General features: G+C 33.5%; 4 protein-coding genes across 5 annotated transcripts; 1 reads left to right on the top strand and 3 right to left on the bottom strand.

Moving 5' to 3' along the window:
• Positions 1–712: 712 nt before the first annotated feature.
• LOC118205178 (uncharacterized) lies at positions 713–3,640 on the bottom strand. The gene is made up of 6 exons (XM_085809962.1): positions 3,326–3,640; positions 3,035–3,202; positions 2,550–2,691; positions 2,218–2,291; positions 1,812–1,898; positions 713–1,003 (listed from the first exon to the last, which is right to left on the bottom strand). Exons 2-6 carry the CDS (start codon positions 3,197–3,199, stop codon positions 713–715), a joined length of 759 nt encoding a protein of 252 aa, XP_085666088.1. The 5' UTR covers positions 3,200–3,202; positions 3,326–3,640.
• Positions 3,641–3,773: 133 nt separating this feature from the next.
• LOC146998456 (uncharacterized) lies at positions 3,774–4,537 on the bottom strand. Its single transcript, XM_085810304.1, has 3 exons — positions 4,269–4,537; positions 4,034–4,189; positions 3,774–3,944 (listed from the first exon to the last, which is right to left on the bottom strand). The coding sequence occupies exons 1-3, from the start codon at positions 4,401–4,403 to the stop codon at positions 3,792–3,794; spliced, it is 444 nt and encodes a 147-aa protein (XP_085666430.1). The 5' UTR covers positions 4,404–4,537; the 3' UTR covers positions 3,774–3,791.
• A 524,896-nt stretch (positions 4,538–529,433) lies between these two features.
• Positions 529,434–1,060,280, top strand: Oamb (Octopamine receptor in mushroom bodies). 2 transcript variants are annotated; one of them, XR_015039436.1, is made up of 5 exons: positions 529,434–529,722; positions 702,601–702,770; positions 773,925–773,976; positions 925,453–925,532; positions 944,299–945,059. XR_015039436.1 is itself a non-coding variant. In XM_085810703.1 (5 exons), the coding sequence occupies exon 5, from the start codon at positions 1,041,715–1,041,717 to the stop codon at positions 1,043,530–1,043,532; it is 1,818 nt and encodes a 605-aa protein (XP_085666829.1). In that variant the 5' UTR covers positions 529,434–529,722; positions 702,601–702,770; positions 773,925–773,976; positions 925,453–925,532; positions 1,040,965–1,041,714; the 3' UTR covers positions 1,043,533–1,060,280. The 2 variants fall into 2 exon arrangements, 1 of the variants encoding a protein (XP_085666829.1); XM_085810703.1 differs by lacking the exon at positions 944,299–945,059 and adding an exon at positions 1,040,965–1,060,280.
• On the bottom strand, positions 822,324–833,109 carry LOC118198115 (uncharacterized). The gene is made up of 3 exons (XM_035369720.2): positions 832,637–833,109; positions 828,069–828,540; positions 822,324–823,011 (listed from the first exon to the last, which is right to left on the bottom strand). The coding sequence occupies exons 1-3, from the start codon at positions 833,048–833,050 to the stop codon at positions 822,662–822,664; spliced, it is 1,236 nt and encodes a 411-aa protein (XP_035225611.2). The 5' UTR covers positions 833,051–833,109; the 3' UTR covers positions 822,324–822,661.
• Positions 1,060,281–1,153,433: the final 93,153 nt, after the last annotated feature.

Genomic DNA, 1,153,433 nt, shown 5'->3' with positions numbered 1-1,153,433 from the left:
TACTAGTACTTTGTCGACTTGAGCATAATATGCATAAAAATATCGAATAATAAATTTTAATATACATTGAAATAAGAAAAAAATGTGAATTTAATTTCCCTAAATTATTCAGCTTTATTTGCAATGTATGAGATTCAGAAAATTAGTAACCATAAAATACTCTCATGCTATTGTTTTTAACTTCATATACTGCAAAAGAATTGTTTCTATTTCTTATTACAAAATCATTAAGAACTTAAAATTAATTAACCCCAAATTATGAATAAAGCTTATCTTCAGTTAGCTTACAACACTTTTTACTTTTGAGAAGTTATATGCATACAAATTCCTATACATTAATCATTATAGGTGAATAATTGTTTACATATACTTTTAGACTAAACTTATTTTTATATATGTTAATTCCAATTCGAAGTCTCATGTGGAAAGAATAAAGTAAAAGTGAAATAATATGGATTAGCTCACATGTGTAAGATAAACATTCATGTTTCATAATTCTGCTGAAAATTAATATGTACTTTATTGATTGGTTAAATATGAGTAGAAATCATTAATCTGCAGAATTATAATAATTTCCATGAACAAAGTAATTTAAAAATAAATGAAAACAAGCAATACATAAAAAACTCTTTATTAAGAAACATATTATACATACATAAATTTTTACTCAATAATAATAATATAATAAAAATATTAAAAATGCAATAAATTTTTACTCAATAGCTATGTTGCTGAAACATGTATTTAACGAGTCCACACATGCTCTAGGAGTGCTTATATTGTATAAAAAACTTCCCATAAAATTGTAAAAATTTGTTAATACATGTGCATATTGCACACTAAATACGAAATGGGATTTAAATAAAATGTCGAATGCCTTCATGGCGTGATTTGGACATGCTATTAACTTGTTATCTGCTTTAATGTAAAATGAATTTGAAATGCACACTAGAATCGGTTGCTTATTCTGCCCTGGTTCAAGAGACTCCATGTCTTCTATTCCCTGAAAATAAATTTCTTCATTAAGAATACATCCATACCTATGAGGGCAAGTCAAATACCAATTATCCATATTAGAAAGTTTATCTTTCCAATTAAAAAATATTGCCAGAAAATTTTTTTCTTCATACAAAAATACTACTCAAGTAATTTTATGCACATAGAGGCCTTTTGCTTTTAGTTTCTGTAAAAGTGCAGTATCAAAACATATAGGAATATTTAAGTATTATATTGATGCAAATATAGAATAGGATAGTAATGCATACTGCTATTTGTGCATTGCTTCTTCATGAAAAGTGTAATAAATAATGTAAAAAGAACAAAGAATATGGAGAATTAGTCTGGCTTATTCTTATGAAACCAAATATCATTTCTTCATATTAAACTATGATGCTTGTTCTTGATTTCATAATTGCCCTAGTCTGACTGGAATTACTTTTTGAAATTCAAGCAATTTCTCCAACACTATACAAGTAAAAAAAAATCTATGTTCACTATATGATACATGCATAGAAATGATTACTGTCATGCTTTAGATGATACAAAGACATCACACATAATACAAACCTTCTTATTCTCTCGAAATATTTGCTAGTATGTAGGTGACATTCAAATCAATGCCATTTCAATTCTACAAAAATTAGCTAAATGACGATGCATCATCTGTGGGTACAACAGTTGAAAGCAGCTGGAGAACATGAATTTTAGCCACGTGAGGCCAAATACATTCACTGTTGTAAAATGGCTCGTTTAAATATGATCTGCCCTCTTAAAATGAAAGTGCAAAACATACAAAACTCATAAATACTTACATTAGCAAATATTAGAAGTGCAGAATTTGGAATGTTTTTTTTTTGTAAATAACAGCCTGATGCCAAAATACTTGTTTTGCCTTTACTCTACAGAAATAAAAATAAAAGTATATATATATAAAAGACATAAACTGGATAACAATTGCATGTGAAATGTAATTATTAATTGAAGCTACATAAATATCACACATGAACCTTTCAAGAAAGAAAATGTAGCAAAGTTCAAAGGATATGCAGCTCAATTCACTTACATATAGTATCAATAGCTTATTTGCATACACATACACTACAAACTAAAAATATTATCCTATTAAAAGAATTTTAGCTAAGCATATGAAATTATTTTTTATGCATACACTTATGCCAAGTATTTACTCATTAATAATGAATGAGACCTTTTTTTTACCTTTTTCCCTCTTCCTTTACCATAATTTGGGCTGGGCAAAAGTTCTGGGAGCAAAACTAATGCTTTTAGATCATCTATATATATGAAAAAAATACACAGACTTTTATTACATAAGGATTACAAAAATATCATTAAAAAGGCCTTTGGTACTAGAGGTACATGGATTTACAGCTTACTTTTACAAGCCAGAAGAAAAAACTTTATAAGCCATTTAAGAATGACCAATGCAAGTAATAGATAAAAAATTACTTTAGGTAATTAAAACAGTACGTAAAAAAGTTTTAAAGTATTATATGATTTATAATCCTAGTTAAATTTTTAAAGATCTTTACCACTGAAATCAGCAATACTTGGTACCAGAAGATCAGGCCGTTTTGATTCAGCATATCTCAAAATTCTTGGGACATAAAAAGATGAAAACTTTCCCAAGAAAGTGTCTGAATTGGGATGCATGCGTAAAAATTCTGCATCAATCTGCAAACACAACATAATTTCCAGTAAGTTTATACAAAAATCAAAAATAGGTTATCTAGTACATATTCATAAAAATGTTGATTTTAAAAACTGAATGCATGTGGTTAATGGTTCAGTTTCTTAAACCAAGCATATCCTGAATGAAAATTATTACAAGAACTTATGTGTTTTAACATAATGCTGAAAAATGATTTTGAACTGAAATTCTTTGAATTGATTATGCTGAAACTTTGATTTTAATTTCCTGGCTCGACACATTTTAAAGATCACCAATATACACTATGCGTATATGTAAATTTAAAGTGCAATTACTAACTGAAAATTAATTAGCTAAATTTCTTACCATATCTCCTCTATAATCTTGTAGCCTGGGATATCTCTCTAAAACATCTGTTATGGTCATGCCTGAATCTCTTATTTCAGTTTGTCTGTCAGCCATTGTTTCAGACAATATATCTGAAATCGCCTGTCTATTGGGTTCTATGGGATTTTTAAATTTCATCCACATTATCTATAACAAAAAATTTATATGCACTAATTTTCAAACATTTTCTTTAAGTATAGATGAAATATTTATAACATAGAAATATTTTAAAATGTTATGAATATGAATTTTACGAAAGCTAAAAAAAACCTTTTCTTCTAAATCCTCTTTAGTCAAACGTTCTGTTTCAAGAGATGGTTCTATTCTGCAGATTTTTGAAGTTTTGGCTAATCCTTTTTTTCTTTGATGGACTTCCTAAGCGTTTTCAGGCCTATTCTATAAAGCTTATTCCTGTGGTCTTATCATAGAAGCTTTCCTGCACATAAATTAATACACATCACATAACTAGATAACATGTTTTAAAGTAATTTTTTGAAAATTAAAGAACACTTACATGCCCATGTGGGAATCTTTTTGATTTTAACAATGGAAATGCATCTACTAATGCCTCTGCAGTACGTTCCTTCCATTCTGAGGATGGATAGCTAAAAAAAAAATAATTTAATGGAAAATTCTTGAAATTCATATAAAATAAAATATTTTCTTAATTTTCAGAACGTATCTATACCTTCTAGACTTAAATCAATGAAAATATATTCAAGTTCACTAAAAAAACTTACACAGTTCCACATAAGTTTACTAATTTTGAACAGACTATCCTAACTAGCAGCTGCCTGTCTTCAGTCTTGTAGGAACCCCTATCCAAGTTGTCACAGAGCTGTTTGCCTTGTGGGTGACTGCTGACCCACTTTCTGATATCAAAAGAATCCTGAAAAAATTGAGAAAATTGTAATAACCGACTAATAAATCACAACGTGTTCTTTTACATAATTAAAATTAAAAGACAACTTTTATTACCTTGTTTGAAATACACTGGTTATATATTTTGGATATGTCTAAAGACACCTCTTTTCTTTGTATATTCTGTGGAGAAATGGCACTTGCATCTTGACAGACCTTTTCAGTGCATTTTTCATCTGATGGTATTGAAGCAACCGCTTGAACTGATGGGCACTAAAAAGAAAATGACTTTTCAGATAATAATATAAAATTATCCTTCATTGTTATTCCATTATTGAAATTATATTGTTACCCTTATTCTATTCACAATTTGCATAATATGCTTTCTGGGCCCTAATTTTATGTTCATTTCTTTCAAGTCATCTGTGATATCAGGAAACGTCAACCCAATGACGCCTTCTTCTGTAAGAAATATATAGTATAACATTCTTCCTAAATTTTAATGACAACTAAATATCAATCAGTGCAATATAGCGCAGAATGACAGACAAGGTGAAAGAACAGCAAATTCAAAACTATAAGGGGACAAAATTACTTAGAAAAAACAGGAAAGAAATCTTTAAAAAATTATTGAATAACTGTTTCATTTATATAAAATTTTACTAATTCTTATCTTTAAATATTAAAAACTTGAAATTAATTCTGTGTAATAAACAATTTCAATAGATTTAACAGTGGTTATATATGATATTAATTTATTCTCATAAATATTACGATTTATTTACATTACAAAATCACAGATAAATCAAATGATATGTTAAATGGAACTTCAAAATTTTGAGTCATAACTAAATTTTCTTAAGAGCGGAAATTAGATATTTATATGTATATTTAAAAGTATTAAGACAGATTATATTCCCAAAAACGTGTCTAGTAAATTAACAAGGTATTTTTTAATTAATTTGGTTAATTACCAGCATCAATAAATAATTTTTGTTACTTTCGCTGTGCGCTCAATTGATAATAATTATTTTATCGATTCATTATGTCCATTTACAAATTATGACATTAAAAGTACGTATAATGAAAATTATATGTGCTTGTAATGCATTTGATAAGATAAACATTTCTCTTAATATGGTTTCTAGTTTAAGAAGTTCCTACCCTTAGTCTTTAAAGAAATCTATAAACTACCTTTCTTAACTTTAAGTAATAAAAGTTTTAAATGAGCAACCTTAGCTGTTTAAGATTTGTTTCATTAAAAAAAAAAAAAAAAAAAAAAAAAGGATGAAATTTTTTAAATTTCCAACCAACCTGTTCCCGAGATTTAAACCTCACAGGATTTCACCGAACTACAGTGATTTTACCGCGCGGCCGCTGGTGGGTTCGTGGCTAATCGGGAATAGTTTCAACAGTAATGTTAAGTAGAAAGAAAATTATTAAGCTTATAGGCAGGCAAAAACGCATAATATTTATTGCATATAAATGTATATTAGGAGAAGAAGTATGATATTAGAATGTGTGTGTGCTTATTGCAAAGCCTCAAGGACTATCTGTGTAAGGGGAAGGATGCCTTCGTGGAGGTCTTTCTAAGGGAAATTGGTTCGTATACATGTTGCACATGGGGAAAACAATGAAAACGCCCATTCAGCTAGTCCCTTCACGTGATTCGAACCCAGGACCAAACTACCAGATTACAGCGACTTTACTGTTCGTCCGCTGGTGGTCAATATTTAGGAGATGTGCATTAATGCTTGGAGAAAAAGCATGATATTAAGCATTTATAAATAAAAATTAGCCTGTGAAACATTATATTTAGCGCATATAAATTTAAATGAACATTAAAAAACATAATATTAAGCATACGTAAGTAAAAATTACATAAGAGTAAATTACATAAAATAAATGTTAGTAACTGAAATCAATTTAGCCTTTCCCCATTTTCTCAAAATTGGCCCCAAAACTGTAACATTAAGAAACTTTTTGGCAACCCATTACCTTAGAAGAACACATTCTTTAATCAGAATTCTAAAATATCTTTGATTGTATCTTAACCGTTGTATTTCATTTCATGCCGAAACAAGAACTCGAGTATGCAGTTTTCTAAATTTTCTTTGCAAACACTTTCAAATCACTTTTAGAAAACATAGTATGGAAATCAGACAAAATAATAATAAATTGAGAAAAAATGACACATGCAAATAAATTTTGAACATCAGTGAAAGAAACCGAGGAGACCATATGAGCTACACCTACACTATCGAGAATAATAATACATTTGCAAAAATATAAGTGTTAGAATGCTGATATGACACAGGTAGTGCTAGTGTTTATACTTTGTAAAAATTCAGATTTGCAACAGTAAGTGAATTTTATTTTTACAAACTATAAGCAGAATTTATAAAAAAAAAGAAGTTAAAAATCAATGAAAAACTGCTATAAGCTGAAAACGATATGACTTTAACAGAGAATTCAGTAAAGTATACGGTTTTTATTTCTTGCAATGCTAACAAATAATTTGTGTTATAAAAAATCAAAACTCTATAGTATGGATTTTTTTCCCCCACCGCTGTTCTTCGTACTCGAATTAGGAATGCATGCGAAACTGAATTTGAATAATTAAAGTCGATAGTGTTGTGTAAATTGTTTTAGAAGTGTTTACAAAAAGTACCATCCATATATATAGCTTTTATTGTGTTAACAGTACGTAATAAATAAAACGAAGTTACAGCATTACACTCTTAAAGCAAATTTACCTAAAGTAGAGCCAACTAAAACTCCTTTTCATTACATCCTTCAATTTTTACACATAAATCTAAAATATAAGACTATAATTTATGATAAGTAAGATAGTTCTATTAAGAAATAATTGTATATATATTTTAAAACTAAACTTACTTTTGGCAGAGGAGCTGCGTTCATTGTTACGATGTAGACAACTGTCCTCACTTAAAATAGCGCCTCAGCAAAACTGCATGGTCACTCTGCGAGGGTAGGGGCACGACCGGAAGTCGTTCTTCCCCTTAACTCACTCCCTTCTCCAAGGTCATTTTGCAAGTGGAAAAATATGTTCTGTTACCAAAACAGTAAACTTGCCTTGTTTAACACGAAACGGAGCGAAAATTGCTGTCACGCTTCAAATCTCACTCTGAGAAATTTAGAGTGTACCGCCTCGCGTACCCTTTTTAAAGTCTCTCTGACCCTGAGGTGGCCCGCTGTTTTTTCTTCGTGCAACTCCTTCAAAATGCTTAATCGAAGCGAGGCTGGGATGACTGGCTTATACTCAAGATTTTCGTTCGTTGTTTTCGTATAGAATAATAAATTATCTATTATTTCATAGTTTTTTGCTCTATTTCTTATCGCATCGATATCTGTGTGCTCAAAGCTTTCGGGGTCTTTCAAATAAGCATAGATATTTCCAAATTCAGGATCAGCTTTCAGTTCAGTAATAACCGTATCTCTAGAATCTAAAATTTTTGAAGTCAACACAGCGCATTTAAGTTCATTACCTTCATCGTCCAGTTTTATACGAGAAAGTGCGTCAGCTACATTATTTTCCTTACCCGGTTTATATTTTATTGTGATATTATATTCTTGGAGTTTTAAAGCCCATCTTATTAACCTGGGCGTTAGGTTTTTTCCCGAGTAAAGTCTACCAACAGCCGCATGATCCGAAAAGACTGTTACTGGCGATTTGCCGAAATAAACTCGAAATTTGTGTACAGCCATTAATACGGCTAATGTTTCTCTTTCTGTCGCTGTATAATTCCTTTGTGTTTGATTCAATGTTTTACTAAAAAATGCCAGCGGATGGTTATTTTGCATAAGACCCGCACCCACCGCATAGTCTGATGCATCTGCCGCAATTTCCAGGTTTTCGTCCCTCTCAGGGAATTTTAAAACAGGGGCATTAATAAGCGCTTCTTTTAATCTTTCAAAAGCTGTGTTCGCTTCCGCTGTCCACGTAAATTAACTCTTTTTTCTTTTGATTACTAAGAGTGGTTCAACAATATTAGCGAAATCTTTTATGAAAGATCGATAGTAAGAACATAGTCCAAGGAAAGAGGAAAGTTTCTTGGCGGTGTTGGGCGGTGGGAAATTCTTAATAGCTTTTATTTTTGAATCTTGCGTTTCTATACCCTTTTGCGAAATTTTATAACCGAGATATTTAAGTTCTTTAGTTGCGAACTTGCATTTTGAGGCGTTAATTGTAAGACCGGCCTCTTTTAATAATTTAAAAACTTGTTCGAGGTCACTAATGTGTTGTTCCAACGTACTACTCGTTATAATTATATCATCTAGATAAATTAAAGTTGATTTTCCTAGGACAGGCTTTAGAACAATGTCCATAGCTCTCTGGAATGTTGATGGGGCCCCACACAACCCAAAAGGCATGCGTAAAAATGCATAAGTGCCCGATTTTGTTATAAACGCGGTTTTATGTATATCTTCGGGTCTCATAGCTATTTGATAGTAGCCAGACGTTAAGTCCAAAGTAGACATATATCTCGTCGATTTGATCTGTCTAATGATCTCGTCTATAACCGGCAAAGGGTAAACTGGGAATTTAGTTATGCTATTTAGTTTTCTATAATCGATAGAAAACCTCCAAGCCCTTTTATCCGAAGGAGGAAACTCGTTCTTTTTCCTACATAGTACGACTGGACTCGCGTATTCACTATTTATGGGCGTTATTATTTTATTCTTTAACATCTCCTGAATATGTTCTTCGATGATTACGTCTTTTTGTTTGTCATAGCGGTAAGGTTTAGTCCTACAAGGTTTTTCGGCATTTAATTGAATCTTGTGAGTCACGATCTGACAGTTTCCCGGTTTTTCTGAAAACAAATGAGAAAAATTACTCACCACTTGCTGTATTGCTTTACTTTCCTGGTCATTCAAATGGCTAAGGTCCAATTCAGGTGTCTCCACCGGTTCCACCACACTCTGGTCCATCTCGAGCACCACGGAACTATCTTGAAAATTTAATTTGGCCCTCGCGGCCCTTAAAAAGTCCATACCTAAAATAAGAGAGTGTTGGAGGTGTTTCACCACAAAAATTAATACTTTGAGATTTTCCTCTTTTACCTGTATGTTTAATGATACTTTCCCGATGCAGTGACATGTTTTTCCTTGCGCCGCTATAATTTCCGTATTTCTGGTTTTAAAGAGTCGTATCCTATAAAAATTCTTTTTGAAGAACTTTTCACTCATGAAATTTCCTTCTGCTCCTGTATCGATGAGGGCTTCTACTGGTACATCGCGAACCAGGACTTGTATAATTGGTAGCTGTGAGTTTTTTACGATGACTGTATTTATATGTCTATTTGAGGGTTTTTCTAAAACTTCCGGGGTCTGGACCCTCCCTTTCACAGGCCCCTCTAGTCGTTTAAAGCTTTCCTTTCAATCTGTGTCTTCTGGGTACGCGGATGCTTATTTTCAAATTTCCTTTTTGGGCCTTGACCTTCGAGTTTCGATGCGTTAGCTTGATAGTTCTTTCCCCCATATGAGCGATTTCCATTTCTTGTTTCCTCCTTCCTTCTGGTACTTTGAGAATATGTTTTCCCTCTCGCTCTTTCCGCGATTCTGCGATTTTGAAACTTCTCCGCCAATTCGAACAGTTCCTGCAATGTGGTTGGGTTTCTAATTTCAAAGTAGTCTTGGACAGCGGGTAACAATCTTGGTAATATTATTTCAATAATCTCCGCATCGGGTTTCTTGCCATACAGCATATCCGTTAGCTTGATTTTTCGTAAAATAAAGTCCGTCAATTGTGCTGTATCCCGTTGATAGAAACTATATAGCTCGGCTTCCAGCCGTGCGCGATCTTTCACTATGGGGAAGGCCTTTACTAATGATTTTTTGAAATTTTCAAATGTACACGTCGGGCTTCCAAATTCACCTAGTAGAAATTTTCCTATATTTTCCCACCATAGCGCGGCCTGTCCTCTTAGTGCTGATGTCGCAATAGCAACTTTTTGTCTTTCAGGCACAGGATAGAGCTGAAAGTGGTTTTCTATACCTTCTAAAAATACGGACACCGAATTTTTTCCGTCGAAATAGACGTTTGGCTTGATTGATGCTCTCAAAGTCTGGACCAGGTATCCAAATCCTTCTAACTGCGTTGTCATTTCTTGGTGTTGTCCAGCGGCTTCCATCCAGTTTTCGGCCATTTCAGTTCGATAAGTGTTCGGGCGCCAATATAACGTTGCGCGCCTCTAACTTGCACGCAACCAAGAGGTGACTGTGAAAGCTTGTATAAACCACAGAGTCTTGTAAAGGGTTTAAGTCCCTTTTTATTCAACGTACTAAATTACAATTGCGTCCTCTTGACGCTTACAAACTGTGCCAACTAGGCAGTCAAATAAAAATAAAAACCTGAAAAGAAAGTAAAGACAATATTCTAACTACGAGGCTCTCTAAAATAACTAACTCACCGCGTTTTACAAATACCGCAGCTAATTCAGCAGACTTGAAGCTCACTGGAACAATTGCAACTACTTCCCGCCAAGCACATAGGCCGCAACGCGGGGTTCTTCAATTCTCGATTTCTACCTCCGCGCTCGCTAAGTAAGAATAACTCTCTCACCGAACTCGTTTCCTTCTATTTAAATCATACTACTTCCGCTGATAATTTGAATGCTTGCGCGTTCTACTCAAATTTACATATTCTGGCATTGGCAGTTCCAGGGGAAAGTAAGGATTGACAGGAAAGATAGTTTAAACTTAAAATAAATGTTAGTTAAAGTAAATATAAACCCTACAATACTAAAACACGAATATTCCCGTTTGACACCACACATGGTGGAGAGCCAGGGTAAAGTTAAATTCATGTTTGAATACTTGAATGAATGTGAATTAAGCAGTAATTAAGAAAAATAAAACGAACAAAAACTTTATTCAGTGTGAAGAAAGTGTAAATTATAATGTACTTAGAAAGATACTGATACTTATTCCTTCCAGATGCTGGAAGGAAGAGAACAGATTGATTGCTGAAGTCCAGGAAAGGTTGCTGTAAGAAGAGAGGGTAAAATGATTATCTACAGAAATTTATACTAATTTGTGAGAAAACAGTTTGTTTTATGTAAACGAGGCTCTTAGTTCAGAATATGGAAACTTTTAAACAGGTCGTTTCTAGGACCTGCTTCCAAGTTTACAAAATTCTGGCAGCGGCAAATGTAGGGTTTATATTTATTTTAACTAACATTTATTTTAATGTTAGTTAAACTATCTTTCCTGTCAAGCCTTACTTTTCCCTGGAATTGCCAATGCCAGAGTATGTAGATTTTAGTAGAACGCGCAAAGTATTCAGATTTTCAGCGGAAGTAAATTTGAGTTAAATAGAAGGGAAACCAGTTCGAACGTGTGCTTTCTTGCTTCACGAGCGTGAAGGTGGCTAGGTAGAAATTGAAGAACCGCGCGTTTCGGCCTGTGTGCTTGCCTCGGCAGATAGTTGAATCTTTCAACTTAATATTCAGAAGTTTGCTGAAATATCAGCGGTATCTTAGAACGCGGTTAGGTTAGTTACGTTTAGAGAGCCTCGTTGGTAGTAACTTGTTATTATTCATTTTTAGTTTCTTATTTTTATTTTACCGCCGGGTCGGCGTAGTTTGTGAGCGTCAAGTGCATGCATCTGTAACTTCTAAAGTAGAATAAAAAGGGAGTTAAACCCTTCTTAAGAGTTTTGTGTACTTTCCAGTTCATAGCAGTCACTATTATTGTTGCGTGTAGGTTGGGGCCGTGCAACACCACAAGGTAACAGTTCATGATTTATGAAATCATTTATTAATGACTGCACTAAGATTTTCGTAAAAAAATAAGAGATTTCACTTTCATTTTTTATGATAATTGAGCCACTCAACACAGAAGCACATGCCGCAAAATTATTTATACATTTGTAAAATAAAGGGACATCTGTAAAGATTTCGAATAGAAATTTAACGAGTAAATGAAATTATTGACACTTTCATCTAAATGAATGCTGTACCATAATTATTAAATTGAGGGAAGATATTTCAAGTGACTTTTGTTAAAAATAATTAAAAATAAGTCATACCACATGTTTTTTTAATACACAAAATATTCGTATAGATTTCATGACTGGTTATTCCGCAACGGGAAGGCACAAGAAGACTATCTGCTTCAGGTGAAGTTACCCTCGTAAAGAATATTTTAAGGAAATCTGGCTAGTACAAGTATTTACGTTAAAATGGGGAAAACCTCGAAATAAACCTTACAGCCAACCCGTTCGCCGATATTTGAAAGAAAGTGAAAGTATCAATGTTTAGCGATTTTAGCACTCGAAAATATGTACATATTTGTGCACATATATGTGCACAAATATACATACTTTCAAAGAGATGTGCGTATTTTCAATTCATATAGAGATATGTACATGCATTTTCCTTATTTTGATCTGAATCTGCGTTATCTTGCTTCATGTTATTCTGCTACCGTTATTACGTGTACATGCTTCGTCATTGCCTTGTTATTCTTTACTGTTTTCTAGACTTCCATCATTACTCAGATGGTCATTTGTAAGCCACTAAATATTCTGAATTTAAGTTATTGTGATTATTTAAATTAAAAAATGTTGTCTTTAACAATAATTTCCGTCCTATATACTGAAAAATGATAACGACAGATAAAAACAACCAAAGGAATACCAGGTATTCGGTCACAAAGAGAAAAATTTAAAAAACCGAGAATCGTATTTAGCCACCCAACCGACACAGTGTCCTATTTAACTGCCCAATAGGGATAGTGGTTAGTGACTCTGACTGCTGTACCGAAAGGCGGGTTTTGAATTCCGGAGAAGGCATGATATTTGTAAATGTATAGTGTCTGGGCGGCAAGGGGTGCACTCTAAATATGCGACGAGTCGAAAGTCGTCTCTAGTGCTTGGTGGTAGTGGAAGAGGGTGGGAGACCCTCGGACGCGTCCCCCCCCGGGGTGCTCTCCATCAGGATTGGGGGGGGGAACTGAGCAAAGTCGTACTGTCACCTGGTGCTCAAGGCTCTTGCCAACGGTAGGCGCAATCTTGCATTCCTTGTCACGATGAATTTCGTGGGCTTGTTCCGATGTTATGTCAGACAAGTGAGACAAGTCACAACAACAGCATAGTGTACCAAACAAGGTTCGCTATATCAGTCGAATAAACTATCGACTAGATAATGATCCAAAATATATCTGAAAGTCATGAAACAAATTGTGAAATAGGAAGAGGAATAGATGGAGATCTTCCCAAACCATCTAGGGTTATTACAAAGTCCAACCCAACATTTTAGAGATTACTCAAAAAACAGACTAAACATTTCAAAATTACCTCAAGGAAATGAAGATTTACGTCAAATAGATACATATGAAGATTTCAATAAAATATGTCTCCTCAGAGATTGGACTTATTCATGCGATGTACTGAATATTGATATATAAAATATATTCCATTTTCGGCTGCTTTTAAATGATAGCTCAAACTATATGCATAATAGTATTGCCTCTTTCAATGAAATAAATAAACCTATTTTCATATATCAAGATGTGTTTTCTTAATTACTTTGTTTCATAATAATAAGAAAAATCTTTTCTCTTCCTAATACATTTTTTTATCTTTAAGTATATTAATATTATGGAATGTTACTACTTTTTATATATATAGCATTTTATGTCCTTTATTTTGCTTGCTGCTTTTTTAATAACATAATAAAGTTGTTTTCAAATTTTACTAATAAATACATATGTTTGCTATTCTTATTTGCTTGTAAGTATACAAACATTTTTTATTTGAGAACCATTTACTTTGGTATGCAGCAAGGGGTAACCTCACAATCCCTATCTCATTTCAAGGAAAAGCTATATAATATCGATAATACATTGAACTGAACAATTTCAGAGTTAAAAAGAACCTGTAATCACGTCAGAACGAACCAACAGGTAAGGATCACTAGAATAACCCTATCGATTTATCGATTATTTCGAAGTTCTCTTGCTTCTTATTTTTGCGTCCCGGGAAACTCTTATTTCTGAGGAAACTTAAGGTTCACTTGGCATTCGTTCAGAGCTGATGTTATATTAGTCTCTCAATCATTAAAGGTCGCAGAGTTGAGCTTTTATTGTGTTGATCTTATTGATTCTTCAGAAGTTCCAATAAATACCATCCTCCTCTTATGTTAATAGTAACCCAGTTTTATTTGCTGCTTGTGTAGTGAACATCATGAAAAGAGAAATTCAGGTTCAAGATTTATTTTTTTCCTCATTAGCTGATAAGAGGTATACCGCATTCTTCAAAGTCCGTCAAAGCACACATCTCAGATTAAAAATAATATAACGCAAAAATTTGAAATGTATTGCATTAATTCTGAATTAATGTTAGGAATTAATGTTAAAAAAAAACCACACCAGTGGCCAAGTAGCTAAGACCGCTAAATGCTAGAAGTTCGATCGGGTTCGATCTCATGCGAACAGTGCTCGCTGTATGTTTGGATTTTGTGGTTTCCTCATGTGCAACGTGAGTATGAGCCAATTTTCTTTACAAGGCATAAAGTTGATCAAAGAACAAGCCTCAGGTTAAAATGATAGAGAGCAAAAATTTGAAATTCATGTTGTATTAATGCTAAAGAAGTTACTATCAACCACACCAGTAACTAAGTGGCTATGACGGCTGAATGCTGATAGTTCGATCCCAGGCAAACGAGGCTCGCTGTATGTTTGGCTTTTGTGAATTCTCCATGTGTAACGTACATATGAGCCAATTTTCCATAGAAGACATTCATCCTGCTTGATAGACAGACAACGTATACTTTGCCGTATTCAAATAGTCTAATTTAATGTATTATTATAATGTATTAATAATTTAATGTATTGTAATAATGTAAGTAGTTAAAGGATGCACTTTTGAGATTTGTCAGGATTAAATTTGTCAGCATAGCTTATGTTGTTTTCACTTATATTTAAAATTGTTTCAATTGAAGCATTGCTCAGAAATGCATGTTTTTGTAATGAATCCTGGAATTCATGATATATTGGTTATATTTATTGCATTATTTTGCTTTCTATAATCGCCTTTATGCTTAAAAAATTTACATTAATAAAACATTATTACAGATTTTAAAATGAAAATAAAGCATTTAAATGATAAAACATCACGAAAAATATACTATAAAAACATTTTCACTAACACTCATGCTTGTTATGCGAATGCCAGTAAATATAGTGTTACTCGTAACTATTTTAGATCATGCAATTTTCACTTTAAATTACGTTCCGTAATGACCCTAATGGCTTTTTACTTAAAAAAAAAAAAAAAAACACCATACAACTTTTATAACCAAAGAAAAATGCGCTAAACATATATAATTCTTCGTATGTCCCCTTCTGCTTGAAGAATGGAAGAATGTCTAAAACTCTTAAGTTTAATAATCCAAAACTGTTTTTGCGGAGGAAAAGGTTGGAAAAATTCGCGATAAAAATATGAAAATCACTTCTGTTTAAAGTGAAATATAATTTTTTGGATGGCCTCACGAAACTTTAATTTCGTTAGATATTAAATTTTGAACTGCAATGCTTCTTTAAATGGGAGTTTGAAACATCTGTTATTTATTAGCAGTTGTCCGATACTAAAGGTATGGCTTATAAGTTTTATATATCTGCAATAAAAACTACCTATATATTTTATATAAATCGATTTTAAATTCATTGAATATGTGTAAATGGTTTATGCAGTTTCCTTTTAGACTTTATAGTAACAACTAAAATGTAACGGAAGAAAGATTTGTTTTCGGAATAAGACGCGTATGTACTATAAATCTCTTGAAACGTAATCCTTTCCGAAGATTCGCTTTTCTCTTCAGTCCTCATTTGAGAGATACAGAAAAAAAGAAGATTCATTGATTTTCCTGAATTTATCGTGGCAGATACTTCTACATTGTGGAATCATTATTTTGAAGTAAATCTCAATGGCTTTCCATTCTAGAAATGAAAAATGATCGTTGTTATTTACCGCATATCGAAATAAAATGATTTTATTTTGCTAAAGAGATATACTTTCTTGGTATCGTAAAATCGTATGTTTCGAACTGTTTCTCTCTCAAAGTTTGCTCTTGACAATTTTTTCTTAGACAAAATCTTAATTACAGTCAAATTTCATTATAGCTAATCTGGTTTACAAAGTACCCTCTGATTTAACGAACGAACCTTTGTTCCCGTCAAATTTAATGTACCATAATGTTGTTTTATACACCTATTAGGGAACTTCCAACTATTAAAACAATGAAATATAACACACTTTGTGGGTATCTTCGACGGAAATTTTTAAAAAACAATTCTCATAAGTTTTCAAAGTTTCTGCAACTTTCCAAAATTTTCATTCCAAAATTGTTATTATTTAAATTCATCAATGTTTACTTATGCAAATTTCCAAAATTTTCATTCCAAAATTATTATTATTTAAATTCATCTATTAGGATAGCGAAAAACACCTTAACGCTATACTGATCTTTCATCATTATCCCTTATCCCCACTTTTCGCTTTCTTCCACACAAAAGCTATGCGAGATAAGTGAAGCACCAAATTTTTGGACAACCAGGGTACATAATTAGCGTACGTTAGGAGACTGGTTCCTAAAGTAACGCTGACAGTAAAGTAGTCCAGTGGAATCCCGAGGAGAGTTCGAAAGTAAAACAAAAACCCCTTGTTAAACTATTCATTTTAATAGCGTAAATAAAAATGTTACACATATGATAAAAAAATCAGTCTAATTTAAAGTCTAACAATTCAGTTATAAAAATGCAAAAGTATATCATATATTCATGATCATAATAAAAATATTAAAAAGTTTGGAAACATCATGATAATCCATGGCGCGACATCCCAGGGTGGGCCAAGGCTTCTGAAGTAGACAATTTCAACAACATCTACAAGCAGCCAAACTACCAGAGCTCTTAATTTTAAGGACTGAACAATGCTTTTTTTTCAGCATCTAGTCTAGGTCTTCCTCTTTTTCCTGCGTTACCTGGTCTAGTCGAAAAGCATTCTTGCGTGTGTATGTTGTGACACATCTCACTTGTCTGACAGTAACATCAAAACAAGTGCCGTGCCATTTATCGTGGCAAGGAGAACAAGATTGCGCCTGCCATTGGCTAGAACTTTAAGCACCAAACAGGTGACAATATGACTTCGTTCAGTTCCACCTCAATTTCGATGGACAGCACCCGCGCGGATAGATCCTAGGGTCTTCCACCCCTTTTTCCCTACCATGAGCCTCTCTATGTATTTACAGTGTCCCCATTTACAAACAGCCATGCCTTCTCCAGGATTCAAACCCGGGCCTTTCGGTATCGCATTAAGCTCCCCTAACCACTATACTATAGTGTATTAGAAGATATAGTGGAATTATCGGCACTATTTTTCGTAATCGAGTTTCGACATTCCGTTAGATGGCGCTGTGATCGATCACATGTGCCCCATAAATCCGAGACGTTTACTGCAATTTCAATTATGTTTAAAGGTCTAAATTAACATATTTCACACGAAATTTTTCTCATCTTTTTTTAAGAAATATATTTATTTAATTTTATGGCGCCTTTAAGAGGCCTACAGAATTTATTTATTTATTTTTTTTTTTTGCTTGCATATATTACAGAAATTATATATTTTTAATGCTCATCTTGTATGACTATTTTAAGTTTGCCATTTCCTAAATATTATATTGCATATTTCTCCTTTTAAATTTGAATTTCGGCTTAAACAAATTTCTTATATTAAAAATTTCATGAATATATCTCAAACACGTTTTTGAAGTAATAAACATTAAAATTTCTTCTATCAAGAAATATTTGATAAATTCTTTATTAATTGCACTATATAAAACTCAATACCTTCTACCTCTTATCAAGTAATATAGCAAATGAATTCACATGGAACAATAGACTCACACTTTCATTCAAAGCTATTTACATGAATGCTAAAATTTATATATGATTTTTTTTTGTTTTTTATAAGTATGATAATATGAAACTATGATATATCACTTAAAACTGAATGGATCTATAAAAACCATAAAAAAATTAGACAATTTTAATTCAAATTTGTGAACATTTAGAGCTCTACATTTTTACTGCTCAGGTTTTCTTGCATTATCTTTTAATATTTACCTGGTACTACTGACAGATAATGTCTGAATTAAGTGCACAGAAGTGTGAAACAATTTTTGATCATTTTGAGGCCCACCAATGGTAAGAGGTAAAATTCTTGGACACTGGGTAACCTGTAATCATTCTTAGCAAACAGGCTGGTTGCATGTGATTTTGTATGGTTTCCTCCCAAACCTAATGTGAATCTCAGTCAGTTTCTCTTCAAAAGCCTTCTACAAAGGCAAATATAAAACCTCCTCTTAAGCAGATAACTTTCATGTGCTTTGCCTAAATTAAACAACCTAACCTTAATAATTTCTAACTTATAACGTAAATTATCATATCTCAGATGCTAATTAATTTAAAAGCAAAATAAGTAAAGCTAATTTTTATCGTCGAACTGCATTTGAAATGCAGGCAACTTAGATATAAATTAAATTTTACAACAAATGTCAAAGCACTATCGTATGAATGAAATGAAAGTGAGAAAATGAAAATGCATACATAAAATCTTTGTATTTGTTATAAAAATGTATTTTTACCTTAATTTCATGGTTCTTAGAGGCTTTTTGATTTTATCATCACTTAAGAATAGAAAATTTTACATGACTTCTACATCATTATAGCAATGTATATATTTATAAATATTATTAAATCAAACTGAATTATGCAAGTAAGGCAGTTTGATTTAATAATATTTGAGAAATGAACTGGCATTCTAAAATGTACAACCTAATTTTCATTTCAAAAGGATAATGAAAATTATTACATCTGATCTGGTTAACTTAAAACAAAATTAACAATGTCAATTTTTTATTGTTTGAAAGTAGTCAAATAATGTGCAAATTAGATTTCAAAACATTATTAAATTATATATGAATGAAATGAGAGAAATGACAATACACACACACACACATATATAGTATAAAAAATCCATTTATTTGGTGGAAAAAATAAAAGAGATACTTTACCTTGATATAACCCTAAATTTATTTTGAAAGTTTTTTTATAGTTAGTTGCACATGTGGACAATAAGATGCCACAAGAAAGTCACTGTTTAAAGCTTCTAAATGTATTCTAATTAATGAAAAAAGAATTTTGAGTGAATACAGAGCTATCAAATCAGGATTGTATGTGCAAACTGCATTTTGAAGAGCATTTTATTGAAAAATTTACAGCCATAGAATTATATGTGCAAACTGTATTTCGAAGAGCATTTTATTGATACATTTTACAGCCATACTGTCAGAGTTGAGGAAACAAAAATTTTATGAAGCAAATCATTACATAAACCTAAAGCAATACTTATCATATTTAACGAATCTTACGCTATTCAGAACTACAATGATCAGCTTTGATCACTGAAATAGTGAAAGATCTTGATCACATTTATTACATCGATTGTTTGACATTGTTGTACAATAATGGCAAAAATGGTTTGACAAAATATTATTAAACACGCCAATGTGAACTGTCAGTACAGATGATGGTGTATTTTGGTGTATTTAATTATGGCAAAGCACACTAGGGCTATCTGCCTAAGGGGAGGGATGCCTTCGTGGAGGACTTTTTAAGGGAAACTGGCTCGTATACACGTTACACATGGGGAATACCACGAAAACACCTATGCAGCCAGCGCGTTCGCGGGATTCGAACCTCGGACCGAACTACCAGTGTTTAGCGACTTTACCGCTCGGCCGCTGGTGGGCCAGTACAGATGATATTTGCAGTGGTGGTGGTGGGGGGGGAGTTTTCATTAAAGGGTGATATTTCTTGTATCTTGAAATTGTAGCTTAAATTTAAGTACAGCTTCTTTTCATCGAGTTCTATGAAGTTTTAAAAATTTATCTTTCTGACTTATGTTTGCTTGCTTGTTTAAAGCTTTTGTGTAAAAATGAAATCGTGTGATAATATAAAATCTTATAATTTTTTTGGTCAGCATTATTTTATGTAAATCACAACCTACATAATGCCTTAATTTGAGCGATGATACAAATTGTACAACACTGCTTCTTTCTATTATATTTACATTAAAAAAATTCACAAAACACTTCTCAAGATATTCAATCAATGCATATAAACTATTTGAAGGATGTGTAAGATTCTTTTTACTGACTAAAGAAATAAATTCAGACTTTACTGTGCTTTTTAGTCCTACATTTCTTAAAACTTCTGAACAAGCAATACATTTCTCCACTTTAATCCACTTTCTAGCAACATATCCCGCAATGTAATAAATTATACGTGAGTCACTTTGTTGCGATGTGTATGTATGATCAACAGCTGTACAATAGAAATCAAATGATGAACATGCATCAACCAACTGACCTTTTTCAATCAGTTGGTCAATTACATACTCAATATGTTGACTATTTTTTACAGCATGCATTTTATCAATGGAGGGTGCAAGAAGTGCAGTGATAACTTCCTCTGATACATTTCCATGCTTTGGTGACTTGGCAAGATTGTAAAAACGCAGTGTTTAAATAATGTTCAAAAATTCACTAGGTGTTGGATAATCATTACAACCTTTAGACTGTCTGATAATACCAAATAAATTTTCTAATGCATCTTGACTTAGTCTTGAAGTTAAAATGTATTTTAAATTTAATTCTTATGTCATGTAATGAAGTAGAAACAATGTTGATTTTAACGTTACACGTACCCCTTCAACAGTTGAATGAATAATCAAACCAATAATTTAACCAATAATTTCATATTTTGTTCTTTAGTGAGCTTTTCCCATTCATCCAGAAATGACAAAAAATTTAATAATGCCGTGTGCTTGTCTGAATTTAAAAATAAAGCTTCTGCAGGATATCTAGATGTCATTATATGAATTAATGAATTTATCTGTTTAACAAACTGTATTGTACCATCTAAATTCCCGTACATTTCTTCTATTTCATTATGGAATAAATGAAGGCCATTTACTACTTCATTTCCAAACAACTGAAATGCTAAATCCACTCGCATCTTTTCAAAGTTATTCGGAAAAAGATGCTTTCTGTTAATATGGGGCATTGCTTTTAAAGTAACAACACCACAATCTTTCTTCCATGCACAAATTATATGTTCTGGGCGCACTTCTCCATATGGTGTGTAAAATCCATGTTTCAAAAAAGCATTTCGCATACATTTTATTAAATGCGGAAAGTCAGATATAAAATTTAACTTGCGCGTTTCATCACATGGATGATTTATCTGATATTCAGTTGTATTGTCTGATTGAGTACCATACAAATTTCTTCCACATTACTTTATTCCACGTAGCACCATCACAAGTTATAAAATCTACATGCAGACCTGCATTTTCTAACAAAATTGTTGCTTCTATTATCAAGTCAGCAAGCAAGGTACCTTTAATATTGTTGCATGTGGCAAAAACTGCAACAATCTGCTTCCAGTCACCCACAAATGGTTGAAATAGGAATACGAATCCATGATTGCTTTGCTTTTTTTCATTTTGAAAATTTCCTAAGTCCACAAATCCTTCAATTTGACCATCTGAACTCACGTGCAAATTTTCAGACAACTTCATTTCATCTATCAATATACCACCATGGAGAAAATATGGTTCCCTACTTTGAGTTTTCACTTTGATTGTCTGAAAAACAGAATCACAGAAACCAAATCCACTGCGGTAATTTTTAACATATCTTTGTAGGCAGTTCTTTCCAGGCACAATCAAAATTTTATTTTCACGGATATGTTCACAAAGTTTGGGTCCTTTCATTCTCATTATTATACATTCAATTAACCATTTTCGATCATAAATCATACCTTGAGTACTTTTACGTTTGGAGGCATTATTATAAGCATTTATAGCAAGTAATTGCTTTGGATTTGAGGCAACAACACACTGTGGTGGATCGATAGTTCTGTATCTCCTCTGGAGATTCTTTTCGCCCATTCTCGACGAAGTTTTCGTCTTTGGGAACTTTAAACAGTGATGCTTTTGTGGCATTTTGGTGACCAGATATACAGCCAGGAACGAAACACTTTCGTGAGAGTTTTGCCGACATATCAAATTACGTTTTAGCAGCTCACAACAAAAAAGAATACCCATGATTATTGTGTAAAATTATTAGTTCACTTACAGCATTAAAAGTAGCAGTAATGATTCGATCTTTAATATATGTCGAATTCAGGAAGATAGTAAGTGACAGATGTCAACGATTGTAAACAAACGTCTACCTGATTTCGATGGGGCATATGCGTTGACAGCGCCCTCTATTATTTGTACGAAAAAGATTACCGTGTTTTAACACGGGGTGTATGGGGCGATAATCCCACTATATCTTCTAGTACACTATAACTATACTATCTAGACGGCGAAAAACGTTCTTTTAGGATGTTACTGTTGTTCATACGGAAAAGATACCCAGTCAGTTTGAGGCATCTTATTTTAACGCAATGAACAGCATCTACCTGTTTGAACATCCTGTATAATTCGGCGTTGCGTCTTCTACGCTAGATACCATTTTCCCGAATATCTCCAAAAACGCTTCTCAAGACCTTGAGTTCAAAAGTACCCGAGATCACTTCCTACTTCTCGGTTCAAGTTCAGATCTCCGAAGCTAAGTCAGGACGGGAAGAATTAGAGAATATCTTTGTATTTCCAATAAAAAGGCCAGATCTAAATGCTTTAATCCATAAAAAGTTTTATTAGCAGCAACAACACATCTCTTTATTTCAGATTTGAAAACATTTAAACAAAACAAAACAAAAAAAAAAAAAAAAAAAAAAAAAAAAAAAAAAAAACTGAAAGTTTTCAGATTTTACATTACGCTCAAAGGAGCGTTTTTTAAACGTTTTGTATGCTACCTTTATTTATTAAATATCATGTTCTGCGCTTTTAAACCATAAAATTCAATTCAACAGCAATATCGCAAAATAATTTTAAAATGAGCATATCTTTAGAATTTCCGATATACAGTCTCGCGCGCTGGAGATACATTTTTTTAAATTTCCGTACAGTATTGCCATTGCCCGCTTTGAAATTGTTGAGTTTGTTTTATCAAAAATTCATTAAAGTGTTACAAAATATGAAATCGATAATAAAAGAAATTTCAAATTCTAAATTCGGGCTTCCAGATGCCTATATTCAGTAGAAGATTATATTATTCAAAATTTGATGGCTCTAGGTATCGTTATTTTATCACAATGCGAGAAACATACATACATTTACACACATTCTTCATTATTTCATTTCTTTAAATACAACACAGGGCTTTAATATTTGGTGGCAACACTTTGAAAAGCGAACTGACATTTATAGTAAACCAACGCAAAATGCCAAAACGAAATTAATAGCCCTTCTGGGCTAACGTCCTTTAGGTTAAAAAAATAAAGTCAAATGTTTTAATGGTCCCCAAGGGCCTGTTTTACTGCCTATTTTACCAAAACCAGCCTTTCAAATCTTTGTATTTGATTTGTATTTGTATATGTATATTACACATATAACTGTATCGTTTTCAGCTTTAAGGTTATCTTTCAGTTTTATTTTGATGCTAAATATAAATGTGAAGCTTAACTCACATGAATATGATGTTACAAATGGAACCAAATATTTGACAGATTCTTTTGCCAAATGAGGGTATTCCTGCATTCTTTTGGTAGAAAATAGTTCGAGTTCTGCGAAACAAATTTTAACGTTCCATCACATTATATTTCAGTATGTATTTTTTGCATGTTTATTAGTATCTCATCATGCTGAAAGGAATAATCTAAAACGGGTTTAGTATCCACTAGTAAATATGGTAACAATTTTAGGTTTCTTTTTGGGAAATAGTAACAGAGCTGTTGAAACTGAGCAAACTAACTTCCATGTTGCAAAAACATATTAAAAATTTATAATATTATATGTATGATTGGATATATCATCCATACATTTTTGAATGTATTAAAATGAATCAAGCTGTTTTTTGCTAGTTGAAGTTGAACATACATCAGTTTTTTTTATAAATCCTTTAATTTTATCTTTGGTTGTAATTGCATTTAAAGTTGCAAATTACTGTTTAATTGATTTAATTCTTCACAAATATTACCAAGGAAACCTGTCCTCGGAAACCAATCAGAGTCAGAATATAAGTTCTCAAATGACGATTTTTCGTTTTGTAAATACATCAAAAATTCTGTTGTTAATTGGAAAACTCTTAATCGGATTCTTAAGTGAAGTGCGGATATGCGGTTCCGACTAATATCCACTAAATCCCAACGTGTGGTTATGCTTAGGTTATGAATTTTTAGTGATTGCTGAGGATGTTACTGTTACGTTCCTCTACCAAGCCATTTTGTGTAGAGCTGGTTTTCCATGACTACTGAACGTGGTTGCGCTTTTTCTGTGTAGTACGAGAACTAACTATCTGAATCTATCATGATCATATATGCATGTGAATTCATCATTCATATTTGGGCTTCGAAAAAACCTTTTTTGTTATAGGCTAATGACGAATTAATTCTTATTTATTCATCACTTAATACTTGCTAATTTGCTCTTCTTGAATGTAATCCTTCACCACAACATAGAATACTTAAAATTATATAAATTAGTTCTTATGACTAAAATATAAAATAAACTTTTACATTTTTAAAAAGTACTTTTATTGCTTTTAATTATAAATATGTGCAATACATTCGCCATTTGAAAGGGAAACCTATTATATCCGCAGAATGAAAACATGCTAGAAACTATCTTTTTGACAAGACACGTAGAAATTAAATTATAAAAATCATACTGTTGGAACAAAGGCAGCTTTTAATCAGGTCGCGTGAATTATTAATAGCATATAATGCAAAGTGATATAATAGATGAAACATTTAAAAGCCCCTCACTTACCTAAATGTTTCTAACAGCCGTTTTATAGAAAATACCCAAATTATCATTGCTAAATTACTGAGATGGCACACCATTGAAATCTCTGAACTGAGCAGAATTTCATTGTCTTAAGTATGGTCTCAGTTAGCCATACTGTTGCATGAGTACGGGTTCGGAGTTGGATTGAATGCACACAGAACCGACGAAAGCGTGATAAAATTTATTCTCTCAAAAGAAAAAAATTACAATTCTGGAACTTTCCCCAAAGTGCTCGTATGGCTCTTATCAGTATTCCAGAGTACAATCAGTAGTTACTCTTCGAACTACTTAGAACGTTAAACACAACGCAATGCAAAGGACATCTTAAAGGCGAAGCTCACGAGTAGTTATCAATATTCCGAAGTCAGCACTGACGAACTAACAACTGAGAACTGATGCTGTCTCCAGTCATAAAGTAATTTCCCCCCCGCGGCCGCCGAGAAATCTGTAGTGTTTTCCATTTCTCGAAATTACTGGAAGACATATGCAGTTAAAGTTACATATAAGGACCGGAATCGGTTACAGTTACATATAGGGATCAATTATAATTATTCAATTAAAGTACTAGTTCAGTTATACAGGGATCGAATCAAAATGTCTCCAAATAATTGCCAAGTTTAGCTGAATTTGGTCATAAAAATCAGTTGACGAAACTATCGCCAACTTAGCGATGTCTCGCCAGTTTAGCGAGATTAGCCGTTTACCTCAGTGATAAATAGACTTGCCCCAGTAACCTTAGATTTCGACAGGGCTTGGCTTTTTCCAAGCATTTCATGTTGCCTTATACAAAATATACTTTTATTTCACATATAATTTCCCCAAAATTATTTACATATATTCAAAATTCGAAACAATATGTTCGTGGGTTACAGAATCCTTTTATCTCTCTATTATATATTACTTTACCTAGGTTGTTCAACACGACCTAGAGAGATATCTATACGGAAGAATGATACATAAACAAGCTTGCAAAACCAGAGCAACAATTTCATTTTTCAATATACTGGAAAAGGGCTTTTTGCGATCAGTTTAATGAAAAGCCTACTCAGTAGAAAGGTGATGCATACGCAGATATCAGCACCATGATGTCAGGGAGTACTTTAGGGCACGCAAAACGCGAGGATTCAGCGTAAGCAGTGCAGGGTGGCTTAAAAAGAAGAAAAAGAAGACGCATTTTCAGGTATTCTTCTGCAAGTGAAAGTAAGATTATATGCGCAGTATGGGTATAAGAAAAAATCACAAAAATTTACATGTGATAGAATGATGGGAGTAATTGAGAAGTAGCATAGTTCTGTAAGAAAGATTGGTAGTAGTCGCACAAGTAAAACAACGGTGACTGATTACCGATATTATCTCCCTGTGGACGGAATAAGAGTGAACAACAGAGAAAGGGCAACATTTGCACAGCAAATAACGTATGGGAACCGCAAGACAGGTGTCCCGGTTCAATTGTGGCCCAGACGTCTTCATAAATGTGGTCTATTCTCCCGTCTTGCTGAACATTATATACCATTGACAACAGACTTTTGACAGTAGAACAGCTAAAGTTTGTTCTTAGTCTTCAAAGAGAGGAAAAGAGGACCTAGATAATTTGCCATCTTTTAAGACCTGCGTCAGTCGATGTCGAAATACTTAGTTTTCCGTACAGGCGGAATTAGTCTAAGGTTTAATTTTGTGTAAAACTTGTATTTGCTTTAATAATTACAGTATTCGAGATCTATGCGTCTTTTCAGGTTTCCAGAACTCACTCTGGAGCAGTTCTAAAACTCGGTATGTTTGATAATTCATATCCAGACTCTGATAATTCTGTAGGGCTGAGACATAAAGCCGCATATTTTAAGAAAAGCTAAATTCTCATATTTTCTCATACTTTTGTTTATTGTTTTACAAACTTAGAATGCATGCATTCGGGAGGGGAATTTTGATGAATGGTGTGTTTGATCCCACTTTGTATTAATTGGCCCCTCCTTATATCAGGAATCACTGTCTATGGAAAAAATTTCGAGTCTATTTGACAAGTGATGTTTGCTTGAATGAAACAAAGTACAATATTCCAATTTGTATGCAGTACTAATTACATTTTTCATTATTTCGGAATATATATTTGTTTATAAAAACTCTTGAAAACTTATATTAATTTAGATGTCAAACAACAGTTTGTTGTTTGATATCTAAATTAATATTTGTTCGGCGTGTTACTTTACCTTAACTTGAAAACTTGTTTGAGTCAGAATTTCTCCACTTGAACCAGATGCATCAACATCTGCTTTGCTTTAAACATGTTCGATCTTTATATTTTTCAGATAAACTAAATATTTTTAGAAATAATTTTGTGACTTATTTTAAGTTATTACAGGAAAAGCAAAGTAAAAGGTAACTAATAAAATAGTCTCCTGTTTTTGAAGAAAGCGAGCATTTATTGTTTCAGTTTTTTCTTTTTGTGTGTGCTAAACAAACGCCAAACCGAGTTTTAGGCTCGTCTGTAACTTAACCAAATCATGGAGCGGAATTTCTGAACAAACGTTTCGAAAGAAATTTCTTTAAACAGTAACCTAACACGATCCCAAACTTCTAAATTGACATGTTGTGATACATTAATCTTCGAATTTCTCTTTAATCACTCATGAATGTCATTACGGGAAACACGACTTTAGATAATTACGTAATACAACTACAGCGGCAGCATGTAATTAAGTGAGGTGGTGTTGCTTTCCAAGTTTGACATTTTAATTGAGAAATCTTCTTTTAAAAAGTGCCTTTTTTTCCCTTAAAGAACAGTAGTTTAGAAAAGGTTATTGATCTAACCGGTAGCGATATCTTACATCAGGATCTGTCTATTTTAATGTGAATGCAAGTTAGAAAAAGTAATAACGTTTTAAAATAGTTTTTGATGAAGCATCTTTGCACTTAAAGAACTTACAAGAATTTCTTGAAAATATAGAATTTAAATTTATGAGTCTGAACTTTACTTAATTCAAATTTGAGTACCGAACTAATGCACGACTACATCACTGAAACTAAATTCGTATGCACCACCCGATGTTACAAAACATACACAGTGAATGTGATCCAATATGCATATTTGGGGTTACTGTATTCGGCGTATTCTGAAGTAGCTCAATGACTAAACTGCATTATTAATTTTCGGTAAACGTACATTTTTATTTTAAATAATTAAATAATTTAAGCTAAATTCTGTTCAGAAAAGTTGAGAAAAAATGAACGAAAGGTCGCTAACTAAACATTGCATTACGAGCAAGTGCTTTAAAACTGAGATGTATCCTTTGATTTTAATAAAAGTTTAATTATATAAGATACTTACCTCATGTTTCTGAATATTTTCAAAACTTAATTTTACATTTTCTGTACGCGTTCCCAGGAACAATGTGTGGAATATAAGGCATGCGCAAAAGAAAACACCTTGATTCAGGTAACTTTCTAAAATATTTCTTCCCCCCCCCCAAAAAAAAAAAATCTTTGACAGTTTTTATTTGTTTGAGCAGTATTCTGCTGTAGTGACGTTCTGAGTTCAACTGCATGCAAATATTGCATTAAGGTGGTAGGTATCATAAAATAGATAAGCAAAAATATACACAGATCTAATTTGTATCAGTAATCTAAATTAGCATCTTCAAGATATTTGATAGAAATAGATGGCTGAATGGGGGCCCTTCTGTGCTTCATGGATTTTGCAACAATTTCTAAGCACAGATACGGCATCAATGAGGTTCAGTCAAGGACGGCCAACTGCTACGACGTGCGCCGGTGACAGATATTTGTTGTTATGGCACGAAAAAATAGAACTGCAATTCTGGATCATCTTAGATTATCTTTTATTGCTGTCACCAGAAGGTTGGTATCAACGTCAACCGTACGTAGAAGGCTTCCTGAAAGAGGTCTATACGTGAAGCGACGAGCCATTTGCGTACCCCCCACGTCGCGTCATTCAAGGGAACGTTTGAAGTGGGCACATCAATATGTCCACTGGACGACTGATCAGAGGAGGGTTTTTCTCTTTATGGTTGAGTTTAGGGTTAGCCTCCAAAGCAAAAGTAGCCGTTATTTGATTTTGACAGTCCTGGAACACGTTATCATCCATCAAACATCCGTGAAAGACGGATACAGAGAAAGCAGTGTCTGCGTTTGGGATGGTATCTCTTTGGGTTGGATGCACACACCTCTACGTCTTTCCACGTGGAGCCGCGAATGCTTAGGCCTATAGAGATGGCATCCTTCATGCTTAATACGCCCTTATGCTTGCGAAATAGGTGCTTATTTGCTGCTACAAGACAACAACGCTATATCGCACAGGGCTCTCATTGTGGATCTTCAGCAGCAAAAAATTCAGCTCAAAGAGTGGCCACGTCGATCACCGGGACTGGATTCTATCGATCATGTTTGAGATCCTCTAGGAAGACGTATAGCTACTCTCTGTCGTCATCTTCAGACCCTTGCTACGCTTGCAAATGCTTTGCAAGAGCAATGGCTCTCACTTCATACGAGACTGATAGATTGCATAACTGGCAGCATCACACATCGCTGAAGGTGCTGCATTTCTTCAAAGGCAGATCATACTCCATATTGAACGTAATTTTCCTATACCAAACTGGCACATCCGAATTGTTCATTTCATACTAATTGCTAATATCTATAACACCATTGTCTGGTAATTTCTTTTCATGTTATTTTATACCTTACTATGTGTTGTATTCTGTGGGTCAGGCTCATTAAATTCTACACGTAACCCTTTTTATAATTCGTAACCCTTTTCAACATTTTTGTAATTTTTTTTAATTAATGATAACTAATCCTTAATAAATGATAATTAATGATGTAGCTATAAAAGGTTTGTATCTGTTTTTATATCGATTTAGTAGCTATTTCTTTAACACAGGACATTTTCAAATAAGCCGAATTATTTTCAGTTGTTTGAGTTTTGCTTTACATTTAAAAATTACCCATCTTTATCAAAAATTCTTCTTCATTGTTTCACCTAATTTATAATCTGTACTTTAAAGCAAAATTATAGATATTCTTTCCTCTTTAATTAGGTTAGTAATTGTGTACCAATTATGTAAGTTTACATGACAGCCAACTTCGAATTTACTGCAATGATTGTTTAAAATATTTTTATCCCATTGATCATTTTATTGGCACTTCAACGCTGCATATTTAATCCCTAATAAGCCTTCTTTTTACCGTATGAAATATCCATTGCTTTGGTTAGCTCGAACATAATTGCAGTGTAAGGCATCTTATTACAGTAAGATGCTTTTCGAAAGCATACTTTCATTCTAGCTGCATTTTTCGAAAAACAATTTTTTTCCTTCCTGCCTAAAGGCGTGCTGCTAATTAACAATGACCCCCCCCTCTCCCACGAAAAAAAAAGCAAATTTTTTCACAGTAACTCTCGTAAACAAGAGAGCTAACTTCGAATGAATGGGTAAATGTATAAGTAGAATATAAATGAATGAAGCTTAGAAATGAAAAGATACATACAAATTAAGATTTTAATCGTATCTTTGTTTCTGTTCTCAAACTGACTTGTAATTGATAGGAATCCATGATGTGAGTCAACAAATTAGCATTTTGAAATCTTGAATAGTATAAGTACAGGACTGCAGTGACAAATACCACATTTGGACATCAATGCAATGCACGCTATTTTGCCGAAGAACGAATATTATTGCGACTTACTAGGGAAAAACATGGTAAAAATAAAGGAATTCTGTTGTCGTAGAATTTTGCAGGAAATTTTGATTTTATATTTTTAACTGAATTTTTGTGTTAATCTGTGTTCGGTGCGCTGCGTTAACCATGAAGCCGATTATTTTCAGCCAAGAAGGTTGTAGCACACTCTATATACTATTACATTACATTTACCACATTTGACAATGCAGTGAGCTGGCTGCATTACTAATGTATACATTTATCTACATTTCTACATTTCTAATTTGGTGTTTTTAATATGCATTTTTAAAGTAATCTCACTCGATGAACCTGCAATGTTGCATTTTGCCCTAGCATGCTGAAAAACGAAACAGCAAATTTTAATTTCCAACTTACTTTCATTAAACCAGAAATCTGCCATAAAATATAAGATTTTTTTTTTTTTTTTCGTTTTTCAGTTGATGACCTGAAGCTAATATAAAAATCAGCATTAATCGTCAATAATTTTGAAACAATACAGATTCATAGAAGCACTACCTTCATTTTAACGGATAGGTAATTTTTAAGAAACTAAAAACATTCTAAATGTTTTTATTCCTGCGTAATTAACATCAATTAAACCTCGTCTAATTTTAATTTTTAGATTTGAGGCTTTTTTTTTTTTTTTTTTGTTAATAAATGATTTAAGATTTTCACATTTTTTTCCCTCAGAATTATAGATAGAAACCATTTAAAAAATAAAATCAAATTTATTAAATAACTATTTTTAATCCTTAATGCTATCTCGTTTCATCAAAATCATATCCGTTAAAATTTAAATTATTTGTTGATAATTTTGACGTTAAGTTACTTGGATATAGCAAACTACATGGATATCATCTTAATAGGGATGCCTTCGTGGAGGACTTTCTAAGAAAAAAATAGCTCATATTCCCGTTATACATAAGGAAATTACGAAACACAACTATGTAGCCTATCCGTTCGCCTGATCCTAGCCAGGGTCGAACTACCAATATTCTTCAATTAAATGCACAAAATTAGGAAATATAAATATAAATACACATTAAAGCACAAAAAAGTATTTTCTTAAATTTTTAGACGTATATGGCCTTTAAGTGTTATACTCAAAATATAGTAAAAGTAAAGAATTGCACTGTTCAATCAATCAAAATATGTTTCAGCTAAATTTCCTTCATTATGCAACATAATTAATAACCACTGATAATTAATCAAGACAAGATGTCTGATCGATTTTCTGAAGAACTGTTTTCACCTGAAAGCGTTGCAGGTAAATGATTAATAATTGACTTAATTCTGTTACACGTGTTTCATGATTAATGGCATCCGTTCATGAAATACTTTCGATTAGTATTATGGTTGCAAATTTTCATTTTGGTTTATTGCTCAGTGTGCCTGTATCGTCAGATTCTAAATAAAAAATATTTTTTTTAGACAGCTAGGCATTATCTTATGATTTCTTGATGAATAATTAAATACTTTAAATGGATAATTGTATTTGCATTATATAGTACGTTTAGCTTTCATAGTTTCGGGTTCAGGCTATAGCGATATAGTGAGTACCAGAATGAATGAAATCACGTTACAATTTTGGTTTCCCGTGGATATTAATCCACGTTACACTATACATGGTGTTACCTATAAGGCAATAAAGCTGTTTTGAGTTTTTCCTACCTTTCGCAGGGCTATAAAACCGCTGGCCTACTCAGCCTTGATTCTGACATGATCGGTCTTAAAGAAGTTTTAGTAATTTCAGTTTCAAGAAATTACGTTCTCCGCTTTCTACTCTTAGTTGTATAGTTAATAATATGCTCAATGTTGCCCTTGCATCAGGATACAGTTCTTGAACCTCACTCTTTTTAATAATGTTTCCCAAAGTTCACTTAAACTATATGCCTGATATTTTATTAATAAAAATCAGTTGAAAAACAAACCTGCTTTCTTGATAAGACTCGACAGTAATTTAAAAATTTGTGTTGACAATTTAACTAATAAATTTGACTTAAAATTTTTTTTTCGAAAACTGTACGATTAAAAAAAAAATAAAAGGGAATAAATGCTGTACCGACTGATGGATTAATAAAATTACGATTATTTTGACAACATGTTCATAGATGGCGCCACTAATTTTAACGACCAAAAGATTTAACACAACGGGCGGAGAAAATTCTCAAACGACAAATTCGTGTAGATTTTGATAACATACTGAATATTATTAGAGTGAATAAAGCAATAAACCGCTACAGTGGCCTCTGCATGCAGGCCAAATGCACGATCTGAAAAGAAGCTGACGAGTCGGAATTAGTTTAGTAAATATATAGTATTCATAAACTGCAGCTGAGTAAAATCCTTCCGTTCGAAAAATTTTTAAGTTTATTAAGCGTCAAAGTTTAGTATATGGCGATTTGTGTATAATGTCCGTTTTAAACTTTTCGAATAAAATAATAATTACCAACTAATTTATTACTCAATCCGAAAATAAAAAAATAAAAATTAGTTGTAAAATCAAACTATTTACACAACTTCTAAATTCATTTATAATTTTTTATAAAAGTATTTTTATAATTACGTTCTTGATTAAATATCTACTGCAAACAATTGTTCTATCTAGGTTTGTTTCATATTGTTCAACAACAGTTTTTCGATAGTGTCCACAACTTCGTAAAACTGATGGCACCTTTTTTTATCAGCATTTTTCAGTTCAAGAACTTTGCTTAGAATTGCAGAATTTGCTTAGAATCATCACTTTTTTCTCTACCAACTTTCCCTGGCAGTGTTTGTAGTTCTTTTAACACTTTCATAGTCAGTTTTTACACGCGTTGTCTCAACATTGTTGTGAATTGATACATTCTAAAAACGAATCTTCATAACTTCCTTCACTGATGTCTGAAGCTATGACCGATGTCTGAAGCTGTCTAACTATAGTTTGCAATTCCTGTAAGGCTTCTTATACATAAAAGCCACATTTTTAAAACCAATTTTTAACTGATTTTAAAAGATTAACACCCTACATTGACTATAATATGCAAAGCTTCTAGCAGAGATATTAACTTATTTATTTTCTTCGAAGTGGTTGCAGTTTCACCAAATTCATTTTTGTTCATCGTTTACTAAACATCTTTCTGCAATAACATTTGGAAGTTTTTAAAATACATTAAAATTGAAGGTAGAATGTTAGAAGTTGTATTTGTAGGAAGAGACATTAATGTTTTCAGATAGATATCAGAGGTGTGTTTGCTGCACATTTATGTAATTAGTAAAGCTATTTTTTCATTTTCAGTTCGATGGCTCATTTCAAAAGAAAATTAATAAAAATTCTATTTGACATCTATGTGTTCTTGTTGCTAAAATAATGATAAATTATGAACATAGAGGTTTTATGCTTTTGTCAACAAAGAGCGCTGTCTTCTTAAATATCGAGTCCATATTGCACATTAATAACATAGTAACCTAATTCTTCAGTTTCTTAAACAAATTGCTGTTTCACTTTTAAATATTAATGTGTGTTCTGGTAATGTTCTGCAAAGCAATCCAATTTCGTCTGCATTATACATTTCCCGTGGCTTGTATTTATTTAATCTTTTTTGCCCTTGGCATTTGCATTTTGATTAGTTCTTCATTAATTATAATTCCTTGTTTAGGTAACTTTTGTTTTCCCAACAACAAAGCTGTTGGGGAAATTCCCAGTTTAAATGTAGTTTTTATCTAGCTGCAATTACCGAAAACATTAAACACTTTATCCTTTTTGTTCAGGATTACGTCCTTTTGCTTGACATTTCGACATGTTGCAAAGGAAGCAAAAACAAATTGAAAAAAAGATGCTTCTTTCAGTGATTTCTGCAAATTTGAAAAATACGTTTCTAACCAGCAGAAAGATTACTGTTTGTTTAGTCGATCTGCACCGTCGTGATTACAAGCATAACCAGTGCATTCTTTGTTTTACTTTAGTCTACAGAGACGACTTCCTTTTGATTTAAAATTCTTCATGTCTATGAATGCTTAAGAGCACTTCATAAACGTTTTTGTAGCTTTGTGTGAACGCAATTTGTCTGTCCTAAGAGGAACATTTTGAATGTGGAAACCTCAAAAATTGGGATAAAGAAGTTGCATTTCCACTCTTATCAGCTGGTATTCGAGAAGGTACCCTTCTTCATTTACAATGCCTTTAGAGGATTATTTTTGTCAATTTTAAGCTAAAGGAATTCTTCCACCTTGAAATACAATATGGATAGATAATTCTGAAAACAGTGGGTCAGAAGTACAGGGGCTGGGAAGTAGGAAAATTTTGGTGAAGTCTGTTTTATTGAAGAATTCCATACCTCAACCATAAAACCAAGGTGCACAAGTCGTTAAATGAATGAACTACGAAAAACTTTGGTAGGTGAAAGTAGGATATTCTGGTTCCGAAAGTTCTCCGCTGTGTATTAAGCTTTTACCCCTTTAAGCTTAATAAACAGCGGAAATGAGTTTAAAAAATGGCGGTTTTTGTAACTGATTAGTATGGATTTATTTTAGTTCTTGACAATTTGAACATAAGGTACAGCAAGTACTGTAATATGTAACAGTGGTTCTCAATTTTTTACATTTTGTTGTAGAATTTTTTAAATTAAATCACCATAAACTTTTTCTGATAAATATCAGTGCATTTTAAATGGAGCGTTTATAAACAAGGAGTAAAACATTTTATAATCTTAAATGAAATGCTTATTTTATAATAAAATATAAATATAATGTATGTTGTATTAAATGGTGGCTACTAATATGTAACAGTAAATATTAAGATTTATAATTGGTGAGGATTAATGCGACAAAAAAGACTTTTCCCTTCTAATCAATTTTGATATATCGGGCGTTATCTTCTTCAATTTTAATTAATTCACAAAGGCATGATGTATTGAGATGTTAAAAATTTTATCACTTTATGAGAAATACACTTATATTTAACTTTTAACAAAAAACTGTAAATTAACTTTTTCTTTAATTCATTCAAGAGATTTCTGAACATGAAATACGTAAGAGCTAATCTTTTAACTGAATCGGGACATCATACAGCACAGTACCTAAAACCGAAATCGGATCCCTTACCTCATCTTCATTTTCTAAATTTTCAAGCAATAGGGCGGAAAATTGTTAAAAAAAAAACCTATGCAGATTTCCTTTACACCTTCAATTTGCTGCTTAGTCAGAAACAGATTATTTTCCTGGAGAAACTCTTCTAATGTTGATGATTAAGCAAATTTTTGCTTTTCACGACCTTAATTGTGTATTCTAGGTGTGTTATTTAACAGCTGAACTTACCTTATATGTGTAGTGAAGACTGTTATACTAGGATTCAGTGAGAAACTAGATTTCAGCCGATTCAGGTTTCCAAAAATATATAACAGGTATGCTAAACGTGATTGTCAGAGTTCAGTGAAGCAGTAATGGAGTTCATATTTGGATTCTATCAAAAATGCTTGGTCTTTAAACATATTTAATTGAGCATAAGCAAAATATCCCTTCTTGATAACTAAAGCACTTCAACGTATAAAATGAGTTCATGTGGTTATTACCCATGTTATTGCACAAAATTGTAAATATACTTGAATTAACGGACAAGCATTTAATAAAATTCACTATCTGCACAAATGGTCTAAAACAGGGCTTCTTAAACTTATGAGTGTGGGGGCCCCATAATATTTAAGAAAATTTTGTGGGACCCCATAAGCATTGCGCAAATCCGACACATGCATGAGTGAACTATCAGTTTCTTCACTTGTACTTAATATACTATTGCAGTTTTAGGCCATTAAAGGTTGCTTCTTAAACTTATGAGTGTGAGGGCCCCATAATATTTAAGAAAAATTTGTGGGACCCCATAAGCATTGCGCAAATCCGACACATGCATGAGTGAAACTATCAGTTTCTTCACTTGTACTTAATATACTATTGCAGTTTTAGGTCATTTTTAAAGAAAAATAAACGCTCCTATTATAAAACATCGAAACATTTTCATTTTTTCTTAGTCTGTATTGTCTTATATTTATCTATTTTCAGATATATTAAGTAAAAATATTTGGTAATTGTAAAATTATTACAATAAGTTAAAGAAATATCAGAAATGCTAAAATTTTTGGCGACCCCCTACTGCTGGTCCCGCGATTCCAAATGGGGACATCCCGATTGGGGTCGCGACCCATCGTTTAAGAAACTCTGATCTAAAACAATCTTTTGTCCTGTGGGCATTGTTTGGTAGCTAATGCTTCACGATGTACGTTGCGATGTATAAACTTTGCCTCTGGTGCAGCTTCTTTAATTTTGACGAAAACTCCTGCATGACAAACTACTATTGGAAATTTAATTTATAATATATTTGGAAAATTAAGCTTTTAAAATTTAATTTTAATTGAATATTTTTGGTTTAAAAATTTATTTCAGTAATATTGAATTATGTTTTCTACTATGTATTCCCGTATACATACTTTTTATTTCTCAGAATTCAAATTTTCTCCTATTATTCCTGTCTACAATTAAGAAACTTTTGTCTCGGTTAAATTTGCTTTCCTATTTCCAATAACTGCCCAATCACTTTCAAAATATATATAAATAAAAACAATAACGCAAATGAAAAATTGGAAGTTTATACTCATTTTCTGCTTGAAATCTATAGGTAGAACCTGCAAGAAATTTATGTTGATTACATTTCGTAATTTAAACACAGTGACAGCTAAATATTAAATTTTCAGACTGAAGTTTATTTAAAATAATTCCATGGTATTAACATAAGCACCAAATAACGTAGTTAAAGTTAGCAAAAGAAATCTGAAAGCATTTAATATTAACATCGCGCCAGAAGGTATGTTAAGATTTTTCATGCTCTCGCTGAGTTTTCTATTTAATCTGCTCTTGGGCTCCCTCCTGCTAATACAATTTTCTTTTGAACTTTATTATTAATTATTGCTTTCTTGGAAATTATAGCATATAAAATTCAACATAGCATACAAAATTTAATGTCATAAAACTTTAAATAGCAGCATATCTTTGGAATTTTTGATTCAGTGCTGAAATGTTGACATTAAATTTTTTCCAGTTTTTCCTTGATGTTTCACATTAATGCTTAGTTTTCTTAGTCAGATGACGTACATACCTTTTTTGTCTTTTATTATTTATTTAATGACTTTTAACTTTATTTTTTAAACATCACAATCCCATTTACAGCATACAAAATTTAATAGCAAAACTACAAATTATCTGGTTGCAACGAAAGGTTTCCGCCAGAAATAGGTTCTTAATAAAGTTACGGAAAAACATGAAAAGCAGTACCTTTAGCGCGGATCGCCACCCAAATCCATGATTTTCTTCCAACGTTTTGGTAGTTGGTGGCTTCTCGTCCAAAAACAGATCAACCTCATTTCGGATATCATGTTCAGAATGAAAGGAAGCACCATCAAGATGTAGCTGCATATGTGAAAAAATATACTTGTAGAAATCCGAAGGAGTGATGTCGGGAGTGTAAGGTGGGTGTGGTAAAAGATCGCATTCGAGTCCATACAGATACCAGGCTGATGAATGCAGATACCTGTGGCTTGCATTATTTTGATGGAACAGTATCTTTTTGCCACGGGTCGAGGTTCTTGCGTTTTTCAAGATATTCTTTGAGGATATTACCTAAAGCTGTACATATGATTTGGTGACATTCTGTAGCTGACGTTTGGCCACAGAATTGGAAGTAAATGATGGTTCTAATTTGGTAGCGTGATAGTTCAATATCAGATACCTCGTGTGATGACTTCGTGGTTCAATAAGGCACCATTTAACAAGACGAAACGGACATTTATTAAAATATGGTTCAAAGCGTAATAAATAAACTCAGAGCAGTACGTCGCTATTACAGCATAGTAGAACCTACAACCTTCCTCTTCCAAGGCTAACATGCAACTCTCAATAAATACATTAACCCTTCTTGCAGAAGAGCTACACGCACCAAGCACGCTCTGTTGACAGCCAAACAGTCGCCAGATATCACATTTTGAGGATATTACTTAAAGCTGTACATATGATTTGGTGACATTCTGTAGCTGACGTTTGGCCATAGAACTCGAAGTAAATGATGGTTCTAATTTGGTAGCGTGATAGTTCATTATGAGATACCTCGTACTTAATGACAACGATATTGTTTTACAAATTTTACAACACAGCAAGTCTAAAGTAAGTCTCTTTCTTTCAAATGCCAAAAATTATTCGACAAAATATGATCAAACACGCCAACGCGAACTGTTTGCGCAGACTTGCGATGCCGGGAAACTTCCGTTAAAACCCGATATTTAAAAACTGCATTTCCTTAAAATTTCCTTTAGAGCGTTAAGTGTTCCAAAGCATTCTTTTTTACATTATTTAATTAAAATCAATGCATAGCGATAACGTCCTCTTATTTGAAATATTATTAGATCTTATTTATTAATGAAATTTGATATTCAAGATTATTTTCATTGACATTGAAACATTCATTCATGAGTTTAATTCTGAGCCAAATGTGTACAGATTCCTTTTACTTTCGATAATTATCATCCATTTTAGATTTCTGAATTTCATTATCGCAATCTTCAGTTTTATTACCACTTTCAAAATCTTTTCTGGATTGCTGTTTGATGTTGAAAATTGGAGTGTTCGGATAATCGAATAACTAATAATTAATAATATAATTTTTAATAATAATGATGACTATAAAATAACTTTTCTTAATACAGTATATTCTGTTAAAACATTCTTTAAATACAAAAGAAAAAAGTAAGTTTGCAACCAAAAAACTAATTCTTAATAAGTCTGTAAATCATCCTAACAACTGTGAACTTTTCTTTTCTTTCACTTATTTTTTTTTTGCCACGATTTTTTTTTCCTTTCAGATAAATACACGAAATGAATTTCTTCATTCGGAAAGTTTACTTCATTTGCCAAAGCAAGTAAGATTCATTGCTCCTTTGTCGCCACTTCCCGGCCTAACATCCTCTCGAGGACAAGCGAGTCCGTTGATTAATGCTCCTTTTCCTAACCGCTCGCCACATTCTGATGAGAATAAGGTTCTTGCAGTAGTAACATCCTCTGACGGAAATTTTGCTCTCAGATTAATGGTCGATTGGGAGCTGGGATTGTGAAAGGACGTCGGTGCAGCTAACAGCATGTAAAGATGGTCATAAATACAGAGATCTCATGTTAAACCTCGGGAGGTGGCGTCAGAAATAATCCTGCTTTACATTAAAATGAAGGCTCACCTATAAAAAATATCAAAACTATTGACAAAATCGAAAGACCGTGAAAATAATGTAGCAACTCTTTACTAAGTAAGAAGCAAATTATTTTATGTTTTGGAATGTGTAATATATGATCTTTCGCACATTTTTTTAAGCCGAGCGTGTGAGGGTTTAAAAAATATAAATTACGTGTAGCATGAATTATATAAAATGATATGTTATTAAAGGATAAAATAAAAAGAAAAGTTACCAAGGTCGGACTTGATATTTAAATAACTCAGTTTATGAACGTTATAGAAGTATAATGAACTGATATACTGCATACGTGTATCAGTTTGCAGTATATCAGTTCAGTATACTTTTATAATGTTCATAAATATAATGTTCCACACGACTCCATTTTCCAAATCGTGTGGATGAGTAATGTTGTGGCAAGATAACATAAAATAGCATAACATAGTACAAAAATGAAAAAAAAAAAAAAAAAAAAAAAATGTGACTATAGGAGTTTTAATCTTTCAGAAATCGAATATTTACATAGAATGAATGTTTAGTATTAACATAAAATTCTAAACTGTGTTTCGAATGTTTTGTGTGTTTAGTATGTTTATGAGCTTAAAAGGGAGTTAGAGCGAACAGCCCTTAGTCTGAAAATGGGATTCTGAGTCGTCCACTATAAATAACTGTCACCTTGTATTATTAATAATTAAATAATGAAAAATCTGCCTGTTTGTATTTATGTATGTATATTCCTAGCATTGTGAAAAATCGACGGTACGTAAAATCGACGGTACCATTAAATTTTGAATAATGTAATCATCCATCCGAACATGTGCACTCGGAAGCCCGAATTTTGAATTTGGATTTTATATTTCAGATTTTGTAAATCTTTGATAATTTTTCATTAACAAACTCAACGAATTGAGAGTGAGCGGTGGCAATACTGTACGGAATAAACCATTTTTATCTCCTGCGCTCGAGACAGCGCATCAGAAATTCTAAATATATGCAGATTTGAAATACTTTGTAATTTTGCTGTTGAATTGCATTTTAAGGGTGAAGAACATGATTTTTAATAAATAAAGTTAGCTTACACAATATTAATAATAAAGGAAGAAAAATCTGGCCATCTTACTAAGAAAACTGAACCTTGATATGATGAACTGAGAAAAGACTGAAAAATTAGAAAAATGCATGGCAAAACTTAACACTGCTTCTGGAGTTTTGAACATATACTGCTTTCAAAACGTTTGTACTTTTGCTGTTGAACTGTATAAGCGTAAGTTGGAAGAAAATGATGCATAATAATAAAGATAAAAAGCAAAAAAGAAATGAGTTAGCAGATGTGAGTGCAACACCAGACTGGTAACTCAGCGAGAGAGTAAATACCTTAACAAACTCTTTTGGGCGATCGTTAAAATCTAAACGCTGTCAGATTTGATTTATTTATGTATTTTGTAATGTTCCTCTAAATCCTATTTTGCAGAATCGAGGTGAATGTTTTAGACTTTACACAGCCTATATTCTACTTTTAATGTAACTTAACTCTGTTACGGTACGCTCTGCGCTGTCATCACAATTCTCTTGCCTTGTCTAGAACTCAAAATTCAGAGAGTTTACATATTTAACATTAGATTGTTATTATTGCAATACATTGTTATAGGTTGAAAGATTCAGTTTATCTTTAGACCAATAGCAATGCATTGCTTGTAGGAAAATAGGTTTTTAAAATATGGCCATATCTTAATATTAATATCAGTGACTGTTAGAAGTAGGAAATAAATTTATAGATACAAATTAAACGGGAAAAAGATAAGAACCTACAAAATAATACATACAATTATTTTTAAACCACTCAGTCTGTTATACTGAGAAGACAAGCTTTCTAAATGTAAATTAAAGATTTTAATATCAGTGAGCTGTAATAGTGAGCTTTCTGATTTCGGAATTTAATAGGCAAGTGGAAATCGAATATTGGGGTAATCTACTATAAAGCAACAGAATATAGATGGAAAGGATCAGACTAGACGCCAATAGGGAAATATCTTCTAAGATTAAAATTTTATATCCGTGCTTACTTTCTTGCAAACGAAAATTTCAATACGGAAATAAAATTCTGCATTTCAAGTAGAATTGATTTTTTTCGCTTTGTTTCTTTCTTTCTGTTGAAGCAATGGTAAACTGCAAAATGTTAGCACATTCGTAGCAAATTGCTACGGTAATTAAAATGTCGTGTATTTACACAAATGATGGTTAACGAGAACTTGCAACAAACCTGAATGATTTAAAATCAGTATGCGTACTTCTTAATAATATTAATAGTAATATTTATATCTTTTCAATAATAAATTTGAAATATTCTCAGCGCCTACGGTATTCTGCAGTAGACATGATTTCTTACTGTTATTTAATTCCTTTTATTTTATTATTATCTTGTACAAGTTCAGAACATTACCGGTTTACAGACTCAAAATTTCTTCAAATGTAATGTAACTGGTTCTTTTCTTAAGTGCATTATAAAGAAATATTGTTTAACTCCCACGTAATATCCAAAACCGTGATACATAGGCCAAACAGATGTACAGAAGATTATTTTATTAATAAACAAAATGCATTATATTCATTTTTAACCTGTCATATGGATAACCATAAGAACAGAGCTTGAAGAAAAGCTCAGTAGTCGCCATGCTTAAGCAAAGTAATGTAAAAATATGCTTAGTTAACAATGACTTTTCGTAAGCACTAATTATTTTTGCTTTCAATGTCTGCTTGTTATAATTTCCTTATTCGACATCTTTAATATTTTTACCATAACAGCAAAAACATTTGCTCAGGATGAAATGAAGTTGCTAATATTTTAAAGTAACTGAATCAAGACTGAAACCTTAATAGAATAAATACTAAGCAGACTAAAATGATAAGCAACAGAAAACAAACAAAAAAATCTGATGTGTGCACCACAGGACTTCCTTGTACAGAATATTAAATTATACGCAATATTCTTGCATTTTATTTAAACATATTGAATTAACAGTAAACGAATTTTGAATTAAATCTACTTCTTCGATAGCGCATAAACCACAATAGAATAAATGGACTCTTTAAACTTCACTATATTTACTTACCATAGCGACACTTTGGCGCTACGTTCATTTAACAGCGTTATATCTCATTCATTTTATAAATCAGAGTGCACAAAAATTATACCATCTCAAGAATTACCACACGTTTTATTTAAAAACTATAATAAATCTAAAACGATGTATAAAAGAAATTAAACAAATAAAAAAGATTCAGCGCCGCTTACCTAATGCGCATGCGCTACTAATTAATTCAGTTCTTACTTCTAAGCAAGGCAAAAATACATAAAATTTCAAAATATTTTCATTAAAATTTGAAAGCTATAGAAAAACATAAAACACCAAATACAGTTAAAACAATTAAAAACACAGTTTTTACTATTAAAATTTCAGTTTCTACGCCAAGACAAGCTAATAACTTAAATGTTAATTCCAGAATGAATTAAGCATAATTTATTGTTGTTGCGAAGCTTAGTTTCTCTAGATTGGTAACAAATCCACTATTCTGCTAACTTTCAAATGTAAACAAATATGGCTGCCATGCTAATCAAAAATTAGGCTTAGCTACTGTTAAAAAACTTTTAAATTCTTGAATATATATATATATATATTTATGTACTTTTGCGCTTCAGAATTCATTTTAAATCAGTTTTATAATTCTTTTTGGGAAAAAGAGTCCTTTATGCTGCCCTTACGTACAGATGTCTGGCAAAAACATCGTTAAATTGCATTCGATAGCGGTCAAAATGGGATATTGTCGTTGAAAAATGATAACCGAAATTTTTCGCGATTACAGTACTTCCTTTTTACTTCGTACAAGGAAGTAAAACTAAGAAAACTAAACTCAGTGGCGCAAAACAGCTCTAAAGAACCAAGGCCTGCAGTGCCCTGAAATCTGCTTTCTTGACCGTGGGCCCCGGGTGCGTAAGCATATGGCCTGAACAAGCGGTCAGCTTGTCGCAGGATCCCCAGTGTTTAGTCCCCAAGCGAACTTGATACTCATTTTATCGACCCAAGGGGTGGAAATCAAAGGATGAAAGGCGTAGTCGATCTTGCCCGGGGTTCGAACCCCGGATCTAAGGTGCTGCTGCACGATGTCCTAGCCACTGCGCCACGAAGCCTCACAAGGAAGTAAAACGGAAAGAAAAAATAATAAAAAACTTCCCCTTTGTCAATATGCATTGCCAAACCTTGTATCTAAATGAATGTATTTGTATGGTTTCAGTTAAAACAGTGAAAGAGAGGGAAAATCTGGACGTCACTCCAACTGAAAAATTCCAGACAAAAGATGACATTTCTAAGAAAAGGACAAGAGTTCATTCTTTAAAATACAACTCTTATTTCATTTTTTAAATTGCTCTTGATTTTTCCGCTCTTGCTTTTTTATTGACTAAATTGCGTGTGATAAAAGATAAGATAAGTTCATTTTTGTGCGTGACGTTATCTTATATCTCTTGAAAACTCTCCACTGATTAGGCTCAAGAATACATATTTATATATAAAGTGAGAGACGGAAATTTTACCAGTTAGTGTCTTAACATAGATATAATACATTGCTGTTTAAAATTTCAGAGTAAACTGAATGATATGAAGAAGTATTACACTTCAATTTCAATGAAAGACGAACCAAGGTGCAATTTTTAAATTTCTAGCTATAATATGTAAGTTCAACAACTGTAATTTCCCTTAATTTATTCTATCTCCTCAGAAGAGGCACTCATTTGCATCAAATCTTTCGGCTGTGGCCCAAATGAGGAACCTATCAGCTTAGAGCGGAATCTCTCTTTAATGATACACAAAATACGAGAAAGTTAATTTCAGACAGGATACGAAATGCTTTTTTCATATTGAAGAGGAAATCGGTGAGATCTCTATTAGCTTTAACTTCAGATTTTTTTTTATTCTGCATATTTACACTTTGAGGGAACTTTATATAAATTCTGAGAATTAAGAGACGTAACCAAGAAAGAGAAACAAACACACAAAGTTTAAAAGGAATATTATAAAATTATATTTTCGTGTTCTGAAACTGTTTTCACATATGAAGTAACGGTATTAAACTTATGTTTAGAAAAGCATGATGATTGTATCAAATCTTTGGTCTATTCAAATACAGATAAATTACCTTTATGTTAATGTGCATGGGATCTTTTAATACCCAGATGCCATTTTTGTTGAAAGTTTATCCGTAAGGGATTAATTTTTAATTACTCTGTTTCTTCAGTTATCCGGCTTCTATGTGTGTGGATTCTCATCGACATTGCTCATATTTTTCAATGCGAAATAAAATAAAATAATTATTATTTTATTCAATATTTTTATTTATTATTATTTTTATTTAAGTGTATCAAAAAGGAACCCTTTTTAGCCCTTTTTCCTCCATTTAAATCCCAAATGTTTTATAATTGCAGGCGCATATTGATAATCTGCTATCGGCTGATACATCGCAAAAAATACCATCTATGATTTTAATTCTTACTATAGTTCGGTAACCCTGGAAGCCTGATCCTAATTCTTAGAAAAGGATAAGAATTATTAGCCCAAAGGAGCGTTAGCTCAGATGGGCTATTAATTTCGTTTTGGCATTTTACGTCGATTCATTGTAAATGTCCCTATCACTTTTTAAACTGTTGCCACTAAATATTATCGCCATGTGTTATATTTAAAGAAATTAAATAATGAAGAATCTGTATGCATGTTTCTCGCACTGTGATAAAACAACGGTACATAGAGCTATCGAATTTTGAATAACGTAATCCTCCGAATATGGGCATCTGGAAGCCCAAATTTGGAATTTGGAATTTGTTTTATTATCGATTTCATGTTTTGTAACACTTAAACGAATTTTTGATTAAGAAATTCAACGATTTCAAAGCGAGCAACGTTGTACAGAAAAAACATTTTTATCTCCAGAGCGCGAATTATTATGTGTATCGGAAATTTTAAAGATAGGCTCATTTAAAAATCATTTTGCGATATTGCTGTTGAATTGAATTTTATAGTTTAAGTGCGAAGAACATGATATTTAATGAATAAAGGTAACACAGAAAACGTTAAAGAAACGCCCCTTGAAGCGTAATGTAAAATCTCAAAGCTTTCGGATTAAAAAAAAAAAAATTGTTAATGTTCTTTATCTCGTTCGAGAGGGCAGCTAAGGGAGGCTGATAATGACTTCTCTTTGTTTTTCTTTACTTCAGTATTAGCTTTAATCCAATGTTTGGTGTCCTCATGAAAACAATAGAACACTTGTGATGTGTAACGTAAATACGAGCCAATTTCTCGAAGAAAATCCTTCATGAATGTATCCTTCCTTCTAGGCAAATATCCTTTATGAACTTTGGCCATATTCAGGCACCCTTACGTAATCAGGAAAATGTTTGGGAGCCAAGAATAATGAGCGGTAATATAACTCAGCATATGATTTGTCTTCTGACTCATCAGAATTGATATGGAGACAGAGACGGGAGGGGCAAAGAATAATAATCTGCTTCATACAATTTTGAATGCAACTGACAAATAACACTTGCTACTGTTACAAATAACACTTGCCTTTTTTATTTATTTTAATCGAATAGAAAAAATATCATGCTTTTGGTTTTAAATATTAAAGAAGTGCTTTTTTATGTTATTAAAGATGTAACGAAGGTAATTTGCTTATATGTATGGCTTACGTAAATAAAAATTAATTTCATTAGTTCGTTATGGGAAAAGTAGAAATTAATTACGTGCTAAGGAAAGTAAAAAAAAAAAAACCGCTGTCTGATTTTGTAAAACAAATGTGCCCAGTTTAGTATTTCGCTTAGCGTAAATAAAAGAAGTTTAATAGTCATTAAGTTTTCGATTTTTCGGAACAATATATACAATGCTTGTATATTTATATATCGAATACTTTATGATAAGTTTAACCTATTGGTCATTAACATATTAATGTGCTTTCCCTTTTGGAATTATGGCCGTTAAACAAACTTAAATCGCTGAAAGTTAGATGGTTCGTAAGAAATATTACTATTTACGAGGATTTAAATAGAAAACATGTCAATGTATTTGCGGAGAAATTTGATAAGAAACTTTTAATAGTATTGGAAAAGTAACTAGTGGTGCTATTCCTACATTAGAACATGATTATGCAACGAAAGGAAGATCAGGCGCAAGCTTCCTCAAACTCAGTTATTAACCTTTTTTTGGAAGTTATAGTTTTAATTTCTTTCAATTTTTAAATTCTCCCTTCCGTTCTCCAATTTTTATCTGTCTTTCTAAATTTTACGGTTCTTTAAAAGTCAGCCTCTCTCTTCACCAACTAATACCCGCGAAATTTCAATTGCAATTCTTCTCTCTTTCTTAATCACAGTTTTCCCTTGCACTAAAATTAGCTCCGCTTTCATTCTTTCTCATTATTTTCTTTTACAACAAAATTTGATTTCTAACATAGCTAGTATAAACAGTTAATACAGCCAATGTGTACATTTACTACACAATATCACAGGGAATATTTACTGTCGAGAATGGCTTAAAAGTTTAGTAACATAAATAACACCGGGATAAACATTTTTTCGCCCAGCATTAACCAACTTGTCAAAAAGGTAAATTTTTTTCTAAATACTCTTAGAAATTTTGATATTTAAGCATAAAGGACTAGAAAATAAACAAAAAATTTATCTCAACGCATAACTTGTAGCTTTAAAGCTGTATTCTCTGTAGAAAAATAGGCTTTTCCTTTCCGGCAGAAAAGGAAGATGCAGTGGCAGTAAATATATTAGCATAAACATATAAGCGAACAGTATAAGCAGTTCTTAGTGGCATAGAGAAATAAAGGTGAAATATGTGCGATAAATAATCCAGGAGTTTTACATATATATTTCTAAAAACTGCAGTAAGTAGTGACGAAAACTTGTTTACTCTGAAAAGTCAACAGTAGCACCGAAAAAGTAATAGCACCGATTATTTTCTTAAAATCTCTAATGTTTATCAGATGTATTTTTCTATGTAGCTTGAGAGCAAAAGCAACTTTATGAACGTTGTAAGGATCTTAAATTTTACTAACGTTTATTTGATTTTAAAACTTTATTATCATCTCTTATTTTCCGCTTCCGGGCAGAATAAACGCGTTAAACTGTTTATGCGAATTGTACTTGCTAACGCCTAAGTATTAAGCTGTGGCTTTTTGCCAAGAGCAGAGTTAGATGGGGAGAGAGTAGGGTTCCCACTTCTCCCGGAATTCCGGGAGAAGCCCTGAAAATTAAAATCTCCCGGCTCCCGGAAGAAATTTAAAATAAATATTACTCTCCCGGAATATCAAGTTATAGGGTTCCTCACTTTGCAAATGCTACGTTACAGTTGAAAGTGAACAATCTTAAGAACTGATATGCGAATAATCGCCTGAGTTCGTGTGACTAGAAAAACAAAAAGGAAGGGTAAATAACCCTTTATTATTCAAATAAGATTTAACAGTACTCCGTCTAGGCGTGTACAATAAAAGCCGACACTTGGGCTTGAACTTAAGAGGCTAAGAAGTAAACTAAAACTAATCTAAACTAAAGAGATATAGCCAAAGCTATCACGATTCTAACCCAGTTGGCCCCTTAACGCTAATTGACTGCGAAGCTATCAATGGCCTCGGTACGGCCGAGCGTAATAATAGCTTACGAGAGAGAAGCCTAAAAAGGCGGACGCGTGCAGACAGAATACCTGGTAACTCTCTCCCAAAGCCGAAGAACTTCGAGGTTTAAATACCACTCCTCCTTATTATGTATTCAGACGTGATTCTAAAACTACGTTCTGGCCGGAAGTAGTAAGTTGAAGTTAAGAATTTGACATGAAAGAAGTTTAACTCAAAATTTAACTGTTAATAAAATTAACATAAGCCTTACAAAGTTTCTCAAAAATAACGACACAATGCGCACAGACGAAATGGTTGAGAACATCGAAAATCATACGACCGTGCACAGCAGCCAAAGAACGTCTATGCCAATACATATTCTTTGTAGCAGCGATCTGCGGTGAGTAAGCGCCTTACGGGATGAGTAGTGGTTTCATACCGGCATATCGCGCGCACGCGACCTCATCTCGATCACCCTTTCAGTTTCAATCCATTCTTTCATTTAGTCTGCAATTAGCTAGCTATCCACAAACAAGCGGGTATTTAAAAATAATTTAAATGCCATAACAATGTCTAGTGAAAATGACGATTCTGATTCTGCAAGTGAACAACAAGTGCCACAAAAAAGACAAAATATTCGACGTCCTTTCAAGACAAGTGGTTAACTCAATTGATTAGCTTATGAAGAGAGACAACTTTAATGGAGAATGTAAAGTATGTCGGAAAACGGTTAATATTAATTACGAGGATTTAGAGCTTTAACTGTACATTCCCAAGAAAGACCAGTAGTTAATACTGAATAGGGATTCTTCGCAATCGGTTTCGAAATTTGTCATGAAGTAATCTTCAGAGGAACAGGGCAATATATCAGCAATTGAAAATACTTCAGCCTATCATAGGATTAAGCACCATCATAGTTTTAATAGCCTGAATTACACAAACAAATTGTATAGCACTCTATTTCCAGATTCTTCTTTGGCAAAAAAGATTTCTTGTGGTAGAACAAAATGTACAAGTATTTGCGAAGAGTGTGCTTGCTCTGCAGCTAAAGAAATACTTTTAAATGAGATTGAGGAGGCGGAGGTTTTTTTTTTTTTTTTTTAGTTGCGATTGAAGAAAAACGTTTGTCTTCTCTCGGAAACCTTTTTGCCTCTCACGGATGTTGACAGCCAAGAAGTGGCAACGCTAGGAGAGAGTGAGCCTTCTTGTCAACAGCAACTGATTGCATGTGACTTTGCAATCAGTTGCTGTCCGCCAAGGCCAGAGGGTTTAGTCCTCGTGAAAGCTAAAGACGTATTGTAGTTTTCCGCAGTTTGCGTAATACATAAGTAATTATTTAAAAGGCCAGTCTTAGTGTTAGTCATTTGTGTAAAGTTTTCAAAGTTAACTCTTATTTTTAGTTAGTTAGTAGTTCGCATATTTTTACGTTCAGAATACAAGTAATTAGTCTTTGTATCAGGAAGTGGGAGCGCCAGTAATATCTTGGAAAATAAAGGGTAATTAAACCCTTCTCATCTTGTCGTCTCTCCTACACTCCATAGAACATAGTTTGTAGTCAAACTCACTGTCTAGTCAGGACACGGCATGTTCATTAAGAAAATTAGAAGAAATACAAGTCCTCATAACCTTAAGGTAAAGTGAAGTTAGGTTATTAGAGTACTACACTCAAGAATTATCTACCTAAGGAAGGACCTAAGGAAGGAATGACTTCGTGAAGCACTTTATAAAAAAGATTGATTGGTACTGGCGTTATACATAGGAAAAACATGAAAAATAATCGTGTAAGCAGTACGTTTGCCTAGGATTGAACCGGGTTCGAATGCTCCAGTATTCAGCAGTTTAAATCAATAGAAGCCACACATAAGATCCTTAAAGTTAGGAAATGAATTAAAAATGTCTAATAGCAAAGGGAATAATGAGAATTATAACGATTAAACAGAAACTTCTTGGATCTTTCAACTACGTATAAACGAATTAAGAAGATTACTATTTTCGAATGTGAGTCAAGTAGATGATGGTACTCTCTGCAATAATATAGATCATGATTCCTATGCTAAGTTTCAAATTGCTAGATTTTGTGACATTTGAAGGTCAGTTTTTTATTTTAAAACCTTTTGTTCTTGGCAGTACACAGCAGCATTCTTTATCGCCATTATATTCTTGCACATATAAGGATCATATGCTGTTCACCGGTAAGTTTTCAAATTTCTAAATACTCTTAGACATCGAGACTGTGTTAACAGCACTACGGGCATCAAAACTGATAACTATGTATATTGCTTGCTATCTGTGATGCCGCTCTATTCTTCCGACAGAGAAAGCGCATTTTTAAGGAAAGCACGCATAACACTTAGACCAGAAGGCAACGGTTGTCATATGCTACAATTTGCTAAAGGAATTCTTTTCGTTTCTTTAAATGTGTGGGTATTCAGAAAAACGTTGCAAACCGTGACATTTTTGCTATGCGTCTGCATTCCCAAGTATTATTTTTCTGTGCATCAGACTCTCCATCAAACAGCGTAATTTGTACTATGTTTCAGTTGTATCCGATAATGCTGCTTCCTTCAGCCGAGTAACAAGGAATGCCAATAGAGCTAACAACCTCCTCCAGGACTAATCTCAGCTTGCGTCTTTCCGGTGTTTCCGCAACAAGTAAATAATCCCTTTTCATTCATATTGTGAGCGATGTGTGGCACAGATCACGAGTATTCAAGAGATTTATTCGGGCAATTAACACGTTTCGAACATAAAAAGAAATATACAGGTCGGGAAGTCATTTCTTAATTTAATCGAATAAAATCATATTATTGAATAGTTCATTTATTTTCTTTCTGGAGCAATAAATGAATATTTAAAAACTGCTATTTAACTCATAGTGAAAAGGAATTTCTGTCCATCAGAAATGGTTTGCCTCTTTAATAATGATGGAAACAAGAATAAGTCAAAAAGTATTTTGCTGTCAAAGAATAATGCGGGTGGTCTCGGATTTGAAATGGTTCAACGTATACATTAAATAATAACATAATAACTATAATACGATTCTTCTGATTCTAAACTGTTCTTTTGTTTACTTGTTTGTTAGACCGCTGCGGTTGTTGACTATTGTTGACTAGTTTGAGTCATATAATTATTTCACTAATTAAAAATAAAATTAAAGTAAAATTCTAATTGGAAATGTTCTGTTTACGTTTTCTTATAGAATTGTCAACCATATGTCTATTGGAATGAGTAAACCCAACTTAAACTGGCTCTCGTAATCTCAAATGTAAAAAGCGGTTCACTAAAATTTCTGCTAATGTTAGTGTCTCCAGGCCTACCTGTAGTACAGACTAACATTCTTTGCCTTTTTGAGCTATCAAAATATACTAGTTTTAACGTTCCAGTCTCCAACTATGCATCGTTGAGCTCGGGTTCATATCCTTGAAAAAGCTTGGATATTTGTTATTATACACTGGACGAGAAGGAGGCATTTAAAATGCTGGTGCGCAGTAAGTCCTCTCGAGAAGTTTGGTGATAGGGTTGTAGGGGGTGAACCCTCGGATCAGATGCTGGATTGTTTCCATAAAAACTCAGACTGAACTTCACCGTTCTTGTGAGTGTAAAATCATTTGTCCCTTGCGGTGCACCTGTCGGAGATGAAACGGCTAAATGACTAGTGGGTATTAACCATTCCCGACGAAAGGCATTAAGTTGCAATTGTCCAGCCAATTGAAACAATAAAAGCGGTCACTAAAATTATCAGGTTTCATCCTGTTCTCACTCACTCTAATGTTTCATCTTCATTTGAAATGGGAATCAAAAAGGAAAAGTTTGAAATGAATTACTTGTCAAACTAAAATTGTACAAATCCACAGATCAAAAGAAACTGTTAATCTGTAATTAAACACACTGCAAGAAATAAGATTTCTTAGATTCTAAATGATATGTTACTTTTAAACGCTAAGAATAATTGACTCTTTATGATATCTAATCTCAAAAATCTAAGTTAAAATGTATTTAATACTGAATAAAAGTCTAATTTTTAAAATTATATCGTACCTTCGTTATTCACGGTGAAGAAAGGAGACCTAGTTAAAAATTTAAATCTCCTTCAGTAATTTATCTTTGCTATTTTCAAGGAAGTTGACAGTTTCAATTACTATGTTTACATCGTTGTCTCTCGCAATTATTCTTATTTGTGGCTACAGGATTTTCTTTCTTGCTTTTGCTGTACCATAATTTCTCTTTTAATCTATCTTGCCGTCACCTTTAAAGTTGAGGATCCTGTATTATCGTTTCGTTAGGTTTTTTTTTTTTTTTTTTTTTTTTTTTTTTTTTTTTTTTTTTGAGTAGGGCATTTTTGCATTAGCATTACCTTTATCTAGTCCCGGGGATTATTCCTTAGATTTGAGATTCCAAGTAATACTGCATGTGTATTTTAATTCACGATAAATAAAATAATCCTCGGTAATTTCCGTAGTACATTAAAGTGGCTTATTTTTTCTTAGATACAAGGTAAAACATAACCCATAGTGTAAAAGGCCTAGAAAAGTGCTCACAGTTGGTAATCGAGTGTTTGAAGGGAAAACAAAATAAATCCTTTTTTACAAAGTAGCGAATAAGGATTAATTTAACATCATTTGTCACTCGCTAGCTATATCATTATACAATTCAGTACTCATGTTTTTAGTTAGCTCTGTAAATAAGATAACTGTTTCTCTAGAAAATAATGATGCCAGCTCACATTAAAAAAAAACTGCTAATTGTAAATTTACTGTATTTTACAGCTGCAATCAAACGGTTAATTTCTATTTTCCTTGTTATTGCTATTCCCAAGTCCGTGCTATGGAAGTTCTCAAAAATAATGATGAATAGCATCTCAATGCGTCTAATCAAGTTTAATAACAATGATTAGCAATGCGTCTAATCATTGTTTAATACTTTGCGAATTATTTAAAGGAATAGGATTTTGTGACTCCATTCCTCTTTTAAAGGACAGCTTGCTAGGGGAACTAGGCATAGTTCTTGCTTCCGTCTTCTCTTATTACCGTTGTGATACAATATCCTAGTTAGAGGTGATCCAGGAATCTTGGATGAATAATCCAGACTCACTTCTATTTAAATTTATAAGGCAAAATGCTAAGAGTTTTTTCAATGTACGAATAGCTAAAACTTTAATATAATAACTAAAATTGTAGGGAATAACTATTTAATATATGAATAATTTAATTTGAGATATATTAATCTGATAAATAACGCCACTTCCTAGAATGCTATCCACTAACAGTTTTTATTGTGAGATGTAGAGTCCTGTTTACATTTCCATTCTGTGACTAACATCTGTTTTCATTTCCGTTCTTATGTGTGAAAATTTGTCATAATGAAAGTTTGTGCTTACTGTTTGTGTGGCGTACTCAGGAATTAAATAGATACGTAAACTTAGTCATTCTAGAATCCTGAATGTTTGCATTTTTCCTCACACAAATACACTTGTATATCTTTGTAAATGTTAATACAATTGAAACTGGGTTAGAGATGAACTAATGGATAGTAAATAGATTGAGGAAGAACATTTTCCTTTTAAGTGTCAAAAAGCAGTATGAGGCTTCTCGACACAATATTTCTAATTTATTGACGACACTTTTAAGTCGACGGATTCACGTGGTTCTATTATAAAAAACATGCACGTCTTAAGCAAAATATAAACCATATCCAACGGTGTTGTCACCAGCAACCACTAATTATTGTATTAAAAGAGTGGTTTCCTATTTAATTGCTAACAAAAAATTTATTTTTGCTAATACACGCTGCTCTCTTCTTCCGATATAAATGTATGAAAGCCCAATTTTCTTCCTTTCTAAAGGAAATCATTCTCATCTGAGATAATTTCGCGCCTTCTAAGGCAAATTTATAAGAATCAATCTTCATTTATAATATTCTACGCTTTTCTACTCATAAATTTCAGCGTAAATAGAAATTGCATTCTTTATCGGAATTATTGAACTGCCAGATAAACTTAAGGCATTAATTATCTAACCATTAATTATCTTGTCAAGGATCTGATCGAACATAATTAGTTGTTAATAACATTTATTAGTTGTTATCTTTGTCATATGATTCTGGAAGATGCGTTCATTTCTGCTAAAATAATAGCATCTGTGAAAATTTTGTAAATATAACGCTGATTTTTGTTGCTTGACATCTGAATTAGTATTTATTCGGCGTGTTATTGTGTCTTAATAGCATTTGGATAAATGCATGTAGAATTTACATTCCAATATACTATGTAGAGGGCTTCCAAGGATAGCGCGACTATTTTGATCCAATCTTTAGAAGAAAAACCTCGTTTTGCTGCGATTTGGGTTGAGCAATAAAGAAAATACTGCGTAAAATAAGTCGCATAGATATTTTCCTTTCTCAATTTACGGAAAATCTATATTTGAGGCATACTTCTTAAAATCTATAAAGCATTAAGACTCTATCCTTTTTTATTATTAGTGATAAATTTTAATAACTTCTGCTATATTTAAGTTTTAGAAATAGGGTACTGTTTTGTAAAAAAATGAGTAACCATAAGATTAAGACAAACATTATTAAAATTTTATGATCCTGTCTTTTCTCTTCTTGGTCTCAGTCACAATAATTCATTTATTGCAAAAGTTTATACAAATTTTATATTAAATTTCGTGTATTGTTGACGCAACTTCTAGAAATCAATGTGATTTTTTATCTTAAGTAATAAACCTTTTGTTTTGCACAACAGCTTAAGCATAAAACACAGTTGTGAAGATTCATTAAGTTTTTCTTTAATTGTTATTTAATTGTTTGTGCGGTCTTATTTCTAGCACAAGGGATAGCGCAGCTTAATACGTTACACAGATACTAATGGTTGTTAAATAAAGTTCTACAGACCATTTGCCAGAGAATATTACGTTGAGAGTTAGGAGCTCGATTCTTTAATCCAAAGAAAAAATTAAATTATTAATAAAAGACTCATCTATTTGAAAAATGTCTTCAGGCGTCAGCAAAGCCCATACTCGTCGCGTTTAAATGAGACCTTGATCTTTACCCTGAAGAGAGATTTCGTGTTTTTTACACTCCCAAACAGAATGTAGCAAAAATAAAATGAGGCGATTGATGGTTTAACTGGTTAGGCTCTCTCAACAGAAGGGTTGTATTAAGATCCAACTAAGAAGGTTCACTTCAAAAGACGGGCAACAGGAATGTACTTTCGGCACCCTCTTAGCTGGTATATTAGTGGCATTACTGCTTATTTTAAAGCATGATTTTAGGGCAGTGATGGTGAACCTATGAAATGCGTGTCATTAGTGGCACACGAACTCAATTTGGTTGATACTCATCACGTATTTCCAGAGCATGCATTCTTGGCAGACGTATGACATGGATGGCAGACAGATGATTCTATATGACACGATAACATAGTTAAGCTAGGGTTTCTCGATTTTTGACATGCAGAGTTCAAAATGATAGCCTTCGCTGCTTTAGGGAATCGTCTTTGTTAATATTCAGAGAAGCGACTAGGAAACACAAAGTAGTCCTTCATCTAGTTATGGAAATGGTATTAAACATCCTTCACTGTAACAAGTAGTTGGTATTTTTCAATAGCAAAGGGGGAAAGAAATATTTCTAAAGCCAGTTTCAGAGGCAAAAAGTTTATGTTTCGAGGAAAAAAAAAAGGAGAGAATGAAATATGTGAGTTTTGTAGAGCCGTGGTTTTTCTATCATAGCTATGAAAGGTGTTTGAAAGATGCACGCATTAATGAAATGGGACACACTGAGAAGAACAGTTTAAAAAATGAAACTCATTTTTTAAATGTTTGAAAAAATTGAAAACGCTTTTTCTAATTTTCTACCTTATACCCGTCAAAAGTGTCCTATCGAAAAATGAATAAAAAGATTTTCATATAAAAATGTATCTTCCATTCAGGCATCGCTCTCAAAGTTTTGAAAAGTAGCTAAATTTTGCTGTTTTTCGTTAATTTTTTTTTGTAATTACTAAACTCAGTACTATAGAAAGGAAATTCCTCTTAATGTGAATTTTAGGGTTTAGGGAACAAGAAAAGAGCTTAAATCCTGTAATTTGAAGTTATTTATTATTTGCGCAAAAAGCTATAAAACCTCAAATTTTTGTAAAAATAGCAATATTTCGTAATTTCTGATAATTAATTTTTTCATTTTTAGTAAACAAACGCCGAAAGTTTTAATCATTTTTAACTCTGTTATTCAAAAGTGAGCACTTTAAAGTTAGTTTTCTGGCATAGTTTTGGCATTTAAAATTTTTGCTGGCATCTAAAATTTTCTGGCATCTAATATTTCTGACATAATTGATGTCCTCATCCGTAACGTTTCTTAATAGTGGAGAAGGATAGTGCAATTATCCCACCAAATCATATTGACGTAGTCTGTTGCTTCGGTGTTAGGATCTGGTTTGGTGAAGTTTCGAATAAGCTTTTACTTCAAACGTGACCGAGCTTTTAACAATCGAGGCAGAACTAGTTTTCTGATATGTCATCCACGATCGTTGCAAGGATCAAATTTTCGGGATGAACATTGGAAGCAGGTCCATATCCTCCCATTCCGGGTTGATGAGTGGAGATAAATTTTGAGTTAGGTATCGTGATGATCTGATCGTTTCAAATACTATATTTGGATAGTGTGGGAAATTTTTGCTGTTTTCGATTTTGAACCAAAAGAGTCTATAACAATTCAAAATAAAATACATCAACTGCTTAATTTCATCATGTGTTTTTATAAGCTCACAAAAAGTGTGCAAACTCGATTTGCTGTCGTCTACAATGTCAAAGCGGACCAGAATCATGAGGTTCTTAAATCATCCAAAATTGTACCTGACTTTATGTCAGCACATATATCTTACTTGATATATCTGCTGCTATAAAGTCAGTCATAATACTTACGTGTATAACTAATCTTTGCTCAATACATATATGTCGTTTTGAAAAAATATTTTTCCCTTGGCCTCTCATTTGATGAAATACCTTTAAACAAAAATAATGAGAACGTGAAACATTTCACTGACTCCGGGTTAAATTTTCGCACTACGAAAAAAAATCTCAAATCTATAGTCTGTAACAAACCGGTATTCATTCAAACTCGCGTGTTCCCTACTGTAAGGAAGTTATACGACACTCTTCTCCTTTCGTTTCTTCTGTTTAAAAATGTCTGCGAAAATAAATAAATATTTTTCATCAAGTCATACGCTACCAGTCATCTTTCAAACAAAGACCTCGTTTCATGTTCAAGAAATTCATCATCTTGAAACTTTGCTTTAAAGTCATTTTATTGCCTGAATCTGTCGTAACTAAATACCATAATTATTCATACTCGCTCAAAGTATGAGAACTCATAATTTATAACACATTCTAAGCATCTCCCAAACTTATATCATGAAATTATTAATTCAAGAATCTTAATTCTGTGCTTTACAATGAAAGATGGTCCCATGTAGCGTGACAGTAATGCCATTAACGATTGGATTTATAATGAAAGGCCTGAATATCTCCTTCAGTTTTAAAGAGGTTTTGTTCTTGGGTAGAATAATTCTTTACACCTCACCGCCGGAAAATGCGATAGAAAGTGTCGTTTTAGAGGTTGATGATAATTAGAGGGATTTCCAGCGATTACTTCATAAAACATAATATCCTGACGACAAAGACTTGCACAATTAACAGATTTAAAAATTCATAATGGAGGCTTTCGGGTTTTATTATCAAAATTTGGCTGATTTCTTTACTACATGTTATTAATTAAATTATTTTATTTTAGATTATGTTATATTTTGAAAGCTAATTTTTGATTAATTGGTATTACGTGTGTAAATGGTAGTCTCTTTTACAAAGACTGATACTTTAATAGTGATAGCCCTTACTGACAACAGACATAAAAAGATGTTCCTTTATAAAATTTTCCCTTTCCTTCAAAGAGTTAACTAGCATTCTATAAAACATATTGCGAGCGATGGGGAAATCGCAGTATATATATAGAAACGCATGCTATGTTGATGGCTTGAATAGAATTTTCTACTGCCTGAAGAATATCTGAAACTATTCTGAAACAAACGACATAAAGAGTACCATTCATCGTTGGAACCAAATCATATTGAATGAAGAATATGGTCAGGGAACAGGCAATAGGTATGCTACATGCACCCGAAAATTGTGCTACAAAATAATGCAAGAATTATGCAGAGAGCGTCCTTGATACTTTTGCAGTGATAGTTACAGGTTTATGTTCCAAAAGTGAATATCATTACTGCATAAGATTGTATGTCCTGAGGTATGACAGGCATTACGTTAATATATTTATATGTATAGGTAACAGGTGACGAAGAACGGGGGCACCTGGCGTCTACCAGTGGTAAGTAGGTGCATGGCTCTCATCCTCCACTATCCAGCGCTTGTTGAAGAAATTTAAGGATTTAGATGAGAAACATGAGCTTACAGGGTCTAGGTGGCTATACGATGGCTATAGAATTCAGAATATAGGGTGCAAGAAACATGTCACAATGCCAGAAAAGAAAACAGAACATATAGCGAAAAAGTAATACAATGAATAAGTAGTGCAATATAAAAGTAGTAAATACGTAATAAAATAAATAAATAGTGCAATCAAAAAGTAGTAAAATATTAAATAAGTAGTGCAATGAAAAAACAAAAACAAAAAAAAAAGTGCATTTAGTAGACAGGTGATGGAGGGCGGCGACATCTGGCCTCTAACATAGGTAAGAAGGTATATGTCCCACGTCCTCTTCTAGCTAGAAGCAACAACTCCCTGGAGTTCATAGGAACCCCCTTCAAGAGTTTAGACGAATACGAGTGCAGTGAGTATGTTTAAGTTCATGGTTCGCCATACATTATGATATGCATGATCATACTATGTTGTACCAAGTGCTCAGATTGCGAACGCTGTATTGCAGAAAATATGCCGTTTTGTTGACTAAAGTCGGGCAGCTGAGTATCATATGTATACGAGAATCACTATAGCAATCCCACAACTAGGGTTCTGACAAATGTTTGACGTTCCAGGGGACCAATAAGAGCACCTGTTAAAATGGCGTTTTAGTTTTGGCATTATGGTTTGATCTCTGTACCGTTAAGTCTAAATATACCCCATAAGACAGAGTCGTCTTCGCGTTAATGGCGATCTATTTGGCTTTGAGCAAAATCCTATCTCATCTATTTCTGCTTTTACTAAAACTCTGATGCTCCTCTTTCAAGAACATCGTTGCTACACTACAGACTCAGAATGAAAACTCAACGTGACCAAAAAAAGCCCACTGAACGAAAGAACACGAAAAAAAAAAAAAACTTACTGATAATAGCCCACGCGGCCAAATTCCCACACTGATGAAAGAGCAATTTGATAAAAGCCCACATTGATAAGAATCCACATTGGTATAAGCCCACGCTGATAAAAGCCCACACTGATAAAAAAACTACATGGTTCTTTGAAATTAATACTTTTTCCCATTTGCTATAAGAGCAGATTTATGAAAAAAGATTAAATAAAAAAACAAATAAATTAAATTAAGTTAATAGCAAATAATTGAACAGTAAATTGATTAAAATAAAATAATTTAATTAATAGCAAATAATTAAACAATAAATTAAAGTAACGGAACACATTTTATCTTGCGCTCTGGCTAAATTAAAATCCTATATGTACCTAGAAAAGACAGTCAATCAAAATAAAATTAATATAATTAAAAACATATAGCTGTTGTTGTTACATATGGCTATTATATAAAACATATATCTATTACATATAAATTTTTTATTATTTTTATGCGATAAAGGGAAGTGTCCCTCGTATAAGTCCGACAAAGGGAGGTAATAGGGAATGAAAGCTGCATACTGCTTCTTTTAATTCTACACAATTATAAGGAGTATAAAATGCATGTAAAGTTTCCTCATGTAAAGGGAATAATTTATAAATTATTTAACGATTAAGAAATTTTCTGTATAATGAATTTAATAAAGAGAATTAAAGCCGAGCTTCTATTTCAATGAAAGAGATAAAAGTACCCTATTCCATTAGATTAAGAAGATATTCGTGTGCGCTATCAGAAGTACTGTTTTAATTATGAATTTTAAGCAAGGTTTCAAATAATTTAGTTAAATTTTGACTACTTCGATTTTACATACATTAACTTCCTCTCCACTTGAAATTTCGTGTATTTCAGTATTCTAATCATAATAATTATTATTTGTAAATTTTTTCAGGAAGTCAGTTCAATTCTATTCTGGTTTCGTTATTATTTTATATTATTACTAACCCCTACGCGACCAGCCTTCGTCTGGCTTTTAAATGTACCAGAAAAATGCCTAAAGGGAACACCAAGCATTAAATTTAAAAACTGCACAGAATTTTACTCTTCATAACAACTTTATAATAAAAAAAAGAAAGAAAAAGAAAAATATTATCATACCTAATAAATAAATTAACCAACTTCCCGTTGCAAAATCTTAAGAGTTCAAATGGTATAAAGGAAGCTAAGAACTTTGTTTCCTATAACAAATCATGCAAAACTTTCTATATAATTAAAATTATACATAATTAAAACATAATATAAAAATTACAGCGAAGTGAGCAATAAATCTAATATTTTCAAGAGAAAACAGTCAGCAGTCCAGTGTCCAAAGCAATGAATGAAAAACTGTTGCAAAAACCAAATTTCTGAAAGAATGTAACAATGAAATATAATTACATTTAATCTAAGGCATGTAACGTTGAAAATGGCATTGATGGACTTCATAATGATATTTTTACGTCCTTGTACGAAGTAAAAAGGAAGTATTGTAATCGCGAAAAGTTTCAGGCAGCATATTTCAACGAAAATATCTATTTTGACGGCTATCGAATGCGATGGTTTCGCGATGGTTTTGCGTGATATCTGTACGTAAGGACAGAATAAAATACTCTTTTCCTTCAAAAAAATTATAAAACTGCTTTAAAATTAATTCTGAAGAGAATTTTTTGTGACGTCTGTGCGAACGTATGTACGTACGTACGTACATTTGTGCGTACGTACGTATCTAGCATAACTCAAAAACGAGTAGCCTCAGAACGTTGAAAATTTGTATATAGGACTGCTATAACATGTAGATGTGCACCTCGTATTTTGGTTGCAATCGGCTGCACCAAATATATATAAATATATTTATATATATATCTCTTGTGTTACCCGGCTCAGTGATCTCAGTTTCTTTACTCTTATATGTTTGTAAATTGTACATTTTTTGCTTTAAAAATGATTGAATTATGTTGTTCTTATCTTCTGGTTAAGGTTTTTATGCCTTTCGTAATTCTGGAAGCAATATTTGTACAATTATCAACAATTTAAAAGCTGTTTAAGTGCGATTAAGTTTTAAATAACATGTCGAACATATTTGTTTACATTTGAAACAGCAGAATTGTAGATTTGTTGCCAATCTAGAGAGACTAAGCTTCGCAACAACAAAAATAACGCCTTCATTTATTATTGCGAATTAAATCATGCTTAATCCTTTCTGGAATTTTTTCGAGGAAATAAGTGTTTAGGATTTACTTAATTTTTAATAGTTAGTAAATTAATTTTTAATAATTAGTAATTTTTAATACAGATATTTTGACATTTTCTGTATTTTTGTCTTGTCGCGAAGTGAAAACTGAATTAATTGAATGAGAAATACTCAATCGTCTGTGAAAAACGGTTTCTTTTTTGTTTTGTTTGCTTAATTTCTTTTTTACATCGTTCTAGTTTTATTATAGTATTTAAAAAGAACATGTGGCAACGATTAGATAATTCTTTAAATGATATACATTTTGTGCATTCTGAGTTATAATATGAATGAAATATAATACTGTTAAGTGAACCTAGTGTCAGAGTGTCGCTATGTTAAACAAATAGAGTGAATTTTAAAGAATGCCTTTATTCTATTGTGGTTTATGCGCTGTCGGCGAAGTAGATTTAATTAAATCCAATAAGTTTAAAAGAAATGCAAGAAACAAATGCCTATAATTTAATATTCCGTACAAGGAAGTCATCTGGTGTACACATCAGATTTTTTTAATGGCGGCCATTGATGTTTACATTTGAAACAGGAGACTAGTGGATTTGTTGCCAATCTAGAGAAACTTAGCTTCGCAACAACAAAGATAACGCATTCATTTATTATTGCCAATTAAATCATGTAATTCTTTCTGGAATTTTTTCGAGGAAATAAGTGTTTGAGATTTACTTCGTAATTTTTAATATACATATTTTGAGTTTTTTGTATTTTTGCCTTCTCGCGAAGTGAGAACTAAATTAATTAAATGAGAAATACTCAATCGTCTGTGAAAAACTGTTTCTTTTTTTGTTTTGTTTGCTTAATTTCTTTTATACATCATTCTAGCTTTATTATAGTATTTGAATAGAACATGTGACAACGATTAGATAATTCTATTCTTTATATTTTATGCATTATGAGTTATAATATGAACGAAATATATAGGTTAACTGTTATATAATTATTGGATTATATAACAGTTAGTTTCCGTTATATAATTATTGGATTATATAACAGTTAGTTTCAGTTATATAATTATTATATAAGTTAACTGTTATATAATTATTAATACTGTTAAGTGAATCTAGCGCCAGAGTGTCGCTTTGGTAAACAAATACTAGAGTGAATTTTCAAGAATGCATTTATTCTATTGTGGTTTATGCGCTGTCGGCGAAGTAGATTTAATTCAATCCAAAAAGTTTAAATGAAATGCAAGAAAAATGCGTATAATTTAATATTCCAATACAAGGAAGTCATGTGGTGTACACATCAGATTTTTTATTTTAACCTACACGTACCAAAATTACATAAATAAATATATAATAAAATACATTTTCAGATTTATCATCGAAACAATATCGCTAATCACTTACTTTGCTTGCTACCTAATAAAATAAACAAATAAAGTAGTGAACAAATATACAGACAGACATACTTTTGAGACATTAAAATTCAGATCTGGAGACTCCATTTATAATAATTGCAATTATAAATAGATTTTATAGTGATAAAAACAGTATGTCCTTTTGATTACGCGGGCTTTTGTCAATGTGCGCTTTCATCGGTGTGGATACTTATTTGTTGTGTGGGCAATTATCACAGTGGGTTCTTTTTTGTGGGCTTTTGTCGTGAGTGCTTTCGCCCAATGGGCTTTTGCCAGGAAACCATGACTCTTCTTAGCACAGCACCGTAGCATTGAAATACAGAGTCTATTTATTGTGAATTAGGTTGTAGAGTTGCGCGCCTCCAACTTGCACGCAACCAAGTTGACTGTTGAAACTGGAAAATAGACAGAGTCTTGCTAAGGGTTTAAGTCCCTTTTTATTCAACTTAAGAAGTTACAATTGCGTGCTCTTGACGCTCACAAACTACGCCAACCCGGCGGTCAAATAAAAATAAGACTCTGAAAAAGAAATAATAACAAGACTCTAACTACGAGGCTCTCTAAAAGTAACTAACCTCACCGCGTTTTACAATACCGCTGCTAATTCAGCAAACTTTGAATATCACGTTGAACGATTAACAATTCTCCAAGGCAAGCACACAGGCCGAAACGCGGGGTTCTTCAATTTCTGGCTAACTACCTCTGCGCTCGTGAAGTAAGAACAGCACACCTCGAACTCGTTTCCTTTCTATTTAACTCAGAATACCTCCGCTGATAATTTGAATTCTTGCGCGTTCTACTAAAATTTACATACTCTGGCATTGGCAGTTCCAGGGGAAAGTAAGACTTGACAGGAAAGATAGTTTAAACTTAAAATAAATGTTAGTTAAAATAAATATAAACCCTACAAGGTTATGTATTGAATTAGTGTGGAGAAGAAATAGGATTCTATCTATCATTTTTGTGGTTTTACACAAACAAACACAACACGAAAACTGCCGAAAGAAATCGTTGTGTATTCGACAACACGTTAGTGTCTTATATTCAATAACACGAAAGATGTCGAATACATGACACGAAAATTGCCGAAAGGAAATTGTTTTGTAAAATTTGAAAGATGTTTACAGAAAAACCTGCTAGTAATTAGAAGCCTTTCTTCTTCGTGCCCTTGTGATGTAATGGCAAGCACATTCAATAATAAGTAAAAGATCTGCGGCTCGATTATCGAAGAGGCAAATGCTGATTTTTGAAAATTTTTGCTTCCGAAAATTAATTATCTGAACAAACTATAAACAAAAATGAATAATTTTAAATCAGCGCTTTGCGCTCTATTTTGCTTTTGAAGAAAGAAAACAATGAAAATATTAGCCAATGTCTGAAAGACAAAATATATCTAGCTAATGGATAGTGCGAAAGTAAAGTTTAAGATACATTGCGTAGGATTGACCTAAACCTTAAATTCAAAGCATATATTTCAAGCAAGTGTTACGTATTTTTGATTAAAAGAATTGAGCTTAGAATGAATTATTAATTATTTGTTCAACAATGTGCATCACGTCTTCAAAGTTTGAATTCCAATGAAATAACGCATGCTTACTATAGAGATTCCTCATTCTAGAAGCCGGACATATGAATTTTAGATTTACTATTACATGTAACATTTGTGTATTCATTTTACATATATGAAAGCGCTTTGCATATGCACTACCAAACTGCTGATTTCATGTGTCTAAAATAGACGAAGCTAGACCATACGAAAATGTCTGGTAGTAAGACAGATTGCCATAATATCCATTCGAAAACGTTCGCTTTAATTACCCGAATATATCAATAGTGGCGGAGCTCATTACAGAAGTCGTCGTTATGGAGGCTGTTGAAGAGTTAATGAAACGAAATATCTGTGTAGTATGGATATCCATTTATTACTCCAATGGTTTGTTAATGTAGCAGACATATATGTACTAGTATAATAATTGTTTCACTCTGTAAGTTTCCTAAAACTGAGAGATAAGGTAAAGGAAGTCCCAAAATAACAGTACATCCTTATAATGAGACTATTAGTGATAATAAAAATCCCCTATTATGCAAAGTCTTATTATATGACATACAAAAAATAGTACAATGGCAGAATTGAGTTTGACTAATTAGTAAAACTATACTATTTTTGTTTAAAATTCCTGTCGAAGCTATTTCTAACAATCGTTCTTAAAGCTACAATACCGTTATAAAGACTCATTCAGATCATGTCCGCCTTATAAAAGAGCATTACATCCATTTTATCAAAGCTATCACTTACTAAACATCTTTTTCTTTAAGCCGCGAGGAATCGTATGACTCGAGTCGACGCATGTGACTATTCAAAGTAAATGTTACATATTAATACTAAAAAACGCAGTCTGATATTTGTATTTTCTTAATCACTGCTAAACACGATTAAATGAGTTCATTTTTTCGGTAACAAAATGCTCTTATTTCACGAAACTTTAGCTCACCAACTCTCTCCAGAGAAATATGCGTCATTTCTATCTGTTTGCCTTTGTTTAATATATTTTTACAAACCTTACAGTACGGACATAAAAATGTGTGCTTCTGTGTTAAATATTTCTCTTTTTCCAATAGAAATATATATATTTTTAAGAAAATAGAAGGTGCATACTGTTCTAAGTATATGCTTTGACGTGTGTATTTATGTATCCTGATTCTACAATTTTCAGTTAAGAAAAAAGTTAAGAAATAGAATAAAAAGAAATACGAAAAACGTTTGTAGCAAAAGGTGTTTAATACTCATAAATTGGTACAATTTGCATCACACATTCAAAATTAAGTAATCTTCTTGCCATGATATCTTTGATAGCAGGATGAAATCCCGTGATGAAATCTGAATTGACAGAGATTTCACTTTCTCTTACAAGCATATCTTGGCAGGCTTTTCAGAAGGATTATAATAGACTTATATATAGGATTATAATAGATAGTTTTCTTTCCTGTTAAGTTCAATAGCTGTTTCTTCCTCCCTTGATTGTTGCTAATCATTGTTTGCCATCAAAGATGTCCGTCATACTTATCAAGATCGTCCAAAATGAGTTTCTGATACAAATTCACACAAAAGGTTTCCTTGCTCTATATTTGCACAAAAATATTTTATTCTTTGTAATCTGGGACATGTAACATTAATGGATGGATGTATACAGGGAAAGTTAAATTATGATCTTGTTGTACCTTAGATAAAGTCCTTTGTTAAAAGATGTGTTTTTTCTTTTGCTTTAACATTATCGTTTATGATACAAAAGGCTTTTAGAAGTTAATGGCCTACTGGATATCACTAGATACAAAACACACATTTTTTATACGGTAGAAATTCAGAAAAGTTGGGAAAAAATGAAGAATCTCTGTGTTTTCCAAATAGAGGGTGCTCCTTGATTCCAGAAATTACACAGAACATTTCACGCGCACGTTCAAGCATTTTTGTTGAATTTTGAATTGTTTGATTCAATTGTCCTATTGAAATATTTTAGACTAAAATAAACTACCGTATAAAATTTGCATAGACAAATCTTTTGTAAAAATGTATACCTGTGAAAATAGAAAATAACATCATTAGCAAATTCGACAAGAAGTGCCTTCTTATCTACCGGTGATGCATTAAAAGACGTAAGACGGATACGTAAAACCATGAATAATAGTGAGAGATGTAGGAAATAGAAACTTCTTTTAGCTTCTTTAATTATATTTACGTTTGATGAATTATGCAAGTAAGAATTACTAACATAAACTAAACTAATAATACAATATACTACACACTAAACTACATTATATAAAGTACTGTTAAATATAATATAGTATATATCGTTGTACTATTAAATATCGCACAATTAAATGCGACACGCTATACTACAGTTTCCTGTCTCATCTTCTTTTATATGTGAATGTATGATTCTAATATTTTAATCTCCAAGGCATAGGGAGAAATGGAAAAAAAATTCTGCTTATACGGTGTTGTTTCCAATGATGCTAAAAATAAGGATAATTTACTTTTGTAGCTCTGGTAACATTGTAATAGTTTCTGAGTGCTAACAACATTACTAAACTTTGGAGAAATTATACGAAATAGGAATTTTATATGCACGAATACTGTGATAACAAGGCACTTATAAGAATAAGGAGAATGCTAGAATTTAAAAGGCAGAAGTGCGGATATGGAAATTAAATTTAAAAGCCCCCCTCCCTCCCAAAAATCCTTTTACTATGCAGGGTTGTTTAAAAGGACGCTAAAAATAAGAATAATTTATTTTTATAGCTTAGGTAAGTTATTAATAGTTTCTAAGCGCTTACAAAATTACTAAACTTTGGAGCCATTGTACGAAATGGGAATATTATGTGCACTAATACTGTGATAACTCGACATTAATGAGAATAAGGAAAATTCTAAAATTTAAAAGGGAGAAGTTGAAGGTACGGAAATCCAATTTAAAAGCCAAAAAATCCTTTTACCCTACAGTGTTATTTCAAAGGATGCTAAAAACCAGAATAATTAATTTTCGTAGCTCTGGTAACATATTAATAGTTCCTAAGCGCTAAACAACACTACCTAAACTTTGGAGACATTATACGAAATAGGAATTTTATGTATATGAATGCTGTGATTACATGGCAGTTATAAGAATAAGAGGAATGTTAAAATTTAAACGGCAGAAGTGTATCTACGGAAATAAAGTTTTAAAACCAAAATGAATCTTTTTACTACACGGGATTGTTTCCAAGGATGCTAAAAATAAGTATAATTTATTTCTGCAGTTCTGCTAAGATACAAATATTTCTAAGCGCTTGCATTATTACTAAACAATGGAGCCATTGTATGAAATAAGAATTTTATATGCACGAATAATGTGATAACACAACACTGATAAGAATAAGAAAAATGATAAAATTTAAAAGGGAGAAGTGTAGGTACGGAAATCAAATTTAAGAGTGAAAAAAATTCCACTCTTACTCTACAGGGATGTTTCAAAGGATGCTTAAAATAAGAATGATTTATTTTCGTAGCTTTGCGGTAAGATATTAATAGTTTCTAAGAGCTAACAGTACTAAACTTTGGAGCCATTATACGAAGTAGGAGTTTTATGTGTACGAATGCTGTGATAATACGACATTTATGAGAATAGGGAGAATGTTAGAATTTAAAAGGCAGAAGTAATGGTACGGAAATAAAGAAAGATGTAAATAAAATTTAATGACCACTAAAACCCGTAAGCCGTAATACCTAATCATCAAATTCGTTGCAGTTAAGACGGGTTATAAGGTAAGAAAGGCTCAGAGTGTCTACTGAAACCTTAGGTGTACATAAGATTCTGCAGTGACTATTCCTATTCCTGTGTGGGCCCGTCAATAGCTTAGTAAAACTTATAATTAAATAAATCACTTTACACAAGAACTAAAAAAAATGGACTGTATACTAAAATTTATTAATTACTCAAAAAGCCGCAGAGTTAGTTCACATCTCTTGGTGGCGTCTCAGAACACACTCAAACTCAAAACAAGTGGCCTCAAGGTGGCGCTATAAACAAACATCAGCGTCATCGTTTTCGAACACAAATATTACATGTTTTTCACAGATGGCGTCTTCAACACTGTAAATTAGTTACACTGGTAAGAACGACCAGATAAACGTGTGTATATTTTGTGGATTGTGTGGGGAGACAGAATGAACAATGTTAAAGGGTTTATTTCCCTCTGTTATAATTCGTTGACATTTAGAACGCATTTCACTGGCACATAATCCTCCCCTTTTGTCCACTACTGGTAAAAGTGGATTACTGAAAGGGCGAATATTGAATCAGCGAACCGAGGAACGACTATAAACTATATGACTAAGTACATAACATGAAATAAAGGACATACATATCGTAAGATAGATTATTATGAAAATTTACTGTTGCAATATATATATGTTACTGATTAGAAAAAGAAAATTTAATTAATAATTAGTAATTATTTTTATTAATATAGCACAAAAGGCAGCGATATTAATTCTGTATTATTTAGCTCTTGATTATATATATATATATACAGGGTGATTATAATTAAAGTTTAAGTTTAAAAACGCTATAAAAAAAGAACCACTGATGAAAATGATGTGAAATTTGAAAGGAATGTTATTGAAGAAGGCGGAAAGCGTATGGCAGAAGAAAAAATTTAGTTTTGAAAGTTAGCCACAGATGGCGCTGTAAGCGGCCGAATCACGACGAGAAATGATTCGTAAAACAACGGCTAAGGTGGAAGTTACACATTAAAACGTATTGACAAATTAGAATTGTTGAATAATTTTATTTGCATGACTGTACATATCACATCGAAAGGGACAAATCGGTTTCATGAGTTTTGCGGCGACGTACCGCATAAGAACCATTCATCAAAGAAGTTCGGAACTGTCACGAGACTGGCGCAAAACATGTTCAATATGGTGTCCACCATTGTGTGCAACAAGTTGAAAGCGACAAACAGCATGTTCCACAACGGATCGCAGTGTCTCTGGGGTGATGTTCAGAATGTGTTGTGAAATGCGTGCCTTTAATTCCGCTAATTTGCAATTGGAGCACGGAACACAACATCCTTCAGATATCCCGACAGCCAGAAATCACACGGAGTAAGATCAGGCGATCGGGACGGCCAGGCTGTAGGGAAATGACGGCTGATAATTCGAGCATTTCCGAAATGGCGCCTCAGCAGCTGCTTCACGTGATGTGCAATGTGCGGAGGAGCGCCATCTTGCATAAAAATGATTTCATCCACACATCCATGCTGTTGCAGAGCTGAAATCACGTGGTTGCGCAAAAGAGACGCATACCTCTGACCAGTGACGGTTGCGGTAACAGGATCGGAAGCACCCGTCTGCTCGAAAAAATATGGTTGTAGGATGAATGATGCCGTAAAGCCACACCATACAGTGACCTTTTCAGGATGAAGTGGTACGGGGTGCTTTGCCAATGGATTTTCTGTTGCCCGTATTCGACAATTCTGGGTATTCACGTATCCTGTCAGATAGAAATGGGCTTCATCTATCCACAAAATTTTCCACGGCCATTCATTATCCATTTCCATGCGAGCCAGGAATTCTAACGCAAACGTCTCCCTAGCTGTCAGGTCAGACGGAAGCAAATCCTGCACATAGCCAATTTTGTACGGATAGCATTGCAGGATGTTTCGTACAATTTTCAGCACCGTGCTCGTAGGCCTGTCCAATGTTGGGGCAATTCCTCGTGCACTGCACGGTTGCACACCACCGGCCGACCCCTCCTGTAATGCTGGGGCCACTTCTTCAACTACCGTCGAATGCACTCGTTTTCTCCTTCTACCAGATTGCACATCAAACGAACCTGTCGCTTCGAATTTTTGCATCATTTTCTTTAGACATACGACACTCATTGGACCAATGCCTTCTTTTATACCCTTCAGTGTCCTGAATTTTTGCAGAGCTACTCTTGCACAATCATCATTCTTGTAATACAGCTTTACCAGCAGAGCGCGGTCCTGCAGTGAAACACCCATGGCGAACGTCTGAGACGCAAAATGAGGAACAGCCTGGTACCTGACGGCTTTATAACACTGAAATTTAACTAACATTTTAATTTACGTCTTCTTCCGCTTGCAGCGCCATCTGTTGCTAACTTTTGAAACTAAATTTTTTCTTCTGCCATACGCTTTCCGCCTTCTTCAATAACATTCCTTTCAAATTTGACGTCATTTTCATGAGTGGTTCTTTTTTTATAGCGTTTTGAAACTTAAACTTTAATTATAATCACCCTGTATATATATATACCACATGCAAGGTGAATACAAACCAGTTTCCCTTAAAACGTACTCCAGGGAGGCATCCTTCTGTTAAGACAGTTAGATCCAGTTTGTCTTCCTATAGGGCAAAGAATCCAATTCTCTGAACGAGGCACATAGAATGTCTAATCAACATCTGCAGAAGAGTCTTGATCAAATAATGCTTTTAGGGTATGGGCGTTAGAATTATGTGATCACGGAAATGTCTGTTATGACTTAGTTCTCCTAAAAGAATTAAAGAATATGATAAAATTAAAATATTTTGGAAGGTAAAGTAAATTTTTCATGTTTAGTTTGGTAGTAGCTTTTATTAAGTACGTTATTCTGGCTAATAATTTCGATTTCAAAGAAGATAAATGTATTTGATTTTCGTCTTTATTCTATCTCAGATGGGCAGCATGTTCCGAAGATATTTTTCGAGTTATCCAGATCGAAAAGTCAGAGAGAGAGAGTGACAACTGTATCTGCAGTCTAGTGCCAATATTTTTTTTCTATTCAAGTGTTCTTTCGAGCAGAATTGAAGAATCTTTCTTTTTATTTGCATGGAGCAAACTTCTCAAGAGAAAAAGGTAAGTACCCCTTTACTCAGCTTGCAATTCCTTTGCTTGAATAAATCTGCAGTTTGGTGGACTTTTACGTTTCACTGAATTGTTAACGCTCCAATATGTGAGAAAATCACAAATGAGGTACATAGATTATATCGACCTATTGAATAAATATTGATGCGCGTAATATTTAGCATATATTATTTAAAATAATCTGTGTCATTTTTCGATACATCCAGTTTTAATTTCATTTGCTATAAATATGCTTTATAACATTTTCTGTTAAACCAAATAGATCTGATACATCTGGATTTTATTTTGTATCTCTGTTATTTTCATATTTTTATTTTCACATTCATATCTCTGTAATTTTCATAAACACTTTTAAAGAATTGTTAGAAAATAGAATGACATTTTAAGACAAGGAAAACGTATCTAAATAATTACTTCATTGTTAAAAATATTTTCATGCCTTTTACCTTATTATGTCTGAAAATACATGGAGGCTTATTTCACAGTGTCCTTAACATGGTATTTTGCATACATGTAGTGACTTAATATGTCAGGAGCCTACTTTAAGTTTTCGAATCGTTCACAACACAACAATAGGTCACCCTGGAGCGTTTGAGAATTGCTAATTCCTTGTTTGGAATTTCTAAAGGATTTCTTAAAAATGGAATGAGATTTTGGGGAGGGAAGACATTTGTGTTAATCTGAAATAAAATTTCATGTCTTATACATTATTCTGTTTGAAAATACACGAATATTAACAATGTGACAATCTACACAGCAATTTATATTTCGCCTTCTGTAAGTGTTAGAGACAAACTGCTTAGATTAAATTTTCATCACTAGATAAATTATTTTATAGTAACTGGTCAAATTCGTAACTCGTAACTCATATGCAATTATATGTTGCGAAAATCACGCAAAGGTGCAGCGTGTTTGGTACTTCCATTTGTGGTGTCATTTAGGCCTAATCATTTAGGGCCAGTCATGAAAGAATTTCCCGGATGGATAGTACGTGTGTGTGTGTGGAGTGTGTGGAGAGGAGTTCGTAACCAATCCTTCGCTTTTATAAAACTCCTAACAAAATAAAAAAGTCTAAAACGCTCAAAATAATAAAATTCATAATACTTCTACTTACATAATACTACATAATACTTTGTTTAAAATAGGTTGGAGGTAACGTCTCCTCTTAGAGCATCAATTGCACGTCGCTACCTGTTTAGATGATCTTTATGATTTTATTGCTTTGTGTTGAATTTGCAGCATAATAATAAGTATATCTCTTGCGAAAGCATTTTATTTCTTTTCAAGATATACCGTAGTAAGACATTACAATATACTTTTCCCTCTTCTAAACTTTCTACGGAATTTCAAGGATTAAATTATTTTATGAAAATTTCGCATATACTTTTGAAATATTATGGTAGTCTTTTCAGATAGTTTGCATTTTCCAGGGCACTAAATAGAAATGAAGTAAAGCATACAAAAATTCTATGGTCCTTCTGCAGTTTGGATATTTCGTTTGATATTCCTTAATGTTAGTAAACCCGCATTGAAATATTAGCTAAAGGGAAAAATGAATGCTTCAGCAACTCCATTAAGCTAAAGGCAGAGTACAAACTAATGAAATAAAGTCTTTTAAGGAAACTTAATTAAAATCCTGCATAAATGAATATTAACCTGTAAATTAGTTCACGTTTAGTGATTTTTCATTCAACATTTTTGGTTGCATAATTATTAAATAGACAAATGCATATTTTATAAGTTAAACAATTATCGAATTTTTTTATTTTATTAATAGAATGAAAACAAAAGGAGATTATAAGAACTCCCTTCTAAAATATATTTACGTATTTATGTATATGGATGGAAAATAACGATTGTAACTTACATTGAAAAGGAAAAACTTGAAGTATATTTAAAATGTAGTAAAATTAATTCACTGACAAAATTTTATTATAATACTCGGATCATGGCTTGTCAGAAATGCTATTAAGTTACTTCGGATAAATGAGAATTTTTGCTGCGAAACAATATGTAAAAGAATAAAAGAAAGGAAAAAATGTGCATATAAATTTATAATGACGAAATTACATTTTTGTTTTTTCCGTTTTCGTTTTCGTTTCATTTGTTTATCCTTTAGTAATACAAATTAGTGACTAAAATTATCATTACGCGCAAAAAATCGCTGTTTTCTCATAAACTGAAAACAAATTCAATGAATTTATTCTCGTCATATATAATGTCACAAAACCAAAATATCTATACGAAAAAACTAATAGAATAACTAGTCAATTTATTAGTAACTCACTAATAAAAATTTATTTTAGGCTAAAAAGGCAATCTTAAATTAAATTAAATTTTAAGAAAATCCTTATCATCAAGAATGACTTGACAGGGGTCCTTCTTTCAGTTTTAAGAGGACAGAAATGTCAAAAACACAGGAGCAAACTGGAGCAGGAGAACTGTATATTTATATGGGAATCAAAAGCTTAGCAAAGAGAAAACAAATATAAAATCATTTGTCGAGGAATATAGTACTGAAATGAAAGAAAATTGAGATAATTAAATTTTGGAAGAAGTGGAAGAATTAAACTGGCATTCATGCAAGTAACCAAAAATGAATATTTTCTGAATTTGAAAGTATTCAGGGAAATGCAATTTACCAATAGAAGAAGTTTTATGGATGATTTTCGCCATACCGAAGTCAGTACAGTGGTTAAGTAACTACGTATGATTAACTATTGAATATTTGTTTATTTCTACTTTTCGAACAGTATTCGTACTTCTTGATAAGAAATTTTAAAGCTATTTAGGTCTGGTCGATATACTTGACAGCACATTGTAAAGAAATGCCTGAAATGCTCATTCTTGTGATTTAAAAAATCTCAACGAATTTACCATAAATTCTGCCTCCCAAGCAGCTATTGTAGCGATTAAGGATCCCTTACCTTCCTCTCCATTCACTTCCGAAATAAATTATCTTCTTGGCAAAATCCAAACTACAAAATTCCAATTTCATGGTTCAAAGGATATAGTGGCCATTCTAATAATAATCAGGCGGATGAATTAGCCAAAGAAGCAGCTTTTAATCAAGGTAATATTGAAATAATTATTCCATGGCCTCGCTCAAACGTTAAGTACCAACTAAAAGAGCTTGCTTCAGAGTTTTGGCAAAATTTGTCGAACAATGCTGCACAGGGAAGAAACACATATAACTTGATCCCAATGTAAGCTTCGCATCTTTGTACTCGAGTCCTTTATTAAATTACTATATAATAGGACACAAGTCCTTCACCACATATTTCTGCGCATGAAATATGGTAAACTCCGATATCTACATATGTGAGGAACAGAAAACTCCTGATCATTACATTTTCTCATGCCCCTTAACTGAAGATAATCACATAAAATACCTCACAAACAGATCTCCTGGCATTCCAAACGTTTCTAATTAAGATAAACACTAGTATTCGAAGTTTAAAAAAAATATGCAACGACTGTCTTCCTACGGCCTAGATCTCTGTCAAGTGTGAGTTCTCATACTACATAAATTTAGTGAAACTTTTACATACTGTGAATGTGGACAAAATGACTTACTTGTGAACTTTATAAACTGTAATAACCTTTTAGTATATCTGAAACAATCCATAGACACTTACTTCTTCAGTATTATTATTACAGTTCATTATAACTTTTGTGTTACCGGTATTTCCTATAGTTATTTCATTACGTTTATCTGTAATCTTGCAATGTTTATTTGTACTAATTATGTTTATCTCTTACTTTTGTTGCACCAAAACATATGTTCAGTTTAATTTGTGAATTTAAAGCTGTACTGAGGCTAAGACTCTAATCTCTTTGTATCCTATATCATTATTTTTACTAACTACTTGATGCGGGGCGTACAGTGGAATTGCACGATGTACCATAATAGACAAACTCTAGATCATTTAGAAAGCTTCAGTTACCCAATTCTTCAACTTTTCTTTGAAAATTCTTATAAAACTTCTAATTATTTATCATTCTCTTTTTCTAAGAGTTAGTTAGTGTGGGAAGGCTTTACCACTTGACCCATGGTACAACGCTGATATCCCCCATACTTTTACCTATAGTATACCTGTTTCGCTACCTTACAAATTCAGTGCACCGATTTCGCTTGCGAAATTTCAAGTGCAAGATTCTGTAGTTCACGTCTTTTCATCTCATGGAAAACTAATGCTTCAGTAGTTTTGGTTTATTGAGTCGTTCACAACTTTCAAAGGTAAACTTTAACTTTCAGGTTGATTTTTACATTTATAGGTCAATACATACTGAGTCAATACATACTGTCATAGTTATACTGAATTATCATCAAGGGCGTTTTATAGTAAATTCTGTTTTTAATAATTTCATATAATAATACTAAAGTAATAGTACTAAATAAATACTATATATAATGATACTGTGGTCTATATTGTAAGGGGATAAAAATAGATGAAGAAGAGAACTCATACTAAAAAGCTCAAAAAATAGCCTGCCCAAAAAAAGCAATATTTAGCAAAGAAATAAAGGGAATTCAGTTGAACAATCTGTCCAATCAAACAGTAAAAGAATTATTTCAGATCTTATATGGTGACAAAATCATTTGAAAGAATTTTTGAAAATCATGAAAGCAATGAGATGTGTGAATATTTCAAGACACAGAGTCTCTACATTATGAAGACAGTTTCAGAAATCTAGACCTCTATCGAAAAGAAGTGAAAAAGTCATAAACGAAGAATAACTGTTTCTAATAATCGATATTTGGCAAAAACTGCTTTTTGTAATAGAAAACTACGCTCTGCACTGAAGTTCAGAGCTTGAAGCCACTATTGGAACCATTATATTTTTACAAGCTGTATGTAGACGACTTAATGAAAAGGCCTTTATGCTAGAAAGGTATAGCTGTTTCAAAATATTCAGAATCAAAGGAGGATCTTTTCAATTTGTGAAAAGAACATCGGAATTGAAGCGAATATCAATGGTCTCATGTTTCTCTTTAGTTGATAATTCCAGATTTAGTTTAACGTCTGATTCCAAATATGTTTACATCTGAAGAGAGACAGGAACCCGAACCCAGCCTCGAACACCATAGATCGTGACCGTTTCGGAAATTTAGCTGTGATGGTATGAGAAAGAAGGATGATAAATAGACGTACGCCCTTACCATGTTTTAACAGCGGATCTGTGACCGACCAGAGATATCGAGATGGAGACTTTAGAACTTTATTGTTGTGTATAGATCTGATATTTTATTTATGATGATAATGCTAGTTAACATCGAACAAAACCTCATTGATGAATTCCTTGAAAGTAAAGACAATGAGCAAATACCATGGCTAGCAAAATATGATTTTAAACATTAGAGTACTTATGGGTCTACCTTGGAGTAACAGTTGAAGAGACATTCTCCTCCTAGAAATGTAAATGCCTTGAAGGCCGCACTGTTGGGTGAATGGGACTTAATTCCTGAAATTGTGGTTTCACAACGCTATTGATATGAAAACACGTTGCGATAAGTGCGTATAAGTAAGTGGAGATCACAGTTCATGTTCTTAAACCTTAAATTAAGTTCTTAAGCTTACACTATTTCTGTGTTATTCTATTTTTTCCCTTATCTCTCCTTGTAATGTACTAGTACCATGTTCAGCGTCGGTTTCTTCTCACCAATATTCAGTCTCAAGACGTTCAGTTGTCTAGTTAAATCGTCTACACGAGCGGTGACTTGATCCCCTGGCTCCTGGACTTGAACAGCTCTGACTGGGTGGCGGTATCGACGAGTGGCTTGCTGGGCTGCCTCGAATTTCATGGCGTACACTAAAGCGCTTTTCAAGTCTTTAACATCCGCCATTCGCAGTGCTTTCTGTATTTTATGGTCCCGGATGCCATCGATGAAATATTGCAGCGACAGGATTTCCCTCGTTTCTCTCGGACACTCCGTAAAGGCGAGGTGGGTGACAGCCTTTCAACACCCGTGGCGAGTTCCTGGAGTGATTCGGTGATCTTCTGTTGATGAGATTTTAATTGAAGCCTGCTGTAGTCTTTTAAACATTTCTCTCCAAAGCGCAGCTCCAATGCGCCGGATAGAGCTTCGAAGTCAAGTCTTTGGTTTTCGGGAAGCCTCTGCAGGATATCCGCTGCGTCTGCTCTCAGAGAAGCGGCGAGATGACAGGCCTTAGTTTGGGAATCCCATCCATTCGCATCCGCCACGATAGAAAATTGTGTCTTTTATACCTGCCAGGAGGTCTTCCCATCATATGTCGATAGCTTCAGAGAGGGACGAGCAGGCATGGATAGAAATTTAAATCCTTCCGGATTGCTCCCTGCTGTCGCTACGAATTTCTTTAAATCCTCAACTTCTTTGGTGACCGCAGAAACTCTATCATTAATTTTTTGTTTCACGGCAGAAACTCTCTCTTCTATTTCTTCTTTTACCGAAGAAACGTTTTCTTCAATGTTTTCAACTTTATTTTCAACTGCGTCAATTCTGCCTTCCATAACCTCGAATTTGTTTTCTATTACGCTGGTAATTTCTCTTTTCATCTCTTCTTGTCTTGCTTCAATCTTTGCTTGCCCTGCGTTCATCTCGTCTTTGGCAGAATCTTGGCCCATTTCATTTCCTCTTTAATACATCTCATCTCTTCTTTAAAGGAATCTTCCATATTTTCCTGGCTAGATTTCAACTCTTCTTTCATGTCTTCTTGTCCCGCTTTCATTTCCTCCTTAAACGGGGCATAGGCTGATATCAACTGACTTAACTGCTTTTCCATCGCTCTTGTTATTGGCATTCAAACCCCACTCCTGACACCAAAAATTGTTGCGTGCGTACGGGTTCGTTACGAAATGAATGCACAAGTCCCATGAAAAATGAACAAAAATTTATTATTATCACAACAAATATGCTTAAATTTCCTAAAATATTCGTGTAGTATTACAATATCTCACAGTAGTTATCTTTTAACTACTCAAACGTTCAAGAGAACTTTATTCAAAACAGCTAGAGAAAGCTAATCCGCGAATTCGCAACATGAGCAGTTTTCTAAACAAACTCTGAAAACAATAACAAATTAAGTAACTACTACGAACTGAGAGGTTTTCCTCCTTTTATAAGATTTTAAAATCGCGCGCGAGAATTTTCTAGTACTTTCTCGAAATCAACCAGAGATATCGAGATGGAGACTTAGAACTTTATTGTTGTGTATAGATCTGATATTTTGTTTATGACGATAATGCTAGTCAACATCGAACAAAACCTCATTGATGAATTCCTTGAAAGTAAAGACAATGAGCAAATACCGTGGCTAGCAAAATATGATTTTAAACATTAGAGTACTTATGGGTATACCTTGGAGTAACAGTTGAAGAGACATCCTCCTCCTAGAAATGTAAATGCTTTGAAGGCCGCACTGTTGGGTGAATGGGATTTAATTCCTGAAATTGTGGTTTCACAACGCTATTGATATGAAAACACGTCGAGATAAGTGCGTATAAGTAAGCGGAGATCACAGTTCATGTTCTTAAGCTTTAAATTAAGTTCTTAAGCCTTATACTATTTCTTTGTTATTCTATTTTTCCCCTGATCTCTCCTTGTAATGTACTAGTACCATGTTCAGCGTTACATCCGTAATTTCATTCAGCAGAAATCCATGATTAATACAAAACATATATCGGGCATGTAGAAATAATTTGTGTATGAGAGTACTTTCTTTAAAAGGAAAACTTATTTATGAATTTACAATACATCCTTTAAATGTTTAAGCATTTTAGTTTCCCTTTAAATGAAGTATAAAATAATATGTACATTAGGTTACTTTCGTGTTTAGTGGACAAACAAAAGTACAGTGTAATTTCAATAACAGAAGTTAGATAACTCTTAAAACAATCTAATATTATTAGAAAGTATATGATGGTTAGAATGAGACAAAAGTAAGTCTAAGTTACTCACCGTATATTTATAGCTCACTGATTATTATTATGGAATGAAATATTTACCTTTGAAAGACTAAAATTTCTGAAAGCTATTCCTTCAGAAATTACAACAAACTTGTTGCTTTGAAGTTCGGAGAAAGTAGTACGAATATTTCATATACACTCAAAATACTTGTTTAAACAAATAAGAACTGAAAAAGCAATTCCTGGAATTCAGCCTTTTGGACTAGATTCCATTATTATTATTATTATTACAATCTGTCGCAAACCAAACTTTCAAACTGTAAGATAGACTAACTTTTTTTTTTGAAATACGCCCACTTCCAATACGTCATTTCTTTTCTTAATACACCCACTACTGTATAGCGTATCCTGTCAACTGTCAGTTTTTATCTTTATCACACGTTCAAATTTCGAGAATGCGTCAGACAGAAAAGAATATTGTAATTAGAATTTTCTTAAAGTTATTTTTATTATCCTTTGAAGGAATTCGAAGTATTTTGTTTCGAAACCAAAACCTTGAAATGTTTTCTTTCCTTTTGAGAGAAAAATATGATCAGTAGTTTTACTTTGGATGAAATTTAGAAGAAAGTAAACGAATAACATTTAAAATAATGTTTTGAATAGAAGACACTGTGAGGCATACTTAGGTGTTTTTCTTACTGCACATATTATTACTTTTACTATATTATTTAGGCATATTATATATATTATTATTTACATACTCCATGCATTATTTTTTCAGCCGAACATTTGTAGCTATCTGCTTAGAACAATCGAAATACGCCATTTTTCAATTACATTTGCATTCTTTTAATTTTGACACACTCTGGTAATTGGCATAATAATTCTATATTTTACATAACAATGTTGTTCAAGCCTTGAGATCATGGAGGTAGGAAATAAGATGAAGTAGCCCTAAACAAGTTTCTGCCGTACCCTGCTCTGAAGCACCGGCGATCCCTACGTGGTGACCAAAACATTGGGTCATTTACCATTGAGTTCAATGGGATTTGACGCGTTCCGATGTAAATATTTTGTAATTACGTCGTAAATATACATATAAATGTACATATTTTCTTTTTCTACAACACTTCAGAGTCCTAAGTATATGAAAACAACATATTTTTAAACAACATTTCATTCTGAACGGAATTAAATGCTATACTTTTCACAGAACAGTTTTCTCAGAATGGTTTAATTTGAATGAAATATTTTCACAAGTTTTCGTTAATTACATTAGAAAAAAATTTAAGGTAATTCGATTTTATTCGGTTAAGGTACAAAAATTAAGATCAAAGTTTATTGTATTATTAATATTAAAATTATGCATTATTTCTTTTCTATTTATAGAGGTTCTTCCTAAAATACTTTCTTAAATATGACATGATTTTTTGGCTTTTGAGGCATCTTTTAAATCGAAAAATGTAAATAAATTTATAATTAATGCTCTATTCGGTTCATTTTAAATTAGAGAATTATTAGGAATTAGCGAAATACCTTAAATAGTACTTGACTTTCTCTGAACATTTCCGAAAGGGAATAAAATAAGTTTTTTTTAAAGTATTATTTAAAATTTTTAACTGAGTTATTATAAAATGTAAGGGAATAATTATTTTAATTATACTTATCAGATTTTTTTTACCCTTCATTTCAACAATACATATTACAAAACTCTTTATTACGTTCTTAAGTGCGCATCTCATAGCATTTGCTTTACAATACCTTTTAACAGATTGCTTTCCAATACGAACAATTCTTGCTTAAATAGTTTTATAACGTTTTTGTCAACATGATTTCAATTTATGTTTACAATTCAATATTAAGGTTATTATATATTTAGATAACATTTATAATCATTATAAATTAGATACATTTGATAATTAGATTTCTTCACAGTACTTTCACAGTTGTTTATAAGTGAATAAATTCTTCATTTCAAATACATTTATAAATAATTTAATGATTATTTATGTATTTTGTGAAAGGCAGATACATGCTTTTTGCAAGCACATCATAAATACCCATACATATTTCCTATTTTTCATTTCCGGCATGTGCAAATCTTTAATTTCTGTGCATTCACTATATTTTTCGTGTAAAGTAATTTACACTAATTTAGCATACACCAGAAAGTTTTACATAAAAAATATATATAAATATAATTTGAATGAAAATTATATGCATTATTTTTAATACCCACTCAAAGGTCAGCTTTTCTTCAAAATTCCTCCACGATGGCATCTCTTTCTTTAGGCAGATAGCCCTTGCATGCGTTACTCTATTTAATAAAAACTTAATCTGACCTATGTGCCTAATTACAAATATTTTAACATTCATAATTTTATATTTACATTTAGCCATCAAGTTTCAAACTTTTCGAATCTTCTAGAAAATAAATTTTGGCAGAGCACTCAGTATCTCTTTTAGCAATTTTACACAGTTTAATAATTCTTTGATAATATAATAAATAATAACTATCCAACTCACATAATTAACCGTATTGTCATCAGATCGCAATCTTGATTGCCTTACTCTGTATAATAGCTTCATTTTTTAAAAACAGTTAAAACAACTAATTGATCTAAATTCACTTACTTGAAATTTTCTTACTGTGATGTAATCCAGAAGGTAACAATATACAAAGTATGTTGATATACCAATTTATAACACTTTTTCATGTCTTGAAACTTTTTTGTCTTGAAACAAAAATAGAGGACCACTACTCAAGTATATGTATTGAATAACAAAGATTTTTCATTCATAAATTTTTATTACATTTAGTAATCAGCTAAACATGTTGCTAAATAAAATTTTAAAAAAGAGAGAGAAAACTTTATTTTTTCCTAAAATTATTATTCCTAAAATTATAATCCTTATTTTTCCTTAAAACTAACTCTATTAATCACTGACCATGAAATAAGATAAGTTTTGTATACAACTGACGCATAGATACAGAGTTATTTACAACATTTTTGCAAAAATAAGCGTATCTTATTTGCAAATATTGTTTAATGATTGCTCTTATTAAATGTAAAATGTGGTTATGCACTGGATCAGTTTCAAGCAAATGTTCATTTAAAAAAAGACCGAGGAAAAAAGACTTGCGTGGGAAACATTTAACAATCTGGAATCAATAAGAGGATCATTCATGATCGGACCTCCTTTGGCAGGGTATACAAATGTTTTCACCTCCGTCGATTACCCTATTTTCAAATTCTTAATAAACTGTCTTGATGATGTAGCACGTTCGCATGGTCACATCATATTGACCGCACATGGTACTTCCGCCAAATTCGCAAATGTATCCCCCTTTTGTTCCACACATTTGTGTAAAACTGTACATAATTTTACACAAATGTGTGGTTCCAAATCAAGAGAAAGCTAACTTATTGGCATATCTGTGTGCATATTTATTAATTTTGACGAGGATTGCAGCATTTGATGGTAATTTTACTTTTAATTAACCTCAATAAGTAAAACGTGTAAGCCCAAAGTGATTATTTTTCAGATTTATAAAATTAAAACGATGATTTTAAAATGAGCAGCAGTAAAGCCTCTCCTCTAAAAAATTTTAAAAGGTACATGTTACAATAAAATATGGATGTGAAAAAAAATTGTTTTATTTAAACCATTTTGGCGTTTGGAAAATAAAATAAAAGTAGCGAGTACTCTATCAAGGGTATCGAAAGACGTAGACAATTTTAAATGTACCGTAAGGTATTTCTCATTCTTTAAGCATAACATTTTTCTTAAAATCTATATTTTTGTAGTTCAACAGCTTAGAATTTTATAAAACAAATTCATAATCAAAATCGCTGTTGTTAGTTATCGAAAAATAACCAAGATGTTTGCGTAAATGTCAGTAAACTGTACAAATTGCTATTATCCATCACACTATGAATGTTTCTTTCATGCGAAAGTGTCTCTTTTTCGCTTTGTGTGGAACTGTCGTGTGTCGAAATACTATCAGAACACTGTCAAGGGAGTTTCTGAATGTAACAAAGAACACCCCATCTGGTGACCCAAGCTTCAAAGCAGTGCTTCACTTCTAGTGCCGGTCGGCCCCTCCTTCCTTTCCTACCTCCATGCTTGAGATGACCTCTATATATCCAATAACATTATATTTATTATTAAGATTTTTCTAGTGCCGTTGTTTAATCTGCAGTTAAAATGGTTAGTCTGCCGAATTCTAGAGTCTCTGTTCCCCTTTCATTTTTTCCTCTCCTAGACTGTATCTATAAATTTCGAAATTGTTAATATTCATATTGATTCAAATTTTATCTCTATCATATTCATATTAAAACTAGAATTATTTCTCGGTTCACTAGGGTAACACTAGGTACAAAATGCCAGATTAATCCGAGGGTAATTAAAAAAGCACAAAATGAGGAATGACTCAATTATAACTAACATGATTATTAACTTCTGTTAACATACTAATATACTAATTAATTACTAATAAAATGCTATAACATTTTACTTGCATTTTCGAACAGTTTAATCTGAAGAATAAGTTCATTTACTTATAAAAACTAAATGAGTATCCAAAACAGAAAGAACACATTGCGAATAATGGAAAAGTAACATATTAGAAATGGCGAAAGTATGGCATAAATGACTATAGCATCAAAATTTCCCACGTAAATTTTTAATTTTCACATATTCAGTAAGCACTTTAGCTTTATGCTGACGATTTATGCTAATAATTTTTACCTATTTATATTTTATAAAAGCAGTACTCTTCAGCAAATTAACTTACATTTTTATACAGGGTCAGGTATCTAGATAGGGCCTCGCAAATTAATTGATTCTCTCCAGTTAGTCGGGAGCAAACTGTATTAATAACAGACTGTAATGTTTAAATTACAATACAAAGGTTCTCATTATCGAAGAGGTACAAATAGACGTACTATGCATCTCATTTTAAAACCTAATTTCAAAAAAATTAATCTTACACTAAATTTACCAGACTTTTTGAAGCAATTCGAGTTAAGGCAATTTTAGGGACACTGAAAAAAAATGTGAAGTTTATGAAATCAACTGATAAAACGATTATTATTCCATCCATATATTGTTACAAAAAATAAATTTGAAAAGAAAGTCAGTTGTAGGATTTCCTCATTCTCTCTGACAACAAGTTACTCTCTTCATATAGTTTTATATGACAACTCTTCATATAGTTTGCAATATCAAATTCAGTGATAACAATAGATTTCATACTGCTGACAGGTAGTTTGTGCTTTCTGATGCACTAATTTTCTTAAAACGAAACATTCGGATGGATGCTACTTTGATCGCATTCTGTACAGAATAATTACTAAAATATACACCAGTGGCGAAATGATAAATCCCCTGAACACTGATACCCCGAGTTTCATATTCATGCTAATAGAATGGCTGCATGGAAATTTTCGCAATTTTTTCACGTCTGTAATTAATTGCTTCTTTTACCTCTATTTCAATTCGCTCATTTTACCTCTATTTCAATTTGATTATTGTTTGATTGTTGATTAACTGACTATGACCAAGTCTGCAAGGGGTCTCTGCTTTTGGGTAGGAGATTTTAACTGAGTATTTTCGAAGTGATACTGCTCCGTATTAAAATTTTATGTGGAGGGAAGCAAGAAATCCCATTTATTAGGAGGCGAACGTGCAACAAATTATCAAAATAATATCTCTCGCTTGGACTCGCTTGTAACTTTTCAACTGTGGCACATATTTCTATATAATTTTATGTGAATAATGTATTATCAGATAAGTTTCCTTAGTTAAATCATTGTCAAGTAAAAGTTTAACTTTTCTTCGTTAATTTCGTTTCCAGTTTACTAGCATCCAGTTGAAACTCTGAAGATTATTTAATAATATTTTCGCGTTTTTTAAGTACGAAGTACGACTGGAGTAAAAATTCAAAAACTTCTTCCAAAACCTGTTCTTTTTGCAGTTTATGCTAATTCCATAAAATATTTAAAATATACGACTGAACATACTTAGAATAAACTTAGAGTACTTAGAATACTTAGAATAAACTTAGAGGATACCGCAAAAATATTTCTGCGACCACATGGAGTTACATTAGCAAAATTCATTTCTGTTATTTAAATTACACGAGAATATTTACAGAATCCGGGAGATGTTATGAAGCGAGAAATTGCGCTAAAGTTTTGAAGTAATGTCAGGACGTGTGGTTACTTTACCTCAGAGGAAATGACATACGGAACCCAAAGGTAGTCTAAAAATTAGATTCCCCTGCTTCAAACAATTGGCTAAGTTATGAATGCAAAGAAATAGTTCTCGAAAATGACAAAAAGCAGGAAATGCACAAAAATTTTAAGAAACTGAAAGAGGTTTCTTTATAAATTACTATACTGTAAAATAAATATATCTTTTACATAAACTGGCAACCAAACAATTCATAAGAACAGTCCACGTATGGCTAGGTCCATTGCTAAATAATTTTTATCGATATATATTTACAGGTAATATGTCATTTCAGTTAAATTATGACAGCGATTAATTTGCTATTTTTCTTGTTTGGGATATCTAGCAGCGTCATGGGTCTTTGTGAAAGCATGTGTATACCAATTTTCCCATTATGTTAAATTTTAATTAAGGGTTCACTATTTTTTCAAACATAAAACCTAAAACCCCCGGTCAAATGTTACTATTCGAAAGCAGCTGCATTATTAATTAGTTGGCAAGTGAAATTCTCAAATATTATTTAATGCACAAACTTTATCAAAGCTTCCGGTGCTTCTTCGCTTTTGTAGTGCATTGTTTATTCGATATGGACTGAACTGATTAGACAGTGCCTCTATTATACCGTCTATCTGCTGTCTCCTTTTACTGCGTCTCTTAACAATACCTGTCTGCTATTTCGCTTAAACATGCGACATATTAGCGCAGAATAAAATAAGCGTTTAGAATATGCAGTATAAGCTTTGCCATTGGTTAATAAGTATATAGGACACTTCTAACAATTTACTAGAAGAAGGGCTGTATTAGAAAGCCGATGATTAAAAAGATGTTTTGCATTTTTACAGATTTAAAAATGAAATATCTATTTATCCAAAGTTATACATCTCACGATAGCTTAAGCACAATTTATTATAAATAAGTTTTATATAATATTATTTTATATTTCTTGTGTATCACCACAACTCTTTATTGATTTCTAACTAAGTGTCAGTCTAATAGCAGGAGTTCGCCACAGCTGGTGTATGTCATATAGTAATATTTTCTTCGTTACAATGTGCCCAAATCTAATTCACAATATGCCAAATATTTAAAATAAAGAATTGTTTTGCAACAGGAGGTATATAAGGAGGTATTTATTGATAAGGTTTCAGGGAGAAATGTAAATATTACTTATCTATTGCTGTAAATTGGAGCAAATATATATCTATTGTTTAGTCTGTATTTATCTATATATATATAATTATTCGTTTTCTAAAGTTTAATGTAATTGCATATGTTTCTTCTGTATTTAATTTAATTTTCAATTGACATGCAATAATTGTATTTTTTCATTATTGAGTATTAGTTCGTAGCATTATTATTGTTATTATTATTATTATAATGGCACAGCCCTGATCCTCCTAGCTGGCACAAGCCGGCGGTATGATAAAAAAATGGGACTGGCCAGAAAAAAAAATATATGTATAAAATCCAAAATCTGAGTCTCAGTGCTGAATTCCAATTTCATAGCATATGAATATATTTCGCAGCTCATGCAACTTCGTAGCAGGTTGGTAGTATATGAATTTAAGAGTACTATTTATATAGTTAAGAAATTTTTTAGCCGCACATGGAAAATTAGAGGTGCCACTTATTTAAATCATCCCGACGATACGGACTGCAAATGACAATTGTTCACAGAGTTATTGACATAAGTTTGTAAAAGAGTTTTTCGTAAAAGAAAATTTTTTCTAGAATATTCTAGTAGCTCGATTCCATTTTGCTCATTTAAAGTCAAAAGCTACGGACTCAGCTTAGTCATTTTATGAATGAGTTCTGTTAATTGGCCAAAAATTTCAGAGTTTTGTGAAACACAGATTTTGTATTTTTATTGCATCTTTTGGATTTTGTTGATAATTTTTAACAACTGTGATCTTAGCCTGCTAGGAGAGAATAGGCCATATTTAGTCCTGCGTTATGGAGTATTAGTGCTAATAAGTTTAGATTCTGTTGCAATATATTTTATCCTTTTATTGTAATAGTTACTGTGATAATTGGTATTGCTTGGATCTGAAACAAATGCTCAAGTTTTTCTCTTCATCCCCTTGGCACAAACTGTTAAGATGCAAAAATATCTTGTTAAAATAAAAGGAACTGTTATAATCGTACGACTTTTCAAAATATATTATTATTTCAAAATACAATTATTTTATTCTGCTTTAGTTAGACCAGTTTCAGATGAATTTCTGTATAAAACAGCCTCAAGTCCCAGATTTATCTCGCCTTATCTATGGCCAAGTGGTTAAGGTCAATGAAGTTCGACTCGCTCTTGAACCTAGGCGAATGGAGACTGCAAGGTTGATTTTCGCGGTTTTTCCCATGTGTAGCGTGCATAAGAGCCAGTTTCTTTATAAAATCCTCCATCTTTTTTCTTAGATAGAAGTCCTCGCTTTTCATCTTTTTTCTAAGGCATCGTTTTTCTTAGATAGAAGTCCTCGCTTTGCTAAATTCAAATAACCTAGCATAAATCTCATATTACTTTAATTTGGTTAGTCGTACCTGCTGTCGAATGCTGTGACAGTAACATAACCTTAAGCAACAAGTATGTAAACTGCGCAAAACAATGCGGAAGTTCTATATCTCTACTGGACCGATTGATAAAATTCAACTTGCGTATTTCATATCTCAAAAACGCGACTTAGGATTTGTATTAGATTTATATAGAGCAATGACCTAATATAGGTATTTTGACACAAAATCGGACTTATTCTGAAATGATATGCCAACTTTTTCCATATTTCGAGTCTACGACTCAAACTATGCCAAACTGCTATGTTTTGTAAAAATCGCACGAGTAGGTTTTAAAAGAGGTCTAAAAAATTGTACCTCCTTCAGTGCTAATTGAATTTGATGTATATTTATTAATATCTCCTTTCTGATTAAATTTACTTGATTCTTTCTTCCAGAATTCAAAATTTATGCTTAATCCAAATGTAATTCGAACTTTTTTTATGATTTATTTTAAATTTGTATTTTTAAATATTTCCTATAAATTTTTCGAAAAACGCTTTGTACCTATAAAAGTTTTAACACCATCTTAAGATAGATGCATTTCCACCCACACCTGCAAAAAATTAGAGTTTTTTAATCAAAATTTCCTAAGATATACGCGAATTTACGTATTGGCTTGTTTTGAAATTTGGCATATTCGTTACAAGGGATAAAAACGCCAAATGTTGTTAACGCACTTTGTTAAAATTATTTGAAAGTAATCAACGTGACCTTTTTCGTGACCTTTTCTTGTACTATGAAAAAAAGGAAAGGAAGATAGGTTGCTATAAATTAAGAAGTTCGTCAAGTGAATTATTCTTGGCGCAAACTGAAAACCAAAATGCGCCAAGGCAAAATTCTCCCTAAATTTCACACCAAAGTTTACGAAATTTAATATTTAGGCATAATTTGAGTCGTAGAATCGAAATATGGAAAAAATTGGCATGTCATTTCAGAAAAAGTCAGAATTTGTGTCAAAATACCTATGCTGAAACAATAATGTATATATGCATATAAATTTAGTATATGTTCATATGTTCTAAGTCGCGCTTTCGAGACATGAAAAATGCAATTTCAATTTCGTCAATCGGCCCGATAGAGCGAGAAATGTAGAACTGTTTTTTTTTCTCTCTGCAGTGTGCATGACAGCAGAAATGAAAATATATTATGACGGTCGATGAATCTACGCACATAATGGGCGGAAATGATACATAAGAAGAAAACATTAAATACGCATTTCTCAGTATTTTGCTTAGTACTTAATTTGAAAGAAATTTGAAAGAAATAATCATATTGCTATTGACGTAATTTGTCTATTGTTTTATGAAACGTGTAAAAGTATGTACATTTTATGTGCTTAATTGTTCCATATATTGTAATGCATGACATTTTGTGTACGTTCACGATCTGTCTAAATTTCTTTCGTAGGCCAAATGTCTTTTATTTTAAAATTTACAGAATGTGACATGCAAATAAGAAAGTAGTAAATATACTTAAGGAAAGAGCTCGGGGTATCAGCATTAAAAACAAACTATATGCAGAATTAAAAAGCTAAATAAGCGCAATAAAATGAGATATGCCATATCTAATAAAGGTAATGAGTGGATAAGGGGAATTATAAATAAGTTACTGTACATGTAATATGTTTATTTAAGAAAATACGTGCCACAGAAATGAACCAAATGTAAGTTGTATAGAATTAAAGGCATCACAGTAAAATTTATTTTCATAAGTCAATATATTTTAGAAAATATTTCCCTATGTAGAATTTATACTTATACTAAAGCTGTCTCCTTTCCAATTGCTGCAGGGGAAGAGAATTGAATTAATTAAAGTCATTTGATTTTCTGAACTGAAATTGAATCTTTTCTTACGGTAGTTAAATTGGAAAAGTCATTTTTTTGATCGCAGTCATAATTTAAAATATTTGAGAAGAAGCAATCATTCGGCGATGAAATTAGGTAGATCTTTTAAATTAATTCCCCGTACAGAAAAATGAAAATTTAAAAAAATGCATCTCAAAAATCTAGAAAGAATTAATTATAGAAGCGGAGGTATGATTGTACTAGAAAAGTTGTTTTTCTTTTCGTTATTTTCTTTATATGCATTCTTTATATTGGGATTGTTACCAATACGGACATCATTTAATAATGATCAATCTGCTCTTGATAAATTGAGTGCCCCACCCGGTTAGAGTAGCATTAATGTATATTACCATATCCTAGCAAAAAGAATTATGATCTCAAGCCTTTTGTGAATCTTTCTACTCCACGCCTAAGTACATGTGATCGCAAGTGACACATATTGCAAGTCCCAGATGTACGTCGTTTCAAACTTCAGGATGAAATAAGCAACTTGATAAGTTCAGAAGCAAGAAACATCCCTCTAACTAAGGTAAAACATTAATGTGTATCTTCAACTGGCAATGATTGCAAAATAGTAATTTGAAAATGTATTAGTGTGTAGGAGGTGTTTATTGAATGTGTGTTTCGGCTAAAATTTGTGTCAGTAATTTAGTCGCTATCCACATATCTTAAAACTGTTTTTTATGTAGCCTGTGTTTATTTAGCGAGAAAAAAAAATCATGACCCTTATAATAGTGTAGCCTCATTTTGTTTGTACTAAAATCATGTACTTTAAAACAATTAACAAAAAAATTACTGTTGAAAAAATGGCTGACAAAGTGCTCAATTCAAGACCTTGTGTGATGTTTTTGAACGTGATTAATTAAATATTTAGGAGTAGACTATGTTATTAAAGTACTAGCTAATTTTGTACGAAATATTTTTAATTGAAATTATTATTAAATGCATTAATATCCCGATTTGTAACAAATAACGTGAGCTAGTTATCAAAACAAGATTTAGAAGTTCTCTGGAATATCTATTACAGACATTATAAATTAAATCTTTACTACTTTGCTGCTATACGTGTTATCTGCGTAGCAGATCAGCTATAGGTATAGCATGTAATATAAAAGAAGTCTTTCATTAGAATTTCAATATCTTTCATCAGAATATTACGATTTAAAGGAAAATTCTTTAAATGTATGTTAATTATTATATTTTAATAGACCTATTAATGGACATGGCAGAATTATAAAATGTAGTTATATTTTATAAATTTTGATTTATAATATAGTATTATGTGGATTCAGTTCAAGTTTGAAGAAAAGTACAAACTGTTCCTTGCTATATAAGAACTTCTGTAAATAACTTTGTTTTAAGAAAAATATGAATTATAATAACATCTACCTTTTATTTATAAAAAAAATACATTTTTGAGTATTCTCTTGTACAGATATGTAGCACACCTGGTATCAGGTATATATCTATATATATATATATGTATAGAAGAGGTAAAATAACACACACATACATAAGATATAAAATAACACTAACATATTGTAAAAGCAAGAAACAAATGATAAATACACATGTTGTAGATGTTAGTGAAAGTGAAGTAAATTAAGGGGAAAATTTTCAAAGAGCGAGATAATGCAAAATGTAAAAGTCTTCAAGTGGAAAAAGGTTTAGATTTTAACTGATTGAAATTTGTGCAAATGGATGAATTAATAGTTATTTAAAATTTTTTTGTGCGACGTTTTCTTACTTATGTCTCATTTAATGTCTTTTAAGTTTCTGAAAGCAAAACTCCCAGTTACAGTTGTATTTTCCCTCCTTGAATTAATTCCCAATGAAAATATAAAATTCTTTACCTTTAAAGTACTAAATCTTTGCTTTAGTAAAATAGAAATTTTATTTGAACTGATCAGAAAGTTATAAAGTTTCTTGCGACAAAATTTGTACTTGCACGAACATATTTTGATAAAAGTTTAACTAAAAAAAACAAGGGTACGTCAATATACTACACATCTTTCTATATTTTAAAGGCCCACCAGCGGCCGAGCGGTAAAGTCGCTGAACACTGGTAGTTCGGTCCGAGGTTCGAATCCCGCGAACGGGCTGGCTGGATGGGCGTTTTCGTGGTTTTCCCCATGTGTAACGTGTATACGAGTCAGTTTCCCTTAGAAAGTCCTCCACGAAGGCATTCCTCCCCTTAGGCAGATAGCCCTCGAGGCTTTGCCATAATCACACACACACTATATTTTAAAATATATATTTAATATTATCTGGTAATTATTCTACAAGCAAAAGATAATTATTTTTATGTAAATAAATATGGAAATGGATGGTTACAGAACAAATATACTGATCTTTAGCTAGCATAAAATGGAATAACTCTTTCGTAATCTTCTTCTTCCGGTTACTTTTAATTTCATTAAACTATCTCTAATCCGAACAACTACGACTCAGACGTTAGTCAAAATGTTGCAGCCAAAGTAATTACCTCATAAGTTCAGTCAAATCTATTTCCACAAAATCTGCTAAAACATTTCCTAACGGCGAAAGACGTAAATTTCTTCTCAGGTTTCACGAGCAGCTTTTCCCAAGATTAATTCAAACATTAAACGAAACATAAATTCCATCCGATCTTGCCATTAACTTCGAACTAAATGGAATACTGGATTTGGCCATCTTTATTGGATGAATTAATCAGTTAGCTCGGGCATTGTAAGTAGAAAAATAATGTTTGTTCTCTTACTGAAAGTAGTTTAATAGCGCTTAATGATCTAAATGTATGTGAAATTTCGGAAATCAATAATAGAAAGTTTATAGCATTTCATGTTTAAATTCGTGATAGCACAGGTAAAGAATAAAATACATTACAGGAAAATGAATTAAAGCTTCAATAATAAATAATTCAGTTTATTAACAATTAGATGCCATTCAACGTTTCATCTCTTTGATGCAGCCATTCCGCAAATTGTGACGTCAAATGGTTCATCAATTTCCTTCATTATTCAAAAGGTATGCATATACAAGAGACCTGTACGAAATAGTGTATATACTTTATATATTCAAATATTTTGTTTTACACTACATAATGTTTTAGGTATAATAATAAAACTCCTGAAACAATGTAAATTTCAATTGAAAACGGTTAAAATTTATAGTTTAGAGAGGTTGAAAAATTGCTGTTTATAATTCTAACGAAGCAAACTACTATTTAAAGTAAAAGTTTGTACCTTTCGTCAGCTAATATTGAATAACTTCGTTTTGATAGAAGACATAAAGAGATTCCGGGAAGTACGAAAACATACGATAAAAACACTTACCAGGCTTCTCCCATTGCGTTTAAAATTTTTTATGCAGTTTACTTTCAACGTAATAACCAATAGATAATGCTTTTAGTCCTAACCCAGGCAGCATGCATTCGTAAATTGCACGAGAAAAATACGTACAATTGACAAATGTCCCTTTGTATAAAAAACGTTCGAGTTGAACGTAAAAATATCATAAAATGCATCCAGGAAAAAATAGTAAATATTCACGTATATTTTTACGTTATAATATACGTAAGTTTTACGTACAATTTAGGCATATTTATGCGAAAGATTGCGGTTCATTCGTAACTTTTACGTATAATATACGTAAATTTCAGGGATTTTAGTATATGTTTGGTAAAAATGTACGTATATTTATCGCATATACGTAAATGTTTCCAATTTTCTGCTTCACATATGCGTATATGTTTAGAAAAAATTTACGTATATCTTCCCGATTTTTAACCGTGTATAAACATATATATTTGATAGAAATTTACATAAATATTCCCCGTATATTCCGGTACAAAAACATATATATTTGATAGTAATTTACCTAAATATTCCCTATGTTTTGTTTCCATATGCGAATGATTTTGGTAAAAATTTAGTTCAATGTCCTCTCCTCTTTACTATGTATAAATGCACATTTTTGGTAAAACATTTGCATAAATGTTCAATTCCTTTTTTACTGTATTTTTCGTAAAATGAACATATTTTAATCTCATATTTTTTATATAAATCTATGCAAAAGTTTTCTGCACTCTATAATTAAAAGTGAAAATGTCATTTTTATATCAAATTTTTACATATCCGCCTTTAGGTATGTACGGCAAAATGGAATATAGATGTAACAGGAAAATTTAAATGAACTAGTAAATGCAAAAAAATAAATTTCTATTCAAAAACTGCGTTACACTTAAAGGTTGAAAATCACTTTTAATATTTCCTATTTGATTTCAAAGTGACTACAAAATATGCAATAAATTTTGTAAACTTGAATTTTATATTTTAAAATAATTAATGCTACCGTTCATTTACATGGCATAAGAAAATGTCTTTCGGAAAAATAAATAATTTATTTAAAGTGTTTTTTTGCAAAACTGAATTTGGTAAATAACTGTAGCAAACATTTATTTACTAAACTACAATACAATTAATTACCGAATTCAGTAAACGACTGTAGCGCAAAACGAAACATCATACATTTAGATTATTTTAATGAGTATGCGAAATTTTAAAATTGTTAAATATAAAACAGGAGGGATATTGCAGAAGACATACCTTTTCCAATAGTTAAGTTGATTTTTTTTTTGTTTACATTACTTGAAAATGAATGTTTAATGTCCCAAATATTGCATCCATATCTTCAAATAATAGGAAAATATATATATATTTCATTTGTTAACATTAAGTCTATCAAAAACAAGTGAAAGAAAATATTATTAGTTAGCATCTGCAAGTTAGTCGAGTAACGGACATATTTATGATATGTAAAAATTTTACATTTATCAGTCAATCTTGCAATGCATTGTAATCTATTACTATTACCATTCTCAGTTTTAAATCATATAAATATATTAGATCAGTGTTAAAAGTTCACCTCTACAAAAGAAATGCTTTATGGAGACATTTTTAAAAAGTTTCTTTTTACAGTGAAACTGATAATTACATAAAAAATTAATAGTTTCATAAAATTTCGCAAATTCAAAACAATCTAAATATGTTCTTTATTTTTTCTTATGTACAACATGGAATTTTAAAAAGTTAATTTTTTTAGGAATGATGTGAAGTTTTTAAATATTTATGTAATGAGACATTTTCTCTAACATCATTATAAGTGTACATGTTGATGTGGACATACCAATTTTTTTTTACATGGCATAGCTTTATGCTATTAATTGATTTAAAAGAATGCATTTGGAAAAAGAAAACAATTAGAAGTTGGCTCATTTTTTATTAATTGTTGTCAAATGCTGTGCATTTTGGATTATGTTCAAATAATGACAATGATTTATTTAAATTATAAAATTAATATGAACCTATCCCACATAAATTAACACGTATCAAATTTCAAGTTGTTAAGTATTATGAACTGTAATACTTGCAAAAGAAATTCATATGAAATTACTTTAAGAATTAGGTTTATTTTACAGGTATTCGAAAACTGCAATAATAAAAACTAACTAAAATAATAAATAATGTTAAATAATAAAAACTAACTAAACTAACGAAACTGTATTAGAATTCCAAACATTCGGACAGACTGGAACAAGCATTCGGACTAACGCCAAAACCTTACTATAACAAAATCCAAATAATTCTTTTGATCATTTTTGTGTTGTCTCAATTCATTTACTCTTCAGTAAGTGAAGAAATTTTTTCTTATCCTTATTTCATAAAAGATCATAAAGTTTAAACGTACAGTTTTCTTTCTTTAAAACCGAATACCAAACATGTTGGTTTAGACGAAAACAGTGAAGTTTCATACAATCCAAATAATTGGAGTTCTAATTTAATAATAAAAACTATAATAATAAAGCGCCTAAATAAGTATAATTATAGGAAAGTATGAAAGTGAATTTACTTCATCAACTGAAATGCAGCAGAAATCTTGCACCTATGAAATTCGTTGTTAAAATGAGGAACTGATGTTCTGTGGACGACCTGATTGCTAGCAGTGGATAAAAATGCTCCTGGTTCCGGGAACCCAGGAGAAGAGAATAGGGAAAAATTTGTTTTGTTGTAAGCAAAGTGAACGCAGGCGAGCATTTGCCCCACAAAGTATCTATAAGACAGATTTCCGGGTTCTTTGATAAAAGCTATTTTGAACAAGGTCAGAGTACGCGGGAACTTCGAGCATTTGGATTCGCAAGCAAGCTATAGAGTAAAACGTAGAATTCCCGAAAATGAGTAATCTGCCTTCTGAAAAGTAAAATTTTGCGGACAGAAAAAAAAAATTGCTCTCAGAAAGCTTCGAAAAGAAACTTAGAAAAGTAAATTAAAATATTACTTTCATGTGTAACTAATGGGCATAAACTTTGATTATAATTAACGATTCCGATGCATATCTCTTTGGTCTACATTAAACTATTGTTCAAGAAGTTAAACATTTCGAGCATGTTCTGCTTTATTCTTCGGCGCGAAAGATTCGTTGAACTCTTGCTTCAATTTAATTGCCAACATTTGCTTAATAAAATAAGGTGAATATTGTGCCAGTAAGCACACAAACATAATATACAGCTTATTCCAGTTAAATGGGTAATGGGATTTTCATAAAAGAAATTAAATTGAGTTAAGTTAATGTAAATGTTGATATGAATAAAAATAACAAATTTGATGTAAGAAAATAAATAAGTTATTTTGAAGATCTTTAAATCAAGAAAATATATTTTTTTGCGAATGTATATAAAAATTTAGCTTGCATGTTAAAATTCATTGAAAAATATTAGCCTTATATATGAACGTTAGAATAATCATTAAATTAAATTTATATAAGATATCAAGATTGTTTTCAAATTCGGTAGAAGTTATTAACCAAAGGAAAATTAATTTTAAACGTAAAGACGATTAAAACGCAAAATGAATTTTGATAGCACATCAAAATGGTATTGGAAAAAAAATATTTGCATACCCTTTTTTTCATGTTCGTGGAAAAAGGAAAACAAAATGCCAGAAATACACTAAATAATTTGAATTAATAAACTTCATTTTCAATCTTTTTAGAATTCGTGCAATATCCGTAAAAGTGACTGAAATATACCATAAAGGCAGATAGTTTTTTTCAGTACATTCGGATTCGTACAATATCCGTAAAAGTGAAGAATGAAATATACCGTAAATGCGGTAGTTTTTTTCAGTACATTCGGCCACTTTTATTCGTATAAATTTTGTAAAAGTAACGTGCGAAATATACCGTACCCTTATTTCACCAAAATATATATATTATACGTATATTTTTGGAGATGTGCTGCCTTGGAATGTATGAAAACAAAGGCCTTTCGTGAATGTAATATATGCGGCCTTTTTCTGAGTTTGCAGTATTGATATACAGAATGCATTCAGCTGTTAGAATAGTGTAGAGTTGTTTTAAGCGTTTCTATGGAAGCCAAGAGATGTCAGCTTTGGAATTTATAAGAAGATTATAACATACAATTTTGACTTAACTACTTGAAAATTTGCTTAAAAATTACTGCCTGAAGAGCCGTTTTAGGAAGCCCTTTAAAAATCTCTTTGTAGACAACTATTATTTAATCTTGAAAGGAAAAATGAAAAACAAGTTCTTCAGTGTAGTTTCTTTACTCATGATTTGAAATTTATGAAAAAAAATCACTAATGCGATAAATAGATATTTAGTTTAATATTTTAATAGCTTACGATTGATAGGAATAAAAGTAAGCAATATTCACATTTACCAAATTATGCTTCTGAAACAAGCAGTGCAATTTATATTATGCGATATTTCATCTTTATAGTAAAATAAACAACTGGTGGTTCTCGTTTAAGGAATAAGCATAATAATACATGTCTACATCACATGTTGATCACGAAACTATTTTATTAGATGAATGTATTTTGAGCAACATCTATAAAGATGTTGCAGTTTCTGAGATGATGTAAAGCCGAGATCGCCAACATTCAACAGAACCATTCTGCTGTGTCTGCGGCATATGTATCAAGGTAAGAGTGCTCTGTGAAGACATCTAATAAGATATGGGATGCTCGTAAGTCCTACTTTAAGATGCTTGTCGAAGACCTAGCTGCAAATTTCGAAGCATCCATACTATGCTGGAAGGTCATAGTATTCTTCAAATAATAAGTTTATTGATGGATCGTTTAGTTCATATCACAGTCTTTTTCTGCTGTCTCTGCCTTGACATGTAGGGTTATTGCGCTTACTTACACAAATAAAACTGGTTATAGTGAGCTGAGATCTCTGTGAGGTTTGGAATTTCAGTTTAGATCTTTTAACATACTCAAATGGTGTTGATGAATGGCACATTAAATTAAATTTGGCTTCTGTATGTCTACAATACAGAAGATGTTGATAGAAACTGTTCCCCAAATCTGGCTTATATGTTTATCGCCAGTTTGGTCAAATTTGGCTTTGTTCTCCAAGTTTGGCTGAATTCAGCAAAGCTTTTGATGCAAAAATGACTGCTTTTGTCCGAAATGCTTTCTTACATATTCTTCAAACCATCTACAAAAAAGATCAATACAAGGACTTTCGTCTCATCTTAAAAAGTAAATCCTCTATTTAATGGATTCCTGGATAATTACAAGATTAATGCTTTGGAAAAATTAGTGAAACGTTAATGCAGAGTTCATTAATTCTAAAGACGTTAAGACTCCTTTAGAATTACTAAACGTTAATTCTAAAGGATAAGATATTTAACATCCACCTGGCTAGATTCAGAGAAATGTTTGAAGCGCACGTAGACGATGAACATTTCCTACAGAATGTTCTAGACTAATAACACATAGTTAGCATATATAGTACAATGAAAATATTTTTACGAGATTAATACTTGTGCTATCTAATTCATATTAATCGTCATAAGCATATAAACTCCTAATGAAACATTTTATATCAACATCCCTACTAAAAGTAACCTGATTTCTACCAGAAAAAAATGAAATTGGAAATAACAACAGATGTAAAAAAAAAGTTTTATATTGTAATAATAATTTTTTTTTATAAGTTGTAGATATTATAAGTTGTAGATACTTCCAAAAGAATAATCATAGTATCCACCCAAAATAAAGCAAATGTCAAATGTTAGCAAAAAGATAGTGCCTTTACTTACAGAGCAGGATAATTTAATAATTGGATGGCTAACCAAAATATGTGGGGGAACTTGAGTGGGCAGAGCTTAGGGTGAAAATCCAGTGGCATCATGATTTAGAATGTGCTTCACTAAAATTAATTTATATTCATTCGTGTTTTAAATGTTTTAAAATTTGTTTTTATTTTCGCCTAATTTCTTAGCTGCCGTGAGCTGGAATAGTAGTGAACTAAATCAATATAAAATGGGAATTGATTGCATTTATAGATAACTATCTCCCTCCCTCCTATTTAATATAATTGCCTGTACGTATGTTGTTGTTGTTACCAATTTCACTTGTCTTACAGTGGTCATAAGAAGCCCATGACATTCACCATGGTAGGAAGTCAAATGCTCCTGTCGTTGTCAAGAGCCTTGAACATGATATAGGTGACAGCCCGAAATTAGGTCAGTTCCGCCCGCAGTTTTGGCAGACAGCACTCCGAGGGTAGGGTACGAGGTTTTCCACTCCTCTTTTCCTACTGTCAACCTTTCAAGAGGAATTTCGGCTCGTCGCATATTTACAGTGTCCCCATGCCGCAGAGACACTATACGTTTACAAACATCCATGCCTTCTCCGGGATTCAAAGTCGACCGTTCAGTACGTCAGTCAGAGTCACTAACTGCTATCCCAGTTGGGCAGCCTCTGTACATATTTTAGTAATATAGTGCTGTCTGATAATAAAGTACTGTAAATGTTACATGTATTGATAACACTGTGCCTAAGACATGTAAAATTTTATGCAAGATTGAAGCAAATACTTCTGCAGTTCAGAATAAAATAGACTAGTTATTAGTATGCCTATACATTTCACGCATTCAGAACAATTTTTTTATTATTTACGTTCCTCAGCTTTTTGATGCATTCAGTCTTCGAAACAAACCTGTGAATTTTTAAAATAGTTACTAAATATTTCAGTACTTTTATTAGAAAAAGAAAAAAAGAATTCTATGTACAAATGAAAATGCGCTGTCTAAATGCTCTGAACTTGCATTTCATTAGAAAATTATCAACTGATATCCATGTAACGGTCAAAATACTAAAATTAATTAATTTTCGGAATTCACGAAGTTTTGTTCATAAGCTTCTTGCGAGGAAAACGTAATATATATTTTTATAAATAGCACCAATTTTATGTTAAAATTTATTTTACAGTATTTTAGGGTGAAAAGAGAAATGTGCAATCAATAATTTCAAAAATTTTTATCTTTTATTAATTTTCGAATTTATGAATGCTTGAATTATCGGAGTTGATAGAAAGGCCATTCCCTATTTCTCGGTGTTATCTGGCTTTTCAGCGATGTATAAACCACGTGATGGGGGAAGATTCAGGATCGATAAATCTTCCTTTTCGGATGAGAAGACTCAGTCCGGAGCCCAGAAGTCTGCAGTCTGGTAACGACTGTCTGCTCTGTCCCATCCTTTCATTCCATCTTCTGTCGCCATTCCAGATGAGATGACGTCCGCAAACTTCGATCTCACAGAATTAAGCGCAATTTATGTGATATTGATTGGTAAGGTGATCAGATTTTTCCCATGTCAATTTGTGAAGACAGAACTTCTTTGATTATTAAAAAATTAGAGCTTGCTAGTTGCTTAACGTATTTTTCAGTTAAGTGTTCATACCTCGTAGTCTGCCCATTTTTCACACATTACAGTAAACATCACTTAATCAGAATCCGGTTTAATGATATGTTAAAAAAACAGCATATCATCTGTAAGCTCAGAAATGAGTGGAATGTTTTAACATTTTTTTTACTATTACATTTTTAGAGGTAGGTAAATATCTTATCATGAAAACAATATGGCTCACATATATGGAATGAAAAAATATGAAAATGCAAACCAAATGCTTTTACAAATGACAACGGTAGTTATCTGCGTTCTTTGCTCCACTATTCGCTTTTCTTTGTCGACTGATACAAATCTTTGAAAGATTACGCGACGCTGCCTTTTAAGACTTATAAAAGACTTATAAAATGCGAATTATTGCTGAGTTTCCTGCAACATTTCTTATACAAACTATTTGATCTATTCTATGTAAGTATAAACGGTATTCAGTTGAAGTTTATAATTTGAAACAAGTACAATTATATTGCAAATGGACGAAATAATTCGGTCCAATTCGTTGTTTTGAAATACAATATATCCAGGAAAGGTGTAATGAGAAGTAATGGCATTTAGATAGAAATTTATTTGTTTGTGTTGTATTGTATAAAAATGTTTGCTAAAATAAAAAATAATGCAATGTACAAACAGCCGCATAACCGGTATAATGGTTAGCGACCCTGACTGTCATAGCGAGGGGCCCGGGCTCGAATCCCGGAGAAGGCGTGGATAAAACTGTCAGTTCCTTCAAAGGAGGCAATAGAGGTCACCTATTAGGTTCCATTATGCATTGGCCACCACTTCCGGCTCTTGTAGTGGATAATTGCTATTAAATAAAGCGCCCGACCATTAAAAAATGTAAAATAGTACAATGTATAAAATTCATTTATCATTTCCGCTTTCATTTGCTTTTAACGGGAGTTTTCTTCTTAGTTACAAAAACAGCCGATGTCAATTAGTTGCCTGTTAATGCAAGAGAAAACACTGCGTAGCAAAACTTTACTTTTAATATCCACAAGAAAATCTAAACCATGAACTTAGTTGTTTAAGACAGGAGAGAAACACGCCAACGTAAAACAAAACAACAACAACAACAACAACAACAAAAAAAAAAAAAAAAAAAAAAAAAAATGTCGCATAACAACAACTTATCGTTTGGTGCAGATTTAGTCCAGACTTTGGCCATTTCGAGGGCAAACAGGTACTGGTCTCTCTTCATCAAGAGCAAAGAAATCTGTAACGAAATAAAAGCTTTTGTTATATTTACACCCAAAAGTAGCAAAGTAAACGAAAAGGTAGCGCTATTTGTTCTTTCATTGCATCCTTTTGTCACTTACGAAAATTCTCGCCTATTAATAAAATCCATGGTTCGATTATTAAAGATTTCATTTCTGACTTTAATTCCTATAGAATGTATAATCTATATTAGGAAATTTGGAATTATCATTTATATTATTAATCTATATTATAATCTATGTTAGGATATTTATAATCTCTATAACGAAATTTATAATCTTATGTTTAGATAGTTAAATCTTATTAGGAAATTTGGAATTATAATTTATATTATTAATCTATATTATAATCTATGTTAGGATATTTATAATCTATATAACGAAATTTATAATCTTATGTTTAGATAGTTAAATCTTATTAGGAAATTTGGAATTATCATTTATATTATTAATCTATATTATAATCTATGTTAAGATATTTATAATCTCTATTAGGAAATTTATAATCTTATTATATTTAGATAGTTCAATCTTGTCGGTGTAGTTTGAGATACATATATCACCAAAGTAAACGAGCATGAAAGTTTCGTATTAAGGAATCTTATGTCAGAAAAGACCTTCCATCAGTGAATTGGATTTTGTTGAAAATTTTGATGTTCATAAATTTCATCTTATTTTAAACTTCAAAACACATATTGTCTACTTAATAACGGTATTTCCAATCTAGCTCTTTTTAACACTTTTAAAATTCTATTAACTTAATTTTTAAATTTTTTGACTATATCTGCCGACAGTTGGCGTTAGCACCTTATTCTTTTTAAATCATTTTGAGTATTAATTCAATGGCTTTCCCTTCATTGCAGATTTCTTTGTTGCTGATAAAGAGGGACCTGTATCTCTGTGACCTAGAAATGGATAGTGGCTTGACTAAATATAGGCCAACCGCAAGGTTATTGCTTTGGCTAACCTAGTGTTTTGAATTCAAGAGCGTATGTGAATTTTTCTGGCAATGAAAGCGTATTTTAACACATATTTATAATTTATATGGTTACATTAATTTACATGCACATAAGCCATCTAAATGAAGGGAGCAATGTACGATATTCTGTTCGATTCTTTGGTTCTTAAAGATATCGCTTGAGAGAATTGAGTAATATTTGGAAAGCATATTAGGACTTTGATATTCTTTTACAATATAATCAGAAAGTTTAAGTAACACACTTTCTCTATGTTCAATTTTGAGGTTCTAACAATAAAAAAGAAAGTTTTGCATTAGATTGCATTAAAAATGAATTTTTAAAGCAATATTCGAGTCCCATTACCTGGAATGATTTAAGGAAACTTAGTATTTTTCGATGGTTTTGAGTCCATACCTGCACAAAAAAGTTTGCAAATATTCTTGCAGGAATACGTTGCGGCTGATTCTGCTGCAACGTATAGCTACTGATTAAATTTCTGATCCAGAAATAATTTTTCCTTTGCGATCTAGCAAACTTAAAAGTCTTGATTTTATCATTACGTACGTTTGAAAATTTATTTATCAAGTTTCTGAATTCTAGTCGGTTTGTATCCATATTTTTAGAAACATTCTTACAGTGCCCCCTAGCTTCATGTAATGAAGGGAGAGACAGTAATCCAAGCTCGAAGAGTGAAAGATGACATTAGACTTTTCCACTTAGCACATAAGAGAATATTTTGAGGACTAATGATTTCTGCTCTTGTTGTTGCTTTGCTATAGCAAGACACGGATTTGGTCTTTCAGAGTGATGACACTCGGTCATATATGACGTTCCTTGCCATGGAAAGTATATGTGCGTATAACAATCTATTGTTGTTGTTATGGCATCTCACTTTACAGATAGTAATATCAGAACAAGATCGCAAAATTCATCGTGGCAAGAAGTGTAAGATAGCACCTGTCGTTGGCAAGTACCATACAGGTCACTGCACGACTTCTTCAGTTGCGCCCCCTATTTTGACGGAGAGCGCGGTCTCTCAGCCCTATTCCCCTACCACAAACACCTCGAAAGGATCACCGCATATTTAGAGTGTCCCCATACCGCACAGGCTCTATAAATTTACAAATATTCCTGTCTTTTCATGGATTCAAACCCTGGCCCTTCGGGCACAACGTCCAGCGTCGCTAAACGTTATCCTGATTGGTCGTCCATCGCAATCTTTCCTGGGTACCTCGATTACAACACTCTCACCAAATGAATATTGAGAGGCAGAACGCTCTTCCCTGTATAAACATTAATTTTCCTGACTGAAGTCCTTTAGATACTCCATTTCTCAGCCCAAGAACTACGCTTCCATGCCAACATTGAACGCCCTAAACACAGTATAAGTGTATGCCAGAGGTGAAATTATGGTATAGTGAATGGAGTTCTGTTTCACTTGCTTCTTCTACGCCATGCATCGGATTTCTTGGCATTTGGGATAATTTTGTTTTCTTTTTGCGTTTCAAATAAAAATATCAATTTCGGCTGCAGTAGATGGTCTCTTTGTTTGGTAGGTCGAATTTTTGTTATAAAAGTACATTTGCTTACTACAGTGACTATCACAAAAGATCTCATGTATTAAAACAAAACAAGTTACATCTTTTGTATTTTTCCAAAAGCTGTATTATTGTCTCAGGTAATAAAAGTTAATTTCCTTGTTATATTAACTGTGGGAATCAGATTGTTTATTTCATTTTTCATATTAATCAATAGGTTTAATTTATCAACGCATTTCAAAGAAAACAAAGAGACTGGTGTTAGAAGTAAGATTGCAACCTCCGAATTCAGTCCCTTAAGGGAAATAATACCTTTTCAGCAGAAAAACATGAAAAGTTTCTTATTAATAATCGTATTATTACCATAGTAAAACTTATTGCATAATCAAAATATTTACTTTATAAATATATATTATTGTTATTATGGCTAAGCATAATTTTTATTCTCAGTTTTATGGTTTGGGAAATAATCTTGTCAGGTCCTTGAAATGAGGATAATTCCACTTAGGGCCACACAAAAAGTGTTCTTATGCCACAGGTAGTCAGCGTCGCTAACTACTATTTCGATTAGGTGGAAGTAACATTATTAAATAAAATATCAAGTTGGTTTTATGGATAGAACTTTAGAAAAACGTAAATAAATATTTAGATAATTTATTTTGAGAAAAACGTAAAAAACGAAAGTCGTTCTATCAATACATTTCCTACGGATCTTTTAAATCATGTTGTAATGACGGATGTCTTACTTCACGTTTTCTTTTGGTTTGTCTTTTAAAGATTCTTGTTTCCTGAGTAATTTTAAAGATTATTGTTTTAACTTTAAAGAATGGATCTTGTCAATCTTGCGAACTCCTTGACGTGTATTACTCTGCATCTGCATTAATCTTTTAATTTTCAGCATTTGAGTTCCAAAATGTATAAAAGAATATAACTTCAAAGAATATAACTATATTCTAATCTCCAATTTTTAACGATTTTACAACAACAATCTAATTTTTAAAAGCTTCGATTTATCCATATATATGCTCGAGATAATGATGTATCAAATTAAAATTTCTAAAAACCATTTATTTTGGTAAAAGTCGTAATTTTGAATAGAGCTACTTATTCATAATACTGTTGATATAAACGGAAAATAATAATTAGAAAAATTATTGATAAGTCTCAATTGAAAGTTATTTAAAAGATACTTCTGAAAAATAGCCTCTTTAAAACAAAGAGTCTTGTCTAACTTAATTTATATCTTTTATTTTAATTTACAAGCATTTAGTATTTCAAACCTAAACATGTTATATATTTTTGGAATCGGAATAATTAAATCTTTTATCCAAAATCAAAATTTAAAAATTTATTTTGGAGCCAAAAATGGCCTATTCAGTTTAAGTGGCTTTTAGTAAAACTTGAATTAGATGTAAGCAAAAAATATTCGTGAGCTGAATTAAATATTTGAACTGAATTTAGAAAAAAAAATTGGCAAGGTTTTCTTTAAGTAAAGCAGTCTGTACTTTCTGAGTATTTTTTGTTTTTAAATATAACGTGAGTTACATTACTGAAATGCACTTAAAACTACCTTCCGCAATAATTTTATAATTTATTAGGAACCAGTAAATATTAGGGGGATTAGGAACAGGGAAATTGTGAACATTTTCATTAATTAACTGACAAACAAAAAAAAAACTATTTAGGGTTTTTAATTTGTTACAAGCTTGTCTCACAAAAAAATTAACTTGTTACTTTGCTCTATTTGTGTCTAACATATGTATTATTCGGAAATCTTTCCGTTAGTAAGATCATGTCTAATACATGTCTTTATATTATTTTGGGTCTATTTTTATCATTAAAAACCAATCCACTATATCTTGGTTTATTTGATGTCATATTTAAATAAGGACCATTTAAATAAGCTTTTCAAAGTCTGCGGTCCCGAACCACGGATATTTCTCGAAACGTGCTCTCGTGATCCTCTTAGATTTCCAAAACAGACAAAAATAAAATTCAAATTTAACTGTTTATACCACACTATAGCCGAAAATTTCGGAGTTTGGATATTACACATGGCAGCTGTCTATCATTTTTCTCCCATGACTGATATTCTACAAAGTTTATCTAATTTACCTACGGCAACCGTCTCTAATCTTAGCAACACAAAAGGGATTTAAAACGCTATGACTGCGGTGCTTACCAGCATACATCCAAACAAAGAACAGCTATGCAAGAATCCACAGTCTCCTTCACGTCATTTCTGTGAGTGCAAAAATTTATTCAAATTAATAAAATAAAGATCACTCAAAACACTAATAGCTACGAATTATTAAAAAACAAGTATATTTTTCTACTAACTTATTACTCATATATAGTAAAAAATATTTAATTTTATTTCAAAAATATAGGTATACTGATAGTAAAATATGGTAAAAAATTGCTTACAAAGGGCGCAAAAGTAAAATGATGAACAAGTTCAGGCCATGGTGTACATTTTAAATCGCAAAATAGGAAAGGTTTATATATTCTTCAAGTCTGTTACTATACACTCCGACTATGTACCTAATTCTATCATCTTTGTTCGAATCAAAAGAATAGTGTAAAACACGGTTTTATTATATACACGTATACCTTGATAAATTTTCATTTTAACTTTATGCTAAAATTCGACTATAAATACAAAATACTATGTGGCTTACCATTACCAAAAGCATTGATATGCTATCAGGAACTTTTACCTGCGAACCCTGCAATTTCGTTTGCTTGAAAAAGAATAGAAATCGACGCTCACGAAAATTATATCTACTCCAAAATAACAGGGAATTCGACAAAGTTATCCATCATCATAAATCTTTGGAAATACACCGAAAAAGCGTCATATTCCACAAAACCTAAACGATATTCATTTCCCACTATAATGACTATCATCAAGACGAATGTTATCGAAGTTTTGCGTATATTAAATAGGATAGTTTTGGTAGGAGTGTCTGGTGCTTACGTTTATGGATAGAATAAACTCTTGAAATGCTACCGCAAGGGTTTCTTTTCATTTTAAAGTAAAAATATTATATTCAGTGCCATCGAAAACTTTTGCGAGGAAAACTGGTTTATAACATAATGTTTGTACGAGGCAGGGCACTAATAACAAGCATAGATTTTAGTTCTTTAATTGACTGATCATTTTAGAACACTAAAATTTATAAAGTATATTTTCACCTTCTTGGCGTGCCTTCGTTCCTGCACACTGCGCCGGTATTCCAGAGGTCCGTGGTTCCATTCCCGGCAAAGGAGTTGTTACTTTTTCATCTTTCCTGCTTCCAAAAAAAGTACCTAATGTCTCTACATCGTAATCTAAACTGTTAAAATTAGCTTTTGTCTGGTGTTTTGTTTCGCATGAATAAAAGAAGATTTTTAAGATGCATAATAGAATTTTGTAACTTTTTCTTGACTGTCGTATATATACATTGCTTCCGTGTCCACAGTTTTCAGAGTAAGTAAAAAAGACGTCTAATTTTCCGATTGAAAATAAAGGGTCTTAATGTAACGGAATGCAGCACGATGCTTCAGGCACACCCGAGGTTTTATTCCCAGAGTAATTAGATTCCACTTGTATCAAACCAATGTATTGCCCCATATATAGGAGAAAAAAATAGTAACTGGGTCAGCTTAAATATATCCTCAATTTTCAGACCATTCTCAAATTCGCGTGTACTTCACTTCACATCATGCTTGACGGCTAAAACACTGGCAAGTACTCGATCGTTGCTATTAGTAATCACGTGTTTTGGTTAGTTTAGGTAAGGATAAGTGAATAAGGTAAAACTTTCTGTGTGTGAGAAATGATGCTTTCGTAAGGGATATTTTAAGGAAAACTCGCTTTTATCAACGTTGTATACAGTAAAACCACAGAAGCTCCCATGTTGCCAATTGGAGTCCGAGCTTGAGTCGAACTAACAATATTTAACAAATTTACGGCTAGACTGCTGGTGTTCTCATGTCTCTTTCACTGTTGAGTACCGGGTACCGTGTATTTACCATAAGTTAGTCGGTTTTGCCCCGTGCCCGCCATTGTTGAGTGGGAGAGCGTCCGGTAGAGAGAAAAGCGTTTGCAATAGGTGAGCTATATGTTACGTACAACGTACACTTCATGGTACTAAGATTATATAATAATATACCAAAAATACATTAACATTCAACATGATACAGTAACAGGCAATAAAATTCCATATAATTCACAAAATGGAGTACATATCCCCTCTAAGTGGCAAGGCCGTATATATATGGCCTAGAATATTCTTTGTGATACCTGTAAGAACGTATATATACGTGCATATTAAACTATGTCAAAGAAATTAAGGCAATATATCAAAAATACACAAATCCAGGTATGAAATACCAGGAGAGTTTTTACATTAAAATTTTTAAAAAATTGTTCTCATAGTAGTTTTGGAAAATTTGTGCTTTCTTAGTGAAAAACCCTGGCCGCTCAGAATGTTGTGCATTACGTAAATACAGCTAATATATAAATGTGTAGGTAAATTAAGAAGTTCGTTCCTTTTTTATGCGTGAAGTGCTAATTATGAGTGGAATTTAATGGTAAATATTGGACGATGCTAATAGTAATGTGGTTAAATTCCTAAGGATAAAAATCTGTATAACTGTTTGACTCAATTTTCTTTTTTCGCATAATTAAAGTTTTCCATTAAATTTTCTTTACTCTACTTTTAGCAGTCTGGCTGTTTTTCTAAAATCCAGCTTAACCTCCTTTAATGATTTGACAGAAAGAGAATGATTTTTACTTCCTTGTACGAAGTAAACGAAGTATTGTAATCAAGAAAAATTCCGGGTAGCATATTTCAACGAAGATATCCATTTTGACCGTTATCGAATGCAATTTAACGATGTTTTTGCATTACATCTATACGTAAAGACATAATAAAGACTGTTTTGTTTTCCGAAACGAATTATAAAACTGATTTAAAATGGTTTCAGAAGTGTATGTATCTTGCATACATACACTTCTGAAATTATTAGTGGCGTCTGTACGTATGTATCTTGCATAACTCAAAAGCGATTCTTCTCAGAACGTCGACATTTCGTATATAGGACTACTATAACATGTAGTTGCGCACCTCTCTTTTTGATTTCAATTAGCCACACCAAAAGTATATAAATATATGTATATATGTATATAATGATAGCACAATTTTGGAAGCAGTGATGTAAGACTACTGAGATGTAGAATTGTAGTAATGTTGTTTAGCGTGGATACTTGATGCTTAGAGCGTCCATCCATTTTAAAGAAGAAGCAGTCGAGCCGGATTAAATTCCATATTTATTTAAATTCACATCTGTGGCCACAATTCACTTGGTACTCCAATCGTTCCTATTTCCAGAACATTTACAATTTTGATACTATGGCGATAGAAGCGATCATAGCAGCGCAGCGAAATGAAATCCAAGCAGTCTACAGAGAGAAGCTGAAGCGAAAAGAGACGCATCAGTTTAGAAGAAGTCAAAATTTTCTGTTTAAATTATCGGTTTAGAATTTTCCGATTGGTCAAGAGGCATTTGTATTAAGCGCTGCGTAAGACAGCATGATTAATTTCAATGACGCAATTTAGACTTAGGCGCTATTTTAAGACAGAGAGAGAAAGTCCCTTAATTAAATAAAACTAAAAGCGGTTATAGCCAATTAAAATTAGACGTTTGCTTTTACATTTTTTATCTTACATATATATATATATATATATATGCAAAGTAAAAAAAATATAATGGCTTTGTTCTACGTGAACAGACAACCTTTAATTAACTTTCCGCAATTTCAGGATCTTCCCTCTGGACCAGTACTTGCTAGAAAATTCTGGCATGTTATGTTATAAGGTATTTCTCCCGTCTTCTTAGCGAGCCTTGGTGGATAGTGGTCTGCACACTCAGAACGTAATTGAGAGGTCTGCGGTTCATTCCGGCGAAGGCGGTTGTGCTAATTTTTCATTGTGCCTGTTTCAAAAAATATGTTATGTCTCTATAATGTAATCGCAACTATAAATGTAGAGTTCGCGCTATTTTTCATCAGATTGCTTTTCTTCTCCTGCCGCTATAAGACCCCTGCTGCCGCTCTTCCCGTCTGCCCTTTGTTTGAATAGTATGAGGCAGTAAATTTTAAGTTAATCCTATTTAGTACAAATTACTATCGCGTATGTAATCTTAGAGAATTTAAAAGAATAATGATTTGCCATTTGAATTGAATAACGGTGTGCAATCAAAACAGCTAATTTCTTCTGTGTCATCTTTTCATGCCAAGCTTCATTCATGTGTCCGACTGACAAAATATTATATATATATATATATATATATATACACCCTTTCTGTTACTCGGCTCAGTGTACTCAGTCTTTTTTTAATCTTATATGTTGATAAATTATGTATTTTTTGCTTTAAAAATTATTGAATTATGTTTTTGTTATCTTCCGGTTAATCTTTTTATGCCTTTAAAGAGTATGTTTATTCTATTGTAGTTTATGCGTTATCGACGAAGTAGATTTAATTCAATTCAATGAATTTAAATGAAATGCAGGAAAAAAGGCGTATAATTTAATATTCCTACAAGGAAGTCATGTGGTGTACATATCAGAATTTTTATTTTTAATATTCCTTACGACAGACGCAGCTACACAGACTGAAAACTGTATTTTTCTCTAGAATTATTATTATTTACGTGTCCCGCCCTAAGGTACTACACGGAACGGATGGATGCCTTCGTGGAGGACTTTCTAAGGGAATGCGGCTCATTTTAACACGTTACACATGGTAAAAACCATGAAAACACCCATGCGGCTAGCCTGTTCGCTGTATTCGAACCTGGGACTGAACTACCAGTGTTCAGGAACTTTAAAGCTTGGCTGTTGCCGGGCCTATTTTTCTCTATGTCATTTATGTTCTTTGTACTATGCGAAATACGAGATAGATAAGGTATTGTAGCCTACTGTAGCCACAGTTAAAAATTACTCTAGTTAATAGGGTAGTAAACAAAGTAGTACAATATAAATTATTATTCCTGTATTAAATATTCATAATATAATATGTTCATAATTGACACTGAGCATATTAAAAATTATGGGACGAGTACCTTGCTTTTTCTCAACATTTGCTATTACCTTTGTTTTCTTCAATTCGTGATAAGACGTGGAACGTATTGAGTGAGAATATGGAGCAGTGCTGTATTACGTATGGAAAATTTATATGTCATTATTAATTATCTAATCTCAAATAATATCACTTTTCTAAGTCTAATAAATGATACTGTTTTACCTTCTTTTAAATCTAAGTTTTTGCAAACATTTGTGAAAACATATTTTATATACTGTTGTATTTTATTGTATAAGGATTTTTATTGATACACAATTTTTTTTAATTTAACTATTTATTTTTTTGACTATTTATATTTGCCTATTTTATTGTAATTTCGTACAAAGGTCTTAGAAATTCTGTATTCTTTTTAAATGTTGGCTAACTATCTTGTTTATATATATTGTAATAATTATATTGTTCTATGTGCAATTATGTGTACACATGTTATTAAAAAATCATACATAGTTTAAGTGAAAACTGAGATATCGCATGGTAAATCACCCAGACCGTCTTAATGAAAATACATGACAAATTAACAATTTTCTGAAAAATTCTAAATACTAGATTTTGTGGGCTTAGAGTGACATAAAACACTTTCTTGCGAATTCATTTATTTCTCTTCTTCATCCCCCAAATCGTGGTTTTTGATTCATTCTACAAACAAGCGATGTAATTTTAGAACCAATAATTTTATTTTAATACACAATAGAAATTTGCATAAGTAGAGAAAATTTAAGAAAATTACCTATTGTTAAATGTTTTAATAATAATAGCGAATGAGACATTCAACCTTAAAGCAGATGTCAGAAGAGTAAATTTTCACAGTCTCAAGTTGAAAATCTCTTTTAGATGTCTTTTCCCTTCATGTCCTTTCTGAAACAGCGTTATTATCTGGAGATGCATTAAGTAGAAAGTGAACTTTCCTGTCAGCGAACTTTCCTGTCAACACTTTGTTCTTGAAAGGCGTAAGAAAATGTTTTTCCCTCCTCGCTTTTTAAAACTTAATTAAGGTCCGACGTATTGATAGCACTAAAAAAAAGTATTATTTGCTTGTAAAAACCGTAAATAAAGGTCTCCATTTCACTTCCTTGAGTAAGATAGTTTCAGCATTACTTTACAGAGATAAATGTCGTTTTAGGTAAGAGTTTAAATTTAATTTTATGAATTTTGTATACGGGAAAATCTTGAACATAAAATACTACTTGTTATTGTATATCAAAATATAGCTGCTATTAAACAACTACTGATAATATGTTTGATCACATTTTGCATTCTTGCATATTTATTACATTTTATGTTTATTACGAATTTGTTTTATTGCATGGTTATTGCGATATCATTTTTTTTCATTTTATATGTACTACAATATAAATGCACATATTTGTGACACTTATCTTAGTTCTTATAATATTATAGAACAGTAAATGTGATTACTTTATTTAATTATAATATATACACATATAATAATAATTGTAATACACCAGAGAATGCTCTTTTACAAATTTCTGTGCGATAAGTGAAACATGAACTACAGAAATTTGATAATACAATAGCATTAATCTCTACCGGAATGATATGTTGATGCATTTCATTAGTATAATAATCACAATGATAAGGATAATGACGATGAACAATAATAACAAGAATACAATAATAGCAAGGGTGGTATTAGTTATAGAAAATGATAACAATTGACATCACTACAATCAAATTTCAGATTACAGTATGAAATCAACTCCACATGAAAACTTGTGCACTAGCTGAAGAATATACTATACATTTACTTTATTTTAGCTATATATATGAAAATACTTTTACTTCAATAGTCAATATTTACTTCAATAGTCAATATTTACTTCAATAGTTAGCTTGCACACAAGGCTTGAAACAAATATTGCTTTCATATTTCCTTTACATCAGAAATTTGAAAATAGAAAGCAATAATATATTTTCTTCAGAACAATAAAAAAGTAGTAAAAAAGAATTTAATAATTTAATTCTTGTTATTATTGAATTATTTAATAATTATTGAAGTCAAAAGAGAAAGCTATTAAAAAAAAACAACATTTAGCTGCTGCTTTTGAAAATGAAATTAAAGAAGAACGGAAGTCTGAAACCTAATAAAAGTCGTTAAAACATTTGTAGTATCCTATTAAAATTCCAGAAACACTATGTAATATGAGTGATAAAGTAAAGTTTAAAACACTTAAAAATAACCCATCCAAACAACAGAAAAATGAAAAATATGTACAGAAATTTTGTTAATCTTCTCTGTTCAAAGCTTCAAACAGAACTTGTCAAGGAAAAAGTGCTTCAAGTCTCCAGCCAAGTTGATTAACTAGATCATGCAAACATGTTTCGCCTGACAAATCTATTGAGACTTCAAACGATTGTAATCGAACCCCAGTTTCCTTACTAATTTAAACTAACGAAAGTCTCACTAGTTTTGTTCCTTTTCCGAAATGCTTGCGTGTTCTAAAGCATTTAAAGTGAGAAATATACAAAGTACTACAATAATACCTAAAATGAAACATAATAAACCCAAAATCAAGGTGGCCTAGTAAGGCTAATAAACAAATAAAGTAAAAGAATTAAAATAGTCAATCAATTCTCAGATATGAAAATTAAACTTGAAAGTCCTTTATAAAAATTAATTTAAGGGTGGCCCGGTTTTGTAGAATTAAAACATTTTCCTAGAAAAAAAAAACGTCAAAGTAAAGACCTGCTGATGTACTTTATTACTCATATTACATAGTATTTCTGGAATTTTGATAGGTTACTACAAATGATTTTAACGACTCTTGCTAGGTTTCAAACTTTCTTTCTTCTTCAGAACAGAATATATTTATTCGAGGTATATAAAAAAGTTGCAGAGGTATGTAATATTACATTTAATATCATTGTCAACTACCTGAGCCAAACTGCAATATTTAATATAATACAGAATGTAACGACGCAGGGTAGTATTGTGACACCTGCGAGTTGATGGCCATGATAGTTATTCGTCCTTCCTCATAAGATACCATTACCTGGCTGTCGGAAACAGCAGTGGTAGTTGTGTTGACTGTATATACAAAATGTCGATAGACTTAAAACTGCAACACAGGCAAAGTAAAGCAGGGAGAAAATTATTATATAAGTATATAATTACTTAATATATTTAGTTTCAAATGAAAAAAAGATTTTGCTAAAAAAACTCTAAAAAATTTGATAACCTCAGCACAAATATCAACAAACATTTCATATTTTCCCATGGTTCTTAGTATTATGTTAGACATCATATGATCCTCTTGAGTCTCAGATCATCAGATAATTCCTTCTCTAGTTGCACTGCCAGTAAAATCCTCAGAAAATATATTTTATCCAATAACTGCATAGAAAAATTTTGGGAAAAACAAACCTTGACTCAGTAAGGAAAATACGAGTGTTTTTAGCATATGTTTTTTGATTTAATTTCCTCTGCATTCATTTTAAAATTCTGTTATCTTTATACACATGTTGTTCGCGTTGTTGTTTTGTGACATAATGCACTGGAAGAGCTTCTAATTTCAATGGGAGGCATTTTTGTGAAAGGATTTAAAGCTGAGACGTCTATAACGAAGCAGATTTGATAATTTTATTTTATTTTAAGCTAAGTGCTTTGTGTGGAGGGCATTAAATACATCATTAAAATATCCGATTTAATGATAGATGCTACTACGTGTTTTATTATTTTAAACAATATTTTCCGTAAAATTCCTTGGGTATTTGTAGCCTTTCCTATCTATGAATAAAGAACAGATTTCGTCAGGTTTCCTTTGATAAGAGTATGGAGAAACGTTTAGAATTTAAAACTTCTGTCTGTTTGTAGTGTCTTCCTTCCTATACTTTTTTTTGAAACATAAAATTGCTTTCGTTGTTTTCACTCAAACGTGAACTGAGGTAAATGCATTACAAATGTTAATACGCCTTGCACAGTTTATATCAACATCACGGAAAGTCATCATAAAATACTTCATTCTGAGAAATCAGGAAGCAATTTGAAAAAGCAAATGACAACTGTTTTTGGTTCAAAACGTTCAAGAACCGTTATCTCTCTCAGAAACTCTAAAACATGTTTCCATACCAATCTATTATCTGAATACTAACATAAGTTATCCTATATTTGAAATTCTTTTTAACTTTAATTTTCTAGTTACTGAGTTTTGAATGCTCCTAGAGAAATAAATAAATATAAAGTATTTTGCTTTGAAATTTCTGAATTATTAGCGCCCTTTGTTTGAAGGAAAAACTGCATAGTAGGCATAAGAATGATTAGCGAAGGACATTGTGCTTCATAATTTAAAGTTTGTATATCTAGGATTCAAAGACACAGCACATGCAAATACAGACATTTACATGTCTCAGCTGTTGAAAACGCCATAAAAGTAGTGTGGATGGTAAACGTTGCAAAGCTTCTATTATCATTTTACTGATATTATTAGTTTAATATCAGTGTAATGTTTAAAATATCATGCTTTGAAAATAGTGTTTCTAATTTTAGAGTCTAAAATAATTTGTTTAATGACTAATTTTTGTAAACGTATAACTAACAAAAACAAACAGCCAACTAGAGCTTTGAACAAGAATTTTATGTTAAAAAGTAAACCTTTTATTTTATATATGGCAGTTTCGTATTACATTGTTAAAAGATAAAATTAACATATCGGAAATATGCTCCAAACGTTTTTCAGAATACTGTGTTCCAAATATTTCAAGACTGAAATTAACGATAGTAAAGAAGTCGTTAAATTTAAGCTTAGGAAACATAAAAATTTAGAAAACTTTAGAAAACTGAAAGGAGGGCTCATTTTTCTGCATTCGGATTATGGTTCTAAGACAGATAGCTAAGTGCGTGTTATTAGAGAAGTTATTTAAAGAGCAATAAAAAATTCTTGTTAACGTAAATGTTGCGACAAAATATTCATAATAATGCAGATAAGATTCCTAAATACAAATTGAAAAATAAACTGATTTCTGTGCTGTTTCACAAAAGTTTTAACTTCAATAAGTATTACAAAATGTTCATTATTTCTATTTGGAATTTTAAGTCTTTGTATATACCGATTAAGAAACATTTTACGAATATATTATGGTAGCAGACCGTTTATCGTAAGAGACTACTTAGAACAATACTTGGTTAGACTAATTTGAATAAAAAATTGATGTAACACGCTAATTTCTATAGACATTATTTCTGAATGTAGCGTCATTTTTTACATTTTACTTATAGCAAATTTCAAATTTTTTTTATAATAATTATGTTAATTTCATTAACATGCATAAAATAATATGCAGGCAAAATTACAAAAAGTACTATAAAAAGTTTGGTTTTATTTTATCTATTATGAAAAATTATAATTTGTATTTGTTAATTTATAATAAAAGGCGTATTTTTACAAAGATTAAACAAATACTTGTAAAGAGAGAAAGCGAATCTGGAGCCGTTGTTCTATGAGGTTGTAGGGTTTATATTTATTTTAACTAACATTTATTTTAAGTTTAAACTATCTTTCCTGTCAAGCCTTACTTTCCCCTGGAATTGCCAATGCCAGAGTATGTAAATTTGAGTAGAACGCGCAAGGATTCAAATTACCAGCGGAAGTAGTATTCTGATTTAAATAGAAGGAAACGAGTTCGGTGATATTCTTACTTAGCGAGCGCGGAGGTAGTTAGCGAGAATTGAAGAACCCCGCGTTGCGGCCTATGTGCTTGGCTGGAAGTAGTGGTAATTGTTCCAGTGAGCTTCAAGTCTGCTGAATTAGCAGCGGTATTGTAAAACGCGGTGAGTTAGTTATTTTAGAGAGCCTCGTAGTTAGAATCTTGTCTTTACTTTCTTTTCAGGTTATTATTTTTATTTGACTGCCAAGTTGGCACCGTCTGTAAGCGTCAAGAGGACGCAATTGTAATTTTATTACGTTGAATAAAAAGGGACTTAAACCCTTCACAAGGCTCTATCTTTTATACAAGTTTTCACAGTCACCTCTTGGTTGCGTGCAAGTTGGAGGCGCGCAGCGTTATATTGGCGCCCGAACACTTATCGAACTGAAATGGCCGAAAACTGGATGGAAGCCGCTGGACAACACCAAGAAATGACAACGCAGTTAGAAGGATTTGGATACCTGGTCCAGACTTTGAGAGCATCAATCAAGCCAAACGTCAATTTCGACGGAAAAAATTCGGTGGCGGTATTTCTCGAAGGTATAGAAAATCACTTTCAGCTCTACCCTGTGCCTGAAAGACAAAAAGTTGCCATCGCCACATCAGCACTAAGAGGACAGGCCGCGCTATGGTGGAAAAACATAGGAAAATTTCTACTAGGTGAATTTGGAAGCCCGACGTATACATTTGAAAATTTCAAAAAATCGTTAGTAAAGGCCTTCCCCATAGTGAAAGATCGCGCACGGCTGGAAGCCGAACTACATAGTTTCTACCAACGGGATACAGCAGAATTGACGGACTTTATTCTACGAAAAATCAAGCTAACGGATATGCTGTATGGGAAGAAACCCGATGCGGAGATTATTGAAATAATATTACCAAGATTGTTACCCGCTGTTCAAGACTACTTTGAAATTAGAAACCCAAGAACATTGCAGGAACTCTTCGAATTGGCGGTGAAGTTTCAAAATCGCAGAATAGCGGAAAGAGCGAGAGGGGAAACATATTCTCAAAGTACCCGAAGGAAGGAAGAAACCAGAAATGGAAATCGCTCGTATGGGGGAAAGAACTATCAAGCTAACGCATCGAAACTCGAAGGTCAAGGCCCAAAAAGAAAATTTGAAAATAAGCATCCGCGTACCCAGAAGACACAGATTGAAAGGAAAGCTTTAAACGACTAGAGGGGCCTGTGAAAGGGAGGGTCCAGACCCCGGAAGTTTTAAAAAAACCCTCAAATAGACATTTAAACACGGTCATCGTAAAAAACTCACAGCTACCAATTATACAAGTCCTGGTTGGTGATGTACCAGTAGAAGCCCTCATCGATACAGGAGCAGAAGGAAATTTTATGAGTGAAAAGTTCTTCAAAAAGAATTTTTATAGGATATGACTATTTAAAACCAGAAATACGGAAATTATAGCGGCGCAAGGAAAAACATGTCACTGCATCGGGAAATTATCATTAAACTTACAGGTAAAAGAGGAAAATCTCAAAGTATTAATTTTTGTGGTGAAAGACCTACAACACTCTCTTATTTTAGGTATGGACTTTTTAAGGGCCGGGAGGGCCAAATTAAATTTTCAAGATAGTTCCGTGGTGTTGGAGATGGACCAGAGGGTGGTGGAACCTGTGGAGACACCTCAATTGGACCTTAGCCATCTGAATGACCAGGAAAGTAAAGCAATACAGCAAGTGGTGAGTAATTTTTCTCATTTGTTTTCAGAAAAACCAGGAAACTGCCAAATCGTGACTCATAAGATTCAATTAAATGCCGAAATAACTTGTAGGACTAAACCGTATCGTTATGATAAACAAAAAGACCTAATCATCGAAGAACATATTCAGGAGATGTTAAAGAATAAAATAATAACGCCCATAAATAGTGAGTACGCGAGTCCAGTCGTACTATGTAGGAAAAAGAACGAGTTTCCTCCTTCGGATAAAAGGGCTTGGAGGTTTGCTATCGATTACAGAAAACTAAATAGTATTACTAAATTTCCAGTTTACCCTTTGCCGGTTATAGACGAGATCATTAGACAGATCAAATCGACAAGATATATGTCTACTTTGGACTTAACGTCTGGCTACTATCAAATAGCTATGAGACCCGAAGATATACATAAAACCGCGTTTATAACAAAATCGGGCACTTATGCATTTTTACGCATGCCCTTTGGGTTGTGTGGGGCCCCATCAACATTCCAGAGAGCTATGGACATTGTTCTAAAGCCTGTCCTAGGAAAATCAACTTTAATTTATCTAGATGATATAATTATAACGAGTAGTACGTTGGAACAACACATTAATGACCTCGAACAAGTTTTTAAATTATTAAAAGAGGCCGGTCTTACAATTAACGTCTCAAAATGCAAGTTCGCAACTAAAGAACTTAAATATCTCGGTTATAAAATTTCGCAAAAGGGTATAGAAACGCAAGATTCAAAAATAAAAGCTATTAAGAATTTCCCACCGCCCAACACCGCCAAGAAACTTTCATCTTTCCTTGGATTATGTTCTTACTATCGATCTTTCATAAAAGATTTCGCTAATATTGTTGAACCACTCTTAGTAATCAAAAGAAAAAAGAGTAAATTTACGTGGACAGCGGAAGCTAACACAGCTTTTGAAAGATTAAAAGAAGCGCTTATTAATGCCCCTGTTTTAAAATTCCCTGAGGGGGACGAAAACCTGGAAATTGCGGCAGATGCGTCAGACTATGCGGTGGGTGCGGTTCTTATGCAAAATAACCATCCGCTGGCATTTTTTAGTAAAACATTGAATCAGACACAAAGGAATTATACAGCTACAGAAAGAGAAACATTAGCCGTATTAATGGCTGTACACAAATTTCGAGTTTATTTCGGCAAATCGCCAGTAACAGTCTTTTCGGATCATGCGGCTGTTGGTAGATTTTACTCGGGAAAAAACCTAACGCCCAGGTTAATAAGATGGGCTTTAAAACTCCAAGAATATAATATCACAATAAAATATAAACCGGGTAAGGAAAAAAATGTAGCTGACGCACTTTCTCGTATAAAACTGGACGATGAAGGAAATGAACTTAAATGCGCTGTGTTGACTTAAAAAATTTTAGATTCTAGAGATACGGTTATTACTGAACTGAAAGCTGATCCTGAATTTGGAAATATCTATGCTTATTTGAAAGACCCCGAAAGCTTTGAGCATACAGATATCGATGCGATAAGAAATAGAGCAAAAAACTATGAAATAATAGATAATTTATTATTCTATACGAAAACAACAAACGAAAATCTTGAGTATAAGCCAGTCATCCCAGCCTCGCTTCGATTAAGCATTTTGAAGGAGTTGCACGAAGAAAAAACAGCGGGCCACCTCAGGGTCAGAGAGACTATACAAAGGGTACGCGAGGCGGTATATTTCCCGCAATTATACAAAATAGTAACGGCGTATGTCAGGTCCTGCAATCAATGTCAGTTAATAAATGATATTAATTGCAGCCCGGCCGGGTACTTAAATAGCATTCGCGCTACATTTCCGAATGAAATTTTAGGCATAGATCTTCTTGGTCCCTTCCCCCAGAGCGAGTTAAATAAAAATCGTTTTCTTTTAGTAATAGTAGATCATTTTTCAAAATGGATAGAAATTGTTCCACTTAAACGCGCGTCAGCCAAAACAGTCGCAGATGCATTCTTACACAGATACATTTTAAAATACGGTGCACCGATAAAAGTCATTAGCGATAACGGAAAACAATTCATTAGTCAAATATTTGAAAACATATGCAATGGACTTGGCATACGCCATATCAAAATGGTTCCGTATAGACCAGAGGCTAACATAGCAGAAAGCGTTAATAAAAACATTGTAAAAATCATTCGCAGTTACGTTAGCACACATCACAAGCGCTGGGATGGCTACATAAATGAATTAGCTTATGCTTTAAGAACGGCACATCATGATACTACGGGAAAAACTCCAGCAGAATTATTTTTAGGCAGAAAGTTAATTACGCCTTTAGATAAATTATTCTTTGTGCAACAAAGAGAGCAGGAGTTTAAACAACAAGATGTGCAAAAGTTGATTGATCAGGCGCTTAAAACCTCGGATACGGCAAGAAATAGGCAGAAACTTTATTATGATAGAAAACGCCGTGAAGCAGATTTTAAAGTTGGGGATAAAGTATTGAAGCGGAAATTTTCTTTATCAAGTGCCCCAGACAATTTTATGACAAAGCTAGCTCCAAAGTTTGAAGGCCCCTATGTAATTCAGGAAATGAAAGGAGTAGTATTATATCTTAAGAACGACAGAGGGGAAATCTGTAAAGCAAGTCCCGACCAGGTGAAAAAATACTATAATCCAAATGATTTTGGAATCCTTAAAAGTTTCTTGCAGGACTCAAGTCTAAACGAAGTAGAAGAATCAGAGACTACAACAACTATTCCACCACCCAAGAAACAGAGAACTGAAGAGAGACCTAGCACTTCTACAACCCGGACGTCGGTATCAAAAAGAAAAAATGATTTTCAAACTCCGGCATTTAAGAAAAACAAAAATACAGATGAACCGGGTAAAGAAACCGTGGTAAAGAGAAAAACACCACCTACAAAGGATAGCAGGAGAAATTACACATCAAGGAGAACGCGCACACGGCTACAGAGTCAGGTGCCAGCAAGGCCGCCGTTCCGGAAACTGAAACGCCAGCAGGAGGCACAAAATTACTAGGAACAGAAGAAATTCAAGAAGGACTCCAGACCGGAGGACGTCAAGACCAGCCGTCCCAGGCAGAAACGGAAAGGCCAACAACCAGACGATTACTCCGTCAAGAGGCCAGCATGTAGAGGACGCAAAAGAAAACGCAACGTGGACGACACTCGGAGATCAATAAGGAGAAGATTGACATCCATGAAACCTCTAACTTGGGATCAATTTTGCCAAAAACGGATGACGGAGTTTCAGGCATCGAAAACTCAAAGATAAGTTAAAACCTTCTATAAATTTTTTTTTCTCTTTTGTTCCGAAATGTTATGCATAAGTACGAAGTTCTATGTTTCGACGAAAGTCAATATGTCTCGGTTGAGACTTAGTTTTGTTTTACTTTATTTAGCTAAGGCAAAAGTATAATTTTCTTTAAGTGTAAAAGCTAAAAACAAGCATTTTCTGTTGGTCGAAAGACTAATTCTGTTATGTTAAAGCCAAAATTTGGCCGAAGATAAAAATAACTTCGTATTCTTGTATTAATAAGAATTTTACTTTCAGTGCCGCCAGCTTGGCGAAGAATGAGTAAAGTAAAAATTTATTTTCTCTTATTCATTTTATGGTAAATTGTAAAAAGCATATGTATTAAATTTTGTAAATGTATGTAAATACTTGAAGGGTATGTAAAAGTAGAATTTAGTCTAGAAGCATAAAATTGTAGATGCTAAAAGTGAATGCTTAAAAGCAATGAAGTCAAAATTTAAGTATTAAACTGTAAAGTCATGCTTTAGAGCGAAAGCCTGCATGTTTAAAGATGAATGAGGGGGAAGTTAGAATGAATGTGTTTTGTAGGGTTCTCCACCTACATTTGAATTTTTAAGAATATTAAAGTAGCTCATTGAGTTGTAGAATGTTGAGTAAGGTATGTCTATTTGGTCGTTGAATTATAACAAATCATGGTGGTTAGCGGAAGTGTTGTAAGACTAAAACACGAATATTCCCGTTTGACACCACACACGGTGGAGAGCCAGGGTAAAGTTAAATTAATGCTTGAAAAATTGAATGAATGTGAAGTAAGCAATAACTAAGAAAAACGAATCGTTTAAAAACAAAAATTTATTGTGTCAAGAAAGTGTAAATTATAATGTATGTAGAAAATGATACTTATTCCTTCCAGATGCTGGAAGGAAAGACCAAGATTGATTGATGAAGTCCAGGAAAAGTTGCTGTAAGAAGAAAGCTTTGTAACGATCAACAGAATTTTAGTATACAAATGGTTATATAAGATATTTTTTTTGTGTAAACGAGGTTCTCGCCAATTAGTTCAGAATTAGAGAAACTTACAACAGGTCGTTTGTAGGACCTGCTTCCAAGTTTTCCAAATTCTGGCAGCGGCAAATGTAGGGTTTATATTTATTTTAACTAACATTTATTTTAAGTTTAAACTATCTTTCCTGTTAAGCCTTACTTTCCCCTGGAATTGCCAATGCCAGAATATGTAAATTTGAGTAGAACGCGCAAGGATTCAAATTACCAGCGGAAGTAGTATTCTGATTTAAATAGAAGGAAACGAGTTCGGTGATATTCTTACTTAGCGAGCGCGGAGGTAGTTAGCGAGAATTGAAGAACCCCGCTTTGCGGCGTATGTGCTTGGCGGGAAGTAGTGGTAATTGTTCCAGTGAGCTTCAAGTCTGCTGAATTAGCAGCGGTATTGTAAAACGCGGTGAGTTAGTTATTTTAGAGAGCCTCGTAGTTAGAATCTTGTCTTTACTTTCTTTTCAGGTTATTATTTTTATTTGACTGCCAAGTTGGCACCGTCTGTAAGCGTCAAGAGGACGCAATTGTAATTTTATTACGTTGAATAAAAAGGGACTTAAACCCTTCACAAGGCTCTATCTTTTATACAAGTTTTCACAGTCACCTCTTGGTTGCGTGCAAGTTGGAGGCGCGCAACTTTATAAGGTTAACAGGATTTAATAAAAGATTGGATGTTACCTAAATACAGTATAAAACTAATGGCTATAAGATGATAAAACGTATGATGAAAAGAAATAACGAGAGACGAAAGCAAAACGAGAATACTTATGATATTTGTTTAAAACACAAGAACATTTATAAAAAATTATAATATTACATAAAATACAAGTAATAACTGAATCATAATATTAAATTAAGAAACTAAACTTTCAATTTCAAATCATATCTGGAATATTGTCAAAACTCAGTGTCAAAATCCACACACAGTGTTTTGTTTATGAAATGGCTAAACTTACTTTTAGACAGCAAAATTTTTATTTTATCCGAATCTGTTACTCTTCTGCGTTTAAGAACTTATTTGTTTCCACAAAACAAATCATCAAAGCTGAAATATTGTATAAGGGAATGCTGATAAATGGAAATATGCTTTTAGATAATGCTTTCACAATGAAGTATTTTTGCTTGAATGCATATATGAGTTTCTTTACTTTGCTATAAAATGTTTATTTACCTCTGAAGAATGAAACAAAAACGGTTGAAAGGAGTATGAGTTTCTAATATCTTGATGGATTGCCATTTTTCTTCACCGCTTTGGTTAACATGGTTTCCATTTAAACGAAATTCTAATAAGGGGACTTTCACTATAATATTAGAATACTGCTAATGTCTAGTTATTAAAACTTTCATGGAAAAGTCTTGGAGTGCATTTATATTTGAATTGTAGGAAATTACTATCTATGCAACATTTTATTTTCATAATAACAATTATTTAGGACCTACGCATTTGTTACAACGTACCTGCTATTTCTCAAATCAGTAGAGTGTCTCATAAGCTTTTTTATAAAATGGGCATACCATAAAATTAGTTAGCTTGAATTGCCTCAAAAAGTTCTTTACTTTGACTTAATGTTACTAGCGATATCAGAAACACAGAACATTGGAAAATAAAATGGTTGCTTGTATGACTGAAACGTCTTTCGGATCAAAGATATCCAATGTTCTTTGTTCTGACTTCCGTTATTCAAACAGTATTACGTCAAATGCTCGAAAGATGCATTATCATCGCCTGCTATACAGTACAATAACGATATCTCCGAAAATGTCAGTTCATACATCTGTTGTAAACAGAGTACGTAAATGCAGTTTAACAGACGAATTTAATTTTTCGGATAATACTTATAGATGTATTCAGAGAGAAATTTGACATAAACAGGAAACTTGTGTCTTCTTAAAATTTTTTCCGCAGGTAGAAGTTCACATTACCTTTCTTCGTCAGACACCTTACAATGATAATTTACAAATCAGGTTTATTTCTGTAACTGTTTTTTCGCCTTCTACATTTATACGTCGTTCTACGTTCAATAAATTCTTTGTCCGTGAGTTCGCTTTTCATATTTTTAGACAGTAGAATGTGTTCTTCTATGAATTAACTGTAATCGTTTATCACTTTTTGATACCAACATACCAGCAGTATCTGATATTATGAATTTACGTCCTTTCATCATTGGCTTCATGCTGATTTGCAGTTGATTGTAATACCATGAAAAACATAATGTTCTAAGTAAGCAGAATCGGCTTAAAGATGTTCGAATCAGATACATTTGGTTCATCGTTTTCAAAATATTTGATAGAAAGTTTCTTTTCAGTCTTTCTGTTTGGATTTGGCTTAGCAATGGTTCATACAGTGGAAAGAGAAATAAATATTTTGTTGACTATCCCTTTGTGATGTTGCAAAACTCATGAGGATAATCTCATCTTTCGGCTTTACTTATGACTATGCTGTACTTGATATTATGTGGCTTTTAAGACAGGCTGTTATCAATAAACTACGCACAAACGTAATTGAAATCATCAAAAAAAGGTTTAAATTCTATCGCATGCAAAGGAACTACGTCAGTGATTTAAAAATGTTCCTATGAGGAAAAAAAAGATTATTTCTTTTTCTTGTCCACATGCCATTTTTTGCAAGTAATGTTTCCCCAGGGGTTCACTTTAAATTCCCTGAAACAATATATGATTGTTATCAATCCTACAGTGTTTCAGGATTTTCATATTCATATTCCGACGGATATTTGATTATTTTTAACATATTTAGCCAAAATTCCTATGCCTATTTTCTCTTAATTTTTGAAACGCTGTAAGTGAGAGGTTATCATAGTTGTTCTTAGCAAAGTCACATTTTCATCAAGAAGAAGTTCCTCATTCTGATACCTCAAACTGACATTTCTGACATTTATACTATGACTTTAAATTTTGAATGTATTATCGAAGTTATTTCTTGCCTGCTCTTGCTAAAACTGAAGTGAAGCCCTTCCTTTGATTATTACCTAAAATAGGTCAATTAAAATTATCTGCTCAAATCATTCTATGGCAAATAAATATTGCAGCATGCTCTTAAATTCTAAGAATTAATTTTCTCTGGTTCTAGTCAATTAAATCTTTCTTACGTTATATTGTGTACTTTTACTTCAAATTCGCAATCCTGTATTTCTGAATAAAGCCAGAAAATATATGTACAAGTAGAGAAAACGAACTGCTTGAAAATGAATGAAACCTTAAAATTTAGTTTGCCCATAGTTCAACAATAAAATAAATGCAACAGGAAGGCAAAAGTAAAGCAGTTGAATCAAATCGCATAAATGTATCAATTTTAGTTTGTGAAAAAATTCACCTATGCATTTGGCCTCAAAATGCAATTATACTCCTTTCCGGGTAAAATGATGTTTTCTAGTTATCAATATGTTCGAAGTAAATTATTGTGTTTCGTTAAGCAACCTAATGTTGCAATGTTTTGGTTTTTTTAAAAATATTTTTGCGATTTTGGAAGAGTAAGTATGAATATAGTAAAGACGAAAATCAACTGCTTAGAGTATATGTATCGGCTGCTTAAATCATCCGTACAATGTTTAATATATATCTAAAGCATTATATAAAGCATTATATTATACAGCATTATTAGAAGAATAATGAAACATCTTCCATTATATGCTGTAAGGATCTTAAGTTTTACTAACGTTTACTTTATTTTAAATCTTTACTATCAGTTCTTATATTCTACTTCCGCCCAGAATTAAAAGCGTTAACTTATTTATGCAAAATTTGTCTGGCGAACGCCAAGTACTTAAGTTGTGGCTTTTTGCCAAGCGAGAGAGAGGAAGGTGTTAGTCGAAGCAGGCCGCTTGCCTTAGAAGTTTTACTCGGTTGCTGTTTGCCTTCCAGGCCAGAGGTTTAATCCTCGTGATAATTTTAAACGTATTGTAATGTTAACAGTTCTCTGTACTACATACGGCTTCCTGTTAATATAAGGCCAATCTTCCACGTTTATTATTCCAAATTTAATTTAGAGTTTAGTTATATGTTATATTTTTATATTCTTACGTTCAGACCACAAGTAGTTGGTCTCTGTATTCCGAAGTACGGAAATTATTGTAAAGAGTGAAAAATAAAGGGTTTCGTATACCCTTCTTGTGTATCCTGTCTACTTCACACAGTTATTGAACATAGCTTTAGTAAGCTCCCTGTTCCGAGTCAGGTCCTTGCATGTTCCCAAAGAAAGTAAGACGGAACATTGAACCTGATAGTGGCGCCCAACGAAGAAGAACAACCATGGCCGAGTTTCAAGAAGAACCTGTGCTGCCTGCGGAAGCGGCTCAGAATCCAGAAATGCCAGCTGCAGCCCTGGAAGGATTTGGTTACATCGTCCAGACCATGCGCGCTTCGATGGAACCAGAAGCAACATTTAATGGAAACTCACGGTAACCAGTTTTTTGGAAAAATTGAATGACCACTTCATGCTCTACCCCGTGCACGAATTTCAAAAAGTTACCTTAGCTACCAGCGCTTTGAGGGGCCAAGCGCTTAACTGGTTCAAGTGTATAGGCAGAAGTCTCTTGGGTCAAGCAGGAAGTCCCACCTATACTTACGAAAATTTCAAGACTGCCCTACTAAAAGCCTTCCCTGTCGTAAGGGATCGTGCGAAATTAGAAACGGAACTTTTCAGCATATATCAGCAAAGAATCGAAAATCTCTCAAGCTTTATTTTAAGAAAAATTCACGTCTTCAAACTCTTGTATCGAAGCCGTCCGGATCCTGAGATAATTCAAGTGATTTTGCCGAGGTTACTTCCCCAACTGCAAGACTTTATTGAATTAAGGAATCCGACTACACTGGAAAAATTATTTGAGATAGCAATCCAGTTTGAAACTAGAAGAACGGCGGACATTGAAAGAACACGCCAATATCAACAACGAAACCAATTTGGTGCGCCAAGACCACAGCAAAGTCAAGCACACGGCTACGGAAGCAAAGCGAATCAGTGGGCAAGGAAACCTGAGCATTCAAAAACAGCCGGCGAACGTCGACAGTTCAATAGCAATCCGGGAAAAAAGCCTCAAGGCCAGTGGAAAAAGAAGGAAAGCATGGAAATGAAAAATGATTTAACCTAAAACGGATTTCTGCTGACGGGAGGGTGCGGAAATCCGAAGGCCAAGAAAACCCCTCTTCCTTCAAGTTAAATACAGTAATGGTGAAAAATTTGACTCTTCCGAAGATTGAAGTGTTGGTGAATAATATCCCATTGAAATTTCCTGAAAAGGATGAGAATTTAGAAATTTCAGCGGATGCTTCGGATTATGCGGTAGCAGCGGTACTTTCACAAAATCAGCAGCCCGTGGCATTTTTTAGCCGAACTTTAAATCAAACACAAAGAAACTATTCCGCGACCGAGAGAGAGGCACTTGCAGTTCTGTTAGAAGTGCAAAAGTTCCGAGTCTATTTTGGAAAGGCGCCAATAACAGTGTACTCTGATCATGCGGCGGTAACTAGATTGTACTCAGGGAAAAACTTATCCCCAAGGTTAATAAGATGGGCACTCAAGCTACAAGAATATAATCTGGTAATCAAGCATACCCCCGGAAAGGAAAATATCGTAGCAGATGCCCTATCCAGAATTAAGATAGATGAAGAAGGTAATACTGTAAAGGTGGCAATGCTCACAGCATGTACAATAAATTCCCGAGAAACTGTAATAACCGAACTGGGTAAGGATCCTGAGTTTGGAAGCATTTATGAGTATTTAAAGGATCCTGAAAATTTTAGCCACCAAGATATTGTGGCGATAAGAAATAGGGCGGCCCATTACGAACTAATAGATGGTCTATTATTTTATACAAAAACTACGAATTCCAACAACGAATTTTGACCTGTTATCCCAGCTAGTCTTAGATTAAATATCCTGCAGGAGTTGCATGACAGCCCTTTAGCTTCTCATGCTGGTATTCGAGAAACTATACAACGCGTACGCGAGGCAGTCTATTTTCCTGAACTGCAAAAGTTAACAAGGGCGTATGTCCAGTCCTGCCCAACATGTCAAGCAGTTAATTATATTAATTTCCGCCCGGCCGGGTTTCTAAATAGTATTATATCCGAATTTCCAAATGAAATAATTGGCATCGATTTATTGGGCCCTTTCCCAAAAAGTCAGTTAAATAAAAGTCGCTATCTCCTTGTTATGGTTGATCATTTTAGTAAGTGGACCGAAATTGTTCCCTTAAAACGAGCCTCCGCGAAATTAGTTACTGATTCTATTTTAAATAAATATATTTTAAAATACGGGGCACCCCTAAAAGTTATATCGGATAATGGTCCTCAATTTGTAAGTAATGTATTTGAAGACATGTGCCAAAAACTGGGCATACGTCATTTAAAAATGGTGCCGTATCGGCCGCAATCAAATATAGCGGAACGGGTCAATAGAAATATAGTGAAAATTATCCGTAGTTATGTTAAAAATTTTCATAAAAGCTGGGATAACTATGTCAATGAATTTGCTTTCGCCCTTAGGACCGCAAAACATGATACAACGGGCAAAACTCCTGCTGAGTTATTTCTAGGCAGAAAGATTATAACGCCGTTAGATAAATTATTTTATGTGCAACACAGAGCCCCAGAATTTAAAATGGGTGATATAGAAAAACTAATTAAGGAAGCAAAGAAGAATACTGAAGTAGCACAGAGAAAACAAAAATTATATTATGACTTGAAACGACGGGGAGTAACTTATAAAGTAGGGGATGAAGTTTTAAAAATTAAGCATTCACTTTCTTCCGCACCAGAAGATAAAACTGCCAAATTTTTTCCACGATTTGAAGGACCATATGTTATAGAAAAAATAACTCACGCTGTAGTAGTGTTAAAAGCCAGAAATGGTGAAACCTGCTCCGCAAACATTGATCAAATCAAACCCTACTATGATCGTAATAAAATGAAAATTTTCAAAGATCTTTTGCAGGATCCGGCAGGGCAGACACGGCAGGCACAATCTCCAGAAGTGGAACAACGTCAAGCACAAGGACAAGCCATTAGGAGGCAGGAGCAATTGAAAAGAAAGTTTCCCCGCTGGAAAATTGAAGGTAAAAAGAAAAAGAAGCCGTTCCACCGTCCAGAAAAGAGAGCTCACGAATATCCCCAGAATGAAGAAGGGAGAAGTACGACGAATCCAAAGAAAGCCAGGAGAAATAACGGCAACTATAACCTGGCTCCCAAACGGAAGATCGACTCATCGGACAGGACTCTCCGCAGCAAATGTCGCCGAACTGCGGAAGGGCCACCAGCGGCGGAGGAATAGTTACAAGGAAAATTTGAACGGCCAGCAACGAGGTTCAAGCAGGAACGCGAAAGAAGTGTCCCGGTTCTGCCAAGACCAGCTGCCATCAAACGGCCAAGACCACAGGCAGAGGCGAAAAAGAAGGTATTCAAGGGTGACCGAACTGGAGGAAAAAGAAAGTTTCTAGAGGAAGGCACTGAAGGGCGAGCCCGCACAAGAAGGAGGATAAATCAAACCAGAATCTGCGCTACCTTCCAGGACTGGGCTCAGAAAAGAATGTCCGAATATCACAAAGATAAGTAAAATTTTATGTTACTTTGCAAACTTAAGTTAATCTTTCATTCTTACTGCAAGTGGCAGATTTCAAGAAGTTTTACCTCATGTGAGGTCTACCTTTATCGCCAAAAAGGTGAGAAATGAGTTGTTACGGATTTTGGTATTATGTTTTTCAATTACTCGCGCGTAAAACTAAAGTTGATGTAGAATAGGAATGTGTAAATACTTAAATATTTGAAAGTTATTGTATAAATTTTATTTTAAAACATTCTGGCAAGAAAGAAGTTTTAGTCTGAAAGACTTTTTGAAATGTAGTATTTCAATGTAGAAGAATTGGCACTTGCTTTGAAAAGAATAGAAGTTAACAATGTACTACTAATGTATGTTTTAAAATGCGTAAAATTAACGGCATGTTAATATGTTCTTATATACAATGTGAAATGTTATTTTAAATGTTAAGAAATACTGTGATATGGTAAAAGTGAAAGTAATGCCAAAAATTTTAAAACTTATTCGTGTGACTAAAAAAAGACCAAATTATGGTGAATACGTGTTAAAGGTTGAATGAATGTAGTTAGGCTCTCTGACGCTACACTTCAGAGTTAGCCACTTTCAGAATAGTACCTCAGGGTTTAGAGTTGAAGATAGGGTGTGTTACGAGGTCTGGTTATGTTGAATTTTAACACGTTAGTGTTTTGATTGTAGGAGGCAGTGTTGAACACGTATACATAAACACATTCGTGTTTGGTGTTCTTTTACAACACATGTCAGAGAGCACGGGGAGAGATAATTAAAATAGTCATGAATGAAATAAGAATGTTAAGAGAAATATAAATATGCATGTTACTTGCCATTTCATTGTGTAACATTTCATTAAACTAGTTTTCCTTCCAGATCTCTGGAAGGAACCAGATTTGAATAAAAGCTCCTGTTTAGATGCATTACAGATGAAAAAGTGCGTGTCCTTGGAGCTGCTATTATAAAAGCAAATTTTTTTTTAAATTTCTAGTTTCTAGCGAGAAATGTTTGTAAAAGATTGGCCTCGCGTTAGATTATAGAGCTAAAAGTTTTCAACAAGGTCGTTTTAGACCTCAGTTTCAAACTAATTAACTCTGGCGGGAAGTATGTAAGGATCTTAAGTTTTACTAACGTTTATTTTATTTTAAATCTTTACTACCACTTCTTATTTTCTACTTCCGGCCAGAATTATAAGCGTTAACTTATTTATGTAAAATTTGTCTGGCGAACGCCAAGTACTTAAGTTGTGGCTTTTTGCCAAGCGAGAGAGAGGAAGGAGTAGTCGAAGCAGGCCGCTTACCTTAGAAGTTTTACTCAGTTGCTGGTTGCCTTCCTCCAGGCCAGAGGTTTAATCCTCTTGATAATTTTAAACGTATTGTAGTGTTAACAGTTCTCTGTACTACATACGGCTTCTTGTTAATATAAGGCCAATTTTCCACGTTTATTATTTCAAAGTTAAGAGTTTAGTTATATTTTTATATTCTTACGTTTAGACCACAAGTAGTGGGTCTTTGTATTCCGAAGTACGGAAATTATTGTAAAGAGTGAAAAATAAAGGGTTTTGTATACCCTTCTTGTGTATCCTGTCTACTTTCCACAGTTATTGAAGATAGCTTTAGTAAGCTCCCTGTTCCGAGTGAGGTCCTTGCATGTTCCCAAAGAAAGTAAGACGGAACATTGAACCTGATAATGCGGACAGAAAAAGTTTTAAAGTTACAGGTGTCTATTGTGTACCGAATCTTTTTATTTTCGCATTACAATATACAGGCATCACAATCAACCAATTCGGAAGACTTGTGCCGTTATTCGGGAATAATATTTTTAATTTAGGTTTGCAATAACAGTAATAATTTAAAATTACGATAATACGTCTGAGCTGAGCGAACTCAGTGTTTCAAACGTAGTAGGTACTTCTTAATAAGTTTCAGATCGAAGAGACCCATAGCCTAGCTTTTCATTTTTTTCTGTATTAACAAATCACTGCTCACTGAAATTAATAAGCTGGACGAAATGCCATTTGCCTGTCCACTTGAATCACCAGTGCAATCTGACAGATAGTTAATTCTTGGAAAAAACTATAGCTGTTCTGTGCTGCATAAAATAATTATTCATATTTTAAATCCTAATTTACAGTGTTATAGCAAGTGAATTATTTAAAATGCTTCACGGAGAGGACCAGAAATATAACTACAGGTTTGATTTAATCCTGTGATAATGTTGTAGGGAAATTGAGAAATGTAGGGGTGTAACCATGTGATGTCGGTACGGAAAAACTGCTTGCAACTTTGAATGCTTTCATAATATTTTTCTATGTTGTTACATCGGTGATACTGAGCGTCATTTCCGGATGTTTTTCATTTCTGAATCTTTTCAGCTGTAAGCAGCTGTTGTATTCAAGTTACCATAGCTGATGGCAACAATGCTACTTTCAAATCCCGTTATCCAGTCTCACAGCTTTACGGTTATTTTAATATGCGAATTACTACGCTATTACCGTAAATTATCGCTGAATATTCAGCACCACCTTGGCAAATAATCTAGTTTCGAGCGCAATCCTCTCTTTAGACTGTAGTCTTAAATATATTATTAATGTTTGTACCATTAATATTTACGAATAGAAAATACTATTAATGTCTTACGTGATATATACTTGCTAAAAAAATTTAGCTATTGCAATGGTCTAATTCAATTTGTTTTGTTTAAATGTGTTTTGAGGATAATTTATAATATGCCTAATTAATATTTAATTACGTCAATACCATTAATTTGATTAATAAAAATCATACATTATGTAATCTAACCGGATGCTCAATTATCATACACTGAGCGTTTACATTACAACTGCACTGCTTTAAAATCCTATCTTCCTCCAAATCTTAAATATTTGTTTTGGAATCTCGAAAGCACTTCCCAAATACACACAATTTCTTTTCATGCAATCCTTACAGATGAAATAAAATAACTACTCTTAGAGAAATATTGAATTCCAAAGTTACCTTTGACTTCCCTCTTGAAGGGATATTCATGCATTATTATTTTTTTTTCTTGCTTTCATTCGCAGCAGGGAGTTATTTTTGACTCTTCGCGCTTTAAGAGTGAGAGTGAGAAAGAGAGAGAGAGAGAGAAAGACAGCAATATTTCAAAAGTGCGGTAGAGAGAAGGACGTTAAAGGCGATATTTTCGGTTTGTGGTGAAATATTATGCTTTTAAAAGGCACTGGAATGGAAAGTTGCATTTTCGCAGAACTCAGAATTTCTTTTGCGAAGTTTTGTAAGAGATCAACAGATTTCAGAGCAATTTAAGAAATAAATGGGTTAAGCTAAAGTACTTAAGCTTGTGGTTTGCTGCTACGAATTGGAATCTATTTTGATTTTCCTTTCCCCTTTCGCTGTCTTTTCTTTCTTTATATTTTAAATTAGAGCGAGGTATTTAATTTACATTTCTAATGCTGCGTCTCACGGCTCTGAATGTAACAGTTTATATTGTTGCGTGCGTACGGGTTCGTTACGAAATGAATGCACAAGTCCGATGAAAAGTGAACAAAAATTTATTATTATCACAACAAATATGCTTAAATTTCCTCAAATATTCGTGCAGTATTACAATATCTCACAGTAATTATCTTTTAACTACTCAAACGTTCAAAAGAACGTAACTCAAAACAGCTAGAGAAAGCTAATCCGCGAATTCGCAACAAGAGCAGTTTTCTAAACAAACTCTGAAAACAACAACAAACTAAGTAACTACTACGAACTGAGAGGTTTTCCTCCTTTTATAAGATTTTAAAATCGCGGGCGAGAATTTTCTAGTACATTCTCGAAATCAAAAAGAGATATTTATTAAATGTTACATGCAGGCGCTCTTGTATTTTAAATTTTCCGGCTTAGCTTTCTTTTAATATTCGCCACGCGCTGCACTGCGCGAGAAATAAAGCCATTTAATTTACAATTCAACTAACATAAGCTATTTAAATACTAAATCCGTAACAATATTATGTTTCAAAAACAACTTAAGGTAATACTCGCAGTAAATTTCACTCTTAAAAATATCATTTGCCTGAAAAGAAAATTCTGTGATACATCTACCGTCTAAGCCAAGCATAGACAAACTGCGACTTGCAAAGGGCATACGCCTTTCTGGTACGCAGTCGGTTTGCAAGGAACATGCTTCTTTTTGGAACTACTTCGTAAAGCACATGCGGCTTTTTAAATATGAATATCCTAATAAATTTATTTTATCATACTAAATGTGATTATTTTACAATTGCATAATAATATGTGCCGTAGACTAGTCATCGAAGTAATAACCAGAAGTTAAATAATTCCATGACTCTGCATCTGTATTATGGTTCTGCTGTTTTTTAGAACAAGTATAGGTTAGAGGAATAGAAAGAAACGCAGTATATCGGTAACACATACGTTGTACTAATGATATACATCAAATCACACTGAGCGACGGAATGTATGCTTTTATAACTTTTATTAAATAAAACTAAATACTTCCAAGATTCAAATTTGGATTTTAGGCATTGAAACAACTAAATGATTAACACTGAGGTGTGATCTTAATACAAAGACTTACAAAGATTTTCAGATTAGTTATCCGTGAAAAATTCAATTATTTTAATTTCTCCAAAAGTTGATCTAAAATTAAAATTTAAATTAATCTTATTATCTTGCTTGTAGTTTCTTAGCAATTTTTTCTATTCTGTTACACCAGTTTATATTCTTTACAAGAGAATGGCTATGGATTAAAATTTAAAAAATACCTTTCTCTATTTTTCAACAGATTATACTAATTGTGCTTTAAATCATGTGTATTCTTTTAAATTATTTTAAAGATTCATGTTTCTTCATTTGATATTTAATTTTAGTTTACTCTAATTAAGATCAGCTGACAGTTATAATCAGAAGAAATCGTGTAAATCTGAAGAATACTCTGCTTTTGATTAACTCTTTCATGGAGCGTTAGGCTTTCCTGAATGTTGTTTCTCATTCTTTTTAAAAGATAAGACGTTACTATTTATTTTATTTTTTCCTTCTCCTTTTAACTTCTTTTGTCCAAGAGAAGATAGAATGGTTTCTTTTTCCTCTCAACTTCAGACAAATCAGAGCAAGCGCATATCTGCACTGCATTATGGTTTTGGTAAATTATAGAGAGCACGTTCGGTTGTTTCAGGTTAATTTTTACTACATTTTGCATCTTGTGTTAACTAGATTTGATGAGAAATGAAACAAAAGCGATCCATTATTTACAGGCATGTGATATTTTCCAATGCACTATGATTATTTCATTTCTGAAGCAAAACGTTGTAAGTGACAGAAAATGCGATACGGAAATATAACAGCAACAACAATGACAACAACAAAGTTCAAGAATAACAAGCAATTGATTCGATTAAAATACTTTATGTTTAGCAGAACTTATATGAATTCAGAGACAGTGTGCAGAGAATAACAGTTTGATGAAATATTAACTGCAATTACCCACATTAAGTGCGGGAAATCAGAACACATATTTCACCAATCAGAAGGAGTCAAAAATATGCATTGACAAGAAAGCTTAAAAGAACAACTTAAAAATGATATTTTTTGTTAATTCTTTTGCATGAAGTTCTATAAAAGCAGTTAGTTGCTAGCTTCAGGTTAATGTTATCTTGTTAAATCGGATTCACGTTTGAGATGCAAAATTATGCAAATTTTTGCCCCCGTATTTTCGAGACATATAGAGAGGAGCGCAAGGATGTGCTTCAGATTCTAATTTCAAGAACTGCATCAGTAGATGGATCAAACATTTGTGGCATCTAAAGCATTGTGAGAAATAACGTGCGGTTGGGAGAATAGAAGCAAAATAGACACATGTCGCTAAAGACCTAATCATAGCCATGAGCGGCAAGTTAAAAATCTGAAAAAAATTTAAAGATACTGATGATGTATGCAGACAACTAAGCCAGGCTGAAATCGTGCCGAAACAGACTCATGCCCTTTCTTTAGTAACGATTGTCAAAAGAAATACAGAGCTGACTTAAAAAGGAACTGCAAGTGTCAGGACGAACTCAGACATGCGTGAATAACAATCTGCACAAAACAAGCTGGTTGATTTGTTTTGATGATGATTGATTTATGTCTCACAAATTCGGAGTTTCGGAGGAAATGCACTCTGTTTCAGTAGTCAGGAGGTCATCGTGATTGGGGTACATTGGATCGAAACCGAGTTCTCTTCAATGATGAATCTCGGTTTGTTTAGAGAGTGAATCTATAAGTTTTATGATGGACGATGACTGCCATCTGGGGGCACAAAACGTACCAAATAAGCCAGAAAATATTCGTGAAAGGGATATTTATGAAGGTGATGATATTATGGTATGACGGAGTATCAGTTTCAATGGCGCGATAAGTTGTATATTTTTATCAGTGTAGCTATAAATACTGAAACGTACACAAATGCAGTTCGTGATCGTTTTAGAGATACAGTCGTATCAACGTCTAACTAATGAACATTAATAATCGTCCTCTTCGAGCTGCCCTGATGACTGATTATGTTAAAAGCGCAGGAATCTGGCGGATGGTGTGTTTTGCATATTTTCAAGATTTAAATCTCATAGAAAGTATGTGGATGTACTAGAACGCTGACTTATGACTCTCCAAGAGCTTAAAGGCGCTATTTGTCATGAATACTTTGCTACCGCAGGGATTCATAGACATTCTAAAACACAGCTTGGAAAACCGTTGTAAATCTTACATTTTTGTAAGAGATGACCACACGCTTTTTAGTTTAAAATTTGTAACACCAACATTCCTCTACCCCAGTTTATATCTCATTAATCATGTTTTTATTCAAATTAATTTTTTTGCTTAAACAGATAATTATGAATTTTGAAGGTATGAAGAACTATTATTTTTATTAGTACTCTTCTTAAAACTAGATTAGAATTAGATTTAATTTTGTCAGACATAATAAAATAAGTCTTGTGAAAGCTATGTATTCTTTCCTGCCAAATCTTTCATGTTATAGAAGTTTTTATAGTTGTTCGTTTAATGGTTCCCACACATCGAAAAAAAATGTTGCCAATAGATAGTTGTTTGTGTATATGTGGATAATGATTAATTCAGAAAAACTGTATGAAATTTGTATACCATAGGAGTATAGTTTCCTGAATGAAGAATTAGTAATATTCTTTTTAATAATTAATCACATTAATTAAAAAATGCAAAATAAAGCAGTTCCTACTAAAATGAAATCCGCTCACCCTTTGTCTAACTTTCCTATTCTTTCCTTCACTTTATGCTACCATGCATTAATCATATACTGCGAATTCTAAGAGGTACAACAACAAAAACTAATGAGTGATGTTTCAAACTTTCCTTCTCGTGTCGGAATTTTTAGACATGCTTACTTATTTGCCAGCAGTTTTCCAGTGGGAGGCATATTAAGAAATGCATATTATGCTTCATAGAAATGCACTGGTATTTAAGTTAACATGAAAATGTTGATTTTAATTTTTTCTTGTAAATTTTCTTCTAATAAATATAAATTTGAATAAATTATAAGTGTCTCAAATGCATATTAGCATAATCTATGTTGCGGTCGTTAATAAATATTAAATCCTGATATAATACTATAAGAACACACGGTTCTTGGCATACTTAGTTTGGTATGTTCGGCCTAGATGTTCTAGAAACTTCAACGTCTATGCTATAAACGGTCTTTACTGTGTTCTTTCCTAGCAGTGTGAAATGAGAATAGGAGGCAGTTTCTCACAGATCATCGCACACAAAAGTATCATCCCTTGGCAGATAGCCCTTCTCGAAATCAAATTAACCCAAACTAATCCAAGCCTTTCCTGGCAAACTTATTAGCTAAATCAGACTTCGGTACAAACAGGTCAGTATTTCTTGCTTATAATAAGAAAATAATAATAATTCATGAAACATAGAAACATTATTTTTAAGTCTAACGTTATCAGATTTAAATTTGGTAGACTTTTTAAAGGAATTCTTAATGATCCAAAGGCATAGAAGCGAAACATAAGTTTGTTTCATTTTTATTTATATTTTCTATTTAATTTTATTAATTTCCAAATGTCTAATTTTGTAAATTTCACCTCCGCCCGAAAATGTGTATTTAATAGGTATTCATCTTGTAAAGATACATAAAAATATTAAAGTAGTATAGCATTGGCGATAAAAACGATGTTTAAAATAATGTATATTACGTCATGTATAACAAACATCTCTAATAAAATTATAAGCACTTTGCCGATTAATGAGAAAGGTTTTTGTAATTGATTTATTTATTTACTTTTATTTGCTCATTATTATTTGGAATCGTCTTGTTAAAATAGACTTAGAAATCAGTTCCAACATTCAACCTCTTCACACAATTACTTTTTAAAGCTACTAGGGACAGAAATCTAGTTTCACATGTATGTAAGCTTTTCTCCAAGATAATAAGTACTTGATAGCAATTCTTGACAAAGTAGGATATTTCTTCTCGCTCCAAATGAAAGAGTTATCGGTGGCTTAATATTAGAATATATGTATATTAGAATATATGTTTTTTTTTCATTCAAAAGTTATTTGAAGCAGCTCTTCTTTACTGGATAACAGAAACTCAGACTTTTCAAATTAATAGGAAATTGGTCTCGAAGACATTCGAACTGTTTATTAGGAGAGAGAAAATATTTCCGTCTCAAAAGTTTCGAGAATGCTTAAGTTGGAACGGAGGACGTGCCTACTAGTAATGTTTGGAATGTTTTCTCCCGAAGAAAAATGCGTTCTTTCTCTGGTTGAAATCCGCTGCTTTATAATATATATATTGTATAGTTAGCACTCGTATATAGCACATTAAAATAGACTGACGTGAAAAAAAAAGAGTTAAGATATTGAAAGGACCGAGATACATTTAATAAACGAGATAAAGAAAAAAGGTTTCTTCTGGCAATTCCTACAGAACAACCGCTGTCATTTCTTTTTAAAACGGCGTTGTTGATTTAAATGAAAATGCTGCATGATTAAATCCCGGAGTTCGTTAAAGGTAAGTGCTTCAATACATGTTCCATAACAAAAATATTATTTAAGGTATTGTGCAATCGTAAACATAGAAATTATTGAAATATGGTTTGAGCTTATAATATAGTGGAAACTAAGAATCACATTTCGAAAAATTAACAGCTTATATTTATGCAGCTGAACGTATTCTGATAACATATCACAAATGACTGAAACGTTTTTAATAATGTAGTGAGACTATTAAGCCAAAAATGACTGAATCCGCGATAAGCATATAAGAATAATCTTTGTGACAACCCCAAGATGAATAGGGCATAAAAAATAACAAGATTGTAAATTATGTTCCGTAATGTATAAACATATAGAACTATTGGCATGAATTACATTTTATGTGAAATAGTTTATTTAATATCGGCCTGAAATAAATTTACATGGGGAATGTACAAAAGAAGAATGAAGATCTGTTTCATCTAATTGAACAAACGAGAGGAAACAGTGTTACGCTGTCCTAAGCATCCTAGTCATATCATTTGAGTGCTTTTCGCTAAGGTGCTCTCCAGAATCATCATACACTCCACCGCGACTCCGACAGATACAGTGACTATCGAAAGACGAAATTTAATTCAATGTTGTTTCAAACACACAGTCGATGAAATGCAGAAATTGAGCTCACTGATTCCACATACGTAGCACAGATTCTTTTAGTGTACGTCCACAGAAGCACAAGAGAAATAAATAAAGGATCTGGTTTCAGGCCAGTCACAGACCATTTGATTCTTTGGGCCATTTTTTGAAATGCTTTCACACAATGTTGTAGTAATCTCATTTAGGGAAGAATTTCAGTCGTCAAGCTAATCTTGTACCACTGGTTATAGATGTCTATAATTATTTTCTTATTTTCTGCACTCCACTACTCTGTCAATTAAATTAAAAAGGGTTATGTATTATAAATAAAAATCTTTCCATCTCTAAAATATACTATATCTTTAAAAAAGAGTTTTTTGTTAACGTATTTCTCATTGAATTATATTGAAAAAAAATTGCAACAATGACTAAAAAAATATATTGGGATAATTTGACAATGACCATTATGCAGATCATTAATTTGCTGTTATTAGATAACAAGAGTACCTACTATTTGATAAAAATAATGCAACGCGAAAAGGTGTAATTTTAATCTGAAGAGACTTTTAAGCTATTCCTGACCTGAAAATTAGCTTACAACATTTCTTAAGGGTTTCTTGTATTTATTCTGTAGCTTTTCAAACAGATCGATTTCTTAAATAGCGTATTAAAAACATTTTTGCGCTAAACTAAAGAATTATAGAGACCCAATAAATACTGAAAAAAATTAAGTACCAATGATTGTGTAAATCATACGCAGTGTTAATTATGTGATTCAAAGTCGGCAAGCTAGTGATAGATGATCAGACCTGTACATAGCGTCTGTAGAATTCGAACGAAATTTATATAGCTCAGTTTCATGAAACTGATATTCAAATCGGTAGTTAACTATATGAGCAATAGTTGAGAACTCCAAAAGCCAACTCTCCGAGGTAAAATGATGCGGGGTAATCCACACTGAATGTCAAAGTCGTACTGACCATCTTGTTTGACGTCGAAGCTATGTGGATTGGATTTCAATACGGAATTCTGTCAAACATACAGGCAACAAATCGCTAATATTATTTTAAAGTGCTGGCAGAATAAGTGAAAAATTTCGAAGTAAACTATTCGAACTATGAATAAATAAATCTTGGTTTATCCGCGCAAGCAACTCTTTTAATTTTACCAGTTTGTGCCATAGCAGACATAATTGTGCTTCTCTAGTCTTTCTACAATTACTTTGTTTTAGGAGATCTTTACCTGTCTCCAAATCTGAAAATTACTTTGAAAGGTCGAAGGATTCAACAAAATTAGCAAGATAAAGGAGGATTCGAAAAAAAAAAAAAAAAAAAAAAAAAAAAACTATGCGGGATCTCAAGATAAACTTACCCGTAGGACTACACTGTATTACTGAAACTTCACTGGGAGTGATGAGGTGTTCGAAGAGAAGAGTAATTTGAAGGTAAGGTATAAAAAATGTTAAAGAAATTTCGAAAACTTATTTTAAGCAGCATTCTTTACCAATCGGCAGTTATACTCAGAAGCTCGGTTGGCTAATTTAACAGCATTTGGTTCAGAAAATACTTCATATATTAGTTAATAAATTATTAGTATAAATTAGAGAGCTTTGAGTCTTCATCTAGTTAAATAATTGTGAAAATATTGCATTTTATCCGGCAAGACAATGTTAACAATTTCCTAAGTTTTCATTCAATTTCAATCCTATCACACTTTCTGAATGCATAAGGAATCTTTATTCTAACCACGTGCTTTCCAGTGTAATTGGAAGAACGTCTGGCTAATCAGGAGATCCGAGGTCTAATCTGTTGCTCATTTTTCATATTTCCCACTCAAAAATCCTAATGGCTCTACGAATAGTGCTTTGTTTCATTAAACCTTGAACAATTTTAAAATTTTTCGTCTTCTAATTGAGCGTTATAAATTAATTTAAGAATTCCTGATCCCTTATGCTGTTTTTAAAAAATCCTGAAAAAGACATTGGAATAACGAAATTTAGACCTTTAATTTGTGCCTTCTATTTCAATTCAAAAAGAGTCATAAAATAAAGCACTGTATTCATTGATGATGATTTTATTTGAGGATTCAATAATGTTGAAAGGTTTTCGAATGCTGCTTGCGAGCTTGAAGCAGAATACAGTAGTACCTCCTGTAAGAAACAGCTCCGAACAAGGGATAATTGGGAAATAGTTTAGCGAAAGACAATAATAACGATGGAAGATTTATAAGGTATTTCTCCCGTCTTCTTAGCGTACTTTCGTGGTCTGTACGCTGGGCGCGTATTCTAGAGGTCTGTGGTTCATTTCCCGGCGAAGGCGTTGCTTATTTTTCAAGTCTCTTGCTTCCAAGAAATACCTAATGTCTCTACAGTGCCGCCCGAAATTAAAGGGTGGTGGATGATGCTTCTCCACATCCAGGATTTGGCGACTATGTCCCCTAAAGTCGCCCCCCAGTCGCCCTTTAAAAAGGGGAGTACATAAGGTATTTCTCCCGCCTTCTTAGCGTGCCTTTGCGGTGTGGTGGTTTGCACACTTAACACGTATTCCAGAAGTTCGTGGTACAATTCCTGGCGAAGGCGTTGCTCACTTTTCAAGTCCCTTGCCTCCAAATAACCTAATAGCTCTGCATACTTAGTAATAGATATGATACTACACTAGGTGAGCTATCAATAAATGAGTAAATAAGGGTGAAGTACAACAGATTAATTTGTAATTAAAAAGTAAACACAGTCATCTATTACAGCCCCATTCCGGACTATACCCAAATAGTCCTAGTAAGCCGCCCGGTTGTCCGAATCTGTCACCTGTGAATTCATGCAGACAGGCAAAAAACTTTTGTCTACAGCATCTTGAGTACTTCTTTTACTCAATGTCATTGGTCGACATTTGCTGTCTGTCGTGCTTCCCTTAAAAGACAATTTTATTATTATTTAGTTTCGCGTAATATTCTTTCACTCGGTTCTGTAAAAACATTTTAAATACCCTGCAGACTTTCACTACATTTTAGTGCCCTTTAAAATCTTGTTTTGAAGCAAATATCACAAAAGTATATTTTCGTCTTTTCTAAAAACAAAAGCAGAATTCTTATTTCAGTTTCTGTATGAAACTGGAAGCATATCAGTTAATTTTAATTTTAGAGAGTATTTTAAGTATTTTTAATATTTAGTATTTAAATTTATCTTTATTCAGAAGATTTAAATTAGCATAAACGAATACTAATGTATAGATTGTATTTAAATGAGAAATAGGACGAAACGGATTTTTTCGAACAGAAAATTCCTAGTAAGTCTGTTATCAGTATCACATTGAGTAAATGCTTAAATAAGGAGAAATATGTGATCTTTAAGATAGATAAATTTGATAGATGTTTCCCTAGGATTCTTTTCCGTTTATTAAAATGAAAAGTTTATTCATGCACATAATACCTTTATTAAGGTTTTCTTATAAATTCCTCCGCAAATGAGATACAACTTCAGTATTAGTTTTAAATGATTTTTGTGAAATACGTAAATCTTTCCACAGAGGGGAGGAAGGGAAAAGAGTTTCTTGCTGTTCAGCTAATACAACAGGTTTATTAGCCTGGACATAATTCATTTACAATAAATTCTGCAAAGGGAAATTAGTCTAATGAAAACAAGAAACAAATTGAATTTTCTGAAATTTTTTTTTTTTTTTTTTCTGAATGGCGGGTATTCTTATTTTTTTTATTTATTTATTTATTTTTTTTTTTTGTCGACATCGGAAACTCCTAAGCCCGGAAGTCGTATCCATTTTATTGTGGAGGCAACTAATAGGAAGCCACCGTCACCTCCTATGAAGAGACGGACAGTTAGAAGCATGCATTCGAACCCGGACCCTTCGGTATCGTAGTCGGCTCCCCTAACCAATATACTATCTGGGCGGCATTTTATGAAACATTTAGGGTTGCACTTGATTTGGTAATGCTAAATTACTCCCATAACCCTGTAGAGACAGGTTACAGGTTACGGAGGACGGGGACGCCTGGTGCTTAACATAGGTAAACAGGCGTATGTCCCGCGCCCTCCACTATCTAGAAACATCAACTCCGTGGAGCCCCAGGAGGCTGCACCGGGAGTTCATTTGGATCCCAAATAAATTTGTCACATGGCCATACAGGGGCTATAACTGATGTAAGACATAGTGTGGGAACGTAGTACATATGTTATATATAAAAATTACAAACAGCCGTTACATAAAACACATTAATATATACATTAAAATTAAAAAAAATATGACATGGAACACATAATGCACAAATTACACACACACAAAAAAAAATAAGTAAATAAATAAACACAAAGAGGGAAAAAAATCACATATAAACAAAGACCATTAAAAATTCAATATACATAATGCGCTGTGCAATGCGTTTAAGTGATATGCAACAAATTGATATGCATATAGTACGGGTTACTTATGTTAAAGGTTGCGCAGTATGCAAGTACATAGTTTGTGCGAAATGCAAAACCCTGTAGAGACATTAGGATTCTTTAGGTAAAATGAGGTAAAATGAAAAATTAGCAAACGCCTTCGCCTGGAATCGAACCACGGAACTCTGCATACCGGCCCAACGTGCAGTACCGCTACACCACGAAGGCACGAGAAGTACCTTATATACTCCCCCTTTTAAAGGGCGACTGGGGTTTTTAGGGGACCCAATCGCCAAAACCTGTGTGAGGAGCATCCAACACCCATTTAGTTCGGGTGCCACTGTAGAGACACTAGGATTTTTTTAAGAAGGCAAGATGAAAAATTAGGAAACACCTTTGCTGGGAATCGAACCACGGACCTCTGGATACCGGCCCAGCGTGCAGAACCACTACACCACGAAGGAGGGAGAAATACCTTATAAACTTAACGGAAGTGGAGGGAATTATCTTTATGTCTGCGAACAACGACAAAGGCTTGAAAAGGTTAAAATAACCGCCTCTTTATTTAAACAGAATTTAGAACATAACGACACTCACTCTCTTGTGTTACAAATAACCACAACTCGTAGTGATGCAAAATAAAAGCACTACCCAATAATTATTTATTTATTAGCAGTATACAAAAACTGCACTATTAAATACTGTATTCGAATGTAGCTCACTAACTCTATCGTAACGGGAGAATTGAAGTGCCTGCAGCGAGATTATGCGAAGCCGAATAATTACAACTAGTCAGAAACTATCCACATAGTGAGCACGCGATGTTTCCTCTCAGTCTCAAATCAAAAACCCTCGCAGTAGATACTCTGATTTGCAGTTTGGTGAGGAATACGGAGAGGAGGAGTTATAGTAAAGGCTGAAATCAAAATAGCTAGTTAATTAAAATATAATTCCCTACAAAAATAGTATTACAATCTCACAATTCAGTTTATTTGAAACTACGTTCTTGCATTCGTAATATTTTTGTACAGTAAAATACATTACCTTTGATAAATAAGTGCTCGTCATTACTGGAAACCAAGTTAATTTTATATGAAAACTCTATTTACTCAACATCAAATTAGTCACTAAAATAGAAGTTCATACTATCTTTCCCTCATCTTAATTTACAATTTCTTTTAAAAGATTAAGTTAAAAAAATTCAAATTTACACATTTACATTATGCTTACGAGCTTTTAATAAACTTTTATTTGTATTAATTACTGTAAAAAAATCCAGAGGTTAAAAATTGTGTAGACGTTAATGCTTCTTTCTTAAGTTTAGACATGAAAAAGCAATTAGCAACCACTGCAGATAGAAAATTCTCTGAAAATTTAAAAGAAAACCTTCGTTCCTCGTTGTAAAAAGAAATCTAGAATAATATTAAGAAATCTTTTTTAACGAACTCGGAAAACTAGCGTAAAATGTTTTTATACGTGATTAATTGGATTTTTTTTAACCATTTATTCAGTGCAGTTAAAAAACAGAGTTGCGAAATACCCCCATTTTTCAAACGACTGCGCAATCTTAAGAATAGAGAAGAGAAACATAATTAGAGACACTTTCTTCTGAACATAATGTAGACGGGAATTACGTTGAAAATTTTTTTTCCACGGATAAACAAAGATTTTGATTGTTAATAAAGAGTAGATTTTAGAGTTTCCCCCAGCATAATTATTAAAGAAGAACATTCCTGAAGTCAAAGATCTATAGGAATGCTCTAAATAATTGAACACGAAGAAGCTTTAGATTTTGCTTAGACAATATTGACCCACCAGCGGCCGAGTGGTAAATTCGCTGAACACTGGTACTTCGATCCGAGGTTCGAATCCCGCGAACGGGCTGGCTGCATGAGATGTTACGTGGTTTTCCCCATGTGTATCGTGTATACGAGCCAGTTTCCCTTAGAAAGTCCTCCACGAAGGCATCCCTCCCCTTAGGCAGATAGCCCTCGCAGCTTTACCATAATCACACACGCACTTAAACAATATTGTGAATTTTTCCAACTAATAGCTGTACGTTAAATTTCAGACTTATTAGGTATAAGAAAAATTCTTGAATTAAAAAAATGGAAGGTTTTATTTAATTTTACTTAAACACTGTGGGACAGTTATGTTTAGCTATAGATTTCTGGGATTATTATTAACACCTTATGTCCGCATGATATAAATAAAATAAATAATTATGACTTTAAAAATTGGTATCATTATAGTCAAAATTATGGAAAATTCTCAAATTTCTGTGCCCTAACCTAAATCCAATCCAATGCATTTGAGGCGTATGCTAATATGTCGCTAGCTGCCAGCAAATATTTTATAGCTGCGACTGGCGCGAGAAGACAAACTAATAGTCTTAACTATAAACTAATAAACTTAAGAATTCTTCGACATTCTTTCCGTTGAGTATGAACAGAAGTTACATGTGTTGCATTGCAGCCAAGCGTAATCATGCCCCTCCTACCGAGCTTTGCAATTTTTTGCCTGTTAGTCGTTACATCGAAATTTCAGTGTTCTGTCCTGATGTGCTCAGCAATAAATGCTCTTTGAACTTTTGATGTTGTTTTTTAAAAGAGGTGTTTTCTATTCCCGTATTTTGAACCTTGGAAGCGCCATAATATACTTTGCTCCAGTTGGAAACGCTACTGTGGTACACTGCGCAAAAAATCACATGTATTCAGTCTTTAAGATATACTTACACATTGGTACGTACGTAGGACAGAGCAGTAATAAGTTCTAATTTTTACTTAGATATGAGTGTAACAAATAATTACATTTTTATTATTTTATGTCAATTAACATTTTACGATTATAATATAATAATGTTTTATAGCCTTACTTAATATTCCTTAAATATAAGCAGTGTGCATTTGGATGCATGGAGCTTACTCTCCTGTTGACGTTATACATTTAGAGAATTACCTACAGAAAAAAAAAATAAACAGCTATAAAATTTTGTATTTGCTGTTCATCAGGCGCGTTTTATTGTCGCAAGCTGAAGATGGAAATACATATTTGAAAATATTAAAAATTAGAAAGACGCAAGAGGTTTTGAATGGTTAATTTTCATAACAAAATATGGCAGGGTCGAAACTTACTGAATTTATTAGTCTATTACCCAGCACGCGATACACGAGGGAATCATATTTCATCTGCATAATTCAAACTTCCAATCTTACTGCTAGATATATTTTATTTTAAATTCCCTTAGTAGTGGTATTCGGTAGATAGTTCGATTGCCGCTGTATTCCTTTACCCATATGAATCACTTGTTATTTTCATCTGCAGAGTTACAACTTCGTAAGTTTCTTTTGGGCTTTGAGGACTTTTTTGTGGATGAAGGTAGTGAATATTGGACATCAGATTGATAGTTATACAGGGTTTCTGAGAATGAATGGTGGGATTTCAGGAAATCTCTATGAAGTATGTTTTATGTAAAATGGAATGAAAATAATTTTTATATAATCACTCGAAATATCACGAATAAAACTAATAAACTTCCACTTGTGCACCATAAACAGCATGTCAGACGCATAGTGATATTCTGTTTTGAATCATACTCTCGTATGAATATTTCGCTTGTATAATATTCGGCAATTGGTTGCTTGCTTGGTTATTGTGATGGTCAAGAATATCAGTTATGTCACTGTAAAACCTCGGTATTAACTATGTACGTGAAGAGCTCTAACGAGATGAAACCAAGAATTCTTGTTGGTCGCAGGACAGGCGTACTTCTGAAGGACTGATATATAAGTACACACTGAATATTATTATAAACAAAGTACATACATGTTTAAAACAAAGAAAATGTTCATAATTGTGTATCCCATTAAGCAGCATCAGACACTGACCTTAGAAGAATCTCGAATCACATGTATTTTGTGACAGGCACATCATGTATCTGACATGATGTGCCTCTCACAAAATCGTATGCACATAATGTTTGGTATGACTGAACTAAATAAAAGCACTTTAAATTCGTTTACATAATATATATTTCACTCACAAAGTCGTATCGTATTGTTATAGACCCTACACACATAATGGAATTTCGAGAAACGATTCGGCTTAAAACGCACTTCAAGTATCCCTACCAATGTAAAAACGGAAACTTGATGTAGACTGTAGTCATCTGTCTGTTGTTTCCTTTTCACTTACTTTTCCAAATTTTGTTGTGATTTTCGTAGTTTGCACGTTTAATTGTTCGGCAAAATTTTAAAATTAGTTTAGATGCTTTTTAGAAGGTATTTTTTATAGTTTTGAACTCGAACGATTGTTTTACAGTGTGTTGCACACAAACGATTAGCGATAACACTTTTATACTCCATGTCATAATTTTCAAAATATACTTTTATTTAGTGCTGAATTTGATCAAACTAAAATTGGAAAATTTAGATCTTTAATTACTTATAAAGCGAAATATTGGAATAATATCTAAACTCACAATTTTACTATTATTCCAATAACTGTCATATTAAGATTTTTAATCGTATGGAATTTTAACTCTCTGTTAATTTAATTCTGCTGCTGTTAACAAAAAGATTTACTCAGCCATATTTCTCTAAATTATAATTTTGGCGTCATTTACTACATTAATATTCTGATTAGAAGGAATAATTTTCCTACATTCGAATTAAAGAGCTTTTTTCTTTACTGATTTCTACGACCATTAGTCTAAAAATTATCAAATAAATATAAGTTTTAAAATGCTCGACTTCAGTTAAATGCACGAAAGCGTAAGATATCCTTTTCGTACACATTTATTCACATGTGATTAGTATTAAAATCGAGAACAAAAGAATTTTACTCAGACATTACGAATGATGGAACTGATATTGCGGAAATGATATATAAATACATATAAGAATGATTGCTTTCAAATATTAGTTAGAGTTAGAGGGTTAGAGTTTTCATTTTTGGATCACTTTACTATAGACAAGCGTAACACTGATCATCGTCGCTACCTGCAGGGCCATTAATTGTGAGAAATATTATCGTGCTACGCTGCATAAAAAGCTACCCTGTAAAATATCTATCTTATAATAAAATAGCCGAAGAGAAAACAAATGTGTGTGTTGTGGACGCACTTAGCTTATCAGTGTTTATTAATAGTTAACAAAGTTTAAATGTTTGTACCTGAAGCATTATGAAGTTTTTAATTAATTTCATGAATTAATTTTTTAACATTACTGCACAAAATTTGGTTTAGGTCGTAAAAAAAACAATGAAATAATTTATGCTCCTTTGGTTAAATCTTCTTTAAAAGTATTTATTTATTATTTAATATAGTTTAACCGTATCGCCTAGTCTAAAAATGTTACACCTTCAAAGTCGAATTTTATATTTATTATATTATTTAGCTGATAGTTTCACTCACGCGTGTGTCGGATTTGTGCAATTCTTATGGTGTCCCACAAAATGTTCGTAAAACATTTTGATTCCCCACACCAAAAAGTAAAGGGTATCAGAAACCCCTATACCGACAATGTTAAATTGGCCATTTTCGATGTACCTTTTCTCAAAATCTGCCGTAGATACAAGCTTGAAATTTTTTCTGTAATTAAAGTATACTTATCTGATTATACTGAAATGAGCTTTTGAAGCATTTGGAATTTTAGAGTAAATTACAGAATATTTTGTTAGGCATAGTAAAATTTAGCACTTCTCTCACACAAAAAAATTTAAAAAATTTTTTTTCTAAGTTTATTAGAAAAGCTCATTTCAGTAAATATTAGGAAACCTAATAAATAAGCCATAAAAAGTTTAGACACCTGTGAGCTATAGTTCCTGAGAAAAGGTACATCGAGTATAAAAAAATCACGTTAGGAGAAAAACGCGTTTTTATGTAAAAAGCCTCACTGATCAAAGCAGTAGATGACAAATTAAAACTAGATTTTTTTACAGTTCTAATTTTCATAGAGATTAAAGAATGGTATTTTTAGAAAGATAAAAGTGTAGAAAACTTGAAAATGCAAAGATCCGAAATCACAATTTTTTGAAGATTTTGGGGTTCCAACACCCCTTTTAACCCTGGTTTATAGCATACATAAATGTTAGAAATTTTTGAAGGAGAAATACGACGCATCAACTACCTCTTAAGTAAAATTTGAAGCGTGAATCTTCCACATACTAACTGGACGTGCCAATTACTTATGCCCAAAGTGCAGACAATGGAGATACGATACATTCTTACAATGTTAATCACATACTAGGCAAGCCGAAAAATGCATGAGATGCACTCGTCTAAATGCTAGTGGGGTTGTTGCCCAGCAAACGCTTAGTTTTGGTGTTACTTTAGTAGCGATAATTAGATTTTATATATCAAGAACGTGAAAAAAATGCAATGGAATTTTACCAAGATCCAAATCACAGGATTAAAATTTTTTAAATGCGCACTGGTATCGTACTGGGAGTGACTTCTAAATTAGTTTAATGGGCTTCAACTGCAATGATGTTTCGGGAGAAAGAGAAAATAAGAATTCATTTTCTGAAGTTCTGCGAAATGTCTGACATATATTGATATTCTTTATAAATTCAATTAATCAGATACTGAAATCTCCTCACATAACACTATGCGTTTATTTATTTCGCTGATAAAATTAAGCAACAAAATATTCTCGATGATTCAAAGTCGGTGGTAAAAGTTTTACGAAGCAGTAGATTCTCAACGACAACTCAATAACCCATTGGTCCCTTGTGGGAAGCTCCTCCCACAGTTGCAATAATAATGTGTAGTTAGGAAATTCGCTCACGGGATGGGTCTTCCATTTGCCAGCTGAATATACTAATATCACGAAATTATGGGCAACAGAACGTAATTATTCCTTGCAAACCACATGAATTCTAAAAGTCATGTTAAGCAACGTAATAATATTATAAGCGCTTACATTACTAAAATAACTTCTGTTAATCATTAATATATTATGTAACTACAGTGGATGGACAAAAATATGGAAACTCCTTGTGAAATGCATGTTTGAAAAGAAAGATTGATTTTAATGAAATATGTAGGTGGCGCTGGCGTTTTTGACTACTGATGCCACCTATACAACTTCGTAAATGTGCTAAACAGTTCAGTTGTTGTCGGAGTACTGTTATGTGACGTTGTCATTGCATTATGTCAGAGTTAACAGACTTCGAACGTGGGCAAATTGTTGGAGCACGTATGGTAGGTGCTTCCGTAAGCAAGGTAGCCGAGGTGTTTAGTGTTTCAAGAGGTACTGTATCGAAGATTTATTCCGCATATTTGAAAAGCGGAAAAACATCATCTGCTAAATCACAGCGCGGACGAAAGTGTGCCCTGAGTGATCGTGACAGACGATCATTAAGGGCAATTGTGACGAAAAATAAGAAGACCACAGCTGCAAAAGTTACTGCTGAAATTAATGTTGTGTTACCGAACCCTGTGAGTACCAAAACAATTAGAAGGGAGCTTTAAAAACAGGGAATTGCTGTCCGTGCTGCAATTGAGAAGCCACTCATCAGTGATGCTAATGCCCGTAAAAGGAAAAGGTGGTGTTTAAGTCATAAAGCCTGGACTATAGAGCAGTGGAAGAGAGTAATATGGTCTGACGAGTCTTCTTTCACATTGTTTCCCACTTCTTGCCGAGTTTACGTCTGGAGAACGCCATCTCAAGCCTATAATACAGACTGCTTGTTTCCAAGAGTGAAACATGACGGGGGTTCTGTTATGGTTTTGGCAGCCATATCGTGGTTCTCTGCTAGCCCCATGATAACTGTGTCAGGGCACATGACTGCCAAGACTTATGTGAAGATTTTGGCCGATCAAGTTCATCCCATGGTACAAACTTTGTTCCCCGATGGTGATGGTGTCTTCCAAGACGACAAAGCCCCTGTTCACACAGCTCACATTGTCCAGGACTGGTTTTCTGAGCACGAGGATGAGTTGTCCCATCTCCCCTGGCCACCACAGTCACCAGACCTGAATATTATCGAACCTTTGTGGTCTACATTGGAACGGAAAGTGCGTTCTCGTTATCCACCGCCAACATCGTTATCTGAACTTGCCGCCGTTTTGCAGGAAGAATAGTATAATATTCCCTTGGCAAACATACAGGAACTGTATTTATTCATTCCGAGAAGACTGCAAGCTGTTTTGGATGCCAACGTGTTTCCTACACCATATTAAGCAAAGAAACATGTTTTTTTAAAGGTGTTTCCATATTTTTGTCCAACCCCTGTATTTTTGCATGTAGTATAAGAAATGTAAGGAAAAGATTGCACAGAAGAACAAATATTACAGAAACTAATAATGAGGGACGAGACTCGGCCTAATGCCAAAGAAATAAATTATACTTCCTTTCTTCACTTCGTTTTCTTTTTTTGAATATGTATGTGCCACATTTTGCATGTTACAGTAAAAATAACTCTTTAACAAATATCCGTCTACTTGTAACTAGGAAGTTTATTAAATTAAGTGTTGTGCTTGACATTCCTAGTAATTAAATGACTTGGCTAAATGAAACTTCTAAGTAGCACTGGCAACCCATGCTTCAAGAAATTTTTAATTTATTTGTCAAGTTACAGCAGGCCCTGCTTATAGCAAAAGAAGAGACTTAACGTAATGGTTTCTAAATAATATTATTAACTTTGTCCACATATTATATTTCTAATTAAACTTTCTCTACAGAATTATGACTAGAGATGGTACCTAAAATAAATCAAACGGATTTTAAAGTAAATATTTTAATATACCATTTTAGTAATCCTCTGTTAAGTTTTAATTTCAGAGAAATTCTTATACTCTAATCTTAAATTTAGCCATGTAGTTTCTCAAGATAAGTTCTTATTCTCATAGCATATTACAATCTTCCAACATAAATAATTACCGAACGTTCAAAGGCGAATTAAGAACCATCGCTCAGAAGGGCATAATAATGAATGGAGCCAAAGAATGCATTATGCTATTCATATCCTACTTCCGTCGATTGACTTTCCACCTGGATGATACAATGCAGATGATTACAAAAGCACTCATTTTATGAATGGCTTTTATTATTCAAGGGGAAGATTAATAACAGCCATGTCTTTTTTGAAGTGGATATTACGTGGTAGTTTGCTTCCTTTGGCGAATTTTCTGACAAGTGCAATAACTGTCTTTAATACTTACTTGTGCATGAGGCTAGTAATTTCTGTAATAAATGTAAGGCAGATATAAATGTTGAAATGTCTTTTTAACTATACTCAGAACATTTTTAAATTAAGTTTTATGCGATTACTTAAGTGTTAAATGTTAGGCGCTCGGCGAATGTTTACTCGCAAATAACTGAAGCATGAAGAAAATTAGGAAATAAAGAATATATTTTATTATTAGCTGCTACTTCTTTTTCCGGAGTGTGGTGTTGAGAAATGGTGCTTCCAAGAACAAAACTGCTTAAAATTTTGCCATTTCTTCAGCTAGGGTAATTTGTGCTTTGGCTTTTATAATACCGTAATAAGAGCGAATAAATTTAAAAGTTATCTAGGAAGCAGCCTTAGAACATACTTGGTTTTGTGCATCTGAAGAGACGCATGAGATCTCCATTCTTAAACGAAGAAAAGTAGCCTGCCTGCAATGAAATTACGTTATTTGAATTGGTAAATATATAAAAAAAGCAGGAAACTTAGTGCTCTCTATCAAGGACAGAAATCTAAGGTACAAAAATTAATGCGATATATAGTTTGGTAAAGCTACCGCCCAGATGGTATAGTTGTTAGGGGAGCCTTACTGCGATACCGAATGGCCCGGGTTTGAATCACGAAGAATGCATGGATGTAAAAATTGTCTGTCCCTTGGAAAATTGTGGCTCACCTATTAGATGCCTCCATAATAAAGAGACCACTGATCTGGCCTTAGGAGTGGACGATGCCGGCATAAGCAAGTGCCCGCCATTAGGAAAAAAATGTTTGTTAAAGCTTTCCGAAACTCCATGATAAAAATATAAAGTTTCAAAGAAATCAAATTCGTCAAAATTAGAGAGCACTGTAATGCCTTTAGCTGAGTTAAAGCAGAAGGATTGACTAAGGAACCAGAAACGATTACTATGAAAGACCGATAGGAAAGAAAGATTTTTCAGGAGCCAACAAATATAGTTCAACAGAGATGAACTTAAATTAGCAACAGACAAAACACTCATTATATTAAAAATGCAAAATTTAATTTCTTTAATATTGCAGTTTTATAAATGATTCGAAAAAAAAAACTTAACATTGAATAAAACTGCGAAAGGTACCTTTAATATGACGGCAATATGAATCTGAAATGCGTTTGCATATGCTACTAGGTTCTGGCATTATGTTTGAAGTTTTTTAGAGGTTAGTTTGTCTTAAGAATCGAATTCTGTTTCCAGCTCTTTTTTGTGATTCAGGAATGGTCAGCTCCCATAGCTTCTGAATTTACGACGGGTATTTTTATTATGAGATTATATGAAATAATATATGACCTTATTACTGGAGGGAATTCTTAGAGATTTTCCACAGCTAATTACGAGATATAAAGTGTAAAATTATAAAAACCGATTTTCAAATCATCTATTCCAGTTCGGTTTAATCAGCGACCCTGTAGATAAGATTTCTGAAAACAGGTGGTTCGATCTGTGTTACACTTTCTGAGAACAGGTTGGCAGGACAGGCACATTGTTTTAATATGTATAACGTATTTAGATACGCTAGAAGAACATACACGAAGGAATGCAATTCCTTACATCTCCCCACACTTAATGAGTCACCGGATAGATGCAGGTGACCCAGCAGACCAACTACAAGTAGTGATAAGTTATCGCCCATCAGATGTTTAGTTCGTCCGTAAATGTATTATGCTTTTCGAAAGAAGAACTACGAAGAATCAATTGTGCCTTGGCAGAGAACCGAACCATGGATTTCCACTTGCTGTAGGGATGTGTTAACTAATTACACAGCAAAAGAATTTTCAGTAGAATGTGTTAAATTACTTACAAATTCATCACTCACAAAATTGTATGAATTTTGATATTTTCAAAAAGGTATATCAGCTGCTTTCTGCCCTATCCTTATACTGTCCGCTGTTTAGCAGATCCACAAAGAAGGCTTAAGACAAAAGGAACACATGTTGATGGAAATAATGCAGGGATTTTAGAAAAACGTATACTCAACAGAGGATAAACTTGTGACTGTTATAAGTATAACTCCTGTTATAAGTATAATGTTACTAATGATTCGAAGTAACTTTGAAATCAATTCTTAGTTAAAAAGGTAACTTTGCTTTGAAGAGAAAATCGAAGAATTTCTCGCATTAAAAATATCGAGCATTTTGAATTAACCTTATAAAGTATTTTTTCTTCCTTCCGATATGCCTATGTGTTGTAACGGTAGCACATTCGGTGCGTATTAGGTCCAAATTCGAGTCCCGGCGAGGGCATTGTTCATTTTTCATATCGCTTTCTTCAAAATAACCTAATATCTGCAGTGGCACCAACACTAAAAGGTGGTGGACATTAATTCGTCCCCACCACAAACTGGCGGTTCGAATCCCTAATCCTCAGTCTCCCTTTAAAAGAAGAGAGTACATAGGTTGTTTTCTTCCTCCTTCCAACATGGCTTCGTCTTGTAACGATAGCATACTCGGCGCGTATTCGAGAGATCCAGGTTAGAGTCATGTATTCCTGCTTCAAAATAATCCTAAGAACTTTACAAACCCATCGCAACTTCTCAAGTTCTAGTGTATTTGGGTATATGTACAATAATTCGCTCCTAAGTGTTAAGACATAGCTTTCATAAGTACTTTAAAGAAATGATTAATTAAGAGAACGTCGGATGTTACTCATTTTATCTCAAGCAATTTCGTGATGTTACATTTCTTTCCCAATTATAGATGCAAAGTATATTACATGGACAGCAACATGGTGTTCGCAATTTTATTACAATTTACGCAATTCGAAAGGATGTTCGTAATTTTTACGTCAAAACAAACGTTTACTTTAATGTTACAGGAGTTACTAAAAATGATTAGACTTCCTTTTGGATTTGATATAATTAGAAAGAAACGTATTGGTCAAAAGCATAACCAATAAATTATTAAATTAAATCTAAAAGCTAATATTAATAATTTCTTTTAAATAAATAACGCAAAAGCTAAGCAGATGGGTCTTTTAAGCTTAACTGAAGGTTAACATACGAGATAACTGCATAATGATATTTCATTATTAAATGGCACAGGAAGGGAAGGAGATGTCGAATAAGGCTTGTAAACCTATTTAAAAAGATGTATAAACACCTCTAGAATGGCAAACAAAACACAAATAACTTTGAAGCCGGCTTAAAAGAAAAGAAATTTTGCTTTATTTAAAGAAAGCATTGAACATCAAAACGCAAAACACATGCAGCCAAATGCCGCAGAGCTATATTAAGTACGAAACCTCTCCAAGCTGATTGCAAGCACATTTCTTGAGATAATTTTTCCAGGAAACACCTTCTTTAAACTTTCCGTTTTAGCTATCAGTAGATGCCGTTACGAGTCTAGACACGATGGATGAGCTTTTAAAAACTAAATAAAGCACGTGATTGACATTTTTAACTTTTGCTGCTGCGGTCGGAAAGTTTGCAAAACTTGGCAGAGATACCATCAATTGTTCATCCTATGTTTACCTTCATGGCATTAACCTTTGTATCAAATGTGTTAGAAAATTAGTTTATACATTTTAATTTACGCAACACTTTTATTAAAGTGAACGCAAAGAATTTCTGTTTTTACCATGTCACCATATTTTAAATATGTCAAAAGAGCTGTTTATTGTTTTCTGTAAGTGTTTCTCATGATCTGACTAATATGTATACAGGGTGTATCAGCACAGCAGTGACAAATTTCAGGAGAGATAGAGTACACCTAGACGATGAGAAATCACCTAGCAATGAATGGTCGCAAACGCTTTCCTGGCGCGCTAGTGACGACACAAAACGAAAAAAAGGAAGGAAACAAACAGCAAGACAAAACGTGTTTTATTATGTTAGTACAACAGAAACCAACAACTAAGAACAAAAACAAACAACGATCGTCATTAAAGAAAGTGTTCGAAATTGCGATCCCGGATCGTGATGCAGGCCTCACTTCTCCAGCGCATGGAAGATACGCATTATAAATGGAAGATTGCATGGAAGATGCATGACGCACGGTTCCTGCATCACGGTCCGGGTCGTAATTTCGAACAACTTTGATGACGATCGTTGTCTTTTTATGTTGTTTTTTTCTTTATTTTTGCTGTACTTCTAATAATAAACATGTTTTCTCACCCTATTCGTGTCCTTTCTTTCTTGACTTTTGTGTCGTTTCTACCGTTTTTATATTTAAATATGATGATAGAGTTTTTTCGTAAGGTTTTTGCAAAATGTGTGTCGATTCGTCAAGTGCATGATGTTATAAAGTTTCGAAAACAGACAGTATTTTTTATTTTTGTGTATTGTTAGAATGTTATCCGTTATTTTCATCTATCAATTTGTTTATTTATTGCATTTTATCTAGTAACGTTTGAAACCATTTTCGCGAAATTCGGTTTCTGGACGCTGAGTTCATAAATATTTCTTGCACAGAATTAGCAATACTATAATTCGAAATGTATTACCATTTCAATTCTGAAAATAGCTGAACTAAAATTTCACATAAAAGCAAAATCTCTCTTCACAGGGTTTTGGCGATATCTGGTGATTTCACTTGACTAATTCTTGAAATTTGTTCGGAAAACATATTTTTGATGTCATGAGATCGATTTTCCCCCAAACTTCTACGGAATTTAGTTATTTCAGATTTCGGGTTAAAGAATTAATTGATTAAATTATGCATTCAGAATTGTGTTTTTAAGATTTTACTTCGTAAATGATATTTGCAACACATTTCGCATTGAGAAAATATATATTGCGTATATTTGAGGAGAATTTGCATTATCGCTGCGCTCTATTAGAACTATTTATAGATGACTATTCTGCTGTGTTCTGCTACTTCTTGCAAAAAGTTTTCAATTTCATCCTATTTAGCTGTCGTTCCTGTTGACAAGATCAGCAAGAACTAGTGTGCAGAATGTTTTTATATGAAAGCCTATTAATGATCTGTAAAGATATTAATGATTTGTGCAGAAAAAATACCCGAAATAAGGCGGCTTTCCTGCAGTACATTTCTATCAAAGATGAATATACGTAACTATGAAAGCAAGTGCAATAAAGTATGTTATGTTGAACACGTTGTATATATATATACGATTTTGCATAAAGATGATGACGTAGTTAATTCGGAATCGAAACATTTTCTCTTGATAAGTTTCCATATTGGATAACTACGCACTTTTGTTTCTACTCCTCGGCCTAGATAGAATGCTGCTTTCGTTCCTACCGTAAATCTATTAAAAATGTGAAATGTTGGAATTGGGCACGATTAGGATGCCAAGTGAATTGAGTCAAATAAAAGGGAATATTTCATATGCCTCAGCTGTTAAGTTTAAGAAGGGTTTTTTCAGATATGTTGAAAAGTGCTTTGAAGGTCATTGAACATCGTCTTTACTTTGCTTCTTCAGGCTATTATGCTAATAAATTATTCAGGTTCTTTTTCACTTGTATAGGATCGAAAATTATGCTTAAAGTATGTGTTAAAAAATTATTTTCCGTTCTGGTTTTTCGTAATCGCATGTACATTATAATTTGACATTTTCTTATTAAACTGGATTTTTAAAGTAGGCATTGTTATATGGAATATATATAATTCGATGTATTAGAAATTTCAATTATTTAGAAAATATGTAAATAATTTTAATGTCATTCTATTATATTCTATTATTTTATATATTTCAATTATAATTACATTCTGTTATTTTTAGTTCACTTATCCAAAATGACATTTTCTGCTGGATTATGTACAATAACCTATCTGTTATTTTAGCAGTTACAAATATCAAAATTCAAGAAATTAACTACTATGATTTTGAAAAATTCTCAGCCACTTTTCCTTTGAAAGAAATTTACTACTGCTTTTTCCAGATTTATTTCCTGAAATGTTTACTATTATTTTAAAAAACGACAAATGGAAAGATTTCTTCCACATTTTCACAACTATATTAAACTTAATGACACTGTTTCTTAAGAGAACAATGGTATTCCTATGGGTAATAATTTCTTTTCACAACTCTGCGGTTTATACGTATTTACAAAAGAATATAAATTTTAGACACCCTAGGACAGTAATAATTTAAAACTATTTACGAGTACCCTATAGGTGCATAGACGATATCATTTATTTCATAGTTTGTGATATATTGAGAAATTCCATACATACATCTTTCGTTGAACGCTTAATAAAATTACAACAACAAGCAATAAATAAAGTAAAGAAAAACTCTATTTTATTGATCTACAGATTATTCAAATTAATAAAATCAAACTGATTAAAGAAAATAATTTAAATTTTCTACTATTAAGCTAACTTGGCATACCAAGTTATCGAAGACATTATTAGAAACAGAACAATCAATCAAACTACTAGAATGGAAAATATATGTACAGAAGCAGACTTCTTAAATGATGAACTAATTTTACACAATTTCTTACAGATAATCAAATTCCTTCCCATTTTATTAATTATTTACTTAATAGAGCAGGTATTAATTTTCAAATTAATTCTTTAAAATAATAAGTTATGATGCGCTTAGCATAGATCTTCCATGGGAGGATGAGTCCGAATGTTTTGTTAGCTTTGAAGATTGATATACACTGGTGTGCAAAAATTAGGACGAAGTCGAAAAATTAGCATATCAGCTGAACGAAGAGGCAGAGCGGACAGAAAGACCAATCAGGAGATGAAGTAAGGTGATGTACGGTAGCACATGCGTAGATATGCAGGTAGACGTAATGGGGGAGTGTCTGAGTAGTATAAAGCATGTTGTCGGTGTAAGATCAGTATTTCTGGCAAAGAGATAGCACGCCGTATAGCAGTTAAAATCACACCGAGTTGCTGCCTCAGCGAGAAATGGTGAATAATCAATCTGTTAAACGACATCTGGATGCTTTTACCCGAGGTCGAATGATTGGGAAGTTGGAGGAAGGCCGCAGTGTGACAAGTGTGGCTGCAGAGTTCGGAATTGCTCGCAGCATCGTTTCACGACTTTGGAGACAATTTCAAACTACAGGAACAGCTATCCGGGGGTTTAGTAGTGGTCGTCCACGAGGAACTACACCCGCAGATGATCGGTATATTGCCTTACAGGCCAAAAGAAACAGGCGGCAGACAGCGGGAGAAATCGCTAGACACAGGCGACTGGACGACCGATATCGCGTTTTACCGTGGCCAGAAGACTGCGCGGTGGTGGTCTGTTTGCACGACGCCCTGTACGTTGTGTACCTCTAACGCCTGCCCATCGGAGAAGGCGTTCTCTGTGGTTCCGAGAACATCGGAATTGGAGAGACAATGAATGGGGACGAGTACTCTTTACAGATGAGAGCAGATTCAGTCTGAGTAGCGATTCTCATCGCATACTCATCTGGAGAGAGCGGGGAAGCCGCAATCATCCCTCGAACATCATTGAAAGGGACAGGTATGGAGGTGGCGGTGTTCTCGTTTGGAGTGGCATCATGCTTGGTAGTCGTACAGACCTTCACATCTTCGACGCAGGTTCAGTCAACGGGACTCGTTATTGTAACGAGATTCTTGTTCCATATGTGCGTATTTTTAGAGGCGCTATGGGTCCGCAGTTCGTTTTCATGGACGACAATGTACCATGTCATCGCACAGTAGCTGCCGAACAGCTCTTAGAGAGTGAGGATATTGAACGTATGGATTGGCCGGCACGATCTCCGGATCTCAATCCCATCGAACATGTATGTGATTTTCTAGGCAGACACTTGGCAGCTCGTACCTTACCACCAGTAACGATTCCGGAGCTTCGATTGGCGCTGCAAGACGAATGGGCAGCAATGCCTCAACAACTCATTGACACCCTCATTCTCAGCATGGGCAGACGCTGTGAAACCTTCCTAGCAGTCAGGGGAGATCATATCCCCTATTAAAGACCGGATGTTTCTTGCTGGACACCCATCACAGGAATGTTTTGGCCTTCAGTCGCATTGCGCTCCATGCTACTTTTTCAATAAAGCTTCTTTTTATCCCTCTGATTTCTCTTTTAGTAAGTGTTGCTTACATTACTCATGTCCTTACGTATTGGGGATCTTACGTTATTAAATGTGTTGATTTGGAAAGCTTTTGTACAAAGTTATATTGAAAAAAACCATCTCATCCTTAATTTTTGCATACCAGTGTATTCTGCATGCAATTGTAAATTATTTTTACGTTAATATCTCCGACTACTTTTCATTTATTAACAAAAAAGACATTTATTTTCTAAAGAGCCAAATATCACTGATTCTGGGTGAAGACATTTGACTGTTATTCTTACTATTTTCTGTTTCCTTCACTTTCAGCCACAGAATATTATAATATTTTAATTTTGATTTGTTTGTTTAAATACAAAGCAATTTATATATTAACCAAAAGCGAGATTTAAGTGTTCGCCTATTACCTTCACACTTAGCATTTAATTATCTTGGTCCTGCAGTCAAACAGTGGGCTTCATTCGAATTCTTTTCTCTCGATTCCCATCTACGTATACAGTTTTTTTCCTATCTACGTATACAGTCAACACACTTTCCCATCCCTTTCAATGCTACATCTAAGCGTCCCTCAAAGGTGGCCTACAACAAACACGATTTTCCATTAAAATCTTCACAGTAGCAGCTATGGAATTTAAACTATAATTTAGGATTAAAATTATATATTTTTTGGCTTGTATATGCAAAGCCATTATAAAAAAGTTTAAATTATGCAATATTTTTACATTGATTTTATATGCATTGATACTTCTAAATTCCTCCATAATCCTTTTACAAATATGTTCTTTTTGATCGCATCGGGAAATTACCTTCATGTTTAAAAATTAATTATTATGCATTTAATTACAAACCATATATATTACCTTTTCGTGATTAAACGATTTCTTTGAAAGATACGAAGATCGCGAAATGCGATCAAATCCAAATTATTTCGGGAGAGTAATTTTTTAGGAAAGGGTAAATTCCCTTCTATAAGTTGACCTACTTCCCGGAAATCAGTCATAACTTACTCTTTTACGTATGCAACGTTCTACATTGTTTTTATGTACGTACTATTCTTTTTTTTTTTTAAATGTACAATTTTAATGTGAACTGTTACAAATTTAAGTTTCTTTTATGGTTATTAGGACTTTTTAATAGTTTTAACACCGTCCTCTTAAGTATTAAAATTTCCTAATTTCGTTTTGCTTACATTGCGTTTCCTAGGAGATAATTATTAGAAAATTTTTAACCTTTATCTATACATAGATATACCGTGTCCATGAAAGTCATCATCCGGCCTTTAATGTTGCAACTATTGGTTACAGACATACACTTCCAGTTGCAAAACAATATTTTAAATGAGGTAAACATTTATGTTTTGGAATTTTAAAGCTAAAAAGAATCAATTTTGTAAAACTTACAAAATTTAATATTTTATGTGCTTGGTCTCTGTATTTACACTTCGAGAATGATATGTTTATCATACAAAATAAAGCATAGAAGATGTGACTTCCATCGATTAACCATAACCTGCAAAAGAAATGCCCATCTTTTAATCTATTAAAAATCGAAGCTTTTTCTCTTAAATGATATTTTATTCTTCATTAAACACAGATTCAAATATTTCGGTCTTAAGTCTGTATCATTATTGAAACAAAATACAGTTAAACCTCGGTTCACGAATTTAATTTGTTCATCAACCAAAATATTCGTAAACCGAAGAATATCCCTTAGAAACTAAACTAAATTAGATTAATTCTTTTCTGGATAATTGCTTATTTAAATTAATATAACAAAATTTGTGAAAAAGATCATGACTGCGAAACCAATGGAGATAATTAAAGTAAAAATAAAGATAAGCACTATATTAAAGAGCTAAAATTGAAAAAATAAATTACTGTAAAGAAGAGTGCACGACATAAGTGGAAAATGCTGAGAAAGATGTTATCGCTTAGATGCGAAAACTCCTTCCAAGGCATCTTCTTTCCTTCGTCTCTAAGGACTAAGAGACTCTTTTTGAGATTCGCTTGGTCTCTGTCTTATTCAAACTTTGCCCAATGTGATTTGTTGTTACCTAGGCTGGAAATGTTTCTAAAGTGAGACATTGCTTTGTAATTTAGAATGCTTTTAATGTAGCTTTACGGTTTTATCAGGAAGAAACCTTTATATGAAAACATTGCATCTTATCTCATTTTTCACAAATTTCTCGAATCATAGAACTAGGATCATATTCCTTCTTTCTGTTATTCTCAAGTTCTTTCTTCCCAAACTTCTGTCCTCCGCCTTTTTGTTGTGAAAATTAATATTAAGAAGAGCTATATGTAGTGAAAATATTTGTATGTAGTAAAAATACTTATATATTTTAATTTCTTATGTAATGAAAAATGTGTTAATTTCTGTGATTATGAGGGATAAGAGGCTATGAGAAATATTTATTATAATTATTCAGGTGTATAAGTGATAACCAAAATTTTGAATATCAATTTTATCAGCGATGAAATTATAACAGAGATTAAGAGTACATCACGTTGTTTCCGCAATAACCCGAATGATAGGGATAAAATATGTGACCTACAGAGGATAGCAAAATAAAGTACTTACCCCAGACGTTGTGATAGTTGAAGAAGAAAGTACAAGTTATTCATTTATATATTTACTCTATTCATCTTTCCTATCAAAATTTTATTACTGAGCTCACACAAATAAATCAAGAAAATTAAATAATCAGATCATAACTATAGTCCTACTATAAATACAGAACGTCCACTCGTTTATCGATACACTACAGAGCACTATCCATTTGCATCATTTTCTATAAATCGCAAAAAGGCTGGAATCGAAGATATATGTAGACCAGGAGTATACTCATCTTGAAATTTCTTTTGATTTTGAAGCTTCTACCAGTGAATTAATTTGGAGCAAATCACCACGTGGCGATATACAATGGATGAGTCTTAAATTGCAACGAGGTCGTAGGTGAAGAGACAGTCAGTGAAGAGACAGGCCGAAGCCCGTCCTTCACCCTTGAACTCCCAGCAGCGAAGAGGAAGAAACCGGTCCAACAACTGCCACCAAGGGCTTGGACGAAACGATGACGATTCTTGAAGCGATAGTTTGATGATAGATGCCGGCTTGCTAGCACACTTTTGTTGCTGCTTTTGAAGCTGTAGTAGTATTTCCGTATTGAGCTCAGTTTTATGATCGTTCGCGTCTTCATTGTTGACTTCCAAGCCCATGATTTTGCCTCGAGATAAAATATCTTGTATGCTAAAAAGGTCCTAAGTATCATATTGCTCAAAGTTTCTGCCTGCAACTCCATCTGGTTACAGTTCTCCAGGCAGAATTCATGGTCCGGTAGGTTTCGCTATCTCAGGCTTAGTTAATAAGATTTAAGCAATGGAACATATTAGAATGATGTTTCCAGACGTTCTTGAGCGTTAGGTATGTGGCATAGGTTACCTCAAGATATCTTTGTAAATCACATCCTTTTTACATGTGTGTTCCCAGTTCGAGACACTGGTCGTCATCGGACAGTTTTTGATATAGGAGTGACACCTAGTATAATAAACAATTTCTCTGAATATAAGTAGGAGGACTGGCAAAAAGTACGAAAGATTAGATTTCATAACTCGTACAAAACTAATGTATTGAATTCAGATGTAGCCAAACACGTACTGCATCATTTAATACATATGTTACGGTGAAAGACCGAAATCTGGAGAATGTCGACTTTCACCGGTGAATGTCAAAATTCACATAGTCTTTTGGTGTATGTCCGAAATATTTTCCAAATACTCTTATTTCTGACGTACACCGGTCAATGTCGACATTCACCATGTACTAATGGTGAATGTTGAACATATAACAATATTACATTTTCTTTTCCGTAATTCAGTCGCGAATACACGCACTTGAGACTTGAAATAAGAACTTAAGATCATGAGAACCTAAAACACACAATACATTCAAAATGAGAAAGGAAAATAATAGAAGTTAAAAACTTACTTAATTATACAGTACGTTCTAAATGAGAAAATAAAATAACAGTAATAAAAAACTTATTAAATTATGTGATTCAAATCTCTTATTTATTGCAACAACTTAAACTATTATGGCACTTTATGACCTCTCTTTTCGACTTACACCAGAGCATATCTGTGATTGTCGACATACACCGGTGAGGGTCCGAATATACAAGAATGTAGTGCAATATTCGATCTTTCACCAAAGTATTTGGTGAATGTTAACAATCTCCGGTGAAAGTCGACATTCTCCAATTTCGATCTTTCATGGTAACATATATATTTATAATTGAAAGTATCAGTCTGTGACCAACGGTTGCGAAATTAAAAGCCGGGTAATGAATTTTGTGGATATGGTGTATATATGATGTTCCTATGTATAATTCAGGTATCAATATTTATTTCTTTGCACACTTTTATTTTCAATGATGCATGTGGAAAAGAATAAAAATTTTAAATAATTTTCAAATTTATGAGCCACAGTAATACTTGCATATTTTTACTAAGTCTCTGACGGAGCCAAATAATTATATGGGAAAATGCTGTCCAATGATGAAGCTTAATAATGAGCTAACTTAATAATTGCCTTTCGAATGAATTCCCACTTGAATACTTAATACTTCAAGTAATTTATTTGAAAATGGTGACATACATACTATGTATCTTAAATGAGAGTTGCTTAAATATTCACTTTAGAGCATGCTACTGAGAGGTATTATTAATTATCTGGGAAATAATCAATTTACTAAAAGTATTTAATTTTCTAAGTCACATTAATAATTTAAAATATCCAAATTTTAAAGCCATGTAGCATTTCAAACAAACCTGTATACATCCACTTCCGTTACTACATGGAATTTTGTACCAGCATTTGAGTTAACATAAAATAGAAAATATTTCTAAATTTCCTATTATGCGATTGACGTTCGATCCCAAAAATTTTGCTTCAGTTTGGTCTTGAAAAGTGATATCTATTCAAAAACATATATTATACTTGTTTTAAAAAAGTCTTATAAATTGTTATCGTAACAAACGTTCTAATAAGGACACGTTCTAATAAGTTGCTAATGATTGTGAAATTTTAATAATTTTGACGAGAATAGATAGATCTGTGATGTGAATAGGTCGAAATCAGTTCCAAATTGTTTAATCAAATTTTGTATGACATTAATGATCGATTCAGATTTATTCTATATCATTGGATAAGGAAGAACTTTTTTTGTGCACAGTCGCAATGATTCCTTTCTTCCGTGTCTGCTCAAGCGTCGCTAACTATTTAAAGGTCGAAATTAAGAATCCAGCGAAATTTGAGGAAAAGAATGTTGCAGATAAAATGTCCTATCATTCTGACTAACGTCAGTCGAAGTGAAATCGTGAAGTTAATGCACTCAGTATAATTAAATATTGAATTTGGCATACTATTTGAAAAAACTAGGCAAATGTTTGGAAAGGCTATACCAAAAATAGCAAAAACTGCAATAATCACCATTCTAACTAAAAATGTTAAAAATCACACAACAAACTTTCAAATATTTTTTGCTTCCAGCAGTATGTTTCTCGAAAATATTGAATGTGCTACTTCATCGAGTTTTCTGAAATATGAAACAATTCTTTCAAGTTATGCTTTTCTGGTCTGCACGGATATGATGATATGTTAAATTTTGGTAATAGATGCATGCGATATTTATGCTCTCCATTATCGATCGATAAGATTAAAAAATGGTATACTTACGTGTCATAAATTTTTGATGAGTAAAATTTAGTGAAATATGCTTTAAATGATGTTTTTAAATTTAGCTGTTTAAATCTCAAGTAAATTGAGTTATCAGCTGCGGAGCGTATAAGATCGCTAACCAACTGGATAGGAGTTTTACCTATGCGCATTATGAATATAGCCAGTTTCGTTTAGACAAGCATATTTAACGTGCATATGAGCCACATTCCCTTAGAAAGTCCTCCACGAAGGCATCCCTCCCCTTAGGTAGATAGCCCCAGTGTGCTTTGCCATAATCAACTAAACCGAAACCGAAATCTTTACAAAGGTCCTCCTTCCAGACATTCTTTCCTTTAGGCTGTTAACGCTCGTACATTTGCCCTTCATCATTTACTTTAGAAAATATGCATGATTGGAAGAAAAATCAAGTTAAAAAACATGCATTTGTTACTGTGCATTGGTTACATAAAATCTACCGTACTCGTAAGTAAATAATTACTTCATATTTAGCAGATTATTGAGAAAGAGGCCAGTACAATTTTTATTAATAAATCAAAAGTTTTTGAGAATGGAAAATTGTTAAATATTTAAAATGGTAAACTACTGTTAAGAGTCCTGTTAAATTATTACTAAAGATAATACAATTATAGAGGACAATTAAACAAGTAAAATGCAAAACATTTAATATTGCAAATAACGTTGATGATAGGCCATCGGAACAATCGTTATAAACATCAACATAATTTCCTCTAACTCAGAGATGGGCAAACGTTTTCGGTCGCGGCCCTCCCCCCAAAAAAATAAAAGGTTTGTCGGGCCAAGGTAAACATTTCTAAATTTTTAAAAACAATATACAAGCATTACAATTTAAATATGTTAATGAGCTGAATGAAATTCCGATTTCATTTTTTAAAAGTTCCTTATATTGAGGTACGAAGTGAGATGTACTGATTCTAAGGAAGGAGCCTGCAGATGACTTTTACAATAGCTGACTTTTACAGCTGAAAAAATATTTCCAGGTCCATTCATCATTAAACGCACGGCACTTTGAATTAACTTTACGTTTTTTAGTAGCCATTTTGAAGTTGAAATATTTTACGAATAACCCTGTAAGGATCTTAAGTTTTACTAACGTTTATTTTATTTTAAATCTTTACTATCACTTCTTATTTTCTACTTCCGGCCAGAATTATAAGCGTTAACGTTTTTATGCAAAGTTTGTCTGGCGAACGCCACGTATTTAAGTTGTGGCTTTTTGCCAAGCGAGGGAGAGGAAGCAGTGAGTCGAAGCAGGCCGCTTACCTTAGAAGTTTTACGCAGTTGCTGGTTTCCTTCCAGGCCAGAGGTTTTAATCCTCTTGATAAATTTTAAACGTATTGTAGTGTTCACAGTTCTCTGTACTAAATACGGCTTCCTGTTAATATAAGGCCAATCTTCCACGTTTATTATTTTAAAGTTAAATTAGAGTTTAGTTCTATTTTTATATTTTTACGTTAGACCCCAAGTAGCGGGTCTGTGTATTCCGAAGTACGGAAGTTATTGTAAATAGAGAAAAATAAAGGGTTTTGTATACCCTTCTTGTGTATCCTGTCTACTTCCCACAGTTTTGAACATAGCTTTAGTAAGCTCTCTGTTCCGAGTCAGGTCCTTGCATGTTCCCGAAGAAGGTAAGACGGAACATTGAACCTGATAGTGGCGCCCAACGAAGAAGAATAACCATGGACGAGTTTCAAGAAGAACCTGTGCTGCCTGCAGAAACGGCTCAGAATCCAGAAATGCCAGCTGCCGCCCTGGAAGGATTTGGTTACATCGTCCAGACCATGCGCGCTTCGATGAAACCAGAAGCAACATTTAATGGAAACTCACCGGTAACCAGTTTTTTAGAAAAATTGGATGACCACTTCATGCTCTACCCAGTGCACGAGTTTCAAAAAGTTACCTTAGCTACCAGCGCTTTGATGGGCCAAGCGCTTAACTGGTTCAAATGTATAGGCAGAAGTCTCTTGGGTCAAGCAGGAAGTCCCACCTATACTTACGAAAATTTCAAGACTGCCCTACTAAAAGCCTTCCCTGTTGTAAGGGATCGTGCGAAATAAGAAACGGAACTTTTTAGTATATATCAACAAAGAATCGAAAACCTCTCAAGCTTTATTTTAAGAAAAATTCACGTCTTCAAACTGTTGTATGGAAACCGTCCGGATCCTGAAATAATTCAAGTGATTTTTCCGAGGTTACTGGCCCAAGTGCAAGACTTTATTGAATTAAGAAATCCGACTACACTGGAAAAGTTATTTGAGCTAGCAATCCAGTTTGAAAGTAGAAGAACGGCGGTCGTTGAAAGAAGACGCCAATATCAACAGCGAAACCAATTTTGTGCGCCAAGACTACAGCAAACTCAAGCACACGGCTACGGAAGCAAAGCGAATCAGTGGGCAAGGAAACCTGAGCATTCAAAAACAGCCGGCGAACGTCGACAGTTCAATAGCAATCCGGGAAAAAAGCCTCAAGGCCAGTGGAAAAAGAAGGAAAGCACGGAAATGAAAAATAATTTAAACTAAAACGGATTTCTGCTGACGAGAGGGTGCGGAAATCCGAAGGCCACGAAAAACGCTCTTCCTTCAAGTTAAATACAGTAATGGTGAAAAATTTGACTCTTCCGAAGATTGAAGTGTTGGTGAATAATGTCCCAGCCACCGCACTCCTGGATACAGGCGCGCAGTGTTCCTGTGTGGCAGAAGAATTTTTTAGGAAGTATTTTCGGAAATACCGCATATATAATTCGGATAATACGACAGTGTTAGCGGCGCAAGGAGAAAAATGTAAGTGTATAGGTGAAGTACCGCTGTATGTCCGTATCAAGGACGAACAAGTAAAGGTGATGTTCTTTATAGTAAAGAATCTGCAAGCACATATAATCTTAGGAATAGATTTTCTTTCAGATGCACAAGCAACGCTGGATTTTAATGAAGCGTCCCTTAAGCTGACAATGAAACCAGTTCGTGCAGAAAAGGATGAACTGCCGATGTTAAATCTTGACCACCAGCCTAATGACGAGCAAGGAAGAATCCGACAAGTGGTAAGTGAATTTGCTTCGTTATTTAGTGATATTCCAGGATTTACTCAGGTTACTAACCATAGTATTGACACCGGAGATTCAATGCCAGTTCGCCATAAAGCATACCGGTATGATAAGAATAAGGAAAAAATTATAGAATGGCATATCACCGATATGCTACGTAAAAAGATCATAACGCCCATCTCAAGTAGTTATGCTAGCCCGGTGGTTTTATGTAAGAAAAATAATGACTATCCTTTGACACATCCAAAAAGGTGGAGATTCGCGATTGATTACCGTAAATTAAACTCCATAACTAAATATCCGGTATATCCGTTACCTATAATTGAAGAAATTCTAAGGAACATAACATCCACCAAATATATGACGACTTTAGACTTAACGACTGGTTATTTTCAAATAGGGTTTAGGCCTGAGGACGTGCCTAAGACTGCTTTTATAACCAAGTCTGGCACTTATGCATTTTTGCGTATGCTGTTTTGCCTTTCAGGGGCCCCGGCAACATTTTAGCGATGTATGGACATTGTGTTAAGGCCTGTTCTTGGAAAGTCCACATTTATCTATTTAGACGATATCATTATTACTAGTGATAATCTCGACCAACATGTACAGGATTTAAGACAAGTGTTTTCTCTTTTAAATGAGGCCGGTCTAAAAGTTAATGTCGAAAAGTGCAAATTTGCAGCCCCTGAATTAAAATATTTAGGTTACAAGATATCTCAGAAAGGAATAGAGACAGACGAATCAAAAATAATCGCTGTACAAAAGTATCCGACTCCAAACACGGCAAAGAAGCTCTCTTCTTTTGTAGGACTTTGTTCATATTATAGGTCCTTTATAAAAGATTTTGCAGCTATCGCTGAGCCATTGTTAAAATTAAAAAGGAAAAAGGCAAGATTCTCGTGGACGGCCGAAGCCAATACTGCTTTCGAAAAATTAAAACAAGCATTAACGCAAGCCCCTGTGTTGAAATTTCCTGAAAAGGATGAGAATTTAGAAATTTCAGCGGATGTTTCGGATTATGCGGTAGGAGCGGTACTTTCGCAAAATCAGCAACCCGTGGCATTTTTTAGCCGAACTTTAAATCAAACACAAAGAAACTATTCCGCGACCGAGAGAGAGGCACTTGCAGTTCTGTTAGCAGTGCAAAAGTTCCGAGTCTATTTTTGAAAGGCGCCAATAACAGTACACTCTGATCATGCGGCGGTAACTAGATTGTACTCAGGGAAAAACTTATCCCCAAGGTTAATAAGATGGGCACTCAAGCTACAAGCATATAATCTGGTAATCAAGCATACCCCCGGAAAGGAAAATATCGTAGCCGATGCCCTATCAAGAATTAAAATAGATGAACAAGGTAATACTGCAAAGGTGGCAATGCTCACAGCATGTACAATAAATTCCCGAGAAACAGTAATAACCGAACTGGGTAAGGATCCTGAGTTTGGAAGCATTTATGAGTATTTAAAGGATCCTGAAAATTTTAGCCACCAAGATATTGTGGCGATAAGAAATAGGGCGGCCCATTACGAACTAATAGATGGTCTATTATTCTATACAAAAACTACGAATTCCAACAACGAATTTCGACCTGTTATCCCAGCTAGTCTTATATTAAATATCCTGCAGGAGCTCCATGACAGCCCTTTAGCTCCTCATGCTGGTATTCGAAAAACTATACAACGCGTACGCGAGGCAGTCTATTTTCCTGAACTGCAAAAGTTAACAAGGGCGTATGTCCAGTCCTGCCCAACATGTCAAGCAGTTAGTTATATTAATTTCCGCCCGGCCGGGTTTCTAAATAGTATTAAATCCGAATTTCCAAATGAAATAATTGGCATCGATTTATTGGGCCCTTTCCCAAAAAGTCAGTTAAATAAAAGTCGCTATCTCCTTGTTATGGTTGATCATTTTAGTAAATGGACCGAAATTGTTCCCTTAAAACGAGCCTCCGCGAAATTAGTTACTGATTCTATTTTAAATAAATATATTTTAAAATACGGCGCGCCCCTAAAAGTTATATCGGATAATGGTCCTCAATTTGTAAGTAATGTATTTGAAGACATGTGCCAAAAACTGGGCATACGTCATTTAAAAATGATCGCGTATCGGCCGCAATCAAATATAGCGGAACGGGTCAATAGAAATATAGTGAAAATTATCCGTAGTTATGTTAAAAATTTTCATAAAAGCTGGGATAACTATGTCAATGAATTTGCTTTCGCCCTTAGGACCGCAAAACATGATACAACGGGCAAAACTCCTGCTGAGTTATTTCTAGGCAGAAAGATTATAACGCCGTTAGATAAATTATTTTATGTGCAACACAGAGCCCCAGAATTTAAAATGGGTGATATAGAAAAACTAATTAAGGAAGCAAAGAAGAATACTGAAGTAGCACAGAGAAAACAAAAATTATATTATGACTTGAAACGACGGGGAGTAACTTATAAAGTAGGGGATGAAGTTTTAAAAATTAAGCATTCACTTTCTTCCGCACCAGAAGATAAAACTGCCAAATTTTTTCCACGATTTGAAGGACCATATGTTATAGAAAAAATAACTCACGCTGTAGTAGTGTTAAAAGCCAGAAATGGTGAAACCTGCTCCGCAAACATTGATCAAATCAAACCCTACTATGATCGTAATAAAATGAAAATTTTCAAAGATCTTTTGCAGGATCCGGCACGGCAGACACGGCAGGCACAATCTCCAGAAGTGGAACAACGTCAAGCACAAGGACAAGCCATTAGGAGGCAGGAGCAATTGAAAAGAAAGTTTCCCCGCTGGAAAATTGAAGGTAAAAAGAAAAAGAAGCCGTTCCACCGTCCAGAAAAGAGAGCTCACGAATATCCCCAGAATGAAGAAGGGAGAAGTACGACGAATCCAAAGAAAGCCAGGAGAAATAACGGCAACTATAACCTGGCTCCCAAACGGAAGATCGACTCATCGGACAGGACTCTCCGCAGCAAATGTCGCCGAACTGCGGAAGGGCCACCAGCGGCGGAGGAATAGTTACAAGGAAAATTTGAACGGCCAGCAACGAGGTCCAAGCAGGAACACGAAAGAAGTTTCTCGGTTCCGCCAAGACCAGCTGCCATCAAACGACCAAGACCACAGGCAGAAGCGAAAAAGAAGGTATTCAAGGGTGACCGAACTGGAGAAAAAAGAAAGCATCTAGAGGAAGGCACTGAAGGGCGAGTCCGTACAAGAAGGAGGATAAATCAAACAACTATCTGCACTACCTTTAAGGACTGGGCCCAGAAAAGAATGTCCGAATATCACAAAGATAAGTAAAATTTTATGTTACTTTGCAAACTTAAGTTAATCTTTCATTCTTACTGCAAGTGGCAGATTTCAAGAAGTTTTACCTCATGAGAGGTCTACCTTTATCGCCAAAAGGGCGAGAAATGAGTTGTTACCGAGTTTGGTATTATGTTTTTCAATTACTCGCGCGTAAAACTAAAGTTGATGTTTAATAGTGTTGTGTAAAGGCTTAAATATTGTAAAAAGTAATTGTATAAATTTTATTTAAAACATTCTAGCAAGAAAGAAGTTTTAGTCTGAAAGACTTTTTGAAATGTAGTATTTCAATGTAGAAAGAATTGGCACTTGCTTTGAAAAGAATAGAAGTTAACAATGTACTACTAATATATGTTTTCAAATGTGTAAAATTAACGGCATGTTAATATGTTCTTATATACAATGTGAACTGTTATTTTAAATGTTAAGAAATGCCGTGATATGGTAAAAGTGAAAGTAATGTTAAAATTTTTTTATTCGTGTGACTGTAAAAAGACTAAACCATGGTGAATATGTGTTAAAGGTTGAATAATGTAGTTAGGATCTCTGACGCTACACTTCAGAGTTAGCCACTTTCAGAATAGTACCTCAGGGTTTAGAGTTGAAATTAAGGTGTGTTACGAGGTCTTGGTATGTTGAATTTTAACACGTTAGTGTTTTGATTGTAGGAGGAAGTGTTGAACACGTAAACAGAAACACATTCGTGTTTGGTGTTCTTTTACAACACATGTCAGAGAGCACGGGGAGAGATAACTAAAATAGTCATGAATGAATCCTGGGAGCTGCTATTGTAAAAACAAATTTCTTTCTTTTAAATTTCTAGTTTCTAGCGAAAAATGTTTGTAAAAGATTGGCCTCGCGTTAGATTCTAGAGCTAAATGTTTTCAACAAGGTCGTTTTAGACCTCAGTTTCAAACTAATTAACTCTGGCGGGAAGTATGTAAGGATCTTAAGTTTTACTAACGTTTATTTTATTTTAAATCTTTAGTATCACTTCTTATTTTCTACTTCCGGCCAGAATTATAAGCGTTAACGTTTTTATGCAAAGTTTGTCTGGCGAACGCCAAGTATTTAAGTTGTGGCTTTTTGCCAAGCGAGTGAGAGGAAGCAGTGAGTCGAAGCAGGCCGCTTACCTTAGAAGTTTTACGCAGTTGCTGGTTGCCTTCTAGGCCAGAGGTTTTAATCCTCTTGATAAATTTTAAACGTATTGTAGTGTTCACAGTTCTCTGTACTACATACGGCTTCCTGTTAATATAAGGCCAATCTTCTACGTTTATTATTTTAAAGTTAAATTAGAGTTTAGTTCTATTTTTATATTTTTACGTTAGACCCCAAGTAGCGGGTCTGTGTATTCCGAAGTACGGAAGTTATTGTAAATAGAGAAAAATAAAGGGTTTTGTATACCCTTTTTGTGTATCCTGTCTACTTCCCACAGTTTTGAACATAGCTTTAGTAAGCTCTCTGTTCCGAGTCAGGTCCTTGCATGTTCCCGAAGAAGGTAAGACGGAACATTGAACCTGATAACCCAAACAAGCAATAGCTACGCTATACTTTTAATAATTTAACCACTATTCACAATGATGCTGTATGTCTGTAATCAATAATATTAGAACTGACAGCAAAAGAAAAAGCCGCTGATTGGAGCTTAAAAAAATGCGCAGGCTGCAACATATGAGGTCTAATTCACTTATATTGCATTCCTTACATTACAAAAATTGACACTTTTGACATATTCTATCACACCTTGAAGTTATTACCATCTTTCCTTTTACACTATATAATACATTTTATATATTATTATAATTTGAATTATGAATTTAATATATATTGCAACTAAGATAACTAATAAAATAGATATTTAGAATTTAAAATTTCTATGTGCCTTTGCGAATTTTAAAATGCAGCGTTTGGTTAGAAGGTTATCTCAAAACAGTATTATTCGCAAGCAGATTTAGGATAGATTCGTATTATATCAAACCTATGTTATATCACACAGCGAATGGACGCTTTTTCTGATGAGTTACAGAAGTGTAAATGTTACGCTATCCTATGTCTATCGTAGGAATTTAAATGAAAGAAAGTTATCTAATTGGCAATACATAATGATTGGATAGCTTATTATGTTGGACAAATAACTTCAGAAGAATGTAGGTTTTTTTACTCGTACTGAAGGGTTCCCCAGAAACACTTAAAGTGTTTCGATATCCCTTCCATATTCCTTTTCTCATTAAAGGGTAAAAGTTCTCTTTGATGGAACTGCATCCTTTCATTAGCCGGCGGCGTGCCTAGTGGCATTATGAAATCGAATTTGTTTGCGAATTACACCGAATTCCTAAGGGTAGCGCTTCATCAGCCGCATAGGTCTTTTCCAATTTCCGATCGATCAAGACGTGTGTGCATCGATGTGTACAGAGTGTTTCTTATCATCGTTTAGTGGACCATTTATTACCTTGGTCTTTAATGCTATGCATCGGAACTAGAACAAGCAAGAGTGTTGGGTTTTCTTTATTTTTGCCGTTCCCTTGAACATCTAATCTATATTTAATGACGGAGTGCTGCGTCAACTAAGATTGAAGGTGGATCATATTTGCGGCTCGGCAATTTCCTCGTTTCTAGGTTCAATTATTTGCTTTGACGGGAATTTAAGAGATGTTACACTTTCAGCTAACAGAAAGCCACCGGCACTTAAAGATATGCGAAGGCAATAAGATGAAGGAAATTCATTTGCGACATACTTCATTCGTGTTCAAATATAATTTCGAAACAATTATGAATTTGATAAAATACAATTTTAGCTCTGTACTAAACAGATATAACGGTGCTAATTATACCAAAGCTTTGGATATCATTATGAGCGCTTTATGAGTGAACATAATTATAATTTTATAGAGAAGCACAAAAGAAAAACTATAGATAATTTTTTTAACTGTTTAAAAAGTAATTGAATAAAACGTGCACTTTGCATAATTACGTATGTACAAAGGCAAATGGTCTTTTTTAGTATCCGTACCATAATAACTAATATTTTGAGAACTATTTATTATTTTTCTTATTTATCTTTTATTTTGTTGCTTACGTACACAGTATTTTTATTGATATAAAATAAAAGGTATTTTTGATATCCATTACTCAGTTTCTATATTTGATGAAGAAATTTTCGAATTTTCACTTAAAAGACATTGTTATGTATTAATTGTTATTATTTTCAAGCTTTAAGTTATTTACTTACTTAAATCTGTTTTGTTCAGTAATTGAAGTTATTAATTTTTTGCAATAGTTTGTTTAAAGTTGGTTGTAAGTTTAAACTGTAATTTTTTTAAACTTTAAATTTTAGGTTTGGTTGCTTTAAAAGTTTTCTGAAGTTGAAGTTGTTTAATTTTAATTTGAGTTTACAGACTTAAGTTTACTTGGTTTTGTACTTGTTTGTTTTGACCCTTAAGGTGTTTAACTTTTAAATTTAATTATTTTAAAGTTTTGTTGCTGCACTTTTGGTATGTTAATTTTAATTTTATTTGAGGAAACTTAATCTTTTTACTCCTATTAAAGTTTATCGAATTCATATTTTTTTGACTGGTGATTACGTCAATCAATTGTAAATAAAATTCAGTCTTGATAATGAGGGTGTACACTTAACTTCTTCTCAAAAAACAATTTATATTGTGTTGACATTTCAATGAACTTAATTGTTAAATAATAGTTTAATTTTTACTGTACTAAATTCGTTTATTGTGTTTAAAAACTATTCACTGGTTCTGTAATTTTTAACGTTTAAAGTTGTCGGCTGGGAATTCGTTTCTCAGAATTCCTTATCTGGGGATTGCTGCGCCTCGAACTTTTTTGGTCAAGCTCTTTGCCAAATGTCCTGAGTACCCTGCCAGGGGTGCTGATTTCTTTACCATCTGGAGGTTTTACATAAACGGGACCCTGGTTGCTCTGGCATCTATAGCAGAGAAATGTTCTACTGCGAGATTGTTTACGTGAAGATTCATCGGTTAGGGTGCTCGCCATAGGGGAGTGGCACCCCGAGGCGAGGCTAGTGCCTGCTCCCTTCCATCAGCAGAGAGGAGGTTGACCCAGCGGAGTGGCCTTGGAGGCTGCACTGTTGAACTGCGTCGTTCGCTAAATTCTAGTAGTCGGGAAAACCCTTCCCGTAAAGATTTCTATGTTTCGTCGTTTGGGGTTGCCGTGCTTGGCGTTCTTCCGATCATCATGCTTCGCCAACTATTTCAAGATCTCGCCAGGTACAAAAGTTGCTGCTCAGATGGGACGAAGGACGGAAAAAAGAATATTCGGCATAGACGTTCTTTAGACGGAGAGCTGCGAAGGAAAAAAATAAGTCCCTCTATTGTACAGCGTGGAGAGTAGCAGAAGCGGTCTGATTTGAAAAACACGCTACCTAATTCTATCATCGTCAGGGCAGCTACTTCTATCATTGTCAGGGCAGCTGGGAGAGAGAGAGAACACGCACGGAATAACTTGGACAGCTTAGCGGCGGCAGTTTAAAAAATTCGAAGTTTTGCTACCATCTGTACTTCTGACCGGGCCGGAGAGTGCGAAAGGAAATGTGGATCCTTCAGCAGCATTTTGGTGGGCTAGCCATCCAGGGATAACTGCAGTGTTTCACAACCACTAAAGTCCTATATAAACATATTTTTTTTTGTTTTCTTAGGCCAGAAAAGAAACTTTATGGCTCTTACTTTCCATATAGTGAACCAGTGTTTAGGTTCTTCTGCAGTGGTAACTTCTACGTCTTATTTGCCATTTTCACTAAAAATGTTATGTGTATAATTTGAAGTACCATAAAAATTTGAGTGTCAAATCAAAGACCGGTGTTGATTGTTTACCTCCAGTAATATCTCTTTTCAGTATACTAAGATGAGTTTGATTTTTTATTTTTCTTATTTTTGCCATTTTCAGTTGCTTAAAAGTTCATATTGTTTTTATTGCAACATTAAAGGAGTAGGGCCCTCCGCTCATGGTTATGTTAGTAAATGTTAAAGGTATATTTTATTTTATTATTTGTTCTTCAGCTAATGTTGATGACCAACCACCACCTTACCAATTGTAAATTTTCACTATTAAGTCACCAAAATAAATGTTAGTTTGCTTTTCTTATTTATTTGTATTTTTTTTTTATTTTAATTAATTTGTGACACTGGACCAAATACTCTAGTTTACTGGGTTTAATTTGCTTTTCACAACGCTAAATATATGCTCATATATTGACTTGCTATAATTATATGTGCTCACTTGAATTACTCTTACAAAAATAGTTTACTGATGTTGAACATATCCACACTTTACCAGTTTCAATAGTGACATACTTACTCTCAATGATATGAATATTACATTCTAAGTATTGTGATTAGTGCATTTAAGGTTAGATGAAATGATATACCATTCAAGTGATTAATACCCAACAACATCACTTTCAGAATAACGCCTGTTTAATGCAGCATTTCGTTAACAAATAATACGCCTAACTTTCAAAATTTAATTGCCTTACTAGTGTGCCTGAATATTTAAGATCGTTAAATACTGGCAGTTCTCCCTGAGTTTGAACTCAGGCAAACGGACTGGTTTCATAGTCGATTTAAGTGCTTTTCATGATCTGAACAGATGAAAACTAGTTTAAGTTCCCTTACAAAATCATCCACATAGACATCTCTTCTCTTAGACCTATAGTATTAGTGTGGTTTACCACATTCTGGTAATCGTTAGTCTGTATTTGATTTATAAACATGCAGGGTTTCCCATAGTTACTTAACCTATTATTCAAATTTTTGTTATCTTCCCTGAAATCCTCAACTTCCCTTCGCATTTCCTCACCAGGATGTAAATTTAAAATGAAGTGAAGCGAGTATTCAAAGTGGTGAATCTTGGAATTTATTCAGTGCGTGTTTTCGTTAGCTAGCGCCCGTTTCGTTTCTGATCTTACTGTTCTCCTAATACGCCCCTTGCCATTTCGAATACTTGTCACGCCTGTTAGGTTTCTTGAGTCAACCTTAGTTAGCCATAACTTAACCTGCTAATCCAGCACTATTCTATTTTAGACTTGAATTGACTCCTGTAACAACGTTTAAATTCCACTGCAAGTTGTTGGTGTTATCGTAAACCACATAAAACATGCCTTTCTGTTCTTAGTTGAAAATAATACAGGGTTATTTGCACCCTTCTTTTGTGCTGGTATCACTTCACGCCTGTGCGAGAATTCGCCAGGTTCATTTGTAGGATCTAGATTAGTTAATGTGGAAAAGCAGAGATAAATCTCATAAGTGTGGCCCAGCGTTTTCTAACTCATGGCTGATAACGAGACTGCAGTTGAGCTAGCTCCATCAACATCGCGAACTCCACCAGCTTTTGGTAACATCATGGTAGATTTTGGCCCCCACGTTGAAACATTGCGGGCCTCCATTAAACACGCAGTGATATTCGACGGAAGAACGTCGGTTACTAGCTTCCTAGAAAATTAATTTAACAGATGGAAAAGTTTTATTATGTTGATTTTTCACTTTCCTAAATTGTATTTTTAAAAAGAGTTAACATTATTTTGAAAGTATAAATTTTACCCTTTAATCTACTGCTTTGCGTTTCTACTAAACGTGCTTCAATATTCCTAAGCTTTGAGAATTGTGTCAAAAATAACAGGGACTCTTAGAGTGCAAGTGAAATGGTCACGCCATATCTTAGGTTTGAGTTGTTTGCTTCTGGCTAAATGGTTAAAAAGCATGTGTATTCAGCAGCATATTCTAAACAAACATTTTTAAACACACTGTTTAAATCAGATTTTACTTTTAATATTATCATAAAACGCCTCCCTATATGTATTTTTCTTAAGGCTAAGGAGAAAACTGAAAGAAAACGATTGTGAGGAAATTGCACGTTTCAAAACCTTTCCCTTCTAATCCAAAAAATCAAGGCAAATTTACAAGTATGTAAGGTAATCAGAATTTTATTTATTTCAATTTAGTTTTCGCAGATTGAATTTTAATTTCCAAATTTTAATTTCATAACATATATTCCTTTGCAAATGCACGGACGTTTCAGAGGAAACTGACGATAACACAAAGGAAAGAATTCATGCCTGAAATGATAGGAATCTTGTAACGATATATTACAAATAGAATGTGACTACCTTTTGTTTTTGATAAAATTAAAGCTCCAGATCTTTTGAAAAGCGATTTCTGTGAATTTAAAATTTGATATCTACTTAAGTGAGAGCATACAAAATTTCATTTGTGTCTTTGATGTAGAATTTCAACATGGTATTTAAAGATGGGATATCATATGAAGCCTAGTTTAAATGAATACCGTGAAGGGCTTTAAAATTATATCAGTACATTTCCTGAATTGTCTGACTGTTTATAGATCCTCGTACGTATTTTAAATCTTTCTTTAAAAGGTTTATAGAAAGATTTTATGATATGTTATTCACCCAAAATATTTAAAAGCGGCAATTTTAAACATTGTAAACGTTTTAGAGAAATACGCTAAAAATTCTTATTTAATTCACTTAAGGGAATTAAACATATTAATAATGTCTTAATAAGAACTAAGGGGAATATTTTCATAAATTATTTTTTTTTGGGAAATGGATACTAAAAGGAATTACATTAAACTTATAATGACCGATAATGTTCAATTTTCGGGTTAGTAAAATTATTAAAATAAGTGAATTACATTTGTCCTATTAATGTATTCAAACATTAACAAACTCTCTCTTCAGACGATATTCATGGAATGAGTTAGAAAATTTATGAAAGAATTGGAACTAAGCACATTTATGAAATAAATTACTAGGAACAAATATGAAAATAAAAAGTTTCAAAGGAAACTTCCGCTTACTAAAAATCTCCTATGAATTAAGCAGGATTCTAAACTATTGAATTATTCATTCTTAAAATTACTAAGATGGAAATTTAAATGATGATCATTGTTTAAAATAAAGGATTATTAACAATTTACGATATAAATATATGAGAACTTATGTACTCTACGAGTGGTAATTTTAATGTTTTAAGAGTAATATTAATAAATATTTTGGTTAGTAAAATTTAGTGTTTTTGTTAACGTATCTGAATAGTTTTGTGAATTATTCATTTAAGAAGCTTTTGAAATCATTTCACCAAATACATGAAAATATTTTGTAATCTTACTAAAGTTACTGGTTATTTTAAAGAAATTAGGAGTCTCCATTATTACAAATAAAATATGCGAGAGCTTTAAATGTGATTTTTTATTTAATTGTTAATGTCCTTATAGAATGATTAGGTTATATCGATGTCAGGAAACTAATAATATGTTACACGAAAATATGTTAGAATTTACATATTTTAGGGTTGATAAATGGCATTTGATAAAATTGAAGGTTCGTTTAATAAACACGACAAATTCGGAAATACGCATGTAACATTAATCCTTTCCGAAAACATAATTATTAAGCTTGATTACGCTGATAACGGCAAAACCTCGATTTAAAAAATATTATTAAGAAAGTCGCAAGGAAGGAAAAGCACATTTACAAGCCTATTCTGGCCGCCCCCAGACGGAAACGTGATTAGTGATTCTGACTGCCGTACCAAAAGGCCCAGAGAATACCTAAAATACCGGAAAAGGCATGGACGCATTTGTCCGTTCTCTCATAGGAGTCAACAAAGGTCTACCTATTAGCTGCCAGCATCGTAAAACAACCATCGCTCTCGGCCTTAGTAGTAGCTGCGGCTTAGCAACATGTGTGGACGGCATGAGATATAAAATTTCCAAGAAGTTTAGAAGCTCTTGAGACTCAGATGTAATAATTAGTAACGGGATAATTGTGGAGAACATCTAAAATTTTCTTTGTACGAAAATTAAAAGTGCTGCCTTAAAATAATGCTGATGTTTCAAGAGTATTCACTGAGTATACATGTTCTCGCTTCAATCATAGCTCAGGAATTTGAATTGAAATTATAAAGCTTTTATAATGTTTAACATTGTAATAAAAAGTCAGGAGCAGTTTTATATATTGATTCCTCAAAGGATCCTCTCTGTGCACATTATTAATATTATAATACGCGATCAAAGCAATATAAAATTTGCGTATTTAATTGAACATAAAACTTGAGTTTTCATAAGTGTACGTACCTAAATGTAAAGCAGTTTTAAAAAACAGACTGTGATTTACATACGTATTAAGCTCTCGTCGTATCAATGTTTGTCGTAAACTTTTTATATACTTTTACGTCATATACAACTCTGTAAGTTACCAAAAATATTCCAATATATTTTGGTACCCGTTGAAAAACACTTTAAAAGATATTTGTTGCCAATCTTTGAAGTCATTGCATTTTGCTACCTTTCAAAACGAAAGTTGAAAATATTCCTTTTAATATGACCAACAGTTAAACGATTTCGTTATTTGATAGCTAAATCGGGTAATTCAGACAGATAAATAAAAGTTTAATTTATGCATTTGCTACTTTAAAATACATAAAGAGAGCAACAATTTGGTTCATGCATTTCGAAGGTTGAAATATGTAAATTATTTACATGAATTTATATAAATAAGTAAAAAACTTAGAATAAGTTTACAGCATATACACATTAAAAAAAGATGAAAGTTAAAATTTAATTTAGTATATGCAACAGTCGTTTCAGATTTAAAGATAACCGCATGAAATGGGAATAAGAAATAAGCTTTTGAAGTTATAGTGGTTGCTTGAAAAAGTTACACCTAAACAAATCTTATATTAAATATAAAACTTCTCAGTTAGGGTACAGACTTCAATAAAAATATTTTCGGAGCTGCGGAAGAAAGATTATAGCGATTCACAAGGCTACACATTGCGAATATTCAATTTAAAATGTATTTATTATGCACTGATATGTTGAATAGGTATATCTACATACATTTACGTTCAAAATTGTTAATAACACAGTTAACGTCTACAAGTGATAAAAATAAGGAGTATTTTCACCATGTTGAACGAGCAGCTAGCTGCAAATCAAAATTTGCTGTTTGGGCGATTTATCATTCCTTATTGTGCAATATAGAAATTTTTATCAAATTTGAAGCAAGCTTCATGCAAATATGGACTTGATAATTTTCGTGAATTTTGTATGCAAAAGCATGGTTGCTTTAATGTTTAATATATTTAAACATGTTACGTATTTTACGAGATGGAAATTTTATCTACAGAAACATATGAAAAGTTAGATTTTATACGGAACCGCCATCATTACAGCTGAATCCTTTCCCCCTTTAGATTATTTCTTTATTTTGAGAAGCTATGCAGTTAAAATAAAAATGTTTAGGACCAGTATTTAAAAAAATTAATATAGTAGCCACTTTTCCAAACATCCTTGTATAAATAATGGTTGTGATAGTGTTTAGTATAATATTTGGTATATTTAAGTTCGCTTTTGGGATGACATTATTCATAGAAACAAAGTATGTTTTGCATTTATATGTATATGCTCTGTGCGGATTTTATGCAATATATCTATATATCTCTCTATATAGATAGATAGATATATTGAATAAAATCTGCACAGAGTAAAGTTGCGAAGTTAAACTGGTGCTTTCTAAAATTCAAATGATCATTGTTGCGTGGAAATTGTAAATTTACAAAATGTGTTTCATTGCACTAAAATATAACATAAATGTATGCGATAGCGTTTATTACAAATATAGGTGAACTAGAATTTTAGCTTCAAACATGTTTTGTTTGCTTCTATTTTCGTATCTGTCGGCCGTATTGCTGATCATCGATGACGTGCTTCTAAAGTTGAGAGTTCCTAGAATTTCGTGAAATGTTCACAGATTTGCATTGACAACATATTTTTGGAGCATTCAAGACATCAAGAGCAAGTCATATTAGCCCGAAGTTTTGTTTTATATTTTTTGTTACGCAGAATGATTTCGGAAGGAAAAAAATAATTTTAACTACTACAACAGTTCTTTATTCTTTACGCCACCACATCCCTCCTCAAAACGTTTTAATACTCTAATATCGTTAGTTCCCTTTGCTCAGTAATATGTCTAGTAATGTATTTTTTTATGTATTCTAGATATTATCTAATGTAACTTTCCTTCTGTGATAACGAGAATTGCATTTACGTACTCCGAAGGTTTGATGAAAGGAGGAAGAAAATATCTTATATACCTTTTAAAGAGCGATTTGAGATTAGGGAACCCTGTCGTCAAGTCCTGGTGATGACGAATTATTGTCCCCCCCCCCCACACATTTTAGTTCGGGGCTATTTGAAGAGGTTTTTATGAAGCACGAAATGTTAAAAATGCAAAATAAGTTCTTTAAAAAATTGCAAATAAAATAATTATTTCCATTTCTGCAGATTGCAGCCCCTATGTGTTTGTAATGTTGTTTCCCTATAGCCAGATTGTTTTCAAACTCTGTATACAACGAGTGGGGCAAAAGAAAAGGGTAATACTCTGTTAGGATGTAAAATAAAGTGATTACGTTCTGTATGTGTTCCAGTAAACATCCCGACACAACCTACCGCAGACACATAGTATTAACAATTAATTGTTAACTTTTAAATGCTTTTTATAGTCAATTTTAAATTCACCGACATTGTTTCACTTATTTGGATTTAGCTTTTATTTACTTAATATATCTAACAATAATTATTATCATTATAAATATTATTATGTTCCGCTAAAACTTAAAGAAGAGATTAAAGAAGTTTAGTTTAGATCAAGAGAAAATGTTAGAAGTTTTGCGGAAATCATAGGCTAAGGAACATTAAATATTGCATTTATAACACATGATTAACTTTTCATTTACAATAGCAGTAATTTTTAGCAAACTATTTAAAAGGGAGTTGAGTATGCATCAAGTAGGTGTAGAAATGTTCTGTGAGCATTTATGTTATGATAATACCAAAATCCGTTGTTAAAAAAATTAGAATATAATCTATCCAAATATTAAACAAACCGGGAATGCAAGTCTGTCTGACAGCAGGTTTGAATTTTTGCGACATATTTAAATTGCTTCTTTGTTGAATATACTAATATCAAAACATTTTCTCGGTTATGAATGTATTTAATTTACCATTGGTAAAAGAGTAATTTACAGAGCTGCTGCATTGTAAATATACTTCACAGTTTCATACTTTCATTATCACACTTTCTATACGGCATTTTTGACTAATAGCGTATTCTAATTTCTTCTGACTCTTTTGTGTGTGAAAAACGTCGAAACTAATGCTGTCATTCGGTTTAGCCTATAAAGTCGAACTTTAGGACTATGAGCGTTCAGCGGACTTAAGCCATCAGCCTTGGACCCTATCTACAATGAAAGTTATGGTAAAATATAAAGAAGGCTTACATTGCGAAAGTAATCTGTATACGAAAGTAACACATATAATAAAATCTGAAATTATATGAAACTTTGTACACTTATATGAAACTTTTGCGTAATTTTGCAATACTCAGATTATAATATTTATAATTTATTATAACGGCTTTCAACCAGTATACAATCACAGGCGAGCAGCCACAACGAAAATTTATTCAACCATTCAAGAATTACAATTTTGTATTACATTTTAGTGCTCTTAACGTTTGTCCATTGGCAATCTCATTTTAAGATTTGGTACCGTCCCCCCCCCAAAGAAAAAAAAAGAAAAAGAAGAAGAAGAAAAAGAAAAATATGCTTTTGACTTAAGGTTGAGAGCCCAGATACTTAGTAAAAAATGAATATATTTTTAGTTCACGTTGAAAACTTAACCGTTATACCACGAAGGCATGCAAAACATTGTGGAGAAAGCACCTTATAACCGCATCGTTACGAAATAACGATGCATGGCGAATCATAACACTGACCCTTCACCTGTTTCAATTTTATTCATACTCATATAAATTTAGTCTCTTAAAGCATTTTCATTGCGAAATACAGGTATATCGTTAGAGATTTACTTTATAGATCCGTCTTATTTAATGTTTCTTTAAAAGTTCTAAATTCTAGTCATTTGATGCAAACTTTAAGCAGAATTTTCGTTAATTATTTAAATGTAATTTGTTCCACCTAGTTATTACTTCACTAATTTAAAAACAAATTAGAGCCTCTTGAACATTAGCTAGAAAGAAAATATAATACGGAAGGCAAGAGCAGGAAACATATATTAACATCATTAAGTTGTGATGTCTTTATGTAATTAAATGTCAATCTTAGATTACGTATAAAAATTGATTTCGGTAAATAACCCAACCCTCTCGTTGAGTTGTAACAGAACTCCGAGCTTTAAATTGAAGATGCTATTGACATAAAATTTCGGATAGTAAACGCGAAGGGATAACCAACTCTTCCAAGTTAAGTTATTAATTATCAAGTTATGTTAATTATTATATATCCTAAACTGAAAATTGCTTATTTCGAATTACAGTAATGAAAAGGTACTGCATATAGAGAAAATCTAGCATAACATAATTCCAGTAAAATCATATGTAGATAATTTGTAATCCTGTCTTCCGCATTTATTTTCCAAGGCTGATGGCTTAATAGTTTTTTAATTAGAGCAATATTAATCATAAATTTTTGCTGAACAAATTTCTATAATTTGCAGAGGAAAAAATAGGTATAGCTTGTGTTTTAAAAATTTTTGTGCTGAGCAAACGCAAAGAAAAGTATTTTCTTATTGAAAATATTAAAATTTTAAGTAAAGAAGTGACACTTTTTAGATATGCAATTTAATACTATTTTGGTAATATTTTGAATTTCATTTTAATTATTGAAGAGAATTATAAAATTTTTGTTTTCACATCACTTAGTCTATGGTTTAGAGTACAAAAATATTAAAAACTGTTTCGAAGTATCCAAAAAACAGATCCTGAGAATAAGTAAAATGTACCTGTTCTTTCACTAGAGTGCACGTACACGTTGGGGTGGAAAAATCTGTGATTGTGAAAACGTGGCTTGAAATTATTCTCCACCTGGAACGCACTCATCTGAAGCTTTGCTTTTCCTTCAAAAATGTATTACTGCAGTGCAACCACATATACAGAAAATTGTTAAAATCCGCGATGATAATTTCTATATAAACATTCAAGAACAGACAGGTCGATGCAAATATCTGGTATCCTACAGTATACCTGGTGGATGCAAATACCTGGTAATCTACAGTATGTCCGTTTTACCCAGTAATGTTCGTCTAACTTCAACTGAAAACTCTCCCCTTTTTAGTTTTGTGCAAATACTTGTTGCCTGCGTTTGATAAATGGTTACGTGGTATTAGAACACATATTAAGAATTCATGTAGATTTGAATATTAAACTATTTTTGGAAAGAAATGTAAATTAGCACACTTTACTTTGGACTTACACTTATTTCAATTTAGACAAATAAGCAAACTTAACATTGGAGAAAATGAAAAAAAAAAAAAAAAAAGTGGACGATGAGACATATGTGTATATTTTCTAAACTTTTGGGGAAAGAGAAGGTAGAAGGAGAGATGGACATTCTATACGGAAATCAAAGGGGAGCAGGAAAGCGAAAATAAATGTTACCATATATGTTAAGGATTGTAATAATAAAGCGTGAAAAAGGCAGTGCATTAGAAATTTGAAAACGTCGGGTAGAACTGAATTGGAATTTATGTAATCAAATAAAAAAGGTATTATTTTGTGAACGTAAAAGGCTTCAGGAAAATCGAATTCACAAACTGAAAATGTTTAACTGATAATTTTCATGTAACCGAAGTAAAAATGAGATTTAGCAGCCAACTATGATTAGCCAACGAATATATGTTTTTTATTTCTCCTTTCAGAATCTAAAATTCGTGTTTTGACGCAAATTTTAATACATTCTTACTTTTTCTTTTCTTTTCGCCACCGGCAGGACAGCCAGTCTACTTAGGAAAAGTGCTTGTCGGCCTGTTTAAGTCCCGTCGACGACTAAAATTACTTCTTAGCGTCTTTGATCAAGTTCCCAAGGTCTGTCTTAGTAAGTGATGGAATTAAGAAAAATAAAATAAAATAGAAAATGGAAGGGGCACTATAAAAGGAATAACATTTTGGAGGCGGAATGAACACAATGCCCTGACTGTGAAGAATTGTCACTGTGTGCACACTGATCAAAAGAAAATTTTCACACTACCGGATATCTGTCACAGACACTATAAGTTGGTACGCAAATAGATATTTATACGCCTAAATATGCTGATGCGAGCATCACTAATGCGAAAGTGCTGATATCAATTACTATTATAGATATTACAAATAATTACATGTAAATATACAGTCATTGTTAAATACATTAACTGAGTTGAACAAATATGATGGTGCAAACATTCCTGAAACAAATATGCAGGTACTCAGTTTCTGTTACAGAGAAGATAAATTTGTAAGTACAAACAAACGTATATATTTTCAAAGTACATAAACTAGCCTAAAATATACTAATGGGGCATCGATAATGCAAATTTACCTTAGCTAATAATATTTATAAATTTTAATATTGTTCTAGCTTAGTCGATATATGATAAGATATGCTATAAAGTCCTATACGATATTTGTTAAGAATTTAACCTGGCCGGCAAAGCAAAATGAAGATATTATAAAAAATGCATAAAAGCTTAGAAAATTGAGAGTCACTGTAGTAAAATGGCTAGTGAAGTCTAATTAATTAGCTGCGCTGCTGCTACAGCAACCCAAATGAAAGAAAATTACGATAATATTCTGGTGGGTTTTAGTAACCTAAGATTAAGAAAAAGAAACAATCAGTTACCCGTGTATAGTACCAATATGCTCAAAACAAATTTTACCTATAAAATTAGTTTATTTGTGTCCTAGAACTGTAGCAGACATATTGACAAATATTTGGGAAGAGTCTGAAGGATATCCCCTGCGTTTTCTCTAGGGAAGCGGCGAGATGACAGGAGAATAGCTTGGGAGGAGAATAAATGGAAATCCATTCGCATTCGCCACTACAGAAAATAGTGTCTTCTACACAATTTTCTATAGTGGCGAATGCAAAAGACCTCTTACCAGGAGGTCTTCTCATCATATATGATTAACTTCAGAGAGGGACGAGAAGGTAGGGGTAGGAATTTTAAACCTTCAGAATTGTATCCTGCTTTCGCTATGCATTTATCTAAGGTGTCAACCCTGTCATCAATTAGTTGTTTTACAGCAGAAACTCTCTCTTCTACTTGTTCTTTCACAGAGGAAACTTTGTAATAGATTTGTTGCTCTATGGCAGAAACTCTCTCTTTTATTTGTTCCTTGACAGAAGAAACTTTCTTTTCAATTTGTGCAACTTTATTTTCAAGCACGTCCATTCTGTTTTCCATAGCCTCAAATTTGTTTTCTATTATGCAAGTAATTTCTCTTTTCATTTCTTCTTGACCTGCTTCGATTTTTTCTTGACCAGCTTTAATATTTCCTTCATCTCTTCTTTAATGGATTCTTGACCAGCTTTCATTTCTTAATTAACTGCTTTCATCTCTACTTTAACGGACAGATCCAGCCATCGTTTCTTCGAATGCAGCAAAAGCAGTGATGAGCTGCCTCAATTGTTCTTCCATCGCTCTTGTGATTGGCATTCCAGCCCCACTACTAAAACCAAAAAGTAGTGCGTGCGCACGGATTCGTAATAGATTGAATGTACAATTCTGAATAAAAGTTAATAAAATTTATTTTTATTACAAAAAATAAAACAAAATGCTGCAACCTTTCCTCACATAAATTGGTACAATATCACAATATCACACAGTAGTTATATTTTAACCTACTAAAACGCTAAATAGAACACATTTCAGAGAAAGCTAATCCGATCTCAAAATTACAGCAGCTGCTCAATAAAACAACAACTTAATAAACAACTGAAATGAGCTGTTTTTCTCCGGCTTTTATAGGCTTTCTAATCAATCACGAGAAGCTTCTTGTAATTTCTCAAGGTTTAGTTACAGCTAACACGCAATTGCATTATGTCAATTTAAATATAAATTACGAGATATCTATTTATTGCATACACGTGCTCATGTATTTTTAAATTTTTCGGCGTAGCTTTCTCTTAAAACTCGTCACACGTTGCATTGCACGTGGCATATTGAAACAATTTTATTCAGATACACAAACGGTAGCAATATACGTATACATGTTTTCTGAATTTTGGAAAATCAGTTTTGAAAAATTGCGAACTCTTATACTTTACATGTTTGCCTGATGGCTATATTATCTATACTTATAAAGAAAATTTGTATGCTCATTATAAACAAATAGAATACAACAGTTGTGACTGCCTTACGACAAAATATGACTAATATATTTCATCTTAAATTTAAAATTCATATTAAAAGAGCGTACAAAATAGGAAGAGCAAAATTTTTGCATTTGCACGTAACTAAAATATCAGTTTAGGAAACAATTTATGATGGTAAGAGATTAAACGATGGGAATTTCTATACAGATTATTGTCGAAATTACTGATCACTTTAAATTTGTTTAAAATTTGTTATTGTTGTAAATCTTATTGACAGAATGATTTATAATTCGTATTCTCGGTAACACTGACAGGTTTGTGTAGTTGCTACTAATCAACTCCTAACATAATTTGCATAAATTAGAGATGAAAATTATTTGAATTTTAATTAATATATTTTACGATCCCCGAATTATGATTCTAAAGCAATGAAAGTTCATGAAAATATTAATAGCGTATCTTTTGACTTTAAAATTATTTAAAATTATTTCTATGAAAGTTCTTTCGGCATATCGAATCTGATAGAACTGTAAGTTAAATGCAATACTAAATCACAAAAAAATACCATTGAATGGTATTTAAGGGGGGGGAAACCTCGAATTAGTCTAATTTATTGCACCCTCAATGCACCCGAACCCTCAATGCAAACTGAAAATGAAGTCAGAAATGTCAAGTTTTGAAATAAAATATTTCTCTCAGTTTTCGTCGCACGGGAGTCAAATGCTTTGTGTTTATATTTTAATAAAGAGTTATAACATTTACCTAATATGTAAGCATAAGAACAGGAGGAAAGTATAAAAAATTAAACTTCGGAATTTTTACAGATCTTATTTCGGTACATTTCCGTGTCGCCGGCGCAGATCTCGACAAGCAGACTTTTTGTCGACAACATACAGTATAAATAATTTTCACACATAAATAATTTAGTATACACATAAATAATTTTCACAAATATTAGTTCTACAAATTTTTTGTTTTGAAGGCATAAACATTTTAATATCGTTTAAAATTTTGCAAAAAGCCAATAAATAATTACAATAAATTTATAAAAAGACATTAATTTAAGAATTTACTATGCTTTGATGGTTCAACATCCTGCTTCGCCGGTTCATATCAAGTGACTCAAATGATCTCATCTCACGTAAACTACGCTACAAAAATTTAATTCTCTCAGTAATTATCTACATTAATTAGAAGTTAAACCTTAATTTGGAACACAAGTTCAAATCCAAAACTTATTTCAATTCGTACGAATAGCTTACTCAGAAACTACGTAAAACCGGAGTGTTTTACTTTGATAGTGCATTCTCATTAGAATTCATGAATTTAACCCTTTACTTTGCCTTTTCTATATTTTGACCTTCGGGTAAGCGGTGTCATTGCATCCTAATTGACTTAATTTCCGTGAATTTCCTTAGGGCATAAAATTGAACTATCTGGTAAGAATTCTATGTAATTGTATGTCTGCGTTGAAAGAAACAATCAATCTGATAAGAAATGGCTGCGACTTGTTTTGAAAAGGAGGCGTAAAAGGTTAACAGAGAGGATATTCCGTTTGGCTTCGGTTGTACCATTATCGTCTGCGGCGTCAAAACGGAAAAGTACCCTTATTTCTTTAGGTGTAAAAGCTCCCTAAACAATAGTATTCGTATCATTTAAAATTTTGTGATCGGAAATATTTACTACAATTAACGGTTGCGGAAATAAAGGTCGGATAATGACTTTTGTGGACATGGTGCATAAAACATAATGCAAAAAATAAATATTAATGTTGTGATTTATTTCTCCTCCATTATCTATCCTACCAAACTAAGTGTTGAGGGACCTAGTGAACTTCTAAAGGTATAATCGCTTACGTTTAAGAATAGGAACGGAAAACAAGAAGGATTAATGACCTTTTATTGCTCAAAATGAAGATTCGCAGATGACCCCTTTCTCAGGACGTACAACAAAACCTCTATTTGGGCTTAAAATCAAAAATGTAAGAAATAAGAACCAACTGACGACTAACTAAAAAGATTTAGCCGAAGCCAACACAAATTCTAAACTAGGTGGCCCGTAATATTAAATTAGCTATCTAAAGGCACGTAATACGTCTGAGCATAGTAACAGTTAGAGAAAAGTAGCCAAAAGGAAAACGCGGGCTATTCAAACGCGGGCCTAACTCTTTCTATCCAAGTCAGTGAACTTAAATACTTTCTCCTTCTCATTTGCATTTAACGCGATTCTAAAAACTCATTCTTGTAAGGAATTGTAAGCTGAAGCTAGAAGAGTTAGGAAAGTGGTATAAATTTATAATAATTATTATAAAATTAGTATATAATCTTACTACTATTCTAAATGGATTAAAAGTTTATTAGTAAAATTTTTATTGCGTTTATAGTCAATAGGATAGTTTAACAGCTTATTCCTTAGTAATTTATTAACTGTGCTATATTGCAGCTAAATGCGTTATCAATTCACTGAATCGTTAATCATTCTGATTGAAAATCTGAGTTATGGGCTCGATTTCTGGTCCCATGCTTCAAAATTGTTTTTAAAATTATTAGGTAATTAAAAAAATCACAACATTAATAGGAAATGTCAGTCGTGAAAACCTGAACATCCATCTATATGTTTTAATGCGTTTGATTGTACGATGACGTTTCAGGGATAGCTTTCGAAAATTGCTTTCGATTCGCTAAATAATAGAAATTTTATCGGAAGAATGTTTCAAAGAGAAAGGCAAGGAAAGAAAAATTTTATGGGAATCTGAAGAAAACTAGATGCAATCTATATTTGAAAGCCCAAAGTCACAGACGCTCCGTTGGCAGTCATCGATTTCGCATAACCTTCAGCACCCCTTCGTCCCTTTCGATTAATCGATTTCCCCCTTTTCTTCGCTGTTATCTTTTTCCTAGTGCTTACGATCATTCCTCTAACTAAACATGTCTAGGCTTGCTTGTTCAATGACCTTCCGAAATATTAAAATATTTCTGCTGATTAAAAAATAAATTCTAGCAAAGGAAAATCGAAAGACGATATTTTACACAATCAAAGTGATTTTATTTATATGTTAAATATACTTGATTTGCGTCCTTTTCAAGTCAATAATAAGTTTTTATCTTAAGTATAAAATTTTCACATGAGCAGTATATCTGAATTGTACTAAAATTCATTTAATTTATTGAACACAGATCCTTCGGCCTATTCAACAGTTTTCAATCACAAGCTAAATTTGTGTTACCAAAGGAAAAAAATAATCTGAGGTTTCCATAGAAATAAAACTATTCATTTAATCTTGCGCAAGCTATAAGTTGTAAATTTCAATATTTTTGAAAATCTGTTAAAGCGTGGACGGAATTGGGATTAATTACATTATGCCAAAGGGGCAAAGAGCTGTACGGCTATTTGGTTAAAGGAAGAAATGTATTCGTGAAAGACTTGAGCTAAATTGGCTAATACTCAAGTTAGACTTGGAGAAAATCACTTAAAAACATACAAAATCAGCTCATTAGCAGAGATTTAAAACTGCGTCGAACTATCAGTATTCAGTCGTCTTATCTGCTCGACCATCAATTAATGCATTAATGATAAGTGTAAGTGAACTAACTAAAAGTGAGCTTTGCTTTTAAAATTACATTACTTTTAAAAAGAAATTTTATCTAAGATATTATTTATTACATATTTTTTTTAACGTTTAGCCCAATATTAGCTCAGAAGAGCTAGTCTGGAAACGGGATTTATAATTGAATCACTGTAAAAGGCTAAATCAGTTTTTAAATTCTTGCCAAATATTATAGCCATTTATTATTTAAAAATTAAATGTAGGAGCACGTGCATGAATGTAGGCATGTTTTTTGCATTGTCGCATTGTGAAAAAACGACGATACCTAGGGCCATCAAATTTTGAATAATGTGAACATCCACCTAAACATGGCTACCTAGAAGCCCAAGTTTTGAATTTCGAAGTTTTATTATCTATCTCCCGTTTTGTAAAATTTTAGCGAATTTTTGATTAACAAACTCAACGATTTTAAAGCGAGCAATGACAGCACTGGAGAAAAAAAAAACATGTTTTCCAGCGCCGCGAGACTGTCTATTGAAAATTCTACAGATATGCTGTTTTTAAATATTTTGTCGTATTGATGCTGAATTGAATTTTATGTGATTTTAGTGCTAAGAAAATTATATTTAATAAGTAAAAGTAATGCACGAAATTTTAAAAAACGCTCTTTTAGGCGTTATATAAAATCTGAATGTTTTAGATTTGCTTTTTTTCATTTATATTTATTCATTTATTTATTTTTGGTTAGTTTTTTCATTTATATTTATTCATTTATTTATTTTTGGTTAGTTTTTTAATTTATATTTATTCATTTATTTATGTTTGGTTAGTGTTTTTTTCCTGGAACTTCCATGTCTTTCTTTAACCTTTACCGAAATGCCCAAAAATTTTAATTTTCAGTTTATAAAGAGTACTGTGACAAAATTACAACATCTTGGCCTAAGACAATGAGCCTCTTAATGTGCCGACCTGTTGATTTTGGGTGTGAATTCCTTTTTTAGGACTTAGCATTAGAATTATCATTAGCCGAATCAGAGTTATTTTGAAGCTATAATTAACTCCCATATTTTATTTTTAGGGTCTTATTTTATGCTTTTAATGTTTGTAACAGATATTTTGTTTTAGAAATAGCTTTCTTTTACTTCCTCACTTTCCTACCTATGGTTTCCTACCAGAATGAGTTTTCAGTTTCACGCTTATGCAATTAGGATGAAAAGTACTGTTTAAGCTGAGGTCTGAGCTGTTTCAGTTAGAGTGAGAAGGTCTCGCTCTATCTTACGGCCACGTTGCTGTTACGAGTTAAAGCCTTCTAGTTCACGACTGTGAAAGTGCCTCTTAGTCCACGCCGGTGGTTTTAGTTAAGAACCAACTCCCCGGTAAACAACTATGTGCAGCTTAGGCTGTTTATTCTACTTAGCTTTAGTTAAGTTGTACATTTTGTATTTTTAATATTTTTAAGTTCCAGCCAAATGTGTTTCCTTCCTGTACTCCCAAAAGTATCTATTAATCTATTTGAGTTAAAATAAAAAGATATTTTTACCCTTCTTCAGAGTCGTTATTTACACACCAGAACTTAGCGAATAATCCCTGCACAGTAGTACTTGGTTCTAGCGTTCAAATAACTTTATTTTAGCTAGAACACTACACCTTATTTAAACATTTGAGTTACTAAAATTCAATAAATATTGTTTTCTGCTATTTGTAAATTTTTAGGTCTGATAGAAGACGTAATTTTATAATAAATATTTAAAGTGTTACGTCTTATGTGTTTTTGAAGTTAACTTAAACTTCTCTTTACCATCGAATTGATAATTCATTTGAACAAGAAAAACATTAAAAAAATATAATAATGTAGCTAAAGAGATGCAAATTGGCAGCTTTACCTTCAGTAAGTATTCAGCAGTAAAATGGAGCATTATTAAACTTCAGTCAGCATATAACAATAAAAGCTTGCTAACCGAAACTGTGTTGTAGGGAAGGACATAATCTTTTCTATATTTATGAAAATGATTTTGTTAGGATTAAATCCTGTATGTTTTTCCTGCTTCAAGAGAACCGACGTACTTATGCGCCATCAAATATATTCTGACATAAAGCCATAAATAATAATTTGAGTAATGAAAAGACTCATTATGAGAAGTTGACATTCTGGCTAAGTAAAATAGACGGTCATTAATAGAAGGCGACTCCAGTAGCCGGGGCGTCCATCCGAAACAAAATTATCTTGTTAATGGGACATGACTTTTCACTGAGGCGGTCGCGGCTGGGTTTGTATGTCTTATCTTTTCCATTTGCAGAAAATATGATAGATACGTGCCGTTGAATTCCTTTTTCTTTAAATATAACTGACTGACTGTACTCAGGCTCGGAATATATTTTTAGAAATAAGACAATAATTGTAATTTTACACATACTTACCTAAGGAGTTATATATTTGTCTAAGAATTTCTGATAAAGATTTATGGCCTTTATCAGAAACTAAAAATTTTAGTTTGATGCAGAAAGAGCACGAAAACCGTCCCCGGTTTCGAAAGGGGATAACTTTAATACCGAAAGGACTATCTTGCCCAAATTTTTAACATAGTTACATAAACTCATAAACGTTTTGGTGGTATTGATTTGAATCACAAACACTCGATGTGCGCGCCACCTGTTACGCGGGAAACATCGATGCGGTAATTCAGTTTCAACCACACGTTGTGAAGCATATCCGGTGTGATGGAGTTGACAGAAGCACTGATGCTTTCTTGAAGATCATTCAGAGTTGGGGGTAACAATTTCCTCCGAGACGGAAAGTCGGCCAGAATGTCCTTTTCTTTTATCAAATGCACACAGCCTCACTAAATGTTTTATGCCACTTCAAAATGGATTTGTGTGTAGGTGGATCAACATCAAAGTTTCGTTTGAACTCACGCTGCCCTGTCACAACACTGCTTGTTTTTTGCAAATTGTAACACATACCAGCTTCGCTGCTGCGGGGTGAACGCTATTTTCGATGTCACTGTCCTCTAGCAGTCGACGTCATGCGTATCGATTCTCAGTTAACTGAGTTGTGGAAATTACATTGATCACATATCCAAGTAGCTGTTAATTTTATGACACCTTGAAATCAGGGACTGGATTTGTGCTCACCCTGTATTATTAGTTTCTTTTATTCTATTTAGATACTTATTTAAACGTTTTTATTGCATTTATATAGATGCTCCTCAGTATAAGATCAGTGATTTTCGTTTGCATTGTAGTGGTCAACAATTCGAGTCATTCTGCATTCAAATCTGGGTACTCTACTGTTGAAACATTTCACAATGTCTTACTCCCGAAACACTACCATCTTCACATCTAGAGCAGAGATTACAATATAGATTACAATATTAAAAATTCAATAAACCGAATGAGGCTCTTACCATCTGTACTTATAGTTTATGTAGTAATGACAGAAAGCTAAGGAACTGAAAGATTCAGAAATTTCTTCTCTTCAAGGCTTTTATTATCTCCATAAGCTTATTTTATCCAACAGTAAGTATGTCCAGAAGATTAATTACGTGTGACCGAAATAAATTCAAGCAAAGTATTTCTTGATTACGTTTCGGTTATTATGCGAAATTGGCTCTTGTGCCAGAAGTGAAATGTTGTTGATTACATTAGTGCTCAACATTAATATGCAGATTTAAATACATTAGACCCAAACAGTGAAAATACAATAAGTTTAACAGATGGGAAATATATTACGCCTCAACAGTTGTAATGTTGCGCGCTTCCAACCTGCACGCAACAATAGTGGTGACTGCTAAGAACTAGAAAGTAGACAAAGTCTTGAGAAGGATTTAAATCCCTTTTTATTCAACTTTAGAAATTACATATGCGTGCTCTTAACGCTCACAAACTACGCCGACCCGGCGGTAAAATAAAAATAAGAAACTAAAAAGAAATAATAACAAGTGACTATCTACGAGGCTCTCTAAACGTAGCTAACCTCACCGCGTTCTAAGATACCGCTGATAATTCAGCAAACGTCTGAATATTACGTTGAAAGATTAACAATCTGACGAGGCAAGCACACAGGCCGAAATGCGTGGTTCTTCAGTTTCTAACTAGCCACCTCCACGCTCGTAAAGCAAGAAAGCACACATTCGAACTCGTTTCCCTTCTATTTAACTCAGATTACTTCCGCTGACAATTTTAATCCTTGCGCGTTCTACTAAAATTTACATACTCTGGCATTGGCAATTCCAGGGGAAAGTAAGGCTTGACAGGAAAGATAGTTTAAACTTAAAATAAATGTTAGTTAAAATAAATATAATCCCTACACAGTAATAGAGCTACTAAGTAGGGACTCCAGCCCATCTTTATTTAAATTAACTCTTAGGGGCTTGTTTTTTTAAGACACATATTATATTTACTTTTTTAATTAATTAATAGCTAATGATTAAAACAGGAACTCTCGCGCTGAGACATGCATAACACCAAACATCCGTCTCTGGGCTTAAAAGATAACTCATTCTCTGAAGTTAAGCTCATTGCTGAATAGCGGTGGTGAAGCAGGAAATATATCATCATTGTTATCAGCAGGGATAATTTATAGAGAGCATACAGCCATTAGCCCGATTAAGCTAAATACAACTCTTTTAAGATTCACAATAATACTATCAGATTGTATAAATGTAAACAGGCCACAATACTGAAATCAACAACACTTGAAGTTTGGGTTCATTTACTTGAGAATAATATAAAAATATTGTTATCAGGAATAGATATTGATAGGTGGCAATGAATATTGTCACTTGCAAGGTACGTAGCTGTTACCACCCCAAACAGATCAACCGTTATGCTATGTTCTGGTAAAGTGATCAGTTTGGAGAGACAAGAAAACAAGACTAATTTCCATTTTCATACTGGCAAAAAACAGCTTGAATTTTTCATACCTAATCTCATGTCATAAAACTCAAATAACTAGTAACATGGCCCAGTGATTCATTTTCTTTAGGAAAGCAGGTCATTTTAGTAGTACAACTAAATAATGAAAAAAATCTGAAAGCTTTCAGATTTTATATTACGCCCAAAGAAACCTTTTTTAACGTTTTCTGTGTTATCTTTATTTATTAAATATAATGTTCTTTGCACTTAAACTACATAAAATTCAATTTAACAGCAATATCACGAAATATTTAAGAACAGTGGATGTTAAGCATTTCCGATAGACAGTCTCGCGCGCTGGAGATAAAAAATGTTTCTTTCCGTATAGTGTTGTCATTGGTCGCTGTGAATGCGTTGAATATATTTATCAAAAATTTGCTAAAGGTTTACAAGATATAAAATAGTTAAAATAACAAATTCGGAATTCAAACTTCGGGCTTTCGGCTGCCCATATGCGGGTGGAGGATTACGTTATTCAAAATTTGATGGTTCTAGATAGCGTCATTTTTTCACAGTGCGAGAAACATACAGACATTCATGCAAATTCTTAATTATTTAATTTCTTTAAATATAGTACAGAGTGACAGTGTTTGGTGGCAACAATTTAAAAAGTGATTCCCCGTTTATAGTGAAACGCCACAAAATGCCGTTTTGTGACTAATAGCCGTTCCGGGCTACCTCCCCTTTGGGCTAATAAATAAGTTAAAATAATAAAGATTTAAATAATTTTACGATATAAAAGTGCAAATAAAACAGCAGTACAAATTCAAACCAAATAACTTAGAGAGTAACGATTCTGTTCCTTAATATACTTTATTTCTCAGAAACGTAAGCCATCTTAGTAATAGAAGTGAAATGAAACTGCAATACAAAACATCGCCTGTTTTGATAAAAACCAAACAAGAGAAGGCTCATTATACACTTTTGTGCAAACAGGTGGCAGATTTAAGTAAAAGCACAAACAGTATGATGATTTTGTTTTTCAACCAGTTTTTTTAGCTCGGTAAATTGTAACACGTCCTATATATTGCTTCACTTTCTAAGATGTGTTTCAATTTATCACCCCAAAATACATCTTATCTTTATACTTAAACTACTGGAATATTGGAGAAAACTATTTAATGGATACTGGTTTACAGACAGTTATGAAAATTTTAGGTGTCTTATTGAACCAGAATTCTAATGCAATTTCCTTATTGCACTTAGATGTCTGTAAACTGTTGTTATATGTGCCCTGTGTTTGATATACTTAAAATTAGGAATTTTGTTGTGTTAGGGTATAATGAATGTATTGGGATTGGGAAATGGGAATTGGGATTTATAATCACATGAAGCATCAATGATAAATTAGAAGCACTGTTCATTAATCTAGCGGTTAGGTCTTAAAGGAACTGTTTTTTGTATTTTTCATATGTATGTGGAAAAAACAAGACAATTATAAAAGAAAAACACTTTTTTAAAAGTTTCGTGCAACTTTATTTATTTTATTTCATTTGTTTTAAGCTGACAGTTAATAATTCATATTCTAATTCTTTTTCAATTATTTAAAATTTTACGTAAAATAATATCATTTAAGAATGACCGGGTTAATAGATGGACATTTCACTAAATAAAATACACATTTAAATTAATATTTGATATTAAGAACTGTTTAATTCTTATAAGCACTTTACGCAATGACAGAAAATAAGCAAGCCCTCTTTGCTCAATCTAGAGTGGAAGAATTATTTCATAAGATTTCAGAGGGAAAGTGTTTCATGGCACATTGAACAGTTTTAATAAAAACTTCCGTTTTATAAACTTGCTGCTACATTTATCATAAAATAGATGCTCCGGGACACTGCGCAATTCGTTAAAAGTGAGCTTATTCAGCTCCATCTCTCACAGCTGTCACTCACACCACCACCTGCTAGTGATTGGTTGTGGAGAGCAATAGATTGCTCCGCCCATTCCCTCAAACTAATTTGCCTTCGCTGCCTCCCAGTCTAAATTTCGCCAGGTTAATGAACCACTCTGCATCTTGACTGCAACCCCACATGAATATGGATCAGTCGATTTATATCACATGGGGGTGGTTTATTCGGCTAATGGGATTGCATGTTTCGAGTAGATGGAGTCAAGAGTGAGAAGTTGTGACGGAAATTTGTTTGCGAGTTTGGCAACTATTGGAGAACTCGGAAGCAAAGGCGGTGCATTTAAACGGAACAAAAGTGAGGAATTGTGTAGCTTTTGTTGAACACGCGATGTAAAATTGAAAATGTGCAGAGTTTTAGCTTTAATCAACATGATGTGTAGTTCAGTAACACATCAACATTTCCTTAAAAACATTACTTATGTAGATGACACCAAAACTAATATTCTGTACATTTACATAAAATTGTTCATATTCTTTCTCAAACGTTTTATTACCCGCATGCCAAAGAAAGACTTCAAGCATAATCCGCTAAACCTTTCTTTAAGTAGAAACTCCATCACACGAAAGACAGACTAGCAGAAGTCGTAAGGCATATTTAAAGAGATGCTGATGAATTTTCAAGAAAAGTCTGTCAATAAGATCCAGACGAGATTAGTAAATTACTCCAAAATTATCCTATCGCTCCTTTCATCGAAATAGATAATTTCTGATTCCCAAAGGTCTTCTTATAATTACTGTTGGTTAGTGTTTATATTTTGTAAAAGGTAAAAAAAAATTGGATTTTGAAAATTGGCAATGTCAGTAGAAATTCTAGAGATGTAACTGTCACTTTTGTTTATTAACGATTACAGAAATTTCAATTATTGTCTGCTCTGTGCCTTGAATTCTTATAAGATAAATTATTTCTTAGTTTTCTTACTATTATTAGCATTATGGTACTCTTTATTTGTAGCAATTACTAATTCTGTGATCAGCTGTCTTACAATATTCGATTCATGTTCTCCTTATTCAATCTATTTCAATCCACATTTAGAAATGCTAAATACGGCTTGTAAACGGAAACAAATACGAGTTCCATCAAGAAAGCTATTTCTGAAAAGACGAGCGAACGGATTGGCTTCATAGACATTTTCGAAGTTTCCCTCAATGCGTAATAGTAATACAAGCTAGTTTTCGCAAGAAAAATCTTTCGTGAAGACGCGTGTTCGTTTACGCTGACAAAATTCTAGTGTTTTACCATGTTTCATTAAACAAACAAAAAAACAATTTAGCAAGTGAAAACGGAGAGAAACCTAGTGCATTAGCTACAGAATACGGAAAAAAAAAAAGAGAAACTAAGTTTTACACTGGGTGTATCTCCCACGCACCTTAATTTGTTTTATCTATTTTATTGAAAAATTAAATTTAACGTCAAAATAAAAACTAAATATGTAGAAATAAATTTAATTAAATTTTGTTTAATTGGGAGAAATGATGCAATGCTAAAAAATTAATGCTGTAACAAAAATAAGAATTTTTCAAATATGAAAATATAATTAGCTAGAAAACTCAATTACTTGAACGTATTCTCGTTATACGTACATGGAATAATCAACAGATAGTAGTATTTTTGAAACCGATATTACTTTAAACACGGTAAACAATATTATACTACTAATTTAGATCATGAACATCAACAAATCTCTGCGCATCGTATTTATATAAAACAAATTCTAGTGTTTTGTTAAAGATCGAGAATAAGAAAAAGAAAATTTTCAAGAACGTCTGCAAAAATTCCAAATAATATTTGGTGAGAAGTTTGTGGTAAAATTTTAAAATTTATCTTGGTTCATTTTCTTTCAAGAACGTCTGCAAATTTCAGGTTTTTATGAAAAGAATAAAAGAATATATTATTTTTTCTAAATCAAAACTAAGAATACTCAAACTTAAATTAGATTCAGAATAAATTAAAAACACCGAACAGAAAAAGTCAATCTTCTTTTTAGTACTCTTTTCAGCCAATTATTTCCTGTATTATGTCGCACGTGTTTTTTAATTTGATATAGTTCTGAATTCCTGTTGTAATTAGGTTTGGGTATAACGGCTGTACACTTTGCACAAAAAAAAGGGGGCAGTTCTGTATCTCCCTTTCTACTGGACCAATTGTCGAAATTGCGTTTTCCATGTTCAGAAAGCGAGACCTAGGATATATATTAGATTTATATATAACACTATTCTAACATAGATATTTTCACAAAAAATCGGACTTTTTCTGAAATAACATACTAATGTTTTTCCAGATTTCGATTCTCAAATTAGGCCTAGATATTAAATTTTGTAATTTTTGGTGAGAAATTTATGGTGAAATTAAAAAATTTATTATAGTGCATCTTTTGCAGTTTGCGACAAGAATAATTGACTTGGCGAACTTCTTAATTTATAGCAACCTGTTTTCCTTCCCTGTATTTCATTGTAAACTGAGAAGAAAAAAAGGACAGTTTTCTATATCTGCCGTTTTTCTGAAATAACATACCAATTTTTTTTCCATATTTCTATTCTACTGCTGAAATTACGCCTAACTACCAAGTTTTGTAAAATTCGCACGGGTAGTTTTTAAAAAATTAGCTCTCAAAATTTCAGCTCCTGCGGTATAGTGGTCAGGGAAGCTGACTGCGATGTCGAAAGGCCTGGGTTCGAATCCTGGAGAAGGCATGGTTGTAACTATCCGACTCTTTATAGGAAAGGCGATGGTAGCCCACCTATTATGTGCCTCCATAGTAAAGAGACCACCACATCTGGCCTTGTATAAAATAATGGACTAAATTACATTTGTAATTGTTCACAATCTGCCGTTGGAGGAGAGGAAAAAAAATCAGCTCCTCAATGTTAATTGAGTTTGGTATATAATTTATTCATATCTCTTTTTTATTAAACTTATTTGAATTTTCCTTTCACATTTCGAAATTATAATTCATTCCAAATAAAATTCACCCATTTTTTTATGATTTGTTTTTAAAATTTGTATTTTTAAATAATTTTTATAAATTTTTCGAAAAAAACGTTTGAATTATAATGTATAAAAATTTTACAATCGCCTTAAAATATACGTATTTCTAAACACACGTGCAAAAAATTACCGTTTTTTATTCAAAATTTCTGAAGATATACGTGAATTTACATATTGGCGCGTTTCGAAATTTGGCATATTTGTTAAAAGCGAAAAAACATCAAATGTGGTTTAGATACTTTTCTAAAATTATTTGAAAGTTAGAACGATGTGAATTTTTTCCCGCTCATTCACAATTTAAAAAGATAGGAACGACGTGCCTTTTTTCAATCTCCGGCATAATGGAAGGAAAAGGAAAATTGATTGCCATATTATTAAGAAGTTCGCCAAGTGAATTATTCTTGGTGCAAACTGAAACAATTGCGCCAAAATTAATTTTCGAATTTCTCCGTAAATTTCGCACCAAATTTTACAATATTTAATAACTAGGCGTAATTTGAGTCGTAGAATCGGAATATGGAAAAAGTTGGTATGTTATTTCAGAAAAGTCCGATTTTGTATCAAAATACCTATGTTAGAACAATGCTATATATAAATCTAATATATGGCATAAGTCGCGGTTTCGAGACAGGGAAAACGCAAGCTAAATTTCGACAATCGGTTCAGTACAACGGGAGGTGTAAAACTGGCCCATTGATTTTTGTGCAAGGTGTACGCATCTATCATAAACATTAAATGTACGTTTAAAATATGTTTAAAGGACTATGCTCTCGACTACAACATTTCGCTGCTGATAAATCATTTCCACTATGCATAGGCATAGCGAAAAATTAACCGGCGTTACGGTTATATGTATGCATAACGTGTTCTTCCTGACTTTTATGTAATTTTTCTACGTTTAATGCAATTCTCTGCTCTCCTGTGCTAGAATGAAAAACATCACAAATTTCTCAAAATCTTATGAGGAATTTCAGCTTGAATTTAAAAAGATTTACGAAGTATTTAAAAAGGAACTGATTACGTATAGAATAAATGGATTTTTTTTTTTTTTTTTTTGCTATAAATAAATAAAAGTAATCAAAAAAGAAAACCACGAGAAATCGATCCTTCGAATAGCTAAAGCTAGATGTATGCAAAAAATAAGAATACGAATGGCATAATATAAGAAAGAAGGTTATTAATTCAGTACATAAGAAAAATCAAGTTTTAAACTACTTTAAAGATACGAAGCTTTGTTACTAGAGAAAAATTGCAGCTCTTTAATAATGTAGCGATTACATTCACCTGTACTTTTGTTACTTTAATAAACTTGTAAAGACATTAGATATTTTTGGAAGCAGGCAAGATGAAAAATTAGCAGCGCCTTGGCCGGGAGTTCAACCGCGGACTTTTCAATTAAACTCTGAGCCTGCAGACCACTACACCACGAAGGCTAGCTAAGAAGGCGGGAGAAATACCTTATATACTCCAACTTTTAAAGGGCGACTGGGGTTTTTAGGGGACCCAGATCACCTCTTCAATTCTACCTCGTATGGAGAACTCTCATCTTCGGACTTCTTCATATGTCAGGCCCAGTCGGGATTCTCTGAGGATACTGGCAAGAGCAGGAACGAATGGTCCCGCTGAATGCCAGGAAAAACACCAAACTATTGGGCATCAAAGTATCAAGGGGACCTAATCGCCAAGTCCTAGGTGAGGGGAATCATCATCCAACAGCCTTTTAGTTCGGGCGCCACTGTAGAGACATTAGATATTTTTAGAAAGAGGCAAGATGAAAAATTAGCAACGCCTTCGCCGGGAATCGAACCGAAGACCTCTCATTTACGCTCTGAGCGTGCAGACCACTACACCACGAATGCTCGCTAAGAAGGCTGGAGAAATATCTTGTAAAAACAAGATAACATTTTTATAAAGAACAACAGTGGATGTTATTATTATAAGCCCTCGAAATATATTATTTCCCTCGAAAGAGATGTGAAATATGTGCCTGATGTTCATCCGATTAGCGTTTCAACAATGCAATATTAGGTAGCAGAATTCGGAGATATTAAACTTATTAATGTTTTTTGTATTGTACTTATACTCAAACAATATTTTCATTTAAAAAAGAAATTGTAATTTTGTTAGTGTGCTTGTTACTTGCACTTGCGAACAAAGATATCTTTCTCAATAAAAATGTACAATTTCCAATTTTTGATTGACTTTCCCATCTCGCACTGCTAGAATAACAGACGGTGGTAGTTAGATATTAAGTTTGAACTGGCACACAGTGCGATTTTGGTTATGTATTTTGTTATTATTAGCAATTTTTAACAAAAAAATGTATTTAAAAGTCTATTAGCTTATTTGTTCCAATACTAATCCAGCCTGTCAGAGAAGAGATAAGGTAATAATTTATTTACTACTCTGCATTCCTTAAAATACAGAATACTCTTCTTCTCACGCTCAACAAATGTCATATAAATCATAAAAATAGAGTCTCAAGGAAAGTTAAGAACCTCTGTAACTAAAGCGTAAAGGAACAAAACTCATAAATTCTAAGCTAACTTTGGATTTTCGAAAGAAGAACTGTAAAAAAGGGACAAACATAGAGACTTTATCGCAAGAAATTAAACTACAGTTACTTCCTTCCTGAGTAATTTCTGTTACAAGAAAAACTAAGAATAAATCTAAGAAGTAATTTTGCGCTGTGCGAGCTTTCGTTGTTATGAAAAGTTCGTGTCGTAATTCGGATGGCTGCTTTATACGCCGTTACGGTCGCTTTCACTGCATCGCACACAAGAATTTTAAGGAAAAAAGGAGCTTCCAACGAGGCATAACTTTGAACTTTATGGCGAATGTTCTTAATAGAATGGCTTGACTATTAGAAATAGGATTAAGAACTACTAATTTAAGACATAAATTTCAATATTTTCCTACATTTTGATTACTTTAAATAAAATAATAAATTGAAATATACCAACCTAACTTCCTATCCGGTTATTAAAAAATACATAAGCATTGGATTATTTTCTTTGAATATTTTAAACTACAACTATAAATTCCTTAATTTCAAGCTATATATGCAACACTGTGCTCACTCGTCGGCGTGAGATGAGAGTTAATTCCAATAAATAGAACCCCAGCTTTACGCTGAAAATTAATAAACAATAAAAAATGTCTAATCTATTCGCCGTGAACGTAAAAAAATTCTTATGTATACATAAATTTCTTATGTATATTTTCAGTACTAGTGAACTTGAAAATAATTTTTTAGGCATTCTCATTACCTCTCATAATTTAAAAATATCAAATAAAATCAAAATACAAATTACATGATAAGTTTTGTCACAATCTAACGTAAAATATTAGCACAGCATGCAGATTTTACCCATAAAAGCATTTACAAAATACACGCAGTGCATCGCAAGGCATATCCAGTGGCATTGTCTAATTGGGTATAAAATGAAGCCAATGTTTAAACTTTATTATATTGTAGTGTTCCTCCCTTTTATCTAATAACGAAGTGTTGGGAAACCTAGTGAACAGATAAGCTAATAATCTCTTAAGTTCAGGAATAGGAACGTAAACTCAAGCAGAGCTAATTATCCTTTATTGCTCAACATAAAGATATACAGTCGGCCCCTTTCTCAGGGCGTACAGAAAAGCCTCCACTTGGGCTTAACTAATGACTAACTAAAGAGATTTAACCGAAACCAAAACAGTTCTAAATATTTGAAGCCTATCGAATTCGTTCTAACAATTTGGCCTGAATATCCAATTAGCTAGCGAGTTATCAGAGGCCCGTAAACGGTCGAGCCTAGTAACAGCTTAGAGAGATGTGGCGGAAAGGCAAACGCGCGTCAGAAACTCTGATTCTCTCTTTCGAAGTCAGTGGAACTTCGACTCAAATACTACTTTTACTCATTTACATTAAACACGATTCTAAGAACATATTCTAGTAGGAATTGTAAGCTGAAATTAGGATAGGCAGGAAGAAACATTAACTTAAAAATAACTGTTAAAACTTAAAATAAACCTTACGAAACTTTAACGAATGTTTGATTAAAACCTCAACAGTTTCAAAGCAAGCAGTAGCAACACTGTAGGGAATAATTTTTTTTTATATCCAGCGAGCGAGACTTTCTATCTGAAATTCTAAAGATTTGCTGTTTTTAAATATTTTAGCCCAATGTGGCATACGCCTAAATGCTTTCGAAAATCCGCAGTATGTACAAAGACTCACCTAAAGCTGGCTGTTCGATTTTCCATAACAGAAATCTGACAATGAGAAACTGCTAAATGATTTGATGCAAGATCTGGCGCTGCGATATGCGACGAAAACATCACAGCAAAAATATCGCGAACGAAAAATTCTTAGAGAAATTGACATAAGATGAAATCGTCTTTGTACGAAACAGGAAGGAAGAAAAGAAAGCAAATAGAAAACTTCGCGGTTCCTAAAACATCGCGATATAGAATATCATCTTCGAAAATAAAAGAGTTCAAATGCATTGCAGTTTTTAAACATCACTATAGAAAATATCATTGTAAAAAAATGCAAAGCATCTATATCTAAATCATCAAAGGACGATAACTTCGCAGACGTGTTTTTATCACTTCCTGACGGCAATGCTAAACTTTAAGAATTCGGAAAATGCTGTTTTAAAGAACATAATTATTATACAAAATTTCACTTGGTTAGTAAACAAAACGGACACAATGCTTTGCAGAAAATATATATTTCGGTTTTAGGTCCATTAAAACTCAAAAATACTCTAGACTTGCAGAGATTGTTATAAAACGCTTAGAGATAGACTAAAAGAATGTGCGAACAGTTCAATATAGCCATCATGACAAATTCTAGGAATTCCAGGCAATATAAAGTTTAATACGAGATTATAGTTTTTAATGTTTGCAATCATTTCATAAACATATTAAAAAGGCATATTTAAATTAATAGCTAAAGCAGTTATACAATACCCTATATTAAATATTTTTCGCTTAACAAATACCGATTCTGAGCCTATAAAGAGGATAGTTATATGCTTTGCGAAAGAGCATAGAGCTTGGAATTCCTAAATATTGGTAAATAATTAAATGAAAAATAATAAAAGAGAAAGAAAATAAGAATTTTATTAAAATTCAATAAGCTTCAAAAATCTTCAAACAGCGTCTGTAGATTATGTGAATCTGCATAGTTGGAGGCATGAAATCATTTGATAAAACTTCATACTTACAGCATATGGCAAATACGTTCTTTGAAAAAACGGAAGTTCATCAAAACCTCATAAGTTTTGTGATTCATGAAATACAAATTACATTGTTAATCCCTTTTTGCAGGCACATCCCTTGTCGAATGCGGAAGCATCTAGTATTAGTACTGATTATATTCAATCTTTGATATTTACAGCAGCAAATGACATAAAGATGAAAAAAACTTTTTCTTTTGCTTAAGAGCTAGTCACAACGATGCATGTTGTACAACAATGCTTCTCGTACAACGATGCTTGTTTCAATTTCAGCCGATGAGCCATCTTTTCTCTCAGCAATCTGTTTCGCTTTACAATTGTTGAAATAAAAGAAATAATATAAGTACGCAGGTATCAGTCTGTTTTTTCTTACAACAAAAGGGAATTTATGTATTTAGACACGAAATAGGCCCAAAATAAATTTTAAAGTGTTAAGTTAGTTGTATTTCTCAGATTTTTAAGCTCCTAAATATTCAGATCAAAATAACGAGAAATCTAACGAGTAATGAGTATATTTACGAGTAATCTGATTAGTATCTGCAAGCACCTAAAACATTAACTCCTCAGAAATCGTAAATATATTTTTACAGTGCATATCATTAAACCTGTTAATTATTTTGTAAGTTATCTGAATCAGTTGTGATAGAAATCTAAAAACCAAATTTCGTTAATACTTTTATGTTCAAGTTGTAAATAGCAAAGTTATATACAACAGAGTATATATATAAACATTAAATGTCCTTTTTATATTTGTGTTATTTTGTTGTTTATAAAGTTTAGTGTTTCTAATGCTTGTAAAGTTGCGCGCTTCCAACCTGCACGCAACAAAGTGGTGACTGCTGAAAACTGGAAATTAGACAGAGTCTTGAGAAGGGTTTAAGTCCCTTTTTATTCAACTTTATAAATTACAAATGCGTGTTCTTGACGCTCACAAACTACGCCGACCCGGCGGTAAAATAAAAATAAGAAACTGAAAAGAGATAATAACAAGTGACTAACTACGAGGCTCTCTAAACGTAACTAACCTCACCACGTTCTAAAATACCGCTGATAATTCAGCAAACTCTGAATATTACGTTGAAAGATTAACAATTTGCCGAGGCAAGCACACAAGCCGAAACGCGTGGTTCTTCAATTTCTAACTAGCTATCTCCACGCTCGTGAAGTAAGAAAGCACACCTTCGAACTCGTTTCCTTTCTATTTAACTCAGAATACTTCCGCTGATAATTTGAATCCTTGCGCATTCTACTAAAATTTACATACTCTAGCATTGGCAAATCCAGGGAAAAGTAAGGCTTGACAGGAAAGATAGTTTAAACTTAAAATAAATGTTAGTTAAAATAAATATAAACCCTACATTTGCCGCTGCCAGAATTTGGAAAACTTGGAAGCAGGTCCTACAAACGACCTGTTGAAAAGTTTCTACAATTTTGAACTAAACCTTAAGAGCCTCGTTTACACAAAAAAAATCTGTTATTTCACAAAAGGTATAATAAACCTCTGTGTATACTTATTTCTCTCTTCTTACAGCAAATTTTCCTGGACTGGAGTTCAGCAGTCAATCTTGTTCTCTTCCTTCCAGCATCTGGAAGGAATAAGTATCTGTATCTTTCTAAATACATTATAATTTACACTTTCTTCACACTGACTAAGTTTTTGTTTTTAAACGATTGGTTTTCCTTAGTTACTGCTTAATTCACATTCATTCAAGTATTCAAACATGAATTTAACTTTACCCTGGCTCCCCACCATATGTGGTGTCAAACGGGAATATTCGTGTTTTAATATTGCAACACTTCCCCTAACCACAATGATTTGTTAGAATTCAACGACCAAATAGACACATCTTACTCGACATTCTACAACTCGATGAGCTATTTTAACATTCTTAAAATTCAAGTGTAGTGGAGAACCCTACAAAACACATTCATTCAAACTTCCCCCTCATTCATCTTTAGACATGCAGGCTTTCGCTATAAAGCATGATTTTATCTACAGTTTAACACTTAAATTTGAATTCATTGCTTTTGAGCATCTACTTTTAGCATCTAAAATTTTATGCTGCTAGACTAAATTCTACTTTTACATAACTTTCAAGAGTTTACGTATATTTACAAAATTCTAATACATATGATTTTTACAATTTACCATAAAATGAATAAGAGAAAAATAAATTTTTACTTTAGCCATTCTTCGACAAGCTGGCGGCACTGAAACTAACGGCCAAATTTTGGCTTTAACATAACAAAATTAGTCTTTCGGCCAACAGAAACTGCTTGTTCTTAGATTTTATACTTAAAGAAAATAATACTTTTGCCTTAGCTAAATAAAGTAAAACAAAACTAAGTCTCAACCGAGACACATTGACTTCCGTCAAAACATAGAACTTCGTATTTACGCATAACATTTCGGAACAAAAGAAAAAAAAATTATAGAAGATTTTAACTTATCTTTGAGTTTTCGATGATTGGAACTCCGTCATTCTTTTCTGGCAGAACTGCTCCCACGTTATAGGTTTCATGGACCTTCTCCTTAATGACCTCCGAGTGTCGTCCACGTTAATTTTTCTTTTTCGCCCTCTGCATGCTAGCCTCTTGGAGTGGTAGTCGTCGGGTTGCTGTCTTTTCCGTTTTTCCACTGGAAGGCTGGTCTTGGCGTCCTCCGGTCTGGAGTCATGCTTGAATTTCTTCTGTTGGTGATGGTCTTTTCGTTCCTCCTGCTGTCTTTTTATTTTCGGGAACGGCGGCCTTGTTTGCACATGACTCTCTGGCCCTGGGAGCGTTCTCCTCGATGTATAATTTCTACTGCGATACGTTGTAAGTGGTGTTTTCCTCTTTACCAAGGTTTCTTTACGCGGCGGTATTGCTTTCTTGTTTTTCTTAAATGCTGGAGTCTGAAAGTTTTCGTTTCTTCTTTTCGGTACCGTCGCATGGGTTGTAGAAGGGCTAGGTTTCTCTTCAGTTCTCTGCTTCTTGGATGGTGGAACGGGTGACGTTACTTCTGGACCTTCTACTTCTTTTACGCTTGAGTCCTGCAAGAAACTTTTAAGGATTTCAAATCATTTTGATTATAGTATTTTTTCACCTGGTCGGGACTTGCTTTACAGATTTCCCCTCTCTCGTTCTTAAGGTACAATACGACTCCTTTGATTTCCTGAACTACATAGGGGCCTTCAAATTTCGGAGCTAACTTTGCAGTAAAATTGTCTGGGGCACTTGATAAAGAAAATTTCCGCTTCAACACTTTATCCCCAACTTTAAAATCTGCTTCACGGCTTTTTCTATTATAATATACTTTTTGCCTATTTCTTGCCGTATCCGAGCTTTTAACCGCCTGGTCAATAAGCGTTTGCACGTCTTTCTGTTTAAATTCTTGCTCTCTTTGTTCCACAAAGAATAATTTATCTAAAGGCGTAATTAACTTTCGGCCTAAAAATAATTCTGCTGGGGTTTTTCCCGTAGTATCGTGATTTGCCGTTCTTAAAGCATAAGCTAACTCATTTATGTAGCCATCCCAGCGCTTGTGATGTGTGTTAACATAACTTCTAATTATTTTTACAATGTTTTTATTAACTCCTTCTGCTATGTTTGCCTGTGGTCTATAAGGAACCATTTTGATATGGCGTGTGCCAAGTCCAGTGCATATGTTTTCAAATATTTGACTAATGATTTGTTTACCGTTATCGCTAATGACTTTTATCGGTGCACCGTATTTTAAAATGTATTTGTGTAAGAATGCATCTGCGACTGTTTTGGCTGACGCGCGTTTAAGTGGAACAATTTCTGTCCATTTTGAAAAATGATCTACAATTACTAAAAGAAAACGATTTTTATTTAACTCACTCTGGGGGGAAGGACCAAGAAGATCTATGCCTAAAATTTTATTCGGAAATGTAGGGCGAATGCTATTTAATTACCCGGCCGGGCTGTAATAAATATCATTTATTAACTGACATTGATTGCAGGACCTGACATACGCAGTTACTATTTTGTATAATTGCGGGAAATACCGCCTCGCGTACTCTTTTTAAAGTCTTTCTGACCCCTAAATGACCCGCTGTTTTCGCGTCGTGTAATTCCTTCAAAATGCTTAATCGAAGCGAGGCTGGGATGACTGGTTTGTACTCGAGATTTTCGTTTGTTGTTTTCGTATAAAATAATAAATTATCTATTAATTCATAGTTTTCTGCTCTATTTCTTATCGCATCGATATCTGTGTGCTCAAAGCTTTCGGGGTCTTTCAAATATGCACAGATACTTCCAAATTCAGGATCAGCTTTCAGTTCAGCAATAATTGTATCTCTAGAATCTAAAATTTTTGAAGTCAACACAGCGCATTTAAGTTCATTACCTTCATCGTCCAGTTTTATACGAGAAAGTGCGTCAGCTACATTGTTTTCCTTATCCGGTTTATATTTTATTATTAGATTATATTCTTGGAGTTTTAAAGCCCATCTTATTAGCCTGGGCGTTAGGCTTTTTCCCGAGTAAAGTCTACCAACAGCCGCATGATCCGAAAAGACTGTTACTGGCGCTTTGCCAAAATAAACTCGAAATTTGTGTACAGCCATTAATACGGCTAATGTTTCTCTATCTGTAGCTGTATAATTCCTTTGTGTAGGGTTCAACGTTTTACTAAAAAATGCCAAAGTATGGCCATTTTGCATGAGAACAGCACCTACAGCATAGTCCGACGCATGTGCTGCAATTTCCAGGTTTTCGTCCCCCTCCGGGAATTTTAAAACAGGGCCATTGATGAGCGCTTCTTTTAATCTTTCAAATGCGGTATTTGCATCCGCTGTCCACGTGAATTTACTTTTCTTTCTTTTAATTACTAACAAGGGTTCAACAATATTAGCGAAATTTTTTATGAATGACCGATAGTAAGAACATAACCCAAGGAAAGAAGAAAGTTTCTTGGCGGTGTTGGCAAGTGGGAAATTCTTGATTGCTTTTATTTTTGAATCTTGAGTTTCTATACCCTTTTGCGAAATTTTATAACCCAGATATTTAAGTTCTTTAGTTGCGAACTTGCATTTTGAGGCGTTAATTGTAAGACCGGCCTCTTTTAATAATTTAAAAACTTCTTCTAGATCTTTAGTATGTTGTTCCAATGTACTACTCGTTATAATTATATCATCTAGATAGATTAAAGTCGATTTTCCTAGGGCAGGCTTTAGAACAATGTCCATAGCTCTCTGGAATGTTGATGGGGCCCCACACAACCCAAAGGGCATGCGTAAAAATGAATAAGTGCTCGATTTTTTATAAACGCGGTTTTATGTATGCCTTCGGGTCTCATAGCTATTTGATAGTAGCCAGACGTTAACTCCAAAGTAGTCATGTATCTAGTAGAATTAATCTTTTTAATAATTTCCACTATAACCGGCAAAGGGTAAACTGGGAATTTAGTAATACTATTAAGTTTTCTGTAATCGATAGCAAACCTCTAAGCCCTTTTATCCGAAGGAAGGAACTCGTTCTTTTTCCTACATAGTACGACTGGTCTCGCGTACTCACTATTTATGGGCGTTAATATTTTGTTCTTTAACATTTCCTGAATATGTTCTTCTATAATTAGGTCTTTCTGTTTATCATAGCGTTAAGGTTTAGTCCTACAGGGTTTATCGGCAGTTAACTGTATCTCATGCGTAACTATTTGACAGCTACCAGGCCTTTCTGAAAACAAGTTTGAAAAAGTACTCTCCACTTGCTGGATGGCTTGACTTTCATGGTCATTCAAATGGCTAAGGTCAACTTGCGGTTGTTCCACTGGTTCCACCACCCTGCGGTCCATCTCCAGCACAATAGAACTGTCCTGAAAATTCAATTTGGCCCTCGCGGCCCTTAAAAACTCCATACCTAAAATAAGTGGATTTTGCAAATGTTTTACTACAAAAATTAATACTTTGAGGCTTTCATCTTTTACCTGTAAGTTTAATGATAACTTTCCGATGCATTGACAGGTTTTTCCTTGCGCCGCTATAATTTCTGTGTTTTTGTTTTTAAATAATCGTAACCTATAAAAATTCTTCTTGAAAAATGTATCACTCATAAAATTACCTTCTGCTCCTGTATCGATGAGGGCTTCTACTGGTACATCGCCAACCAGGACTTGTATAATTAGTAGATGTGAGTTCTTTACGATGACCGTATTTAAGTGTCCTTTTGAGGGTTTTTTTAAAATTTCCGGGGTCTGGACCCTCGCTTTCACAGGTCCCTCTACTCGTTTAAAGCTTTTCTTTCAACTTCTGCCTTCTGGGTACGCGGATGTTTGTTCTCAAATTTCCTTTTTGGCCCTTGACCTTCGAGGTTCGTTGAGTTAGCTTGATAGCTCTTTCCCCCATAAGAGCGGTTTGCATTTCTGGTCTGCTCATTTGAAGATTGCCTTCGGATACTTTGAGAATACGATACCCCTCTAGCTTTTCCCGCTATTCTGCGATTTTGAAACTTGACCGCCAATTCGAAGAGCTCCTGCAATGTGCTTGGGTTTCTAATTTCAAAGTAATCTTGAACAGCAGGTAGTAATTTTGGTAAGATTATTTCAATAATCTCCGCGTCGGGTTTCTTTCCTTGCAGCATATCCGTCAGCTTAATTTTTCGCAGAATAAAGTCCGTCAACTCTGCTATATTCCTTTGATAAAACTATACAGTTCGGCTTCTAGCCTTGCTCGATCTTTCACTATAGGGAAGGCCTTTAATAACGATTTTTTGAAATTTTCAAATGTATATGTCTGGCCTCCGAATTCCCCTAATAAAAATTTGCCTATATTTTTCCACCATAGCGCCGTCTGTCCTCTTAGTGTAGATGTGGCGATGGCAACTTTTTGTCTTTCAGGCACAGGGTAGAGCTGGAAGTGATTGTCTAGGGCTTCTAGAAATATCGCCACCGAATTTTTTCCGTCGAAATTGAGGTTTGGTTTGATTGACGCTCTCAACGTCTGGGCCAGGTATCCAAATCCTTCCAATTGCCTTGCCATTTCTTGTTGTTGTCCCGCGGCTGCCATCCAATTTTCGGCCATTTCAGTTCGACAAGTGTTCGGGCGCCAATGTAAAGTTGCGCGCTTCCAACCTGCACGCTACAAAGTGGTGACTGCTGAAAACTGGAAATTAGACAGAGTCTTGAGAAGGGTTTAAGTCCCTTTTTATTCAACTTTAGAAATTACAAATGCGTGCTCTTGACGCTCACAAACTACCCCGACCCGGCGGTAAAATAAAAATAAGAAATTGAAAAGAGATAATAACAAGTGACTAACTACGAGGCTCTCTAAACGTAACTATCCTCACCGCGTTCTAAAATACCGCTAATAATTCAGCAAACTCTGAATATTACGTTGAAAGATTAACAATTTGCCGAGGCAAGCACACAGGGCGAAATGCGTGGTTCTTCAGTTTCTAACTACCTATCTCCACGCTCCGTGAAGTAAGAAAGCACACCTTCGAACTCGTTTCCTTTCTATTTAACTCAGAATACTTCCGCTGAGAATTTGAATTCTTGCGCGTTCTACTAAAATTTACATACTCTGGCATTGGCAATTCCAGGGGAAAGGAAGGCTTGACAGGAAAGATAGTTTAAACTTAAAATAAATGTTAGTTAAAATAAATAGAAACCCTACATACATCTTTGATTTAAGAATATATATTTTCAGATCTCGACAGTATTCGTCAGTCATCTTCAGTAGTTATGAATTATTCAAATTTTGCGAAGTTCAAAAATTTATTTAAAATTGTTTTATTATTTTCTTATAAATTTTAAGTATAACGTACAAAGCATAGTTTTATCTCAGTTATTTCTTTCGACATCGTTTTGGATATATATATTTAAACTAGAAACATGCTAAAAAAATGCGGGTTTATAACATTTGCAATTTCAGATACATCCTGGTAAAGAATTTTTTTTTTCAAATTACTACTTTGTAAATAAAGGTTTCAAAACTTATGGAAATGTTTAAAAATGCAATGTGTAGCATTTGCGTATTTCTACGCAATGTGTAGCTTTCTATTTAGATAGAGTATCTGAGAAATTATATATATACAATGTATATATATATTCGTGCATTATATACATATATACATATTTGAAGCAAAAATTCAGATTTGCGAGAAGAATTATCTGACAGATTGAATTTATTGAAAAACATATTGTGCTACATCATTTAAAAAATTTAATCCAGAAGTTAATGTGGAAATGGAAAACGTTTCCCAGGTATGTGTCTTAGAGTTGCTTTTTTGATGTTAAATAGTTTATATCATTTTTAATGTACACTGGCAATCTTGCATTGAGAACTCATTAAATAATTCACATATGTTAGTATTATTTTCGATTTTAAAAGTGCGTTTTTCTTTCTAAGAAATTAGTTCTAAATGGTAGATAAACAGGTTCTTGGCTTTCATAATTGTCAGAAATAGGTCTTTATGCAATTTACACCAGCATTCAGCACTCTATGCCTACGTACTTGCATCTTTGCAAAGCCTTTGTGATAAATCTGGAGAAACATATACTCAAAGAATTCCGTGACGCATTCTGCAGGCCTGCGTCTCTTTCGAAGGATTTACCAATAAGGTGATTATACAGAGAGTAAAACAGGTAGTATTTTTTTGGGCGCTCGATCCGCCGACCACACTGACGCTCTGTCAAATCTCTGAATGAAATCCTTGGGGTTTTGGGACACGTATGGCCTTGCATTAACTTCGAAGTAAAGCACATCCTTGCTCTTAATCAACTCTAGTTCCTTCTGCTGCACTGCATGTTGCACCCATTGCAACTGCTGCGAATAAAGGTCCTCAAAGATAGTGTGGCCCGGTAGTAGGAAGTCGCAGTGCATCACCTGCCGACTAAGGCACCAGAAATACAACATAATCTTGCAGACGTGAAGTGGCCTTGAGATGTGAGGTGCAGAGTCAAATGGAGACACAATTAACAAGCTCGGAAGAGAGGTACTGGTCTCAGTTTCGTGGCTAATGAGTAGTATACCGAATAGAGCTGCGTTGCGGTACCGAGACAGGAACGAAAAGCAAATTGATACTCGTTGTTCTTTTTTTCCCTGCCGACAATGGGTGGAGGACCCACTCTCTCATTTTACATCCCTTCCCTATTTTGCCCAGACGAAGTTTCACTGTTTCTTCAGAAATCTAGAAGCATTCGATAAGTTCAACACGCATTGGACTGTTCCCGTCTTTATGGCTGCTTTCAAAGCTTTGATATAGAACACCATTGGCCACCCACTCCTAGGTTTAGTACAAAAGCTCACATACACCGACTTGTATTTCTAGAACCAATGTTTCGCTGTGCGTTCTTTAATGGCCTCCTCCTTAAATGCGTCATAAAATTCGACTACTTGCGGACAGGTTCTCTTAAAGTTGTACAACAAACAATCGCAAAAGATTTGCTTTTATACCTTAATTTCTCTTCGTCACTAGGCGGTTTATGATTATTGTGTAAGGGCAACGTGCCTTATATTAGTACAATTCTATGGTTATACTAATCCTGCACCACTTTTCTGGCGATTCCAGTACTGCGTTTTCTTTCTATTTCTTATTTTCATCAAAAACAGCAAGACGTTTGTTGGTTACCTTATACATGCAACACGTAATGCGAAAAGCCTCAATCATCTTATGATTATAAGAACCAACGGAAATATAGTAAGCATATTTTAATGTTGTAAGGAAAGTGATAAATGTGATTATTTAAACACAATATGATTATAGCTCAGGACAATGTAAATTCTACTAAATAAATGCGGAATTTTCTTAGGAGCTCTAGATCAGAGAATCAAGAAATTCTCTTACACTGGAAAACTTGGAAAAGCCTTTTGTCTGTTCTTTTATTCATCCATCAAAGATATAAATATTTCGCTGTTCTTAAAACTAATTGTAATGAAATATTTCTTTGAAGGTGCTAGGGTTTTTACAGTCGTGTTACTGATGTCTAATCCTTTCATGTGCATAATACTGGCTTTCCATTTTAGATTAGTTTTATCTATAAAATATTGATGAATTTCATTCTAAGAGTTTTAGAACAAAATTATAGAAGACAATAAACTCTTATAAATTATAATTGCTTCAAAGCTCCTAATCTTCAAACTAGAATTATAGAGGTCAAAGTCAAGTGATATCATTTTAATTCTCGGAACACCAGCGACCGAACAGTAAAGTCGCTGAACACTGGTAGTTCGGTCCGAGGTTCGAATCCCGCGAACTGGCTGGCTGCATGGGTGTTTTCGTGGTTTTCCCCGTGTGTAACGTGTATACGAGCCAATTTCGCTTAGAAAGTCATCCACGAAGGCACCCCTCCCCTTAGGCAGATAGCCCTAGTGTGCTTTGCCATAGTTAAATACACCACACACACACACACCATTTTAATTCTTGGCTTTTCAGTTTTTTTTTTTTTTTTTTTTTTTTTACTTTCCAATTGTTTTTGCTATAATTCGAAAAGCTATAATTTAATTTACAGAAAAGGTAAAATTGAACTACTCTTATGTATGCCCTCGCTTGTACGCCTCGCTCGCAAATTTCTCGCCAAATATTTTTGTCGAGAAACTGCACGTTGCCATATTACTATCTAAATTTTTTGTCTACATTCCGAACTTTAAGCCTAAAATGTCTCCAAAAACGCGGTTTTCGCCGTTGAAAAAACCACGATTTGAACACACAACTTAAGGTAAAATTCCGAAACAGAAACAAAACATTTATATAGGAAAAACGTAAAGTTTCCAACCAAAAATATTTGACTAGAATCTATGTACACAGAGATCTGTTTTGACATCATAGAATTGCACAATCTATGCCGCGAAGGAATATACAAACCACGCACACCTCACTTAAATAAATTAACATAAAAATAATAAATTTCGAGTAATACCATGTACACAGCATTCTGCTTAAAAAGAAAATCTACGAATTGCACAATGTAGGCATTGCGCACTAACCAACAAAATAAAATAACTAAAATAAATTACAAATAATTCAAAAACAACAATAAAGACAGAAATTCATGCTAAAAAAAACAATGAACATAACATTCTACAAAATAAGAACAACAATAAAATAAAATGCAGATACCCAGAATGAATGCTTCTTCGAAAAGCAAAAACATCAATTTCAAACATCAAAACAATTTTCCCACAAATTTGTTGAAAGGATCTTCTCCCGTTTCGGAACAGCAATGGAAAAACATATAAACCACTAAATAAAACTCAAAATCGCATTTCCGATTATAGGCTGGCAACATAGCTTTCGCATGCCGCCACGTAATCCCTATTGTATTTATATGTCTGCCAGACTCAATATCCACAAAATTGATACTGTTTTTCATAAATAAATGTTCAAAAGCTTTTTCTCGTAAATCCTTATAGAATTTCCAGCCACCCGAAAAAAAAGTTGTACCAGGCACATTTGCCAACACATCTTTCAGTGCACCATAAACCATTTTAAACCACCCATCTCACGAACCAACCATCAACTAAAAACACTACAGCAAAATCCAAGTTTCCACGTAAAAAGGGTTGCCATAGAAAACGATATCGCCCCCAAAACCATCGCAGAACACGCGATCGCACCAAAAACTAGCTTAGAATACATATTGCCACATTTGGCGACCTGAGGGCATATATAAGAGTAGTACCGGTGAAATATGTGTATTAAAGAAAGTTATTTATAACGCTACAGCTTCTAAAAAACTTCATTTTAGGTTACTTTTATTACATTGCGTTTGAACCATAGAAATTCAAAAAAAAACATTATCAAATTTTCGTATCTTCAGTTGAAAAGGCTTCGGCCAATTCAGTGTTGAAAGAAGTATCGCTGTTCGATTCACCAGCTGTTTCAGGTACGGTAAATTGACAAAAGAACATTCCCGGCCTTTATCTTCTGTCACCTAGTGTCCTAGAATCTTGCCACCTGTTAGAAATACCCTATAATAATATACCCTATATACCTATAATACCCTATAATGGGTATTTCTCCCGCTTTCTTGGCGTACCTTCGTGATATGGAAGTCTGCACGCTCAGTGCGTGATTGAGAGGTCCATAGTTCGATTCCCGGCGAAGGCGTTGTTAGTTCTTCACTTTCTTTCTCCAAAAAAATTCCTAATGCCTCTACAATATTAACAATTTGTCAGAGCAGGATTTATCTTGCAGTGACTACTAATCCTTCTTGCATCTAAAGGCCGTCATTTTTAAACGTGTTTTTAAACAGTTTTCGTAGCTTAATTCTTTTTGGCTTTATTTTGTAACTTAAGCATATATAAAACATTACACTTTACTAAAATTGAGACATGGAACCACCGATTGAAAAATACATATAGTCCAGTTTGCACCATTAAATGAATTATGTTGTTTTGTATATCACTGCACATGTTTCTTATTCTTTTTTTCCAAGAAGTATGATTGTGCAGTTTGATGTTAAATTGCTTGTATGTGAATATAATTTAATGATTTATATGTTAATTCTCTTTCACATAGATATTTCAGATTTCACGAGGCTTACATGATTGAATTAGATTGAATTAGATTAACTCACATTTAGGAAAATGGAATTTTATATTACACCGTTTTCGATTTTGTAAGTATATTGGAAGCGAGTTTTTTTAAACATTATTCATCTAAATTGTTCTGATTGCTACATTAATAAGCCTGATTTTCATTAAAATTATTACATATTCTACATCTTTAACATTCAAGTGTAAAACGCTTTATATATGTCTTTATATCTTATGAAGTTAAAAACTGCTAAATAGCATATTAACCTCATTTGTGAATTTTTCTTGTATGTTTTCTTAGAAGTTTTCAAAGTTGAAATACCTGTAACTTTATCTAAAGTAAATATATGAATTTTATACTTAGACGTGTAAATTTTCTTTCAAAGCCTGAAATGGTATCAAATGACTGCATCCAAAGAAACTTTTACTCCTGATTATTAAAGTATAAAACCTCCTTGAACAGCCATAAAACTGTCAAACATAAATTTTTAAAATTTTCATCATTTTTACATCTATTTCTTCGTTTTGGGGTGAAACAATTCAGAAAATAAAAACTTAATTTTTCGTTTCAGGAAGTTTATTTTTTTAAAAATTAATATTAAAGAAAGACCTTCAACTTCAGTAGTGACATAAGCTCGCGATCTACTGATAAAAAATATATAACACTTGAGACAGCGTATCTGAAATAATCAGCGCAAAAAACACCATTAAATTCCTTGAAAAAATTGCATTGATTTTGAAGAGTTACATAAATTTCATTTATTGTAGGGAGCATTTAGAGACTCTTTTATTCCTAATACTTAGTTTTTCAAATGAGTGTTCGTTTGTTTTCAGCGTTCTCAATCACGCAAGACGGTATGTTACAATGAACATTTCTATAGATTAGTGAACTGAAAAATATAAAATAAAATTGAATTAAATCTAGTTAAAACATTTTTGAAATTCTAAAAATGCTGTACTTTTTGTCAAACTAAAGAAATATATAATGCATTAATTTCCAGATAATCTAGAAAATAAACTGTTTTGCATAAAAACAACTTGGCATTACATCATTCGTGAAAGCAAAAAAGTGTTTAAAATTTCTAGTACACATACTTCTCTCTCTCAGAATCATATCGATATTGAAGAAACCTCTTAAAGATACTTAATTTACTGAAATTAGTAATGCATAGTTTCCGAACTGCTCATATTGTTGCATATTGTAATAAATAAATGCGAAAAAATCAAATTAGCTAAAATGCTCCTCATTTTGAAAACAATAAATACAATTTTTTTATTATAACTTATGCAGAAATATAAGAAAAAGAGTCTAATGTTCTAATTAGAAATTCTAATTTTATTTAGCAAATAGCGTATAAATATCGCCTGGCATTATTGATATCCCATGTGCTTTATCTGCACAATAAACTGCTACCTGAAAAAATATAGTCAGGTCTTTTCTTTAATTTTTATGTCTTACTTTGTTTCAATTTCATGCTGTTGATTGTAGTTTAAGTAAAAATAGTTCACAGTATCTTAAGTTTAGCAAGATAATTTGTTTACGTAAGACTTCCATCTTCTTTTGTTATACTGTATTTATTTTTTATTTTCTGTTAAAATATATTTCTTCAACATTTTTTAGATAATTCAGGCAGAAGTCGAAATTTTTAATTTAGATATCTTGGCATTGTGTGATAACTGTCTCACCAGCGGGCGAGCGGTAAATTTGCTGAACAGTGGTAGTTTGGTCTAGGGTTCGAATTCCAGGCGAACAGGTTGGCTGCATGGATGGTTTCGTGATTTTTTCCTTTTTTAACGTGGATACAAGCCAGGTTTTCATAAAAAGACCCTCCCGAGGCATTCCTAGCTTTTTGTGTAGTTCCTAATAGAGCACATAACAAATTAAGTAAAAAGGGAGTAGAAAGAGTACAAAATTAAGTAGGGAGCAGGACAGTTTTGTGTTTAGCAATTCCAATTCAGGTAGTTGGTAAAAAAGTAACTTAAAGGTTTATAAAACTTAAAAGACCAAAGTATAGTTATAATATATATTTTTCGATAATTTGCATGCTTCAAACACAAACGCAGTCTAGACACGTCTAGAATCTCATATTTAAACCAAAATACACAATATTTAAAAAGTATAGATTATTCTTTATCCGACAAACAGAATTTGTAGTGTCATAAATGCTTGTTATTAGTTAATTTAGTGGCTTAAATTCTTACTATAATACTGCACGATATTATCAACGATATTTTTATTGCTCTATATGAATCATTTTTCGAAAGAACTTTAATGCTATAAATTATTGATTTGTACGTTGTCTTCAATAATTCATTTTTATGCTATAAGTAATATATTATTATTATTATTTGAAAGACAAAAAGTAGGAAAAATTTGAAAATTGTTCCTAATATATTCAATTTTTGTATGTTTCAATTAAAGAAATCAAGTTGCAATCATTTAAAAGGTAAATTTAAAATCTTTTGCTGCATTGAATGACAACAATATTCAGAACTAACGCTCCACCGCGCCGCATTGCTTGCCTCGCATATGCACGTACTGCAGAACGTATGTACAGACAAATTAAGTAAAATTTGATAATTATTAAAATATTTTGATCCGTTTTAAGAAGAAGCTGCAACAAAACTCTCTCAACTGTCCCAGTCTCGTTTTAGTCTAGTTTCGTTTTAGTTAAGAAAAATAGCTCATTATAAAGTTTATAATATGATCCATGAATACATAATTAGTAAAGTCTTGAATTTTCTACGTAAAATAAGGAATATTTATATTTAACCAAGTGTAGCTCTATAAATATTTTACTGAGTATACACTTTTTTCTACATTGATCATGCAAAAGTATCTTTTTTTATTTGCAAATCGTTTCTGCTGTAATGCTAAATATGACGCTCCTTATTATTGTTATTGACTTAACTTTGGGAATTTGCATCGGGAAGTACATTTCTATAATCATTTTAAAGACCTAAATCTTGTAGCCGTTTTTTTTTTTAAAATCTGTGTGAAAATCGATTACTGTTTAGCCAAGGTAAATAAAAATAGGGATACGAACCGACTTTACTAGTCCCATTAATAGAGAATTTATGTATAAAAGTTATTAATTACAAAACATTATTCATAATTCTTTAAAATGTTACCAAACACTTTATTATAGATATTTATGTAACATTTTAGCGGAAAACACTTTCTTAATTTGCTCATTTGTTTCATGTTATTCCATTATAATTTAAAAGAAAAATGAAGATGGCATATTTAAAGATACACAAATATTTAACTCGCTAATTTTATTTAACGATAGAAAAATGAATATCTATAGTTTAAATGTTTTAGGTAAAACAACAACTTTCAGAACATAAAACTTATGAAATTACACCAATAATTAATGACGTAACAGATTAAAATAACGAGACACAAAACGTATATAGATTAAACAATTTTTTGATATTGAATACCCTCTTTGTTTATAATACCTGAATACGTTAGACATTCTTAAAAGTATTTAACATAAATTAATGTAAAGCTGTTAAAGTTTCAAAGGATTATATTTTTCCAAATAACTATATTTTCCGCTAAAGTGTAATTCGAAGTTGTATCCTGGATTAAACCTATTAATAAACCTAATAGTTAAACAACTGCGCTTCAGATAAAAGTGTAACATGACCTATTACGTGTTCTGAACGTACACAAAGAGCAGTAATGGTGAAATTATACTATGTGACAGGAGTAAACAAGCGAATCTCTCTAACACAAGGTCTTAAAGGATTATTATTTTATGCCTCGCTAGTAACCTGTGTGGAATTGAAAGAATTCGGCGTTCTTTCGAAGATTCTAAAGCTTTACTCTGCAGGTAGACTTTGTTTCAAAATGCTATTACTTACATTTGGTAGAAATAGCCTAAAATAAATGTTTGATGGAGCATTAACTGGAGTATTTTATCGCCACAATATAGATAAAATGGATTAAGACAGATTCAGGTAATCGCTCATAGAAACATAAAGAAGATATATATTTAAGTTAAATTTGTTGCTTAAAGCTCTTAAGACAGCATAAATATAAAATTGCTTTCTGAATTGCTTTTCGAAGCCACTGGAAAACAAGTTAAACTTTTTTACGGCTATGAAGTATTATAATTTTTTGTATTTTGAGCCGTTTGGAATTATTTTTCTCAAAACAAAAGTGGATATAAAGTACAACTTTATGCTTTATCGCAGCTTCAAACTGATAGCCGTAAGCATGAAAGAAAAAAAAAGTGAAATGTCGTTTCAGCCGTACCGACTAACTTGCAAATTATGTAGAACAAATGCCACATATTGAATTATGACAAAACGAAAAAGACGGAAAAGTAAACATTAAGGCAACTATTGATAAGAAACAAGAATTGGTACAACATGAGTGAATTTGTGGAACAGTAGATTTGAAAATTAAAAAGAAAGTTTCCTTTAAATGCGGACATGAAAATAATGCTAAACTCACATGTACTGTAACGTCGTCAGCTATTTTCCCACGGCTCCCACGAAGTCTGGGAAAAGGAGACTTCAAATGGGCGCCAGATGACCACCCTGATGACACTTACGAATTCTTGAGGTCGAACGTGACCCCCAACAAAGTGCGGAAAGCATATTGTTTTTACGAAAGGAGAAAACTTTCATACAAGTTCTCACGGGTTGTGGAGTGTCCATTGTGTGTATGCGATAGACTGTCGCCAACTGCCTGTTTCTCGAAATAATTTAGATAGACCTCCCAAAAAGACGTTCTGAATTTTCCCACGGAAAATTTCGGTTTCTCAGGCTGTCAAGACAGTATCTGAGAACGAATCACCGCCTGTTAACCAATGGAGAGATGCTCCGAAAAAGACGTTTAGCGAATCACTGCAGCAGACGCACAAGACACGCCCAGAAAACCTGGACATAAAAACAGTGAGTGAAAATAATTAGAGAGTTCTTAGTCTGAAGAATACGCAGTCGTTGCGTAGAGAAGAGAGAGCCTTTCTCTTGTATTTTACGGCTCTTCCCGAGTCGCTAGTAAGCTTTAGAGAGCCCCTTTCTCTCTTGTATATTTTACGGCTCGTCCCGAGTCGATACTAAGCTCTGTCAAGAGCGGAAAAAGAAACCCTCAAAGAAGCGTAGCCGGACTTTTTCTCCGCTACCTCTGTTTGAACTCAAGTGATTATCGTTTCCTATTGGAAATGGACTACTTTGCTAAGCAAACTACTTTGTTATGATAAGCAGTTGAACTTACCTTAAAATTCAATTTTGTGAAATTTAACACTTACCTTATTTTTAATCACGCTACCAATAAAAATTGCTACAGCTAAAATCGCTACAGCTAGAAGGTATGTGTTAATTGGTGGCAGCGGTGGGATCGTAAAAACCCAATAGACAAACAAAGACGTGATCGTTTTGGAGAACCGTCCGGGTTCTTATCTTCATTCAGAATCAGGCGATTCTAGCAGTGGAAAAGAATTCTTTCGCAGTAAAGTTTGGAGAGTTTAACCAGCAGCCGAAAAGGGATCATCAATGAGAAGCGTTCGTGAAGAATCAACTACTACAAAGACTAGTTCCGGAAGTGCCTGGGAAAGAGTGTGAAGTAAAATTCTCCCTCGGGTGTAAAGACAAGACACAAGAAGTCCAGACAAGAGTGAAGTGTTGTGAATTCGCGTTTGGTGTTTACCACCCTCTGTGCAGTGAAAGTGCTTTTGGTGTTTAGTGAAAGAAGAATCGCCCAGTCGCCTATTGTTCAATTGGTTTCCTTCTTCGGTCATTGAATCGCGTGTGCAAATAGAAAAGAAAGGAAAGAAGAGCTGTTATTTTTTTTGTCTGCAATGGGTAAGTTGATATGGCATTATCTTTTTAAAGAGGCATTTTAATGGAGTTTGTCTTTTGTGTATTGAAATTATATGTTTAAATGGTTACTCGTAAATGTTTTGTTTTTGATGAGTAGAGAATTTTATAATAGTATTTTCAACCTTTAGAAAGCACGCATCAGTTGTAAATTGAGTCAATAAGTATTGCTCTTTGTGACTAATATTCTTTTGCCAATAAGTATTTAGCAATTTTTTTATATACTGCATTAAGTATGGTTATGTGTTAAGCTGCAACAGATCATTTAAGAAATGCTTAATTTACTTTAATTTTTTTTCCTATGTTGCTAATGGTACGTATTTTATGTCATACATACCATAAATTGCATTGCTATGTTGTTTTACTGTAGTATTTCTGGATAGTGTGAAATTTTCAGAGTAGACAAACTGGTACCTTTAGTTTTATTTTATTGTATCATTTTAAAATTTTGTCACTGGCAAAATGTCATATCTTGGCAAGGGTAGAAAGCAAGACCTCATAAATCTGTCTGTAGAATTAGGTCTAGAAGTTCCCCCAAATGCAAAAATACAAGATCTTAAAAACCTCATTGTACAGAGCCCTCAGTATGACGAAAAATTCGTCGAGGCAACACTAGAGTCGATTATCGAAGCGCGAATCGAAGCGTGAATCGAACAACATAGACGCGAAGAAGCCGAAGAGCGTAAACGTGAAAGGGAAAAGGAGAGAGAATTTGAATTAGAACGTCTAAGGTTGACAAACGCCAATAATGGCAGAGAAAATTCTCAAAATAATATTCCGAGATGTATGAGAGATTTGCAAAATTTAATGCAGAGATATAATCCCGAATCGTCGGATATTTCGCTATACTTAGCGATGTTTGAGCGTCAGGCTCGCAAAGCGAAGGTAGAGGAAGGAGACTGGGTGTCACATTTGATGGCTCTATTGCCAATGGACATTGTTTCTATTATTCTACGAGAGCCGGAACAGGAGCTAGATAATTACTCCTACCTAAAGAAAATTCTTTTGCAGCGGTTTAAGTTGAACCCAGAGGCGTTCCGCGTCAAATTTGTTCAACACCAGCGACGTGCGGGTAGTTTATATAAAGACTTTGCTTTTGAGTTAAAAAACTATCTAGATGAATGGTTAAACGGAGTAGATGTACGGGATTTCGATGCGCTAAAAGACTTAATGTTGACGGATCAAATTAAACGTCGAGTAAACAGCGAAATTCGCGAACACTTCGTGGATGAGTGGCCGAGTATAATATCTTCTGCCGAACTAGTGAAGAAATTAGATGAATATGAAGCAGTACGAAATACCGTAAAAAAACCAACAGGTTTTACTAAAAATACCGAACAGGATTCAAATATTAACGAAAGGAAAAAAGGAGAATTTTCAGATCGAGTACGTCGCCATGATAATGTTTCGAAAGAAAAAACTGCGGAGAAATGGAAGTCAAGTGTTTTCGAACAACGGAGAATACCAAATGTTATGAACGTAATTCAGATAGTCATCTCCGACCTCAATGTCCTCGGTTAAAAAGACAAGAGGCCGCTGAAGCTGTAAACAAACTAGGCACTTCAGAATCTCCAGATACATGGCTAGCTCCCTATATGAGTATAGCAAGAGTAAATAATCGAGAAATGCCTGTACTCCGAGATACTGCTCCACTATCGATCTGATCGGATGGGACCAAGTAACACATCAGATGCTTCTAGGAGAGATCACTGGTTAAGCAGCCGCTAGATTTACATCCCTGGTGTTTACCCTTGGCTCGAATTGAATTAGAGGGAGAGGACTTTGGGAAAGTCATTACTAAAGCCGCAGTGATTAGCTCCGACCTGAGTCAAGAGTATTATCTGCTGGGAAATCGAACAGCCCGATTGATAGAACAGAATAAAATGCAGCCCCATAAAATCAATGCTGTTATGACTCGCAGTCAAACGAAAGATTGCAGCAGGAAAGAAAATTCCCCTAGCCAAGGTCCAGAGAATAAAGAAGTTGAGCGCCCCGCGGGGCGAATGAATGACGAGGAGGAGGGTGAATTTTTCCCCGTCCAGTCAGCTAACGTCCGAGGCAAAGAAAGGGTGAAGTGTCCTCACCGTTCGGAGAACAGGTCAAGAAATGGACAAATCAAGATAACAAAAGAGGTCATTAACCCACGAAGTGCATGGACTTCTTTAGATTTACGAAGAAAGCGAAACATTTCTAAGAAAAAAACGCTGGTCCGTCAGGACGAATTTTTGTCTGGAATCCCGGAAAAAAAAACTCGGAAAGAAAGAAGTGCAGGAAGACCCCCGTAGCGGTTCCATTCACGATGTGCTGTTCGGAAATCTGAAACTGAACATCGAAATCGAACAGATCACTGGCAAAGTAGTTTTCAAGATAGAAACACAAAATATTTAGCCGTAAGTGGGAAACCCACAGACATAATGAAAGCTCCTAGGTGCGAAAACGCACCAAATAAATTGAGATTTTATCTGAATTAGGTACCAATAGGAGCCGACAACTTGTTTTGAGTACAATAATTTTTTGTTTGTTTTGTTTATTGTAGTACTTTGTATTTGTATATTGAGTGTTGATCCTTTTAGAATTACTTAGGATTTATTGTGTTCCTTAGCTTTATAGTACAGTTGCAGCCTTGCAACTTTGAGGTAGTTTACAGCCCAGGCAAATTGAATAAAAATGCTGATGGGCTGAGTCGTTTCGAATCGGGCGAAACATAGAGAGTAAAGAGGTGATCATGCCAGTTTGTTATCTGAATAAGTATTTTGTATACAGTAAAAGTGTAATATAAGAATATATCATCAGTTATTTTGTCCCTTTGTTAAGAATATTTGTGATGTGTATGTATATATATATATATATATATTATATGTGTGATTCTGATTTTAAATATTCCATTAATTCTCGCCTCTAAAGTTAATGCCTTATTGACTTATATATGAAATTTTCAATAGTGACATTACTAGTACTGTTATTAATCAATGTAGCTGCGTTCCTGTAAAGGTGTGTTTGAAAGTGTTATCGAGAGAACAGTTTATTTCGTGTCATTTTTTAAGTTAGTGAAATGATGAGGAGAACTTTCCTCTTCGTTTCAACTCGAGAAAAGTTCTTCCGAAGGGGGAAGGAATCTATAGCTGTAACATCGTCAGCTATTTTCCCACGGCTCCCACGAAGTCTGGGAAAAGGAGACTTCAAATGGGCGCCAGATGATCACCCTGATGACACGAATTCTTGAGGTCGAACGTGACCCCCAACAAAGTGCGGAAAGCATATTGTTTTTACGAAAGGAGAAAACTTTCATACAAGTTCTCACGGGTTGTGGAGTGTCCATTGTGTGTATGCGATAGACTGTCGCCAACTGCCTGTTTCTCGAAATAATTTAGATAGACCTCCCAAAAAGACGTTCTGAATTTTCCCACGGAAAATTTCGGTTTCTCAGGCTGTCAAGACAGTATCTGAGAACGAATCACCGCCTGTTAACCAATGGAGAGATGCTCCGAAAAAGACGTTTAGCGAATCACTGCAGCAGACGCACAAGACACGCCCAGAAAACCTGGACATAAAAACAGTGAGTGAAAATAATTAGAGAGTTCTTAGTCTGAAGAATACGCAGTCGTTGCGTAGAGAAGAGAGAGCCTTTCTCTTGTATTTTACGGCTCTTCCCGAGTCGCTAGTAAGCTTTAGAGAGCCCCTTTCTCTCTTGTGTATTTTACGGCTCGTCCCGAGTCGATACTAAGCTCTGTCAAGAGCGGAAAAAGAAACCCTCAAAGAAGCGTAGCCGGACTTTTTCTCCGCTACCTCTGTTTGAACTCAAGTGATTATCGTTTCCTATTGGAAATGGACTACTTTGCTAAGCAAACTACTTTGTTATGATAAGCAGTTGAACTTACCTTAAAATTCAATTTTGTGAAATTTAACACTTACCTTATTTTTAATCACGCTACCAATAAAAATTGCTACAGCTAAAATCGCTACAGCTAGAAGGTATGTGTTAATTGGTGGCAGCGGTGGGATCGTAAAAACCCAATAGACAAACAAAGACGTGATCGTTTTGGAGAACCGTCCGGGTTCTTATCTTCATTCAGAATCAGGCGATTCTAGCAGTGGAAAAGAATTCTTTCGCAGTAAAGTTTGGAGAGTTTAACCAGCAGCCGAAAAGGGATCATCAATGAGAAGCGTTCGTGAAGAATCAACTACTACAAAGACTAGTTCCGGAAGTGCCTGGGAAAGAGTGTGAAGTAAAATTCTCCCTCGGGTGTAAAGACAAGACACAAGAAGTCCAGACAAGAGTGAAGTGTTGTGAATTCGCGTTTGGTGTTTACCACCCTCTGTGCAGTGAAAGTGCTTTTGGTGTTTAGTGAAAGAAGAATCGCCCAGTCGCCTATTGTTCAATTGGTTTCCTTCTTCGGTCATTGAATCGCGTGTGCAAATAGAAAAGAAAGGAAAGAAGAGCTGTTATTTTTTTTGTCTGCAATGGGTAAGTTGATATGGCATTATCTTTTTAAAGAGGCATTTTAATGGAGTTTGTCTTTTGTGTATTGAAATTATATGTTTAAATGGTTACTCGTAAATGTTTTGTTTTTGATGAGTAGAGAATTTTATAATAGTATTTTCAACCTTTAGAAAGCACGCATCAGTTGTAAATTGAGTCAATAAGTATTGCTCTTTGTGACTAATATTCTTTTGCCAATAAGTATTTAGCAATTTTTTTATATACTGCATTAAGTATGGTTATGTGTTAAGCTGCAACAGATCATTTAAGAAATGCTTAATTTACTTTAATTTTTTTTCCTATGTTGCTAATGGTACGTATTTTATGTCATACATACCATAAATTGCATTGCTATGTTGTTTTACTGTAGTATTTCTGGATAGTGTGAAATTTTCAGAGTAGACAAACTGGTACCTTTAGTTTTATTTTATTGTATCATTTTAAAATTTTGTCACTGGCAAAATGTCATATCTTGGCAAGGGTAGAAAGCAAGACCTCATAAATCTGTCTGTAGAATTAGGTCTAGAAGTTCCCCCAAATGCAAAAATACAAGATCTTAAAAACCTCATTGTACAGAGCCCTCAGTATGACGAAAAATTCGTCGAGGCAACACTAGAGTCGATTATCGAAGCGTGAATCGAACAACATAGACGCGAAGAAGCCGAAGAGCGTAAACGTGAAAGGGAAAAGGAGAGAGAATTTGAATTAGAACGTCTAAGGTTGACAAACGCCAATAATGGCAGAGAAAATTCTCAAAATAATATTCCGAGATGTATGAGAGATTTGCAAAATTTAATGCAGAGATATAATCCCGAATCGTCGGATATTTCGCTATACTTAGCGATGTTTGAGCGTCAGGCTCGCAAAGCGAAGGTAGAGGAAGGAGACTGGGTGTCACATTTGATGGCTCTATTGCCAATGGACATTGTTTCTATTATTCTACGAGAGCCGGAACAGGAGCTAGATAATTACTCCTACCTAAAGAAAATTCTTTTGCAGCGGTTTAAGTTGAACCCAGAGGCGTTCCGCGTCAAATTTGTTCAACACCAGCGACGTGCGGGTAGTTTATATAAAGACTTTGCTTTTGAGTTAAAAAACTATCTAGATGAATGGTTAAACGGAGTAGATGTACGGGATTTCGATGCGCTAAAAGACTTAATGTTGACGGATCAAATTAAACGTCGAGTAAACAGCGAAATTCGCGAACACTTCGTGGATGAGTGGCCGAGTATAATATCTTCTGCCGAACTAGTGAAGAAATTAGATGAATATGAAGCAGTACGAAATACCGTAAAAAAACCAACAGGTTTTACTAAAAATACCGAACAGGATTCAAATATTAACGAAAGGAAAAAAGGAGAATTTTCAGATCGAGTACGTCGCCATGATAATGTTTCGAAAGAAAAAACTGCGGAGAAATGGAAGTCAAGTGTTTTCGAACAACGGAGAATACCAAATGTTATGAACGTAATTCAGATAGTCATCTCCGACCTCAATGTCCTCGGTTAAAAAGACAAGAGGCCGCTGAAGCTGTAAACAAACTAGGCACTTCAGAATCTCCAGATACATGGCTAGCTCCCTATATGAGTATAGCAAGAGTAAATAATCGAGAAATGCCTGTACTCCGAGATACTGGCTCCACTATCGATCTGATCGGATGGGACCAAGTAACACATCAGATGCTTCTAGGAGAGATCACTGGTTAAGCAGCCGCTAGATTTACATCCCTGGTGTTTACCCTTCGCTCGAATTGAATTAGAGGGAGAGGACTTTGGGAAAGTCATTACTAAAGCCGCAGTGATTAGCTCCGACCTGAGTCAAGAGTATTATCTGCTGGGAAATCGAACAGCCCGATTGATAGAACAGAATAAAATGCAGCCCCATAAAATCAATGCTGTTATGACTCGCAGTCAAACGAAAGATTGCAGCAGGAAAGAAAATTCCCCTAGCCAAGGTCCAGAGAATAAAGAAGTTGAGCGCCCCGCGGGGCGAATGAATGACGAGGAGGAGGGTGAATTTTTCCCCGTCCAGTCAGCTAACGTCCGAGGCAAAGAAAGGGTGAAGTGTCCTCACCGTTCGGAGAACAGGTCAAGAAATGGACAAATCAAGATAACAAAAGAGGTCATTAACCCACGAAGTGCATGGACTTCTTTAGATTTACGAAGAAAGCGAAACATTTCTAAGAAAAAAACGCTGGTCCGTCAGGACGAATTTTTGTCTGGAATCCCGGAAAAAAAAACTCGGAAAGAAAGAAGTGCAGGAAGACCCCCGTAGCGGTTCCATTCACGATGTGCTGTTCGGAAATCTGAAACTGAACATCGAAATCGAACAGATCACTGGCAAAGTAGTTTTCAAGATAGAAACACAAAATATTTAGCCGTAAGTGGGAAACCCACAGACATAATGAAAGCTCCTAGGTGCGAAAACGCACCAAATAAATTGAGATTTTATCTGAATTAGGTACCAATAGGAGCCGACAACTTGTTTTGAGTACAATAATTTTTTGTTTGTTTTGTTTATTGTAGTACTTTGTATTTGTATATTGAGTGTTGATCCTTTTAGAATTACTTAGGATTTATTGTGTTCCTTAGCTTTATAGTACAGTTGCAGCCTTGCAACTTTGAGGTAGTTTACAGCCCAGGCAAATTGAATAAAAATGCTGATGGGCTGAGTCGTTTCGAATCGGGCGAAACATAGAGAGTAAAGAGGTGATCATGCCAGTTTGTTATCTGAATAAGTATTTTGTATACAGTAAAAGTGTAATATAAGAATATATCATCAGTTATTTTGTCCCTTTGTTAAGAATATTTGTGATGTGTATGTATATATATATATATATATATATATATGTGTGATTCTGATTTTAAATATTCCATTAATTCTCGCCTCTAAAGTTAATGCCTTATTGACTTATATATGAAATTTTCAATAGTGACATTACTAGTACTGTTATTAATCAATGTAGCTGCGTTCCTGTAAAGGTGTGTTTGAAAGTGTTATCGAGAGAACAGTTTATTTCGTGTCATTTTTTAAGTTAGTGAAATGATGAGGAGAACTTTCCTCTTCGTTTCAACTCGAGAAAAGTTCTTCCGAAGGGGGAAGGAATCTATAGCTGTAACATCGTCAGCTATTTTCCCACGGCTCCCACGAAGTCTGGGAAAAGGAGACTTCAAATGGGCGCCAGATGATCACCCTGATGACACGAATTCTTGAGGTCGAACGTGACCCCCAACAAAGTGCGGAAAGCATATTGTTTTTACGAAAGGAGAAAACTTTCATACAAGTTCTCACGGGTTGTGGAGTGTCCATTGTGTGTATGCGATAGACTGTCGCCAACTGCCTGTTTCTCGAAATAATTTAGATAGACCTCCCAAAAAGACGTTCTGAATTTTCCCACGGAAAATTTCGGTTTCTCAGGCTGTCAAGACAGTATCTGAGAACGAATCACCGCCTGTTAACCAATGGAGAGATGCTCCGAAAAAGACGTTTAGCGAATCACTGCAGCAGACGCACAAGACACGCCCAGAAAACCTGGACATAAAAACAGTGAGTGAAAATAATTAGAGAGTTCTTAGTCTGAAGAATACGCAGTCGTTGCGTAGAGAAGAGAGAGCCTTTCTCTTGTATTTTACGGCTCTTCCCGAGTCGCTAGTAAGCTTTAGAGAGCCCCTTTCTCTCTTGTGTATTTTACGGCTCGTCCCGAGTCGATACTAAGCTCTGTCAAGAGCGGAAAAAGAAACCCTCAAAGAAGCGTAGCCGGACTTTTTCTCCGCTACCTCTGTTTGAACTCAAGTGATTATCGTTTCCTATTGGAAATGGACTACTTTGCTAAGCAAACTACTTTGTTATGATAAGCAGTTGAACTTACCTTAAAATTCAATTTTGTGAAATTTAACACTTACCTTATTTTTAATCACGCTACCAATAAAAATTGCTACAGCTAAAATCGCTACAGCTAGAAGGTATGTGTTAATTGGTGGCAGCGGTGGGATCGTAAAAACCCAATAGACAAACAAAGACGTGATCGTTTTGGAGAACCGTCCGGGTTCTTATCTTCATTCAGAATCAGGCGATTCTAGCAGTGGAAAAGAATTCTTTCGCAGTAAAGTTTGGAGAGTTTAACCAGCAGCCGAAAAGGGATCATCAATGAGAAGCGTTCGTGAAGAATCAACTACTACAAAGACTAGTTCCGGAAGTGCCTGGGAAAGAGTGTGAAGTAAAATTCTCCCTCGGGTGTAAAGACAAGACACAAGAAGTCCAGACAAGAGTGAAGTGTTGTGAATTCGCGTTTGGTGTTTACCACCCTCTGTGCAGTGAAAGTGCTTTTGGTGTTTAGTGAAAGAAGAATCGCCCAGTCGCCTATTGTTCAATTGGTTTCCTTCTTCGGTCATTGAATCGCGTGTGCAAATAGAAAAGAAAGGAAAGAAGAGCTGTTATTTTTTTTGTCTGCAATGGGTAAGTTGATATGGCATTATCTTTTTAAAGAGGCATTTTAATGGAGTTTGTCTTTTGTGTATTGAAATTATATGTTTAAATGGTTACTCGTAAATGTTTTGTTTTTGATGAGTAGAGAATTTTATAATAGTATTTTCAACCTTTAGAAAGCACGCATCAGTTGTAAATTGAGTCAATAAGTATTGCTCTTTGTGACTAATATTCTTTTGCCAATAAGTATTTAGCAATTTTTTTATATACTGCATTAAGTATGGTTATGTGTTAAGCTGCAACAGATCATTTAAGAAATGCTTAATTTACTTTAATTTTTTTTCCTATGTTGCTAATGGTACGTATTTTATGTCATACATACCATAAATTGCATTGCTATGTTGTTTTACTGTAGTATTTCTGGATAGTGTGAAATTTTCAGAGTAGACAAACTGGTACCTTTAGTTTTATTTTATTGTATCATTTTAAAATTTTGTCACTGGCAAAATGTCATATCTTGGCAAGGGTAGAAAGCAAGACCTCATAAATCTGTCTGTAGAATTAGGTCTAGAAGTTCCCCCAAATGCAAAAATACAAGATCTTAAAAACCTCATTGTACAGAGCCCTCAGTATGACGAAAAATTCGTCGAGGCAACACTAGAGTCGATTATCGAAGCGCGAATCGAAGCGTGAATCGAACAACATAGACGCGAAGAAGCCGAAGAGCGTAAACGTGAAAGGGAAAAGGAGAGAGAATTTGAATTAGAACGTCTAAGGTTGACAAACGCCAATAATGGCAGAGAAAATTCTCAAAATAATATTCCGAGATGTATGAGAGATTTGCAAAATTTAATGCAGAGATATAATCCCGAATCGTCGGATATTTCGCTATACTTAGCGATGTTTGAGCGTCAGGCTCGCAAAGCGAAGGTAGAGGAAGGAGACTGGGTGTCACATTTGATGGCTCTATTGCCAATGGACATTGTTTCTATTATTCTACGAGAGCCGGAACAGGAGCTAGATAATTACTCCTACCTAAAGAAAATTCTTTTGCAGCGGTTTAAGTTGAACCCAGAGGCGTTCCGCGTCAAATTTGTTCAACACCAGCGACGTGCGGGTAGTTTATATAAAGACTTTGCTTTTGAGTTAAAAAACTATCTAGATGAATGGTTAAACGGAGTAGATGTACGGGATTTCGATGCGCTAAAAGACTTAATGTTGACGGATCAAATTAAACGTCGAGTAAACAGCGAAATTCGCGAACACTTCGTGGATGAGTGGCCGAGTATAATATCTTCTGCCGAACTAGTGAAGAAATTAGATGAATATGAAGCAGTACGAAATACCGTAAAAAAACCAACAGGTTTTACTAAAAATACCGAACAGGATTCAAATATTAACGAAAGGAAAAAAGGAGAATTTTCAGATCGAGTACGTCGCCATGATAATGTTTCGAAAGAAAAAACTGCGGAGAAATGGAAGTCAAGTGTTTTCGAACAACGGAGAATACCAAATGTTATGAACGTAATTCAGATAGTCATCTCCGACCTCAATGTCCTCGGTTAAAAAGACAAGAGGCCGCTGAAGCTGTAAACAAACTAGGCACTTCAGAATCTCCAGATACATGGCTAGCTCCCTATATGAGTATAGCAAGAGTAAATAATCGAGAAATGCCTGTACTCCGAGATACTGGCTCCACTATCGATCTGATCGGATGGGACCAAGTAACACATCAGATGCTTCTAGGAGAGATCACTGGTTAAGCAGCCGCTAGATTTACATCCCTGGTGTTTACCCTTCGCTCGAATTGAATTAGAGGGAGAGGACTTTGGGAAAGTCATTACTAAAGCCGCAGTGATTAGCTCCGACCTGAGTCAAGAGTATTATCTGCTGGGAAATCGAACAGCCCGATTGATAGAACAGAATAAAATGCAGCCCCATAAAATCAATGCTGTTATGACTCGCAGTCAAACGAAAGATTGCAGCAGGAAAGAAAATTCCCCTAGCCAAGGTCCAGAGAATAAAGAAGTTGAGCGCCCCGCGGGGCGAATGAATGACGAGGAGGAGGGTGAATTTTTCCCCGTCCAGTCAGCTAACGTCCGAGGCAAAGAAAGGGTGAAGTGTCCTCACCGTTCGGAGAACAGGTCAAGAAATGGACAAATCAAGATAACAAAAGAGGTCATTAACCCACGAAGTGCATGGACTTCTTTAGATTTACGAAGAAAGCGAAACATTTCTAAGAAAAAAACGCTGGTCCGTCAGGACGAATTTTTGTCTGGAATCCCGGAAAAAAAAACTCGGAAAGAAAGAAGTGCAGGAAGACCCCCGTAGCGGTTCCATTCACGATGTGCTGTTCGGAAATCTGAAACTGAACATCGAAATCGAACAGATCACTGGCAAAGTAGTTTTCAAGATAGAAACACAAAATATTTAGCCGTAAGTGGGAAACCCACAGACATAATGAAAGCTCCTAGGTGCGAAAACGCACCAAATAAATTGAGATTTTATCTGAATTAGGTACCAATAGGAGCCGACAACTTGTTTTGAGTACAATAATTTTTTGTTTGTTTTGTTTATTGTAGTACTTTGTATTTGTATATTGAGTGTTGATCCTTTTAGAATTACTTAGGATTTATTGTGTTCCTTAGCTTTATAGTACAGTTGCAGCCTTGCAACTTTGAGGTAGTTTACAGCCCAGGCAAATTGAATAAAAATGCTGATGGGCTGAGTCGTTTCGAATCGGGCGAAACATAGAGAGTAAAGAGGTGATCATGCCAGTTTGTTATCTGAATAAGTATTTTGTATACAGTAAAAGTGTAATATAAGAATATATCATCAGTTATTTTGTCCCTTTGTTAAGAATATTTGTGATGTGTATGTATATATATATATATATATATATGTGTGTGATTCTGATTTTAAATATTCCATTAATTCTCGCCTCTAAAGTTAATGCCTTATTGACTTATATATGAAATTTTCAATAGTGACATTACTAGTACTGTTATTAATCAATGTAGCTGCGTTCCTGTAAAGGTGTGTTTGAAAGTGTTATCGAGAGAACAGTTTATTTCGTGTCATTTTTTAAGTTAGTGAAATGATGAGGAGAACTTTCCTCTTCGTTTCAACTCGAGAAAAGTTCTTCCGAAGGGGGAAGGAATCTATAGCTGTAACATCGTCAGCTATTTTCCCACGGCTCCCACGAAGTCTGGGAAAAGGAGACTTCAAATGGGCGCCAGATGATCACCCTGATGACACGAATTCTTGAGGTCGAACGTGACCCCCAACAAAATGCGGAAAGCATATTGTTTTTACGAAAGGAGAAAACTTTCATACAAGTTCTCACGGGTTGTGGAGTGTCCATTGTGTGTATGCGATAGACTGTCGCCAACTGCCTGTTTCTCGAAATAATTTAGATAGACCTCCCAAAAAGACGTTCTGAATTTTCCCACGGAAAATTTCGGTTTCTCAGGCTGTCAAGACAGTATCTGAGAACGAATCACCGCCTGTTAACCAATGGAGAGATGCTCCGAAAAAGACGTTTAGCGAATCACTGCAGCAGACGCACAAGACACGCCCAGAAAACCTGGACATAAAAACAGTGAGTGAAAATAATTAGAGAGTTCTTAGTCTGAAGAATACGCAGTCGTTGCGTAGAGAAGAGAGAGCCTTTCTCTTGTATTTTACGGCTCTTCCCGAGTCGCTAGTAAGCTTTAGAGAGCCCCTTTCTCTCTTGTGTATTTTACGGCTCGTCCCGAGTCGATACTAAGCTCTGTCAAGAGCGGAAAAAGAAACCCTCAAAGAAGCGTAGCCGGACTTTTTCTCCGCTACCTCTGTTTGAACTCAAGTGATTATCGTTTCCTATTGGAAATGGACTACTTTGCTAAGCAAACTACTTTGTTATGATAAGCAGTTGAACTTACCTTAAAATTCAATTTTGTGAAATTTAACACTTACCTTATTTTTAATCACGCTACCAATAAAAATTGCTACAGCTAAAATCGCTACAGCTAGAAGGTATGTGTTAATTGGTGGCAGCGGTGGGATCGTAAAAACCCAATAGACAAACAAAGACGTGATCGTTTTGGAGAACCGTCCGGGTTCTTATCTTCATTCAGAATCAGGCGATTCTAGCAGTGGAAAAGAATTCTTTCGCAGTAAAGTTTGGAGAGTTTAACCAGCAGCCGAAAAGGGATCATCAATGAGAAGCGTTCGTGAAGAATCAACTACTACAAAGACTAGTTCCGGAAGTGCCTGGGAAAGAGTGTGAAGTAAAATTCTCCCTCGGGTGTAAAGACAAGACACAAGAAGTCCAGACAAGAGTGAAGTGTTGTGAATTCGCGTTTGGTGTTTACCACCCTCTGTGCAGTGAAAGTGCTTTTGGTGTTTAGTGAAAGAAGAATCGCCCAGTCGCCTATTGTTCAATTGGTTTCCTTCTTCGGTCATTGAATCGCGTGTGCAAATAGAAAAGAAAGGAAAGAAGAGCTGTTATTTTTTTTGTCTGCAATGGGTAAGTTGATATGGCATTATCTTTTTAAAGAGGCATTTTAATGGAGTTTGTCTTTTGTGTATTGAAATTATATGTTTAAATGGTTACTCGTAAATGTTTTGTTTTTGATGAGTAGAGAATTTTATAATAGTATTTTCAACCTTTAGAAAGCACGCATCAGTTGTAAATTGAGTCAATAAGTATTGCTCTTTGTGACTAATATTCTTTTGCCAATAAGTATTTAGCAATTTTTTTATATACTGCATTAAGTATGGTTATGTGTTAAGCTGCAACAGATCATTTAAGAAATGCTTAATTTACTTTAATTTTTTTTCCTATGTTGCTAATGGTACGTATTTTATGTCATACATACCATAAATTGCATTGCTATGTTGTTTTACTGTAGTATTTCTGGATAGTGTGAAATTTTCAGAGTAGACAAACTGGTACCTTTAGTTTTATTTTATTGTATCATTTTAAAATTTTGTCACTGGCAAAATGTCATATCTTGGCAAGGGTAGAAAGCAAGACCTCATAAATCTGTCTGTAGAATTAGGTCTAGAAGTTCCCCCAAATGCAAAAATACAAGATCTTAAAAACCTCATTGTACAGAGCCCTCAGTATGACGAAAAATTCGTCGAGGCAACACTAGAGTCGATTATCGAAGCGCGAATCGAAGCGTGAATCGAACAACATAGACGCGAAGAAGCCGAAGAGCGTAAACGTGAAAGGGAAAAGGAGAGAGAATTTGAATTAGAACGTCTAAGGTTGACAAACGCCAATAATGGCAGAGAAAATTCTCAAAATAATATTCCGAGATGTATGAGAGATTTGCAAAATTTAATGCAGAGATATAATCCCGAATCGTCGGATATTTCGCTATACTTAGCGATGTTTGAGCGTCAGGCTCGCAAAGCGAAGGTAGAGGAAGGAGACTGGGTGTCACATTTGATGGCTCTATTGCCAATGGACATTGTTTCTATTATTCTACGAGAGCCGGAACAGGAGCTAGATAATTACTCCTACCTAAAGAAAATTCTTTTGCAGCGGTTTAAGTTGAACCCAGAGGCGTTCCGCGTCAAATTTGTTCAACACCAGCGACGTGCGGGTAGTTTATATAAAGACTTTGCTTTTGAGTTAAAAAACTATCTAGATGAATGGTTAAACGGAGTAGATGTACGGGATTTCGATGCGCTAAAAGACTTAATGTTGACGGATCAAATTAAACGTCGAGTAAACAGCGAAATTCGCGAACACTTCGTGGATGAGTGGCCGAGTATAATATCTTCTGCCGAACTAGTGAAGAAATTAGATGAATATGAAGCAGTACGAAATACCGTAAAAAAACCAACAGGTTTTACTAAAAATACCGAACAGGATTCAAATATTAACGAAAGGAAAAAAGGAGAATTTTCAGATCGAGTACGTCGCCATGATAATGTTTCGAAAGAAAAAACTGCGGAGAAATGGAAGTCAAGTGTTTTCGAACAACGGAGAATACCAAATGTTATGAACGTAATTCAGATAGTCATCTCCGACCTCAATGTCCTCGGTTAAAAAGACAAGAGGCCGCTGAAGCTGTAAACAAACTAGGCACTTCAGAATCTCCAGATACATGGCTAGCTCCCTATATGAGTATAGCAAGAGTAAATAATCGAGAAATGCCTGTACTCCGAGATACTGGCTCCACTATCGATCTGATCGGATGGGACCAAGTAACACATCAGATGCTTCTAGGAGAGATCACTGGTTAAGCAGCCGCTAGATTTACATCCCTGGTGTTTACCCTTGGCTCGAATTGAATTAGAGGGAGAGGACTTTGGGAAAGTCATTACTAAAGCCGCAGTGATTAGCTCCGACCTGAGTCAAGAGTATTATCTGCTGGGAAATCGAACAGCCCGATTGATAGAACAGAATAAAATGCAGCCCCATAAAATCAATGCTGTTATGACTCGCAGTCAAACGAAAGATTGCAGCAGGAAAGAAAATTCCCCTAGCCAAGGTCCAGAGAATAAAGAAGTTGAGCGCCCCGCGGGGCGAATGAATGACGAGGAGGAGGGTGAATTTTTCCCCGTCCAGTCAGCTAACGTCCGAGGCAAAGAAAGGGTGAAGTGTCCTCACCGTTCGGAGAACAGGTCAAGAAATGGACAAATCAAGATAACAAAAGAGGTCATTAACCCACGAAGTGCATGGACTTCTTTAGATTTACGAAGAAAGCGAAACATTTCTAAGAAAAAAACGCTGGTCCGTCAGGACGAATTTTTGTCTGGAATCCCGGAAAAAAAAACTCGGAAAGAAAGAAGTGCAGGAAGACCCCCGTAGCGGTTCCATTCACGATGTGCTGTTCGGAAATCTGAAACTGAACATCGAAATCGAACAGATCACTGGCAAAGTAGTTTTCAAGATAGAAACACAAAATATTTAGCCGTAAGTGGGAAACCCACAGACATAATGAAAGCTCCTAGGTGCGAAAACGCACCAAATAAATTGAGATTTTATCTGAATTAGGTACCAATAGGAGCCGACAACTTGTTTTGAGTACAATAATTTTTTGTTTGTTTTGTTTATTGTAGTACTTTGTATTTGTATATTGAGTGTTGATCCTTTTAGAATTACTTAGGATTTATTGTGTTCCTTAGCTTTATAGTACAGTTGCAGCCTTGCAACTTTGAGGTAGTTTACAGCCCAGGCAAATTGAATAAAAATGCTGATGGGCTGAGTCGTTTCGAATCGGGCGAAACATAGAGAGTAAAGAGGTGATCATGCCAGTTTGTTATCTGAATAAGTATTTTGTATACAGTAAAAGTGTAATATAAGAATATATCATCAGTTATTTTGTCCCTTTGTTAAGAATATTTGTGATGTGTATGTATATATATATATATATATATATATGTGTGATTCTGATTTTAAATATTCCATTAATTCTCGCCTCTAAAGTTAATGCCTTATTGACTTATATATGAAATTTTCAATAGTGACATTACTAGTACTGTTATTAATCAATGTAGCTGCGTTCCTGTAAAGGTGTGTTTGAAAGTGTTATCGAGAGAACAGTTTATTTCGTGTCATTTTTTAAGTTAGTGAAATGATGAGGAGAACTTTCCTCTTCGTTTCAACTCGAGAAAAGTTCTTCCGAAGGGGGAAGGAATCTATAGCTGTAACATCGTCAGCTATTTTCCCACGGCTCCCACGAAGTCTGGGAAAAGGAGACTTCAAATGGGCGCCAGATGATCACCCTGATGACACGAATTCTTGAGGTCGAACGTGACCCCCAACAAAGTGCGGAAAGCATATTGTTTTTACGAAAGGAGAAAACTTTCATACAAGTTCTCACGGGTTGTGGAGTGTCCATTGTGTGTATGCGATAGACTGTCGCCAACTGCCTGTTTCTCGAAATAATTTAGATAGACCTCCCAAAAAGACGTTCTGAATTTTCCCACGGAAAATTTCGGTTTCTCAGGCTGTCAAGACAGTATCTGAGAACGAATCACCGCCTGTTAACCAATGGAGAGATGCTCCGAAAAAGACGTTTAGCGAATCACTGCAGCAGACGCACAAGACACGCCCAGAAAACCTGGACATAAAAACAGTGAGTGAAAATAATTAGAGAGTTCTTAGTCTGAAGAATACGCAGTCGTTGCGTAGAGAAGAGAGAGCCTTTCTCTTGTATTTTACGGCTCTTCCCGAGTCGCTAGTAAGCTTTAGAGAGCCCCTTTCTCTCTTGTGTATTTTACGGCTCGTCCCGAGTCGATACTAAGCTCTGTCAAGAGCGGAAAAAGAAACCCTCAAAGAAGCGTAGCCGGACTTTTTCTCCGCTACCTCTGTTTGAACTCAAGTGATTATCGTTTCCTATTGGAAATGGACTACTTTGCTAAGCAAACTACTTTGTTATGATAAGCAGTTGAACTTACCTTAAAATTCAATTTTGTGAAATTTAACACTTTCCTTATTTTTAATACCGCTACCAATAAAAATTGCTACAGCTAAAATCGCTACAGTACCTGCACGAGAACAACATAGATAAATTCAAAAAAATTCTAATTAAATAACAGGAGCAAATCGCAATAGTAAGGATCAAGTGGGGCATCTGTTGACGGAAAGGTGTACGAAAAACTATTATGAAACAAATTGTTGAAATCCAATGCCGAAATGTATTTCCTGGAAGAGTTTTCAATTCTGGTCGCAATCCTAATTTCACTCTCTCTTCAGTGTCAGTCTACTTGACTTTTCTTTTAATAATATGTGCCAGGGGCTTCATTTTCTATTATTACTTAGAAAGTCTCGTCTATTTCTCTATTTTTTCCACTACAAGCAGATGATTCTCTTTAGTAGTTTCCTCTACTAGCTCAGGATCACACATGTTCGATTTAATCTTCCACATCGAAACTATAGTCAGGAATAATCAAATACAGTATGTCCTGGTTATAAATACAGAAGATGTGTACACATGTTTAAAACGATTTCGGTAAAGAATTTTTAAAAAAAGCAAATATATTGGAATAAAAATTTCTGGCACCACCTTATTATTTAAATGAAATTGATTGGTCTTTCAGAACGTCTCATTAAAAAAAAAACTGTGTATTGAATAATATGATTTTGCGCTTCTCATAGAGAAATATTCCTCTTCAATAATTAAAAAACGTTGTTAAATGCATGGCATTAAAACTTCTCAGAGCAAAATAAGCTACATTATTAATCGGAAAGGGAAGACTTATACGTAAAAAGACTCCAAACAAAATACCGAAAAAGGTACATATTGTTTCTAATGTTTCTGAAGTTAAATCACTGGTAGCAAAAGAAAACCTACCGGCACAAAAATCAATTGCAGTGTCTTTTAAATACATCGGTAGCAATAATAAATAAAGTAAAAAAAAAGTTTTAGAAATTAAAAAACTAAGAAACTTAATGTTCACCAGCTTTTACATATGATTCAACGTAGAAGAACTTGTAAAAGAATTTGTAAGCTCAACGTAGAAGAAATAAAACTAATGCAGGAGGTAAATGGAAATACACTGCGACCCTTGATGAGGCATGGGGCTTTCTAAATAACTGTAACAAGAAGAGTTCTATTTATTATCAAAAACGAAGGGCAAAAGTGTACAAGCCTTTTTCAGTTAATACAGATAAAGTTTCATTAAGGGGTTTATGATTGTGGCGAGATTCTCATACAGTAAGAAATTAGAAATACGAAGACTGGCAAGAAGTGTTGAAATCAATTCGAGGTACTATCAAGAGAAATATTACGTTAGATATTCACAGAAGAAATTAAATTTCTATATCGAAATTAATTTCAAAGAGTGAAATTTCATCAAAAGAAAGTAAGAAGTCCTGTTTTGCAGAATACCACTGCCTTAATTGAAAAAATGGTAATTGCATACATAGCAGTTCTTTATGAGCAAATTCCCACCACGATTGATGAACTCTGGAAAGTAGCGGAAGAGGAATGGAAATCAGTAAACCTGAAAATTTTACGAAATTCCTTCTATCAAGGAAATCACTATGCAGACATACATTCCAGAAGAAAGACAATCAGAACAAACATTTAAAAAAATACTTTTTAAATGATAATTAAACGGCCTCAAAATCTTTTTAAAATATTTAAATACACTTTAAATTTACAGCACAAAAATAGGAAAAAGTGCAACAGAATTTCAAAGTTACCTTCTTAGCTAAGATTTAATAACAAAAAACACTGTGCAAAAGTGCTTCACTCAGGATACTCTGCTGAACTCAGAACTGTAATAACGCTTGGCTTCTAGGAGGCAGTGTTCAAGTTACATTTTAAACTTATACAGGGAAAGAGAAGTGCTTATATTTTCTGTAAGCTTTCTTGGAATAGTCGTATATCTTCCAAACCATGTTTCCGGAAAATACTAAAAAGGTCTGTGTCTAAAGGTGTTCTGAACCGGCAAAATCTGGAGATGAGTCACAACATTTCACCATTTCGCTAGTAAACCATGGTTCCAAAACATAGTAAACTTCATAAAACGATATTTCGGGTTTCATTCGATCAATTTACAGAATTCTAGCCCTTATGTGAATAGCATTAAATGCACTGCATTATTAAAAACTAATTAAATAATAAAAAAGTTAATTCCTTGCAAAACAAACGTAATGGTAAATACACAAATAGTGTACATAATTTATGAATTTAGTACACAGAAATATTTTATGGATAAATATTTCCTTAGTACTAGGTATTGTAAAAATATAGATCGTGCTGTTTTTCAGATTTCGGGTTGTTAATTTGCTTGACTGATCCGTTACACAATAATGATTCTTGAAATGGAGGTCTTAATTACTTGCAGTGTAAAACAAGATGGAAACAAAAAATACACACGAAAAGACAAAAAGTTACTTTCCTAATCTTACAAGTTCATATACCTTTCTAAAACAGTGTTATTATGCCAGTGCTTTAATTAAAAGAAACACTAAACCACTTTTAAACTATAAACATCAACTATAATTATAATGAAGCTTCCAGCAACGTAACATGTTGGTACATTCATCATCATTCGATCGATATTACTTTCCTTCAGTTTTTAATGCAGACTTTTTTATGACTAATTAGGTCGAAAGAAAAACAATTTCTTTAAAAGCATATTCATAATTATTTATTTCATAATTAGGCGCCCACTCTTTCTGTATTTTATTAAAACAAGATGCTATACAAGCTTCAAAACCATTACGCATAAAATTTAATAAAACTCACCACACAATATGACTGAGACATTTTCTATAACTTTAAAAAGTTATACAAATATTTACTTACATTGCATTTTATATTACTTTTCATCTACTTTATTCCTGTTTATTATTTTTTATTGTATGTTATTATTAGTTTTCATCTTGTTTTGTCAAAATTTTTTGTATGCTTTTTTCTACATTTTGCTTTTTAATTTGTGGATGATACACATATATTTAATTATATAATTAGCTGTCCATTTGAAAATGGTCGGTAACTTAAGAAACTCCTAATGCATTGCTTTTTAAAATTAATCAAATTTTAGCTATGAAATTTCTGTCCATTGCGGTGATATTACCAGATTTCTTTCCTAATTTGGAGTCATTTTGGTATAATCAAGAAAAGAACTCCTCGGCTCTTTTCCCAGCAACTTGAAAATGAAATGTGTGTGTGTGTGTGTGTAATTATGGCAAAGCCTCGAGGGCTATCTGCCTAAGGGGAAGGATGCCTTCGTGGAGGACTTTCTAAGGAAAACTGGCTCGTATACACTTTATACATGGGGAAAACCACGAAAACGCACATGCAGCCAGCCCGTTCACGGGATTCGAACCTCGGACCGAACTACCAGTGTTCAGCGACTTTACCGCTCGGCCGCTGATGGGCTTTGAAAATGAAATGCAAAAAAAAAAAAAAAAAAAAAAAAAAATTCCTGCAATCCACTTCCTTCCCTCCGCGTCAAAGCTATGATAGCAAAAATATTTAATCAGTTTCCTAAGTCTTTTGATATGATATGAACAATAGTTGAGAAGCCCCAATGAAAATAATTCCTTCGAGAATATGTTTCTGTCTTGATTAGACGCGATTTGGAACCTTTATATTGCTCGCTAGGTATATGTGCTTCAATTATATTCAGTTAAGAGTAAACAGGTTTATAATGCAGCAATAAATCCAAAGCTTCATTGCTTTCACTACTGCTCAAATAAATAAAACTTCAATTCTACTGTAACATATAAGAAAAGTTATATTTGAGATAAACTTATATAGATGTTGCTAAAGCAATTTATCTGGACTTCTTTTTTGCATAATTTTGATTATTACTTCTTGGATTTCCTATAAAATATCTAGGTTTTCTTTTAATCCTGTGTACCTATCTCGAAGAGTAAAATGCCCTAGAATAAAATATTGCCAGTTTCTATCATAAGCATTCTTCGATTCCAAAAATACCGAAACCAACTGATTTTCTTTTAAGAAAACTTCATGAATGTAGGATCTAAACCAAGAATTTTATCTAATGTTACTCTCCATTTAAGCAACCCACTGTGACATAAAAAGATTACACGTTTTTCTTCAGATACTGCATAAGAAGCAAGTTTACCATTTTTCAAACAGTTCGAAAATGCAACTCGTAAGTGCGATAGGTAGTTGTTTTGAGAGAAACCTTGGATCTTTTAGCAATTAGAATAATACTAGCTTTTGTCCATGCACTGGTAGAAAATTCGCTTCCCACACTATATTGTAGATATTAAGAAGGATATACAGTGAGTTAATAAAATATGTCTTACTATATAACATATTGGGTGAGGATTAAGATAGTGTTGTACAGACATTGGATAGGATTTTTTTGAAGCAGGAAAGGTAAAAAATATGCAATACTTTCGCCGGGAATCGAACCGCGGACCTCTAGAATGCGCGCTCAGAGTGCAGACCACCACCACGAAGGCATGCCAAGAAGGCGGGAGAAATACCTTATATACTTCCCCTTTCAAAGGGCGACTGGGAATTTTAGGGGACCAATCGCCAAATCCTGGGTGGGGAGAATCATCATCCACCACCTTTTTAGTTCGGGCGTCCCTGTAAAGACATTAGGTATTTTTGGAAGCAGGCAAGATGAAAAATTAGCAACGCCTTAGCCGGGAATCGAACCGCAGACCTCTCAGTATGCGCTGAGCGTGCAGAACACTACACCAATAAGGCTCGCTTAGAAGGCGGGAGAAATACCTTATAGTGTATCTCACACAGAACACCATTTAGCTCAAGCATGGTAAGATCGGAGTTATAAGACTTCGATCTGGGATAGAGGAAGGCAACAGGAATTTTCTCAGAACGTATCTTGACAGGTTAGGTTATTCATAAGTGACAAAGTTCACATTGACAGATTAGGCTATTCGAATATGGCAAAGCACACATTGGCAGGTTAGGTTATTCGAATATGGCAAGCGTATGCCTAAGGATAGTGATGTGTTTGTGAAGGATTTTCTAAAGGACACTACCTAGTATTCATTTTACCCATGTAAAAAGAAAATCAGGACAACCAATCATACAATCGGTCGTCTAGACCTGAACCAGGTCAAACTAACAGTATTCAGCGGTCTTTTGTCCACTGCTGGGCCGCGTAGGTGTACAGAAAAAAAGGATTGTAGAAAAGGGTTGTTACCGGGTCTCGCGGGAAAATTCTCATTGTATTCGTAATGCCTTCCATACTCGGCTCCATTTTTTTCCAGGAAAGGAAGTGATTAGTTTTCCATATATTCACTATTGATTTCCTTACTCTTTCGCAGATTTGTTTGCTTGGCGCAGAGGCTGTAATTCTTGATACGTTGGCTATCCAAGAGCTTTTTATCTCTGCTGTCGTAACCTTTAAGCATTTGCCTTGGCTGTTTTAAAGGCTAGAAGGTTTAGAATATCAGGGAAACATACTCTAATCCTCCCTGTGTTGTCTTTCAGTCTCTGGTCATTGTCAATTACATTATAATTTGGGACATTTTACAAATCCATTCAAATGAATTCTATTAAATTAGAAAGAAGAGGACTATTTAAAGAACGGTTTAGGAGGTGGTATCAAAATGCGTTCTTGCTTGCATGAAGGCTACTAGTTTGATTCTCTTGCGATTAGTATTCTTTGCCATTAGGCTAGTTTACGCCAACCTTATGTCAGAGCCAGAGTGCGGACTATTTCAGCTGTGAAATTGTTAGGCTAACTTATTTTTATTTATTTTAGTTCATGCATTATCTTTAATTTAAGCCATTATTTCTGGCTTCTGTAAGCATGGGTGGTTCCGACTATTAAACTTTAAAGTGAGTTAAAAAAAAAAGTCCCTTACACCCTTTCCCTGTCTTCCCTACTTGCCTTTTACAGTTTTCGGATCTAGTTTATGTGACAAAGATTAGCTGTGCCAACTGATTTTATAGATTTAAGAGCAGCAGCGAAGGACACATTTTAACAAATCACTCATCTAGCATTCGTGACTTCTTGATAAATTCCTAACCTATTTCTCCTTTACTGTTTTTTAGTTACGACAGGACTTTACTGTTTTTCAGTTACAATTTGTATCTTAACCTACAGTAGCACAGCTTTATAGTTATCACTGTTTCGATCCGAGTTTCCAGAGGCTTGCATATATGAGTTTACCATTATGTGACATATTTATGTAGCCGAAGCACTAGCACTGAAAACATCGTATGAAATTAGGGAAGTGTGGTCTTATAGGGAAGTTCATATTTCTGATCTTCAGAACAATTTGGTAGTTAAGGCGAAATGAATGCCAGGATCACATGTTTCGCATCAAGCAACTGCTTTTCTTTAACGATTGGGATCGACATGGCAGCACAATGTCAGATCTGATAAGAATGTTCAGAGATTAATTCTTCCTTCGAAACGAAAAGGAGATAGATCTCTGAGATCGTTCCACGAAAAAGTGTAGAGTTTGGTATTTTAGAGTAGTTAAAGTTTAATATAAACTGGGACACTTAAAATGACATTTTCAAGTTTTAATAGCTGCAAACTGTTCAAGATAACAGGTGTTAACTAGCAGGTGACCTAAAAAAAGAGCTTTTTGATGAACATTGTTTTGCGCATAATTGCGTATGCATTTGGATGAAAAATGGTCACAGTTTTTGAAATCTTGCTGTTGTGTTAATTACTGTTAGAAAACTGAAAGAAGACTTTATGTGACATCTATACAGAAGATTCTAAATGGTCATTTACACTATTATTTATCTTTTTGGAAGAATTCTCATGTTTTTTTTTTAAATGCGAGTTTCGTTGAGAGTATCCAGCGATTAATCAATAATTATTGATAAAAACCGGCTATTTTTTATAACAGTCAAATAAACTGGTTAAGGAGAATAATTAATAAGAATCTATCACACGAACCTGCTGTTATTAATAATTTTCAACAATGGATGGTAAAATAAAAAAATTTGCTTTAATTTTGCATGCGTATTAATACTTTTAGTTGAATCAATACGCATGTAGTTTAAAGGGAACAAGACATTAAACAACATTAATTTTTTTTTAATTAATGAAGTCATCTTCAGTTTTATATCACGAATAATGAAACTGTGGAAGCGTAAATGAAATACAATAATCGAAATGTATTGTAAAAAGTATAAGTCATTAACTTTACAAATTTATCAAAGGCTTTACAAATTTATTAAAGACTCAAGCTTTTATTATTCATGACATAAAATTATAAATGAATTTTGTAAAGCGAATTATTTAATCTCTCGTTATCATTCGCCTGCATGATAAATTGCTATTTTAGTTCATTAATTATTTTATCGGTTTCAGTTGAAAGTTAATTTTATAAAACCCTTTTTTTATTATTTTTATTCTTTCCTTAATATGTTGCAGTTCGGTGAAAGCTACTGAGCTGCTTAATCCGATGTAACTTTTCTATTACTTCATTATTTCCAATGAAGGAAAAAATGCCACTATATTTATTTTCATAATGTTAGCAAAAGCTCTGATTAAAACAAAGATTAAAAAAATGCCCTGTCTGCTAATTTGATTGACGCAGCGCCACATGAAGATGTCCCACTGTGAATTACGTGTCTGAGAAACAGGCAGCTGTTGAACACCAGAAACATATTATGATGATTAATTTTATACCCTTCCGGTAACTAAATTACTGCTGTTTATTCCCTGTGTTAGTGAGGTGGTGATTATTAATTCTTCCTATACGATTTACTTTTATACTTCCGCACGAAATTAATCGAACATCCGGAAATGCCAATTAAAGCTCATTTAATGATAAAACATTCCATGAAAATATGTGTATGCATGTTGTTTAAGTAACCCTTCCTATAAGTTGTTCACTTGAGGCATTTGCACTTCGGTAGTGTTTGGCTATCAGGGAAATATCAGTGAAACGTCACAGTGACTTAGAAGCGTCGTTCATACATGTTCCGCTCAGAAGCGGCAGTCACCGCTCTCGTACCCTCAAGTGCCATTGCCGCTCAGATGGTGTAAAGTAAAGTGCCGCTAACTGTTATACCGGAAAGATCGGGAATCGGATCCGCAAGAGGACATGGACATTTGTAAGCGCAAAGGGTAGTAGCTGCAAGGGTGTACTCAAATAACAGTGAAACAAAATCCGCTTGAAGAGGTAGTGGTAGGGAAGAGAGGTGACAAACCATCGGATCACACCCTGGGGTTTTCTACCACGGAATTCGAAATGGGGCCGAAGTTCAGCAACTAGGGAGCAATATATGCCTACTTGGATGCACAGGTGCTGGCTTTTCTTCACCATGCACCTATCAAGCCTCACTCGGGCTAGGAGTATTATTTCATAGCTCTATAGCTATTTCAGGTATCCCAAATTTTGCATGTGTATCTATGTTGCTGCTTGGTCAGCGTAGTGTAACTTGCGTAGTGTTAACCAAACATCATCAAAAATTAAAGCATGCTACTGGGGCTTCGTTAGGGCAAATAAATGCAAATAAATAGAATGTGAAGGTATTCGTTCATAAGTTCTATTGTTAAATGAGTCTAAAAGACACACTTACCTGAGGTACTGAGAGATTGGTAGAATACCAGTTGGTCAATCGAAGTCGGGACATAAAATCTTTAGATGTTACACAATAACTCATCTCAAGGATCAGGGGTATGGAAATAATTTTTCAAATTTTAATACATCAGTAATGAATGATGGCTAAGATGGAAATTTGCTTTCAGAATTCAGAGACAGGCTGCAGATACTTCTTGTCTAATCTTTGTATCACTTTTATACAACCACCTACTACCAGCAGAAAGTTCACCATTATTTATAGAGTTTTTCTTATTAATGGGGGTGAATTCTGCATTAAAAAATTCTTTTTGGCTGAAATGCGGTTTAGCCCACTGCTTGGCGATTGTTTTTCAATGGGCAATAAACGCGCCAACATGGCTAACACGATGTTTTGAAGCTGTGTTGTTATTCTGTTGCCACTAGATGTTATCGCCCTGTGTTATATTTAAAGAAATTAAATATTGAAAAATCTGCATAAATGTTTCTCGCAGTGTGATAAAACAACGGTACCTAGAGCCATCAAATTTTGAATAACATTTTGATTAACAATTTTGAATACGTTTCCAAACTAATATGGGCATCTGGAAGCCCAAACTTGGATTTTTTTTTATTATCTGATTGATATTTTGTAAAACTTGAACGAATCTTTGAATAACAAACTCAAAGATTTCAAAGCGAACAACGGCAACACAGTACGTGAAAAAAAAAAAAAAATTACGTGCGAAGCGCAAAACTGTGTATCGGAAATTCTAAAGATATGCTCATTTTAAAATTATTTTGCGATATTGCTGTTAAACTGAATTTTATGGTTTATATTTGATAACGAAAGGTAACATACACACACACACACACACACACACACACACACACACACAAAAAAAAAAAAAAAAAAAAAAAAAAAAAAAAAAAGGTTAAAAAAAGGTCTTTTTGAGCTTAATGTAAAATCTGAAAGCTTTAATAATTTTTTTTTTTTTTTGATTTTTACTTGTTAATTTGAGCAGTTAATTCTGTTGCGGTTTGAATGTTCTTATGTGGTGGTTCTTTTTTTAATCGAGTATTTTTCCCCCTGTGGGATTTTGCTTTTTTTCTGCATATATTACGGAAATGGAGTATAAAACGTTAGTAAATTTATTTAAAGATGAGGGGGATCCGAAAGGGCTTCCCCCTGAGATAAATTAAATATGCATATATAAAACCCCTCAAAAAGATTTTACAGTTTTCTTGAAAAGGGTAAGTGGAAAAAATTTTCTTGTATGGTTCGTTTTAAAGTTGCTTATTTTTAATATTTTGTATTTCTTTTTGGCTCGATCCTAGAAGATTGGAAAAGCTGAGGTTGTGCAATTCTCTGATGTTTTTTAAGTGCAAATAGATCGATATGTACATGGGCAAAGCCAATGCAGTGCGCAATGCCGAGTTTGTGCAATTCTCTGATGTTTTTTTAAGTGAAAATATATCGATGTGTACATGGGCAAAGCCAATACAGTACGCAATGCCGAGGTTGTGCGCGATGCCAAGTTTGTGCAATTCTCTGATGTTTTTTAAGTGAAAATAGATCGATGTGTACATGGGCAAAGCCAATGCAGTGCGCAATGCCGAGGTTGTACGCGATGCCGAGTTTGTGCAATTTTATGATTTTTTTTTAATGAAAAAAGATCGATGTGTACATGGGCAAAACCAATGCAGTGCGCAATGCTGAGTTTGTGCAATTCTGGGATGTTTTTTGAAGTGAAAATAGATCGATGTGCACATGGGCAAAGCCAATGTGGTGCGGAATGCCGAGGTTGTGCAATTCTGGGATGTTTTTTGAAGTGAAAATAGATCGATGTGCACATGGGTAAAGCCGATGTAGTGCGCAATGCCGAGGTTGTACGCGATGCCGAGATTGTGCAATTCTGGGATGTTCTTTTAAGTGAAAATAGATCGATGTGCACATGAACAAATCCAATGTGGTGCGCAATGCCGAGGCTGTGCTCGATGCCTAGTTTGTGCAAATCTCTGATATTTTTTTAATGAAAATAGATCGATGTGTACATGGGCAAAACCAATGCAGTGCGCAATGTCGAATTTGTGCAATTCTAGGATGTTTTTTGAAGTGAAAATAGATCGATGTGAACATGGGCAAAGCCAATGTGGTGCGCAATGCCGAGTAGTGCGCGATGCCGAGTTTGTGCAATTCTGGGATTTTTTTTAAGTGAAAATATATCGATGTGTACATGGGCAAAGCCAGTGTAGCACGTAATGCCAAGTTTGTGCAATTCTCTAATGTTTTCTAAGTAAAAATAGATCGACTTGCACATGGACAAAGCCAAGGCAATGCGCAATGCCAAGTTTGTGCAATTCTCTTGCTTTTTTTAGTGAAAATAGGTGGATGTGTACATCGACACCAAGCTTTTGCAATTCTTTGAAGTTTTTCGAGCGAATACAGACCGATGTGCACATGAACAAAGCGAAGCTGTATGTTATACCGAGCTGTAATGTAACATATTTTATAGACAATGTTTAATGTGTCGTTTGCGTATTTTAAATTTGTATTGTTGTTTTAATTGCATGTTATACTTTAGACATTTTTTTTTTTTTTTTTTTTTTTTGTATTTTTAATTGTTTGGTTTCGATATGTTGATAATGCTTTCCGAAAAATATCGATAATCCGACGATCTACTCAATAGTAGCAAAATTTGACCCTATAAATAACTTACACTTTTTTTTTAATTTTAATACGTAGTATTTGCTATCGCAATTGCACTTGATAATATGAGCTCATTGATAATATGCGTGTGTGTGTGTGTGAAGCATTGCTTAGTGTTCCAAATTTGTAGTGTTTATTTTCTTTCATTGTGAGAAATTAATTTTTTTTTTTTTTTTTTTATTTGTAGAATGTGTAGAATTCTAGTAAGACTATAGAATACGACGTGATTTAAGAATTTAAGAAACAGTGATATGAAAGCTGTATATGATGTTGATCTGCAATAAAATTATTTATTATTTTTTATTAATGTAAAGTTTAAAATTTTTAGAAAATAATGAAGATTGTCTACTTACTAGTACCTAAGGGATTGTGTCGTTACGTAGCAACAAGGTAATTTGTAAAAATGATAAATTTAAATGTTCGATAATATGAATTTAAATTTGTTGGCACCTACTCCGGTAAAAGAAAGGAAAAAAAAATAAAAAAGAGGGAAATAGTTTTTGATTCGAGGGTATTGGCAAAAGAGAGAAACCAGACGAAAACCGTAGAACTAGCACTTTTTTTTTAGAACTTGAACTTATTGTTCTTTAAATGATTATCCTTTTAAACTAAAAATGTAAATAATATTATGTCAATATACCCCCCCCAAAAAAAAAAAAATCAAAATCATGTGTATGATCTATTTTACGTTGAATCATTCACAAAAGAAGAAATTAGTATTTTTCTAGTAGCTATCCGGAATATAACCCAGCATCAAAAAAATCATCAAAGGGGTTAAGTCTTGAAATTTATTAAGCCCTTATATTAATAGATTTAACGTAAATTGGAGTATATACTGTTTTATTTAAAAGACACGCAATAATTTGCAACATTCTGATATAATTGCCGCAATAAATTTAATGATAAAAATTTTTTTTATTTGTATAAATTCTAAAATCTTTGAAAATACTGAAGCTGTATGAAATACAAATATGAGAGACTGAGGCGTTGTTTACCGTTTTAATAACTGGTACAATTCACTTACTGCATTATTATAACTTAAAATATAAAGAATTTATTATACTTATTTCTATATCTGTGGAGAATACATTGTGAGGTCACAATTTTAGTCCCACCCATTTATGGACGTCACTTAGCTCCGCCTTAGCAACTTTGTTTACGCAACGTATTCTGAGATTTTACTGAAAATCGCCAAGCAGTGGACTAAAGCACATTTTCACCTTTTTATGCCCTTGGTTTCTTTATTTGCTATCAATTATATTTTTTCATTTTTGAAAATTTTCATACAGTCTCTACTTTCTCAGTCGTTGATATCGTTTTTACTTCGAACTGCAAATTTTACAGAATAGTATAGAATTTAAAGGCCTACAAAAGTGATAAAATAGGCAATAAAGTAAAAATGAAATGCACAATAAATAGATATAAATTTACCATAAATATGTAACAAATAAACTATAAATGCACAACAATAAATAACCATAAAAGAAAACAACGGTAAAAATAAACACTAATATTTACGTAGCCTTAGCAACAATATTCTATTTACAAAGAGGGTAACATTGGGTACGATTTCCTTGTAAATGACAGTTTGTTTTCCGTTTAGAAATTTCTTCAATTTGTAAGAAAATATTCGTTTTTATCTACCAGTTAATTTATGTTCAGTAGCTTTACTGTCATCGTTCCTATCCGTTTTCATTACTGTGAGAACACAATTTTCTCACTGATGAATTTAATCGTCATCCATTCAATCGTAAGTTGAATCGTCATCGAAAAACTGCACACAGGAATAAATTGTTGCAGAACTGGTTTTTCTCCCTCTTTCTGACGACGATGCCTAACGGGTGAGTGGGGTTTCGTGCCTCGCTCTTCCCATACTGGAATGTGAGCAAAGAAGAAGCAGTTAAGGCTAAAAAGGAAAAAGCACGAGGAAGTGATCAAAATCTGGATGTTCCAAAAAGATTTCGGAGTCATGATCCGCTATAACATTTGTTATATCGTGGTTTTAGATTTCTGCAATTATTATGCATCCCCTCGGCTTGATTGAGGCACGTGGTGCGCTGAAACGTAGGATGTAGCTATAAAAACCGAACTGTCGAGCTTAAAAAATGTAGTAAATTTCCTTTCCAGAAACTTTTTGTGCGACAAATAAGTAATACATCGTGAGCAGGTGACTGCACCAGTGAAAGTGATAATATAGTAATATTTGTAAAGAGCGATAGCCTGCGATGTGGACAGATTATATTCGAAGGAAAGTGGTTGCTCGTGCAATGTGTAAATTGTGTTTGTGATGATAATGTTTTATATTTCATATTTAACCGGGAATAAGATAATATTCATTCATTAATGATTAAAAAAATTATTTAATATAATTACGTATGTATTATTGAACAACATTGCAACAAAGTAATGGGAAAGTGAAATGTTTTATGCATTTCTATTTCTAGGATTATTAACGCAATGTGCTAATCTGCAGTATAGGCCAGCAATTATTGAGCATATGTGACTCTCTTTTTGACGCTTAGCGCGTGTCTCGTTCAGTATTAGTTACACACCACCATTTAATGATGCCCCACCACCACAATGAGCGAACCTTAACAAGAAAAACATCTACATAGATCAAAAATAGATTTTTGTGAAACCTTATTTGAAATCACTGCAAACAAAACTCCTCACAAATCCATCTTTTCTTCATTGAAAAACAAACCGAAAAAGAAAGCTAGTAACTGATATTCTACAAAGTGAAAATTTTTAATTTACAAATAAAAATGAGTTAGACAAAATAGTCTATATAGTATTTAGCATTTACATTGATTCTTAAAGAAATGCAACTATACGCAACTTAAGATACTAATGTTAGTGTCATGTCAGAATACTTACATAATCTGCCAGCCGGATATAGTCCACGTTTCTGAAAACTGTAGAGGTAATTGCATTCATTTTGAAATGAAAATAATAACAAAACATTAACACAAGCTATGAATGATTAAGTTATTATAATCGAAATTTATGTATTTAAAATTTGGAAAGCTGAAGAAATGTTTTTAGCAACATAAAAAGCATACTAAAAATAAAATCAATATATAAATATGCCTAGAATTCATCTTTAGCGAAAAGACTTTGTTAAGTTTTATTCCGGATTATCGGTAACAAATTTTTGGTAAGTGTAATAATAAAATGGCAAAATTCCGCAATAACCTAGAAATACTGGATACGTGCAGGATGAAATGTGTAATCTGACAAAAATTATGGAATTAAAGTAACTTACCCCCAAAGGATGACACTTCAAATAATGTGAATTACGAGAAATTTATTATATCTTGACATCGTGAAATTTTAAACCAATACTAGTATAAATCAAGAAAAAATAGCCAGACAGAAGACAATAGACGGTAAACTACTGCAGCAGTAAGAATCATTCCTACCATTTTGAGTCCTAACCTTTCGTGCACAAATGCGTAAAGTTCCAATCTAAAAAATCTCAGTTCATCTTCGTTACACTTCGTAACAAAATTCAATTTTTATAGCGAAGGACTTTGACTTGAATTGTTATTCCAGTATATTTAGTGGAAACTCAAGGCCAATTCTAGCATCAAGACGCAACACGTGCACGGGAATTCCTTTCGAGAACGTCTCTCGTAAAACATCATTCATTTACCGCAGAAGTCAGCATCTAGATCAAATTTAGTTGAATCTTCATATCACTTACTATTATTTTTTTTGACAAAATGCATTATCTTGAAACTATATGGAGATGGTCGTCAGAAAGGCATGAAAAAGAACAAATTGCAGACACGCATCATCCCCGGTGAGAACGGACAGCAGCCCGCCCGACACCTTCGGAGTCTAGAAGCAGAAGAGGGAGAAAACCGGTTGTAGTGGTCAATCTCGCTCTGTCATTGAGCGGTCGCAGTGAACAGACTTGATGTTGAATAAATGTTGAGGCTTGCCTGCACAGTAAGTTAGCTTTGATTGATGTTGATTTTTTCCCGCAACCTTTGTGTCATTTGCTATAACAAACAACTTCCTTCTCACAGCCGAATAACTTCTCAAAGCCGTCGACAAACGTACGCATACATACTGCATGAGTAAATGAGTCTCAAATTTCACACTAAGTCAACATTTAACTGAAAACAAATTGTAAATACTCATTGAAAATCGTTTTGCTGTAAATTAATATGAGTGTTAAAATTTAAACTGCCTAATATTTAAAACTACTGAGAGGTTTTGTGAACATGTTTAAATAATCTTTTGCAGAAACAATTTCGCGCATATCTGGCATAGAAGCAACCGTATGATGCCATAAATCCATTTTATGAGGTCATCGCCCCTTGAAAGTTTTGAGATACGCGCACATGATAAGTAGCACAAAATATTAACGGTGAGATTTGAAAATATGAACTATTTTAGTCAAGAGGACGATTTGTAATTGGCCAATTAAAAGTAGTTTAGCATAAAATATATTTTAGGTAGAAGGATAAATGGAGTTGACGCAAGAAAGTTATCGCGCTACGATTATCTATGATTTTAAAGAGGAATTAACTCAAGAATAATGCGTTCAACATCTACAATTCGCATTTAAAAATTACGTTCCATTTTGTGCTACTGTATTCAGATGGTTTACAGAACTTCACAGAGGTCGCAACTCTTATCAGGATAAAGAACATACAGGAAGGCCGTTGTCAGCAGTAATCCCGGATAATGTGTCCGCCATATGGAAAATGTTAATCGATGATAATCGCTGCCCTACGAGATTATACCGAAGGAACTTAACATTAGACCCGCCGCCATGCACAAAAGTATTCGTGAAGAACTGCATAGAAAAAAAAATAGTTTGCCGTTGGGTTCCCCATAATTTAACTGAGCACCGAAAAGGAGGACAGTATGTCAGAATCAGTAAAGAAAGCCTTGAATTTCTTAAAAATTATGTCTGCCTCATTATTTCTAAAATTGTAACTGGTAGCGAAACGTATATAGAAATTTTTGACATTTCAACACGTCAAAAAAAAAAAAAAAAAAAAAAAAAAAAAAGCATTTGTCTTTGAAGATGATTCCACACGCAAAATGGTGAAAAGGCTACATACCATGAATAAAGTTATCAACGCCGTTTTCTTCAGAAGTACAGAACTGGTCAAAGCCATCAAGCTGAGAGGACAAAAGACAGTCACAGCTAACTGGTACACCACTAAGTGTCTTCCAGAAATTCTTCAAGAAGTGAATGTTAGAGGACTCCTGCTTCACCATGACAATGCATCTTCTCATTCAGCAAGATTAATAGTTGAGGTTTCTTGATGCAAAATGCATGAGTGATAAAACATCCACCCTGTTTACCTGATATAGTTATGTATGATTTTTGGCTAATTTGTATTATAACAAGTAATATAGAAAAGAATTTTAAGTTCAAATCCTTCTTATGTCAACAAAAAAAGTTTCAAAAATACAAAAAAAAATTAAATTAAAAATTTAAAAAAAAATTCCACTATGCGTAAAATCTGTATTAGAATCAAGTGTCATTCATTGCAAGTTTAAAAAATATGTTTGAACTTGTGTGGATGAATAAAAAGTATTTTATTAACGATTGAAAATTTGAGCAAGGTATAGGAAGAGTGTGAGATAATAGTAGGAATTTAAAAAAAAGAAATTACGTGGACGTTGTTTTCATTCCGAAGATGAGACTGATAAGGCTATAAATGCATTTTTCATCGATTCAAGAAATGAATGGCTTGAGGCATATAATTATTGGCAAATTTGCGTAAAAAGTGTATACATGCTGGAGAAGACTACTTTGAATACTTTAAAAACCTATGCTTATCTAAAAAATTTCATAATATTATGCTACGAACTCTTTCCATTTTATTAGTATAATATTACATATCTAAGGCTAAATTTCTAGCATATTTATCATTCACATGAGAAAATTTCAAGTGTTCACAGACTTTGCCTTTGGATATAATATGAGATCCTTAATTTGTGTTTTGAATTAATCAGATGCATTGATTATTTCACTAAACTATTTATATACGTACTTCTTATTTAAAATTTCCTTTCATTTGAATGGTATTTGTAATTGATGCAATTTATAACCCATATATTTCGTGTGATTTGTCGTATATCTAACTAATAATGAATGTAAATATAAGCGTCATTACTGTAATTAATAAAAGATAATTTTTAGGCATATGTTAAACACATTTTTAACAAATAAACTATTTGCGCGTCGCCGAGCTATACTGAAGTTTTAATAAACCAGTATAATTGGCTAGTATATTAGTCTTGATAAAAATATTAATATTTCAGTGTGGAGTTCTTACTGTTGTACCCAAAAGCTAAAGTATCAGATATGAAATTACGCATTTGAGAGTAGTTATAGCTGCTTCTTTACTAGATGGTCAATTAGTTTATTCGTTTCACGAAATAAAAGTTACCTTCCCAATGAATACAAAGAAACTGTTTTTATGTCACTCTGTTAAATCATTTTACCTTACCTTAATTGGAAGAGGAATACCTGTCGCTATTAGTCATATTTCAATACAAAAACTGAAGAACAAAAGGAGAAATTAATTTGTATTTTCAATTTCCTTTATAAGAAGATTTAAAAGTACGCGTGATATATAATGGTGAAAATACTGTAGTAAGCTGAATTAAAAGCTGGATGTTTATAACCTGCAAAGCTTAATGAAGGATTCAACGGTTTAGGGATCACGTCCCATTGAATTTTATACATCATGTGATTCTTTATTGAACTTTATGTGAAATAACTTTTAGTTGGTAGTGCGTTATACTGAATTCGAAACCAGTATAACGAATAACAAAGAAAAGGAAATTTGCTCTTTCTTGGGAATTTGCTCATATTTAAACTAAATCAATGTTTAAAGTACGTGAGAGTTTAGAAACTTTACAAACTTGGTATTTCTGATCTCTGTCTAAAACGTTAAAACAACATATTCAAGGAAGTTAAACTTTATCTTAAGGTTATAAATACTGCTTCAGATTTAGAAATAAGGGAAAACTCAGATGCTCATCTAAAAAGCTGAGTTCAAATATTGTAGGCAGGGAAATAATTTCCTTACTTCTTTGGAATAACAACAGTAAAATATTTTCTATAAATAATTCAAAATTAAGTAAATTTTAATTTGACCTTACAGAAATAAAACCTATGCGTTTTGACGGAGATAAAAACTGCTTCAGTTTTTTTAAGAAGCAAATATTTTCTGAAGAATTTCTAGTAGTGGTTTACTTTGAGATATTAAGATTACAGTTGTTTAAAAAGAATGAGGAACTAAAATAAAATTTGAATAGCTTATAAGGTATTTCTCCCGCCTTCCTAGCGTGCCTTCGTGGTGTAGTGGTTCTGAACGCTGGGTCGGTATCCAGAGGTCCATGGTGCAATTCACGTCGAAGGCGATTGCTCTTTTTTCATCTTGCCTGCTACCAAAAAATCCTAATGTCTCTATAGTGGCGCCCGAACTAAAAGGGTGTTGGATGATGATTCTCCTCATCCAGGATTTGGCGACTGGGTCCCCTAAAAAGCCCAGTCGTCCCTTAAGAGTGGGAATATATAAGGTATTTCTCCCACCTTCCTAACATGCCTTCGTGGTGTAGTGGTTCTGCACGCTGGGCCGGTATCCAGAGGTCCGTAGTTCGATTCTCGGCGAAGGCGATTGCTCATTTTTCATCTTGCCTGCTTTCAAAATACCCTAATGTTTCTACAAGCTTAAAAAGAATAAACCCAAAATAAAATCCAACCATTCAAATAATTTAGCCAGCAGCGTTCAATGGAGAATATCTCAGTCAAAATTAAATATTAATTTTAATTTTGGATGCTTTTGTATTTAATTTTAAAAAAATCAACATAATGTTACAAACCTTTAAAGTTGTTTCTTCCCATTTTGACTTTCACACTGCCTTTGCTCATATCAGTCGTGTATCAGGAAGCCTTTTAGATTACTTTGTAATGAAACGATTTTAGGTTTAATAGAAACAGAAGAGCTCTCTGAGGAATTTAAATTTGAAAAAACTAACTCTGTTACTGTCTACAGCATTATACGTATATCAGTTAAAAAGCGTTTAATTAATAGTATCTAAGTTAATTCAAATCATATAAATATTTATATGTTTGACTAATTTGGTCATAGAAAACTTTATTCTAACGCATAGCTACCGACTTTAATCTACAAAAAACGGAAATCTTCTCGAGCTCCAGACCAAGAGTTTCCGGAAAGTTTTCTGGCTGCATTAAGACAACATTTACAAAGAAATCTAAATTGACTTAAATTCGATTTATAACGTATGAATTAGGTTATTCAGCTATGAATAATACAATTCTCACATTTTAAATTCTAAATTTTATGTTTTTTAACTAATTTGATTCTGAAATTATTTTCACACTTTTACACCGATCAAACTACTTTTATCATGATTAAAGTAAAATTAATTATTGTTACTTACTAATATTTGGATTAATTTAGTAGTGTATGACATTTATGTAAAATTAGATTAAACCGCTGTATTAACTGATTAAATATAGGTTAAATTTTCCTCTAAAGTTGCGTAAATGGTCCGCTTCATATTACAACAAATCAAATCAAACAACATTCGATAGTCTCACTGGGGGTGGGGGGATGAAAGTTACACAATTTTAGTTTCTTTAACTCAGTAAATTCATTTCTTGTTCAAAGGTATTTTACGTAGCAATGAATTTGAATGTCTTATGTTTAGGAGATTTCGCTGATCTACCGGAAGAACCATAGTTATTACGAAAAATCGGGAGTCTCCTAATAAGACTTGAGAGAGTTGGAGGCTATGTTGATCCCACATAAAGATTCAAGGTTACACTAAAGCCTCGACTATTCATTGTTCCAATTTTTTCCGAATATGTTTAAAATTATTTGAACCAACGAAGGTTACAGAAATGCCTTAAAGGAAGATAAAAGAATAACAAAATGTATTTATGAAATAATAAAATCAGTCTAGTACTACTTACATTATTGAAAAGGATTCATAAGTTGACACTAAGCTCTAGAAGACTTGCCGTATTCGTAATTGATGTATTTCACTTGTATCTAATCTGCGTTTGTTATTTCAATTTTTTTCATAAACAACATTATATTCTTCGGTTTGGGCGGCTGGAAGGAAAACAAATCTGTTTTGAGAACGTTTCTCATATGACTAGGACATTTAACTACTCAGAAATTGTGTTTCCAATGAAAAATAAATTAACCGTTCACGTCGTTTAAATAGAAGCGAAACAGCTTGTTTCTTAGCTATAGAATGTGGGGGAAGAGGAAAGAGTTATGATGAGAACTTTTAAGGATTTTACATTTTTCCTCCGAAAGTTTTGTTGAAAATTAAAATTTAATATCGAAATAATTCTACCCTTGAAAGAAAATTTATATTTAATTTCGAATAAATAATATAACATTTGAAAAAGAATGGTTTCTTTAAAATTGTTCTTATCTTAAATAAGGAAATATTCAATTCTTGGCTGTAGTACCACTTACATCGGATAATCGAAGATGTAATGTCAATTTTATGATAAAGTTATTAGAATCATTTTCAATCCGAAATCCTACCTATCTGACAAATTTCGTAAACTGAGCGTATGAGTCTACTATCAAATGCATATTTTGTCGTAGGTGTTTTTTGGAAATGTCCTAGATATGTAGGTCCTCCAAAATTTCAACATAAGCAGTGTTTTTCTTTGGTAACGCATAAATTTCAGCTAGCATATCCACCATCTTTTCATTCACCATGAGGACAACTGCGCAGTCGTTTATCACTTCCTATGAACATCGGAGCAGTAAAAGCACTTCCTGTGTCGACCCTGTTTACGACTGAATATGTTTTTACGAGCTGGTGACGCTGATCCATCTTCGTAGCTCAGATGCAAACGAAGTCTTCAAGTTTAGAATCTGTGGAGGAAGTCAACTGGAAATGTTTATTGAGGCAAAGAAAGATATGGTACGAAAGACATGAATGATAATTGATTTTATGAGGATTTATTTCGTGCGAAGGTCTCTGGTTCCTTTTTTGACATAGATTTATGACGTTATTTCATAACATCCTTGGCAAATTAATTGACGTTGTAATGTCCTAATACTCTTGGCGAATATAAGATTGATGCATGTTATCTAAGGGTCATATGTCGTAACACTAGACATATTTAGCTTTCTTAGTGAAATATATTTAGGCAAACGTTGGATGACAGAATTATTTGGTAGTCAATGAACTTTTTTAATATTCTTTTACTGTTACACTAACGAGTATTTTTAGGCAATAGCTCAGAGCAGTGATATCGAAACCTTACTGATGCATGTTATTGCGCAATTGAATAAGCTGAAGTAAATAAATACGTAAAAGAAGTATCATATTGTCCGCATGAGCAATAGTTTCTTGTGTAAGGGGTTAGCACACTCTGCCAATAAATTGGAAGCTATGTGGTTCTAATCGCGGTGATGGCAGAATTGTTTCTTCACTTTATTTCAGTGTACAAAAAAATCAAATAAAATAAAATAAAGTCTCCACAGTGAACTGAAGTGGGGAAGGATAAGTTAAATTCTGTCTACTGGTCTTGTACCTCTCCCAGTCGCCCTTTACGTAAGGTAAAATGTAAGGAATAACCTCATTCCTCTGTGAGTACGCTAGGGGTGTAAATGGTTAGCATAACCTGGTAACAAGTAGAAAACCTACAGTTAGTGACGAGGACGCAATTGATTTTAAAATTTTCCCTGTTCCATAAAACATTTAAGTATTTACAAGTATGTATGATGCGTTATTTCGCTTGTAAACCAACAAATAATTTATACTTTCATCTATATTAACTTAATAACTACTTGAAGTACATAAAAGCTTGTTTCATTCTTTTATATTGTTTATATCAACGAAGAAATTAAAAACACATAAATAATTAAAAATACATAAAATTAAAATCTCGTGAAGCAAGCTTTATTTTAAATATACTTAAAAACAAGGGATCCGAGTAACTGGAGTTTCAAATAATTAGAATTTAGATAGTTGGCGTTCTACTGTACACAATACCGCTTATCTCAGTAAGTGTAATATTTTACTTGGATTAATTTAAGGTCCTATTGCAATTATCTAGAAACTTTTCACTTATTTACATAAGTGCATCTTTACTAATAATCGATGTGATACTTACGTGTCGAACATTTGCTTTCGAATTTCCAGAATGTATTCAAAATGGCAGAATGCACGAAAGGAAACAAATACCTTATACCATTTATCTCGTAATTCCCGCTAATGTGTGAAAGACACCTAAAATCTCCTTTTCTTTTGGGAATACATTGCTTAATGAACCACAGTTCATTGTAAATTCAGTATTCAATTATCCTATAAATTGTTTAAAGGACTGTATTAGCACTGAAAATTCTTAGAAGATATATAATTAATTCTGTCTGAAACGTGACTGGCTACCAAATAGAACCTCGTATATCCAACGCTGGAATTACAAATAAACCTCGTTCCTTGGGAATACAAATTACAGTCTTGGTATGAAGGGGTTAATGCTTAAAGCGTAAAAAGTTTGAAGTCAACCAGACACAAAAGAATGAGAGTAAGTGCAAATTGCTGCCAATGCTTGAATAGGAACTAGAGGATTGGGCAGTTTTGCGTCCTGAGAGGAGAAATTAGTTTCTTTTTTCCCGTGGAAAATATCGACAGGCTCGTTCATCACGAGTCAAAAGGGAAGCCTCCTTTCACGAGTTTTCTATAGCTTTGTAGCCGAAACCGTTTTGAAATCAGCGGATGAAAGATGGGGACCATACTTTTATTACTTGCCGTAATTTTTGGTTATATTGTTTTAAACAGTCTTGAGCTATTGAACTGCGAATTGATAAAATAAAATCAAAAGTAGTTCTACCTAACATGTAAAATAAAAGAAAAATAAAATCTGAGAGCTCTCAGCTTTTGGGCGTTTTTATAACGTTAGGTGTGTTACCTTTATTTATTAAATATCATGTTTTTCGCACTGAAAGCAATAAAATTGAATTCAACAGCAATATCGCAAATTATTTAAAAAGCATATCTTTTGAATATTTATAGAATTTCCGGTAGACAATCTCACGCGCTGGAGATAAAAATGATTTTTTCTTACAGTGTTGCTATTTCTCGCTTTGGAATCGTTGAGTTTGTTAATAAAAAATTCGTGAAAGTTTTAAAAATATGAAACATATGATAAAACAAATTCTAAATTTCAAATTTGGCTTTCCAGATGCCCATATTCAAGTGGAGGACTAAGTTATTCAGAATTTGATGTCTCTAGGTACTGATGTTTTCTCACACTGCGAAAAACATACATACATTTATGCAGATTCATCATTATTTAATGTCTTTAAATATAATGCAGGGCTCTAAGTATTTGCTGGCAACAATCTGAAAAGTGAAACGCCAATTTTTAGTGGACGGCGCAAAATGCCAAAACAAAATTAATAGCCCTTATGGCAATTTGTCTTTTTGGGCTAATAATAATAAACAAATCACGTGGAAAGGTTTGTTAAATTGTGAGATCAAAGTATTTCAAGTTGCAATATCGGCAATTAAATACGCAGTAAAAACATCTGGTGCAATCAAATACGTAATAAAAAAATCAAACTTTTTTAATGTTTTGTGCGTTACCCTTATTTATTAAATGTCATGTTCTTCGCACTTAAAACACATAAAATTAAATTCAAGAGCAATATTGCAAAATATTAAAAAAACAGAATATATTTAGAATTTCCGATAGACGGTCTCGCAAGTTGGAGATAAAAATGATGTTTTACCGTAGTTTTTGCATAATGCTAGAAACATACCTACATTTATGAATATTCTCCTCTATTTAATTAAATGGGAATTATATTTAGGCATTCACAAAAAAAAAAAAAAAAAAGAATGAATTAAATTATAAAAGAAACTTATCAATTAAATACTGGAGGAAATCGAATTGCTAAAATCCGTTGGGAATATTTAGTCAAAATGTGGAAAAGTCAAGCAGCAAGTAATCCACTTCCAACCTCTCCTCTTACTCCTGAAACAATGAATTAACTCGGATGTTTCTTGCAACAACAAACCTACAACCTACTCAACCTTATTACTTGTTCAAATGCAAAAATGTGCAATAATAATTCAAGAATTGCCTCCCATTCGCATTACGACGAATTGCTGATTTCCTTAAGTTTTCAACAGTTCCTCTGACCTCCTCATTAAATAAAAAAATTACAGTCACCAGACAAATATTGATTTTATTGGATACATTTCAAATTACGCAAATAAGAAGTTTTCAGCGCTTACTCCAGAACAGATTTTTTTAAATCGTTAACCTTATCAGTGAACGAACATTAAACATAGAAAATTCCACAAACATAAAAAAGGAGGAGGGAAGTAAAAAGATGATCCAGGATGAACTTCATTATTATTTTTTTAATCCAATAGCAGGCACTTGCCTATTCAGCACTGGCCACTCCTAAAGCCAGAAATGGTGGCCATTTTATTGTGAAAGCATTTAATAGGCGGCCCCCGTTGCCTCCTATGAAGGGACGGACGGTTATAATCAACCCAGGCCCTTCGATGCTGTAGTTAACTCTCCTAACCACTACACAAGCTGGGCAGCAGACCTCCAAATGTAGTAGGATAATAGAGCATCCTTATTAAGTGTTGTTTTGCGTGCAACTCAGCATTAATTACTGGATAAGTTTCGTTGTTGTTGTTGCTAATACTCACTTGTCAGATCTATAGCCAGCCCAAGCCTACGAATTTCCTCGTCGCAAGGAGCGCAAGGTTATGCCTGTCTTTGGCCTTGAGCACCTTACAGGTGACAGTGTGAATTAGGTCAATTCTGCCCCCCCCAAACTTTGACGGAGAGCACCTCGAAGGGACGGATTTGATGGTCCCCCCCTCTTATCCTACCATCAACCTCTCGAGAGAACTTTCGGCTTGCCGCATACTTACAGTGTCCCCATGCCGCACGGATACTATACGTTTACAAAAATCCATACCTTCTCTGGGATTCGAACCCGGGCCCTTCGGCACGGCAGAGAGCAGCGCTAGCCTTTATACAGGTTGGGCGGCTGGATACGTTTTTCTTTAAAAGAATAAATAATTATCACGAGGGCGTATCGAACCCACAAAAAAGCTTTTTTTCCACTTCTATCTTCTTCCTTCTTTGTATGAAGAAAAGGAGGTATTTAATTGCAATCTCGAAAAATTTCATGTTTCATACGAATATGTTTCAATTGAAATATCCATTTCTACCATTCCTGAATCCGTTTTGACTATTTTTTGGGTGACATCTGTACGTACAGATAGAGAAAAGGAATCTTTATTCCAAAACAGTTTGTACAGTGGATTCGAAATAAATACAGAGACTCAAGAAAAATGGAACAGCTCTATATCTGCTGTTCTATTTGGTCAACTGACGAAATTCAGCTTTTGTTTTTCACGTCTGGAAAGCACGACTTATATAATATATTTACATATAGCGATGTTCTAGCACGCGAATTTTTACACGAAATCGAAGTTTTTCTGAAATGACATGCCAGGATTTTTCCATATTTCGAATCTACGACTCAAATTGCGTTTAAAACCAAATTTTATAAAATTTGGTGAGAAACGTAGCGAAAAGTAATTTCAGAAATAGTTTGGTGCACTTTTTCAATTTCCACCAAGAGTAAATCACTTGGCGAACTTTTCAGTGTATGTTAACTTTTTCCGTTCCTTTTCTGATCATGCGAAAAAAAAAGTGTCTCCTTTCCTCATTTTCCGAAATATTTAATTTTTTTCCCTTTGTTTAAAGAATTTTATTTTATATTAGATTTGCGTTGTTGAGTTATAGTTCTTCAATAGTAGAACAGGCTTTCGTTAGAAGAATATGTAAAGAACCTTACATTGATTAACCAATTAATAAGATTTAGGCCATTACTGTAACTTCCCCTTTTCGTATTTTTTAAGAGCTTCTGATAATCTCATCTTTCTATTAATATTTTTTGCTAGCTCTTTTGAAAAAATGCTAGCCCTGATTATTCTAGTTTTGGCATTCTTGTGTTTTAAATACGCTCCAGTTAAAATATCTGAGCCGGCTTATTTCTAGTCTATGTATAGTCTTAGACTATGCTATAAACATTTGAATATAAATACCTGTTATATCCATTTAAACATTCACAAATGGTGGAAGTTTCATCTGTAGTACAATTCATCTGTAGTACTATTCTGTTACATTAAGACAAAATAAAATACGCTATTTAAAATTTCTTCTATATTTGGTTAATTAATTAGGCCGCAGCGATAACTTGTTAATTTTTTAGTAAGATCTACAGAAATGTTAATTCTAGCTTCAAATTTGAATAACGAACCTACTTAACTACCAAAAGAACAAAATGGACGAAACTGCACCCAAAGTATCAAACCCGTAAAAAAAGTAGACAAATTTATTTGTTTCTCTAACTTTTTTGGTTTGAAATCGCTCAAAACTATTATTTTTTTGTTTGGAATGTACTAAAATATTATCGAATTTTCGTCTGTATTAAATGTATCCATATCGAGACTTCTCCTTTTTCATTAATTTAATTCTTATTCCGTTAATTATTATAATACATGAAATGTTTGGCTTTTATTGCATAGAAATTGTGCCATTTAGAGAAAGTGCGTTCACCTCTTACTACTGAAGTATAAGAACGAATCTCATGTCTCTTATTTGGAATCAAAATACAGGAATGATTAATCGTGATAATTATTTTTAACCGAAAATTAGCCTTCTTACGCAAATTAATTAACCATGTAATGAAGGGAAACAATATTTTTCGAAGGAAATTGAAATTTTGCTGCAGTAAAGCTAATGACCAGACACGAAAGTTATTTTTTTATGAAAAAAATGTACATCAGAGAGTAAGCAAAATTTTATGCTACTTGCTATTCCTTATACCAAGTTAGAAACGAATCAGATATTCGAAATATGTATTTATTTTTATTTTATCATATTGCTATTGCAGTATTGTTAAGTGTCGTAATTTAAAAACTAATAATTTGTTTGCGATAAGGAAAGGTTTAGCATTTAATTTTATTCTAAGAAAAAAAAATCTCTTCATGTAGTTACCTGATTCTTTGATATAAGATGATGAACTCATTAGTTAGAAATTTCAGATATTTAAAACCTGCTTGCCCAAATAGTGATTCGAGAATATGCGAAAAAGGTTTTAACCTATACAAACAAAAGCAATTTAACTCAGTAAAAAAAACACGCACAGTGTTTTAAACCTTTTATGATCTAATCATGATAAATACTTTTAACAAAGTTTTGTTTTTCAGTTATCCGCGAAAAAGAGCAAGTTTCTCTTAGAAAATCTGTCACAGAGACAACCCATTCCTCAAACAGATTGTTTCGATCTATAAATAAAACAAAAAAAAAAGTGTTTAAATATCAATTCCATTCAGCTATTTTGCAATTTCAACAAATTTGTCGGAGATAGGATTCGGAGCTCAAGTTTTTTTAATATTAATTTAATAATTTCTCCGTTTTTAAATTTTATTAGTACATATTCTCATACATTGCTTTTTACATGCATGCAAATTTGGCAAAGACGTAAAATATTGTTCAATAAAATCTTTAAGTTTGCAAATCTAATTTGAGGTGGGAAGATTTTTCTCCCATAAAACGTTTACTTTGCTACCTGTTTTATACAAACGCAGCAAACAATAACATAATGGTTTTCAGTCTTTTCTGCAAAATAGTGTAATGTAATGTAGTGTGTGACGAGTTTTAAGAGAAAGCTACGCCGAAAAAGTAAAAGTACTGGGGCACGTGCATTTAACATTTAATAAATAGATATCTTCTAATTGTACTCTTTTGCCATCCAGAAACCTCGAGAAAATACAAGAATGTTTTCGTGCATGATTTAAAAATTATAAAAGCCGGAGCAAAACATCTCAATTCAGTTGCTTAATTAGTTCTTGTTATTTATTGCAGCAAATTCGCGATGAGATCGGATTTAGCTTTGAGATCGGATTAGTTTTGGATTGAGTTCTATTTGGCGTTACAGTGGTTCAAAATATAACTACTGTGAGATATTGTGATATTGTACCAATATCTCTGAGAAAATATTTCAGAATTTTGTTTTATTTCTTGTGATTGGAATAAATTTTATTAACTTTTTACCGGACTTCTGCATTCAATTTATTACGAACCCGTACACACCCTACAATATGTAAAGTTAGAAACATCTTTCATAAATTATACTGACATTTTAAATGCTCATAAAAATATTGTGTCAGCTATAATGTAAATTAAATGAATTTTAATTTATATCAATTAGATATATGAATAAAAATATAAAGATTTAAATTATTGAAACTTTGTTTATTGCTTTTAAACAGCCCAATTTGTTATGTTGTAGGGTTTATATTTATTTTAACTAACATTTATTTTAAGTTTAAACTATCTTTCCTGTCAAGCCTTACTTTCCCCTGGAACTGCCAATGCCAGAGTATGTAAATTTTAGTAGAACGCGCAAGGATTCAAATTATCAGCGGAAGTATTCTGAGTTAAATAGAAAGGAAACGAGTTCGAGGTGTGCTGTTCGTACTTCACGAGCGCGGAGGTAGTTAGCCAGAAATTGAAGAACCCCGCGTTTCGGCCTGTGTGCTTGCCTCGGAGAATTGTTAATCGTTCAACGTGATATTCAAAGTTTGCTGAATTAACAGCGGTGTTGTAAAACGCGGTGAGGTTAGTTACTTTTAGAGAGCCTCGTAGTTAGAGTCTTGTTATTATTTCTTTTCAGGTTCTTATTTTTATTTTACCGCCGGGTCGGCGTAGTTTGTGAGCGTCAAGAGCACGCAATTGTAATTTCTTAAGTTGAATAAAAAGGGACTTAAAGCCTTAGCAAGACTCTGTCTATTTTCCAGTTTCAACAGTCACCTCTTGGTTGCGTGCAGGTTGGAGGCGCGCAACTCTACAATGTAATTACAAACGGATATTTCACAGCGTGTTTTGCTTTGCCAGATGTAATGCTCTGAACAACCAATACATTATACTATTGTGAGGCCTTATAGAAGACAAATTAAAGACACCAGTTTACTTAAAGTAAACATTTAACAAGCCAAATGGACGACATACGAAGGGTAGCGTAACGTAATATAACGTAACGCCCAGAAATTTGTGAAGATTTCGCTACATATGTTTCTAATACCAAGATAAAAAACAAACGGTACTGTACTAGGTACGTAGTCTATGCTGTTAATTATTTTCATAGCAATGAAATATTGTAAAGTATTTTAAGTAACGTAATTTAGATAGTTTATTCAAAATAAATAAAGATTTAAGCTGTTAGAGAATGCATTTTGAGCTTTTAAATCGATCAGTTTACTAAGCAGTTACGAATATGATATTTAAATTTGTTTGTTAAACGAAATTTACTTAAAAATTATTTTACATTTTTCTTTAAACAATAAATTGAGTTAATTTATTACTTAAATTTGAAATGTAAATTAAAGGGCGTTATCGAGCGGAACGTACTAAACATTAACAACACATGAGCACGCACGAGATAATGCAATAATTGTTTAGATTTTCCTCAATTATTTAAAAGTTGAATGAGCAGAGGTACGAGATCTAGTCCACCAAATCCAATTGAAGGCCAAAATAATGTTACCATATGTTTAGCTCAGAGACCATTATGGAGGTCATTAGGTTTTTAGCGGTGGTCAACTTCGAGGTAAACTGACCGTGCTACCTCTTAAGAGGACAGAGGACTTTAATTTTTTGTTTTTTAAGCAAAACATTTTATACGTGTACGTCTCACAACCTCTTTTTATCAAATATTTCATATTTTAGTAAATTTAAAATGATCACATTTCTAAAAATTAGGTTTTCTTAAGAGAAAAAATGGAATTTTTTAAAATAAAAGTTTAAAATCTTCTTGCGATCTAATTTTCAATATTGCATTCTGAATGGATTAAAGATTTTAAAACAGTTTGATAAAAGAATTTGAGTATCTGCTTTTGAATCTGACAAATAGTGAATTTTTTAAAAACTATTTTTGTGAGTTCAGTCCTAGTTTTGACAAAAATTTTACCTTTCATTAAACGTTGTCACGTGTTCAAACTTCTTAATATATATTGAAAAACTCATATACACTTACTGAAGCATAACAGGATAGGTTCTTCCATCTGCCATTCATTTGTAACAAAAACTGAGATGTATGGAGCATTTTCAGATATGAAATGTGAAAAACTGAGTTTTGAGAAAACTGCATTTAAAATTTCCCCTAAGACTTACATTTACTGCCTGTTCACGAGAAGCACCACATTATCTTTACAAGAGTTTGCGGATATAAAATATTACTTTCTCTTCATATGCGTATTTTAGGCCTTTTAATATTAAATATAATAGAAATAAATATTTTATGACAATTTGTTATATGATTCGAAGATACACTTCACCAGCGCCATATGTTATATCTGTAGTTCTGTACAATCTGTAATTTTCTGTAGCATTAAAATTATCTTTCTTTTATTAGAATTTTCTTTCTTTATCTTAACTTTTTAAATTATTCTGTAGCATTAATTTAAAAAAGTTCATGTATAGCATTAAAATTATCTTTTAGTGTTTTACGGTATTTTTTAATATATCGCTATATTTTTTCGGGGGGGGGGGAGGAAAACTTCTCCTTTTTCTCTTATCAAGCTGACCAAGCTTTTCTGGAGTAATTAGAGAGAGCTAGTTTGCTTATACTTATTCTATTCTTGTAGCATTTTCACCCCCAAATTTAATTTCATTAACAGTTAGTAATACTGAAATTCCAAGACAGAATAATAAAGAATAACGTGTATAAATGGTAACACCAAACACTATATCTTAACGTATATATGTTTACATTATAAGGTATTTCTCTTGTCTTCTTAGCGTGCCTTCGTGGTGTAATGGTCTGCATGTTGGGCGCGTATTCCAGAGGTCCGTGGCTCGATTCCCAGCGAAGGCGTTGCTCATTTTTCCTTTCTCCTGCTTTAAAAAATGCCCAATGTCTCTATAGTGGAGCCCGAACTAAAATCGTAGTGGAAGATGATTCTGCACACGCGGGATTTGTCAACTCTCCCAATTCCCGGCGAAGGCGTTGCTCACTTCTCATATTTCCTGCTTCCAAAAAAAAAGAAAGAAAGAAAAAAGTCCTAATGTTTCTACAACATTTTCTCCGAATTTTAGAAGCCAATGGTTGTGTTTTCCCGACGTTTTAAATATTAAAACTTCTTTGAAAATTAGAATTTTTTTTTCCAATGACAGATTGTGAACAATTACAAATGTAACCCAGTCCATTAATCTACACAAGGCCGAATGTGGTGGTCTCTTTATTATGGAGGCACCTAATAGGTTGGCCACCATCACCTTTTCTATGAAGGGATGGACAGTTACAACCGTGCCTTCTCCGAGATTCGAACCCAGGCCCTTCGGCATCGCTGTCAGCGTCCCTGACCACTATACCAACTGTGCGGCGTTGAAAATTAGAACTTTTGAATACGGGTTTTTGCATATGATGCAGTGAAGTAGGCTAAATATTATAAACGAAAAAAAAAAAAAAAACTCAGAATTTTTTCCGCTTTTTATCTAATTAATTGCCTTAACATCACGAGGGATCATACAAGAGAAGGAATAATTTCTTATAGCCTTGGTCACGGGGAGAGACCGACATTTCGTCAAAAAAAGAGTATCGAAATATTTGTTGTTGTAGATTTCTTTCATACGAAGTACTTTTATTGGTAATGTTTTCGTGTGTAGAAAATGGTATCAAGTCTGTATTTTAATTCAGGCGCTGTCAAATTAAAACTTCACCACTTCTATAATTTCTCGTTAGAAGTATAATTATAACTATCATGGTATTCGCTGTGTCATCTATTGTATTTTGTCTGCCTAACAGTGAAAAAAGTATGATAATATTTTGTTTTAAAGGAAAGATAAAGTGATTTAAATAGACAGTTACTTCATGCAGAAGTTTATGGTTTTATCGGAAAATATAAAATATTTAAAGGTTTTACAAGGTTCTGGCATTAAAATATTTTTGAAAAGAAGACATGTGATTTCAGTAATGGGCTCAAGAAAACTATTTTAGGATTATATAACAAAGTTGTATAAAATACTTAAAAATGCTGAACAATATTTATAAAAGTTTTATGGGGCACATGAATTATTATCTATTATCTGTCTCAATTAAGTGATAAAAACGCAAACATATCATTAATTCGGCAAAAGAAATATGACGCAATGGAGCAGTTTTCAATTAGGCAAAGAGAAAACGACAACAGAATTCTTATCTGTGTTTTAAAATAGATTGGGAGTAACTCCGAAATTTTTCTATATCGGTCCCTCAGAGAATGTGGGTACAGAAAGAAAGAATAAATAAAAAAAAAAAAAAAAAATCGCTTCTGACAATAGGCTGTCAACTTTGAAAAATGACTGTTTTGTGAGTACAATAAAATAAAATGAAAAATAACAATAAAAATGAAAGAAGTGAAATACTGTAAGGAGAGAACGAAGAAAGGTGTAGTCAAAATGAAAATATGTAACCTCCATTTTATCTATTCAAGGGATATGACAGTTTGTCCTTGGAGCTCAGATTGTTTGAGCCGTTTTCGTTTCAATAACGTTCTATATTGATAAGAATTCTAAATATTTTTGGCACACAGCTAAGTTAGCGTAGCAGCTATTAATGCCTTATTTTGAAGAGTGACTGGAAATTCCCGAAAGGTTTAGACTATACCAGATTTGTACTCCTATAAGAAAGTGGAACACTAGCGTAAAATAATCACGTTGTCCAAAATGAGGTAAAGTGAAGAGGCAAATGCCATTAATTTATACAAGAAAAGGCTAGGGATGTTTTCATTCGAATCCGATAAGAATGCAATCGAACAACAAATAAGGCCTAAAATAGTCAAAATTAAAAATAACTTCAAGAATAACTAAAATATAACCAGTTAAAATAAATATGCAATAGTATACCCACTTAGCTACAAACTTCACGTAGAACTGACCTGGTGGATATTTTTTTGAAAAAAGATGGCATTCATCAGAAGGATTAGTTAATTAGATTTTCGGGCTTAAACTCTGCAGAAGATATCTAATAGTCTTGCGAGGACAACTACAATTCGCCGGAAATGGAGCTATTCACATACGTTTCGCAGCGCCGCTTTGCCATCATGACATTTCGCGAGCCAGTTCGCCGCCGGCCAGACACATTTTTCATAATATGCTTACATTGCAGTTTGCCATATAATATTAAATTTATGTAGTTTCATAATTTTGTTTTTCTGCTGAATACTCCTGTTGTCTTAAACTGTAAAAGAAAATCTTTCGTTATTAACTATATCTTCTAGAATTACAATACTAATAAAATATTATCTACAACCAATGATTATATTAAAGTATTATGTATTCTTTTTAAGTATTACTCCCGTTTTATGTACTTTTCATGATTGGTAAGTACTACTCACAAACTATCAGGTTTCTTACATTCCCTTTCGTTTTTCTCAAGAGGGGAATGTTAGCTTGGAACAAAAGACCTTTACCGTGTTTCGCATAACTCACTTGTTCTCTGGAGTTCTACACTAATACTGCCATCTAAAAATACAAAATGAAAAGAAACTATAATGAATATTTAATTAAATAGATTAAAAAGAATAAGAACATAAAAAAGAAAGAAAAAATGTATTATTATGCGAAAAAGGAAAAATTAACAGTGATATAGTTCGAATAAAGAAATATTTACTACAATGCACAGAGGGAAAAAATCGATACATTTTTTAAAACTATTATTACGTGCCTACGGGTTCGTAATGGAGTGAATGCACACAGATCTGATTTTATATTAATAAAATTCATTTTTATGAAAAGAAATATATCAGAGCTCTTGAATTTTTCACAGAAATATTTGTACAAGCGTTCAACGTATCACACGGTACAATCAGTAGTCACACTTAAGACTACTAAAAACGTTAAGAACAACACAATGCAAAGCGCATCTAAAGAGAAAGCTAATCCGATATCACGTTGAACTAACAAATCTCAGCAACAGCAACAACGATAACTAAATGAGAGCAGATGTTCTCTCTCCGGCCTTGTATAATTTCAACCGGCCGCCGAGATATTTATAGTAGTTTCTGTTCTTGAAATTACTGGACAGCAATATGGGGGTCGAATTATGGTTGCAGATAATATAGTGATCAATTATATTTATTCAGTAATATAATTGATCACTATATTATCTGCAACCGTAATTCAACCTTACGTATTACTGTGAAACAAGGACCAGACCAAAATGGTCGCCAAGTTTGGTGTCTTTCGTCGATTTCTTGCCGAATTTAGCGGCAAAATAAATCGCCAAAACCGTTGTCAGCTTGGTGACACCTTGCCAAATTTTTGAGATACTCAATGTTAAATGCACTTGCCCTTGTATTTTTACTTTTTTCTGCATAGATTTCTCTTAAAATTTGTTTCGCGTTAGGCTGCTTTCACATGGCGACGTAAATGCCACAGAGATATAGTCACAAGGATTAATATGCGATAATTCCGCTCACACATACGACACAGGGTGTACGCCGCACCCGCTTAGAGGAGCTAAATTTGCGCATTCGTGGATTGTGTCTACAGCTTTCACGCTCTGTTTTTCCATTCAGGTTTCGTGCGTTCACTCTGATTGGTCGATGCTTATCCCAAGTCGGCATATAGTTGAAAACTTCGAACTTTATGCCAAGAGCCCTAAACCAGATTTTTTGATATCACACAGACTGGTTATCTGGTAACGCAGCTTGGCGTAAACCACTTATGCCCTTTATGTCCGCTATATATATATATATATATTTACCTGAACGCAGCTTTATATTACAGGGAAAAATAAATTTCACATATAATTGTACTAAAATCATCTATCTATGTACAGAATTCGTAATATTGTATTAGAATATTAAAAACAATACTCAAATGAAAGAGAAAAAATAAACTAACATTACAAAATTGCAAGGGGATTTGGTTAATTCCATTATCCGACAATTACCTCAGCTACGTATTTTTGTTCTACTTGATATTAACATAATTTTCTAACTAACTATGTGTAATTTCTATGTGTCCCATATTTCTAAACAAATAATAATATACATTAAAAGCAACCTTTATTACCTTCATATTACAAGTATATTTATATTAGTAGTTTTTATATTATTGCATTCATATTACATTTTGTTAAACTTTACATTATAAGAAAACCTTTATTTCTATTTTATGTCGAAGTGGCCCACGGCGAATCAACTGCTGAAGGACATTCCTGTCGGCGAAAGCGCAAAAGGATGGCGGCCAACTCGCCTTAGCTCCCTCCCCAGGAACCTCTAGGACCTGTAAACAGAGTTGCTGTAAGAATAGGACCGATTGCCACAGATAAACTGCATAATTTCCAGTATAAATCCCACTATGAAAGTATATAACTTTTAAAGAGTTTTTCCAACCTATCAACTTCTTTTTTATTCGATCTTACACAATGTAATATATACCTTTCTATACCGATGCGTAGTCATGTCTGTGTACCATGATGGATGGTTGTATGGTATATATTCGTTTTTGTTATATTATGAAGCTATGTCTATACAAAATTTCTTCAAGATCCAGGTCCACCACTTCTGGAGATTATGGACTAAATGTGATAATTCTGTTAAATTTGAACACCAGTGTAGCTAATTTTTCTACTACTGAACATGGTATGTAAGAACTATGATAAAAAATCTTTATAGAATACTTGCTCAACATACATACACACACACAAAAAAAAAATCTGAAAGCTTTTCAGTTAACGATCACCCATCGATAGAGATGGCTCAGGTGGAAGAGAGAAACATTTTATAGAAGTTTAGACAAATAAGCATTTTGTTTTGGCCTCCTCGGTGATTGCGGTGATTTGTACCCAGAGGGCTGACGGCACAAAGAGTTGCGTTATAGAACGTAAAGGGAGCGGTCACGCTAAAACTGTCGGGTGTATTACCGCTAATTAATATAATTGCATCGTATCTGCCAGGTGGCAGAAAACTAGTATGATGTATCATGTAAATGCCAGGAGGCATAACGCTTGTAAACATGCCAGGTGGCATACGGCTTGTAAATAAATTGTAGATAAATGTACAGTAAAATATCTTTTCGTAATAGATCAAGGAACACGCATCAACAACCTTCTGATCATTTGGATACGTACACATTTAGACTAGTATATAAATATGTTATACTTACTGGCAATGGGTGAGTAGTGTTTACCTTTTGAATTATGCACCAGCTTATCAGCTTTCCCCCTTCTCTTATTTTTAGTATCCTAAATTCAATTAAAAAATTATTAGTATTTAATCATGATTTAGGTAACTGATCTAAGTTATTGGTAGAATTTAATTCGTAATTTTCAGTTTAATTCAATTTCAGTTCAAGAGCCTTTCACCCAGCGCCCTGGTGTTTGACACTGTTAAACCGAGAACAATGAGACTTTCGCTTTTCGAAGCCGAGTGGATATATTGAACGATAGAGTGTTAAATTTGTTGCTTTAATGATTTTTGATTGTTGTTAGTTTTCGTAGTACTGTAATTCAGAAATAAAGGTTTTCTGCAATTAATTTGCAGGCCTGGTTTGCGTAATAGTCTGTGATATTACAGCAGTTCTTCAACATTTTAAATAATTTCTCAATGAAGAAGTTCCAATATTGCTATTTATTTAGGTTTAATCTCTATCAATTTGAATGATTACTTATAATTCCAAATAACATACTTGTACTCTAACACATACACTGAGTATGTTTTGTTAATAATATTTAGAAGTAAATTTTCGTGTCTTGTATACTAACAGGATTTTGCGTTGAGCACAATGTGCTCTAAATTTCTTTTCTTATTTAATGGGGATTAAAGAGCATACTATGTAATATTACCTTGCAAAATATAATTTAAACACTGAAAATTGAAGACAGCATGGAAGAATGCTTCGCTAAAATTGCTAATGCTTTGCAACTATGTAGAAAAATTACATAAAATTTTCAGCACTGAATTATTTTTCTTAATTTCGCCCTACAGAGATTCACTAAAAAACATTTAACAGGGTCTCTTTCTGCCTACTAAAACACGCCTAGAAAAAAACCCAAAAAAATATTTGTGAAAAGATTTGCAACAATGTAGATACATTAAATAAAATAGAAGAAAAATTTTAATCATTGAATTATTTCTTTTAATTTAGTTCAGTTAGGAGATCTACGAAAAACCTTTTAACACGATCTCTTTCTCTTATACTAAAACACAGCTAGTAAAAAGCACAGTAAAATATTTGTAAGGAAATGTAACCGCTGCCGTTTCAAAAGTACTAATCAAAAATGCTATTTCTTTTTTATAAATTTTATTTTTATTTAGCTGAATTTTATTATTTTCATTTGACCTTTTTCAAAACTGCATATTTCTTCAGTTTTTTTTTAATTCGTTTTTCATTATTTCTTTAATTATTATTCTCCCCAAATAACTTGCATAAAGCCCTTTCTGGTCCATAAGCATGAATTTTTACACTTTCCTACAAATCTTAAGGTTGAACAGAAATGATCCACTTACACTACGTTCCCAGAAAACATTACTCATCAAATACCAGAAACCACAATTGTTGGAACATTCAGGTATTTTCCCCCCACTCAAACGCCACTTTTCGACACCTTTCCTTTGCAAAGGAAAAAACAAATTGCCTGTCATGAGACCAAATACCTTCTGCATTTAAATGTCAGTTTCTTTTTATTCATTTTTTCAACACAGCTGTCACCCGGAAACTGCAGAGTAGGCCATTTTTCCATACGTCAACTTTCGCTTGTCGAGGTGACAGGTTACTCTCCTCTGTGCTGTTTCAAGGAATTTGTAGTTCTTGAGAGTCATCTAACTCCGTATTCTTAGATAAGCATGTGAAAGACTATTCGTTCGGAAAAATATCGAAAATAGTCAGTGAAATGGCAGTGAAAGTTAATTCATATGAGTTTAATTATTGTCCATTTTCGGGACTTATTATGAATTGGGAAGAATATCGATCAAACGGGAGGATGAAAATATCGGATCAAAATATCGAAAGGCGGAAGGCAATTCGTGCTGGAGTTCGGACATTTATAGTAGTGCCTGTTTAAATCGTAACCCATGGTAAGGCACATCTATTGCTATTTAATTTAGAAACAACGCTTCTCGCTTCTTTTAGTACAAGAAACGTAAAGAAAAACGCAGCCAGTTTAGGATTGAATTTAATCAAATAAAATAAAATTCCGTAAATTTCATTATTAAAGCAAAACTAGCTGGAAGTCGGGTTCAGAAAACATTGATTACAGCATAGGAAAAGTTTCAACTCTCAACCTTGTGGAAGTTTTTACAATCATCCTTGCTGTAGCTATAATACTTGGAAGCAACCTGGAACCTTAGTACTTTACTTCAAATTTAATTCTTGGCCTTGGCTCAATTAACTTGTATAGAGGTTTAAAGGTTTTCTTATGGACTATTTATCTTCAAAAGTCCCCCATGAAACCATATTTCATTTAAAGCATATTACATTTGCATAGTTTGTCACCAAAAAAAAATAAATAAATAAATAAAACGAATCGGATCTTTAATTAAAAAATGCAAACCCAGATTATAGGTTTATTTTATTGCATTCATACTTATGTTAATCACATTTTTATGTTAGATCTCTCTTTGATGTTAAGAAAAGCTCCCAATGTCTTTTATATTACCGTTTAGAAGCGAAAACACATTGCGCAAATCACGAATATGTTCATCTATATTCTCATTAGTTACAACTATAGCATCTAGGTGATAAAAGCACTTTTCCTAAGAACAGGTCTTAGTATAGTGCCCAAACTTATAATTCCAAACAACGCAATCTATAACGAGTATGTTTTTTTTTGTTAAAATTACTTATTAGTTATTTAATAGTAAATTTTTGTGCTTTGTATGCTAATAGGTTAAAAACACTTTACATTTCTATGAGCGAAATATGCACTAAACTACTACTGGAGCTTGTGATCTTCACGGCACACATTAAACGCTGAATTCTCTTGAACCATGGTTCTTACTTTTTTCCCGGATGCCACCATAAAGTTTGCTATCGTCTAATTGTGCCCAAAGCAGCATATTAAGCATCGTTAAGTCTAAAAAAACTGAGGCTGAAAAGGGTGTAAAAGACACTTTTATTAAAACTGAAGAAGAATAGAAGACACATCTGGTGCTTAAAACTCAGCCAGAATTTATGGCGAGATAACGTAAATAAAAGTAAATTTAAATTTAAAATAAGCTAGTAGTCAAAGACTACCAATTCAATTTAACGCGAAGTTCGCTCACAAACTAACAGGCTTAGATACTCAAATATCAGCTTTTATAATGCAAGGCCAAATACTGCAAATATTATGAGCTAGCAGGAATTTAGTAACGTGACCTCGAAAGGCAGAACACGCTCTGTCCTACAATCTAAAAATCTCAGTTTAAATACTCGTGAACTAATTTGCATTCTGCCGAGACAGAAATCTATTTAGTAGGATAATTTTAAAGGACAATTTTTTATTCTTGATGTACAAGTGCTTAGTTATATTGTTTCTAAATGTAAATATTTTATATGTCTTTTGCTATTGAATTATATCTAATGTCTACTTTCTCAATTCGCTTAGTTATGACAGATTTGTGTAACGCAGGGGAGAAAATTTTTCACAATGGTGACTTTGGTTGTAATCCACGAATTAAAAATATTAGTTAAGCTTAATTCCATCTGACATTAAAGCTATTGGGGATTTCTATTTTATATAATTCTGACATTTCTCCGAAATTAGGCAGAGTTAAATTAATAAATGAATTTACTCAAGCTACAAGCATTACAATAATACCGTGTGCTAAATCAGAACTCATTCTCTTTATTATTACATTAAACGAAAAGCTGCAAATTGACTTCCCTTTGGCTTAATTTTACATATTTGATGCAATCAGGATTAGCATTTATCTCAATGCAATGAATGCTTCACATGGCTCACTGCTTATTTATGTATGTATTTTGTATTTTGTATGCTTATATATGTATTTTGTATTGGCTCATTCTAAGCATAGTACAAATCATACATACACTCATACAAATCATACGGAAATTCAGCACTACTGAACGCAAATTCTGATAATTGTTTTACAAAATATCATTAACGTTTATTCCTAAAATTTTAAAAAAACGTTTGTTGTCATTGTTTATTTAAGTAATTAATTACTCCTAGTTTAACAGTAAATTATTATTTAGTTCTGAAGTATAACCGAAAAGCTACAAAGAATTTACGATGTACGTTTGAATTTATTATGTATTGTTTTGAAGCCTAACACGTAACAATTCATAAGCAGAAAGGAATTTTGCAGTCTTTCCTTTAAAATAACAACATTGTGGAAAAATTCCAATTTTAATAAAATGAATTATCTATGGAAATGGCTTCACGTTGGCAGTTAATGAACCATTTATCATAACATTTATCGCATCTCTGTTTCCCACATATTCTGTTTAAAGTGTATCCTATTTATTAACACATTAATTTTCAAATACGGAAACAAAATTATGCGTGTACTACATAGACTCTTTAAATATTTAGTTCAGGTTTCAGGTTCTACAACTATACATATTCATTTTCACTGCTTCATTGAAATTTTGATGTTCATTAAGAATCCCCTCTAAAGTTAGATTAATTAGTTTTATGACGTAATATATGAAAATGTACTCTAACAGTATAACCTCTTACGGTGTAAATTCCTTTAGTGCCGCTTGACGAATTTTAATTGCAGCCATTAATAGTACGCCATTAAATTTAACTTGTTAGAATCTGCAGTGGTAACCGTTTCGCGCACTTTTAATGCATTCATTATATACAGTGCTTTGAAATGTGTCGTTTAACTACCTTGTGCATATACAGATATTTTCACTGAAGATATATTTCATAACACGAATGGCATGGATTTTAATATTAATCACATTTACATTATGGCAGTTTGAAAGAGTGATGCTGTCTAAAAATGGCGAATCGTTATCAAAGTTAAAAACTACTTACTATTTACTACCTTACTATTTCCGTTTATTTAAAGCTAGTTATAAAAGTGCCCTAAAGTGTTGAAACTAATGTTTAGTTACTTGTTCATTTTATGCATATTACTTATAATATTGTACGGCAATATATTACTTATATTGTACGGCAATATAATTACTTTAAATGTAATAGACTATATTAGAACAGACTTTCTTTAGTTTATATTGCTTATCAAATGCATTTCACTTGATGGTCTAAGAATATCTAGTATGCATCGCTGCAATTCACTGTGGGTGGTAAAGCTGCTTCAGGCAGGTATCTTGCAGATCTTGTTGAATATACATGTTTGGTAAGTTAAGAAAAAACACGATAGTGCTGCTATTTACGTAAAGGAATGCATCCTTATCTGTTCTTATCTGCTTGAGTCAGCTTTTGCGGCACACAACGATTGAACGTTGTACGTCAAGTTTATAGCATGCATAGCGGGACTAATGGACATTGCACTAACATCTAACTCCTTAGCTAGCTCTTGAGAGGTCGCATACTGATCTTCATTCACAAGGTCTCAGACGCGGGCCTTATCAACATCAGAAGGACGGCCAGAGCGGTTTGCTTCTTGAATGTCATAGTCATAGCAGATAACCAGGTCTAGGAACGAAATGTAAAGGCAGCAAACCTCCATTCATGTATATATGTAAATATCTCTAAACTAACTAACCGTTTTTGATAATTTTATACTAACATACTCAAAACTCTGTAAGTTGAAGCATCAAACAAAACTAATACAATTATGTTAAATCTGTTTATTAATAATAAGGTTTAAAAGATAAACAACTAAAAAGGGTTGCTGGTGCAACGATCCGAATAACATGACTGCCCGCTAGTCCCCATTGAGAGGTGAAGCAGGTGGAATAATAATAAATACTATAATAATAGGCCTTTTTTTTAACTTTCGGATGCCAAACCTCCACAGTGTCATATGATACAATATTAGTACCTAAAGGAGTACACATGATTGGGTGACATTCTGCAGCTGACATTTTGCAACTGAACTGGAGGTAAATGATTGTTCTCATCTGGTAGCGTGGTAGTTTTATTTCGGACACCTTGTATTTAATGATAAAGATATTGTTTTATAAATTTCACAACACAGTGCTCTAAAGCATATCTCTTTCTTTCAGATGCCAAAAATTGGGTGATAAATAAAGAATTAAACATGCCAAAGCGAACTGTTTGCGCAGATGATATTTGCAGTGCTGGGAAACTTTCCTTAAAATCTAATATTTTCTTTCCTAAAGCGTATCCCAGCAGGAAAATATTTAAATTTTTTCAACTTGTAGTAGCTATGCTTATAAATACAAAGTTGCAATAAACAAACGCCATTCCTACAGCATAAGGCGAACATCTGAAAAAAAATATGAATCTGAGGATGTCGATGGAAAATCACATATTTTCATGTGTTTAAAAAATAATAAAACTTTATGTAGATCATGATATATGAAAACTTGTGCGTTATTGTCCAATAAACACTCCGGCTAAAGTTTGATCAAAGTAATTCAAATTTTAATATTTCTCTAATCGTAAATCATGAACTAAGTCACTGAATTCTGCTTGAGTGTCTATATAGGAAGCCTTGAGACTTTCTGTATTTGCGAGACACAGTTCTCATTCTCCTCATGTAGAGAGTTATTGTACATATTCGTTTTCATTTAAAGTTGTTGTGGTACAAAAACATGCAATTATGGGGTATTGGTTTGTTGTCAAAGATATGTATGCTAAATTTTCATTTAAAATACTCTCGAACGCCATCAGCACATATAGTTATCTTAGTTGTCAAATTGGTGTAATAATGCCTGTAAACAATTATGATCAGATAAGTTTTATATCTTTTATAACCCAATTAAAATTTCAATTCATATATTAGCCTCCCAGATGGAGAAAGGGTTAGTGACTCTGGCTGCCGTATCTAAGGGCCGGGGTTCAAATCCCGCAGAAGGCATGGATGCAATTGTCCGTCTTTTCATAGGAGGCAACGGTTAACCATCTGTTAGGTACTTCCATAATAAAGAGACTACGCTTCTGCCTTTAGTGGCCAACGCCTATAAACAACTAGAGCCCGCCATTAGGGAAAAAATATTCATATATAAAACGAAATATCACTACAGCTAACGTATCCATGAAGCATAGGTTTAATCTATGCAACTGTCTGTTAGTTTATTTCATGTTACTCTGACCTATATAATATGTATGAAAGCATTAAGTGACACTGTTTTCATATTGCATAAAATATTCTGATATCATTCAAAAGAACGAAATCAATACATGCTCATCACGCGTTTCAAGACACATAAAAACGGGCATAAAATAATGTCGCCGGGAAAGAATGAAATACGAATATCTTCAAAATGAGGATATACTCTGATTTCTTTTGATAGCTCTCGATTTTCAGAAAGGCGAGTTTATTTAGATTAATTAAATTTCCTGAAGAAAAATTTCTTTTTGCATATCCATATTACCAACCTTTACTTATTTGAAGTAACATGTTCTGGAATCTATGATTTGTACAAAAGTAATGTGTATAGGATGATTAGAAGGCAAATTGTCAAAGGTATGCTGATTAAAATCTTCTCATAATTGTCTGGATGACAAGAATCTCGTCAAAATATCATGCTTAAGTTGTAAGGATCTTAAGTTTTACTAACGTTTATTTTATTTTAAATCTTTACTATCACTTCTTTTTTTCTACTTCCGGCCAGAATTATAAGCGTGAAGGATTTTATGCAAAGTTTGTCTGGCGAACGCCAAGTACTTAAGTTGTGGCTTTTTGCCAAGCAAGAGAGAGAGGAAGCAGTAAGTCAACGCAGGCCGCTTACCTTAGAAGTTACGCAGTTGCTGTTTGCCTTCCAGGCCAGAGGTTTTAATCCTCTTGATAAATTAAACGTATTGTAGTGTTCACAGTCTCTGTGCTACATACGCTTCCTGTTATTATAAGGCCAATCTTCCACGTGTATTATTCTAGAGTTAAATTAGAGTTTAGTTTTATTTTTATACTTTTACGTTAGACCCCGAGTGGCGGGTCATTGTATTCCGAAGTACGGAAGTTATTGTATATAAAGAAAAATAAAGGGTTTTGTATACCCTTCGTCTGTATCCTGTCTACTTACGACAATTAGTGAACATAGCTTTAGTAAGCTCTCTGTTCCGAGTCAGGTCCTTGTATGTTCCCGAAGAAGGTTAGAAGGAACATTGAACCTAATAAAGTGATACTTTAATTCTGAGAAATTAAAAAACAGTTACACTTCTATATACAGTTACAAAGTATATCAGTATGAAGAGGAGACCAGATTCACTCTTTACAGATTTCAATTCAAGCATTTTAGAACATCCAGTTAAAAATAGTGTTAATGCCTTGCCCATTAGACTCAGATATTTAAGCACAGATAATTTTGCATCACAGAAACCATTAAGATTTCATTTCATTTCTGCTTTTTAACTGACGCCTTTGTTGTTTTTGTGAGACGTTGCTTATCTTAACTCTAAATTGATTCATGATCATATCAGTTTAAAAATGTCTCATTTCTTGTAATGCTGTGATTCCGAAAATATACTTCCATCATTTGTGTATGGATTTGGAAACAATTCCCAGGTTTAAAGTTACATTGTGTAAGTATAAGATTTCTGAAGCCACCTTTTCTAACAGAAACATAAAATATAAGAAAATTCTAGAATAATCTTTGGGTGGGATATAGCCGAAAACACAAGTTATTGAAAGTTCGTCTCAGTATTAACAGTTATATAGTTGTAAGGAAATGACAATAACACTCATTGAGTTATCTGCATATTTTTATTGCAAATTTTGAAATAAAAGAAAAAAAAAATCATAAAATGCGCTTCAAATTTTCAGAAACATTAGAAACAATTTTTTATTTTGAAATTTAAAATCGTGAACATAATTTTACTGAGTTTTAAAACAGATATGATTTATTGTTTCACAATAAAAATACTTGGTAATTTTTTCATAATTGAAGCTTAGTAATGTACCAGGGGTGGCTATTAATTTCCAGGACTGCTCTAATAACACTAGAAGAGGTGATGTGAAAACGTAACCTTTTAATATGTTTTGAAATAATCATTATCTGCCGTAGTACACTTCTGTGCTCGGCTGTGTAAGTTGTGGAAACAACTTTTAAAGTCCTCTTTCGAAAGGCTCTTCAATGTCGACGTCACGTTCTTCTTGATGTCTTCGATATCCACAAAGGGTGTTCCTTTGATCATACATTTGAGTTTGGGAAACAAAAAGAAGGCTGCAGGGCCAAGTCAGGATGCTGATGGCGATGATGCCGCTCCACGGCCTCATGCTTGGCCAAAAACCTCTTCACTGGCAACGCAATGTGGGGGCGGGCTTTGTCATGAAACGTGACGTCGACATTGAACAGCCTTCCGAAAGAGGACTTTAAAAGTTGTTTCCACAACTTATACAGCCGATCACAGAAATGTATTACGGCAGTTGTGGATTACTTCGAAACATATTAAAAGGTTACGTTTTCCACATCATCTGTTCTGGTGCCATTAGAGCAGTCCTGGAAATTAATAGCCACACCTTGTATATGAAAATGCTATTTTCAATTGAAGTATTTTAATCCAAATATTTTTATTTAATTATCAGCGCTCTTTATTTCATATTTTACGTTACTCTAAAATTCTATTATCTTACAAAAATGTCTTAGTAAATTTCCATGTCATGAAATATAATAGCTTTCTAACAGATTTCCGTTTCATATTGCTGAGATTGAAGATTGGTCAGATTAGGACTGATGAACTAGCAGATTTCATTCTGAGAAAAGTGCATCTGGCAAATTTATTGTGCTTGTGTGTGTTTGCTAGAACCAAAAATGATTGTATAAAATAAAAATTAAATTTTAGTAATAGTGTAAGATAGTTATTCTCAGAAATTATTTGCCAGATATTAGATGCGCATTTATATCTCCGTTACTGACTTACACAGTACCCACGAATGAAATGAGTTACCTTAAATGCAATATCGTTTTGTAACTCATATCACGCAGAGTTATTTACTGATTTGTTTCTCTGTAAACCTAGAATAGTGTCTCCTGAGGGAAGCGATGGAAATTACGTTTTGAATGCGTACATGAGTTATGATTTTTTGATCGGTTTAAATGTTTTTTCACCTAGGTCCGGAGGAATATTCTTAGAGATCCTAGTTTCACGGTTATCTCTAAATGTTGTAGGTTCCTTTAGGTTCTTTGACAGGAAACATCGGGAAAACTAGAGTAGTTGAGAGGTAAGCGTTAATAAAAACTACATAATTAGATTATCAATTGAGGATATTTACGTTTTCTGTGTAGGCTACAGAGACAGAAAGAATGTTTCCTGTTCCTTGATGAGTCGCGAGCGATGGGGAGGGACCACCTAAGGACTAAATGTGCGCTTGAAACAAGAGTTCTTTGTCTAAGAGCTTGGAATGGAAGATACAAATTTATTTCATAATAGGAGGTAAACGGGTGAGGCAATTCTGTAGAAAACGTCTGCACTTGGCACATGGCGCCATTTATTGTTTAATTGGTTCTTGGAGTATAGATAAAACAGAAGAGTAGAGAAACGGATCATTTTCTTACGACATTAAGTCAGGGCGTGAAATTATTTGGGAACATTCCTACTTCGAACCAGGCGAGAAGAAATACACTAAATACACTTCTCGCCTTTCTTAGGTACAAAATATGTATGGCGCATATTTCTAATTGCTGCGTGGTTACAATTATTTCGGAAAAGGTTGTGGCGGATTTTGATTGACCAATTGCGTTCAAGTGATACGTGATTGTGTCAGAAAAATAATGTCCCATTAAGTCTGAATTTTCTAGAATCAGTAGGTTATTTCGAAGCAGAAGTACATGAAAAATGAGCAATGCCTTCGCGGAGACTAGAACCTGGATCTCTCGAATACGCGCCGAGAGTGCTAACCGTTACACCATGAAGGCATGCTGAAAGAAGGGAGAAAATATCCTATATTCTTTTCCTTTTAAAGGGCGACTGGGGATTAGCGGACCCAATCGCCAAATCCTGGTTGTATAGAACCAACAGGACGTCACTGTAGAGTCATTAGGTTATTTTAAAGCAGAAATACAATAAAAATGAGCAATGGCCTCGCCGAGAATCGAACCTGGACCTTTCTATTAAGCGCGGGGTGTACTAACCGTTACACCACGAAGACATGCTGGAAGTTGGGAGAAAATACTTTATAAGTTAAATAGGAAAGTTTTGTCGAAAAGAGAGATTACTTTTTTGCTCGAGGCTTCCTTCCTTTCCTTTGAGTTAAAAGGAAAAAGGCAGAGTGATGAAAGGCAGAGACTCCTGGTGGCTATTAGCAAGAATTGTCTCTAGCTTCTTATCAGGTGTTTATTATAGTAAAAATAATCGTGTAATCATGTTCTGGTGAGACAAAGGCGAGAGTACATAAATGATACTTTACAGATGACTATCCTTTCCTAGTACATAATGAACAATTTGCCCTTACAGAAATAGAGATCGTTACAGTGATTAAGTTATTCTCCATATGCATTTTTCCAGATATCCCATTGTCCCCAACTTTGTACCGAGTGATCAAAAAGTCAGTATAAATTTGAAAACTTAATAAATCACGGAATAATGTAGATAGAGAGGTAAAAATTGACATACATACTTAGAATAACATGGGGTTTTATTAAAACCAAAAGAAAAGTTAAAAAATGCGTGATTCTGGTTTTGTAACTGCTACCGTGACGGGTGAGAGGTACGCCGATATGTTACAGAATCGCATCCTCCCCAGCCTGGCTGATAAACACCTGCTGGAACGTACGATTTTTATGCAGGATGGCGCTCCACCCCATATTGCTAGACGCGTGAAAGATCTCTTGCACGCGTCGTTTGGTGATGATCGTGTGCTCAGCCGCCACTTTCGTCATGCTTGGCCTCCCAGGTCCCCAGACCTCAGTCCGTGCGATTATTGGCTTTGGGGTTACCTGAAGTCGCAAGTGTATCGTGATCGACCGACATCTCTAGGGATGCTGAAAGACAACATCCGACGCCAATGCCTCACCATAACTCCGGACATGCTTTACAGTGCTGTTCACAACATTATTCCTCGATTACAGCTATTGTTGCGGAATGATGGTGAACATATTGAGCGTTTCCTGTAAAGAACATCATCTTTGCTTTGTCTTAATTATGCTAATTATTGCTTTTCTGATCAAATTATTGCTTTTCTGATCAAATTATTGCTTTTCTGATCAAATTATTGCTTTTCTAATAAAACCCCATGTCATTCTAAGTATGTGTGTCAATTTTTACCTCTCTATCTACATTATTCAGTGATTTGTTAAGTTTTCAAATTTGTACTGACTTTTTGATCCCCCGGTATTTTTATCAGTGACAATGGGCGACTGTACAGGACTCATCAAGTTGAAGAGCTTCTAAAAAGTGGAGATATTAACAGAATGTATTGACCAGCGTATTACGCTGGTTTAACGATCGGCACGATCTTACATTGCAGAGATTTGAAGCAGATGTTCCTTGAAGATTGGCAACTCTTACTCCATATGCATTTAACTGTTAGATAATTCAGGGTTATGAACTGTTAGATAATTCAGGGTTATGAACTGTTAGATAATTCAGGGTTGAGTACCGACAAGTGGTGCAATATAACCACTGCAATTAGAGTAGATCATACCCCTTACTAACGCTGTTTGGTTCATTATTCTACATCTACGCCAGTCAGAGTTTTTTGACAATAAGACCTTTTTTGTTTATTTCGTACTATATGCGCCTTTCGCATTTTTATGCTAATATTCTTTCTTCATCTTTAAGTATTACATTCTCCATCTAGAGAATGAATTTCTTGTCTGTTAGTTGATCTTTTGCAAAATTACGGACAAGATGAGAGAAATCACTGACATTTTGCACCCTAGTGTAGTATTTTCCGTAAATTCTTTTAGTTATGCCCAGTAATAGTTTTCTGCACTTAAAGCATTTTCATTGTGACATGATTTCTAGTGTAAATATTTATGCTTCCATTCTGAAATAACATTTTTGTTTAGCCTAAAATTTCTAGAAATTATACTATTAATTTTTGAGTAGGCAAATCCTCCTAACTTGAATATTAAATCCGTTTCGTGCTTCAGCCTTTTAAAATGCGGCATGTACAAAGTGATCCAAAGGTAAATGGAAAAGTAAAAATTCAATAAGACAAAAATTATAGATAGTAGTTCGATGTGGTTATTACAGAAAAGCATAGAAAGTGGTGATGCCTTTTAATAAAGAGCAATTTTATTGCCTTTATACTATTTTACTTGAAGTCAAAGGGTTAGAGCAGCCGTTGGGCATTATTGGCCATACTGAAAGGAATTATTCGGAACAGTGAGACAGGAATTACAGATGAACTCTCTTACAGGCTGAGCAAAATGTCATGCAACGTTTGATGGCATTTTCACAGTGATATTCGTCACACAAAATATTTGTACTCCTAGATATGTTGCGAACTATGGTGAGCCACTATGCTAATTCTGATTGAACTTGATTTATACCTCAGAATGAAAAATGTAATTACACTAGCGATAATATCTTTTATTATTAAAATAATTCCGTTCCTTTTCGTGCATTTCTATTAAAATATATCGCGCTACTCTTTTTACATTTCAAGCTGTTGAATTTTTACCTTTTTCTGTTATATTTTGAAGCATCCTCTATATTGTTAGAAGTATGTAAAGAAATTCAAGGGAAATTGCGACTAACAGTCAGCAGGTGTTCTACATTCTAATAGAATACATATCCTTATTCTCATTGGCATGCGCTTTTGAAGTGATATCACTTGTGTATGTCATTATCATTGACACAGAAGTGCCCGATGACATATGACCAAAACCTTGTTTAGAATTTATTACGATTTGAAGTCCTCTATAAAGGAGCGCAATAGAAAAGAGTAAATGTTACGAATGAATTCAGGTTTAGTAATTTTTATCCTTTCTTCCTGGTGCTTAAACAATTTTCACTTACTTATGTATTTTTTGTACATGAGCTTACTCTCATAACCTACTTATGATATTAAACGGCAACTTACTCCCTCTCTATTTACAGATCCAAAATCTTAGACCACCGACCAGTAGGAGAGACGGTGGATTTATACGATGATTTCAAATTACTGATAGTTTATTTAGTATCTGAGGGCTGATTTATAGAAGTTGATAACCCCAATAATGCGGAAAGTTAGGATACAAGTAAAGATCTAAAATCATTGAGAAAATGAAGCTTCACAGATTGGTGGATGCTTTCACAGATAAAGCCCAGATCAAGAAATACTCGAGAAAATGACGATTATTGTGAAAATACATTGCTTATGTTGTAGAAACAGATGACTAGTTTTTGTTAATTTATTTTTTCAGCGCTTGAGAATAACATCTCTCTTACATGTGGTACTTGCGTAGAGCACAATGCCTCACTGGCTCGTACTTATGTCATGATAGGAAAATTATCCCGTTCGATAACCGAGGTCTCACGAATTTATGCAGTCAGGAAAAACGAGAATATGGTTAAAAACGGATAATAATAAAATCAAACATTATACTTATTTTATTCACATACTTGGAGTGAAGTTTAATATTTCGTAGCTCATATTTGGAGCGAAGTTTAATATTTCTTAATGTATTTGAATTCATCGTTGTTGGTTATTTACACATTGTAGTGAATAGTTCATATAGTAACTGGTGATAAAAGAAATAATGAAAATGCATGACCATTAATCTGTTTTTATAATGCTTCATTTAATTTTAGCAATTTAAAACTTTAAATATAATTAATTAATTCTATACTCATTAATGCTGAATGATTGATAAAACCAATTACTGTTTTAAGCGTTGGCAAAGCATATATCATGCATTTGACAACGAATTTGACAACGCTTTACTACATTTCTTCCAAATGCCCAGCAGCGGCTGAGCGTTAAATCGCTGAACACTGGTAGTTCCGACCTGAATTCGATTCCAGGCGAAAGGACAGGCTGCATGGACGTTTTCGTGGTTTTCTTCCATGTGCAAAGTGCATACGAGCCAATTTTGTTTAGAAAGTCACTCCACGAAAGAAACACTCCCCTTAGGCAGACTGCTATTGTGCTTTGCCACAATCAACTAAACTAAACCAAACCAGATGCCTTAAAAGAAACTGTGTCTAATTTTGATTTCGACTCATCAAGGCCTAATAACACGGAAGGCAATTAACCGAAAAACTAAATTCTTATCAGTTAATTTAATTTTAGAGACAAGTATTAAGTTACTTATTAAATCATGGATTTCGAGAGAGGAAACATTTTCATATCAAAACCTGTTATGTTAGAAAATATTACTTTAATGAAGAATTCCTTATTTAAAGTTATTCATTAAATTTGTAATGAAAGCTACCACAAACAAAACATATTAATTAAAGATACATTACATGAAATAATGGAAGATATACGGTTTCCCCTTAAGCGACGGGAAAAGAAAACATATGACTCAAATCTAATCAATCCACTTAAAGTGAAAAAATATAAGTTTCAAGAAAGAAATGAGAATATAAAAAATATAAAATATTTTCTCTTTTAATTCCGACATTTAATCTGGCATTTACTACTGAAATTCTTAGAAAGAAACAGGAATGATATATTGGAAAATTTTAATTTTTTAATCAAAATATGTGGAAATAGAATAAATTTACGTCTTGCTTCCATTTATCTAAAATAATGTAAAAAATTACAGTTTCCTTTTATTACTTTCATTGACTAGACAAGTTTTTCAGTTATTCATCATAAAGGAGCATTGCGTTAAAAGGCCTAAGAAGCATGTATATTTTCATTGCATTCATTTTTATGTAACTTTTCTAAAGTTAATGAAACAGCTTTGATATGGAAATGCAAAGAAACGAAAGCTTTATTCACATTAAAAGCTCACCTACTCGAGCTAATTAATAGATGTGTGGGCACGGATAGTTGAAAAGATGGATAATGAGAAAATAAATCTGTGAAACCAGATCTATTATATGGTACATACTGCATATTCTTTAAATCAATTTTAAATTAAGACACCCAGTGTTCTACTTAAATAAAGGTTTGATTAAAATATAAATAAAATGCACATACTCTTCTAGTTCTTCATTTGCGGTAAAAGTGTGATAACGTTTTTGAAAGACATTATAAGGTACTAGAAGTCGGCGCAGCCCGACCCACCTAACCAAAAAAAGTTGGTTTAATGGTCATAAGTGGCCAAGACATTATAAGGTATTTTTTCCCTCCTTTCTGCATGCCTTCGTGGTGTAACGGTTAGCACACTCGGCGCGTATTCGATAGGTTCAGGTTCGAGTTCGGCGAGAGCATTGCTCATTTTTCCTGTCTCTAGCTTCAGAAATCCTAAAAACGTTAAAACATTTTCCGTACTCTGACAGTCAGTAACATTCCGAGTTATCCTGTTATGAAATCTGAACACATCATAATTGAACTCTTATTTGTATACTGTTACACATACCACCAGAATCTTCATTTTTAATCGATAGCAATTTCCCGCTGCATTCACGTTTAATGGTTTATATGAGGAAATGTATTAAAAATAATTTTTATTGCAAATTTCTAAGACCGCTACCGTTCTTTAACATCCACACTTATCACCTTTAATATTTAAGTTTCTTTGCATATTTAACTTATACACTCATGTGCAAAATTAAGAGAAGTTACATATTATATCGAATTTCTGAAAAATTAATGGATAAATTTAATTAAATTTGTTATGAATACACATCTGTATCAGAGAAAGAGATAGGCCAGTCATTTAAGTCATTTAATGTTCGCATGATTATCAGTAAAGCTCATAGTGCAGGGATGTCCAAAATCCGCATCGTGATATCAAATTGAAAATTGATCTAACATGGAATATGGTCCACCCCCACAGCCGGACAGGCCGCACAGCGTGACAGCATACTGGAAAGGAGGCATCTGAGGAGTCCTTGTGGCAGTCGATCCCTTTTCTGCAGCAAAACAGTTATCAAATCAGGGATGATTCTTGGAGAGTTATGGCGAGATAAAATCGCCCTCCCAATAGCACCTAACATGCTTTATTCGATTAAGGTTAGGGGATGTGGCTGGCGAATATCCTTCCTTTCTAGGTAATCGTCCATCAGCAGAATCGTATGTGGACGAGCATTGTCGTGCACTAACAGGAGCCTGGGACAAACAGCATCCTTTAAAAAGTCGAAAATAGAGCTCTAGGAGCTCCTCTCTATACCTCACAAGCGTCAGTCAGCCTTTCGCGAACACAGAGTAAGGATGTGCGGCTGTTCTACATAATGCCCGCCCGAACCATAACAAATCAACCACCGAATGGTCCTTTTAATTGGTGGGGCTGAGGTGGTATCGAGGTCCAGGCTCCGTCCAGATACAGATACATCAAGAATCAGCATCCAAGCTGAATGTCGACTCACCTGTAAACCGCACGGTGCTCCACTGAGATCTGATCCAAGGTGCATGTTGTCTGCAGCATGCTAAACGCGCTTCCTTGTGTATTGCAATGAGTGGGATGCAAACAGAGAGTCAGCGCCTGTAGGCTCTATCTCATGAAGCCTTCGGGCAATAGTAGAGAATGAAACTCGGCTCCAGTGGCAGCATATAGGTCACGTGAGAACTAAGAAGCTGCAGTAATCCTGTGTTGCCGCGTTGAAAGTGTCAAAAAACGATCTTCATTCCACGTTGTGAAACTTGGTCGACCCTATCCAAGTCTTCTCGATATGGATCCAGTGTTTTGAATCCGCAAATTGCAGACAAAACTGGACATTACATTGAGTTCTGGTTGTGATTTGTCTGCTTCCAACCTTCCGACAATTCTCCATCTCATTCAACAATAAATTTGTGGTTATTCGTTTTACAAAATGCCTTATAAAATGCACTCAGCTCATAAACCATGTCATGAAGGAGTGCGAGCATACAAATCGTCGAAAACCCCTCGCGCGCTTTTAGCCACTTCTTAGTCATAAATTCGCAAACATGCAGGTCTATGCTTATATATTGGACTCTGAATACTTGCATAATTAGTACCTTTGATTCAATATGTTTCGTAAAATAGACATAATTTTCAAATTCTCTGAATTTTGCACACGAGGTACATTAAAATTCTTAAATACTGGAAATAAATGCAACAATGCTTAATGCTGTTACATTTTGTAAACAAATTCATAATTTTTTACAACATTTGGGATGCTTTTGCCATTCTTAATTTATTTAGCGTTAAGATGTTAACTTCATTTAAAACCTTATCATTGAAATTCATTGCTTTTAAAAATTCGAATGTTGCTCCCCAAAATGTTAGCAGTTTTGCGTGTTTTCAAATAAACGGCAGACAACTCTTCAGTGGTCCAGAACAAGAATTTGTGAATTGTGGAAATTCGCTATTTAAAGTTTTCATTGTATTAACCATATGCTTTATAAAACTTAATTTTTATATTTGTTGATGGTTTTGAATCTTAGAGGAGAAAGTGTCTGGCAATCACGTAGCGCTATTAAAATTCCTGGCCAGCTTATTTAAAAGTGATATTCTGGCTTTTGTATTACCTCGCTCTTCGATTCTTTAAACTTACGCAGCGGTAAAATATTGAACCAGCTTTTAATTTATTTTGTTGAAAGTGCAGTCTTAGATTACATTATTCGCGTTTGAATTTAACTGACTGTCATGTCTTAATTTAGATCGCCACAAGTGGATGTGTGTCTGTAGCAGTTCTATAGATTCCTTCGGAGTTTAAAGTTTCAGATTACGTACAAAACCAGCATCAAACATAATATTTTCTTGTCATGCTCCAAAATGATTAAAAATTGTCTCATGTCTGTCTGCTGTTAGATTCTCAGTTTCTGGTCCAATTTCACACCTGAAATTGAACCAATTATTCTAAACCAGAAAAAAATTTCCTGGACTTCTTAAAGCTCTCACTCTAGTTTCCATTGAATGCTGAAAAGTAAAAGAAAATTAACTAATGGTCAGCACACTCGGCGCGTATTTGAGAGGTCCGAGGTTCGAGTCCCGGCATGCTCATTTCTCATGTCTCCTGCTTCGAAATAACATAACGTCTCCATACATCCTTTTCTAATTCTAATCCATACATCCACATTATTGTACTGAATTTTGTTAGTTACTGTGTATTAAGCTTTAAATTCCATTTCACATTGCTTTACAATTAAGAAAATGTAGATTATTTTATAAATAATTAATTCAAATTTCATGAAGCTGTAAAAGAAAACTTTGGTCCTTACATTGACAACAACAATTTTTACGGAAGACTTTCATGCTAAAGACTGCAAAATTATATTGATTTTACAGGACTGTGAACTCTTCCAGGTATTGTTTGAAAACATTGGCACATTTTTACAGTATTTTCACAGAAAAAATGAACTCGAAGACTTTTAAATTTCAATAGAATTTTAAATTTGAATTTATTTTTAAAAATGATATCTACAAGATTTTGCTATTTAAAAAAATATTTCTATCAAAATTCTATGATTTTTTCCCATTATTGTACTTTTCTTGTCTCGCTAATGCTATAATTCTTTCTTCTAAAAAAGCTTTTCTGTCACCAAGCCTTTTTCTCTTTGAAGGGGGGGGAATATCTAAGATCAAAATATGTAAATCAAAATTATAATTTAAACAAACAGTAACCATTTAATTCCCCTTCTCTAATTTAAAAATCGTAATAATTTCTCTGGATAGTGTGATTTCTAGATCAGTCTATTTCGCATCGCTTGCGTAACGCTGATGACGTAGCTAATTGGGAACCTAAACTTTGCGAACTTAAACCAAAATCTTTTTCTTAAGAGCTTGCCATATTGGATAAATGCGCCAATTTCTGCTTGAACTTCTGTGCTGCTTGATCGCAGTTTCGTTGTGCAATCGCAATAATATCAAAACAGTACATGTTCTTTAATAGGCACAACTCACAAATGTCAATTGCAAATAAAAATGAAATTAAAACTGCCTCGACTACCAAGTTTCGTAGATATTACGAAGTCGACATATTAACATACTACGCAATCTGAATTCTTCTTCTTCAATATGGATCTACGATCTATCCTTAGGTATTACGTATCAACATTGCTCCGTCTTTTTCTTGTTTTCATTACATATATATATTATTAATTATGTAATGAAAACAAGAAAAAGACGATTATTATTGCTAAATAAGACTGCGTCATTATTGTAATATGATGGCTTGACAGAAGGAAATTGCAACGGATTGGCGGTGGCTCTCTGCATCATAACTTGAAGACAATTTGTTTGCATAGCTAGAACGATGGATGCATAAACCAAAATCAATTGACGACATGGCCTAAATTCCACAAGTAATTGCATATCTGGATAATGCACATTATCACTGTAGGTGCGCTATGCAACCCCTGTTCTCAATATTGTACAGATTACATATTCTCAAAGGACGAAAATTAGAAAAGTAAACTCTACATGGATAGCGGCAAGGCCACACAAGCGTCTGGCAGCAGAAGGGAAGACAGAAGAGAGAGAATTGCGACGCAATTAAGCTTTTACACCGAATTCCTTTTCAGATCACATGACAGTTTAACGTATAGATGTTGGATTCAGATTTTATCAGTAAGTGCGCAATGCATATTAAATGACGAAACTTTTCCGTTTAGTAGAAAATTATTGGTCTGTTATTTTTAAAATGAAGGCAGGACCTAAAAGGCTATTAATTTATTATATTTTACATATTAGATATTTCATATTTTACATATATATAAATATATATACAGTGGTGGCCAAAATTGTGGACACCTTTGGAAATTTTTATGTTTTTGAACTTTGTATACTTATAGAAAACATTACGTTTCACAAAATGCAAACTTGTATATATCATTTTAAAGAGAATTTATTACAGAATTCAATACAAAACACAACATTCAGTTATTTGCAATACAAAAAAAGTTAAACGATAATAGTTATCGATATACATTAGATAGTGATGATTGCAGTCAATTTATCAGTACTTAGTAGTGTACCCTTTATTTTTTATTACAGCTACACATCGACGTTTCATTGAGCTGACAAGAGTTTTAAGCTGTTCTTTCTTTATTACATGATGCCAGGAAACAATTACAGCCTCAATTAGTTCCCTTTTAATTGATGGGCGCCTCATCCGGACAAGAGTTTTCAAACGGTGCCACAAATTTTCGATAGGATTGAGGTCCAGACTGTTTCCTGGCCATGACAACAATTTAATGCTCTTTGTACGAAACCACACTTTCGATATTTTGGCCGTGTGGCAAGGAGCAGAATCCTGCTGAAAAATAAACGAAGCATTGTTGGGAAAGAGATCTCTGATGGAAGGTAGAAGTTTTGGTTCTAGAATAGTGTCAATGTATTTTCTGGCATTCATTGTCCCATCGATGACAGGAAGGCGACCAATACCATCTGCTGACATGCACGAGCAAATCATAACACTAGCTGGGTTCTTCACAGTTGCTTGAATGCAGTCAGGATGTAGCTCTTCTCCTATTCTACGTCTTACATATTTTCGCCCATCACTACCGAATAACGATATCGTAGTTTCATCACTCCATATCACTTGTGACCATTGATCATCTGTCCAATTAATGTGTTCCTTTGCCCACTGTAGTCTTTTTTTTCGTTGCTGAAAATTAAGATAAGGCTTTTTTCGTGGAATTCTACCACTCAGTCCAACATCTGTTAATTTTCTCCTGATTGTTCTTGAACTGACAAAAACACCAGCATCATTCAGATCACTTCTGATGGCCGCTGATGACATTTTTCTATCTTGGAGAAATAGTCGTTTTATTTTTCTGTCATCGATAGATGTGGTGCACCTTTTTCGGCCTTATCCTTCTTTGTTTCTTATTGAATTTGTCTCCTGGTATCGTAAGCAAAACTTTCGGACTCCAGATGTAGTCACTGAACCACCCACCTGTCTTGCAATTTCAGCATAGGAAAGACCACTTTCTCGTAGCACAATAATATTACATCTCTTTCTAGGTGTCCAATCGACTCTTTTATTTGATGTCATTGCTTCTTGACTAAATATTAAAAATTTTTACAAAACTTTCTACTTGTAATTGCAGTGTATAAGAAACAGGGCCTCCTTGTACAGAACAAAGCAAAATAGTGGATTGTTTCAAGTGTAAACATGATGTCAGCTTCTTTTGGCAGTTACTAACATTTGATTGGTTCTCAGAACAAGAACAGTGATTGGACAGGAAAGCTAGACATTACAAACCACTTCATAACTGTGTTTTCTATTTATATTAAAGTACATATAACTTTTTTGTATTGCAAATAATTTAATTTTGTGTTTTGTATTGAATTCAGTAATAAATTCTCTTTAAAATGATATATACAAGTTTGCATTTTGCGAAACGTAACATTTTCTATAAGCATATAAAGTTCAAAAGCAAAATTTTCAAACTTTTCCACAATTTTGGCCACCACTGTACATATATGTAATATATTCAAACTGAGAAGCAATGACCAGGAAATTGGAGGCGAAGGCAGATTAAATCTTCAGTTTTATTTTTAGCTACACGTTGCGGCTACACACAAGTCGGCACATTAAATGTGTCTGTTCCAAAAGGCTTACATTTTTGATAACTTTGTATCAAGAAAGCAGCAGCAGACAGTCAGCCGTCCAGCTAAGGCAAAGCGTAGAAAGAAAGTGCGTAATGTTCAGGATAAAATCTTAAGCCGAACTGAGTTAGTTTTGGTTTTCAAAGCATTTTGATTGGATAGTTAATATTGCTGTAAAATTATTATTGGCTGGTTGATTTTTAGTTCCATTTACATCATCATAATTACGTAAGAGTCGTATGACAGAATAGTCTCGAAGTGACGCAGTGCAGAGAGGAGTTACTATTTTTAGAATAGAGAAGCGAAATTTACGTTGCTAATTTAAGCTTTAACATATTCTTTATTTTTCTTACATATCCCCCCCCTTCAAGAAGAAAAAGGCGTAACGATATAGAAACCTTTTTAAAGAAAAAGCGTTAAAGCACTAGAAAAAAAAAGCACATAAATCAAGTCTTTTAATTTGAGAGTTCACATAACCATAATTCATCAAGGAAGGTTCTTGTTATCACAGAATATCACAAAATAAACTTTTACATAACCATTACTAAAAATTAAATGCAACGCACACAAATATTTATGATACTAATTTCCATACTGATAAATTATATTTTAACTCCATAAATATAATAGGAGTAACAGTTTCAGAAATTTTGGTTTCACCGATATTATATTTCATTTACAATTAATGATTTTACCAAACTGAAAGGCTTCGCAGAACTTCTAAACAAACATGCCCATGAATAGGGCTGTCCTCTTGAGCTACTCAGTGTGTTCTTTGCACTGGTGGCTCTGCACAGCTCTGATGACGTAATAATTGGGAACTGAAACTACCATTGTAAACCAAAACTTTTCTCTTCGCGTGCTTCCATCTTTCATAACTACGCACTTCACTTTGCTCTCTGCTGTGCTAAGATGCAATTTCGATGGCTCTCCTTCTATCTTAACGATATTAAAAATGTAAACCTTCTCTGGAAAGGCACGACTAGAGTGCCAAGTGATTGTGGCCACAAATATCAGTTGCAAATAAAAATGGAATTAAAATTGCGTCGACTGCCAAGTTCTTTAGATATTACCAAGTTAACATTATTAGCATACTATGCAATCAAAGTTCTTCTTCAATATAACGCATCGACACTGCTCCGTCTTTTCCTTGTGCTTTTATTATGTCATATACATACTTAATTCTACAGAATAAAACAACAAAAGAAATTTGAGGAAATATTAGAGATGATTGATATTTGGATTCATTGGTTTTCTCCATCTTTTTATTTAAACCAGATTTCAGTCAAATGGTATCTTACTAAAATAAAAAGGTATCCGTTAATAGATACAGTATAACAGCTTGTTATTTAAGACACAATAACACGCCGAATAAATACTGATTCAGAAGTCAAACAACAAAAATCAGCGTTAATTCACAAAATTTTCACAGGACTAGTTTCTATGGTTTTACCGAACCATCATCTTCAGCTGCAAAACCGCGTCAAAACCGCGTAAAATTTCGCGTCAAAGAACATGAGGCATATGTTAGAAAAAAGGAAACACAGAAGTCTTCTGTTGCTCAACATTGTTGGTCCGAAAATCACACTTTCAATTTTTCTGCTGCCAAAATTATTCAAAAAACATCTTCCATTGGAGAACTGGATTTTCTAGAGGCATTTCACATTCATAAAAATCTTTCTGTTCTAGTTAACGATCCTAATTCCAATCCAAATTTGCCTTCGGCTTTTAGAGAAATTATGTTTTAGTTCTGGTTTCGCCAACAGATGGCGCCACTTGCATATTCTTGTCCAGGCTTTCTTATCTTATCTAAACATTATTTCCTATCTTGTTCATTTGCGGTTTTGCAGCTGAAGATGATGGTTCGGTAAAACCATAGAAACTAGTCCTGTGAAAATTTTGTGAATTAACGCTGATTTTTGTTGTTTGACTTCTGAATCAGCTTGTTATTTATTTGCTCATTTATGTGAAAACTGAAACTTTTCACTTCATTTATTTGAATCGCTTTCCCTGAAGAGGATTACTGCAGTCGAAAGAGATACTAGGCATTAAGAAGAAAAAGTGGTTTTCTTTAAATGTGTGAAAAAGAGATACTTTTTTTCTTTCACCACCAACTGCTCTGTTTTATCGCTGTAATAGAGGCTTTTCTGAAAAAAAGATCTACTCCGGCCGAACCTATTTAAGGCATAACGGAGGAAAGGAGAAGGGGGAAAGGGAACAAAAGAAATGTCCTATCTTTAGCGTCTGTCTCTTTAGCCTTTTTTTTATTCCTCCTCTCCCGACTAAAACTTCAGAGCTTTATTTTTCTTTTATTTCGCTTCAATACATTTATAGATATTGCGGAGAGGAGATACGAAAAATTAGCTTGCCATTACAATATTCGTTCGGTCTTTTCAAGGTTATACATAGTGCTGATATTTACACAGCACATTATTGTTCTGTAGTTTATTTGTTTGTTGTTTGTTTTTAAATTTTTTGGGTACGTGCCAGTCTGTCTGCTCTTGGTAGACAGCATTAGCAAATGGGTGTCTTGAAGCGGGTGTGCGTCTGCAATTGAATCGCTTTATGGCCGTGGGAAAAAAACTGCGTTGTGTTGCTAGCCATTTATCTATCTATCTATCTCTCTCTCTATATATATACATATATTTTTTTTCTGAAAGCGTTAAATGGCTGGTGATAGAATACGTTGGTGGAATGAAGCGCAGCGGTATGTCTTTACCAACTGAGTGTTTCGAATTCTCTTTTTGTTCATCAACTAAAATATAAAATCGTTAAGAAATGGTAGTTTAAACCTAAAAATGTATATCATGTTATGTTAGTTTCTCCGAAGTTCCAAAAATCTGAAAAAAATAGCAGAATTAAACGAACTTTTATGCATTTATTATAGGTAGTAGAATGGCTCCATTTGATGAAATAAATAAATAAATGGTACGTTTATACAATGATTTATGAAAATTACACAACAAAGGAATTTAGTTAATTAGTTCTAAGTTTAAGGTGGAGACTTAAAACGCAACGGCATGATTTAATTTGGATACGCATCTGTTAATGTTTTTAATTTGGCTACACATCACATAAAGTGTTAAACTGGACTTTCTCAGTAGCGGCATAGTTGTGTCAATGGTATTGCTTGTTGTCACTTATCGTCTTAATCTTTGGATATCTATGCAGATAAAAATCGTGAATTAATCATGAGCAAGAGGAAGAGAATAACCTCCTGTTGGCTTGGACACCGCACAGATGATAATATAGAATATTCAGCGTTATCTAAGCTTTGATGAAAAACACCAAGGAGACCTAATCCAGGGGTTTTCTACCCTTCTTCACTTACCTTTAATTTTTCGATGAAACAATCGGCTTGAAGGTATTTTAAGTGCTTCCACGCTGCAAAGATATTATATTTTACTATTAATACCCATGCCTTTACTGGGATTCGAATCCTGTTCTCACGATATTGTAGACGGCGTTGCTAACAATAATATTGATCAGAGATGCAAATGGTAAAAAAATCGTTCAAAGCTATAGGCTGCAATAGTTATAGAGAATAATTGTATCTCGGCAGAAAGCTTGTTGTGTGCGTTTCCTAAACTGGATCAAACTGTAACTCTGAAAAAAAAAAAAAAAAAAACAAGAGAAACACAGGCTTTTCTTTGTTCAGCATACGCTGGGTTGCTGTGTATCTAGAAAGCCAACTGACTGAGACAAAATGCAGGGCACAACTTCTGCTCGTTCATCGTTAAAAATTTTTAAATTGTATATACGGATATTTTTACGTGTTGAAATTTGAAAATCATAACCGTCAAATTGTCTAAAAAATCGGCCGAATTTAAAAAGATTTCCCAAAATTTAGAAATTAAATTACAATTGACACAGAAGTTTCATTGAAAAGTTTCTTTCACTGTATTCATTCGATGGTGCCATCAATAAAGTCAACTCAAAGTAATCAACTCTTCCCGGGGCTCGAATCTGAACCTCTCAAATACACGCCGAGTGTGCGACGAAGGCATGCTGAAAGGAGGGAGAAAATACCTTATATACTCCCCTTTTTAAAGAGCAACTGGGGATTACGGGACAATATCGTCAAATCCTGGTTGCGATGAATTATTGTTCACCACCTTTTAGTTCGGGCACTGTATGTAGAGTTATCAGGTTTTTCTTGAAGCAAGTGATGAAAAATGTGCAATGTCCTCTCCGGGACTCTAACCTGGACCTTTCAAATACACGCGGAGTGTGCTACCGTTACACCAAAAAGGCATGATGAAAGGATACCTCCTTCTAGCATGCGTACCTAAAGTACCTTATAATATCTTATGTGGTTTTCAATTGTTGTGTGTGTTTTAACCTTTTTGTAATCACTCTCACAATTTTGTGACTACTGGATTTAGTTATGGTTTTAATTTTGTCATCATCAACTTCAGAAGCAGAAGGTAGACTAGAATATTGGTCGCCTTTAAGAGAAAGAAATTCAAAAACGAAATTTTTGAAACCAATTCTTACGCATGCGTTCTGCTAAGCAACCAGCACTATAAAATTCACATATCTCTTTGTGAGCCTCAGCCGTGTTCTTGCCTTTATGAAAATCAAAAGTAAAATATGTTTATTTTTCCACCCCATGATGAAACTGACAGTAAACTAGCAGACGTACATAAAATACATCGCGTTTGTTTCTATAGCAACCTAAAAGGGTCAGCTGCAAAATCTCAAAAAAAAAAAAAACATATAATATTGACCGAAGAATAACAAAACGAATACAATGCTATCTATTTGTGCAAATCGAAATTATTTTATTACCAACTCCATAGCTGCAATCGATTTAAATTTGTGATTATTTTAAAATGCCGATCTGATGATTATTTTAAATCAAGGGATTCCTAACAATGAAGGCCTAAGCCTTTTGATTTAAAAATCTGTTATTATTAATCTAGGTTTTTAAGTTAATAATAATAATAAAGACCACTGAAACTTGATATCGAATTTTAAACGTTTGAAAAAATAAGAAAAAAGAACTTTATAACACCATAGCAACCTTATTTTTGCGTAGCGTTTGAATACATTTCACTCCTTTCGAAACAAGATTTTCTTTCTTCTTTTTTTTTCAACAAATTTAAAAAATATTTCACCGACTGAACCTCTCAAACGTTAAAACTGCTCTTAAGATCTCTTATATACTTCGAGCTCAGTTTAAAAAAAATATTTCATTCCACCTATCGTTAGAATTCACGCTCTTTCCAAATTTCGTAAGACTGGATACCTCTCCACTCATATTTTCTAGCTGATAACAAAATCATACATTTTAGCCAACTATTTGATTTATAGATTTCGCATTACCTTGTTGCAATAGATGCAGGGTTTGAAGGTGTCGATAAAATTAACAATATTTGTCTCACGCTCATCATGAACCTTCACGCTGAGAACCAGACTTTGAATTCCATTGCATGCATACTGAAATTTAAGAGTTAATTTCTTTTCATCAAGGTTTCTTTGATTAAGACATTTCTTTTTCAAAATAAATAATATCACCAAACTGAAGGTTTATATATGGGAAATACTTACAGTCTAGTATTTTCTGACATCACATACATTAATTTATAGATACATTATTTTAAAAATTATTTTTTAGACTTTGGATTTGCTACGCTGATCACATGTTCGCACTTTTTATACTGCAATAAAGATGGTTTAACAAATGTTTTATTTACTATGAATTTTATCAATTCAGCCATACCGTTCACTTTCGAAACTGAATCGGATTTGATTTGATACTCTAACAATCCCATTGTCTTCTATTTATTTCTAATATTTACCGTAAATCACTTTCTACGTCTTTGCTCAACATGTTAAATTATGCTTCCCTGCTAGACAAAAGTTAGCTTCTTTTTACACTTATGTATATCGTGATCTCAAGGTTTGCTTTCTCATAAGCTGAATTATTTGAATCTGGCTGCTATTAATAAAGGATTTTCTCTCGTGGGTATTAATAAAGCCTTCAAAATGTTTTCTCTTGCCTTCAAAGCAGATGTTCGACTGTTAGAAAAAAAATTATAAACTTATCGTCCTTTCATTTAATTCTTCTGTCAGGCATAAAATTGCTTGGATTCTCCAGATGTTAAACTTTCAGATTATTTACTCATCTATCAGTAAAATTCGTTGTTCTATTCCTTAAGATTCAGTCTAATGTTATTTATTTGGGAAGTTACAGCATAGCTTGCCAGTGTGATTTGCCTTATATCAAACAAACTAAGAAATTGTTAACCGTTTGCTTTAAAGAAAACGAATCTTATATTCAAAAAGAAGAAATGAACAAATATTCTATGGCCAATCGAGTTAAACAGTTGATCACAGATTTGATTTCATTCTCCGAAATTTAAGCGTAAAACTTCTTCAGTTGGTGAATAAGATTTCCTTAAACATAATTAGTTTCACAAAAATGTATCTTCCTTAGTGTCTGATAATCTCCTTTCCTCTCATATGTCAAGGGGAAAATGTGCTGCTCCCTCTGGTTGTTGCTTGCCGAAGTAGAATCGAATTTAGACAAGAGGTAGAAGATAGGAGGTAGAAGACAGTAGGTAAAATAGAAATGGAACAGGCACTAGTCGGCATCAGTTAGCCAATAGGTAATGCCTCTATTCACTAACGATCTTGAGCACAGCCATCTAACAGTTGCTGTGAGCATGCGCATTGAATACTCAACCAGTCTAGCTGCAGACGCGTAGCCCGAATTGCAATGTAGCAGTGCACCTTGGCCTTTTAAAGACAGGTATTCCAAAGTTAATTGTAAATATAATTTTGTAAATACTGTAGAGACATTAGGCTTTTTTTTTGGAAGCAGACAATATGAACAATGAGAAATCGTCTTCGCCGAGAATCGAACCATTGACCTCTGGAATACCGGCCCAGCGTGCAGAACCACTACACTACGAAGGCACCCTAGGAAGGCGAGAGAAATACCTTATAGTCTAATTCTCTATCTCTTATCTCAATATAATTTAATATTTGTACGAAAAAAGATAAAAAATGCTTCTTAAGTGGATTATCAGACATCATACTCTCGAACTAATATATTTTCTTTTGCTAATGACAATAATTCCAGCCTAGTCCTCCCAACGCTTTCAGAATTCTGCTATCTTGGTGTTTTGTATTAGCTGAGAAATGCTTGGCGCCAGAGCGGAATGTTGGCTAATGGCGCATGCACCGCCGGAATTGGCGTTGAAATGTATTCTGTGAAAAACTTGATTTGTGGTACATTGGAAGTTGCGATTTATATGTTACGCTGTAAGGGGAAGCCTAGCGCCTGAGTGTCGCTATGGAAAATAAATGCATTGAAACTGTGTAATGTGTGTGGAGTTATTTTATTAGGATATACAGCTATCGACAGGAAATAGAATAAGTCATTACAAGTTTTGTGGCCGATCAGAGCCGGAACATCTAATGAAGTTCATGAGACTGTGATATTACTTTCGTTTTGTGAAATGAAGAATTATATAGGATACTTCAAGATTGAAGTTCTGTAGAAACAAAAGGGTAAGTACCCTCCACCTTTTTGAAGCTCTTTATTTGTTTATTGACTTTTGCTAATTAAAATGTCACTAAAGGAGATATTAGCGAAAAAACGTGCATTAAAAACACAGTTAACAAAGTTAAAACAAAAGGTTGCGGACGAAAATGTCCAAGGAAGTGACTTGGAAGTACTAAAGAATAAATTTAAAGTGTTTGAGACAGAAATAAATTCTAATTTCGATTCTTTGTTCGGGTTATGTACGGAAGAAAGTATTGATGCGTATGTAAAAGAGAAAGAAGAGATTGACGATATTCTCTTAGATGTAAAAGTCGGATTAAATCGTAAATTAGCTAAACTTTCTAAAGAAATTAAATCGGAGCTTTCGGTTTGCACGAATACTGAGAAAAATGTTAAATTATCGAAAATTACTTTGCCAACGTTTTCGGGTAACTTACATGAGTGGCTTTCATTTAAAGATAACTTTTTGGCTAATCTTTGGAATATGGTAACAGGTAGTTTGGCGACATTTTGGTAAGGCGATAAAGATTACTAGGACTTTAGCAGTGTACATGGATAAAGTCAAGAGTGTGAGCAATGCCATTTTTGTGCAATTCTGGGATGTTTTTTTAAGTGAAAATAGGTCGACGTGTACATGGATGATACCGTGTATGTGCAATTCTTAAAAACGCGGCAAGCAGTGGGTGATTCTGCACTTTCTCCCAATTAGCCAGTGTTGATTCAAATCCTAATCTAACAGATGCAGTAAAATTACAGTACTTAAAATGTGCGCTAAGAGGAGATGCTTATCATATTGTGCAGTCAATATCCATAGTTGACTCTAATTATAAATTAGCCTTTTCATTACTAGAAGAAAGGTTCTCTAATCACCGCGAACAAGTGTATGCTCATCTGAGACGATTTATGAATATGCATCGTATGCAAAATGAGTCTGCGTCAGCAATATTAAACTTAATTGACATTACAAATGAATGCGTGAGATCATTTAGAAGTTTTAAATCAGAGTGTTAACGGTTTTCCTTCCAATGTATTTGCATACATTTTAGGGCAAAAATTAGATCCTAACACCAAAATATGGTGGGAAAGAAAATTAGAGAAAGAGAATTTGCCTAATTTAACAGATCTTATAGAATTTCTTAAAGATTATGCAAGAACTCTCAACGCTTCAAATAGTGTGACTAACACAAAAAACGTTACACATAGAGTTACCGCTGTCGTTACTAACGCAAATGAAAAACATATGCAGAATTCGTGTAGGTTATGTAATTTGAGCAATCACAAGCTTTTTCATTGTCCTAAATTTCAGAAATTAAGTGTAAAAGAAAGGCTAGAATTTGTGAAAAAACAGAATTTATGTTTTTGCTGTTTTAATTTGCACAGTGTGAGAAATTGTCGTTCTAATTACTTGTGCAAGAAGTGTAAGAAAAAACATATCTTTCTCTTGTGTTATCAAAACGAAAATAATTCCCTTTGTACCACAGTAGAAAGAGTAGACACTTCAGATCAGGAATTGGGTGATTAAAACAGCAATGTGTTAAATGTACACGCACCTGCATTTCAAGCTAAATCTCAAAACGAAACCTTTAAAGCAGGTACGGGTACTAACAGTGGGAAAAATGTGATCTTATCTACCGCCTTTGTATTTATTGAGACTAATAATGGAACTTTAATTAAGGTGAAAGCGTTATGTGATAGTGGAAGTGTTTCTTGTTTTTGTACCACTGAATTAGCGGATATACTTAATTTAAAAAGGGAAAGGACAAATATTTCGGTTTGCAGTATATCAGGTATTTCAACTACGATAAAAAGAAAAGCAGTTGCCCTTATCTGTAATCAGGAACAAACGTATAAAAGGAAACTAGAGGTTTTGGTAATTCCAAAAATAGCAGGTTTAACTCCCGCAAAGTTTATCGATGCTAGTAACCTTGCGATTCCTGAGAAGGTGAATTTAGCGGATCCGGAATTTTATAAACTAGAGAAAGTAAACCTGTTGCTCGACGCAGAAGTTTTTTATGATATGTTACGAGCTGGTAAAATCTATGTTCCTAACACAGGCTTGATATTACAAAATAGTGTGATTGGATATATAGTTAGTGGAAATGTAAATGATTCGCGGAGAAATAATTTATCGTATTGGGGGTTAATAAATGATAATTCAGAGAGTGAATTGAAAATGTTTTTCGAACTAGAATCATTAGAAATTAAAGATGATCCTTATTGTCATGAGGAAGACAAAGAATTGGAAATATTTAATAAGACAGTTTGTTTTAAAGCTGGTCGCTACGAGGTTACTTTACCTTGGAAAAGGGACTGGAGTGAATTAGCTGATAATTACCGAGTAGCGGAAAATAGATTAAAAACTCTTGCAAAGCGAATGAATTATGACAAAACACTGTTTTCTACATATAGTGAAATATTAGATGATTATCTCAAGCAAGGCATCATTGAAAGTGTCAGATGGAAATATACCTATCGGTAAACCAGTATTTTACGTACCACACCAACCGGTATAAAGAGAAACCAGTGTTTCAACGAAGACTAGAATAGTGTTTGATGGCAGCTGACATGAGTTCGGGCAGCTATCACTGAACGATTGTCTATTGGACAGGGACAAATTTAAATCCTAATATGTTCCATCTGCTTATTAATTTCCGATTAAATAAAGTTGCAATTTCAGCGTATGTAGAAAAAGCCTTTTTGCAGATTGCTTTGGCAGAAAAGGATCAAGACGCAGTGCGATTCCTGTTTGTGGAAAACACACAATTAAAGGATCTAAAACAAGCGACATATAGATTCAAGCGCGTAAATTTTGGGATTAAGTAAAGTCCGTTTTTGTTGGCTGCAACAATTAAAGAACACATTAGGAAATATCGAGATGAGCAGTGAGATGTATTTGAAATATTGAATTCTTGTGTTTATGTTGATGATTTTATTACTGGACAGGACAGTATAGATGAGGCTCTAAGCTTAACGAGTAAAGCTAAACAAATTATTAGTGCAGCAAATATGAACTTGCGTAAATGGGTGTCCAATGATCCTGAGCTGATGAGAAAATGGGAAAAAGATTTCTAGATCCATCCACATAAAATCAATGACTCAAACGAGACACTTAAGATCTTTGGAATATCTTGGGGTACTAATGAAGACAGTCTGAGTATAGACACAGACAGTTTGATGGAATTCCTTAAGAATAAGCGTAATACGAAAAGGTTCATCTTGAAAACTGCCGGGAAGATTTTTGATCCCTTTGGGTTAATAACTCCATTTACTGTTAGACTTAAATTCTTGCTACAAGAAATTTGGGTTCGAAAATTTACATGGGATGATGAACTACCTACAGATATCTGTCAAGAGGTGGCAAAGTGGTGCTGCGAGTGTCATCATCTAAGTAAAATTGCAGTTCCAAGATCCATTTTGAATCCCGAAGCCGATTCCATAGAGATCCATTGCTTTTCAGATGCCAGTCAGAGGGCGTAAGGTACTGTTGTCTACGTAAAACTGCGTAAGCAAGAAGAAATTTCTGTGAGTTTCGTCGCATCAAAATGTCGTGTTGCACCTGTGAAAAGAATTACGTTACCTCGTCTTGAATTACTTTGGTGCATTACTAGCTGCGCGTTTCGGTTCTGGAGTGAAAAAATTGCTCGATCAAAAGAAATCCTCGGGAATATTTTATTGGACTGATGCCAAAATAGTAAATAGTGCTATGCTGGATTAAAGGTACCAGTACCAAATGGAAATCTTTCATCGCCAACAGAGTTAACGAGATTAAGAAGTTAACACAGCCGACAGAGTGGTTCTATTGTTCAACAAAAGAGAACCCAGCCGATGTTATGACGCGTTGTGTTCAAATTGACTTTCTTGTGAACTGTTCCAAATGGTGGTCATGCTGTGACTTTCTAACACGCTCAGAGATTCCTCGTCAGGACTTATCATTTGAGATAGTTGAAGAAGTGTGTCCAAATGAACTTAAAGAGGACAATGAACTGCATAACGATTCTAACTTAGTTTTAATTGTATGTAATGAAACAAACCTCTTTAATGATATTCTTAATTTGTCTTCTAATTATACTAAACTTATTCGTATTGTAAGTTTCATTTTCAGGTTTATTCATAATCTTAAGAACCCTCAGGTAAAGAGGTACAGAGTACTTACTTTAGAAGAGATAAAGGATGCTGAGGTGTATATTTTATTAGAGGCGCCAAAAAGTGAGTTTAAAGACGAAATAAATCAATTAAAAAGAGGTAAGTGTGTAAATCTCAAAAGTAAATTAGCATCACTGAATGTGTTTCTTGATAACATGGGGCTAATTAGCGTGGGCGGACGATTGTCCTATTCGGACCTACCCGCTAATAGTAAACACCCTATAGTTTTACCTAGTTAAACATCGTTTAACTACTATTATTTTAGAGCATTTTCATTTGAAGTACTTTCATTTAGGATCACAATCACTGTTACATCAGGTAAGACAAAGGTTTTGGCCACTCAAAGACTTAAATAGCCAGTGTTTCAACGAAGCAACGAAGTTTCAACGAAGTTAAAAGGCAGAAATAATTATAGAAAGATCATCTACAGATTTGTGACATGTTTTAAGAACAAATCTATCACAGTTCAACAAATAATGACCGAGTTGCCCAAAGAGCGTGTCACACCATCATACCCATTTAACATAACTGGTGTTGATTTCTGCAGCCCATTTGCAATAAAGTTTAAGAATCAACGTAAGGGAGTTTTGAACAAAATTTATTTCGTAATATATGTATGTATGAGTACAAAAGCCATACACTTAGACTTTGTGACAGACCAAACTAGCCAATCTTTTATTTTTCGAGCTTAAAACGTTTTTTCTCTAGAAGAGGAAAATGTACTGGAATAATGAGTGATAATTCTAAAACCTTTATTGGTACTAGTGTAGAACTCAAAAAATTGCAAAAATTGGTTGAGTGTCCAGATGAGAATTTAGCGAGTTTTTATACCACTGAAGGTATAGAGTGGAAATTTATTCCTCCAAAGTCGCCAAATATCGGCGGAATTTGGGAGGCCGGGGTTAAATCATTTAAGAATCATTTGAAGAGAGTTATTGGTAATCAGTGTTTAACTTTAGAAGAATTTTTAACTGTTTTAAATGAAATTGAAGGAGTATTGAACTCAAGACCTCTTACTCCAATTTCAGCTGATTACAATAATTTTGAAACTTTGACCCCCGGTCACTTTTTGGTTGGTAGACCTATCAGAACTCTAGCTGAGCCAGATTTATCCAACATAAATGAAAACAGACTTTCTAAATGGCAAAGAATCACTAATTATACACAAAAAATTTGGAAATTATGGAAATGTGATTATCTTAATGATTTACAAGAACGTCACAAGTGGAAATTTTTAAAGGATGACGTTCAGTTGGGCACTCTTGTACTAATAAAAGATGAAAATTTGCCTTCAACCAAATGGTTAGTGGGAAGAATAGCTGAGGTTTTTCATGGTAGGAATAAAAAAATAAGAGTAGTAACTGTAAGATTGCCTAATCAGCATTTGCTGAAACGAAATGTTCGAGATATATGTATACTTCCTGTAGAATGATGGTTTATTTCTATTATAAACTGGTATTTGTTGTAATAATTTGAATGTATATTTTTCAATATTGTGATTTGTTATTGTGAAGTAATTTATTGTAGTGCCTTTATATTTACATTTATTTAAATAATAGTTTTGAAATTGTGAATTTAAACGCCGGGAGTGTTTTGTATTAGCTGAGAAATGCTTGGCGCCAGAGCGGAATGTTGGCTAATGACGCATGCGCCGCCGAATTGGCGTTGAAATGTATTCTGTCAAAAACTTGATTTGTGGTACATTGGAAGTTGCGATTTATATATTATGCTGTGAGGTGAAGCCTAGCGCCTGAGTGTCGCAATGGAAAATAAATGTATTGAAACTGTGCAATGTGTGTGGAGTTATTTTATTAGGATATACAGCTATCGACAGGAAATAGAATAAGTCATTTCACTTGGTTATTTTAGTATTTCATAATTATTTCTCTCTATAGATGGTGCTAAGTTTGTTATTGCTTTATTCCGCCCTATGCTTTCGGTTCCTTCCATATCCCAAATCGTTTCCTGCCTTTTGAAAAAGAGGTCTGATCGTCATCCAACTAGATTAGATAGTTTTATTCGAAAGCTACACTAAGTAAGACTGCTGCTTCGCTTAATTTCGACGTGAACAATAGTATTTCCAAAGATTTATTTATTATAAATCTTTGTTTATTGTTATGTTTACAAAAATGGTGCGGTTTTAAAAATTAATATTAAATTGATGTATTATCTCACACGTGGTAAAACCTACAACCTGTTTGCTTGTCATGCTTACTGCGCAGCCGCAGCGTCAGTTTCCAAGATGGCGTCGCAACAGAAAAAAGCCTTCTGTATGCTTCGTTTTGAGGTGTTCAGGTCACAGTGCAGCGTGGACTTCGTGCACGGTTTAAAAAAGACCCACCACACAACGTAAGTAGGTAGTTCCGACAGTTCGTCAATACTGGATGTACGAGAGCTCCTTAATCGTGTTCTTCACCAACGCTGGATTGGACGGCTTGCAATAACAGACAACAGACTTCTTCCCTGACCAATTAGTTCCCTTTTATTTTATTAGCCTCAATTAGTTCCCTTTTATTTGATGGGCGCCTCATTCAGACAAGAGGTTTCAAACGGTGCCACAAATTTTCGATAGGATTGAGGTCCAGACTGTTTCCTAGGCCATGACAACAATTTAATGCTCTTTGTACGAAACCACACTTTCGATATTTTGGCCGTGTGGCAAGGAGCAGAATCCTGCTGAAAAACAAACGAAGCATTGTTGGGAAAGAGATCTCTGATGGAAGGTAGAAGTTTTGGTTCTAGAATAGTGTCAATGTATTTTCTGGCATTCATTGTCCCATCGATGACAGGAAGGCGACCAATACCATCTGCTGACATGCACGAGCAAATCATAACACTAGCTGGGTTCTTCACAGTTGCTTGAATGCAGTCAGGATGTAGCTCTTCTCCTATTCTACGTCTTACATATTTTCGCCCATCACTACCGAATAACGATATCGTAGTTTCATCACTCCATATCACTTGTGACCATTGATCATCTGTCCAATTAATGTGTTCCTTTGCCCACTGTAGTCTTTTTTTTCGTTGCTGAAAATTAAGATAAGGCTTTTTTCGTGGAATTCTACCACTCAGTCCAACATCTGTTAATTTTCTCCTGATTGTTCTTGAACTGACAAAAACACCAGCATCATTCAGATCACTTTTGATGGCCGCTGATGACATTTTTGTACCTTGGAGACATAGTCATTTTTTTCTTCTGTCATCAATAGATGTGGTGCACCTTTTTCGGCCTTTTACTTCTTTGTTTTTTATTGAATTTGTCTCGATATACAAGATATCGTAAACAAAACTTTCGGACTCCAAATGTAGTCATTGAACCACCCACCTGTCTTGCAATTTCAGCATAGGAAAGACCACTTTCTCGTAACACAATAATATTACATCTCTTTCTAGGTGTCCTATCTATTCTTTTATTTAATGTCATTGCTTTTTGACTAGATATTAAAAATTTTTACAAACCTTCCTATTTGTAATTGCAGTGTATAAGAAACAGGTCCTCATTCTACAAAACAAAACAAAATAATGAATTGTTTCAAGTGTAAACATGATGTCAGCTTCTACTGGCAGTTACTAACATTTGATTGGTTCTCAGAACAAGAAAAGGGATTTGCCAGGAAAGCTAGACATTACAAACCACTTCATAACTGTGTTTTTGATTTATATTAAAGTACATATAACTTTTTTGTATTGCAAATAATTGAATTTTGTGTTTTGTATTGAATTCAGTAATAAATTCTCTTTAAAATGATATATACAAGTTTGCATTTTGCGCAACGTAACGTTTTCTATAAGCATACAAAGTTCAAAAACATAAAAATTTCCAAAAGTGTCCACAATTTTGACCACCACTGTACATATCCATATAATATATTATTTATAACTGTCTGAAAATGAGATGAAAGTAATTCTTTGCCAAGCTGAAAGACTCTTTCAACACATACATTAAACAATGAATTCACGTGAAAAATATATATACACTAACACATAGTAATTTTTATGATTTCAAATTCAAAATTAATAAAGGAAGAATTACTCTTCTTCCGGGAAATCATTGATCGCGAAGGAAGAATTTAAAAGGAAAAAGATGCTGTTTTAAATTTTATTGAATTAGCATATGAACTTCAGAAGTTATCCTACCTTTCATTAGATTCTACTCAACCAAAACATTAATAAACATTACTTTTCATACATTTACTTTGCCCCTCGTTAAGAATGAAACAATTTAAAATGTGGTTTCGTTATCTAGCATTATTTACCAGCTTTTAGAATGCAAATTAAGAGATAATTTGGAAGCGAAAATCATTACTTTTGAAACTGGGCTAATTAAATAAACAAACTTTACTTTAGATTCCTGTTTAGGTTATAATGCCTAATCAAATAACAGACTGAACATAGCTTTTTCAATTCTTTTGTATCTTAGATGAACTGTTTTAAAAACCTAGCGGAAACCAGAAACGTGCTAACGTTTCTGTGAACCAGTGAGCTGTAACGAGAGTAGTAAAGGTTATTAGAAGTAAAGCAGGAAATCATAATGGAAAAGTAAAATAATAATACTAATAACAATAATATGTTAAACATTTACAGAAAATAGCTTGTTTTCAAATAAAGGATTAAATAATGAATTATGTTACGCATAAGGCAGTACAAGTACAATAATGCAGACTCCATCTTCATTCAGATCAGTTATCCGGATTCGTTTTTAAAACTATGTGAATTTAACATAGTTTTAAAATTGTGTGTTTTTAAAATTATGTGAAATTAAGTATGTTACTAAATGTTTTCTCTGCTTTATATAAATAAAGAAAGAAATATTGTTATGTGCATCTGGGTTCATGTAAACGTCATGAAATTTATTTTCCAAAAAACACATCATAGTTCTGGAACTTTTCACAAAAAAGTACTTTATAGCTGTTCTCAATATGGCAGAGCATAATCGATAGTCATCATTTGAAACTACTAAGAATGTTGAACACAAGCAAAACAAAAAGAGATCGCATCAAAAAGTTAAAGATCGTAAGGTGATCGCCTTATTCTCTGAGCTAAACTGAAAACTGATGCTCTCTTCTGTCCTATGTATAGTTTTCTCCGTCCGCCATAGAAATTTTCAGTAATTTTGATTTCTTTAACTTGCTGGAAGGCATACACAGTTACATAGAGCCGGATACAGTTACAGTCGCATACGGATCGGACACCGGTTACAATGATCGGTCCAACATGTCGCCAAATAATGGCAAACCTGAACAAATTTTGGCGATTTCTTGTCAAATTTGGTGACAAAAATTATTCAGCAAAATTATTGCGAGGTTGGACATACGATAGCTGCTTAGCGCAATGTAAAATGGATTTGCCCCTGTATCCCTATTTTTTTCGCCGCTGCTTCAAGACATGCTACAATTTACATATGATTTCAATAAAATTGCTTACGTGTATACAAAATTCGTAACAGGATGTTACACCGCATGTACTTCTAAAAGTGATTAAGGTAACTGAGATGAAGTAATAAGAAAAACTTGTAGATTATTATAATGCTTGGTAAACAAATGTCCTTAAATAACATTTAAAATGACTCAGTTTTCAAAAACGTATAAGGTGAGTGAGTGAGTGTGTGAGTGCACCGCTAGAATGGCTTCCGACCACAGATTTGAACCAAACGGAATTATATACCATCACGGCGGGAAAACCTCCAACGTAACAAAGCTGAATAATACATACTAATAACAGTTTCTATAGTTTGATAACTGCAGCGAAAAAACATTACTCTAGTTATCTGCTTTAAATTCTGAACATTTGAAACAAAATATTATTCACGGTGGTTTCCGTTTACGCAGTGTCTTGAGATTTTCTCTATTTCACCATGGACTATTATGTTTTCGAGTGTGTTAGACGTCTACATTGCCCAGGTACAGTCCACTGGCTTCTTCAAGTGCAAGGTTCTTGCATGTACACAATGAACATAATAATGGTCCGTGTCGCCTTCCTCTCCACATTCGCAGAAAGGAGTATCTCTAAGTCTGGATCTGTGGAGGTATAAACTAGGAATTATCTATGATCTGTCAAGAACTGTGTTAGGCTAGCAGGGTGAGTTTATTTCCATGTTAACTTTTGGCAGTAAGCGATATGTCTTTCGTCCTACCTCTGCCTCTGTCCATCTACTTTGCCAAATTTGTAGCATATTTGTCAAAGTTGTTCGCTTAACATGGGGGCCAAGGAAGTTTAGTTGGTCGTTGTAATATATGCGTGCAGTTGGCTGCCTGCTTGGTCAGTAGGTCAACGGCTTCATTGCCTTGAATCCCTGTATGAAAGGGAACCCATTTTAAAGTGGGTCTTTGCGAGATAGGTATTGCCAGAAGCTGTTTCTGAATTTGGTATACCAAAGGACTCCGATTGTTTTGACCTGTGATAGCTGCCAGACTTGATGCCGAATCTCTGAGTATGAAGAATTTCTGCTGTTGAAATGTGTTCGCTTACCCAATTGCAGCGCTGATAGCTTTTTTAAAAGCTCCGCTTGGTATACCGAGTTGTTCTTGCTCCCTCCTTCCAGCATGCCATCGTGGTATAACGGTAGCACAATCGGTGTGTGTTCGAGAGGTCCAGATTCAAGTCTCGGCGAGGGCAATGCATATTTTTCATGTCTTCCTAAAAATAACATAATGAATCTACGAGCTTACTCTTATGTTTTCTTAGAAGCCTCGTGAATCAAATATAATTCAGTTTATTTATTTAAGTTGAAATAGGGAGTTATGTCATTTGACAATATCTAACACATGAGGACTAATTGCTGAAATGTAGGCTTTCGAGCCGGCCTCTGTGCGAAACTGGCTGATATTCACTTCATATTACGCATGACAAACAGTGCAGTAATGCAGCTAGTTCTCCTAACTGGTTAAATTACCAGTATTGGGCGGTCTTTAACCACTCGGACTTGACTAAAATGAAAATAAGTTATTTTTAGGGGGTGAAAAACTTGTATTTCTTCTTGCACCTGTGCAGTGCCTTGTAGAAAGCGAGAGACCGTATGACCTGATGTCGTGAGATTGACGCGGCTCTAGCCGTCATTTTCCCCAGCGTCATGCTACGATATGATGCTTAGAATCCTGATATGGAATGTAGCTGTCGAAGACAAGAACCGAAATAAAAATCTCGCAGTATGTTCTAGACAGCATCAACTATGACATAATGCACTGAATCGTGTGACATAATGCACTGAATAGTAAGTTAAATGCTTGGGTCTTAATTTAATAACGAAGCAAAACTGATGGAACGCTGCAGTTATTGTGAAGTTATCAAGCTGTTATCCATCTTATGGCTTTTCTCACGTGTCACAGGCTGACATACCCAGTTCATCTATTGTATTAAGGTCACGGAAAGCCAACCATTAAAATTTATGTTTCACTTACTTCCCGCATGCTCCTCTGGTTAGATCACGTTTCTACTACGTTAGCAACTCTCAACAATCCCCAAAACCAAAAAAAGGTTTTAAAGAGATTTAAGCATTTTAGATTTGAAACGTATAAACCTATTTCATATAAAAGTATATTAATCTAAAAACAAGAATTTTTTTCAAAGAATAAACTTCCCATATTTACATTCGAGTAAATATAACTAGTTACAATTTTCGTTTTTTAATTAATAAAAGCAAACCAGTTACTTGCATTTTTGCAATATCTAGGTGGACTGTGTCTGGGATAGTTCGAAAAGTACTAGCTTTATTTAATGAACTCTATTTTGTAATAATTTGCACATAGGTTTCAGCATAAAATTAGGTTAAATAAACTGTTCAAACTGCATTACAATAACCGACATTTGAATTGCAACCTAAAGGCGTGAACTGCAGATACTTTCCTAACAAACACAATATTAGTATATCACATTTAAAAATTGTGGAACATTAACTATTGCAATATTCTGAAACATCTGTCCTAAAAAGAAACATTATAGATAATAATCCCATACATTTCTCTTTAGATTTCGAGCTTTAGGTATGCTAATTAATAATATTGTTGTGAGCTACTGGTTCGTTGCTGTTTCTTTACAAAATAAGTCCAGATAAGCAGAAAGAAATGGCCAATTTATTATGAAAATCAGCACAATAAACAGAACACACCGTGCAATAAATAGCTGGCTATAGCGCAAGGAGATCGCGGATATTAAGAAGCTCCTCCTCAGAAAAAAACAATATGGTTGTTTCTCAAATCACTCTCAGAGTAAACCGTAATTAGTAATTCAGCTAATCGCAACTGAACTCCCGAGCTCTCCGACTGATATCTGTACGCTGTATCTGGAAGAATCTGTCGCATGGCCTCGAATATGTGTTTTAACCAATCTTCCAGTGAGCCGCCAAATTGGTGAAGAATCTGCAAATATTGCGAATTTGGCCACAAGAACTGTCGCCAATGCCCGTTAAGAACAAAACTGCCTGCATATTGCGTTCTAAATGATTTAATTTTACTGTTCCATTTTCGTTGCATTCAGTACTAAAAGAAACACTATTCTATGTAATACATAAGCACACAAACACAAAATTAACTAAAAAGCAGTATTATTAATAAAAACAAAACACAAGAAAAAAAAATCTGAAATGTTTCAGATTTTAAATTACGTCCAAAGGGGCGTTTTTTAACATTTTGTATGTTATCTTTCTTTATTAAATATCATGTTCCTCGCACTTAAACCATAAGATCCAGTGCAACAGCAATATCGCAAAATAGTTTTAAAACGAGCATATCTTTAGAATTTCCGATACAGAGACTCACGCGCTGGAGATAAAAATGTTTTTTCTGCACAACGTTGCCATTGCTCGCTTTGAAATCCTTGAGTTTGTTAATCAAAAATTCGTCAAAGTTTTAAAAAATAGGAAATCGATCATAAAACAAATTTCAAATTTCAAATTTGGTCTTCCACATGCTCATATTCGTTGGAGGATTACGTTATTCAAAATTCGATGACTCTATGTACCGTTGTTTTATCACAATACGAGAAATATCCATACATTTATGCAGATTTTTCATTATTTAATTTCTTCAAATATAATGCAGGACTCTAACATTTTGTGGCAACAGTTTGAAAAGTGAACCGACATTTATGAGTCCGACGCAAAATGCCAAAACGAAACTAATAGTCCTTCGGGATTCAAATCTCTTTGGACTAATAAACTGAAAAATAATGTCTAAAAATAATAAATAAATACAATTAATAAATAAAAACTATACCAAGCACCAAAACAATACAGGAAAACAAAATACAACCAGAAAGGATTCAAATATTTACAATATCATGAAATGCCATCCTTTAATTTCAGACTTAATTTATAACTAATATAGGTTACGAATTGACTAATACATGAATTCATTAATGCTAAAAGCTGTAGGCATTTTATCACACACTTGTCCATTATTCGATTTAATACACTTGTTCATTATTCGCTTGGTTTCGCTTTAATACATGAATTCATTAATGCTAAAAGCTGTAAGCATTTTACTATACACTTGTCCATAAATTTATTGCTTGACTGTGCATAACGCATCCTTCACCACTCGGGTTATGCTACGTTTGGTTTGATTTGTTTTATTATGGCCAAGGACACGAAGGCTATTTGCTTAAGAAGCTAGAACCTTCGTGGTAGTTTTTCTAAGGGAAACTGGTTTATATCCGTGTCACACATGGGGAAAAACACGAATACGCCAGTGCAGTCAACTCGTTTTCCTTTAATGGAACCCAAGTCGAACTACCACTGTTCATCGAATTTACTGTTCGGCATCTGGTAAACTCGCTTTACGTTAAACTGAGGGAAAATTTTCCGTGGAGGAAATTTCATAGTTTCAGGGGAGGGAATGCTGTCAGCTTTATATTTATATTGGTTTTTCCAGTTTGCTATTTTATGAATCATGTATATATTTCGTTTGAATTATTCTGAGGTTACGGTTCTTGGTCATGCACCGCCCTCTTTTTTTTAGTATCGTCTCTTCTGCTCTCGAGCGACCTCTTAAGTAGTATTGAAATTTTTCGAGCCTCGTGCACTTTTACAAGTTTAGTATTATTTTATGAATATTATGAGTTTTTTCTCCCTCTTTTCTGCATGTCTTCGTGGTGTAATAACGGTAGCACACACGGCGCGTATTCTAGAGGTCCAGTTTTGAGCATGGCGAGGGCATTGCTCATTTTTCGTATCCTCTGATTCAAAATAACCTAATGAATCTGCAATATAAGGAACAGCCTACTTTTATTTTGTTAAATTTTAGTATTTATCAGAATTTTCTATATTTTTTCTGTTTAATTTGTTTCACGAGTTAAAAATTATATAAATCTAAATAATTTGCATTTATTTTTTCGAGTTACGGGAATGATCTTCTGATAATAGTGAAAGGTTAGCATGAGTCAAAATAGGTTCAGAACCACTGACATGTTTGACAAAATTCTTGATCTGAATCCTGTATTTCATGTTTCGGGTTAATTTCCATTGCTTAGGAAACCAAAAGGTTCTCGTACACGAGGTTCGTTTCTAAGTGTATTATAAATATTCCATGAATTTCAGTTTAGTAAATTTTAGACAAGGTAAAATATACCAAAACGTACCAGTACAAATTGGTATCCTAAACTGTCTGATAATAATACAAATTGGTATTCTAAACTGCCTGATAACAAAACTGATTGCTTAGGTATTAAAATTAATTATTTGGGTATTACAAAATAGTTACAAAAGTACGAATTTTAACTACTTAAATGCTAAATATCTGGATTCGCGAAAACAGTCAAATGACTTATCTCCGCGCATAAACTGCTAAGTAAAGTGAATCCCCGATACATATGTACACACACACACACACACACAAAAAAAAAGTTAAAATAAGGTTTTGATTAGTTCGCCAGTCCAACCGTTTCACAACAGTAATTACAGTGAAGATCCACACTTTGTGGGAATAACAGAAAAAAAGCTAAGATAAAATTCAAATATATCTGGTTTACAAGATAAAATGTTACAGTAAGCTGTAGCTCAGGTTCTCAACTCTCGCGGGCAATTACGAGTAACAAAGCTAAAACAAATTCAAGTATTTCAAACTCTGGGAAAAACATAGAGGAAGAAGAGCAGCAAAGGTAATACAAATTCAAGTATACCGAGGGGGCGGGGCTGAGAGAAACATGGAAGAAGAAAGCAAACTCGTTTAGAAGTCTACTTTGTAACTCCATGGAGAGGAATAATAGCCAGACTCTCAGCGTTAACTGCCAAAAGCTCTCTCTTTACATCAGGCAGTCTGTGCTTAAATGCGTTATATAATTTGTGCCCGATGGGAGATGATGAAGGTATAAATGATAGTAAAGGAAAAATAATAAAATAACTAGACTATTGAATATGAAGAAAAGATTTCTCCATATTCAATCTGAACGAAGAAATATTGAAAGAGAAAAGCAACAAATAAAATAAAATAAAATGAAATTCGTAACGGTGCAAATGATGGTACGCATGCCCGTATAAATCATCACAAAAAATACTTACAATAACAACTTAACTACTTACTAATAATAAAACTAATTAATCAATGACTAAAGCTAAACTAATGAATTATTAAGAACTAATTAAGTAAGTTTTGGACCTCAAAATCATCTTGTATTGGTCGTTCGGAACTTTCTGAGGATTTTAATGACAAATACGAATGAAATGGTACAAAACCATAAGAAAACTCAATAGAATCATACAAGCATCATTTTGTTCTGCGATATTTTGCCATCTCAGCATACCTGGAAATTTTTTAAAAATGGCTGTAAATTATTTGCAAAGAAGTTATCGATCTGCTGTTTGGAATTCTCTAAAAGAAAGAAGTCCAGGACATTCAGAGAATTTTGAATCTAAAGAGATGCAAAATCTAGGGCGCAAAATCTGATCAACATAGGGGGGGCAGAAAATATCCCACGAATACTCAATAAGCCTTTTTCTGACATCATCGAAATGAAGGGCTGAGGATTATCATGATGGAGCACAACACCTCGATATTTGGTAAGTTCCTGGTACTTTGTTTTGATATTTGTTTCTAAAGCTGTAGTTTGAGAACAGCATTTTTGAATTTATAATCTGATTTGGTGGCAGCATTTCATAATATGAAATATATGTAAAATGCATGGAATATAATTTTGGAGCTTCTAGTAACTTCATTGATGCAACCACGAATTCCATCGTCTGAATGTATTGATGATGGAATTGGTAGTTGCATCAATGAAGATGGATCAATGAAGTGGTTGCATCAGACTGGTGCATAATTAAAGTTATAATTAAAGTTATTATTTAAGTAATTAATAGCAGCTTTTATTTCATTATTATTTATTGCTCGCAGTTCTTAATATTAAGTGCAATTTATCGAACATATTTACATTATAATTTTAAAATATAATTTAATACATGAGAATCGGCGGAACTTCGTTTTCTAACTCTTGCATTTGTTGTCAAATTTGGCTTTCAACTGTTCTATGGTTAGTGGTTTAATTGCACTCACTTTTCTTCTCATGTAGCCGACACAAAAATGCAAAATTTCTCAATGCAATAATCTAAGACCGGCTAGATATACATTTTATAGGCTAAATTTTCCTCTGAAGAATACGAAACCCTTTTTCGGCTTTATTAATTACATGATCAGCATGTTTTTGCTAAGTAAATTTCTTGTCAATAATACATCCCAAATCCAAAGAAGTGTCACTAAATTGTAGGCTTTCGTTCAGATAAATTAGTTCAGGAGTAAATTGTTTGCGATTAAGCACAAAAAATTGGCAAGAAGTCTGATCATTGTTTACTGTCATATTGTTTTCAGAACACCACTGACCAAGGTCTCTCAAGAGCTGCATTCAAGTTAAATTTAGGTTGTTCAGCTTTAGTAAAGGTACTCCAGATTACCAAGCTATCAGAAAACAATGCCACCTTCATCAAGCCCTCAAAAATCAGTTTCAATAAGATCATTAATATGCATCATGTATCTTTATTTTGGTTAAAAATAAAAGCAAGAGGAAGTCAATATCAAAAATTATATTCAGTATTAATCAATATCGAAAATTATATTGTCTCAAAGGAATACTATTTTTTTGAAACACTTATTATTTCCATTTCTGAAATTGTTAAAATTATGTCTCACTTGTTAAACAGCTGGAAATAACCACTAGAAAATAATATCACAATACACGCTGAATGAGATTTGTAGTTTTCTTTTAAATGATTATTATTGATGTTTTGTAGAAGCTGAACTTATAAAATGAAAAGTATAGAAAGCATACACTATGATAAACATATCTTATAGAAACATTTTCAATGTATCAAAACGAGTTATGGATGAGATTTGTTAAATTAAAATTATATAATTATTATAAAATTATGAAATAAATTATTTAATATCCTATTTTATTTAATTTTCCTTATTCAATATAACTAATAAAAGCAGAAAAGAGTTGAGACGCAAATTTTGTAAAGCACATGAGAAAATTAATTTAAGTACTGCTGCTCCATATGTTCCGCATAAAGGTATTTTCGGCTGTTGCATATTAATAAGCTTGTTTATACCTTGACGTGTTTTTTTTATTACTCAGCTTTGAAAACCCTCTAGAAAGTTAATATATTCTATTCAAATGGAAGTAGCAAGGTCGCGAGCGACAAATGCTTATGCTCAGAATTTGTCGGCATCTGGGTGTTGGTAAATATCACTATTCCTTAGGGATAAGTAGGATTTTATAATGTTATATACGCTACTAGATCATAAAAATATTATACATAAATTTCAGCTGTTACCTTAAGTTTGAAGAAATGAGAACGTTCTAAGCTCCAGATAAGTACGTTGATGAATGAATTTCTTTTCTTCTTAAGAAATTGTTGAAGCCATAATTATATTGTTTGCTTTAAAACATATAGAAAAGAAAAACGAATACTTGTGGCGGCGCAGAAGTCTTATGCAGAATACCTGGGGTAATGTATTAATCGCTTCATTATCGGTTAAACATATAATTCTTCATTTGTGCTTCTTAACTGAAGCCTTAACTGGAAAGATTACTTCGATCATAATTGTGTTACTGGTTTTATTGGTGTAGTTAAATGCCAAAAGTTTCAAAGCTGAGCATTATCTTATAAGAGCAAAAATACTCATCTGCTGCGTTTAAGTTATTATTGTGTTAGTTTTTGAAATTCTTCACTTGTTTTAATTTAACCAATTTATGATTAATTTGTATTAAATTATGTATGATTTAATGTAAGTTAATGTATGTTAATGCATGATTAATAAAGCGTAAATACTAAATAATTAATAAAGGGTAGCAAAGTGGCCAGAATGGGCATGAATTTGGAAGAAAGCTGTATTTTTAACATCTTTATTAGAAAAGAAAATTTACCGTTATCATATTTTGAAATTAAAGAGCACGTTGAAAGCATTAATAAAAGTTATTCAGAAAACTATGGGCATAAATAATGCCATTTTCCGTTTTTTAGCAGGTGAGGATGAAATTTGTAACCGGGGTGCAGCATGAAATTTCATAACTTTCAATCAGTCTATAAAATGCGATCAGTATTATATACTGAACTTTAAACATTCGCATTCAGGTGAGTGTATTCATAGAAAACCCAACAGACACCAGGAGAAGTCAATATCAACTCTAATAGAAGTTCGCAAGATACGTGTACTGGCTGTTTGGAGTGTTCAACAGAAGGAAGTGTTTTTTGAAGAAACAAAAAAGTTTAGGAATGCCGTAAAGACATTTTCATTCACACTTTAGTACAAAGTGTGCTAACTCTCAAAGAAACCATAGATTGTGTCACCAGTTGGAAGTCCCTGGTTGTTCAATGGAAGAATCGACGGAGCCCATTAAGTCTCGAGACTCGAGAAAATAAACAGGCCTCTCTTTGCACACTTAGAGGTTCATCCAAGGCGTAATCCAGCCATACACTGCAAATGGTATTCTTGACTTCCTGTATGAGATGGTAAATATAAGTTCATTGGCAGGTTGATTTCCTGAACGTTACGAAGGTGGAAGACAGTGGCCTCTGCATAGGTTCTCATTTCAAGCGCGTGTGTTATGCAATTTCAGAAGAGATGTGACTCGGAGCTGTGACAAATGCAAAATTCGTTTGCAAAATATTATGAAAGAAATTGTTGAACGTACTGTACACATTGTGCATTAAATTTATTTTCAATGGTCAGAGATTTAAAAATGCATTCATTTTGTAATATTTCGATAATAAATAAATATGTGATGAACAAACGACAGGTATAACATTTCGAACGCCACCTGCACCTGAAATACAATTATGTTTATGTTTCTGTTAGTTTAGATTACCTTAAATTACATGATCTGCTTTTATATAATCATGATAGATGAAGCAACATGTGCGTTTCCAGCAATCATTCTAGATATGGTGTAAAATCCAGGAATGGTTAATAAATATACAAAATAAAAAAAGTCGTTCAGAAAAAAAAAATATTCGAGGATGTTTCTAAACACAGGTTGCCTTTTGAAATATCTTTTTACAGCAACTTAATACAGACCTTCTTAATCATTACAAATTATATATGGTTCTCTCTTATGTAACCTAATCATCCTTCAAAAAATTTCTACCAGTATGTATGAACGAAAGTTTGGATAATTTGGATTAATAACACTAGGAATGCTGCTAATTGTTTTTAACAAGATTTTAACAGGAAGATTTTATGTAACTTACATAGTTCGGGCGAACGTAACATAAGTTCTACGCAAGCTACCTCTTGACTGTCATATTCAATTCTTTCCATGAAACTGAGTTTAGAAAGCGTGTTACTATTGGAATCTGGTCATGTAGTCTTGAAATTTTGTAAACGGTAGGCATTTCAACTTAGTTTACTCTCGTCGTTATTCGGACAGTAAATGATGTAATCTTGTGACTAAAAGCCCCATTACTTTCTCCTGCAAAAGGTAACAAGCGCAGATAGATACCTATCTAGAAATGAGTTAGAACACTTAAATAGTTCTGTTGCTCTCCACTGAATACGTTACAAATTTGGAATAAGATGGAAATCAGTCTTCTGATAGTTTGGTAATAAACTCTCCATTATTTTAAACATGCAAAATATACGACCGTACCAACATTTCCCCCTGTTCCCAAAATAAATTTGTCATTTAAAAGACATTCTAAATAAATATAATGAATCCTTCATTCGATGTCCATGTCACTTACTCTCTAATAAATATAGCCGTGACAATACTCCTTGTTCTGATAGGGCACAGCATCGCACTGTCTCGTCATTTTAGATTTGAATTGTGAGAAACGCTATATTTGCGTTTTGTATAATGATATCCTTCTGACTGAATCGAAAACACACGTGCAACGCCTTTAAGAATTTGAAACACTTCTTCATTGCAAAAGGGCTTGAAGTCAGATCTGTATCGTGATTATCAATAACGAAATCAAGAAGTATAATGAATGTCAAAATTTGATGCCAGGTCGAATTAATAGTGTTCAGCAATGTTATCGCTTCTTACGTTGGCCGCTAGTGGGCGTCTGATGCAAATTACATAGAGAGTATTCCTTGAAACCTCAAATAATCTAATAACATAATATTATTTTAAGTTATGTTAACAACACATACATTTCTCTTTTCTATACATTTTGTTTGCATTATTTCAGTTCATTATGTGAAGTATAAAATATCTACAAATTATGAAAGTCATATATTTTAATCCAGTTCCTTTAATTCTAAGAAAAGAACCTAAAGAAATTAAACTGTTTGTGTTGGAAACCTTAATGAATTAAAATAAAGGAATAAGATTAAAATACTGGAATTAAATTGTTCAATAATTTAATATTCATCTATATGAAAATGTGATAATCCAAAGACTCTCATATTCACAGACTATAATAGGCTTCAAGTGTTCATCTAATGGTAGATTTTGTCTGTGTAAGTCAGGAGAGCATGAAAGCAGTAGATTACCTGATTTCTGAACGTGATTGAAATAGTAACTAAAAATTTTCTCCTTGCTTCTGCTTTTATGTATTTAAAACTATAACTGAAAATTATAAAAACGTTACATATCTTATATATTATAGAAAATTTGTGAGTTCTTAGAATGTGAAGATCGATACTACATACTCCATCGTAAAAAAAGTCTATGCTTTCCATTTGTGCTTGCGTAAACTAGGTTCTGCTCTCATTTGTTTCGCGCATATTTTTTGTGTCCCTCAGTGATCTCAAATTGACGGTCTACTGTCCGCATATGAGCCCCAACGCAAGTTCATGCTGCTCGCAAAGACATTTCAATCACACGTTTGTTGCAAATACGGTGTAACAAAGGTTTCAAGATTTTAGCTATATGAAGTGTGAGTTTATATTATTTTTTCCCTTGCACCAGCAATTCCATAAAATCCATAAATGGAGCTAATTAATTTACATTGGGATATAAATCTTATTCAATTAAACGAAGAAACATATTTTATTAAGTTTTATTCGTAGTTGTGGAAGAATAAATAAGCTCAGTTGCATTAAGAATAATCGCTTTGCTTGGAAATACATTTACATCAGAAGAATTTTTTTTGTCTTGAAAATTAAAAAGTTGAGCACCCGATTGGCCAATGGATATCTACAATCCATGATCAAGATAATTTCTAGACATTTTTCTCTAAGACTACAAACTCATTCAGAATAAAAACGCGATCAAGTGTCACGTTATAGGAAGAAATAATAAAATATATAAAGATACAAACATCTATATATATTTTATGCTTCGAAAAAAAAAATTATTAAATACGAGAAAGAGACTAGGTTGTTAATATGTATTCTCGAGTTTTGTTCCACTTGGTAAATTTTCTCTGAAAACGTAGATAATTTTCATAATTTGTAGATTTCCAATATAACGTAAAGGAAGTTATTTAATGATTAATTAAATATGTTAGAATTATTTTAAAAAATGTCAGTCTAAGAGTTTAATATTTATCTATTAATATGTTTGAATTACAAAGCGTAACCAACAAAAATTTCTTACGTGAACCAAACTTTACATTTTAGGTAGAAAATAAATATAAAGTTTATTTTTTTTCCGATTGCGATATTATTATTATTATTATAGTTTATGCATGTTTTGATAAAGATATAATAAGCAAATTTAAAACTTACAGAAAATATTTTTCTTTAAGACATTTCATTTTGTTTTAAAAAAGTATGGTTCGCCAACTGCTTTCAGATCGTGTATTCATCCCGCAAGCAATTCGAATTGAAATTGTTTTAAATGATTTATAAATTAAAAGATTATTATATTTAATTCCTCTCGCAAGAAGCATATACTTAGAGATAAAACTTTAATTATTTATTTTAATTCTAACAGTTCTTGAATGTTCACTATAAAATCGCAAAATGTCAGTTTCTTCCGATTTTCTACGATTCACTATTATTTAGCGAACACATCGTGGATAGTCTATCACCTCTCCTCATTTTAACCACTTATTCACTAACATAATTTTCAGTGTAGAGTTACAAATTTCATATCAAATTTCCTTCCACATTTTGCATGCAAATATATCTTTATCCAATTGTCAGAAACAACACCCGTTCGAGCTACTTGTACCGTGTCTTATTTTACCGCATACTTTTGAAAGAAGATAAAAATTATTGTTATTTATTATTTGTGCTAGATTTGACTTGGTTTTTTATCTTTGTATTTAATACAGCGTTAATAGTATCTTTACCTCCATACAATTCTCTGCTTTATGCACTTTTCATTGTGCAGATATGAGACCATCTGAAAACGTAGATACATCTAAGTACCTAAACATAACAAGACTGCAAGCTAAGACGAAAAATACATAAAATTACCCAGGTACCGAAAGAGATTCATAAAGCCATCGTTAAAAACCCACCCTTCATAATGAGAAATTAGTGAAATTGACGTTAAGGGAAAAATCCGTATGATTGCCTTCATTTTTCATCCACGCCAATTTAACGTGCACTGAAGGAACTAATGACACTCAACAAGAATCGGATAGAAAACAGAAGTTCATCATCGGAACAAGAAAGAGAGAGAGAAAAGAAAACTTCGTGGAGCTCATAAACAACTTTTCTCTCAAGCAGAGAAGGAAATAAAAAGAAAGAAAGAACATCCAAAAATAGGAAAATAAGAATGATAAGCAGGACATGTTCCGATGACAGATTTAGATGACGGTGATCCGTGTATGGTTTGGTCACGAAATCATAAAATATCGGAAATGTTTTCTTTAGTTTTTTCAAGAGAGAATGTTTTACGACAGAGAACGTAAAAGTTTAGTTATTCCTTGGGTAAATGTAAAACTAGATTTTTTTAGAATTATATTTGAAATTCTTTAAATTTTTACTAATATATAATCTTGTCTAATTTTCATGTATAAACGTAAGTACCATGAAATAAGACACCTTCCCTGAAAAAGTAGGTTATTCGTAAGAAAACTTTAGAAAATCGCAATATCATAAAGAAGAAGAAATGTTTATAACTATTTATACAGAAAAAACGCTCTTGAACTTTATGAGTTAATTTAACAAATTCATAAGCATAAAATGCTTTTAATTCAATGCAACGAAAGAAAATAAAATTTTAGAACATCTTTTTTACATAAATTGGTACGAAAATATTAGCTAGCTGGTTATTTTGCATTGATAATTTCATTTACATACAGGGTATAGGGAGTATTAGATTTTATGTTTTGCAGATAACTTTGGTAAAAACCGAAAAAGATTCGGATATATTTTCGTTTAATCTAATTACTCTTACAAAGAACAAACAAACCATTCTAGGTGACATATTTACGGATTTTTAAAATTTTCTTTAACTTAAATCATATTAAGGGCAATAGAGCACAATAAATGTTTTTAAAAAGTATTTAAGAAGGTATAAAGAGTAATAAAGCGAATATTTAAGAAAGTATAAAGGCTGCGAAGAGAGTATATTAAAGTATTTAAGAAGGTATAAGCTGGGGAGTTCGCTGTCATAAAGCTTACTCATCAGACCTAGTCCCTTTATTAAACCGCATTTTAATTTTTTTCAATATCGTCTGACTTCTGATATGCACGTTAAAATACGAGAAAAGTTAGAAAATACATAAAATACATTAAAAACAGACGCAAAGGATACATTCCTCTCCTGGAAACTGGTTTACTATTTTAACGATAACTGCATAGAAAGTGATGTATATTATTTAAAAAACTTGAAAATACATTGGAATTTTGCATGTAAATGAAAAAATAATCAGAGAAGTGACCCCAATTATTTTAAACATCTAATAAGCTGTTACGTGAAATAAATTTTAAACTTGTTAACATGTTATTTCCATAGTGCAGTTGCAATTAAATGTAAGCATTTTTCTCGTGATACTACCATCAATACGTACACACTGATCAAGTTTAATTGGACAAGGTTCACAATTTTACAAGGTCATGATTTAGAGATGTATGCCTGTCTTTTTCATTATCATCTTTTTCCCTTTCCCCTTAAAAAGTAGATTAGATCACACTTAGCATTTAAAAAAGAATTTACCAGTAAAACACCAATATAAAAAATAAAGAAATATAAATAATGATATATGTACTACTTCTAAATTAAAATAATATACTGATAATTTATTTTCTTCTTTTTTCTTACATGCCTTCGTGGTGTAATGGTAGCACATTCGATGTGTATTCGAGAGATTTAGAGTTCGAATGCCAGCAAGGGCATGACGGAATTTTCGAGTTTTCTGACATCGAAAATAATTTTAAATAACTCTGAAAGTGGCGCCCGACCTGAAAGCGTGTGGACAACAATTTGTTCACTTTTTAAAGGTTTATACAAGGTTTCTTTCTCCCTACCTTCCACATATAACTGGAAGCATGATCAATGCGTATCCGGGAGGTCAGAAGTTCGAATCCGGCGAAAGCATTATATATTTTCCTGCACAGATATAACTCTACAAAAAAGGGATTAAATTCAGAACAAAAATTAAGGATTATATCCCTTGCAGAAATGCAGGTCACTGCAAATCCAATATGTTCGTGGAATGTAAATTAAGAAGTCTTATATTTCTCACTTACTCCATCAGTGGTTCAGCATTTGAAACCGCTTGAATTCCATCCGAGGTAGAACCCTTGCGAACGTGTTGTCTGCAGAGTTGGTTTTCGTGGTTTCTTTCTATGTAAGGTGAATACCAGCCATTTTCCTTTAGAAGGTCGTCCTATGTGAAATCATCCCTTAGATATTCTTCATATGCTTTGTCATACTCAAAAAAACTAACCTAACCTATATTTTGCCCAACGACATCATTGCTGAATGCTAGTTCTAGATACTTTGCATTCTTCCGATAGTGAATTTTGGCATAACAATATTTGTTACATAGTAATTAAAATAATACACGACAGTCAAGATTTAAAAATAATACAGTAGACTCAAAATAAACCGGAATAATACAGGAGACGACGTCCATCCAATCACGGTTAAACTGACAGTAGCTAAAACACCAATAAAAAGGAATAAATTGTACTACAATTAACAGAAAACTACTACTGTTTGACAAGTGCTAACGTATTTCCGATTATGTGCAGTTAAATTTCATACTATTGCAGATATATACATCTGAAATAATGTGACATTATATGCAAACATTTTGTAATCGTCGGCATTTTATTCTGCTTTTCTGTATTTGCGGCGAATGGGTACATTAACTATCATAGCTAAAAGTGATTATAGTAAATTACTGTTAAGCACTTAAATCGGGAAAGGATGCGAAGCAAAGCAATCCTTTAGAAAATATTATGTTTACATATGAGAAAAGCACGTATCTGAGCCCATCGTTGTCGTCAAAATTCTGTACTATCATTTCATTTAGGAAATACTGTAGTATCGAGTTTTTTGTGTTTAAAATATCATAGATAAGATATATTAATACTGAGCCAATTTCCAACAATGTTTTGGATATGTCGTTAATATTCTTTTGTTTTATTCACCATTTATACTGATACGTAATGTACTTTCTAAAAAAGAAGTGAATACAAAATTGCTCTTTGTTATGAGAATAGCTTTGTTTCTGCTTGGAATTTCCTTTTAGATATTATGGGATCCAAGCAGAATGAAAAGAGCAATACCAGAAAGAATTTTTGGAAGTTTAGAGAAATTTAACTTTCAAAGTTACATTATTCACTCTATTCAACTTCAAACTAAACAAAACTAAAATGCAGAGAATTATAACATCAAAGGAGGAATCGGAAACACAATTCTTCGCGGTATGCATTACTTTAAAATGCTATTCAATAATAACAGCTTTAAATAAGTGAAAAGTTTCTGATATGAAAAACGTGTTTTAATATTTAATTCTTTAAAACCAAAATATTGCATCAAACTGAATGCGTAACATTAATTTGCCAAAGCGACATCCATACGCATGAGTCGTTTAACGCAGTTGCTTGAAATTCGGTTATTATCGCAAACATTTTGAAAGATAAGCTTTTTGTTCGTTAGATGGCTTAAAACTCTCCTAAAATCTTTAATGGCTTTGTACTTACTAACTGAAAGCTGGAATCATTCGCTTAACTGGCTAATATTCCTTTCGTTGCCAATGGAAACCAGCCACATTATATTCATGAGAGAGAAAATGTTTCTTGAATACTTAATGGAAGGTTTCTCTCAACAACAGGTGGTGGTAATTGTTTTTCTGATTTCCAAGTTGGTCCTGCTATCATTTGAAAAGTATCTTGAAGAAGAACAAAAGTTTGGAGGGACTGCGTAAAAATTTGGGTTAGAATGAAATTTAGTTAAAGAGAAAGCGTTATTAAATCTTGCTATCTTGCTTTTTCAGAATATGACGAAAATATTTTATTCTGTACTATCATTGAAGTGAATCTCCTTATGTATATTATTACGTTCGACCTATTCAAAGAAGTGTTTCATAAGGAGGTGTAAATCTTCTCTTAACAAAGAAAAGGGAATAAAAAAATGTACAAAATATATAAATACTTAGTATTCGAAATGAATGAAATTTGAGCAGGTTCATTTTGCAATAATACATTACAGTTAAATATCGGAATAGAATGAAAAAAGAAAGGTTTTAATTATTGCAATGAACAAAACTGACATTTATAGATAAGAAACTGATTATTTATAGAAAGCTATTCATTCATAGTCACTATGTTGTATATTTTAATTGTATGCAAATTTATCAGAATTCATATGTTATTAGGACATTAAATTTTATTTTCAGACTTAAAAACTAAAGACCAGTTCAAACATTTAAAAAATGGTTTTTGGATTTTTACATCCTTGAATTGAGTATGATTAAGGTAAATACTTTCAAAATGATTAAATTCATGTTATTTTGACTTTCGGCACTTCCGAATGAGTCAGTAAAATTCGCAAGTATATAAAAAGGTTGCTCAAGTGTAAAAAAATAATATTCTCCACATCAGCTTCTGTTTTACCATTTTCTTCAACCTTTTCAATATTTTGATTTTGAAAAATATATAATTTCTTCTTCCATGAAAAATTAGGAACCAGGGTATGATTAATTTTTGTTATCTATTCCGATCGGATTCAGGAACTCAGGTTCAGAGTTCAGGAATCAGGAATGCAGGATAAAGTTTGTTTTTACTACTGATTTGAAGTTAGTTACCAATTCCATATCACTGATAAAAAGGTATAGAGACTATTCCGTAAATCAGGAAATAATACGAGCACAAAAAGTTTTTAGAAATATTCTTTATTCGCGTATTATAAAATGTATAGCATTTTCAGGGCGTATTTTACGTAAAAGGTCAGTTTTCTGTTCATATAAAAATAAATTTTCTATCACGGAAGAGATGACAATACCACAGAAATGAAATCTACTTTTCAAACGGCAGTGCACAAATTATCAGTCTGCTTCCCATTATGTAAGGTCTGACTTTATAAATGTATTTTAATAATTATAATAGTGGTTTATCTACTTTAACAATTACCATTCATACAACATAAATCACATCGTGTAGATACGTAAGTATTCTAGCTGTGTCTCACACGTGATTGGAAGGCTTCAACGTTGATTGAAAACTTTTAAGACTGCTTCTTTTTCTATACACAGTCTCATAATAGCATCTTTCATGATTTGTAATGATTCATAAAATACTGTAAAAATATTATTCAGTGTAAAGGACTCTACTTTGAAATTTGAAAAAGAAAAGGACATCGGATCCTTAGAGGGATGTGATTCTGATTTAAAAATATTAGTGATAAATCTTTCAGTAAGTTTTCAAATAATATTAAAATTATATTAATGATTAAAATTACTAAGAAATGCGTATATTGTTTTCAACTGTTAAGTATGTAATAATATTAAATCATTCTTTTAAATTTAAAAATAATTTAAAGACAGATCTTGTAACAAGACTAATAACTCAGAAGCTGCTGTTTGCCAAACGTAGTGGATAACTGATGCTGTGATAGAGTGAGGTTGCATATCATGACATACGGGAAAAAATAGAATAGCTTAGACGCAAGCCGTTCTAATGTTTAAATCCAAGCCATTGTATGTTTTTGTTTTTGTATATAAACAAATATTGATTAGGTCTTTAACTATTATGCTAGGAAGAAATCATTTCCTTGAGCGCCAATCAGTGCTTTACACTATATAATCCTTATGAGAGACTTTCTACTTTCATTGTCAGTAGAAATTCGTCTTCTTAAGTATAAGCTAGATTGACACATGAAAGCATAGTTTTAACGGCTATATGCGGGAAACCTAAGTTACCCAAGATGTGAACTATGGAATCCTTTTAACCGCCCTCCGCTCACAGTCCATAACGAACGCAACTTAAGGAAATTCTAAGAGGAAGACGAAATCCCTTCCTAGGACCCAAACAATAAGAAGATTTACTTAAGATCTGACAAACTCCGAATAATCCATCGCCATCGATCGTTATATGTCGGATGTACCCGATTTGCTTTCCTCGGAAAAAGAGTCTCTAAACGAGATTAGGAACCTGGGAATCCGGGTTCATTGAGGCGAACAGACGCTGATAAAAAGGGACCCCATCCGCCATCAATACTTTCGTTTCATTTATACTGAAAAGGACGAAATGATTGTGTGTAGTGCTTATTTTTATTCGGTGACTGGTCGTGCGCTTACAAAGACAGTAGTAATTGATAGGAATTATTTTCAAAACTGGATCAAAGAGATATGATTCTAATAACTCCGGTGGCATTATTTCATGATCCTTCTACTGAGAAAGAATGTGATTATTGTTATTCAGCTGTGAAAGTTTGCCGCTTCAGATGTGATTTGGTAAAGAAATATAATTTTCATACCGTGATTATCTTTGGGCTTATCTTTTTGTTTACGGAGAGATGGGGTTAATAAGATTATATTCTGAAATTCAGTCATTAAATTTTTCTTATATTTAATTTAGATGTAGCATGTAAGGATACATTTATATATTATTTTCACTTCAAAAACAGTTTAATACGCAGTAATTTTTATTTAATAATTTCCATATTTTTTATTAATTTGTTCAGTTAGCAGAAAACGTTAAATGAATGTGTTTTGTAACTTTCCTCAGAAATATAAATAAAGTAAATAATAATTTATATCGATTTCTATTTAGTCAGCAAAATCCTTTAATCGGTTTAAAGCGAAATTTTGTAATTTGATCATTAAGAAAACAGATCTTTTTTCTCAGCATAGAAAAAATGTGAAAACAAATGAACACAAGCATAGATACAGGGTGAATGTCATGATAAAACATTTCATTTTTTATATACCATTCCTTATATCATACCCAGTTAAGGCCCAGTTGAGGCCGTTTAAATGAAACACTGAACACTGGTAGATCATCCTGGTTTCGAATCATAGACAGGCTTACTTCACGTGTGTTTTTATGCTTTTTCCCGATGTGTAATGTTAAAACTGTCCTATCTTCTGTGAAAAGTTAACTTAAAACTACCACGCCTTTGCGAGATAGATTTTATGGGCCTTACGTATTAAATTAAACAATAAATTTAAAAAATTCTCAAAATAAGATGCATGATTTTATGGACACATTTTCAGCGCTGAAGGTAAAAATGTTCTTTAAATACAAAACTTAAGGTTTTTATGATCCCAAGTGTAAAAACAAAATCTAACTTTTTTTTTTTTTTTTTTTCCAGTCAAAGTAGAGAGTACGAAGGATGAAATTCGAAAATATGACTCTTCAATAAAAATTACTTCAGGTAACATAATTTTAAATGCAACGTCTTAATACTATACCTATGAATTCTAAATAATTTTGTATTCATATGTATAATAGAAAACATTTTGTAATATTTACCATTTTGTATGACAGAATTTAGCTGAACCGAACGGATGTTTGTAAATGTATAGTGTTCGTGCCCCACGGGGACACATTATATATGCAGCGAGCCGACAGTCCTCTCGAGAGCTTGGTGATAGGGAAACAGTGGTGGGACACCCTAGGATCCGTCCCCTCTCCATCAAAAGGGGAGGCGGAACTGATTAAAGTCGCACTGTCGCCTGCAAGGTATTCAAAGCAGTTGTTCACGACAGGCGTATACTTGTGCTCCTTGCCCAGAGGAATTTCGTAGGCTTGGGTGGACTATGGGCTAGGAAAGAGAGCATTACCAACAACAACAGCAACCAATAGAGCAGTTGATGCACTTGAGGATAGTGGTTAACAAACAGTTTAAGCCCTGCCAATGATTCTAATTCATTCATTCATTCGCAGACGTATTTCTTGGGAGCTCGCTTTGTTTGAAAGGATAACCAAAATTTAATGGAAGGGATGAGGTTAGCCATCTGGCAAAAAGCATTCTGTTTTGATTCTTCAAATTCTGTATTCAGGCATATCTCATCACAAGACCCACTGTGGGCAAAATTAAGGTTAATAGGAAGTACTATTTAGGTAGTAGAACCCCAACATAAAAACAATCGTATCTGAATATCTTCAGCTTAAGCTGAAAGACTCAGGAAGGGCACAGTGCATGCGCTGTTTTATCGCTTTCAAAGAGAGCTGTCTTTTTCAGAGTTCTCGAAATTTCACTATAGTTCGAAGCAGATACATATTAAATAAAAATGTTACAATGCAGTTACAAGTCTTCTGATGTACATTATTTTAAAATGGACGTGGACAGTTATACATATTAAAACTCAATAATACACTCATGTCCATAAATTAAGGATAATGCAAAATCAGGCAAAGGAAGAGTTAGAAGCAAAACAAATATTTGTAAAGCTTATTTATTAAACAAAAGGTAAAGAGCAAAAAAAGATGATATATGTTTGATATTATTAAAAAATTAGCGATTTTTTCTCCCTGGAGCAAATTACAAAAAAAAAAAAAAAAAAAAAAAAAAAAATCTATTTACAGAAAACCAATATTACATGGTTGGTATGATTGTTAATACATTGTATGTCTCGTAGACGATGCAATACAGTCCGTACAACGCCTAGGCATGCTGAGTATCAAATTATCGATCTGATCTTGGGGGATATTACACCACTCAAAAAGCAATGCTCCGGTAGACAAAATCCTCATGTAGGAGGAGGTTGACGGGCTGCAACCCGTCGGCCAAGCATGTCCCACACGTGCTCTATTGGATTCAAGTCCGGTGAGAATGCTGGCCAGTCCATACGGGTGATATCCTCCGATTGAAGGCATTCGCTTACGATGTTTGCACGGTGAGGACGGGCGTTGTCATCCATAAACACAAATTGTGCGCCCATGGCGCCCCGAAACAAACGACGTTGTTCCAGAATGACGTCCCGATAGATTTGGCTTGTTATGGTTCCAATTTGAACATGCAGGTCAGTTTTGGAATCTAGAATACTTCCACCCCAAACGAGTATTCCTGCACCACCATAACGGTGTCGTTCAATGATGTTTTCTTGGTAGTAACGGGTACCTGGAGCTCTCCATATGAATGTCCGGCGAGAATCAGACTGAAAGCTAAACTTGACTCGTCGGAAAACATCACACAAGCCCACCGTTGCGGTGTCCACAATGCATGCTCTCTACTCCAGGCTAACCGCAGGCGACACTGAGTTGCAGTAAGTGGAATGCATCTGACAGGTCTACGAACATATAGACCAATCTGCCCTAAACGTCTGTACACGGTCTGCCTTGAAACTGTCGTACCAGTGGCTGAAGAGAGCTGACGAGACAGGTCTGAGGCTGTGCTCCGCCTGTTTCTTTTGGCAGTAACTGCCAAATACCGGTCCTCATTCGGCGTTGTAACTCTGGGGCGACCTGTGCTGTAACGTCTACTCACATTACCATGATCTTGGAATCGTTGCCAAAGCCTGGAGATGACACTCTGGGCAATTGCAAGTTCGTCTGATAGTTCCAGTTGGGTACGCCCACATTCCAGACGGCCGATGATTCTACCACGCAAAAAAATCATCCAAATGCGTCCTTTGTGTCATAACTATTCGGTTATTGCACTGAAATGCTTATAAACCGCCTGCGAACAATTTTACTTCTTTGCCTGTATTCCTTATATATCACTCTGTTACACTCTCGTCATTGTGACGTACCATCGGTGTCATTTGGTTACTTGCTGAAATTTGCATGTGATTCTTGAAGATGTGTGTAGTGATTTTACAGGTGATATATTTATTTTAGAGTTCGATTTCCGCGTGACTCCGAATTATCCTTAATTTATGGGCATGAGCGTATTTCGTAATATACCTGTATCTAACAAATCATTAATAAGTAGTATTGCAAAATGTGAACATCTGCAGTACCAGACTACTGCAGCACCAGTAAAAATGCATACAACAAAGTGACAGGAAACGTATATAATGTAAGTGCGGTACTATGTTCCCATTCTAATACACTGACTTTACAAGTCTATAGAATATATATTAATTCTGCTAAGCAGCGTTTACACTGGAGATACAAATTCAAACAGAACTTACAGAGATGTCTGATGTGCCAGTATGTCACTAACTTGAATAATAGGCATATCACAAATTGTATAATGGTAGGGGAAAATGGGCAGGAATATTCACGCAGCACTCACTGGAGTGTATAGGTGGGTTGATAATGCATATTATCATAGCAGAAGCCTTATTGAAGTACACAGGTGTGGTTCAAAGACAAAGCAGTGTTATATACTAAGTAAATTTATATTAGTCTTGCGAATTGTTCGAAACTGAGAGAGCTATATTGGTGCATTAGTTCCTTCAGATCATTTTGAGCTATGTGTGGCAGGTTTCGGTGGATCATTTTCTAAGATAACATTTTTCGTTTCAGGGTATTCGAATAATTAGTAGTCGTGGTTTCCATTTCTTCTATGTATGTGCATCTCTCATTGTCCCGAAAACCCAAACGATTTAGACATTATACATGAGTCTTGGGTTGGCAAAAACTGCGTGAGTTCAGATATAGTGATTGCAGTTTAACTTTTCACTCATTTACTGTACAAAATTTTTACACTCTCGTACCACTGTTTGCATCATCACAGATCTACTTCCATTGTTCTATTAACAGAATCTTTGTAGTTGTCTTCATACACGGTTTAGGAAAATGAAATATGTACAATCCTTGTGTTGAGGTCTGTGGCAGACAATTTCGCAATTTTATCCCATTTTTCATTATCAAAAATCCCAGCGTGAACACGAATCCATTAGAAGTTCTGTCTGATGTTGTCCGGCTTGGAGATTAAAAGCTTTCGAATTTCCTTCAAGATATTTTTTCTGCACTGCTGTCTTTGACTGCAATGGAAGCTGGATGCCGAATCTTCAGAGATCGGTATGGAGTACCGAGTTTTCACACAGTGCTGTGTAACCTCTCATAGTGCAGCCAGCTGTGCCTGAAACACTGAATTACTGTAATCCAATTTCCGTTCCCAAGAAAGTAATACATTGGTTCTTTGTACACATAAAAAATCAGTCTGTGCCCTGTTCGCCTTTTCAGTTGTCCATGTAAATAGCGTAAGGATCTAGAAATAAGTGTGCTGCTTTGTTATATCGAATTTCGACGGGTGACATGGCAATATCGGTATACTAGGATCTAGTTGGCGCTAAGATAAATATGATTTCACACGTTTGTAGTGTTATTGTTAATGTTCATATCACAGTGCATTGCCGCTGAACATTTATATGAAGAGGGGAAAAGTTCAGCAAGCACATTTAAAGCAGTGGCTGGTGAAGTGCTATATCCCCGGCAAATGCTCTGTTAGAATCTGATACCAAATTTTAAGCATCTGCGAAGACACTTCCCGCTTAGCAGCCGTAATTCCTTTCAGTGAGTTCGCGAGTTTCTGCAGGCGTTGTTTGATGCGTAACGTACGATTATGTCAGGTTTGCGAACATCAGTTAACCACATCTAAGTATTTCATGTATCTCATTATTGTGATATTTTGTCCATCGAAATCCAGCAAGGAAAGAGAGTATACCTTCTTCCTGGACTGATAAGCATTCCTTTTGTCTTGGACACAAAATGATAAGCTCGTGTTGCGTGACTGTGTTGGAAAAAAAATTAATTGTATTTTGAGTGCCAAATACGTGGGGATAGAGCACCATTCTAAACAAAGGCTATTAAGTTGCTAGTATACTGAAAACGTTTCATGCAGCCATTTCCAGGAAGCTTTCGATTAATTGTGTAATACTCTTGAAGCGGCGCTGTTGAAAAAATGTTTTCTGTCATGCCTTGTGCTGCATAGTTGAGGGTGCCTGTGGAGAAGTGACTGGCCATTGACTGTTCTTGTGCTTTTTTAAGACAATGACATATTTAATGCTGGACTGTTTTCTTTAATTTCATCAGTTATATCTAATATGCTTGACATATTTTAGCACTGGCTGAGTGCAAAGTTTGATATACGGTACCATTAGCCTTATTTGAAGAAGAGCATTTAACATAAAGAGAGTCCACTGTTCTATATTTATCCTTTGAATGTTCTTTACTACAAGTAGTACAGAGGAGCGGTGCTTGCACGCGCGGCTAAAGTAGCCCGAATTCTAGCAATTGCTACAAAGCTCAGTAAGTAATTTGAAGTACCATGTTGAAGTGCGTGTTAATTATAACAAACGACAGTGGGAACCATGAGAAACGTTTCCTTATTTAAACTTCCTTGGGAGACCAGCCATTCAAATAAGTACTGCAGATATTTGCTCGAAAACAACGAGCAACACCGCTATGTCTGGGGTAAAATTAAGACATTTAAATATTCGCGCACACACAGATGACAGGTACGGAGAACGGGGACACCTGGTGTCTAACAAAGCCCTCCATTATCTAGAACCGGCAGTTCCCTCGAGTCCCAGAAGCCCTGCCTTGGGAATGCATTTACTTCTCTGGGAAGTCGCATCAACAAACAAGGACCTGAATGATATTATAAGAATGCGTTAGCTACATGAATATATAAGCATTAGTCGTTAGAATACACTGGCGATGCTCTTGGACACATTGTCATAATTCTTAAGTGCGTAAAATACTTACAATACTAAATTAAGTATAACCCATTGAGGGAGTTTAATACATTAATACACTGGATATATGATTACGTTACATGGATACATTAGTTTTATACTTGAAAGCTTGATTACAGTAAGCCACGTGAATGCATTAAACCTGTTTACATTCATTATTTGGAAAATTGCGTTATTTGAGTATTTACATGTGTTAATACAATGGATGCATGAATGTATTATATAAATAATGTTTATACACTTAAATACTAGTTATAATGCTTCTGTAGCAACGTTGCATTAGCAAATTCCTCGTGGCAATAAGTAACTTAACTGTAATCGGATTACGGATACATTCAGAATAATAAATATTACATTAAAAATGTAGGAAATCTGATTTCACTTGCAAGAATATAAATATTACCCGCCAAGCCATGAAATATCGGGAATCTGTTCGTTTGAATGAGATCGAGCTGGACAAATAATATGTTTATTTATCTGAGGTATTAACGCAAAAAGAAACTGAATTAATGGTGCATAATACATGCTCTGTAGCTAAACTAAAACCCTCAGTAACATAAACGTTTAATATTTACATTCCTAAACAACGTATTGCTAACAGAAGTCTCACAGAATTCTTATCAGTAAAATATTAGATGAGTTAAGCTTCTACGGGCTGTTCTTCGTTCCTAATGCTTTAGAAAACAATACCTGAACAAATTATCTGAGGACTCTTGCAGATAATGGGCGCACACTGTAATAGATGCTAGTTGCATTTACTTAAACAGTTGACACATGATGGGAGAAGGAGGCACCACCATTCTATCAAGAGGTTATGTGGTATTTCCTCGAACGTTACTTTTCTGTTATGCTTAAAACCCTGCAAATCTAGTCTTTGGAGTGACTGATATTGATTCCAAAATGAAAGTAAAACGATAGAAAAATTACTTCGCTTCTTATACATTTTAATATGAGAAATGAAAATGACTGAGATAGCATTTGTTATTGACGTTTAGAAGTATAATGGTCTCCAGAATGTGGAAGCACGTTCTTCCCTCTACTTACCACTTTGCCACGATTGTAAACTGGATATTACTGATATTATAAATTATATCATAAAGATCTACAAGTTATACAATGAATTTATGTATATCCCCGTTATAATTTTTATACATATTATTTAACAAAATTTTCCAGGGGAAATGAGACATCCGTTCGAGAAACATATTCCTTAGCAACGACTAAAATATGCTAATCAAGAAGAAAGTTTTACCATTTTCAAAAGATACCAAACATCTGTTTTACGTAGATGTTTGCAAATTAGGATACTATTTTCTATGAAATGCTTTATCAATACTTTTCAAAATTATTTGAGATTTTAATATCCTATAAATAGGGTTCCATTTTTATTGAATATTTTTCCAACATTTAAAGAAGCACGTTATTTGAATTCCGGAAAATGCAAGGTATAACTTAAAATTATTTGATGAATATTCAATCAAGACCGTAACTTAAATATTTTATCTCTAGCGTTTAGACAGATATTTTTTCAGCTTTGTTAAAAAATTTTATATTAAAAGTTAATTATTCCTGCTTTCACTGCTTACTATATCATGGTAATGTATCCCCACATAATTTAATATATTGTGTATTAATTTAATACATTGTGGAATAATTTAATATATTGTGTATTAATTTAATACATTGTGGAATAATTTAATATATTGTGTTTTATTTAATATATTGTGTATTAATTTAATACATTGTTTTCGCAATTTAATATACTGTGTAACATACATTTTTGCGTAATCACGTTATTCATAACTCATGGGCAGGATTAAAGATATTCTTTTAAATATTTTAATTCTATATTTGATAAATGACTTCAACCGTATCTTAAAATATTGGAATTATACCTTTAGCCACTTATAAATATCATATGCTAAATACTGAAAAACTTTATGTTAAGAAAAAAAATAATCATTTAAAAAATGGTTTTCTTATTATGAAGTTGGTAAAAATTATTTTCTAAATGATGTAGTAATAATGTTATAAATTCTGACCATCGGCGTAAGCGATGATGATTCAAAATAATTTGATACTGTTAAACAACTAAGACATAATATATCTGTACATAACTATTTCATCTAATATATTTTAGAACATGTGTATTTGTACTATATATGCATAAATCATGCAACATAAGTCTATCATGTATGCAAAAATTACCTAATGTAACTTTAACGTAATTTATGTTATTATCTTTAAAGATACGCAGCAAATCTAAAAAATCATGTTTTGAGAAATTCAAATTATGATGTAAATATTTAAAAAAAAATACTTTTTCTTGATGAAGGGGATGTAACACTTACTTCCTAAATAGCATAACAATATCACATAGATTCAAGTAACTTGCTTAAGCATAATTAGGATAAATTAAGCTAAATTTGGAATACAAGATGACAAGAATGAATACATGAAATATGAATACTGGTACCTAATTAAAGTTACAAAAATTACGTCAGTTAAAATATGAGATATATTGAAGTCTATCATATAGATTAAATGATTTAACATAATTATCCAGTCATACAGTAACATTTTAAAATTTAATAAGAAATTTTAAACTAAGATATTAAATTCTCTTCACAAATTAAATTACTTCAACATAATTTAACATCCCTATTACTTGTATGGAAATTTTTACTTCTGAAAATATTTGATGCTTTCTTAGGTTTGGTTGGTTTTTAAATTCTAACCAGTTGTTCTCTTTCTGTCAATTTTTAAAAAACGACTTTGAATGAAAAATTTACATTTACGTAATTTTTCATCATTTACATTCATTACGAAATGTCTGTCTGCTAAACATCCATTAATTGCTTTAAGGTTATTATTATTATTTTTATTTAATAAGCTATATTATGTTTCATATTTTTATTGCCACTCCTTATTTCCGTTTCCTTACGAGATGTAAATGAAGTAGAAGGAGAGTGTTTAGAGGTAAGTTATTCAGACCTTGTTTTGCCTCTCGCAACCACGTTACTAGGTTAGCTAGCTCTAGGTTAGATAGCTCAAATTGTTTTTCTTTAGTTTAGTTTTTTATTGATTGCGGCAAACAGCAAGAGAGCTAGATATCTTTTTAAGGAGCTGAATGTCTTCGTGGAGGACGTTTTATCGAAAACTGGCTCGTTTACATCTTACACATGGGGAAACCACGAAAACGTCCATACAGCCAGCCCGTTCGCTGAGAATAAAATCCCCGCCCCAGAAACGATTGTATAATTCAGCTTTGCATTTTACTTGAAGATATTTAAATTATTACCCTGGAATGAAATTTTAAACCATCTTTATGTCAAATGCTTTTGTGTAGTCGTTGGCTTATCGAAGGATTCATTAGTGTATCATTTGTGCCTAATAAAAACAATAATGAAGGTTGTGAATCTTTAACAATGTTTTTTTTTCTTCTTTTACGGCAGCTTCTACAGGATTTCTTTAATTAACTTTATTGATTTGGCAATCCGTAGTTGAAAGACAAAATTCGTGAATGTACTTTACATCAGTTGATAGTTTGTGGCTATTAATCACTCATATAGCTTTTCTTATGTGAGTAAGATACTCTTCTGTTATCCTTTGGTTTTACTATCACATACAGTTATATTTTATACATTTATCTATTAATATTCCTATTCCTGAAAGACATTTACCATTCAATAAATTTTCTCTTTTATTCTGACTTTTAACTTGCCCAATCTCGTTCTTTTTCTTTTCTGAATATCCTAGATGTATCCTGTTTTTCTTACATTCATATTTACCAGTACAATATTTTTTTATTACCGTTACCACTATAAGAGGTAAAATTCGCAAAACAACAACATTCTGTTTGGTGTATATTTTAACAAAGATTCTATCAATTTCAAGGGCAACAGGCGCAGGTTCCTGGTATCAAGAAGAAAAAATTTCTGCAAAGAAAGAAACACTACATATACCAAAACCCAAATCCTATAACGAAAATAGGAAGACAGCACAATCTGTCCACAGAAATTACCCTACAGCCAAGGTAACGAAACATGAAATATTAAATTAATAGCTTTTTAAAAGCAAATCTTTGCGAATATGAAAAGCTCCAGAAAAATCCATTTCACCGACTAAGAAAGAAACTTTTCGGATAATATTTGCAGAAAACTTTCCGCAGGTCTTTTCTTTGCATAATGTTTTCTCTGATGTTGAGGGAACTGCATCTGTTGCTTTTGAAATCGATAGTCTTGTTTAAAATATACGCCAAACAGAAGGTTATCGTTTTGAAAATTTCATGATTTACTTTGGTCTGTTTCTCTTCTCTCTTGAACTCAAGAGGTATATTTTACTGCTGTCCTTTCGACCAAATGCTTGAACATGTTTATTATTCCTTCTATATACATTTTAGTTAAAGAAATAACATTATTTTCCTAATAATTCTTTTTCAATGCTTACATCAATTTTAGAAAAACAGTTTATGACACTTGCAAATGCATTGAAAGACTTTCTACATTGTTTACTTTATCATTTTCTGATCCAGGTACAGAACAAAAACCTACCAAAGATAAATATCCTGGAGTCTCCCAAACGTCGTCAAAACTTAGTCACAGTAAAAAAAATTGAAAACAATTCTTTTGCTTTTGCTGCTTTTATCACTGATCTTGCAGCTTCTTAAGAAGATGCATTCAGAATACAGTTAGGTGAGTGCTATACGAGTAATCAGCAGTTACAGGAAAAAGACTCATAACATAAAAAGAGTCTTTTCAGAACAGCTTCACTTTGACTTAGAGCTTACAAAGCATGCATAAATCTTCTTTTTCTCTTAGAAATATTTTTACGAGAACCCAAATACTGAAGCTTCTGAAATTTCTTTGAAAGAAGAATTTAAACTGAGGAATACAAATTTTAAATACATAAAGAATTATCATGAAATAATTCAATTAATTTCACATGAACTTCAGTTAATTTAAAACGCAAGGGCTTTTCAATACCTTAAGCAGCAAATATAAATCGAACAGATTTAACCCATAAAATTAGGTCCTAAATTATCTATATGAACCTTTGGGGTAACACACCTTGAATATTTAATTCTGAGAAGGAGAAATTAGCATAACATGTTTTATTGTGAAGAGCATAACAGTAATTTTCATGGGTTTTTAATAAATTTAATAAATCATTTTTTTAATTAATACGCGTTTAGAGGAATACTTTGGTTTGTTTTATTTGATTATGGGAAGGCTGAAAGGCCATCTTGCCAAAGATGAGGGGTGCCTTGATAGAGGACTTTTTAAGGAAAACTGGCGCGTATATACGTTACATATGGGAGAAAACCACGAAACGTCCATGCACTTAGCTCGTTTGCCAGGATTCGAATCCCGGGCCGAAGTACCAGTGTTCAACGATTTTACGCTCTGCCGTTGGTGGACCCATTTATGGGAATGATTTCCAGAATGTCTTCCATTTGTCTTCATTTTTTAAAGTCTTTTATAGATATTAGATGATAGGAACAATAAAAAATATAAAAACAATATTAGAATATCACAGAGGGAGTTACAAGATACCACGCCTCACTTAACTAAAAAACAAAAACGTAACATATTTTACAGCTGCTTATTCAAAACGGATGTAAGATTTCTGTAAAATTCTAAAACCTTCCAATGAAAATAAAAATTACAAATGAACTTCAAATAGGCAAAAGAAATTTACAAAAGTAAGCAGTGTTACTACTACTCGAATTCCAGATAATCATTTTGATAGCTGATGCGTTATGTCAGGCGTTAACTCAGCCAGCGCAGTGTTTTAGGTGTGAACACACCAAAAATATTACATCTTTAGACACTGAAAATAAGTCCTGCTAGTCAGATCTAGAAGTCCTCAACCTGCTAGTCGGATCTAGAACAACCTGCTAGTCGGATATAGAACCTGATAGTCGGATCTAGAACAACCTGCTAGTCGGATATAGAACCTGATAGTCGGATCTAGAAGTCGGAAAATTTAATTTGTTACTATTTTTCAGTTCTATTAGAATACTTCGTGGCTAATTAAATTTGTGTTATTCTTAAGTTGTAGTCTTTTTTTATGTTTCAAAAGTTAGGCATTAACAAAATCAATAACTTGCTAACAGGAGCAGTTCCCAATTAGCTAACACCTTAGAGTTTATAAACGTATTTTAATATTAAAATTATTGAAAATACTACATCTACAAGCTTATATTTTGCTTAATTTTACGAATAAGAACTAATAGCTTTTACGTAAACTTAGTGGTTATAAGAAACCTCACTACACTTATTCTGAAAACTATGATTATATTCACAAATAAGATAAATTGTTCACAAAAATATATTAAATATGTAAAACGCAGTATTAACTTTTGCTAGACTTGCCGCTTGCATAAAAAGATTACATTCCACATTCTGACAGCAAGCAGAGAATTTATCAACTCCGATCAGGCCATCATCATAATCTTTATATCATCATAGCCTTTATATTTTACTAAATTGAATTAATTCCTTCTACGTGGAAAAACTTTAAACTAAGCTAAAAAAAAAAAAAAAAAAAAAAATTGAATTAATAACAAACAAACAGAAAAATATGCTTTCAAAACAAACAGGTAATAACAATCAGAAATAAAATTGTATTTACAACACTTACTAATTAAAATTGTGTTTAATATACACTAGTGCGGAAACCTAAAGCAGTTTTTTTTTATTTCGGCGTAATTCCGAAAAACATCATCTGAGAGACATAAAATTCATGTTACACATGCTCAGTATAGTACTTAAAGGATAACGAAAGTAGAAGAGCAAATGGATAAGAACGAATAGGAAAAGGCTTAATTGACAGAATGGGCGTTGATACAAACAATTGTCTGGTCAAGACGGAAAACAGCAAATCTAAAAATCTTTAATAAGGGATATGACCTCCCCTAACTTCAATGTCTGGGTTGCGCCGTCTGCCAATACTTAACCGTAGATTTCTTGTGGTAAAAGTTTCATTCTTCAAGAAGCTTCTGTTTCACTTATCTGGTATTTTCCAGAGGGTAGGATCATGCTGCCAGACGTCTTCCTAAAGTATCCTATATATATTCAATGGAATTTAAATCAGAGCCGTAAGCTGGATTCTGTGAAGATCTTCACTTTCCAGAAACTACTCTACAGCATGGGTCCTGTTTAGCCGTCATTCTTAAAAATAAAGTTTAAAACCAATAACATCCCAGATAGGAGGCGCGTAGTAAAGGATAACTTCATCACAGTAATATTCTCCTGTAAGTTAACTTGTGTCGAAAATGTGGAGCCCCTTCCGTCCTTCATCATAATGCCTCCCCATACAAGTACGTGGGGACCACTCCAGCTGCCTCTTTCCCTAAAGACTCTCCTCGGTAAAGAAGAAATGACTCCATTGATTAGTTGCCTAGGTTTTGTATTATCTGTGCCACTACAAACGGTGCCGCCGATTATCTAGGGTATCTTTATGAAGTCGTCTGGCCATAGAAAACCGGACACATGATGTCCGGTTGCCGGGAACATTGTCTTATTTCGATCTTATTTCGCATGCAGGGCGATATATCGATTATACAACAACCGTGATTGATAATATACCGTTTATTTAATGATTGGTAATATACCGATTGAAAATAACAGCGATTGGTAGCATACCGATTAGCAATCACCATTGGTTTCCTCAGCTGTACAATATCAAATTATCCTGCAGCTGTACCTGTTATTCCTTAGTTGTAATTTGGTAGGCTTTCCAAGATTGTGAAACAAAACTTTATCTATTCTAAAGTTTTGGGCGGCAATAATCAAACTACGCCCCTCCTCAAGCTTGCCTATCATTCTACCATGTATAAAGGCTTCCTGGTGGTTTCTTGTAGGCATATTGCACGTACAGATTCACTTTCAGTTGCTGAAGAATATTGGAAAGGCGCCTTCCTTTCTTGATTTTAAGACATCTTGCACTATGCGCTCTGACGCCTTTATTGACGTTGCATTTTGCTTGCCCTGAGTTGGCTTTGTTGGTTCTTCAGTGTGTTGATAGCAAAACGCCCTTTTCGATAAGTTGATGACTGTATGTTGAAAAATGAATTTGTTACTAGTTACTATTTCGTTTTTCAGACTACAGTAGAAATACCGAGACAGAAACCTAAAAAACTGCATTTATTTCATTCAGAAGAATGGAAAATGCTATCGTATCCTCATATAGAAATATAAAATTATATTTGAATTTGAATATTGTTTCTATAATTCCCATTTCTAGAGGTAAGTTCTTTCTCTTACCTCTAGAAATGGGAATGTTAGCCTATAAGAATAATATGAATTTATCGAGTATTTAGTAACTTCTAGTGCATCAAAAATCAATACACTTCGACTATTAAAACCTGTTAAACATTTAAACCCTCTTTAATGATTTATTAAATAATATGAAAATGAAATAACTTATAAATATACTTACAGTTCGAAATACTTTGAGTGTTTTGAAATTCGAAAAGTATACTTGGGATAGAATTAATTGGAAATAGGTTTGCTGTTTATCACACATTTCTGCCAGTTTTCAACTCAGTGGTTATTATATTCCAGCATATTACAGTGAAATTTCTTTATCTACTTAAATAGAACAATCTAGCATAACACTTTCTTCTTCCACATAGCACATATTTAGAGTAGTTTTTATTAAAAAATAGAATTCGAATATTTGTATAATCATTGCGAATGACAAACATTTATCCTTTCTTTAGAATATATATATACATCGCATTGGCTTCATTTATTCACTGAGGTTTCGGTACTAATTTATTTTCAGATAAATCTTTCAGTATGAGGCTAGCACACAAATGCATTGCGATCATATGTTTACATTATAAAGTTTGTATTTACATTTGAAAAGTGAGAAAATATAAAAGTACAGCTTATTTAAGAAAATTCGAAATAGCTAGCCAATTGAAGCTTACTTTACTTCTATATTTCGTTTAAGCGGATCTCCATTTTCTTCAATAGAATACCAAATACTCTCGTATCCTCATATACGGAAACAAAATTGTGTGAGCACTGAATTCTAACAACGTTTCTAAAAGTTCTTTTCGTTAATTATACAGATGTAAATATTAGTCGCTATTTAGTCTGAATGAACGGTATTTTACTATTGAGTGCCTATCCTAAATCAAAAAAAGAGATTCGTATTGAACTAAACCGAAAGTGTTGGAGGCAGATCAGAAGGGAATGCGTACAAACTTTCGAGAATATTTTGTTTATTACATGCCAAATGCATATACGGTTCTTGGTACTTACGTATTATCGCAACCAGGTTGGCGCGATTTGTAAGTTTGAGTAAAAAAGTATGAATAGAAAGAAAATGTATATTTATTAATTACAGATAATTTTTAATACAGTTTTTTATATTATTTTGTTTTAAAATATAAAATAGCAATTAAACCCTTCCGGTTTCGAATTTGAATAAGTTGCAGAATTATTTTTTTCGGCGGAAATCTTTTGGCTATTGCTTTTAGCATTGATTGAAAACCGTCTTCGCCATTAACAGCTTGAGCTTGGCGCCATATAAATTCGATAAGGTATGAGTCCAGATGATGACGGGCTGTTCCTCTCTATTTTTTGTTGCTCCATTTGGCTGAGCCCCACATGCGCTTTACATGTTGTGTGTGAACGCCCGTGTTGGGATCCACAAAGTTATATTTGTGATTAACAGTTCCATGCAACAGTCCAGCATTTTCGAACTCACTTGTATTGTATCCTGTCCATCAATCCGAATAAATGATGCTTCCTTCCTTGATTATTTTCGCAAATTTTTTCCATGAGGGTAACGGCGCTTCTGTTAGGTACAGTAACAAAAAAGTCTCTTTCTTTTCTCGGCAAATTCCGCCGAAAGCTCATTGCTGTGGTAGTACACGCCCAGTGTTATTTTTCTTTTTACAAATAAATTCTTTTTACAAAACTACGTATAACACGTAGGGTTGCCGTAAATAGGGTCGCCAAATTTGGCGATTTATGCGAATTTTGGCCTGGTTGCGTTAATACGTAAGTACCCGGTTCTTAGTTATCTAAACTATATAGATTCGTATAGACAAGTGTATGATAGCGAATAGAAATTATCCTCTTGAGCATGATATTGGCATCTTGATCGCTGCAGCTGTTAGAGGCGTTGGCAGTCGTGCCAATACGCCAGGGTCTGAATATCGGATGTTTTTAAGTGTATAGTGTTTGTGCAGTATACCGGCACTTAAAATAGTGGCAAGACGAAAGGTCTTGTCATTTGGTTTGATTTTGGGGGCAGAAACTTGGATGATTCGCCGGCGGTGTTCTCGGCCAAACTTGAGACGTTGTTCCAGAGTTAGTAGAGGGAGATTCTAGTTGTACGACCAACACTGAAATTCAAGTATCCTGCCCACTTGCGCATATACCTGAGCATGATGTAACGCATAGACATACTCTAATTCAGTTCCCAACAGTTCTGACCAACTACACTTCATTCTCATATTTTCCAAAGCCAGGGCTCAGTTTTTGATTGAATAAACCTGTATAATGCGAATAAAATGAGCTTATATGAACTTTAAATTGTGAAACGATAATTTTTAAGTAAGTTACTCTAACATAACGTGCTACCTAACAATATTTTTAGATTCAATTAATCATGGGTTTCTGTGTTGGAAAAAAAAAAAAAAAAAAAAAAAAAAAAAAAAAAAAAACATACGAAGCATAATCAGCGAAAGAGAAATATTGCATAAATTGAATAATAATATTGTTCTCATGCCCTATCTTCCGGAAGCTATTAAAATAACATATTTCAAAGCTTCCGGATGGGAGGGGAAAAGAACTTTCAGCGTAAAAGTCTGAAGTAAATTTCTTTTCTTATTTTTGACTCTTTCCAAAGAATCCATCAATAAACATTTTGACACGATACTAAAGTCGCCAATACTTTTATTTCTTGTAGGTGAAAACGGTAGATAACCGGCACATAAAGTGTATTTTAAAATTGTATCGAAGTATACGAAGCAAGTAGAAACGAAAATGTTAGCTATAAAATGAAACTGATAGCAGTGCTCATAAACGGAAAGTAAATTTTTTAAACAGATATTTTGCATTTTTATTTTATTAAAACGAAGCCATAAATAGACGAAAGCTTAGAAATAGGAAATAAGGCAATTGTTTTATTAAATGTATACACTACATAGTCTAAATGTTTAATATTTCAAATATGTTTTAAAAATTAATTTTACAGCGAATTTTATATATTTTATATCCATATATATTACGTGACCATATTAAGTAAAAACATACTTAAAACAATTAATATATAATAAATGTATCTAAAAATACAGAGGTTGATGAAATTCATTAACATACGCATATATTTTAACATATGTGATTATGTGTTTTGATTGATATCCCGTAATATTACATTTTATTTATCGTCAGCAATTGCTCTTTCCAGCCTCTTAACTTCCTCTCTATCTCCCAATTTCAATCTCAATTCCCCTCTTTCTCCAAATGAAGACTTTGTAATATTAATCCCAATCTTTTCCGGTTTAAACGTATCGCAAATTCATCGTATGCGTTAATATCTGGAACCGCAGGTTTAATCACTTTCTAATCCAATCCCTTAGCCGTGACCTTAGGAGATCCATCTCCGTGCAATTTCTCAAATTCAGAGGTAATTTCACTTCTCATCTTCGCAATCTCTTCTCTCAAAGCTGTCAATTCATTAAAATTTTCCCATCTAATACACCCGGTAACTTGAGAGTTTTTCCTATCTTCGAGATCTCCAGCACAAGTCAAAATCATGTTCAGTCCGGAAGTCAATTTGTCAGTTAAATTACATCCAATTTTACGCTGTGCTTTGATTTTATCCACAATTCTATGTAAACTATTAACGATTTGCACAATGTCCCTTTCTTCATTTTCAGTTGTAATAACCTCATCATCTATTTTATCATCTGCATTAGGCATAATGAAATTATATTAAGTGGCCGGGTTCCAAATATAATGTATTAAAAATACATAAATACAGTTAAAAACAATTCAATTGCAATCCTTTATCAAAGTATCAAAATTCCGCACACTCTGTGGTATATACAGACAATTTAAAAGGAAAATAATAATATACAAATTTATAACACTACAAAAATTTACAAAATTTTAAATACGCAGAGTACTAATTTGCACTAATTTCAAATCCAATTATATTTAGAGCTCAATAAAAACAAATAAAAAGTATGTGTTTACATAATGCACGCCTATACAATCGTGCTATGATAAATTTAAAACTCTCTAAAAATCAATGGAATACCAGAACATTCAAAGATTTCTATTTAAGTACATCTATATTACGTAAAACTAGCACAACCAGAAAATAATCAAAAACACACAATAAAATTCCTTAAAATATTCAAAAATGTCCTAAAATACTTTTAAAACAGGCCAAAATACCTTCAAGCATGCTTAAAATTGAGTTCTACACAAAAATAGAAAAATCGACCAACGGGCCGAAAGTTTCATACGCAGGTGCACCAGTTTCTCAATTAGTTACTCCTGGAGAACATAAAAACAATTTCAAAAAATTTTTCCACTTGGTAAAAAGACTTGACTTGGAGGTGCAAAATACAAGGCTTTCAAATGTCAACAATCGGCATCCATTAAAATCCAACACCACTCAAAGTTTTAAAACGCGTATTTCTTTAAAACCAAAAGAGCTAGAGTCGTGCTTTTTCATATATAAATAGAGTAAGTAACAAGGTTTCTAAATATACAATCAGAAGTTATTTACACATAATATGTAAGAAAATATAAAGGAAAGAAAACTTATATATGAGCCTGTTGACCTGTAGATGAGCCTGTTGATCAACGCTAAATTTAAAAATCTTCGTATCTTCAAAACTATCCAACATCCAGTCAAGTGTAGCACCTTTTCGTGAACCGGAGCATCTAAGCAATCATTTAAAAGATATTTCACAAAGCAAAATTACATATGCACGGAAAAATAAGCATTTTAAAACCACACACCAACACACCATGCGACATGGCTGACAGCCTGCGCAGAACTAAGTAGCTGAAGTTATCCATTTCCAGTCAATGATCGGTTCAGTTGCACCAGAGGACCGAGTCCATGCCATGTAAAAACAGCCCAGACCCTTATGGAACCACCACCAGCTTGAACAGTGCCTTGTTGACCACTTGGGTCTATGGTTTCGTGGGGTCTGCGCCACACTCGAACCCTACCATCAGCTCTTACCAACTGAAATCGTGACTCATCTGACTAAGCCACGGTTTTCCATTCGTTTAGGGACCAACCTATATGCTCACGAGCCCACGAGAGTCGCTGCATGCGATGTCGTGCTGTCAGGAAAGGCACTCGAGTCGGTCTTCTGCTGGCATAGCCCAAGGAAGACAAATTTCGGCGCACTGTCCTATCGGACACGTCTCTCGTACGTCCCACATTGGTTTCTGCGGATATTTGACGCAGTGTTGCTTGTCTGTGAACATTGACAACTCTACGCAGACGTCGCTGGTCTCGGTCGTTAAGTGCAAGTGGTCGGCCACTGCGCTGTCCATGGTGGGATGTTATGCCTGAAATTAGATACTCTCGGCACACTCTTGACACTGTGGATATCGGAATGTTGAATTCCCTAACGATATCCGAAATGGAATGACCCATGCGTCTAGCTCCAACTACCATTCCGCATTCAAAGTCTGTTAATTCTCGTCGTGCGGTCATAATCACGTCAAAGCCTCTTCACATGAATAACTTGAACACAAATGAAAGCCCTGCCAACGCACTTCACATTTATACATTTTCTACGCGATACTACAGCCATTTGTATATTTGCATAATGCTATCCCATGACTTTTGTCACTTCAGTGTATAAGATTCTTGCTAATACATTAAAATAGCACATTTTTGCTAATATAGAGAAATAGCACTTTTTTTCTGGTCATTCAGGTACGCTGAGGCAGAACTTTAGACACTGACCCTAAATATCGTATGTAAGAAAGTATTTACTTAGGGTACGTATTATCAAAACGTTAACGCATTATGTAATGTACGTTTGCTTAAAAGCATGCTGGAAAATCTAAAACAATATATATTTATTTCTTAACCATCATTTCATTATCTGCATGATAATTTACCCTCGCTGGCATAATGTACTATGAAAATGGGTAATGCAGATATGAATATAAAAATTATAACGAACAGTTTCATATTTCTGCCGTAAAAAAGATTTTCGAGAATTCCTTTCATTTCTTATTTGGGAGGAAAAGCGAAAAAATCGTATTTTATTTATACTGCTATTTTCTTAAAAATAAAATATCATCAATACCTATTTTTAGATGCTTTAAGTTTTGTCAAAAAAGAATTTTTCACTACATTTTGTCAATACTTTTTATATCCGGAACGTTCAAAAGTCATTTTATTTCTTTTGTTTTCCAAAATCCTTAAAAATATATTCATTTTTCAACAAATGTTACCCTTTACCCAAGTGCTCTGCATTGTAAAGTACATTACTTCTTCCAGTTCATAACGATATCAATGCAAGATAAAAATGGCACTACAGAAAATCTCTAAACGCTGTTATACATCTTTAAGGCCTGCAGAAGGAAATTGGATATTTCCCAGCAAAAAGAAAACTCCATTGCGTCTGAACTTCGAATATTTTCGCCCTCCAAAATGAGACCCAAACAAAAAGAGAAAAGTACAAAAGAACAGATTGGTGAGAACGACTTCTGTTAAGGATATTCGTTTTAGTGGATCAGACATCAAAGAAAATTTTCCAAATCTGTTCGCCATTTTGCAGAGAGGGAATTTGAAGTGATTTACCTTACCTTTTTTTTCTGGCTGCCTTTTTTATTCTCGACGAGTTTAATGTTGTCTACAGAACACAGTCTCTCTATTTCCTTTTTTCTTTTATGGAGTACAAAACAGACGTAAACAGGATCAAGATTTATGATCTTCTTTAGAAATGTAATGAATGGGTTCAAAGTGAAGTTTCGAATTGAAGAATTTCAATGTTAATTTTATTCAGATTCATTTAAACGAGCAAGAAACTCTGTTTCAAATTTCACAAAAAAACAAACGAGAAAGAATTCTTGAGGAAAACAAAAAAGCAAATGAACTCTTCGGAGAATGCCTAAAACTGTACCAGTTTAAACGAAGAAAAAGTATTACTTCAATTCTGATGGGGATGTTTTCCTCTTGAAGAGTTAAGAGCATCTCAAGAAGAATATATTTTTGAATAATATATCAGTTTAAAATGTTTATTGCATCTGGAGAATTTGTTTTTTCTTTTGAATGATTTTTAAGAATATATTGCAGGATAACCTTACTTCTCGATCATCCGCTTTTTTAACATTTTGCTTTCGTAACCGCAATCAATGCAGGTAAAAAACCTTTGCTCTTTCGACCTAGATCACTAATTTTTATGCATGAAAGGATCGCAGTTTATTCATTTTATAGTAAAAATTATGGTTAAAAGAGAGGGGATTTTTAAACAAAGGTACAGAGAACCGAATACATTTTTGAAACAGATTTAATTATAGCACATTATAGAACAGAGAATACCTTTATGTACCGGTTGACCCAAAAGTCTGTTAATATTTAACAGTATTCACGAAATACTATAGGTAAAAAGGTAAAAATTTACACACATGCTTGAAATGTTATGGAGTTTCATCGAAAGCAAAAAAGGTGCTTAAAATAGCCAACAGATGTAGCTTCATATGATAACAAAAGCAATAATTAGCATAACAATTGACTATGCAATTACAAACTCTTTATAACAAATGTTCAGCACGTCGGCCGTTATTCATCAACGATACCTGTAGTAGAGGGACAGTGCTGTGAACAGTATCGCACAGCATATCTGTAGGTATAGTGAGAAATTGCCGTCGGATGTTGTCTTTTAGCATCGAACTATCGCAGTAGATTTGCGATTTCAGATAACCCATAACCAATAATCACACGGATTGAGATCTGGGGAGCTGAGAGGCCAGGCATAACCGAAGTGGCGGCTGAGCTCGCGATCCTCACCAACCGATATGTGCAAGAGATATTTCACACTATCAGGATCTATGTTCCTTCTAACCTTCTTCGGGAACATACAAGGACCTGACTCGGAACAGAGAGCTTACTAAAGCTATGTTCACTAATTGTGGTAAGTAGACAGGATACAGACGAAGGGTATACAAAACCCTTTATTTTTCTCTATATACAATAACTTCCGTACTTCGGAATACAATGACCCGCCACTCGGGGTCTAACGTAAAAGTATAAAAATAAAACTAAACTTTAATTTAACTTTAGAATAATACACGTGGAAGATTGGCCTTATAATAACAGGAAGCGTATGTAGCACAGAGACTGTGAACACTACAATACGTTTTAATTTATCAAGAGGATTAAAACCTCTGGCCTGGAAGGCAAACAGCAACTGCGTAACTTCTAAGGTAAGTGGCCTGCGTTGACTTACTGCTTTCTCTCTTTCGCTTGGCAAAAAGGCCACACTTAAATACTTGGCGTTCGCCAGACAAACTTTGCATAAAAACCTTCACGCTTATAATTCTGGCCGGAAGTAGAAAATAAGAAGTGATAGTAAAGATTTAAAATAAAATAAACGTTAGTAAAACTTAAGATCTTTACAACACGTGTAGCAGTATGGGGTGGAGTGCTATCCTGCATGAAAGTCATACCTTTCAACAGGTGTTTATCAGGGAGAGTAGGGTTGATGCGATTCTGTAACTTATCAGCGCAACTCTCACCGGTGACACTGACAGTTTGAAAAGCAGAACCACGCACTTCCTCGAAGAAAAAGAGTCCAATCACGACGGAAGTGATAAATCCACATCACACCATGACCAACACCCGGAGGAGAGGATAGAAAAGTGACAAGGTTATGAAAGGACTGATTCCCTCTCTCACTACAGTTCATTTAATACATGATTCCCATGCGGTGTTACTGATATTTTGCTGCCCAGCGCCATATATTGGCCTATATTTGCATTATTTTGGCTTTTAATAAAACCCCACGTCATTTCAAGCATGTTTGTCAATTTTTACCTTTCGACCTACATTTTCCCGAGAATTACTTTTGATTTCAAATGTTAGAAGTCTTCTGGGTCATCCGATACACCTATACCATTGAAGATATGCTATGTTTATACCTCGAAGATGATGTCCAAAAGTAACTACCATCTGTACGCAACAAGAAATAATCGCATAACTCGATATAACATGTCTGTACGAAACTCGGAGATCTTTTCTCGTGGATTTATTGCTTTAAAATTTTACTTGTAACTCTTCATTTCTTTATAAAATCACTCAGATGTCTATCGACAGTTGGGCACTAAGTTTAGTACGCAACCTATGTCATCCAGAGGTATTTAAGCATGTAATGGTGTTCTTTCTAATATTCCTTAACCATGCAATTTTTTCATTGATCTAAATCTCAGTTGCAAAATATCCGAAACATCTCATACACACTGACGGGAAATGAAATCCTAGCAGCAAAAGGAGTTCTGCAAGATAAAAGAAATTTGGGTATATAAACTGGATATCTGAAAGATGATATCCATTCAGATTTGAGGCTAGTTGGGTAACTATAGCATTAATAGCGACACTATGAACATGCATAGGCTTTTAATACTTCGTTTTCTTTATTTATTTTCTACCTAGCAAGATTTCACATAAGAATGCCTTTACGGAAACAAAGGAGGAAATATCAGTGGCTCATTGAATTTGAACTATGTTATTTGATAAGGCAACGAGAAGGTGCATTTTCTTTTCGCGATATTGCAGAAAGAATTGGCAGAATGTGTAATGGAAGCAGTGGAAACAGAAAGATACTGTCTGAGGTAGGCTGCGGTCTGGCCGCACACGTTCCAACACTAAAAGGGAAGACCCTGTATTCGCCGAATATCAGTGGTGTATCGCACAGCATTTGTAGTAGACATTCGAGCTTTTGTTGGCACCAGAGTAACACAGAGAACTGTTACAAATCTGTTACTTGAGGGAAAGTTCTAAGCCAGATGTCCTCTAAAAGCCATATGATTAACTGTAAATTACCGCCATCTGCAATTTCAGTGGGATTAATCTAGAGGTTAATGGAAGGGCGAAGTATAGTTCTGTTGTGTTTCTCAGATGAGAACCGTTCATGTCTTGAAAGGAATATTTTACTTTGTACTCATAATCTGAGAGAGCAGGCATACCCGAAAGAGTTGTATTCCCGAAAGGGGAAAAAATATAGAATAAAAACTTCAAATTTCTTCCTATCCTCTTCCTAGAGGTGATTCAGCTCTACTTCGGGAGGTGCTCTGGCTTCTGCTTCTACAGCGTCCTATTTATACCTGTAAAGTATGAGATGGCACCTGTCGATGAATGTTGCATTGAAGTTGCTGAACTCTTCAATTTATGCTTTTATTTTGTATTTCTATGCTAAATTGTGACATTGTGTGGTTAGTATAATTAAAGTGATACTTCATCTAGTGTGACTTAGTATTTTTGAGTTTGACAGGAACTGCTAAAATAATTAACGCTTTTGCGCTGCGTGATACTAGTAATTGCTTCGTATCATTTCCGCCTGCACCTGCTTTCGCACCTGTTTTGGAGTGCATCATTTGCTAAAATCTTTCTGCACGCCTGGTGAGTTTTTAGAATTTCGTTCGTTTGAACTTCTTTCCAATGTTAGTTTCAAGACATAATCATAAGATCATGCCTCCTATCTCGTATTATTACTCTATTGCTGCCTCGTATTATTACTGCCTCGTAGTGACTGGCACGGCACTTTATTGTCGCATAGTAAAATTGCTAAGGAACACCCGATTCCTGACATTGTTCATTTCTTTACCAGCCATCGTGAATGATGCCGATATGTCAACTTACCGAGACAATCAAAACATAGAATACGTTTGTCACTTAACTCTGTTCCCTACGAAGGAAAAATCAATGTTGTTCCAGGAATGCTTACAAATAGTGAATATGAAAAAAAGGGGATAGATTTCTGCTGCCGCAAGACGTTAAAGATTCTCTACTAAAAACCCTCGAAACATTCAAGAAATTAGCTCTACAAGGCCAGGCCTAGAACATAAAATCTCTTCTACCACGCGACCACACCGCCATTAACAATGGAAGTCATACGTACTCTCAGGATACGAGACTGCCACCAAAGTGAACAGCTTTTGATCTGCCCGACAGGTAACGATACGAACAAACAACTTAAGAAGCGTTTGGTCAAGGAATTTTCTTTGCCGAATATAGAGGTCTAGGTTGCACATTTCAAAAAAGGGGACTAGGTGTTGACTGCGATTCAGAAGAAGAATATTACTAAGCTTAAATCCACGCTACACGCTGAAAAATCTGCCAAGTTCGTCAAAGCGAGATAGCGCAAACTCTGAAAATCTAAAATAGCAATGTGTAAAATTACACCTGATTACTAGCAACAAGAAATTGAGCCAGCATCAAGCTTTGAACACATCCAGACAAACTGTTTCGTTAAACTGATTTACAGACTCAAGGAGAGGAACAGTGTTAAATGTATTGTAGAATGCTCCTCCACAGCATTCAAAGCTCTCATGTGTAACCCAAGACTGGCAGGAAAAAAATGATGGAAAAAGCTGGCGGGCCTTTATCTGCCAAAAACTGGGGCATACGCAGGGCGCCTATAGAAACAGGATATATTGCAGATATTGCTCAGGTTCTCATAACACAAGAGACTGCCAGGCCATCTGTCTCAACTGAATCAACTGTTCCGACTTCAATTACAGGACAGGCAGCAACATGCTCTCAAATCACCTGGCCTATGCAAAAATCGTCTACAAATAAACCTACACCAAGCATAAGCGGCTGCCATTCAAGCAACCTAATATGCAGTAGAAAATCATATTGATATCATCTTGGATCAGGAACCATACAGCGAAAGAAGGCTCCATCGCACGCTTCCCTCTATCCTGGCCAAAATACCATCGGAGAGAACCTACGCAAGATACTTTACCCAGAGCGAGTATTATTTTATGCCACACAAAATGGACTACGATAGTGCTCTCCGCCAATAGGGACCATTGTGTCATTCTCCTAGATATCGCCAACAAGTACCTTGTTCTCTCCTCAATGTACTCACCACCTACAGAATACATGTCCAACATTGCTTCCCCGACCACAAGTATCGAAACCTTTAGCATCGAAAAATGAATCATGATGAAAAATGAATCATGATCATCAGGCGTTATAAATTGCGAAAAAGTAAAATAGCTCCACTAAAAAGTAAGCTTCATTTGCTACTGGCCTCAAAACTAAATGAGCTTCATGTTTGTACCCAGAATGATACTTTGGACACAGATCACCTGCTACGAAACATCCAAACTACTTGAGAGGAAATTCTCTCGACTAGGAGTGCAAAACGTTACGTGCAAAGATTAATGGTTACGCACAAGGAGTTACGCACAATGCTACAAATTTACCACGCACTTCGCCGGAAAATCCGTGGCCGTCCACTAGAGCAAAAAGACGCATTAAAAATCTAATAAGTAAGAGCAATATACAAGAGGATTGTTCTGTCTGTCAAACGCAGTAGCTGGCAACAGTACTGTACAACGAATTCTAAATCCTACGGAACTCTGCACAAGATAGCGACAAGCAAAATCTTGTACCCTGTGACAAGCAAAATCTCAAATTTGGTATCAGCTGATCTCCTCTGCCACAGAAAGTGCTACATCCTATTCCTTCGGCACTATAATAGGTGCTATCTTTCCTACAGATAATGCTTTCAGTGACACGCATTCCTAATCACGAAATCGACACGATCCTGCAATTTCAGCAACATCAGACGACGTGCCCTTCACTATGCACATGAAGCCACCTTTGTCATTAGCGGAACGAAATTGACGAAAGTGGTACGGAAGTATGCATCATTTTCGCAAATCTGCTCCACAGTATTAAATTAAAAAACTTCAAGACCAAATGCACAACCCTGCTCATTCTTAAAAGGGGGAAGAATTCAGCCAGGAATTCATGTAGTCCTATCAATGGGAAAAACATAAAATTTCGCAATGAAGTGAAATTCCTAAGGCTTGTGTAGTATAAAGGACTTGCCTAGCTACCTCACATAGCACACATTAAAACAAAACTCAAGCCGTTTCAAACAAAATACGTCAACTGCAGGACGCCACTTGGGGATGGAACACTAATGTCTACAATTATTGCATAAAACAGTTTAGTTTAGTTTAGTTTACGAGTATGCTGCAACCCTCCTGGCCGATAATAATCGGCCTCATGGTTAACGCAGCACACCCGACGCAGACAAACCAAAAAAAATTAATAAAAGATTAAAATATTTAAAGTCCAATTCCTATGATAGTCTTGTTTTCATTCACAATCCTCATAATTTTTGTTGCATATCTATTCAAGACTTTTCTTTTTTCAATTACATTCTATTCATTTATTTTTCCAAATTTCGTCCTCACACTCTCGGTCAGTTTACATTCTTCCATAAAATGAGCTGCATTTCCGTACTTCCCACAATCCAAGCATTGATCATTGCCCTGGAGATTAAAACGTTTTAAATAGGCCGGTAATCTATCATGATCCGTGATAACTTGAATAGTATCTGTATTATTAAATAGAACCATTTTTCTTTTTATGGTCAAAATCCTCAAGTAACTCTTATTTTTATTTGAACCATTCCATTCCCGAGCCCATTTCTCAATTATACTTACTTTAATTTTTCTCAAGGTAGTTCTTCTGGAATCATTAATAGCGTCATAAATATCACCCTCTCCTAGGGCAGCCTCTTTAGCTAGCATATCCGCCCTTTCATTCCCGATAACACCAATGTGTGCCTTGACCACATAAAACAGTAACTGAAAAAATGGTTATTTACGCTGCAGCCATCTAGACATCGGCCATGGGAGGACGCAAAGTTAAACAGCTACTCTCACTATTACGGCCATTTCAAACAACTTCTACGGATGCACTCAATATTTTAGCCGGTCTGCTTCTCCTCTATATCTGCACTGAGCAAGAAGCAGTACTATCGAATTTATTCCATCTACAACAGGAAAGTACCTATCATGGCTCCACATTCGCAGTGACAGAGTTTGCCGTACGATGTACTGCATCCCACATTTATCCAGCAGACATAAGAAAAGGCATCAGAGTCAGACTGACACAGCACAGCCACTCAGAGACGCCCTCATCCATCTTCATAGATATCTCAAAATCTGGTGCTGGAAGTGCTCTAGTCCATCTCAACAACTCTATACAGACATACCACTGGAAATGTCACCTCGCAGAACATAAAGCTTGGAGCAAGCAGTCTGCTATGCCATTACACAGAATCTCAGAAATATACAAATAATCTCAGACAGCCAATCTGCGCTACAAGCGATCCGTAGTCCTTGACATTCTCCCAACCAGTAAAGTCCATACAACAAGTACCGTATTTTCCGACGTATAAGACGCACCGCTTTTTTTAAACACAGTTTTTAAAGATACAACTTAATTACTGATCATTATAACGAATTTACAGTATTTTAATTATAAACTAATACAAATACAAAGTAAGACTTTCGGCAAATACCCAAGCTGTCTGGGAAAAAAGACCTTTTAATATTCTTTGTCAAAACCCAGACACTCATCTCCAGAGCTAAATGAAGAGACACTTGAAATTTCCAGTACTTAAAAGTCGTTCACAAAAACTGGAAAGTTTAAACTAACCAAGCTGTGATCATCGATGACAGCGCATAGACATTCACTGAACTCTACGTAACTGTAATATCCCCACACTCCGCTAGGAAACAAGAAAAAATCCCATAACTCGGAATAGAGAAAATTTCCAGACACGAATGTAACCAAAAACTGAGTATCGACGCATAAGCCGCAACCCATTTTTCAGACCTATTTTCAAGGGAAAAAAGTGCGTCTTATACTCAGGCAAATATGGTACTTCGCAACAACATGCATATGAACATTACGCTGCATTGGACCAAGGCACATGTAGGATATGCGGGGAATTAGATTGCTGATTATCTAAGCACGATTTTTTTCCAAACGTCAGCATAGACTATACTCTGACTGACGGCTTACTACATATATCAGCAGATACGGCCTATTCCCTGAGTATTTCTTCACCCGAGCCATTACGAACTCGGATGTTTGCATTTGCGGAGCATAAGTAAGTCCTGATTACTACGTCAGAGAGTGCCCACTAACTGAAAGGTTCCATATCAGAATGCCTTCCACCACCATAAATCCATTCAGAAGGTTTATATGAAGAATTCCAGCCCTGTGACAGAGAATCTACAACATCATTAACCTGCTAATGTCATCAGGAATAGATATTGTGGCCACGAACTAAGTAAGATCTCTGTCAGCTTCTTCATGAGACGCATCAGTAGTGTTTGTACAAGGAAATGCATGATATACTCTAACACCAGCGACAGTGCCAACTAGTGCTACTAGAGCCAGAATGGCAACAGTAGTAAAATAAGTAATTAAGTATTCAAAGAGTAACATATATAAGTATTCAAGCTTATATGAATTTATGTATTCAAAACCTGTATAAATTTATGTTTTCAATGTTAACTATGATACATAGGTACATTATGTTATCAAAAATTATTGTATATATATATATATATATATCAACAACCGTACAGAGATAGTCAGATAATTAATGCATATAGGTTAACATAATCAATTGGTCAATATTTTTATTTACCAAGTCTTCAAGTATATAACTAGTATTTAAGTTATAAACAGTATTAATGTAACATAATCATGTATCTAGTATATCAATGCATGTAAATACTCAAATAACGCAATTTCCCAAATAATGAATGTAAACAGATTTAATGTATTCAAGTGTCTTACAGTATTCAAGCTCTCAGGTACATAACTAATGTGTACATATAAGTCAATCATGTATCCATTGTATTAACGCATTTAATTGACTAATCATATTTAATGTAGTAGGACAAGTATTTGATGTATTTAAAATTTATGGCAGCGTGTGATCAAGAGCAATGCATTTTAGCTACTAATGCTTATATACTCATGTATCCAATGTATTAATGTATTTAATTAACGGATCATACTTAATGTACTTATGCACGTATTTGATTTAAGAATTATGCAAAGTGAGCCCAAGAGCATCGCCAATGCATTTTAACAGCTACTTCTTATATATTCATGCAGCTAACGCATTCATGTAATATCATGCAAGTCCTTTTTTGTTCATGCAACTTCACAGAGAAATAAATGCATTCCCAAGGTAGGCCTCCTGGGACTCGAGGGAGCAGTCAGTTCAAGATAGTGGAGGTCGTGAGACATATACCTGCTTACCTTTGTTTGACACCAGATGTCCCCGTCCTTTTTCACCTGTCTTAGTGCTAGTTGTGGCCATTACATTGGTTGACAAAAGGTTTAATGAGCGTTCGGAGCCAAGGTTTCGTGGGCGTAGACATATTGGACCTACACCAGGATTTATGGGGACTAATTTTCTGTGGCAACAGGAGCATTCTCGCCATTATCTCACACATTTTGACTTCAAAGCTATACGTCAGACTGGTCATTGCCAGGTTATGCTGCCATTCCTGAGCCATGGGCATTTCCCAACAGTATAATTTCATAATCATATGGTCTCTATTAACCAACGTCATCTACAGTGCCGAAATGTTTGAAATGCGTATCTTAAATTAGAACGATTGTATTAAAACGTTAATTTCAACTACTATATTGGATCATTATTTGGAATTTATATCAATATTTCCTATTATATGTGATACTTATGCGGGATTTTATTTGTTAAGTACGATAAAATAAATGCCAGATATTCTTAAAAAGCAGTAAGAGTTTAGTGATTGACAGTTCAGTGTGTTCCTTGAGAGGAAATTGGTCGCCAAAATATGAGGTTGGGCTGGGAAGCAGGCGTTGGAAATACGAGACAAGAGTAAAGAATAGGAAAATAATCTTTGCTTTTGGTATTTATTGTGTGACAATGAAATTGTTTTCCTTTTCCTTAATGAAAACCTGGCGACTGTGTGGTCTGCAGGAAATAATGTTTTAATAAAGACTTCTTGAGGCGATGATGTGTATGGCTTGAAGGGAAATATTGTTTATATTGTAGGTGGCAGCCTTTTTAAAATAAGTCCTTACATGAAGACTTTCGCCGTTCATTGTGATGGTTCCTTAAACTGCGATTCAGAAAAAAGATTTAGACAAATATATTGTTCATCACAGGAGACGTTTTGTCGAGGCGTGATGTTTTCCGACATTTTCCTAGGAAGCGCAAAATTACTCTGAGTTTTCTTCAAATTGTTGATAAAAGTGTTGTGCGGCACCTTCTCTAATTTTTACGCTGTTATAATTGGCTGGAAAAATGTCGTGGGAACAGTGATTGACTAATTAATTTAAAATGAGGCCGGGTTGAGCCAGAAGTTGTTCTTTCATTAGTAATTAGGACAGACATTAAGAAAAGGAGATACCGTTGAAGGAGAGGCAGAGGGTTTTCTTCAGACCTTTTCTCAGATTTGGATGGATTTGATTATTTTTTAATCTTGGTACTGGTTTGAAGTGGATGTAAAATTAAGCGAAAAATGGAGTAAAGAAGGCCAATCCTCATCCGGGAGAAAGAACGTTTTATTGACAATAATGAGAAAATTGGTGTGACAATGAAGAAGAGGAAGCAGATTAATAAGATGATGACTCTCGAGCGTATGTTAGATAGTAGAAAGTTGGCGAAATACTGTCGTCTTCAAAGAAGATGATCAACTGTATGGAATGATTAAGTGCATAATGTAGAAGAAACACAGGAACTCATAAATCACCTGAGAAGGTAATGCGACGATCTGTGCGATGTTCTGGGCGTGTTATCCTGTTGCCGAATCATAAAGAAACGGTTTCGGCTTCGGTTTCCGACTGATGATTAGCAATCATCCCCGCGGTGTGTTCCTGTTTTCCTGTATGTTACAAAGAAAGTGTCCAGATCTGATATTTAGCGTCTGCTGGTTCCGACGGATGTGTAAAATTTTCCCGGCGTCGTGTTCCTTTTTCCTTCCTGTGTATAAAAAGACATTTCGGAATTGTTATTTGGCCTGTTGAAATAAACGGCTTAAATGTACGAAAAATAGGGTCCTAGCTTCCTGATTCCCGTAGCCTACTCAATATAAGTACTCCCCACCTCCTTCTTGCACGTAGTGACGATTATGCAAAACTAAGTTATTTTTTCGGAATTTAATATATAATGTGGTACTTAGGATCTTATTTTTAAAATGTGAATATTTATTCAGGAGTTTAGTCCCGATATTAGATTAAGTCTGTAGATTTTTTGGAAGCAAGAGAGATGAAAAATTAGCAATCGCCTTCGCCGGGAATCGAACCATGGACATCTGAAATACCGGCTCAGTGTGCTGACCACTGCACCACGAAGGCACGCTAGAAAAGTGCGAGAAATATCTTATAAGTTTTATTCGTATGCCTATTTTGATCCTAGTATATTATTGTGGTACACAGGAAAATGTATAAAGAAAACAAATAATTTAGTGGCTAAGATTTTGAGTTTATTTAGGATAATATTTTATTATTTGCAGATGTATTTGTACTATAATGTTAAATGGTTCTTTTGGGTTGTAAATATTTGCACTGATTGTGATAATGTTTCGTTTAGATTGAGGATTAGAAGTACTCACTCTATTTTATCAACTAGTATTATTCATGTTTTTATTGCATCAACTGAAATCCATTACACAAGATAATTAAAAGACATTCGACATATTACCTTGTTCGACATATTACCACTAGGTCAAGGCTATGTTAAGTGCGAATATAAGAATGGTTATGAGGCTCGGCGGTAGATGGTGGCATTATGTTAGGAATCCTTGTGTTGTGTTTATATGACAAATAATCAAGTTTCAGCATATGTTTAGTGGTTTAAGATAAGATGTGAATAAGAGTATCTAAGATACTATTGCAAAGTGTTTTAAAGAGTTATTCTATGTTAGTTATATAAATCAACCCTTCTGCTAAATAAAAGAGAGTGTTCTGAATATATTCGTGTAGACAACTGCAGACTATAATAATGAGAAATCAAATATTTACGGCTTGTGTTTCAATAAACTGTACAGGAATGCTTTGGTTCAAAAAGACGTTACGCAATGAAAATTTATTACTCCTCATAAGATTTGTACAAAGCCAGTAGATCTTATAAAATAAAAATAATAATAATAAATATGAGTAAGTCTGTATTTGTTTTTGGGTAAAAGCAATGAGAAATGAAATATATAATAGAATAAGATTTAAAAGCAGGACAAAAGATAAATATAAGGCAAAATATATATATAGATAAAATAGAATTTCGAATGCGTAAAATTTACATTTGCTAGACATAGTCTGGTGAATCCTTAGAATGAAAGTAAGATGTGCAAAGGAGAATTCGTAATGGTTTGCATAGACATGGTTTGGTGAACCTTTTGAATAAGAATCATATGTAAAGGAGAATCCGTGTTGTTTTGTTATGAATCCGTGATGTAGTGTTACTAGAATGTATACTAGTATAGTGTTACGAATGTTTTGTACAGTGTTATTACTTAGAATTATTAGCATAAAAAATAAGACATGTAAAATATTTGGACTAAACTATACAAAATGAACATTGTATACATTGATTTAAGTGGATTTTAATTTATAGAAAATTTTATCCATGAAGAACTTAGAGGAAAATGATATGCATGTAAATTTCAGTTCAAATTTTGTAGACATAGAAATATGTCTAAGTTTACTTCTAGAGAAATGGAGATTTAACATCTATAAGTACTTATAACAAGAAAAAAAGTAAAACGTAAAAAAAAAAAAAAAAAAAAAGTGACAAAAAAATTAAAAGTATAAAAATGTTTACATTTGTAAAAACAGGAAAGAAAAATTTTCAGAGAGAAAAAAATTAAAATGTGTTTCTGATGTAAACTATAGAAAGAAAATATTTGCTATTCTGAAATCAGAAAAGCGAAGAAAATTAAAATTTGAAAATAAATACGACTTCTATAAAGTAAATCAAGTAAAAATTAAAAAAAAAAAAAAAAAACTTTTCAAAATAAAAAGCGAAAAAGGAGAAAAGAAACTTGTGAAAATATTAGTTTTATTCTTAAAAAAAGTGAGAGGTAAAAACGTGAAAAAGGACTTCTGTTCAGTAAAAAAAGTAAAAAGTAAGAAATATAAGTTTGTAGAAATAAACATTAATTTGCGAAAATTAGAAATAAAATTTATGTTTGCCAAATGTATAAATGATGGGTAAAAAAATTAATAAATTCAATTTAGTAACAATGAGAAGAAAAAGGAAAGCAGTTAAAAAAAACATGCTTGTAAAATAAGAAAAGAGAAATTTAAAATGTGGTGAAATCTTATATTTATAACAGCAAAGCGTAAATTTAAAGTAATGATTTAAAAAGCCAAATTAAATCTATGTTCACTTCAAAAATCAAATGGGCTGATTGACTGAAATGGGAAACATGTTAGCCAGATGTTGACTGGTATTTAAGAATACCATCTTTCACAGAATGTTCTTTCACCATCGCGGATGCACAAAGGCGTGAAACCGATTGGGCACTATGAAATAGGCTTACGCATGCTCAGTCACCTGCGTTAGTGACGTCGTGGTTAGTTTCGTTACAACCGTTTTGAATATGCAATGCTTTGCGGTTAAGCTTTTTTCTATGGGAGAGGTTGTGAGATCGAATCCCAGCTTTTTAAAATTCATAGAAAAGATACTGTTATTAAAATAAATAATGAAATCCATTAAGAACTGAATAAATATTAAATGAAATTTTCCTTAATTAAAATAATATTAGGTTAAATAATTAAAAGAAAATAAATGGCATCCCAAACACGTGATTCAAGAAGTCGTTGCTAGAAAAATATCAGCATTGCTATTAAAAAAAACTTTAGAAAAATTGTCTCAATATAAAACATTGGAAAAATATAGTCGTTGCCACAAAAAAGATAGTACTTGAATATGTAAAATTATTTTCCGTTTTCTAAAAATAAATTATTTTATTAGGATTTCAGTAGATTATGCCATGCGTTTTTCTTATTTCGCATTGATGAGTAAATGTTTATTAATCTCATATGATAACGCTTGTATAACATACTCAAGTCACATCATTAGATAATCGTTTTTGTTAGTTAGAAAAATATAAGAACTATTTTAAGCTTGTTCTCGAAATGTCTGTAAAGAGGCTTTACTATTCAGATTATATGAAACATTTCATATAACAAATTTACAGCTTATTACAATACGTAGAATCCTTGTTTCCTGAAAATATGCGTTTTAAAATTAATTATTACTGGCTCTGAGGGACCCGTACTTTGTTCTGCCTTTTCCTTAACGACGTTGGTTTCTAAGTATATCAAACTCTAAGTATCTTTACCGAATTTTTAGCAAACTTAAACAATCCATCTTCGATTTCATATTTTATAAAAACTTTCTGAAATATATAGATAAGAAAGTGCAAGACGGAAATATTATTTATTGCATTTTTGCTTCGCTGTTAGATCGGATAAGTCTCTTCATTACAATATACCTCGAAATTCGAAAATCGAATCACAATAATAGATAAATCTGTGAAATTTTATTATTCTTCGTTATTTTTTCTTAGTTTTGAGTTAAAGAGAGGGAAGCTTATTAATGCTTTTTGAACAATCACTAGCAATATTTAATACTACTTTTATATAAATATCGAATAAAATTTACTAATGAAAGAACATTGAATTTAAATATCCTAGTAACTCATCATAAAAATCTTAAGTATTCATTCGCCTGATAATTTTTCTTATTTAAGTTTAAATGGTCAGATAATCTAAACGCCTAGAGGTATCTAGCATAACGTCTAGATCAGGGGTTATCAACCGGTGGTACGCAAGAGAAAAATGTGGTACGCAATGAAACAAAGTATTTTTAACTAAAAGTTCAAAAATTAAAACCCCAACATCCCAATTGAGTTTTTTTTTCTCTAACACTCGTTAATTTATGCCATCTGAGCTTTGTTTAAGAGTAGTGGTGTCAGTAGTACTTTGTAGTGATTGAACTAAAAATGTAGAGATATTAGGTATATTTTTGGAAGCAGGAAAGATGAAAAATAGCAACCGCCTTCGCCGGGAATCAAACCATGAACCTCTGGAATACCGGCCCAACGTGCAGAGCCACAACACCACGAAGGTACCTTAGAAAAGTGGGAGAAATACTTTATGAAGGTTTTCAATTTTTGTTTAGATGGTACGCGTTAGTCAAAAGGTTGAAAACCGCTGGTCTAGAGGTATTATCTGCTTAGTCGGGGAAGAAAAAGGAAACACTACCAGTAAGCAAATTTTCAATCCCAGTGTATAATTCCATCGAGCACATGAACAGGACTTGCATTATGTTTAAATATTATGTATAAACTGTGTCGTTTTCTTAAAGATTTCCTAAAAAAATTCAAAAACAGTAAATTTGCGAATTCTTAATAATTAAATAAATCAGATTGAAATGTTAATAAAATTCGACATATTTTACTAAACGTCTACTAGGATAGGAAAAACAAATACCTGGTCTAACATTTGCTTAAATTTTGCTGACGAAATGGAAAAAAAAAATTACTAAATCCAAAAAGTTATTAATTCCATGTTCCTTAATTCAAACCTTTATTTAATAAGCATTTAATTTCCGAAGTCGTATTAACGTGGAATGCATAGTGAAGTCATCTTATGCCATCACATTTTCGTCAAATCACAAATATGCAAAACGTTATTCATTTAGAAATGATATTTAGCAAACTCAGTTAACTAGTAAACATTTCAAAAAGCTTCATTCCATATTCTAGCTTTTTTGCACCTTCACTTAATTATAAGAATACTGAGAGAATTAGTAAATAAAACTGTTTAAACAGTATATTTCAATCGTTGTATTTCATTATTTTAGTAAATATTTACTTAAGCATTTGCAACTTAATTTATTAATTAGACAGAAAGCTATTAAGGTTCAAGCTTTAAGTGAATGCGCAATAGGAATAAATTTAGAAAAAAGGTATTATGAAGAGAAAAATTAAGCCTGCTTTCTATAATTAAATATGACAGTTATTCAGTGGATACGTATGCAGTAGCTTGACACTGACATCATACCATTCTCAAAGAAAATTAAAATATAATTTTATGTAAATTAAGAAGCAGATATTTCTGCATTAGATATTTCCCCTGCTTTTCCTATGTAAATATTTTCATTATTTCTATGAGAATATGCACAAAAGCAAGGAACAGTCGGATCTGTAGAGTAAAATATAATTTACGGTAGGGCTTTTGTTACTGAAAAGGGATTAGGAATGATTTGTATGTTTGGAAGTATAATCGATTTCCATATTATAAACGAATGTCTGCTTCCAATTAAATAGTTATTACTGAGCATCAAATTATACTTTTTAAGTAAACATAAGTTTATTTTTCAAGCTTTAAGTAAAGATAAGACACAAATATATTATACGCTTACAAACTAAACGTTTTGAGACTAACATTTTTATAACTGTCATTCTGATCTTCGGCCTTATATTTTTTAACATCTTTTCAAATGCTCTCTGCATCTGCAAAGTTTACACATGCAAGTTTGATGACATTCAAGTTTTACATCGCTGTTTGGACAATATTTATTAATATAGGTGAGTAGTTTGTAATGTTGTCATAAATTCTGCCAGTATTCCTTTTGCTTCTATATTATAATTTTGAGATTTAAAGTCGATTAGTCAAATCGTAATTGCATGCAGACAAGGCTTTAGAATGATGTGGTTACGTTACTTTAGATTTATTGTTCATGAGAGATTTTTCCCGATTTTTTTCCCGGAAACGTCTCGAAATACGAGTATAATAATTTCGGAACAAAAAAACTGGAATCTCTGTAACATCGTGGTGAATATTAAACAATTTACCACAACAGACAGTAACACGTGGACAATTCAGTGGATGCAGAAGCTTGAGACTGACATCATACCAATCAGACTGACAGTAACATATGGACAATTCAGTGGACATATATGTAATAGCTTGAGACTGACATCGTACCAATCAGACTAACAGTAACACGTGGACAATTCAGTGGATACGTATGCAGTAGCTTGACACTGACATCATACCATTATACCATTCCAGCGGCGGTTTTCCGTAAATGTTTGGCCAGGGATCCTCCATGGCCATTCGGTTGGCCCATAACTACTGCCACACCTTCTGGACGGTGAATATCCCACATACCTACGATAGGTGTTGCGGGAACTGCTATGTTAGATTACAACCTCCAACAGGAAGAGAACAACGTCGTTTCAGCACCAAAGTGAGCCTGCGCACTTCAGCTTGGATGTGCCGAAAACTTCAGATGCAAAGTTCCCAGCGCTCCGGATTGGTTGAGGTGGCCACATAGCTTGGCCACCAAGACCACCGGATCTTTCGAACTTGGACGTTTTCCTGTGAAAGCATAAGGAAAACCTAATCTACGAGTACTCCGTTGAAACCAAAATGTATCTAGTCGCCAGGGTGCCCGCTGTTGCCGACGATACTCGGGAAATGCCCGTTGTCTTCGCAAATATACGTCAGTCCCTATCCTGCAGTTGGCGGAAGTTTTTTTGGCAATTTCTTTGCGCACGTACATCAGTTACATTCCTGTTAATAAATTATTTTCTGAAGTATTTTCTCTCATTCTTGGGTTAATTCTTTAAATGCGACAGTGGAAAACTGACTTTTATCTTTTCAACGCATGAGCTCTGATCATACAGTCTATGACGATTATTGCTCGTACAGCTGCGTACTATCACCCCCTAAAGTTTTGTCCCCTTTTTTAGATTCGCCTTGTATAAATCATTAGCACACATTTTTAAGACTTGAATTTTAAAATTGTTACTAGTGATTTAGTTTCTTCTTTAACCATTTTAATATAAATGATGTTTCTTAATAAATGCATTTTAATTTTTTGAAACGATGATATTCAGCACTGTCTTCTATAAAATTTCCGAATCTTCCACTTAATTTTTGTAAGATAATGGAATCATAATAATGAGAAACTAACAGCTGTCTGAGAAAAATACACGTATTTTTGAAAGGAAAATACATTTTTCTCTGAGTAAAGTGAACATGAACATGGTATAGAAATATATTATTAGTAACATTTTTAAAAAGGTGAAGGTTAGAGGGGTACTATTACAAAACATATAATTGGCCTTCATATTTCTTATATGAATATGATATTCTTTCAAAGGCACATGAGTTATTCAAATTAAAAAAAAAAAAAAAAAAACTCAAAATGTATCTTTTAAGTAACTCGTAGAATTTGGTCATTTTTGAGGTGAACCCAATAATATTTCAGAAGCATTTTCTTTGCATGTTTCCTACAGGCAACATCGATAGAAAATACCATTTTTTTTCTTGTTCATGACAAGAGTAATAACATTTGCGTAAGATGGTTCTAACTCTAAATAAATTGAAACATTTGAAATACTTGCTCATTATTTCATATGTATATTCTTAATTACGAATTATTAAAATATAATTTGTTATTTTGAAAAGTTTCTTCGCTTAAAATTTGAGTCAAACATAGACAAAGTTATTGATTACATATTTAAAGTAATAATACATCTTGAAACGTTTTTCTCCAAATTTTGAAATTTTTAATAATGCAATTCCATTTTTAATTATGCAATAATTTGCATTTCAATTTTTTAATAATTAATATTTAGTCATTAGCGAAAAGTGCTTTTATCATAAATGCACTAAGTTCCAGAACACATATCGTAAGTATAAGGTAAAGAACCAGTTCGCTATATCATATTAAACAGTTTTTGGTAATAAGTGAAGTTTAAAATTCAAATTTAATTACTTGAGTTAACGGAATGAAACATGGATCGACTTGGCGACAAAACAAAGCGATTCTTCATTTTTTCGTTTACAAGAAATCCACAATTTAGAAGAAACTCTCTTGGTACCATCTTATGGAGAAGAATTAACGAGAAATGTAATGCTTTGTTTTCACTGTATTTTGTACTCTGAATTATTTATTTTGTTTTGCGGCTTTATTTTTTTCTATTGTTCTTTTTTCACAGTTTGTAAAGGATATGAATTTATATAGTGAAGTTTACAAAGTTACTTTCCTTATAGTTACTAAATTTACTTTAGCTTTTAGCGCGTTGTTTTTTTTTTCAAATTTTAATTTTCCAAAAATTTAACCATTTGACAAATTATGTATAGGAGCAACATCATAACATCGACCGCGCACGACCAGCTAATAAAATGGAGGTACTGCAGTTTCCTCAATGCACCTTTTTTAAGGTATCTAATTAAAAGAGAATCATGGTCTGCTTCTTTGCTTTAGCTGATCTGCTTAACCCTTATCTACGGCCATAACATTCGAAGCTTTTATCCTTAAATTGCTCTTCAGAGACTCGTACAAATACGCGTTCACTGCCTGGAGAAATACCAGATAAAGAAAGTGATGCTATCTCTTCCTTCGAGGGGCGATTTATCTGGCTAGACCAACGTTTGCCTCCGAATAGCGCTTGAAAACGAGTTAAAAAAGAGATACCCACAAATGAAAACTTAGTAATGCCCGAAGGCATCATTCGTTGGTTTCAAATGCGGACCAAGTTGGTCGAGCAGCCCACTTTCTGGTAAATCTTTAGCTGGCGGTATGCTGGGCGACTTCGAGAGATACGGTGATTTTTTGACAAAAATATGACTGCTTGCTTTTCTAAATTTTAAAGCTTTAAATATATTGTTACTACCATTTACTGAAGTGCACCTTAATTTTATGAGAAGTATTTATATGAAATGACGTCTATTTATTCACGTGTTATAAAAAGTAAGAAGATGAGCTGAGAAAGAGAATGTACATCAGTTTTCTTGCTGAAGCCACAGACTTTTAGCTGCTTATTTAATTGAATATAACAAAGTAAATATTTGCATTAGGAGAAAAATGCATTCAGGGAATGTCTCATATTGATCTTTGATCTTACATACAACGCAGATCACGTAAAGAATCATACAGCTAACTCTACTTTTCGAAGCCAGATGAGTCTTAGATAATAGCTTGATAGCTTAACTCATATTGCATTAAATACTTAAAAGCGCTATGCCACAAAGAGGGCGAAATTGCACTTAGTTCTTATTTAAAATATTACGTGCCTAAGGTATGACACTATATAAAAACTATAATAAATTTCGCCAGCTTAAAATATGAAAAAATTTATTTAACCCTTATCTACAGAATCTACAACTACCGGAAACATATTTTCCGGTAATTGTAGCCTCGTAACTCATAGTCATTCCGAATCAATCATACGGATTTCTAGTTTCTCATTTAGAATAAAAATGATGCTCTGCTTTTGAAAGATAATCTACGATCTTAAATTAAGCAAAAAATAAGTATTTCTTTTCCATATATTTTGAATAAAACTCTATCGATTTCGATAGCGATAAGACATATGTCCCTTTTCTTAAGCAGAAAAGCATTTAACCAAGCTTAAAATCTATGCCAAAATAAGTTTGCTGATCTAGCTAATTTTAAAATATTACATTAAACCATTTCTTTTCCGATTTAATAATCTCCAATATCTTTGAGCAGTGCTGCATTGCGCATATATCAACTAACCAGTGACTCAGAAGCCGAAACAGCAAAATAGTAAGAGCGCTACAGACAATCGACGAGTTTAGTTGGATGAAAAGTTTCGTAATTTTCATCATATGTAACTTAAATACTGACCAGGTTTCGGTAGAATGTCCTCCACTAAAGAGTTATCCTTCTCACAGAAGAATACTACAATCAAATAACCTAAAAGCCTCGCAAACCAGGTGGCATTTCCCATGAGCTATGAAACGGAAATGTATTGTTAACAGACAAAGAGTATCACAAGTAACATAATATCGCTTTTCTCGACACGAAATATTTGCTCTAAAATCTATTATTTTCATTGCATTTATCTGTTAGTTATTTCTGTTTGCATTTTCTACATTGGAATTTGCATTTCATTGCATTATAGTACCTTCTTTCTACACTATTTACTTTTTAATAAAGAATAAAAGGGGATATTTTCATTCAGGATTGGGCCTCAGTTCGCTATCTTGACTTTTTTACTCAGTTGAGATATGAAAAGAGAAATCATGTGATGAGTCCGGAGTAAAATGAGTACCGGAGTTATCTCAAATGTGCGACTGTCAGACTAAGGCAGTAGCGTAAAATTAGCATATTTTTCTTGGAACTATTGAGATAGGAATATTTCTGAAGCACAGAAAAGACGACATAAAAGAAAACACGAGTTTCAACATTTTCTAGCTCTGAAAACTGACCCACAAAAGGGGAGAGCAAATTACTCCAGCTTAAGTTAAGAAATATATAACAAGGCTGTTTTGTATTGCTATAATTGATTATTTAGTTTTATTTGCAGCATATGCTTGTAATTTTTGCGTTGTGTACTTTAATATTTGATTTTCATTATTTTGCAAAATAAATTTCAATTATATATATTTTTTTCTTTTCCTTGGAAAGCAATTACCTGTTGTTTACTTTAGTGGGAAAGCTAAAGTAATTTTTACTTTGAAGCCTCATTTGATGAATTGCAAATAATTCTAATGATAATTGCGTCCTATACAAAAGAAAATTAACCAAACTAGCATAAAGAAACATATATATTCTCTTCAGTGGCAATTATGTGGCCTTGCCACCATGGAGACAGAGAAGTCTTTGAAACTAACTGAAAAGAGGTAGTACCTAGTACCCGTAAATTAGAACTTAAGATTGCCCGAAGGTACTATTCGTAGGTTTCAAATTACAGACTGAGCGGCGCCGGCAACCTACACTCTTTCATTGGGCTGGGGAGTATTCACCTCATTATCTTAGATCTAAGCTCGAATGGAGAAAACGTAAACTGATTTTTTAGTACTTGAGGTCAGGAATACCGTTTATAACGTAGCATTTTATTTCATTATTCTTTCAATCCTTACGATTAAAAACATATTCTGTAGTGAAGGGGGAGGGGAAATAATCTGCATTAAATTACAACTGCATATTTAGATACAAAATGTTTATTTCTAATTACACTTTTTTTTGATAAAATGGAATGACTAATAATAACGATTATCTATATGAGAAAATAAAAATGAATATTTTGTATGAATCAGGTTCGACAGTAATAGGATGCCCCACGCTTATATTATTCAAGATATAAACGTGTAGATGAATTTTATAAAGAAAATTATTTACTTTGTTGCACCCATTTTTTATACACGATAAATTATTTTTCCGCTTATAGTTAGTTCATAAATTTTTTCGGGAGTTGTAAATAATAGATTATTTCATAAAAAATAATCTTTTTTATTCTTTTGTTTTTAATGACACATTAGCAATCAAATTATTCAACTGAAAAATCCTGTTTCTACGATGAATACTTCCTGTTTTACTTCCTGTACTTATTTTACCTTAAATGAACAAATGCAGAGATTTTGCAAAATATCACCAACTACATCAGCTTCGTGTAGAAGACATTTTTCTGCTCTACCCGAATGTGTAAACAGTAAAATGCTGAGATGTTTTGCTTGTTCGTTAGAGCAAAATATCTGCGAAAATCGTTTCAACATAAAATTAAAAAAACCTGAAGTAGACACGGCATTACTTCCTTGCACAGTCCATTAAATTATGCTAAACATTTTTACTGCCTATGTTTTAAATTGATTTCCTCGAACTATAATTTAGGTTTAGTTTAATTAAATTTATTTAACTGATTTATCACGGCTAGTTGAAAATGACATGAAAAACTGCAAATTTCGAAATTAAATATCTCGATCAATTCCTGACAATATTTCAAAAAAAAAAAATTGCGAGAAGTTGTCAAGCTTCTCGTAATTTTTTTCCCAAAACAAGTATAATTGTAACAATACAATGAAATCATAACAAACATAAAAAAAAAAACACAAGCAAATATAAAAGTATAAAAATGTATAAAGAAATCATTAACAGTGTTTAAAATAAAAGTCAACAAAATCATTGAAAGCTCGGTAGGCCGAAGTCAAAGATACAAAATCATAACATTTCGGCGGCCAATGAATTCCAATGAATTTCAATCTACAGTGGCTAAAAAAAGTATTTGCACACCTACATTTTTGTTTTGCAATTCATAAAAAGAAGCATTAAGAAATAAAAAAATTGGTATTGCTAAATCAGAATAAGTTTAATCATCCAAAACAAACAGAAAAATTACAATAATATAAATAACAATGCTTTTTTGTAACAAAATTATAATATCTCGTATCAAAAAAGTATTTGCACACCTGCATGAATACAAAAGAAATAAAATATATAAGCAAATTTCAAATAACTAATATTTAGTATGCATGCCTTTAGCATCTATTACTACTTGTAATCTTGCTGGCATTGATTTAATTAAATTTTCTGTAACAGTAGGCTCAGTATTTGGTCACCCTTCATAAGGGCTTATTTAAGGGCAGATTTGCTTGAAATCTTCCTTTTTCTTATTTTTAAATCCAAAGAATTCCACAGATTTTCCAAAGGATTTAAGTCTGGTGATTGTGGTGGAGCGGCAAGTTTTCTGGGTACATTATAAAGCAACCACATACGAGTTATACCGGCAGTGTGCTTGGGATCATTGTCTTGCTGAAAATAGTACGAATTACTGATACCCAATTTTATTGCACTTTGTGGCAAGTTATCTCGCAACACATCAATATAGCTTCGAGCTGTCATATTCCCATCAATGAAACACAAATTACCAATTCCTTTGCTAGCCATGCACCCCCAAATCATAACAGAACCCCCTCCATGTTTAACTGTAGGTAACACATTTTTGGTATGAAAAGCAGCACAAGGTTTTCTCCAAACTAATTTTCTGCCATCTGATTTAAAGATATTGAACTCACTCTCGTCGGAGAATATGACATTTTTTTCAGAAATCGATTGGCTTATTGATATATTCCATAGCGAATTCAAGTCTCTTCAGTCTGTTTCGTTCAGTTAGGAGAGGTTTTTTCCTTGGTGATCTCCCATAAATGTGTGCATCGTGCAGGACATTTCGAACACTTTGGGCACAGATTTGAACTCCAGATGTTGAAGCGACATCATTGGCTAAAGTAATTGCATTAACAAATGGATTTTTTGATGCTTCTCTTATGATTTTTCGCTTCATTCGCAGTGAAAGTTTCTTTGGGCGTCCAGAGCGCAAGTTATTTGATGTAGATACTCTTTCTTTATAACATACCAAATAGTAGAGAAGCAAACATCTACTTTTTTACCTATTTCTTGATAACTTAGGCCATTTTCACGTAGAGAAAAAAAAATTTTCTCGCAATGAAATCGACAATTCAGATTTCTTAGGTGCCATTACAATTTGAATCGGCAATCAACTGATAACGTTTCGACAACACCTCCTTTTATAGTCGTCTTACATATATTATTTACTGCGGGATGACTGTCAAATAATAGCATAAAATGCAAATTTGCTAGAGTTAAATTGAGTGTGCAAATACTTTTTTTTGACATAAGCTATTTTAATATTGTTGCAAAAAATGTTTTCTATTAATATTATTGTATTTTTTGTAATTAATTTAAATGAATAGGCTTATTCTATTTTTTAAATGCCAATTTTTGTATTTATTAATGCATTTTCTTATAAATTGTGAACAAAAATGTATGTGTGCAAATACATTTTGTACCCACTGTACATTTCAAGAGATTTCTTGCTTTATCAAGCAATGGGCAATCAAAAAGCATGTGGAAAACACTTTGCTGAACGCTAAGATTGCTATTACACAAATTGGAAGATGTCAGCTTAAATCGTTCAAGATAAACATTAAACTTACCACGTCCAGACAAAAATTGCGTAACTTTAAAATTGAGGCAACAAGTCCTTACTTTTCAGTCTTTCAAAAATAGTTGGGAAGAATGTTTTTGTAACAGATCCCTTATCAGAAGAGATATAATCACAGTTCCACTGCTCAATCATCTGTATATCTGTGTACAATATATATTACTTACTATTTTGCCTTTTTTACTTACGATTTGTAAGTCTCGTGTGATACTTTGTGGTGCACGAGGATTTTTTTCTTTAAATAAAAAAATAAAAAATAAATAATAAATTAAAAAAACAAGTGTAAACTTTCCTAAATATAATATGGGATCCACAATACCACATTAAAAGATAGATTTCGTTATTTTTCGAAAAATAATTTTTTTTATAATTTGACATTGCCTTCGGGCTTCATGAATATTATCGTGATTTAAAACAATTCTGTGATACGAAGTCTACGACCAACGACTGCGAAAATAAAGGCCGGGTAAAGACTTTGAAGTCAGGTGACGAGGTATATATATCTATATATAATATACAATATATATATATATGTAAGATATAAGAAAATACGATAGCTGCTTTAAGAAAAAGTGGCGATCTCAAAATTAACATTCTAGAATTGGTGCTCTCCCCGTAACTTCCTCTGTTCTCCCAAATTCGAGATCCTTCCATGTTATATGACGCTACTGAAAAAGGGCAACTAGAACTGAATTCGCACTGCTTCCCTTTAAATGCATATACAGATGGAGGATAAAATAATGCGAACACCTGTGTAAAAGTATGACGTATTTCAGACATGCAGTACAGCCGTGCCACCTGCAACAGAAGTCTACCACCTAGTGAGCGTGAAGAGGAAGGTATCAGTCTCTCAACAGCAGTTACCTGCCTTGAATGCTTCAATCGAACTGTCTGTGAGAAGTTGAAATGTCAGACCTGTCAGAGTTCCTAAGAAGAATGATAGTTGGAGCACGTTTAAGTGGTGCATCGGTTACGGAAACAGCAAACTTTGTGGGGTGTGCAAGCAGTAGTGTATCAGCAGTTATGACAGCGTACATGAAAGAGGGTAAGACGACGACTTCAAAGCACAGCAGTGGCCGAGGGTCAAAGCTGGCTGATAGGGATAGACGAGTCTTGAAGCGCATAGTAGCCCGAAAGCACAAGCGGTCGTTATCCGAGATAACATCCGAAATGAACAGTCATCTCTAGGACCCCGTTTCAACAAAAACTGTCAAAAGGGAACTTCATGCTGCGAACATTTATGCCAGAGTGGCAATTCGTAATACCTTGCTGACAGCAACTAATGCTTTCAAGCGACGCCAGTGATGCAGAGATCACAAAGGCTGGCTCCCACAGCAGCGGCAACAGGTAATATGATCAGATAAATCGTAATTCACCCTATTTCAGACGACCGGACGCGATTATGTATGGTCGCGTTTATGTCTGGTTTATGTTTTTGTCCTGACTGCCTGTTACCGACTCTGAAACATGGGGAATGCGCCATTATGGTATGTGGTGCGATATCTTGGCGCGGTCTTGGGCCACTTGTGATTCTGCATGGGAGAATCACATCCATTCACTATCTAAGCATTCTAGGGGATCATGCCGATCCTTTTGTCCTGACTGTATTCCCTGGGAAGCGACCGCTTTTTCAAGTCACACTGCTAGCTGTAAGTCATATATTTAAATTCACCGAAAAATTTAACCGAAAATACAGAAATTTAAATACAAATTTCATACAGGTGTCATACAACGGTAAAAATGTTTCTACTTTATCCGATAATGCAAACAGTAAAATTCTGTGATTTTTAATACTTTCGTTTCATTTCGAAGACATGTACAAAATGCCATCTCAGTAATTACTTTGAAATGTCAAAAATCTAAGTTTAATTTTGTTTATATGATTACGGTAAAGCTTCGAAGGCTATCTGCCTAAGGAAAAGAGCGTTCTAAGGGAAACTAGCTGGTATGCACGTTAAACATGGGAAAAACCACAAAAACGCCTATACAGCCAGCCCGTTCGTGGGACTTGAACCTCATACTGAACAACTAGTGTTTAACGATTTCACCGCTTGGCCCCTGGTGAACATCTAAGTTTGAAAAGATCGCTTCATCGCATTATGTTTTCATCTACAGTCAGTATGTGTACTTGAACTCGATAACTTATATAAAAGTATTTTAAAAATCGATGAAAAAATTTTGACCATTGCAACAAACAGCATGAGTGCACATGATGAATGCTTTTCAAAATAAATGAAAATAACCTTTGGGGGGTTGGTGGGCAGTATTCATCAATTTTGTAGTAAAGTAATTTCATATATACTATTTTGTATTAATTGCATTTCAAAAAAATTTTAACCTTCCTACTTTTCGATTCAAACGGCGTGCGTGAACAATATAGAATTTTAATTTTCACCCCCTTACAAAATTAATTTAGCTTTATTAACTAGTACTAATTGTCAATGTACATAGTCAAGTCCTTATTGATGAAGGTGAAAGACTAGAAGAGTTAAATAAACGGATACTTCTCTTAAAAAGAGTATTTCAGTTTGAGACTCCAAAATATCACCTAACATCTATAAAAAGAATTTACCTTTAAAAATGTTATATAAATATAAAATATCTTGCAAAATTTTACATTTTCTCTTAACTAAATATAATGTGCAGTTGCCAAAGTAATATTTGATGTTGAATGAAATTAAAATTTGTTTAATTGGTGAATAAAATAAAAATAAAATTAATTTAATTTAAGAATAGTTTAAGCTTTACAATTTCCAGCATTTGTTCCAGCATTTGCATTTTTTTGAGAGTGTGTGTAGAAAAGATTTAGAACAAAGGACTATCAAAATTTCTAAAATGGCATTGACTGTTTAAACAAAGTAAAAAAAAAATATGTATTCAAACAGACTTGCAATTTGTAGGAAATTAAACTTTCTTGTGATCATTCGACTGCATTTTGGACGCCCACGATATTAAACAGAAGAAGAAGCACAGAAGTTTGGCAATCGACCCTACATATAAAGCATTAGGTTTACTCTCTGTTTCTTTTTTGTATCATATTATGAAATAATCTCTACTGCAAAGTGTTGCTCAGAGACTACAATAAAATTGCTTTCAAAAGTTAATCTTAAATTTCAGTAAGCTACGTTCACTAAGCTACGCTATGGCAACGAAAGCAAGTCGTCTAGACATTGTCATTTACAGAAAGCTTCTATTTATGATGAAGACTATTTTATCATAATTTTTGTTCAATAACATCTCTTTTTATGTGCTAGAAATCTTACACGAAAACTGAACAATATGTTATATTTTCTATAAACAACTATGTAATTTTCCGATTCCATTAGTTGCAACTGAAATGCTCTCAAAATCGACGACAATCCTCTACATTACCAAATAAATTTTTCCCTGAAACAGAAAACATTCATTTGGGGTGCACATTAACGTTTTTAACAAATAGTCTTTGGCAGCTAGAATACTAATGAACTGTGTAGCGAATTATCGTTGAGTTCACGTATAAAAGACTTCAGCCCAGAATATTGACAGATGTCCTCTCTCGGTCTCACAGAAATCCTCCACATGGGCTTTAATTTCAGATCGAAAGCAAGAAGCTAATATAATTCTAACTAAACTAAAAACTAGCCAAAGTTGCACAGAAATAGCTAACAGAGTTGACCCTTATAGAATAAATATCTCAGACTAATACTAGCAGGCACGTAAAAATACGGCCGAAGGTAGTAAGATTTGGCTTAAAGCAACGACGTGGCCTAGAAAGCAGAGCACGCTCTACTAAGAACTTCAGCTGAAGTGAAGGACACTTTAACGTAAGTACAAATTCTACTTCATTTACATAAAACGCGATTCTGAAAATTTACTCTGGAAGGGAATTGTAGATAGAAAATAAGAAATAAGCTTATTCAAAGATAAAAATAAATATTAGGAAATCCTACAAAGCCATCAATAAAGTCAGAGATTAAAAAAAAAAAAACATGATTTTTTTAATCCTCATTTAATATCCTGCCCCCCCCCAAAAAAAAGTGAAATGCTAAAATATTTTTAAAAAAGGGATTTTTAGGAAGGGAGAAGAAAGAAGAAATGCTGGCTTTCGGAATCGTTGATTCATTGTTACGTTTAATGCACATTTTTTGATTAAGGGGCTTTTAATTTTTATTATGTAACTTGATCAAATATTAGTTAATTGTTTCAGGATTTTAGCATGGGGTATAGCGTCTAAGCACGGCTTACATTCAGCAGGAGCACCATAAAACTTCCTTCGTCTCTTCTTAGTTTTTAGTGAAAGCCTATTCTAACCAGAGAACACAGAAACACAAATAAGACACCTTATAAGCTATTTCTCCCACTTCCCTAGCGTGCCTTCGTTGTGTAACAGTAGCACGCTGGGCCGGTATTCCAGAGGTCCGTGGTTCGATTCCCGGCGAAGGCGGTTGCATATTTTTCATCTTTTCTGCTTCCAATTAACCTAATGACTCTACAAGGGGCGCCCGAACTAAAAGGATTGTGGATGATGATTCTCCGCACCCAGGATTTGGCGACTAGGTCCAATAAAACCCTAGTTGCCCTTTAAAAAGGGGAGTATATAAGGTATTTCTCCCACTTCCCTAGCTTGCCTTCGGGGTGTAACGGTAGCACGCTGGTCCGGTATTCCAGAGGTCCGTGGTTCGATTCCCGGCGAAGGTGGTTGCATATTTTTCTTCTTTGCTGTTTCCAATTAACCTAATGACTCTACAACCTCCGGCTCTTTACTGTACAGCTGAGAATCACAATATTAAAAGAAAAAAAATGTTAATAATGTAGCATTTCATTTAGCAGTTAGTAAAACTGAGAGCGATACTTGATACTGAATTATGTTTCACATTCCCTGCAAAGACAAAATATATATGGAAAAATACAGCAGATGTAGAAGGAAATAATCAGTAGAAGAATTTTATGAGTTTTGGTGGTCTGATAAAGAAGGCTTTAAATGCATTAGAAAGAATAGTAAAAATATAATTCAACTTTTAAATTTCATGATGTATAAAGATATTATTTGCTTATTTATCACTATCTTAATTTGTTAAGCATAATATCTCTCTATATTTTATTTCATTTTAATTATACACTATCTCACTTTTCTCACTTATCTCACTTTTCTGACAGTAGTATCAGAACAATTCCACCAACGGGTGAGAAGAGCAAGATTGCGCCTGTCGTTGGCAAGAGCTTTTAGCGCCATACAGGTGACAATACGACTTCGCTCAATTCCGCCGCCAATTTTGAGGAGAGCACTCCGGGAGGACGGATCTGACTGTCTCCTACTCCTCTTATCCTACCAAGAACCTCTCGAGAGGACGTTTGGCTCGCCGCACAGTTAGAGTGTCTCTATGCCGCAAAGACACTGCACATTTAGAAGCATCTCTGCATTCGAAATGTATAGTGTTTTATTAAAATAAAAATTTGTTAATAATGTAACATCCCTTCTCAGGGATTAGAACCCGGCCCTTCATAAATATTCCCCTGACCACTTATAATGCTTTATTAATTATTATATAAGCACTTATTTTTTTCCGCGTTATTACTCTTCTTTAGAAACTGACGGCTCGGGCTCTAAAAAAACCTAAGCCCTGTGGCTTGTGCAGACTTACTTCCCTAAATACTCCAAGAGAGGCTGTAAATATTATATTTCATATACAAACTATATGCATAATTTACGTTATAAAAATTTTAAAAAGGTTAAAATGTCAATAGAAATCAAAATTTAAAGACATGTTTTCTTGCCTAATGTGTTCTTCGTTACAGACTTCCCAGGAAAAGAAAATAAGAATAAATAAGAAATTAAAATAAGAATTTTTAAACACAAAATGCTAAAATAAAAATTCATGCCTAATATGGATTTTATGCAATAACTATGCAATAAACTAAACAAAGATCAACACGTAAATTTTCAAAAGTTTTAAAATAGCCCTTTGATTTTCCCAGTCAACATTCAATCCAACTCAATTATCATTTCTGTAAACTCAAACAAAACTTTGGGAACTATTCAACCCACATCGCTTCGTTTGAATGAAGAACTCTCGCCGCCTTTTTAAATGCGGTTGCTGCTAATGTCCTGCCAATGTGAGGGGTAGAGTAAGGTGCGTTGGCCATGAAAGAGAAAAGTTGGCAGGCCTACCGAGTTTCTCAGCGCCGATAGAAGACGTAACTCATGGAAGTGATTCACAGAGGTGACTGAATCCGAGTGGAGCATTGTGAAAGGGAAGAATCACAAAGTGCGGTTTTAAAAGCACAGAGAGACAGGAATGCCGCGTAATTCTATTTGTATTATAAGTACGCGAAATTGGCTTAAGACAGTTTTGGGCCCTTTTCTAAGTACTTATTAGAAGTCTCCAACGCAAATTTTCCTACTTCCAACAGGGAAAAAATTATTATGGCTCTTTTCAAGTGTTTTAATATATATTAAAAAATTGTTTTTAACTGAAATTCCTTTTTATTAGTGTGAAATGTCCGTCATCAGCTTTAATCAGCTATGAAGAGTTTTAATTTAACGATTATTTCAAATTCTAGCTGCCCAAAATTGTGATGTCTTTTATTATATAATGAAGAATCTGTATGTATGCATATGTGTTTGTTTGTTCCTTGCATAATGGAAAAAACAACGACACCTAGAGTCACTAATTTTTTAACATACACATCACTTCACCTGAACGTGAGCACCTCAAAGCTAATTTAGGTAATTTTTAAGCTAATTTTTAATTTAGAATTTGTTTTTGATTTATTATTTATTTTACGAATATTCAACGAGATTTTGATTAAGCTTGATTATTTAAAAGTAATACATAAAAGCATTCCGATAGTATGCTACTGTTCGAAATAAAATACTTTAATCTTTAATACGTTACATACTCCCCTTTTTGAAGAGCGACTGGTGATTGGGGACCTAAACGCCAAATCCTGGTGTTGACGATTGACAGCAACCTTTTCATCTTGGGGCGCCCCTTGCAAAGTCATTAGGTATCTTGATTCTTAAGACGTAAAAATGTGCAGTGTGGTGCCCTTCCCGGGACTCGAACCTGAACCTATCGAATACGCACCGAGTGTGCTACCGTAAAAAGTATTTCTCTCATCTTCCTTGGGTACCTTCGCGGTGTAGTGGTTCTGCATTGTGGCTGGTATTCCAGAGGTCCGTGGTTCGATTCCGGCGAAGGCGTTGATAATTGTTCATCTTGCCTGCTTCCAAAAACTAACTAATGTCTCTACAACTGTTATAGTAAGAAGGCATGCTGGAAGGAAAGAGAAAGTATCTTATAGTGCGTTTAAATTTTGTAGAGGTGCCGCTTTTTCTACACAGTAGGAAGTAGACTATGCGCAGTATGCCTCCATATTTCTTCACCACTTAACATTTATTTAGTAATAAAAGTAAATGCTCATACTTTGAATGATCCACTTACACAAGTATAGGAAACTAACCGAGCACCCGCAGGAATATTTACAATATATAACTTGTCACCGAAATCAGTTAGAAAAGATGTTTCCTCTTCACGCATGTATAGTACATGTGTGCTGTATCAAAAATATTGAATACAGTGGATAGATGATTACAGTATATATAGTAGAATAGTTTCTCTTTCTGAGACCTATAATCATGTCGTAAATCCATGGCAATTTTTAGTCGAAACTAAACAAGAAATGATGTATTTCCCGTGGTACAGAATCTGCTGTTTTACTTCAGACTAAGTTTCAAAATGAATGTTGAGAACATTTTCGAAATTTCGAAACCGTGAAAGATTTATACATATTGTTTAAAGAAATCGAAAGTACAAATGGGTTTAAAAGAATGTGTTTAATCGAACCATACTTAATAACCTCTCACTGTGGTTTCCAGAAATTAGCAGGACTGGGACAAGAAGTTACCTCAGTTTTACTGGCTTACCGCAGTGCTGTGCAAGAGACTACCGGAAATTTACCATACATTCCAGATTTCCAGACCCGGTTTGAAGTAATGCACAACTCTGCACGAGAGCGAGTCAACTTAGCGACGGAGAAGATGAATGCCCGACATGGCACGAGAGCTACTGGACATCGATATAGTGGAGGAGACAAGGTGTGCTTGTGGAATCCTACTCGACGGAAAGGGCACTTTCCTAAACTACAGTGACCTTGGGATGTTCCTTATACAATTCTAAACAGGCTGAACCGCGTCGTGGCTCGAATTTGTAAGTAATCGAACTCTAAGCTTAAAGTTGTTCATTACACGACAGGTTAGCTTAGTATAGCCATAGAACGTAGTTTATATAACTGTAAATAATATTGCAAGTAGTATAAGACCATGGTCCTTTTCGTTTCTAAATTTGTATTTGATTTGATTTGTGTTTAGTGCTTCAATAGTATTTGATTTCTTTTAAGTTACTTATTGCAATTATTGTTTATGTTGTTTGTTAATATAATGTAATGTTTATTATTGCGTTGATGCCTTAGTTGTAAGTTTGGCTTCCTGTTCAGGGACTGTACTGCCGTCCTTGACGTGCAGTCCTTGGGAAGGGGCCAGTGTTACTGATTTTATGTTTATTTAGCTATTTTTAGTAGAACTGTGTTTAAAATTGTTTTATTTCTACGTGCAATGCAGAGCGTGCAGGATTTTAAGAGAAAACTACTCCGAAAAAGTAAAAATGCAGGAGCACGTGCATTTAACATTTAGTAAATATATATCTCGTAATTGCACTCTTTTGCTTTCCAGAAACCTCTAGGTAACAGAAATTTACCAGAACATTCTCGTGCACAATTAGAAAGCGCTAAAAAGGCGGAAAGGAACAGCTCAGTTCAGTTGTTTTAGTGAGCTGTTGTTGTTTACTTTGCTGCTGTAATTTTGATCGGATTAGCTTTCTATGCGCTTTGCATTGCCTTTTGTTTAATGTTTTAGTAGTTTAAAATATAGCTACTGATTATATTTCAGGATATTGCGATATTGTACGAATATCTTTGAGAAAAAATCCAACGGTTTGTTATATTTCTTGTGTTAAAAATAAATTTCATTAACTTTTTAACGGACTTGTGCATTCAATCTATTACAAACCCGTACGCACGAAACATTATATATGGGACAACGTTTAAATAAATCCTGAATGATGCATAGATAGGCATGAATGAATATTAAGGCAATAAGATTACTTCTTCGATGAGATTATTTTAGGATGCAATCGTATGTGACACCAGATCTTGGTATTCACATTTTAAGAAAGGAATAACAATTATTACCGTTATTGCAGAGATGTTAGATGAAGGAAGAGGCTATGGAGAAAATTCTATATCTAATACAGGTTCCTCGTGCAACAAAAGAAATCCGTATTCAAGGTGGACCGGTATTCAACAAAAATAACTTTCTGAATTCATATTGCTTTTATAAAATATGTGTTTCATATAGTAACTTAAAATTTATATGTTTTCATTTTATGAATGTTCTTATCCTAGAAAGACTCCGTCACAAAAGATTTTCAGAGATACTTAGCACTTTATAAAGCGAAAAAAGACGAGTATATTTATGCATTCATTTCATGTATATTATTTCGTATTTCATGTAAATATGTCTTTTGTGCTCATGTAAGTAATTAAAAAATATTTCAGTGTATCACGTGCTAGATACTAAGCTTATAATAATTTTTAAAATTTTTTTTGAATTTGAAATATGTAATTTTTTCTTTTTGTATAACTTTTTGTAGTTACCTTATTAGCAGTTAAAAACTTATACCTTTACCTTGCTGAATTTCAGAATACAGTATCTGAATATATCATATGGGAGCTTTAGATTTAACACCTTAAAATTTATAATTACATTTCTCTTAGAATCATAATATACGAATACATGTAATATTTTTTATATCAAGTTTACACCTTTCTAGTCACAACAAGCCGAACTTCATTAACAAAATAATCAAAATGGTGAATAATAAATGTTCATTGAAAGTTCTGTAGGACTTTTCTTATTTTGCATAACAAATTTATTTTAAGTTCTTCCTGTTCTCAGCTTCCCCTCACTTCTCTCGCCAGCATGTAAATTTAAAGTTAAGTGAAGTGCTATTTAAACGTGTGATTATATCAGTTTATTTAGAGCGTGTTTCGCTAGCCTAGCGCACGTTTCGTTGTTATTCCGGAATTACGCTAGTAAGCCTTTTGGCCTCAGTTCAGTATCACGCCAGTTAGATTTCTGTGAGTCCATCTCTTAGGAGTAATTTTTGAAGTACGTTCTTGCACTCGTTTATTTTTTTCAGATTTGATTTATATTATAGTCTACGTTAAGTTACCGCCGCAAGTGAACGGTGTTTTTATAACGCACGAAGTCCGTACTTTCCGTTAATATAGATTGGTTCAATAAAGGGTTATTTTGCACCCTTCTTCTGTGCTGGTATTTAATTCCCGCCTGTGCGAGAATTCGCCAGGTTCATTGTAGGATCTAAGTTAGTGAATGTGGACAAGTAGAGATACAGTTAGTCAATAAAGTCTGCATACATCAAGAAAGGTAATATCAAATCTGAATTTTAAGGTGCGAAAAGGGTAGTTTCTTAAAGTTTTATTTTTTAAATATTTAGTTTCAATTAGGGTCTTTGAAATTATTTAAATGTAATATTTTCATATCTATTTATGCACACTAATTTTTAAAAGATAAGTGGCCAGAAAGCAAAGCCACTAAAGTTTGCGTACAACGCAAAGGAGGCGGGGGATTTTTTATCTAACTTTTAAACTTAAAATTTGAGAATGCAAAGAAGGTTACACTTTCAAGGTCATTAATTTCCGAAGCAAATTTCACGTTGATTGGAAGTTGTTATTTCTATTTTCTTTGACTAAAATGACAATCAATAAAGAAATACCTTTAGTTCCGAGACAATTAATTATCAAATTGTCTCGGAAGGTAAAACTCTTCGTTATATTGGTAAAGCCATTGGAAAACCATTTTCTAGTATGCAAAGAGTTATTCAAAACTATTTTGACACTGGTAGTCTTGCTGTGAAACCAAGATGTGGGAGACCGAAGAAGGTAACGCAGAGAGAAGAAAGAAAAATTCTTTTACGAATTAAACTAAATCCTAAACATTCTGCTGCAGCATTTAAAAAGCCATTTTTTTTTAACTAGCAACAAGGAAATTTCTCCTGAAACTGTGCAAAAAGTGCTGTGAAAGGCCGATTATCATGAACGCAAATCATGGTCTAAGCCATATATTTCCGAGAAAAATAGAAAGAAAAGAACTGCTTTTGCCAAAACATTTTGATCAGATGAAAGTAAATTTACAATATTTAAAGTTGATGGCCACCCTGTTGTATGGAGAAAATCAGGAACAGAACTGAATCTGAGAAATTTAAATCCAACTGTCAAATATGAAGCTGGCGGTGTGATGGTATGGGGGTGTATGTCGTCGAAAGGAGTTGGAAATTTTAACACTATTGATAAAGTCATGGATAAGTATGTTTATCTGGATATTCTAAAGAGAAATCTACGATACAGTGCCCGAAATTTAAACCTTTCTAATACCTTTATTTTCCATCAAGACAACCACTCGAAACATACAGCTAAAATTGTGAAGGAATATCTCCTCTATCACACTCCAAGACAGTTGATTACTCCTTCACAGTCACTAGACCACAATCAAACATTTGTGGGCAAAATTGGAAAAACGAATTCCAAAACACAATATTACGTAGCGAAATGAGCTAATTAGTAAATTGCAGGAAGAATGGGCGAAATTTACGTCGGATGACACTGAAAAACTAATTCAGTCAATGCCCAGACGTCTGCAAGCCGTTTTGAAGAATAAAGGATATCCTACAAAGTATTGAAGTAATGTAAAAAACTTATATTTTGCTTTTTTTTTAAGTGTACGTAGACTTATTGGAGGGAATTTCTGAGTTTTTTTCATAAAATATATTTTTGAAGAAATGTAAAACCTATTGCACTGATATTATTTACTTTTTATTTAAGCTTACAATTTTAGCTAATAGAAGAAAAAAAATGCAATGATTAAAATATATTTTTCTATGCTTTAAGTGTTTTTTTTTAATTTAAAATGTAGTCTGTACGCAGACTTTGTGGCTAACTGTAGATCTTAATAATTTAAATAATCTATTAAAATTATTTCGAAAGAATTGTTCTGACAGAAAATTTGCTTCTGCTTCCGTATCCACCAAGGCCTCTGTTGGCACCTTATTTATTCGAATGTGAATTACAGGCAAGGGCAAATTGTTTATATTCAACTGAACTTTTGGCGCCCGCATTTTTCCGAACTCATTGCTAACAACGAAGGTGCAGCTGAGTTAGCTCCATCGACATCGCAAACCCCACTGGCTCCTAGAAATATAATGGAAGGCTTTGGTTATTTGGTGGACATTATGAGGGCTTCCATGAAACCCTCAGTGATATTTGACGGAAGAACGTCGGTAACTAGCTTCCTAGAAATTTTAGATAATCACTTTTTACTTTATCCTGTCCCTGATGTACAAAAGATTAAAAGAAACTTGGAAGCCCCCACTTATACGTTCGACAAGTTTAAAGCCGCGCTAGTAAAATATTTTCCCGTGGTGAAGGATAGAGGTAGGCTTGAAGCCGAATTTTAAGCAAGTACCAGTTTAAAATTGAAGAACTGTCTAATTTCATCTTACGCAAGGTACATGTCGCGAATTTGTTATATGGTAAAAAAGGCGACGAAGAACTAATCCAAATTACCTTGCCTCGACTATTGCCGCAAGCTCAGGATTATATTGAAGTAAGAAACCTCAGCACTCTAGAACAATTGTTCGAGCTGCTGGCGGTGAAATTTGAGAGTAGGAGGGTAATAGAAAGTACGCGTAAGAGAAGTTTTGGCTAAAGATCAAACGGACAGTTTTCGAGGCCATATGAGGAAAAAGCGAAACCATCTTATAGCGGGATTAAATTTCAAGCTAAAAAGAAAGGCGATCGCCAAAATAGGCCGCAAGATCAAAAAAGGGAGCTGTTAAGGAGGATTTAAACTAGGACGGGTGGCTGCTGAGAAGAGGTACAGTCACCCTCAAAAGTTCAATTAAATATAAAAAATTTGTCCTTACCTGTAATTCACATTCGAATAAATAAGGTGCCAACATAGGCCTTGGTGGATACGGAAGCAGAAGCAAATTTTCTGTCAGAACAATTCTTTCGAAATAATTTTAATAGATTATTTAAAACGCAAAACACCAAAATCATTGCAGCGCAGGGCAAACATTGTTGATGTATAGGTAAAGCTACGTTTAATGTAGAGATTAAAAATGAAGTCCAAAAGTCCATATTTTTTGTAGTGCGAAATCTACAAATTTCGGTAATTTTGGGCACAGAATTTTTAAAAACAGCGGGAGCCGAAATTAATAACTTTGAGAATGAAACTATGCAACTGAACATGAATGCGAGGGAAGTACAAGCTGTGGAGCCTCCGGAACTCAACCTGGAACATGTGAAAGCAGAAGACAGAAGGTTAGGTTAGGTTAGGTTAGATTATTCAATTACGGCAAAGCCTCGAGGGCTATCTGCCTAAGGGGAGGGATGCCTTCGGGGAGGACTTTCTAAGGGAAACTGGCTCATATACACGTTACACATGGGGAAAACCACGAAAACACCCAAGCAGCCAGCCCGTTCGCGGGATTCGAACCTCGGACCGGTGTTCAGCGACTTTACCGCTCGGCCGCTGGTGGGCCAGAGAAGACAGAAGGAAAACTACAGGAATTGGTAAGACAATTTTCTGATTTATTTTCTAAAACACCTGGCCTCACTCAGATATTTCAGCATGAAATTAAGTTAAAAAGTGAGGAGCCCGTGAAGGCCAGGCCATACAGATATGATCGCGTTAAGGAAAAGATCATTGAGGAGCATATTCAGCACATGCTCGAAAATAAAATTATTAAACCTATAAAAAGTCCTTATGCGAGTTCTGTCGTGCTGTGTAGAAAAAAAAAAGATCTTCCAAATTCAAATTTTAAAGCCTGGAGGCTAGCTATCGAATACAGGAAGCTTAATAGCTTAACCAACTACCCCGTTTATCCTCTACCTATAATGGAGGAAGTGATCAGAAACATTAGGTCCACCAAGTATATAACCACCATAGACCTCAGGGTATTTTCAAATAGTTATGAAACCAGAGGATGTGCCTAAAACAGCTTTTACACAAAATCAGGAACTTATGCTTTCCTAAGAATGACTTTTTGCTTATGTGGAGCCCCGGCGACTTTTCAACGCACCATGGACATTATGTATTAAATCAACGTTTATTTATCTCGAAGATATAATTGTGTCAAGTGAAAATATTGATGAACACGTAAAAGATTTGAACGAAGTTTTTACATTATTAAGAGACGCAGGTCTAAAAATAAATGCGAGTAAGTGTAAGTTCACGGCAGAAGAAATAAAATACTTAGGATACAAGATTTCAAAACGCGGAATTGAAACTCAAGACTGGAAAGTAACTGCGATAAAGAATTATCCACCGCCCAACACAGCCAAAAAGCTCTCTTCTTTCTTAGGCATGTGTAGCTATTATAGAACATTTATAAAAGACTTCGCACAAATAGCGGAACCGCTCTTACAATTCAAAAGAAAAAAATCCAGATTTTCGTGTTCAGCTGAGACAAACACTGCTTTTGAAAGACTAAAAGCTGCGCTAAAGAACCGGGCTTAAAATTTACGGAGGGGGATGAAAATCTCGAAATTTCGGCTGATATTTCGGTTTTCGCTGTACGTGCGGTTTTGGCACAGAAGCAGCCCGTGGCGTATTTTTCAAAACCACTGACTCAAACTCAAAGAAATTATACTGCAACGGAAAGAGAAACTTTCGCCGTACTTTTAGCCGTACAGAAATTCAGAGTTTATGTTGGTAAGGTACTGATAGTCGTGTATTCAAATCACGCCGCAATTTGACGACTATACTCCGGCAAAAACTTAAGTCCACGACTCATAAGACGGGCATTAAAGTTGCAAGAATTCAACTTAGTATTTAAACACACACCGGGAAAGGAAAACATCGTGGCAGACGCATTTTCTCGAATAAAACTGGACGAAGAAGGAAAACAAATACAATGCTTCATATTAATATCAAAAGTATTAGATTCCAGAGAAACAATTATTTCCGAGTTAAAAAAGGATCCAGAATATAGGCATATTTATACATACTTGCAAGACCCGGAAAATTTCGAGCATCCGGATATAGTGGCTAAAAGGAATAGAGCAGCAAACTACGAGAGAGTCAATAAACTATTATTTTATACTAAAACAACAAATGAGAATAGTGAAATAAGACCAGTCATTCCAGCCGGGTTGCGACTCGGTATTTCAAAGGAATTGCATGACACGGTTACAGTTGGACACCAAGGTATTCGTAAAACAGTACAAAGAGTGCGCGAGGCGGTTTTTTTCCCGCAACTTTAAAGAGTGGTAACCGAGTATGTCAGGTCCTGCCATATATGCCAGTTAATTAACGATGTAAATTATAGCCCGGCTGGGTATCTAAATAGTATAAGAGCTACTTTTCCTAATGAGTTAATTGTAATAGATCTACTGAGCCCATTTCCAAAAAGTGAAAGTAATCCATGTCCATAAATTAAGGATAATGCAAAATCAGGCAAAGGAAGAGTTAGAAGCAAAACAAATTTGATTTATTTGTAAAGCTTCTTTATTAAACAAAAGGTAAAGAGCAAAAAAAGATGCTATATGATTGATATTATTAAAAAAATTCGCAATTTTTTTCTTCCTGGAGCAAATTACAAAAAACCTATTTACAAAAAAACAATATTACACGGTTGGTATGATTGTTAATACATTGTATGTCTCCCAGACGATGCAATACAGTCCGTACAACGCATAGGCATGCTGAGTATCGAAATTATCGATCTGATCTTGGGGGATATTACACCACGCAAAAAGCAATACTCTCCGAAGTTCCGGTAGACATGTAGGAGGAGGTTGACGGGCTGCACCTCGTCGGCCAAGCATGTCCCACACGTGCTCTAATGAATTCAAGTCCGGTGAGAATGCTGGCCAGTCTATACGGGTGATATCCTCCAATTGAAGGCATTCACTTACGATGTTTGCACGGTGAGGACGGGCGTTGTCATCCATAAAGACAAATTGTGCGCCCATGGAGCCCCGAAACAAACGTACATGTTGCTGCTCCAGAATGACGTCCCGATAGATTTCGCTTGCCATGGTTCCAATTTGAACATGTAGGTCAGTTCTGGAACCCAGAATAATTCCACCCCAAACGAGCACCCCTGCACCACCGTAACGGTGTCGTTCAATGATGTTTTCTTGGTGGTAACGGGTACCTGGAGCTCTCCATATGAAAGTTCGGCGAGAATCAGACTGCAAGCTAAACCTAGACTCGTCGGAAAACATGACACAAGCCCACTGTTGCGGTGTCCACAATGCATGTTCTCTACTCCAGGCTAACCGCAGGCGCTAGTTAGTTGCAGTTAATTGGAACGCATCTGACAGGTCTACGAGCATATAGACCAATCCCTAAGCGTCTGTACACGGTCTGCCTTGAAATTGTCGTAGCAGTGGCTGAAGAGAGCTGACGAGACAGGTCTGAAGCTGTGATCCGCCTATTTCTTTCGGCAGTAACTGCCAAAAACCGGTCCTCATTCGGCGTTGTAAGTCTGGGGCGACTTGTGCTGTAACGTCTACTCACATTACCATCATCTTGGAATCGTTGCCAAAGCCTGAACATGACACTCTGGGCAATTCCAAGTACGTCTGATACTTCCAGTTGGGTACGCCCACATTCCAGACGGCAATAATTCTACCACGTAAAAAATCATCCAAATGTATCCTTCGTGTCATAACTATTCGGTTATTGCACTGAACTGCTTATAAAGCGCCTGCGAACAATTTTACTTCTTTGCCTGTATTCCTTATATATCACTCTCTTACACTCTAGTCATTGTGACGTACCATCGGTGACATCTGGTTACTTCCTGAAATAAGCATATGATTCTTGAAGATGTGTGTAGTGATTTTACAGGTGATATATTATTTTTAGAGTTTGATTTCCGCGTGACTATGAATTATCCTTAATTTATGGACATGAGTGTAATAGAAATAGATATTTACTAGTGGTAGTTGACCATTTCTCAAAATGCTTAGAAATAGTCTCCCTTAAAAGAGCCTGAACGAAAATTTTAGCCGATTCTTTTCAAAATAAATACATTTTTAAACATGGTGCACCACTTAGGGTAATATCGGATAGCGGCCTCCAATTCGCTAGTCAAATTTTCGAGGAGCTATCCGCCACTTGAAGAATGTCCCGTACAGACCGCAATTAAATATTGCCGAGCGCGTAAACAGAAACATATTTAAAATGATTCGGAGCTATGTAAAAACATATCAACGACGCTGGGATGGCTGGTTTGATCAATTGGCGTATGCCTTCAGAACGGCCAAGCATGATACCACGGGAAAGGCCTCCTGCGAACTCTTTTTGGGGAGGAAGATAATTACCCCTTTAGATAAATTATTTTTTGTCCAGAAAAGATAGGCAGAATTTAAACAAAAAGTCATCCAAAAGATAATTAATGATGCTATCAAAAATTCAGATGTAGCTAGAGAAAAACAGTCGCTCTACTGTAATAAGAAAAGACGAGAGTTTAATTTTAAACCTGGGGATAAAGTACTGAAAAGAAAACATGCATTGTCTTGCGCCCCACTCGAAAAATTGTCAAAATTTTTTCCGAGATTTGAAGGTCCCAACATGATTGAACGTATTTGTGGATCAGTTTTATATTTAAAAGGAAATAAAGAGGGCAAGATCCCTGCCAATGTTGATCAAGTGAAAAAATACCATCATCGCAACGACATGCCTGTTTTTATAGATCTTTTGCAGGAAACTTCAAACATAGCAGAAGGGCCCTCAACAGCATAAATCGTTCTTCCAGGAACCGAAAGGAATGAAGACAGTCTTGGAGCCGGATGGAAAGAAGCTGCGATTTCAAGAACTTATATGTATGAACAAACGCAAAATAGAAAAGCCCCATAAGAGAAATAAGGTCCTAAGAAAGGAAGAGAAGACTAGACCACGCACAAGATCGACAAGCAGGCAAATGGAGAGGAAACAGCATTTGAGACATCAGAACTTACGACGCCTACCACTAAGGAAGGAAGTCAAGAATAAGTTAGCACCTCAAGTTCCACGTAGGAAACGTCCGTTAGACGAAGAGCCGTTAAACACAAGGAAATATCTAAGAAACGGAGGAGAGCCTACGGAGCACCAGCAAAAAATTCCCCGGCCAGTCCAAGGAGGTTCCTCGGCCACAACCGGAAAGCGTCCAGCGCACGCAGAAGTAGAACATAGCCGAAAGAAACCAGCGTGGGACCGAGGCATCAAAAGAAAACGGCCGAAGATGGAAACGGGCAAAGTCGCCAGAGGATACGGGTGAGACGCCTCAATCAAGTTCTATCGTGGGAAGACTTCGTCAAAAAGAGATTTACAGACTACGCCAAACAAAAGATAAGTCAAATTATTCTATTTAAATTTATTTTCAAACCTAGTACGAAATTGTTTGAAAATATTTGTTTTTTTTCCTCAGGAAGAGGACAAGATTTGTTTAATTTAGCAAGAAGTTTACAATTTTGTATTTAGTAAGAATTTACAATTTTGTATTTAGCAAAACGCTTACAATTTTGTGTTTGAAAAAAAAGCTAAAAAGAATTGTTTTTGCATTATTGTGTGGTGTTACGGGCGTGATCGCCAAAAGTGTCGATACTAAGAATATCAAGTACAAATTAACTTTGCGTAAATACTTAAACTAAAATTTGGTGTTTAGTACATTGCATAATCATTACTAAATACTAGATTAACAAGACTTACCCACTGATGCATGCATGAGCCGAATATTTTCTTTTTCCAATCTCATATTTATTTTAATACACATACTTTCTGGATTAAATAAGACACATTTATCACACACATATACATACTAAAATATCATAACTTAGATACTCGCAATGCGATAACTCAAATGGAATGTCCGTGGAGTGCCAACGCGTGACTATTCGCGCAATCCTGTTCCATCGAATAATTTTGCGGTTGAAACGTGGTCAATTTTATCTTCGTATTATCGCGCCGTCTGGTTACACACTTATAAGCTCTTCTTTTCTCCTTTTACATTCATATGATTTTTACACACGTCGCACGTGGTGACACATTGCTGGTCAAGCACATCTTGAAGTCGAACAGTTACTTATACTCTGCTTGCGCGTTTATTTTATGTTATTCACAAATCAAACATCTACTTTAAGTACTGGATTTCTTCATTCTGCTTCTTTCTCGGCAAAATTAGACAGGAACAAATGGCGACTGCTGAGTGTGTGTGGCCCGAAGGCCCACACACTCGCTAAGCTCGACGTCAGGCAGCAAGAGGGGAAAAACGAGAAAGAGGAAAAAAGAGAGAGAGACAAACCAGTCCTTCCAGTATTTATACCTTTCGACGCACGTGCTCGCGCGTGATAACGATACAAGAATCGATGTAGCCACAATGTTCTCACATATTGTTATGATGCAAGCAATTTAAAGTTGTTCTGTTAAGCAAGTAGCTTTAAATGTTTATGAAAAGTAAGAAAGTTTAGCAAATAATCTTCGCCATGTTAGACTGAAATGCTAACTTTGGTCGTAGAGACTGTGGCAGGAAAATGTTTGTATGATATCAAGAAAACGAACTTCGTTGCTGAAAGTGTTAGAAATTCGTGCATGTAATTAATCTATGCTTGAGTAGTACTAAAAAGAAGTTAAGATAATTTGAGAATGAATGGAATTTAAAAGGTTAGGCTCTCCAGACAACACTAAGTTAACTTTCACTATCGTTAACATCTCAGGCTGAGATTTGATTGTAAGGTGTTTGTCTAGGTCTAGTTGGTTTAATTCTAACAAGTAAATTTGGGATTGTCGGTAAGTGTTGTACTCATTTTACCTAATGCACGCTCACATTGTACGGTATACTATGCTGGAGAGCAAGGGGAGTTTCTATGTTATTTAGAAAGATTGAATTGAGTAAATGTAGAAAAGGTTGAAATGTTAAAATATATATGTATATTAAAAGTGTGGCAAATGTAAGATTATATGTAAGCACGTACTAAACTTTTTTCCTTCCAGGATACCTCGAAGGAGACAGAACAAGAATTGCAAAAGAGAGAAAATATTGCAATTATGTGCCACATTTCTCGATCTGTAAACATTTTTAATTTAGTTAAGATATAGATTAAGATTGTAAAGATGAATTCACATCTAGATTTTGAATTTAGCTATCTTTTACAGGCTTTTAGAGCCTTGTTATGCGATAGTTAAATTTTGGCGAGAGAAATTGTAGGGTTTTTCTTGTTTTGCATAACAAATTTATTTTACGTTTTTCTGTTCTCAACTTCTCAACTTACCCTCACTTCTCTCGCCAAGATGTAAATTAAGTTAAGTACAGTGCTATTTAAACGTGTGATTATATCAGTTTATTCAGAGCGTGTTTCGCTAGCCTAGCGCACGTTTCGTTGTTATTCCGTGGTCATGTTAGTAAGAGTTTTGGACTTATCATTTTAGTATCACGCCGGTTAGATTTCTGTGAGTCCATCTCCTAGCAGTAATGTTTGAAGTGCGTTCTTGCACTCGTTTATTTTTTTCAGATTTCACTTACATTATAGTCTACGTTTTAGCTTACACCGCAAGTTGACGGTGTCTTTATAGCACGAAGTCCGTGCTTTCTGTTAATATAGTTTGATTCAATAAAGAGTTGTTTACACCCTTCTTCTGTGCTGGTATTTAATTCATGCATGTGCGCGAATTCGCGATGTTCATTGTAGGATCTATCTTAGAAGTGGCGCCCGAATTTTTCCAAACTCATGGCTAGCAATGAATGTGCAGCTGAGTTAGCTCCATCGTCATCGCAAACCTCCCTGGCTTCTGGAAATATAATGGAAAGTTTTGGTTGTTTGGTGTACATGACGAGGGCCATCATGAATCCTTCAGTGATTTTTGACAGAAGGACGTCAGTAACTAGCTTCCTAGAAATTTTAAATAATCACTTTTTACTTTATCCTGTCCCTGATGTACAAAAGATCACCATAGCCACGACCACCTTGCGAGGACAGGCATTAAGCTGGTTTAAAGGAATTGAGTTAATATTAGTTTTACAGAAAATTGTATAAGTTTTAATTGCTTGACTTGAGACATCTTTCTTTACAAAGCAAAATCTTTGCTCGTGTGCCTGAAAAAATTAATTCGTAAGTTAAAAATTAATGAAAAATCCGAAAAATGATTTTAACCACATAGTTCAGGCGTGTCATTTGCTGCTTTTTTATCTGAGACACGATGTCTAAATTGGCTTGCAGCAGCAAAATAACGTGTAAATCATGATCATTTAATAATACAAAGAGCTTCCTACATTTACCTCAAGTTCCCGCCTTTCCCATTCAGGTTGTTGTTGAGTTGGCTATTTGGAAGGAAAATAATGTAATAGACCGCACAGAGAATCATGACGTCGGATCTTCGATTTTATGAGTGTTACATTAATTTTCTTTATTTGTTCGCTGGAGCCATCAGATATCATCATTCCATCGCTAACTAGGATTTCTAGCACTATAGAGTACTTTTTATTATTTTTAGTGCGCTTACAAAGCTATCTAGTACTCTCTTTTCCAATAAAAATTATACTAATAGCCACAAAAACAATTTAATAGCTAAGCATTTTGTTATGTAGAAAAAAATTAATGTTGTTGTTTTAATATCTTTAAACTTTGACTGATGGTGCCGGAAAAAAATTAACAAAAAAAAAAAAAATCCAATAATTCAAAACATTCAAAATCTAATTCATGATATTCATATATCATATCGACATTCTTATAAACATTCGTATAGTGGTAGTACAATTTAACTTTTAAATTTGCGTTGTGAGTAACCTATGCAAAAAGGAATATCAATAACTCCAAATTCAATTAAATTCCATGTTTCTTAAAAGCCTCCCGGCTCAAACAAATGGAGGACATGATAGACCACAGAAACTACACTAAATTAAACAAATGAAACATAAAATACATATCAACACATTTATTAATTTCTAGAATATTCAAACATATGATAACTAGGTAAACTGATCAGTCCCCTACAAATTAACCTCAAGAGGTAAATTAACATATATATATCATTTTAAATCGTATGCTCATGTTAGGTGTACTAATTTTTTTTTTTACATTACATAACTCACAATTTAGGCGGTTGTACCACACGTATATTAATATAGTATCAGTACTCGGCTACAATTTAAATACAAAAGACAGAAAAAAATTCACTCACAGGGTCATACATTCAACTCCTATGCCACCATCGACTGATTAATATGGAGTGCTGATAGTTCAACAGATAGTCCTACTCATTTCGTTGACCATTCGAAGAGATCGAGAATGCCATCATCGACGGATTAATACGGAGTTTTAGATAGTTCAACAGCTAATCCAACTGCTTTTAAATCAGGAACGCTAACCCCTTCAACAAATCAAGACCCAAGGAAGACACAGGAATCAGGATGCTTCTTTTAAATTAGGGAGCAGTCTTTATCAGGAACGTTAACGCTTCAAAAAAATCAAGACTCAAGGAAAACACAGGTATCAAGATGCTTCCTTTAAATCAGGAACAGTCTTTATGAGGAACGCTAACGCTTCAACAAAATCTGTATTAAGGTAACCTCGAGAATGTCAAATTAAAGTTCTTGGGAAAATATAACGAAGAAGCAGCAAAGCTATATTTTGCATAAGCACTTAGTCTCAATTCGAGAAAAATTCTCATCAGCTGAAAGCCGACAGAAATTCAAGACCGCCGCCCGCTGGTACACGGCATTCGCGAGAGCAAGACACGCAAGGGGGTCAAGCCCCCGCAACTCGTTTTCTTCTTACTCTTAGCTTGAAAGAATCAGGAAACAGAATGATCTCTAGCCTGGTGCAAGCACCCAGGAAAACTCGGTTTCTCCGCATCTGAGAGTTAATAGGCTTTCAAAAAAAAATCATAAAATTAAATCTTACCAATCCCGGAATTTTATGTTATCCAAATTGAGAAAATGACACACCTATGACGAATCAAACACCAGAAAATCTGACAATGAAATCCGAAAAATATCTGCACTCATAACGTGAGAAAAAGAAAAAGACCCCCCAACTAACAAGCGAAACTAGCTTTTTCGAGCATCCAATTATCTAACTTAGTACACCTTCTACTGTCTTGAAGTAAGAAAACTGCAAACTTTAACAAAGCGACAGGAAAGCGATTTCCGTTTCACACGCCAAGAGTTAAAAGGGCGACACATGACTCCCAACTGTCTCCATTGTTGGAAAAGGCCATAAACTAGATGTGTGTCCTCGCAACCGTCTCTCGCCTTCGTTACAATTCCTACTCAAGAATAACGAGTTAAATAAAACCTTAAGAGCCTAAGAATGCTTTTTTCCAGATTAAAATACACATGAATACAAATAAAAATATTAGAATAATAATGACTTGAAACACATATTAATAATTGAAATTCGCGACATAACAATTTCAATAGAATATTCTTTTAGGATCTCAGCTCCTTAAATTTCACATTGAGCAAGCACATGCATACGTTTTTATGTTTCTGCGCTCCTTCTCAGGTGCAATAAAAGTAGACGGAACACCAGAATTTCACCATATATCGTACAGGTACCATATATTGTATATTCCCAACCTTCTAAATGTGTTTCGTTGCTCTAATCTTGATGGAGAACATCCCGGGAAACGGTTTGTGATCTCTCACCCATTTTGTCATAATACCAAACCACTCGACAGAACTTTCAGTTCTCCAGTATTTTAAGTGACGCCCCTGCTGGACAGACAATAAACACTTACATACAAACATTATACTTTTTCCGATTTTTGAATCCGGAGAAGCCAGCAACAACCTGTTACGCTAACCATCATACCAGTCAGAGCATCTCTTCCCGCTCTCAGTGTCGCGAGCACATTCACAAAGCCTACAGACCGTTTCTTTTACAGTTTGCTCCGACTGCTTAAAACGGGAAACGTTATGATTGCAGAATTTTTTGCTTGGCTACATTTGCTTCATCGCATCTGCTATTTGTTTATGAGCTTAATGTACCAAAATGCGTTAAGAGGTACGGGAGTAAAATATAATCAAATAACTTTTATTCTATACAATTTTTACCATTAACTTAAAATAGACGTATTTCTAAGCACACCTGCAAAAAATTACAATTTTTTTATTCAAAATTTCCAAAGATATACGTGAACTTATATACTGGCGCGTTTTGAAATTTCGCATATTTGCTGAAAGCGATAAAACGTCAAATGTGGTTTAGACACTTTGCTAAAATTATTTGAAATTAGGAACGATACGACTTTTTTCCGCTCATAGGAAACGAGGGGCCTTTTTTTCCGCTCCGGCATAATGGAAAGGCAAGGAAATTTGGTTGCCATATATTAAGAAGTTCGGCAAGTGAATTATTCTTGGTACAAACTGAAAAAATTTTGCCAATATAAATGTTTGAATTTCTCCGTATATTTCGCACCAAAATTTACAAAATTTAATATCTAAGCATAATTTGAGTCTTAGAATCGAAATATAAAAAAAGTGGTATGTTCTTATAGAAAATGTCCGAGCTTGTGTCAAAATACTTACGTTAGAACAATGCTATATCTAAATGTAATATATATCCTAAGTCGCATGAAAAACATGACATGAAAAACGCAATTTGAATTTTGTCAATCGGCCCAGTAGAACGGGAGGTATAGAACTGTCCGCCCCCCCTTCCTTTTTTTTTTCTTTTTTTTTTTCGAAGTGTACATATGGCATTTCTATGTAGACACTTTTCTTTCAAAATAATTTTTCGTACTTTTATCTGTTTAAATTCATTCTAAGTACAAATAAACTATTAATAAGATCAGTAGGTTATTTAAAATATATTCCTCACAATTTCCCTTAGTTTTCAATCATAAAATAAAAATTTATCTAATGATACAAACGCTGGTTCTCCTCGCTTTACTGACAGCCCATAAGCCACCCTATTAAGGTGTGTTTGGCGTTCGTTACAAAGCCAGGCGACAGATCGCCATTCCAAATATGACCGTCAAGCAGATGTTTCATCCAATGAGAGCAAACCGTAGAATATAAGGTCTGTAGGTTTTGTGAATATGTCTGTCGCCAGTACTCTTCCCCCAAATCTATATTCATGCAATTTGAATGGCATTACTATAATTATCTTGTTAAGCATATTTTGCGTGTTGTATAATAATTGTATCCTCTGGCGGGAAAAACATCGCGGAGAAACCACGCAAGGTGAAAACGTCATCGTACAAGAAATAGTGAAAAATATCGTCGTATCAAAAAAAGGTGTTCAAAAACTTAGCAGTTTAAAAATATCATCGTCGGAAATATCGTGGTAAAAAGTAGAGCCCTTACAAATCATCGCAAACATAGCATGCATTTTCAGGCTATACAATTCATAAATTCATATTCACATAATAATTTATGACCCCAAGAAGGAAAGAGGAATACTTTTATATTTCATATTTTTGAATTAACAATTACATTTTTGCTCAAAAATAACAAAAGCACTTAAACATTTTAAAGCTGAAAATCAGTAGCAAATTAATACAACATATAACAGTAATAGAATTATAAACTTAAACTATTTTAGGTAATGAAGGACATTAATAAATTAACTTTTTATAAAGCTTTACTGGTAATTTTTCATGAAAACTATAATTTTAAAAAGATTGCAGAAAGGAAGATAAATAACTACATAAGGTAAACGCATGTCTGGCGAATGTTATACTCATATGATGATTTGTAGGTGCTTTATATTTTACCACGATATTTCGACAGAAAAGTTTAAAAATGTTTTTAAACGGAAAAGTTTTTGAACCACTTTGTTTTCGACGACAATATTTTATACCACGATATTTTAGGACTGCGATGTTTAGGACTGCGATGTTTTCTCTGCGCTTTCTTTCCTCCTACGATGCTTTGCACCAAGACGTTTTCGTCTTGCGTTGTTTTCTCCGTAACGTTTTCGTCCGCGATGTTTTCGGCTGTAACCATGTGTGTAAAGAACATATTAAATAACTTCAAATTTAATTGTATATTATTTTAAGTACTAAAGTGAACCTAAAGTTGTATGCTAGGTGTTAAAGTTGCTATTGAAATAAGCGCGTGCAAAGTCAGAAGTATAAATGATGGCCTTGATAAAATAATAATTGGGAACTGTAATTCGTGTTCTGATAAATCATTATAAAAGAGAGTGTTTTCGCATTATCTTTTTCACGTTTAATGTTTTCTTATATAAGTTACTTAAGTAGTACTTCCATAATTTAACGTAGAAGACTTTTATTTTTTGTTATAGTCTTTCCCATTTTAAGGTATTAAAGGAAGCTTGTCTTAGTTCATTTAATTACATGGCTGAATTGGTCTCAATAGTTTTTTGTTCAATACTCGATGAAGATAACAATTGCCATCATTGAATTACTCATCCCTAAACTTATCGCTGCAGTTCAAAACATTTTCATAACTTACGTTTCTTACAATGAACAAAATTTATACGTTCTAACAATCACTTCAGTTGCCAAAACCTATCACGTTATTAGGATTCGCATAAAAAAAAACTTGATGAAATTTTAAAAAGCTGTGGCTGCAATATCTGTGTCACTTCTTAAACTCTCGTGACTGTAATGACTCATCCTTTTTGATTATTTTTGTTCTTTTAAACTAATATCCTAGCTTCCGTGAAAAGAACATATATATTTTTTATTATAAAATCAATACCTGACACAAAGCCGTTTTTGTGCTTCAGTTTTAGATTTATCGCCAAGGTTTTATTTCTGTCCGCACCTGGCAATATCTCCTGAATTATTTGTTTCTTTCTTTAAGTTCCTAATGTTTTTATCTTTACTTTCGTAGTAATGTAAGGAGAAGCAATGATGCCAGATTTTCTTACTCTAGAAGTTTAATTTTACTTATTCTTCTTTCTCTTTGTGCTTATGCTTCCTTCTGTTACTTAGAAGTGATAGTCCAAAATAAACGATTTATCAATTCCATCACGTTTAATTTACTTTCAGAGAAATTCCTTGAAATGTGCTTTATTTACGTATAACAACATTCAGAATGAAATAAAAATAAGCAAATTTAATTTAATGAGTCTAGATCCATACCGTGTATAATATGATATTCTTATAATCAGTGTGTATTTATGGATTGATTGTAAAGTCTAGAAACGAAATTACTTGTTTAGAATTTTTTTGCGATGTGATAAGGATACAGCTCATAGAAACAAATGCTAAACTATTCAGGAAACAAAGTTTATCAATTTTAACTCACTATACGTCGTCATTAAGCTGTACAATGCATTAATTTGCAGAAAAAAATGTATGGAAATAAATTTAAGTAGAAGCAATCACTATAGCTAATCTGTCATATTTAATATGTGTTACTTTAGTTACGGTAATTACTTAAAATATTCGAAGACTTGTTAAAAAGCACTATGATTTTTTTAAAAAAAATATTAGTGTGTTATTTAGCCAGATAAATATAATATAATATCAATTTCAATTACAACACGTGGTAAGGAGGGTAAGGCGTGAAGTAATAAATGCAATGGAGTTATAAATATAATACATCATATTTATAACTCCATTACATTTACGCCACTAAGTAGAGACAAATTGAAAAATTAGTTTTCAGTTACAAGTTTGTCATTGCGAATGTATCTTCACTTTTATAACAATGTTCAACGCTATTGTAACAATGCTCAGCTGTTGTTTTCAAATAAATATCATTAAGCGAGTCACGTGTGTAATCGTTATGTAGTTGTCATTCAGTATATGATCACTAAACATATTAAGCGTATTATCGTTTAGGGATACGATAATCGAGTAGGAGTAAATTATTGCCAAAGGATTTCTCGAAATACATTGAACATGGTTTTTATGAACTCCTTAAAATTGTTTTCAGCGTTATTCTTCTCTATATGATAAAAATACACTGATTCCGAATGCCCGTTTTTCTAATTCAATTTTTCAAAACCCGTTAGAACCATTTCCAGGATGGTAACTGACGAAGAAACATTTTATAGACTCTCAAAAAGATTTACATTTACCTCGCGCCTTACCCTCCTTACCGCGTGCTGTAATTGAAAAGCACATCCGATTACCATCGATATGTCCTGACTCCGAGTCCCCTCAAGAGCATTGCTGATTTCTTATACTTCCCAATTTCGACATATCTAATGATTGTGCGGGTGGTGAGAACTAAAAGGTGGTGAATGATAATTTGTAACATCCAGTATTTGGTGGTTTGTGTCCCGTTTGCTCCAGTCGCTCTTTACATTCGTGTTGTAATTAAAAGCATTTACAGCTAACATCGAAAGGTCCAGAGTCCCAGAAAGAGCATCGCTAATATTTCTCTTGTTTCCTAGTTTCGACAAACCTAACGACTCTAAAAAGTGATAAATTTTAATGCAATGAAATTCGTTGGTAAGGACTGAAAAGAACTTGGAAAGTAGTTGATGGACTGAAAATGTTTGAACTTCTTTGAAGAGTAACAGAATTTGAATTAATTTAAGTTACTCATATATTGGAAAATTACGCGAAATATGCTTATAGAACAGGTTTATTACTCACAAAATAATATTATTTCCTTACCTATGACGTAAAATCCGTTGTAATATGTGTCCTTGCTCCGGCATGGGAAAGAATTCATTTTAGCATCCGTTATAGAACGAGTATTGAGTTGTTTCGGATATCCTGAGTTATCTGAAAACATTTACTTCTTAGAAAAAACAAATTAAGAAGGAATAGCAAAATCAGAGCATGAGAAACTTTTAAATAACGTGTTTGTGTCATGATAGAGATTTATTTCTGGTGCAAGTACCTTAAGTATCTCAATTCATGTCCCGTTTGCTCAAAATGTGATAACGTACTGAACGGTAAAAAGATGCGTTATCTCGTTTCTACACTGTAACACAAAATATGCCATCTAGATAGATCTATGTACATACTGATCTAAAATCTATGTCCATTTCTTTTTAGCAGAAAGTATATGACTTCCTATATCAGCCAAATTCGACTATTGAAAGATAAAAACTTTCCAATTCAAAACTCATTACATGATTTATGAGTTGAAAATCTTTTGAACTTTTTGAACAATGGAGTATTTCTAGTGTGCAAGGCTCTTGAAAGTATGAATAGAAAATAAGACAGAACTGTGAATGGCAAAAGATGAGAACAATGACGACTATAGGATCTTATCAGACCAGCTTTTAGAAATTTGTGCCCAATTTGTAATTCCACAATCATCTTTAACAATGCATTGCTCGAAGAGTTTAATTAATTATATTTCATGTAATTTTTCTTGTAATTTGATTTATACATTTTTTACACGGCCTTTTTAAAACTTTATGTTTCATCTAAAAACTTATAATGTGGCGATATATGTCAATGTTGTATTGTAATCATAGTTGCCCATTTGGAACGTTTGTTTTATTTGATTCATTTCTTAAACTAGAACTAAAACCAATAAATCTCGAAATCTGTAATAAATCATTTAATAGATATTTAAGTTGCAAACGGTATAAAGCTTTCACTCTATTAGGAGATGCAAGCAGAATTATATTTCATAAATTAATGTCAAAGAAATTTAGTGTAAAAATGTAACAAATGAATGTATTGAAGCAAACAATATTAAAGTTATCATTTGCTTTGCTGTATATAGAGGAATCAGAAGTGTAACAAGGTAATTTTAATTGGCAGAGAACGTTTTATTTTTCCTATGTTTCTTAAAATGTATTTTTTTTTGTTTGTTTGTTAATTTTTGTTTATCAGATTATCTCAAAATCTCAAAACGTATATTTAGCTCGAAAAATAGAAAATACAGCTTCCAGTCTAAATACTTGATCTAAAGAAACAATGATTTCTAAGTTTTTGAGAAAAAAAAATTGTAAACATTTTGCTATCATTTGTACTTTTCACATAATATATTACACTAAATTCTGCATTATCCGGACAAGAAATGGTCTATCTATTAAATGGATATTCGGAAGATATAGTTAATCAATAAATGGGCATCTAGAAATAATAATTAATGTAGGATGTTGGATGAGGGAGTGTTTCAGAAGGTTTAAGCAATTGTCATAAATTTGATTATCATTAAAATAATTAAATATTTTTAAAATGGACTTAATGGAAACTACAATAAAATTAAATTTTTCAATTAATCCTTAAAAACTATTTTATTACATTTCTTTCTATAAATCGTACTAATAGTTTTCAGGCAATACGTCAAACAAAGGCCATGTTTTTGATGCTACGTTATGCTCAAGTTCAGTTAATTCACCATTCATACGACAAATTGTTTGCATAGCTTAACGCCCTTGCTTTCAATTTCCTTATTTTCTTTGTGTTTTTCATTGCCTACGCTTGAGATACTAGTATTTAAAGAACGTCCATTAATGTAATCAGCACTAAGACAATCATATATTTTCCGATAGGTGAGTAGGAAAAATGTTTTGCACTTCGAACAAAGTTGGTCTTCAAACATTAATCAGGGACAATATAGGAGCATCGATGTCACCTGAATTTTCCAGGAAATATTTCTACTGTTGGAGCTTGTAAGAAATATTTGCGAACTAAAACTGTTTTCTTTTAATAACTGTCTCTTGTTTGTCTTATTTTTATTATGTTGCAAGATCTTGAGTTACACCCTAATATCTAAACTTCTGCATAAAAGTTTATAAAAGCATGCAAGAAGATATTCATTGATATATAAAAATGCTTCAGCCACATATAAAAGTCCATAAATAAATAAAAATAAAATGAAATACAAAATAAATACACAATTTTTAATAATGAATGCCCCAACTCTTCTACTTCTAATTGACTTTAACAAACAGCGTTTTCCTGTCTCGAGAGCATGATTTGAGGTATGTATTTTAATTTTATAAACCAAACTATGCTAATTTAAATTTTTGAACACACAATCAAAGGATTTTTAAAACTTTACGGATTTTTTTTCTCTTTTTAGTATTCAGCTATTAGCCCAAAACTTCATTTATACGATAAACCAAAATGTAAATACCTGTTTTCCTTTACATGAAAACTCTACTGATCTACTATGATTGCCTCTTTTAATACTCGTACATCATATGACAAAGCTCAAAAATTGCGTAAGAGAGCTATTCTTCCCAAACATTTTCACGTATGATAGCAGCTTAACTTTAACCCAATATTTTTTTAATAAATTTATTATTTGAGGATACCAGCGTGTTGATAAACCGAAATATCCTGTTTTTGAGCCATAGACATTTTTTGTCAGGCCTTTCACAAGAAATAGACCACGCAAAACATATATTCGCCAAAAAAAATGGAAACAAATTTTATGTAAATTAAACAGAATTGAGAATAAAATTATAATAATAAATATAAAAAGAAAAATTCTGAAAGGGATCAGATTTTAACGATACCCCAAAAGTACTCTTTTAAAATTAATATGATTTATCAGTGCAGATTAGAGATGTGATAGAGATGGCCTATGTGGCCTATCATAGTCATTTTATAGGATATTAGATGAATATACATTTAAATTAACATCGGAACCTTATGTATCTTCTTTATATTTGAAAAATGGAAAAAATATGAAATGTAATTCTATAAAAATTAAATGTTTTTAATTAGATATATCCTGAATTAAATATATTTTTCATGAAATAAATACATTATTTAAATCGATCGGATACAAAAAAAATATTTTAGAGAACTGCATCTGATGCATTTGAATAGTTTAATTTGTTAATTAATAACAGACAGATTAAATATGAAAGAGTTATATTTTATGTTTTCTCGAATGGCAGCAAACTAGAATGAAAATTGAAACATAAAAAATCGTGTTTCGAGACAAATATCCCTTTTGGGCTAACAAAGTGGCGATTTTTTCGTCCCCATAATTCAATCCTAAAAGTAGCTTGATTATAAAGTGTTATAAATGTAACTTGAAAAGATATTTTAATATGTTTTGAAACAGGAATCTACAGCCAAAATTTCGTCACAACAGGATTTAACAGAACTAAAATCTATTCCAGGAGCGAAAGACATTTTTTTCTTCTGACGATAACATAATTTAATAAAAGAACAGTTATATTTAATCAAGTAGAGATCATTTGAAATGATACAAAAGGTCCTCTACTTTACACACAAGTGCAATACTGAAAGTTGCAATTATTTCCAATGGAATCTTGATTCAAGAATTGATTACAAGGCCCAAATTAATTTAAAGAATTAAATTGAGCAATTACTCGTGTGATTAAAGCTATAAATCTTGGTTTAGTGTAACTTAGAGCCGTAATTTGACCCTAAAACTGCAAATGCAGGAAAGTCTTGCCCATCACGCTTCAATTATTCCTTAATTAACTAAAATTCATTTGATTAAATTACCTTCTGTTGTTTTTACATAGTCTACTATTAACTCTTATCATATTATTAGGGCCAACTCATAATAGTGAAATTTAGTTTGGATAGATATTTCTTTATAGATATTTTTAAAATAAAGGAATTCTGTCAACAATTATAAGTTTAGAAATTCAATTCAAGCCAATCGATGATCTGATTACTTTTTGAGTTACCTTTGTACGTACGGACAAATTAAAGGACCTGTGTTTATAAAACGGACTGGAAATTAATTTAAAAGTGATTAAAAATTCACTTGTTCGTGACGTTTGAGCATACGTAGGAACGCATGCATCTCGCATAATTCAAAAATGATCAGCCATAGATCGTTAAAATTTTTCATTTGAGACTCCATAACATCTAGTTTTGTGTAACTGCCCTATTTATTAAAATCGGTTGTGCCAAATATGTATATACCACTTATACGGCAAAAACGTCATATATATTTGTAACCATTGTCATAGTCATATGCTTCCAATTACAGAAGTGATTTAAAGGACAAGTATATGTATGTTTTGGCAGTGTCACGATATTCTGGAGTACATAGAAGATAGATGCAAATATGCATACATAACTAAGCTTCATCACAGCAATGCTAAGACACATTGGTGGACTCAAGAACTTAGGTCAGAACGAAGTAGTGTTCGTGCTTTGCGTAGAAGAGCTCAAGCGACTAGCGAGCAAGAATTAAGACTATCACGTATGACAGATTTTAAAAAGCTAAAGCACTATATAAAGCTCATATTTACCTGGCTGAGATTTCTTCTTTGCGTACCTATTGCACGCAGACAACGAAAGCTTACGGACAAGCATTAAAAATTGCATCGAATCAAATATTTAGGTCATCGACTATTCCACGCGACATGCTACAAATAGCGTCATCACAGGTGGAAGTACTTAAACATCTACTTGATAACATTTTTCAGGAAAATAATCCTGCTTATGATAATGAATTGCACAAGCTCATTAGAAATAAATTTGATAATTACTATAATAGAAGACATTTTGATAACGGACCCACCCCAACTGCTCTGGAGGTAGGACGTATTGTGAAGGCTTCGAACACTAACAAAGCGCCAAGTCCTGATGGAGTGGATAACACTATCAGGGTCATTTATGACAAAATACCAGAGCCAGTTTGCCTTTTTCCAGCATTTGGTATACTCATAGAAAGGATCGTCTTGGCCCGCCTCCAGTTTCACCTCAATAGGATCCAGGGCATCCATATTCAACAATATGGATTCAAAGCGGGTTTTTCTACAGAACACGCATTACAGCACTTGTTAAGAATCATGATTTCTAACAGAAGAGAAGATCGACACACGGCAATAGTTGCACTAGATGTTCAAGGTGTTTTTGATTCTCTCTGGTGACCTGACATTGTCCACAGCCTCGAACTAACTGGCTGTCCAGGTACCTTAATGGATCTTACAAGAAGTTACTTGGAGGATAGATATGTACATGTCACCTTAGATGGAGGAATGGCTATGAAACTTTCATAGCCATTCCTCCATCCCTTAAGAGAGGCTGCCCACAGGGATCGTTTCTTGGCTGGACATTATGGAATCTTGTTGCCAATTCTGTACTCCAACTCTATGACGGCAAAGAAGGACTTTGCTCACTGGCATATGCGGATGATTTTCTCCTCATTGCGTTAGGACAAAGTGACTTGGAACGGAGGACCGAAGATAACATTAACATCTTTGCAGAATGGGCAAATAAGCACAAGCTTCACATTTCTGCAAATAACAAAAATGCCTTAATCATTGGAATGAAAAGCCTGCTATGAAGAAACCCGGGTCTTAGACATGAAGGGGCTTCTATTAAATACGTAAAAGAGTTAAAATATCTAGGAGTGATCAGCAATTCCAAGCCGTCGTGGTTACCGCATCTAAAATACGTAAAAAAATGAATTACTGCATTGACTAATAGCATGAAAATGACTACCTCATTAAGATGGGGAATCCCTGGCAAGCTTTTTAAGATCTGGTACACGACTGTGGCCTAAAGGATCATCTTATATGGAGCGGCGATCTGGGATACACATATCGCATCCCACATGAGACATATTCTTAATTCTATCCAGCGACTGCAACTCCTTATGGTCTGCAGGGCATATCAAACATCTCCGACGGCGGCACTGCAAGTAATAGCGGGAACGCCTCCTCTTGACTTAGTCACAGAGCGAGAAGCTATGATAGTGAAGGTTCCCCAACTTGGAATCACTGTTAATCTAAGGTGACAAGAATACGTCAATTCAGATTACGAACATCACAGCCCAGAAGATCTCTGCCATATAGCGGCAAGTAACCTAGAGGAACACATCTCACTTATGAAACAAAATGACCTCAGCAGTGCAGATGGAATATATGCATATGGTTCTAAATCCCTAGAGGGAACATGCAGTGGCCTCTGTTATATCGAAAACAATAGAGATACTTACTAGTGGGAAAGGAAACTGGGTAATTTTAACTCAGTTTTTCAGACAGAGTTACTAGCGATAGAGAAGCCATAATTTATTTATCGGAAGCTCGTCTGGCATCTAATCACATCTATATAGACTCTGCTTCAAGTTTAACTGCGATAGCAGAAACTGTTTCACGCAATCCATTAGTGAATAATATTAGACATCTGCTGCTGCAAGTATTCCAATCAGGCAATAGGCCTCATCTGCACTGGATCCCCGCACATGTTGGCATATAGGGCAATGAAATGCCTGACTATATTGCCGAAGAAGCGGCATTTTCTACCACACACCCAGAAATACCGGCTCTCAAACCGGTCTCTTTTCTCAAGCAACAAACAATGTCTCAGCTTATGACTAAATGGCAAAACGAGTGGGAGAGAAGCGCCACAGGACGAAGAGGTATATAAGAGCATCCCTAGGGTCTCCCTGGACAGACATATTCCGCCTTACTATACCACTAACTTTTTGACAGGCCACGGCCCCTTTCCTTCTTATCTCTACCGCTTTAAGATTAGAGATATTACATCTTGTGAATGTGGCGAAGAAGGCAGCCCGGATCATTTTGCATTCAGCTGCAATCTACTTAGACATCAGAGACTCAGCCAGCCGAGTGATAATAATAAGTCCGTGTGGTACAAGAGCCTCCAATATAATAAATATGCAACCACCCGGCTCAAAAACATTATTGACGGGTGTGCAGATAAATAGTCTTAGCATAGGCAAGTAATCTTAGCATAATCAGTTCATTAAGGGAATACTGTAAATGAATATGAAGGATAGCCCATTTATAATTGTACGAAGATTATAGAAAATTAGAATGCTCCATGTCTATGGCAGTAGATTTGTACTGTGCTCTGGTACAATACACTGCATAATGTATTTGCAATTGAACGTGCCTTGTAATATATCAGTAATTGTATTACATATTGGTAATTGTACTTTGGAAATCGCACATTAGTAATTGGCATTTGTAAGGTTCTTTTAACATTTTAGCTATTGTATAAGTAATTATTTAGTAGTTTTGTGCATTATTCCAAGGTTGCGTTATAAGGTACAATAATTGTTTAAATATTGGCAATTGTATAATGTATTGGCTATTGCATAACATGGACTTGTTATAATTGTACAATGTACTGGATTTTGTAATATGGAATATGTATTTGTGTTTTAGTTCATGCCTAAAAAAGTGGTAACTGAATAAAATATTAGTATGTAATCAGGATTGTATCTATTTAAGTTATATGCCGATGAAATATTGTGCATAGTAATTGTATTATGTAATAGCGATTTTAATATATTCTAGATATTGTAAGAGGCAATTATCTGGTAATGTATGAGTATTTAATCAATACGTGGATAATAAATATCATAACTGGATTTGTAATTAATGTAAATCTGTCATTTATCCGTAAATGTACCAGTTGTAATATACTTGCAATTGTATTAAATATTGGTAACTATGTAATGTACAGGCACAACGTATTTGTATAATGTACTGTATTATAGATGTACTTGGGAGTTTGTTTTTGTTTTGTATTATGCGCAGTAATATTATAAAGTATAACAGATTGGATAAAGTACTATATACTGTAAGGTAAATTTGTATGTGTGTAATGTATCAGTTCCTGAAACAGGTTTTAGTATTTACCTAAGAATGAAAAATATATATATATCGTTAAGATTGATAAAACACTGTACTTGTACTACGTGTACCTGCTGTATAATAGATTTCTATGTAAAAATACTTATGAATAAGTAGATTGATAATACATTGTACTTATGCGTGCTGTATAATGCATTTTTGTAATAATATGGTACAAGTTATTAGTCAATCAAATATTGGTAAATATATAGTGTATAGGTAAAAAGTGAAGTTATTGGAAGCATAACAGTAGTTTCATAATATGTAATAATTTTTTTGTAATGTTTCTAACTTAATTGTGTTTTAGTACTTATTTAAGAATGTATTAGCATTTATTCAAGAATGTGCTGTGTATTTTTATTATGTAATTGCTTCACATATTTGAATCTATATTTTATATTTGCTTTATGTATTAGTAAGTATGCATGTATTATGCATGATGGGTAAGAGATACGGCTTCCTAAGATACACAGTGCTTTAATATCTTCAAGGACAGCCCATTTATAATTGTACTACTGAGTTGGTAACCAATTCTGTACGGATTATGCAATACTCTGGGACAGAAGCCAACTCAGCGGATTTCAGTGTCGCGATATTTATTAAATAATCAAGAGATAATAATTAAATCGAAAATTAAATAGACAAAGGGGGTTAAGAGTCTGATAAGAAGCACATATTAAAATTAAAAGAAAAAATAAAATAATAAATATAATACAAAAAATTGTTATAAAGAACTAAAATAAAAATTTCATTGAAATTTTCTTGGTCTTCTTCAAGGAGCAACCGAAAAAGTTTCGACAGATTTACGTTTCTGAAATACATCTGGATGACTGTGAATTTTTCAAATAATACAAAAGAAATAATTAAAAGAAAATGTCAATAAAAATAAAAATAAGGAGTTAAAGTCGAGTAAAAAACAACAAACTCTTATAACCGCTCCTGCTACTGAAAGAAACTGCAGGATTTTGTAACGATTGCTGCCAGTAAATGGGTTTGAATCCACACTTCTAAACACTCCGTCATCTCACTCCGGATTAGGCAGGAGGAGACAGGTGCTAATTCAAAGTGGGCAAAAGCCAATAGGCTAAAACAAGGCAGAACACGTCAGCTGAGCATAAGGGCCTCAAAAAGAAGCCAAACGACTAAAAGCGGAGGGGGTGCCTTTCGGCTAAAAAGGAAAGAAGCAAAAAGCTAAAAACTGGTCTAAGAAGAGTCATCACTGCTAAAAACGAAGGGAAACAGGCGAAATGTAGCAAACTGAGAGGACTGAGAGGGAAGGCTAAACGGCGAAAGGGGAAGAGAAAGCTTTGTAAACTTAAAACCAAAAAGGGGGGAAGTCATGACAGCTAAAACAGGAAGTGCAGGGACAATGTGAGGTTACAATGCTAGTGTAATTTAGGAAAAAAAAATTACATAAATGAACAATTAATTAAAGCAGAGTAAAATTAAAATGAACATATATACAAACAAAATAACAATCATAACAAATAATAATCATAATCTTAATCATAACAAATAAATAATAACAGTAATTAAAATAAATAATAATAATTAATTACAATAACAACAAAATAATAGACAAATTCAAATAAACATATAAACAGGGATACAATTTGCTGCAGGTGTAAGTACACGCTATGGTAACTAAATAATTGAAAATTACATTGAAGTGAATGGAAGGAAAAATAACAATTAGAATGACATAAACATTGTCAGATTAACGATAAACAATAGAGTCGTTTACATGCATAAGTTGCATAATTGACTTCTTGGCATTAAGAGTAGAATTACATTTTCCCAATGTTCCCAGTGAAGGCAATGGTGATTGAAAAAGAGATGTTCTTTCATTCACTGTTATTAAACAAGACGTGATGTAATGGAAAGCTCCTGCAAACTCTGCACTTGTCCCACAGCCACATCTTGTGTTCTTTTTATGAAATCGTTGAATTTATTGAGGAAATTTACTATGATTTGTCAAGACTTCATTTAAAATGCGATCTGATTGTATACGAGAGACAGAAATTTGTGGGGAAGAGGCATAAGTCGAACGCCCTGTAGAATCCTCATCCCATCTTTGTTGCTTTGTTTTAAGCGATTCTTGCAGGATTTGATGTTTGGCCGAAATATCTGAAAGTGGCACTTCAACATCTATCTGATCTTGTTGTATTGCTCTTTTCGCTTCGGAATCTTCTCTTTCGTTCCCTGCGATTCCAATGTGAGCTTTAATCCGATTAAGCTCTAGAGAATGGGAATCTAAAAGAGTTTTATGATTTCTTTTAGGCTAAGAATGCATTTTTTCGTAATTTTATCACTATTTAAACTTTGAAGGAAACTACGACTATCTGTAAATATACGAATTAGAATGTTGTCAGTCATTGTAAAACCTATAAATGTGAGTGCGTTTTTTAAAGGAAGAATCTCTTCTTGGAACACGGAAGCCGTATCATTTAATCCATAAATTTCTGAGTGAACTTTGTGCCCATTGTTGTACATAACGAAAGCCGCACCTATATGTTTATCGATTTTAGATCCATCTGTAAAGATTTCGATATTTTCTTGTGTTGGAGTATTTTTATGCAAGGAAATTATGTCTTGATGAGCAGGGTGTGTGTGGAAGTGCAGGAATTTTCCTTCTACGGTATTGTACCATATAACAAGATTCTTTATTTCCAAGTTTTCTTTATAATGAATTGAAGAATTTTCTCTCCATCTCATCTTTTATATATAAAGGCATAAGGCCCGAGAGAACTTGCAGGGCTCATGTGGAAGACGTTGAATAATACTTGGTAATACATAAAAGAACTGACCTTTGTATTTGTGAAAGATTTTGCTTTTAAAGTACGGTTTACGTGAACCACACGGAACACCCATAAAGTATTAATCGCTTGATAGCTCTTAGATAAAGTATTTTAAGTAATTTTCCTTTCTTGCTCAAATTTTGAGAAATGATCCGATTTAGTTTATTAATTAAATTTTGTGTTTTCTCCTTTGAATGTACTGAGTGTGGAACCCATGTGAGTTTCTGATCAAGAATAAAACCCAAGTATTTTAATGTAAAACTTCTTGAGATGGTAATGTTGTCCCACGTAATACGTGGAGACGAACTATGTAATTTAGTTCCTTTAGGAAACAAAATTAATTTGGTTTTATCAATAATAAAATTAAGTTGATATTTGTTGCTCCAGTTCTTAAGTTTTTCTAAAGCTCTATGAGCCCTTTTACAGTCTGTTGTTACCAGAAATGATGACTAAGAAATCATCAGCATATGCTTGAATTTTTATGCCTGTGTCAAATTCTAAATTTAAACTGTATCTGCCAAGATATTCTATAAAGTGGGCCCTAGGTTGGAAACTTGAGGTGCCCCTTTCTGATAAGAATGTGATATATTGACTCCATCTCTTTTATATTGTATTTTCCGGTTGCTCAAATAACTTCGAATTATGCGAAAATGATTTCTTGGACATTTGACTTCACTTAACCTTGATAGCAAACCAGGCCACCAATGTTTATTGAACGCAGATGCAACGTCTAAAGAAATAACACAAATATGAAGATTGTTCATTTTATTGTTATGAATTTCATTAACTAGGTTATTTACTGCATCAATTGTGCTACGATCCGCTGTGAAACCATACTGTTAGCTATTGAGTATTTTGTTTGCAATCAAAAAATGAGTTAGTCGTCGTGCAATCTTTCCCTTCTTTCTGAAAAAGGACTAAATTTCCAATCTTCCATTCTTCTAGAAAGTGACCAATTTCTAAACATCTGTTCATAATTCGAGTCATTAGATTTGGATTATCAATAAAGACTTCCTCTACAATATCTATGGAAAGTTCGTCGTCCTCCGGCACTTTTCCTCTTTTTGTAGATTTGATGATATTATTTATTTCTTGGGTAGTTATTGTTAGATCATCATCTGTGTCTGGAGTTATCATAGAACGATTTTTTATCTCTCTGTGTTCTTCCTTATTATCATCAATGTTGTCCTGAGGGAAGTGAACACAAATGATATAGCGCAGAGTATCTTCAACTGTGTTTGTCCAACTACCATCTATCCTTTTAATTTTACAGAGTTTAAGTGCTTTATATCTCTTGACTTTAACTGTATCGTAGTAAGTATTAAAAGGAGAGTTCAGTTTTAAACTCTCCCAATAAGTCTCCCAAGCCTGTAATTTGGCATAATATATATATTTCTTTTATAAGCCGCCGCTGCTTTATTGTAGATTTGACGTTTATCTTTCCTCTCTTGATTCCTTGCATTTAGGTAGTTTTTGCGCAATTTCTTTAGTTGTCTTCTTTCCTGTGTGAGTGTATGGCTCCACCAAGTTTTTGTAGTTTTATGTGTTTTATTGTTACATTTAATTAAATGCCTTAAATGTTGTTTAAAGAGCGTCTTTAATTTTTCTGAAATTTCTTTAATTGTAGAATAAATTTCTGCATCAGAATTCAAATTAAATTCTGAACAAGAAAGATCTGTTATCTCCTGCCTTAATGTAAGCCATTGAGAGTTTTCAATTCTCATTTTGAGGTTTTGAGAAGAAGGCCTCATGTCTAGTATATGGATTTCAAAATTAATTGCTTTATGGTCACTTAACGTGTCCCTCGGATCAAATCCCCAATTTTCTATATTTAAACTTTGTATCCCTTTGAGGAGAGTTAAGTCAATCTATGAATTTCCCAGAGGACCTACAAATGTCGGGGGGTTATTTTGTTCATTAATAACTGTGAGATTAGTTGAGAAATTGTCCCATTCTTGATCCACGACGGTTTGCTAGTACTGGACCCCACATACTATATTTTGAATTAATGTCGCCGCAGATAACAATTGGAAGATCGCTTGCGTCATTTATTATTCCCTCTAATGTAATTAATATTGGATCATTTTATGTGCTTAGTGAACCGAGATTAATATAAAAGAGGGCGATCCTTCTACTTTGATTACTGTTATTTCCTCCGTTGTGAGAATCTGAATGATTGAAAAAGGCCCTTCTTTTACAATTATTGCAGGTTTTGCTTGTATTTGGTGAGAAAAGATCCTATATCTTTGTGGAAAGCCACTTATCACATTTTTAATGAGGTAAGGGTCTTGTATGCAAACTAATTTTAAATTTGGAATATTTTCAATGTCAACATTTAATTGTGCACTTGCACTCCATGAGTGCTGTAAATTACCTGTATTATTTTAACTATGCCCATAATTTAACTTTTTAATTAACAGATCCATTTCTCTTTGCTTACTTGCAAATTTTTACTTACACTACTATGATTGATATCCAAATTCAAATAATAATGCGTATTAGCATGCTTGCAGTTGACACATTTTTCTTGCGGAGAATTGCATTCTTTGTTAAGGTGTCCTCTTTTACCACATTTGAAACATCTTTGTTCTGTTGTACAAGATCTTTCTGTGTGACCAAATTCTAAACAAATTTTGCATTGAATTACTCGGATATACTCACGGATGTTTTTCCTTGTTCAACCAATATTAACCTTTCGAGATTGCATTATCGACTTAAAAGCTGTGCGATGAAGTGAGAGAACCTAATTATCCATGTTAACCTTTCATTTTAAATTTAATTTCCATTACGTAGTTCATGATTTTGCTTTTCTTTAAAAGTTTAGTAATTTTCTCTTCCTCAATACCTTCTTCTACATTATAGGTTATGATTTTAGGATTAATTTTTGTCGGTTATTTTGGTTCAACCAAGTCCTTTAATTTTGCATTTTCCTTAATTGCATCCTCCAGAATTTTAAGTTCTTCCTCTTTATTGGTTTGAATTGGAATGCCTCCGTTGAGAATTTTCCTGACACCTTTAACTCCTGTTTCGAGTTTTGCAGGACATATACATTTTTAAAATTTTTATTTTGTATTCTCTGATGTTGATCCATCCTCTTTTGGGTAAACCAGCACGATATGTTAGCTCTGTTCTTTATGTCTAGATTTTAATCGACGTCTTTCGCGCACTGTCTTTGCAGCCTTCTCTGCATAAGTCTCTGGAACGATTTCATTGCCTTTTACCTCCACTAAACCTTGCAAATAGTTTTCTATGTTTTGTGATTGTTCTAGTTGTTCTTCGAGTTGTGCTTCACTATATTTTGTTTTGTTACAATTTTGAGAAAATTCAAGAAATAAGATCTTAGTGTCTTAGAAATATTCTCTCGAGAAAGAATGCCTTCTAAATTTTCTAAGCATTCCAATGCAGAATCAGTAAATTCACTGGCACAGAGTCTTTGGAAGTAAAATTAGGAGCAATACAATCTTATCCATTTGAAACTTTAACGCTAACCTCCTTAGCCCTACTATCTGTTAATACTGGATCTGATATATCTTCATGTGCGAAATGTGATTTTGAATGGGCTGAAACAGATCTTTCTTGCATGTGGAGTTAAATATGAAGGCCTACCGCTATCCGCACCTGGTGGCTTATTGTGTTCTGTGTTTTTCGAAGCTGCCGTAGTTAAATAAAAACTCCTATTAATCTTACTTTAAACCATTACAAAATATATAGTCAAGCTAATACATAAAAAGGGACGAAATGAGGATAAATGATACCACTCAAGGTAATAACTATGCCAGAAAAGAAGTTTTACAGGCAAATTGATAAAAAATTCGCGTAAAAGTGAAAAAGTAAATATTTTTAAAACATGTGTTTAAATTTCAATTAGTCATCAATATATGATGATTAGTCATTGCCCTAAAAATGTCAAAATGACACAAAACATAACAATAAAAAATTCTCTAATAAGAAGCGGGAATAACATTTGAGCAGAATAAAAGCAATATGTTAAGTACGTATTTGATCAATTTCAAACCCCAAAATAAACAACACTGCTAAAAAATGAAAAATTTGAAAGGATTCAGATTTCAACTTCGCAACAAGGGATTTATTAATGTTTTTATGCTCTCGCTGAGCATAGCGGGTTACCAATCTGCGGTGGGATTCACTCCCGCTGACAATTTTTTTTTTCACATTTACACTACGTGAAATTCAAGAGCAAAATTTCAAAATATTTAAAAATTTAATTCTCGTTAGAGTCTTAGGTATCCCCATATATATTTTCCTTATATTTGTTACATTATTTCTTGGAAAAGTAGCCACCTAAAAACGCTCATAAAATACGCTATCATAAAAGAGTAATATCATAAAAATGATCTATCGTGAAAATGAAAAAGAGTATAGAATGATTTTAATGAGTTCAAAGAGTCTCATTTCATAAAAGTGCTTAATATTTCTAATTAAACATCTCCTGTTTTAAATACATTTTTATTTAATAACATCAGATGAAAAAGTAGAAAAATATACTTAAAAACTGTATTTATTGCTTCTCAATCAATTTATTTGTTACTCAGTAATAGAAAGGTTAAACCTGAAAGTGAGTAAATTAAATAAATAAATTTCGAGCCAAATAAAAGCAGAATAACTGAAGAAAAGGATGCAAAACAAGAGCAAAAATGTTTCAGTATATTTTTGAATAATTTGAGAAAACGAATTTAATTAGAAAAAATTACCCAAATAAATAAGAATTTAAATAATAATTGATGCATCATCGAATTTGAGAAAAAGGGAAAAAAACACTATATAAGAATGAAGGCTTTATTTAATACATTACTTTTGATTTACCTAGTGTTTATGCTTGTTTCTCATTCGAGAATTACTTTTATAATATTTCAATAATTTTTAATTTTTATTTGAGGGCCATGTTGCAGCAGATTGATTACAGACGATTATTTGAACTTAATTCTAATAAAATGTTTTAAAAGTTTTTCTAGAAACTTTTAAACTTTTCCCTTCTTTGGCTGTGCCTTCAAAAAGACATAGCAATTTTGCACAAAAATTTTTACATTTATTATATTGTATTATAATATATTATTTTATTGAGATGTGTTTGTTTCAATTTATTGAATTGCTTTGTTTTCGAGTTGAATTTTGATATGCGTACTTGATTACACTTCCTTGATTTAATTTGTGACTAAATTATTATTTCTTGATTATTCAATTAAATTCGCAGAATAATGCTCAAATTGAATAACTTTATAATTTGAAATTTCTGAATTTCTGTTTTATTACTATATATATGTACTGTGTCCTCAAAAGTCTTTTTTACCAGCCTTTATTTTCGGAACAATTGATAGTATAAACATACTTCCTGTTACAAAATGTTTTAAAAAGACGCAAAGAGTTTTCGTTCGGCATTTTTAAAATGAGAGAAATCAATTTTGTAAAAATAACGAAATTTAACTTTTTATACTTTCTTCCAGCCCCTACATGAAAATTTACTAAACTTTTGTACTCATTGCAAAAAATTAAACGCACAAAGTTTGACTCCCGTGCGATAAAAATTGATTCAGATATTTGATATTTAATTTGGCCATTTAAATTTAGGGACAGTATGCAAATTAAAGAGCGAATTGTTTACATTTGTACCTAATTAAAAATAAAAAATAAATTTAGAAAATGACTTTTGATGCTAAGAGATTACGTTCCTATCAGAGTGAGACGTATGTAGACACGGTATATTTAAAAAAAATTAATGCTAAACTTTTCTTCAAAGATTGTAATCAGATCCTAAGAGTTTTTTTATTTAATATTTTACTTACATTCGCAGTTTACTGGCTCATTTTTACTCCTTCTAATCAAAGTCAATCATCAGTAGAGTTACACCCATGTTGACGCAACTTTATTCATGGAAATTCTCGGAAAATGCCGGTGGGCATTCGGATCAGTTGAAATCTATTCTGAAACATATTCTCGTGAACAGGGAAGGGAATGTTTACCCAACAGCTCATTATGACGTTATCTACCCATTTCCGTCTCATTGGATGACTTGTCATTCAACGAGTTGTCCTTAAGGTCCTTAATCTCAATATTATCTTACAGGTTATACAAATATATTGTGATCGACATAATATACTATGATATGCTGCAGTAATTCTTTTTAAACACGGTAGGAAAGGTATCTGTAGCATCCATATTCTGCTACTAGATATTTTTAAATATTCATTTGATGCTATGGAGATCGTTAGATATAAGCTGAAACGGGCTTTAATTTCTTAAGTATTGATCAGACTTGTGTGAAATTTATTGGAACAAGAGAGAAAATATTGTATATACATGTTCAATATTTTGAGTGCAAATGTTCTGTAATTATAAAAATCTAGCTCTCCGTAAGGATTTAAAATGTAAAAGCCGCAATTAGTAAAATAATCGTTATGTGCTAATAAGTTATACATGAAAGCATTACGATATCTTTACTTGCAAAATTACATATATCCGCGAAATTAACGGAGCCCTCAAACTAATTATGACACTTGTTTTATCCAATCCAGAACCATTATTACCAAAACAAAGAGATGTTATAAATAATTTATTAATACAGCGAAGGATCTTCAGTTTTCATTAGCATAACAGATCTGATACGAACGGCACATGACTTCCTTGTACTACTTACTAAATTATACGCAAATTTGTTGCAATTTATTTAAACTTATTTTCTCGAATTATTCTAATTTAATTAACCGATTCCTCAAAACGAGTTGGAAAGGACAAAAGAGATTGCAAATTTTGAAATTAAAATTCCCAGTGAGTCTGTCTCGTACGGTTGTTATACTTCCTATATTTTATTTTTCATAACAAGTTCATCCGTTCCGAAATTATTATTTGGTTTTTAGTTTTGACATTGCCCAAACATGGATATTTTCTTCATTTGCGAAACTTCTCTAATTGGAAGCATATGGTCTCCACCAAAATAATAATTCAAATAAAGGTCGGGTAAAGAATTTAAGCCTCGTAAGGGGGTAGATAAATTTATATATGCAATAGGATTACCTTAAAGAAAGCTGCAACGGGCTGGTGATTGGCACCTCTACATTATAACTTGACAAGGCTTTACTGCGTAGTTAGAAAGATGACACTCGAAGTTAGATATAGGCGTAAATTTTACACATAATTTTATTCTTGAATAATTAATTCTAAGTGCACATATTTATTTCATTTCACATCATTTTTGTGCGTGTTCTAAACTTATTGTACAAACTGTGTGCTATGCACCCCACAGGTTTGTACAATACGTTTAGAACATTGGACAATAGCTGCCAGAAGCAAAGAGAGAGGATTAGCGTCTTTACGGAAAGCGAGCTGAAACAAAAGGGCGCAGTTGATAGAAAATAATACATATGATTTTTAAAGTATAAGCAACAGGGAAGATCACCAAGAGAAGCTTTTGGTTTAGGTTGCTTATTAAGAAAATGTTTCAATTCTCGAAATTTTTAGTTCGGTTTCCAAATTAGCTACATCTCAGCGTTACACGAATCAGATAAGATGGACTGATCTAGAAATGAGGCAGTCTAGAAAAAGGCATCATTATTTTTAAAATTGAGAGGTAGAATTAAGGACTATTGCTTAAATTACTATTTTGAGATTTACGAATTTTTTATATTTCGAAATTTACATATTATTTATTCTACATATGTTACACTCACACACGCACACATACACACACACACATATATATAAATATATTCTTTTGATAGTGTCGATTCCAATAACAAAGGGAAGTGCACATCTCATACATAAAATTTCAAAGTTATGCGGCTAACCATTTTTGAGTTACGCGAGATACATATGTACGTACAGACCTTCACAAAAAGATCCGTTATGAATCCATTTTACAATACGTTTTGGGAAAACAAAAAGAGTCTTCTATTCTGTCCGTTACAGATGTCACGAAAACAAAATCACGAACAGTCAAACTAGATATTTCCTTTGTTAATATGATACCTGAAATATTTCTTAATTGCAATATTTCATTTACTTCATACAAGGAAGTAAAAAGGATTTGGGCAAATAAATGCATTCTCGAATGCTTCCATGAATTTGATTTTTAACTTCTTGATGTAAAAATAGCATTCTATGACTTGTGATATTTGGGATTATTATCCCTTGGGAACATACCAAAATTAAAATTTTTTATTTGCTGAGCTGTCCATCCTTTAGTGTATACACAGCTTTCAGAAAATATTCTATTTTATTTTAATAAAATTTGCATATATAAACTAATATCAATATTTAAAGATGAATCTGGTTTCACCTTTTTCACAGTAACCTGCATAATGAAGTGTAAGATTAATTCTACGGAAATTAATATGGTAATATATTCTCGCGTAAACAGTTATCGTTTTATTGCAGTTACTAATATTCTAGTTTTACAAATTCAAAACTGTTTACAGTTCTTCATTAAGCTTATTGTGTCGACCACAGGAGCTTGCTTTCTGTCTTTTTTCACATTCCGATTATCATTAAGCTATTTCAAGTTATTTTTTTTTACTATAGTAGAACCTTGTTCTTTTTATTCTGCAATCATCGTTTTCATGCGACAAACATTTATTAAGCTTTTATCCTGAATGAAATTCCCTCTTGATAATCTAAATTTTTATTGTATTAATCAATCTTTGCACTGAAGTTCTACCATATTAATCGTTTGTAAATCGCAATTCTGGCACAGCATTTCCTGTATAAATAAATCGCTTAGTAAAAAGACTGGAAGTTGAATTTTGCGCTGCTTTCTTTTGGAGATATTGAGCTGCCACCATATTAGCGCAATAATACTTCGCCACCTGGCCGTAATATTCCGCCCATTTTATCAACGTCATTCTCGGATGCTATGTTCACTGTTAAGTTAAACGTTTATTTCTGTTAATGCTCGGTTATTTCGTGATAATGCAGGATGATCGTTATCTGAAACACAGTTACTATATGAGGATGACAGATGAATGCCTAAATTATTTTGATTTTAAGAAGTCATATCATTTCTTTAGTTACACTTTATTAGCTGAAAATTGCAAATAAAAAACGTTACTAAAGTAACGTTTATTTTAATGTGTTAAAAAATTCCCAAGCAGCTGCTACTCTGTAACATTTAGCCTATAGTAATGCATATAGTGTGCATATGTAAATGTTCAGTCTGGGTATTTCAGAAACTAAGAAGAAGACTCTGAAGATGATATAAATGAGCAAAAGCTGCTACTGAGAGTCACTGATACTTACGAAACATTAAAAAAATGTAAAATTCCTGTTTCTGTGTGTAAAGTATAAGTGATGCAGGTTGTGAAAGCATTTTAAGTTTCCAAAGGTAATTCCCTAATGTCAAGCAGCAAAAAATAATGTGGAATTTATTAGAATGTGGAAATATTTAGATTCTTGATGTAGTCGAAATTAGCAAGTAGTATTTATTTAGAATATTTTATTCATATTTAGAAGTATTTTTTTCTTATCGCTCTGGGGGTAGGTCGGTATAGTTGAATTGGTTGGCGTTGCTAGCAACTATATCGTTCAGTATAGTTTGAAATCTCAGAAAGGCTTATATGTTTGTAAGTCTTTGTAGAATAGGTAATTTAAAATACACTTTCGAGTGTTCTGGTGATAGGAGAAGAGAGGAAGAGAATCATCGACAAGTCCCTCGTGGGATTCTCATTCAAAACTGGAACAGAAGTGAGAAGAGTATAGTGTCACCTGTAAGGTGGCCAAGAACCATGCTAACGACAAATGCAACTATGCGCTCTGCACCACGATGAAATTTGTGTACTTGTTCTGATATTATTGTCAGACACGTCGCAAATTCTGCAAGAATAAGATAACGATGCTTCTATCCTTTTCCAACCGCCGTCGTTTTTTCTCTATATAGAATTGAAAAATTACAGATAGAGATTCAACCGCATTAGATTGAAGAACGATGAAACAGAAATTGCAGCTTGGCTGCCAGTGTTATAAATAATGCTTTATAACAAATCGAGGCAACCTTCAGCAATGTTGCAATTTTTGTTATTTATCAGATATCTGTTATTTCATGTTGCTTACTATATATTTCATATTTTACAATTATTCAAATAATCCGGTTGCTGAAATTTTTAATTTATGGATATCTATGCTAATTTTAATTATCACAAAACAGATTTACTATTTTTACTAATTTGGCTATGGAAAACAATTTTCTGATGTGTAACGTATAATTCTTGAGTCCGTATCACTTTGACACCCAATGTTATAACCACATATTATTACTGAATATAAGAAATGTATGGCAAACATTTAACACTTTATCAAGAATTCTAAAGGTATCGGATGCAAAATTCTTTTAACTTCCACGCGCTAGTTTGTTGCCATTTGGTGAATCATAGGATATTTAACTTTTCTTTTAAATTTAATCTGCCTTAACAAATTAAGCGATTTAAAAACAATAAACACAGTTTTCTATCTCTTTTCTTAATTACCAGCTGGAACCTTAAAAGTACAAAAGCTGAATTTATGTAAAAACATTGCATACTTTTTTGCTTTTTTATAAGAGACAATTTTAGGCGTCTGGCCTCGCCAACGGTTAGTTATTTGAAAATTTAAGCGCACAACAAAAACGATTCGACTCAAACGTGACGTTAGAAAACAATACCCCTTCTGAGCTAAAAAGTGTACTCCTTCTGAGCTAAAATACCCCTCCTGGACTAAGAAATGTACGGCAACATTTACCCTGTGTCCAGAATTTTAATAATACTATGTTTTTAAAAATTGTGGAAATTTGCTTTTCAAATATATATAGCATGATTTCGTGTGTGTGATTATGGCAAAGCCTCAAGGGCTATCTGCCTAAGGGAAGGGATAGCCTTCGTGGAGGACTTTCTAAGGGAAACGAGTTTGTATACACGTTACACATGAGGAAAAATACGAAAACGCCCATGCAGCCAGCCCCTTCGCGGGATTCGAACCTCGGAAATAAATACCAGTGCTCAGCAACTTTACCGCTCGGCCACTTTTGGGCGTAGCATGATTTCGAAGAAAGAGATGCTTAGAAACAAAGTTAAAAAGACAAAAATTTGTTTCAGCAGGAGGGTGTTCAGAAGCAGATAGGTAAACTGCAAGAGACTAAAAAATCCTTTAACCCTTTGGTACAACGTTAAAATTTCAATCTTTTCAAATATATTTACGAGTAATTTTATTAGAAGAATTGTTCTTTATTTTGATCAAACGTTATCATGTGACCCTAACTGTCGTAGTCTGAATATCTATTCAATTCATTCGATTTGTTTCTTTACTCGGAAGTACAAATTTACAATCGCTTTTAAATTTTACATATATATCATGGCAGATTCATCGAGGGGATAAAAAGACTAGACCGTGAAGGCTTACCAAAGAAATTTACTGGTACACGGATATACTGCAAAAATGAAATTATTATATCTGTTAAGAACGATGTGAAGAACATTTTAATTGTGCTGACAATCAGTAGTTTATTTTCTTTTGAAACATTTTGTAAGTTTCTTCCCTCTCCTTCCCCAAAAAACCTGAGATAAAAATTTACTTTAGGATTTTAAGTAAGCAGAGTATATTTTCACATACTATACCAGTACAAATTAATTGCTTAAATTCGTTTACCACGGTTCGAAAGAGTCTCTTCTTAGTAAATACGTTTACCGAGTTTCTGAAGCTCTTGCAAAAATAGTTAAATTGCTCTATGTACTTTTAAAAACTGCTTAAGACCAGAAAAATCCTTATTATTCGAAATGATGAGACCTCATTGTCCATGGGTACTATTTTTGACAAATAACTGTACGCTTGTAACAACGTTACAAAATAGCACATACTATCTCGAATTTACAAATCCTTAATTAAAATTAAAACTAATTACGATACATTTTGATACCCTTTCGATTTAATATTACCTCGTAAGCTTTTTGCTTGCAAAGCTTAGAACCACTTTTTTTTTCCGTGAGCAATATACAGCATATCCATAAACGTTTATTACACGGACTTCAGTTTCGCCCACGTCAGATATAGACACATACTTCTAGGTACAAAAATGCATTATGCGACTCAAATATTTATGTTTCGTGATTTTTAAATTTGAAAAATCAATTAATAAATTTTGCCAAATCTAAATTTTTATACAACCTCCCGATCCCTATAGTTATATATGGAGAAAATGTTTCAATTCGTTCTAAAATGTAAAACCCAAAACATCTGAATCCCACACAATAAATGTTGACAAAAATACTTAATCTTAAAGTTTAACATCATGTTCAGAGGTCGCACACAATCTGAAGAGACAAAATGTTTGCAAAAGTATTTTACTAAAAATAAACTTTCGGCGTAGAAAAATTTTTTTAATATTAATAGATTGAGTTACATTCATTACTAAACAGACTATTGTCAAAACATTAGTCAGTGAAAATCTTGTCGGAAACATATTATTCAGAGAATCCTATAGTGTTGTTGTTCCGAAAAACATTGGTAGACTTCAGGATTGACACATAAGGAATTCATAACATTATCTGAATAAATTAAAAATTGAAAGGTACATTTGGTTTAATGAATTTTTTGTATGAATAATATATTATGAATTTAAAAGTAGCAAAACTACATTTGAAAATTAAAAACATATTTTAATAATGGAAAATAAATAACTGACTTGTATGAAAATTGTTTCGGAATTCCAAATAAAACGAATTCTAAATTAAGAATGTTATACACTAATTATACCTAAAAATATCACTGAATGGCACTTAAAGGGGAAAGAATTCTCAAATTATTCTAGTTTAACGTTTGCTCAAGGCAACTTGAAATAACGTCAAAAATCCGATACTTTGAAATTAAATATCTTAGCCAATTTTTGGGGTATAGGAGTACAATGTTTAGCATTTTATGCTCTGTAATGTGTAAAATATTTACTAAGCTATATATAGTAATTTATATGAAACTGAATTTAAAATTTTAAATGAATTAAAATAAATATTTTCGTCAACTGAAATATTTTTGTGATTGGAAGTATGTATCTATCAACAATGCAAAAATATAGACCGTATAAAACATTCAAAAGGTAGAAGTTTTAAAATAGGTATAGATAGTTTGTTTTACAGATAGAAGAATATGTAAACTAGTGTAGGGTCATCTCTGCAAGGAGTTCATTATTGTTTCTTGGTTTATACATTATTATGTCACATTTTTCCATCCTGTTGTTTAAAATCTGAACAAAATTTTCCAATTTAAGATAGCTTCTTACAGAGACCAATCAACGTAAGAGTATTCGCTGATGCTAGAAGTTTTAGCACTCTATCAAAATATGTGTTTTTCTACTAAGCAATACGTTATATGTAGCATTAATTTATATTAATGTAATACATCAATGAATAGCTAATTGAACCTGAAAGCTTCTGCTAGAAAGCAACACCTTTCAGTTCATTGTTTTTGCTCTGAAGTAAAATTTACCTCTAAAATAATGTAAAATTTATCTCCAAAGAACAACGAGGGAAAATTATAATTTTATTCAGTATTATTCAGTATTATTCAGTATTAATTTTCATCACTGTTTCAATGATGTGCGAATACGGTTAAGCCAGTTACATAATAATGGAATTGGTTAATATGAATTTTTTCTCTGCATTTTAATGCAATCATTTTAAATTTTTCACCCGCCAGTTTATTTATCAAGTTTATGCCATAATCAATTAACATTTTATGTTTATATTTTTTCGCATGCAAACATGCAGCATAATTTTATATTGTAGAGTCATTAGGGTTTTCGATACTGCAGACCTGAGAAATGCGCAGTGCCCTCCTCGGGACTCAAACTCTGGATCTGTCAAATACGCGTCGAGTATGTTTCCAATTACACCACGAAGTCATGCTAAAAGAAAGGAGGAAACACCTTATATGCTCGCCCTTTAGTATTAAGGGAATCCAATTGCCAAACACTGTTGGTACTATCGTTCGCCACCTTTTAGTTCGGGCGCCACTCTACATTCATTAGTTTTTTTTTTTTTTTTTTTTTTTTTTTTTTTTTTTTATGGAGACGTGAAAAATATGCAATGCCCTCGCCTGGACTCGAATTACGGACCTCTCGATTGCGCTTTTTAGTATGCTTCTAATTACACCATGAAGGCATGGGAAAAGGAAGGGGGAAATACCTTATAACATAACAGTTAAAAAGCTGAACGTTAATCTTCCGAGACCTCCAGTTCTGAATCAGCTAAATCCCCAACTAGAACCTTTATAGTTTCTTCACTAAAATTTTCTTGATCTTCTTAAAACAGGATTGTTATTAATGTCATTTTCGCTTTTTCTGAGTCTTTAAAACCACTTCTCGAATACATTAGTGGCGGATTAAAAATTCGTTCTAATAGTTTTAACAAATGATCCTCTTATTAAAGTAAAAATCATACATGGGAATAGATTCACTTAAAAAAACGCTATGACATTTGCAATGAACAGACCCTGCACTATAGCAATTATTCGTATAGATAACAAGCTTATAGCAATTATCCATATAAATAACAAGCTTGTAAAATTTCAGGATTATTTAATATGGAATTAAGTGGAAAAATAAATGTAAAGTACTGCTATTTAATTAGTAGGAGAAATACTACTCGCTAATTGAGAAATGAGGATTATATCAGCACAAATTTTAATTTTACTGAGTCTGTTCTTCATTTTCATATCAAAGCTTGTAAGAATTAGTTACTTGGCGTTATGAGGGTTCCCGATAATAACTGCAAGCTGCGTGCTTCTTATTCTAAGTTTAAAATAGTGGAAGTTTGGGCATGAAAGATGTGTACCACCCCCGCAACAAATATGGCTTTCTCGAACTTCATAAAGCTAAACTAAATTGAGAAATAAGTTAATGCAATTTATTTCGGCTGCATAAAATTGAAGTACATTCCCAAAATTGACTTCTTTTTAAAATTTTTTAAGCTCATCTCTCTATCCAGAAGTTTGTTTAGAAAAATATATTTCTTTATTTTCAAATTATTTATTGCTGAAAATTCTTAACTCAGATTACCCACCATAAGTAAATCAAAGCAAAGTTAATCTGCTTTATTCCTAAGAAAACCTTTTCTGCCATATTTTCTTTTCAGTCTTTTAAGAAAGCTTCAAGAAAAGTTTAAAGGTTCCTGTCTTTTCTTGGTACGGGATTTTCTATAGAAAACTTTCGAATGAAGAAGAACGCAGAGCATCTTGCAGCCGGTAAACTCGTAAGTTAGTAAAATAAAATATATAGTTCCGTCATTTCTTCTTATAGTATTCTCAAACCTGTTATATATAGTCTAAGGAAACGGTTAAAAATATTAAAAACCATATTATAGTAACCGTAAGTCATGGATCGTGTGAATGAAACTCAAGGAAGATTTGATATTTGTAATTTTGACTGTAAAATGAATCATTTTTCTAAAATAAGAAATATAATTCAGAGATACAATAAGAAATATGTAGGATATATGAGGAATTTATAGCCGAAGTTTGTATTAGTTAGCAAAATATAGCAATTTTTTAAAACATCCTGTCTTCTTTTAGGAAAATATTGATAAATACGTATAAGATATTTTCTCCCTCCTTTCCATATGCCTTCGTGGTGTAATTAGAAGCATGCTCGACGCGCATTCGAGAAGTCCAAAGTTTGAGTCAAGGCGAGGGCATTGCGCACGTTTCACGTCTCCAGCATGAAAAAGCCTTATGACTCTACAAGTGGCGCCCAAACTAAAAGGTAGTGGATGATAATTCTTCACCAACAGGATTTGACGATTGGGTCCACATTCGCCCTTTAAAAGGGGGAGTATATATTTTCTCCCTCCTTTCATCATGCCTTCGCAGTGTAATTGGAAGCATTTTCGTCCCGTATTCGAGAGGTCCAGGGCTCGAGTGCCAGCAAGGGTATTGCATATTTTTCACATCTCCTACTTCAAAATAACCGAATGACTATACAAACTTTATACACAAACACGATACCCTATTTCCCAATACACGAATTAACCTCTAGTAAAAGCAGCCAGCAAAGCCACATACAAAAGCGCCTTCTTTAGAATTTGTATAAAAGAAGTGGTTAAATAATTCAAGACATTCATGCAAATGTATGAATTGTATATACTTTGTTTAGTATCTAATATTTTCAAAGTTCATGTGAATATGAAACTACAAAAAAAAAATTAATTTCAAACAAAAGTACTTTTACATTTTAAATACTAAATCTAAATGTAGTATGAGTATTCTGTTGTTTCAACAGATGTTTGACTTGATTGCATCATGAGGTCCCAGAAATAATGCGTTTTGTTTAAGATCCTTTAAATTTCAAAAATAAAATTAAGATAAGCAAAATTCCTCTTTAAGTCTAAACTTTAATCTCTTTCATACTCTGCTAGTTCGTAAGAGTTATGATGAAGTTTAATTTCCCTGGCGTTTTCAGGACATCATTGCTCATCTCTTATAGACTTTCCAGGACGAGAAACGTGTTCTAAGTTGTAAATTCAGGCTAAGAATTTCTGAAACCAGATTTGACTTGCTTACGCTTATTGCTGGAGTATACTGCATTAATGTACACTGCACAAAAAAATAGAACAGTTCTATACCTTCCGTTCTACTGAGCCGATTGACGAAATATAAATTGCGTTTTTCATGTCTCGAAATTGCGACTTAGGATATATATATATTAGATTTATATACAGCGTGGTTCTAATATAGGTATTTTGACACAAAATCGGACTTTCTTCTGAAATGACATGCCAATTGTTTTCCACATTTCGATTCTACGACTCAAATTAAGCCAAGCTGCCAAGTGTAAAAATTGCACGAGTAGTTTTTAAAAAATTAGCTCTTAAAATTTTAGCTCCTCAATGTTAATTAAATCTGATTATAAATTTATTAACAGCTCATGTTTTATTAAACTTACTTGATTCACTCTTCCGTAATTCGAAATTTAGGCTTAATCCAAATATAATTCGCACATTTTTAATTATTTATTATTAAAATTAGTATTTTCAAATAACTTTATAATTTTTTGGAAAAAAACATTTGTATTATAACCTATAAAATTCCTAACACAATCTTAAAGTAAATCGTAAAGCAGCTAGGCACACCTGCAAAAAATTAGAGTTTTATTCAAAATTTTCTAAGATATACATGAGCATGAAATTCCGCAATAGCCGAATGACTATTTCCCCGCAACACGGGGTCGCAAACCACGCTTAGTTGATGAAAATCGAAAAAATAGACGTCGAAATGACAGCAAGCCCGACGAAGCGAGTGGTCAAATAAATGCAATGATTAGGAGCACAGCGGTTGAAAAGCATGAAATTTCACGGATGCAAATTTCCAAAGCGTATGTTGGAAATAAAAGCGCTTTCGACGAGGTAGTGGAAAACATTCGGTATCAATACCTACGCAATGATTCTTGGAGGTTATCTGATCTTCAGCTCGAAAACCTGAATGTCGCAAATTATCTTGTTTTCCTGCGTGTCCTCTCGGGTTTAATGTAGGAAATACCGTCCACTGTGGGCCAGCACATATGGTTCATGCATGATGATGCATCAGCGCATTTTGAGATTGCGTTACGTAACCACCTAATTTGATCCAGGTACTCATTCTATCCGAGCAGGTGGATAAGAGACGGCGGACCTGTTTTTTAGCTTCCACGCTTCCCGGACATCAATTCATTGGATTTCTTCTTCTGGTGCCACCTGAAGTTGGTTGTTTATCTGATGTCTGTGGACATACAGGAGGATGTGACAGCACGGATTGTCACTGCTTCAGCAGACATCGCCTCACACCGGTTTTGTATGAACGCATATCCGACAGTCCTTCGCCCGTCGGTTGTGCAATGACATTTGCGGCTGCAACTTCGAATAAATCCTCTAAAAATGTCAGGACGTCTCCATTCTAACAATGGAATGTGATGCATTGTAATCCTGTAAAATAAATGTTTTTCTACTCATTGATGGACCTTTTTGTTCCACTCTACATCACACACTTCATAACTGTTTTTGCGATTTTTTCCAACTAAATGTGGTTTACGACACCATGGTCTATAGCAGATTTTTATCGTCTTGAAGATTGCTCATCCCCTCTGAATTTCTCAGTTGAATTCAGGAACACACTGTTTAAGTGATTACTGACTATACTATGACTAGTAGGTTATAACCAAATGCAGTAGAGCAGTAGTCGCTTATTTTTCTACTATTCATTCTATTCTAACAGCGTACTATCCCCATACTCACTCTATTAAAATGCTCTGTCTGTTGATTGATTCAATTATTCATTCTGTTGTAGCTGCTTCATCTCTTGACTCAGTTGTACGTCGTCCAATCAATATGAATATAGAGATAGCTGTCATGATGATGAAGATAGACTTAAATCCCGGAGAAGAATTCTGATGCTCATGATGATGATATTAAAGCAGAAATGAAATTTTTAAAATCTCTCTGTCCAAATACCTTGTCAGGTGAATGATGTTGTAGGATTTCATGCGATTGATAAATTATTGTGATTAGAAACTTTCATATAACTTCTTCTTTCCATAGTCCTCACCAGAATGCACATTATTTATAGAGTACTTAAAGAGGGCTTCAATGTCTTGGAACTTCTGGCAGCCTAGCTTCCAGTTCACGTCCTATCGCCAGCTCTGGTAAGATTTATTCCGGCTTACAGGCATTTTGATAGCCGATCCAGTTAATTATTTGAGCCTGATTAGTAGACTACTTAAGCAGGCAAAGTACATTCCATGAATTTAAACTATCAATTTATGTTATTTTAAAAACTTCCAAATGAAGAAGACCGTTCTGTAGTACAGAGAGAGCTTTCTGTTAATTTCAAGAGTTAAATAAAACGATTATTTAACCTTTGCAAAATTTTGTCATTTGCTGCAGACTAGAGCAATAACTCGATTGTCAGTCTTGCTGGGTCTGGAAGACATTGATTCGGAATCTACTCAGTTAAAATCCAGCAGTTTTAAAGTGCTAGTGCTAAGAGACACTGTTAATATTGGCTCCATTGAAAATGACTTGAAACTTGAATGGCGTTTCTTTTCATTCATACTTGGCAAATAGCTATTTGTAACATACATAATTTTAATAGGTTCTTTTATGTTTTGTAAAATGTTAAGAAGGTTTCTGACAGTTCTGCATCTTCCAATAATCTACAACGTTTCTGTTAGTTACATTTCTTTCCTTCATATACTGCTGTCCTGCAAAAAATCAATCTTAAATTTAATCAAATCATAGCTTTACCAAAGTTATTAACAATATAGGTTTAGAACTCATTCTATCCGAGCAGGTTACAAAGTTTGAATTAATATATTTTGTATTTAATTCATAAAATTCTAATTCTCGCAAAATTCAAATTTTTTAAATATTTTAGTGAAATTAGAAATATTTATGTATCGGAATTCACCTTTAAATATTCAAGTGAGAAACAAAGTTTCATTTTTCTTATTTTGAATTAAGCGGAAGAGAAATTAATCTTTATTTCAAAAATCTTGTTGAACCTAAAACTGACCTTTTGCTTCAGAGAACTAGCAAATCTCTAAACACTATAAAGTTCTAGCTAAATTAACTTTACTTTGTTGATTGGTTCATTACTTAACTGTGAAACGACTCTTCGGTAAGTTCAAACTGTATCAATAACAAGACGTAAGGAGGGTGAAAAGCACTTTTATTCCACTCCACTGAGAAACTAACAGACGGCACTCCTGGTGCTTACAAACTTAACCAACACTTTGGGCAGCAATTCCAAAAACAGAAACAGAACAGAAATTTAAAATTAAAACTCAGTTAAATAATCAGCCTAAGATGCACAGAGGTAATTAGCGCGAGTTGGCTTTTTACCCTACCACGGACGTACACAAACCAGCAATTAATATGCACGGTCATAAAATAGCGAGCTTAAATCTTCGAAACAACGTAGCTGAACGGTAGAAAACTCTGTGTCTGAAGTAACTTAGAATCCAGCTTAAATAGTTTCTTCCTATCTTACTTTGCATAACACGCGAAACTGAAATATCATTCTGACAGGAAATAGAAATGTGGGAAGATAGAAAAGATAAGTAACTTGTAGAGTCATTAGGCTATTTTGAAGCAGAAAACATGAAAAATAAGCAATGCCCTGGTTAGGACTGGAACCTGGACCTCTCGAATACTCGCCGAGTGTGCCAACTGTTAATACGAAGGTTTGCTAGAAGAAGGGAGAAAGTACCTTATATATTCCTCCTTTTAAGGGGCGACTGGGGATTAGGGCACCCAGTCGCCAAATCCTGGCGGTGTAAAATCATCATCACCACCTTTGGTTCTGGCGCCATGCAATGCCTCACAGGGACTGGAACCCGGACCTTTCGAATACGTGCCGAGTGTCAAGGAGGGAAACAGAAGGGAGAAAATATCTTCTAAACTGAATAGAAACTGGTTTCTTTACAACACAAAAGAGTTAAAAAGTCTTGAACATAATATAATGGGCTACGCCAGTTAAAAATATTTCATAAGAAAGCGAAGCAGTGTTATTGCTATATAAAATACAGCACGTGGAATATAATCTTAATTTACATATGGATTAAGAAGCCGACCAATAAATGCGACTCCATTTTTATTGCGATATCCACTATATTGGTATGAATTGAAAATTAAACTTCAGTATCTTAAATTATGGGTGTGACATTAAGCTTGCAATGTAGATTGAGTGCACACTCTTTATATTCAGCCACTCAATAGAAATTAATCCTATTATTAATTTTATATTACAGCAATTTGCTCACAAGGAAAACTGTCAGAAACTTTTCAGGGGTACCTTCGGCTAATTGGAAAGACTCGATGTTTTGGTTTTTGACATTGAGTAATATCCAAATCTAAGAAATCGAACCAAAGACTTTCCAGAATTTAAAGCATAATTTTATGGGGAACATTAATTCAAGAATGAAGTGATTTCAATCTAGAAAAATGACTATAACTGAAAATTATTGAAAATACAGCTTTTAGAGTTCTGATGCAAAATTTTATCAGTTTGAATAATATCATTTTAAATGGTAGGTTATATCTTAAATATTATACTTAACAAAGCTATTATTATGCTTGGGCCTGTAATTTAAAATGATATTAATTACAATTAATTAATTAAATTTAAGGTTGTAGGGTTTATATTTATTTTAATTAACATTTATTTTAAGTTTAAACTATCTTTCCTGTCAAGCCGTACTTTCCCCTGGAATTGCCAATGCCAGAGTATGTAAATTTTAGTAGAACGTGCAAAAGTATTCAAATTGTCAGCGGAAGTATTTTGAGTTAAATAGAAGGGAAACGAGTCCGTAAGTGTGCTTTCTTGCTTCACGAGCGTGAAGGTTGCTAGGTAGAAATTGAAGAACCGCGCGTTTCGGCCTGTGTGCTTGCCTCGGCAGATAGTTGAATCTTTCAACTTAATATTCAGAAAGTTTGCTGAAATATCAGCTGTATCTTAGAACGCGGTTAGGTTAGTTACGTTTAGAGAGCCTCGTAGGTAGTAACTTGTTATTATTCATTTTTAGTTTCTTATTTTTATTTTACCGCCGGTTCGGCGTAGTTTGTGAGCGTCAAGTGCACTCATCTGTAACTTCTAAAGTAGAATAAAAAGGGAGTTAAACCCTTCTTAAGAGTTTTGTGTTGTGTACTTTCCAGTTCATAGCAGTCACTACTATTGTTGCGTGTAGGTTGGGGCCGCGCAACACCACATTGGCGCCCGAACACTTGTCGAACTGAAATGGCCGAAAACTGGATGGAAGCTTCTGGACAAGTCCAACAACAAGAAATGGCAAGCCAATTGGAAGGATTTGGATACCTGGTCCAGACGATGAGAGCATCAATCAAGCCAAACATCAATTTCGAGAGAAAAAATTCGGTGGCAATATTCTTAGAAGGTCTCGAAAACCATTTTCAGCTTTACCCTATGCCTGAAAGACAAAAAGTTGCCATTGCCAGATCTGCACTAAGAGGACAGGCCTCGCTATGGTGGAAGAATATAGGTAAATTTTTATTAGGGGAATTCGGAGGCCAAACATATACCTTTGAAAATTTCAAAAAATCATTATTAAAGGCCTTCCCCATAGTGAAAGACCAAGCAAAGCTAGAAGCCGGTGCTGTACTCTTTGTTTAGAAATTGTGTTAGTATCATGTAATTAAGTACCGCACAATTTAATAGCCTAGAATTCTTGTATAGTATAGTATCATAATCTTATGTATAGTATAGCTTGTGTTTAGTATAATTTTGTGTATTGTATAGTATATTTTAGTGTATAGTATCATAATCTTGTGCAGATTATATATTTAATTACTATTGTATAGCATGCAAACATAGAATGGCATATATTGTAAAATCTGCATGGCATTCTTTTGTATTTTATATATTGTATTGTAATATATTCTGGTATAGTACAGTATTATCAACATAGCATAATGCTCTGTAGTATTCATCATTCTTAAATAGGGTTGTGTAATTTAGAAATACTGCAACTGCAACTATTTATGTCTTTATAGTTTTCCCAAATTGGCAACATATTATCTTTTCAGTCACATAAAGATAATTTACCTTGTGCAATTATAAAAGTCTCGCATCATACTGTAATAATTTTGTATGGTACTGTTATGTATATCTAATCTACTATTATACTGCATTATTTTCTTTGTGTAGATATTGTAATTATACAATCGAGTCCAGTACCATTTGCTCTTTCAGTTAGTTATTTAATATTTAAATGGTTTGTAGTTTTATGTTATGTACAACTTATCATGCCTGTTACAGTCGTTTATATCTGTTTATTTATAAAAATGTAATCCTTTCATGGCAGTATGTAAATTCATATATAATCATTCCAGCCCTTGTTTTGCCGTGTATTTGTTATTTGATATTCAATAAATATGGCTTTAGATGGGAATGGGCACGGTGCTAAACCGATTGACCTAATGGTAAAGGGACAGTGCTGTTGCCCCCCCCGTCACCTATCACCTATAGTTTTTATCAACGGAATATAGAAGTGTTGACGCACTTTATTCTGCGAAAAATTAAACTGACGGATATGCTGTATGGGAAGAAACCCGACGCGGAGATTATTGAAATAATCTTACCAAGATTGCTTCCTGCTGTTCAAGATTACTTCGAAATTAGAAACCCAAGCACATTGCAGGAACTCTTAGAGTTGGCGGTCAAGTTCCAAAATCGTAGAATAGCGGAAAAAGCTAGAGGGGCATCGTATTCTCAAGGTCTCCGAAGGCAATCTTCAAATGAGCAGACCAGAAACGCAAATCGCTCTTATGGGGGAAAGAGCTATCAAGCTAACTCATCGAAGCTCGAAGGTCAAGGCCCAAAAAGGAAATTTGAAAACAACCGTCCGCGTACCCAGAAGGCAAGAGTTGAAAGGAAAGCTTTAAACGAGTAGAGGGGCCTGTAAAAGCGAGGGTCCAGACCCCGGAAGTTTAAAAAAAACCCTCAAGAAGATACTTAAATACGGTCGTCGTAAAAAACTCACAATTACCGATTATACAAGTCTTGGTTGGCGATGTATCAGTAGAAGCCCTCATCGATGCAGGAGCAGAAGGTAATTTTATGAGTGATACTTTTTTAAGAATTTTAATAGGTTACGATTATTTAAAAATAAAAACACAGAAATCATAGCAGCGCAAGGACAAACTTGTCAATGTATTGGCAAATTATCATTACAAATACAGGTTAAAAACGAAAGCCTTAAAGTATTAATTTTTGTAGTAAAAAATTTGCAAAGTCCACTTATTTTAGGTATGGAGTTTTTAAAAGCCGCGAAGGCCAAACTGAATTTTCAGGAAAGTTCTATTGTGCTGGAGATGGATCGGAGGGTGGTGGAGCCAGTGGAACAACCGCAAGTCGACCTTAGCCATTTGAATGACCATGAAAGTCAAGCCATCCAGCAAGTGGTGAGTACTTTTTCGAATTCGTTTTCAAAACGGCCTGGTAACTGTCAAATTGTTACGCATGATATACAGTTAACTGCCGACAAACACTGTAGGACTAAACCTTACCGCTATGATAAACAGAAAGAGCAAATCATCGAAGAACACATTCAGGAAATGTTAAAGAATCAAATAATAACGCCCATAAATAGTGAGTACGCGAGTCCAGTCGTACAATGTAGGAAAAAGAATGAGTTTCCTCCTTCGGATAAAAGGGCTTGGAGGTTTGCTATCGATTACAGAAAGCTTAATAGTGTTACTAAGATCCCAGTTTATCCTTTGACGGTTATAGAGGAAATTATTAGAAAGATTAGTCTACGAGATACATGACTACGTTGGACTTAACGTCTGGCTACTATAAAATAGCTATGAGACCCGAAGATATACATAAAACCGAGTTTATAACAAAATCGGGCACTTATGCATTTTTACGCATGCCCTTTGGGTTGTGTGGGGCCCCGTCAACATTCCAGAGAGCTATGGACATTGTTCTAAAGCCTGTCCTAGGAAAATCGACTTTAATCTATCTAGATGATATAATTATAACGAGTACGTTGAAACAACATATTAAAGATATAGAAGAAGTTTTTAAATTATTAAAAGAGGCCGGTCTTACAATTAATGCATCAAAATGCAAGTTCGCAACTAAAGAACTTAAATATCTGGGTTATAAAATTTCGCAAAAGGGTATAGAAACTCAGGATTTAAAAATAAAAGCCATAAAGAATTCCCCACCTCCCAACACCGCCAAGAAACTTTCTTCTTTCCTTAGGTTATGTTCTTATTATCGGTCGTTCATAAAAGATTTTGCTAATATTGTTGAACCCTTGTTAGTAATTAAAAGAAAGAACAGTAAATTCACGTGGACAGCAGAAGCAAATATGCATTTGAAAGGTTAAAAGAAGCGCTCATCAATGCCCCTGTTTTGAAATTCCCGGAGGGGGACGAAAACTTGGAAATTGCAGCAGATGCGTCGGACTATGCTGTAGGTGCTGTTCTCATGCAAAATGGCCATCCTTTGGCATTTTTTGGTAAAACTTTGAACCCTACGCAAAGGAATTATACAGCTACAGAGAGAGAAACATTAGCCGTATTAATGGCTGTACACAAATTTCGAGTTTATTTCGGCAAAGCGCCAGAAACAATCTTTTCTGATCATGCGTCTGTTGGTAGACTTTACTCGGGGAAAAACCTAACGCCCAGGTTAATAAAATGGGCTTTAAAACTCCAAGAATATAATTTAATAATCAAATATAAACCGGGTAAGGAAAACAATGTAGCTGATGCACTTTCTCGTATAAAACTGGACGATGAAGGTAATGAACTTAAATGCGCTGTGTTGACTTCAAAAATTTTAGATCTAGAGATACAATTATCGCTGAACTGAAAGGTGATCCTGAATTTGGAAGTATCTATGCATATTTGAAAGACCCTGAAAGCTTTGAACATACAGATATCGATTCAATAAGAAATAGAGCAGAAAACTATGAAATAATGGATAATTTATTATTTTATACGAAAACAACAAACAAAAATTTCAAATACAAACCAAGCATCCCCTCCTCGCTTCGATTAAGTATTTTGAAGGAATTACACGACGCGAAAACAGCGGGTCATTTAGGGGTCAGAAAGACTTTAAAAAGGGTACGCGAGGCGGTATATTTCCCGCAATTATAGAAAATAGTAACTGCGTATGTCAGGTCCTGCAATCAATGTCAGTTAATAAATGATATTAATTACAGCCCGGCCGTGTACTTAAATAGCATTTGCGCTACATTTCCGAATGAAATTTTAGGCATAGATCTTTTTGGTCTTTTCCCCCAGAGTGAGTTAAATAAATATCGTTTTCTTTTAGTAATTGTAGATGATTTTTCAAAATGGACAGAAATTGATCCACTTAAACGCGCGTCAGCCAAAACAGTCGCAGATGCATTCTTACACAGATACATTTTAAAATACGGTGCACCGATAAAAGTCATTAACGATAACGGTAAACAATTCGTTAGCCAAATATTTGAAAACATTTGCACTGGACTTGGCATACGCCATATCAAAATGTTTCCGTATAGAACACAGGCAAACGTAGCAGAAGGAGTTAATAAAAATATTGTAAAAATAATTCGAAGTTATGTTAGCACACATCACAAGCGCTGGAATGGCTACATAAATGATTTAGCTTATGCTTTAAGAACAGCAAATCACGATACTACGGGGAAAACGCCAGCAGAATTATTTTTAGGACGAAAGATAATTACGCCACTAGATAAATTATTCTTTGTGCAACAAAGACAGCAAGAGTTCAAACAAAACGATGTGCAAAAACTCATTGAACAGGCAGTTAAAAGCTCGGATACGGCAAGAAATAGACAGAAATTATACTATGATAGAAAACGCGGTGAAGCAGATTTTAAAGTTGAGGATAAAGTGTTGAAGCGGAAATTTTCTTTATCAAATGCCCCAGACAATTTTACTGCAAAGTTAGCTCCAAAATTTGAAGGCCTCTATGTAATTCAGGAAATCAAGGGAGTCATATTGTACCTTAAGAACGAGAGAGGGGAAATCTGTAAAGCAAGTCACAACCAGGTGAAAAAATATTATAATCAAAATGATTTTGAAATCCTGAAACGTTTCTTGCAGGACTCAAGGGTAAAAGAAGTGGAAGGTCCAGAAGTAACGTCACCCGCTCCACCACCCAAGAAGCAGAGAACTGAAGAGAAACCTAGCCCTTCAACAAACTATAAGAGTTTGTTGTTGTTGCTGTTGTAGCCCTTCTACAAGTCATGCGACGGTACCGAAGAGAAGAAAGGAAAACGTTCAGACCCCAGCATTTAAGAAATACAAGAAAGCAACGGCGGCGTGTAAATAATCTTTGGTAAAGAGGAAAAGATCTGTTCCAACGTATCGCAGTAGAAATTCTGCATCGAGGAAAACACTTCCAGGGCCAGATAGACAGGAGCAAACAAGGCCGCCTTTCACGAGAACGAAAAGACAGCAGGAGGAACGAAAAGACCACCTCCAACAGAAAAAATTCATGCACGATTTCTAGACCGGAAGACGCTAAGACCAGCCCTCCAGGGGCAAAACGGAAAAGACAGCAACCCAACGACTACCACTCCAAGAGGCCTGCATACAGAGGGCGAAAAAGAAAAATCAACATGGACCAAACTCGAAAAACACAAAGGAGACGACTGACTTTGATGAATTCCATAACGTGGGAGCAGTTCTGCCAGAAGAGAATGTCGGAGTTCCAATCATCGAAAACTCAAAGATAAGTTAAAATCTTCTATAAATTTTTCTTTTGTTCCGAAATGTTAGGCGTAAATACGAAGTTCCATGTTTTGACGGAAGTCAATTTGCCTCGGTTGAGAATCTTTCCTGTCAAGCCTTACTTTCCCCTGGAATTGCCAATGCCAGAGTATGTAAATTTTAGTAGAACGCGCAAAGTATTCAAATTGTCAGCGGAAGTATTTTGAGTTAAATAGAAGGGAAACGAGTCCGTAAGTGTGCTTTCTTGCTTTACGAGCGTGAAGGTTGCTAGGTAGAAATTGAAGAACCGCGCGTTTTGGCCTGTGTGCTTGCCTTGGCAGATAGTTGAATCTTTCAACTTAATATTCAGAAAGTTTGCTGAAATACCAGCTGTATCTTAGAACGCGGTTAGGTTAGTTACGTTTAGAGAGACTCGTAGGTAATAACTTGTTATTATTCATTTTTAGTTTCTTATTTTTACTTTACCGCCGGGTCGGCGTAGTTTGTGAGCGTCAAGTGCATGCATCTGTAACTTCTAAAGTAGAATAAAAAGAGAGTTAAACCCTTAAGAGTTTTCTGTACTTTCCAGTTCATAGCAGTCACTACTATTGTTGCGCGTAGGTTGGGGCCGCGCAATACCACAAGGTTAAACTTATTTTATCTTAGTCCGTATTCTATGTTAACTTCTTCAGATGGTCGAACGAATCATCCATTTTTGTTTACCTTTATATTTAGAATTCTAAAATGAGAAAAACAGAATAAAGGGAAAATTGAAACAACTATTATTTTTACTTCAGATGGAAGATGCAGGGAATTTTAGAGTTCAGAAAATTAACTTCCTTTTTTGCAGGCAGTGATTCAAATGATTTACTTTTCACAGTTTGAAATTAAATCCTAGCAGTTTGTCTTCACAATCTAGCGATTGCTAACGTCATTTCAGTCAAGCCAGTCAAACCCACCAAATCATCGCAGAGTACTAAAGACAAGCAGCAACACAGACTGTAGCACTGCAGGCGAATTTTCTATATAACTTTAGCTCTATTTTACACTCATGTCCATAAATTAAGGATAATGCAAAATAAGGCAAAGGAAGAGTCAGAAGCAAAACAAATTTGACATATTTGAAAAGCTTATTTATTAAACAAAAGGTATAGAGCAAAAAAAGATGCTATATGTTTGATATTATTAAAAAAATAGCGAATTTTTCTCCCTGGAGCAAATTACAAAAAACTCCTATTTACAAAAAATCAATATTACATGTTTGGTATGATTGTTAATACATTGTATGCCTCCCAGACGATGCAATACAGTCCTTACAACGCCTAGGCATGCTGAGTATAAAATTATCGATCTGATCTTGGGGGATATTACACCACTCAAAAAGGCAATGCTCTCCGAAGTTCCAGTAGACATGTAGGAGGAGGTTTACGGGCTGCACCTCGTCGGCCAAGCATGTCCCACACGTGCTCTAATGGATTCAAGTCCGGTGAGAATGCTGGCCAGTCCATACGGGTGATATCCTCCGATTGAAGGCATTCGCTTACGATGTTTGCATGGTGAGGACGGGCGTTGTCATCCATAAACACAAATTGTGCGCCCATGGCGCCCCGAAACAAACGTACATGTTGTTCCAGAATGACGTCCCGATAGATTTGGCTTGTCATGGTTCCAATTTGAACATGCAGGTCAGTTCTGGAATCCAGAATAATTCCACCCCAAACGAGCACTCCTGCACCACCGTAACGGTGTCGTTCAAAGATGTTTTCTTGGCGGTAACGGGTACCCGGAGCTCTCCATTGAAAGTCCGGCGAGAATCATACTGCAAGCTAAACCTGGAGTCGTCGGAAAGCATCACACAAGCCCACTGTAACGGTGTCCACAATGCATGCTCTCTACTCCAGGCTAACCGCAGGCGCTAGTTAGTTGCAGTTAATTGGAACGCATCTGACAGGTCTACGAGCGTATAGACCAATCTGCCCTAAGTGTCTGTACACGGTCTGCCTTGAAATTGTCGTACCAGTGGCTGAAGAGAGCTGACGATACAGGTCCGAGGCTGTGCTCCGCCTGAGAGCTGACGAGACAGGTCTGAGGCTGTGCTCCGCCTGTTTCTCTTGGCAGTAACTGCCAAATACCTGTCCTCATTCTGCGTTGTCGTTCTGGAGCGACCTGTGCTGTAACGTCTACTCACATTACCATCATCTTGGAATCGTTGTCAAAGCCTGGAGATGACACTCTGGGAAATTCCAAGTTTGTCTGATACTTCCAGTTGGGTACGCCCACATTCCAGACGGCCGATAATTCTACCACGTAAAATATCATCCAAGTGCGCCCTTTGTGTCATAACTATTCCGTTATTGCACTGAAATGCTTATAAAGCGCCTGCGAACAATTTTACTTCTTTGCCTGTATTCCTTAAATATCACTCTCTTACACTCTCGTCATTGTGACGTACCATCGGTGTCATCTGGTTACTTCCTGAAATTTGCATATGATTCTTGAAGATGTGTGTAGTGAATTTACAGGTGATATATTTATTTTAGTGTTCAATTTCCGCGTGACTCCGAATTATCCTTAATTTATGGACATGAGTGTATATTCTCTTAATTCGCAGGTATCGGATATCGCGCATAAGTTGGTAGGAATGTCGGAAAGATTCAGCTTAAGAAAAGATGTGTTGATTAAAATAAAAAATATTAAAAGATATTCGGAAAGATGATTAAGATGATTAAGATTGTGCAAAATTAAGGAAACTGTATTATTCCACAAATTTGATTTTTGCTTTGTGAATATAAATACAGTTATAAATGCAAAAAATATTATTATAAGCACGCCAAAATAATTTTTACTTCATGAAAATCAATGCTATTTGAATATTCTTTATGTCATACTAAATGTTAAACAAAGAACTTAAGCTGATCCATTGTCGTAAGTTATTTAACCAAATGTAAAATTGTGATTAAAATATGTGTTATTATGTAAAATATATATTATTACTGCAAAGTATTATTATTATGTAGTTTGGAATCATTAATATCGCTCTTATTAAATACTTTTAGTTTTGGTATTCGCGGTTACGATTTGATCTAATAGCAGTTGGAAGCATCTGCGCATTTTGCAATCTTAGCTGTTATAGCATTCAGTAATACAGAAGCTATGTAAATGCCGCAAAGAAATAATGAAAAACATGGGTAAAGAATAAAGGCTCTTTTGATTTGATCTTATCCGTTTGCTAAGAGTGACAAAGAAAACTTAGTCGTCAGCCTTTTCTTATAATTCGCCATTGGAAAGCACAGTGCACTTCCTTTCTATTCTTCGATGTTAATGTACTTGATAGCTACTCAATACTCGAGGACTTTTAAAAGTTTGCCACAAAGGAAGTTCAAGCAATTTGAAAGTTTCATACAGGATGCACTTTTTAGTCATAGCCACTTTAGATTTTTATTTTCAGCAATATTCATGAATAGTATGGTTGTTAAAAGAACATTCGGTATAGTAAAAAAAAATTGCAGTCTTAGGTTAAAATCGCTCTAATCAGTAAATTCATTATTCAGAATAAAATTCTAAAAATAGGAAAATTATGCTGAGTTATGGTTACATTTTGAGATCACCATAATATTTATGTAGGAACTGACAAAAAGTTAAATAATAGGCTGAGTAATAATTCAAAGTAATATATAATTTGAATATATTTAGAGTTATGAGGAATACCTTAGTTAGCAAAGCCAATTAAAATTCAAAGCTAGATGTAAGACTCTCAGCAGTTTTCTATTTGTATCTTGTATATTTGTATTTTATGTATCGTACATGTATTTGATGCGAGTTCTGGTTCATTAAAATGACTTTCTAAATCAAGAAGCCCCGTAGATTTAACTTCTCCCGCCGACATGGACTCTACATTTATAAGATCACAGACTCTAAATCCTGCTCCATAGATACATCTATCATCATCATCTACTACATCAAGGAAGTCTAATACTGTAGGAAACAATTTTTTTTTCAGCCGCATGCTAGGAGAACACAAATTTGATAAAACATTTGGACTCAATTCAGCAGTATTCACATATTTTATAGTATCACTATATAAACAAATAACTGATTTATTTTATTGTAATATAGAAAAAGACTATAAACGTTTTAGGTATACGAAATCTGATGTATACACCAGATGACTTCCTTGTACGGAATATTAAATTATACACATTTCTTTCTGAACTTCATTTAAATTTATTTCTTTTAGTTTCATTAGGGATGCATTTATCATTCAATTAATTCAGTTCTCACTGTATTCAGCAAGACAAAAATACATAAAACCTCATATTATCTTTATTAAAAATTGAAAAATGTGGAAAAATATAAAGCACCAAATACAGTTAAAACACTTAAAAAACAATTCTTGCAATTAAAGTTACAGTTTCTACGCAAAAACAAACAATTTGACCGGTGGGCAAGAAGACAGGTTTTTCAGTGCACAAAGCTGAAAGTTTAATTTTGGTTCCAATCGGCAAAAAGACACTGAAGGGGCAGAAACTGACTTAATTCGGTATTCTGCTAAGTTTCAAATGTAAACGAATACGGCTGCTATGGTAAAAAAATCAGGCTTACCCGCATTTAAACAACTTTTAAACTGTCGATAATTCTACAGTTATTGCATGCATATTAACTAAAGGCTCAAAATCCTTAACCGTAAGATAAGAACAACATAATTTAATTATTTTTAAAGCAAAAAATGCACAATTTATCAACATATCAGAATAAAAAGTAACCGAGTTCACAAAGCCGAGTAACAGAGTGGGTACATACGTATATATTGTTGCGTGCGTACGGGTTCGTAATAGGTTGAATGCACAAGTCCGATAAAAAGTTAATAAAATTTATTCTTAGCACTAGAAATATAACAAAAACGCTGGATTTTTTCACTAAGATATTCGTACAATATCACAGTATAACATAATATCACGTAGTAGTTATACTAAATATTAAAACTTTAAATAGAACGCAATGCAAAGAGCAGAGAAAACTACTCCTATCTTAAAATTACAGCGGCTAAGTAAACAACTGAACTGAGATGAGATTTCTTTCCGGCTTTTTAAAGACTTTTAATAGGGCATGAGAATGTTCTGGTAATTTCCGTTTATTAGAGATTTCTGGAATGAAAAAGTGTAGAATTGTGATCACAGCTAACACATTAGTCAATTACATTTATTCAGTTTAAATATAAATTTCGAGATACCCTATTTATTAAATGAACGTGCTCTTGTACTTTTTACTTTTACTGCCTAGCTTTCCTTAAAACTCGTCTCGTGCTTCGTTGCACAGGGATATAAAACAATTTTAATTACAATTCTACAACAGCTAACTAAATACAAAATCCGTAACAATATATATATATATATATTGTATATATATATATATATATATATATATATGTATTATATGTAAAAAGGGAGGTGCACAACTACATGTTACTGCAGTCCCATATACAAAATTTTGAAAATTTTTATACTGCTCGTTTTCGAGTTATGCGAGATACATACATACATACATACGTGAATACATAAGTAGTACTTACGTATAGACGTCACGAAAAACTCTCTTCTGAATGTATTTCAAATCATTTTTGTAACCCGTTTGGGAAAAAGAATGCGCAATTACAATACTTCCTTTACTTCGTACAAGGAAGTAAGAAAAGTCTTCCCATATAACGCTGATTGCCAACTTTGTGTGATAAATGTGCTGCTATATTTTGTTGTTACATAGCCTTAATGAAATGTTTAAACTTTTTTTTTTTTTTTTTTTAATTTATCTCTCAAGTTGTTCTAATATTTCGTTGTTACTTAATCCGAAGATTTAGTATTTAAAGTTTATTTCTAAACGTACTTCTTCTAATTTTTAGCTGGAATTTATGATAGGGCGGGTGTAATTCCTTTATATGAGAGACATTGATAAAACATATCTAAAGTAATGAAAATATATGTCACTAGTTTTGAGTAAAGTTTCCATATCAATATTACAAAAGAAAACTAAAATGATTTTAACTGTTGCAAATACAGAAGGTGTTTTCATGATAAGTAACTGAAAAAAAGCAAATATTTTGGAATGAAAATTTATGGCAGCAGCTTGTTGTTTGAAATAAGAAATATTTTCCGCCTCTCTTAAACATATTCTTCTTTCAAAATGTTGCATGTAAACAACTTGTGGATTGAAGGATATGTCTTTGCACTTTTCCCGAAAAGGGTACATACTGTTCTTATTGTTTATGTAGTTAAAACTTTGGTCACAAGAGAAAATCCTCCGAGGCAGAAGTTTATTGCAGAGTTTTTAAATACATCTGTAGCAACAATGAATAAGATAATAAACGAATATTTAGAGCTTTAAAAATTAAAATCATAATGATCACTAGCTTTTGCCAAGAAATGTGGCTTAACGCAGAACAATTTGTATAATCTGGTATGAAACCCTTTATACATTGTGACTCTTGATGACGAATAGTTTACTTAAATGACTGCAACTGTAAATGGTATATTTATTACTGAAAACGAAGAGACCACAAATGTACAAACCTAGTTTCCTTAATGCAAAGAAAGTTTCGGTAAGGTGTTTATGATTGTCACAAAAGTGCCTTAAAATGGGAAACTAAATATAAGAAGAGTGAAACGAACTGTTACATTCAACTCAATGTACTACGGAAAGAAAGTTTTATATGCGATATTTAAAAAAATGCTTCAATTTCTTTAACCCAGTGACTTTCAAGGGAAAAACTGGCACTGAATTTCTTGAAAAAATGAAGAATGATACAAGCATTGGATATATTCTTTTTCAATGCATTTATGCGAGTATTATGTTTTATTCTCTTAAAAAGAGCTTTCTCTAATCCCACCGCAACTGATGAACTCCGGAATGTAGTGGAAGAGGAGTGAAAATCAATACCCCTAGAAATCTTACGGAAATCCTTCTGTCATAGGGTAGTAAAAATATTTAAAAAAAAACATTCTACATTATAAACCTTGATTAATTGATCCCAAAAACGTTCGAAATATGAGTAAACATCACTCGGTAGTTTATTTAATTACTTTCAGTGTGTGTTCCTATTAAAGATACTAGGCATTCCGCTGATAATATAACAAATTAATGATGCAGTAAACAATACTATGCTGATGTTTATACACTACTATTTTTAAGTTACTTCAAGTATCTTCGTAAATGTAGCCACAACTCCAATTATGTTTGATTTTCAAGCATTAGTTTGCTCACCTTGAAGGCAAAGAAGGTTTTGAAATCTGCGCTCAGTTCACAGACCCAGCAAGATATGTTAATTAACTGGTGACTATCATATAAACGTTTACTGTTTTTCAGGAGATTTCTGCCATAATAAATATTTGTTGTTATCATTGTCCGTTTCGCAAGGAAATCTTCAACGCATTTTCAAGGAAGGATGTTTGAAGCGTGAGGAGGTTTACATTATTTCGTTGGATTTGGTAGCGTGGCGCAAAGGGGATACGATCTTTAAGTCCTTCTTTCTTAACGTAAAACTTTTCGAAGAAAAGTTTATTTTCTTTGTTGTTTCTTAAATTTTGTATTTGCTGAGATAGTTTTAATGGTATGCACAAATAAATTGGTTTCTCAAAACTGCCAGGATACTCTTTTTTTTTTACAATGACAGAATTAATCTGCTTATTTTCTTTATGAACTGAAGCCATTTCAGATGGAGGAAGATACAAATGTATTTAACGGAGTAGTAGATATTTTAAGAGATGACAACAATTCACTAAAAATTAGTTTTTTCAGTCAAAATAAAATAAGCCTAAAAGAATTTATTTTCAAGAATAACTTCATCAGCAACCAGTTAATGATCATTATAACTATCAATACTTTCTTCTAAAGATTTTGAAACATTTAATGCAGACATCGATTTAATGGAAGGTGATTACTAATAAAGTTTTGATTTACCGATTTATTTTTAATATCCCTCATATGAATCCTATATTCAGAATTAAAATTGTCTTTATTGGTTTTGTTATTTCATTCAATTTCCTGTAAATCAAATAAAGACTTCCGCTACAGCAAGGGTCCCGACGTTATAGTATTAAAATTTGACAATTAAGGAGTTTTATTTCTCATTTCATGTGCCCTTGCTCCCAAAGCCAAGCGGTCTTTCTATTCCTCAGTCAAGCGTTCTTCTTTCGCTTTCTGAGCCATGGGCTCTTCTTTCATTTCCAGAGTCATGCGTTCTTCTTTAGCTTCTTGTTCAGAATTAACTTTATTTCGTCATCTTAAAACTGATTTAATGTGATTATTGTTTTAATTTCTGGGACTTTACAAGTGAGCGGAACACACTCGCTTAAATTTTCGGCTACTTCTATTAAATCTTGTTTTCTACCCCTTCCAGGAAAAGACATTGTTGAAAGAGAAATTCCTTGCACAGCCTATCAAAATTAATTTTAAAAGCCTTTTAGCTAATATTAAAAAATGTAACTGAAAATATTAATCAACCAGCCCAGTCTAGCAATTACTTTTTTATTGCAGTTGTTGTTAAATTAAAAATAGTTCAAATATGACACAAAGTATTTTATTTCAGAAAATAATCAGTCATATTTTCCACTTATAATAAAAACATCTGCTTTCCCTTCAGTAAACGTCTGTCAATAAACGTCTGTCTTCAGTAACGTCTGTAAATAAAGCCGTCAAGCATTTAACTTGATTCACACAACAAAATTCTTTAGTTGAAACTCTAATACAGAAGCTCAGATTTCCAAATAGAAATCTTCTAATTGCACGCACTAAATCTGACAATCTAATACGAGAGCTAAAATATATTCACATAACAAAATACTTTTGTGTTTGATAAATAAAAATAAATAATCTAATACAAGAGCAGTAATACTCTAATATAAAATACGTTTCAAGAATCATAAATTTCAACATGGAAATATTCTAATATTACAGAATATATCTGCCAATTTAATACAAGACCTGGAATTTATTCACACAACAAAATAACATTGTGATTTAAATCTCTAATACTACAGTTCAAATTTCAAAATGGAAATCTAAAATTATGTAATAAATCTGATCAAATTTAATCAAAAGAGATTACTCTAATCAGACTAATTAGTTGGTATATTAATACAAAAGCTCAGGTTTAGATTATCATACTGTTAGTTGAATTCAGGAATATAACAAAACATTTTCATAAAAAATGGCTTTGTATTCATACAAAAAGACCAACTATGGTTTAACTATGAACTATGGTTTCACTTTTCAATCCTAGAGACTACCACCAGATATCTTTTAGTCTGCAGTGAACTGTTTAAAGAAATTTCATTATTTTGATTGAATATCAAACTTTCCATTTTTCAAACTTACACAAACATAAACATTTCTATCGCGATCTTTAACGCATCCTCAAGTGAGTATCTTTTAAGCGCAAGGTTTTTTACATTTCTCGCTGGATATTTATTTGTTAGCGCAGTGACGCAAAGCCGATATGCAACCATAATATAGGTGTTAATTTGTGACGTATACATTTTGTATTGGATGTTAATAAGCTGAGTATCTTATAGAAGCCTATGATCTTGATATGTATAAAATTTAAATAATTGACAGCAAGGTGGTACACATCGGGAATATACTGAGGAATTACAAGGCTTTCTGGACGAGAAATAAATGATGAAAATGAGCAAGACCTCTGCACTATTAGCCAGAGGCGTCTGATACAGTCTTTACTTCATAAACCACACAGGAAACACCTAATGGAATCAAATTCATTAAACATTACAGTAAAGTCTAAAGCAGCAAAGGTTCACAAAAAAGTCACGTCCCCTACACGTCAGTATTCCCGATGATCAAATCGTTTCAGGTCTTCTCTTTAGCTATCTGAACTATAATACAAACAATGCACTAATTTCGGATATGTGTATAGTTCATTTTCATCACTTCTTTCCCTGGTACGTATTTTTGGGCGTCTTAATTTCCTTATTAGACACCTTTCACCCCAATATTCTCTATGTTTTGTTGTTGCACTTTAACAGTTCCAAACAACCTTTATTGCACATGAGAAGCTTTCGGAGTTTCCTTATATCTTAAGACTGATAACAAATATAGAACAAGATAAGCTTGGTTTAAGGTATTTCAGCAAAATATCCGTATTTTATCCGACTTACACTCGGGAATTCCAGTATACTGTCAAGTATAGCCAGTGCATTACATTAACAATAGATTGAATATTGAGAGTGATTTTTTAAAAAAAAATGTGCACTTATTTCTTAAAACGTATTTTCTTTTGCACAGAAGTTTTGTCATGTACTTGTTATACAAGAAAGTGCATAACCAAATAAAGTAATAATCTATAATTTATATTCACATTTAAGATAGAAAAAATCATAAAATTCTTTACTTATTAGAAAAGCTCATCTAAATTATGTTATTTATATGCTCTATAATGTTCGAATAATTACCCTTTAGCTCAACAGCATTATCTTTTAGCTTAGAAATGTCTAGACTTTCCTTCATATCTATCATTAACATTGAATGAATATAAACTTGACAAATATTATATGTTAAATATTGTAACATCAAGTTTTAAGTTCTTCTTAACAATAATTTTTGTATTTTTAGCTCATAGTGTGCCGAAAATTTTTATCCTGACAAAAGAGAATTAAATTTGAAGACAACGTTATTCATGATGATTTTCTTAGTGCTTCATTTCGTGATCAAAACTGCTGACTTAAATCTAGATGGGGGGAGGATTCACAACTCAACCCTCCACACAGTCGTGCTCCAAGTAGCTTAAGACTCCCAGATCGGACGTTTTTCTTTCCTCATGCCATGAGCAGGAACACTTTTGATATAGGAGCTAAATCCTAAGCAATGGGTCTTTTGTTTTTATAGTCGTCTTATACTCAACCTGTTTCTCCCAGTTACGTCAAAAATATCTTTCTTGTTTTCTTTTTATTACTAACTTCTTGTCTTTTGTTGACCATTAAAACGTTAAGAGGTATTAATTTACAGTTTATCCAGAGAGTCTATTAAAAGATCAGGAGAGTATATCTTCGACCATTCATATACCCTGGTGAAGAGACATTCTTTTATTTCGTAAAATAATGGTATCTTTACCGAAACGTATCCTTGGAACTAGTAGTTTTATGCAAAAAATCTGTTTTCTTACTGAAATATTTACTAGAATGATAAGGGATATTTAGGTAATAATATGTATGATTACTAATTAAAAATTTTGAAACCAGATGAATTAATCGGATGGAAATTCTTTAATTTCGGTAATGTAGTTTGTCTAGAACTATGATGTTATCATCGAATTACGATGTTAATTTCCATTTTTTGGTATCGAATTCTTCAGAAATAAAAATGAAAAGGATGAGTATATTAAGAATCAAACCAATAATCATTACTCCCAATATGCTTTGCAAAAGAGTAGTATAATGCATCTAAAAATGTAAAGGAAATAACTTTATCCTTATTTGATTCCCAGACCTTTATTAATTTAATACAACTCATAAAGTACTGAATAAAGTTAAAATAACTATTTTATATTAGTCTTAAATTGAATGGAACAAGCACAACTTATGTTACAGTTCAAATTTCCACTACTTGCAGGTCTTAAAAATTTAACTTAACAATAGTTAATTTTGTTGACACTTTATTTAAAACATAGGATAAAGTGACGTTATAGCCGGAATATAACTTTAAGCACAGCTGATAACAGTAACTAACAGCCCGACACTGTTTTAAGAAGCTCTAATCTGAACATTCAAAGCCCTCAGCATAAAAACATTTAAACGTAATATGCATTTTGCATTTTGGTGAAGAATATCGAAAAGAGAAATTATAGCGAAGGTGTAAATCGCAATAACTGATTAATTAGCATAAAGTACCTTACCAAAAGAGAGATGATTATTCCCTAGCTGCATCAATTACTTCAAACACTTTAAATTTAAAGAACGACAGAGTTTTGACAATATGTATTTGAAACTTTTATGTTTTTGTTACATAGGTTGCAGAGCATATATGTATGCCCTATTGGTTGCACTTAAAGAAGTCCTAGCAAGGAAAACATGCATATGGAATCCTAAACGAAGCTTCAAAAATGGAGAAATGCAGAAAGAAAATAAAAATAAAAAATGAGACTCACACCTCGTGAATAAAATTGAGTCCTGTCAGTGAGAAGTAGGATTCTTCCTCACAGAGAATTGAAGTTCTTCGAACAACTGGGATAGAAAGAGATAAACAGGTGATGTATGTATGATATTCCGGGGCTAGGAGAGAGCTGAAAACGTTCTCAGACCAATCAGGAATCTGAAGTATTGTTAGGTGATGACTATGTCAAATTACGTATGTTAGAGAAAGCTGAAAAAATTCGTTCGTCAGCAAAAATCAGGAAAATACAGTAAATTTGAATAAAGCGAAACATTTCATGATTTTACAGCTCAAGTCTTAGTGAGAAAAACATATAAATTGAGAAAGCCGATTTTTAGTAAAGAGAAAGTGCAAGACACGAGGTTGTGGTCTACATCATTAAATTCGCATTTTTTTTGAAGAAATTTTCTCAGAATATGAATGCGGTTTATTATGGTTTTAGATCACTGAGGATATTTTTATTCTTACAGAACCAGAGACTACAGTCACATTTTTGAGAAAAGCAAGTGAGAAGTACAGAGTGTCTAGTACAGAGAAGTTATTGCACCTGATCTTGCAAGCCACCGCAGTGGCTTTGTTGAGAGAGATAGTGATGTGAGCATTCCAAGTAAGAGTGCTCCTGAAGCGGACCCCCAGATAGTTTGCTGTGGCCCCTCGAGCAATTTTTTGATTAAACAGACGGATATGTTTATCGTTGAGTCTTCTCTTAGGTCTACCCTCCGGAGATTGAATAGTGTGCTGGCTATGTTCTATACTTCGGTGCCGAGGGAACAAACATTGAACCTGAAGGTTTCAATTGCCTTGGGGTAAGTAAGCTCTTAAGGCCTCCGTATTAGCTTAGCATAAATATCGAAGCCGGTGGATTTGGTGACTGGAAGGGAGTGGAGAGGCCCCAGTGTTTGTTGGCATAGTTCCGTCATTGATGAACATCCTGTGTAGTTTGGCTACAAGTCAGATCTTCAGACTATCACAGTTCCCATCACCGTGATCTCTGGCCACTGGGAGTGGTGGCCCGGACTCGTCAGTTGAGCGGTGGTTTCCGAGAGATTTTCTTTATAAACTGCTCTCGGGATTGGAATCTCTAAAGGTAGCATAATTGGCATATCTCTATATTTTCTGGGGACTTGCCTAATGACACACCCCCTATCTATTATGAGTGTTACTTACACTTAAGACCGGGGCTTGTAGTACTTGAAACATTGATAGCGGAACACGTACAAGTCTTACTCCTTATATGTCTGCGAATGATCAGGAACTTTTATATCGACCCGATGATGTTGGTCGCAGAGTTTGAGCACCAGTATCCATTATACCGTGTACTGAAGCCTAGCGAAAGCTTGATCAGATTTCAGCGATTACGAGAGAATAATCCCCGTAACAATCAGGAAGTCAGTTTACATCATCTTTGAAAGTCGAAAAGTCCATAAGGTAAGCGATATATCCCGACATTTATCCCAGACGCGATCGAAAGCTTTCTCTGCATCTAGCATAAGATAGACAGGACGTGTTTGTGGATTTTAGAGCTCACAAATTCAGCAGTATGGAGTAACTGCATTGTAGTAGACATTCATGTTTTTAAAAAACTGAACCGTTAATTAGGTAGAACATTGGGAATTCAGGTCTAGTCTTATTAAAATGAATTTTTAAAGATATTTCCAAGGGATTGCGATAAGGTAATATGCCTGAAGCTTTCTACTTTGGAATTCTTGCTAGGTTTCGGGATAAGAATAAATGTGACGTTTTTCTACGCTGCAGTGTAATACTTTAGATTAAGGCCAGCATTGAAAACTCTGGAGACTTTTGTGATAACTGTACTTTTTGTTTGAAGCATCCTCTTTTCCCGGAGCCTTACAGTTTTTCAGAGTAAGATAGGTCAAAACGTTTGAAGGTTCTTCAAAGGTTCAAGAAGGTAGTAACTATTTTCTTCTTTTCTGAAGGGCTGTGAATTGAGGATTATTTTGACGGAAAGTTTACAGCAGCTAATTTTGAGGCAGTAACTTGTATTTTTAATATGGTGGGTTAAATCAAGGTGACTTTGAGGTTGGTTAAACTGTAATTATTCTTTGAAGTGATTGGCAAAAGCGTTCACATTGTCTTCCTCCGTGTAAACGAACCCGCAGTTATTGATGATGTGTTTACAATGATGTTGGACTTATTATCTTTTAGATTTCGGAAGCAAACTCTCGAAAGCACCGTCTTCTGAACTTAAATTGCTGATTTTTCATTCCAGTAATATGTGTTTTACAAGGGTTAAGTTTTTATTTGAGTAGCTAAATCGCTCGCTAGAGGTGGTATATGTACTACATTGCATGTATTGAATGGAGCAGCTACGTAAAAAACTAACGTATCCGTTTTCCACATGAACTTTCTATTCATTAAATAATAAGAAGGAAGATACGCTGGTATTTTCTTGATAAAGCGCCTACCGAATTTAATCGTCAAAGCTTGCGAATTTAATTACCCAATACAAATATCTTTATATAAAAGAGGGTCATCAAAAATCCTTCTAAAACAGACTTTTAACAGAATCATATTATAAAATAATTAGGTTCTATCGATGCCGGAGAGCGGAAAACATGCAATGGTCTCCTCGGGATTCGAACTTCATGCCTCCCGAATACGCGTTGAGCAGGCTTCCAGTTACACCACGAAGGCACGCATAGAGGAGGAAGAAAATTCCTTATAATATAATCAGACTTTATTATGTAGATAATGAGGAAAAGGGATCTTATTATATAAAGAATATACGCAATATTGATTTCAATATGCGATGAAGAAACACATTCTACTAACACCTAATGAAAGATAAAATCAAAATTTTTCCTAGCAAAAAGCAGTTAAATGCTTTCGTTATAAGCAAAATCTTATATTTTTCTTACATATATGTTTCTTGTAAGTTTCAGTATTCAGTACTATTTTACATTTAATTCTTCATTAGTACTGTATTAAATACTTCAACATTTAGCAACAAATGAAAATAAATTTTAATGGTACCACTTTCATATTTCTCTGCCCTGAGTAAAATTGAGCTTTATTCTTGAAATGTGTGTTGAGCTGTGTTATGTTGTGATTTATCTCACTTATCTGTCAGTAACATCAGAACTAGCACACGAAATTTATTGTGGCAAAGTGTGTAAGGCTGCGCCTGTCGCCTTGAGCACCATACAAGTGCACTACTATTTTAATCAGTTCTGCCCCCAATTTTGATGAAGGGATGGGTCCGAGAATCTTCCACCCTCTTCCCCTACCATCAACCTCTCTAGAGGACTTTCTGCATATTCAGAGCATTCTCATGCCGCACGGACACTACAAATATCCGTGCCTTCTTCCTCCATTCGAACCAAGGGCCTTCGGTATCACAGTAGGCTCTTCTAACTACTATATCGTCTGGGCGGCTGCTTGAAATGCTATGTTTAATACCTGAAATTTTAGTTTCATATTATGCAGATTTGCAGTACAGTCCTGTCGTGTTTCAAAGCTGCTGTATACGCGCAGTTTGACATATTACGAAGTATGCTATTTAAACCGAAATGCGAATTAATCATTCTTGGCATAATATGGTTGAAATTTGAGGTGCATGTGACATCTATTTTTTTAATCCAATCCACTACATATCTTTATAGAAGATTTCCTGTCTAATAATCATTTCGTGTTTGAGTGATGGTTAAACATTAAACCACGGATTAAAAAAGAATTCAAAAATGATTTAGTTACATATATTGGTAAAGACTGTTTACAATTGCAGTTTTTTATTTCCTTCATTTTAAATTCTGTGATCATTTGGCTTTTTGTCCTGTAAATCTTTTATCATATTTATAAAATGTAAGAGAAACACAGCGATTCAGAATTAAAAATTAGGTGAAAAAGCATAAATTCAAAATTTAAAATTAGGTGAAGAAGCATAAATTCAAAATTTAAAATTAGGTGAAAAACAGTATTTTGGCTTAGCTTTGGAATAATACATAATCAGTTTTAAATATAATCAGACACAGATCCTTTTCCTTCAGAAGCAAAACACTGAAAAAATGAATTTGCTGCTTAAAAAGAAGATACGTGTATCAAATCGCTCGCGAAATCAATACAATTGTATTCAGATTAAGATTTATATTTTCATTAACTGTACTTTTTATCTTTTTCCAGCAATTTTGTTTTTACGCAGATAATCCTGAAAAATTTTGTAAGTTTGTTTTAATATTATTTAACGGGCTATTTGAAGAATTGATTTCTTACTTTTGCTTCTGTTTCCATATTCTTTGCTTTTTGTGAAACGTAATAACTTACGATACATCATATGTCATCATAAGGAAAGATCAGCTACTAATATTAGACCGTTATCAGCATACCGCAAAGTGTCTCGGAGACTGCATGTTACGTTGCTAACTTTTATTACATTAGTTATATTTATTTCAGCTTATGTACATTAAGAATAATGCTGAGAATTAAATTTTATAAGAAAATTGTAGTATATCGATTTCAAAACTCAGCTATAAATCGATATCCCTAATACTCAAATAATGTACAAAGTATTGACACAGTACTCGTTTTATTCTTTGTAACCTTAATAATTACAATGCTTACATTTTAAAACATTTAACTACGAATATGAAGACAATTCTATCGTTAAATTCAAAACATAATAATACTCTTTTCAGTTGCCAGACACAGAATTGCAAAGTTACAAACATTAAAGACCTGAAGGTATACTGAAAACAATACGCGTGCATAAATTTAACTCTCATTTTTCTAGATCCTTACTTTTCTCGTCTAAGAATGCTTCTCTTTGTAGGATCTTTATTACTCGTTTCTCAGCTTCAGAAAATTCCTTTGCAATCATTTGCTCAATTCTTTTGATTTTTTCAATTTTCCAAAAATCTCAAAATTTAGCTAATCATGAGTACAGTTTTTTCATACTGTGAAAATTAACGACAGTAACAATTAATGTCTATATTGTTTACCTGAGTAGGTAAGCAGCTAGCTGAAGATGAAACAACAGTTTTCTTCCGTTTCTTAAGAACTTCATATTCATTCACAGCAAGTTCTGAAGAGGGCCATTTCTCAGTGGATAAATATAACCAATCAGGACCCTCCCACCATTTTGGCTGTATCATTTTCTTCGCAGAACAGCCTCTGCTTGGGAGATCAGGAGGTTTTAATGTACTGGCACATGTCTCAATTTTTCCTTGGAAGTCAGAGTCATGATTCCATACATTCAGTTTTTAACAATGGTTCTCGACGTTTCTTCTCTTTTAATCCAAGTAAGTGCAGTAGTGATGTCCGTCCAAAAGTAAACATCTGAATGTGGAATCTCACACACAGTTATAGAGGCAAGACGAGAAGCAATTGTGGCTCCTAATAACTCTAATCTAGAGAAAATTTCCAATTGAGGAAACTCTTTACTTAGCACTTTACAACTGTACTTTAACACATTCACTAGTCTCAACTCGAAAAAAATGCTAATGTCGCATAGGCATACATGCTTGCGTCATAGAAGAAATGTAAAGAATATTTTTCATTTTCATCACCGATTTCCAAATATGGAGGAATGCGCACTTTTTCTAAATAAAAAAAATATTTCTCATCCACTTCAGAAATTTTGCTTTAGTCTCACACTAAACCTCTTCCTCCCAATTCAACTTCCACGTTCTCAGCAATAGTAGCTTCGGGAACAATGCCACAGGACACGTTACACCAATGGCATCAAAGATTCGATGAGCAGCAGAGAGTATAAATTTCTTCGTAACTGTTTCTACACAAAACTTCCTCAAACTAGTCACACTGATACCGAACGTATCTGCATCTTCATCCCACTACATCCCCAAAACATTTGTAATGAGAGTGATTTCATCAGTGAAATGTGTACATTCTCAGTCTCTTATGTCAAATTTTCGTTGAGCCATAATATCGATTGCTACTTTAATGAAAAGCTTTACTTCTTGTTCATTCAGCACCTGTGTTACACAGTTATCCATCATCCTTTTCATCAGTTATTTTAACACATTATCTGGATATTCCATGTCTTTAGGGTATAAAATGCTTTGCAAATGATGTAGAATCGAAATTCCAAACAAGAAAGGGATACCCGATACACAAAACCCTACACGACGATGTCGAAAGTGATTCAGTTGGCAATTTCCTCCAGTCCACAAAAACCGCAAATAGTCTTTATCTGAAGATGAAATACACATTTGTAGAAAAGCTTTGTGAATGTCAGCTATAACACCAAATGTTTCCAATCATAAACGGGTCGGAATTTGGTTGGGCTATTCTCCTCTAAATAAGGTTGTAAGGTAAATAATGTGCAGGAAGTCGAAACTCCCCTTTGGGCACTTCTATAATATTTTCTTCTAAGCACTCTTGAAACACCTTTCCGTATGATTTAAACTGCCCTTCTGTTGTAAGACGTTTTATAACTTTTTAAGACTCTTTATAACTTCCCAGAAAGCTCAAAATTATCAGGAAGTGGGAGATGATTTTCAATCTAAGTTCACTAAAACCTTTTGTTTTCTATCTTAACTGTGTCCAAGAAATGTTTCACTGCCTCTTGCAATTCAATCGCTGTTTTCTTTTCAGACAAATCAGTGATACCCAGAGAGTCCATTATTCCACAATTCTGAAATGCAGGTACTAGTTGTGAGCATTGAAGTAATTAACAAACCTGAACTCTCATTATTGGTGTGACAAATGACTGTCCAACCCAACTTCGTTTCGGTTGCATTCTTTAGTTGCAGATGGTTTCCTGTGATTAACCTTCCCCCAATATCTGTTCGGATGAGAACTTCAATTGGACCATCCAAATTTTCTGTTAGATCAATGCCATAGTGTCCAAGTTCTTTAAAGTGATGATCTCGCTCGTTAGCTAATATTGTGTCACAAACCACTACTTGTCCAAGTCCTTCAAAATGACAACTTTAGTCCTCCGTTAAGCTTGACAAGTATATCGTGAACACATCAAGCTGGCATGTCGGCGCATTGGAGCCACCGAACAAAGGCATGCTGTAGGTAATCTTTCCGTTGCAATTTTACTTCATTTCTTCCACAGTTGTTTTGGGAATATACGATCGCTGACAGAAAGAATTTATTATTGCTCGAGCTTTACGTTTAATACTTTTCCCCTTCCTGACACTGTTAATGTCTGTAAAAAAACATTGGCCGATTTAGACAAGTTCGCTAAGGCTTCATCATGCTTTATCACTGTCTCGCACAGTTCAATGTTTTTATTAACCACAGAAGAATTATGTTCTTGTGACAAAGTTCTGCATAAAAATAAATTGTGTTTTTCACAAAATTTCATGTTAGATTTACTATCGTAATAATGGTGTTATTGCACACAAATCTGTAATATATTTCTTTAAGAATTTTTTTAAACCTTTGTAATATGCCCTTTTATTTAAACTTATCATTTATGCCAGTATAACCATACTTAATCAAAAGTAAGTATATTAATTTAAGCATATGTTTAATGCTAGATCATTTGTTTGAACAGATGAAAATGCTTTACATTCCTTGAAGAATTTTCGTGTTCAATTAATAGCCTTTTTTAAGAAGCAAAACAAAATTTTCCCTTCTTTAAAGAAAATAATTTCTTTCATTTGATGTGGTAAAAGGTTCATTAAAACAAAACATATATATTTATTTAATTTAGTGCAAAATAGAATAAAAAATTAGAAATATAATCTTAAAAAAATAGAAAATGAAAAATTAATAAATATAATATATAGTATATATCTGGCTATATTTAGCACTGCTTATTTAGGGAACATGTTCTTGAACATCTATACAATTTAATTTTGGTAATATGAATAACATGCTCAGATGCTTTGTTATGTTTACATTACAGGTTATTTTCTCCCACCTTCCTTACCTACCTTAGTAGTGTAACAGTAGGACACTTGGCGAGCATTCGAGAGGTCCAGAATTCGAGTCCTAGTGGGGTCACTGCACATTTGTAACATTTCCAGCTTCAAAAATAATCTAATGAACCTTCAGTGGCGCCTGAATTAGAAGGTGGTGGACAATAATTCCTCAGCACCAGGATTTGACGATTGCCTTACCTAATCTGTAGCTGCACTTTAAATGGGGGATAAGTATATAAGAGTATATATAGAATATAAGATACTATATAGTAAGAATACTATTTATATATGTTACCGTGAAAGACCGAAATTGGAGAATATCAACATTCACCAAATACGTCGGTGAAAGATCGAATATTGCATTACATTCTTGTACATTCGGATCCTCACCGGTGTATGTCGACAATCACAGATATGCGCTCTGGTGTAACTCGAAAAGAGAGGTCATAAAGTGTCATAATAGTTTAAATTGTTGCAATAAATAAGATTTGAATCACATAATTTAGTAAGTTTTTTATTACTAATATTTTATGTTCTCATTTAGAAGGTACTGTATATTTAAGTAAGTTTTTAACTTCTATTATTTTCCTTTCTCATTTTGAATGTACTGTATGTTTTAAGTTCTTATGAGCTTAAGTTTTTATTTTAAGTATCAAGTGCGTTTTTTCGCGACTGAATTACGGAAAAGAAAATATAATATTCTTATATGTTCAACATTCACCATTAGCACATGGTGAATGTCGACATTTACCGGTGTAAGTCAGAAATAAGAGTATTTGGAAAATATTTCAGACATACACCAAGTGACTATGTGATTGTTGACATTCACCGGTGAATGTCGACGTTCTCCAAATTTCGGTGTTTCAGCGTAACATATATAAATGTATAAGACTCTTACATACTATTTATATATAATACATATACGTTCTTATATGTATAATATTTATATATACTCTTATATACTTATCCCCCATTTCGGTATTTTCTCTCTCCTTCCAGCATACGTTCGTGTTGTAACAGTAGCACAATCGGCGAAGGACTGCACATTTTTCACTTTGCTACTTCAAAAAAACTAGGCTTGAGTTCTATAAATTTTATAACATCTGTTACACATATCTAGTCTTATTACATTCATTTTTGAGTATTCTGACCATTTTGAGTATCTTTGTGAGATTTCAAGATCATGGATTTTATGTTTTTTTTGAAAAAAAAAATGCTGATAGTGTTCTGTTTCGTTTTATATCCAAGGTTCTTCGAAACCTATAACTAAACAAATTTTGTGAAGTATTCTTAGCAATTATTCTGTACTATGCTATAATGAGTAAATAGACATCATTTTTATGCTAAATCTTTGTTAATATTGCAGGTTTGTGTCATAAATGTAACATACTGCAAATTGGAAATCTGAAGTTATTGGGAACAAATAGACCTTGTTAAATATGATGACACACATATTCTTCTTTAATAAGTAGATCGCACTTCGAAGCTATTTTGCACCTTTTCAGATTATTTTCAAGACGTTTCACTCTTATGTAGAACACGTATCCCCAATTACAATCTAGTGCAATTATTAGTTGTTTCCAGGTTTTTGAAATGAAAAACATGCCTATTGCTGGCATTATGTTTCTCCTGATATCTTCTTTTTTAACACATACTCCTATTTGTTGTACAACCTGACTGATTTCTTTAACTGTTGTTCTCGTTTTAGATGAACGTTGAAAATTCAAGCGTTTTGATAATTAAAAGTTAGTTAAGTAAGTCTTTGAGTCTTACGATAGCGTTCTCCTTTCACTGAGGAATGGGAGTTTGGATAAAGTGATATTACATTGGAAAAACTGATGTGATTCTGAAACAAAATTGACGACAGGAATTGCAAGGGCTAGGAGTCAAATAAAATATTTTCTTACCTGATCATTTATTCTTCTGATGAAAATTTATCCAGTCATTTTCTTAAGATTAAGATTCTTAATTCGAGGGGCAATGTTTTATCGAAGATGGTACCAAAAAGCCGAAAGTTTAGAAAATTTTATTAGAATATATTATAAATATTTTCTGTTTTCGGCAGAGCAAGCACGTTTCCAAAAGCCTCGGGAGCTGACTTCTCTACTTAGAAGAATAATGGAAAGCAGATGATAACTAGATACATTACAAGTGAAGAAAAGCCTTCCATTCCAAGGGCTTATGTAATCCACGCAGAACAATTAAAAATACCTTCGCTTGTGAGCATAAATGATAGCAAGTAGCATAGGATAGCAGGCACAGGCAGAAAAGCATGGATATACACACGAATAGAAGACAGACAGGGTGGGCTAAATTTGCTTTTCTGCATCAGTTGTAAAAGTGCTAGAAAGAAAGTCTTACAGTTGTGACTAAAAATGGGGGAGTAGAAAGGTTAACTACAAATCATTTACCGTAATTGGTGTATTATACCAGAATTATTAAGTGAATTTTAATGAAAAGCGAAGACGACCGGGATCATTAGAGAAGAGAAATTTTATTCTTAGCCCTGGTAGTTTCGGAGATATTAGAGAGATTAAAACATAACTAATAAGTGCCAATTCATTAAAAGCATTAAAACATAGTTTAGAAAAGTTTGAAAATATATTCACAGAAATGTTTAATGGAAGGAGATGCCAGAGAAAGCACTACATAACGAAATCTTCGAATGATTGAATCAGTAAATAGAATGAAATTTTTTTTTGAGACTAGAGAAAAATCAGAAATAAAACATGTATTAATGATTGTTAAGAGTACATAATTTTTTAAGCATTGAATAATAATAAAGATTAAATTAGCACTAACTTCAGTTTAAGAATATCAAAATAAACGGAACTGAGATATTGTCCTACAGGGATGATTTACAATAAAATTATCAATGTAGCAAGCACTTAAAAAGTGTGCAACATAGAGATTTAAAAAAAAAATCCTATTTGCTGCAGTGCTTATCGAAAGCATGGCGTTTTCTCGTAGAGGCTATAGACGCTTTAGAAGCTATAAAACCTTTAAAAACTGCAGAACTAAGGCCTTTTTAAGAAGATCTTTTGTCTGATGCCTGTCATTAGGTTTCTCTGAGCTGTCTGCAGCTGTTCTGCAGTTAACCTTCTCAAAATGTGGTTTCCTCGATGCCGTTTAGTAATAATCTTGGAAATTATTACCCTACTATAAGTGATTAATACTGTTACGTTATTTTCTTTTCTTCCTTTACGTTACGTACGTTTACGGCGTTCGTACGAATTTGAAGTGAATAACGAGAACAGCACTTCTTGATAAAGTATCGAAACGCACTTTATTGGCCAGTATTTTCAAGAAAGCACCAAATTCACGTTTAAGATCTGCTATAAACACCTTGAAACTCAGCGACACAGTCTTCAAGTTATCAGACTAAAACCGTGGAGACAGTTTCACTGCAAAACACCAGAGTACATCTCCCGACTCTGCTGGGTTTTTCTCGGAACTCCACTCTCTCGAGACTCTCCACACTATAGCTTGCGATGCACTCGACGACACACAGAGCTCAGCTCTCGACTCTTCGGTTCAGTCGTTCCCGGAGCTCAGCACACTCTATCGGTGATGCACTAATCGCGATACACTAAGAGACTCTTTCGATGCACTCGATGATTCACTGGGCATTCGCTGCCCGGCTTTCAACTCGATCGATTCCGCACGGACTGACTAACTAACAATCTGGCACTGACTCTCCGCCTACCAGCAGGATTTATATAGTTTTTGGCTTGTGTTCGAGAACATTCTGGGCTAAACCGGTAAGAATTCGCTCCAGAAGGTTCTCCATCCGTCCATGATATATCGCCAATTTCGTTGCCAAATGTCGCCAAATGGTCGATCTCTTGCCAAAGGTGAAAACCCTGCCTTTTCTTGCCATTTTATGGCAACCCTAAACCTGCTTTTCGGGGAAGATATTTTACCGAGCATGGACATTTCGTAACAATATAAACGAAAGTTGCCAAGACGAGTGTAATGGTTGGCATCGTAAAGCTAAAATCACTTTCGAACTAAACATCATGGTTGAGTTTGACGACTTCAAATTTCTTTTTCCCATGTCAGGGATTTGATTTATGAAATGTGAGCTAAATTAGAAAATTACCTACCACGTTTGTTATGTTAAAATAAGAATTGTGATCTGTCATAAATTAATTACTCGTTAAAAATGTTGTCTTTGAGAAGCCATAAAACATTTACTGTTGTGCAGAGAAAACTGTGTGTTACCCAATGAGAGCAAACGTTTTTATAAATTAACAAGAGAATTCACGACTCTGTAATAACGTTCTAAAAATTACTGGTAATCGGATTGTCTAAACGTTTCCGATTATTCAAACAATTACAAAATTGGAATTTCTTGACGGTTCTGAGGGTAAAGACCGCTTTTGCCTTTAATTACATCAGTAGCTTGATACATAATAAGTATTCTAATTATCCAAGTTCAAAATAAAAAAAATTACAAAAAATATGAAACTTCAAAAATCAAATTTAGATGAAAATTGAAAACAAAATTGCATTTATCTATCTCTTAACTGTTGACGAATTCCCACGTTTGCGTTCCGATATTCAAATGGCGCCGAAATCGAAAGTGTGGTTTCGCTTTGAAATAACTTTAATAAATTCAACTCCTCTCCATTTATACAAACCAAACTGTAAACACACAATGCTAAAATATTCATATGTAAACATCTAGTAATAATCCTACAACACAGTTAAGTTTTAAAATAAGTAATAAAACAGTTATAGGTCTCCTACATTCTAGCTATCGAATTCTAACGACGACAAATCCAATATTTAATTACGACGACAATAATATTTAATTTTCAGATAAAAAGCTCAAAATAAAATTGAAGAGGCAAGTAATTCTTCATGTTTTATATGATAATAAATAATAATGTAGTTATTAATTTTAATTTATGTCATAACATTAAAACGCACTTTCATTAACTATAAAAGCGGTGCCTTCGAAACTGCTATGGATGAATTAATATTTATACACTTGACAACATCGCCTGAATTGAACTATAATGAAAATATATATTTTCGTTTAATATGCATGCTTTCTATCAAGATTTCATCTTCATAGCATCTGGTATGCTTTAAACTTCCAGCAGTTTGTTAATATCAATGTATTGTCCTTGATTTGGAGAAAATGTTATGCAGTAGTCTCAAATTACCATCTCTCTCATTTAAAATGAGAATGTGCAAATTAATTAAACAAAGACCTTTATTCATTTTTAAACAATAACCAATGAATCACATTCTTTTCAATAATATTTATGTAATAAATTTCAAAAGCAAATACACTCTTTTTATATATATATCTGGTCGTACAGGTGCATTAAAACAAAGGAGAAAACTATATGAAATTATTCTTCCGAGAAAACGATCCAGGAAAAACACACATTGTGTAACTGACAAAAGGCAACATTTTATTTGATAATACTAATTGTTTAATACAAGAAAGATTAAATTGGACTGCTTTTCTTTATTTTTATTTTCGAAATTGAATATTTCAACTTGGGGAACTTGTGAGACAGAACTCGAGGAAGGACAGAAGAATTCGCAGATCCTCTAGAAATTTATGTAATGAATTGTTATATGAAAGAACCGTGTTTAAACCAAACTAAAAAAAAGGAGTCAACCATTTTTTTTCTACGTTTCTACACCGTATTTTGTACTGTTTCAATATAACTGATGATATAATAAATTTTGTATAGTGATATAATTCATGTTATTATTATCCAGTGTCAGTTTTTATTTATTTTACTTCCCAAGCTTTTGACAAAGACAGCAGAATTATAGAATCTAGGAGTATAATACTCATTTTACAGGAGTACGGTATATTGTATATTATGTTTGATGCATCGAATATTTTAATGGCAGTTCTAAAATAATTATAGAATATTACGGTATATCCCTTGACGATAGAGCTCTATTCGAATGAGATAAAAATATATTATTTTGTTTAAATCATTATACAGTGCAAACCTTTGACTTAACATTTCTTATGGTGCTAAACTTGATATTTGCGAAACGAGGTGTTTTAAGATTGTTTAAGCAACCACAGTTTAAGATTGTTAAGCGTAGTGAAGAGACAAACGTTACAGTAAGAGGGACATATTTTACCATAGCCAGTATATTGTGCGCTACATATCAAATTAATCACTCAACTCTTCCTCAGACGAATATTCATCATCCTATCTCTTTTCTCAAAAGGTTATAATTAGTCCAAAACGGCAATTCGTCCAGAAGGACTATTGATTTCATTTTGGCTTTTTGCGTTGATTCACCTTTCAAAGTGTTGCCACCAAATATTATCGCCCTGTATTATATTTAAATAAACTAAATAATGATGAATCTGCATAAATGTATGTGTGTTTCTCACATTGTGATAAATCATTGTGATGATTTTAATAACGTAATCTTTCACTGAATACGGGCATCTGGTACCTCGAATTTGGACTTTGATTTATTATCAATTTCCCATTTTGTAAACCTTTAACCAACTTAAGGATTTCAAAGCGAGCAATGGCAACGTTGTACAGAAAAAAATCATTTTTATCTCCAGCGCGCGAGATTGTGTATCCGAAATTCTAAAGATATGCTCATTTTAAAATTATTGGCGATATTGCTGCTGAACTGAATTTCATGGTTTAAGTGCAAAAAACATGATATTTAATAAATAATTAAATATCATGTTCTTCGCACTTAAGTATTATAATTATCGCAATTAACTATGATATTTAATAATAAATAAAGGTAACACAGAAATCGTTAAAAAACGCCCCTTTGGACATAATTTAAAATCTAAAAATTTTCAGATTTTTTTTTTATTTGCAATAAGAATAAATTCCTCAACTATATCCAATCCGTAGATTTCACTACTCTTTCTTCCGTTATTTAAAATTATCAGAAAAGAAACCTTACAGAGAGTAACAAGGTGACAGAGTTGAGAGCGAAATATTGGGAAAGATAATGCCTTTAAAATAACAGGTACTGGAAGCTGTGAATGCAATGATACTGCTGCTGGGCCACACATTCTTTGATATTCAAGCCACAGTATCAGTGGCTGAATATAGATTCTATTAAAATCAAGCAATTAATCAAGGTAACAGCTGAATTTTGAAGAAAAAATATTATGATAAACAGTCAACTGAAAATATCAGATACCGCACTGCATCGATCAGACACTCTGCTATTTAAGCATTTGTTGGGAATGGCCGAATATATCAAGCATTTACCCTTCTCTTCACTATGAATATTCATCGGGGGACACTACATAGGGATCTGAAATACACACCATAGGAAAAGGAAGTTTCATCCAAGGTTTGCAGTAAACCATGCCTTAGGTTCGGATATAGGTCTCTTATTCTTCTCTTTTTATGGCGAGAATATTTTTAGAGATTATATAAAACATGCACACAATGATATTATTTTGGTTTACATTTCTTTTCGCCTACATTATTTTACAACTGATAAACATCATATTGTTTTCGAATTTCAGTGTTCAATATATAAAAAACTACATTTGTTTTTAATATTATTATAAGAACATAATTTTTTCACTAACCACTTCTTTTCAATATTAATTGGTTTAAAATTTACTCTTCTACTTTCACGTTATAACAAGGAAGAACTTGCGTGATTTTAGTACATCAGTGCTTTTATTTCCATGGGTTACTATGGAATTCCAAGACTTACTATGGTTGTAATATTCTACATTAAACACGAAATCTGTAAAATATATGCAATTTTGATTACATTTATTTAATAAATCACGTTAATAATATGTTGCTATTATGAAGTAAAGACATGATTAAGTATTCTGTACATTACAATGCATTATATGCGGTTCTATTAATATAATAATGTTACAGTGTACACTTATATGTATTCCCTCTTTTAGCTTTAGAAGTAAGAAATCCTGAAATTTTAATTTAATCTACAAAAGCAAGTGAAAAGTAATGAAACGTACTTTATAGTGTGCATCATTAACACACTGTCTCAACAAATGGTCGAAAAAAGAATCATTCATTTTCTAGCACTAATACAACACTAATAGTTTCCAAGCACATGTATTGATTAAGCTTTTGTTTTAGAATCCTTAGTGTAGTAAATAAAAGCAAGAGATCTACGATAATATGTAACAATTGGAAATTGTCTGAATGATAGAAGTAAGCATTTAATAAAGTATGCAATGATAAGCATGAGTCCTGAAATAAATGTATACCAAATGCTCTCTGACCAATAATACCCGATATTTCCTATATACGAGTACATATCTGATCAGCGTGCTAGAGTACGAGCTCGAAATATAAATACAAACTACAATAGCACTGAATTCTGCTATAAAAATTTCTTTTCCACGTGTTTAGTTTTATAGAGCGGAATAAAAGATATAATGTGTGAATAGAATGTGCAGATACGAGGGAAGAAAAATTGAGTGTATCGGATACGCTGTATTTCAGCTATATTACAGTTCATTTACTTATTTTGCATTTTGATACTTAATGCCTACGGTGTAATACTTACTCTGTAAATTTTCCTCCGCCATTCTGAACCACGTACAACTGAAATTGGGGATACTGAATTAGTTAATTACGGAGGCAAGATTAGATGTATATGATTTGGAGGGAAATTACTTGTTCCAGTGTTACTGTCCTGGAGGTCAGGTGAGAAGGCTTTGGACATTTATTTGTTACGATATTAATTAAATCAAACTCTTTTCGTAAACATCGAATTAGTTTAACCCTGGAAGCTGTTACTGATTCAAACACACGCGGACAAAACACACGTCTCACTTTAGTCCGAAAGAAAACTGTCATAAGAGAAATGCAATATAAATTCAAACGAAGATTAAGAGGTTGTGCGAATCACAGCTTTTAAAAGGAACAGAATATTTATGAGTTTCCTTAAGGAGTGGGTTACGTTTCAGAGTTTGCTGAATGTTTTTAATGGATTAGATTCCAAAAGCAGAACCAGCACTATTCAAATAACAGGTCTAAAAATTGGAAATCAAATTTTATTACGTAAAAATGTTACATATAATATTTGTTAGCAACAGTAATAAAAAGGATGAAGGATATTATGTTTATTAACCAATACTTACCTTTTTAGATTGTCTTTACTTTCAATTTCATTTCGGTTACCCCAAAACGCAAATTTATTCAAGTATTTAAAAACTAAGTGTCGAAATCGAGAGATACTTTTGTCAGTTGCTGCTGATGATTTCGTTACATTTCTCCCGATATTTGAATTACTTTAATCGAACTTAGCTTTGTTAGGCATAATTGCTCGCTGAAGCTGATGGTTTGGACCGACGCTTAAAGGCGTGCTTTGCTTGTATAATTTAATACTTTAAATTTTACTTTAACTTTGCCTATATTCTTCGCTCTTTGCCTATATTCTATGGAGTTTGATTTCTCTTATTACACAGGCTGCGTTGCTATATAATAACTAACTAATAAAAAGGACTAAATCTTCTCCTGCAGTGGAATTACTTTACTTAAAAATTAGGGCAAAACGATAAATCATCTCACTGTGTTTACAGATCCATCCGGGGAATTAATGTTTTCAAGTAGTTAGTATAAGGTAAACAGGAACAAATGAAGCGTAAAGGAAAGGGTAAAATCTAGATGAGAAATCACTGCAGATATTCTCAGTTTATATAATTGATTTGAGCATAATAGAAACAAGTTTTTGATTTACAATTGTTTAGAGACATATTATTACACTAAAATATACAAGCTTATTATGCAAATAATTATAAAAGTACTTGAACATTTTTGCTTCTTAAATAGAATAGAAAGTGTCTATTTATGAAATGTACACATCAGTTTGATGGGAAACGCATCTTGTATGAAACAATTACATATATACACAAATGCGTGGCCTATTCTATTTCAGGCCAAAATTACAGCAGTGCTACATAATTAAATTTAATTTATGATCTAAAAGCAAATACAAAGTAAAGAAGTATACTTCTCAGATATTCTTCCTCCCTCATAATAAAGATTCAGAGTAACAAATACAGGGGGGGTATTAATTAAAACTACCCGATCTAGACCTATGTAGAGCCTATTCTAGTTGACTTACAACATGGAAGCTTGGTATATGCTTTATATGGACCACGGATAAAAGAAAACGGCAGTAAAAATAATAGTTCAAATTTCTGTCACCAGGTGCGAAGAGGCACAGGAAGAAACAAAAACACAAATTGGTAAACAAATTGGTGATTAATTTTAATCACAGGTTTTTTTCATTGTCCATTAAATTTCCATCAATCATACATTGAAAGCGTGTTACAGCTTTTTCAACAGCAGCGCGAGGGTTTCTCGATCAGTTGTAGCAACACCATATATTATACTTGCTTTTAATTCAGGCGCAGTTCGCATCCTCCTCTATGGAAACTACTGTTCAGGAACCCCTACTACCAGAGATCACTTAGATTCAATTCTGGAAACTGAAGAGCAGGACCCCGCCAAGCCTAATCGGCACCGTTGTGCAAATGTCTAGGCGCCTTTATGTAGTGACGATATTAAAAAGACGTTGTTTATGGTTAACATTTAGAATGAAGATTTATTAACATAATAATATTGAAGACCAAAAAATTACATTTTATCTTTTTTCTAAATATGGAAACATTTTGTGCTTTTTTAAAATCCACACTCAAACATTTTTATTTAAGAATTATACATACATTTATGTTATAAAAAGCCGCCCAACTGGTATAGTGGTTAGCGTTGCTGACTGCCGTGCCGAAGGGCTAGGTTTCGAATCCCGGAGAAGACATGGATGTTTGTAAACGTATAGTGTCTGTGTGGCAAGAAGGTACTCAAAATATGCGAGGCGAAAGTTTTCTCGAAAGGCTGGTGGTAGGGTATGAGGAGGTGGGAGACGCTCGCACCCGTCCCCCCAGAGTGCTCTGCATCAAAAATTGGGGGCTCAAATGTAAGATACTCAAGGCTGTTGGCGACGGCAGGCGCTTCTTGCCACGAGGAATTTCTTGGGCTTAGGCTGACTATAGGTCACAAAAGTGAACAATAGTCAACAACAACATATTATAAAAAAGTAACGCTGCAAACGAAGCGAAATAATATACTAAACATTTTGGATGCCAAATATATTGTTGAAGACTATTTATTATCTTAAAATTAAAAGCAAATGAATATACATATCCAATAAGTTTGCACTGAATAAACTGTTGTTCGCAGCCTAGTTTAAGATAAGGTTCAAACTGTGATTACAACAGGGTACAAAAAATGCTCTAGGACTGATATCTAGAAATATATCCAAAATTCGTTTCCACACCGCTATGCTGTTGACAACGGTATATCGTAGAGTTTCAACCGGCGATGCTATATTTCCTCCAAAAGTTTGCAAAAACTTCAGTTAATGCGCAAGATCTATACTATTTATGTCGTTTTGATTTTTATCAGTTAATGCTTTTTGCAGTTTTTGACATAAGTTGAGTTGATCTTATAAGTATATATGAACGAAAATACGTGATGCCGATGCGTATGTAAGGGTACAGTGGGCGCCTTAGACGCGTTCGACAAACTGCTTAGTCCTTATTTTGTGCCTACAGTTGCAATCGTAGTAATTTGTGCAATATTAATCTTTTTTTGTGATTTTGTTTTGGTGATTGCTTGTGGTTGTTCTACATAAAAGAAAGGGTAAGTGCAGTTACATATTATCTTAAACTTAGGTTAGCTTTTTAATTCGGAAAAACGACGATTTGATCAAAATTAGTCTTTTTTTTTTTTTTTTTTTTTTTTTTTTTTACATGAACCACTTGTTTATTAAAACTAAAAGTCATTGTCTTTCGAGAAGAAAGGATTGACACATTTACGGAGTACAAATGAATTTAAAGTATACCTGTTTGAGATTTGAAGTGAAGTAAAAATATACAAGGTATTCTGAAATCAAAAATTGGTCATTTTCCACTTTTTAGCTATACGAAAATCCAAAGGAAAATGTTTCGTTATTTCATTACGTCTTAAATACATACTTTAAATTTTACTTATTTACTTTATAAGGTATTTCTCGCGCCTTCTTAACGAGCCTGGTGTAACGGTCTGCATGCTCAGCGCCTAATTGAGAGGTCCGCGGTTCGATTCCCGGCGAAGGCTTTGCTAATTTTTCATCTCTCCTGCTTCCCAAAATACCTAATGTCTCTACAGTGGCACCCGAACTAAAAGGCTGTTGGATGATGACTCTCTCTGCCTAGGATTTGGCGATTGGTTCTCCTAAAAACCCTAGGCGCCCTTTAAAAGGGGGAGTATATAAGGTATTTCTTCCGCCTTCTTAGCGAGCCTTCGTGGTGTAGTGGTCTGCACGCTCAGCCCGTAATTGAGACGTTGCTAATTTTTCATCTCTCCTGCTTCCCAAAATACCTAATGTCTCTACAACTTTGATATATAAAAGAATACCACCACCTCCTTGAATTATTTGGTATTGATCTAATAGTTCATATATTTTCCATATTTTAATAGTTCATATATTTTCCATATTTTAATAGTTCATATATTTCTCTTTTATGATATACTCACTTTCTCAGAAGTAAGGTAAAATATTTCAAACAGTGACATTCCGAGTGTTTTAAGAAGTGTTTTACGCAATAGTCCTTACAATAGTTATTTTCTACCTTTACTTTTACTTCCCCTTTTTCTGGTGTCATTTTTCCCCAGGTATCGGAAGAAAAATAGAAAAAAGTGTCTCAGTATTAGAATGAAATGAAGAAAAAGAAAGTGGCAGGAAGATTTAATAAACCAGAACTTTAAAATTAATTAGTTTCTCCGAAACCTAAAGAATACCCAAGCTGAAGCTACTAGCAGTAGTTGCCCATCAGCGTCTCAGCTACCACTGAAATTACCAAAAGATCCTAAGAATCAGAAAGAGTTAGAAAGTGTTTTCACCCGGGGATTAATCTTAACTTCAATGCAGCCGGTTGAAAAAAACAGCAGAAATACTATTAAAATCTACAATAGTAGATACGCATTTGCCTGTACCTGATGATTCCCGATTATGACCAAGTCCATTTTTCCCATCCCAAATTCAAGCCTTAGGTCCTGAATATTACCAATACCTTGTTTCGAATTTCAGTTTTTCAAAAGACAAAAATGGACTTAAATATTTTTAGATGTACTTTTCTCGAATCTTGCCAAACAACGAAAGAGTTAATCTGGTTTCTGAGAACGATTATGAAAGAATAAACCTGTTAATTCGGAATTTCAAATTTTATTAAAAAAAAAGAGATTAAGTATTGTCACGATGTTATTGAAAGAATTATCTATGCCATTCAATTTTTAGCCAAACATAACATCCGTGGCTCTAGTAACAAATTATTCAAAAGAAATAATATTTTTTTAAAGTGTATACAAATGATCACAAAATTTGACCCTATCATATCTGTATATATTAATAAAATTTAAACTAAAAAAATATGCTTCATTACCTTGAAGATAAAATTCAACAATTAGCATATTAGGGGATAATATAAAGCAAATTATTTTAAATAAAGTCAAATAGGCAAAGTAATTTTCTATTTTACTTGATTGTACCCCTGATGCCAGCCATCAAAAGCAGATATCAATTTGTATCAGGTATCTTAACGTATGAGATATTGAAGAAAGGTTTTTAGTCTTTTGTATTACAACAGATACGAATGATGGAAGACGAAGAGCATTCCTATTAAAGACTTTAGAGGAAAATGGTTTAGATATTGGTTATTTATGCGGCTAAGAAAACGACAATGGTTCAAACATGAGAGGTAAAACGTTTTCGAGTAATTATGCTCAAATCTTTGCTTCTTCTAATTAAAAACTTAACCTAAGTTCAACATAATATGTAACTGCACTTACCTTTTTTTATGTAGAAAAACAAAAACAACAATCACAAAAAAGATAAATGTTGTCCAAATTACTGCGATTGCAACAGTTGACACAAAATAGGGATTAAGCAATTTGTCGAATGCGTCTACCCATACATACACATCGGCATCAAATAATTTCACATTCAAATAGTTCGCAGTCAAACGCCCCAACCCCTAGAGGCGATCCAAGAGGCCGCTAAGCTATCGGTCCAGCCGACGAGCTAAGACTAAGCTGAGTTGACAGAAATACTCTGCAACTCACATTGCACGTCAATGTTCTGGAAGGGTGGTAAAAACATCTGCCATCAACAGGGGCCTCAACACCGGACAGCAGAACAAATTCACTTAAACAGTGTCAGACAGGCCGGGCCACCAATCCGGCCTGTTAACACTACGTCATGGTATACAGATGTCGGGTTTAGGCGCTCCCAGGGCGAAACCAAGGAAGGATATGAATATGCAGTTTTGAGGCTCCAGGCGCCCACTGGGAAACCTCAAGTAGTTTAAAGGCTTGCTGAATTCTCTAACTCCATCGACGGGGGTGTTTCACGCTGTACAATGAGGAATATCTGACAATATAGCTCCACCACAACCAATGGAATGGAGAAGACTGTACCATACGGTACGCGTAATGGCAAACTGCACATTTAGTTGATCAATGTTAAACGAATTTTGCATACTGCGCATGCCCAGAAGAGAATTCGGCGTAATTACGACTTTGGTACAATTTTAAAAGAAGATAAATACGGTGTATGGTTGATATTCTGTTATCTGGGCATTAACAGTTCGGGGTTTTAAAACTTGTTAGGTTGTAAGTTCCTTTATTACTTAGAGGGTAACTATCGATTGAAAACTACTCAAAGTTTCGCTTAAGAATGATTACAAAACAGGAAACATTGCAGGATATATTAACTGAATCTTTATTGAACATATTTGTGAGGAATAAAAGCTATTGCGTATGGTAAATAACTATATGTTCCATTCGTATATACTTTAACAAATTAATGAATAAATCCAGTTTAAATTACTGAATTAAAGTCAAGGAAAGTATTATAAATAACTGATATTAAATATAACTTTTATGAACGAAATAAAGCAAAATGAAATGATACAGAAGCAAATCCATTAAGCACAAATAAATTTCGGTACTATTGTAATTGTAAGTAGTCGATAAGACTTACATGATGAACAGGCTTGTGTAATGGTTGCTTATGCTTAGTCGCCAGTATTTCCCGCCACGCCAACGGTACACCACTGAGCATGCGCAGTAAACGAAATTCGTTAACATTGATCAAGTCAATGTGCGGTTTGCAATTACGCATATGGTACCTGCCGAGCCTGAAACAGCCATCGCCAGAGATGACTCCTGTCCTGTGGAGACAGATTTTAAACACCCATGGCCAAGACCGCCTAGGTACAGATCCTAATCAGTAGCTTCCCAGGTTATACCTGATTCGATCCCGGAGGGATGTTTAAATAAGACAAAAATTTTCATGTTCAACACAGACAACGAGGCAAGCTGCTTGTTTTAATGATCGTCCGGCGTCTTTTTGACTCAATGCCCTCGTGCGCCGCCCGACCTTGCACCTATTGTCGGCGCGGGCCTGCTGAAGAGACCAAGCTAGAAATTATCCGATCATCTCCAGTTACTCCAGAAACAGTCCTTTCACTGGTACGGCAAAGTGCAAAATCTTACGTGAAGGCAGAATTCTATAAACCTTCTCGTTATTGTAAGGCAGAAATAACTTACCGCTGAAGAAGATGGATAACAGCTCCTGTGATAGAACAGCTATAAGGGCCTTGTGGAGTGTTCTCAATGAAAAAAGAGGCCGAAAATGAAATCAGTAGTAAAACTACACTATACAGTTATGTAAATCAGGATGCAGAGACCGTTCTTGCGCAACGTTAGGACTTTCACTACCCCATATGCGACAGTTTGGGTATTAACTATTCCGTCTAGGGCAGATGTCTTTAGTGAGATATCAGATAGTCTTCAAGCTGTGTTCCACTGAAATCTCGGATTCTGCGAGTCAAAATAAAAATTAAAAAAAAATATGAAACACTTGCCACTTGCCTAGTTAACCAATGTTTATTAACCTTAAAGAAACATTTAATTGCAGATTAGTTTTAAAATTTAACATGTGGTTATCATGTTTCAAAGAGAATAACTGGCAATGCTTTGTGAAATTTTAAATTTCTAATGGAAAACTAATTGAATATAAAAGATAGTATTAAAACGTAAAGATACTAGCCTTTTACTAAATGTAATTTTTGGCTAATCCTTAATAAGACTGTAATCGACTTATCGCTGGGCCTTGAGATGAATTAGAGAATTATAGAGACTTGGTAAAGGTATAAAAGGCCATTTAAAAAAAATCTAAAGTTAAAAAAAAAGTATACCTGATGCTTACGAATCCACCATTATTTATGGCCAGAAACGAAATATAATTTTAAATTTGGAACCAAATCTATACATCAAACAGATAATAGGTAAGCAGATATAAATTAACTGTCAAACTTGGATGTTAAGCTTACACCGCGGGGAAAGTATATCTGTAAGAATACATAAACATCGAAGACCCCTTATCTTAAAAAAGAAAATAAAAAGTAGTAACGGCAGAATGCTCTCTGCCTGCTGAAGGACACGTGACTAGCAATTTCGAACCCTTACATAAATACTCGAATTAATTTGCATTCTGGTGGAAAAACGGAACAGGTGGAATTATAGTGCAGATTTGCCAGCATAAAATAAGCGCTGAAGTAAATTAAAATAAACCTTACAACTTATACGATGGAGCACATTTTTCAATTGAATAAAACTCTAAAATAACATTTCCCAGAAGAAAAAAAAAACTAAGCATGACTGGATAAAAATGTCTTTTCCGGTATTAAGATAAATCAGAATGTTTTCTAATGAAGGGAAGGGAACAACTTATCGACATATGAACAGACCTGTTCATATGTCGATAAGTAACGTTAGAATCTAAATTTAAGCAATCCTAAGCGGTCCTAACGTTTCGTTCTAGATTCAAGCAGAATTGCTACAAGTTTCTCATATAGCTAAAAAATTTTAATCCCATTCAGAACAAAGAATTAGAGCGAAAAATCTTTCTCAATATATGTAGTAACAAAAATAATATGGAAAACAATTATGCGCAGAATATAAAATGCGACTCCAAAAATCAATAGATCTAGACTTCGACAGTTTGTGCTAAAACATGTAAGCGCACTAAATATAATACAAGAGTAGATGACACCTGCAGAACGAGGTAATGTTATAAATGAGCAAAAAATATTACTTTTATGTTAAAAGTTTTAATTAAAAATACAGAAAGTTTTGCATGAATCGGTCTAAATTTGAAATATTTTTTGAAACACTGAATTTTATATAATTTAACATGAAACGTTTGAAGGGATCAAGCTTTACTGGAAAATAAGATTACAAAGGAAGTCTCTTTAACATTGTGGTAAATAGCTATCTCACTAAATTGGCGAGATATTGCCAACATAGCGATAGTTTTCGCGACTCATTTATATCTCCAAATTTAGCAAGAATTCCCTGGAGATATGGTTAGTTTTAATTTTTAGTTCAGAGTAGACTTCGGAGTATTGGAATAACTTCTTGCCAGCCTCACTCTTCAGACACACTTTGCGCTGCGTCGTGTTTAACGTTCTTAGTAGTTTGAAGTTGTACTACTGATTGATACGAAGAAGAGCTTCGCGAGCATTTTTGTCGAACGTCCCAGAGCTGTAAAGTATTTCTTTCGGTAAAATAAATTTTATCACACTATCATCAGTTCTGTGTTCATTCCCCCCTGTTACAAACACGTACACACGTAACAAGATTATTTTTTATTACATATTTTTCCCCATAGTCTATATAATGTATACACCAAGTTTGAATTAAATAGGTCTACCAGAAAGGTCTGTGCATAAGGTCTATATAAAGTAACTTTAATTTTAACCATCCGTTATTTGAATTATTAGGCTTAACATTTCAGGCAAAAGAATACTGTACGTGTTTAGTTTATTGTTTGTTTTCAACATGTGTTTCATGAAACTGCAGACCATAATTCTTCTGAGAATAAATAGCTGCACCAAATACCATAATTTTACCAATTTTATTTCAATGCTTCTATAAATCTGGTAATATTCGTCATTGATTTATTACAACTAACGATATCAAGCTTTAATTTAAAAAAAAAAAAAAACTTAGATGAAGTAGCTCTCTGATTCACTAAATATGTCTCAATACTGAAAATTTCTATATCTTATGTTAATAAGTATCTAGCAACAGAGATTATTAATTTCTTCTGGAAATTGTTTTATCTGCTGAAGGCATAATATCTCTTGCGTAAGTCGACTCTTTTATTCATTCATGGTTCTTTTATGATTATTTGAGAACTATCGTAATTTCTTCTTCATTAGCCTATAACTGAATAAAACATATCCATGATACTGCTAACACAACATAGGCTCTAAGGTGCATCTAAAGGACTTCATAATTTCCTAAGATTCTTTCGTTTGTCCTTAATTCTTGCAATCAGTAACTGGAATTGACGTTTCATTTTTTGTTAAGATGAGGCAGATAAGCGAGATATAAATATCATTTACGCCTTTTTTAATCAACGCATGAATTTGCATTTTTCTTATGAATTCCAAATTTTCCGATTCATTAACAGTACTATAACATCATATTTTTAAGTGGAGTAGTTGGGAACATGTTTAACTTTGAGAAGTTAAGGCACTTATTTACCAATTCTTTCATACTTCACAAATTCTACATAGTCGTATAAATATAAGCTCAAACTATTCAGGATTTTCTAGTAATTTCAGCTTAAATTTTTAACTAAAGTATGCACAATCGGTCTATAACTCTGTTGCCAACTATTAACGTAAAGATCATTACGTAGTAATTCTGCTTCCGTTCAGGTTGTAACTGTCATTCTTAAACATCATTGCAATCAAATATCAATCCCATAAATCGTTATTCATAAACGATCACTTTCTCATAGAATACAACAACGAACGTACTTATGTCGAATTTCAAACTGAATGTTGCTGAACATAAACTGGCTTTTCTATTTGCATATGCTACATCTAATAACAGGGACAAATTTTCATGGAAAAGATTGCATTGTCGAAATCACTCGCAACGGTATGGAACAGAGCCTGGTGAATATTACATACGTTGTTGATCCCACACAATAACTGACATGAAATTCAAATTAAAAAAGCATGCATGTGTCTCTATTTAGTATCTGTTTTGAATGCTCTCTGTTTCAATAAAAGCACTCCATAAATTTGTAATTTGTTAAATTAATTATAAATTGCTATAAAACGTTTGTAGGTAAGTTTTAAACCATGTTTCATATCTCCAAAATCTCCAGTAAATTTCTCTTTTTTGATTACTTTTCCTTCCACCAAATTTACAATTTATTTCCAATAAAAAATAAGGCCTCTACTCTACTCTTATATCTATTTCCTTGAATCTTTCCTAGCTAAGTTTGTCAGTTATTGTCGTAACAAATATATAAAGGGAACGTTTTTAGTGATAATTAGAGTGTAAAATAGGCCTACCCACACTTTATTAATTCTAATAACGCGAACGTTTTTTTCAATTGAGATAAATTCGCGTATTACTTTATCGCGTATCACAGATTATTTATATTTCTTATACGTGATACATTTATTTATACGTATTTATGTATATATATATATATATATGTATATATATATATATATATATATATATATATATATATATATATATATATATATATATATATATATATGCTTATAAACAATACAGAATATCATTTGATGTTTTCACAAGATATGAGTAAGGAAAATACTTCTTCCTCGAAAATTATGAATTTATTTTAGAGCCGGAAACCTTTTCAGTAGGCATGAATTATGTATTAAATGATTTAGCACGCTTGAAGTTTATTAAAATACTGAATTTCTTTCAGAATGAATTTTAAATGTGTTTGGAAACGTAAGGTAATATAATATTATGCCTTTATATTGAGAAAGCTTTTTATACTTCCTGTGATTTAACATAATATCATATTTTTATGCACGTCACGTTTAGGATTTAAATTTACAAAATCGTAATGCATTATTTAATTTCAAGAGGAATCCGCGTGAGTTTTGGTCAGAGAAAAATTTCAGCAAACTAATTTTAATGAACACGTTTAATAATAAAAGTCTCAGGAGTTTACAATTCACAGACTTTTCGCTAAGAAAATAATCTAGATTAGGATATATTTTTCTGTTTTGTTCATAATTTAAGGGCCATGTATTTTTATTTCTAGATAGCATTGTTGAATTTATTTATGTCTAACAACTAAGAGTCCATATTCACATTGCGTTAAATGTTTTCAAAATTTATTCTTAAATGTATATATTTATAAAAATAAAGATTAGTATTTGCTACGATATATAGGAATAAGGATTATGTTTTATTAGTTTCAGAAAACTGAAGCTATATATATATTTTCTTTTAATCCCAAATATAAGTTTTAATATGCTAGTTTTCTTTATGTACATCTGGATGCAGCTGCGATAGTTTTCAGTATGTGAAAACTTCTTCTGTTACTAGGTAAAATATTCTTATTCTGGCATTATAACACTATTCTGGCATAAAAGGACATTATAACACTTTAATTACCCAAACGTTTCATTTACCGTCTTAATTTCAATTTATTGCTAATGTAGGAAATGTAATATTTATATAGAATAATTTAAGAAAATTTGCCCCTCTTAATAACATCGTGAAATATTTGGCAAGGGTTTGTAGTTATTATTACAGAGAAGTTTATTGATTTTTTCAAAACGATTTTGTGCCCTAGAAAATTTTTTAAAAATTGTTATTTGACGGCAGAGTCTGGACAAATGTGAGGCAAGTGAGCAGTTGCTTCAAGTGAATAATTAAGACATGTAAATTGGTTATAGAAATTATTCAAGGAAATTTAGAAATTTCCTTTTAAAACGAAATTATAATTGCTAACTTTGAAATACACCAGTTAAAGTGTCAAAAGAATTCTATTACAAATTCTATTACAATTGTTACAAATAATCCAGCTGACAGAAGGGTTAATAGCATTTAATTTGAAACTTCCTAAGGTTTCGGAGTCCTATACTATATACTATATTTGTTTACTAATGTTCATTAGTGTTAGAACTAATGTAGTGATATAATTATTTGCAATAGCACACTGAGCAGCAGAATCTAAATTAGGCTAGAAAACACAATGTTAGAAAAAACATTCTTGTCCTGCATACGTTAGTGATTCTCTATTGCTTTTCTTTAATTTGAATTAAATCTCCTGCTGCTCTTACTTCGCCATCACAAGTATTTTAAATTCCACTGAATATACAGGGTGCTCCAGAATTCATCATCAAATATTTGGTGGGGAGGTAGGGAATGGGAAAAGAAGGAGATTTCACATAGGAATGCATGGGCGCATGTGCCATGTAGTAGGGCAAAATTAACCCCGTTCAATGATGGAAAGAACACATAAAAAGGAAGTGGTAAGGGAAAAAACATTCATTATTTTACATGTAAAATTTCTTTGCATCGGTTTTACAGACTTACAAGAGGTGGTTGAACTGCCGACCATGTGCTAGAATGCATGACTTACAACTGCGTTGCATGGACAATCGGACCTTCTGGAATATGCCTGGCATTTCTCGGATGTTTGCGGCAGCAACCGATATGCGTGCTAGATGGTACATAGAACTATCAACAGTTTCGTACACCATGTTTTTCATAGCATCCCATCGATTGGACATAAATCCGGTGAAAGTGGTGGCCAAGAAACCGGTCCACCGCGACCAATCCATTGACCACCAAACTTTCTGCTTAAGTAAGTACGCGCAGCATTTGCGAAATGTACAGGAGAGCCGTCACGCTAGAAGCACATTCGCCGGATAATACCATCAGGAACCTCGTTCAGAAGATCCGGTAACACAGTCTGAAGAAATATCAGGTACTTAGCATCGTGCAAACGGACGGTCGTACATAAGGGCCCAACAAACAATCACTGACAATCCCAGTCCACACAGTGACAGTAAAACGTTGATGCGCCGCTCCAAGTCTTGTACCGTGGGAGTTCTGATGAGCCCACACGTGCAAATTGTGTGCGTTTAAGACACCCTCTCGAGTGAAAAAGGTTTCATCAGGCACCTGTAGGACAGCTTCCTCTACTGCTACTGTCCGTGCCGATCGATGCCTCCCTCGATTAGCATTATTAGCAGCAAATGATCCTGTTTCACTCAAGTCGATGCATACGTGAAAACATTTGATATTGTGGCACACGACGGTTGGAGAAACGCGCTGCATACAATTGCCTGGCTCGAAGATATCTTCCTCCTGCCGCACCGTAAGTTACATGCATATCTGCAAATTCATTCCACGTATACAGGTTCATGTTTCTTCTGCAAAGTCAGTTGAAATAGGACTGAGTGCACGCGATCCGAACAAGTATGGCTGGAGTAGCGCGCGAAGCGCGCTGTTTCCAGCTCATGAGGAGAGCCAGTAGGCACATGACGGTAGAAGTCTGACGTGGTAGGAGTTAAGAGAATGAGGTGAGGCAGAAGGGGAGCGAGCAAGAAGCCGCAATCATGTATCTGTTTGCTAATATCAATAAACGGCTGGGATCACGTAGTGGGGAAACGGCGCTAAACCAATTAACCAAAGGCGTGGTGCCCGTCTTCCCCGTTCCTAAATCCTAAATCCTAAATCCTAAGCCTAGGAATTAAGCCAGACAAGAAGACGCGAAATAGCTGTGCTTACGTATGGGAGTTGTGTACACACAGCGCCCTCTACAACATCATGCGTTCATCTGCGCCCATGCTTTCCTATGTGAAATCTCCTTCTTTTCCTATTCCCTACATCCACTCCAAATATTAATGATGAATACAAAATCACCCCGTAGACGATAACACAAATGAGCCACAGAATGTTGCAGCAGATCTAATGCATTGAGATAGCATCAAGAGACTAAAGAGTGATTTAGAATTAAATTTCATGCATTATCAGTATTGTGCACAGTTAATTTTGTAAACCCTGCCGATGAACAAGACTTATGGTTTGAAGTTTTGTCTTGCATCTATGTTGAGTTCGTACTTGAATGTACATTTGGTTTCGTTTATGATCATTTCTAGAGCAGAGATGTGGATGGGTAAAGAAATCGGCGTATTAGTGTCTCTTTTTCTTTGTCAAGACTGCAATGTAAACATATAAGGCAGCACATGATTTCCTTTTCCTCTAAGTTAGTGTATTTTGTATAATGAAACAATAAAATGAATTGGTCAGTTACAAAGGTGTGAAGGAGATTGAAAAATATGAATTCTTTGAGGTAAAGAAAGCCGTTTTGGCTTATTCTGTCCAGCTGATTGATATGAAAAAGAACAGTTTTAAACAGTTTTGCTTCGGATATAAAGGAAAAGGATTTAAAAAGCTTTATTTCGTTCCGCTGATTACCATATAAAAAATCTAAAGTATATTTAAAATATTTTTTCGTTTAAAATATTTAGAAAATAAAGCTTCAATGAGACTGAAACGTGAAGAAAGAAAAACAAATGGATGTAATAAAGGTGTTGCTTTAAAAATTTAAAAACAAAGCTGCACATAAACATAAAAAACAGTTATACCAAGTAGCAAATTAGTTTACCGCAGCAAATCAAAATTAGTCTACTAATAGATATCATATTCGCAAAATTTAACGGATTTAAGACCACTAACCTATAACCTAACCTAACTGATGACATAGGATAAAGCATGAAGGCATTAGTAATACTTACTAATTTTAAAACTGTGTTTATACTGTAGGGGCATTAAGAAAATAAATACATATGATAATATTGTATGTCAACCGTTCTCTTGCCATACTTAAATTAGCCTTAGTAAGCAGATAATATGTTGAATATAATATGCTGCATATAACATGCTGGATTAATTGAATTTGGCTTTTGCTCAAGCTCAACTAAGTCTTTCTTGCGACAAAAATCTATTGACAAAAGAAAAGAGTACGAATATAAAAGTTCGTTGATTAATCGATTGTAATTAGAGACTATTCTTTAAGAGTGAAGCTGTTGGGGAAGGAAATTGCCTTGTTTTCAAGTTACTCATACGAAAAGACTGAAGTCTAGACTCAACCAACTTATTCCCTGTATACCAGGACAAGCTGCCAGCACTTAGCCATGCATGGACTTACCATGCATTCACTTAGCCGCGCATGGACACGAAAATTAACGGAGAATTAGGAACATACAATTATTAAACAGTTGCTAGGAAAAGTTTCACAATCATTAATATTTCATAAAAAAGTCTTGATAAACAATGAATTAAAAATTACACATATAATAAATTTCAAGTCAAATTATATCTTATGTTAAAAATAACGTAGGTAGATGTCTCAGTTTTCTAAAACAGCTAGAATACTCTTATGCGTAGTAATCATGTACCAAATGCATTATTATCTCTTACATGATTTAATGTTATACTGATTTTCTTATTAGGTTTAATTTTCCAAATCATCACTATTTAATTTCAGTGATGGGTTAACGCATATAACAGCAATACTTACATTTTCTCTCCACCTCATCCAATTAAACTCTTAGGATGCTGAATGTGCATATATGAATTTATATGACATTTAGAACTATTTATTCTCTTTGATATAACATCTCCAAGGAGATTGTAACAGCTAACAAATTTGATTAATATGAATTCTGTTGAGAAGCATTTCATTCAGGCAAATTACAAATTCTCTTATATAATTTACAAATTTAATTAAAGTAGATATTTGCCGTGTATAACATACCAGCCAAATTAATGTAATTCTTAAAATATGTGCTTGGGCATTTATGAAAATATTATTGAAGCAGCAATTTGAAGTGTATTAAATATTATTCTCAAATAGTTTATTTTAATTTGCATACTATTAAAAGGAAGTTGAAAGCATCTTTTATTTGTGATTAAAATCCCAACATATTTTGTATCTTACACGTTTAATCACACTCTTCTTACAAATTTTATATCTTACATATATCTTGTATACAGTCAGAACCAAATTCTAAATTTTCAAATAAATAATTGTTTTTTCTGATAGTTTCATGTGAAGGCATCTAAGACATATAAAACACTGGAATCGATAAAACCGATGCTACGAAAGTAGTACCGATGCCACGAACAGTTCAGGTGAGAAATAACTCGTAATAGTAAGCAACAAAAATAATACATATTATCATTTACAAACTGAAACAGAATGAAAATGAAATGCCAAAATATTTGTGCATCATTGAAGTATAAAAGAGTAGAAATTAGTGGTTTATATGGCAGATTCTTCGAATCACCATTTCTTTCATTGTTCTTTTAGAAGCGTCTACAACATAGTCTTCAGATTTTTCAATGATATTTACTACTAATATAACGGGATTTATACTACACTAACTGTCGACAATTCACGTGTTAAATTTACTGTGTGCCTTTATATGTATGATCATGTTGCACTAGCAAAATGTAAATTTTAAGTCCCATGGGCATTCTATGCGGCATAAAGCTTACAATTCTTTCGAATCAGTCTTTCAAAATATTTTGCAATTTTTTTTTTACAGCAAAATGATAAGTTGAGTATATAAATGTTATTTTGACGGGCATGCATTACATAGCAAATTTGTTATGGAGGATATGACCACGTAAAATTATATGAATAACATTTTCAAAAAATAAAGGGTTCCTGAGGCAACTATTCCATTCGATCTAATTTTTTTTACCGATAATTTAATTCTGCTGTAAGTAACTAAAGCATTAATGAAGAATCTTAAAATATATTTAACTGTTAGCACTAAAATCAGCAAACTAAGTAATTGTATTTATATTTCACAAGTAAAAAACATCCACAAAATCTGATGATCGTGAATGTACTGGAGAGAAATGGAGATACTATAATATCTTATTTCCTTGTCTTATATTGTGTTATTCATTTGCAGCTACTGATAAGCGTAAGACGACATGATTTGTTTTACCATGAAAGTTTTGGAGTTCTAGGTAGTAACATGTTCAATGCTTTGATGTTTTCTACTAATTTTTGTTTAACACGATATTTGTATCATATAATGTTTAAGGTAGTTAATTATAATATATATTTGTGTTTTGAACTGCAGATAGTGTGGTGTGTTGCGCAGACATTTGAATGTGTTTTATAAACTTCGTTGCAAATTTCAAATAAAATAGAATAATTTTTATAAGTTTTATTTTTTAATGTTTATATTTTATTATCAATTTAATTCTTATTTTTAATTAAAATTTTTTATGGTAGTTAAATTTCAATGCCAGTCATTTGCTGCATAAAATTTAGAGAATAATCATAATCATATTATATTCCCTTTCTGCATAATATATGCAGAAATGTATTTTGAGAATGGCAATCTAATAGATTTATAAATCTTTTGTTTCAGTATTAATCAAAATTTCGTAAATTTAAAAACAGTGCATTTGCTATGTTTCTATCGGTAAACCCAAATTCTTGAGATTTAATGCAAGATCTATCATATGAATCTTCGTATGCAACACTGATTTTCATTTACCTGAAAATATTTATTTAAATCGATGAGTAGATATACTTCTTGGTGTTATTTAATAGAAACTTATTATAATAAGTCATAACTTATTCAATACTTCTTCTTTAAAATTCATATCAAAATAGACAAAAGTTATATCTGAGTTGAAACTACAAGTTCTATGCTACAAGTAAAATTTCAGTGGAAAACACTTATCGTTAATATTTAATCCAAAAATACTATGTCTATATATGTACTAAAAATTTCTTTTATGTGTTTTGATGAAAAAGGAAAATTCAGTATTGAAAGTTTGAAATACGTCACAGAAAAAAAAATAAGACAGAAATAAATCACATGGTCATTTTCGAGTACATAAAATTTACTCTAACTGTACTTAACACAAAACTAACCTTACACCCTTGGAGCGAATTATTGCTGCCGGAAAATTATTGCACGTATTGGAGTTTTGAGCCACAAAAAAGTAAAAAACTAAAAATTTATTCCTTCCACCTATCAATTTTACACCCTAAAACTCAAAATTATTAAATGTTTTGTACAGCTACTCCTAGGTTAGGAAGTAATACAAAGTTGAGTTTAATAACATGCATTAATAACTTGCAACTTAGCAGCAGCTTTTCACCTAAAATTAACTATTAATATCTTAATAGAACTCTCACCAAATTGTATCTAGTACAGCAATTATTCAACCGAGAATGCAGGATGTTCTTTGAATATCTATGTCAGCAGAAGTTTACGTGTTGCCAATCGAAGATAACTAAATATTAGTCTATGTTTATTAATCAAAGTTATTATTATTTGCATTTTGATGAAAGCCAACGTAAAAGCAGATGACATCAGAACAAAGAAAAAACAGAGAAGAATATATTATCGTATTAAAATCGCATTATGGATTTGTGAACAGCTTATTTTATTTCAAAATAACCAGTACAAAGTTCCGCTTTAAAGCCAGCATATTTTTATTATCGAATGCCGGGCACTTGCCGTTTCAGCATTGACCACTCTTAAGGGCAGAAGTGATGGCCATTTTATTGTAGAGGGACCTAATAGGTGGCTAAAGTTACCTCCTATGAGGGGACAGACAATTTACATCCCTGCCTTCTTCAGGATTCGAACCCGGATCTTCGGTATAGCAGTAGGCTCCACTAACCACTGTACCGTCCGGGCGGTAGGTCAAAATATTTTATATATAACTTTATTTACTTAATATGCGTTTTGTGACGGGAAGTCGTATGCATTTGAAAAACTGCTACTTTGTTGTTAGGCACTTTTTCCCTAAGTATTATTTCAACTACAAGACTACATTTATCAACAAGCAGCTTGAAAATTCACTGTTTCATTAATAATAGACGCTTTATCATACGGCTGAGTTAAATGTATATGGTTTGAACGAAGACACTTGAAACATCCGAAAATGCGGCATATCGACCAACGCAGTAATAAGAAAGTATTTTGCAGCATACCTAACTCTTTTCCCATTAATATTTTTATTATATTTAGAATTATACAATAAATACTTTTTTCTTATAGTTACACTTCAGTTTGCATTCTCTAGTGTAAATAGCATGCATTTTATCAAATAATAAAAAATATAGTTTGCACTAATTAATGAAAGTCAAAATTGTTTAAAAGTTTCTGGATGGGGAATTCTCTCAAAAATTCCTTCATGCAGTATAGCACACCATAATGCATGAATGAACAATAATTTCCATTCTTTACCTGAGACAAAAGTTCATCTTGCATTTTTATTGCACTTTCCAGGAATCAGCGTGAAATCAAGTGTCATTGTCAAGAAAAAGATTATAGTTTTATTTGTTATCTTTCATATACGGATCACTAGTTTTCTCGAGAAAACTCGTTGCATAACAATTGGAAGGATTAGAAATATTTTATTTGTTTTATTAATTAGGAACAGAGTGTGCGGCGAGCATTATATGTTTTGCGGTTGAGATGGTAGCTGAAAGATTTGTAAGGAGTTTGTGCTATCTTTCTGTCAGACACAAAGAAATTGAGAAGGAGAAAAATAAAGGTCGCAAGTGTACTAGAAGTTTCACACAAAAAGCCACTGTAGAACTAAGGTAATCATTGGTTTCAAGCCCCTTGTTGACAAAAATATTCTTGTAGTCGAAGGGGAAAAATGCCTAACAACAAAGTGGCACTTCTTCAAATGCATACGTCTTCTCAGAGTTATATATAGTTAGAAAACGATACGTATAAGCTGTCCGAACATCTTTGAATAATTGAAATAACACTGCAAATTTTCATAAAGATCATGTGCTGGATATGCTAGGCGCAAAATTTATTTCATCTTGTACCCATTTTGTATGATATTAAATTTTACAAAAGGATGTATATTATATTATTAGGAAATGAATTAATGTTTTTAAATCGATCAACTTGTTAAGGAATTAGATGTAGGTTAAGTCTCAAAATAGTTTGAAAACTAATATTTTAGTGAATGACAGAACTCAGAAAACTAGCTATGCAAGAGGCCATATACAAAATGTACTGAGGACTTTGTTTTCCGCGTAATGGGAAAGCCTGCTGTGAATGTATAACATATCCATGGTAACGTAACCTTAAATAATGTAATAAACATATAGGAATATCGTTTAGAAATATTCCATTAAGAATGTCTCTGCCATCAATACTCTATGTGAAAATTCTTTTTAGCGTCACGTATATCCGTAGTATTTTTATCTCATTACACTAATCATCACATCGTAGTTCTCGATAATGCTCTAATAGTGACTGAAACTGCATTTAGATAATACAGCCTTAGATTAAAACATGTAACTACAAAATTACATGCACTAGTACAGTAAAGAATATTGATCTTTAAAAGCATTAAATCCTTTGTGTATGAAGAAGAGAATCTTGAATTAACACTATAACTGTCTGAATATTTTCAGAAACGAAGCTCGTTTTCCTCAAACAATCCTCAAACAATTAAACAATTAAATGTTTCCTCAAACAATTAAATGTTCGTTTTTAAGAAAATATATAAAGGTCAAACAAAAAAACTGAGAAAACTTCCAAAAATTAATTTTAAAAACATATATTTTTGTATAAAATTTACGTTTTACTTCCTGCTTAGTTTCATTGTTTTAAATTACTTTATTGCAAATTATTTATCGGGCTCTGAAATCTTACAATTTTTATGTTATGGATCACTTGCTTTTTTTGAGATTCACGTAAAAAACGAAAATGCGTTCAAGTTTTAAATTCGTTTTTGCAAATCTTTTTGTGATACATTTTTTAGCAAATACGTGTTCCAGTTTTAGAATCAGAATGCGTTTTGTATTTCAGAATATGGGAAGTTTTCATGCATTCTTGTTATCCAACGTATGACCTAGATCCATTTGTCTATCAGACTTCCTGTGATGGTATGAGAAATTCAGGAACATTTATTTCTTTTTGCAAATAAAGAGTATTCTCATGGCTTACCTCATCAGAAAAAACAATGACAAATTAAAGGCAGTTATGCGCAAAATTCACAAAATTTTACTGGTCGTTTTTCTGGCATTCTGCAGCCAGTGATTTGGAAAATCTGCAACGGCAGTTTCAAATGAAACTATGTCGTTTGCAGATCTTGCAGCATTTAGAGCTAGATAATTGTATGAAGGTAAAAAACTTTGTAATATTCTGGAACAGCATAGCAGGACAACGAATTTACGGCTCATGTTTTATTCAGCGAACAACCGACATACATTTGTGCGGAATGGCAAATCGTCTCAATATCCAGATATAGGACATAGAAAATTGTCATGCTGTCGTTGAACAGAAACAGTATTTACCAAAATTAAATGTCTTCTGCTCAATTCCGTTAACAAAGCTATGAAACCGTTTTACTTTTTTCAAGAAAACTGTGAAGGATGTATAGTATTTTAATATTCTGAAAGTTATAAAGTTCAAGTTGTTTGCGTATCCTTGGCTATTAGAACTTTTATGGGAATGTCTAGCGACTATTCGGCAGTCTCCTTACAACTAAAATTATAAGTCGAAAGAAGTATAAAATACAATTCCAAAGAAAGGCTAAAATACCCTTTTATTCCCTCAACATTCACAGATACCCCTTCTCGGGCTTACAGGAAAGCCTCCAGTAGGGATTTAACTTAAGATAGAAGGTAAAAAAAAAACTAAACTAATTCTAACTAGCTATACTTTAGCCAAAGTTGTACAAAGATAAATAACCGAGTTGGCCTGTAATTAAACCTCGCCGGCGAAAGGTCTTACTAAGGTAATTAAACCTCGCCTTAGTAAGATAAAGTAACAACAGGGCCCAAAGGCAAAACGGGCTCTTCCAAGAACGTGTGACATGTTGCTACTTTATGAGAGGTTCCTACGTCGTTAGAAAGTTATTCAGATGACTATCAAGACACGCTTCACGCCTATTAACGTTCTCCTTTAGCGTTGCAGCAAAGGAAATTCTTATGTGCTTCTTTAGCAAAAGTTAGAGGAGCTGTGGATAATATTATAGCTCTTTTGGAACCATGAACGTAAAAATATTACAGCACTTTTTGGGAAAAACTGGAGTTCCCCTTCTACGTGTGATATCTAACAAGAGAAGCATACATCAAATTTTTATATTATTAATGAGACTAAATTTGAAAGTTATTACCTATAGCAGTGTCCTGCATTTTCAATGTTTTTACAAAATACAAACTTTTGAAAGGAGAAGAATTACTTGTAATAACCGCGTAATATTGTGGGAACTGTAACTGTAGCTAAGATTATGTAAGAGCGCCATCTAGATTAGGGTGTGGTCAGATGAGATGAGACGTGACGATAGAGACATTGTAGACAAGCAAATTCAAACTTGGTTAGCCGACGGCATAATTGAAGCTTGTTCTTCCGAATATTCTAGTCAAGTTGTAGTAGTACGCAGAAAAACGGCAACTCTAGAGTTTGTATTGACTATCGGAAATAGTTAAAGATCGGTATCTCTTACCCTTAATAGAAGACTTATTTGATAAACTACAAGATGCACGTACATTCACTACAATCGATTTAAAAAATGCTTTCTTCCATGTTAGTGTCTACAAAAACAGCCGACATTACACATCATTTGTCACACATAATGGACAATATCAGTTTCTACGTGTACCTTTCGGTCTCTGTACTTCTCCTTCTGTATTTCAAAGATTTGTAAATTCTGTTTTCAAGGATCTAATCTTGCAAGGACATGTTTTACTGTATCTTGATGATATCATAATCCCTGCTAAAGATGAAGATGAAGGGATTTAGCGTTTGAAATCCATTTTCTCACTTGCATCTGCTTATGGACTCGAAATTAATTTTAACAAATCTAAATTTTTAAGTCGTAGAATGGAATTCCATGGTCATGTCATCGAAAATGGTCAACTGTTCCCATCTCCTCTTAAAACAGCCGCTAATATTAATTATCCTGAACCTAAAAGTCACAAAGACTTGCAAAGTTTTATTGGTCTTGCCGGGTATTTCCGTAAATTTATTCTCAATTTTTCCCTAATTGCTCAACCATTAACTGATCTCCTTCAAAAAGGTAACGACTTCCACTTTGGTGACAACGAAAGAAAAGCTTTCAATCTTTTGAAACAACGTTTATGTGAAAAACCCGTACTCAACATCTATAATCAGCACAGCGATACCGAAATACACACTGATGCCAGTATCCATGGTTATGGTTGTATACTCATGCAAAGGTCTATGATTGATAATTGCCTACATCCTGTTTATTACATGAGCAAAAAGATATCTGACGCGGAAAAGAAATTCACCAGTTACGAACTTGAGGTATTGGCTGTAATTCAAGCTTTGAAAACATTTAGAGTTTATCTTCTAGGAAAACACTTCAAAATTATTACTGACTGTAAAGCGTTCAAAATGACAATGAACAAAAAAAACTTAAATACACGAATAGCACATTGGACATTGATGTTAGATAGAAGATTTCGACTACGATATAAAACACAGAACTGGAACACAAATGACACATGCTGATGCATTAAGCAGATCCCCTGTTATGGTCATCACTCAGAATAGCCTCATTTGGAAAATACGAAACGCTCAAGAGCAAGATGATCACATCCGAGCTATCAAAGAAGTCTTAAAAATTAAACCTTATGATGACTATTGTGTTAAACCTGATATACTTTATAAATTATTAGACGGTAAGGAATTACTTGTTATTCCAGAATGAATACAGAGTGACATAATTAAGGATGCACATCTTCGTGGACATTTCGCTTCCAAACGAACAGAAGAACTCATCAAACAAGAATTTTACATACCTAAACTTAAAGATAAAATTGACAATTATATTTCTAATTGTGTTCCTTGCGTACTAATTAATCGTAAATGTGGTAAACAAGAAGGTATGTTACATTCTATACCCAAACAAGATGTACCACTTCACACTTATCACATTGATCATTTAGGACCACTCCAGAGTACTCATAAAAATTACAAGTATATATTTGCTGTTATTGACTCTTTCACAAAGTTTGTATGGCTTTACCCGACAAAATCTACTGATAGCCCCGAAGTAATATCCAAATTGGAAAATCAAAAATTTGTCTTTGGGAATCCTTCGCGTATAATTTCAGATAAAGAATCAGCATTTACTTCAAAAGATTTTCGAGATTATTGTTCAACCAACAATATACAGCACATTCTAATTACTACAGGACTTCCTCGTGCCAATGGACGAATTGAAAGATTGAATTCTGTCATAATTTCTGTTCTTTCCAAATTATCGATTCAAAATCCGTCAAAATGGTATGCACACGTCGGTGAAGTTCAGCAAGTGATCAATTCAACATACCAACGGAGTATCAACACAACTGCATTCGAACTCATGTTTGGAACTAAAATGAAATCTGCTAATCATGATAAAATTACAGAGCTGTTAAATGCAGAGGTCTAGTCAGATTTCGTCAACGCTCGTGAGGATCTTCGCAAGGAAGCTAAAGCTCGTGCCAATGGACAGATTTTTGAAATAATTCAGGCAGAAAATCGTAAAACTTACAATATGCGACGTAAACCATCCCGCAAGTTCCAGCTTCATGATCTAGTGGCAGTCAAGCGTACATAATATGGACCTGGCCTTAAACTAAAACCCAAGTTTCTCGGACCCTATAAAATCCTTAAAATTAAACCAAAGGATACTTATGATGTTGTAAAATGTGGTTTCTTCGATGGACCTGTGAAAACAAGTACTTGCGCTGAATTTATGAAACCTTGGACTTCATCAGAACATATTACCTGAACTGAGTGCTTTATGGACAGTTACTCATATGAACTGCTCTACACTTTTGGACTTTAATCCTATCCATCTTTTCTTTGATTATGATTACTAATTATTATTTTTTTCTATTTTTCTAGGTGCTGTTATTATAAGATCCAGATAGAATATTATTTTCATTTATCTCTTTAATTTAGTATTTCCATTTATCTGTATTAATTTGTTATTTTCATTCATAGGTTAACAGTTTAGTATTTTTCTTTTTGCTTTATTTTATATGTTAAATTTCACTGTTTGCTCTTCTCATCTGAGGGCAGATGACTATGTCGGATGACCGAATTATGTGGGAAGTGTAACTAAGATTATGTACGAGCGCCATCTAGATTAGGGTGTGGTCAGATGAGATGAGACGTGAACCATAGTGAGGACAGACGTGTCCAAAATGTTTTGACGATTATTCTTTTTACTTTTCTTTTCATTCTAATGTAAATAAATAAATCCTAGTTTAACTTCATTATTTGTAGTTTTGCTTATCATCAATCCTTCCCCATAATATTTTCTGCTAAAACGGATTACTTGGTTGATATGAGTTTACGTTTAAATGTAAATGCATAAATCATTTGTCATATCATACAAATTTTTGAATTATTTTCAATGCACATTTGGAATTTGTACGTTCTGTATGTTCCGAACCCGCGTATTATCGATGGAGTAACGTGTATGCTTTTATTTATATATAATTTAACAGTTTTTTTTTTTAACAGAAAAAAGGAAAAGAAAAAAGTAATAAAATTTGTTAGTATTATTCGTATATGTATTGTGTGCGTGTGTACGTTTGCATGTACATATTGCTTTTATGTAAAGCACATCTCCTATACGTAGACAGAATTCAGTACTTAGAATTCACCCTGTTGCCTCTTTCAACTATCACGCAACTGATTTTTAAGTAATGTAGCTTTTGCAAAATTGATATACTTAATTAATAGAAGTATTACAACGTTAAAAACCATTCCCATCCTTCTCGGCAACTTTTTTTTTTACAATTTTTTTAAAATTACAACAGTTATAAATGCCATTTCGAAAGCAATGCACACTTATCTTTATTAAATATACTTAGAAATATAAAGGAAAAAAATCTCTTGCATCCAAAAACCTTAGCATACGACCTTTTATTGTTTATCATTTCGATAGATGGATCTGTTTTGCGTCGTTACATTCCGTTTTATTTTTCTAATTTTCTAATCTTCTACTGCAACTGAATTGAATTTGTTTCAGCAAATTTCTCAAGGTACACATTTCTTAACTTTACAGCAAATTCCATTAATCTATTTTTATCACCATGAAAGGAAAATGAATATATGCAAAGAGTTTAATCATTATAAAAATTGTATTATAAAAGGTTAACTATTGTAAGGTATTTGGCCCAATAACATGCAGTTTTGCAAAACGTAATCACTTGGCAGCCTGGATTTGATTTGAAGAAACATAAACATACGAACAAGAGTAAATTCTCCCTAAACAGGAAGCTATAGTGATGACAGTCCACTGAGCGCATCCAAAACACTTTTCCTGAACAGATGCTGAGAAAACTTAAGTAAGGGAGACGTAAGTCATATTTTTTTATCTTTGATGCAATGCGCGTTCCTTAGGCTGAACTCTCTCACTGAAGATTATTCCTCTTTTGGCACTGGACGATAATATGCCGAGTTTTTCTACTTTTAGAGCCATGGTATATTATATGTTTATTGCATTATGTTCTTGACAGAAGATTTTATTTTACCTTTCTTAAAAAATTTATGTCTCAAATTACAACTGCCTTAGTAATTTATGTCTCAAATTACAAAACTACATTGCATATATTGTAAAGGACTGACTGAGCTAAAAACAATATGTGTACATACCAAACGTTTTTTACTTCATTTGCCTTTTACTGGTACACTTATTTAAAATAATGTACGATATGTGCAATTATAAATTTTTGAAAAACTTATATTGTACTTCATAAGACGACTTATATTATGAACTCTTGTAATAGAATAGTTTTTATTATATATCTTGCATGTTAGAAGAAGGATAAATCTTTACCACTTTACATAACATTATAGTTGTACTATTAACAGTTGGATGTTTTATTACTTTTGAAGTTTAGATGAGTGCCTTATTTAGTTTTGTGCAAATCTGTGCTTAATCATTTATTTACGAGTTATAATAAGCTTTTTGCTTCTCTAGAGAAATAAAAAAATAGCATGGAATGGATTACAGTTAACACATTTCTAAATAACAAGCGATTGGTATTATTCCCTGAGAACGGCGTCATTTAAAAATGAAGATAAAATGAGAAGAAAACAATGCTACAACAAACATGCCAAATATTGAGGATGGAGAAATTATGGTTTGAAATATCGTGGCTTGGGATTTTCAGTTTTCGTTTGAAATATCGTCGCACGTTATTTTGTTTGGCCATATTTCGCCATTTTGTTAGTAGAATGGACTACACCTAAATTACTACTTTGGAAATTACCTAATGTCGAAGAGGCTGCCATAAGATTCTTTCAGGATAAAGGCATAATTCATAGCAATTGACTTGATATTATTGTTTTCAAAATTATTCGATGAAGTTAACTTTTGACTCAAACAAAGCTCCTATATGGTGTTATTACGTACGTTCGTGCTGTGAAAAAAGAAAGTTTGAGAACCAAAACATGATTTGAAGACTCGTGTATTTCTTTTCTCAATGCCGTTCGTTTTATCTATCTGGGGTCTCAGGAATTGACGTCGATCGAATTTTGCCAACTTCAGTTAGAAATCAGCCATTATACAACAGTAGATTGGAATAACTACCTGACGGAGGTATGTGCAAATAATTTGATGTCTTGTAAAAGGAATAAAATCGATGAAATCAATAAAATCATAGAAATAGACGAAAGTCTTTTCAGAGAAAGAAAAAAAAACGTTGGATATATATATTCTTCTGAAACAACTGGTATTCAGGAGTTTATGCCGTGAAACCAAAGAATGTTTTCTGGTCGCCGTTCGCGATCGTTGTGCTACAACATTGATACTACCAGTCAAGAAAACAATGCGGAAGGCAGCATTATATACTCATGGAAAGGATATAAGAAAGAGGAATTAAGAAATGCTGAGTATGAATATTTCACTGTAACTTATAATTTTGTATACCCCAAAACATAAGGCCATACTGTGGAACCACCATTTAGACTTGCCACCATTTAAAGCCAGATTTGATAGACTTGAGGTGGTGTCGGTTATATTCAAAAACTGAATTTTTTTCTGTAATATTGAATGATGTTTGTAGTGTGGCAGGTAGAGCATTTTTTTAATAAATTAAAATATTTCAATTTGAAATATTTTTGCTCTTTGGGACAGAATTTAGTGTGGTGAAACATGAGGCATTTAAAGATAGTGCTTCTTTGAAAGCATTTTGTTCTAAAAGATAGCTAAGGATAAATAAAAAATGAAACTAAAAGAAATTTCAAATGTAGTTGCTGTTTCAAGGTAACGCGAATGAGAGTGTCAATATTAAAACCCATCGCAAATAAAGTTCAAAATTACATTTATTTGATGTTTTTGCGCTGTTTCATTTAGAGATATTTTTGCTTACACTAGTACATAAAAATTTCCAAAAGTGTCCACAATTTTGGCCACCACTGTATACGAGTTAATACCACCTGTTTAGATTGAATTTTCTTTTGTTTTGTTACTTTTCATTTATGTGTAGAATATTGTTTATGCCGCCTGTTTAGATTAAATTTTGTTTTGTATTGTTATTTTTTATTTATGTGTAGAATTACAGAAGTATTTTACAGAAGTATTTTTTTTAGTCTTTTAAACTCTATTATTATTTCATAATTGTAAACTTGGCAACAATTGGTGGCCAAAAAAAAGTGACACATTTTTTAACTGACGCCGCTCTAACGGAATAGTACCCAACCGATTTAAGGCGTCCTTTTTCTGCATAGACACTTTAATCCTATATATTAGCTTTAAAGAAGTTCAAAGCCCTGCAATTTAATGATAAATTAGTCTTTGCTAGTATCATATTGATAGAACTCCAGGGAATTCTTTAACTTTGAGAAATTAATGTACAGAAACACTTTATCTAGTGATATCTGCATATGTAAATAAATGCATAAAGATGGAATGCTCTATAATATTACATTTTCAAGTCACTTCGTACTTAAAATTTTCAGGAAAAGTTTGAAAAATGCATAGAAAAGAACTTTCTATTACAAAAACTTCTATTAAAACCAACTATATCCCATTTTAACTAGAGAATGTGTTGCTAAATAGCCATAAATAAAATCTTCGGTGTAACAAATGTCCCAACAATAACTTAAATACACAAAAACATAAAAATATATTATATAGCTGAAAACGTTTTCTATTCAATAGCATACATTAATTTTAAACGCTTTTCAAATTGTTATCAAACTTACCTTAAAAGTTTCTAACTGATAAACGTGGTAGAAGCATGTTATAACTTATGCTTCCACCGAATTCAAGTAAAAGAAAAGAAAATCCTTTTAAATCCCTCAGATAAATTTGCATGTCTTGAAAGCTTTAAAGAATAAAAACATTCACGGATGAAACTAGAATATTTCAACTTGCGCAACTACCGTTAGAAACGCAGTGGGTGTTTCAGTGAAACAGATTTTAAATTCATGAAAAAAGAGGTATGTGGCAGGTAGAGCATTTTTTAAGTAAATTGAAATATTTGAATTCGAAATATTTTTGCTCTTTGTGACAAAATTTAGTGTGGTGAAACTGATGCAGGTGAAACATGAGGCATTTAAAGATAGTGCTTCTTTGAAAGCATTTTGTTCTAAAAGATAACTAAGGATAAATAAAAAATGAAACTACAAGAAATTTCAAATGTAGTTGCTGTCTCAAGATAACGCGAATGAGAGTGTCAAAATTAAAACCCATCGCACTTAAAGTTCAAAATTACATTTATTAGATGTTTTTGCGCTGTTTCATTTAGAGATATTTTTGCGTACACTAGTACATAAAAATTTCCAAAAGTGTCCACAATTTTGGCCACCCCTGTATATGAGTTAATTGACTGCTCCTTAGGCAATCCTATAAATACATTAGAAAGTAAATTACTTAAAATAATTAGCAGAAATAAGTTACAGATAATTCATTGAAAACAAACCGAGGAAAAATGAAAATCAAGAGAAACTGTTTTAAAACTTTTCTGCTTGACACAAAAGCTACGCGAAATAAAATATCCTTCTTTTGCTTAATTTAAAAATTTACATTGGAGTCTTTCTCTCCTATTTGAAATTTCCCAAAGGTAGTCTCGGGTCTTGAGAAATATTCCTGCAATTTAATAATTTTATATTCTGAGGTAAGTAAAGAATCTAAATAGGCACATCTGCTCTTACACTATTAGTGAAAGAGATTAATTAAAATAATAATATAAAAAATATAAAATAAAACAAAGATCTGAAAGCTTTCAGATTTTATATTTCATACTTTTTTAACGTTTTGTGTGTCACCTTTATTTTTAATAACACGTTCTTCGCACTTAAACCATAAAATTCAATTCAACAGCAATAACGCAAAATACTAATTTAAAACGCGCATATGTTTAGAATTTCCGATACATAGCCTTGTGCGCTGGAGTTTAAAACTTTTATTGTCTTTCTGTACAGCGTTTGCATTTCTCGCTTTGAAATCGTTGAGTTTCTTAATCAAAAACTCATAAATGCTTTACAAAATATGAAATGACATATTCGGGTGAAGACATCTGGAAGCCCAAATTTGAATTTTGTTTTATTAAACATTTCATATTTTGTAAAGAATTTATAAGTTTTTGTTTAAGAATCTCAACGATTTCAAAGTGAGCAATGGCAGCACTGTACGAAAAAAAAACTTTTTTACCTCAACCATTCGAGACAGTGTATCGCAAATTCTAAAGATGTGCTCTTTGAAATATTCTGTGATATTGCTGTTGGATTGAATTTTATGGTCTAAGGGAGAAGAACATGATATTTAATAAATAAGGGTAACACGCAAAACGTTAATAAAAGCCTCATTGGGCGTAATCCAAAAATTTGAAAGCATTCAGATTTTTTTTTATTTTTTTTATTTTTTTTATTTAATACCTAATATTAAATAACTTATCAGAATGCAGCTTTGGTCTAATATAATTGGAAATCTAAAGATTTTCACTTTAAGATTTCCCCCAAGCACTTGTATATTAAAAAAAAAAAAAATTATAATCCTATATTTTCAATTCGCAAAATTCCTACATCATCTAGAAATCAGTCATACTTATAAGCGCAAAAATAAGATGCATATATCAGATAAGTGTATATCTATAAAGAAAGTACAATATTATCTATCAAAACGAAAAACACTATTCTTTCTAAATGAGTTGGTAAAACAGATATAGGTTGGAGTATTAATAGTAAACAGGGAAAATTTGTATTCAGCACACAAAGCTGAGAAGTAACATGGTATTTACGCTGAGCGCCGCCTGAGATAACCACTGACCTAACTTTGTTGTAAAAGTCTTACAGTGTTAGTAGTCATCCTGGCAGAAGGGAAAATTTCCTCCGTGTAAGAATATACATATAAATATTACATGGGCATACAAGGCCTGTGAATAAGCATAGATATGTTGATTACAATCATTGTCTTGTACAAGTTACATATGACAGATACATAAAATCATGACAGCTATGTGTACATTTAGACATTATATGAATTCATATTTACAATACTTTTACTGAGATAATCAAAATTAAACTTGTAATTCATTTACACATTGACTGGATTTTCAGTATCATTTAAACTGCTTTACAATATTATTTTTATCAAGTACATATAAACTGGATAGTAATATGCTTACATTACAATAGTTTTGCTCTTACAGTCCTGTTATTATTCTACGGGGTGAGCTATTTTCCTAGTGTTGATGTTCAGTTGTTGTAGTATTTTGAATTGCTATTAAAATTATGCTGCGAAGATACAATTCTCAAGAGAGGGGGAGAATTTCTTAGAATCTTGCTGAGCAAAGCCTGATTACCTCCTCTATTTTAGTTTTCGTCTGCTTGTTGCCGCAAATATGCAGTATAATGTATGCAGCACATAAATATATACAATTTGAATTAAATAAATTACTTTCAAGGAAGTTTCTGCTACTAAATTATCAGCCTTTGAGCCTTAGACTCCACAAAGCTTTAACAAAGAATACATTTAGTAAAGAAACATTACGCAACAAAGGTTCTCAAATAAAGATCTTTTACTTATAACATACTAGCGAAACTACCTGATGCCAATTAAGTTAAACTGAGAGTAATGTATCTAACAACAGAGAGAACGATACCGCTGTAATTCTTCTCGAATAACTTTCTCGAATAAAAATACAATTCGTAGTTATATATTTTTCACTCTGATGCCATATGAAATCCACATAAGAAATTTGATCGAAAAATAAACTAATTATCCCTCATTATATCAGCAACAATTACACGCAGTTTTTAATGATTTTTATATTTCTAATCAAAATGGTCGTATAATCTCAAGTTTCATCTAATATTTCACCTATATATAATTTTAGTCGATTAAATGTGGCAAAACGTTGATCATAATTGATCAGAAATCAGTAACGCGAACAAACAAACCCACAAACAGACATTCTTTATATACACAGGTTTTGTGAAACTTAAAATTTTTTATTAGCAAACTCTACGATTTGAAAGAGAGCAGCAGCAACACTTTTTGAAATAAAGCCTTTTTTATCTGCAACGCGCCAGACTGTTGCCACTCGGACAAAAGAGTGCGAAAATTAGCGTTTTCAGAGTTTTTAATTATTATATCGGCTGACTAAAGTCGTACAAAGATGGGAATAGACAAAATGGCTTCCCACGAATTTTTGGAATCTGGAATAATGTATTTAATGTTTGGCATTGCTATTTATATTTCATTGTAAAACTTAAAAATTTTTATGAGCAAACTTTACAATTTGAAAGCGAGCAGTGGCAACAGTTCTCGAAATAAAGTAGAGTTTTATCTCCAGCGTGCGAGACTGTTGCCCCACGGAAAAATGAAGGCGAAAATTAGCGTTTTAAGAGTTTATAATTAATATTTCTCATTTTAGCTGTTTTGTTTTGGAAAAACGTTGACATCGACCTTTTCTAGGAGCCAGAAAAGAATTGTAGAAAGTTTGGTGACGATAGCTATAGAAGTGACTGGATTATTAGCGAAGAAGACTTCCTTCTTCATATATGTATATATATATATATATATACAGAGAGAGAGAGAGATAATTCTACCAAACGTGTCGGGAGAATACCGCATTCAAATATATAAATTTAAAGAATATTCATTTAGAACAACAATAAATTGAATTTAGAATTTATTGCCACTTATAAATAAATAAAATTTTAACAAGCAGGCGATAATATTCTCCCCCATTTTGATTAAACACTATAGTTTTTATATATTTCTTCTTTGACCCTTGTTGAATAATCTGCGCTAAATTCAACTGTTCTTTTTGAATTTCCGAAGTTCTTTTTTCTCCCACAGTTCTTTTTTCTTTCCTGAAGATATAATTTTTATAATTCTTAAAATTCAACCTATTAATGAATTATTTGTGAGCATTTATAGAAGTAAGAATAGATCACATTACTGTGGATAATATTCTCTAAATAATATTGCATGTACGGGTTCGTACTAGAGTGAATGCAAAAGTCCGATAATAGTTAATAAAATGTATTCTTAACAACAAAAATATAACAGAACTCTGGAATTTTCCTCAGAGGTATTCGTACAAGTGTTCACAATATCACGCAATTAATCAGGAGTTATGCTTCAAACTACTAAATACGTTAAATGCAAGCAATGCAAAACGTAGCTAAAGAGAAAGCGAATTCGAATACCTGAGTTCACTCTGATCTAAACAACTCGCAACAAAATAACTAAGCAACAGAGAGCAGATGCTCCCTCTTCGGCCTTAAATAGTTTTCAACCAGCCGCGCGAGATATTTCTAGTAATTTATGCTTCTCGAGATTTCTGAAAAGCAAAAGGAGTGTAAAATTACGGCGCGAAATTAACATAATGGTCAATTACATTCATTCAATTTAAATACAAATTACAGAGATATCCATTTACTCAAAGTTAAATGCACGTGACCTTTACTCTTACTTTACCTTAAGCTTTCTCTTAAAATTTTTCTTGCGCTGCATTGCATGGAGAAATACAACAATTTTAATTATAATTATATTAATATTGTCTATCTAAATACAAAATTCATAACTATATAATAAGATTTGGTAGAGTTTAACTTCTCCTTTATTAACGTGTAGAGACTTTAGGTATTTTTGTAAGCAGGCAAGATAAAAAATATGCAATACCTTCGCCGGGAATCTGACCACGGAACTCTGGAATACAAGACCAGCGTGCAGACCACCACACCTCGAAAGTGGAGAAATAACTTATCCTCCTTTTAAAGGGCGACTCTGGTTTTTAGGGGACCCAATCGCCAAATACCGGGTGTGGAGAATCATCATCCACTCTTTTAGCTCAAGCTTCACTGTAGAGACATTAGGTTATTTCTAGGCCGGAGAGATGAATGCAACGCCTTTGCCAGGAATCGAACCACGGACGTCTGGAATACGCGCCTAGCGTGTAGACCACCACACCACGAATGTATGCCAAGAAGGTGGGAGAAATACCTTATAAACGTATACATTCAAGATGCTTTCACCCTTCCAAAAACCAGTAGGTTCAGTCAACCATTGTGAACCCTCCCACCATCTAAGTGACAAAATGTGTGTTGGTTTACAGCCTTTAGATAACAAGTCGACTGGATTCAGTTCAACAGCTACATGATTCCATGCGAAAGGAGAAATTAGTTTTCTTATCTCTTATACTCAATTTCGGACAAGCACTGACCAATTCTCTTCTGTGACTGTTCATGTGAGAACAGTAGTTTAATCGATGCAGTAGCGACATTTCACATCCCTCAAATTCAGTGCTTCAGCTACCGAATTTCACAATCTTCCACCCATCAAAGCAGATAAAATTTTCATGCGTGTTATTGCTCCACTTCTTAAAAGGACTACAATGGATTTAGTGGAAAGCAGTAAGAATTTAATGGAAATTTCCAAATATAGTCTTAAAAATACTCGAGCAGCCGAGGCATCTAGCATCAGAAAAAGTGTAAGTTATGCGATGCTTCAAATGTTTTGCTGTATCATGAATTCATCTGGAATTATGACTTTCTTTCAGAACCTTTAATTTTTTAAACCACTGCAAGCATTCTTTCCTCGGTTTACCAGTGATTTCAGTATCCTATTTTACATCCATGCCCAAAGATCTTTATACCATTATCTTGGAGCAAATCACAACTGAAGCGGTATATTCAATTAGACCAAAAACTCTTTGAGCTACGGATGGCATACTAGTTATGTTCTTCAAGTTTAATTCTTTCATTCAGCTAATATTACCTCAGAGAGTTGTTCCATGTTCCATGTCCCAGCCCATGTTCAGTTTTGTCTCCTACTGTAAATTTCCATTCAAATAAAAGCCGTCTTTTGTCATTACAGACTGGGTTTAGAAATCTTTTAAATCAACGTAACTGTCAAATTTAGCTACAGCATTGTCAGCATAGAAATTTTACTGTAGGGGTTCGTTAACTAGGTGTTTAGACTGGTTTAGACTGCAAACTAAAGCTCAGACTAATATTTGCTTTCCTTCCGATAAACAATGTCTTCTGCAATAAGGACTTGAATAGGTTCCTAAGCGAGGATAATAGTTTTTAAAACAACTTTGAAGTTCTTCACTAGCTGCAACCAAGGGCCTTTACATACTAGCAGTTACTTTCGCATACAATATCTTGATCCAAGATTTCAAATTGCTTGTGGAATTTCCATTCAGTTGGCTTAACTTTGTTTAGTAATAGTTATGCTTATCTTCTTAAGGGAAACGCCACCAGATAAAGAGTATTTAATCGTTTTCTGACGACTTACGTAATATTTTCTCTCTTCTGTAATATCCCTTAAAATGTACGACTTTTGCGAGACATTATCACATAGCACGTGAACTATTCTTTCTTTAATACAAAATTAGATAAAAACGCATCTTCTGAAATCCCCACTATAACCACTGTAATTCCTTCTGAGGGAGTGAATGTACCCTCGGGTGCGGACGCTCTTCTCTTCAGGACTACAGAAACCAGAACCGCTGGTGAAAGGGTGAATGTGCCTTCGGACACGGACGCCTTGAACCCAGTGCGGATGGATACTGACTCCTCTGTCAGAAGTACTGTGCCAAATGAGCAAGCGGATGACCAGTCACCAATGACGGAGGTTGTAAATAAAAGAAGAGAAAAAAGGCAACGCCAGAAAGAGCGGAATCGACTGGAGAGGGCCATGGAAGGGATCTCGATCTCTGGGGAGAAGAGAGCGAAAGAGAAAACAGATAAAGCTGGGACCTCTGGAGCAACCTCCAAACCGGTGAGAAAGAACCATCCAAGCAATGAAGAGTCTCGTCAGAGAGAACGCATTGCTGGTGACACCCCGGAAATGGCCCTCAAGAAACGACGGCTATATAGTCAAGCTGCAAGAAAGGCAATCACTCTGCGAATCGTCTGCAAGGATGATTCCAGAGACATAACATCGCTGGATTCAGATTTCATCACCTCTATAATTGATGACCGAATTATAGATGGCTCTATAACCACCTGCAGGGTCCACAAGACAGTCCTGCAGCCGAATGGCCTCAACATTGCATGTGAGGACCAGGAGACTGTGGAAGTCCTGAAGACATTAATTAATGATCTACCCGGCCCTGAAGAAAACCATCCAGGTTATCATGCCATGGCTCCCGGAGACAGACCCCCCATGAAGAGGTTTTTCGCTTGGTTTCCTGGTAACAGGTCACCAAAAGATATCATCAAACTCCTTGATGCCTGTAACAAGGGCCTTGATGTTAAGAAGATCGCCATCAAGGCAGTTATCCCTGGAGACGGAGGTAATACCTTGGTGCTGGGAGTAGAACATGAACTTATGGATTATCTGGAGGCCCAGAATTTCAAACTTTTTTGTGGTGCCCGTGGCTGTGTACAGTTGAAGGAACCAAGGCAACAGGAGAAATCAATTCCTTCGCCCAGGGATCCTCCAAAGGAACAGTTGACGGAAGAAAGGGAGACCGAAAAGGAGTCGGAACCAGAGCTTTCTTTGGAGGCTCTGGAGAAGACATCTGAATAGGTCTCCCTTGTCACTACTTCCTTTGAAGTAGTATGCTAAGGATGCGGCTTTTAACTAAGTCTCTCCTAAAATCCTTCAGGGTAAGTTCTTTTCTTTCATTTAACCTGTTTTAATGGTTAAGGTTAGTCAGTTAAACCTGCAACATAGCAGAGCAGCTTCATACAATTTAGCTGCTCAATTAGGTAAGCAAGGCACTTTTGTTGCCTTAATTCAAGAACCTTGGGTGTACAAGGGTAAAATCCTTGGTAGGCCCATGAACGCGCACTTCTTTTCGACAGAGGGATCTGATAAAAGACCTAGAACTAGCATTTGCATTTCTAAAAATATAAAGGCTATGAAATTATCCCAATTTACATCAGAGGACTTAACTGCTATTGTAATTAAGGACATAAACAGTTCACTGAGAGGAAACATTTGTTTTTGCTCGGTTTACATGGCTTATGACCTTAACATTCCGCAAGAATTTATAGATCTTGTGAGCTTCTGTGAAATAAACAATATTCCTATGGTTATTGGTGGTGATGTTAACGCTCACCACCTGTCATGGGGCAGTTCTGATACTAATCCTAGAGGAGAAAAACTCATGGAATTTATAATGAATACCAACCTAACTTGGGTAAATAGGGGAAACCACCACCACCACAGAAGAAGAGAAGAAGTCATTGACCTCACATTAACTTCTTCTGATATTTATAACCTTATTGAGAATTGGCATGTAAGTGACAATCCCTCACTTTCTGACCATCGCCTTATACAATTTTGTATTAGAGATGAAATTCCACCTGAATATTTCAGAAACATTAAAAACACAAATTGGGACCTTTATAAGGATTTCCTGGTTTCTCATGTCATTAACCTTCAGGTTTTAGACAATAATTGTACAGTCGAGGAGCTTGATATTCAAGCAAACAACTTGACAAATATCATTATTGAATCTTATCATGCATCATGCCCTCTCAAACGAAGGAAGTACTCTCCTAGCAAGAGAGTTTGGTGGACCAAGGAGCTTGAAAGCCTCCGCCTAGAGATTCGGAGAGCTCACAGGAAAGCTGTCAGAAATAAATCTGAAGTTAACTGGTCTAACTTCAAAATTCTACAAAGGAAATTTAAAAGGGAAATCAGGAAAACTAAATACAACTCATGGAGATCGTTCTGCACAGATATTCTGTCCTACCATGAGACTGCTAGAGTATATAAGATTCTTAAAAGATCTCAGGAGTCTCAACTGTCATCGGTTATGCGACCTGATGGCAGTTATACTATAAACCCTTTGGATACACTTTCGACCATGTTGAATTTTCATCTGGGGGACAGAAGTGTCACCTCTGACCCCCAGGAAAATCCATTGGAATTACTTCATAATCCATTAGATCTGGATTTTGCTAAGACAATTGTGAATTTTGAAAAGGCTAAAGCGGCCCTTGATGTATTTCTTCCCTTTAAATCTCCAGGGAACGATGGCATTTACCCAATTCTGCTTCAGAAAGGCTGGGATATTTTTGGTCACATTCTCGTAGACATATTCAGGTCCAGTTTGATTTTAGGATATGTTCCTAAGGTTTGGAGAACTTCATGAGGTGTGTTTCTTCCTAAACCAGGAAAAGATACATATTAGAAACCAAACTCTTTTAGAATGATCACGCTAACATCCTTCCAGCTTAAGCTGTTGGAGCGATTGATTTTCTGGCACCTCCAGTCAGATAATAATCTGAAACATACCTTTGGCTTAGACCAACACGGTTTTAGGCCTAGCTTCTCCACTGAGTCGGCCTTACACCAACTCGTGTGGAGAATAGAAAAAACAATTATAGACGGACACTTTGCCATTGGGATTCTACTGGATATTGTAGGAGCCTTTGATAACATCGGTTTCGAGAAAATACATAAGGCCCTTACTGGAAGTCATATTCACCCTATGATAACTAGATGGGTCATCTTCATGATTAAAAACAGAAATATCTGTGTTAGACTCGCTGACTATGAAGTAAAGAGAGATATTACTAAAGGGTGTCCGCAGGGTGGTATTCTTTCTCCGTTCCTGTGAAACCTGGTTTTCGACTCACTCTTAGTACTTCTACGGGAGGAACCTGGCATGTCACAGGCTTATGCAGATGACCTTATTGTGTTATTACAGGGTTTCGATATCGGAACCCTAAATAATCAAGCTCAGCAGATCTTAAATAAAGTTTCACACTGGGGTGATACAAATGGCCTTTCTTTCTCTGCTGAAAAATCTGAGGTCATAGTTTTCACGTGGAGAAGGAAATGGAAACTGGCAGATTTATATCTGGGTCACCAGATTATAAGGCGTAAGGAATGCGTTAAATACCTAGGATGTTACCTGGATAGTAAACTTACATGGATCACCCATATAAAAGAAAAGGCACAAACGGCCACAAATGTTCTAGTACTTTGTAGGCGAATCGTTGGTAAACAATGGGGCCTTAACCCAAAATCTACTCTATGGATTTATACTGCCATTGTCCGGCCAATGCTTTCTTACGGATGCGTGGTCTGGATTAATGTTATTAACAAAAGCACGTATTTAAACATTTTACAAAAGGTGCAAAGACTTGCTTGCCTAAACATTAGTGGGGCTTTAAATAGTACCCCTACTGCTGCATTAGAATTTTTACTGCAAATTCCACCCTTGAAATTATTCTTGAGCGGAGAAGCAATTAAAGCCATGTATAGATTGAATAAAAATGGCACATGGTGCCAAAGGACAGGTTTTGGTCATAAAAGCCACCTGAAAAGCCACATTGACATATGTCTGGACTTGGGCAATGAGATCCCTATAATCTATATGACCAAAGATGCAATTACTAAAACAATAGTTCCAGATAAACTATTCTCAACTCATATACCAAAAAGGAATGAGATAGAATCTCTAATTGACCTAATTCCAACAGGCTCAATTGAATGTTACACAGATGGATCAAAATCCAACTTCACTGGAGCTGGAGCTATTATAAGGACCAAGGGAACTGAAGAAGATTTCATTAGATTTCATCTATACCTTGGTAAATTTACAACTGTTTTCCAAGCCGAGGTTCTGGCGATCAATATGGTCGCCAGGGAGCTCTTAGCTAAAAATACAGTTGATAAGTATATATATATTCTCTCTGATAGCCAATCAGCCATCCTTGCCCTGGCTAATCGTGTCAAGTTACAAAACTGTGTTTTGAACTGTACTCAAGATCTCAGTTCTCTGGCTCAAGCCCATAATACCATTAGTTTAGTCTGGGTCCCAGGTCATTGTGATTTTGCTGGAAATGAACTAGCTGATAAAGTAGCTAAAGATGCTTCGCAACTACCCATGTCTGGCCCAGAACCATTTTACCCAGTTTCATATCAAACGGTTAAAAAAGAAGTAAGAAGCTGGATAAAGAACAAACATGATGATATATGGTCTAAACTTCCAGACTGTGCTCATTCTAAATTGGTGCTCAGTACACTTAACTTTTCAGGTAAACTCATACACCTCAGTAGAACTAACTTACGCCAGGTAATTCAAATTGTTACTGGACATGCTTATCTAGCTAAGCATCTCCACAAATGTGGTCTTGTCGAATCTCCTCTCTGCCCACCTTGTGGAGAAGAAGAGGAAACACCTTTTCACTTTCTGGGACGATGTTCGGTGTTCTCTGTCCCTAGAAACAAATTCCTTGGGTTTCCCTACATTACCTTTGATCAAGCCCTTTTATACAAAGGGCTCTCTGGCATAATAGGGTTTCTGATGTATACTAAACACCTACAGGTAAGGTGAATATGGAACCACAAGAAACAAGCATTGAGACGCCCTATGAGTTCTTTTTTTTTTTTTTTTTTTTTTGAAAAGAAACTATGCAGGGATTTCCCTCTCATAGCTGTGTTTTGGAATATATTGATATCAAATCTTTATACACTACCTGGCCATTTGGCTTGAGAATGCACCTCTGCCCTCCTTATTTATTTATTTATTTATTTGACTCTCCATCGCACCCTTGTTTGGTCAAGAATTTGTGTTTGGTGGTTTGGGAGGGATTGAATCGGTTTTCCATCCAATAGGGAAGTTTTTACAATCCAGCCGACACCTTGAACTTAGAGATGGGATCTTTTGCTGATACTATAGATTTGGTGTCAGTTTGAGATCTTATCTATTTATTATTTACCTTTTACGGGAGTTACCATTTAAATCCCTTGATTTAAATGATCAAATGGCGGAAGAGTAATGGGCAATTTTGCCTAAACTCCTTTCCTTCTTTTCATAAGAAGGAAGCGCCCTATTGTTATGTTATGTTATTCTTTCTTTATTACCAGAGACAAGATTGGCTTTAAACGTTTGAACGAATCGTTTTTTCAAATATTAGAACTTCTATTTGATAAGTTAACATCATTCTCAAAACAAATTACTTTTTCCTTCTTCTGCTTAGACTTGCTGCAAGTCTGCAATTAATGATTCATCAGGGTAACATTTTTTTGCTAGAAAGGTGATATTTGAAAACCTGCGACAGTTTCTAACTGAATGACCAGGAACAAGACGCGCAAAGCAGGATTTCGTATACCTTACTATTTTTTGCTTCCTTATAGAGTCAGTGTTTGAACATCAAACAAACAGCACTAACATGCTTGCATTCAGAAAATATGCGTCTTGGTTTCAATCCTTCAAGTTCTGTAGTGGATGTTAACAGCATGGAGGCATTAGGACGTTTGCCACTTTGAGGTCCAAATTATATATATATATATTTTAAGCACCTTCATTTTTACTTAAATCAAAACCCGACAAGTTAAATCAAACCGAACATCGCCAAAGATATTTTTCCTCTCCCTTTGCTTTGCTCTTGAGGAATAATATAAAGTTGTTCAGTCTTTCTTTGGCATCCTTTACAGAACTGAACGAAGAGCTTGTATTCCAAGCTTTTGGAAAATCCTCATCAAAGCGTGATCCTCCGCTCATCAAAGCGTGATTCCATCATTGGATTAATTTCAACAACTCCCTTACATACACTTTCACCAAAATTTCTATATATATATATATATATATATATACTAGGCTTTAATAAAAGTGCTGCGCTTTTTGTACATTTAATTAATTTTTGGCATTGCCTTCCTTTAATTAACCAAAAGGGCCTTTCCCGATTTCTATGTTTTGTAGCTCAATTACTTGAAGGATTTTGCTTTTTTTAAAACTATTTTCGTTTTTCTGAAGTTTTGGCTAGAATTTAGACATAAGGATATTGTGTTAGGGTACGTAGACATCATTAGTTGCTTTCTAACTTGACCCTGAAAATAAGACGCCATTTTCTCGTTCAACTTTGCCGTTTTGCAAAGTTTTCATACCATTACACCTCAATTTCAACCAATAGTCTGACGCCAGAAAAGAGCTGGCTTTCTTTATTGTTTTTTATTCATTTCCATTTGTCGACTAAAGATGCGACTCCAATTTTGGAGCCCCTTTTCTCACCTTCTGGGGCACCCACAACCTGGGGTTCACAAAAAAACTCTTTTTTGCAAGTGTTATTTCTAACTGCTTTTTTCAACCATTTGATTTCTCTTTAGTTTTAAAACTTTTGCGGTACCGGTAAGTGTACTTTCTTTTAGAAAATGTTTGTTTCAGCATTTAGTTTTTAATTAGCTGTTTAGCAGTTTCACATATTTTTCCAAAAAGAACATCGTTCTTTTGGTATTTGAGCCTGCCAAGTTTTGTGCCTTGTACTTCGACAGTTGACAATTTTGTCATTTTATTTGTTAAAATAACAAGTTTTAGAAGCTTTTTTGCTTAATTAATATTTGCCCACTTTGAATTCCGTTTTATCATTTGCTGTATCACTTAATTTTTTTCAATTTTTAAGTAGTTTATTATAGTATTTTACATTTGTATTTATTACTGTTTATTTTTATGCATATTTCTTTTCCTTAAGTGCGAATGCATGTAGAGAATAATTTGAAATATCATTTTGAATTTTATGGATATAAAGAATTGCAAAAGAGGTTTAGAGTCTCAAATGGTTCAGAGAAACAAAGCATGTATTCGGAACTAATTAATCAACAGAGTTTAAAGCTTCAAAACACTTTTTCCTTGAGAAGTTCTGTTTAAAGCGTTTAAACAAATGAGATTAATTTTTTTTTTTTTTTTTTTTTTTTTTTTTTTATGTAATGTTTTCACTTTGTATTTTTTTCATGTTTCTTACTGCTGGTTTTAAGATTTTCTTTGGATCACTTATGTTTGTCAATCATGTACCCTTCAACCCTTCAATAGACAACTAAGTTTTTATTATTAGTTTCATGGAGATCAAAATACGTTGGTCTTTGTATATTTCTTTGGAACTAAATTTACATTTAATTTACTTTACGACTTTCACTCTGGAAACTCCGAAACATTACGACTCTTATCTTTAAGATATAGATTTTGTTAAACGAGTTTATATTAAAACAAATATATGGTAAAACAAAAATTCATCTTACGTGACACAGAGAAAAATATGCAAAATATTGTAAAGCATATCGTATGAAATTATGTTCACTAGTGTTATTTAATTAACCTAATAGTGTTATTAGTAACTAGTGTTATTAATAAACGCGAGATTCGTTAAAATAAACTCAACGTACAGCGAAGAGAAACTTTCATGTTCGTTAAGTACAGAAGAAATTTTATTTATTTATCCCAATGATTTTGAAAGCGTGAAACTTCATCACCTCAAAGCAACTAGTCACACTCCGAAAACTGCATTTCTTGAGAAAATGAAAGAATGATATAATTACTGCATATGTCCATTTTCAACGTATCCGTGCGAAATCTCCTCACGTTTCACCCATGGACTATTGTGCCTTTAGTCTTTTGAAAAATGTTCTTTCTATCCGCAAGCCCACCACGATTGTTGATTCTGGAAAGTTGTAGAAATCAATACCCATGGAAATTTTACGAAAAGCCTTTCTAGCATGGAATTCACGATGAAGACTTTAGTCCAGAAAATAGGCTGTCGGACCGAATATTTAAAAATATATTTTTTACATCCTAAACATTTATAAAACTGCCCCAAATACTTTTGAAAAATTGTAAACCCTTTCTATATTTTAGATATGTGTATTCAGTAAAGAAGTTTTGAAAGTTTACGTACAGGGCGTTTTGCAGCGCCGCTGTCAGTGGTACTGTACTCTCGTTTATTTTGAGTTTAATTTACTCGACGTTAGCCATTTTGCTACCCAACATCTATTATGTATTTAGTTATATTGATTCAGCGTTTATTAGGATATTGCACTCACTATACACTTTCAGCATTAAATTATTTGAGTTAACATTTTTATTACCTGAAGTTTAAGTTCACATTTTTATTACCTGAAGCTCAAGACGTGAATATGTCAGTTTAAAATATTTAATGCTTTAAATCTTCTTCTGTTTCAGATGTTATTTTCGTACGCGAGAGGTTTGCTCTCAATAGAGTTCAAAAATATACTTGAAATAAGGTATCAAACCTTATAGACGAACTATACCAAGAAAGAAGTTAAAAGCAAAAGGGATGTCTACTCACGGAGAGAAATAAGAACTATACCCACTGAATACTTTACTGTGTACCTGTTAAGGTATTTAAATTTGAGTTTACTTTTAAATGTTAGAAAATAACCAAAACATTAATGCAGACATGTAATATCATATTAGATAGCTTAAAACGAGCTATAACCATCAAACGAAATTACATTGATCAACAAAAGTAATGGTTCTTCCGAAATGCTATTTTAAATTACTTACAGGACGGTGATTTAAAAAATAATAATACGACATTTTAATTGTGCTTCAAATTTTCCAGTTATTTCCTCTTTAAACTGACACCTATTTAGATCACGGCATCATTTTCTTATTGGCAAAAATTTCTACAATAGACAAAATCATGACATATTTTTCGCTGATGGCTGGGTGTAGCTGTTTATAGCTGTTAGCCACTACAGTACTCTGTCCAGAAGCGGTGGTCTGTTTGTTCAGGAGGCACCTAATAGGCCGACCACAATTGAAGGGGGCCTATGAAGCCTCCTGTGAAGAGGGGCACAAATTACATTCATGCCTTCACCACGATATGAATATGGGCTCTTCCGTGCGGCGAGGGCCCACCAGCGGCCGAGCGGTAAAGTCGCTGAACACTGGTAGTTCGGTCCGAGGTTCGAATCCCGCGAACGGGCTGGCTGCATGGGCGTTTTCGTGGTTTTCCCCATGTGTAACGTGTATACGAGCCAATTTCCCTTAGAAAGTCCTCCACGAAGGCATCCCTCCCCTTAGGCAGATAGCCCTCGAGGCTTTGCTATAATCACACACACACACACACACACTTCCGTGCGGCGACGGTCACAGTCACTAACCACATTCAGGCTGGGCGTAATTGAAGATATAATGCTGAATATATTGCCGCGAAACTAAATGAATTCCATTTAAAGCAGATAAAAGAGCTGAAAATACCTAAAGCGCAGTTGGAAAGTTAATTTAATGATATCGAGAAGTTATAAAAATGAATGGCATTATTTTAATAATTACATTTAAGCCATGGTTTTCTGCTATTTGAAGTTATCTGTTTAAATTTTACGGTATTTCCTGCGGAGCATGATATATTTTTCTTCCTTTCATTAACCTGAAATTTATAAAATAAAATTATATAAAGAACGTTACATTATTTTACTCTAATGCAAAAATTAAAAAAAATAGTCAATTTTATAGTTGTCTCAATATTCTTTCTCATACATGGCTAAAAATAAAATCGTGGGTCTGCTAACATTGACGAATTTTAAATCGAAATGCCGTAAAAGAAAAACTAATGAGAATTTAATGTAATCATTCTTATATATGGCATTTACTGTCATTAATAGCGTTTCTTAAAATTCTTTTAATGTTCTAAAATAGTTCTTGCATGAATGGCCCAATAATATTAGTCTCATATGAACTAAAATAATATGATACCTATTACTCCCCCCATTTTAATACATTTAATAAGAAGTATAATTTCAAATTTTTTTTTATACATTTGCTTCTCTGTTTTTAATATTTTGTTTTTTTTTAGTTTTCCAAATTTTTAATGCGGGAATCTTTTTCGAAATTATGTAATGTAAGCAGATTTCTTTTTTTAAGAAAAATTTGATTCAATAGACTAATGAATTAATTTTTATAAATTGGAAACTCTTTCAGGTAAACTTTAATAGGCGCAGAACGAAAGTTAACCTAGAGACACTGATGTGAAGTTGAAGCACTTTCCCCTTTCCTCGTTTTGCGCAGGCGCCAGAAACCCTCTCACTGAAAAGGTAGTGTTCGATTGCTTGACAGTTTGAGGCCTGCTGTCACACTTGCCGCTGCGGACGGCGAAGTTACGGTACAGTTTTCAATTATAACCGAAAGGGGAAAAAGTTCTGTTAAAAAAAAGGGAGCGAAGTGTCGATAACTTCTTAAAAAATAAAATGAAATTAAAGAATTGTAAAACAATTCTTTTCGTCCGGAACCGGCAACTAACGATTTTAGAACTGTTGCTCTTTTCATCGATGGTGAAGTCAAACTTTTAACTTTTTCATGCAGAGTGCCCCTTACTTATTATTAGTAATAACTTGATCCAGATGTTTTATTAAGGAAGAGGTAAGTGAAACTATGAATTTAATATTACTTTTATGAGCATTTAAATGATGTTTTTGAGAGAAAAGTCACTTATCCATAGTTCCTAAAAACCATTCCATGAGAAGGCATCATCTCAAAAAATGACAGAGGCTCAGGTAAAAAAAAAGTAAAAAATTATAGCACCTAATTTTTTTTTTTTAATTTTAGAAAAATTAAACCATTTTGTTCTAAGCTTTTTCATTTAGGTAATAAAGCCCATTTTTTATTGTTGTACTTTATGGCTTTTGGATTGATAAATAAAATTTTTGCTGCTTTTTAAAATACCTAAATTTTTATATTGTCAGCAGAAAATATTTTTTCCCTGCCCTATTTAGCCTTTTCCTTAATTCTAATTAGTTCTCTGTTATTCAAATAAAATAATATGGGCCTAAGGCAGTAGAAATTTTTCAAATAATTTAATCGGTTTGTAACTGTGCTATCAGAAGAAAAGCAGACATCTTTTCATACATTTCTTTAGTTAGACACCAAGAAATATTAAAGAATTTTAGTTCATAAATCTAAAAAAAGTTTTCTTCTCGTTCATAATACTTTGATAAAACACTTTTATTTGTGTTTTTAAAAATGTTTTAAACATGGATTAATATTTCACGATATTTCAACTGTTTTAAAGATTTCAATAAAATATTTTTATCCTTGCTTTTTACAAAGAGTATATGCATACTATCAAAAACATATATTGTCACTTTAGAGTATTTCTGTTAATTTTCGTTGTAATTAAACACAAATTTTAATCTCAGCTATACTGATTTACGGTAAATAAACCATTATATTATTCATTTAAAATACTTCAGCTGATTTTAAATACGTTAATAAATTCTTTTATCCTTTGTTTAATTGTACTTATAAAAATGTTACCTTATCATTTTATGATACTTCAGATGATTTTAATTTATATATAAAATAATTTTGATTTTTAGTTTTTAGTTAAAAATTCTTAGATAGATTTACAGAACGTTTACACAGAAAAGTATAATTTTTAATAAAATTACAGTTACAAAAGAAAAGTATGTCCACTTGTAATACAACTGCTTTTAATAGAAAAATATTTTTGATTAATAATCTTTTAGCTTTAAAAAAGGTTTTCTTCTACTACTGATTACGCCCAGAATTACACAGTTTTTTAAGTTATGTGTGATTTTGAGTGTCATGTATATAAGCGGAAACTGGAGAATTTTATAACCAGGTTAAATTAGTTTCAGATACGTAAACGTTTGAGATTAAATGTAAATACAATGAAATGATATTTGTTACTATGTTATCCAGAATATCATTTTAATACGACATTATTTTTGATTGCTTTACACCTTTAGCGGGAAACATATATGTGCAGACAAACAAGAAGACATTGTTTAAGCAGCTGATGCCTATTTGTATGGGACAACTGGATTTGGAAAAAAGTTTTATTTTCGGAAGTTTGTACAACGAAGGAAATTCTGATGCAACTTTTTGGACGAAGCACGATTTAACTTATTTTTCGTTCGGTAAAAAAAAAAAAACAGCAGTATTTTTTAAAGTTCGTTGATATGAATAAAACAAAAGTATGGTAAACAATCTTACAATACACGCTAAAATGTACTACGAAAAATAAAATTTAGATAGAGATATAAATTTCGAGTTATCAACACCTGAGGGAAAAATTTACTTATATTTAAATTGTTTTGTATTTTGGAAGTTACATTTTAAAAATCTTTATCAATTTAACCTTAACAGGTTATGACGAGTTCCTCAGAGACACGATCCTCACGTTTTTCCCTTATGATATTTTTTATTTTTTAAATAATCATTATACATAACTCGATGTACTAATCATTTTCATAAGAGCGTATTTTATTTCGAAATAAACTTTTTTATCATTTCATAGACGAATTATAATATTTTTAGAAATTAATTACTATTTTTATTCATCGATTGGACTCAGTCTTCCTGATTTTCATATTGACAACAAAAGGTGAAACCTGTAATTTATACCTATGTAAACGTGTTCATTAAACGGTTAAAACGCATTTGTAATCATAGTGTAATTTTATCATTTATGTAATTTACGAAGATTTTTTTCTTGAAATGTCGTTTATATAAAACGCAGAAGAGTAGAAATTTAGCAATCGTTCACTTTCACCTGTGAAAATGAAATGTTTCACAGTGAAAGTTATTAAATACTGTTATGTGATTTATGCAAGATTACGTTTGGGTCACTAACATTTATTTCATTTAAGAATTATTTAAATGTTTCAGTATATTTTTATTTAATTATTAACACCCAACAAATGTCCATCTATCGTAAATGTTTAATAGCAAAGACCAGATGTTCAAAATATGCAATACACGAATTCCGAAAGGCACTTTAAATACGGAAATATTTAGTTACCAAATAATGTTTTATAAAATATTTCAGCCTTAAGAAGGTACTTAAGTGAAAACTGTCATTTGAATTTCTATCTGTTATATGAGAAAACGTGATATTTTGTCTTCAAAGCGCGTAGATCATTGTTAACCGTCGGCCTTTTTTGAATAAGCTATTTTCGTTTACATAATGTTACATGAATTTGAATTGCAAAACAGTGAACATTTTGTATTTATTATCATATCGTTTTGAAAACTAAAAAGATAATTGCCCGTTTTTGAATAATGGATTTTATTTTTGGTCGTTGGGGAAGCGCGTGGGTGTTACTGTCCGGGAGTTCGCGCTAGTGCCCGGGAGAGAGGAGCTTCCAACATAACCGGGCGAATTGCTACCTGTGCGAAATTTTATGAAATACATTTAACGTAATATACCTAATGAATGACTATTTTTTTAGATTAGCATAAAAAAGGTGACAGTTAGGTCGCTTATTTCTTTAATTTATACTAAAACTAAACATTACATGCAAGATTTTAGATAGAGCAACCAATGGATATTTTTCTTGAGTTAAAACGATGAGTAAGAAATGATGAGTGATAGCGTTTTACCTTCTTCAATGTATATACGTAACATTTCATTTTTACGCAACTGCGTAAAATTGTCATTAACATGCCATTTTTACGCAGTTGATATATCATGAAATGTTTTATACTCAGTTCCTTTGGTTTCTGAAAACAAATTATAGTTAACTAATATTTTATAATTTACAAATATTCCAAGCAACCTTTTAGGTCGATGATTTAAAAAAAAGAAATTTTGCAGTCAGTGGAATATTTCTTTTGGATTAAAAATAAAAGAACAGTGATAGTTAATTGCGTTTATTTCTCTAGCGTATGCCAAATATTTCACAAAACATCACGCTATGAAAAGTATAATGAAATGTTTTGCAGTCTATATACTTTCCTTAATTAATATTATAAAATAAGTATAAATAATGTCGAATTTTTGCACCAAATATTTCGTACATGTAATTGGAGATATACCATAATTTTTGTCAAACAGAATATTCTCCTGAATTAAAGCAAATCATAAATCATTACTACGATTTTTCCTTTTATCGTCAGCAAAATATTTCGTTCGTTCTTTTATGCATTTGATTTGGTATAGAACGATTAGTAGCCAGCTTTTTCTTTGGATTAATAACATGAAATACTTTAATTATACCTTTACATCATATAGGATTTTTCTCTAAAGGTTTTAAGCAAATAATATGCTATAGAATAATTTGCAAGCAAAACATTTAACCTGTCTTTATGTAAAAATTAATATTTCTCCAGCGCGTACCCAATATTCATTATAATGTTTTATGGGGAAGCTACGCCATAGAATATATTGTGATCAGTGGATATTGTGGCTGAGATAACTTTATTAAAATGCGATCTTTAATATAGGTTTTCCCTTGAAGCATATAAAATTATTTTATACGAGGATTTACATGCACTATATACAAGAATCAGAATAAGAATCAGAATTAAGTATATTCAAAAATTGGAATCTGCTTTATATAGAGTAGGAGAAGGCCAGGATTGTGAAATACATGAAAACATATTATTTTCTCTTTGGAGATGAAAACAAAGTTTTCGAAGTGCAGAATGGTAAGTTAACCGTTATACAAGAAAAACACATAGATTAAATTGTTTAGATCGTAAGCTAATTGGAAGAATTCACAAAATTATGATTTAAAAGTTTTTAGATTTTAGTATTGATGTTTTTCAGCGTTCAGCATATACGAACGTGTGCAGCTATAGTTATGTTTTCTGTAACTGTAGTAAGGTTTCGAAAGAGGAAAAGAAAGTATTTGCTGCTTCGAGGGTGATGGTACCTTTTGGCATATAGTACATTGGAACAGCGGTATCTTCTTATGAAGCAGCACATAAACAATTATTCTGCGCAGATATAAATGATGAATATAGTATGAGAGGTGTTTATGATTAATTGCAACAATGCTGTAGACTGGGGAAAATTATTTTTCAAGTAAAACTGACTACATATAAATAATATTATTAATTCTTTTGTTTTATAAGCGCTTCTAAAATAAAAAATAATGATGCATAACTTTATTTATTAATGTTACAAATATTTATATAATTTTTAGTTTCTTAATAGCAAGATTAAGTACTGGCTAAGGAAGTTCAAGCTGTAGGGTTGCAGTACTGAAGTGTCATCAAATCAGTATCCCTTGACTATTAAACTTCTTAAAAGAATAGAAATATTTTATCTGAAATGCAGTTCAGAATGTTTCTGTATTGTTTTCGCTTTTAGGGAAATATATAAGAAGGATAAAAATTTTAATTTATATAATTTAATAATGAATGCAAATTATACTTGAAAATCGTGAAATAGACATACATTTTGCAGTTCTTCATATACTAGGGTTCATGTTTCCTTTCAAAATAAGAGTTTTCTTGTAAACATCAGGCAGTGACTAAAGAAATTAAACGAGAAATTTTTCAGGCTTATTAATTCAACACAATTTTGCATCTATCTCTTCATTTAGACTGACTTCCGCCTAATCGAGGCATGGTTAAACGAGCTGTTACTGTAAGGACAAACACAGGAATAAGCCGTTTTCTAATGAATAAAAAGATACTATTAACCATTTACTTGCATTTACGAGTAGCACAATTTGGACAATAGTTACGCTTAGTTATATCAAGTAATTCAGATTCAGAACCAAAACAAAACACGCTATAAAGGAAAGGACAAACATCATTATGCATGAAAAGATTAAGTTTAAACAGCATTGAAGAATAATATTTGCGGAAGAACTTGGAATCGATATTAAATAATTGTGAATCGTGTTCGAAATATAGGTTAAAATGTTAAGTTCGATCTATAGATAAAAATATATATTAGAACATTTTACTCTTTATTGTACAATACATTTTGCTGAGTGTATATACAATTAATTTATTAGCATTTACATTCACACTAAGAAAGCCTTCTAACTTGGCGCGCAATGACTAATTATTTCTGAATTAAAGTAACTTTTGTGTTGGAGTTATAAATTCCTTAGAAAGGAGAACACAATATTTTTCTTCAAGCACCCTCAACTACTGATTGAAGACAATTTTTCGGCATCACTTCATTTAAACGGAATTTCAATTAAATGATGTTTGCTTAAATAACTCTTTATTTTCCATTGTTAAGCATATATAAATGGCATTCGTTTTAGAAGATAGAGGAAACAGAAAGGATTTTAATATCACGTTATATTTATCATTGAGAACAGATTTCTTTCAATGCAGATTCAGTTTAAACGATTAACATTTTCTCGGCGTTTAAATTTCTAAAATATTCCAAAATCATCCTCAAAGAAATTATGTATTATCGGAAATAACTGTAGATAAGGACCTGAAATATGAAGGATAAAGAGGATAAAGACCTGAAAATCAGCATTAAATATACGTGATTTATGATTATGAGTCACGTAATAAATTCGTTGAATAATATAGACCTTGAAAACGGGCATTAAGAGTAAAATTGGTGGTAATCTGTTAAATGCATAGGACGATAGTAAAGTATGTAATGTAACAGCGCCTTTTATTAACATACTGCGGTCTTTAATGTCCTTGTAATTGGTGGCATTGTGTGATATTCCCGTATCACTGCAATCTGAAATGAAGGAATTTAGTTCTTTATACTTTAATTTTTTTGGTGCCCTCACATGCGTGTATATCTGAGTGAAATTGGAGAAACTGGATTACAGCCTTAGGTAACAAAAAACATGTAACGTATCTTATGGTTACAAACTAGTTTACGATTTTTTGTCTGTACTCTTCCTCCTGTACTCTTTACAAGAAAGAAAATAAACGTTGACTATATTTAAGTTGACCCATGACAAACGGGAGACCTTCTTATACTCGCCTCTGCTGTTAGGTTTTAGCCAGCTTAAACAGAGTGATTCTTCGGCTTTGGCATCTTGCTAAACGATGCTTTAAACCTACTGGCCGGTACAATAGCTCAGCCAACTTATCTCTAAGTCTACTGAATTTGTAATCTTATACTACGTTACCCGCGTTTGTACTTAATTCTCTGTAATTGCTTAATTTTAGTAGAACAAGTTGTGCCTTTAATGTTCTATTTTCGACTAAAATCTAAAAGCTGTTTCAAATTTCTTTAGCGCTTTGTGCGTCTTCAAGACGTAACGGTAACGATAATTCTCTATCTTGTCTTGTACGGTCTCTACGACTCAACTGTAGTTTCCAGGTACTTTTTTTATATGTATTTCATATGCTGCATAATATATATATCTATATAACATATATTATGCAAGATATGAAATTAATTAATAATTACATTATATTATTATTATATATGATCATTTTTATTTACCTAATGCAAAATAATAGTTTTATTGTTTACTAAATTCATATGTATTTTAGTTTATTTCATTCATATTTAATTATATATTTATTATTTTATAAAAGGAAATTAATGCATTATTTATATTACTTTGCATTACTTGCACAAGCAAGTGATGACTCCGTTGATAAAATGCATAATAGATTGCATTAAAATGATCTCAAAATTCATTCATTAATTAAAGATTGAAAATTTACCCACAGTTTTAAAAGCCAATTTATTAACAGCACTTTTAAACATTTTTATAAATTATATTCATATAAATTATTAAGAAGCCTATTGTTCTACAATATTTCAGTTTATTCACGAATGCGTAATATACTGCTTCATTAGGTAAGAAAAGAACAACGCAAAATAAAATAGAAATTAATTATAAAAAATCTAAAACCGTTTAAATTTAGGCAAAAGTACAAACTTATATTAGCCTATAATTTGAATAAAACTCTGTGTGTTTGAGTATGGTCAGAAATAAGTCCCTCCTCTTTGAATCATGAAAAAGAATGACATACTTCTGATTGCAGTTCAAATTTTCAGTTTAATGCAAAATCTTCGCCACTCAAAGGCTGTTTTTTTGCCTAACTGAAAACTTTGTATTGGCGTGTTTCTCTTTCCAATTAGACGAAACGTTTTTAATATATAGTGTACTTTCCGTATCAAAATTATTGTCCTATTTGCATAAATTATTTGTATCGAAATGATGTGTTTCATTTTAAAAAACAAAGTTTTTTTCCTGTGCGTCATTTATTTCGAGGCGAAAGTGTAATTTATTAAGTAGCGTACAACTATTTGAATACAATAAATAATGTATAATTTTTATTTTATTACGTGTTTTTAATTTTTTAACTTATTTATTCTTTCATGGGTCGCATTAATGGATTCTCTGGAACAAGTAATGATTCAACGAGCGTGTTTTGGAATCCAAGACATGTCGTTCTCAGGTGTGGCAGCTTGTTGTTATTGTGTGGCAGCTTGTTGTCCATCAACCTACATAGGGCATTCCAAGACCTGCTATAACCCCAAACGCTTCGCTTAATATTTCAATATTCAACACATTGTGTAGTATAAATAGCTTGAATAAGTTGTTCTAAGTAGTGAAACTCAGTGTTTTAATGCTTATGGTTTTAAAGAATCCTGAATATAAGGTATTAAAATCAAGTCTATTGAGAGATTGACAATAAAACTAGATGTCCCATCCATCTTTATCTCTTTCTCAGTAAGGTGTGACTCGTTGCCATATCCTAGAAACTGTTTTGTCCGACACATCATGGTTTTCACCAATAATCGCTATAAATAATAATACCTCCTGGAAAATCATATTTCCCTCTTCAGCATTTCTTTCCCACAGTTACAAAAAAAATGAAAATAAAACAACATACAGTATCAAAATTCTACTTGTAAAAGTAGAAAGTAACTTTTTGAAAACCATTTTCCCGCTTCTCTCTCATTATCCGGTACAAATATATAATCGGTCAATCATTTCGATACAGAGAGAATTTTACTGAAAACTTTTCATGATTCCTCACCAGTTAAGAACACCTGATTTAGAACCACGTTTCTCTGCAAAACAAAAGTAAGGATTATGCGTAAAGTATAAAATACGAAAGCTAGTTACTCTGCACATCGTTATGTAGTATACATTAGGCGAGTCTAAGGAATTTTCCATGCCGCAAACCAGACACGTCTAATGCATTCTCTATTTTATATTTCTTTATTCATGCTTTCAGAATGTCTAGAACTTGTTGGCAGACTCACTGTTAAGAGTTTTAGTATTGTTTTTAAACATTTCTCTGCTTCTTTCGCATATATTACTGATACTATATTACAGGATTTAAATTAGCATGCTATGGCTTCTGTTTGCATTAATTTTTTTATTCTTCATCTGGCCAATAAAACAGGGAGAAAAGAGTACGCTTTAGATTAAAAGTTTAGAAATATCAAATTAAATTGTATCAAGGTGTTTTAAATATCTTAATAAGTAAGTGAGAGTGAAATAAATGAGAATAATTCAGGAGCCGTGTTTTAGATAATCCTTCTTGAGACATGAGTGTTTAAATGCAATCATTATGTTAGACAGCCACTGGTCAGAATTGAAATTGAAAAGAGTTTTTGCAAAGCCTGTAGGGTTTATGTTTATTTTAACTAACATTTATTTTTAGTTTAAACTATCTTTCCTGTCAAGCCTTACTTTTCCCTGGAATTGCCAATGCCAGAGTATGTAAATTTTAGTAGAATGCGCTAGGATTCAAATTATCAGCGGAAGTATTCTGAGTTAAATAGAAAGGAAACGAGTTCGAAAGTGTGCTTTCTTGCTTCACGAGTGTGGAGGTGGCTAGTTAGAAATTGAAGAACCACGCGTTTCGGCTTGTGTGCTTGCCTCGGCAAATTGTTATTCTTTCAACGTAATATTCAGAGTTTGCTGAATTATCAGCGGTATTTTAGAACGCGGTGAAGTTAGTTTAGAGAGCCTCGTAGTTAGTCACTTGTTATTATCTCTTTTTAGTTTCTTATTTTTATTTTACCGCCGGGTCGGCGTAGTTTGTGAGCGTCAAGAGCACGCATTTGTAATTTCTAAAGATGAATAAAAAGGGATTTAAACCCTTCTCAAGACTTTGGTCTATTTACAGCTCACAGCAGTCACCATTTTATTGCGTGCAGGTTGGAAGCGCGCAACTTAACATTGGCGCCCGAACACTTGTCGAACTGAAATGGCCGAAAATTGGATGGAAGCTGCGGGACAACAACAAGAAATGGCAAGCCAATTGGAAGGATTTGGATACCTGGTCCAGACGTTGAGAGCGTCAATCAAGCCAAACGTCAATTTCGACGGAAAAAATTCGTTGGCGATATTTCTAGAAAGCCTCGACAATCACTTTCAGCTCTACCCTGTGCCTGAAAGACAAAAAGTTGCCATCGCCACATCTGCACTAAGAGGACAGGCCGCGCTATGGTGGAAGAATATAGGCAAATTTTTATTAGGGGAATTCGGAGGCCAGACATACACATTTGAAAATTTCAAAAAATCTTTATTAAAGGCCTTCCCCATAGTGAAAGATCGAGCAAGGCTAGAAGCCGAACTATATAGTTTCTATCAACGGAATATAGAAGAGTTGATGGATTTTATTCTGCGAAAAATTAAGCTGACGGATATGCTGTATGGGAAGAAAGCCGACGCGGAGATTATTGAAATAATCTTACCAAGATTACTACCTGCTGTTCAAGATTACTTTGAAATTAGAAACCCAAGCACATTGTAGGAGCTCTTCGAATTGGCGGTCAAGTTTCAAAATCGCAGAATAGCGTAAAAAGCTAGAGGGGCATCGTATTCTCAAAGTATCCGAAGGCAATCTTCAAATGAGCAGACCAGAAATGCAAACCACTCTTATGGGGGAAAGAGCTATCAAGCTAACTCATCGAACCTCGAAGGTCAAGGCCCAAAAAGGAAATTTGAAAACAAACGTCCGCGTACCCAGAAGTCAGAAGTTGAAAGGAAAGCTTTAAACGAGTAGAGGGGCCTGTGAAAGCGAGGGTCCAGACCCCGGAAGATTTTAAAAAAAACCCTCAAAAAGACACTTAAATACGGTCATCGTAAAGAACTTACATCTACCAATTATGCAAGTCCTGGTTGGCGATGTACCAGTAGAAGCCCTCATACAGGAGCAGAAGGTAATTTTATGAGTGATACATTTTTCAAGAAGAATTTTTATAGGTTATTAAAACCTGTCAATGCATCGGGAAATTATCATTAAACATACAGGTAAAAGATGAAAGCTTCAAAGTATTAATTTTTGTAGTAAAAAATCTGCAAAATCCACTTATTTTAGGTATGGAGTTTTTAAGGGCCGCGAGGGCCAAACTGAATTTTGAAGACAGTTCATTTGTGCTGGAGATGGACCGCAGGGTGGTGGAACCAGTGGAACAACCGCAAGTTGACCTTAGCCATTTGAATGACCATGAAAGTCAAGCCATCCAGCAAGTGGTGAGTACTTTTTCAAACCTGTTTTCAGAAAGGCCTGGTAGCTGTCAAATAGTTAGGCATGAGATACAGTTAACTGCCGATAAATCCTGTAGGACTAAACCTTATCGCTATGATAAACAGAAAGACCTAATTATAGAAGCACATATTCAGGAAATGTTAAAGAACAAAATAATAACGCCCATAAATAGTGAGTACGCGAGTCCAGTCGTACTATGTAGGAAAAAGAACGAGTTTCCTCCTTCGGATAAAAGGGCTTGGAGGTTTGCTATCGATTACAGAAAACTGAATAGTATTACTAAATTCCCAGTTTACCCTTTGCCGGTTATAGAGGAAATTATTAGAAAGATTAAATGTACTAGATACATGACTACTTTGGACTTAACATCTGGTTACTATCAAATAACTATGAGACCCGAAGACATACATAAAACCGCGTTTATAACAAAATCGGGCACTTATGCATCTTTACGCATGCCCTTTGGGTTGTGTGGGGCCCCATCAACATTCCAGAGAGCTATGGACATTGTTCTAAAGCCTGTCCTAGGAAAATCGACTTTAATCTATCTAGATGATATAATTATAACGAGTAGTACGTTGGAACAACATATTAAAGATCTAGAAGAAGTTTTAAATTATTAAAAGAGGTCGGTCTTACAGTTAACGCCTCAAAATACAAGTTCGCAACTAAAGAACTTAAATATCTGGGTTATAAAATTTCGCAAAAGAGTATAGAAACTCAAGATTCAAAAATGAAAGCAATCAAGAATTTTCCACCTCCCAACACCGCCAAGAAACTTTCTTATTTCTTTGGGTTATGTTCTTATTATCGGTCATTCATAAAAGATTTTGCTAATATTGTTGAACCCTTGTTAGTAATTAAGAAAGAAAAGTAAATTCACGTGAACAGCGGAAGCAAATACCGCTTTCGAAAGGTTAAAAGAAGCGCTTATCAATGCCCCTGTTCTGAAATTCCCGGAGAGGGTTCGAAAACCTGGAAATTGCAGCAGATGCGTCGGACTATGCTGTGGGTGCGGTTCTTATGCAAAATAGCCATCCTTTGGCATTTTTTAGTAAAACGTTGAATCATACACAAAGGAATTATACAGCTACAGAGAGGGAAACATTAGCCGTATTAATGGCTGTACACAAATTTCGAGTTTATTTCGGCAAAGCGCCAGTAACAGTCTTTCCGGATCATGCGGCTGTTGGTGGACTTTACTCGGGGAAAAAACCTAACGCCCAGGTTAATAAGAGGGGCTTTAAAACTCCAAGAATATAATCTAATAATAAAATATAAACCGGGTAAAGAAAACAAAGTAGCTGACGCACTTTCTCGTATAAAACTGGACAATGAAGGTAATGAACTTAAATGCGCTGTGTTGACTTCAAAAATTTTAGATTCTAGAGATACAATTATTGCTGAACAGAAAGCTGATCCTGAATTTGGAAGTATCTATGCATATTTGAAAGACCCCGAAAGCTTTGAGCACACAGATATCGATGCGATAAGAAATAGAGCAGAAAACTATGAAATAATAGATAATTTATTATTTTATACGAAAACAACAAACGAAAATCTCGAGTACAAACCAGTCATCACAGCCTCGCTTCGATTAAGCATTTTGAAGGAATTACACGACACGAAAACAGCGGGTAATTTAGTGGTCAGAAAGACTTTAAAAAGGGTACGCGAGGCGGTATATTTCTCGCAATTATACAAAATAGTAACTGCGTATGTCAGGTCCTGCAATCAATGTCAGTTAATAAATGATATTAATTACAGCCCTGCCGGGTACTTAAATAGAATTCGCGCTACATTTCCGAATGAAATTTTAGGCATAGATCTTCTTGGTCCTTTCTCCGAGAGTGAGTTAAATAAAAATCGTTTTCTTTTAGTAATTGTAGATCATTTTTCAAAATGGACAGAAATTGTTCCACTTAAACGCGCGTCAGCCAAAACTGTCGCAGATGCATTCTTACACAGATACATTTTAAAATACTGTGCACCGATAAAAGTCATTAGCGATAACGGTAAACAATTCATTAGTCAAATATTTGAAAACATATGCACTGGACTTGGCGTACGCCATATCAAAATGGTTCTGTATACACCACAGGCAAACATAGCAGAAAGAGTTAATAAAAACATTGTAAAAATAATTCGAAGCTACGTTAGCACACATCACAAGCGCTGGGATGGCTACATAAATGAGTTAGCTTATGCTTTAAGAACGGCAGATCACGATACTACGGGAAAAAACCCAGCAGAATTATTTTTAGGCCGAAAGTTAATTACGCCTTTAGATAAATTATTTTTTGTGCAACAAAGAGAGCAAGAATTTAAACAGAAAGACGTGCAAACGCTTATTGACCAGGCGATTAAAAGCTCGGATACGGCAAGAAATAGGCAAAAAGTCTATTATGATAGAAAACGCCGTGAAGCAGATTTTAAAGTTGGGGATAAAGTGCTGAAGCGGAAATTTTCTTTATCAAGTGCCCCAGACAATTTTACTGCAAAGTTAGCTCCAAAATTTGAAGGCCCCTATGCAATTCAGGAAATCAAGGGAGTCGTATTGTACCTTAAGAACGAGAGAGGGGAATTCTGTAAAGCAAGTCCCGACCAGGTGAAAAAATATTATAATCAAAATGATTTTGAAATCCTTAAAAGTTTCTTGCAGGACTCAAGCGTAAAAGAAGTAGAAAGTCCAGAAGTAATGTCACCCGTTCCACCACCCAAAAAGCAGAGAACTGAAGAGAAACCTAGCCCTTCTACAACCCATGCGACGGTACCGAAAAGATGAAACGAAAAATTTCAGACTCCAGCATTTAAGAAAAACAAGAAAGCAAAGCCGCCGCGTAAAGAAACCTTGGTAAAGAGGAAAACACCACTTACAACGTATCACAGTAGAAATTATACATCGAGGAGAACGTTCCCAGGGCGAGAAGAGTCATGTGCAAACAAGGCCGCCGTTCCCGAAAATAAATGACAGCAGGAGGAACGAAAAGACCATCACCAACAGAAGAAATTCAAGCATGACTCCAGACCGGAGGACGCCAAGACCAGCCGTCCAGGGAAAAAACGGAAGAGACAGCAACCCGACGACTACCACTCCAAGAGGCCAGCATGCAGAGGGCGAAAAAGAAAAATTAACGTGGACGACACTCGGATGTCATTAAGGAGAAGACTGACGTCCATGAAACCTATAACGTGGAAGCAGTTCTGCCAGAAAAGAATGTCGGAGTTCCAATCATCGAAAACTCAAAGATGCTGGAAGGAAGAGAACAAGATTGATTGCTGAAGTCCAGGAAAAGTTGCTGTAAGAAGAGAGATTTAAATAGGTATACACAGAAATTTATTATACCTTTTATGAGATAACAGATTTTTTTTTTATGTAAACGAAGCTCTTAAAATTTAGTTCAGAATTGTAGAAACTTTTCAACAGGTCGTTTGTAGGAGCTGCTTCCAAGTTTTTCAAATTCTGGCAGCGGCAAATGTAGGGTTTATGTTTATTTTAACTAACATTTATTTTAAGTTTAAACTATCTTTCCTGTCAAGCCTTACTTTTCCCTGGAATTGCCAATGCCAGAGTATTTAAATTTTAGTAGAACGCGCAAGGATTCAAATTATCAGCGAAAGTTCTGAGTTAAATAGAAAGGAAACGAGTTCGAAGTTGTGCTCTCTTGCTTCACGAGTGTGGAGGTGGCTAGTTAGAAATTGAAGAACCACGCGTTTCGGCTTGTGTGCTTGCCTCGGCAAATTGTTATTCTTTCAACGTAATATTCAGAGTTTGCTGAATTATCAGCGGTATTTTAGAACGCGGTGAAGTTAGTTTAGAGAGCCTCGTAGTTAGTCACTTGTTATAATCTCTTTTTAGTTTCTTATTTTTATTTTACCGCCGCGTCGGCGTAGTTTGTGAGCGTCAAGAGCACGCATTTGTAATTTCTAAAGTTGAATAAAAAGGGATTTAAACCCTTCTCAAGACTTTGGCCTATTTACAGCTCTCAGCAGTCACCACTTTGTTGCGTGCTGATTGGAAGCGCGCAACTTTACAAGCCATTCACTAATTTACAATTTTAGAAGGAATGAGATAAAAGTAAGACATATAAATATACTATCGCTGAAAGAGTGCAGTGGGAGAGGAATATTGTATAGTAATATAATGCTGCGTTATTTTCTGATACCAGTTGTTACGTTATTTTCTTCCTTCACGTTCGTACAGGGTTTGTGCGCATTTGGAGTGAATATCGAAACACACTTTATTGACCAATATTAATCAGGACATCTCCAAAACACTTTTACAGTCGTCGAAGATCTACTATAAACACGCTGAAACAATCAGCGACACAGCCTTCATATTGTCAGGCAATAACGGTGGAGATAGCTTCACTGCAGGGCACCAGAGTACAGATCCTGACTCTGCTCGGTCGTTCTCGGAACTCCACGTACTCTCTAGACTCTCCACGCTAGAACTAGCGATGTACTCGGCGACACACAGAACACTGCTCCCGAATCTTCGGTTCAGTCGTTCCCGGAGCTTAACACACTCTCTCGACGATGCACTAACCTCAATACACTAAGAGACTCTTCGATGCACTCGACAACCCACTCGGCACTCGCTGCCCAGCTGTCAACTTTATCGACTTACACGCTCTCTCGACGATGCAGTAACCGCGATACAGTAGGAGACTTTCGGTGCACTCGGGACTCGCTGCCCGGCTGTCAACTCGATCGACTCCGCGCGAACTGAACTCGAGGCTAATTATTTCGCACACACTCTCTGCGTACCAGCAGGGTTTATATAGATTTCGGCTTGTGTTCGAGAACATTCTGGGCTAGGCCGGTAAGAATTCGTTCCAGAAGGTTCTCCGTCAGTCCAAGGCATATAGCCAATTTTTTCGACAAATGGGCGATTTATCGCCAAATGTGGCGACCCTGCCTTCCCTTGCCATTTTATGATAACCCTAAACCTGCTTTGTGGGGAAGCTATCTTACCGTGCCTGGACATTTCGTAACAATATATTATTTGTATCCCATGTGTATATTAATATATATGCTGGCCTGACAATTGTTGCTGTTACCAGTCTCACTTTTCAGACGATGGTCAGCACAATTCCACGTCATTCAGCGTGGCAATTCAGCGTCCGTTTGTAAGAGTTGAGCACCATTTAGATAACAGTTCAATTTTAGATCAAGTCTGCCCCCAATCTTGAGACCCAGCACCCCGGGGGGGACGGGTAAGAGGGTCTTCCACCCTTCGCTCCCTAACATCGGACTTTCGGCTTGCCCCATATTTAGAGTTTCTCCAAGTTGCACAGACACTATACATTTACAAACATCTATGCGTTCCCCAGGATTCGAAACCGGGCCCTTCGGTACTGCAGTCAGAGTCACTAAACAGTACCCCGATTGCGCGGCATGCTGGCCATTGAAATTGCTGTACCATGAAGATGGCATACAACAAACGTCAAATTTGCATGTAATGTAGTAAATATTGGGACATGCTTATGATTAACTTCCCAGCGCATGTACGTAAAGTAGGTATGAATAACACTATTTACACTGTGCATAAAAGGGAAGATTGTTCAACGCGTTTGTTAATTCTCGAGAAAGAGATTAAAAATATGTTTGTGTAAATTCTGTAAGGTTAGTTTTCCTATAAGGTATTCAATAAGGTGATATGTTTCGTCTCAAGAGCGAAAATACACGAAATTAAAAAAAATTTCCTTCGTATAAGTGCTTGCATTAACTTCTCCGATACACTTTTCTTATTTTTTCGGCTTTTCCGATTTGGCTTTGTATTTCGTATTATCGGACTCTTTTAATACTGCGGTGTATTTCAGCTTATGACGTCGTGTAGAAACGTTAAGAAATTTCTGCGTCTAGCTGATCTTTGCTCCACATCCCGTGAGGAGGAGATGGCTTTGATGGTCAGTATGATTCCGTTGAAGATAACGCCGTGTCTGTTGGTGTTTCGATGTTCATCCAAGGTAACTTTCGCTTCTTCTGAGTTTGTCTCCATCGTCAAAAACATCAACGGAAAGGTAATTTAGGTGGTCTCCCTTGCATTTTATACTATAATAAATCCACTTTGGTGTTTAAGAGAAAAGCATGACTGTTGTTTCTACTTCCTATAAAAAATATTCCCTGCAGCACTTCATTTGAATTCCTTCTTTTATATCCTGTTTAAAATTGTATCAGAGAGAGGAGATGAGCTGCCATGTTCCTGGAAAAAAAAAGTATCAAATGTTATCAAAGAGAAAATACATTGCATTTCTTGTAAGGGTAAATAAGCCGCCTAAATGGATGGAATAGAAAAAGCCTGGTACAATACAAACAACGAGAAAAATCTGTAATTTAAAAATAAACATATCTCGCCAGCTGAAGTATTTATTTATTTCATTTAAAATATTTTAATTTCAGCTTTCTGTATTTTATGTGTCTAAACTTTATCTATGTGTATACTTTCCTCTACATATAAATTTAATAATTCGGTTTATTAATAAATTTATCACAAATAATTTTAGTGGATAGGATAAAACATAGCACTTAATATACAAGATGTAGTTCATTTTCAATCTCTTTGCTTTCTTCTTCAAACACTTTTGACAATTACGAGTTAAATTTATACATGAAACTACCGTATAATTGAGTCAATGCATTGCTTTACGTGAAAGAAAGATGATATTTTTAATTAAATTCTTTTTTCATAAAAGAAGAATAATTAATACGGGTATTTGTTACTAGTATTTATAGCTTTGTAACCTTGATTTAATATTATATTTTTTGCTCATAAGTTTGTTTATTTTTTGTGTGTGGTGTAATATGGGCACAGCTCCTTTGTGTCATAAGACGAGTTTCAGGCGGGCTGGACTGCATCCTAAATAAACAAATAAACGGGTATTATATTTTGTGGGAACATAGCACCAAAATGTCCTTAAAGTCCTGAAGTATTTGCTTTCAGAGTATTAAAAATTACTTTGTGAAGTAGCAAAACAATTATTTCTTTTTGGTGTATTCTCACTTTAGTTTTAAAACCTTTTAATTTTATTTTGCTTTTTTTGCTTTTTACAAATAAAAGCAAAACACGTTTTTGAAGTAAAGGTGTAAATTTAATTATTGATGTAATTAATTTGGAAATAAAAAATGTCCACTGTTTTAGAAATCGCTACATTTTAACATTTACTTTTGGTTAAATTTAACATGTATCACATAGTATATAATTATTTACTGATGAAAAATCAATATTTGCATTGCATATTTTATTGCTTCGAGCAAGATAAACAAAAAAGGTAAGGAAAACTATTCTAGACTTTGCTTTAATCTTTTACAATGACATTTACTGTTTAATACTATGAATCGTATAATGGAATGGTGGCAAACTTCTGTATCCGAAGATTAGTTATATATTATTATAACGAAATTATTATATCATGAAATTATTATAACGAAATTATTATATCATGAAATTATTATAACGAAATTATTACTTTCAGATACAGAATCGAAAACGAGAGTACATAAAACAGTATTACTAAAAGATATAATATACAAAAAGAGTACATAAAACAGTATTAAACTTTTAAAGTATACATCCCACTTGATATATACTTTGATATATACTGCGAATTAATGAGAACAATGTGTGAATTAATACAAAGAAAGAATATAATATGAAGAAATAAAATCACTATTTATCAATACAATCGATTTTGAAGGCCTGAAGATAGTTTTAAAATGGCTAAGTATGCTTATAAACTTGTTTGTATTAATTTTCTAAGGTGAGCTTTTCTGTAACGTATTCTATAAGGCGAAAATTTCCCTAATTCCTAAGGGCAAAATTACAAAGACTTTGTAAAACGTGTAAACACGTTTGAAAACCACGGTCAATAACACTTCATTTTGTTAGCTCAGCTAGAGGCTTTATGCACAATCCTTGGTCATCAATTGTCTATAACTAATATAAAGTACAATCATTTACAAATCAGTAATAAAATTTTGCCCTATGTAATTTAATGTTTCAGTAGAACATTCAGATAATAAGAATAACGCGGTAAATAACAAAACCAAATTTCTTAGAACAAGCACTATTTTTCTCAGAAAGATTTTGTTATCTTATAACACACATTATTAGACAAACAATAATCTCAGCTACGAAAAAGATCTTAGTAAGCGCCCAATAGTTTATTCTGAAAGCTATCTAAACATGCTGCATTCATGTAAAAATGTATTCCGTTAAAAAAGACTCATTATATTGCAGGGATTTTGGCTTTAATAAAGAAAACGAACTACCTTAATAAAAGGAGTATATCTATAAATCTAACTTTCGGGAATTACCTGGTAATCTTCCGTCAAATGGGAGCATCGAAGTAAGACAAACCTCGTAATTTCTTTTCCATCAAACTACCAGAACAAAAGGTAATTCGCGTAACTTGGCAGCTGAAATAACTTGTGATATTATTTTCCACGAAGGCCATCATATGAATCTTCTTTCTTGCTTTATTTTGTCATTATTTTTTACACGCTGATTGTATAAATGTCGCCTCAATCTGTTACCACTAAAATGGTTGAAATTCTAACAAAGAAATCCTTTGCAAAACCTGGGAGTAAATGGGCGAAATTACACGGACTAGTACAACTGTCACAAGAATAACTTTCTGTTTTTAACGTAAAAGAGCAATAACACTCAGTAAATGGAGATATGTTTCAAAACGTTATATATATATATATCTTTAATGGTTGACCGTGACCAATTACTTTACTAAGTTTAAGAAACGAAAAAAATTAGGTAAATTTTCACACCGCAATATTTTTCATCAAGTCATAGCTATTAAACACTGTGAAAATTTTGCAAATTTAAGTTTGACGGTTTTTCAGGAAACAACGTAAGTGAGAAAATTGCTTTCCATAGCTGACTTAATTTTAAAGAAATCCTTTCCTAAAATGAGTTGGACCAGTAGTCGAGCGGTATGTTCATTGATCATTCATAGTTCGACTGGGGTTTCATTCCAGGCGAATGGGTTGGCTCTGTATGGGCGTTTTCGTACATTTCCCTAAACGTTACAGGGATAAAATCCAGTTTCTCTTAGAAAGTCCTCCACGAGGCGTTCCTCTACTTAAGACTCTCGCAAGTAATGTGATTACCTTACGGTAATCACATTAGACGCCGCCTTACGTAATCGTGGTTAATATTATCATCCGAATATTGTTATCGATTTACCTAACTCCCGCCTGTTTGTATACATAAACATGGAAAATGCATAGTTTATTGTGATCAACAGTTCGCTTAATATGATGAAACTACTGCAGAATATATTTTTTGAGTTACAAAAATAAAAGATAAGTTCCCCAAATAACTAATTGGATTAAAGGGAACATGTAATCAATAGATTAATAATGAATTACAAATTTTAACATAAGTTATGACTTTACAAATTTTTATTGATTCTTTTAGAAGATGCCTTAAAGCACATATTTTGCTTATTGAGAAAAGGTATATCTGTCTATTTATTCTGTACACGTAAATGAAAGTGACAGTGAGCATAGAGGAACTACAATGGCATTATTATATATAGCGACTCACTAATATAATACTTTTGCACATTTATGAAAAACAGTACCATTTACATAAAAACACATTGATAGAGCTATTAAAGCAGTGACTGTGAATGAATTGTTTGAGAAAACCATAAAATATTGTGTTCGCATTTTTGGTCAGCAAGGTGGGAAAATATATTCCCATGTCTTGTATGTGTGAAAAAAACAGTAGCGCAAAACTTTAGCATTGAAGCAGAAACATTAGCCATTAAAAAAATTTGTTCAAGCTGTCAGCAAAAATATTTTATGTGAAACTTTTGTTATTACAGGGAAATTGTATTTACTATCCCTTTATTCACATAAAACTTAGTTTTATGAAACCATTTCAATAAAGTTCCATAAAAAGAGGTAATTACTTTAACTACTTCTATCATAAAATTTTTTCTTATACTAGAAGTCAAGCTGAAGCAAAATACTTTCTACGAGCTAAGTTTCAGAAACTGAATATTGTAACTTTGAACCTGGCATGAATGGAACTGTAAAAATGCTTAGAATGTCTTGAAGAATACTTTGATACTTGGTCGATATACTGGCCTGTAGCAGGTGATAGATTTCCCTATTCTTACCAGTTATTGAGAGAGTCCATTAGGGCTTGACGTTTTGTGCGACCGTAAAGAAAATTCTGCATAAGAGATAAGGGGAGCTTTAAGAATATTATTACTTCAGATAACAATAACCACTGCATGACCATAGCGTTAGATATACTACAAAATTCTATTCTTTAAGGAGATCAGTGTGTTAAAATTTCATTTTTTTAAATTTAGATATTGTTCCCATTCTTGGAACAGTTAGCAAGAAGCAAAAAAAGTGCATCCATTACACCATTACAAAAATGGCTAGAAATGCCATGGTCGTTGGAATATTAATGGGATATATCGGTTAGTAGAAATTGCAGTATTATACCGCTTTACAAAGGGAAAAATGCACAGCAAAGTTTTTGATGAAAAAATTAGGTAAACCACCATATTTTAAAGTCTTCTGTAAAAAAACATTTACATTTTGTATCTTTTGAAATTTAGTTTCTCCTTGAGAATTAAAAGCATTTCATACTTAAGTATTTTTATTTCACTGTCATTCCATTATTCAATTCAACAAACTATATAAGTATATATACCAGGCAAGATATAAAGTTTGCTTTAATTAACGTCTAACTATGTCTACTTTATCTTGTTTGATAATTATGGCCAATCACAACTACACTATTTTGCGCTAAACGAGGACTTAATAACTCGCGCATAAAATACAGGTAGACTATTTATTTATGCAACCAGCTAGCTCACACAAATTCACTATGAGTTCCTTAAATTATTTACTAAAATTACAATATAAGATCAGATACATGTACAGGTAAAAGTGAACGGGGCACTAGTAATTCACCATTTGCAGATATAATCTCACCCCACTAACTATGAAGTTCTGCTACAGTTTTGAGGAAAGGGGTGTGTGTCCACCAGGAGGACGTTTATTTCACTGTCATTCCATTATTCAATTCAACAAACTATATAAGTATATATACCAGGCAAGATATAAAGTTTGCTTTAATTAACGTCTAACTATGTCTACTTTATCTTGTTTGATAATTATGGCCAATCACAACTACACTATTTTGCGCTAAACGAGGACTTAATAACTCGCGCATAAAATACAGGTAGACTATTTATTTATGCAACCAGCTAGCTCACACAAATTCACTATGAGTTCCTTAAATTATTTACTAAAATTACAATATAAGATCAGATACAAGTACAGGTAAAAGTGAACGGGGCACTAGTAATTCACCATTTGCAGATATAATCTCACCCCACTAACTATGAAGTTCTGCTACAGTTTTGAGGAAAGGGGTGTGTGTCCACCAGGAGGACGTCCGACCCATCGGTATGGCATTTCCCGTCACTAACTGTTATATCAGCTGAGCGGCCATGCAACATAAACTCAGCAACCCAGGGTCTGACTGGATAGCTAAAAAAATGTATATTTGCTAGGATACTGCCAATGCAATTTGCATAAATAGCAGCATGAGTTCGAAGAGACATTAGGTAATTTTAGAAGCAGGAGAGAGGAAAAATTAGCAACGCTTTCGCCGGGAATCGAACCGCGGACTGGAATACGCGCCCAGCGTGCAGACACAAACACCACGAAGGTATGCTAAGCAGGCGGAAGAAATACCTTATATACTCCCCCTTTGAAAGGGCGACTGGGGTTTTCAGGGGACCCAGTCGCCAAATTTTGGGTGTGGGGGGATCATCACCCACCACCCGTTTAGTTCGGGCACCACTGCAGATATTATCTATTTTCGGAAGCAGGCAAGAAGAAAAAGGAGCAACGCCTTCGCCAGGATCTCTCTGGTCCTCGAACCTCTGGAATATGCGCCCAGCGTGCAGACCACCACACCACGCAGGCATGCCAAGAAGGCGGGAGAAATACTTTATAAGCTACTATATGACGATATTATGAAACTCTGCATTTAATTTTGCAACCATCCATTTTTTACGTTTTGCTGTGTGAACTTATCGCTTCTAATTTGTGTTACTCTTTAAAATTTTAGTGTGCTGTCATATTGTGTATTATATTTTTACACTGAATTCTTTATAAAATCTTACTAATAACCGAGGGGTTAAGACCGCTTAATACTGGAAGTTTAACGCGGGTTCAGACTATAGGCTATATGATTGATTTCCATAGTTTTCACTAAGTGTAATGTATGTATGTAAATACAAGTGGGAGTGCTTTAAAATGCCCTGCATAAAGGCACTTCTGCTCTTAGGCAGATAGAATGTTTTGCCACATTCTAATAACCTAACTTACCCTTGCAAGCGTAATGTATCCTAATATATCACTTAACGCTCTTGTTCTTGCGAGACCTTGTGCACTATTTTTAGTTGTCCGTACTTTATTGAGGTAAATGCTATCTATTGCTTACACTCATTTAACAGTAACATTACATGGATTTATGTATATTGTGTGTTATTTTGATACTGTGTAATAATATGTATATAGTCGAATCTTGTCACGCAAATACATATATTTCTTTTTATCTTACCTGCAAATATTACCTGAAAGTATGTATATTTTCTGAGCCATGTACCTCATATCACAATAATAAAGCATTTCAGCTCTGCATCCATTATTCTTGATTAATTTTTATTTACACGAATGCATGAGATAGCAGACTTCCCTGCGATGCTTGGTAAGTAATTAATCTTTAAACATTAATGAAAAAGCATTTATAAAATTTATTATGAGCGGTTTTTCTCTAACTGCGTGATTCGTGGCCTAACCACGACAAAAACGTAATTTATATTAAATTTTTAAACTTTTTAAAAGAAGAGACAGATTTAGAGGTATTGTGTTAATAACCGTTCCATGCAAGGAGTTTTTGCTGCACTCGAGGACGACTTTTCTTCGGTTATTATTTTAGGTACTTAGGTATTATCCCATCAACCGTTGGCGGAAATTTCGACAACGGTCACCAATCGTTACTTCAGAATTCTAAAACAAGTAGTCACCCATAATTAGGGCTAAATCGTGCTACTTAGTCGAAAAACCGGATAATATATAGTACTTTATTTTATTGTATTTCAATTTGTTTCTTGTATGAAATAGTTTATTCTTCAGTATACGCCATTTTGTATGTCAGCGCAATGATTAGTTGAACTTGAAAAATTTTTTAGTCTTTTTATGCTTGTTACGTTTCGCTAGAATAACCTACTATTACAGTAATCATCACATGACCTACCTAAAAGGGTGATTATTTTCACTACTGCGCACAAGATTTTTTAATTTATCTTCTTTAAATTATCCTGGCAATCTAGAAGTAAAAGAATTTAGCTCAATTTATCTTTGAAATTTGAGGAGTATTCGTTCACTCAAAAAATCAAATAGTAGATATTCCAACTTCTGCTGGATTCACTACCCACTATTTCACAAAGACATACACATGATGTATATCTTAATTCCTTTCAAAAATACATTGACAACTACGTGAAAATCCTGAAAATTTAAACAGATTGCTCATATTTTATAATGAATTTTATAATTTTTTCATTTTAATATATATCTGCTTTAGATAATTTATAAAACATGCAATGGCTAATTTTTATGAGTAATTTAATTATTTTTATGAGTAGCTACATTAATAAATACTCTTGTGAGTGTCTGAAACTGTATATTATGTAATCATGTTTCCAGATTTTTTTTTATTGCGCAAATTTCCAATTCCAATATCTTTTTTGAAATAAAATACGGCCCATACACACACACACACACACACACAGATATATATATATATATATATATAATACACACACCTTCCCCACTTGCATTATAGTATTTGGCGTAGACAGAAAATATAAAATAAACTCTGTAGTTTTCGAATGTCTTCATGTTAGTTTTTCTTAGATTAGTTATTCGCATTTGCTGTTTCAGCCGATAATAAAAATTTTAAAGAAATTACAGTTCTTTGTTTCCTTCTAAATATACATTCTGGTATAATACTGAAGAGCACATTTGAAAAAACTCTTAAATCTAAACTTTAATATTATATGAAAATGCATTACATTTATTAAATTATGAAGTAAACTAACTTATAAGTATTCTAAAATAAATCAAAACACTGAGGAAATCTTAAACCAGTAAACGTCAGTATTCCTTCAAACAAAAGCAATCGTAAAAGCCGCTAAATAACTACTCAATAAATATAGATAAGGCACGAAGCGAAAGCCCCTTTCTGATAGCTTTTTCTCCTCTTCCTCTGCATTCAGGATGCTAAACAAAGGTCATTTACATCACGACTCCTTCTGAAAGAATAAAGCCTGCTTTGTTATTTTTCCCATGTGGTTATGACATGCTAGCACATGGAAAAAATCCAGTATATCCTCTTCCCGGGAGTAAATGTAACATACATTTTTAAAATGAAAGAGACTAAATGAAAAGTGTAGCTGTGCTTATTCTGATTTAAATACATCATTAAAAATGTAGTTTAGAAAGAATTTTTGATGATAAAGCTCGCATGCAAAAGGTATGTTTTATATAACTAGGGTAAATATGAATGTTTTCTTTGTAAGCGGAAACCACAGACCTTCGGTTTATTACAGTTCTTGCCACTTGTCTTCTACGCGATATTATACGAAGACAAATATCTGATTTGTGCACCAAATTAAAATTCATTTTTTACACATTACTCGGGTGTTAGCCAAACTTTCGTTTCGCTTTTAAATTCTGATGTTCCAAACTCTTCAGTAGATTCTTAAAAAAAATCTTATAATCTTATGTTAGGATTACATTATGCTATCCAGTATTTATCACATACTACCTTGGCAAATATTGGCACTGAAGGAAATATTACTTCGTTACACCCTTGGTCCTCAATCAATAGGTCAGCGATGACAAACCACGTTGATGGTCCCAGATGCCCTTCAGTTTAATTTTATTTTAATGATATGTTTCAATTTACTTGTGCTGCCAGTTATAAATAACCATATGAAACAGACAATGACGTCAAAAATACTCAGAAATATTCACAGAAAGTAAACTTCGTGACTTGCAAAGAAGTAATAGGCGGGCTTTTGAAAAGAATCAGGGTATGCTGTCAAAACCAGAGTAAACTGATCTAGAGTCCTAATCACAGATTCTAATTTTCTTGCGTTTATAAAGAAAAAAATACATGATTATGGGAACATAAACTGCGATTTACAGATCTCTAAAACCTGGATTCCAAACACTAGACGTTGAAGGCATAGGTTGGAATCTTGCCTGGCTTACGGGAAGAAAAAGTTGTCTAATGTAACTGATTTTGTTTCATGAGAATATTCATTCTCATACTGTCAAACTGTCGCATAAATGTTAGATTTAGAATCCATGAAATGGTTTCTCTTCCTTAGTATGAAATCGTACCCTAACATACAACATTCTCAGAGCACTTTAGATTCTTTTTAGGTTACCCAGAGATTGTAAGGTATGTTGTCAAAGGTTAAATATCTCAAGGTTCATTCGTATAAAAATTTGTTGATGTTTGTGTTTTATCTTTATTTTATGCTATGATAATACTAATGTCTACAATCACAAACTCTAAGCTTAGACATTAGTATTGTCATCATGCTAATTTGATGAAGTATTAAATGACGAAGATTAAAATGAAGTATAAGTAATTTAATATTACTTATGTGCAATAATATTACTAATGTATTATATACTGTACTTATGTACTATAAGTAATTTAATATTATATTTACATACATATATACTTTCATGGAATTCATGTATATAAGTAAATTTAATTTACTTGAAGCACATAAGTAAGATGTAGTTACGTAAGTAATTTAATATATGCAAAAACAATGTTACAATATCATCTTCATTGTTTTCATTAAGAAAACTTCACAGTTGTATAACACATAAAGAAAACTGCAAGTAACAAACATTTTAAGAAAGTATCAAATCAGAGATTTCTCTCGTTATCCTACCCGTTTTACTGTATCAATGATATTCGCCAAGATTGCATAATAGGTTTTGAGATGATCATAATTATTTACAGAATGCATAGCCAAAGACTGGATTAACTTACTCTTGGACATCATCTGTTAGATCAAGAACAGACTCAATGATCCCTAAACGTAATCTAGTGTAATTAGCAAGAGTTTTGATGATTTTGAGCTTGTATTAGGATAAAGACAAGATATGTAGGCAAGCGATGAAATTTCCTTGTCCAGTTGTCAAAAGCGGAATTCTTTTTTGACATCCAGTTTCACATTCTTTCCTCGCGCCTTCACTATTTTTGCTTCCTTATTACTACCTTTTACATCTATATCCTGAATATAGATGTAAAATGATGAATGTTATATAAAAAATGAATACAGATGAATGTTATATAAATGAAGACCGGACGCGAAACAATTATCGGTAGTTTCTTACGCTTCTGTTTCCTGCATTTTTAAAACCTTGTAAGGCTTCTAAGTGGCAACTGTACGTGTAGTAAGTGCGAGTGGGAACTACGCAGGAGAAGGGTTAAAAGTATCCTTTATTAAACTCTTTAGAATTCACAATGCGTCAACTTGACGCTAACACATTACGCCTTACTCGGGCGGTAACTCAAATCACAAGAACTAAACTAAAATTCCTTGATATTAACAAGTAGTAGAAATTTCGCTACAGGGCTCAGAATATTATGTTACTTAACACCGCGTCGAAAAATAGTGGTAACAAAGTAATAGCTGTTATGCCATGTAAACCAGTGATAACTACAAAGATAGAAGCTTCACGCTAGCCGGTTGATGCGATTGCCCAAAACTCTCTCACTCTCCTTCTAGAACTCAGTATTTAAACGTTTCCTCCTCAAGGTAGAATTTGCATACTTCACGTGCGCTACCAAATTTAAATATTCTGGCATTGACAATTAGGGGAATTAAGGTTTACAGGAAAGAACGTAAAATTAAATTAAATTGGTTATTTAAAATAAATATAAATCCCTACAACCTTATTGATGAATGCCACATCACCACCCTCGCAGTTCTAACGTTGTTAAGAGCGTATAGCAATGCAGCCATCTTCGCTGTTCGTGGTTTGCTCTGGAACAGGAAAGTAGATAAATTATGTAGTGACGTATAACGGAGTTCATTCATACATTAAATTTATCAATCTAACATCATCATTTACAGAACTATTTTGAATAACCGTAAGGGAGTTAAATATTGGTTGGCCCAATATTTGCTTCAGGGGAAATTAAATCAAATAGTTATCCAGTCATACCAAAAGTACCCTATCATATTAAAATCAAACTTCTCTCACATCAACTGATATGTATCTTCTAATGCGAATTGCATATGTAAGAACTCAGATGCAAAAAGGAAAGAATGAAATTTAAAATAACTGATTAAGAATTTGTAATAAATATTCTAACTGCATTGAAAATTTCAACTAGATTTCTGAGTTGCCGCAACGTAGGGTTATTTGTATAAGTGTAAGGATGCTTTTGTGGAGGACATTCTGAAGGAAATATGCTCATATTTACTTTACACATAGAAAAATTCACGGAAATCGATTTATTCAACCAGGAATTAAAACACTTTTTATTGTATTGTTTATATGAAAAGTTTTTTGGAGAAAAATATTATTATATGAAAAAGAGCGTTAGCATAAATAAGCTGTTAGTCTCGAAATGATATTTTGCATTGAATCACTATAAACGGCGAATGACTTTTTAATTTGTTGGCTCCAAATATTATTGCCCTGTATTATTTTTAAAGAAATTAAGTAATGAAAAATCTGCCTGAATGTATGAATGTTTTTTGGAATGCGATAAAATGATTCAAGCTAGAACCATCAAATTTTGAATAACGTAGTTGTCTGCTCGAACATGTGCACTTGGAAGCCCGAATTTTGAGTTTCGAATTTGCTTTATTATTTATTTCATATTTTGTAAAACTTGAATTTTTGAATGAATTTTTGATAAACAGACTCAAAGATAGGAAAGCGAAAATTGGCGACCTTATTTCGGAACAAAATATATCTTCAGAGCGAGTCTCTCTATCGAAAATTCTATAGATACGCTGTTTTTAAATATCTGGAGATTTTAGTGTTCAACTAAGTTTTATGTGACGCATGTGCGAAAATCGTGCTGTTTAATAAACAAAGTTAACACACAAAACGTTTATAACCGAACTGACCACTGATATGATAAACTGAGAAAAACATTACATTGAAAATTCAAAATTTTGTTAAAATTAAATAAACATTTTGTGATTTTGCTGTTGAATTGTATATGGAATAAGTGTAAAGAAACTGATGCTTAATAACAAAGCTAAAAAGACAAAAAGAAATGGGTTAGCGGAAGTCAGTGCAACATCAAATTAAGTACACTGCGAGCTTAGCGAGAGAGTAAAAACACATTCAACAAACCCTTTTGGGCGCCTTTTTTTTAAAGAAAAAGAAATGCTCGTGCATCACAAAGTATCACTCGAGACGGCGAATGACAAATAAAAATCGTAAGTAAAAGAAGGCCAAATTGTGCGTAATAACATCAAATTTCAATAATACAATGAAATCATACACAAAGAAAATTAAATATAAAAGTATAAAAATGCACAAAGAATTCATTTACAAGGTTTAAAATAAACGTCAACAAAATCCTTGAAAGCTCGGTAGGCCGAAGCTGGAGATACAAAATCATAACATTTCGGCAGCCAATGAATTCCAATTTATTTTAATCCGCATTTCAATAGATTTCTTGCTTTATCAAGCAATGGGCGATCAAAAACCAGGTGGAAAACACTTTGCTGAACGCTAAGATTGCAGGGACACAAATTGGAAGACATCAGATTAAACTGTTCAAGATAAACTCTAAACTTACCATGTCCAGACAAAATTGCGTAACTTTAAAATTGACTAAGAAGTCCTCACTTTTCAGTCTTTCAAAAATAGTTGGGAAAAATGTTTTTGTAACAGATCCCTTATCAGAAGAGATATAATCACAGTTCTACTACTCAATCATTTTAGTTTTGAATGTGTTTTTTGAAATAAGATTTTGGAATATTTACATCAACATTAATATCATTTTAGTTGCATTCTTAGCAAGCCAATCAGCTCTCTCGTTTCCATAATTATCCGAGTGACCACGGGCAAAAATAAAAAAGCACTGAATACCCTTCTTCTCCAGATCTCCGAGTGACTGCTGTATATTAACAATAATATGATTACATGAAGAGGTATTTTTAAGGGACTCCAGGAAAGAGAGTGAATCCGTACAGATTAAGTAGCTGGAATCATGTCCATCCTGGCTAATTGTAGACTTCATTTCTAATGCGAAATTGGTGGTACTCAATTTCAACATCATCTTCAAAAATAACATAAGCAAAACCAACTTTATCACCAAGCCTACTACCATCCATATAAAACACAAGTGAGAATGAATTTACATCAGTGTCCATACTATCCAGAATTTGTACTGGTTGTCTTACAAAAGGATGTGGAACAACAGACAAGGCAATAAACGATCAAAACGAGAATTGGAGCAATTTGCAAGACTATTCTTGTAATCTATAATGAGTCAGAATAAACAAATTGAGCGGTGGAAATCCGTCAATAGAGAAAACAGCATTGTAACTAATAGTTTGGTAACCCCTTATAACATGCAGTAAAATTCGTCTTTGAACTCGAAGCAGGCGATTAGATATGATTTTCTTTTTTAGAGACAATCCCCAAGTTCTACATCCATATGAAATAAAGGGTACAATGCCTTGTTTATAAATAATTGCGCTAACATTCGATTTAACACCAAAACTATTGCATGCAATTCGATTCAGCCCACGCTGAAGTCTCTCACATTTATTAGAAATATAAGAAATATGGTTTTTCAAGTTTAATTTGATGTTCAACAAAACACTTAAATATTTAGTTTCATTCACCCTCTCAAGGGGATTATCATTTAAAAGCAATTTATATCCTTCATAAGCAGTATTTTTTCTATCAATAAACATGGTCTTGGATTTTGCAAGTTAAAGTTTAACTTAAAATCTATTGACCACTGATAAATGAAATCTAAAACATCTTAGGCGAGATGAAAATATTTATGCATTTCTTTTCCTTGAACACAAATCAACAAATCATCTGCAAAGGCAATGACTTCACAGCAGAAGAAATCAGAAAGTTTCTGTAAGCTATCATCCATAATAATAATCCAAAGCTTGGGATAGGAAACAGAGCATTGTGGACATCCTCTCTGAGGTCGACGAACACTTGAGGTGGCACCCAGAAAAAGCTCGACCGTCCTGTCTTTCAGCAAATAAGAAACAACATTAAACACATTATGAGGTATTTTCATTTTTTTAGTAAATTAAGAATAGCAGACCACCATGCATTATCGAAAGCTCCTTCAATATCACGAAAAATAAAAATAGTGTACAAACCTCTCGTCTTGGCCCTCTGCGTAATGTTGCCAAGACGTAGAAGTGCATCCTCAGTACATTTTTGAGCATTAATATTAAATAATCAATGAAAAACTGCAGGAAAATATCTTATAGTTTCATTGGAAATAGAATTCGGGCCAGGAGCCTTGCCAAGCCTTAAATTACGAATTACATCATCAACCTCGGCCTGCGAAAAAGGAGGATCAATCTGAGACGCATATTCACTGCCAGTAGATGAGCGCCACTGAGTATGAAAGTCATTATCAAACCTCAAACAATCAGGAGGAAATGCTTTATCAAGAATAGCGTCGATAGTTTCCTCCAAGGAAGACGTAAAGTTATCTCTTGGAAGTCGAAGACCCGAGATTTCAATTGTCCTCATAAAATTTTATTTTATTTTTTCTTTAAAAATTTTATGAATTTTAGTTGGGCGTCCGTTAAAATCTGAAACCTTTCTGACTTTTTTAACTGTATATTTTTTCTTGATAATTGAATATACTAAATAAAACTCACTCTCACAGTGCATTTTGTATGAGACTAGAAATAAAATTATGCTGGTATTAACAATAATGGATTTTAATCAAGGTTCCAGAGAGGAATTCAAATAACTTAGCTGCATATAACTAACAATATTATAATTGTTGATTAAAAATAGTTTTAATGCACTGAATTAAAATCGTTACTCTTTAAAAGGTTTTTATATATTTTATCTAAGTTAATCCGGTTGTTTCGAATTAATGTGTACATTATCGTAAAAATTGTTTGAGCATAAAAATTAGAATTCAATATTGCCACTGTAAAAGTTTTAATAGCATGTAACTTGGAGAAGGAAGATAATTTATATCCTCCAGTTTGTTGGCCTGTCTGCAATATTCTCTCTTCAGTTTACTTTACGGTTCAGGAAAATCTCGCATACCCACATTTTTATGAATGAAACTGAATGCAAGCACGTGACTTTCGTGAATATCTCCTCGAAAGTGAAAATTTATGAGCTTCATTGAGCAAAACTAAAAAACACAGAGCTGGCAGCACGATCTCGAGTTTTGTTCTTGTTTCTTTCCTTTTTGTTCGCAAGCTTATCAGTTTTTGCTTTGGGAGATCCGAATTTTATAACCTTTTTGTTTTTCCTTTTATTCTCTGTTATAAATGGTTATTATTTGAATGGCATGACGTTTACTAGGAAGTCAGTTACCGAATTTAGTTTCAGTAAGAAGGGATTTTGGATAGTAAATGTTCGGATAATGAATGCATTTTAAATAAAAAATTGAAACGATTCATAGATTAACGATCACCCAAAATAGCCTTTTTTAAAGCTTAATGTATTTTATCAGTAGGGATTATTGACTGAGATGACTTAGGTGGAATAGCGAAACATTTTGTATGATATTTAATGAATATGTATATATCTTCCGTACATTTAAAATTTAAAAATAACTAATGTTTTTAATTAGATATATTACATAAATTAAATGCATTTTTATACAAATAGATCATATTGTTCACTGCCACGCCTATCGAATTAATTTCTACCTTTTCGTTGCCCTGCGTTGGCAACACTCTTTTGAGATTTGTCGTTCGTAGGATTCGGTCGCTAAAAGCGTAGCTGGCCTGTAACGGTTGTAATTATTATTTTATGCTTATCTGTACTTCTGAATTATTACTAAATGTTTACGTGTGAAGGTTATATTATTAAATGTATTCAGTTTGGTTTAAATAGACCGAGAGTGGCTGAATTTATTAAGTATAATCAAAGTCGAAACTGCGTCATCCATGTCGGCGCCATTCTAATACGAGGTACGTAAACACATATTAAACGTAAAAAATTATAATATTATTAAGAACTGCATCTATTGCTTTTAAGTACTTAATTTGGTGACTAATAATAGACAGATTAAACTTAAAGAATAATATTCTGCGTTTTAGCGAGTGGCGACAGGCTCGAATGAAAAATGAAACAACGCAAAATTGTGTTTCGAGGCAAATAGCCCTTTGGGCTATATTTCATGTAAAGCATTTTTTGATATCGCGTTATTTATTTAAACTAATCAAAATTTTAAATATTTTATTATGTACTTTATTTCGATATTAAAATTTTATTGTTCATTTAATTGAACAAAAATTACATAATAACTGAAGCAAGTGCACGTAACTGTAAATTTTTGGCATTTATGATTCTTAATTTTTGTACTTCTTACCTTGCAAATGTTTAAACAATGGATAAATATGAGATTAATTTGACTGAAACAATTGTGTGTAGGTGATGCTATATAGGAATAAAATAAACATTATATCCACAAAATTCTGCATGCGCAATATGTAATAAGAGAAATATATTAAGAAAATCAAAATGATGCTTCGTATTTCTTGAGAAGTATTAGGATATACTCTATATTATAATAACTAGAAGTGTTATTATAAATAAACTAAAGATAAAAATTCTAATTATTAAAAAGTAATTATCACTGCAGGTAAATTGCTAACTTTGTTAAACAACATAATATTGCGTGCGTACGTATTTGTAATAGATTGAATGCTCAAAAATTTATTTAAGAAACATTTTTTCAAAACCCTGGATTTTTGCATAGCTACAGTATCACACAATGCAATCAATAGTTACACTTCAAACTACTGAGAACGTTAAACGGGATACAATGCAAAACGCATCTAAATAAAAGCTCACGCGAAACTAAACAATACGCAACAACAATAACTAAGCAACTGTGATCAGATGCCTCTCTCTTCGGCCTTAAATACTTTTCAACGGCCACGAGATATTTCTAGTGTTTTCTGCTTCTCGAAATAATCGGAAAGAAATGCAAGGGTGGAATTACAGTTAGAGCTAACATAGTGGTCAATTACATTTATTCAGTTTCAATACGTATTACGGTGATACTGGAAAGGACCGAAATATCGTCAAATAGTAAGCCAAATTTGGCGACTTTTGGCGGTTTCTCGCCAAATTACCGAGATACTTATTTACTCCATGTTAAATGCACTTGTCCCTGTTTTTTTACTTTTATGGCATAGCTTTCTCTTAAAATTTGTCTCGCGCTACATTACATAGAAATATACAACAATTGTATTTAAAGTTCTACTAAAATTACCTATCTAAGTGCGAAATTTAGAACAATAATTAAAGTTGAGAGCTAAGTTTGAAAATCGAATGTCTCGTTGAAAGACAATACTCTGTAAACTGCTTATTTCTGAGTACGCCGGCAGAATAAATGTATGATTTATGATCTTATATTGTGAGCACTGGCAACGATTCAGGATCCAGGTGACGTTACCAAATCTCGGTACTTGCTACGTATTAACGCAACCATCGTGGTGCAGTTTAGCGATTTTTACAGATGAAAATATAGGAAAAACATTACTTATCGGGTGAAAGTTGGTGGTTTTCGTGTCTTTTCTTTAGATTCACACTCTAGATATTAATAATATGTCTGCAGATATTATCAGCATATCAAAAAACATACTTTAATAATTTAAAATACAGATTGTTAATTATTAAGCAAGGATTAAGTGATACATCTAAAGAATAAAACATTTACATTATTATTCAAAGCTTTCTGTAAAATGTTTGTTATTCTTATCCCAAAGTACATAGCAATCTGTTTACTTAAAAAAAAAAAAAAAAAAAAAAAAAATTGTAAAGACTCGACTTCTTGAAAACTTCGGAAACAATGGCTGTAACGGGGAAACGCATTTCTTTGTTGTTCCCTTTAGAAAATTTTCAGCAAAATTTTGTACTCCTGCTGAAATTTTATCCTAGTTCCTTCCATTGCTAACAAATTTCATAATTTAAAACTAAGTTTAAGGCAAAAAATATCAAGATTTGTTTAAAAAACTGGCTGAAACTTGAGTACAACAAAGAAGATCCCATACAAAACGGCGGCGTTGATTGAAGTACTGTTATGATAGCTGCCAGAAGTACGGTTATGTGCATGATTGCCATAGTTTGACGCATTCTGATAATTTGGCGACTTCTACTAAAGTGGCTGCGTTAATATTGTTACGTTATTTTCTTCCTTCACGTTCGTACGAGGTTCGTAGATTTAGGGAGTGAATAACGACGACACTTGATGAAGTGTCGAAACACACTTTATTTACCAATATTATCAGGACAGCTCCAAAATCACTTTTACAGTCGTCGAACTGTTATAAACACGCTGACACGTTCAGCTACACAGCCTTCACACTGTCAGGCAATAACGGTGGAGAGAGCTTCACTGCAAAGCACCAGAGTACAGCTTCCGACACTGTTTGGTCGTTCTCGGAACTCCACGTAGTCTAAGACAAAACTCGACGATACACAAGAGTATAGCTCTCGACTCAGCATAGTCTAAGACAAAACTCGACGATGCACTAATTCGCGATGCACTTGACGACCAACTCGGCGCTAGACTTCGACACACTCGCTCAATGACTGACTATCAGCTCGCTAGACGAGGCACACACACTAACTGACTGCGGACCAGCAGGGTTTATATAGCTTTCGGCTTGTGTTCGAGAACATTCTGGGCTAAACCGGTAATAATTCGTTCCAGAAGGTTCTCCATCCGTCCATGGTATATCGCCAGTTTTGTCGCCAAATGTCACCAATTGGGCGATTTCTCTCCAAATGTGGCAACCTTACCTTCTCTATGCCATTTTATGGCAACCCTAAAGCTGCTTTGCGGGGAAGCCATCTTACCGCGCCTTCACATTTCGTAACAATATGTAAGTACCCAAATCTCCAACTAAATGGATTATTCAAGCTACTTATAGCTGATTCTCGCTGCATCAATGATTTTAGTGTAGTTGTCACTCCCTACAGCATAAGAGTTTTATAAGAACATCTGCACTGCACAGATACGCCAATAAAAATGGTTGCCATTCCTTGAAATCAATATATATACATTTATCTTCTTAATTACAATAAAACTACGGACTGGAGAAAACGGCGTTCACCAAAGCTCTCATATCCTTTCTTCTTGCGTAAAAACAAGATTGCTAAAGATTGCTAATTACAACAGTGTCATGAGTCGTTGTCTACCAGTCCAGTGAAGCTAATACCCGCACATTTTAAATTACTTTCTTTATATTTGATTTTTGTATCGTGTGATTGTTATAATTTACAGCTGATAATTCTGAGTATTAATTTTTGTTAATGAGATTAGGAGTGTGTGTTCTTAATATTAAATATTATCTAGTTTGTTATTCAGTAATTTTTAGCCTAGCATTTTTTATGTTGAAATTATAAAAGCTATAATTAATCGATTGTTTAACGCATTCAAAATTTACAATTCGAGATATTCGTTTGACATGACCTCACAATAATTACGTTTTCTCTGATAATTGGCTGTAATGTATGCCAGCTTTATTTAGCACATGTTTTCCTTAGTCAGACTACATGTGTCTTAATTTCGAAGATGAGGTATTGTTTCGAAAGCGAAGAGGGTTGTTAGTGATTATTTAAGAGAAAATTATTTTCGTTTCAAAAGTAAACTTAGAAACATAAAAAAGTGAATTATTTGTCTTTGAACTTTTGTACAATTTTCCGCTTTCTTATTCCACAAATTAATTTGAAAATAAAGGACATTAATTTATCTAATTTAAAAGTAGAAATCGGACGGATTGCACTTTCCTTTTTTGTATTAGCTTTGCTTTCTGACTTAAATGTATTGATAACATTCTTTTCTTAATGTTAAAACTCTAAAACTAAATAACAGGAAAACCATTTGAATTAATGCTTGCCTTAAGGTGAAACGATTCTAAGCCAACTTCCAGAAGGGAAAAATGATCTTTACGAGTAACGCATTTCAATAATAAGGTACAATTCTAATATTTATAGTTTAGTAATAATTTATAGTAATATTTATAGCTGCAAAACCGCAAACCCATTTGCGGTTTTGCAGCTGAGGATGGTTCGGTAAAACCATCAAAACTAGTCCTGTAAAAATTTTGAAAATATAACGCTGATTTTTGTTGTTTGACTTCTGAATTAGTATTTATTCGCCGTGTTATTGTGTCTTAATTTATAGTTTGTTCAAAATATTTTTCAGGTTTCGTAATTAGGGGATTTTTGTTCATTTTTCATTGATGGCTAGAACGATAAGAGTTTTGCATGGTACTGTAGTATTAAAATTAATATTTGAAATACATAATGCTTAGAGGTGCTATGAGTTAAAATAACATAAATGATTCTCCTCGTTATCAAACGTGTTGAGGACTACTAGATGTTTTCATTTGTCTAGGAAAGAAGTAGTGGTTCTTAAGAATTTATTGGGTAACAATTCAGTTTCTTATCACTTGCTGCAAAATAGTAAACGAAATGAAAAGACAGGAAATGAAGAGAGGAAAAGGGAAACACGTTTTATCGCATTTGCGTTATATTTAAATGAAACCACAAATTTCTTTCCCCCCAATAATTTTTAATTGTTATATGCTATTTCTAGCATTCAGTTTAGAGATCACTTCTAAATATTAACGTTATTATCATATGTCATGAAGATGAAGTTTTACAATAATTGGTTATAGGAAAACAAAGAAAATGAACACCAATTACGCAGAGTTCAGATGAACTTACGAATTTTTTAGACAGTAAACTCATTTTACATATCGCTATAGACATGCGTGTTGTTAGATGGCGTGGTAGTACGTAACGATGATTACGTAGCGGAGTATATAAATATGTAACGTTAGAAAAGATTTTGTAAATTAAATTAACAATGCAAGTGTGTATAACAAGTAACAACCTAATATGTTAAAAATGTTCTCAGAAAGATGCACACTAAAAATATGTATGTAAAAAAAAAAAAAAAAAAAAAGTTTCAGGTTTTAAATTACGTTCAAAGAGGCACTTTTTTTAACGTTTTGTGTTACCTTTATTTGTAAATATCATGTTCTTTGTAGTATTTAAACCATAAAATTCAGTTCAATAGCAATGTCGCAAAATAATTTTAAAATGAGCCTATCCTAAGAATTTCCGATACACAGTTCCGCGCGCTGGACATAAAAAGGTTCCTCCCCCCCGTAGAGTGTTGACATTGCTCGCTTTGAAATCGTTGAGTTTGTTAATCAAAAATTCGTTAAAGTTTCACAAAATATGAAATCGAAAATTAAACAAATTCCAAATTTCAAATTTGGTCTTCCACATGCCCATATTCGTAGGAGGATTACGTCATTCAAAATTAGATGGCTATGTACCGTTGTTTTATCACAATGCGAGAAATAAATACATACATTTATGCAGATTTTTCATTATTTAATTTTTTTCAACTCAGGACTCTAACATTTGCTGGCAACAGTTTCAAAAGTGAAACGGACATTTATAGTGATTCAACGCAAAATCGCAAAACGAAAACAATTGTCCTTCAGGGACAAAGCCCCTTTAGACTAAAAAGAGTATAGTCATCGAATTAAATTGGAGGAGTTATTTAAAAAAGAATAAAAGCGATCTATTGGGGGTAAATTTAACAACCGAGGGCATTAATATTAATGCTTGCTTCTCTTAATTCCAAACGCCGATGGCAGTTATTAGATGCGAATCAACTTGTTTTACAGCGGATAATTTTTTTAAGAGAAATATAAATTTTCAACTGCAAAGGTAATAGGTGTGCTACAGCCTCTATTTTGTTGCTGTTCCATATAATTAGAACAAAACTACAATCTTAACTATATAGACTTTCTATGTAATGTAATACTCAAAACTACACACTACTTATTTGATTTACTGCTTTGTATATGGTAACATATTTTTACGAAATGCCCATCCGCGGTAAGATAGCTTACCTGCAAAGCGGGTTTAAGGTTACCAGAAAATGGCAAGGGAAGGCATGGTTGCCAGATTTGGCGCAATCGCGTAGTTGGCGACAAAATTAGCGATATGCCATAGACGGAGCGAGATCATTCTAGAATGAGAAATTACCGATTTGCCCCAAAATGTTCTCGAAGGCAGGCCAAAAGCTATATAAACCCTGTCTGTACGCGAAGTAGCAGTGTATCGTCAGTGCATTGTCAAGAGGATCTTGAAGACTACGTTGAGTTCAATAGCAGTGTCTTGAGCTAACTGAGTGATCGACTGAGTAAATCAGTGCTTTGCCGTGAAGCTGTCTTGACAGTTGTAGCCTGAATGCTGTGTAGTTGATTGTTTCAGCGTGTTTGTCGTAGATTTTCGACGACTGTAAACGTGTTTTTGGAACTGTCCTGTGAAATACTTACGAATAAATTGTGTTTTGATTCTTTATCAAAGGTTCTCAATAATCACTGCAAATCCACGAACCCGTAGAACTCAAATATATTTTGAAACAGTTGGTGTAAATCTACAACCGCCAAGTTATTTGAGTAAATCTTAGTAGTCTGTGATATTTTACAATTTATCCCGGAATCGCAACACTGATTTTTTGTTGTTCCCCTATCCACTGAAAGTGTTACCATAGTTATGATTGTTACCAATTTTCAGTCTTGAATATCAGCCCTTCTAGTAAGGACACGCAAGTGAAATCGGAGTATAGGATGAAGAGAAGGAAGCGAATTTACGTATTACACATTATATCTGTTCACTTGCATTAATTTGTGTTCTTTGCCACATTAAACATACGTGCATCGCGTACTTTCTCAAAATAGGTTAATTGCATATTCTTTTAGCTTTCGTTTAACATCTTGCATCCATTTGTGGCCATAAACCAGAAACAAGTACTTCGTACGATATGCTTATAATGAAAAATACTTAGTGCTTATCAATAAAAATCATAATCATAGACAAGATAATTATATGGAATATGATAAATACTTATGATGACTAGATAACGAAAAGCAGAAATTTATTATATAAAATTTGTTCATTCAGAAAATACACATTGTATGGTCATTAAAAAATGCAGCCGCTGTCTACATGCCATAACATGTTTTGTGCGGATTATGAAGAAACTTTATTTTAAGTTAATTTTGTCCGTGCAAAAACAGGCTTTTCAAATATGTCACATGCTTTATGTAATAATTTCTTTCTTTCTTTTTTTATAGTCAAGCAATAACGGTAAACCTTTATTGGAAAAAGATAGCACACTATTAATTTCATGAAGCTTTAAAGTTTCACGAGCAGAAATTAAACAAAGTTTCATTTGTATAAACAAATATTGGATTACGTCTTACGAATTTTGATTAACTGTTTTGAGTATTCAAGGCGTTTTATCTCGTTCTATCTTAAATTTTTGCAAGCTAGTTTCATATAAGGTTAGTTAAAACCTTAAAAATATTACGAAACCCAAATTTCATCTGCCAGAGCTATGCTGAAATAATTATTCTAAGCTCTATTTTCATACAAGAACAGTTAATATTTACTCAGCCGACGTTCAGATATCTAAATGAGAATGTTTTGCTGCAAATGAATTGGTGTGTAAAGGTCAAACTAATTAATTTCTCACTGGTCACTTCAATAAATGCGTGCTTAGTTTCTTGTTTTGCGTCACATCGATTTCTGAGATTGATTTACCTGCGGTAAAGTAACATTATGTAAAAACAGTTTCCTTTAAAGTAAGTTATTCATAGTTTCTTTCATTAAATATTAAAATAACATCTAGACTCTCTGTAGGTTATTTACTTTATCTGGTAATTCTGAATTAGTCCTACAATCCTAACAGACGGGCGGCGAACATTTTGAAACAATGACAAAATGTTGAGAAGGTAAAAAAACACCTTTTTTTAACCAGAATTTAGAATAAAAATGCGCCCTCTTGCGTTACAATGCCCATAACTCGTGATGAAGCTAACTAAAATAGAACAATCCAAATGAAAGGAAACGTTGAGCAGTATTTAAAGACTACACAATTAAACACTACTAAATGGCGGCTCTCTACCGGAAAATAAAAATTAAAGTGTCGGCAGCGAAAGAACGCAAAGAGGAATAATTTAAACTATCAGAGCTGGCAGAAAGCTAAAAAAACAGCGTGAACGCTATGCCAAAACGAAGCTTGCCTCAAAACCCAAAACTTGAATTTGAATACTCGTAACACTTGACGAAGAATACGGAAAGGATACTCGCTACACTTGGAATACGGAAAGGAGAAGTTATAGTAAAGGCTGAAATTATATATATCTTCAGGCACCTAATAACCAAATAACTAGTGAATTAACATAAACTTCTATATATGTCTTTCTGAATGAAACTTTTTTTAAGTTAAAAATTAAAAAAGAGGGTGCGAATATAGTGCTTTCTTATTTTTACAGATTCCACTATTTGGGCGATGATATGATTATCGATAAATCGCTAAAACCGTCGTCGGTGCCTGAAGATATATATAATTAGAACAGCTGTTCAAAAGTTTGAAAATTTGATCACTATTTTCGAGAAGAATACGAGAACTTTGTGCTAATCATTATATAAATTTGGACAGATGCATTGCGCCTGTAGAGTTGGTAATATATTCAGTCAGCCCACTAAACGTGTTCCAACATTTTTGAATCTGTTTGGATTCCTTTTATAATCTAACATATGCTCATTTTTACGTTTTCGGGAGAGTGTTATATCGACAAACATAGTAGAAAGGGCAAACATGAGAAACAGCACATAGTTCTCAATAAAAGGAAAATTATAAAGAAAGTTTTTTGTGTACAAACACAGTTTACGAAATACAGAACTGGAAAATACTTAGGAATTTTCCACACGAGGAGTTACTTCTCGTGTGGAAGTATTGTATATTATTTGTACCGAATAACCAAGTTATGAAAATTACTGATGTATTCAGGAAAGATTCAATGCCACCTCAAGCAATCAATTTTACACTGCCATGAATGTGCCTCTTTGGTCTGGGTAACATTAAAGTAACATATATATTTTCAGGCATAAAAAAGACAGCTATAGCTTTTGAAACAAAATTGAGATACATCTACTAGCAAAAATCTTGACTTTCTCTACTGTTGCTGTGCTATTTTCACCAAAGTAAGCAGCTTTTTTTATCGAAAGACGTGAGTGGTTATATAAATTTATCTTGCAGCAGTGTTTCTTCATGAAGATTTATACGCATTGTATGCATTAAAATTCCTGATACAACCCTTGCCATGAACTTCAGCCAAGTGTTATGAGTAGCATCGTTTTATGACGTCTTCCTCTTCGAGCCACTAAATTGTCATCTGGAGGCATTGCAAGCAGATGTCCATTTTGTGGCACTCATGGCGGATCAATGACCACATGTTAAAAGCAATTAATTATTCATTGCTTAAATACTGTTTTACGAACTGATTTGTGTTTACAGTAGAAAAAGGTACCTTTTTTCTGGCGCTATTCTAAAAAGTGAAGAGTGTATTTGCTTTGTGATTTTAACATTATTTCTCTAGTGATGGTGAATATGTTTAGTAGCATACGATTAATTATTGACTATAGCCATATTCCATAATATCAGATGTGGTCTACTTTAATTAAAATTAGAATGTTTTTGCTTTTATTATATTTGTTATATAAAGCCTAGTTATATTTCAGCGTTTTTTTCCCGTCCAAAGCATTTCCACAATTTCAAGATATTTGGAGCTAAACGTTTTGTCGTGTTCTTATGGAATCAGAAATTAATGAAAAATTAAATAATCATCAATTAATTAAATACTGTAACTCATACCACTTATTCTATTAAAAGGAATCTCGTATCATTATTTAATAATTTAAATGAATGTAAAATTATTCTTGTTGTTTGTGGAATATCATAGGATAGGTTTGTGGAATATCCAGGCTTTCTTATCTTATCTAAACATTATTTCCTATCTTGTTCATTTGCGGTTTTGCAGCTGAAGATGATGGTTCGGTAAAACCATCGAAACTAGTCCTGTGAAAATTTTGTGAATTAACGCTGATTTTTGTTGTTTGACTTCTGAATCAGTATTTATCGGCGTGTTATTGTGTCTTAATTATATCATAGGATGTTGAATAGTAAGGTGCGTTGCACATTCTATTTTACTTCTCAAGAAATTTCATTATATCTGCCTTTCAAATTATATCTAAAAATAAATTTATCTTACTTTAAAATGTAATTTAATAAAAAAATTTAATAATTAATAAATTTAAATTCAATTAATTAAAATTTAATTAATTTAATTGAATATTTAATATTATTAATATGAAAGACGTTACATGTTAGGAGAATAACCGTTAATAAATAAAAAAAAATATGAAAGAATCACAAAAAGAAGTGCTTCGGATAATTTTCTGTAATGATTAACAAAAATTTATTTTTTTGATAAATTAGTTATTTCACATTCCTTTTTTGCATTGTTGAATTTTTATATATTTATGTGAACTCGGAGTCTAGGGGATTTAAGGCTGACGACACACACAGTTAGGTGACTAAGTATTTATTTAGTTACTAATGGAGATACATTGATGACTATTTACCAAATGGAAAAAGAGTTATAATTGAGAAGTTAACAGCTTCGTCGTCTATTAATACGTCATAGCCAAAAACATGACTGTTTTCTTTCGCTTACATCGTCCATCATTCTTCTCACTGCGATAATGTTATTTGTGTTGAGTTGTCACACTCCTGCTACTCATATTTACTTGAGAATTGAGGACAGCAGTTAAATTTCCCGTTAGGTGTTGCAAGTTATTAAAAACAAAAATCCATTTGCACGAATTATGCCAAACATTCTGTTAGACGTAAGACCAGTATAAACAGATAAAAGTGGAGCTTGAAATTTGTGCCGTCAATCGTACTATATTATATTTTTAATAGAAATGTATATTTGTAATCCATATTTTGAATACATAACTTTCCAGGCATTTTATTAGACATTCAATTATTCTACTGTTCCAGACTTTCTGTTAAAGGACTGATAATTCTCTTATTTATTTTATAACCACTCCAAGCGTCCTGTTAGATATGGATTTGTACAAAGGCAGAATTTTATCCGTATCATTGATTTAATGAACCGGTTTTATGTCCTTTGTACAGCAGTAACTTAAAAGCATCTTACACCTCACACACAAGCTGTTCTTCCATACATTAAATACATAGCATTCTATTCATTTTCAGATATTTTTCTCGATGCTTCATCATGTAAACTCCGGCTAATGTTAGAAGTAAAATATTGACAGGTAATCTTCTTTGAGGCACTTTTATACATCGTATACTTGTTTCTTTGCGTTGACAAGTCCCAAATGACTATTCAATCTACACCATAGTAGCAGAGTTATTTCATGCTACATTGTATCGGCAGGTAGTGCTACTGATACTTAATTCATTCTTCCCGCTGAAAGAGACTACTGGACAGTTCATTTTGAGCATGGAAAATTCAGATCTTTTTTTTTTTTTTTTTTTTTTTTTTTGATGGCACGTTTTCAATATCCTCACATTATGTGTATATTAAAAACCGAGAAGTAAGACTTTGATAGAACTTGTGATTGAAATTTATTGAGTTAAATCTTCGATATAAGTGGAAAAACACCACAAAACGTTACAGCAGTATCTCTTAGAGGTTGCCACAATAATAAGATAAAGTTATTCATAGAATTTGTAGATACGCTATATTGCCATACTGTAATCTCACAGTTATTGCGACTAGTTTTATGTAGTTTTTACATTACAATTAGAGCTTAAAATAAATGAAGATTTTTTCTCATACAGACTTTAATATTAATTCATTATATCGTATAATATCCCTAAAAGTCCGTCTGACACAGATGCAGAAACAAAGCCTTTTATAATATTTTCATAAATGTTTCAGTTTCGAAGAATAAGGCATATAAATCTGGCTGGATATTATTTCTACATCATTTTGTCCTCTGCATCCTTTCCATTTAATGTCAGCATTCAGTACCCGCTCTTATAATATATTTCTTAATAATCTAATAATTTTCTGTCTTTCTCTTGAGAGTCTGAGAAGCTAGATTTAATCAGTCTGTAATTCTACTTCGTTTAATCATTAATGATTCTTGCAGAAATGAGCTTAATAATTTTTCATCAAATGTGCCATGTCATTGCTGCATATATATGATTAAACGATGAATTATTTTCTTCTTAAATGTATTTTGGAACTGGTTTGTATGTCTGCTTGAATAATATGAAAGTCAGTTCCATAATTCAGAAACATTACTTATATGTCTATTAAGTGATAGAAGCTGTGTTTCTCAACAGTGATAGGTTTTATTTAATACAACATTCTTTATAAATATATCTTAATAACTTACTTTTTTTTAAACTTGAGGATTTAATCCTTATATTCAGAAACATAGAACAGAAATAAACTTTAAATTAAAAACATATTTTGAGTTTAGTTTTAATTTAGTTTAATGGCCAAAAATTATTTGTAGTTTTAATTTAGTTTAATGGCCAAAAATTATTTGTATCGTAAGATTAAATATTACCTTTTTAGAGAAATATTTGTTTGATTACTCGCTGGTTCATATTTATGAAAAATACTTCTCGATTTCAGTTTCTCGAATCTAAAAAAATTAATACTGCGTTTACTTAGCATTTATAAAAAGCGGTTTTTAATTTAAATCTTCTAAATGTTTTGCGGTGTGCCTTGGAAGTGTTGAATTCTTCGAAGCGGAATTGTGTTTGTTCTTTCTAGTTCGCAGATTTATGTTCTAGAAGAACAGAAAGTATTGTTCTTTAAACTTGGCTTCAGTTATAAGGCGTATTTTTAATCATTACTTAAGAAGAATAGCACTTACAAGGTTTGAATTTCCGAACGATTCAAAAATCGGAAATTCTTTTAAAAGCTCTCGAAAATTCAATGAACTTTTTCAAATGTACATTTTTTATTCTTTGAATAAACCTAAAATACTGCACGTTGAGGCTAAAATGTCTTATTATGTGATTGCGGCCCCATTCAGAACGTATTTTTACATTTTTGTAAAGAAAGTAAAAAAAAAAAAAAAAAAAAAACTATGAGTAATAAACGGTTTTCTTCCACTCTTTTCCTTAAGAAGAGTAAAATATTTTTTTTTAAATTTAAGATCAACTTTTGAATGTATTCGCTTCTTGTTCAAACATTTTCCCTTAAATTTCCATGCACTTAAAATTAGATTATAGTTTTTTTTTTACTTATTACGTGCTTCGCCATTAGGCACAACACGGAAAGGGAGGGATACCCCGTGGAGGTCTTTTAAAGGGAAACTGGCTCGTATCCACGTTACACATGGGGAAAACCACAAAAACGCCCATGCATCCAGCCCGTTCGCCGGGACTCGAACCCCGGAACGAACTACCAGCGTTCAGCGGCTTTTACCGCTCGTCCGCTGGCGGGCCTAGATTATAGTTCAGAGCAAGTTTCTGTGTCTCGAAAACAGGTGAAAAGCAATTTATTATATCAAAACAATTATACTACTTCATTATTGGTTTTTATGTCTGGTGATTCCAAATATTATTATGCAAACTAATCATGTTTCCCATTTAAGGAAATATGTATAATTTGTAGCACAAGATAAATATTATTTTTTAACTTTAAAAAATAAGGTAGTTTTCTTATTTTCTTATTACATCCGAAGGGAATCGGGAATGAATTTTTTATACTATTTTTTTGAATAAATTATGGTACATAGATAATTTGTTCTGAATTAGTTAAGAAATTTGAAAAACAACAAGTATTACACTAGGAATGTGTATATATTATTTAAAAAATATAATGCTGTTTTGATTTATTTGAAAAATTTACTAATGGAATCAATCTGTCTTATTTAGTAATTAATGAATTTGCATATTATAGCAGTAGGATATTGTAAATACTACAGAATCCAAGTTTATACTTATTTAGGAGGATGTATTAATGATTGTTTCGATGAGAATTTAATCTGAATAGAGTAGAATTTTATTTATGATAGGTCAAATATCAAGAAATTAAAAATGTAGGAGTATTTATGCAATATAAATTCAGTTTCTTTTACACAGGAATATGTGAATATCAATAGCATACGACCCTGAAATGTTACTGAACGATCTTCTACATATTCCATACCGAGCAATCGCCAGTGCTTCCATATATGTCAACACAAGTACGAGTATCTAAGCCACTAGATAATGACATCTAAGCCTCAAATGACGATCATTTCTAAGCCTCCAAATGTTTTCTTGTCTTCTCGATCGTAAGAGATAAAACAGAACTGCGCGTACATTATTTTAACTTTATACAGGCTGCATATTATTTTTTTTGCGTATGTTACACATTGATGACGCTTTAAGTTAATGCGTTATTTGGTGTAATTTAAATTATTACATTTTGGGCCTGAAAATTCTCAAAATTTTCCTTGTTCAAAGTACTGACGACTCTTTCTTTACTTCAACCATTCTGCTTGAAATGAAAGTCCACAGAGACGTTTTATTCTGTTGAAAACTTGGAATACTTGTTAGTTTAATATGAAATTTCCGGGAAGTATTGTCCATATGGCCTATTTTATTTTAATGCTCTTACCGTACTGGCTTCTTGAGAATGAATCGAATTTCAAATGTAGTAGAGTCCCACTAGCTATTTTCCTTATTCCAGTATTTTACTGTAACTGGTGCAGAAATTTCACTTTCTGTCGTTCTGGGCACTAGCGATTTTTCTACCAAAGTGCATACTTACATATGCAAATATAACATCTACTACCTACACTAGAATTTCAGCGTTTATAGGAAACGTGAACGTTACCTATATAATGAAATGGAAAGCAGTATTAGAAGCCTTAGCTAAAGTTTGCATTTAAAATGGCTCTATTTCGCTTGATAATTTTTTCAGCCAGTCAGAATTTTCTCAAATTCAAAGTACATATTTCGCCATCACGCACCAGAGGTTGAGAAAGGTTGCTATTAAAGCCCCTGATTAAAATTACCTCTATTAATCTTATCGAAATATTAATCTGTGCGTATTTCCAAAAATGATATTATATTGATATTATATTACCAGATACCTCAACAGTATGTCCTGATAGCTAAACACCCACCTTCTCTTCTGTTATACGGATACGAGAGAAGAATGTTTTTAGTTCATTTTAGTGATAATCCCCCCCCAAGTTGTAAAGACTGGTCACATATGTATTTTATTACAAAAATATATTTAGAGCTATTTAATGTGCTTCAAAGATATACTTTTATTTCTTTAGTTAGTAAAGTTTATTTTGAATACTTTGTTAACGGTTGCCATCTGTAGTTCATTTTATTCATCTTAATATGCCATTCATTAAAGAAAAATGAATTAAATGCTTACGATCTGCTTACAGTAAATCTTCTAAATTACGTTGTTTGGTAGAAAAGCTATCGTTCTTAAAAGAGGTGAGGGAAGATTTACAGGTAAATGGTACTATAAAGATTGTGCTGTATTCTAAAGCTCCTTTACTAAAGCAATAGAACAGCCATTATTAACTTTCAAGCAGTTAATGAGTTTAAAACGGAAAGATGCAACCACATCAAATGCATCAGCAATGTCCAGTTTATTAATCTGACGAAAGAGGTAATATATGGGAATGGGCAAACAACGACTTGAAAGTACATGGCCATAAATTTGTGAGAGAATAAATTATCTAATGAATTAGTAACAATGCACGCACTCCTGGCAAACTTACAAATATTGTTCGCAGAACTCTCGAGCTGTTCATTTTGACACGTGCGACATTTGCTTACTTCTTATCGAAACTGTGAGAAAAAGCTTTAGGTTTGTGTTTATGTCTTGAATTATACGTATTAGATAACGAGATGCTGGAGAACATTTTTCGCATCAACGAAGCTCATCTTAAATAATCTCGTATTTAGCTTATTCTTGGTGCTGGTCGATATGCTAAAAAATTTATCATCGATTATTAAACAAAGTCGTGATACATTGTCGAGATCAAATCTTTTACACACATATGTGGATGAAAATATTAGGTAGTGATTTTTTTTTTCAAATTTCGATTTCGATTCTTTTTTAATTAATGCTTGTTAATTTTAGTTTTTGGTGTTGCTGAGAGTAATACGTTATGTAAAACTTGTTTGCATACCAAAGACGCATACTTGCTGTAAGTGAAAAAATTTTAATGGATTCTTTCTTTGAGCTTAACAAAACAGATGAACATGATATGTCAACGTATGATATGCAAGGAAAAATATATGATGAATAGCAGATGATTAACTCGATTGAAACAAATTGTTACGTTAGGACAATTGAGTCTACGTGGCTATTCATTTAGGTCGGAAAGTATTTGACTGTAGAACTTCCATATGATACTTTATATAAATACTGTCCGGGACACTCTGCTAGATCTCTGTTCCTATTCTAATTTTCAATAACTGTTTGTCAGGATTCCATGCATCACACCGCCACACCACTCTGGAAAGAATCACGGGTGATAACTAGAAGGACACACACACCGGATAGGCACATCGTGAGGACACACAGTCTTCACACATTTCTTGACTTCTGCTACGGGACTATATAGCGCTGAACCCTCCGCTTTTTAGCATTGCGCAGCCGAAAAAGAGAATACAAATTTCGTAACAGTGTTAAACATATTTTCGAAGAAATGAAACACATCAAGTATTTCAGAAATCAACCATTGATAGAGTGGAACAAATTTTGAAAAACTCCTCGACTTTTTACTCGTATTTGATATCCATGGATTTAAAATTTAAACATTTAAAAATATATTAATTGCAAAGTTTGTAAATTTTCACAGATTATAAGGTAAATTTTTCGCCCGCTTTTAAAACAATAATAATAAAAAGATGTTAATAAGGAGATTTTCTAGTTTTTCGTTATAAATATGCTACAATATGAAACAGAAAAGGAAGTATAGATTCACCCGTCTCAAGGTTCTGTTACGTCAAACTATTTTTCTTGTTTCCGTATAGTCGCAATGAAATTACTATGGAAGTTTTCTGTCATTTTATAGATGCTCTGTTGCTCCCCCGTTTTTGAATATATATTTAGTATTTATTCACTTCATTCTACTAAACTAACAAGTAGCAGGATCGATTAGTATTACAGGTTATTTAGAATGAAATCTACGTCAAAATTCTTTCCATTTTATAAGTTTATTTATATTTTGCTGAGTATTTCATTTTAAAATTTAGTTTTCTTATTTTTATTATGGTACGTGATTTTATATTCGTTTATGAGACATTGAAATTAAAGCATCCAAAAATGTTCCTATTATAAAGATTTGAAATTTTCGAACCTTATAAAACAAATTTACCATCTAATTTTAAAGCAAAAATGATAAAAAAAGATTAATTAAGCAATTCTCGAGATTTTTTAAAATCTAGATTTGCCTTTTTATTACGATCTTTTATTTAACCCTCTCATGATGTAAGTTGCAAAGGTGAAAACTTTGCCATCGATTTTTGAACTATTTTTGGATAAATTACCGAGTTCAAATTTTGCCTAAACACTCATTGTGAATGACAGACAATACAGTGTATAACAACAATTTTTTTATTTGATTTACATTTTTTAAGGTTTTATGTTAAATGATATTTTGTTTAATTAGCAAACTAAAACTGTCGCTAGTTTACAGCTGGCATGATGGAATGGAGAGCAAAAAAATATCTTTCAAATTCAGTTACGTGATATTTTTTTAGAAAACGATGGAATTCTTTTCGACCATGATATAACAGAATTGTTGGAAATGAAATAGTGATCAACCGTTATTGACAAATGAATCATCAGATGAATAATTTGATTCATAACATTCCATTTAGACTAAAGAGATGAACAAAGGAAATTTTAAAAAATGTTTTATAAAATAAGGTTTTATTTAAAACTCTTAAAATCATCATTAAAGAAATAAAAGGATTAAAAAATCTCGTATAATTTAATGGGGGTTAAAGGTCAATAATCCTCATTACAAAATTCATCTATAATTTTGTATCACGAAAAATCATGGTCATCTGAATAAAGAATAAGCGCCAGTAACTAAAGCTAATAACTGAATAAGATTATCAAAATATGAGCAATTATCTTTATAAATTTGTTAAGGAAGACCTAGCTTTTGTTATTCGGGGATGAAAATTGTAGGTGAGTTTTTTAAAAAGAATTCCCATGAAAATATATGGTTAATTGTTTTTCCCTTTTTAATTCATTATTCATTTTTTGAGCTTTAAATAAAATATTTTATTAAAATATTACTTGCGATCTCAAATTCATGTTTAAAATTACGCAGTATATACACTAACAGGTTGAATAACAAATATATTTTGAAAAATTTAGATCTGGTTGCCAACATGTTTTATTTAATTTACCACATATAATTAAAAATACTTTTTTAATAACTACACATGAATTCTATTTGTTAAAGAAAGGTAAATGAAAGTGAGATATCATTTTTTGTGTGTGTGTGTGATCGGACATCTCCGAACATAATTTAACTTATACCACTTCCCCACGATCATTCCCTGTGCTACAATAAACACGAGGAGTTGACTACGATCATTTTCGTGTTGAACTCGCCGTTTTATTCTCGTTTAAAACTCATTAGTTGCTATCTAGCATTGATTTCTCGAGTATTTTGAGTGCTATGAATCATCGTAAACTATTTAATAATCTGAATGGTAAATTTTGTTAAAGCAAAACAACAAAAAAGAGATTCGTGAAAAATAAATTTCACGTAGGAAGAACTTGAGTAACATATTGAAATGGGTAAATCAGAGTGGGCTGAATTTCTAAGAGTTAACAGAGACGCGATTTAGATTACGAATTGTAAAGTGAAACTGAGAGTTCGGAAAGTGATAAGAGCGATAAGACATTTTTATGAGGCTTTCTTGTCACTACCCAACTTTTAACAAACGCTGATCCCACAAAATTTCCACGCATTTGCAACTGATTAAACTGGTGGTGGACACGCAAAAGCTACTCTGCAAAAACAATTAAACTCGTGGTGGGCATCTATCAGGAGTCCGCTATCATAAGTTATCTGGTGTTTCGCAAGCAACCTGTTAGGTCTTCAGTCTACCAATCAATCCAAAATACTATGCAAGTGATGTCTTAGGAGGAAAACGAGAGAGAGCGAGGAATTTAAGTATTTTACTGGGAAGGCGATGCCAAAAGCTTTTTAGAAGAGCAGTTTTTAATACATTCCAGGCATGATTTTCGTTGTATAGAAAGAAGTACTAGAGCTCTTTAATCTTCTGCTGGTTCGTAGCTGAAATGCTACGTATACACAACATGAGTACGTAGCCCTTGCTCTATTCATTCATGTTGCAGCAATTAACAAAATTAGCCCATTTTGTTACGTATAACTCCAGAAGTGTATATGATACAGGTACTTGGATGCACTTTAGAATTGGATCAACGGAGAAGTAAAGGATTACTACGACATTACTAAGCTACAAGTTATATTTAAACCCTTTGAGTGGCCAGGATTTTTGCTAAGAAAGCACAAATTTCCCAAACCTACTATGAGAAATTTTTTTTTTTTGATTCCAATGTAAAAACTCTCCTGGTATTTTATACCTGGATTTGTTTTCTGTTGATATATTGCCTTAATTCCTTTGACATGTTTTATCAGTTCACTCCTTTCTAAAGAAAGTTATAAGCATACTTGCGTTTATAATAGCCTCTACTAAAATTAAATAATTAATTGCTAACCCATTTGACTTCAGAAGTTAAAAAATAAAGTCTATTTGACATATCGTTACCAGCTTTTTTATAGATTTAATACGCATTTTATCCTAGCCGCAACATATATTTTTATTTGCGTTATAAAATAGCTTCAATTATTGACCTGAAAGACGTTTACTAATTAGATACTCAAAAATATTTTCAATTCGATTAAGATTTTAGCCTGATATCCAGGACATGAATGCCCTTTCTTCGAAAATACTTTTAATCAATTCAAATACACAGTATGAGGTGCTATTTATTATATTAAAAAATTCAAAAACAGCACAAATTGACGGCTTTTTATGCAAGGAATTTCCGCTACTACTATTAATTCTTAAGATTATTATTTTGAAAAATAATTGCTATAGGATTCTTTAGAAATCAAAAGGGATTTTATTCACCGTTTCCCTTGAGTTTCGTATGGGTGGTTAACATAAATGAATATTTTTTTGCTTTGAAAAAAATTAAAGTTTCTTGGGAACACAAGAAATCTGCTAGCTAAGAAGTCGAACATTACGTGTCGCAAAAGTTTGATACCTGCCTTGGGCTTATGCTACTGTAGAAATGGCTATGATCTACTTGCGGGCTTGAGACAAGTTTTGAGAGCCAGCAAAGTTAACAAATTCATTACTATCGATTTCAAGCTTACTAACAATGTTAATGAAAAATTAATTTTAAGAAATTTAAAATTATGCAAGAAAACAAACTAAGACTGGCATAGATTTTGAATTAATCTCTATTTATTTCAAGTGAAATTAGACATGATTCCCTTTTTTTTTTCAAAAGAACGGAGAAAATATATTTACCAATTAATGTTGCGAGCTTTTATATAAATTAATTCGAAGAAGTTGTTTAAGGTGTTTATGATTATTTCTCATATTCTAAGAGTCAAGACACAGAGTTTTGTACTCTGCAGAAGATACAATTTTATTTATAGTAACAACGTTTACCAGCATTATTTCTTTATTTAATTATTATTATTTTTGCAAATGAAACTTAATCTGCGGTTCAAAAACAGATAAAATGAAGTAAATCTAACAGTAAATGACCAAAAAAGAAAAAAAAAATTCGGCTTATATTAAACTGTTTTCCAACAATCTGATGAATAAAATGTGACTGTTGTGTTGTATTTATATAAAATAATTGCACACGTGGAAATAAAATTCAGTTTAATACCAATGCAAATAGAACTTCCGTAATATATTCCATTATTGGTGACCTTGTGTTTCAGTTCTTCATTTCAAGACGTTCAGCCTCCTTCGATATTTCCGCCACATCGTTTAATTAGTAGAAATAGTTGAGTGCCAATTATGCTGATGTAAATAAGCAACCATGTTTTGGACAGTGGGTGACTGTTTGCGTGTCACTTAATTTCACTTGACACGAAAAGTGACCTTATCCAAGTGTTGTTCGGTTCTAACTGCAAGCCGAAGGTCATCGTTTCGCGTTATAGAGATTAATGAAAGGAATTTTACGGTATAAAAGTGACTTACTTTTTTCCAGGTTATTTTCGTATTGGTGACTGTTTTTCTAGATTAAAATTTAATGGGATATCGAGATCCGATATCACTCTCTAATATTTTTTTTAAAAAAAAAATAAGAGAAACATTTTCAGTTGATGTTCATATTTGCATAAGCTTCTTTCTTCATACAGGATGTTCGAATTACACTTCGGAAGAACTGAACCATTAAAATTAAATCGCTAATGAAGCCACACGCATTGTATTGAAAATAAATTCTTAAAGGGAAAAATAGAGTATTTACGTTATTTGAAATTAAGGCACTGTGTGCTGTCATAACGAAAGTGATTTGCCCTTCATTTGGCAACTGGAAACCCTTCGAACCCAAGTAAGAGCACAGTCGATATTACGTGGTATTACGTATTTCCCAGTTGTCTTTGCAGTAGTGCTGAAAAATGGAGTGAGTCGATAAACTTGCCACTCTTTTAATTAGGTCTTTTACTTTATTCTGGATCGTTCTTGAAATGACAGATAATGCAAAGAATTACTACATTTCATCGTGCGTGAACTTCTATTGTAGGTGACCGAACAATTTTTACTTACCATGTCTTCCTTAATACAAAGCACTTCAGGGCCAGATCTGACAGATCTACTAAAAGACAATAGTTTGGTTATTTGTTACATGTAGTTGCTAAGATAAAACAGACCTCGAATTTGAATATCGAACAGAATACATTTTATTTTTCTTTATTTACTGTTGATAATATTTTAGGGCCTACATTATCAGATTTCAATTGCTTGAGCGGATGGCGGCTAGGGGTTTATATCTCGAGGAACTTATTTTATAACCACTTTGTATTTGCTGCATTTACGGTGCAGCGGATATTTTAAAATTTCAATTATTTGAAATCTGAGTTTACATTATTTTCACTGCCATTAAAAACGTACATAAACACAGCACGAGAAATTATATAAATGGAGAATTAAATTTATAGCACACTTCGAATTAGATTTATAGCACACTGTATATTAATTTACAGTGTGCTATAAATCTACTTCAAAGATTTGAACTTTTTCACATTATTCTTCTTTAATTTTTTTACATACCTTTCATTCGTACTTCTGTCAAAAAATAAATAATCTCAGTTAGAAATTTGTGCAGTTTGTTTGGGAATACATTTATATATGAACAGTTTCGTTTCGCAGTTGAAAACTAGTAAGAAAGAACCCGATTGACCACTGAACATCTTAAATCTGTAATGACGTTAACATCTAGCAATAACTTTCCAAGACTACAAACCTTATCATAATCGAAATACCATCAAGCGCGAAGCTGCAATAAAATTTAAAAGTTCATAATGTTTTACACAGAAACATGGGTATTTTTATTTAGGTATGCTGAAACTTTAATAAATAAGAGAAAGAGACTATGTTATCACTATTTATTCTCAACTTTTAACCCACCTGGAAAATTTTATCTGAAAATGTAAAACAATTTCAAAACCTCTTTATGTTTAGTTTAAATTAATTTACGTTATTTAGTGATTAATTAAACATGTTAGAAGTATTTGTTTTTAGACGTCAATACATTTGAATCACAAAGCGTAACCGACAAAAATGTCTTGAGGTTACCGAGCTTAAGATTTCAAATGAAAAATAATTATGAATTTCAAATTTTTCCTTTGCAGTATTGTTATTGTTGTTTATGTGTGTTTCGATTAATAGTTAACGAGCGAAATTTAAAATTTATTAGTCCAAAGGGGCTTTGTTCCTGAAGTAATATTGTTTTCGTTTTGCGATTTTGCGTCGGAACTCTATAAACGACGTATCATATTTCAAATCTTTGCCACTAAATACTATCGCCCTGTATAATATTTGAAGAAATTAAATAATGAAGAATCTGCATAAATGTATGTATGTTTCTTGCATTTACCTAGAACCATTCAATTTTGAATGACGTAATCCTACTGCGAATATGGGCATCTAAAAACCCAAATTTGAAATTTGGAATTTTGTTTATGATCGATTTCCTATTTTGTAAACCTTTAACGAATTTTCGATTAACAAACTCAACGATTTAAAAGCAAGCAATGGCAACACTCTACGGGGTAAAAAACCTTTTTTATCTCCAGCGCGCGGAACTGTATATCGGAAATTCTCAAGATAGGCTCATTTTAAAATTATTTTGTGACATTGCTGTGAAACTGAATTTTATGATTTAAGTGCAAAGAACATGATACTTAATAAATAAAGGTAACTCACAAAACGTTAAAAAAACGCCCCTTTGGAAGTAATTTAAAATCTGAAACCTTTCATATTTTTTATTTAAAATATTTTTTATATTGATGATAAACGTTTTTCAGTTTGTTTAAAAAAACAGTTTGGCCCGTCAGCCGTTTTCAGATCATGCATTCGGCCTGCATGCACTTTCAGTTTCAGATCACTGGGCCTACATGACAATAGTCCTCAACGTTTTGCCCCATGCGCACCTTTCATCATTGCTAGAAGTAATTTTTCCCTTTTTTCCCAAAACTCAACAGATACATATGTACATTTCTTTAGATTGTTTTTCATGTGCTTTATAAATTAAACAACAAAAGTATATAAATTATTGATAGTATCAAAACTTGAAAGAGACTTTGTATTCATAAACTAAAATTGAATACTAAACAGCTATATTAAACGCTGACTGAATTTCTCCGTTCCTAGTTGAGAATCTGTGCTATAATAAAACAATATAGAATTCATAGTACATGTAAGGTTTTCTAAAGAATATATACCATCACCGGGTAGTAGAGTTACAATAAAATGTCAAATACATATATATGGATGGTATCTAAACATCTGTGTATTATATGAGGCTTTCAGCTTCCTAGTAAAATCACAGTTTGTTTGATTGATATCTTGAAACTTGTTAATATGTTAAAACAAATCCATTGTATTTTATAATCACCGGTATCTGTTGTCCAGAAATGGCTTTATAAAACGGAGTTTTTGAGTATGTTCGCATTCAAATTGTAGTGGGTAATCATGCTTCTTTCCAGCGACCTGATACAGTGATGAATTTTTATATTTAATACATAAAATATGGCTTATTTTATTGTTGTGATGGCTTTCTGAATTGTATCATGACACCACACGCCAACTCCGGTCTTACGTCTCATTTTTTACATATTGTACTCGATGATCTGCTATGAACATTTTAACAAAGAACTCGCAGTTTATCCTATAAAGTATAATATCAAACTGTAATGAAATATTTTACTTTTTTCCAAAACGAGATGTGCAATTAACTTGTACACTTACAAGAATATATTATGAAATTAAAAAAAAATATTAAATTAAAAAAGTAAAGTCACAAAATATTAGATGTTATAATTCATGTAGGGCATCGATCACTAATGCCAAAATTTTTTCAAAATTCCAAATTTAGTTGTCGGTTAAAGAATACGCTTGTATTTATTCGTTAGATGAAAAATGATTGTGTAAAACTAGATCTTCCTTCACATAGTAATCAACATCCAAGCACAGAGCCAGATATGGGTAGTCTAAAATGTATTGAATATTTTGCTTATTGTCTTAAGTCTCAGAGTATATGAGTCACGACGGTCTATTTCAGAGCTCGCACTTGTAGCTAAAAGCTGTACAATTAAGTGTTGCAGTTCTTTTGACACGTAGATGACGTAAGGTATTATGAATTGAACATGCACAAACTTTCCGCAAAAGTGGGCTACATTTTAAAATTTTATTTCGTTACGCTCCACAGGCACGTGAAAAAATTTGTGCTGTTCTTAAACAACTAAACTTTTCAAAATTTTATGAGTTATGTTTATTTTCATTTGCTAATCCTTTAATGTTTTCTCTTTAAAAATGCTTCTCTTTCGCTGCGCCTTTTTCTTCTTGAAGGGGGGGGATATGTAAGAAAAATAAAGAATATGTCAAAGATTAAATTAGCAGCGTAAATTTCCCTTCTCGATTCTAAAAATAGTAACCCCTCACTGCATTGCGACTATCCTATGTCATATGATTCTTACGTAATTATGGTGATGTAAACGGAACTAAAACTCTTAACAGCCAATAATAATTTTACAGCAATATTAACCATCCAATCAGAATGTTTTGAGAACCAAAACTAACTCAGTCTGACTTGAGATTTCGTCCTGAACATTACGCATTTTGCTTTCCACGCTTTGGCCTAGCTACACTGCTGTCTGTCTGCTTCTTCTTTTTTGCTACAAATATATCAAATGTAATAAAAATGTAAGCCTTTTGGAACAGGCACATTTAATGTGCCGACTTGCGTGTAGCCGCAACATGTTGCCGAAAATAAAACTGAAGATTTAATCTGCCTCCAAATTCCTGCTCTTTGAATACATTACATATATATATATATACCTATTCTGTTGTTAAAGTGTGCATTTTTTGCTTGAAAAATGATTGAATTATGTTGATTTTATCTTCCGTTTAAGGATTTTTTCAACTCTTTAGGTAATCTGCATGTAATAGTTGTAGAATTATCCACAATTTAAGAGCTGCTTAAGTGAATCTAAGCCTATTTTTTACCATATCAGCCATATTTGTTTACATTTGAAAGTTAACAGAATAGTGAACGAAGTCTTTCTGCACCCTCAGTGTCTTTTTCCCAATTGGGACCAAAAGGAACCTTTTACTTTTGTGCACCGGAAAAATCTGACTTCTTGCCTGCCGGCCGAATTGCTTGGTTTTGCGAAGGAAGAGATTATTTTCAGTTTTTATGTATTTTTGTCTTACTGCGAAGTGAGACCTGAAATTATTGAAAGAAATAAGCCTCTAATGAAATTCGAGAAAATAAATTTAAATGAAATGCAGGAAAAATGCGTATAATTTGATATTCCGTACAAGGGAGCCATGTGATGTACATATCAGCTTTTATTTCTAATGAAGAGTCAGAGAAAAATGAAGACTGCTAAAATATAACTAAAGGCTATTTTTCAAAATAGCGTATCATTTTCCCGCGCTAGAGCATGGGCAGTAATAGTATTTAAAATATGATTCGGTTATTTCTCTTTAATTTTATTTCATAATTTTAAGTCTAACCTTTAACTTTATTCCTATTAAGGATTTTCTGAGTATTTTTGTATATTTTCCTGAAGTTATCTGTTAAATTTACTTTATAAACTTTCAACTATTCCATCTAACTCGAGCATGTTGAACTCAGTTGTCTAACTGCTCCAAGTGGTACAAAAATAGTTATCAGTTGCGTTAATTCAGAATGGTGATGAGACATAATGACTTATTTTGCCATTAAAACCATCAGGTATTCTAACAAGTTAATCAAACGTTAGGTATTCACGATCTGATAATATAGAAGTCCTGGTTATAAAAAATGGTCATTCAGATTATAAACAAATAGGAAATAATAGTTGACATTTACATTAAAATGAAAACTACATGGAAAACACTTAGTACTCCTCTCATTGCTTGTAAAATGTGCCTAGTAATTTCATTAATACCTAATCAAAATGCTGAGAAAAACATCCGTCAAATATGTACTAACTATGAACCATAATACTTTTCCCGTTTAAATCAGTAATTCGAAAGCTTTATTGCTTCACTGTATCTGCTAACTCGGAAGCATCTACTGTTAAAATACTTCTTTGGCTCTAACATGCTCACTAATTTTAATTTTCTTATATGGAAAAAATCTGACACCACATGACTTCTTTGTACGGAATATTTATATGCATTTTTCTGTTGCATTTCATTTAAAATTATTTCCTCGAATTCGATTAGAGGTATGTTTCTCATTCAATAATGCATTTCTCATTTCGAGGCTAGACAAAAATACATAAAACTTCAAAATATCTTCATTAAAAACTGAAAAATATAAAACACCAAATACAATGAAAACAATTAAAAAAGTAATCTTTGCAATTCAAATTAGAGTTTCTACGCAAAATTAAGCAATTCGAATAGCGGGTAAGAAAGCAGATTTTTCCGTGCACAAAACTGAAAGTGTACATTTGGTCCCACTCGGCAAAAAGACGCTGAATGTGCAGAAACTGAATTCACTGTTCTGCTAAATTTCAAATGTAAACAAATATCGCTACTCCGATACGCTTAGCACCACTTAAACAGCAAAAAATGTACAATTTACCAACATATAAGAATAAAAAACTAAGATCACCGAGCCGAGTAACAGAGAGGGTATATATATACGAGTATTTAATTATGTACTTTTGGTGCTGCCGATTGCAACCAAAACCTGAGATGTACAACTACATGTTATAACACTTCTATATACAAAATTTCAACGTTTTGAGTGTATTCGTGTTTGAGGTATGCGAGATACATACCATATATACGTATACATATATGTATGTGTATTGCATGTACAAATGTCGCGAAAACATTTGTTTTGAACCCATTTTAATCCATTTTGCAATCCGTTTTGGGAAAAAGTCTCTTATTCTCTTCTTACGTACAGATGTCAAGCGAAAACATTGTTAAATTGCATTCGATAGCGGTGAAAATGGATATTTTCTTTGAAATATGATACTTTAAATTTATCGCGATTACAGTACTTCCTTTACTTCGTACGAGGAAGTAAAAACGGAGCATCCTATTCCATATTGCTTAATAACAACGTAATATGGTAGTGTTGTAGAGATATTAGGATTTTTTTGGAGGCCAGAGTGATGAAAAATTAGCAACCGCCTTCGCCGGGAATCGAACCACGGACTTCTGGAATACCGGCCCAACGTGCAGAAACACTACACCACGAAGACACGCAAAGAAAGTCGGAGAAATACCTTATAGTGTAACCGGAATTTTATTCCAATGACCTAAAAACTGGTAGCCGTTTTCTGATTAAAGTGAACTCTTTATGTTTTGTCATAGCGAAATATATTAATCTTCTGAAAACAAATTGGGTAAAGCATTATTTCATGTATAACTGTGCCAAACGAATAAAGCAAATTACGATGCTTCTATTAATCATCAACAGTGGAAAAGATAACGAAATTCTCATAGCAACAGAAATTTGTTATTTCTACTCAAAAGAGACTTTCGTTCCAAGAACTAGTAATTAATTAGTTTGTTTATGAAATTACGTCTAAAATTTAATCTCTCTTAAATAACTTCGCTTAATAAACAAGTTATTTAAAAAGCCTTGCCACCTATGAGATCTCTTAAAAAATAAAAGGAAAAAGAAGACAATAAGATTGGAATCTTAGAGAATAAAAACTCAAACCAAGGCGTCTTCAAAATATTTGCATCACACTCCTCGTTTAGTATGCAATTTCCTCCAAAAGTTTAATAAGCTGTCTAACCTTGGGGCTCTTGTATATCTTATGTTTACTCAATAATGAGGTAATAATTGCATCTCGAGTAAACTTCTAATCATTTTCTGAGGAAGAAAAGAAAACTGCATTATATCGAGCTTTCCGTATTTAAATGAATTTCATTCTGACTAATTGAAAGCCATTCGAGAAGGAATATCCTTAATACATTCATCTAATTCTTACAGAGCTCTAAGGCTTATGAAATTCTGTTTAAAAATAGTGCTACTTTTAAAGAACAGAAAATTATTCTCTCGCGGTAATATCCTCCAGGAACATCCTTAATGGTTACCTCTCCAAGATAATGCTTTAAAAACTGTCTTTGTTTTTCAAATTTATGCCTAAGTAATAAATTCTGTTTTACAAATATTATTTTAATTTATGTTTCTTAAATTCAGCTCAGCTTTATTGAATTTATATTTAAAAACCCTTTTTTGACTTGGGATTTCCAGCAAAAAAGTGAATATTATTTGTACCACAATGTTTTGACAGTAATACAAATGTACAAAATTTTTATGTATTGCATTTCAGGAATATTGCACAGCTAAATATCCCTTGCAAGATTATAATAAAATTAATGTAAAAATTAAAAAGTAAAAGTATTCGAATTTTAACTTCCCACCATAGAGGTTGTTAAGTTTTGAATGTTCTTGCTGAACTCGCAATATAATAGTCTTCTCTTTGTTTTACTCTTGCTAACACAACACTTTTCTTTTCTTCTCTTTTCCGTTTATAGACTCTCACCTTCTTTAGAACAATAAACTAACTTGAGATTGAAGAAGACATAAGTGAATGATCGCTACTTCTTTGGAGCGTAGAAATTATAACAGAGACGTACTAAGGGTGTAAATGATAATTTTATTAAACTGAGTAAATTAACAGAAGGCACTGCTTGTGCTTACAGAACCAGCCAGCATTTATGGTATATCTCCAAGCTAACGAATTCAAAATTTAATTCAGCTAAGTCGCAAATTAACCAAATGCTACACAGAAAGAATATGCGCAAGTTCGTACAAACCTAATACCGGCGTGACAAGTCCGATGGCGAGAGTAAGGTAACACCGCAGACAGACTGCTATCGATAGGTTCAACTAGTAACGTACCCTTCAGCAGGTGGAACACGCTCTGATTGAACAATCTAAAACTCTCCTTTAAATACAATATTTTTGTACCTTATTTGAATTGTGAACTAAAATTTCATTGCCGGCGGAAAACGGAAAAGGAGAGTGACAGAAAACATAAAATAACTGGTTAACAAAAATAAATGAATACTTTACAAGCGTTATGTTTAAGAATCGTTTCTGTCGCTCTTACCCCACATAAAATTAAAAACAAAATCAGAATTTTTTAAGAGCGACATATGTTTAAAAGCCTGATGCCTGATAAGTTGTCGGCATATATTTTTCTATTGTATTTGTCAGCTTTTTCTCAGTTCATCATATAAATGTTCAGATTTCTTAATAAGATGATTTACATAACTTTTATTATCGTTTTATTTCTAACTTTTTCTTTTTCTGTTTTTAATTTCGTTTATTAAATACCACATTCTTCGCACTTCCTCCACATCAAACTTAACAATGAAATCAAAAAATCTTTAAAAACAGCATTTCTGTAGAATTAACTGATAGAGTGCTAAGTGTTGCCTTGCATTTCTTAATATTCGATATATTATTACTTTAAAGATTAGTCGCATGAGAGGACAGCTGTCTAAAATAAAATAATTATCATAAAAAATAAAAGGTATATAATGATTTTAATGAATTCAGCTAGTATAATTTATAAGAATGTTTAATACATCTAATTAGACACCTCATAATTTTAAAGAAATTTTATTCGTATCAAACACATAAAAAGCAGAAAAAATATTCTTAAGAACTATGTTTATTGCTTTTAAACCGCTTATTTTGTTACTCCGTAACCTTCCAGATTAAATTTAAAAATTAAATATCTTAGAATTTATCGCATGGCAACATGCTGGCGCGTGCAAGATAAAAGCATTTTATTTTCGGCTGTAGCAACACATTGCTTTCAAATAATCTAAATTGTTAATTAAAACTGAAAGATCTTACATTTTTCTGAATGACAACAGTCTCGCTCTCTGGAGATAAAAAAAAAAAAAGTTTTAGTTCGAACACTGTTACCACTTCTCTCTTTCATATCGCTGAAGTTTTGTACAAAATATGAAATAAAATGAAAACCAAATTCTAAATTCAAAATGGCTTTCATGTGCACACATTCTGGTGGAGGATTACGTGTATTTACAATTTGATGACTCTAGGTGACGTCGTATTTCCACAAAACGACGAACTTACAATCATGCATACATGTTTCGGACTAACAGCACCTCTGGTGCTAATCGATAAGAACAGGACAAGTTAGATATGAAATTGAAAATTTTATTTTGGTCTCAATAACTTCCGATCTGAATTAAAAAAATTTTTTTTTGTCCACTGAGACTCAACAAAATAAACTAAAAACGTCAAGAGAAAACATATTTTGCAAGCTTCAGTTGAAAAAAAGGAAAAGAAATATTTTCATGCATTTAAAAAATTGCCCGAAATATGGTTCATAAAAATCTTCACTGTCGAGAGAGGGCAGTTTCATGTATAAATCATTCTAATGATACCTATGCTTGTAAATTTAAACTCTACAATTTTGCTTTTATACTTTCAAAGGATGCATTTTACGTGAGAGACAATTGAAAATGCAAACATTATTTGAAAGCTTTTATCAGTAGGATGAATGACCGCTCAATGGTTAGAAACTGAGCGAAATGGTGAACTAGTGGTGGTCAGTAATTTATCCTCTCACATCTGGTATTTTAATGCGTATTTTGGAACAGTATTCGTCCAGATGTTTCCGACGTATAAGAAATTATTGTAGCCCTAAAAGTAAGGAAGTGGTTTCTATTCAGCGAAAACTGATGGAACGTTGACAATACTGGGCTTTGCGAAACACGATTTTGCGCATGTGCATCATCTTAATTTTTCATTTAACTTATGTAAGTGTCAGACTCACAATACTGAATCCGAACGTAGGAAATTTATTACTTCCACCCAACACCTTTTCCTTAACCATTTAATCAAGGGATCCTAAAACCATTCAAAGTCTGTTATGCCAGGCATGTTAACACTTGTGCAAATTAAGCATTGAATAAAAAAAAAGCACGACACGCTAATCACATTTGGGAAACAATTCAACAAAAGCTACACCAGAGAAATGTTTAAAGTCGCTTGGGAGCAAGTGAATTCATCAACAATGAATGCTTCGTCGACCTCAGCTCTTCCCAGAAGTTGTTAACAGTTTTAAAGGAATTTCATCGATTTAAAATGAAACGAAAGAATTCATAAAATTGCAAAAACAATTTCCGGCGAAAGATTTTCATGTATGGAGAAAGAAGTCAAAGAATTAATCGAGACTGATGAACGAGAAATGATGAATAGACAACTGGATGTTCTTAAACCATCTTAAAACAACATCTGCAGATGCTGTCAGTGAAACCATCAATAATGCAGAAAATAAAAAACTTAAGAAGTTAAACAATTTGTTAACCCTTGATTAAACAACCATTTAATCAAGGGATCCTAAAACCATTCAAAGTCTGTTATGCCAGGCATGTTAACACTTGTGCAAATTAAGCATTGAATAAAAAAAAAGCACGACACGCTAATCACATTTGGGAAACAATTCAACAAAAGCTACACCAGAGAAATGTTTAAAGTCGCTTGGGAGCAAGTGAATTCATCAACAATGAATGCTTCGTCGACCTCAGCTCTTCCCAGAAGTTGTTAACAGTTTTAAAGGAATTTCATCGATTTAAAATGAAACGAAAGAATTCATAAAATTGCAAAAACAATTTCCGGCGAAAGATTTTCATGTATGGAGAAAGAAGTCAAAGAATTAATCGAGACTGATGAACGAGAAATGATGAATAGGCAACTGGATGTTCTTAAACCATCTTAAAACAACATCTGCAGATGCTGTCAGTGAAACCATCAATAATGCAGAAAATAAAAAACTTAAGAAGTTAAACAATTTGTTAACCCTTGATTAAACAACCATTTAATCAAGGGATCCTAAAACCATTCAAAGTCTGTTATGCCAGGCATGTTAACACTTGTGCAAATTAAGCATTGAATAAAAAAAAAGCACGACACGCTAATCACATTTGGGAAACAATTCAACAAAAGCTACACCAGAGAAATGTTTAAAGTCGCTTGGGAGCAAGTGAATTCATCAACAATGAATGCTTCGTCGACCTCAGCTCTTCCCAGAAGTTGTTAACAGTTTTAAAGGAATTTCATCGATTTAAAATGAAACGAAAGAATTCATAAAATTGCAAAAACAATTTCCGGCGAAAGATTTTCATGTATGGAGAAAGAAGTCAAAGAATTAATCGAGACTGATGAACGAGAAATGATGAATAGGCAACTGGATGTTCTTAAACCATCTTAAAACAACATCTGCAGATGCTGTCAGTGAAACCATCAATAATGCAGAAAATAAAAAACTTAAGAAGTTAAACAATTTGTTAAAGAGGTCCCAGGAACTGCCTGGCTTTTGATGAAGAAAGGACGCTTGGCCCAAATGATGAAAGAAGGACATTTATCCATAGACATAAAAAACACCTGGACTTCTTACCACGAAACGTTTAAAGAGTTGCGTCAGTGATTATCCTAGTCAAAAGACACCAGCTCTTTTAAAATTCATTATGTCATGTACCCCGTTAATTAAAAGTAATGAAAAATATGTTCAATTAACAGCTTCATTTTCCCTTTTAATTATAACAAGGCTTAGGTTTCTTAAACCATGCAAACTTTATTGGTTTGAACTGTACCTAACGCCTTTTCTCATAGTAAGTTAACTTTGTGGAACGCGATTTTGCCTTTCGTGCAGTGTCTTAATAGCACTGTGTCTGACGAATCATCGATTATGTTTTGTGTATAATCATTTCGAAATTCCCAATAAACGTCAAATTTTTCTTAACGTTCGGTGTTTGTTCAAGAGACCAAACATTGAATAAATAACATGCAGCGGTGACTTCTTATAGATTTTACTTTGTTGCCACTACCAAAACTGTTAATTGTTATCTGAAAGTTTTTCGTTCGCAAATTATCTCAAGGCTAATTTGCCTTAATTACTTCCTAATATTTTCACTTATGTTTTTTAATCGCACTTTTTGTTTCTTTGATTTAAATATTCCTAATATTCATTTCTTACTAAATAATAGTTTTCTATTATAACGCTCTTCGTTATGGCGTGGTTTCGAATATTGCGTTGGTATTATTTATGCAAGAAATGCAGTTCCAGAATAACAACTCTGTCAATAAAATTGTCACTACTTTCAAGTTTCATATTCTTTTCCTACTAAAAGCACCATCTGTTAAGGAATATAATCAAATACGTAAAACGTACAAATAACAGGTTTATTCTATTTGCTTCAAGCATATGTTCTCTCCTAGTCTTGTTCTAGTCTATCATGCATATGTATCCAATTACTCACTGGGCTAACTCGTGCAATCTACACGATAACCGTTGTAGCCCACTATAAGTTTTATGTGAATATTTGAGGTATGTCTCAAACTGTTTAATGCATGTTATTGTGTATTCTAGACAGAAATACGATAGAACTAGTATACCTACACATCTTTTTTTGCTGCGGTTTAAGTTTTCCTCGTGCTTATATCTATGCGTCTATTTAGACCAACTCCTGGAAATAAGGTATTTTCCATTTATAATCGGGAAACTTAAGGCAATTTAGACTAGCACAAGCTCCACTCTACCAAAGGCCAAGTATTAAGTTAGTTGAATAATGTTTGTTCATCACAGGCGAAAGCTCTGCCTGCGTGAGTGTTTTTCTTCATGTGGGGTTAAGTGAATACGACGCGAGATTCTGTTAGAAATTCTACGAAGACATCTCTCCATTTAAGCAGATAGCATTGTGCTGCTTTGCCATATCCAAATAACATAACCTCAAAAAAATTTCCTTCATGAAAAGCATAATTTTACAGAAAAGTATAAACGTCAAGAAAAAACTAGAAACATTTTTTATATTTTAATTTTTTAAATAGATATATGCCACATATATATTAATTAAATAAATATATAATAAAATTTACATGAACAATTTTCATTATCCTTAAAAAATTTTTTTTTCTTAAAAAATTGTATTTTTAAGAGCAATTTTTACTTCAAAATAATTTCGAATTTCAGACTTTAAATATTTGTAAAATTTAGACTTTCAGAATAATTTCTCAAGTGCACATTACAGTTGATCTTTTGTATGAAAATGTTTATTCATATTCCCAGGAAGCATGAATTCTAAAATTAGCATAGGTACCGTAAGCTCAACTGTATACCGCAACTCGATTTTTACTGAAAACATTTGTCAAAATAAATAGTTACCACGATATATAAAAAAGAAAAAATGAAAAAAGAATTCATTGGAGTGCCAAAAAAATTTGGTATTTGTTTTTTCACTAAGTTGAAAGATTTCGCCTGTTATCGCTTACTAATGGAGGAGTAAAATGCTTTATGCTGTTAATGCAACGAAACACAATGACTTCTCAATCTGTAAGGCGCACAGTGTTGCGTTAGTCTGTTAAAGAGAGATATTTGTGTTAGGGGTTGCCTGGAAACTACTTTTTGGTCTTCCCATAAGATAGTGAAAATAAAAAAAAAATAAAAAAATAAATAAACATAAAAAGTTAAAAAAAATCTGAAAGTTTTCAGATTTTACATTACATCAAAATCGGCGTTTTTTTTAACATTTTGTGTGTTACCTTTATTTATTAAATATCATGTTCTTCGCCCTTAAACCGTAAATTTCAGTTCATTAGAAATGTCGCAAAATAATTTTAAAATCTCCAGAATTTCCGATACACAGCTCCGCGAGCTGGAGATAAAAAGGTTTCCTCCCCAATAGACTGTTGCCATTGCTCGGTTTCAAATCGTTGAATTTGTCATTCAAAAATTCGTTACAGTTTTACAAAATATGAATTCGATAATAAAACAACTTACAAATTTCAAATTTGGGCATCCACATGCCCATATTCGCAGTAGGATAATAAATAGTAATAAAAGATCCTTAGCGTCAAAGTGCTCAAAGTCTCTGCCTACAACTCAATCTGGACATACTTTTCTCCAGGTAGAATTCATAGTCCTGTAAGTAATTTGCTGACAAGTTTTATTAATGAGAGTTACGCAATTAAAAATATTAAAATGATGTTTTCTGAATTCTGCAAGTATTAATTATGAGGCACAGGTTACCTAATAACACTTTTGAATATCACATGTTGCTGACCTCAGTAGTTGTATACTGAATTGAACGTTTTTGTTTAATTACATGTTCTGAAATTATTGATCTCTTTCTTTCTTTCTATTGCGATCATTAGTATTCTGGCAATTTAAAAACAGTTTTTTAAAATTCTTTCCTTCTTTGTAACTGTATTCTTTAAACTTCAATTCTTAAAGTACATAAGTGTAATATATTACATTTAAAAGAGAAATGCCTGTCGTTTACAATAATATAAAATGACAAACTGTGGTATAAAGGTAGCATCTCAGAGAAACGAAAAATAACAAAAATTAATTAAGACACAATAACACGCCGAAAAAATACTAATTCAGAAGTCAAACAACAAAAATCAGCGTTATATTCACAAAATTTTCACAGGACTAGTTTCGATGGTTTTACTGAACCATCATCTTCAGCTGCAAAACCGCAAATGAACAAGATAGGAAATAATGATTAGATAAGATAAGAAAGCCTGGACAAGAATAAGCAAGTGGCGCCATCTGTTGGCGAAACCAGAACTAAAACATAATTTCTCTAAAAGCCGAAGGCAAATTTGGATTGGAATTAGGATCGTTAACTAGAACAGAAAGATTTTTATGAATGTGAAATGCCTCTAGAAAATCCAGTTCTCCAATGGAAGATGTTTTTTGAATAATTTTGGCAGCAGAAAAATTGAAAGTGCGATTTTCGGACCAACAATGTTGAGCAACAGAAGACTTCTGTGTTTCTTTTTTCTAACATATGCCTCATGTTCTTTGACGCGAAATTTTAAGGCTCTCTTAGTTTGACCAATGTAAATTAAACCACACTGGCAAGGAATCCTATAAATACCCCAGGAATTCATATCCGGAATGGGGTCCTTGAGTATAGAAGTTGGAATTTTATTGATGGGAGAATAAAAAACCCGAAAGTTAAATTTCTGCAAAATATGTGCAACTTTATAGCTAATTGATGGAAAGAAGGGAATGACAACAGAATTTTTATAATCTCCTAAAATAAGAGTGTGGCTTTTAGTGTGTTGAGATGACAATTTTTTAACTGCTTGATTAATAATGTTGGGTGAAAAGCCCCTGTCAATAGCTATTGCTTTTAAATAATTTAGTTCTTCATCAAGGGCTAGTTAGGAGGAGCAAACTTGAAGAGCACGGAAAACATAGGAATAAAATGAAGCTAACTTTTGTTTAGTCGGATGACATGATTTAAAGTGTGGTGGAAGGCAAACCGATGAAGGTTTACGGTAAACTGTAGTACTGAAGTTGGATGTGTTACGTGTGACCAGAATGTCGAGAAACGGAAGAGAATTGCAAGTCTCAGGTTCAAAAGTGAACTGAATAGCAGGATCAATAGAATTCATTGTTGAAAGAACTTTATTTAAATCATCTTTATTACCTTCAAACAGGGTAAAAGTATCGTCTACGTAGCGGAACCATGCCGGGAAGTTTAAAGTTTCAAACAATTTTGATTCATAATAATGCATGTAGATATCAGCCAGGATGGGACTGAGGGGGCTTCCCATGGCTAATCCCTCAGTTTGCTTGTAATATTTATTTTGGAAAACAAAATGTGTTTGTTTCAAACAGAGTTGAGTGAGAGAAATTAGCTCATCAATTTCGATGCAAGAGAAATGAAATTCGCGAAGTCTGGTTTCTAGACATCTTAACGCACCCTCCACTGGGACATTGGTGAATAATGATTTTACATCAAAAGAAACCATGAGTAAATTACTAGGAGAAATGTTTTTAACCTTTTTTAAATCTCTATTGAATTTTTTATGGTGTAAATGTTATTGTCTAATAGAGTGGAAAATCTAGAAACTAAGTATTTAGCTAATGGATACGAGGCAGTACCTAAATTTGATACAATAGGGCGGAAAGGAATACCACTTTTATGAATTTTGGGAAGAGCATATAATCTGGCACAATTCGCAACAGATGGGATAAGCGAATGTTTTAAGTTGCTTGAAATGATTTGCGAAGATTTGATGGCAGTTTTTATTTTGGATAAGTCCGAAGGTGAAGGATCTTTAGGGATCGGATTATATGGTCCTTCGTTTAAGAGTTTAGTGACACCATCGATGTAAGTGTTCTTATCCATGACGACTATCTGGCCACCTTTGTCGGCCTTTGAAATGATTATATCCGGGTTAGAATGAATTTCGCGCATTGTAGCTCTTTCTCTCGCAGTTAGATTTGGTTTCAAAGGTTTATTATTGAATTTCACATTATGAGCGATAAGATGCCTAATCATTTCTTTTTGTGAATCTGAAACTTTACTGAACTGATATCTACATGCATTATTATGAATCAAAATTGTTTGAAACTTTAAACTTCCCGGCATGGTTCCGCTACGTAGACGATACTTTTACCCTGTTTGAAGGTAATAAAGATGATTTAAATAAAGTTCTTTCAACAATGAATTCTATTGATCCTGCTATTCAGTTCACTTTTGAACCTGAGACTTGCAATTCTCTTCCGTTTCTCGACATTCTGGTCACACGTAACACATCCAACTTCAGTACTACAGTTTACCGTAAACCTTCATCGGTTTATCTTCCACCACACTTTAAATCATGTCATCCGACTAAACAAAAGTTAGCTTCATTTTATTCCTATGTTTTCCGTGCTCTTCAAGTTTGCTCCTCCTAACTAGCCCTTGATGAAGAACTAAATTATTTAAAAGCAATAGCTATTGACAGGGGCTTTTCACCCAACATTATTAATCAAGCAGTTAAAAAATTGTCATCTCAACACACTAAAAGCCACACTCTTATTTTAGGAGATTATAAAAATTCTGTTGTCATTCCCTTCTTTCCATCAATTAGCTATAAAGTTGCACATATTTTGCAGAAATTTAACTTTCGGGTTGTTTATTCTCCCATCAATAAAATTCCAACTTCTATACTCAAGGACCCCATTCCGGATATGAATTCCTGGGGTATTTATAGGATTCCTTGCCAGTGTGGTTTAATTTACATTGGTCAAACTAAGAGAGCCTTAAAATTTCGCGTCAAAGAACATGAGGCATATGTTAGAAAAAAGGAAACACAGAAGTCTTCTGTTGCTCAACATTGTTGGTCCTAAAATCACACTTTCAATTTTTCTGCTGCCAAAATTATTCAAAAAACATCTTCCATTGGAGAACTGGATTTTCTAGAGGCATTTCACATTCATAAAAATCTTTCTGTTCTAGTTAACGATCCTAATTCCAATCCAAATTTGCCTTCGGCTTTTAGAGAAATTATGTTTTAGTTCTGGTTTCGCCAACAGATGGCGCCACTTGCTTATTCTTGTCCAGGCTTTCTTATCTTATCTAATCATTATTTCCTATCTTGTTCATTTGCGGTTTTGCAGAAGATGATGGTTCAGTAAAACCATCGAAACTAGTCCTGTGAAAATTTTGTGAATATAACGCTGATTTTTGTTGTTTGACTTCTGAATTAGTAACAAAAATTAGTTAAATTCGTCGAGAGCATTAAATAAATAAAACCAAATCCAAAATTCAGAATTCGAGGTGTACATGTTTGTGTGTAGCTAGAAGTGTAATCCAAATGGAGTGGCTGTACGTGCCACCATCTTTTCACAGTTCAATGAAATCACATACTCACTAACAGATTTTTCATTTTATAATACAATTCATATTTCTCTCACTGCTAATGTAACCATGTCATGCAATAACATCAGCTAAATTATTTTGTTCTTATAATGGTTTTAGCTTGTCTGCTATTCTGTAATTACTGTAAAATCCGAAATAATATATATAAAAAAGGTCTTTAAGTTGCATTTATTGACTTAAATATGCTAAATAGTAAACGTAATATCTTAAACTGTTAAAGTAACTTTAAATCACATGTCATAAAAGTATAATTTTGAGGCTTCTAAAATCATGGTTCATTTGAAAACAAAATTACATTTTGAAAATCTAAGTGTTCATGCATATTTTATGCAATCATTTCAGCTCGCTAAAATTCTTCTAATGCCGTAATGTATTACATATGAAAATTGTCTTGTAGTGATTCTGATAAACACTTTAAAAACCTTTATTAAATTAAAACGTAAAATGTACGAATGAATGAACTCCAAGACATATTCTTCAAAACCTTTAAATAAGTTGAAACTTAAAATGCACAAATATAGGAAGCCTAAAGCGTTGCGCTGTTTCTAAGATATCCAAAACAAATTAGCATGGGGAAAAACCGTGGTTAGTAAGAGTTAGTATTTGGTAAGAAGAACAAATGAAAACAACCCATTTATTTTATTATAAATCCTTTAAAAAAAAAAAAAAAAAGAAAAAGATATCAATGAGGAAAAAAATCTGAAAGGTTTCAGATTTTAAATTACGTCTAAAGGGTCGTTTTCTTAACGTTTTGTGTGTTACCTTTATTTATTAAATATCATGTTCCTTGCACCTAAACCATAAAATTCAGTTCAATAGCAATGTCGCAAAATAATTTTAAAATGAACCTATCTCTAGAGTTTCTGATACAGAGTCTCGCGCGCTGGAGATAAAAATGTTTTTCTATACAACGTTGCCATTCCTCGCTTTTAAATCGTTCAGTTTGTTAATCAAAAATTCGTTAAAGTTTTACAAAATATGAAATCGATAATAAACAAATTCCAAATTTCAAATTTGGCCTTCCACATGCCCATATTCGTAGGAGGATTACGTCGTTCAAAATTCGATGGCTCTATGTACCGTTGTTTTATCACAATGCGAGAAATATACATACATTTATGCAGATTTTTCATTATTTAATATATTCAAATATAATGCAAGACTCTAACATTTGGTGGCAACAGTTTGGAAAGTGGAACGGACATTTATAGTGATTCAACGCAAAATCGCAAAACGAAAACAATAGTCCTTTAGGGATAAAGCCGCTTTGGACTAATGATCTCCTGCGAAATAAAATATTAAGTAGCTAAAGGTAATTAAACATTTATATAAACGAATAAAAATGATTTAGTGTATAGTTTTCATTATTAAAATACCAATGTTCTTATGTAGGAAGTAACAGCATATTGTGTGTTGAAAGCAGCATACGTATATTAGAGGCAGTGGTGGCTTGACCAGAAAAAAAAAATCTTAGTAAGTGGATTTTAGGGTCGGAGGCATGGTATACCGCCCTCAGTCGCACTAGAGATGAGTTAAGCTGGCAGGTCTCGTGGTCTAGGAAGACATCTTCAGTAAATGAAAAAAAAAAAAAAAAACTTTCATGTTTTTTTTCTTTGCATACTCTCATAGTGACTAGCGCAGGAGTAATAAAGGCAATAGCTTTCTCTGAAACTTGCGTAATTATGCACAAGTTCTACTACCTATGCAGGACTTTCGTGTTTCCTCGGGGTAAGCCTACGTTGGGCCTGGTGATGAAATGTACATGAGTTGTAGTGAGCGAACATCAGATCGAGCTAGAAATAGGAGAACATGATGTTCTTTAACCCCAAAACATGACATGGGATGCGGGAAAGGACCTTTCATCAGCATGCAATCCGTTTTAAAGAGTGAAAGCTACCACATTCTAGATAATGCTACAAAAGAAAAGAAAATTTTCAGCACTCACACGAAAAAACAAAATTATACAAAAGTTTGCACTTTTCATATCTTTCATTTCAATAACTTTTCATGGATAACGCCAAGCTTGCTAAAAAAGAATGTAAATAAAACCCGTTTCAACCCTTTCCAGCCCTTTCCAGCCCCACAGAAAAGGAAGCAAGGGGTGTAAAACCAAGAACAACTGCCCAAGTGTGTAGTTGTTCAGCCTTCAGCTTAACACTGCTTTGAAAAGTAGATTTTGAAAGAAAGAAAAATCTTAGCCATTTCTAATTAAAATATACCCTTATTTGCAAATGAAATGATTGAAATGATTATTTATTATTTGCAAATGAATTATTAACTTATTTGCAAATGAATGTAGTGTTATTTAACTTATTTGCAAATGAATGTAGTGTTGTATCAAAAAATCTAAAAGGGTTCATATTTTAACGCACGCTCAAAAGGGTTTGTTAAGGTTTATCTACGCTCTCGCTCAGTTTACAGTCTATCAGTCTGTTATTGCACTCACTTCCTCTAACCCATTTCTTTTTGTCTTTTTAGCTTTGTTATTAATTATAATTTTCTTCGTACTTACGCCGTATACATTTCAACAGAAAAATTACAAAATTTTAAAAGCAACATGTTCAAAACAACATGCGCAACACTTCCCAATGAAGTTTCCTTGCTGGTGTGCAGTTTCTATGTTTTTCAGTCTTTTCTCAGTTATTCATACAGTTCATACAGTTTGCAGTAAGACGGTTTGCAGAAATGTTTTTTGTCTTTTTATTGTTAAAGTTTTGTGTGTTAAATTTATCAATTTAATATCATGTTCTTCGGCCTTACGCCATATAAAATTCAGTTGAGTAGAAAAATAACAAAATATTAAAAAACAGCATATCTTTAGAATTTCCGATATACAGAATCGCGAGCTGCAGATGAAAATATTTTAATCCGTACAGTGTTCCCACTTCTCGCTTTCAAATCGTTGATTTTGTGAAAATTCATTAAAGGTTTGCAAAAAAGGGAAGATAAAATTCAAAATTCAGTTAAAATTCATTGAAAATTTGGAAAATATGAAATATAGAATTCGAAATTTAAATTTCGGGCATCCAGATGCCACATGCTCGGGTGGACGACTACGTTATTCATAATTTGATGGCCTTAGGTACCAACGCTTTTTCACAGTGCGAGAAACATACATATATTCATGCAGATTCTTTATTATTTAATTTCTTTGAAAGTAATGCGGGACGATAATATTTCATGGCAACAATTTGAAAAGTGATTCAGACATTTAAAATGATATGTCGCCAAATACCGTTTCAAGACAATAGCCCATTCGGGTTAAAAATTACAGTTGCTACATCTGATAATTTCTGTGATTCTTATCAGATGCGATATTTACATCATTCTTTCAAATCATAATACTGCAATTCTTAGCTCTTTAAAAACATTACTTTTAAATATATATATATAAACAATAAACCAGTAATAAAATATGCATAAATATTGGTTGTAGTATTGTACTGCGCGTATAAGTGATAATATTAATAAATATTTACGTTCCTAATGTAGTTTCTGAAAACAATCTATTCCATACAACATTTATGTAAGTAAAGAATAATCGTTCATCTTCAGCCTAGCAATGACTTTGTTGCATTTTTTTTACTTTTTATAAGAATTTTTGTTTTTCATTAAATAGTAATACTTGTTTGTTTTGGAATTCTTACATGTGTATTTAGGTACTTATACAACTAAGAAAATAAGTAGTTTTGATTTTTGATTTAATAAAAATATTATTCCATTATAAATTGCTTTCATTTACGTCGTGTGCTCGCTACTTTTATTTTTCATTTTTCATTTGACAGAAATGTATCTAGATTAAATCAAGAAAAAACTTAAGAAAGCTGTTGTCAAATTAATATTTCAAAATAATATTACTTGCATTTTATTTTGTTATTTATTTCCTGCATATGAATTATTTCCGAGCACTGAAATTTTACGGACGGTTTATTTCGATTAAAATATCAGAAATGCGATTAGTTAAGGTGATATTTTTTAAAAGCTTTTCCATCAGATAAATCCAATTTCATAAAATACTTCACATTGCAACATAAAACTGAAATACATTGTGACAAATCATACTGAAAGCAAGAAAAAGATTACATTCGAAAAATTGAAAATACTGCTACATAAAACTTCTTTCCTTATATATCATTACATTTGGTTCACTGTATTCCAAAGTTATCTTTTGTTTTCACATTTATTTTCCGTTTAATTCTAAAAATAATAAAACTTTGCATAGCGTATATAGTTATTATTTAAGATTCATTTTTTTTATGGATGCCATTATATTTTCCCATTAGTTACAAAATAAAACTGTTTATAATAATTTCTTGACTAATAAATTTAAGAAAATGCTTTCCAGTAACAAAGTAAACTAAATTCATCTATCGTAAAGACTAAATCATGAAAGAGAGAGATACTTAAAATCTCAGAAATGCCTTTTATGAGTTACACTTTTATTATATATTTTAATAATCTTATTGAAGCAATACATGTGTTGCTTTTAAACTGCTCAGTTAGTTCAAAGCAATCAAAGCAGTACATTGCATTTAAACGGAGGAGATGACGCGACATTAATAGTTTTATGACTGGAATATTCGACATATGGCAAAGGCATACTAAGGCTAAATGCATATGGAGAGAGATGCTTTCGTGGAGAGTATTCTAATGGAAACAAGTTCGTACTTATATTATACAAAGAAAACTCCTATATAGCTATCTCATATGTCAGGATTTGAATTCGGGTCGAACTACCAGTACTCACTAATCTTAAAACTTGACCACTTGGCCCAACGATGACCATTGGTGATCTTCAAAATCTCACTGCGCTTCCGTCGGAAATCCAGTTCAAGTCTTTAGCTTATAGACTGATTTGCTAGCATTACACCAAAAAGAATACATTAGATGGTTGATATGAATATTATACAAGGAAAATTAAGTATCATAAAAACATATTAACAAGATAAAAATTAAATATCATAAGATGTTTCAGCTCTGATAGTTTTCGAAACCATTTAGATGACCGATGTGGTCAGACAAACAGAACTGGCAATTTCTTAGCGCAGAACGTCCGTCCTGCTGGTAGGGTTATAAGGAAGCCGGCTGCCTAGGATGTTTAATGTTTGTAAAAACATGGATGCTTACAAGTGTGTACGTCTTTGTGACATAATGCTACTTAATGTTCTATCGAGAGACTGTGGTAAGGGAAGAGAAAGGGGATAGGATACTAATGAATTTGTTTTCTTTCGGGGAGTAATATTTTACAATTTGGCGTAAAAAGTGTAAGACAGAAACATTTAGCATAATACTAATAATTTAATACATTAAAAAGATTTTATAAGAAAGTGTAACAATGTTACCTTTGAGCTTAAAAAGGTGTATCTTACCTGAATTAAATTTTGAGTAAAAGTATTCATAATGATTTTCAGAAATATTTATTTCATATTTAACTATCCTTAATATATCTATTTACTTCTTCTAATCGATTCCTATTTGAATTTTTTTCTTAAAAATTGAAACAAGAATAAATAAAAAAAGCGAGAGAAGAAAAAGGAAGAAACAAAAAAAACTTCTGAAAATTGTAGTCTGAAAAGCTTAAGATTATGAAATAACCCACCATAAAAGATTTTACCATTACATTTCTTTTTAAATTTTAATTTATTAAGAACTTAAAAGTATACAAAAAATTGTAGAAATAATTCATTTCTGTTCTTGAATAAAAGTAATAGTATTTTTGATTGCTAATACTTAAAACTAAATCTTTACTGCTGAAGCATTAAAACTCAATTTAAGAATATGAGTTCTAAAATTTACTTGATTATTTGTGAATTCGTCTTTAAACATAAAAAATAATAACAGAAATACAAAAATGTTAAAATGTTAGATCATCATTTGAACAAATTTAAATAAATGAGTGTTATAAATTGAATATTTTTCATGTGTTTCTAAAACTTTACCATTATCATTATATTTTATTTTTAAGCATGATACTTTCTTTTAGCAATGTCTACAAGAAACAAAACGTAAATTTAGACGCTGACAAATTGTTAGAAACCTATTTAATTTTTTATGTTATTGAAGTAAAATAACAGCTGTTGTTAAATGTTGTTAAAAAACCACGGCAAACTTTTAAACATTAGCTTAATGTCCTATTCTGCAATGCACATTTATATAATTAAAGATAAATGAAAGATCATATCATCAATGTTATTAATACGATCTCTTTCCAGCATACGCGATTTTGTCAAATTGTAAATAATACCTTTCGAGCTATTTAAAAAACTTTTAATTTGATGCTCGACGATCCACTTAAATTGTACCATTAATTCGAATTTCTTCTGTGAGAAAAGCGCGATTCAATAAAAGCATGAAGATCCTACTTTTTTTCTCTAACTGTAACAATCATGAAAAAAATCTGTCAAGATCAAATAATATTTGAATCTTGGCTTTAATTAGAACGATATCCTCCAAAATAATCCTTTCTGTATTTATGCACTGACCCCAGCTATTGCTGAGTAATCAAGATTGTTTTTCCAAAATATTTAATTAGCAAATTCTAAGGTTTGGTTTTAATGTTCCTCACGGATAATATCTTAAACAAGCCTTAGAAATAAGATCCTAAATTCCTAAAAATCCTAAATACTAAATCCTAAATTTATTACTTAATTTGATTAAATTTTAAAGTAATTTCTTCGTATTTTAGTAGTATGAATTTGATCATATTCTATTAATACATAATGGTTTTATCAGTTTTCAAAATTATTATCTATGTTTCATGTGCATGCGTTTTTAATTTATTTATCTGTAATTCGTGCATTAATTTTTACCATACATAATTTTGTATTCTAGAAGTGTTGCAATGAATAGGAAGGTATTTACCATGTGTATGATACACCATAACCCTTGTATTCCAAAATATAAGTTATGTACCAAAAACAAAACTATCATTCATCCTTTCATCCAATGATAATGGAATAGATCCCTTGTAAAATTACTGCTGCTGTTATACCCTTTATTTGAATCAGGATCTTGATCACGTTCATGAATTAATTATGTCTAAGAGATAGTAAGTGTTTATTGTTAGCTTTAAACACATCATAAGTCACATTTTGGCTTATCCCCAGCTCCAGCCAAATTTTGGTAGATGTCACCCCAAAGGAAACGATCCCAGGTTTTCCTACCCATCTTACTCTATCATCAACCTCTTGAAATAACTTTCAGACTGATTATGTTTTAAAAGTTCTGATGTCGCGAAGAATGTATAAACTTAGAAACGTCTCCGAAATTCGAACATAAGTTGGCTATTTCGCAGAGTCATTAGGACATTTTGAAGCAGGAGACCTGAAAAATGAGCAATACTCTCGCTGGGACTCGAACCTGAACATATCGAATACGAGCCGAGTGTGCAACCGTCACACTCCAAGGCATGCTAGAAGGATGGAGAATATACCTTACATAACTCCCTTTTAAAAAGCGACTAGGTATTATTTGATTCCAAGATTTGGCGACCAGACGCAAAATCCTGTGTGTGACGAATTATTGTCCACCACCTTTTAGATCAGGCGCCGCTGTAGAGTCAATAGGATGTCCGACAAAGTGTTGTAAAAACACCGTTCAAATTCTTGTTTAGAGCTGCAGTAAGATTAATGAAAAACAACATATCGCGTATGCAGAAGTTTTACATGAACGTGAAGAATGTGTGCGTATTGTTTATCTAGTTTCGAATTATCTCGTAGTTTGCACAGGGAGCAAAAATATTACTTCATATACAAATTACGAGCATACTCGTGTGAATTTATTTCCTGATAAAACATATCTATTATACTTATATTTAAATACTAAAACAAAACAATATCATTTAAAAGCATAAACATGCAGACAGGAATGTGAACAAATTCTCGATGTATTAGCATTGGCAGGAAGCGTGTTAGCATAACAAACAGAGATTGTCTCCAATATAATTCTTGAGTTATTTTTATGTACACATTGGAGATTTGTGTCAAAGCAAAGGATCCATAAGCGGTCGAAATTCAGTTCCTTTTATCCAAAGCTTTTATAGCTAGCTACTAGCAGTTGAAACAGAATCCAAAATTTAAGCATCTAAGCTGGGCATTAGTATTACCGCTATTGATCCAACAAAAGAGCATTCAGAGTTACAAATGCACCCCCAGGCAATGAATGGTAACTGCTAAGCTGCTTAGATAAAATATTTAACTTAATGGTAATTGGCGAAACTAAGTTAACTTGGGTAGCTTAAGGAAATGACATTGTATTGGCAATGCAATATTTAAGTCTAGAAATTCATATTAAATCAATCGATTGTGAGTTGTAGAGTTACAGTTTAATCGGTAATCAATTATGGCTTGGAGTGATCACCAAGTTATTTAAATCCATTACTGAATCTAAATAAATTTTCTCAGAATTTAGAGATTTCTGATTTAGACATTTAAACTATGTTATGATAATTTTTCACTGATAATTAGATCGCTAATAATTGGATTGACTTAATATTTCTGTAAGAGAAAGCTATAATAAAAGATGTGCTTTTCCGGAATAAATGTGACTAAAGCGGATTACGAATTGTCATAAAATCGGTTGTCTGTGTTATTCCTTTTCCTGAAGGAATTAAGGTAATGCACATTAACAAATTTTACTTTTCCCTTTTAACTATGCAGTGTAAAAAGTATATTTTTCCTTAAAATAATGTACAAAATACATTAGTTGGACAGTGCCTACAATATGAAATCATTTTATATAAATTAAGTTTCATTTATACATGTAAAATAAAAAGAAATATGTAATTATGAATTAAACATTAAATTAACAATAAGCCCTTTATTCTGCTTTTAAAAATAGTAATAAATTCTTCAATACTGCTTCATATCTAAAACCTTATTCCGCATTATGTCATCTTAAGCTTCTGCACTGCTATGAACTCTTGCCCAATTGCTGTCCAGAACTCAAACAAGGAACCGAGATTATAAATGTAACTCTCACATGCTTCACTTTTTAACCTGAAGCTGAGTGAATAAGCCCTGTCTCTCACTTGGCTGTATAGTACAACTCCAATTATCCGAAATCCGACTATCCGAATCGATTTCAGAACTTTTCAGAATCAACTGAAGAAGACGAGAAAAAAAAGAAAATGGAAAATGAAGCTAAAGAAAAGAGAAGAGACAGGTCAAGATGAGGATGACGTGTCACTTGAGGAATTACGAAACATTCTTTCGAAAATTCCTGGATGTTCAGAAGTTAATGCTGAGGATACAGCAGAATAGATGGTGTGTGATTGGTCAGACCCTGGGTTTCAAATTCTAAATGATGATAATTTATTGAAAGTGTGAGAGAAAAAAGTGTCGAGGAAGAAGGTGACCTTAATTTCGAAGTTGAAGCAGACATTGGACCATCAGCTAGTGAAGCGTTTGCCGAGCTTGAAGGTGCGTGAAACTGCCCGAGTGTCACCACTTGCAACTTCTCATTGTCAAGCGGATGCGCAACTTGGCCGCTCTAAAACGGATGAAGACAGTCAAGCAGCTTACTACTTTGAGCGAGATGTTCAGCAAGCAATGGCTTTCAGCACTTGTAAGTATTTTACAGTACGCTATGTAACGTGTACGTAAAAGTGTTGTCTTTCCATTTTAATTAATTAAAAACTCTTTTTCTTTAAAAAGTTTTTTTCATAACGTTTGCATCATTCAATACATACAGAAATTAATTAAAGTGTACGTAGACCGTTTCTTCGGAAAAAGTCCAATTATCCGAATGGGGTCTGGTCCCCATTGATTCGGATAACTGGAGTTCTACTGTACTTCTTTCTCTTCTATTTAAAATATAAGCAGCGTATACAACATTGTGTAGGGGGTTACTGCACCTATAAACATGTGTGAGCTCAATGTTGTGTCTCCAACACTGTTGTCTCCCCATCACTGTCAAATGTTGTGCAAATAATAAAATTATGTTGAATTCGGCCACGTCTGCCTCCAAGTCCATCATTTCATCAACGAAATAAATCATTGCCAGTACAGCTATCACATGCAAAGTTATTTCGATCATGACTAAAAGGTGAACTGATATCATCTTCCCTAACTAGCCAGCAAATTTTCTACTAAGTTCTGTTGACTCAACAGGAAAAGTGCTACATATATGTATACCCAAAGGTATGTAGTATGTTTTATTTTTATGTGTGTATGTATGTGTGTATGTATGTGTGTGCATGCAAAAACTGATGATATAAATTTACTTAAAAAATACAAAAAATAGAAAGAAAAAAAAGCCACCTTAAACTGGAGTTAATTTTTTTAATAAAATTCTATGGATTTCCTGGAAGTTCAAACCAGGTTTCTCATCTTCAAGAGCAAACAAACATTTGCTCGCCCTTTTCTTGTTTCGTTTTCTATTCCAGAACACAGGCAAGAGGTTTAGACAGCAATAAATAGGAATGAATTTTAGAAGAGAATAAAGAATCGTAATTATAAGATAATATTCTATACACATGTAACCATTAAAAATAAATAATTGTTAAGTAATGTCGATAAGATTCTTGAATGCTGGTACTTCGATGTGGGCTCAAATCCTGTTAATGCTGCATAGTTTTTTTTAAAAGTTTTTCCTGATGTATAAAGTAAATACGAGGCCGGGTTTTATTATGCTGTCTCCTTTTCGCTGTACCCTTTTATATGGGCAAATCACCCTTGTGAGCTTCGCAGTATTCTATTAAACAAGTAAACGGTAGCTGTAATTTAGTTAAAATTATAAGTAAATAGCCATGAGTGTGTAATAAAGCGGTCAAACTGTGTCTCAGTGCTGTGCTGTGTAGTAGTGACTTAGACGTTGGTAAACACTGCAGTATGTAATTGCTTTTTATATTAATTATACATGTTCAGGATATTTTCTGAACAATACCTAGACGAAGCTACATTATTCGTACGGAATTTTCGAAAATAATAGCTTTTTAATTGCATATTTTAATTCAATATAATTTTTAATCGCATTTTTACGTGTTTCTTTGCTTTCTATTTAAATCAATGAAAAATATAAAATGACGTTAGATATGCAAACAGCACAAGTTTAATGTCATTTAATCTAAAACAAATTAAACAATTACTTAATTTCCGCATAGGTATTAACCGGATAATTGGAATTCTACTCTAGTTAAAGTATTTTTAATCCAATTATATGGTATTAAAAATAACATGGAAAAAAATATACTATAAAGAAAAATCTGAAAGGTTTCAGATTTAAATTAAGTCCAAAGGGGTGATTTCTTAACGTTTTGTGTGTTTCCTTTATTTATTAAATATCATGGTCCTTGCACTTAAACCATATAATTCAGTTCAACAGTAAAGTCACAAAATAATTTTTAAATTAGCGCATCTTTATAACTTCCGATACACAGTTTCGCGCTCTGGAGATAAAAAGGTGCCCCCTTAGAGTGTTGCCATTGCTCGTGTTTAAATTGTTGAGTTTTTGAATCAGAAATTCGTTAAAGTTTTAAAAAATATGAAATCGATAATAAAACAAATTCAAAATTTCAAATTTGGGCTTTCAGATGCCCATATTCGCAGTAAGATTACGTTCAAAATTGGATGTCTCTAGGTACCGGTATTTTATCACAGTGCGAGAAACATACCTGCATTTATGCAGCTTCTTCATTATTTAATTTCTTCAAGTATAATACAGGGCGATAGTATCTCGCGGTAACGATTTGAAAACTTATAGAGCCGTTTAAAGTTTTCAACGCAAAATCGCAAAACGAAAGCATAGTCCTTCAGCCCCCTTTGGACTAACAATTATTACATAGCATCAAACGAAAATCGGAGATAAAATGTTAATCCACTTTATTCAAATTAAAAATTTTTTCACTGTTTAAACATTTCTTCCGAATGAACGATTTGAACTTTCGCAACTATGATATCAGAGTTAAATTCCTATGTCTTCTACTGAGATTAAATGTACGATAACGAATTAATCTCGTTTATGTGGCGAAGGGGAAAAAATAAACCTAAAACTAGGATGTGATATCATCTTACAGTATAAAATCTCATAAATTGATGGTTTATGAATAGATTCTTTATGTTGTTCATAAAATTGTTTATGAATGAAATAGCTTTGTAGATAGTGCCAAAAGACATGCTTTATTTGGGTGCGATAATGTGAAAACAACATTTTCATTGATAGTTCGGCCCCTTTTTATGAATTATGTCGAAAAGAGCTTTCTTTTGATTTATGTAACTTACGTAGAATTTAGAAGCACTTGATAAAATTTCACTGATTGTATTATCTTTATTATCTTTATACTGAGGTCGATTTCTATTTTAAGATGAATAGCGTAGGTTTCTTAAGTTCCCTTTTCATGTCTTAAGTTCAATTTTAATGTTACACATAAATTTTGAATTTAAAAATAACGTAACATGATATTTCTGTTTTTGACGTAACAACAAGTTACGGATCTTGGAATATCAGAGCTCAAATCATCCACATGACTATCAAATTCCTTTTCTTCGAACTGTTGTCATTATGCTTATTATTTTTACCCCTGTTTTTCAAACTATAAGAGTGTATTGCTTATCGGTATAACTAATTGATCGATAATTAAGTAAGGTGAAAGGTAGTAACTAATTGATTGATAATTAAGTAAGGTAGAAAGGTAGTAACTAATTGATCGATAATTAAGGAAGGTAGAAAGGTAGTAACTTATTGATGGATAACTCAGTAAGGTAGAAAGTAAGGTATAAAAAGATAGTATTTGAAGAACGATTTTGGGAGTTTAATTCAAAGCGCTTTCTTCCTATTAAGGCCACGTCCTAGCTTATCAAGCTCAGATGAAATTGTACGTTTATATTTTTAATTTTAACTGGCGATATTAAAGTTGTTACACCTTGAAAAAATTTTTGAGCCAACTTAGCATTAAATCATTCGTGCAACCCTCATCTAATAGACTGAATTTTAAATTCTAAATCTGAAGTTACTATTTCTCTAAGTTACATTGCGAAATGTGGTTGGCTGATTCGTAAGCACGATTGGATTTATTTTGGAAGCATTGATTTAATAATAAAAAAAACTTTTTTTAAACCTTCTTAAAACGGCCCACCAGCGGCCGAGCGGTAAAGTCTCTGAACACTAGTAGTTCGGTCTGAGGTTCGAATCCCGCGAACGGGCTGGCTGCATGGGTGTTTTCGTGGTTTTCCCCATGTGTAACGTGCATACGAGCCAGTTTCCCTTAGAAAGTCCTCCACGAAAGGCATCCTTCCTCTTAGGCAGATAGCCCTAGTGGGCTTTGCCATAATTAAATACACCACATACACCACCGCCTTCTTAAAACGTTGTCGTTCTGTCTAGAAATAGCGGTAATTCGCTTATCGTTTGTCAGGAGTCTGATACTAGTTTATGCTACCAAATCAAGTCAAATTTTTATAATTATATTACATTTAAAGGCAACAAACTGAGCGATTTAAAAACAATGTACGTATTTTTTCATCCTCTTACATATTATTAAAAATACATATTTGATATAATATTTAATATAATTAACTTACAATTTTATTCATGGATATGCCATTAAGATTATTAATGCAAAATTTCTAATGTCGTACATTATGTACCAGGTTGTTTGCAAAATGACATGCATGAAATACAATAAGGTCACATTTGATTTTTCCATATCTTTTAAAAATGAAATAACATAAATATTGCCGTTTTCTGATTTTGGTTATTAGCGTTTTACGATTTTGAGAACCAATTAGTTTAAGTGTGTATAGTCAGTAGGCTATTTTGAAGCAGAATAAATGAAAAGTGAGCATGTAGAGACATTAGGTATTTTCGGAAGCAGGAAAGATAAAAAATATGCAACGCCTTAGCAGGGAATCGAACCGCGGAACTCTCAATTACGCGCTGAGCGTGCAGACCGTTACACCAGGCTCGCTAAGAAGGCGGGAGAAATACCTCGTAAGCAACGCTTTGTCCTGGACTCGAACTTGGACCTCCCAAATACACACCTAGTGTGCTACTGTTGCACCACGAAGGCATGCTGAAATAAGGGAGAAAATACTGTATTTACACCCCCTTTTAAAGGACGATTGGGCATTAGAGGACCCAGTCGACGAATCCTAATTGTGACGAATTATCGTTCATCAGTTTTTAGTTAGGGTATCAATGTAGAGCCATCAGGTTACTTTGAAGCAGAAGACAGGAAAAATGAGCAATGCTCTCGCAGGGCCTCGAACTTGTACGCACAGTTTAAAACATTCAGTTTCATAATTTAATTCCATATTTAATATATAGCTTTCATAACATCTGGAAACTACTGTGAACCTAAAATTCTAAAAATTTCATGTTAAATTTTTATTTTATTTTGAGATGAGTTTATAAAATGTATTTTATTAAAAACATTTGTAATGTTTTCGTCCATAAAATTTTTCAAAATTAAAATATTCATCAGATTGTTGGTTCAGTTAGAAAATAGTGTCCATATAAAGAATTCCATCAAATTTCAAGTATGCACCATTAGCTATTTTTAAAATATCATGCGCGCAAGGTGGAAATATGGCGAAATATTTTGTCACAAAGAGGATTAAATTACAAAACTATTTGTGGCAACACAAACTTTCTGGTTACTAGTTTCCAAAGCAGCTATATCATGAAGTCAGCTGTAAAAAGTTGGAAGTAATTGGTTTTAAAATAAATAAAATATCCCAATTCTTGCAATAGTCACATATTGGAAGATCATGAGGGGTTTAAGGTGTATGAGTCCCCTTAATCAGAAACTTTTATAAGGTTGTGATTATTCTTATTGTTAAAATAATATTCCAAAACTGTTGACTTTTAAATTAAAATAAATTAGTTTAAAAACCTCACCTTGTTGACTAACCATTAGAATAAAGTATAGCGAAATAAAATTATGTGCTATGCATCGCTCTTGCTTCTGACCAATCTCATTTACTAATAATACTTACAAAAGATTATGTTACACGATGATATGAGGAAAGAAAGGAAAGAAAGTATGCCATTCAGTGTGCATCTAAGAAAAAACGAAGTGTAATATACATTGCACAAATTGTATATAAACTTATATCTGTATATTTATGATATCAGTGTTATTGTGCGTGTTAATCATTAATGACAGTGTTAAATTCAATTATATTTGCTATAGAAATATTACTATAATATGACTTTACACCAAAATGTCGTAACCAACTGTAAACAATACACGGAAGAAATTCAAAGGACAGTTTCAGACAGTGGAAAGTGCTTTGAGATATTTTTGGTTGTTTAATCCTGATGATGAAAGTAAGAAAGAGTTTTAAGAAAAGAAGTTTGAGACAAAATCATAATGACTGTAAATAATAATGCTAAATAACTCTAACTACCTAACCTGTTCCTATAATATCTATCAAATTTTGAGTTCTTTTTCAGTTGTTCAAAATGAAATATAGAAACAGTGATTAGCATGGAGAACATTTTCAGCTTTCAGCAAAAAAGGAACAAAGATAAAGGTCATCTAGAAATATTAGAAGCAATAAAACTTTACATCAAAAATGTTCAGTTAAGAAAGCTTCTTGTACTGAGCTGATTTGGAGGTGCGGAAGTGAAACATTTGAAACACTGTAGAGTCGTTACATTATTTTTTTTTAAACATGAGACGGGAAAAATGTACGGATGCCGCCGGGACTCGAATCCTGGATTTCTCGAAAATCCGTCGAGTCTGCTTCCAATTACACCATGAAGGCATGCCGAAATGAGGGAGGAAGTACCTTATATCCTGCTCGTTTTAAAGGGCAATTTGGGATTAGGGGACTCATTCACCAAATCTTGGTGGTGGCTGATTATCGTCCACCATCTTTAAAGTCGAACACACTTATACAGTCATTAGTTTTTTTTTTTTTGTTTTTTTTTTTTTGTTTTTTTTTAGCAGGAAACTTGAAAAGTGTGCACTGATCTCGCCGGGATTCGAATCCTGGACTTCTCGAACATGCTTCGAGTATACTTCCAATAACACCACGAAGACGTGCGGAAAGGAGGGGAGACCAACGTGTTTGGTGGGTCGGGCTGCGCCCACTACTGATACCTTATAGTACTATGGCTCTTGAATTTGTAATAATAACGAAAAGCGTTCTTAGCAAAGATATAGCACAAAAAAAATTGGCGAATAATTTCCAATAGTTTCTGACAACTGACTTGAAAATTTGTGCATCATACAATAATGTAAAGAAAAAAGTGAATAGTGCATTGCAGCATTTGGAATAAAAAAGTACGTTCTAAACCTTAAAAAAACTTGTTTCTCTTTATTACATAAATATATATAATTCCTGAGTTATTCTAGGCTGATTTTGAGCTAAAGTGAATCAAATATACATGTTTTTCTTCAATTTACTATTTATTACAAAATTTAATTTCAAAATTGTAAAAATTAGCTCTTTTTTGTTCTAAATGGGCAAAGCAAAACCAAATTCTAAATAAAATTGACAGCGACAAAGAGAGTTTTTTTCGTATATGAAAGTTCAAATGCAACTGCCATTAATGTAGCCTTAATTCTTTAAAGTTATCAAGTATATTTAGTTTCTAAATTTATATTGCTAATCGAGTATGTTGCAAGAAACATTAACTGTAAAATGAATTTTTGTAGTCTGAAACATTCTACTCAACTGTATAATAATATTATCTCTTCTTATCATTCATGTAATAAATTGAAAATTATTATGAATTCAGTCATTTTGGCGCATTTACTCCTACGCTCATTTTCCATTTGTTCGCCAAAGTGCATGAAGTCCTAATGAGATCGTAAATTTATAAGCATTACTATAAATTAATATATGATATGAATTTCCTCCATTTATTCAACTTCATGAGTGAAAGATTTCATATTTATAAAGCTTAATTTATTAAATTTATTCAAGATTTCAAGATCAGCTTGGGAACTGTATCTTCTCAATCATTAAGGTAGATTATATCTCAAATGTGCTTAAAACTCATCGGTGAATGTAGTTCGATCTCTTGAAATATTATCTTAATTAGCGCAAACAACTTGGCAAATTATCCCAAGGAATATGTTTTTGAAATATCGGAAATATGTTGCATTAAAATATCAATTGAAAGAGGTGGCTATTATAATTGCAAGAGTTGAGATATTTTTGCTGTGAGAGAATGTTCTAAATAGGAATATCAAAAGTATTGCATAGCTGCAAAAAGGAAAGAAAGTAGTTTTTCGAGAGCTAAGTTAAACAATGCTGTACAATAAATCACGATTGTTTGAAGGTGATGTTTCTCATGCTTGCGTATCCGACCGCACGATAACTAATTTGAATATACGTTACCGAAGATATGGGAAAAGCTTTAAAATATGATTTAGGTAGGATAAGCGAAATTCTCTAAAATTTTCTAATCGTATATTCGTATACTCACAGTGTTAGCGTATCTTTTTCAGAGTTATTTTCTGCAACATTTTCACTATTTGAACTTAGATAAAAGAGGTCTGCTTTGCGAGTGCAATATTTTAGCTGTGGAATTTAAACAGAAAATAATTATTCCTTTAACTAAAGCTAAATGAATAATTGTTCAAATGTATCACGTGCTCATGGTTAACCGGGGATTATAATGTGGAAACATCGACAATGTGAGAGATTTGCAACAATCCTTACATTTCTTGCTCTATTGTTTTGTAAGGGAGGAAATTTAATACATGAGCAATGTTGAATGCTTGACAATAAATTTCTATTTATTTTCTAAATAAACTACATAATGTCTGAAAAAATAGTGTTCTTGAAATAGTCATTTTGCGAAATTCGAAAATCAGTTGCTAGAAATGTATCAAATCCTAGTCTCTTCGAATTCCAATTCGAATCCTATAAATTGTTCTCGAATGTTTAGAATTTCGAACCCTTCGATAGTTTCATCTAAGAAAAAAGTGTACTTAATGTTAAAAATTTATGGTTTAAACAAACCGAATTTAATAAGATATAAATTATAAAATACACCTTTGAAAATATATCCAACATATTCATGAAAAATACTTGTAATAAAGGAAATTCGTAATTAAAATTATTATATATTGAGGTTTTTTCTTTGAATATTTAACAAAATATTTGAGAAACAGTTCAAATTCTTTTACAGTTTTTCAAGAACATTTCTAAATTGAAGTTAATGCGGAGGAAAAAGAATTATTTTATGTGTGTATAAACAATTAACATGAAACGCGTGATTTTTATTCTCGAAATTAAAAATGACAGCCACCTCAAAATGATATTACTCATTCCGATCTACTAAAATATAAGAATCTCCTTACTTTATTATCAGGTTCAGGTGGAAATGTAGTGGGACACCCAATGTTTAATATAAGCAATGTAGGTATAGTCCCACTACACTTCGGTTTATTTTTAAAGTAATATTCAAAATAGTACATAGTATAATATAACACATAGTATAATATAACATAATATAACAGTATAAATAGTATGTCGATATTTTGATTGATATATTTATTAGATATAATTATAGTAGTTATAATAGCTATAATAATAGTAGGCTAACAGTCATAATTTATAACAGTTCTTAATAGTCATAATTTATAACAGTTCTTAAAGTTTATTATATGAATCTGTATCTTCTTCCTCTTCATTTTCCCTTTTTTACTATATTATTGCAAGGGTTTGTTTTTAAGATAATTAGATAATAAAAGTTTTAGATGAATTGCAGCTTCAAAAATGAATTTTGACATTAATTACATTAGTGCTCACATAAAGTTTTGCCTATTGAAGATAGATATTTGATTGTATTTTCTATTTTATTTTTTAAATGTTTGTTGGTAATTGCAAAACGAAGGAAGGCATTGATATTTGAAATAGGCAATTTAATATGAGTTGACTTTGTTAAGGGACATTGAGTAATATAATGGATTGGATCACCTTTATTTCCACATACACATTGCTCAGAGTTAGAGATGTTGAATCTGAAGAAGTATGTGGGAAATGGCCCATGTCCAGTTAAAAAGCGGTTTATATAACCATTGACCATTGTACATGTATCATTTACATGAGGTGCTATTTGATGTAATTGTCTTCCTGTATTTATTGTTGCCCATTCTTCTTCCCACATTTGGAGGCTGATTTTATGTAGATATTTCTTGAGGTATGATTTCGGCCAGGAGATTTTTCTTGAAGGGATATTATTGTTGGTAGTAGCTGATTTGGCTGCTGAATCGGCTTCTTCATTACCAAGAACTCCGACGTGAGCCTTTATCCAATAAATGTTTGGTGATATTTGAGAATATTGGATAATTTTGTTAAAAATATCTTGAATTATTTCAGATGTGTGTTTGAGATTTTGTAGAGCTAGTATTGCTGATTGACTATCCGAGAAAATATTGATTTTTTGTAAATTGTTATCGATAGAGTATTCTATTGCCATTCCAATTGCGTGTAATTCTGCTTGGAAGATACTATTTTCCTTGGAGAGACGATTTTGGAGAGTTATTTTCTGGGTTTGATCAATTTGTATTATACATGCACAGCCAACTCCTAAGTCCATTTTCGATCCATCTGTATATATTATTGGTGGAGATATATGATTGGTTGGAGGTTTTACTGTGCTATATATTTTAGGCAATGTTTACAGTGTGTGTGTGTGTGTGTGATTATGTCAAAGCCTCGAGGGCTATCTGCCTAAGGGGAGGGATGCCTTCGTGGAGGACTTTCTAAGGGAAACTGGCTCGTATACACGTTACACATGGGGAAAACCACGAAAACCCCCATGCAGCCAGCCCGTTCGCGGGATTCGAACCTCGGACCGAACTACCAGTGTTCAGCGACTTTACCGCTCGGCCGCTGGTGGGCCCCTATATATTTTAGGATTAGAGGCAGGATGTCTTCTGTAGGGATTGGCTGAAATTTCAAAATTGTTTGGATTAAATATTTCATCATGTAATATGCAGGATTTTTTTAATTTGAGAACTGTGGCTTTTGCATGTTCAGTTTGTGCTAAAGTATGAAGAGGTGCTATTCCTGAAAGTACACATAGGGCAGCATTTGATGTTGTTTTATAACATTTTGTGATCCGGAGAAGGAATTGACGTTGTATGGCTTGCAGTGGTTTTTGTTTCCGAACAGTCATAGGCTGCGCCCAAATTTCTGCACCATATAAGACTATTTTTGTTATTACTGTATTGAACAATATTTTTTGAATATGAGGATTTAGTCTCCAATTTAGTCCTTGGACATAACGTAAGTTGTTTGCTATTTTTTTGTGTTTTAGTTCTGATATATTGGAGATGTTCAATCCAGTTGAGGTTTTTGTCAATGATTATGCCTAGAAATTTAAGTTTTGGAACTATTTTTATTCTATTATTTTCTATTGAAAATTTTGGTAGTCGAGTGCTTTTTGAGATTTTTTATGGAAAATTATAGCTTTTGATTTTTCTTCACTTATTGTCAGTTTCAATTTGTTGCATTCAGTTTTAAAAAGATGAAGAGTTTTATTTACATTATTTTCCAGAATATTTCTTGTTCTACCACTGATCACAAAAGCTGCTTCGTCAGCAAAAGCAACACTTTGTGTATGGGTTGGCCATTTGAAAGATGTTATTGAGTTAAACGTAAGGTTCCAAAGGTCAGCACTAAGGCAGGAACCTTGTGGACAACCTCTTTGTTGGGCATATTCTATTATCTTATTGTTGTATATTATAAAACTTTTTCTTTCACATAGATAATCTTGAAGTAAGTTAAATATATTTTTTGGACAATTTGCTTTTCTTAATGCTTCAAGTACAGATGGCCACCATAATGAGTCAAAAGCTTTGGTTAGATCCAGGCAAATAAAAGCAGAATGCAGATTATTGGAGTTATTGATATGAATTTGGTTTAAAGCTGAATCTATGGCATTCGTTGTCGATTTATTCGGGATGAATCCAAATTGATTATTGCTGATAAATTCTATTTTTGTTAGATGATGTCGTAGGCCATTTGCTATTATTCTTTCTAAGACTTTTCCTATTGCCGGTAATAAGTTAATTGGTCTGTATGACTTTAGAGTATTTGTATATGCGCTGGGTTTGCTAAACAAAATGACTTGACCAGTTTTGAAATGAGTAGGAAATGTGCTTAATTGTAGGCACTTATTACTGAGATCTAAGAAATTAGTTCGATCAATAGAATGAATAAGTTGGACTACTTGGTTAGGTATTCCATCTGGTCCTGGTGCCTTATTTCTTGCTAAATTTTTTATTATATTAGAGATTTCCTTTAATGTAAATGGAAAGTCATCCATTGTATCTGGAGCTGTATTATTATTTCTGGTGTACGATTGTTCAGGAGTATCTTCTTGAGAGTAGTCTTGTAGAAACACTTGTTCCATGATATTAGAAAGAGTTATTAAAGTTGCATCTTGATCTTGATGTTGAGATTGATTGAGGTTTGAAGTAATGGAGATTTGGGTTGGTTTAAAAACTTTGTTCATACAGATCTTGTAAATATTTGCATATCTTTCTGTGTTTTTGGTACAATAATCTTTCCAGCATTTATTTTTAACTGATAGTATCATTTTTTTATACATTGCTTTCTGTTGTGAGTATATAATGTAAAATTTATCTTTCAGTTCTTGAAGGGAGGCTTTTATCATTTTCCTATAGAATGCTCTTGTTTTGTTTCTCTGTATCCTTAATTCTATAGTCCACCAGTTTAAGTTAAGTTTATTATTTGGTTCTTGGGTTATAAATGATTGTTTGCAGCAGTGCTGTATGAATATTGTAAGGTTTTCCATTGATTTATTGAGTGTGATTTTATCAGATGAATTATTGATTTCCCGATGGATCTTGAAGAGATCTTGTTTCATGAGCTGAATAAAAGTTTTAATAGATCTTGGATTAATTTTAAACCGATGAGCTAAGGTTATTTCAAAATTAAGATCTATTCTGAATGAGATTATTTTATGGTCAGATAGCGATATAGTATCTAAAACTTCCCATGATAAAATTTTTTTAGCGATTTGATATGAGGTTATAGTTAAGACAGGCCATCCACGTCCATGTATTGTTTCATACGTAGGTAGGCTGTTATCATTATTATGAAGAATTAAATTATGTTCTGCTATAAAATATTCGACATGCTCACCTCTTGTATCAATATTATTATATCCCCATATTGTATGGTGGGCATTAAAGTCGCCTCCTATTACGTGTAGATATTTTGAATGTTTCCTTATTATTGAAGAAAGGCTTGTAATATTATTTTCTAAATTTTATAATGGCGATGCATAGAAGGAGGTGATGATAAGTTGATTTTCTTTATTATTTAATAATATGGAAACTATATCTTTACTTGTAAAGATTATTATTGGAGATAAGTATTTGTTATTGATGATGATAGCTGATCTGACTGAAGATTTATCTGAAGATTCATATTGAATACAATTCCAATAGTTTGGTATTCCGCTAACTTTTCCATTGACACAGTAAGGTTCTTGTATGAGGATTATGTCTGGATTGAGCTCGGTTGAAATTTGGACCAGGTTTGTCATAGAAGAGCGGGGCCTTTGAAGGTTAATTTGTTGTATTTTGAGAGTCGAAAATTCTTTATTTTTAATTAGTATTGGTGACATATTAATTATATTGTTTTGGTGAATTAAAGTGAAGAGGTGGTATTAACTTGTTAATGGTAAGGATGAAACTAATCTAAGATGTCATATTCGGTTCTTGTAATTACTTTGGTCACTTCTTTTTGATATGACCAAAGTAATTACAAGATCCGAATATGACATTACTTTATTATCGCAATTTTCTGTTATATTCGAATCACACGCATCTCTTCAACGGTCTTGGAGATTAAAATTTGAAAGATATTGAAAGGCCGAAAAGCGTGAAGTTCCGAATTTTTGAATTTCGAATTTTTTCAAGGTTTATGAAATACGAAAGTTTGAATGTCCTGTATTTACCAGTTATCAAAACCAAATCTAATTCTAAACTCGAAACGTAAAGCTTTGATTCTCTTACAAGTCTTTACTTAGCTTACTTTTAACGTAGTCGTATAATTCATTAGAATTCCGGTTATCGGAGATAATTTCAATATCCTGAATTTACAGAAGTTCCTTTCATGAATCAGCGTGAGCTGACACAAATGAAAACTTTATTGTTGGAGAAAAGCCGCGAATTTTAAATAAATAATTCAATATTCTCGTCTATTTATATGGTATACTACATTAATTTAGGCCACTTTTCATAACCCCGTAAATAAAATTTAATAAAAAGAAAATAATCCGATGTGCTTTTATTTAAAATTGTTTAAATAAAAGTATTATTCAAATAAAAATAAAAAAAAACCTCAAAGCTTTCAGATTTTATATTACGTCCAAAAGAACTTTTTTTAACGTTTTGTGTGCTACCTTTATTTATTAAATATTATATTCTTCGCACTTAAAACGGCCCACCAGCGGCCGAGCGGTAAAATCCCTGAACACTGGTATTTCGGTCCGAAGTTCGAATCCCTCGAACGGGCTGGCTGCATGGGCGTTTTCGTGGTTTTCCCCATGTGTAACGTGTATACGAGCCGTTTTCCCTTAGAAAGTCATCCACGAAGGCATCCGTCCCCTTAGGCAGATAGCCCTAGTGTGCTTTGCCGTATTCACAATACACCAATAATACACCAATATACACTCACACTTAAAACGCATAAAATTAAATTCAACAGAAATATAACAAAATATTTAAAAACATCAAAACAGCATATGTTTAGAATTTTCGATACAGTTTCTAGAAACGCTGGAGATAAAAACTTTTTTTTCCCCTCCCGTAGTGTGTTGCCATTGCTCGCTTTAAAATCGTTGAGTTTGTTAATCAAAAATTCGTTATAGTTTTACAAAATTTGAAATAGATAATAAAACAGATTCGAAATTCAAAATTCCAGCTTCCAATTGCCCATGTTCCGATGGAGGAATACGTTATTCAGAATTTAATGGCTCGAGGTACCGTTGTTTCTTCAGTGCGAGAAACATTCATGCAGATTCTTCATTAATTAGTTTCTTTAAATTTAATACATGGCGATAATATTTCGTGGACACAGTTGGAAAGGTGAATCGATGCCAAATGCCATTTTGAAATTAGTAGGGCTAAAAATTCTGGGCTAACGCCCTTTGGGCTAAAAAGGAAATGAAAAAGAAAATAAAAAATTTTGCTCTTTTTTGCTGCGTCAATAATTCTAAAACTAAATATACTGCGAAAAAAAAATTACTAAAGGAAAAAAAAATCTGAAAGCTTTCAGATTTTACATTACGCTTAAAGGGGCATTTTTGTAATGTTTTGTGTGTTAAATTTATTTATTAAGTATCATGTTCTTCGCACTTAAACCATGAAATTCAGTTCAAGAGAAATATCGCAAAATAATTTTTAAATTAGCATATTTTGGGAATTTCCATCATACAGTCTCGCGCCCTGGAGATAAAAATGTTTTTTTTTCCCTTGCAGTTCTGCCATTCCTCGCTTTAAAATCGTTGAGTTTCTTAATCAGAAACTTGTTAAAGTTTTACAAAATATAAAATATATAGTAAAACAAATTCTAAATTTGGGCTTCCAGATGCCGATATTCGGGTGGAAATGTATGTTATTCAAAATTGGATGGCTCTAGGTACCGTTGTTTTATCACAATACGAGAAGCATACATAGATTTATGCAGATTAAGTATGTAATTTCTTTAAATATAATCCACGGTTCTAGTACACTCATGTCCATAAATTAAGGATAATTCGGAGTCACGCGGAAATCGAACTCTAAAATAAATATATCACCTGTAAAATCACTACACACATCTTTAAGAATCATATGCAAATTTCAGGAAGTAAACTGATGACACCGATGTTACGTCACAATGACGAGAGTGTAAGAGAGTGATATGTAAGGAATACAGGCAAAGAAGTAAAATTACTCGCAGGTGCTTTATAAGCATTTCAGTGCAAAAACCGAATAGTTATAACACAAAGGACGCACTTGGATGATTTTTTACGTCGTAGAATTATCGACCGTCTGGAATGTGGGCGTACCCAACTGGAAGTATCAGACGAACTTGGAATTACCCAGAGTGTAATTTCCAGGCTTTGGCAACGATTCCAAGATGATGGTAATGTGAGTAGACGTTACAGGCCGCCCCAGAGCTACAACGCCAATGAGGACCGGTATTTGGCAGTTACTGCGAAAAGAAACCGGCGGAGCAGAGCCTCAGATCTGTCTCGTCAGCTCTCTTCAGCCATTGGTACGACAGTTTCAAGGCAGACCGTGTACAGACGCTTAGGGCAGATTGGTCTATATGCTCGTAGACCTGTCCGATGCGTTCCACTTACTGCAACTCACTGTCGCCTGTGGTTAGCCTGGAGGAGAGAGCATGTATTGTGGACACCGCAACAGTGGGCTTGTGTGATATTTTAAGACGAGTCCAGGTTTAGCTTGCAGTCTACAACTTGCCAGACTTTCATATGGAGAGCTCCAGGTACCCGTTACCACCAAGAAAACATCATTGAACGACACCGTTACGGTGGTGCAGGAGTGCTCGTTTGGGCTGGAATTATTCTGGGTTCCAGAACTGACTTGCATGTTTAAATTGGAGCCATGACAAGCCAAATCTATCGGGACGTCATACTGGAACAACATGTACGTTTGTTTTGGGGCGCCATGGGCGCACACGTTGTGTTTATGGATGACAACGCCCGTCCTCACCGTGCAAACATCGTAAGCGAATGCCTTCAATCAGAGGATATCACCCGTATGGACTTGCCAGCATTCTCACAGGACTTGAATCCAGTAGAGCACGTGTGGGACATGCTTGGCCGACGAGTTGCAGCCCGTCAACCTCCTCTTACATGTCTACCGGAACTTCGGAGAGCATTGCTTTTTGAGTGGTGTATTATCCCCCAAGATCAGATCGATAATTTGATACTCAGCATGCCTAGGCGTTGTACGGACTGTATTGCATCGTCTGGGAGACATACAATGTATTAACAATCATACAAACCATGTAATATTGGATTTTTGTAAATATGTTTTTTTTTTTTTTTTTTTTTTTTTTGTAATTTGCTCCAGGGACAAAAAAAATCGCTAATTTTTTTTAATAATATGAAATATATAGCATATTTTTTTTTTTTTTTTTTTTTTTTGCTCTTTACCTTTTGTTTAATAAATAAGCTTTACAAATAAGTCAAATTTGTTTTGCTTCTAACTCTTCCTTTGCCTGATTTTGCATTATCCTTAATTTATGGACATGAGTGTATAGGGTGGCAACAATTTGAAAAGTTAACCGACATCATTTACAGTGAACCAACGCAAGATTCCAAAACAAAATTAATAGTCCTTCATGGCAAATTGCCCTTTTGCACTAGGAAATAGGATATCTTCCATTCTACTGAACTTCAAATTGCGTTTTTCGTGTCTCGATTGCGCGACTTAGAATATATATTAGATTTATATACAGTATTGTTCTAACATAGGTATTTTGACACAAAATCGGACTTTTTCTGAAATGACATGCCGATTTTTTTCCCACATTGCGATTCTGCGACTCAAATTTTGCCTAAATATAACATTTTGTAAATTTCGGTGAGAAATTTACAGAGAAATTCAAAAATTTATCTTGGCGCATTTTTTTTTTCAGTTCGCGCCAATAATAATTCACTTAACGAACTTCTTAATTTATAGAAACCTATTTTCCTTTCCTTTTTCATTATAAATGAGCGTAAAAAAAATTATTGTTCATATTTTCAAATAATTTTAACAAAGTGCGTAAACTACATTTGGCTTTATTACAGCTTATTACGAATACGCCAAATTTCACAACTCGCCAGTATGTAAATTCACGTATATCTTAGAAAATTTTGAATAAAAAAGCTCTAATTTTTTGCAGATGTGTCTAAAAATACACATACTTTAAGATGACGTTAAAAATTTCATTATAATTCAAAAATATTTTCGAAATATTTATAAAAATTATTTTAAAATATGAATTTTAAAAATAAATCATAAAAATTGGACGAATTTTATTTGGAATGAACTGAAATTTCGAAATGTGAAAGGAAGAATCAAATAAGTTTAATAAAAAGAAGAGAGATTTACAAATATATATCAAATTAACATTGAAGAGTTAAAATATTGAGCGCTAATTTTTTAAAAACTACTCGAGCGGTTTTTACAAAACGTGGCAGTTTGGCATATTTTGAGTCGGAGAATCGAAATATGAAAAACAATTGGCTAATACGTATATTAAAATAATGCTATATATATGTCTAATACATATCCTAAGTCGCTCTTTCGAGACATGAAAAACGGGAGTTGAATTTCGGCAATAGGCCCAGTAGAACGGGAGGTACAGAACTGTCCATATTTTTTCCCGCAGTGTACAATACTATGACGATTAAAAGAGAATTTTTACTAATGGATTTGGATATGCATTCATAGATATCCTTTTATTAGATCTTTCTCTCACTTAATTTAAAGACAAAAGATTTAAAAATTTTTCAAAGTTCCTATTTAAAATTTTATTCTTTGTTTTGCGAATTTTTCTTATTGCTTTATTCAATTATTGGAGTTTAGAAGAAATTTGCAAAGTGCTGCATTACTTTTTTGCTTATTCCATTTTTAGTTTCTGTAAAGCAAGTTTTTGAGTAAGAAGGGGTGCTTTATTCTTCCGTTATTTTTCTAGTTTTCAAGCAAAGTTTTAACCATTATTAATTGGTATTTTATTGCAATATTTTTCGATTTGTTGCCTTCATTACCTTTAATCTAGCATTGCTTTAAAACAAAATATAATTCCCTTTTTCGATGTTTTTACTTTTCTTTATTACGGTATAACTTCCCTTGAATTGTATATATATTGATATTTCTTTGGTGTCTGTAATTGCTTCATCTATTGCTTTTTTTAAAATTATGTAAATGTTACAAATACGGCGAGTAAAATAATGATACAGTAGTGTAACATTCAGAGTACTCTTACTACATATACTACAGCCAGAAACTTAATATATATTCATTGTACTACTGTGATAACTGTGTTTCTATAATCATACATTATTTATATTACTCGTGATATATTCATATAGAAGTAAATTATCAGTTATATCATTTACATAAAAATTGTACTTCATTTATAATATTTATATAGTAGTGATTATATGTTCATTGTTACTTAGTTCTTCATGATTTAGAGTATGTACATTGAAAGGAAACATTTAGAAAAAAGTTAACTTCCTGAAAACATCGTAATGAAGACAAGGTATACTTGAATACAAAAGCTCACATTCTTTTTAACATCATTTATGCTACCCCATTCCATTGCTGTCTAACATGACACCAGAGGTTCTACTTGCATTGCTAATATTAGACATTGAAGGTTAAATGCTTTTGTTAGATTGTGAATATTTTATTATAGTTACGTGATTGTTGAAATGTACTAATATACTGTTACGAATTTTGTACATAAATAGATAACCTGATAATTTGAGCGACATTATATGTGTAATTTTTGTACATTTCTGCATAATGTAGCATGAAAAGCTGAGAAAAATGATGCTTTGCCGGAAAAATAAGACTACAGCGGCAAGTCCATGCAACATTGTGGAAACGGTTGTCTCGCTAATTCACCGAGATATCGACAAGCTGATAATAGGTTTGGTTGCCAAATTTGGCAACATTTTATTCCGGTCCCTGTATAATTGTAATGCCTATTGGAACTGAATAACTGTAATTAATGCTCTGTGTAAATGCAACCATATTCGGCCCTCATATGTCTTGTACTGGGGTATCTCCGGGTTAGCTTCGCTCTTTAGATGTGCTTTGCTTGTGTTTAACGTTCTTAGTAGTTTGAAAGGAAACTACTGATACTCTGTAACTCTGTAAACCGTGATACTCTGTAAAGAGTTGTACGACTATTTTTGCGGAAAGTTCTAGAGCTGTGAAGTTTTGCTTTTGGTGAAATAAATTTTATCAAGCTATCATTAAGTCCGTGTACATTCAATCTGTTACTAACCTGTACGCATGCAACAATATATTATTCATTTGTAATATATTTAATTTCGCTGAATTAGTTCGACATTTATAAACGTTTCCTAAGACAGCCTGCAAATGTCTCTAAATATCATAAATATCTATGTTCAAATATTGTTGAAAGTCTTACATAATTGAAACTCAGGTGTTCAAAATTTAACTGCAGTTACTTGAAATGTGCTAGTTCTCCCAAATGAGTAATAGTTTTCTACAAAATTTTATAGGTTTATATATATATATATATATATGTATATACAGATAGATTTCTATTCAAATATCCATTATGAATGCAACATGATTTCCTAACCAACTAACACTTTCTGAGAAAGTATTTTCATAAATAACTCACTGCTTCTGGCATCGACTTCAGCTTAGTAGAATAAAGGATGCTGATACTTAAAGAGAGAATAAAGGATGATGATGATAATAATCTTAAGTAGCGGTTGCTAAGAGAGGACTGATTGTCGTTTTATATTATAAGTCACTTTTATTTAAAATAATTATTAGACATTTTAACTAATAATATATCGAATAAGTATTTTTTTGTTTTAAGCCAATCGTATTTTAATTACTTGAAATTAATTATGTTTATTGTAATGTGCAGAAATTTATTTATTTATTTATATATTTATTTTTCGTAAGCTATGACTTGTAAATTCATCTAATGTACAAGCTATGTCTTACGAATTATTCCTATACGAATGTACAAGGCTAATTGCTAGCAATGCCTTGTACATTCATCTAATGCAGCGGTTTTCAACTTTTTGACTAATGCGTGCCATTTAAACAAAACCTGAAAACTTTAGTATCGCCTCTACATTTTACAATGATTATTTTTCAGTTTCTCAGTAGAAATATTAAAAAGGTATATTTTGCCATTTGCACAAGATATTCACTATGTTAAATGTGCCTCATAAAAATATTAAATTAGAAATTGGTTATCGTTTTAATTATCAAAATTTAAGATATAATATTTTAATTCTAAAATGTAGAGTGAAATTTGGGCCTGTTTAAGAGAGATCAGTTTGTTTATGTCTGGTCTTATTTCACTTAACCGTAAATTAGGATCCAATTTTAAATTTGTTCTGTATTTCTTTTTCAAATAAAACGTAGAAAAAAAATATTTCTCCACATAAATTGATTTTGCAAAAAGGCAATAAAACTTTAACAACTTTATTTGAAATGCCTTTAAATTCCTGTTTTTGCTTTAGTCAAAAGTTAACAAGTGTGTTATTTTTGAAATCTTCAGTTAGAGTTGGGTCATAGGAAATACCTATCAATTTTCTCTTTCTTCACAAGATTTTGAATTTAATATTTAAAACCATCTTGTCCCTTTGCGTACCATCTATTTTTCTCTTGTTTACTACCAGTGGTACGCGTACCACCGGTTGAGAATCACTGATCTGCACATTAACAGATTTTTGCGCGTAAACCATTTTGTGTTGAAAAACATATCCACTGCTCGTTGAAAAGCGAAGAAAGTATGAATTGATATAGTTATTAGTTAAGGATCCTTTGAGAAAACGAATGCAGTTAGTTAGATTTCAGTTACTTCTCAACTCGGCTTCCATAGGCAAACATTCCCATGTTAAAAATGCTAATAATCAGCAACAAGAATCGATGCAAGGGATATAAAATTGCGGAATATTTTTAAAGTTAAATAAAACTTTTTCTTCATCTGAAAAAGTTAAAATGGCGAAAACGAAATGTGCTTACGAAATAGCATCGTATAAGAACCCGAGAAAGCTCCAGGTAGAGGATAGCAATACGAAGCTGCTATCTTTATCTATAGGCAAAAACTTAAAAAAAAAGATACAATTAAATACTTTGTTAAAATTTTAAGGAGGGGATAGAATGCACCAGAATTCGGATCATTAACCAGAATTGAAATTTTTTATTCTGAAACGCTTCAATGAAATCTAATTCGCCAACGAAGATATTGTTTTTGAATAAATTTTATTTCATAGATATGGAATATGCAATTAATTGGCTAGCAGTGATAAGCAATGGAGGTGTTTTCAGCTTCTTTTTTCAAACGGAGCTCACATGATTTTTAAGGGGGCTCATGCACCTTAAACCCCTTATGATCTTTGAATATGTGACTGTTGCAAGAACTGAGATAAATTATTTATTTTAAAAGCAATTACTTCCAACTTTTTATCGCTGACCACATAATATAGATGCTTTCTGAAATCGTAATTAGAAAGTTTCTGTTGCCAAAAATATTTTTATAATTTAATACGCTTTGTGACAAAAATTTTCGTCATGTTTTCACCTTGCGCGCACAGTTTAAAATTATCTGTTGCATTATTTAATTCCATAGTTTATATATAGCTTTTATAACATTTGGAAAGTACTGTAAACCAAAAGAAAAGAGAGAATTTCATGTTAATTTTTTTTTTTATTTGGAGTTGAGTTTATAAAATGTATTTTATTAAAAAAATCTGTAATGTTTTTGTGCATGAAATTTTTTAATATTAAAATATTCATCAGATTTTTGGTTCATTTAGAAAATAGTGACCATATAAAGAATTTCATCAAATTTCAAGTATGTGCCATTAGCCATTTTTAAAATACCATGCGCGCAAGGTGGAAAAATGACGAAAAGGTTTGTGACAAAGCTGATTATATTACAAAAATATTTGTGGCAACACAAACTTTCGGTTTACTAGTTTCCAAAGCAGCTATATTATGTAGTCAGCTGTAAAAGGTTGGAGGTAATTACTTTTCAAATAAATAAAATATCTCAATTCTTGCAACAGTCACATAATTCGAAGCTCATAAGGGATTTAAGGTGTATGAGCCCTTCTTAATGAGCAGTAGAAATATATAATATTATATATAATATATAAGTTTAAGTCTTTTATTTAAAATATAATTTAAATATATTTAAAATTTATTTAAAATATAATTAATTATATTATCAGCAAAACTTGTAGTGCAGAGTTGTCCAAAAACCCACGTTGTGATATTGAAATGAAAATTTGTCTAATATGTGGTATAGTCCCCTGACGTCTAATATGTGGTATGGTCAGACTGGTCGCGCAGCGTGAAAGCATTCTGGGCAGGAACCAGCTGAGGAGTACTTGTGGTAGTCATTCCACTACTGCAGAAGGGCAGTTTTCAACTCCGCGGATAATTCTCCGAGAGGGATGGCGATATGAAATTGCCCTCCCAAGACCATCCGAGACATGCTCTATACGGTCAATGTCATGAGATATGGCTGCCGCATCCATACCGCGAATATCCTTACTCCAGGTAATCGACGACCAGCTGAGCTGTATATGGGCGAGCGTTGTAGCCCATTAATAGGATCCCGAGACCAACCGCGCCAATAAAAAGTCAAACATAAAGCTCTACGATATCCCCTCTGTACCTCATAGCAGTCAGTTTGGCTTTATCAAATATAGGGGTTTGCGCCATCTAACATAATTATGTGCTCAAACCATTACAGCTCCACCACCGTAATGATCCTTTTCCGTAATGAGCGAGGAATAGTATCGTGTTCCAAGATTGTGCTCTACTAAGTCTGGTCCAAGATGCACACGTTATCTGCACCGTATTAAGCGTACTGTCTTGTGTGCTGCAGTACGTGGGACGCAATCAGTGAGCCGTCTGACATACTACCCTATTTCGTGAAGCCTTCGGGTACCTGTATACCGAAACCGAATGATGGGGAAAATTAAATACTTAATAATATAATATAATAATATAGTACTGAATAAGGACCTTACAAATCCTCCATTACCGATCATTGGTGGTTAAAAACAAATTTTATACTTCTCTGTAACTACATTAATTCAACAAAACACTTATTACTAGCCCATTTTCATTCACTGCTAATCACAAAAGCCAATTTTCTGTTTCTGGCAGCCGCACATATTCAAAAAGGTCTTTCGCTGAAGTATTAAATTCTTTGAAATATTTTTACATTGATAGAAATCTTTCGGTTGTGGCTAATGATCACAGCTCTAATCCCCGTTTGCCTGTAGCTTTTTAAGAAATTATTTCCTAATTTCTTAGGTTTTAAAATTTTTTACATAGATGCCCCTGTGGCTTTGTTTTGCTATTTTCTACCTATAATCTCCAATGTTTTATCCATTATTTTCGATTGATCACATTTTTGTCCCCATTTCTACTCCTGCAGTTGAAGAAGTATGTTCTATATCGAAACTATAGTTTCGCAATTTTATGCAAATTACACGATTCTTGTTGTCGCTAAATTTTGGTATCCTTAACATTTGCCGTGTTCTTTTTGTTATAGCTGAGACTTTATGTTTAGGATTATACATTTCTACTGGGTTCGTACAGCTAAATACCGTTCTAGCAGAACATTAGCTGGACGGGATTATCTCTGTAAGCCATTGCCGAAGTTCCAGATTAAATTACTCCGAAATATCAACTTTTACATAAATTTCCAAATTCCATTGAGATGAATATGTTCTATGTACCTCAAGTGCGCTGTCACTGTTGGGCAATAAAAGATGCTCCTGAGAGTGCATTTGAGCCGCTTGTCAAGAAATTATATGAATAAATTCACAAGCCTCATTAGGCATGCTGTATATAGATTTAGATGATATTTTATGTTCGGCTTTATTGCTTCTATTTGTTTATGTTTTTAAGCCTAATCTAAAATTTGTACCCCACCATATCTCTACACTTTTTCAAAGGAAGTTAAATTTGCAGTGTGTTTTGACTTGTTTGAGCTGTACTTGCGTATTGTAAGATTACCTTTTTCAAAATTACACCTAGCATATTTCACAGAGTGATATATGGAAGATTTAGCTCCGTAGTAAAACGCTGAGCAGATGCATTAATCAGAACCAGTTGCTTGCAGAGCACTTTGTGCAATATCTCCAGATGTTTATTGGCCTGTTTGGATGTTTTCTATCTGCTACACTGCCTGTCTGAATAGTTTTATTTACTAGTAGCGGAATATTGTCCTTACCAGTGAAAAGTCCTTACCGGAGAATTCAGGCTCAAATTCGATTGGAAATGCTCCATGTGATTTACCTCAACGACAGCTATTCTTTCCTTTCTTATTTTAATTTTGCAACAAATTCTTGATACATAGAACAAAGTCGAGAAATAATTATTTTTAGCGGAAATTCTCAAGACTTCAAGAATATCCTTTCTATATTTGCTATATTGTTTTATAGATTTAGGTAGGATTGTCTTAATATATTTTAGATTGTATAATATTATCAGGAACACTTTTATAATAGGTAATTAATAGTAAATGGCGTTTTAATTTCTTAAAAAAGTAAATAAAATAAATGCCAGATATTTTAGTTCGCTTAATTAACGTTCTATGAATGTATCTGTAGAGACATTAGGTGTTTTTTGAAAGCAGGGGAAATAAAAAAAGAGCAATGCCTTCTAATGCAAATATTTCCATGATTTTCAACTGTTATTAATATATTATGCAGAGTGATTCAAAGAAATGAGAAATTTTGAAAGTTGTGTTGACAAGAGTAACAGTGTTGGACATTCAGTGTTGATAACACTGAATAACGCACACCAGCGTGTCAATGACACCCTGCGGTTTAGTTATCATGAATGCTCGGAGTATTGCGCAACGTGCATTCGCGATACACTGGCATCCATTCCGCAGCTACAAACTTACTGTGTGGCGTGCTATATCATTATACGGTGTGATGGGCCCTTATTTTTTAGGACGAGAATAGTCATGCGATTGCACTCACATCGAATCGCTACGATGCCATGCTTGAAAACTTTCTTGTACAACAACTAAAGAGATTTCCACACATTATTGACACAGCCTGGTTTCACCAAGATGAATCAATGTCCCACACAGCACGAATATCGATGGCTGCTGTACGCCAGTTGTTTGGGAAACGTGTGATTTCGAAAAATGGTCACATTCATGGTCTCCAAGATCCCCTGATTTGCCAGATTTTGATTTCTTTTTGGGAGCCATGTTTAAAGCAAAGTTTATCTTAGTCGACCTGCTTACAATGGAAGAATTGAAAGCCAAAATCCGAGAAGCAATTGCCGTATTTTATATTTCTGTAAAATACATTTTTCATCCCGTGTCAAAACATATTTCAACGGAATCCAGTGCTTTAGTTTTAAGCTGCTTTGTTATCATATCCCTATCATCAAGACGCTTTGTTCCGAGATCTGTTAGCTGCAGAATATCGTTTATCTACTCTTTGTATTCGTTCTCATTATTTATACAGTTAGACTTTTGATAATGTGCTTTGTTTTGTTGCTAGGCATGTTGTTTTGGATTTTTCTTCTACGTAAGATTTCAAGAAATATCCACTTGATATCCAAAATATCAGTGTATAGAGCACTGCTATTACAAAACTATGTATTCAAATGTTTTCGTCGAATATGTCATTAGGTAGCATTAGAAATAAAATTATTATTGTTAAAAAGAGTTACCTCAAAGAGTATAGACTAAAAAAGAAATCAAAACTAAATAAAATGCTAACAAAATATTTTAAAGGTCAGCTACAAGCGAAATATTTTCCGCGTTGTTGGAAGAGTCGCTGTGGGATACCTTTAGGAACTACTCAAGCCAATTTGTCATGTCTTCGCTTTTTCTTCTGAAAAAAAAAATGCCCTCTCAGGAAAAGGGGGAGTGACATACTTTCGATACACCCCGAAGGAATAGTGGAAGTTCCCTCTCTAAAAGTTAGATTTCGACTTTTCATCTTTTTCTTTCCAGTGGGGACATTTTTCAATCTCGAGAGTTTTAAAGGAAAGATTATTTTTGCCTCAGGGCCAAGATTTATTTTTGTCCGGTTAGATTGAAGATTCACCGTCATCAAGTGTGTTTTTTTCCCTCCTGACAACAGAGTTATTTCAAATAGATCTTTTGAAGAGAGCTATAATTTTATTCATTTAATAATTCAAGCTTACACTACTCAGCTTTTTGAACATATTTCATAAATGAATCGTTGTGAGTAGTTAGTCGTAGAGCTAGATTTTGCTTTGAAAAAAGCGTCAAGTAAGTTAGGCTTTCAATAATACACATTTACTTTACAGCTTTTAGTAAAAGTATGGAAAGCTAAAAGTCCTTAACTCTTCCTTTTCCTGAGGGGACAATTTTTTCAGAAAAAAAAAGCGAAGACATGAGAAATTGAATCTTTGTGATATATTCAATATTATGCATATTACTGCTATATAAATTATCAAGAAATTTAATTTTTAGATCCAAATCTTTAAAACATATTCTTTAAGTCATAAAGTATAAGTATGCAAAGTATTATAGAATTACGCATCCAAGATGCTAGTGCTGATTTTACGAAAGGAAAGAAAGTAATACCCTGTTAAGGATATTACTTCAGAAGGGTATTACTTTACCGAAGGAGAAAACGTAAATACCTTGTATCAATATAATGGGAAACGCACAGTATTCGTGTTACAGGACATTGAAATCAGAAACAAGAGGACATGTAGGTTCTCTGCATCTCTTCATCAATTCTTGTCCTTCTGCCAACTTTGGTATCTATTAAACACAAAGATTCTTTTTCCACGAACTCCGAGTACATATTGAAGACATTTTCCAATGAATCCCTAAACTTCCAGGCATCTTGCAAAATGACTTCCAATAAAAACATTCCTTACTGCCGGTGGCGATCATTACATGCACTTATTGTAATATCTACTAATGTACATAATTTTACTTATTTTCTTTGTAATTCATTCCATAATAAAAGTTTTCATGCTGTATACGAAATTTGGTAACATGTCGCATTGCTTAACAATAATTCACTAATTTAGAAAATATACTAGCTTTTTATCTAACACAATGTAAAAGCTTATTAGCTGACCTTCCTTTGCTGAATTCTGTTTTATAACTTTTCGTGACGGTCAGGCAGGCAGTCTTCGCAATTATTTATCAGCATTTATGTTCAGCTCCTAACTAGAGGCTGAGAAGCATTTTCTCAATTGGCCCAGCTGGTATGTCGGTGGAGTAAAGTACCTCGTGACTCGTGAACTATGCGCTTTCCGCAATACAGACGTTATTCATCTTACGAAAGAGTTGCATTTTGAACACCCGTTCCTACCGTAAATGTGTCCAGAAGAGGTTAACGAATTCGCTATGCCTATCTACTACGGATGGTCTTGAGATAAGAGCTATAAATACTGTATGGATTTTCTTCCGCCTTTTCGTATGCCTTCGGAAGCATATTCGACACTTATTCGAGAGGTTCAGGTTTCGAGTCCTGGCGAGACCATTGCATATTTTCCCCGTTTCCAGCCTTAAAGAAACCTAATGATTCTACGATGCTATCAATTAAAAAATTAAAACTGCTAAAAATAACAATGTATTTTAAACACAATATATTAAAAATAAAAATAAATAAATAAACGAAGAATGACCTTACGGTACGATATATTTCTTTAGGTCTTTGAGATCGACATTGAAGTTACGTGTGGATGGGGTGAGGATGAGGCTGGTATGGATGAGAACGTCCGAGTTGCAGCGACGAGTAAAGGGGTTGGCAAAGTATTGGCATTGGCCAGTAGAATCGATTTCTGAAGTGTTTTCCTCAAGTACCGAAACATGTCTGATTTTTTTTTTCATTGCAGTTAAGACATAGCACCAACACTGCATGAAATTTTGCAATAAAGACTTCAATCAAATCTCTCAGAATTTAGGTTGGGCTTTTCAAAGCAATAAGGTTTCAATCACATTATGTTTCGGCTATGCGGGACGTTTTCCAAAAGGACAATTTTCAGAACCGGCACATTGGCAGGAAACCCACGTAGCTAGGTTACCATTTTCAATTTTCACTTACTACAAAGATTTGAACGCCAAATAGCAATAGATTATCGCTCAGATTGGGATGATGTGATCCTTTAGAAACAGAACTTGATTTCTGCGCGTGACAGAGCCAAAGTAGTTTAGGCGAATGTTCCAAAAAATTCCTGCGTATCCGGTATATCGTTTCAGTAGTTAGGCGGAACTTCATTTCCAGCGTAGCTCTTTTTTCTAGGAGTCCTCCCGTTTAAACCAGTGCTACCAGAATCTCGTTTCTCGGAAAAGTTTCGTTTAGCAGGGACCGTCGCTAGATGTGATAACTTTTTAAGGCTTCGAGCAAATTTTTGCTCCTTGTAAAACCGGTTTGTTAGTATATGTGAAATGTTCGTAAAGTGAAATTTCGTAAGGGGGGATAATGTACGATTATAAGGTTATGTTTGTTTGTCTTCGGCTACAATTGATAACTGGCGGCATTGCTCTGGGAAGTCTGTATACTTCAAGATCTTCAATTACATTTGTAGAAATGCTACAGTTCTAGAAGGTTTTAAAGCAATTGACATATTTATAATATGCTTAAACTGACATTTATTTGTTTCAGGCCGTTCAAAACAGTCGTATAAGTAAATTTTGAAAAAGATGTTGCCATATTCTTTTTTTCGTTATAGGATTACTTTTTTAAAACGACTTTTAGAAGTTTACGCAATTTAAAAAAAAATATATTTTTCTTCAATCAAACTTCTTGCGCATCGAATCACTTTTACTCTAATAAAATAAAACAGGGAGTAGACATGATTCGATTAAACGATTTATTTGTTTTTAATTTTTTGTTAACATCTGTTTACATGATACGTCATGTAACTATTGGCTTGCGTAATACCTTGGACATATGGAAAACAATCTCAAATATTTGTCATTAACAGTTAGATGCCTGTTAGATCTTCTTTATTTTCGTTTAGTCCCCCAAAATGTGTTGCGAGGGGAACGTTAAAAGTATAGGAATACTTCCAGCTGTCCCGATGCATCCTTTCTGAATGTATATTTCTTCACATTTACGCTCGAAAAATTGCAGTTTCAGTAAGATACATTTGATGTGCTTTGAAGAGTTTTGCTTAACATTTCCTTGGTTGCTTATGTGTGCAGCTATTTACTGTTGACAGTTAAATTTCTGTGGCTGAAAAATTCATACGACTTAAAGGAAGTTTTCAGCACTTTAATGGTTTGCTATGATGATGTAAGTTACGAATGATGATGTAGCCCGTGATTTAAAAAGCAGTGTAGAAAGTAATGTTAAAATATAACAGATGGTTGCATCACAAATGTAGCAAATGTGAGACTACTACGCTCGGAAGAAGTAAACAATTAGTGATGCACGTAATAAATACTTGAAGAAATCTTCTATACACTCTGTATACTCACGATTAAATAAATATGATATAAACATGTTTATTAGCTTCTGTGCTGCAAAGAAGTCACATGACATCATGCTCAGTAGCACTGTGGAGCAATAATCTGTCATATGTTAAAGTATGTTTAAGTACCGGTGCCTCCGGATAGTTATAACCTGATACATATCTTCTCTTGTTTCGATCTTAGCGTGAGAAAATTATTAAGACATGGATAACTTCCGTTCTGAAAAGCAAAATATTTTAATTTGCAACTCTGCGTAGTGATTTAAATGTTCAACTAGCCATGTACACTTATTAGATAGGGTTGTGAAGAGTTAATTAATGGCTTTGCGAGACGCATGCGAAAAGTAAAATCCTTTTCTTCAGGTCGCGGAAAGATTAACGTAATTTCTTTTATTCTTTCTTCTAATGCCCCCATTACGCTCAGTTTTAAATTTTAGTGTATCCTTTATCTACCACGAGAAGCAGTAGAATTAAAAGAGTAGACAACTAATTGCTGTAAGCAGTGCAGTCTATAATTCTTATGCAAACACAAGATGAGTAACAGGAATCTTATCGCTTTTGTTTATGTGAACTTTTGAGAGATGTATAAATAAAATGCTTAACAAGTAAACGTTTAACTTTTTCCTGATGATAATAAAAATAATGTGTGATATATTTTTGTGTAGGAAAAAATATTAACTTCTTTGCAAGCAAGTAAATCGGCATATGCTTTTAGATATTCCCTGCATTATTGAATTTTTTTCCTTTACAATTATGCGAATATAATTTGTGATATATGAATGACCACGATACTGATCTTTACACGTAAAAATAAAACCACTGTTCGAACGGTAGATGCTTTATCAGTTATCAAAATAATTTTAAAAGGCATACAAGCTTGCACTGTTTTTAATTGCTGCTTACACTGTTTATAATTGCTGCTTACACTGTTTTTAATTGCTGCTTACACTGTTTAATTGCTGCTCGCATACAAGCTTGCACTGTTTTGGAATTGTTGAGACCACTATCGTAATTTGTCTTAACTCCTCTGGTGAAACAAAGCTTCCATCTTTATTAAGTATTTTATATAGAGAGAGTATATTTGTATTACATAATTAAAATACATGCAATGATTGTTGTTTCAATATGTACTTTTAAAAATCGGCTAAGCAAGATAAACTGTGCTGCCGACCATCCCAGCAATTAGCCCTTCGTATTGTTACGAAATGTACAGGCGCGGTAAGGAGGGCAGGGTTGCCACATTTGGGGACAAAATTGGCGATATGACATGGACGGATGGAGAACCTTCTGGAACGAATTCTTACCGGTTTAGACTAGAATGTTCCCGAACACAAGCCGAAAGCTATATAAACCCCGCTGGTCCGCAGTCAGTTAGTGTGTGTGCCTCGCATAGCGTGCGAGACAGTCTCGATTTGGTGTCTCATCTAGCGAGTCAATCCCTGCGGAGTCGATCGAGTTGACAGCCGGGCAGCGAATGACGAGTGGGTCGTCGAGTGCACCAAAGGAGTCTGTTAGTGTATCGCGGTTAGTGCATCGTCGAGAGAGCGTGGTGAGCTCCTGGAACGACTGAACCAAAGAGTCGGGAGCTGTGCTCGTGTGTCGTCGAGTGCCATCGCAAGTTGTAGCGTGGAGAGTCTCGAGAGTACATGGAATTCCAAGAACGACCAAGCAGAGTCGGGAGCTGTACTCTGGAAAGCAGAGTCGGGGGCTTTGTAGGAAGCTGTCTCCACCATGATAGCCTGATAACCTGAAGATTGTGTCACTGATCGTGTCAGCGTGTTTATAGTAGTTCATCGACGACTGTAAAACGTGTTTTGGAGCTGTCCAGACAATACTGGCTAATAAAGTGTGGTTCGGTACTTCATCAAGTGTCGTCGTTATTCGCTCCAAATCTACAACCCCGTACGAACGTGAAGGAAGAAAATAACGTAACAACTGGTGTCAGAAGAATAAAAAAACGCAACAGTATGTATGGAGATTTGTTATCACTGACATAGTGAATCAAATCAACTTCCATTATTTTAGCTGATCGTTAAACATTCCGGAAATCCCGATTTCTATCAAAGTTGATGTAAAATTTGTAAGAAGAAATGCGATTTGTACTTGTTAAGTAAACAGAGACGGGAAACCTTTTAGACTTCGCATGTGGCATAAATTTACGATTTGAGCTGTGCATATCAGAAAACAAAACGGTAAAAAATACTTCGAATTATTTTCTGAGACAATCAAAGCTCTTTTTAATAAGCTGATATTGTTCTAGAAAATCACTGTGTGGAGGAGATAAATATGCTGTTTGGAAACGAGGAAATTTGAAAAACAAATGAGTTATATATGTAAATGCGAAAAACAAAACGAAAAAAGTAAATGAGAGCTTCATGAGGAAAAACGTATCTTCCATCCTGGCATTTAAATTATTGTTTTTTTCCTTTTATAATTCAAGGAAGTTTTATTTCCTAAATACTTCATTTTAGTGCTTGTAATTTTATTCTTTAAAAGTTTTTTTTTTTTTTTTATTTATTGAATTAACGCAGAAACGATACAGTACGTTACAGAATGTTAAGAAGTTATTAAATTAATTTAAGTTGTTAAATTAATTTAGATGGATTTTTACTACATGTAGATTGACCAATTATCTTCGAAAAATAATTAAAACACAAACATAAACAAACCATTTACGCAAAACTTAGTTATTCCTCAAATGGTTTCGCTTTAATAAGTTTGCATTTCTTTATAATTGCATTTAATTAATTTGAATCCAATAAATGCTCTTCCACAAGAAATAGACTAAATTTGGTACTGTTGTTCTATTATCAGGACCGGATTCCCCTGTCCACGCAAGATATTTTATGGATTTAACTACTGATAAGTTATTTTCTACTAACCATTTTAGCATATGTCCTGTTGTTTTGTTATTTTTAATATTATTTTTCCTTTATGTATTTTATTATTACTTTACTATGGCGCATTATTAAAAGCAATGTCTTTTTGTTGATGAATGTTAATAAAAACAAACTAGACTATATGCGCTTTGTTTTATTTAAATAAAAATAACTTCTTTGAACTTTTAATACATTTGGAGGGCAAAACGAATAGTGCCACTTTAGTTCATATGTAAAACTTAGCTTCTTTAACACAGGTTGACAAGAAATGGATCGTGTACTTACGTAAATAAAAATTATTTCATTCGAAAGAATTTTCTTTCTCGCTTATTTCATAAAAAGAAAAAAAAAATATTTCTTTATAAAAGTCTCATCTTGCAGTTTTCAATCCTCTCCCTTACAAACACTCATTTAAAACTCTTACTCTGTGTAACCTCTACACAGGCTCTGAAAGTGCTCTACACAGAACAAGGTTTCCACCTGTGAAAGCCTTATTTACTCTTAACCTGAATCTATTCATTTGCGCTCCTTTTGTTGAAATAAAATTTTTAAAAATGAAAAAATACCAATCCTTATAACTAACACTTTATTTAATATATTAGAAAAGAGTCAAATCAATTAACAGGACTGCTGAATAGCTAACTGGGTTGCAGTCCCAGTTATTTCGCATATTTGAATTTATAATACAATCGAAAGATACGCTCAGTTAATTAGTTGGATTCTCTAATTAGTATTTGTACAAAATGCGTTATGTTTTCTTTCTTGAAGTACTAGATTCCTTTTCTGTCAGCTGCAAACAAAATATCAACGATAATAACGAGCCCCTAAGTGAATGTTGTCAAATAAAGATGACATTGTATAGGGATCAGAACGCCCTCTATTGATTGAAAATAAACAATTCGAGACGGAATTTAAACAGTGTCTATTGATTTCTATGAAAACAATGCTAGTAATATTCCAACAACGACATTAATTCTAAATTCGGAAAAGAAGGCTTAATATTGTTAACTCTTATAAAGGCAGGCAGATTAATTACATCTTTAGGAAACTTACGTTCCATAGTATTAAATAGAACCAAAGTATTCATTGAGACGTTTTAGTTCCATTTTACTTTGTTTTTATAAAACATAAGGTAGGGCAATAAATAGATTCGCATTATATTCAATTCCCCAATGACTCTAACCCCCCCGAAAACTGTTTTTCCTAATTAAAAAAGTATATATATATATATATATATATTTAAAAGAGTATAACGGCAAAAAACATGAGTTTAAGCATTTAAAACTCGGGAAATACTACTTAGTTGTACAGTTCAGTGAATTAATTTGTAATAAGCAAAAGATTCAAATTATCTGAATACTAGATAACCGGAATTCCAGTTAATAACATGTTCTTAACTTGTAATTAAGAGTGCTTTTAACATCTTGAATTAGGTGTTGTCATATTCATTGTACCATACTCGCTTTCTATTAAAACAGAAATCGCGGCTTACTAGTGGGAAGTCCAGGTTGTTACTTCCATGCACTGCAGATAAAAAACGCACCGCTATCGCACTGAATAAATAAGTCTTTTCTACTTTAAACAACTCGAGAACATCATTCTAGAGTTAATCTATGGGAAAACAATATAACGCTAGGTTCCGCTTCCATTTATTACAGCTATTTTAAACAACTCGATTTAAATGCATACTTGTATAGTCTATACCTTGGATAGTCTGACAGAAAGCTGGTTCTGACTTACCTCAACCACAATATCTTGTTAATTTTGTTACTGTCAACAGACTTATTAATTAAGCTTCAATGTATATAAGAAAAGTATCTTCGCAGAACTTTCCAGAAAAACATTCCGTGGTTCTTTAATGAAGATTCTAGTTTTTCACAACTTCCTAGAGCTGTAAGCTCGGCGAAATTTCGTGTGGGAATTTACGATAACTGTTTGCAACTCCATTGCATGGGTCTGGCTGATTTTAATGGCTACTACCTCTGCATTTGACACGACTCTGTTAGCATTACATATTGTAATTATGTAGGGTATATTAATATGTTGCTTATTTCTAGACTTAAATAGGCTAATTGACAGAGATAATGGTTGGAAAGCAAATTGAGGGGTAGCATAATATTAGTTTTCTGTACTACATTACTTAGTTTTCTGTACTTTCTTAGATTTCTGTACTACATTACTTTTTGAACTACTAAACCTATTGTAACTGTTTATCTTAAAGTTGCTTTCAGTGATAACGTGAAATCTAAAACGAATATTTCTTATAATTTTAATTTTAACATTTTAAAATATTATTTCTAATTTCAAAATAATTATAAATTCTCCTTTGAGACATCAGATTGTAAACTAAATATTTCTGATCTCTTTTTTTGGAGGTAGGAAAGATTGAACTGATCTCTAACGCTTAACAAAAATATAGTCTTATGAATACTGATACATCCATTAAGAAATTAATAATGTTGAATTATGCACATTCTTGAAGTCTTTAAACATTCATGAAATTTTTGGCTTATCTCAATCAAAATTAATTATGCGGTTTTTCTTCAGCAGAATCAAAGCTAAATTTAATGTTTTATGACAAAAAATTATTTAAATGATTAAGTAGATTTGTGGAAAATGTTAGTGTTGTATTTTGCATAAGAAAAACAAATATTTTCAGTTAAAATGTTTTTGAACACGAATGCATACGACAAATTGGCCGAAACGTTTCCTGTATTTCCATTTCAGCAAAATGCGCATTTTGTGTGATGAAACTAGGCAACAAAATCATTAAAATATCCCTACAGCCTATAGCCACAGTTAGTATAGATATTTTGGGTGGTACTGTAAAAATAAAGTACAAAATTACAAACTGCAACGTACTTACCACAAAACCGTAAATGGTGTGTTGGTGTATTTAATTATGGCAAAGCACACTAGGGCTATCTGCCTAAAGGGAGGGATGCCTTCGTGGAGGACTTTCTAAGGGAAACTGGCTCGTATACACGTTACACATGGGGAAAACCACGAAAACGCCCATGCAGCCAGCCCGTTCACGGGATTCGAACCTCGGACCGAACTACCAGTGTTCAGCGACTTTACCGCTCGGCCACTGGTGGGCCCAAAACCGTAAATGAAAAACTATTGTACATATATATATATATATATATATATATATGTGTGTGTGTGTGTGTGTGTGTGTGTGGGTGTGTGGGTGTGGGTGTGTGTGTGTGTGTGTAATGATTTTAAAATGCGTAGATGAAGTCTCTGGAACGTTAACAGCTTACGATACTGCGTAGATGACCGATAAGATAGTTGTGGCTTGAATTTGGCAGAGTGGAAAGCATGATGACGCAATTTAGCACAACGTATCTTGAAAAATGACAACGCAATTTAGTACAACGTATCTTGAAAAATGACAACGCAATTTAGCACAACGTATCTTGAAAAAATACAATCTTTATTTTTTTACGTATATCAAATTATCCTTTTTTCAGACAAGATGTTTCCTAATTATATTTGAATACAGAAGTTGCATTTGGAAGTACGACGTCATCTTAAGCATATCAGCGGCAGCACCATGCATGAAAAGTGTCTTGCAGTAGGAGAGCTTATGCGAAAAATGAAGAGTATCATAGAACTTTAGAGGAAGAAGGTTGTGAGTCGGAAAAGTTTCAGTTCAGAGTTTTGGTTTACAATTATTTTAAATGGACAAGATGTAGCTGCATTAAAACGTTACGTAAGATAGAAAAATCTGAACCTGTGAGAAGAGGTGAATTTAGGGGCAGATCACTAAATTTAGAATGAGGTCGCCATTTATTTTTTTTGAAACAGCTATCATATTTTGTTATATCTTACATACATGTATATAAACCAAAATTATGTGCATTTATACATACGCCTATGTGTTTAAAAGCCATATGAGTACGATTTGTAAAATTAATTTTTACAAACATTTCGAAAATTTTAGAGGCTATTTAAGACACGCCATTTTTATGCAAAATTTAACTTTTCTTTATGGGTAAGAGGGAGTTGTGGGGAAACTCAGGTTTTAAATTTTAGGCAGTGACCTTTTATTTATTACGTAAAACATTTTATTTATTAACAGATCAGTTTCTCATTTGAAGAAAAGTTATTTCAAAACTTCGTTATTTACATATCATTTTAAGCATCACTCCTGCCGTAATTGAAACCGTGTTTTATCCAGCAATATTAAAAATAAAAGCAATGTTAAAATAAAAGTGCTTTAAAAGTATTGTATTTAATCTAGAAGCTAAACAACAAAAATCAGTGTTACATTCGCTGAGTTTTGTTGTTTGACTTCTAGACTAATACTTGTTCGGCATGTTATTGTATCTTAATTAGTGTTGTGTTTGTTATCTTCTCTGAAGCTCGATTTTACATTTAATAAAAATTTATATTCATTTTATTCAAATTATTTATGCTTATTTTATTTAAGTACTGTATTTACTCTGAGTTATTTTTACCTACCTGGGTCTGGTTCATATGTATTTTTTCTTTCTCGGAGCAATCCATTTGACCTTCTAAACTGGAATATCAGTTCCAGTTCTCCGAAAAGACGAAATCAAATATTTTTAGTGTCTGCTTATATCCCAAATATTTGCTTTTCATATACATGGTAATTTTCATTAAATTTTATACTTAAATACGTTTGGTTGTACAAGTACGTAATCCAGTTTCTTTTTATACTTTCTTAATTATTCAATATGATTTATTTTGCCCAAATACAAATATTTGTACATATGTCAAGTAGTTTCATTACATTTTACCGCATTGTGTCTCGTTCACTTTCATGATCTTATCCTGATATTTTTATGTATGTATAATACGTGGCTCAGAATTACTTAACTCATTTAAAAATTAATTTTGAAAAAAATTAATTAGTTGCGAGTAACCTCAATTTCGTATTCCTAGTAAAAATAATACGAACATAAGTTTTGTCCAGATTACTACAGTAATTAGTTTTTTTCCCCATTAAACTATCTTTTTAATTAAAAATATTACCCAAACTTAAGTTTACTCAGGATAAAGAATGTAAACTTCCGCAATTAATAATTTGCATCTGAATATCATTTGGCATCACTAGGGTGAGTTCCATCTTTCGGAAAAGTTGAGCAAGGAGGTTAGAAAAAAAATCAATGCATATTTCTCAACAGATTAACTTCGCGGGATGCTTATTCTCAACAGATTGATTTAGAGAGATTCATCACTTTATTTGGATCCTATTACTCGATAATTTCCCTAAATTTCTCTTTTTTGAACGGTGTACGAATTGTATAAAGTACTATATTGCAAGTGGCGACTATTGTAGAATCCACTCGAGACATCAGAGAACTGAGAATCTTTCATTTTGAAGTTTCGGTGTGTACTCGTATTTAAATGGAGCTTCAGGTAAATATGAATCGTGCTGTAAAATGGTCATACACTAAAGGCTGGAAACGATATAACAAAAACCATTCATCCATTTATGCAATATTTTCTGTAATCTTTAAATTTCTGATTCTAATAATATTTTTGCAGTTAATGTTTTTAGCCAGTTAATGATCTTGCTAAGAGTCTTGTTATTAAAACGATAAAATCCTGGCTGAGCGGCGGATATTCGCACATCCTCTTCCATACAAAGGTTTTAAATCTCTACTGATAATTAATTATACTTTCTATCAACGTTTATTCTGTTAGTTGTCTTCTACAGATATTATAACTTGTTTATCGTATAAGAATTATTTTGAGTCTGTTTGTGATCCTTGTATTTATTCAGTTATATATATATATATATATATATATATATATATTAGTAAAAAAACCATGTTATTGAAAATATTTCTTTTAAAAATTGTGGCGGTATCATGGGACGAGGAGTAAACTGGCTTATATATAATCCGTCAGAAAAAATGTGTACATACTTCAACAGATGGTATCTGCATATTGAATTGGAAGTTGGATTACCTTACAACATATAATATAATGTTTGCTAAACGCATGCCGCTACTCTTATGGTTGTAACATGGAAGACATGATATATGATAGTGAATCGAAATGACTATAGAAGACCTTACTTACCACCAACTGAGTTGCTGTACGGCCTGTTATATGACTATCAGCAGATGTACTCAATTGGAGGAAGATTTATAGCGAAATTTATAAGGTTACTTCGGAAAATGGGTATTTGTGACATGTGGTTATTAAAGAGACACTGTCAATACTTTGACTGTGCTGAATGAGCATTTTAGCAATGTTTTGTTTATTATGACTCTGACTTTACAGATAATATTTACTCTAAAAGTCAGTCGTAAGTTGGATATAAGTCGTAAGTTGGATATAAGAAATTATTCAGATGTATTTATACTGAAGAATATCAGCCGGGTATGTTAATGTACATCATATGTGCTGTTCACATATTTAAAGAGTTCCTGTGCAATATTTGCTTGTCACATTCATAGGACACTTGTGTCACTTGTGTTATTCACTTATTTACAGTTCGCTCACAATTCACTAATGCATAGTCTGTCTGATAACTAAATGTGAAGCTGAGAAATACAAATCAGTGTGTAGAGTTGAAAATGTATGCCTTTATTTGACAAACATGTGACTTATACACAGAGGACCATTTTCTATCTGCTTGGCACTTTGTACCGGTTACTGGTACTGAACACTTGAAGATAGGACTAGAAAATATTAAGTTCATTATACCAATAATCCACTAGCTTTTAAAAGAACTCTAGATTGCTTTTAGATTTTCGCAATTCATTGCCAGGTAGTCTATAAGAGTTTTAAGTCTGTTTCGTAGCAGCTTGCTCTTTTAGAGTTGTTTCGGCCATACCTGGGCATTTTCAGCTGTATATAGATGGAAATGTAGGTCTTTCGCACTCAAACATTTAGTGATCGATGTACATGTTGCCGCATATGCATAAATCTGTGTAATGCAATCCGAAGTGAAGCAGATAGACTGCGCCGTCAGAAAATATGTCATTGCTCTGCCTGTAGTGGTGGATTCCCTTGAGGGCACCGGGAGGAATTTAAATGTCCTCCTGCCTGTTAGTTCTTGTGTGCAGTTAGTTTTCCACAGGGATATAAGCTCCCGTTCCAGTCTTGATTTAAGATGTTATAATGGAATTGACAGATAGATGGCTAGGGCAAGTTGCCATTTGCACTATCTCTTGCCAATTGGTCGAGCACTTCATTGCCCACAGTGCCCAGATCGGCAAGGGTCCAGTGATTCCTGGGACGGATATTCTCCGGGAAATAGGATAGTAAGTATTGGATTTCCATTACTAGGGGCGAGCGACTCAGTCCGATTATTGCCTGTAGGCTTGAGGCACTGTCGGATATTTTAATGCTTTGTTTTTTGTTTCTTGGCACAGCTTCTCTGATGGCTAACTGTTCAGCTTCGAATACTGAATTTGTGTTGTTAAGCTTTGCCTGCTATGTTTTAAAAAACAAATTAATTCTGTAGGCACAGAAATGGCAGCACACCATGGGAGACCTTGAAGGACGTCGTGTATCGACTGTGCTATGTGGCATGCGCAGAGATCTCCTCGGACACGTTGACTAAAATTGTTCGAGCTAACGCTTGGCATTGCGTTAAGCGTCTGGAAGCTAATAACCATCGAAGGAAGATTATATTAAACCTAAGCTAATGTACTTATGATTATATTAACCTATAGTTAAGTTAGGTATCAATACACAATAAAGAAGTTTCTGTTATCAAAGTGTTTATATATTTTCTGGCGTATCCTGAATTTGCGTTAGCCATAAGGGAACTACAGATACTCACAATGCAGGCGTCCCATTTCTCATTTCTCGATTTTTATCTACTCTCTACATAATCAGAAAAAGGTAGGGGTTTTATTCACTTAGCCTCGGCGTTAGCTTTTGAGGTGTTAATTTACTGTCTTTAAACCATTACGTATGCCACCTTTTACCAATTTTCGACAATTTTATCCATTTTGCGGCTGATGAGTCTAAGCTTTTAAAATGTTCATCCATTGCTCTAATATTTCTCAATTCCTTATACAGTCTAGATTTAAAGAATAATTTTAAGATTTTATACTTTGGTAAATGACAATACTTTGAGAATTGTCCGTCGCAAAGCCTCATAAAATGTAAACTAATAACTTCTATTTCATGCTATGGCAAAACTCGAGCGTTGTCACGCTGAAGCTAAGTACATAGTAGCGGATTATTAAATAATATAGGTTCCCCAAAGCTTTAGGAAACATCAACTAAATATCTTCCAAATGTCCTATAAGAAAAAAATCCTGTATTTAACATTTTGCCCAGGAGCCACACTCGGCAAATAGGGTAGACAGTCAGTGCATGATGACGTAGCGTAAGGATTCAAAACTTTGAAAGCACAAAGACGGTTTAAACTTCAAAGAAATAACAGTAATAGTAAAATAATAATATTAAACCCATATATATAGATATATATATGGGATTAATATTATTATATCATATATATATATGTGTGTGTGTATGAAAAATAAATAATATGTAAATGATTAGTTTAGCAACGTAAATTCCCCTTCTCAATACTAAAATTAGTAACATCTCTCTGCACTGCGTCATTTCTAGATTAATCCATGTCGTATGACACTTACGTAATTCTAGCTATGTAAATGGAACTAAAACTCAAGCATCCAATCGTAATTTTACAATTTACATTTAATATTAACTATCCAATCAAAATGCACTAAGAACCAAAACTAACTCAGTCTGAATTAAGATTTCACCCTAAACATAACGCACTTGCTTACTACACTTTGGCTAGGTGGACTAGAGTCTGTCTGTGCCTCCTCTCTTACTGTAAAATTATCTAAAATGTAAGCTTTTTGGAATAGGAACAATTAATATGCCAACTTGTTTGTGGCCGCAACATGTTTCCTGAAATAAAAAATGAATATTTAATCTGCTTTCGCCTCCAATTTCCTATTTATTATAGTGTCGATCTTCTATGCCATCTAAATTGCTGCTGGTCATTTACTTCTGAGTTTGTTTTTATCACACACACACACACACACATATATATATATATATATATATATATATATATATATGACGCATTTAAAATTTTTCATCTATCTATAATAGATATTTTCCAAATCTAGTCATTTTTAGATATCGTCGGCCTCATTATCAGAATCGTGGGTCATTAAATTCGCTGTTTCGTAAAAAATGGAGAGATTCAAAAGTTTGCGATAAATTCGATTAATTTGCGATAATCAGTTAATGGTTATTGAACAATACTTTTTTTCAGAATGCCATTTCGTTCTCTATACATAACGTAAAACATCGGAAAATAAACTAGAAATTGTAAGTATATAAATAAATTATTTGAGATTTGTGGTTTTTACATAATACTCGTACACTATAATTTTTATTTATTTACTTGCGCTGAAATTTGTAAACTCGGAAAAAAACCCTACGAAAATCATTTCTTAAAACAAAGTATGAATTTCATGTGTATTTCTCCGTTGTTAGAAGTAATTTTGCCTTTGGGAAATGTCTTTTTCTATGGTTATGGCAAGCAAACATATTTTCTTATCTCCCTTCGCCATATTTTTCCTCGAGACATTTAGCCTTTTATTCAAGCAGAAATAACTGTTCCAAAAGGATCCTGTCTTGTACCTCAAATATCAAATGAATATAAAATTATGTCTCCCTAGAGTTGTGCTTAAGTACTTCGCTTTAGGCTAATAAGTGCAACCCGATACATGAGATATTTCAGAAACTTGAAATGACATTAATGGGCATCAATATTTCTCCGAGCGAAGTGTTAAATACTGTTAACTTAAAACTTTTGAATTGTTACTTACGTAGTAACGCAACCACTTTGGCACAATGTGGAGATTTTTTACAGATGAAAAGGTAAATGATAATTATGGGGGGGTGACAATTTTTGCGCTTTTCCGCTTTTAGAAAATTTTCCAAAATGTCGATTTTTATCTAAGTCGGTAAACATTGTCAATCTATGAAAACAAGACGTACTTTAGTAATTTAAAATTAATTATTAAATAAGCGTTATGCATTCTTCTTAAAATCTTTCTGTAATTGTTTTGCTCTGTTTGTCTCGCAAAGTACAGACCGATCTGTTTTCGCTTAAGAAATTCAGAGAATTGCAGAGACTCGGTTTCTTGGATGCTTTGACAACAGCGGCTATATAAGAAATGCATTCCCTTATTGTTCCTTTTAGAAAATTTCCAGAAAAATTCTGTATTTCTGCTGAAATTTTACCGCAGTTTCTTCAATTGCTGGAAAATTCCACAAGCTCATAATTTAAAACTAAGTTTATGTCACAAAATATCATGATTTGTTTGTAAAAACCGTTCAAACTTGGAATACAACAAAAAAGAACGCATACAAAAATGGCGGCGTTGCTTGACTGAAAGACTGTTATGAGCATGATTGCCGGAAATATGATTATACGCATGGTTCCTAGAGTTTGGCCCATTCTGAAAATTTTGTGACTACTACTGAGGTGGTTACGTTAATACGTAAAGACCTGTAAATCATACCTACTTAGCTCTCCAATTAGCAGGTCCGAAACAGTATGCCTGGTGAAGCTGTCTATTATTGTTGCGTGTTAAATATTGTTGCGTGCGTACGGGTTCGTTATGAAATGAATGCACAAATCCGATGAAAAATAAACAAAAATTTATTATTATCACAACAGAAATGCTTAAATTTTCTCAAATTATCATGCAGTATCACAATATCTCACAGTAGTTATCTTTTAACTACTTAAATGTACAATAGAACGTAATTCAAAACAGCTAAAGAACGCTAATCCGCGAATTCGCTATAATCAACAACGGCAGTTTTCTAAACAACAACAAACTACGCAGCAACTACTCAAACTGAGATGTTTTCCTCTTTTTATAAGATTTTAAAATCACGCGCTAGAATTTTCCAGCACTTTCTCGAAATCAAAAAGAGATATTTATTTATTTAACGCACGCGCTCTTGTATTTTTTTAATTTTTCCGGCTTAGCTTTCTTTTAATATCCGTCACGCGCTGCACTGCGCGAGAAATAAAACCATTTAATTTATAATTGAACTAACATTAGCTTTTTAAATACCAAATTCGTAACACTGCGCCCTTCCCAAGGACTGCACGTCCCGGGCAGTACAATCCCTGGACAGGAAGCTAAACTTACAATTGTGGCATAAATGCAACTGAGGCATAAACATTACATTACAATATCAAACAATATAAACAATAAGTGCAATAACTAACTTAAACAAATCAAATGCTATCAACAAATACTAAATACAAATCAAATACTAAATACAAATCAAATACTAAATACAAATCAAATACTAAATGCAAATCAAATCAAATACACATTTATAAACAAAAAGGACCATGGTCTGATATTATTTACAATTATTTACATTACGTACTATGGCCATAGTAATAAGCTAACCTGTCGTAAGAGTTCGAAGACTCACGGATCCGAACCACGACGTCATTCGTGTTCAGCACTGTATATGGACCATCCGAAGGTGACTGTAATTTAGGACTCAGTCCTTTTCGTTGAATTGTGTTCCACAACCACACCTTGTCTCCTTTGTTGGATCTCTGTCTAGTAGCTCTTGTGTCGCATCTGGTCTTCATTTTCTCCGTCGCCGAATTGACTCGCTTTCGTGCAGAACGGTGCATCCTCTCAAACCGGGCCTGGGCATCTTGGATGTGTTCCTCAGGCGATGAAGGCGCATCCGTAGGGCGACTAAACAGGCGGTCACAAGGCAGACGAAGGTCTCGACCGAAGAGCTTCTGGGATGGAGAATAGCTGGTAGTCTTGAGTTTCTTTTCGACCCTGGTATGATTTCGGCAGCTTCCCGAGCTCGATCTTTCGGACAAGGCGTCGACATTTCCAGGCGAGGATCCCTTTTGAGGATGGCTAGTCATGCCATCAGATGCTGAAAGCAGCTTATTGTTTTTGAAATCTAAGGAAAAATTGTATTTCCTTAAAAAGTCCAATCCGAGTATGCATGGATCTGTAATATCCGCCACATATGCCGTGTGATGGTAGGCGGCACTTCCAAACGTGATGTTTACGTTTAACTTCCCAGTTATGTCGATCTTGTCACCAGACGCAGTCTGAAGGGTAACACAGGATGGCGTCCAAATAAGTTTATCTTTAAACTGTTCAGCTAAATCTTTCCTAATGATAGTAACATTAGCTCCTGTGTCAATGATCATATTGCAAGGAACTCCATCGATATTCCCATTGATGGACAGTCCGTTATTGTTGCCAATCACTATAGAGATCTTAAGCGCTTTAAAACAGGGTTTTTCATTATTTGGCAATCTCTGTTCCTTGATATGGTCATTAATTTGTTTCCTGCGTCGTTGCTCAGAAATTGTCTCAATTTTCGTACCCTGGGGTGTTCTGCAATTCTTTCGTACGTGGCCTTCAGCTCCACAGTTCCAGCACTTTGGTTTCTTGTCAGTCCTTTTCCTTCCCGTGGCATTTAATTGTCTGTTTAAATCGTATGCCTTATTTTCCGTGCTCTGGGGAGTTCTGCAGTTCCTTCGTAGGTGGCCTTCAACACCGCAATTCCAGCACTTTAGGGTCGGTTTCGTTTCACCACTATTCCGTCTTAAAGCATTCACTAGTCTTGTCAACTCATCCGTTTTATTATCCGTGCCCTGGGGTGTTCTGCAATGCCGTCGTAGGTGACCTTCAGAACCACATTTCCAACATCTTACAGCCACTTTGTTCTCACTGCTACTCCGTATCAAAGCATCGACTTGTCTGGATAAATCATCTAAACGAGCCATCAATTGGTCCCCTGGGTCGTGGACTCGCACAGCTCTGACTGGGTAGCGATCTCTAAGAGTAGCATGCTGGGCTTCAATTTCACGGCGTACAACAGAGCACTTTTTACATCCTTTACATCTGCCATTCGTAGAGCCTTCTGTATTTCGGGATCCCGGATGCCATCGATGAAATATTGCAGGGACAGGATTTCCCTTGTTTCCGTTGGGCACTCCGAAAAGGCGTGATGTGACAGCCTTTCAACATCCGTGGCGAGCTCCTGAAGTGATTCGGTGGGCTTCTGTTGACGGGATTTTAATTGAAATCTGCTGTAGTCTTTTAAACATTTCTCGCCATAGCGCAGCTCCAATGCGCCGGATAAAGCTTCGAAGTCAAGTCTTTGGTTTTCTGGAAGCGTCTGCAGGATATCCGCTGCGTCTGTTCTCAGAGAAGCGGCGAGATGACAGGCCTTAGTTTGGGAATCCCATCCATTCGCATCCGCAACGATAGAAAATTGTGTCCTATACACCTGCCAGGAGGTATTCCCATCATATGTATATAGTTTCAGAACGGAACGAGCAGGCATCGATAAAAATTTGAAACCTTCAGAATTGTTTCCTACCGTCGCTATGCACTTCTTTAGGCTGTCAACGTCTTTGGCGACGGCAGCAGAAACCCTATCATCAATTTGTTGTTCCGACGGCAGAAACTCTCTCTTCTATATGTTCTTTTACAGAAGAAATTCTTTCTTCTACTTGTTCTTTTACCGAAGAAACTATTTCTTCTATTTGTCCAACTTTAGTTTCAACCGCGTCTACTCTGCCTTCCATAGCCTCAAATTTATTTTCTATTACGCAGGTAATTTCTCTTTTCATTTCGTCCTGACCTGCTTTCATCTCATTTTTAAGAGATTTTATCTCTTCCTTAACGGATTCCTGGTCCAATATCATTTCTCCTTTAACGGATACCTGGCCCAATTTCATTTCTCCTTTAACGGATTCCTGGCCCAACTTCATTTCTTCTTTAACGGACCTAATTTCTTCTTTAACAGAGTCTTTAATTTCTTCTTTAAATGTAGCAAAGGCTACCATGAATTGTTTTAACTGTTCTTCCATCGCTCTTGTGATTGGCATTCAAAACCCCACTCCTGACACCAAAAATTGTTGCGTGCGTACGGGTTCGTTATGAAATGAATGCACAAATCCGATGAAAAATGAACAAAAATTTATTATTATCACAACAGAAATGCTTAAATTTTCTCAAATTATCATGCAGTATCACAATATCTCACAGTAGTTATCTTTTAACTACTTAAATGTACAATAGAACGTAATTCAAAACAGCTAAAGAACGCTAATCCGCGAATTCGGCAACGGCAGTTTTCTAAACAACAACAAACTACGCAGCAACTACTCAAACTGAGATGTTTTCCTCCTTTTATAAGATTTTAAAATCACGCGCTAGAATTTTCCAGCACTTTCTCGAAATCAAAAAGAGATATTTATTTATTTAACGCACGCACTCTTGTATTTTTTAATTTTTCGGGCTTAGCTTTCTTTTAATATTCGTCACGCGCTGCACTGCGCGAGAAATAAAACCATTTAATTTATAATTGAACTAACATTAGCTTTTTAAATACCAAATTCGTAACAATATAATAGTTTAAGCTTTAGAACTAGTATGTGTGAAGCAAAGATTTGTCGTTTTTTGCCAAGTAACAACCTTAGTAACCTGATTGTTAGTAATTGAGGAAGTCTGGCTGTGTTTCATAAGTACCGTCATGTCCCAGTTACCATTAATAAAACGACCACTACATTTTTTTTAGTACTTGAAGAAATTGAATAAAACATGTCACTTCGTGAAATGCAAGTAAGAGTTTTGAAAAAATGAACTGTATTACTAAGACAGAGAACGAAGTTAAAATTTTAGCCCTAAATTATATATGCAGAAACATGTAGATTCAACGTTATAAATTTGAAAGGTTTGTTGAGAAATGTGTAATTGCGCTGTGCCTCATAATTTATTTAATGTATTCAAGAGACTGAAAGTATATGTGAAAAAAGTACAAAAGGTCTATGTAGTGAAAGAATTATGTTCCAACATAAATAAAAAGAAGCATTATTTAACATTTTTGTACAATTAGTTAGTGGCGGTAATAGGTTTTATTTGTTTATCCTATTGTATTTTTCCACCCTTTAGTTATTTTTCCCATTTCCCTTTTAAGAATTAGATTATCGGAAAACCTCCCTACTTTAATAATATAAATAAATAATATGAAATATTTATGCGTTCTCACTGCCGATTGCCTAGTTGCACTTTCTATTCTCAATACAGTTTTTCCTAGGGCAGATAATCTTATATAAACATTTTGATAAATGTTAATTGTTCTTAAATTCAATACTTCGTAACTCTAGCACAGAAATTTCTTATTTTATTTTTATTTATAATTTAATTATTTTATTATACAAGATAACACAATGAAGGATGCAGGGTGTCATTTTACCAAAAATAATAACTAAGGAGAAAGCAACATGTTGAAAGCGCAAAGCAAGAAATCAAATGAAATTATGGAATATTGGGTTGTTTGTAGACAGGATTGTAGACTCTATTGGCGTCAACTCAACTCAACTATGTTGAAATTAGATTTAAGATTAAAAATATAAGGAAAGGAAATACAAAAGTTGAACAGAAAAAGGAAAACTGTTGAAGAAACATTTTAGACTGAGGCCTTATGCATTTAGACTGAGGCTTCACAATGCTCAGAGCACCAGCAGAAAAACTTGAAGAGGAAAAAGAAGAATGTTAAATAGCCCAATTTAGCAGTAGCTGAACATGGAATGTGTTTAAACCAGATATTAGGCTCTATGAATGCTCTGTGAATGTTCGAGTTTAGATTTTAAGTCGAAAAGTATAATTGAATAAACCACAACAATTGGATTTGAAATTACAAAATAATGGAGGATTTATTGATTTCAGAAGATAAAGAATTTCTTAGAAAATTAGCTCAATAGCGTTTGGTAGGAAGAAAACGAAAAAATAAGGTGAAGATGAAATAGTAAATGCGGCGAAGGTAAAGCAATATTTTTAGCAAGCTGTTAAAACTTTAGGATCAAGGTACTACGTTCGAATATAAATTTCAGACTGAACATATTAATGAAGGAAGCACAGCTGGAATGGAAAGACAAAAATATGCAGGATATGTTTTCATTTGACGAGGCATTCTTAACAGAATAAATCGAAAGAAGCCAGTAGAGAACAGCAGGAACGCTGCTGGAAATGAAAACATATCCGCTGTAGCCTTGGGATAGTAGATAAGTTTTAAACTCTATGGGTGAATAATTTAGAAAATATATTTGAAATTAGAAATATAAGCTGAAGAATGTCCGAAGTTGCATGGAAAAAGGCAATGCATTGAAAAGCTCAGGAATATTTTAGACCGATATTCTCTTAATACAGCGACAGACCCGAGCTAATAGAAAACGAGCGTGAGAGAGGAAAAGAAATGAAAGGGAAGTAAAGAAAAGTGGGCGTTGAAATGAAAGGAAAAAGAAAGGGGCTTTGATACCTATGAGTATTTGTAATCAAGCTAATGAACTTTATCTTGGAATAATCTTAATTCAGAACTTTAAAATGTATTACAGCTTTTGGCAACGTCTAAATTGGGTACTTTAATTAAGAATTTTAATGAACTTAACATTTTCAAAATTTATTTTTTATAACAAATGTAAAATTTAAAGCTATATTTTATTCTAATATAAATATTATTTGAACGTCTTGTTATTTTCTTTATTTGAATAGTGTTTAAACAGCTGAATGATTATTTTTATTGCTACGTGAAAATTCAAACAATCACTTAGCGTTAGAAAAATTACGAAAAAGGAAAAAATAGGAAAAAAGATTTTACATCACTTATTTCACGGCATTTTGCATCACTTAAATGCGATGCATCACTTTTTCAAATTGTTGCCACCAAATATTATCGCCCTGTATTATTTTAAAGAAATTAAATAATGAAGAATCTGCGTGAATGTATGCATGTTTCTCTCATTGTGAAATACCGGTACCAACATGGACTCCTGGAAGTCCGAATTTGGAATTTGTTTTATTGTCTATTTCATATTTTGTAAACTTTTAATGATTTTTTATTAAAAAATGCAACAATTTCAAAGCGAGCTGTGACAACACTGTAAACACTTTTATTTCAAGCGCGCTTTACTGTCTATCGGAAATTCTTAAGATATGCTGTATTTAAATACTTTTAGCCCAAAGTGGCGTTAACCCAAATGCTTTTGAAGCAAGTATGTGCCTGTAAATAAAAAAAAGCCAATATGGCGTTTTTTTATAGCCTAAAGGCTTTTGGTTTTTTTATTATTATTTTTATATTTGTGATATACAGTCAGCAAACATTTAAATATAAAACGACTTGCCAAAGCCCAGTTTCTTTTCTTGGACTGCTTTAGGCTATGCTAAATTAATTGCGCCAAACAGCTAAGAAATATATTTGCTTAAGAGACATGCTTTATTAAAAGATTGTCTCTTAAATGACACTAATTCGTGTTCACGCTAAGCATATAGAAATCCCATGCAGCCAGGTTTAAAGCATTAAATTCGGAGCATTCAAGAGTCCTAATCCTCAAGTTTCTAACAATGAATTTGTGTACTGAAAATTATTAATGATTAACATTTAGAGAATTCGCTGCGATATAATTCACTGTCTTTTGCAAATTTGTATCTAGAAAATAAACAAACAGTGAAAAGTGCTTAATACAGTGAAAAGTGATTTCAAGAGTTTATTTAAACAAACAAAAACAAATCCGAATTAAAACTATAAAAAAATAAATGCATTAATGATAGTCGGACTGCAACAGATCACATCTCCATCAATAACATTTATAATGTCTGCTAAAAGTGAGAAATGTTTTTGTCAAGGACCTTTTAAGGAAACAAATTCGTATTCGCGTTCAAGTTGGGAACTGATAGACAGCTGTACTTTTCATGTCAATAGAAAATTTTATTATTACTATTCAATTTATTTTATTTCATTTCTTTTTCAAGACTAGATAGATAATTTCTAAGGTAAGAGAATTTTATTTTCCAACCAAGTTACATTTATATGGCATCAGAGAAGTCTTAAAATATTTGTGCAACTACAATAAATAAAATCTTTAATTTTCCCAGCCCTGGGAAATTTTTGTATTTAGGTGTGTGCAAGTTTAAAACGATGCACCAAGCGGAGATTTTCAAAACCAGCAAAGATTTATAAACTATATTGACTTTCTGGGGAATGTTTATAAACATTCACTTGACATGCAGCTATTGACTTACCTAGAAGGAAACTGAAAAACATCTAGCTGCATCTTGAATTTTGACGTTTTTCATACTATCTCGAAAAGATGTTACTGTCTCTATAATTTCATAAAATCATAACCTTCGAGCAGATATTATGCCAACAGATGATGAACAACACGTTTCAATTTCCTTTAGTGTTATTAAAGAGCGTCAGTAAATGTGGTTAAGTTAATCATTTAAAAAATATTAATACTCCGTAAGAGCATTTTAACAACAATTATTCTTATATGTTATGTATACCATAAATAAAATATGTTTATAAGAGACTGTAATGGGTATATTCCAATCCCTGGCTCTGCTTCTTTCGATGCAAAATGCTTTGCAGTAACATTGAAATCTAATCGTTATGACAAAGCTTTATAGCAACACAAAGATTGTAAGTTCATTCGTATGTTTTTTTTTATCTTATTTCTTTTTATTTTATTACACGATGAGTATAATTTCTTATTTTTATACATACAATTTTGCATTTGAAATCTAAACTAATAATAACTCGAATCTAGACTAGAAGCTGCAAACTTAAAAATGTTTTAGTCGCATTTTAATTTTATTCAATATCAAAGATATAGTTTTATGAGTTAGCAATAATAGATATTATTTTTATTTAAGACGAAAAAAGAAATATTTAATAATGTTTGTATGCAATATGCTTCCTTGGAGAAGTTCTCCAACAAAGTGGAGTTCAATGATTTATTGATTATCCGCTTGCGTTTTCAATATGTGTCCCGGCTCTGTAAACTTCACTTCTTTAAAATATTGTACTTACTTTTTAATCTAACTAGACCGACGGAGCAAATATGTCCGTATCATTTGTCATATTCTGTCCGGTAAGGTATTCCGCAACCTTGAAGATAAATATTTACCAATACTATGATTAAATTGGGCAGATCTACAGAAGAAAGTGAGATGTTTTTTTGATTTTGAGTGACAACTAATATAAATGTAAATAAAGTGGACTTTCCCGGAGGAAAACTCCATCCAGATATCCTCATTAAATTACAACAGGAAAAGAAATGTTCATTGCAAGAAAAGGTCAAGCATATTTACCTTAGGGTCTGGAAATCACATTCTTTTTCAGTTTTCTTAACGACATGTGTGGCATGAGGAAGAACTGAGTGCCGTAGTAATATCGAAGGTTCTTTCACTAAATCCAAAGCAGTTATACGCAGTATGTTCTTTGGAACGAATGTTTAATTATTATTACGAAATTCTGTATCTATGTGTTTTTCATTTTGAAAAACGCAAACTATTTCTCGCATTCCAAATGAAGTTTTAATGTTGTTTCCATGGAAAATGGAATCTCCTTACGTTACCGATATAACTAAAATAAATTTTAATTCAAAGCAAGTAAATCATTGCATGCGAGTGTGTTTATTCGTGAATCAACTATAGTCTGTTTGTCAACTATTCAAGTTTGTTTGACAAACAGACTTGAATGTTTGCATGTACTTAGGTAAAACAATTATTAGATTAAATAATATAGCAACCCACACTACAGAAGTATTTCCAAAGAGAGTTCAGAAAGTGTAAACTAAAAAGAAGTTCGAAATTCCCTTAAAGTTTAACGATAACTTATAACGATACAGTTCACGTAGGGAACTCGTATGTTTCTACCGTAAAATTATGTGTTGAATTAGTAACGCAATATATAGAAATAATGACTGAAGATAACGTTTGAAAGTAACATAATACCAGCAGAAAAACGTCAAAAATACCTTTTCTAGGGTGACTTTTTGATGATGGGTCAATCGCAACGTATGCGTTTTTGAGTTTGCTTCCAGCTGATGAAATTCTTTGCAGAAATTTAGTAAGCATATTTTGGCATGCTTATATAAGTTGCAGTTATAATTATTATTTGATATGTCCCTAGCTAACCGTTGTCCAGGTTTTATGTAATTTGAAGAGGCTTCATTTAGCGAAATTAAGGTAGTTCTTTTGAAATATCAGCTAGACAATGATTTTCCTCTTATTTTCGTTCAAAGTGGATAATGATCTATGGAAAGATTGATCGTTGTTTAGTTCTGACTGGTATCCCTAGAGGAGGGTTGAAGAGAACTGGCAAGGCGTACATCTCGTTGCCTTTTTCTTTTTCAAGACTTTTATTCAAGGTCTTTTTAGTATGAAGTGTCTGAAAAACGCCGTTTCGACCACTGTTCAATTCTTTGCATTTGCTGTTCTTATGCGTAAGCTAGGTAGCAAGAATAAGCAGTAGACATTTGTGAACTTTAATGTTGAATTAACTTCTTTATGTCAGTTTTTGATTGACATATCTACAGTAAAGTTTCTGTGGCATAAGAAAATTTTCATACCCACTTTATAAAGTAACAATATTAAAAATAATATTTAAAAATGATTCTGTCCCCAAGAAACGATCAGTGTCTCACTTTAGAACAAAAATTCGATGCGATCAAGTTTCATGAATAAGATACATCATTTGCTAAAATAAGCTGTGCAAACACAATGCTGTAGCTTCTAAAACCATAGAGGGTGGACGGACTATTATTCATATGAATCGATTATAAAAGGTGTACCATTTATTCAAATGTAATTCAAGATAAAGCTTATACATTAATACAGTGGCTTGAAAACTATTCATTACACAGAGAAGGAAGGTGAGGGAACTAGTGAAAATATTACTTTAAATGGCGAGTACTTTTTCTGTTTTAACCAACGAACTAGTATCAGAAAAATTATATTCTTACTGTTCATGTATTCGACAGCACAGCTATGAAGGTTGCTTCAAGATATTTGAATGAATTAAGTCATATAGAAAGTTGACTACAAAGGTGATCAAATATTCAGCTTAATGAAACGGCTTATTCTGGGTAATATTTTGTCATGCAAATATGTAGCAGCTAATGGAAATTTATGCTCTTGATATAAAACTTCAGAATACGGCCCCAAGTACTGTTAAGTAACAATATTAAAGTGAATTTCAAAATAAAATCTATGCTTCTGCAGGGTGAAGGAAATGCTACATACCTTAAAAAATTTTTTAAACAATCTCCCAGTATTGTGATCCTCAAATAAGAAAGCATGGGTCACAACAGATTTATGTGAAGCTTCGTTCAGCACATCTTCTGAAATTCATATGACATTTTTTGCAGGGGACAGACAGTTTTAATATTACTTTATTATAGATAACGCTTCAGGTTATTCGACTGGTCTATGTGAATTAAATAGAAATGTACAAATAGCTTTTATGCCACCAAATACGACGTAATTGATACAAATTATAGATTGGAGCGTTTAAGGACTATTATTTGCGATGGTTTTTTTTTTTTTTTTTTTTTTTTTGAAAGCGAAAACTGCAGCAAGAGAAAATATTTTTATTTTAACAGAATTTCGGAAGAGCTTTAACTTAAAAACTTTTATGGAAAATATAAGTAATACATGGCATAATTAACAGCAAAAAATATGAGGGCAGTATCGAAACACAAAGTGCACTAAACAAAAAATTGCATTTGTTTTGAAACTCATTTAGTTAAAGTCACCAATAATAAAATATAAGTTTCAATAAGTTGAATTCCATCAATAAAACTGAATATAGCATCTGGAAAACGACTGCAGCACTTATAAAAATGGAAGAGACAATTAAACAACGATGATATTTTTGAAGTGCCTGCTCAAGCACTAACATTTGAATATTTATAAACAATTATCGGATAGCTGAAGCCTTGTCAGAGTGTATTAAGGAAGTTTACTCCAATATTAAGTCTCATCAGTGGCCGAGTACTTAAGACAACGGAATACTGTTCTTTCGACCTGAGTTCGAACACATGCGAACGTATTGTATTCATAGTTGGTGTTCGAATGCTTAAACTTAGAAATAAAGTAATCCAGGGAATGAGACTTTGTAACAACAATCATAACATTTATTAAATTCGACAGTAAGGTAACACAACTTAAAACAAAAGGGATGATGGTCCGCACTTCCCTGCGACCCACAATAAAGCCAGTACTGGGCTCTCTGTAACAACAACTATGCAGGAAGAACAACTTGGCCATTTGCAGTAACAATAAGCAACTTAACCACGCAGCCTAAAATTAGCTACGATGAGAAATCCAATCTCAGCTTCCAAATGTCATTCCACTAGCAATTACAACTCCTAGACTGCTGTCCTCCAGTTGGTTTTCATAGTTTTGTCCATGCGTTATGTCAATACTAGCCAGGTTCCCTTAGAAAATCATTTTCTTAAAGGTAGGTAGCCTCTCGTACTTTGACATATTAGAAACACTTAACCTAACTTTATCACTGAATGTAGAGTTACAGTTCGCAACATACATTACAATTCCTAGCTAAATAGAAATGTATGCAGAAAAATATGCTGATATCCACATTGCAATTCTTAAAGAATAAAAATTTACTTAAGATCAAATTTCCATTTTTAAAACTAGTTCTGATGAGAACATTTATTGTCGTATTTTATTTATTGAGGGAAAAAAGGAGGGAAAACTGGTAATGTTTTAAAACTTTTAGTATGCACTTTATTCTTCGATTAGGGAAATTTCAAACAGTCTCGGATGTTGGCGAGAATGTACGTACAAAAATATACATTTATATAATTAAACGATTTTGTTCAGAATTACTTAAAGGAAAGTGTAAAAATCACTTTACATGCCCAATAATGGACCAACTGCGCAAAATCTTTCTGAGCTCGGTGAATCAGAATTTAAATGCATTTTGCCAACATAGCCTCAATATCTCCTCAATCCGCCTTTAAAGTGATGGAGAATATAAAGAAAGACCACTTTCCTGTTAGCGTACTGTTGTAATGTAACTGGTTAGCAGGTCCTGGCAAAAGCATGGCTGAATTTTTTGTGTTTCCTGCTCCGAAGAGCACAATAGGCTCTAGAAAACAAATTAGAGGCTTAACGGTCTGCTTACGGATGGTAGAACTGAATTAATTTGTTAAATATTAGACCGCGTAATAGATAAATCATTTCTCTCGATGTCACATTTTTACCAAGTTAACGAAATAGTAATTGCTTCTTCGCGTAATTTAAGGCAACGTAATGACCGCAACGTAGTTTTTGGAAATACCCTAACTTACAATAAATGCAATATTTTATAATTTGTTTCTGCATTTTATAGAGGTTAGAAAAGTTATATTCGGGTTATTTTCAAATTTTTAAAACAGCATGCATTATGGTAATAGCATATTGTCACATTTCACCACCAATGCACGTGTTATTTTGTGGAAATTTAATTAATTTATCTAACATTTAATTTTGATTTTAAAGCATCTTTCGATTCTCGTTTTGAATCAACGTTTTCTTGATAGAATGTTAATAAGTTATCGCGCATGTATTCAAATGAGGTAGAGAGAAGCAGCATTTAAGGGAAGGTTTTGGAAGATGACTTTAGAGAGTCTTAGGCCTGCTTGAAGATCATGCAGCTATCTTGATTTACTAGCGACTAGATTTCTGTGGCGTTGAGTGCTTTTAGCCAATAGGCTCGACTCAGAGCCTTCCTGTGCGTTATATTATCCTGTGAGCCGTAAGGGTAACTTACTATATTTAAATTTAAGTTCATCGTTACATTTTTTAGCTAAGCTAAAAATGTTGACTTCTATAAGCACGTGTCTGTGCCATATGTGATTATATTGATTGGATAAAGGGTTCTTTACTCTCCTTCTCTGGACTTGCCGTACTTGAGGATATAATTCGTCACTCTGTCCTCTAGGTCTTGTTAGTTCACGCTTCTCAAGTCTACGACACCTGATAACTTAAAAAGTCTGGCAAATTTTACCTTTACATCTGACGTAAGATGTTTAATTTATATTCCACGCAACCTGAAAAATGGCGAGTTATGGTGTGAGACTAGTTAATTTAGGATAAGCTCTTTAATTTATCGCTAAAATTATTAACAATATATCTAACCGATATGAAGTTTAAAACAAATTTTAATATAATGTAACCAAATAAGAATTTATCAGAATACTTGCAACTGTAATTATGAAAGATGTTTCTCTTTCGATGTATTACATACATACGAGTAGTACAGAATTGTTTGTTTCATAATATTTCTTAATTTGCTATAAATTTAATCCATCTGATGTATGATATGTTAGACGGATCTCATTTGTAACATAACTATCGATAACTGTTGTAATCATTAGTATTTTATTATTAATAACACAAATAGTTTATGACATTGCATTATACAGAATTATTTGTATACATAATGATCTCTTTCATGTTCTCTAAAAACATAATTTCTTCTTATAGTTACTGTGACTTCTCTTATAAAACATGAATTTGTGAGAATCAGCAGTAATGGCTGAAAAAGTATCTTTCTGAAGAGTTTAAGAGAAAGAATAAAAATATATTAAATCGAATAGAGAAGAATTTTGTCGTTACGCACGTCAGTAATTCGGTCACATCATATTAGCTTTGTGTTACTGTCTTGTTAAGCAACCGCACGGATAGTAAACTAACAAATCTAAGAATTTTACCAATCATATGTGAAAGAAGATCCTTTAACACGCGTAGTTAGCTTACTTTCCTACTATAAGACTTCTTGCCAGTCTTACGGAGAAGATGACATGTACTTCATATTTCATATTATAATAGTACACTGCGCACTGCGTATCATTAAACTAAATTAAAAGATTTAAAACGCTATGACACCTCTTAATAATATTTATTTTTTTATTCTTAATACTATGTAAATTAGATAAAATTTAAAACATTTCGACTAAATAATTTTAATAAATATTTATGGCATTAAGGTAATTAGTAAAGATATCTCTAATGCCGTATATTATCCATTCGCTCGAAGAATAAGTGTTCTTTCATTGCAATAATGAGTTTACTACATGTTTTTGTTTACTTATTTATTTAATTGTAAATTATCTTTTCTCCTTACGCATACATTTATTATAGCATCAATTATTCTCGTAACAACCTAATTTAGAAATTAATACCAAGAATTATATAAAATGCAGTTTGCATTTCATAAACAACACATAAATTGAACAAAGAAGAGGACATTTTAATATTTAATTTAATGTTAATTCCATTTAATATAATTCAAAATGCGAAGTATAAGCTTATATATAAAAAAAACAAAGATTACTGCAGTGGAATGAATTATATGAAAGCCATGAAGTTTCATTTTCCAGTGTTTTAAAAGATTAAGGATTTTTGTTCTATATCTGATAAACAGAAATTTATTTTACTAGTTACATTAATAGATAAATATTTATAAAAACTAGTAATTAACTATATTAATCAATATTGATTTAAATAATCAGCGATTAGATACAACAACCTACATAGTACCAGATGTTATCTACTTATATATAAGTCATATAGTATTTATAAATAATTTATTTTACTGCCAAGATTTTTATATACTAATAATTAAGAAACAAACTAGATTTTAAATAAATAATTCTTTATTTTTATAAGCGGTGCACAGCCATCATATAAAATGCTAAAACATTAGAGATTTAAAAAAAGAAACATAACAGATTAAAATTTGGAAAATCTAATCCGTAATGGAAATGTGTTACTTTCTGTTCCGAAATGCCCAGCTGCTGCGCGGTAACATTAGCTTCCCCGCAAAGCAGGTCGCAAAACGATGGGCTGAGGCTTGCCAGGAAGTGGCAGGGAAACGCAGCGTTGACAAATTTGGCTCGAAATCGCACATTCGGCGATATTTGGCAACAGAAGTGCCAATATGTCATAGACGGAGCGGGAACATTCAAGAACGCATTCTTAGCGGTTTTTTCGAGAATATTCTCGAAGGTAGGTTAAAGCTATATAACCCTGTCTCTACAAGTAGAAGTAGAATCTTGAGCTTAGAGATTAGCTTCAGAGCGATGGACGGAGTCGGGAGCTGTACTTTAGTGTTCATCGTTTTAGCCTGAAGGCTGTGTTGCAGATTGTTTCAACTTGTTTGTCATAGTTTTCCGAGTTGTGTTTGGAACTGTCCTGTGTAATAGTGTTTACTGGCGAATAAATTACATTCTGATTCTTCATCAAACATTATCATCGATTACTTCCAATCCACGAACCCGCGGAATGCAACAATATGTTTCAGAACGTGTTTTGTTAAGTATACTAATGATGTTAATACTAATAATAGATTTAAATAACCTTTAAATGTCAAAATATGCAACATTTTTAAAGTCAATGTTTTGCACGTTATTAAATATTTTGAATAAAAATTTGATATAGTCAGCACAGGACTACCCACCAATTCTATGTTCTAAATAGCAATGGACTTTAAGCAATGTATCTGTTCCTCCTGATCGTTTGTGAACAAAATCTAATTTGTTGTTCCAATAAATAGAAGGTTCTGCAAATCAAAATTTTGGATTTTATTTTATTAAGTATAATTAACCATGCATAAAACCTGGTGTTCCTAAGTTTATATCAGCATACCCAAATATCCGCTACTTTATTTCTTTTTACTAAAAATTGCATTTTATTGGACAGCAGTATTCATAATAAATTAAAATTATTTAGAAGGCTAGACCCAAATAACTTTAATTTATTAACTTAACTAATACAAATAACTAGGCTAGATCTTTACTTTAACTGTGAAGCGACTATTCGCTTAGTTCAAACTGTATCAATCACAAAACGCGAGAAGGTCATAAAAGACCCTTTTATTCAGTTCAAGACGGAATTTACATACGGTATTCCTGGTGCTTACAAATTTAGCCAATACTTTCAGCTGCAATTCAGAAATGGAAATACAAAATTAAAACTGAGTTTAAGCTAAATAACCAGCCGCAGCTGCAGAGAGATAATTAAAACGTGAGTTGAGTCTTAGCCTTACCACCGACGAACATGAACCGGCAATTAATATACCCATTCGAAAAATAATAAGCTTAAATCAGCGAAACAACGTGGAGGAACACGTTGTGTCTGAAGTAACTCAGACCATCAGCTTAAATACTTGTAGCATTTTTCAGTCTTTGTACCCTATTTTGCATAACACACGAAATTTAAATATCATTCTGGTAGTAAATGGAAATAAAAGAAGATAGAAAAGGTAAATAACTGAAACAAACTTATTAGTTTTAAACTAAATGCTTCTTATATATATATATATATATTCTTCTTATATATATATATATATATATATTCTTCTTATATATATATATATATATATATATTCTTCTTATATATATATATATATATATATAATATATATAAGAAGCATTTAGTTTTAAACTAATAAGTTTTTTTTTTCAGTTAGAGAGAGAGAGAGATACATAATCCGATTTGATTTAAATAAATGAATTAATCTGAAAACGTTTCATTTAGTTTTAAATCGTTATGTTACTTTCAAGAACGTTAATAATTAGATTAAGAAGAATAGAATATTAAGCTGCAGCAGTGAAAACTGCTCTTAATCTTGGCAACTTGCTGAATCGCTTGCGTGAACACAAAAAGACTGGATCCGATTATAATTATTTCTGATATCAGATGCTAAATTGTACCTATAATTCTTCCATATCTCTCAGTTTCTTACATCACTAAGCATCACACTTTATAATGAGGAAACAATTAAGTATGTTATGCTCAGGTAATAGAAAATGTTCTGACAGTTAAATGTTTGCGGTCTGCGTTGAAGTTTGCAGTTGTGATAGCATAAAGGAAAACAGCTTGATGGAAAAACTCGAAAGATTACATTAGAGGTTTCCTCTAAAGTTAGCTTTTTTATCTTCTCAGTTTTTCAATTATCTATATATATAAAACGAAGAAAGTCCGTGTGTTTGTTTGTTCGCTAATAACTCAGTGACTACTACAGCCATCGTCATCAAACTTTCTACTATTCTTTTCTGGGTCCTGGAAAAGATCGACGTGCACTTTGTTTCAGCAAAAAATAGCTAAAATCATAGGTATTAATTAGAAACTCTGAAAACACTAATTTTCACCCTCATTTGTCCGAGTGGCAAATTCTCGCACACGGAAGATAAAAATCTGCTTTATTTTGAGAAGTGTTGCCACTGCTCGAGTTCAAATCGTAGTGTTATAAAAAATTTCTAAATTTTACAATAAAATCAAAATAGCATTGCCGAACTTTAACTACATTATTCACGATTCCAAAAATTCGTGGGAAGCTATTTCGACTCTTTCTATCTTCGTACGACTTTAATCATCAGAGATATTAATTAAAAATTCTGAAAACACTAATTTTCGCACTCATTTTTCCGCGTGGCATTAGTCTAGCGCTTTGGAGATAAAAATGCTTTATTTCGAAAAATATTGCTACTGCTTGCGTTCAAATCGTAGAGTTAGTCAAAAATTTGTACGTTTTAGAAAATCTCTATATATAATCAAGAATGTCTGTTTGTTTGTTCGCGTTATTGATTTCTGATCAATTATGATACATTTTTTGCCACATTTAATCGACTAAAATTGAATATAGGTGAAATATTGGATGGAACACTGCGTACCATTGTTGGTGATATAATGAGAGAGAATTAGTTTATTTTTCTATCGAAATTTTTTATGAGGGTTCCATATGGCATCAGATTGAAAAACGTATGACTATGAATCGTATTTTTTGCATAGTTGTTAGAGAAGGATTACAGCGCTATCGTTCTTCTTGTTTTTAGATGCATTACTCTCAATCTGACTTAACTGGCTTCGGATTCCGCTAGTATATTATAAATTATTGCAAAATGTTCCATAGTATGCCTGTGAACAAAAAAAGCGATCCGATGATAAAGCTTATTTCGCACTATTTTAAAGCAAAATTTACGAATTATTTAACACATCTGAATAAACGTTTCAACAGTTATTCCATTTTTGTGTAGGAAAATTCCACGTTTGCAGTTTAAAGCTATTACTAACTTGAGTTCTTTACTATTTCAGTTAATTTCTTTTATTTGATATAGTGGCATTTATTTTTTTCTAAAGGAATCATTAAGATTCTTTCTTTCTTTGTATTTTTCGAATCACCTTCTTTTTATTTCCTACATAAATATTTTTTCTAACTTTCATAATTTCTAAGTTGTCACTTTGATATATTTCACTTTACTTATTTAGTTGTAACATTTACAGCACTTGCCTTTTCTTTCCGACATTGCTAGTAATTATAGGTTTCCGCTGAATGCTTTCTATGCTTGCTTTCTAAGTTTCCAAGACTTTTGTCATTCATCATTTAAATACGAAAATGTCATCAAAATGTTGCCATTTGTATAACTACGTTTTTATTATTGGCTTATTATGATTTTTGTGCTTCATATTCACTGGCATAGACTTAGTTTGTAGTCTAAATACATTTCATTGATCTAAGTATTTTTTCTGTGTCTTTTCCTTTTTCCCTGAGAAACAATAAGGATATTGAAATTGTGTTAAATACACAGTAAGACCAAATAATTAAATAAAAATAAAAAATAAACATGCACCAAGAGGAATTATTCAAATGGAACGAAATTCAGTACACGTGGCATGTATGCATGGAAAGAAACATTAAATTTCACAGGCGTCGAACGTTTCATTCAAGAGATACAGCTACACATAGATAATAAATCACTAAAATATTGGTCTACCTCTGCCGTTATCCGACTTGGTACTGAATCCTCGATTTGAAGAATGGTTTCCGACAGAATTATCAATTGCCGAATTAGATCAGCGATACCCTGCGACGGTCGGAGACATATGCTCATCAGAACCCGAACGTGCTCTTCTGGGGAGAGATCTGGTGATGCAACTGGCCAGGGAAGTATCCGACAAGCATTGAAACAGTCAGTACAAGTGATAGCTAAATGCTGCTACACATTATCCTTTCGAAATGTAACTACAAGGTGCCTCAAAAAGAAAGGCAATACAATGGCTCATTGAATAATATCTATGTACTGACTTGCTCCAAGAGTGTCACGGACAACAATCAAAGAGGTCGGAATATTACATAAAATTTGAACCTTATCCCAGAATTCCCTTATGTCAGATTGTGCGACGGGTGACAATTAGGTCAAACGCCCACTATTGCCTTGTCTCCATACACGTCTCTGCCAGTAATCGTAGTATAATTAGAAGTGGGACGCATACCTGAAGATAGATATACCATAGTCAGTGAGATTCCAGATCCAAAGAGCTCAGGGCCATTCTAAACGCACTGGTTGGTGCGCACAGCTCAGGAATATTAAAATGTAAAACTCATTCTCTGAATAACTTATCAACTGTTCTTATTGTCGTAAATGTATTGGTTACATGTTCGATCACTGATGGTGAAAAATATTCTGTGTCCACTCCGACCTCAAGTTCTATCATCTTCCTCGATCGAACATTGCCTTCTTGATGCTATGTTTTGCATGGTTCAAAACATTCTTGCGAAAACTTGACATCATTCTGGTTCAAATGTTGAGCGATCATTTGATTTGACCATCATATTCCTTTCAGGCTGATTGTTCAGCCGGTTTCAACTGATGACATATGCTCACACTTTGTGCAATGCGGAGGAAAATATAAATATTTTCTTGCTAATATAGCTTTCAAACAGCGAGTTTAATGATTAAATTTGAAACATATTTACTTATTAGCGAATGACAGCGCAATGACGCGTGCAAGGGGAAAACAACTAGAGCAGTGGCAACACATTGCTTTTAAATTGCTGAGAATTGCAGAATTTCCAATTGCCGAATTAGATCAGCGATACCCTGCGACGGTCGGAGACATATGCTCATCAGAACCCGAACGTGCTCTTCTGGGAAGAGATCTGGTGATCCATTAAATTCTCGTAAAATCTGAAGTAAATTGTAAAATATTCTAAATTCTAAATTAAGGGTTCGAGGAACATATGTATGGGTGGAGGAGTATGTGAATCGAAAATGTGATTGTATTGCGCCGCCTTTTTCTCACAGTACGAGGAACACATATACATACGTATAGATCCTTTATTATTTAATAATAAAGAGTGTTGATCCTTTATTATTTAAATAGAAAGCCCGGCGGTCATACGAAACGGCTGCTGTTCTAGGTATTATAAATTGTAACTAAAATGATTTGTGCAAAGCTGTCTGCTAATTTAAACTGAATTACCCAGGGCAGGCGGCGAGGACGCCCTTTTGCTTACTGCCCTACGGGGTTTCCCCCTGCGACTTCCTTAATTGCTTAAAGTAGAGTGCAATGAAGGAAACCACTGGCGGTACATTTCTTAAGAGCCCACCACTAGCTCAATCAATAAAGGTGATTTAAATAATGAAATGTTAATTCACATGTCAAAGATCTCTTTCGCCTTGCAGAGGACCATCGATGGTTTTTAATTTTACGTCCATTCTTTCACGAACTCTTGAACAGGCAACATAATTGACCGTGTCCATATGCAGCCTCAGCTAAAAAAATGCGAACACGCTTAAGCGTTCGCCCGTGGGACTTATGGATGGTCATAGCAAAAGCAAGTTTTACAGGAAATTGTCTCCGTCTCAATTGAAACGGTAACCCTGTGCAGTGGCAATTTCACCCCATTAGCAGGTACAGTTAAGCAAGCAACCAATAAACTATCGGCGACAAACAGACACTTAAGCCGCATATATATATAGGGTGAAGTAACATCATCTACTCAAAAACGGCTGGCTCCCTGGCTTAGCGAAGCACACCGTTAGATTCCGCAGGTCCGTGGCACGCCACTTTGACCATTCGCGTCTTCTTGAGACTTTAATTAACCGAGATATTACTTAAAAACTAATTTTCTCCTACGTTTTCCATACATTTTCATTTTCTTTCTTGGGTTTCCCTATTCACAGGGATTTGGCTATGTGCCAAATTCTTTTTTCTCGAATATCAACGAAACGGCGCCGAGTTGAAATTCGAAACGCGCATCCTCGGATTCCAAAAAATTCTCCGAATCCATCGATACCATTCTCATCTTCGTACGACTTCAGTTGGCTTCGATTTTAATTAAAACTGCGGAAACGTTAATTTCCGCGCTCATTTTTCCGAGTGGCAACAATAAACTATCGGCGACACACACTTTAGCCGCTTATATATAAAAAAAGATAATAAAGAGTATTCTTGTAGTATAGAGAGATTAAAGCAGAGATTATACTTTTTGACACTTATGAAGCACTTCTTTCTTTCTTTATTTTTCCCCATTTAATTTTAAATAATTTGCTTCTTTTGCCATTGATACAACTTTCACCTTAAATTTCTGTTTTTCCATTTATGAGTTCTTAAATTGTTTTTTCTAAATAATTGCTTGCTTTTCTTTAATCTATAATTTTCATCTGTCTTGATTTACAGTTTCATCTGCATATGTAAGCATTAACCTTCCAAGTGGGTTAAATTTTGAACACCAGTGCAAATACATTTTCATGTCAAGAATCATATTCAATGGAGTAATTACAAGAAGTACTGTGCATCACGTTTTGCATATTCTTGGCTTCAGGTGAATTAGCAAATTGAGACTAGTCATGAACTTCTGAACTTTCTTAATGCATATCAGTGAGACGATTGATGTTCGTACACTAAATGTGACAACACATTTTCGACTCAACAGTAATTTAATTTTCATATTTCATCAAATGGTAATTTCATCGTAAATAAGAAGCATCTCTTATGCTATTAACGTACCAAGTATTTTTAATAGTCATTGCTACAATAAGAGGAACTGGTCGCAATTCCAATTACGATTTGTAATTTTAGAAGGAAGTTGCTTGCGCAATATGTCTTTTCCCATCTAATGACTTTAAGCGACGACAGTTGTGCCTCTAATAGAGAATTCATCGTGTTTCCAGTAATCTCTTTTTTCGCGTCGTCAGAGATATTTATTATAGAATGTAACTTCAACAGCTTGATTGAATTACACTTAGATTATTATGTTCGCCGAGGAGCGGAAGCAGTCCAGGCATAATTTGAATTTAATGAAAGCTTTGCAATGTGCCATTAGAAAGTAATTGCCAGCTCATGGGCGTGATTCTGGATCATGAATGCCCTCCTCGTATGAAAGCATTTAACGGTTAACAGCTTAAACGCGAACAGTTTTAAAAGCAGAATCGATCTCTGAGAAAAAAATGGAACTTCCCTTGCACCCATATTTGGCCATGTGCTGAAACATATTTGCTATAATGAACTAAAATTACAAATTATTGAATTATTTATTATTAGGTTTATTATAAACTTCTGTCTTTTGAACAACAGATAGAGTTAAAATGAGAAACAAGGAAAAAAATTAAATTAAATCTGGTGATCAAAACTGAGCCTTTACAGTATAAAGAAATTAAATGCATATTATGTCTTTTAGGATCGCTTGGTTTTCATGAAAACTGCCATAAAAAAGCTATTTTTTAAATAACATAAATTACATTTTTAAATGAAATACTCGATTAGTTTTATATAAAAAGAGAGCAGATGCAGAAGCATTTTAATGTTAAGGAAAATCTGACATATGCGATAAGATTTAGCGACTAGTGATTTTTTACTTCCTTGTACGTACGAAGTAAAAAGGAAGTATTGTAATCGCGAAAAGTTTCAGGTATCATATTTCAACGCAAATATCCATTTTTACCGCTGTCGAATGCAATTTAACGATGTTTTTACGTGATATCTGTACGTAAGGACAGTATAAAGGACTCTTTTCCCCCAAAAAATTGTAAAACTAAATGTAAATGAATTCTGAAGAGAATTTTTCGTGGCGTCTTTGCGTACGTGCGAAACATTTAAAATATTCCTAATAGTCTCAACATTTGCATCGAAATCAAGTGTTTAGAAGTTTAAAAAACTTCTAGAAGCACAATATATCATGACATGCCTTTCCCTCAAACAGTATCGCTGTATAACGAATCTCTTTTCAGCACTGAAAAAAATGTTCTCATTCTGAGTTATTACCAGATATAATATTTTATTATTATTATCTGAAAGGATTCCATTATCGGGTACGTTTTACTGGTTCAATAAATAAATTATGTTCACCTTATATGGTACGTATGTACGGTATGATAATTATTAAAAAATATTCGATAATTATCGAATACATTTACAAAATTCTTACCCAGGCTTAATTTTCTAAATCTTTGGTCGCAGGCTTATACTTCCTATTGTAAAAATGTTAAATGAAGCAACTGTTTACTCACTTTTAAATTTAATTTTTTCATATTAATTTTGTATGAAATCTAACTATGTATACGTATCCTTCCCCAGTGAGGAAAATATTATACTTATTATAAAAGTACAACAGAAACTTTTGTACAAAGTATAAAAGTAAAACATATAACCCCGAACAACAAAAGATACTTTTGAAACTGAATGTTATATTTAGGGGCTGTACACAAATCGAAGAACAATGCGTTTGCATTTTTATTTAAATAAGAATAAAATATCAGTTAAGAAAATGATTTTTGATTTTACTAACATCACATATTAAGCGACGAGCATTTCTATGCATGTCATCGTGGAATGTATTGACCTATATAAGTTTTTAAAATTAAGGGATCTTAATTTACTGAATTTTTATATACGTTTTGGATTAGGATTTTAAAATGATAAAATTTCAAGAGAATAGTATTAACGTATTTCTAAAATTTCAGAAGTTTGAATAAATTGTTTGAAAACTTTTCAGTATACTGGTTGTAACAAATTATAAATTTAATAGTACACATATTAGTAAATCGAAACAGAATTATAACTGAACAGCAGTCTAGAGGGTAAGGGAAAAAATTAATCATGGAATTATTCTAATTTATTTATCAACCAACCTTTCAAGATACGTTGGAAATGGCGTCAAAATTGGAAATTTAGAATTTAAATATCTCGTTTAATTTTTGTCATACGGAAAGCAAATATTTTTTTACTTTTTTGTTACAGTTATACAGTTATTTTTTACTTACAATTATACAAGCAACCAATAAACTATCAGCGACAAAAACTTAAGCCGCATATACACTCATGTCCATAAATTAAGGATAATTCGGAATTACGCGGAAATCGAACTCTAAAACAAATATATCACCTGTAAAATCACTACACATATCTTCAAAAATCACATGCAAATTTCAGGAAGTAACCGGATGACACCGATGGTACGTCACAATGACGACAGTGTAAGAGAGTGATATATAAGGAATACAGGCAAAGAAGTAAAATTGTCCGCAGAAGCTTTATAAGCATTTCAGTGCAATAACCGAATAGTTATGACACAAAGGACGCATTTGGATGATTTTTTACGTGGTAAAATTATCGGCCGTCTGGAATGGGGGCGTACCCAACTGGAAGTATCAGACGAACTTGGAATTGCCCAGAGTGTCATCTCCAGGCTTTGGAAACGATTCCAAAATGATGGTAATGTGAGTAGACGTTAGAGCACAGGTCGCCCCAGAGTTACAACGCCGAATGAGGACCGGTATTTGGCAGTTACTGCCAAAGGAAACAGGCGGAGCACAGCCGCAGACCTGTCTCGTCAGCTCTCTTCAGCCACTGCTTCGACAATTTCAATGCAGACCGTGTACAGACGCTTAGGGCAGCTTGGTCTATGTGCTCGTAGACCTGTCAGATGCGTTTCATTTACTGCAACTCACTGTCGCCTGTGGTTAGCCTGGAGTAGAGAGCATGTATTGTGGACACCCCAACAGTGGGCTTGTGTGATGTTTTCCGACGAGTCCAGGTTTAGCTTGCAGTCTGATTCTCGCCGGACCTTCATATGAAGAGCTCTAGGTACCCGTTACCACCAAGAAATCATCATTGAACAACACCGTTACGGTGGTGCAAGAGTGCTCATTTGGGGTGGAATTATTCTAGGTTCCAGAACTGGCCTGCATGTTCAAATTGGAACCATGAAAAGCCAAATCTATCGGGACGTCATTCTGGAACAATATGTACGTTTGTTTCGGGGCGCCATGGGCGCACAATTTGTGTTTATGGATGACAACGCCCGTCCTCACCGTGCAAACATCGTAAGTGAATGCCTTCAATCGGAGGATATCACCCGTATGGATTGGCCAGTATTCTCACAGGACTTGAATCCAGTAGAGCACGTGTGGGACATGCTTGGCCGACGAGTTGCAGCCCGTCAACCTCCTCCTACATGTCTACCGGAACTTCGGAGAGCATTGCTTTTTGAGTGGTGTAATATCCCCAAGATCAGATCGATAAATTGATACTCAGCATGCCTAGGCGTTGTGCGGACTGTATTGCATCGTCTGGGAGACATACAATGTATTAACAATCATACCAACCATGTAATATTGGTTTTTTGTAAATGAGTTTTTTTGTAATTTGCTCCAGATAGAAAATATCGCTATTTGTTTTAATAATATCAAACATATAGCATCTTTCTTTGCTCTTTACCTTTTGTTTAATAAATAAGCTTTACAAATAAGTCAAATTTGTTTTGCTTCTAACTCTTCCTTTGCCTGATTTTGCATTATCCTTAATTTATGGACATGAGTGTATATAAGATGATTCCTAAAACCATATCCTTGCAATAAAAGTGTATTACAGCACTAGAAGAATTACTAACTATTTCCACCTCACTTTTATGTCTCCTTTTCTGTAAACTTTGAATTCTAGACTGATTTGAAAAAATGCAGCTATATACATAACCCGTTAATAAATAAATCATGACGAAGTTTTTGTTCGCTGAAGGAGAAATCTTTGACATAATTTAGTAGTTTTTAAAATTTCAGAAAATCGCCAAAATAACTTTGTATAAATATTTCCATTGCACATCATGTGACCAATATTCCCATTACCTAAAAGCTTATATTGTTTGATTACTTTTTAAAACTAGAGCCATGAATGTACGATAAAGCGTTCAAAAGATATTCATATATACCGTGGCGAAAGTTCTAATAAATTTTAAAGACACTGCAGCAAGACTATTGCAGTATATGAATACATATTCTGATATGTAATTATAGCATGATATGCTTTGTTATAAATCCTATCTGATATATAAGAAGTATTTTCCTAATACATATCTGGTAATGAATTACTCACATTTATCAAACCTCTCACACTGATGATGCGTTTTCTGACAATTTTTTTAAACTAAGTAGATTTTAATCTAGATTTCATCAAGTGTTTATTAAAAAATACAAAAAGAGATGATTAAAGTTAAATTCTTAAGCGTTTCGCTTATTGCTTATTTTAACTACATTTTCCTTGCTTTCAGTGTTTCATTTTCAATACAGATTTGATACGCTAGCAAACTGTATATAAATGTACAAGCGCAGGGCAAGTCAAAATGACACCGATTTTTGAATTCATGCAATGACAACCTGAGATAAGTCAAGAAATTTCGTGTGACAGGAATAGAATGTTAGAAAAGTCAAAAGTATCCTTACGTCTTATTCGTGACATTTCTATTTCAAGTAAAAGCAAATGTCAAAGACTCCGTTTGAAAGCAATTCAAGATTCCTTCCCGTTAGTTACGTTACATGTCAGAAAGTGTCTCTTGTTTTCCATCTTTTTGCTGTGTTTAATGGCAATATCTTTGTCTAAAGTTTTCAACATGTAGATTTATTTACATGATATAGAATATTTTAAAAAAGACAGCCTGAATAAATATCTTGATGGGTGAGAAACAGACCCAAATTTCGTCGTTAAAAAATAAAAAAGGTAAGCGATTTCAGTCGCCTGACGAACTATGTAAATTTTGAGGAGTTGATAGCTATGACTGGTGACTTTTTAAGATCTACAAGGTAAGTTCTACTTAAACTACTTATTTAATCATATCGCATGATAAATGTATTCTGTCTAAATAAAGTGAGACTTGTCATTGAAATGCTGGTTCTTCAAGCTCAAGAATTATACAAAGCAATACTAAAGTCTCTTTATTATGGTTACTAGCGGTTAAGCATATAAATACTGGTAGTCAAATACGCGGGATACGTCCCCGCTGCAGCTGCAATTAGCTAAAATGTTTTACTATATCTATTTCTTAATATATATATTACTAGCCGCTATGCGGCCAGCCTTCATCTGGCTTTTAAACGTACTGGAAAAATGCCTAAAAGACACACCTGAGATCGATGGCCGGGTAAGTTCTTCCAACTTTTTTCTCTTTGTTAAGATTCCAACTCTTCCTTGCATACGGCTCTGATGTATCTCCAGAAAAACATATACATCTTGAATTTTTAGCAAACTGATTGCATGAGATGTGCATTAAACCGTAATTTATATTTCCCTCCTTAACCACCACCATAATTACCTAAAAATTATATAAAAATTCTACAATAAAATTAAAATATTTTAAACAGTTTCTTACTCGATAGTTTGAATGATTCTTTTTCTGAAATATTGAAATGTTATGATACTTTAGGAATCTTCTGAGAAAATGTGTCAGCAATTACATCGCAGCCATTTAACTTGCATTTAACTAAGCAGTATCCATTAATACAAATATTAATTATCCTAATAAATAAATTAACCAACTTCCCTTTGCAAAATCTTAAGAACTCAAATTGTATAAAAGAGGTTAAGAACTTTGTTTCCTAAAAGAAACCACTCAAACCTTTTCAATATCTTAAAAATAGTGAAATGAGTAATAAATAACATAAAAGAATACACAAAACAAAAAATTCTAAAAAGCAAAGTATAATTAATGATATTTTATCTTATATTTTCAAAAGAAAAAAATTACAATGAGATAAGCTATATCCCTTAACACAAATATTAATTAGCCTAATAAAAAAATTAACCAATTTTCCGTTGAAGGAACAAAATCATGCAAAACGTTTGAATATATTACAAGCAGTGAAATAAGCAAAAAGTAACATGAAAGAAACTCAAAAAACAAAACATTCCGCGCAGAATTTTACTCTGTAGAACAACTTTATCAAAAAAATCAATAAAAATTTATTATATATAAAAAAATGACAATGAAATATGCCAATCTCTTAAAAACAGTCACATAAGAAATAGGATAAACAATTGTTGCCAAACCCATATTTCTTAAAGAATGAAACTATTCAAAATAATGCGATGTCATCAAAAATCTATCAACAACAATAAGAAAGGAAAATTGTTGCCAGAATCACATTTTTAAAGATGTGAGATTTGTACTCGGAAGCTTCATTTAAAATATTTTTTAAAAAATACAAAATATTATCATTTTTCCAAAATTCTTTAAGTAAAAAGCAGTCGCAAGGATGAAAGTTTAACGTGTCCAAAAATCAAAGAAAATTAAACTGCACATTTTTAAAAATAATAGTTTTTAGAAAAAAAATCCCGTTGAAAAGGTGTTAAGCTCACTTTGCTAAATAAATTTAATCGATTTATTGAAACACGAAATTTATTTTAAGTTCGTAAAATAGCTAAGTGCCTACGTTTCATAACGATGTGAAAATGGAGTGTGTAGAGTAAAATCTCGCTTTCCTATAGCCCATTATGTCTCAAAATGACGCGATTTCATCACAAAACATAAAATAAAAAAAAAAAATTCGAATTCGAATTTCGAAAAACTCGCTTCGAGGTGCACTGACTCTTGTCTAGATGCACCTACTATGTACCAAATTTCGTAGCCGTGGGTCTATTAACTTACGCGCAGCGCGAACGTAAGATACACACACAGACAGACTTTTTCTTTTATTATATGTAGAGAAGAGAAGATAAACATTAAAGACGCTTTGTATTCTTAAAACATCTGTGTTTCGTTAAAGTGTTCTTCACTATGATCTGATATATCGCAAAATTTAATTATTTATAATTATTCTTAAGAAAAATAATAATAGATTATTATAATCCCTCCATAGTCTGAGAAGTTTGTATACAATAGAACTCCAAATGTACGAAATTTCGTATAGTTGAATCGCTTTCCTTTCTTCCTACATTAAGTACGATTTAGTTTATTGCTGATATATTTACATGATTGTAATTATTTTGGTAATTAAATATTAAGCTGTTGAAATAAATTAGGTTAATCGGGCAAAGTATAGAATGGTCTCGTCTCTAAAGCAAATATGTAACTTATAAATTTTTATGGACAAATAATTATATTCAGTATATGCCAAATAAATTAACTTATTTTGAATTTAATTGAATGGGAATTGGGTGTGAATTTATTTTATGCAAATGAAGAATAATTTTATTGTTAATGTTTAATGTAGTAAAACTGTAAGCAAGATTATATATTCAGTGGATTCCAGACAAATAAAAATAAATTTTGGAATTTTATTTCAATTGAAATGTATAGAATGTTTAGATAAATATTAAAGAAAAGAAAGGATAATTTATTTGCTTTGCAATGCATAAAAACAATTGTGCTCTTTATTTTGATTAATGGAAACAAAAATGCTTAATTTATCTTTAACTATGTAATCTTTGTTACAGCGAATTTAGCTTAAAACTTTACCTCTTTCGTTTTTGCCCAGATATTTGAATTTCTTTCGGTACTTCCCAAACTCATTCGGAGATACTGATCATAAGCAAACAAAAGAAATTTCACTGTCATATAGAAGTTGAAGTAAAAAATGCATTTCTCTTGCATCAGGTAATTGCTTAAAAATGAAATAAAGTTTGAAAATTTTAGTGAAATTCAACAAAGTAACGACTGAATCGTTCCGCATACTGCATGTCTTGTGAAAAAAATCTCAAATGATTTTGCGATGGGTGAAAAGATAAGAAGAGGTGTGTGTTCTAGTGTCAGTGAAGCAATAATACAAGAGATGAATGCTGTAGTAGCATAGCGTAAACGATGATTTTAAAGTTGTTTTATTTTCACAAACAAAGTTTGGATACTAGACCTTTCATTTATACATGCGTAGGTTTGCCTCAAAATGAGAGGAATGATTAAGATTGCAAGTGAACATTTCGTTCTTACGAATCATTCTACTATGCCTTGTTAAAAAAAGGATTTTTCGCGACTATTTTCTAAGCGGAATCAGTCTCAGTAGAGCTGTTTTTTTCGATGCTGATTTGTATATGTTTCTGCTTATAGCATTCTGCCAATTTTTCAAATTTAATTTTGTTTTTGTCACGGGCCATCAGTAAGTAAGGACGCAGTTGCAGGCGAAGCCGTTCTTATGCTTGAGCAATCATTTAATTAAGTTTTGGATACATCACCATACTTTGAGTGATTTTGCAGATTCAAAAATAACAGTACGTCAGATGAAGACTGCTACAACTTGCACATTCAACTGACGAGCAGAAATGAAGGAAGCATATAGAAAATACCGCAAGTTAAGTACTAGAGGATTGAAGAAAAGCCATTATTACATTTCTGAAGAAATTTTCTCTGCCTAACAATTCTTAGAAAAGAATAGCCTAATGCTTAAATTTCACTCTTGCTACTCACCGAATCTTCTTTTTCAGCGTACCGTTTACCTATTTCCTTGATCAGAAAATGTTTCATGGGGCAACTTGTTGAATACAAAAAGCATATAAGTAACGTCGATGAAGTAAAATAAATTATGTTCCTTCCGTGTCACGAACTCTAGAATTTCTTTCATGTTTTCCAACTGTGAATTAAATGCTAAGAAAAGAATATGTGTGCTATTGTAAAATATTTTAAAGGGGAATAAAATGCATTAAATATAGAGTATAACATAATTGCTATTACATATAGATATAACATAACGAAGCCAGCTTATTTTGGAATTATGTTAGGGTCTATCTCACATTAGAGTTACTGATTTCATACTTTATTGAAAGCAAAATGCTTTTTAAGGCTCAAGCCTCCAACTTTCTTTGGATGCAAGTACAGAAAAATTATATTACCTGATATTCAGAAAAAGGACTTTAACTACCTGACGATGAAAATAATATATATGTAGTTTAATTTGTTAATTTTGAAATGTGTTTAACTTATTAAAACGAAGAACATTAAACCAGCGTTCACCAATAAATTCATCACATATTATCACTTTTTAACTGTTTCGGTTTCATAAAAGTTTATTAAACATACATTTGAGAAATTAAGTAAAAATTGGAAATTTTTTATTACTTCCTCAGGCGTCCTTTCAGTTGCATTTACTATAAAAATATTCTTTCTAAGGAAAGACATTTGTATATTTTATTTCATTACATTTATAGATACCCATTACATTACATTTGTAAAGTTGTATATACAACTGTATATTTGTATGTACATTTTTATATTTTATTTCCAGGTATTTTCGATTTTCCGGGCTCTTTAAAAAAAAAAAAAAAATGCTTATTTAAAAGATAGTTTTCGGATAACTGTATTTCTTGTTTTATTTCTCTTACATCTGTATTCTTTCTTTCAAAGAATTCCATCGAAGTAATTTCTAAATCTTAAAGATTTTGTGATATACAGCCATTGTTCTAAACTCCTCAGGCTCACCAGGAGCTGAGCGGTCGCTAAACACTGGTAGCAACCTGAGTTCGATTCCAGGCGAACGGGCTGACAGCATGGGCAATCTGGTAGTTTATTTCCATATGTATATTCTGTGAGCTATTCTGTGAAATTAAGTATAATATCCTACACATAAAATATCGCTCTCTCATTTATATAAGATAAGGTATTTTTATTAATTAGCTTCGTCAATTTCTTTATTTTTACTTCCTTTTACGAAGTAAAAAGGAAGTATTGTAATCGCGAAAAGTTTCAGGCAGCATATTTCAACGAAATAGCAACGAAATAGAATTTCTTAGCATGCTATTCTGGTGTAGTAATCAGCACACTCGGTGTGTGTTTTGAGAAGTCCGGGGTTCGAGACTCGGTGACGGCATTTCTCATTTTTCATGACTCCTGCTTAAAAAAACTTAATGTCTCTACAGTGACGCCCGAACTAAAAGAGGATGGATGATGATTCTTCACGCATTGCTCATTTTTCATGTCTCCTGCTTCCAAATAATCCTAATGACTACAAGCCATATGTCATACGACTTAGAATACTGGTTGTCTGAGCCGTATTCAGTTCGTTTTCATAAATTTTATTATTTTTATTCGAGACTGTGGAATTTTATTGGAATATCAACAACGACAACACAAAGTATTTGTACTGCACATAATTTTTATTTTTTCATAGATTCTATGATTTATAACCTATTTTTACTGCCTTGTCTGAAGTAAAAAGGAAGTATTGTAATTTCGAAAAATTTTGGGTATCATATTTCAACGAAAATATCCATTTTGACCGCTATCGAAAGCATTTTAACGATGGTTTTGCTCGATATCTGTACATAAGGAAAGAATAAAATACTCTTTCCTTCCAAAAAATTATAAAACTTCTTTAAAATGAATTCTGAAGAGAATTTTTCATGGCGTCTGTACGTACGTATCTAGCATACTTCAAAAACGAGTAGCCTCAGAACGTTGAAATTTTGTATACAGGACTGCTATAACATGTAGATGTGCACCTAGTATTTTAGCTGCAATCGGCAGCACCAAACGTCTCTAAATATATTTATATATATATCCACTCTGTTACCCGGCTCAGTGATCTCAGTTTCCTTCGGATGCAAGGAATTATTATGTGAAACATTGTGCACTTTTTGCTTTAGAAATGATTGAATTATGTTGTTCTTATTTTCCGGTTAAGGTTTTTATGCCTTTAGTAAATCTGCAAGAAATATTTGTACAATTATCAACAATTTAAAATCTAAGACACAATAACACGCCGAATAAATACTAATTCAGAAGTCAAACAACAAAAATCAGCGTTATACCTACAAAATTTTCACAGGACTAGTTTCGATGGTTTTACCGAACCATCATCTTCAGCTGCAAAACCGCAAATGAACAAGATAGGAAATAATGATTAGATAAGATAAGAAAGCCTGGACAAGAATAAGCAAGTGGCGCCATCTGTTGGCGAAACCAGAACTAAAACACAACCTCTCTAAAAGCCGAAGGCAAATTTGGATTGGAATTAGGATCGTTAACTAGAACAGAAAGATTTTTATGAATGTGAAATGCCTCTAGAAAATCCAGTTCTCCAATGGAAGATGTTTTTTGAATAATTTTGGCAGCAGAAAAATTGAAAGTGTGATTTTCGGACCAACAATGTTGAGCAACAGAAGACTTCTGTGTTTCCTTTTTTCTAACATATGCCTCATGTTCTTTGACGCGAAATTTTAAGGCTCTCTTAGTTTGGCCAATGTAAATTAAACCACACTGGCAAGGAATCCTATAAATACCCCAGGAATTCATATCCGGAATGGGGTCCTTGAGTATAGAAGTTGGAATTTTATTGATGGGAGAATAAACAACCCGAAAGTTAAATTTCTGCAAAATATGTGCAACTTTATAGCTAATTGATGGAAAGAAGGGAATGACAACAGAATTTTTATAATCTCCTAAAATAAGAGTGTGGCTTTTAGTGTGTTGAGATGAGAATTTTTTAACTGCTTGATTAATAATGTTGGGTGAAAAGCCCCTGTCAATAGCTATTGCTTTTAAATAATTTAGTTCTTCATCAAGGGCGAATTTGGAGGAGCAAACTTGAAGAGCACGGAAAACATAGGAATAAAATGAAGCTAACTTTTGTTTAGTCGGATGACATGATTTAAAGTGTGGTGGAAGGCAAACCGATGAAGGTTTACGGTAAACTGTAGTACTGAAGTTGGATGTGTTACGTGTGACCAGAATGTCGAGAAACGGAAGAGAATTGCAAGTCTCAAGTTCAAAAGTGAACTGAATAGCAGGATCAATAGAATTCATTGTTGAAAGAACTTTATTTAAATCATCTTTATTACCTTCAAACAGGGTAAAAGTATCGTCTACGTAGCGGAACCATGCCGGAAAGTTTAAAGTTTCAAACAATTTTGATTCATAATAATGCATGTAGATATCAGCCAGGATGGGACTGAGGGGGCTTCCCATGGCTAATCCCTCAGTTTGTTTGTAATATTTATTTTGGAAAACAAAATGTGTTTGTTTCAAACAGAGTTGAGTGAGAGAAATTAGCTCCTCAATTTCGATGCAAGAGAAATGAAATTCGCGAAGTCTGGTTTCTAGACATCTTAATGCACCCTCCACTGGGACAATGGTGAATAATGATTTTACATCAAAAGAAACCATGAGTAAATTACTAGGAGAAATGTTTTTAACCTTTTTTACAAACTCTATTGAATTTTTTATGGTGTAAATATTATTGTCTAATAGAGTGGAAAATCTAGAAACTAAATATTTAGCTAAAGGATACGAGGCAGTACCTAAATTTGATACAATAGGGCGGAAAGGAATACCACTTTTATGAATTTTGGGAAGAGCATATAATCTGGCACAATTCGCAACAGATGGGATAAGCGAATGTTTTAAGTTGCTTGAAATGATTTGCGAAGATTTGATCGCAGTTTTTATTTTGGATAAGTCCGAAGGTGAAGGATCTTTAGGGATCGGATTATATGGTCCTTCGTTTAAGAGTTTAGTGACACCATCGATGTAAGTGTTCTTATCCATGACGACTATCTGGCCACCTTTGTCGGCCTTTGAAATGATAATATCCGGGTTAGAATGAATTTCGCGCATTGTAGCTCTTTCTCTCGCAGTTAGATTTGGTTTTAAAGGTTTATTATTGAATTTCACATTATGAGCGATAAGATGCCTAATCATTTCTTTCTGTGAATCTGAAACTTTACTGAACTTGAAAGCTTTTTCGATAGGAGCCAAAATCTTTGGAATCGAGGGTTTACAGGTTTGTGAGAAGTTAAAATTATATTTTAGAATTCTCTCTTGTTCTTCTGAAAGACTAACATTAGAAATATTAACTATTGGCTTGATGTTTACAATGGGAAGATTTTTTGAACTACTTGAACTGGAAGACTGTAAAAGAAGTTTTTCGAATTTAACTGCAAGGGTGTTTTTATGACGGTTAACTGCATTCTCCGTTCTAGACCAAGACTTTTGTTCAAGGGCAGTGAATTTTGGATATGATTTAGCGAGTTCCAGATGAAGCTTATAGAGTTCATGTTCAATTTTGGACAATTGTTGACGTGTATCCCTTATCACGGACCGAAGTAAGGCAAGCTTGCAATTTAACAGAATTCTTGAAACGCGACTCGAAGGTTTTTGATTAGATTTGATTTGAATAAAATTGGGGATCAATTTTTTACATTTACATTTAAGTAAAAAATCAAGATGATTCAGGAATTTTTGCCGTTTCAGGCGTAATTTAGTGAAACGATTAACGGATGAAGGCATGATAAACAATGCAAAAATCAAACTAAATTAACTGAGCAATAATAAAATACACACAAAACACAGAAAAATCCCTCGCTGAAATGAATAGAAAACAAAACGTTTCTAAGCAAAATACATGAAATCAGACAAGCAAAGCACAATATCCAAATGTACAAAACATAAACATAACTTGAAAATTGCAAAAATGTACTCACCGAAACTCCTACAATCACAAAATGGCGGCCACACCACGTGCAAAAAAGAAAGCAAAATATAAGCCTGTTTGGGGCTTCTATAATTAAGACACAATAACACGCCGAATAAATACTAATTCAGAAGTCAAACAACAAAAATCAGCGTTATACCTACAAAATTTTCACAGGACTAGTTTCGATGGTTTTACCGAACCATCATCTTCAGCTGCAAAACCGCAAATGAACAAGATAGGAAATAATGATTAGATAAGATAAGAAAGCCTGGACAAGAATAAGCAAGTGGCGCCATCTGTTGGCGAAACCAGAACTAAAACACAACCTCTCTAAAAGCCGAAGGCAAATTTGGATTGGAATTAGGATCGTTAACTAGAACAGAAAGATTTTTATGAATGTGAAATGCCTCTAGAAAATCCAGTTCTCCAATGGAAGATGTTTTTTGAATAATTTTGGCAGCAGAAAAATTGAAAGTGTGATTTTCGGACCAACAATGTTGAGCAACAGAAGACTTCTGTGTTTCCTTTTTTCTAACATATGCCTCATGTTCTTTGACGCGAAATTTTAAGGCTCTCTTAGTTTGGCCAATGTAAATTAAACCACACTGGCAAGGAATCCTATAAATACCCCAGGAATTCATATCCGGAATGGGGTCCTTGAGTATAGAAGTTGGAATTTTATTGATGGGAGAATAAACAACCCGAAAGTTAAATTTCTGCAAAATATGTGCAACTTTATAGCTAATTGATGGAAAGAAGGGAATGACAACAGAATTTTTATAATCTCCTAAAATAAGAGTGTGGCTTTTAGTGTGTTGAGATGAGAATTTTTTAACTGCTTGATTAATAATGTTGGGTGAAAAGCCCCTGTCAATAGCTATTGCTTTTAAATAATTTAGTTCTTCATCAAGGGCGAATTTGGAGGAGCAAACTTGAAGAGCACGGAAAACATAGGAATAAAATGAAGCTAACTTTTGTTTAGTCGGATGACATGATTTAAAGTGTGGTGGAAGGCAAACCGATGAAGGTTTACGGTAAACTGTAGTACTGAAGTTGGATGTGTTACGTGTGACCAGAATGTCGAGAAACGGAAGAGAATTGCAAGTCTCAAGTTCAAAAGTGAACTGAATAGCAGGATCAATAGAATTCATTGTTGAAAGAACTTTATTTAAATCATCTTTATTACCTTCAAACAGGGTAAAAGTATCGTCTACGTAGCGGAACCATGCCGGAAAGTTTAAAGTTTCAAACAATTTTGATTCATAATAATGCATGTAGATATCAGCCAGGATGGGACTGAGGGGGCTTCCCATGGCTAATCCCTCAGTTTGTTTGTAATATTTATTTTGGAAAACAAAATGTGTTTGTTTCAAACAGAGTTGAGTGAGAGAAATTAGCTCCTCAATTTCGATGCAAGAGAAATGAAATTCGCGAAGTCTGGTTTCTAGACATCTTAATGCACCCTCCACTGGGACAATGGTGAATAATGATTTTACATCAAAAGAAACCATGAGTAAATTACTAGGAGAAATGTTTTTAACCTTTTTTACAAACTCTATTGAATTTTTTATGGTGTAAATATTATTGTCTAATAGAGTGGAAAATCTAGAAACTAAATATTTAGCTAAAGGATACGAGGCAGTACCTAAATTTGATACAATAGGGCGGAAAGGAATACCACTTTTATGAATTTTGGGAAGAGCATATAATCTGGCACAATTCGCAACAGATGGGATAAGCGAATGTTTTAAGTTGCTTGAAATGATTTGCGAAGATTTGATCGCAGTTTTTATTTTGGATAAGTCCGAAGGTGAAGGATCTTTAGGGATCGGATTATATGGTCCTTCGTTTAAGAGTTTAGTGACACCATCGATGTAAGTGTTCTTATCCATGACGACTATCTGGCCACCTTTGTCGGCCTTTGAAATGATAATATCCGGGTTAGAATGAATTTCGCGCATTGTAGCTCTTTCTCTCGCAGTTAGATTTGGTTTTAAAGGTTTATTATTGAATTTCACATTATGAGCGATAAGATGCCTAATCATTTCTTTCTGTGAATCTGAAACTTTACTGAACTTGAAAGCTTTTTCGATAGGAGCCAAAATCTTTGGAATCGAGGGTTTACAGGTTTGTGAGAAGTTAAAATTATATTTTAGAATTCTCTCTTGTTCTTCTGAAAGACTAACATTAGAAATATTAACTATTGGCTTGATGTTTACAATGGGAAGATTTTTTGAACTACTTGAACTGGAAGACTGTAAAAGAAGTTTTTCGAATTTAACTGCAAGGGTGTTTTTATGACGGTTAACTGTATTCTCCGTTCTAGACCAAGACTTTTGTTCAAGGGCAGTGAATTTTGGATATGATTTAGCGAGTTCCAGATGAAGCTTATAGAGTTCATGTTCAATTTTGGACAATTGTTGACGTGTATCCCTTATCACGGACCGAAGTAAGGCAAGCTTGCAATTTAACAGAATTCTTGAAACGCGACTCGAAGGTTTTTGATTAGATTTGATTTGAATAAAATTGGGGATCAATTTTTTACATTTACATTTAAGTAAAAAATCAAGATGATTCAGGAATTTTTGCCGTTTCAGGCGTAATTTAGTGAAACGATTAACGGATGAAGGCATGATAAACAATGCAAAAATCAAACTAAATTAACTGAGCAATAATAAAATACACACAAAACACAGAAAAATCCCTCGCTGAAATGAATAGAAAACAAAACGTTTCTAAGCAAAATACATGAAATCAGACAAGCAAAGCACAATATCCAAATGTACAAAACATAAACATAACTTGAAAATTGCAAAAATGTACTCACCGAAACTCCTACAATCACAAAATGGCGGCCACACCACGTGCAAAAAAGAAAGCAAAATATAAGCCTGTTTGGGGCTTCTATAATTAAGACACAATAACACGCCGAATAAATACTAATTCAGAAGTCAAACAACAAAAATCAGCGTTATACCTACAAAATTTTCACAGGACTAGTTTCGATGGTTTTACCGAACCATCATCTTCAGCTGCAAAACCGCAAATGAACAAGATAGGAAATAATGATTAGATAAGATAAGAAAGCCTGGACAAGAATAAGCAAGTGGCGCCATCTGTTGGCGAAACCAGAACTAAAACACAACCTCTCTAAAAGCCGAAGGCAAATTTGGATTGGAATTAGGATCGTTAACTAGAACAGAAAGATTTTTATGAATGTGAAATGCCTCTAGAAAATCCAGTTCTCCAATGGAAGATGTTTTTTGAATAATTTTGGCAGCAGAAAAATTGAAAGTGTGATTTTCGGACCAACAATGTTGAGCAACAGAAGACTTCTGTGTTTCCTTTTTTCTAACATATGCCTCATGTTCTTTGACGCGAAATTTTAAGGCTCTCTTAGTTTGGCCAATGTAAATTAAACCACACTGGCAAGGAATCCTATAAATACCCCAGGAATTCATATCCGGAATGGGGTCCTTGAGTATAGAAGTTGGAATTTTATTGATGGGAGAATAAACAACCCGAAAGTTAAATTTCTGCAAAATATGTGCAACTTTATAGCTAATTGATGGAAAGAAGGGAATGACAACAGAATTTTTATAATCTCCTAAAATAAGAGTGTGGCTTTTAGTGTGTTGAGATGAGAATTTTTTAACTGCTTGATTAATAATGTTGGGTGAAAAGCCCCTGTCAATAGCTATTGCTTTTAAATAATTTAGTTCTTCATCAAGGGCGAATTTGGAGGAGCAAACTTGAAGAGCACGGAAAACATAGGAATAAAATGAAGCTAACTTTTGTTTAGTCGGATGACATGATTTAAAGTGTGGTGGAAGGCAAACCGATGAAGGTTTACGGTAAACTGTAGTACTGAAGTTGGATGTGTTACGTGTGACCAGAATGTCGAGAAACGGAAGAGAATTGCAAGTCTCAAGTTCAAAAGTGAACTGAATAGCAGGATCAATAGAATTCATTGTTGAAAGAACTTTATTTAAATCATCTTTATTACCTTCAAACAGGGTAAAAGTATCGTCTACGTAGCGGAACCATGCCGATCCCTAAAGATCCTTCACCTTCGGACTTATCCAAAATAAAAACTGCGATCAAATCTTCGCAAATCATTTCAAGCAACTTAAAACATCCGCTTATCCCATCTGTTGCGAATTGTGCCAGATTATATGCTCTTCCCAAAATTCATAAAAGTGGTATTCCTTTCCGCCCTATTGTATCAAATTTAGGTACTGCCTCGTATCCTTTAGCTAAATATTTAGTTTCTAGATTTTCCACTTTATTAGACAATAATATTTACACCATAAAAAATTCAATAGAGTTTGTAAAAAAGGTTAAAAACATTTCTCCTAGTAATTTACTCATGGTTTCTTTTGATGTAAAATCATTATTCACCAATGTCCCAGTGGAGGGTGCATTAAGATGTCTAGAAACCAGACTTCGCGAATTTCATTTCTCTTGCATCGAAATTGAGGAGCTAATTTCTCTCACTCAACTCTGTTTGAAACAAACACATTTTGTTTTCCAAAATAAATATTACAAACAAACTGAGGGATTAGCCATGGGAAGCCCCCTCAGTCCCATCCTGGCTGATATCTACATGCATTATTATGAATCAAAATTGTTTGAAACTTTAAACTTTCCGGCATGGTTCCGCTACGTAGACGATACTTTTACCCTGTTTGAAGGTAATAAAGATGATTTAAATAAAGTTCTTTCAACAATGAATTCTATTGATCCTGCTATTCAGTTCACTTTTGAACTTGAGACTTGCAATTCTCTTCCGTTTCTCGACATTCTGGTCACACGTAACACATCCAACTTCAGTACTACAGTTTACCGTAAACCTTCATCGGTTTGCCTTCCACCACACTTTAAATCATGTCATCCGACTAAACAAAAGTTAGCTTCATTTTATTCCTATGTTTTCCGTGCTCTTCAAGTTTGCTCCTCCAAATTCGCCCTTGATGAAGAACTAAATTATTTAAAAGCAATAGCTATTGACAGGGGCTTTTCACCCAACATTATTAATCAAGCAGTTAAAAAATTCTCATCTCAACACACTAAAAGCCACACTCTTATTTTAGGAGATTATAAAAATTCTGTTGTCATTCCCTTCTTTCCATCAATTAGCTATAAAGTTGCACATATTTTGCAGAAATTTAACTTTCGGGTTGTTTATTCTCCCATCAATAAAATTCCAACTTCTATACTCAAGGACCCCATTCCGGATATGAATTCCTGGGGTATTTATAGGATTCCTTGCCAGTGTGGTTTAATTTACATTGGCCAAACTAAGAGAGCCTTAAAATTTCGCGTCAAAGAACATGAGGCATATGTTAGAAAAAAGGAAACACAGAAGTCTTCTGTTGCTCAACATTGTTGGTCCGAAAATCACACTTTCAATTTTTCTGCTGCCAAAATTATTCAAAAAACATCTTCCATTGGAGAACTGGATTTTCTAGAGGCATTTCACATTCATAAAAATCTTTCTGTTCTAGTTAACGATCCTAATTCCAATCCAAATTTGCCTTCGGCTTTTAGAGAGGTTGTGTTTTAGTTCTGGTTTCGCCAACAGATGGCGCCACTTGCTTATTCTTGTCCAGGCTTTCTTATCTTATCTAATCATTATTTCCTATCTTGTTCATTTGCGGTTTTGCAGCTGAAGATGATGGTTCGGTAAAACCATCGAAACTAGTCCTGTGAAAATTTTGTAGGTATAACGCTGATTTTTGTTGTTTGACTTCTGAATTAGTATTTATTCGGCGTGTTATTGTGTCTTAATTATAGAAGCCCCAAACAGGCTTATATTTTGCTTTCTTTTTTGCACGTGGTGTGGCCGCCATTTTGTGATTGTAGGAGTTTCGGTGAGTACATTTTTGCAATTTTCAAGTTATGTTTATGTTTTGTACATTTGGATATTGTGCTTTGCTTGTCTGATTTCATGTATTTTGCTTAGAAACGTTTTGTTTTCTATTCATTTCAGCGAGGGATTTTTCTGTGTTTTGTGTGTATTTTATTATTGCTCAGTTAATTTAGTTTGATTTTTGCATTGTTTATCATGCCTTCATCCGTTAATCGTTTCACTAAATTACGCCTGAAACGGCAAAAATTCCTGAATCATCTTGATTTTTTACTTAAATGTAAATGTAAAAAATTGATCCCCAATTTTATTCAAATCAAATCTAATCAAAAACCTTCGAGTCGCGTTTCAAGAATTCTGTTAAATTGCAAGCTTGCCTTACTTCGGTCCGTGATAAGGGATACACGTCAACAATTGTCCAAAATTGAACATGAACTCTATAAGCTTCATCTGGAACTCGCTAAATCATATCCAAAATTCACTGCCCTTGAACAAAAGTCTTGGTCTAGAACGGAGAATGCAGTTAACCGTCATAAAAACACCCTTGCAGTTAAATTCGAAAAACTTCTTTTACAGTCTTCCAGTTCAAGTAGTTCAAAAAATCTTCCCATTGTAAACATCAAGCCAATAGTTAATATTTCTAATGTTAGTCTTTCAGAAGAACAAGAGAGAATTCTAAAATATAATTTTAACTTCTCACAAACCTGTAAACCCTCGATTCCAAAGATTTTGGCTCCTATCGAAAAAGCTTTCAAGTTCAGTAAAGTTTCAGATTCACAGAAAGAAATGATTAGGCATCTTATCGCTCATAATGTGAAATTCAATAATAAACCTTTAAAACCAAATCTAACTGCGAGAGAAAGAGCTACAATGCGCGAAATTCATTCTAACCCGGATATTATCATTTCAAAGGCCGACAAAGGTGGCCAGATAGTCGTCATGGATAAGAACACTTACATCGATGGTGTCACTAAACTCTTAAACGAAGGACCATATAATCCGATCCCTAAAGATCCTTCACCTTCGGACTTATCCAAAATAAAAACTGCGATCAAATCTTCGCAAATCATTTCAAGCAACTTAAAACATTCGCTTATCCCATCTGTTGCGAATTGTGCCAGATTATATGCTCTTCCCAAAATTCATAAAAGTGGTATTCCTTTCCGCCCTATTGTATCAAATTTAGGTACTGCCTCGTATCCTTTAGCTAAATATTTAGTTTCTAGATTTTCCACTCTATTAGACAATAATATTTACACCATAAAAAATTCAATAGAGTTTGTAAAAAAGGTTAAAAACATTTCTCCTAGTAATTTACTCATGGTTTCTTTTGATGTAAAATCATTATTCACCAATGTCCCAGTGGAGGGTGCATTAAGATGTCTAGAAACCAGACTTCGCGAATTTCATTTCTCTTGCATCGAAATTGAGGAGCTAATTTCTCTCACTCAACTCTGTTTGAAACAAACACATTTTGTTTTCCAAAATAAATATTACAAACAAACTGAGGGATTAGCCATGGGAAGCCCCCTCAGTCCCATCCTGGCTGATATCTACATGCATTATTATGAATCAAAATTGTTTGAAACTTTAAACTTTCCGGCATGGTTCCGCTACGTAGACGATACTTTTACCCTGTTTGAAGGTAATAAAGATGATTTAAATAAAGTTCTTTCAACAATGAATTCTATTGATCCTGCTATTCAGTTCACTTTTGAACTTGAGACTTGCAATTCTCTTCCGTTTCTCGACATTCTGGTCACACGTAACACATCCAACTTCAGTACTACAGTTTACCGTAAACCTTCATCGGTTTGCCTTCCACCACACTTTAAATCATGTCATCCGACTAAACAAAAGTTAGCTTCATTTTATTCCTATGTTTTCCGTGCTCTTCAAGTTTGCTCCTCCAAATTCGCCCTTGATGAAGAACTAAATTATTTAAAAGCAATAGCTATTGACAGGGGCTTTTCACCCAACATTATTAATCAAGCAGTTAAAAAATTCTCATCTCAACACACTAAAAGCCACACTCTTATTTTAGGAGATTATAAAAATTCTGTTGTCATTCCCTTCTTTCCATCAATTAGCTATAAAGTTGCACATATTTTGCAGAAATTTAACTTTCGGGTTGTTTATTCTCCCATCAATAAAATTCCAACTTCTATACTCAAGGACCCCATTCCGGATATGAATTCCTGGGGTATTTATAGGATTCCTTGCCAGTGTGGTTTAATTTACATTGGCCAAACTAAGAGAGCCTTAAAATTTCGCGTCAAAGAACATGAGGCATATGTTAGAAAAAAGGAAACACAGAAGTCTTCTGTTGCTCAACATTGTTGGTCCGAAAATCACACTTTCAATTTTTCTGCTGCCAAAATTATTCAAAAAACATCTTCCATTGGAGAACTGGATTTTCTAGAGGCATTTCACATTCATAAAAATCTTTCTGTTCTAGTTAACGATCCTAATTCCAATCCAAATTTGCCTTCGGCTTTTAGAGAGGTTGTGTTTTAGTTCTGGTTTCGCCAACAGATGGCGCCACTTGCTTATTCTTGTCCAGGCTTTCTTATCTTATCTAATCATTATTTCCTATCTTGTTCATTTGCGGTTTTGCAGCTGAAGATGATGGTTCGGTAAAACCATCGAAACTAGTCCTGTGAAAATTTTGTAGGTATAACGCTGATTTTTGTTGTTTGACTTCTGAATTAGAATTTAAAATCTGTTTAAGTGCGGTTAAGCCTAATTTTTAAATAACATGGCGGGCATGTTTGTTTACATTTGAAACAGCAGAACAGTGGATTTGTTGCCAATCTATAGAAACTAATCTTCGCAACAACAAAGATCACGCCTTCATTTATTATTGCGAATTAAATTAAGCTTAATCATTTCTGGAATTTTTTCGAGGAAATAAGTGTTTAAGATTTACTTCGTAATTTTAATATAGATATTTTGAATTTTTATATATTTTTGCCATGTCGCGAAGTGAGAACTGCATTAATGAGAAATTCTAAATTGTCTGTGAAAAACTGTTTCTTTTTTGTTTTGTTTGCTTCATTTCTTTTATGCATCGTTCTAGATTTATTATAGAATTTCAATAGAACATGTGGCAACGATTAGATAATTTTTCAAATGATATAAATTTTGTGCATTCTGAGTTATAATATGAACAAAATATAACACTGTTAAGTGAACCTAGCGCCAGAGTGTTGCTATGTTAAACAAATATAGTGCATTTCAAAGAGCGCATTTATTCTGTTGTGGTTTATGTCCTATCGACGTAGTAGATGATTTCAGTCCCAATAAGTTTAAATAAAATGCAAGAAAAATGCATATAATTTAATATTCCGTACAAGGAAGTCATGGGGTGTACACATCAGATATTTTAATTTCACATTTACGCAACCACAAGTGAAGCGAAATTTTGCTGATTGATGAAGTTACGCAAGCAGAGGATGTAAAATGAATAACCATTGCTATTTTTCTAAGATTATTTCTGCACTTTACATATGCAGTGAAACCTATTAAATTAAAGCAGAAACGAATTTTCTGTAACTTTATTTCATAACATAACTTCAGTTTTCAGTCTTACACTGTAACTTGTATTTTATATTTCTAAGCGAGCGTATACCTACTTTAAATTGTTTCTTAGATCGAATTTGTTCTGTTTTCTCTGATTTTTTAGATACACATCTTCGCTATAAAATCAAAAGCACAGTTACTAAATTATGAAAGAGGACAGTTACGTAAAGAAATTCTGTGTGCCTTATTACTTTATCAAAAGAAAGAAAGAGGGTAAAGAAATGTTCGATTTGTTTTTTTTAACATCTTAAAGGAAATCGCTTCGAGATATTTATTGTTTTCAGTTAGTGGATTTCTCGTTCCGGAAAAATATTAGAAAGTATTGAAATTTGAGCCAAGTATTTGTTGTAAGCTTTGTGAGAAAACAGTTTTAAAAAAATAAATTCAAAACTACGTTTTCCCCTCTACCCCCCAAAAAATAAAAAATAAAAAAACTTTTCTTTATCAAACAAGTGCAGCAATCTCGAAATAAAATTAGTTAATACAATGAAATAACATAATATTTTTAACCAGTTGATCTTTCCCATTTCAACGGTTGCCTTTGGTATAATTTTAAGGTACAAATCTTTAATTTTTGGAAGAAAAATTTTTAACTGATACGCCTAATGTAATTTCTTAACTTAAAATTGATTTAGATGCTGTACTGAAATCTACGAATCAAAATAAAATTTTAATTTATTTTCAATTTCATGATTTTTATAGCTTTACAAATGTTTTCTTAATTATTTTTTGATTTTTAGTAATAAACTCTTTTAGAGATTACAATGTAATCAGAAATTATTGTTTCCTTTTTCTTCTAAATTATGTGACTGAAAAAGTATAAGACTTTGAGTTCAGAAAAAGCATGCAGGCTTAGCAAAGTTTTGCAAGGATGGTTTCATTTCTTCTCAAAAAACTATCATCTGTACTGCATCCAAGGCCATGGCCAACGATTGTGTTTACTACCTTTTCAGCGATAGTGCTTACTAACTGCATGAGGAATTCATGGCTTTTACTGAAATCCTTTTAGCTAAGGAAGCTAAAAAACAACATATTAAGTATTTCTCATTAACGTTTTACGACTCAGATCGGAACCAAAAACCTACAAATGTAATATAAACGACGCCAGATTTAGATGATCAGTTTTATACATGTGTTTCATAACTCAAATTAATGCAGCTGCATTACAACTAGTTTCTGAAGCTCCAATGTATTCGTTGTTATTCCTGTTTCAGAAAATAAAATTACACTGCATATACTTCGTTGTATACTGATATTAACATTCTAGTTTTAAGCATCATTTTTGCTTTTATTCATTACCTGGCACGCTGTAGTAGGTTTTTTAAGGCATCGGGAACACTTGAAACATGCTGGTATGGAAAGTAATGTTAATTATTCTTTCATTGTTGGTACTTTCAAAGTTCCTTGAGGTACTTTCAAAATTTCAGTAGTGAACTGATTTTATGCCACGTGATTGGTAAATGGGCACTTTACTTCGTAAGTAATTTTTATCATTATAATAACTAGAATTGATAATTTCCCAGTATAAATAAATGAGTATAACTCTGGTAGCGTAACGTAATATAAATCCAAAAGGAAGAGAATACTTTATATATGGTTTTCTAACATCAAAATTTAATTAGCTTCCTGAATATACAAAATTATTGAAATAACAGCAGGGCTTTTACTAATAGATATTTAAATTGGAGAAAACGTGCAGTTTACGAAAGATATAAAAATGTTTTCATTTTTTGCAGTTATATCTTCTGCTGGGTTTTAATGAAAAGAATAAATAATGGCAAACTAATTTGTAGCATGCCATTATTAAACCTTAAATACAGATCTTAAGCCTTTTAACTCTGTTTTCACTTACGTTCTTCATTACAAACACACAAAAGAAAAATACTTCAAGTTTTAATTTGCATCGATAAAGATTTAAAAGAATCTGGACAAATCACAATAAAGAATTTTAATTAACGCTTCTTGAATGTATTCCTTAATTAAAGAAGTAAAGGATTCCCAATTAAGCCAATTAAGATACATCAGAACCCGAACAACAAAGTATTTCCGTAAAGGCTTTAGTTTGTATGATTTCATTAGTGTGATCTAGGTTTATAATATATTTTGTATTGTTCAGGAAAGCAAAAGAAAGAAAAAAAAATGTCAAAATTGCATCCCGAAATTTGCATGTTTACAGTTCTCCATTGTCTGTAGCTAAATAAAAAAGGAAATCCTCTGTCGTAATATATCAGGACGTCTTTTCGTTTTCAACAGTAATTTTGTAAGGCATTCCTCTAATCTGCTAAATAATTGTTGCATTTCCTTAGCAGTTATTTCTTTTGCATTTTTAAAGTTGTGTCTGCTTTAATGTCCTGAACTAATGATATTAGCGAGCTTAATGTGGATTTCAGTATCTTATTTTTATTGGGTACAAAAACAGAAGTAAAAAAAGGAATTTTAAGATCAGTTTGTAAGGATTTATTTTTCAGTTTGATAAGAGTAACAGTTTTATTTCAGTTACTATATTTCTCCACTGATTTCTGAGCTGCGCAAATTTTCTGCAGAAGATACAATAGATGTAAACTACCTTCGTATAAAAGAGTGGAAGATGTATTAAATATAACAATTGATTGACTGATTCGTTCTCTATTCCAGGAGCTGACAATGTCTTGCAGCAGCCGCTTGGTGGATTAAAATTTGGAGAGTGAGTTGACCTAATTGATCGGCTCACAGCTGATTGAAACTTCAAATTATAAAGATAATTTCACCCAGTTATATATTTTACTTTCTCACTGCCAGATAGAATAGCTCTACTGAAAGAAAAGGTAAATATTATTTTCGATTCTATAAAATTTCCTAATATATTTGTCTGGAAACATATACGAACTTTGCGATATTCATGAAGCAATTAAATTTCTACTAGCTTAAAATACTAATATAAAACGTAATATAATTATAAACTATATTATTAGAAAAAGGAGAAAAAAGAACGGAGAAAATATTTTCAAGTTATTGCAATTTACGTCATTTAAAACTGTGGCCTGACATTGATATATATCAAGGCCAAAAGACAGCTGTTCCTGAATAAATTCTATCATTAAATTTAATTTTGTTAATGCACAAAAGAACTGCTCTTTACAGACGCTGTTTACGTCAATGCAGTGTTTTTCTCGATTTATGAAACAGTGAGATGTACACAGAAGCTGTGCCTGAGAGATGGCAGTAAAAACAGTTGCAGTGATCTGTAGCATCTCTTCCAGTGCGATTCGCATGGCACTCAACAATGAATACGCACTGTTTTATTGTAAGCACTATTTTGTATTGCATTCAGTTGATCAGGTCTGCACCTCTCACTCAAATAATTAGCTGGTGTCACGTGTTTGCGTATGCTCATCTTACACCGAATTATGTCTGTCTCGTTTTCTAATGATCTCTCCAGTGTTTCTCAACTGGATTTACTCCAAAGCCCGGTAAAATATTTCGGTACGTTTTCGTGGACCGGTAAGTTTAATAATTTGACTCATTGGCACAATTTTTTCACATAAATAAATCATGAAGAGAAACATAATTTTTAAAGCATTTTATCTGTTATAGTTTACATATGTACATTCAACTTACTTAACATTGCATCGAGAATAAAACTACCAAAACTTAACTAAAACTCAAAGAAAATTCCAATATGAATGATATATTTATTTTTTTAATTAATAGATTAGCAAACAAAAAAATGAATCGAAATGTAAACAGTATAGGTAGATACAAAATTACACAAAATAGATACAAAAGTTATTTACCAAATTAAAGGAAATGAAAAATAAGTAATCAGCGATACTCAAGTAATCAGTGACACTCAAGACAGACAGGGGCACACTAACTGGTGTACTAAGTGAACGGCACGGCAATTTATGAAAGGCGATTAGGTACATATTTGCCAGTTTGTTATATTTTTCATCATCCATCATATTGTTTTCTAAACTAGTGAACTATTGTAATGTAGGTGCTGTTGTAATATCGGTTGTCGACCTATGACACTTTGGATTTTAGAAAGATAGCTGGATATTTTGCGAACCGGCAAATATTTCTTCCGGACTGAAACACTGGTTTAAAGTACGTTTTTATGAAATTTTGAAAACACTCTTTGGAGAAAGTTTCATTGTGGCAACCCTCTATATCTATATGCACACTGGTCGAAGATACAGCAACAATAATAATTAACGAGTTTAAATTTGTTATAGTGTCATAATACCCCCAGCTAGAAGGTTTTATACTAGTTTGTAATTTGTATACTTATGCCCGGTTCCTCAATAATTTTTGGAACCAGTGTCTAGCATATCAAGCTACAGGTTCTTTTGATGGTATTACATAGGCACAGTCGAAAGCGAAGTGATCAGCATCGCATTGTGCACTATCAGTGTTCAACATGTTCTCCGTCTAGTTCAACACAGTTACGCCAGTGCTTGACAAACACGTAGATACCAAGCAAAAAGTATCTTACAGACAGTCGTGGTTACACTTATTGCAACACATTCAAACGCCATCATCATCACACAGACTTGTTCTAAGCTTTCATGCTAGAACAAGGTACTCTGAAGAAATGTTTGACTATCAGTCACATACTTGATGCAGAGACCCTTATCAAGTATCAAACTGTCTCTTTTTCATTCCATGCGAAGCATTTTTGCACCCATCTTGCGCACTATTTTGTAGCATCAACTGACGTGATGAGCTGATCCAAAACTAATTATCATTTGCACTAGCATTTGTAATCTTTCTGGCACTTCGTTTGTACTGTCATTTTCTTGTTTGTGATGCATCGGCTTCTGCCATATGGCGTTTCCATGATTGCAGCAACTCCATCATTTCCATGATTGCCGTATGGCGTTTCCATGATATTCCGTAACTACTGGACCTGCGCGAAAAACATTTCCAATTTCCACATTAGTGATCCTTATCTTCAACTTCTCCGTCCATTAAACATTTATGTATGCTTGCGATAGCTTGTGTAAGTTTGACTCCTCTTTTAAAATTTTCTGAAAATTTCCTACTTCATTGCTCATGCTTTCTGTAATGTTAATAAGGCGCCGCCGATTGGTGATTCAAGGTCACTGTTGTACATAATCGCAAAAATTATAATGCGTGTCCTACATTACAGTTTTAAATGTAACTTTTCCAACTATCCTCTTTCACGGCTTAATAATGCATATATCATTTATTGTTCATAACATAGTTCACAGATAATCGGTTCGTTATTGATTTATTTATTAATGTGCGCAATGTTTATACGAAAATAAAGCCACTCTTTGAAATGAAAGTACAGCCTCGAGATAAATGCCCCTTACTTTCTTGATAGAAATCGTTTTCTTCTCAGCAAAGTATTTTTTCATCTCCCCGGATGTAAAAAGAGAGGCTATCATTGACGAAGACTTGACGAAATAGCCTTTAAGTAAAGTTTAAAAGCGAAATAGGAATTCAATGGCCAATTTACGTGTCTGACAACTAAAATCCTCCAATCAGTTATCGTATTATGCATCATTAAAATAAATTGCCATTATACAAGTTTATTTCAACTGAAATGTGCCTTTTTCTATCCGTGCATTACGAGGGTACCGCCCTACTCTGCAACATTGTTTTTTAAATAAAACAATGCTTCTATAATAATTTATTTAACTTTAGTTTTAATGGTTTAGCTTAAGTTTTAGCACTCTGTGGATTTAAATTTTGTAATAAAAAAGGCATTACCAACTCTTTTATTTTATACGTTATTCTTCAAGCATATTAGCATTCTTTGGATTTAAATTTAAATATTGCATTTTGTAATCAAAAGTTTATTACTAAATGATGTATATAAAGAACTTACGAAATTAAGTTAAATTACAATGTCCTTTCTAAAAGGGGCATGAAATTACAGGGCATACATATATTTTCGAAAATACTCGCTTTATAAACTTTAATGTTTGTAATAAAATGCTAAGTTCCGATACTATGTTAGTGTTAGATGCTATTCAAACATTTCGTTGTAAGTGTTAAATTAAATTATTTACTGTTGAATTGTACTAAATATTTCGTAACTTTAAAGCTTCAACAATTTTTATTTTTTGTTTAATGTTTTGTATATCATCTTCAAAACACCGAGTACTCAGAAGCGTATTTTCAAACAGAGTATTTTTCTGTAATTACATTTGAAACTTAGCATCCATATGCAGTTGTGTATAGTAAACTCCCGATTACACAGAAAGATTAACAAAGCTGAGAATTAAATACAATTTGTTCATTGATCACGGACTATAAGTATAAAATAAATATGTTTACGGAAAATAGAAAAGGAAAAAAGATCCGTGGGGCAATATTATAGTCATACAAGATGATGTCATAATATTTAAGACTTCTTTCTATCATCAACAATACATTATTTACTAGTACGTAATCTGTAATATAGAAAATGTCCGCAAAAGTCATTATCCGGTCTCTATTTTTGCAGCCGTTGATCGTAGACATGTAATTCCAATTACCAAAAGGAATTAAATGACGGAAATTTTATGTTTTTCGTGTTTTTAAATTTTAAGTAATCAGTTTTGTAAGAAATGCAAAATCTAAATTTTTATACAATCCCCAGGTCCACATTATATTTAGTGAAATTTTATACTCATTATAAAAAGTGAAAAACAAAAAGTTTGATTTTCGTATAAAAACCTCGACTAAGATACTTAATTTGCGACAAAATATGTGATGTCTGAACGTCATTTTCAACATTTTCGTCATTTGTTTTACTTAAGTAGCAATCAATGATTATTTTGTTTCGATTTAGAAAGGTAACATTTTATAATTTATTATTTTCTTACAGTTGGTATGCCGATTAAATTTTCCCACAAGTAATTTGTGAGTTTTCAAACACTAAAAATTCTAAATTTCTAAATTTCAAACACTAAATTATTCTCAAGCAGTTTTATTCCTTTAGAATCATATACTAATTATAAGAGAAAAATTAATTAAAGTAGAAATATTTTTAATTTTTTATGCAAATAATGTTACAAGTTTGGTATATGATAATACTGAAACTTGCCACCAGTGGTTATGGACTCTTAACTGAGCAGTAAAACCGTTGTCGTTAATTTTTTTCAACAAGAAGCGCTGAATCGATTTAAAAAATGGCGACAAATGTAATTTGTACTGAAAAGAGCTAAATTAAGCTAAAACTGTGAAACATGAATATTGCAAATTAACTGAACAATAAAATCGTCATTATTAACGTTTATCGACAAGCTGCATTTAATCGACTGTAATCGACTTAATGTAATGGGAAATGAGGACAAATAATGTTACCACAAGCTAATTTGAGTCGACTGAAATCGAAAACAACGACATGTAGTGTTTTAATCAGCTACCATTGAGTTGACTAAAGACAAAAATTAAGTTTGAGTGGAAAGGTAAAGCATTTTGCTCTGAAGAAATTTCATCTATCATGTTACTAAAAGCAAGAAAATAGGTGAAACATACCTCACAAAAACTTTCCCTATGTCTTGTTGCCGTTACTGTTTGTTTTAAGGATATCCAGAGGCAAGCGACGAAAGATGTCGGCACAATCACCAGATTGAATGTTTTGCGCATTATTAACAAACTTATCGCTGCTGCTAATGCAAACGGTCTTGACAAGAAAACTACAATTGAAAAAAACGCACTTATTTCCAATCTTGGAGCAGATAGTTTTAATGAACCCAATCTGACATCGAAGATGTAATCTTTGAAATTCATCAAGTACGTAGTCCGTTTCGACACTAATTCTATAAAATTCTGTGAATAAGATCTTCTTTTTGGGGAAAACCTGTGTATTCATAATATGTTTATGATAATTTCCATAAAAATGGATGTCAAAACCCTTTTTCAAAACTAGTAGCTTTATATTTAGTTACGTACAAGTAGAAATATTTCGCAAGTCAGTTTGTGTATGGTCCCCGATTAAGATTTTGGAATAAAATCTAGAGAAGAAATGCTATGACAAGATAGTTGTCTGTAAGATTTTATAAAAGTTAAACACTGCCATTCCACCGTATTTTGGAAGAAGACATGAAATTAGAAATTCTGCTGTCATTTTCTTTAAATTGTACAAAATCTTATTTTTTTTCTTAAACGTATGGTATGAAATAATATTTGTTGCAAAATTATATTAGGGAACAGAGATACAACAAAATTTAATGATTTATCTATGCAAATTTTGTTTCTTTTCCTCTGATCTGTGAGACCCATGAGTTAATCGTGCAAAAGAGAAAATAACAGCCTGTGATTGGTCAATGCTTTGGTGCCTTGGGTACCTTATAGGTAATAATCCGATTTTTAATCTAACTCCGTCCCAATTTTGACGGAGACACAGTCAAACTATATACCGAGAAACGGATTCACAGGATACTATCTCTCTTCTTCAGCGTACAACTTCTCGAGAAGACTTTCAGCTCAATAGAATTTTAAGTCCCCTGTGTCACTTATACACATTTCTAAGCTTGAATACTTTCTTTGTGATAACGAACCTAGGCTTAAAGCTATGGCAGCCAACTATAGCTCTGTCATAATCTGTCACCATCCGATTGTCATGATGCCGGCAGGGCAGCATATACGAATGATACGGGAAATAAATAAGAGCTGTCATATGTTATCAATTGTGATAATATTTTCTCATGTTTCTGATCCTTATTTAAATAGTCACGAGCTTTTTACTAACTCGTTTTCATTTATAAAAATGATAACAGTAAAAAATTACACAAATCCGTTTGTTTGATTTTTTTTTACTCAGTCTAAAACATACACCATGTAGGAAATGAAGAAGAAATTAAATTTAACAATATCTTAGCCACTGGTACTGATTCCGTTTTCCTACTAAAAGGAAAAAAAAACTAAATTTAGCTCGTGAAATGCATACATCTAGGACATGAACTGAAAGCCCATTGATAGCAGAATGGTGTAAAATAAAAGGAAGTGTTCCGATACCGTTCATTGCAAGGTTCAAAAGATACTGCTTTCAAACTGAAAGAGGATATTTTGTTGAAGTGAAAAGGAACACTAAATAAATAAAAATGAAAGCGAATTCTATTTAAAGAGTTATGCTGACTCTTTAAAAAAAGGCAGTTTTTACTTTATTGGGCGGCATAATACTTCTCCGTTTTCTTCACGTACCATTTATAATTGAAAAGCTCTTTTTATGGCATGATCGCTCACTATTTATACAGCATGATCACACACTATTTATAATTGAAAAGCTCTTTTTTCCATTTTTGTAAAGTACAAATAAATAACACATCTCTGTAATAACTTAGCTACTGAGAGAATACGGCTATTTCGAAAAACCAAGGTTTTTTGTTTCTTGTAATATTAGTAAGAAGATAGTTCATTTTCGTAACACTACAATAACAATTGTAAAATGTGATAGAATATTAAGCTTAATTAGTTTAATATAAACGTCAACATTTCTTTAATAAGTGGAAAATGCATAATTGATTAATCCGATGACTATTCGACTGAACTGACTACTTATTCCTTCTCCTTCTCCATTTAAAAATTTCTTGCACATTAGTTTTTTTATATATGTCTTAGACAGACTGATGAGCGATAGGGACAGTTTTTTCGAAATATCTTATTCTGGTTCAAGGTGAATTGTGCAAAATTTTTCAAATTTAAATAAAATCGTAGAACAAACACGGTGCCATGTAGCTGTTTTATTAAGAACTGGTATACGTGCTTTGTTATCAGTTATGCCTTCTTTTGGAAAATCACCCTCCACTTTGACTGATTTCTACATTTTTTCGAAACATTCGCAAAAAATTGATAGAGAAGGCGTTTATATTCTACTTTAAGTGTTCGACATTGTTCTGGAAAGCTTTACCCTATTCTAAAGAGTAAACAATCACAGGCTATCTAACGGTTTTATAAAGAACTGACAGCGGGAATGCAACAACGGCGATGTGAATTTAAGATAGGTGACGAAAGTGCAGAATTCTAATATAAACGCGTCTAATATAAGCGTAAGTGTGGAGTACGTTCGAAATTTTACTAGACAGTGATTTTCCTCTAGATTTGAATATCAAGTGTGCAAAATTTCATCAAGATTCGAATAACTTGTATAAATTACACACAGAGAAACAAGCAAACGGGCAATAATATGTGATTTTAATAAATTCAGCTAATGTAATTTCACTGGTTTAGTTGGTAATTAATAACAATTAAAATGAATCTGCATTTATTGCTTTTAAATTGCTTAGTTTGTTACTTAACAAGAGAATAAATTTGTAAGAAAAATAAAATATCTGTCACTTTGCTAAATGACAAAACACTTCCGCATGGCAGAAAAAAGATTTTAATTCGGGCATCGGCAATGCACTTCTTTTAAATCGCATAGTTTGGTTAAATTCGAAAGACAAATGTATTGAGAATGCCGAGAAACATTTTTTATGTTGTCGAGTTTTCTGATTAAATTTGAAACTTAAACATCGCAAGCTTTGTAAAATGTCAACATAAAGCTTTACCGATGACCGATGATACACGTCCTTACCGCGTCACGGTATGAAGATCACATAAGTTAAAACACAATTTTATTTTATTTTACGCTTTGCCGTAAAAATTTCTTTTCACACTTTGTTAAAGAATTGATTTCTTGTAAACTTAATTATTCTAGTTTAAGTTACTTTAATATTTTCTGAGTTTTTGTTCGCTTTTTGATACTGTTTAAGTTTGGAAAATTAAATAATATCTCTATTTACATCTAAGAAATCCATTAATTATAGAAATTACATGTGTATTGTTTGAAGTTCAGTTTAGTATGTTTACATATAGAATGCTATGCTGTTATACTAAATATACTGTTTAATGCCGGTTAATTTCTGATATCATACAAGTATTAAATGTGTTTAAATTAGTTATTTGGTTGAAGTGACTTTCGATGTTTTGGCAAATCTTTCAAATTTACGATAGAATATAAGTTATATGCGTTTTAAAATTTATATCACAAACATTTTTTGCTTCGTACTCCAATGCAGTTGGCTGACTGCAAATATACGCATTACGAAAAATTAAATATTAGAAGTAAGCAATTTTAATTCTAATTTAATATTTTCCAGCTCCATGTGTACAGAAATGCAAAAATTATTATATACAGTAGATTTGTAGTTAATTTTCCAAACTAGGTATCACTGTACTCGTAAATATCCGGATTGCTTGCTCTTTACAGTCTAAGTAAAATTAAATTTGTAATTAATTTACATAGACAAAAATTTTGCTCTTTAAAACAATGGAAAATGATAATACATAAGCTAGTAGATAAGCTTAAAAAGATATTAAATTTATTTAGTAAAGTATTCACAAGACTGGGGAAACATGCTTCACTAATATGCAACCTATAAACGAAATGTGTTTTGTGGTACTGTACTGTATAACAAAACGCAGTATAAGTAGTTTACTTCCTTTATGAATCAGTACTTTGCCGTAATAAGGTCTTAAATCTAAAAGTAGATTAAACGAGCATACGGATGTTATACCCTTTCCATTTTACTCATTAATGCATTGTGTTCATGGAAATGAAAGTAATAATAATAATAATAATAATAATAATAATAATAGTAATAATAATAATAATAATATTTAGTATGTAAGTAATAATAATAATAATATTTAGTATGTAAGTAATAATAATAATAATATTTAGTATGTAAGTAATAATAATAGTAATAATAATATTTAGTATGTAAGTAATAATAATAGTAATAATAATATTTAGTATGTAAGTAATAATAATATTTAGTATGTAAGTAATAATAATATTTAGTATGTAAGTAATAATAACATTAATACTAATATTATTATTACTAGCATGTGATGAAATAAAGTAAAATAAAGTAATATTAGCTGATTTGTATTATAGAATAATGTAATAATCCCTTAATCCAGACTTTTTCGAATGGCCAAACGGGGTGCACTGTTGGCTAATTTAGATATTTGGAATTTCAGCTCTTTATACCCCAAGTCTCCACGCAAAAGACATTATAATGAGCTGGTACATTTAGCAGTGCTTGACTGGTTTGGTTAAACTGATCAACATTAGTCTAGCCAGGCTAGATTAGCATAATTATCTGAGGTACAATACTTAAGATAGCCAATACTCTTCTTTTGCTGAAGACATGGTTTGTCTTGCAGACTTGACACTTGAGACGTTCTGTTGTCTTGCGACATTGTTTGTCTACATTCAAACTTTGATGACGATGCTCAGTTGATTGCACTACATTTTAGGAAGAGAATTAAAGGAAAGAGATAAACTTAAGGTATTTTATTTTTATCACAAATTTCTCTGTTGCTCAGATAGGTATCCCACTTTAACACAAGTCTGCTTGTGTTTCATTCAATGAAATCAATATTTATTGGAAGAGAAAATATAAGAGATACTTTTAATTTCAGCGAACAAGACCTTCCACAGGCTTTCTTATAATTCAAATATTTCTGCACATTTCTGAGTCCAATATCGAACTGTCTGGGTACTATTAATTGCAGCTTCAATTCAAGGACGCTTTGTTTGTTGTTAATTGAGTAACCGTTACTTATTAATTAGGGGACACGAAATTTTTTATCATTTTCCTGTTTTGTAGCGTGGTTGTATCTTGAGGACATCCTGATCGTTGCTAGACCAACAAGCTGCCCGAAATGATCTGACCCTCAACTTATACAATTCGTAGGGCGTATGTATCATACGTCGGTTGCATTCGCTGAAGTACTGCAGTGGGCTCAGTCTCTTGCGTGACATGAAATTGAATGGCAAAATTGAGATTTCTTCTTTGACAGTGGAACGTGACAAGAGAAGTGGACGGTTTCGAACTTCATGATTTCGAGTGAACAATTACAGAAACTGAGGCTTCTCAAAAGGCAAAAAGAAAACTGAAGATAGAAGCATATAGATGGTTTGACTAGTCCGTATATATACCAAACTGTATTTGTTTAAACGCATGAAAGATTTTGTTACAAAGATAACGTAAAGATGTTAATGCTGAAAGTTAGTGTTAGAAGCGTTGCATGAACAACTGATGTTAGAATTTTGAGAGGAAACGTTTGTTCAAAGATGTTTTTAAGGAACTAAACCGCAAAAATCATACTTACTTTTGGTACCATAAAGTTAAAAAGAAAAATGAACATTTTCTGGAGTGCTTTTCTTCTTTTATATTAATCTTGGAAGGCAAATAAATATATTTCTTTAAATATATCACGATTATTTGTTATAAACTTCTGTGATAACAGTTTTAGAGAAAATCAAAATTTGATTTAAAAAAGGAGGTTTTCAGTTTCCTGAATTCATCAGATCTCCTCAGTCCATTAAGACTCACTCTTCTATAACTCGGAAAAAAAGTATTTACCTTTAAACAAATTTCTGTGCATATGTAGTTTGCATCAAAAGTAACGGAGGCATTACGATGCTTATGGATAAAAGCAAAATGTTTTCTTTCTTTAAAGTTTGGCTAAAAGTATTTAATTTTGGAAGGCCATCATTTTGATTGCGATTGATTTCAAACCATTTTATATTTATCAGCGTTATTACCGTAACTATATGTGTGTTAACGTAAACAAATTTGAAAAAAAGTAAACAAATTTGACTAAAATAGATGAAAACTTTACTGTGATTAAAATTTGCGTTTCTTTATAACTTTTATAATTATTCATTTAATAATATTTTCCAGATGCAGACACGAAACAAAAATTTAAAACAAACAAACTAGTGTGTGTGGAGTTTCATCATCGAAAATTTTCGCTCCGATTCTCTTACTTTGTACTGTGTAAGTTTCGAGGAGCGAACACACTTGAACAAATAATAAGTTATTTAGAATTTTAGCTTCGATTACCCTGATTAATCCTAAAAGGTGAGGGCTAAGAATTGCCTTTATATTCTCCTAGAACAGGTGTTTTTGGGATTAAATTAGCGAGTCATAACTTAGTGTTCTCCTATTCTGAGTAGCCTTCCTGCAATAATGTGAGGATCAAACCTTCGAAACATGAAATTAAAGTAAAAAAATAAAAAACATGAAAGGTTTCAGATTTTACATTACGTCCAAAGGGGCGTTTGTGTGTTACATTTATTTATTAATTATCACGTTCTTCTCACGATAAAATTCAGTTAAACTGCAATATCGCAAAATAGTTTTAAAATGAACATATCTGTAGAATTTCCGATAAAGAGACTCACGCGCTGGAGATAAAAAAAAAATTCCTGTGCAACGTTGCTCGCTTTGAAATCCTTGAGTTTGTTAATCAAAAATTCGTTAAAATACAAAGTATGAAATCGATAATAAACAAATTCTAAATTTCAAATTTTTGGTTCCACGTGCCCATATTTGCAGTAGGATTATGTCATTCAAATTTCGACGGCTCTATGTACCGTTGTTTTATCACAATGCGAGAAATATACATACATTTATGCAGAATTGTCATTATTTAATTTCTTCAAATATAATGCAGGACTCTAACATTTGGTGGCAACAGTTTGAAAAGTGAAACGCACATTTATAGTGAACCTACGCAAAATCGCAAAACGGAAACTATAGTCCTTCAAGGGCAAAGACCCTTTGGGCTGATAATAATATTTTGCCAAATAATTTAACAAAAAATTTAATGAAACTCTAATTTACTTTCGGAATTGTGCTTTTATTTCGAAATGTGTTATTTAAACAATCGTAGTACACTTAGACCTTTAACAGGTCAATTTTTCAGTATCAGATCTTTCTTTTACACCTCAAATTCAAGCCCTCTCACAATAAAGAAATGTATGGAAGAAGTCTAGCAAACCTTCTTATTTAACTGACTAATCTCCTGGCAACCGACCAAATAACTTTGCGACAAGCACTTTTTTCCCTCTCATTTATTTTGTTAATTTTTGTTCGTTATTTTTTCCTGCCATTTAAAACTCCTCATAACTTTGCAACAGAAACGCAATTTACAAAGAATTTCGATATAGTATATGGATTTCGGGATACAAAGAGCCCCTGCTTAAATCAATAGCTTCAATTCTTTAATGTATTGGAAGTGGGACTCGCAATTCTAGAAACAGAACAGAACGTGCCTTTAATAAACCAGAGTTTAAAGAAGGAATATTGTACCATCGTTGAATGTAAATGAGCTGTGGTGAGGTCTTTTTTTCCTACAATAATTTAGGACTTGTATTTCCATATAGGTCTTTTAATGCAAAAGTTGCTTCAAATTATTCGATATATTACGCGTATACGTGAATAAAAAACTGTCGTATGAATAATAATATGGAATATATCATATATTTGAAAAATTTTTTTTTGAAAAGAGTGTGCTTAATGAGGAAAGTGCGCTCTTTCATATTATGTAAAATATTTATTAATTCTGAACCAAAAAAGGTCCTATTTCAGTATTTCAGAGGTGAGCAATAAACATTAAACGTAACATAATGATATTAAGTTGAGTATATACTGTACATGTTAATTACCAAGTACATATCCTGATGCATCCACCATTTACTTTGTTTTTGAACGTAAAAACCTCTTTAAATTTGTGCGTCGTAGACTTATTATCTTTAGTAAGTTGTAAAGTTGCGCGCTTCCAACCTGTACGCAACAAAGTGGTGACTGCTGAGAGCTGGAAATAGACCAAAGTCTTGAGAAGGGTTTAAATTCCTTTTATTCAACTTTAGAAGTTACAAATGCGTGCTCTTGGCGCTCACAAACTACGCCGACCCGGCGGTAAAATAAAAATAAGAAACTAAAAAGAGATAATAACAAGTGACTAACTACGAGGCTCTCTAAACGTAACTAACCTCACCGCGTTCTAAAATACCGCTGATAATTCAGCAAACTCTGAATATTACGTTGAAAGATTAACAATTTGCCGAGGCAAGCACACAGGCCGAAACGCGTGGTTCTTCAATTTCTAACTAGCCACCTCCACACTCGTGAAGCAAGAAAGCACACTTTAGAACTTGTTTCCTTTCTATTTAACTCAGAATACTTCCGCTGATAATTTGAATCCTTGCGCGTTCTACTAAAATTTACATACTCTGGCATTGGCAATTCCAGGGAAAAGTAAGGCTTGACAGGAAAGATAGTTTAAACTTAAAATAAATGTTAGTTAAAATAAACCCTACAAAGTAATATATTAATTATCTTTAGTAATTAATAGACTAATTATCTTTATTAAGTAATGGACTAATTATCTTGAGTAATAATCTTGAGTAGACTAATTAATTATTGAAGCTTATTCGCGCTCAGAATGTTTGTTCACAGTTTGCCGAGCGCTTTTAAACATGTTATTGAGAGTGTATGAATTCAGGCAATGTCGCTCAAAGAGTGTTATAGGCTATTTATCACAATGTATTCTTAATATTCAATTTTGTATAAACTCTAAAAAATTGAAGTGGATAAACATTTATTAGCTGTCATTCATGTTCTGTATTAAATTCGAACACGGCAAAATAACTTGTGGTTATAGTGAAAGTAAAAAATAAATAAAAATAAACCAAACCGAAGTTTTGACACTTTCATTAGTTATAGAAACCTATATAATCAGGTAATATTTTCTTATAACTTTAAATAATAGAATCGTTAAACAGAAACGGAATAACTTTACTTTCTGTACCGACAGCTATGCAATATCTACAGTGAGTTTTGTCTGTTTTGCAATTTGCACAATGCTATCAATCGAAATGTTTATTTATTTAACCAATCAAGTTTAAGACATCCAAGAATATATTAAATTTACGCAAACTGTACAGAAAGATGAAATTAGTAAAGCGGCAATCAAGTTACTTTATGGTAATCTCAGCAATGAGAGCTTTCAAAATTATCTGCGGAAAACTTAACTTCGGTATAAACTTAACTTCACCGATAGAGGTCCATAGGCCGTTCCTGAAGTTGAATTCACAGTATATGAAATATAGGGGAAAGTATAGCAGACATACAACCAGAAGAACTTGGTTGTTAAATACCTGCGTGGTGTTAAAAATGAATTGAACAAATGGCGAAATTTATAACTTTCCCAACAATTTCGCTAAATGGCAAGAACTGCTGTGACGTGACTTTGTTGTTGCTGCTGCTTATGCTCACTTGTCTGATGTGGTCGGCTCAAGCCCACGAAATTCCTCGTGTCAAGGAGCGCTAGTTTACGCCTGCCGTTACCTTGAGCACCTAACATGTGACAGTGCGATTTGGCTCAGATTTGCCCCCAATTTTGATTAGGTGGGGGCAACCTTGGTGGCTGGTCCTTGGGTCTCCTATCTTTCTCCCGCTCCATTAAACCACGCGAGAGGTCTTTCGGCTAGCCGCATATTTAGAGTGTCGCCATACCGCACCGACACTATGCATCTACAAACATTCATGTCTTCTCCGATATTCAAACCCGGATCCTTCAGCATGGCACTCAGCGACGCTAACCACTCTATCAGTTGGACGCGCTGTAACTTTAGTCTTAATTTGCCAGTCTTAACATAATGTATGACGTCGTTTGTCGGTTAAGCTGAAGTGTTCTCGTAAGTAGATATTTCATTAAACTTATTGCTTCTCGAAGAATCTTGAATTATTTTGATGTTTTACCTTTACCTTCTTCTAGATGTGAAAAATATGAAAATGTCAAAAAATCTGATTCTCAATGTTCTTTTTTTCATTGCAAATACCTTTGATAATAACAATAATTAGGCCGTACTGACAGAAATGAATATTCATAACCACACCACATGGAGACAGAATCTCATGTAAATAAATTTTTAAAATTTGCTGTGACAATTTCTTGAAAATTGTGGAAGCTATTAGTCTCGATCCACACTTTTGTGTTTGTGTAACGTTTCAAATAACGTGATATTGCAACCAAATGTTATCGCTATGTATTATATTTAAAGAAATAATGGAAGATATATAAAAAAGCACGGCGGTACAACTGAAAGGATATTGTCATCACATGCTATCACCGTATAATATTTTTAAAGAAATAAATTTGCGAGTATAAAAAAGTGTATGGGAACATTTAACACTCTACTGGGAATTCTAAAGGTTTGCTATGTTTAAATATTTCATTAGCTTTTGCTGTATTTTATGTGCTTTAAGCGCCAAGAAAATGATGTTTAATAAATAAAGTTAAAAAAATAAAATGTTAATAATAACTTACTGATATGATGAACTAAGAAATTGAAAAAAAATAATACCAACATTTAACATTTTATCTAGAATTCCAATCACATGCTGCTTTTAAGAATTTTGTGATTTTACTGTTAAATTTTATGTAACATAAAAGTTGTATTAGCAGGAGCGAGTCTAAGAGCAGATTGATAAACTGTGTGCTCAGTGACAGAACAAGCCACCGGTGCGAAGTTAAAATCTGAATCCTAAGATGAATCTAAAGATGCTGCAAACTCAGAAAGTATTTAAACTCAAAAGCCTTAAACTCTCTCATCTCTCCGTTAGACTTCAATAATCATAATCTTCAAAAAATATGCATATACCCTTAGTTTAGGTAAAAGAAAATCCTTAATTTAACTAGCTTATTTTTAAAATTTGGTCATATCGTGAAATCATTTTTCTCAAATGTTTTGCCATTTGGCTCTGTATTTTCCCAGAATATATTTAAATATGGATTCCACTAGAGTTACTATTTGTATACCCTTTCAAGGGAAGTTATTGTACAGTCAGTTGTCTTAAAGCGCCTGAGTACTTCCTTGCATAAAAGGGGAGATACAGAAAATTTGTTACTGTTCGTGTGTTTATTGATTACTCTGTAGAGCTACCAAATCCACGATATTGCCCGGAAACTGCCTTAACGATCATTCTGAACACCAAATGCTTTACCGCTGTCAAACAGACATGTAATAGGGATCAACGTACAATAATGTGAGCCAATATTGCCGTCACTTTGATAGAACTAAATCCAAATTCGTGTCAAAAATTCTGTAGCAGTGACTTCTAAGACAAGATTACAGTAAATTAGTCGAGTATCAGAAAATCGTGTAGCATTTTGTGAATGTTGAACACAAAAATAATTGAATACCTGAGTTTTAAAATGCTTCCGTAAAATATAATTTATGTTGCTCTAACAGATATGGTTTGGGAATCAAGTGTATCCGTCATCTATCGTTCCTGTGCAAAATTAAACCCCTTTCCACACTTTGATCCATTTGATAAGATGTGCTGAATAATTTGTAGAAAATGAATGTTTCGAATGTAATGTTTATTTATAACTTACTGAGCTGGTAAAGAAAATTATCAGTTTAAGCAACAGAACAAGCATATATCATGTTTTGTTCACACAATGAATAATTTAAGCTCATTACATTTTGCATGTCCGTTCGGATCTTTACAAATTAATTAATTATAATATCGTAACCATGTATAAATTGTTGTGAATTTTTAAAAATATCTTTTTTATGGGTTAATATTCGTTTATACTTTATTTTGTATATTTTCCCTTCATTTTATATTCCTTTTTATACACATTTTTATTTTTACTACTGATTTTTGTGACTTATTTAATTCTAATTTAACGTATATTTCATGCGTTTTTGATAATATGTAATGTTTCGTGTAATAATTGCATTTTATTAGTACAATTCGTTTATCGTTTTACTACATATGAAGGTTAATATAAGTATATCTTGGCATTTAGTAAATAACGTTATTTCATTAAGCAGAATCGAAAATATTGCCTGCAATTTTTCTTGCCAAAACTCTGGAGACCTTTTCATAATTTTTGGCAAGAGGCTCTTCGCTATCTTACGACCTGACGAATAACTTTCTCGTGGTCTTTTTCTGTTTTCCTCTCCCCCCTCCAGTTGAAAGAAACGTTATGATTTATGCATTTAATTTACAGTTAGTCAGTAGTTTAAAACTGAGTTGAAATTGAGGAATCAGTGATTTTAGGTTTTAATCAATAAATGCATGATTTGTGAACTTGTAATAGCAAGTGATCCAAGAGAGTGAATTAAATTTTTCTGCCTTGTTTGTTAATACCGAATCTAGAATATTCGTTCGTATACCCAGAGGGCTTAGAATAATTCCTCTGGTATCGTATTTAGTTGTTTGATTAAGTAGTATTCTTTATTCTCTAAAACTCAATAAATAGTAAAATTTCAAATTTTAAACTTTACTAAGTCTAAACGTTAAGTATACGCCTCGTACAACAAGGAATACGTAGAATACAGGAAAATTAATTCGAAGTGATATCGTAAAAATGAAACAGATCAAAATAGTTGCCGAAGTGAAATTCGAAGACACCCATATCATAAAAAATATAGATAACCTTTTTCTTAAATCACTGTTTACCAAATTTTTGAGATTACTATTTCATAAATGCTAGAGAAACATGAATTCCTCCACTATCTGGAGATTCTTCCTCAGTTTTCATTTTTTCTATTATTGTTGTTTAACTATTCACCAAATACTATAATAACTTGCAACATTTTTTTATAATTCAAAAATTTTCTATTCAAATTTAAATTTTTGATCGGAAGAAATATATTTTAGTAAAATAAATGTGATAAAAACACAAACAAACAAGCAGCTTTCATTTTAAAAATATTGTTAAGCAGAAATTAACTTTTAGAATATATAAAACATATTCCTTTAACTACTAAAAAACTGAGATTCTAATCTTTATATTTTTTTAAGTAAACTTCCGTGAAAATGGTGAATTTAACAACGGGGATGTGCTTTTTTCCCACAAACAACAAGTTTAATGTATATTAATACTATTTGTTTATTTAATAAAGAATGTTTTTCATTTAGTTCTATTTTTAATTTTTTTTGCCTAACTTTCTTGAAGCTGCTCGTTTGATATAGTTAGTATGTTTATGCAGCAAACCATTATTAACTGAACTTTTATTTTATGTTATGTACATAATAAATAACCAAAAATAAAATATTATACTTCGACAAATTCGTTGAAAGTTGATTTAATTTTACGAACCTTCCAGGCTAAACAACTTAATTTATTTTTCATCAAAGTGGTCTTCGTACCAATTATTGCTTTATTGTTTGCTTGAAGGCAAGGCAAATTTTTTATTTATTTTATGATACGTTTAAATATTATGCTTCAGTGATTTTGATGACAATCTGGAATTGGATTTAGTATTTCTTTCTGTTCTTGATGATCCTTAATCTAATTTTTCTCATGATGCATATTTTAATAAGGACAAGGAAATTGGATTATAAGTGGGGGGAAGAAAGCTCTATTATACAACGAGCAGAAACTTAATTATGTGTAACATTTTACTTCAAAATGTATGGATGGATTGCCAAAAGTTATTAGATTGCTATCATTCTCCTAATTTATTCTCAAATAAATTTCCAGATAACAAAATTGCTTTCATAATACAAGACAAATTGATAGTTTATGAACAAATTTTGTGACTATAATGCATGTATTGGTATTGACATGAAAATATTCTTCGATTGATAAAGAAATTACATTCGGGATTTCTTCGGTAAAACACTTGGATAATGTAATATCTTATACATTTTAAAAACCATCTTTTTAACTTTAAATCAGTAAACTATGTAAGTAATATAATGTATAAGTTTGGGTTTATGTGATTACAACAAAACCTCGAGGCCTATCTGCCTAAAGGGAGGGATGCCTTCTAAGGGAAACTGACTCGTATACACATTACACATGGGAAAACCACAAAAACTTCCATGCAACCAGCCCGTTTGCGGGATTCGAACCTCGAACCGAACTACGAGTGTTCAGCGACTTTACCGCTCAGCCGCTGGTAGACTAATATAATGTATGTAAAATAAATAGTGTTTATTGAAACTGTTTAAAAAAAATATTGTTTATTTTACAGGCTTTGATTAAATGCCGCAAAAAGAGAAAAAATGAACATTTTAATTAAGATAACTTTCTTGATCATAAAATGGCTGTTTATAAAATAGCATTGCTTCTAACTATAGGATTTAAATCCAATGTTTCAAAGATAAATGCAATTGAATTTAATGTACGAGTTAATGTAATAGTTATTGTATAGCTCCTCTCTATTATGTTGTAAAGGTCATTAGATTTTTTTTGAAACAGGATATGTGAACAATGCGCAATGCCCTGACGGAGACTCGAATCTGGACCTACTAAATACGTGCGGAATGGGCTACCGTTGCATCATGAAAGCATGCTCGAAGAAGGAATAAAATACCTTATATACTCTCCCTTTTAAAGGGGGACTGAGAATTAGAGAATCCAGTCGCCAAATCCTGGTGTTTACGAATTATTGTTCACCACCTTTTAGTTCTGTCGTCACTGTACAGTCATTAGGTTATTTTGAATGTAGAGAGCGGAAAAATGTATAGTACCCTCGTCGGGATTCGAACCTGGGCTCTCGAATTCCAGCCGAGTGTGCAGCTGTTACACCACGAAGGCATGCTGGAAGAAGAGATAAAATACATTTTAATATATTAAATATTTAACTGTAACTTATTAATTTGTATTTTCTTTGCAATATTGTTTACTATCGCGTATATTGCTCCTTAAAATTCTGTTAACTACCAATACAAATCTGCGTGGTGGTGCTATGATATTAATCTTAGAAATACTTAACTATGAAATTGTGAGAATTAAAAATTTTATTTATTTATTTATTTAATTTTAATATTAGTATAGTTACCTATACGTTTTAATCTAAACATATTGATTCGGGCTGCAGTTCATATACATCTCTCTAATGAATGCACCAGGTGACTAGGAAGAAACTGACTTTATTAAAAGAATTTACAGTCCTTACACCAAAATAAAGATTTATAAATACCCTAAAGTAGATCAAATGATATAAAACAAAATTATCCTTAGCAGTAAATTAAATTACCCTTATTATCCAGCAGCGAAATTAAGTCACCAAAATTACATAAGTAAAATATCTGAAGCAGTAGCTTAGTACTGTAACTCGAATCTTAACTGAAAATTTAACTGATTCTCCGTATTACTGCATTCGTATTTATAAGACTCCTTAAATATTTCTGAAAATTTACAGATAATTTGCTCCTAGGAAAATGAAAACCTGTTTTTCCGAAATTTTCGTAATGTCACCAGGTTGGCAAGAAATTCTCAAATATCGTCAGTGTTTTTCAGAGCGTTTTCTCCCTATTTTTCCGATTAAGCTGTTCTTAACAATTCAGGCGTCTACAGAACAAGAATTGCAAGATCCACAGTAAAATGAAAACTGTGGCTTACAAGTACATTAAGTAGTCATCAATTCGATTAAAACAATGTACGACAAAAATTACTACAATTAATAAATACGAACAATGCATAATAATATACAAAAAGGCAAAAAAAAAAAATATCTTTTAAAATGAATGTGTCATATTGTTTACACACACACACATATATATATAAAACAAAGAAAATAAGAAAATCACATTTAAAAAAAACGCTGAGTGTGATTACAGGAAAGTTATTCTTTCTAATCACAGTGGAATATGTGGCGCCACCTTCGTTTCAAATGATGTTCTGAATTTTGTGATGGTTTAAAATTGCATTCAATATTTAGTTTAGTTTCTTTTCCAATTCAAATTTCAATATTTTCATAACTTAATATCATGAATCTTCTAAAAACGATGAATTAAAAATTTAAGAAATCAGTTTATTATTAGCAGTCGCACCATAGTTTAAACATCGAGAAATTCTGGAAAACCTATTCATCTCTAAAATTAATTACATTCATTTTCGAACTATCGACAGCGAAAATTTTGAAATTATACGGTGATTAAACTGATTTTTAGAGAAGTATATATACGAAAATTCATAATTAAACAAAATTAAATCCTTATCGCATTTAACCTTTATCGCGTCAGATCTTGTACTGTCATTGCAAATTTTAGAAATTCGGCTTACTTGTAGGGAATAAGAAATTAATTCCAAAATTTTACCCAATCAGATCAATAAGTAAAATTACAGAGACATTAGGTTATTTTTGAAACAGAAAACAATGAAAAATGTGCAAAGCCTTCGCCGGGAATCCAACCACGGGTCTCTAGAATACGCGCCCAGCATGCAAACTATTACCCCATGAAGGCACGCTAAAAAGGCGGGAGAAATACTTTATAAAATGAGGAATCACATTAAATAAATTGAGTTACGAATGCAATAAAAAAGAAAAATGAAGAAATAACAAAAGAAAATGTTTTGAACTTATGACACATGAAATGGAAATGGAATCTATAATGGCGTGTTTGTGTACACCCTAATAAAATAAAAATCGCATAATATGTGCATGGTTTGAAGGAGAGGCATTTTTTAAAGAAACAGAACTTTCAGCTGTCATTTCCGCTTCATATATTTTTGAAAAATCTGAATATTTACGGTATGTAACAATACGGCTTGAATGGAATGAAGGCTTTTATCCTGAACGCACGTTTTTAACGAATTCACAGTTTTTAACATTTATTGTTTCAAATGCCGCTTTATCCTGTGTCATCTTTGTCTTCTTCTTTGTGCTTTATTCTGCTAGTCTTTATCTGTTGACAATCTGTCTGGGTTTCTTGCTAGTCTTGTAATTCAGAATCATGTTCTTTAAATCTGGTGTTAAGCAATAACCACGTAAAATCCTATATAGCATAAGTACGCTGAGAAGCCTTATGATAGGGAAACATTGTGTTTTAGGCTTTTGTTGATGTACTGAAAATATTGTAAATGCGTAGAATATAGACGCTTTACGTTACGTTAAGAAAAGCGTCTAAATTCTCAACAGAATCTAAAAGTTTTTGTTTCGGTCATAGGTGCTTTTTCTGTTCGTTTACTATTTCTTGACGGAAAAGAATTTAAGCCTGAGTTTCAGTCTTGGATAAAAAAGGTCAGACCCGCATGGAATAGGGGCATGGAAAATCTGTCGTTGCAGGAGCTTCCACAGATGCTCGTGAAAAGACTTCAGAAGCGCATGAACCATCAATGTGGTTGGTACTTCTATGTGGGCTGATTGAAGGGGCGTGTCATATCTTTTGTTGCAGAAGTGCTCATATGTGGTATGCAGCAAAAGAGAGAAGTCACGGAATAAGATTTTTCAAAACTTTTCTTCGCAGAATTTTGTGCACGTTGCCTTCCGGAAAATTTCGGATATAAGTGCATGATATTATAAAAAACTAACTCTTTTCCATATATTTAAAAACTAGATCAGTTTGATGATGCAAAAAGAATGATTGGTGCACTGTGTTCCTTCTCAATAGGTAAACTTATTTGTAAAAATCTTATAAAGAATGAATATTGCATTTACACGTAATTCATACTAAAAGTTCTTTTCTATACTAAGAGTTAGAGAGAAAAACTTTGTTATAGCTATCCAGTGTTATTAGTCCAAAGGGATTTCAGTCCCGAAGGACTATTGCTTTCGTTTTCGGTTCACTTTTCAAACTGTTGCCACAAAATGTTAGAGTCCTGCATTATATTTGAAGAAATTAAATAATGAAAAATCTGCATAAATGATTGTCTATTTCTCGCATTGTGATAAAACAATGGTACATAGAGCCATCGAATTTTGAATGACGAAATCCTACTGCGAATATAGGCATCTGAAATCCCAAATTTGGAATTTGTTTTATTATAGATTTTATATTTTGTAAAACTTTAACGAATTTTTGATTTACAAACTCAATGCTTTAAAAGCGAGAAATGGCAACGTTATATAGAAAAAAAATACTTTTATCTCCAGCTCGCGAGACTGTGTATATCGGAAATTCTAAAGATATGCTTAATTTAACATTATTTTGCGATATTGCTCTTGAACTGAATTTTATGGTTTAAGTGCAAAGAACATGATATTTAATAAATAAAGGTAACACTCAAAACGTTAAAAAAACGCCTTTTTGGACGTAATTTAAAATCTGAAAAATTTCAGATTTTTTTTATTTATTTATTTATTTATTTATTTATTTTTTATTATTATTATTATTATTTTTTTATTTTTATTTTTTTTTCTTTTTTGAATCATTAGTTAAATCTAGTTATACGATCAAATTCGGTTAAAATTTCGGATAGATTTTCCCCTTTCTTTTATTGTCAAAATATACTTAATTGAAATATCCTTAATACTTATACAAATGACAATAAAATTGCTTATTTTATCGGAGACTACCATGTGTTTGGCGCATATAACCTTTCTGGTTATGCGCCATTAATTCTACCACCACCACCACCACCTTTGTTGGAGATTATAGGCTTTGTCAGTCTTTTTTGATTCGTGTTGACATTAAAACTTCGCGAGTCTTAATGCAGTGATCTTATTCCCATTATGCGAATTTGAACATTGAATTAAATTGCTAGTTGATTAAGGGGTAAATAGTTATTTCACGCTCAGTGTCAGTTTATTACTTTTAACTATATTATAGAATTCCCAGATCACTTTTTGCTTCAGCAGCATTACTATAAACTACGATTCTTTATCTCACTTTCATTTTTCAGAAATTATTAAATTTTCATTGCTTAACAAAATTTAGTTTTTCTGAAAAATGCTTTGCACTTTCTTATTAATGCAACTACCTTGGCGCAATTTGGCGTTTCTTACAGATGAAGAGGTGTTACTTACGGAAGCGAGCTGATGATTTTCACGATTAGTTTTGTAAGTTGACAAATATATTAGCAACATATGAAAAGGAAATGTACTTTAGTAAATTAAAATACAAATTTTAATTAATAAATAAGCATTCCCCAACACATTAAAAATACAACACATTTTCCTTTAAGTCTTGCTGTAATTTTTTATGCTATTCTTCTCCCCTGGTATACAAATCTGTTTACACTTAAAAAATATCAGAGAATTGCAAAGGTATGGTAAAGTCCTGTAACATCGGCTATCTACCAAACGTATCTTCTCGTTGTTGCCTTTAGAGATTTTGCTTCAAAATTCTGTGTTCCTGAAAATGTTTTACTACATTTTCTTCCATCGTTGGTAGATTCTACTAGCGCATAGTATAAAAATAAGACATAAAATATCACGATGAGTCCATAAAAAAGCCGGTGGAATACAACCAAAAGAACGTATGCGAAAATTTCGACGTTGTTTGACTGAAGGATTGTTATGAGCATTGTTGCCCGAAGAATCATTATGCGCATGGTTACAGGGTTTTTTCACATTTTGAAAATATGACTACTGCTTCTGAGGTGGTTGTGATAACACGTAAATTCATGAAATTCCCAGAGAAACGGAATCTGAGATTTCAGGAAAGACACACGAGCTGGATATAGGACTCTCAAGGCTGCTATATCCAAATTGGGATGGTATATGATAGACGGTTAGTTGTTCACTTAGCCAAATATTGTTTTTATAACGTCTCCCATACTTTAGAAAAAACTAACAAGATATTAGAAGACTGCATAGGGACTTATCCCGAAGTCTTAAGTATGACCAAGTCTAGAGAAGGGTATAATGAAACTGTTACGAAGCGAATAACGATACTAATGCGTAGTTCGAAAGGCTAGTAATAACTTGACTATTCTTGTTCGAACTATATTTTGTTTAAAAGAGTTTGCATCAGTGGTAAATTTGATCTTGATTTGGATACAAAATATTCATGACGATATCTTTCATTTATATTTAATGAAAGCACCAAAATATATCACAGCAATACACATACATCGCAATGGCTAACCACAGTTACATAATGTTAAAAACACAGAATTCTTTTGGCGCAACAGCGCGCTCTATACTATGAAAAGTTCCAACACACCCCACCTGTGCTCTTTTAAGAGCACATTAAATTTACATATCAATAATATATTTAGATATAATCAAAATCAATATGCACAAATTAATACTGAAAACTACATTGCAAATTAAATACAATACATGAAACAAACATATATATATCACTTTAAACTTCAAAAGGATAGATTAATTGGACGGGTCTTCGATAAAGTCCTTGAGAAGTACGAATCAAACATGAACGCACATACCCATCCCTACCTTTATAAACTTCTTCTATAATTCCAATAGGCCATAAAAATTTTGATTTCGTCGACCCCTCCAGCAATACAACCTCACCCTTTTTAAGATTCCTTTCAGGAGATGGATTTAGAAAAGTATGCGCAGACCGTAATTCGAGGAGATAATTCTCCTTCCACTTTTTCCAAATTTGTTTCAAAAGATTAGTTTGATACAGTTTTCTCCTAGTCAAAGTCTGCCTGTTCAATGGTTCATTCCTGAAAAGGTCGGCGAAATGTACAGGATAAGAAATATTTTCTTGCCCTGGAAACAAGAAATGGGCAGGTGTAAGAGCTTCTGGCTCTTTTATTTCATTATGGACATAAGTAAGAGGTCTATGATTTAAAACTAACTCAATTTCTGATAGAATAGTCATCATTTCCTCAAAGTTAAGAAGAGCCCTTCCGAGAACCTTTCTCAAAGGATCTTTGATACTTTTCATAAGCCTTTCATAAAAACCACCCCACCAAGGCGCGTGAGACGCAATATATTGCCAAGTTATGCCGTTTATTGATATGAAATCTTTCAATTTTGAATCTATTATAATTTTTGCTAATTATTTAAGAATTTCATTAGTGGCTCTAAAGCTCTTAGCATTGTCGGAAATGATAACTTTACAATTTCCTCTCGTAGCTAAAAATCTCCTTAATGACAAAATAAAATTTTTTGTTGACATATTTGTGATTAATTCTATGTGCACAGCTCTAGTAACACTGCATGTAAATAATGTTATATAAGCCTTTTGAGGCGTATCCTTTCCTGATTTTATTAAAACTGGGCCAGTGAAATCTATGCCAGTTACAGTAAAAGGAGGGTTTTCAGTAATTCTACATTTAGGTAGTTGACTAGTTATTTGTTTAGCTGGTTTCAACTTATACTTTCGACAAATCAGGCAGTTACCTAATACTCTTTTTATAATTTGTCTACCTCGTGGAATCCAAAATCTAGACCTAATTTTGGCTAGCGTAAATGTAACTCCACCATGAAAAATTTTATTATGTTCTCTAATAATAATTAACTCTGTAAATTTAGACTGCTTAAGAAGTAGTATAGGATGAGCTTCCTCCTTTGTAAACGCTCCTTGTTCTAACCTTCCTTTTATGCGCAATACACCACAACTGTCGAGAAATGGGGCTAAATTCGAAAGTGGAGAGTTTTTAGGAATCGATTTACCATTTTTAAGGTTCTGTAATTCTAAGTTGAACTCTATGTTTTGCTCATGTTTTATCCAGTCTATTTCAGCATTTTGAAGTTCTTCTGCTGTGAGGGGACCTGCAACCGTTTGTCGTTTTTGAAGTTTATTAACAAACCGTTTAACTAGTGCAGTTACTCTTAGTACTTTTAACAAACTACTATATTTCCTTAAATCTAAAATAAATTTCGAATTTTCTACCAAACAGTTATTTTGCACTGTACTTTCAAATTCTTTTTTTAGCTCTAAGTCTACGTCTGTAGATTTTAAGTTCTCTCTTTCAGTAGGCCAGTATTCAGGTGATTGGCTTAGCCACGGTGGACCGTTCCACCAAATATGGTTTGTAGCTAAATTTGCTGCAGAAATTCCTCTGGACAAGATATCTGCAGGGTTATCCTTACCAGGGCAATGAGCCCAATTATTGGTATCTGATAAAGATTGAATTTCTTCTATTCTATTTTTTACGAAAGTTTTGTATTTACTAGCTTGTCCCTTAATCCAACATAATGTAATCATCGAGTCGGTCCAAAAATAACTAGAAGTATTAAATTTAAGACATTTACTTACTTGATGGACTAATCTTGCAGACAATAAAGCTCCCATTAATTCCAGTCTTGGTAATGTAAGACCTTTCAGAGGAGCTACACGACTTTTAGAACAAATAAAACTGATATTTATCCTCCCATCTTCAGATATAGCTCTTAAATACAATACAGTTCCATAGGCTAAAAGAGATGAATCTGAAAAAGAATGAATTTCAAATGAAATAAATTTACAGTTCAAATTTGAAAAATAACATCTATGAATCTGGAGATCTTCTAAGTGTTCGATTTCACTGCACCACAACTGCCACTTGTGATCCAGTGACGATGGAAGTTTATCATCCCAGTCTATGTCATGACTCCACAGTTCCTGTAGAATGCACTTCAGCTTTATGATGAAAGGCCCAAGAAATCCGATCGGATCATAAATACGACCCACTACTCGAAGAATAAACCTTTTCGAAGCAGTTCCGTTCTTGACAAACTTTGATAATTCTTTCACGTTAAAAGATATACTGTCCGCATCTGGATCCCAAACTAGACCCAACACCTTGGATGGTGAGTCAAGTCCTGTACTTGAGCTCTTTTCCTCATCGATGTCGAACTCAGCATCTTTCCACAGCTTACGCAGTTCCATGGAATTGGTTTTCCATTTTCGTAATATCATGCCACATCTTTTGAGAATTTCTACACTTTCAGTCGTAATTTTCAAAGCCGCTTGCAAGTCTTCTTCGCCTCCAATCAAATCGTCGACATAAAACCATTCTGACAGTAATTTGCAAGTATCAGGAAATTCTTCTTTACATTTATCAAAATGATATTTCAGAGTTGCAGCTAACAAATATGGACTTGGTTTTAGTCCAAATAAAACTCTACTAAAGTTCATTTCTTGATATGAATTAGAACCGATATCATCAGTCCAGAAGAATCTAGTAAATTTTCTATCACTAGGATCGATCAAAATTTGTAGATACGCTTGCTTTATATCCGCTGTGAAGGCGATTGTATTTTGTCGAAACTTTAAAATCATTTCAAATAGATTTGGATACAAGTTTAGTCCTTTAAATAAACAGTCATTAATTGAAAGTTGTCCTCCTTCATGAGAAGAACCATCAAACACGATTCGAAGTCGACTAGTAGATTTGTCCTCGCGAATGACAGCGTGGTGGGGTAAGTAGAATGACTGCTCAGAATATGACACTTCAGTATCTGACGACGAATTCTCAATGATACCTTCCCTACGATAATCATCAATGACCTTTTTATAATCCTCATAAAAAGCTGTATCATTTCTAAATCTCCTAACCAGACCATCGAAACGTTTCCGAGACACTTCTCTATTATTTGCTAATTTCTCCTGCATACCTGGTTTCCACGGCAACTTTACACAATATCTTCCATCTACGAACCCAACAGAATTATTAAATTCATCAAGTATCTCCTGTTCCACTAAAGTCAAACACTCCGCTTCCTTGTTTTCAATACCTAAACTTTCCAGTTCCCAGAAACGCCTGAGTTCAGCTGATACAGTGCTTTGATCACCTAAAACTAAGTTTAGAGCAGCCGTTTTACTCATATCACCACAATTTCCCTGCAAGGACCATCCAAGTTCTGTGTTTACAGCTACCAAAGACGTATTTAACCTTTCAAAACCTTTTGTCAACTTCCAATAAAAATCTATACCTATTAACAAGGAAATTTCATTATCATCTGACGCTTGATTATAACCCCACGTTAAAGTTAATCCCTTGGCTTCCATTTCAGCTCTTGTACGCCCATTCGGCAAATTAATCGCCGCCCTCGAAATTTCATCTGTTTCCAACGCCTGTATTACGACTTCATTTCCATCTAAAATATTTCGCAATCTCACTTCAACTCTGCGACATGTTTGCAACCTAGGATCCTTTGCTCCAAATGAATAAATCTTTAATGTTTCTGACCCTAGACATTTTAATCCCAACTTCATAGATACATTTCTTTTAATAAAACTCTTCTCACTACCGTTATCAAACATTGCAATAACTGTACCTGACGATTTACGACCAACAATTTCTGTCCTAACACACTGCAATAAAATCACATTCCTATCATTTACAACTGAATTCGAAATAGTAGGCTGAATTTCCAATTCCTTTGGTTTTTCTTCTTCCGGTTTTGAATTAGATTTACACTTGCTAGAATTTTCAAATTTAAAACAAATAGCTTTGGCGTGTCTACCAAAGCAGAATGAACACTGTTTAGCATTACATTTTTTCACAAAACAGTTTGTGTTACAACATAACAGACATCTCCTTTCCTTAATTAATTTATCCCTTTTTTGTTGCACAGTCATGTTCTCACATTCAGTCTTACAGTGACCTTAACCACAGAATAAACAAACTTCGGAAGTTTTCGCCATAAATTCTGTTACTGACGCGTGTTGATTATTGCGACTCGGATGAAAGTTTCGTTTCTGATTTCGAAAATTGTTTTGTTTGTGTTGGTTAGAATGAAAATTATTATATGAAGATACATTATTAGAATTAATACGGAATGCTTTTTCTCTTGCACTAATAGCATTGTGTAAAAACTTCATCAATTCCTGTAAATCATGACAATTATTTATATTTTGCTTCGAAAATTCAAGAGTCAATTCTCCTGGCAGATTTTTTAGTATTATGTTAGTTAGTATTGTTGTGTATGTTTCCGACTTGACATTTAATTCCTCTAAACATCTAATTTGAGTTTTGGCTTCAAAATAAAGGTTACGAAGGGCTTGAATGTTAGAAGCATTTTTTACAGGTGCCAGATTTAATAAATTTGACAAGTGAGCATTTATTAAAATGTCTCTTTGGCCAAATGTTTCAGAAATTAATTTAACAGCCTGTTTATAATTCTCTGGAGTAATTGAGAATCCTTTAATGCTAGCTAGGGCTTTACCACCTAATAACGACTTCAAATAGCAAAATTTGTCAACCTCAGTTAAATTAGAATTATTATGTACAGAATTCTCAAACTGATTCCAAAAATCTAAATATTCTGAAGGCTCACCATAGAATCGAGGAAGCGAAAGTTTAGGAAGTTTAGTTCTGTTTCCTAAAGTTTTATTTTCTACGTGAAGATTTTCTGGATTTACTGTTTGTTCACCTGACTGATATGGAACTTTTCCAATTGATTTAATTTTGTTTTGCAACTTTACTTTAACTGGTATTATTTTTCCGTTATATTCATCTACTGTGTTAATTTCATCCTTAATTTCTTGTTCTTCTTTCAACAATTCATCAATGTCACTATTTAGTATGTTAATAATTTCAATTTTACTATTCAACTGTTCTAAATATGAATCACATACATCTATGTCAATATCTGATTCATTCAAATATATGTTTATTTTTTCTACTAACTTTAATGTTTGTTCACGATGTGTGTCACGCTTAGTTCGAAGCTTTAACAATTTAGCCATTTTCACAGTTTCTAGCAACAAATTTTACCCCTCAAATACTTTAACAATAAATTCTAATTCTAGAATTCTAAGAAAACAAACTGTAATTTTCAACAACAAATCACACTTCAAGCATTAACAACAAATTCTAATTCTAAGAAAGTACAACATTTTCTTATTTTCAAATACCAATGCAAATATTCAGTAAATGCGAAACCTAAAGTTGTAAATTTTTACCAAACAAGATCAACAACATCAAACAACCCTACTACTTCAACAATTACAAAATATTCTATTCAACCAAATTTTCAACAAAACTATTTACTCACCCCACCATTACGATAATTCCCGGCGACAGCACCACATGTTACGAAGCGAATAACGATAATAATGCGTAGTTCGAAAGGCTAGTAATAACTTGACTATTCTTGTTCGAACTATATTTTGTTTAAAAGAGTTTGCATCAGTGGTAAATTTGATCTTGATTTGGATACAAAATATTCATGACGATATCTTTCATTTATATTTAATGAAAGCACCAAAATATATCACAGCAATACACATACATCGCAATAGCTAACCACAGTTACATAATGTTAAAAACACAGAATTCTTTTGGCGCAACAGCGCCCTCTATACTATGAAAATTTCCAACAGAAACCTTTATTAACTCAAATTAAGTTTCACAAATGGCACCGACTCGGGCTTACAAAATCCAACACTCTTAACTAAAAAAGGTAAGAAGTGACATAAATTAAATGTAGTTAAGTTAAACTTACTGGCCTCACAGATTACTTAACGCGCAGGCTGTCTCTGACTCGTAAAAATCGGCGTAAATAAGCTTGATGGCAAGAAGCGATCAAAGCCACAGAAGTCTGATCGCTAGACATCAAATACAGCAATATGTATGGCCTTCAGGCAGTCAGAACACGCTCTAATTTCCCCTTCCCTCAAATACTAATTTCTTCCTATCTCATTTGATTACACGTGTGCTAACTGATTTACATTCTGGCAAGAAAGCCTTAGTTGAAAGCAAGAACGATAGGAAAATTTGCTTCGATATAAAATTGACTGTTAAGTGAATTAAATAACTCCTCACGGTTTGCTTAGTTAAATACAAACAATAGAAGGCTATTTGCGTAGGCAAAAGGTGCTTTCTAAGACAACATTCGTAGAAAAATTCCTTTTACGTATGAGTTTCAATTAAACTTACATACTATCTCTACGGCTTTATTTACGTTAAAAGCAACTTTGTATTTAATCCGCTTTCCGGACTCGAACTGAGATCGAACTAACAATGTTCGGCTACCTTATCCACTCAACTACCTGTAGTCACTTTTGAAATTTGTAAGCATCGAGCTAAACTACAGTTAAGGGCATAAAAGATCACATTTTAGGGGGTAAGAATATTAGCATGGACAGAGATAAGTTAGGCGGACGTACTACGTTATATAATGCTTCATTCGGATAGGTTCCTGACTACTCAAAGATAAATGGAATTCTTAGAATCTTGGTTATCTTATATTGCTGTCATTAGACTGCCGTTGGTCACCTTGTGAATCAGATGCTTAAAGGTTCTTTTTATGCCTCTAGCTGGAGTAGTGTGGAGTGACTGGGATGCTCCTAAGATATAAATCGAATAGAACAAGTATACATGTTGCTAACAGGCCACAACCTCCATTAAGTCATCTCCGATGCAAAATGCTCAAATCAAAAATCAGGGAGAAAAGTCTTCCAAAACCATCGATCAGTATTGAAATACATATCGGAATTGACGACCAAACTGACCTGTGACATAGCACATTAGCGGAAAACCGAACATCTGTTAAAAACAGGGTGGTTTCCCGGATAAAATCTGACATCAGGATCAAAGTCAACGTTGCAAAATATATCATAATGTAAAGAAACTTTTCTCTCACAGTAACGTTGTTAATAAGTGTGTCCGATACACTGAGGAAAATCGTGAAATTTAAGGAGACTTTCTAGCATGTAGCGTTATTTCGCTTGTCTTTCTGGTTGCCCTCGTCTTCTCAAGGAGAGGTTAAATCGAGGACCTTCATCATCTGAGAGCAGCTCGGCCCCGTGTCGTTGCTGGGCCATGCAGAAATGATACATTTTGTATTAAAACTTGAAACACGGTAAATTGGTATCTGCGTCCCACGCAGTAAAGTCTCTCGAAGGCCCACGAAGGCTGACTTACCGTATTTCATTTTGCTGATGTCGTGGAAGACGTAGTGAGTTTTCAACCGCTACATTATAGGACTGCGACTCGCAATACATTTCTACAGTATGAGCTGTGCTACTGGATTCGAGTTGCGTGCATCTCTAACCATGTTCCATGAACGTAAAAAAGCTCCCGGTGTTAAATAGCTTAAGTTCACGCCGGGAAATAATGTTATGAATCTTACTTCACGGCACCAATGTTATATCTTAAATTCATATAAAATGTTAAATATGAAACTACTTGCCGTTAAAGGGAGTGATCGTATAGTGAAACGTGTACAGCATTTTTTTGCGTTGTGAAAAAAAATGCATTCCGGGACCGCGCCGTGAGAGGATCGAAAACATAAAACATATACAAGATATAAAGGAAAAGTTCATATTAAATATATAAAGAAAACATACTGTAAGACGTTCCAGATTAAATATCAGTTTATTCAATTACGACACAATTCGTACAACACAATAAGAAAAATCTTAACCTCATCTGAGAGTCTGTTCATTTAAATTCATAAAAAAACTTAAGGTTTGTCTGGTGATTTAAAAGAAAGGAAAGGGAAACAATTTATGGCCTGAGAGTTAAATTTTAGATTCGACGTTGTTTTTACTGCTAAGGACGTTTTTGGAAAAACTTGCCTAAAGTTCCAACACACCAAAAAAAATAATACTTATCTTGAGTGGACATCTTGAAGTGGAGGAGAGCTCATATCTTAGCTCTATCCTTACGTCACTTGGCAAATCCGCAAGACAGAGACTCGAACGGCACGACAATAAATTACATCAGCTATACCGTCAAATCTTACGCCTGCTACTGTTTTCCATAGAAGAAAATTATTCCCACTGGAAGCAAGAGAACAGCTTACACCGCACGGCTGTCTGCCCAGACTCTAAGCTCCACCAAGGAAAAACGTAGACAATTAAGCTAGGCATTTTTAGAGAATGGCTAACGCAGGCTTCCAGTTGTCTAAGGTGACATAATTCCTTCCGTTTTCAAGTCGGAGTTCAGAGGACATCGTCCTGACTTTTGCCGATACAGATAGAGACCCAAGTCTCTGTTATTTTTTTTGTTATTCGCTCAACAGTTTTTTTTTTCTTCGCATTTTTGAGAAAACCCCGCGGCCGGAGAGCATAATTGCCGCTCCCCGCCGGAAGCACTGCTCGATGCCGACTAAATCTTTTCCTTTCTCTGGTCAAGAGTAAGTGTGTCTCGCCTCTTAACCAAACGCGGCCGGGGAGCATATTTGCCGCTCCCCGCCGGAAAACACCTCTCGGAGTCACTTACATTTTGTCCAGCAAGCCCAAAAATCAGCGAGTCAGTCCGAGAGTCAGCCAAAAGTAAGTGTGTCCAACTCAAATTTTCTTCTTGTCCCTACCAAACGGGGCTCCCACTATGGCTTCACTTATCGCCCCCCTTAATTATGGCAAAATCTTCGTTTCTCAACTCCAGAATGCGGAAATAAGGGTGATCGCGCATGCGCGCCCTTCTTCACTTAGCCAACAACCGGACCCTCAATCGCCAAAACCTGAATGACTTACATTGAAAGACAAGTAGCAACCTTTGACCTTTCCGTCACGTACTTTCCTCTCTTAAGGTCAACTAACAATGAAAATTCTTTCTCGAACATTCTAAAGCGCTCGAAATCACGACTTGGCGAAAATTGCCTCCCTTTCCCTGCTTCTTTCACAATGAATAAAAAGTTTTGTACAAGATTTGCAAATAAAAGAAAATAAATAATATTCATTTATACTAAATAATATTTCCCGAAGCATCTGTTTTCTCCCCAAAATTAAAGCCTTAAATTAAATAATTCAGAATCTAAATAAAATTTAAATTTCCATAAATCATAAAATCATTCACATAGTTTTTAATAAATCATAAAATCATTCACATAGTTTTTACAACGCTATCAGATAATTTCTCTACATAACATTCCTTTCCCCTAAGGAATTAAATTTTGGTTTACCAAAATTTAGCAGACAGACACTTCTTGAAATACCATGACTCATACTGTGCAATAAGGCTAAAGGATAACATAATGCAACAATATTTCACACGACTACTTGGTACAGTGACATTACTGACACATTAAATTTCAAGTCCAAAATGTGCAAGTAAAACAACAAGATTAATCAAAGCAATTACTAATTAAAATACTCAAGGAAGATCATCAAAAATAATTAATCAAAAACATCAATTAAATCACTTAATTAATTACATAGAAATATTCAGAACACATACAAAAATAAAAATAAGGCGTTAATCACAAACAAAATATGTCTAAGATCAATCAATAATGACAAAAAGAATTTTTTTTTTCAGTTCATTGCATCACACTAGTGTTGGAGTCTATGTGTGGCCACAATTCTGAACATGTAATTATCTATTCATTCCATTTCAGTCCATTAATGTGAACAATTTCACCTGAGGTCGAACACATTCTACTATTGTGATAATTTCTGCTGAGCACAATCATGGAGTACATTAAATGAGTACGGAGTTGTCAATGCAATCGAGGGAAAACCCTGTAGTTAGAAATCATTGTGTTAGCAACTCCCCCCCCCTGCAGCCTTCAACGCGAGAAAATGAAAGCAACCAACCCCGGAATGTGAACTCAGCACCACAATACTCCTTAGTAGAGGAACTTGACCTTAAAAGAAACCAGATTTCACCCTCCTGCGCCTCACCTTCGACCAAGGAAGAACAATCACTCTTTCAAAGTTGAAGAAGACTTTATCTTTCAATTTTTCCCTTACGATAGATAAGCCACTGAATGTGTTCGAATACACACACCTGAAGAAAGAAATAATCTAATCCAATTGCTCACACCACAAAAAAAAATGAAATAAATAAAAATAAGATAATTAACGCGCCGCAGATACATAAAATACATTCCTGAGAAAATAACACACTAATAATTCAAACAATTCCAAATAAAATATGTCACATGAACGTATTCAAACAAAGAGTAAAGATCCCTAAGTACTACGAAATTGAATAACTTCTTCCGAAAATAGCATCCAGAATACGCTGTGCAAATACCAATTAGAATTTTATCCAAGACACACAAAAATAATAGTAATAATACAACCTAATGCATATACAAAATAACGTTTGGCCAAAAATTTACATATACTACCAAGATACACATATACACATAAAATGAAAATACAATTAAACTGTAAAAATTTCGTATATAATTCAAATGAGCAATGAGATCAGCGATACTTAAAAAAAAAATTTAAACTGCAATACCTAAACAAATACACAAATAGTCATTATGTTAAACCATATCAAGTCAAAAAATATTTCACTGTAATTCAAATCAAGCCAAAAAAAAATCAACCAGCAAGAGTGAAGTGCCGCTAAAAATTTCAAACCTCACGGTAAACACTAGTGAGTAACAACACCAAACTTAAGTCCCCTTAGTAAGACAACACCAAAAAAAAATCCAGTAATTCTAAAAATCCCTTAAGTCCACGAGAAAAAAAATTCAACCTAGTCAAAGAAATCAATCAAAGCTGGACTGAAGCACCTTACTAGAACACTAAATAAAATATCACAAATAAAAAAAAGTGTTCAAAAGAAACCCCCCAATTTTAGGCAAAAACTGAGATCTATTCTGCATCAGACTTCCAAAACGTTGTATAGTAACCTAAGTAGCAGCTTTCAACAACACCTCCACCCAAACAAAAGAAACAAAGCAACTCTTTACCGCGTCCATGTAAGCTGAGAAAAGCGCTGTATTATGAATGACAGACCCAAACTTTACGTATCAAGCAAACCCCCAGACACGTTGAAAGAGAACATAAGATCTCTTATCTCGGAAAGGAAAGTGCGCTGACTGAAACGTTACAATCCTGAACCAACACAATGAAAAAAGATACAACAATAGTTTTCTCAGATAACAAGTTCCTGTTTGCCCCCGGTGTAAGAGGTCAAGTGCCACCATGAAGTGCAAGTATTTACAAGGAAACGAGCTTTCAGGACATTACAACTTCACGCAAGACCTAACTGCAAGCAACAAATGCAAAGTTCTCAAAAGTGCTAAACTAAAAAAAAAAAAATACTCATAACTCGTAACTCAAAAATCCCTAAAAATCACACAAATGAAATCCATAACTCAAATTCTACTATTTTCCTATGACCACAGAAATCTCAATTCTTCCACAGAAACTAAACATCAGAGAACTTACATTTTACGGACCTTGGCAGAAACCACCAAAACAAAACAAAAACCTGATACAACTATCTTGATACTACCAATTCAAATACAAAACTTAAGCCAAAAGAAGAATTAACCCCAAATTCAGCAACCAGTCCAACCAAGAAAGAAAATTCAGTACCTCAAATCACATCTATTACGATTAACTAGCAAATTCAAGACAAACTACTTGTAATCAACAGAAAATTCCCGCTCATGAGTACAGAGCAAAAGTAACTAATCTTCTCAAACTTATCTCAACATTTTTCACAAAACAAATTCCCGTTGTCACAAAATTCTCATTAAAATTCACTTTCTACAATTCACAAGACTAACTCTATTTCTACTGTTTAAACAATTCTCACATGACAACTCTTCACAAACTTAAACTCAGAAGATAACTAATCTCAATTACTCTGACTCATTAACTAATTAGAACTTCACTCAAGCTGAAGAATTCAATCCAAAAAAAAATTAAATATGCAAACATCACTATTATGATCTCAGGCAAAAATTCAAATCTAACCCATGTTAACCTTAAAACAGAATTTGGCAATTGAAAAACAATCTACAATTTTTACTCATTCATTTGTATTATTATGCCTTCAGAACTTATAAAATTCATTGCTCAATACTAAATTAAATTTTCTAACACATTACACAATGTACTGGAATCATATCAAAACAATGTAATCAAAAAAATAATAAGATACTTGGTAAACTAGATAATCATGAAAACATTACATACATTTCACAAAATATTATTCAATTAAGTCAAAAAAATCAAAATTTCTCTAACGTTACCCCTCACAATTACACATTTCACAAGATTCTAGGTTAAATAATTAGCAAAAACACACCCAAAAAAAAAATTTCTAGCTACGCATAGCTATGGCTTGTCTCATTCAGTAAAATAATTAGAGTCCTTAAGTCTCGCTCTCTTAATAGTGCTCAACAAATGAGTCCAGTTTTTACCGACAAGCACTCGAAACTTTATACAAGGATACACAAATAGCATAGGATTATCGTGAAATAATTCATTTTCCATCTTGTATCAGAAATCAGAAATCAAAAGTATACATCCAGAAAACACTCAAGGATTTTCTACAGTAAAAATATACAGTATCTATTCTCCTACATTAAAAATATATATTTTTCCTAACTTTAAAGTTCAATTCTGTGTGCCTAACGTCAAAGTCCAAAATTCCTGAAATTCACACACATTTTCAAACTTTATCACTCTCGTATTAACAAATAAGCAAACACAAATAAAAAAAAAACTCTAATTAATCCTAGCACCTAAAATTTAACACCTTCTTAAAACAGTAAGTTATACGAAATAAATAAATTCACAAAATCAGTTACTGATTCGATCCTTCACTAAGCAGAGGTCACGGCACCAATTGTTATGAAGAAGTTTCGTGAGAGGATCGAATAAACACAAAAAAAAATATATATATATAACTTATCTGGTAAGACATCTTGACCAATGTTATATCTTAAATTCATATAAAATGTTAAATATGAAACTACTTGCCGTTAAAGGGAGTGATCGTATAGTGAAACGTGTACAGCATTTTTTGCGTTGTGAAAAAAAAATGCATTCCGGGACCGCGCCGTGAGAGGATCGAAAACATAAAACATATACAAGATATAAAGGAAAAGTTCATATTAAATATATAAAGAAAACATACTGTAAGACGTTCCAGATTAAATATCAGTTTATTCAATTACGACACAATTCGTACAACACAATAAGAAAAATCTTAACCTCATCTGAGAGTCTGTTCATTTAAATTCATAAAAAAACTTAAGGTTTGTCTGGTGATTTAAAAGAAAGGAAAGGGAAACAATTTATGGCCTGAGAGTTAAATTTTAGATTCGACGTTGTTTTTACTGCTAAGGACGTTTTTGGAAAAACTTGCCTAAAGTTCCAACACACCAAAAAAATAATACTTATCTTGAGTGGACATCTTGAAGTGGAGGAGAGCTCATATCTTAGCTCTATCCTTACGTCACTTGGCAAATCCGCAAGACAGAGACTCGAACGGCACGACAATAAATTACATCAGCTATACCGTCAAATCTTACGCCTGCTACTGTTTTCCATAGAAGAAAATTATTCCCACTGGAAGCAAGAGAACAGCTTACACCGCACGGCTGTCTGCCCAGACTCTAAGCTCCACCAAGGAAAACGTAGACAATTAAGCTAGGCATTTTAGAGAACGGCTAACGCAGGCTTCCAGTTGTCTAAGGTGACATAATTCCTTCTGTTTTCAAGTCGGAGTTCAAAGGACATCGTCCTGACTTTTGCCGATACAGATAGAGACCCAAGTCTCTATCTGTATTTATTATCTGTATTTCAGATAAGATTATATACTCTATTTGTATATAATCTTGAAATGCCTTCTCATAAACATCAAAGAAAGAAACTGAATCATATTTTGCTGATGTTAAAGAACATATTGTTACGAATTTGGTATTTAAAAAGCTAATGTTAGTTCAATTATAAATTAAATGGTTTTATTTCTCGCGCAGTGCAGCGCGTGACGAATATTAAAAGAAAGCTAAGCCGGAAAAATTAAAAAATACAACAGCGCGTGCGTTAAATAAATAAATATCTCTTTTTGATTTCGAGAAAGTGCAGGAAAATTCTAGCGCGTGATTTTAAAAATCTTATAAAAGGAGGAAAACATCTCAGTTTGTAGTAGTTGCTTAGTTTGTTGTTGTTTAGAAAACTACTGTTGTTGATTGTAGCGAATTCGCGGATTAGCGTTCTTTAGCTGTTTTGAATTACGTTCTATTGTACATTTGAGTAGTTAAAAGATAACTACTGTGAGATATTGTAATACTGCATGATAATTTGAGAAAACGTAAGCATTTTTGTTGTGATAGTAATAAATTTTTGTTCATTTTTCATCGGACTTGTGCATTCATTTCATAACGAACCCGTACGCACGCAACAATTTTTGGTGTCATGAGTGGGGTTTGCGCCAGGAATCCGTTAAGGAAGAAATGAAATTGGGCCAAGATTCCGTTAAAGGAGAGATGAGATCCGTTAAAAAGGAAATGGAAGCCGTTCACGAAAAGTTGGAAGCTGGTCAAGTAACTTTTAAGGAAGACATAAAAGCTGTACAAGAAAAGATTGAAGCAGGTCAAGACGAAATGAAAAGAGAAATAACCTGCGTAATAGAGAGTAAATTTGAGGCTATGGAAGACAGAATAGGAGCAGTCGAAAATAAAGTCGGGCAAATTGAAGAAAAGTTTTCTTCTGTCAAAGATGAAATAGAAGATAGAGTGTCGGCTGTGGAGCAACGAGTCGAAGGAAGAGTTTCGGCCTTCCAACAACAAATTGAAGGAAGACTTTCTGCCGTCGAACAACAAATTGATGATAGGGTTTCTGCTGCCGTCGCCAAAGAAGTTGACAGCCTAAAGAAGTGCATAGCGACGGTAGGAAACAATTCTGAAGGTTTCAAATTTTTATCGATGCCTGCTCGTTCCGTTCTGAAACTATTTACATATGATGGGAAGACCTCCTGGCAGGTGTATAGGACACAGTTTTCTATCGTTGCGGATGCGAATGGATGGGATTCCCAAGCTAAGGCCTGTCATCTCGCCGCTTCTCTGAGAGCAGACGCAGCGGATATCCTGCAGACGCTCCCCGAAAATCAAAGGCTAGATTTCGAAGCTCTATCCGGCGCTTTGGAGCTGCGCTTCGGCGAGAAATGTTTAAAAGACTACAGCAGGCTCCAATTAAAATCTCGTCAACAGAAGCTCACCAAAACGCTTCAGGAGCTCGCCACGGATGTTGAAAGGCTGTCACATCACGCCTTTTCGGAGTGCCCGACAGAAACAAGGGAAATTCTGTCTCTGCAATATTTCATCGATGGCATCCGGGACCCTGGAATACAGAAAGCACTGCGAATGGCGGATGTTAAAGATCTGAAAATCGCTTTAGTGTATGCCATGAAATTTGAGGCAGCCCAGCAAGCCACCCGTCGAGACCGCCATCCAGTCAGAGCTACTCAAGTCCAGGAGCCAGGGGATCAAGTCACTGCTCGTCTAGACGATTTAACTAGACAACTGAACGCCTTGAGACAGAATATTGGCCTTGAGACAGAAACCGACCGTAAAGTGATGGAACTGCGGTGCTGAAGGACACATACGATGAAACTGCAGAACACCCCAGGGCACGGATGCTAAGACCGCTCCTAACAAACAGCAGGGAAACTAATTAGTGGCCATCTCGCGGGGCGGAGGTTGCCAGATCATGAAAAGCCCCAGTTTAAAGCGCTTCAGATTTCTGCAGTGAGAGGCGGCAGTAATGGACTTTTCATAATAGGATATATTAATGGAGTTCCCTGCAATATGACGATAGATACAGGAGCCAACGTTACCATCATCCGAAAAGATTTGGCTCAACAACTGGGAAGCAAACTTATCTGGACGCCGCCCTGCGTTACCCTACAGATTGTGTCCGGTGAGAAGATCAACATCGATGGAAAAGTAAATGCTAACATCACGTTTGGAAGTGCCGCTTACCATCACACGGCATATGTAGCAGAGATCACTGATTCTTGCATACTCGGATTGGACTTTCTAAGGAAATACAACTTTTCCTTGGACTTTAAAAATAACGAATTGCATTCTACATCTGAGGACATAGCGTTATTTGGAGTCAATGATGAAGTTAAATCTGTCCATAAAATCATAGCACAAGACAATATCACAATACCGGCAAGAACAGAAATTTTTTACTTCCTGGATCCATAGCCGAAAACAGAAATTTCCGCTACGGCATCATAGAATATCCCAATAACTGTAATAGCCCAAAAGGAGTACTAGTAGCCTCAACACTCGTCGACCTATCCAGAACGGTTATCCCGGTGAGAGTCGCCAATGTAACTGAGAAGGGGAGAATTATTAAGAAAGGTGAAGTGGTTGCAGCATGTACTCCAGTAACCACCGTTGAAAGAAAGAGTAACATCCAAGAATCCGTGTCCTCAGAGAGAATTACATCGGAGTTATTGCAGAATGCGCAATTAAACGATAAAGAGAGGAATGCTGCCGATCGCGTCATTAAAGATCTTCAAGTTGTTTTCTCCCGCTCGTCTTCTGACGTGGGTCGAACTAGTTTGACACAACATAGAATAGATACCGGCGATCATCCCCCGATCAAGCAACATCCAAGACGTCTCCCGTTTGCTAAACAGGAAGAGGCGCGAACACTGTTAAAAGATATGGAAGAAAGCGATGTCATCGAGCCTTCAGTAAATCCATGGGCATCTCCCATCGTCCTAGTCAGAAAGAAAGACGGCTCAACAAGATTTTGCGTCGACTATCGCCGGTTGAATGAGGTTACGAAGAAAGACAGTTACCCTCTTCCTAGAATTGACGACATTCTAGACACTCTTTCTGGAAGCAAGTGGTTCTCAACACTTGATTTAAAGAGTGGGTATTGGCAGGTAGAAATACAGCCTGAAGACCGAGAAAAGACGGCATTTACTACGGGACAAGGGCTTTGGCAATTCAAGGTGATGCCGTTTGGACTGTGTAATGCGCCGGCAACATTCGAACGTCTTATGGAAACTGTTTTGAAAGGCCTTTCCTACGAAGCCTGCCTCATATACCTGGACGACATCATCATCGTCGGAAAGAGTATTGAAGAACATTTAGAAAATCTTAGGAAGGTGCTTCAGAAACTGAAAGAAGCCAATCTGAAGCTGAGTCCCGCTAAATGCAAATTGTTCCGAAAGGAAGTGACTTACCTGGGACATGTCATCTCTGCAGAAGGTGTGCGCACGGATCCTGAAAAGGTATCAGCCGTTAAATCCTGGAAACGTCCCGAAAATGTCCATCAGCTGAGAAGCTTCCTAGGGCTTTGCACCTACTATAGGAAATTCGTGAAGGACTTTTCTTCCATCGCAAGACCCCTACACAAGCTGACAGAGAGCAACCAGAAGTTCTTGTGGACAAAAGAATGCGAGGATGCATTTAACAACTTAAAGGAGGCTTTAACATCTGCTCCAATCCTGACGTATCCTCAGCTTGACCGAGCATTTATTCTCGACACCGACGCGAGTAATGAAAGTGTTGGTGCTGTTTTGTCCCAAGAAATAGACGGCCAAGAACGTGTAGTGGCATACTGGAGCAAGTGCCTGTCTAAACCGGAGAGGAATTATTGTGTCACCAGGAAAGAGTTGCTCGCCATAGTCAAAGCTGTAGAACAGTTCCATCACTATCTGTACGGCAGAAAATTCCTGCTCCGCACCGATCATGCATCATTGACCTGGCTTTTAAATTTCAAGAATCCTGAGGGTCAAATAGCCAGGTGGATACAGAGACTCCAAGAATATGACATCACTATCCGTCATCGTAAGGGATGATCACACGGAAACGCCGACGCCCTGTCTAGAAGATCTTGCCAAGAAAGCTGCCGATATTGTTCCAGGGTGGAAGCGAAATACGAGCTGCTGACTCCGGTCGCAAGACAAATTACAACATCAACATCGGCTGATCGAGAACCGTGGAGTGATGATGAAGTCAGGAAAGACCAGCTGGAAGACCGCGACATTAAACCCATAATTGATTTAATGGCGTCATCAAACAGAAAACCTACCTGGCAGGACATTTCTATCTGTAGTCCTACAACCAAACAATATTGGGCACTCTGGGATTCACTTCACATTCGAAACGGCGTCTTATACCGGAAATTCGAATCGGATGATGGGAAGACGTTCCGATGGCAACTTATACTTCCAAGATCCCGCATTCCTGATGTCCTTAAAGAGTTACATAGCACACCTACTGGAGGTCACTTTGGAATAATGAAGACCTTGCAGAGAGTTCGTGAGCGCGTTTACTGGAATAATGCAAAGGATGACGTGCAAAAGTGGTGCCGATCTTGCGATGCCTGTGCAGGTCGGAAAGGACCGAGGAGACGCAGCCGAGGCAAGCTGCAACGTTACAACGTAGGGACGCCTTTTGAACGTATCGCCTTTGACATCCTGGGACCTCTGCCACGAACTGCTGATGGCAACAAATACATACTCGTTGTCATTGATTACTTCACCAAGTGGCCTGAAGCTTATCCTACTCCTGATCAAGAGGCTGTCACAGTAACTGAGGTAATGATACAGCACTGGATTTCCAGGTTCGGAGTGCCTCTTCAGTTACATTCCAATCAGGGAAGGAATTTTGCCTCGGCAGTAATCAAAGAACTATGCAAAATACTCGGCATTGACAAAACTCGAACGACGCCATTGCATCCCCAGTCGGACGGCATGGTAGAGAGGTTCAATCGAACCATCCTTAATAACCTCTCATTAGTGGTTTCCAGAAACCAACAGGACTGGGACAAGAAATTACCACTCTTTTTACTGGCTTACCGCAGTGCTGTCCACGAGACTACCGGCTATTCTCCATCACAGATGCTCTTCGGTCGTGACCTTCGTCTGCCTTGTGATCTATTGTTTGGCCGCCCTTCGGATGCTCCTTCATCGTCTGAGGAATATATTCAAGATCTCCAGGCCCGGTTTGAAGTGATGCACAACTTTGCACGAGAGCGAGTCAACTTGGCGACGGAGAAGATGAAGACCCGATACGACACAAGAGCTACTGAACATGAATTCCACGAAGGAGACAAGGTGTGGTTGTGGAATCCGACTCGACGGAAAGGACTTTGTCCGAAATTACAGTCACCTTGGGATGGCCCGTATACAGTCCTAAAAAGGCTGAATGACGTCGTGGTTCGGATTCGTAAGTCTTCGAACTCTAAACCTAAAGTCGTTCATTACGACAGGTTAGCTCATTACTATGGCCATAGTACGTAATGTAAATAATTGTAAATAGTATCAGACCATGGTCCTTTTTGTTTATAAATACGTATTTGATTTGATTTGTGTTTAGTATTTGATTTGTATTTAGTAGTTGTTTTGTATTTAGCATTTGATAGCATTTGATTTGTTTAAGTTAGTTATTGCATTTATTGTTTATATTGTTTGATATTGTAATGTAATGTTTATGCCTCAGTTGCATTTATGCCACAGTTGTAAGTTTAGCTTCCTGTCCAGGGATTGTACTGCCCGGGACGTGCAGTCCTTGGGAAGGGCGCAGTGTTACGAATTTGGTATTTAAAAAGCTAATGTTAGTTCAATTATAAATTAAATTGTTTTATTTCTCGCGCAGTGCAGCGCGTGACGAATATTAAAAGAAAGCTAAGCCAAAAAAATTAAAAAATACAAGAGCGCGTGCGTTAAATAAATAAATATCTCTTTTTGATTTCGAGAAAGTGCTGGAAAATTCTAGCGCGTGATTTTAAAAATCTTATAAAAGGAGGAAAACATCTCAGTTTGTAGTAGTTGCTTAGTTTGTTGTTGTTTAGAAAACTACTGTTGTTGATTGTAGCGAATTCGCGGATTAGCGTTCTTTAGCTGTTTTGAAATACGTTCTGTTGTGCATTTGAGTAGTTAAAAGATAACTACTGTGAGATATTGTAATACTGCATGATAATTTGAGAAAATTTAAGCGTTTTTGTTGTGATAATAATAAATTTTTGTTCATTTTTCATCGGACTTGTACATTCATTTCATAACGAACCCGTACGCACGCAACAATATATTCGTCTAGAGCTCCATTAATGTTCCATAAAATTGTATTTATGAAGAAAAACAAACTGCATTCCACTAGAAATAGTCTAAAGAGCTCTTCATAGATAAGAGAAAAAAATAAATTAATTATTAAAGCTTTTCTTTGTAACGAATTTGTTAAGCCTTCAGTAATTTGTATTTCGACTTCAAGAAGGAAACACTGCTAAACACATTTTGCTTCAGCTGACTTATTTTAATATTAATTCTTTTCTAATTTCTAGGATTATTTTTACTTTTTATCCTAGTACAAAGTAAAATCCTTATAATATTAAATTATCTTTTAAACATACGCATATTAAAATACACCATTAATAATCGTTTTCCTAAATCAAGAAATTTAAATCAGTAGTTTTCCTAAATCCTTTTAATATTTTTGAAATTAAGGTGTAAAATGTTGCATAGAAACGAGCAACATGTTTCTTAAAATAATCTTTCATCATTTCATTAAATATTACGAATATAAATGTTTCACCGAAGGTTCCCTTACAGAAATGCTGACCTTATTTCTTCACACTAAAGCATAAAAACCGTTCACATCTCGAGATTAGCACTTTTCTTCTTCTTACTAATAAGCGAGTAAAAGGTAATCCTAGAGTGATAGCGAATACCTATATGCGTCGATATCCAAATTTTGCGGCAATTAATAAGCAACGATAACACTAAAATAATGGATATTATTTTCTGAGCAAAACTAAAGGCGAAAGTGATAAACATAAGAATTAACGTCATTCTGCAATTATCAGTGTTTTCGGTATACCTTGGTTGCAGAATGTGAGATAGCGGCAGGTAGGGAGCAAATGTAACAGAAATGAAAATCATCAAAAGATTGGCTCGATGTCGGTACGTTACGTAACTTCAATGTGAAAGGCAGTAAAAGCAAAACTGTTTGTACTTAGATTTTTTTTTTTTTTGTTAAAATAGTATTGTTTTGTTTTAAAATAACGTCTGCCATCGTCTACGAAAGGACATCATTAGTCGAAAAACCTGCCCGATAAACTTTGCCAATAAGTTGTCATTACTCAAAGGAAATAAGCTTTGGAAGTATTTCTAGTGGACCACATCGACCTACAAACGCAAATCCCTTCATCTCTTTGTTCTGGGAAAAGTAAGTAAGATAGAAAGTAAGCCTCTCATCTGTGCATGTGTGTGGTTGTTGTTTTCCTTATGTATTGGCTTTGTATCTCTGAGAAATGTTTATCCACTTACATTTCGGGCAAATAAATACCAGTTCCGAAGCATGTTTAAGCAAAACATAAATATTAGTTCTTACTGAATTTATATCATAGCAGAAAAAGAGCTGATTTAATTAATTATTGTGCATCTGTAAATAATCCTCTTTTAAATTAGTTTTGATAAAAATAAACCTTATTCAGTTAGTGAATTAGATATCCTATAAATTTCCCACATTCACACAAATCTGTCAACTTTATATAATAATATTACATCCAATTTAATTTATTCCAAAGTCTTCAAAACCTTTGCATCATTATTTTTTATTCCTTAGATTTATGCTTTGCTTATTGGATAACAGCTTTGATTATCATTTCCCCGTTTTTAGTATTTTCATCAATTTCATTTGTCCTATCTAAACGATGTATTTTTGTCCTATAGAGCCTAATGCATTTACTTCGAATATTGTATTAGACTGCCTAAAAAGGCATCGAGTTTTCCTTCAAAATAAGTGTAAGTATTGTAGCATCAGTTTAATGCACAATGTATTATAACTAAATATTTTGTTAGGAGAATGGAAAAGCACCAGCATACAAATTACAGCGACCATTGAATCCAACAGATGCTCAGAGGTAGCTGCAAAGTAAGTACACACTGACTGCAGACTGCAAAATAAGTACACTTACACATTATTTCACAGTGCCCTGATAGACTATCAAACAGAACCTAATTAAAGGAAATCAGATTAGCCATTGCTTCTCAGGAAATGGGAGGTTAAATGTAAATTAACAAAATGCCTCCTCAATGATTATTCTGTAATAAGAAAATATGGCTTTCATTGAGACACTGAGATGCACATATGCACATATACAATGCATTAATATAATACAGTTATATTTTAACAAGATAAGAAATTTTGCCGAGTTTTTTTTTTTTAATAGCTTGTTAGTAGTTCCTAACTGGCTTGCGTCCATATTTCTGCTAGTATCCTTGAGCAGCAGGTTTAGCTTTAACAGGAAATACTTCCTTTAGTCTTCCTTGTCTCCTTTGGTCTTAATGACCTATTTGCAGGCTATTAAGATTTTACTTTCAGAAACATTTGCCAAAATTAATGCACCATTACTCTTTAAAACATTAACCTCTCCTTTCATAGCTAATCCATGTTTTCTCTGGCTGTGCTGTGAACTGATATATCCTTCTTTTCTGAAGGAATTATACAATGGTTACAGCATGTCTTACTTGGCCTTAGGATTGGGATCTTTTGGTAAAAATATCACATCACGAATTTTGATAATGTTGTTTTCTGCTTCAACCAAAGAATAAGCTTTTGTTCCTGCTTTATGTCCAAATAGTAAAGAAATTAAAATGACTGACCAACGTACCTGCGTCTTTATAGCATTTCAACTTTTATATTCAATCCCCAGTGATGTGTCTCGAATAATTTTTTGATAGGTTAATATTCATATTAACTCTCGTAGAGCGCACGGAAAGAACTCAGAATTTTTGACTGCTTAATTACCTGCGTTAGATTGTAATTGATTACTTTCACTTTCGAAAACATTACTTATAAGCGTAAATATTGATCAGCTGAGCGCATCTGTGCTTGTTTCCGTCTATAATCGAAATGTCATTTTAATTTCATTTTCTTATATAAATATGCATATTTTTCAATGTAATCTTTTTAATGTTTGTAATATTTATTCTAATCTCAACTGCTATCGACATTAAAACGATTTTTTAGTAGCTCAGAATGACAGCAAAAACAGAAGAGCCAAAATATTTAAAATAAAATGTATTATTGAAATTATTTTCAAAGTGTTTCCTTTTACTAAATAAAATTTACGTAGATAATATTTTTTAAATACATCCAGCTTCAGCTGTATGCCCATGTCACATATATTCTTTTTCTTTTGGCCTTACAAAGAAGCTGATGTCATTGCCTCGTCTAGTAATAATAACTAAAGTAATAATAATAAAAACTAAATAAAGAAAATCATGCCATTAAATTCTTTCATCTTGTAATATCTTAAAACTAACATTAAAAGCATTAAAACATTAAAGAAAACATTAAAAGCGTTTACAGAATGCAAATTTTAAATAATAACGCTTATAATATCCTCTAAATTGTGTGGTTGGAATTTGAAAATTGACAATTTTAAATATATAAAAATATAATATCTTACCTTTTTTCTACAATAAAATTTTAAAACTTAGGATTTCATTTTGAATTTCTTTATACATCTTTGCCATTGACAGCTTCAAAATTAAGAAAATTAAACATATTACTATTTCCCAATGTTTTCACGCACTGAATTAGTACTTTTGTGTGCTAACAGTTTGTATAAACTTTGGAAGGAAACATCCCAGAAGAGGAAAAAAAAAAAAAAATATTTGGTGCCTTTCTTACAAATCGAAGAAATAAGAGATCTATAGGGAAGATATCCGGAGCAAATTGTTCCAGCACTTTCATCAATATACATCACATTTATAAATATTATAGCGAATATAAAAAGTATAGCAACATTTAATTCTCTGTAAATGTGATCCTTGAACAGAGGATTTGCGCCCACGGTATACACATTCGCCTTTCCTAAAATAACATTATGATTCGTTTAACAGAAGTGTAATTTAGTTTTTGCCTCTTTTTCTTTGGTATGTTCACATATGCCGGAGTACTAAATACTTGCATACGAGCTAATGCAGTTGACTATTTATCATGTCTCTTTAAAATTTATTTTAAATTCTTTCTTTGGTAATCTGCACTACTCCCATTAAAAGTGTTGTCCAGGAAGAAATGCAAATAACAGAATGATATTTATTGAACACATTCGTTATAGTGGAAAGAATAAGTGATTAAATTTACAAGAAATTAGGAATACTGATAAATCAGTATCCAGAGCAGCCACATCTGACAGCAAGAACAGCATTTATTCGCTTGGGAATGGAATCAAACAGAGATTGTACGCCATGTACGGGGACCGCAGTTCATGTAGCGTCACTGTTCACCTGAAGTAGTGGAAGGCGAGTGGTGGCGCACCAATCGCTCGGCAATCATTGGTCACATGTTTTCAATTCGTTACAGATCAGGAGAATCTGCTGGAACGGGCAACAGTTGAACACCTTCTCTATTGATAAAGATGAGAGTACGGCCAACATGCGATTGTGCACTGTCTTGCTCAAACAAAGCGTTAAGGATGCCTCAAAGTTAGGTAAGAGGGAACAGACCTTAATTACATTTCTGCCGTTTTAAGGCAGAAATGTAACGCTGTTCAATGCTGTTAAAAGTGCCGGGAATACAAAAAGGGGGTATCCAGTGGCACCCTACGCTATCACTCCAATTGATAGGCCAATATGAAGATTGGCCAAGTAAGTAAGCTGACAGTGTGTGTTCTCCGCGATGCCGCCAAACATGGGTACAGCCATCATGGTGCTGTACACAGAACTGCAATTCGTCTGTAAAAATAACGTGACGCCTGTCGTGCTTCCAGATTCGTCGTTGATCACACCATTGAAGACGCCGCTGTCTGGGATGCAATGTCAAGGGTAGACGAAGCCATGGTCGCCACGCTAACAGTCCGTGCTGTCGCAAACATCGTTGAAATGTTCGAACACAAGCCTGTTGTTATGAAAGACTCCATTTCTCGACTTAGGGTTTGTGCAGTGGTTGTTCGATCTTAGAGTTTGTGAAGCCATGCAGATAAGATATCTCTCTTCTCAGATGTTAATGATGGGGTGAGGTCGCTAAGACCTTGCATGGCATTCTGTATAACTAACTGTCCTGAACCCTTTGAATCCATATGGTGCGGATAGTCATAGGATTTCGATCGAAGCAGATAGCAGTATTGCGGTACGATAAACCGCAATCCCAGTAAGTTACAATCCTTCCTTGATCAAAGTCTTGATAGTTCATTTTCCCTTCTTACATGATGCATTACAATAACTTTCTTAGCCGAAAACAATGTTCAAATGCAAACTGAGTATGAAAAAACTGCTGTCAAATATCTGGTTTTATGCGCAATGCAGCCTGCTTCTTATGAACGCTCTGAAAATCAGATCGCTTGCACATTAATGCATATTCTATCTCTCATGCAAATTCACGTATGTGGTGTGCCGCCTTCGCCAATTTCAATGACCAATAGTGTATTGTGCAAGCATTTTGCTGTCATAACACCTCCATTCCGATTACCTGCTTGAAACCTTCGTCTTTTATCATGGTCTTCTCTATTAATGTATGATTCTTTCTTTCAGGGATTTCATTTTGTTGAGGAGAATAAAGAACAATTTTCGCAGGTAGTGTTCTATGTTCCTTTAGCAGTTTTCAAAAGCTTTGTTTTCAATATGCAGTACTCTCCCCAGCGTAATTACAGTCGTTTATGTGTTTTTCCAAATCGTGTTGACACTTTTTGATGAATTATACGATACGTTTTTTAGATTTTTCTTTCAATATATATTTATAAGATAAACTATAACATATCTATCAAATCATCAGTTACGGTTAGTATATATTTTGCGCTACCTGGAGTTGCAATTTATATTGGCCCGCAAAGATTAGTATGCATTACATCGAGAACTTCGTGAAATTTGACTGCATAGAAATTATATTTCTGCATAATTTAAGAAGTCGAAGTAAAAATTCAATACACTGGAACAGGGATAAATATTTATAGTTTAACCCTAGCTTCCTTATACATTCTTATTTTATCTGCAGAATTTCTTGCCAATCGTGATTGATTTCAAGGTGGGTTTATTTCGTGCACGTTCGCTTTCCTTATAAACCTTCTCGGATGTTACGAAAATTATAAAACATCCTTAATGATATGATATACAGCACTTTTAAAGTTCACTTCATATCTATCAGTTAGCTTCTGAATTGATAATACAGTTTCTGACAGTTGCGGAACCAAAAGCGCATTTCTGATAGTTATCCGTATTTCTTCATTTCGATTATTTTGGCACTTTACCAGGCAAATGCGTTTTCATTGACCAAATACTGTATTTCTATTAGAACGTTATTCGCTCAAGAACGGAGTTGCTATCGAAATTAATCAGCAGGTTTGTATCATTAGATATGTTAACTGCTGCTACGGAATCGATATGCCAATAATCATATGAATTACTCGTACTTGGTAACACAATGATGATTAGAAATTCTCAGCGCTTCATTAATGTCACTTGAAATTTGCTACACTGACATGTTGCTTTCTATTATCCTGAAGTTTCCATCTAGCATATTTTCTACAATCAGTTTTTACGAAAGTAATTTTTTGCGAAAGGAGCGAGTAGATGCGTTATTTTTGCCAGATGAAATAGTACCATTCGAAGAAGAATATGACTTTTATTTTAAGCTTTATTCTGGCTATCTGTATGATACTCTTTAGTTTTGTTTTGACGAGTGTACTCTTCAAGTAATTTATTCCTAATTAATTCTACGGTTAAATCTGTTTCTGGTTTTATTTATAAAGCTTTTGTGAATGCATGATAATTTTCACGTAAGCTACTTAAAATAAATGCAGCCAATAAAACTTCGGAACCTAGCACTAATAGCTGATCAACAATAGCTTCCGTTTATGTTAGATGATAGCTTATTTATTCTTTATTGCTGCATTGAAAATTTCACATTTTTTCAAGAGTCCAACGTTTGCGGAATTGTCATGACTTTTCATCTCGCTGTTTAAATGTATTCCTTTTCTCTTTCGTACTCGCATAATTTCGAATATGTCCTAATTGATTATATTTAAAATTCCTATAGTTGTTCTAAATTTTCCGTCTTATCGTAATCCTTTTTCCTGCTCTTGGAGATACAGATTTCTGTTGTAAAAACTTCCTATAAATCCTCCCTAAACAGCAAAGGTTGTAGCTTGAATTTCCAAGAATTATAATTTCGGTAAATATAGTATTTCTGATGAACGTGCAATTTAAATCGATTACTGGCAATACTGCAGACTCATAATGGAAGAACGAGGAAGCGAAGATATTCGCTGATCATAAGTTTTATTCAATATTTATGATTATAAATTACTGCACGTTCTTCCAAAATTTTTCCTAAACATATGCACTCATAACTTGTTGCATTAAATTCATGCACAATGGATTACAACTGAATATTTTATTACGAAATTCGAAAAGCACAAGCATACACACTGCAGCAATCATTACGTTCAATAAAAGTTCACAGCTAACACTGGCAAATTGCCAACATCTTACATTTACACATTACGTCACAATTTGGTGATAGACGAGCAACGAGAATCTAATTAAAGGAAATAATATTAACTACTTCATTTTAGAAAATTAAAGATTAATATAAAATAACAAGTGTAAGGTTAAATTTTGTCAAATTTTAAATCCTTAAATTGCATTTGCTTATTAAAATCTAAATGCTAATTTGTATTTTATTGCATCATTTATTTCATTTATTTAAGAAATTTCTTCTTCTTTATTATGTGTTTCTTTTAACTGTAATTTTATGCAAGACATTTCGTATAACTGTCAGTTTATGAAATGTATTTATGTTATGAAATGAATATTTGTTCATTCACACGTTTAATTCTGTATTTTTTATTTTTAGTGCATGAAATCCAGTTAATGATAACCATTATGTTAATGATAACCATTTTGTAATAGCTCAAGTTGATTCTGTTGCTCCGTTTGCTAATAAGAAATCAACCCTTAAAGATACATTTTTACTCTACATTATCCCCATTTGACAATTTGGGCCAATTTGAAAGCATTATGTAATATTTAAACGTTTCTCTATACAACGAGAAGAATTTTAAGGGATCGTAACAGAATTTTTTTGTTATCCTCTTTCCCTAACCTTCAGCGAAATACAACAGTATATAATTGCATTTTGCAAAGCCATCAGTCAGTTTATATTTTTGAATTCAATTTTAGACCAAGTACTCCATGTTTACAGTTTTTGCTTTCTAACAAAGCTTGATATTTCCTTTGAATTCTGACATTATTAAACAGCAGGTGATCTTGCACATTCAAGACAAATACTCGAAAATTTATTTCTTGATTTTAGTATTTTTAGATTGTAATTTTTACTGGAATTATATTTGTTGTTAATTTCATGTGTAGTATCTTATGAAATATTGCATCTGTAACAAAGTATAAGTTTCTCCTTCTTCCTATTTAATTAAGAGTTTAGCACGAACCGGCTTATCCAATATATATGTAATGATATTTTTAAATCAATTGATTAAATTAAATTCTAATAATATTGCTTAATAATGCGTTGGCGATTCTCTACCTAAATTGCATCCCTGTTCCTAAATTTTTGGCGAAATCCTTTCTTTAGTATAAAATATATTAACCTGTTGGCACCCGCCAAATCGCCAAACTCATAAATCTGTCATATTACATAAAGTCCTTTAGAACACTCCTGATGAGAGGATAGCGTCACCTCGTGATTTCAATTAATATCGCTGATTGGAGGAGCCTCGTGACGCACTCATATGTATAAGTAGGGCTTCTGCTCAAGGTACGAGGAGAACGCTTGTGAGATGGATGCTAAAATAAACCTACCACTTTATATTCCAAAATTTGTCTCATTCTTGTTGCCCCGGCTGCACAAAACAAATAATGTATGAGAAATTTCATTTCATATATATATATATATATATATATATATTAAAAAAAAGGACAAATGATTTTGAACAAACCAACCCATTCAAAATTTGAACGAAAGAAATAAATTTAAAATTAGTACTATTTTGAAATTTAGAATTAAAAATTGTTAGTTTTTGCAAATGAAAAATGCAAAACTCTGGTTTTAAATTACAAGTTCTGTAAACAATAGACATAAATAAAAAAAAAAAAAAATCTGATGTGTACACCACCTGACTTCCTTGCACAGAATATTAAATTATATGCATTTTTTCTTGCATTTCATTTAAATTTAACAAAATCGCATTCCGAGACTTTTAGTTGACTATTAGTTTTTTTGAGCTAAAAAATAAAAGCAGGCTACATTAAAACAACTATTTTAAATGTAGTTTTAAGACTGAGATCTTTTAAATAAAACACATCTGGTTTTAGAAATTCTGCATATGTAAATTACGTATACATTTACGTGTCCCTGTCGTAATGATATATTTAAGAAATCTGCTTTCGTAAAGTTTGGATTATGATCTATAGCCGTATTTGTACTGTAATTCACTGTATTCCAATGCAACTGTGACCTTAAGTGGATGATTTTCGCTGGAATAAATAGATCTTAGAAAACACACTTGGAAACGCCACCGTTATCCATAGAACAAGTAGTATTTAGCATATTTTTTCAAATAGTTATAATTATGTTTTGAACCGTATTTTACTCATTTTTGAAACTGGAATCAAGTATATAAATGGAACATTGAAAATACATTTAGATGTGCAATGCTCTTGACATACTTCCTAGTATGTAACATTAAATTACTCTTAAATATAAAAGTGAAAAAATGAAGAAATAGTATCTGTGGGACTTAACAATTAATGTATTTGCACATAAATCATGAAAGGTTGAGATAGAAAAATAATTTTTAGTTCAATCAGGATTTAAAGCTCAAATGTGTGGCATTTAAAAGGATAAACATAGATACTTGCGTTACGTGGTATCCTTTTATCTGCATCTCTGTACTCATACTTTATACATACAATTAGGGCCATAATTATATGATACCATTTAATTCGTCTCACTCTCCGCCGAGTCGAAAAAGTAGCTAGTGACGCTGACTGTCGCGCCGAAGGGACTGGTTTCGAGTCCCGGAGAAGGCATGGATGTAAATTGCCTGTCTCCACAGGAGGCAACGATGGACCATCTAATAGTAAAATAAGCGCCGCTTCCGATATTAGCAGTGGCCAACGTCTATGAAGACTTGTGTCCGCCATTAGGAAAACAAAATTCCTCTCACCCTTGGCCTAAACCATAAATAAACACAGATGTTGCTGTTGTGTCAAGTTATACAAGGGCTGCCTGTAAATAATTTCAGGCAGCAGGGGTTTGAAATTAAAAGACGATTAAGAATAAATTAACTGTCTGGTGACAAAATAGCGAAGAATTCATGAACTTGAAATTTTGCTACTTCAAGTTCATTAATTCGTCGTTTTAAGAAGACTATCTCACATTAGAACCACTGCCCCCTTTCCTTGTGGAGATACTCTTGAAGGGCGCTAGATGTGTATAAGTTATACGTGTGGGTGAAGATATAACATCATTAGTGCGTTTTGTATCAGGTCATGATACGCCATAATCGCATAAATGATGTGCTTAAAATCATCATATAATCTTTTACTGCCAGAAGACTAGTCTGTTTCCTGCAAATAATGACTTGTTAGAAATCTGACAACTCTGATGTAGCTTAAAACAATTTATACGTTTGGAAGTTTACCTAACTTAGAAATTCATGAAAGGAGTTGGATGGCAATTACAAAATGTTGCATAGAAGGATTGAATACACTATATATATATTTATAACAGGCAACAAGGAAAGATTTGTACAGAAGTTGGTAACTCTTTCAACGATTTAATTGACATGAACCAGCACACCGCATTACTTTCGTTCCGTTTTTAGTATTTTATTCTGAAATTACTACTTCTCACTATTGAGTTGAACTATGCATGGGAATAAATATTATTTGTAATTCATTGACAGTTGTAATTTTTTACATTAGTCTAATGTTTTCGGAAAAAAAGAGAAAAGACGCGAAAAAGAAATCATGTTTTAGAGAGTAACAAACCCACGCATGTAGAAACAGCCTTTCAGCCCTGCGATAGAACACAAAGAAGGAGTGAGGCCAACGGATCTACTTGCGGCCTTCCCTTCTATAATACTGATATTGTCTTATATTATATGGTCTGCTGATATTGTCCAATTATGTATTGCGAATAGGTTCTGAACTTACACAATGACGATGGATGTTAAAGAAATTATACACACTAGCGTTTTAAAATGGATGTAACAGTTAGCGATTATTCAATCAAATGTGCATAATTTATTGAACTTGGCTTTCTTAAGCAACCAAAACGCGAAAGCCTAATTTTAACCCCTAGGCAGGTTCTTTACAAGTTAAGTCCTTTGAGGTAAAATGCCAGTTTCTGGTTAATTGCGGTCTGTTCTTCTAACATGCTTTAATCAAATTATAACTCTGCAGTATTTCGAGACTTCTAAGGAAATAAAATTACTTCCTATCTATTACGAGGCATTCCTCTAAAGACTTCACATTAATTCCAATACTTTCAAATGTATTGGAGTTGTAAAATGGATTTTGTAAAATGGATTTTCAAATTTGTCGGAACTTCTACGTTTCGACAAATCCTATTATTTTAAAAAGAGTTTTGCATATAATCCGGGGACTATCTATGAGCGGTCGGTAATTGTATTAGCGGAAATGAAAATAGTACAAGAAACTCCTTTTTAATGTGTAAAATGCGTCACTTTAATTTCGGGGTTTAATTCTGAAAGGTTGAAAGCAAAGTTACTAAACATGTTAATGCAATATTGTTATGTATTATAGATAAGTTCAAATTGTTTTAGTATATTAGAACTATGTAGGAATTATCCTTGAAATACTGCGATACGTGCTATTATTTCATTTTTATTTATTGTAAGCAAGCAACGGAATAAGTTGGAAAATAGAAGTTTGAATTAATTGAATGAGTATTACGAGATGGCTTTGCTAGAGGGAATTGATAAAGCAAGCGGTAAGTTCAGTATTTTACGAAAAATTTTCTACAATTCACTTATTGAAAATGAGATGAAAAATTCTGCAACCTATAGTATCTCTAAAAATAAAAAAATATCTGTCTTTTTAGATTTGTGAAGCTTTATGCTTTACCTAAATTTCATAAAAATCTTGTCAAATTTAGATTTATAGCCAACAGTTCTAGAACTTCAAGAAGAATTTCGATAATATTTTTATAAATCTACATAAATCTATTTGTAATATACTATTTGATGAAGATAAAGCTGACAAAAACTGCTGCTGGATTATTTACGACTTACAAATTATTGAAAAAGTTAAAAAAATCTACAGGTTTACATTATAAACTGCTGTGACTTTGAAAATCTCTACCACTTAAAGAAATTCACGGACGTTTTCTGGAGGTAGCAACATTTTTTTCTTGAAATACGTAATATGCTGGATTTACAGAAATTGAAGGTATTTCTACATTTCTCGTTTTACAATAATTACGAGGGCCATCCAGGAAGTAGATTACGTTTCCGTCTGTGTCCGCTAGGGGCGGGGCTAGCGCGGCCATCTTGGGGTCAGAGCGTTGCGCAGCTCAGTCTGCATCTAGCCGTGCTAGTGAGAGGTTCGTGCTGTGCTCCGTTCAGATACTGTGACGGTTTGAAATGTCTGCGTTAATTGAAAATCCCGCGAGCTGCGAGGTGCGCTCAGTAATAAGGTTTCTGACTGCAAAAAACTGTAAACCGATAGAAATCTATCGGCAGCTTCGTGAAGTGTATGGGGACAACATTATCACTGAAGGTGGAGTGCGTCAGTGGGTCATAAGATTTCAAAATGGCCGAACCAATGTTCACGACGAAGATCGAAGTGGGAGACCCAGCATAGTGACCGCCGAACTTCTCGAAAAAGTCGATGCTAAAGTCCGTGAAAATCGAAATTTCACAATAATGGAACTTTCTTTGAGTTTTCCACAAATTTCGCGAAGTTTGTTGCACGAAATCATCAGCGAAAAGCTTGGTTACCACAAGTTTTGTGCAAGATGGATTCCAAAAATCTTGACAGAGGACCACAAAAATCAGCGAATGGCTGCAGCGTTGAACTTTTTGGACGCTTACCATAAGGATGGTGACTCTTTACTCGATCGCATCGTTACTGGTGACGAAACATGGGTGAAACATGTGAACTGTGAAACGAAATTGCAATCAATGCAGTGGGGGCACACAAGTTCTCCCCAAAAACCCAAGAAATGCATGCAAACAATGTCGGCAAGGAAGATGATGGCAACTGTTTTTTTGGGACAGAAAAGGTGTAATTTTGGTGGACTTCCTGGAAAGAGGCACTACAATAAACTCTCAAAGGTATTGCCAAACTCTCCAAAAACTCAGAAGAGCAATTCAAAACAAGCGCAGAGGAATGTTGAGCTCTAAGATCTTGTTGATTCACGACAACGCCCGGCCCCACACGGCAAATGTCACTCGTAAAGTTCTTGAATCTTTTAAGTGGGAGTTGTTTCCTCATCCGCCGTACAGTCCCGACCTGGCACCGAGCGACTTCCACCTATTCCCAGCAATGAAGAAGTGGCTGGCTATGCAGCGTTTTGATGACGACGCACAGCTGCAAGAAGAGGTAACGAAGTGGTTGAAGGCGCAGGCGGCCGAATTTTTCGACGAAGGAATTTCCAAGCTCGTACATCGCTACGATAAATGCCTTAATTTGTATGGTGACTATGTAGAAAAGTAGTATTTGAGTGTGGCTTTCATCTGTATATAATAAAATTTGTTTCCTATACTTTGTTTATTTTTTTATTCCAAAACGTAATCTACTTTCTGGATAGCCCTCGTATATCAAACATTCAAAATTTCTTTTCTCGCAAACACAAGGTATTCCAATGGGAAATTGCTTTCTTACTCATCTTTCTGTTTTATTTCTGTTTTCTAAGGAATTTAAGTTTCTTAAATGCCTTTCTGATAATGATTTCAATAACGTTTAACATACTTTCAGATATATTGATGACATTACTAATTTCAACAATTATAATCTCAAAGAAAAGGGCAACATCTACCCCGACTGTCCAATATTTAAAAAAACCAATAAAAATCAAACAATAATAAACTATCTGGATCTTAGAATGCATAATCTTAAAAAAATAGACTTTTTGATAAAAGAAGAGAATTTAACTATTGAATTGGAACTATAACATATCTAAAAATATTATTGCAAATACAATAATTAACCAAATTTACAAAATTAGAAAAAGTTTGTATTGAAATAGAAATACAACAAGAAGTCTTAATTCTCACAAAAATTTTGAAAGACAATGTGAAATTCCAGTTAAGTTTATTAACAGTTTTTTAAAAAAATCTGGACTAGTCTAGGCCCTAAGTATGATATAGACTATAAGTTCCCTTTTCTAATGTATGAACTTTTGTATGAAAGCATCAATGAGAAGGATAAAGAAGGAAGTTTTAGAAAGTTGTATAGGTTTTACATTGATTTATTTTTATTTTTATTTCTTTGCTTAGCTGTGATTAACTTTTAGGCCTACTATTTTTAGTCGTCACGATAAACCCATGACGTGAAGCCTTTTTACTTTTCTAATATTTTTGTACTTTACTTCCTTTTCTTAATTTCCTTAGCATTTTCCTAAGGCTAACTTTATAAATTGTTAATAATTTTTAAGAAACTGTGATAATATTATTAATTTTTTTTTCTAATTGCATTGAATTCACCATTAGGAAAACTCTGAACTCCTTTGGTCCAGAGTTTTCCTAATGGTGAATTTAATGCAATTTTAATAGAAATATATATTTTTAGTAGTTTAAAATTACTAAAACTAACCGCCATTTACGTTTCTTGCAATTTTTTAAGTATTTGGAATTTGTACATTTATTAAAATTTTCTCGCTTTTTTCTGCTTTTCTTTATTCTTAGGTTAGGTTAAGTTATTTAATTACGGCAAAGCCTCGAGGGCAGTCTGCCTAAGGGGAGGAATGCCTTCAGTGAGCACTTTCTAAGGGTAACTGGCTCGTACACACGTTGCACATGGTGAAAACCACGAAAACACCCATGCAGCCAGCCCGTTCGCGGGATTCAAACCTCTGACCGAACTACCAGTGTTCAGCAATTTTACCGCTCTGCCGCTGGTGGGCTATTTTTTTTTTCTTTATTCTAATTTTTATTATAATTTTTTTTCAAAATTTTAACTGTAATTTAAATTTGGATTTTAATGTGGAAGTGTTAAACATTTTTACACTTAGGAATAATTCTTCGGTTTTATTCACCTTTCAAATTATCAGCATGATTCTGAATGAAATATTTTCTTTGAATTTCAAAATTCTTTGCATTGTAGCATTAATTCACCTTTTCGAAGATGGCTAGTTCAACTACGGTTTTTAGTTTCACAAAAGGTTAAACTGGCAACCCCTGGCATCTCATATTCTAACGGAATCACACTGGTGTTTGATTAGAGGTTCTCGCAATGTTTTGTGTTAAGATTATCTTGAAATTTCAAAGCTTTTTTCACTGTAGGATACATTTTAGGGAAAGTTTTCATTCTTATTAAATATTCTTTTTAGATTAGAAAAATCTTTTTTAAATTGGAAGATATTTTTAATGATTTTACTTTGTTTTTTTTTGTCATTTACATTCTCTTTGAGGATGACCAGAGTTTTCGGGTGAAATATTAAGATGAAAAATATATTCAAATAGTTCATTAGCTAATTCTGCATACGGAAAAGCAAGGATTTTGTTTTGGAAGAGGAACTGTAATTAAGTTTGACATGCCTCTTTTCTGACGAAGTTATGTCGAAGTTGATTTAATTCCTCTTCTTTCTTATTCTTTTTTTTTTTTTTGGTTTTTGTGATTGTTTATTTGAATTTTTACATTTTAAAATATTCTTATTCTACTTTTATACAATTTTATGAAATTCGTTTGAGTTCTTTGTGAAAAAGTGGTTTTAAATGTCTTTCTTTATGTATATAGAGAGCATATATATAGTTCAGTGTATACAAAGAGAAACATAGTAATATGCCAAACATTAAAAACAAAAATTTTAACCAGTCCTGCGCTACAGCTGCTGAATTGAAGTAAATTGAACGTAAAGCATCTAAAGTTGATATTAAATTGAAATTAAAGCAAGGCCCCAACAATGTAAATAATCGCAACCGTGGATAAGAGGTCTAACATTGTGTCTAAACAAATCAGATTTAATATAAGAATTCATCATTAGAATAAATCCGGAAAATAAAAATGCGAAAAAGGAAAAATACATAAAAATTATAAAAATAATAAAAATAAAAATAATTAATCTGCCTTTTCTGAAACCCTAATTCAGAACTCATCGGGTAAAAATGAAATAAAGTTTCATAAAAGTCGATTAATGTGTTTGGAATACATGTTTCGTTCTTCTGAATTATTTGAGATCAAGAACCGAAATATTTTCAATAGTGCCGAATACTTACAAGAAGAGATCACTAACTTGTTCAAAATTCTCACAGAATAAAGCACCATTATTCCAAATTTATCTATCTTTAAAGAAAGCTGGTATTAACTACTTCTTTTTTAATTTCTCATCTAAAGTGAAATGAAAATTCTTAATTAAACCTTAATCGGAGGAAATAATTTGGATGACTACGATAAGGCATTTAATGTAAATATGTAAAAAGATCTTGTTTCTTTCCCCTTTAATTATAATGAATACTTTCTAATCTTTCTACTATTTTGTCAATTTAAATAAATTGACAAACTTTGCTTTTGCTAAAATATGGGCGGAGTCAAGTGACTCCTATTTAACAATAGCTTTCCAATTCTCTTACAATGATAAACTAGTTGCCTGGCTTCACAAAGCACTTTGCTTATACGTTTATATGGCATCTTATGGGACTCTGATAAGCTCATACAAGCATATTTACTATTTATTTCTAATCTGCTGATCTGATCATGGATAACATTTCATTTAATTTCATTCTACCTTCATGTTAATGCAGTTTTGGTAAGAATCACTATACCATGAATCAATATACAGAAAGGCGATAATTTTCAATAGGTGCCATTTACGTAACTGGATATAAACCAAATAAAGAATATAAATTCAATGCAATAATGTTTATCACGAAGTTTTTAAGCCATTTAATCTTCAAACTGAATATGTTCAAACTTCCTACACGCATCAAGGAGGTAATCCAATTAGTTAGTTCATCACCTGATTCCAAAACCTTCTTGAATTACTTAGCGTTTACAAATTCCAAATGAAAGACGATTTAGGTTTTCTTCGTAAAAATGTGCTGCACATGCAGCGTTGGTTATGAAAATCACTTTGAAACTTCCGACATGTTTCTCTTCTGTTCCGAATTGCGAGATGTTAATATTTTATGATGCATGTAAGCTTAAAGCGAGAGGTTCTTTTAACCATTATGTTAAAAAGTTTCTTTTCAATACACATCAGACTGATAAAATTACTATTTTGATTACAGTTAGCTGCCTCAAAAACACACGTAGCATAATATCCAATCCTCGATTTGGCAGGAATAGAGTTTCGAGTAATTGTGAATTTACTACGGGAGCTCTGTTGGTATGTACGTTTGGCACTAGCAGAACAATACAACTCGAGAACAATACAGTACAGAAATAATAAATGAGACACATGGACTAGGGTCTGAAGACGGGTAAGTAAGTAAACTGTGCGTGTTTCGCTATCTTAATAGTATCAAGCACTACACGGACTGGGCCCAGCTTAGAAGCCTCTGTATTTGATGCCAGTCAAAAATCCCCTTCGAGAGGTAAGAAGTATGTCAATCATGCAAGCATCCCAAGGCCCCTAACAATAGAAAAGAAACTTTCTCCTTCCCAATGCTGTACTGGACAACTGAAATCACCACCCCAGACAACATAGAAGTGGGGAACAATGAAAACCCAGAAATCTGACTGGTTGGCAAGATGGTCCTGTCTGTACTACGCGGAAAGCCTGAGGCCCATCACTGGGCCTTATACAGGGTTTACTCCAAATTGTCCAGTCGGACAACCGTAATCAGAATTACCTGCTTCTACGCATAGGTTACGGAGAACCACAAGACTCGTAATTTTATTCCCCGATGTCAAGACTGCCAAGGTACAGATCGGAGCCAGTACAATAAACGACTACCGAGGGGTTGAGGACGTATAAAAGGAAATTTTCAGTAAGCATATAGTTTTTCCACCTATAAGCATCGAATATGTCAAAATATATGAATAAAAGTATTTTTATATACTGCAATACATTATGTAATTGATGTACACTGCGAAAAAAATGGGACAGATCTATATCTCCCGTTCTATTTGGCCGATTAACGAAATTCAACTTGCGTTTTTCATGTCTCGAAAGCGCGACTTAGGATATGTATTCGATTTATATATAGCATTGTTCTAATATAGGTATTTTGACGCAAAATCGCACTTATTCTGAAATAACATACTATTTCTTTTTCCATATTTCAATTCTACGACTCAAATTAAGCCAAACTACCAAGTTTTGTAAAATTCGCACGAGTAGTTTTTAAGAAAATAGCTCTCAAAATTTTAGCTTCTCCATGTTAATTGAGTTTGGTATATATTTATTAATCTATCTTTTTTTATTAAACTTATTTGATTTCTTCCTTCCACATTTCGAAATTTAGGTTCATTCCAAATAAAATTCGCTCATTTTTTATGATTTTATTTTAAAATTTGTATTTTTAAATAATTTTTATAAATTTTTCAAAAGGAATTTTGGATTATAATCTATAAAAGTTTTACCATCATCTTAAAGTAGATGTATTTCTAAGCATACCTGCAAAATATTACAGTTTTTATCCAAATTTTACGAAGATATACGTGAATTTATATATTGGCGCATTTTGAAATTTGGCATACTTGTTAAAAGTGATAAAACATCAAATGTGGTTTACACACTTTGCTAAAATTATATGGAAGCAGAAACGATGTGACCTTTTTTCCGCTCACGCACAATGTGAAAAAATAGGAACGAGGTGCCTTTCTTTCCACTTCGGCATAATGTAAGGGAAAGGAAAATTGGTTGCCACATATTAAGAAGTTCACCAAGTGAATTATTCTTGGCGTAAACTGAAAAAAAAGATAAATGTGTGAATTTCTCCGTAAATTTCGTACCAAATTTTACAAAACTTAATATCTAGGCATAATTTGAGTCGTAGAATCAAAATATTTGAAAACAAATTGGTATTTTATTTCAGAAAAAGTCCGATTTTGTGTCAAAATACCTATGTTTGAACAACGCTATATATAAATCTAATATATATGTCGTAAGTCGCGCTCTCGAGCCGAGTTGTCTCGCAATAAACCTCACCGCCGAATGCCAACAGGCATCTAAACGTTTAAAGCAACGGCGGGGTCCAAAGGCAGAACACGCTGTACTGATAACTTATTAGCTCTTCTACGAAAGTTACTGAACTTTCCATTAAAATACTGCTACTTCATTTACATAAAACGCGATACTGAAATCCAATTCTAGCAGAGAGTTGTAAATGGAAAACAAGAATTTAAAAGAAAGGGGTTTCAAAATTAAAAACAACTATTCGAAAATTAAAATAATCCCTACAAACTTAAAACGAATACCCTCATAAATCTATAAAAACATTTCTGCTCTGTTATATTTCAGTAGTAGCTGTTTATATTTTAATAAAGGCATGTGTGCATATTGATAGATACTCTTATTGATATGCAAAATTCCGATTGGTAAATTAAATTAAATTTTGATAAAGTTCAAACCCCCACACAATAAATAAGTAAATTAAATAAGCAAACTACATTTAAATTGTATTTTAATAACAATAAATTCATTGAGAATTATCCTAAAAGTTTTTATGTATTAAACATCTTCAACTTTCATTGCGCTTTTGTTACGTAATTTAGAAATTTGCAAATAAATTATTCGATTTAAAAGTATGTAAAAATATCTGTCTATTTTTTTTAAATTTTCATTTATGTTATACGAACTCATATTCTATCCAGGAACGCCATAATGTAGCTGCTAACATCCATAGGGTTATGGGATATGTTAAATTGAACAAGACTGCCCAACGAAAATCGATGTAAAGAACTTTATTTCGCTCTTATTTAATTTACGTTTTCGTATTTATTCATTCTCATACTGAATGAGGTAGCGATTTATAATTATGAAAAGAAACTATTACAAGATTTCATTATGCAACAATTTTTTAAGTATTAGACTTCTGAATAGTTTATTTTTATGAACTATCGGTTTTCATAACCCATGTCTGAACAGAAAATTACGCTTTGAATAGCAAATTGAAGTGATATCGGATATTTTTTTATACTGGACTCTCCCTGTTCAATTTGCTCTTCCAGCCGAGAAAGAAATATATTGATTTTCTTGTCAAACGACCGTCAGCCATTTTCAAAATCACGTTCAGTTAGAACCCGCTTAGTATTCGTGCTGGCCATATCAATCTAATTACACTTTGAAGCGTCTTCTTGTATAACACTGCTGAGTTCTGACTGTATATGTATCATTACTATTTCGGGGCTCTTGTCGTTATTATTCTGCAAAAAATAAATAAATAAATAAAATTAAAAAGTTAAAATTTAATGCATTGCATTCAGGTTAGAATGCACCTCGATATAAAGCGATATCGGATATAGCGCGTGTGTTGTCTAAACCACATGAACTCAGATATATTTTAAAAAACGTCAATTAGGGTCCTCTAAGACCAGTTCATGAAATTTCCTTTCAATGCACCTTATGAAGTGTTTATTCCGTTTATTTGAGTAAGAAAACATAAACTAGCCCAAACGGACAAAACGGAAAAAATATTTATAACGGAATTGGTTTTTATTTATGCTGGATACAAAGAAAACCATGAAACATACCTATAGATGTCTCATTCACTGACATATAAATACTACTGTGAGAATGGAAATTTCTCACACCACGCAGCTCATCAGCATGGACACTATCGTAACATTAATCGCAATCGCAGAACTACACGCGCATATAAATATCCGCCAAACAGGGTCCCTTTTTTGCTGACCACGGCTCGCACGAGTACGAGGGGTTGCAAACCTTGCAGATTTCTCAAACTCATGGAGTGATATCGCCTTTTTGGATGAAAAAGACTGAGCGGAACAGCCTGAGAATTGCACAAATTATCCTGAAAGGTCATGTTGGAAACTACCATAATTATTTTACAGCTGGATTGATTTAACCCGTATTGAAATAATTGTTAATGTGTGTTTCGCATTGAGAAATTGCTGCTATTCTCATCCGTCGTCTCCTCGTGGATTTTACCTTGTGCTGACCAGAAGAATGTGCGTAAAAATAGAATAATATAAAGGTGTATAAAACAACATCTGCCTGCTGTTTACATAATGTGGAAGTATGTCCAGTACGAAAAGTGAACGATGAAATAAGGTATCAATTTTTGCTTTCGATCTGCTCTAGACGGCGCCGTTCTCGTGTTCTTCCGTTTTCATGTTCTTATTTTCTTACATTCTTATGTCTTTGTATGCTATGTTATCAATTTGATATATTTAATCCAGATAATGCTTAATTTAGTAAAACTAGTTTGAGCGAACAAGTTGTTCTCTGAAGTCCTTTTGCCATGTTAATGGGTAAGTGAAGCATTTTATTACTCTTTCTACGCAATGTACTATAGACAGTTTTCAAGCCAGCAAATATTGGGCACATGTAATTTGGATTTGATACTTGTAAGTATCCAGTTAAATAGGGATTGTCACCACAACACCACAACTACACACAACAAAAGTCAGTGTAATATATGCAAATTTTCCAGGACTACTTTAGATGATTTTTTACTACCGAAACATCCTTTTCAGCTGCCAAAATGCAAATGAACGAAATATGGTGATAAAATAAGAATAGCTAGGCAGGAATTAAGCTACTGGCGCCATCTATTGATGAAATAAGTAAACTAAAACATAATTTCCTTAAAGGCTGAAGGTAAAGATGTACTGGAATAAATGTCGTTAACTAAAACAGAAAGATTTTTTTAATGTGAAATGCCTATAGAAAATCAAATTCACCAATGGAAGATGTTTTTGAATGGAAAGTGTGATTTTCGGACCAACAGTGCTGGGCAACACATGACTTCCGTGTTTCCTCTTTCCTAATATATGCCTTATATTCTTTAACGCGAAATTTTAAGGCTCTCTTTACCAATGTAACCTGTTGTTTGACTTCTAAATTAATCGTTGTTCGGCGTGTTACTTTAACCTAAAATATAAATACTTATTAAACTACCAATAGTCATCAGTTCATTGATCTTCCACTCGGCCGTTGATGAGTGGTATCTTATGGAAGCTTTAAATCGAAAATTGTTCATTTTCAGTATAAGATCATTTTGATCTTTTATTGCCTTTGGTTACCGAGCTCCTTATTCCACTAAAACCAGATATTCGGGGAGTTGCAGTTGAAGGTAATGATAATGTTCAATTCTGAAAGCACTAATGCTGAAAGATCTGCTCAGATATTTGTCATTTCGCACTTAATTCTTGTGCTCAAGATTTTTATTACTTCTAAAATTTCTTACATTGCGCAAGGATGTAATACCAAACTTCTCTTTACTGAATTTACTATAACCATCTTGCATTATATACTCCCCTGTAAAAGATCAAATAGTCCTCCTATATTTATCTGTAAAAATTTTATCCAAAAGCAGACGTAGCAGAATTTATGCCATTAGTATTTTTACAGAAAATGTTGTCTCGATTTTTCCAACGGAATTATTATTAGCTACTGCTGTATCATTTCCTTGAACTTAAAACAGCCTTTTCCGACAAGTCTTCCATTTCTTCTGATCACATAGTCTTGCAATTCTTTTAATTAGCTAAACTATTAAATTAAAGGAAATTTCCATTTGTTGGAGGTAATGTTTTGCTTAGTAATGTAACTCGAAGTAAAACTTTCATGTTTTAATAGTATGTTGCAGCAATAAAAGACATAAACAGAGCATAAGAAGAAGCATAAACAGAACATCAGATCTAGCTTATCTTCGTCATGACGCTCAGCTTTTTCAACAAAAAAGAAAGTTAAAGAACCACCCATTACTTGTCAACCGGTAGGTTAATCACGATCCATAAGCGATAAACATTCCACAATCTGAAGACAGCAGCACTTTATTTTCGTGCCCAAACGTGGAAAAGAAAACAGTCTAGCAAGAAAAATCTCGGCATACCAAGCTTCTCCTTTAGAGCTGGAAAACTGTCAGATCTAATTGTTGCGACAGCTCGCTTCTTGGCTAAGTGATGGTCCTTGTGATTACCATTCCTTTCCTTAAACAAGTCCAACAACTTTCTCCCGCTTTCTTTCTACTGAATTTTCTCCAACACGTCCCTTTTCATTTCTTTTCTCAGCTGGTTTCCGTCCAAATGCGCTGAAGGTGGCAGTGAAGAGTTGAGGCAGTTTGCTTAACGATTTTTGCTTACGTTCCCAGGCGCCGTTGAAAAAAAATTATTTTATCTTGTGCAACACCTCTAATACATTTCAGCTATGGAACTTTCACTGTATGAACAAGGAAATAAAAATCCACAAATAAAAGCCTAAATCTGAATATTTCTTACAAAATATTTTGAATGAGCTAAACTTTAAAAAATGTGTATACAACAAAGATATTTCAAAAATTAATGTACTTTAAAATGTCTCTTGAAAGACTTCAAGCTTAAGAAATGGATTAAACAAGCTAAACTCGTAGACTACACTATTTGGCTTAAAGACTCTGCTTAGTAAATATGCAAAAGAGCTAAAATATTTATAGAAACCCATGAAAAAATATATCATTGTAAAACATAATTTCCACGTAACTGAATTAGTCAAAAACTCTAAATAGAAGTATATCCAAGGTTTATTTAGAAATTTGCATTCGAAAATCTACTTGCTTAGATCTTTCTAATTATACAAATATGGTCAAATACAATTAAATATGTAAGATTTTCAAGACAAATTTCTTTTACATCAGGCAAATATTACCTAAATATGAATTTCAAGCTACAGGTTGTAGAAAAGCTGCGATTTAAGCATTTTTTATCTGGTGACATTCAAGTTTATACTGGTCATAATATTAACTATTTCCTCAATTTTCTTTCATCGGTTAGAAAACAATTTAGTTCTAATAATTTTGAAACATTTTAGAGCCTAAAGTTTTTCCTATTGAAAAGCCGTATATTTTCTATAAACCTGCTTTCATAGTAGGCAAATTTATCTTCAATATTATTTCTTTTCTTTAGCATGGTATTGAATGATTTTCTAAATGGATATTTTGTAGAGAAGGGATATGTGCGAATGTTAGTTTTGTGCATTTTCAATTATGTGACCAAATTCAATATACTCGGAAGCTGATAGTATTTATTTCTTAAAATACAGATCAAGATTGCGTCAGAAACAGCTGCAAAACTATTTAGCCGTGAAATTCTTTTTGAACAACTGGTATGAACCATAAATCGCAATTCTGGAATTAGTTATATTTCAGACATATAATAAATATATATACAGTTCTGATTTCTATTTTTTGATATTGGGGTGTCTGAAATATTCAAATACTTAGAATAATGTTCGTAATAATGACTTTCAATGGACTTCCAGTGCATTAATATATATCAGCCAGTACGAAAATGCCTAAACTAAGGGAATGCACAAAGGTGTTTGAAACGCATAAGAATTTAAACAATGGATTGGATTGAAGTTATTGGGTTATAGCAAAGCACACAAGGGCTACAATTTATGAAAAAGGAATGCTTCTGAGGATGACTTTCTAAAAGAACTGTCTTTTATTCAACTTACTGGGTTCTACCTTAGGCGAACGGGTTAGCTGCATGGTTGAGCTTCGTGAATTTGCACAAGGAGAAAACCGTGTAACGAGTTTGTTAACTTAAATTTAAACTCAGATCAAATTACCAGGTTATGGCGGTTTTATTCCTTTGACCATTTGGATTCCAATAAAAATCACTGAATGCGATATATTAAAGCTTATCCCTATATATTTCATAGTAGCAGAAGGAAAGAAAGAAGAAATTTATGTAATTAGTGATATTATAAAGTATTTCTCCCACTTCCCTAGCGTGCCTTCGTGATGTAACGGTAGCACGCTGGGCCGGTATTCCAGAGGTCCGTGGTTCGATTCCCGGCGAATGCGGTTGCATATTTTTCATCTTTCTGCTTCCAAAAAATCCTAATGACTCTACAATATAAAAAATAGAACAATGTTTAGATATTTGGAACACTATTCAGATGTTTATATAATAAAAAAATATTGGGCTATTAGTTTTGAGAAAACATATACCGAAATATGGATACAGCCGATTTGTAGAAACAGCTGCAAAACTGGTCATTTTTGAATGGTATATAAATCTTAATAATCATTTTAGGACTTGTATTATTTAAAATAATAATTCTATGTTGCAATAGGTTTGTAGAGGGCTTTTAAAAGAAACTGGTTCGTATTCATGCAACTCAAAAGGAACAGAGAAAATCCCCCTTGCAGTTACTACTCGGCGGTTTTAACAACTTGGCCACTGCTGCATGCGTATATTCAAATAGCTTTAGACCAAGATGTGACGAAATTTGTTAAGTTCAGTAACGTTTCAGTATGAAACGTTTAAATATTTTTTCCATGTGCAAATAAAATTATAATTATATTTCTCTTCATACGAAGTTGAAACTTGAAATCTTCAATATTATTCGTTTAATTGGTATAAAAATAAGTGATGGTGATGTAGTATCCTTTCGACATTTATAAATTTTAGAAGGAAATAAAAACATATTCCTAAATAATCCCGAATAAAAGAATTTTATACAAACAAAATTATTTTTCTATTTTCAAAATTTTTTAACAAAATTATTTTATCGTATTTGAGAAAACTATTCGTTTCTGCATGATAGCTGAGCCAATATGCTATATGCTTATTAAAATTTCTTTTTGTTATGCTTAACTGAAATTATTTCTTTTTAAGCCTATATTGTATTTTTTTAGGTCATGCATATAGTTACAAAGAGCTCAAGATCTACGTTGTCGAAGCATTCACGTAAGTTCACTAAATTATATTAGTTAGAATTATCTTTTATGACTTCCCTCATTTTTTTTCTGAAATGATAAGAAATCATTTGAGTCAGTGTATTTTTTTTTATTGCGAAGAAGTAATTGATGGAAAAAAATTAAAATACAATTCTCTAACTGAAGAAATTTTATGAATAATTTTCATAAAAGCAGCTTCAAAATTGTGTTCTAGTTTACAAGTATTATTATCGATCGAAGATTCGTTTATTTCTCTTTTTCGAAGATAAAATTCATGTTCTTCTCCGCGAAATTTCAATGCTGTGTTAATTTGGCTGATATATCTTGAAACCACACTGACAAAACATGCTATACATTCCCCGAGATTTAAAGCCAGAGATGAAATCTTTAAGAATGCAATAACAAATTTTACTGATAGGTGAGCAAATGACTTGGGAGGTGAAGTTCTGAATATTCCGTGTAATTTTATAACTGATACAAGTATGAAATGGAATGGCGGTAAGGTTTGTATCAATAACCATGGGAGAAATCACTTACAATACAACCAATTTCAAGTAGTTGAATTCAGAAGAGAGCAAAGCTTCTGAAGAGCAAACTTTGGGAGCACGACTAACTTATGAGCAAAGAGAAGTAATTTTTAGCAAGCAATATGATGAAATTTATCCTCGCCCAGACGGTAACTGTGGTACCGAAGAGCTCAGGTTTGAATCCCGCAGAAGGTGCATGGGTGCTTGTAAATAATATTGTCTTTGTGGCATGAGTGGCGCTTTAACCCGCGAGCACACGCACCCATCCGACGAACACGAGAACACGCGCCGAGTATGTCATACCCGAATAAAAATATTGTAAATAAAAATTTGCCGAAAGAAATTAATCGTTTTTTTAAAAGAAATTAAAATGTAAAACCAAATTAATACTTCATTTTAGATAAAATAGGAAACAATAAGGAGAGGAAAAATTATTATAATTTTTTTAACATTGTTTACAAAATGGGGTCATATGTTCCATATATATACTTTTGCTACAATTTTCACAAATGAATCTAGTCTTTCTATCGTTTTTCTTGGAGCACTCTGTACACCTCTTGTAAGTCATTTCAGGTTTTTTGGAGGGCGATCCATTGTTAAACATGTTCATCGGTGGTCAGAGTTCGTCCAGAATCAGGAACCACAGATGCTCGTCGTCGTTCATTTTCAAAATTTTCTATTAGCTGCATCCCTAAGGCTTTGAGAAAAGTACTCATCCCGTTCACGAGTTAAATTTTCTCGTATTGAATCAATATAAATATTTGTATTATCAACTATGTGTTTTGAAATATCTTCATCGATAAGCAATGACAAGGACTCTAGAGGTGTTGAGACGTCTTTAGAATACTTTGTATTTCCAGGGAGTTTAGTTATAATATTTTTGCCCCCAATTCTAACATTAGTCCGGAATTTGTGTTCCATTTTACTCCATTTTTTCCATCAAAAAACTCATTGCTACATTCCAGAGTTTCATTTTCTGTTTCTGTATCTGAATCACTACTCTATATGGATGAATCATGATTACTAATTATATTCTTCATCATCAACATCTTCCTCTTCTTCACTAAATGAATCCTCATCAGAAAAAACTGTTTCAAGGAGATTTCTCAATCTTTTCATCTCTTCATCGTAAGGAATATACGGCTCCATGCTTACAACTCAAGAAAAACTTATACTAAAAGCTTGAAAACGAGAAGTTGCAAAGTGACTCACTGAGAAACGCCAGTACACGCGCGGGTATGACATGCCCGAACAATGCTGGTCCTAAAAAACCGTTGCACTTGCCACCTCAGGAATTTCCCCCATTTAAGTATGTCACCTTGAACTCAGCTACACCAAGTTTCATCCTTTTATGAAAGAATGGGCGAGAAATATACAAAACGAAAAATGCACATGGGTATGACATACCCGCCGCGTGTGCTCGCGGGTTAAATACGTGGCGAGCGAAAAGTCCTCTCAAGTGGCTTGGGAATGGAGGTAGGAAAAATACACCCGCCGGGAGTGCTGTCCCTCAAAATTGAAGTGGAAATAGAAGTACTACCTCCTTGAGGCTTTGACAATAATTTTTTCATGAATTGCATGGACAAGGCAACAAGAACGTGATTTAACATGGAGAGGCAAACGCGGCGAAAAAACTTACACTAAATTATAAGTGCTAAACCTAAGTTTATTGCGTTTTTATAGGAAATCTAGGGCAGGAAGGATATTTTCAGATTCAATTTCAAAGGCAAATTGCATAACTGGATCAGTCGAATTCATAACAGATAAAATTATTTATTACCATCAGAAGTGGCGAATATGTCTTCTGCGTAGCGAATCTGGAGCCAAAAAGTTATTCTTCAAATAATTTGATCAAAATAATGCATGCAAATGTCAGGAAATTATTGTATTAAGAGAATTTTGTATTGTTATTTACCTTAAACATTTTTCGGTTTGGTAGCCTTCCCACGCTAAATCATGTCACACTGCTGAGAACAAAATGTCTTCCTTTAATTCTTACGTATACCTCATTCTCAAAGTTTATTCTTCAGAATCTTTTCTTACTCTTGAACTCCATTATTTTGAAATCGGTTTTCAAAGGATTTTCTACCATAGTCATTGATAAAACAAACTTATCTAATATTATCGTTTTGTCATTACTGTTGTAAGGTTCGTTGGTTGGGTGAGGCAAGAAGGGTATTTGTCCCTTGTTGAGATAATGATGTGTATAATGATAACTTACTCCAGGATAAGCTTCAGATCTATAGCCCACTGTGACGAGAGAATGAAAACACGTGAAACCTGTTCGTCAGATGCTCACTTTCTTTATTCACAGATCCCAGTTTAGAAGATCGAAATTTATTATTTTCACAATTCTGTTATGCCACATGGCGATATGAGGCCTCATTCAGAGAATAAGAAGATCAAGACTTCCACGAAGCCCTTCGAAAGAGTTGTATCAAATGCAGATTAATAACATGTAGGTTCTCTTCATCGGGAATCAAATCGGTTGCCGGGCGAGAAACCAAGTCCGAGAAGAAAGAGTTCGGCAGAAATTTAGACTACAAATCACCCCGCCCCGAAAAAAAATGCTCACTCCGTTCATACTGTTACATACAGGGAGACAAGAAAGCTTGCACGAGAACTCCAAAAATGGCTCGATTTCACCACACACTCACTGCTTTTCTTCATACACCATTTCCATCTGCAGCTTCATAATCTCACGAGATGCACAAAATTTCCGCCTTTCATAAAGTTCCACAGTTATACTGACAGTTAAGTTTTGCAGCCAATGAAAACATTCCAGTGTCATAAGACCTTCAGTTACACAGGCAAACAAAAGTTAACTGGCTAGTTGTCTGGTGCAATCCTTTCCTCTGCTTACAGCAGAAGTTGGCGAAAAAAACCTGTCGCCAATGGAATCTGATGCAAACTCTTAGATACTGCCATTACGTTGTAAACAGTTAAACTTCAATGTGACTTCGTCACAATTAAATATTACACTATGATGTTACAAATAACAATTATAACTTATCGTCATTCCATTCCGAGCCAGGCCATTTTCTCATCTACAAGTAAAATTCGTATTTAGATACACAGGTTTCCACTTCTAACTTTAATTGTTGTGGAATCTGTAGCATAACCTATCAGTGGAGTTTCGGATACGTCGACCAAACTAAAAAAGAAAAATCGCATCTAACAACGCCAATTTTAGGTCCCAAAAGAAAAATAAACAAACCATCGATACGTAATCATGGCTGGAAACGTAAATCTAATTTTGATTTGGGTTTTGTGAAAATTATCCATAACGTTTCTGCAGATGGTGAATTACATTTCACAACCATTTCAAGCATTTTACATTTACAACATTTTTATCTTTATTTCAATTAAATCTAATCCCGCTCTTCCTAACGCTTTTAGAATTCTATACTTCTAAAATCGTAGATTTTCACATTTTATTACTATTTCTGCCAGCATATTAATGCTAACCCATGTTCATTTTGTTCCCCTCGCTTGTTTTCTGTATATAGATACATAGTATATAAATTCTGCTGAAGAAGCGGAACCTGTTTAATAGGTAGAGTGTTATTCCAAATATACGCAAAACTAAGGCTGTAGTTTTTGTCTAATTTTAAATTTTACATTAACGTGCTTTCCTTTCAATTTAACATCCGTTTAGAAATTAAGGCTTAAGTTCGGTTTGATTTCTGTTTTAAAGTTAGTAAAAATTTTCGATGATATATTTTATGCTTTCAATTCAATATTTTTTCCTTCTGTGAGTTTCTAAAATTAGATGTATGACGATAATAATTTGAATGCCAATAAAAAGTTTTCTCAGTAATTAAATATTTTTAATATATTGAACTTTCTAGAGATATATGTATAAAACATTCCGCATGAATACAGCCAGAGGCAGGCAAGATAAAATAAATAAAGCGATAAAATTAAATAAAAGAATGTGGCTGTAGGATTTTAAATTTTATGACAGGGAATTAATAGTTTATATAGAATGGTATAATTTCCTATTAAAAATTAAAAATTTTCCGACATTCATTTAATTTATTTTTAAAAAAGTAGCACTTGGCGTAGCTTAAAATGAGTATCATTGTAAATAAAAGCAATAGGCGTATAGCTAGTAATGAGAATTTGTTACATTAGCAGAAGTGGTGCATGGTGTAGGTTTTGAAGTCCCAAGCTTTTAGGTTTAAGTCAAAAGCAACATAAAATGGTTTTTTTAGCATCTACGTTAACCGAAGTAACTTCCCGAAGAACATAAAACAGAGTTTTAAGCCCAAAGTGGCAATTTGTCCAGAAGAAGGACTATTATTATTTCGTTTTAACCGCGTTTCATTTTTCAAATTATTGCCACCAAATATTACAGCCTTACACTACATTTAAATAAATTAAATAATGAAGAATCTGCATAAATGTATGTATGTTTCTTGCATTGTAAAAAAAACGACGGTACATAAAGAGATCAAATTCTGAATAACGTAGTCCTCCACTCAAATATGAGCATCTGGTAGCCCGAATTTGAAATTTCTTTTATTATCAATTTCATATTTTGTAAATCTATAAAAAATTTTTGATTAACAAACTCAACGACTGCAAAGCGAGCAATGGCAGCGTTGTGCGAAAAAAAAAAAAAAGCATTTTTATCTCCAACGCGCAAAACTGTGTATCGGAAATTCTAAAGATATGCTTATATTCTTAATATTCTAAAGATAGGCAAGAAATTATTTTGTGACATTGCTGTTGAGTTTGATGATTTAAGTGCGAATAAATGCAGCACACAAAACGTTAAAAAAAAGCCCCTTTCAGCGTAATACGAAAAAAAAAATCTGAAGGCCTTCATATTTTTTATTTTAGAGCAATACAGTTTTTGAGTATATTCTTGACGAAACAACGACTTTATATTGCAAATGGCTATTGAAATTAAAGAAAAGAGAAACATTTAGAATTCCCGGACAGTTTTGTTGTAAGGGTTTCGTGGCTGGCTGAAACTTATTAAGTATCAAATACTAAGATATTTTGCCAGCATGAGCACCTCTGTGATCCTTTGAAATTACGAATTTTACTTTAGCGATATTTGGAGCAGAATGGGAATGCAGAATAACTTACACTCATGTCCATAAATTAAGGATAATGCAAAATCAGGCAAAGGAAGAGTTAGAAGCAAAACAAATATTTTTAAAGCTTATTTATTAAACAAAAGGTAAAGAGCAAAAAAAGATGCTATGTGTTTGATATTATTAAAAAATTAGCGATTTTTTCTCCCTGGAGCAAATTACAAAAAAACTTACATGGTTAGTATGATTGTTAATACATTGTATGTCTCCCAGACGATGCAATACAGTCCGCTTAGGCATGCTGATTATCAAATTATCGATCTGATATTGGGGGATATTACACCACTCAAAAAGCAATGCTCTCCGAACTTCCGGTAGACATGTAGGAGGAGGTTGACGGGCTGCAACTCGTCGGCCAAGCATGTCCAACACGTGCTCTACTCGATTCAAGTCCGGTGAGAATGCTGGCCGGTCCAAACGTGTGATATCCTCCGACTGAAGGCATTCACTTACGATGTTTGCACGGTGAGGACGGGCGTTGTCATCCATAAACACAAATTGTGCACCCATGGCGCCCCCAAACAAACGTACATGTTGTTCCAGAAAGACGTCCCGCTAGATTTGGCTTGTCATGGTTCCAGTTTGAACATGCAGGTCAGTTCTGGAACCCATAATAATTCCACCCCAAACGATAACCGTAAACGAAACCGTAACGGTGTCGTTCAATGATGTTTTCTCGGTGGTAACGGGTACCTGGATCTCTCCATATGAAATTCTGGCGAGAATCAGACTGCAAGCTAAACCTGGACTCGTCGTAAATTATCTCACAAGCCCATTGTTGCGGTGTCCACAATACATACTCTCTACTCCAGTCTAACCACAGGCGACAGTGAGTTGCAGTTAGTGGAACGCATCGGACAGGTCTACGAGCATATAAACCAATCTGCCCTAAGCGTCTGTACACGTTCTGCCTTGAAATTGTCATACCAGTGGCTGAAGAGAGCTGACGAGACAGGTCCGAGGCTGTGCTCCGCCTGTTTCTTTTGGCAGTAACTGCTAAATACCGGTCCTCATTTAACGTTGCAACTCTGGGGCAACCTGTGCTGTAACGTCTACTCACATTACCATCATCTTGGAATCGTTGCCAAAGCCTGGAGATGACACTCTGTGTAATTCCAAATTCGTCTGATACTTCCAGTCGGGTACGCCCACATTCCAGACGGCCGATAATTCGACGACTTAAAAAATCATCCAAGTGTTATAACTATTCGGTTATTGCACTGAAATGCTTATAAAGAACCTGCGAACAATTTTACGTCTTTGCCTGTATTCCTTATATATTACTCTCTTACACTCTCGTCATTGTGACGTACCATCGGTGTCATCTGGTTACTTCCTGAAATATACATATGATTCTTGAAGATGTGTGTAGTGATTTTACAGGTGATATATTTATTTTAGAGTTCGATTTCCGCGTGACTCCGAATTATCCTTAATTTATGGACATGAATGTATTTTAGGTTTCTGATTTATTGAAAATTCAAGCTGGTCTACATGCAATAGATATTTGTCTAAATAAGCTTAATAAGTTCTTAAAAATATACATATTGTTCTGTTTTATTTATTATATTATTGATTAAAACGCAAAGTTATTTAACTCAAAAATTGCATAAATATAAATAAATATAAATAAAAGTCACTTAACGTAAAATTTGCATAAATATAAATAAATAAATAGTAAACCTGATTCTACTTAGAATGGAATGAATAATGAATCAAATTATTTAGTTTGCGTGAAGCCTGGTAATTGAAATAATGTTATGAATATGGTATTGCAGTTCTAAATTACTTCACATTTTGACTCGTAAAAAACACACTTTATAATATAACAAAATATTTGCTTACAGAGTCAAGATTATGAAACTTTCCGTATTATTCGAAGCAAAAATCATGAACAACGAAAAGAATTGATTTTTCTATTAATCATTATTTGTTTTTTGGAATTTTTTTTATTAATTTGAGCAAAGGAATATTGTAATCAAGGATAGTGAAAATTTTATTTTCATTTGGCACTTGAAGTACTCAAAGAAATTAAAAGGAGTTTTAAGTATTATGGATTAATTAAAATTCTTTAACATGCAGTAAGTGGCTTTTACAAAGAAAAACGTCACGAATTATTGTAAAGTTCATAATAAATTCTAATCCAAAAGAAATATTTTAATATGAAATAAAGTTTACATAAAATATATTCTAAAAATAAAATATACATCTTTTTTTTTTTTTTTTTTTCTAAAATGGAGAATTATTTTCATAGTAGCACAATGCAGATATTAACTGAATACATCTAAGAAAGTTTACTGAAAAATTACATAGTTTTTTTAATTAACTGTAAACTTTTCCGTTATCTTAAGAAGTTCATTTAACAGAATGTTTTATTCAGTTATTTTTTAATTAAATAAAGTTTATTTATAATAATTAAATAAAATTATCTCTTGCTTAACCTAAATGCTGCACAGTATCTATTCTGTTAAAATTTTATAACTTAGTTTACTTACCTAGTTTTTAAGAATATACCAATAGCATTAAATTTTAAATAACTATATGCTTTCTCTCAAATAATATTTAATAAAATGGCATTCAAATTTTACATATTTTTTCTTTATTTCAATCAATGGTATTTTATTATTTTTTTTTTTTTTTCAAATTTCAGAGGTCTGATGGCTTTGCACTTATTTTTGTATTGCTCCAAAGCAATATTTTGTGTTTTTGGTCGACAGAGAACAGAAGTACTCAGAATCAATTACTTCAGCAACATTTTAACAGTAATTTTTGGGAGATCCTTTTCCTTTCGATGCATTTCAATTCTTGTTCAACTGATTCTGACTTATGTTTCGTCTCATAAGTCTTAATCTAAAGACCGAAATAACTGCCCTTGTTTTTTCCTCCTTAATTCGATTAATTATCGTCTTCACAAATAAAAAGAAGTCATTGACATAGTCAATCTTAATTGAAGGTTTTCTTAAAACGATATCTTACAGAATAATAAAAATGTAATAAATACTAATGACCTTAACTTGTAGGGTTTTAATAATTAAAATAATTAAATAATCGCAATTTATAACTGTTTTTCAAATTACTCAATGGCTGAAATCTAGCTAATTAGAAATTTTGATCTTGCACTTTTTCAGATACAAAACTCTTGCTCTAAATCCACAGGTTAGCTAGGTGGGAGAAGGGTGTCATCCTATACCGACCGCATATCACCACGTTATCCTAGCCGCATTTTTGAATGTCCCTCTCCACTAGCCACACGTCTTAACTTCTAGATATTTAAACTCAAACTAATTTGCAATCTGGTAAAGAATGTCGGAAGAAATGTAAAATATATACGTGAATTAAGAAAAAAATTGCCTATTGGCTAAACTAAACATTATAACCTAAATCGAAAGAGTACGATTTAAAGCCGGTTATGGAAAATGTATAAAATAGCTGCGTAGGACACAAGGAAGTTAAAAGCTTCTATAGTAAAATCACGTACCGTATTTGACGGCATATAAGACGCAATTTTTTCCCTAAATTTGGTCTCAAAAAAGTTACCTGCGTCTTATACGTGAAGGACACAGGTTAACTTTCAATACTGAATGCTATTTTTAGCCCGGATAACGGTCTAGACACATATAACCTTTTCTACATCTACATGTGTGTGGCCTTCTAAATAAGGGTGCGTCTTATATGCCAGTGCGTCTTATATGCCGTCAAATACGGTAATTAAAGTAAAGTTCAAAACTCTAATTGCTTGGGTTCGAAAGATATATCTAGTACAACATCTATTTAAACTCAGAAATCATTACGAAAATAATTGGCGAAATGATATAATTCATCTCGAACGTTGATTAAAAAATTCATTAGTGCAAACACATTTAGAAATGTTATAAAAATGTTAACTTACATACATTGTTTATACTATATATTATGTTATAAAAGTGTTAACTTACATATATTGTTTACAGTTTCAAAGTTCTTTCATTTTAAGTTGGTCTACGTTTTATGAAGTGTGTTTAGATTGTTCTTAATTTTTTTGTAGTTCCCGCTTATTGCCCGATCCACATATATTGAATTAATATTCCTATTAATAATTATTTAATTGAACTCAACAGAACAAACTACGTTTAATGTGCACCTTTATCATTTCTATTTAAGCTTCGAAAAAATAACTGCTAAATCTAACTGCACTCTTCAAAAGTTGCAATAAGAATAAAAACAAGGTAAAATTACTAATTTCAGATTATTTATGCCGTCACCCTTCAGCTTTCAGTTCAATTAAAAAAAAGGCATTATTATTCGAATGGTCCAATAGGAATTATAGAAAATTCCTTGCAACGAAATACGCAAACTATAAGTTTGCTTTTCTTTAAGATTCAGTTTTATCAGTCATACAAGATATGTAAAAGCGATTATGTGGCACGATGTTTCAAATTTAATGGCCGAGGAGATAAAAGGAAAGAAACGTTTGTGGAAAATAGTATGTATTTGACTGATTACTGGAAGTTACTAAGTAACTGAGAGTACACATCTGAATATTATAGCGTCTCTGCATGTGCAAATGTTACTGTTTTGCGGGCTGTATTTTTTTAAGTGTATAACTGATCAAATATTCACAAAAGGTTCTATTATTGACTGCAGCTATAGGCAATTATTAAAAAGCCCATTTCTTCTGAAATCTCATATTTATTAAATAAGTTTTTAATAGTACTTCATGTAGGATGGAACTGCTCACCATCGAATTGAAGATATTTTTCATTGAACTGCTTAGAAAAACATTCAGTGAAATATTGGATTGTTTCAATTACGGCAAACCACGGGAATACTATTTGCCAGAGTGAGGCCTTCGTAAAGGAGAAATTCGATAAATTAGTACTGAATTAGGCGTTGAACATTAATAAGAAATGATATCGAATATCTCATGTATAAGCGCACCAACGGCCGAACGGTAAATCCCTGAACCCTGGTAGTTTAGTCCGAGGATTGAATTCCGCGAACGGGCTGGCTGCATGGGCGTTTTCGTGGTTTTTCTCCATGTATAACTTGTTAATACGAGCCAGTTTCCTTTAGAAGGTCCTCCACGAAGGCATCCCTCCCTTCCAGGGTCTTAGAGCGGAAACTTAAATAAAAATAATAATAATAATAATAATAGCTCACGTTTATCCCATATTTTAATCCTTATGATTATTTATTTTGGGTCTGTAATGAATGCAGTGTTAACAAAGATTCTTCAGTATGATTTTATTTACAAAATTCTGAAAGCTGACATGAAATTCTGAAAGCTGTATGTTTAAGATTTTAAGGTTTCTTAAGAACTCTTTCATACATACGCTATTTTACTCCGAATAACAGAAATGCGTCCCTCAAATAAACTTTACATGTGTGAAATATAATACCGTTATTCAGAAAACTAACATAACATAATTCTTAACCACAGAAAACACCTTTCCATAGGACTACTAACTTGAGCTCTTTTATCCTACTTTTAAAGGATTCCAAAATTTAAAAATAAAAACAAGGTACATACAAAGGCATCTTTTGAAGAAGAAAATGAATATATCTCTTTTATATATAAAGAATATTTCTGCGCTAGTAGTAAAAATATTTTTGAATTTCTTAGACTTGTTTCCTTGCAGATGGTAAAATTTTTCTTCCATCCTAAATTCCATTGTAAGAATTCTCTATTCGAAAGAGTTTTAGAAAAGCCGGAGTTAGGTTCTTTGCCTGTGTAGCCTATGGATTTAAAATAAGTTTTCCAGACAATGCCTTCGTTTTCATAAAATTTTCAATAATGTCTCATATGAAAATTCAAAAATAAATTATATGGATCCTTTCATTTCAATATGTTGTTAGAACATCTTATTTATGATAACAAAGATTTTTTCGTAATATTGTAATTATATTGCTAAAACAATGTCTGAGATTGCATAATTTAATAAGCTACAGTTGTCAAATAGGCTATTAAAGAGTTTACTAAAGAGTATTACACCACTACTAAAATTCCTTGCGTTTAATACTCTAATAATATATACTATAATCATCATATAATCATGTTACAATATAATACTATAATCATCATATAATCATGTCTGAGACTTCTTTCTTTTCGCCATCAACCGAACAGCTGGCCCACTGGGTTAGGCGCTTTTCAGCCTGTTGGATCCCGTTCGGTAGAATTAAAAATAAATGCATAAATAAATATAATTAAAGTGCTTAGTACTGTGTCCTCCTGCAATTGACCAGGCTAAACAAGTAACATTTAAATAAGGACCAGAACATGAAGATAAGGTGCATGATGGGGACTGCTGAGACTAAGGGGAACACTTATTATGGTACATGTTAGGCATACAGTTATACAGTTAGTATGGTACATGTTAGACATACAATATTATGGTACATGTTAGGTATACAGTTCTATTAAGGATATGCTATATAATCAGGTACAGAAGTAAAAAAGAACAAATATATTACAAATTCTGGGATTCATTAAAAGAGTTCTGGATTAATAATAAAATTAAATATAATTAAAAACAAAACAAAAAAACAAGACATTAATAAATTAATATATGTACAGAGCGGGATGCTGACGACACGGTGTCTAAGGAAAGAAATCACTCCAGGCTGTCAGCAATGCTTTTAGCAATGGTAGTGCAGTCTCTAATGCGTCTCAGCGCATATTTATTCTTAATTGTATTCTTGAACCATGCCGGAATATTGATTGCATCTGGTGTTTTTAAATGTGAATTCACTAATTCGCTGTGTGCGGGCAATCAAACAGATAGTGATCTGGATCACCATTATTGCCACAAATACATTGGTCACTGTCTCTTAGGCGAAATCTGTGAAGATAAGACATATATGGGCCATGCCCTGTCAAATACTGTTTGAGGTGCGAAGAGCTGCTATTTAAATTCTGGTTAACCTTTGGTTAGAAATTATACAGTCTTCTTCCTGTAGTGCTTGTCTCCCAGTAGTTTTGCCATTGCCTCATTAGTTCACCTTTTAGAGTGGTTTTCAGATATGAGTGCGGAAGGGGCACACTGATGCTACTCACGTGAGGTTCATTGGCTGCGCCTTTCGCAATCATATCTTCTGCTTCATTTGCTTTGATCCCCGTATGGGCTGGAACCTATTGAAGCTTGGGCCTTAGCCTTGCAGGAATCGAATTTAATACGTTTGTATGCCTCTGACAATCGAATGTCTACTGCGGCCGCTCTGGATGGCCTGCAAGCTTGACATTGAATCTGTGTATATTACTTTATACCTGCCATTGGTAACAGTAAAGTCCAGAGCTGACTTTAGGGCTGTAAGTTCTGCCTGAAACTCCAAGTTACTGGGAGGAAGCTTCTTAGTCAGGAATAGATTATGTGGTCACCGTCCCTTGCACACCAGGCACTGCCAGCCCCGAGTTCTCCTTTGGAGCCATCAGTATCAGTTAGACGGCTGGGGATTGTAATACAGTTGAAGGATTACAGCTTGCTTCTATAGGATTACAGCTTGTTTCTATGTCGAAGTCTGCAGGGTGGCAAGGAGAGTGGGCAATGTGATTCTCGTAGTCCGAGGATACATAAGGCTTACTCCAAATAGTAGCGTCTTGTTTTAGTCTGATCACTCTCACCACAACATTCTCGCTCTGCACTATCACGTGCAGGTGCGGAAAAGACCTGCCAATACATTTAATGCAGTTGTTAGAGAGGTACGTAATCCTCTGCAGATGCCCAGAAGAAATGGTGTTTGCGCGGAGTTCAATGTATGTTGCATGTTAATCGTGACTTTGACGCTCCATATGGAAACGCCATGAAGACTGAAACACTCAGCCATGAAATGCTCAGCGACTGTGGCACACCATATCTTGAGCATCTGCGAGGAGACACCCCAGCTAGCAGCAACTGTTCTTCGCATTGTATTAGACAATTTATGCAGCCTTTCTTTAAGATACTTGATGGGAGGGAACCAGAAGAATATGTCGTCTATAATCACACCCAAGTATGTCTCACTAATTTTATGTTTCTGCCATGAAGGTTTACGCATGGGGTACGTTCGTGCCTCTTTCATGGGCTAATCAGCATTCCTTTTGTTTTTGTTCCTGAAATTGTGAGCTTATGTTCACTGAACCAGCAGATTGCTTTGTTCTAAAGCTTTTTTGGGATTACCCTCGTAACTTTTACACCTGTGACCGTTTGAAATAAGCAAGAAAGGGAGAGTATTTCTGATGTTTCATTATCAGTAAACAAATTGAGCGCGGTATCTGCTACCAGGCTCACACAGAAGTGGACCTGGGCAGGAGACCTGCGGGCAGCCTTTCGTCACCTTTTGCATGTAGACGCCTACATCCGTTGTAGCTTGAATTCGTCTTTCGCTCAGACTTTATTTCAGACTCAGACTCAGAACTTTACTCAGACTCAGAACTTTATTTGATTTGATCTACAGCTACCGTAGATCAAATGAAATAAAGTTTTGCGGCAATTGATATCTTTGAGACATTTCAAAACATCCTGCCACCACAACGAATCGAAGACACCTTAAATGTCTATGCTGATGAGAACAGTATGCAGTCTATTCTGCTTGTTTTATGCTGAAGTACCGTGTTCCATAGGTGATTCAGTGCATGATCCACTGACTTTCCTGCTATAAAGCCATATTGCTTAGTATTCATGAGTTTATTAGCATGAATGTAAAAATTCAGTCTTTGAAGTACTATTCCTTCGAGTATTTTTTCCATGGATGGAAGCAGGCAGATGGGCCTATACGAAGCAGTTTCGTTTGGATCTTTATTTCCCTTTAGGCAAAGGGCAACTTCTTCTATTTTTGTGCCTTCTGGAAAGTGGCGAATTCTCCAGCACGTCTGTAAATAGGAGAAAAGTATTGCTGGATGCATGTTATGCATAGTTCTGAGAATGCAGTTATCAAGCCCATCTGGACCTAGGGGTTTACTCGAATTGAGTTTTTTAAAGAAGGAAGAAGGAGCAGATGGACTGCACTGCAGCTTGTCCAAAGCGGAGAAAGTAAGTGCGTTATGTTTAGAGTAAAATTTTAATTCATACTTAGTTTTGGTTCTCAGTGTATATTGATTGGATAATTAATATTGCTGTAAAATTACTATTGGCTGTTTGCGTTTACGCTGCTAATTTAATCTTTTACACATTCCTTATTTTTCCTAAACACACACACACACACACACACACACATATATATATATATATATATACTGCATATTCGTGGAATTTCCATTTGAATTCATTGTCATTCGTAACAGTTTAGGTTAAAAAATGTAAGCGTGCTAAGGCACCTCCAGTTATTTTGATTGAGGAAACCAAATAAATAATAGCTAAGTGTCTTGTTCAGAATGATGTCGTGCGTTAAAAAATACATTTCCATCTTTCAGTATGTTCTGTTCAGAGATTATGAATGTATACACAAGAGGATCACTTCTTATGATTGCTAAGTAAATATTTGTTCAGACAAAGACAGTCTAAATTCAGAAAAAAAGGAAAGAAAAAGAAAAAGAAAAGATGAAATTTGTCCCTGGGTATACAAACTATTACTGTCATAACATCCGCCGCATAATTTAAAGATTTATCCCATCTCATACTTTCTCTTAAAAAATAAGATCTTCGGAAAACGGAAGAGAGGAAATGCAATTACTGATATCTACGGCATTGGATAGAAATCCCTAGGAGAAAAGTTTAAAAAAATATATAATTAACTGAAATCCCGAGAGTGATATGTTATATCGAATTTATTAAAAATGCTTCAACTTACAGGAAACAGAAATCAATATCTGCTCTGCAAATGTTACTAAAAGGTAAGTAGAAGCGCTTTTTCCTCCTCTTAGATTATCTGTAGTAATTTTATAGGCAGATATTTTCTGTTTTATCTATAAATTATTCATAGAAAAATTGATGGAAATATTACCTAGTTTCTTTTTCTTTTTATAGACTCTTGGATTTTAAATCTCATATTGCATTTATTTCTAGAGATTCTAATCTTATTTGGAGAAAATTAAAATTTTTCTTATAATGAAATGTAATTTCGTAAATATTTAATGACAGCATACCGAAAAAACACGATATTAGTTACCGTGAAATGAAACATTATACAAATAATTTTATTTTTGTAGAAGAAAATCAATTGTTACGTCTAGTAATTTGAAATTTTATTTTTAGATTTCACAAGCTAATTAACAGTTATCTAATTTATCCTTAAGGATATCCAAAAATAAACGGAATGACAACACTGGAAACAAGCATTTCGCTATTATGGGGGTACAACTAGGCTCTTTGAGCTTTGAATTTCCTGTGTCTGTTACCAGAAGGCATTAGTCGAAGTAGAGTGGATCATCTTCGACGCTGTTTTGTAAATTTTTATTGCTGGCTGCTTTCTGCTATTTTTGCCATGCATCACCGTAAAAAACAAAGAATACGAGCGGTTTTTCCCCCCTCAAATATTTTTTGATGAGATTACATTCCTACTTCGGCAAACCTTTAAAGATGACGCCTGTTGTAGGCGTCTATTAACTATTAATATACGATTTGTTTTACAGATACTAAAATAGCGGTTTTTCAGCTAAAAAGTGCTAAAGCAAAGAATATGTATTCGTAAAAGAAGGAAAACGTTTCCGCAACAGAGGTGGCTCCGTCCCAACGTAGCGAGGAACAGCTGCGCATGCGCGAAATATCTGTCGCCCAAGCGCCAAAGTTCGGAGCCGGCATCGAAGGTCACGCTTATAAAACGAATATCGTTTTAATTTTTTTTTAAGGAAAAGAAAATACTTTTTCGCGCAAGTAAATTAATTTATGGATTAGTTATACTGATAAAAAAAAGTACGAAAATCCAAATTTAAATTATCGCGAAAAGTCAAAGATCGTTTTTTTTCCTCGCTTTCTAGCGGCGTGGTTTACATTACATCTATAGAACCTTTCCTTCTTTATATAGACGTTCTTTGGTTACAGTTCAACAATGATTCTGCCTCAAAATTTTCGCCTGCGATCATTTGACAACCTTGCCCTCAACAGGGTCATTGTAATTCCTATCACAGTCAGGGGTATCATATGCTTTCATAAGACTGGAAATTTCTTACAAGGTCTTTGTCACATGGACATTTCTGTCTTCATATATATCCGGAGCTACTTTTTAATAAAGTGATTTTTTTTATCTTTTTGACCTTTTCATTGTTTTGCTCACTTTCCCATACTTTTGCATTTCGAGGCTCTTATGGTACAGTATGATATAGGTCAATGTGAAACGCATCTGCACGACGTCACATTCGAAAAAGTGACTTGTCCTTAAAATTTGCACATCATTGTTATAATAGACATTATTACGTTAGCGTTTTGCAGCGTTGAAGTAAATCAGTTTGTAGAAAAAGACCTGAAATTCGGCGAGACAGTTCATTGTTTCTTCGTCACTCAGCGCACCTACTCACGATGATGCTGTTCTTGGATTTTGTGCCAAAAATTCAAGAAATATGACTTTGTGAACTTCTTAGTTAGCTGATACAATCTGCGTGACTTTTCGTAGTACACTACAACAGCAAAAATTCACTGCGTCTTCCAGGAGATAAGTTAAAGCAACAGTAAAATGTGTTTCGATAATTAGAAAAACCTTTGACAAAAGTTGCTGTCTGAGATGATTATTTTGCAAAGGATACAATAAATATTGTCCAATAAATGAACACGGAACCGGATATTTGAAAGCTAAATTTAGGCACTTATGTTCATATCTATTGAAAACACGTACGAACAACATATTCATTTACAGATTTAAGAAACTACTCATTCTATTATGACGTTCGTTATAGCTTCTCTATAAAACGTCAACGCGAAACTTAAGTACTTAAAGTATGAATTTTCCCAAGGCAAAATTCTATTATAAGGTTTGGTTCAGACCTTATGTTCACGCGAATAAAAGACAACTAGTAAGGACTAAAGCAAATTCAAGTAGCTCTAGACCTGGGTGAAAATAGTACGAAGTTCAGCAATCGCTGTCAAAAGCTCTCTCTTAATTTCAGTATCTGCGTTTTTATACTATTTACATCCGGGTAGGAAATGACAAAAATAAAATTTTAAAAAAAGATAATGGTTTGGTAATTATAATCTTACAAAATGAAATTTCATATTCTGGAATCAAGCCCGATAATTTTGATCGTATAAGAAATATTACAAATATTCGGATAAGTAACTGAAAAAACTGCTGTCACAGTATAACTTGAATTAATGGCATGTATGTCTTTACATTAACAGTATCATTAACAGGGTCACCACAGTAACAATGTCGTTAAAATATTAGGTTTTTAGCTCCCGTCTTGGTATTCTTTGCATTTATTTGGAAACTAGCGGAAACATTCTATAAATTACTGATTATTTGAGCAACTTTCATACTTTCTTTACTCTGATTTTAATTTAAGTTCAACCATTCGTGATTATTATCTCTGAATCAAGCTCAGAGGAGTAATGGTGAAATTGTATCAATTCCAGACATTCTAATAATGCATTAATCACAGATTCAATATTAACCACATTAAAATTGGCTTTTATTTCAGTTTTTAAATACAATTCTATTTTAGTAAAAGAAAATTTTACAAAATTGCCTTCTTTTTCCAGACAAGGAAATGTATTTAAAGTTATTTTCCACTGTTTTGAACTTTGAAGCTCTGGCAAATTCTGCAGGCTCCTAGTAATTTGTCATTGTGATACTCATATAATGCTTAAACTGCATAGGAAATATAGGTTTTTTTTTTCATCAGATATAATCGCATTTTTTCTCCGAATTTTATTATTCAGTGCAGTATTATTTAACATTTATCTTTTCATAATTTTATCATTTATATTCCTTGTTCTAAATAAGAGACAATCGCTATTAAATTAAGATTTTCCAGCATTTATTATGCAGAATAATTTTGCTTAATGGAAAGTTATGCTCGAAAGTTTAAGAAAATTCTATAAAGCACCAAGGATGCAAATTTAGTGATTTTTCTAATTTTTAAATTAGATTAAAGCATATTTAAATATTTTCTTTAAAAATCGTATTTGCTAGATTATTAAGTTTTAACACCTCATTAATTTTGTAGTTATCAATCAATTACCTGCAGTATTATATTAATATTTTAATTATTATCAAATCCGCATATTTCTCTTCTCTTTTTCAATAGCTGAGTTCAATAACTTAAATTTTTTTATACAAGAAATGAACTTAACTTCTGAACAAAATAAGAACTGATTCTCAAAGAAGCAAACTAACTACATTACTCTGATATTAAAAATTGCGATCATTTTCACATTCGACCAAATATATCATAACTAATGGACAAATTTTGATGAAATTTGGTGTGGAGACAATTTTTTATAAAACAAAATCTTATACCGAGAAACATTTATGAGACACACATAGGATCATGGCGTAAGAACGTCTAAAACGCAGGTTATAAGACCGAACAAGCATGAAGTCTGATAAATGGTACGGTCTTTTTTAGCAATTACTCGTAACTATGATACTGGTAAGGAGACACTTCATGATTCTGTATGGCAGCCGATTTCACTCCTGCAAAAACTCTGCTTTCATTTCGTGGGGGGGGGGGGTTCTAAGAGGCTAAAGGACAGTTGCAGTGGCCTCCCCAAGAGCCAATACTAGATATGACCTATTAAGTCGTGTTAGGTTGGCCAGTCCATACACATAATATCCTCACATTCCAGAAAATGATCCTTTAGATTAGCCTTATGTGGATGAACATTGTCGCCTATAAAAATAAAATGAGGGTGAAGTAACACCGTAGAGAGCGAACATAAGGTTCGAAGATCTCTTCCCCTCGAAGCTGTTACAGATTCTCTGTTAAAGACACAGGTTTATGCCCCCGTCGAAAATTATGTTCGCCTGTACCATCAAACCTCTGTTGTCATATTACTCCCCTTCACGAACCTTGAAGGACAGATAGCGACATATCGCAACATTAATGTCATTTAATGTACTAAATAGATGCTTAATATAATGAAGATGAAATGGAGGCATGTTCTTTTAGAATCATTTACCTTATGTTAGCTTACCTAATAAGATATTGTCTGCCTCTTTTTCGCATGCTTTCGTGGTGTAATTGGGAATATATTAAACGCGTGTTCGATAGGTCCAGGGTTCGAGTCCCGGAGAGGGCACTGTACACTTTTCACGTCTCCTGCTTCAAAAACACCTAATGACTATCCAAGTGGCGGCCGAACTAAAAGATTCAGGGCGATAATTCGTCACAACCAGGACATAACGACTGTGACCCCTGATCTCCAGTCGCCGTTTGACTGATGTTGTATATAAACTATTTCCTTCCTCCTTTCTCCATGATTAATGGTGCAATTGAATGCATACTTGACGCGTATTCGAGACTTCCAAAGTTCGAGTCCCTGCATATTTTTCACATCTTCTGCTGAAAGAAAAAAAAAAAAAAAAAACAATTATTCTACAATCTGAATATTCCTGGTTTAAATTAAACATTAATTATATTAATTTCCAAATTAAATAAAATAAAAATATCTTAAATGCAGATTCTGAAAGCCAGATCTCGCTAAATCATAGTGGTAATAATTTCTGTAGTTGGGAAAGTATTGAAAAAACATAAGCATTAGGTTACTGCATATCACTATAATACATTGTCTGGAAGAATGACTGGCCAGCAAGTTGCTTGAACTTGTTCATTAAAATCGTGTTATAATTTTAACTATGTGTCTGCGTTTTGATGAAACCATGACGAAACGATCATACAAAGTGATATCATTAGTCTTAGTTTCTTCTTTAATCCGATGAGTTTTACTTTAAGATAACCGAAAATAGAGTAAATTTGTTTCGTTTTCTTTGAAAGGCGGATAAGGTCGGTGTAATGTTTGACATGTGAATAGTATTAAATAAAATCTGAGACTTCGTATTTGATACCATTATGGGTATATATATATATATATGTGTGTGTGTGTGTGTGTATAGATAGATAGATAGATAGATATAGATATAGATTATTATTATAATTTATAATAAGAAAACTTTCCATATACCATCTCCAAGGAACACAAATTAAATTAAAAGCATCAATGAAAAAATGTTTAGAATTTAAATTAGAATTTTAAATAATTTCAACTTCTTGTTTAAAAAATCTGCTAAGAAAAATCTTTTAAAGCAAAAATACCAAAAACAAAAGTAAATTTTAAATATTAAAAAAGTAGCCATTGTCATTGATCGCAGAATAATCGACTTATCAAGGGATAAACCAATCTACCATCCATTAACAACGAAATGAAGAGAGAGAGTTTTTCATCTTACTTCCAAGTGAGCATCAAATTATTTGCTAGATTCAAACAATGAGTCATAATTAATAATCAATCCAAATATAGACATTAGTCCATTTAAGCCAATAGAATCTTGTTAAACAAAATCGCAAATAATCTTAACATTAAAGTTCTCAATTAGCTCAATAAGAACTGAATTAATCTGAACGAGATGCTTACTTCTGAAGACATATCCCCTACACTCTCATTTTCAAATTCAAAAACAGAAATAAACATATTAGAATATTAAAAATTGATTCAAAATCATAACAAGATAAAAAATGATACTATCTTAAAATTATAGATATAGATATACACACATTATATATATATATATGTACATATGTGTGTGTGTGTGTAAGATAAAAGATAGGAAAGCAAACTTCTAATTTTATTTGGCTATAACCTCTTTTATTTAATTTGGGGACTTCAGATCTCTGTCTTAGGAATAGCGGTATAAATCTAACCTGCGTCATTCAAATTAATCATGCGATTTTACGCAAATCCTTTATGCAGATATATCTTGCCCAGTCAAAGTAATTTGTAAACCAAAGCCTTTTTTGACTCCCTCGCTTCTTCCTCTGAAGTACTGCGACACTGTTTCTCGTTTCGCTTAAGCTTTCATTGTATTAAGACGCTTCTGCAATCTTCTGTGTTCGCTTCTATGGCAATAGTATCAAAATTGTTCTGGAAATAGGCACGATTGGAGTGCCCAAGTGAATGTGGCCATAAATGAGAATTTAAATAAACATGGAAGTTAATTGGGCTCGAAGGTTTCATCATCACTCTCTAAGCATCAAGTATCTACGCCATCGTGTTCCTACATCAATACTTCCCTGAAATACTATATATATTACCGTGTAAGACCGAAATTGGAGAATGCCAACTTTCACCGGAGAATGCCAACATTCACCAAATGTGTTGGTGAAAGATCGAATATTGCATTACATTCTTGTACATTAGGGCCCTCACCGGTGTATGTCGACAATCACAGATATGCTCTGGTGTAGGTCGAAAAGAGAGGAGTGTACGTGCTGTCATTGCAAAAGGAAGTGTTCCACAAATGCAGTTGTAAAAGCAAGGACCTCTTGTGCAATTCAAAGTGTCCTAATAGTTTAAGTTGTTGCAGTAAATAAGATTTGAATCACATAATTTATTAAGTTTTTAACTTCTATTATCTTCCTTTCTCATTTTGAATGTACTGTGGGTTTTAAGTTCTTATATTCTTAAGTTTTCATTTTAAGTCTCAAGTGCGTTTTTTCGAGACTGAATTACGGAGAAGAAAAAATAATATTCTTATATGTTCAACATTCACCATTAGCACATGGTGAATGTCGACATTTACCGGTGTAAGTCAGAAATAAGAGTATTTGGAAAATATTTCGGACATGCACTAAGCGACTATGTGAATGTTTACATTCACCGGTGAAAGTCGACATTCTCCAGATTTCGGTGTTTCACCGTAACATATATACTTTTGGCCAAAAGTCAAAAGTCAAAACTCTTTAACCAGCCCTGCGCTATAGCTACAGGATTGAAGTCAATTAAACGTAAAGCATCTTATATATATATATATATATATATATATATATACATGAAATAATTGCAAGGAAAAGACGGAGCAGTGTTGATGCATATTGAAAAGGAAGAACTCTGATTGCATAGTATGCTAATATATTGACTTCATAATATCTAAAAAACTTGGCTGTCAAGGCAGTTTTAATTCCATTTTTATTTCCAATTGCCATGTATGGCCACAGTTCGCTTGGAACTCTGGCCGTGCCTATTCAAGAACATTTACATGTTTGATATTATTGCAATAGGAAGCAGCATAGCGAAACTATGCCCAAGCAGAGCAGAGACAGAAGCTGAAGTGCCTTGTTATGGAAGATGGAAACACACAAAGAGGAAGGTTTTAGTTTGAATTAAAGTTTCAGTTCCCAATTATTACGTCATCGGCACTGCACAGCCATGCAAAAAGGGATGATCCAAAAATTACATAATCGAGAGAACTTATTACGATATTTAGAACAGAGAGAAAGAATTAATGCTTTACCGTTAGTTTAGATTATAATTTTGATTTACACATTTTTTTAATATCAAAATTCCGTCACTGTATTGTAGTAAATTAGTCTTTGGATGATACTTAAGGGAATATATATATATCGAGTTTTCGGTCATCCTGATAAAATAAAGTTTCATTTGGCCTTGGCATTTGGAATTGGATAGCAGTTTCTTAAAATTGTTATGCTCCACGATCATGCTCATAGGAAGAGTTAAGGAAAGTTAATAAATAATGTAAAGCGAAATACAATCTGTCATCATTAAGACATCTCTTGTATTACACATCTTTCCGTCTATGATGCAAATTCTTTAGTGTCTTAAAACTAGCACAGACATTTAAGCATACAGCTTGTTCTTTTTTAAGTTAATCTTAAAAATCTCCACTTATAAGGTAACCTTGCGTTTGCTCTTTTATACCATTATTATGCTACTATATTTATACTTTCTAAACTTCATATAATCAAATGTCTTCATCAGATGCTATATCCTGCAGTTGATGATACGATTCCAAAGCTACATTTACTTCATGCGAAATAATGTAACAAAGTTTCGTTAGCAGAGTCTGGCCAGATTCTGACAATATATTGTATTAGCCAGAGAAGCCCTTTTACAACTTTCTTCACGTAAAGTTCTCTAGTTCTGGGTTGAACGCTATGTCATGGATGTAATTAGAATTCGACTACTTACGCGATGGAATTCTTTATTACAATAATATTTTTTGTTATAGCAGATTCATTGAAACATAAGCTTAAAAATGCTTAGTGACATTTGTATAAAATGCGTATCTTATATTAAAAATGTAGGATTGGAAACATTTTGAGAGCTTAAAAGCTGTCATCTATAAAAAAAATGGAAGTTGTTGGTTTTAGGATTAGGAACACGTGCCTATGAAAACGGTGGGTAAAAGTAAACATCCTCAAGCTCCTTGGTTTGACTGAAATATGAGAATTTTTTTAACTTTCTGCTGCCAAGAAAATCTTGAAGTGTTCTTCTTCTAATAAGATAGAAATCCAATTTTTCCTCAGACACTTCAAATTTGCTCTCACTGTGTAAGTAATATTATTTATGTTTCGATTTTCCTTTGTGTTTACAAAGACTTGTGTTGACGTTTTTGTCCCAGTCTCCTTGATTTCGATCTATGTCATGAGAAAATGCTATAAAATCCATTGGTATTTTAGAATAAATATACGATACTGTTTCAAATTTTTCTGTTACCAAAATTATTCACTAATGGTCTATTATTACATATTATTTAATGATATGCTTGCTATATTAAAATATTTATGCAATTATAATATTGAAGCATCTTAGAATATTATATCGAAGTTTTAGCCTATAAATCTGCACTGAAACACTGAATTCCGTTGCATGAAATTTCATACGATAATTATGATTTTTTTTTTACCTCTTCACTAAACAATTTGTTGCGCGTTGTTTCTTTTTGTTCTTTTAATCATCCCCTCAAATCATAATGAGTAAAGCACAAAAGGCAAGCAATGTCTTTTAAAACTTTAAACTTAAATATAAACACGTGTTGAAATTATTTGATTGCATGCATAATTTAATGCTTTCTTATGCGTCAAATACAAATTTAAACGTCAATTAAGTTTGAGAGGAAATGTGGAGGAAAAAAAAATTAAAGTAAATCAAATGGTTTTATTGTACAAATTTTGTGTAATTGCACTAATAATGTTGCTTAAATGTTTTCATTTAAAAAGTGTAGGGAGAAATAAAACTGTAAAAATAAAGAGAATGGTAAAACATTAAATAATAGTTTTTACCTTATGGGAAAATAAAGGAAGTATTGTGAATCCCAAAAATCAGTTATCACCTTTCAGCGGAAATATCCAACGGAAATTTTTATCTTTTTCCGAATCCATTTCGGGTTTTATTTGTGGGGTGACATCTGTACGTATGGACAGAATAAAGGACTCATTATATAAAAACGGATTGTAAAATGGATTTTTTCGTGATTTCTGTACGTACATACTAGCATATTCCAAAAACGATTAGCCGTAGAATGTTGAAATTTTATATATGGGATTGCTGTAGCATCTAGATATGCACCTTTCTTATTTTTACTTTCATTTACGAAGTAAAGGAAGTTTCGTAATCACGAAGAATTTCGGTTTTCAGATATCAGAGGAAAATATCCATTTTGATCGCTCCCATATCCATTTGATTAGTTCCGTTGTGACGTCTGTACATACGTATGTCGCATAACTCAAAAACGGTTCGCCATAAAATATTGAAAATTTTCCATTTGTGCTTCCTATAATATCTAGTTGTACACCTCCCTTTTTGGATAAATGAGCAAGACCAAAAGTGCCCATTACGCAAAGGATATAAAAAACATGTTACAAATGTAAACTAGAAAATTTAGTAACCTTCCAGTGTTTTTTTTTTTTTTTTTTCATTTTTTATGGTTACCTGAGAATAATTTTAAAAAAACATAGTTTTAGCTATATAAGAGAATTACATTTATTTATAAGGTAATTAAGGGATTTTACGCTCTCTTAATGTTTCAGGTAAAATTATTGGATTAATAATTGCATAAATATTTGATGCTAAGGAAAACTAATATTTTAGCAATTGTGTAACTGTCCACTTTATCAAAGAATTGGAGGTTCGTATTTGATTTAAAATGAAATAAATAAAATGCAACTAAAATATGTATAATTTAATAGGCATACAGGAAGTCATGCGGAATCCTCATCACATTCGTTTGTCTCATTTTATCGTCAAAGTAAACTAACTATCGTCAAAGTTTTAGGTAAGAACTATTTTAAACGCCTTGTTTACACAATTTTTATAAAATAAATGTTTTCTTCTGGAGCACTTATTCAAGGACAGTGATAATCATATAGCAACCGCTGAGATACCTGCGAGAGTATGAATAGCACTTTTCAGAGCGAAGATCAGAAATGACAAATAATTTGCTTTTTTCTTTAGGCGTGGATCATATAAAAATAATAAGAAGATAGGAAGAGGTAATTATTTATAAACCAAGTAATCATGCTGTTGACTTATCCACGGGGCATTATTAGCTTTTTCTAATAATACAAATAAACTCCTTGCAACTAACGCTACATTCTTAAAAAATCATTAATGCAAGAATTAAATGACGTGCAACAATTTTATAAGAAACAAAGAACTGGTTCAAAGAAGATAGTTTAGCTAAAAATTGAACTAGTTTTCTCAGATAACCGTCGTAAATATTATCAGGTTCAATGTTCCGTCTAACCTTCTTCGGGAACATGCAAGGACCTGACTCGGAACAGAGAGCTTACTAAAGCTATGTTCAAAACTGTGGGAAGTAGACAGGATACACAAGAAGGGTATACAAAACCCTTTATTTTTCTCTATTTACAATAATTTCCGTACTTCGGAATACAATGACCTACCACTTGTGGTCTAAACGTAAGAATTTAAAAAATATAACTAAACACTAACTTAACTTTGAAATAATAACGTGGAAGATTGGCCTTATATTAACAGGAAGCTGTATGTAGTACAGAGAACTGTGAACACTACAATACGTTTAAAAATTATCAAGAGGATTGAAACCTCTGGCCTGGAAGGCAACCAGCAACTGAGTAAACATCTAAGGTAAGCGGCCTGCTTCGACTAACTGCTTCCTCTCTCTCGCTTGGCAAAAAGCCACAACTTAAATACTTGGCGTTCGCCAGACAAACTTTGCATAAATACATTAACGCTTATAATTCTGGCCGGAAGTAGAAAATAAGAAGTGATAGTAAAGATTTAAAATAAAATAAACGTTAGTAAAACTTAAGATACTTACATACTTCCCGCCAGAGTTAATTAGTTTGAAACTGAGGTCTAAAACGACCTTGTTGAAAACTTTTAGCTCTAGAATCTAACGCGAGGCCAATCTTTTACAAACATTTTTCGCTAGAAACTAGAAATTTAAAAGAAAGAAATTTGTTTTTACAATAGCAGCTCCCAGGACACACAATTTGTTTCATCTGTACTGCATCTAAACAGGAGCTTTTATTCAAATCTGGTTCCTTCCAGATCTCTGGAAGGAAAACTAGTTTAATGAAATGTTACACAATGAAATGGCAAGTAACATGTATAATTATATTTCTCTTAACATTCTTATTTCATTCATAACTATTTTAGTTATCTCTCCCCGTGCTCTCTGACATGTGTTGTAAAAGAACACCAAACACGAATGTGTTTATGTCTATGTGTTCAACACTTCCTCCTACAATCAAAACACTAACGTGTTAAAAATTCAATATACCAAGACCTCGTAACACACCCTAATTTCAACTCTAAACCCTGAGATACTATTTTGAAAGTGGCTAACTCTGAAGTGTAGCGTCAGAGAGCCTAACTACATCATTCAACCTTTAACACATATTCACCATGATTTAGTCTTTTTACAGTCACACGAATAAAAAAAAATTTTAACATTACTTTCACTTTTACCATATCACGGTATTTCTTAACATTTAAAATAACAGTTCACATTGTATATAAGATCATATTAACGTGCCGTTAATTTTATACATTTGAAAACATACATTAGTAGTACATTGTTAACTTCTATTCTTTTCAAAGCAAGTGCCAATTCTTTCTACATTGAAATAATACATTTCAAAAAGTCTTTCAGACTAAAACTTCTTTCTTGCCAGAATGTTTTAAATAATATTTATACAATAACGTTTTACAATATTTAAGTCTTTACACAACGCTATTATACATCAACTTTAGTTTTACGCGCGAGTAATTGAAAAACATAATACCAAAATCGGTAACAACTCATTTCTCGCCCTTTTGGCGATAAAGGTAGACCTTGCATGAGGTAAATCTTCTTGAAATCTGCCACTTGCAGTAAGAATGAAAGATAAACTTAAGTTTGCAAAGTAACATAAAATTTTACTTATCTTTGTGATATTCGGACATTCTTTTCTGGGCCCAGTCTTGAAAGGTAGTGCAGATTGCTGTTTGATTTATCCTCCTTCTTGTACGGGCTCGCCCTTCAGTGCCTTCCTCTAGATGCTTTCTTTTTCTCCAGTTCGGTCAGCCTTGAATACCTTCTTTTTCGCTTCTGCCTGTGGTCTTGGTCGTTTGATGGCAGCTGGTCTTGGCGGAACCGGGAAACTTCTTTCGTGTTCCTGCTTGGACCTCGTTGCTGGCCGTTCAAATTTTCCTTGTAACTTTTCCTCCGCCGCTGATGGCCCTTCCGCAGTTCGGCGACATTTGCTGCGGAGAGTCCTGTCGGATGAGTAGATCTTCCGTTTTAGAGCCGGGTTATAGTTGCCGTAATTTCTCCTGGCTCTCTTTGCATACGTCGTCCTTCTTCATTCTGGGGGTGTTCGTTAGCTCTCTTTTCTGGACGGTGGAACGGCTTCTTTTTCTTGCCACCTTCAATTTTTCCGCGGGGAAACTTTCTTTTCACTTGCTCCTGCCTCTTAATGGCTTGCCCTCGTACTTGTCGTTTTTCCACCTCTGGAGCTTGTGCCTGCGGTGTCTGCCGTGCCGGATCCTGCAAAAGATCTGAAAATATTTGCATTTTATTACGATCATAGTAGGGTTTGATTTGATCAAAGTTTGCGGAGCAGGTTTCACCATTTCTAGCTTTTAACACTACTACAGCGTGAGTTATTTTTTCTATGACATATGGTCCTTCAAATCGCGGAAAAAATTTGGCAGTTTTATCTTCTGGTGCTGCAGAAAGTGAATGCTTAATTTTTAAAACTTCATCCCCTACTTTATAAGTTACTCCCCGTCGTTTCAAGTCATAATAGAGTTTCTGTTTTCTCTGTGCTACTTCAGTATTCTTCTTTGCTTCCTTAATTAGTTTTTCTATATCACCCATTTTAAATTCTGGGGCTCTTTGTTGCACATAAAATAATTTATCTAACGGCGTTATAATCTTTCTGCCTAAAAATAACTCAGCAGGAGTTTTGCCCGTTGTATCATGTTTTGCGGTCCTAAGGGCGAAAGCAAATTCATTGACATAGTTATCCCAGCTTTTATGAAAATTTTTAACATAACTACGGATAATTTTCACTATATTTCTATTGACCCGTTCCGCTATATTTGATTGCGGCCGATACGGGACCATTTTTAAATGACGTATGCCCAGTTTTTGGCACATGTCTTCAAATATATTACTTACAAATTGAGGACCATTATCCGATATAACTTTTAGGGGCGCCCCGTATTTTAAAATATATTTATTTAAAATAGAATCAGTAACTAATTTCGCGGAGGCTCGTTTTATAAGGGAACAATTTCGGTCCATTTACTAAAATGATCAGGGGCCCACCAGCGGCCGAGCGGTAAAGTCGCTGAACACTGGTAGTTCGGTCCGAGGTTCGAATCCCGCGAACGGGCTGGCTGCATGGGCGTTTTCGTGGTTTTCCCCATGTGTAACGTGTATACGAGCCAGTTTCCCTTAGAAAGTCCTCCACGAAAGGCATCCCTCCCCTTAGGCAGATAGCCCTAGTGTGCTTTGCCATAATTAAATACTACATAATTAAATACTACTAAAATGATCAATCATAACAAGGAGATAGCGACTTTTATTTAATTGACTTTTTGGGAAAGGGCCCAATAAATCGATGCCAATTATTTCATTTGGAAATTCCGATTTAATACTATTTAGAAACCCGGCCGGGCGGAAATTAATATAATTAACTGCTTGACATGTTGGGCAGGACTGGACATACGCCCTTGTTAACTTTTGCAGTTCAGGAAAATGGACTGCCTCGCGGACGCGTTGGATAGTTTTTCGAATACCGGCATGAGAAGCTAAAGGGCTGTCATGGGGCTCCTGCAGGATATTTAATCTAAGACTAGCTGGAATAACAGGTCGAAATTCGTTGTTGGAATTCGTAGTTTTTGTATAGAATAATAGACCATCTATTAGTTCGTAATGGGCCGCCCTATTTCTTATCGCCACAATATATTGGTGGCTAAAATTTTCAGGATCCTTTAAATACTCATAAATGCTTCCAAACTCAGGATCTTTCCCCAGTTCGGTTATTACAGTTTCTCGGGAATTTATTGTACATGCTGTGAGCATTGCCACCTTTACAGTATTACCTTGTTCATCTATTTTAATTCTTGATAGGGCATCTGCTACGATATTTTCCTTTCCGGGGGTATGCTTGATTACCAGATTATATTCTTGTAGCTTGAGTGCCCATCTTATTAACCTTGGGGATACGTTTTTCCCTGAGTACAATCTAGTTACCGCCGCATGATCAGAGTACACTGTTATTGGCGATTTTCCAAAATAGACTCGGAACTTTTGCACTGCTAACAGAACTGCAAGTGCCTCTCTCTCGGTCGCGGAATAGTTTCTTTGTGTTTGATTTAAAGTTCGGCTAAAAAATGCCACGGGCTGCTGATTTTGCGAAAGTACCGCTCCTACCGCATAATCCGAAGCATCCGCTGAAATTTCTAAATTCTCATCCTTTTCAGGAAATTTCAACACAGGGGCTTGCGTTAATGCTTGTTTTAATTTTTCGAAAGCACTATTGGCTTCGGCCGTCCACGAGAATCTTGCCTTTTTCCTTTTTAATTTTAACAATGGCTCAGCGATAGCTGCAAAATCTTTTATAAAGGACCTATAATATGAACAAAGTCCTAGAAAAGAAGAGAGCTTCTTCGCCGTGTTTGAAGTCGGATACTTTTGTACAACGATTATTTTTGATTCGTCTGTCTCTATTCATTTCTGAGATATTTTGTAACCTAAATATTTTAATTCAGGGGCCGCAAATTTGCACTTTTCGACATTAACTTTTAGACCGACCTCATTTAATAAAGAAAACAACTGTCTTAAATCCTGTACATGTTGGTCGAGATTATCACTAGTAATAATGATATCGTCTAAATAGATAAATGTGGACTTTCCAAGAACAGGTTTTAACACAATGTCCATACATCGCTGAAATGTTGCCGGCGCCCCTGGCCAAACGGCTTACGCAAAAGTGCATAAGTGCCAGACTTGGTTATAAAAGCAGTCTTAGGCACGTCCTCAGGCCTAACCCCTATTTGAAAATAACCAGTCGTCAAGTCTAAAGTCGTCATATATTTGGTGGATGTTATGTTCCTTAGAATCTCGTCAATAATAGGTAACGGATATACCGGATATTTAGTTATGGAGTTTAATTTACGGTAATCAATTGCGAATCTCCACCTTTTTGGATGTGTCAAAGGATGGTCATTATTTTTCTTACATAAAACCACCGGGCTAGCATAACTACTTGAGATGGGCGTTATGATCTTTTTACGTAGCATATCGGTGATATGCCATTCTATAATTTTTTCCTTATTCTTATCATACCGGTATGCTTTGTGGCGAACTGGCATTGAATCTCCGGTGTCAATACTATGGTTAGTAACCTGAGTAAATCCTGGAATATCACTAAATAACGAAGCAAATTCACTTACCACTTGTCGGATTCTTCCTTGCTCGTAATTAGGCAGGTGGTCAAGATTTAACATCGGCGGTTCAGCCTTTTCTGCACGAACTGGTTTCATTGTCAGCTTAAGGGACGCTTCATTAAAATCCAGCGTTGCTTGTGCCTCTGAAAGAAAATCTATTCCTAAAATTATATGTGCTTGCAGATTCTTTACTATAAAAAAATCACCTTTACTTGTTCGTTCTTGATACGGACATATAGCGGTACTTTACCTATACACTTACATAGTTCTCCTTGCGCCGCTAACACTATCGTATTATCCGAATTATATATGCGGTATTTCCGAAAGTATTTCCTAAAAAAATCTTCTGCCACACAGGAACACTGCGCGCCTGTATCCAGGAGTGCGGTGGCCGGGATATTATTCACCAACACTTCAATCTTCGGAAGAGTCAAATTTTTCACCATTACTGTATTTAACTTGAAGGAAGAGGGGTTTTCGTGGCCTTCGGATTTCCGCACCCTCTCGTCAGCAGAAATCCGTTTTAGTTTAACTTATTTTTCATTTCCGTGTTTTCCTTCTTTTTCCCCTGGCCTTGAGACTTTTTTCCTGGATTGCTATTGAACTGTCGACGTTCGCCGGCTGTTTTTGAATGCTCGGGTTTCCTTGCCCACTGATTCGCTTTGCTTCCGTAGCCGTGTGCTTGAGTTTGCTGTAGTCTTGGCGCACCAAATTGGTTCCGCAGTTGATATTGGCGTCTTCTTTCAACGTCCGCCGTTCTTCTACTTTCAAACTGGATTGCTAGCTCAAATAACTTTTCCAGTGTAGTCGGATTTCTTAATTCAATAAAGTCTTGCACTTGGGGCAGTAACCTCGCCAAAATCACTTGAATTATCTCAGGATCCGGAAGGTTTCCATACAAGAGCTTGAAGACGTGAATTTTTCTTAAAATAAAGCTTGAGAGGTTTTCGATTCTTTGTTGATATATACTAAAAAGTTCCGTTTCTAATTTCGCACGATTACTTACAACAGGGAAGGCTTTTAGTAGGGCAGTCTTGAAATTCTCGTAAGTATAGGTGGGACTTCCTGCTTGACCCAAGAGACTTCTGCCTATACATTTGAACCAATTAAGCGCTTGGCCCCTCAGAGCGCTGGTAGCTAAGGTAACTTTTTGAAATTCGTGCACGGGGTAGAGCATGAAGTGGTCATCCAATTTTTCCAAAAAACTGGTTACCGGTGAGTTTCCATTAAATGTTGCTTCTGGTTTCATCGAAGCGCGCATGGTCTGGACGATGTAACCAAATCCTTCCTGGGCGGCAGCTGGCATTTCTGGATTCTGAGCCGCTTCTGCAGGCAGCACAGGTTCTTCTTGAAACTCGGCCATGGTTATTCTTCTTCGTTGGGCGCCACTATCAGGTTCAATGTTCCGTCTAACCTTCTTCGGGAACATGCAAGGACCTGACTCGGAACAGAGAGCTTACTAAAGCTATGTTCAAAACTGTGGGAAGTAGACAGGATACACAAGAAGGGTATACAAAACCCTTTATTTTTCTCTATTTACAAAAATTTCCGTACTTCGGAATACAATGACCCACCACTTGTGGTCTAAACGTAAGAATTTAAAAAATATAACTAAACACTAACTTAACTTTGAAATAATAACGTGGAAGATTGGCCTTATATTAACAGGAAGCTGTATGTAGTACAGAGAACTGTGAACACTACAATACGTTTAAAAATTATCAAGAGGATTAAAACCTCTGGCCTGGAAGGCAACCAGCAACTGAGTAAACTTCTAAGGTAAGCGGCCCGCTTCGACTAACTGCTTCCTCTCTCTCGCTTGGCAAAAAGCCACAACTTAAATACTTGGCGTTCGCCAGACAAACTTTGCATAAATACAGTAACGCTTATAATTCTGGCCGGAAGTAGAAAATAAGAAGTGATAGTAAAGATTTAAAATAAAATAAACGTTAGTAAAACTTAAGATCCTTACAATATTAATATTAGATAATTATTAACTGTTTGTTTATTAAATATTTTAAGCTAGAAATTATTTCTCTTCTTCACTGTTAAGCACTGTTAAACAACTTTGGAAGCACAGAGTAGCGATTCTTGCCGCCCATTCCAGATAGTGGTTATCGAAGCTAATTGTCGTACCGAAGGGACCGGTTTCGAATTCCGGAGAAGGGATGGATGTTTGTAAATGTATAGTGGCATGGGGTCACTCTAAATATGCGGAGATCTGAAAGTACTCTCGAGAGGTTGAAGGTAGAGGAAGAGATGTGGGAGATCCTCGTTCCCATCCCCCACCATAGTGCTCTCATCAAAATGTGGGGCGGAACTGATCAAAGTCGTATTGTCACATGTGTAGTGTTCACGGTTCTTGCCAACGACAGGCACAATCTTGCACTTCTTACCACTGTGAATTTCGTGGGATTTTTCTGGTGTTATTGTCATACAAGTGAGATAAGTCACAACAGAAAAAACAAGCGATTCGCTTTTACAAAATTTCGCTTTTTTTCATTTGTCTTCTGTTTCTTGAAAGTTTCACAGCACTGAGCTAATGATTCATGGCTGTTATTAAAACTTTTTTGTGAATTTCAAATAACATAAACTTTGCAATCAAGTATCTTTACAATCTCCTCGCAACAAATAACTTTTTAACATTTATATGAGAAAATATTTTTTGTACTAGAAAGAAGGTGTATTATTTTCCGTCATTATAAAGTCGTGCCTTAACAAAATGTGGCACGATTGTGTGTTGGAATGAGAATAATAATAAAAATCTAAAGCAGTCCTAGGCAAGTGTTGGCCTTGAGCGAAATTTGAGACCTTATTTATATATAGATATATAATAGGCTTCATGCCGGATACATATAGGCTTCATGCCGAAGAGTGGCACAATTAATGTGTCTTCTTATCGTAATGTAGGGTTTATATTTATTTTAACTAACATTTATTGTAAGTTTAAGCTATCTTTCCTGTCAAGCCTTTACTTTCCCCTAGAATTGCCAATGCTAGACTATGTAAATTGTAGTAGAGCGCGCAGTATATTCAAATTTAGCAGAAGTAAGTTGAGTTTAAATAGAAGGGAAACGAGATTGTAAGCGTGCTTCTTGAATCGCGAACGTGAAGGTTTCTAAGTGGAAATTTAAGAACCGCGCGTTTCGGCCTGTGTGTCTATCTCGGCAGTTTTTGCTGAATCCTTCAACTGCTTAATCAGTAAGCTCGCTGAATCTCAGCTGTATTTTAGAACGCGGTTAGGTTAGTTAAGATTTCAGAGCCGTGTAGGTAGTGATCTAGTTATTTATTCATCCAGTCATTATTTTTTAGTTTCACATTTCTGTTTTTGTTTAACCGCCGGGTCGGCGTAGTTTGTGAGCGTCAAGTGAACGCAGCTGTTATTTCTAAAGTGGAATAAAAAGGGCTTTAAACCCTTCTTACGTGTTTGTGTAAATTTACAGTTCATAGCAGTCACTACCACAGTTGCTGACAAGTTGGGGCCACACAATACTACAGTGTGAAACACTAAAACGATTGCTACAGTCACTTAAAAATCGACAATCAGGTATACTGTGAAAGGCATTGTGCACCTGCATGACAATAGAAGACCGCATGCAGCAAAACAAATGTACGACCTTCTGGAAACATTTGGTGGGAAGTATGGGATCACCCTTCTTATAGTTCAGACCTTGCACAGTGTGACTTCCATCTTTTTAGTCCTATGTATGCAGAACTTTCAAAGCAACGATACCACTCGGATGACGAGGTGAAAGCTGCAACCGAACAATGGTTATGGGAGAGTTGTAGGGATTTCTTTGCAGAAGGCATCGAAAAACTTATACCACGGCTCGACAAATGCTTAAATAAGGGAGACAATTACGTTGAAAAGTAGATTTTGAATGGAACTTTAAGATACAAATAAAGTCATTGTAAAATTTCTATCTTGTTTATTTTTTAAGCAATACAGCAAACGTTTTGACTGATCCTCGTTCTAAATCTGAAAAGTGATATTGCATGTTAATCTGTTAGTCTATTTCAAAAAGAATTCTTCCTGACGTTCATAGGGGCAAACATCCGTAAAGTATGTTGGATGAAGCAAACATAGCACTGGCTTTCTGGGCTTGCGATAGAAAATTTGGGAAACTTGGTTTCGATAACGATTTGTAAAACTCTAATTTTGGAACGTTTGGAAACAATCGTTTGAGGTAATTATTAGATTATAACTCAATTAAATCAAGTCCGGTCTCACTGCTTCATAATTTATATTGGAAGGCATATGTAAAAATATCAACTTCTGTTCGCTCAAAAACTGCTTTCAAACTGAAAATGCAGTTTTCTCAATCCATCTTCATAGCTTTTAAGCTTGTCTTCATTTATTGAAGGTCTTAAATTTAATCTGGAAAATAAGAAAAGTCGTTCTTTGCTAACTGCCCAGCAAACAGACCAAATTTTAGCTTAAATTTTTTAGGTGGATCCAGATATTGGAGATAAACAGATTTTTTTCTTTCCATCTTGAAATTGTTCATATGACAAACGAGTTCTGTAATGTGTTTCTCCTAATGACGAGTTTAGAAGTGTATAGACCTTGGCCACTACTAAGGTCGGAAGCGATAGTCTCCTTATTATGGAGGCACCTAATATGTGGGCTTCTATGAAGCAATGAAGTTTGCGTTCTATGAAGGGATGGGTAAATTATATCCGTGCATTCTCTGGGATTCGAACCCGGGACCTTCGGCACGACAGTTAGTCTCACTAACCGTTTTACCGTCTTGGTGGCATACAAAAATTATGTTATATAAATGTATTGTGTATATATATATTTTTTTAATTTACGGTGGCCCTAGTTTGTCCTTCCCTGTTCTACAATATTGATAAATGTTTAAAATTTTCATTTTTTCTGCAATGCTTTTAAAGCATTAGTAATAATTTAAAAAGCAAGTTTTAAGAAAGAAATATTTCAAAACTAAATATATGCAAGTTCATTAATAAAGATATTAATTAATTTCTAATCATCATGCTGAAGAATACATGTTTTCCTTTAATGTTAAAAATATTGCGCCACTTGATTAGTTTGCTACTGAAACTTTTACGCTGTTTGTTTTACTGAAAACATCTATAGCCTAATTATAGTAAGCGATTAATTAGCAACAGTTTAGAGAACAAAAATTTCTTAATAATAGTTTCCTAGGACATTTTATAAGGACTTTACTGAATGTCAAATTTTGAGAATTTTAGCAACACAAGTAATCCTCAAATTGAATAACTTATTGGGAATGATTTAGCTCAAAATTCATAGAAATGTTTATTTCATAGCGAAATACTTGATAATTCAATATCTATACAAATGATTATTTTACAACAACTCAATGGAATTCTTTTGGTTCATGATACAAATGTCTCAGACTCCTAAAACTGAAACTTAGATAGTGTCGATTTTATTTAGATAATGTCGATTCAAGAGTAATGTTAATGAATGCTTCATCGCCGATGTATTCTTTTATCCATGTGGATCATGTGCTTACACAGTTGCAAAGGTTTTTAATTCGTAAACTTTTATAGATTATTCGAGAGGATTTTGGACATCGAAATTTATTAATTATATATATATATATATATATATATATTAGGATATATATTAGATTTATATATAGCACTATTCTAACATAGGTATTTTGACACAAAATCGGAATTAGGATTACTTCAACTAAACTAGTGTGCAAAACGTAAGTAACTTTTCTGACTTTCGCCGTAGTTCTACAAAACATTAACTGGGATGCATGAAACTCATACTAGAGACGCACAATGTGATACTTAAAGGATGAGGAAAATAAAGTGGCAAAAATATTAATAGTTCGCATACAGTGCGGAACGAACTGGAAAAACCTTTGTTAAGAGATTAGCGTTGATACAAAAAGTTGTCTAGTAGGAGGAAGAACAACAATTCGAAGAGCCCTAAGTAAAGGATATGACCTCTTCTAATCGCAATGGTTGCGTTGCACTGTCTGGCGATCTTAAATAGAAGATTATCTGACAGATAGGATAAGAATAATCATTCTTCAAAGAGAATCTGTTTCCGTTCTCTGGCGTTTTCTGTGGGTAGCATTGTACTGTCAGCGTCTCCTTAAAGTATCCACCTATGTTCAATTGGATTTAAATCAAGGAAGCACACTGATCAATCTGTTTTGTGGATGTCTTTACTTTACTGGAGCTCCTCAACAGCATGGGACCTGTGTGGTCGTGCATTGTCAACCATAAAAACAAATTCGGAAACAATGGCACCTCGGAAAAGACACACGTGAGGATTGATAACGTCATCAAAATAACGATGTCCCGTAAGTGAACACCTGTCGAACACCTGTCGAGCACCTGTCGGAGCTTCGTCCATCTGTTCATCATAACACCACTCCATGCAAGCACACCAGGACCACTTCAGTGTTCTCCTTTCTTAATATTAGTGAAATGAAGGCATGTTCCTACCCATTTTCATATCAACTAATCATCGGTAAAGAGGATGTGACTTTATTGATGAGGTGTTCAGGCTTCGTGTTCTCTAGACCACTGTAAGCGGTGCGCAGATGAGCTGCTGTCAATGGTATGCAGGGTTCAGAACGGCAGGCGAATAGGCCACCTTTAAGAAGTTGTCTAGTCAGAATAAACCTGGATACTTGTCGCTCGTTTGCCGTGTGCACCTGCTGAGTAATATTACCATATGACTGATTTCTATATCCTTTCGCCTGCAAGGCAATATATCAGTCGTCAGTCACAATTGTTTTCTTTCACTGACCACCACCAAGCTCTCTTACAGCTATTATCTGTCATTTAGAATGTTTTCCAAGATCATGAATCAACACATTTTTCAGTTCCAAACTCATGGGCAGCAGATGTCAAACTACGCCCCTCCTCAAACTCACCATTCATTCTGCTATATATAAATGTCTCCTGATGTTTCCGTGTAGCCACGCTGAAAATATTTACTTACTTTCAGTTGTAGAAAACTGCCTGGAAAATGCGCCCGCTCTCTTATAAGCTGCCGTATACTGAGCGCGCTGATTTCTTGCATTTTGCGTGTCCTGATGTTCTAGACCTAACATGTTCTGACTTCGTGGTGCTGATATTTCCATATATATATATATTCTACTTACTGAGGTAGTCTATCATTATACTGATTGCAAAACGCCCGTTTCAATAATTTCATGGTTGCATGTTGAAAATGAATTTGTAGTGTAAGATTAATATTAATTATGAAGTTTGGTTACCTTCGCACTTGTGAATGAAGTTAGATTTTTTAATGCGAAATAAACAATTCGTAAAAATAAGCATTTTTATATCGATAATGTAGTTGAACAAGGTGTATTTAGTATTTTTAACATGAATTTATGTAATAAATCATAAACATCAGAAAATGAAGAATCTTTTATCCACGTCTGTGTCTTGGCAATTGAATGGGATAACCGCAGCATATATTTTATTGCATGTCTTTCCTAAACACTAAGGTGTTTCTTTTAGAATTCCTTCTACAGAGAATACTTTTCTGTAAATAGATAACTCTCAAATGCTTGAAATTTCAAGTACTCAGATGCTTGATTTCTTTTTTCGTTTTACCTATACCTGTTTCTTGAGGTAGACGTTACTAGGGTAATTATTACGAACTTAATATTCACATTAGGGTACCTATACGTTTTTGCATTACGTTTAGTGGTAAAGTGACCTTGAAAAAGATGTGAGGCCTTCTTTTAAAGTTTAGTGAAGTTGATTATAACAAATCACACGTGGGCTATTTTTCTAAAGAAGAGAGATTTGAACAAACTGGGCCCAATTGTGTTACACATGATATAAAAAAAGGAAACCTTGTTCGTTGTTAACGCATTTACTTGCTTGGCGTTCCCGTATCCTCTGTGGCATATAATACTGACATGGAAAAAGATCAAGTTTTAGTTTTTGAAATACCGTATACATTATATTGTACTCTAGCGTGTGTAATCTGCACCCTTAATTTTAATGTTTTGGAGACATGAAAGCAGCTAAATTGGAAACAGTACTTTCTACACACTCAGACAAAAAATTTTATTATCGGTCAAAAAGCTCATGTCTTTTCCACATTTATCACCTCTTATTTACTAACAGAGTGGGTATCAGAGTAGTGTCCTTCCTTACCAGCATCATGATCACTGGTACTTGTATCCCGCAGCATGTAATCCTCAGAGTCATCTAGAGGACTGAAAATTCTACCTTTCAAAATCTTTTAATGGTTTATTTCAGGCTTCCCGCTTTCTCAAGCTACCAGAATACGTCGATACGCTCGCTTCCCACTCGGGCGTTTGATTTTTCATTTTGGTGTAAGATCAGAGTTTCTAGTACTCATTCAATCATTATAATGTCTTCGGAAGAAACTTATTTTAAATAACACGTTGCTGTGTTACCAAATGTTTGTATGTACACTGCTCAAAAAAAAAAAAAAAAAAAAAAAAAAAAAAAAAAAAAAATGGGACAGTGCTATATATCCCGTTCTAATGGGCCGATTGACAAAATTCAAACTGCGTTTTTCATGTCTCCAAAGCGCGACTTAGGATATATATTAGATTTATATATTGCACTATTCTAACATAGGTATTTTGACACAAAATCGGACTTTTTCTGAAATAACATACCAATTCTTTTACATATTTCGATTCTACGACTCAAATTATGCCAGAATACCAAGTTTTGTAAAAATCGTACGAATAGTTTTTAAAATATTAGCTCTCAAAATTTTAGCTCCTCAATGTTAATTGAATTTGGCAAATATTTATTAATATCTCTTTTTTTATTAAACTTTGTTGATTTTTTCTCTCAAATTTCGAAATTTTGGTTCATTCCAAATAAAATTTACCCATTTTTTGCGTTTTATTTTTTAAATTTCTATTTTTAAATAATTTCTATAGATTTTTCGAAAAAAAAATTTGAATTATAACCTATAAAATTTTTACAATCATCTTAAAGTTGGTGCATTTTTAAGCATATCTGCAAAAAATTAGACTTTTTTATTCAAAATTTTCTAAGATATACACGAATTTACATAATTTCGCGTTTTGAAATTTGGCACCTTTTTTTTGAGCGATAATAACGCCAAATGTGGTCTATGTATTTTTGTTACATTGAATTGCCACAGCTATTTTTAACCTTAAACTTCAAGTAAAATTTTACGGAGAATTAATTATATGACATTTTTTCCCTCAATGATGCGTAATAAATATTTATTAATACTATATGAAAGGCTATTTTTTAAATTATAGATGATATTATTCAAATTTTTAACTATTCTTTTTTTAAATTTCTCTCGTATCTTTTCTTTTTTTTAAAAATTTAAGAGTAAGTTTTTGTAAGAGTAAGTTTTTACCTTCGGCGTTTTATCGTCTGCTACTTTACTTCGTTTAAATCGAATTGTCTAAAACTGAGAATTTTCGTTTGATATATATTTGAATTTTATGACATTAACTGCATGATTTATTTCTAAACAAACTGTTGCTTTTGAAGTAGCTGAAAGAGCGGCTGATACTATCATCCATATTTTTAAAGCACAATATATTTTTATAGAAACATAATATTTAGAATAATCATTTTTTATAAAAGTCAAATTATGATATAAACATACAACCCTCTAGAGACTGAATTAATGGAAGTTCAATGGTTATGTAGAAATGATCTGCAGCTACTTAATGGCTGGATAAGTCAGCAGATTCTGTGGACAAGTAAGAATAATTATATAAACGACACCAACATTCTGGATTCAATAAACAACGAGGATACGATGTTTACTAAATGAATTTAAGAAGTTTTAAAACATAAAAAATCAACTCATTTTTTTTCCTAAAATGTATTTTTGTGCGTAGCGTATTTTCATTATATCCTTAAAATTCTAATTTAGAATGTAATTGTCAAGAACTGAATCCTAATCATTAGTAATATAATAAGTAATTATTACGGTTATTAATAAATCCTTCTTATAAAGTAATCGGAAATATTTCAAAAAACTTTCTGTCTGAATGCAAACATTTTTCTATGCAAATATTTTTAATTTTATATTAATCAAGATTGCACACCATATTACTTATTTCCACTTCAATTCTTACCGTCAGTTCTAGTAGAATTTACAAACAATTATATTTAATTAAGGATTGGATTGGATTATTTAATTATGGCAAAGCACACGAGGGCTATCTGCCTAAAGGGAGGGACGCCTTCGTGGAGGACTTTCTAAGGGAAACTGGCTCGTATACATGTTACACATGGGGAAATCCACTAAACCGCCCATGCGGCCAGCCCGTTCGCGGGATTCGAACCTCGGACTGAACTACCAGTGTTCAGTGTCTTTACCGCTCGGCCGTTGGTGGGCTATTTAATTAAGGAATGACCATCTAAGTTAAGAAACAGCGTACCGTAACAACATTTCAATTATTGGCGCCGTATCTTTCATGTTACTCCCGATTGGCTAGCTACATGATTTTTAATGAGTATTCGGATTTTACTAGTAACTTCACTTGGAAACTCCGCTTAAACTAGGTTAGTTGGTTATTGGAACATAGAAAGAACATGGGAGCTATTTGATTAAGATGCTTTCATACAGAATCTTTGTAAAGAGAACCTAAAAAACTACGAAAACCAACCATGCAGCCTGGGTTACACTGAGCAGCAAACAATTAGTATTTAACAATCTTTTTTTTTTTTCAAATGCTAGGCAACTGATGAGGCTCCAATTAAATCTCCAATTTAATATTTTATTTGTAAATATTTAAAATATTGTTGCATTCTTAGACACAAAAAGCAGAATTTAAGTTTTGTTAACTCGTTAGTAAACTACCAAGCTGTAGTGCAAATGAATATTCAATTTCTTTGGCAATAATTGTATTCACTTAATATTCTTGGAATATGAGCTAAAGAAGGAACGCTCTCGGAAGATTAAAGAAGTGTTTAAATCCAGTGATATTTGGTTTGTCTTACAAGTTCAGGATCAAAACGATTCTGCAATTGCCCGAGTAGTTGACTTGTAAATGGATGGGAATTAAGCAGATGACTTTTAATCTTACGTTATTCAGCCAGAAAACGTATTCCAAATGTTTTGTATTGCATGACAATGCATCTTTTCATTATTCAATAACCACTCGGAGAACTGCTTGTGTTCCGAAAATAAGTATGTGTACTTAATCGTCCTGCATGTTCTTCAAATTTGTCTTCTTGTGTTTTTTTTCTTTCCCAAAAACTAAAGTTGCCTCTCAAAGGAACGTTTTTGGACATTGAAGAGACACAATTAATATGACATCTACTTTTAGAGGCATCTCAAAAACAGATCTCTACAGGCCTTCTCTTCCATTACATGTTGTGCAGTCAGACAAAAAGTTACATCAACGTAAATTCTATAATCTATTTTTATTACATTCTGATTACTTTATTAACATACAGTGAATATATACTAAATCTTTTACTTTAGCTTAAGTAATTCGGAATTTTTGACGGAATTGCTGTCAGAACTAGGACTTAGAAGATAAGTCAAATTAAATATTTCGATAACCCAATAAATTCAAGTTCGAAATTTCAATATTTTATTTTCGGAGGGAGGGGAAATGTTTTCAATTTTGGTCCATTATCCTAAGTATATTTGCTTCGATTCTTTATTTTATCCATAAAAGCAAAAATCTTACGCTTGGTTTACGCATAGCTTCAAATTAAAATTTAATAATATACAGGGTGGTTATAATTAAAGTTCCACATTGAAATGGTCATAAAAGGAAAACTACTGGATCAAATGTTATCAAACTTGGTAACCGTGTAAAGGAGATTATGGGAATTTATTTTCCGCGAAAAAAAGGAAGTTCGAAACCTCACCACCAGGGGGGGAAATGGCGCTGTATGCAATAATGTTAAACGAAATATGGGTCGGAATCTAACTTAACCATTTGTTAAACGGGTTTAATATGTTGTATACCCTTAAGAAACTTTGAAGTAGGCAAATTACCATTTAAAGACGTTAAATTCGATAAATGTCAAGTGCGCCATCCCTGTAAGTGAGAAATTCGTCCGTGAAAATCACGAATTAGCGATTAGAAAATGTGAGATCGCAAATCACTCTCACAAGTGCGTACAATCTGGAAATCGTTTTCTTACAGATCGCTAATTTGTAATTTTTTAAGCCTGAATTCGGCACTAAAACATGAAGATACTGATTCAAAACGCTTTTAATCGATTTGGGCCAAAGAAATCTCTCATGTTATCTATCTAGTTCCATTGCATTCTCCTACTGCATTCGATTGCATAACAGTCATTTCACACCGTTTACTGTTGAATGACAGCTAGTTTTATAACAGAACCATTTTTTTCTGAAGAGCAGTCGAAAGCTAGACTACTGCGATTGCAGCTCACTTAGAGTCAATATTAAAATATTTCGTGATACATGAACTGCAGTAACGTGGCATTTTAGATACTACGATTTTTATGCAGGGCTGGGCACCACCTCAAGAGTGTCGCATAGTTACTTAGGCAACATTTCACGAATGAACGTCTTATAGGCCAAAACTTCCCCTCTTCCTACCAGACCTCAACCTCTGTGACTTTTGTCTATGAGGTTATCTCAAAAACACTGTTTATGGTGATAATCTAAACAATTTGGCAGAAATGAAAAATGTGATACACTGATAACTTTCCTCCTGATATGCTATGTGTAACGTGTATACGAGCCAGTTTCCCTTAAAAAGTCCTCCACGAAGGCATCCCTCCCTTAAGGCAGATAGCCCTCGAGTGCTTTGCCGTAATCTAATAAACCAAACCAAAACCAAACCTGATAAGCTAAGAGCTGCTGTTGAGAATGCAGTAACATGATTTAACTTGCTTTCGGAAAATGCTAGACGCTACATTGAACATGCTTTGTAACACGTTTCGGAAAATATTAAACACATTTTAAACAGATGTTTTCGTGTCTTATTTCATTTAACAATATTGCATACAGCGCCATTTCTCCCCTGATGGTGAGTTTTTGAAGTCTTTTTTTTCCGCCGAAAATAAATTCCCATAACCTCCTTTACACGATTCCCAAGTTTGATAACATTTGGTTCGGTAGTTTTCCTTTTATGACCATTTCAAATTGAAACTTTAATTATAACCACCATGTAAATTAAACTTTAAAAGTTTGACAGTTTGGTTTAAGTCCCAGCTTTAAAAATTTATATATAAATATAATCTTTTATATTAATCCTCTTAGAAAGAATGTTTTAAGAAGCTAATTTTTCTCTCGCGTTATAATGACTGTATAAAAAAAACATGATCTTTAGTATGATTTAGATTGTTTCAGCCGATATAAGAATCGGGTTACTCGGTGGTACAGAATAAACCCTGCTGGACTGTTTTATTTCTTTGTCATTTAGCAAAAATCTTTTAATTAAAATATTTATCCTTTGTACTTCGCTTTAATCTTTATTTATAGCTAAAATGACTAGAAAATGAAAAGCTGTCTTTAGCTGAAACGTAATTCATACGTTAATTGAATTTTAAAAAATTGACAAGAATGCAAAATGTATGGAAGTCTAGCAGTCGAAAAATCTTAATTTTCTTGTGTGAGCACTGAAAATAACTGTAGAAGGAAAGAAGAAAATTAGGGAGAAAAGTAAGCAAAAATTTGCAGGGAAATTTGGCTGTCAGACATACCAAGATGTTCAAAAAGTTGGACGCTTTCGAATATACTTTCAGGATACTTCAAAGAGTTTAGGTGTTCAAAGAGAAAACACTTGGACGTGTACACCAGCAAATACCATCAATTGAGCTTGTGTTAACAGAAAAGACAAAACTATATCATTGCAGATTAAAGTGAAGAGCGACTGGTTTTAAACTATATGGTTGTGTAAATTACGTTATAGAACATCATATCGTATCATAAATGGTGAATCCAATGATTTTCTCAGTCGAATTATTTGAAGATTCAGGAGTTTATCCAGTGATGTATGTGGATGTCACCTAAAGATGTTTTTTTTCCCTTCCTGATGAAACAGAGGCCGAGCGGTAAAGTCGCTGAACACTGGTAGTTCGGTCCGAGGTTCGAATCCCGCGAACGTGCTGGCTGCATGGGCGTTTTCGTGGTTTTCCCCATGTGTAACGTGTATGCGAGCCAATTTCCCTTAGAAAGTCCTCCAGGAAGGCATCCCTCCCCTTAGGCAGATAGCCGTAGTGTGCTTTGTCATAATAAAATAAACCAAAACCTTTTGATGAAACCAGTCTTTCCTTTCATCTCATACCTTCAAAATGTTTAGCCTCTAAAGGCTCTGACGAAATACTTCGTGAAGAACTTTCTAAGGGAAACCAGCTGTCATACGCGGTACACATGAGAAAATCCATGAAAACGCCCATGCAACCAGCCCGTTTACCGGGGTTCGAACCCCGGAGTGAACTACCAGTGTTCAGTAACTTTACCGCTCGGCCGTTTGTGGGCCTTTATGAAATGGAAGGAGATAACTTTATTTAAAATTATTGTCAGAAATACCAAAATGTTTCGAAAAGTTGGATACTTTTCAATATACTTTCAGAATGCTTAAAGAAAAAGAGAAGAAAAATAAATTTTTTCGTAAAATTTAGTATTCGTATTTCTTTAAATTTAAAACTTTTCAATCTTATGATATTTGATTCTTGCGATTTCAAAAATAAAATATTTGACTAAAATATGAATAATATTTTAAGAAACCAAATGTAGGATAAAATTGTGTAAAGCAATGGGCAGAATGATAAAACTGTTTAAAGCAGTGTATGCAAGGTCATCCTAAGTTAAAATATCGGTTATACATCTCTCTTATTTATATATATTTTTTCTGAACGGAACATTGAAAGGCGTGTAAAACTGTGCTTTACTGTATTTTCTCTTTTAATATAGCATGCAGTTTTCAAACGCATCGTAGTCTGGGTTACAAAGTATTCTTCCGAAAGAAACGCAGTTCAAATAAATAAAATCAAATTCTGGAAAACTGATATTAATAAATATATTTAAAATGCTCAGTTCGAAGGAATAAATAGAAAATTTTAAAACAATTATCTGAAGAGACAATGCAACACAAACAATTAAAATAAAAGTATAAAAATTTAAAAATGACCTAAAATAATAACTATGACGAAAAATATATATAAAGAAAACTATTTGAAAAAAAAATAAAAAATAAACGCTGCACCTTTATTTACGCAGTTCGAATAGGTAAATAGAAATTTTTAAAACAGTTATTCGAAAAAAAAAACAAAAAAGTGCAACTTAAACAATTAAAATGAAATTCGAAAAAGAAAAAATTACTTAAAATAATAAGTTATAATTAAAAATATAATATAAAGAATATTATTTGGAAAAAAGGAACGATGGTGACTTTTTTTCCTCTCACTTGAAAGGAAACTAGGTTGCCATATATCAAGAAGTTCGCCAAGTAAAGTATTCTTGGCGCAAACTGACAAAAAAGTGCCAACATAAATTTGTGAATTTCTCCGTAAATTTCGCTCCAAATTTTACAAAATTTCATATTTAGGCGTAATTTGAGTCGTAGAATCGAAATATGTAAAAAACGTGGTATGTTATTTCAGAAAAAGTCCGATTTTGTGTCAAAATACCTATGTTAGAATAGTGCTATATATAAATCTAATATATATCCTAAGTCGCGCTTTCGAGACATGAAGAGAGCCCACCAGCGGCCGAGCGGTAAAGACGCTGAACACTGGTAGTTCGGTCTGAGGTTCGAATCCCGCGAACGGGCTGGCTGCATGGGCGTTTTCGTGGTTTTCCCCATGTGTAACGTGTATACGAGCCAGTTTCCCTTAGAAAGTCCTCCACGAAAGGCATCCCTCCCTTTAGGCAGATAGCCCTTGTGTGCTTTGCCATAATTAAATACACCAACACCATCGAGACATGAAGAACGCAGTTTGAATTTTGTCAATCGGCCCAGTAGATCGGGAGATATAGGACTGTCCCATTTTTTTTTTTTTTTTTTTTTTTTGAGCAGTGTACATATTTCCAGTCATTGGCGGGTATATGCTGCACCCTTAATATTCATCTGCTTTCTTGTGAAAAACAAGAATTATAGAACCCTTGTGAATTATAGAACGGTTACACCAGAAAATAGGGTACATTCTCACCACAACCAAACAAAAAAATCTCAGCAGTAATAATATGATAATTCATATTTTGTTTTACCTGCAATCAAAGGATGTATAAAACAACTTTTGTAATATTCGTTTAAGTATCCGTTAAGTAAAAGTACTAGATAATAGAGTTTAGTTTGTAATATTCTGTAATAATATTCTAGTACTAGTTTGTAATATTAAGTAAAAGTACTAGATGAATTAATAGAATAGTTTCACAGCTTGTTTGCAATATAAATATAGTTTGCTTTTGTATAAGGATCTATCCAAACGTTCGCAAAAGCTAGGAAGGGATACAATCGTCTAAACGATTGCAGACCTGCATACAGTTTTTGACATAATTTTAATTACCGTGTGCGCTCTTTTTCAGGCAATGAATTTCAAATTCTTTTCAAATTCTTATGATTTTTTACTATATATTGTTGTGTTTCGTGATTGAATTAATTATGTAAAAGAATGACGGTTTAAAATTTCGTGAAAACGGTACAAAGGTGCTGTTGAAGCATAATAGGCTTTAGCTTCAACAGCTAATCTGAAAGTGATTTTGGTCACACTAACCTACAAATCGTAAACTACTGTCGAAAATTGCGCCAAATATCGGATTCTGCATCAGAATATTGTGTCTGTTTACACCTTGTTTGCCATGCTGTAGTTTTGGCTTTCAGAAATCACTTCTGTTATTGCCAAATTTAATTATTTGCAGTTTGCTTTTCTTAGAATAAATATTAGAATAAATTTCTCAGAATAAATTTAAAATAGAAAGTTAAAAAGGGTAAAATTTAACATCCTAAAATAGGTTCATAGAAAAATCACAATAATAAATGCTGTTACAAAAATTTACCTTATCAAGCGATTTTTATTAGGAGAAAGACTCTGGAATCGACGAATACAATGCACAGAAAATTCTGAAGGATATTAAAATGTGAGAGATATCTTAATATATGTTGAAGATAAATTTATGAACTTACGAATATCTATTCTCATGTGTATACATATATTCATAAAATGTGCAGACCTTCTTTAAATAAATTTTTTGTCTACATTTGCAGTACATTTTTGCAATAAGTTTGTAAAGATTATATTTACAAATGGAACGTATATCTCAACAAAAATTACTGATTTCATTAAAGATAATTGCATTGCTTAAATTCAAGGGAACTGATATAAACTATTTCCCAATTTTATAAGTATTCATCTTCGGAAGAAGATTCAGAGACATTGTCAACATTTTCCAAATTTGTGCTCGTAAGTGAAGCAGCACTCCTTTCTGTTGTTTCGTCACAATTTGCAATCTCACACCACTTTTCAAAGTCAGCCTTAGATTCTTCTCTTATGACAATAATCTTGTAAGCACAGAACGTTCCAAGAGCCATCACAGAAATGAAAATTATTACTCCGATAATAATGAGCAGATTCTTGTTGCTCAATAGTTTCATGTACTTCGGGACTGCAGGAAGCACTTTAAGTATAAATACATTCGTGATCCACTTCCTTCCTCGGGCTTTGTCCTGTATCTGGCATGACCAAGTCCCTTTAAAAAACATGCAAGTTGTCAGAATAAAAATTAGTAATTAAAATAATTCTACAACCTACAATTCTATAATATGTTGAAGAATAAAAAAATACGCTGTTATAAAAAATCCACTTTCACGTTTGTGAAACCACTTACTGTTAAGTTTCCCATGGTAACATCCTTTGATATTCGCCAGATTTCTAAGCCATAATTTAATTAATGGAAGTCAAACAACAACAACAAAAAACAAATTTGTGAAGTCAAACAACAAGAACAGGGTTATATTAGTAAATTTTCGGGGACTAGTTTCGGTGAGTTAATTACCAAACCATCGAAACTAGTCATGAAACATTTATTAATGTAACGCTGATTCTTGTTGTTTGACTTCTCCAATAATTCTTATTCGGCGTGGTGTTTTAATCTAAATAATAATCTAATTCCTATTGCATCTCGTTTAACATATACAATATATTGGATTGCACATCAACAATGACTTTGGTTTTTCACTTATTTATACAAGTAGGCAAGAGAGTAGATGAGCTTAATTTTCCGCTCTACATTACAGGTTCTAAGTTTGGGAACAAACTATCTTTTATACTGTTGTTTTCCTAAAGCAACAAAACGAAATATACCTAGAGTAAGTAACAATGAAGACACAGATTCACAGTCGAGGTTCAGCATGTACACAAGTTTAACATTTCAGCATTCGCTGCACATAGGTTGTATTTCAGAGTCACCTATGAAATAGCTTTGCCTAATTATGAAATGTAGTTACTTTTAGAAACCGACAATAATTTATAAACATTCATTATAGTCATCTTAAAGATAGTTAATTCATATAAACTGAGAGTCCTTCAGCTGTTTGTTAAAGTTTGATAAATGTTTAAGATCTGAGTAGAAAAGGGTTTTCTAATATAAAATTTACTCTCTTTTCGCCACCTGTGCTGACAATGTGCTTGCTCACTTCAGTTATCACTTCAGTCACATTCTAATAGAGAATGCCCTGGGAGATGAAATCTGAGTATCTAGCTTATCCAGCATGTATCTGTTCTAGTTCAAATGTAACTTATCAAAAGAACATTCGTATCGTAGGATTTTTAAATCTCTCCATTCCGAAAGACCTTTTTTCATTTAAAATCTCTATAGATTTCCAAAACTCGGAACAGAGATTATTGTGTGAAATTGGTTGTCTTTGTCAGCTAGACTGTTTGAGAAGTGCGTAGAAATTAATCGTTTACTTCTAAGGTTGTAAGAACAAGTCCAAAGAAGGGTTAAATTATCCTTTTATTGTACTCAAAAATATTTACAGTTGCTCTTTTCGGGCTAACTGGAAGGAAGCCTTCACTTGGGCTTTAACTTAAGACAGAAAATATGAAACTAATTAATGCTAACTTACTAAAAACTAGCCGATGCTGCACATAAATAATAAACAGAGTTAGTTCACTCAGTTAAAGCTCACCGGCGAATACTACCAGGCACATTACAATACGGCCGCACGTAGTAAGCAACGACCTAGCCAGAAGGCAAAATACGCTGAACTAAGAACTTCTAAGCTCTTCTATAGAAGCGACAGAGACTAACTCTTAAATACTGGTTCTATCTCATTTACATATAACGTGATGATACTAAAATCTCATTTTGGCAGGGAGTTAGAGGTGGAAAACAAGAGGTTAAAGGAAAGGGTTTCAAAATTATAAATAGCTATTAGAAAATTAAAATAATACCTACAAACTCAAAACGAATACCCTCATAAAGACATTTCTCTGTTATATTTCAAGAGAAGATGTTTATATTTTGATAAAAGGCAAGAGTGCATATTGGTACTCTTATTGATATGCCAAATACCAATTCGTAAATTAAATCAAATTTTGAGGTCAAGTTCAACCCCCCACAAAAATGTATAAATAAATAAAATAAGTAAACTACATTTAAATTGTATTTTACTAACAATATATCCATTGAGAATTTACCTAAAAATTTTTATATATTAAACATTTTCAACTTTCACTGCGCTTCTGTTAAGCAATTTTGAAATTTGCAAATAAATTATTTGGTACAAAAGTATATAAAACGTCTATCTAATTTTTTTTTAATTTTCATTTATACTATACGAACTTATATTCTATCCAGAACTCCACTGTGGCAGGGAATTGTAGGTGGGGAACAGAAAAGTAAAGAAAACTGTTCAAGATTAAAAATAACTGTTAGGAAATTAAAATAACCCCTACACAACCACTAAACATGTACCACTCAGAAAAGTTATCTTTAAAGAACACGCTCCAAGTTCAATAGCACATCTGCAAAATATGGTAATATTTCCTTCATTGGCTATGTGTAAATGTGAGTGAAGATTAATTTCATACATCATATATTAAGAAGCAGAACAATTTTCAGAACTCCAACTGCAAATTTATTAAACTAATATAAATCTGTATGTTTCGAATGGGCTAAAATCCGGGATCTTTCTGGTCATCTCAGAAACCGTGCATATCCTCTGAACTATCTGTATCCAATTTCTCTATTATCTACCAAAGAACGTATTTCATTAACTATGTGAATGTTTTAATTCTTTATTAAAACTCTGGAATTAAGTGTTAGCCTCTCATTTCCCAGTATTATTAGAGGTGGGAAAAGTCAAAGTTCGAATAACTAGATCTTGTCAAGAGTTTGGGGACACTGTAAGAATATTTGGAATATGATATTTTACCAATATTTTTTTCTTTTCAATAATATTTAATACTTTTAATAAGAGAAACATTTGCAGAACGAAATGATTTCATGATCATTTTAAAAAATGTTGTATTTTATTCTATCCCTGAAAGGATAGCAGTCACGTTTAGTAAATGTGTGCCAGTTTCAAAAGTTTTAAAGATGTTTGCAAATGCCTTATTTCACAAAGCCTAAATATCTTATATAAAAAATTACATGTTAATTAAAATTATAACATGTTTACTTTGCTTATTTAGGGTTTAAAATCACTTATTTGACCAAACAAATTGGCTTTTGATAAACCTGTATAATGTCCTTTAAATAGTTTTAATTTGGCATAATTTGGTATAACGTAATGCACTGAAATAAAGCGTTTTGATATGACCTCAGGCCAGAATGGGAAGTAATATTATGGAAGTAAAACGTATATATTCGCTTCTTAGCTTTTGTGCCTTTAGCTTATTATTGTAGTTAATATATTATTAAAAGTACAATTTGAAATTCCCATAAAACTGAAGAAATACTGGAAAGTTAATGCAGATACAAGCATCCAAATTTTTCAGGACACATCCTAACGGTAATGTTACTTTGTACTGAATTATTTTATACTTATTTTATGCTGAATTTGCTTCTCTGTAACATATTATATTTTATATGTTAAATATTTCGGAGAAGCACAACAAAGAAGAATGGCTGAGAAGAATGTTTTGGAAAGACATAAAGGAGAAAAATGGAAAAGAAGAAAAATATCTTATCATAATATTCTTCTTGTTATGTTGTTCCATCTTTATAAGAAAACCGATGCGTTTGAACAGATATTTTTTATAAATATATGCATATGTTTTGAAAATCAAAAGTGAAAGATGAAAAATTTCATATACGTCGATAAAAACTGGAAATGATAAAAGTAAAAAAAGGTCACCATGAATCCATAAGACCACCATTTGGAAACTAATATCAGGGAATTACTATGTCTTAGGAAGTAAATGATTCCAAGTTTTAAATGTAATTGTATTCATAGAGACAGCTTCAGAACCATTTTGTTGTTGTTGTTACTTATTCTTACTTGTCTGACAGTAACATCACCTCAAGCCCACGAAATTCCTTCTGGAAAGAAGTGCTAAATACGCCTGTCTTGAACACCTGTAAGGTGTTCAAGGCAACAGCCTTGAACACCTTACAGGTGACAGCGCGATTTTGCTCAATATCGCCCCCAATTTTGATGGAGAGCACCACCCCGGGGAAAGAACGGGTCCGAGCGGCTTCGACTCCTCTCCCCTTCCACCTAACCACACTAGAGGACTTTCGGTTCACCGCATATTTAGAGTGTTCCCATGCCGCACCGACACTATACATTTACAAACATACATGCCTTCTCCGAGATTCGAACACAGACCCTTAGGCCCTTAGGCGAACGCGGGTCCTTCGGCACGGCAGTCAGCGACGTTAACCACTATACCGGTTGGGCGGCGAAGCATTTTGTTGCAGATATAACCATTCCGTGCTCCAATATATCCTTCCCTATTTGCTTTCATACGCAGGTTTTGAAAGGAGTTGAAGTTTCAGATTAATTTCCCTTAGAGTATTTTCAGATCATTGCTCTCAAACAATATGTCTTCTAATAAATACTTTTCCACATTTGCTAAGTTATCTTTTATCTGTTGAAGAGGTACCTAATAGACATGCCAAAGTATACGCTGCTTTTATGCTATGCATGCTATATGGATCCTAAGTGACTATCTACTTAAATCATATACGACACACCTGGTAGAGGCTTCACCATCACGTGAACGTTTCCGTTTCACTGTTGTCTGCTTGTCTTTTCATTGCTTTTAGAACAATAAAATAATTCCACATATTTTTTCCAAATACCTGCCTTCCTCTTCATTCTTCACATCCCTACTTTTTATATGTATTTGGGAATCGAGTTGTTTTATGACGTTCTCGCTGCCAAATCCTTAAAAGTTTCTTTAAAAGATATGTTATCCACATATCCTTTTATATTTGTTGTCATTTGTCTGTTACATATGAATGCTAAATGATTTTAAATATGTTTATAAATGAAATGGCGAAGCCCTTTAGAAAAAGAAAGTTAAATTATCGAAGCTTCAATATCGAAGCTTCAATAATTCCAAAACCTAAACGGTAAAAACAAGCCAAGTTAATTTTAAATCTGGCAAAATCCATGGTAAAATAGAGTACATTCAGAGATAATTTTATCAAAAACTGCATCTCTTCGAAGATCCAAAATCTAAGTTATATACTCAGTTTAAAACTATGTCAGTAGAGTTTATTCCACATTTTTATCAAAGAAAAATTTTGAAAAGCTTGTTAGTCGCTTACATTCATATATAATTCATACGTACCTGTCATATTCGGAAAGACCTCTTTAATTTTATACATGTTTACTTCAAGAGGAGATTTTTTTCCAAAATCGGCGAAGACTTTACCATTGTGGAGCCACTTTTGTGAAAGATTCTTAAATATTTTGGCTAGCTGAGCTCCATGGCATACTAGCATTAGTTGCTCTTCAGCTAGCACCTCTGCATTTGGTTCTGGAGGTACAACCGTCAATGCTGCTACTGACACGGGTTTCACAACAGCGGAAGCATATCGCATACTACAAACGTAAACGCCATTATCTTTTGCAACAAGTTTTTTGATCGATAATTCTAAGGGAGTGACAGTCATACGCTCTTGATCCAGTTTCAGAATCTTACCGTTCTTTGTCCACATAAGTATAGCTTCAGGATAGTCTTTATATACACGAGTGACTACTTGAGGGGTACAAGGAATGTTCACAGAATCGCCCTCCCTTCTTTCAAAGTTCAGATGCACCTTAAAAAATGATGTTCATATATTACATTATCATTTTGTAAATTATACTATAATAAGTTTAATATAATTATATAATTATTGTTTAAATATATAATATTAAGTATGTAAAAGTTACTGTTTTTTAATTAAATATAAGTAAAGTTTTACACTGCATAAACATGATATTTCTAAAGAAAAGAAGAAATCGGGTTTTATTGGGCTTCTGTTGTGTTATATATTAAACAATCGAAGATCGCTTTGCATTGGAATAGTGAAGTTATTGGTTTATGAACTGAAGCTGTCTCACGTGTGCTTTGTGTTTCAAATGGCAATTGATTTCAATTTACTTCTGCATCTTTCAACATCTGTTGCTTAAAAAAATCTCTAATCAAATTCTGTTTCCTGTCAAATATGCTTGAAACACTTTTCGTTTAAAGTTACCTTTTGTTGTTGAATAAGAATATGAATAATACGTTATATAAACAAATCGTTGCTGAACTCCATATGACCGGAGATTTGCAACTTAATGCATTTGCCGCACATCTCCAAACTCGTCATTCATTTAGCTGTCTAATCACCGATAATGTTGGGCTGGATGCACCCCAGAAGGCGATCGAATAATACCCAACAGAAAGCCTGATCATTCCAGTTTTGATTGAGAACAGCTAAATAAGGATTAAAGAGTCTCTTAATTCTCTCCCCCTGCCACAACCTCTCAAAACGACTTTCGGCTCAAAGGTATTTTATGTGTATCCATGTCGCAAAGGTACTATATACTTACAAGCATCAAGCCTGCTCTGGAATTCGAACCTGGACCCAAGGTTATACCAGCTGGTTTTCATATCACAATGAAACAGAGTGCCTTGCTATTGAACTAAATTTGTCTAAAAACCAACATGATGAAAATACTAAAAAGAAGAAATATAGTCCTTAACGTGCAAATAATTCATGCTGTTTCTTCTAAAGAACTTAAATTTTCACTGGTGAATTCGAGCAGCAGTTTTCATATGCAAAATTAGCAACACTGGAGCTAACATAGTTTGTAATTAAAAAAAATTCATATCAGAAGAGTTTGTGAAATGTTTAGGTATATGTTAATGTATTCAAGTTTATAAAGTATATTTTTACGCAATAAATCAGAAGATGTACTTTTTTTCTAAATAGACTGAAAGCATATTGTGCACACATCGCTTTACATGAATATTATGATAATCTCAATTAAAAATTAATCTGTACTGCCGATCAGGTTTGGCAAATTTTGGCTATTTCGTGGATTATTTTATGATGTGTGTTTTCGCCATGGGCAACATCATGACTTTTGTTTTACTTCTTTAGCCAATATTCAAGAGTTTTTTTTTTTTTTTTTTTTTTTTGAAGAGTTATCATAGCTTATCTTAAGGGGACAAGGGACGTTCAGATTCGTAAATTTCCTTCAAAATTCGAAATTTCATTTTTTGTTTCTGAAAATAAAGAATAATGTAAGTGATGTTTACAAAAAAGAATTTTTAAGTTGCGATGAAAATTAAGCAATTTATAAGGAAATCTCGTTTTTGACATGGACATTTAAATGCGTTTAAAGAGCATTCAACCTTTTGAAGACGGGATGGCCATTATAGTGGCCATAGAGTCCTCTCTTTGAAAAGACAGGGTTGTCCACTTTAGTGGCCATGTCTTTTTCCCCCATTTGCCAGGCTGAAAAGTGGAGTGAAATTTGACATCCCTAGGGTTTTAACCACTTATCTGTTTCAAAGGTCTTCCTTTTGCGACATAGATGCACCCCTCTACCAAAACTACCTATACCAAAACTACCTCTACCAAAACTACCAAACTTTACTGCTACCAATGCAATATGCATATTATTCTTTCCGTGAATGGCAACAGGAACTACTTCGAGTTTTGTTTACATTTAGCGGCACGGCGAAGTTCGTTTGGTTATATTTGTCATTTGTTTTTATAAATCGAAAGTGTGCATGCTGTGAGTTCCAGATGGCGAAAACCTGTGTCCAGTTCTTCAAAAAAAAAAAAAAAAAAGGAAACTTGCAAGCGATAAAGCAAATAAAAGATGAAATAAATGCAAAAGTGAAACTGGTGAATGTTTTGATACTGGTTTGCCCAAATTATGCATTCCAAATGCTGATGTTTCACACCATTCTGATGTATAGATGTGTTACTACATTCTGATTCTGCTGACACGCAGAGTATAATTTTAAACAATAGTAAAATGTCCAGGACTGAACAGAAGTTGTGTTTCTTCAGTAACGCTGGAAATAATGATGATTTAGTGGAAAATAATGCTTCTACTTACACTGTCATGTGTGATAATATGTGGATTCATTTACTGAAACAACTCTACCAATATTTAGAAAGAGTTTGACACGCTTTTGTTTCAAATTGCTTTTGTGCAATTAATCAAAGACTTGGATAGATTAAATCCATTTCATTTATATAATATTGTATTTGCAATGCTATGCAGAATAACTAAAGAAATTTTTAGACAATAATATTTGAAATATAGGTAAAAGTATGTTAGCAAGTAAATATAAGTCTACGTGATGTACCGTGTGTTATGCTTGTCTGCAGAGGATAGCACATGAAATTGATTCTGTTTAAACCAAATGAACAAAATTGAGCTGAGAAAGAACTAATAAATGAAGTAGTAATATAATAGAATGCAGAAGCATTTATGTTATGTAAGGTCCATACTTGCTTGTTGCAAAAGATAATGTCATTTTATGGTATGTAAGTAAAAGTAAATCTTCATATTGTGTTTTCACGGATTTCAGATTTTTGAAATTTTTTAGTACTGAATTTATCTCTTGCGTTTTAATTGTCATCGAATTATTTTCATACTTGATTTATATCATTCCAATACTATGCATAAGAGAACTGTGCATCCATTTTACTATTGATGAACTTTTCTAGGAATTGTTAAGCTTTTCTTAAAATAACGACCCAAAAATATTCAAAAAATTGTGAAAAATTTAATAAATAATTTATTTTTCAATGATGTTTCATCCTATTTTAAAATGCATGCCCAATTTTATTTATCATTTGATATAGATTCATTAGGAAAATTATTGTAGGTTTCTGATTAATTTTTATGCGTAAGGGGCTATATGAATATAAGTATAAAAAAGTAAAAATACATAAAATTATTGTAGGTTTCTGATTAATTTTTATGCGCAAGGGACTATATAAATATAAGTATAAAAAAGTAAAAATACATAAAATTATTTTACTTTTTTTTAAAAAAATTTACCTCTATCATTATAAAATTTTACATTTAGGTAAATGCATACACAATACACATAACTGAAAAATATTTTAAAGTTTGAACAAAAAGTAAGAATTTTTCATTTAAACGTCCCATGTCCCCTTAAGACCAGAAAAGAATTCTCATCATATTGCCTGCATTAACGTAATTTTTATAAAGTGCACTTTTGTAACGAGAGCAAAAAGATTTTACCATACAGGTTTCAAACTGCTATTTCAAATACATGTATTTTTAAATTAGTATCTTGAATTTTAAAACAATGGCATTCATTCTTGATATTCAGGCAAATCATTGGGTTAGTCAAAGCTGTTTTCGATTAGCTTACTGTTACTCCTAACAGTTTTTGAAGAAGATTATTAATCTGACCGTTTCTTCGCCATGATTTTATTTTCTAATGAAAATTACTATTAACAAATAAACATAATTAGAACGTTTGGTGTAATATTCCAGAAAATGTATCTACCTATTTCTTTTGACTTTCATATGTTCCATAAAATACATAACTTTAATGTAATAATAATTAATTTTCTTTGACTGTATTACTTTATAGTTTTCCGTGCACTGAGCATTATCTAAACAAATAACGAAAGCATACATGAATTAGGAAAGTTCGCAATAAAGGATAATATTAAGAGGAAGAAATGTTCCTCACTTTGCTTTATAAAATACATAATTACTAAATAAAATACATAATTACTATTATACATAATGCATTGCTTTAGGCTACGGAAAAAGAAGTGTTGCATGCAATCATTTCGCCGCGTTTTCTGTAGGTTACAGATTTCAAATAAAAAAGATTAAAAATCCGCACGTTGCTTCAATGCTTGTAACTTCAGACATTACCTTATCAACTGAATCCTTAAGTGCCTGCAGAGTTTCTGGCGACAGAGTGTATATTTCGTCTGGACATTTCTGTACATTGCACATTCCATCCTGCTCTGCTGGTCCTTCACAGGCATTGCCATTAAACATCGGCTTCGGATTAGTACACGTTCGTTTCTGTTTTCCCATACCACCACCACAAGATTTTGTGCATTCCCAGGCATTCCAAGTTGCCCATCCTCCATGCACAGGACATGTGATTTTGGTGTCACAGTTTTTTATTTGTCCGCCTGCTCCAGGGCAGCGCAGTTCTTTTTTCCTTCCCTCGTAGCTGCATGTTCTCACACGCCTTCTAAAACCTATTCCACATGTAACACTGCAGTTTTCTTCCCAAGAAGCCCAAGGCCCCCAGACACTTGGAGACTGTGTAGTCATCTTCTTAGATAAAGACTGTTTTGCGAAAATTAAAAAAATGACGAAAAACAGATCCTTTTTGCTCCTGAGAAAGGTAAAAAAAAAGTTTTGTATTAATAATAGGCATCAAATACATCAAATACATACATCAAATATAATAATATAATACTGCATAAGAAAAACATCTTTACGAAATTTTATACTAAGTACTAATCATAATTTAATTTAACACTGATGATTTCATGGAATATTTCTACTGAAAATCTTCACACGTTTCAAAACAGCTGTTAGGTTTTATGCTTATTAATTCATTATATTATTAGACCAGAAGGTATAATAATTTCGTTTTGGTATTTTGCGTCGAATCACTATAAATAGCGTATCACTTTTCAGATTGTTGACGCCAAATATTATCGTCCTATATTATATTTAAAAAAATTAAATAATGAAGAATCTGCATGACAGTATGTATGTTTCTGGCATTGTAATAAAACAACGGTACCTAGAGCCGTCAAATTTTGAATAAAGTAATCCTCCACCCAAATATGGGCGTCTAGAAGGTCAAATTTAGAATTTGGAATATTTTTTATTATCTATTTCATATTTTATAAAATTTAAACAATTTTTGGATTAAAAACTCAACGTTTAAAAAAAAATTACGCGAGACTGTGTACTGTGGTATTGTTGTTGAGTTGAATATGGTTTAAGTGCAAAGAACATTATATTTAATAAATAAAGGTAACACCCAAAGCGTTAAATAAAGTTCCTTGGCCTTAATATAAAATCTGAAAACTTTCAAAATTTTTTTATTTAATTTTTAATTTTTGGTCATCTCTACGTTTGTCAGCTATCTCTGTGATGCAAATTAGTTAACGAAAGGCTTAAAGAAGAGCTTTTTTGAATTTAAGTGAGAACTTTGTGACAGCGACAACTGACCGACTGCTTTCGCGCAACTTCTAGATTTATCAGAATGGGAAAGCTTTTCGTCAGTTATGTTTGCTTACCTGATCTGAGGATCTGAGTCAAAATTTACAGTAGGATCTTGTCTTGTTTTTTGGTTTGGTTACTAGGTTTACTAGAAACTACGGCAAAGCATACTAGACCTATTTGCCAAAAAAGAAGCATGCCTTCGTAGAGCACTTTGTAAGGGAAACTGGTTCGTATGCATGTTACATATGGGAAAAATCATGAAAACGCCCATACAGCCAGCCCGTTTGCCTAGAATCGCACCCAGTTCGGAAATACCAGTGTTTAGAGACTTTAACGCTGGGCCGCTGTTGGGCCTTGCCTTGTGAGGATAGGTACTAAAATTACCTATCTTGACTTTTATATTTTGTTATTGCCGCAAAGAGCGATGACCCGTTCTCTTATTTCACAAACCGTTTAAGTTGTTAAATTGAAATTATAATAAAATAGTTTATTTCAACTATGCTCCTGAGTTCGGTGTTTCTTCACTGGAAGATTAAAACGCGGTAAAAAGTCTCGGAATTGTCTACATGGAGCCAAAATTTAGCAATGAAGTACTAATTAGGTTAGCTACAAGGCTAATAAAGTCCTTCGTTTTTACGAAGAAAATAGTATATTAAATTTTACGAAGAAAATAGTATATTAAATAGAAATAGAACAAACAAAGTAAATTAATAACAAAACAAAAGTAAACGCATCATCTATCGAAGAAGGGAGAGATTAAAAAAGGAAAAGGTAAATGAGAAGAACGCTTTAAATGTCTTGGCAAAAATGAATTCGAATTAAAATTGTCAGTAAAGGCTGATAGAGATTCTGATGAACATGCAGTTCTTTAAATAAAGAACGCTTTTAGTTGATTTTAACAAAATTTGGACACTGAAAAAAAATAATTAACTGATTTTGATAAATGAAGATTTATTCATTTCTCTTTCTCTAATACAAAATTAATGTTCACTAATTTGAAAGTTTTCTTGGCCTGGTCAAGGTATGTTAAACAATACTCAATATTCAATTTCTTCATAAACTGAAATCTGAAATAAGATTATTAAGGGATAATTAAGAAATATTATTAATAAATAGCGTATTTTCTCCCTTCTTCGAGTATACTTTCGTAGAGTAAATGTAGCACACTCGGCGCGTATTCGAAAGGTCCGTGGTTCGACTCCCGGCGAGGACATCGCTCATTTTTCAGGTCTCTTGCTTCAAAATAACTTGTACAAATGACTTCAAAATGACTGTACAAATGTAAGGATCTTAAGTTTTACTAACGTTTATTTTATTTTAAATCTTTACTATCACTTCTTTTTTTCTACTTCCGGCCAGAATTATAAGATTTAAGGTTTTTATGCAAAGTTTGTCTGGCGAACGCCAAGTATTTAAGTTGTGGCTTTTTGCCAAGCGAGAGAGAGGAAGCAGTTGAGTCAAAGCAGGCCGCTTACCTTAGAAGTTACGCAGTTGCTGTTTGCCTTCCAGGCCAGAGGTTTTAACCCTCTTGATAAACTTAAACGTATTGTAGTGTTCACAGTCTCTGTACTACATACGCTTCCTGTTATTATAAGGCCAATCTTCCACGTTTATTATTCTAAAGTTAAATTAGAGTTTAGTTTTATTTTTATACTTTTACGTTAGACCCCGAGTAGCGGGTCGGTGTATTCCGAAGTACGGAAGTTATTGTATATAGAGAAAAATAAAGGGTTTTGTATACCCTTCGTCTGTATCCTGTCTACTTACCACAATTAGTGAACATAGCTTTAGTAAGCTCTCTGTTCCGAGTCAGGTCCTTGTATGTTCCCGAAGGAGGTAAGAAGGAACATTGACCCTGATATAAATATTAAAGATATGATTACTCAGATGTTGAACGTGTGTAAAATGTAAGTAGTGTTTTAAGTAATGGAAGAAGAAAAAGAACGAATAAGGACGAAATTACTGTGGTTATTGCTAGAGCGAATAAAATTTTGTATAATGGTGGTTATATTTGTCATAGTGGTTATTATGGAATGCAAAAATTTACTTCAGTGGAACAGATTTCATCAGATTTAGTGGTTCTAAATTTTTTCTGCTCCATGTACCCCTTCACCCCTACTAGATCATTCCCCCCCATCCTTTCCCTAATTCAAAAAATACATATGGATTTATTTCAATCATTTTTAACCTATTTTTATAAATAAAAGGTGTAGAAAACACGGAAATTCCAAAACGTGAATAAAAGCTTTTTTTGTGTTCATGAACTAAATCTAAACTCTTAAAAACAAAATAAAAGGCTAACCGCATTTTCCCCCGAAAGCATGGAATCCCTTCCCCCGGTTGAGAAGCCCTGACCTCGACAATAATTTCATTACTTTATTTTAGTGCCACCTGACAGTTCCTAAAAGGAAAAAAAAAGCCATTGCATTTCCATTTTCTAATACAGAAATGTTGCTGAGAATTAACTTAATTTTGTCTATAAATCATACAACAGGAGAGAGTTCTTTCTCTATTTTAAATTGATTTAAAGGTTATTAAGGAATTCAGCAGGACAGGAATGACTAATAGCTTTAGTTGCACTTGCTATAGAAAAGGGTAGCCCAAAACGGTTAGAGTCCGCAGGTATTATTGATCAGTTTTCTGATATTGAAATTTAAAAGCGGATAATTTAAACTTTTTAGAAGCTGAATAAAAGCTGTAACTTATATACATTTTTATAAATTTTTGTTACATTATAAATCCCTTATTGTGCAATTATTATTTCATTTATGTTCGTATTCGTTATTATTAATAAAACGTTTGAGGAACATTTAAATTTCATTACAAGCGACTTATATCAGTGGGACGCTAATCTAAATTTTGTTTAAGACCCGTTAGAGGATTATTCCAGCACTGCATGTTTACTAACAGATTCAACTTCCTAGTACGACACGTAAATTTCCTGAACAGGCAATTTTCCTTTATAACTCTGGAGATTCAACTGCAGCTATTTAATTTTACTCTCTGTAACTGAAATTAAAATCATCCTCTAGGATAGATAAATTATCATGAAGAAAAAAGAGGAAAGCATTAAAATATAACATAATTGTCAAAATTTCCTTTTTTCATTTAACTTTCTCTACTTTCGAACTATTCCAGTCGACCTCCCTTTTAATAAATGCAATAAATAACCTTTGCAATAAATGAATAAAGAATTACGATATATATATGTGGTAGAATTGCCGGGAGCATAACTGTTAATAGCATTATAATAATAATAATAACGTTAAAGAAAACAATGATTTCGAATTACTTTCTTATTTAAAAAAGCATTCTGAATATAATATGAGTTATATTTTGTGATGCGTATAAAACTATGATACATCAATAAGCCAAATTCGTTGAATTAAATGATACTACACTTCAATGCAGAATGAAAGAAACATATTTAGCTAGATATTAGCCTTCGAATTAACGTTTCGTTACAACCAAGAGAAAATAAAAATAATTTGATATAATTTGTCATAAAATGTTACAACAGAGATTTTTTTCTGCAAACCGCGTCTTGCAGGGATGTGATGTATTTCCTAAGAACTAGAAAAGATTGCAGATGGCCAATAATCTTCCTTCCTTCACTAATTTAAACGATAATCAGGTGATAACAATTAATCTTTTTATTCTCTCTTCTGTATGTAGATCTTCTCCAATACTCTAATATTACTCCTAAAACAATTAGTCGCTTTCTCAGATTTCTATAGCTCCTGAATATCCTTATTCATGCGCAAGTTGTAAATGAACTTCCTTTGCCAAATTAATCAGGTAAAAACATTTGAATGAAATAGTAGATTTATTTTTAAATGCCTCATAATTCTGATATATATATACTTTGTCTCCATAACGAAACTAAAGTGTTATTTATTATCATTGTTTTCTTTAAATGGAGCTGTTTCTTTCAGTTATATTTGGTTGTTCTCATAGGGTTAAACAGTTACATACAAATAGATTACTATTAATATATTACTAATACTACTCGTACTAATAAAGAATAATATGCAAACAGAACAGATTAGAATTTTAATAGGAATTGGATTTTACTGCTATACTTCTCCACAGTATCATGCCCCAGAAATAAATAAAAAAGTCAAATGGTATCAGTCCTTATTAAACGATTTAATTATTTACACAATTAAAAGGGAATTGTATTAAAAATTAATTTATCTGTTCTATTTATATTCTTATATGGCTAATTTAAAATTTCATTGAAAAATAAAGGTATGTGTTTGAATGTGCACATACAATACCATCAAATGATACTTTAAGAGCGTATATGCTTTTCTCATGTTAGTTCCTTGTTCGAAGTAAAGGAAGTATTGTAATCAAGTAAAAAAACAGAGTACCATATTTCAAAGAAAATATCCGTTTTGATTGCTATCGAATGCAATTTAACGATGTTTTTGCTTGACATTTGTACGTAAGGATAGAATAAAGAAATCTTTTTCTCAAAACGAGTGATAAAACTGATTTAAAATGGATTCAGAGAAGATTTTTTCTTGGCCTCAGTATGCATCTCGCATAACTCAAAAACGAGTACCCTCAGAGCGTTAAAATCCTGTATATAGGACTGCAATAACATGCAGTTCTGCACCTCCCTTTTTCGTTGCAATCGGACGCACCAAAATTATATAAATATATATGTATACGCCCACTCTGTTACTCGGCTCAATGAGTTTAGTTTTCTTATTCTTATTTGTTGGTTAATTGTTTATTTTTGGTTTTAAAAATGATTGAAATGTGTTGTTCTTGTTTTCCGGTTAAGGCTTTTATGTCTTTAGTTAATCTGTATGCAATATTTGCAGATTTATCAACAATTTAAAAGTTGTTTAAGTGCACCTAAGCCTATGTTTTACCATAGTAGCCATATTTGTTTACATTTAAGACAGCACAATAGTGAACTAATTCTTTCTGCACCTTTAGTGTCTTTTTGCCGAGTGAGATCAAAAGGAAACTTATAGTTTTGTGCCTCAAAAGATCCGCGTTCTTTCTTGCCTGCTGGCTGAATTGCTTATTTATACGCAGAAACAGTAATTTTATTTGTAAAAATTGTTTTTTAATTATTTTAACTGTATTTTGTGTTTTATGCTTTTCTATATCTTTCAATTTTCTATGAAAATATTTTGAGTTTCTGTGTATTTTTGTCTTGCCGCGAAGTGAGAGTTGAATTAATTGAATAAGAAATATATCTTTAATGAAATTCAAGGAAATACGTGTTTCGTATTAGCAGCAAATATTGTCGCCAGTCTGTCTAGGACAGAGGAGAATGCTTACGAGTAGCGCATGCCTATTAGGTAAGCGGCGCTTAATCGTCTGTGAAAAACTCTTTCTTTTTATTTGTTTAATTTATTTTATACATCATTTTAAATTTATTAGAGTATTTGAATAGAGCATGTGGCAACGATTAGATAATTCTTCAGATGATACCATTTTTGTGCATCCTGAGTTATAAAATGGATGAAATGTAACGCTGTTACGTGAACTTAGCGTCAGAGTGTGAGGTTATGAGGAATAAATATAGTGAATTTTAAAGAGTGCATTTATTCTGTTGTGGTTTATGCCCTATCGACGAAATAGATTTAATTCAATTCAATACGTTTAAATGAAATGCAGGAAAAAGGGCGTATAATTTAATATTCTGTACAAAGAATTCATGTGGTGTACACATCAGATTTTTTTTCTTTGTTTCTTAGGATTCTAGAAATTATTTTATGTACATGCAACACGAAAGTGTGTTCAAATTTTCATATCAAACGTAGTCGATGGCAGATTACTAAATATATCATGAAATAGAGATAAAAACAAATACAAAATACATTTTGTCGCGCTATAAAAAATACAGTATCTTAAAACAATCTTCATAAATTGAAACAGAGTAGCAGCTATCCTCTTTTTATAACCGAAATATTCTTGAGCCTGCGAAATCTAAAAGGTAAGTAAACGCAAACGAAATTTTACGCGAAAATTGAAAGTAACATTCGCATTCATCAAAAATATGCATAATGTGAAAAATACATAGGTTTCATTAAACACAAAAAATTAACTTTCAGTTTTCGATTTCAAAAAATGAGAAACTAAGCAGTATATTCAGGAATCTCAGAAATCTGAGGTCGCAACTGATTTGTTTTAGGGCCGCAGTATTGGAATTGTGGAGAAGATTTAAGTATAGACGCCAAAATGAAAAATCAAAATCTTTAACACCTTATTATAACTTAAAGAAATATTATAAAGCGTGTCCAGCCTTTTTCATATCCGTACAGATATGAGTACATTACGAAGCTTCAAACCCTGAAAACTCAATTTCAAGAATATGTCTTCCAACCACTAGTTGGATTTGAAAAACAATACACTGAAAGAGTGTATGCGGGGAAAATGCCGCAATTCTTTGCATCCATCTAGAATAAATGAGAAGAGATGTAGACTTACTGTCACCCCCATTTTAATTTGTGCATTATATGCAAAGAAATTAGCCTTTATAGAATGGGGAACAGGAAATTCAGGCTCCAGGATATGAACCTCGAATATTTCAGTTGCTGAATGGGCTAATCATTGTATTACAAAGCGTGCATTAAAGGGATGCCATTTTTCCTTATATGTCTATTTGCATCACTACGTAAGATTTAGGTGGATATTCTGCTGTGTCTGATGTGAAAAATTTAAAATAAAATCTATGGTTTATTAAATATGTTTCGCATCGTAAACATTAAACGTCTCGAAAACTAAACTATGCGTTTCTTTCTAAAAATTTAAGTTACTGTCTTTCACAATTACTGCAGCCATTAAAAGCTATTTCAACTTCGTAGATTGTGTCATAAAACACTCTCTTCGAATTTTCAATTTAAAACGTGTGCTAATGCAGGATTTTTGTAAAAAGGAATTCGCGGAAACTGAACTTTTCTAAAGAGGGAACGTTTGTGTTTGTTGAAAGATAATCTCTCCTGAAGGGTATTTGTTTCTCTCACGATAGGATATTATTTGAACTCATCAATACATTTTAGTTTCCTGCAATTGATTGTAAAATGTACCCACGAAGACTATGGAGTCTATCTCTAACCTTTCTTCTCTTGTTTACTTTTAATTAAAAGCAAGCTTCAACGATCTTCAACCTGTCAATCTTTTCTTGCACAAAAAATAGTAATTAAAAGGCTTCTTCTATTAAGGAAAAAATACTTTTTATATTTTCTTTCGTGCGCCCATAGGATGGAGAGTAAAAACGTTTAAAAAAGAATGGAGTCCTTTGTATTGTTTCCTTTAAATTTTATCTCCTTTGTTCTTAAGCAGTTTCCTAAAACACTTTTCTTCGTCTTTCGTGATCCTTTAAGCAGATAAACAAAATACGCAGAGCTTTATGACTTCCATGAAAGAGAATTTGCATTTATGTCCGCCTACGGAGTTGAACATTGTTGGTGCCGACGACAGATAGCGCAACAGTGGAAGAACTCTTCCTTACCCCCCCCCCGCATCTTCAGTTTTTTTGCTTTTACATTCAATTCTGTTTTAGGATTTTGTTTTTATTTTCTACTCTAGTGGGAACATAAATGTTTTATTGCCAAATAAAAGTGGTTGAGCACAGAAATCTCTTAACAGTTCTGATAAAAATCTGGGAGGATGTAGTCTAAACGCATTAAATGTACAAGGTGATTTTAAGAGAGATACTGTCTGCCTGATATACTAAACTGTATATATCCAGTAAAAATGCTAAATATCCGACGCAATATTTGATGTAAATATACGTTGTCAATTTTCTTAAACATTACTAAACTGTTTTAAATTTGAGGAAATCTGTGCATTATACGAGCTAGATTTCCTTGTGAAATGTAGTTTTGTTTATAAAACGGAATGATACGCAGTAGCTCCGAATATTGTGCATTGCGTTTTCACATATAAATAGTGTTATTCAGAAATAGCATGGCAAACAACAAAATGTGTCTTATTAATATAGCAAGTTTCATCTTGCAAGTATCAAATCGAATAATATAAGATTCTATTTTTCAGAATACCACAGTGTTTCATACTGAAAATTTCGTAGTCTCAGATTTTTAAAGAAATATATAAAGCAATACATAAAATAGAGACATTAGGTTATTTAAAAGCAGAAGATATTAAAAATGAGCAATAGCCTCGCGGGACTCCAACCTCGGACCTCTCGAATACGCTCCGAGTGTGCTAAACATTACACCACGAAGGCATGCTAAGAAGGCGGATAAAGGGCGACTGGGGATTAGGGGACCCCATCGCTAAACCCTGGTGGTGAAGAATCATTATCCACCACCTTTGTTTTTATTTCGGGCGCCACTGTAGGTATAGTAGGCTATTCCGAAGCAGAAGTCACGAAAAATGAGCAATGCTCTCGCCGGGACTCACCATTACACCGCGAAGGCATGCTAAGAAGGCAGGAAAAGTACCTTATAATATATTAAAAATACAAATGAATAAAGTTATAAACGGTATCTGAAACTACATGAAAATATATTCTGAAAATAACAGGCTTAACCACCTCTAATGCGAAAATTTAATGAAGGATTATCAATCTGCACAGACTTTACAATGGAACGTCATGGAAAAAGTCGATTTCAGAAAATAAATAAAGGTCAAACAAGAGCAAAAGCTTTCAGAAAACTTTCTAAATCGTACTTAAAGACATCAAGTGCCTATTAAGTAAATAAAATACAGAATCAATATATATATGATTTAGCCTTGATTTACTTAACACATTCGTTTTAAGGGTAGGTATACGAAAGTTCATCAGAAGTCAACTAACATGAAAATAAAGTCTTAACGTGTAAATCACCACCCGCTGATGCATGATTGACTATTAGCTGTAGTATCTTATCACGCGCCTGTTAGTGATCGTCAGCGAAGGTGTTAAAGCATGTACAAAGTTTACCAGAAATGTTCGTCAACATTATGGAGTACATGAGAAATTAAAAGAAACAAAATTTCGTCGGAATAATTTCGATACACCACTTGACTCATATGAGATCTAGAACCTCAGAGTGCCATGTTTTCACTTTCGGTTACTTAAATGAAGGAACACCCATGATGTTGTACAGTACAAGACAATTTATGTAAATCAGAGAGAGCACACGTTCAGACTTACATCGCCGTTGAACACCTGCAAATACCAACATTGCTTCTTGTGTGCAGGACCTTGAACCTACACGAGATAAATGGGAGCGAACAGATAAATAAGCTTTCCATGCTTCAAATTTGTCGGAGATCGAGTGAAATATGAACGTTGCAATTTTATAATCTAATTTTCATATGAAACTTTATTTCAATGCTGAAAGGATAGATATATAATTTGAAATCCTCATAATAAACAAAGTAATGACTCTGCATAAACAGACACTCTGTTTGCTATCTTACAAAATTTTACGACTGAACGAATTTGATGAGTTTAAGAATATGATAAACAGAGAAGTCTGTAGGGTTTTCAGCTACTGAGCAACTGAAAGTTTGGCGCTCCCTTCTGTTTGCCAAGCTCCGATAGGTGTGTGTGTGTGATTATGGCAAAGCCTCGAGGGCTATCTGCCTAAGAGGAGGGATGCCTTCGTGGAGGACTTTCTAAGGGAAACTGGCTCGTATACACGTTACACATGGGGAAAACCACGAAAACGCCCATGCAGCCAGCCCGTTCGCGGGATTCGAACCTCGGACCGAACTACCAGTGTTCAGCGACTTTACCGCTCCGCCGCTGGTGGGCCAAGCTCCGATGGGAAACATCAATGTGTAGTCCTCTGGATGCTGCTCCCGAGAACAGATTCTCTCCTTGTCCCCGCCTACCTACGCCACTGATAATAAGCAATTTATATAACTAGTTTATTATTTCATAATAATTCTGTCATAAAAAGGAACATTATGGAACTGAAATATATGTTTAAATGAAATTATAAGTTTTCCGAAAATTTAATAGATGTGTATTTCCTTTTCTTAGGCTTATATTCATTAAAATAAAAGTAATGCTCTTTAGGACAACACTTCCCCAAGAAAATACTGATATTTCATATTAGTGATTATGGGTTAAAAGATAGAAATTAAAATATAATATATAAAAATTTATATTGCATATATTCTTGGAGACATTGAAGGTATGACATTGAAGTATGCTAATACACTAATAATACTGATAATAATAATAATAATTTAGTACATGTTAGAGATAAACACACCAAATACATCGGAACTTCTTTTGGGAACTAATATATTAAAATTAACTCGAGTTACAGGAAAAAAAAAGATCACCATGTGTAACAAAACCTCTTCTTTTGTGTTTTAAACTTCAATTATTTTGTGATGCATTTCCAAGGACTTGAAAGATAGGAAAAAAATGCAACTTAGTCCATTAATATTGAAGCTAAGAATGCAAAGAGAGTATAGGAGTGTAGAATATTGATTTATAATCAAGGATTAAAAACAAAACATTTCCTGCTCGTCGAAGGAAGAATATTTTGTTTCCTTTCTCCTATGCTTTAAATTCTTTACGAAAACCGAAAATTTAAAAGAAGGAAATCATTAATTAAGAAATAACAGAAGAATTCAAAGAAGAGAAAAAAGACAAAGAAATTGTCATTTGGCACTGCAGTAACTCGATACCTAATATGGGAAATCCTATGACTTTGGCATTCAGTAAAAAAACTGTACGTAAAAAAAACCAGTTAATTTTTATGACTTTATAGTTAATGACAGTCCTGAATGAAAGAGAAAATCTACAGTTCTTAGATTTTGAATGAAACGTAAGTTAGTATTATTGTTTTGCCTCGTAAAACAGCTTTTTTCGAAAATGTCAAATGCATTGCAAAAGTATTTTAATATAACTGAAGTCTTCTACACTTTTGGAATTCATGTGTTCATTGAATATACAAATCTCTAAATAGTAAATTAAATTAATTGCAGTAAATTAGGGATTTGCAGCTTTCCTTTTATAAATACCTTCTTTATAAACTTATGAAGTTTATGTTATTGTTTAACTTCAAATATCTATTGTATCTGATAGTTAACTTAGAATAATAATATTTAGTTATATAAAATTGCTGATTTTGACCTAATATTTTAAGAAATTTGTATTTTATTTATCAAGTATTAATAATTCTTCTCTACGGCCTTGGTGTATGAAACTTTGAGAATACATTTAAATGAAATATTGAGCATTAAGCTATCTCTTATAGTGAAAAATGTATTTATGTGATATTTTATGTAATTCTGTATCCTCGAGTAATTAAATTGTGCAGACTTTTCACAAGGTACCGAGATAGCGAAATAGGAGTTGACTGATTTCAAGTGAAAATATTTGAGAATGTCTTTCGATTCAATACCGAGGCGCTACAGAGGAATTAGTTTAGATTTTTTAATAATTTACATTTTAATTAGTTTGGAAATCGGTCACCAGTTAAAGACTTTTTTAACTGTCCAGCGTCAGTAATATTTAAATAACTTAAGTTTAATTCCTTAAATAGATTTCACAATGTAATGTAACAATCATCATACTTATTTTCGCTTAGAAGGTTGATTGAAATTGGGTATGAGAAGATATAACTGGTGTATGGTAAGCAAACGAATTTGCTAAATAAATTAAAGTTATAATGGCTCAACTGATTAAGTTCTGAGAATCTATAAAAGCAGAGTAAGCCCTTAAAGAAATGTGGTGATTGAACTCATTAAAGTGGAATGTGTAAAAAAACTTTAAATCTTCTTTATTTAAGAGGAAAATTTTTATTTTAACGCACCATAAGTTGAAATTTAAAGCTCCCAAACTTTTCAAATATAAAATAAATTCGAGCGCATCAAAATAAATCAGACAGCTTTACGACGCAAATTAAACTCGACGGTATATTTTCCTGAGTACCAAAATGATAAAAAAAAGCTGTTGTTCGTCATTTGAAACCGCTGCAAAGTCCTTTAGCGTAAGAATGAAGTTAATGTCCTGTATATAAAGTTGCCATGCAGTTAGCTATTGGCAAACAATTCACAATATACATTATAAGATATTTCTCTCGCCTACTTAGCATGCCTTCGTGGTGTAGTGGTCAGCACACTCGACTCGTATTCAAGAGGTACGTGGTTCGAGTACCGGCGACAGCATTGCTCATTTTTCCTGTATCCCACTTAAAAAAAAAATCTAATAACTCTATATTGGCGCCTGAACTAAAAAAGGTAATGGATGATTATTCTCCACGACCAAGATTTGGCGATTGTGTACCCTAATTCTCAGTCGCTCTTTAAAAGCGGGGAGTATATAAGGTATTTCTCCCGCCTTCTTAACCTGCCTTTGTGGTGTAACGACCAGCACACTCCGCGCGTATTCGAGAAGTCCGAGGTTCGAATCGCGGCGAGGGCATGTTTTCTGCATTAAAAATTCCCAATGTCTCTACAATGGCGCCCGAACAGGGACTCGAAATTCTCGAATACATGCCGAGTGTGCTGAACACTACAGCACGAAGGCATGCTAAGAAGGTGGGAGAAATACCTTATAATATAGTATACTAAATATATAAGTTAAATGATTGATGATATTGAAGATGAATTATTTTTTAAAAGTTTAATTCTAGTAATTTATAGGTAATAATAAAAGCGATAGTGAAAGGATAAACGGAAATCTGGTGCCACATTTATGCCCGTAATATTTAAAATTTGGGAGTTTGTAAATATTTTTATATAATAAAATAGTCTTGCAAAACATCTAACAGATTTTGAATACATGACACTGTTTACGAAAATTTACGGTGCAGAGTTAAATAATACACTTTTATTTCTAGATTACAAAATGCAAACTAGATTTTTTCTTTCAAACTTGAGTGAGGAATTTGCTTTTATTTGCTTATATTAAGATTTTCCAAAGTGGTCAATATAAATATTTAAAGGTCGATTAGGACTCAAGAATTGACTGGAGGTCTATAAAAAATGTAAATCCAAACTCACTAAAATCTTAAACAACTAATAAAAGCCTTATATGATCATTGCATGATATTCTAAAAGTATGTAACAAATCCATTAATTAAATTGATTCTCATTCTAATAAATTGTGATTTTTCGTTAACCTTGTAGAAAAAACAATGAATTATCAAATCTCTCTATCATTACTTATCTCTTGCATTTTGAGATATAATAAAAGTTTAGAGGACATCGCATATTGAAAAGTATGTTTTAATACTGGAGATGATCTGAAATTGCGTTTGACGATTTCAGAAACATAGATATAGTGCTATTTTCATCAGAATTTAAACAAATCGAATATAACTTACAAGATGAATTGGTTGAACTGCCAGATAATACTGCGGTAAGAGCCCCTTTTTAAAGAGTGACTTTTAGACAAATATTAAGTCAGATATTAAGTTATTTTTAGATAGATATTAAAGATTTAGATAGATGTACGAAGAAAAACCCTGCTTTCTGAACGGATACATTTTTCTTGCATTTCTGAGATCGTATATTGTTGTCTTAACAAAGCATACAACCAAATCAAATATAGATTTTTGAAGAGATATAAGGCTGGATTTCACTAACAATGAACATCGTTATCTTGCCACGATTTACCAACCACATTGATTTTCGATTCCAGGCAAACGGGTAGGCTTCATGGGTGTTTCCGTGATTTTGCCCGTGTGTAACGCGGATATGAGCCAGTTTCCCTTAGGTAATTCTCCAGTAAGACATTCCACCCTTTAGGTAGGTAGCACTAGAGTGCTTTGCCATATTCAAATAAACCAAACTTAATAATCTATTCAATGTTATCTTGGCCCACCAGCGGCCGAGCGGTAAAGTCGATGAACACTGGAAGTTCGGTCCGAGGTTCGAATCCCTCGAACGGGCTGGCTGCATGGCCGTTTTCCTGGTTTTCCCCATGTGTAACGTGTATACGAGCCAGTTTCTTTTAGAAAGTCCTCCACGAAGGCATCCCTCTCCGTAGGCAGATAGCTCTGGTGTGCTTTGCTATAATTAAATAAACCAAACCATCAATGTTATCTTAAGGTGACAGGTGACGGAGAGCGAAGACTTCTGGTGGTTAGCAAAGCTTAGCAGAAATTGCCTCCTGTCAGAAGTTTTATTATAAAAAAAAATATTTATTAGAAAATAATTTTTATTTATTATAAAAATTATTTATTGTAAAATTATCATTTATTTGTCATAAAAAATATTTATTATAAAATTATTATTTATTTATTATAAAAATTATTCATTATAAAATTATTATTTATTTATTATAAAAATTATTCATTATAAAATTATTATTTATTTATTATAAAAATTATTTATAATAAAATTATTATTTATTTATTATAAAAATAATTTTGCCTTGGTCAAACAAGTGCGATACATAAATGATACACTATACAGGTAATTATCTTTTCCTAGTACATAATGTAGAGTTTGGTTTTACAGATGTTCAGCTTGTTTTCTAACTAGTGTTATCTTGCAGATTATTTATTTCAGAAAAGAAACTTTAAGATTAGTAAATGAATTACCAACACACTTAAGATTTAAACATTTGAAGCTCTGAGAGGCTTCACACCCAAGACACTGATAATGGTAACACCTTTAAATTCCGAAAATGTACATCTATTTTAAGATTGTTTTATTTATAAACATGTGCTTAATTGTAAAAGCAAACTCTTATATGAAACAAAAGACTATTTAAACCTTAATTTGCTTGAACAAAAAGCAATTGATTTAAACAATTGTACTTTCGCATGTTAGACGTCCGAATTATCAGAGCTCTACTTTTTTTTTACGTATGTTAAAAATCTCTGAAAATAACAGATGAATTTAAATCAATCATCGCATCAGGATGAAGAAAAGATGACGTATTCCTTTTAAAACTATGAAATTTTGTTCATATTCTGAAGTGTAATTTTAAATCCACCTTATTTGCAATGTCTTTAAGGCTATATAAGAAATAGAAAGCCAACTAGATGCTATTCTAACTCAAATATTCAAGCTAGGGAGAAAATGAAAACATGTTTCCGTTTAACAATTTATCTGGAAACGTTGCTAATTGGGAAAATTTTTAAATAATTATTTAGAGTAACTAATTTTCCGATTTTAGGTAGTAAGTTATTTATTTGAATTTCGTCATGTGCAGGAATTCATTTCAAAGATGAATTTTTCAGCGAAAAAGAAATGCATTTTTTATTATTAGTTTGAAATAAACTTTTTAAATAACAGTTTACTTTGTTATTATAAAAGACAAAAAAGAGACATAAATGAAAATTAAAAATAAATTTATTCACTTATCATTCAATAACTTCAATAACAATTAGATTTTTTATGTACACTGCGGAACTTAATAAATAAATATATAGCATTGTTCTAATATGAATATTTTGACACAAAATCGGACTTTTTTTTAAACCACATGCCAATTCTTTTCCATAGTTCGATTCTACGACTCAAATTTTGCCAAACTGTCAAGTTATAAAAAATTCCCACGAGTAATTTCTAATAAAATTAGCTCTCAAAATTCTAGCGCCTGAATGTTAATTGAATTTGATATATATTTATTAATATCTCCTTTTTTGTTAAACTTATTTGATTCTTCCTTTCACATTTCGAAATTAAGATTCATTACAAATAAAATTCGCCCATTTTTTTATGATTTATTTTAAAAATTTGTATTTTAAAATAACTTTTATAAATTTTTCGAAAAAAAATTTAATTATAACCTATAAAGCTTTTACCATCATCTTAAAGAAGTTGCATTTCTAAGGATACCTGCAAAAAATTACAGTTTCTTATTCAGAATCGCCTAAGATATACGTGAATTTACATATTGGAGCGTTTTGAAATTTGACACATTTGTTATAAGCGATAATAACGAAAATGTGGTTTATGCACTTTGTTAAAATTATTTGAAAGAATGAACGCTGGAACTTTTTTCCGCTCGTGCATCAATAAAAAAGGGAAATAAGTAGGTTACTATAAACTAATAATTTCGCCAAGTAAATTATTCTTGACGCCATCTGAAAAAAAATACGCCAAGATAAATTTTTGAATTTCTCTGCAAATTTTACATTTAACATTCAGGCATAATTTGAGTCGTAGAATCGAAATATGGAAAAAAAGTTGCATATCATTTCAGGAAAAGGTCCGATTTTGTGCTAATATACCTGTGTTAGAATAATGCTATAATAAATCTAATAATTATCCTAAGTCGCGCTTCCGTTACATGAAAAACTCAGTTTGAATTTAGTCAATCGGCCCAATAGAACGAGTGATATAGAACTGTTTCTTTTCGGTTTTTTTTTCTATGTACAATGCAACTGTATACATTAATAAAAGAGTCTGTGTAAATAAGTGAAGCCTGTTCCCAAATTAGATTACGGTAAGAAAAAATTTATACCAGTATTACCTTTATAACCGTGGTAAATGTTTTTAACTAAATGGTAATTAATAACAAAAGTTTAATAAAATGCAGTTTCTGACTGTAAGTTAATTTGACAAGTAAATGCTTATATCCTATCCCAGACTAAACTCCAGTCTGTTATTTCTCATATTTTGCTATGCACTAAATTTCTGTAATCTAAAATGCAAATCTTAAAACAGCTAAATCAAAAATTTGGCAATTTGTATAAACTTTGTTGTTGTTTAATATGTGTTGATTTTAAAGAAAGAAGAGAATTAGCCAAAGTAAAACATAAACATAGGCAAAGCAACAATCTTCTGTTTGATGTTTATGTTAACCAAAGGCTGTGTCGATTTCGAGGGTAATACGGGTAGATCTCTCATGATCAGGAGAAAAGAAATTTTGTAGACCGTAAATCATCTTTTGCCATTTGGCGTCAACTACAAAAGACTTTTATCCAATCAATTTTATTTGCAATGGGCGTTTTGCGTTAATTAAAATTTTAGATTATATGTTTGTACATCTTTCACTCGGAGGCTTGGATCCTAGAGGTGGCTAAAGTCAGGCGTTTGAGATAAAGTTAGTGCATTGCAATTATTGTTAATGACTTAGCGTATCTTCTAGATCGTATCTAGTTATTTATAATATAAAAACAGTTCAGCTTAAGATCTAAGTTTTTGCAGACCTAAAGACAAAATTGCGATTAAATTTCTAGAAATGATTAGCTATCGAAGATTGATTTATTTCATCTTTTCCGACAAAAGATTCGTACTCCTTGATGAGGAACTTTAACGCTCTTTCAGTTTGGCCGGTACATCTCAAACCACATTGTCAAGATATGCTATAAATCTCGCAAGAAATAAAGTCAGAAATGAAATCTTTAAGAATCGAACGATGGATTTTGTCTACAGATGAGAAAATGGCTTGAAAATTGAACTTCTGGAGAATCCGTTCAATTTTGGAACTAAAAAAATCTGATGTATACACCACATAACTTCATTTTACGGAATACTAAACTGTACGCATTTTTTCTTGCATTCAGTTTAAACTTATTGAATTGAATTAAATCTACGTCGCCGACAGCGCATGAACCACAATAAAATAAATGCATTCTTTAAATTTCACTCTATTTGTATAGCATAGCGGCACTCTGGCGCTAGGTGGTTCACTTAAGAGTATTATATTTCGTTCATATTATAACTCAGAATGCACAAAATTTATATCATTTAAAGCATTATCTAATCGTTGCCACGTGTTCTATTTAAATACTATAATAAAGCTAGAACGATGTATAAAAGAAATTAAGCAAACAAAACAAAAAAATAAACAGTTTTTCACAGACGATTGAGTATTTCTCATTCAATTAATTCAGGTCTCACTTCGCGAGAAGGCAAAAATGCATAAAAACTCAAAATATCTATATTAAAAATTACGTAATTCTTAAACACTTATTTTCTCGAAAAAATTCCAGAAAGGATTAACCATGATTTAATTGGCAATAATAAATGAAGGCTTTACTTTGTTGTTACGAAGCTACGTTTCTCTAGATTGGCAACATATCCACTACTCTGCCGTTTCAAATGTAAACAAGCAATGGCCGCCATCAAAAACATTATTAGGCTTAGCGGCACTTAAACAACTTTAAAATTGTTGATAATTCTAAACATATTGCATACAGATTTAATAAAAGCATAAAAAGCTTAACCGGAAGATAAGAACAACATAATTCAACCATTTTTAAAGCAAAAAATGTACAATTTACAAACATGTAAGAGCAAAGAAACTGAGATCACTGAGCTGGGTAGCAGAGTGAATATATATATATTTATATGCGTTTGGTGCGGCCGATTGCAATCAAAATACGAGGTGCAAATCTACATGTGATAGCAGTCCTATATACAAATTTTCAACGTTCTGAGGCTGCTCGGTTTTGAGTTATGCGAGATACGTACATATGTGCGTACAGACGCCACGTAACATTCTCTTCAGAATTCATTTTAAAGCAGTTTTATAAATTTTTTGGAGGAAAAGAGTCTTTTATTCTGTCCTTACGTACAGATATTACGCAAAAGCATCGTTAAATTGCATTCAAAAGCAGTCAGAATGGATATTTTCATTGAAATATGCTGCCTGAAACTTTTCGCGATTACAATACTTCCTTTTTTCTTCGTACAAGGAAGTAAAAAAATCTGATGTGTACACCACATGACTTCCTTGGACGGAATATTAAATTATACGCATTTTTTTTTTTTTTTTTTTTTTTTTGCATTTCATTTAAACTTATTGGATTGAATTAAATCTACTTCGCCGACAGCGCATAAACCACAATAGAATAAATGCATTCTTTAAAATTAGCGACAATCTGGCGCTAGGTTCACTTAACAGTATTATATTTCGTTCATATTATAACTCAGAATGCACAAAATTTATATCATTTAAAACTAGAATTATCTAATCGTTGTCACATGTTCTATTCAAATGCTATAATAAAGCTAGAATGATGTATAAAAGAAATTAAGCAAACAAAACAAAAAAGTAACAGTTTTTCAAATACGATTGAGTATTTCTCATTCAATTAATTCAGTTCTTACTTCGAGAAGGCAAAAATACATAAAAATTCAAAATATCTATATTAAAAATTACGAATTAAATCTTAAAGGCTTATTTCCTCGAAAAAATTCCAGAAAGGATTAACCATGATTTAATTGGCAATAATAAATGAAGGCGTTATCTTTGTTGTTGGGAAGCTAAGTTTCCCTAGATTGGCAACAAATTCACTATCCTGCTGTTCCAAATGTAAACAAACAATGGCCGCCATCAAGAGAAGTATTAGGCTTAGCGGCACTTAAACAACTTTAAAATTGTTGACAATTCTAAAAATATAGCATAGAGATTTACTAAAGGCATAAAAACCTTAACCGGAAGATAAGAACAACATAGTTCAATCATTTTGAAAGCAAAAAATGTACAATTTACAAACATATAAGAGTAAAGAAACTGAGATCACTGAGCCGGGTAACAGAGTGGATGTATATATAAGTATATTTATATACGTTTGGTGCTGCCGATTGCAACCGAAATACGAGGTGCACATCTACATGTTATAGCAGTCCTATATACAAAATTTCAACGTTCTGAGGCTACTCGTTTTTGAGTTATGCGAGATACGTACGTACGTACGTTCGTACAGACGCCACGAAAAATTCTCTTCAGAAATTAATTTTAAAGCGGTTTTATAATTTTTTTGAAGGAAAAGAGTCTTTTATTCTGTCCTTACGTACAGATATCACGCAAAAACATCGTTAAATTGCATTCGATTGCAGTCAAAATTGTTATTTTCGTTGAAATATGCTGCCTGAAACTTTTCGCGATTACAATACTTCCTTTTTACTTCGTACAAGAAGTAAAAAATTATGAACAAATGACTGGTGAAAATGGGAAATGAATAAAATGAAAATTTTTAAGGCCTTTAACTACAACCATGGGAGAAATTCGTCTGTCTTAGGCAACTGATTTAAATTAACTGAGTTTATTGGAAAGCAAAGATTCCGAACAGCGAATTTTGAGGGCGTAAAACACACAATATTGAAAAGAACCCATTTTTTGATTAGGCGGGTGACGGGGAGGCAAACAAATAGAAAACGTTTTATGGTTAACAGTAGGGCTAAAATGAGGTCCATTGCGAAATATAAAAATACCAAGGAAGGGAAGGTATTGTCATATTCAACTTCAAAAGTGAAGTGGATGGCTGGATCAATTGATTTTATAATTGATAAACTGTGGAATAAATCTTCTTTATTACCATCACAAAGCGCAAAAAATGGGCCTACCTAGCAAATCCAAAGACTAAAAGATAGTTTCTGAAATAATTGTATTTATCAACAAGTACAGGACTGAGGGGATTATCCATAGTTAATCCTTCGATTTAGCGATAACTTTCAGTTTAGAAAACAAATTGGGTTTGACTCAAAGATACTTTAGTAAGAGAAATTAAGTCTCTAATTTCAGTTTGTGTGAAATGAAATTCACAAAGCCTGGTTTTAAGGTATTTATTTAAGTGTTCCTTCTACTGAAACATTAGTGAATAGTGATTTAACATCAAAAGAAACCATAACTGAGTGCACGGAAGAAATATCTTTCAGTTTATCGAGGACTTCAGAAGAATGTTTTACATTGTAAATTATAAATGGTTGGAAATTACATTGTAAATTGTTTGACATTACTTATTCTTTGCATATTTTGTGACTATAATTTGTTTAAACTCTAGAGCATAATACTTCGATTGGTAAAATATGGATTAATTAATACAATATTTTATAATTAATAGTTTTCAAACTGGCATATTCTTTAGACCAGGGACTCCCAATTGGATCAAAATTGACCGCTGAATGTTGCGGAAATTTTAAGCAGGGTCAGCGATGATCAGTAGGTGACTGGTAGCTGAATACGCGCAATTGATCAGCGCAATCGTTTCTATTGATTACAAAAACGCGTGGCTGTGCTGCGTTGTAGAATTTAAATATTCATTCTTGAGAAATATCCCCAAATAAAAGTTGTTTCAAACCAACATAAGTCATTTTTGCCTATTACTATTAGTTGAAACAGGCTTTAGTCAGATAAAAAATTTACAATGGGAGCTAAGAAACAGGCTGACTAATTTTGAATGAGGTAGTTTAGGAATTAAATTACGCAGTTTCATACCAAATATAAAAAAAAAAAATTAAACCAATACATCAAGCGCGGCTACCATCACGTTAATTATAATCGAACTTTTGTGAAATTAAAATCTGTTATTTTGTGTCTCGAAACTTGTTTATATTTGCAAAATTAAAAATAATAATACAAAAAATAAGAAAACATAAATTTATTGAGCCATTTTTTTTTTCAAAATTTGCATTCATATTTTAGTTTATTTGTTTTCTTCAAGTTATTTATGTGCAATTTTTGTATTGAAGATTTTAAACTTATTTATGTGCAATTACGATTTTAAATTTATTTATGCGCAATTTTCTAGTATTGAAGATCTCATGTTGTATCCTGTACATTATAGAAAACTATGTAAGAGAGTTGATGAAGGCAGCCATTCTCTTAAAAGGGGTTGATACACGGAAAGGATTCGGAATCTCTGCTCTAGACCAATACAAATTCATAAATATTTATCTAAATACAGGCTTTCATTTTCGTAGTCGTTTGTATGGAAATGGTCTTTGTAATTAAGTATGTTCCTTTTCAAAAACACAGAAACTTTATTGGAAGACAATAAAGACATAACAGTTTAGGAAACTCACTAAATGAATTTGCTAATATCAACAAGGATTTTAAAATCAAATTTACCTTCTTGAGTTGGGAAAGTAAATGTATATGCAGTTATTGACAGCCGGTTTGAATTAAATGAATGAGAATAAGATACTTTTAGTCACTGCTCTAAGCACGTAACAAATTCTGTCAAACAATAAATGGAAATATAAAATTTTCTTTCTTTGGAAAATGAATTAATAAGTGATATAAGTTTAAAAAATAATCTCAAAATTTCAGTGCTTAGAATTTGTTACAAGGAACCAAACCTGGTTGTATTATTCCTTCAACAATAGAATTTTGAGCTGTTAAAGCATTTATTTCAGATATCTATTCATAGAAGAAAGTTTTAATCTCGTAACACAATAGAATAAAAATGAGCCTTTTAAAAGGTATAAGCAGACCCCTCGAAATATTATCTGAATAATTATCCACATAAGAATCAGAAGCAGTAACGTCTCTTAATGTGAGAGACTAATGACGTTTTGTAATCTTAGCTATTCATAGTTAATGTGTCAACCATTCTGTTTTCTGCTGAGGTGTTTTTGGTGGTGTAAGAATACGTAGACTATTTCATACAGAATAATCCGAAATAAAATGAAAATAAAAACCAAAAGGTAAATTTTTAGTAATTAATATATATATATATATATATATATAAGGCCTGCATTTTACAATATGCATTTTTACTTTGTTCTGCAATGTCTTATTTCTGTAGAGCATAAACCGTCGGAACGACTTTTAAAATGAAGTGCAGTTAGACAACGTTTCCTCATATTACTTGGAAAGAGTGCATGATTTCGCAAAGTGTGAAAATAAAAGCATCTATCAATATAAAAACACTGAGCACACAGTTCTTTGTTGCATTTTTGGAAGACAAAATATGTAAATCAAATGTCTAATTTTAATTTCTATAGCTTTCCAATCTATCCTTTCAAATTTCGCTATACAGCTTTGTTTTATATGTTGTGGTAGCTTTCGAAATGTCATAGTTTGCTTCTCATCTCTGCTCACATGCTTGTCGACCTTTTTAAAAGTTTCACGAAGAACTTCATTAGCCTCTTTGTCTGATACTTAAAATTTAAACAAAATGCGGGTAACAAAAACTAACAGAAATTTGCTGTCAACAAAACGATTAACGTATTCAGAGTTACGTGTTATTCAACAGTTAACATTCCAAAACTGAAAAGTTAACGTTCTGTGGAAGATATATTTAACTCTTTTGAAGAGTAATGTGTTAGATGGGATTTTGAGTTGCAATGTTTAAAACTCTGTAGGTTTAGCGGAACGCAACTTTCATGTAAGTTAAGAATCTACCATATTATTGTAAATTGTAATTCTACATTCAATCTACTACGAAGCTAAACTCCCATTATTCTAATATTGTTTTTTTTTTTTGTTATTAATTTTACATTAGCACAGTCTCTTCATTTTTTATTTTATTTTTGTGACATATCTTTATTTATCATTTTGTAATTGTTTTCTACAGACGCTTTCAAAGACATCAATTAGCCCGTATCTACAAACAGCAAAATTTAGCGAAAGAATGTTTGACAGTTTCATTAGTTAGATCATTCCGAAAACATTTCCAATAGAAACACAATAAATGTTTTCATTCTAAAGACTCATTTTATTAACGTCAACGTACGTTTCTTACTTAAAAGTGCATTTCCTAAGAGTTATAAGTTTCACACTCTTGCAAGTTAAATTAGACTGATAAAGAAATATTTTCAAGTAAAAATGGCTTAATGGATTTTCTCATCAGCAGAGAAAGTGGTATTTGTTGCATTAATGCATGAAATGTATGTATCAATCCATTTTATCAAGCTTTATTTTTGCTTTCTAATTCTGGAGCTATACCATTTTTAAAAAGGAAATGACTTTTAGTATCATTTTCCGAATTCGGCTTTGAAATTCGCTCTCCTACATTTTTACGTTTTAAATTGGTTTTAAAAGAGTCAGCTGCATTATTAAAATGCTTTTCATGAATGACAGAGAAAGAATTAGAGAGAGAATAAAAAAATGTTTTCTCAATCCCTCCATTCGTTATTTTATGATATGACACTATGAGCACACAGGGGGCTGAGTTTGCTCACATCATTGCTTCATTTTGGTCATTTCTAAGCTGATGAACGGGCTAGTTACATTAGATATTTCTGGTTTTTCTTGTTTTCTCATGTGTATAATCAATCAGTTTTCAAGTTGCTTATAACTATTTCTGTGCGTAAACATTAATAATGGTAGTTCTTTTCAGATTCGGTTGCAGGCAAAGGTCTGATATTACTCTTTACACAAAGCTAGTCTTTTAACAATGTTGTGCTGTAATCAAGTAACTAATCAATTAATCAAACCTTATAAAAGGCGTCCTTAAAAGACAGACTTTCAAAACCAAAGAGCCATGAGTGCTTTACCTTAATAAATAACCTTCTAAGGTCGAATACAGTGTTTTAGTGTTATACTTTGACAGTCTCGGCTCTGAGAATCTAAAATACACTGACTAGATTCCTATAGCCTGTTTTGTCCCGGAAGATACTGTCATCCGAGTGGGTAGCGCGATAACCAGGTGTGGCTTCAGTAAGCCCCCAATCCTTCGCTGTCTCGGTGCCTCGGGAGTGGTGATCCTGGAAAGCCACTTCAGAGTTGGATGTGAAGAGAGAGTTCAAATTTATAACGGCACCCACACTTAAAGTGGGATTGCGGGCCAAGTGAGACATTCTAAACGCCTCTCTGAGAAGCTGTTGATGCAAACCCACCTCCCACCTTCTACGGAGGTAAAGAGGTAAGCTTGTGTAGTGCCTGAAGGTAGAGCACGTAGATAAATTAAAATTATTACATTACTAAATAATATAATTTGACATAATCTATAAACTAAAAAATTTTGTTTTTCATTTTTCATGTCACATTACGTTATGCTACATAATTAAATTAATACCCATTCACATTATTCACATAGCATGTACATTGAATATTGAGACATATTTCCTTTATATACGAATCCTTAATTATATATTTAAGATTATAACAGCACATGGCATGTAACAAATTTAGCGATTTATAAATGTAGTTCTAGTTTTAAGCGGGATAAATAATTAATCGTTCCATTCTTAAATTGATACAAATTTTAATAATGTTGTTATTGTTTGAATCGTTAGTCATAGGAGTAAAAGGCTTCTCAATATCATGTACTATATAATACTATTACGCAATTTTTATTAATTTGTGGAACAATCCGTTCATCAGTTTCAGCGGGAAATGGTGGGATGCCATTAGGTGCACATCCCTGTCCTCTTGTTCGCATAATTTGTAATGTCGATAACCGCCCTTACATTTCTGACCTGTGACCTATGCCCTATGTTCGATGGCTGTGGGACGCAGCTCATCTTTCAGAAAAATCATACACGATCTCATATTTCCCGTGCTATCCTGATCCTCCCCAATACGGAGGGTATTCAAAGTTTCCTTTTGCCGACACGCTCTTCAGATCTCTTCCTCACTTAGAACATCAGGTAATGAGTTGCCAATAGATTAACATGTAATTACTCAACAGCCTCTAGGCTTGATTAACTCTGACATAGAGATGAAGCCGCATGAAATAATGTCCACATAGCTGTGATCCAATCTCAGTTCAGATTATAGCCGTTATTTCAGAAAAAAGGGGACAATTCTGCTCACTAAATTCTGTACGCTGAGTACCCCAAACGATCAGAGTTTAATTATGTCCGTATCCCTTTATACTGAATATATACTATAAATAAGATTCTGCTGTTTCCTTTCCTTCTTAATGTACCAATTTTCATGGCCACAAGGATCTAAGATTACCGAGTTTAGCGAAACTTTTCTCATTCTTGTTTCATAGCACATGCAAGCGAATATTCATCGTAACCATCCAGAAGTAGATTTTCGAAGTTCACGCTTCCATAGGACACCTAGTAAAATTACGGAACAAGCGTCAATAGGCTCACGATTCTGATTACATTCTACCTTTAAACTAGTCCCCTTAACATTTAATTTCCATAAACCTATAGTCTGAACGAAATCCTTATTAGACAAGGAAAGTATCCTAGAAACTAATTTCAAAATTATTCGCTACTAAAAGTTATATCACAGTCATCACAGAATTCTTAAATTACAGCCCCGAAATCTTCGTATGTCTTTTTCTTTCTTATAAGTTTTTCTAAGAAATTAAATTTTCAGTTATTAGCAACTAGCTTCAGAATTCCTAGGTCGCATTAAATCGAGAGAAAAGACTCTTCTGTTATTCTATAACAGCATTAAATATATGTTTGTTTTGACAAATATATGTATGGAATAGGGAACTGCATTGCATCAACCATCATTATAATGGAGGAACGTTCTATATCATTTCAACTCAGGTCTATTCCAATCCATATTAGTCTTCTTATTTTCGTTATTTTATTGTACTCTCCGCAAGGTGCTTGTAATCTTCAAAACAAACGCAAAGAAGCATTATTCTTTAGCGTTTTTTTCTGCTCATAAAATATTTCAAGTCAACACAACAAGCTTTATGGTTAACCCTAATAACACGCAAAGGAATATTGTGTAAGTGTTTTATTGTCAGCATACACCACAGGTTTTACCGTTTTTCCATTCCGTAAATGAAGAAAAACGCTGTCGCAAATCAGGCCGTTTTTACAGTAAAATGTTTCTGCCTTTTTCTCCCACGTTTTTATTGCATGGGAGCAGGCAATAACCCTGATCGTAAAACGTTCTTAGTAAAATACCTGACCAGTTCTCTGCCTTGTTTTAATTAGCTAGAGATTCTTAATGGCCTATTAAATTTGAGAAATACTGCGTGATATTTGGCTTCGAAAGAGAACGTTTTCCTAACTGCGGTGGATTTATGAAAAGCTATTTCGCCGTAAAGCCATTTCCACAAAGATTTCGCAGAATATATTTCGTTAGAAAGTCCTATTCGCAGAAGTAAGCTATTAGAGCAATGTCATGACCATTTTGAGGGAACTAAACGATCAAATGAAAGATCTAAACTTTCAGCTGTTGAATGAAGATACGGAATAGTTTCTCTTCTTTTACGTTTTAAAACGATTGTAAGAATAATATGTTGTGGAGAATCATAACGATTTCATTTTCTTGTCCCTTACCGTGATTTTACAATCAATGGCATCATGAATTCTTTTTATTTATGGTAACTTGTCCAGGTAATGTAAATAACTACGCCATTTGGACATGTAAATTGCAGTTAAACTTCTAAGTGAAAACGCGTTATTATAATTATTACTGGTATTACAGTTATCAAAATATTATTAAGAAACATACTTACTGCCTCTGTTGCGAAAATAAATATCATAAACTTGCCTTTTGAAGCATCTCGGCTAGTATGGTAATTGGCATGATTCCATGCTATTAGACTCGTGTTTGAATCCCGAACAAGGATAAAATTTAATGTCTTTTCAAAATGGGAACACTTTTATCTTTTCACTTAAGAATCTTTTAAGGGTCTAGTGGTACAGCAAAAAAGTTCACAAGATCTGTAGTTTATCTGCATCGCGTGTTCTCGCTCAAAATTCGGATAGACCTTAGTTCTGAAGATCATTGGATAATGTTCTTAATAAATAATCTTATACTGGAAACTGGGAACTGGAATTTGAAAACTGGGAATTAAAAAGAACAATACTTTGTGCTACATATTTATCTGTACACTTTCTTTTCCTGTGAGAAGTGAAGTGGTATTCTGAAAGATATTTTGTATAGAGAGAGCAGATGTAACAATAAAATAAAACAAATTCTGGTTACCATATTTGGGTGGAGGACTACGTTATTCAAAATTTGACGGCTATAACTACCGTCGATTTTTCACATCCCGAGGAACATACATGCATGCGGGCAGATTCTTCATTATTTAATTTCTATAAAAAATCTTAAAGGTTTCAGATTTTAAATTACGTCCAAAGGGGCGTTTTTTTAACGTTTTGTGTGTTACCTTTATTTATTAAATGTCACGTTCTTTGCACTTAAACCATAAAATTCAGTTCAATAGCAATGTCGCAAAATAATTTTAAAATGAGCGTATCTTTAGAATTTCCGATTTACAGTTCCGCGCGCTGGAGATAAAAAGGTTTTTATTTTCCCCGTAGAGTGGCCATTGCTCGCTTTGAAATCTTTGAGTTTGTTAATAAAAAATTTGTTAAAGGTTTACAAAATATGAAATCGATAATAAAACAAATTCCAAATTTCAAATTTGGTCTTCCACATGCCCATATTCGTAGGAGAATTACGTCATTCAAAATTCGATGGCCTATGTACCGTTGTTTTATCAGAGTGCGAGAAATATACAGACATTTATGCAGATTTTTCATTATTTAAATTCCTTAAATATAACGCAGGATTCTAACATTTGGTGGCAGCAGTTTGAAAAGTGAAACGGACAATTATAGTGATCCAACGCAAAATCGCAAAACGAAAACAATAGTCCTTCAGGACAAAGCCTCTTTGGACTAATTATTTCTATTTCGTAAGCATTCTGGTTGAACAATGGTACATCTCCCTCCACTAAGCGTAGTATCAAAGCTATGTCTTAAAGTTTAGAACCTACAGAAGTAAAGCAATCTCGGCTTGTCATCGTATCTTAACTTCTGTTGTTCAACTGAAAATAATCAGAAAGTGACTCAACATTGAAATAAAATCCAAGTACATTTTATCATTCTTATCATGTAGTTTACATAAAATAAAATTCAAGAAAACTTAATAAAATAAAAAATAATCAGTATTGCTTTAGAAGTAACTGAAAGAGAAATGAAAATGCTAAAGTAAAATAAACTATATACGCAGCTTGGAAAAGTCACTCGCCAAAATTTAATTCCAAACTAACAATTACAAAGCTTTTGTTTCATCTAAAGGTGGAGGAATTCCTGGCATGCATACAACTGAATGCTATGCGAGAACCTGGGATAGTTCGGAGTTTTCGGCAGTAGAATTGCTTTTGTAATTTTTTTTTAATGTTGGAGTTATTATTGATCATTTTATATCTATTTAATTAAAACATTTTCATTGAATATTTGATGACTATTTTAAAATATCATTGCTGTCATTGATACACTAATGCATTAAGAAATAGTTCTCTTCATTTTGTCACATATGTGCCTATAGACATTTTGTAAATATTGAGTTCTTTCGAAAATTATTCAAAACTCTTTCTAGTTTTTCAATTAAATTTCCTTGAAGTCGTTTATTTAGACCATCAAAATCTATGAATCAATGATTTTACCTCTAAATTTGCAAGTTAAATAAATTGTTGCCTTATATTATAATTGTTCAGTCTTATTTATTTCTTTTGGTGTAATAAATTATTCTGTGACTTTTGCATTTTATTATTTATTTTGTTCCTTTGACATATTTAGATTAACATTTAGGAACAACGGCGCAGAGTATATCTGCATTTTGTAAAAAAATGACATTACATCGGGTCCTGCATGATGTTCGTCTGCACAGAGGCTGTTTGCACATTGTTTAGACGCCTTTAATTATAGTTACAGAAATATTTTACCTAAAACTTTTGTGCTTTAATTGTTCCGTTTGATAACCCTTATTCTACACTATCTTTCTTCATTATAATTTCAAACGCAATAAAGTTGCCAAGTATTGCTTTTTTAATATCGAGAGTGGCATTTTATCTCATTCCTGTTGAACAGCTTTCCATAGTCCAATGAGGGTTGTAGGTCGACATTTAGACAATTCCCTTTTTAAAAATCCAAAAGCGCAAAAATCGGTGGATGATATATCGGGAGATTAAGTAGGGATATGAGTGAAAGGAAAGCCTTGATACACGTTTCTTATTCCATTTGTTCCAGGAAATCAACAGTGGATTTTAACGTACAGTTGCTTGTTTTGCCTTGATGCGGTTTTACTGATTGCTGGCACTGTGGCTAACGAGAAGGTATTTCATATTTAAAAATTGGGTATAAAATATGTTCCTAATAATATGTAGAGTTGAACTTCACAATTTTCTGCATTCTCTTTAATTTTTTATTTATCGTTATATAAAAAACCAACAACAATCATAAATCCCTTTGAAAAACTTTCTTTAGATTTTTTTAACTGTGCTAAGGTTTTTCTTCTCTTTGATGGTAATAAATAGATCTCTTTTATTGCGGTGATTTAAATATATCCAAGCTTCGCCTATTTTGACAACATTTTTTCATTTTTATCTGAATAAGTTTTCTCATGAAGAATTCTGCAGAGAGTTCTGTTTCCGGTGGTATGTTGTGGAGAAAGACGACGCACATTACGTTTTGTCGGCTTTTTAAGATTTAAATCAGCATTAACCACTTTGTTTATTGCTGACACTGGGCATTTTAGTGATTTTGTAACTGTTTCTGTTCTTTGACTTCGAAGATTTTCTTTTAACATCGGAGCTGTTACCTTTGCAACCTTCGAAACATTCCGTTTTTCCTGTATGTATTTTGAACAATTTGGCCCTTTGAAGCTAAACTTTGACATTTTTTTCTTTCTTATTGACAATACTCGTTGCGTTAGATACAGAAAAACCATGTCTTTCTTTAACAGCAATTTCGATTATTAAATACGAAGCACAACCATGCCTTCCGTTACTGCTTTTTTAAAAGCGCCATTTTGCATGAAAATAAAATTATCAAGTAGCAGACGATAATTTATACTTTCAAAAATATAGTTGCAGTCAGAAAAAAGTTTTTCCAGCAGGCAATTGTATTATAGCGAAGCAAAGACGTCTAAAACGTGTGCGAACAGCTCTGTAAAACCAACACAGTTCTAACATTGCATTTCACCTAATTTCAACATGGTTTGAAAACATTTTTTTAAGTTAAACGTACTAACTACTAACAACCATTTTTTAAGTTAAACGTACTAACTACTAACAACCATTTTTTAAGTTAAACGTACTAACTACTAACAACCATTTTTTAAGTTAAAAATACAAATGCCAGATTGTAAATTTCTTTTCTGTCTCCTGTTAACTATACATTGTATAATAAATTAAAGTAAGGAAAGGAGTTTTTACGTTTTTATCATTTAGAATCGGTAATTTGCGTTAGACTTTGTCGAGCGGTATCCTTGCTAAACATGCATTGGTGACAAAGGCTGCGCAGTTTTTTTTTAATTCAACTGGAATGTAATATAATGCATGATTCATGTGAGTCGTTTCCGGAATCGGGCAGAGGAAGGTATACCTTGCTGCTACAGCCTTCAAAGATAAGTCTGAGGTAGACGTGAAGAGCAGAAAAAACGCCGGTTGCATAAATAAAGTTTTGATACAGAATATGCATGCATTATTTATAAGCTGGATCTCTGCTTCGGCTGGAGGTCCGAATGTATTGGATTTCGTCACGAGGATGAAAAATTGTAAAACCGGAATAAATAAAAGAGACGTTGTGAGGCTGTATTTGACATTCAATGGCAGCGTAAATTTTGCAAAGCCATATCTTGAATAAAGTAGATACTGTGACAGTGGAACAAGCAAGATAAAATTACAGTATATTTAATTCGAATTTTTTAATGACTAGCAGCTTTCGAGACCAGCTTTGGCTCTGGAATATGTGAGTGGTTCGCAACTAAAATAAACATTAAAATCAAAATATAAATGTCGTTGCTAATAAAATAAAAAAATAGTAAATATCTTAGTAGAAGAGGAAAAATAACACAATCGAAAATCAAACCCAAATTTTAAAAAATATTTCAAAAACAGTACTTTTGATTTATTTTTAAACAAACTTGGATAAAATCAATTAATGTTCGTTTTCAGAGTGACGAAGAAAAAGTTAATAAATATGTGTAACTAAAAATATGAGAACACGGAAATACAGAAGACGTTTAAGCATGTGGAATTAGCATGTAATGAGGGCATGATGTTGCGAAATGCTAAACATAAAAATTTCCGACTTCAACGAGTTCTTCGAGCAATTTTAACATTTCAGTTCAAATGACGTCACATGTAAATGCTCGTCTAAAAGACAAAGTAATTAAGACTGGCAATTTGTCAATGCCGAGAGCTTATTAAAGGGATTTCAAGTGACTTAGAAGTAAAAAATCATACGAAATTCAGAGCTACATTACATAATTGCAATTTATTATTCAGAAGTAAAATAGAGAACAGAAATATATTTATAATAAGCAGAAATGTCTCGTCTTTCGGATGGTACACATAACTTGTTTCTACAATAATTAATTTTTAAAATAGAAAATGGAAGAATAATATTTTATTAAACAAATGGATCTTTCTTTCAAAAGCTGTAAAATGTCTTTCAAAAGCTGTAAAAATCTAATTTGAAAACTACAGAGGTGGAACACAATTCGTTTCAAATACAAATACCTATAAATTACATTAACATAGAATTGTAATTCGTGCAATGGCAAAATGCCATGTCAGGAAGCTCAAAATATCAAATATTTTTTTAATTTACACTAAGCACCAGGAATATTTTTCATCTTCCTAGTGTTAATTTCTACCTGAAGTAAATATAATCAAAAAGACTTTTCCATTTCGCCGGCGGAGGTGATAAAGTCGCCAAAAATAGTACAACCGATGCCAAACGGCATATCCTCGCTGGTAACCTTTTACACCACATTTCATTTTCAAAACAAGTCGCAGCTATTTCTTGATTTTCAGATTGATCGTTTCTTTCAATACTGGCATACAATTACATAGAATTTTAAAATTATAATATTGAAATAATTCTTGCATTTAAACTTGTAATCATTATTAAGATTTAACTTCAAATTAGGTACTTTTCCGTTTCGCCGGCGCAAATCTCCCCAAACAGACTTTATTGGCGACAACATACAGTATACACATAAAAAATGTTAGCATATGTTAGTTCTAAGAATTTTTTATTTTGAAGGCATAAACATTTTAATATCAGTTAAAATTTTCTAAAACGCCAATAAATAAAGGTAATAAATTTGTAAAAAGACATTAATTTAAGAATTTACTATGCTTTAAGGGGTCACACGACCCTTGAATGAGTCGAAAGAGGAATTTTTTTACCTTTTTTCAATCTTCTGCAACTTTTTTAATTCTTATCAAAAATACTCAATATTTTGTTCATTATTAACTTAATGTCTATTCTTTAATTAAATGTACTTGAAATTTGAAAATTATAATAAAAATTGTAAAAACAAATGTTAAATTATAAGACATTTTTCACATCTAATTAATCTGTACGCACACTGCGCGTACATGTACAAGAAATGTTTTGTACCAAAATGTTTAATTTTTCTTTTTTTATGCAGAAGAATGTTTGAGAATATAACTGAACTAAAAATATTACACAATTCATGCATTTTTAATTTTTTTATGATATATATATTAAATATATTTTTTTTGCTATATTTTGATTTTTACATACCTTATAAAATTGAAACATTTCATTAAAATACCAAAATTTTAGTTTAATTAATTTAGTGTAACATGATAATACTATGGTACAAATTTCAGAAAGATACATTAAAAAGTTTTTGAAATATCATGCGCGACGCATTAAAAAAATACGTTTTGAGATAAAGACCTGTAAAGTTTGCATCGCTATAAAAATGAGTAACATTGTGACTTAATGAGTCTTAACTCGTACTATTTGGTATCTAATTTGTATTTTATGCTTTTTGTTTGTGTTTTGAATAAAGTTAATGACAGAATGTATATTTATAATAAGGAAACTGCATCTGAAAAACAATTGACAATGCATTGTTTAATGAAAGTGATGACACAGTCAACCGTTATCAAGGATACATTATTGCAGATAAAGATATATTTTTCATATAAATGAAAGAGAATGCAATGTGCAAACTGTGTTATAAACCTATAAATATTTCTGAGAATAAAAATATATTAATAATCAGTTTCTTGAACAAGATGTTTAAATTTTTGTCGACACACATAACTTATCACAAAATACTGTTACTATTTATAATATTTATATACACAAATTAAAAACCTCCAGGTTCATACATTATTCCTTCTTGATCAATTTTCTGATGTTCTAAACTTGTTTTGGATCTTTTCCTTGCTTTTCGTGCTTCTATAGTGTTTTGCATTGCTCTCTTCTTAGCAGTATTTACACGTTTCATATCACTGCGAAGTTGAGATTTTATTGCATTTATACCTGGATGGATACCCATTTGCCTCATGACAGATAGCCTACCCTTTTTGCCCATGTTAAATAAAATTGCTGCTTCATATACAGCAATTTCTGCAATTCGTTTCCCAGATCCAGAAGTTTTCGGACACATCTGCCATATGAGGGAATTAAAAGATTCATTCGGATTCTGAGTGAAGCTATCAAGGCATCGTTTCAAAAGATCTGGACTTGATAAAGCTTTAAAAACAGGTTTTATAACATCCATGACTGAAGATGGCAAAGTCACTTTATAATGAAATTTACCCACTGAGCCATTTGAAACTGCTTGTTGATATTTACACCATGAGTCTGCACCAGCAGGACAAAATGTATGTAACGGTTCAGCATCAGTTTATCTCGTATGAAAATAAACTGCCCAAATACCCTTACGCATTTCATCAACTGACAAAGCATTTGAGCGAATTGCATTTCCATAATACTGAGTCAGCCTATTTATCATGGTGTCTGTCAGTCGTCCTTTGCCTGATAAAGGTTTACCGTCCTCCAACTTTTTACATCTATAGTCTTGTTTTAGCTTTCTCAGTCGAGTTCCCATTCTTTTTTGTACGTGACCAACACATTCAAGTTTTGAAACAGTTTTATCATCATATGGTTTGCTGTCACGTATAGCAGGGAATGTTCTAGAATCACCATCACCAATATAATTAATATATTTGAGACCTCTTTCAGCTTCTGATCTGTGAAAAATTTTTATCATACCATCGACTTCCATTTTTCCTGAAGAACCGATATGATTTTTCTGACAATTTGGCAAATGTTTCATTTGCCACTCTTCGAAAGCTTTCCCAGATTTTTTTGCTTTCCATAGATCACATCCTTTACAAGTGGACGAGAGAACTTCAACATCTAAAACCTTCCCTGTTTCAGCACCTTCCCTATTACAGAACATACTCCAATATGTGAAGTATGTCCTCTCGTTTTCCATGTTCCATCACCACTTACGGTGACAGAATTTGATGCAGTTTTGCATACCTCTTCTTCTGCAGCAATTTTCATACTTTGAATGGCGACAGTTTTTGAAGCTGTATTTATATGTTTGCAGATTTTGTCATAAGCATTCTGTGTCACAGGTTTACCTAGATCCATTACACCACAAAATGTTTCCAGAGGTTCCACACCTTGACCAATGCATCGCATAGCATAAACAATTCGTCTGTTTAATTCAGGAACATTTTTTGTGTTCACCAATCAACTTTGAATTATTGAATTTTGTTTTAAAACTACACTTTTCACATTTCACAGAAATTTTTGAAAATAATCCAAAGGGTTTTCTCTCAGAAATATTGACAGAATTACAGCACAATTTGCACAGTACATTCTCTTTCAAAAATGTAAACAATATGTCTTTATCCATAATTATATAGCCATGAAAACGATTCATAATGTCAGTATCACTTTCATTAAATAATGCATTGTTAAGCTTTTTCTCGGATGCACTTTTTACATGTTCAATTTGAGTATTATGGTCATCACCTGATGAAACCAAGCTTTTATCAGAAAGTTCAGATCTGATATTCGTGTAGCGGTTGCCGTGGAAGCGACGTTTTTTAGCTCGCTTCCCAGAAGTTCTTTTATTATTTGCCATCACAAATATAATATATAAATATACTTATTATTGCAGCAAAAAGACTAACGCATAAAAAATTCAATATACACCAAATAAATGCTGCAAACGTCAATACAACTTTGCAGAATCAAACAACGTAGTAATAGCTTATGGAAACACGATGTAAACCAAGGAGGTTAGAATAGAAGGAGGGAAGGTTCAACTCAAACGGTGAAGCTTGGCGGCCATGTTACTGTTATCACTGTGACTTGTGCAAGGAAGTCTGTAATTGTAACATTTTTTTTTTTCCTTTTCTTTTTGAAGCATGTCTGCTTATATTGCATATGGATGCACAAATAGATTTTCGAAAAATATTCCTGGGATTACAGTTCACTCGTAAGTATTTTCTTTTTTTTTTTTTTTTTTTTTTTATGTAATTTCATAAATATGTTAAAAAAAATGTCACAATGTCATGCTGTTTTCTTTCCAGATGTGACAAAAAAGACTTAAAAATAATCGAAACATGTTAAATACAATACATTTTAATGCTTTTGCTTACAGCTGGTATCTTCGTTCCTTAACATACAATGATATATGCTAGGATTATATGCTTGCTGTATAATTTGAACGCTTAGATAATTCGTTTTATAATTTTCACGAAAAGTAAGAAATCAATTGTTACTATTTTTATGAATTGTAAAGGTGTTAAATAAAGCAACGCTTTTCTTCATGTATTAATTATTATTCATTCTCTTTTGTGAACTGTTACGAATATAATTTGTGCATTTTATCAAGATAAACTGTTCTGTTGTTAAAATATTTTTGCATAAGCTTACAAATTTCTGGGCAGTATAGCGATAAACGTAAGTAAAATATTTACACAATTGAACATGTGAAAAGATATATCCAAAAATTTATATAGGTATATTTCTGTAATTCAGCTTAATTCAAGGTAATTTCTTTGAGATTCATAAATATGAAACGCGCATAAACTGAAATCATTGAATTCACATAAATCTGTTTTATTTTATTAATATTTATTTTCTTGTTTATATAAGGTTGTTGATTGTGAAAAGAATCTATTTAAAACTTTCATTTAAAAAAAAAAGCAACATGTTACCATTTTTTTAGATAATTATCTGCTATTAATTTCAGGTAAAAATGATTCTTTAATAAATTATAATAATATTGCGAATAAATCAGAAATATCACTTCTTAAAGAAACAATTGGAAAGTATACCAGAGAAGTTGCTAATAAAACCTAAACAAATTCGTGAAATTATGCAGAAACATAATTTGTAAAGGCTTTAATGTTATGCACATGCATTTAGATTTCGAAATATTTCTTAATGATTTTCTGTACTTAGTAAATTACAGATATCATCTTTATAACTTTAAAACAAAAAACTAACAATAGCGAAGCATTTCATTATAAATTTAACATATTTTTACTGGAAAATTCATGCATAGAACAGCTTACAAACACGTACGTTTCACTACCGTATTGCAATGTTTTGAAGTAACAAACATGGACGCCGCTTGTTCCGTGGAGTTTCATTCCCCGATAGTGGAGGAAACTGCGAACCCTCCCTCCTTCTATTCTAACCTCCTTGATGTAAACATTCAGAATAAGTATTAAGTTGAGTAGAATCATTGCTACTGATTGTTGACGAAATAAAAATAAGACTTGTAGGCTAGAATGTAGCAACACTCAGTTATATAACGGCTATGACAGCTGTGAGCAAATGACGTGTCCCTTTAAATGTTTATTTACATACGTGATGAAGGTTTCTCGTGTCAGTGACCTTTACGTTTTTAATGATATCTCCTAAACTACACGGAATATTTTAACACGGTTTTTTTTAAAGTGCGCAGAAATGTTCAAACTAAAACATATATGTTTTTCAAAAAATCGATATTTTTGAAGATTTAAAGGTCGTGAGACTCCTTAATGGTTGAACATCCTGATTCGCCGGTTCATATCACGTGACCCCAAGTGATCTCATCTCACGCAAACTACGCTAGAAAAATCTAATTCTTTCAGTAATTATCTACATTAATTTCAAGTTAACTCTGAATTTGGAATACAAGTGTAAATGCAAGAATTACTTCAATTCGTACGAATAGCTTACTCAGAAATTATGTAAAACCGCTGAACAATATTTTGACTCTAATATTTTTGTTTATATTTTTTTGTAACTGCAGCTTTTGAGTAATATTGCACGAGCTTCAAGCAGATGTAATCGTTTTCTTTACTCTATAGGTTTATATAATATATTCATTATCTATTCATATTATTATTATCTATGTTTTGTAACAGTTTATGTTTCAGAGAATAACAACATACTATGATGTTGTTCTTTTTAGAGAGTTAAGTGTAACTTTTGTTTTCCTCATTTGAGAGTATGAAAGTAGTGTATATATGCCGGAGCTGGCGCAGAGCCATTTACCCTCCCATAAAAATCCCACCCACTTTTAGAAATGTAATGGCTCTGTTTCACCCATATAATTTTTTAAAACAATGGCTCTCAAAGCCCCCATTAAAACCGCACCCACTTTTAGAAAACAATGGCTCTCCAACCCTCCATTAAAAATCGAACCCACTTTTAGAAAACGCCGCTTTTACAAACGCCACTTTTCCTCTTCATCGCATGCTTCTTTTGCAAGGGGCATTCGTCCCCCCCACATAATCCACTGGCATGGTATATTTAGTGAGGGTATTAATTTATACCATCAGTGCACCATTATGTATGGCTTCTAGAGCGTCAAAGGACAGACAATGGGTAATTGATTAATAATACCTAGTGAATAATAAAAGCATTTAAAGAGAAGGTTTGCAGTATATAGAAAGACAAAATGGATTTTCAATCAAAAACAGTTCGACAGTTACAAGATTACTGTCGAGAAAATGATATTCGAGGATACTCGAAACTTAAAAAGGTGGAACTGATCGCCCTCATTCAATACCACAACGGCTTTTCCAGGTTCCACAATCACTTGTTTATCAAGCGAAAGAAGAAGAGGGAGCTAAAAATCAGGTGTTGCGGAAAGTTAATAAAGGAATCTAGCATAAATAAGCACTTACAAACTAAAGCTCATCAAAACTATAAGCCTAAGAAGGCCAGCCAGGAGGTTCACAGAGATGATTTTGACAATATGCAGGGGCTGCATCATATGACCATTAACCAACTACGTGAATTTTGTCGAACGCATGGTATTGCGGGCTATTCCAAGCTAGGAAGGAAGGCGGACATCATAGCATACATAGAAAGCGTATTGTTTAACCGTCACTTCGCATTTGACTCCGACCTGTTTTCAGATTCACGAGAGAGAAGGCTATATACCCCCCATGAAGTTGAGACAGCCTATGAATCTCGTTTGAAGACGTATGATATCCAAAACGAACACAATCTGATGCTTCCCAAAGACTTTCTGAACGATGTTTCATCACAGGTCCGGGGTCTGATCGCTAAACATCTGAAAAGACTGCATGGTCTCAAGGTTAATTTCCAGTTCCTCTGCGACTATCAAAAAGGGGAAGATGGAATGAGGGAAGAAATGGAGATGAACTTTAAAACAATAAATGAAGTCATCTTAGAGTCAACTGATTTGGTAGCTTATTACAGATCGGTTATCCAAAAGTTATTGACAGAAATGGAGGAGTTTGTTGCAAGGGGTTCAGGCTGGACGCTTGCCAGAATTAAAAGCCTTGAGGTGAGGATCAATAAATACAACCCACTGAGAGGCTCATCCTACATTGATTTACCGAAAAGAATTAAAGCTAAAAAAGCCGTCATAAACGTACAAAATGAGGATAATAAGTGTTTCATGTGGGCAATACTCTCTGCACTGCACCCTATGGAAAAAGATGCCAAAGAGTCACCAAATATAAACCGTATGAGAATGAGCTAAAGTTCGAAGGCATTGAGTTCCCAGTGCAGATGGAAGACAGAGTATTTAACAGGTTCGAGAAGTTGAATGACATATCGGTGAGCATATACTCATACGAAGGTAATGACATTTACCCATTGAGAATCACTAAAAATAAGGAAGACAAACACGTCAATTTGCTGTACACAAGGAATAAAGAAGGAAACAGTCATTACTGTTGGATAAAAGACATGTCGAAATTAATAAGTGCTCAATTAACTAAACATGAGAAAAGAGTATATCCCTGTGAAAGGTGCCTGTTATTTTATCACTCTGAGGAGGACCTTCAAGTTCATGAGACGGATTGTAGGAAGAACACGCCAGTAAAGATTGTAATGCCTAAGGAAGACGAATCTCTGAGGTTCAAAAACTACCAAAGGTCATTGCGAGTACCCTTTGTGATGTATGGAGACTTCGAGTGCTTGACAAACAAGATAAACAGCTGTCATCCCAATGAAGACGCATCCTTCTTGCATAAGTATCAAAAGCACGAGCCTATGAGCTTCACTGTCTACATCAAGTATAAACATGCAGACTACAAGGCACCAATCACGTACAGAGGACCCAATGCCACCAAACTGTTCTTTGATACAGTGAAGGCTGAGGCGCTAGCGATAAAGAACATTTATGATAAGAAGCAACCCATTAAAATGACCACCGAAGATGAAGAGCACTTCCAAAGGACCCATGTTTGCCATATCTGTGGCGGAGACATCAGGAAGAAACCCTCCCCCTATTCACCCAAGGATGAACCAGACTTCCGAAAGGTCAGAGATTATGACCATCTTCTTGATCCGGCGAAATGTGAATCGAACTACAGAGGGCCTGCTCACAACCTTTGCAACCTAAAGTACCAAGAGCCTTCGTTCATTCCGGTGTTTATCCACAACCTCTCTGGCTACGACGCCCATCTCTTCATAAAGGAGCTCGGTGGGGAGAAAGGAGACATTGATGTCATTCCGAACAACGAGGAGAGGTACATTTCATTCAGCAAGGAGGTCGGGGCAAAGATGTTAGATGTAGGCGATGGGAAGAAAGTAAAGTTGCCTGGCATAAAGTTGAGGTTTGTCGACTCGTTCAAGTTCATGGCTGCTAGCCTAGACAGTCTTGCGAAGAACGTAAAGGAGTTCAGGGAGACAGCCAAGTACTTCCCCAAGGACAAGCTAGACCTAGTCACCCGAAAAGGCGTCTATCCATACGATTACATGGACTCGTGGGACAAATGCGAAGAGACCAAGCTGCCCCCACAAGAAGACTTTTACAACCAATTGAATGAGTCTCACATAAAGGATGAGGACTACGAGCACGCCAAAAGGGTATGGAGGGCCTTCAACATTAGGACATTGGGTGGATATTCCGATTTGTATGTGAAGACTGATGTACTCATCCTTGCCGACATCATGGAGCACTTTCGAGATGTCTGTCTAAAGACCTATAAGTTGGATCCTGCATGGTACTTCACCGCACCTGGACTCTCCTTGGATGCCATGCTCAAAACCACAGAGGTCGAGTTAGAGCTGTTGACAGACTATGACATGATACTCATGCTAGAAAAGGGGACCAGAGGAGGTGTCTCTCAGTGTTGTAACCGATATGGGAGGGCGAACAACAAGTACATGAAGGACTATGACGAGAACAAGAAGTCCAATTACCTGATGTACCTTGACGCCAACAACCTTTACGGGTGGGCCATGAGTCAATACCTACCGCATGGTGGCTTCAAGTGGAGCACTGTGTCAGATGTGACCCAAGTAGCGGATGACTCAGACACAGGATACATCGTCGATTGCGACCTACAGTACCCAGCCCATCTGCACAACCTCCATTCAGACCTACCTCTAGCACCTGAGAGCAGGATGCCCGATGGCTCAAAACAACCAAAACTACTGACGACCCTCTATGACAAAGAACATTATGTGGTTCATTACAGGGTTTTGAAGCAACTGTTGCAGTTGGGGATGAAGCTCAAAAAGGTGCACAAAGTGTTGGAGTTTCAGCAGTCTCCCTGGTTGAAGAGATACATAGACCTGAACACTGAAATGAGGACCAAGGCAACCAATAACTTTGAGAAAGACTTCTTCAAACTCATGAACAACTCGGTCTTTGGCAAGACGATGGAAAATATCAGGAAGCGACTCGATATCAGACTAGTATGTGATCCCAAGAAAGCGGAGAAGCTCATTGCTAAGCCCAACTTCAAGGGGAGGACCATTTTCGACGAAAGGTTAGCCGCCGTGCATATGAACAAGACGAAAGTGATCTTTAATAAGCCCAATATACGTCGGCATGAGTATATTAGATCTATCGAAGCATCTGATGTACGACTTCCATTATAATCTTATGAAGCCTAAATACGGGGACGATATCAAGCTATTGTACATGGACACTGACAGTTACATCTATGACATACAGACCGAGGACTTTTATGAGGATATGAAAGGAATGATTGACTACTTTGATACATCTGACTATGCAGAAGGTAACAGGTATGGAATACCGCGAGTCAATAAAAAGGTATTGGGGAAGATGAAGGATGAAAATGCAGGGAAGATCTTGGAAGAGTTCGTTGGCTTAAGATCTAAGATGTATGCTTGTAAAACTGAAAAAGAGCTAATTAAAAGTCTAAGGGTGTTAAGAAATGTGTAGTGAAAAATAGGATATCTTTCGGGGACTATAAAAGCTGTTTGTTCTCACAGGAAGTACAGTACAGGACCATGAATCTCATCAGGAGCACAAAGCATGAGATTCATTCCATACAAGTAAATAAGATTGCCCTTTCAGGAGATGATGACAAGCGGCACATATTACCAGATGGTATCCATACCTTGGCTCACGGTCACTATGCGATAAAGAGCAACCTCAAAAGTCACCTGTACAGACGCCAGGCGAAGGATCAGCATTTTGGTAAGGCCCCCAAGAAACCTCTCCTCTATAATAGCTCGGCTACGTACTGAACATTTCAAGGGTATCACCAACTGGTCCTATCCCAACTGCTGTCCTGAATCCCTCATGCCTCTTCGAACTCCGCCAATAGAGATCCGCCCAAGAAACCTCTCCTCTATAATAGCTCGGCTACGTACTGAACATTTCAAGGGTATCACCAACTGGTCCTATCCCAACTGCTGTCCTGAATCCCTCATGCCTCTTCGAACTCCGCCAATAGAGATCCGCCCAAGAAACCTCTCCTCTATAATAGCTCGGCTACGTACTGAACATTTCAAGGGTATCACCAACTGGTCCTATCCCAACTGCTGTCCTGAATCCCTCATGCCTCTTCGAACTCCGCCAATAGAGATCCGCCTCCAGAACTGGCAGCACCAAGACTTTTGATTTTTGCACCTCATGCACTTATGTATAGACATGACAACAACATTATCAATCAATTTAAAAGGGGTTAAAAGGAAGACTTATTAAAATAAATATGGACATGACGGAAGAAATGGAGGAAATAATGAGATTGTTTAGTCCAGACACAGAAGTTTCTTCAGACTTGAAAACTAAAGAGTGTGAACACAAATATGTAATTGGTGATGACTGGTACAATTGCCAAGCATGTGGTGAAGAACTGAGATATAATCCAAATAAACCCCCTATCAAATTAGAAGATTTATATTTCGAAAAGGCGCAGACAGCTAGAATGAAAAGCAGAATGACAAATCTTTATAAATGGATAAGTAAGTATAACTTTCCTTTCGAAGAAGAGCTTATGATTGATTTGTCATCTTTTATCTCTAAATACATAGAGTTGTATCCGAAGCGTAAGAACTTAATTAGCAAAGACTATATTTTATACCAAATGTTACGGAAAAGAGGTGGTTATGAGGTCCCACTTAAGCTACCTAAACTGATGACAACGCTAGCTCAGAATGAAGAAATCTGCAGAACCATCTTCGATGCATTAAATTGGAGCACAAATATGGGTGCGATGACCCCAATGAGTGAATTATAATTTTTAATAGCTTTCGTCGGCTATTAAAAATAAACTAAATCCTTCTTATCAATCCAGCTAGTCTCAGGATAGCCTAACCATTTTACTAGATATTTGTCCCCTTTCTTTTGATGACTTTTTCAATCTTATATACGTTGTCTTTCTTATCATACTTTACCAATTCATTTTCATAAAAAGTACCTTTAACCTCTTCATTATTTAAATCCTGAACTCTATAAGTGATTGGATCAGTTTCTAATACTTCAGAAATGACAAATATTTCTTCTGTAAAAGTTGCTTGATAACCTCTTCTGAAGGCAGACTTATATATTGATATTCTTACTTTATCTCCTACTTGGTATTTAGGTTTATGTATGACCTTTTCTTTAAACAAATTGTGATACACATCACCACTGTTTTCTTTTAGACTGGCTTCAACAGGTGTCATTTGATACTTCTGTGGTAGGAATTGTTATAATTTTTTACTAACTGACTCAATACATCTATGTATCTTTTTGTATTGTTTGCTGCTAAATATTTTCTAATTTTACCGTTAAAGTTCTGTTGAACCTTTCCACTATGGAGCACTTGATTTCGACATTTTCAGTAGTAAACCAGTGAATATTATTCTCTTTAAACAGTTGTTGCGTCTCTTTGTTAATGAACTCGGTCCCCTTGTCTGTCTGAATTTTTTGAGGAATTCTTTCCTTAAAGATCTTTTTAAACGCTATAGTAACTTCTTCTCCCGTTTTTCTGCGAACTGGTATAGCCCAAGCATATTTGCTAAAAATGTCTATGACTGTTAGTAAGTAGTTGTTACCATCATTAGAACTTGATAATGGTTTTAAAAATAGCAAGTCTGCTTGCCATTGGTCGTCAACGTGTGATACGTAAGTTCTCCTTCTTTTGAATTTACGGATAAGTGGTTTGTGTTTGGTATAAACATCTTGCTGGTGTAAGAACTCTTCGATATCCTTTCTAGGAACATGCACCTTCCTCTGAAGCTCTTGATGCCGCAATATCCAGTTTCAGGATCATAGTATACATCTCTCAGTCTAGGGGTGTTCTGAGTTACCCCGTCAACTTTAAAAAAGAACTTTTCCTTGATCCACACTTTTCACACTTTCCTTTCATAATAGGCCTTCCGTTGCTTGTTACCGAATTTTCAACATTTAGTGTACCTGTCTTCTTTTTACAAATCAAGCAATATGTCACAATAGCACCTAGTCCAAAAACTCTTTTGGTTTTTATGATAGGTCGGATGATAGCCCTAGCTTGTTTTTCTCCGAGTGGATAAAATCCGCTGTTTGGGTTTTCAATGGCATCTAAATCCTTTAAAAGCTCTTCATCTGCAACATGTCTCTGTCTAGTGTCTTTTGTTTGACTGTATGCTATGTCATGCTTCTTACATGCTTTATCTACTCTGTTAACTCCTGGATCCCCTCTAGTCAATCTTTTAGAAAGCTTTGTAAAAGGTCCACAGTACTGATAACCAGGAAGATGCATTTCTGGTGGATTGAGCTTATCTTGCATCCAACCGACTAAATCTCCACCTTTAATCTTTCTATCTTGTTTGCTCATTTATTAAGAATAGAAAATTATTTTTCGTACCCGTTCAAACCTTTCTCCTTTAAATATTTTTCCATGGGGAAGTACTTCAAGTCCTTAATAAATTCTTGCTCTTTAATCAAAGCTTCCTCCTCCGAAATAGTCTTTGCTCTCAAGCAATTTAGTAAAGACTTATAAAACTTGTAGGCAAACTTGTATTCTTCTTTCCTTTCTGCGACATGCAAGGATTTATCAATAATCTCTATGACACTGGCCACGATGCTCAAGGATGCTAAGGGAAGCAGAGCGAAAGCTGTCAAACTCGAAGTACCAAACAAGAACTTCGCAATTGTCAGAGACAGACTAACATCACTGTAGAATTTGTAGCTTTTTCTGTATACGTACAAGCATGACTCTAATTTTTGTTCCATGTTTTATTTAAAGAAGAAAAACATTTCCTATACCTCATTTCAGGGTTAACTAAATCAAGCATGAAAAAATCATGAGGTTTCGTGACACACTTTTTGTACATACTATCGAACTCCTCGCTGGTGAGACTACCATCGATTTCCCTCAGGATTTGTTTAACCTCTCTTGGTTGGAGTCTAAAGAAGATAAAGTAGTTACAGTTCTTGCGTATGTTGATGGGTGTTGAGTAATATGATTGAGATATATAGATGATGGACGCATTTTTCTTCCTACCTCTTATGAATAGGTCCTCTATGACTTTTTGCTTCTTTTCTGTCACGCAGTCATCGAATACAACTAGATTCTTAACGTTAGGATCAAGTTCATCTACTGTTATAAAATCGCCCAACTCTGACGTGAATAATGTTTCCTTCTTGAATTTGTGAAACATTTCTAAAACTTTTTCTTTATCAACCTTCTTAACTTTTTTAAGGTTATGAATATCATCTTCCTCTATATCATTAAACTGCGTGTATGTTTCTTGTAGAGATGAATACTTGGGCTCAAAGATGTCTTTAGCACATACGTAGAGATTGTCAAACTTCAACCAATCGTAGATGAAGTTAAGAAGCAAGTTCGTCTTACCACACCCTGAAGGTCCGGTGATTAAAAATCTGAAGGGATGTTTGGGTAGCAAAGGATGCTGATCAGCATATGCAAACTCTTCAGGTTGCGTGTAATTCTTTATTCGAATCATATCTTTATTTAAGGTGAAAATATTTGCTTTAAGGCAAAAAATATTTACTTTAAGGCAAAAAATATTTACTTTAAGGCAAAAACATTTACTTTAAGGCAAAACTTTATTTGCTAAGTAATAAAGATGAATCAATTAGAAAAGGAACGCATTGAAAAGATAAAGGGGCAGATACTAGCCCAAAAAAGATTGGGTGAGTTACAAAAAGATCTTAGAAGAAAAAACGAGCAGCAGCTTCAAGAAAAATTAGGTGTTCGAGAAATGTTAACAGAGTTTCATAAGCCTGTGACAGAAGAGATGACTAAGCAGGAAGTATCTAGAAACAAACACCTTAAAGCTGTTCAGGATGCAATACAGGAAATATCCTCTCCATCGTTAGAGTCCACAACAATTCCAGAATTGGATTATGGAATAAAAGATTTGGAGCGCAGGATTTATAATTTAAACTTAAATAAGGATATCGACGAGTCTTTCATTCGGGAAGAGGGTTTTGAACTACCATCGGAATTAGTGAACAAAAGTGAGGGCGAGCTGAATGAAATCATAAAACGCGCCAACGACAGAAATAAAGAATTCGGAACTAGAAAAGGGCCTATGAAAAAAGAATGGAAGAACAGTGCAGAAGATAATGAAGATAGGAAAAACTATTTAAGAAAAGAGTTGGACAAGTTCGACTACAAAATTCAAATGATGAGGAACTATACAAAAGCACTCAAAACACTCAGGGATGGAAATTATTATTCAGGCGAGGGTATCGATAGGGTGGAGCTGCTTTCGCGACTGACGGATAAAAGATGTGGAGGGAATAAAAGTAAAACGCTCTACAATAAAATCGTTACTCTGTTGGATGCGCTTTTGAAAAAGGGTGAGCTAACTAATGATTTTGTAAAAAGCTACTACGCAAAGTTTTTGAGCTAACTAAAATTTTCTCTACATATAATAAATGAGTAACTACATTAAAACAAAAGTGCATCTGACTGATCATCAGATCAACAAGTTAAAGACTGCACACAAGAAAAAAGAGGAGGTCACTCTACAGATCAATACCTCCAAGGCGCCAAATCATGATCTATATATCTTACACAAACACAGATCGAGCAACTAAAGAAGGGCAAACGCATAAAGATCAGCAAAACACAACTGGAGACAAATGGTGGATTCTTGCCTTTTCTTCTTCCCATTCTTACTACTTTAGCTACCGGTGCTCTTTCGGGGGCAGCTGGATGGGGAGCCAAAAAGATTATGGATAAAGTAAGCGGATCCGGTTGCGGGGGAAAGAAAAAAAAGGGGAAAGGCGTTCTACAAAACTGGGAATCTCGAACAAAATGATTGAGGAATGCATGAATGGTGAGAGAGGATTTCGTGGCGTCTTCACATCAGACTTGCTACCCAAAAAGATGAGAAAGTTTGAAAGTGGAATTATTAATTTAGACTTGTCGACAGGGCCTGGAACACATTGGGTGGCTTACTACAACGATCCAAAAAATAATTTTGTAGAATATTTTGATTCATTCGGAGACTACAAATATAAAGGTACTACTTTAAAGGATGACACTATCCCGGCAAACATATTTCATTACCTGAGAACATCAAACAAAGAAGTTCGGTACAATTCAAGCTTCCTGCAGAAACCCACATCTGAGCGTTGTGGCTACTTCAGTATGACATACATAAAAAAGAGAAATAGAGGACACCCTCCTTGGGACATCTTATACTCCCTAACTCAAGAACCAAGTGATCATAATGAGAAGAAAGTGCTACTTTAATGAAACATGTGTGTTATTTTAATAGGTAAAAGCCCATTAAAATAAAAAAAATAAAATGCTTATAATAAAATGACTCTGCTTATATTAAACTCAAAAGACTACCCGAAGTCAGAAGACTTTACTGTCGAATACGCTACGCCTCTGAGAATCAAGAGGGTTGCTTTGCAATCATTTTCCTTATGGGTTTCATGGTACAACATTTGCAAGGCCTATGAGAACAACATGCTTTCATTCTATGATGGAAGCCTTTGGTATGATCTAACTATTCCGGATGGAAATTATACTCTGGGGGAGCTAAACGATTACATGATGCAGTACTTCAAGGACGAAAGTCCTCCCATACAGTTTGGCGTGATATTCGCTCGACAGAGATTTGTGATAAAACTGAAAGAACACTACAAGCTTGATTTATCAAAGACTAAGCTTCATGAGATTTTAGGATTTGAACCAAAGATTTACGAAGAAGTGAAACAAGAAGCCAAGTATGTGGCTAATATTTCTCGAAGCATCGATGATATTCATATCCATTGTGATATAATAGAGGGAGCTTATTTGAACCAATTTGCATCAGAAGTTATCCATTCTTTCACACCGGCTCAAGAGCCAGGCAGTTTGCTCTCTAAAGATTTTGACAGACCTATCTTTTTTAAGACAAAGAGTAACCACATATATAGGATCAGGATGCGTCTGACCAATCAGGATGGTGAACCTATTGAGCTCAATAATCAAAGGGTACTTTACAGGTTGCTGGTGGAGTGAAGAAAATTTTTGTACTTACAATAAATGAACAGACATAGACTTTACGGAGCAAGCAAGAGGATACAAGGGCGAGGTTTCTTTGGGAGAAAGCTTTTGAACCTAGCTAAGAAAGAGGTTGAACAAGAGGTGCAGCAAGCAGTGAATAGTAAATTGGAGTCAATCCTTAATAAAACGATTAAAAGAGGCACAGGTTTAAAAGTAGTGAACGAAGCTAAATTAGAAGCTATCCTTGGAAAGAATATGAAGCGAAAATAATTTTACTGCATATAATAAAGATGAACAATATTTGGGAGTTGAAACAAACGTCAGAAGACGTCATCAGAGATATAGAAAGTTTTGAGTATAGAGAAATCAAAGAAACGCACAACACTCAAGATACGAGTGAAGATGCCACGTATAACTTTCACATACTCGATACAAACGCTAAAATTCTCTACTCCAAAGGATATATTCACCAAGAACTCAGAGTCCTAAAAGCAAATGGAGATTCTGTAGGGGAAGAGAACGTGACATTGGTGAATGGTGGAGGTTTACTCAGGAGAAGTATCATGACCATCGGTGCCTATGAGATAGATTCAGATGTGCATGACACATCCTTGATGTTACAGGTTATGGGTTTAATTAACTTCACACCTGATTATGCAACTTCGGAAGCGACCAATATGTTTTACTATATAGATACCTCCGATTCTACCGAGAGAGGATCGTTCAAGTTTAACGGTGCCCTTACCGACGCTACAACAATGACAAATTTTTTCACTAACTTAAGAGTGAATGATGACCATAACGAAGGTTTTACCAAAAGATGGATGTATACCCGAGATAGTCAGTCTGTGCACATATTTATACCGCTCAAATACATTTTCGGCTTCCTCAATGATTATGAAAAAGTCATTACAGGCTTTGATGTAAAATTTCAGTTTCAAAGAAACAGTCATAGGAACATGTTGTATACAAATGTACCTAATCCTAAATATAAAGTACAAGTCAAGAAACTTTCGCTTTGGCTACCTTATGTTAAATTCAATTCTTCTGTTGATGGTCAGTTTACAAAACTGATTCTGTCGGACCAATCCATCGACATTAACTGGAGGCAACCTAGAGTAGTCAAGTCCAACATTTTAGAAAATAGCAGCGGATCATGCAACATACCCGCCACTACTGATGAAGAGATGAGCCTTTACGTTGTGCCCCAATATGATAAAAGAAACGAAAACTTTTCTCAAAACAACATGCTGTTCGATAACTTAAACATGATTGATTGCTGGCTTATGGTCAATAACGTGAGGGTGCCAAACATCAATTATACTATGGACTTTGAGAAAAAAGATTATTCGAGACTCTACGCCGCTCTCTTAGATGCAGGGCTTAACAATATCACTTCCGAAGCCGGATGTCTGATCAACTATGAAACCTTTAGAAGTCTCTATCCAATCATATGCTTCAACTTATCTTTTCACGAGCCGTACGTAAATGTTAGCAACCTGATGATTGAATTTCACTGGAGACTGAAGAGCAGCCCTGATGATAAGTATGTATTTTACTTTGTTTTGAATGAGAGAAAGAGATGCAAACTCAATATGGCAGAAAAGAAGATCATAGTGTTGAATACTTTAAGGATGTAATATTTAGAGATTATTTTTAGATTTTAATAGATTGTAATCTATTAAAAACTTATTTATATAATAATAAAGATGGCTTGGTATCCTTTTGGAATATACTATCCCAGAAAAGCGGTGGGTCTTCGCGGTCCACCTGGAATAGGGTTTAAACTCACAAACGATGGGAATTATGATATGGAATACAAGGTGCTGAAAAACTGTAAAGATCCAGTAGACGCCAACGATGTCACCACGAAGTCCTTCGTTTCCGGAGAATTGGAGGATTTAAAGCTGGAAATTAGGACACTTTATGATGTTATGACCAACAGAATAGAGGAATTAAAGCTGGAAGCTAGGAGAAGTAATGATGCTATGGTAAACAGCTTTAAAAATTATTCGTCAGAGACTTCGAAAAAGCTTAAAAGCTTGGAAATAGGATTCAAGCATACTGAAGAAAAATTACAGGAATATACTCAAAGTGTTTATATATGCGCAGATCCTCCTGAAAGCGGGTACAGCAGCTCAAAATTTCAGAAGGTGACATTTACTTCGTTCAGTAATAATTTACTGAATGGAGCACTCATGACATTGAATGAAAGTGTAAAGGCTAAAATAACCTTCTTCGCACTCATAGATAATAATGGTACTTATCTTGAAAGTGTGGTTGAAGCTCAAATTTTAAACGGTAATAAGATGCTGCGGGAGTTCAATTATAACACCGAACAGGTATCATTTATAAACTATATTAAGAAAGATAAAGAGATACAAGTATTCGTTAAGACTAAGGACCTAAAAACTTATGTATACTTGAAAGTAGAAATTCTTTTGTGTTTATAATAAATGGCTGACGTAAATTGGAACGATATTTCGAAGACCGGTTTGTTGGAAGGACAAATCAGGGCATTACAACAGAATATAAGTTGGTCGCTCGTGAGTCGATACTCGACTCTTTCGGAGGAGTTCATCGAAGAATTCTCAAATCAGGTGAACTGGAAGGTCATTTGTCAGTATCAGACGTTATCAGAACCATTTATAGAAAAACATGAAGGTTTAGTTGAATGGTATGAAATCTCCAAATACCAGAAATTGTCGGAACCCTTCATGGACAAATATGCCTATAGTTTAGACTGGGAACAAGCTTGCAGGTACCAAAAGATGACAGAACCTTTCCTCGATAAACATATAACAAAAGTGCATTGGATAACAGTTTCCCACTACCAAGTACTGAGCATAGACTTCATGCGGAAGCACAAAGACTATATCGATATGGTTCTTATCTCTTCCCAACAAACACTCACTGAAGATTTCATGAGGGAATTCGCAGAACAGCTGGAATGGGAACGAATTGTCAGATATCAAACCTTTAGCGAAGAGTTTATCTTAGAACACCAGGATAAGATAGACTTTTGTCATCTGATGACTTATAAACACCATTTACTATCGAATGCCTTTTACGAGATGCACTATAAAAAACTAATTTGCATCCTTCTAACTAACATATGCAACAGAAATTTATATAGATATAGCAGCGAAAATGAACCTTAAACCTAGTAATTTTTAATGCTGTGTAGCATTAAAAATAAAATAACTACCCGCAATTTGTTATGATCGTGTTTCCGTTTTCAACGTCCCGCGTGGGGAAAAAAAAAATCGAAGCGAACGCTGATGAAATGACCTTGGAGTGAAACGTGTTCCTAGCTTGAGGAAATGATAAGTGCTTTTTTTTTTTATTATTCTATCGTATACGTCACGACCTTGACTGCGTCTAAATGCGTAGTATTAGAAAGTGACAACAGATGGCAGCACCTCACAAAACATGTTTGATATGTTACATTTATAAGACAGTTAGCAATTATTGAATACGGGTACCCTGGCTGAACGGTTAGCGCGCAGGACTACTAACATCAAAGTCCCAAGTTCAAACCCCGACCTCTCCCGGATTGATGTCATTCAATCCGGATTGATGGTCTTAACCTAGCCAAAAAGACATGTCAGCTTACTCTCGCCGTTGAACCAATAGAGTAGCATTCACCGTTATTCCAGCTTACTCTCGCCGTTGAACCAATAGAGTAGCATTCACCGTTATTCATAAGTGGGATCCCCGACGCTAAAGCGTCAGAGTCTTACAGTGTATGTCCTCTATGTTGTCCTATATATGTTGTATATATGTCCTATATATGTTGTATATATGTATGTCCTATATATGTTGTGCGAGAGGTGGCCTGTGAGCCCTGTGAGTCCAGTCAGACCACAACTCCAGGTGACTGAGAAAAAGTTGGAGGGCGCTGCGCCCTCCAACCTCTACATTGGGAAAAAGTATGATAGCTTATCTTATCATGATGGTAAGGCCGTCTATATTTACTGTGTATGTGCGCGTTGTAATGGCTGTTCGCTCAAAGTTTAGTCCAATGGGGGAGAGTGTCCGCGGGGTCCTTCGGTCATGCTTGCGGGGCCTTCCTGGCTTTGTTCTCGGTACCTCGGCGAGCGAGTCCTTGGTATCGTTGGTGAGTGTCATCATAGTTAATTACTACAGCTTATGAATATACTGATCTCAGAGTCATTTCAAACGAAGGTTTCGTAAAATTTCGAGGGGTCTGATGAAACCTAGTGAATAATAAAAGCATTTAAAGAGATGGATTCTATATGTAAAGATGGCAAATATTTATGACTTATTCGGTGATATTAGAGCTTTATATAGCTCAAGTAATAACAGCAGAATGTGCGGCCTTGCTAGAATGTGTCAGCATTTACTGACTGCTGTTGAAGAAGAAACAGATATGAATAATAATTATCCTGAAATTCATTCGCTAATTTTAAAATATATTATTCAAATGTATCAAATACTACACGAAGAAAAGAATAGTAAGGTACAGAATATGGGTTATGACACTCTATCAAAAATGACCAGATTTCTTTTGTGTAACTAAGCCTACTTTATTTTTTAATGACTCTAAAACCATTAAAAAAAAGTTATTGCTCAAATTTAAACATGTTTCCAGGTTGGGCTTTCCCGACATCTTTACTTCCTAAATAAACAAAATAAAGAGGTTTAATGCTATTGAGCTTTAAATAATCAGATGCTTTGTTATCACATCGCTTCGGTAAAGATACAACACACTCAGGTAAATGGACTATTATTTTTTTACCATACTTTGTGTTTATTTCTCTAATTTCTGTAACCGGATACTTTTCATTGATATTAAGTTCGCTCATTTTCTTGAACTCATTGAGAGAACTAAATGTGTTTAATTCTTGTAACAATTCCATCTTTACATATAGAATCCATCTCTTTAAATGCTTTTATTATTCACTAGGTATTATTAATCAATTACCCATTGTCTCTCCTTTGACGCTCTAGAAGCCATACATAATGGTGCACTGATGGTATAAATTAATACCCTCACTAAATATACCATGCCAGTGGATTATGTGGGGGGACGAATGCCCCTTGCAAAAGAAGCATGCGATGAAGAGGAAAAGTGGCGTTTGTAAAAGCGGCGTTTTCTAAAAGTGGGTTCGATTTTTAATGGAGGGTTGGAGAGCCATTGTTTTCTAAAAGTGGGTGCGGTTTTAATGGGGGCTTTGAGAGCCATTGTTTTAAAAAATTATATGGGTGAAACAGAGCCATTACATTTCTAAAAGTGGGTGGGATTTTTATGGGAGGGTAAATGGCTCTGCGCCAGCTCCGGCATATATACACTACTTATGAATAAAGGAATTATTTAATTATTGTAGAGTCATAAATAACTAAAGAGATATAGATAGTTATTTTCCAAGTAATAAATAGTTCTTGAGGTAACAAATTTGGTGAGAATTTTTGAACATTTGGCGTCCGCTGACTGGACTGTTATCTGTAAGTAGAATTCTTTCGTTTATTTATAATGGATGTTTTGAAGTGCAAACGATCTCAATTTAGGAGATTGTTTACAAAAGCTTTAAATGATCTTGAGAAAAATGAAAATGATTTATCTTTAGACGGAAAAATTTTGAAACTTAAATTAGTTGAGGACAAAGCAAAACCTATGATTGAAATAGAACAGACTTATAGAGAAGAATTCATTAAAATTGAAAAAGATAAAACTGTGATAAATAACGAGTTTGATGAGTCGGAATGCTATATTGATAAGTGGAGAATGGTAGAAAGCAAATTAATTGCGTTTCTAGCTGAAAAGGGAAACGGTTCTGTTGTTAATGAAAGCTTATCTCAATATGCTACCACTATACGTTATCCTAAGCTTAAACTTCCGATTTTTGATGGGAATATTAAAAGCTGGTTAGGATTTTGGGGCCAGTTTAAAAAGATCAATAATGATCCCAATTTAGATGATCATGATAAATTTGCATATTTATTGCAGTCTATGGGAAAAGGGTCATCTGCTGAAGAGTTAATCAAAAGCTTTCCGCCCGGTGGCGAAAGTTATAGTAAAGCTTTAGAACAACTACAATCGCGTTTGCCTATGTTAGAGATCTACTTTCGTTAGTATTGTTGCGTGCGTACGGGTTCGTTATGAAATGAATGCACAAGTCCGATGAAAAAAATGAACAAAACTTTATTATTATCACAACAAAAATCCTTAAATTTTCTCAAATTATCACGCAGTATTACAATATCTCACAGTAGTTTCCTTTTAACTGCTCAAATGTCCAATAGAACGTAATTCAAAACAGCTAAAGAACGCTAATCCACGAATTCGCTACAATCAACAACAGTAGTTTTTTTAAACAACAACAAACTAAGCAACTACTACAAACTGAGATGTTTTCCTCCTTTTATAAGATTTTAAAATCACGCGCTAGAATTTTCCAGTACTTTCTCGAAATCAAAAAGAGATATTTATTTATTTAATGCACGCGCTCTTGTATTTTCAATTTTTCCGGCTTAGCTTTCTTTTAATATCCGTCACGCGCTGCACTGCGCGAGAAATAAAACCAATTAATTTATAATTGAACTAATATTAGCTTTTTAAATACCAAATTCGTAACACTGCCCCCTTCCCAAGGACTGCACGTCCCGGGCAGTACAATCCCTGGACAGGAAGCTAAATTTACAACTGTGGCATAAATGCAACTGAGGCATAAACATTACATTACAATATCAAACAATATAAACAATAAATGCAATAACTAACTTGAACAAATCAAATGCTATCAAATACTAAATACAAAACAAATACTAAATACAAATCAAATATTAAATACAAATCAAATACTAAATGCAAATCAAATACTAAATACAAATCAAATCAAATACACATTTATAAACAAAAAGGACCATGGTCTTATACTATTTACAATTATTTACATTATGTACTATGGCCATAGTAATGTGCTAACCTGTCGTAATGAACGACTTTAGGTTTAGAGTTCGAAGACTTACGAATCCGAACCACGACGTCATTCAGCTTGTTTAGGACTGTGTACGGGCCATCCCAAGGTGACTGTAATTTCGGACAAAGTCCTTTCCGTCGAGTCGGATTCCACAGCCACACCTTGTCTCCTTCGTGGAATTGATGTTCAGTAGCTCTTGTGTCGTATCGGGTCTTCATCTTCTCCGTCGCCAAGTTGACTCGCTCTCGTGCAAAGTTGTGCATCACTTCAAACCGGGCCTGGAGATCTTGAATATATTCCTCAGACGATGAAGGAGCATCCGGAGGGCGGCCAAACAATAGATCACAAGGCAGACGAAGATCACGACCGAAGAGCATTTGTGATGGAGAATAGCCGGTAGTGTCGTGGACAGCACTGCGGTAAGCCAGTAAAAAGAGTGGTAATTTCTTGTCCCAGTCCTGTTGGTTTCTAGAAACCACTAATGAGAGGTTATTAAGGATGGTTCGATTGAACCTCTCTACCATGCCGTCCGACTGGGGATGCAATGGCGTCGTTTGAGTTTTGTTAATGCCGAGTAGTTTGCATAGTTCTTTGATTACTGCCGAGGTAAAATTCCTTCCCTGATCGGAATGTAACTGAAGAGGCACTCCGAACCTGGAAATCCAGTGCTGTATCATTACCTCAGCTACTGTGACAGCCTCTTGATCAGGAACAGGGTACGCTTCAGGCCACTTGGTGAAGTAATCAATGACAACGAGTATGTATTTGTTGCCATCAGCAGTTCGTGGCAGAGGTCCTAAGATGTCAAAGGCGATACGTTCAAAAGGCGCCCCGACGTTGTAACGTTGCAGCTTGCCTCGGCTGCGTCTCTTCGGTACTTTCCGACCTGCACAGGCTTCGCAGGATCGGCACCACTTTTGTACGTCATCCTTTGCATTATTCCAGTAAAAGCGCTCACGAACTCTCTGTAAGGTCTTCATTATTCCAAAGTGACCTCCCGTAGGGCTGTTATGTAGTTCTTTAAGGACATCAGGAATGCGGGATCTTGGAAGTATCAGCTGCCATCGGAACGTCTTCCCATCATCCGATTCAAATTTCCGGTATAAGACGCCGTTTCGAATGTGAAGTGAATCCCAAAGTGCCCAATACTGTTTGGTTGTAGGACTACAGATAGAAATGTCCTGCCAGGTAGGTTTTCTGGTTGATGACTCCATTAAATCAATTATCGGTTTAATGTCGCGGTCTTCCAGCTGGTCTTTCCTGACTTCATCATCACTCCACGGTTCTCGATCAGCCGATGTTGATGTTGTAATTTGTCTTGCGACCGGAGTCAGCAGCTCGTATTTCGCTTCCACCCTGGAACAATATCGGCAGCTTTCTTGGCAAGATCTTCTAGACAGGGCGTCGGCGTTTCCGTGTGATGATCCCTTACGATGACGGATAGTGATGTCATATTCTTGGAGTCTCTGTATCCACCTGGCTATTTGACCCTCAGGATTCTTGAAATTTAAAAGCCAGGTCAATGATGCATGATCGGTGCGGAGCAGGAATTTTCTGCCATATAGATAGTGATGGAACTGTTCTACGGCTTTGACTATGGCGAGCAACTCCTTCCTGGTGACACAATAATTCCTCTCCGGTTTAGACAGGCACTTGCTCCAGTATGCCACTACACGTTCTGGGCCGTCTATTTCTTGGGACAAAACAGCACCGACACTTTCATTGCTCGCGTCGGTGTCAAGAATAAATGGTCGGTCGAGCTGAGGATACGTCAGGATTGGAGCAGATGTTAAAGCCTCCTTTAAGTTGTTAAATGCATCCTCGCATTCTTTTGTCCACAAGAATCTTTGCTTGTTCTCTGTCAGCTTGTGAAGGGGTCTTGCGATGGAAGAAAAGTCCTTCACGAATCTCCTATAGTAGGTGCAAAGCCCTAGGAAGCTTCTCAGCTGATGGACATTTTCAGGACGTTTCCAGGATTTAACCGCTGATACCTTTTCAGGATCCGTGCGCACACCTTCTGCAGAGATGACATGTCCCAGGTAAGTCACTTCCTTTCGGAACAATTTGCATTTAGCGGGACTCAGCTTCAGATTGGCTTCTTTCAGTTTCTGAAGCACCTTCCTAAGATTTTCTAAATGTTCTTCAAAACTCTTTCCGACGATGATGATGTCGTCCAGATATATCAGGCAGGCTTCGTAGGAAAGACCTTTTAAAACAGTCTCCATAAGACGTTCGAATGTTGCCGGCGTATTACACAGTCCAAACGGCATCACCTTGAATTGCCAAAGCCCGTGTCCCGTAGTAAATGCCGTCTTTTCTCGGTCTTCAGGCTGTATTTCTACCTGCCAATACCCACTCTTTAAATCAAGTGTTGAGAACCACTTGCTTCCAGAAAGAGTGTCTAGAATGTCGTCAATTCTAGGAAGAGGGTAACTGTCTTACTTCGTAACCTCATTCAACCGGCGATAGTCAACGCAAAATCTTGTTGAGCCGTCTTTCTTTCTGACGAGAACGATGGGAGATGCCCATGGACTCGCTGAAGGCTCGATGAAATCGCCTTCTTCCATATCTTTTAACAGTGTTCGCACCTCTTCCTGTTTAGCAAACGGTAGACGTATTGGATGTTGCTTGATCGGGGGATGATCGCCGGTATCTATTCTATGTTGTGTCAAACTAGTTCGACCCACGTCAGAAGACGAGCAGGAGAAAACAACTTGAAGATCTTTGATGACGCGATCGGCAGCATTCTTCTCTTCATCGTTCAATTGCGCATTCTGCAATAACTCCGATGTAATGCTCTCTGATGAGGACACGGATTCTTGGATATTGCTCTTTCTTTCAACGCTGGTTACTGGAGTACATGCTGCAACCACGTCGCCTTTCTTAATAACTCTCGCCTTCTCAGTTACATTGGCAACTCTCACCGGGATAACCATTCTCGATAGGTCGACGAGTGTTGAGGCTACTAGTACTCCTTTCGGGCTATTACAGTTATTGGGATATTCTATGATGCCGTAGCGGAAATCTCTGTTTTCGGCTATAGATCCAGGGAGTAAAATTTCTGTTCTTGCCGGTATTGTGATATTGTCTTGTGCTATGATTCTGTGGACAGATTTAACTTCTTCATAATTAATTCCAAATAACGTTATGTCCTCAGACGCAGAATGCAATTCGTTATTTTTAAAGTCCAAGGAAAAATTGTATTTCCTTAGAAAGTCCAGTCCGAGTATGCAAGAATCAGTGATCTCTGCTACATATGCCGTGTGATGGTAAGCGGCACTTCCAAACGTGATGTTAACATTTATTTTCCCATTGATGTCGATCTTCTCACCGGACACAGTCTGTAGGGTAACGCAGGGCGGCGTCCAGATAAGTTTGCTTTCCAGTTGTTGAGCCAAATCTTTTCGGATGATGGTAACGTTGGCTCCTGTGTCTATCGTCATATTGCAGGGGACTCCGTTAATATGTCCTATTATGAAAAGTCCATTACTGCCGCCTCTCACTGCAGAAATCTGAAGCGCTTTAAACTGGGGCTTTTCATTATCTGGCAACCTCCGCCCCGCGAGATGGCCACTAATTAGTTTCCCTGCTGCTTGTTAGAAGCGGTCTTAACATCCGTACCCTGGGGTATTCTGCAGTTTCGTCGTATGTGTCCTTCAGCACCGCAGTTCCAGCACTTAACGGTCGGTTTCTTCTCACCAATATTCCGTCTCAAGGCGTTCAGTTGTCTAGTTAAATCGTCTAGACGAGCGGTGACTTGATCCCCTGGCTCCTGGACTTGAGCAGCTCTGACTGGGTGGCGGTCTCGACGAGTGGCTTGCTGGGCTGCCTCGAATTTCATGGCGTACACTAGAGCGCTTTTTAAATCTTTTACATCCGCCATTAGTAGAGCTTTTTGTATTTCAGTATCCCGGATGCCATCGATGAAATATTGCAGGGACAGGATTTCCCTTGTTCCTGTCGGGCACTCCGAAAAGGCGTGATGTGACAGCCTTTGAACATCCGTGGCGAGCTCCTGAAGTGATTCAGTGGGCTTCTGTTGACGGGATTTTAATTGAAGCCTTCTGTGGTCTTTTAAACATTTCTCGCCAAAGCGCAGCTCCAAAGCGCCGGACAGAGCTTCGAAATCTAACCTTTTGTTTTCGGGAAGAGTCTGAAGGATATCCGCTGCGTCGGCTCTTAAAGAAGCGGCGAGATGACAGGCCTTAGCTTGGGAATCCCATCCATTCGCATCCGCAACGATAGAAAACTGGGTCTTGTACACTTGCCAGGATGTCTTCCCATCATATGTGGATAGCTTCAGAAATGGACGAGCAGGCATCGGTAAGAATTTAAAATCATCATTCTTGCTCCCTGCCGTCGCTACGAATTTCTTTAACGTTTCCATTTCTTTGGCAACTGCAGAAACTCTCTCATCAATTTGTTGTTCGACTTGGTGTTGGACGGCACAAACTCTTCCTTCAATTGGTTCCTCCACAGCCGAAACTCTCCCTTCTATATGTTCTTTTACAGAAGAAACTTTTTTTTCTATTTCTTCTTTCACTGAAGAAACTCTTTTATCAATTTGATCTTTTACGAAAGAAACTTTTTCTTCAATTTGTCCAACTTTATTTTCAACTGTGTCAATTCTGCCTTCCATAGCTTCAAATTTATTTTCTATTATGCAGGTAATTTCTCTTTTCATTTCTTCTTGACATGCTTCAATCTTTTCTTGACCAGCTTGAACGGCTTTCATTTCGTCCTTAACGGATTCCTGGCCCAATTTCATTTCTTCCTTAACGGATTCCTGGCCCAATTTCATTTCTTCCTTAACGGATTTGACGGCCCCTTCCATCTTTTCTTGGAAAGCAGCAAATGCAGTCATCATTTGCCTGAATTGTTCTTCCATCGCTCTTGTTATTGGCATTCAAATCCCACTTCTGACACCAAAAATTGTTGCGTGCGTACGGGTTCGTTATGAAATGAATGCACAAGTCCGATGAAAAAAAATGAACAAAAATTTATTATTATCACAACAAAAATGCTTAAATTTTCTCAAATTATCACGCAGTATTACAATATCTCACAGTAGATTTCTTTTAACTACTCAAATGTCCAATAGAACGTAATTCAAAACAGCTAAAGAACGCTAATCCACGAATTCGCTACAATCAACAACAGTAGTTTTTTTAAACAACAACAAACTAAGCAACTACTACAAACTGAGATGTTTTCCTCCTTTTATAAGATTTTAAAATCACGCACTAGAATTTTCCAGTACTTTCTCGAAATCAAAAAGAGATATTTATTTATTTAATGCACGCGCTCTTGTATTTTCAATTTTCCGGCTTAGCTTTCTTTTAATATTCGTCACGCGCTGCACTGCGCGAGAAATAAAACCAATTAATTTATAATTGAACTAATATTAGCTTTTTAAATACCAAATTCGTAACAGTATTATTAAAAAACTCTCAGCAGAAATTTTCATTACGAAAACTCTATAATAACTTAGAATCGAAACTAAGAGCGTTAGAAGTTCTAAGTGTTGCTAGAGATAAATATGCGGCGATGTTATATCCTCTAGTCGAATCGTCATTGCCAGATGATACATTAAGAGCATGGCAAAGAATTCCGAGTTATTAATCGCAGTCAGACAGAATCTGAAAATAGTGAGCAAAAAGAGAAAAATGCGTCAACACATCGCATGGATTTAGATGGTTTGCTTTCATTTTTGCTCGATGAAATTGAAGGTGAAGAGAGAGTATCTATAGCTACTCATTGCTTTACTAAATATCAGACACCTAAGCTTGGGAATGCTAAACACTTTGGTTTCAAAAACCGTGGAGAATTTTCCAAAACACCTTCTGCTTCTACTCTAATAGCAACATCTGAACAAAATTCAACTGGGTGTATTTTTTGTGCTGGAAATCATGCATCTGGTGATTGCGTTAAAGCAAGAAAGATGGCGTCTGAGGAAAGGCAAAAAGCAGTTCTAAATAGTCGCAGTTGCATTTTGTGTTTAGATAGAAAACATGTAATAGCTAAATGTAAAAAACGAACATCGTGTGTGATTTGTGGGAAGAAACACCACATACTTTTATGTAGAAATATCCAAGCTGAATCAAAATCACCAGTTCCTGTTAGCACGAATAAGGATGAAAATACGGATGCAGTACCTGAACGAGATGAAACCCTCGCCAATTTGGCGAGAACTACAAATGTGTTTTGCAAACTTTAACGGTTACATTGAAAGGGCGAGATAGAAAGCGCCAGGCCCGTGCTATTATCGATTCAGCTTCACAGAGATCTTATATTTTAAAAAGCACTGCAGATGAAATGAAATTTGAGAGTACAGCTAAAGAAAGATTGAGCCATTCATTATTTGGCGGGTCATGTACTGATGTCATAAACCACGATGTTTTTACAGTGTTCTTGTCTAAAACGGATGGAACTTATCATTGTAACTTCAAAGCTCTAAGCCAAGATATTATTTGTGGAAGTATACCACCAGTTGCTAATGGCGAGTGGATTCGAGAGCTTAAAGAGAACAATATATCCGTATGCGACGATAGTAATGGACCAATAGAAATACTTATTGGCGCTGACATTGCAGGCAAGTTGATGACAGGAGGATTTAAATTGCTTACTTCAGGCCTTGCTGCTATAGAAACAAAACTTGGTTGGACTCTTTTCGTGAAAAATGGTATGCGTGAGATCTCGGACAATTCCGCACTGCTCGTCACATCCATGTTGAATAAGGAAATATTGATATCCGATCTATGGTCTCTAGATTCACTTGGAATTCTAGATTCATCAGAGAAGAAAAGTAAACTGGAACTTCAAGAAGAAGCAAGAGATCATTTCTTGTCTACTGTAAAGGTGAGCAAAGAGGGGCGTTTTTAAGACCATCTACCGTTAAAAGATAACAATGACGTAGCTATAAAGAGATTAACTTCTGCAGTAAAACGACTAAAAGCTGAGAAACTTTATGATGCTTATGGAAAAGTTTTTAGTGAATGGGAACAAGAAGGCATCATAGAAGAAGTACCAAAAAGCGAAATTGATGTAACATGCCATTATCTACCACATCGACACGTAGTAAAAGAAAACAGTACTACACGAATCAGGCCAGTGTTTGATGCCTCGGCCAAACAAAAAGGATCCCCTAGTCTCAATGATTGTCTAGAAAAAGGTCAGAACCTTATCGAACTGTTTCCTTCAATTCTTCATAGATTCCGAATAAACAGAATAGGAGTTTCTGCAGATATACGAAAAGCATTCTTACAAATACGTCTCAACCCTAAGGATAAAGACTATCTAAGATTCTTATGGTATAGAACTGATGAAAAACTGAAATATTACAGGCATTGTAGGGTAGTATTTGGAGTTACAAGCAGCCCTTTCTTGCTAGTTTCTGTAATTCACCATCTTCTAGAATCCACTTTGAAATAACTAAATGGAAACCCAAAGTATAAAGTGGATATTATTGAGCAATTGAAGAAGAGTTTTTATGTAGATAATTGTTTAGCGAGTGTGAAAAATGATTTAGAATTGCAACAATTCATATAAGTTGCTTCAGATACTTTAGCTACAAGAAAGCTAGAATTACGTGGTTGGGAATATAGTGACCCAACAGATAATTCCTCTAGTACCACAAATGTATTAGGAATGATTTGGGAACGATGTGGAGATTACCTTTGCCTTAATATTACTAACATCACCTACAGTCTACCAGAAATTTTGACTAAAAGATAGATTTTAGCTACTACACACAAAATATTCGACCCTTTAGCAATAGCTTGCCCCGTAACTCTTGTGCCAAAACTTTTACTTCAGCACCTATGGGAAGTTAACTTATCTTGGGACCAAGAAGTTGATTCAAATTCAAAATCACAATTTTGTAATTGGTTGAATGATTTGCAGTGTCTGGAAAGAATGAGAATACCAAGATGGTTAAACTGTGATCGTGAGATTGAAAATATCTCACTTCATTTCTTCAGTGATGCGAGTAAACTTGCATATTCAGCTGTGGCCTGTTTCGAGTACAAACAAGAGATTCGGTTCAAGTTCATTTGGTGCAAGCTAAAGCGAGAGTTGCACCCAGCGGAAGGAAAAAGACAACAATAGCTCGATTGGAACTTCTTGGAGCTACAATATGTGCACGTTCAGCATCCAGCATAATAACTGAATTTCAAGCTGATGATATTTGTTTTTGGACAGATTCGTCTACTGTGCTAGCTTGGATACAGAGAAATGAAGTATGGGACGTATTTGTTCACAACAGAATTAAGGAAATAAAGCAACTGACTTCTATTGAATCCTGGAAGCACGTGCCAGGATCACTGAATCCTGCTGATTTCCCCAGTAGAGGATGATCTGCTTCTTATTTAATTAAATACAGATGGTGGGAAGGACCTAAAAGGCTATCTTTATCACCTGAAAAATACCCAAAAGAAGATTTTAGTGCTGATGAAGAAAAAATAGCTCTTGAGAAAAAGAAAAGGATTATTTCGTTCTTAATAAATCTTAATGCTAGTAAAATAGTTGCTACTAGATTCTCAAGTTATCGTAAGACAATCAGACTGGTATCGGGGATGTGTCGTTTTGTTTACAAGTGTAAACATCAAAACAAGAAAAAGGATGAACTTACTGTATCTGAGTTAAATGAAACAGAGAATATCTTGATTCGTTTAATACAAAATGAGTCCTTTAATGGAATAGAAGATAAACGGATTTTAAGTCTTAATCCATTCATTGATTGTGGGATCATCAGAACTAAAACAGCAATATTTCAAAGAGAAGGTACATCTGAGTTCAGAACTCCTGCTATTCTGCCAAGTGATCATCCTCTTATAAAAAGTTTAATAATGGAAGAACATAAGTTGAAAGGACATGTTGGAGTTTCTCACGTCCTAAATTCCTTAAGAGAAAGATTTTGGATATTAGCTGGAAGAAGAGTTGTGTCATCCGCTTTGAAAACTTGTATAACCTGTAAGCGTTATTCAAACCAAAATGTTAACCCACCAGCGCCACCACTTCCTTGAGATCGGGTACAGGATGCCTCAGTATTTCAAATAACTGGCATAGATTATGCTGGACCTATATTTCTAAGAGACTATAAGAAGGCATGTATTTGCCTATTCACTTGCGCAGTGTACCGTTGTGTTCATTTGGAACTGGTTACATCCTTAACGAAAGATACATTTCTACAAGCGTTTCATCGTCTTTCTGCTAGACGTGGGAAGCCATCCATAATTTATATTGATAATGGAACAAATTTTGTTGGAGCATTCAATGCACATGCATCAATCGATTTCAATGAAATTGCAAAAAAAGGAGCTAATGAACGATTATTTGGAAGTTCATTCCCCCTGGCACTCCATGGTGGGGTGGCTGGTGGAAACGCCTCATAGGAATGATGAAAAGAATATTAAGAAAAGTTCTTGGGAGAGCCTGCCTTAGTCATGAGGAAATGTGTACCGTTTTATGTAACTGTGAAGCTATCCTAAATGATAGACCTTTAACAGTTGTATCGGCTGATTCAAGTCTCACTTCGATAACACCTGGAATTTTTTACGAGAAATACAAAACTATTCAGTGCCAATTGTGAAACATGACTTCAATTCTAGCTTTTATAAACGTAGATTGCGTTATATCCAAAATGTTAACCAGGTTTTCAAGAAAAGATTTCGCCAGCAATATCTGGGAACTTTCAAAACAACAAGCAAAAAATTCGCTACAAGTTGTAAATTAAAAGAAGGAGACATTGTCTTAATTGGAAGCGATGACAAAAGGAGATTAAATTGGCCTCTTGGTAAAGTCATACAATTATTTCCAGGTACCGACGGTGAAAGTCGAAGAGCCAGAATTAAAGTGCAAAATGAAGAAGTCATAATAGCTGTATAAAATCTTTATCCTTTGGAATTATCGACTGCCGAGGAACTTCCATCGAAATTCAGCGGAAGTCAACCATGCGAAAATTTTTCGGTAGAGCAAACTCCAATTGAGGATGTACCTGTAGAAACAAATAGAATAGTCCATACCCATTTAAAATCGCCCACGATAACCAAATCAGGAAGGACAATTAGAGTTCCTCATCGATTGGACTTGTGAGAACAATGTTTAGTTTTTTATTATTTTGCAATACTCAATCCCGAATTTCATATTGCAAGGTGGGAGAATGAACAATATTTTGACTCTAGTATTTTTGTTTATATTTTTTTGTAACTGCAGCTTCTGAGCAATATTGCACGAGCTTCAAGCAGATGTAATCGTTTTCTTTACTCTATAGGTTTTTTTATTCATTATCTATTCATATTATTATTATCTATGTTTTGTAACAGTTTATGTTTCAGAGAATGGCAACATACTATGATGTTGTTCTTCTTTTTAGAGAGTTAAGTGTAACTTTTGTTTTCCTCATTTGAGAGTATGAATATAGGAATTATTTAATTATTGTAGAGTCATAAATAACTAAAGAGATATAGATAGTTTTTTTCCAAGTAATAAATAGTTCTTGAGGTAACAAATTTGGTGAGAAATTTTGAACAACCGCAGTGCTTTACTTCGCTAGTGTATTCATAATTAGAATTGATAAATTAACCCTTGACTTCGTCTTCTATATTTTCGTCTTTGGGTGAGCATCGTAATTGACATAATTACCGCAAATGACCTTAGGGTATACATTTTGAACTATCTGGTAAAATTTCTACATAATTGTGTGCCAATATTGAAAGAAACAATCAATCTGATAAGAAATGGCTGTGACTTGTTTTGAAAATGATTCGTTAAAGGTTACCATCGAGGATATTCTGTTTGGCATCAGTAGTACCATTATTGGCGAGTTTATCGCCTGCCCCGACAAAACGGAAAAGCACCTCATATTAATGTAAATAATTACTGAGAGAATCAGATTTTTGTTTGTGGCGTAGTTTACGTGTGATGAGATTACTTGGGGATCACGTGATTTAAACCAGCAAATCAGGATGTTGTACCATGAAAGCATAGTAAATTCTTAAATTAGCGTCTTTTTACAAATATGTTAAAAATGTATGAAAATCCAATGAAAATTTGGGATTTACCCAGGACAGAGGAAGTATCTGTGAGATTCTTTCAAGCGAAAGGCGTTTTGCCTAAAATTGCTATCTGTGATAATAATCATGAAATGGAATTATATATCGGACACGAAATTCAATGGCGCTGCAACCTTTTAATTTGACGCAGTAAAAGAACATGGTAAAGGCACATGGTTTGAGTCATCGAGATTGAGTTTTTTGAAGCGTGTGAGATTTATTAATTAAGAATTAATTATTAAGAATTAATTTCAGTTAAATTGTGCGAATTGGAATTCAGTCACGGAACAGTTGTGGATTGGGATAACTATATGCGCGAGGTTTGTATGGATTCTTTACTTAAACGTTAACAACGAAAACAGGAGGATCTGGAATGATCGTTGAAGTGGATGGAAGTATGTTCACGAAGAGCAAAAACAACGTGGGACGAATTCTACCACAACAGTGGATCTTTGGTGGAGTTTCCCGTGAAACAAACGAGTGTCAAATCGATCCATGAGTATTATATTAGAGGCAATAAAGAAAAATATCGAAAAATCTATATCTACGATATAATTCCGATTCATAAATCATATTTCATATTTCACTGAAAAATTGGAAGAGGAAAGATTCGAACATTTCAGAGTGAATAAGTACAATTTTGTCGATCCGAAAACTGAAATGCACACATAAAAATTAGAAACACTATAGGGTAGCGCCAAATGGTAGAACAAGAAACAGAGAGGAACGGCACGTCATCATCTAGAGAGTTAATTCGTCGAATTAATGTGGCGAAAGGACACAAAAGACCCATTTGAAAAAAAATTTAAACGATATTAAAATATTTATGCCTCCAAAATAAAAAAATTCTTAGAACTAACATTTAACATTTTTATGTGCATACTGTATGTTGTCGCCAATAAAGTCTGCTTGGCAAGATTTGCGCCGGTTAAAGGGAACTGACGAGTTTTGCGCCATTCCCTTCCACCCATGAAGAATTAGGAAAAATCGGATGATTTTTTTCAATCAATCTTCAACAAATGTACGCTGTTGTAAATATTTAGAGTAAGGCTTGATGAAATATTTAGATATCATAAATCAACATAAAATACATTTTCCACGTCAATCTCTTTAACAGCCATTAATCTAATGACTGGAAAAGTCAGTAAATGTTTCGTTAATCATTCCCTCCCCCAAATGATTGACACTTTTGCCAATTAAGTATCCATCGGAAAAGGCTGAATCTATCTTTTGACCATATCATTAGTTAGAACGTAGTCCAGAGTGCACCAGAGGGCGACCGATTTTGCAACCGCGAGAACTAGTGAGTTCTATCCCAGTTTTGATTCAGAACATCCTGAAAGATTTAGATTTATGGATTTCACACCTCTTTTCTCCTGCCTCAGAAGGATTTATTTTCTCGTTACCAGATTTTAAATGCCTCGATGCTGCAGAGACACTAACATTTGCAAGTATCCACCCTTTTTCGGCATTTGAGATCGGTCCCAACAATATATGGCAACCAGCAGCTAACCAAAATATCGATATAACGGCATGCTTTCATCATAAGCCTATTGCTTTATCTGGTTGTATCACTGGGAACAAGCTCCGATCAATTAATTCACATGAGCAAGTATTTAATGCTTCACAAATAACAATACTTAAAACCTTAGAATGCTATTTACAGCAAAATTATAACAGATAATTACAGAAAAAATTTGCTTTCCTTACCAAATAATTGCCATTTTGTTCTTGTCGTAGCTTTGTCATCTCGAAAAACGCATGTATGAAAAATTTATCATTTCTTTTCCGATACATTTGTAAGCATTTATTCAAACTTCAAGATTTTCCATCAAACAAAATTTTCTTACTTTTAGTACGTTGAACCACTGCCACTCGCTTTTTTTAAAAAGCAAAGTTAAAAACAATATAGGCATAATTCTCACGTGAAGGTAAGCCAGTTGTTTGCATTTTTATTTCTTGGTCGAGATATAATCTTAATAATGCGAAGCGCGTGTTGTAAATTATGAAAGTTACACAACTGAATATATAAGAAAAACTGAAATGCTATCCTAATATGTAGTTTGTATATTTTGTATATCGTGTTCACAAAACCTCTAACTTAGTCTTGTTTACACAACAATCTGTCATATTACGACCATTGCAAACATCAAATTCCAGTTCCAAAATGCGTTTTTGAGTGTGTTTCTAAACCGAAAGAGTTCATCAATCGGTATTGTGTTTCATTGGTTATTTAGATTCGCAAGATTCAAAGGATAATAAATTGAGAATTTTAAAACATTTCGGTAAGCCTTTTAGATATTTGAACATAAGAACTTTTTAATTAAATTTAGCATTTTTAAGTTTGCCATGTTGAGCGACTAAGCATGACCTCTTTCATAAGAATGCATTAAACCAGCGTTTCTTGAACTTTTTGGTGTGGGGACCCCCTAATATTTACAGAAATTTTGTGGGACACCCATAATCAAATCCGATACACGCGTGAGTGAAACTATCAGATTCTTCACTTGTATTATAATATACTATTGCAATTTTAGGATATTGACTTTAATTTTTAAAGTAAAATGAACATTTCTATTATTAAAAAAATTCGTCGAAACTTTTTTCGTTTTTCTTTGTTTGCATTGTCATTTCTTTATCTATTTTCAGATGCATTTTGCAAAAATATTTGGCAGTTATAAAATTATTCTAATAAGTTAAAGAAATGTCAGGATTTAGAGTTTCACCAAAAAAACTGAAGTGTACAAATAAACAAAAACGTAAAAGGAGCAGCAACCCAACACTCTAAATATATATATATATATATATATATATAACTTTTGAGAAAATGAAAAGAACCGAATTGCTCTGAATGTACCGCATTGTCATTAGCGAAATAACGAACGTATTCTGCCCCCACTTTGTTGGTTTTTGGTATTCTTACGTTGCAGAAACTCACTCAGTTTTAAAATAATAAAAGTTAGCCCGCATAGCAATTAATCATTTGTTTTTCTGATATATCTTTCTCTTTCTGTCTGCTCTCTCTGTATCTATCCATCTATCTATCTATCTGTCTCTCTATATATATTTAAACAAATTTAAATTTTAACAAACATGTATATACCTAAAAAAGCAAATTTGCTTTTTTACGTATATACATGTTTATTAAAATTAAAATTTGTTTAAATTTTAATTTCATTCCTTGCAGCAATGGCGCAAAGAACATTAAATTTATATTTAAATTAAATTTATTTAAATTCAATTTATTCTTATGAAACACACACACACACACACACACACATATATATATATACAGTGTGTGTATGTATTTATGCATGCATATATATCTTTCTACCTATAAGGTTTATATGCATCTTTTAGGAGGAAGGTTCTGTTATTAATATTATTAAGTTATTTCATATCCTTCTAAAAGTGTGTTTAGAAAAGAGAAAAGTTTGCAATATTTGAAATTGTATCTGGAAAAATAGTCGAATTCATATCTGCAAGTGTTCGATTTGGTAGCTATTGGCGTCGAATCAATAGGCAAATCAAGGTAAAATGCGAAGATTTAAAACGCGAGCATTGTGTCCTTTGCATGACGCAGTAAAAAATACCATCATAAAAAATCACAGTTAAAAACGTTTTCAATAAAAATGTTATACGTAAATTGTAGTTTTTCTGAAATATTAATGAAGAAAATTGTAATTTAAATGTTCGAAATAAAATTCAGATTTATCTAATTTATTTCGGAAAGTAAATATTTCAAAACGGCATAATTATTTATTACACGTAAAAGAGCTTCCTTTTATTCTCTACAGATATCTGGACTGGGCAACCACAAATGTAAATTTTCGGGATTATTTTTCTCTCTCTATCGTTCTTTTTCCATCACCTAAATGATGTATTAGGCTATTTCTTCATTGAAATCCATTACTAAACCATTCTCAGCATACATTCCAAAATTCCATATCACATAAGTTGTTTGGATATAAAATAAAATATCCGAAGAAGTATCATATAACGTAACATTCGGGAAATATTTTCACTGAAACTATTTCCTTATAATCCAGAGAATGATAAGTAAGAAACTGTGGTTCGGAAAATACAAGCGATAAATATTTTTGGCTTAAACTATTAAAAAAAGACTATTAACATTTAGTCTGGTATTCGAAAAGATTTTCCAAGATACTGGTATCTATTCAAGAAATTTTCATGTGACAGTTGTGTAAAAGAACATTTTGGCTGTAATTATTTCAGTGAATTACAGTTACTAGCATGAAAATATTCCTGAGAAAAGAGATTAAGTAAGTGTGGCAATATTACAGTTGAGTGAGTGTTACAGTTAGTATAAGATTACAGTAATATTACATATAAGTATGTTCATTTTATGAAGCTGTACTTTATTTGCTTCGCAGATGTTACATACTTTTACCTATTAAATCTTGCTATAGTTTCTTTCTCCCCCCCCCCCCCCAAGTAAATAGATACTATTTTACGAACGTTACAAAGCTTACAAATCTATCAGCTCATTTTCTCTCATGTTGTTCCATTATGATAATTCTCTTTTTTTTTCGCTGATTTTTTTTCAATTATTTTTAGTATTATTATGCCGAAAGTGAAGGAGATAATATTGTTTAAACTTTTCTTAACTATCCATGTAGTGATATCATAATTCTTTTCCTTCCTTTTAAAATCTATTATAAAACACTTCGTTTAATTTGGCTTGGTTTCAAAACTTTCGCTTTAACCGGCCGTAGTTTCGTCAAATACTATTTCCTTCTCTTCCAAGAATTAAAGTTTTGTTTCCAATTCTAAACGTACAACATTTATTACTCAAAAGACAGTGATATAAGTTTACCTTATATCGTATATGTGTATACGTATATATACATATACGATATAAGGTAAACTTAAATCAGACCACAGGTAATCGCAGTTTTAAAGCTTTAGAGCTTATGCTTCAGTTAATATTTTTTCTATGGCAGAATATTGCTTCAAAACAAGAAATGATTATAATAATTATCCATATTCAACATATATGTGAATAGCAGGAGTGCGACAACTCAACACAATTAACGGTATTCGCGGTAAGATGGACGATGGTAAATAAGGAGGTCGTGCTTCCGACTAAGACTGAAAGATGTATCAACAAAGATGTAACCTCTCAATCATCACTCTTTTTTTTTTTCATTTTGTAAATAGTCATTAATGTATCTCCACCAATAACTAAATAAATAATTTAGTCACCTAAGTCACTCCCTCTTTCCTAGCGTGTCTTCGTGGTGTAGTGATTCTGCACGCTGAGCCTGTATTCCAGAGGTCCGTGATTCGATTCCCGGCGAAGGTAGTTGCTAATTTTTCTATCTTGCTTCCAAAAATCCTAATGTCTCTACATTGGCGCCCGAAGTTAAAGGGTGTTGGACGAGGTTTCTCCACACCCAGTATTTGGTGATTGGGTCCCCTGAAAACCCCAGTAGCCCTTTAAAAAGGGGAGTATATAAGGGATTTCTCCCACTTTCCTAGCGTGCCTTCATGGTTAGTGGTTCTGCATACTGGGCCGGTCCGTGGTTCGATTCCCGGCGAAGGCAGTTGACAATTTTTCATCTCTCTTGCTTCCAAAAATCCTAATGTCTTCACAACCTAAAGATGTGTGTTGTCAGCCTAGAAATCCTTTAGACCCCGAGTTCACATGGAGGTTTCGACCGGTTCTTCTTCAGTGAAGGTAAGCTCTTCTTTATGAATCAAATAAAGAATTTTTTTATTTCAATTTTGATGAAGTGAAATTAAAGAATCTTTGAATTCAATTTTGATGAACTGGAAATATATTTTTTAAAATTAGAGCGTATTTTGTTAAAACCAGAACTTTTGTTTTCAAAATCGAAACTGAATTTTCATTTAGTGTATTAACTTGTTCATCACTTGCGTTCTTCGAAACACTTAAATTGTGACAATGTCAACTCTAAATGATATACCACATATAGCTAAATCTTTAAAATCAGCTTCCACGAAAGCAGTTAAGCTACTGTATAAATTTGTGTTTGGTCAAGAAGGTAATCGTGCAAATCTCAGAATACTTTGTGAATTCACAGGACTAGATAGCTAACACTACCGAAGTTAAGGACCGTTTATTAAATATTTTCACTCTGGCAGATCTAATTTTGTTTATTAATGTTTTGAATTTAGAATGTGCACTGATGAATGCTATACTACAATAGTGAATGCTTTAACTAATTTCGATTTTTTATTAGAAACTACTGTTTCCGATTCTGATTCTCACAGTGAATTAGAAAACTCAGAACAAAAATTAGTTTCCGAAAATGAAACAGATTTTTAAACTAGTATGCAGTCAATTAATATTTAGTTGTTCGAATTTGGCATCTAGACAAAACGCGCAGACTTCGAACTCTGATGTTTGTTTACATAAATATCGAAAAAATCAATCACCTGGCATATCATTGATGGCAAATGAACAACAATTTATTGAATGTGAACAAAGTGATTTATACGACTACATTAAACCTTTTGAAGGTTCTTTTGATAATTTAATTGAATCTTTTTTGAAATGAGAATTATTTCAATTGAATAGATTTACAAATCATGTTCACAAGATTATATTCACCAAAAAATGCTTATCAGGCTCTGCTAAAACTTTTGTAACTTCTTTACACGGTGTCAAAACTTTTACTGCGTTTAACCTCTTCGTCGTCCGTAACGCGTCTAGCGCGTTCAAGTGAAATTTCCGCAGGGCGGCCGTAACACGCCTAAAGCGTTCTCAAGCGCGTTCAAGTGGACCGCTTGGATCAGATGTTATTAAATTATCCTGCTGTTAGAAATAAGCAGAGCTATTATTATTTTTCCATTATGCTTTATTTCCTTATAATTTTACTTAATATTCATTGACATTCATCCACTACGAAAGTCATGTATGGAAAGTTATGATGTATAGAGAAGAACAACATTACACGCTACGAAAAACAGACGGCCGCTGGGGGGAAATTTTCGCGGACAGGAGAGGACGACGAAAGGGTTAAAAGAATATTTGTTAGCAGAATTTTCCTCTAAGCTAAACAGTGCAGATTTGCATAAACTAATGTTTAAAAGGCGTTTAAAGCCAAACGAATCCTTATTCGATTATTTTATGCTATCAGAGAAATTGGTTCTAGAGGTCAAATTGATATATCTTCTATTTCTTATTATGTGATAAATGATATTTCAGAAAACCCTAACAAAATTTTACTATATGGTTGTAATACTGTTAGTGAATTCAGAGATAAGTTAAAAATTTATGAAAAACCTTTGTCTGCTTCCAAACATACTAAATTTTCTAGTTATCTGAAATTTAAACAAAATAATTCTCGTCACTTAGCGAGCAAAATTTCTCAGAAGCCTACCCAACCTATAGTTTGCTACAATTGTGGGTAGCAAGTTCATAGCATAAAAGTTCTAATTGTTCTCATAAACAACCTAAATGTTTTTCATGCGATTCATTTGGCCATAAATCTTCTACTTGTGCTCAGAAACCAAGTCGTGCGTCCCCTCCCTCGTCACAAAAATCATAGACAGTTCTCAATCAAGTTCTGTCGTACTCTCACACCCCCTACATTCGATGATGATTCACATCAATATTTCTGAAGTTATCATTCCATCATTGATTGACACTGGTAGTCAAGCTACTACAATTAACACATCAACACATTAAAAAATTGGTTCTCCAGCTTTTCAAATATCTTCTATAACATTATCAGGAGTTGGTGATCGCATTGTACACCCAATAGGATATTTTACAGGTTGTTTCAAAATTCAGAATACAAATTTTAAAACTGGCATTCATGTTGTTGACGATAATCTACTTATCTGTTGACGCAATTATCGGAAGTGATTGTATCTAGCAAGCTGAATTTTCTATTGGAAAACATGGTATTAAACTAATAGAAGCATAAACTCCAGAACATAATTTTCTAATTAATATTGTGAATACTTTTGATGAACCTGATTCTCGTGATTTAACGTATCAAACCAGTCCGGATCATCGCTCACAAATCAAACTCCTAGTTTCTCCTCACAAACCACACGAAGTTAACACTGCTAGGAAAGATTTTCATTATTAAAATGAAAATCAATCAAACCAAATAGTTGAGAACATGATGATGATGCCCATGACGCTTTGGATGATGACAATTTGGATTTGGATGATCACGATGACAAAGATAATGCTGATACCAATCATGAAGCTCATGACTATGATGTTGATGAAGATAACGGTAAAGTTGTTGGCGCAAATGATGACATGGATCACGATCATGATACTGACAATGACGATGATGACAATCATGTAGCTAATGATGCTGATGATGATGATGGCACTCATGAAGCTAATGAAGAGGATGTTGATCAAGATGGCTTTGATGCTGTCTATGAAGATGATGCCAATGAGGAAAATGTTGACGACAACGACGACGATGATGACGATATCAATGATGATACAAGCGTGCAAAATAATGAAGAAACTATGAAATGTCGACTGAATGAGTTTGAACAAGGATGTGCTGAGCCAAAGAGAAAACACCGGCTAAAAGTGCAAACTCCCAAAGAACAGAAACATAATCTAAGGAAAATACTTGTCTTTGAGATTCCAGCTCATACCATAATTTCTCAGATAGCCGAACTTTTGCCAAAAGCATCTCAGATAACTCTAAATTTATCAACTGTACATCCAAATGCTACCATAAGTTACATACGGAAAAAAGATGCAATTGAAGCTTTTGAGGCAGCAAAGAATGCTGAAATACTTGGAAGAGAAGTCAGTGTTTCATATTTTTTACCTACTTCGTGCCGAGAGAAGCGCAAGAAAAGAGCCTGGAAGTATAAACGAAGAAAATTTGAACGGACTTCTAAGACAATGAAATTGCTCACACAGCAAGATGATGAAAAGGCTGCATTATGCATTAAAGTTTAACCTAACCTCCTCCGTTTTACAGCAATTAAATATGCATCAGTATAACAAACGCCGCAAACAACGAAATTTATATAATGTTGGTGATCAAGTCGCACTTCAACGTACTCAATTTCGAAGTGGAATCAAACTGCGTCCCCGATTTTTTGGACCCTACAAAGTCACAGCTGTTAAGCCAAATGACCGCTATGAGGTAGAGAAAGTTGGAATACATGAAGGTCCTAATAAAACTTCCACAGCCGCTGATGTAATGAAACCATGGCCTTTTCAACAATGAGCTTTTAATTTAGAATTGATATACCCTATAATTGGACATTCTATTAAGTATTTACTACCTTTCATTTTTTCTTCATTATTTTTTTAATTAGTTTATTTTTTTTCCTCTCTACATAGAATGTTTATCTATGCAAGATTTATTTAAAATATTTAAATTTTTCCATGCCCAAGATGTTCCGGATATGCTCCTAAAGACGCTTGAACATTTAAGATGGTCTGGAGAAATAACATTTCTTTTCCCCTCAAGATCTTCCAAGATGATCCATTGACACTCCAAGAAAATGACGTTTCCTTTTTTTTTCCTCTCAGGACGTTCCAAGATGATACATCCAAACGAAATTTCTTTCTTTTTTTTTAATTACTGTTTTCAGATTTTGTTGTCACTCGATCACCGCGAGGAGGTCCTGTTGTATTAGGATACCCGAGTGTGAGCAGAAGTGCGACAACTCAACACAACTAACGGCATTCGCAGTAAAAAGGACGATGGTAAATAAGGAGGTCGTGCTTCCGACTAAGACTAAATGACGTATCAACAAAGATGTAACCTCTCAATCATCACTCGTTTTTTTTTTTTTTTTTTTTTTCATTTTGTAAATAGTCATTAATGTATCTCCACCAATAACTAAATAAATAATTTAGTCACCTAAAGACGTGTGGTGTCAGCCTAGAAATCCTCTAGAACACGAGTTCATTTATATACATAAATGTATTAAGTATTTTACCACCATTTAATTTTTTGTGATAAGTCATCTATTCGTTTTTATGATCTAAGCTTATAGAGTCCAGCTAATCGTTTATCTATTGTATTTAGTTTTCGTTTATTATTTAAAACAGACCACGCTATGGATTTCTTCCTTGTCGGATTTAGACTTGATAAGGCCCTAAGCTTTGAGATATGAGGCCCTTTATAAGTATATTATTCCATATATTAAATTTTAGGGGGCTCCCCAAAAAGTGGGAACCCTAAGCTACAGCTTATGTAGCTTATGCGTAAATTCTGCGTTGTCCATAGCGTTTAATAATATCCATAATTTTAAAATCATGGATATTATTGAATAATTATTTTTTAATATAAGTAATAATCCATAATATTTAAAGGTCTTAGTTATTTCGAACAATAAGACAATATCTAAACGACTTTGTTGATCTCAATAATTACTCGTTTTAGTAGGACAAAGAAAACGCTTTCGAAATTAAGGATGCTATTCCATTTAATATGAAAATGAAAAGAAATCGAAAGAAAATTTTTTCTTAGGCTAGAGCATGTATTAATAACTACACATGCATTTTCACGAACTTGGAAATCAAAGCCATAGTAAGATTACTGATGTCGCGACATCCACTTTAGCATAACAGACTGAGATTGAAATTTCCATATCTCGAAGTATGCTTGTACTAATGTTACATATAGAGGGGAGCATCGTTTTTATGTCAGCTTTTAAGTTTTAAATACTTATTATGTTTTTTAAATAGTTAGAACAATTAACCAGTTATGTGAAATTTCGTGACAGAAGGGTTTCTTCAATACTTTTTTTCAAGAGGTTATTTCACATATTTGACTTTAAGCAATCTTCGCCTCGTTACTTGAGAATACTTTTTTTGTCGATCTGGAAGTTGCCTTTGACGCTTTACAGCTGCATTACAGTGACGAAAAATATTATTGTTATTGCCTTTTTCCGCAAGTTCACAGTATATATCTAAGATAGTACGATAGATTTCTACACTTAAGTTGTATTATCGGAAAGTGCTTTTTTGAGTTATAGTAATGTTAACTAGTGCACTACTTCAGATTAAAATATTGTGGCGAATAAGGATTCGATTAAATTGTAGATATTCTATTTCATCACTTTGAGGATCATTTTATATTTACGAAATAATAAAAATTTACTTGCGAATCTTTTGTTAATTTTAAACACCTAATTCAAGATCCAACCATTATTCATCGCAAAGCTTAACTCAGAAAGAAATTTCTTCTTAAAAAATAAAAGTTTAACAACAAAAATTCATAATGACCATCCCTTAAGAACGCTTCATAAATATTTACGACCAATATCGATGTGAAAAACTTTAACAATAGAAAATGAACTAGATAAGGTAAATTATCCAGAACGTCTAATTTAGTCTGTATATTTTAGGGATATAAATACTCTGAAACGCAGTTACACGCAATCTTTGGAGTACTCGTTTATAAATCGCTGCACGAGAGATGTAAGTATTAGACGTCACTCTTGAGCGTGACTCGTTCCATTTAAGTTCTTTTCACGTGACTTGTAGATAGAGTCAGCAGTCATATCAGTAGCAAGATGCTGTAAAGTTTAATAAGAAGTTAGTTGCTAACACAGTAAAAACTTAAATGGTATTCTAATGCGGTTATAAACGCCTTGTTTAGTTTAATGCGTTGTCAAGATAACTGAGCCGTCTTTTTCTCTTTGTTGTATAAGAATGAATTTGCAGTTCTAAATAGTGCAGTCCTTTCCTTTTTAATGCAAGGAGTTTAAATTTAGTGTTCCCAAATTTCGCGTCACGTTATCATATGTCACGATACCACACCAATAATCATATTAGCAGTCTCGAAAATTGCAATTTCAGAAAGATGCTTCCATTTACTTGATACGATGCTTAATTTATCTTTTAAATTACTTTCCGAAATCTTTATTTTGTATAATTTAAAATTAGATTTATATCTGAAATTTAAACTGAAATTAAAATCGTCCTTAGTAGGGCAATAAACAGCAGGATTTAAAAGTGGTACTAAAATGAAAACGAAACGATTTATAAATAGAACTTAGTGCTAAGTATTTTTTAGGACAAGATATACCAGTGCTTAAACTGAATTTAAAATGTTTTACTTTAAATTTTGAACATTAGCCTTACCTTAAGTTGCATCGCCATAAATGGTGGCTGATATTGTGAACACGATCAGTGCGTTTATGTTCAAGTACTGATTTAAATAAATAATACAAAGCCTCCTTTTATACCTTTCCGAGACTCACAAGTTCATTTCAGACACAGCGATTATTCGCTTAACGTCTGTTATAAATTGATAGTTCGGGCCGTTAGGTGGCGCTCCGAACGTCTTGTCTCTGTTTCTATTCTGTAACATTTTTTAGTTTGATGGAAGATCGAATGTGTTAAGCCTAATAATGATGAAGGCGTTTGCCTAATAATAATGCCTGTAACCAATGTATTATATTGTAAATAAAACGTGTGTGTATTAATAACGAGACGGAAAGATCACTTAACTCTGAAATTGCTCTTTGACAGTAGGAATGAGTTACTACAACGTATGTTATAAGTTTAATACTAGTTTATGCTCCCAAAGAAAGTTAAACTCCGTAACTTTTAATATTCAGATCATATCCTACCACACTGCTTCGTCAAAAGAAGAAGGAGGAGGCAAATATATGTATGCATAATCAAAATCCCAATAACAGTCTTGTATTTAGCGTACATATATTAAAAGACTCAAAGGATTTCGAGGGCAACTAAAGGTCCCTCCTCATCAGGAGAACGAAATTACTAAAAAGGGGGAAAAAAGAAGAAAAATAAAGCATCGGCAAAAGGAGTCTCAGAAACACGTGGTCGTTATCAGCACTGCACGTGGATGAAACTTTAACGGGATTTTGAATCAGAGTTACACTGGCCGCCTACTTTTACTGAGTCAGGGTATCTGATCAAAGATATAACACACAGACCAAAACGCAAAAAAATAGGGAGCGAGGGGCATACACTTTCACGCACCAAGTCTGAACCTCAAATAAATATAATTCTTTTGCTTTTTAGTCTATGTGTTATATGTTTGATCAGATAGCCTGGCTCATTCGTTCTCCTGATGAGGAGGGACCTTTAGCTGCCCTTGAAATTGATTGAGTGTTTTAATATATGTACGCTAAATACAAGGTTGTTATTGCGATTTTGATTGTCACATTAGCGTGTTTCTCTTTTATATGTATGCATATTCATTTTAGGGTCAGTAGTAATTTAACCCCCGTTAAACACGGTGCTTTCTTCAAAATAAGTGCATTCATAAGAATATGAAAGTACTCGCTTTGAAATGACAAAGGAGGGCTTTGATGTCGTATTATTCTGGATGCATCTTCTTAAACCAATCACAAATTTATATCTTCCAGAGAGAGTTTAGTTAAAATACGAAATTTATAAATGCAAATCTTAAAGAAAAATTTGTTAATAAACATAAAATCTAATACTTTATCCATAATACCTGCAGTTATAATTTGGTTTAAACGCAATCATGTTATTAATTACAGTGTTCTGAATGCAAGCTTTTGGATTCTATATTATCATTATAGTCTCATTTGCATGTAGCAGAGTTGCTGAAATCTCTGCATCCAAGAAAGTTTATGTAATTGGTAAATCTATTGTACATTTAGCTAAAAGAAATCTATTTTTAAAATAAAGAGAAGCAAAATTATAATCGCTGCTTTTTAATTAAAATCTCTAAACATAATGTACGCCTAATTATTATAGTTAAAGCTAAGAATTATATTTGCATTTTGTTATTTATGTCACACAGTTACAATCTACTGCCTTACGTTACAGGTGTTTTTTCTTCTGGCTAGAATTTTATGGTTACTCATGAATGCATTTATATGACAGAGAAAAGATATACTGTCGCCTCGCATAACAAACGTACATATGTGGGCACAGGTTTAGTAAAGACAACGTTTAGTTATTCAAAACATATCTGTGCATTTATTTTTGTGAATGACTTGCTGATAAGTCTTGTAACATTGTATTTTCCTCAATCGATAACACTTTTTATTTTTCTAGGAACGAAAAACAATGAACATATAGAAGAGAGTTTCGTCAAATGTTTAATAACTATTAGAACTTACCATAATGATACAATAGCCTATAAAATTTTGTTTGCTAAACTATAATATATGCGATTACTTGTCAGAAAAGTACGTAAAGTGTGCTGAAAAAGTCTTGATCTCTGCTGTATGTGATTTATTTGTATCATTAATTTCATTCTCACACATAAAGAAAGTCGTTATAAGTCTGAAGTAATCCAGAAAAAAAGGGTATTAGAAGAGAAAGAGACGAAAAACAAGATTGTATGTAACCCTTCTATTACTTGATATACTACAGCATCCTAGTCAATCTATCCTTTAACAAGCGCATTAATGAAAAAAGAAATAGTCTCTCAGAAAGCAAGATGCCTCGTGCCTTTACTATACTCCAAGTACATAACCATGAAAGCAAAAATAATAATTTGCCCCAAATAGGTTATTACGTCCGTTGATGACCAAGAACAGCTAAACACAGCAAGAAGAATACAAAAAAGAAGCGGCCTCGATTTTCTCCAGGCGACCAACCACAAAGTTGGAACTTGATTGCATTTTCTAGAGGAGAATGTTTGGAAGAAAAAAATAGCATTATAAATTTTATTCATGTAGGAGACCTTTTTTCACTTTCATGAACACCACATCCACCTCCTGAACATACGTGAGAGCTAATGGCAACAGACAAGGAAATATTATTTGCTCGAATGACATCACGTCATCCTTTCTAAAATTCAAGAATTTCATGGCAGTAGCTAGTTGTTAGCATTATTTTTAACGGTCGATCGTAGCAGCTTTCTTGAAATAAAGTTAAGTAATAAATGAGATTGCTTCAAGAAGTGAAGTTAAAATAATAAATTAATATACCAATAATAAAGGTTCAAATAATGACCTGATGAATTATTTAACATCTAAAAGTACGTGTTTTTAAAAGTACATTTCATTATATAAAGAAAATTGCGTCCTATCAGAGAGACAAGCATGAAGACCTACGAATCATACTATCTAGTACCAACGAGTTCTAATGCCTAGAAATTAGATATTTACTTTAGCTGATTAATTTTAATCTAGTTGATGAATCCAGCAATTGACTAGTGACTGCGACTGACAGTATAATAGCTGACAACCAAGCACTTTCCTGGAATGCACATAATTTTCTTAACGTTATGTTCTACGTACAATGTTTTTGTTGAGCCTTGTGAGTCATATGCTCAGATTAGTCCTGTCTACTCTATGCATTAGGTTATCTCCATGAAAAAGTATTATAAAGGAGACAAAGACAAAAGCATAGAAAATAATCCAGAGATCTAATAGGGACAATACACATTTGGAATGAGACAGTAGCCGTTTTTGCTGTAAACTTCCCAATATGTTCATTCAAATTCAAAAGCATTTCCGTTTCTGTATTTTATGCAAACAATTCATAACTTTCAATATGAAAGACGCCAATTTCTGAATTGTGGTACTTTAATTTTGGTTTATTCTGCCTCAAATTTCAACTACAGTTAGAAAATTATTAAAAGGCAACAGATAAATGACGAAGTAGGAATCTACTTTAAATTTATGTTAATTTTGGAGAAATGTTATGTGCATTTCATGTGTAGGACCTACGATTTCATGCGAGAATACATTTAATTCTCGCAGGAGGAATCTGTATGCTAGATTCTCTCGAAAGGTGTATTTTCTAAAATTAATTCCAACCTAAGGCTTGATTTTGTTTATCTTTAAATGGTATGATGAGAGTTCAGACGTATCCAATGTGGTGTGTTACTATCAGTTAATGCATAAAACTGTTTGCAAACATGTTGCTTATATACATTTTATTTATAGAAGCTAATAAAGACGATAATTTCATGGTACTTTTGCCGGAAATTCGTTAAGGCACCCAGACAGGTATGCTACTTCCCAAGCAAACAAAATTGTCTCTAAATAAAATGTGATTCAAAATACCTATTATCTCACACCTTAACAGATGAAAAGGAATTTTGCATCATTTATCCCTAATGTGAAGTTGTTAATGGAGAAGCGTGAAGATGTCCTTAATGTGAAGTGAATTTTCATCATCATCCCTAATGTGAATGTGCTGATTGGAGCAACTGATGATAATTTCTAGTTTCTAATTTTAGCTTCAATCTTTATTCACGAATTTAATTCTGCTACTGCCAAAGATAGTCTTGCGCCACTTCGCGATATATTTCTCTGCTTGGTGTTATTTTGCAGTTTAACCCAGACCCTTGGAGAAATGTTAAACTGATTAAGACTTCGTTGCTTCAACTCCCCATCTGCATAAATAAGTATTTCCAAACTATGTATTTTTGCTGTTAGAAGGCGAAATGAAAATTACCTTTGATTTTGGTTCAATACTTATTTCTTCTCAATTAATTCGTTTTTTTAGGTATTATAGTCAATTCCCCAGAAACAGTAATTAGTTAATAAAATGTTTACTCAATCATCAATTTGAACATGCGAATAAATCTAAATGGGAGTTAATACCGTGATTTTAAAAAGAAAAACAGCTTAATATTTTTTTTTCTTTCTTTTGGCCCCTGTAACTCCTAATATTGATATAGAGTAAAATGCTTGCAACTCGCGGAAAGTAAACTAAATGCACTTAAGAAGCTCAGTCTTAAAACGAATTAATTTATTACCAAAAACAAATGATTAACTTTTCACTTTCCCAAGCTAATGTCGGGAAAAAAACTACTGAAAAAGGCAATTTAAATTATAATGAAATTAAATTTAATATATTAAATTTATTGTTGGAATCTTGCTCGTGCTAATGATTAATGTATAAGAGAAAATACAATTCTATGAATTAATTTATTGTTACTATTCATAATATATCGTTATAATGATTAATGTATAAGAGAAAATACAATTCTATGAATTAATTTATTGTTACTATTCATAATATATTGTTGCCCAGACGATATAGCGGTTAGGGGAGCCTACTATGGTACCGAAGGGCCGAGTTCGAATCCCGGAGAAGACATGGATGTTTGTAAATGTATAGTGTCGGTGCGTCACGGCGGCACTCTAAATATGCGGCTAGCCGAACGTCCTCTGGTGTGGATTGGTGGAAGGGGAGAAGGGTGGGAGACCGCCCGGATCTCCCTTGCGTACTTTCCTTCAAAATTGGAGTAGACTTTCTTTGGAGTAGACTCTGGCACCATTGTTCCATGTAATATGGACAAGACAACAACGACAACATTCATAATATATTTATGTACATTTTCGTTCCCATGTCTTGCTATTCTGAATAAAATATGATAGACCTTTCTGATACAGGATCTTAATTTTTATATAGTTAGTTAGCTTATAAATAAAATCGTTGAGCATTTATTAGTCCAAAGAAGCGTTAGCCCAGAAGGGCTATTCGTCTTGAAAGGGCATTTTGGTTCGTTTCACTATAAAAAAGGCGTAACACATTTTAAATTGTTGTTACCAAATATATAATACTGCATTTTATTTAAGAAATTAAATAATGAAAAATATGTATGATTGTATGTATGTTTCTCGCATTTAGAAAAAGTGCCAGTACCTAGAGCCCTCAAATTTTGAATAATGTAATCCTTCACACTTAGAAGCCCGAATTTTGAATTTCGAATTTCTTTTATTATGTATTTCATATTTTCTAACACTTTAACGAATTTTCGATTGACAATTTCAACGATTTCAAAGCGAGCAGTGGCAACACTGCGTAAAAAACATTATTATCTCTAGTGCGCGAAACTGTCTAGTAGAAATTATAAACGTATGCTGTTTTCAAATAATTTTTTATATTGCTGTTGTTTCAAATAATTTTTTATATTGTTTAATTTTGTGGTTTACTTGCGAAACCACAAAGAACATAATATTTAATAAATAAAGGTTACACACAAAACGCAAAAAAGGCCCTTTGAGCGTAATATAAAACCTGCAATCTTCCAGATCTAATTTTTTTTTTTTTTACTAATTTTGTTTTAGATCATGAAATTAAAATAGCGTTGTTGTCCAGAAAGTTTCGAATTTCCTGTTAATCATACATAACATTAATAGGCAACAAAATTGTTTCTCGCATTAGGAAAAATAGGCATAAATTTGATATAATTGTTAATATTTTCTAAAATTATGACTTAAAATGAAAGTTTAGATAGATAGTTTAGATAGAACCCTTGAACTGTTTTTGGAAGTAAATTTGATTTGATTTAAATCGTAGTTTTGCAAAGTGATAGTTATCGCTCATCGGTGGACGCTGAGAAGAATAGTCTGAAAGGCCATAAAATGTATTGCAAAGCAAATGAGCATTGAGGAAAATCTTGAAAAATTCCATTGCTTAAATATTTTAGAAACAGACATTTATGCATTCACTTGACTATACAAATATTACGACTATAATCACTTCACTATACAAATATTAAGCCTATAATCACTAGACTATACAAATACACTGCTGGCCAATAAGATTGAACCAGGAAGGAATGATCTGAGGAACGTCAGAATCACATGAAAGGGAAGAAGAGGTTGAAATATGCAAATAATTAGTATTTCAGCGCATTTAGACGACGCAGGAGGGAGAAACGACATCTGAAGCACTGCATAGAAGAAAGGTTGTGTAGTGGCTTTCTCATTCGGAAAGCGTTTTGTAAGGTCAGAGTATGCTTAATATCCTGTTATATCTCGAATAGGAAGAGGATATGCTTACCAGCAAGTGTCGGACTTCGATAGAGGCATTATCGTTGCCTATCGAAAGTGCGAATTATCGTTCAGTGACATAACCCATCACACTGGTCGACATCCAACCACTGTCATGCAAATATGAAATCAATCGGTCACTGAGGGACATACTGCAAGGTCTTAATGCCCTTCCATGAATAACGCCCGAAAGGACAGGCCTATTGTGAGGTTAGCCCTGCAAAATCATACCACCATATCACGGACCATTAGTCAGGAAATGGGTATCTTTTCAGCAAGCCCAGTATCAGCTCGTTAGGTGCGTCGTCGTTTTCAGCAGCGCCTACTATCAGCAGGGTTACCATTACGTTGGCTTCCCTTGACAATGCACGCATAAAGAGAGAAGGAGACTCTGGTGCGTCAAACGAAAAAGCTGGGTATAGGAGTGGCACAATGTTGCCTTTTCAAACAAGTTTAGGTTCTACGTGCAGTATTCTGATGGCCGTATATATGCATGGAGTTCCGACGAAACCGCAAGTCGTCTGCTTATATTCAATATCGACATAGGGGCCCTGCACCTGGTATGATGGTTTGGGCATCCAATGGGTACACGACACGCACATCTCCAGTTTGGATTGACGGTAATTTGAATGCAAATAGCTACATTTCTGACATCGTATGTCCAGTAGTTGTGCCTTAGCTTGGAGGCACCCAAATTCCATATTCCAACAAAATCATGCAAGACCACATGTTGCACGTCTTATTCTGATCTTCCTCGGCACACAGGACATTCGATTGCAGGCCTGGTCTCCAGATCTGTCACTCATTGGAAACATCTGGTCATTGGTTGCTGAGAGATCGGCCCGCCACTCCTCTCCTGATACGGTTGAAGAAGTGTGGCATAGACTTGAAGCAGCATGGAATGAGTTGCCCGTTTCTGTCATCCCAGCCCAGTTCGACTCCATGCCTAACCGGGTAAGGGCCGTTTTAGCTGCCAGCGGTGGCAACTGTCTCTAGTAATTTAGCAGCGCTGTAAACTCCCAAACTGCTTACAAATTTAATCATTTTGTCTTTGCCATACTGTTTACGTATAATAAATATCTTTTTTTGTATTTGCTTTCTTTCATGGTTTTGCAGTTTTAAGTGTATTAAAGCAGTGTATTAAAGCAGTGTATTAAAGCCGCACATTTTTACAAGAATTATGCTAAATTACGGCAAAGGATCTTTCCCAAATGTTAATCCAAGTTACCTATAGATAGTTTTTCTATTCCAGGAAACAACGTTACTAAAACTAATTATGTTAATAGTACTAAACAATATAAATTAAAAATAAGATTGATAATAAGATATAGGTACTAAGAATAATATAATATTAAGATAATGCTAAGAAAATAAGATATAGGTACTAAGAATAATATAATATTAAGATAATGCTAAGAAATATCAGTTGAATATTGCATACGCATTTAAAGTGATATCCAGAGCCACAAATGGCATATTCTTTCAGTTTATATCACCATGCATGCCATTGTAGAAATCTGTACTTGTTTTGTAAGGTTTATTTTTAAATGTTTCAAGAAGACTTTAATCATCACCATTCTATATCTCTACTGCAGGATGAATTTTAATTGATGAATTGGTTAAAGTATTCTTAAAAATGTTAAAGCATTCCTTCTGAAGGCATATAATATATCATATGTGCAAGGATAGGGGGCATTGTACAAACTCAAAGACGACTCTGAACAAGGAAAAAGAAATAACTTTAAAAAAGTGGATGAGGACTCTGAAAGTATGTGGAATTTATGATTCAAATGGGCAGCCCTATTAGTTGGATGGTAAAGATACCGGCTACCATAGCCTTGCGCCCGGGCTCGAATCATGGAGAAAGAATAAATGCTTGTAAGCGTATAGTGTCTTTGCGGCTTGTGGGCATTTAAAATGCTGCTGAATGGAAAGTCCTGTAGTGAACTTAATGGTAAGAGAAGAAGAGGTGGCAAACCGTCTTATCTGTCCACCGGGGAGTTCTTCATCAAAACGATCTATGAGTTTGGTCATTCCAGGTAAATGTATCAAGTTACTACAAGTGTCGGGGTGTTCGAAATTACAACAATATCATAACTCAAATAATGCTGCTTTGTCATGCAAGCTTGCAAGTCAGAAAGTTTAACATGTTAGGCACAAATTTAAATGCGTTAAAATCCCTCTCTTATATATTATAGTAGACATATATCTGGCCGACAGAATAAAGAAAACAATCGTACATTTCGTGAGGATGTACTGTGGTCTCTGTAAGTGCAGTTTCAATATTTCAGTTTTATTTAGTAGCATAAAAAATAAGAAATCCACCAAAGACCAAATAAGCGTAAAATGACGTCTTTGTAGAAAATGCAAATTATGCCTATATCAAGACTCGAAAGCATAATTTGAATAACTTCTACCTCAGATGCAATAAATGCGAGAATAATTTTCCGCAAATTAAGTCGAGCAAACCAATTCTGTGTGTACGCACGTTGCAACGAGATTATTTACTTACCCTCGACTACCGGGAAGATTTAAATAGCAGTATGGCAAGCGTAAATGTTATGTTTAAATCAATTTTATTTTTTCTATAATTCGAGGGAAAAATATGGCTTTCAAAAACAGCTCCCTGTCTAAATTAATTTTAGATTCCCTTTTCAAAAGTTTAAAGAGGTTTGCATAGCGGGGAATTTATGCCATAGTAAAGATGTTTTAAAAGCTCTTGGGAGATTCCCCTTGGTATATTTCGGCACTGAATGTGTAAATTTCATTCTAATGGTCTGCTTCGTAATACCAGCACTGTGAAAAATATGATGCATATGAACATTTTATCAAAATATCCTCAGTTATTATAAAAAGACGTATTTCTTTTACCGTTCCTCCATTTCTTCACTAAAATTTTTCTAATCTTTACTTAGACATTTTTTTTTTTGTTTCTTCGGTCTTAGTTTTTTTTTTTTTTTTTTTTTTTTTATTTACAAGTTTGTACTTAAACGAGAAGTCTCAGCGGTGCCTACAGTGCATATGTTTTAGAAATTGTTGATAACCTAATCTTTAATTCTTAGACAGAGCTTTTCTTCTATATGAGCGTCAACAAACACAGTTGTTCTTTAGAATTACAAATGTCTTTGAATTGCAGACTTTTCCAAATATGAATCATTCAGTATTTTTTTCCGAATTACTAATCCAATTTCATCGTTAATGCAAAATGTTTTTTCTAACATACTACTTTTTTTAATAAATATATTAATAAAACAAATATTTTCTAAATATATTTCAGCAGTTTCTTTTAGTTTATCTTCTTAGAATAAAAATTACGTGTCCGTTCACGATACTGAAATTAAGAGTTATAGGTTTACGACTGATGGTGTCTTTAGTAGGAAAAAAAATGCGATATTATATCTAATCTTATTTTCTGTCTCGAATTTATATTTAGTTTCCCATTGAAACTCTTTATTTCTAAATGCATTTAAAATTGAACTATATCATGAAAATTATAAATCTGTAAATTTTAAGATCTGTACATATTTTGAGAAATCTTATCATCAAATTTAAGGGAAACATTTACTTATTTATTATTACGTGCTCCGCCATTAGACACTACACGGAAAGGAAGGCATATCCCGTGAAAGACTTTTTAAGGAGAAACTGGCTGTATCCAACCTACACCCTCTTAGGTGAAACATGAAAACGCCCACGCAGGCAGCCCGTTAGCGGAATTCGAACCTCGGACCGAACTACCAGTGTTCAGCGACTTTACCGCTCAGCCGCTGGTGGGCGAAAGTTAATTAGAGGTTGCCTGTTCGCGTAGAGCAAAAGACATCGTATTTTTTATATTTTACATATATATATATATATAACAAATATTTTCTCTCTCTCTCTATATATATATATTTATATAACACATATTCTCTATTCGTATGAAGCTAATTGAAAGTTAATTTAAATTTAAATTTTCAATTATGAAATTTTAATTACATACATATAAAAGATGAATTATTGTTGCGAACTAATTTACAATATCATTTAAACTCTTAAACAAATGTAAGTTAAGTGAAAGTATATAAAACCATGAAAAAATATAGAATATTCCAAAAAAATTAATTCCAAAATTTGTTTAAAGAATTTTTAAGACTAAATTAATTTGCATAACTGAATAATTGTTGAGCAGGCAGGAGACTGATCTTATCAAGGGGAAGTTGCCTCTAAACCTAACTCTTCAATTACTCAATTCATGTTTCGTGATCCATATAGGCATGGTTACTATACTATTCAAAACCAAAAGTAAAACCAAATATAGTGAATTACTAAAAAACGAAACTTAAACAAGTAGGAATTTTGAAAAATTTAGTACGCAAATTGACTAGAAATCAAAATATTAATTAAATGTAAATTGCCAATGTAATTAAGAGTAGAAAATCTAAGTTTTTTAGAAAACAAAGGGATTTAGAACACCAAACTGATTTAGAAACCCTTGCAATATATATATGTAATAATTTTAAAATGCGTAGAGATGAAGTCACTGAAGCTTTTAACTGCTTACGACGTTGCGTAGATGGCTGAGAAGACCGTAGTGGCTGAAGGTAAGGGTGACTGGAAAAGCATGAGGACGCATTTAGCACAACTGAACTTGAAGAATCACAATCTTTATTTTTTACGCATATGAAATCATTCTTTTTCATACAAGATATTTCATAATTTACGACGTCTTCTTAGTCAAATAAGCAGCAGCACGGAAAAGTATGGTGTTGCCAGCATGAAAGCGTAAGCGAAAAAGGGAAGAGTGTTGCAATATTTCAGAGGAAGAAGGGAGGGAATCGGAAAAGTTTCAGTTCCGAGTTTTAGTTTACAATTGATTGGGCAGGAAGTATCTGCATTAGTCTCTCTCTCTCTCTCTCTCTCTCTCTCTATATATATATATATATATATGTCATATTCTCTAAACACAATCCACAATCACGATGGCTGGAACTCACAAAAGCTTCCGATGTCCGTCATGGCTGTGGTTAAGGCAAACAGATGAAGATAATAAAACATGAACTTGAAGAATTCCCAGTCTTTATTTTCACACATATTCAATTAATTTGACAGACCCTTATTCAGTCATAATTAAATATGTTAAATTTCCATGTGCATTGATTCCAGAGAATTAAGACGCAGGCAGTTTAGACGCGGAAGCGAAGCGAGGAGTTATTAGTGAAAAAAGAGTGACGCAATTAGCTGCCAGGGGTTTTCTATACCAGGATAGGTCCGATTCTAAAAAGAAGCTATGATTGGTTGGTTATTAGTTTTTGGTTACCCTTTTCAAGCAGCGTTACGTAACGTCGAAAAATCTCGAATTTGGGAGAACAGATGAATTTATGGGGATATCACTAAATCTAGAATGTTAATTTTGAGGTCGCCAATTATTTTTAAAGTAGCTGTCATATGTTGTTATATCTTACGTATATATATATATATATGTGTGTGTGTGTGTGTGTGTGTGTGTGCGTGCGGGTGTAAGAGGGCGGCTGATTGCAACAAAAAAGGGAGGTGCACAGCTACATGTTGTAGCAGTTCCATTTACAAAATTTCAATTTTGTACGGTTAATCGTTTTTTGAGTTTTACGAGAAAGATACATATGTCACGAAAGAATCCCTTCTGCGTCCACTTTAAATCCATTTTGCTATCGGGTTTTGGAGAAATAATCCTTTGTTTTCTTCGTACATCAGATGTCATGCAAAAAAGTCGTTCAGATGGTTCGAGAGCTGTCAAAATTGATATTTCGGTTGAAATTTGTAACCCGAATTTTTTTGCGATTACAATATTTCCTTTACTTCGTACAACGAACTTTTTTTTTGTTTCGGTGTAACTAATTATGTGATAAATATATGGCATAGTTTTTTCCTTGAGTTTTTTTTGCATTATCATATAATATTTAATCTGATAGTCATTACTTATCAACATTGAAAAGTACTCCTATTTAGCTAAAGTCTTAAATTAAGTATTTTCTAGCATCCTCAACATATTCGCTGTCTTTCTTTTACAAGACGGGGAATTAAGTGCAATTATGAGTTTTTTTTTATTAATCTTCGCAAAATCTGCAGCCTCTAACGTTTTAGACGCAGTCGCATCGGACCATGTTTAAGGCCTCTGGGACTTAACAGCCGAAGCAGTGGAGAGGAAAAAAAAAAAAAAAAAAAAAAGATGAATTCCGTTAAGATTTATATTTTCACATGTGTACTTCTGACCTTCTGAAAATACGAGTAGCTTTTAATTCTTTAGGTAAACAAAATGTATTTTTTAAAAATATTAAAATTTAATTTTTCAATATGTGAATATGAATTCACTTTAATAAATCGGATTATGTATGCTAAATGTGTTTATTTTTTATTTTTAGGGAGCACTGGACATCTACAAAACTACTATTCAAATTCATGAAAATACCTGCTGTTTAAGACTACTGCTGCTGACGGTAGGGTAAGCATTAGTTTATTTTAAATATGTTGGCAAATTTACTAATTAAACTTAACTTTATTTGCAAAATAAACCTGATTTTTAAATTGAAACTTAAAGGTAATTAGTGGATAGATGAATGCAAATTCTGTTTCAGTAATCGGAGCAACAACTCAAAAATATTTTTTTCAAATCTTCTGTTATGTAAACAAATTCTTATAATTCTTATAATGACAGAAGAATGGTAAAATATTTGCCTTTCCTTAATCTTTAGTTAGAGTTACAAATAGTAACGTATTACTTTCGGTATTCGGTAGTTAACGAGATTGAGTATGCTATGCTTTTTTTACAAAAAAAAATCAAATCGAAGTTCTCAGATAAAATGATATCCTAAACTTAATTTACATTGCACCTTACATCAATTTTAAGAGTATAATACAACTTAAATTAACTCTAATATAAACTATGAACTCTATCAGTCTAAGTCGAAAAGGTGGTTTAGAAGTAAATTTTCTCACCAGCTCAGGTTTTCTTAATATTAATCATTTTAAATGGACTTATCAATAACTTCGTAGGCAGCTACTTCTTTCAACTTGACAAACCATTTCCTTGAAATTATGAGTTAAAAATCAATGCATATATTCTGATAGAGATAGCTTCGCTTAAAATCGCTCCTTTTTTGTAAATACCCGAATACTTGGTATCAGATCTGACCTGAAACGAAAAGATGAAATTAATAATAAAATAATTTAATTTGGCTGATTATCTACTTTATAGTAATTCTTTTGAGTGTATCCAAACGTTTCCCGAAGCGTATATGAATAATTTTGGACAGTAAATTTCAGATTTTAAATGTACTTGCATTGTGGATAAAATGAGCTTCTTCAAATTATGAATATTTCTTGCTTGCCCATTAATAATTTCAACACGCATTCGTAAAATTTACTCCTTCAGAATTATCAGGTTTTTTTGAAAACGTTGCTAGAGATTTTATTTCTTTAAATATTTATCTTGCTCTTCTATCTCCAGTCAAACATTTTCCCTGAATAAAGTAAACAATTTAACGAAAATAAGGGCAACAACGTGGGTATAAGAATTCGATCGACGGCAAGAAAATTGAGTTATCTAATTAGTTTTATTAAGTAAAACCAAAATGTTTCGTATCTTTGATTGTATTTTATGGACATACAAGATGATAATTTTTTCATTTGCATAACATTTTCATTAGCGTATTGAACTGTTTTCATAAAACTCTCTATCTTCTTTTAAGGAAATTCATAACTGAATTTACACGTCAAGGATCAATATGAAGTAATTCCTGCGCGTTCCATTTTCCTAATATCCTATATAACAATTAATTAATATCTTACTTTCAATAAATTACAGGCGAAGTAAATTACAATTCCTTTAAACTGATGGCATACTATTTCAATAAGTAGTCATTTATTTCTACCACGTAAGCACTACCATCAGCAATGGATTCTGCTAATAATATCCATCTCGGAAAAACGAACGACGCTGAAAAGTACACTCAAGAGCTATTTAATTTCCAATCCTCTATTAAATATTTGAAGTAAGAGATAAAACTCATTAAAAGCACATTTTCTAAAAATCGTTTGAATGTGCGAAATGACATTATGTCGGTGAAAGGCTCGACGAACATTTTTCTCTAGCGAATTCGATAGCATTCCGAGAAAATTTCTAAATCTCTCTAACCGCCTCCATGTCTTCATTCCTAAACGCGTAATAGATACTATTAATAACGCAAAACTTTGCTATGTAAATGATTCGTTGGTAAGCAGACTCGGATGGTCCCTAGAAGTGAAATCAGAGGGGTTGCCCCATGCGTAACGATACCCCAGAGGGTTGCCATAAATTGAATTTTATCGCCACCTTGGGATTGGGGGTAGAATGGAAAGTGAGTTGCAGTTTAGTAACATGTCGCAGGTTGTTGACTGGGGACGACGCATTCTTCCTACTTATTATGGTTTTTCTCCTTTATTGTTGATTTTAGAACAGAGCTCGTAAACTATGCAAATGATTTTGTCCAGCAGAATATTAATTTATTTAATTTTGGATAAAAATAATTTAAAATTAAAAATATTTTCAATCAGTTAATTTTTTAAAATGTAAATTATGGACATTCTGTTTCAGAAACAAACCTTGACAAAGAAATTTCCATACAGAAATTTTTCCCTCTTTCAAAAAATCTGATTATTAAAGTTCCGAAATAAAACTCAAAAGAGATACTACTTTTTCTTTCTGATAAGAAATATAAATTTCACGTTTATCATATTGTTACGTTTTTCTTTCTTCTGACACCAGTTGTTACGTTATTTTCTTCCTTCACGTTCATACGGGGCTCGTGTGGATTTGGAGTGCATAACGACGACACTTGATGAAGTTTCGAAACACACTTTATTGGCCAGTATTGTAAGGACAGCTCCAAAACACGTTTACAGTTGTCGATTAACTACTATAAACAAGCTGACACGATCAGCGACACAGCCTTCAGGTTATTAGGCTTTCACGGTGGAGACAGCTTCACTGCAAAGCAACAGAGTACAGCTCCCGACTCTGCTCGGTCGTTCTCGGAATTCCACGTACTCTCGAGACTCTCCACGCTACAACTCGCGATGCACTCGACGACACACAGACCACGTCTCCCGACTCATCGGTTCAGTCGTTCCCGGAGCTTAACACGCTCTCTAGACGATGCACTAACCGCGATACACTAAGAGACTCCTTCGGTGAACTCGACGACCCACTCGGCATTCGCTGCCCGGCTGTCAATTCGATCGACTCCTCAGGGATGGACTCGCTAGACGAGACACCAACTCGATACTAACTAACTAACTAACACTCTAGACGAGGCACAAAACTCACCCTCTCGACGAGGTGAACTCAACTGAGTTTATATAGCTCTCGGCAGCAGGGTTATATAGCAGCAGGGTTATATAACCAGCAGGGTTTATATAGCACTCGGCTTGTGTTCGAGAACATTTTGGGCTAAACCGGTAAGAATTCGTTCCAGAAAGTTCTCCAACCGTCCATGGTATATCGCCAAATAGTCGATTTCTCGCCAAATGTGGCAACCCTAAAACTGCTTTGCGGGAAAGCCATCTTACCGCGCCCGTACATTACGTAACAATGCCTCTCCCAAGGACTCCACGTCCCGAGAAGTACAACTCTTGGTCAGAAGCCTAATTCGATACAAACAAAACGTAATAAAACAAACAAATAACATAACTAAAGAAACAAACATTTACAATATATTTAATAGAATAAAATATGAGAAGATTTTACTCGTTTCGATATTTAACTACTTTAGCCATTTTAGGATCATGTTATTTCAGCAGCGTCATAGCCTTGCTTTGCCGTGAGCACTTTGCTTTGGTTTGAGTCTACTAATCTGAATCAACTAGCTCCCGAGTTCATGAAATCCCCGATCTTATAAACTGTATTTTTTCATTATTGTGTATATCTATTAAGTCATTACATTGTTAATTTTTGCTCATCCAGGCTCCGCAAAATGTGCCCTTTCAAGTCTATTCTCAGAAGGCTTTGGTTGTGGAATGGGGGTATATTCAAAACAGCAAGCAATCAAGGGGTTTGAACATAGATAGTTGAGAAAGTCCACCTTCCCGAAATGGAACTAAGACCCGCAAAACTTTTCCCGAAGCCAAGCTGGTATATAAATTCCTATAATACAGAAAGATACATTTATAAAAGGGGGCTTTTTGTCGAGATAAATCCTTCTACGATTACATATAGTTAAATTAAAATTGTGTAAATTTAGTAAATCCGTTTACTTTGCGTACATAAACACAGCAGCACGTTGTAACGATTTCCTTTGTCAAAGAATATTGTTAAAAAGAACAGATCTTGCCCACTTTGGACAACGTGCACAGAATTTCCTTCACAAAGGTTTACCAAATTATGCTTATTTGGTGACAACGTTGTGTTGACTCCAGAAGCCGCCATAGTCCCATTCCAACTTTTATGAAAAGAACGAATAGATGTCAGATAGAGAAAGGCCACAAATTCGAATTTGAAAACAAAGAAAGTGCGCTAAGCCTTCCTTGCTGTATTATAAAAGAAATTTGTATCCAAATCTTTATTTGTATTCTACATTATGCATTCTATTTTCTATGTACGTACCATCAAAATTTTTGTTAATATTTATATGAATTCTGTCAATGTACGTCAAGTATATGTCAAAATTATGTGTACATCAAAATCAAAATTTTTATTGTAATATAAAATTTAAAATAAACGTGGTCCTACTGAGTGAGCAATAAAGCTGAAAGACTTCATGGCGGCACAGCTGCTCACCCAGTGGTCTCCTTTCTCCTGTATTACAAAAGAAAGATATTATTGAATTTTTCTTAATATAAATTGACTGTATAAAATTTCTTTTCATAATATAAGATTTATTAGTCCAGAAGTGCCATCCTGGTCATTTTGTCAGCAATATTACAATGTGTAAAACGCCAATACAGTTACATCACTTTGTTCCTGAATTGTAGATAAACATTCCTTGTAGCTTTCAGACAAATTTCAAGACTATAGTGAGATTCAAATTATCTCTTAAGTCGTGAAAACGTATTGAACTTTAAATTGGACAGAGTGTGGAGGTAAACTGTTGTTTTTAAAATTATAAGGTAGTGCCTTCTGTGAGTGTAATGCGCACGAATGTAAATATAGTTTAATACCATTAGGAATATAATAATCTAAAGTATACTTACACGTGCCAATAATCTTTTTCTAATTCATCTGCGTTCATTAGCTGACATGTAGCCGCTAGGGTATAAATTCTGTGCCCAACAGATTTATCCCCATTCGATTCTATTAATTACTTTCAAATATCTTATTCCAAAGCCGGATGTGACATTTTTTAAGACATGACGAAATTCCAATTTATGGACAGATTCATTTAAATAATAATCTAAAGAACGAAAAATTTCGAAAGAACTTCGAATGGTTGAACTAAAACCCTCCCAAAGGTTTCATTGTCCTGTTATTACCCACATTTCTTCATGAAGGAAGTACCTAGCAGAGGTAAACACAGACGCTGAGTAAGCTTAAGTAATTGAAACTTATATAAACATTCCTATTTTTCGGAAAATTAAACGTGCTTTGTCAATCAGGCCGATAAAAGTCGCTTCCAATTGCAATAGTTATTAGTAAAATGATAGTTTCAAACAGCATAACTCGTCCGCATTTAATATATAATGTCCCAGAAATATGTAATATTTGGTCAAGAGAAAGTACTAAGCGGAAGTTATGTGTATGTGTTTGGAAGCAATCGTGCGAGTATATACGTCTAAAACTTTCTAATGAGCCGTTCAACCGAGATAGTGGCTCTGACTCCCGTTCCGAAGTTCCGGATTATAATCCTTGAGAAGACATGGGTGTTTGTAGATGTATGGTGTTATTGTGGCATAGGGCACTCTAAATATGCCGAACGTTCTCTCGGTTGGTGATAGGGCAAGAGGGGGGGAAGAGCCTCGTCCCCATCCCCTTGGGGTGCTATCCTTCGCAATTGCGGGCAGAACTGAGCAAAATCTTACTGTCACCTGGTAAAAGACAAGCGCAATCTTGCTTCCTTGCCACAAAACAATTCTCGGGCTTGATCTAACATCAGATGAGCGAGATTTGTCACAACAACAATAGCAACTTTCTTGTGGAAAACGATCATTTGAAATACAAGACGAGCAATGGGTAACAAGAGAAAATAAAAAGGACGCTAAAGTTGTTTTGCAAAGTGTCTATCTTTACCAGAAATTAAAGATGACGTAACAGAAGATAATGAAAACGTAATTAAAATGTGCATTGCAGTCACGAAATCTCTTATATCTTTGTATTATCTTTACAATGATATTTGTGGGTTTTAGAGCACTGAAGGGTAATTAAATTAAATTAGTATAACAAAAAGAATCATTATAAAATTGTCGAAGCGCGACTGCACATCCATTGTCATATTTAACACGTAATATGAATCGCTATCATACGGAAAATGCAGGAAGGAACGTAAGAGAAAATACATGAAAGGATAGGCGCATAAATTGCGTGTCCAGGGCGTAAAGTGTGTATTTCCAGGCGCATAAAATGTGCGTCCAGGACGATGTAGTACATACTAGCCTCTGACACAACTATCTAATTTAGATCGTTATATAATGCTTTAAAATAAGAAGGATTTATATAGTTATCTAAATATTTCTCAAGGGCATGTACACGCATGCATATACATTTTCAAAAACAATAATATATACACCCACACACATAGACTGATAGAAAATACCTGTCAAAAATGTAAATGCAAGTACGGTAGACGAAAGCAAGCAAAATTTGTAGTTAATGTGCTCACGGAAATTGCGGGTTGAGGTGGTAAAGCGCGCTGTTTAGTTTACAGATGAAAAGGCCGTCCAACCTACTCTAGCTGGATTAACCAGTCATATGACACATCATAGGCGACAGCCTAAGTGACAACGACAAACGAAAAGCGTTCTAGCAAACCAATTACGTCTGACCTCATAAGGTAATTTTTCTAAGAAAATTAAGAAAAATAAAGCTTACGAGCCGGGAAACCAAACAAACAAGCAACGGGGCAAAATAATAATAATAAAGAACTAAATAAACTTAAATTAATGCCATCAGTGTGATCTTAAAAAAAATAGGAAATTTAGACTTAGGTTTATTACAAAAGGAACCAAAATTAAAAACAAAAGAAAGAAAAAAACATTTAAATACATTACGTTAAAATACAACAATTTTAAAATTATCACATTCAGATTTTTTAATAATTATAAATGCATAAAATTAATATTTATCTAAAAATGAATTTAAAATAAATTAAAACATCCACTAAATCACTATTACTGTTTAAAATGCTCATGAAATCTTCAACAAATTTGATTTCATTATATGATTTTTAAAATTTTTAATAATTCTGTAATTTTTCCTTACAGTATTAGTAATGTAGCGGTATTTTAGATTGTATACTTTACAATAATGTGCACACTCTACTTTACAATTTGCCCATAGATCTTTTCTTTCAGATGGAGCTTTTTAAGTGACCCGGGAAATATCCGTGCCCAGTTATGATCTGATCAATATTGATATCATTTATAAATCGAATCATTTTTTTATTTCGATATACCCCTCGTTATCTTTTACTTTTTCTGAGAGATAACTTTATTTTTTTTTACTCCCGAGTTACAAAATAAATAAATAATCATTTGAGTAATAGCCACGCTTTTGAATGTCTGGACATCGAACGTCTCCCCTCCACCTCCTACTGCAGCTTCCATGGCCAGCATGTCGGTTCGTCATTGCAAAGCAATATATAAAAAAAACTGAAGTATATCGTCATTCTTCTCATGGATTTCGAGCGGTATACATCACTATACAAACGCGAACTCCCAACATGTTGTATTTGTTACTTATGCTCCCTTGTCTGACGTCATTAGCCCAAGCCATGGACCTTATAAGAATCTCTTATATTGACCTTATCTCTTATAAGGTCCATGTGCTCCCTTGTCTGACGTCATTAGCCCAAGTCCACGATATTCCTCGTGGCAAGGAGCACTAGATTACGCCCTACAGCAGCCTTGAGCACCTAAGAAGTGACTGTGCTATTTGGCTAAGTTCCGCCCCCCAAATTTTGATGGAGAGCACCTCGGGGGGCCTGGTCCGAGGATCTCCCACCCTCATCCCCTTCCACCAAACCACACGAGAGGAGTTTCGGCTAGCCGGATATTAGATTCCCGCCATTTGCAAACATCCGTGCCTTCTCCAGGATTCGAACGCAACACCTTCGGTACGGTCGTCGGCGATGCTGGCCTTTATACCAGTTGGAGGCATTCCCAACATGTATGTGTGTTTTATATATGTGGCTATGGACGGAAACGGGCAGCTGCTCAAAGGGGTTCCTCTGCATTTCCTTTGAATAGCCATTCCATCTTAAACGCAGATCCATAGATAAAATTTCATGACGATGAGCTCTGCATTCAATTAGGAATGCATATCATTCGAAATCAGTAAAGATAATAACGAGTTACAACGACACCATGTATCATCTCAACCTGCCATTTTCGCGCACACCATTCATTACAAAATCTATTCATTTCTGTCTCCTCTATCTGGCTTTAAATGTATTTCAGTTTTTTTTAATTAACTTGTACGTTCATGTGCATGTAAGTTATAAATAAAACAATGATTTTATACTGAAAATTTTCTATATTCCTGCAGGGAAAGAACGAACAATGTTTTCGTAGGTATGTTTTATTGTACGTTACCTTGCATTTAAATAATGATCACCAGCATAACTTTCTTTTCTGGTGCATAAAGATAATACTTCCATACAAAAAGCATCCAATATGCGTTAGCGGGAAAACACACATTGTTTCCCGAGTATCTGAAAAACATTTTCGCTCTTTCTATCACTTGCTATGGTGAAGAAAACAGCTTTCGTTTACAAAAACACGTATTTCTTACGGTTTACCAAATCGCAACCGCAAAATTTTTCTTCTGAGAAGGCCTAAGATCTGTTTAAAAATTGCTTTTCTCTGCGCATCAGCGTTTCGCTTATACAAAGGGCACAAAATACAAGAAGAAAGAATGGAAAACAGATAACACTTCAATGCGGAAAAAAAAGACGTTGATATATTCCTCCCCAATTTAGCTTCGTGAAAGGATTTGAGTAAAAATGACGAAATCGGAGCCTTTTGTTGATCTTTAGAATTGAAATTGACTGTATAAGCGAAAAGACTAAGATAATATCTGTAAAGTAAATTTAAAGTAACTTCAAAGAGCGGGCGTTGTTTTCGAAATTTGCATCGTCAAACGTATTTCGCCACTTTCACACATATGCTTGTACACAGAAGAATTTCAAAATATTTTAGAAATAAATAGCTGTCGAACATACAGGAAATTCCTTACATGTAATGTTAATAGTTAAGTATATTTGAAAATAATAATGTAGTTTACATGCATAACTTAAACAAAATTTTTGAAAAAATGGATTTTCATAGATAAAATATGATTAAACACGTGGTAATGGTTGAAAGCATGATCACCGAAACATTCATCTACAAATGCTGTGCTTGCATTATCGCATAGCGCGATATTACTGTGACATCTACATCTTTATATATATGAGCGGCTAAAGTGTGTGTCGCCGATAGTTTATTGTTGCCACTCGGAAAAATGAGCGCAGAAATTAACGTTTCCGCAGATTTTAGTTAATATCTCGGCCGATTAAAGTGATACGAAGATGAGAATGGTATCGATGGATTTGGAGAATTTTTTGGAATCCGAGGATACGCGTCTCGAATTCCAATTCGGCGCCCTTTCTTAAATATTCGAGAAAAAAAAAATTGTCACGTAGCCAAATCCCTCTAATAGGGAAAGCCCAAGAAAGAAAGTGGAGAATGTAGGGAAAACTTAGGGGAAAATTGGTTTTTAATTAATATCTCGGCTAATTAATTAATATCTCGGCTAATTAATTAATTATATCGATAATTAATATCTCGGCAAGAATGGTCAAAATGGCGTGCCACGAACCTACGGAATCCAACGGTGTGCTTCGCTAAGCCCGGGAGCCAGCCGTTTTGGAGGAGATGATGTTACTTCACTCCATATATATATGCGGCTTAAGTGTCTCTTTGTCGCCGATAGTTTATTGGTTGCTTGCGTAACTGTACTAGCCAATGGGGTGAAATTACTACGGCACAGGATTGTCGTTTCAATTGAGACGTAGACAATTTCCTGTAAAACTTGCCATTGCTATGACCGTCAAATAAAGTCTCAGGGCATATTGTGCGGTGATTTCGTATGACCGCCGGGCTTTTTAGGAATAAAATAAATCATTTGCAGTCTGTCTGCTTCTAGCAGACATAATTACAAAACAACATAATTTCTTTTCGATTCCAGCTTTCACAGGAAGCTCAATAACTTTTGTGTATATTTTGATACACTTTCTCATGCCCTTTAACTGAGGATAATCACATAAGCTTCCCGCAAATGTGATCCTTTAGCATTGGCAAAGCTTTCTAATTAAAGATAAACTTCGGTATTCTAAGTTTAAAAAAAAAAAAAAAAAAAAAACTATGCAACGAATCTCTTTCTACGGCCTAGATCTTTATCAAGTTCCTCATACTACATAAATTTAATGAACTTTTACGTCCTGTAAATATGTTCAAAAGAAATACACTTATGAGCTTTATAAACTGTAATCATCTGCCCCCTTCTTGCCAAAATCGTTTTCTGTATTCCCAATTTTTGCATTTCCAAATCCCTGTGCTTTGATATTCTTACTCACAATGTTTTTCTCAAATTATACGTGGACACTTTAGACACTTGCACAGTTCATTACAATATTGTGTTCCAATGCCTATTATATTTAGCTCATTATGTTTATCTGCTACTAATTATGCTTATCTGTTATTTTTATCACATCAAAACAAATGTTCTAAATTTAATCTGTAGATTTCAAATTGCAATCGGTTTATGTCCTAAATCATTATTTTTAATAAATATTGTATGTATAGTGTACGCTGGACCATAACATGATGCACAATATTCCATAACAAGTAAACCTCTGGATCCTTTGGGAAGCTTCAAATGCTCATCCTTTCTGCGAAACTCAAAACTTTTCTTTGTGAATTCTCATAAAATTTCTAGACTTTGTTTTAGTCAGCATGGGAAAGCATTACCAACTGACCCATGGTACATCGCTAGTGTCTTTTACCTGTACCTGATAATGTCGAATAATTTCTATGAAACTTCAGTATGTGATATTTTCATGATTATTTGTGTAAGCTTTACACTGAACAAATTTTTATTTATGTTTACAAAGCCTTAAATGAAGTTCTTTTGTGCTGCACCCAACCAAAAAACGGTAAAAAATTTTTACTTGTGACTTCAATTATAAAATACGCCCTAGGCAGCTATCGTGTACGGATTAAACCGCATTTTGGGGCACAAACGGGGATGTTCGAATTTTCAGAGTTTGTTAAAGGAATCCAAGAAAAGCAAGAATTAGGTGCATTGGTTAATTAAAACAGGTTTATTTCTTTCCGTTAGTAACAACACTGAATTCTTGATGTGCAGTTATAGCTGAAAATATCTACATAGATGTAATTGACGAAATGTCTCATGCTTTAATTAGTCCGTGTGATAAATTCCCCTTTCCTTCGATGCGCTATTGGTGTTAAATGCATACCAAATTATATCATTTATCAAAAGCCTTTGTGAAAATCTATCATTTAGAACTTTTTTAGTCAAAAAATAAATGTCCGTATTGCTTAAAAGCATTAATACCGAATAAATAATATTTCAAAGCATTATAGGTTTCTTCTTTTATCAACTTTGATTAACTAGTTTGTTTCCGCTTAGCTTTGGCATTTCAAATTCCTCCTTCTTATTTACGCGAAAAATTGGAATCTCGGAGGGCTAAATCACATCCTTCCTAATTTCAATAAGATTCGGTGACTGCTTCAAAAGCAAACTTGCCTTAGGGCTCTAACTGCTCTCCGAATATTTATCTTGAAAATATTCCGGGAAACGAGACACTCGTTTAATAATATTTCTTTCATTCCTTGCGGGAATTTGGAACTTTTGACAAGGGAATGGCAGTCAACTCGCTTTTAGAGCGGAGAAGAATTAATGGCATCTGACTTCATATTTGAATTGTATGCGTATGCGGTTGTCAGTAAATGGAATAATTTAACTCAAGACTCACCAGCATAAGCTGTACAGTTTTCTTTAATCTCTTCAGTTTCTGCATGAAAGAAATTCTGATAAAATCTACGCCGCCTCTTGCATTATGGATTAATACCAAAATGTTTGTATGTTTTTGCAGTTGTAATGATGAGCTTGTTTTCCAATAAATAGTGACTTGAAAATATTAGCATATTAGCAAAAGTTTGGATATTTCAATATATAAACATAACTACTTATCCCTTTTAAGTCCTCTTTGATTTAATTTATTATTTAAATGAATACCTCGTGCCTAGCGTCTCTTGAGAAGTGTATTTATCAGAGCATTTATTAGATGTACTATAGGGTATAGGTGAAATCATAGCAGAAGAAAACGTCGTCTCTTAAACAATCTTATATTGTTTTACATTTCAAATTCAAATTTACGCTTTATTAAAAACATTTAAAAAGGGATATTTTATCGCAAAATTTCTAAACGCAAATGTCAAAATGCATAAAAAATCTCTTAACTTTTTTATGACGTAAGCTCTCAAGCAATTATTTAACTACACTCTTAAATCTGAGGCAAACTGGGACAATTGTGTCTGTTTAAAAGAGCTCTGCATATAAAATAAATAAAAACTGCATGTTATGCAGAAAAAAGGAAGGAAACTTCGTAAATACCGCTCTCCGGCTACACTAATAAATATTTGCTTCTAAAAAAGAGAACAAGTTACATCTTTCGTTGCTTTATATAAAATAAATTAGTTACAGGTAACTAAGATATCTGCTTTGATTGTTAGTTTTAATATTTTAATTTAAAAGAATTTATTTATAATCCATTTTTTCCAAATCTGTTCTCAAAAATCTGTCTACCTATAGTTGCAGAAAAGAAATGCAATGTTGTAGCCTTTTATTTCTCATAAATTCTCTAATTTGTAAATATTCGAGATCATAACAATCGATTTTAAAAATTCATGCCAGCATCAGTAAAATTTCCGGCTAAATATCCAAAATTTCGAGAAATTGAAAACCTGCATCTCTGTGAAATAATCGATTGCTACATAGACTGGACCAATTAAATTTGAAATTATCTTTTAGTATTTTTAAAGAGTGCTAAATATTAATTATTGGCACTAAACTGATGATGTAATCTATTCAAAACGTTCATAGATCACCCGCGTGTTATTTAGTTAAACTTCCTCACCATACATATACACTGAACTGCATTATAAATTATATTGTTAAGATACATTATTCACACATGTTGAATGCACAGAACCGCCTGTGGAAATGATTGGTCTCTAATGCTTAGGTGGGCTTAACATGCGGCTGTAAAGTGGCAAGCTATACATTTAATGGCTAGCTTTACTGATTATCTGGCACTATGCAATGAGTGATCTTTCGAACTCGACCCTCAGATTAACTGGTTTGACATTCATCGGCCTGACAATGAAGAGGGAGTCGAGTAATTAGCAGGACATATATTCGTACACCGCCCCCACCCCGCATATAGATCACGTGTATGCAGGTTGCAAGTATCACTAACAGGTAGAGTAACTGTCTTCAAATCCAAGACGTCTGCGACCGATAGGTTTGCAGGTTGTAATGTTCAATACAAATATTTCTGTGAAATAAACTCTTTAGATATACTGCGTGCTAGGCATTAAAATGGTTTCATCTATACCCTCATGTCAATAATGCAGTCTCGATACAATGCATTTTATCGTCCATAATCCCAACAATTTAAACAAATAACTGATGTGATCTAACTTTTAAACGATTTAGTAATAATAAACTCATTTTAGTTTAAAATAAAAATCCAATGTTAAAAATAAATCGTTTTACAGAAAATAATTTGACTTATTCTGTAGTATAAAGATAAATACTCCATAAATCTGGAAAAAAAAAAAATGTTACAACATTTTATTTTCTATGAAACCACATTAAATAAACAACAGAAACGGTGAAACGTTTTTTTCTATTATCAGTTTTAAACAATAAAACAAATATCAAATAGATGAAGCTGGACAAATACTCGGTGGAACTTAATATTTTTTGTATTACTTTTATATGTATTAATTAATGCTACTTTTAACTCATATGCTAAATGAAGTCCTGGTTGAAATTTAATAAAAAATGTGATTGAGTGAGTGTTCATGTTCGATGTTATGCAAATTGTATTTCTTTCTTTGTACCGAGGAGCGGCGGAGACGCAAATTTGTTAGTTTTTTAAGGCTCGCGTTTAGAGCTTTGAGGTTGCGGTGAATTACTGGAGTTTCAACTAAGCAGAGGTTCTTCTGAGTTTGTGTTGGTAAGCCGCTACCGATGTCAGAGTTTGCAGTGTGGTCCGTTCCCCAACCAACTTACTGTTTGCAAACCAATAAAGAAGTTTCGGTCGACATTATGACTCTGAGGTTTCTTGGGTTCTATACTGAAGTAATATCAAGTCAATTTACAGTCCACTATTTTTAACAACGGATCGTACATGTTTTTAGGTCCGTCGAGCCGGAGTCGCAGTAAATTTGGTGAGTCAGTGTGTTTTTTATCTTTCTTATTAGATAATGGAATTTACAACGCTTAAGACTAAAAAGCGTGTAGCTAAAACTAAGTTAAGTAAACTGAAAGAGAAAATTATAGTTCTCTAAATTACTTACGATTCTGCTGATGTTGATCAGTTAGAACTTTTTTAAATCTAGATTAAATAATTTAATGACCGAACTTTCGGATATTTTTAGTAACATATTTGTAGTGTGTGAAGAAAAAGATATTGATGTATTTATAGAAGAACAACAGGTCACACAAGATACTGTTGATGAGTTAATTTTAATGCTAACCAGAGTTAAGAATGTTAAAGACATTAGTGTGGAAACTAAATCTTGTGAAATAGCGAGTATACGCTTACCTAAGCTAACTCTTCCTGTATTTAGTGGCAGTACTGAAGAATGGTTATCATTTTCTGATTTATTTAAAACGGCGATAGTGGATAATGACCGTTTATCAGGTGCACAAAAGCTACAATATTTAAAGGGTTCTTTAAAAGGAGATGCTTTGCGGATTGTTCAAGCTTTAACTATTTGTGACAGGAATAGCGTGGCATTTATTATGTCAAAGATTTTCACATAAGAGAGAATTACTTTCATCGTTATTAAAGAAAATCTTGTATTTATCAAATTTACAATCTGAAATTCCTAGTCAGATATTAGCGTTAGCAGACACTGTAAGAGAGTGTGTATGTTCGTTTGAAAATCTAGACTTCAAAGTGGAACAATTCGCGGATACTATTTTAATGTTAATAGTGCAGTTTAAATTGGATTCTTCGACGAGAGGATGGTGGGAAAGAACATTAAAGAGTGAGGAAATACCAACGCTTAATAATCTGCTAGAGTTCTTGAAATCTCATGCCAGAACCTTGCAAGCAGGTAAAACGCAAGGTGTTAAAAAACAAGTTACAAAAGACAAATTAACTTCATTGGCTTCAGAGATTCGCGCGCAGTGTACGTATTGTAAAGCCGGTCATTCAATTTTTAAATGTAATAAGTTTTTAAATTTGAATGTTCAGGAACGCGTTAATTTTGTCAAGAGAAATAATGTTTGTTTTAATTGTTTGGTTTCAAATCATAAAGCTTTCGAGTGTAGAAGTACACATAAATGTAAAATGTGCTTTAAAAATCATCACACACTACTGCATTTCGATGTGAAATGAGTTCAAAATGAACCAAAGGCACGTAAAGGAGTTACGAACAGTTCGAATGAATTATCAGTGATGGCTAAGCCAATTTTCCCTGGGCCAGAACCTCAATCGCGCTCAATCGGCTGGGTCAGCGGAGAATATCGCAAGTTCTAGTCCAGTAATTAAATCTTGTGTTTGAGACTTTAATTTTCAGAGTGAAGTTTTATTATGTACGGCTGTTATTAAAGTGTTAGATTCATCGGGTGAATACTAATTGTGTAGAGCCCTCCTTGACCCTGGCAGTCAAGCAAGCCTGATTTCAGAAGATTGTGTACAAAGGCTAGGGTTAGCAAGAAAAAATACCAAAGTTTTTTAAAGGGAGAAATAATTAAATGCGAAGAAGGTAAACCGGTAGCTTCTCGTACTGAACTAGGATGGATTATTTCAGGTAGTGTGAATAATTCAACAGAAATTAATCCTACTATCTATGTTATAATAATTCAACAGAAATTAATCCTACTATTAATAATATACAAGTGGAAACTGATCAGATGCTGTCTGACTTTTGGAAATTGGATGCTGTACCTACGTTTGACATGCTTACTAAATCGGAGAGAGCATGTGAAGATTATTTCAAATCTACATATACGAGAGAGGAAAGTGGGGTATATACTGTGAAATTACCGTTTCACTCTCCGCCTTCTCAGCTTGGAGATTCCAGACAATTAGCTATGCGTAGATTCCAATCTTTAGAAAATTCACTTCTAAAAAGGCTTCAGATATATGAACAGTATAAGGATTTCATGAGGGAATACCTTGAGCTGAGACATATGGAGGGAGTGCCTGAGGGAGAGATTCTTATTGACCCTACGTATTACATGCCTCATCATGCCGTATTAAAGGAATCAAGTACTACGACTAAACTGAGAGTAGTTTTCGATGCTTCAGCTAAAACGACATCGGGTCTTTCATTTAATGATATTTTGATGGTTGGGCCAAGAGTTCAGCAAGAGCTGTTTCCAATTCTTCTACGGTTTAGAACTCACAAAATTGCAGTATGTGCCGATGTAGAGAAGATGTTCAGACAAATTCGTGTCCACCCAGAAGATACAAATTGCCAACGAATGCTTTGGAGGGATAGTCCTAGTGAGCCCTTGAGTACATTTAGATTAGTGACAGTTACATATGGGACTGCCTGTGCGCCATATTTGTCTACGAGAGTAATGAAACAACTTGCATTAGATGAACAAGTGATATTTCCTTTAGCATCAAAAATTGGCCTTCGTGATTTTTATGTTGATGATTTGCTTTCAGGGGCACAAAGTGAAGAAGAAGCGAATGTTCTAGTTCAGCAGTTGAATGAAATGATGAAAAGGGGTGGATTTCGCTTAAGGAAGTGGATTTCAAATAGTTCAGCTATTTTAGAGAATATTCCCGAGTGCTTACGAGAATCCAGTATTTCTCTTGAAATAACCAGTGACAAGAAAGTAAAAGTATTGGGAATTAATTGGAACAACTCTAGTGATACGTTTCATTTTTCGGTATGCATAAGTAATAAAGAGTTTACTAAGAGGACTATTTTATCAGAAGTAGCCAAAATCTTTGATCCAATGGGATGGTTAGCGCCAACAATAATATACGCGAAAATATTATTACAAGAGTTATGGAACTTACAGCTGGGTTGGGATGAACTCGTTGATAAGAGATTAAGTAGAAAATGGAAGCGTTTCTATCTGGAATTGCCCTTACTTTCAAGCTTACAATTTCCGAGGTATGTCTTGAGTCCGAAGGCAGTAGTTATAGAAATCCATGCTTTCTGCGACGCTTCAGAAAAGGCTTATTGTGCAGTTATCTATCTCCGAACAATCAACCTTGATTCGTCAGTCAAAGTCAGCCTTCTGACATCGAAAACCAGAGTAGCGCCCTTAAAAACCCAGTCTCTTCCGAGACTAGAGTTGTGTGCTGCGTTACTTTTAACCAACCTCTTACATGTAGTATTATTATGCATAGAACTGCCTATTAACAATATTTACGCATGGACCGACTCGCGGGTTACATTGGCATGGGTCTCGTCCGAACCGCGCCGTTCGCTACCTTTTGTGGCAAATCGAGTGGCAAAAATCCAGGAGGCTGTTCCAGGTATTCAATGGAATTATGTTGCTGGGAAAGAAAATCCTGCAGACTGTGAGACCAGAGTTTTTATTCCATCAGAATTCCTACAATGTGAGTTACGGATGAAGGGACCCCAGTGGTTAAACGAATCCCTAATTCATGTACAGCAAAATTCAAGTGTAGAATTAGAGGGTGAGGTTATGTTGAAGGAATTGAAAAAGAGTTTCAGTTCAAATGTTTCCAAATTTGAAGAGTCTAGTGTGTTTTCAAGATTTTCATCATGGTTAAAGTTATGTCGAGTGTTAGCGTGGTGTTTAAGATTTAGAAATAATTGTAGTAAGTTACCTGCAGAGCGTATAAAGGGTTATTTATCTACTGAAGAATTCTGTGAAGTTACTTCTATGATTGTTAGGATTGTGCAAAGAGCCGAATTTCCAGAAGAATTATTCTGTTTAGACTCTGGTAAACCCTTGAAGACATCAAGTAAATTACTGTCTTTAAGTTCTTTCTTGGATTCCGCGGGAGTAATGCGTGTAGGCGGAAGGCTCAGAAACTCTACAGTTTCAAATAATCAGAAACATCCTATGATTTTACCTAAGAATCATAATGTTGCGCGTTTAATTATTAAACATTATCATGACACGTATCTTCACTCAGGTACGCAGCTACTCACTTGTGTCATGCGACATAGATTTTGGATTGTGAATGCTAGAGATATTATAAGAAAGTGTATAAACCAATGTGTTATCTGCCGTAGAGTTAGAGCGCAAACTGCAACTCAGCTAATGGCAGATTTACCCGCTTCAAGAGTTACTCAAAGTAGAGCTTTTTCTCGTGTAGGGATTGATTTAGCAGGACCATTTAACGTTAAATATCGTCCTGGTAGAGGAGTCAAAATCTATAAGTGTTACGCATGTCTATTTATTTGTTTTACTACAAGAGCAATACACTTAGAATTAGTTGGAGATCTTTCAACAAAATCATTCCTCGCGACACTTAAGCGGTTTATAGCTCGTAGAGGCAAACCGTGTGAAATTCACAGTGATTGTGCAACGAATTTTATAAAGAATTAAGGAAAGCCTTTTCTATTGTTCAACGTGATGAACAGTTACAGGGTTATATTTCTTCAGAAAATATTAAATGGTTATTTAATCCTCCCTCTGCCCCTCATTTTGGAGGGCTTTGGGAAGCGGGTATCAAGTCTATGAAACATCACTTAAAAAGATGTTTAGGAACACTTATTTTAACATACGAGGAATTTTTGACATTAATAACCCAAATTGAATCCTGTCTTAATTCTAGGCCTTTGGTACCAGCTTCAAGTGATTGTAGCGACTTGGAGACGATAACACCAGGACACTTTTTAACCGGAGCGGCTTTAAGCTCTATTCCAGAATCTAACCAAATTCAAGAAACCATGAGCTGCAGTGACCGTTGGAGGAACGTGCAAAGGTTATTTCAACATTTCTGGAATCGATGGAGCAGTGAGTATTTATCTAGATTGCAGCAGAGACCCAAGTGGTGCAAGTTACAACAAGATGTGAAGATTGGTGATATGGTTCTTATTAAGAACGAAAATCTACCTCCGCTACGTTGGAAATTAGGTAGAATTATTAAAGTGTATCCTGGTCTGGATGAGAAAGTTCGAGTGGCGAGTTTACGCACGTCTAATGGTTAAATAAAACGACCTATAGCAAAGCTATGCGCTTTGCCATTTAATTCCTGATTTAGAGACTTTAGTTTTTTTTTTCAGGTTTATGCAGTTCAACAGTTTAAATTTATTGTTTGAACCCCCTTGGGACTTCAAGGCTGGGGGTATGTTCGATGTTATGCAAATTGTATTTCTTTCTTTGTACCGAGGAGCGGCGCAGACGCAAATTTGTTAGGTTTTTAAAAGCTCGCGTTTAGAGCTTTGAGGTTGCTGTGAATTACTGGAGTTTCAACTAAGCAGAGGTTCTTCTGAGTTTGTGTTGGTAAGCCGCCACTGAAGTCGGAGTTTGTGTGGTCTTCGCCGTTCCTCAACTAACTTACTGTTTGAAAGTCAATAAAGAAGTTTCGGTCAACGTTATGATTCTGAGATTTTATGGGTTCTATACTGAAGTAATATCAAGTCAATTTACAGTCCACTATTTTTAACAACGGATCGTACATGAGCCTTATTTCAAGTATGGAAAATTTAATTTGTATTTATTATGTACATCAGATAAAATGATATTTATATACGCTGTCAACATTGCAAAATTTAAAAGATTATATTTAATCATTTTTAGCTGATACTGCATGTTAAAGAGACTTAATGTACCTTCTGTTTCTCCACGAAATTTTGAAATGAAATAGCTTTGTGGATCAGGCTTATTTTATTTGCTTCAAAGAACTTCGATTATGAATTTAGAACGACGCTCATCTTATATTAGCTGTGGCTCAGAAAATTTTGCTTTGCTATGAATTTTAGTTAATTTTCATTTAAGGAATCAAGACATTCTAATCCTCTGTGCAGGGCTAACCATAATCCGGATTATAACTTAACTGATTGTGAACATCATCGTCAGTTAACGTTATATCGTTGCAGTAAAGCCGCTTATTTCTAACAAATGGATAATTCTAGTGTTGGATTATGGATGCTTATAAGTTATACGCAAAGGTTTCAAGAATGTTCAATTAGGAAAAGAAAATTAAATAAGAATTATGTACTTTTAGGTATTAATTATAAATTTAAAATTTTATAAATATTTACTATAATATCTTTCATAATCGGCACCTAATTAAAGAGTAATATCAAATAAACATAACTTTGAATGTCAAAATTTAAATCCTAAATTTAGATTTATGAGATTAAAATTATGGGTTTCGTGGCCTACAATCTCGTGACTTATATGTGGAAACCAGTTGTATTATTTCCTACTTCTCTAGCCTTGCACGTCTTATCCATCCATTTAGTATTTTATTGAGAAATAATAATGTTGCTAAGAATTTTAAATGCATGTAAATAATTTAAGGTAAATTACATGTAAAATTGCTATCCGTCTTGTAACATGGAAGCCGTCAAGAGTGCGCAGCCAAAATCATAAGGTTACAGGATCAAGTCCATTTAACAAAGAAGTTAGCGCAAAGCTTGCGATAATTTTAATCGCCAAAAATCGCGAAACATGGCTACCATTTTGTGAAATTTTGGTTATATCCATGTATTACTGTAATTGTTCCCATCTCTATGCAACTATAACCCTATCTGGTCCTATGTAACTGTAACAGTGCTGCCGTCCAAAAGTTTCGAGAAATCGAAGGTGCTGGAAAATTCTTGGCGGCCGGGGGGGGACTGTATGAGATCTGAGAGAGCATCAGTTTTCAGTTTAGCTCAGAGCTAAGTTACGATTTTAGCTTAGAATATTGGGAATATTGAAAGACCTCAGTGCGAGCTTACGCAATTGAGGCTTTTTATATTGTATTGTGATTAACATCCTTAGTAGTTTCAAGAGGTAACTATTGATTGTGTTAATTCAGAAGTCAAACAACAAAAATCAGCGTTATAATTTTAATTTACTGCGAAAATTTGAAAATATAACGCTGATTTTTATTGTTTGACTTCTGAATTAATTCTCGTTCGGCGTGTCATTGTATCTTAATTATTGATTGTGCTTTGTCATGCTGAGAAGAGCTGTACTGTTATTTTGGGGAAAGGTTCCAGAATTGTAAAGTGTTTCCCTTGGGACAATAAATTTTATCAAGATATCATCGGTTCTGTGCGCATTCAGTTCATTACGAACCCGTGTGCACGTGGTAATACTGTCCCAATAGCACTTGCAGTCTAAGTGTATAAGGTGATGGCATTTCTTCCAAAGCACTCAAGCATCTTCCAATTAATGCAATTACGTGCTTAACTAAAATAATTAACTCAGTTGTCAAGCTCTCTTACTTCAAAGTGTATAAGGTATTTCTCCCGCATTCTGGCATGCCTTCTTAGTGTAATGGCTAGCACACTCGGCGCGTGTTTGAGAGGTCCAGGTGCCAGTCCCGGCGAGGGAATTGCTCAGTTTTCCTGTCTCCTACTTCGAAATAACCTAATGTATCTACAAGTATACGCCTGAGCTCCTCAAAAGTCAATAAATTCGTCAATTTGCTTATTTCTGCCTTTCTTTTTGACTAAATTGTGTAGTCAAAATAATTACAATAGATAATAAATCATGTTTGGGTTTAAAACATGAGCTGTACTTTGTTTATTTAAAATAAAAAGTGTTATTAAGGTCTTCAAGAACGCTGAAGAAGGGCATAAGTGTCGTTGATTCTGAAGGGGGTGACTAAAATCACTCTATAATTAAACTTTTAATGGGTGTTTGAAAACAAAAACGTTTGTATGCCTTTGGTGATAGAAAAAAGTAAAGAATGATACGCAGATATATCCGCGTGCATCACTTTTTTTTATGCAACGGCTGTCGGTAAGAACATAGAGACTCATGCTACGCATAATAATTAATTTGAAGAATTAAAGCTAACACAAGAACATAACAGTAATTCACACTGCTACTTTTCATGTTTCTATGAACATACTTTTAAAACGTTTTGTGTCTAACGCAATTTTCGAATCATCAATTAAACATTATCATCATATTATATATTTAAAAAAATGTTGATGAATATTTAAAAGAAATTTTTTTGAACATTTATTAGGTAACATAATTTAGTGAACTACAGTAACAAATATGATTTTTTTGTATTTTTTTGAAGTCGAGTTATGATGCTTAGTTTAGAAACTACTGTACAGAGATGTCTCGTTTTATAAAAGTAATATTACAAGATAAGTAAAATGTGTTATGTCATAAAATGTTATTAGATTATTATTAACAAATTAGTTAGTATTAACAAATAGCTTAGTTTATTCTTGAATGAACAGAAATTAGAGAGAGAGAAAGAAGAAAGAAAGGAAATGAAAAGGACAATTAATTTCTGGCGAAACTTTAAAGAAAAGAAAAGAAGTATTTAATACCAAGAGAAATAAAGATGTAAACAAAAGAAGCAGAAAAACATTTTAGAATATCATAATCACGTTTAAAAAACAAATATTAGATTTTCTATAATGATGTGATTGATTCACTTCATTATTATTCCTTATAGAGGAGATAGATTTGTGTATCAATAACTGCTTTTAATTTATTTATTTGAGTCTTCCCTTTCTATTAAAGCTATAACAAGAAAAATATTAATATTTTATATTTAGTTTTCTAATAGTTGAAATTAAATCTTTTTAAAGTAAAATACGTTTATTTTTCGTTAACGGCACCAAACGTTTTCACAATGTATTACGCTCACATTTCCGACACACTGTTTTATACATTTCTTGTAAAAGGGATTATTAAACTCAGACGCAAGTATAGGGAAGGTTATGTATAACACCTAAAAATGGCCATAATGAGAAAAATGTTTAGAAAAATGGTAGAAAAAGCAATAGATAAATTATTAATTTTTGATTTGGCTCGTGATGTAGAGTTATATTATTATTCCCTAGAAAACGTGAAGATCACTTCTGTAATGTTCTGAAGCATAAACAATACTTTTTTGTATTTGTAAATAAGTAATGACATTTTTGAGTTATTAAAGGTATTTTTCTCTGGAATTTTTGCAAGAAAACCAGCTTGATCTGTTTCATTTCAAACGTAGCTATCCAGGTTACTAGTGTCATAACTATGTTAAGAAAACAGTCAAACAGAAAGTTTTGAGATACATGAGCATAGGAATTTCGTGTAAAATATTATTTGCAGTTCTCAGTGGATTGTTCAAACCTATCACAGACACTGTTTTTCTCAAAATCGCACCAGCTTTCATTTCAAATTATTCCGATCAATTCCATGAGATACTTTCAGACTTTCCGGTTTTGTCTGATAGAGAAATGTTTTATTCACGATCTGTAATTCACTGCATAATTCCCTCTGGAATCCAATGATCACAGTTTGAACAAAAATAAAAACAAATCTTTTTACCAAGCTGTAAAAATATTTTTGCTAAGGTGAGCGTAATCAATCATAAAACAGTATCATGTTAGCCAAGTAATTTACAGTTGCTATCATGATTTGAAATATTTCGACTTTAGAACGTTTTGCAGTCTAGTCTTTTTATTATTATTCTCAGCAAGTTACGTTATGTAGCATAGTATTAATCATAAACACATCTTCGCAAATCAGCACTTCTGAAAGCTATTGCTATTTTACAGATATCAGATTTTTAATTTATTTTTTAAATTATAGCAATGCTTTACTATAGATAGAGAGAGAAAGAGAGATAAGTAATGGGATATTCATCTTCATCTTAAATTTCTTTATTCATTTTGTTATTCAAATTATATTAGTACATTGCATATTAATGCACCAAGTAAGCTGTTTAAAAGCAATATGCTACTTAATAATTCATTTAACTCCGACTAAATATTTGTAAATGATGCTTATTAGTTCTCGTATTATCCATAATTAGCAAACTTCTCTCAGACGATTACCCACAGTTCTAGAAGCTTTCGGTTTTCAGAAATAGACGACTTAAAGGGAGTCTTCAGAAGTGAGTTTATTTGAAGAAGAAATGACTGTTGGTTATGGTAATTATTAATTTGAATAACAGAAAGAACTTGAGTAGTGTTGTTGGAGTGAAAAGTATTGAAATGGATATATCAGTTTAATTTATGGTAATCTGTGTGCTTAAGATTTTTCCTTTGATTTATAGTGGGATTTTTTTTGCTTGGGATTTAATATTTCATTTAATGCTTACTTATCATTTACTATTTTTTAAAATTTTGATTCTGGCTTAGGTTCTTTCATAATCTTAGATTTCAGCACTTTGGGAATACTATTATTACTCATATTATTATTGCTATTATAGATCTCTCTGTTGCATGCAGGTTTTATTTTTATTCTTAAGACTATTAAATTCAGCAAATTTAAATGTTTATTAATCCACAACAATCACTTGTTTTTTTATTTTAAAGTCAATATTTACCATTAGATTTGTTTGCAGCGTGTGGGATAATTAGGTTGCGATTTTATAATTTGTTTCCTTTGTTTCAATTATCATACGTTAATATTGTTATATGTTAACAAAATTATGAATAATGCAATTAAAAAAACCTTCAAAAATATTACTTATATTTCTGAAAGGATTTAAGCAAATAATATTAACCCGCGGGAAAGCGCGTGGGGTGTATTATACCCCAACCCTACATAAAAGTGGAATATTCCTAACTTGTGAAACTGAAATTCTGCTGTATTTAGTAGCTGAGTTTCTAGTTGTGGTTGACGTTTAGAACCGCTTTTTCTTTACCTGCGTGTTTCAGAAAAAGAGTTATCGGATTTTTGTTGGAACCTGGAGTATGACGCACCCCATGCGCCTGTCCGCATAAGTGTTTTTCTGACTTAATATTTAGTTCATAAATTTACTTCTAGAGTGTAACAGTCAATATTTCTACTCGCAAGTGATTTTAAAGTATTTGAAATTAAATTCTTAAACATTTTAACTGCATTATGATAAAAAGAATGACTCCCTATGAATTGGAGATGCAACGCCTGTGAGATTTACTACAAATATTTGAAAGCGATGAAGATTGCATTTCGAAAACTGAAGATGAAACTAGGAATATTTTCTACACTGTTTTGGTTTCGATAAGATTAAACATTAATTCCTAATGTTCCTAAAAAAAGGAAAAACTGTTCTTATGCTTATATAACGATTATATAGCATTACATAACGATCATACTATAGGTGATACTATTGGAGAAAATAAAACGTCTGGAATTATATGTTTTTATAATATGACTAAAGGAGCAATGGATATGGGGGATGAAATGTCTGCCAATTATTCAATTGCCAGAACAACCAGGAAGTGGCCAATGGTAATTTTCTTACCTGCACTGAAGGTTGCTGTAATAAATGCTTGAATTATATTACATTCAACCGTTAATCCACCAACCAGAAACAGAAGTCTGTTTTTGAAGGACTTAGCATTATAATTAATGAAAAAAGTATTGAACAAAGAATCAGAGATTAATACTTTACCAAGAAACTGACGTACTGCATGCAAAACAAAAGCAGAACTTTCAACGAAGAATTAAAACGAATACATGAAACTCGAAATAACTAAGTATGAAAGGTGTGATAAATTGTCCTCGCGCCAAGGACAGAAGAACGTGAATGCAATGTTTAAAATGTGAAAACATTCTGTGCCAAGAACACATGAATGTATTTCGTTCAAAGTGTGAAGAAATAAAATAAGCATTGTGTATTAGAGATGCAATGAAACTTAGAGGCATGATGTTTATTTTTTTATTAATCTTAACTCTAAGATTATTTTGGAAATTAAGTTTAGGAAACCCAATTATTATTCACGTATTTATAATACACGAGAACAAGAAAAACAGCTTTAAAACTAGATAAAACTATTTTTATCGTATTTTAAATATTGGGGTATGTGATACCCCACGCACCCACTCTAGTAACGTTTCTTGGTGCGACTTCCGCCGGGTTGAAATAGGGAAAACAGATTTTGTATGCAAACGAAAAACACCGCAGACCCATATCATTAACAAAGGCTGAATATTAATTAAAATACCCATGCAATAATGTCAACATAGTTGATTTTCTTTTTTGTCAATCACTTGTGTTTCTAAAAATCCTCAAACTAAGACATATATTTGTTCTAAATACTGCCGTACTTTCATGTCTGCTTCCTTATGATAGAACGTTACGAGCGTTCTGAATACTTTTATGTGTTGCAGGAATTTTCAGGTTGATCACTTAAAATTTTGAAAAATTTAAGATTTATCTTTGAAAGATTTCAAAGCAAGCGTTCATACTTAATTTGTCGATTTTAAAATGTACAACTGAGTGCATATATCTCAGAAACGGTATGCAGGGTGTCTCAACAGTCGCTACCAAACTTAACATGCTGGTCTGTCATACGATGGAAAACAAAATTTACATAGAAAATTGTGTCCGAAAACGCAAACCGGACCGCTAGAGGGAAATGTTCGCAAGCTTATGGGAAAGTGGGAAGTGCGATCATTTCAGGCGAGGACGCTGCCGGAGAATAACTCTGTTCTTTATGGCTATTTTGTCGAATGAGTGCTGCGGCGTTCCAGCACCTACACGCCAAAACATCTGGTTTCAACATGATGGAGCGTCTGCACATTTTAGGAGCACTTTTCGGAATATCTCAATAACACAAATCTTGAATCCTGGATTGGCAGAGGCAGACCGTTCGCATAGCCACCGCGATCCCCCGGCTTGACTCCCCTATATTTTTGTCTGTGGGGATACATGATGTACGAGGTGACCGAAACATAGGACATGGATTCCGTCGCCTGAATCGCAGGAGCGGAAGCGAGTATCCGTGACAACTGTCCATTTTGAACGGGTCTGTGAAACCATGCGTGGACGTTGTGAATCATGCAGTTTGGTGAATGGAAGGAATTTTGAACATCTATGATTTAACCATCTTCTAGATACTCGTATATAGTAATGCCTCTTTCGATATCCTTCCTTTCTTTTCCTCTACGTTAGCGAACATTGCTTTCGAGCGGTTTCGTTCGCATTTTCGGACGCAAGTTCCTACGTAAATCTTTTTTGTCATGGTATGACAGACCAGAATATTAAGTTTGGCAACGAACTTTTGAGACACCGTGTATAAAACGCAATATCTCAAGTAGGCCAACAATCATCATTTTACAAAAATGGGCGTCGCAACAGAAAAAAAAAAAAAAAAAAAAAAAAAAAAAAAAAAAAAAAACAGTTGTGTTCATACTGACTGATGTATTTAAAAAGAGAATAAATGAGTAAAACCTTATCTTATACTGTATTTTTTGATGGAATTTGTTCCTTTTCAAAAGTGAGAAAAGTTGTTCACACTAGTACGTACTATCGGATATAGAAATCACGTACGATGCAGATTCGAGGCTTTCTAGAGAATACGCAAGTACGTATTTGTAAAATTTGGGATACCAAAATTTTTGTTTCAGTTATTTTGAATTCACTGAAATTTTGCTTCAGAATTGAGTAACACTGTGAATTTATATTAATTCCATTCTTAAGTGTTGGTTAAGAAAATATTTTTAAAAAGGCAATCTCAGTCCTTGGCACCACAGGTTGCATTTATGTCTAAATATGGTGTGGGATTCCAGTTTTTTAGAGTTATATGCTTTTTATTTAATTATTTATTTTTATTTTCTCGGGGGAAATACTGGGCCGCAGGGGAGAGTGGGCAGTGGGTTTCACATGCCTGTCTCAAAAGCGGAAGGGAGCTATTTTTTATATTGCTGTCATACATGAAATGGAAAACGTAGTAACATAGTTTAAAAATAAAATGAATCTTTTAAAGCGCATTGTGTGACATAAGCGAGGTAGATTATAGAGATGGGAACAAAATTTATATTTCAGAAGTGTATAAGAAACTGTTTTCCCATTCGCTGATCAAGTATTTTTTACTGTTTTTGTTGTTTTAGGTATGTTTCTTCATTTGTATAGTACCTGAAATACTTTAATTTAATACAGAAGTTACAATTGTTTAGTAGTGCAGAATGAATAATTTTTTTGACTTGATTAGAGATTGGTCTTCGTAACAGAAGATTAATAAAATTACCAATGTATTTTTCAGGCTATAAATATACATTTTTTTTCTTTTAAAGCTGGTCGTTGCTAGAGGATTCGCTGTATACCGTGTACCTCGAAAGAGATATAATAACGTGATACGTAGCAGTACATGTAATCCAGTCAAATTATCATATCAATGGTAAATTACCTGTAAAATTGTTTATAACATTCGTTTTAACTGGTAATTTTAATAAAAATTTAAACCAGCAGTTTAAAAAAAAAGCACTTCCAATGTGTTGCATTATATATTTTGATATACATGTTTACAGGCATACATTTACATATTTCTAGCATATGTATTCACTTTAGTTATATATAATAGAATTAAATTATTATCATTCTTAAAGTTGTGAAAATAGGACTTAAGTTGTAGAGACATTAGGATTTTTTTTTTGGAAGCAAGATAGAGGAAACATTAGCAACTGCCTTCGCCAGGAATCGAACGAAGGACTTCTGGAATACCGGCCCAGCGTGCAGGACCACTACACCACGAAGGTACGCTAGGAAAGCCGGAGAATAAACTTATAAAGTATTTAACGTTTTGTTTGCGTATGTCTGTTTTTCACAAGTGTATATATTGCTTAAAAGTGTAAAGCGCATGTTATTTAAAAAACAGTGAGTTTCGTAATAACGGAACTGCTGCTTATAAATATTTAATGAAGTATAGTGTTTAGCACATAGTAGTGTTTATCACACACATTAATAATGATAAAATGGCTTTATTCTTACAAGGTAATAAAATAATAAGGTTTAATATGGCTTTGTTATTACAAGGTAATAAGATACGTCGTAAAGATATATACAAATAGTGCATCTATAACGTGTTTCTAAATTATTTCCCAGATTACGTAAATTACGCATGAATTAATTCCAAGATTACGCAAATTACGCATGAGTAAAATTCTCATCGAAAATAAGTCAGATAATGATAATATTGTCATGTTTATAAACATGAAAGATGATTCAAGTTCACCGCAATATCTTCATTTGTATATAAAGGGAACTGTTAGTTATATCATCCAGGCGGTATAGTGAAAACTAGAAATCCAACCTCTCTTTGGAGTAGGCTCTGGCAACGTTCTTTCGTGTAATATGGACACGACAACAACAACAACTGTTAGTTCTAGAACAATTACTGTAACGTTATTTTTCAATTCTTTTTATTATAATCAAAACTTCTATGGTATGCAGTAAACATCTTAGGCTTCCTTAATTTAGAGCATATCCTAACTTTCTGAAGAAATAGATTAAACAGGAATAGGATGAAAGAATGTATGCGCTGCGAAAAACAAGTTCTTGTGATATAGAACAGTCTAGTCTGGGTCTGGTTTGAAGTCGCCTTCTTTTCGTCACTGCAAAGGATTCCTTTTTTCTTTCTCACGTCAACTTTTTTACGACAGCAGTCACGTTCATTAGTTTTCATTTATATGTAGGAAAGATAATTTATCTGTAAAAAATATGAGTATATCCATATATCCGTTTCTTCCGAACTTTTGATCTAACACTAAATCACAACAAAAGAAAATATCAGATAGAGATTATAATGCTATTTTGATTGTGATCATTATTGTAGATATGGTACAGCATTCTTCTCTCTGTGAAAGTATTTTCTTTCCGAAAAATATCCTTTGCATCTCGGTTTATATGTTCATTTTTGAACCACCCTTGGTTTGCAAATAGGGTAAAACAAAAATTAACAGACATATAGCAAAATCTACATATATGCAGTAAATTTCTGATTAACCGACGATACTATAACTGCGCTGCGGATAAACCGCACTCTGTTTGAAAAGACAAGTTTATTTTTTATTGAACACTGGAAATTTTGCTATTACAAACCTAAATAAAACAAAATTTCTGTCGAAAAATAAAAATGAAAACGAAAAATTCATTGGGCAACAGCAGTGACTCTAGATGAAGTTATATCATTTGGGAATAGTTTGTATCGACAGAAATACGTAATTTAACCCTTTGACTACTAACTGGACATAGTATATGTCCCACGAAAAGTTTAAAAATTACTATTGGGCTATAAAGTACCTAGAATCTTCTGAATGTTGGGAATCATCTTACAATAATTGGAAAATCAAGACGTCGCTATGCTCGTGTACACAAATGAACATAGAGAAAATACCAATTATGAGTTGTCCAATGTATAATGTTGGGTTATGCAAAGAGCGCGTTACCCTGTACCATACGACGTAAAATCTATTTCATATAATAAAGTTTCCCAGAATAATAGGTGTGCTTATAGTAAGCCGATCACTACGTGTGCGACATATGATCTCACCATTAACTACGGCTGGGACATATGTGTCCCCACCTTTGGCTTGAAAGCAGTTTGTCAAAAAAACTTCCAAATGCTAAATTTACCGTGTTTACGACATGTTTGGTTCACTTGGATAGGAAACGGGGTAATTGTTTGAATTCGTAGTCAAAGGGTTAATTGTACGTAATTCGATACATATAAATATTTTAAAATCAAGTGTAAGATAAGACATCAATCTTTCCAAAATATTCCATTCTTCCATCGTCTATTTTTTCCTGTAAATTTTGCTTCTTGAAGGCGTTTATAACTTAATTTCTTCGTTTCTAATGATGCCTATTCTTCCGTTACTTACAGTTTTCTGAAATAGTCTTCTGAATACTGATTTAAGTTAACTGTACGAATTAACTTATTCTCTAGATTGAACTCCTTGAAAATATAGGTAAATTTTAATAGTATTTTTCTGTTATTTCAGTTTGTATTATGCCTCTCTTCTGTGATTTATTAACTAACCTACGATTAATCATGATTTTCAGTTACGTATGGAACTTATCTACGATATTATCCCGGTTAATTGGGAGTTGACTATATATTGTGTACAGATATTAATGTTTCAATAAGGCTTCTCCTCTATTAATTTTTGAATTGTAAGTATATCAACTGCGCAATGAAATATCGATTGCACAAATCTTGGAATTCAGAAACTCTATGACTCTGGTTTTGAATTTCATGTGCTATAAAAACATCATCATAGCCTGTAATCAGGATTGTGACATTTATTCATCACCGTATATTGCTTCTCCTCGCGAAACAACTCTTCACCTAAAACCATTTAAGAGAATCGAATGATAAACATTATTTTTAGCGTCAGTCTTTAAATATGAAATCTTGAATAGGGTTAAATGAAACCAGGTCCCTACCCGTGATTGGCAACATTAAAAGCCGTCATCTTACGACATATATTAATGATCCCTACAGAAATGGTGTTTCATTCTAACGCTATAGCCGTGTTCATAAAGCGTACGATAATGATGATGGCCACCAAATAGAACAGATTGACTGCATGCAAGTTTTCGTGAATTTCCTGATGTGCAACGGGATTCCGAAACAGTTTCCCTCACGCATTCCTTTCCTTAGGCAAATAGCTCTCGCGTGCTTTGCCATGATCGAAGAAATAATAACTATCATTACATTTAGAATGTATTAAAAAGAGTTATGTGTTCTATAGCAAATACACTGCTATTCGCTCAATTTTAATCAAAAGTTTTATGTAATCAAAATACTTTGTAATATGTAATAAAAAACTTGCTTTTATGTATTTCTGTATTAATGGGATTGTTACATGTAATGCTAATTTGCTGAAATACATTTTTAAAAGCATTTATTGCTTTTGTATTACTTCCTGTCTCTAAGAAAGTCAAATGCTAATTCTAATCTCAACGGCATTACGCTTAGGCAAATTTACGCTTAGATAAAATCTCTTATGGATTCATTTTCTACCTTTAAAGATAGTTTGACAAAATTGTTTTTCTAGTATCTGAGATAGTCTGACACTATTGAAATGAGTTTTATGGAATATATTTTGTATGTAAGAATTAGTCTCTTTAAATAATGTTTTAACATTGCAGTCTGTTTGACATAACAAGTTTCTAGAATATTTTATTCCATTAAATGCAATTTGTAAATTAACTATTTTTATTTCGTTAGCCCAAAAAGAACTCTAAGTCTTGAAACACGATTTTCTATTGATTCATTTTAAATGTCGTCCACTGCAAACACGTTGTTTCACTTTTCATTCGAATCTTTCATGTTTAATACACTTGCTATTCTTGTTTATACAAGATAAGCTATTTAAAAGCAATACATGCAGTTCTTAAGAATATTTTTCTTTATTTTCCTTTATTTATTGTGGTCCACTGTAAATGCGTTGTTTCACTTTTCATTCGAGTTTGTTGCCATTCGGAAAAATGTTAGATATTGATCTTTCATTTTTAATATGTCTGCTACTGAATAATAAATTAAACTGTGTAAAAGCAATACATTCAGTTTCTGAAACTATTATTTATTTTCTTTTTAATATGATTAATTTAAATAAAAATGTACTTAATTCATGATCTAGCTAATTAAAAGCATTACATTCTTTTATATTTTTTATTTTGTACTCTGACTGATTTAGTTCATGGCATACCTAATTAAAAGCATTAAATATTTTTACATAATTTTTCCCTTTTTAAATATACAAAAGGTATATAACGTTCTCATTTCAGTCTAAACGGATATTCGTTTGATGTCCTAAAAAGTGTTTTGGAATATAAATTCTCCCATTTCCCCTCCCCCCTTCTAGATGTAATATTGCCACTCTACCAGAAGTAAGGTAAGCATTTTGTAACATAAATCTATACTATTAAAATTTATGCGCGTCTGTCTCTCTCTCTCTTGTTTTTTTTTTTTTTTTTTTTTTTTTTTTTTTTGTAGCACTATCTCATCCGGAACGGCAGCGAGTTGAGTTTCAAAACAGGTACCTCCGTATTCCAAAATTTCATGAGAAGCAATTTCAGTCATTCTCACCTTCGTACGACTTTAATCAGCCTAAATATTAATTAAGAGCTCTGAAAACGCTAATTTTCGCCCTCATGTTTCTGAGTGGCAACAGTCTGGCACGCTGGAGATAAAAATCTGCTTTATTTCGAAAAGTGTTCCCACTGCTCGCTTTCAAATCGTAGATTTTGAAAAATTTGTAAGTCATACAAAATCTGAAATAAAAATAGCATTGCCAAACTTTAAATATATTATTATATAAGGTTGTGTTATGACGTTAAAGGAAGCATGTGCTTTCATATGACGCCATTTTACGTCGAAAAGTTTTCGTTAATGTCAGGATTTTAAATAAATAGCTTTAACAACTTTTTTGTTCCATATTAAGATAACTTGCCACGTGAATTCTGTTATTGATATTGAGAAAAACTTGTTATATTATATTTAATTTAAATTATGACGTCATACGTATACGTATTAACCTGAAGTTTCCAAAGTTTGTTTCCTGGTTTGGCAACAGAAAAATTATTTACGAGTTAGTTGTTACTTTGAAAGAATGAACCTATTTCATTCATAATGATATATTTTTATGTACTTTATCTTCAGGTGTACATAGAAACCATAAATTTTACTTTGGTCAGAGCTATCAACTTTGTATACAGTACATTAAAGTAATAGTTCATTTTATTTTCAGTTTTTAAGTATATAGAACTTATAAATATTTCTTTGGTAGTAGACTGTCATCTGGCGGACTTTTGCGCTAGTATACATATAAAATTTAAATATTTTTAGTATAAAGATACAAAACGTCTTATAAAATGCTCAGAGACGATTAAATGTGAAAATAAAACTTGAACTGATATTGACATACATGTTCTGTGCTTTCTGAAGCAATGTTTAAGGCTTGATGCTCGTCATAAGAGAAGAGGAATATCAGACCCTCGTGTTCCGTTTATATGAAGGCTGTTGTCAATCAATATTGGAATAGATTCTATTGTGCTTTATCTAAGTTGAACCATTCAATTCAGTTCAAGTTCGTGTCTGAGGAGAAGTCCATTGCCTTCGCTGGTATCGCAGACGTAATGTGTCTTTGTATCAATGATAACCATGCAGACAATTATCTTCATCGCAGTTTGGATTGAGGATAAAGAGAAAGAAGGAATCCTACAGGCTTGCTGTTTTGTTCCCCTTTCAACACACACAGACAACAAGCACAGAGACAGAGAAATACCTAACCCCTAAATTTTTCAAGTAGCATAATACTCTACAGAGGCCAGTTTGAAAAAATATATGTTTTACGATAAACTGCTTTTTAAAGGACGGTGGTAAAAAGAACACGTTTTGTATTCTTGTTTTTGGTTCGTTATTACTATAAACATTTTTGTTACTATGACAAATCAAAGGAAGTTTTTCATTCGGAAACAGCATTACGTTTTCTGTTGACCAAAATCTTCGCTTCTAGGCTTGGGCTGCACTTTGGAAAATTCGCATTTCAGTGGCTAATTACCAATGGTGTGTGAATCACAAATGCAACTTTTCGTTTTGTTTAGTAATGTGAGATAACTTTCGTAAATTCAAACGTAATAGGAATCTAAAGATCAAGTTGTAAGGTTAATATTTTATTATTACTGTTTTTTACAAAGATCAAATCACACTTTCAGTTATCTTGACAATTACTTATTTTGAAGTATTTACTCTTTATTCGTTGTGTTTTAAATTGACTTTGATGTAATATATCTATAGAACCTTTTGATATGTTCAGCGAGTTCTAAAACCTTAAAAATATCTCATATGGGTTCAAATCATAAAGCGCTGAAATATCTATTTTAAAACAATAACACATTTATACTCGATTTTTCAAAATCAACAATAGAATGGGATATATATTTTTAAACAGTGTGCAAGTGGCGATGAGTCCCAGCATTCCAAAATATCATTTATGCCTGTAAAAAAAGACATATTTTATATTCCCATTCATCAAACAAAGTAATTCAAGCTGTCAACATCAGCTTCGGTCATAATGTTACTGCCGCGTTAAATCATTGTCTTTTTCTCGTGCCATTGCCATTTATGAAATACGGTTCCTTTAAAAGCTTTCTATTTTCTAAAGAAAGCTAATGTACAGATTTGTATCAGATAGTAGTTTCGAACATGGAGAATTTTATTAGAAAAGTAGCTTCGAGTACTTATTGTATGTGGATATTTCCCATTAAATAAATTCCTTTTGTTTCTTTCAGTTCTCCCAAACTAAAATTTATGTCTCATTCCTTAATCTCTACAGCAAAGGATGATTCGAAAAGAAACCATTTTAAAAATTTTAATGACGTCTCTGTCTTTCTGTTTTTACAGACTTTATATTTTTACGATTGTTAACGAGCAAGAAATGATCCCTTTTGAGTGCGTGTTATTAGAAGGAATGAATGATCCAGCCAATGGTCAAATCGCCTTTGGCTTTGGTTTCTGTGTACGAGAAAGTTGCAGTTGAAAATCATCTTTTATAAAGTATTTCTAGGAAGTATTTCTAAGTTAGCTTCAGAAAATTAATTCCTGAAAAATTATCGCGATATTTAACAACACAAATTGTAAATAGGTACTAAAATGGTTTTGTTATTATTGTGTTGAATTCTTGAATTTTTTAGAATTCTGCTAAAACAGTGCTCTCTGATTTAATAACTATATAAGATATTTTATGAGGTTAGATTCATCTGATGAACCACCTGTCTACTAAAGCACTTTACGATTTTTTATACTACTATAAATCAGGATTACAATACATAGAAATATTAAAGGTATAGATGTAGAATAATTTAGAACATTAATTTTAAAATAAAATGTAAATTGTGAATGCTGCGTTCCAGTAAAACAATAAAATACATATATTTACGGATGCGAAAAGCTTTAAGAGGAGAAATGGTCTTCACGTCCCCTTTTCAGAACCATAAACGTCGTTATGTTCTCGTTAATGAATCTAACTTGTAATACATATTTGTTCGCCGCATCACAATCATATTTTCGTCAATAGGTGGCGAAACTCGCTGCCGAATATAATGCGATTGCGGCGATTTTATATTATAGTTCTTGATTAAGCCGTTTTAATTACCTTTTTGCAAAATATTGTGAATTCTTTACACAGTATAATATATTTCATTATGTATAAGTTGTTGTGACTGAATACTTTTTGAACAATTGTGTTGACCGATTGCTTCAGATTATGAAATACATGTAATAAGGCAGACTCTCCGCTGATGTTAAGCATATGACATATTTGGCAAATATATCCAAAATTTAAATATTGATATGAATTTTATAGAGGTGGAGAGGCAAAACCTCAATAAATACTGTTTCGATAACCAAATTAATCAGCCAAAATGGTCTACTCTCTTGGATAAAATTACGTTCATTAATATTTATTAAAGCGTTCATTACGTTCATTAATATTTATTAAGCGCATGAATTCTTTCAGCAGATTTACAACTTTCATACACGTAGAATAGAATTCTTCTACTCAGATTTATAAATCTGAGTATTTACTGATATCACTTTGCAAAAGCTGAAAATGTAAATATGTTTTAGATATTCTGGACGTTTGGCTTCTAATAACAGTCGTGATAGGATATTTCATAAATTCTAAGATTCAAGTTTTCAAAAATGAGATATATATACTGTATACTCAAAAGACCTCATTCTTTTTTGTTTTCACAACCGTTGTCTTTGGACATATACTTACAAATAAGTTTTAAATAAATTACAGTTACAAATAATTTTAAAATTACAAATACGTTTTATATGTTACGAATAAGTTTTAAATGAATAATTATTCAAATTTTGACATTTTTGAATTAAAAAAAAATCTATTTTATTAAATAATACGAAATCTAGATTTTTACATGTCTCTTCCCCGTATCTATACTTATATTTAGGAAAATGTTATATTTATTTAAAAATATAATAGGGGATACGTTTATGGAACTCAGTGCTCCGAGTACTAAACTTAGCTGCGAGCAGGGCAGCTGAGTATAGCGACCTTCTCAGTTGCTTTCCGTTAGCAAACAGCTGCTAGCAATTCCGTTTTGCGTAGTCCAGAAACAGTTGGTTCACAATACCCAATTACAAATGGTGGCATGAGTCCAGACAAAGATCACAAAACTAGCTGTGACAAACAACAATAAAACATCCTCCAAAATACTGCTCTGCTGCAAAGTGAAACCATTGGCTTACAACCATGCAATTCTTTTAAAATTTTTGAGCATATTTATATATAGGAGTACAGATTTGTTTCCAGTATGTACTATTCATTGAAAGTGTAAAGACAAAGTTTTGCGTTTATTATGTTACTTACAATGTGTGAATGAACATAAATAATATGGATAAATGTCTTTGTTTTTAACTTAAAATCCGCCGACCCCTTCCAGTGACTGAACACTTCCTTCCTTCGGGAAAATTCGAACCCGTGAACCATTTAACACCGATGCCTAAACCTTACGTGGAAAACGAAGTTAGACATTTTTGGGATCTCTGTGAAACCCTCTAATCATTATAACCAACTTTGATCTTTTAATTATTAAAAACTATTTTCATAAAAACTTTTTTTGAATTTCACAACACAAATAATAAATATAAATTTAGCACTGAATATTTTGCAGCTTATTAATGTATTACAAATGATACATGATACGCAACTCACATAAACCGTCATATCCTCTACACTAACTGGCTGCGCTCAGGCTGCCTTAAAATTTCTCACAGAGTATAAACCATGTTTCTTAATTTTAGCAACACCAGGTGCCATTAAATAAAAGTAAATTACTCATTCCTCAGCTTTCACGGTGTTTGAAATCCAATGAGGGAAATAAATTTGTTTACGGAAATGACGTTAGACTTCTCCCTTTTCCAATCTCCGGTTTGGACGAAAGGGAGGAAAAAGTGATCTCGTTTGTCATAAATTACTGTAATGAAAGCATAACTAAAATTCGTGTTGTGATGTGCAGATGCTTGCAGCCCGAAATGCTGTAAGCCAGTGCTAGAAAGATAGCTTTTCGTAACTTTTGCGACATTCATTTAAATTTATGCTACGTTTGTATTCGCAATTTTAATTATCGCTTGCATAGTTTCGGAAGATCGAAAAGAAATTATTAGTAATGATTTTGGAAAATAAACTTTGCGGATATTTTTAGATTTTTCAGTTGAATCTTCTCGTTCGATAGATAAAGGTATGAACGTAACCAAAATTTTCAGTTCCGAAGTGAGCTTATAAATATTTCGAAATTTACGACTATTTGGTATGAGAAGTATTACACAAAACTGACGCAAATCTGAACTTTAAACATAGGTTTTTCAATTGAATTTAAACAAGATTTATGTTCCATTTGCTTTCATTTATATATGAAAGCTCAGTGTGTTTTGAAAACGTCTGACGTGGAGTAGTCATTACAAAAATAAATGCATCCTTCGCCGTTTTATGAAAATAAGTCATTTCAATGAGCAAAATGATTCCATAATTTCTGAGCAAAATATTTAGCTAAAATTATCACATCATTTTTATTAAACATTTATTTTATTTAGATTATTAAACATTTCGTGTCCGCTCACGAAATCGCTCTCCTTTTTTATACGTAATGTATACTGTAATCTAAAAGATAAATTGCATAACTGGTATCATGTGAAATTGTAACAGCGAAACATCAGTCGCAGCTCAGAGCGTGATTTAACGTGATGCGAAATGGAAAATGGAAAAGACTTGACTCGCAGACATTTTTAAAGGAAAAATCATATGTTGCTGGGATGCTAATGGCTCGAAGAACTGGCAGTTTACCAACCCGTGAAGATTAAATAGGGACTAAATAATGATGCAGTGGTGTAGGACAACGTAACTTAATGATGCGAAAAGAAGAAAGGATTGGTCTATAGACATTTCCTATGAAAATTTAAGAATGATATCAGAAATCGATGAATGTGTCTTTCTATCTTTTCGCTGAATCCCAAATATTTTTTGTAACGATTGTCTTTTTTCACTTAAAGATGCACATAATAATAGTTATTATTTTCTATAATATATAGATGCTTCAGAAGTGCAGATGTAAGTTTCACTTGTTTGCTAGTTTGTTCCGTTCTACTTGTAACTGGAATATAAAGTCCTGCAAACACTATAAACTAACTCGTTATCATAACTCTCTATCAGTGATAGCGAGATATCGGTAGGTCTTAAACAACGCACGAAGGTTAAAATAACCTTCTTATATAGCCTTAAACTGAATAGAGTAGGGACAGCTTGTGCCATAATGAACTCCGCTGCCTGATGAGCATAACAGAACGTTAGAGTTGACAGTTGAGAACAGAAGAACGTTACAGTGTAAGTAATGTGGTCGGAGACTGCAGTTATATAGATTAATTGAGCTGGCTCAGAATTTCATCAGTAACTATTTTAAATCATTGGCTAACAAGATGTTAAGGCCAGAATAAAAATGTCAACAGATCTGGCAAGAGTTTTAAGTAACAGCGGGACGTAGCTGCCAGAAGCTCTTTGTAAGCATTCAAAAGCATTATCTTAAAAACACCGTTTTGCATTCTACTGAGAAATGCATAAAAAGAAGTCTTAAATTATTATAATTGTTTAATTAAAATAAAATACCTTACAAATTGTTTACTTGCTCATTTTCTTGTGTTATTCTTGCAACAAAAAAAGAAAAAATATCGTTTATAACCTCCGAAAGGACGATATCCGTGTTCGGTTTGTTATGTGAATGTAATAATTCTTCAAATTCATCAACAGGGAAATGTGCAGGATGCATCTGTGTTTCTTTTTGCCTTGCAGCCTTTTGTGCATTTTCCTTCGATTATTCTCAGATACCTCAAAAGAGTCACACACGTCCCACTCCAGTACCATAATTTCGTTTGAGAATCGTAACCAAAAGAGTAAATTTCATATCTGCTAAAGCCTAGGACGTGTTTGTCTTGACGATGTCGTTTTGCGCTATGTGTATTGATTATACGTATTAAGGGAGATATACAATTAATGATAATGATGCAGTGGTGTAAGACAACGAAGCTTAATTGATAGCTTGAAATAGAAACTTTTATTCTTTTCTTATCAGATGACTCAATGCTCTATTTTACTTTGCAACAATTAGATCTTTTCAACAAATAAAGCCTGCCTCCCAGCCGGTATAGTGGTTAGTGACCCTGACTGACGTAGCGATGGACCCTCACTCGAGTCCTGTAGAAGGCATGGGTATAACTGCTCGTGCCTTCATAGGAGGCAACAGTGGCCACCGTTAGGTGCTCCCATAATGAAATGGCCTCCACGTTTGGTCCTTTTAGTGACGCAAGGCTAATGGCATTAAATAAAGCGCCTGAGATTTAAAAAAATTAAGATCTGCTTAATTTTTCAAAATCCTCAGGTATCAGTTGAAGATATTTATACCCATTTCATAACGCCGATTAATTATAATAATGGAAAGAGAGGAAACTATTGTTTGAATAATAACAACGTTAACAGAAATGAGCTTCGATTTTCTAATAAGTAAATTATAAAGGAAAAAAGCTATTATTATAATATCCTAAATTTAACTTCGTATAGAGAAGTTCTTAAACGCGTTGTTAAAAAAGAAGTAGTATTAATAATTTAAACTGATAGATTTTGATGAATGAGAAAAGCATTAAATAGATTTATAAATTACATCTCATTTATTGATGATGTTTCCATCCAGCTAAACTTTCGAAGATTCAATACACTATCATCATCACCAGTATACTTCCTTCTCATTTTTTCCTTTGACTTCTTTGTTCCACAAAGTAAATTTGAGTTTTAGATAGTGAATTCGAGTTTTTACTCGCTTTATATAAAATATGCATTTGCAGTATCATTTCCCGATTTTACTACATGGTCCATCGCCAGTCCTAAGAAAGAAATTTCAGAATCTATCCGAATCGATTATTGCCCTAAATAGACGAAGGAAACAAGGAATTCAGATTTTTTCTCTTTCCCCCAATATTTAACCCAACTGAATGGCTGCTCCAACTAATCATTGGTTCTAGTTTATTAATTGCTCCTTCTGGTTGATGCTAATTGCATTTTACGTTGAGCAAATAAAATAAAGACTATTTGGTATGGAATAAAGCATTGCTCAACATTTGTCAAACAAGTAGCAGCCAGAGCTAAATGTTCGTTTTAAGAGTGATATTTTTGCGTGTGCTTGCTATTGTTCTTTACAAATAAGTACCAAAACGCATGTTATTTTATCTAAATAAAATCTGTTCTTTAGTAGTTACCCCAATATGCGGTTAACTACCAGTGGTTATTATTTATTATTGTTGATTCAAATGTGACCAGAATTTATTCCTCGAAATAATTATAATGTTATCTCAAATACGTGAAAAATATCTTGAACATTTTATTCAATTTTTATTTGGTCTTTAACATGTTCCCAAATAAACGGCTGCTGTTATTAAAAAATATGCTTACCAGAAAAAGTATTGAAAAAACTTGATGAATACCAAAACTGGAATAAAACGTTGTAGAATCATTAGTTTATTTTGAAGAAGGAGATGTGAAAATGCGCAATGGCCTTGCCGATATTCGATCCCTGGACCTCTGGAATATACGCCGAGTATGTTTCCAATTACACCACGAAAGCCTGATAAAAGGTGGGAGAAAATACCTTATACATACTTGTATACTCCTCAGTTTAAAGGGCGAATGGGGATTAGGAGACCCAATCACCAAATCTTGGTGGTGACGAATTATTCCTACCACCTTTCAATTCAGGCAACACTTAGATAGTCATTATATTTGTTTTATATACTAGAGACATCAAAAATGTGTAATGCCCACACCAGGACTCGAACCCTGGACCTCTCGAATGTGAACTGAGTATGTTTTCAATTACAACCCGAAGGAATGCGGAAAGGAGGGTGAAAATACCTTATAAGTTCATAAATTAAAATTAAAACTATATTCTCACCCTAATACTCAACAGACAAATAAAAGACTGACCTCATGCCCCCTGAAACTATTTAATATCCTCCCCGTTTGAGAACGCTTTTATTATATCCATAGTACTAATGGACTATCCAGCAACAAAGCCTGCTCATTTTATCGCACTGAAAATTTTTTGTAACTCTTCTTTCAGATAATTAAGAAATCAATACTTATAAGGGAAATTGTCCTTTTTGGAGGCTTCTGACAAGTAAGCGAAAAAAACTGTATTTCTTTTATAAGCTGCTAATTGTTTTTTAACATTTTCTAACATAAATAATTATCCCAAGAAGAGAATGATCCTAAATGAAAAGTTTTATCAGTTTAATAGTTATTCGAAATTCATTACCCATTGTTTTAAAAAACGAAGATAAAATTGTCAATTTATTCAACCAATAATTGTTTTCTAATGTTGCCACAAACGTAGGAATGCCACATTCAACCAATGGTCCATGAAATTTAAACAAAATCTCAATACATTTTATAAAATTTCATTTTCATACTTTAATATTTTCCCACATAAACTATCATTTAATTAATCAATGGTTCTAAAGTGCAATTTGTCCTTTAATATCTGTACAATAATTCCATAATAATGATTTTATGAACTAGAACTGACTAAATTGGAATAATCTTTATGTATGAGATGAACTTGGTTCATATTGTTCGTTGATAAGAAAAAATCTTTAGCCCCAAATCAAATCATTTTCAACCAAATAAAAGTTTAGGAAGTGCATTTAAGAAATCTTTTCCTGAACTGTATAAAAATTAAAGATCGATAACTTTCGCTTAAAACAAATTACCCAACATATTCATCAAAAGCTGTTATAGCCACTCTTGTAAAATCTTAACAACTTCGTATTTTTTATTTTTTATTTTTATTTTTTTTTTTCCCCCTTTGAAGTTTTTTTTTTTTTTTTTTTTTTTTCCCAAGAGAATTTATCCCATTAACTTCTTTACACTTTTGCACTGGATAAGCCATTAAATGGACAGATAATTACTTTTTGGACGAAAATTCTTTTTTTTAATCCATTCACATGTGTGCATAATTTAGATTGACCATTCTGAAAAATTTAGTGATTTGCATGAAAGGAAATATATCTTTAACTAAGAGTTCAGAAGTATATGAATCATCTCGTTCTATTTCCTTTATTTCTTTTCTTTATTTGAAATGACATTACAGAATCTTTTTTTAGTTTTAACTGCCATAATATCTGTAATATCATAAATTCAAAAATAAAAATTGACTTGTTTTTGCTTTATTCAGTGGCTAGGAGTTAAGGAAAGACACCGTAGTTCTTAAAGTACACTGTTTGTAAAGGATAACACTGTAAATATTTCAAAATCTTTCTCGAAAATAAACGTCTAAAGAGTAATGTTTCATTTTTAGTTTAATATTATTTTTTAACTCTTAAACATTTTATCTTTTAGTTTAATATGTCCCTTCATTTACGTTTTTGAAAATCATACTGGGAGTAAACAGATTTAAACTATTATAAGAGAGGGCACTAGAATAATTTATGTAATATTTCCCTGGTAAGCCCACCAAAGACCCCAGACAAATCGTTTGGCAGCATGGAAATTTATTGCTTTCTCTCATGACTACGAATCTGTTTTCCCCAGAAAATTCTCGTAAAATGCATCTCTTCTCTTTGCAGGTAAATCTCTGTGCTTTCCCAGTTAAACTAACTTACTACCCAATTAAAACGCCGTTGGGCATAGTAAGATTTCATCCCTTACGTTAGAATTGCCTGAAACCACAAGTAAAGCACACCATGTTACTAATGTGTATTGAGAATGAAGCTTCTTAGATTACCTTCAAATGATACTTAACCTCTCAATAGTCTATTTCACATGCCAACACGCTCACATGAATCTTAAAAACCACACAATTATCTGCCATAAAAAGCTGGACATTGAAAACGGCTGAAACAGTCAAAATATTTGAATGATATCGGAAATATTTCAGCCGGACTCATTCGACAAAAATTATCACATTACATGAATATGCATATCACTTCAAACAGTGTGCTTTAAATTTAATTTTACGGACAAAATTAATGAATATTGCTATGACATAAACACAAATGCATGCATTTATATACACGTCTTGGCTTTGTATAGTTCCTAAATTCTATGTCTTATGCTTTTAAACTGATTTGAACGAAACTCAGAAATGTGTTTTTTGAAATTCGCTGTAAAAATGTATTTTTTCATATATTTAAATTTCATTGATTTTTTAGTTAATTAAGATAGGACAGAACAAGAAGAACTGAGTGGAACATTTCGTAAATGTAATACCGTGCTAAATGTAGAGTACTGTCCCAGTTTTGTTTAAACACCTTCGCCAAGGATGGATTCTAGAGTCGGTCTCCTCTTCCCCTGCCACCAAGCCACTTCCGAGAATTTTCGGCTTGACGTATGTTAAGTATCCTATTCCCTACCGACACTATACACTTGCAAGTTTCAGATTACAAATTCGGGCCCCCAAGATATGGCAGACAGTATCAGCAATCACTATAAGGTGAAGGCGACATTTAATTAAAGTAAAGCTCTCAAAGTCTAGGTACCCAAACGCTGAAGATTTCTTAGTAGATTTTCCAAAGGAAATCTACTAAGTTGCACATACATACAAAAATTTGGAAAATTTCATAAGACCATCTCAACGCTTGAATTAGATCGACCTGCCAGAGTTCAGCGGTTTTATTCGGACTGTAGTAGGTAAAATTTTGTTAACAGTAATACAAGTGATGAGGCGTCTGATGTTAATAATGTAAAACATAGTTCCTATAATTCATTGGATAATTTAAAGCTAAAATAATTTATGTAGACTTTTGTTCAATATTTTCTCTTAATTTCTTCACATTCAACTATTTATTACGAGGGAACTATATAGATAATTTGAGATTTATCATTTAGAACTGAGAACTTGCAAGCCATAATTTGAAACACAGCAATTTTTATAAATCTCTGTCATAAATTCTACGCAATACATTCGGTGAAGCAAAATATTCAGTGATAGATATATGTTATTTTGAACGAGAAAACGTAACACTCAATTTGTATGAAAATAATACGGATGTTACTGAACACTAAAATTTTATTCTAATCAATTTTTATTTTAAATTTCTGTCTTCGCGTCCTAGCTTGTAAATGAAACACAAGGCAAAATGTGAAATCTTTCCAATCCAAGTAGCATAATATTTTCAGTTTAAATTATGGCTCTAAATTGCATACCAATGCAACAAACCGAGCCATTTAATAATAGTGTATGTTTTTATAATTATTGTGTTTGTTTTCTAATAATAAACTCATTAATAAATTATTAAGAATTTTAATTTGTAGTACTTTTCCCATACTTTCAGGTATGCTCATATATATATATATCATTAGCAAAATGCTTATAAAAAATTGTGTACTGTATAAACTCATTATTTGACGGCGTGGTGGTGACTCAAGTGGCGATAGCATATATACTATTAATGTAATTATTAAAATATTCTTAATGTGTACCTCAATCACAAAATAATTCTTTGGTTATCTTAATAGTCCATGCATGAGTTATATTTGTAATATATAGATTTTAAATGAAAATAATGGATATGTAGGTATTAGAAGAATTAGAAACTGTACGAATATTTTTTTTCGTTTGACTAAACGTTTTTCCTCCAACACCTTTCTTTTTTTCAGAAATCATTAAATGAATTTGTTAAAATTAACTAAGATCTCTGACATAGTTAAATTCAAATAGAATCGGAAAAGAAAATTTAAGGTTTAACGCAAGATATTCTTTAAGAACTGGTAAAATCCTTTGCTTCTCTCGAAGTCAAATAATGAGTTATTGCATTGAGAAGATTAATTGGAAAAATAGTTCATCTGTGAAAAGCTCGGCCAGGCTTAAAAGCTGTATTTGGTTTGGCAATTTATTAGAAACGACATTTCATTGAAAAAATAACGAAAACTCTTGTATAGTTTCCTTTATATTCTTTGAGGAAATTCTCATAAAAATATTTTGATTGATCTTCGTTAAAAAAAAAGGCGAACCATTTTTAAAATTATCTTAGTTCTCTGTTATTAGGGAAAAATTAGGGACGATATAAATTGATTGCATTCGTAGCCCATCATAAAATTAAATTTCGGAAGATCCGCAGACTTCTGTTCTTCGAGAGCAAACATTTTTTGCAGATTTCAATATGTTGTATCTGATCGCTATCAATATAGTTTTAATTAAGACACAATAACACGCCGAATAAATACTAATTCAGAAGTCAAACAACAAAAATCAGCGTTATATTTACAAAATTTTCACAGTAAACATTTCATTGTAAATATAACGCTGATTTTTGTTGTTTGACTTCTGAATTAATATAGTTTTAGTCTAAATTTGCGCCATATTATATCGTTTTTCTTGGATAACTTTATATTTAACACTGGTGCATATTATATTTAACACACTCTTCCAATATATTTAACTCAGTTAGAGTCCACTGCCAGTTGGGTTTATGTGTATGGCTCTGTGTATATGTCAGAGCATGTATAGGATTTTTTCGTAAAAACCTGTTTTGTATATGTTTGCTAATAGAATATATGTTAATGATAGGTATATGTTATGGTATGTGTTAAGTATATGCATATTTCTGGCCATTTGTATTGCACGCGGTGGAATATAAGACCAACTGTAGTTTCAATAACCTAAATCTATGTAAATGTTTGTGGCTACCCTGTATAACCATATATGTGTAGTGTTATTATCAATAATCCCCCCGATGCGGACCTTATTGGACACCGGGAAGATGTGCTAAACTAGACAATTGCGGGTACCGGACGGTACCCGACTTGTCATAAAAAACCGTCCGATTGTCCGGCCGGCATTCGACTTTTCACCTGTTCGTTTTAGACTGAAAGAATTAGACTCTTAGAAAGAAAGAGCTTCATGCTATGTAAATACCATATAACAAAATACTGAGAGGAGAATTAGGAGGAGATAAAAACTTTCTTATGTTATATCCTTTTCTCTTTAGATTTGTTTATCATTCTTATTTTTGAATCAAATGGAAATGGTCTTCCAACAAGAGCGCTTCTTAATTCGGTGTTCTATAATATTTCTATTAATTAGTAACATGCTTTTCTGGAATGGAGATCAAATCAGATCTGCTATCAGTTGCCTCGAAATTATAATTTATGCAATAACTAAGAAATGAAGAAGAAATTAATTAAATATGCAAATGCTAAGAAATAAAAATTGAAAGAACTTACGATATATTCAGTTGCATTCTAGTTTATTTCAGAATTTCGTATTATTATAAAAAATGATTGTTTAAAGAAACAGCGTAGTCTACCTTTTCTCCAATCTTGATTAAGAAAACGATTGAAATTAAGGGAGTTAAATTCAGTACACCGAATCCACAATACAGTGCGTGAGTGTTTGTCATCTAAGCACATGAACAAAAATACTGAAAGTGTCAGAGAACAATAACGCATCTGCTTTTATTCAAGAGACAAACAGTGAACAATGGTGACATCAGTCCTAGCAATCATTTTAAGAATTTCAAAGATTTTCATTTAATATTGTTTTTAACGGAGCTATTCATAGCCACATTAAAAAAAAAATTATAGAAACACTAAAGGTATTCGAACTCAACTGCTTCATTCAGGTACTGAAGCTGTTAGATCAATGCTTATTAAGCCATGTATTTGTTGTTGAACTCTGGCACACCGATAAGGTATTTTGAAATTTCTAATTAGAGAAAAAGCTGTATTACTGTATGAAATTTTATAAATTTATGTAGAGTCATAAGGTATTGATATAGTAAATAGGGATATTGATGTAGAAAATACGAGTATTAAATATAGATGATAGGTATGATACAGATGTAAGAGAAACGTGTGCAATACCTTGGCCAGGATTCGAAATCCGGACCTCCCGAACCCGCGGCAAGCTTGCATCGAGTTACACCATGAAGGAATGTGAAAAGGAGAAAAATATACCTTATACGAGGTGTATCAGTACAGCGGTGACAAATTCTCAGGAGATATAGAGTACAACTAGAACGACGGGAAATCACATAGCAATGCATGGCCGGAAATGCTTTCCTGGCTTGGTAGTGACGACACAAAACGCAAAAAAGGAAGGACACAAACAGTGAGACAAAGCATGTTTTATTCTGTTTAGTACAGCAGAAACCTACAAATGTGTAAAAACAAACAACGATTGTCATTAAAGAAGGTGTTCGAAATTATGGCCCCGGACCGTGATGCAGGCCTCATTTCTCTGACGCATGGAAGATCTGCATCACGAATGAAAGATTGCATGGAAGATGCATGGCACACGGTTCCTGCATCACGGTCTGAGTCATAATTACTAACACCTTTTTTGATGATGATCGTTATCTCGTTATGTTGTTTTCTTTGTTTTTATGCTACTCCAAATAATAAGCATGTTTTATCATCCCATTAGTGTCCCTTCTTTCCTCACTTTTGTGTTATCACTACCACGCCAGAAAAGCGTTTCTGACCATGCATTCCTATGTGATTTGCCTTCGTCTAGGTGTACTCTATCTCTACTGAATGTTTGTCACCGCTGTACTGATACACCTTGCATACTTACCATTTTAAAAGTGACTTTGGATTAGAGGACTCATTTGCCAAAGCTTGTTCGCGACGAATTATCATCAACCACCTTTTTAATTCGGGCGTCACATGTAGAGCCTTTTAGAATTTTTCGAACCCCGGAAACTGAAGAAATCCGCAGTGTCCTAGCCAAGATTCGAACTCCTTAGCTCCCTATTCGCATCATTGCTTCCCAATCTGCATGCTTCCAGTTCCGTTGAGAACCATACAGAAAGGAGGGAGGAAATACCTTACAGTCAATCAGGCTACTGAATGTCTGCTTTTTACCAAAACTATGGGATTCAGTGGAAAAACAATTCTAAAGATTCAGAATATTTTTCCGAACTGGAGAAATCTAAATCGCTGAAAAAAAAACTAAGACATCTATTTCACGATTATTCAAAATCCAATTTCAAATCTTTCCATTTATAAAGTTTTCAAATTAAATTTGAATATAAAAAAGTTAGTGATATATTAAACCCATCGGAAACTTCCTAGATTCTATGTGTTACCTATAAAGTGCTGTCTATCATTTCGCTTTGTAGATATACGAGTAAAATTGAGACGATATTTAAGTTTATGGCTCACTAGCCTTTATCTTTTGTATGCCAAAGAATAAGAACACTTCATTTGCACCGTATATTTTGTATTTAATGTACTTTAAAGAGAAGCTAATTAGATTCGATTTTATCGACTTCTCTGTCGAAACAGTAGGATCGGAAGGGTTATGATTCTAACTGATATAGTATCTGCCGGTGTAAATTTGCATATTCCTTTAATAATTTTATATTGCAGAAGAAACAGGATGTCGTCATAAGATCTTATGACCTTGCTTACAGACTTGGGCTTATAAACAGTTTTCTTGCAAATGAATAGCTGATTCTTTAGCAAGAAAAGCGTTGATAGTGAAGAATTTCTCTAGAAGTTCATAAACATTTGTTTTCACGTTGGGCTAAAACGTTAGAGACACAAATGAAGGCAATATATGAATTTGTCCATGTCACAGACAGAAACTGAAACAAGCACTAGGTGAGATGAGGAATTTATTCTTTAAATCCGAATTTAATCTTTTTAAGATTCTGAAAGACCGTGACTGCTTATTAGACCACCTTAATCAGGAAGCATTAATATCTTTACACACTGTTCCTTAGATGCTTTTTTAATTTTCGTTTCGGTTTCTGAACACCTGGCTCGTGCATCGCATTTTAAATTATGAAACATGTTTATAAATAACGCTTTTTTATAGTGAGGCGTTTCCATAACACGCAAATATTCGCCACTTGACAACCGAATATTTTGGATCAAATTAAATCTAACCTGCAGTTCCTAATAATTTAATCAAATCTTGTTATTTCAAATTCTGTAGCTTTTGCACTTCTACCAGTACGAGAAATAAGTGTAAAATTTAAAATTAGGAGTTTTAATTTTTTAAATAATACATTGCACAATAGTGTTGCAAAGGGAGCGAATTTTAGATGAATTTAAATGCTTCTTAATGTTTTCTAATTATTAAAATTAAAAACTTCAATGCGAGTTTGTAGAGACATTAGGATTTTTTGGAAGCCAGAGAGATGAAAAATTAACAACCGCCTTCGCCGGAAATGGAACCACGGACCTCTGGAATACCGGCCCAGCGTGCTACCGTTACACCACGAAGGCACGCTAGGGAAGTGGGAGAAATACTTTATATACTGCCCTTTTTAAAGGGCGACTAGGGTTTTAGGAGACCTAGTCGCCAAATCCTGGGTGAGGAGAATCATCATCCACAACCCTTTTTAGTTCGGGCACCACTCGTTAGGTTAACTGGAAGCAGAAAAGATGAAAAATATGCAACCACCTTCGCCGGGAATCGAACCACAGACCTCTGGAATACCGGCCCAGAGTGCTACTGTCACACCACGAAGGCACGCTAGGGAAGTGGGAGAAATACCTTATATACTCCCCTTTTTTGGCGTCACTTGTACAGACATTAGGATTTTTTGGAAGCCAGAGAGATGAAAAATTAACAACCGCCTTCGCCGGGAATCGAACCACGGACCTCTGGAATACCGGCCCAGCATGTTGCCGTTACACCACGAAGGCATGCTAGGGAAGTGGGAGAAATACCTTATAAGTTTAGATACTTACATTATGTGTATATATTAAAAATCAAAGCAAATTATTCAGATAAAACTTTGACGTATTAGTTGATGTGGAATACCGCCACAAAATTTTCAACAGTATCTCTAAGAGGATGTCTACAATAACAGAATAACGTTATTCATAAACTATGAGGACGTGCTATATATTATCGTACTCTGATCTAAAACTATATTTCTCACACTTTATTGCAACTAGTTTTATAGAATTTTTTCATTAGTATATTGAGCTTAAAATACATTACGATTCTTTCTCATACAGACTTTTAATATTAATTCATTATGTCATATAATATGCACAGTAATGTTTTGTCTAATTCAAATACAGAAACAATGCTTTTATAATATTTTCATAAAATTTTCCGTTTCGAAGAATAAGGCGATATAAATCTGGCTGTATATTATTTCTACATCATTTTGTCGTCTGCATCCTTTCCATTTAATGACACCATTTAGTATCCGCTTATATAATATAGCTCTTAATAATCTAATTATTTTATGTCTTTCTTGAGAGTCTGAGAAGCTAGATTTAAAAAGTCTGGAATTCTACTTCGTTTAATTATTAATGATTCTGGAAGAAATGAGATTAATAATTTTCCATCAAATGTGCCATGGCTCTGCTGCATATATCTGACTAAACAATGAAACATTCGCTTCTTGAATGTATTTTGAAACTGGTTTTTATATCTGGTTGAAAAGTATGAGAGATAGTTTCATAATTAAGAAACAGGATATTTATATGTCTATTAAATCGGAGAGGCTGTCTTTTCTCATCTGTGAAATGTTTCATTTAGCAAAACATTCTTATATTTATAATAAGTTATTTTAATAATGTTTTAAAACTTGTGGATTTTATACCTTACATTCAAAAGCACAGTACAAAAATAAAGATCAAAATTAAAATACATTTTGGATTGAGTTTTTAATTTAATTTAATTTCCAAAAATTATTTATATCTTAAGAGTAAATATTACCTTTTTAGGGAAATAATTGTTTGATAACTAGCTGCTTCATATTTATAAAAATTTCACAATTTCAATTTCTCGAATTTGAACAATTAATACTGCGTTTGTTTGGAGTTTCGAAAAAGTGGTCTTTATTTTAAATAAACACTTCGAAGGGTTTTGCGGTGTATATTCGAAGTGCTTAAATCTCTTGAAGCGGAAAACTCTTCGAAGAGTTTATTGTTTCTAGTTCGCAGATTCCCTGTCCTAGAAAAGCAGAAAGTACTGCTATGTAAGCAAAAAATATTTTTCAAGCACCAGGCTGAAATGAATGCACAGTTATGCCTTAAATCCACTGAAATAAACGCATAGTTATGCCTTAAATAATTAAGTCTTTTATTGATTACATATGTGCATTTGACACTAAATAGCGTTAATTTAAAACGAAAAATAACACACTTTTTTCCTACGATTTGGGTTTGCTGTTTTGAACAGCTTGTTTTAAATATATGATTCAATGTTCCCTCTCATTAATTTTTCGGAATTAATTATTAAATTAGTACATTTATCGTAACTTGCTTAGCTTAAAAATTTTTATGTGTACTGACTGAGTCTGCATACATTGATCAAATTGGAATTTCTAATTAATTTTTTAAACTATTTAATTAATTTTTTAATTAATCTTTTTAAACTTTTTTTACAATAATTGCCTCTTTAACAGAAAACTCTTCGAGTTATTAGCGTGTAATCTGAAACTTCCACTTTTAATTTTTAAGGGTCACGTTTATGATAACTGAGTATGACTAAATATGCCTTTGATTTATGTATTTTGTTTGGTGCATTCGTTTCATATTACAAGTTTTATTAATTAATGGCAATGTTCAGATATTAAATTGAAGTTCTGCAAAAGCGGATTGCAACATTTTCTTATCTCGATGATGTAATCGCACTATCTAATTATTTATATTCATTATTTAGCTTTCTCATTTTATTCATTGATTTATTTACATTGTTTCCCATGTTTATTTTATTTATATTTTTTGTTTCCGAAAATAAATTTTAAGCGATTTGATTTCAAACACTTTGCATGTACGCATAGTATTTGCAACGATAGTTCGATATTCTACTGAGACATGTTCAAAACACGATATAAATTTCCTTTTATTTAGTGCTAATTTCTTTTTATTCCCTCGCATATAAAACCAGTTATTCATTTATAGGGTTAGACTTGGTTTGGTAACGTTATTTTAATATAATAACCCTCACAGATGTGAAGCAAAGTATTCCTATCTCTGAGGACAGTGATAATGTCTTGAGAAAGTTAATATTACCTTTTTATTTAAACAAAAAATTAGGCCATAAAGGCACTCCTTTGCGTTACAACTTCCCCTACTGATGTAGGCGCAAAATAAATAGAACAGTTCAAATTAAATAAAACGCTGAACAGTATTCAAGGACTACTAGAAAATACTAGAAACTGTCTAACTAACTCTTCCGGAGAGTCGGAATTAAAATGTCAGAAGCAAGAATCCGAAAAGCCAAATAGTTGCAACTATTGGAGCTATCAGGAAACTAACTACGTAGGGCACACGCAGTGCCAGAAACAAACTGTGTCTCAAATCCTAAAACCTTAGTTTAAATACCTGCTACTAATTTACCCTCTGTTGAGGAATACGAAAAGGAAAATTTATAGTAAAAGCTGAAATTATAACTAGTTAATTAGCATAAGATTCCCTACACATTGTTCACTTAGAGTAACTGCACCAATTGGTAGATTGGAAATTAATCTTATATAAACGATGGTTATTCAGTAAACCATCTATGTATCCTCATCTGCGACCAAGCCATTTCGGACTGCAGTATACTGGTAGTTTGACACAGTTTGTTTGAAGTTTTGGCTGCATGGATGGTTTACCTCATGTGTAATGTGAAAGAGAAATAGTTTACCTTAGAAAGACCTCCCCGAAGAGTATAAGAAAATTTCTTCGCTTATAAAGTATGCCTCATGGACTTTATTCAAATAACCCAAACAATACCAGATTAACTAACGTAGTTTATATGATTTGGGACAACTTGTCAAAAATCTCTATTTTATAAAATTTACTGTGCACCTGCTAATCCTTCTGAGATGAACCTCAGCTTGATCCTATAAACGAATTTCATTCTGGCTAAGAGAAAAGGCCAGCATGTTATCAACTGAAGGTTCTAAGGCCCAGGCCAGCCATCATGTATTACAGAATAAGTATATTTCTATATTTCAAGAGACAGAAGGCACAAAAATGTAAAAACTATCGATGAGTGTACCCCACCTCCAAGAAAAAGGAGAAACAACAAAAAAAAAAAAACATATTTGGTAACACAGTAATATAAGTGTCATGTGATTATCAATTAATCATACAGTGCGCAGAAGAAAGTGGTAATTAGTCACAATATCAGTATCAGAAGCGGTTCACTACCACTGTGACAATGAAGAATAGAGAATGTCTTGGGGGAGGGTTGACAGATAAGACAATCTCCTACCCTTCCCCCTCCCCGTCAACAATCTCTCGAGGGGATTTTCGGCTTGGTAGTATTTTAAAATATCACCTTGCCGCCACATATAAAAATTTCAGGCCCCTCTCAGGATTAGGTGACCGGTACAAGTTTAAAGGCAGACGACTTTCCAATAACCGTGCAAACAGAGCGGCTGCAATAATGTATATTAAGGCGTTGTCAGAATTTTAAAGAATTATCGGAGAGAAAGAAACATGCAAGAAAGATTATAGCCGACAGTCTAAATGTTTTGGCAATTTTCAATGAATTTATTAGGGATATGGAGATTTTATTTCTAGTTTTATGTATAGATATGTATATCGAAGAATTTTGTGTGAGTATTATTTTTAATTTTTTAACATTTAAAAGACATACCTTTCCTGTGATATTTATGCATAAAACTTATTAAATCAACGAATTCTTTAGTAGTTTCTAAATAAATTGTTTAGCAGGATTCAGGTTGATTACAGTGTGAGTTTTAATGTATCTTTTGCAGCGTTAATGGTTACTGAAGCTGAATATTTTCACTTGCATTTTAGTGATTTTATCAGGACTTGTGTTCCTGTTTACTTGCCTTGGAGACATGAACTGTCCTGACTCGGAACAAGGAGCTTACTCAAGCTATGTTCAATAAATTGTGAAGTAGACAATACACACAGGAAGGGTATACGAAACCCTTTATTTTTCTATCTTTACAGAGATTTCCGGACTTCGGAATACAGAGACCAACCACTTGTGGTCTGAACGTAAGAATATAAAAATATTAACTAAAACTCTAACTAAACTAATTTTGGATTAATATAGAAGTGCCTACTTTAAGATTGGCCGTTAATTAACAAAAATCCATATGTAGTACAGAGAGCTGCTAAAACTACGATACGTTTGAAGTTATCAAGAGGATTAAACCTCTGGCCTTGAAGGCAACCACCAAACGAGTAAAACTACTATGGCTAGGGGCCTGCTTCTAATAACTCCTTCCTCTCTCTTGCTTGGCAAAAAGCCACAACTTAAGTACTTGGCGTTAGCAAGACAAATTTGCATAAATAAGTTAAAGCTTTTAATTCTGGCCGGAAGTAGAAAATAAGAAGTGATAGTAAAGATTTAAAATAAAATAAACTTTAGTAAAACTTAGGATCCTTACAATTTTACTTCTCTTGATACACATATCAAAATTTGCTCATCAGAACTACATACAAATAATATCAAAAAAAATTATTTTAAAAATCCAAAATCCCTTTATTTTAAAATAAACTGGAAAACATTTTCAAGGTTCTTTATTTTCTGAGTTCTTTTATTCAAATTTCATTTAATAATTCAAAACCTAGTTTATGTAAAAAAATTTAATTTAGAAAGTATAAATTGGCTACGAAACATATTGAATACAAAGCAAAGTTCTCCTTTTCATCAATTTTTTAATTCGGCCGCGTTATGAAGGAAAACTACACACTTTTCTAATTTTCTACTAAGAATAAAATTTCAAAAACAAAACAAAACAAAATAAAAAAAACAGGATTTGTTTATTCTTGAACAGATTAAAGAATTCCTGCAAACGTTACTTGGCTTTTCTGACATAATTTTGGTCGGGTTCGAGTCCCTTAGAAGATCCATATTTATGAGTGTATAGTGTCTTTGATACATAGGGAAATGTAAAATACCATCGAGTCAAGAATCCTGTCATAAGGTGAGTGGTAAAACAAGAAGGACAGGAGACCTTTGAAACCATACCCTGGAGTGCTCATCTTCAAAATTAGCGCAAAGGTTCACAAATGTTCTTCGCAAAGGTTCTTCGCGTAGGTAGAATCTATCTTAAAATTCATTTGAGTTTATATCTTTCAAGATAATGTTTCCAAGCTTCAGACGTTTGGCAACTGCCGACGTCTTTATCGAAAAATATTTTGAAAAATTTCGATTGAAAAAATATTATTGAAAAAATATCGATTGATCCAAATAACATTTGCGATAACCTGTTTACGTCAGTTTCATCTGAACATATATACCAAAATCAGGAATTATTATTTTTTCACTTGAAAAAAATGAGCAGCTGCGTCTTGAATAATTAAGGCTTCTATTTGATAATTAGTGTTAAGAGTCTTCATCTGGAGTTAATTTTCGATGAAATCACATGATAGTATATAATTTCCCAATATAACTTTTCTGTTACTTTGAATTGCAAGTTTTAAATACATTTTTAATTCTTTGTACCTGAATCTCTGGAGATTAATTCTTAAATTAGCAGGCCTATCGTGCCAATTTAGCTTAGTTACTTTTCAGGTTTAAAACTGAAATTTGAATACAAAGACCAGATTGCATATATTTTCTTTTCAGTAATAATAATTTTAAACTGTTTTAATACAAAGCCATTACATTTTCTTCAAGCTTCTCGGAAGTAAAATATGGTTTCACATGAAAATTTTAATCCTGCATTTTTGTTCTTAAGAACCGGTTAGACAAATCATTCTCAATGCCTTAATTTTGTGCTGTTATCTGTTACCAGTTCATTAAACAAAGTTGTCATTTAGTTTTCATTCTTTCTCAAATCGTTTGAGTCTTTTTCTTGAGCAAGTCTTAGGATTTTATTTTTTCTGGAATTTATTATATCTATAATAAAAAGTAATTATTTTCCAGTTCATGGTGAAACATATCAGTGAATGATACAATAAATTACTCTAATTATTAAATTTCTTGCTTTTGCTAAACACAGGTTTCTTTTCGTCATTTAAAATGTATGGCATAGTGCAAAAATCAATGCTTTAACTAGAAAATATAGTAACCAATGTTCTATATATAGCTCCGTACTCTAGAATTCAGTTTGTGTTCTTTCTGTATATGTAAATAGCACTGACCTAAGTCGCTTACCAAAACACAAGGTTGCCATAGTGACGCTTAAATCTGTTTTGGAAATCTATTTTTAGTTTTTATCATGCCTCTGAACCCTTTCGTGTTTTTCTTCTTTATACTATTAAAAAGTTAAAGTTTGTTCTGTACCTCTGTTATGTAATTTTGTGTTATATTTAGATCCGAAAATATAAAAAATATCTAAATATAAAAAAATTATAATGAAACGAGCTTTTAAGTTGAGCGTGGAATAAGTATAACTATTTCATTCCAAAAGTAAAGAGTTTATTTCGAAATTTGAGTTTGCTGATATATTTGAATCATCCTATTCATTCGATAACTTTTAATGCTACGAATACATGTACATGTGGCATGCGTACTGTGTCATTTCATTCAGAATCATTACTTACGGTATACATAATATTGTATACCCTAAGTATTGTATTCCTTGTAATTTCTTAAAATTTTACATGAAATATATACCTTCCGATTTGTTGAAATTTTTTTAAATATATCCCATTGATTATTAATGCTTGTGCTGGTATGATGAATGTCGATAACATTAATAGTCTTATTACCCTCTTTAAACAGAACTAGATTACCTTAGATATAACAGAACTATATGCTAGAAAGTAGAATAAAGATGGGAACTAAGAATAGGAAAAAGAATATGCACAAATGTTAAATAAACTAGCACAAATGTTAAATAAACTAGAGTAAAGGGAATCGGCGTAACATAAGTAAATTTGCTAGACTATAGTTTCCAAATTCATAAAACTACTCACCATTGCTGGTCTAAAAATATCACTTTCTGTTTTCCTGCCACGTAGAATTATTCAAACATTACCTTCCATTGGCAAAATAATTTTCTGGAGGGTTTTCAAGTCCTTTAACAATTGTTCGAGTGTGGTTCTTGATTAAGATTCTAATTTCTCTTTTTCAAGAAATATTTCCAGGGTTTGTCTATAAGGAATTCCTCCCGCCTTCTTAGCGTGCCTTCGTGGTGTAGTGGTCTGCACGCTCGGCGCATATTCGATAGGTCCGTGGTTCGATTCCAGGCGAGAGCATTGCTGATTTTTCATGTTTCCTGCTTCGAAATAATCCTAATTTTCCTACCATGGCCCCCGAACTAAAAGGATGGTGGATGATGATTCTCCACTCCCAGGAGTTGGCGATTGCGTCCCGTAATCCCCAGTCGCTCTTTAAAAGGGGGAGTATTTAAGGTAGTTCTCCTGTCTTCTTAGCATGTCTTCGTAGTGTAGTGGTAAGTACGCTCGGCGCGTATTCGAGAGGTCCGTGGTTCGATTCCCGGAAAAGGCGTTGCTCATTTTTCACTTCTCCTGCTTCAAAAATACCTAATATCTCTACATGCCTCTCAATAGATGGGGCAAGTGGCTTTAACAGATTTCTAGAACCTTCTCGAACATCGTACCTGTTCTTCTCGAGTAGGGTATGTTTCTTTGTTACAATTTTATTTCTTGCAGATAAAGAGGGCGGTTCTGTTTAACTGTCAGAACTATAGTCTAGCAACTTTACTCAAGTAATGCCACTTTTTGTTGCTCATTATTGGTTTCTTTAACAAAGATGGGATATCTTACAAGGTTGCAATGTATTTTGTCTCTCCTTTCCACCTCCTTTTGCGGTGTAACTGAAAACAAGCTAAGCGTATTCTCGGGAGGCCCGGAAACTGAATCTCGGCGAGGGCATTGAGGTTTCCTGTCATCGGAAAATTCTAAATGACTCTAGAAGAGTGAAAATGTTTAATTTACGGAATAGCTGCATAATATTTTCCATGATGCAGCTCTATCGAAATCCACGTGAGATTTCATATTTGAAAATGTTTGATTTAATACATATTTAAATTCCAACCTGATGTGATCGGCATTATTAAATTATTAGAAAAGTAGCAGATATATGTGTAGCATTGTAAAAAGAGCGATCGAAATTTGGAGCTGCGCATTAGCATCAAATTTAGGATCAAAATTTAATAAAGCTTTTGATATCATCTGACACATCAGAACACTTGAAAATCGCGCATTGTAAAGCTGTCATAAGCAGAGTAAATTTGAGTGGCTAAGACATTCCAACATGGGCTAGAAAATATGAGGAATGTCCTCAGAAGCGCAAATCTCGAAATTACGAGGTCGGGTGTTAATATCAAAGAGTGAAAGGTATGATACGTTCCGACAAACAGTTAAATGTGTTGTTTTACCTGAAGAAATTTAGATTATTCTCAAAACAGTTTCACAACTTTCACTGAAGATATGGAGATGAGAAGTATTACTGTGAAGTCTGTGCCTTGTTTTTACAGTCCCAGTGCTCTTGAGAAACTCTGCGCAGTATTTGCCTAAGTAATTTAAACTTCAATCTAATTAGATCATTTTGCTTATTTACCTAACTACTACCTTATTACTATTATTTAATTTTTGAGATTTCTGGTTATTTTCAAAATTTAAATGTTATAATGGAAGGAAGAATATTTCCTAATATATCTGTTGTTGAATAAAGGATATATTTGGTTAGCATTACAACAAAAATTGATGACCAAAAATGGTAAAGAATGTACAAGTACTGAAGAGGAGTTCTTAGAGAGCAAAAGTTTCTACTAGTGCACAGTTTAATCAACGTACAGATATGTTTCAAATATACAGTCCATAAAATAAAGTAAATATCAGAAATTTCTCTATTACTTGGTTGTAATACAAACAATAAGTACTGCATTTTGCTATTTTTTATCTCGATTTCTTTTTTGCATCTAATGTGTCACTAAGAATTGAAAAACATGAGCAAATATATAAAACTTTATATCTAATATTCGTCAGTATTCACAGAAAGCAGATATAAGATGATTCATGGTGGATAAAAACGTTGGCTTCTTTATCCATTCGCTTATTCGTTCGCACTTAATCGTTGCACTCTATCGCTTTCCTTCCAAATGAAACAGAACGAAATGATTCAATTTCGGAAAACAAAATTCATAAAAATTCAGGTTTTTAAAATATTTAACATTTATACTCTGAACAATCCCAATCAAGAAGATCTTGTCATTAAAAGTGTTTCTTAGAATAAGGCTCTCCGTAGGTTTTCGTTTTTCATTTCTCGTTCTTCGAAAAAAAGAGACCTATATTAATGTTTCGCCATCAGACAAATATCTTTTCCGATCTATCCTGATCGATATCGAAATATCTATCCTGATCTTTTCCGATCACGTCTGTAGGATACTCTAAGTTACGATTTGTGTAACAAAGACCAAGATATAAACTTGAATGATTCTTAAAAGTATTAAAACGGTTCAGTCTTATTGGGGAGCTCATAAACAGAAGACTGGATTGTCTGTGTCTTAAGAAAAGACTTTATTGCTGTTAACAATAACAAGTCAACAATAACGATAAATACCTCTCAGGACAATTAATGGAAAGAAATGTATTCCTGCTGAGAGGAAACAAATCTGGCAACTGTTACTGATGGACTGATAACACTCTTGCAAGTGTTATTTGTTGCAAGTTAAAATATGATTTGAGAAAAACATTAGGAAGCTCTAACCACAGTTGAAAATTGAGATAATGCATAAGTTAATACCTAATGGAAAGGTGAAACAGTGATAATTTGAATTGTTGTGCTTATATAGTAAGAGCACACGACAATATCGGAATCAAATGCTGTTACCAGTAGTGTCATGCCTCGCGCTCGTTCAAACACGAGGTGGGTTCTTCTGGGTGAACTTACCATAATGGGAAAATAACGCTTCTCGGCTTTGACATTTTCTTCACTAATTTATTACACATACTGCACTATTGATACACCATACAACGAATACACTGTAAAATAAACTCGCAAAAGAAATTAAAACATATTCAGTTCTCTATACTCTCACACGACATGCTTGCCGGTCCAACTCCTAGTGCCAACCAGTCCAGTCTTTCTTCCCCCCCCCCAACCTGCCTCGACCGGTTTTTTCGGGGTATGTCACTTCCGTTCTTCGTCTTTCATCAGGGGAAGGAACTTCACACCTCCCCTCTGGTTTGTAAATATTTACGACTGAGTCGAAAAATTTGAAACCCGTATTATTTTGGCACTTACCAGGTAGTCCCTCTTTTCCGGGACACAGCACAAGTAATCGCAGTAAACTCAGAGAGCAAAAAAAAGGGTCATGCTACAGTTATAAACACTAACACACACACACACACAAAAAAAAAAACACTTAACACATATAAACATAAAAACTGCACATGTCCAAATTTCTATAGCAATACAAATAAAACATTACAATATCAACTCTCTGACACTTCTCTAATGAATAATTCTTTTACTAATATACCCTAATAGCATCTTTTCTAGAGTAACAATAATAAACAAACACACGCACAAAAAAAATTTGATACCCACAGTAGTTTCTTTTTTTTTTTTTCAATTTAGTTCAGATTATTGGTCATTTACACATTCGTGAGGGATCCTCGACTATGCGTCTGCATCAGCGTTTTTAGCTCCTGATTTATGCATTACAATGACTTGGAAGCGAGATAGAGCTAATGCCCATCTCTGTAGTCTAGCATTCCGGGGTATCTCTTCGGTTAAGTACTTAACTTCGGTAAGTTACTTCGGTAAGTAAAGGGTTATGTTCTGTATGCAACAAAATTTTATTTCTGTATGTCCAAGTTTCGAACTTGTCGAGAGCCCAAATAATTGCATACGCTTCTCCTTCTATAGTGCTCCATTTAGACTGAGCGCTAGTTAATTTCTGGCTATCAAATGTTATCGGTCTAGCTTTCCCATACTCATCTCGTTGAAGTAAACACGCTCCAATACCTATTAGTGAGGCGTCTGTGTTAATTTCAAAAGGTTTCCGTAGATCCGGCGTATATAAAGACGATGCCGTGCACAATGCATCCTTTAATCCTTTGAATGCCTTCTCGGCTTCAGACCCCCGAGCTATATCATTAGGTATAGATTTTCTCGTGAGATCAGTTAACGGCCTAGCTATTTTTGCATAATTCGGAACATACTCTCGATAGTAATTATATAACCCCAAAACTGATCTTAATGCCTTTATGGTTCTAGGTGGCTTCAAATTTTTAATGACCTGCAATTTCTCTGTATCTGGGCCATGTCTGCCTGAGCCGACTATGTGACCTAAATACTTTACCTCCGACTTGCCAAAAGAGCATTTCTCTAAATTAGCCGTAAAATTCAATGTCTGTAAAGTACTGAGTACGGCTCTTAAATGTTTAAGATGTTCTTCCCACGTTGACGAATAGACAATTATATCATCGATGAAACTTTCAGCATAATCACTATGTGGTCTAAGAGCTTGGTTCATAACTCTTTGGAAAGTTGCAGCAGCACCTGACAAACCGAACGGCATCACTTTCCACTGATACTGACCCTTCGGAGAAACAAAACTCGTCAGATGTCTACTTTCCTTCTCCATAGGGATTTCCCAATACCCCTTAAGAATATCTAGCGTAGACAAATAACGTGCTGCCCCTGCCTTATACCGAAGCTCTTCTGCGTTTTGCATAGGAAATGGGATGATCTGACTTTCCGCATTAAGCCCTCGATAAACGTACGCTTCCGTCCCGTTTCGCTACACACACAATAGGGTAAGCAATCTCTGTTGTGGAAGGTTCAATTAAACCTCTTTCTAACAAATCAGCAATTTGTTTTTCCACTTGTGGCTTCAACGCCTCAGGTACCTTATAAATATGAGGTTGCTTTCTTTCAACTCCCGTTTTTAACCTGATACTGTGGGATCCTGCCTTCGCACATTTAAGGCCTCATTCAATTGAAACAGCGATGATCGCTCAAACAGCGATCGTTGTATCCAGCATTCCGCGATTCAATTCACCTATAGATGGCGCTTTCACACATTAGTATGGCGGATAAAGCTCGGTATTTTGATTTGTGATCTGACTTCGTATATTCAAAAATGGAGTTACTTAGCTCTTCCGAAATGTTTGATTTTGTTCAAGGAGGCGTAAATTCTCGTTGTATTACTGAAGCAGAGAGCATTTTAAAAAGCTGATCATTTGGTAATGCACGGAATTTTACTTGAAATCCAATGTACAAGTTTTGGCTTTCTATTTAAGGATAAGTTCTATAGCGTCCTGATCGCATGAAATCGAAGAACATTTCATTGTTCAAAAAGGACAAATAAAAATTTAAAAAAAAAAAAAAATCTTGCTCATGTAAAGGAGGAACTGCTGGCTGTTGTAGGAAATTGTGTCGCTGTTTTATTGTATTGTGACAGGTAGCTGATTTTAACGTTCACTGATTGTAAACAAATGATTTCATGTGTGTTTTACTTGGGATTTCTAGAAAATCTGTGCAGTCAAAAGTGTCTTTTTTTCCCCATAAAAATGATATTGAATCATTATATGTATACTAAAAATATATTGTATTTATTATACACATGATAGCACTAATCATCAAATGCAATTTTGAGAATATCAACAAGCAAAGCACTTAAAAATGAAAAAAAGACACTTGTTATAGAACTATTAATATTCTGTATGTATTATAGAAAATACATGCAATGAATAATACCATGACCAAACATTTCAAAAGAAAAAAAAAAAAAAAAAAGATTAAGTATTACCTACCTCAGTACTTGAGAAAGCAATTGTGGCATATAACATGCAGTTAACTTTTGATTACATGATATTACAAGCATTTTCTTTAGTTTTGTCCTACAAGTGGTTTAAACAACTCAATACTGGTAGTTTAATCTTAGCTCAAATCCTGGTGAACAAGCTGGCTGTGCAGTTTTTATTTTTTTGCATGTGTTTTGTGAATACGAACCAGTTTTCCCTATAAAGTTCTTCATAAAAGCATTCTTCTTCAGGCTGATAACCAATGTGCTTAGCCATATCTGATAACCAATGTGCTATGTGCTTAGCCATATTCAAATAGCCTAATCTAACCTTACCTTTTCTTTAGATTCTATATTTACATGTTATATCTTTATCTGTTAAGATTTGTTCATAACAGGATCACCAGGCTTCTACCAATCTGGCAGGAGCATACATACTCAAAACATGTCAAAACCATGTGATTTATAACAAAATCGATCATGTTGTCCTTGCAAACTTTTATAAATGTTCCAAATTTTCTTAATAATCTTATTATTTAGAAATGTGTTTATTGTTTTTATATGAACAAAAGCATTTAAATATATCAATTTTAAAAATAATGGAAGTGCTCTTTTAATCAGTTTTGCTTTTCTAATGCTGCTTTTAATTAATAACTTTATATCTGAGCCAAAAATTCAAGAATAAGTCTATTAAAAAAGTCTGTGTGATAAGTCTATTAATTAATTACATTGTATGAACTTCAACATCTTTGAATATCAAACATTCTATATGAAAACACCGAGTCCATTCCAATCTAATAGAAGAATAAATTATACTTACGAATTCACAGTACGAGCTTCTCTGTATTATATTACACAAAGATTAGAAACCAAGTCTCCACATGGGAAATCTTACACTGATATGATGGTCTTGTATTGAAACAGAATTGTAGCAACATAGATGATATGAATTACATTATGCCAAAGGATTATTTCATCCTGAATAAATTATAGCATTTAGTTTAACCAAAGACTCACAAAACAAAATTTCAGATTTGTGTTAATCTTTGGATTATGGTAACTTGGCGATTTTTTGGCTAAAATTTGGCGACCAACCCTGCTACAGCAACCTGCTAGTTTTTGTTCGGACACCATTTTGTTTTCAAGAAGTAAAGGCATGTTTTTTTTTTACTCAACATTTCCAACAATCTTCTAGCCGAATTATGCTTATGCTAGAACTTTTATGGAATAAAAGTGCTTAATCGTGACGAAGATTAGGTGCGAAATTGAGACAAAGGGCAGAATCGCCCACTGCTTGCCGCGTTTTTACGAATTGCACATACACGGTATCATCCATGTACACGTCGACCTATTTTTACTTAAAAAAACATCCTAGAATTGCACAGAAATGGCATTTCGCACACTCTTGACTAAATCCATGTACACTGCTAAAGTCCTAGCTAGTAACCTTTATCGCCTTACCAAAATGTCGCAAAACTACCTGTTACCATATTCCAAAGATTAGCCCAGATTTGTTGTAAAATTGGTGTCATGTTTTTCCCTATGCTATAATAACTCCACACATTATCTACATATTTTCTTGTCAGTCAAGAAGATTGATGGAAATATAGTCCTTTCAAAAATTATTGTAACAGATATTTAAGTTACATGATCAACAGAAACTATAGAGATATAGCATATAAAAAAACCTTGAAAAATTATTTGTGGAAATTTGAGAGGAACAGATGCTATTTATTTGGTTAGATAATCAACAGATAAAAGTGGTTTATTAAGGATTTCTCAGTGTTATATGAAACCACCAAGAATTTATGAGTACGTTTTGATATCATGCTTATCCATTATTGGAGCTAATGTACATTGCTATCAGTTTTTGTTAGCCAAAAAATGGTCAAAAGTAGAGTAAAAATATTAGGAGTTTGATGATAATCATCAGTATACCATAATGTATTTGCATAGAAATATAATACCCAACAGCCAAAAATAAATTAAACTTATCAAATGAATTTTAGTATGCCATAATGGTTTTATGAGAAAATATAACATACCTCTTAAACAACTACAATCATTATATACAACAGCCATTTCATTATAAAAAAGGCATAAATTATATTAATCAGATAAAATTTTTTGTAAGAGCTTCACTATCTGGTTATAATTCTTAAGCAAACAAGAAGCCATTTCCAGTACCATAATATAATTTTCATAAGAACTATCCCATTCCATCGCAGAATATTAAAAGCGTTTTGGTAGAAACAAGAAATTTTATGGTAATTTTCCAACCATATTCTAATATTCAGATTGTAGATTTTAAAATTTTATCATTTAAAAAGTACAATTTCATAGAATGCAAATTTTGGTACTTTTCCGTTTCGCCAGCGCAAATCTCGCCAAGCAGACTTTATTAGCGACAACACACAGTATACACATAAAAATATAGACAAATATTAGTTCTAAGAATTTTTTATTTTAAAGGTATAAACATTTAAATGTCATTTAAAATTTTTTAAAAAAGCCAATAAATTTTCAAAAAGACATTAATTTAAGAATTTACTATGCTTTCATGGTAAAACATCCTGATTCGCCGGTTCACATCACGGGACCCCAAGTGATCTCATTTCACGAAAAGTACACTACAAAAATTCAATTCTCTCAGTAATTATCTACATTAATTTCAAGTTAAATCTTAATTTGGAATACAAGTTTAAATGCAAGAATTATTTCAGTTTGTACGATTTCAATAGCTTAATCAGAAATTATGTAAAACCACAGTGCTTTACTTTGCTAGTGCATACTGATTAGAATTAATGAATTTAACCTTTGACTTTGCCTTTTCTATATTTTTGCCATCAGGTGAGCGGTATGATAGCATCCTAATTCACATAATTACCGCCCGCGAAGACCACCAGTGGCCGAGCGGTAATGCCGCTGAACACTGGTAGTTCGGTCCGAGGTTCGAATCCTGCGAACAGGCTGGCTGCATGGGTGTTTTCGTGGTTTTCCCCATGTGTAACTTGTATACGAGCCAGTTTCCCTTATAAAGTCCTCCACAAAGGCATCCCTCCCTTAAGGCATATAGCCTCCAAATAAGTTCTTAGAATGAAGATCTTCATTTTTTTTAGATAAAATGTTTGTCATTTTTTGATTATTAATTTCTTAAAAATAAAGTTTCACTACATTTAAAAAATATTTTATATAATTTTGTTACAAATAGATTATAGATCTTATTATTAAAGTCTCATTCAGAAAGTTTACTTTTAATTAATGGATAGAGCCCTATTTCAATGAAAATCATAAGTGTATGAACACTTTGGGAACCACTGTAGTTCTATTAGCAACTCGAAATATATATTGTGATATATTCTAAAAGCAAAATCATGTAAAACATAATGATATAAATTAAATGTATATAACAAATATATAAAGCTCTATAATGAATAATGATCATAACCGTATAATAAATGTGAACACACGTTATATCACGGTAAATAGCACTGCTGTGAAATGAAGAATATTTCATTAGAAATTTACCTTTTATATATATTTGATAACAAAATGTTATGAAAACAGGTTATGCAACTTAAGAAACAAGTTATATGAAATGCCTGTTAAGTTACTGCAATATCATGACACCGTAAATAAGCATATCATAAGACATATTACCAAGATAAATATAATTTGTTCCTTCTTTTACATCAATAATAAGTTTTTCTTTAAAAATTTTAGCACTAAATGCCAAAACAAATTTATTATCGGTGCCTTTGATGCAAGGTCACACGAAGATAAACTTGATTTAGCAAATTTCTGAAAACATTAAAATCAAAAGTGTTAAATTACAGCAACATCTATTAAACTATTTTTTTAAGCAATTGCCTGGTAAATTTTAACTTTTATATAAAAACTGAATTAAATTACAAATAAGTGACTAAGCTTGTACAGTATTCATGTTCATACATTGGAAATAAATTGCACTTAAATGAAAGAGCTGGAAATATAGTCTGCATGATGCATAAAATATGATTAAATCTATTTGTTAAATATTTGAATGAATGCTTACTTTCAGGGATGTAGCTAGAGAGGGGCAGTTTTATATATCACTAGCGGGCAAGCCCACTACATGAGAGAAGGGATGCTTTCGTGGAGTGCCCGCTTTATTCACGTTAGGTCACTTGATTTACGTATGCAATCACAAGATATACGCTAGCTCGCATGATTGCTAGCGGGTAGGCCCACCATTTGAACGGCCTGAAGCCTGCTTTCATTGGCCTTTATTCGAAAGTTGGACCGAACTACCAGTGAAGCCCGCTTTCATTCGACGGGATTTAAAATTTGAAGCAAACTACCAATGTTCAGCGATTTTTTTTCCTGGGCTGCGCCCACTGTATTCACATATGCATCCACAATTTCTGGACAGTACGCCGGGATTCGAAAGTTGGACCGAACTACCAGTATTCAGCGATTTTACCCAGGCTGCACCCGCTTTATTGACGTTATGCATTCACAAGATACTGCCAACATGTTACACATGCGGAAAATCACGAAAACATCTATGCATTCAGCCTGCTTGCTGGGATTCGAAAATGGACCAAACTACCAGAGTTAGCGCTTTATTCACGTATGCATACAGAAGATAGTGCTTAAACGATACACATGTGTAAAATCAAGAAAACACCCATGGAGTCAGCCCGTTCGCCGGGATCGAAAGTTGGACCGAACTACCAGTGTTCATCAGTTTTGCACGAATATGCATCCAGAAGACACTGCATACACGATACACATGCAGATTTTTATATATCATTTTAAAAAATAACTTAAGATTGATTTGCAACATTTTGTATAAATAAAGATATTTTTACCAAAGAATTAATATTATTTTCAGACTTTTTACTGTCGCACTAAATGTAGAAGCTGGACAATTTGAATATTTCATCTAGCCTCTTCATTTAATGATTTAATGTATTTTTACTCCTCCGAAATATTTTAATGACAAATTTATTCATTCATTTACAATGTTTATCAGATAATATCAAATCAATATGTATATCTGGTGTCACCAAAGGTTTTATTATCTTTAGCATTTTTTATATGTACTATAATATTCTTAGTAAAAGTGCTGTATACAAACAATTACATACTGGCAATGAAAATTTTGAGGTTGTGCCATTATGCCAGTAAGTAAAAAAAAAAAAAAATCGCTAAATCTTCTTAGCATTGATGAGGCATCCAATATGCATATATTTTCGATGAGGCTTATAGTTACAGGTATCAACACTGCATAGAATCGACACCAATTCTAGTTACGAACATATAAGCAACACGATAAAATCAAATTTTTATAATGACAAGTGGTAAGAGACAATAGGTAAGAGAATTAATGCATATTTGCCCCAGAAATACAATTAAGATAGAATATGTTTGAGATAATAAATATGGTTGCATCTTTAAATAACTATGCAAAATCTTATTTCTTGCAACTAAAAGGCTGTGTATTCATGTATTATTCTTATTCTACTAAATGTTCTACACATTCTTATTCTACTAAATAAAAGCTTGTTAAAACATTTAACTGTGCTCAGTGAGTAACAATGGTATGTATATCATTTTATAAGAAATTGTTTGGTGCATGCTATTCTATAGTGGAAAAGATTTGATATCTGTAATACTTTTTATATTATTACTCATACTAGATCATCATACCTATTTTCTGAACTGGAAATTTTTTATGCTAACTATCCTGAACCACTGTAAACAGTTCTAAATAGTTTAACAGGAAATGACTCACACACAGAAATTTCAACATTACTAGAATATGAAATTCAAAGTTCATCATTAATGTTAAAATAATTAACTTTTACTTTTATATGTGTCATTCTATAAATTTTCATTTAAATCATTGCTAACATAAACTGAAACACAATTTAAATTTCTGCAGGTAAAATATGCATGAAAGCATAATTGTATATGTATATGTATATTAATAATATTTAAGAGATTAATGAGCTATAATGATTTATACTTCAATACACTAATATGCATGTTTACTTTCGAAGAATACACATACACGTTTATATGTATGATACACGAGAAAGAAATTTTGCATATATAAAGAAAACTTTTCTTACGAGAAAAAATGTAATCAGTTTTTTTTTTTTTTTTTTTTTTTTTTTTTTTAAATGCTTAGAACGCACGTTCATATAATGTCCCACTTTCTTTCCAATTCGAAATACGCGAATCCACCCTCTTCGTTTTGCTATCTCGTTCGATATTTTTCGAACCAAGAATGCGATTGAAGCATAACTCAGGTTCCTTGCAAGCTCGTGATTTACACTGATGTACACAACAAAACATGCGGTCTGTACTTCTTTTTAAGTTATACATATGGCCACAACAATAAAAAATAAAACGTTTAATTACTTTTCGATCACAACACGCTTCACAAACTAGATAGCATTGTCAAACGTAAATACCGAGCTTTAATGTTTCCACCTTTTAGCCACTAGATGGCGTATCAGAGCGCTGGAATCGCGGTTAGCGATCACTTTTAAAAACGAGTGATTTTTCGTATTCATTTGAAACACTTCCCTACCAGTCGAACTCGTAGGGGTTGCCAGAGGTTACTTGATGCGCGATGCTGTTTGTCACGTGGTTGGAAGTTGCGTTTGTTTCGAAATAACCAATGAAAGAGCTACCAGATGTGCAGGTTGACTCCTCGTAACCATTCTTTAGGGTTGCAGTTCACGTTTGGTGTGCCATCTTTGGCTTTCCAGCGCTATTGTTTCAAAGTTTTATCTGTGAAAATTCTTCAAAGGTATTATTTTATTTTAATTCCTTTATGAAAACAGCTAACCTAAAAGACACATTCCATTCACATAAATCATATACATGTGAAAAATATAGGTCAAGTAAGTTTTGCATACTGAAAAAAAAGTGATTCAAAAGACCTCTTAAAGCAAAAGAAAAGAAAAATGTACCTAGTTCTATTAACAACTCAAAAAATACAATGTAATATATTCTAAAAGGAAAATTATATAATACACAATAATGTAGATTACATATATTTAATAAATACATAAAACTCTATAATGACTGTAATGTTCATAACTATATAATAAACGCCACCACATATCACATCATGGTACATAACACTGCTATGAAAGGAAGAATTTTTAATTAGAAACATACCTTTTATATTTATTTGATAACATAGACGAATAAAATATAAAGATGACAAGAAATTATGAAAACACGTTATGCAACTTAAGAAACAGTAAGAAGCCTTTTAAGTTATTGCAATATCATAAGGCACTGATTAGGAAGTAAATATCATTTTTTCATTCTTTTACATCAGTAATACTTTTTTCATTAAAAACTTTAGCAGTGAAAGCCAAAACAGATTTATCATTCGCGCCTCTGATGCAAGGTCACACAAAAATAAACTTGATTTAGCAAATTTTTAAAACATTAAAATCAAAAATAGTAAATTACAGTAACATATATAATTAAATTATTTTAATTACACATAAAAAATTGTCTGAATTAAATTAAGAATCACTGACTAAGCTTGTACAGCATTTTAAAACATATTTTATGTTGATACATTGGAAATAAATTGACAGCAATCGCAGTTAAATGAAAGAGCTGGAAATACAGTCAAAATTATTCGTTAAATACCTAAATTGATGCTAACTTCTTCAAAATGAATATAAATACGATATATTAATGTTACTTTAAGGGAAACATTATAACATTATATAATGCATAATTTCAATCATATTATCCAATGTTTACATTTTTTTTTTTTTTTTTTTTTACATTGGAGGCCGACTGACAGATTTGGCGACAATATAATAAGGTCAAAAAATAACATACGATTTTAAACCATGAATCCCGCATTAAAATTTAAATAAAAAGTGCACTTCATAGTTATAATCACGCACAAAATTGAAATCAAATGTATAATATAATTATTTAAACTTTGTCCTTTCGCGATAATAACAATAAAGAAAATCACATCAGCATCTACTTATCGCCGTCGGTATTTGTGTATTGACTATACACATTCTGATATTCAATTTGTACATATAAATCAGTTTGTCATTAATTAGCAATACTTAAATGATAATACACATTTCGCTGAAACATGAACACTTATTTTTTTAACAATTATGCAAACATACGAAGTTGAACTTACTTCAAAAGCGCACGGTCTTGCGATCGGAATCTATTCCAATGGACAAGAATTAATTACCCATTTTCTTCATTTCTCGGGAAATAGAACATACTAAAGTTATTTCTGGAACGATATGAATAATTTGATGCAGTGCATCCACGCATATTTCTCTGAATTAGGTAGCAATCCATCAAACAAATGTAAACAACACAACGCTAAATCAATGTCCACTAGCAACAAGTGCACTTAATTTGGATACAACACAGATGATGTGTCGGCTGCCCTTGCTAGGATCCTTATACACCCTATACTTTGATATAAGTTGATGCTCACTCAGCAGATCTAAAGCATTTTCTTTAGCATACTTGATTTCTGTCCTCGTGAAAGCACAAACAACACAGCCGCCATATTGATTCGATCGTTTTCGCCGAGGAATGATGGGTTCCAAGTGATCGCTATGAGAACGAGCGATCGCGAGCTCAGAGTGATCGTTGCCTTTCAATTGAATACCAAAACAGCAAAATCAATCGCAACTGATGACGTATGACGGCTAACGATCACTAAATGTTTCAATTGAATGAGGCCTTTAATCTCCCCGTCAAACACTACATGGAAAGAATTGATTAATCTGCTCAACTGATCCCTTTGTGATCTATCTAAATGCTCCCCTTCCTCTGAAACACAGATCCTATCTAAAAGTTTGTCTACTTTAGGGTTTCTTTGAATAGGCGCGTGCTGCACCTCCCCAAATTCTGTGTCAGCTTCATAGATTATCCCTACTGCATTTATAGGCTGTATATATTTCCGTAACTTATTTTGATGCAAATGTCTAACAGATTCATCTGGCAATTTTACCAAATATGACTTTTTCGCAACTATTTCTCCAGGTCCTGTCCATTTCGAGCAAAGTTTATTTGTTGACGTTGGTATCAGTACTACTACCTCATCTCCTATCTCGAATTCATTTTCCTTAGACCTCAAATTATGATGATGAACATATTTCTGCTGTTTAGCTTCCGAATTTTCTTTAGCGAATTTCTCTGCCTCCTGTAACCTATTTCGAAGAGAAATTAAATATTCAGTAACTGATTCCCCAACTCCTTGTAGTAATACCGTCTCATCTACCCAACTTGATTTGAGTATCGCCAGTGGCCCCACTGGCACCCGACCATACAGCAGCAAAAAAGGTGAGACTCCGGTAGTTGAATTCGGTATCCCCCTATAAGCCCATAACAAATATGGTAACTGCTTATCCCAGTTTCTTCCTTGAGTATTTATCGCGTGATGCAACATTGACTTCATTGTTCCTATCCACCTTTCCACTAAGCCCGTTTGACTGCGGATACCCTGGCATAGAAAATTTTGGCGAGGCCCCTAACTTACTTAAAAATTCTTGTGTTAGCTTAGCCTTAAAGTTCGTTCCGTTATCCATGGCCATCATTCTCGGAACTCCTGTTCGCATGAAAATGTCAATGAAAGTGTCACATGTAGCCTTCGCTGTTATCGCCTTTAGTGGAATTGCCTCCGGCCATCTGCTATGTTGATCAACAACACATAACACATACTGGTGCCCTCTTGAAGATTTCGGCTCAATCGGCCCTACAACGTCCGCATTAACCACTTGAAATGGAAGTTCTGGCATCCCTACTGCTGTAATTGGAGCCCTATCCTTCACTTTAACTTTCCTTCGTAGCTGGCATTCCTTGCAAGCTTCACACCACTTCCGTACCTCCTTTGACAATCCTTCCCACCAAAACGACATTTTAATCCTTTCCGCCGTCTTCTTTGCTGCGAAGTGCCTCCCTTGTAAGCTTTCGTGAGCCAACTTCACAATTTCTTTCCTACGGCTTTGAGAAACAACTAACTGACTACATCGCTGCCCATTGACACTTCCCGTATGGTACAAAATTCCTGACTCCAATACCCATTCTTGTTTTTACGTGCATCCATGAACGCGCTTTTCAGCGAAATACATTCCGCTTGCTCCTGTCTAAAACGTTGAGTTTGCGATAAGGGTGGGTTATCAGCTGACACTTGCTCACTGCCCCCACTTCTACTTCCCCCTCATTTTTACTCCTTACCAACGGTGTAGTACGAGCTATTTCCGTTTCACCTTCGACCTCGTGACTGGCTTTTTCTGTCGATTCCTTTCCGTCCAAGTTACTCGATACCTGACCAACTCCCAATACTAGTTTTTCTTCCTTATTTTCTCCCCAATAAATATCTCCTTGTACCCTGAGAAGTCTAAAATCTCGAGGTGTCACCAGCGCTTCCTCGTTCAAATTATGCACTACTGCTGCATGAACGTTTACATTAGGCTGTACCTCCTCTTCTCCTAACCAGATACTGAGAGGTACTGTAACTAATTGGGCTTCTACCTGGGGTCCTACGGCGGGTTGTAACCATATCTTCCCTCCAGACTCCAAATATTTCTGTGGAACTACCGATTTCCGGATTACAGTAATTTCTGGCCCGCTATCAATCACTCCTTTGAATCTAGCGTTGCCTATCTGCAGCTCTATCCTAGGCAATTCCCCACTTGCCCTAGTTAACGGAATTTCTTCTGCATAGTTAGCTAACTTCAACCCTACGGATATTTTATTTAATCCCTTTGCTTCCTCATCCGTATCCTCTTTTTCGCTTCCTCTCTTGGGTTTCGCTATCAGGTTTATCGCTGGACAAAAACGCTTTATGTGTCCTTCACCCTGACACTGAAAACATTTTATAACTTTCTTATTTGCCTGCATCATTCCTTGAGGTTCTAAAGTTTTTACCCCTTTGTACTTCTCCTTATCAACCTTGTAATCAGAACTGAAATTCCCCTTACTCTTATTTGGTCGTCCTAATTTCTCCCCTTGTCTTATAGGTTCCTGTTTTGGTCCCACTTTATTTACTTCCTGAACACTCGTATTGTAATTTCTAGGCATTGCTGCAACGTAATTATCCAAATCATTTGCAAGCTCTGACGGAGATAACCAGTTTTCTACCTCTTTTAACAGTATATGCGCCTTAACATTTGCTGGTAATTGATCTTTTACTTGATCGACAATCAATAGTTTTCTTAATTTATCAAAAGTCTTAACTTTTCTGGATTCTAAGTAGAAATCAAGTGCTGCCTCAACCCTCGCTATGTGCTGAGCATACGTTTCCTCATATCTTTTTACACAATTTTCTAAATTCTTTTTATGTTGCAATGGAGTAATCTGGAATTCTTTATTACTGTATCTTTAATCTTAATATAATTATCCAAATCCCTTTCACCCAGAGTTGAAATCAAGTTGCCAAAGGTAGTTGTGTAAAAATATATCAATAGAAGACAGAACCGTGCCTACATATCTTTTCATCTGATCCAAAGAAATAAATGCAAGCCCCTATACACTGAAGAGCCAAAACATTATGACCACCTACTCAATAGCATGTTGCGCGATCTTTGTTCTGCAAAACAACTACAACTCGTCTTGGCATAAATGCCACAATTTGTTTGAAGTTGACTGGACACAGGTTGTACTAAATGTCTAAGCAGCAATCACGCAAAGTCAACATATTGCGAGATGGTGGCGTTTGAGATCTGAGCTGCCGCTCCATCACATTCTAAACGTGCTCTCTCGGGTTACGATTCCGGCGAGATAGGTCGCTAGGAAATTAATTACAATTCATCCTTATCGAACCAATCCTATACACTTTCAGCATTGTGATATAGGCTGCTGGAAGATTCCATTTTCAGTTGGGATGACAGACGCCATGTAAGGGAGCAACCGATACGTAGTTATGGTCAGATAGTGTTCAGGTAGTCAGCAGATTTCATGGTATGTTAATGTTAATGATCTGAATTTCATTGTCTACCACAACTAAAAGTTCAACAGCCGTCCATGAGAACCTGTCCTAAAGCATAATATCGCCACCGCCAGCCTGTGTACGACTGATGCGATTCGTCCGACCAGCAACTGTCTTCCACTTACCCATGGTCCAGTCTTAATGTTCCCGTGCTCCCTTGTAAGAGTAGATGACAATGACGCTTGGTCAATAGAGGAACGCGAGTAACTGTGCAGCTGCATGTCCAACAGTTTTCGCTGAACTGTATCTTTCAAAAAACTTGCACTTGGACCTGCATTGTATTGGTCTGTCAGCTGAGCCGCTGTCTGGCGAGAATTTTGCTGCACCAAGTGGGACAGTTTCCGATGTCCTTTTCCTTTAATGACTTGTGGACGTCCAACATATTGCCGTCTACTGCTGGTTTCACCATCAATTGAATAAATACTAACTACGGCCGATCGTGAGCAATATACCAGTGGTGTTAGTTTCGGATTCGGAAATACTCGTTCCGAAGATACGGGCCATTACAATGTGTTCTCTAACAAATTCGCTTAGATCAGCAGCCTTTCCTATTACTCGCAAAAGTAACTGCAAGAATGACTCCCTACCTTCTCCAGTAGTTAATTACCATTACCGCTTAATCACGTGCCCTTTATGTCATCCACAGGTTTTGACTCTTTAATGTATGCAGTCGAATGCGCCTGTCTAATGTTTCTGGCCAGTTAAAAAAACAATGTGTTAGTTTTTTCTGAAATGTTTTAAAACTGAATATCATTCTGTGATAAACTTTTAACTAAAGAAGGATCTAGTACGAAAGAAGTGAAACAACTCTTGGATCTGTTATACAATGATTCGCTTGTTCCCAGTTCTACAACGTAGGAATGGGTAAAATAATTTGGCATGGGCCGAGAATACATAGATGGTGTTTTTCGTGATGTTTTTTAATCACGGGGTGTTTTGTGTTATGTAAGTTGATCGCTGGGAACACTGACATCAGAAAATCTTGACTAATGGGAAATTTAAAGTCACGGAGACAGCAGCAAGATTGGAACTATCTAAAGCAACTGTTGTGCACATTCTGCATGAAAACTTCTCATCTTGGTATACGTAATGTCTGGACACGAAAAGTTTTGTTTAGAATATTAAATTTGTTTACAATGCATCTGCGTTTGATGATTAGGAATGCGCCCAATATCCTTGTTTACTTCTTTCCAGACAATATTACGTGTACTACGAGCGCCAGTACTCCTTTTCAGTAGATAACAGGCGATTTAACTCTGAGTTATTAAGTGATTTTTTATATTTTTGTGCGTTACTTGTATTTTGCGCGTATTTTTGTGCGTACTTAAAATTCATTGCCAATTCATTGGCAATGAATTTTAGAAAAGTTAATGGGAAGAGTCAAGCAACAAAGGAAATTGTTAGCATCACCATGATGATTAATAGAAAGATGAAGATGGCATGCGTATCCGGAACTTGGTTATTGCTTACCGCATGCTGAATACGATAGTGTTTACGATTATGAAAAAACCAATACGCTATTAACCGCTATAAACGCTTAAGGGCGTAACCCAAGTTAAATAGTTATATATAATATATGCAGTTTTCTTTATTCCGAGCTAAATCCGGGCAAAGATATGCGATTAGAGTGCATAACCAAGTTACTCGAGAGTAATTCGCGAGTTTTTCTAGTGCATGACAGAATATTTTAGACTAGAATAATGTCTCTTGATTTCCTAAAGAAACAATCATTTTTTCTTACAATCCCAATTTATTTAGAAATTCTTTTCAATAGACTTTAGCTAAGTTACTGGTCGATAGATGGCGCCGAAAAGCTACGGTTTAAGTTATAAATAAGAGCCTGTATCACTTTATACAAAATTTTACACACGTTTTCACATTGTTTATACGTCCTTTAGTGATGTTCTATGCTGTTATTGTATAGATTCAAAATTTCGGATGGCGAAAGTGAATATGAATATTTTGGTGGGACAGATATTACCTTCACATCTGGTAGCTGTAACTAATCGACCTTGTATTCTATCGCGATGATGGATTTGCAAGTGTTTTCCCGTCTAAAAGAAACAGTGTTAAAAATGAATGCCCAAAGAACCTCTTTACCTGAGCTATAAAATATCTCAAAGGGCAATCTAAGCGGAAAATTCTAAAATCTTAGCGATCAAAAATTTACAGCCGTCTAACATAGCAAAGAAGTTGGCATTAGTAGGGAAAATAATTTATAATTTAATGTAAATAATAGGTTAAACAATTCTGTTTATAGAATTCATCTAAAATTTTATATTGCGAATAACAAAAGCGTGGAGCGTCTATAATGAAATAACAAAGAGTTTGTTAATCGAAATATAAAATTGTGGATGAATTTCGGAAATAGAATTATTCAATGCTATTAAAATGTGTGATGTTTTTACTCCTTTTATAATGCATTCGTAATACTACCTATTTTAAATATATGGTTACTATACGAAAATCTTTCTTAATTGTATTTTCTATTTTAATATGTTTTTAGAGAAAGTTCAGAAGCTAAATATCTGTTGAATTATATCCTCAGTTTCATTTTCAGCCTTGCTTTATACTTCTAGAAAAGAGGAATAGTTTTATACGTATATAGAATATGCTCTCAAATGGAACTTTGAAAGAAGCTCTTCAACAAGGAATCAACCAAACTTAAATTAGAAATTTATAAATATAATATAAACTCCGAAGAAAAAAAATGCCTCTAGCGTACTAAGCAATAATTATGCGTTGCGCATTACAATAAATTCATTGATAAACAATGAGTATTCTCCCCTTGTACCTATAATGACCTTATCACAAACGAGACGGACGCAATAAGAACCGTTTCAGAGAAACTTGTTGCTCCGAGCAATAATATGAATTAATATGAACGGGAGGTTTCTAGTCCGACACAGTTAGGCTCAACGATCTGTTGCTCATATATTCTTGTAACATTTCACGAAGCTAGGAAAATGTTTCGCATATAGCATGCCTCGTGTAAGTCAACCATTCAAATTTCCTAGAAACAAAAATTCCTGGAAATGCTTATTTTAGTGTAGCTAATACGTATGATAGGAGTTTAACCTGACAGCAAGCAATTTATCTACATTCTGGAATTGTGCAAGGTAAGAAGAGGAAATGATAAAACCTCTTTTTTCTTGTTTGTTTAATTTATGTTGCACATTCTTCAACAATGTTCTCTTATAATGGGAAATGGCCAGAAAGAAAGGAGACGTGGCAGCGTGCAGCTGATTTCATTCTTACTTTTTGCCTCTAAATTCGATGACTCAATGCGTAGATTAAACGCAGTTAATAAAGTATTTGCCATGTGAATAAGCTAAAAGCACAGTAATTCATTTTTCACAATTTTAGATTTGTCTCATGCATCACATCAGCTGACACAACGCCTCTGCTTTCTAATTGTCCCTTCTCATGGGTTTGTCTATCCCTGCAGTCAAGCCCGCGCCGACAATAGGTGCTAGGTTGTGACTCAGGTAAAACTTGGGAATTCTGTACCTAGATCTGTAATAATGATTAGGATCTGTACCTAGGCAGTCTTGGCCATGGGTGTTTAAAATCAGTTTCCAGAGAACAAGAGTCATCGTTAGCGATGGCTGTTTCAGACTGGAGCCGGCATCTGTATACCATGATGTAGTGTTAGCAGACCGGATTGGTGGCCTGGTCTGTCTGACAGTGTTTAAGTGATTTCATTCTGCTGTCCGGCCTTGGGGCCGCTGTTGATGGCAGATGATTTTATCATCCCTCCAGAACGGGGACGTGGAATGTGAGTTGCTGGATATTCCTATCGACTCAGTCTTAGCTCTTCGGCTCGACCGATAGGTTAGCGGCCTCTTTGATCACCTCTAGGGATTGGGGCTTTTAACTGTGTTAAGGCAGTCTCGAGCTTGCCAGATATGAGTGCCTCTTCCATCTAGCACACTGTCTTATTTGACTGAAAGTTATAACCAAGACAGGAGTTCGTCTCTTCTGTCTTATATGAACGTGAATATACGTGATGCCGATTAGTATGTAAGACGCATTCGACAAGTTGCTTAATCTTTATTTTCTGTCTACTCTTGCAATAATAGTAATTTGTTGCAACATTTATCTTTTTTGATTGCTTATTGTTATTGTTTTTCTACATAAACAGGTAAGTGCAGTTACATATTATGTTAAACTTAGGTTAATTTTATAATTTGAAAATCAACAATTTGAGCATAATTACTCAAAAACTGTTTACCTCTCATCTTTGAAACACTGTCTTATTCTTGGCCCGCGTAAATTATTAATATCTAAAACATTTTCCTCTAAGTCGTTAATAAGAATGTTGTTTGTTATTCACCGGTCGTATCTGTTGAAACACAAAATACTAAAACCTTTTCTTCAGTACTCATGTCTGTATTTTATAAATTAAGATACCTCGTACAAATTAATAACTGCTCTTGATGGCTGGCATCAGGGGTACAATCAAGTAAAATAGAAAAATACTTTGCCTGTTTGACCTTACTTAAAATGATTTACTTTGTATTATTTCCTAATAAGCTAATTGTTTCATTTTGAATTTTATCTTCAAGATAATGGAGCATAATTTTTTGAGTTTTAATTTTATTAATATATAGAGACATGATAGGGTCAAATTTTGTGATCATTTCTATACACTTTAAAAAATTATTATTTCTTTCGAATAACTTGCTACTGGAACAGTGGAAATGAGCGCAAGATACGCCTGTCGTTGGCAACAGCCTTGAGCACCTTCGCATATTTAGAATGCCCCCATGCCGCACGAACATTATACATTTCCAAACATTCATGCCTTCTCCGAGATTCACACCCGTGCCCTTCGGCACCGCAATCAACAACGCTAACCACTATACCGGTTGAGCGGCTTTTTATAACATAAATGTATATATAATTCTTCAGTAAATATGTTTGAGTGTGGGTTTTGATAAAGCACAAAATGTTTGCATATTTTGACAAAAGATAAAATGTAATTTTATTTGGTTTTTCATATTATTATGTTCATAATGCTTCATTTTACATGTTAACCAATAGCAAAAGGCGTCACTGCATAAAGGCGCTCACTAGACATTTGCACGACGGCGCCGATTAGGCTTGGCGTGGACGCAGTGCACCTATGAAAACATTGTCGGTGATGAAACGGTTAAATATCCGACAGGGATTTAACCGTTCCCGAGCATTGGTAAATGAGCAGGTGTCCGGTAATTAAAAAGTATGTTCCGTTTCTTGAAGGTCTAGAGATAAATTCTTGGACTAGTGAGATTATTCTAAGAGTTTTGCTTCAAATTCCCCCCCCCTTTTTTTTTGGAAATCTAAACACGAAGATCAGATTACTCTTTTTTTTTAAATTTTTCTATATATTTTTAAATAATAAATTAATTTAATAAATAATTAATAAATTAGAATTAAAATTATGTATTTAAACTTTTTTTATACTACATAAATAATCGATTTTTGGAGGAGGGTCCAGCACATTCCATTTCCTGTACAATGGAAATTTAATTCCCACGTTATACAAAAAAGCACCATACGTTCAAGCCTTCATTTCAATAGTGTTAAATTTTATGGTTAGTTAGATCATTCATCATAGAATACATTAATATCAATATCAACCATCAAGCAACAAATATATGATATAAAATTATTTTAATATTTTAACTTTTGAGAAAAAATCGTGCGTCTTTTTTTTTTTCCTTTTATATCCATTTTCGAATCAATTTCGGAATTTCTTCTCTCTATTTAAAGGAATTTCATGGAACTCGGTCCTCGACAAATCGATTAGATGGAGGAATTGTTCGCACTTGAAATCAATTCCTTCTGCCAATTGCATTGCATAGGAATTCCAAATTGACCTTGCAGTTTCTTAGTATCCATTTGTTCTCTTATCCTTTGCATTTAGTAATCCGTGCATCCATGTGAGTATTCGCGAGTTCTCCGCTTCACTGCTATCTCCAGTGTAAGACAGACTTTCACCAATAGTAATAAAGCTTTTCTCAGCTAGAAACTTAATTAGAATCCTCTCTCTTGCCTTTTCCAGTGAACGACTTGAGAAGAAGAAAGAGTTGTGAAATCGCAGAAAAGTAGGTTAAGTCACCTACTATGCAATCGTATTTCTTCAGAGCTCTTCGAAAGAATCGTTCAAAGCATTACCTGTGGTGTTCATGCAGTCTGAATATTCTAGATTAAAATAATGAATTATTTTAGTAAATTATTCAGTTTGATTTATTCGAAGTAACGTTCTCTGAAATGATTTGAATCATAACGAAATCTGTGGAATGATAGTTAAGTAGCTGATAGAATAAGCTTTAAAACCCTAGATATAAATTCCTGAGTATTGGATTTATCATCAAAACAGCATTCCTGTTTTAAGTTTGGGGGAACATGATCCGTCATACGGAATTCGTTCTGAAGAATAAGCACAAATGTGACGAAATAAAAAATTATATTTTAGACAAACACACTGGAATGATACAATCTAAATTCGAAGAATTAGCAAGAAGAAACCATCTGAAATCTTTTTATTACTCTAGTAGCATGATGTATTATTTGATACAAAGGTTTCATAACGTCCAAGTATAAAGCAACATTTTGACAGACAAGTGTAGTCTCATTCTCCCCGCTATGCTAGAATTCGCTTCACACTGTGCTTTGGCAAGGAATGTAAGGAGTAATACTGAGAGTGAAGTTCAAAACAAAATATGCTGCTTCGGGACATACTAAGTATAAAGCAACAGTAGAGCATTGTCCACGAATTTCTTTGCTGACGCAGATGTCAAGAAGATATACCATATATTCCGGCGTATAACGCGCACCTTTAACACCAAAAATATGATAGGAATTTATGGATGTGCGTTATACACCGGATATCGAAATTATAGATTAAAAATATGGAAAACTCAGCATACAAAAATTACATTTTTATGTGTACTTATGCTAATTTAGAAGTCAAACAATAAAAATCAGCGTTATATTTTCAAATTTTCACAGGATTAGTTTCGATGGTTTTACCCAACCGTCATCTTCAGCTGCAAAAGCGCAAATGAACGAGATAAGATATAATGATTAGATAAGACAAGATAAGAAAGCCTGGACAGGAGATAAGCTACTGGCGCCATCAGTTGATGAAACCAGAACTAAAACATAATTTCTTTATAGGCTGAAGGCAAAGATGGATTGGAATTAGGGTCAACTAGAACAGAAAGATTTTTTGAATGTGAAATGCCTCTAGAAAATCCAGTTCACCAATGGAAGATGATTTTGGAATAATCTTGACAGCAGAAAAATTGAAAGTGGGATTTTCGGACCAACAATGTTGGGCAACAGAAGGCGTGTTCGGCGTGTTATTGTATCTTAACCCGGCGGAAGGCGTATCAAGAAAAGTTACTAGAGTGGGCGCGTGGAGTATCACATACCCCAATGTTTAAAATACGGTAAAAGTAATTTTATTTAATTGTAAAGCTTTATTTTCTTTTATAACACATGGATAATACTTGGGTTACAAGAAATTAATTTCCAAAATAAGCTTATAGACAGTTAAAATTAAGATAAATGAAAATAATAATAAAATAATAATCATTTCCTTGGTCTTATTGCATCTCTGATACACAATCCTTATTTGATCTGTTTACGCTTTTCATTCGTGTGTTCTTGGCACAAAAAGTTTTCATTTTAAACATTGCATTTGGGTTCTTCTGTCCCTGGCTCGAGGGCGAAAATTAATGACATCTTTTATACTTAGTTGTTTCGAATTTCATATATTCGTTTGAATTATTCGTCGGAACTCCTGCTCTTCTTTTTCATGCAGTACGTTAGTCTCTCGATAAAGTATTAATCTCTGATCGTTGTTCAGTACTTTTTTTAATTAACTGTAACGCTATGTCCCTCAAAAACAGATATCTGCTTCAATATTTGGTTGATGGAGTAGCAGTTGAAAGTATTATAATTCGAAAATCATTTGCAGCAACCTTTAGTGCAGAAAATAAAATTAGCATTGCCCACATCCCTTTTATCCTGGCAATTGAAAAGTCATATTATAAAAACATATAATTTCTGGTGTTTTCTTGTCTCCAATAGTATCATCTATAGCATCATCGTTATATATTGGCCCACCAGCGGCCGAGCGGTAAAATCGTTCAACACTGGTAGTTTGGTCCGAGGTTCCCGCGAACGTGCTGGCTACATGGGTGTTTTCGTGGTTTTCCCCATGTGTAACGTGTATACAAGCCAGTTTCCCTTAGAAAGTCATCCACGAAGGCATCCCTTCCCTTAGGCAGATAGCTCTCGAGGCTTTGCTGTAATTAAGTAACCTAACCTAACGTAATGTAATGTTGAAAGCATTAGAATAGTTTTTGCTCTTTTTAGGAACATAAGAAATTAATGTTTTTTTTTTGGAAACCCTAACAGTGTAGAAAATATTCCTATCTTCATTTTCAGTTTCCGAAATGCAATCTTCATCACTTTCAACTATTTCTAATAATTATCACAGTAATTCCATATCCATTTGCCATAATAAGATCAGAAATCTTTAAAAATATAATTTCAAACACTTTAAAATCGTTTACAAGTGGAAATATTTACTGTTTCACTCTAGAAATAAATTTCTCAAATAAATGTTCAGTCACAAAGGCACTTACGCGGACAGGCGCGTGGGGTGTGTTATACCCCAGTTGCAACAAAATACCGATAATTCTTTTTCTGAAACACACAGGAAACCGAAAAGTGGTTCTGAAAGTCAACCACTGCTAGAAACTCAGCTACTGAATTGCAGCACAGAATTTCACAAGTTAGGAATATTCCACTTTTTCGTAGAGGTGGGGTATGATACTCCCCACGCGCTTTCCCGCCGGTTAATGTACTTACGCTGTTTATTTAAAAGAGATGACATACCTATTGAACTCATAAAAACCTTTCGTTGTCGGATACATGAAATGTTAGTCATGTACATCTTCCATTATATCTTCAGGCACATCATCGATTTCTGTTTCATCTTCACCATCCCTATAACTCTGATACATAAATAAATAATCATCCGTTTCATCTTTCACTAATACCAAAAATCCTTGCTGCAACACGATTTCCATTTTCTTTCTTACTGAATGACTTTGCATTTGAAACAAGCACTGTGTTGTTTCGTTTTGCAGGAGCCATATTTACTAATAAAAGGAACACTAGATCAATTGGGTTTTAACTAAAACCTTCGACGTTCACTTCAAAATCACGATTTCAAATGACCATAGCAAGAGAAAACATCTGAATCATAAGTCTGCGAATACTTTCGAGTTGGAAGTGCATTCTTACTCCAAATTATGTCCCCCTTTTCTCCAAATTCTACAGTAGCATTCTTTTGGATACTTTACAATGCACCCTCGTTGCCGCTATATTTACAGCCTTAAGCATTTAAACTTGCACACATATTGTTCCCCTTATCCTTTGTCAGTTTGGTGTACCATTGTTCGAAAGACTAAGGCAAATCTTCAAACAAGTGACTTCAAAAGATAATAGCATTGCACATGTAGCTTTGAGGGTTCTTCGTAAAGAATTGGGTGCGCGTTATGTGGCGAATATACGTAAAAATTAAAAAAAATAGCTCAAAATTATAGATGCGCGTTGTACACCGGTGGAAGTTATACGCCGGAAAATACGGTATTTAGATTTTTGCTTGCGATTAACAAACAGTTCTGTTTTCGCAGATTTTGACATCTTCCATGATATATTTTGCCGTTTGATTTCAATTCAGAATATGTTATCTAATTGTCAAAAAGTTAAAAAGTTTAATAAGTAAATAGCGAAGAGTCCCACTTTAGCTACACCACCTTGATATAACGCGATTAAAAGTTAGCGAAATAGCAAGAAATGATAGCATTTCTTAGGTAAACGAGTGATTAAGCATTTAGATTTTGTTTACCTTTCGGGATTTTTTTTTTTTTTTTTTTTTTCATCGCGAAGGACGAAATTTCATTTAAATACAACAGTACGGTTATAAAATGTAAAAGATAGCTAATGCATTAAGCAAAAATTGAATAATTCTCTCTAGATGCAGCCATCCACTATCATGATACGTGTATTTACATACAGTCGAGGTTTTTCAATAAATGTTAGAAAAACTTCTAAAAAAATAACAGTTTAGCGTATAAGATTAATATATTTAATTGCTTATATTTTTTAAACGTCGCATTATATTTTAATAAGTAACAAAATCTTTTTTTCCCAATAATTACAATCAAAAAGAGTAATTAGGGTATGATTCTTTGTCTTTTCATTAGAAGGGAAAATATTGTTAATTACTCTTGCTTTAATGCTTTGACTTAATTTCGTAGTAAAAATAAGAAAGGTGTTAAAAAAAACGTGTCAGTTACTCTCGCTTAGATGCTCTAATTTAATTGCATAGTGAAACTAAAAAAGATACTAAAAAATTAATTTGAAATGAATGTGGATGAGTGTTCTATGCCACTTTAGGGAATAGCAAAAATTAAAATTTGAATATTACTAATTTTGATGGTTTCATTTTCAGATGTAGATTATGTTCTCATTTCAGATTTCAAAATCTTTGTTTACTGTATTTGCTTAAAACAATTTCATTCTATACGTATTAGTTGATGAATTAATTAATCACGTTTTAACCTGCAATATATATACATAGACCTTTAAATTTCGAACTTTTAATTAAATTACAACCCCTTCAAAGCATCTTCAGTTTCCCTGCAGTAACCGCAATGCAAAAGCTCTTCCCCAATCGCTGTACAGAGCTAAACCAAAGCTCTGTGGTATACTGCCTCATGTACACTCCGAAAAAAAAAGGAGGGCAGTTCTACATCTCCCGTTCTACTGGGCCGATTGACGAAATTTAAATTGCGTTTTTCATGTCTCGAAAGCGCGACTTAGGATAATTCTTAGATTTATGTATATCATTGTTCTAACATGGGTATTTTGACACAAAATTGGACCTTTTCTGAAATAACATACCAATTTTTTCCCATATACGACTCAAATTTTACCTAACTATTAAGTATTGTAAAATTTAGTGCGAAATTTATGGAGAAATTAAAAAATTTATCTTGGAGATTTTTTTTGACAAAATTGACAAAAACGTTAATTTTTAATCTCGAGAGAGAAAAATAAAATATTCAACTCAAATAAATCACAAGACTAGTGTTACATATGCTTATTTAAATTTCGGGAAAACTGGAATTAAAAAATGGAAATTTCACTGCTTTCAGAAAGGTCATAAATTACTGTTGGAGGGGGAAGGGAGAAAGAAAAACGTTTATTCTTGTTTTCCTTTTCGTATTGGCATTTTGTGACTTGTGATTGTACTTTTTGGTTGAAATAAACTGAGAAATTGCTATTCCCTTTTTATGGCATTATGACATTCACATGAATTTTTAACTGCAGTTTACAACATAAGCAATAAAAAATATCCATTCTAAACTATGCTTACATTTTTCTACTCTTACTAAAATATATTAGTGTTATGTAACTATATTTATTTATGTAATCACAAGACTGATGGAGGTCTCTAAAGCCAGTTCTTGGGTTTTAAAGGCATATATTTAATTTATAAATCAATTTTATATTTTATTGCATCTTAATAAAGTTTTACAGATAATTATATTTATTTATGTAACAGAAAATACCTTCTTTATCATTCGTATGTGAAAATCTCAAAACATGTTTTAATATTATAACCAGGGCTTAATTACTAATAATAGAAATGTTGGAGGTCTATAGAATGCCGTCAAGAACGGGAACATGCCTTAATAAATTAAACAATACATAAAGCAATAATTAATTAAATAAATAAAAAGTATAAAGGGATACAAATACTAATAAGTTAATAATAAGTAAATATATGTAGGTTTTACTTTCAAAACACATAGATAGAGCACGAATATTGCATTTTTAAATGCTTTTATTTTACTAATAAGAAATAGATAAAAGTAATAAAATGTAATTAAAAATTAATGTTGCAGGATTGAATGAACAGTCCACAGGATTCATGTAATGATGATCAATTCACAGACACTATTAGTTCCTCCGACGTTGATATAATACGTTATTCTCTTAATATCCACAGCTAGCTTTAAATAATATGATCAGCTTGGTTAAACCAAAAGGCAAACAAACACCAAAGAAGACCATCTGCCTTCTTCAACTCTTGAAGACAAACAAGCCATCCGCTTGTATCTGCTACTCTACACTCTCGTCCACGTCTGGATGCTATCTGGTCTTGTCATGACTGCTCCGCACTAAGCTAAGCTTGGATGACGTCACCACGCTGCTTGCGTCACTGGATAGATCCAAGTAAATTTCGTAAAAGCATCGACAACAGTCAGAATGTGTTGGTATCTCTTGTTCGTCGATGGAAGAAGTCCAATAAAGTCGATATGATACGTACTCAAGGGAACGTTTTCTTTCGATACAGAATGAAGAAATCCTTCTGATTTTCTTTGCTTCTTGTTGTACATTATACATTATATACAGTTAGCAATTACTTCAGAAATTTTACTGTTCTTTAGAGCTGTTTCCAATTCTGGGATTTCTATTAACTTCATATTGGAAAGAAAGTTTTGTACTCACCCGACCGATGATCGTCTTTAATTGGGGTAATCCACACACTTAAATAGTAATCCAATAAATCCAATAACTTGTAAGAGCAGTTTACTCAATCAGTTCAATACACAGTTCAAAATACTGCTGGCACACTTCCTAGTTCGTTGATGAGTTCTTTGCCCGACGGTTGGTCTCCAAAATTTGTAGGTTTTACTCTCAAAACACGTAGATAGAGCACGACTATTGCATTTTTAAATGCTTTTATTTTACTAATAAGAAATAGATAAAAGTAATAAAATGTAAGTAAAAATTAATGTTGCAGGATTGAATGATCAGTCCACAGGATTCATGTAATGATAAACAATTCACGGACACTATTAGTTCCTCCGGCGTTGATAGAATACGTTATTTTCTTAATATCCACAGCTAGCTTTAAATAATATGATCAGCTTGGTTAAACCAAAAGGCACTCAAACACCAAAGAAGACCGTCTGTCTTCTTCAACTCTTGAAGACAAGCAAGCAATCCGCTCGCATCTGCTACTCTCCACTCTCGTCCGTGTCTGGACGCTATCTGGCCTTGTCATAACTGCTCAGCCCTAAGCTAAGCTGGGATGACGTCACCACGCTGGTATTCTAATTCAGCATCGGTCGTTGATGATTTCCACATATATATGAATTTAAATATCATAAAAATTAGACACAAATGGGTAAATTAATAGTATATTTAAATATAAACATACAATTTAGAGAAATACCCAAACAAATCAAAAGTAATTAAGTACATAATAGTAAGGCCTGATACCGAAGAAAGCTAGGTTTTCTTTCTCTGTCATTTTTTTGGCTGGGTATGCGTATTATGAATTACACGTATTATTTTCTTACGTTTTTTAATAGCCGAACCGGTTCGACATTTAACTGTCAGATTATCAAGAACGTTGAACAGGAAGGCTTCTCCACTGCGGGTAGCCTAAGACTACGCTCATGAGAAGCCGAAACATAAATAACCAAGCCTTGCTCTGAATTCAAACACTTATGCGTCATTTCATGACTAGCAGTCAGAGTCCGTTAACCACCATACAGTCCAAGGGAACAGCAAAACAAATGTATTGACCGAATGAATATAAAAATGTTTCTTCCTGATACGTTCGCATTTTGACAACGAGGATTTTCTTCTTCCAGCAGCTGAACTTTTCCCTCTCATTTTGCTTTACACAGGAAAATTGAATTGTTCATTTCTGTATCAAGTATTAATGTCATTTATACTAACTGTTAAATAAAACGTAGCTTTAATAGTGTCTTTTTATATTACAGTACAGTCGTACGGAGCTTTTCTTATTTAAAGCTCCAGTGCTCCAACTAGAATTATGATTTTCCTCAAAAAGTTTCAGAAGTATCGAAAGCGGACATCGGCTGAAGTCAAGCCTTGATCAGAGCAAAATGTTGCATGTCTTAAGACAGATACTAACAGCACAATGAAATTGTTAAATATGTAAGCCACTACTAACCATAGCAACAAAACCTTTTTGTAACATTACAAATTGTTAATTAGCTAGCTCAGCTTCTTGCATCATGAAATTATGTACTTGTTGTGTTTTCATCTTGTATATCACTGCATATGCTCGTTTATGTTTCATTATTTCTAAGTAATTTATACTTTAATTTATACTTTTAAGATTATGATCATCATCATGACCTTTTTTTAAATGAAACACAGAGACATGTTTCATTTTCGGACATACTTTTAAGTTCGCTCCCCCCCCCCCAAAAAAAGCTTCTTTATTATAAAATTTGAAAGAAGCCCTTAAACAGGAATAAAATTTAAAAAAAAAATAAACCAGTGTTAAACATTTTAAAAACGCCAGTATTTGCATTATTATAAATAATAAAAACTGCGCCAAATTTAATGCTACAGAACGAACGTTTCCACCTGATGCGATAAGAGTACTAAATGTAGATAAGGAAAAGTTTGGCCGCTCTTTCACATTACAGGAGACAAGAGAGAAACGTTTTTTCTCTTTGACCTTGTAAAATGAATTATTTCTTTAAGGATGTTAGTATTTAAACAGCATGCACAGGGAGAAATTCGTCCCGATAACATGTGTTTAAAATTTCTGATTATAAATGAAATCGATGTTGCAATGCAGAGTTGCATGTTTAATAAGGATTAGTAATCAATGTATAATTAATAAGTAGTTTACAATTAAAGAGTGAGTTGAAAAGCAGTAATTCCTTTATCGCATTATAAGTATGAGCTGCACGTGATCACTGTCGTCCCCTTTAGCCGGATAACTAATCTTATACTTGTATGTGCTTTAGAGTACGTTTTCCATGCCCATTAGATACATTCTGTGAATTTGTACGTTTCCATGGCCGGTGATGAAGTATACTGCATGAAAATTTCAGATTTCGGGGCGACAATATAGATGAGAAGATTTTAATTAGAATCCTGAACTCAGCAAGAAGATGGAATAGTGTAGTGAGGAAATAAATATTATTATTTTTTTAAAGAGAATTATAGACCTGTTCAAAATAAGTGCAAACATATAATTTAGGTATATTTATCACTATTTAAAAATATATCATTTCGTTATTATCATTATTTTGTTACATTATGTAACTAAATCTCTCCTGGGGTTAATCAAAACAAATTACAAATTTCAATTACAGTTTACAAATTTCCTTCGTAAATTAATGGATAAACCTCAGGAAATTAATACAAATTTTATGTGTTACAGAGTCCTTTTAAAATATCTGGCACTTAAACTTTAGTTGTACTTAAAATTCTATATTCTGTCACTACATTCTTAGCACAGAATTGTGTTTTTCCCTACGTAATGTTAAATACGTTTTCCAGTCCTTAGATGATGTTTCATTTATAGATGAAAGAGCAGCTTTTTTATATTTCATATGCAGATGAAATACAAATTGTTATTCTTCCAATACATTCAGAATAATTATTTCTTAGTGCGTGGTTGCCATAGACCTCCTGTTTTTACGATTATTACACGAATCAGTATTGAAAGTGCCTAGTCATTCTAAAATTTGTATATTATATCAGATACTATACGCTTTTCAGGAAAAAGTAAAAACTGCACACAAAAAAATAGCTGTTATGTACATTTATGCATATTTCTTCATTTTGCTGTATTTCGTTTTCTAAATGGTTCACATCTTGAAATAAAACTACGATAAATGTTTCGCCAGCATAGATAAACTCTTGTTTTATGTTATGTTTCTCCATTTATACCGTCTTCGTTATTCGCATCTGGAATATCTTTCCAAAACTTATGGATATAAAAAGGCATCAAGGACGGGAATGAACAGTATTTGACTCCTATTTGTCGAAATCTTTGAAGTAAATACTTGTTTAAAATTAAATGGCTTTTTCCTAAAAGGAATGCAACTGCAAACTGTAAATGGTCTAATAGACGCAGTTTCCTTCTTCGGCAGCGTCGGGAAAAAAGAAACTTTGTGATATGAGTAAGTAATTGAAATGCTTTTAAAAAGTGACGTCATAAGTGGAATGGTCTGTAACTTACGTGACGATTTATCTTTGAAATCTTTTAACTTCAGGTAATGCTTATAATTACAATCCTGATGTTCTCAAAGTTTTCAAAAGCTTTATTTAACAATTTTAATCCCTTTTGCTTTACTCGTACTCTACAGTTTTTATTTTTTTATTAATATTTATATCTGTTTATTTTTTTTAAGTAACGAATTTTCGGTGGTATGTGAAACATTTTAGCCGGCCAACAATTAGAATTTCGTAAGATGATTTCAAGATGTGCTAAGCGTTTCTATAAAGCTAATAGTATTTTATCACTTAATAATATTCTTGCCCATTTTTCATTTCTATAATGGTGAGTTGGGATTATTTTTAAATGAAAATCTCTACTGTAGCACAAATTAAGGAAACGTGCGCAACAAAGTGCAAAGAAACATTCGCATAAATGTAAAACAATGACATATGCATACTGTTTGTAACCTTATAAGGTATTCCTCCCTCCTTCCTAGCGTGCCTTCGTGGTGTAGTGGTTCTGCATGCTGGGCCGGTATTCCAGAGAACCGTGGTTCGATTCCCGGCGAAAGCTCACTTTTCATCTTGCCTGCTTCAAAAAAGTAACTTGCGTCAGAGCGAAACATGGATCAGGTACTGACATGAGTGAAAATTAGTTCTGTTGGATCACCACTGAGTGAAGTTGTATATGCAAATGAGAAGCTCTTGAAGGAAATTGAAACTGCTATTAAAGTGAAAACACGATTGGCATGAAAGAATTTCAGTATGTAATAAATTCTCAGCGTGCATAGAGCAAATACGACTTTTGAATGCGCTGAGAAACTTTATTACAATGCTAACTCAAGCTATTCCTGAATAAATTTATGCTATTCTCATTTTGAATCTTCAGACCTTTTCATCTAAGACTCTTAGATTAAAGCGGATTACATAATTTTTCTTTCTGTTACATAATTTGCTGTTTTAAAATAGTCACTTCGAGTCCTTAGGGACCCTTCTGTCATTATTTACGATGGTAACAAATGTCGTCATCGTAACAGCACAGATGGGATGTTAGTAAAATAGGTAGTAGACTATCTGTTTCAGCAGTCGTTACCGTAATGCGAAAATGGCCTTGAAATTTCTCTTATAAAGTAACAGATTGTAAAGTTTAAAAGACTGTAAATAGATATGGCATAGTTTTCGCATTAAAATACTGTTTACAAAAGAATCATATTATTTCATACATCCCACAACAATGGTTATCTGAAAACGTTTAAGCTTTTAGGTGTACAGTTGAAAAATACGAACTCTATATAACCAGAACTCCAATTATCCGGATCTCATTCTTAGAAAATTATCCTTTGTTACAGAAACAGATGATTCTTTGTTTTTTTGTTTAAACTCACAATGTATTTGTAAGGGAAGGAATTCAGTAATACGTATTACAGTGTTAATTTTATTGTTTTACTATATATGAATCGTAAGCAAAGCCTTAGGTCTTATTTCGTTTTGTTGGGTAACTACATTTTATGCATCTTCTTTTATGGTAACAACAAAAATTAATTATTTCTTTAAATTTATGCAACAAAAATTTAAAAATTTCAGTCGTTAGTTACGACTATGCTCGAAAATTCCTTTGCTACATATATCGATGTTTGCAAGAAAATATAGCGTTTCTTTTGTTGATTTTTGGCCTGGATTCTCAGTTGGTGAGAAGTATTTTTAGGAAATCCCAAAATATGTAATTAATAATTAAAATGTGTATTTCATGATTTTTAACAGATAAGAATTTCCACTCTTTCCGGACTGGGAAAGTGAACTTCACACTTCCAATACTGGAATAATTCTTTCATGCAAAATTAAATATTAAAAGAAAGCGAACGATTTGGATGGGAAATCTCAAATAACGACATATAGCTGAATATTTTTTCTGCAACTAATATGAATCAGTGGAATGAAGCGGAATCAAATACGATCAATAATTGCTCTAGAAAACAGAAATTGTTTTGCAAGGTGTAACTGAATACTATGTGATTTCTCTTTCACACGGAATTTCGAATGTACTAGTGAAATAAAATTTCGCAGATCTATCAGGTTTCAAATTGTACTTCGACTGATGTTTTGTGAGTAGAAAGTTTTGTTATTGTTGTCTTCTCCATCTATTTAATGGAAGAATGGTTGGCAGATCTTCAATCAGGTTGGACTTCTACTTCTACCCCAGTTTTGAGAAAGAGCACCCCTGGGGGGAGGTGGTTCGATAGTCTCCCACCACTCTCCCCTACCACCAAACCACACGAGAGGACTTTTGGCTCTTCGTATATTTAAGAGTGTCCCCATACCGCAAAGAACACTATACATTTACAAATATCTATGCCTTCTCCAGGATTCCAACCCGAGACTTTCTGTAAAGCAGTAGGCTCCTTTAACCACTATACCGTCTGGGCGGCAGTAGAAGGTTTTGGCATGATCATAAGGTTTCATGATTCAAGACTACGGTGTATTTGGAGAAAATAAACACGAAAACATGAAAGCTGAAAAGTGCCCATTTTTCCACTTAAAACGGAAGTTATGCATAACTACACCCACTTTCTTCATTTCTAAACATTTTAGGTGCAGATATGAGACCTATTTAGAAAAGACATTTGTAGATTGTTTTGGGGTATTGAGAAATGCTTTAATATAAACCATCAGTCATTGTAAAATAAGTACTATTTCAATATATTATAAAGTAAAGATTAAATTAAAATCTTTACAAATGAATTATGCGTTTACACAAATGAAAAATAATTTTAAAGAATTATTGTTGACATAAAATGCTGCAAACGAAAAAATAAAACTTCATGGCATTTTGACCAATAGAAAAAGGATAAGCCAATTATCCACATTTTTCAAGTATACGGGTGAGTCGTGGCTCATTTATTGCAGAAGTTGATTATTCTACCATAGTGAGGATTTCCGCTTCATAGCATTTTCCTAAAAAATATGAATACCTCAAACCTGCGCTATTCAGATGTCTGCTTCATTCCACCTCCCTTGCATATACCATTAGTATTCGGAACTTCTACCACTTGATAACGAAATGCAGTCCATTAAAGTTTATGCAAATGCCAAGCTGTCTACAAGACGGAATGTTAATGTCACACAACAGCGAAGGTCGATTTCAGTATTGTTAGAAACTTACAATGAAGTGTGAGTTAAAGATTTTTAACTTCCGTGCTAGTAGGATTGTAAAATCAGGTGTCTTTGTGTAGCGGAGCTTTCAAGGAACCCTTTCTACTCTGAAATTTCGTAACATTAATTAAGGATCTAGTTAAGCACGAAATCGTACTATCTCATGCGTTTCATTTAAATTTATGATATGATTACTTGCAGCGTTACATCAGTTGCTGTGGATTTTAAAATGCGAATGTCAGAATCACCAGCGAGAACATCTGCATTTGGAGAATTATCTTCCCTTTTGTAATTAACATCAAAGACCTTCCAATGTTCATGAAAATGTTTATTGGTTCATATTAACACGTATTATGAGCCTAAAATCGAGATAAGATCATTTTGTCTTCCAGAGAAGTTGAACTGCATAGCTGGCTTAGTTTGCTAAACTATATATACTACATATGTATAACAAAATTCACAAGAATATATGAAAGGAATGCGTTTAATTCCTTATATACCCTCCTTTAGATATAAAAATTAAATTATTAATACTACAAGATGCATAAGTAAAGTATTTTTTATTTAGTTAAGATTCCATTCTTACATTATCTCCGTCAAAGTAATCATCTTTGGAATCCACACAACATTCCAGACGGTTTTTCCACTCTTCATAGAAGTGCGGGAACTCGGATACTATAATTATCTACCTTTGGACGGTTATGGCCGTTTTAATGCTTTCTACTGTCCCCAAAATAATGGGCTTTTGAGATGGGTTTTCAATCTTGAAAATAGAAAAGTATCACATGAATTCAAATCAGAATAATAAGCGGTTTGAGAAGTCAGAAGGATGTTTTTGTTTGGCAAAACTTATTAAATTAAAATGCAGTATAGCAAATATAGCAAGCAGTTGGTCTCTATTCTTAATTTCACACAAATGGCATTTTTTCTCAGTAAGTCTTTCCAGAATTTCTCAGTAAAAGTTTTGGTTCGCCCTTTTTGGAATAATAGCACAAACTCTTTACGAACGACTTCCTTTACTCGAAAAGGCAGATTAGCATGTTTGATCTTTCACTTGTTCATTCGTGTTTTTTTTTTTTCTTTTTTTTTCTCTCTTGGTGAGTTTGAAGTGTGCCATTCTTAGCTCTAACGCTTTATTTTTGGGACGTACTCGATCACCCAAGATTTGTCATCAGTAATGAGGATCATTTTCAATCGCTCAAAATCAAGACTCATGTCCTCCATGCTGTTCTTTTATTCCTGTGAAGAGGTTTGTTTTTTGAAAGACTTTACACACCGTTTTATTTCATTCCCAATTTATTTGTCAAAATCTGGTGTGCTTCACAACTGGTAAATACATGAAATTCAACGTTTCCTGATGCAAGTGACAATCAGAACTCACAAGATCCCTGCTTCTGGTACCATTTTAGTTAGCTCTTGCAGTTGTAAGCCTTACCTTGCGAGGCTCGTCTTAATCGATACCTTTCCTTCTGAAAATCCCTTAAACTACCATACAAAACATTATATCCTCAAATCTACTCAAGCTTTGCAAAAGTTTTTGTAATAGTTTGTTCAAGTCGGAAGCAAATTCTGATAGCACAGCGTTACTGGATATTGATGCCATTCATTTTCAGAATGCACTAGGAAAAACAGCTTAAAAAAAAAAAAAAAAAAAAAAAGAGAAACAAATATTTGTGGAAGATTGTTCAACCTCGTACTGTCTGTACATCGAAAATTCTCCCAAACTCATCCCTCCAAATGGAAAGTCTACAGCAGGGGGTCTCAGACTTTGTATCACATAAATATGAAACAAAAATATATGTACCACCATAAAAGCATTTCGCCATTAAAAAATCAATGAATCCTAAATGTAGTATATATAATCAAAGAATAAAACCCTTCAAATTTATCTTATTTAATTATATTTGTAAATGTAACTTTTGCATTACAATAAAATATAAATAAGTATACTACAAGTGTAGATATAGTATATATATATCACAACTGTTGTAAATAGTGAGTAATAATACAATATAGTAGTAATAATATAGTTGTACAAAAGCAAAGAGGACACCTGAGTCACAGGGCCAGTATTGACAAGATACGTTTAAAAAATATATACGTTGTGTCTTTTTGACATTTTAGGTATCACAAGTTTAAAAAAAAAGGGTGAATGTAGTGAAATTTAATCGGTTTTCTTGGAAAAGTCGTCATTTCGACATTGAAGCTAATAATTCGACACTGAAGTTAGATGTGTTTCTAAATAATAAAGATTAAAAGAAAATGTTAAAAGGGGCGCAATTTTACATTCGTTTTGAACATTTATTTAATTTTTTTCTGTAAAAATTATACCACTAAAAAATATTGTAATGTACCAGTGGTACATGTATTCATCAGTGGTACATGTACCACAGTTTGAGAACCGGTGGTCTACAATACTGTCAAATCGAACGCTCCGCTTCCAGTTTTATTATTTTATTTACACACCTTCTATGATATTTATTACAAGATATTTAGACAGAAAGTTCGGTAAGTATTATAGCTTAGTACAGAAGGAATAAAGTACTTATTAAGTACTAATGGCGCATTCACTATGCGATTTCCCAAAGTTTAACACGTGATCATCAACTAAATGGCTTAGCATTGTACCACAACAGCCCAAGATGTGAAACAGCAATCATTTGTAGTAGGAAATGAGCGAGACAGAGACTTTATTTATCATGATGTTTTCTTCAGAATGTCTCGAACTCGAGTGCGTATTCTCTTCGTCAAGTAGGCATTATTCATTAAATAAATGCAAATTTATTTTAATTGACATATTTTTGTATACAAAAGTAATATTACACAGTAAGAACTGATAGGAAAATTGGAGTTCGTTTTGGGGAGAATGAATTGGGTGAGAAAGAGGTCATTTTGTACATGGTGTTGTCTTCGCAAAGTTGATAAACTTATTCAAATATAAAAGCTTATATTAAGGAGCCGTTGTAACACGAGAGTAAATGGAAAGTTGTAAGTCGAAAATCATTTTTCTTTGCGAAGACTGGAGAAAAAACTATTTACTTAATCATGATATTGCCTTTTAAAAATTACTATTTCGAATGAATACAACCTCGGTCAAGTAGATAATGTGATTCAAGTTGAAACACCTTGAAAAAAGCAGAAATTATTGCTTGGCAAGAGCAGGTAGTAGGCGTGAAGCCTCTAATTCCGAGCATGGTTAATACTGTTTTTTAAATCACATTTAACAATCGGTAAAGGTTCCGAATACGCTCTAAAGCAAAGATTAACTAAACACCTGGAATGTCTAGATCTAATAGATAAAGCTCAGTTTGGATTTCGGAAAAGCCCTAGCATGACACACCAAGTTCTAAATCTAGTGGGATATATTTTTAATGCATTTTTCCACAAAGCCGGAGTCGCCGCATGCTTTCTCAACCTCAAGAAAGCATTCAACAAAGTATGTCACAATGGACTAATCTAAAAACTAAATAACTTCATGCTATCAATCAGTTTCATCAAACTTATAATTTCATTCCTTAAGAGAAGAACTTTCCAGATATGAGTTGGAGATTCCCTTTCGCAAAAGAAAATAATTCAAAGTGGCGTCCCTCAGAGCTCGATCATTGCTCCAGAGTTATTTAATATCCATATTAACGAATTGCCTAATTTATTAATCTCAAAGACTCAAATATGCATATAATACAGTTATTCCTTCCAAATCTAAAATCCCCCAAATCTCCCTGGACAGCTTGCAATAGCACGTCAACAACGTCGCCTTCTGGTGTCAACTGTGGAAAATAAAAGCAAATTTATCAAAATGTAATATAGATCAATTCAAACGATATCGAAGATATATGCGCACGAAATCTGAAATAAAATCTTCAGAGAAGTTATTCCGGTTTCTAGTTCTGTAAAATATTTGAGTGTCATCTTAGATAACCGCCTTTCCTTGAAAGATCATGTTATTTATCAAGTAAACAAAGCCAACGGAGCCTTCATGGCCTGTACAGTTTGCTAGGAAGAAACTTCAGACTCAACGTCAGAGTGAAAAGAATGCTTCATTTAAGTTTAATGCGTCCGGTCCTACTATACGCAGCCCTTGCTATTAAAGTTGAAAGAAGAAATATTACAGCTCTACAAAATGGAATACTCCGAGTCATGACAAACGCTCCTTGGTTTGCGCGATATACAATTATCCAGGCGAACCTAAACATCAAGCCTATTCCGGAACAAATTCTAATGGAAGCACACAACGTTTTCGAAAAAATGCAAAATTCATCCTACAGTACATTACGTGAAATAATAAATTACGATCCAAATGTGGAAAGCGTGGTAAAAAGACCTAATCACCGAGTGGTGAATGTAAATATGTATATATTTTTGGCAAAGCGACATGGAATTTTTTTCCTGGCAAAACAGGAGTGAGTAGACTTTGCTAATTTTTATACTATCAAATTATGTTTACTTATCGTTTTATTACTGGCAAAGGGTAATGGACTTTGTGCCTGGTAAAGCAGGCTAAGGACTCTACTGATATTGCAATTATTATTTTTTTTTAAATTTAATAACTAATTTTATTATCATCAAGTGTATTTGTGTTAATTATAAATTCACCACGCCTACCACAGTGGCTCAAAATTCCAATTTGCCTAATAACAAAATTCCAATTTGCCTAACAACAAAAGTATTTTGACTGTATTTCCTCAGATTACGAACTCAAAATATTTACGACGACTAAACCCAAGAAAACAAAATCTCCTAATTCAAACTCATGAACTTTATTTTTTCCTTTGGGTGAGTGGTCAGTTGCACCCTATTTAATAAAAACATCGTGAATAGCCATATAGGCTTTTTAGAAAGAACTGGTAAACGTTCTTAGAAATTCATACCAGAATTGAAAGGAAAGCAGTCGGCAATCACGTTTACAGTTTTAAATAGTTTCATGCATAAAAACTTGGCTTTATTTACTGAGAAATCACTGAAAGCTAAAATGACTTTATTGAATTAAGGACCACCAGTCTGGGCTAAAAACAGTAGGCTACATGAATTTTTATGCTGTTTTCCCTCTCATATAAAGGTGGTTCTTGAGAATCAAAGCTTGAACAATAAAGCATTCAAATGGTATTTAAAGTATACTGTAAAACAGCTATAAACACTTACTCCGTAAAATAAACTAATTAATCTTCAAGTTTGCTGAATCGAACCAAACCTGAAGTTTAAGTGCGAATATCGAGCAAAATTAAGTGTCCAGAAGCGCTTTCTCAGACAGACACATGTCTTAAAGAAGTCTAGAGCTGAAATGTTTTTAAAGTCAATAACGGACAAAAGGGTGAACGTTCACACAAAGCAGGTTCATTTTTGGTCACAGACGACTAAATGCGATACATTGTGTTTCAATTCTGAAGTTTGAAATGTCACCATTTAGTTGCTGTTCGCATTGAAAACTCATGCAGTATGGCTTAGATATCGTAAATGCCACAGCGATAAATTCATTTTATGATGGTGGCTTTCATACATTTAAGTAATTTAACTGTAAACCATATCCAATCAAGACAGGGAAAAAGTTAAGCGTAATTTATCCTGCCGAACGATTTTTTGACCAATTCTATGTCCCGTCAAGGATATTTCTTTGACGTAATTGGTGTCTCCTTTCCCAATGGAAAAGAAAAAAAAGCTTTTACCATAGGAAAATATTAGAAAGGTCTATATTTTTAGCGTAATAAGAATAAGAATACTGCAGTCTAAAATCTTCACAGTCTAATATTTCGAAGAAAATCCATTAATACTTAATTAAACGGAAAAGCAATTGTAGAAAAATAAATGCATTTTTGTAAAGACTAAAAATTTTGTAAATTTGTAAGACTGAACATAAATTGCTACCTAATCTTGGTATGCAGATTTCAGTTTCTTGAAAAGGTGATTCAGTTCAATAATTGATTACTATTAAAAGGATTACTTTGAATATAGAATTAATTATAGAGTTATAGCTACCTCAAAACACTTTGATACAATAAGGTCTAGACTGTTAATGCGTTATTAGAATATTTTCCGTGTTGACATTTTCTTTTTTAATATTGAATTCCTGTGTCGTTTCTATTTTTACATCTGTTGCTGTAAAACCAAAAATCAAAATTAAAAGTACATACCCTGAAAAACAAGGATATCTGCAGATGTTTTTCTGAGAAGGATATAATGAGGGATGAAAACATCTTGAAACTTAACAGATATTAATCGTAAACTTTTATGTTTAAAATGAGCTTTTCAAAATTGCAAAACCATACAGCACGAGAGAGTTTGCTATGATTTTATTTCACTGTAAATAAACTCCTCTACTGTTTTCCCTGTGAAGCTGATGTGATTATATTATCTGAGTCGTCATTTGCCATTCATTCTTTGTCTTCTCCTTACAAATCTGAAAATCCAACTAGTGCATTTTTTAATAAAGAAAAGATGCAAATATTCAAAATGTAGCTGTGCATTTATTTTGTTGGATTATTTACGGACGAGGCTTGCGACAAATATTTTCCTTAAGCGGCAATACTTTCTGTTTTGCCAACACGCGAAATTCATGAGCTGAGAAATGAAACTTTTCAAAAGCCTTTCATGGGTCTTTAATGAAACATATAACGGTTTGTACAGAACACATGAGCGGTTACCCAAAGCGAAAACTCTCAAATGCCTAAAATGGAAGCTAGAAACATTCCCGTACTCTTTGAGCCTTATTATTTTCATGCGCATTTAGTCAAACTTGCGTAATATCCGAAATTGGGCTTATTTTAAGCAGTGTTATAAAAAGGAAGTACTCTAGTTCGACATTATTTTTCCAATATAATAAACTCTTTTCCTTTCTAAATATTCTATATCTGCTCTTAAGCTTTGCTTCAGTGTTTCATTTATCGTCCAATATAAACAACGCAAACTTTGATGAGTTCTGTCATAGAGAGAACCAATCGACGTTATTCTTCGCGATTTTCTTAGCACAAAGATGTATGTGTCACCTGTGCGCTCAGAGAGAAAACAAAAATCTAAGAGCCTCGCTGTCTCTCCGTCTATAAATTTCAAGGAAATAATGTTTCACGTTCTAAGGACCGAAATAGAAGTCACACAAGATAAAGTAGCCTCGTAAACAAGGGTGTATCCACTTGAGCTCCAGAGTTTGTGAAAACAATGTCATGAACAAGCAGAGCTCCTTCTCGCCCAGTTCACCCAACCAGAAAAAGTATCTGACCTGATTGATGGTGTGTCTTGACAATTTTTGTTTTGTTCTTTTCTTATTTTGAAATTTTTTCTGTTTATCATTTTCTATGTTTTGAAGGTTCGTATAACGATAACTCCAGACTTTATGCTCTGGAGAATGCAGGGTATATAGTCAAGAAAGAACGAAAAGCTGAAATTAAATATTGCAGAAAGAAGCACTGACATATAATACTTCGTAAAACTTCAATAGTACAGCACTGCACATGTGGATTTAAAAGAATATGTTAGGAAGATTAACTTTTGAAACGAAAGATAGAACAGTTTCAATTGTTCTCTAAACATTTCTGATTAAATCTAAAGTTTTACCTAGATCGGGGGTAAATTTCCTTTTATTAATTAACCAGTTATTTTATGTTTGGTACCTTTACTATACTGGATTGCATGGCAGAGCGTTCTCTGCCTCTCGAAACCACGCAACTAAAGTTCTGCTTAAGAAGTTAAGAATAGTAATTATATTTACGGATAGTTCAATATCCATGCCGGTTACATTTTGAGCCAGTTTTGCATTAATTGATCTGTATATCCTTTATCTACTAGCTTATTTAAATTAAATTTAATATTTGAGCTACAGAGCTTTAAAATATCTTGCCACAATAGGAAGCAATATTCTGAATTGTAAGAGCCAAGCATGCCGTCTGTTCTTATTTAGTTTTAAATTAAAAGTCTTTCAAACCTTTCTCAATTTTCAGTTGTTACTTAGTGATAATTCGCCGCCATTCTGTCTAAAATTTAGATACACTTTACGGTACCCAAAATTACTAAACTTTATAATTGTTTTCCAACCCTTCTCTTGCATCGACTCCTTTTATAAGAATGATTTTCTTCATCGACTCCCCGTTTTTAATTTTACAAATATAAAAAAGTTTTCAAAATCAAAATCACAGATTCTAACTGAGCCATCTTCAAATACATTCAGCATGTTTCTTGTTTTCCGCGGTAAATTATTGAACTGAATAAAGCTTGTTTCCTTTAGATAAGAGGGGGGAAACAATAATGTTAGTTCTGTAAAAATTATATTCCTGAATATTTCTCTCGAATGACTTTTAAATTCTAAAACTTAACGGACACATATATTTTGAATAAGACTTGTGCTTTAACATCCTCCTTTAATACAATAAATTGTTCTTACACCATATTATAAAAATTAGATATATCGCATTTCAGCGGTTCTATGAGCTTTGCTCATACATTCAAATTTTCAATGTCCTGGATGCGAATATTAATATCTCCTTTTAAGTTTTTCAAGTGGCTTATATGTAACAAATGTTGCAACATGCTTGTATATAGTATCTTCTGTCGAACCACGACCCTTTCCAATAGCGAACAACCGCAGTAAGCTTTTCAAGTAACGACATTCTTTTCGATTCAACATCCATACAAACAAATCAATATTAGAAGGAAAACCGAAGACAATTGTTCTTGCATCTGTGGGATTATTGCGGCTTCTTTGCAATTTGATGCGCATGGTGTTGAACAATGACTATATATTATAAAACTAAAATATATCGTTTCTGAATGTCTTTTAGATCGCCGTAAACATTTTAGATCGCCGTAAACATTTTTAACATCAGAATGTTAAAAATGATTAAATGCCTGAAAGTAGTTACCTTCAGCGTGCCTTCTACTGAAGCAAATTGTTGCAACTTCATTATTGTGGTCACACAGTTGCCGAGAAAGAGTGTCATTCAAAGCTTAGCTTTGATAGTATTTATTGATGCACTGCTTTAAAACAGTTTTACTTAATATTTTTCGCAATTAAATGGTGTCTGTGCAAAAGAAATGGACAGTCCAAATATTAGGCATCTTAATTTTGAGATATACTCAAAAATCTCGATATTTTCCAACCATCACTGCTGCATCGTTACTAGAAGATGCAGTAATATTGGACAGGGGAATAGCATACATGTTGGAAAATAATTTCAAAATAATATAACACTATTTCTCCTCTTATATATGTTTAAAAATTTGCCAAAAAGCAAGGAAAACGAACTTTTTTATTATTTCATCTTTATTATCACTAGAATAACACACGTAATTCGTTAAAATGCAATTCCTTCTAAACGTTGATTCATTCAGAGTTATGGCAGATTTATTAACCCTTAATTCAGAAATGAATTGTTGTTCAAGACTTTCAGCCATTTCATCTATACGACGCGCAACTGCGACATATCGACTAATGAGCGACATTCATTGTAAAAATAGATTACAAATGATTTTCGTAACAGATATGTGCAAAGGGTTTATGGCAACTCAATAAAACAAGTTCATGTTTCATTTGACATGGCTGCTGACAAGATACTTGTTAAACTCTGCAGTTGTTTTTCAATCCTTGGAAAATCTAGTGCAGATGCCGAAAGAACCATCCACGCAACGTATGCGGAGAATGGCATGGTACACGTAATATGAGAGAATGTTTAGCTAAGTTCAAGACGGAAGATTTCGAAATGCAAGACAAGCCAAGAAGTGGAAGACCACAAGAATTCGAAAAAAGTGTTTTGCCAAACAGCGAAAGAACAAGGTAGGAGTTGAATCCATGAAAGTAAGCAAATGGGCCCCACACGGGCTTACAGAAGGCAACACTGAGAGTCATCTGAAGACAAGTGCATGACTTTCTGCTTGCCATGAAAGAAAATATTTTCTATGAAATATTGTAATAGAAGATGAAAAGTGGGTTTACTGCAATAACCGTAAACATCGAAAATATGGGTCAGGCACAAATTTCCGTCGCTAAAATGAATATCCATGAGGACAGTTTTTTTTTTGCGCATTTGGATGGGAAGGGCGTACTTTATTATCAATTGCTAAGCCTTTTGAAACCTCCAATGCCGAACGTTACGGCATTCAGTTGCTCCATTAAAGTGAAAAAAGCGAAAGAAAAGCGGCACGTATATTATTACACGACAAGGTTGGTCTACATGTCGCTTTGTCAGTAAAAGAAGCGATATGCAACTTTGGATGGGTTGTTCTTCTACGTGCTTCCTATTCACCTGATATCGCTCATAAACAAATTATCATCAGTTTAGGTCCCTTGTAAGATTCTAACCTGTGCACTTTTTAAGTTAAAATTGCAGAACCTTCAGAACTGGTAAGCGAATAATCGCTTGACTTCGTGAGATAGTAAATAAAACTTGAGAAGGGTTAAAGACCCTTTATTATTCCAAATTAATTTCACAGAACTCCTCCTTGGAGTTTTACAATAAAGCTTCCACTCGGGCTTGAAATCAAAAACTAAGCAATTAACTTAATAACTAAAAAGTAAGGCTTGAACTCAAAAACTAAACAATTAAGTTAATAACTAAAAGGTAAACTAAACTAAATAACTGAAACTAAGTAACTAAATAACTATAACTTAATAACTATATATATATATATATATATATATATATATAATAACTTAACTAAAAAGATATAGCCGAAGCTATCAAAATTCTAACAGAGTTGGCCCCTTAATGCTAAATAACGGCGAAGCTATTAAGGGCCCAAAGTACGGCCGAGAGTAATAATAGCTTAAGAGAGAGTAGCCTAAAAAGGTGGACGCGAGCTAGCCAGAATCACTGGTTCTCTCTCCCGAAGTCATCAGAACTTCACAGTTAACTACTTCTCATTTGCATTCCAAACTCGATTCAAAAAATACGTTTTGGCCGGAAGTTGTAATTTTTGAAATTAAGAAAAGTTAGGATAGTAACTTTTCTTAATTTCAAAATTTAACTGTTAGGTAAATTAATATAATCCTTACACCCTTATAGCGCTCACCTTCTGGTCATTCATTGCTTCATTGGCCATGTATACATTGCTTTCTGGATATCGCTAATATGAGAAATCGCATCGGCAACTTCATCGCCTGTAATCCACAGTCCTTCTTTGAGCAGAGAATTTGAAAACTGCCTTTTTTATGGAAAAGTGATGGAGAGTCAGAAAAAATATCTTGACGATTAAGATTGTATTTCGTTGTTTAAAATTGTAATGTTTATTCTCAATAAAATGCAGTGGAAACTTTTGCACATAACCTCATATTTCTCGAACTACTGCTAATAATAAATTTCCATCAACTGCACACTGGTCTCCCCTTTTCACAATTAAATAGGAAATATTATTTAAAGTTTGAGTCTCCCCCTTCATAAGTCTTAGATGTCCACAATGTCAAAACTCATTTAATTCCTTTTTGAGAGCATTAAAAATTTATCTTTGATATTTTAAAAATAATCCAAACTGTTTTGTATATGAATGAATTGTTGTTAAATTGGCTTTTCGTTTTGATGTTATTCATTGCGTAGTTGTCAAAAGTATTTTTCGCAGTTGAGTTATGAAGGTAATGTCGCAGTTTACTGAAACGAAATAAATACCAGCATTAAATTTTCTTCAGAATATTGTCAGCAACTTCCTTTTTATGTGACATCATTAATTTCTGAGAACCCATAAAATTAAATATCGAAATCACAAAACGAAACTGATAACAACACTGCAACAAATACATTGGAACAAAAAACAGCGACAGCTACGAAACACCACTACAAATACGATCCTATTGCTATTTTATGATCTTTGGAATTTCTTCTACTGAATGTCAAGCTTCGGCGTCATGCTCTAGCTTCCTATGCCGCTTGATACGTCAAAATTCTCTTCATGCTTCGTATTTTCCACTGAAGTTTGTGGAGTAAATCCTGCTGAGAGATCCTGTATATAATAATTTCTTTCAACCTATGGGAAGGAACATCTATCGCAAGATTTGAAATATTGTGCAGTTAGCACATGTTCGAAATTTTTACTTTATTTATTTATTTAAATTTTGTCAAGTGCAAACGCATGTGATAAAACTCTTTTCTCGGCTAGAGACTTTTCCTCTTGTAGTTAAATAATCAGCTACTATTCAAATATGGTAACTTCTTTAGGTATTTTACTTTCATATAAACTTATATTTTACTTTGATAACTATGATACTTTTATTTGACATAATGCAATATAATGCTTAAATTCATAAAAGCAACTTTGTAAAATGAGCAATAAGTGTAGTAATGCACAGTCCAGTCACATTAATGTGACCACAACCTCCAATCACAGAAGGCAAATGGCAGCATATTACAGTGGAGCGTGTATAAAGGGTGTCCGACAGCATCAGAAAACATTGCAACCGATGGCGTGATGCAGAAACGGATCAATTTATCTAACATCCAAACGGGCATGATCATTGGCTTTCCGCCCAAGAGTGGAAGCATTTCCGAAACAGCTAATTTTATAAACTGGTCATGTGACACTGTGGTAAAAGTATGCCATGCATGGCAAAATGTCACTATCGTAATTAAATCCCAAAAATTATTCCACAAAATACGATTAAACACGCCAACGCGAACTGTTTGCGCAGACGATATTTGCGGTGGCGGAAAACTTTCGTTAAAACCTGGTAGTGTAGAGAGATGATATTTGTTTACTATTTGAGCATATTAGATGTCCTCCATACTTTTAGCTATTTATCGATCCACTAATTTCATTCTTCAAAAGCTGGTTATAAGAATGGTTGTGAAGATTGATTAAGATAATAACATGGCATCATACCTGTCTTTATTTTGAATGGTGTGTTATTAATATTCAAGAACTGTTGAAGATGTTTGTGAAAATGTGATTTATTGACACCTTTACATGGCTGTCGGCAAGCAAATAAAATTCGATGTATGAAATGTAGTTATTTTTCTTTTTTGCCTTCCATACATTCATTGCGTAAGTAAAAAGGTTTTTCATGTTATCATTTTTAACTACTTAGCACGTATCTCATACGGGTAACTCTTCTGTGATCAGCGTGATTTGTGAATATGTATGTTCGGGCAGAATATTCTCAAAGCTCACGTTTCTGATTATCACGTGTAATTTATTTTGATTTACTCTTTGATTCATAGATGGCGTTATTGATCCGTAAAACAAGCTTTTTTCGGGTTTTTTTTTTTTTTTTTTTCCCCTCATTTGCATTGAAAACGCGCGCGCTTACGTTTGAGTATTATATATATTACAGTTCGTGAAAGTCTCGTTTATGTAAGCTTTGAAGAAAATTATTATACTTTAACACGCTTATTATGAAAAATAATTAACTGAGTTTTCCAGTTTTTATACGTATTATGCAGTTTTCATTTTTAAATTATTGTGTCAACCGAAAACGGATGATCCTGGCAAAAGTAGCAGTGACTCTGGGGAAAAAAAAAGAAAGAGATATTATGCCAAGAGGTATTATAATGTGGGACTTTGCAATGTACCCTGTTTTAAAATATATCACATAGAGTTGAAAAATAACTTGAATCTAGAATTTTTCCGATGTTTAATAGTTACGAAATGTCAAGTTAGGGCAAGTAAGTTCATATCAGTCCTTGCGAAAACAGCCAACATTAAAGGGATTTTGGTTTATTACAGCAAAGCCCTTTAATGTTGGCTGTTTTCACACAGGCTGGTAGGAATAGTAAACTTATTTTAAATAACTTCACACTTCGTATGCATTTTGAAAATTCTAGATTCACGTTTATACTTAATTTTAGGCCAATAAATGACTTTTTACGCATATCCTGTCCTGAAATGCAATTTTATTACAATTTCGGCAATAGAAACTATAGAAATCCAGGGGACATATTTTAAAAAATTACTTTGGTTTATATAATTACGGGAAAATACTGTCTATCTGCCTAAGGAGAGGGATGCCTTCGTGAAACACTTTCTAAGGGAAATTGCCTCATCTACATGTAACAAATGACGAAAACCACGCAGCTACCCCCTTCGCCGGGAATCGAACTCTGGTCCGAACTACCAGCGTCCAGCGATTTTGCCACTTGGCTGCGTGATCGCCTTTGAGATCTTTTGACCTGCTAAGTGGTTTTATTCAAATTATTCCGTACCAATTATTATTTAAATTATTCTAACTGATTTGTTCAGCAACAGTCCTCACAACGGACTTAGTAACACGGTACAAAGAGTTTTTCATCTGTTGGTAGCGGGAAAAAAGAGCAACAGTTTATAGAGTTCATTTTAAAATCTATAAGGTACACCTTAATATTGATGATGTTACTGTCATTTGTCCCGAAATTGCCTTAATAATTTTCAACTGCAGGCATGGGGGAAAGAAAGTGTTCTTTTCACTCATGCCGGCCACTGAAACCAAAAGAATGCAGATTTTTCTGTGGTTTATTAGGTTGTGCGTTATTAGTAACACTTTTTTATTGCTGCGGGCTACGTTAATTTGTATTCTACCATTTTGCTTTTTTTTAATTTCATTTGCTGCATTATATATGTATATTTATATATATAGATAGATAGATAGATTAAAAAACTACTAACTACTATTGATTTTTAAAATATACTATATAATTTTCGTGCATTTTCCCCATATATTAATTTTATATCTTTTTTACCTTATAACGAAATGTAATTTTATATCAATAAACATTTAGTCATCAGTTTTATTAAATGCTCCCGCTATAACAATAGAATAAAAATTTTGTGGCTATTCCAATTTAAAGAACGAAGAAAGCTTTTGGCGCCATCTACTGATACAAAGAAAAACAACTATAAAAGTAAAATATATTTTTTTTCACTTTTTATTTCCTTATACGAAGTAAAGGACGTATTGTAATAAAAAAAATTCCGGGTATCATAATTGAATAAAAATATCCATCTTTACCGCTATCGAATACAATTCAACAATGTTTTTGCATGACATCTGTACGTAAGGACAGAATAAAGGACTCAGTTTCCTCAAACGGGAATTATAAATCTGATTTAAATGGATTCAAAAGAGACTTTTCCGTGGCTTCTGTACGTACGTTTGTATCTCGCATAACTCAAGAATGAGTACCCTCAGAACGTTGAAATTCTGCATGTAGGACTGCTATAACATGCAGTTGTGCATCCTATATTTTGGTTGCAATCCGCCGCTCAAAAAGTATTTAGTTTTTAAAAAATTTTAAAAGATTGTAAGATAAATGTTTGTATTGTAAAATATTTTTAAATATATTTAATTACTTGTTCTGCATTTACTTATGTTTTCTGAATTTGAATGATACTGCAAATTAGTTCGCGGCAGTAATCGTTTTATTTGCTTTCAATTTAATTTACATAAATAAAATATTTACTTTGCTTTGTATGAAGGAGATGTTATACTATATTGTATTTATTAAAATATATATATATATACCCACCCTGTTACTCGGCTCAGTAAGCTCAGTTTTTTTTTTTAATTCTTTTATGCTGGTAAATTGTGCATTTTTTGCTTTAAACAAGATTTAATTATGGTATTCCTATTTTCCGGTTAATGTTTTTATGCCTTTATTTAATCTGCATGCAATAGTTGTAGATTCATCAACTATTTAAGAGGAAATAAATAAAATAATAAATTAAGTCTTTCTGCACCTTCAGCGTCTTTTTGCCAAGTGGAACCAATACGAAACTTTTAGTTTTGTGCACCGAGAAATCTGTCTTCTACCTTATTGGCCGAATTGCTTGTTTTTGCGTAGAAACTAATTATATTTAATTATACTTTTCTTTCTAATTTTTGTAACTTTAATTAGAGTTTTAGGTTTTTCTATATCTTTCAATTTTGAATGAAAATATTTTGAGTTCTTATGTATGTATCTCACATAACTCAAAAATGGTTAGTGGTAAAACGCAGAAATTTTGTATATGGAATTGCTATAACATCTTGTCGTGCATCTCTCTTTTGTACACATTGACTCCCATACGACGAAAATCAACAGCACATTAAATATATATATATATATATATGCGATATTGCTGCAAGGAATATAATTTAAATTTAAACAAACATGTAAATACGTAAAAAAGTAAATTTAAAGTTAAAATAATTAAAAAAATGTGTAAACATATAAAAGATTTAATTTTCGAACTAATCTACAATATCATTTAAATTCAGATGGCATAAGTAAATCAAGTGCAAAACCAAACCATGAAAATAAATTCACCAATTTAGCAAATTAAAATTAATCTAATTTTTTTTTTTTTTTAAATGCATAAGTGAATTATTGTTGAGCAGGCAGGAGACAGACTTATCGAAGGGAAGTTGCCTCCAAACCTAACTCTTCAATCATTCAATTCGTGTTTCGTCATTCATGCAGGCAAGGGTAAATGTCAAAACCAAAAGTAAATACATAGTGAAGAGTGTTTGAAAAGAAATACCATTAAAGTGGTACTTTGAGAAATTAGCAATTAAAAATTAAAGTTTAAAAGGAAAATTACCAATAAAGAAGTATTTTGAAAAAAAAAACAATGTAAAGTCTAGTATTAAATTAATTTTTTTTTAAATTAAAATTTCCGGAAAAATTTAGAAACCAATGAATTTTAGAAACTAAAGGGGAGGTTTCTGTAGACAAGGGTTTCTAAAATGCATTGGTTTCTAAATTTTTCCGGAAATTTTAATTTTTTAAAAAATTTAATTTAATACTAGACTTTACATTGCTTTTTTCTCAAAATACTTTATTATTGGTAATTTTCCTTTTAAGCTAATTTCTCAAGGTACCACTTTATTGGTATTTTTTTAACATTCTTCACTATGTATTTACTTTTGGTTTTGACATTTACCCTTACCTTCATGAATGACGAAACACGAATTGAATGATTGAAGAGTTAGGTTTGGGAGCCACTTCCCCTTGATAAGTCTCTCTCCTGCCTGCTCAACAATCATTCACTTATGCATTAAAAAAAATAGCTTAATTTTGATTTACTAAATTGGTAAATTTATTTTCATGGTTTGGTTTTGCACTTGATTTACTTATGCTATCTGAATTTAAATGATATTGTAGATTAGTTCGAAAATTAAATCTTTTATATGTTTACAAATTTTTTTAATTATTTTAACTTTAAGTTTGCTGTTTTACGTATTTACATGTTTGTTCAAATTCATATATATATATATATATATATAAAGTATTTTATTATTTTACTTACCTTTTCAATTCATTGAGTAGAGTTCTCTTTATTTTAAGGCAAAAATTTTAATTAAAATGTACTTTGTTTTTTCCTTGATTTGAATATGGGCTTAAAATACATTGAAACAGTTCATTGGCTAATTCTGGATACAGAAAAGCAGTGATTTTTGTGGAAGGGAGATTTCAATTGATTTCACTGTTCCTCCTCCTGAGGAAGTGGCTTTGAAACTGATTGAATTTCTCTTCTATTATGTGGTTTTTTCTTTAAATTTCATTAATTTTTTGAATTGGTGTATTGCTTGTTTGAAGTGTTTTGGTTTAAACATTTGTTAAATATATATATATATATATATATATAAATTGATTCTAAATTTCTTACATTATGTTTGTGTATATATATATATATATATATATAAGAAACATAATAATAGGCTAAAAATAAAAATAAAAAACAAAATTTTTTAAAGCCCGTCCATATTTATATTTGGAAAAGTTTTATATTCGTTATGAACAACAAAATTATAAAAAAAGTTTGACTCCCATACTACGAAAATTAACCGCGGTAGTTAATTTTAAAATTTGCAATTTTTGATGTAATTTTTAACTTGCCTTGAAGGATCGGTTAATTAAGTTATCAAAGAAACAAGTTTAAATTAAATGCAGCAAAAATTGTGTATAATTTAATAGGCCATACAAGGAAGTCGTGAGATAGATGCATCAGATGTTTTCATAGCTCTTTTCACTTTTTTCGAGAGACGACGCCAGTAGATTTTTCCTTTCCTAAACTGCAGTTTTCTCAAATTTTCGGTCTATTGTTAGCGAGCGAACGCATGCTTCTCCTTCATTCTTTTTTGCCTTTGAAGAAATTCTGTTCGGACTTTGAAAACTAGTCCTCCAAATTTATGCGGCTTATGCGGATATATTCCCTTAATATTTTCAACATTGAGTTTGGAATATTTGTTTTTTATGTTCCAAATGAATTGTTTTCTGTGCGTTCTTTATCGTTTGAAGATATCGTTTGAAGATATCGTTTGAAGAAAAGTTCGTTGCAGAAGAATAGACAAGTTTAGGCAGAACGAATGCGTAAAGGATGGGTAAACCCTACGCATTATCTTTAACGACTACTCTAACGGTATCCGACTACGTTCGGAGCACTTTTTTTCAAAAAAGCAGTATAAGTATACTATAAACACATTTTCTCATTTATTATCTACAGAGACTAATTATGCAATATCAAAATTTAATATATTGTATTATTATCCTGCAAAAAAATATTAAATTTTAAAACAATTTGAAACATTCTACATGACAAAATATTAAAGTTATATTAGAAACGTCATAGAATAATAAATTACATGCTTTTATCTAGAGAATGACATAGGGTTTTAAGAATATCTTAAATAGTAAAAAAATTCAGAATTTTGAAATATTTATATGAGATTTTCGATAAATTCGTGATGTCATTATTTAAATAACAAGCTGCAATTTCAAAAATATTTAACATATAAATATTCTGGTATGTCATTGAGAAAAATGCATTTAAAGTGTAAAATGCTCTTTATTTTCATTATTAAATCTTGACCCAGATACCTAAAACACCCTATATCTATAGGTTATACCTTCCTTTTGTTCAACTTTCTGTTTTTCTGTTTATATTCAGCCTATTTGTTTTTGTGGCAATTTTTACTCTGAGTAGTGAGTGATATTTTGATTTACTTATTCGCTCCATGTCGAGCTTACTAAATCTCTCGACTGCATATTCACCATGTTGCATATCTATATAACTTAAAATATCTAGTAATCCTAAAAGCCCTCTGTTAAAGTGTATAACAGCTATATATGCCCCCAATTTAAGAGTTTGTAATTCCATAATGGCAACTATCGGTATAAATTTCCAAAAAATGTCATTAAAATTTTGTTTGCATTTTGTGTCTTTCTTTATAAGCACTTTTATAAGAGCTTCTACTCACATAGTTTTATATACACTCTGAAGAATAATAATTACATTCTTTGGGCCAGTCCTTTGGATTTGTTTGTGTACACTCTTCTAACTGCTACAGGTCGCTGATATTTACAAAAAAAATGTCTGGTCTATCTGGGCACAGGTAGATTTGCACTAGAGAAAGTGTGAAAAAAATGGAGCAGTTACAGCACTTTCCATTCATTGTTCCTGAGTTAACCCCATTTTGAAGTTTGTCAATAAAGACATCATTAGGGAGCGACGTTAATCTCTCCATCAAGATACTTTTGTTTTCCCTTAAATTTTCTAACTCTGGAACGAGGCTTCTGAATATGACTTACGCGTTCATATTTGTTGACACTACTTAAATATAAATATCTTTTACGTCAGAAATAACTTTCAAAAACATCTGCGGATGAGAAGCATTTTAATTTTGGTTTGCTCGATGGGAATTGCTTTATTAATATTATTTATTCTCTATTCCCTTCGCAACACGTTTCTTACGCATTTTCGTTTACAAACACTGCTTCGATTTTTTTTTATTCACCCTTTATTATACTTTTAACTCGAATGTTATTAAAAATAATCAAAAACTAAGATAAATCTAATTGCAGTATGCAATGTGTTGAATCAAATCAAAATCATATGCTAGCGAGGATATAACGCTTTCAACAGGTAATTAATAAAATATTGCATTTTATTGGAAATAATTTCATGCTCCTTCACAGATTAAAGATAAGATTCTATTAATTCCCTCTCTTTAAAAATCTTTACATTACATTTCAAAGATAAATAATTTGTTATGTCCATTTCTAGCTCTTTTCGACTCTTTAATGCGCACTTTCGGTGATTTAAATGTCCATTTCCGGTTTTGGCGTCTTTATGAAATCCTTAATATCTCGGTTTCTAATTAACGTAGAAACAAAAGCAGTCCAGTTTTGAAAAGTTAAATAAACACTCTATTCCATGAACGAATAAAAGAAAATTGCCATTTTTTGCCAAAATTGGCCTTTTCAACATGTTCGGATACCTTAATGAATAATTTGATTTATATGGAAAAAAATTGTTTTTGCTGAATTTAATTATATCCTTCATCCTCACTAAGGAAGTCTGTTGATGGTAACTAGTAAATTACAAATTTTAGCAGTTAATTTCTACTAAAGTGTAGCACTTTTCTAAGACTTCATATCTGAAAATTTGATCTCTTGAAATAATGCTTCTGACTCGCGCATTCGAACTGCAAGAAGCAATTTTTGTTTTCATTTTTGTTCAAGAAGTTTCTGAAAGCAATAAACCATGAAAATTTAATATTTTATTTTATCACCATACATGCTGCATTTGATTTAGATACTAGATTACAATTTGAGGACAAAGGTGTAACAATTATTTTAGGTTGAAAGCCATAAACGTGAAATAAATATTACTGTTTTTTAAAGACTGTGGTGTTAAAAGAATTATGCTTTAAGTTTAATTGATTCTTTTTAAAGATGTGATTTGTTGTTATTGTTGTTTCTTTCACACTCGTTTTAATCACTTTTTTAATATTTCTATTGTAAATATATCAACTACAACATTTTTTATTCTTTCTTTTCAGATAACAGCGATTTCAACTTCCACCGGGACACTCTTCCACTCAACATAATATCGTCTACAGATGAAATGCAAATTCGCGATATTAGCAACAACAGAATAGAAAAATGCACTGAAATGCAGCTGATAAATAGCAGATTACTGAACAGAATTAAAGTTTCTTCAGGCATTCTGAGTAATTCTCAAATTTTATAGACGATTGTAACTTATAGGATGAATCCCTAATGACCATTCTTCGACAGTTATGCTGACTTCACATTACTACAATCAGCACAACCCCAATAATTGTGGGGATTGCGTGAGTCATTTTGAAATTAGGCTTTTGAGTGATTGGACCTACCTAATATTTATCAGCGGAGATGCTGGCTGATGGTTATAAGCATATCCTTGGATGGAACCCTGGGCTTTCTTGAAAGCAACTAGATGTTTTTTACCAATATACACATTCTGTGTTTAATAACTTATTATTTTTCAATTCCTTGTCACTTTAATTCTTTGAGGCTTACTTCATTTCTCAGTGTTGTGTTATTGCATGCCATGGAAAACATCGTTTAGAGATACTTCTAGTACATATTTAGCTATCGATATCTCCTTCATTCGGCCTGAAAGGATGGCAAGAAACGTATTCTGGCTCAGTCTTTACTTATAGATTTCAAACTTTCTCAGGGTAAATGAACAAAAACCTACATCCTAGTCATCTGAACTCTAAGTTTATAATTGAGAAACAACCACTGATCTGAGCTTGTTCCGAATTATGATAAGCACTGCAGAGAATGTAACGCTCAAACTTGCCATGTCGACGACTACTTTTCCATCAAGTGTTGTGCAAGACATTCCATCATTTTCCATTACGACTTGTCCTTCATGGTTTAGACAAGAAATTGTTGATAATGCCAAAAACATCTCAATCATAGTCATATTAGGATTCATTAATGCTGTTGTCATTGTTGGTAATTTACTTGTTGTTATGGCTGTTTTTGCCTCCGCAAAGTTGCGGACGGTCACCAATTTCCTTATTGTATCTTTAGCCATATCCGATCTCCTCGTTGGTTTGGCTGTCCTACCATACTCGATCACTCTTGAAGTGCTCGAACTGTGGATATTCGGCGAACTATGGTGCCAAATGTGGTTAGCTGTGGACGTGTGGCTGTGCACAGCTTCCATCCTAAATCTGTGTGCCATTAGTATTGATAGATATTTAGCTATCACTAGACCTGTTCATTATCGAACTATCATGTCAAACCTAAGAGTGAAATTGCTCATAGCGGTCGTTTGGGTCTTGTCATTCATAATTTGCTTCCCCCCTTTAGTGGGTTGGAATGACCGGGTGAAGGACGGAGAAGATGTGACTTCGTACAATAACGTTACTCTTTATAACGACATGCACAGATTGCATCCTCTCAGTGAGTATTTTCTTGAGAGTAGAAATAATGATGAGTATTTATTTGGGAACATGACGTCAAACTATACAGATGATACTAATGGGTATAACGCTAGTAGTGTCATTGATGAAATTAGGTTTGTATTACGTAATGCGACGTCTAGGAGATGCCCGAAGCCACAGTGTGCTCTCATAACTAACCAAGGTTACGTTATCTATTCTGCGCTAGGCTCGTTTTACATCCCAATGCTAGTCATGTTGTTCTTTTACTACCGGATTTATGTTGTTGCATTAAAGACGAGTCGTGCCTTAGACAGAGGCTTTCGTACGGCAAAAGCAAGTAAAAATAAGTCATCATCCACATCGTCACAGGATGGAGGTGGCAATTCTGACGTCACGTTGCGTATCCATCGTGGTCGGCCAACAAATGAGTCGATGGTAGCAGCACGCTCTGGAGGAGCAGGTAATGCGGCCAACAGGAGATCAGGAGATATATTGGTTCCCCGTCGTATACCTACTGTAGTCTATCATCATACCAAAGAATACTCCAGTCCCCGCTGCTTTAGAGAAGATAATACCAAGCATTACTACACCACCAAAGCTGCTACGACAAGCGATTCTTTGTCTGTACACCACAGTAGGGTGAGAAGAACTAAATCAGCAAATGCGGCAACTGCAAATCTGAGTTTCGATAATGGTGGATCATCTTCTCGTATGGCTGAACATGCGCAGTCTTCAGAACACTTGTCAGTTGATAGCGGAAGCAGTGAACAAAAAAATGGCAAACCTGGTCGCCATCTTTTTACTAGAATTAGCAAGAGGAATGCCAGATGGCATGCTAAACGTTTCCGAACGGAAGCCAAAGCTACCAAGACTGTGGGCATTATCGTAGGTGGATTTATTATGTGCTGGCTTCCCTTTTTCACGGTGTACCTCATCATGGCTTTCTGTGAAGATTGCATACCTGATCTATTGTTCAAAGTGTTTTTCTATTTAGGGTACTGTAATTCAGCACTGAATCCAGTCATTTACGGGATGGTCAGTAAAGACTTCAGGTTTGCGTTCAAGAAAATATTGTGCCGTTGCAAACTCAAGGACGACGGTGTGACGTCACTGATACGTCAAATACATATGCCGACGTTCTTCGAGGAAGAAGCGCTCACTGTCGGCGATACCATTAGCCAAAGTTAATCCATCTTTCCACTTTTCAATAGATTTGAAGAATCCATTCTACTTATATACTTTGGAAAGTTAGGAAGGATCTATATCGCGACATTATTTTAAGAAAATTCAGAACCTTTAATATAAAGAACATAATCAAAGTAAAGTTTTGTTTCTCTCTAAAACAGTGAAGGCCAAAACATAATTTTAATTTAACCACATACGGAGGATAATTATCTAGAAATATTTTAAAGAGATATTAAATTTCTCATGAGGGATATGACAGCAACTGTCCAGTTCGTTAACTATATTCAGTGAGGGTTCGTAAGGTTTTTTATCCATTTTGGAGGTCATAAAATCTATTGGGTAAATCAGATGTTCCAAACCTCGTGTGAGATGGAATATTAGACTCATTACTTATCAATCTACCAGCATCCATGAGAAAAGGAGCATGAGCCAAATGTATCATAAAGCAGATGAAACTTAGTCTGGGCTAAAGCATGAAAGAAAGGGACAGATGCTGTCGCCTTTTGTAATTGTTGCGTATATATTAGGTGTATTGCGTGTATTACTATTTACTGTGCATGCATTGGAAATAAAATTAATTTTGATAGCTCTCATGGGAAACTAATATGTTTAACATAAATTAGCTAAATAAAGCACTGCATCAGGTATAATCTAAAGCAGTATTTAACTTTAAATGCATAAATACTTTATGAATTCATATTCAGATATTCATTCGAATGATATTATGAATTCTTCATCATTATATCAGAATGGATTCTGTCAAAATCGATGAGCACTTGTTAAGGGAGGTGATTATCATTATTACTTCCATAATTTTCAGAATAAAATGAAACATTTACATTCAATAAAAGATAACTACTAAAAACGTCCTCTCTTTTATTGGTACATCATTATAACATCGAACATTCTGCATAATATTTTTGAAAAATACTTGCAGAAATTTCAGGCATTTTAGTAAAATTCTTTATAATTTATTTAGTAAAATTCTTTATAATTTTAAGCAAATATATTTGTGTAATAGATTCATATAAGAGTCCCTTTTTATAGAAAAAAGCATTTTTCTTAGCACTAAATGAGCTGATATATCGCCATATGTTTCATTCGTTTAGAATGAGTAATAATCGCACAATAATTTTATATAATCACACTTTTGAATAAAGAATTTTACAAATTGAAGTGTAGTCTCACAGAATTTGTAGCGTTAAATTCCTAAAACACAATTAAATCTGCCTGCAAAAATTCCCAATAGTTTTTCTTATTATTTATTCAAATCGCCTTCAACTAACAAGTGCAAAATGTGTTTTTAACTATTTCTGTTGTCATAATGTGTTTACGTTTGCATGATACGTTTCTTGTAATCATGTATTGGCAAAGTGTACTTGTGTCATGCATGTGTATTTGTATAAAGCATATTTGCGTATGGATGTACAATTGTAAAATATGTGATTCAAATCTATTCCATGTTATACTGCGACTGCGAGGTGAGTCAAAAATAAGTTATATTTGTATTCATTGACCGTGGATAGTGCTACCATAAATGCGAACGTGCATGCGTGATTCGAATTTATACGAGTATATTCACGATGAAGGATGACCTTGCGTGGTTCCATGCCGGAGGGATGCTTTTATATTGTTAATGTTTCCTAACTACATTCAAGAAACCTGGTATCATAGCAATCACAGTGAATGGATACCTTGAAGAAAAACTACAGAAACTGAAAATTTCGTCTTAATATGAGCATTCCAGGTTTCCTCTGAACTACTTATTTTCCTAGCATATATTTCTTGGGGATGGTTCTGAATGTTTTGGCTACCTGCCAAACTAAAGTAATACTACCGGTGGTTTCAGAGTAAATGCATTTGAGTTGATACTGCCTTGTGTAATACATAACACATAGTACAGTCTTCATACCTGCGCGGTATGTTTACTGTGGTAATTTTCAAGCAAACATTTAATCTTCACTACCAAGTAAAAAATATCACAAGGAAATCATATGGAATCTTTATGCACTGGAGCTAGCTGTCAGCTGAACCTTTACGTGCCACTTAGCTTCAATATTCACGATTTCACAAAATTCAAAACAAAATTTAGTTTTCGTACAGTTAGTTTTATAAAACATTTTTCTTTCCATAATAAAAAACTTGAAATAAATTATCTTCAATGTATTTTGGAACTTCAGTTATATTTCATTTGAGCCGCCGAGAGGGTATAGTGGGTAGGGCAGCCTGACTGCGATACCGAAGGGCCCGGGCTTGAATCCCAGAGAAGGCATGGATGTAAAATTGTCTGTTCCTTCATAGGAAGTAGCCGTGGCCACCTGTTAGGTGTCCCCACAATGAAATGGCCACCACTTCTGGCCTTAGTAGTGGCCAATGCTGTTATAGAAAAGTGCCCACCATTGGAAAAAAAGAAAATTTGATATTTTAGAAAATGTCCCATCTTGTGTTTTAAAAATTTTTTGCAGTTTATTTAATTTGAATATAAAATTGATATTATCTTAACTTAGTTTAATCCAATTAAAATTTACTTATCCTGCATGATTTCTAGTTTATATCACGATCCCAAGAAAATAATTTTCTATGTTTTACAATTTTAATATACGAATGCCACTAAGAAACAGAGTGTTCTGATGATATATTTAATGTTGTTTATTTATATAAATGCAGTATTAATTTAGCTCTATTTAAAAGACCATCATGTATGTCATTAATTATTTTACTATTATCCTTCAAAATCTGCGGTTTATGCTACTTTATTCTTTGAAAATTCAGCATTTCTAATTTTTATAGCAAAGAGGGGAAAATATTAAATGTCATTAATTTAGAAGAATATGTAAGGAATTTTCTCCCTCCTTGCTGAGTACATTTGGAGGCATGTCCAGCTCGCATTCAAGAGGTTCGAATCCTGGTTTAGTATTGCTGACTTTTCATGCTTTCTGCTCCGAAATAAACCTTATCTTTACTGCTAAAATTCCAAAATTTAAGTTTAATTTGCTTAGCATTTAAAATATGAGTTATCTAGGTAATTCACTGGATTTTAAAAAAAGAATTTATAATGCAACAAAGTTAGATGGTAAATAATGTAGTAATGAGGTATATTTACATTGGCGAGGTAACTTTATAAAAATGGGCTCAAAGTACATTTTTTATAAGATTTTATCATTTAATCTTAATTTAAACACTAATTAAGTTAATTTTGCTGACAACATAGAAATGAAGAATTTTAAATTACTTGTTAATCAATACTCAACTGAAAACGTAGACATTTGCTAATTACAAACAGGAAAGTGATAATAACATTTTATAAAATGCGTAAGGCGTAATGTATTGTAAAACATTACGCCTTACGCATATTAAACATTACGTAAGAAATAACTCAATTTTCAAAACTTCAAAAAAATAAGTAATATTATTTTGCGCAATGAAGAGTAGAAATGCATTTTGCTTTCGTTAAAAGTTGTGCAATGTGTTGTAATGATTCGTACAGTTGAGAGGCCTGAAAGTAATATTTTTATGTGCAAAGGTAGAATACTGATTTGATCACCTCGCAGTCTTACTGTATTATTGTTTATATCTAATGAAGTATATATGAATGTATAATTATTAAATATATATTTACTGTTGCACGAAGACAATCTAGAGTCTATAAAAGGTAAATATATTGTACGTTTCAGTATGCATGAAATCTTAACACATGTGAAAACTTTAGTATCTTTTTAAGTCAGATGAAAGAAGTTTTAATTTCCCTCCGTGGCAGACAATATTTTACATTTCAATAAATTTTATTTTGAAATTATGTACAATAACTTATAACCGAAGATTTAAATATCTCCAATGAAATTTTCAGTACTATTTGCAATAAATATGATTTTGATTTATTGTTTAATCTAGAAAAATATAATAGTAATTCAATAATGCATTGTTTAATACATAGTAAATTGTGAATATTAATTCAGTTTTGTTTCAGTGACATTTTTCTTAAATAATAATAAATAATATTGGTTTTAATTTGAATAGCTTTCTAAGTCTTAGGATTATGTTAATAAATTTCATGCTGTATTTCATAAATTGTAATAAAAGAGTGAGCTTTATATAACAAAAGTTTTCCATATGAATTGCAATATTTTATTATGTTTGTTGTTAACATATGATACATTTGATGCCAAATAAAAATAGGGTAGTCAGTAGCTACGAACTGTCAGAAAAAACTCGTGTCATATTTAAAAATAATAATTAAAAAAACTGACTGCTAATCTGCTGCCATGGCAATCTAGATTTTTAGCTGAATAGCGAGTCAGCGATTTTAAACAGAACATTTAATAAATAGATGACTGATGAGTGTATTTCCTGCCGAGTTTTTAGTGCTTTTATTTTCTTTATTTTGCATACGTTTCATGAAATAGAAAGTGCAGGTAGCTTAATGATTTTAACTCTCAGAAAAGTAAAAAAAAAATGTTTACGTTCTTAAGAAAAAAACACTTTATAACCCCGTTTTTGAATTGCCATAGTCTGATGTCTGACAAGTTTGCTGCATGGATCTAAATAGTATTCCCGACATGTGAAGGGCCGACAAGTTTCTTATATCCGAGGCTAGACAGTATGCGTAAAGAAAACTTATTAGTTGAATTGAATCAAAACAAATACATAAAAGATAAAATACATAAAGATACATTTTACTGAATAATATATTCATACATGTAAAAACCAGAAGGTATTTCTGTGATTTACCTGAATATCTTAAGAAAATATAGTTTAACCATTTAAGGCATTTTACAGATCCATATGCTTCATGCATATTAATAATGCTATATAAATATAAACTTATTAATTTGCATTTTGCATTTTTAACAGTTTATATACGCATTAATAGTACTTATTTTCTTACTTCTACAGATTGGTGAACTTTATAATACGAAAAGAATTTATATGTCATCAAAAATTTTAATTATAAATATTTATTTAGATATATTTAATTGCATTTAATGTCGGGAACACCAAATAATATGAAAAGAAGAAGTAAATGAAAATAGTATAATATTTTATGCAACGGTTGCTGATTTAGTACCTAAATGCATATAGGTTTATTTTGCTTACTTATGAAAGATTTTAAATCCTGTTACCTACGAACTGGTTTAATATGTATTATATCTCATACCAGAAAATGGAAATTTACCTTTAATCTTTAAACGTATTAACTCCTGAGATTTTTAAAAAATTTAAATTTAAAAATATTTTTTACAAATATGTATTGATGCGTCTCACCTACAAATTTCACATCTATAGATTATTATGATAGATTATTATGCCATAGAAATGTTTTTTTTTTCTGAGTGCACTTAGTATTTTAAAAAGATGTAAAAAAAAGACTTGTAAGGTATTTTCAGTGATCTAAGTATCGCCGATATTATTTATAAAATGTTTGCCAATCTATGATTTTTTCTTTCCTTTTTGCTTAATTTTTAAATACATCTTAAAATTTTATAATTTAGAAGATAGCTGACAAAATATTTTAAAAGTTTTCTGTTTGTGGACTATGTATAAAAAATCGTCTTGTTTTCATTTATGAAACTGGTAAAGCCTTTTACAAAATATTAATATCACAACATATATCGAAGAGAAGGTATGCAGTCAACTGAATATAATCCAAGCGAAAAAAGTATTTGCATTAAAATTTAATATCCAAAACAATATTTCTTAAACAATAATTTGCTATAAATAAACCAAAAGTTTGAAACTAATGATATTCACTATTTATAAAATATTCTTATGTTAAATATATTTATTTATATTTAAAACTAAATTTAAATTTTTGAAAATTAATTTCTTAAAATTTTATTCGAGAAGAAAATTATTATTACAAGGAATTTTTTTTAAAAACTTTAATACATTTATTTATCTTTCCTCTATAACTGTTACTGAGCATTAAATATATCATATGTTTAGCTGTAAGCATTAAAAACCTAACTAGAACCTTGGTAGCTACGTTTTTATTCGACTTAAAATTTAAATCGACCTATGTATTTCGAGAAATTGAAGTATTGATTAAAATGGAAGTTTTTAAAAATATATAGAATTAATCACGATTTTAAGAGTTTTCCAGAAACTTTTTGTTGTATAAAGCAGCACTACATAGTGTACACATTAAAACTCATATTTTTTAATTATTATGTATTAGATTTTGATAATATCAAAAAACATACAATGCCTCCATTTTTGTACAAAAAAGTTTTATTGGGTCGTATTGTTAACAGTCAATAGGTTTCCAGTCATATGGTACCATCTTTTAGTATGAATATTTTAAATGCATGAATATATTTTTGTATTTGTGCCTCAACTGATTCTTCGCAATGTTTTATTCTTATGAAAACTAAAGTTTTTACTCGTTATTAAGAAATTTCAACTGCTCAATGTCTACTTAAGGAATATTTTTGTTGAAATGTTGTGCGTAATCTGTTATATAAAAGGTACGTTTCATGAAGTAAATGTGTCTGTATGAAAATCGTGTTACAGTCTGTTCTATCTTTGCATTTGTGTAGTTGCATATCAATGTTAAAATTTAGGTTATATTTATATACCATTTTTATTTAACTTTTAGCTTCCTTGTACATAAATTTATTTGGCATACAGTAAGTTCTTCTGCCCGTTTCTGAAATGCAGTTGACTACTCTAAGTTTATAATGATGAGTTCGGATTACAAAGATATGATTAATACTGAATAGTTTATTAAAAGGGCACTGCTTAAATGATTTCATTTATAATTCAGATCTTAATAAAATAATCTTTAAGTAATGAATAAACTTGAAATTTATCACTAAAACTATGACAACAGGCAAGGTTACTGTACTATAAGATTTACTCTCCACGAGCTAAGACGCTTTAGGCGTGTGACATCACTGACTCGTAAGTCTGCTGAAAAGCAACTGCTTCCTATTGGTATCGTTTTTCCCACTTCCCTAAGTCAAATGATGTTCTTGAACTAGAGCGTTGGAAAGAGCATCATAACCTTGCTTGCTTGTTGACCGTGCTAAGAAGATGAGTTTGCTGAACTCGGATTGATAACGCAATATATTTATCTCCTTTACCAACTAAAAACCTTCCGAGGTTATTTCTCTCTAAGCCCTAAAATATGTTGTTTTTTATTGTTCTTCAGCTGTAAATATGGTTTTGAGTGCCACATGTGGTTTCTAAGTCAAACTGACCGCAGAAACTCTGTAATGTTCTGTTATGAAATTAAAGCGTGCATAGTAGATTTCGTTAATTTCACCAAAGAAAAACGAATCTGCCGATGTAAAAAGACAAAATTAAATTTATGATGCATATTACTAAAATTTTGCACTTACACTATATAGTGCTTTCCAGATATTAATGAAAATGTCAAGTTAATTAAAAGTTATTTTCCTGCGAAATTTTGCTATATTGTTGGCCAGTATATATATATATATATATATATATTCTTAAAAATTATGAAGATTAGTAATTCTGCATTATTCTTTTATTTTATTTAAATCAATATAATTTAAAAATTTTAATAAACTTTATGCGCCTAATTTTATATAGAATGAAAGACAAAGCACCCAGTATGAATATCTAAAAATCCGAATAACAAGAATTCTGGTGTACAAGAAAATTATTCCAACTTACCACTTTCATTGTATTAGAGTACAAGGCATTGCCATTAAAAACAGGCTCAAAATAATTATTACCAAGGGATAAAATTAAACTAGAGCTATTAGAAAAAAGGGAGATCTGAGTTTCGAATGATATTCTAACAGACAAGTGCTTGTGAGTAATTTTAATACATCCCCTTGTTTAATTTGTTTAATTGCAAGTTACGCAAGCCTGCATTATATTCCTTTGCAGAAGATGAACTGCTAAAAACGTGTTGTCTGATGTGCTGTGAATTCACATGTTGTGAATTTCGTATTAAATTCATCTTTAAAATTTTCTGGAGCATCTAGTCTAGTTCAAGCTGCTAAATTGATGTTACCTAAGAAGAAATAACGCAGATTTAGGTTCTAGTAATGACAACAAGCTTTTCAGAAACAGGCTCAACAGAATAATGATGCTTATTAGTTGAATAAACAAATATTTGTTTCTACTCATAATATAAAACTGCAACACATGCATATATATAAATACTAATTAATGTTTTTAAAACTAAACGGAAAAATATATATGCCCCCATTTAATATTTTAAAAAAGTGGTGAGTGAAGAAGGAAACTGACGAAAGTCATTTTTCGATGGTCAGGAAACTAAACCAATTACAATGATTGAAAACACTGCCGAAGTAACTTTGAGAAAGTTGGCAAAGAACGTTGTGTTCCATGTATGTTAGTCATAAAATACTGAAAGTAAATTCACTGTAATTTCAGAAAAGTTACAAATTTCTAAAATACAATGACAAATAATTTGAAAATCTTCGAAATTTAAGTAGTTTCTGATGAAAATAAATCTTTCTGAAATATTATAAAACATGTAGCAAAATATTTTACTTTTTTAAATTCCACCAGCATCTAAAATAATTCAATGTTTTATTAGAAATTACTGAAAACGCCAAACAATATTAAATTAATATTAGAACTGAAACTCATTGTTCTAGGGAGCTTGTCAGAAGTTAACATTCCTCAAGCATTTGTATGCTAAATGAAAATGCGAAAAAAGGATTGATGAGGCTTGTATTAGCAAGTACATCCCTGAAGTGATAAATTCATTGAAGTAAAATACAGAAGTATTAGTGTACCGTTCTAAGAAGATGCAGTCCACAATTACTAAGCAAAATGTCAACAAAATATTTTAAGGAAAACAACATCGCTTTTGCACTCTAAAATTTATCAGGCTCGTTCACGTAAATGTTTTAGTCTTTACTAAGATATTAGTGCATGAGAATAAAGAAAAAGCCATAAAAAAGAGAACGCTTTGGAAGCATTAATCAAAAAAGATAAAGGATATAGAGTTTGATCTATCTATGTAATGATGCAGTGTCTCAAAAAGGACTTGCGAAAGAATTGAAATAACAAGTCAGTATCTTAAATTTAGTAATGTGCGCACAATCTCAAGGACTCGGATGTTTTGTGTCCCTGCTTTACCTAGTAATAATACCTATAATATGGGCATTAATAAATACCAACTGAATAAGGATGCATCTGAAACCGCCGTTTCCAAAAACTTCTGTCGAATGGCGGTCTAAGTTTGCGGCTACTCTGTATGAAATCTATGTTTCAGTGTAGCATATGGTATACGGTCCAGTAAATTGATGCATATACAGTGCGTCGTTCGGTTTCATTTTATGTATATTTTGTTTGTATTCTCTGTTATTATTTATTTGAAATTTGGTAGTAGTATACTTCAAACTCATTTTTAATAAGTTCTTGTTTATGTTTTCATCCTTGGATACTGTAGCTTCATGACAAGTCAATAAAAATGTTTTTATTTCTTGTCATAGAAACAAATCTAAATCTAGTCTAATATGTTTTATAGAAACTGAATCAAAAGGTAATATGGAACTGAATGACACAAAATGTGTTTTTGTATAAAACTAAACTTGATTCAACTAAAATAACAGATTAAAAAAAGATCTAGCTTTCCTTTCAATAAAATAAAATGCATTCCCGAAGTTTATATTAATTCAAAAATCACTCAGACAAATGATTACTGTAATGACTTAAAAGAATGTTATTCAAAAGTTTCGTACAATTTTTCTGAAGCTTAAAGTTACGTCATTAGAATAGCCCATCATTAGAAATTATTTTTATTTTAGGAAATCATTACACAGCTATGTCCGGAATGTAAACGGCGTGTGACAGCATAGAGGTACGTTTTGGCTAAAAAGCGTTAAAAAAACCTGTGTGATAATGGGCATTGCTATGAAGAAATAGCCTACACTCTACTCAATATTCTGGTTTTATATGGTGTGTTCTCTAAAACAGCTATTTCAGAATATCTACTTAAAATAGACAAGCAATTTTCATCCAGTTAAATGTTGATTCTATCGTTAAGTGTTATGAAAGGTAATGAGGAAAACTGAAATCCTGATTTCGATTTTCAAATTTTTGGTTTCCACTTATCATTTGCTGTTTCAATTTATGATTATGCCGCAGTATCTTGTTCTCTTGCAACCATATTATTCAGAAAATGTTGGCTCCTTTTAAAAGTAATAATTATGTCCTTCCACAAGTTAATGAGATAAATGAATAGCTTGATTTTACTAACTTCCTAAATAGTTGCCCAGAGATATAAGTTTGACAACAAGAGTTCTTAACGGAAGAGTCCCTTTATAAACTTTTGCTGATTCTTAGCTGATAGATAACAGTGCTGTATTTTGCCACAAATAATCTGTCTCCATATAAAAATACCGCAATATACATTTCAAAGCTACAATTAATATTTTAATTAAAATCGCAGTTAAAGTACTTACACTATCAATCATATTACTGAATTTTTTATGCATTGTTATTGGAATCATCTGAATTTATATATGGCTTGTAATGACATTTTTAACTTACATATACGAAAGTGACTTTGATCTGGAAAGCATTAAACATGCAGAATAACTGCGATATTATAATTTCATTATGTAAATCATTCAATAACTCATTATGTTATGTAAGAAGAAATGATACATAGATATTGCTTTTATACTGGAAATATGTCTCCTAGCGTTATGTATTCTAAATTCTCTAACATGAAAGCTTTATTTGCAGTTATTACATGTTACCTTCCCAATTAATCTCAATCTTGTTCTTTGAATAATTGGTCCGTTACGTTAAATAAATATATTTCAGTTAAAGGCATAGTTATTTTCCTTCAAATAAAACTATGCTGAATAAGTAATTATTAACCATTCGTTTCTATACTCACGATTCATACATTTTCCTTTTAAAAGATTTAGCTACAATCTAGGTACTCTTACATTGATTTTCATAAGTTTCACAAGCAATATCAAGTGAATTCAGAAAAAGTAAAATATGTAGAAATGAAAAAAGAATTATAATGTGAGAGATTAGAATATTTTTTTTATTATTTTGCTTAAAGAATTTTATTCGTATGTATTTAATTGTTCCAGTTAAGATTGAAATTGTCGCCGAACCGAAATAGGTCAGATTTAAATTAATTATATCTAAAGCTGTTTCTAAAATAATATATTCCTGCTTTATCATATACATTTATTCCTATTCCGTTATCGATATGTTCGCTTTTTGATTAAGATTATTTATTTCCATTATCGAAAGTTCTTCCAAGCGTATTATTCCAGCTACTAGAAAAAATTTAGGCATAGTTGTCTTTATTGAAATTTTTGAAAATTTATTCCATGTTTTGTTCCTTTCAGTTTTAGACATACCTCTATTAAAATGATTTAAAGCGTTATTATTTATCATATCTGCGTCACGTTTTCCAAGTATTAATTAACCTTTGAAGATTTCTGAAATTTATTATTACTTCTCTTTTATATTCACGCTTATGAGCTATTCTCACAACAGATATATTTTATTGTATATTTGTTATCTATATACTTGGAAATTAAAATGTCTTTTTACCATCATCGTGATGAAAACCAGATGAATTATTAATAAAGTTATAGAAAACTTTTCTTAACTACAGCCGAAATTTAAGCGAATGAATTCAATTAATTATTAAAATAATGAAAAGTAGAATAAAAATAACTTTCATGATTTAAAAAGGCAGTTTAATAACTTCATAAATTCTAATAAACAACAATTCAACTAAAATTTTAATAGCTATGAAAAATTTATAATTAAAAAAATTAGATAAATAACTGAAATAATAAAAGCATAATTAACACATAAAAAGGTTTAATTAAGTGAACTAAACGAAATGAATGAAACAAATTTCCAAACATATCTTCTTGTTTGTTGAAATCCCCCTATTCGTTTTTCATTTCCACCAAAAAAACTATTTATCCAAAGTAGAAGATAATGGCTACAGTTGCTATGATATTTGATCTGCATAATACTTAAAAGAGAGATACTGTAATTGAACCAAAATAATTTTTTGGTTCCTATATGATAAGCTCAGATGCACAATAATTAATTTAATTTTCTTTTACTAAACAATGTATTTATTTTATAAAGCTATTCAATGAATCATGTATATTGATTTCAATAAAACTCTTTTAATTTGTAGTGTGTTATTATCAATAGTTTGTTAGTAGATTTCTGTTAGTACTTAAAACTGAGTTATTTTTTAGATCAGAAATTTTCATTTTAAATCATATTCTCAATAGATGAAAATATTTTTGATACTCAAGTATAATATTTTAGAGCAATGCACTTGAGTCTTTAATCAACTGCATTAAAATTACCTTTCATGCTTAACAATTTTAAAAGGCATCATATATAGGATAATTCATTATTCCCTCGGATGTTTCAAAAGATTTTGCTGCAAGTAAGTATACATAAATAGTTCCTCCAAATTTGCAGTCTAATAAATTAACTGTAGACTATATCGTCATCAGAATTTATACATTATATCGCCATCAGAATATTAGGTGGCAGTATACTTCAAGCTTAATACTCATTGGTGATCGGCAAACTTACTGAATTTTAGAGTCGGTTAAAAACATAAGACGGTTGTGACATTACAGTATAGATTTCATACACATTATCTAGCAGAATCACAAATATACAAGTCATGATACATAAAATTCAAAGAGACTGATTGCTAATTATTGTACTAAAAATTTTCGAAATCCCAGAGATAATGATGTTTAAAGCAAGACTGTAATTTCAGCAATTCGAATATTCCTATAACAATACCACAGTTCAGTTTTTAATTAACCAAGCAATTTGTGACAGATCAGGTTTATAACCTCTACAGTCATAATTAGTTTAATGTTGTTGGAAGAAAAGATGATGTTAAAAAAAAATGTTCTGATTTGAAACTAATAGGCACTATTAGTCGGCTGAAAGTTTTCATCAACAGCAGAACTTCAAATAATCTGGACTATTTAGAACAATTATACAACTATGTATCGAAAACTCCAAAAAACTGAGTTGTTCTTTTAAGAACCTTTGTTAATTATAATAATGCTGCAAATTTTTATAAAATTTATGTACTGTAAAGTAAATGCATTTCAAGTTATGTTAATTAGCTACATTATAAGAAATAAAAATTTTATGTTAATAAGATGTGTAAATAATTTTAAAGTGTTTAATTTCTTCATTAAGAAATCACAGATTGATTACATTTGAGAAATTAATCAGCCAAACGTTGAGAATTGGCTACTTGCGAGAACGCGGGGGAAAAAAATTGAGAAATGTCTTATGCCTTGTATGATGACAACTTACTAATTTTCGAGGACAATAAACTTATAGCTGCATAATGTAGCATAAAACTTCTCAATTTTAAACAAGATTTGCGCTAAAGATTTCTAGCATCAAAATACAAAATAAATGCTCATAATTTACAACAAAATTGTTTAAGTTTATTCAGAATAGAATGATCCGCGTAACTGTAATTCTGGGTATCTAGATTTGTATAATAGATATTTTATGGTATACATTAAAAATTTAATTCTGAAGTAAAAAGGACATTTCTCCTTTTAAAACCGTAAAAGCCTTTTAATTTTATCACATTACTTCATAATTATTTAATTAAATTAATTATTTCAATTACCACATAATTAATTAATTAAGAATTTTATTTACCACGCATTTACGTTAAAGATACATTATCTAAAAATATTCTTGTTTTAAAGTTCGATTATTTTTTAGGCTTTTTGTGTATTTGAACACTTAGGATACGCAATTGTATTCATTAATGAGATTCAGATAGACTTTGTATGAAGTATTCTTTCGGGTGTTAAAAAATATGATATTTCATGCTATATTTGCTTAAGTAAAATTTAGAAAGTAAATTCATTGTTTGCTAATTTGAGTTATTTTCTACATTTGTTTTAGTTATGTAAAACCATCACGGTGTGATTTAAGGAAAGTTTATATGAAAGAAGAGTCAACTTATGTAAAAATTTCATTTATGGGCAGTTTTTTACTCAAATTTAGCAACTTTTTACTTATTATAAAATCTTAATGGAGTGTCATTATCGGTTTCTTTCCTTTCTTATACAGATATGAAAATCATTCCACGCATATCATTCGTTTGAAGATGAATTTTAACGGTATCAAACCTATGTCGACTTTTATCGCTTTTCTCCGAAAGAACATAGAATTTCTAATATCAACGCTTTTCTTAAGCATTCCACAGGAAAATGGGTGATAACATAAGTGTCACTGAAATTAAGAGGTTCTGAGTTGTAAAATTCTTTGTGATATAAATATGATCTAAAATATTCACAACATTTATTAAGACACTTACTCAACTTATCAAGTTTGTGACAAAGTGGCGTATGAACATTCATTAATCTTACTAAATAAAACAATTATTTATTTATTTATTTATTTTTGTGTGTGCGTGTCATTAACCTCGTGTTTCGGATTATTTCCTTGTGTGTTACACGTAGAACCAATTTTGTAACACTGCCCGTCCAGCCCAAAGTAAATTTCGCTTCAGAAGTTCTTAATGGGGCAGTGGTAGAGTTTCAAGTTGAAAGGTCAAGGTTATAACCAAACTGGTACTCGACTTTTGCTTTGGATAAGCTCGCAAATCTCATAGTTTGATTCTTAGTAATTCTGAGCGTTCTTTGTCTGAGAGGAGTATCAGATTTCAAATTTTGGTTTCTTCTTACGCTTTAGTTTGACTTCCTTTTGCAATTCACGTTTTGCTTATAATTGGGAGTAAGTTATTACAAGATGTTCCTTCGATTCTTACCGGATGTTTAACTTCAGAAAACAAAATCTGCAATCTACCTTTTAAATACGTATTTTCGTAAACTCACTAATTTGAAAAGACGCTTTACTTACTCCCAGCTGCTCAGTACCAAACACTACAACTGACTATACGTTTTGATTACATTATAATATAGCAGCATTACAATAAACCACTCCAATATTCTCAGCAATAGTCCTCACATTCAAGTCCTGGAATAGACTGAGTTTCTTCATGACTGAGGCTGACAAATGTAAGACTCGATAACTTTTACTCTCATTTACCCATCCATATTTAAAAACGAACTGATATACCTTATATCAACTAATTTATGAAATATTCGGAATGTATAGCATCAGTTGCTGTCTGATAATAATAAGTAAGGCATTCTAAAAATGTTACCTTTTATTGTAATTTTTAGAACACACTGTAGGCAAAATTATGTAATATTTTTCATGAGTTTCCTGAATTGCGATCGAAATACACAGTATTTGCTACAGGCCATATACGCCGCAACTATCTGAAATAAACTCCATAAATATATGTAAAGTCCTTTGCACATTCTTAGGAAGATTAGTAGAATCTTCTAAATATGTCTGTGTACTTTCAATCACAAGATAGGGATTTCTTCCATTAATTTGGTTAATATATAAGGGTAAGCAAATAGCTAAAGATATGAAACTGTTTACTTTTTAAATACAGTAAGTTCTAGCATTTAGCGTCATTTCAAATTTTGCATAATGTTAATATTGATCTGCATTGCTAAAACGCATGGATGACTACAAGGTCTTCAGTGATACATGCTCACTGACACTTGATAATTTGGTTTATTTAATTATGGCAAAGCAGTCGAGGGCTATATACCTAAGGGAAGGGATGCCTTCGTGGAATTTCTAAGGGAAACTGGTTCGTACACCCATTGCACATGGGAAAACCACATAAACGCCCATGTAGCCAGGCGGTTCGCCAGGAATCGAATCCCGGACTGAAATAACAATGTTGGAAATTATAAAAGTATATAATAAATTCAGCAATGTTGATTTATGGATTAAAAATATTCCTTTTTTGGGGAGGACGACATTTTGATTCGGCATTAATTATATAAAATTTTCTGTTAGTGAAGCTAAAATTTCATTTTATGGCTAATGATTAATGATAACTTAAGCGGAAATTAAATGACATTAGATCTGTGTTTCATAAAGGCAAAACAGAGTCCTGAAAATAAGAGATTGGGATATTTTGATGATGGGTTAATGTAACAACATCGTATAGTCACCGACATACGTATTGAGAACACCGTATGTCAAAAAAGTTTTCTGGAAGTACGCTGGAAATTGGCTGTCAGGATGGCTTGATGTTGGGCGTTTGAAGCAGTGTATAACTAATAAAGTAGCCTGGGCATTTCTACGATATTCTGAAAAGGAATGAATTAAGCGACTTTGATGCCGGATATTATATAATCCACAGTGTATCCTAGACATACCTAGACCTTTCCATTATGATGGAAGTGGGTGTTTAAGGTGCTTTGATCCTGGTCATATAGTAATTACAATAACGGAGCTGTAAAAACCTATCATTTGTACAACATAAATTCAGCTTTCAAAAACAAATTTTAAATATGGATAGAAACCAGAAAATGCCGAGAAGATATTTAAGAAATATTTTGATGGTAATAACTATTCAAATGTAATTAAATATGTAGATTTAAATTGTTTAATAAATCCTGTACTTAAAGATATATTTAATTTGGTTTACAGTCTATATTGGAAATGTATTAGTTTGGTTCATGTCGAAACGTACCTTATATGCATATTTGCTGTGAAAACAAAGCATCATTTTTCTGTGTATTCCTTGCTTGAGACTCTCAAACTTCTCTGCCATATATTTACAACAAAACAAGAGATAAAAGACATAGTCTAGTCTGAAACTGCATTGTAATTATTGTTATAAATAAATATATTGTGCTACATGTTTCTTTTGTCGTTTTGTCAGTTTTGCATTTTTTCTTAAAGCATGTGTATAAAGACGACTAACTTTCAATTTCAAGCATAATTAAAAAGTTGGGTTTTCATTGAAATTTAAGCGTATTTGTAAAATAGAGTACTTGCAAATATCATATTTTCCTTCTTCGTTGTTAGCATTTTCATAGTTAAGAAAGGGTTAACCGAACTTAAACAATTCTACTATTCACAAGCACCGATATAGTAGATTTATTAGAATAATGCACTGCCAGACATAGAAAATGCAACATCATGAACAATTGGATTGAATGTGATGTCTATTGATGCATAAACGGAGAAAGCATATTTAATAAGTGATGTTATTTACTGAAAGATGAATTTATACAATGCTGAAATATACACGGAATCGGTAAGACGTATGATCTCTTTTCGCGGCTATGCAAGCTGCAAGCGTACCAGGTACAGCTTCAGTTAGTGAGCGGATAGTGTCCTGAGGGATGGAAGGCCATATGTTCGTTCTAAATCACGTCCTAGATATGTTCGATCAGCGAAAGATCAGGCGACACTGCAGGCTAAGGAATCAATAAGACATACTGCAAGGCTTATCAGCTAACGAATATTTTGTACGGTATCGCGTTGTCCTACTGGAAAAATCCATTTCGCAGCCGCTGAAGGTGAGCTAGCACAACCGCCTACAGCACCGCATCAACATATTGCTGTGCTGTTACCGTGCACCCGATGCGTAAGAGGGGTGACCTGCTGTGATGACTAATGGCACCCCAAATTATTATGCCAGGCTGACGTGCGCTGTGGCATTCAACAATAGTAGTCGGATTGGTGCTGTAAAGAGGACCGTAACCTCAGAGTAGTCGGACTAGTCCTGTCTCCACGACGCCTGCAGACTCTTAAGCCGGCGACTATCATAAGACATACAAAACTGAGACTTGTCGCTGAATACCACTTTGTGCCATTCAGATGTCCAAGTGCCGCGTTGATGACTCTCATTGCAGCCTTTCGCGTCGATGGTTTTGACTTAATAGTCGCAAAGGGTGGCATGTATGCAAACCGCTTTCAATTAAACGTCGGGGAAACTGTTATCCCAGACATTGCAGCATTCCCAAAACTCCCGCTTCTTTTCGTGCGTCGATCTGTGCGTTTTGTAGTACGACTATTTATGTACACGTGACTATTTACATTTTCTTCATCGATCCATCTAGACCAGCGATTCTCAACCTGTGGTACATAAGAGAAAAACAGGTGGTAGGCAAAGAAACAAAGTAATTAAAAAAGTATTTTTAACGATTAAATTAAAAAGTCTCGTGAACGAAAAGAACAAGTGGTAGAAATTTTTTGTGATTGAACTCTAAATGAAGCTTTCAAAAATAACACGCTTATTAACCTTCGGCTAAACTGAAAAAAAAATTAAAGGCATTGAAAATAAAGCTATTAAATTTTATTTTCTGTTTGCACAACCTATTTGTGTGAACAAGGATTTTCTTCCATGTTATATTTGATAAAAAATACACAACAAATTTAAAAGTGAATCCTAATTTAAGGTTACAATTTTTAAGTGAAATATGATCAAACATACCTAAACAGGCGAAAATTTCACAATAAATTTTAGAATTAAATATTATAACTTGAATTTTGGAAATTAAAATGGTAACCAATTTTTAATCTAATATTTTTATATGCGCATATTTAATACAAATAGCCAACAGGTTGTTAAAATGGCAAAATATATTTTTTTAATATGTCTACTGAGAAACTGAAAAACAATCATTGTAAAATGTAGTGGCGGTACCAAAGTTTTTCAGTTTTTGTTTAGAGGTTGAAAAACCTCTGATCTAGACCAAATTCTATGCACAGTGGATACATCTACGTGCTTTTCGCCAGCGATACGTTGGTAAGACCAACCAGCTGTAGTTTATAGGCCTACAATTTTACCCCTCTTAAAATCGTCCATTTTCTGAAACTACCCACGGTGTTGTCATCCACGCATTTCTTCATTCACACAAGTCTTCTGGATCGCTAAACTTCTTGAAACTCTCGATTCCCTAAGCAGCAGAGTGTAGCGATTATTGGTTCGTCCGGCCGTTTCTTTCCTTTCTATCTCGCGCTATAATCATGTGACCAATTTGTATCTTACATCATCTGTATGACTTGTTTCGTTACGTATTCCCCAAAATTTTTATACGGCCGAATTTTCACGGTGTTGCATTTTCTATGTTGAGCTATATAAATATAGTATACATTCAAACACCTAGATTAAATGAGAATGCATCCAGTCCGGGATTATCGAGCATATTAACAATTTCGAATATAATAGTAACATAATAATTACGATCATAATAATGCGAACAATTAATTTTTTGTGTCTGTGTAGATCATATCATATTTATGAAAATGCAAGTGAAAGCATTTTATGTTTTATCACAAGGAAAAGGATGATGTTAAAATTATTTTACTTTTAACATACATACTTTATGTAAAAAAAGAATAACAAACACACATTTTTCGATAAAATTAAAACGTATTCCTTTTTTTCTTCAGATTTCTTGAACTGCACAATTGTTTTTCTTTTCAACTAATTTAAGCAATACAATTACTTTGTAGCGTAGGAAGGCCGAACTAAATAAAAATAGTAATGTTATTGTATACAACATGCATCATCGTTTTCATTAATGTTCAAAGATTATTGATTTGTTCAGCATTGCAGTTCATTTGTTCAGCATTGCATTCTGCGCGTTGAATTTAAAATGAATTTAATAGCTACTTGCAAAAATATGTATGTACTGGGATAATATATCTGTATTATTCAAATCATTAAAATTTAAAAACATGTAAGCAAATGAAAAACAAGCTTAATTTTTTGACTTCACCTAAAAAGAAAAAGGCGACATAGATAAATTTATTACGGAATGTCTGTAGTCCATATATGACTGGAGCTTTGTTGTATAACTAAAATTTTAATCATAATCAGAAGTTGCTGTTATTTCAGATTATAGTCCACATGCAACTTAATAAATTTCTCGGGAATGGAATCTAGAACTTTACCCATGGTGCACCGAAACGGGTGCACAATTTTGCTTTCGCGAGAGTGGGGAAGTAGAGTTCTAGATTTGATGGGTCATATCATAGAATGATGGATCCGAAGGCTTTCCATCCCTGTTTTCTTTCCCCTACAACTTTCAGGAGTACAATTCGCTACTATTTAAAGTGCTCCCGTGACGTATATACAATATATGCACTTACAATCTTCCAAACATTGTCCATAATTCGAAACCGAGCCCAGTGATATGACAGTCAATAGAAGAGCTAACTGCTGTACTGAGCAGGCCTGCAAATCAGAATCTATATTTGCATGATGTATCTTTAGCATAATACGTAATGTGTAAGCATAATGCATTTTATTTTTCATACATTTTTTATACAATAATATTTGCAATTCTAACCAAGAACTGTAGACATCACCAGTTTTCCGACGATTCAGTTTTGGAATCCTTTGTATTTATAATTACCATCCATATACTCGACACAATCTCCGCTCTTAAGTCTTATGCTGTCAAGTTTTGTATATTTAAATGTAAACTTTTTACGATCTGATACGTCTAGCAGTTAGCGTTGCTGGCTGCTATGCTGTTAGCTTATATTCATGTCCCAAAGAAAGCTTAGATGTTTGTAAATATAATAATGATTTTGCTGCATGGAGGAACTTGAAAACAGACGGCGGACGGGAAGTCCTCTCGAGTGTAGAAAGTAAGAAGGGTGAGAGATCCTTGAACTGTCTCCTCTCCTGGGGAACTCTCCTTCAAAACTGAGATACTGTTCTATTACTTCTAAGATTCCCAACGGCCATGCAGCGAAAAACGCAATCGTTGGCTCCTCGTCACGATAAAATCCGTAAATTTGTTCTGATCTCACTGTAAGTGTTCGAGATTTGCAAGAACTAACCGTTCTTCTTTCTCCTAATAAACTTAAAATAACTTTATATGTAAAATTCCAAAGCGACATATTTATTTTCAAAATCCGTAGAGCTACAACAAAGTTTACATGGTTGCCACTCTTTCAGTAACAAACTATGAAAAGAAAGATAACAACTGAGGCTGGGTTCTAACAATACTCCCATCTTTTGATTGATGACATATCAAATCAAACAAAACAATATATAAAAAATACTGTCCACACAAATATTAAAGCTAAATAGTAAAAAAAAGAAAAAGTTTTTAAATTTCTACTCTAAAATAACTCAAGTTAGTGTTCAGGGTAGAAATCTAGATGGCATTTTAATTTGTCATCCACTTTTAGTCACGACAGTCTTAATGTCCATTTATAAATCTGCAGCTGAATTATTCTTTGGTAATTTTGAGACTAAACTGCCTTCACCCTGCGTCTCAGTTTCATTTGAATCATCTGACTCCAAAGATGAAGGTATTTCGAGAGGGAATATTCTCTGGATTGATCGGACTAATTCTCCAAACATGATTTTGATACGAACTACTCGAATGTTGCCGTCTTCCGGGCTATAGTTCAATCACTTTTGTTAGAGGCCACAACACCTTGCGTTTGTCATCACAGTCGATAAGAACTATATCCCCGACTTTTATCTGTAGAGAAATCGGCCTTGTAGATGGGCGTTGCACTAGCAGCCCGAGATATTCGTTTCTAAATCTCTTTCTCAAGAGCTCTCGCAGATTCTGTAGATGTCTCAGTCTCTTGTTGAAATCAGCTTTATCAAGGTGATCCAAGTCAGAAACTCCAAAGACTGGAATTTCACCTAAAAACAAGGACGGTGTCAAAGGGATGAGATCTTCAGAGTCCTCTGACACATAAGTGAGTGGTCTGGCATTCGCAGTTGCTTCACAGTCGCACAGCACACTCATCAATTCTTCATAATTCAGACACGACTGGCCTAGGACTCGACCCAAAAGCTTCTTAATCATTTGAAGAAGTCATTCCCAAAAGCCACCCCACCATGGTGCTGCGGGTGGACGGAACTTCCAATCCATCTTGTTTGTGGCGGCTTCTATCTCAATGATATTCCAATTAATCGATCTCAAGAAATTATTGGATCCGACAAAATTGCTTCCCTTGTCGCTATAAATTACCGATGACCTAACTCTATGGGCAATAAATCTTCTAAAGCCAAGTAGAAATCCTTGAGTTGAAAAGGACAAAATCAGTTCCAAATGAACCGCCCTGAAAGCAGCACATGTGAAAAGTAAAATCCAAGCTTTTCTTTTATCCTTCAAAATTAATGGGCCAGCTAAATCAACGCCGACAATCTCGAAAACTTTGTTTTCTGGTAACTCTGTTTCTAACTCTGTTTTCTGGTAGAGTAGCAGGCACAATCTGTAGTCGTTTACTTCCATGTCTCCTGCACTTGACACATGCATATAAAGCTTTTCGAATCGTAGCTCTGCTTTTCAGGATCCAAAACGTCTCTCTAAATGTTGACATCAGTACGTGAATATCTGCATGAGACATAGATAGTTGTTTATCAACTATCAGTTTCTCCACAGTCTTATGATTATTCGGAAGTAACATCGGATCTGAATCAGTTTTATTTTCTTTAGAATCTGTAGTTCCCATTGCTTCTAGCTTCCACAAGTTTTCTATGTTACTGCTGTGAGTCAACATCGACGTTACTGTTGATTACATGGACAAAGAGTTACTGAAACGTTATCTTTTATCTTTCCCATGATTTTCCATCCAAGTAGTGATTCCACAGCAGTCAGCCCATTTTCTAATTTCTGAATTCTTCCGGTTAACAGAGCGACGTCAGTTCCAAATAAGAACTTCTATTTTCAAATCCTTTTTTCCTACGTCAGGTGCAGGGATAATTTTCTCCCTTAGTTCTTCTACCCATGGTCCAGGCTGTAAACTGACTACTGGCCCACGAATCTTCGACTGTTCCAACAAGATTAGTCGTCTAGAAAAATCACCTTTCAAGCTTCTAACGTTCACTTCATGGCGTTTGTGAATTTCTCTCTTTGTTGATCCAATTGCAATGCAAGCTATGTTTACTACACTTTCCTTTAATATGTATTAACGTTGCAATCCCGTGTCGATAAGTGCCTTTACTGTCTTCTGCCTTTTGTTTGCGTCGATATTAATTAATAGTGTTTGAAGAAACACTTCATCTAGGAAATTGGTGCTCGCAAGTGATACGTTTTGTGCTTCCTCTTCTTTATTCTTTTCAATATCATTGTTCTTTGCATCGCTTGACACTGTGTCCGATTTTGAGGCAGAAGAAGCAACCCTTCTTTTTCTTAATTTCATCATTCTTTTGACTCAGAGGCGTCTTCTGAGCAACAAAGCAATCTCAACTTTCATGATGTTTTTCACAAAATATGCAAGAAAATCTTCTCACTATAATTGGTGGCTTTATTATGGCCTGAGAATAAATCATTTGCTGTAGGCACGAAATGTTCACTCTGGTCTTTTCTACTTTCTTTCTTAGAACCCGAATCAATTAATTTAAATCCAGCTTATGCCAAAGAAATTCTCTGCTCTCCTTCCACTTCATTCTTTAAAACCAATATAATTGCTTCAATTTCTCATAGTGAGAATTTTCTGTTGTAATTATTGATGCAAGATTTCTAATCCAAACTCGTACAATTTACTCAGGAATGCAAGATTCCACGAGCGGAAACAGCACTGAAGCGTATTTATTGCTTGTCATTCCTATTGACTCCAACGAACGTAAATACGACTCTAACTTGTCATACAATTCTGATATACTGTATTTCCCTTTTGATCAGTGACATTTTTAATAATTTAATAATAATTCCCGAATATAGAATTCTACCAACAATTCTTCCGTGCCGAACCTATTTTTTGAGCTTTCTATAACTTTTTCATAATTTTCGTCAGTTGTAGGGAAGCTGTTTACAATATCACGTAGTCTCGTACCGGGTACGGTCGCTTGAACGAGATAATGCATCTTATCCTCGTTTTCAATTTCTTTATCTTCGTATATTCGCCGAAATTGTCCCCAAAACGGTAACCAATCTTTAATTTCGCCTCCGAATTGTTTTAACTCTATTTTAGGTAATTTCATTTTCCATTTGTTCGAATTCAATACACTGCTAATAGACTGTATCGTTTGGCGATTGAAGAATAATTCCATTTCTACCCGTATTAAATCTAATTTTTCTTTGTATTCTTCAACTTTCGCCCCTTCAAATTGAAACTCATCATTTGAAGAAAATTTCGAATTTAATATTTGAGTATCAAATGCATTAAGTTCAACAGATAAACGTTCTAAAGTAACAAGTTTCGTTTTTACAGATTTTTCATCGGGAATTTCCTTTTTAATTTCTGCAAAATTGCATTACCTGTTCTCATAAAAGACGCTCTGACAAGTTTTCGTTTCTCAATTAACGATTTCATTTAAATAAAAATAAATTCGGTAAAGTCAAAAAGAACTAAATTAAAGCCAATAAAATTACCTTGACTTGTTTTATCAATCACTTCCGTCGTCACCAAAATTATTCGAGATTTGCAAGAACTAACCGTTCTTCTTTCCCCTAATAAACTTAAAATAAAATAACTTTATATATAAAATTCCAAAGCGTCATATTTATTTTCAAAATACGTAGAACTACAACAAAGTTCACATGGTTGCCAAACAGTTACAGTGACAAACTATGAAAAGAAAGATAACAACTGAGGCTGGGTTCTAACAGTCAGAGATGTGAGATAAGTCCTAACAATAGTACGTATAAACTTTTTACTTGTTTACTGCACATTCTTATAAACAATGTATTCTGTTAAATTTGCGAGAAGGCATAAAATACGGTTGTAAAAAATTAGCAATGCTCCAATCGCATAATGTTTATCTACACATTGAAGCATTAGCTTTCAAGAAATTTATGAAATATATGTTACGCAAAAAAGTGTTGCTTTTAAGACCAACACCGTTTTTCTACTTGCCCAATGTTTAATTTCTGTATCTGTAACTAATATATAGCAAATTATGTATACCTTTCAGTAACCAGAAAATATTTTCAAATTAAAAAAATAATATAATAATAAATTATTAATCTTGAGGGAATTTTTTGACATTCTTCAGGTTTCTAACCTGTAGAATACATAAGTGGCTTTTGTGTTTACTTTTAAAATACGAGTATCTGCCAATTTAGTAAAATTTCATTAAATTATATCACTCAAAGTATTTTATGCAAAATGCGCTAATAATAACCCCCATTTAACCCCTAACTTTAAAACGCCAATTTGACCAAAAGAATCTTAAAGAATCTTACTGATTACACAAAGCACACAAAGCAAAAGATTTGAAACTGACAGCCTTGATTTAATTCAAAGCAGTTAGAGGTCTAGACCAGGATGATTCTTGAAAGTGGTCGATATAGAGCAGTAGGGGTCGATATGACATTTAAAAGCACCGGTTCGGACTGGGCGGTTGGGTTTCGACAATATAAACTAAACATCACTCAGCAACTAAATAAATAAATTACAATGATTTTTAACTTCAAAATTACTTTTAGACTATTATATAAATTTATTTATATTTCATATGTAAAGAAGTAGGAGAAGTTCATTGGTTACACTTTATGTCTGTTGTAAAGATGCAGATAATCGAATTACAATAAGCTATAGTGGTGTTTGTTGAAAAATTATAACTAAATGTTTCATTTTAAAAAACTTTCTAAAGTTTAAAAGTTGTGAAGTTCAAAATTTATAAAAAAAGATTTCACTTACCCTTTTTCCTTCCGAAAGATCAAAATTCCGGGAGGAGCTTATTAGGTAGAAAATCATCAAACAGTACTTGAAGATCACGGTTTATAGTAAACACTTTTGTTGTCACAATTCCTAGCGTTGCTACAAAAACACAGCATATCTATATATCTATACCAAATTACAGGCAGGACTATAGCCGATGTCAAATGTTTCTTTTATTAAAACTGCACTACTGTTGCCAATGTTCAAAACAAAAAATGTCTATGCTCTTTGTTTGTGTTGAGGCCATTTTTGACAGTGTTATTAAATTGAAATCCCTCATTCTGAAGTAGTTTTCTCAAGGTTGAAGTTACTAATGGGTGCTTTCAAATTTTAGTGTTCTTTCCCCTCTTCCCCGCATCTTTTATTATTTTTTAACATGTGAGTGAAATAAAAATTTTGAAGTGGAATCCAGACTAGCATTTACTCTATTCTAATTTTTGAGATATATGATTAATTGATTTATTACTTTAGTCAGAACATTTTTAGATATAAATATATTAGATAATTGTCATCTAAAAATTACTAAACACTTTAAAATGAACAGTTTGAGAATCGCATTTGCTTGACTAACATAATTATTATCATGTATCCCTTTCATTATCATGAAGCAGAAAAATTGATAAAATATTTAAGAACAAAAAGTGGTCAACTGTCAGAAACGTTTGGGAACCTCATATATCGATGGAACGTGAAATTATCGGAACTTAAAAGCACATAATGCCATTAGAAGAAATCTAATATGTCGCTTGAAGACAAATGTTGAATCTGCTTAAGAAAATCCAGTTCAGGTTTTATCTCTTTAAATGCACTGTGTCTTTTCATATTGTAGTCAAGGGATCAGATATGATAATGTAGCAAAAACAAAGCTATTTTTTTATTTTATGAATTTTTCCCAGGACTGCAGTTTTGCATTAATTTAATTGCAAATATATAAACAAATATATAACAAAATATATTGTAATAATTAATGCATAACTAATTCAACAATTACTCAACTGTCATTAACAATTGATTAAGTGATACTAACAATAACACATACGCTACCAGATGCATTAATTCTTGCAGGTAATCATATATCACCTTAACCAAACAAACTTGGAAAAAATTTGCAGTCTTAAGTGAGTTATTTTCTTATTTAAAAAAGTTCAAAATCGGTAAGCATTTTTTTTAATGCTCGTCGCAGATTTAGTTCTATTTTTAAAAATTCTATAGAATAGGGGAAGAGGATGGAAACTTATTAATTCCTCTTATGCAGTGAAACTTCAACTGTATTCACACTTTTATCGGAGGATATCATCCCCCCTCCTGAAACGATAGCATATTTTGCAAATTTTGATTGTCCACTCAAAGTTGAGTCGAACTTTGAGTAGACAATCAAAATTTGCACAAAAATCCTTGAATTCTGGACCGAAGCAAGATTCGAATCTTCCATAATTTCCGAAACGACATTAAATATTCTTCAGCCATTCAGAACCACACGTGAAACGACATTTTTCAGCTTTTATATGGATATTCGCTCAACGTTAAAAAAAAAGTTGAATGTGCTTTATGCCTTAGCAGTGTCGAATACTGCACCGAGATTTAATTTGTTATGCAGCAAACAACAAGTACATTATCCTCATTAAAACATGATTTTCTTTCATTAATTTTGTATGCTTGAAACAAATCCTAAAACCCCTTTTTTCGTATGTATGTAGTTTACCAAAGATATATTTTATTTATGCAAAAATATAATTTTCTATCCTTATTCTACAGAGGATGTTTACACATTTTTAGAATGATTTCGGAACAATTTAATTAGTGTTGTAAAGATTATGTTTTTAAATTTTCCATTTGATAGCCTTTTTTTAAAATTATAAATATGCAACGTGATTTCCGTGACAGAAGATTATTTTTGTAAAGTTACTCAAAAAAATGTTTAATTAATATTCAGAATTTTCTTTCTTCTTTCCCTGCTTTTCAGAGTCCATCCATTGGGATAGATTTGTGCTTAGAAAAAGCTCTTTTCTAGAGTCACAACAGTCCATACGTGAAATGCCGGGGAACATCTCATGAACACCTTGAAAAAGTATATATGCAATACAAAGAATCAGTCTCCATTTTTATAAGGAATACAGTGGTACCTTTCGAAGTAAGACTTATTGTCTTGATGCAGTTTCACTTTCTGAAAGTCACTGGAATAAAGAAATGGAACTTCTTCTGTCAGTATCTGACGTAAAACTATGTCTTGATAGTATGATATTGTGCTCATTTTAGTATTTTTTCAACTCCTTATGTTGGTAATTTACCATTGTAAGAAAATCCTGTGACAATCATAAACCCCTTACTAAAACTATTTTGTAGATTGCAAAACTATGTTTGTATATATTTTCTCTTTGTTTCCGATAATAAATTTATCATTTTTTTCAGTCGTTTAGGTAAACTATACTTTCAGCGAATTATTGCTGCAGATGTATTTAAAGATTTTGGAACTGATTTCTGCTTCATTATATTTTTTTCTTGTTACTAACAATTTAATTTTAGAAACATTAGACACGATACATACTTTTTAAGGTATTTGTTTGGAATCTTCTTTTCGTGCAGTAATCGCTTTCCCCTTTCCAATAATAAAATATTGCTCATCTTGTACTTAGAAATTTAAATACTATGAATTTCGCAACGTTTTGGATATGAATATAAATATTTCTATTCAGAAAGCTCAAACGCTTATCCTTCAATCTATAGCTTGTTTACATTCTATCGCTTGTTTATATGTTTAAGAAGAATAAATTTAAAACAGTAGACGATTTCGCTTCCAACATACAATCAACCCGCCACCCAATCGGGATAATGGTTAGCGACGCTAGCTGTCATATCGAAAGGCCCACGTTCGAATTCCGGAATCTGGATGTTTGTAAAAGCTTAGTGTCTATGTGACATGGAGCAATGTTAATATATAGCGAGCCGAAAGTCCTCTCGAGGGGTTGGTGATAGGCGAAGAGGAATGGAAGATCCTCGGACCTATCCCTCCGGGTGCTCTCCATCAAAATGGAGAACAGAACTGAACAAAGTTGTACTGTCACCTGTGTGATACTCAAGGCTATTGTCAATGACAGCCTGCGGTCTTGCACTCCTTGCCATGATGAATTTCGTGGGCTTGCTCTGATGATACTGCCAGACAAGTGAAAAAAGTCACAACAACATACATCAAACCCGAAATCTGATACATTAAGGTGGCCGAAATTTTCATGTGCAATCAATACAAAAGCCACCCTTCCATACGCTCTACGTCATAAACTAAGAACAAGATTCATATCCACTAGCAAATATTTAGAAAACATTTAAATGTTTTCCAGATTTATAGCAAAACGTTATTGTTACGCTTAACTCATCTTTCAAATCTGTGATATCTGGTGTTCGCTAGATCAAAACAACTGATTATTTAAATACAAAAAAAAATGCTCTCCGCATATAGATGGGAAACAATATAAACTGCCATGTTAATAAATCCTATCAATTATCAGGTTTATTGGAATTAGTAAATAAAAAAATTGTCTTAAATAATTGCAGATTCACTATATCAAAGAAAATATGCATTTTATTCTTTTAGCTATTTTAAAACATAAAAAAAAGCAACCAGTATACTTATTTAGCTAAAAACAGCTAATAATAGAAAATGCAAATTCGAACTTTCAGTGTACATCTAACGACGATATAACGTCAGTACAGCATAACATGTACATTCACTAATATGAATCAGATCGGCCTGAATAAAAGAGAAGTAATAACTTGTAAATTATCCGAAAAGTCCAAAAGTCCAAGTGTTCTCAGTTTTACATACTTTTAGGAAGGAAATAAATCTTTTATTTAATTTTACAAAATTGAGCCAGATGCAAGGAATAAATATTAAGAGATTTAAATTTTATTTTATAAAATGACTCGAAAATATATTTTAATTGGATTTATTGGATTATTAAAATTCTGAACAAGTGAAGCATTTTGGCAAAATAATAAATATATAAATTTAGTATTAGTAAATAATGCGTGAAACAGAAAGAAAGAGGATGTAAAGATAAAATGTAAAAGTCACATTAAGGATGCCTCTTACATAAATCAAAACTACCAATAAACAAAATGTATTTTTTGACAATTTAAAAATATGTTTTATAAACTTCATTGTCGATATCATAATTAGAACGCCGCGTGGGTTAGAATTTCTTTTTTCTGATTACCTCCCTGCAAAAGCTGTAGAATTGAAAGCTTTAAATGTTATTTTTCATTTGTTTATTTCTTTAAACATTTTCCCTTATAACACAGGAAATAATGAATAATAACCTTTGAATTATTTTCGTTTGTAGTTAATAATTTATAGAAATACGTTATTTTGGATTAATTTATTAAATTAATTAAATGTTTTCAAAAGTCAGGAAGAAGTATTAGCACTTAAATAAAAATTTGAATTAAAAATAATTTGAATTAAATTAAATTCAGAAGAATAAATCTGAAATAATTAGTTCATTTTAATGTTATATTTATAGAAAGAATTTGGCAAAAAATAAACTATCAGGTTATTTGTTTTTCAGTTTAGATATATAAACAACATTTAAGAAAATTTTAGATAATATTTATAGCTCATAATTCTCTTTGTACCTGTTTTACATAATGGAAATAAAAATTTATCACCTCTGAATGGTAGTATAGAATGATATAAATTACCAGCACAGAAGAAGGGTGCAAATAACCCTTTATTTAATTCAAATAATTAACAGAAAGGCACGATATTCATGCTTTATAACGTCACCGTCAACTTGCAGTGAAACTGAAACGTAGAATATAATTTAAGTCAAAAATTTTAAATAAAGTACTGCTGGATAAGCACGTTAAGTTACGTCTAACAGGTTGACTCAATAAAGTCCTAACAGGAGTGACAATAAACCGAAATTGCCAAGAGGCTTACTAGCGTAACAGCGAAATAGCAACGAAACATGCGCTGGCTAGCGAAAACCCTCTCTGAATAAACTCAGAGATTCACCCGTTTAAGCACTCATTTCCCTTAACTATAAATTTACATCCTGGCGAGAAAATGTGAGAAGTTGAGGAGTTCAGGAAAGGTAACAAACTTAAAATAAATGTATTATGCAAAAATATGGGAAACCCTACATCGTTCAGAATATTATGAAAGCTCAGAATATTAATTTCTCACTCAAGGTGGGCTAGTCGATTCTGAAATCCAAATTGTATTTTCAGGTCTCAAGATGTGATTTTATTTATATATTTTGCTGATGAATCATTGTATTCTGGTTAAAGTAAGCACAGCAAAACAAATAAGTAGTCACATCTTGATCCCTAGATTTTGGTAGTTACTAGAAACTGCTGATTATCCTATTCTAGGGGTTGCGCTGCTATTCAAATTGTGCTTTCAGACTATGACTAGCCCACCAGCGGCCGAGTGGTAAAGTCACTGAACACTGGGAGTTTTGTCTGCGGCTCGAATCCCGCGAACGGAGCTGGTTGCATGGACGTTTTTTTTTTTTTTTTTTTTTTTTTTGTGCTTTTCGCAATGTGTAAAGTGTATGCATAGTTTCCCTTATAAAGTGCTCCACGAAGACAGTAGATAGACTTCAATGTTTCGCCGTAATCACATAAACCAAACCAGACTATTATATACGTCACACCTTTTAGTAAAGTTTGCAAAATTTGCGTATTTTCAAACATCTTATAAAAATAAAGCTACAATAAAATAATATATCCTTATCCTGTCAAAGTTAATTTTAGAAGACAGAAAAGGTTCGAAATGCACAAAATTACCCCTGAAAAAAATTTTAAATTATGGCATTTCGTTCTATGATTAAATATCGAATTTAAGCGCTTATAACTGAAGTTTATTAAATACAGAATTTCGAATTTTAGCATAGCCAACAAACGGCTATCTAAAAACCACTCCTCTGTAACTGTTTTATAGCGAAAAAATTGCATTTCAGTAAAGATTACATTTTAGATCTACGTGTTATGGAATTTACTATTCATATTTGTTGTTACCAGTATACATCCACTATCACAATATTATGCATGCAATTTTAATTTCATCGAGATCTTTTTAAATTAATATGTTTCTGGAGATAATTTTCTCACTGGTGTTTATTTTCTACGAGGCGAATATATATAAAGTTTAAATTTCATATTTTTTACTTCTAACAAATTCAAAATATTCGTAAAATGGAAATTTCTTCTTAAACTGGAAACATGTGTCTCGCAAACTGTTCAATTTATCTTTGTTAGTGCATTTTCAACTACCATTATTAAATACTAATATTTAATTAACGCTAAAGAAAATAAAATTTCATTAAATTAACGGCAAATACGAAATTATTATACAATAATATTTTTTACGTTAGGAACGGGAAGCATATTTTAGAAATTTATGTCTAATTCTCAAGATTAAAATCTCTATCACAATTCAAATTAGCGATAACCTTTGCCTGGCTTAAGTTTATGTTACATACGTGAAACATCACTAAATTCTTATGCAACCAACTGCTTTAATCATTGTAATTTGATCATCTGTATTCGGAGATCTATTCTTTTTTTATAATAGATATGTAGATTCCTTAGGTTTTTCATGGCAGGTAACATGTGCAATGCCCTGGCGGAATTCAAACTACCGGTCTTCCGACAGCCAGCCGAACGTGTTTCCAATACATTATAAAAACACGTGATAAGAAGGGACAAAATATCTTCAGATCTAGCAACAACATCTCAGTATTAAATCTTAATTAAGATTTTTAGCTGCTCTAATGAATGCTCATTTTTTGCAACTCAACTAACAAATAAGTTTTCATTTTTGCGCTAATACGGTAATACAATAAAAATGCGAATTTATAAAAAAAAAAGGAAGACAAAAAGAAAAGAAGTTAGAACTGCTCATTTATCAGTCTCATTGTTTTCATTTAGTATGTTAAGTGCTAATATTTATTATAATAAAAAAAAACCTCAGAAACGTTTTTATGAATAACTGTCATTTTTTTAGCAATATTACATGCAATTAAATAAAGAACTATAAATAAATTGTGGAAATATTTTCGAGTTTCATGGTTAACTAAACTTTTCTTTCATATTTAAATTTTTTAAAAGAAAAATTTCACTTTTATTTTCAGTAAAATGCTTTCATTTCCTAAGGCAAAAAGAAAAGGGTATTCAACACTTTTTTTGGGACATAAGCTTCTGAAAGATTCCTATCAAATTAGTTCTTTTAAATGTTAAAAGTGGATATTTTAATTGGATGCCTTTAATCATACTTTTATTCTTATTAATGAATTCTATCTTTTTGCTGAATCGCATGTAATTTAACTTTATTGCAGAGAAATGTTGCGTTTATCCTTACATTTGTGCACTAACTTTTAATTTTGTATAAGGTATAAATAAATCATAATTTTCGAAAATTTTCTAATTTATTTACAAAAGCATGGAAATTACGTGTATTTTAGGTACTAGAAATTATAGGGTTTAGCTAGCAATTGAACACAAACTTATTCTATAAACATATTTTTAAAGCAAGCTCTTGAAGTTTCTGAACAAAATTTGGCCTTTTAATAATTTCTGGAATAGCTTACTATAACTACTCGAAAATAACAATAAGATAAAATACTAATTATTATATAAGTATGGAATTTTTTCCAGAATACTCTGCTGGCCATTAAAATTGCAACGCCGTGAAGGAAAGCAAATACAGAAAAAAAATAGTTTTTGCGCGTAAACAGTATGGTATGAAGACAAAATGATTGCATGTGAAAGCTGTTTGGAGGTTTACAGGGGTGCGAAACTAGTAGAAACAGCTGCTACCCCTGGCAGCTAAAACGGCCCTTACCGCATAAAACATGGAGTCAAACTGGGCTTGGATGACAGAAATGGGCAACTCATTCCATGCTGCTTCAAGTATATGCCACACTTCATCAACCGTGTTAGCTAGAGAGGGGTGGCAGGCCAGTCTCTCAGCAACCTATGACCAGATGTTTTCAATGGGTGACAGTTCTGAAGAAGACCTTGCATGCCGTTCAGTATGTCTCTCAGCAATCCATTGATTCCATATTCTCATGACAGTGGTTGGATGTCGATCAGGGCGATCGGCGATATCACGGAATGATAATCTACACTCTCGATAGGCAACGATCCTGCCTCTATTGAATTTCGAAACTTTCTGGTAAGCATTTCTTCTTCAAGGCATAACACGATATTCTGAGCAAACTCCAATCTTACAAAGCACTTTCCGAATGAGAAATCCTTTACACAGCGCTTTTTTTATGCAGTGCTTGAGATGTGGTTTCTCTCTCCTGCGTCGTCTAAATGCGCTGAAATGCTGATCATTTGCATAGCCCAACTTCTTCTTTTTTTTGTGTGTGTGTGATTTTGACGTTCCTTAGATCGTTCCTTCTTGGTGTTGCAATTTTAATGACCAGCAGTGCATTATATAAATAAGAAATTGAATTGTAATACCAGTGTGTTCCGTGCATACAAGTTCGTAATAGATTAAATGCACATAGAACCTATGATAGCTTTATAAAGTTTATTTTACCGAAAGATTTATTTTAACTTCTTAGTTCTGGAATTTTCCACAAAAATATTCTTACAGTTCTTCACAGTACCGCAGAGTAGAATCAGTAATTACATTTCAAACATTACGCACAACTCAATGCAAGGCGCATATGAAGAGCGAAGTTTACACTGAGATATCTCAATACTCTGAAGTAACAACTTTGAAATTGATGCTCTCTCCGGCCTTATTTAGTTTTTTCCTGGCAATCTCTAGTATTTTCTGCATTTCGAAATTACTGGAAAGGATGCGAAGGCCGGATACGATTAGAGGTAATATAGGAATCAGTTACAATATCCATTTCAGTTATACAGAAACCTGACCTAAATATCGCCTAATGGTTGACAAGTTTGTCGACTTTCAGAGATTGCTCGCCCAATTGGTCGACTAAAATTAGTCTCCAAAACCATTGCCAGCTTGGCGATATCTCACCAAATTAGCCAGATAGCCATTTACTCAATGTTAAATAGACTACTCCTGTATTCTTATTTTTTTAACAGAGCATTGTTCCTCTCGAGATTTTCATGTTACATTATACAAAAAAGTAAAACAATTCCAGATGTAATTTCACTAAAATTATCTATATCCGTACAAAATTCCTAACAAGTGCATATAGTTTTTCTGCCTGTTTAAAACGTGCCTTCGTTATGTAATTGGAAAGTATGTTCGGCTAGTAATCGCAAGGTTTGGAGTTTGAGTCCCGGCAAGGGCATCACATATTTGTTCCGCGTTTCCTGTTCCAAAAAATCCTAATTACTCTACAGGTGTGTAGTTTGCAAAGCCAAATGATTTTTGGAAGGAACGGGGACGTAGAATAAAATTTTAGTCCAAATGTTTACAAAACAAGGTGCTATTGGTCTTACAGTATGAAGACAGAATGAGAAAAGTTAAGATTATACATAATTTATTCGTTTGCATTTGTTTGCATATAAAAATACTCCTTACTTATTAACATCATGAGTTCTCTATTGCAGAACTCATTCAAAAGATTTAAATGTGTTTATTTCCCTTATTTAAATGGTACAGTAATATCTATCCGTAAAGCACTTAACTTTTATCTCAAAACGTCTCTTTTGCGATAAGTCTTCAGGCGCAAACCTCACTCTGATACGCAAATTTGAGACGGTATGGCTATATTACACCAGGATAAGCCGTTCTTCTTTGCAATAACACTTACTTTTTCACAAAAGAAACATAACTGCGTTACCTGTAGAACATTACAGGTTGTTCCTTAAATTTGGAACACATTACATATTTACATACAGAGTGTCATAAAAAAACTTCCACGATATATGAAACCCTAGCGATGTAGCCGCTCAACAAGTCAAAATGAAATTTCAGATATTGTTATCTGAAGGTATACGCTGGAGATTGAGATGATTTAACACAAAAGAACATTTCGAAATTTTCGAAAGACTACACCTACGTTTTTCTTGCGAAATTGATCAGCTCGTTGAAAACACGTAACAGGCATTGGAAAGACACACATATGACTAAAATTGCTGACGTAAAATATTTGCAAAGAATCGGTGACCGTACAAGAGGGGAGAGGGAAAAAAACCGTTATTGTAATTAATAGTTTTCGACACGTTCGCATTCGCAGACGATACCGCACAGAATGCGGAAGATTTTTGACAGCAATAACGAACGTAGCGTCGCAGAAGAAATCTGTATTCCTTCCTGTTTTATGGCATCTTTTAATTCTGACAATTTTCATGGATTTGATGTGTGCACCTTAGACTTCATATCACCTTAGAATCAGAAATACATCGAAAAGAGGTTGAAGAATCGTGGGGGCCATGAAACTGCAAAGTTAGGGAAAGGATTTTTCTCCCAAGTGCTGTTGCAGCACTAGCCGAACACATATGGCGACGTGTGGAGAAGTACCTTTTTGCATCCATGTAATGTCATTACCGATATTTCGCTGCTACAATTCTGGAATTACCTTATTCTCCAACAATGTTGCATGCAGTGCTGTACACCGAGCACTTACGATGAAGCACGTTTCCATACCTGTGGAAGTGACCTGTTCGAAGAAGTACGGATTGAGAAACATCTTTTTCTTTATATGAATATCATATCTCCGCATAATTGTACTCGTATTAAATTTATTTAGTTTAATGTGTTTACCTTTTGTATGCGTAATAAAGGTTGCTTATAATGTATATATTTGTTTACACATATGAGATATAAAGAAATTGAACATAGTTATATACAATTATAAGATATAAAGAAAGTACACATAGTTAGTTAGAAAATTATGTCAATATTAAAGAGAACTGGGGCTAAACCTCTGATAAAATAGAAGTTATATTACCGAATTCAAAATTATACAGGTAGAATTTTTACACGATTCGTTAAAATATCTTGAAATTTTAATCGGTAGTTCAGAGAAATCACTCATCCAAGCAAGAAATTCACATTTTTATGAAATCTGAATTGAAAACGGAATTATTTTGGAATCTTGTCAGCAAATTACTCTCTTAACCTTCCAGCAAGCGCGCTATGCACAAAATTTACGACAAATTCGGTTTTTAACGTACACTTTTCGCATATCGCAGCTGAGACATCTGAATGTCATTTCTATTCCTCCTTTCAACCCTTCCCCACATCATGGAATGTGCCAAAAGGAAGTCATATGACATTTTTTGTTTTTTAACTGGGCTTTTGCGTTACATGGCAGATTCTTCGCAAAATTTACGACACGCGCGTGGTCGTGGGGGAAAATTTTGAAAATATTTTTTTCTCAAATATTTCAATTGACGTGTATTATTTTAATTTGTATAAATTCGAGCCTATAATTTTTATATCGATTTTCATGGCAAAAAATATGTGCAACCAGCTGATTTTTCTTGCATTCATCAAGAATTATCTGATGAAGAGAAAGAAGAGAAGGAAACTTTTGCATGTGAGAATAACAGCACTGTTACCTGAGTGGAAAGGATGGCCAATTTGGATTGTTATATATGATAGGAATAAAAAAGGACGCCATATAAATGCAAAAGAATTGTTCTCAAGTGATGGCTCTGGAATTGAAATAACAAGAGCTGTGATGATCTACAAGATATTTTTATTTCTGATAAGTTGTCTTCGATGCGATGATAAATCAATAGGACAGGACAGATGAATAATGACACTAGCTTAGATTTTAAAATATACTTGATAAATAATAAACTTTTATATTGAAATACATCATTGGTTTTCCACCCCACTGATTTGAACGTTTAAAAATAATTTACTATCATTTAAATGTGACATCATTTGTACTATTTTGCAATAATAAAGTTAATATTTTATTTTTAACAAATTTATTATTAATATTCACTTATTTCTGTCATTGTTCGTGCCCAAAACGGTAAAATAACAGATGGCGTAAAATATACGACTCGCGCGTGCTCATGTAAAATTCCCAAGCGCGCGTGCTGGAAGGTTAAAGTTGATCTATCATGCGTAACAATGCATTTGTATAAAATTGTATGCAAAAATATTGTATATATTATAGTGAAGATACATCACAGCTTGTACAGCGGCCAGATGCTAGAACCCTCCTTCTCCAAAGTCTACTTGACCAACTCACGTGCATTGGCACATGTTCCTGCTTTACCTTTGTCGGAACGGTGTAAATCACCTTAATTTTTAATTCTTCCCAACGCCTTAGGGCATATCTCCAACAGAGACGGTTAAAGTAGCAGAGGCTACTAAATGCCGCCTAACCATTCACTCGATTTCGATTTCGATTGTATATATTATTTAGAAGCTTTTAATACGAGGAGTTTGCTGAACTGTAAATGTTAACAAACTATCTGGCTCTTTAAATGACAAAAATTCAGAAAGTTGTTTAGTGCGATCTGTTTAAAATACTTGCAAGAAATAGAAAAAGATTTTTTTTCTTTTAAAATTTAGGACAGCTATAGAGGTATACAACAGGTAAACAAAATTATTAAATTAAATAAACTTTATAATATAATATGGCAAGATATAATGTAGGCATATAAAGAAAAATATCTCTTAAATATACAGTAGGTAAACATAATTATTAAACTAAATCAACTTAATATAATACGTCTAGATATAATACAGTCATGTAAGGAAAAGTATGTATTGACGGCGAAACGGCCAAGGACGAATATTCCAATTCCCAGTGTGCTTGTAGTGCCGCACCACGCAGTAACTTTAGCTTCGTGTCAAGACGCTAGTGCCACATCATGTGGATTTTCATCAGCCCAGTGAACGTAGTACTAGCACTCTACTTTCCCAGTTCTCTTAAGATGCTCTTCATACGTCCAGGACATCAGCAGCGGCTATTTGTATCGTCATCATTTCGCAAAGTCGATGTATTGTTGCTCGTTTTCAGGTTTCAACATATGGACGCCCTGGAATGATAAGGAAACATCCAAGAACAGAGCGCAGAAGCTTGAGGACTGTGGTTTCCAGTACATCTAAACTGCGGGCAATACTTTTGTCATATGGAATGGACCTGCTCTAAGTCGTCTACAAAAACTTCAACAGGAACACATGATCAATCGGATAGCGGTCTGTCAATTGTGCATCCAGTTTTTTTCAAAGTGATTTACCAAACCACGCCGAATTTTCTTGAAGTCTTAGTTTATGATTTCGTCTATAAACTCAAATCTGCAGCACATTCTCCTTTCAGATAAAGCAGTTTTATCAGTTAAATTCGGTGTTTCCATGTAAAGGCCCGTCCACACGAGGACGCTCCCGACGTAGTTGACGTAACTTTTTTGACGCCGGCGTAAATTCGCAGGACGCAGAAGACGTAAAACTGAGTACGCTCCTGTTCAGCTTTTTCGCCCGCGACGCGCGCGTATAGCCAATAGCCGACCGAGTTCTTATCACGTGCCATAATCAGAAAACCTTCTTGCTTACCCGTTTCAATATGGCGTCAGAGCCACACAGAGATGAGTTTTTGCTTAGAAATATAACTGTATACAGCAATAAAATAATCAGCATTGTTCACACCATCTTCAGATTTCTCAAGCCGTACATGTTAGTATACATTTAAAATTCTCGTTAAAGGGGAAAACTGTATACATATAAAGCAATGATCCGACCAGTATATCCATATGCTTCACCTATTTTATAACACCGTAAATAATAGGAACCTAAATAAATTACAGTTTCTACGAAATCAAAGTTTCTGCCTTACAAAATTCTCCTTAATTATTATAAATATTGGCTATATCATGTGTAATAAAAAGCTCTATAAATATCCCAATATTAAATACACCAAAAACTAACTTCAGCAATATAATAACTTCTAAAATAAAGCAGTTGACTGTGAAAGAGTATTCAATAAAATACAATTACGAAATTTTGGAGGAAAGTTACAACTTGTGTCATACAGCAATCATTTATTGAAGTTTAATTAAATTACCTTTGCAGCGACTTCTACTTGTTACATTATTTTTCACAAACACTGCTATCACAGATAGCTGAGTGGTCAGCGCGCTGCTTTGGTGGCGGAGGAATGGAAAGGTGGCAAGTTCGAACCTGACCCGTAGACGGTATAATTCAGTTAGCTTTTCTCATTTTGAAACGTGTTTCTTATATTTAATCATGAATCATTATATTCTTATTTTACCTATTATTATTGTTTTCATTTCTTACTTTATTCATTATTATTATTGTTTATAATTTAGTTTAAAAATGTGCAGTGCTAATAGAAATCCTTATGTAAAAATATATCTGCATCTCTTTATCATATATCATCTATAAATTCTCTCTTTATTTTTATTTTATTGCATATTTTATCATGCATATAATTTCTCATAAACTGTCCAAAGTTTGAACCTCATTCTAAATTCAAAAATAAATAAAAAGAAAAACAAAAGACCAAGGGAGAGCGAGTTAAAAAAATATGAAGTTGGTTTTATTATATGGTGGATGGTGTATATAAAGAGAATTCAGTAATTTAATTCTCTTTATATACTGTATTCCAAACCAATTTTACAAATCCTAATTTTCATACGATATAGAATCTGCAATTCTGTCAAACTGGTCGATACTCATCCTGAAGAAATTAAAAAACAAGTAATATACCCCCCCCCCAAAAAAAAGTTAAGTCAATTCCTACTTAGGTCCACAAAGAAAAGTTTAAAAATACAAAAATAAATAAATAAATAAATAAAAATACAAACATAATTTTTTTAAATTAAAAAAAATTTAATTTGTGAAAAAGCTGTATTAACATCAAGTGTCATTCACTGCAAGTTTAAAAAATTGTATTTGAACTTGAGTGGATGAATAAAAAGCATTTTATGTACTGAAAATTTGAACATGATATAGGGAGAGTGTGAGCTAATAGTACGAATTTAATAATTCCAGATATTCCTTTCGCAAACAAGGCAGTAAAAAAAAAAAAAAAAAAAAAAAAAAAAAAAAAACACCTCTTTGAACAGGAAACACCTTAATAATTGCACATAATAGTAAAGTTTCAGCTATAAAAAAATCATCTGATTCGGACAACTTGCCGAAAAAACATACAGAAGAACAGCGAGTAATAAGATACAGCTCTGTTGACGCTATATTACAGCGTCACGTGATTTTTGCGCAAAATAATTCTATTGGTTAAACGCACTCTTCGCAAGCGTACTCGTTTGGACGCTTTTACGCTGGTAACGTAAAAGCGCGTTCGTCAGCTACGTTTCGAGCGTACTCGTGTGGACGGGCCTTAAGTGTCATTTTCTTAGCCCGTTCGAAAACCTGATTGAAGAAACATTCTTCGCACACTGCTTATAAAGGTTTTCAACAAGCAATGCTTTGCACTTGGTGTTCTGTGATTCATGCTTCTAATGTCTAACTTTGTGAATTATGCAAAAAGCGTCAGTGCACTTCCTCTGTGTGTTGTCATTACTCCTTTACAATGGCCTTTTTTCTGCATATGTGTTGCGGAAATTTTCGTCATACGCATATCGTTCCGGTGCCATTTCATGTTTTTTAATAGCGCTGAACAATTTGCCTGGGATAAAGGCGAGCTCGCCATTCAAAGATATTGAAACTTTTCACATTAACCACAATCGTATAAGCCGTGGCGGGAGAACCACGGACCACCCCCCGGGGTGTTCTTCCTCAAAATTGGGGTGGAAAGTTTAACAGTTAGCTAGGTTCAGCAATACCTCAATTATCTGTGGTATTACGGAGGTGCTGGTCTAGCTTCTACCTGTACCTATTTTAAATCGTCGCAATTTTGATCGCATACGTACAAATAACAATGTTTGGATTTTAATTTCAATTAGTTGAATGGATAGGCTGCAAAGGCTTCATATATCGGGATCGGGCAAGTTTATGCTCATCCTGTCTGTATATACATATATGTGTGTGTGTGTGTCTGTGTGTATGCCTAGCACTTTGTGATAAAACTATGGCCAGAGGAAGGTGACTGTTATGAATACTAATATTTAGCCTGTTCATGACCATAGCTTACTCTGCTAAGAAATAAGACAGAAAATAAGTTGGGGATTAGGAGTACTCATAGGGGGACAGTTGTCGTTATCAGTGTTATGCAAGCTCTGACACCGATTTATCTAGAAATGTTATCAATTTGTTTTTAGAAAAAAGAGGAAATACCCAGATTAAAGATGAGGAAATATGAGGCTATTATTAAATTAAATTATAAAGCTTATTTACATCTCTTTATCTTACGCACACATAACAATATTTACTTATTTATAATTTTTTCTTGTTAGTGTTATTATTATAGGGTAACTTTAAATTCTATTTAATAAATTTCGAAGACATAATTGGAGTATATAAAATATTCGTCTTACTCGTATTTTAAATTTTGTGTTTAAATTTTTAAGTACGGGATATAAAGAAATTGTTCTGGACATAGAACTAATCAAAATTTGAAATTTTCCTTACATTACTAAAATCCAGTAACCTTGTGCGAGGTTTTTATGCCGATTATATTTATGAATTCCACAGCCATCAGCAAGTGGTTACGCTGATTCTCTTGCAGTGAAGTTTTTTTTTACTTTTGTGTACTGGAAACATTTTGATTTTATACTGATAACACCACTTACTTTTTACGAAAGATTTTCACAAGACTTCAAAATTGTTATGTGATCTTCCAGCGCATTCAGACACTTCAGATATTTGTATTTTAAAGACTTTAAAAATGGATCCTAAATGTAATCTTCAGAATCACAATTTGATTTAGTATTTCTAAATTGCATCTTGAGATCATTTATTTGATGTGCAAAACTTTTCTTTATTTGCTAACACTGTAATGTTTTTATGTTTTTTCCTCAAAAGGGGATTTCTATAGCCAAGCTTTTTTCTCCTTGAAGGGGGTGAGAATATGTAAAATATAAAATATGAAAGATAATCACTAACACGATTTTCAGTCTAGATCTTTAAATTTTTCATTTAAAATAAAGCTGCTATCCCTGCCTGGCATCTGCATTGCTCTGCAGTATTTCGCATTGCGAAGACTCTTGCCCAGTCGTTATCAAGAGATAAAACAAAGTCTTTCTGACCTTATTAATACTACTGCAACTATAATGCATCCTCCTTTTCTGTTTGTTTATGCCTAGGAAAGTCCCGCCTCTCGATTAGCTGTATTTTTCGACTGCTTAAAATGTAAGTTGTGTATATAGAAATTGTTGGGCACTTATTTCACCAAAACTACAACATCACATATGTGTATATATTTTCCCGGTTGGCCGGCACCATTTAGCCGACTTAGGCTGGGTAATACAAGGCCAGAAGCAGTGGCCACTTTATTGTGAAATCACCCAATAGGTGGGCCATCATTACCTCCTAAGAAGAAAAGTCGGACGATTAAGCTATGCCTTCTCCTCCGGGATTCGGATCCGTGCCCTTCGGTATCCCAGTAGGCTTCTTTAACCACTATACCATCATTATGTATATATACATTCCAAATTTATTTATGGAACAACCTGCAAGTAACGGAAAATGAGATTTTCCTAACTTAATCACTATTATTTCAAAAACGTAGCTCAAAGAGAAATTAAAAAGCTTCCTTGCTAACACACCATTGGCAAAGTGTAGCAAAAAGCAGTGTTCTTTGAAATGGTTATGATGACATGAGGCATTTTCATTAAGCTGCATAAACAACAGGTGTTGACTCTACCTTTGTTGACTCAAAATGAATAAATGCAGCAGTACCGCAAAGTTCTGATTTAGAGCCGCTGCTCTTCAATAACCTTTCTGAACATACAGACAATACATTCAATATAAGTCTCTTATCGTACAATACGCACTAGATAAAGTTAAACTTGCTAGTAACACTACATAGTATAAATAATCTAAAACAGGGGTTCTCAACCTTTTTGACTAACGCGTACCGTCAACAAAAAATTACACCATATTTTTCAATTTCTCAATAGAAATATTAAAAAAAGATGTATTTTGCAATTTGCACAAACTATTGGCTACTTGTATTACATATGCACATATAAAAATATTAGATTAAAAATTGGTTACCATTTTAACTATCAAAATTTAAGTTATAATACTTTAATTCCAAATTTAGTGCAAAATTTGGGCCTGTTCAAGAGAAATCATTTATGTCTCTGGTCTTATTTCGCTTAGTTTCAATCTAGCATAGAAGAAAATCCCTTTTCACACAAATAGGTTCTGCAAAGAGGCAATAAAAATACAATAGCTTTATTTGAAATGTCTTTAAATTCTTTTTTGAGGGTCAGTCAAAAGTTAACATGTGGGTTATTTTTGAAATCTTCGGTTAGAGTTCGATCACAGGAAATTTCTATCAATTGCTATTTTTCTTCCCGAAGTAAAATTTAAGGTACATTTGAATAAAATGGATTTCTAATTCAATTTTCTTTTCTCAGGAAAATACATGTTAAAATTGCTTATCAACGAAAAACAATGCTTTTTTATGTTGGATGCGACTTCTATTTTCAAATTATTTGGGGTTTGAAAACTTTTAAAAAGTGTTAAGAAGCTAAAAATATTATCATCATTTTCTTTGATTATTAGCTCGAGTTTTTCTATCATTGCATTTATTTTATCTCTAATGGTAAACAAATTAACACTTTGTCCTTGTAATCCTAAATTTAATTTATTTACCTTTCCAAAAATATCAGCTAAATATGCTAAAGGCGCCAACCAAACTTCGCTAAATAAATACTTTTGCAATTCAAATTTTTAATCACAGAAAAAAATTTGAATTTATGATCGAAGTTCAAAAAGACGATTTAAAACTTTGCCTTTGGGCAACTACCTTACTTTGGAATGCAACAAAAGCGTTTCATGTTCGCTGCCCGTCTCTTGGCATAAAATTGTAAATGTTCTTGAATTTATAGCTCGGCTTTTAATAAAATTAATAATTTTCACAGCTTGATTCAAAACGATTGTTTTAGGTACTAAAGCTTGAAGATGAATGAAGCAGTGAGTTAATTTAGTTTCAAATGCAACTTTCTTTATTTGGGAAATAACACCAGAATGTTTACCTGCTAAATACCGAGCTCCATCACTGTATACGACAATGCACTTATTCCAAGGCATGCCATTCTCAGACAAAAATTATCAATTACTTTGAAAATTTAATTTACAGTTGCTCAATCATGAAGAAAGAGATTCACTTAATAAATTCTTTTCGGCAATTCGTTTATCTTCTTAGAAAGGTATGTAAAGTAATAAGTTAAAAGTTCTTTATATCAGTACGTTCATCCATTTGCAATGGGAAATAATAACTGTATTTTATTTTTTAAATAAGTGTCTCTTTTATGAACTTACTGTATAGTTTGATAATGAGATATTATTAAGTTCGTTACCCGCTTTTCCGTTGAATAATGTTAAAACAATATCTTTAGCTGCATAAAGGTTTTCTACAATAGCTTGCCCAGTCTCGGCAAATCTTAGGCTTACTAGCTAACTAGCTTTCAATGCTTTTTCACTTGAAATAACAAAAATCTTTCATTAATTCTTTACTTTATCTGTTTTTGACTCCGATAATTTCCTCTCTTCAGATTTATTGTTTAAATTGGCATGCTCAGATTCAAGACATCATTCACGAAACGATGGATTCATACTTTGATTGGATAATAGTTCTCCAGAAGCAATACACTGAGATTGAGGCCCCATTCTCCATTCCAAGTAAACCCAAATGATAAATAACTTTCATTATATTTTCTATAAACAATTTTTGTTCTCTTTTCAGTTTCCTTAGTGCTTGTATATTGTCTTAGAGCCATCGACTGCGAATCATCACTTTTCCGCTTAGTCAATTCCAGTCATTATTCCGTTTTGAAAATTTAGGTTTGTTTTATTGCTTTTTCACAAATATTTAAATGGCAGTATATTACGAGTTCTTCAGAAACAAACAACCATATTTTCAAATCGCGTAGAAAAGCAAAGAATGCAAAGCAACAAGAAGGCAGAATACCTGCTGTTAGAAACAGCAAATCGACGTAAAAAATGTTCTTCTAATTGAAAATAGAGCAATATGATCTCGATAATGGTAGCGACATAAAGTGCAGACATGCTGATAAATCGATCACCTCTAAAAGAATTAATGTGATACTGTTATCTTTTTATAGGAACTTAATTTTACTTCCTATTAAATACAATATCCATTTCTATTACTCCTTTTAAACACATCGCTTATGGCAAATTTTGTCATGTCTATGGGTAAAAGAATATTTGTGAAAATAAAAACGGGTTATTTTGCTAAAGTTTATGAGGGGTTATTGACCTTTAACAAAGCTTAGATCTCATAAATTTACGAGAGTTAGAAAAAAAACTTAAACAGGATGTTGGGGTATTTAATTTTTTAATTTAATAGTTAAAAATACTTTTTTCTTTGCGTACCACCAGTTTCTTTGCGTTCCACCGGTTGAGAATCGCTGATCTAAAATAATGTAAACACGAGAAAGAAAAGTCGCTACACATAAATACAGTGCAGTCATTTGTAATTCAAATATTAATAATCATAATTAAAATCAATAGTCAAATTCAACTCCAAGAGGAAGTGAAATATTTAAGATTAAGCCTTGACAGAAAATTGAAATTGAGAAGACATAGAATACGTCACCAGTAAAACAATTTATGCGCTTATGAATATATATATCTAAGTTAGTGGGAAATCTAAACTGAAAACCGAATTAATTAAACAATGATTCTTTTTAATTTTTGACATGCATCTTAGACATAAGCTATAAAACAATAAGTCACAGAAAGAAAATTCAGGTTGTTTAGAATACGTTTCTCAGACCTATCCTTGATGTGACTTGGTGCATGATTAAAGCCTCGTTGCACCGTAATTAGTCCAAAGGGGCAATTTTCCTTGGAGGACTATTATTTTCGTTGCGGCATTTTGCGTTGGTTCACTATAAATGTTCGATTCGCTTTTCAAATTGTTGCCACCAAATATTATCGCCCTGTATTATGTTTAAAGAAATTAAATAACGAAGAATCTGCGTAAACGCCCCTTTAGACTTAATTTAAAATCTGAAACATTTCCGATTTTTTGTCCAAAGGGGCAATTTGCTCTCAAGGACTATTTTTATTATTTAGGTTCGTTCAATCATATCGCCCAGTCTCAAAATGTGTATGCAACTTTGTAGTTGGGAGGTTGGGATTTATTTAAAACTTGCTTCTGTTGACTCCAAATAATTACAAATTCACACAGCTTCTTTCAAAGCTCTCTCTTCACATCAAGAAATTATCTTTTTAGCAAACTACGACCAAACTGTGCTACAAATATAAAAGACCTGAAACCACCATCCACAACGTTTATTTGTGAATTTTCGTTTTTTTAATCTATCGAATATTATCGGACTCTCTCAACAGATAGCATCGCAGTGGCTTAACCGCAAATCAGCCAAATGAATGATAATACTGAATTTTAATTTCTCAAGTGCTCTCTGATTCTTGCTTTTCAGCGGTGTTTTTCACTTGAAATATTTCATTCGCGTAATGCTTCTGCATTATTTTAATGTAACACGTCTAATGTCATTTTTGCAATTCAACACTTGCAAGGAGAAGTAACGATTTTTCAATTTCCCTACCGTAAGGTAACTCCAAACACGCGTCAGAAGCTGAGCAACAGTCTGTCTTGAACCTAAGACTTAAACTATCAAAATATCAATGCTAACCTTTGCTTCTGTTTCTAATACCTAGCTGAAGGGTGAGACTGTCAGAAAAAGCATAAAATTCATTCTCTCTAACTACCTGAGCAGATGTGGTAATTTGAATATCCTATATTCATATTTTCTGAATAAATTGAGATGAAATAATAGAAATAATAGAAAAGAAATTTCTCAAAAGTGATTATAAAATTACAAAGTTACAGATCAACAATGCAAATTCACTACTGGTTTACTTTCTAAATTTGTTCAACCATATGTTCCACTATCACGGATTAAATATTACTGTTATTATCACGGATTAAATATTACTGTAATCAGTTTTATATACGCAGTAAAACATATGTAAAAATATGTTCAAAATACAATATTGGTCCGAAAACTTTCTTTGTTCGAGGTGATATCTCTTCTTGCATGTACATTTTTTTTTCCTTTCTCTTTGAAAGCTTTTATATTGTATACCCTTTTTTCCACATGAAGCATATAAAATATAAGACAGGAACAAAATATTAGTGACCTACATCTTTAATGTATCCTCTCAGTCAAACATTCTCAAATATAATTTGTTTTAAATCCAATAACATCGTTAAAATCTTTTTCTAAAAGGCCGTTGTGATGAAAAACACTATTCACGTATCGAAATACATGTTTTTCGGATATTTCATTTTGTAAGCAATGTAAAACTTCTTATCAGATTTCAATAAAAAGCAAAACCAATTTTCTGAAATAATTTCAGGAAAAATGGAAACGAAGGCTTTAGTGTTTCTTTTGCTTAGAAGAAAATACACTCAGTTTTCATTTTTATTCCCCTCTCAGACTTTATGCTAGCACAGAGAGAAGGAAGCTAATTGTAGAAAAATCCCTAAATAAATTAAAAATATTTTGTGTGATTCTGATTTTGATAAAGAAAGCAGTCTTCAACCTTACCAAATTTTTGGATATAAACCTGTCTATTATTGTCTAATAAAAATGGTATAAAATTAAAATGACAAGCATTATTCAAATATTCTCGTTTATTACTTTGTAAAACAATAAGCCTGAAAGTTCATTTTCCGTTAATTTTAATCAAATTTATTAATGAATAATAATTCTTGATATTTTTATAGCATTCGCTTAAAACGCAATAAAAACGAATTTTAGTATCATTATGTCAGGCATTACTGAAGTTCATTTCAATAAAACAATTGTGACAGTAAATTTCGCTGCATGTCATCACAGGAAATATAGATAAATATAGATGCAAATATAATATAGATGCAACATAAGATGCATAAGATGCAAATATAACATCGCCTGCTGGGAGGCTATGTAAACGCACATAATTTATTACTCCAGAATAACTCCCAACTTTTCCCCAACTTTGAACAATGCAATGAAACGGATAACAGATATAAACCTGCACATAGTTAATTTCTAAAATTATGAAAAGTAAAAGTAACACAATGTGTAGTTAAATTCTCTTCAAAGGCAGAAAAACTGACTGAGCAAAATTTAGATATGTTATGATAAATCTCATCTTAATATTATATCGTAAAAGCTCCTGAAACACACACAACTTACTATACAAGATTCTCTCTATAAAAGGAATAAGAAAACCGAATACTTGTAGGCGAAAGCTCTCTGAAAGCTCTCTCTGAAAGCACAAAACAAGAGAACTGCATAAAATAGTTCAGAATATGCTTGATGAGAAATAAAGTTAACAAATGTGGTTCTGGTATAAAAATAACGTGTCATATCCAAAAAATAAAGTTATTCAAACCAACTCTCAGTAGCTGATAAAACCACTTTAGCGTCTTTGTAGTATAAGGGGACAACAGTTCAGTAGTTCCGTTGTTCTAAAACTGCCTGCCGTGGCATCCAGCTGTGCCGTCAGCGCCAGGGTTACAGCATCAAAAAAAAAAAAAAAAAAAAAAAGCTGGATAAAAATTATAGCTAAGAACTGTCCTTGTATTTATCTTAAAGTGCAGCCCATCCCCTAACGCATATTTATAAAGACTGCAGATCTTTTCCTGCCAGTTTACGAACCTTCAAAATTGTTATTTCCCACTTGCAAGGTTTAGAAAGAAATATAATTGATTATTTTCCCGACATTGACTCAGATTACATATACAGCTGGATGATGCATCCGTTTTTCTGCGACGTGAAACTGAAACTACTAAAATGATGTTTTTTTTTTTTTTTTTTTTTTTCAAAATTTGCTTGAGATCAGAGGAAACAAAGATTTAAAACGAAATATCGTGAAAGACCTTCGAGTCGCGTTTCAAGAATTCTGTTAAATTGCAAACTTGCCTTACTTCGGTCCGTGATAAGGGATACACGTCAACAATTGTCCAAAATTGAACATGAACTCTATAAGCTTCATCTGGAACTCGCTAAAACATATCCAAAATTCACTGCCCTTGAACAAAAGTCTTGGTCTAGAACGGAGAATGCAGTTAACCGTCATAAAAACACCCTTGCAGTTAAATTCGAAAAACTTCTTTTACAGTCTTCCAGTTCAAGTAGTTCAAAAAATCTTCCCATTGTAAACATCAAGCCAATAGTTAATATTTCTAATGTTAGTCTTTCAGAAGAACAAGAGAGAATTCTAAAATATAATTTTAACTTCTCACAAACCTGTAAACCCTCGATTCCAAAGATTTTGGCTCCTATCGAAAAAGCTTTCAAGTTCAGTAAAGTTTCAGATTCACAGAAAGAAATGATTAGGCATCTTATCGCTCATAATGTGAAATTCAATAATAAACCTTTGAAACCAAATATAACTGCGAGAGAAAGAGCTACAATGCGCGAGATTCATTCTAACCCGGATATTGTCATTTCAAAGGCCGACAAAGGTGGCCAGATAGTCGTCATGGATAAGAACACTTACATCGATGGTGTCACTAAACTCTTAAACGAAGGACCATATAATCCGATCCCTAAAGATCCTTCACCTTCGGACTTATCCAAAATAAAAACTGCGATCAAATCTTCGCAAATCATTTCAAGCAACTTAAAACATTCGCTTATCCCATCTTTTGCGAATTGTGCCAGATTATATGCTCTTCCCAAAATTCATAAAAGTGGTATTCCTTTCCGCCCTATTGTATCAAATTTAGATACTGCCTCGTATCCATTAGCTAAATATTTAGTTTCTAGATTTTCCACTCTATTAGACAATAACATTTACACCATAAAAAATTCAATAGAGTTTGTAAAAAAGGTTAAAAACATTTCTCCTCGTAATTTACTCATGGTTTCTTTTGATGTAAAATCATTATTCACCAATGTCCCAGTGGAGGGTGCATTAAGATGTCTAGAAACCAGACTTCGCGAATTTCATTTCTTGCATCGAAATTGATGAGCTAATTTCTCTCACTCAACTCTGTTTGAAACAAACACATTTTGTTTTCCAAAATAAATATTACAAGCAAACTGAGGGATTAGCCATGGGAAGCCCCCTCAGTCCCATCCTGGCTGATATCTACATGCATTATTATGAATCAAAATTGTTTGAAACTTTAAACTTCCCGGCATGGTTCCGCTACGTAGACGATACTTTTACCCTGTTTGAAGGTAATAAAGATGATTTAAATAGAGTTCTTTCAACAATGATTGATCCTGCTATTCAGTTCACTTTTGAACTTGAGACTTGCAATTCTCTTCCGTTTCTCGACATTCTGGTCACACGTAACACATCCAACTTCAGTACTACAGTTTACCGTAAACCTTCATCGGTTTGCCTTCCACCACACTTTAAATCATGTCATCCGACTAAACAAAAAGTTAGCTTCATTTTATTCCTATGTTTTCCGTGCTCTTCAAGTTTGCTCCTCCAAACTAGCCCTTGATGAAGAACTAAATTATTTAAAAGCAATAGCTATTGACAGGGGCTTTTCACCCAACATTATTAATCAAGCAGTTAAAAAATTCTCATCTCAACACACTAAAAGCCACATTCTTATTTTAGGAGATTATAAAAATTCTGTTGTCATTCCCTTTTTTCCATCAATTAGCTATAAAGTTGCACATATTTTGCAGAAATTTAACTTTCGGGTTGTTTACTCTCCCATCAATAAAATTCCAACTTCTATACTCAAGGACCCCATTCCGGATATGAATTCCTGGGGTATTTATAGGATTCCTTGCCAGTGCGGTTTAATTTACATTGGCCAAACTAAGAGAGCCTTAAAATTTCGCGTCAAAGAACATGAGGCATATGTTAGAAAAAAGGAAACACAGAAGTCTTCTGTTGCTCAACATTGTTGGTCCGAAAATCACACTTTCAATTTTTCTGTTGCCAAAATTATTCAAAAAACATCTTCCATTGGAGAACTGGATTTTCTAGAGGCATTTCACATTCATAAAAATCTTTCTGTTCTAGTTAACGATCCTAATTCCAATCCAAATTTGCCTTCGGCTTTTAGAGAAATTATGTTTTAGTTCTGGTTTCGCCAACAGATGGCGCCACTTGCTTCTTCTTGTCCAGGCTTTCTTATCTTATCTAAACATTATTTCCTATCTTGTTCATTTGCGGTTTTGCAGCTGAAGATGATGGTTCGGTAAAACCATCGATACTAGTCCTGTGAAAATTTTGTGAATTAACGCTGATTTTTGTTGTTTGACTTCTGAATCAGTATCGTGAAAGAAGCCAAGAAGGGTTCTGGATGCAGGTGCATTCTAAAAGTAATGCTGTTGGCAAGGCTAAAATTTGTGCCTTTTACTTCAACTTATCTCTGTATGTCTATATTCTCAATGTAACCTAACATAAAAAAACAGAATCAAAATTATTTCGATCTTTTTATCGATCCGAAGTTTAATATCGCCTATCAACGGGGCGAAGGTTTTGAAACCGATTCTCTAGATAAAATCAGATCTACAGATGCCTATTTTAAGCATGCAGTTCATACATATTTATGCAACGGAATTATATACGAACAGCACAAATGGAATGCAGCAATACATTTAAATAAAGCTTTTAATTAACTGAAGAATTTAACTCTGAATTTCTTGTATAATAGCTTAGTGAAAACAAGATTAAAGATCGAAATAAAGATTTTTCTGTTTACCTAAGAGGGAAAAAAAAAGAAAGACAAAATTCCAGTTAAATGTCCCAAATCAAGTGAAACTTTCGACAGTTATATCGAATCTTTTCTTGATTTGTTGAGTATTAGTGATTTTTCTTCCACAGCATCCAGGGCAAACTCTTGTTCAGAACATCATTAAGATTTTTGAAAAATGTTCCATATTCAGAATTGTAAGCATTTCAAAGAATTCTAATTATATTATCTTATTCGATGTGAAGTTAATCTTCTTCTTAGCGCTCAGCCTCATTCGCTTGTATGTCCTAGGTGCTGCATATTTCGCAAATTTGCATCCCCGAAATTCTGAGCTCTAATTTTTAATAATTAGCTTCTCATTTTAATTTATGAAATATTCTTAATTAGCATGATAAAATTGCAAATATATCCTTTCCCGTGAGTGTTCAAATCAGATGGCTACAAATTTCATTTCCTGAGGTATTTATCTTGTGTGCAGTTAAAGTGTAAATTCCTTAATATAGGATTCCGAATTTGAGAAAAGTAGTGTCAGAACTTCGTGTTCCATAGAAGGGCGCCTCAAGTAGAATGAGTGCGGTACAGTAAGTCCAGGAGGACAGGATACTAGATGACGAACGGGGGGAACTGCTACCTTGATACTTGATATCAAGGTAGCAGTTTTTTCCTCCTAATAGACAAAATCCTCCTAATAATCTAGATAATTAACTTGTTGCAATCGTTTGAGAGGTTAAAACTTTGCCAATCAAAGATGTGCATTTGCCATCAAAGTCTGAGCTCGAATCAACACTCCAGTGTTAAGTTTTCAGTTTTATCCATTCTGTGCACTCTCTGTGAGTGTTTCACTAAACTTGGTTATGCGAATTTTTGTCTCGTTCATTCGCTCCACCAACGCTCCATAATAATTTTCACAACCGCACCCACATCTGACACCTCCGCGTACAAAGTTTAACAGGATAGGATTTTTTGAACACATGTTTAAATCCTTTGTTCTATTATTGGACACTTTGAACCTTATCGCAACCTTGTACTTTTTCCAAGAACTTCGGTTTCTTCAGAGCCACTATGAATTCTACAAGAAACTCAGTTTGATCATGTGAAGAATTAAGTAAATTTTTGTTTGAAAGACGTTATACGATTTAAATAAGTTTGCATTTTTCCAATCTTTTATTTATATTTTGTTTTTATTAGACTTTCAGTTTTATGCCGAAATAGGCTCTGCTTTGATTTTATTACTTAACTCTATGAAAAGTTATACGTTTTCTTCGAATTAAAAGTTTAGTTAAATACAATCGAGAACTGCCCTTTTTCATAATATTGTTTTAATAAATAATTGGTTTAAAGTATACTTATATTGCGATCGATCATTATATTTGAATTTGAATTTCGGATTTGTATATAATGTTTTTAGACCAGTTTGTTGTTTTGTGAATGGTTATTTTACAACATGTAATGTTTTTTTTTTTTTTTTTTTTTTTTTTTTTTGTAGTCATTTTGAAACAATGTTATGTTTTATTTTTTTTTTTCCTAAGTGTTTCGAAGGCGTGTAGGAAAAACCTGGTACATTTGAGATTCACCTTTTTCGTTTTTATATGGATTTTTATGAAATATAAATTTGTTTCTTTTTTCGGTTTTTGATCTCAATTTACCGGAGAACGGAACACGTTTTCAAAGCATATTAATCAACTTTTATGAAGCTTTATTTCATTTTCCACTGATGTGTTCTCAATTAAAGCTTCAATAAAGGCAGATTAATTTTTATATTTTCCTTATCTTATATATATTTTCCCTTTTTGAATTTTTAGTTTTCTGGTTTGTACTACTTGACCATTTTTATTTTGAAATGTTTTGATTTTATGTTTAACCTCTTTACAAAGATGCAATCATTAATATTGTTGCGTGCGTACGGGTTCGTTATGAAATGAATGCACAAGTCCGATGAAAAATGAACAAAAATTTATTATTATCACAACAAAAATGCTTAAATGTTCTCAAATTATCATGCAGTATTACAATATCTCACAGTAGTTATCTTTTAACACTCAAATGTCCAACAGAACGTAATTCAAAACAGCTAAAGAACGCTAATCCGTGAATTCGCTACAATCAACAAGAGCAGTTTTCTAAACAACAACAAACTAAGCAACTACCTCAAACTGAGATGTTTTCCTCCTTTTATAAGATTTTAAAATCACGCGCTAGAATTTTCCAGTACTTTCTCGAAATCAAAAAGAGATATTTATTTATTTAATGCACGCGCTCTTGTATTTTCAATTTTTCCGGCTTAGCTTTCTTTTAATATTCGTCACGCGCTGCACTGCGCGAGAAATAAAACCATTTAATTTATCATTGAACTAACATTAGCTTTTTAAATACCAAATTCGTAACACTGCCCCCTTCCCAAGGACTGCACGTCCCGGGCAGTACAATCCCTGGACAGGAAGCTAAACTTACAACTGTGGCATAAATGCAACTGAGGCATAAACATTACATTACAGTATCAAACAATATAAACAATAAATGCAATAACTAACTTAAACAAATCAAATGCTAAATACAAATCAAATACTAAATGCAAATCAAATACTAAATACAAATCAAATCAAAAACAAAAAGGACCATGGTCTGATACTATTTACAATTATTTACATTATATACTATGGCCATAGTAATAAGCTAACCTGTCGTAAGAGTTCGAAGACTCACGGATCCGAACCACGACGTCATTCGTGTTCAGCACTGTATATGGACCATCCGAAGGTGACTGTAATTTAGGACTCAGTCCTTTTCGTTGAATTGGGTTCCACAACCACACCTTGTCTCCTTCGTTGGATCTATGTCCAGCAGCTCTCGTGTTGTATCTGGTCTTCACTTTCTCCGTCGCCAAGTTCACTCGCTTTCGTGCGGAACGGTGCATCACTTCAAAACGGGCCTTGACATCTTGGATGTGTTCCTCAGGCGATGAAGGCGCATCCGTACGGCGATGAAACAGGCTGTCACAAGGCAGACGAAGGTCTCGACCGAAGAGCATCTGAGATGGAGAATAGCTGGTAGTCTGGTGTTTCTTTTCGACCCTAGCATGATTTCGGCTGTTTCTCGAGCTGATTCTTTCGGACAAAGCGTCGGCATTTCCAGGTAAAGATCCCTTCTTAGGATAGATAGTCATGTCTTCAGATCCTGAAAGCAGTTTGTTGTTTTTCAAGTCTAAGGAAAAATTGTATTTCCTTAAAAAGTCCAATCCGAGTATGCATGGATCTGTAATATCCGCCACATATGTCGTGTGATGGTAGGCGGCACTTCCAAACGTGATGTTTACGTTTAACTTCCCAGTTACGTCGATCTTGTCACCAGACGCAGTCTGAAGGGTAACACAGGATGGCGTCCAAATAAGTTTATCTTTAAACTGTTCAGCTAAATCTTTCCTAATGATGGTAACATTAGCTCCTGTGTCAATGATCATACTGCAAGGAACTCCATCGATATTCCCATTGATGGACAGTCCGTTATTGTTGCCACTCACTGTATAAATTTTAAGAGCTTTAAAACAAGGTTTTTCACTGCGTTGTTGCTGGAAAATGGTCTTATTTTCCGTACCTCGGGGTGTTCTGCAGTTTCTTCGTATGTGGCCTTCAACTCCGCAGTTCCAGCACTTTAGAATTAGTTTCTTTTCACTTCTGTTCCGTCTCAAGCCACTGACTTGTCTGGTAAAATCATCTGCTTTATATTCCGTACCCTGGGGTGTTCTGCAATTCCGTCTTAGGTGACCTTCACTACCACATCTCCAACCCCTTAGAGCCACTTTCTTCTCGCTCCTACTCCGTATCAAATCTTCGACTTGTCTGGCTAAATCATCTAAACGAGCCATCAGTTGATCCACTGGCTCATGGACTCGCACAGCTCTAACTGGGTAGCGATCTCTACTAGTTGCTTGCTGGGCTGCCTCGAACTTCATGGCGTACAACAGAGCGCTTTTTATGTCTTTTACATCTGCCATTCGAAGAGCTTTCTGTATTTCAGTATCTCGGATGCCGTCGATAAAGTATTGCAGGGACAGGATTTCCCTTGTTTCTGTCGGGCACTCCGAAAAAGCGTGATGTGACAGCCTTTCAACATCCGTGGCGAGCTCCTGAAGCGTTTCGGTGAGCTTCTGTTGACGAGATTTTAATTGGAGCCTGCTGTAGTCTTTTAAACATTTCTCGCCGAAGCGCAGCTCCAAAGCGCCGGATAGAGCTTCGAAATCTAGCCTTTGATTTTCGGGAAGCGTCTGCAGGATATCTGCTGCGTCTGCTCTCAGAGAAGCGGCGAGATGACAGGCCTTAGCTTGGGAATCCCATCCATTCGCATCCGCAACGATAGAAAATTGTGTCCTATACACCTGCCAGGAGGTCTTCCCATCATATGTAGATAGTTTCAGAACGGAATGAGCAGGCATCGATAAAAATTTGAAACCTTCCGGATTGCTACCTGCCGTCGCTACGAATTTCTTTAAATCATCAACTTCTTTGGTGACCGCAGAAACTCTATCATTAATTTGTTGTTCCACGGCAGAAACTCTCTCTTCTATTTCTTCTTTTACCGAAGAAACTTTTTCTTCAAAGTTTCCAACTTTATTCTCAACTGCGTCAATTCTGCCTTCCATAACCTCGAATTTGTTTTCTATTAAGCTGGTAATTTCTCTTTTCATCTCTTCTTGTCTTGCTTCAATCTTTTCCTGTCCTGCTTCAATCTTTTCCTGTCCTGCTTCAATCTTTTCCTGATTACATTTCATCTCTGCTTTCATTTCTTCTTTAAACGAGGCAAACGCTGATATCAGCTGTCTTAATTGCTCTTCCATCGCTCTTGTGATTGGCATTCAAATCCCACCGCTGCCACCAAAAATTGTTGCGTGCGTACGGGTTCGTTATGAAATGAATGCACAAGTCCGATGAAAAATGAACAAAAATTTATTATTATCACAACAAAAATGCTTAAATGTTCTCAAATTATCATGCAGTATTACAATATCTCACAGTAGTTATCTTTTAACACTCAAATGTCCAATAGAACGTAATTCAAAACAGCTAAAGAACGCTGATCCGTGAATTCGCTACAATCAACAAGAGCAGTTTTCTAAACAACAACAAACTAAGCAACTACCTCAAACTGAGATGTTTTCCTCCTTTTATAAGATTTTAAAATCACGCGCTAGAATTTTCCAGTACTTTCTCGAAATCAAAAAGAGATATTTATTTATTTAATGCACGCGCTCTTGTATTTTCAATTTTTCCGGCTTAGCTTTCTTTTAATATTCGTCACGCGCTGCACTGCGCGAGAAATAAAACCATTTAATTTATCATTGAACTAACATTAGCTTTTTAAATACCAAATTCGTAACAATATTGTTGAAGAATCGCCTTGCTTTGACTCCATTTTATTTTTAAATTTAGATGCTTCAGGTTTATTTTACTTCAATACTGCAACAGGACGGGTTTAAAAAATGTGTTTTTTATGTTTTGTCTCTTATTAAGTTTCTTTATATATGTATATATAATATTTCAATAAAATCCTACTGATGAAATTAGGCAGATGATATATTTTAGTTTCAATGCTTTCCTGGTTCAAAACCAAAAACCAGTGAAAATTTCACAGATCGGTCCAAAAAAAGATTTTGAAGCCATCAAAATACTGCGATGTGTAACTCAAAATTTACTGCAAGTAATCAAGCAGAATTGTCCGGAGGAATCCTTTCTTCGCTTATCCCCAAAACTTTAGACTTGCATTGATTGTAAATGAAAGAAGACATAATGTTTAAACCTCCATCACTTTTCAAGAGAAAGACTATTAGAATCTTCATCATGCCAGAACGTCACTTCGAAGCCACAGACTACATCAGAAGATTCGGTGGGATAATTGCAATATCTCCCTCCTCTATTATTAAGGAACATTAGGGATGAGGATATAAAAATTTTTGGTGGGTTGGTTGTTTGGTAACGGAGGGCGGGGATGCCTGATGTCTAACAGAGGTAAACAGGCATGTGTCCCGCGCTTTCCAATACCCAAGAACAACTCCTTGAGGCCTCAAGAGGCCGCCTCGGGATCGTTTTAGAAGTTAACTGGAGCATTTACATGGCCATACAAGGGCAGATTGCATTCGTTTTACCGTTTTGGTATTTGTTGTTGCAATTTGCTATAGCAATTTTGCATATTCATAATAAAATTTAAATAAAAATACAAATTAAATGTACAGATACAAAAATACAGTTACAAAATAATAGGATTAAAATACAGGCTCATAGGTTAAAAAAATTAAGTATTATGCATATACAGAAAAAGAAATGTTAAATACATGATGGAAACATTTGACTGTACATTATTTGATAAGTGTCTGTAATAGGGACTTAGGTAAGTTTTAGGAGTAGACTTATGTGTCTGAGAATGCGGAACTGCGTGCTGACTTACTTAGTGTATCATGCATTAAGTGTTTTGGTTAATGAAGAGAGCACAAATCTTGGCCCATTTTCTTGAGCTTGTTAACAACTTTGCAGATTGTATTTACTGCCGGTTTGTGCTTTATAAGGAAGCGGTGATAAGCTTTTCTATTGTTGATGGAAAGAGGGAGGCGATTTCCTGCTGTCAAATGGCATTCAAAAACATAGTGGTCTGGGGAGCGTTCCGCTCCGCAGGCGCATATGTCCGTGGTTGTTATGCTATGTCTATTGAAGTAGGTCGGGAATGGGCCTGTCCCGTAATATAAGCCGTAAGAGGAGCTTTTGCAATGTTGCGTTCAGTGCCGACTTTCGGGAGGTAGCTGTATGTACGTCTTCCAGTTGTGCAGTGCGTCCAGTCTTCCTTCCAAAGGTTTAGGCCTTGAACCTGTAATACCCCTTTGAGGTAGGAAGGAGGGCCTCGGATTGTGATTTTTTTCAGCTTCTGGATCAGTGGCTGCTGGCTTGGCAAGCTATAAGATGCTTCATTCCCCTCACTTTCTGCATGTGCCTTAATCCATGTTAAGGAGAGATGTTTCTGCGGGTTGCGCTGCAAACTTTGATGTAAGTTGATGATCAAGGTCGAGGTGTGGTTGTGATTATCTAGTGCTAGAAGTGTTGACATACTGTCTGTGAAAATTTTCGCCCGTTCTATATTATTATTGAAAATGTAATCTACCGCCGTTATAATTGCTTGCAACTCCGCCTGGAACACAATGTTGTTTAAGTCAAGGCGTCCTTTCCATACATGGATGATTCTTCCTTTGTCATAGTGTGCAAAGGCGCAGCCTACTCCGTCTTCTTGTGTAGAGCCGTCGGTGTATATTTGCGTATCCCTTGAAATTCGCGTCATTGAGAGTGGCTGTATCCGTGAGATGTTAATGCTTATTCCTGTGCCTTTACGTGCGGGATGAGTGTGAAGAGTACCAGGGCATTGAAATTTCATAGAGCTGTATGTTATGTTGCCAAACGTTGCATCTTTTCGGAGGTATATAAGGGTGGTGTAGACTGCCTCTTGTTCTGCCCGTATGTGGAGTGGAATGAGCCCTGCGAGGACTCTCGCTGAGCTCGTGGCTGTGGTACGGTACGCTTTACAGAGATTCAGGGCGAATGGTCGTTGAAGAGATGTAAGATGTTTGATCTTTCGTCCTCCCATCTCTTGGGCCCATACGGCAACAGCACACTAGACTATTTTTTCAGCTACCGCATGGTAGAATATCTTCTGAATATGATGATTCTGACCCCAGTTTCTACCTTGGAAGGCGCGTGCCTTTCTGGCTATACCTGATGTTTTTCTCTTTGGTTCTTGGATATGAGGGATCCAGGTTAGTTTTTTATCCCAGATTACACCTAGATATTTTAGCGTTTGGACAATCTTTATGTTAGCTCCTTATAGTTTTATGGAGGGGCGGCACGTTGGGACTTTGCGGTAGAGATTGTAAGCTTTAAGTTGCTGCAGATATTGGCGAGGAGGGAGCAGACTTCGGTGCCGTTTTTCTCGACCTCCGCATGAGTGCAACCTTTGACAAGAAGAGGTCCGTCGTCTGCGTAGGCGATGACACTTGTATATCGTGGCCAGTTTGCATCCAGTACAGCGTTGAATGTTAAATTCCAGAGAATTTGTTCAGCACAAGAGCCTTGGGGACATCCTCTTTCTTGCACTTTGAAGGTAGCGTCGTTGTTGGTGGCTATGAGACGACTACGATTCTCTAGATAACAACTAAAAATGCTGAAGAGTTTGGCTGGACACTGTGCGTCTCGGAGGGCCTGTCTTATCGCTGGCCACCAAAGTGTGTCAAACGCACTCTGGAGGTCAATGGATATGAAAGCTGTATGGAAAACTGTGGTGCTATTGCGTTGAATTGTTTCACGAATTTTGCAGAGGGCATGCGTAGTGGACAGACCAGTGCGAAAGCCATACTGCCTGGGGCTGAGATGATTGTTGCTAGAGAGGGTTAGCATCTTTGATCTCTGCACATCGAGACGGATCCAAGTTTCTTTATCTGATAAAATTCTGACTAGTAGTTCGCAAATTACGCTCTTTTTAAAGCTCACTTATTGATCTTAGTGTGTTACATCAGTTCTTACAGCGTAGTGCGTATCATGGTGAGTGTGTTGACATCAGTCCTTACAGTGCAGTGCTTAGTAGTGCATGTTATAGTGGTCTGTTCTAATTATGTTGTGCCTTCGCTTTTGGATTACCTAATTCAACAGATGAAATACACAGAAGATAAACGATCAAGGATTTCCCCGCTGAAAAGAGCAATCCACATAGCAGTGTGACGTAGCAGTACGAATTAGGAACTTAAGACTCAGAATTTGGAAAAGTCCGCCGGATTGTATGTTTTCTATAACTTTTCTTGCTAGCTCTTTAAACTTCAGTTTTCTCAGCTGAAACGAACAATTAACGTAGTAGCGTGAGCTAATTAGTGATACAGTGAGAGTTTTGTGCGAATACAAGTGTTCTACAATGTGTGTGTATATGTACTCAGCACTACTAGGGCTTAATAAATGGTACTGTGTTAATTATACTTCATAGAGAACAAAGGAAGCGCAGAAGAAGCCCTGCAACAAAGGTAGGATTATTTTAATTATCCGGTAAACAAAATATCCGATAATCCTACAAGCAATAATTAAGATTGCGTTACATTTACACAATAGAAGTCACCTAAATAGCATCAGGGTAATAATAGCTGTTTAAAACTTATGATTTTGTACGTTCAATTAGGAGCTGGTAAATTAGTTGCGTATTCATTCCTTAATCCTGTATACCATCTTCCTAAATATTAGCAGTTTTGCAAGGATTCGTTTCAGTGATCATATCTTGTGTATTTTCCTGTTTTATACATTTAACTATACTTATATTTGTGAGTGTTTATAAATCCGTAAGTGCTAGTATCTTGTGTAATATATTTCTAGTTTAAAAAAAATTAATTAATTAAGTTTTTTTCTTAATGTGTGTTCTATAATTATATAATTCTGGCTTACAATAATTTAACTAATTAAGTATTTATGCTGATCTTTTATGTTATATACTTCTAACTATAATTTAATTGATTTAGTTTTTATACAGAGAATAGTTTCAGTGCTTATATTCTGTGTGATATCATGTTCTATACCTTTATTATGCGACCCATAGACTTATTAATTGATCTTTACTAATTAAGCAGTGTACAGCGCTACTGCTACTTTATTAATTGAGCAGTGTGTTACCTGCCATATTTGATTGAGCAGAGTATTTGACATATTTAATTCAGTCATATTTGATTCAGTGATCGCATTATATTTGAGTTGTCATATTTGATTCAGTGGTCGTATCTTGTATATTTTCCTGTTTGATACATTTAACCATACTTATATGTGTGAGTGTTTATATATCAGTAAGTGCTAGTATCTTGCGTAGTGTATTTCTAGCTTACAAAAATTTAATTAATCAAGTATTTCCCCCTTAATGTGTGTTGTATAATTATATAATTCTGGCTTACAATAATTTGATTAATTAAGTATTTATGCTGATATTTTGTGTTATATACTTCTAGCTAATAATAATAATTTGATTGATTTAGTTTTTATACACAGAATAGTTTCAGTGCTTGTATTCTGTGTGATATCATGTTCTATACCTTTATTATACGGCCCATAGACTTATTGACCCTTACTAATTAAGCAGTGTATAGCGCTATTGCTACTGTATTAATTGAGCAGTGTGTTACCTGTCATATTTGATTGAGCAGAGTATTACTTGCATTACTTGCCACTTTTCCAAATTGAGCAGAGTATTCCCACTATCCTGATTGAGCAGTGTATGACCAGTGCTTATGTATACTCATACAACTTATCTAGCGGCATTTATACACTGGTAAATACACCAAAATACCCCTTGATTGCCATACTCAACTTCATCACCACCCATATTCCTTCCAGCACAAAACCAGCACTATGCCTGATGCAGGAGCGTCAGTGCGCCATTGCGAATTCGACGCAGCAACAATCGTAGTAACTGACAGTCTTAATTACGAACAAAAGATCAATACACTCTACAAGCCAAAGGCATTGGCACCAGTACAAAAAGTAACAAGTACCTGTTACCGACAGAGCTAAGAAAGAAACTCTTGGCCATTTTAGAGGCCTTCCGGACTCTAGCCACCTGAGAACCAGCTACCACTCCACCTCCAGCTAAAACCAACACAGGTGTTAATACTGATTCAGGACTCTCTTACTCTCCACCTCAACCAACAATACACCCAGCAGCAGCTCCGGTTATCGAGCGTTCCTACGCGCAAGTGGCATCACATTTTACGAAACACACACATTTTATTTACCCAAAAGAAGACTCGAACGCCACAAGGAAAGAACTAAAGGAACGCCTGAAAACGCCAAATTCTCTCTCCCATCACTAAGTGTAAAAATACACTCTGTTAGAAATATCCACAAGGAGGGGATTGCTGTTGACTGCGCCACCAAAGAGAATCTCACCCACCTCACAAAGACACTAGAAAGCACGTGCTTTCTAGTGTGCACGTGTTTTCTAGTATTTGTTTTGGCAAATTGTTTCCCTTGCGTACGCAAAGGAAACAATTTGCCAAAACAAAACTGCCAGCAGTCAGACTACCTAGAGTCGCAATCCACGACGTAAAATTAGACGTCACCAAGGAGGACATAGAACGGGCACTAGGCTCTGAATACAATCTTACCAGCAGCACTACAAAAGTCTTATACCGGCTAAAAGATAAAGTAAATGGCGTAAAATGGGTGCTGGAATGTCAGCTATCAGCCTTCCACCGCATCATGCAATACCCCAGAATGTATCTTGGCTGGTAAGTGCACCGAATTGCGGAATTCTTCAACACCAGACAATGCTTCCAGTGTCAGGCATTCGGGCACACGGTGCAAGACTGCAAGAACGAAGTCTATTGTGCTTACTGCTCCGGAAGCCACAACGTCAAGAACTACAAATCCGGGATGGCCACCTGCATCAACTGTGTAGACTATAACTACAGAATTAACCCGGCGGAAGTCGCACTAAGAAAAGTTACTAGAGTGGGCGCGTGGGGTATCACATACCCCAATATTTAAAATACGTTAAAAATTGTTTTATTTAGTTTTAAAGCTGTTTTTCTTGTTCTCGTGTATTATAAATATGTGAATAATAATTGGGTTTCAAAAACTTAATTTATCAGGGTCAATGTTCCTTCTTACCTTCTTCGGGAACATACAAGGACCTGACTCGGAACAGAGAGCTTACTAAAGCTATGTTCACTAATTGTGGTAAGTAGACAGGATATACATGAAGGGTATACAAAACCCTTTATTTTTCTCTATATACAATAACTTCCGTACTTCGGAATACACCGACCCGCTACTCGGGGTCTAACGTAAAAGTATAAAAATAAAACTAAACTCTAATTTAACTTTAGAATAATAAACGTGGAAGATTGGCCTTATATTAACAGGAAGGCGTATGTAGTACAGATAACTGAGAACACTACAATACGTTTAAAAGTTATCAAGAGGATTAAAACCTCTGGCCTGGAAGGCAACAAGCAACTGCGTAACTTCTAAGGTAAGCGGCCTGCTTTGACTCACTGCTTCCTCTCTCTCGCTTGGCAAAAGGCCACAACTTAAATACTTGGCGTTAGCCAGACAAACTTTGCATAAAAACCTTAACGCTTATAATTCTGGCCGGAAGTAGAAAATAAGAAGTGATAGTAAAGATTTAAAATAAAAATAAACGTTAGTAAAACTTAAGATCCTTACAAATTTCCAAAATAATCTTAGAGTTAAGATTAATAAAAAAATAAACATCCTGCCTCTAAGTTTCATTGCATCTCTAATACACAATGCTTATTTTATTTCTTCACACTTTGAACGAAATTCATTCGTGTGTTTTTGGCACAGAATGTTTTCACATTTTAATCATTGCATTCACGTTCTTCTGTCCTTGGCGCGAGGGCAATTTATCACATCTTTCATACTTAGTTATTTCGAATTTCATGTATTCGCTTTAATTCTTCAACGAAACTTCTGCTTTTGTTTTGCATGCAGTACGTTCAGTTTCTTGGCAAAGTATTAATCTCTGATTCTTTGTTCAATAATTTTTTTCTTTAATTGTAATGTCACGTCCTTCAGAAACAGACTTCTGTTTCTGGTTGGTGGATTAGCGGTTGAATGTAATATAATTCAAGCATTTATTACAGCAACCTTCAGCGCAGGAAAGAAAATTACCATTGGCCACCTCCTGGTTATTCTGGCAATTGAATATTTGGCTACATTTCATCCCCCATATCCTCTACTCCTTTAGTCATATTATAAAAACATATAATTCCTGACGTTTTATTTTCTCCAATAGTATCATCTATAGTATGATCGTTATATAAGCATAAGAACAGTTTTTCCTTTTTTTAGGAACATTAGGAATTAATGTTTTATCTTATCGAAACCAAAACAATATAGAAAATATTCCTAGTTTCATCTTCAGTTTCCGAAATGCAATCTTCATCGCTTTCAAATATTTGTGGTAAATCTCACAGGCGTTGCATCTCCAATTTATAGGGAGTCATTCTTTTTATCATAATGCAGTTAGAAATTTTTAAGAATTTAATGTCAAGTACTTTAAAATCACTTGCGAGTATAAATATTTACTGTTACAGTCTAGAAATAAATTTCTGAACTAAATATTCAGACAGAAAAATACTTACGCGAACAGGCGCATGGGGTGTGTCATACCCCAGGTTCCAACAAAATACCGATAAATCCTTTTCTGAAACCCGCAGACAAAGAAAAAGCGGTTCTAAACGTCAACCACAATAAGAAACTCAGCTACAGCACAGAATTTCAGTTTCACAAGTTAGGAATATTCCACTTTTATGTAGGGTTGGGGTATGATACACCCCACGCGCTTTCCCGCAGGTTAACAACAAAATATCCTGCCCCCACCCCGCCTATGGTATCTTCTGTTCCACCTACAGCAGGTACGTTGAAAGAATCAAACGCAGCACAACCTATGAGTAATAGCACATTCATCAATCTGTGCCTACAGACCACAACAACCAAGTAACATTTTGCCCCATAAAATGCGTCCAGATTAATCTGCAAAGAGCGAGGCAGCGACATCTCAAGCAGTCACTCACGCAACATCCCACGATGAAGATCTACTCCTGATACAGGAACCTTATTGTAGAGAAGGTCAAGTAGCAAGCCTTGCCATATCGTGGAAAGTCTATCAACATAAAGCAGAAACTAATGAACAATCCCCCAGAGCCGCAAAAGCATGCACCAGTCCATCCTGGTCTCTACTAGTCATCAAGCAAGAACGAGACTTTGTTGCCATCTTACTAGCATTCAATAACGCACAGTATATAATAGCTTCAATTTACTCTTCCCCAACGGACAGTATCACTGACACCACCTCAAACATACTTGACACCATACAACGATGCCCTCCAAACTCTCTGCTTCTTAGTGGTGATTTTAATGCGCATAACACCATATGGGGATTTGCAGATACTATGACGAAGGGACAGGAGCTCGACGACTTTTTGGCAGCCAAAAACATTGATCTATTAAATACACCCGATTCCCCACCTACATTTGATAATACCTATCATGTGGGCTGGCCAGATCTCACCCTCTGTTCAAGCAGCATCGCAGTCCTGTACTGGACTGTGGTCGATGATGAGAGCTGCTCCGATCACAAATACCTTCACTTTCTCATAAACTGTGACACGAAAATCACAGTCCTACGTAGGTACAAGCTTCCAGGCAACAAGATCCGCCCCCTCAGTCGCTCCTTCACACGCATCTTAAATAATGAGGAAAACAACCTTGCGCTTCACAACAGCCCAGAAGGCATGGAGATTTTCACAGACCGACTACTTGAAAACCTTAAAGCAGCTTGTAGTGAACTACTCCCCATACGCGCAGCGAAGAAAATACAAGGAGTTAAGTGGTGGACGAAAGAGCTCAGACAACAACGGCAAAAATGCAGAGCTATCAGACGCCGCATACGTTCCACCACCAATGAAGACAGGAAAATCCAACTATTGGCGACATTCCGCAAGGAGCGAGCTCTTTACAAAAACAACATACTAGCGGCCAAAATTACCAGTTGGAGGAAATTTTGCACCGAAAACAGCAATCCGTATGGTATCCTCCACAAGCTAGCCTCAAGTAAAATATATCAGCCAGCTCAAATCTTCATGCAGCCACCAAATACAATCAACGACAATCCAGTACAAAATACAGCCACCACAATCCTCAACGAACATCACCACAATCCCCACAGACAACGCGGAAGAAGATGCGCCGGCACAGAAAATTGTTCGCATGAATACCAACATCCCACCGACTCCACATAAAAATTGTACTAAATACTGACACATCGTTGCAACACAAGTTTCAGATCATTCCTTATGACCGCCAAGCTGTAGAACGATGTGTTAAACTTAGGGCCGAAGCGTCTAAATAAGTGTATGGCGCTGAGACTTGAATATTTATTACGACCCTTCTATCATAATGTATTATACCAGAATTTCCCTTCCCCCAAAATATATTATTGGGAAAGAAAATTAAAAATGATAAATACATGAGCTGTTGGTTTACTAAAAATGAAAAAAAAATATATCAGAAAATCTATTTTTTAAAGGCCTTTTTTAGCTTTTTGCGCAAGCAATAAATAATTTTAAATTACAATTTTTAAACTTTTTTCATAATTATTTGCGTCTTTGTTTTCTCATACATCGTCTAATTATTTTGTTCTTTTTACCAATTTCCCTGATGAACATGCGGTGAAAGATGTAAATTTCTTTTTTTACTTTTGGATCTGAAGTTTGCCGTAATGCTTCTCGTTTTTGGATTTTGCATATAGTTTATTCCCAATCGATTATGGAATTGGTTATAAATACATTATTTATTTCATATTCAGATATATATATGTTTACACACACACTGACGGGAAAAACCATATGACAGTCCCCTCATTTTTCAATGAACTCGTCTGGGTGACTTGAAAGGCACATGACTAAGTGGGAAAGGTATTTACCTACTGCTGAAGAAGGTAAGCAATCATTCTTGTACTTACATTTGTGAGTAAAGGATATGACTGCTGATCTAAGTGAATTTCATAGAGGGCAAACTATAATTTCCCGAAACCTCGAGCTGCTTCGATCTGCGAATCTGCACGACTGATAGGTTGTTCATGGTCTGCCGTTGTTAGTTTTTATATAGAATGAATAAACGACAGTGAAACCAACAGTAGACGCCATGGTATGTGATGTTCACACGTCATCAAAGAAAACGGACGTCGCAGATTGTCCAGCTTGGTACAGTAAATTCGGCGCCAGATACTGGTTCAACTGACAATCTAATACAATGCAGGTGCAAGTGCAAGTGTCTCGGAACATATAGAGAGGACACTGTTGGAAATGGCATTGTGCAGCATGCGCCCACTCGTGTGTGTTGACCAAGCGACATTGCCAATTAGGCCTACAGTGGGCTCGAGAATATCGAACCTGGAGCATGGATAAGTGGAAGACAATTGCTTGGTCGGATTAATCCCGATTTCGTATTCATCACTCGATGATCGTATCAGGATACGCCGTATTCCAGGCGAACAGTTGTTCCTTCCTCTACAATAGGTCATACACAGGCTGATTGTGGCATGATTCTGCTTTGGGGGAAGTTCTTATGGATGGCTCTGGAACATTTAGTTGTAGATTAGACCATGAAACCTGCTTACTATCTGAACGTAATTGAGGATCAGTTGCATCTTTACAGGGCGTCTGTCTTCCCAACTAGCAATGAAATCCTCCACCAGGACCACGTCCCATGTCAGAAGGCTCGAACTGTGTTGGACTGGCTCGAGGAACATAAGGATGAAGTTCAGTTAATGTCCTGGCCACTTAACTCGCCGGAATAGTAACCGGATAGAGCTCATTTGGAATATCATGAAATGCCAGGTCAGAGCTCAACCACTATGTCGAAATACCTCGACTTTGCCTGACCGATGCTTAGGCATCTGGTAAAAACCTGTCTCTAGTCATCTACCAAGAGCCTGTGACATTCATGTCAAGACGAGTTTCAGCTGTTTTTCAGGTTAAAAGGTCGCGCAACGCGTTATTGTTTAGGCGCTAATAACTTTTTGGCTCTTCATTGTATAAAGCTGATGTCAATCCCATAATGTATGTTAAATTTTATATATACTCGTATGTGTATTATAAAAGCACTTCTGAAATTTTCATCTATTTTTATTCTTTACAATTTTGCGTATTTAGATCTGATACTTAGTTCCCAGATGGCGAAGTGATTAGTGACTCTAACTGCTGCACCGAAGAGCGCGAATCCATCCATGGTTAACCGGTAAATTCATTGAACTGGTAGTTCAGGGATATTTAGTATCACTGGGTTCAATTCCAGGCGAAATGGCTGGCTGCATTGGCGTTTTCGGGATAACGTGCATATGAGTTAGTTTCATTAGAAATTCCTCTAAAAGGCATCCTTACCCTTAGGCAGATAGCCCTAATGTGCTTTGCCGTAATCTCAGTAAACCAAACCGAAGAGTCCGGGTTCGAATTCCAGAGAAGACATGGATGTAATTTATTCATCCCTTCATAGAAGGCAACAGTGGTCCTCCTATTAGGTGCCTCCATAGTAAACAAACCACTGCTTCCGCCCTCAGTATCCAATGCCCATAAAGGGCTAGAAACCGCCACTAGAAAAAACGTTTTGATACGTACATGTTACCGGCCAAGTAATGTGATTTAGCGCCGATTCTGAATAACCGTGTTCTTTAGGTGTGTGTGTGTGTGTGTGTGTGATTATGGCAAAGCCTCGAGGGCTATCTGCCTAAGAAGAGGGATGCCTTCGTGGAGGAATTTCTAAGGGAAACTGGCTCGTATACACGTTACACATGGGGAAAACCACGAAAACGCCCATGCAGCCAGCCCGTTCGCGGGATTCGAACCTCGGAGCGAACTACCAGAGTTCAGCGACTTTACCGCTCGGCCACTGGTGGGCCCGTGTTCTTTAGGAATTCCCCAGTAACGGCTGGCGATTAAAGACTGTTGCAGAAATTTTCGTCAGAGGTAGACTGTATAATATATGAGGCGGGTGGCGTTCGTCCCCCAAGGACTAATGTCCGGAACCGACTGCGCCACAGCAGGAGGAGACCCGGCTTTAGATCCAAGGAACGAACTGCCGGATCCCTGACCCGGGGGTCGGATGTCCGGAACCGGCTGAAAGCCACTGTAGGCGTTCTGTCCGTGGCTCGCAGGCAGTGGTGGAAGGCAGGAGACCCGCCGTTTGATCGATGGGCAGGGACTGTGGGAATGGCTTCAGGTGCGCCTGCTTGCGTCTCCCACAGCTCAGCGTCAGCCTCCTCGTGGCCCCGCTGGAAACTATGCTGTTCCGTGGCCTGCTCCTAGGTCCGCATAGGCTAATGACGCTGGGCAACCCATCGCCGGGGGATCGACTGGTGTGGATTTCCGGAACCGACCATTTATGGGAGGAGACCCGGGGTTCTACCAGCTCACTGGCTGGACTTGTGTCCTGACAGCTTCGATTCTCCGGGTAGATTATCAGGCTTCACAGGACTAGAACCTGAGGTCCATCCTCAGGTCCGTTCAGGCTCGGCAGGGACCGGACTGGTAATGCCATGTCTAGAACCGGGATGTGGGAAGCGCTACATCGCCGATAGAGTTCTAGTGGTGGGGTATCAAATCCTAATATACACCTTGTCGTGCACAGTGGAGCCCCCACTAGGTTAATGAGTGTATAATATATGACTACTTCTACCTTAATGTATTGCGTCGCTGTTTTCACGCTCCTCAATATTTACCATTTTTCGCGTAAGTTCTCATAATTAGGTTGAGTAAATCATACCATCCTAATGAGAAAGCCAAGACATGCGTTTTGATATATGGATTAAGCCTGTATCATCCATACGTAAAAAGTTATTAATTAATTTCTAGTTTACTCGTGGGAGCCCATTGTGTTCGCCATTGTTCATGCAAGGGAAGAACAACGGGGCTTTTTAGTCCATCATTTACTCTCAAGATTTATATCACCGGACGCGCAATTGTGTCAGGTATTCCTTGGAACTATTTTCGTAGTGATCAGATTATTATTATGTTAATTACGTAAGATTATTTAGCTAGCACGTGGTGTGATGAGTCATCTGTGAAATTGCAGGAAAAAGTACGGTTTCATCCCTGAACGTATTGCTAACTATGACAAAGAGCTCCGAAGATATAAGAAACGCTGGTGATAACAAAAGGTACTAGTTGTTTCTTCATCAGGCAGTTTCTCCAATTTTTACAGCCTTTTTTTTCATGAGAAAAAGATGACAACAATGAGCGGAAAATGACGATTAAGGATTTCTAAATTAAAAGATTTTCCGTCAAATAGTTCAGAAAATATAAAATTTGGCTTATTTTCTCCTTTTTACCCTGGAGGAAATCCCAATGCAGCAATCCCCACAAGGAAGGAATCTACAACGTTCCCCTTCCCTCCCCCCAGGACCCCCCCTTACGAACAAAGAGCCTCTCCCACTACGTTTGCGATTTTTACGACAGTGGATATTCCTCAATTGTGCAGTTACTTTTTATTCAATTAGTAAACGGAAACAGGACAGAGAATTTCCCCCTCAAGTTTTTCAGAGTACTTTAAAATGTGAACTTTGCATCTCTATTGGTCACCTACTTCAATTTTAGTGCTTTTGGTGAAATTTTGATTTTAGTAACAGCTTGTACAGACTCTATTTTGTGTGATAAGATTAGTGTTTCATTGTTTTCGCACTCTTTTCTTAACAAGAATTGAGAATTTTCTCTCTTGGAGATTGTCTAAATTACGGAAGATGTACTGCTACCAAGGTAGGACGTTTTACTTTTTCGTCCCCCGCGTCTCCTTCTCCTTGCTTCTGTAATTGATGAATTATACCACACGCATTGCGTAGTTTAATAACAAAGAGTTAATTGCTTAGTGTTTAAAGAGATGAATTAAGGTGCCTAATATTCCTTATTTTCTTAAGTGCTGAATAACGCAGGTGAGTTAATATATATTCGGCCTAAAATTTTTCATTTCATTTTACCAATGTTTTTAATAAGTTACATTCTTATATTAATTAATTGGTTTTTCATTTATTGCACTGAATAGAATCTATTTGTTCTTAACATTCTATTATTATGTTTGTACTTGTTTTTATTATATATTTTATATTTAACTCATCTAATCTGATTAGTAATTAATACTGGTTTTATTCATCGTAAAAAAAATTGGCTCTCTACGTATGGAAAGCATTTCTATTCAAGTATTTCTATACTACGACATTTCTCAGGAGTGTGTGCAACTTATCACAGTATAACTGTTCACAATTTATAATAGAAATTCCCTCATAGTCAGCTTCCAGCATGGCTCATACTACACGTCCTTCGAGCCCAGTGTCCATCAACTCGGAGAGTATGCTTTTACCACCGGAAAAAACAGCAACAGTACGCCAAGAACCTCATATAAGAGCCGTAAATCTTTATCATGCATGTCCAGATCTAGCCAGTACTAGACGAGGCGGGAAATGCGTCATCGCACCAGGAATGTTCACAAAGCTTAAAGAGATGCTCGATGAGCTCAGAGATATTGCTATAAGTAATGGGATCAGTAATATAAGCGACGTACCGTTTCCGATAGGTATTCCGCATCCCTCCCACGTCGTCACATGTCAGTGCGATGATTCCACCACAGACTTAATTAATACAGAACAATGCCGTCATTATTAGAGGATAATAATGTTCCTAAAATTTCATATGCTGATGCTGTAGCAAAGGTACCAAGGAAAAATAACCCAACTATTTTGCTATACCCAAAGCAAGAGCTAAAATACCATATTACAGAGAAACTAAATCAGATCCTTCCCCTCAAAGAAATAAATGCCAATATTGATTATATAGCAAATATTAAGAATGGAGGCATCGCGATCAGCAGCACTTCAAAGGAAGAACTCAACAAGATTACTAACGCCATAAACGTTTCCGAAAAAGCAAATAACTTAATAGAAATAAAATCACCAAGGGTTAAAAATTCGAAAATCTCAATCAATAATATCCCGAATACATTACCACCAAAATTAGTTCTCGAAGAACTAGTTGACCAACTAAGGATTGATAAAGAGGAGATTTCACCTCTCTTTTACACAAAAGGCAAAAACCCCAACACCATTAAGTGGGTTCTCGAATGCTCCCCGCGTACTCTATCAAAATGTATTGAACGTAGGAAAATTATAATTAATTGGAGCACCCTCCCAATCGCAGAATTCTACGGAGTGAGGAGATGCTACAGATGCCAAGATTTCTCACATTCTGGTAGTGCATGCAAATATAGGACTTATTGCGCTTTCTGTGGCGGACTTCACTCCATAAGGAATTGCAAAGAAGACGTACCGGATTGTATCAACTGTAAACTGTTCAACTGCATATATGAAACCTACATCAATACTTCACATGCTGCATTCTCCCCCAAATGCCCATTATATCAGAGGGAAATCTCAAAAATTAAAGCTGCTGCAGTTTACACATCAAAGCAAGAAGAATAGTTAGCTTACTACCTAGTTTCTTTCAAGTTAATTTAAACTTCCCTTTCTATACATGAATCCATCAAGTACTACCGCCGCACCTTCAGTTCCTCAATCTCAACTGTTTACGACAATTTTACACAATAATTCGCCTCCACAGGACAAGCTTAGAATCCTTCAAATAAACTTAGGCAGAGGAAAAAAGGCGTCAGAACAACTTAGTGAAGTAATTGAAAATAACAATCATGATGTAATTTGCATTACTGAGCCGTATAGCGTAAAAGGTGAAGTTAGATGCCTTCCCCTTCACTGGCAAATATTTCAATCTACCGAAAAAGATCCTCTAGTTAACCCACGTGCCAGTATTATAGTCACCAATACCAAATGGTCCCCTACAATTATATTAAGCCATAGAGATGTGATGACGATAAGTATTAACTGTAAATCTAAACAGCTATTAATTACTTCCATTTACTGCTCACCACGAGAGGATATGGGGCCGAATCTCCACACATTAGAAAATATCTTTAGTAATCTCAGAAGATCACAGCACGTGACTTCAATGCTCACCATCAAATGTGGCATTACAATAATACAGATAATAGAGGACATACACTAACTGACTTTATTGCTACACACAATCTGTATATACATAACCTCTCTTCAGACACTCCTACTTTTGAAACAACAAATGGTAAAGGATGGCCGGACTTGACACTGTCAACGTTGAGTATCTCCAATAAAATACAAGAATGGAAAGTTCTTGATGACCCAAGCCACTCAGATCATAACTACATCTCATTTGAATTGTCAGAAGAAATCCCCGACCTCAAATTAAGAAGAATTTCAATCTCAAAGCAAAAAGCAAGGCAATTTGGAAGAAAAATCTCCACATGTCTTCAGTATGCGGAGAAACTTATAGATAAATGCAGATCACCCGATGCAGTCCATGATTTAATGGAAACAATTATCAAAACAATACAGGAGACAGCGACCAACACATTTAAACTCCGTAACAACAACAAGATTAACTGGTGGACAAAGGAGTTAAGACGTGAAAAGCAACATACAAATGCCCTTCGTAGAAAAATGAAAAGTGCTCCGGAAGGGTTGAAAATGGAAATATGGATAAAATACAAGCAACAATTAGCAAATTACAAAAAAAAAATAACTGAAGCAAAATTACGCCGCTGGTAGAATTACTGCTGTAATAATAAAGATACATACGGCCAGCTGTATAAAATGGCTACAAGTAGAATTTTCAGTCCCGCACATATCGGTCTTCCGAAAGATCAACTCTCACGTAACAGCCAGCTTGGTAATGTCACTGAAAAGATTCTCAACAATATTTTAGATGCTGTCTTCCTAAAAGATAAAAAGATAATGCAGAAGACGATGGCCACTCACATTCCGATATTGGATACAATAATACCGTTCCAAATACTCCAGACGATGTGGAATTCCACTCACAAGAAATTTCAAAAATTATTAAGTATCTTCCGAATAATAAAGCTCCGGGACCTGACGGATTAGACAACAGGATTATTAAGATAATTCACCACGCAATGCCTTTTCTGTTCCACAAACTACTAAACCTCTGCCTCAAATTTTATGTCTTCCCGAATTGTCTCAAACAGGGACAAACAGTACTATTCAATAAAAATAATAAAGATCCTACGGATCCGGAAGCCTTCAGACCAATCAACCTCTTACCTGCAATAGGTAAACTTCTGGAACGTGCAATCGCGGGCAGATTACGCCACCACTTAGAGAAAAACGGTACCATAAGCCCCAACCAATACGGCTTCAGACCTCTCAAATCTACATCACATGCGATAGCAGAACTTCAAGAGCAGATCCGTAGGAATAAATCTTCAGCTCTCCATACAGCATTACTCTGTATGGATCTCAAAAATGCGTTTGACTCCGTGTGGTGGCCTGGTATCCTTGAAGCCTTGCGCAACATTAAATGCCCTAAGAACATATTCAAGCTAATGAATAGTTTCCTAACAAACAGAGCAACGATAATCATCAGCAACAACTGTATAGTAGAAAGAAGAATAACAAGGAGCTGTCCACAAGGCTCTTGTCTAAGTGCAGACCTGTGGAACATCACCTTCAATTATATCACCTCCTACAAGTGGCCGGACCATACAAAGCTCATCGCCTTTGCCGACGATGTGGCCTTTGTAAAAAATGAGCATTCAAGAGACATACTAGAAAAGAATAGTAACGAGACTCTCTCCATATTCCATTCCCTCTGCGTCAGTCAAAAACTAATAATTTCAGAGCCCAAATCACATATTATTTTATTTCCAAAACCGGGCAAATCGCTACAAAGGCTACGTTGCATTAAAATCAATAATAGAAGAATCAAGATCTCAAAAGAAATCAAATTTCTTGTATTGAAAATTGACCAAAAGTTTTCTTAGATCCCACACCTCATGAAAATTCGGAAGAAGACCCATACTGTTTCTAGAGCCCTAGCAAGGATGCAAGGCACAACGTGGGGCCTCAAGTCGAGGATGCAAAACATTCTTTATAATACCGTGATTGAAAAAATAATCCTCTACGGGGCATCAGCATGGGCTCACCCTATGACAGTGAAAAAGAAAAGAATCTTAGCTTCGATCCAACGCCCTTCCTCTTACAAATAGCAAAAGCATACAGAACTACCTCAACGTCAGCTCTTTGTGTATCAACAGGAATCCCACCCCTCCATCTGAAAGCAAAAGAAGATGCAGACTTAGCCATGTTATTCCACCTCAAGAAAAACATAGAGGTAGAAGATCAAAACCTGTGCCCTCAAGATTTTGAACAGCCACGAAATCCTTACCTAAGACACCCTGCAGTACATGCAAAACTCAGAATATCTACAAAAGAAGACACCCTCAGTGTACCTTCATTTCCAGTCGTGTACACAGATGGGTCAAAGTTAAACGAAGAAGTAGGATTCGCGTTCTTTGCACTCCTCTCAGAATAAGAAACAACAGAATGGAAAGGACACCTAAGGATCAACAACAGCGTTTTCCAAGCTGAGCTTTCAGCCATAAAACACGCTATTCTATGGTCTCATCAAAAACATCTAACATATGTTACCATCTACAGTGATAGCCAAGCGGCAATTAAAGCTGTCGATGATGCAAGAAACAAATCATCAATAGTACAAGATATCTACGATTTATTATCACATAACAACAGAACATCTATTAAAATAAAGTGGGTGAAAGCGCATGCTGGACAAGCCCAAAATGAAAGGGCAGATGCGCTTGCTAAGAATGCAGCTTAACACCCATCCCTACCTCCAATCAATGTCCCATTCCCTAAATCGTATGCGAAACATACAACAAAAGATTTCCTTGATTATGAAGAAACTTTTCGCATATAAAAGAGAAGACATATTCCAAGATGCTATCACACCTGTATAAATACCTCTTATTCCACAACTTGCAAAAATAATGAAAAATTTCAGAAATATTGCAAATGTCTGAAACAGGTTAAATATGATATGAATAGTTTTTATAAAATAGTTACATTAAGAATTTAGACTGTATTAGGAGATGAGGGGGGAAAATCTCGTAATAAATAAAATCATTAATTAAAAAAAAATATACGACTCTATTAGATATATTAGTGTAAATGTAAGTATTATGTGATTTTCTAATGTACAGGGTGATTATAATTAAAGTTTAAGTTTCAAAACGCTATAAAAAAAGAACCACTCATGAAAATGACGTCAAATTTGAAAGGAATGTTATTGAAGAAGGCGGAAAGCGTATGGCAGAAGAAAAAATTTAGTTTCAAAAGTTAGCAACAGATGGCGCTGCAAGCGGAAGAAGACGTAAATTAAAATGTTAGTTAAATTTCAGTCTTATAAAGCCGCCAGGTACCAGGCTGTTCCTCATTTCGCGTCTCAGACGTTCGCCATAAGTGTTTCATTGCAGGACCGCGCTCTGCTGGTAAAACTGTATTACAAGAATGACGATTGTGCAAAAGTAGCTCTGCAAAAATTCAGGATACTGAAGGGTATAAAAAAAGGCGTTGGTCCAATGAGTGTCGTATGTCTAAAGAAAATGATGCAAAAATTCGAAACGATAGGTTCGTTTGAAGTGCAATCTGGTAGAGGGAGAAAACGAGTGCATTCGACGGTAGTTGAAGAAGTGGCCACAGCATTACAGGAGGGGTCGGGCGGTGGTGTGCAACCGTGCAGTGCACGAGGAATTGCCCGAACATTGGACAGGCCTACGAGCACGGTGCTGAAAATTGTACGAAACATCCTGCAATGCTATCCGTAGAAAATTGGCCATGTGCAAGAGTTGCTTCCGTCTGACTTGACAGCTAGGGAGACGTTTGCGTTAGCATTCCTGGCTCGCATGGAAGTGGATAATGAATGGCCGTGAAAAATTTTGTGGACAGATGAAGCCCATTTCCATCTGACAGGATACGTGAATACCCAGAATTGTCGAATATGGGCAACAGAAAATCCACTGGCAACGCACCCCGTACCACTTCATGCTAAAAAGGTCACGGTATGGTGTGGCTTTACGGCATCATTCATCCTACAACCATATTTTTTCGAGCAGACGGGTGCTTCCGGTCCTGTTACCGCAACCGTCACTGGTCAGAGGTATGCGTCTCATTTGCGCAACCACGTGATTCCAGCTCTGCAACAGCGTGGATGTGTGGATGAAATCATTTTTAAGCAAGATGCGCTCCTCCGCACATTGCACATCCCGTGAAGCAGCTGCAGAGGCGCCATTTTGGAAATGCTCGAATTATCAGTCGTCATTTCCCTACAGACTGGCCATCCCGATCGCCTGATCTTACTCCGTGTGATTTCTGGCTGTGGGGATATCTGAAGGATGTTGTGTTCCATGCTCCAATTGCAAATTTAGCGGAATTAAAGGCACGCATTTCGCAACGCATTCTGAACATCACCCCGGAGACACTGCGATTCGTTGTGGAACATGCTGTTTGTCGCTTTCAACTTGTTGCACACAACGGTGGACACCATAATGAACATGTTTTGCGCCAGTTCCGAACTTCTTTGATGAATGGTTCTTATGCGGTATGTCGCCGCAAAACTCTTGAAACCGATTTGTCCCTTTCGATGTGATATGTACAGTCATGCAAATAAAATTATTCAACAATTCTAATTTGTCAATGCGTTTTAATGTGTAACTTCCACCTTAGCCGTTGTTTTACGAATCATTTCTCGTCGTGATTCTGCCGCTTACAGCGCCATATGTTGCTAACTTTTGAAACTAAATTTTTTCTTCTGCCATACGCTTTCCGCTTTCTTCAATAACATTCCTTTCAAATTTCACATCATTTTCATCAGTGGTTCTTTTTTTATAGCGTTTTGAAACTTTAATTATAATCACCCTGTATATTTTCTGTATTTATGATACATTAATTTACAAAAATAATAATGTAAGACTTCAGTGCTGATGCAGTTGTGTGTAACAATGTAACAAGTTAAAAAATGAAAGGAAATGTATTAATAAGATAATTCGCCTTAGTAATTCAACTAAGTATAATAAGATGCACAAAAAAATCTTCCCCAATTAGTTCCTTAAAAATATGTTTATTGTAATTCGATGTAACTAGATATACTAATGTAAATATATTGTTTGTATGAAGTACAATGTACAATGAAAGTTTGTATGTATGTTCGAATAATTATGTTATATTAATCTGCCATAATCCAACTTTTGTTAATAGGTTAATTTCTTTGTAATAATTGTATACTGTGTCTTTTTAATTGTATATTCAATACGTAAATCTAGTATTAATGAAAAATTACTATGTAAATGTCTTGGTAGACTAGCATCCGATGCGGGCCAACTAAAAACCCAGCGGGGTACAATAGTGCGGCAGAGCAACATCTGTAAAAGTCACTGACGATGTTCTGGTGCTCCGTCCACTTTTCTCTGTCAGTGTCCCTGTATAATATATAATTACCTTAAATTTTTATAGTTGTTAATGAAAACCTTTTAATGGAATCTATATCATGAACGTTTAGCCAATTGCTCTACTAAAGACTCCTTGACTTTTGATTTTTCAAAATTCACCTAATACTTCCCTATTGTCATTATTTTTACTTTTACAAATTTACAAATTTTATGTTTAAGACAATTACTATGTTACAACTTCATGTACTTATCATTCTTGTATGTTTCAAAATTCATTATAAATTTAGCGAATGGCAGATGGTTCCATCAGTTAAGCAATAAAGCTGAAAAGTCATAACGGCGGTACAGCTGGCTTAACTGATGGTCTCCAGTCTACAGCCAATTGCTCTATGCAATCAAAACTTTCAAAATCTGTCGGTTTCAAGGCGCCTTTACAGTACCTTGTTCATCCTCTTCACTTTCATTCCCGACTTTTTTAAGTATTAAAATGCATTTAACAATTTGACTTTAGTAACTACTAGTTGCGTTATATATATGGCGTTTAATCAATATTAACACAATATCTGAAACTACGATATATTGACAACATTAAAAATGGGTTAAGTCATTTATCATTATGTACTTCAGATTACTGTGATTATGAATAGCAAGATTACATTTAAAACTGAGCGTAATGGATCCATTTGCAGTTTTTGTTTTATGAAACAACGAGCAACTTCATATAAAAATACTCAAAGAAAATTTTGCTGTTAGTTAGTAGGATGAGTTATATGAAGGTCTGTGTTTCCTTCATCTTAATAGATATGGAAGCTATACACTTACTTAAGGTGAGAGAAAAACTTAAAAAGAAAATTGCAGGGTAAATTCTAAAGTGGTGTGCATTCGTAATGCATTATGAAAAGGTATTTTTGTAGCAAAACTTCATCTCGGAGTTCAAAGACAAAATCTGGGTTCCAAAAATGAAACATTTTACCTACAGTTGATTATTGCGTGAAATGTTTTCAGTTTGGCAACTCCAGTCTCATGGTACCTGGAAGCGATCACAAACAACAATGAATTTTATATTTCAGAAAGCTTCCAGAGAGATATTTTCAATGCGCCTTTGACAATTTCCTTCCTCTTTCGTTTCTTTTCTTCCGAAAATTTCCTATTTGGAAACCTTTCCTTACTTTTATTTCGAAATGGCTTACTCTAAAGGAGGTGCAGAAAGGTAGCTACGAAGGAAAACAGTGAACTCTCTGCTAGAAACTATTTTCTTCTGTATATGATGGCGCGAAAACTTTATTTCTGTCCCTTTCCTGTTCACGTTTGAAACGCTTCCTGCAAACAATAAGTTCTGAGAATTTTTCTTTTAAGTTAGAAAAACAGGGCATTGGAAACGTGGTTTGAATTCTGAATGTCATTCCCTCTTTTCTTTTCTTTTTGTATTTTTTTTGGGGGGGGAAGGAGTGTGTGAAATGTATTAAAAATTTGAACGGACAATTGCATGTATGTTTTGAATTTTGTGCATATCCTTGGGAATTTAGGTCATTCTTGGGAAAATTTTCAGTTACTTTGCAAAAGTTTTGAATAACATTGATGTTGCCCAAGATGCAAGTTCTTTATATGTGAATGCTGCAAAAATCCTTCTAAATCTATAGTAGTAGTTAAACACTTCTTACGCTTTACTGATATTAATCTGATTAAGAAAAATGTTAAGAACAAAAGGATAATGTGGGCTTGAGAAACAAAGCGTATAAATCATAACAAGATTTTCAGAATTTCATCTATGCTGATTTTCTTTTCTTAGGTCGTAACAGAATTAAAAAGATTTCATCATGCGCCAATCTTTACTAGTAGCTGTATACAGTTCTACACTATTTAAAATGCCAACTTCTAGAATTGTTACAATGGCAGATGACATATTGTCTCTTCTGAAATTGGCCTTATATAAAATTCGTAATAGCCACAACTTGCGGGAAACGTAGAACAAACTTCACAGTCAAATTGAAATATTAAATGCAAAGTAACACGTACCTAAATAAGTTTAGACTTGGGAGCTAAATTTTCACGAAACAAATGAAGTCCCAGACGCAAGAACTCTTGGATTAGTTCAAATGGATTAGCATTTTCATCGAAGTGATAGTTGTCAAAAGTACAAGTGATAAATTAGGCAAAATAATAAGATAACTGGGTTAATTAGCATAAAATTGTACGGTCAACCACAACAGAATTTGGTTACTTCGAAAGCAGAGGTCTTATTGACCTTGAAAGGGAATTTTAAATTCAGAGCTAAGACCCTTCCAAAGCTTTAAAATCTTTGCATACTTGAAGAATAGCTTTCTGGTAGGCACCTTAGAAAAGATGGAAGGGGAAATGCCATAGTGTGAGTTTAAAAAACATTTTTTTGAGCTCGTTGATGTTATGCATAATCATTTCTAATCTAAAGCTTTACTTTAATACCCTTATTTTTTAGTTCTTCAGCTTCATAAGTGTGTGAAACAGACGAACAGCTGTGTGTCAGTATGATGTGCAGTAAATTTCTACCACCTACCGTAACTCCTACTTAGTTAATTTACTCAATCCTCTAGACCTCAGAAAAAGCATAATTCACAATCTAGGCTATCTTGTTTAATTTAATTTACCATCAAAACAAAATATTTCTTTATATTTTATATATCTTACACTGAATTTCTAACACAGTTAATTTTTAATAACTCTTTCATTACATTTACACTCTAATATAAAATTTCGCATTTGCAGTGCACCACTCCGTACAATAAATTGCAATTTTCACAATCTAAGTACTTAACACGGACTATGTGTTGTCTCATTACTTGAGGATTATGTCCTATTAACACTATAATGTGTAATTGGTGGCCACAATATTTGTAGTAGCAAAGAAAAGCTTTGAACTCTACTTGGCTTACTTCCTACTCTTATGATGGGCCATAGTTTTCTCGAGTAAGACATTCTAAGTTGGACATTTTAAGTTCGAAATCTGCATAATTCTTTAGCTTTCTGCCTGAGCTCACCATGGTGTTCATTCTTGCTTTGTCCTTTCCCACCTTCTTGATTGCCTTAGATTTTCCAAGTTCTTCTAGTATCTCAGTCGTTTCCTCAGATTTGCTTGCCACTGCTCAACTTCTTTGTACTTCGGGCTCTACAGTCGATGGGCGCAATCCTGCTGTTCTATGGCCTTTTACTTCTTTCCCTTGTTATATGTTTTCAGGTTTTTTTTTTTTTTTTTTTTTTTTTTTTTTTTTTTTTGTAGTTATAATGGTAACTGGTTTCCCCTTGCTTACTGGCCCCATCCTAGACTGTTTCGCGATTTTGTTCATAAGAAATCGTTCTCCTTTCCTACGCATGCCTGCAAGCATTTGGTTGCTTTAACTGTTTGATTTGACTTTCCTTTAGGTTGAAAGATTCTAGATAGTCCAGCTGAATTTCTTCAGAGGCTGTACAAGTAGCTTCCATTATAAAAGGCATATCTGTATGTTCATAAAACGGATAGATGTAATTCACACTTACCATAACTCTTCGGAACAGTCTTTCCTTTTCAACCATTCCCTGTCTGTTATGATCATTATCTATATGATTCCATTATTTTCTCAATTCACAGTTACCTTTTTTAAAAGCTTTGGGATAATCCACTATATCTACATTATGTTTACTGTATATGAGTTCCAAAGCCTTCAAAAAAGCTAATTTTGAATTGAGAAAATGGCAGAATCAGATAGATTATGATTAAATTAAAAATGTGTTTGCTTCCAAAGGTATAGCGGGGAATTTTATGGATGAAAAAAGTCGATGGTTGGGATTTTTCTGGGAGAGACATATATGAAAGATAAACTTGTTTAAAGAAAATTGTTGGACCTTTATCTCTTTCTCTGAGAGAGTTGAAAATTGTTTTCCTAGAGGTTCAAGCCATGATGTATTCCAAGCCTATCACGTATATATACAACGAACATTCTCCCCTTCTCATTCTTTCATTATATAAGGGTTGATGTCCTTACTTGTAGCAAAACATAAACTTGAAGATTTGAATGTTAGAAGGTCTTTGGTAAAGAAATATAAATGTCAGCAAACTCATTTAAACCATTTCGGAACAAGTAGAGAAAGGAGCATTTGCTTAATCTGAGAACAGCGTACATTTCTCTACAACCAGGTAAAATAGTTTCATTTAAAGTCAATGCTATTGTTTTGATTATTGACGAGCGTTATCATAAAAATATGTGGGTAATGGGAAAGAGTTTAGAGCTATTCGCAGGACAAGACGGAAAAATTCGTTTTCTTCTTATTTAGATTCTTAAAGAGAAGATAAATCGCTCAGTACAACTTGTGTATAATATGGAAATTAATCGTCAGTTATGTTATTTTAACTTTAATTTTATTTCTGTGTTATTAATGACAGTTGTAATAGTGCTTATATTTTTAAAATTTGATATTTGACTAATTTTATTTAAAATGTTAAAAAAATAATTTATGTTTGTGTATCAAGTGACTGTGACCAATTTTGATGCTTTGTATTTCATGTAATTTTACATAGCTCTTAAATGTAAATTTTGCTGTAAATCAAGGATAAGTGAACTTACTTGAAGTCAGGTGAGAAGGGTTACATAAATCCCGCGTCATTCGGGTAGAGGGCGCTGTGTGCATTCTATTAGCCAATGGCAAGCAGATGCTAAATGTTTAAAACGTGGAAGGTAGAGATGCATAACAATATATTCTCACCTATTTGATTTTTGCTGTAAATAAATTTTATTGTTTTCGACTTTTCTATGCACGTTTTGACACACCGAACTATAAGATGCAGAAATGTCTGAACATGTTCCATCTTAAATTATTCATCTTGCTGCTGCGGAAGACAATTTACCCAACGGCATTATTATTTCCACATCAAAAATTATTTTTCAGCTGTTTTTCTTATGACATTGTGTTTTGTAGATTTTAAAGTAGGGGAGGTTCATTGAATCAAGCAATCCCAGCGGATATGATACGTCTTCTTAAAAGAAGAGGTAACTTTAATTATATTACTATTTACTTGTTTTGCAATTTTAGATTGTGGTTGATTAATAGCCATCTAAAAATGCTGAACTTCAAGACTTGTGTTCATTTCCTCAAAAATTTGACTAGGAACTCTGGACCTGTTTAGGAAATAGCCTTTAGGCGGGCCTCCGAATATTTTAAGATGAATGTAGTTAGAAATTAGTCAGAGACGACTTTGGCCAACGAGGTATAATAAATAAGTATATTTATAATACATTATAATATATTATCTAACATGTCATAATGGCCCACCAGTGGCCGAACGGGCTGTTTGTATGGTTGGTTTTCGAGGTTTTCCCCGTGTGTGATGCAAATGTAAGCCATGTTTGTTTAAAATTCCTCCACGGGAGATTCCTCCCTTTAGCGATTATCTTTGTGTGCGAGGCTCTAGTAAAAAATGTCATAGTAATATATAACTGCAATAATATTTTTAATACTATTTCATACTTAACGCAGTGTTTGCATCAAAAATTGAATTTGACACTAATGGTGAAATTTTTCCAAAAAAACGTGGGAACTCCCAAAATATTTTTGTTTGTTGAGCTTTATTTTATTTAATAGTTAAGATATAATTTTATCAGTTAACATACGCAGATATGAATTTTACTTACTTAGGGATCAAATTCCTGATAAGATGTTAGACTGTAATTTGAAGTTTTCGGAATACAGATTACGTTCTTTTAAATACTTTTAGTTGAATATTATTATGTGTATTATTAATTATTATAGAATTACGTGTATGCATGTGTATTAAACATTTAAAAAAATTACCACTTTACTTAGGTTTCTAGATAAATAATGTTTTCTAGATTATATTAAAGAATTATAAATCAATACTTTTTTAATAAAATGGGATAAAAAATACAAACTGATTTGGTTGAAATTGAATACCTTTTTTTTTAGTCCAAAGGGGCAATTTGCCCAAAAGGGCTATTCATTTTGCTTTGGAATTTTGCATTGGTTCACTATAAATGTCGTTTTAATTTTCAAATTGTTTCCAGCAAATATTAGAGCCCTGCGTAATATTTAAAGAAATTATATAATAAAGAATCTGCATAATGTATATATGTTTCTTGCATTGTGCTAAAACAACGGTACCTAGAGCCATCAAAATTTGAATAACGTAATCTTCCATAGAATATGGGCATGTGGAAGCCTTAATTTGAATTTGAAATTTGTTTATTATCGATTTCAGATTTTGTAACACTTCAACGTATTTTTGATTAAAAAACAAAACGATTTCAAAGATAGCAATGGCAATACTGTACCAAAAAAAATTATCTTCAGTGCACGAGACTGAGTATCGGAAATTCTAAATATATGCTCAATTTAAAACTATTTTGCGATATTGCTCTTGAACTGAATTTTATGGTTTAAGTGCAATGCAAAAAGTATGATATTTAATAAATAAAGGTAACACAAAACGTTAAAAAAAGCCCCTTTGAACGTAATTTAAAATCTGAAACCTATGAGTTTTTTTTTTTTTTTTTTGTGTGTGTGTGTGTGCAAAAAATGAAATCCAAAAATGCGTAATTTTTTGTTTATCTGAAGAGATTGAAGTCTCATTTATCTGGATACTTGAAACCATATACATACTAAGTTCAATTAATCATTTACGTGTTAAATTAATGCGCATCTTATCTAAAGACCATTATGTGCATTATGCACTAGCCATACTTTATATTAACAATGTTATCTCTATCGTAGAAGCTATACATGATTGATAAAAGGAAACTGGAGTTTAAAATTCTGATGTAAACTTAGTTTAAGAAAGTTGAATGGAATTTAGGATAGTCAATTTCGTCTGAAAGTCTATTTTAATTAATCAATGTTCAATAGAGTATCATTTTCGACTAACGGAAATAAGCGCGTTATTCTAAGAATATTTATGAGATTTTGGAACAGTAAAGTTCTTTATTCTCCGGAAATTACTCCAAATACTAATTTTATAAAACGTGCATGACAGGAACTACTCTCCGACAACCAAGAAAATATTAATTTAAAAACTTTGAAAACAGCGTTTAACTCATCTATTACTTTATGGAAGCAGTATTTTTAAGTTAACAGTGCTTTACGATCTGTTTCCAGCTAAGCCTATGTTGTATGAAAATGTCGTAATATTTTAAGTCCGATTTTTTACAATGAAGTGAGTTACTTTCGAAGAAAACCTGAATAATAAATTTCTTATTTAATTTATGCTTTAGGGGTAGAAACAGTAAGCTCATTTCATCAAATGAAATACGCATCATTCCCTAATTTACCAAAAATGTGTTTTTTAATGAAAATGAAGTAGAAAATTTTAGAGGAAAGAATTTTATCTGATAGTGATGGGTGGTACATATGGCATTAAACAAATGCAATTTTTCACATGCTGATAGAAAACGCAATAAGATATAATTATTCCAAAGGAAGTAAATTATTCTGTCTGTAATGAGCCTAATCACTCAACTGATCTGAAATCCTGAAACGTGTATCAGGCATCAATTTTCTAGATTCCATCGAGATGTTTATTGATGGTGTCATTGATACGCAAAAGCGGGTAGTATTGTTTTAAATAGAGGATAAAAATAATTAATCTGCTTTCTGTAGAGGAAGAGAATCCAGTCTTGTTCAAAGTAAAAATGTTTCCTTTCGTATGTAAGTATGAAATACAATCCGCTACTTCCATTACCTGAAAATGAATTCAGCTCAACAAATGGCCACACTTACTTTAAAATAGAACTAAAAACAGATGAAAAGTAATGAATTCATTGGTGTTATGTAGATATGTTTATAATTAAAAACCTTATAAATTTATTATGAACTGTTTATTATACGAAATATTTATTATTATAATGTATTAAGATGCTAAGAAGATTAACACTAAATTTCTTTCTGATATATTTGATGATTAACAACATTTTTCAGTGATGTCACTTCATGTATTAAAATTTCTATCATAAGCAAAGTAGTTTTAGGTAAAAAAAGACGGGAAAGTAAATAAATTCACTGATGCTTTAATTTTCCAAGAATCTGTTTAATTTCAACCTGCTTTATGACATGGCAAGGCTGATATGCTTCGAAATTTTTCATATCACTCAAGTAAATATTTTTATTGTTATATACAATATTTGCTCAATTTGACATATTCTCGTGTTTTACATTGGTTTTATATTCTTTCGGTGTTAGCCATAATTTCTAGGTATGGAAGTAGATATTTCTAATAAAAAATCTCTAGGGTAGCTTAATGAAAGGTACTCTAGAGATAGTAGCTCTAGGGTGCCCCAAAAGTACCTCTACCACTTCTGGGGGAGCCCAAAATGTTTCACGATCCAAGATTAATGCCTTAGTTACCAGCTCAACTAAACTGCCATGTCTACTTTTAACTTACAAGAACAATTTTAGTTAAGTATTTTACATTATCTGGCATTTGTTTCTTTGTTTAAGCTCTAAATAAAATTATGTCAGGTTTTGAGACCATAATTTTTATCTCACGAACTGTATCTATTTGTGGCATATTCTGTAAACAGAACTATGAATCAGAACTATGGTTTAATTATGACTGTTCGTATGCTCCTGCATTTAAGCATCACAAAAACGTTCTCAGTATCAAACGTACAATGCATTACAACCTGTCGCAAAAGAATAACTTTTCGCGTGCTTGATAACCATTCAAATACATGGCGAATTAAAACACTTTGTGTCATTCATTTTACATTGCCATTTGTATTAAAAAGCTGTGTTGTTATCTCAACAACACTTTGAAACATACTTGCCGCTTAAACCAAACGCGTCTGCCAAATTTTATGTCACGTATTTCGGTAGGATTGGTTTCAGTTTAACCTAATATTATTTCACTTCTCTGCATCTCAGAAACAAAAAAAAAAAAAAAAAAAAAAAAACCAGAAAAGTAAATTTTTAAATTATGTGGCCAGATATTTGATATTTAATTTGGTAACCCAGTGCAGTCTATTGCTTAGCTACCAAATGTTTCTTATTCACTGACTTCTTAGGTTATGTAATACTATTAAAAACGTTTAAAGTTTATGGTGCGTTGCGGATAGATATCTGAAAAGAAACGTTTAATAGTGATGTTTAAAATGAGACATATTACCTTACTCATTTTATTAAATAGCAAAAATTTAAAGAAATAAACTGTGCCAACAAAGTAAAACAGAAGTAAAGAAGAAAACTGGTACTTTTTATAACAGTGAATAAATAATGAGTGCGTTTTTACCTCCCGCCCACTTACATTACAAGGGTAATGGAGATAATGCTTTTAGTCCAAAAATTAGATATCGAGCTTTTAGTAAATAAGCACAAGTCCTCCCAATATGTTTTTACCACTTTTACAATAATGTGTGTATGTCTGTGTGTTCGTGCGTCTGCGTGCATGCATGTGATGATTTTACGTCCAATATAACTAACTCTTGTTTGAAACTTCTAAAAATTTTCATTTTCCAAATTTAAGCTTTCTACTTTCATATACAGAGTTAATTAATTGCATTTTGGGTAAAATTGGGCAAACAGAAGTGGCACTTTGCTTGATGCTCACAACAGTGTTATTGCGTATGCACACGTATAAACTAGACAATTCCGCTGAAGGAAATGGGCATTCATCCTTTTTACCACCTGCCAAAACCTAGATCTACATACATAGATCAATATGTTCGGTCCAAAAATTTGGTATTGAGTTCTCAGTGCATAAACACGAAGAAGAGTCCTTACAATAGATTTATACTATTTCTACAATGATGTGTGTCCTTATGTAGCATATGTGTCTGTCTGTGTGCGGCGAGCATTTTTTCCAGGATAACTCTTGTATGAGTTCTCTAACAATTTCCATTTTCCGTATTTCACCTTTCAACATTCATATAAAACGTAGGTTCATATAAAAGGTTTTCAGTTTTAGTAAAACCAGAAATGATTCTTTACAAGAACTCCCATAACAGTATTTAATGAACAATTGGAAGTGTTACATTATTTGAAACCCATAATAGTTTTTAATGAAAAACTATAGCCAAATGTAATACAAAACTTTTCGAATTTAGTTTTTAAGACTTTTATGTTGATGGGAACAACAGATTAGATTTTGGGTAAAGCTGATAAACTTGAAGTGATACTTTAATTGAAGCTCTGAACAGACTTCATTAAAATATATAGTATATACATTATGAGATAATCCGAAACTTCTCAAATTTATTATTTAAAATAGGTATGTCATTGCAAAAAACGTATTACGTTTCTAAGCAGTAAATGCATTCTTGGAATTACGCTAAAGGCAACGAGAATAAGTTCAGTATGAAGACAAGCTTTCGTTGTGAAGCAACTGAATGTATTAGCCTGATATCTGTAATTATCTCTTTGTTTCACTTCTGTGTCGACTTAGATTTCTTTTAAAAAGAGCTACCACTAAATGTTATTTCTTTTGTACTTTTTTTAAGAAATAATCTGGCAAATGTTAATATAGCGAATATAAAGTAAATGTGTCGCTGTACTTTATATCTATCGGAAATTTTAAAGATATGCTAAATCCAAAACTCTATTTAACCAGAGGATATAATAAAATCTATGAGGTATTTGCAAATCAAAGCATGACCTACTGATGTGTTCGTAAACACGTATAGTTATCATTATCCATTTTACTGGGGAGCAGAATAGTAAAAAATGTGTAGTGTTTATAAAACCATAAAGTTTATATAGAAATTAGATTTTATTTGCAAAGGATCAGTTGGAAGCGATAGTTTACTTAAAGCTATTTAATATTCCACCATTTCCATGTCTTAGTAAGAATTTGGCGGTAAGTCAAATTCATGCTAAGATTTTTAGATTCACGGATTTTTTTTTTATTTGCAAATAGCCCTATGTTTCAGTTTGCTGAGACAGTTTAGTTAAGAGCAAAGAATTTTTACTCGTTACAACGTTAGACAGGAAATATAGGAAGAGTGCATAGTTCTGCCGACTAATGTCTTATAGTATTAAAAGCTTTAATTCTTAGAATATTTTGTTTCAACTTTTGAAATAATAGCAAATATTTATACTTCAGTTTATTAGAAATTTAAAATATTAATATATGGTATTTTGATTTCTAAACCAATAATAAACTCGAAAAGCTGCTACAAAACTGATAGTATTAATTATTTCTATAATACACATTTCCAAGTTTTCTGTAAATAGTTTAAACTTAAATAATCAAAATTCGAAAACTTGCAGAAATCTGCGCTTTTGCGACAAATTTGTCGCTAAATTTGTTACTTAAGCGGACTTGTAGTCTATGCTCAAGTTTAATGCAAGCAAGTAGCAGTTATCCATTAAATATTATATATAAATCGAAATGGTTGACATTCCTTAGCGCAAAACATTTAGAGTTGTAAATCTTGCAGATAAGATTATTTCAGACGCCCGAATCAGAGAATGTGCGTTAATTAACAAAGCATGGCCATTTAATTTTCGGAATTACTTTTACCTTTTATATAAATTATCTTGCAGATCTTAACAACGAGGGCTGCACTTGCAATTAATGGAAGTTTTGCGCTCGTTTATCAATTAGAAGTGCACTAAAAGCGCCGAAAATTCCCGATGCGCTCCTTAAGAGAAATAATTAATCAAAAGTGAATTACAAACGCAGAACTTATCCTGTTCAACCAACGCAAGTGTCTTGGTTAGATTACTTCTCGTGGTTGTTATAACTGATATATATGTACCCTTATTTGTTTTCAAAGTAAATTCAAGAATCCGATATTGTGGTAATTTAGGGCAAATGAAATTATCTTCCCAAAGAAAGGATGTAATTGCTTCTTTGCACATTTATGATTGTGAATGATGAATGCTAAGGATGAAATTAAAATAGCAAACGCAATCAAATCTCTTTATATTCGAGATACGTTCCCATTAATATCGTACAAAATGCAATACATATAAATAAATCAAAGATTGGTTCCAGATGGAAAAATCCATATTAATTGTATTCAGTAGCAAATTAATAATAATTGTGATAGTAATAACGATAATATTGACTTAAGTGTTAAAAATAACAAATTATTCATAGATAACTAATATCAATTTTTTTAATTAATCATTAACTTAGTTTTTATTCATCTAAATGTACGTTTTGTTACGAAAAGTTTGAAAATATTTGTACACATTTTAAGTTAAACATCGCAAGAAAAATAATATGCCGTTAATTGAAACAAATATAAAAATTGTTAACAAACGTAGCTTATATACATACTTGTTTTATTTCAATCATTGTCAATATTCAATTACAGTGACTGAGTGTCATTTCGAATTGGAATGATAATGGAGAAACAATTCACTTCAACCAAATGAACTTTTGTTTATCAATAGGCATCTTTTGTTGTTAAATATTTCACTTCATATTTAAATGGTTTATTCTATTCCAAACAAGTGTTTCTAGATGATCTTCAACTAGTTTAATACAAGATTTAATAATAAGAAGAAAAGAAAAAATATATTGATTTTTTAAATAAAATTCTGAAAGAAGTTAATGCAGTTTTCAACAATGTCCGCGAACATAATTACTAGTAAAACACTGTCTTGGGCAGATTTATCAAACAAATAATAGTTATAAACACACGCCATTTTTTCAAACTTCACTCACTATTTTGTTCACTACAAAATGTTGTAACGAGCTATTCCTTTTTGTGATTACGCCCACCAGCGGCCGAGCGGTAAAGTCGCTGAACACTGGTAGTTCGATCCGAGGTTCGAATCCCGCGAACGAGCTGGTTGTATGGGCATTTTCGTGGTTTTCCCCATGTGTAACGTGTATACGAGACAGTTTCCCTTAGAAAGTCCTCCACGAAGGCATCCCTCCCCTTAGGCAGATAGGCCTCGTGTGCTTTGCCATAATTAAGTACTACTACTGCTCTTTTATGATTACACATGAATTTTGTGTATATTTTCACGACAAGTACCATGTTCTTTCATTTCCTCTAGTAGCATTTACATATCTGTGCTGTGAGAAATCTCTACAGTTTCTTTCTAGTGTAGTTTATTTTTTTACATTTCTGTATTAAAGTGTATTTAGCAGGGTATGGGACTCTTTGCTATTGCCGTTTCGCCGTCGGGTCGATTCGCCATCAAGACACATTTTTTCATTATATGACTGTATTATACTTTACGGTATTATACTAAGATTATTTAGTATAATTATTTTATTTACCTAATGTATAGTCAAGACATATTTTCCTTCACATCCCAAGTAGCACGCGACGTTGCAAAGACGTTGCAAACTGGTTCGAGAGTTTGCAAAGTGGTCCTGGTAACTTTTACGACGTCTTTACAACGTAGCGAAGACGCAAAATATTTGCCGTTGCATCTTGGAAATTTGTCGACGTCGATGAAACGTCATGATATGCCCGTTTTTAGCAGTGGTCGTTTTAGCATTTTATTTTAGTTCATCAGCATTACTTTTAGAATGAAAACTTTTAGAATGAAATCTGCCTTTTTAAGAATCTGAAGTCCGCATAAAACTTACTTTGCAATGTTGCATTACTTTATTTCATCTAAATATATTAATCTAAGATAGATTCATCTAATGAAATGTAAATTTAATATAAATACTTTTGATTTATTAAATTTATTTAGTACTAAAAACACGTGCTAAATAATTTTTTTAAAAATTTTGTTAAAATAATTAATACTTAAAACATTTTTATAAATATTATAGCAAAATATTTTAAAATGAAACTAATCTATGAAGTAAGTTATTAAATTATGCATTTTATATACTTTAAAAAATCATATTTCCAAAATCAATGCAAATCACAAGTTAGCAATTATTTCGCTACTGAAATAGGATTTATTTATTATTTTTGAAGTTAGAATGAATTTATTTGAATTAATATGATGACTTTATATGAAATATTCTATCGCATACAGTGCAAAAAGTACAATTTTCGCGAAGATATGATTGTGCGTGAAACTGTATTCGCGAATGAAAATGGGGCGATTTTAAGAATTCGGAGAAAACGTCCAATGTTAAAAGACGATACATATTTAACGGCTGTCCAATATATATGACGGAAAACTCATAGACAGTCAGGAGAAGCAGACCTGTACATTATTTACTGAATGCTTATATCAATGAACATCTCGAGATTTGCGATCTTTGGTTGGTTGCCAAATTCGAACTGCAATGCAACTGCGCAGTTAATTAGAATTCTAGCAGTTCTTTCAAGAACATAATTTGGTAAAGGTGCCATCTGTAAGGCGTTTGAAAAGACTGACTTCATGTTTGAATTTGAATCAAGCAATGACTGTTATAAATAATATTGCTTATATTATGTAATGCACTGTCAATCAAAGGACGCACTGTGAATCTTCTCATTGTTCTGTATCTACTTACTTCAACTGCCTTCAACGAGTGAAATTCCATTGCTGTGAGCTCCTGTTTGGAAAACCCTGAATTGAGAAGAAATTATCGTAATGCTGAGTTTGTGCTTATTTTATTTGTGAGTATCTTCTCTACAGGAAATGTTACAACGCTAATCGTCAATCTAGTGTTCGTGAAATAGTGTGTCTGTGGTCTATAGTGGTCTGTGAAATATAGTGTTCGTGAAATAGTTCCTCTGTGGTTTGTGAAATAGTGTCTGTTTCCAATCACTGTGGTTCCAGAGGTGCAATATTTGGATATCCCTATTAGCTTTGTGCTTCGGTTATAACGTCCTAATATATCGTATATCATTCATATTAATCGATTATTGTGTTTATATTGAAATGTTGATTCTCAGAATTAATTCATATGAAACCAAAAATAGTATACAACGGTAAGACACTTTCTGGTTTTGATGAAAATACAATCAATACAGAAGTAACAACAATTCAAGCTATTATGGTATGTTCATTATTTTCAAAATACAAAGAAATTATTGGATTTGTACCAGTACTTAATATGACTGCTAAAGATGAATTAGATATATGTAATAGCAAAACGCAATACATTAAAATTAATAATAATGCACATTTTATAAGTATGTTGTCTTTTGTATAGTATGCAGAAAAGTTTAATGATTTTAAACAGTGTATGAAATGTAGGATCGAAAAAAATAGTGTTAAGGAAACATTAGCATTTATATGAAGTATTGTAATCTATAATTATGTGATAATTAATTGTGTAATATTAAAAAAACACTAAATATTTTTTATTGATTGCAAATTACAGTTTTATTACTTTTCGTTTGGTATCTATTCTTTCAAACCCTGTGTAATTCGCGGTTTTTTAAATATTGCCGTTATGTATGTTTATTATATTATCTCAATAAATGAATCTTGGAAATTAGGTTTTATTTTTTATTAAATTTAACTGTATTCTATTTTCTTCGCTTACGTTTTATGTGCCTGTGATAACAAAGAATTTCATAATAAATAAAAACAAAAAGTTTCATCGTGTGCTATTTAACGAAGAGCTTACTATCGTATATTATTTAAATTATTTCTGTACAGTAACAAAAGGAAAGTTATTGATTATAAAAAAGTGCATGAAATAATCATTGTAATCTACCACTATTCTAAAATGTAGAAACTAAAAATAAGTAAATACATTAACATGTAACTCGAAAAAAAATGGTGTTAAGAAACATCAGCATTACTAGTAAATACGGCAATCCTTAATTATTACACTTTTAATTGCTTACCATTTAAAAACACAATTTTCTTTATTAATTGGAAATTTTAGTTCTGTTACCTTCCTTTTGCTGTACTTTCAAACACTACTAGTTCGTGTTTTTTCTTAAATAGTGCTGTTATTTATGTTGTTTGTTTGGTTATTATTTCATATTAGATATGAATATGGGAATTTATTAGATTTAGGTATATTTTTGTATGAAATATTTTTGATCACATTTATTAACTACTTTATACTGTCTTTCATTTGCATATCTTGGAAATATAGAAGTTAAGGGTTATATCTTTTACTGTGAAACGCGAATAAATTTATTCTTGAGTTCAGGTAAAATACTTATTATGTTACTTTAAGAACTGCTTCTATGTTACTTTAAGAACTGCTTCCTAATTTATCATGACAGGAGCAATTTTCGATGTCTCTGAGATTTAACAGAAATAAATGTGATAATGCTGTTATCAGAAACGCTCTTTTTTTACCCACATATATATCTTTACTTTTATTTATGTCTAATTGAGTTTTATTTACTTAAAACCTACTATTAATGTTATATATTTATAATAACCACTTTCATAATTACTCTCACTTAAGGGAAAATAAATTATGAAATCTTAAATAATCGTAACTTAGAATTTAAGTTATTTAAAAAATATAGTTCAAAGTACTGAAAATAATAAAAGCTATTATTAATTATGCATATTTAGTATAAAGAGAAATTTGAAAACTATAGTTTAAAGTACTGAAAATAATTAAGGCTGTTATTAATTTTGCATATTTAGTCTAAACTGAAAAAATTGTATTATGTTCTGATTTTCAGGAAATGATAAAATATTTAAACTTTATAAAAATACAAGGAATACAAAATTTGAAAAAAGAAGAAAAATATATTAATTATTAAGTTTATTTTTCTGCATAAATCAGTATGTAACACACGGACATAATAACGACATTTTGACAACTGTTGCAAAAAGTTGGAATTTTGCGAATATTTAGGCATCTTCCAGACTTCGCGATACGATGCTTTCACAACCAAAATATCACCTGCGAAAGACGCAATAACGACATCTATGCGACAAAAACCTCATCTGCAAAGACGTAATAAAGACGTCTTTGCAACGGTTGTAAAACAGTTGAGTTTCGAAGACATCTGGGCGTCTTAAAGACGACATATTGCAACGTTTTAGCAACGACATCCGCGACGAGTTTGCAACATCGTTACGACGTTGCTATGCTACTTGGGATACTTACATTATATCTTTCCATATTACATTATTAAGTTTATTTAGTTTAATAATGTGGTTTATTTGTTGTATACCTCTGACTTATAAATTTTAAAAGAAAAAAGCTTTTGTAATTAAACACATCTTCTAGATTATCTGGAACTAATGATTTATGTGAGGTAAAGCGTATTTGGAGGGTTTATCTCAGTGTGATAATTAAATGTATTGTACGTATATAATAGGGTTACAGTATACGTCATTATTAAATACATTTGTTACACATGAAATGCAAGTTAACTTACTACCATATATATCAATACATTTATTAATTTTAAGAAAATAATGTTCTAACAAGATTCCATAGTAATTCCGTTTTCAATTAAGATTTCATAGAAAAGGAGAATTTCTTGCTTGCATGAATAATTTCTCTGAACTAGCTGATTAAAATATCAAGAAGTTTTGATAAATCGTATAAATATTGCATCTGCATAATTTTGGAAAAAATAATACATTTTCTATTATGTCATAGGTTTAGCCCACAATTATGAAATGTAATAAATGTGTTTTATTTTATACTGACGTAATTTTCGATCTAACTGTGTGTAATTTCTTTGTATCCCATATTTGTAAGCAATTATTTACATTATAAGCAATCTTTATCGTTTATTTCATTTCTATTTGACGGAGAAACGACCCATGGCGAATCAGCTACCGGCGTACTGTCTTGTCGGTGAAAGATCCTATAGCCTATCTGACGTATGTCCCAAATAAATTATATTTTTTTATAATTTAATTTTTAAGGCCACTTTCTCTTTTTTAATAATTAAATTTAAACAGCCATTTTTAAGACAGCGGTTTCTGATGAAACATTTAGATCAAAATAAATTTAATAAGCTGAGAATTTGAATTTTCCTCACCCTAAATCATGTTAAATTAAAGCAGTGGTGACCCAGAACCTCAAATGAAAAGTGATTAAATACCTATAAATCGAAGCAAAACCTCCGTCTCTCGAAACGAAAATGATTCAAAAATATATATTAAACATATTTTGTGCTTCATTTTATATATAAACAATGTATTTCATCTTGTTACATGAAACCGTAAATGTAATCATCTTATTATATTATTTCTATTATTTGATATACCTCACTTTTTTCTTTGATTCTGCTACAGGGTGTACACCTTTCTCTTTCCATTTTAGAACACCTTTCATTATCCCTGCATAATTTTCCAATTATCACAACACTAAGGGTTTGTATCTGTATATTAGAAAATTCCCTTTTCTTCATTTTGAAATCTGAATTTCCCTTCTTTAAGGCTGTTTCCTTTTTTAAAATAATGAAAGTTTCAAAACCAGAATACTAACGACAATCTGAAATCGGATGACAAAAAGTATGCAATGATTATCTGTCTAACAGAATAAAATACATTGTGAATGAAAATTAATTCATATTTATATTAAATGTGAGGAAAATTATATGATGCACAACTAGTTCATCGTGATTCGAATCTAGGTTAAAATGCCAATCTCAGCAATCTTACAATTTCAAACCTAAAGGAGCACCATAAGAGAGTAATGGTAACGTTTTATCCCAGTCTAAAAAGTCTGTGATGGATCTCAAATGTTTGCTCGTTTTCTACTGCAGTCTGCAGTTATATAGTGGCAACATTTACTACCAAGAATGGAAAGGGCAGAGTCGCGAGCTCCCATTATCATTAAATATAATAAAAGCTCAAACTGAAGTCTCGTGAAGAAATCGACCATCGCAAAGTCAAACAAACTTAAAACATCGTACGGTCAGGCCAAAAGAACATTTCAGCTTATCTTGCTAATGTTCATATTTCTGTTTTTGTGCAAGGATCTGATTCGTCATCTGGGCTGCTATGTAGCTTCCACCAGGATTTTAATGCGATTAAGCATGTATTGGTGACGTGGTTGCTAGCCATGTGCGTTAAAGTGGTTTATCGTTGCACTGGCGGCCTGTGGCCCCTAGTGCATGTTTGGCCTAGTAATGCCCTTTATTGCATTATGAAGAGGGACTTCGTGGACTTCCTAATCTCCATAACTCCTCATTATTTTTCTCATGCTCATGGTCAACAATGTGACAACCTCTGCATCTTGGTCATCAATGTGGTCATCAGTCACTCACATTCATGGTAATCTATGTGGCAACCTCCACCTACGAGCAGAAGCAGTTGGTAAAGCTAGCTTTAGCAGCCTCTGCTGTGCCGTGGCACTATCTATTCGCCAAGACGGGAAGTATAACTCTGCAAGGGCAGTGTTTTTGAACCTCCCGTGTTTCCCCGAAAATAAGACCTAATAAAAAATAAGCTCCAGCATGATTTTTCAGGGAACTCTTAATATAAGCCCTACCCTTAAAACAATCCCTAGATAAGATGGTCAGCCAGGCGGAGACCTTATTGCCGAATGACCAGATGCAATGCATATGCACATTTGAAACAAATGGACGTGGAAGCTACAAATTAGAATCTTCAGTATCCACTACGTGGCGTTAGCAACAGACGTTTAGCACTTGATTTATTAATAAATTTAAAGGATAATAAACTTTGATGCTGATGTAGAGTGCAAAAAGAAAAGGCTATTCTGTCGAGTATAAGAAAGGAATTTTGGAGAACTCCAGGGATAAAAATGTTACAACTTTCCGCAAAGAAGTTGGATATACGAATGCTCCAAAAATGGAGAACAGAGTATAATAATCTCAATAAATAAGTCAACGAGAAAAATTACAAGAAAAGTAAGTGCGAATCAAGTTGGGAACCGTTGTTTCCTGAACTGGGACACATCATCTGTGAATGGATTGCTGACAGAAGAGCAAAGCATTTGGTTTCTCGTAGGGCTTCGTTTCAAGCATTTGCCTTTGCAACCGCACCCTAACTAGACATGTCGCCAGACGAACTCAAAGTATCAAAATACTGGGTTAACAGCTTCATTCAGTGATATGAGCTGTCTCTAAGAAAATCGACAAAACTGTTCAAATTGAAAGATACTGAGGTGATCGAGCTTCAGTGCTTGCATTCAAGTGTTTCGTTTATTGCATCGACATCTTTAAGTACCAACTCTCGAACATGATTATTGTGGATGAAACTGCAGTGCTTATGGTTTAATCGTTTTTAAATACTATTGATCACAGGCATGCGGCCACAATCTACTAGGTATTAATTTGCCCGCATTTCATGTACTTTGGAAATTCGCATCGATGGAAAGAAAACTCCCGTTTAATAATCTCGAGGATATCGAATTTGTTTCAGGTATTTATGTCTTTGAGATTCAAATTTCCTGGTGCATACAAGCAACAATAGGAAAGTGGATCGATTTACTTCTACCCTTTGTTTTGCTAAGTAACCAAAAAGGTATGCTAGTTTAGGATTCTTCAAGCACACACTGCATTAAAATCCTGAACAAAGTCCTAGCAGAAAGAAGAATTGATCAAATAATGATTCCAGTAGGAATGACTACATACCTTCAGACTCTTGATATTGCAATAAACAAGCCATTTAAAGATTATTCCCATCTGAAAATCAATGGCTACATTGGAAGTAGAACGGAACTTTGTGCAGTCTAAGCTATAAGTCGTCACTTGAGTGAATAATGCATGGGATAAAATAACGGACACCTGGTGTAGCCAAAGCCCTAGAAGCAGGCTATTGTTGTTGTTGTTGTTACTAATCTCCATGCCTAGGAATATACTAGACGAGGTCCACGAGTCCATTCATCTTTAGAAAATCGAAAACAAGCCTAGGAGACCCGTAAAGGTCCACAAGAGACAACTCCAGGCACTCAAGGATATGTGCCGGTGATGCGGTTGCATTGTGACACAGAACAAATTGGGTGCATCTTGATACCACTTTCAAAAGTAAGTCCCCTCAAGTGCCCACTGAAGAATCGGAAAAGGCGTTGTCTGAACACATCTTTCGCAGTCCATAGCAAGAGATCTTCCAGAACAATCAGCTTGATACCAGGGATGACTCGGAGGAACGAGCCAAATTTGCCTGTCAGCATGTCTTCCAATGGAATGCAGTTCAAGATATGACAGTGAATTGATAATTGGCAAAAGTTCTTCAGAAGCCTCCCTCGCCAGAATGTCTGCCATTTCATTCCCCCATATATCAACATGGGAAGGAATCCACTGAAGATGCACTTTACAGAGTGACGAGACCTGCCTAAGTTTCCTAAGAATTGCAGCTCCGGCCCTATCACCAACTCTTTGCAGAAACAGGCTATATAAATAAGAAGAGATCATCTGAGGAGAACTCTGTTGCTCAACATGAAAGGCTGGAGACGTTGGTCTTGCAAAGAAATGAAGTCGTAAAGCATTCGACCGGAATTCGTGATTTGATGCTTTGTGACGTTGTTCCAGAAGGAGACGAATAAATAAATGTATTTATTTCTGAATGTTCCTTGAATCTAAAGAAATGTATTTCTGGAACCTGAAGAAGTGTATTCCTTGAACTTGAAGAAATCTGTTTCTTTAACATGAACATATGTTAATTATTGTGAATGAACAATAAGACATCCCCTGAAGTAAGCCCAGAGTGTCTTTTCCAGCAAAAGTAATATAAAACCCGATTATGTTCGGAAAATTACTGTAGTAAATGACCTTGGGCGTCAAACTAAGATCTGTCGCTTAGAAACCAAACATCCTATAGCCTTCAATCTCTTTTACCAATACGAAGATCTCTTTCTCAATGAGCGGGCTTGATAGTGATCGGAATTGCTTAAAATGTTTTGCACAATTTTCTTTTTATGAAGATTTCCGCTTGTTTTCTTTTAAAATATTCTTCCAATACCAGCAGCATTTTTAGATGAAGTTGCGGCACTTTACTTTATATTACTGTACTGATATGATGAAGTTACTGCACTGATATTGCTTTATTTCAGAAGTGATACAGCAGCCACTTTGCTTTGTTCTGAAAATATATCTGCTTTTGGTAGAAAAATATATACGAACCATATTAGTAGGATTAACTCCCTTTACAATCGTATTTCTCTGCCACAGCTTTCGTAAATTATCATCGTTCAATGCATTATATTTCGCATGTGCTTATTAAGATATCTACAACTGTTTTGTGGTACCTGGAAGGCTATCTAAAGATAAGCTAATCTTGAAGTAACATTCTTTTACTGCGTGGAAATAAGTTATATCAGTTTTGAGTTTCCATACCATTTTTAAATTAATTAAAATATAATAAATCACACAATATAACTTTTTAAAAGACGCCACATTATATAAATAATCTAGTATACGGCCAAAATTTTAAGTGTGCATTTGGTGCCGTGTGTAAGAAATGTTATAAGTTACGATTTAAAACACCTAAAACTGAAATATCTCGAATATGTATAAGAATATTTCTGTTATTCAATATACTGTAAGATTTTTTAAGCACATTTTCAAATATAATTTATAAATATGTATAAAATTCCAATCAAATATAGTATTGAAAATTTTGTATTTTATTTTTAATAAAATATTCTAAAGCTTTAAGTCAGCAGGCAATCAGCTACAAAAAGCTGTGTATAAAAGATCTGTAGAAAAGCTTTTGGATTAAGGGTAAACTTACACTGGATATCCAAGAAATAATATTTTTATCTTACAAGATTTCTGCTTTTTAATTGGTGGTTTTCCATTCACTGAATATTCATCGCTAATCTCTAACTGACCTGTCTGTAATCTTCTCATTTCTTAATTAGTCTGCCTCTAATTTTCTTACACAAGACGTTTCCGACTTAATGCTTTAGTGGATTTCTTATAATTCGATTTTACAGAGGAATAAAAACGCTACAGATTAAAAAGAACTTCAAGTGAAACTAAAAGCAAAAATTTTCAAATTTTAAATCATTATTATTTCTCAGGTATGCATAGTCATGTAAGTGCAGCGTATACAAAAAAGAACGCTGACAATAAGTGAACGGTGTTTATATTTACTGTAGCAGAAGCGTCAAGTAAAATGTTAAGTGATTGATTTTAATGGTTAAATGAATGATTGGTTTGATTAATTTGAATGGCCTTCTTAGGAGAAACTGGCTGTTATTCTTTTACTAATGGAAAATCTACAAAAATTCCTCTGCAGCCAATCCATTTTGGACTCAAGATTTGAACTGTGCTCGAACTATTAACGTTCAACACACTTATTCATTCTGGTTCTGGGTTGACTTGGTTTGGTCTATGTGATTACGCCAAAGCCTCGATGGCTATCTTCCTAAGGGGAGGTTTGCCTTCATGGATGACTTTCTAAGCTAAACTGGCTTATATACACATAACACATGGAGAAAAACCCCGAAAACGCCCATACAGCCAGCCCGTTCGCGATATTGGAATCTCCAACTGAACTACCAATGTTCAGCAACTTTACCGCTCAACCGCTAGTGGGCTCTGGCCATGGAAGGGAACCAAAGAAAGGGAACAGAAAGTGTACAACCAGAGGGTGATAGATTTCTGAGGAGCATTATGCCTTTTAAGCTATCAACGCCTTTTAATGATTCAGTATGTTGAGACTGAGCTGCGATGAGCTTTATAAATATAATAAAATTAATTATGTTACTTGCTTAGTAACATTTCAGTCCTACAGATCTTAAATTAAGTTTAAATCTTCAAAATAATCTTTGAATGCGAAGAACGAATTATATCCCAACATAATAATGATATGAAATGATTTAATATTAATACAGATACTTATAATGTATTATCAGACATTGATTTGTCATTTTTCGACTTTATTGTAAGCCAAAACTGCTACGCTTTCAATAGAAATAAAAGAGTAGAACTAGCTATTCAATCAGTTTCTTCATACTATGGTGAACCAATAACTGCATCACCCATACTTTTGTGCTTTGTAATCAATAAATTATATAAAACGTACAGAGTTTCATTGTAAAACATTATATCTGTTGCAAACAACAAGGAACAATAACCGTTATTTAAATACAAAATTTTCAATTCAAATGTGAATACCTTCGTCATCTATAGGTTATTATTTTTTTTGACTGAGAATACGCAGTTTCTTTTTTCTTGCACTTGTTCACATTCACTACAGATACAGATGAGATCACCTCAAAAGGTCAACGTAGGCTAAAAGAGTAGCGCTAAATTTAGTCTACCGAATTTTCCTTAAAATCTGCATAACTGTAGAAGGTAGTTAGCAATAATGTTTTAATTCAGTATTTACACGAAGAAACAGCATGCATCTCTCAGAATTAACACTACAATACCAGAGCTTAAAATCTGAACAATGTTCGTATTATTTAAATTCCTTCTATGCAATATGTACATATGGCTTATTTATTAGCATACATTGCTTCAAACTAGAAATCTGTAATGTGGATTAATTCGCCAGAAAAATTTTATCCCCATTTATAATAGAAGCAGCTAGAAGTATGTATCAATGCCGATTAGAAATTATCCTTTTTTTCTAAAATTCCTATGTGAAAGTTAACTGTTTTTTGCTAATACATATCCTGACTTATTCTCCTTAAATACTTAATTCTCTTAAGAATTTATACTCTTATTTTTTGAAGTAACGCAATAAAATGGGGCATTTTAGAATAGTCCATACTGTCTTTCCATAAAAGTCTCCTTAGTACAGTTTCCTTTGCAAATTCCGCAACATATATGTTTAACAGAAATGCTGTATATTGTAATGTATTTTGCAGTAATTTACAAAACAGACAATCTTCTTAGTAGAACATAAATTGTATTTCTAGTTCTCGGTGATAGACAAATTTTATACAATTCTTAAGTGGCAAAATTTTAACACTACTCCTAGCTGGCAAAATCTTCAGAATTCTAAATCTTTTTAACAATATCTCTCGTTGCTGAGTAACGGTTTGATACAAATATGGCGTTGCCACTTCAACAATAATTATACTTATTTATTAAATAACAAGATATTACAACCTCTCCCCCTCCAGATAAACTTTAATTTATAAAAAATATAAATTAAAGTTTACAGTTTTTAAAACAATAATATCAGCACAACACAGAATTAAAATACAAGCATTTAAAGGAGAATTAAACAAAGAAATAACATAATAACATACACTGAAGAAGAGAGGAAGGAACAAAATATTTTTTTATCTATATAGAGAAACAAATTATTTAATCAGGCCAGGGAGTACGACTTAATGCGTCTACATTTTTATGGTTTTTAGCACTTCGATGAACGATCGTGTAATTGTAGGGTTGTAGTACCAGTGCCCATCTCATAAGTCGTGCATTTAGACTCACATTACTTTTGAGCCAAACTAAGGGATTATGATCGGTCATGATGAGGAATTTAGTATGCCCGTCTAAATAACATTGAAGTTTCTTTACAGCAAATATTATAGCGGCGCATTCCTTTTCTGTGGTACAGTACTTTTTTTCAGTTTCTGTAAACTTCTTACTGAGGTATAATACTGGATGTTCATTGTCTCGTTCATCTTTTTGAGCTAAAATGACACCCATACCAGAGTTTGACGCATCAGTTTGCAAAATAAACTCCTTATTGAAATCAGGTGCATGTAGTATAGGCCTTTGAGACAGTTTCTCCTTTAGCTCTTCAAATGCTTTTGTGCACTCTTCTGTCCAATTTATTTTCCCTTTCTTTAAGTTTCCTTTCAAAGTTTCTGTTAAAGGTGCTGCGATAGATGAGAACATGGGAATGTAATGATTATAATATCCCGCTAATCCTAAAAATGCTCTGACTTGACTTTTTGTGGATGGCACTGGAAAATCAAGAATAGCTTTTACTTTCACTTCACTTGGCATTCTTATACCACGACCTACAATATGTCCTAGATATTTTACTCTATTTTGAGCAAATTTACATTTTATTGGTTTAATAGTTAAACCAGCGTCCTTTATTTTGTACAAAACGGCTTTCAGGTGACTTAGATGTTCTTCCCAGGTGTTTGAAAAGATTGCCACGTCATCTAAATATGGAACAGCAAAGTTTCCACAACCGTGAAGGATTTCGGCCATCATTTTACTAAATGAAAATGGTGCATTTTTAAGTCCGAAAGGCATCCGTAGAGGTCTAAATGTGCCAAAACTTGTAACAAAAGTGGCTAATCTTTGAGCATTAGGTGTTAAAGGTATTTGCCAGTATCCCTTTGTTAAATCCAAAAGAGTTATATATTTTGCGCCTGCTACCGTTTCTACTCGTCGTTCGATGTTAGGTAAGGGGAAGAATTGTGTTTTAGTCAATTTATTCAATTTTCTATAGTCGATACAAGGTCTTGGATCCCTCCCTGCTACTTCTACCAAAATCATAGGAGAAGTGTAATCTGAATCTCCTATTTAAATTATTTTATGCTGAAGCATTTTATCGATTTCTGTTTTTAATATATCCGTTTGTCTAGGAGACATTCTGTATGGTTTACAGTGGATTGGGGTGTTTTCTGTCAAATGAATATCATGCGTTATTAAATGAGTTTTTCCAGGTTTATTAGAAAATATTTTTGAAAACTTCAGCAGCATATCATGCAATTCTTGAATCTGTTGTTCATTTAGCTTATCACTTAAGGAGCTGTTTTCTTTGATGTCCTCAAAATCGAACAATGTTGGTTCAGAGTCAATTGTTGGGAAATTTTCCTCCATATCATCAATTTCAGACTGATCTTCTGTAATCATAAGGTTAACCGATTCTGCTCGTCTATGATAGGGCTTTAGCATGTTAACATGGTAGACTTGGTTAAAGTCATTTTTTTCTTCGAAACTCACAACATAATTAGTTTCGGATAATTTCTTCTCAACCTTCCCAGGACCTTTCCATTCAACTGCTAGTCTGTTTGGTTTATTCGTTGATACAACTAATACTAAATCCCCTTCAGAGAATTCTCTTTTTATAGCTTTACGATCGTACCACACCTTTCTTTTGGTTTGCATTTCCAGCATTTTATCTGTAGCCAGCTCTTTGCATCTTTTTAACCGATTTACCAATTGAAAAACGTATTCAACAACATTATTTCCTTCGTCTTCAGGTTTCATCCATTGTTCATATAATAATGTTACAGGGGTTCTAAGATTTCGATCATATACTAATTCTGCAGGTGCAAATCCCGTATTCTCGTGCGTTATTGTTCTTAAAGCAAATAGAGCTGTGGGAACTTGCTTTTCCCACTCAGGGGCTGCTTCGATACATAAAACGTTTAAAATTCGTTTGATTGTTCGGTGAAATCTTTCAACAGGGTTGCTCTGCGGATGGTGTACTGAGCTTCTAGTTACTTTTATTCCAAATTTTTCTACAAATTCAATGGCTAGATTGCTCATAAAGGAGGTACCTTGATCAGTTTGTATTTCTTTCGGGAAACCCATTCTACTAAATATTTGTAACGTGGCTTCAAGTACTGACGTTGTGCCAATATTAGGAACAGGTACAGCATCCGGATATTTTGAAGATAAACAAATAGCTGTAATTAAATATCTATTGCCATTCGGTGTTATTGGTAAAGGACCACATGCGTCAAAGTTAATTTTTGAGAATACTTCTGCAATAATCGGTACTAAAGTCAAAGGTGCTTTGGCTTTATCATTAGATTTTCCCACTCTTTGACATGAATCGCAAGTTTTAACATGCTCTTCTATTTCTTTATAGCAATTAGGCCAGTAAAAGTATCTTGTTAATCTATTAATTTTGACGACGCCTAAATGTCCAGATGTGCTATCATGACATAATGACTTTATTTGATCCCTATATTTTTCAGGAATAACAATTAATTCCCTTTCATTTCCATTTTTATCTATTTTCCTTTTCACCAACAATCCATTTTCTTTTACTTTGAAATCATTTTTCTTGCTGGAATTTGCATTTTTAGCTTCGTTAAGCAATGACTATAGATCTCTGCTTTGATGCTGAGATTCAATTAATTCCTTTGAATTAACATTAATCACTTTCTTAATTTCCTTGTCTTCCTCATCAGCTTGAGGTAAAATATCTTCGTCATTTTCAATAAACTTCAGTTCTTCTAGTTTCTCCATTTCAATTTCTCTTCTTCGATCATCTTCATGAGATCTTTTTACTTGAGATCGTGTCAAAACTGCATTTATTTTTTCTAAATTTAAGAATGATTTACTTTTGAAAAATTGGGCAGTTTTGTTACCCAATACATATCTGCCTGGATCATTTGTAACAACAGCTGCCTTTGTCTTTATATGACCAAGTTCGCAATTAATTTCAACTTCCGCTAACGGTAGACACACTAAATGGTCATTTAAAAGATATTGTACCCAGACATGTTCTCCAGTCATTTTTGCGTTATCTATGTATTTCCGAGAAATAACATCAACAGTGGCTCCTGTGTCTCGAAGAATAGGCATTTCATACCCATTCACTAAACCGTTAATTGTATATGTCTCTAACAAATCATCATTCGAAGATACGCAATTTACCTTTTCATTTGGTTTTAAGCGAGGGCACTGAGGCTTAAAATGTTCGTATGATTCACACTCGAAACAACGTGGTCGATATCTTTTGTCATATAAATTTGCTTGGTTTTTGTTTTGGAACTGATTCCTTTGCTGATGATCTTTCTTGTATTTTGAATCATCCCATCTATCAGAATGCTTAAAATGAGGCGGAAGCTCTATTTTTTTCACAAAATTATCATAACGCGGTTTAAATGATCCTTTGTTAATTTTCTCAGTCTGATTGGCAGAAAATTTCGGTTTTATTGTTTTTCTCACATCTTCAAAATCTTCAACTTTCTTAACCATTTCAGTAGGTGAAATGATGGTTGTCCATTGATCCATAAAATGTTCTTTGAAATCAGGAGAAGTACGCTTTTTTATTTCATCAACCAGCGTGAGATCTTTTAGCTGTTCAAAAGTTTTAATGTTTAATCCGTTAAGCCATCTTTCTAAATAATTCTTTAATTCATAGTAGAAATCATACCAAGTACTTTCAGTAGCTTTTTGGTGTTTATTAAATAGTTGTCGAAATTTTTCCGCACTCAATTTAAATCGTTGTAACAGTAAGGATTTTACATATTCATACTTTTTCGCGTCTTCTTCTGGTTCTCTAGCAATAAGCTGAACAATGTCAGGAGGCAGCAATGAAATAAGTTGAGCCACTTGATTTTCAGCAGGTATATTCATTATTTTAGCTTGACGCTCAAATAACACCAGAAATAAACTTATTTCATCTTCTTTAGGATTGAAACGTGGCATGACATCGTGAATTCTGATTTTTAAAGGCTGCTCAGGTAACTGCGTAGTTTCTACCGGCTGTGCTGTTGCAGCCATTGCTTCCAACTGAAGTTTCTGTAGCTCAAAGGCTCTAATTCGCTCTTCTCTTTCACGCTCTTCTTTTCTTTCCCTTTCTCTTTCCTCCCTTTCGCGTTCTTCTCATCTTTCTCTTTCTTCTCTTTCGCGTTCTTTTTCTCTTTCTCTTTCTTCTCTTTCGCATTCTTCTTTTCGTTCCCTTTCTTCTCTAATTACAGCCAGTAGTTCTCGAGTAAATTCCTCATCATAATCGGGACTTTCAGTAATCAGTTTATGCAACTGAGCAATCTTAAATTCAGGTTTCACGGTTAAACCTAACTCTTCTGCTAGTACTTTTAAATCCTGTTTTTTACTCCTAGCTAAGAATGACATGTTGACACAAGTTACCTTTATTAGGCGTCCTTCTGGAATTGAATCTAAAAGATCGTACTTCTACTAAAAATGTATAATTTCTGGCGAGACTTAATTTCTCAAATACGAAATTCACACTAACCAATTGGAGAGAATTATTTAAACAACTTTGCCAGGTTGGCACAAAATACTATAATACTACGTCGGGTTGACGTTTTAACTCACTATTCACAAGCATCGTTAGCTATAACTATATAAACACCTTTGCCAGTTAGACAATAGAATGGAATTTTACCCACGTCAGTTTGACGACTTTACTATCTATCTCCACGCCTGGTTGGCGATAACAAAAACAATTTTTGCCAGTTTGGCAATACAACTTTTAGAATATACCATCTTTAATACGTCGGGATGACGTTACTATCTACCACACGCCTGGATGGCGAGAAGAACTTAGACTTTGCCAATTCTGCAGTATAATCAATTCACTCTACGTCAGTTTGACGTTATTACTTATTTTCACGCTCCTGCTTGGCAACAAATTCAAAAACTCAGCTAGCAGTTCTTTTTTTTTATAAATGCCGGGATGGCTTACACATATCAATTATAAACATAAAAATTCAATACAAATAGAAGTAAAGCATAAATAATAATTTTAAAATACTTCTTTACCACAAATATCAATTATAAATTTAACCTGAATATTTTTAGTGTCAGTTACTTTAAACAAAATCTTACACGATAAACTATAATTCTGAAACAAAGTATTAAAATTCAATAAAAGCTTTTTTTAAAAAACCAAAAGTTAATCTTATCTTCAGAGATCACCAGTATCCTGTTTTTGACTATTTTTTCTCGGACGCAAGTTATAGAAGCACAGAAGATAACCTTAATGATCCGCTTCAAATCTGGCTTTAAAACAGCAGACTTCTTACATCCATTTCTCCTTGAAATAAACAAACTCGGCAATTGGTATTAGCAAACTTGTTCTAAAAAATTCAGCAAATTTCTGGGATTAGGAGACCAGCACCATCAAAATTGATAATTGCACTCCTAATTTCCAGTATCTCGATGGAACCTCCAATTAATTAATACTGTAATGTATTTTGCAGTAATTTACAAAACAGACAATCTTCTTAGTAGAACATAAATTTTATTTCTAGTTCTCGGTGATAGACAAATTTTATACAATTCTTAAGTGGCAAAATTTTAATACTACTCCTAGCTGGCAAAATCTTCAGAATTCTAAATCTTTTTAACAATATCTCTCGTTGCTGAGTAACGGTTTGACACAAATATGGCGTTGCCACTTCAACAATAATTATACTTATTTATTAAATAAC

This window comes from Stegodyphus dumicola, chromosome 2 (genome assembly GCF_044657685.1).
Source record: "Stegodyphus dumicola isolate Sdum_Otavi_A_Nest chromosome 2, ASM4465768v1".
Classification (NCBI taxonomy): domain Eukaryota; kingdom Metazoa; phylum Arthropoda; class Arachnida; order Araneae; family Eresidae; genus Stegodyphus; species Stegodyphus dumicola.
The sequence above is the reverse complement of the archived record's forward strand: the minus strand, read 5'-3'. Positions and strand labels throughout refer to the sequence as shown.

What these genes read in the sequence shown, in the direction of transcription:
- LOC118198115 (XM_035369720.2), bottom strand. Translation starts at nt 833,050, where the DNA reads ATGACTACACAGTCTCCAAGTGTCTGGGGGCCTTGGGCTTCTTGGGAA. An exon ending in TTAAGGATTCAGTTGATAAG is followed by an intron (nt 828,541 to 832,636) that starts GTAATGTCTGAA and finishes TCATTTTTTAAG; the next exon opens with GTGCATCTGAACTTTGAAAG. An exon ending in GGTCTTTCCGAATATGACAG is followed by an intron (nt 823,012 to 828,068) that starts GTACGTATGAAT and finishes TGTTTTTTAAAG; the next exon opens with GGACTTGGTCATGCCAGATA.
- LOC118205178 (XM_085809962.1), bottom strand. Translation starts at nt 3,199, where the DNA reads ATGTGGATGAAATTTAAAAATCCCATAGAACCCAATAGACAGGCGATT. An exon ending in AAGTATTGCTGATTTCAGTG is followed by an intron (nt 2,292 to 2,549) that starts GTAAAGATCTTT and finishes TCATATATATAG; the next exon opens with ATGATCTAAAAGCATTAGTT. An exon ending in GTAAAGGAAGAGGGAAAAAG is followed by an intron (nt 1,899 to 2,217) that starts GTAAAAAAAAGG and finishes TTATTTCTGTAG; the next exon opens with AGTAAAGGCAAAACAAGTAT.
- LOC146998456 (XM_085810304.1), bottom strand. Translation starts at nt 4,403, where the DNA reads ATGTTATACTATATATTTCTTACAGAAGAAGGCGTCATTGGGTTGACG. An exon ending in AAATTGTGAATAGAATAAGG is followed by an intron (nt 4,190 to 4,268) that starts GTAACAATATAA and finishes TTTTCTTTTTAG; the next exon opens with TGCCCATCAGTTCAAGCGGT. An exon ending in ACCAGTGTATTTCAAACAAG is followed by an intron (nt 3,945 to 4,033) that starts GTAATAAAAGTT and finishes CAATTTTTTCAG; the next exon opens with GATTCTTTTGATATCAGAAA.
- Oamb (XM_085810703.1), top strand. Translation starts at nt 1,041,715, where the DNA reads ATGATAAGCACTGCAGAGAATGTAACGCTCAAACTTGCCATGTCGACG.